We start from the raw sequence: 1145855 nt of genomic DNA on the forward strand, positions 1-1145855 counted from the left end.
TCTATAGTTCCCTTTTCCCCATACTGTGTTTGAAGCACATAATTCAGAGAAAGAAAGCATTATAAATTTAAAAAAACAGCTAAAATTAGCATCATTAAAGAGTCAAGAAGAGACTGGTCTAAATATAGGAGTAGAGTAACAGAAAGGAGAGCAGAATAACAATACTCCTGAAATTAAAAAAGAAAAAAGTCCTTTATCCTGGATAGAGATTGAATTCATAAAAAACTCAAAAAACAGTTATTAAAAATCACACAAAGAGAAAACAGAAAAACATAGGATGGGAAACCATGAAAGGATGACTACAAGGAAACCTCCCAGAACTGAAGGTTCTGAGGCTCCATATTGGAAAGGGACCCCACATGTCTAGTCCCGAGAATGACAAAAGACTCATGTTGACTCATTAGTCTGAAATATCTTAACACTGGGGATAAGAAATTCTGAATATTATCATGCAAAGAAAATACATCACATATAATGAAAAGAGTGACATGGTCATCCTTCTGTCTCATCACCTTGGTTGGAAGTCAGATGCTCATGTATGATAGAAAACCCATTTCAAAATATAGAAGAAGAAAATAGTGCCAAATAGAATTGTGTACATAGACAAACTACACATGAGGGTGAGAAGGCAAAAAATCAAGGAGTGATTTACAAAATTACTACCTTCACACACACACACACACACACACGCACACATACATATGTACCTCATTTCTTAGGAAGCAAACTGAGACTGTTTACTGACATTTTATCAATTCTTTCTTCATATTTAGTCATAGTTTAGGGACCACTTCAAATAATGCCTGCATATTAACACGTTTTTAGGAATTCCTATTTTTAATAAAACAGTTACTGAAACTTTCCAAGAATTTCCGTAGGGAATAGCACATCACTTCTAAACTTTTCTTTCAATGTTTTGTTTTTCCTCTTTGGCTCAAGACCTGGGCTCCAGCTACATTGATGCTTTTTTCCTCTGTCTTCCTATGCACTCCCCTATCATTTGATCTTGTTGATGAATTTTGACATTGGTACTTAAGAAATAGTTGCCTGGCTCTCCAGATGTGGTAGAAATGGTGAGTTTTAATGTATATTCAATCAATCCATGTCTCGAAGATTTCTATTATTTATATTATATTTTAAAGATCTCTGTGATTCTCATAGTTTTATGTAATCAATACATGTAAATCATTTAACTTCATGGGATTATAACTGGAATATAAAAGTCAAGAAATTTCAAAGGAAACTTATCCAACACTAAGTGCTACAAATTAGTTTTACCAAAGCAAATAGAACACTGGGAGGCTAAGGAGCTTGTGCTGTATTTCTAGTAAGAGATAGAATTTACTACAAAGGCAATTTTATATTGCTTATATCACACTGGGTCACTCATGTGTTGATCTAATACTTCATTAATACAATTAAAGGTAGCATTTTTTAAAATATAAGACTAACTCATATGTTATATCATATGAACATATATACTTCTGTAAAGGTAAACATGCAAGGCAATTACAAAATTTTGGTTTAATTGTTAATAGCCAAAGTTCCCATATAAAATCTGAACATTTTTTATATTGCTTAATGCTTGAATGAAGGCCAGTGACTGCGTTATTATAAATCAAAAAATTATCCCAAGATATTACAAGTATTGAAATATTAGGCATAGTGCTTGTCATAGCATAAAATCTATCCCGTCATACTTTTAATTTATGAGCACCAAAAGATCTCTTTTCACTATATCACTCCTCTCGTTTCCCATTGTACCTGAAATGATTTATATTCACTTTTTTTCCAAACATTTATTTTTTGTCGTAAATCAAACTCTTATTTTGGAAAAAAAAAAAAAAATGAATGGTGTTAACATTTTGGTGGTGGTTATGGGCCAAACTGCATCCCCACATATGTTGAAGTCCTAATATCCAGTACCTTAGAATGTGACTATATTTGGAGTTGGAGCCTTCAAAGATGTAATTAAGTAAAAAGAGGCCATATGGGTGAGCCCTAATTCACTATGACTGGTGTCCTTATAAGAAGAGAAATTAGGACACAAAAAAACACAGAAGGAATACCATGTGAAGACCAAGTGAACATAGTCATCTACACGCCAAGAAAAAAGGCCCTCATAGAAACCAACTCTGTGTGGACACCTTGATGTTGTACTTTAAGCCTCCAGAAAGTTAAGAAATAAGTTTCTGTTTAAGTCGCTCAATTATATTTTGTTTCGGCAGCACTAGAAAACTAATGCAGTGGTATTGCAAAAAATAAAGGCTTGATGTACTGAAAAGGACTTTTTATTTTAGTGAAAATAATGCCTACAATTTCATATTTTTGCTTAGCATCTTAGTCATGTAGATTGAAATGACCTGTCCCTCCCAAGTTTTCTTCATGCCACCGTTGTTTCTTCTATATGACTGCATGCAGAGGCAGTTAGATTCCTAGCAAAATGTAAAATGTAATCATTCCTGACAAGAATCACTTTGTCAACCCGAAAGAGTCTTGCATATTAACCTTCTTCAGGCACCATGCATCATTCCACAGAAAATCATGTTGCTAATGCAAACCCAAAAGTTGCCCTTATTTTTCTCTTCAGTCTGTTTCTGACACCATCGGGGTTTTTTTTTTTAAAGTAATTACATAAATATTTCCCAAGACATATTATACTGCAAACCATTATACTACATGAATATTATAATGCAGTTCGTAGGGATCAAAGGGAAAGATAGAATTGTGAATGGAGGAAAACTGGCACGGTAGCCATTCCTGGTAGAAAGAAAAGGAGAGTATGCAACTGGAAGACATAAAAAAGGGATGGGAAATGCAGATTCAAATTGTCCCATAGCCATAGCATAATTAGTAGTCAGATAATTTTAAAGTATGCATTTATAAATGAATAGGTCTGAATATAATTTTCCTATGTTATCCATATTTCTACCTGTTTTTCCCATGTGTGAATTTTTTGCTTCATAACCTTGCATATGTTAAATAGATTCATAAATATTTTATAAATATAGCTAGATATTGACCACATCTTCAGGATGGACCTATAAACAACTTTGATTTTTTTCTTATAAATAGTGTCAATATTTAAGTAGTCACTTATATAGTTACACTATTGAAAATATATTAGCTTATAATTCATTCACATCCATTTTATGTGCATTTCTAGATAGTGTACGATCCACTGGAAAGTAATGTGCATGAGTATAATTTACTAACATGCTTATAAAATCTCATATGTCTTAGAAATATGCATCAAATTAAAAAGTTCTTTACAGAGAATTGTAAGGGATCATGTATATTAGGATTATAGTAGGTATTATAGAACAAAGAGATAACTCTGAGGTCCAAAATAATGTGTTCACAAAGTTGAAATCCATGTTAGTAACCAAATTAATCCTCTCCCTGAATTTGAATTTGTGTTCATTTTACAATTTAGTCACTGGTTTGAATTTTCTGAAGTCCCTGACTTAATATTTTTAGATGTGTTACAAATCCATCCTGTATTTTGATATGTAGCTTATTTTCATTGCTTATTTAAGAATCACTAGATTGTAAGAAACTGAGAAGCTGTGTAATGAATTTCTTTTCCCATGTTTAAATTAATAAACTTTATTTTCCTCAGAAATTTCCATCAAATCACAATCTGAAATTTTATCTATGACTAAAAGTTTAAATGATCTGCTGACTTTTAAAACCAATTTTCCACACACCAATACAATATTAAATAAAACCAATATTTATTTTAATATGGAATTTGAGTCCTGAGGCCTCTTTATAAAGAGGGATTTTTTTTCTATATTCTTTTTTATTTTATTTTTTGGAAAAAAAGTAACATTTTAATGAACACCTTTAATATGAAGTAATGTTAAGATCAAACATTGCTTTTAGAATTTGGGACTTACATATTTGATAGTGACATTTTTATTTCAATTTTCTGAAAGGGTAGGAAAAACAAATGTGTTTTGGCATACAGTTTTAAAAAGAAAAAAAGAAACCTTTGAATTATAAGAAGATGGAGTTCAGAAAGTATTCTTCTTTTTTTCTCAAAAGGAATGAGGAGAGTCAGCATGTTGCTATTGCTCCTTGACATAAAGACAGTGTCTTTGTTTTATGTCCTCTTTATCTGAATCCTGCAATGCCATCACAGCAGAGTGTACTGTACACCACTTTAAATGATAAGAGTTTCAATAGGCACTTTAGTGGAATTAAGAAAAATCTAACACTCTTCCACCGTGATGCCACATAGCTATCTTCGTTCTAGGTTGTCATGTCAGTAAATTGTATTTAATAGGCCTGAGCTTGTCTCAGTGTGATTCTGAAAACAAAACAACAAAGCAAGTACGTATTACAGGATTTATCTTGTGTTGGCAGAATAAAACAAAACTGACAATATGATAAATATAGCAACTTGCCAGAAACCAGATAATCAAAGAAATCTTGTTCTATAAAGCCTGGGCCTTTGTGTGTGCGTGTGCATGTGTGATTTCTATTTGTATTTCTTTCTTTTTTTTTAAATTTCTCCTCTTGGTTCTATTTGTATTTCGTTTTTCTTTTTTAAAAATTTCTCCTCTTGGTTGTGTTTGAGCCTTCACGGCTCCCCTAAGTGACTTTATCAGGATTATAACTCTCTTCTTCGCCAAACATGTCTGCCAGGACTTTAAAGCGGGGTCCCCAGTCTGTCAGATAGTCGTAGTCCTGGTCGCCTTCTGTGGTGACAGAGTCTATAGAGCTGAGGGACTCTGCCACGGATCCATTTCCCTCATAGGCATATGTGGCCAGCGAATCATACGGTGGGGCGGTTGGGTCCACATCATTTTCCTGTAACCTTTGATTAATGAAATCCCTTATGTCTGTGTTATCTTCCACTGGGGGCCTCTGACGAGGTAAACAGAGAGAGTCTGGTTTTATATCCCTGCGAATTTTGTTCTCTTCAATCACTTTTGGGTTTCTCAGAGCCCCGATGTCGAAGGCCTGGGTGTCCTCCTCCCCACCTCCTTCGTCGTCATAGTGGATGACGTTGTCTCTGATGTCTTCCTTAGAGGTCATCAGGGTGTCCTTCTTCTTCTGCCTTCGCAGGGCCACATACAGCACAACTATGGCTGAAACAGGACAAAAATTACAATTTCAGAATAGAAAGCAGATATTTGGCTTTTATCTCTCAATAAAAAATAAAATGGATCAGGCTGGCTGAATTTAATGGTCACCTATTATTTTTAAAGTAAACATACTGTAATCAGTAGGTCCATATGTTTACATTTTTTTTCATTGTCTAAAATCAACTTCATTTTGAAATTGTAACTAACAAGAAGCTATACCAAAGTTATTCACAAAGTCAAACAATTGTCGAACAATATTAAATATTTTAGTTTCAGGTAAAAACGTATTTTGCAAAATAAGAGATAAAAGAAACAATAGTTGTCCTAACCATAAAGAGAGCTATAAGAATTGATATAACAAAATTATCATTAAAACTTATATTATCATCTATAAGTAACACATAGATAATCATTCATAGCTAATTTCCCAATTGTAACATTTCCAATTGTAAGTTTAAAAATTGTGTTTCTAATAAACCCAAATCTTCACAATTGCAATCATTTTTAAAAGCAATAAATAAGAAAGAGGAAGAAAAAGGAAGGAAGGGAAGGAAGGAGGAAATAAAATATAGTTTATATTTTCATAAGCTATATTTTTAATTTGGTTTTATAAATCTTACCAACTATAACCTCTAATTATTTCAAATCTGTGTCCTGCCATATTGAGACATTTTCCAAATCAAATGCCTCGTATTCAGGTTACCTTCATGAAACAAGATATTTGAAATAGTCATTAGGATTTATATACTTTCATTTTGGAATCTCTCTTCATTCCTAGTTTACTTAAAGCTTTCCTTTAAATCAACGGTGCTTACTTCTTCTAGGGCTGAATGGGCACAGATACAAATGAGTCAGTGCTCAGCTTTGCTTGTCATAACACCCGTCTCCTCCACAGCAGTGGCACTAAGATAAACAACAGAGTGGGTTTGATTTACCACAGCAGACTGTGGAAGACTCGTGTCATAGAACTAGAAAGTGTAGAAGAATGGATGATTTTGAAGATCACTTATTCCCTCTTCCTCCAAAATTAGAGTTGGAGTAATTGGGAGGAAGGTGAAGAGCAGGGTGACAGGTAGGGATACTCGCCACTATACTAACGAGGATGGCAAGAGGGAGAAGACCTAGGCAAACCTTCTGTACGGTGGCCCTTGGAGAAATGTTGAGCACCCTGAGCTCCTCTCAGGGTTTAGGGACTCTCAGAACTAAAGAGACACAGGGAGCATGGGAGAGACTGCAGGCTTCATGGAGAAGCCTTGTGTATAAAATGGCTTTAGAGTCATGGCTGAGAAAGCGACTGGTTAGATGTGCCCGAGTGCCACCTAAGAGTGACCTGAGCACCACAAATTTCCTGTGTTTCCCTTCACCTCAGGAAGATTATGGGTATGGCTGAGAACAAGCTAGAAGAGCTACAAGAATCTGAGATTGGTCGAGGATGTCAAAGAATAGAGTTTTTTTTTTTTATTTCAATTTTTATAGGGGTACAAACATTTGGGCTACATCTATTACATTCGTACCACCCAAGTCAGAGCTATAAGCATGCCCCTCCCAAACCGTGCATAACATACCCTTTAGGTGTGAATTTACCCATCCCCTTCTCCCCCCCCCCCAACCTGCCCACTCCCTAGTGAATGTTACTACTACATGTGCACATAAGTGCTAATCAGTTAATACCAATTTGCTGGTGAGTACATGTGGTGCTTGTGTTTTCATTCTTGTGATACCTCCCTTAGTAGAATGGGATTCAGATTAGATAGATTTTTAAGCAGACTCTGTGGTAGGACAAAGCACGTCAATATCCACTGCCGTACACCAGCAAATTCACGATGCCTAGAACAGTGCTCGTGCACTGCGGAACTCAGGAGTATCCGGATGAATGAGCAGCAGGTGGCAGTGATATGAGGACCTGAGCAGATTACTTTCTGCATTGTATGAGGCTCAAGAAGCTAAAGGGAAACACCCAGAACTTGCGAAGTCATGCTAGGTTGATATTGTCAACCTACATAAACAGAAAAAGTCTTTCTAAAAGAAATATTTGTTTTGGAATAGAGCACGGCAACAGGGACATGCATGCCATAGTAGACTGTGTGCATATTCAGGGAGGTAAAGGAAGACAAAAGTTTATAAAGGGGAAAAAATGAGGAGGATTGCATAATCGTTTTGAAATAATTATCCTTGTCTACAAAGATCAATAACAAGGGTGATGCCAGTCTGGGGTTGGACAGAGAGCTGCTGGGCAAATGTCTTTGCAGATGTTATTCTGTGTAAGGTTGTTACTGCCTTTGTGCAAGACTGTGATTTTTTTGCAGTCTTTTTTTGTTACCAGGTATCCAAGCACAAGAACTCTTTCCATGGCCTTCCCTGGCTCTATTTTTCAAGGTTTTCCTGACATTCATGACACTCATGATTCCATTTTGATCGTGACAACTTTCACAATGTAGAAATACCCTGAAACTCAGCTATCTACAAGAGAATAGAGCGTATGGGAGAGAAACACTTGATTTAAAGGTAAACACCTGATTTATCATGCTAAATTTCAGATAAGAAAATGTTATTTTTGAATTTGCCCTTTTAAGGTTTATATTATTAGCACAAACAGATGCTAGGGATAATTTAGGATAAATTGCAAAGAATAATTTGTTACAAATTATAAGGATATTAAAAATACTTAGCTCTGTACACCAAAGTTACTCATATGGAATTAATGCCTATGCCATGCAAAGTGGACTATAACTTTACTCTTCAAGCCAGTGTGAGTGCCACATTCAAGGAGTGTTCCCACTTAGTATTATGTAATGCCTTACTCCCCATGTTTTACATCCTAGTAATTTTTTAAATTTTGTTTTCTATCCTGGAGATAAAAGTCAGGTGTCCATATTTGTCAGATTATCTTTGTTTAAATAACAAATATGCATGTATAAACTGATTCCACATAGCTCCACTGTATATCTGTTACAGTAAGAACTTGAAGGAATAACTGGAAAAATAAATCTCTACTTTGTGAATTAGTAAGTGGAATGGAGAAGCTAAACAGAGTTGATGGAAGAGGGAAAACCCCTAAAGTAGGTTTATATTCACTCCCACAGAGACGTTACAGATACATTTACTACAATATTTTTCCTTTGCAGTGTTTCTAGATATTTCACTATACTCTGTGCTGTTCTAGTGGGAATGGTTAGAATTTTGATGTGAGGAGATGCAAGGAAATAGAAGAAGAGTTACTTCTAGCTAGCAGTTTAAACAGGAAAGAAATGTGAATTTGGGGATTCTGTTATATTCTAGTTCTTTCTGCCCTTTCTCTTTTCTTCCTCTCTTTACTAAACTGGAACCTGAGAGCTATTATTCATCTAGCAAAAATTTTAAAAGGTTATATGATCTGCTATTAGACAGCAGAATTGCTAAGTGGTAAAATGAATTGAGAAGCTGCTGTTGTAAATGGATATTTATTATAGAGAATTTTATTGTCCCAAGGGTCACAAAATGTTATTACTTAAAAATCCCATAAGACTTGAACATATTTTTTTATTTTTGGTGATATCATTTACTCCCAATAATATATACCCATGAGGTATGAAATATATAAATAACTTTGATAAATATTTAATTTAACACAGATATATGATCTATCCAGATGTGACATGTTAATGAAGAAAAACTGACTTACATGATAAATTGAATACATATCTAGACCAGGGGAGGAAAGAGAGAGAGAGAGGATGTGATTAATATTGAAACCAACCTAAAAGTATAATAATGCATAGTAGGATTGCAATCAAAGCCCCAGTGCTGAGTCCTACAGGCAGAAAAATCGCTTCCACATTACAAGACAGGATGGTGCCGTCAGAGTCACATCTACAAACTCGTATAGTCATTGTGTTTGTGCTGCTCTGCACAGGGTAACTGCTGTCTTCTATTACAACAGGGAGGAAATACAACTCTTGCTGCCTGCGGCTGTATCCATTTCTTCTGGTTTCAATTCCAGCTGTGTTGTCTACAAAATATGACATTTATGATAACATGGTTACTATGAGCTTCACTTCAAATCCCAAAGTTGGCATCTGTTAAATAGTAGACAGCTCTTCTTGTATCAGAAAAGTGCATCCTTATTTTAATTTTTTTCTTTTATAATTATGAAAGCTGCCAAAATATAATCAAATATCATCAGAGAAAGAAGAAACATTAATTTTTTTCTGGTGTAAGAATTAAATTTTCTATTCAGAAAGATTATAGAATGATTTATAAGATAGTTAAGTGTGCTATATTGACTCATTTTTTTTCTGACATCAAAATCTCATTGCAAAAAATACTTTTGTAGAAGTACCTGTACATAAAAGAAGAGCAAAGATTGCAAAGTATGAATCTGTAAAATGTCTTACGTAAGAACCTATTCTTTAAAATATATTAAAAATCAATTGACTATTTCAGATTAAAACTTTTTTCTGTTGATATATTGTATATGTGTACATCTTTATATATGATATATAGATGTTTGTGTGAATATAAATACTTTCACTTCTGCACATTAGCTAATGTAAGACACATAGAAAAATGTATTAAAAACAAAAAGATTCATTAAAAATTTTGAAGTCTATGAATTATAATAAGTCACCACTTTAATATAATTATGAACATAATTCATTGTAATTCTGATTAAATCAATAATATTTACTTACAATCTAACACAATACAAATTTCTATTTTTATATAAATGCACTTACTATTTCTATTAAAAGTGAGGGTGATTTAGACAGGAACTTGCTCTGTCACCCAGGCTGGAGTGCAGTGGCATCATCACAGCTCACTGCCACCTCAAACTCCTGGGTTCAAGCTATCTTCCTGCCTCAGCATCCAGAGTAGCTGCGACTTCAGGCCCACGCCACCATGCCCTGCTAATTTTTGTACTCTTTGAAGAGATGTATTTCTATACAAAGAGCATACATTTTATTTTATTCACTATTTTGTTACAGTGAAATTTATAGTGCTATTTCTTTTTATGTGTGTCACTGGAAGTAACTCCTAGAAGTACTTTACTATTTTTAGCAGTAAAATAATATGTAGTTTATGATAGCCATGTATAATACGTAACTGAGAATCAGGTAAAATAATTTTAGTAAAGTATATTATAATAAAAATCTATCAAACATGTTATTCTTTCAAGCATATTCCATTTTTCTATTTGTAGACTTTAAAATTCAACAACTGAAATTTAGGCAACTTCTCTATACTCACTGCAACAGAAAACACCAAGATGAGAAAACTTTATGTGATATGATTAAGAATGGAAAAATGAGGACTAGTTGAAGCAATGTTGAAATTGTCAGTAATTGGTGGTTGAATACTTGAGACTGAGAAAAAGAAATAAAGTTCATAACCTTGGTGAAAATAATTAATAGAAAGTCTGATGTGTCTGCACTAGGTAGGCATTTGGTTCTCTTGAACTCAATTTATGTCAAAAGGCATAATATACTGAGAACTGACCATATCAAATTTATTTTGCTATCCATAGTAGAAAGAAAAAGACATACTAAACTTCATTTCTACTCTTAAAATTATTTCTATACACAGAAAAGAAAAGAGCTTACACTTGCAAATATAACTTAAAATGAAACAGGGAGCACAGGAAATGACATATGAAATTTTGTGGCAAGTACATAGTTTGTGAGAAAACACTCTATGAGGCAAGCTTATCTGTTCACATTATCATAATTAATGATCATCCAGCAAAGTTACCGTGATGAAAATAGTCAATGCTTACATTTAGTGAATGATGTGACCATCTGCCTAGTGGCTCAAGCCTATGATCTGGAAGTCTTTGTCTTCTCCATTACATTCACTTACGAAATCTAAGTGATCTATCATTAAGCCCTATCAATTCTATTTCCATTCACTTGTTGCTATCCTCATAGTTATTACCTTAATCCAACATTCTCACAAGTTACCGCAAGGGCATTAGAACAAGTTTTATCTTCCTGTAATGTTTTCTCCATATTGCATCCAAACTGATCTCCCCAAAATGCAAATTGAGTATGTTATATACTTGCTTAAACCTGTCAAAGACTACTATATTCATTGGATTTAAGTTATCTCCTTATGGCTTACAGATAGGGTGACCATATAGACTAGTTCGTCTTGGACTGCTTTATTTGATGTGTGTTGCTTTAACTTAAAATTATTAATATTGCCCATTTCCATTCTCAAAAATGTTTCAGTTTTTATGATAAAATATGTGATAACCCTACTTATGAAGAACTTCAAGGTTTGATAACTGTTTCAGATATGGCCATTTCTTAAATTATACCATTGTATCTGGCAAACCCTATTCAACTTCCTTCAGTGATAAAATGTGGGGATCCTGATTTTCTTTCCTTAATTATTTGCAGCTAAGTTTTCTCAAAATATGCTTTAACTTCAATCATCATTATTATAATTTCATCACAATTTATTTGTTCTATATGCATTATATTAAAAATGTAACTTTTTAACCTAATATTATTAAACTTAAATCTTGTGATCTTTATTTTAAAGAATATGGAAACTTACAGGAGAGAGAATACCCAAGGTCACAGAACTAATAGTCAGAGAAATTGGTACTGAATCTTAATATTTCTCGTTCAGAATCCTTTATATTTTTGTAGTGGTTGTAATATTAGCAGATGTAATAATATTATTAGTAGTAGTAGTCATCGTCGTCACAGCAGTAATAGTAGTATTAATAGTATAAACATGATGGCAGAGGTGTTAAAATTATCTTGACAGTAACTTATTTTAGGCATTGTGTTAAAGTTTATGCATGTATAATTATATTTAATACAAATACTATGAGTTTAACATTGTTTTGTATAATTTTATATAGTAAGAGTCTATCATTTCAGTAGTATGGAATGGGAATGCCAACTTACATCATTCTAATTTGCAATGCTTGCATTTCTAACCTGTGCTGTTTAGGAGGACAGTTACTAGTTACCTATTTGTATATAGGGAACTTATATATAATATAAGTAATGCGCATGGGGGATGGAAATAATATATTTAAAACAGGGAAAGCATTCAATTTTCCAGATAGTTTTTATTTGCTTGATTCATTGAGAGACTGTCCACATTTATAATGGAAGTAACCTGTGTTAATAGATACTCTGTTAATACATAGATTTGATTTTCTGCTAGCTGTAGAATTTTTCATTTGTCATATAAGGATATCCATGTTTTATGAAACTGAGTGCTTCTGTGAAAAGCACTGATTCCTCCCTTTGTGCCTGTTTACAAAGATACGTGATAAGAGGTAAATCTTTCTGTGGTTATACTTACTTCTGAAGTCACGAACTGTAAAATTTGGTTTGATGGCAGCCTCAGGTGATAATCTAAAGGAGAATTGCTGCCCAGCAGGTGAAAGATCTCGGTCTGCAGCACCGACTATCTGAATTATCTGAAACAAAGTTGAGATTAAAGTTGAAGTCAGTCATTAGTTTCAAAGGGAACTTTACACACCAGGCTAATAAGTTTATTTAATGAAGCATGCAAGTAAACAGAAATGACACTTTCTGAATCATTACCAGTGAACTGATTATTTACATATAATATTTATAAACAAATCTCTAACATTTACAGGCAATCATGACAGTTACAATTACAGGACAGGGGTTAATTCCAAATCAATATCTGTATGACCAAAAGCTTACCAGCATTGAATATTCTCACTAATAAGCAAAATGAAATTAAAATGTACTTGCTTGCATTTTAAATTAGATGAAATAAATGCTTTCTAGCCAAAATATGAGAATGCTTACTAGAAACAAAATCTCTGATCATCTAAAAGCCCTTGCAATAGCAAAATTTTAGTGCTATTATGTTTTGTAACAATGGGTTTATTTTCATAAATAAAATCATGAGAAAAAGATACAAAAGATGTGTATCTATTTTTGTTATATTTGTTTGCCCCATTGTGTAGGAATACAAATTGTGGTTTCGAAGCATTTTTAAAAGATAAGCACTATTATCCCTGTTTCAAATTTTTTTTTCTAACTTGCTCCCATAGGTTATATATCTTATAATTAAAAGCCTGGTATTCCAATATGATGCCCTTAAAATTTTGGAGAATAAAAATAACTTCTAAGAGCCAAACTGTGAAATTTTCAATTCACCACACAGAAGCATTTATTTATTAACATGTGCAATGAAGGGCTTCAGACAGTTTTTTAGGAAGTGTGTGTGGAGGAGGACAGAGCAGTGTGCTAGCGAGGTAAGCATGCTCTTAGAATAAATATGAATTTGCCAGAAAAGACTTTAGATTTCAAATACTATATCCTGGTCCCCATGCGTAATGCATGCATCATGTGATCTTACATTGATGCTATTAAATGTACAACTCAATTGAAACCCAATCTTAAGATTGTGATCTACTTTCCCACACACAAAAATTGATACACGGATGGATGGATAGATACAGATATCACTGGGACTTTGAGTATCCAGTGCAGTATTAGTAATTTGTAATTTAATAAATTAATTGCCCCTCTAATGTGAATTAATTGCACAGGGTCTATTTATGCTTTAAAATTGTCATGGGCAGGATTGTTGTTATTGAACACCAAAGGCTAGATCATGGAAGGTGGCAATTTAGTCAAGAATCACCACTTCGACCCTGTAAAACTTCAACTTTTCTTCACTTAAACCAATATCCTCAGATAATTCTATTTCCTCCATAAAATTCCTGTATATTATTTAGGTACCAATACTTAGTTGTTGAATTTTGTTTTGTTTTGATTCTAAATACTATCAGTGAACACCATTTACTAAATTAAAGGTGTTTAATGTCAAAACATATCAAGAAGATGATTTTAGAATGAAGTCCTTTAGAATAGGATACATATATGAAAATAACTTTGTTACAGACTAACACTTATCTGGACCTGTCATTTGGAAGTCACTGCTCCAAGGAAAAAAACTCTCATATAAATCTTTACTGATTTACACAGTATCATATTTCTTCCTCTGCTCTTTCAGATAGATAGATGATAGATAGATGATAGATAGATAGATGATGGATAGAGGATAGATGGATAGATGGATAGATGGATAGAGGATAGAGGATAGAGGATAGAGGATAGATGGATGGATGATAGAGGATAGATGGATGGATGATAGAGGATAGATGGATGGATGATAGAGGATAGATGGATGGATGATAGAGGATAGATGGATGGATGATAGAGGATAGATGGATGGATGATAGAGGATAGATGGATGGATGATAGAGGATAGATGGATGGATGATAGAGGATAGATGGATGGATGATAGAGGATAGATGGATGGATGATAGACAGACAGATTCACACATAAGCCAAAACAGATAGATAGTTCCTGTGCATAGTTATGTTAGGGAAGAATGGCTGGGGTCAAAAGCAGGAAGTATTCATATAACACACTCCCTGAAAACTAAAGGGACATTTTAGGGTTATGTTTTGTGCCTAAGAGTGACCCGACAGGACACAAAAAAACCCAACAGACGTGTTTTAGAATAAGAGCCTCCAAGAGCCCAACAAATTTTTCACAACTTTGTCCAGATACAAGAAAATCAATTTGATCTTAAGTAACTTCCCATTCCCAACCTTTCAGATTCTTTAATTCAGGGGTCCTCAAACTTTTTAAGCAAGGGGCCAGTTCACTGTCCCTCAGACCGTTGGAGGGCCGTTGGAGAGTGCAGTGCACATTCCACACTTGCACACTGTGGGTCCCGGACAAGTTTGGCTGCTAAGCAGGACAGGCAGTGGCAGCAAAAATACCCAGCAGGCTGGATAAATGTCGTCAGCGGGCTGCATGTGGCCTCCAGGCTGTAGTTTGAGGACGCCTGCTTTAATTTATTAGACAGACATACGGCATTAAAGGAAGCTCTGTTCCCTAAGGCTTTCATTTGGAGCATTATAAGATTCTGATTGATCTGAAGCCAATAGCATAAAAGATAAAGAATTGACTTATTTATTTTGCATGGGCATCTATAAAGTGAAAAATATCTAAGTTGTGAAATTTTGGCAAATCTCTTCTAGCTGCCCAAATTACCAAATCAGGTTATTTGTCTTGGGCCCAGATATTTATGTAGCATTCTATTTCCAAAACTGAAGTAAGCAGTGGGCTCATCATATGTAAATTGTGGATGCATTCAAGATAACATTTAAGCGCATTTTTGTGCCATTCAAAATTAAGGATGCAGATTTCTTGAGAAAATATCACTACATGATGGCGTAAGAATATTAATGATTCCCCAAATTGTCACATGAGAGATTAGAGCAGCACAATACATTAGAAGTTTCCATGCTAATGAAAATATTTCTATTTCTGCCCTCAGCAAAATGGTATCCACTCATCACCTATGGTTATTGAACACTTGAAATGTGGCTAGTATGAATGAGAATATTAATTTTTAATTTTATTTGATGTTAATTTTAATTTAATAGCTAGATAGCTAGTACACATCACAGGTTAGAGCTATGGGACAAAGTTTCTACTAAGCAGTGTAAATAATGCAAATTAAAAAACATACTAAAGGTTAAAAAATGACATTTGTAAACAAAAGTATTGTTTCAAATATGAAGATTTATTACAAGTAAAATTTAAAACTTCTCAAATTTACTTAATTTATCAGTTATGCTGTTTAAAGATGATGCAACAAACCAAAGAATACCAATACATTTTCCCTGTGGAACATTAAGTGCACGGCATTAGGTTCAGCGTATTCTTGTTTCACGACATAATCTTATATACTCATGCCTATCCCCTTTATGTTATTCATTAATTCATTCATAATAGTGTAGGGGAAAAAAAACTGGCTAATCACCACCACCTCACATAAAACCTAGGACTTTGACAGTACCTCTCATAAACTATGTGGTCTTTCCTCATAACATCTTTCCACCAAAACATCCCCCAGAGTAACATTGACTTAATAAGGAAAATGTAATTTGGCCATTTTTAATAACTCAGATGTTTTCCTCAAGGTCATTAGAGAAGGAAGCTTTACATTTTCATGTTAGGTTAAAAGCTTTGTTGGACCCCTTATGAAAACATGTGAGCAAAGCAAAGAATACACTGGGAAAATGCATTCTGAAGTGATTTGCTTACAGAATTTACATACAAGTTCTTTAGAAATTCCACATTAAGAGAGTGGAAAAACACCAGAATCCACAATTCTAGATCTTTAGTTATACAAATAACTTCCATGAGGCAACCAACACTTTATCTTCTGTGGTATTACTTCCACATTCATGCATCTACCATTAATTCACAAGAGTTAATATATCTGTGGTTTCTTTTATGAAGCCATCTGATCCAGAAAAATAAGCATAAGTGTTTGTATTCATGTATGGACTTATAACTTGAAAACACATGTATATAGTGCATCTTTACATACTCCTAATAAACAATATTGTTATGATACCTGTCCTGGTTTGGCATTTTCACACACAGCTGTCTCATATGGTACAGATATTTCTGGAGGAAATTCATTGACATCTAGGACATTAATCAATATGTTGACTTTGCTGGTTAATAAAGGGTTACCTATTGAAAACATAAAAAAGAGAAAAGATAATTACAAAATCTGGTCATTTATTGCTTCTGCAAGAAACAACAGTATTTAATTTTTTTTTTAAATCAGCTTTCATATAGAATAAAAATAATTCTTCCTCTTAATGGAAAGTCTAAAGGTTCCAATTATAAGATAATAAAAGAATGGATAAGTGAGATATTAATGTTTAGCTGTCAGAGATCTAGCAGTGTACCCTGCTGGGGTTTAATCCCTGAAATTCATGACCAAAGTTAGGCCAACTATTTAGCTGATATTTTACTGTAAGTATAGGGCCCTTCTAGTAGAATGACTTAGCCATCATACCAGGTTAATTCACAGAACCAGTCTTCACCAATAATGATATTCTTTCACCGGATAAAAAATATAGTTTTCTATGTTGTGTCCCTATAATGAAAATTTTATTGGCTGAATAATATGCATATTTAAAAGACTCTCTCAAAATGATTCTTCCCCGAAGCTTTCTCCTGAAAAGGACAATAACAAGGAGAATGAAGGAGAAAGGGCTTTTCACAAATGAATATTAGAAAAATAGATTTAAGAAAGGAGAAGTCAGAGATGGATTATGGAAAGCTAGGATCTATTCTTAAATTGCTTGCATTTGATAAGAAAGGAAAGAAGAAACAAATGTTTGTTAAAAATAACTTCTTTCTACAATATCAAAAAGATATTGAATGTCAGTTTGACAAGGCATCTCTCTGCCAAAATCCCATCCCAAGTTTTGTCCCCAGCCTACTCATCATTTATTCACAGCTGTATTTTGAAGACAACTAGAAATAATTAAGTAAGCAAATAAAGCATAATGTAATTCACATGTTTTAATGCATTCAATATAAATTCTGAAATTGTTGAAACACTTTTCCCAGAGTCACAAAGCTTGAAGAATGAGTTAGGATATAAACCCAGGATTATAAAAATCCAAAGGTCAGGTTTATTGCATCATACCTTCTCTATTGATTGGTTTATATGTTGTTAAACTCTTCTGCAGTATCACTGAATATTCACATTTTTTTAGACCTCTATCTGGAATGCTTCCTTGAACACATGAAATCTTACCCCATGATCAATTTTAACAAGTCTACAATATTTCTGAGTTGAAATTCATTAAAAATTAAATCAAAAACATTCTAAAAGAAGCTTAAAAATTGTTCATATATTTACATGTGAACATTCACACAATGGAATTCTTCATTGTGTACCAGTGCATATATTAACAGATAACATAAATTAATACGTGAGTATATTTTGTAACATTGAGTGTGTTTATGGAAGGTATAATGTAATCTTGGGGAATGATTCAGAAAACACGTATTCTTTAAAAATTGCTGTTAGTCACAGGGCATCGTCTTATTTGATAGAAAAGGTTTGGCTGAATTTTCACAAGTTAATCTTTCTTCAATTCAGTTACTTCGTATAAAAGACACAATATCAATAGTCCTACTTCATAGGGTGGTTGTATTAAATGTTTTACAAAATGTTGGATAAATTTTGGTTAAATTATCATTACTCTTATTACCAACTATACTTTGTGGAGATTATACTGCTTCTGTTATTTCTATTTGCTATTTATACAACATAAAATATAAAGGAAATTCAAAAAGTTGGTTAAACTGGGTTAACTTTCCTAAAGAAACTGGAAATTATCAACAGTAACAATAAAATTAATGCTTACGTTGTATTCATGTTCTAAAGCATCTTGTGTAGATGAACTCATTTATGGTTCATAGCAACTATGACATAGATATTATTACTATCTCCATTATGTATATGAAACTTTGAAGAAGAGAGAGGGATTCAACTTTTCCAAAAATCACACACTGAACGTGGTGAGACTAAGTTTTCAATCCAGGTGTTCTGGTTCCATAGCCCATTCTCTTAAACTCTATTTCTATAAGAGTATTAGAAGAAGAAGAAGAAAACCTTTGACAATACATAGCTACTTAGAAAATAGATCACTAATTCACATTATAGATTAGAGTCTAGCAAATTAATGTGCATAACTTATTCAACACCTGGACAATGTAAACTCAATCTCTACTTTCTATTTTACACAGTATATAAGGTAAAGTCCTTAGGCCACATGAAGAGGAAAGTTTTTCTTACATTTTTTCAGGATTACAGTTATATTTTATTAAGCTAGTGTGAGGATAGACTGTTTTCCACAGGAAGCAAGAGTTCTCCTTTAAATAAATTTATCGTGGAGATTTGTTTGATAATATATAAAAAATTTATTGAAATGAATTTAGACCTGATTTATCCATTAGAAATTCCTTTGTCCTAGTTTTAAATTACTTATTCTACTGTAATATAGATTTTAGTAATTGTCCCAATTGAGTAAATTACCAAAAAATTATTACTATTGTAAGTTATTACTTACAGTGTTTCTCAAAAGTGTGCTTTTAGTATTTTAGCTGAGACAAATTTTATTGTGTGGGACTGCCCTGTGCACTGTAGGATATATAGATTTCCTGAAAATTAAATTTCACAAGACATCACTGTGACAATTACAAAATAAATATCCAAATAAAAATAGAGAAAAAACAAGCACAACAAAAACATATTTATATTATTAAAAATGAGTAATGGGTTCATGGGTTTAATTATATTACTCTGGCTTCTATTGTATATTTTTAAACTTTTTATAAAGGTTAAAATAATTGTTACCTTATATTTTTAAGTGGCAGGGAAGCTATAACATCTCAGTTTGAGAACTACTCACATATACATTGAAATTTTCACAAGCAAATATAATTTATATGTGAAATATAGCATTCTTTCATTTATGTATTTATTAATAATTTATTAAATTATGTTGAGAAAGTAATGACCTACTTCCTTCTGACTCATCTAATGTGTATCTGAAACAATGATGAAATTCACTTAACCTTGATTTAGCATGAACATTATTATACAATTATTTGACAATAACACCATATCAAAACTAGTTACTATTGACTACTTATAAAACAAATTCATTTATGGACTTAGTAAATATTAAATCAAAATCCTGTACAATTAACTGTTAAGTTCCTAATAGTCAAATCGTTTAAATTCCAATCATTATTGTTCCACTTTGCTTATATTTAATAACAAGTTGCTTAATAATTTGAGGCTCATATACGATAATAAAGTAATAACTGTTTGTCCCTCATGCCTTCAAAAATGCTTTGTTAAATCTTCTCCTCAGTCAGCTACATAGTTTTCAGAGTCACTTTGAGTTAGAACTGTCTTAATATTTTAAAGTATATCTTAAACTAAGGGGAAAAAAAGAAAATGGCAAATAATCAAAATCAAGAATGAAGGAGGAAAAATTACTACTTATTATAAATTAAATAAAAAATTATAAAAGCATATTAAACTTTTTATGTTAAAAACAGTCAGCATAGAGGAAATGGACAAATTTTTGTAAAGATACAAATTACCAAAACTAAGTGGAATAAATAGAAAATTGTAACATAAAATGGAAGATAATGAAGTTTAATGAAATATATTTCCACAAAGAAAATCCAATATCCAGATGACTTCACTGGCGAATTCTATAAAATATTTAAACAACAAAAAATATCTATTTATAATCTTTTCCAGAAAATAAAGGAGGATGAACTTACAAACTCATTCTATGTGCCTTGATACCACAGCCAATTAAAAACATTACAGAAAAACAAAGCATAGATAATTATCTACACAAAACATAAGTACAAAAATTCCCTAAAAATATTAGCAAATCAAATTCAGCAAGTTATAAAGATAATTTATAATGATCAAGAGGTGTTTTTCCTATGGATACAAGGTTGGTTTAACATCCAAATTTAACATTAATATGGATGTTGGTTGAACATCCATATTAACAGAAGGAAGAACCAAAAAGTCACTTGTCTACCTCAATAGACTCAGAATTAGCATTTGACAAAATATTATCTCAATTCATGATGAAAACTGTCAACAAACAATGAATAGTGGCAACTTCTTCAACCTGGTAAAGTATATCTATAGGAAACTGACAGCTAACATAGTGAAAGACTGAATGTTTTCTCTGTAACATTGGACACAGGGCAAAAACATCTGCTCTTGATGCTTTTATATATTTTCAACATTGTACTTGAGGGTTTATCCAGTATAATCAGACCCAAACAATTTTTAAAGGCATCTAATTGGAAAGAAAAATAAAACTATTTGCTTGACAATGACATGACCCTGTAGATAGAAAATTCTAAAGACTCCGCAAAGAAAGTAGTAGACATAATAAAGTAATACATAAAGGTATGGGATAAGAGATCTATATTTTGGCAATTGCATACATAATATACTAGGAAAGAAAAAAAATGCTAGTATATTAAGCTGCCTTCCAAAATAAGGGAAGAGAAGACAGAAATAAGGGAAGAGAAGACAAAAAATTCCTTTAATTTTTTGATTAAAGGAATGTCAGCCTCATTGTCAGAAGAACATATGGTATGGGATAGATAGTTAGATCATTAGAATTTAGAATCAGGAATCTCTTTTAGAAACTGATTCACTAGTAACTACCACTATAACCTTTGATAAATCCTAGAAAATCTAAATTTTAAATCTAAAAGAGAAATTAGAATTTATATAAGTGTATAGTTCTCACACTATTCTTTCTAGTGTTAATTGTTTTCACAGGGAGCAAAGAGAGGGCTTTAGCTTTATTCACAGTTCTCTTTATGTAGTATGATGGGATGCCATGTAAGATTTCCTTTGACAAAGTGTCTCTCTGATCTATAAAATTTGAAAATTATAGATTTATCAATACTCATTTACAGATGAGAAAACTTTAGCACAGTCTTTCCTTTGATTTCTCTTAGAGCCAAGACTGGAATCCAAATCCCCTTTCTATGCTCCTCACTGCCCTATGATAGCTTTTAACTAACTCAAAGAGGAGAAGATGGGCTGCCTGAGCTGTGGATATGCCCATGTAAGTGACAATCGCTTATCTTCAATGAGTCACATTTATGATACATCCGGCCCACTATGCTGTGATGAAGCCCAGTCTACATTTGAGGGTCAAGATAGGGCTGTATAAAATTTTATATAATATGTACTCAATAGATACAGGCCAAATAATAGAATGTGTCCAAGAACCAAATGAAAAATTCAATTGAAAATGTTTTAAAGACTGTAAAGTACTAACAAACACAAGGTTCTTGTTATATTAAAATATAGTGGAACTATTCCTTTTTCTCTATTTAAAAATGACATCTATTTTTGAATAATTGTAAGAAGTTAAAATTCAATTTTGTGACTGTATACTAAATTACAACTGCAATTACTTCAAGAATGGAATCTTAGCCTTTTACGCCAAAAAACTGAATTATAATAATACAAACCATGTCAGATATAACAAATGAATAATACAGGTTAACAGAGACTTTCTTCACCTTTTCTCTTTAAAAATTAGCTCTCTTTTAAATTACAAGTTAATCCATGTCTAATAATAGCTGTTTTAGTGACAGTAGTATGACCTAAATTGAGTAATCCATAAAAAGAATTTAAATTATTCAAATATAACTATACTAAAGTTATGTTACCTTCTGTGAATTTGGTGACAAAGACTGATCTCCAAAGAAAAAGAAAAATAAATCTTTAAAAATACCTCTAATCAATATTTTTCCAATGAAAATTGTAGGGAAAGCATTACTGATTTTAAATATTTACAATAACAAAGTTTGAGACACTCTGAGTTCCTTGAGAACTAGAACTGTGTCAACTCATCTTTAAACTTTCAGAGTTTAAAGACATGAACACAGTGTCTTATACATGCTAGAAAATTGAATATATAACAATAGATATACTTTAAAAAATTGAACTGAGAAGCTGTGATGAGTTAGATGCAGCTAATATAATTTTCCTTGAATTCACTTATGGTCAGCAAGACCTAATTCTAGATGCCATTTCATTTTATGTTAAATTGTTTTAAAATTTCTTCTCAAATGACTTTCTTTAATAAGCAACATAAGTATTTTGAAGGCATGTAAAACACACTAGTTACAATTTGATAAAAAACTTGTTTTATACCACAAGTAGTAATAGGTATCAGTTACTAAAAATTAAATTTCTGAAATACCTATCTATAAAAATATGGTAAGTTATTAATAGTTTGATTCTATATTATTTTCTATTCATTATAATCAACTAAGTCACAGAAGTAATGGCAATAAAATGCACAAAATACAAAGCTGTATTTTGCCTTCTATCCTTTTCCTTACTTTCATCATCAAATTGTTTAACCAAAATGTTACTTATATTATTAATATCTCTAAATATCTCTCTGTTCACTTCTAACCATCAGCATCTTACTTGTTCTTCTATCTGCTTGTCCTTTCATCTGTCTCTTAAATGGCTTAGGTGCAGATCATTGACCCACTTCATTCTCATCTTTCATACTCACACAAATCATTATAATCTATAGGTTAGTGAATCCCAAATCTATTTATTAAAACTAAATCTCTTCGTGGACTTCTTGATGAGGATACACAACTGATTGCATGACTATTTGTATGAGCAGGAAGCAAATCAAATTCAACTTGTTTGAAATTGAACTCATAACCCTGTCCAATGTCACTATTTCTATTTCTATGGTTTTTTTTTTACCTTAGTTCATGGGACCACCAGCCTCCTTGCTGCCTATGTGAAAACCTGATCACTAATGTTGATGCCTCATTCACCTCTTTCCCACATCCAGTCAATGTTAATTCTCATCATTTTCACCTCTTGACTTTCTTTTAAATCATTCCATGTTTTTGATCCTCCCTGCCATTACTTTATAAGTCATCAAAATTTCTTAGATTACTAAAAAATATTTCTACTATTTTTATACCATTCTCCAGCCTTGCTTTCCTCTAGTCCTTTCATTATTCTGCAGCTAGCATAAATTTTCAAAAAATACCAGTCAGATTATATTCTTTGTTGGACTATATCTCCTCAATGTTTACCTTTTTATTTCAGGATAAATTCAAAACATCTTAACTGGCTGAAAAGAAAAAGCTTTAATATATCTCATCCAGACTGATTTTATTATTACTGGGAGATAAAAGTTATTGGGGGAGAGAGAGAGAGCAGACAGAGGAATTTACCTTGAACTCCCAATTTATTTTTATTTCCTGTACTGAATTCCTTTATATTTTTCTGAGTATCTTATGCATTCTTCCACTTCTAGAGTTTGACATATGCCAGTTTAACCACCAAAAATTCTTTTCAATTCTCTTTTCATTATTTTCCCCCTAATGTTTTAGTTTTCAATTTAGATGTATTATTATGGATAGTTTCCCTGGTATTTTTCTGTTTGCACCTGTAACACTCTGCTTTTCTTTTTATCTGTGTTAACATTTGAACGTGGTATTCATATTGCCAGTTCACCATGTCTGCTATTCATTAGACTGTAAACCCATCTGAGAAAGACATTTTTTTATTATAAACTTTGTATCCTGAACAGTAATGATGGTATTTTAACATAGCAACCAAAGAATAAATAAATGAATGAGTCGTAAAATGTTGCTGTTATATTTATATTCATGATAAATATGCTCTTAAAATATTAATACATAAGTTATGATATAATAATGTTGACTTAAGACATAATACATAATGTTTCAAAAAGATATGATATTCACAATTTATTATGTATACATCTATATTTCAGAAAATATGATAAACTATGGATTTAAAGATGTATAAGATAGTCTTTGATGCTAAGAAGTTCACACTTAACTGAGAAGATCACTACACACAGATTAAATATGATATAGTACATGTCAATAAAATACATTTACACATAAAATGTAATTCTATTTTTGAATTATATTTGGTACGTGATGTAAAGAATTTTATATACATGTCTAAATATATTTTCATTCAAATTTTAACCTTAATGTGAAAAGTTCATTATGTAGTTTTAATTTCCTAAGGAAATCAGATACTAATCAAGAAAAAATAAATCTGGCATTAATGTTGTGTATGTGATTTTGATGGAGCAATTAGATTGATTTAAAGTACTCCTAAGCAGTTTGATTACGGTAGTGTACCCACAAGCAGTTGAAAGTTTAAGATGAAATATAATTTATCACAACATAAATTTGGATTCCATTATATTTACATAGCCTATAATAATGAGAAAAATGTTACTATTTCTAAATTAAGTTGATGATTATGGTGATGGTAATGATTTTATTTCCATGTATATGATACATTACAGTGCTTTATGAAATGGTATGAAAACTTTATAAGTGATTCTCTCTACAAAGTGTTACTTTTATAAGTACTATTGAAATGTTGCCAGTTCTAGTATAAATCAAAGCTATCTTCTTTGAGAATACAAAATAGTTTTATATAATTACTTGGGAAAATGAAAGGGTCTTAGAAAATGGTAGATAATCTACCCTAGACTCATCTATGTAAAGCCAGGCAACCATTAAAAGTAAGAGAAAGGGAATTAAAGCAATTAAAGGAAGAAAATAATAACATCAATTCAGAATTGAAACCAATAGTTAAATTAAGTCCTTAAAGGTTAACACTTTTTAAGTATATCTATTCATGGTAACTGATTCCATTCTTTTGTTTACTCAAATTTGTGTTCATCTTTAAAGCACTAAAGAATTTGGCACAGTGGTTCCAAAATCAGTGTCCATCAGAATGACCTAGGAAGCTTGTTGAAAATGGAGATTTATTGGCAATACCCACAGAAATACTGATTCAGCATGTCTGGAATGAGGTACAAGAATCTGCTCTTTTAAAAATGCCCAAGGTGACTCTGATGCTGGTGACCACAATTGAGGCATTGAGGAATACTTCTACAGAAGAAAAGGTCAACCCCAGCATGCTTATTTTCAGTTAAAGTGAATAGGACTATTCATATCTTTTTTAGAAAGGAGGAGGAGGGTGTTGCTCAGATACTGCAGAGAATTTGCACTCCTCTTTGTCACTTGATCCCTGGTGAGGTCAACCATAGGTCACCTAGTGAATACATTTTAACCCAGTCAGTGGGGTTTATAAGAATGCAGATCCAGGAACAGAACAACCTTCCAAACTCACCAGATGGGAGAAGTTAAAGAGAAATGTTTCTTTGGACATATGTTAAGTTGGGGCACACAGGAAGAGAAGATACAAGGGGAATGAGGATAGATTCATAATCCCACCTAAAATACTGCAAATTATCAGTGAGGCTGTTAAGGCTCTGTTGGATGAGGACCCAGCTTACTTTCTGAATACATACAACCTTGCCACCAACGACACCACACTACCTGCAATGTCTGAGCTTGGCATGAACTTTGGTACCTTTATGGTTTGCTTAAGATGTTTCTTCAACCTAGAATACCCTCTCCTTCGAGCACAATATCTTTTTTATAAGTATAAATTATAAGTATAATTATAAATTATAAGTATAAATATAATTATAAATTATAAGTCTTTATAAAGACTCAACTCAAGTAATACTTCCTTTGTGATATACTCTGCCTTCAAAAAGAACTGTTTTATTTTTTCTCTCTCTGAGAGTACTTTGTGTTTTGATTATGCATTTAAAGGATTTAGCCAGATTGTTGCATCTCTCACAGCCTTTTCAGTTTCTAGAGGCCAGGCACTACAGTCCCTAAGATTTCTTTTTTTTTTTTTAAGTAACTTGTCTAGTTGCCAAGAACCACATATGTTACACAACCTTCTAAACTGGCTCCCAGTAATCCCCACCTCCTAATATTCACACCCTCATGCAACTCCCTTCCCTTCAGTGTGATCTGGATCTAGTGGCTGGTTTCTACTGAATAAGATGTGGCAAAAGTGAGATATCATTTCTGAGAATAGGAGACGAGTGACTGATATTCATTTTCCTGGCACTTTCTCTCTCTAGCTCGCTCATTTTGATTACACCAGCTGCCATTATGTGAACAGCCCTATGGAGAGGCTCATGTGGCAAGAATCTAAGGGGAGCTTCAGATAAATAGCTGGTGAGACTCTGAGACCCTGAATTTTGTCATCAACCACTGAGTGAATTTAATAGCAGCCTTATGAGAGAAGCCTTAGAGGACTGAACTTAACCATGAATGGATTACTAAACTTCAAGCACTGTGAGATAATAAACATTGTTTTAAACCACCAAATTTTGGTGTAATTTGTAATATAGCATAAGTAATACCCCATCCATAAGGACTAGATCTCTCTTCTAAATTCTTACAGCCTTTCTCCCCAAGAAATGGAGTTCTGTTAATGAATACCAGTGTTGTACCTATTTTTAAAATAATTGTTACTTTGTCTTCTAATTATGTACCATTTCTCACCTAAACCATGATTACGATTGCCTTAATCAAGGGCACCATGTTGAGGGTGCCATATGCTGCCTGTGTCATTGAATGTACTTGCCAGTCAGTTCTATTCCTTCCCCCATTCTACTCCTGATTTTGAAGGTCTACAGTTAGGCATTGGTTCAAATATCTTGTGTGGCTGTTCTCATCATTGACTCACCATAGGAAAGGATCTGTAATGACATCATGGACTAACAAGGTGAAAAACACAGAGAATGCATACTATAACTACGGAGTGTGTTTTTGTTCATTAATTCCCAACTGAGGTGTTTAGAAGTATTGATAATGATTGTATTTCTTTTAATATTTCAAAAAGTCTAACATGTTATATAGTTACACATCATTTAGCTATAAAGTTAATTAAAACATTTTTGTAATTATATCAACTGACTGTGATACTAGGCTGATCAAATAATTGATTGTCACTTTGTTAATTAAACATAAAGATATTTAATAAATATTGTTTAATGAGAGGTGATGTCAGGTAGACAAAAATCTTTCAATATACAGGGAAATTAGTAAAAAATATCCTTCACAATGAAATCATTAGGAACTCTAACTGTAGGTAGAGACTGATCCAGTAATTTGAACTTATTGGTCACAGACAGAAATCTACCTAACTATTCTACTGTTGTTCACATAATATTACATGTATATATCCCTATTCTCATATTTTTAGGTTTTGTCTTTTCATTATAAAATACAAGTTTACTATATAATTCTCATAATTAGGTATAATAAGATTAAATATAGATGATAGGCAGATGTCAAGAATTTAATAATTTCAATTCACTTATATGTACATTGCAAATGAAAATATTCATTTTTATACTATATTATGCTTTATGCAATAAAAATTACCTTGACAATTGTTACTAAATTATTTTTAATTTATTTTTTAAATTGCCAGATAAAATGATATATATTTACCATGTATAATATGTTGTTTTGAAGTATATATACATTATAGAATGACTAACTCTAGCTAGTTAACATATGCATTACTTCACATAGTTGTCATTTTTTTGTGGTGAGAACACTTTATATTCACTGTCTTAGCATTTTTCCAGAATGCAATGTATTGTTAACTAGAGTCACCATGTAGTATAATAGATCTCTTGGACCTATTCCTCCTATTAACTGAAATTTTGTATTTTATGACCAACATCTCCCCAAATCCCTCACTACTAACTTATTTAAAATAAATGAATGAAGCTTAGGCAAGTAAATATGTTTCTGGTAGAATTGTTAGCACTCAATCCATTGGATATGTTTTGAAGTGGGAGAACTCAGGGCTCCAGTCCTAGCCTGGTCATCATTAGCTGTGTGACACTGAGCTACCTACTAACAAAATATCTCTGAGTTCCATTTCCTGACTCCTGCAATAAAGACAATAATACTAACTTTGTAAGATTATTGAAAGGATTATATGAGTTAATGTATGGAAAGCTATTAGAACAGGTTAGTAGTTTAATCTACTATTGCATTATTCTAAAAAATTAGCTATTCATTTTTCATTTGGTCTCACAGTATCATTTCATGGCTGGCTATTTGGCATATAGGCCAAAAAAAAAAAAAAAAAAAAAAAAACACACAAAAAACCTACTTCCAATAATTCTGCCACAATATCTACTTTTTTTTCTCTTTATATCTTTTATCATTTAATGACCATACTGTGATAAGTCATAATATTTTGCAACCTCCCCCTAGAGCTTATATGACAGTTCATTTAAATCTAAATTTTCTGAAATTCAGCATAATTTGTATAGTTACTACTTACTAAAATACACTAATCTGATAAATTTATAACTACCCCTAAATTGTAATGTCCTTTAGAATAGACATCAGTCTTACTCAGTTTTCTCATAACTCACAACAAATAGTGCTTTACTCATAGATGATACTCTACACAGCTGATACAAATGAATGCATGAATTTATGTTGAGCTTAAATTATAGACGCTGATGTCAGAGTTTGCTTTTCTTGTACATTTAAAGATATTACTCTATGTGAAATTTAAAAAGTTATAATATATATCTACATAGAAAATAACACTAAAAATTATCTAACAATTTAATCTCGTAATATACATTTCTATATAAAATTTTTAAAATAGAGCATTTTGTAAGGCAATTCACTGATATTTTCCTTATTCCACAATAAATGAAACCAATTCATTGCCATTTGGATAACTAATATGACCATTAAAAGAAGAATTATCCTCTAGTATCATCTGTCTATTTTATAATTATATAAAATGTATTTTAGGGATTTAATGAAGTTATTTTTAATTATCTTTAAATAATGGCATTTGTTGTAGTAACACCAAAAACTTAGGAATATTTGCCTATTCAAACTTTCTAATAATTTTAATGAAGTAAAATTTGGAGCATCCATCTCTTTAAAAATTTTCAAGGTTAATATAAAAACAGCAAAGCAGCAATGCATAAAAGAAGTATTAGAAGTCTAATAAAATTATTTGGACCTCTAACTATAGCAACACTGATTAATGACTGCTTTTTAATTAATTGGAAGTTGTTCAATCATTGTGCCATTTCATTTCGCCTGAGAGTTTTTATAAAAGGGTCAGGGCCAAAACATATGCTAGTTCAATCTGCAATAAGGTATACTTACACAACTTCGTTCTTCTTGGCAGGGCAAGTGTGGACTATTTATTTCTCATTCATTCACTGTGATGATATCCCTGCTCAGTTGGCTAGTTTGATCAATTAAGACAGTCTTAGGCATTAGAATATGAATAAAGTTTACTTTTAAACTGTACATTCAAACAAAATAAAAAAACACACAATTAGCTAGTCCTATTACATAATCTTTAATTACTACATGACATGTGTTAAGCTTCTTTATTTTTCAAATAGATATCTAGTCTTTCTTCCACCAGACTTTTTTTTTTTTTTTTTTTTTTTGAGACAGAGTCTCACTTTGTTGCCCAGGCTAGAGTGAATGCCGGCAGCCTAGCTCACAGCAACCTCAAACTCCTGGGCTCAAGCGATCCTCCTGCCTCAGCCTCCCGAGTAGCTGGGACTACAGGCATGCGCCACCATGCCCAGCTAATTTTTTCTATATATATTAGTTGGCCAATTAATTTCTTTCTATTTATAGTAGAGACGGGGTCTCGCCCTTGCTCAGGTTGGTTTTGAACTCCTGACCTTGAGCAATCTGCCTGCCTTGGCCTCCCAGAGTGCTAGGATTACAGGCGTGAGCCACCGCGCCCGGCCCAGACTTTCTTAATGGTTCTAAAATCCACACAATGGTCTTTGGATACATAATGGAATGGACTACAGGTCTATTTTCAAAATATTTCTTTGACATCATCCTTAGATTGTGAATATACATATATTGATTATGTGTTATGTCCCAGTTCCACCTATGTTGCAGTGAGTTAATATAACTTCTTAGAATGTGTACAGTAGAGTTTCCTAATTTGCATGTAGGTAAAAACTACAGCCAATAGTCTGGAGTGGCAGAGCCAGCATGTGCACTAATCATGTTGATAACTAAATTAAGGTTCTATAAGTTTAAGATATCTAAGCTTTCAGGAATCAATGACATTTTCTTCCACTGTGAGATTTCATACTTCCTCCCATTTTCTAAATGATTGAAACTCAAGGCTCTGAAAGGAGGCAGCGGACCTAGTTCTTGTGAGTGAACTCATTTTCTGATGATGTCTTGATAGTCCAGGGAGGCACTGGGGAGAAAAAGAACTTCCATAGCTATAGTACATGCAACCAATAAACTATAATTCACCTGAAGTTAGGTATGGGGGCCCACCACCCCTGTATCAACCAATGAAATATGGATGTGTTTTGTGTATGTGTTAATAGGAAGGTTTAGGTTAGACTAGATTGTTTCTACTGAATACTCTTTTATTATGGACAATATGTCTATAATAAGATATTCAAGGGACTCCCTCGATCAGTTGTCACTTATTATGCCCAGGCCATTGAAGTGAACGTAACATGGGTCACAAAGATCTTATATTCCATAACTTAGACATCTTATTTTAACCATATTTCTCAAAGATCTTAAAAAACTAAAGTTTATTTTTAAATCATGATAGAGTTAAGTTCCCAAAATTTTTTATGAATGAAATAAATGACAGCATGAAAGGAATGAGGAATAACCTATGTAACTGTAATAGGATGCTGTATGAGAGTGGAGATGGACACCACATGTGAAGGGAGACTTCAGGAAAACAACTTAAAGAGAATGGGGGTAGAGATTTCCCCCAAAATGGGAGATTGGTATTCTGTTCTCCCTAAAATATGTCTGCTTAGGCAGCTACCTTGATGTTCTCATCCCTGACCAAGGAGGGAAGATTTGAAAGGAGATGGCAAGGCAGAGAAAACACTCAATAGAGAAGCAGCCTGTTATGCACCTGTTTAACTTGGCAAGGATGTGTGAATTTCCTCAGGGTCAAGTGGCACAGCAGAAGGGAGCTGAAATTGAGAAATCAAAGTATTAACTCACCCAAGAAGGCTTTCTGCCAAGTAAAGCATCCCTGGAACTAAGAAGTTGTGTGGCCTACCATTGGGTGCCCCTATCATATTTTTATGGAGATAGGATGCCTGGAGCCCCCAACAACAAAGAACTCACAAAATCACATAACAAGAGACTTAATGTTTGGACAACTGCTTTTACCAATAGTTCATTTTTAGCCGTTAAAGCATTGGCCACCAATGGAATACTATATACCCACTATATGAAGAGAGGCTTATGCATTTCTATTTCTCTCTCTTCTTTCTACTTTAAATGACTGGAGATTCTATCCCCCCCATTCTGACAGAATCAAAGTTACAATTAAACTGTCTTTGAGTTCTTCAGATATCTATTGCCATATAATGACAACTCCAAAATGTAGTTGCTTGAAATACTTGTATGTTCATATTTCTTCATAATTTTGTGAGTATGTATGTCGGCAGGGTTTGGCTAGGTTAAAATTCCGTTTTGCATGGCACTGATGGAGTTTACATGGGAGTATTCAGCTAGTAAGTGTACTGGACTAGAGGTTCCAAGATGGTATCACTCACACATCCATAGAAGGTATGTTTGGAAAGCAGAGATGAGAAGGGCTTGTCCACCGGAGCACCACCACCTGTCCAGTGGGCAGCCTTAGGGGACTCAGACTTCTTACACGACAGGTCAGAACCCTAAGAGTAAGAGTTCCAACAAACAGCTGCATGTTCTTCAATGTTAGGCTATTCTGATTATTAAAAGTAAGTCTAAGAGTAGTAAGATTAGCTAATGACATCACTAAGGAGTAGGAGAAGGTGTATGACTATCCATGTGTGGAAGCAGTTGTTGAAGATAAAACTGTTTCATATTTACACCCCCCATTGAGTTGATACTGATCAAAACCCCTCAACAGAAATGTTCACAGCTCTTCCTTCCTGAAAGGTGAAATTGGCTGCCAAAGTGTTGTATATTTGCACTAGATGCACCAAATGAAATAAGAAGGGAACAAAATGAAAGAGACTCAAATGGGATTTTCCCAAACCTTTCAAGAGACCCTAAGCAGAAGGACTAGGAAGATGCACTTTTATTAAAAACAGGTATGTCGAGAGCCAAAGTCACCACTCCCACCCTAATCTATTACTTGAGGAAGTTTTGATAATATTCCTGACTGTTCAGTCAAACAAATAAAACTTATAATCACTTTCAGTCTAGAGGAATCTCTTCTGAACCAAGCAGAAACTAATATAAGGAACAAGTCCTAATGTCACTGTAGATTCTGAGCAACTCCTTGAAGAATTGCAATTAAAACTCCTATATTCCTATATTGCACAGTGACATTCATTGAAATATAAATTCTAATGAAAAGGGGAGAGAGGGAAGATGGATTATTTTTAAAATGTCCTCTTCAAGTTCTGAAAATATTTCAGAACGGGTGATTTTTATGTGATACTTATTTCTTCTTGCCTGGCTCTGTGAAACTCCCAACGATATATACAAGAATCCTGTGTGGAAGAAAAGTTGAAACTCTGGTGGATTTTTGAAGGCAACGCACAGAAAAGGATGAGGTCACTCAATGAAATGCACTACTAGATATTCCTGCAATCCTGCAAACAGGGCTCAGTGGCAGCTGTCACAATTTCTCTGGACTTATGCTATGAGGAAAAGGAGCAGGTTTCTGAGTTTCCCTGGGAGACCACTCAGCTGTCAGTCCAAAAATGAAAAACACCTCAGCAGGGACTCATTTAAGAGTCTTAAATCCAAAGAACTGCAGTATAACATTGATTCTGTCCATGCCATACTTACTAACTTTACTCGCAATTATGGAGAAATTATACTGCGCAGTGCTTTCTCTGTCTAGTAATTCATTAGTGGCGATGGTTCCTTCAGTTCCATCTATTGTAAAGTAGCTGTCCCCATCACTCTTCCAATCTATGAAGTACCTGTATATGAAAAGAGTAGATGCAAATGTGCAATGATTACACATTAATCATAATGGCAGTTAGGCTAACTTGACACAGTTCCTTATTTTTCTCCCTGTGGCTATTACCCACCTTGCAATAAAGAAGAGTGTAAATGACAGCTTCTTTATTGCAAAGTCAGTATGCTCAAGGGGAAACTGGAAATAATGAAAGATTTAGTACTCCTGCTGTTCATATTATTTTAGGGTCTTGACACCTTGAAAGCTCAGCAGAGACTAAAATTCTAAAGCTGACCATGAGTTTCCTTAACCTACTGAATATTAAAACTTTTTCAAGCACTAAAAAAATGCCGTAATGATGGCTGTGGCTGTGGGAATGGTCAGGAGTGGGGGAGGTATCTGGAAACAACTGCAAACTACCCAGGTTAGAACAGAGGTTGAATCTTTGTGTTTCTGTGGATAGAAAAATAGCATTATGGAAAATAAGTGGAAAATTTTTAACTGACAATTTGGTAATTGTGCAAAAATATTTCTCTTCAAACACATCTAAAAGGGTCATTATTGTTTTGTTATAATATATATCAGGTCAACATTTTTTCAAAAAGCAGTGACCTTAGATAATGATGTCTTTTTGTCTTATTATCTGATGCATTTGATAATAATGGGTGTTGCCTTATGTGAAGCAACTGGACTAAAAAATCCAAGAAAATTATTAACAAAATAGAAAGCACATCTTTGAATAATGGTAGACAGATGAAGGGATATTATATAAACTTGTTTTTCAAACATATTTAATTCATAACAATAGTTAAGATTTTTAAATGTGACCATATTATAGACAGTCTCAATTGTTACACATATTAATGTATTAAATCTCCATAAAATCTCTAAAAATTAGTATTTTTAATCTCTCTACTTTACATATGAGGAAACTGAAAGCATAGAGAAATGAAGGAATTTTCCCAGGTTCACATAGCTAGAAAGTTTTAGGATATTTGAACCAGATCGTTAATGTTTCCCATATAATTATCATTATATAGTCTTACCAATTTTAAATGGAACATATTATGGGAAAGGGCTTTGCTGATCATAAGGCACAATGCATAATATATTTTTCAACATTATTCTGGCCTGGGAACCAAAGAGAGGTCATTCCAAATATTGTCTGAAAGCAGATGGCATCATTATTAGCCCATTGAAATCCCCAAGCCAAAGAAAGTCATCTTGCTCATCATAAAAAGTAAGGTAATAATAGCAAGTTATTATTTTATATGCTGGTTATTTGAAACTGTGAATGTTTGCATGTCATTCCAATGCTAGGTCAAAACTAGCCTGCCTTCATGAATGAGATGTAGGATTCTTAACTTGTCAATATTTGTTAGCACAAGTATGCATTATTTTATTGTGCTTCCTTTTGTTGCACTTCACAGATATTGCGATTTTTACAAATTGAAGATTAGTGGCAACCCGGTGGTGAGCAAGTTTATATAGGAGCTATTTTTCCAATAGTATGTGCTTGCTTTGTGTTTCTGTGTCATATTTCAGTAATTCTTACAGTTCATCAAACTTTTTCATTACCATTAATAGGTTGATCTGTGAGCAGTCATTCTCAGTGTTAACTATATAAATTGTTTTGAGGCACCACAACCTGCACCCTTATAAAACAGTGAACTTAATAAATGTAGTCTGTGTTCTGACTGCTCTACTGACTGGCCATTTTCCCCTCCTCCTCTTCCTCCACACGCCTCACTTATTCCTATTCCCTGAGACGCAATGATATTGAAATTAGGCCAATTAATAATTCTCCAATGGCCTCTGTGTGTTCAAGTGAAAGGAAGAGTCCTGCCTCTCTCACATTCAATTAAAAACTAGAAATGGTTAAGGTTAGTGAGAAAGGTGTATAGAAAGCCAAGATAGGCCTCTTGCACTAAACAGTTAGCCAAGTCATGAATACAAACAAAAAGTTATTGAAGGAAATTAAATATGGTACTCCAGTGAGCATATGAATGATAAAAAAGCAAATCAGCCTTATTGTTGACACATATAAAGTTTCAGTGGTCTGGATAAAAGATTATACCAGCCATAATATTCCTTTAAGTCAATGTCTAATACATAGCAAGGCCCTGTCTTCAATGTCATGAAGGCTGAGAGAGAGAGGTAAGGAAGCTGCAGAAGAAAAGTTTGCACTTAGCAGATGTTGGTTTATGAGCTTTAAGGAAAGAAGCCATCTCCATAACATAAAAGGGCAAAGTGAAGCAGTAAGTGTTGATGTAGAAGCTAGAGCAAGTTATCCATAAGATCTAACTAGGAACACTGATCAAGGTGGCTACACTAAACAACATAGTTTAATGCAGATGAAATAGTCTTCTATTGGAAGAAGAGGCCATCAAGAACTTTCATAGCTAGAGAGAAGTCAATAGCTATTTTCAAAGTCTCAAAGGACAGGCTGACTCTGTCTAGGGATTAATATAACTGGTGGCTTGAAGTTGAAACCAATGTCCATTTTTTTAAATTCAGTATATTATGTGGGTACAAATGTTTAAGTTACATATATTGCCTTTGCCCCACCCAAATCAAAGCTTCGAATGTGTCCATCTTCCAGACAGTGTGCACCGCATCCATTAGGTGTGAACCAATGCTCATTTACCATTTCAAAATCTTGGGGCTGGGGCCAGGTGCAGTGGCTCATGCCGGTAATCCTAGAACTCTGGGAGGCCGAGTAAGGAGGATTGCTTGAGCTCAGGAGTTTGAGACCAGCCTGAGAAAGAGTGAGACCCCATCTCTACTAAAAATAATAAAACTTAGCCAGGCATAGTGATACGTGCCCATAGTCCCAGATAATCAGGAGCAAGAGGATTGCTTGAGCTCTGCAGTTTGAGATTGCTGTGAGCTAGTCTGATGCCACAGCACTCTAGCCCTGGTGACAAGTGAGACTGTCTCAAAAAAAAAATCTTAGGGCCCTTATGAATTATGCTAAATCTACTTTGCCTATACTCTAGAAATAGAATAACAACGCCTTGATGACAGCATGTCTGTTTACAGCATGATTTTACTGAATATTTAAAGCCCATTGTTGAGGTATATTCCTCAGAGAAAAGATTCCTTTCAAGATATTACCATTCATTGACATTGCACCTAGTTACCCAAGAACTCTGATGGAGATATACAAGGTGATGAATGTTGTTTTCATGCCTGCTAACAGAATATCCATTCTGCAGCCCATGGATCAAGAAGCGATTTCAACCTTCAATTCTTGTTATTTAAGAAATGCATTTTTGTAGGTCTATAGCTGCTATAAATAGTGATTCGACACATGGAGCTGGGTAAAGTAAATTGAAAATTTTCCCAAAAGGATTCACCATCCCAGATGAATTAAGAACATTTTTGATTCATGGGAGGAGGCCAAAATATTAACATTGACAGGAGTTTTAAAGAAGTTGATTCCAACACTCATGGATGATTTTTGAGGAGTTTAAGATTTCAGTGGAGGAAGCCAGTTTAGATGTGGTAAAATAGCAAGAAAAGTGGAATTAGGAGCGGAGCCTGGCAATGTAACTGAGTTGCCATAATCTCATCATCAAATTTGAATGGATGAGGAGTTGCTTCCTAAGGATGAGCAAAGAAAGTGGTTTTTGAGATGAAATCTACTCCTGGTGAAGATGCTGTGAACCTTGTTGAAATGACAACAAAGGATTTAAAATATTACATTAACTTAGTTCACAAAGTGGCAGGAGGTTTTGAGAGGATTAACTCCAGTTTCAAAAGAAGTTCTACTTTGGGTAAAATGCTACCAAACAGTATTGCATGTTACACAGAAATCTTCTGTGAAAGGAAGTGTCAATCAATATGGCTAACTTTACTGTTGTCTTATTTTAGAAATTTCCATGGCAATACCAACCTTTAGCAACCAGCCCCCTGATCAGGCATCAGCCATCAATAGCAATACAATATTTTTAATTAAGGTATGCACTTTTTTAAGGGAGAATGCCATTGCACACTTAGTGTAAACATAACTTTTGTACGTACCAGGAAACCAGAAAATTTGCTTGGCTTTATTGTGACAGTTGCTTTATGTGGTGGTTTGGAATCAAACCCACAATATATCTGAATTATTCCTGTAACTAATTTCTGAAACAGAAGATGCTGGTTATTATTAGAAAGGGTATGATATGTTAATTTGTTTTTGCTATTTATTTGAGGGGTGAGAATGCATTGATGATTTCAATGTAGTATCTTATATGAACGCTCTCAATAATTATAAATGAAGTTAAGGCACATTTAAAAAGTCAGGGAGTACAGAGATATAATGAGCCTAATTCTCTCTACTGTTCTTTTTTGAACAAGAAAGCATTTCTCACAACACTCCTTTTCAGTATCTCTATTTAACTTTTCATATGCCTAATTTAAGAAGAAAATTGCCACTGAAACTCCTCATGAATTATTATTTCTGGAAGAATTGTCAATGCAGACTAACTGTATTCAATTGCACAATTCATTAAATATTTGCTGAGTGTCCACTCTATACTAGACACTGTATTAGAGGTGAGGAATATAAAATTAAGTAAAGCATTATGCCCACCATTGAAGAATCATACTAAGTTCATACTAACTTAATTCTAATGAATTATAGAAATGTTACTCCTATGTAGGTGTGTGCTATTATTATATATGATATATGTATACATGTGGTTATATATATGGCATGTATCTATGTCACAAGTCCATAAAACATTGCAATAATTATGACATTTTATAATTCTTTGTAATCTGGGTATCCTGCCCCTCCTGGTAAGATATTATTATATATTCCTTGATTCGTTGCTGAGGGGAGAGACCATGTCTCCTCAACCACACCTCTCAGATGGACATTTCAATCAAACTGAGCTGGGACATAGGAGAGGGAGGGAGAGAGAAGGTTCTGGGACAAGTGACATAGTCTTTTGCTATTCTTACCAACTTTTAGTAGATTTTCGTGAATAAATGTTTCTTTATGTGGTTCATGCCCTTAGAAAATTTTCCAGAGACAAATAATTGGTTTTGATATAAATAATAATTCTTGTCATTTACAGTTGTTTCTCAGGGGAGTGTGTCTGTGGAACTCCTCATGCCTCCATCAAATTTTAAGTGGAGCCTCCATCAAATTTTGGGGTTCTCTTCTGTCATTCATTTCAGTTAATCTGCATGTTATTCTTAAGCTTTTCTTTATTTGCATCTTTGCAAATCTCTGCAATGAACAGATCCTTCTTTGATGCTACATGGTACTCAATTATTATGTAGTTGACAAATAACACAGCTTGTATACATTTTGTGTATGTTATGAGATTGTTCTTCTTACCCAAAGCCTTTTATATTGCTTGAGGCAGAGACTCAAGTTCATCTATGTGTTGCCAAGGACCTGGGATGTTATTTTGCATATAGCATATGTTACTTAAATATTGTATTGAATTCAATGTACAAATCCTATTCTTTATATCAACATAATAGTTACATATTTCTACTTCAAGGCAAAAATATCCTGAGGCCCAGTAAACTCCTCAGTGCCGTACAAACTGGGGAAAATTGATCACCTAACTTATAGTTAATGCTTGTAGCATACATTATAATTTACCAAATTGATTCAAACAGAAGTACAACTTTGTACAGTGAATCACTATACACACAGGACATGTTTAATTGTAATTTTAAGTTCTGAGAACATGTTTAAAATTCAAGAACCTATATAATATATGCATAAAATAATATTGTCTGTTTTGTTTCTATATATCAACCAGCACCCAGTATCTATCAAGCTTGATAAGCAAATTTTATTTATTTAGTCACTTCAGTCTAATACTGACATAGAGTTTACAATACATAAGCTAACCACCACTGAGATGCAATGAAATACAGCAAAAAAACCCCTAATATTTTCACAGAGAGAACTAAGGCGACATACAATTTATTTTACTTACCATGTGCAATTAGGTTAGGAAACTTTCCCTCCGATATCTATTTTCCTTATAATTTATAAAATTTGAAAATAATACCTGCCTAATAGTGTAACTATGAGTGTTATTATAGAAATGAAACGAGGTAAAGTATATGTTGCCTAGGCACAGGATTACATGTATGTGTGTATGTGTATTCTTTCCCCCTTTCTCCCTCTCTCTTTCTACGTTATTTTCTATAACTCCCAGATAAATATCCTTCCTTACAAACTCATACTTAGTTCTGGTATCAAGTCGTGCCATACATACCCTACAACTTTAAAATATCTGAACTTACAAGGCTCCCATACAAACCCCTAAAGCACAACACTGAACACAATTATTCAGGCACTATTTCAAAGCATGGTGCTTTTGTTTGACTCTCATTCAGTACTTTCTGGTATCCAGTTTTTAGCTCTGTCACCTTGTAAGATTTGGCAACCCCCTTTCTCTGGATGCTATCCTTGCAGAAAGCTTAATGCCTTCTGGAATACAGGTGAAACTTATTTGAATTGTTTTTACTCAGCTAAACATCTTCAGCATCTACCAATAGTTAATCAGGTCCAAAGCTATACGTCTAGTACCAGCTCCTGGCATTTGCCTGATGCGCTGTGTTTATGTGATGGAATGAACTCTGTGACTGATGAAACCATAAATGTGAGACAACAAAGACCATTTTCTATACTGATGTTTTACCCAATATAGCAACTGGGAGACATCTATAAGAAAAGGCTATCAAGGAAGTGACAATGAAACCACTCCTACATTTCCTGGACAATTGAAAAAAAAACATGACCCACATCTAAAATGTGTAGATCACTTTCAGGAGATACACCCTCCTCGAGTGAACCATCATATGTTTTACTATGTGTTTGCAATAGTCCACTTCTAATCTAAGGGGAAAATAATATTTTAATTGCAACTAATCACAAAAGTGTAACATGAATTGTCTAATTTGGCCTAACTCACCAGTTTCAATGAGCAAAAGACTTAAGTGCTAAATATGTTTGAGTAATCGCATACTTATTTGGTGAGTAGATGAGATTTAAAAGAAAAAATAGGTGTTTATGATCTATGTATAATGAAACAAATATAGAGTTCATACAAGTATGCACTAAAAAAAAATGTTTGCTAAAAAATTTTAACAATTGAATAGAAATCAAAACTTAAAAACATTAATCTATGCAGGCTACTTGATACAGTATAATTTTATTATTTTTTCATAAATGAGTTTTCAGACATGCCTTAAAAAGTTTTATTCTCTTCATTAGGTAAGCATTGCCCCTAAAATTGTTTCTTTTAATTTGCCTAATAACTTTCTCACAGTTAATGGAAAAGCTAACTTTGACCCTGTCGTGATTCCCAAATACATTTTGTAAAAAGTATTTGATGGTACACAGTTACTCCAAAAGTGTTGCATCTCATTCTGTAAGCAATAAATATGTAGGAATAATGATTCAGGTCAAGGTAGGAAATATTCTTTCATCCAAATAATAATAATAGATCAAAATCTTTTTACTCTTAACTCTTCTCAGTTGATAATGTTTTGTCTTATCTTTTGTCTTGTAGCAGACAATTGAAAGTAAATTTAGTTCAATTTATTGTAACAAACATTTTATGGAGCACCTAAGCCACCTGCAAGAACACTTGGATTGTAATTGCTTCATCAACAATCACAATTAAACCTTTTTCATAGGAATCCCAATATATTTCTCTCAAACTTTCTTAACTACTAGTTGTTGATTCCCTATTGTTCCTTTTTTAAATTATCCTTCTTATTCTTATTTTCCCCTTAGTAGACCTAAAACTTATTTCTTAGGTAGTTTAGATAGCTCCTATCATTTGTTTTAAATGTTTGATAAGAAACTAAAATTTATAAAATCATTTAATAAACATGTAAGTCTTTTATCCTTAAATTTCCCATCTGGATACATGTGATAGCATTAAAATAGATTGCTAAAGAAATACAAATAATAATCTATATGTTATTGAAATTGTAATTGCTATATGTTTATTTCCCTCCAAGTTGCTTTAGCTTTCCTCATTTTTTTAAACAGTCATATATGGTCTTCTAACTGTGTATACTTCTATGGATCTGGATGTTAACTTCCAAAAACTCTCCTTTACTCTTCCATTTTCATAGTTTATGTGGCTCATGTATTTTGTCTGTAGCTCAAAACAAAAATAATTTTATTTTTGAAAATAATTGTATCTGCCCCCAAAACTTTATACCAATCCTTTAGTTTATTCTGTAGAAACCTTGAAGCAGGTTGCTCTCATGTAAAGAAAACAAAGCTAAAATAAGTAATGATTAAGTGTGGACTCTGTACTTAATGGTTTTAATACATTCAGAGTTTCAGATTTCTCATGTATCAGAAAATGCAGACCGTAATACCTGACTAAATAAGTAAAGAATGTGCTCAATAAATGTTGATAACTCCTCCCTAGAGGTATCTCTGAGTCTAGACCATCAGAAGTCCTTTATGTTGAAACTAAATTGTCAGTTTATTTCAATTATTTTCTTCCCTTCACATCACAGAACACTCCTAATTCCCTCAAGCATGAAAGGCATCTTTTGCCTTTGCCCATGTTCTCCACAGGAAGCTTTGCCAAATTCTTCTAAGCAGCATATATTACTTCCTTCTTATAAAATGTTATATTCTTATTTCCTTTACCTTATTATCTATTTTAATTTATGTTAATGGTTTCTCTCAAATGAGAATAGCAAAACAACTATATTTTGTTTATTGTACTAGAAGTTTCTTTCAAGTAGGAAGGATTCATTACTGAATTTATTGTTCTTGTTGTAATATATTGTACTTACATGAATTGAATTTCTGTTATTAACAATGTCATGATCATATTTCAAACATGGAATTAGTCAATATATATGTTTGAGTATTCAAACATATTTGTTCTAAAGTCTTTTTCAGATAGCTTCATCATAACTATTCAGTGGAACTGAGTCAAATGCCTGTTGTTCCAGGTCACACCATTGGATTTATTTATACTCTCTAGCAAAGATGGCCAAATGGCTCTGCATTAAGATCATTTTACTTTGAGTTGTTTACCATTGAGCCTCAAATATAGACATCATATTTGAAAGAGAGCTTTTATTTTCCTTTTTTTCTTCTAACTCAACTTGCATTTTCTGCTTGTGATTTGTCTGCTCTTTAGCTGATTTGTACTCTGAAAACTACTCACATTCTCTTAATTCTTTGAATGGACTGGGGTACCTTAAGAAATGGATTTATTTCTCTAGTTTCCTATTGATCACTGATTATTACTATATTTTCCAAGAAGAGCATATCATATCTATTTATTACGTATTTAAGGTAACTATTTAAAAAATAAAAAGGTAACTATTTAAAAAATAATATAAAAAAATTCAAAAAACTGTGAGAAAGGTGCTACTCTCCAAAAGCACTTAAATTATAGAGAGAAGAAAAAGAACTGTGAACTTCGTACTTATACAGAGCGCAATCTCAGTACATGGAGGTAAAGCAAAGAATCTGAATCTCTAGCAGGCAACTCATTTGGAGAAGTTACATGATGTATAACAGGAAAGCTCAAAAATAATTCACCATCCTTGCTAACATTTTGGCACTTAGTAATAGAGATTCTCTTTATTTTATTACTAGAATAATGTAAAATCTGTTTGAAAATAAAAGAAAATTCATCATTGGCTATCTAATTCGAATCTTAAAAATCAGAGCTGTAGATCTGTATTATAAATCCATTGAGTTTGGTCAACTCTTAGTTATCCCTAAATCTTGTAAAAACTTTGTGGTTCCTCAGAAAAAAATAAAAGGAACTAAATGTTAAGGTGTTTTTTTTTTTTACACGTCAAGAAAATCCCATAGCATATTAATAAAACAACTATATATTTGGGGTTTTACATGTCCAGCCTGATCAATGTCAACATTGTCATTGTCCAATTTAACATTTTTCCAGTTTAGCTAGGTTTTTGTCAGTTGAGGTTTTTGTCAGTTGAGATAAGCTCTCATATACCACACATGAAAGTATTTTTAAAAATTTTCTTATGTAAAATATGTATCCCAATGTTTAATGAAATGTATGTATATGTATGTGTATGTGTGTATGTGCATATTTTCAAATCTATTGTAAGCTGATCTATATCTAGATATATGAACATAAGGGTGTTTTTAAGGGCTTGTACATCAGGGTGTTTATGATCTTTATGGGCCTTAAGCTCTGTTTTCTTAGCAAATTTTAGTCAACTCAATTTTTGTTAGCAAAATAATTTTTTTATTTTTTCTTCCTTTTTGGTAAAATAATTTCTCAGTTTCTTGGCATCTATAAATGGAGTTAATGGAAGCTAAATGCCATCAGCACATTTCCAAGTAGACTTCATGTAAAAATCAACCTTAAAAAAATATTTCTCTTGAGAGTCCTAAACACTAACTTTAGCAGAGTTGTGAAAAAGATGAATAGGAAAAATTCCCTGGAGATTAACACATTCAGCTACTATTGCAGTTTCCAAATTCCATATCTCCTTTTATTGGTTTGTGTTTCCCTGGGTTTCTTTCAGGTATTTCATATCTGCTTTTTCTTTTCATGTCTACCAATGTGTACACAATGCCTCTATTTTTTCATTAAACATTTTTTGGATTGTTTCTGTATTTTTGTTTCCTGCATACCTTCAAATAACATAAGAATTTATAATATATTTTAGCAGTACTTTGTCATAGCCATTGTTAAAAAACAGTAGTTATTTCCACTTAGAATTAGTAAAGCAATCCACGAAGGGGATAGTTTCTGGTATAGAAACCAGCACACTTTTTTTTTCTTAATGTAAGCTTTAAAACTGCTTCCTATTCCCCATGCAGAGTCCAATTTCTGGTCTTGTACAATTTTATTCAGCTTTTCACCTTTTTCATCTTATTTAGCAGATAGAAAATTACTTTTATTTTTATGGCCTATTTTTCTTAGAAAATACTGAAGATTCATATAGCTATTGGAAAAAAATTATATCCATAAGGCTATATAAAATATTCATTAAGGTGATAAAATAGCTAATCCTTTTTTAGTACTGTTCACCTTTTCTTTTTCCTTTAATATTAAAAATGTAAATTTCAATAAAATGTATATATTCTTAGGATCATCAAAGAGGCATGCATGTAAGCAACAAATACCTGATTATGTACAAAGCCTTACAGGGTCATAATCCAAAAATAAATGTGTTTTTTATAGTATTTCCTTTCAGTTAATTATTAGGGATAACCCTGAGCCAATATTTTGGAATAAGTCTAAGGATTGAAACACTGAAATTCTCATAGTTTCTAGGATCTTTTTCTAGATTTATGAACAAAGTATTCAAATATGTTGATTTTTCTTCATTTAGACCATAGTTACAAATGAATTCTATGTCATTTTATTGTTTAGCTGAAATTAGTACTATATAGAGATCAAATTATTCATTTAACAAATATTTAATGACTACTGTAACCTAAATCACTAATACTCAAAACAAATACCATCTTTCAATGTAATTGAATAATCAACTGTTTTAAAATTTCATTTCTAAACTCAAGAGCCTGCTGTTATGAAAATCCCCCCATCTCACCAGTGGGAGTATGCTTATTCTACTCTCCTTTGACTCACTAGAAATCATTTCTGTGAACTATAAAATAATACAGTCTGCCTCTATACAACGTTAGAGGCAGAAAATCAGTGCATCAAAAGGCAAATGCTAAAAGAATAAGGGGGAGAATAACTAGAAATCAAGCTTGGGCCAGGCAAAAGGGGTAGGAACCAGATATGGTATATTTGTCATGCATTAAGCCAAAGGGAGCCTTTCTTCAAAACTGATTCAGTTCTTGGTAGCAGCATGCTGGCTTTTTGTTGTGCTAAGTGACAACGATGATGATGATGACGACGATGATGATAAGATGATGATAAAATACCCAGTAAGTGGTAAGGAATGACAGTTCTAAATTAATGCCTTGCACAATAATTCTGCGAAAAGATAGTTAAGCAAAAGAAAACAAACACAGCATATCTAAGCATGTCAAGTAATTTTACTTTTTGTTGCTTAGTTTTCACAACATATCTTCACTGCCATTCTTAAGTGAGCAAACAGGTTTTCAGACCAAGGAAAGATAACTCATACCCTATGTTTCTTCAACTGACATAATTCACATTTGTTATTTACTCCAAAGCCATGGAGCAAAGACAGTTTCATGTTGATTCAAAAACAGTCCTGTCTTCTGACAACCCCTCATGGGTATCAATTAGATCCATCTGTGTCTAGAAGTTTAGCAAGGCAGACCACTACTCATTAGAAGTAAGACTAGAGAGACTATTTTATTTCACACAAAGTAGCACTTGTCAGATACTAGCTCCTATGACATAAAAAATTTAAAAAAAATTTAGAAAATATTTATAGCAGGAGAATTTCCTTTCCTATGTAATGTTCCTTTGTTCCACACACCAAAGTCTTACTCTCAACAATTTTCTTGGATTTGAAACTGTCTACCTTTACCTAATGATATTTTCTACTTAAGGACTTTTTGATTTGGGGGCAGTTTAAATTGCATTAAAATGATATTTTTGTTAATATTTTGACTGCATCATTCTTTTGTCAGTCTTCAAAATAGAGTATGCAATAAATTAAACAACTTAGTATAGTCTCCAGACATGGATTTCTACTATGTACTTAAATTCTCATTTGTTGAGCTGTAGAGAGTTTCAATTAATATTTATTATCTCTTTATTATTTTTGTTACAACCTCAACATTTCTTCAATAATTGTTCATATTCTTCAAAAAAACTGTAAATCTATTCATCAGGCATTTTCCACTTTCATAATTATCAACATCACACGCAGGTGCTTCAGAAAGAAGACTCATGAATGATGACAGGTTAATAGATAACAACCTTATATATGTATGTGTATGTCAAAAGTGTGGAGCCCTCAGGGTAAAATTAGTGCCCTTATAAAAGGGACCCCGAGAGTTCTCTTTCTGCCATTTGTAAATACAAGAAGATGATCTTCTTCTAAATAGGAAGCAGGCCCTCACCATATAGTGGATCTACTGGCACCTAGAGCTTCCCAGTGTTCAGAACTTAAAGACATAATTGTTTGTTTCTTAAGCCACCAAGTCTAGATGATACTTTGTTATGGCAGCCTGAACTAAGAGAGAAATTGGTACCCTGTAGTAGAGGTGCAGCTATAACAAATACCTAAACTTGCAAAAGAGGCTTTAGAACTGGGTAATGGGTAAAGGCTGGAAGAGTTTTGAGATGCTATAAATATGAACATCCAGGGCTAAAGTGATGAGGAATCAGAACCAAAAGAAAACTATACAAAAGATTCTGCTTTCTTAGAAAGTATCTATTCATACATAATCATGAACAGAATGTTGGTGGAAATATGGATTGTAAAAGTCATTTTGAAGAAGTCTCAGAGAAATGAAGACATGTTATGGGAAACTGGAGGAAAGGCAATTCTTGTAATAAAGTGGCAAAGAATTTGGGTGAATAATGTTCCTATTCTAGTATTTTGTGGAAGGTAGAACTTTTGAGGGATGAAATTGAATATTTAACTGAGGAGATTTTTAAGCAACGTGTTCAAGGGGTAACTTGGTTTCTTCTGACTGTTTATAATAAAATGTGAGACAAGAGAAATTGAAGATAGAATTTTTAAGAAAAAAAATGAACCAGAACTCTAATACTTGGAAATATCTCAGCCTGTCCAATTTATAAAAATGAGAAAGTATGTTTAAAAGAGTACACTAAGGGTTGGCCAACAGATTATTTGATAACGAGATTAGTATGGGTGTGAATTACAGACTTTATCCACTATGTCAACAACAGCCAGGAATAGAGATGAGATTATAACAGCAGAAACACTAAAGGAAACAGAGAAATTGGTAAAAATGAAGGAGGACTGCCAAACTTCTTAAAAATTATAGGATCAGTCTGTAGAGCACTTCAGCTGTGAACGTGTGCTATTCTTAGAGTTAAGGGAAGAACAACCCCTAAAGTGATTCAATATCATCAGGCCCAGATGCATGGCTGCTTCCACAATGATTTCAAAGTGTAGAATCAATGCCTAGGAGATCCATGAGGCAAGGCTGCCCAATGCAACCCCGTGGGTGAGACCTCCGCATGTGGGTGATGCTACCACAGAGAACCACACCATGGGCAGTGTCCCTCTGAGTCATGGGGGTTATGTTGCCACCCTAGGGATCCAGAAGTGGGAATTCCACCCCAGTGGACCTGAAAGGCAGAGAATCAATTGAACTAGAGCTAGGATTATTCCTGAGACTGAAAGTTTAATGAGGTTTGCCCTGTAAGATTTTGAACTTATGTGAGATCTAGCATCACTTTCTTTTTTCCTCTTGCTCCCTTTTGGAATGTGAATGTCCCATCATTGTATTTTGGAAGCATATAACTTGTTTGGTTTCAAAGGTTCACAGCTGGAGAAGAATTTTGCCTCAAGATGAATAGTGCCTTGAGTCTTACCTTCATTTAGTTTATGTAATATTTAGGTGAGACTCTGGACTTTAGACTTCAGAGTTGATGTTAGACTAAGACAAGACTTTGGGGGCTCTTAGGATAGATGTGATTTGTATGCGAGAAGGACATAAATTTTGAGGGACTAGAAGTGGAATGTTATGGACTGAATTTCTGTATTCCTTCAAAATTCATATCTTGAATCCTTAACCCCCAAGATAATGGTATTGAGAGGTAGAGCCTTCAGGAGGTAATTAGGGCATCAGGGTGGAGCCCTCATAAAGGGATTAGTGCCCTTAATAAAAGAGATGCTAGAGCTCTCTTTCTCTTTCTGCATTGTGTGGATACAAGGAGAAGATGACCATCTGCTAAACAGAAATAAGATCCTCATCAGATTCCAGATCTGGTGGCACCTTGATCTTGGGCTTTCTAGCCTCCAGAACTGTGAGAAATAAACATTTGTTGTTGAAATCACTCAGTACGTGGTACTCTGGAATAACAGCCAGAACTGGCAAAAACAGTGTTCATGTAACTTTGAGTGAAGGATTCCAATAAATATTAATACGAACAGTAAGTTATACATGTTCTCGAGCTACTTCCTGAGATTTAACTATATGTATTCACTTGCATTAAGATTACCACTGCATATTTGATCTATTTTATCACTACTTACCACATGACATAAAAATTTTAGAAGATATTAGTCTATTTCTCTCTATATCAATAGAGTGTTTTTGATGTAAAAACATACTTAACACTTTCTTTTAGTCCTTGCATACTAACCCCTCAACCCTTTAGGGATGGAATATTCAGAGCAAATCTTATCTTTGTTTTTTGTTTGTTTGTTTGTTTGTTTGTTTGTTTCCCAACAGTTGTAGGCATGTGGTGTAAATTTAAGCATACAACAAAATGAATGAGAACAAGCCTCAAAACAATATTGCAGAATTGATGTATAAGTGAGGAAAACAGAAATCCTATTATACCTTGATGGCACTAGTGGAATTTATGCATTGAGAGAGAGACAGAGAGAGAAGGAAGGAGATGAGCAGGAGGCAGCTCCTTGCAAAGTGTGGGCTTTGAGTAATAACTCATTTCAGCCAAGGACTGACTCAAACTGTGCTTTCACTCACTCCACCTCAAACCCAGAAGACACAATTGTCACAGTGAAAAAAATGACCTCTATATAGCAAATGGTGAAATCAACTTTTTCAAACACTACTTTGGAAAGGAAACGAAATTTTGCAGTAATTGTAAAAGTTATTAACGTCTATAATACTCTACACACTGTGAAAGTATCTTAATATCATTAATCATGAGAACCATTTCTTTGAGGCTATATGTTAAATCCGTTGAATAAATAAAACATTGTGGTTTGTTAGCTTGCATGCTGTGTCCAACGTCAGGCCCTAGTAAACACTGCTGCCAGGATTCGTAGTGGGTGCTCTTGTTCAATTCCTGTGCCATTCCCTTTGTTCTTAGGTAACATCATTACGTTATAAAGCATCATATGCTATAACTAAGTCACCATGCAGGTTTTGTCAGAGAGTTGGGTTTTTTTTGTTTGTTTAGTTTGTTTTTGTTTTGTTTCTGACACATAGCAAAGAAAATGTTTATTTTGCTCACCTAACGGCACTGCTGCCCACGTCGAGGTCTTGGGCAGTGACAGCGCCAATGATCGTCCCCACGGGGGTGTCTTCGTAAACTTCCATGGTGTAGAGTGGTTTGCTGAAAACTGGCGGCTCGTCCACGTCCAGCACGCTGATCTTCACCGTGGCTGTGTCTTTAAACGGGCCAGCGGAGTGAAAGCGGTGGTCCAGGTGCAGGTTGGAGGCCTCTACTTTAAAAGTATATGCCTTCTTTGTTTCAAAATCTAACGGCTGTGGCGGGGACAAATGAAAAACGAAGGAGTGCATTTATATAAAATGTGGCAAAAAAAAAAAAAAAGGTGAACATTACTTCACAGCAACTTGCAAGTATTATAGAACCAATTGTACTGGTTTCAAATTTTCATTTTCCTTTGTAATTGGTGGGTAAGGGAATTAAGTGCAAGGCAAACATTTTAAAAAATAAGTTACCCACGTGTAGAAGTTTCTGAGTAACTTGTAAAGATAATCAGTTGCATACATTAAAATCAACGTGATAGACACGTGTGCTAGTTAGGGCTTATTCATCTCATATGAGAAAAGTTAAAACACCAAGAAAGCAAACGTGAAGCATTTCTCTGCTCTTATCCAATACTGACATCTAGTGGAGCTAAGTAATGATAAACCAAAAAAACAACAAAAGTGAAATTTGGATAATTGAAAATACTCTTTAGATTCCAGCTGCAAATTTGGTATGAAAACATATGAGATTTTTATGGGGTTGCTTTTCTTATTTTAACAATAATGTCATTTTTCTATTAAATACTTTTGAATGTCTAGGTCTTTTCATTAAAAAAGGTCTGTGTCAAGATTTAAATGCATACACAGTGGTAGTTATGAGAAGAGTTTTGGTTTTCTGTTTCCAGAACTGTATATACATTTGGCGGCATTGTAATGCATTGCCAGTTGACAGCACCAAGAATTATGGCTTTCAACATATATGATCAAATTAAACAAGTCCATGAAACATGACATAGGAAGTCATTTTCCATGAAGTCACTGATGCTCAATTTTAGCTCACCACTGCTTACATTCACTCTCACTGTGAAATTAGTTTTAGGTTCCCAATAACTGAAAATATTATATTCCCAAACTATGGTGCTACTGTGGTGCTTAGTTTAAGTGTTAAATTTAAGGTCAATGGCTCTGACTTCTAATTACCTAAGAAAGACTAAGACAACATGAATTTAACAGTAACATAATGATTTTCTGGGGCCTTTAAAAGTTTGTTTTCTAAAGTAATTCCCTCCAGTGTTACTCCAATTACCAGCTAATTGCTGTGTCAACGCTTGTTCCTTTATTCAATACACCTGAGGAAAATAAAGGATGTATATTTTTCTCCTGTAAAGACAGGATTGCTGTTTTATGCATTTCCTTTGAAGGGGAAAAGAAAAGAAAAAAATTGTGAAATCCTCAAAAACTCTCATAATTCCATGGAATTTATTATATATAGGAAAATAATAGTACCACTTGGATAGGACATTGAGTCCCTTTCAGTATTTCTTTCATTCAAGAGAACCTATATTTATTTCCCCTGTAATTATTCCCTTTATTTAATCTAAATCATCACATTTTGATTTCTGTTTTTATCTGTTTTGTATTCAATGCTATCTTTAACTTTCTATATTTTTATTTACTCTCTTCACACCTGTTAACATATAATATCGATTTCCTTTAATTTCTATTTTTGTCTTGTTATGTAAGTAAAAAAAAAAAAAAAACAATGCAAGTAAAGAATAGAATGCTTGCTATGCCATGGTTGGTAATATGAGCATTGGTTACGTGAATAGAAATGTAATGTTTAGAAAAAGAGAGGCGCTAGTCAATAATGCTCTTTTGATCAGCCCAACACTTGGCTACTATGTTTTTTTTAAAGAAATCAGACTTAAGAAAAGACAATCAATTGCCAGAATAGGATGGCAAAACGTTATTCAAGGCAAAAATAAGAAACCACTAAAACTGAGAATGTCTAGATTGGAATGAAGAAGACCAAGGCAAAACAGGGCATGTTTTCAATATCTGAATGGCCGTCATATTGAATATTAGTTAGACTTATTCTATGAGTCTCTTAGGGTGAATTAATAATAAGCTATTAAAAAGAGTAACACTAGGTTAGAAAAAGAACATTGAATTTATTTGTTTATACATCTTGGTACCTTATATGTTGGCAAAGCCTGAGATACATCCTAGGAGAATAGATAGAAAGATGCAAAGACAAACACAGCTTTCTTTCTTGATCTATTCAGCAAATTAAAGAATAGCGGCATCTTGTTTAATCAATAACTTGGACGAAGTATCAAGTTCTCCATAACTGGCTGTGTTTAACAGAAATCAAATATGTTAGGAGATGTCTGAGAGAGGGTAATGTATAAGATATAACGGTGCACTAACTAAATTAAAGAACACATAAAATATATTTTCTGCTTTTGTAAACTCTAAAGGCTCTATAAGTGTTACACAATATAAATTTTCTATGATAATAATCCCTAACTTCTAGTATGAGGCTATTCTTATTTTATCACTGTAGGGGTCCTTTTGCTTAGAAAACAAATTAAGCTTCCCTGGCTCATGCTAACTTTCCTTTTTGAGCCTAGAATTAACTTCTATCTTAGAATATAGGAGTTAGTACTCATTTCTGTCTTTATTTTCTCCTATATGTTGAAAAGGCCTCTGATTATCTATATGATAAGGCAAATTCTTTCTAGGGAAGATCTTTATTTTTTTTTCCCTAATTACACACTGCAACTTGATTACACACTGCAACTATCTGGATGAACTTGACTCCCTACTGGTAAGTCCATTTCAAGCCAGAGATGAAAGGAGAATTCTGAAATGTTTTCCTTTTTTTTAAGGAGATCAGACAGAGTTTATGTCTTCTAAGAACTCCCGACCTATCACAGCAGGCAAATATTTGGTGTCAGAGAGATAGAGAGTGAGATAAAAGAAGGTTTCTGTACATACAGATTTTTTGCAACTGAAAACTTACATCCTGCTGTGATCAAAGAACTAGAGAAAATGCTACAATAATATCCTAGGTGGACTTACTTCTTCATGAACCTGACCCTTAGGCAATCCCACTTTACAAAGCAGTATATAACTCAGAAAGACCAAAGAAAATCAACGGTGATCTCTCTCTAGTTGATTTTACCCACCCATATGATTGACTGCCCTCCACTTTCTTGGAGAATAAACTTTTACTTTACAATGAATGAAAATTCTAGCATTTGAAATAGGTATAGAACAAACACTATTTCTTTTAAACATTAGGAAATGAATCATATTTTATAATTGAAATACATTATTATGAAGTTGAACCAATTTAGCTCTTACACAATAAATAGAAAACTCTGTGGCATTGCTTGGGGCCCATTCAATTTTACAAACCTTTCCAGATGGGTAAGGGAATTATTGACTAAAGATAATTTGGTTGAACAGTTCCTTGGTCTTCAAGGTGTTTCTATAAAGGAAAATTAGTGAGACCAGAAATTTCAGGAAACAATTCTCACTGTGGAGAGTTGTGCAGTGGAAAACCACAACTATGAAGAAATGGAATAGGACATATTAATATTTAATTGTTCTCTGGAATATAAAGGGAAGAATTCAGGATATCACCGTTTTGCTCCATTATTTGTTCTTACTTTGCTGAAGTCCAGGTCATGAAAATCTACATAAATTGCTAAATGCCAAATGATTTCCTCATTTCAAAGTGAGACAAACAACTTTTTGGCATAAAATAAAAAAGAATAACTCCTTTAGCTCTTCCAGGCCTTGTCATGCTTCTAGACAATGTTGGGTGGAAATGGGTAGCTACAGTTAAAGACATTTTGAGGACTCTGAGGCACAGCTGCTGTGACAGGCAGTTGCCCCCATGACTGCTGCCCCCAGTGACCCCAGCCTTGTATGAAAGACTCTGCCCTTGAGTGTGTGAGGGGCCTGTGAACTGAGTGGCATATTACTCCCATGAACTTGTTAAGTTTTACGGAAAAATAAATGATGCAGATATAATTAAGGCCCTTGATCACTTGACATTGAATCAATTACAAGAGATTTTACTTCAGGGGTCTGACCTAATCAGAAGAGGAAAGAGCTGATACAGATGATTTCCTCCTGGCCTTAAAAAAAGTAAACTTGTGAGCATCGGAGTCTAAGGGGTGTCTGTGGGAATTGAGGCCTGGTCGTGGCCAAGAGGTAATAAAAAGAGTCCTAAAAAGCCTCAAGAAACCAGCCACAAGAAACTGGTTCTGCCAGCAACCTTAAACATGGGAAATGACTCTAAACCTCACGTCAGATTTCAGCCCCAATCTAAGCCTTGATTTCGGCCACAAAGGTCCTGAGCAAGGGACCTAGTTATACTATATTCTGGCCCACTGAAGCTGTGGTTTCAATCCTCTTTACTTTTACTGTTCTATATTACTTCAATTTTCCTAATGAACATGTATTATTTTCACTGACACAGTAAAGCCATCAATCTTAAAAAATATATATATTCTTTAGTAGTAAGACATTGCTCTCGCAGTCGTCTAGCAGGACTTCATAGGTAATAGCAAGGAAAACTGTCAATGAACCCAGATGGGGGATCAAAGAATATAGGTTTATCTGAAACAGACTGGAGTTAGAAGACAAGCAGTTAGAAAAAAAATTCATACCAGGCTGAACCAGGATGAATAGATGCTAGGAACAAGTTCTTATAAAATAGGTTTATTACACGAGGCTGAACAATAAAGATAAGACATTCAGAACAAGCATCATTTTAACAAAAACAAGTTTCCCCAAACTTAGTTTTGTGATGAATATAGTAGTAAATTCTTGTCCAGGAGGCTATGTGGGAGTTTGTGTACATCTCATCACCATTGAGGAAAGGATTCAACTCTATATGTTACTAAAAATATTCAGTTATTTGATGCATAAAAATTATCACTATAGTAGGAGAGAATGTTTCCATAACAAAGTAGAAAACAAACGAAATATGGTCATTTTTAAAAACTAGATTTTAGTTTGGACAAAATTTCGACAGTATTTGTTGTAAAATTTTTAGAAATATAGAAGCTTAAAAGAAAAATGGAATTACCAGGCAAAAAGTGTTTCTTCAAATAAAAGCATTTAAATGAAGAGATAAATTTCATACAACATATCTCAAAAAATTGTAACAATTATTTATTATAATATAAATGAACTTCATTTTTCTGTGAACAAGTTACTACTATACTTGCTACGACACTAGAAAATTTTGCTTGTTTAACAAATTAACTTAAGAATCATGTGCATTATTTTAATGCCTATATTTTAGTGACAACAATTTTTGGAACAAATTCATTAACTAAGATGAAGAAATAAAAAAGAAAGCAGAACATAAACAGAATTGCAAGAACCTTTAGTTGTTTTAGTTACAGGTTTTCAGTGATATTTTCCCTAAAAAATAACAGAATATTTCATCAACTATTATAAATGCTCAAGTTAAATATATGTCCTATACACACACAGTATAAATCATGACCATCAGGGGAGGTCAATCATCTTTTCTAACACACATCATTCTTCACAATAGTTGAAAATATAAGCGTTCCAAATATAATTTACAGCAAGCTGTGTGATTTTGAAAAAATATCCCTTTCTTCTCTGAGCTTCGGATTTCCTATTTGTAAAAGGAGTGAAATATTTTTCTAAGTACTTTGCAATATATATCAAACTTTACATAGTATATGAGTAAAAAGAAAAATAATGCATCAGAAATGAAAACCGTAAACTAACCTAAGATAGTTGTTCTTTTAGTCAACGAAAGAGCACCCTATATATGTCACGCATTCCCTTTAATAATGGGGACACGCACATAGATATGATAAAGTGCCTCTAGGAGGTTAAAATATAGTAGGAGGAATTGGTTGTGTTTTAAACATAAGTGCCACATAATTATCGTAAGTGCTTTGACAACAATGTCGACATTTTGGTAAGAAAGTAAAGAGTGATAAATTTTGTCTGAGGGACTCAAGGGAGCCTTTGGTGAGAGGCAAGGGAGACAAATGTTAAAGCACAAGAAAGAATTAATAAGATACTCATATGGGGCAGAGTCTTCTATAAAGTAGAAGGAGAAACACACCTTTGGTAGACGTTGCAATGAATTTGGTGTAGTTGGAATATAGCCTGTGTGTGCATGCGTGCGTGCATGTGTGTATGTGTGTGCAGAGATGGATATGCTGTTTGTGCGGTATCATACATACTAGCAATGAGGTCCAGAAAAGGATTTAAGTAAGATGAACAGATTTAGGCTTCTACCATTTTCTCATGGAGGAAAGGATGTGTTGGAGGAAGGTAAGGTGTGAGATGGAAGAACAGCCATTACAGTTGTGGAAAGAAGGAAAGAAGAGAGCTGTAAGACAACTCAGGAGGAGGGGAAAATTTAAAGCAAGTTTGGGAGAAATCAGTGACCAGGCTTTGTGTCCTATTTAGCAAAGGGAGGTCAATGGGAATGGAAGTAACATAGGAAAAATCATAGAGTTCTGGTTTCTTAAGGAACTGACAAGGAGAAAATATGAGCAGGGGTACTTTTGTTGGGAGCAGAGAGGGAACTTGGCTCTGGACAATTTGAGTTTGAAAGAGCATGAAATGTGTAGTTGGAAATGTATACAAACAATAGAAAAATCTACACTAGTTAATTCAGAATTGATGGAATTGTTTAGGGGAATTAGGTAAGGTATTTGAAAAAGAAGGGGAAGAGAAATAACAAAACAGAAACATAGTATTTATGGCAGCGAAAAAAGAACACTATGTATTTTTTATTTGAAATCAGGCATGTCAGAATGGCTGAAAACTTAATACAATTAAAATGGTATTTTAAACTTAATAAATTGAGCGTGTGTTTGACTATGTAAAATATTCCAAATTTTATTTTCATTTTGTTCCTATGAGTTATTTAAAAATCAGCCACAGGATGGTGCTATGCTACTGAATCATATGATGTGGAATCCCTTCCTAGTCATTTAAGACTGAAGAAAGAAAATGAGTTTTACTGATTGACCTTATAAATAGGAAACAAATGCCCAGTAAAGTAAGTTGAAGGACACCTTAACCTATTTGTGAAAGGGTCGCTCGCTGTGAAGAGTAGTATCATTTATCTCTTATGCTTTTAAGAAAAAGAAAATTCTGCTATGGATTTAACATGATAACACAGTCATGTTAATCCAAAATGAACAAATACTGTCAAGTAACATAGAAATGGTGATTTTTTTAATTCCAAAAAACTTTTACTTTTAAAAAAATAGGAAATAAGTTTATTATTCTTCATTTTAAGCAGTCCCTAACAGATATTTTTGTAGAAATGGTACAGAACTGTTTGAGAAACTATGCAGGATAGCAAAATTGTCCTTTTGTATAATTTAAGTATTTACCCTACCATTTTAATTACCTAAATATCTTAATCAGTGACAAGAAAACCTACATGCTTCTATAAACATACTTGTATTTTCAGTCCTTGAAAGCTTTTAACTCATGTAATTTTATATAAAATAAGTGTATATTTTATTCTCATTTATCTACTAGGAAAAAACACTATTAACTGAAAACATATCTTATTTAATTTTCACTAATGAAACTTTTTCATTTAAAACATCTTATTCTCTCATTATAATTGTAGCCATCTAATTTTTAGAAGAGATTGAAATTTTAATATTTTATTTTTATTTTGTTAGTATATTATTGCTGTAATGCTCAATAACATATAGGACAATTTTTTAATACTTTGCTCAGTGAGGTAGGATGTGAGGGTAGAGTGAAAATAGTTTTATTTTGCTTTGTCTTGTTTTATTTTTTACCAATATCTTGTGCCTTCGATAAATTTATAAAGTTTTACAATGTTCCTCTGAATTCAAAGTGTCACAGTAAAATGGCATTCTGTCACAGTGCTCATAAAGTGGATCAAAGTTGAGGTTGAAAAAATGAATAAAAATGTCTTTCTTCATTCTTCTCAGTTTATGTAAACCTTACCATCATTTTTATACACTTTCATCCTCCTTCCACACAGGAAGTAGAGAGAACAGAAAACAGTAAAAGGGAAGCAAATAAAATATTTTGAAGATAAAATAGCAATAACAATATTGCTTCAGAGCATTAATGTATTTTTGCATTTAATATATTTTTCAGTGAGTTAAAAAGAGAAAAACTCTCTGAAAACAATATCACGCTTCATTTCTCCACCGCAGCTCAAAATCTGTTAGCCACAAAATTAAAATAACTTATGTTCTTTTAAAGGTTACATATTATTCAAATGTAGAATACATATTGTTGGACTTTCTAAATACATTTAGTATCCTTAAGAACATAATTCCTTTATGAATTTGGTTTTATATAAAAAATTTTTGCATTGCAATTCTCTGCTGCAATATTGAAGAGAAAATTTTCAAAAAATAACATTAAGATCATTACAGAACTGGAAAGCTACTCTTGATGTTTACATACAAATTATTTTCCTAATTCTTCAAGAGCTCCTATTGATAAATAAGTACAAGATAACATTTTTCTGAGAACTAAATAAATTTAAATCCTATCATAGTCTTCACCCCAAAAAATTGTGTACTTAAAGAACTGCAGGTTTTTAAAAATTTATTTTGAATTGTTATAGGCTTTATTCAAATGGGTATTATCTTATTTTTTATGGAATAATACTATCATGCTTAATCAAGTAATATATCTATGTGTATGTGTGTCTACACAAACACATTCACACAATGAAATATATATGATAGACAGGTTTTAAATTTTGTAACAAAAATGTTGTCCTGAGTTCTTTTTTTTTAAAGATTGAATAGATGTAGTCTACAGGTTGCCATTTTCATTTCCAATAGAACAATAGGTTAGTGGGTAGGGATTGTCTCTGGTGGGTCCTTAGAGACGAAAGCAAATTACAACACTGAAAGTAAATCCATGTGTTTTATTAAGCTCTCTAACTACTCAAGTGCTTGGTGTAATTTACAAGATGATCATGCTATTTATAAAAGTATGTTTTGGCTGTTCCTTATGATTCAGCCAGAATCTCACCATTTCTCATAATCTCCTTTGTTATATCATCATTATCCACATCTCCATCAGAATCTTGGATTATTTCTATAGGCTTTTATTTATAACTGGGCTGTTCTACCCTTACTTCTCTTAATTCTCCTCAGAGCAGCTAGAGTAACCTGGCTTTAATAAAGATGATTTAGATCTAAACTCACCACTGGCAGCTGTAGTGTAATCTAAGTCAAAGATCTGGCCTGGCCTACAAGGTTGGCGCTTCTGCTATATCATCGGCCCCATCTCCAGCTCAGGCCCATTCATCCACTGCACTCCAGCCCCACCAGCTTCCTTGTCAGTACACTCCCAATGCAGAGATTTTGCAACTGCTGCTCAATCTTTTTGTAACATATGCCACCCAGATACCACGTGGTTCATCTCTCACTTCCTTCAGGTCTCAGCTTAAATTTCACCTTAATAGAGAAGGTTTTTCTGATAAACTCACTAAAAGATACTCTCCAACTTCACATTCCTTTTATTCCTTTACCCTGTTTTATATCTTTCGAGCTTGAATTTATCACTGCTGACAGTGATTTTTAATTTATCATCTGACTTCCTCAATTAAATAGAAGTTATTTGAGTTCAAGTAATGTGCCTATTTTGTTCACTACTCTATCTCTCAATTCCAGAGGGACACAGTGGCTGCACCAAAAATATCCAGGTCTGGGACGCAGTGGCTGCACCGAAAATATCTGTTAAATGAAGGAGTAATAGTTATGGACACTGAGCTGTATTTAGATAATATGTTTTATGCCAGTAAAATGGACAATAATTTATCTGCTATGAAAGGAATTTTTTATTTTAATTTGGAGATATACTGTACTTGCCAGATTATTTACATTATCTAAATCAATTTTAATAAAGGTTTCATAATTTTGCAAATCTCAATTAAGAAATTAATCCAATCCAGTTAAGGAATATAAAAAATGTTAATTGTTATTTTCAAGTTTCATTTTTTTCTATTCTTTATTATTGGGTAGTCAACTGTCCAAAAATTTGTCTATGTACCTTTTTCAATTTGATGACTCCTTCTTGTGTATCCTCATCTGTGACAATGTCAAACAAGTTTCCTCCATCTCCTGGAACAATATTGTATTCAATTTCTGCATTTTGTCCAAAATCAGGATCCACAGCTCTTATTCTTCCAATAGCTGAGCCAATAGGAGAAGACTCGGGAACTTTCAGATGGAAGATGCCTGATAAAACATATAATTTACATTGACAGTGGAGTTAGTAATGCATATAGAAAGATTACCAGGCTTGAAAAATATAGTCTATAGAAAGTAAATCAAGTTTAAAATATTGCCAAATGAAAAGGCAATTTGCTGTGTCAAGTTAAGGATTATGATTAGAAGTAATAACTTCACCTTTCACTTCAAAAGGTCCTTCTCTAGAATTAATTGGGCATTATTGGCTGGTGCAATGGTTCACACCTGTAATCCTAGCACTCTGAGAGGCTGAGGCAGGAGGATTGCTTGAGCTCAGGAGTTCAAGACCAGCCTAAACAAGAGTGAGACCCCATCTTTACTAAAAATAGAAAAAATTAGCCGGGCATGGTGGTTCATGCCTGTAGTCCCAGCTACCTGGGAGGCTGAGGCAAGAGGATTGCTTGAGCCCAGGAGTTTGAGGTTGCTGTGAGCTAGGCTGACAGCATGGCACTCTAGCCCTAACAACAGAGTGAGACTCTGTCTCAGAAAAAATAAGAAATAAAATAGAATTTTAATTGGGCATTATAAATAGCAGAATGTGTTAAATTAAAATTGCTGTGAGGAAATATTTTACATTCTAACAGCATCAAAGTCTACCAAATACCAAATGGGAGGGTGGGACTATATATTGCTACCAGTACAACAGAATCCAGAATGAAAGACATAGATAAAAAGATATAGATGAATAGCTAATTAGATATTTATAGAAAATTAAAGTTATGTTTCCTAAAACTAATTACTTCAATGAGTATAAATGAATCTAAAAAATGACCTGTAAAATGGTAATCTGTAGAGTTAACCAAAATTCTAAACAATAAAAGATTTAAATATAGAATATTATAGATGAAGATCAGCTTATTTATGTTCAGTAAATTTTAACTTGGAAACTTGCTAAATACTTTTACTCATATTTAAAATCCAGGGGGGCGGAGCAAGATGGCGGACGAATAACACCGCCAGACAGAGGGTCTCTGCAGAAAAGACCGATTCTAGCAGAAACTAGAGAAAAGAAGCAAGAAGACGAGCATACAGCGGACAAGGGCCGGAAGGAGGGGTACCTGAGACCCCGGGAGACTCCCCGGGAGGAGGCTGCGGAGGAGAACTGGAGGCTGAGACCACCGGAGCAGCCCGGAGACCAGCGGCAAGGGTAGGTGGATTTGCTATTTCCCCTCCCCTGCATTCGGGACAGCTGGTGGGCTCCCCAGCGGGTGGAGAGACCTGCGGACATCAGCCCAGAGACTGCCGCCGCCTGCCAACGGTGAGCATGTAACAGACGTGGCACCAGGTTCCCAACTTCCTCCGGGCACCTCCGTGTGCACGGAGAGCCGCGCGGCAGGCGCCATATTGCCTCCTCCTCCTCTCCGCCGACCCTACCCGCGGCTGCCCAGAGAGACAATACAGCCACCAGCCGGAGGCACCTCCAGGGAACAGGACCTTCCCGTTTGGGACCCCGCCCGCCCTCCCAGGTGCTGCTGGCACCTTGTTCCCAGGAAAACGGTGCCGACTCAGAGGCTGAGAGACATAGACCCAGCTTGGGCTCCCTGTGGGTGAATTAGGACCGGAAACGCTCTCCCTGGTGGGAATACAGTTTGAACTCTGGGACCCAGAGGTCGGACCTGCAGACCAGATCCCCTGCACCGAGGGCTAGCATTGCCCGGGGCACAGAAGGATTATACGTGAACAGCCTACTGAGGTCTGTGTGCCTCCAGGGGCGGATCGGAGTCCTAGAGGTCTGTGTGCCTCCAGGGGCGGATCGGGCGGAACGTCCCAGGAGGAGGCCGTGCGCCCAACCCAGGTGGCGTTCCTGTGCAGGGAACCTCCCCGCCGGCATCACAGTCCGGGGAGGCCTGGTGGCTTGTGGTCTGGCCTGCTGGCAGAGGCTCAGGAGTAGCTGCGGAGTTGGGGAGGGTGGAAAGAAGCGAGGCCTGCTGCAGACTGTGGGTCTCAGACAGCCCCACCCCCACACCCAGACTTTCTGGCTGAGCGGGACCATCCCAGCCCCGCCCTGACAGCAGAGAACAGAACTTTGACCCCTGCTAACGGCCTGAGGGCAGGCTTACCCAACCCAGCTCCGCCCAGAACGAGAGCTGATAACAGGACTCAAAAGTAACACCATAGCCTGTTCCTCCAAGCAAACGCCACCTACTGACAGGGACGGCATCTTGCACAGCCTTTCCACGGCACCCACTGACTCAATATACAGGGAGTGGTCCAATTTCACCCACAGGCACCACCTAACGCCTCAGAAACTAAACAAGGTGTGTGAATACCCAAACAATAACCTAAGGAAAGAAACAACAACTGATCGACATGGGAAGAAATCAGCGAAAGAACTCAGGAAATATGAAGAACCAAACGGAAAACACACCCCCAAGGAGGAGCACCAGCCCCCTAGAAACGGACACCGACCAAAATCAGGCAACCAATATGACAGAAAAGGAATTTCGTTTGTGGATCATAAGAACACTCACCCAGCTGCAACAACTACTCAATAACCAACACCAAGAAAACACAAAAAACCTCCAAGAAATGGAACAAAGGTTCAACAAAGAGATTGACACAGTGAAGAAAACTTTAACCGAAGTCCTGGAGATGAAGAATCAACTCAGAGAACTACAAAATACTGTGGAAAGTCTCAAGAACAGGGTGGATCAAGCAGAAGAAAGAATCTCAGAGCTTGAAGATAACACCTTCCAATTAAATAAATCAGTCACAGAAATACAGCAGAGAAACAAGAGAAAAGATCAAAGTCTACAAGAGCTGTGGGATTATGTGAAAAAACCTAACGTGAGGGTCATAGGTTTAGCCGAAGGGGAGGAAGACAGCACTCAAGGGCTGGACAAGCTTTTTGAAGATATAATAGAGGAAAATTTCCCAGGTCTTGCTCAAAATCTCGATATACAAGTTCAAGAAGCCCAGAGGACCCCTGGGAGATTCAATGCAAACAGGAAGACGTCACGTCATGCAGTCATCAGACTGACCAAAGTATCAACTAAAGAGGCCCTTCTAAGAGCTGTAAGACAAAAGAAGCAAGTGACATACAAGGGAAAGCCAATTCGAATAACATCAGACTTCTCTAATGAGACTTTACAAGCAAGGAGAGACTGGGGCCCCATTCTCACTCTTTTGAAACAAAACAATGCCCAGCCTAGAATATTATTCCCTGCAAAACTAAGCTTCATATATGAAGGAGAAATAAAAACATTCGCAGACAAGCAAAGGCTCAGAGAATTCACCAAGACAAGACCAGCCCTACAAGAAGTACTTAAAACAGCGTTATGCACGGAACATCATAATAATAATCCACGGATATAAAAACAACCAAAACCCAAAGATATTAAAGGCCAGATATTACAATGGCTCAAGACACAAATCATAGCAACAACATCCAACCCAACAGAATGATCAGTAATCTACCTTACCTATCAGTTCTCTCAATAAATGTGAATGGCTTAAACTCTCCACTCAAGAGACATAGGCTGGCTGAATGGATAAGAAAATACAGGCCAAGTATATGCTGTCTTCAGGAAACACATTTAACCTGCAAGGATGCACATAGACTAAAAATAAAAGGGTGGAGATCAATATTCCAAGCAAACAGAAGCCAAAAGAAGGCTGGTGTGGCAGTTCTAATTTCAGACGATTTAGTTTTTAAACCAACAAAAGTAGTAAAAGACAAAGAGGGTCATTATATAATGGTGAAGGGCACAGTCCAACAAGAAGAGATAACAATTTTAAATATATATGCACCCAACTTAGGTGCACCCAGATTCATAAAGCAAACCTTACTGGAGCTAAGCAAATGGATTAATAGCAACTCCATAATCGCCGGGGATTTCAACACCCCACTGACGGCACGAGACAGATCCTCCAAACAGAAAATTAATAAAGAAATAATGGACTTAAACAAAACTCTAGAACAATTGGGTCTGACAGACATCTACAGAACATTCTACCCAAAATCCACTGAATATACGTTCTTCTCATCAGCTCACGGGACATTCTCTAAGATTGACCATATCCTAGGACACAAAGAAAATCTCAAGAATTTTAAAAAAATAGAAATCATACCATGTACCTTCTCAGATCACAGTGGAATAAAACTAGAAATCAACCCTAACAGAAACTCACATTTCTACACAAAAACGTGGAAATTAAACAACCTCCTACTAAATGATTACTTCGTAAATGAAGAAATCAAGACGGAAATAAAAAACTTCTATGAAGAAAACGACAATGGAGAGACAAGTTATCAACTCCTCTGGGACACAGCTAAAGCAGTTCTGAGAGGAAAGTTTATCTCCATAAATGCCTATAACCAAAAGGCAAGAAGATCACAAATAGACAATCTAATGAAACGACTCAAAGAGCTGGAAAAAGAAGAACAGACCAACCCCAAACCCAGCAGAAGAAGTGAAATCAACAAGATCAAATCAGAACTAAACGAAATTGAAAACAGGAAAGCTATTCAGGAGATTAATAAAACAAAAAGTTGGTTCTTTGAAAAAATAAACAAGATTGACACGCCGTTGGCTAAGCTAACGAAAAGCAGAAAAGAGAAATCTCTAATAAGCTCCATCAGGAATAAAAAAGGAGATATCACAACTGATCCCAAAGAGATACAAGATACAATTTATGAATACTACAAAAATCTTTATGCACACAAACTGGAAAATGTGGAGGAAATGGACAAATTTCTAGAAACACACAGCCTCCCTAGGCTCAACCAGGAAGAAATAGATTCCCTGAACAGACCAATCTCAACAGCTGAAATAGAAACAGCAATTAAAAATCTCCCTAAAAAGAAAAGTCCCGGTCCAGATGGCTTCACACCTGAATTTTACCATACTTACAAAGAAGAACTAGTACCTATCTTGCAGAAACTATTCCACAACATCGAGAAGAACGGAAACCTCCCCGACACCTTTTATGAAGCGAATATTACCCTGATACCAAAACCAGGAAAGGATGCAACAAAAAAAGAAAACTACAGACCAATATCCCTAATGAATATAGATGCAAAAATTTTCAACAAAATCTTAGCTAACCGAATACAGACACTTATCAAAAAAATAATCCACTACGACCAAGTGGGCTTCATCCCAGGGATGCAGGGATGGTTCAACATACGTAAATCTATAAATGCAATTCACCACATAAACAGAAGCAAAAACAAAGATCACATGATCCTTTCAATAGATGCAGAAAAAGCTTTTGACAAAATTCAACACCCTTTCATGATACGAACACTTAAGAAAATAGGCATAGAAGGGACATACCTAAAAATGATACAAGCCATATATGACAGACCCATAGCCAACATCATACTGAATGGGGAAAGATTGAAATCATTCCCACTTAGAACTGGAACCAGACAAGGCTGCCCACTATCTCCACTTCTGTTCAACATAGTGCTGGAAGTCTTGGCTACAGCAATCAGACAAGAAAATGGAATCAAAGGTATCCAAATAGGGGCAGAAGAGATCAAACTTTCACTGTTTGCTGACGATATGATATTGTATCTAGAAAACCCCAAGGATTCAACCAAGAAACTCCTGGAACTGATCAATGAATTTAGTAAAGTCTCAGGATACAAAATTAATACACAGAAATCAGAGGCATTCATATACGCCAACAACAATCTAATTGAGAACCAAATCAAAGACTCAATTCCCTTCACAATAGCAACAAAGAAATTAAAGTACCTAGGAATATATTTAACCAAAGAGGTAAAAGACCTCTACAGGGAGAACTATGAAACACTGAGGAAGGAAATAGCAGAGGATGTAAACAGATGGAAATCCATACCATGCTCGTGGATCGGCAGACTCAATATCATCAAAATGTCTATACTACCCAAACTGATCTACAGATTCAATGCAATACCTATTAAAATCCCATCAGCATTCTTCACAGATATAGAAAAAATAATTTTACGCTTCGTATGGAACCAAAGAAGACCCCGAATACCAAGAGCAATTCTAGGCAACAAAAACAAAATGGGAGGCATTAATATGCCAGATATCAAACTATACTACAAAGCTGTAGTAATTAAAACAATATGGTATTGGCACAAAAACAGGAATATTGACCAGTGGAACAGATGTGAGAATCCTGATATAAAACCATCCTCATATAGCCATCTCATCTTTGACAAAGCAGACAAAAACATACGCTGGGGAAAAGAATCCCTCTTCAATAAATGGTGCTGGGAAAACTGGATAGCCACCTGTAGAAGGCTAAAACAGGACCCACACCTTTCACCTCTCACAAAAACCAACTCACGCTGGATAACAGACTTAAACCTAAGATATGAAACTATTAGAACTCTAGAGGAAAAAGTTGGAAACACTCTCCTAGACATCGGCCTGGGCAAAGAGTTTATGAAGAAGTCCCCAAAGGCAATCACAGCAGCAACAAAAATAAATAAATGGGACATGATCAAACTACAAAGCTTCTGCACAGCCAAAGAAATAGTCATGAAAGTAAACAGACAACCTACAGAATGGGAGAAAATTTTTGCATCCTATGCATCCGATAAGGGACTGATAACTAGAATATACTTAGAACTCACGAAAATTAGGAAGAAAAAATCAAATAACCCCATTAAAAAGTGGGCAAAGGACTTGAACAGAAATTTTTCTAAAGAAGACAGAAGAATGGCCAACAAACATATGAAGAAATGCTCAACATCTCTAATCATCAGGGAAATGCAAATCAAAACCACAATGAGATATCACTTAACCCCAGTGAGAATGGCCTTTATCAAAAAATCTCCAAACAATAAAAGCTGGCGTGGTTGCGGAGAGAGAGGAACACTCCTACACTGCTGGTGGGACTGCAAACTAGTTCAACCTCTGTGGAAAGCAATATGGAGATACCTTAAAGCGATACAAGTGAATCTACCATTTGATCCAGCAATCCCATTGCTGGGCATCTACCCAAATGATCCAGTGACACTCTACAAAAAAGACACCTGCACTCGAATGTTTATAGCAGCACAATTCATAATTGCAAGGCTGTGGAAACAGCCCAAGTGCCCATCCATCCAAGAATGGATTAATAAAATGTGGTATATGTCCACCATGGAGTACTATTCAGCTCTAAGAAACAATGGTGATATAGCACACCTTATATTTTCCTGGTTAGAGCTGGAACCCATACTACTAAGTGAAGTATCCCAAGAATGGAAAAACAAGCACCAGATATATTCTCCAGCAAACTGGTATTAACTGAGTAGCACCTAAGTGGACACATAGGTGCTACAGTAATAGGGTATTGGGCAGGTGGGAGGGGGGAGGGGGGCGGGTATATACATACATAGTGAGTGAGATGTGCACCATCTGGGGGATGGTCATGATGGAGACTCAGACTTTTGGGGGGAGGGGGGGAAATGGGCATTTATTGAAACCTTAAAATCTGTACCCCCATAATATGCCAAAATAAAAAAATAATTAAAAAAAAAAAAAAAATCCAATCATAAAGTTCTATCTCCCAACTTATTTTAAGCATTAAAAGAGAAAAAAGTGAAATGCTTATTTCTGCCACCAGGAGGAGCACTTATATTCCTATAAAGTTGACTCAGCAAAATCTAGAAAAATCCTTACCTATATAAAAACAGTCTAGAATCATGAGAAATTGTAATAGCCCACAAAAATGAAAATGTAGACATAGTTTAAAAGTTTTATAGAAAAATTTTTAAAGTATGACATACAAAAAAGATATAGTGTATATTATTGTACTGACATCTCATTGAAGGAGATATAAATGAGTTAAACAACAGTGCATTCAAATTAAAATGAGGAAGAGAATGTGAGGAACTAAAAATGCAGAAGCAAAACTCAACACAAAAATCTAAAGTTTCCAGTTTGATATTGGAGTTTCAGTTTCAATTTCTGTTAATGAATTTTGAATGACATTTTCCCATGGGTAAAGAAAGCTACCTTGGGGATTAATTTGTTCTAGAATTCTAGTTACATTTGTAGAAATTAAGAAGCCATTCAACATGTTTATTGCATGGTAAAGTTCATCTACCAAATCACCTTACAACATAAATGTCATTTGTTTCAAGAAATTATGAGGAAAAAATATAAATCACACCTTGTGGAGCTTCTGGCAGATACTCTCTTTTTTATTCTTAATTATTTTTTGAATTCCTGCGGTTCTTTCACAATCAGTTTCAAAATTTAGTAATCACCATTATTTACATGTAATGGATATTACCTCAATAGAACATATATTTGATTTGGTCTCAAAAGAACTACATTTTCAACTAAAACTTGTTTATTTTATGTGCAAGACAAAATGATATTTTACAGTGGTCCCAAATAATTATGTTTAAATAATTAGCTTAATTATTAATCTACCTTCAAAGGGGATATGAGGTATCTTTCTAAAATAATACACTTAAAAATTTAAATAAATAAGTAAACAAATAAATAAACATTATAGACCAAAAAAAGCTTAAAAACTCCAAGTGGCGATGCTGAAGTGTTGTATATACATTATGAAGAAATCCTGGTTAAGGAAAGTCATATTAATTGATCAAACCAGCAACTTCTCATACTCTATTATTACTGTGTTTCACTAGGTTTTATTCCCTAAACATTTAACATAGTGGCTATCATACAGAGATGCTTAATATTTACTGAACTTAGAACAGGATCTGAACTTGAGGCAACTAGATCAAAGAGGAAAACCAAATAGGTTACATTGTATTTCCATTGTTTACAATAGGGTAAGGACAGCTATTCCAGGGGAATTGATTTCAAATAGAAATTACATAAACAGAACATAATGTGGCTTTTGTAACCTACTGTCATTAGTGTGTAAGTGTTTCATAATAGATAAACTGCTGATCCTAGTGAGGCATTCCTGAGATAATAGCAAATATGAGAATGCCTGAATTTCTGTTTAATGTGGCAAGAAAACATGTGACACAGTTATTAAAGTTGTGCCAAACTTCTCAGGGGCAAATTCCAAAGCAAAAGGACAAAGCACAGAACATGTGAGTGATTTTTCATTTCCTTTTATTCTTTTTAAATGCCTGTTAAATGGAAATATGATTTATCAGAAACCGTGTCTATATTCTTTGCCTCTTGTGTGATTATAACACAGAACCTGACAAAGCACCAAAACCTTTGAATCAAAGGAATGAGTGGTCCTAGTCCAATCTCATGATCCATCGATAAATGCTAGAAAAAGTCTTGAATTTTTCCTTACAAAACAGAAGAGTGAAGGTGTATATTACATATTGTACTATAAATCCTCCTCTATCAGAATATGTGGTTAGGGAACTTATGACTAAAAATCATTAAGGAAATAGCTGGTAGAGATTTGAGATAGAGGGAGCTATAAAGTGTAGTGGATTTCAAACTTCAAATATGGCCAGCATATTTGGTAGCAAGGGTGGGTAGTGGGGATAAGAGGGGAAGAGTTGCATGGGACCTTTAGGAAACCATGGAAATCTAACTTAAAGGGTTCTGGATAGTTGTGGTTTATGAGTTAACTTTCTATTTGTACAGTTAAAAGCAACAATAAAAGTATTACAAATCAAGGGCAATAATATAGTCTGGAGTCATCTCTAGGGGATTGTGATTAGTGAAGGTGAAGAGTTCAGCCAGGACTGAGATCCTCCAATGTGAGGGGGAAAAAAGTTTAGAACTCCGAGAGATGATCCATAGGGAACCATTTAATGCAGACTATAGATGAAAGAGCCCCCTTTTCAAGACAATATGCTGAGATATGAATTTTATGTTTTATAAAAGAACATTTTATGGGGCCAATAACAATGAATGTGAAGACACTATTCTTTATAGTACTCTATCAATATAAGTTAAATAGCAGTTAAAAAAAATGTCAGTAAATAGTATACCTACAAATTCCATTATCTAATAGCATTGGAAAATTTGTGATAAATTGAAATAGTAGTATTGTCCAAAAATGATTAACTTAATAGCATTCCTCCTAACATGCACCTCTCAAAATTAATATATAATAGAAGTAAATCCAATGATTCACTATTTGCAATTTTGTGCATGAAATTTTAGTGCATGTAAAACACAAATATACAGAGCAGTGGAATTTCTGTTCTATACATAGCAGACATACATTTTAGTAAGGTGGAAGACACGTTCATTAAGACAAGTATTTCTCAATAAAATATTACGGCTGGTAATAAAGTCTACAGAATATGGAACAAGTCAGAGTAACTATGCGTTAGTCATGTCAGATTGTTTAGGTTCTGTCGTTTTATTTCCAATGACTTGACATTTTATCATTTCTAGAATCTCAATAGCAACAAAGCTGAGGTCATTCAGATTAATTCAAAACTGTGAAGTAATCTTCAGCTGTGCCAAAGTGGGATCATTCGTGATGTACTATGTAATTACACTGCCATCATCTTCTAGGTGTCCTACTTTTGACGCCTATGAAACATCTTAATGGCACTACTTGTACAACACAGAGTGAGAAATAAAACAGGTGACAAGAAATTGTCCACAGAATCAATAAAATATATGTTTACATATTCATCCAATATACACACTATGCTTAACAAAAATCTCTATTTTGCCATGGAAAAGGAGGAAATTGCATGCGGTGAGCAAATTTAGTGATCACACTGCATACCTTCTTAGATATAATGTTCCCTGCTAATTCCAAAAGTAAAAAAATAATAATATTTTAGTTATAAGCTAAATAAGCATCCTTTCAATAACTATGTCATTTGAAAACTTGCACTTATATTTTGATTTTATTAGGACTTACACCATGTATAGGGGGTTGGAAGCATCCATTGCTATCTAGGAGCAAAGAATATAAAATACATTTTTCCTCTTTTTTTTGTTGAGAAAATTTCCAAGTATTTATGAAAACACCAAAAGAAATATATTTACTTAAAATACAAATTAATATGTTTACTCAGAAGTAAGCACTATAGGACTTAAGTGAATAAATGTATTAAGTGAATGAATGAATTATAAAATACCATAATAACATTCAGCAATACAAATAGCAAGTAAAACAAAACATGGAATAACCCATTACAAATTCACTTTTGAAATGCATTTTATTTTATGTTTATAGTAAGAAGTCTAAAGTTACTAAAAAGAAAATTAAGAAGTCAATGTGCAACTTCCCATAAAACCTATCTATACAAGTAGCTAATGTGAACCTGATTACTATTTAAAAATATTAAAAAACTAGAACAATTGGAAGGCTGAAAAACAAATTATTTTAAATTGATAAGAATGTTAAACATGGTAAAGAACTCAGCAACACATATTTGAGACCAACTAAATAAACCACCACTTAAAGATTTACATTTAGTTTTAAACTTCAGAAAATCAATATATATATAGCCACAAACTGTTGATTCAGTGATTGAATTCAGACATTGACTTGTTCAAATAGCGATCCCGCATGTTTTTTGGTGTGTATGATTTACCGTCTACTGGCATAGAAATAAAATGCTGTTTTTTTCAGTATTTTATTTTTTTAACTTCTTAAACAAATATAATTGTCACACAAATTTATTTCACCTTATCTAAGGAACATAAAAAAGAAATGAAAGCAAAGAACATATCCATGTGAATAAAAAGAACTTTATAGAAATGGTGTACCTATAGATCAGTGACCTTGGGCAAAATATTTAATCTTTCTTGATCTGTAAAATAGTATAATAATATCTACCTTACAGATTTGTTTTTGAAAATTCATTTATACAGTAGTGCATGAAACTCTATAAGTATTATCTATTATACTAGGTAATTTTCAAATAATTTTGTAGATAATCTCTTTATATGTATTATAATTTTTTCCATCAGAATGGCAAAAGGCAATAGGAAACTGCCTATAGCAGTGTGGAGATGAAAGAAAAGGATATGTTAAAAGAGTTCTGAAAAGTCATTTTAATTTTAACTGAAATATTTTTTTTTCCATATCTTGAAAATTGGAGGATTCAGGGGAAAAAAAAATACTTTGGCGGTTGAAGAACATTTTATGCCCTCTATTTCCTCAAAAGCCTAAAGCTATATTTTCAATAAACCCAAATTGAAGTAATAGAAATATTATCCACAAGGAAGAACCAACCTGCTAACAAAGTTGGATTGAAGCTGGATTTTAGTCAAGCATACTAAACCTACTGTGAATGGGATCTCTTAGTAATGAAAAAGAAATCCACTCCTGCTCATTTTTAGGATGAGTCTAGGATGAACATATTTTTGGAAGCGTCAAATATTTGGCATCAAGTGTGCATAAAGGGAAGTAAAACTCAATGGAAATCAAGCAGGGGGATTGGGGGAAGAGGAGATGAGCAAAAACCTACCTAATGAGTACAATGAACACTATCTGAGACGGACACAATTTTAACCCTGACTCATTCATGTAACCAAAAACATTTGTACCCCCATCATACTTTGAAATTTAAAAGAGCTTTATTTCATTGGCTAAATTACTTTACCTTTAAAATATTATCATTGCCCATTCCAGATTTTAACATGAATATGAATTATCATGCATTCAATATCCAAGATATAAATGGCTTCAGTTTTATAAATTCTAAATAACAATACCAATATTTTTTTCTCCGAACAGTGAAAAGTGTATTCATTTAAACTTTCTAGTTCTGAGCAGCTAAACACAACACAAAAATTTAGGGCTAGATATTGAATTATTTTTAAAAATATCTTTAGATAGTAGATTAATTACTATATATTCCAATAATTCAAATTATTGATATTTGATTCAACTACAATTTTCAGTAACCTCCTTCTTAGAATGTTAAGGAAAAACAAAAACACACAGATAAAAAGACTGTGTTTATCTTGACATTTATAGTCTAGTGGAAGAGGAAGATATTAATTAAGCAATCACACAAAGAAAAACAGCAAAGGAACATCAAGGCTGTAAAGGAAAGTTACACAATTCTATTCTATGTTTATGATATTTAAGCTGAAAATCTGAGTTGAGCCAACTTGATGTTGGGTCTGTGAGGTCCGCTAATAGAAAATGTCTAAGCAGAAGTAATCGTATGACAAAAGCTGTTATAATTCCCTGCCTTACCAGTTTGTTTGTTCAATTACTCCCACTGTGACCTATCAACTCTAATAACAGTAGTAGCCCTAGGATATTAGTCTCTCCGTATCTAGCAATCCATTATCTATCTTGTCTCTGTCTCCTTTCCTCATCCAACCAAAACACATGGTTTATCATTTCAATATCATATTAACCTATCCCCTATATCTTGTCCATGTACTTTTGTTGCTGCAGTCTCAGAAAACCCAACCATTAATAATAATGTTCATCTTCCTTCTCGAGGAGGAGGTGTGGTGGACTGAGGAAAAGCAGGTAGATATCACTATAAATTATGATCACTAACCTCAAATGCGCCTTTAACATTGCCTGCAAAGCATACAAATTTGCACAGGTAACTGACTACCATTCTCTGTGACTTCAATTTTAAAGCGATATACTCTCCACAAGGCTCTGCTTTACTCACTTCACTACTTCCTTTCTCAGCTGGTGACCTTGTCTTGTAGTTCACAGAAAAAGCAAAATGTTATCACATAGGAGATCACTCAGCTTCCCAAACCTTCAAAGGATCCCACAGCAGTGTGACTGTGAGTTTGAACAAGCACAGCATGTAAGATATAATAAAAACATTTTTTTCTGTCTCCCATTGCTCCTCTAGACTTTCTTCTGTGAGTATAAGCTTTGTCTTTGGATGGAAACCATGGTGAGCAAACGTTTCTGTTTACCCTTAAGTAACAGATAATCTTATGTTCACTTCAATTCCCAAAATCTAGATTTGGAAATTAGAAATGTGCCATATATCATATTAATTAATGTATCAATCCTTATGAAAAATTAAGGTTTCTCTTCTCGACTGCTCCACCACCAGGTCTAGCCACAGATTGGATAGTGATTTGGGAACTGACTGACTTGACAGGATTTCCTCTAAGAGATTTTTTGTTGTTGTTTGGTTGGTTGTATTTTTGTTTTTAATTATCTCTTGCCTGGGGTGTTTTAACCTTACTATCAGATGCAGTGAATCTAGGAGATTGGGCTGTTCTTACTAGAAGGTGTGGTTTTTGCTTCTCTGGGGCTGTGCAGTGGCACTTTGGGGCAGCTTTTTTTTTTTTTTTTTTTGAGACAGAGTCTCGCTTTCTTGCCTAGGCTAGTGTGAGTGCCGTGGCGTCAGCCTAGCTCACAGCAACCTCAAACTCCTGGGCTCAAGCGATCCTTCTGCCTCAGCCTCCCGAGTTGCTGGGACTACAGGCACGAGCCACCATGCCCGGCTAATTTTTTTATATATATATATTAGTTGGCCAATTGATTTCTTTCTATTTTTATAGTAGAGACGGGGTCTCGCTCAGGCTGGTTTTGAACTCCTGACCTTGAGCAATCCGTGGGGCAGCTTTTTGAAGTGTCTCTTACTGCAGCCTCCATAGCAATGGCGTTGCCTCTGCTTTGATGGAACATGCTCTCAGCCTCTAGATCTCCAGTGATCCACCCCACACACAGATTCTCACTTCAAGAAAAATATCTTTGGAAGGACTTAACATGACCCTGGGTTGATTTTTCTCTCTGGTTATACATTTCTTAGCCTTTTTTGTTGTCATATAATTACTTTCCCAAACAAAGCCTTGTTCTTTTTCTTTGCTTTTTTTTTTTTCAGGACACTAACTTTCTTAAGCATGAGGAAAGAATCAGTCTATGCATTTTCCCCATTTTCTTGGAAAATATATTGGACTTTACAATTGGTCCTTATTGAACAGAAGGCTCCACTCACCAAACCTGAGAGGAGTGGAGGAACAACCTCGTTAATTACTTTTACTAGACAGGGACTATGTATCACTTTGGACAAAATTTCCCCTCCACTTCACAATCTATGAACTGTACTTAAAAGGACTACAAAAAAACCTTGCTCTGACTGAGGGCTCTAAGAGCCTTAAATGCATCCTGACACTTCCACTGTAAATTTTGAATTTTGATCTGAGACCATACTTTTCTATTAATATGTAGTATCCTTTGTACATTAGCTTCATGGTATAAACATCAATATTAACCTCTTGTCATGTCTGTACGATTTCTTTTTTCCTCCTCTCCCATTTTCATTGAGGTTTCCTTCATCTTCACTTCCTCTTATTAAACTCTAGCAATTTATAAATATTGTACTATTTTTTAAAGAGTCTGTTTTCTCTGCATTGAATACTTTCTTCTCAATTGAGATATTCCAGAGGAGATACAAACTGTTCATATTTGATCATCATACAAAAAATTTCCATGTCCCAAATCTGATTCCAGCTACCCGCTTCATTTTGTTTTTCCTTTCTGGCATAACTTCTCAAAGATAGTTGCTATTGCCCATTCCTGCATAAAAACTACTCGGCAAGCAGCCTTAACCTGGTCACCAAACCCTCCACTCTAGTTAAAGATTCCCCTTTGATTGCCAGTGACTTTCACTCTACTAAATCCAGAGACAACTTCTCAGCAGCATTCAGTACTCTTAGTGATTCCCTTTTTTCTGAAGTATATCTCTCCTTAGCATCTCTAACACTCTAACAGTTGTGGTTTTCTCCCACCTCCCAGCTTTCTCCTCCTCAGCTTTCTTTGTTGGAATTCTCAGAAAGGATCTAGATAAATGATTCTCAAACTTGGTTGCATATTGGCCTCATAGAAAAAGTTAAGGAAAAAAAAAAGTGCTGAAGCCCAGGGACCATCCAAAACTGTTCAAATTTAATTGTTCTGAGTTAGACCTGAATGACAGGGTTTATTAAACTTACTCCTGTTCTACTTTACAATCATGATCAAGAACCATTGTCTCAGGCTATTTTTATCCACCCTTTCCTCTTCCTAGGTAATGTAATTTCTCCCCTTGACTTCATTTACCATCTTTATGCTAAATATTCTTTGTATTTTAACTCCAGCCTATATACAACTTTTGAGTTTCATACTATATGTGGTAAAACATTATGTTATGCCCAAACTTTACATGGATATCTCCAAGGCTTAGTTTTGATATACTCAAAAAGTTTTGATATACTCTCCATCTCTTAGTTTTGATATATTCAACACTGAGCTCACAGAATTGCGATATCCCTAGATCTCTCCTACTAGCCACTGTCTCAGCAAGTGGTATTATGATCTCCCCAGTTCCAAACACTAGAATCCACCTCTCCATGGCAAGCCCATTACTATTGTTGTTTCTTTACCTCCTAAAATCACTCAAATCTATTCACATACTACCACTTTCACAACTTCCATAGCCACCAGTATCACAGTTTAAGTGACTCATACTTATCTATGCTACTGCAGATGTCTGCTAAATGGCATTCCCACTTTCATCCTCCTGCACCCAAGATAGTTTCCATCTGCACTGCAAAGGTAGAAGGAGTCATTTCTATCACTCCCAGGTAAAAATTCCATTTGTTCTATCATGATGCCAGAAAATGCATAAACCTGTTAGAAAATCCATTGAGTGTCAATATGAAGGAAAGGAAGAAGTTTTTAAATAGAGATTAATCCTCAAGTGAAATAGACAATAACAATAATCACTTATATAGTGCTTTCTATATTCTGGGCACTTTTTTATTTTATTTTTATATATCATGGGTATGTAATAGTTACATATATTTGTAGGATACTCAAAAAAATTATAAATGCTTGAGGTGAGTTATACCCCAATGACCTTGATTTGATTAATACATATTGTATACCTATATGAAAACACCACATGTACTCTATTTTCTGGGCATTTTTCTAAGCTCTTTCCCATTATTAACTAATTTTATTCTCACATTAAGACTATGGAATATCCACCCTAATTTCTAGCCATTTATATCCTAGTAAAAGCTTAACCATATTGGAGTAGGGAGGAGGGAGATTATGTATAAGCCCTGATTTTTAGTATTTGTGCATTCCTGTGGTGTAAGAATGCCCACCATGGCTTACTTCAGCCTAATAATGTGACATCATTGAACACAGAGTTAGGAGGAAATATGCACATCTGGTTCTGCTGATCTGGTAGAGCCAGTTACCACTCTGCAAATGAGGAAATTAGGGGCTATAGGCCATGAGAAGAATCAATCAAATAGTGTCTCTAATATGGAAATACAGTTCCTCATTTGATCTGCTGACTTCACTTCACTTCACTGGATTTTACTACGTGAAAGCCAATCAAATAGAAACAATATTGGGTTGACAAATAAGCTCTTTTAAAATGCAAACTCAAAATTCTGAATTTCAGCGATACTGACGGATGCAAATTCCAACTAAGTGTGGATTGAGTGGGTTGGGCACATTTGGGGTAAATTCTCTTTTCAGCACCTGGAGAGTAAAGTATGAAAACATCTAGAAGAGAACATTAGCAGATTTGAGAGGGTTCTAGAAGAAGGCAGGACTCTAAAGATAAAATGATTCCGCTTCTGCACCCAAGAAAGGAAGGAAAACTTACTGCATTTCTTTGTTTTTTCAAATTGTATTCTAATTTCAAAATATTATGGGTGTACAAATGTTTTTGGTTACATGGATCACTCTCGTAACACTTGAGTCTGGGTCAAAAGTGTGCCCGTCACCCAGACAGTGTTCATTGTGCCCTTTAGGCAGGTCCTTGCTTATTCCCTCCTTTCCCCTTTCCCTGCTTGATTTCCATTGAGATTTACTTCCCTCTATGCATATATGTGCTCATCAGTTCCAATGTAATAGTGAGTACATGTGGTGTTTTTTTTTTTTTTCCATTTTTAGATACCTAACTTAGGATAATGGTCTTCCGTTCCCTCCAAATTGTTGCAAAAGGCATTAAGTCATCCTTCTTCATGGCTGAGTAGTATTCTCTGACATTTCTTTCTGCTCTTCCAATTCTCCCTTCCTAATTATCTAGCTCCCAGCATTGAAGTACAATTTATTATGTTTAATACTATAGTTCCACTGATTTTTAGATTCAATAAACACATACCTCTATAGCTCTGCAAAACTAATTGTGCTTTACAGCATTATTTTTTTCAAGAAATTGCACTGGAAATCCCAACCAACCCAATTCCAAATGAGCTATGGAATACATCCCACTTATATTACTTAATGATTGCCAGAATAAAAAGTGGTATAATCAACAATAAGTTAGGGTATACTTGAAAATAACTAAAAGAGTAGAATTGGAATGTTCCTAACATAAAGAAATGTTAAATGCCCGAGGTGACAGATAGCCCAATTAATTTACATTGTGAATTCACATTGTATGCCTGTATCAAAACATCACATGTACCCTATAAAAATATACAACTATTATATATCCATAATAATTAAAAATAAAATTAAAAATTGTTTCTGATTCTAAGTTGTGTATTTTGCATATATGTGATTTATGTAATCATTATTCCTGTTACACATAATAGTAAATGCAAACACAATGGAGATCTTGGCAAGAGTTCATAACATTTCAAAGTGCATTAATAACTTTGAATTGTTCATCCATTTTACAGAGTGTATTTAATATTCCCTTTAAAACCTTCATTAAATATGTAAACCTTTCTTATAGATGCCTTTATATAATTTCTGATCCATCTAACAAAATATGGTAAATGGATAATTCTCAGTGATATTGCCCAAATAACATCACAAAAATATGCCACAAATAATATTAATACTAGAAGTTTTCTAATAAATTAATAAATTTAACATCTTATAAACTAAGCTCCTAAAAAACATTAGAGATTCAAATTCATCTGGGAAGATTTATTTACTCAGAGTTTTTGTTTTTGTACAGATTTTTTTCTTTGAGATTTTTATTAATAGGAGGAAGTGTGTAAAAGATGAATTTGTTAATTGTCTCTTCCCACATAATAATTTGGTTCCCTTTGACCAAAACTAAATCTTTCAATGACAGCCCATTTACTGATCTATAAATTTGATTTTTGAATATTCATCATATATTCAAATATCATGTGTGCGTACAATGGTTTAAATTTTCTGTCATTGCCTGCGTTTTATTTTTTGAATATCCCATATGTCTTCCCTGTTTTGTTGTTTTTACCTAAAATGTTTTACTTTCCTAGTGTTCCACATCTCTCGCTAAAATTTATCCATTATTCTTTCAGGGACAACTTAAAGCCATGTTTAATGATATTATTCCTTTTGTTATTTTTTTTTTTATTTTGGCATATTATGGGGGTACAGATTTTAATTTCCTTTTGTTTTTACAATTCCATTTTTTCACAATTCTATGAATGCCACACTTTAAATCACATATCGTGTTTTGCAGTAATATAAATATTTTGGTATACATTTGCTTTCCCATTGACTAACTCTTATTACAGGTTTCAGAAATCAATGTGGATATTATTCCTTTCAAAATCTTCTCATATCTGATCTCCAGTGGTTTGGGTGTCCTTCTTATACATTTATATATCATTTTGTGCCCAAGTCTATCATTTTTTTCTCCAGGTACTATAATTGTTAATTTACTTAAAAATCTCTTTTATATGGTAGCTGCTTAAAAGAAAAGATTAAATTTTTTCTCCCCTTTATGCAGCACAAAATAATAATATAGTAATTTTTATATATACAGCTCAATAAAACATGCAATCAATGAAACATTGTCTAATGAATGATATGTTTTATTGTGTCTGATATTTGTTAATAAAATAGATTTCTTATATACCAAGTCTTTTGTTTTCATGGGTTTTAGTATTGCTTACTGGTTAACTTTCATAAAGAACTACTTTAGAAGTCTAATTTCCTTGTCTATAAAATTTCTAATACCAAAAAGAAGGTAAATATGAAATAGAGAAATATAAACCATGTGAAATAAATGGTGGCATTATCGTGGTTTTACATATATGATTAAAGATTGCTTACCACAGTTAGAAATGTATGTATTAAAGGTTTGAGGTGGTTGCATTTAAAGTTGTTTTCATACCTCTGTTCATTCTTTTTGGATTTGCTTATACCCAAAACTTAAATATGTCTTCTTTAATCTGATTAAGTTTATCCATACTCTGTACCTCACTGATCACTTCACTGTTTATGTCTCTCAAATGCTTCTTTGACTTCTCTCTTGAGCATTCTGTATTTTCAACTATCTCTTGTTCTTCTAGTCTACTGAAGCAGGTTGAAAAGAGAAAGGAAAATGTGGGAGGGAGAAGGAAGAAGGAAAAAATTTAAAAATAAGCATCTTTACTGTTAGATACTTTAATTGTATTATTTTACTTAATCCTCCCAGAAGCACTGCATATTATTAATAAGATGGCTGTATAATTTATAACACAAACAGAGCCACTTTTGAGGGTAAAAGGAAAAGGAATCAATATTGGTAATTAATTTGGGGGCTACAAGTGTAAAGTGGAATTGTCTCAAGCAAAGTAGGTGGTCACCCTATTTATTATCCTAATGTGATAATGTAAAAACATGAGTCAGTGAGAGATTAAGTTTACTCAGGTCTCAGGGAGTAAACAGTAGAGCTGAGCTTTCTCCATCAGTACCTTTCCTAGATTCTCTCTACTCTACAATCACTTTACAAATGTAAAAATGCTCACGGTGACTGTAAGACAATGTCTTTTCAGCGTTGATTGGTGAAGCAGTGGACTGAAAGACGCTTGTTCACATTCATGGCTCCTGCCCCTAGCTACTGGCCCAATTCTGATGTTGGAAGCAATAATCTATATTTTCATAAACATGAATGCCACAGCTTTAACATGTTATCTAATTATGTTCTGTTGTAACACACATGTAACCACAAAGTTCCTGGCTCCTTCTCTTACTATCTATTTTTCCTTCAGTTTTCTCTTCTTAAGATAAACACAACCTACTCGTAAAAATTAAAGAAGTTAATATGCAATGTTAGTGTTGCATTTATGTAGTACATGTGCAATGTATGTGAGCTGCTGATCTCATTATTATCATCACTGTATGCAGAAAAGAGAAGTGGCAAGTGTACCACCTGAGGGAAATCCTGGAACTGGCTAATGAGGTTCCAGCAAGCAAAGCAGAAAAGCAGGCTGAAGACTTGTGAACTTGAGAACTTAGTAAGTAAAGAGGTATAAGTAGATCACAGCCAGAATGCTGGAGGTTTTGATATTACTAAATTGGCTAAGTTCTGTCTCCGGCATCCACGTACTTGCTCTTCTTGATAGGAGATTGTCACAGAAGACATTTTTTTTCCTCCTATTTTTGCAGGAAGGATGAAAGGTGGAGATGGGAGACCTTTCCAATTCAGATTTTCTTATGTGTTGATTTGTTTGCCTGTTTGGTAACTCACAAGTTATATTCTATCATAGGCAAAATTTCATACCCAAGTTGCAAATTATATAATGAAAAAACATTCAAACCACCTCTCCAATATTTTAATTAAAATAAAAGTCACTTAAAGTGATCTGCAAAGTACACAGATTAACATTATCAAATATTTTAAATATTTAATGGATTCATGGTGTTTAAACTAATTGTTGATAACATTGGTTAATCTTAGGGACAATATCTTTAACATTACTTCAATTTAAAACTTTATTTTGTATGGTTCAAGAAAATAATTTAAAACTAAAGGCCAGACTTCTGAAAGAGCAATAAATGTCATAGTCCATGTACTTGGTTCTTCTGAGAATCTGCTAATGGCATCATGAAACACATATCCTTTGCCACATGGTTAACAGGACCAAGTAAGTCATCAAAAAATTTCAGCACCACTTAAAAAAGATTCATACTTTCTTTAGCAAAGGACAATGTGGTATTCATAGTGATGATAATAGCAGTGAGAACCTGTTTTAAAATCCATTACGTACTTTTTCTGTTTACTCACATTGGCCTATATAGAATCTAGTGAAAACTCACTATCCTTTTACTCTTAGAGAATCTGTCTGAAGTACAGATTTTCACTGGGCTTACATTCAAATAGTATTTGGTTCAGTGTTGGCCTCAAAGTATCAGTATCTGACATCTGTAAGTTCTTTGGAAGACTTCTAAACAAGATGTAAGACTATATATGAGTGTGTGTTTGTTTTATAAAAATCCTTTTTGAAATACTTAGTTTAAAATGAATAGATTTCAATATTAAGCCTCTATGCAAATATATCTATAGGAACAGAATTTTGAGTAAATAAAAATATTCTTGTGAGATACAAAATAATTAACTTATTCCCTCTATCCAATGAATAATGAAAATGCCTTCTCAGGGAGTCAACACTTGCTGCTTTATCACAGTAAACTGGTAATTTTCAAATTTGCCCTGCAAGCTACCCATAATAGAATCAACCAGAACACTTAACTAAAATTCAGATTTCTAGGTCCAAGCTATGAAGGCCATGAGATCCCGAGAGATTCTTAAGGCAAATATAATTTGAGAACCATTGTAAGATCTACTGGTGAATAAGATTCAAGTTATCATTTTCAGGCTTCATCTCGGCACATAGCCATTTTTTGTTTACTTTTATTGAAATAGACAAAAGATCTATTTTGGAATTAAACTAGAATTGCTTACTTCCAGTTAGTAAAAAGCTAGTTTTATAATGTGTCTTGGCTACTTTTTCAAAGAACAGGAATAGCATCATCAAATGTGATAACTCTATTTCTATTACTCATGACTATAATCTTTATGTGACCCAGGTAGCACCTAGATATAAGCTGTTTGTTTAATATTTCTAAACTATTAGGTTTACAGTTTTCTTTTTTATGTTTTTTAAATGTTCTCAACCCCAATTAAGGGGATATATCACACGCACACACAATTTATAGCATATATCCAATGTGTCTCTCATATATGCACATATAAATACATACAACCTCAAGAATCTGACTATTTTTGTCTTATTAATGTCTTTGAGAGTTACTGACCAAAATTATATATTTATGTATAGTATCTACATAATCTGAATTAAAATATGAATAACACACATAATACTATTTCTGAAAATTGTGTTCTCTTCCTCTACTGAGGATATCTAGGATAGAAACATGCTCCAAAAAACACTAGCTTAGGTAAACATGTCATCAAAGAATGCTATAAAAATGTTGCCTATTTGAAATTACTTAAATATTAATATAAATGGAATTGTTAGATTAAAATGTGTACTAAAATTGATGCTAAATCAGCACCAGTACTAAATTTGAGAAACATACATTCATATCATTAACACATTATCATATTGTTAACTTTTTTTGTATTACTATTTAAAGCTCTACCTAGTCCAAATTTAGGAAACTTTAACTTGTATTTTGTAGTCAAACTTCTTTATGAAATTGTATGTTATATAATTATACATTAACCTTGCAGATCTCATTGGCCCACACCCACCCCCAACCTCAGGTATTTGAATGAACTCGAAGTAGTTATCTTCATTTAAATAGAAGTGGATTTCACACGAGACCCATTATTTTAGCCATCTTTTTTTCCCATCCCTTCACTTAAGATAACACATTGAAGATAGTGATAAGAGCAGCAATTTACCTTTGTTTCATCCTCAGGAGCATCAGTTAGGCACATGCTGAGGTGCTATCAGTGTTTTTCACTTGGTGTGCTGGTAGGCAGCAGGCTCTTAACCAGAATCTCCAAGAAAGATGGGAGGTAAGAGATCTACATAAGATACTCTCTAACAGTAAGAAGGGAGATTGTGACAGGAACTGAGTGTTCCTCACCGTATTCAGACATATCATTGGCAGCAGAATTCTTCTCTGGACTTAAAGTCAAGAAATATTTCATCCTACAGTGAGATTCCATGATTGTGAGAATTTAACTATGGAAATGTATATACAGTTTTGAACTCTCAGAACGTATATGTGTGTGTGTGTGTGTGTGTGTGTGTGTGTGTGTATAATAATAAATTTGCATCATAGAACTTGGATCTTTGGCAGTCAATCTCAGACATCCTCAAAAAAAAAAATCAAACCTTGGGAACTTGGCAAAGTATATATATATATTAATTATACATAGGCTGAATCTAAGTAACCATCAAAATTCAATTAGCTTTTAGCTGTTTATTTAGAGTGACTTATTGTATGGTTTTATCAAGCAAATTTAAGTCCAGAAACTAACCATTTTCCAATTATAAAAAATGCTAAATGGTAAACACAGAGGAATAGGCTTTGTGGCCCATCTAAGTACAACTGTGTTCATATTAATTTTAAGAAAAATCTTTATATGTTACACATCATAATGAATATTTCTTTAAAAAAATCCCAAAGTATCATAGATATCAAGATGGATGCTGATAAAATGACAGGATGAAAAGAGAAAACACATTTTACTTAAACGTATCAATATTTTTCACTGAATAAATCTATAGTAATCCTCTTTTTTCTTTAATAATTTAATCATTAATCTCATCATCCTGAAGTCTTTACATGTCATGAATATACAATAGAAAAAAATTTATAGATGCATATATATACACATAGTTTTTATCTGACAGTTTATGTAAACCAGAATATCAAATATTGATCATTATTTGCTCAGTAGGAATTTTGGCTGATGCTTTTAATGTTTAATTTTATTGAGATTTTTTATGTTATTTTTAAGACAATAACAATTTCTTATCTACAAGTGTTAACAAGTTAACAAACTAGTATAAGACAGCTATGTTTTATACTGTAATTATTGTACAAATAGTGTATTATTGACTTATAACTGAATCAAAATGTCTATAGCTGGAAACAGCCATTTTGGTAGATAGTTGATCTAAACAGAGTTACTTTAAAATGTTTTTTTATTTACTAGTAAGAAATTTTTTAGAACATTTATTGATGTCCTCTTTTCTACATTTAAATCTATTTGCCATACAAACAGTTCTCTTATCTCACATTATATTGAAATCCAAAGTAAAAAAGAAACAAGCACTCCCTTACATTTCCTATAAATGGACTCTCTTTTCATCCCATGTTGTATATGGAGTGTTTTATTTTCCTTAATTTGTTTTCATCTTCATTACAAAATTATTTTATACAAAAAAGAGCCCAAGTGGCAAAAGTATAAATATTTTTGCCAAATGTGAATTAACCAGCTCACTTAATTGATTTGATCTTATAATGTATAATTTAGATCAGTTTGGTAGGCAGTTTGTCATTTAAAATTCACATAATGGAAACCATCAGCATTTTTCTGTAGCTTATTTTAACAGGGAGAAATGCTCTACAGATATCTTTGATTGTAGTAGATAGAAGCTATATAACTCTATGGAAAACATTTTGTAAAGAAAATCTTTTGTTTTTATATTTCAGTTAGATCTCTTTTAATATGCCACATATTATTTCCATTTCTGAACCAGTATTACTACTTTTATTGGTGGATAGTTTTCTGGGTTATCTGTTGTGAACAATTTTCTGGGTTATTTTGATGACACAGGCATCAAACACAAATTATTATTTTAGAGAAAAAGTGACAAAAATTTAGGGTTCTTGGACAAGTTACTTAATCTTTCATAATAATACTTGCTCTTTTATTTCTAAAATTGAGAAAATACCATACAGTCATTATAAGAGTTACATGAGAATCCAAATGCAAATCACCTTGCTTAGTGCCTCACAAACACGAAGTAATTTTTTTTTAGTCAATATCATGGTCACCACCATCATATTACATTGGCAAGGAGTTCCAATATTTCCAGAACCATCTATTTTACAACAATAAAATAACAAACTATTTATACCTGCATAATATAAATGCATATGCTACTCATTTTTTTTTTCCATCTCAAATTTATAGAAGGGAATGGATGGAAATGAGTGCTTAAAAATATCACACACACAAAGCCAAACATGATTAATAAACTTTAGGAAATTCTTTTGTGGTGTTTGGAAATGAAAAAAAAAAGTCACAGGAGTTCATCTGAAGAACTTTTTTTAGCATAATTGCTTAATAGTCACGAATAAATATTGCTAGTTGTGAGGAATTCTCTTTTAAGTTATTTATATAGAGAATATATGTTTTCTTGACTTCTGTATTCAAAGGGATATTATCTCAGCTTATAATTTTATATCACATTTGCTATTTAATTTCTCTCTAAGGGATATATTTAATTTCTCTCTAAGGGATATATTTAATTTCTCTCTAAGGGACATATTCCTGGGGAAAAAAAAGCATTGGCTTCTAAAGAGACGGCTTTTATACGTACAAATGTGTTCTGTCTTTTCCTCTAAAGAATGTAATTCAAAATGACAGTATAGTAAAAGGGTCTTGACACAGAGACATGTAAAATTTCAGGAGGATTAATTTTTTATTGATTCAAAATGTGAAAACCTCTTCTTTCTAGTGATTCAAAAATATTTCCTACCTAGTGTAGTTTCATATTATAGTCCAAATGTTCAAGTAATACAAGCAGAAAATAATTTGATCACAGTGATCTACTTGAAGGATTTCTTCTGCTCTCTCATTTCTCCGTTTATGGGTAGTGACAATTCAACATGAACTGTGATTTTTTTTTGCAGATGTTCTCTAAGGTCTTAGAATAGAAGGTAAAAGAATATATTAATAATACATTTTATTTTAATATGCTATTAGATAGAATTTGAACTTCTGAGTTAAAAAAAAACTGTCACTTAATTTTGTTGATCTTGGGTAAGTTATTTCTTTTCCATCAGCCTCAGTTTTCTGAATGGTAAAATGTGGAAAATATTGATCTCAGAGAGTTGTTATGAAAAGGAAATCAAGATAGCAATGATAAAGTTCCTGACAGTGTGAAAATGCTTTAAATGTTCCAATGCCCTTCTCTGCTTCAAATGGATCTCACCTAGTCACCATGGACCTAGAGATTCAAACTTGAATAAATAAGAAACCAACCTACAACTTTATCTAGATTCTCTTTTCATTAGGCAAAATGTGAAAGTGATCTTCCTGTTTCAGTGTGACCTAAGCACACCATCTTGGTTTCCTATGCATACTCTAACTTCTCCACCATTGAGCCATTGTCCCCCAGCCTGTTTGGGTCTCTGCCTCAACTTCCATTAATACAAATGAGCCTTCACCAATACCCACAAGGATTATATTCTTCCTTTGGCTGTGGTTTTGTACCCCTGATCTGAAAAATCCTCGCTATCATGCATGTGAATGCAGATATTGACATTACCTAGGAATATATTTGCTATTTTCCACACTCTAGATTGAAAATATTTTATATGCACAAAACCCAAAACAGGGCTTAAGTTCACAATGCCACTTTTTATATATAAGCAAAGTATATCTCCCAATCTGTCCTTTTCAAATAGCTATTGCAATTTGCCATACTTATGTAGTTAAAAAAAAAAAAAAGTTTAGTGCTTTTAATGTTAGGAATATATTCTTGAATGATACAGTATGCTAGAAAAACAAATGCAATATTTGTTTCTTCTTTTAAATATTTACTTACATTCTTCCCGTTTTGCTTAATAGCAAAGTATTACTTAACAACTCTGTAGATATTACACTATCATAACATATAGTAACCATTTGTCACTTATATTCATATGCTAAAATATGATTTATTCTCTCTTTAGTTTACAAACAGAAATCATATTCTTTATCATGTACAACATGACATGTGAAATGTGTATACTTAGTGGAATGGCTCAATTGGGCTAGGTATCATAAGCATTAAGGTCTGATTATCTCTATTAATAATTACCACTCTTAAAACATTGGGCCATTAAACTTTTAGATCACTAAGTAAAAAACATTTAGAAAGAAAATATAGGTTGATGGCTTTAAGAAAAAATTTACAAAGTAGTAAAATATGGAAAAACATTTAAACAAAGGAATCAGATATTCATTTAGTTAAATATTCTCAATGTTATATATTTTAGTGAGTAAACTCATATGCTCCCTTTCTGCTGTGGAAAGAAGAAAATTGTTCTGTTTTGCTTTTTAAGACTATTCATGCAAATGAGTACCTAGTGATTTAATTAAGATGCTTATAAAACCAGTGATAGAAACATTCCGTTTCTGTATTGCAAGCTGTAGGGACACTAAAATAATCCTTGAAAGTGCACCAGGAATCAAATAGGTACTGATTGGTGTTAAATGTAATACTGCAAAAGAAAACTAGATGTAACACAAGTGAGAAGAATTCATTTTCAATAAAAAAACACAGAGCTACAGAGAAGATACAGGTGTGAATCATTCTATTATCATAGAAACTATAGCAATTTTCACCTATTACAAAACTAAAATAAAATAACTGGTTGGAACCAAAGTGATGCAGATAGCATCAATATCATCTGATACTTAGACAAAAATATTTGACAATGGTCCAACATATGTAATTGCTAAAGAATAAGCAGAGAATTCTAATACTAATTATATGATATGTAATTTGGTGGCATATATGTTATAAATATGAGGTCTTAAATTACATCAGATTTTCCATGTTTACTTTTTCAGTTAATAAGATATTAAGGTAAGATATCAACCTATTGTGAATATTTTACTTCATTAAAAGTCAATACCATTAGACCAATTGTTCAACTATTGACTCATTATTTTGTATTAAAGTAACACTGGACATGATTCTCATGAAAAAATTCTGAAGACATGTCATTTTTAATTAGTTTCTGCTTCCTAAAGACCAGAAGTTTTGGAATGTTATTTCAATTCCTTTAGCATTGAATGACGTTGTGAAGAATAAAAAAAAAAGCTATACTAATTTAGACTTAACAGGAAAGATGACATACTTTTGGGGAATCTGGGTGGATTGTCATTGACATCAGTGAGGGTGATGTTGACTATTGTTGTTCCAGCTAATCCTCCCAGTTGTCCTCCCATATCCTTGGCTTGGATGAGTACTTGGTATTGTTCTTTGACTTCTCTGTCCATGTTTGGCAAAGCTGTTCTAATGACACCTTAAGGGGAAAAATAATAATATAAAATAAATATCACAAATACTGCAGTTTCCTAATTAAAATAGTCTGCAAAAACAACTACATGATTCTATCTAGATTCACTAGCAAACACATACTAGCAAAAATTATGTGTCTTTTAAAAGGTGAAACACCCAAAATGTCCAATGATTAGGGCATAAGTTAGTATATTATGATAATAGCCACATAATAAATTGCTATGCAGGTGAGAAATATGGTTAAAAAACAATGTATCGCTTTAAAAGATGGTCATCTTAATTAAGTCAGCCAAGTTAGACAGGATTTACACATATGCTCCTATCTTTTAAAAAAATTGTTAAATTTAGGGATAAAAATATATATACTAAGAATTTTATATGATTAAACTGAGTGTTGCAATTTCTAATGATTATTATTTTCTACTTTCCTCTTATCTTTATATTTTGGGATAACTATATTACTTTATATTCCAAAATGCATAAAATATCTTCTTTGCATACTATATTTTATTGTGTCTTTCAAAATTCCCCTTAATTATTTGAGCAACAGATTTTTCACCATGTTTCTCCAGCACCAAGGACAAGGCCTGCCATTTAGAAAAAACCTTGTAAGGGTATGTTCACCAACTAACTAAATGAATGACTGACAGAATCATTAAATGAATTTATAAATAATTAAATTTACAATCATGAATATTACAATATATGCTCATTTACATATAATATTAATTTGTGCCCTTTGTCCAAGTGTAAAAATAATTTACATTTATATTTATTCATAGTGGAATAGCTATATCCTCTGGATTCTTTCAAGTAAAATCATGAATAAATTTATGAAATTCCAATCTATAGCCAATGGCTTTAGGGAGAGATTGGAGAGCATTTGTCTTATCCCATGTGGCTTTGATAGTGTTTCTTAAATAAAGTAGCATATATGAATAACACAGATAATATCAACCAACAATGAAAACATAAAGTATCCAAATCATAAACCCAGTATATATATCACCATTTTATCTGTATTTTCTACTATGACTTAACACATGCTTTTTTGTTGCTAATTCAGACTTAACTACAATCTAAGATCTCTTCTGATCCTTGGCAGGAAATTGTTGCGAAAAAGACAACCTTCATTTTTGCTACTGCTGCTTTTTTGGTATTGACACCTTTTTGATTCAATCTGTTTGTCCTCTCTTCAACTTGGGCTTGATACTCAGTTCCAGGTCTCTTAACTAAGGTTCTTCATATTTACATCTTAATGTTCTGGTCCTATATACCTTAAGCTATGTGCTTTCCTGCTTATAATGCTTACATTTTCTAACTAAATGCCTGGGTTTTATTCATATGCATGCTGTCTATTCTGTTGTTTTCTAAGATCTGTCTTAAATCAATTTCTTTGTAATTAAAATTATATATGTTTTTCTTTATGTAATTCATTTTCAGTATGAAAGTATTTAATATGAAAATTATCTGTGTGTTTGTGTGTGTATTATATATAATCTCTAACTCTCTCTCATTCTCTCTTTCAGAAAAATAGAGATTCTTTCTGGTTATCTGCTAAACTATATTAAAAAAACTATCTTCTGGGACCCAGTTAGAGTATAACATTAAGGTACAATTGAAAAAGGAAGGAAATAGGTATCATCAGACTTATTTAAAAGTAGATATTTTTTGTCTGGTGATCTGTTAAAATTGTCAAGACACCACCATCTCAAATACACTGCCTGCTCTCCTGCTGCAACCTGTGTCAGATGGGCGACTTGCCTACTGCTTCCAGCCCCACTTTTAGCATAATGCTGCCTAATTGGAAAGTATAGTATTAGAATTTAGGGAGAGCAAAGGATTGTATATGTTGTTTGAAAGGCAATCTCTAGCTATGACGACAATGGGCTTACCCTTCCCCAGCACCTCTTCCACTTAATAACTACTGTTCTAAAGAAATAAAATGTAATATTTATACAATTTTTTTAGAGTTAAGATCTGGGGAATAAGCGAGCCTGAAGATAGTCCAATTACCCTGATTTCATTTATTCACAATGTATGCCTATATCAAAATATAACATGAACCCTATAAAAATATATAACTATTATGTACTCATATTAGGAAATAAAAATTTCAACAAGAGAAGAGAATCTTTAAACATTGTAATTTATTTTAAAAGCCTAGAATAAAAATCTCCTTTTCAAGAAGTTATTCTTTGTATGGGTACTCATTTTTTATTAACTAACAATTAACAAGAATGGATTGCAGGGTCTTAAGAAAGGAGAAACTTTGCAAAGAATGATGCTAATGTACTTCCATAATAGAAAGTAACCAGCAGAACTACATTACCATGATTTGAATGATCATTTTCCTCCAAAATTCATGTGGAAATGTAACCCTGATTATGGTGATATTAAAAGGTGGAGCCTTTGGGGAGAGTCAATAAGTAATGAATGGTCAAACTTTGTGAATTAATTAATGGTTTATAAAAGGAATGGAGAGAGATAACCTGGCCTTGTTTGCCTTTCTGCCTTCCACCATGTGAAGATGCCACCTTGAGGAGATGCCTCGGATGGAACAGGCCCTAACAGACACAGAACTTGCCAATCACTGCCTGGATCTTAGACTTCTCAGCCTCTACAACCACAAGAAGTAAATTTTCATAAATTAGACAGTCTGAGGTATTTTGTTACATCGGCTCAAATGGACTAAAACATAAATGCTACATTTTATTATTTCAGGTCTTAGGTTTGGGTTTATGTATCCATCTTCATTTCTCTTTCATTATTTGTATATAAAGATATAGTGACTGATAGCAATACCTAAAAAGAAAACAAAAAAGGAGCCCATGAATTTTATAGAACGTCATAAACACTCTATAATAGGTATACCACACACGTTAATTGATTCCATGTAATTCTGAAATAAATCCTAATTATTGAAAAAAAAATGAATCCTGGTATGATTTGGGTATCCTGTACCTAATGAACTTCTAACCATATGTAATCAAGACAATTAGAGTAAAAGTAAGAATGAAAAAACTATTCAGCCAGCTATTTTTTTCTGCCAAAGTGAATTTACATATATGGTTGAGAGAATTATAAATTTAAAATAATGTATCAAAGGGTAGTAGTCCACCAGGGGATATAGTTTTGCCTCTGCAATCACCCTCATGTTTTTTGCAAGCCCCTGAATCTTGATGGATGGCAACTTCTTTTGCAAAAGTAAGTTAAATACTCTGAAGACAACATTTTGGGATGAAAATCATGAAATACCATATAGGAAAAATTTTAAAATATTACATATGTTAATCCAGGATGTGGTTTTACATCAACTATTTTTTAAAATGAAGCATAAATTGCAATACTGAGACAAGGGACAACAGACTGTCAGCACTTGTGTAAAAATATGTTTTAGTCAGGCGCTATTATTAGGATATAGGATCTATTCTTCTATTTGCCCTTCCAGATCGACTTTATACACTTTTCTGGACTTTGCTGTCCATCTTCTGGCTGGCAAAAGACGGGGTAGGTATAAAGGGATTGAGCTTAGGTTTTTGTTTCCATGGATCCCCCAAATCCCACACTGTCTCCTGCCGGGACCCCTCAGCAGACAGTGCCTGAGTCTCTGGCCCCTGTCATTCATTCAGTCCTAGTATGGTAACTACATTCACTTGTTAGTTCTTCTCCAAATACAGCCCTATCCCTTATGGTTTTTTCTAGAGTTTGCTTGTACCTTAGTAAACAATCCTTGCATTAAACTAATCTCAAATTGCTCCATGAATTCCATCTGTTTCCATCTGGGATGATAATTGATACAATCTCTGTGCAAATTTCTTTCATGTAATGGGTGTGTGTTTATGGGAGTGGGGAGTAGATCATAAAAAAGTACCCAAATAATTAAGCTAATTTCAGATGGTGAGGAGTGTTAGGAGGAAAATGAAATCAAATGTCTCTGAAGTGTTATCAGAAAAATCCTCCACGAGAAAAGGCTTTACAGCTGAACTTGTAGAGAAGTGGAGGAGGCAGGCCTGGAAAGAACATAGGGCAGAGCCCTCCAGGGACAGAATGCAGGAAAGCATCGCTCCTTCAATGCACGCAGGAAGGGTGGTCAGCGGCCAATGTGTCTGCAGCCCAGCGGATAAAGGAAGGACAGTATGAAACGAGACCCCCGAGGAGCAGAGCGGAGGTGAGGTAGTGGTTTTGAAAGATAAATAAGCCCTCTGGGGAAGCATGTTGAAAATTATGGGATCACTTTTGGCTACTACTGAAGTCTTCTCTTGGCATGTATTTAGTCACAGGAAAGCAGCTACAATTTTGGAAACTGTCCTGTGTAATCCCAAACCCTTTTCAAATGTCCTGCTGGATCTTAATGCAGGTTAATTAATATTATTATATTATCTGAGAGGGGGAGAGAGAGAGAGAGAGAGAGAGACACTGAGACTGTTTTGGGTTTTTTTTGTTTCATTTTTCAGGAATGTAGTTACTTCGTGGATCCTGGGGAGACTTACTCATCTAAGGTGTAGATGACAGTGATAATGTTCAGGATTTATAAGTTGAATACTAGTCTAGAACCAGAACCCATCATGCTGTTAGAAAAAACCCTATAGATCCATGGAGGAAGGAAATGAGAAGACTGTATTTTCAAGGGAGTTGGTTTTACATATGTAATGAGCAGAGTTGGGGAACTCTGTGAATATTCCATAAGGGAAGTCAGTCGCATGCACAGTACATAAACAGTAAACATTTATGTAACATTCCATGTTTACTTTGGGGTGGGGTTTTGGCATTATAATGATGTGAAATTTGGATCTTTAATTCAAAAGATGAACTAGAGGGTACAAAGTTTGTGCACAGTCTCCACGAGCTGGCTGAAACTGGCTTAAGGTCTATAGCTATTTATCAATAAGGAATGTTTAGAAGAGTGGTCCTCTGTCCAATCCGAGTTCTAGCAGGACTGCAAGGCAGGGGAAAGGGAATGTCACTTGCCATCAGATGGTCTATCAGCAATGGGTGGGAAATTTTCCAGCTGTAATTGTTTTGGCAATACATTTGGCAATACATTTCAGGAGGTGGTCTCTGCTTAATCACAGGAAAGAAATCTTATAGCAATTAATATTAATAACATCAGGATATGTGGCTATTCCTTCATCCTGTTAACCATGAGATTCTGGTGATTTGATTTTTTTTGTGACTGTCTGTTTTTTTGGGGGGCGGGGGCTGGGGTTGATGTCTCTTATTTTAGTTCTGGGAAGTCCCATTTGTCTGTCTATTGGGGTATATTTTCACAGTTCCATTTCACATGGATAAATATATTTAAAGATGGTGTTGATTCAAAGAAAGGACAAGTTGGTGGGGTTATCATTTGCAATTCACAGAATTATATTATCTATTCCCATAAACAGAATAAGAATTGAGAAACTCCAATAAGAAATATCTTCACTGCAACTATCCACCCCTAACAGTCACAGCTTTTGAGAAGGTGTCATTTGAAGTTCACATTTTCGAGTGTTTAGCTTCCAGCTCTTCCAACCACTCCAGATTAACTGAGCCCCTGTGCTTTTCCAAACTTCTCATCCTTGCTCTCCATTTCTCCATGAATGCCTGCCCAGTGCCCCATTGGTGAACATCTTTCTAGTTTCCACTTTAGTCGCTTTTATATTTTTGTGTGAAGCCAATTTCTGAAACACAGCACAGGAAGAGATGACTGTAGTACCCTGCATAGGATTCAATCACAGAATGTAGAATATTTCATTGTGTTTCTTTGCTTTTGTGCCTGTTTACCTTCCTTCACCAGACTGAAAGGTATACTAGAGGACAGAGAGAAGTTTTGTTTATTTATTTTTGTTTGTTGCTCCTGGCATCTAGTCAATGTCTAGCCCAGGGTATGTCTGTGTTCCTGTTTTGTAACACAACTGTATGTTATTTTTTCACCAAAGGTACCCGAATTAAGGTAATTTTTGGTTAATTTTGGGGGGCTTCATTTAGTTCATGTGATGGTCATTATCTCTTAACTCCTTCCTTCATTCACTGCAGTTTGTCTTCCCTCTGCTAGAAATGTTCTTCCAGAGATATGCTCATGAATAGCTCCTCCACTTCCTTCAAATCTTGTCTCAAAGTCATCTTCATAGGACTTTCTTAGCCATTCTACCTAAAATCCCATGCTAATTCAGTTTTATATTGTTTCTATAACAATTACCACAAACCTAATGGCTTAAAGCAACAGATTTATCATCTTATAATTCTGGAGGGCAGGAGTCCAACATGCGTCTTACAGGGCTACAATCAAGGTGTGAGCAGGGTTGTGCCTCTTTTCTAGGTGCCTTCCTTCCTGCAGCAGTCCCCAAGCTTTTTGGCACCAGGAACAGGTTTCATGGAAGACAATTTTCCAAGGACATGGGTTGGGTGTTAGGTGGAACTCAGGTAGTGATGCCAGCGATGAGGAGCAGCTCTAAGACTGTAAATACAGATGAAGCTTCAAGCTCCCTTGCTGTTCCCCTCTTGTTGCAAACCACCCACAGCCCCACCACCGCCAAGTTTCATGGAAGACAATTTTTCCGTGGACTGGGGGATGGCAAGAGGGCAGATCTCTGCAGCCAGCTTCCCCATAGGCCCTTGGACCAGTACCAGTCCCCAGCCCTGGGGCTTGGAGACCACAGCTCCAGAGGATGCCTGAACTCCCTGGGTCCTGGTCTCCTCTCTCCCTATTCTAAGGGAGCAGCACTGTAGCATCTTCAAATCTTTCTCTGACTCTGACTCTTCTGCCTCCTCCTTCCACTTATAAGGACCATTGTAATTACATTAGGTCTACCTAGATAATACAGAATAATCTCCCCATGTCAACAACAGATGATTAACAATCATAAATCCATCTTCAACTTTAATTCTCCTTTGCCATGTAACATAACATATTCACAGGCCCTGAGGATTAGGACATGGACATTATTGGGAGTGGTGGTCATTATTCTGTCTACCATACCTACCCCTACTCAACATTTCATATCCCTTTCTTTACTTTATCATTCTTTCCTTAGCCCTTATGCTATTAAAAACACTATATATTTCTCCTATTTACTCTGTTTGTTCTGTGTTTCCCCAAATAGAAGGTTTGTTGCTCAAGGCGGGGAGTTTTGTCTTAAATGTCATGCATATAGCAGGTACTTGATAAATATTAGTAAAATTAATAAATTAACACAATTATAACTAAGGAAACACATGGAAAATAAGCAATTATCCTTTAAAAGAGATTATGATTTTAACATTTCTAGTACTCTTGGTGATTATTGATCAAAACACTCATATAATTTTGCATAAGATAGAGTTGTTGATATAGATATAAGTGTATCATAGCTATTGTATGATGAAAAAATTATTAAAGATTATTTTTAAACTTGAAAAATATCTCTTTTAGTAGATCACTGGATCCATGTTTACCAAGGCGTGATTAACCTTTTCACATAAAGATTTGAAGGAAGCATCAGAAAAGATATTTCAATGTACAAGCCTATTAGGGATAGCTAATAAATTGCAGGGTAGAGACAATAATGATACTGAAAGACCGAAAACTTTAGTAGTGATAACATAAATTTCCATTTTCAATTCCACAGCTTTGTTATATTAAAGTTATAAGAGGTTTGATTTTATAGCAACAAATATAAAAAGTTTCTGACTTTCATTTCATTTTCATTTTACATTAGCCGAAAATGTACAATGGCTTTTTTTAAATGCCAGCACATTTTAACCAATATCAATAAAAATGCTGTAACCATCACTGCACAAATGAAGTGTATGTTTTTTTATTGTTTTTGTTTAAAATGTATTTGGAAGGCAAGAAGAGTTACATTCAGATTATTTTCAGTAAGTAAGGGAATTTAGATATCAGAGACCATATGGTCTAACTTCCCAACTATAACATGTCTTAACTGTTCTTTAGGACATAGAAGGCACTTCCCACATAGAATTTTTTCCTCAGGAACTTTTCATCCCTCTAACCAATTTATGTCTGGTGTCTCATGGTAGTATTATGTATCACAGAATTGTATCCTACAAAACTCTAATGCAATCTTCTGAGAATCTGATGAGCTCCCTCTAATAAATGGGAATCTACTTGAGTATCTACTTGATTCATCTCAGTATTCCAACAGCAAAGCATCTTGCAGCCATATGTTTTAAATAAATGTGTGTCAAATGAATTAACAATCAAATATAGCACCATTAGCTCATTTCTCATTATCTGCTTTAACAGTGTCCAGTAATATGAAGCTCACAGTTGCCTGAGGCACTCCTTTATTTAAGAACAAGTGTTACCATCTTTTAAATATGTATGTATATGTATTGAGCCAAAATTCTTTCTTCCTGAAACTCATACTATCCATTGTTATCCCTTTTCCTCTCAAACAGCACAGAATATAGATAGTTCGTCTTCTACATGACAGCTCTACAACCTAAAGGTGTGTATCACATCCCACTGGAGTATTTTCCTTTCAAAACCAAACATTCTTAGTTCTTTTTGCTGATGTGCGCATCCCATGATTTCTAAAATAAGGCAACTGGAAGTCACACAGAATCCTCTTGAAGGATAAAATTGCAGAATAAAAAGAAATCATTGTCGGCAGTGTATTTCTGGTCATATAATTTTACCACACAGGCCGGGCGTGGTGGCTCACTTATGTAGTCCTAGCACTCTGGGAGACCAAGGCGAATGGATCGCTCAAGGTCAGCAGTTCAAAACCAGCCTGAGCAAGAGCGAGACCCCATCTCTACCATAAATACAAACAAATTAATTGGCCAACTAAAAATATATAGAAAAAAATTAGCTGGGCACAGTGGCACGTGCCTGTAGTCCCAGCTACTCTGGAGGCTGAGGTAGAAGGACTGCTTAAGCCCAGGAGTGTGAGGTTTCTGTGAGCTAAGCTGATGCCACAGCACTCTAGCTCGGGCAACAGAGTGAGACTCTGTCTCAAAAAAAAAAAAAAAAGAAAGAAGAAGAAGAATTTACTACACATATGCAAAAGATTACAGAATATCTACCAACAGTGTTGTTTTATCAAAATAATTGTGTCTTTCCTTGGCACAGTTTACCTTCCTTATATTTATTAGCATCTGTTGATTTTCTTGCCCTTTCTATGTCCTAATCAATTATTGTCTTAACGCTTCCTGGAAATTCATTCATTGTGGCAAGAAAGTGTTAAGTAAAGTCTTCTTTGTATAGGCAAACTTTTTTATTTTGCTCTTGAGGAAGAAGATATTCTATGTTTCTTTAACCAGCACCATCTGAGCCATCTGAGTTCTGTAAAATTTTATTCTGAATCAGCATTAAAATAATTTCCCATACCCATATGACCAAACGATTCCTCTTTGGGTATATACCCAAAAGAAATGAAATTACCACCATGTAAAGATATCTGCACTCCCATGTTTATTGCTATTTTGCAGAATTATTCACAATAGCCAAGAAATGGAAACAACCTAGGTGTCTATCAATGCACAAATGGATTAAAAAACTGAAAAGAGTGTGTGTGTGTATGTGTGTGTCTGTATAAAGAAATACTATTCAGCCTTCAAAAAGGAGATCCTGCCATTTGCCAGAGCAGGAATGCACCTAGGAGAGATTGTGCTGAGTGAAATAAGCCAGACATAGGGGAAAAAAAAGTATTACGTGGCAAGCCAGATGCAGAAAAAATTACATTATCTCCATTTATATGCAGACTCTGAAAAAAAGATCAAATATATAGATAAAGAATAAAACAGTAACTATCAGGGTTGGAGTAGGGGGGAGGAAATGAGGAAAAGTAGGTCAAAGGATATAAAGTAACAAATATGTAGGATGGACAGTCAGAAGAGCTAGTGAGAGGGGAGGGATGAGTAACTAAATGAGATGATGGACATGTTACTATTCTTCCACTATAGTAACCATTCTAATGTATCTATGTATCTTATAACATCATATTGTATACCTTAAATATACACAATAAAATTTGTTTTTAAAAAATTCAAGCCATATTTATAAGTATGTGTGTAGTATTATAAAGTATTAGCTCAAAATATAAAGTGTGGCCCATGCTTTAATTTTAACATGGGACTTTAAAAACCCAACATATTTTTAAAGACATAGAAGAATAAATATCAGGATACAGAGAAGGTTTCATAAGGACATAGGCTTAAAGACTATTATCTCTGGATGAAAAGTGATAGTTGGACTCAAGAGAAGAAATCTGAGAAAGTGTCAGTCATGTGGGCAACTTTTATCAGATTTTCCTAAACAGAATTTAGGACAGAATTACATGGTGTGAAATATCAAAAGAGTGATTTTTTTAAAGTAGCTCATGCAACTTCATTCTTACTCAGCTGTTTTCATATGAATTCTATAAATGCATGTAGTTAATATGTATAATAAATATTTACAAGGGAAACATTTTTGGCAATGCGCATAAAAGATATTGAGGAAAATGTTTTGGAGATAGATGGTGGTAATGGTTATACACAATGTAAGTGTACTTGATACCACTGAATTGTACACTTAAAATGATTAAAATGATACATTTTATATTGTGTATATTTTACCACAGAGGAAAAAATAAAGTTTATAGATTAATAAGAAAATATTGAAATAAAGTAATATTATAATATTCTCAAGTACAGCTCACATCATTTAGAAAAGTATAACATTATCACCATATGACACAATATAACAATATCTATTTACCTAAATAAGACTGGTTATTTAGAATCATTTAGGAAAAATTTAAATGCACTAAAAGAATTTTAACCATAAGCTAAGATATAGGAGTTAATCAATCATAATAATATTTGTTTTCTTAAACGGAATCACTATTATTAAAGCTATGGAAATGTTTAGCATCCTGATTTTATGCATTGGATAAAGATTACAATATTCTTGCTCTTGTTTAATGTTTTATAGATTATGTTTCTTACTGTTTTATAAACATTAACTATAATTTATATACTAAAATGATACAGTGTGGTAATATAATAAACATTTTAGTGTTTCAAACAATAAGCATAATGAGCATTATTATTTAATGTCATAGGTATATCTATTAATACAATTTTGGGTTTTTAAAATATTGCTTAATCATGAGGCAAATATATGAATGTATCTGGATTTTTTTTTTTTTTTTTTTTTTTTTTTTTTTGAGACAGAGTCTCACTTTCTTGCCTAGGCTAGAGTGAGTGCCATGGCGTCAGCCTAGCTCACAGCAACCTCAAACTCCTGGGCTCAAGCAATCCTCCTGCCTCAGCCTCCCGAGTAGCTGGGACTACAGGCACGAGCCACCATGCCCGGCTGATTTTTTTATATTATATATATTAGTTGGCCAATTAATTTCTTTCTATTTTTATGGTAGAGACGAGGTCTCGCTCAGGCTGGTTTTGAACTCCTGACCTTGAGCAATCCGCCCGCCTCGGCCTCCCAGAGTGCTAGGATTACAGGCGTGAGCCACCGCGCCCGGCCTGTATCTGGATTTTAATTCATAGTGAATTATTTCATAGTTAAGTCAAATAATTGTTAAATAAGGCAATTTTTAAGAGAACTATAATTTCTTGGTTTATTTCATAGAATACATCAATTTAAATTGTTTGGAAATAAATTTGCAATATCCACTTGGATGGAGATGCTAGAAATGTTTGTCACACATCAATATCAATACAGAAATCTCTTTTTTAAGCTTCTCATTTCAAATGAATAATAAATGGCTATATTTATCCCTTCATGAATATTTACGTACCAGAAGTTTTGATGAGACTCTTCCTTTAAGAATTGTTTTAAACTGTTTTCTACACTCAAATGTGGAAAATTTCAGATAATATTAGTTTTTCATGCATTTTATTTAATAACAGCAAAAGGAATCATAAAGGGAAGCTATATGGCTGGAACAAATGGAGCCTATTTCTGAGAAATTGCAATTATCCTTGATTTTTGATTTACTCTTATCTACCACAAGGTGATAAATTTGACAGAAAGTCTTCTTAATGGCTTCTGTGCATGAAGAACTAGTTTTCATTCTATTAATGAAGTGCCTCATTATCCAGTCTTTTCCTGTCTAGTGGTCTGAGGCATTGTTAGTATCAAGACTCCTGTCTCCAGTGAAAATCAATGCTTCAAAAATCTATTGCATAGTTTATGCCAGAATTGTTTCATAGTTAGTTCTTAATAATCAACATTGTATAAAATATAATTACAAAAGTCATATTATATGTACACATCCTCTGTGGTGAAATAACACCCTTTAAAGGCATTAAAATTCATCTAAAGTTGATATAGACCAAGCAAAGTCAAGGGGAGATCATGTGTTTTGACTCACAAAATTGTTATTGATCTGGTACTAATTTGACTCTAGCAGTTATATGCTTAACCCATACTTTATGATTAAATTTATCATTGTTTGATTTTATCTTGTTGTTGTTTTTTTTCAGTTAGCTACTGGTTTCATCTATAGTTATTTTATCAAAATTAAATCCTTATTTCCTCTATCACTCTTATTCTGAGTATATCAGCTCACCTATTTTATAAAGTTCATCACTACAGCCCAATAAGTGAACTCTAATACTGACTCTCTTCCCCAATCTCTATAAACCCTTTTTCTCTTTTTTCCATTCTTTAGGTCTCTGAGGAGTGTTCCTCAGAAGCTGAAGAGATCTAAAAGACGTATCATCCATGCTCTATTTCTGGTCCGATTGTCCATTATGGCAAATTTGGAAAAATAACCCATGGTGATTCCATCTGATAAAAGAAAATATTTAAAATAATTTTCCTTCATATTTTCAGCCTATTATCCAAGCTTTCTTAATTCTTCTGGAGCATTGTACTATCATAAACTTCACTGAACAATTTCTTCAATCTCTTTCCTCTCCATTTTTTTCCTTTTTTTCTACAAAATATATGTTTTTTCCCCACAGTTAAACAACCACCACAAAACTTTGTTAACAATGATGTTGTCAAATATCTTATCTTTGCTGCCATATTTCTTGAAAAATAACTCGTATTGTAGATGTAATTTTCCCTTGATGTACTCACTTTTAACATTTGACAAACTGGCTTTTGGCATCCAACACTTTGCCCAAACCAGAGGAGCTTTTTGTCCTAACCATTCTGGATTCAATTCATTACTGATACTCCCTTCTTAAAGAATTTCTTAAAGGACTGTGCTGTCCTTATTACACTTAATTCTGTTTTTAGGTTTACGTAAGGGAGTGACCCCCTGCCTTATTTTTTAACTTTTTGACAACTCTGTCCCACTATTGGCTTGATAAGGATAGTAAGAAGTGAAGAGAGAATGGCAGGTTCAGATGGAAGAAAGTTTTGCAGATTCTGCACTTCCACTTTAGTTGAGAAACATCAGTAGACTTTGTTTCTAGGCAACATTAATAAATGATTAATTATTAACCTATATCTAATTGCTATGTTAGATTTTAGTGCATATCTCTTAGGAAGCATACATTTTAAAATTTTTAGCCCATTTGAATGCATAGTGTCTGAAATATATACTTTTCAAATTTATGTTAGTTTTAAAGGTTAATTTATAATTTAAAAATTAATTAATTCAGGATGTTAACAATTTTCCATTACTTTAATCTCACATTATAAACAGTATTAAATTCAATTTTCAATATGTTATAACGTACTATATGAGTTGATGAAATAACTGTCATTTTGGAGTTTCTGCTCTGTGACATGGAAGGCCTACTTTGATCACTGCTGCAAGTGGCTAAATCTCTGGAAGAAAGTATTCAGCATTCAGAAATAGTGTCTAAAAACAGAGAAACCTCATTTTATTTCAAAGGGAAGACAAAATCTTCCATGTGCATATCCCTCTGTCCTTTCTATGCTATTCATATTATATTTGGCCTTGAAAACTGCAATTACACTTTTTTGTTTTCTATTTAGAAATGGGACTGATTTCAAAGAAAGAACAGAATCAATGATCTTGGTGTTTCCACTTTCTTCACCTAAGCATAAGTCTATGTTAATCTAAACCAATCATGCATAACCATTATATAGATGCCAATAGAAGCTCTGGAATCTTACCATGTATTGATAAGGCCAAAAACTGAATACAATTGAACCCAACTAAGAAAACTGAAATAAGAAGATATTTTAGCCAGAAGAATTTAAAAAATGTATATGCTCCTGAAAATTTAAAATAAGACAGACTTGCTAACAAACAAATTTGGACTTTATAAATATATGTGAAAAGGTTTATATTTACAGGAAGTTCAATTAAAGGAAACTAGTTCTGCAGCAGCATGGAAAGATCCTATCTTTTCCGTGTAATGTGTGGTGCACTGAATCTTTATTGCTGTGTTAGAATATGCAACTCTCCATGCCAAGATTTAATTAAAGTTTAAATATTTGAAGGGGTGGTGATAACATTGTCTCTAATAAAAAATTTACCTGTCTTGGGATCAATAGAGAAATAAGGTTGTCCCTGAAGAATGCTGTAAACGACTCTGGCACTGTTTCCATAGGTTGGGTCATCTGCGTCCGTGGCCTTGACCTGGAGCACATAAGCACCTGGAAAATAAGACAATAGGACTCTAGAATTTTTGTTTTACATAGTTCAAGGTCGTGTCTGTTATCTGTTCAACTCCACTTTCCTTTGGAATTTGGCATTTCTCAGGAATGCTGTGAGTATATAAAGTCACTGAGGATAATTTAACCATTCTAATGATAATTTGGGGCAAGGATATACCTGTTAGTACAAATGACACATATTTTAAATGTCTATTCTAAAAGCTGTGTCCATTTCCAGTAGCTACATTATTGAACTGAAAGTCATGATGACAGCTTTATTGATTTGCACACCAAGGAAAACATGGATACCACCTACATTAGCTCATCTGCTTACTATTGATGCCTCAATTTTATGATCACAATATCAATAGAGAAGCTAAAAGGTTTAGAGCTTACTGAACTTCTTCAGAGATTGTTAAGTAATTTGCAATTGCAATTTAAAAATCAACAACTACCGACTAACATTAGGAAGTCTTTAATTAGAAAAAGAATTTCTGAGAAATTGAGGAACCATAAATAACAGCAAAAATAGCTACACGTGTATCTCTTTGCCTCACAATTGAATTAACCTAAGGATTCAGTGACCTAAAGAAACAATATAAATAATGCAGATTATCTGTAACTTTTCTAATTTTTTTGTCATAAGCATATTTTTATGGGCTAAGAGAAGTTAAAGGGAGATTTCTTTCCTATCTATTTTTAATCACTTTCTAAGAACTTTTTAAGTGAGTATCCCTTATTAAAGTCTTACTCAATGTTACTATTTTGAGTTCAGAACAAATTAAAATCAAAAACATCAAAAATTGAACCAATTAAGATAAATATGTGGCTGGTGGGTAGTAGGAAATATCTACCGAGCATGACACGAGTATATCCAGCCAGAGTTACACAGTGAGCAAAACCCTCTTCATCTCTTGGAGGCATTCAGAGTAATTGCTCTGCTTGGGGAAAGCATGATTGTCCCTTTCCATTCAGGGGCTCATTCCACCTTTACTCTGAGGAGTACAAATGTGAAACAAATCAAGTCTTCACAGTTTCCTATAAAAGCTAATAGAATGAATCATCCTTTCACCTCTGCTTTTTTAAATAAAATGTTATTGTTTTGGTAAGAGTAAGAAATGATAACTTCCTGTAGACATCACATGCCAAATGTTTTCAGTTTAACATGGTTTGGTGACTTATAGCTATATTATTAGTAACAAATGAAAAATGTTATAATAGGCTTTCCCAGGAAAGGAAACTTCTAGAAGGAAAGTAGGCAACTATTACTAAGAAGCCAAAAGTAAAGACTGATATGTTCTATCATCATCATCACCATCAATATTTATCCTATCATTAATTATAATTTGATAAATTTTTTATACAAAGCATTGTGTATCTGTTGTAAAGATTCATCAAAATTACCTTTCCCATGGAAATAAACAGTTTATTAAGGGTAAATTCCCCTCTTCCAAGCAGTGATCTTTCTCCCAGAGTCTTCGTCTGGATCTTTGCTGTCTCATCACCAAACATGTGTTATATTGGCAAAGTCTACAAATATTAAATACTGCCCCTGTTTTATATATAAATGATGCAATTGAAAATCTATGAGTTGTTCCTCACTCTGGATACATTTGAAGAAAAATTTTTGCATTTAATAACAAATAGGAAATTAAAAATATTTAAGAAATAAGAAATATTTATTAACAAATTTAATAAACTTTTGCTAAACCTATGCCATATGCAATGTATAGTGGGGAATAAAAAGATGCATACATATTGTCTTCTCTTTTACATTTTTGTTTTTAATGTTAATACGGACCTCCATTAAGTATGCTGAACATGATATTTTACTATTTTCTTCCAAAAGTAGTATTAAATTCTTTAAGTTAATCATGTTTAAAGCTCTAATGTTTAAAGGAGTGACTTAGTGGATTGAGAAATACTGCATTCATGCATAGATGTAGCAGATATTGGTAATACAATCCCACTTTGTGCAAAGCAAAAGGATAAGTGGATAGCAAGAATAAGTGCACCTGTAGCATATTTCTTCAGTTCTATTCATAGTATTAAAATAATTATCCACTCAATTACAGTGTATTTTAATGCTTCTTTAGGGAAAAAAGCAGATTCCAATGTGAGTTCTCCAAGAGTGCTTAAAGCTTGCCTCTATAAATGTTTACAAGAACATAATTAAACACCATTATATCAGCTTGTTTTGTTGGTTGCTCCACGACTTTCACCAAACTAATGCAAAAAGAGACTTCACACTCGGTTCCTGACACTATTAAACATTAAATGCCTAAGAGGTAGGAGCAGGAGGTTGAGGTTGGGGGCATGTTTAACATGCAACAAGGAAATAATATAATTATTTTGTAGAATAACTATAGAAACCAAAGTAGTCTTATATGCAGCAGTCAGCCTGAATTTGTTCTTATCACTCAAATCCAGGAATGACAATATAACCACTCTAAATGGTGAATTGCAGAGAGAATGTAGCTAACAGAGAAAATACTCCTTGGTATGTGGCTAGAGATAGAGTACACAATGTGCCAAGTAACACTGATTGATCAGTAACAAATTTTTAATTAGTGTATTTTTTAGTATCAGTTAAAGCAAACACTAAAAGTCATTTTATAGTAACTGCTAAATTCTAAATCTTAAAGTCACTCAAAAGAGAATAAATATTTATAAAACTGTGATAAAGCAAGGGACAGAGAAATTGATCATTGAGAATTATAGGACCATGATGAAGAAAGAAGAGGCATCAGGAGAAGCCCATTTGATATAACCTGCAACTAAATAAGTGATCACTAACAATAATCATTGACTATGAGTTAGAGTTCATATGAAATCAAATTTGTATATTATATTCACTAAGGCTAGAATAACAAAATACCACAGATTTGATGGCTTCAACAATAGAAATCTACATTCTCATAGCCCTGCAGGCAAGAAGCCCAATATCAAAGTACAGAAAGATTTGGTTTCTTGTGAGAGCGTTCTTCCTGCCTACTCACTGTATCTTCACAGGCCTTTCCTCTGTGCACATGTAGAGGGAGAGCTCTGTGGTGTTTCTTCCTCTTCTTATAAGAACACCAGTTCTATTCTATTAGGGCTCTACTCCTATGACCTTGTTTAATCTTAATTACCTCCCTAAAGGTTCTATCTCTACATATAGTCACATTAGTGGTTAGGGCTTCAACACATTAGTTTGAGGGGGACACAGTTCAGTTTATAAAAGATATAATTTTTATTATACAGATGTATATACATTAAAATATATTAGAAGTTGACAATTTGGCAAAACATTGTTTATATCCATGTTGCAAAATACAATCATAGCATGATGTGATCTCAATATTGTGCAACTTAAGATTCATATCATCATAAAATTCTGAAATAGGCTTGTTAAAGAGGGATATGTTACCTAGATGAATTAACTTAGAGTCAATATTATTTTGTCCAATTTATGTGTAAAGTACTAATAAAAAGCATGATATTTTACTTTTTAATTCCAATTTTGAAAATTGACACATTCAATACCTTATATGGTAAGGCAATACACAAAAACACAAAGTGGTTTAATGATTTCTAATGACTTCTCCCAAAGTAATGTTCATTTATTTACCCATTGATTCAGTTATTCATTTTACAAATATTTGTTGTCTACCTATAAAGTGTCAGATACTTTGTTCAGGATACTAGGGAAGCACCAGGAACAAAATTGAGAGGCCAAATCATCAAGAATAATATCCAGTTTAGAGGGGAAGGGAAGGATAAATAGATTCAAAGTGAGGAACTTTTTTATATGGTAATAAGAAAAGGAAACTATCATAAACTGTAGTCACCATGTGGTACACTAGATCTCCAAAATTTATTACTCCTACCTAAATGAAATTTTGTAGACTTTGACCAACATCCCCCTACCCACCCCTCCTGCTTCACTAAACCACCAGCCTCTGGTAACCACCTTTCTACTCTTAGTTTTTATGAGGTTTTTACTCCGTGCTGAGGCAGCTCTAGGTACATAAAGGTCCTGAGGCTGGGGAGTGTTGGAAGTGTTGAGGGAAACCTCAGGAAAATCAAAGCCTCCTTTACTATGGATGGAAAATGAGATGGAAGAGATGGTGAAAAAAATGCTCATGTATGACTTTTTAAACTGCTGTTAGGACTATTTTAGGTTTTAGCTACCCACCCCATATCAATTTGTATTTACCTCATTATAATTATGTATCTATCTACATACCCAGTAACCTGTATTTCAATTTTTATTCACATGAAATAGATGGAAACATTCACACATTCTTTTTCCCCCAGAATGAAACAAAACTTGAATACACTTGCACGTAATTTCTACTTATTGTAGGATGCAATTGTATTACATTAAAATTAAATGAAAGCATCACTGAAATAAAAATATATTGAGTAAGAATCCAACAAAGTGTGTAGTAGTGTGCAATTTGTAATGACTACTTTATTTGCATATTATTTTTATCTGTGATTAAATTTTGTTGTTTTCCAGTATAATTTCTTGAAACTTGCTTTATTCATTAAATAATAAGTTCAACAGATGTTATAAAAGCACACAAAAATCCATTTCATTATTTGTAATCAATTTCCTTTAAATGGTCGCTTTGTTTAGAGGATTTTGTTTATTTTCTCTATTACAAACAGGGCTGCAATTGGTAGTATTGGGATAGCTGGGTCAAATAGCATATGAATTTGACATAATGATATGTATTGTCAGGTAGATTAATGAAAAATTGTACTAATTTACATTCCTACCAACACAGTATGTTTTCTAGCATTCTCACCAGCCCTCACTATTCTTATTTGAATTTTTTATATTATATTTGAAGTGTAGCACCTTATATTTTTTGGTTGTTTCTATCTTTATCTTTTGTGTGTAGGTATGTATATATGCAACCTGTGCTCATATTCTTAACCCATTTTTAATATATTATATCTATTTGTCTACCTCTTGAAAAGTGTATTTACTAGCTTATTTTTACTTAGTTTTATTTTTATGTGATCACTTTCAATTGTTTTTCTCTTTGCCTATATGGCTATATCTATGTGTGTACATGTGGTATACATACCCTAAAAAATACTATCCTTTTGCTCGCCTTAGTAAGATTAGGTGGTTTTTATTATTTCCTCTTAATTTCTATGCAATGAATAAATGGGTTCTGGAGCCCAGTGCAGGCAAGCCAGCTTAATTTCATAATGTAACCACACAGGGCTTGCTTCTCCTAGCAAATGTGTAATGCAATAATCATACTTTATTTATTTGATTTAGTTAAGATTAATATTACCAACAATTGGAATGAATTTTAGAAATCATCCAGCATAAGGTTTTTATTTTATAATCCAAGAATTGAAGGCCAGTGATTATTCTTCTTGTTTTTTATACATATTGTTTCAAAATGCTAGGGGGTACAAGTATTCTTGTTACATGGTGAATTATAGAATGCTGAAGTCAGGGCTTTTAGTGTGCCTGTCACCAGAATAATAATGTACATTGTACCTGACAAGTATGTTTTTATCTCTCATCCCCCTTCCATCCTTCCCCTATCTTACTTTTCAATGCCCTTTACACCACTTTATGACCGTGTGTATCCCTTTTTTAGCTCCCAATTGCTAGTTATAATATGTAGTGTTTGTTTTTCAATTCCTGAAATAGTTCACATAAGATAGTGTCCTCCAGTTCCACCCAAGTTGCTGCAAATGACATTATTTCATTCCTTTTTATGGCTGAGTAGTACTCCATGGTGTGTGTGTGTGTGTGTGTGTGTGTATACACTGCATTTTCTTACTCCACTTACAAATTGATAGTCACTTAGGTTGATTCCATATATTTTCGTTTGTGACTTTTGTTGTGATAAACATTCAAATACAGGTGTCTTTTTGACATAATGACTTCTTTTGCTTTGGGTATATACCCAGTAGTGAGATTTCTGGGTGAAATGGTAGATATATTTGTAGATTTTTAAGAAATCACCATATTGTTTTCTGCAGAGGTTGTACTAGTTTACAGTTCTCCCAAAAGTATGTAAGTGTTCCTTTTTCACCACATCTACACTAACATCTATTGTTTTTTGATTTTTTAGAAAATCTGATAGGGGTACTATAGCATATCATTATGGTGTTAATTTGCATTTCTCTGATATCAGTGATGTTGAGCATTTTTTTAAATGTGGCTGTTGGCCATTTGTATATTTCTTTTTGAAAAGACTCTGGTGATGTCTTTTGTCCAGATTTTAATGGAGTTGTTTTCTCCTTTTTTTTTTTTTTCCTGATTTGTTTGAGTTCTCTGTAGATTCTGGGTATAAACCCTTTGTTGGGTGTATAGCTTGTGAATATTTTCTCCCATTCTGTAGGTTGTTTACTTACTCTGTTGATTATTTCCCTTGCTGTGCACAAACATTTTAAAATTTAATTAATTCTCATTTACTTATCTTTGTTGGTTCCTTGAGGTCTTAGTCATAAATTCTTTGCATAGGATGATGTCTAGAAGAATTTCTCCTATGGTTTCTTCCATAATTTTCATGGCTTCAAGTCTTACTTAGGTCTTTAATCATCCTGTGTTAATTTTCATATATAGTGAGAGATAGGGATACATTTTCATTGTTCTGCATGTGGCTATACAATTTTCCCAGCACCATTTATTGAATAGGATGTCCTTTTCCCACTTTGTTTTTATATGCTTTGTCAAAAAGCAGTTGGTCATAGTTTTGTGGTCTCAAATATGATCAGTCTTGGAAAATGTACAATGTGCTAATGAGAATGTATATTCTGCAATCTCAGGGTAAAATGTTCTATAGATGTCTCTTTAGGTTCATTTTATTAGAGTCCTGGTGCTTGCAGGAAAGAGCTAGTTGCAGTATTGATTTTTAGGACCTGTGACAAGCTCTAGTTGATCCTGGCCAGGAACCTAACCCAAACCTAACCCACAGCTTTCCTGTTAGGGGGAAGGGAGTGCTCTGTGAGTGTGCTCTGGCTTGGACCCACCTTGCACCATCCCTTTAGTTCTGCCCATGTGGGCTCCCTCACCTCCCAAGATTAGTTCACAATTTTCCTCTCTGTTCTCCTGAGCAACATGATCAAGTCCTGGGGATATAGGATCTAGCCTGCAGGCCTATCCTCTGATTACCCAATTAAATCTCTGACTGTGCCAGGGAGAAGAGCACTCTTCCTAAGGTGTTTCTGGAGTGCTCAAGTAGGTTTAATATCCCTCTGCCTCAAGGTCTGTCTTGCTTTCCTGGAGTAGCTAGGTGAGCAGCATCAGAGGGTTAGCAGACAGGGAGCTCAGAGTCAGAGCACCTGTTGGTCCACTGCAGGTCTTTAGGAGGAAAGGCATGAGCCCCACTCTCTGTGGAAGCCTAGGTGTGCTGGGAACACCAACAGAGGGCAAGCAGCCACTCCTAAAAGCCTCAGCTAAATCATCCCTTGAGGCACCCATGCTGAGTCATGTGGAAACTTCCTTGGCTGTGTAGGTAGCTGTGGATAGGTAAGGGAAGAGGAAAAGTGTCTGAATAGAGGAGAGCTGGCACTCTGGTCATCTTTGCCCTTAAGGCCCCCCAGCTTGTTTCACTCTTCTCTTTCTTGAAGGCAGTCCACCCTGAATGTCTAAATTCTGGAATTACACAGGTTCCCTGGGACTCAATGGCTCCCTGTGGCCATTGTATTCTGGGCAAGAGTTGGGAAATGTTTGTGTGGTTACCAGTGACAAGAAAACTGAAGAGCTGAAGCTTCCTGGGCAGGACAAAGACACACAATAGGTGGAAAAGCAATATGGCACCCACTGCCTTGGCTCAGGTCTGTGGCAATGGGGAGTGACGCTGAGGGGGCTGGCAGCCCAGTGCTCTGTTCTCAAGAAGCGCCCAGCTAACTGGTGACAGCAGCTTCTGAGCTTGTGAGGGTACAAAAGCTGTCTAGCAGCTCAGGAGCCTGGGGTCTGCTCAAAATATGAGGGGAGGAAAAACAAACATTCCAACCTACACTTTCCATGGGGCTCCAAATCCCTTGGGGGTTGATCTCTGCTGAAATCTTACTTCTTCTTCTTCTGCTCTACAACTTCCTCCCATGCAATCTCTAGTAGGTTTTGGCACTTCTCCCTTAGAATTACAGCTGGGCTGTGTTTTTATCACCTAAAATTTTTTCTTCTTTCTGAGATGATCTACAAGCAATGTCTTCAGTCAGCCATCTTGCCTCTTTTCCCTAAGTGTATTTTCAAAATTATTCTTGTTAATACTAAAAGACACAAGATGGTAGCAAGGTAGAAGTAGAAGTGAGCCCTATTAACTCACAATTTTAGCTAAAGTAGTCATTAATTTGTTGATTCATTTATGGCTTTTATTAATCATCAAATATTCAGTAGGATCCAGTATGCACCAGGTACTCACTCTCAATATGTAATAAAAAAATCAATATGTCTTATAATTTGTCAAATGCCACTTCTAGCATGGCAGTTCTTTAGAGACATTTTTAATCTAAATTGGGGGTTCAGTGGGTCTTCAATTTCTAATAAACTTCACTATTTTCAATTTAGAAAATAGAACCAAGAATAGGTGGCATTACATTTAAAAATCACATACCCAAGAAGATTTAAAGATAAGAGATAAGAATTTGTACATTTGTCAAACCTGCATGAAATAATCAGAGCCTTTAAGATAGATGACATAAAACCCCCCAGAGTAGAAGTTATACTCCCTTGAACTATACTTCTGGGATCAGAGCAGGCAATTTGTTTTTTCTCTGCCTGTCTCCCTGACACTGATCAGCCTGGCCCCAGAGCAGCCCCACCATACCTAATGCTATGACAGCAACTTATGATTTGGTATTCAGTCCAAGGAACCAAAAGCACTCTAAGGTTATAAAACCTTCTTCCTAGATATGTCCTAAATATTTTAGACTATACATATTTACACCTTGTGATTCAAACTTACTTTGATGGATAAGTGAATCCATTTTTATGAGCACTTTATCTCTCAGTTGTGTGCCAAGAATTCTCTAGTACCACCGATGTCAATACAAATGCTAATGCCTGTACCCGGTAACATTCACTGAACTTCAACTTATAGTGATGGCAACGTCAACTTAAAGTGATGGTACAACATTGCCTCCTTTATGCCTAATGTCATTTGGAAATTATTTTCACAGATGCTGTTGGGAAATTCCATAGAAATCATGATGAAATGCATGAGTTTGGAACATATTCACTCAGTGGCTCTCAGCTACAATTTAGTACACTTTGTATTTGTTTTCTGTGTAGCATCATATTCTTAAAGGGTAAAGAAATCACTTTTTTTTTTATTTCGGCTAAGTCAAGGTATTATGAACCAGTTAATGAGACTAGAGTATATTTAATACCTGCCCTACATACATAACATTATTTTGATTTTCTCAGAAGGTTCTGCCATGTTAAGGGTGAGACCAATATTTCTATAAACTATGCATCTACTATCTATCTTCCTATTCATTTTCTATCTCTCTATACTGTTTTAGTAAAAAGAAAATATATATATGTATTATATATGTGTATATAGTGTGTATATATGTGTGTGTATAAACCAGAAGTCAGAAGCACTAAATCCTAGAATATACTCTGCCTTTAAATAGATATATGATCTTGTGCAAGTTATTTCAATTCTATAATGATAATGTAGTTTTAGTGGGCAGGATGGTAATCCCCCCCCCCAAAAAAAATTAATCTTACCTAAACATTACAAACTGTCCAAATATATATTTTTATATAACTATCTCCATCACACCTCCATGTATGTTAGAAGTTGAATCCCCTGGAGGCAGTTGGCTCAAGTCCAAACTATCAGACCCAAGCACCTGCCCCCTTCTTTTCTGGCTAATAATGATTGTTTAAGAAGTACAACGCATTTAATATGTAAAACACATTTAGCTGATAAAAACAGAGGAGATGTGTGCTGGAAGCTTCTAGGAAATTCTCTTTTTTTTCTCTAGACAGTGGTGTGCAGATATGTAGAATTGCTATAGCAATTTCAACACTTTGGGGGAAACTTGACTGGGGACTCACACGATAAAGGCCACAAAGTTTAGAATCGCAGGGAAAAAAAGAATCTTGATTAAACTTCCCCAAACTCAATCTCCAAGCATTTTGATGATTTAAGACCACAAATCCCCTTTTGTATGTTACTTTATGCTTTGAGTTGGATTAGGATTTTCTATTACTTTCAAATTAACAAGATTTTGGCAAGTCACTTACACATTCTGAGCCTTTGTTACTGCAAATCTAAAATGAGAGTATAAATAGTCATAGTCAGGACCTCATGGAACTCATTTACACATTAATTAATGAGAAAATGGATATAAATTGAATAGAATAAGAAATGAAATTCCTAACTCCATGAAGTTTTCTCTTCCAATATGGAAAATGCTCACATCTGGATCCAATGGGACCTTGCTTTCTATTACTTATATTCACAAGGAGTGGGTGTTTGTGGATAAAGAAACATGAGGGTAAAAACACAAAATAAATAAATAAATAAAGTAATGCATATAGTACAACCCAGTGCTGCAATGACTCCCATCAAAAGACAAATCTCAGTTTAGTTCCCTAAAGTCACAGATTTAGAAGGAAGCCACAATTTGGGGCATTACTCCAGTGGAAGGAAACCAGCAGATTCTACAGAAAAGACAACATCAATAGCAGCGGTGTTGACCAAAGACTAAGATGGTTTGAAGGAAATATGACTTTGAGTCATAGGTATTCAGGAAGGTAGGATTCAGGAAATGGACCGAATTGCTATTTAAACTTCAAAGTCATGGTACCCTCTGTCTGAATGTGGCTCCAAGTTCAGTGCTCTGGGAAGTAAGAGAACTTGGATCTGAACCTCAGATTCAGCAAGCTTTAAGGACTCTGGATTGCCAGGTGGACTTCTGGCCACCTGTTAAATTAGTATGAGCAAGGATGTCAGAACCTTTCCTGAAATTTATCTTCTCATAGCTTCTTTTTAAACACCAGTCACCCATAATTTATAATTTTACCAGGCAAAATTGCCCTCCATCAAGTTTCCAGTCTACCTTATAAATCAAATATGAATAGAATTCATGACTTTAATATTCTGAATCATCTTGTGCTCCTGGAGGATCATCTCTGCTACTGGCCACTTTTCATTGAATCTTTTTTTTTCATATCTCTTTGTCTGAATTGTAAAATAAATTCATGGGTAACCCCATCTAGCTATAACTCACAATCTTTTGGACTTTTAATCCCTTTTTATCTTTTAATCTGCCCTATATTTTATCATGGCTCAACTTGAAAGCTTTAAAAAATACTATATATAAAACTCCATAAAATGATATAGTCACTAACATATTAAAAATATTTTAATATAATGGGAGAAGCTTCATGATAAATAGAATCATAAATTAAGTAAGAGCCATAGTTTTCATTTAGAAATAATATTATAGTTAATTCTACTTTTCATCAAACATATACTTTAAAGGAGCATTAAAATGTATTTTAATGCACTAACAAGAATGACTCCCAGCTACCTGCATCTATTTGTCTTTACTGTGTCATCAGTGCTTTCCAAATACTCCTCGATAATGTCAGTATTATTAAATCCTGTTTCTTTTCTTTTCTTTTCTTTTTTTTTTTTTTAATGAGACAGAGTCTCACTTTGTTGCCGAGGCTAGAGTGAGTGTCTTGGTGTCAGCCTACCTCACAGAAACCTCAAACTCCTGGGCTAAAGCAATCCTGCTGCCTCAGCCTCCCAAATAGCTGGGACTACAGGCATGCACCACCATGCCCAGCTAATTTTTTATATATATATTAGTTGGCCAATTAATTTATTTCTATTTACAGTAGAGACGGGTCTCGCTCTTGCTCAGGCTGGTTTCAAACTCCTGACCTTGAGCAATCCTCCCACCTCGGACTCCCAGAGAGCTAGGATTACAGGCATGAGCCACCGTGCCCAGCCTAAATCCTGTTTCTTAAGTAGTTCTCCCATGTTCCTCCATCCACCTTGATTCTTTCTCTGCTTTACTTCATGGGCACCTCGGTTCTCTTCATGTCACATGTAACTCTCTGTTGATTTGGTTCTTTATTTTGAAGGAGGAGACCCTAGGGTAACTTGGAACAGTATATTTTGGAGGTATTTTGTATGTGTACTTCCTTGAATTCGTCCTTCAGGAATACTGATCATTTAGTTGAACATAAAATTCTTTATTAATAATCATCTTTCTTTGTAACATAAAATTCAGTGCTGCATTCACCCATGGACTTTGATCAATTGTGCTTCCATGTTGGTCTTGAGAAGTCTAATATCATTTTCAGTCTCCATTTAAAGTAACTCATTTTGTTTGTTTGGTAATCTTTTTTGTTCTTACTTTTTAAATGCTTTTTTCCCTCCCTCTGAAATTCTGGAAAAGTCTTTTCATCTTTGGCACTCTCATAGCTAAAATGAAGTATGGTTCTTTTTCCATTTATTATTGTACATATTCACTGGGTGAAATTTTCAGCCTGTAGCTTATATGCTGAGATTTATGAAATTATAAACTTAATTCTTCTGTCTACTTTTTCTTATTCTCAGATCCTCTTAGTTTATGCTCTTATTTTTTTTCTCACATTAAAATAATCACTTTGATATTTAGTTCTATTTCTTTGGAAAATGCCTCTCCTTTTAAAAAATATGTCTTCAAATATTACATATAAGCACTTATTCTCTAATTATTTCATTTTCCTGATATCTATTCTTTTATTGTAGATGCAATTGTAACTTAAATTTCTATGGATGTTGCAAGAAGTGTTTTAAGTGTTATTATTGATCAAATCTCATTCAAGATCATTCTTTTATCTGTTTTATTTTGTCATTTTCCTCAAATGTATAATGATTTTTGAGTTTTGGCTCTTAAGATGGAACAATAAAAATCATTCTGAAAGTCTTTTGTGTGTGGTCAGAGTTTGTATCTTTAGGACACAGCTTTCTAACCAGTGTACTGTGGACCAATGGTATGTTGTGAAGGTGTTTGCTAAGAGTTTGATTATTTTTGCTCACGAAGGAATTGGCTATGCCTTGGGGCCACCAGAGCCATGAAGCCAGTAGCTTCCAGTCAGTTTCCTCCAGTGTGCTATGCAAATTTTTTTCATTATCAACACATGTTATATGATAATATCAGTATTTTATTAACATCTGTAATTATGTGATAAAATGTGATCAAAAAAAGGAAGGATTTATGTAGGATTTTCAGATGTGCACTGATAGGAATTAAATTATTCTTTATTATTTCTGAGCTTGACAATATCTAAGAAGACTTTCCATTTATGTTTCAATTTTACCTTTGTCTCTCCACTTTAGAATATCTTTCTGATGCTAATTCTTTGAAACTCCTTTATTTACCCATTCTTTCACTGAGTATTGTGTTCTAACACTATTTGGTATGGTTGATAAAAAATTTAAGCAAGATGTTTATAGTTTAGTTGATAGATGTGGAAAAAATTAAAATGCATAACCATAATGAAAAGTTTTAATAAATGTAATAATATAAGAAAGTGGCTGAAATGAGAAATTAATTCTATCTCTGCATTAACAGCGATAGTAACTTGAAACACTTCTGGTGGTTAGAAAAAAATCTTTCTCACACAGTTAAAATCTGGCCACCTGTGATTTTTTTTCACCCAGGTGTCCCCATTCTGCCCTCTGGAGCCACTGTGGACCTACAGCTTACATGATGACCTTCAAAAATTGGAAATCAGCTATTGTGTCGCTCCTTAATCTTTTATTCTTGCAAACGAATATACCCCACTTCTTCAACTTGTCCTCTTATAACATGATTTCTCACCATATTTCATTTCATTCATTTCTTGGCCAACTTCTCCTTATTCTTTGTGTGCTACCAAATGTTGCTCTTGGCATCTAGAAATAAATTCTTGAGTTCTAGAGGAATCACTACCAGGTTGTGTGAGAATGCACTTTAGCATGAACTTAGAGCCTGTATTAACTCTTTTAGGTAATTTATTATATTGGGGGGAGCACAATATCTAGGAATAAAAATACTTTTGAGCAGTGCAAGGAGTAGATGGCATAAGCAAGGACAGCCCCGGATCCTGTCTTATTTCTCTTACCCCCAGGTCTTCTTTGAACTTTTTTCCATTAGCTCTAACTAATGAGCCCATTCATTGAGCACTTGATCTAAACAAAAAGTCTGAGAGTATAAGATTAAAAAATAGGTACATTAAGATGAGTGTGAAAAGAATGTAGTATTAGCCAGGTCTGGGGCAATATCCTGCAGGCAAAAGGTTTGATTGTTGCAATCAATATGCTGCAACCAGAGGTTAAGTTCTATGGTAATGTTCACCACCCTGTGTACCAAATCCAAGGACAAGAGAACGTATGCTTTCCTTCATTTTTCCCCCATAATTTTGTTTAATATAAGTCTAGATTATTAAAAGATTAATTTATTCATATGAAACTTAGAGATTTCTTAGTTTTCAGGCCTTAAGAAGATAATTAGTAGTTAATTGTAAGCACCTCATCTGTTAGCTCATAGATAGAATACATCACTAACAACAGTGGAAGATAGATAGCACCTGCTTTTAATTTTCTTCATTTTAGAAAACAAGTTGCAATGTTTTCTCTAATTACAGAAGTAATATATCTTCATAGAAAGTTAAATTTACTCATAATGTAACATCTAGTTACATTTGTGATTATACTTTTTAAAGTTTTTATTGTCATTCCTACATAGATTTAAGTAAATTATGATCACACTATTCACAATATACTGTAACATGGTTTGTAAAATTTAACGATATACAGTGATAACCATAATAAATACTTTTATTGATGTACTTTTAATAAATAAATGATGTTCCATGAAATAAATGATGACACTAGTTTTTAAAGCCAGTTGATTATTAATGGTCCTCTAGTTAATTTTAAGCTTCCACCATTATAAGTATGGGCACAATATATATCCCTGCATGTACAAATAGATGCATATTAGAGAATTAATTAATTTGTAGACAAGTATTAAATATTTAAAGAGAATAGCATATCTGATTATATATTTCTGATAAGAAAATTAATATCTTTTAGGTGGTACTCATATTTTAATTAGGAAAATATAAGATTAACATGCCTCACTATATATAATGTATTTATCTTTTAAGCAGGTTTTTAATAAAGGAATGAGAAGTGGTAATGCCGGCATTTAATAAAAAGTAGAATTTGAACATTGAAAATATGTTCTGTCTTAATTTCTAAACCAAAAAATGTGTAAGGGCCACTTTTCCTTTAAATATTATCATAATTTAGCAAAGCAAAGAGGGTAGAAGAGAGATGTGATTCCCGGCTCAAGGCAGGGGAACATTATAATTCAGATCAGGAGGCCCCCTAGTCTCCAAACACAATCCCTCACCTGTCACCGCTGGTTTTAGCAAAGCTGTAGTTGCCTGAACCTGTAAAGAGAAAAGCAGATGTTGCCTTTGTGGGGCTTGTCTGTTGATAGAAAAAATATTATCAATTAAAGGTTCTAAAACTAGACTCTTGAAGCTGCTGCTACGGAAATAATGTGAAACAAAATATTAATATTTGACCTAAAAAAGCCTGTTTGCAGTTTGTGTACATACACGTGAGTAGCTTTGATAACATATGCTTCCTGCACCATCAATATCTTGAATGCCGAACAAAATCAGTGTGGTGTAGTCTCCAGCTCTTTTGCTTTCTAGACATTTCAAAAATCGTATGTTTTTTTTTCCCCATATTCTCTTTTCCCTCTGCTGTAGGAAGTAACCATATCCATAAACATGATACTACTGTTTCTTAATATAGATGATAAAGAACAGCTACCTTTGCGTAAAACCATCTTTATATTAGCATCAGAGACCAGAGCTGCTTTTCTTAAAATATACGTTATCCCACATTGGCAATGTTTGACTTTTATTGCTCTCAGAATCAGGTAAAGCATCAACTGTAGTCTAAGATATTTCCTCTGAAACTATATTTGACCAACAAAATATAATTCTCAAAGTTCATTCTATATTTCAGGAACTATGGGAAGCACGTTTCAATGATTGACACTTAAATGAATCAACTCCAGAAAAAATATAATATTTTTCTCTTTCCAAAGTGTAGTAAACACTCATACTTGTGCATGTGTGTATGTATGTATGCCCTACCTATATTTCTTCCTTTTTTGGGACCTAAACATCTACTTTACCTTAATTGTTAAGATTTATTTCCCTCATTCATCTTCCCATCCTTAGCATCCAGCATAGCATCTACCACAAACATTTAATCAATAGTTGATTAAATGACTGAATATTTTATGAATGAAACTCCTGAATCTCTCATCTATGTTATAAATGTATAACATCTGTGATTTGGTATAATAGTGAATGGAAAATAAGAAGATTAAACAGAAATGCAGTCTTACTTTCAGCTAATTATTATTTTAAGAAAGAATTTCAGTTGGTATATTTCTCTTATGATTTCACTATTCTAATTTCTGCTGGGCTTCAAACTCAATTCAGGGGATACTATTAATTATGTGTTTTACATTTGTTTTATTTGCATTTGTATATTAATAAATATGAGCATACTCCACACCTAATAAAGCAGAAATTTAGAGATAGAGTGACTCTACATATGTAGGTTTTGGAGCAATGATTTACATTAAGTACAAAAATGCTTGTAATTCCCTACATATTTGAAAAGTAGAATAACTCAAAAAAGCTCGTTTTATAAACCTGCATTAAAAATATGAGGATATTGTCAAAATTAGATCATGCCAATAAATGCAATTAGTGCTATTTAGAAAAAAGAAAAATGGAAAATTTAAAAAAAACATATTAAAATAAGAAAGTAAGTTGAAAGGAAGAAAAATTGGAGGTTTTACATTTGACATATCTCATCCAAATTATATAAAAATCTCATCCAAATTATATAAAAACTATTATGTCTTCATAGCATACCAACTAGATTGTCAGAATTCTAATAAATGATAACAAGTCCAAAAATCATTCCTAGAACACCTTCTCAAATAATGTTCCACCAATCTTATCCTGAACTAAGTTTATATATATTATAATTGCAATTTATAATTTTATACTAAACATAAAATTTTATTTTATGTTTAGAGTCAGCCTAACATTTGACATAAAGAAAAATTAGAAAAAGATTAAGAGTGCAGGAAAAGATACCCTTAGATTTGGTACAACATCCCAGTACCCTTTTTTACATCTAACAAAGACAATTTATAAATGTAGAACCTTCAGATCTAGCCCCATTTGGGGAAAATTCAATAAAGAAGCATTAATATTGCATCCTTCGTAGGCTCAGAATTTTTTACCTAGAAGATGCTTAGGATTAAATCTTTGTACTCTCCATTGTAAAGATGAGGAAAATAGCCAGAGAATGTTAAAAAAAATAAATAAATAAAATTAACACAGCCTATACAATCACAGTTGGGAGGAGAAATGAAATCCTTTTGTCTTCAATCCAATTACTCTTTCCACTGACCAACATGAAAAACAAATTCACTCCATCAACTTTTCTTATACGGAGAAACCATGAGGGCTGTTGAAATGGATAATGAGGCAAATACAATAATAATACAATGAATGGATTTTTGCTTCTTTTTCTGTGTGTGTGTTTTTTAAATAATAAATAATACTCTACCAGTCTTGTCAGCAGACTAAACAATGATTAATCTTTGGATTAAGTTATCTGATTTTGGATGTGGCCAAAGTAGCTGAATTTATCTGTATGTGAAGCAATATAAACTCTCCACAAAAAAATCAATATTCCGTGGTTATGGTTGCTAATTGCACTTAATTGTCCTTGCTAAATGTACCTACTTAATTATTTGGAAATAGGGGCTGGTATGTGGCTGGAGCAAATCAAAAGTTTAAAAGATAGAAGGAAGGAAAGGAAAATAGAAAAAAAGGAAAGAAGAGAGAAAGGTAAGATGGACAAGAAAAGAGAAAAGTAGGAAAGACTCCAAATCTGTGCTTAACGGATGGCTATTATTAGTTTGAGTTCTCTTGGTCTTTTTCTAACACTGTGCTGAGAAATTTAGCTCACCATGACTGCTATGCCAACCTGGATATAACACGTTCAGTTTAAAATCCAGTATAGTTTCTTGGACTTCAGGTTAACAAAGTCATATTTTATTTCTAACCAATTTCAAAAAAAAGTAAGCATGATTACAGAGCTGAACTCTATTTGAGGAAAAAAATGCATAACATTTTAAAATGCTACTTGTGATAACATTGTTAATGCCATTTAGTTGTTTTGTTTTTAAGACTAGTCAAGTGCATTTAGTTTTGCTTATTAATAGAAACCAATGACTGATAAATAGCTTCTGGTTTAGTTATGTACATATTTAGCAAAGCTCAGAGTGATTTGGTTATCAACCCTGGTGATAAGCTGTCTCATTGGTGTATATTTTTCCTGGAATGCAACAACCCCCGACCCCCGGACCCCGCCGGAGAATCCCACAACAGTAGAGTAGATGGTGGTTTCAGGATGGCAGTGGGGAAAAGTGGCATATTTTATTGTTGTTACTTTTCTCAGTTTCCCCAATTACATGCAGTCAGTTACTTGGGTCAGAGATTAATATGGATTGTAAAACAAGCTTCCTTTTTTAGTCTGTTTTGATTCATTAGGGTTTTAAAAGCCACAAATTCTTCTTGTGGAAGAAACTCTTGATATATATCAAAAATGTTTATTTTTAACTAACTATATGAACATAAATATTTATATTTATAGAAATATTTATTTCAAAGTATTAATAAATTTACCCACAATGGTAAGTCTCTTGACATCTAATGGGAAATGGTTGGTCATGATATGTCTTATGGCCACTCTGATCCTTAAAGGAACTGTGAGGCTGCCTGATTTGGCTAAAAGTATGTTTGTCTTGGTTTTCCTACCCACAAAATCTGCTTGATCCAAGGACTGGCTGAACAGATCTGCTAAAATAATAGCTAAATTAAGGAAGTAAGTATATCCCGTAGTTTAATAATATTGTGTAATGGTCAGAAATAGCAACCACACAATCTTCAATGCTTCATATAGAACTGGTCTTCCTCCTGATAAATAGGTTAAGTAGATAAGTTTGCTATTGACCCCCCTTAATTCCCATTTCCTACCCTTTACCTCTTACAGGAACATCATTCTCCTGCATCTTGTTCTTGCCATTATATTTTTATCTTTCTTTAAAAAAATTATTAGATTTTTGGAATATATAGTTTTTGTTAGAGGGCTTTGGGTGTACCCATCACCAAAACAGTGTACATTGGACCTGACAGATAATTTTTAAATCCTTCATCCCTCACCCAACCTCCCCCATTGTTTGTTTTCAATGTACATTATACCACTTTATGACCATATAGACCCATTGTGTAGCTCCCAATTATAAGTGAAAAATATGATATTTTCTTTTCATTCCTGACACACTTCACTTAGGATAATGGTCTCCAGTTCCATCCAAGTTGTTGCGAAAGACATTATTTCATTCATTTTTATGGACGAATAGAACTTCATGATACACACACACACAATCACATTTTCTTTGTTTACTCATCAGTTGGTGGGATCTTATGTTGATTCCATAACTTTGTGATTATGAATTATGCTGCAATGAACATTCAGGGACAGGTATCTTTTTAATAAAATGACTTATTTACCTTTGGGTAGATACCCAATAGCAGTTTTGCTGAATGGACCAGTAGGTCAACTTTCAGTTCTTTGAGGAATCTCCATACTATTTTCCACAGATGTACTAATTTACATTCCTACCAACAGTGTATAAGCATTCTCTTTTCACCACATCCATCTGTACCAATTTCTATTAATCTCTTTCAATCAATCCCTTTATTATTATATAATGACCCTCTTTGTCTTGTTTTACTGTTGTCAATTTAAAATCTGTTTTATCTGCTTGCTTTTGCTTTTCCATTTGAGTGGAATTCAATTTTGCACTGTATTCTGTACTTACCTAAATGATTCTTTCAGTTCCATAAGTTCTGTTCTGCCTCTTTTAAATTAAAATTTTTTAGTGAATTTTTCATTCATGTCCTGAATTATTTTTTTGGCTTCCTCATTTTTCACTAACTGAATTAATTTGAAAGCCTTGTCTTCAAGGTCCGAAATTCTTTCTTGTGCTTGGTTTAGCCCATTCTAAGAACTTTGTACTGTATTTTATACTTCCCTAAATGCTTCTTTCAATTCCATAAGTTCTGTTATGTCTTCTTTTAAACTAAAATTCTTTAGTGAATTTTTCATTCATGTCCTGAATTATTTTTTTGGTTTCTTCTTGTTGGGTTTCAGCTTTCTCATAGATCCCATTGAGCTTGCTTGTGATCCATATTTTGAATTCCATATCTGACATTTCAAAAATTTCCTTTTGGTTGGAGTCAATTAATGGAGAACTAGTGTGAGTCTTTTGAGGATATCAAAAGAGCCTATTTTTTTTTTCACATTTCCAAAGTTCTTATGCTGGTTCCTTCTCATCTAGAAGCTCTTCCCTCAGCTCAAAACCAATAGCTTTGTGGTTCACCTGTTCTCCTCTGCTTGGAACTCTGTTGCTCAGTGCAGAGAGTGTAGAGAGAGGGAGTGTTCACTGCTTTTCTGTCTGTACAGGTAGGTGCCCACTGTGGCATTGCTGACAATTTGGGTCAGTTGGACTTCAGACTGGGAAGTTGTTCAGGTGCCAGTGGTGATGGATTTGGTTAGGTAATTCCCAGTTACCAGGTCCCTGTATGACATGCCTGAGTCCTAGGGCCACGAAACAGAGACCAAACTGGCAAACCTGCCCTCAAGCCTCCCTGAGTTCAGGCACTTGCTGTGATAGTGATCTCCTACTCCAGAAGACTGTTCAGGCAGGAGAAGGATGGATGCACTATGAGTCTGCAGCAGGAGGTTTGAGGCTCTCTTGATGCAATTAGTAGCAGCAGGCAGTTGAATGTGGCATGCACAAACCACTCATACCTCCCTCTTTCAGCAGTGGTAGCTGTCTCTGTCCTTGGGGGGTGTAAAAACACCAGGATTCCCAGCTCCCACCCTGACCCAGATGCAGCAGAGATGGTGGAGGCAGCTCAACCGTCTGTGTGCAGGAATACCAGATTTACTGTGGGCTGTGGCTGAAATGCTCCAGTGGGGAGGTGTGGTTGTGCCAGGGACTTGCCTCGAGAGAGAGTAGGCTCCCCCCAGAAGAGAAGGCAGCTCAGAAAGAGAACTGCTAGTGCTGTCCTCCCTCAGGGGAGGGAGTACCTTTTGTTTCTGTGGCACACAAAAATGATTCCTGTGGCTTTTTAGAGAGAGAGAGCCCCAAGCTCTGTGAATCCTGCAAGTGATAGGTGTTCTGTCAGAGGTGGGGCAGCCACTCGCAAGTGCCTTTGCTTAATCCTCACCTAGGGAATCCTCACCTGTCCTGAGCAGAAATGGTCACAGTCACCTTGGCAACAGTGGGCTGAGGAGGGGGGACTGGTGAGAAAGCCCCAAATCTTGGAGAGCTAGTTCCATGATCCCCTTTATCCTAAAGGGCCCACTGGTATTCTGTCCTCTCCTTTCAGCTGGAAGCAGCATGTCTTGAATGTCCAAGCTCCAAGAGACTTCCAGTTCTCTCAGGACCTACTGGTCCCCAAAGGCTGTTGTGCTCTGAGTGGGTCCTAGGGGACACTGGCCATGGATCCAGTGGTGTGGACACCCAGATATTGAGATTCCCAGGTGATAGAGCTGCAAAAACACTGCCTGTCTGTGAAAGGAGGGAAATGAACTGCACCCTCTATACAGAACCCACATGCAGTAAGCAGAGTACTATTGGTTATATACACCTCCTACAAACCTAGAACTGGTGTCCTGCAGCTCACTCACACAAAAGCTCATGTTTGAGAGCAGAGATGGCTCTGTTCACCACATTATGTGATTGTAGGAGGAGAGGTCCCTGTCTTCATGTCTTTTCCTGGGCTGCCTAGCTCAGGAAACTCCCAAATAGTACCTTGGGCCTGTGAGCCAAGAGCATGGGGCCTCTTCCAAACAATATGGACAAGATGCTGGGTGAAGTACTGTTCACTCCCATCTCAGTCTCACTGCAGCTTGTAGCACAGCAGTGGGTATTGTTTTAGGAATTGTAGGAGAGCTTGAGCTCCTATGTCCCTCTTTAGCTGGGAGTGCTACAGCTAAGCTTAAGGGTGGGGCACTGGCCAGCTTTTTGACTCCCAAACTAACACCTCGGGCTTATGGCTAAAGAGGATGGGTGCTTTCCAAGAAAATAGTAAATACAAGTGCAAGGGAAAGTGACACACACACACACACACACACACACACACACACACACACACACACACAACCCAGTTCCACAGCAGCCCATAGCAGCGCAGTGAGAATTGTCTTAGGTATGTGTATGAGAGCTCAGCTTCCCCTGTCCTTCCTCAGCTGGAGGGGCTGTGTCAGCCTGAATTCAGCCTGAGGGTGAGGCACTGTTCAGCTTCAAACTCCCAAAATAGCAGCCTGTGCCTTTGATCAGAGTGTGTGGGGCCTTTCCCAGGCAGGCTGTGCTGGCAGGAAACTGTGGGGAATGTAGTTGTCTTGATTCTCAGTCCTACAGCAACTGGCTGCATAATGGTGGGCACTGTTCAAAATGTGTGCTGAAAAGCCTCATTTCTGCCCCTTCCCAGCCAGACAGGGCTGTAGCCACATCCAGCCCAAATCCATCCTGAGCATGAGGCATAGCTCAGCATCAAACCCTTGAAATAGTGCCTTAGACCTACAACCAGATGGGCTGGGGCCCCACCCAGACCATCAGTGTGGTTTAAGAAAGTGTGGAAAATGCTGTGTGCCCATGTCTCAGTCTCACAAGTAGCCCACAGTAGGGTGGTGGAGACCCTCCCAGGGGTCCCAGGAGTGCCCAGCCTCCTCTATCCCTCCTGGAAGCCGTGCAGTGGCTGCAGGCTTACCCAAGCTTCCCCAGGGTCTAGGATCTCAGAATGAGGCCTGGCTTAAGCTACTCTAGGCTCAGATGCCTGTGGGATTCTGTGTAAGTTCTTTTTCTAGAAAAATATCTTATACAATCTGCAAGCAGGTCCCTATGTTAAGCCCTAGACCTGTGTGGGTTGGGGAAGTTCTCTTGTAGCCAATATCATAAAAGCTCATCTTAGAGACTAGAGCTCTGGAGGATTTTCTCTTACTGTTCACTACATGCAGGAGCTCCTCCTGGCTGTTTGCTGGCCCCTCGTCTGGGCAAGTTATCCTGAACCCTTTTCTTACCTACTTTTGGTGCTTCCTATTGCTTCTCTGGTGAATCCTAGCATTCTCTTCTAGACGATCTGCTCTAAATGTGATAATTTGCTTACTATTCTGGTTCCTCTTAGTGGAGGAGGCACATACTACTTGCGTCTAGTCAGTCATCTTGATCCTATTCTCTTGTTCTTATCTTTTTATTAATAATATCAACATCTGCTAGCAGATACCTCATTTTAACTGTGAACAACTTAGACCAGTTTGATCATTACCTTTCAAATTAATTGTAAAATTTCAAGCATGGGTGGGTCATTCTAATGCATGTTTGAAGGACTATTTAGTATCGGCTGTAGTTAAATGTAGAAGGCAGGATTTAGGAATTACACGACCAAAAAATGGACCAAAAAAGGACAATAATGAAAGGAAATTCAAGAGAGTGAGACAAAAGAACAAAACTTTGTCCAGAAATGCATAGTGAATTTAGAAATAGGCCCATTCCAGACACATCCTCTTGTGAGTAGGGACATACCTAGAGAAATATCATTTGCATATATTTTCTTACTAAATATTTACTATCATCAGCTATATCTTACAGAGTCTTTGTTTTTATTTAGTGTAGTATTATAAGATGAGATTTTTTGAGATCTTCAACTTTTGAAAAATAGGAATTCCAAATATCCTCATAATTTTGATGTTCACTGCAAAATGTGCAAGTGTAGAATCACCCTGCTACTGATGGTTTTCAGCGGGTACTGTATATTTTCTCATCTACTGACATGTAGAAACAAAGAAACAAATATAAATTTAAAGTTAATTATATCACCCTTCCCCACCCCTGGTTTTCAATCCCAGTAAAGTTATAAAGCAATGAATTTGTAAGAGAAGTATAACAACTGAAATGCTTCCTTAAGCAAATAGCTGAGAGTAAGAGTTTTCTGTTTGTCATTAACTATAATCAAGGAATAAAGTTCTTTACAACCCTTTACATCATAAAAAGTGATTCATGAGTTTCTTTAATTAATTGACTCAAGAAACCATTTTCAATATTTATTGCTTGTAATCAGTGCTATGTTAGCAGATGAGAGAAATAGATCCTAAGCAATTAAAGAATAATCTGTGTTTAATAAGTGTAGAAACACACCTACACACATATATGAACACACATACCCACAATAAACAGGCAGTTTAAAAGGAAAACTGACTTGTTACACTAGTAAATTTATTTATAATTTTATTAAAGTCATATAAACAGCATTGTTCCTTCATTGAATTTAGCTGCATTCAAGGCCTCCAGAAGATTTCTCCGACCTACCTTTAAAACTGAGGCAGAGTTGATTCCTTTTTCATCTCTACGCCGTTAGCAACATAAAAGAAATCCAACATTATCATTTAGTTATTCCTAAATCTCTTTCTCTGAATAAATTGTGACAGTTCTTCATCCCTCTATATCTCCCATATTGATAGGAATGACCGCACAGAGCATAGGTGGTTGGTAATATTTGCTCAAGTGAATTAAAATGTGAAAAAAAAATGAATCTATGTATTAATAGTAAATAAACTGAAAAAGAAAACTGGTTTTTAAAGAACTAGTGCTTTTTAACCTGCTATTCTGTTCCTAATTAATTGGCCCTTGAGGCTATTCAGCTGTACCTGCTATAAAAGGGAAGGCGGCAGCGTGTAGCTCAGGGAGAAGCACAGAGCTGGAGAGAGCACAGTGAATACATGTGTGTGAAGCTTCCAAGGCCTTCTGAGACAAATGGAATGTATCTCCCGCATCCCATCTACCCTCCCTCACCTTGTCCCTCACACACTCGACTCTTTAGAGATATTATTTGGGGTGAATATATGTGGTCCAAACCAAAAATGTAGCAAGGATGGGCATTTGAGATTCCATGTGAGCAAATAAAAACCAAAATGAGTTGGCCAGTGATGGCACTGAGTAGAGAAAAGAAACCGTGGTTCTGTATCCATGTATCTTTTTAGTGTGTGGAGGCTTCTTGGCTAAGCACATTACAAAGGGCTCATGCCTCCCTTAAGAAACCTACTGTTCCAGAAACAGGCTTCAATCTATTAGAACAGCAGGGAATTTCTCCAGAGTTCCACACACAAAAAATTTGGGAAACTGCATCACCTTGTTAGTCATGCTGCTTCCTTTTTTGTTCCTCAGGGCCGAGCTCAGCTGCTGACATTAGACCACTTATTGCCGCAGGAAGTGTGTCAGAGCCCAGACCCCTCTACTCCCCATCCAGCGAGGAAATGCAGATAAATTCTACCACCCTAGAGAGACTTTAGCCCTACCAAAATGGTTAGGTGCAAACCTTCATCACTGAATGTAAAGGTAGATAATGAACAGGATTCCTTCAAATAATCATGCGTGATGGTACAGATGGGAAAATCACCTCTTGCCTGGGAGCAGACCATGGGAGCCCACTCCAGCACTGGGCAGGACTCCTCAAACCTCATTTCTTTTCAGCTATGTGTGGCTTGTGGCTGCAATCTTAGCTCTAGGCTGAACAACTTCCCTTAGGAGCTAGCAGATGTGCAGAGGTGTCCTTTATAATATTAAATTGGATTGGAGCCCCAAGGGAAGGTGCATTGGCTTTTATACCTCTACTCAGCATAAGGTCTGAAAGCTGAACTCTGAACATAAATGGGACAAAATATCTGTTCCGCCAGCTGGAATAATATCCTGCCCATTCTACATAATTAATCTTCCCCAAATATTCGAGAATCATCAATGGAGTGTTTGAAAAAGGATATATACATATATGATCTTGAAGATTTATAATACTTGAATCCTTCTTATAAATAGTTTTTTTTTTTCCAAACATAGATTATTATCTTCACAGCCTGGACAGTTCAAAAGTGGCACACACACACACACACACAAAAGTTCCCTGCTCAAAAATCTATGAGATGACATACTCTTTTCAGTAGATGTAGACCATTTCACAAGCTGTGGCTTGAATAAAATACAAAACAGGTTATAACAATTTTTATCAGATTATGAGAACTTTACCTCTTTATCTTCCATTTACCTATAAAATACCAGGTTGTCATAACAACCTTTAAAGACTGAACTTTATAGACATTGGGTGTAGTGTCCAATGCTAATTCAAAGAAATCCACAACTCAACTGATGTATAAACAAAGTTTGACTGTCATTTTGAAGTCAAAAAGTATCAACTATTTAAGATCCACAAATGACTGAAAATATCTGGAACAAAATAACTTTATCAGATGCTTGACAGATGGCTAAACTTGTTGACACTCCCTAATTCCCAGATACTTCAGAAAAATGACACTGTAGATTGATGAAGTATAAAACCAGTGGTAGTTTACCACTGTGGAGATATATTTGCTTATTTTTTTTCATATTTTTCAAGTACCAGTAAAAAGTCTCAATGTTGTACATTGCTACAGAAAAATCCAAAGTACAACTTTTAGTTTTCTACTCTTTATTCATAATTAGAAATACAAGACAACCCCCCAAATTAAGCACTACTTAAGACTAAATCTGAAAAAAAAATTAGTTTGAAAAGATCAACATAGAATTTGTGTTATTTTAGTAGAATTTGCCAACAAATATAATCAACTGAAATGTTCTTCAATAAGGAAATAGAAAAAAAGTTTCTGAAATAGAACCTGAGCCAGACATTGTCATATTCGATGACCCTGTAACTAACTTGAAGTTTCTTTATTGGTTTGTTTCAAATCTAATTGGGAGAAATTTTCAGCATCAATCTAGGAACTGAGAATATTTGGTCAAAACTATAGGCAGAATATGAATATGGACATCTAGAATGCTCTGGTATCCTCAGAGATGATGATGTTGATCTTTTTTATATTTTGCTTACAAAAAAATCTCTTAAGTAATACCTTGATATTTTATGAAAATGTTGTTACTGAAAAGAAATAAAACACAGAATGCCTGTTACATTGAATGAAAATGTACTGGCAAAGATAATATAAATTTTTTAGAGACAATATCATTAGCCTGTTTCATATGCCTCAGAGTTTCTGAGTTACCCAAAAATGAAATGGACAGAGAGGATTATAGAATACCATGGGAAATTTTGACTGTATTTAAGCCAGCTCCGAAAGAATCCTAGAAACATGAATATATTATATATTTTATATATATGTTTATAATACAACTTTTTATATTAAGTTTTCATAAATAGTCCTGGTATTTAAAAATGACTGTAAAAAAATTAAATGAAATATAAAGCTCATCTTTTGCAACGTATTGTAATGTTTCTTCATGTCTCAGACACCAACCAAATATTTTCAGCAGATCGAAATTTTAAATGCCTATATACCATAATTAAATGATAGAAAACAATGTCATTAAAATGTAAAGAAAGTTGAGTAGGTTATATGCCACTTAATAGTTCTGATATTTTTATTAAAGTCATCATAAAATTGACATGTTCCTTCTTAATGACAGGCATGACCTTATGTAGTAAAAGCACTTTTTTGAATATTCAACAACTGCTTAAATCATCAGAATAAATCAGCAAGTTGGCTTACTTTAGGAATAAATTATAGGATGAATCTGTACTTGGAGCCATTAAACATAAATTAAAATTTCTTAAAGAAACAATCTGAGAAGGGACAATTTCAATTTTATGAAAGAAAATTGAGATAGACGCACAAGGAAGTCAAGCTGAATGGAGAGAAGCAATCATGAAGAATGGAGAGGAAAATTGGTGACTATACCACTTGAATTTTATCTTGAGAACTCAAAAGTGATTTGATCTAAAGAGGAGGAAGTTAGAGGGAAAAGGCAGTTCCCCATGGTCTAAACCTCCTTTGCTTTCTCTCCCACAATGTGTCTTATCTTTCAGGAAAATGTAACTTCTCAGTTTTCCAATATGATCTTTCCACATCTATGATTTAATTCATACTTTTCTGCTACCTGGGGGTTCTTTCCTCCTACCCTTTCTGTACGCACTGTGAAATTTAAATTTAACTGTCATAACCACCATAGATTTATCTGTGATCTTTCTAGCTGGAATTAATTTTCTTCTTTCGTATGCTTCCATCCCACTTTCTTCTTATATTGAAGTATTTATTGCATACTACCTGCATTACAAATCTTTATATACTCAGTTTAATTCCTGGGTTGCAGATTTTTTGAAGGCAAGGAAAGTCTTATTTACACAGCACACTGCCATTTTAGAAAGTAAATAGGTGATACAATTCAATGAAAACATGTCACAGACATGGTAAATCAAGACCCTAATTGAAGAGTTTGCTAGTGACTCAGTTAAAGTTACAAGCTTTCCAGTTCATTGTATTTGGAACAATCAAGGATATGTATGCCTTAGGAAAGAGAGAGCAATCTCAAAATTTAAACTCAAAAAGTTAAAAGTTGTATATTTGAGGTCTTCTACTGGCAAAGCATGGGGTTTTTTGAGACAGTAGAGGCATGGCATTCCAACAGTCTAGGAAGACATATTTTTAGAGAAATGTGTATAGGATGAATCTGTAATGAATGAAAAAGTTATTTAAAAACTTAGTTAAAAAGAGCACCCTTATTGGCAATAATAAGAATTATTAATATAATAATATTAATCTAACATTTTTTAATATTAGCTATGAGATAGGAATCATGCTAAGTGGTATATATTTATTATATAATTTTGAATACTTGTGATATTATCCATTTTTGTTTTCACAATAACCACTAGCATAATTTCCATTATAAATATAGGAAATCAAGATTATAAAACTTGCCTGAAATTTTATAATACCCAAATTATTATTTAATATTTTATTTGTGTAACTATGTATATTATATCTAGAAAGATAGATGGATAGTTGTAGGTACTTAGAAATTATTTTTGAATACTTAACCAAAGTTAATTTGCAATGTTAATTGCATAATTTCAATCTCCAATATATGCTATTTATAATCTCATCACTTATTTTGGTACCAGCTCTCTGAAATATATATTCATGAATCCCAGAGTATATATCCATGAATTTCAGTATCTATCCCAGAATAATATATGTGCTTCAGTATCTGTTGAAGGAGGGAGGTAATAAAGAAAGGAAGGAAGTAAAGACAAAGCAAACATTATTAAATGACTATTCAAGTAACCTTGATATGTTAGATTATGATTTCTGATAGTAATTAACCAAAAAGTTATTAGAAAATAATGATATCTATATATGACAAATATCTTGTCTATTTAATAGCTATTCTCAATATTTAAAATAAGGGCTATTATATCATTTTATATCACATTATCTGTATCTATACAAATGTTGTTACCCTTTATTACAGTAAAACCACATCAGTTCATTAAAAACTAATAGTGACCTGTGAGCTATCACCAAATATTGGGCATTACACTGGGAATGTCATGGTATTTATGTTTCTTCACTGTGGGAGATCCATTTCTAATTTGGACTTTGAACATAAAATAAATATTTCAAGAACTGGTTTAAAATTACTCCCACCCTCACCCCCACCCCCAAACAATGATCACCACAATTACAACACAAATCAAGAGAGTACTGAAGACCTTGCAGAGTTAGCACAGTAAGAAAAGCAAATTTCATACTGAGCACTCAGAGAGGCAAAAGGCTGCAAGCTCAAATAGTCACTTTAAAACCAATGCCTACTTTTAGCTCTTTGAGATATCTCCATATCACTTTCCACAGAGGTTGTAATAGTTTTCGGTTCCACCAGCAATGTATCAGTGTTCCTATCTCTCCGAATCCACACAAACATTTGTTGTTTTTAGACTTTTTGATAAAAGCCATTCTCACTGGAGTTAAGTGATATCTCATTGTGGTTTTGATTTGCATTTCCTGAGTACTACCCAGGCACAAAAAACAATGATGATCTAGCACCTCTTGTATTATCCTGCATGGAGCTGGAGCCCATCCTACTAAGTAAAGTAAAACAAGCACCACATGTACCACCAACAAATTGGCATTAACTGATCAATACTTGTGTGCACATATAGTAGTAACATTCATCAGGTGTCAAGCAGGTGGGAGCGGGAAGGAAGAGGTGGGTATATTCACACCTAATGAGTGTGGTGTGCACCACCTGGGGGAGCTACGCTTGTAACTCTGACTTGGGTGGGGCAAAAGCAATATATGTAACCTAAACATTTGTCCCCCTGTAATATTCTGAAATTTAAAAAAATGAAAAAAAAATGCCTAAAGATAAGAAATCCTTGAGAAAATAAGTGAGTATCATAGCCTGCATAGCACATGTCATAGCAAAACAAAAGTCCAGACTCTTCTTTCTCATCATTGTTTCTGTCATACAATATCTCTGGCACAGAGCAGTTGCTCAGTCAATATTGTGGAGTATTACAAATAAATTTAAAAGCTTGTTTCAGACTCAGCCAGAGAAGACCATTGTTTATGTCTCCTAAAGGTTTTCTCCAAACCCTTAGTGAGGTGGTACACATTACAGTATATGTTGCATAATTTTCATTGTATTAACAAAATGGAGGCTTGGTCATTTTCAAGAAAATTTTGGGTTTTTTTTTTTTTTTTTTTTGAGACAGAGTCTCGCTTTGTTGCCCAGGCTAGAGTGAGTGCCGTGGCGTCAGCCTAGCTCACAGCAACCTCAAACTCCTGGGCTCAAGCGATCCTTCTGTCTCAGCCTCCCAAGTAGCTGGGACTACAGGCATGCGCCACCATGCCCGGCTAATTTTTTCTATATATATTAGTTGGCCAATTAGTTTCTTTCTATTTATAGTAGAGACGGGGTCTAGCTCTTGCTCAGGCTGGTTTCGAACTCCTGACCTCGAGCAATCCGCCCCCCTCGGCCTCCCAGAGAGCTAGGATTACAGGCGTGAGCCACCACGCCCGGCCTAATTTTGGGGTTTTTTAAAGTCAATATATAAAATCTAATATTGAAAAAAAATTTCTGGATAGTATATAAGATGCTTGGAAGAAAGGAATACTATTAATTATTAGACTTAAGATTCCAACTCTAAAGTGGACAAAAGTGAGTAAAATGTACCTTTATAGTTTATGGTCAATTATGGCTTATTTCTAACAGGTATAGATCCTTGTTACACATGATAAGAGCCTATATAAATCTTCAGCCATTCAAATCCATATAAATAGCTTTGGATTCATAATTTCCAAATATCCTTTATTTATTAGAACTTGTTAGAACTGTTCTAATTCTGTCACATAATTTCCCAACTGATTTTAAAAGTGATATTTTAATTCCCTTTGATTTATCCCTCTGAAACTACTGTTTCAATGCTTGCTGATTTCATATGTGCATGACAAAGTTCCTGCTTTTTTTTTAAATCAAATTTTGGCAAACAATGATCTTCACATCTTTCTGGATAGTGGCTTTGTCAAGCCTCCAGCCTCATTTCAACCAACCACCTCTACATATGATTTTCCAGCAACTCTCAGTTCCCAAACAGCTAGGTGTTCTCTATCATTCTGATGTGTTTTCACTTAATCCAGTCTTAGCAAATAGCATCACAGTTTAGCAATAGTTTATATCCATCATGAGGTTTTCCAAACGTCAGTCATTCAATTATTTCCTGAATAGTTTGTGCTCTGTCTGCATATCTCTTGCTCTGTTATCACTGTGACTGTGTGTGCAACGTTTGCAATAATGCTTGCCGTGTAGTGAGCGCTCAAAAACATCGGTTGAATAAGCCAGTGAGTAGATGAAGGTGTGACTAGATGGAATCTCTCAAAATTATGCAATAAAACCAAAGAAATATTATTAAATCCTGTCTCTATCCTGCTGCCTTCATTAGGATCAGTCCTAGAGGTCTACTACCTCTTGGTTATGAAGGAATATTTATAAGTAATGAAGAAAGGCAAAAGCTCACTAAACCAAATTATGGTTCTCTCTCTCTCTCTCTCTCTCTCTCTCTCTCTCTCTCTCTCTCTCTCTCTCTCTCTCTCTCTCCCCCCTCTGTCTCTGTCTCTCAGATCCTTGCTACTCTTAAGTATTGTTCCAAAACCAGCAGATCAAGCACCATGCTGGGAGTTTTTCAGAAGTGCAGAATATCAGGCTCCGGCTCAGGTTTATTAATGTAGAATCTGTGGTTTAACAAGATGCCTAAGTGATTCATAGGCACATTTAAGTCTGCGAGTTTCTGTTCCACATTTAGTCAGAAAAAGTTAAAGAGAACTGAATATATATATATATATGTTCCTCACTATGTAACCCAAGGTTACTTAATTCTAAATTGTTGACTAATAGAACTGTTTTGCAATGACAAAAATGTTCTATATCTGCACTGACCAATATTCTAGCCACAAGCCATGAGTGTCTATTTGCTGCTGTAAAGGAGGCTAGTATAAATACACTGATGTCTTCTAAATTTTCTTGTGGCTAAAAATAAATGAATAAATAAATAACTAAATTTTAAATTTTATATTAGTTAAATTCACTTTCAATTCATCAATGTAGCTAGTGGCTGCTGTTGGAGAGTATGAGCCTATTAAATCAGTGTAACATCATCTAAACTTTAAGGATAAAGATAACCTTGTATGCCAATCTACAGCTGTTGCAAAAATAGAGAATTACATGGTAAGAATAAGAGTTATATCCATGAAAACCTCAGGAAAAAAAAATCTGTGCATTCAAATTATTATATCATAAATTTTACAAATGAGTGAAGACACTAATGATAATATTTCAAAATAATAAATGGTAAAGGTGTCAGTTAATGTTAAGAAAATGAAAACAACCATTAAGTTCTGCTGTCTCCTTCAGATCCCATAAAATAATGATGAAATAAATAAACTTAAAGAAATAAAAATTAAAAATGATACTTGAAAGAGGCACAAACAAAAGCATTTTAAGAGCTAGAAAGTAGAAAAATATGTGATAACTGACAGACTGCACCCCCGAATTTTGAGTTCTATGCAGTGATAGTGGGGACAGCCAAAAGTTCAAGCAATTTGTCCTACACATACCCTAAAAGAACCATGACTGGAAATACCTAGCTTTCTTTGGAAATAGTGAAAAAGAAGAGGTTCCAAGCAGGAAGTTTGAAAAATGTTCAAAAGAAGCATGCAGACCCTGACATTCTTCCTACATTCTACTAAGCTAATGTCTCCAGTTCCTCTTCTGTGCCTACCTGTGATTGTCCATGGCCACACCTTGGGAGAAGGCTGAAAGTTTATTCTTTGGAAAGTGGAAAAGAGAATCTTGGACACTAGCCATAGCTAAGGACAGGGACATATTTTGACAACAGAGGAATTAAGAGAAAATTTATTTCCTAAAAGTTGGACTTACTCCAGTTCCTCCTACTCAGATCCTAGAACTCCAACAATTAGGTTTATGTCCTACAATCACAGAGTAGAAGAGTCTTTTCTAGGTAGCTAGATCACCCAAAATAAAAATAAAAACACAAATGAACAATAAAAGTCAAAATATATAGTTGATGAAATCCTCAAGACAGTGAAGTGGACAGATAGATGGAAAGTAGGAGACAAAAGATAAGAAAATTGACGAAAAGTATCTGAATAATAGGAGTTCCAGAAAGAAAACAGAAAATAGGACCTAGGAAAGGCACCAACAATATAATTTCCAACCCATTTCCTAGAAGCAAAGACATATATTTCCAAATTAAAATATCTCACTAAGAGTCATGCATGACAGATAAAAATAGACCCATGCCACGACTCAAGATTGGGAATTTTAAAAATATCAGGAATCTACCTCTGTCGTCTCTTCAAGGAAGCCTTCCTTTAGTCAAACCTTAGTCCCCTTCTCTGTTGGACAATAATAATTACTGCCACCTTTGCTGATTTTCTGCCCTAAATTCTACTACTAGATCTCATTTTACATTTTACTTAGTGTAAAAGCGTGTCTCTAGTGGTGTTTGGCTTCTTTTCTCTTGTATGACACAGGAACTCAAAAATTTTACCTACATGCATTCTGTCACAGGAAGCCATTAGGAGGATGTGCTCTAGCAGACAGAAGAAACAAACAAAGGCAGAAGAAGATCAGGTTCTAGGAAAAAGGGGAATGAATAAAAGAAAGATGTGGAAAGAATGAAAATTGGATGATTATGAAAAACAAAGCCACTGGCTGTTGGAATTGTAGATTAATCAAACCAGATTGAAGCAGGTCAGAAAAGACTGAGGAAGACTTCAAGCCTACAACATTGAGAAAAATTGAGAAAATAATTAACACATTGAGATGTGATTTACCCCACTGAGGATGAAAGTAGGGCTGCATTAACAATAAGTACATAGCAAACTCCTCCCAAATAACCATAAAGTTCATAAGTTTATTAAATTGAGAGAAACCGAGGAAATGTGCAGGAAAGAAGTGTAATCTCATGGCTCAGCTCTAAAACTATCTGCATACCCACAATCATGTATATTTTGGATGTTAGTCACTACTTGTCCTTTAGAAACAGAAGGCAAATAGAAAAAAAAATATTCAAAAATAGCTTTAAGTGAGTACCAGTGATAACAGGAAAAGGGTGGGGTGAAGGAGGAAGACAGCCGACATCTTTTGGGTAGGGGATTGCTTTCCCTTATAGCCTTATAGAACTGTTGGAATGAAAGTATATGCCTTTAAAACTCAAACTATAAGCATACAAATGACAAAACAAGATAAAAACTAGCTAAAATTTTAAAAATACAAAGAGATGGGAGAATGATTTCATATCAATTGTGAGTATACCCTAATTTTATTAGGGACATTTGATTGCATGCATACTAGGCAGTCTCCAAGGCACTGGAAATACAGCAGGGAATAAAACAGACAAAAAATCTCGAACTTTACAGAGTTCATCATCTCTTCATGGACAGATTGGAAAATGTCAACTAAATCTGCCCTATAATTTTCTAACTCTAGATTTTGGAACTTTTTCAACAGACTACAATTACCAGGCTCTGGCTACCTCTCTGATCCCTTATTCTACGCCCTCCTTCGGATTCCTTCCAACTCCAGTCAAAGATCTCTCCTTATAGTCTTTGCATTTTCTGTTTTCCTGGGCTAGAAGGTTCTTGCACAGATATCCAAATTGGTTCATTCATTCCAGTTTGGGATCAAATGCCATCTCCTCAGAGAGACCGCCTAGATCACTGTGTCAAAGTTACCTACCATTGCTCATTCTCTTTCCCCTTTCACTGTTTATTTTTCCTGATGGCACTTATACCCACCTGATGTGACATGAGTTTATTTGTACATATGTTTATTATCAGTGTTTACCTGATAGAAGCTAAGACATGCAAGAGAAGGAACTTTCTTCTGTTTGTTTCTAAATTCATGTTGTCTATGAAGTAGTGCCTGGCAAGTAGTAGATGCTCAATACTTATATTTGGAAGAAGAGAAGGAAGAACATAAAGGAGAAAGTACAACAATAGATGGAAAATAAAAGATTAAAATAAACTCAGAATATGTTAGTATGTGTACATATTTACATCTATAAGGTTATTTTACCTTCTACTCATTAATGTTTACATTATTGTTAAAGACTGCTATTTTAGATAGCTTTAAAGATAATTAGTATTCAAAAAAACATTAAGTCTTAAAATATTTTCCAGATGTGAATATAATTACATAAAGAAGACAGGTTAGGGTTTTTCATGACTTAAGCCATTCCTTTTATGGTTCTTGACATATTTATTCATTGACAGACTTGTTTTTATGTATTTGGTAAAAATTAAGTTTGCAATTCTCTATGTCCCACATGATGAGGTTTTAACACATACTTTAAAATATAGCAACACCTTTTTAGCTACAGTATAACAAATATGTCCTGAAAAGAAAGACTAAGACAATTCTGAGATTCTTCTTGCCACATTACTCTTAAGGGAAGGAAAAGGTGTTAAAAGGTGCTGAATAATAATCACAGATGAGTCACTTTCTGACATCGTTGTCTTGCATGATTTACTAAGTATAACCCTTCAGGTGCTTTTTGCTTTTTTTTTTTAACTCTGAAAAGGAGATATAAAGTTTTATTGGTTGTTATCTTTTAAAAATCAGAATTTAGGCAACTTTATCAAAACCTTGGGACCTGATACTATTTGTGAGTCTACAGGTAAGTCCAGAATTGTCCTTCCACACTGAGCCATGGTCAGCTCTCCTCTGACTCCCCACCCAGTCCAGCTGCCTCTGCCTTTATTTGCAAATATGGAGTAAGAAATGATAGTTTTGTTCAGCTAGAGCCCCGCTCCTATGACAATCAGCAGTGACTGTGATAAACTGGATATTACAAAAGATAGTTTTACTCTTAACAGAAATACAAGCTACTCTAATAGCATCATTAATTGGGGAGGCTGACCACATAAATTCCAGCAGCATCCCAACATGCACTAGAACACCTGCAGTGCTGCAGATCTGCAGTGTAGCTGCCAGTTAGATAAGGATAACAGGGAAAAGGAGTTAAAAAAATAGGTCTATATAGGGAAGAGTTAAACTGAGAGCCTTTCTTCTAAACACCTTTTGTGTTTGTGTTGGGGGCTGGGGGGAACAGCACAAAGCCGGTGACCCAGTTAGGAAAGGAAAGGAGAACAGGGGATAATTTTCTCCCTAATCTTAAAAGCACTGGGTGGGATTTAAGTGGGGACTATCTGTGAAACTGCAAAGCAAGCACATAAAATATAATTTGCTCCTATGTTGGGGAAGGGAGGGGACTGCAGGTGGGCACTGGGATAATCTGTATCACGCAATGTAAGCCTGATGGAAATAGTCGCAGACGAGCCTATGATTGCTGCAACCAATTTGAAGTTGAAAGTAAGATGTGATTACTCTGTATCTGGGAGTTCCTGCCCCAGCTCTCTCCCAGGTGCTAATCAAAGAAAACCCACTTGCATACTTCCTTACCAAAATCCTACAACCACCCAAGGCCTCTAGGGCAGGATATTGGTACAAATAGGATTCAGGATAAAACTTCTGTTGCTCTGCCTAACTTGGAATTTCATTTTCACATTTCAGTAGCGGATTCCAGCATCTCCTCCTTCCAGAAAATGGAAGATTTATCTGCCCAGACATATTCTACCCTGATGCTTTGAATACCGAGAATGCTATTATTTCCTCACTAAACCTCAGTCTTCTGTGTTATAAAATGGTTATAATAATAGGGGCGTTCTGATTCAAGTGAGTTTGTACATGTATTAAGCTCAGAAGAGTGCCCAGTACACTGGAACTGATCCAGTTAAGTGAAAACTTATTACTGTTCCTTATCCCCTACCCTGACTTGTTGAGAAAGTGAACTGTTTTATTGTGCAGCTCTGATGGTGGCCCTTGGTTTATTTGGGTTGAGGAAAGGAAGTGATAAAAATCTGCAAAACTAAAAGAGTTTTCAGATATTTTACTTAACAAAGAGGCAGTTGTATAACAGAGTGGAATCATATCATGATGCAATAGAGAAAGAGAAGTCAGATTATTGCAACTGCCAGAGCAATTGGGGATTTGGAGAGAGACAGAATTCAAAACAAAGTCTTAGGAAGTTCTGTGATAGCAATTGTAGCTGCTATTGTCATAATGGTGCTGTGTAACAAATATGCCAAAACTCATTTGCAAACCATTAGAGGCAATTTTTCTCCTGCTAGTGGCCCTACGGACTTAAACTGGATTGTTCTGAGAGGCTGTGTTTCAATCTGTGAGTCCAGTTGTGCTTGGCTGCCTCCTCTGGGCTGGGCTAATGTCTCATCTATTTTTCTTCATTGTGAGGATGAAGTTGATAATAAATATCTTCATTATCTGGCAGGAGTTCTCTTAAAGGCATTTACAGAAGCATAAAAATAAAAACCCCCAACGGAACATACAAATTTCAAGCCTCCATTTGTGTCATGTCTCTTAGTATCTCTTGGCTAAAGGAAATCAGTCACATCATTAAGCCCAAAATCAAAAAGGAAAGAAGCACCTTCTGAGTATAGTAGGAGGACTGGCAAAATCACATAACAAAGGGCAAGAATCGGGTAAGGGTGCTAATATTCAATACAGTGATATTCTCTTTTCTTCCTCTATGATTGATAAATCCCCCCTAAAAGGCTATTATTTTTCTTTATTGCATTTTCAATCAGATTTTGGTGTTTGCTGGTTGTTTGCCCACTTAATGTAACTGCTTATGAGATTTTCCCCAAATTAGGAGTAGGATATACATGAGGGTGTCAGAAAAAGTTTATTTATTTGGGTTTTCCAAGATTTCTGGGATTTACTAGTTTTCTCAGGATTTCAGTATCATCTTTCCTTTCTTGCTTGCACCTGTTATTTTCCTGTTCTCCTTTCATAATAAGCAGACCAAATAAGGACAGTAAGGAAAAGCTCCCCTTCCACTGTTTAATAATTTAGACTGCACCTGTCTGAACATCACCACAGCCCAAGTTTCCAAAGAAGCCTTTATGCCATTACTGTAAGGTCCTCTATTCCTCTGTCTATTGAATATGAGATTTGCAGTATCTCAGTAGTAATTGTTCACAATGCTGAAGCCCCCATTCATACCTCTGTGACTGTATCACACTTTTGTTGGTGACTCATTTGTTTAATGCCCGTAGGACATGCACCATGCTAGGGATTATTTCAAAGCCCTGGCGGTAGCCAATGCTGAGGAGCATACAGGTAAATCTGAACTATCATCAAAAAAAAAAAGAGAAAAGGAGAATTTTGTAAACTTTGTACTTAGCTCAAAATTTTGCATTGTTCAGTAGTGAGAAATCTAGAGTTCTGAGATATTATTTAATACAATTAGAATTGCAAAGTGAATATTCAGGTATAATAAAACACTGGTTCTCACAACTATGAATTTCTCCAACATTTCTTTATTTTCATAACAATAATAACAAAAATACTAATAAAAAACTAATAATATGGTTGTCACTGTTTTATTTTCATGAATAAAGACATTTAACAAAGCAAACACTACAAAAATTTACTACAATCATAGGTTTATCTCCTTAGAGAGACATGTGTGAAACCAAAAACTGGCAAGAAAAAATCTCAGAATAAAGGACAATTTAGCTGTATGAAAAAAATTAGAGCTTTTTCCTGGTATTTTCACATTTTGTCACTCATTGACAATAATGTCATAATAGACTGGGACCTAGGAATCAATACCTTAAATATATTTATCCTTAACCCCTCCATATCAAGAGGTGCTTGGTTGGTATGGAATTCCAATGCTATGGAGGTCAAAGGGAAATTTCCCTGGTCACAGAGGGAAAATACCTGTTATTTGACACAGAACTAGATTGTTCCAGTTGAGAAACATCTATATGCTTCTCTGCTATTTTACCATCTAAAGGAGTGTACTTAGCAGTTATTCCCCATTTAACACCCAGGCTACCACTTATCTAAATAAGTTGCCATGTGTAAAATGTGTATGTATTTGCAGATAGAGCATCCTACATGTATTATTCAGAACATTTCCGGATACAAGTGATAGAAAATCAATTCAAATTATCTAAAAAGCGAAATGAACTTAATTAATGATTCACATAACTAAAAAGTTAGGAACAATCTGGCTTCAAGCACATCAAACCCAGAGGTTCCAGGAATGTCATCAGGACTCAGGCTTTCTATCTCAGTGCTCTGTTTTCATCTGTGGTGCCTTATTTCTTAGACAGTGATAACCCACCTGCTAGCAGCTCCAGGTGTGCATGTTTTCTCTTGGCCACTTTATTTATTTTTATTTTATTTTTTTTGAGACAGAGTCTCACTCTGTTGCCTGGGCTAAAGTGCTATGGTGTCAGCCTAGCTCACAGCTAGCTCAAACTCTTGGGCTCACGAGATACTTCTGCCTCAGCTTCCCGAGTAGCTGGGACTACAGGCATGTGCCACCATGCCCGGCTAATTTGTGTGTGTGTGTGTGTACGTATATGTATATTTTAGTTGTCCAGATAATTTATTTCTATTTTTTTTTAGCAGAGATGGAGTCTCACTCTTGCTCAGGCTGGTCTCGAACTTCTGAGCTCAAACGATCCTCGTGCCTCGGCCTCCCAGAGTTCTAGGGTTTTAGGCATGAGCCACCACACTTGGCCTCTCATCCACTTTAGAAGTAAGAAAGTGTCCTTTCTTGTGAAGATAACTCCCACATAAACCCAAGATTTGAAACTCATTGGCTAGGGTTAGTTTAGCATGGATCACATGATGTGTCTGAATACAGTGGATTGGCCAAATAAATTTGTTTTGCCTTAGGAGCTGATGCAAAGTGAAAAAAAACAATGAAGGGTAGGTAGTTACCAAGGGAAAGGCAGGACTGAATTTTTTTATAATCAAAAGAAGGAGGGGAGAATGCTGAGATTATGGACAGACCGAAACACAGACCCCACCACTCCAAGAAACCTCATTACATAAACCTCTCAGTAAGGTTTTTCCACAACGAAATCCATCCCCTTTTCTGTGCTAGGGAGACATGATTGATAATCCTCACATGTTTGCCCTTCCAGACTCCTCAGTAACTCACATCCCAAAGGCTAAGGGAGCTAGAGGACTCAACAATCCAAATCCAATTAGCAACTTCTGTCTCTGGAACCAAAATGCTCTCTAGGGATATTTTTTGAAGGCTTTAGCCTTGTTAAGTGAAACTGCCTAATGATAAGCCTTGTAGTGTTTCAAAGAAATTATTTTGCAAAGTTAATTTACAAGAAATAAAAATAACATATGTGCTGTCTTCCTTCTATGAAAGTATTAAATTTACTTTCTTAAAAAGGCCCCAGACAGAGATAGGAACTCTTTCTTTTCATTCACCGACATTGCATTATTTATCTTAGTTTACATAGTTCTTAGAGAAACCCTGAGTTTTTCATTAAATTCAGGACATAATTTGTAGTATGAAGAAGTAGTAACAAACCCCAATACATCCTATAAAAATAAAATCATTCTCAGCCTATAAATTAGAGGTCATACTCATTGCCTATTTTAAATTACTTATTGGAATTCTTATTATCAATCACTAGTTGACTTTTGCTTAAGGTTTAGTTATAATAGATTGCTAAAAGGTAGGAAACTACTATATGAAATGATTCTACAATACCATAACTAACAGCTTTTATGCATTATGTTGAAGAAGCTCTTGATATGAGAATACACAGAATTCTAAACATAGTTAAAGTCATCCAGAACTTATATTCATGGAGAGTCTTCTTATGAAAATTAATAAAATGACAAATATAAACTAGAAATACACAACATTTTAACCTTGACATAACTTACTATGCTACACCAAAAGCATTCAGTTATGCTTTTTTTTTTTTTTTTTTTTTTTTTTTTGAGACAGAGTCTTGCTCTGTTGCCTGGGCTAGAGTGCTGTGGCATCAGCCTGGCTCATAGCATCCTCAAACTACTATTGCTCAAGCAATCCTCCTGCCTCAGCCTCCCGAGTAGCTGGGACTACAGGCATGCGCCACCATGCCCAGCTAATTTTTTCAATATATTTTTTGTTGTGTGGCTAATTTCTTTCTATTTTTAGTAGAGACAGGGTCTCACTCTTGCTCAGGCTGGTTTCGAACTCCTGACATTGAGCTATCTTCCTGCCTCGGTCTCCCAGAGTGCTAGGATTACAGATGTGAGTCACCACCCCCGGCCTATGCTTGTATTTTTTGAGGGGAAACATGTATGTGCTTAGTCTTTTGATTACAATCACTCCACAGTTTAAAAAATAAAAGCCAAATTATTTTATATAAAATGCTATGTAATTCACCAAATATTAATCATCACCTACAGAACATTTATGTTTTATTTTCAAGCTTCTACCTCAAAATTCCTGTGTTGTATTTTTTTTGTTTTTTGTTTTTTTGGTTTTTTTTGGTTTTCACATGGAAAAGTTTGTGACTTCTGTGATTGTATTAAATTGCTTGAAATATGATGGTAATGTTACTTGAGTAGAAGTATTTTAACTATCCCAGTTGCAAAATCATGACAAACCATTGCTTAAGAAAACTCAGAGGCTTATAAAGAGGAATTAATTTGAGCAGTTTTTTTTTTTTGCAGTTCTCATCATAAAAGTCAGAAGAGCAAGGAAGAGACACTATTTCCAAAAACATGGATACAAATTTGCTAGATATTCCAAAAGAAAATTAGGAATCAAATTGTGTGATTTTGAGATGGTCAGTTTTGACAGTTTTTAGATCCTAGTAAATAGTAGGTAAGGTGAATATGACATTTAAGATCAGGGAGATGATGTGCTTTTAGAATGAAAACAAAATGAGACACAGAAAGGAAATGGACTGGAAAATTGTTAAGCAACCTCCTTGTGTTTTTCCAAGGGACTTACATGACTCTTAATGCTATCCATCAGCTCCACATTCAGGCAGGTCACTTCAATAGGCCCTTACACTGAATCATTTTAAATGGAACTACTTCTTTCTCAATGTTTAGACTGAAGTCCTAAAGCTGAAAAATAAAAGGTGTCAAACTCCTCACATATATAAAGATCTTCAACCACCTGCCCAGAGGGTGATCTAAAACCACTCTGCCACTGATGGCTCAACAGCCCCCCCAGGTGATCGAAAAACAAAGTATTCTTGGAGATGCTGAAGGAAAGGGTGACTTTAAAGCAGCAGATGTCAAACTTGATTATACCCTAGAATTATTAATGGTGCCCAGGCCATACTTGAAACATGACATCCCAATACCTGGGGGTGGAGCACAGGCGTTGGCAGTTTTTTAGGCTCTCAGGTGACTCCTGTGTGCAGCCAGATCAGAGACCACTGGTGTCGCATGCTGGCTCTTCTATTCCTCTTCCCCTGACCCTCACGACAAATGAAGGGCTTTGGAATTCTAGGGAAAGATGCCTAGTGTATTGGAGAGCTTGGGGTTCAGAGGGATCAGTATTTGAACCACATCTGAAAAATGTTAAAAGGAGGGAGGGCCAAAAAAGGGGGCCTAGTGTGAGAAGGAGAGGGCGGATAAGTACAGCAGGAGGCATCTTTCTTTCTACTAATTTCAGAGTAAAGGTACCGACCGCATTCAGTTGTGGGTGTCCTTAAGTGGAGCTATTCATCAGCTGTTTTGAAAGTGATTTCATTTCAAAGGTATGTCTACAGACCATTAAAAATCCACAGAGACGGACTGTGTGAGTGGAACCCATAAAAGCAAATGCTAACAAAATAAAGTATTGCCTGGGCCAGGAAATTGAGTCAATACCTCCAGCAGGGTACCTCCCAGCAGCCCACAGAAGTGCCCAAAGAAAAGAGACATTACTTGGACTTTGTGTTAGCTGCACCCAGAGAGAGTCAAACAAGGTTACAGTTATATGCTCCTGTAAAACTTTTCCCTTTCTCCTCAATCCACCCACCACCCAAAGTCCAGCTGGAGTCAGGAGTGGAGACAGGGAGCAGAAACAACTGTCAGTTATGAGGGGAAGAGGAGGGGGGTTAGATGGTGTGAGGAAGAGGGAAGAAACTAATTATATTCTTCCTACTTCCACAAAGCTGGCTTCCAATAAGCCCTAATCTTCAAGAAAGAGGAAGATTTGAAATCAAATGAAAATAAGGTTTTGACAATGGGAATCTCTGGAATACCACAGAGATGGGATTCACCTAGTCTATTGAAATTTTAATCCAAAGGCAAAAAGAATGTTTCAGTGAAGACCATGGGTAGAAACAGATAAAACTTTTTTTTATAATTTTGACCTTCCTGAGTGCAACTCATTTAATAAACATGAAACTCGCCTTAACTTCCTAGTCACCAGACACTGTAATACTAACTGCTAAGTTTATAGGAGACAAAAAGTAATTATATTTATGTGGATGTATGCCTTGTCTAGCAAGCAGTACTGTAATTCCTTGTACATAGAATACTTATATAGTTGTAAATTCTGGGCCAGGGAATTATTGGCATGTTGTTGTAGTTATTATTATTTGTTTCAAGGTCCATTGCCACTCATGCCTGGCATTCTTAGATGTTCAAAAATATTTATTGAATAGATAGATGAATAAATAAATATGCAAGTATGAATCAGATTCATTTGTGTCGTGAAGACAATGGCCTTTTTATTATCAAGTAGTAAAGCATACTTTGCAGTTTAAATTTATATATTTTTGTGAATAGAAATTACTTGAATAGAAATTAGTTTTTGGTTTCTACCCCCTTCTCCTGGGTCCTTTATTTCTGCTTTTTATCTCCTAACCTATTTTGCCCACTTCTTTTTTACACACAAATGTACACACACACACATACATACACACACACGTTAAAAATAAAAGTAAAATTAAAATGTAAAAGAAAATTAAACAGCTGTGGAACACCATGAAATAACTCATACTGTAATGAGACTGTCACATATCACAGGGGTGGGGATGGGTGAACCGTGTCTTTCTTGCTTTTGATGTTTCCTTGAACATGACTTCCCACCATACCTCTCTTCCTTACTCAGTTTCCCCACCCCAGGTAAGACGTGAGTTTCTGCTCCTCTACTGATAAGCTTGGTATCCTGGGGGAAGGAGGGAGGACAGCAGAAGATGTGACCAGCCCATTACTTCTGATGGATAAATGTGTCTACACCTAGGATTTCATATTCACAATCCTCCCTATGGGCAGATAGAATCGACAGTCTCCAGTACTAAGTCCTATTATAAGTGGTGTGGCATTTTGATCTCTAAATGTCTTACTCTTGTTTCTAAACTGGCCCAAAAGACAGGTCATGAGAGAGGGTTATTCATTATATTCCTTTAGAAAATCCCAACAATTATCTTTGCCTTTCTTCGTATTTAGTGGGACAGAACATGGCAGTTCAATTCTTGCATTTGGGGGTTTTTTTCCCCTTCATACTCACCTCCTCCTTCTCTCCATACTACTAATAACCATTAATTGTTATTCTGCCACACAAAATTTCTCGTGAAAATGTAAATATAACCTTTGGCCCCAATCTCTACTAATATCTAGTCTTTTGTTCAACCTATGCTATGATAAGATCAGATTAATCTTTTCAAAAGACAAATCTAATTATGCTACGTCTTGCTGAAAATCTCCCATGGCTACTTGCTCTTAGGAAACACAATGACTTTTCAGGCCCTTCCCAGGCTGAATTAACCTGCCTTTTCAGTTTTATGTCTTTGTTCATTCTCTCCACACTGGCCTACCCATGCCAGTTCACTTTAAGTAAAGGCAATTTTCTTTAATAATGTGAGTGACTTCATCTAATCAATTGAAATTCATAGGAATGAAAATGGAGGTTTACTAAAGGGAAAGAAATTCTGCCTGAAGCAACACCTGAGTTCTCAGTCTCTTGATCTACCCTACAGATTTCAGACTTGCCCAGCCCCATAATCACATAAGCCATTTCCTTAAAATAATCTCTTCTCTCTCTCTCTCACTCTCTCTCTCTCTGGATATGTACACATACATATATATAATATAGAATATGTATGTCCTGCTACTATGTTTCTGTGGAAACCTTGATTTATACAATGGGCTCTTCTCTGTGTTCCTGTAAATTGTTGTCTGTTCGTCAATCTTATCACCCATTATTCCTGCCTAAATTTGATTACTCTTATGACTTTCAACCTTATGAGATATAGACTTTTTTGGCATCCTCTCACATTGCATTGTATATCCTGAAGATAAACAATACATACCTCGTTGAAGAGAAAAGCAAAAGGACTCAGGGACTCCACCTCAGTTTTCTTATTTCAGAAGCCCACTTCCATGTGGACTTTCTATAAAGAGGAATTGATAGTACCTATGTCATCTCAGAAGACTGAGAGTGAAAGCAATAATGCCTTGGTGCATGTTGAGGATTTACCAATATTATGTATGACAAGTAAGGTATTCCTTTCTGACATGGAAAGGGCCCAACATAGCACTAAGAAACTATACTCTTGAAGTAAGAAACAGTGCCACTTGACTTCTAATTAATATGTGTGAAATATTTTATAAATGCAATTTATGTTAAAAATATATTAATTGACTTCTACAATAAGCCAGTCTAACAAAAGCAGGACTTTGATTCTGAACAAAATTTATAAGAGTTGTTGAAGCAAAAGTAGTGAATTAAGTCCCCAGACAGAATCTTGTTTACTTTCGCATACTATGTGACCTCCCTTGAATTTTCCTTGCCCAGAAAAGGCACATGTGTCATTACTTTGAAATTCCAAAGAGATCACAAGAAAATAAATTTGGTCAGTGTTTATTTGTAAAAGGATAAAGTTTTGATGATTAAAATGTTTTAAATGTATGCATGTCTTTTCATTTTTATACAATCTAAGATGTTCTATAAATGCCACATTTTCATTTCCTCCTTAATGCACAATTCTTTCCTGAGTCATCATGTAAGGATGAGAATCTATTCAAGTATGACACAGAATACTTTCCCTTAATATCAAATTTCTGATTTTTTGAAATGGTCTTAGACTTTTGGAAAGAATCTTAAGGCTCATTATAACCTGCTTAGAAACTATTAACAGGAGTTTTTCTGAGTCACTATAGAATGAAAAATAAATTATTTAGATCTTTAATTCTTCCTTTTGTAAAAAGTAATTATATATGCAAAACTCATTTGTTCCACTTGAAGTAATTTTTCCCTTAAAGAGTTATATAATTTTTAGATAGTCTTAATATTGATATCATTAATAATAGAATTTAAAAAAGAAATTGGACTTGAAATAGTATTTAACAGAATATTACTTAATATTCCCTTATCACTTTCTAAACTTACCTCTAACATATTTTAAATATACGAATTTATTAGAGGAAGAAAAAAATGAAAGCAAATAGGTGAGTAAATATAAACATAGACCTGTGCCTTCGATTTAGACATTTCTTGTGGAAATATAATGTTTGAAGAGCTTAAGAAAAAAAGTGATTGTGGTTTTAAACTGAAAGTAATGGTTAATATATAGTTTCTCATCCTACCCTTTTATTGTATTGCAGCTAAACAGTCTCAGAGAAAACTCCTCATTCTTTCTCTATTATATAATCCAGAATCTGCTTGATTAGCTAGTCTAGTTAAATAGCCAAATCAGCTGAAGGCAGGACAATTCATTCTGGAAAACTCTGAATTTATTCATCTTCTCTTATTTTATTTATTTATTTATTTATTTATTTATTTATTTATTTATTTATTTATTTATTTATTTATTGAGACAGGGTCTTGCTCTGTTGCCCAAGCTGGAGTGCAGAGGTGTTATCATAGCTCACTGCAACCTCAGACTCCTGGGCTCAAGTGATCTTCCTGCTTAAGTTGCCTGAGTATGTGGGACTACAGGTGCATGCTATCATGCCTGGCTAATTTTTCTATTTTTTTATAGAGATGGGGTCTTGCTCTTGCTCAGGCTGGTCTTGAGCTCCTGGTCTCAAGTGGTGCTCCTGCCTCAGCCTCCCGAAGTGCTAGGATTACAGGTGTGAGGCACCATTCTCTGCCCACCCTCCATCTCTTCTTTGACAAAACACATAAGACCATTTAATATGAAAACAAATGTTAACACTGAAGACAATTTTAGACTCTTATTGGCCTGGCAAAGGCATCAGAGGAATCTAAATTAACAAACTTTACTACCTGGCCATTATCTGCCAATTATTTGCCTTCCCCCAAGTCATTGTCCAGAAAGACTTAAAGTCCTTTTCCTTTGTCTTGTCACCTCTCTAAAAATTTGCTATTTTTTGGTGAAGATGCTATATAAACTGGAATTCAAAGCTACTTCTTTGAGAACTACTCGTTCTTTGTGTGTTTCCCATGTATATACAAAATACATGTGTTAATAAATTTCTGTATGTTTTTCTCCTATTTATCTGTCTTTTGTAACAGGGGTCCATTCCAACTAAAAACCTATGTGTGTTATTATTTTTTCTCTACATATTCAATAAACATATGTTGAGCCCCTGCTATACTCAATAGAAAGTTAAACTCTCTGGAAAGGAAACACTCTTTTTTATTTTTATTTTTTGGTATCTACTATTTAAAACCAGTATGTCAGTGTGTCAGTTAGCTTGAAAATATTATCTTATCTAATGAACTAATGTGAGAAAGTTATTTTAAGCATATTTTACATATGAAGAAATTGAGTTTGGTGAGCTTACATAATTTTTTCAAGGCATAGAACTAGTAAGAGCAAAAACAAGACTGAGATGCAGATTTGTGTAACTACAAACCCACATGGACTTCCTTCCAACAATCCCAACCAAGCTGCCCTCAACAAGATTTCTCATGGATAATGGAGAAAATATAATACTAAGTGAAAATGGTGTTCTGAGAGAGACATAATGTAAGCAACATGGCAATTTACGCGTGAGATTATTTCTAATTGAGAGAGTCAAGATCCTGGCTTAGCTGTTATCAGAGCACTTTATAGAACATACACATTCTCATCATAAGAACTAAATTCTCTGTTCAGAACATCTATCCCTTCCCAAAGTGGGAAAAATACAAACAAGCTAAGCATGTTCTATAATCTGTGATAATTTACCAATATGTTATATGCCGGAAGTCTTATTTGAGTTCTTGATTTGGTTCCAATATTTTAGATCTTCATTGGCTGAAACAAATAATCCAAGGAAATAATGAATAAAACTTTCCAAAGCTATTATCAATGTCTACCTTCTTTTTCAACTGTAATGGAAAAAAGGATAGGGCTTCTTGTTGTTCTACATAGTTTGTATCTGAAGTTTAGTTTTAAAAGGAAAGAGGCAATTCTATTTCAAATGTTGGGATTTAATGAGAAAGAGCTTATAAATATTTCTGTTTGATGTTTTAATTTTACTATGCACTTTGCTGCAGATGCTCATTGGTCATAGCAGCATTTTTATTGTTACTTAAATCAATGCAATAATCTTCACATTAGAAAAGTAGAGGACTGTTTTCTTTTTTCACTATTAAAGCAGGAAAATAAACAATAAACAATAAAAATCATTTGATTAAAGTTACATTTGCAAGCTACCTACAGCTCTGAATTGGCCATTATGTAAAAATGACTACTTAAAATTATTTAATCTTTCTTTGACAATTTCAAGATGTTTCTGTTATATTATTAGATATTCATAGAGTTCTTGTGTATGGTTATTTTTATACCTGTAAATTGAAATTACTTTCAGTGGCAGACACTAAGGGAAAACAAATCTTGTCTAGTATATCTTTATTTATTTTTATGTGATAAAACTAAAGAGTGTACTTTGTAAGAAAAAAAATTATGCTTTGGAATAGGCAAAATAGATCACTAAATGTCCTTTCAATGAAATACTGGAGCCTTCAACACCCCGTAAGTTATGAAATTATCTGGCCATGCTATTTTAAGCTGTAGAAATAACAGTTAATTTACAGAAAACTAATAATAAGGCAAATATTTATTGTCCATAGAAATGCAAATTCATTATGGCTGGTGTAATGCAATTGATTATTTCCCTGTGGAAAGACCAGATTTTCAAATTCATCTTATTATAACTTTGCTGCACATAAATTTGCTTCTTTGCTTTCTTCTTTATACCAGTTGTAACATCTTACCGGTTGCCTCTTCAAAAATGAGACAAAATCTTTAGCATATGTTCCTTTTAGCTCTATATGAAAATCATAATTTTTTTATTAGAAATGCTCCTTTAATATCTTTAGATATATTTATATATATGAAAATAAATATAATACTTATATACAATGTTATTTTTAAAGATTGTCCAAATATTTCACTGTCCTTTAAAATACTTATAAAATTACCATTTGAAAATGTTACTGTAATATTAGTCACCCATCACTACATACTGGAAAACTTGGTTTTATTTAGTCTAGTTTCTTATATGCATTTAAGTGAATACTGGGATTTAAAGTAATTTCAATTTCTTGATAAGGCAATTCCTATCTAGATATTACAGTTAGGTTATTCCATTTCAAAGCACATTTGTGTTTAAAAATCCATTTTTCCAACAAAGAATTAAAAATATTTTTGGTATAAATTATACCATCATATTGTCATTTATTGCAATTCAGATAAGAAGTACATAGCTATCCAGATTAAACTTTTTTATAAGTTCAATTCTTATTTCTTCATTTGTTATTGACACATCTAACATATATTCTATATACTTCTCAGTTTTACAAACTGATACAGACAGAAGTTCACCTAAATTAGATGTTTGAAAACTAAAATTTTCAGCTTATTGCCTACTAATAATGCAAATTTTACCTTATTACTCCTTCTAAATTTCAAATCTCACTGATACCGTAAAACCAGTACATAACTGCTATAAATACAAATTGATTAATAACTGCAATGACTATATTAAAATCATATTTAATTGAAAAGTTATAGTCTATTAAAAAAAGAAGTCTCAAAGTATTTAAAACTAAAAAAAAATCTAGTTGCTTGGTCAAAGCTTATTTACTTCCAAATGTAAGGGTAATTCTATTTTAAATGGTTTTCATTTACCAGATAATGATGTTTCACACAGCAGCGCCATTTTCCTCATTCGCTTTGCTCTTGCTACTGGTTATATTAAAATGTTTGATCACATTTACATAGGAAATTGATTAGATTATAAAATATTATTTACCAAAACAAAGATGTGAATAGACAATGTAGTTGTAAACCTATTCTGTATTTTTCTTGCCTGCTTTGCTATTTAAACTTTATTTTATTGCATACAAAAACAAACATTGTTAATGTTGTTAATGCTTCAGTTCCACTCAAGAAATGCCATTATTCATAAACTGCCTATTTACACCTTTGTTTCATGCAAATTTTTCCTTGCTTCTCTCACCAAAATTGTCTGGTTTATACAATCTACCCTTAAATTTTCAAGGGTCCCCAATCCTCAGTCATTTGCAGTATTTATTCTGACCACTAGATGTCACCACTCTCTTTGCAAGAGCAGCAAAATGGCCGGTTTCACAGAGAAACAGACTGATAAATACATAATTTATTAAATCTAAAAGTCAACACTATCTGTAGGCAATCATTTAGATGCAATAAAAATTTAATTAATATTGTATTTCTATTTCAAGATCATTAGAAGCCTGCCCCATGAGGATTAAGCATTGACAAACATTCTCATTGTCAGAGTTAGTCACAGAGTTTTAAAGTTAGGGCTTCTGAATAAATTCCCTTCAAATATGTAAGGAAAGAAAAATTTCTATAGCCACCAGTATGTTAACGCTCTAAGTGATGATATTAAGGTAAATATCTTCATAACTTTTTGGTAAGAAGTAAATGTGAAAATACTGAATATAGTTCATTTTATTTTGTTTCTCATTCCCTTTTGGTAATAGTATATTATTTTTGAGATATAATTATTGATAGATATATCATACGTTGACTTGAAAAACTTTCATATCATTGTGAAAGACATTCATTCATCCACCCATTTGTTCTTTCATTTATCAATTCCTATAAAAATTATTGTTTAAGACCAACGACGTCTAGGTACTGTTTTAGACAATTGAAACACATCTGTGAATAAGGCAGGCAAGTGCCCCAGCCTTGATGGAACATCAGTCTAAAACATTTTATCAATTACAATAAATAGAAGGAGGTTGACAGAGAAAGAGTGGCTTGCTTTTAAGTCACATATCTTAGCTCCATCAGAAGCTTTAGAGGAATTTGGGTTACTTTTAAAAGCTCTGAAATTTCCTATCAATAAGCCCCAAAGTCAATAAAGCCATTTTGTGACTTGGTATAAGAAGCTATTCAGAGAAACCATGCGACATGTTAGCATGCTGTTGTCACAAGTTTGAGCGTGTGCAGTGTATTCTCTCCTACAATTTTACTTCATTTTTCTGAGCCTTCAAAAATCCAAAAGCATTTAGGAAAGTAGCTGGATAAAACAGGAATGAGGCAAAGAAAGAAGAATCACGAATGTTTAGATAGTCAAATTTGCTTCAGTAAAAGAAAACCTCCTCTGCAGCAGATGCTTGCAAACTAAAGATTTTTCCTAATTCTACATCTGCTGCTCACATTTTAGAAAGCAGTTACATACAGAAAAACCTTTTTCTCTAAAGCATTAAAATTGTCATCTCTTTTCTGTTTCTGTCCTTGAGAGCCATAAAGTTGATCAATGAATTTGTTGAAGACTTCATTCTTAGGAAATGTGAGGAATAAAGAAAAGAAATGAAAAAGCCACAAGTCATGATACCTCACATTTCAGAAGAACAGAATTATGACTTTGAATGACACTATCCTAAATTTTTAAGCTTAAAATCATAAATGATACACACACACACACACTTAGCATTTGTCTATATATTTGACACAGTTTCAATACATGTTTATCAAGGATGGTTCTGCATCTCCTCCATCCCATCCGTGCATGCAACTCCTTTCTGAATTAGTGAAAGCAGCTTCTGTGAGTCACAGCAAAGTTTACTGGGGTCGGTCCAATCACCAGATGAAAAAGAAAGACAGATCTTTCTGTTCTCTCATGCCATTTTCTTTTTTAGATATGATGGCAAATAATCTGCCACTATGGATTTTCCTCTGTGCAGTATGAAGTTCTATTTGTTCATTCTGCTAACTTTGAAATGAACAAACTCTATCTCTGAAACCTCAGAACCATCAAGAAGAGAGCTGGAAGACCATTCAAAATGTTTAGATGTGAAAAATTGCTAGCTTTTCCTTCCTTTGTCATCTGCTAATTTTAACAAGCCCACTTCTCTGCACTGCCTCAGACTACCTTACTCACTGGCAAAATTTCAAATTATTTCTAAACAGAAAGGGAAATCTACAAATGGTTTCATGCCATAGGTACCTGCCTGACTGATTATAGTAACAGTAACTTTTATACCCTGAGGGTACAACTTGGTCAAATAGGACAGAAAAGTCTCTGATTTCCACTCCCTGAGTAACCACTGATTTCATATAATTTGCCCATAGTTCTGAAATAGCTTACACAACTCCTAGAGCAAATATTATCAACAAACTAAAAAGTCTTTAGAAGTATTTATTTATATATTTCACCCTTTATTCATAGAAGATTATCATAGAATTTCAGAGTATAAGAGGCGTCTGAGAACCAAAAAATCAGTTTATGCAACACGATGACTTTCAGAAAAAATAAGAAATCTCATTTATAATAAGTTCAGGTGAACCTTGTTTCTAAGAGTCTAAAATTATTTCTCTCCTAGAAATGCTGAATTGTGGGTCATCAAACCTACATCTGCTTATCAAAAATTATATTGAAGATGCAGATGAATAGGCTTGTCTCTAACTCCATAATATATAATATGAAGTCAAGAGTTCCTAATAATGCATGAAGTCAATTCTCCCTTGCAAGAAACTTTTCAGGTAAAAGTAGATGATAGGACGCTATTAGGAAACATAATTCTAATTGATTGATATCACCTACAAGGTTCAAACAGACATGAATATGTGAACAGAGATATTGGTTTACCAGAAAAAAGTGTAAATGCTATGGCCATATCCTATCTTCATATGCTGAAAAACTGTCTGCAATCTACTCTCTCCCCTTGTCTTTCTTTTTTACAATCCACTTATATGCTTCCAGAGAGCATAAAGGAATGGAAAACATTGCTTATATTCTTCTACCAAATTAATATCTCCTTCTCTACCAATACAAGTCTATTAATTAATTATCCTTCCAATATTTATCAATGTCAAATTTTCCTCTTTGACTTAAACCAGGCTTATAATAAACAAAAGAATAAAAAGTATACATCTAGAATATATATAATCTATAGAATATATATGTATATATAAATATATATGAACACACACATATATATATATACATACACGCTATCCAAGAGGTCAGTTCAAACACATATTTAAGCAAAGAGGATATTTTGTAATTTCAGCTTTGCCACTTTAAAATTTTTCTTGTTGTTTTTATTGCTACATAGTTTTTAACTTCTAATTCATACCATACAGATGTTAAATTTCAAGGCTCAATTTTAAAACACCTAGACTAGAACCTTGATCACACTGGAGTTCCAAAAACTTAACAATAGTAGTGATTAGTTTAGATAAGTTATAAATAGCTATATACCTATGAATTAGAAAATTTTGAGATTGGAAGGGACATTCCAAACAGTCTAAATCAAATTTCTACCCAATGCCAGAATTCGTGAAGATTTTTGAGAAGCAGTCTCTAACATTTGTATAACACATAAATAAGTTAATCTTTCTTTTTCTCTCTCATTCATATATCTGTACACATATATAATCACAAATATATAATTAACTTTTATTGAACCCTTCTCAGTGTTAGATATTAATTACACTACATTGAGATCTTTCCCCAATATACAACCCAACCCCACTCACTCTCAGATAATAGCTTTCTCCAAGTTCTCCTAATAGACCTTGCTTTGTCCCTCAAAACAAAATTAAATAGTATAATCTTCCTTCCAACCCTTCAAATACTTTAAGACAGTTATTATATTTCTGGGTGCTCCCTATGTCTTCTATTAGCAATATTGTTTTGAGTTTCTGTTAGTGATTCCATAGAGAAAATATAGCAGTCTATCTAGCATATGCATGCCTATAAATCTTTGTATGTTAACAATTGATAATTCTATTAATTTTTCATAAGCTTTGGGTATGCTTCAAAGAGGTATATACAAGGCATATAGATTTTGGTATAATTTTTAGCCATTACAATGCTTTTTGTTTTCTATGAAAGTATTTCTCTCAGTTTTGTATTTTTTTTCTTTTTTAACTACCATGGAAGGGAGTGAATCAAAATTTCCCTTCTGCAGAACTGAAGACTCATGGCTGATTATTGGAACATGCAGGTATACTACTAGCAATTATGACAAATTGGATGTATACTGTCTTCATAGCAGAGAAAGTTAAGAGCTGTAGATTGCCGGAGACGAATTAGTGGACTGTCTCCTTCCTCTCTGTGCTAATTTACTTTTCCCACTTAAAGCAATCAATGCTCAAACTGTAATAACTCTACTAATGTTATTTCTGATTCAAACATTTGAAATAGTAAAATTGAAAGTTAAATTACAGATACCATGTTCTTTCTTTCCATGCAATGTGGGAGAAACAGTAAGGTAGTAAAAATGAATGAAGTTGAAGATGACGCATTCAATTGTTCTCTGTTTCTTTACCACTTCCAATCCTAAATTCTAGTAAAATTTCTAGTTCAAAACTAAAAGATGTTTAATTTTAATTGAAGCTACTGCCATGTCATGTAAAGTAACACTATCTGTTTTAAGAAATAATTCCACGTATTTATTCATTGAAACTAATTCAAAATTTAAACTAGCAGCAACAGCTTTGTTCCATTTGCCCCACTATTGTTCTTAATCCTTATTCTATTTTTTTGTGATTATTTCAGAAAGCTGGAAGACAGCTTCTTTTATGTCATATTACTGTTGGACAACTTATTCTTATGTGGCTAAAGTTTGAGACCAGTATGAAAATTTTGCTTTGAACACTTACTATCCAGAATTATTCAAATGTAGCCACTTTTTATGTAGACTTTACTGAAGCTATCTACTCTCAGAGTTTTTCAATGATACTAGAGTAACTGTATTATTTGAAATTTCATATTCACCATTTCATAGTTTTGCCAGAAAAAAGCACTAAACTATGCTTTTCTCTACATGACAAAGTGGAAAACAAAGCGCAAAAAAACAAAAAGAGAGAGAGAGAAAACAAAAACAAACAGAAAAAAGAAAAACAAGAACAGGTTACAGCATTGTTACAGCAGCAAAGATTGGAAGATCAAATTCTGAATGCTCCTGAGGCCAAATCCACATTGCTTTAGTATATGTGGAGTCATCCTACAATTCACAATCCATTTTACAGCTTTCTCCCTTGTGAAAAAAGACAATTTGAGAAAATCCATGAATATATGCAACAGTGGCTCTAAAGGAAACTGCTGTTCAAGTCCTCTCTAAATCATTATATTTCTGAAACATTTCACTAAATAGACCCACTGTCACTTAAGTGAAAGAACAGAAAATGAGATAAGCCTCTAATTATGGTTGACAATATCATGCTGGTGTGCTGTGACTTGAGCCTATCCTATTGACTCAGTGACTCTTGTATTCAGGCTATGAGTGCTTTTTCATCAAAGCTCATGAATTTTTTTTGATAATGTGCTGCGTAGGTTCAAAACTAAAAGATGTTTCATTTTAATTGAAGCTACTGCCAAACCATGTAAAGTGACACTATCTTTTATAAGAAATAATTCCACGTATTTATTCATTGTAACTAATTTGGATCTTTTTTACTTAGTCTTTTCTCTGGATAATTTTTACAGTCCTTCAACTAACTGTCGGCATAAGAACTGTAATTAGTAAGTACTGTTACACATATACAATAACTGATACCTTTTATGTTACTGGATGTTGTTCCAAAATAATATTTAATTGGTAAGAGTGAGTATGTGCACACAATGTGCTCCACAACTGTAGCAAAAACAGGCCAGGAGGTGGGCACAGGTCACTTGAAAGCATACTGTTATATTCTACTTTCTATTTCATTTTTTTGGATATGAATTATGACTCCAATAATATACTTTTGGTAAAAAAAAAAAAGATTTCTAGCATCTTGTGGGGGAGGATCTGAAGAGGTTTTAAATTATATTTTGTCATGAAAATACACATCTTGTCATCTTTCTTTAGATGTTAGAATCTTTCATCTCACTTGAAAGTTCAGATTGATCTGTAACCTTTATTTGAAAAAAAAATCATATGTCAGACACTTTGATGTGTTGTGCATATTTTTGCTCGGGAAGCTATAGGTTTTCTGGCAGACCATAACTGAAAAATGCAATTGAATTTCATAAGCTATCCACTGACCTTGGGATAGTGTTCGAGTGCCCTGGGAATCAGACTGTCCTACTTTGGGCTGCCCTGAGCAATTCAATGACATAATTAGTGACTCGGCTTAAATTCTACAGATGAGGTTTACACAAACAAGATGACCTTCTTCATCTTCTAAATGTTGGTGGACATTTTCAGGAGTTATGTTGACTTGTTGACTAGAACCAAAGAATCTTAATTTGGTTTTCAGAACATCTAGGCGATGCCTTTTCAACCACTAATCTCATTGGCACCTATGAATGTATCAGACTTGTGTCTTGGGAAATAGGTCAAAAGAACTCTTGGGGAAAGGACTATAAACAAAAAGCATTTTATCAATCCCCCTAAATTAAGTAACCCCCTTACAGCAGGATTTGATATCCCTAGTTCCATGGGAGAGGCAGGAGGGAAGAGAGATCTTATTTGAATGATGTCTTTGAACAAGTAAACATAAGTGAAAAATAATAAATAAGTGAAGGGTTTGGCTTACACCTGTAGTAGCAGGAGTAAAGACAAAGTGTGTGTCTACAGATGTGGGTACAGTGACAGAAGTGATGGGAAGATGTTCTTATTTGTTTGCTTTTATTTTCTCTATAAAAATGAAGTAGGACATCAGTTTAGAGAAAGCATGGGGGAGGAGTTGTTGGAGGTTTGAGGAAATAGCATAAGATATATAAAAGATACTCTAGGCTACTAATGGACTAAATGGATGAAGGAAATCTAAGGGGACAACCCAGCAGCATATGGGAACACTTGCAGTTTGTGGTCATGGCAGAAAAGTCAGCATGACTGTTTATTTCCTCCAGCTACATTACATAGCCATGATGGTAGGTGTCGAGTAGGCAGAAAACTGGATTTAACCAGGGTTGGGATATCATTTTGTGATTAAGGGGTGAAGAATTTAAAGTTGTATGCAAGGGAATGATAATAACAATTAACTATAAAGTTTAAGATGGGTAAGAAAAGATATAAAGCAATGGATAAGGAATATTAAAAGTGAAAAATACTATAATAAATCAATAATAGTTCCTAGTGTGTGTTTATGTCAGGGGATTAAGTATTAGGATAGGGTTACTAGAGGGAAAGAACTGAAAAGATTTTGGATGCTTGAAATTGAGATTATGGAATCCATCATTATTGGTAATAAGAATGATGATGAAAACACTTGACTACAACTATGACCATTAATCAACCTTAATGATATCAAAATAAAGCATTATGATGGACATTACTGGAAAGAGACTAAAAATGGATTTTAGGGCAGTGTTTCAAGTATTCTGAGGGGTTTTAGTGAAGACAGAAGAAAAATGATCCGGAATTGACAATAACGACGATGAAACACTTGTTCTCATCTCCAGGGTTTCTAGTGCACAGACCGTGGGAGAAAAATAAACCTTCACTTGACAAAAATCCAGAGGAAAGAAATGTTCTCAGGGAAGACTCCAATGTTGGATAGAGCAAGAAGCGCAGAAGAAGATAAAGAGAAGAAATTGAAGAAATTCAGGATTTTGCTTATAATGGATTGCATGCTCCAAAGAGCACTCTGAAAAATGTCAGGAACAGAAGGAGAATGGGAGATGCAAGCAGAAAATACACAATGCTATATGAGGATGAGAGTTAATTGGCCATTTGTGGCACTCTTCTTTAAAAATGTATGCTCATGTCTTTTTAAATTCTATCAAGAAGTTTTTAAAAAAAATATTTGTATCCTATTTATCACTTGAGCCTTACATATTTATTCCTGGCATAGTTTATTTCCTTGCTAATAAATACTTATTAATGCTCATTAATACTAATAGAATTTTATCTTTTCAATTAATTTAACTAGTCTTTGGACTAATTGAGGAAATGGCAAACTCTGTATTCTGTTTTGTATTTTTGAATGATGCGTGATATTTGTACTTTCAGTTTTAGCCTTCTTTCTCTAAAAGTAGAACACATATTCTTAGTTCTTTAATTATTCTTGCTTTTTCCTTCTTCCTTCTTTGCTCATCCATAAATGATAGTGTGGATGACACTGGATCAGCCATAATTCATCTTCCCTGCAGTTTTCAGGATGGAAGGGAGAAAAAGATGTGTAGTAATAAGAGCATTCCTGGGGAAAAAAGGGAGAATTGGAAGCCAATCATGTATTCAAAATTGAGCTGTATAGACGTATTCTATATTTTGATTTCCCAGTCAACATCAAACACATGAAATCAGGCAGGTGTCATTGTGGTCATGAAATGAAAGAAGGTTCTTTAAGTTTGAAAAACTACAAAACAAAGTGTAGTTTTAATTTGTAAAAATTGTTTATTTCTCTTTTCTCTCTCCTAGTTATAAGAGACTTTTCAGATATATGGAGATAAAATATTTTCGTTTCCAAGACAGTGATATAAGATATAGTGATACAATAATTGCATGCAAAATCTATGATTGGGAAGAATATGATACATTAGGATAGCTCTCTTTGCATGGCATGCATCTTATTCTCCAACTAGCCAAGGTAGCACATGGCATGTTACTGAGAACTTTGAAGAAGGGAGGGAATGGGGAGATTAGAATTAACTACTAACTCTAAACCATTATACCTTTTCTTTCTTTTTCTCACTTTTTCTCCTCTTATCTAGCTCTTAATTCATTCAGACTTAACTTCACTATCTCCTTTACTTCACTGCTCTTCCCCTGGGCTTATCTGGGGCAGTCAAGGAGTTAGACTCATTATTTTTCTAATGGTGGTAAGTAGGGAATATTGCAATACAAACGTAAATTAGTCTTATAATCAGCTTTTCACACTGATAAAGTGTATTTGAAAGACAAGAATACTGAACAATTTCAGGTCATTAAGATTTGATATCTGGATATGTCTTTATGGGCAAAGATGACTGATAATACTACCGTAAAATCCCATGGCCTCAAATGCCTTTCTGAAATCCTACTCTGGATCATTCAGTTCGAATACTGAATGGTTTTCTTAAGAGCAATACAATTCAATTCACTGATATTTTGGCATTAGTTAATATGATCAGAAACTCCATTTTACCAGTTAGCTATTAAATGTGGGCAATATTTATGATTTGGTAGAGACAGGGTCTCAAATCACTAATTTCATAAGTGAAGAGTGGAGAAGGAGGACTGGCTTCAGTGAGCTGTGAAAGTGCTGAATGCTTGTGTTGGGAGCAAGAAAATGGATCTTGAAAAAGATTAGTTCCAAGTGGTAACAATGTTGCAATCTTTAAATGCTTGATTCATGCCATATCAGCAGCACCACTGCTTGTTAGACACGATTGATGAGAAATGTTTTCTTAATTATTACCAAATATAAACTTAAAATGTAGAGAGTGATTATATGTTTATATATAAAATGGAATCATAGTGCTACAAAAACCAGGTTTGCCAGGGACAATCTTGGTTTACAACCATTCCCCATTATCCCTTCTAGTTAATACTTATCCTATGTCAAAATATCCTGGCTAGGCTGATACACAATAGGGCTGCACTGAATATAACTTATTTATTGAGAATTTAGCAAACTTTCTAACTCCTTATAAATACTCAACAAATGTTGGTCATTATTATTAAGATAATAACTTCCAGCTCTACTATGTTTCTTGTTGTCTGCTTCTTGGACATTGTATTACTTCTCCAAACTTTAGTTTCTTCATCTGTAGAATAAAAATATAGCACAATATAAGTATATAAAAAGAATACAAAATACAATTGTTAGGATTAATAAAATAATGTGTGGATCAACAACTTTGTACACTATAAGGAACATGTGACGTTCTTGATAATTATGGTTTGAATAGTTAATATTATCATTTTTAATAAAAATGTCTCAAATGAGCTGTATATTGGTAAGATAGGCCCAAATTAGTGGATTACTGAATCACATCCATCACATACCATTGGCCTAAAAGGAGTTTTAGAAGGATTTGGGAAGATTGTGGAGAGCTGGAAAAAACGGATATGTGCCAAAAGATCTTGAGCCTTAAGTGTATACGATGGTCTTGAAGTTAATGTTAATACCTAGGCAGATTTTCTAATGAAACAGCTTTTGGCTGGGTCATTCAGAAGTCCAAATGGCTCATTACATCCATAACCTGCCTTTCTACTGCTAGAACAAGATATCTTATTAGTATTCCAGAGCATACGATCTAATGTTTTACAGTATTCAAAAGCCTGTGAAATTGTGAGAATATTGAAAGTTGTTATAGAGGAAAAAAAAGCTAAGAAAAAGGAAAAAAAAGTTGAGCATTTCCTTCACACTTGTTCCCAGCTGGGATTACAGCTGCTTGATTCATACCATCTGGGGGTGTCTAATTAGAAACTACCTAGAATAGGCTTTTAAAGAAGCAATTTGAGAATAAACTTAACATTAGCCGCAGTTCAGATCCCAGAGGGCTGGAAGTTAAGGTTGCATGAACTAATGGATCAATGAACAAAAGAAATATTCACTAATCACGGTGCTTGAACAAAGTTATTCCTGAAAGAAGCAAAATGCCTCTTGTTTCTTCAATGCATAATAAATCTGCCAGAGACTGACCGACCTTTAGGTTAGCAAATTAAAAAAAGAAAGAAAAAAGGTATGCATATTAGATTGAGCACAAGGTCACTTCTATAATGTGGTTTAAGTTGTTTTACAATTTCAATTCAATTTTCAAAATACAATAATGTATTAATTGTAAAACAACTGTGTTTTTGCCTACTAAACAATTTGGCCAATTATGATGAGATTTCTCACCCTAAACTTCTTGGTTTTGTGTGCTAAGAATAGTCTTAAGAGAAGATAAAATGGTCTTTTTTCACCCTGTTCAAACTAATTAGTAAAAATTTTATTTACCAGCCAGATTGATTTAAATATGAAGATGTTACATGGAGATATTTCAAAATTAAAATCATGCTGTTGATAACATAAATGATCAACACTTGAAATGTGTCATCAACCTTGGGTTGATGACAAAAAAAGGTGTTTTTTAACATTTCAGTTTAGTAATCAATGAATTTTAACTATTTTATTGATGTTTATTTTGATTTTTACAAAACAACACTAGTATAGTGTACAAAAATGAAACAAAAATAGTTTTATTTTAAATCATAAGATAGTAATTTTAATTTAAAATATTGAAATTAAGAATACCTTATATTCTTAAATGTAACCTGTATCAGTAAAACTACCTAGCAAATATGAACTCATTCTATAGCATAATAAAAAAGAGTAGAGTCTAATATTAAGTTTTTTTAGTAATTAGCCAAATTAGCCTCAATCCTCAATGTGTCACTGCCTCTATTTTCTTCTCTAAAAAAAATGAAATAATAATTCCTTCTCTGGATAGAGAAACATCCTTAGGTGTGCAGGTAAGTATACAATTATAAGATCATTGTGATTAAAATAAAAATTGTTCAATGAAAAAATTAATTACTACATTTTGAATAAAATATATCCAGCTCTCTCTGTTAGAAGTACCCTGACATAATGAAGTTTGAAACATTCAGAACTTTATCATGTCTGGTCATTTGTGTTCACTGCCATTTGTTATCAAAAGAAATAATAAAAGGTAAAGACTATTAAATGTTGAAATGCTAGACAAAGTCATGCATAAGTTCTTATCAAACCTGAACATTGTCTACAATCATTTCATTATTTCTACTGTTTCTTTTCTAACTTCAGAGTAAAATACTCATACAACAGAAATTTTATTTTCCTTGTCATTACATCTAATGGAGATTGCAGAGCTATTTCCAATTTTAGAAAAAAAACATGAAAGTGTGTATTCAACATTAGCAGACCATTATCAATATTCATTAGATAGAGAAACTAATACATAAACAAGTGGAAATGTTCTCTTAACACACATGTGTGTTTACTATTTAGATCATAATCATCAAAACAATTTGAAACTGAAGTAGATGAAGTTTTATGGTTTTTATCCCCAATTTATAATTACTTAATTTAATGCTATTGTATTTGCGCTCTCAGTAATTTCATCACTTTTAACATCAATTGTCTCTATTTTTATATATTTGAATTAAATAAGAGGCTAACAGGCTATATAAGCTAAGGAGACTCAGGTATGACTAAAGTGAAGATTCCATTGGGCCTCAAAGACAGTGTTCTAACAAGGAATAGGACAGAGAATCAGTGGGATTTTTTTAGTATTCAAAATGCACATCAAGTAAATCAGGCTTATAACAAAACAGCACTTCTAAATAAGTAAAGATTAAATTAGGCATATCGAGAGTCATTGCAAAGTGGGAGGAAGGTTTGTTTAAAAACAACTTTTGGTGGAATATGAGTCATATATTCTACAGCATATAATACTCCTCGGGGTGATCCTCTTTTGACGTAAGATTTATATTAACAAAACCCAGGTAGAGGAGGAAATTTGTCAACTGAGAAATAGGAGGTTGCTCTAGACATAAATTAAATGGTAGAGAACACTGACATAAGAATAGGAGATGGTAATAGACCTGAACACAGACATGTAGGGGAGAAGTTTATATATGGCAACTGATGAAAAGAGGAGGTAGAGGAGAAGTAGTAAGGCAGGGAGAATTCATTACACATTTATTCATTGAACTTAAACATGGCAGTGTACTGCCATGTGAAACTTTTGTAATCAGATAGAAGATAAAACTAACAAGAAAGCACAAAGCACTCACTAAATCTTTTTACTATCTACGGATTCTAGGCACAGCCATAAGATTTATTTGACAAAAGGATTGCTTGAAAACAGCAAATTGTGTCATTGGGTGTTTTTCTTTGGAAAACGTATCACTTCAACATTCTCAATTCAGTTTTTACAAACTTATAACTCCCTTAGAGTAATACCTGCACACACATTTTACCAATATGATATGCATTTCAATTGGACAATATCATAAAAGTTACTTCATCATATTAGCCACAAAGTATTATTTTTTCAGAAGAATTTTAATAATAAAAGCATACTTCTAGCTGATGAAGAATACACATTTGAAGGAGAAAAAAATGGGACAAAAATGATCTCTATAATTCAGTATTTATATTGGGGGAAAGAAATGTTTTCTAACATCTAACACAATTTTAGCAGTGATTAGTCAAATTAACAATAAATATATACAGTATTATCTTAATATAGGAAACTACTATACAGAAATATACAGTGATTGATTGCCTGAGTATGTATTTCTTCTTAAATTTTGCCTCATATTTAAGTACAATATATGGGATGTGTTCTATATTAAGAAAGAGTTTATAAGTTTGGTTGATTCATATGAAAATGTTTTTGTCAAATATCATCCAATATCAGTTTCTTTGGCCAGATAGTTGAGATACATCTAATCTACATGGTTAAATTCATAAATTCACAGGTAGGATAGCAAGTAAAGAGTCTAGAGACAGAAATTCTCCTCCTGTCTTTACTATTTAATTTCTTTTGGAACATGAGGGCAATTTGCTAAAATTTGCTGAGTCTCAATGACCTCCTCTGTAAAACAGATGAAAACATTCAGTTATTCATTCATTTGTTAAAAAATCTTTCCAATAATTTTTCCTGTGAAACTCTATACATGTCCTATTAATATATAACAACAGACTGATGTGAAGACCAAATAAGATCATGTATAGGCCAGTTAATTTGAATTATAAAGTTTCAAGTAAGTGTGATCTTCTTTTATTATAAATTGAAATTAACTTTAAATTTCTAATTTATTATGTAGAAGAATATAAGTGTCCATCAACTAAATTATGGTATAGCCACCCAACAGGCTATTCAGATGTCCAAAATATAGAAAAAAGTAGGTACTGATATGGAAAGCTCTCTGAGATATCATTAATATTAATGCATAAAGAAGATATAAATTAAGCCTTCTGTTAAGAAAAAGTTCTTGTAGACAACATAGTTGGGGAAAAAATGAAAAAAGCAAAAGACATGCATATATGTGTGTGTACATATGCATATAAAAATACACAATGTGTCTATACATGTATGTATATGTATGCATGATGTGCATTTGTGTGTGCCGTGGAAGATTATTCTAAGAAAGCACTAGAAGCTCTGTAGTAGATCCTGTGGAAATAAGAGATACTGGAAGAGGAAAGGAAGCTTTCTTCTCCTCCTTCTCTTCCCCCTGCTTCCCTTTCTTCTCCTTTTCCTCCACATCCTTCCTCTTCTTCCTCTCCTTCTCCTCCTCTTCTGTCTAGACCAATCACGTCTGAATGGCCTTCCATATATTGTGTTTAGTTTTAAAAATTCCAGGACTTTCTCAGTGATAATATCATGGACTAATTTTATATATTTGTTTTTGTCTTTTTTAATTTTCTATATTAAAAATCTAATTTGTGTTATTAGAAATTCTTATTCATTTCAGTCATGGTTATGCAAACATTTAAAAACTTTAAAATCCCTAACCATCTAGAGCCTTATAAATTTGAAAGGGTAGACCAGTGAAAAAAAATTCTTGGTTAAACTAATGCTCTTTGGGTAAATTAAAATGTAACATTTCCCTCTTGACTTTTTCTCCCACACATTTCTGAATTAAATGAGGGAAAATGTTGAAACAATCATAAGTTCCTCTAAAACTTCTTAAGTCCTTTTATTCATTTGTTCTTTTTTTTCACCCCCATTTGTTCTCTTTTTAAATTATTTACTTACTCATTTCATAGATATGTATTAAGTATATACCTTATCTCAGACAATGGGAAATGTGACAGGCATACAACATGAATATAGCATGAAGTTTATGCCACTTAAGAAGCAAAGAGGATGAAGTCATTTAAACAAATATCTACAAATTCTGATAAGCACTGTAATAGAGGTATGAATATTACAGACAGTTGGAATAGAAGAAAGTAAACATGTAAAAATCTGCTTCATGTTGTCATAAAATCTTAGAAAAAGGACATACTAATACTTCAATAGAATATTTAAGAAATTATGGTAATCAAATAGTGTATGAATGGAAAGAATCATTTTAGCAAAGGAAATTAAAAGCATAACCATGTGACATTAACACAGCCTAGAGAGTTAGGAGGATTGTAAGGATAATGAAACAGGTGCATAACAGGATAATATGATAATACAAGAAGTCCTGGGGGTCAGATCATAAAGACCTTATATGATGGGAAAAGTAGATCTTACCCTAGGAATCGGGAAGTGTTGTAAGCAAAAGAATAGTGTGATTATATTTGCTTTTTAGCTTGCAAAGAAATAGCCTGTAGATGAATGACAGCAAAGTCAAGGAGAAAGAACTCATTATGATACTGTTACAATAGTCCAGGTTAAAGATGATTTGGATCCTGAGGGATGGAGAAAGCTGTAGGGTGAGAATGGAAAAGATAACAAAAGCAACTAAAATTTGATTGGATGAAGTTTTCAGAGGGGAAAAAGCATACCCAAAAAAAAGTGTCTGAAACAATTCCTGAGCTTTTTCATCATGTTATTAGGGGTCATTAACCAAGAAACAGAATATAGGAGCTGAGTAAAGAATCTAGCTCCAAACTCAATCCTATGTGTGATTTTTCAGGAGCAACAATAGACAATTGCAAAGGCTTGACCTGGCAGGCCCTAGGGGAAGTGCTTCCCTCCCACAATGGTGCCCAGTCCTCTGAAAGGAGTTGCAGTCAGGGACTGCATGGCCATGCTTCACACAGACCTGCATCCCTAACCATCTAGAGGCCTCTTTACTGGGGGCCTTTGACAGAACCTCCTTAGGCATGTTTGCCTGAGATCTCCTTCAGGGGGAGGGAAGAATCTTAAAGGAATCTTAAAGACAATTTTCTTTACTCAGTGCTTTTCTGCTCCTAGTCCTTCCCTCCTTTCCATAAAACTGCAGGAGCTTTTTGTTCAGAATCGTTTGACAGTGAGACAACTGCACATCTGTACTGATCCACCTGACCCTGGATAGAGCTGTTGTGTCATGGAGGAAAATGGAACTGGGGCCAGTTGGCACTTTTTCCAGTTTAGCCTCAAGGGTTTGACTGTTACTGTCATTTTAGCTTGATGTCTTTACCACTGACTCTAACACCTGGCTCTCTCTCCAGGTTAGTTGATTAAGCTTCTGATGGTTAGGGATAAATTTAATGAATACTATTTTGTGTAAATTGAGGTAAAGCTAATTAATTCACCTATAGGATAAATTTTGATCTCTATCAATCAGACCCCATCTGAAATATAGAGGTCATGGAGATAAGGATGGTTTCTGCATTAAAAAAGATTACTATCTGGTGGACCTGATAGCTGGGTATAAGCGCAATGAAACTACAGCTGTGCCCATAATTTCTGTTATGGAGTTACGTACAATGTAATATGAAAAATATAGAAATGGCACCCAACCAATTCCAGGAGGTCAGGGCAAGCTTCCTGGGGGAAATTTCTATGCTTAACCAAAGAAAGATAAAAATCTAGGCCTCCTCTGAAGCAGAGTGAAATATATCCCAGGCAGATAGATTAGCTTGCCCAAAGGGCCAGATGAGAAAGGATGTCCCATTTTAGAAAATGCTGACACTGAGGACCCTGTGGCCAACTTATACAGTATATTTTCAAAACTCCTTTCTCTCTTGACTCACTGATCCTCCTCTGTCCTGGTTGTTCTCCCTCACAATTCCTATTCCTCACTCTTAATTTTGCACAGATTCTTGAAATGTTTGCATTTCCCAAAATTTGTTTTTTGTTTCTTGTGGTGTACATCTACAGTCTATACTTATTAGTCTATCACTTTTTCTGGTAAGAGTAAATTTGTTTGTTTGTTTTTAAACAGTATCATTATTTTTCTTTTGTGCAACTTCCTCACTGCCAGTTCTCTTAACACAAGAAAGGTTGACTTCATGAGTCCTGTGCCCCGAGGAGTGTATGTGACTTAAATTCATCAGTAGACATTCAGTCCACAAGGCTTCCTTAGACTAAATCTCCAAAGAACAACCTACAAGGTGAAAAATGTATAGATTTAATAGCATTAAAATTAAGATTATTTCCCCACCAAATAACACTGAGGACAAATTTATTAGATAATAGTTTGTAAGAAGGAATTTGTAATGACTAAAATTGACAGAGCACTAATATCTAGGGAATATATATATATATATATATATATATATACATATATAATTCTTGAAATTCAGCAAATAAATCATGAGCAAAATGACAAATGAAAGAAGCAGGGCATACATAGACTAGATACTCAAAGACGTAAGGCATATGAAGAGATGCTCACACTATCACTATTGACAGAAGTGCAAATTTGTACAAGTGAATGGTGTGACTCTGTACCCTATGAGCTCCATGAGATAAGTACATAGGTTCTCTTTCCGTGGGAAGGACTGGAGTGATCTGGTGGAGGCTGAGTGTGTGAGTCCACCTAATTCTGGCAAATATTATCAACATAGAGTACTTCAATCAAATTTTCCACTTCAGCATTTTTCAGTAATATGTCTATTACTTTGGAGTCCATGTGTGGATTCCATTCCATCTCTTTTTTGACTTGAACAGAGGAGAGGAGTGTTATTTACCAAGACCCTTAAAGTTCGTATAGTCATCAACAAATGGAGCAATAATCATGACTGCCCTAGGATCTGTTAAGGATTAGCTTGTACAGATAAGCACAGAGCCTGGACCCTAGTGAGAACTCAAATATACATTGTCCCTACGTGTATTAACAAATGCCATCCAACAACGAAATCTCTTTTTATAAAACCTGTCCGACTGGCAAAGATTGATAACGTCTAAGGTGTTTGAATTGCAGGTCTAGAACAAACCTTTGTTTTGTTTTCATATTTTGTCATCTCTAATCACTTTTTGAATTAGAAATATCTGACTTGGGCATATACCATGTTTCCCTGAAAATAAGACAAGGTCTTATATTTATTTTTCCTCAAGAAGACACCCTAGGGCTTATTTTCAGGGGATGTGTTATTTTTTTTAAGTAAGGTACAACAATCTACATTTATTCAAATATAGTTAAGTCGTCTTCTTCTGGAACATCATCATAACTCTCCAAACCCCAAATTCCATCCTCAATTTCTTGCAACTCTATTTCCTTTAGAACAATTAGCCCCAATCTCTCATGTTGAGCAATAAAGCTCTCATGGGGCAGATGAGAAGGGCTGCTCGTCTTCTTTACCACTCAGAGAAGAAATGCATGGTTTGTGCAGATATGCTGCATAGCCACACCCATCACTAGGTCTTCTTTTCTGGGTAGGGCTTATATTGCACAAATGCTTAGAAATCCTGCTAGGGATTATTTTATGCATAGGTCTTATTTTCGGGGAAACATGGTAGTAATGATCATAGTATTCAATATTGGCAAAGACAGTCTATCTCATAATCTGTCTAACTGCACATTCATCTATTATATGAGGAAGGAAATAACGGTTTAAAATTGGACATTGCTATAACTTTAGTTACACGTTTCCTCAAAATTATTTACGCATTTCCTTTTTCCCTCTGACCCCCTTTCTATTTTTTCTCACAAGTCCCTTTTCAAGATCCAGAAAGTAGCTCTTCTTTTCATTCTTTTTTTTCCCCCTGTATTTTCTTTTCTCTTTCTACCAGGTTTGAAAGGGGATCAGTCCCATTGGTAAGAATCCTTTGGAAAATGCAGAGCTATTTTTAAATATCTACCCAATTGAAAATGTGTAGAAACTACATCACGATATTTCAGGCCAAACTTCCTTTGGACTTTGGACATCAACCTGGAAGTAGTGTGAGCAGAAGGAGTGTGAGCACTCTTTTGCTCAAAGTGTGTTCATTGTAGTTTCATTTATTTTTGAGCAAAATAAAACCTTGACAATTTATATTCATTTGACACAAATGTGGCAATACAACTAAATTATTTCCATGTGCAAAAAATTCTTATAAAGTTTATTTCACCTAACTTGTGAAGTTCATAGCTATTTCCAAAAATACTTGAGCTTCTTACAAACCTCACCATCATCCCACCACACACACGCATATGCTTGAGAACAATTAGGCTTTCAGAAACAAGTTTAATATCCAATTAAATCTGCTTTCCTTTGGAAAGTGATTTATGTAAATCTGATTATATACAGTTATTTCATGTAGTATAAAGTTAAGCACATTACTAGAGAATCCAAATGTAATCATCACAGAAAATGTTATAGGTACATTTGGCCAATCTCTCTATCTCCCTCTCTCTCTCTCTCTCTCTCTCTCTCTCTCTCCCCCCTCTTATAGTTATTTTGAAAAATAATCATTCATCTGAGATTATAACATATTATCCAGAATTTGTCTGCAAACTATCATTAGATTTATGTTTTTGCTTGAAATATATTATGCTTATGAGATAGTTGCAGACTTCCAAGTTTTGAAAATTCTCTTCACTTCAAAAGGGACTGAAAATCTAAATGAACTTTGGTACACCTCTTTTAATATTCATTGCTGCCTGCAAGCTAGCTGCAGGTTATTTTAGTTACCAGAAGCAGCACTAATTTGCAATATCTTTCTATGACTATCTGTAGGTAAAAATTTGGAAGCAGCTGACTCCAGCCAAAGGCAAGCTTTAGGACAGCAATATAATCCCTAAAAGAAATGTGAGAAATAACCTAACTACCTAAACATAAAAAGGAATTACGCCTTGCTTGACAATTTTTAGAACAATATAATGGTATAATAGTTTCTACGATTTTTTCAATATTTATGAAAAGATAAAATTAAGATGAGTCACTTATCTGAATCACTTAAGGATGGGGATAAAGACAAAAAAAGATGAGTCATTTAATAGCATACATACCTAAATCAATAAAATAACTTTTCATTTCTATGGAAATTTTCTTTTAACTTTTTGAGCTCAGGTGTTTCAGATTATTAATAATTTGACAAATTTTTGCATAAAAACACATTTGAAAAGTGTGACTGATCATTCCAATTAAAAAACTCTACTTAAAATTTATTCTACTTAATCAAGCTTAAAATGTGTGTACTTAAATGTAGTTGAACTTTTTGGACCAAAAAGTTTAGACTACCTATACATTTGGCAAACTGGATGGTGTTCATTGACTGAATTCAAAGTAAGATAGACATATTTAGTGACAAATCATACGTGAAAAGAGAGTTATATGGAAAGTATCTCCATGTGGAATCAGAATGAAAGATATAACCATCTTAAATTTCAATGGGGAGACCAGTGTGGCCAGTTTCATTTCCTAATCTAGCTTTCTTATTTGGAAAAGTATTTTATTTTCAAATAGGGAAACTGAAGAATGTCTATTCAAGGTCACTGTGGTAGACAAAATAGTGGCTTACCAAAATGTCCACATCTTAATTCCTAGAACCTGTGAATGTGTCATCTAATATGACAGAAAGGATGGGACATTTCAGAAGTACTTATTTAAGTATCTTGAGATAGAAAGATTAAGCTGAGTTAAATTGGTGAGCCCAATGTAATTGCAATGGGGGTTCTTGTAAGATTAAGAAGCAGCATTAGAGTTAGATAGGAGATATGATATGGAAGTGGAGGCTAAAGTGATTAGATCTCAAGATGGAGAAAGGGGCCATAGAAATAAATGCAGGTGGCCTCGAGATAGTGGAAGTTCTTGATTTAACCCATACATTCATTTTGGACTTTACTTGCAGAACTGTAACATAATAAATTTGTGTTGTTTTAATCCACTAAGTTTGTGCTGACGTGTTCCGGCCACTAAAAGAGACTAATCCATTTACACACATACACACACACACACACACACACATATGGCCAGAAAAATAGTAGATCTACTGACTCTTATCTAGGTTCTTACATTTTTAATTGTATGTATGTGTATATATATATGTGTGTGTGTGTATATATATGTGTATATATATGTGTGTGTGTGTATATATATATATATATAGTGTTCTATTAGTTTTTTCCTGTATTTGAATTTTTCTATTAAAAGAAATTTTGAGAATATATCTATATATGTATATATTCATACATGAATATATATGCACATATATACACACACATACATTCCAAATTCCAAAACATTTTTGTACAGCAACATTAGCAATATAACCCTCATTTCTCCTTGTTTAATAATGGCTTTTCTTTGGAAGTTTATTTATGATCCACTTCTGAATCGCTACACCAGCCTGGAAAAACAGAAAAGTAGTGGCAATGTGCAATCCCCACAAAATGTCAAATCCCCAGATAACTTTCAGTGAGTTGTCATTGACTACTGTGAGAAATACAGTGCACAGAGTCTACACATTTCTACATTTAGTATATACTTTTTTCTATTTAGAGTTAAAAGTTTAAAAGTTTACAGTAAAAATTTCAGTATTAATAGTTACATTTGTATAATATTCAATTTAAAAGTCTTAAAATTTTAATGCAACCAATTATTGACATATGTTTTAAATCCAAAGTTGACTTTATTTTTTTCCACTTTTATATGTTTCTCCTACTAGTTTGGTGCTCCTAAAGACATGCCTGATTTATATCATTAGGAAATTAAACTTCCCATATCTGCTCTAATTCACTATTTGAAATTGTCTTTATCAGCAGAATAAAGAATGCTGATGACATAAGAGAGATGAAGAATTATAAGGATTGAGTGAATTGGTGATTGTTACATAATTTTTTAAAAACTGTAAGTAGGGGAATTATATAATTTATTGTCTAAACTGTACTGGGACACTTTTAAGAATTAACAAGGGCACTGATAATTATGTTGAGACACCAATGAAAACACTACCGTCTTGAGTAAAACTGGATATATGTCACCCTCATATAAGTGAAGCTAACAACTAAAGAAACTTAACAATTTTCCAGGCACTGTTTTAAAAGCTTTACATGTATTAATTTCTTGAATTTTTATAACCTCACTGTGAGCTTTCAGCACTCTCAATTTAATGACAAGAATATTGAGACACAGATGGGTAGTTTTGCATCTACAGGTTTTGTGTATGAATATTTTAATATGAAACTGGGATTCAGACCCTGCCCCAGAGTCTACATCTCTCATATTTTCCATGGTGATAGGTTGGCATGGATTATTTCAGCAATACTATAAGTTTTATATTTTATATTAATATATATTAATATATGTTAATAAATATATTAATATATTATTTGACATATATTAATATATAATATATTATTTCAGTACTATTATCCACTCCCTGGTGTCAGTGGAGCACATTAAGAAGTTAATATTAAGTGAGTTAAGTGAGTTGTACACTCACTTGGAGGCAACAAAGATATGTGAACCAGTGCCCCACTTCTACCATGAAGTTGTCAGTGGGTTGAGGGAGAGGCTGAACTTCCACCTCACCAATCTGCAAAGAGGAAGTGTAAATCAGCATCCAATTGTGGTGTTAGTAAGGTGGTGTTAGAAAGTCCCAGCAAGAAAGTAAACATGCATACCCACCTAGCCCTCATGCTACTCATCAACAAGGGGCCATCTGTTAAAAAAATAAATAAAAGACAAAGGAGAATACAGAGCCTTGTAATATCAAAAATATCCTGGATACAATAAAAAATAAGTGTACTTCTACTTATTAAATAAGGCCATGTAAAACAATCTCAGACCAGTCCTTCAGGAGGTATTCCAGAAGAAGGCATTGTTTTCATAGGAGATGACAGCTCCATGTGTTTTATTGTCCCAGAAGACCTTCCAGTGGGACCGAGATATGAAAGTGGGAAACAGTAATCTTGGTGATCCTGATCCTGTGTAGGCCTAGACTAATAAGTATATGTGTATCTTTGTTTTTAACAAAACCATTTAAAAAGTATAAATAGATAAACAAATAAATTTAAGAATGGGAAAAAGCTGATTGAATATGAATATAAAGGAATATTTTTATACAGCTGTACAGTGTGTTTTAAGCTAAGTATTATTACAAAAGAGTCAAAAAGTTTGTAAATTTGAAAAGTTATAGTCAGCTAAGATTAATTTATTATTAAGGAAACAATTTCTTTCTATATAAATTTGTTGTAGCTTATATGTGCTGTATAGTGTTCATAAAGTCTATAGTAGTATCTGGTACTATCCTAGGCCTTCACATTCACTCACTGCTCACTCACTGACTTATCCGGAACAATGTCTAGTCCTGCAAACTCTATTTATGGTTAGTGCCCTACTCAAGTAGACCATTTTAAAAATATTTTTATAATATGTTTTTACTGTACCTTTTCTATGTTAAGACACAGAGATACTTACTATTGTGTTTCAACTGCCTACAGCATTGAATATAGTACCATGCCATACAGGTTTATAGCCTCAGAGCAATAGGCTATTGTAACTGGCTCCTATATGTTTTTTTTATAATCCTCTCCATTAACTAACTACTTGACCCTTAGAGTTGCTTCCCAGAAATGAACTGAAACTCCTGGCCTCAAGTTATCCTCCCATCTAGGCCTCCCCAAATCCTGAGATTACAGGCATGAGCCAATACATTGGCCTAAAATGATGGATTTTCTACAAAACAAGTTGTTGAGATTCTGAAGGCCCAAGGGCAGACTTTCTAACACCAAGGTTCACCATCCCCCGCCACCTGCCCCCAGTGCATGTACCCCCTTGTCCCCTCCTTTAAAAGCCCCTGATATCCCTTAGCTGGGAGATGAATTTGAGGCAGCTTCTCCGGTTCTCCTGACAAGATGTTTGTCATGTTAAAAATTTCTTTCTGCCATGTGAATCCTGGTTGTCTCAAAAATTGGATTTTTGTGAGGTGAACAACTGGACTTAGATGGAAAACCCCTTGTGGTTTCAACAACACTATACCACATACAGCCTTGGCATGCACTAGGCTATACCAAATAGGTTTGTGTGAATACACTCTCTGATATTTGCACAAGGATAAAATCATCTAAATATGCATTTCTCAGAATGTATTCCAATCATTAAATGACATGTGACTGTACTTAAAAATGCTTTAAATAAAGTAAAATGGAATGGAATCCTGATGTGTTCATATAACCATCAGGAAAGTGAAAAAAATGAGAGAAAGAGAGAAACAGAAATGAATAATAAAATGGAAGCCTTAAACCATAAAATATCAATAATTAAATGTAAAAGGACTACAGAAACCAATTATAGAAAAAACAGAGGTTGACAGAATAGTTTGAAAAAAAATGGCCAAAAATGTTATGTCTACATAAAACTAATTTAAAATACAACATAAGTAAGATGAAAGTAAAAGGAGAAAGAAAAATGTAATAGGCAAATATTAATTTAAAAACACAGGTGAGGCTAAATTAATATATCATACTAGCAACACAAATACAAAAATGTAAAAATGTCAGATTTTATTTCTAAATATTTTACATTGCATTGCCAATTTACAAAAATAACATTGTTTTTAATATGATTAAAGAAGTATTGTTAGACATAGAAATAGCCACAGTTATTTCTTTAAAAAGAATGTTAATATTTATAAATACTGTCTACCTTCTTTCTTTCTGAAATGATGTCATACTTTCTTTTTCTAATTCAACTCTACCTGTTGAAACTGAATTAAATTCATTCATATGTAAAATAAAAATAAATAAAAACACATACTAGCCATTTCACTATGCTAAAAGAAAGTGCCTTTGGAGCAGATTTCTTTGATAATGAAAGAAAGCACTTCACTTCACTGTCTTAGTTATGCAAATGAAAGTGCTTTTCAGCTCTTTTGCAGGAGAGTAGGAAGAAATTATATCTCACATCTAGGGAGTAAGTAGATAAATTTGCTTAAGGAACATAAAGACTTCAGTGAGGGAAAGTTCCTCAACACCAACCCCAAAGCCACCTTAATTAAAGTGTAAAAGACTTTTGGAGTGGATCCTTTTGTCCTCTTTGAGCTGAGCTGGCAGGAAAAGACAATGTAAAAGCCACAGAAAAGAATGACTAGACTGCAACACTCAGGGGCAGAATCCCTGGATGCCATTGTTTCTCTGCTGTTCTGCATCTTCAGGCAGGTTTTCTAAACCCTCCACCATTGAATTCTATCATGAGGCAGACAGGGTTAATAGTTCAAGGGTATTTACATTAATGCCACTTTGATTGTTACCTAGTATTTGTTCTGACAATTCTCCAAAGAGTGATAAGATGTTGAGTGTCTTGTTTAGGCCTCAAGTAAGCATGAGGAGAATTTTGAGTTGGAGTGTAATATTATCTAACCCTGGAGACCCGAATGTTGTTGTGTAGAAAGTACTTTGATATGAATCTGTAAATAGAACTAGCGAGGCAGGGCAAGAGCACCAGGGCAGCCTAGTTCTGAAAAACTAGTCTGCAGTGGTGATGATGAATGGAAGTGTCAAGGCGTTCCACCAAAACCAGCCTGTTTCGCTTATCCCTCTCCTAAATTGAGCAGCTACTAATACTCACAGCTGATGAGGTGACTTTTGGGAGATACTTCTGATTGGCTGACTACTATGTAAATGAGGTGACTTTTGGGACATACTTCTGATTGGCTAACTACTATGTAAATGAGGTGACTTTTGTGCAAACTTGTGATTGGCTAACTGTAACCCCCCAAAAGGTATAAAACTAAAAGAAAAGAAAAAAACGAGAAAGGGGCACTCAGAGTTTTGGTGGCAGATATGCGTCTCTGAGCCTGCCGGCAATAAAGCTGACTCTCCAACTATCCGTGTGCCTCTCGGGTTTTTCTTTGCCCAAGAGCTGTTCACATCTGCTGGAACAGAAGCCACTGAAGCGATTTGCCATCTGATCTTTCTGTGACTGATTGTTGAGACCATGAATATGCACCTCTCTTGACCTCTTTTAGAATGGTGCTCCTAGAGTTCTTGGACAGTCAGAAAAATCCTCGGAGACTGTTAGGTTTAAAGAATTCACCCTCCCCCAAATTTCCAACCAAACCTTCTGTAGAACTCACCCCTCTCCTTCCTGGGGTGCATTAGGCACAAAGCCTTTGCCAGACCCCTGGGGAGATACAGGAATGAAATGCAAAAGGGGAACTTACTTTCCTTATCCCTCCAGATAAGAACAAATGCTTATTCCCCCAGGTTGTTCCCTAGGGAGATAAAGGAATAGAATACAAGAGGGGAACTTATTTTCCTTATTCCTCCTGGTTGTTTGAAAAGAATTTATTTATTCCTCCCAGAAAAACCCTCTATAAAACCCAAAATTCTGCACCTAGATGCTCAAAATAAACAACATTTTGCTACACATGAGGCTTTGTGTGTGTGTGTGTGTGTGTGTGTGTGTGTCTGGGGTCCAGACCTAACAGAGACTGCATGCTGTGAGATGGAATGAAAGCCTTCAGGAAAGATATTAAATTTCCTTTTATCCAAGGATCATTGTTTTCAGCAAGCACTTGAGTAAAGAAAAATATTTGAGTATATTTATACCTCTGAGAAGTGAAACAGGTCATACTCTTTGAAAATCATGGACAGATACGACTGATGCTAAAATGAGGATGAGGGAAGAGGAGAGGCAAGGAGAGAAGAGATTTCTCCTCTTTCCATTTCCAATTTTATTTAAGTAAACAATTTTGTAGATAGTTAGCTCATGGTGGAGCAGAGTGGAATGAAACCTGCCATAGTACATAGCTATTCTATTAGGTAGATAGTGAGAGACCTCGGCTATCCTAGGGACAAAAGCTGACACAGCACCTTGATGCTGCCTCTAGCAATCGCCACACCTGGGGAAGAAGAACTAGTGTGGGCAATTAACCTTGGTGCTGCCCCACCAAGATCCTGCCCTGAGCAATGCAATACCTGGGGGAAGGAGGAAAGCCCTACCCATCTGAGGTGGAAGGATCCTTTGAGCTCAGGAGTTCAAGACCAGCCTGAGCTAGAGAGAGACACCGTCTCTAGTAAAAATAGAAAGAAATTAGCTGGACAAATATATAGAAAAAATTAGCTGAGCTTGGTGGCACATGCCTGTAGTCCCAGTTACTTGGGAGGCTGAGGCAGAAGGTTTGCTTGAGCCCAGGAATTTGAGGTTGCTGTGAGTGAGTGAGGCTGAAGCCATGGCACTCTGATCGGGGCAACAGAGTGAGACTCTGTCTAAAAAAAAAAATAAGAATTCAGGGAATTCCCCAGTCCATGGGCCAGACAGCCCAGGCACAAAAGGGTCTGGAAATTACCTAGAATAACCTAAGGCTAATTATCATGTCATTAAAAGTCCATCCAAGTGATTCAATGGTGATGTTTGAACCACAAGGAGGGCCTAATACAGAGAATATAAAACAGGACCTCAGATGTAACCAGAGCCTCTTGTTCATCATCTGTGGCGAATATATCTTGCTCTTGCTCTATAAACCTATATTCCTCTTCCTCAATAAATTTTGTTTTGTATGGGCTCTGCTATTGGTGTGTCTGGTCATTCTTTGGCCAAGAGTAGACCAAGAACAGACTGCCAACCTGACACTATCAGAGTGTAATAGCACTTCAAAAAACAAACATTTAAAATTTAAACTCTGTCCAATCCCCACCAGTAATTCCTTTATGGTTTGGAATCCACAGATCTGGTGTATGCATCAATGCTATATAGATTAAATTTAAAAATAAATGTTAGGCATTACAGAAATTTGGTTTCTTAGAGACTTGATGAGAGTCACAAGATGATGTCTCTGTATCTGTGGAAAAACATTATAACCAAATAGACACCAATTATAAATGAATTAATTACATTGAAATTCTAATAACTCTCATTCCCTAAATTGACATTAATGGAAAAGAATTCTAAGATATGAAGTAAGCTGTACTTCCATCCTGCTTTTAGCTGCATTTCATTTAATCAGACTGTATTGTTAATACTGTTGAGCACATAAATATTATTTTTATCACTAAATGATGATAATGCTAATTATTTTCATTGCTGTAATTTTGGTTCAGCATATTGATTGGCAACAAAATATCTATTTAACTACACGGGTTAGCTAATGCAAAATCTTTAGGATTTTTTTGTTTGTTTGTTTTTTAGATTTTTTTCTCCTCCTATCACTAAGGTTAAAATTAGATGATACATATTGCTTCTCTGTATGTGTGAAAAAGTGTGTTTTAGTTCCCCATCTTCCAACACCTCAGAGTAGTGAGTGTGTGTTTGTGTGTTTGAGCTTTGAATATGTAAATGAATGTTGGATCATTATTCAGAAATAAAGACTACTAATCATGACCCCATCCTGCCTTATCATATGAAGGGGAAAACGTGTGGCTTCCTCCAAGTTAGTGAAACTTTATTTGTAATTTAAGTGAAATTTTTAAAAAATATACCCATAAGTTAAAATTCAAAAGTGAGAATTCATTCTGAGACTGTGTATATGTGTTGCTTTTAGCTATCAGAGCATCTGTCTGATTTTTCATTATAAAATAAGAGGGATTTTACTACTGGAGGAACAACTGATGTATCTCTGAAAGAGAGAGACCAGGTATTAATTGAATTCAGGGTTAACTCATCTCAACAACATTTATTCTCTAGGTCATATTTGATTATGATTGTGAGCAAAGAATTTATCCTCCATTAAATGTAAAATCAACAGGAGAATAGCAAAAATTTATAAAAGACAGAGGAAAATTACATGAGTGATATGGTTTGATTTGGTTGAGAGAAGGACTTGCCCAGAAGATGCACAACACAATTCATGTTATTGAGCAGAGTTGCTTACAGAGTATGTTCCCTTGTGAAGTTCCTATCTAAGAACTTCAGTGATATATAGGAAGGCTGCGAGAGCTAATTAGTGACTTCCTATTATTTTCAGGAACTGTGTAGGATTTTATACATTAATTTATTTAATCCATATACAGCACAGTTATATATTTCCATTTACAAATGAAAAAATAGGCATTTGCAAATGTCAAATCACTTGCTTGTGGTCATTCAAGTAGAGATTTGTGGCACTAAAATGGTCCTAATCAAATGTCAAGCTCTTTTTTTTATAAAATGGAGGTTTAAAATGAGTTCTAAAATAAAATTAATTAGAAAAAGTCACCCAATATATAAAATGTATTATATATATAATAGGTAAAGATTTAATTCTCCAGTAATTATAAGATGGTGGGATAAGTTATTTGGATTATATTTTCTACTGGAAAAAAAAAACCTTTAAAATTGTAGTTATTATACATTTTAAAACTTTTTAAAAATATTGAGAGCTTATAAAATCTTATTGTGTGATCAAGCCAAATCTGCAGAGAAAAGAGGAACCTAGAGAGATAAGGATATTACTTTACTCACTGAAAATTGCTGATATTAATATTAATTTTGACAGATGTTAACCCTTTGCACTCGCTTTTTTCTTGATTCCTTTATTCTACTTGGGACTTAATTTTTTAAATACACCAGATTTTACAAAACACGGCAGTAGAATAAAAAACTGGAATTTCTTTTCATACAAACTTATTTATTTGGATTTTTTAATATTTCAAATTATTGATACATTCAAAGAGTAATTTTAATCTCTATAATTTTTGCTAACCATGTCTAGTCACACTCGACATCCTAGTGTAAAGGGTTAATATTTATTTTGACAGTTTTAGGATGAAGGAAAAAGCAATCAAAAGCCAAGATTAGCATATGTTAGGCAGTCTTGTTAAAGAGCCCTCCCCCAAAAGATTGAGATCCCTGAGTCCTATATCCTTAGAGTGAGATGAACCAGATGTAAAGCAGTACCAGCTTGGACTGGTGTTTGTGTGTCTGCATGACCCAGGTAATCTCAAGACTTGACTTTATTTAAGGTTGTCCTACCCATGTACTGTGCCAGGTGGTAAGGAGAAGCAAATTCAAATCCTTTATGAAGATATCTTCAATCTAAACCTTAAAATATTCTCAGATAATTCAATAAAACAAGACAAGTAAGCTAAAATCAACAGAAGCAACATAAAACATAACTAAACATAACTAAACCCACTATTTTCAAATAGTGGAATATATCAGATGCAATAATTGCATGGAAAAACAATGAAGATATTAGAGTGTAAATGACATAAATAGAACTTTAAAAATACAAATATGGTTATTCAAATTTAAAAAAAATCAGAGATAATTCACTCAAATATTGGAGACAATTGAAGGGAGACTAAATATACTGAAATAAAAATTCAGGAGAAATTATTTATAATTCAGCATGGAGAGGTAAAAAGATAAAAAATAAAGGCAAGAAATATGGCCTAAAAGAAATGAGTGTTTTTGATCAGAAATGCATTAAAATTAATAAACAGAAAATGTTAGCATCTTCAAAAGAAAAAGCCTTGTCTTCCAGGAAGATATATCTATTAAGTAGTTCTTATATTCAATGATTTAATTATTATTCTCCCTCAGGCAGTCAGATTCTGGGATAATCTTTTGATGTCAGCTTTTTTAAAAAAAATGTTATTTAGCCTATTAACTACATTTTTATTTTTTCAATGGTGTTTTCAATTTCTGACATTCTGGAGTATTGCTCCTTAACAGGTAGTTTTTTTCAATTTTGTTTTATGGTTATGTTAGTGCTTTACATTCCTCTGAGGACACTAAGATTATTTACATTTTATTTAGCTTCCACTGTTAATTCTACTTCCTTGGTTTCTTTTTCATTTTCTTACATAATGCACCCTTTATTTTACTGTATTTATATAAATATTTGGTGATTTTTGTTTTTCTCTTACATCTGTTGTTAAGGGTCTTTATTAAGCATCATTGGTAAACAAAAATTGTTTCCTTTGCTCACATGAGATTTATTTTACTCAAGTAAATGGATGTTCTAATGATTAAAATTCCTGTCATGTGTAGTCACAATTTAGAGAGCTAAATTGAGGCCTTTTTTCCAAGAGCAAGGACATAAAGCAAACATTAAGTGGTTTTCTTGGCCAACTCTCATAGTATATACCAAATTCCACTCCCTTCTCTCTCTGATCTTGGGATTATTTTTGGATTACAACAAAAAATATCACTCTATAGAAAGTAATTATTTTTGTCAGTATGGGGGTATGGATTACTCACCTTTACAGGGATTCACTGCCAGTATATTCACATATGATTTATGTATGTAGGTATGTATGAATGTAAATGTAGATATTCATAAGTCTATTTTTTTCTATTTATGAGAATTTAGATACAGTAAAATTTACAGAATTTAAGTGTTCAATTTAATGAGTTTTCACAAGTGTAAATATCATTTTAACCAGTATCCTGATAAGACCATCACTTCACCTCTGAAGAGAAATTTTAATCTTTTGCAATTTATTGAGACATTTCATGGCCTAGAATACACAGTTGTTCATAAATATTCCATATAAATTTGATAAAAATGTTATCATAAAATTTTTTTGTGTAGAGTTCTGTAATTTAAAATTATACTACATTGGATGATAGTGTCCTTACAACCTTCCACGTCCTTACTAATTTTTATATATCCACTAATTATTTTGAGCTGACTGTTACAATAGTCAACTAGGAGCCAAAGTTTTTCTATTTCTCTATTTAGATCTGTCTATTTTTACTTCATGCATTTTTGACACTCTCTTATCAAGAGTATAAACATCTGGTAGTATACCCTGCCAGTGACAGGGTATATATTTTTCATTGTATATTTTGTATTTCTAGAATGTATATTATCATTTACTTTTTTGTTCTATCATTATGACCATATTTCTGTTAGTCTTAAACATTTATAATAAGTATTTGTTGATTTCAACACCTGAGTCATTATTATGTCTTTTATTATTGATGGTTTTTCCTTGATTATTGATCAAAATTCTCTACTTCTTTGTATGATTTGTATTTTTGAATAATACATTGTAGAAAATCTGGGTGTTGTCTTCTTGCAAAGAAGGCCTTAAGATAGATGGTCCTTTGAAAGCTGCTAAATTACTGGCAGATCCTTTTGATCTGTCATGTCTGATTTCATTATTTGGTAAGGAAAGTCTCTTGCATTTTTGTTCTTAGACATAGGACATAGTCTTTATTGAAGGAAATAATCCTGAGTCTTAATGCCTGAGATATTCAGTAAAACATGTCCCCTGTGGATAGTCAGTATCCTTGACATCTCCCTTTCCTGTGTTACTACAGGTATCATGCCCACAGTATCTGCTTTCAGAAGGGCTTGCAGAGCTTAAACCCACTCATGCAGAGCTTAAACCCACTCATGCATGGCTCTTGGTGAAACCAGTGCTAAACCTTTAGTCTGACTTCTGCAGGGCTACCTTGTGCCTCTCCTTCCTTTCCTATACAAATTCCAGCCACTTCAGCAGTTCTCAAATTCCAGTCACTTTAGCAGCTTTAAGCATTAATCTCTACCTCTCAAATCACAATTCTTAGAGTCCACCTTCTGTGTCATGGGAGGAAAAGTGCTCCTAATTAGATAGTCTGGGTAAATGTGGTGCTTATTTCATGTCTTTCCCTATTTTAAAGAATAAAAAAAAAAAATGTATGACTTGCAAACATAGAAATTGTTGCCTCATATGTTTTTCAGTTTCATAATTGTTTATGGTGGAAAGGCAAGTCCGGTACCAGTAATTCTAATGTGGCCTGAAATAGGCGTCCCTCTGACGTGATTTACGTCCTTCAGAAATTCCTCACTCTTTGGTCTGGCAGTAGAACTTTCCTCAACTTTTCACAGTTATTTTTACACTTGTAAAATTCTACGATTTCAATATTTTGGAACAAAGAAGAGATAAATACATTTGATTAGTACATTTTCACAATTCAAACTGTAAGTCATTACTTTTCACATCCACTAGACATAGTTTTGTACAGTAATTTCTTATTTATGTCTATAATATCCCTTTCCTATTTCCTAAGTTTCAATTCACATATTTTGTATAAGTAATACTCCTTAAAACATTGTGAATTCTTGGGAGGAGATGTTTCTAAAAATACCCTTCTTAGGTGATTTATTGGGAACAATTGCAAGAATGAAAATAGATAAGTAATTGAAGATACTTCAAATCTGAAAACACACAGAAGAAAAATGACTAGTAGTGATTTAAACTCTTCTAGGGTTTAGTTTTATTTTTTTTCCAAATAGCATCTCTTTAAATTATTATAACAACACTTTTAGTGACAAATACTATTTACTAGCTAAGCTTTATAAAAAGAAACACTTTATCAAATACTTCCCCATCCTTCATCAAAGTTTGGATCAAGATCTCATGTATTCCAGAGATTATTTTGTTTTTCCTACAACATTCTGCCTTTCTAGAATTAGTACAAGTCATCCTCAAAAGAAACAAATATGCGGGCTTATAAAATATTCTTTAGAAGTCCTCCTTCCCCTGCTATTAACCGAATAATAATCTTCTTACTGTAGAAAAGACATTCAAAACTATTTTACTCTAATAACTCTCCCACTAAGCTAAGCCCACTTCTGTTATATTAGAAGTTAACTGGCCGGGCGCGGTGGCTCGTGCCTGTAATCCTAGCTCTCTGGGAGGCTGAGGCGAGCAGATCCTTTGAGCTCAGGAGTTCGAAACCAACCTGAGCAAGGGCAAGACCCCGTCTCTACTATAAATAGAAAGAAATTATTTGGCCAACTAATATATACATAGAAAAAATTAGCCAGTCATGGTGGTGTATGACTGTAGTCCCAGCTACTTGGGAGGCTGAGGCAGAAGGATCCTTGAGCCCAGGAGTTTGAGGTTGCTTGTAAGCTAGGCTGATGCCACAGCACTCACTCTAGCCTGGGCAACAAAGTGAGACTCTGTCTCAAAAAAAAAAAAAAATTAACATATGAAAACAAAGTTCTTATGCTTGGATATAGGGATCTGTTATTGTACAGGCCATAAATAACACATTTTAAAAATATAAAATAGAATTTCTATGTACTATATTTAAGCAACCACGTGTACAAAGCTAAAACTTATTAGAAAGTGAATTCTTTATAGTAACATTTGTATTTCCAACATATAGAATTATTTGTTGGCTTAGGTATATACCAACTTATTTTTCTAAACAAACAAACAAAAAAGAAATATAGGTAGTAAAATTTACATGACCTTTTAAAATTATAAAATATTTCTAACTAACAGGCAGCAATGAGAACAATAAATAAGAGACCTCAATTTAAATACTAAGTGAATATATTTGACAGTGGAAATGTAAACATACTCATATGAGTGAGTTTCTTCTAATTCTAGCCTTTAGCTAAATAGGCGCTTAATGTTAGGAAAAATATTACTTATGTGAAGATGATAAATTATTTCAGAAATTATCATATTTTCAAAGAGTTTGGTGAAAATGGAAATGTGAGTTTTTAATCTTATAGTGAAGTTTCTACTAAACTCCTATATCATCAATATTTTCAGTATGCATCATTTCACTGTCAAATATCATATATACTACTTGATTAAATACAGGCAAAAGAGAAAGAAAAAAAGGTATGAAATAAAAACCTTTGGTTATTCAAACAACTACCAGTTGTTTTCTTATTTAATTTGAATTCTGCTGTAGCTAAATATATTTTGACAACTTCAGGCCATCAAAGCATTTCATGAAATTATCCTATTACAATGTTTTTCTCGGAGGAAAAATTAACATGGTTGACAGTTTAATTGACATATTTTCTTTTTCTTCTAGTGCCTTTGCCAATTAGACAAATTGTACCATATTTTTTGTTCATTTTTGTTAATTATTTGTACAATTGTAGCCTCTGATTTTTAATTGTCAAGTGTTTAGTTTCTTGGTCAGAAATGAAAACAGTGCCAACTTTGATACCTTCACTCTAATCTCATTTTCTGAGGAAGTTTTCCGTAATTCTCATTTGGTAATAAATATTAATATTTGGTGAGTTTTTAAATTGCTTTCAGCAATTTTCCATTTTTTTCAACTTATATCTCAATGAGGCAACTAATTATGAATCCTAAGACAGGAAGATGGGAAAGGAATGAATGTTTCAATCCAATATAGAGTTTATCCTATTTCAACTTTTTTACTTTTAGTTTTAATGTAAAAAGTAAAGTTACATAACTATGAGAAGAATCATTTTTGCAGGTGAATTTAAAAAAATTAAAATGAAAAATATTTTATCATGAATGCTTAATACTTAAAAATAGTGTTTAAGTGATTATAATAAAACCAAACAAAACTTTCAGCAGGGACTAAATGGGAACATCTGATTTTATGCTACTACATATTAGTGTGGTGCTTGCTTTTACTTTGTTTTACATGTGCTCCTGCCGTTTATTTTTTATTTTTTATTTTTTTCTTTTGGAGGAGGTATTAATATTTCCTAGGGGAGAAACACTCTTTTTCCTTCTAGGTCTATATAAAATTTTGACCTTAAAATTCCTCTCATACTCAATTCAGTATAATGAGTCACCATACATTTCTGTAAAGGACCAGATATTAAATATTTTAGCTTTTGAGGGTCATATGGTCTCTGTTGCTAACTCTGCCATTCTAGTGTGGAAGCAGCCATAGATACTACAGAAATAAAAGAATGTAACTATTCCAATTAAAACAGATGATGTTGAATTTAGGCCACAGAATGTAGCTTGCTGCCCTACAGGAGACCTTTGGAATGAAAGCTTCATGAGAGCAGGAATTTTTGTCTTTTTTGGTCACTGTTCTACACCAGTTCCCAAAATGTACCTATCACATAATATCTGATTAATATTAGAATCTGTTGAGTACCTAGAATAAAACATTTGGCAAGATACGATTACACAACTTGGAAAACACTTGGATTCTGTAGAAATCAAACTTACTGAATAATTAATTATTGGGCTTGATGATGAATTACTGTGGGACGATAGAGCTCATTCATTTTGCAATTGACTCGGGTGATATACTTGGTTTCCGTCATGAACTTGGCTAAAATGAAGAGATTTCCTGGGTTAAGTCCTAGACAGACCTCTATATAATAACAGACTCTTCATTATCTTTGAATTACATGCAGTTACCACACTGGATGATTTCCAGTCATAGAATTTCAAGTTCTTTATCAAGTTTGGGTTACAGACTCCATTAATTTACTAGTCCTGCCCTTTCACTTTTCATAGAGTCTGTTTACTTCATGGAATATTTTTACCTAGATTGATAGATAGAATCCATTAGCATCTGGTTACTTGAAACTATTTTTCTTAATACTGATATTAGCCCATGCCCGTCTTTATACCTCAACACATTACACAACAAAAACTACACAAAAAATTATTTTGGAAGCCAGAGCTGATGTCTGTGTGGAATATCTAGTACCAGCAATTGAACCTCAGTAAGCTCCTGTGGCCAGCAGGGTTTTATAGAGGTGCAACTGTTCTCCCATGATCACTTGTCATAAAGCAATAGACAATTGGGCCAAGGTAGCCTCTTGCCTGCTTTTGTGCACAAAATGTAAATAGAATAGAGCAAATAAGGAAAAACAGTCCCGCAGCTGGAAGGCAACTTTAAAGAAAAATGATGTTCATAGCTATCTTGCCAGTAGCTGGCAAAGCAGTTTTTATAAAACATATTTAATGTTTACAACCACTTGGAGGCTGGGGAAGGAGTAATACTTTGAAAATATGTTTAATGTTTTGAACCACTCCGAGGCCGAGAAGCAACTCCTGCTAAAATATATTTAATGCTTAGAGTCATTTGGCGGTTTAGAAAAAAAGGAACTTCTTGTTAATTTTTAACATTTATGGCTGATCAGTGGCTGCTAAAGCAACTATCAATACAGCATGGTTTATGTTTAGGGACACTCTGTGCTGCCTCTAAAACAATTCATACTCTTCTCTCAAGGCCACACAAAAACTGTCAATAGCATTCCTTTGCAATCGCACCACTAATAAAAACACAAGAATCAAACAGATAAATGAAATGCTCCCTCAACACACAGTCATAACATCCTATGGCCCTGCAAATAGTTTTGCCATGCTGTATGCTGTGGACACTTCACGACTGACACAGGAGGGATACCCAGGCCTTGCTCAATTTCATCAAATGTGTTAAAGCATCTCAGCAGATTGTGAAGCAAAAGCGGAATCTGATAATTGGTGTTTCTTACAAATCAACAGCTTGTCTCCACACATTAAGGTAAAAGAGTCCTCGACACCAAAGAAAATGTAAGTTGGGATACAAGTCTATTAGATATTTTTGAATAAACTTGGTTAGATTTGTAGAAAGGACAATGGAAAATATTGAGCTCCTGTGTCAAAGGGTGTGACTATATGAAAAAAGGAAAAAAGATAATTAGTCGGAACCTCTACCATTCAGGCTTTCTCTTGCTAGTTTCCTAAAAATGATTATCAAACTCTTACCAGGACCCTTCCCTATTTATTGACTGCACTTCTTCAGGGATTGTGGCAAATGGTAAACATGCAATTTTTCCTTGCTTCTTGCAATAACCCTGAGAATAAAGTATTATTATTCCTTACTTGCAGATAAGGAAATCAAAGCACAAGTAGGGCAAATATCCTATACAAATACACACAGCTAGGAAACAGTAGTTGGACTCTTTAACAAAGGGACTTGAACTCTTAACAAGTTCTGCACCCACATATTATTTTAAGTACGAATGCTATTTCATGAAAAAGGAAGAATATCTAAAAATACCAAGGGCTTAGAGCAGGGGTCTCAAACTTTTTAAAGAGGGGGCCAGTTCACTGTCCCTCAGACCATTGGAGGGCCAGACTATAGCTTACAAAAAACTATGAACAAATTCCTATGCACACTGTACATATCTTATTTTGAAGTCAAAAAACAAATGGGCAAAAACACCTACATGTGGCCCAAGGGCCATAGTTTGAGGACACTTGGGTGAAACTGAGAGTCATAGACTATTATTCACAGGCAGTGAATCTAATCAAATGACTTTTAACATTTACCACCTGGATTGTAGAATTATGTTATACCAGCAACTTCCATATGCTGAACTTTTCCCACTTGTCAACAGAAATGTCTGTGTAAGTTATCTCATGCAAATCTCACCATGGTATTCTGAATGTGAATGTGGTAAATAACTGGCCTCATTAGTATTACAGGTCTACAGGTCAAGGAGAACTAAATATAAGGTGCTCCCTCCCTACCTGAACTTGATGTATATGATGAGTTTCTGCACTTTGAGCTGATGCCATAATGGGATGAGATTTAGGGATGCCAGGAAGGGGCTAAAAATATATTGCATCAGAGAGCAACATGAATCACTGGGAACCAGAGAGTAGGCTGTGGCAGGCAGACTGTACAAAGGTCCTCAATGATCCCAACGTCCTTGTATTTATGCTTTTGTGTAATCTTAATCTGTGGATATAAGCTGGACTTATTTCTAACAATTAGAATATGGCAGAAGTGGTGGGACATCACTTTTTAAATGAGGTTATAGACTGTGGCTTTGATCAGAAGTGTTCTCCCTTTCCCTCTTCTCTAGATCTTTCTTGGATATCTCTCCCTGGGGGAAACCAGTCACCATGTTATTATGTAAGCCTGTGAGGTCCATGTAGCAAAGGACTGAAGCTTACCAATAATGACACAGGGAAGGAGATTTCTCTCTCCTGTTAATTCAGCATTTAGGTAGAAACACAAGCCCAACCAACATCTTGGCTGCGACCTCTTTGGAAACCTTGAGCCAGAGGTACCCAGTAGTGGCACTCCTGGTACTCATGCCCCTGTGAGAAAATAGACACTGCTGCTGTATGCTGCTAAGGTTTTGCTGAGTGTTTTATGCAGCTATGGGGAAGACATAAACAACTTTAATCTAGTAATAAACATGAATATCAGTAATGAAACAAATCAAAACCATGGTTCACCAGACAGGCTACAATGAGAGGAACACAGAATTGCTTCTTTTGTATTCCCATCAAAGATGCATATCCTTAATTCATGCATGAGGAAACGTCATACAAACTCAAAATGAGAGGAATGTTCTTAAAAAATAAACTGCCAGAAATGTTCAAAAGTGTTAGGAAAGCCAAGAAAAGGGTAAGGAACTGTTTCAGATTGAAGAAAACAAGAGACTTGACATTGTAATCCAATGTGTGATTCTGAACTTGAACTTTTGTTGTATAAGACATTATTGAAGCAAGTGATGAAGCTAGAATGGAGTCTAGAGATAAGATTATAATAATGCATTAATGCTAATTTCATGGTTTTGAAGATTGTGTTTTGGTTATACAAACAGAATGTTTTTGTGTGTAGAAAATAGTCAGCATTCTGTCCCCAATCTCCTGAAGAAAACTCTGCTTGTGGGGCATAGATTGAAACTGATGACAGTTCACTTGTTTCCACCATGTTATTTCACCTGCTTTCTGTTATCATGGCTGGCTCATGGGATAAGAGAATATATCTACTTTATTATTTCTTGGTTTTTCTGTGGAAACTCTGTGAAAATAAGGAAATGTGGAGATTTATATATGTTTCTAAATTACAATAACAAGTTAATAAATTAATATAAAGTATAGTCACAGTCTGGACTATTTCTTTCCTGGAGTTAAACTATTTAAATATGGGCATGTAGAAAATATTCTCTTGTTGATAATCTCTAAAAAAACTCTATCAAAATTTCATCTTAGCATTTCTCTCCAAAATTCATATAAAACAAAATACAGTTCAGGAAAACAAGACCAAAGGGTTACCTGTTAACTGTATTTATTAAGCCTGTGGCTTAATTTCTTTTATGTGTATCTTGTTTTATTTAAACTTCTACTAGACTTTTCTTTAAGATAGTGGATAGGAGATACCTATTCCTCAGATTTTATTTTAAGCAGACACCTGCATCCTCAAATTATGTAATATAATATAATTAATATGATATAAGTATTCCAAATTCTTAACCAGGTCATCAGAGATTGAAAGCTAAACTTAAGTTTCCCAAAGTCTTAGCAGCTACCAGTACCAGAAAAACAATGTAAGTGATTGTGATCAACTTTGTTCTAAAGAGCCTAGGAGTCTTTCCTACTTTCTTATACATAGGAGTTAAGCTTTCACATTAAAAAAAAAATAAAAACAGTAAACAATATTATTAGAGGTTATTGTAATGGTTAAACAAAATAGGAAATGCAAATCTCCAGTTAGATTGTCAGGCACCAGGCTACTGCTTAGGAAATGGTAACTTCTTACTACATAAATCATGATTCGTAGTTGACATCAACTACAACCTAGTTATAAATAGTCCAACCAGCTGCCTCAAGATGCCTTAGCTCAGGCAGAGGACGGTAATACAAATGTGAATATGAATTTAAACACTCTAAACCTGTCAGCACTCTAGGAGAAGTAACTTACACTACATATTCTACTGATGCATAATCATCAGATATTAAAGAAGGTACATTACTGTATTTCATTGTTACTCTAGTGATCTTAAAGAATTAAGACCACATTCATAAAATCCAAATTTGTCTCCAAGGAGTAGCTTTGAGTTGGGGAATATCTGGATCATTAAGTAATTTCCATAGGTCAGAGGAAAAGTACTTTATCTCTGAATATTACTTTCATGGCATATTGGCTGTAGCAGAAGTTAGTAACAGAGTGACCTTTCTCTGAAACAATTCGTAGAGTCACTAGAATTTTCTTCAATTTTAGGGAATTATGTATATATTCAAATTATATATATATTCCATAGTGTTATAGCTTGAAATCTTGACCCTCACCACAATTGTCTCTTGGTACACTTATGTTCTCTGTAATTTTCACTTTAGTTAATTTTCTTTGCAGGTTTATGTGTTCCTCATAGTTCCACATGTATAATCCATTATTGTTAAATTGACATTTGCATAATACACATTGCTTCAATTTTCCAATATTTATTCTTCTTCTATTTTGTACTACAAATAACTTATTTCACTACATGTATTTTTAAATTGCTCAATTCCTCACTTTTATTTAAAATAAAATAGTAATATTTTCACTTATTAGGAAAGAAAAGTTATTTACTAGAGAATACCTCAAATGTGGATATCTGCAACCAACAGTGAGATTTGTTGCAACAATAGCTATATTGTCAATACACCATACAAAGTTCCATCTGGTCTTGATTAAAGATTATTTTAATATTAAAAGGAAAATTATACAAAACTAGGACTGCCTAGATTGCATGGGATAAAAGAAATAGAGAAAATAATAATCTTTTAGACTGTTAGAACAGTGAACCATATCCATCTGGTAAGAAGAGTATACTTAAGAATGGAGTTCAAGTTCTCTAGGAACATAAATATAAGTTCTGGATGCATAGTTGGTTAAGTTTAGGTTGGTCATGTAAAAGCAGAGAGAGCAGATACCACAAGACTAACTGGATCTTTTGTATTTTTTGGGTTCATGTGCATACATGGGATTTTTGAGAATGATAAAAGCAATGCATGATAGGTACTTAATTTTTAACATTTAATTCATAGTGTTTTATCTCTTTGTATCTATTTGAAAAGTGAATATTATGTAAATGCAGTCCAAGAATATCTGAACTCATACCATGTGATATAGTTTCACATTCAAAAGAAATATTTTTTTCATTATTAAAAATAAGAAAAAAGGTGGAGAGAAGGTGGTGCATTGAAAATCAATTTAAGTATTTACTGGAGTCTCTTAAGTAACCAATGGTAAATTTCAGTGTTTTGCATATGGCAAAACATTTTAAAGAACCTATTTTTTCACAGATCTTTCCAATATTTTATGACAGCATAATAAATTATGTTCTGCCCTAATACCTCAAAAACAGGAACTACTTAGTTTTCCCACTTACCTATCTTCTGATTTCCCAGATATATTTTTCTCTTCAGATACTACTTGCAAACCTCTATACAAGGGCTTTGACAATATAGCCCTACTCTTTCTTTTAATCAGCACAACAAAAGACCTAATTGTTTATCTAATAAAATAGAATTTTCTAATACTGTAGAAACATATGTGTATTTGCTTTAAAAATGCTATTTTGGTAGTAAAGAGTCACTGAGGTCATAAATTCATGTCAATATTTCCAATTTACATGAAGTATGCACTCAGTTGAACTAGTTATCTACTAAATAGCATGTCTTCTTAAAAGCCTTACTTTTTCTCAGAATGCTACTTTTTTTTTCCCCCGTAAAGGTACAATTTTAAAATAGCCTCCACCATTTTCAAAGACTACTTTCTAAGGAGACATGCTTCTTCTCAATTGTATTTCTAAATCTCTAGCAATTATAACACTATATAAAAGAGGCAAGTCAAAAATTGTAGGAAAAACTTAATAACAGATTTGCAGCCCTGGGTGTGCACATTAAAATTTGAAATCTAAGTGAACTACTTTGAGCTGATTTCTTAGTTCAAGGAGAGAACATGGTCTTTAAATGCCTGATAAGGTCACACACACAATTTCAAGTGCATTTGTAGTAAATCCATGTGACAACTTCTACAGCCACTAACCTGCTTCTGCCCTCAGGGTAGCACGCACAGTGTTCATCGCATGTCCTGGATGGTTGTAGGGGCAGCGGAAGCCCTCTGAGACATGTCAGACTTAGGAAATACCAGCAATGGCTCACACAAGAGAGTTTCAAGTCTTAACCCATACGTAATGAGTAGCTTTATCTTTTAAATGTGATAAAAAAAACCCAGAAGTCACTTTGAAATAAATTGAGAGATTAGCAATGGTGACTGAGGAATAAAAATTATAATTTAAAATTATCATTAAAGCTGGAATCTTTAACTTACTGACCTTGTATAGCACATATTATAGGACTTTGGAAATTTAGGTTCATATTGAAATGCAAATTTATGTCAAATTTAAATTTTAAAAATGACGATGCTACTATGGTCTAATTGCAAACTTATTTTAATAATGACTTCACAATATTATTTGCTCTTTGGTTTGTTGGCATGGCAACTATGGGTTAATTATACCCACAAAGGAAACAGTATCACCCTTGCAATGCATCCTTTTCTGGACCACTTCTAGGTCAAATGCATGTAGGCTTTAGATATTAATAATTTACTTTGAGCTAAAAATTACTATCTGGTATTAGTGATGTGTGGTAGTTATTTCCAGCAATATATAGGTATCTATAATTGTGATGACAGTCAATTTCAATACAAAATGAATTTTGCACTTAATGTGCAAATGGATTCTATGGGTTCAGTTAAATGCACAGGTTGGAACATTATAAATAATGTTATATATTCTTGTGATTATCTTCATAATGCAATGGAAAGAAAAACAAGAAAAAAGAATAAATGAAAATAATTGTTTCCACTACAGTTGAAGAATAATCTTTCAGGTTACAAGTAAGATGTTTATATCAATCTATAAAAAAGTAAACATTGAAGAGGTCTTATAGAATCTGACAAAATATTGTTTTGCCTACTCACCCACAGGAGACATTTCTGGGACACTAGCAACATAAGGTCCATCCAAAAACTTTGGCTCATTGTCATTAATATCCTGCACTTTGATGATGAATTCTGATTCAGGCTCCAGGGGCTTCCTGGTTTCTATGTCCACAGCCTGAGCACGAAGAGTGTAGAAAGGTTTTTCTTCTCTATCCAGGCTCTTTATTGCATGAATGTCCCCTGTGGTTTCATCAATAGTAAAAACGGTACCAGCTCCATCTCCTGAGAGGGTGTATTTAACAGTGCCCTCTCCCTTGTCTAGGTCGGAGTGGAGCTTTGGTGGAGCAGAGAGAAGAGAGAGAGAGAAAGAGAGAGAGAAAAAACTATTAAAGGGCTGTTACTATATTAAAAAATCATACTTTGCAATATAATTTATTTAGTCAGAAATGTTAAATGAAAGCTTATAGTTCTTTTTTGTTTTTTAGTCCTCCAACTTTCTGATTATAAAAATTTTAACACCCAGAAAAGCTGAAAAAATGCAGTGAACACTGTATATACCTATATATACCAGGCATTCCACCATTTACCTTTTAATTGACTTGCCTTATCACATAGATAAATCACATATCCATTCTTTCATCCATCCCTTTCTCATCCCATCCTATTTTGATGCATTTTGGAGATCAGAACAAAAGTACTACCCAAATACATCAACAGGTATAATTATAACTAATATTAAACATTTGTATCTAGTTCTTTGTATCCCTTTGGGAATAAAATTTTCATAAAGTGAAATGCACAAATTTTTACTGTACTTCTTCCTTTATTTTGAATGATCATCACGAGAAAAATAAATTAGCTCATAAATACCAAAAAAACAAAACAAACCAAAACCCTCCAAATGTCCTGAAAATAGAAATCAATGAGCTAATTCTAGTGTAAGATAAAAGTAAAGAAACTCAGAAACAGCAAGCTTTTTTCATTTGAAAAGGAAAGAGTGATGTGGTACACCAAGAAGTTTTCATTCATGTATGGTAGAGCATCTCAATTTAACAGACTGAATGAGTTAGCCAAGATTAACCAGATGATTGGTATAAGCACTGATTATTCTTTCATATTCACAGGCAAATTAATAGTTCTAATTAATTCTATATGTGGAATATTTTTACTATGTAGAAATATAAAATTCGGTTGATTTTTTTGAAATTTAACACATGTATAGTACGCCATGTTATAGCAGGAACAAGATACACATCAATAACGATAAGGGAAGTAGCCAGGAAAGCAAAATTGTGATACTCTAAGTTAGAGTTGCTGAAATTGGAGTCCAAGAATAAATGGAAGATGAACAGAGTCTTAGAGACTTATAAATTATTTCTGAATAAATAAATATGTACATAAAATATGTTATATATAAGTATCAAAGAATATACATTTTTATCAATATGTATTCTAAGTAATTTAAAGTATATTTATAAATATATGCATATTAATATGCATTCTTAATAATGTGATATACAGTACTTTTTATTCAGAGTCTAATCTAAATGTTTTAAACTATCCCTGCTCATTTTGGTACAGTCATTGGATTTCAGCATCCAAGATTTTTATTTAAAATCTCATTCCAGTCAACGGATCAACCAAAACAAAAATGTTGATAATTTACAGTGACTATAACTATTTGAGTTATGACTTAAAATTTGAATATAAGCACTGCTCTCTTTCAAAAAAATTGGGAAAGAATGAGTTCTGTTTTTCTTAATGTTTCAATACAAAAGAAATTTTGAAAATATTTTAAATTATATAAATATTCTTTTGCAAGTAAGAGTTCTCTGTGTTAGTATTAATAATATCAAAGCACAAATATAGCCAGATTAAGTAGAGGCTGAACATCTTTGTTCTTAAACACAACATTCTGGTTTACGTTCAGTAAAATAACATCATTGTTCAAAGTAATGTTTTTAAAATAAATGTATTCATTTTGTGAAATTGTACTTACTCCAAAATTTACTCTGAAAGTGTATTTGTATAAGACTAAAAGCATAAGGATTTATACCTGGTTAAGTCGCATAATGAAAGAAACATGGCAACATTAAGAAGGCACGGCATTTTTATTTTCCTTTAAAAGTTTCTGTATATTTTACTTAAGTATAAGAAAAATTGCTATGAATGATAGGAAGAAGTATTTTTTTCTCCTAATTTTTTTACAAAGTACTGTGAAGCTCAGGAAGTTTCAAGCGTAAAATCAAATTGTAGATAAATGTTCTTTGAACTTAGGAATTTCAAATTACAAATTTCAACCATACTATTAAAGATATTCAACACAGTGGGTATTGCTTTTGCTTTCTAATTTATCTAAATATATATGTCAGGAAAAAGCTCAGTATAAAAGAAATGACTTCATAAACTGGATCCATTTTGCCAACAGCTCAAAGGATATATGGTAATATTGTGGGAGCTGAGTGAAATTTCCAAGTAAATTTTCACTATGTGATCCAAGTAGATTACAAGATAAACAAACAGAAAACACAAGAAAGCCCTCCATTTAGCTAAAATCAGAACTGTTTTCTTTGTAAACTGACATAAAAATAAATTAAATTCAGTTGTTGCTACTCCTCATTCTTCTACATTTTTCTACTAATTTAAAGATGAGTTTTGCAGAGATTAAAGCTTCAGAAGAAATATGTGAAAATAGGTTAAAATTTTGAACTGAAAATGAAGTTGATGAATGTAAAATGCTTGAAGGATTAGACATTTTAAGGGAATTTATCACATGATAATACCTTAAAGGAGATTACAGTCAATATTCCGCATTCACAAGAAATGTATAAAATTAGTTATTCAGTGCCAATTGATTCAGACCGATTCAGGTGACTAGCATAAAGGATAGATGTTTTTTCAATATCAATATGATGTTAAATAATAGCATGATGTTGGATATTATAATTTTTTATTTCAAATATAAAATAATTTCAATAGAAAATAAGATAAGTAAAATGAAAATCCTCATCATCTTTTAACCTAGAGATAACTTCTTTTATTATTTTTATGCATTTCAGTTATATAGATATAAAAATGTATACAATTGTAAGGGTAAATACATACATAAATATGTATTTATTATGCATATATGTTTATATATAATTATCTGATTTTTATATATATCTATACACATACAATATATGAAACTGAGCTGGGGATGGGTATATTCATACCTAATGGGTGCAATGCACACCATCTGGGGGATGGACATGCTTGAAGCTCTGACTCTATGGGCAAAGGCAATATATGTAAACATTTGTACCTCTGTAATATGCTGAAATAAAAAATTTAAAAATTAAAATTTAATTTAAAAAGGAGTTAAAAAGAAACAGAGTTGGCTTTTTTCAATAACAAAATATCATAATCAGTTTTCAGTATCATTTGAAATTATTAAAAATTCTTTTTTTTTTTTTTTTTAGATAAAATCTCACTCTCTTGCCCAGGCTAGAGTGCCGTGGCATCAGCCCAGCTCACAGCAATCTCAAACTCCTGGGCTCAAGCGATCCTCCTGCCTCAGCCTTCGGGTAGCTGGGACTAGAGGCATGTGCCACCATGCCTGGCTAATTTTTTCTATATATTTTTAGTTGGCCAATTAATTTCTTTCTATTTTTGATAGAGATGAGGTCTCACTCTTGCTCAGGCAGGTCTCGCACTCCTGAGCTCAAGCAATTCTCCTGCCTCAGCCTCCCAGAGTGCTAGGATTATAGGCGTGAGCCACCACGCCTAGCCCCAAACTATTTTTAAAGTATCTGCATTGTATTCATCCAATGAAGCTGAATGATCCAGCGAGCAACTCCTATCCTTTCATAAACAATGTGGCGAATGTGTGTGTGTGTGTATGCATATGTATGTTTTTGTGTCTTTTTCTCTACTTTCTTAAAATAAAAAGGAAACTATCAAGACAAATAATATGGTAATTTTTTATGAATCTTGAACAATGTCAAATCTTGAATGATTCTAAAATGTTAACTGTATAGATGAAATTGCTTTTTCAAATCTTTCAGCAGTGGAATTTGGTTTAGCATACTGGGAAGCCAGTTCTTAGTTTTATTTGCGTAAAAAAGGAAGGAAGGCTACAGAAGAATTCATGTGCTTTGTCTCATCTTGGGGTTGTGTTAATCCTAAAAAAATCACATGATGCCATTTTACACAATCATTTTAAGCTACACACACAGCTTGTTAGCTACTGATTCTGCAAAAATAAATTTATTTTTCTTTATAGAAATTTGAAAATAAGAGCTAGAAATATTTCTTATTCTAATTATTAGAAATAAGCTGTTTCTGAGTAGGTGCCAACTACATTTACTGATTGACGCTGCTAACTCCAATAATATCATCTTTTGGTATCAACACTTAAATAAAATTTCTCCCAGAAACAGAGTTCTATTACATAAATGATAAACGTAGAAGTAGACACTGTCCAGGTAGTTTTGTGGAAATGGTGTTGTTATATTCTGGTGTTTTCTAAATCATCTCAGATGGTGCATGAAAATGAGATGCCAAGAGAGGCTTAAAAAGATACTGAGGACTAGCTTCAGAGCATAAGCAAATCTTGAATTCCAGTGTTTAAAAGTTTTGAGAAAGCTAACTGAAAGTTAAATGTTTACTAGAATCTCTCTGATTATATTTCAGAAACTGCTGCACAAAAAAGAAATTTATTCTTATTTTCTCTGGGTTGAAAAGTGCATGTAACATGGAAAATGTTTTTTATATCACTATAATTTCATTTTCATTTGCCATTTGCCAGGATAGGGGGTGTTTACTAGGAATGGATACAGCATGGGGTGTGTTGGGAAGATAAACTGCTGATTTTGAAAAGGTACTTTTTGTATGAAAACCAAAAATTATGTTTAACAAATACTATTACTAATCTCTATGTGGATATGTCTGTTTCCACATGAGTCCAATATATACATACACTATATAAATGCCATCAACTTATTGGTTTGCTGCTAAATGTAACCATTTAACATAAAATATGCCTCTTTATGTAGTCTCCTAATTCTAAGAATTAGGCATATTTCCTAGAGGGGAATGGAGAATAAGCAAAGCACCCTGGACAGTTACCACGTTTGGTTTTTATGAGGCAATCAGGATGGTTGTTATGAGAAGGTTACAAAATGAAAAGTTATTACAAATCATTTTTCAAGGAATTTTGCAAAAAATGATTTTAATGTATTTTTGCATATAAAATATTTAAAACCATAGTTTATTTCTCCTTTAAATGGATGCTGATTTATAAATTGTTCTTTGTGTTCCAAATTTTTAATTTATTCCTATCTTTACTTTCAGAACCATTCACTTTCCCTCTTTTCATACTGACTTAGCCTGTAGGATTGTAATGAATTTACTGTTTCTTTTTTGGTTTTGTCTTTTGTTCTCTCAGAATAAAGTATATGAGATTATGGAAAATCAGAAAACAGGGGATAATTCATAAATCATCATAATTTCATTACCAATAAAATTTCTCATTTGGTGAATAGCCCTGCAAATTACTTTGCTAAGCATGGGTTCATATGTGCTATGGTACACTGCATACTGTTTTGTAACCTGCTTTTTAGATAGATTATGTTGCGTGTATTTTTCTGTATCAATAAATATGAATTTATTACATAAATTGGTTGCAAATATCTTAAATTAATATGTGAAATTGCTAAATATCAAAGAGCATGAAAGAGTTCCCACTGTACCCTTGTCTTTCCAAGTCACCTGGGGAAATCACATTTGAGTGTTTCTATTGTAGTTCTTATAAATAATATACACATATTAAGACTGTCTAAAAGATAACATATTATACTTGTTCTTTAACTATCAATTTCAATGTTTTTGTTGACTTGCAAACTCCACACCACTTTCTTGTCTCAAAAGAATTGTAATACCACTTATTCTACATGTTGTCAATCAAACATTAGTCTAAGTAGTACGTGTGTATCTTTGGTTTTGAATTCAGTTCAGTCATAGAATATATTTCCAGTTCTCCATTTGCTAAGATCATAGCAATAGACTATCTCTTTCTGTTTTTCTCCACAGATCCCATGGTCTATATTTTAAAAAAGTCTGTCCTATAGATTTGTGAATTCAATCTCTTTTTATTATTTTTAATTTATTTAAAATTTTTTATTTTATTTTTTTGAGACAGAGTCTTACTCTGTTGTGCAAGCTAGAGTGCCATGGCATTATCCTACCTCACAGCAACCGCAAACTCTGGGCTGAAGCAATCCTCCTGCCTCAGCCTCCTGAGTAGATTGGACTACAGAGGTATGACACCACTCCCAGCTAATTTTTTCTATTTTTAGTAGAGATGGGTCTCACTCTTCCTCAGACTGGTCTCGAACTCCTGAGCTCAAGTGATCCTCCTACCTCAGTCTCCCAGAGTGCTAGGATTACAGTTGTAAGCTACCTTGCCTGGCCCAGTCTCTTTAAATGTAAACCTGTTGTTTAATTTTATGTGTCAACTTAACTCAGAGATTGGGCTGGGTATTATTCTGGGTGTGTCTATGGAGTGTTTCTGGAGATTAACACTTGAAGCAATAGACTAAGTAAAGTAGATAGCCCTCCCTAGTGTGGGTGGACCACATCCAATCAATTCAGGGCATGAATAAAAAGGCTAACCCAAATGCTAACACCTCCTGCTTGACTGCTTTCAGGCTTGGATATCTATTTGGATTTTTTTTTTTCTTTCTTTTGCCTTTGGGCTCAAACTAAAACATTATCTCGTCTTAGGTCTTAAGCCTACCAGTCTTTGGACTGGAACAATACCATTAGTTCTCTTGGGTACCCAGTTTGCCAAGGGTATATCTTGGGACTAGTCCTCCTCTATAAATTTGTGAACCAATTCCTCATAATAAATCTCTGTACATATCTATATCTATGTTTATCAACATTCTATTGGTTGTTTTTCTCTGGAGAATCCTTACTAATACATAAGCCCTCCAAGCTTTGTCCATCAGTTGATGCTAAAACATAAAAAAAAAAAAAAAAGAAAACAACTCATATTATTTTTACAATAATTATAATAATATAAATATTTTGGTTCCATTACCAAGTAATATAAAGTACCCATGTGATTACTATAGTTTTGTTTTGCAGATGGAATTTTTCTGCAATATCTTTTTGTCTGTGTTTTTTTTTTTTTTTATATATGCTTAAGATCACCCCACTCCTTACACCCAACATCTAATCTTTTCACTATTTACCTCTCTCTGGGAGGCCTCTTTCTTCCTAATCCAAAAAAGAGCAGCTAAAGAATTGTCAACATGGAATTTTTCTTTATTAATCTCTTTGTTTGGAAACACTGTTTCTTGGATCTTACATTTTCTTCTACTTTGGTTTGCTATTTTGTTTGTGGGTGCCAATCTCATATAACTTCTTAAGAATGGGTCTGTGGCAGACATATTATTTGAGTCTTTGTATATCAAAGAATGCCTTTATTTTATCCTCACATATTATTATTGTCTAGTTTAATATCTTTACCTCCTTACCATGTGACAGAAATTGGCTATCTTCTCTGGTGACCTCTATGCCATTCCTACCAGGATTATGGGTTGATAATTTTGTTCCTTTAATTATTGTTGGTCTCAGGAGAGAGACCCATATGGGTAGTACACTATGGGTACACTATGGGTAGTACACTATGTTCCTTTACCAGAATTTCATTAAATAAAACTTCAAACCAACAGAAAAATAGAAAGAATGATACAATCACTATCTAAATTAAACAATTATTAACATTTTGCCATATTTGCTTTATTTTTATGTATAGATTATTTTAAAACAATTTGCAAACATAATAACAATTCCCTAATCAATACTTCAGCACCAATTTCTTGAAAATAAGCACTTTTCCTACATAATCATAATGTCAATATTTCATTTAAGTAAATTAATAAAAATGCCGTTTATCACTTCATAACCTATCATATTCAATATTCCCCACTTCTCTCTCTAAATATCTCTTTAAGTTTTTCCTTTATTTTTTAATAAATTAACTAATTTACTTGTCATTATATTTTTCAGGGAAATAGTTCCCCATTCTGAATTTGTCTGATGGAACAAGAAACTTCCTGATATGTCTATGTCTTTATTGCTATATCTGTTTATCTTCTCTTCAGTCTCAAACATATATGGGCAAAATTGGTCACATACAAGTCTGCCCTGCTTAATACAGAGATCCTTGTAACAGGAGTTACAGAATCTTCTGACAGCAAGCTCTATACACACATTCAAATGTGAGAGAAATGTTCTTTTTACAGGACACTCTCAGTAAATTTTGATGTGATAATTACATTAAGTGGTAAAACTCATTACCAGTTTTAAAATCTATGATAATAAAGAATGTAGAATGGTTTAGTAATATGGTTCAGCAGCTAGTGCTCCAGATTTGAAGTAATACTGTAACTGTTTTATTTATACACAAGATGCACTCAGATAAACTGGCCAAACTGAGTATAAGAAAATTTTATGTGAGTTTCTTTGACTGAAATAATTTCATTATGTACAAAACAAACTATTTTTTGCTAGATTTTTCTTGGTAAACTTATAAAATACTTAGCATTTTCTTTTTTTGTAGTTGCTTAGTTTCATGTTTATACCTATTCAGCTCCTGAGAATATCATAGAGGCCATTACATTAAATACAAAGCCATTAGACTATGTTTAAGTTATTGTTTATAGATTAAAGGAGACCAGACCCAAAGATGACCCTAAATAATGGTATAATGCAAATTTCTCTGTTTCCAAAGCCACTGAATGCCCAAGAATATTTGACATTCTATGGCACTTGACTCTCCTGAGGGGACTCATTTGTTCTTCCTAGCTTAATTGTTGCCATATGAGCAAGAGGAATACCACTTTACAAGGTTAGGAATTCCCTTGAACAGCCCAATGTGAGTTGAGAACTCCCCTGCCTGGGCAACAGACCCAAAGCTATTTATCATCTGGAAATATTTCACCTTCTATTTAAGAGAGTGGAAATCTATTTCAAAAAAGGCCACACCTCCCCAGAGGGATGCCAAGGAAGAACAAAGAAGAACAAAGACTATTTGCAATGCTCAGGAGCAAAAATGCTTATGTGCTAGATGTATTATACATCCTATTAAAGAAAAAAATAGACTATTTCCCCAACGTTCTCTTTCATCTTTCTTTTTTTCTCCTTGAATATTGTATGCATGGTTACATGTGAGAGGCATCCTAACTATTAATATGTTCTCAGATTGTCATATTTTACAACATTAGCTCATCCAGATTATATCTTAACATTTGAGAGTGTCACAATATATTAATAGGTACTTCTGTAACAGTTGGAGAGATCACTGGGTTGGAACCAGAATTTAGAAGGAAAAATATGGGAGAAGAAGGTTAAAATAATTTCTTTCCTTTATTTCCAAAGCTGTAAAACATTATTCTCAAAGCTAGGTTTTGAGTAAGAAACATTCCCAGACAATAAAGTATTTGTATCCAATTGTCAGTAATGGAATCTGTATTTTGGATAAAAGTGAATTTGATGTGTCATTTCACATAATGTAGTTATTTTTGAGAATACTAGATAATGTTTGTGATTTAGTTTAGATTTAAAATGAAGGCCAATAATGATCAGTTATTAATAGCATCATATTATTATATTTAGATATCATTTATTAATTTGTTATTACTACTCATTAATTTTATTGTTTTTATTAGTAGTCCTTATTGAATATTATATACTATGTCACACATCTAATGGGATTTAATTTTCAGACCAACCAGTGATAGATATGGTGGCATGAGAAGTATGACAATAAAATCATTTTAATTAAGTTCTCATACTTCATAAAGCAAAATATAATTTTCAAAAGCTACATGTCCCACAGTAATTTCTTTGTATATGCATTTAATAATGCTAATAAAGCCAATGAGCCCAAATCTTTTTTTTTTTTTTTCTCACTTTGTTGCCTCGGTTAGAGTGCCATGGCATCAGCCTAGCTCACAGCAACCTCAAACTCCTGGGCTCAAGCAATCCTTCTGCCTTAGCCTGCCGAGTAGCTGGGACTACAGGCACATGACACCATGCCCGGCTAATTTTTTCTATATATTTTTAGTTGGCCAATTAATTTCTTTCTATTTTTAATAGAGATAGGGTCTCACTCTTGCTCAGGCTGGTTTCGAACTTCTGACCTTGAGCGATTCTCCCACCTTGGCCTCCCAGAGTGCTAGTATTACAGGTGTGAGGAGTCACTGTGGCCAGCCCCCAAATCTTAACTCTAAAACTATGTCTAATATGACTTCCTTCTATTATTCCTTATGCTTACAGTCCTTTGTATTCATATTTTATTTCTTTCTCCATTGTGTAACTCTTATTTTTCTATTTTAAATCTTTTTATTTGATAATATAAAGTGAATTGCTACACAAAAAATTTTTAAAATCATAAGGTAAACATGTTAGCTAAATCTACATCAAAATCCTACATCAGATTTAGCTAAAAAGCTAAATCTACATCAAAATCCTGCATCCTTTTGATACATCTAAAACATACATGATTTATTGATAAGTAAATATAAATATCTAAGGGATTAAAGTATTTTTAATATATTTGATATATTCATATTTCCTAACTGTAGTGTAGACCAACTGACGTATAAAATAAGCAATTTTGTCCATGATGTTTACTTTCTATTTGTTGTCAACTATCTCTTAGCGATATATCGCAGAAACACCTTCTTTCCCAAGGAAGAATAGAGAGGTAATGAGGGTTCTAGAGGCATTATCTGAAGAAGATAAAGGTATCAACAATTGGAACCATCTGGCTTTCTGTCCAAAACTGAGACTTTCAATAATCTTCCCTTCATCCCTAGGATTTTTTTTTTTGTCAGAACAGAAAACTAGAGTCTTAGTTTTCCTGCATTTTTTTCTTAGTAATACTGATAAAGGAAGTGCCTATCTTGTTGCTTTGATTAAGCTCCTTGATTTTTCTTTTTTTTTTTTTTTTTTTTTTTTTTTTTTGAGACAGAGACTCACTTTGTTGCCCAGGCTAGAGTGAGTGCCGTGGCGTCAGCCTGGCTCACAGCAACCTCAATCTCGGGGGCTCAGCGATCCTACTGCCTCAGCCTCCCGAGTAGCTGGGACTACAGGCATGCGCCACCATGCCCGGCTAATTTTTTTGTATATATATATTTTTAGTTGGTCAATTAATTTATTTCTATTTTTGGTAGAGACGGGGTCTCGCTCAGGCTGGTTTCGAACTCCTGACCTTGAGCAATCCGCCCGCCTCGGCCTCCCAAAGTGCTAGGATTACAGGCGTGAGCCACCACGCCCGGCCTTGATTTTTCTTAATGGGCCTATTTTATATTGATCAGTGCAAAGTAATCTCAACTGTTTATACATGTAGGGAAAAGCATATGCAGTTTATGAACTCTTTTGGGTAATCAGTATCCCCTTTTCATGTTGTTCATTCAAGGAGAGGAAATAGTAATACTTGAGAGATCAATATCCAATGCATTGGATTTACCATATCCTCTCCAAGTCGATCTAGTAATCAATAGAAAGTCAACAAAATTTCCCACGCAAAGCCCTTTGCAACGAACTTGTACAAACAACCATCTAAATAAAGATACTAGAGAAAAATATACCACATAGCAGAATAATCCAAAATTGATATCTGCCTCACCCATTTCACCTATTGTTTGTATCTAGAGAAGTAAATAAACAGCAGAAAGTAGAATGCCTGAAAGAGATAGCTATTTTTTCCCCTCATATAATACTCTAATATGTTATTTTGGTTATCAGGATATGAACATAGCTATTCAATATCAGAAAACACCAGAGTAGGTTATGAATAAAGAAAAAAAATGATGATTTCCTAATTTGGGGGGTATAAGAAGAAATCTGGGATATCAATGAACATTCTAAGAAACATCAAATTTTTTCAAAAACAGAAAATCAGGAGTAGATAAAAGAAAGCCATGGGGAAAACTCTTGTAAGATACTTGGGCAAGCAATGAAATGTTGTCTGCTGGTATAAAGGCTGAATAACAAAATTTCAAGAAAAGGAAGACAAGAATTAAATTTTCAATTTTCTGAAAGACTGATGAAATTCTCTCCTCTCTAGAGTTTCATCAACACTTCACAAGCTTTTGGATTTTCATAAAAATATAAAGGTGAAGTTTCATATTTGGGTTAATATGAGGTAAATAGAAGGAAACAACTGCAGAAGAAGTGAGAGAGAGAGAGATTCTATGAGCAGAAACTGGGAGAAATATAAGAATCCCATAAATGTCTGCGTATTTGAAGAGGGTTTTGAGTTCACCATAGTCCATAGATTGTATGTTGTAGCCATTTTAATGTGCTTTCATTGTGACAGGATGACTATAGAAGGCTTAAGAAATTTGATGAGGAAGGAAGTAGAAGGAAAGGTGGGAGGAAAGGAGAGAAAGAAAGAGAAAATAAAATGGGGAATAGAATAAGGGGGAGAAAAGATAGCAAAATTGGGGAAAGGAAAAAAAAAAGAAACAAAATTATAACCCCAATAAAAATTGTCAAAAAATAATGATTGTTTAAGAATACACAATATTTTTCTTCAAGAAACAAACTAATTAGCACACACATTATGCCTAAATTAAGAAATAAAATAAAAATATTTTCTAATGGCATTTTTTCAATTTATTAGTGAATCCTTCTTAGAAAGCAGTTTATCTAATTATTGTGAAAGTGATTGAGATATGTAGTACCAAAGGACCTTTTTCTTTTAAACCAGTTAATAAGTGTCCATTAGGTGGATACAATGATATGTTTTGACCAGACTTTTCTCTGTGCTTTCAGGTGTGCTCCTAATCAGCAGGAGAATAAATTTAACTCTTGATTAAAAATAGGCGGTATCTTTCCCCAACCGCAAGTCCTCAGGTTATTATAGATGCTGCCTTCTTTTACCACTTCCTTCCTCCATGGCCTCTTTTTGAGTTTAAAAAGGAAATGATTACCTTTCCTTTTTATATTTTATATCTCTCTCTTTAGTCAGAAGTAATAATTGTAACTATGTTAAAATTTAGAATATACTTATGACTTCCAAATTATTGCATATTTTTTTTTTTTTTTTTTTTTTGCAGAACTTGCACCAAGATGATATCTTCCTAAGGAATAGAGATGAAAATATGCCTTTTTTTCCCACTGAAATTTGTTCCAGATACTACCAATCATGTGAGGGACTTTGCCTTACCCTTAAATGGGTGTTAGCTTAGTTGAAAGATGTTGTGTTCAATTCAGAATATTTGATAATAGAATAGTTATCTACTAATACTAAATCCCTTTGTTTAATTTTTATCTTTTTTTTCCCTTTAATCCCCCCCCCCCCAGTGGCTTGTCTCTGATTACTTTGTTTAATCTTATTCTTCCTCTGGCTGATGCATGTTTTCTCCCCCATGCCACTCAATTTTTCTCTTTTTTTTTAATATATTTGTTTCAGATTTATATCTGTGTTGGTCTAACTTCAGAGTTCAATGTTTTGCTTTCACAGGGATTAGGACTTACACACAACTGGTTTATAGTCATTTCTGTATTTCCACCAGATCAAATACAGGGCACGTTGCTCTTGCTCAGTAATGATTTACTGTACTAATGAACTAATAAATGAATGAATGCACGCATGCATATATAGCAAGCAAATCTTTAATTTTTTTCTATTTTTCTTTCTTTTAGCATATAGGAAATACATGATATGAAATGAGCTAAAATCCATGCATGTGAGCACAAAATATTTGGGGGTTAGGATCTCAACCCCATCACTCACTACCTATGTGTTATCGTGTACATTATTAAATTTCTTTGGACCGTAGTCTTCATGGGTAAAATGTGGATTATAATATTTATATCATAAATTTGAAGGACACTGAAGAGAAGCGGTCCCCAGTCTTTTAGGCACTAGGAACCGGTTTCATGGAAGACAGTTTTTCACAGACCAGGGGGCGGGAGATAGTTTCAGGATGATTCAAGCTCGTTACATGTATTGTTTCAGTCAAACCTCTCTGCTAATGATAATCTGTATTTGCAGCTGCTCCCCAGCGCTAACATCACCACCTCTGCTCCACCTCAGATGATCAGGCACTAGATTCTCATAAGGAGTGTGCAACCTAGATCCCTCTCATGCACAGTTTACAGTAGGGTTCGTGCTCCTACGAGAATCTAATGCACCTCTGATCTGACAAAGTGGAGCTTGTGTGGTGATGCGAGTGATGGGGAGTGGCTGTCAATGCAGATGAAGCTTTCCTTGCTCATATGCCACTCACCTCCTGCTGTGTGACCTGGTTTCTAACAGGCCATGGACAGGTACCGGTACCGGTCCATGACCCAGAGGTTGGGGACCACAGCTGTAGAGAATCCAACTTTGTAATATTTGTTTCCTTTCGTTTCTCTCCCTTTATATCCAAATAAGCCCAGCATAGCAATATTTGCTTCTGTATATATTAATTTATATAAATGTGTTTGAGAAAATGAGCTGAATTTAAAATAATGGTAGAAAACTCTATCAAGCTTCTACTTTTTGCTAGACAATTTTCTAATGACACTATATGTCTAAAATTACTTTGATACTCAGGAAAATCCTGTGAGTCCAACCCTACTATTAACATCCTCATTTTGTAGATACAGAAATCTGGGTACAAGAGGGCTAAGTTGGCTCAAGACATGTAAATAGAAAGATACAGAGCTGAGATTCAAACCAGGTAGTCTAACCCTATGTGCCTCTGGGACCAGCAATTAAACCAAATCAGCTCACTTTTAATTTGATAATACGCTGCTTTTTTCTTTTTAACTTTTGAAACTGTCTTGAGAGAAAAAACAACAAACTAAATCTTTGGCCAGAGAATTGGATCAGCAACAGATGCAAACTACCCAAGATTTAGTTTCATTACATGAGTTTATTTTTAGCAAAAGTAGATTTATATTATTATTAAAGCATTAATAAAAATAATTTTATTCAAAAACACTTTGACTATGTATTAGGAATTGTACTGGGCACTAGAATAGGGAACAAAATATAGTACTTGCTTCCAAGGAGACAGGAATTCAATCTTTTCAATAAAAACATTTTTTCCTAAGGTTGTGCACATTGTTTATGCTATAATTTGTTTTGAAAGATATAAAATCCATTGCATTAAAAACATAATTGAGTAACTCCATTTATTTAGAGAAATAGTCATTAAAATGTCTACTTTTATTTCTCACAATGAGCTAATAACCACACAATTAGATATATGCATGTGTATGAAGATGTTTATATGTTTTGTGTGAGAGGAAAAAAAGAGGGGATGGGATACCATTTGTATTTTCTTGTGCTCACACAAGCACATTTTTGCAAAATGCATACAAAGCCAAGTAGATATACATAATATAAAACAATGCTCTTAAGAATGCAATCTGAAATTACAGTGTCTGCTTATTTTCAAGGGTGGTTTGAAGGTGACCTATTTTTTGTCCCATCCATTACTGTGAAGATTTCTTGGTGTGTTAAAGCACAAAGCCACCTCACTGGAGTCTTTTGTTTCCTTTCCTCATTCTGTAGTAACCACTTTAAGTGGATTTTGAAAGTATAATATCACAAATGCAGAAAAAATAAATGCAAGATCATAAACAGCTTGCTTTCTTTAGGGTTATGACTGAAGTTGTTTTTTGCTAAATTTACTGCTAAGAATTCATATTTCTGAGTCTATATTTCATAATAGTATCATAAATATTATCTTATTTATGTGATAATTTATATATTACATATTTATTTTCTTCCCAATAGTATAAAAATGAATGTGATCTTAATGCTAAATTGCAGCATGTTAATGATATAAAGTAATGGTAGCTATTCTGTATAAGAAATGCAATAAATTACATCTTGTTTCCAAATACAGGTTAGCTAGAGATTTTTTTTTTAAAGCCCTCATTATAAACACATTAAAGAAGGAATCATTCTCAGCGTTCACTTATTTCCCACGAGGGCTAATAGGATCCCCAAGAAACCTTCAAAGAGACAATAGTTCTACTCTGGCTTTAATTTAAAAGAAAAAAAGAAAAATAAGAGAACAAAACTGCAGGGTAAAAAAAGCTGTCACAGATGCTAAACCTTAAAATTTGACTGCTTTTAGCAAATATATACTATTAGATGCCTGACTAAAATAAATTGATTTCAGGCTATTACATTTTTAAAGGTCAGAGATATTTCTTAAATGTGGTTTCTGTATTATGAAAACAGATACTTAATTTGACATTGGTTGAGACCTTAAATGATGAATAAATCTTTTAAAGTTTGGTTGCTTTTCAGAAGAAACTGAATTTCTTTCTTATTAATGTTCTCCTAAAAATTCATGGAATTCATGGAAATGTGTGTATATATGTGTTTTTAACATAATTTCCTAAAACTGATGCATGAATGTTATTGATCGTAGAGTTGCATTATTTCCAAGATTTAAAAAAAAACTTTGCTTAATGATCTTCCACTGTATTTTATAATTTCTCTTTCTCCATGTATCATTGGTTGCTGGTTAAGATAAGTTATAGACAGAATTTCTGAGACTAACCAGAGTCTGATTATACTTCATTCTATTATTTTTAGACCATAACCTTAGGCATACTCAATATAGAACTGAGTCTAAATCAAGCCTCAATTCTCAACTATGATTGAACTACAACACATAGGGTGGCAATATTCTGCTACATCCCTAAGCTTTTTCTCTCCTTGATGTACATCCCTTGCAAAAAACTCCAGGACTGTCAAGAGCATGGACTTTACTCTATGGTTACATTATGTTATATGACACAGTTAACCTTACATTAATGAGATTCTTTGGGTGGGCCTGACCTAATCACATGAGATCTTTCATGCAGAAAGTTTTCTCTATACGTAAGAAGAGGAAGTCAGAGACATATGCTCTAGTCACTGGTTTGGAAGAAAGCAAATCTGTGTGTTGTAAACTGCTGATGCAGAAGTGCAACCTCTAGTAGTTAAGGAGATACCCCAGCTCACTGCTTGCTTTAAAAAGGTAGCCTGGATTCTAAAAGAGCAAGGAAATGTCTTCTGTCAACAATATGAGTGATCACAGAAGCTGGTTCTTCCTTAAGAGCCTCCAGAGAGAAACATAGCCCTGCTAACATCTTGGTTTTAATCTTGTGAGAGCCTGAGCAAAGAACCCAGTCTTGCTGTGCTGAACTTTTGCCTGCAGAACTGTCAGTTAATAAATGAGAGTTGTTTTAAGCTGCTAAGCTTGTGGGAATTTGCAATGCAGCAAGAGAATACTAGTATATATGGGTAATTGCATAAATTCAATATTTTTAATAGCATTTTATTTTCTAAAAAAAAATAAATCATGCCTTAGATGAAAGAGACAATTTTGATTTCTTGGCTATGTGCCACAACTTTCTAACACATTATTTAATTTGTTTGCCTGCTTAATTTTCTCTGCCAGCATTCTTCCTCCACTATTTCTGGTTAACAGCTCTGCCCTTTTGTTTGTATCAGTGTTCTGGTTCCAGTCCATCCTGTGAATCTGGTGATGTTGCCAATTACTGTATTGTGTCTCTTTGGCCACAGGATGAGCAAGAATCTTAGATCTGGCCGGTGATGGTATTCACATCATTTTGCACCCCAGAAAACATAATGGAGGTATCTCTGAAATCAGAGAAAATGGAGCTTATTACACAAAGGGAAATTGAGATGGGAGAAATAAGGTAAAGAGAAAAGAAAGAAGTAGTTCGATGGCATCATGTCAATTCCAGAATACATTCTTGAATTTCCCACAAATTATGAACTCATAAATCTCCTACTCAGAATTTGGTTTTGCTAGTCTAAAGAACAAGATTCTATTAATTATCTACAAACAAAAGAAAGAGAATATCCTGCCTAAATCACTCAGAAAAACATGACTGCCCATTTCATTTTTAATGTAACCAGCATTTATTGAATACTCAGTGTATTCAAGCTTCACAGATTTGGGGACAGGTCCACCAGCACATCCCCAAAGATCAACATGTGTAGAGAATCTGTTGTTCTACGTCAAAGTCAGTACAGCTGATTTTACTATTTCCATTGTTTCATCCTTTGTACAATTTCAAACAACTATGTGTCTTCTATTTGGCCAAAACGAAATATCTGCCAATCTTAAGTTTTTAAAGAGGGAAACCTGGGCCATTGATCTTGTATGGGGTGTATTCAATATTGAGAGCAGAGTCTTCGTCACCTAAATTGTTTTGCAAAGGCAGATGAACTGTGTTGTCTCCTGTAGTGATACATGAGAGGATAGGTCTCTTTGTATGCCATTCAAATAATGGCAGTTAATTAAACTTTAATCAAATGCAGACATTCATTAATTTTATTTTGCTCCATACCAATATTCTCCAAGCCAGCAATTCTAAGCATTTTTTTTTAAAACATGGAATTTCTGAAAATGAAAGCTGAGCAGCCCCCTCATTCTGTCGAATGTATGTTGAATGATGCAGAGTCATAGTTTCTTCCCACTCCCTTTCCCCAATTCAAAATCAAAGGCACACATTGGAAAACTCAAAAATCATTCACAGAACACTTTTAAATCTTCTGCTTGAGACTTTATGATAGCAAAATTTAACTGTTGCCCAAGCCAACCTCTCCCATCATTTCTTTTTCTAAGGAAGTACTTTATGCTGAAGATAATTTTTGTTTAATTCTAAGTTTTGATTCTTCTCATATTAAAAACACAAATAATTCTGTATTTTAGTTTAAAGCAGGCTTCATTCATTGTTTTATAAAATGTTGAGTACTTTTGTTTCTGTGATTTTTCCATGTTTATAAGTATAACCAAGTCACCATTCATTTTCTATACTGAATTCTTCTCTGAGTAGCTGGTATATCATTTATTGGCTCTGAGTACACGCTGCCTGCTAATGAAGCTTCAAATTTATTGGTCTTATTCATAAGGATGATAATAAGTTATTTGAGCAGTCAGCTCAGATACTTATCAGTTCACATATAAACTTTTTTTAAAAGTGCCTACTTGAGGTGTAGACCATGTCTTTCTTGTTCTAGACCTATTTCTTCAATGACTCTTGAGCTGGCCAGTCTAAACCATTGCATCATTCCCTGACTGGAGAGACTGGCCATGCCAGCTGTCTCCCAATTGTATTGTTCATAGGAAGCCATTAAAGCCATTAAAATTATACTTGGGATTATATACTGCAAAAACATTGTTAGTGTAATTTCAATTGGGAAGACAGAGGTATAAGCTTGGAAAGAAAAAAAAAATTGGTCTTCATGTATGGCTTCTGTCATGGCATAAAATCAGGCCGTTGGAACTAGAAATTTCCTCAGAGAACATTGTTTCAATTACTTCATTTCACAAATGAGGAAATTAAGAATCAGAAAGGCTAAGTGATTTCCCCAATATCATAGAGCTAGTTAATTACAGAAATCAGAATAGAAACTGGGTTATCCAACTCTCTGCCCAGGGTTCTTTCCATTACACCAAGTAAAATTACCTGCTGCTCTTTAGGCTAGGTGGCTAATTATTAACAGCAGCCTTTTAATGCTTCATAAATCAAAATATTATGTTCCTATAAAATTTAAAACATTTAAAACTAAAAGAGGTTTGGTTATCTGATAGTCTCAGATAAAATAAATTACATTAAATTCAGTTCATGATGATTTCACATGTAAATGTGTTACAACATTTATATGAGGAAAAAGTCAGTGACAACAAAGGCATAAGGGACTGAGAATAGATGACTGCCAGGATTAGAAGGGATGACACCAATTTCAAACTCCATTACCAACACAAGAAAAATAACATGGGGTAAAATTAGTAGACACCAGCTTTATTATCAGACTTGGAAATGTGTGAATAGAAAAATGTAAATCGGGCCGGGCGCGGTGGCTCATGCCTGTAATCCTAGCTCTCTGGGAGGCCGAGGCGGGAGGATTGCTCGAGGTCAGGAGTTCGAAACCAGCCTGAGCAAGAGCGAGACCCCGTCTCTACTATAAATAGAAAGAAATTAATTGGCCAACTAATATATATAGAAAAAATTAGCCGGGCATGGTGGCACATGCCTGTAGTCCCAGCTACTTGGGAGGCTGAGGCAGAAGGATTGTTTGAGCCCAGGAGTTTGAGGTTGCTGTGAGCTAGGCTGATGCCACGGCACTCACTCTAGCCTAGGCAACAAAGTGAGTCACTGTCTCAAAAAAAAAAAAAAAATGTAAATCGAAAGAAATGGGATCGTTTATTTATTAACAATTACACTAATATTTTCTATTTGATTTATACAAAATATATGAATTATTTTACAAATATTATCTTCTTTGACTTTATTAATATTAATAATCTTTTCCTCCTTAGCAATGCGGATGAGGAGACTGAAGCTTGGCATATTAAAATACTTGTCCGATAAATTGCAGCATGCACATTCAGAAATTGGGAACAAAACCCAGGTTCCCTGACAGTCTAAATAATGCACTTCCTCTTTTATTTTAAATTTTACTGTAATCTATTTTAGAAGTTTTTCAACAACAACAAAAAAGAGACCTTTTCTCCAACATTTATCCCTATTTAAAAGGCCCAAAACTTCTGGACATGAAGAGGCAGTAAACAGTGAATATTTTTTGCACTTCACAGCTTTTATCACATGTTATATATTGTGAGGCATAAAATTTTATGAAATTATAGTTACATGCCTGAAATGGATTTTAAATCTCTTCATTTTCTATGTCACAAGTGAGAGTTGTAAACCTGAAAAATTAAAGCTGCAGTGTAATTTATCTTACCCATAAATAGTTTACTATACATTATACAGTTTGAAGTAAACAATAATAGACCAAGACTTTAAAAATGATATTTCTCCATGGAAAACTATGTGATAAATACTAGAGATGCCATAAATATAACTGAAATTATATCATTTGGATATAGAAAGAAGACTCTCCACTCCCTACTATCACCATCTCTCTTATACTTAACAGATATGAAAATGTCAAATAATATGCATATTTTTAGTAGTTGTTTCTGTCTGCATTGCAAATAGGTAGACCAAATAGATTTACAAATTAGCAAGATAATAGATGATCATATCTAAAGTAATTGACCTGATTATTTAGGATTACTTATAAAATCTACAGTGATTTTATACCTCACAATATTGCTTTTAATTTAGGGGTAGAAGCTTTAAAAGTTATTACATGATATCAAGTAATTTGAGCAATGAAGTCATATTTCCTTAGCAGGAAAACTTGCTATAAAGAAGGAGTTTTTTTAAAAAGACTGTTATTGTTTTGAACTCTCTGAGTCAGGTGGCTTGAGCTTACAACAAAAGTCTAAGGCCTACATGTGAAGGAGACAGAAAGAAACATCAATTTTGGGGGTATAAGTTATCTCTTTTCCTTACTCACCTATATAACTGTTAATTTCCCCCCTCCCTGACCCTATGTATTTAATTATAATAATTATTACTTAAAGCACAGTGACAAAAAAAGAGTAATATTCACCACATTTAGCCATACATAGCAGAAATAAAACAAAAAAAGGAGGGAACAAAACTAGAACATTCCTTCTTTATTAAATCTGAAGAAAGTCTATGTTTTCAAAATTTTAAAAATATCTATATGTACTTATACCCCAATGATAGCATAATTCTAGTTCCTCCTCCATAAATCATGTGCGATTTTATCTATTAGCACTAACAGTAATTTTCTTTTGCATCTTGTATTCCAAGTTAATTTCATGTAGTACAGAGGATCCAGTTTCCTGCTTAAAATGAGTCCTAATACTTTTATGTCATTAATAGTTATAATATCTAGTAATACACTGAAATTTTTGTAAATGTATTTTTAAATACATTTTAATATCAGGAAAATCAGGAAATATCAGGAAAATCAGCCTACTTTCTTATAGTTAGCTCAGTAAGGTTTAATTGATGTTAGATCTTTATGAAATATTTCCAGGGTTAGCGTTTCAAGAGGAATAGTGGTAAATACTTTCTTACAGAAAACAAACTTAAAAAGGAGGGACAATCTATTATTTTGTGTCAGTAGAATGAAGGGACCATCCAAGAAGCTCTTCCATCTTTCAGTTTAGCACATTCCATATGCTATGCCTTTCCTTGTTCATTTCCTTCTCATGGGAAATTAAAATATTTCTTCCTTCAAAACAAGACAAGGAAGGGATAATCTTATATTCACTATAATTTACTCATGTTTAATTGTTTTAAAATATCACAAATAGAAAATTAAATACTTTAAAAAAAGGTACATTATTTTATCTTAAGGGTGGACTTAACAGTACTCCAGTTCCACTCACAGTGCTTAGATTTATACTTTATTACGGGCTGGACACAGTGGCTCACGCCTGTAATTGTAGGACTCTGGGAGGCCAGCGTGGGAGGACTGCTTGAGCTCAGGAGTTTGAGACCAGCCTGAGCAAGAGCGAGACCCTGTCTCTACTAAAAATAAAAAAATTAGCCGGGCATTGTGGCACACCTGTAGTCCTAGCTACTCTGGAGGCTGAGGCAGGAGGATCCCTTGAGGCCAGAAGTTTGAGGTTTCAGTGAACTAGGCTGACGCCACAGCACTCTACTCAGGGCAACAGAGTGAGACTGTTTCTCAAAATAAATAAATAAACTTTATTAAAGTAATTGTGGCTCTTTCTTTTCTTTTTTCTTTTCTCTCCATACCTTCCTTTCTCTCTCTCCCTTTTACAAACTAACATATTTACTGTGCTTTCTTAGCTGAGATTGATCAGTTCTTCCTAAAGTATCAAAAGATAGACATATTATTTTTATATGAGAAAATTATTGTTCAGTAATGTCTGGATGCTTTTTGTCACATACTTTTATCCTGGTCTTAAAAATGAACTATCAACATTTAAAAGGCAAACATGAGGCCATCTCTTCTAACATTCCATTGCATCTACTGTTATCGGATTCAAAGCATGGGTCTAAGAGCAAATAAAAATTGACGGGTTTTTTTCAACTCAGAATACAAACCCATTGAACTGTCCTTTCAGTTTTGACGCTCCATCAGTTAACACCACACTATATCACAAGAAATATGATTTGATCTGAGAAGAACTGCAGCAGCCTGAAACATATATTCCCAGAACATGTCTCTAAGAGTACTGTAGCCATTAAATGTCTCCCATAATGTCTGTGATAAATCTTAGTATTAGTGAACAATATCAGTTCAAGGCATCTCTTTGGAACTGCAAGTCTAGTCTACAGGTGCCCATTCACTATGGAATTTTCCAGCCATAAATGTAGATGGGTCAATCTATCAAGGTTTTTCTCAAAGAAGTAAACTCAGCAGTAGTTTAAGGTTTATTCATTAAAATTTATTTGGTATCTCTTGTGGTATCTCTTGGTAGATGTATTGTAGAATATAATTTAAATGTACAGATTTTAGATGCAAACTGCCTGGGTTTGGTTCTGTGACCTTGGACAAAACAGTTATGTTTTTATGGGTAAAATGGGAATAATTGTGGCAGTATGAGAATTAAATAAGATAATAAAAGTTAAGAGTTCAGTGCAAATAGTAAGCATTACTAAGCATTTCCTTTTATTTCCTTGCGATCACTTTTGTTTAGTTTCTCTTCTCCATTACTATTGGAGCCAATCTGCTCATTTGCTGATATTAGTGAGGCTTAGTCACTGTTAAGGAGTGTGGAGTGTGACTCCTGCTGTCTGCTTTTTATTATGCTTAATGTTCTTCTCTACTTTCCTTCCCATATTTGACAGGCTGAGCCAACACCTTTGTGTGCTATATAAATGCCACATGAAACACTGAAACTTGGATCTCATCATCCTGGGAGCAAATGATATCTGGGAGACCAAACAGATCAAGCCATAGGTGTGAGTCACAGAGAGAGCAGGAGGTCTAGACTCAAGAGGACACTTTTCCCTGATTAACCTAATCGAAAAGCAAGGGGCTAGACTAACCTTTTAATTCTTGCTATAGCAACCCAGAATCAGTTTTACACCATTTTTTGGTGTAAAATGACATAATTACAGATTCAGTCTCCTGTTATACCTTTTTTTTTTTTTTTTGAGACAGTGTCGTTCCGTTGCCCAGGCCAGAGTGAGTGCCGTGGTGTCAGCCTAGCTCACAGCAACCTCAAACTCCTGGGCTCAAGCAATTCTGCTGCCTCAGCCTTCCAAGTAGCTGCGACTACAGGCATGCACCACCATGCCTAGCTAATTTTTTCTATATATATGTTAGTTGGCCAATTAATTTCTTTCTATTTATAGTAGAGACGGGGTCTCACTCTTGCTCAGGCTGGTTTCGAACTCCTGACCTCAAGCAATCCACCCGCCTTGGCCTCCCAGAGTGCTAGGATTACAGGCGTGAGCCACCACACCCAGCCAGTCTCTTGTTATAAAATATGAGTTGTTACTGGCTGAAAATGTTGCAGCAACCAGGAGAATCTTCACATCTCTGCCAGGTAGAAGAATCAAAGGCTACTACATTCCATGTTCAAATGATGGACAGAATAACACACAAATGTTTTACCTGCCATACATGAAAACAGTCAATGACCAATTTATTTTATAATATTCTCTAGGTAGGAAAAGGTATTTATACTTTATTAAATATCTATTCAGCTTAAAGCAAAGCCTCCCGTAACTCTTAAAATCGACAGATTTTTTAACATATTGGTTATTTAAATTATTAGAAAAAAGGAGTAACCAAGAAATTTTTTTTTTTTTTTTTTGAGACAGAGTCTCACTTTGTTGCCCAGGCTAGAGTGAGTGCCGTGGCATTAGCCTAGCTCGCAGCAACCTCAATCTCCTGGGCTCAAGCGATCCTGCTGCCTCAGCCTCCCAAGTAGCTAGGACTACAGGCATGTGGCACCATGCCCAGTTAATTTTTTGTATATATATTTTTAGTTGGTCCATTAATTTCTTTCTATTTTTTAGTAGAGACGGGGTCTCACTCGGGCTGGTTTCAAACTCCTAACCTTTAGCAATCCACCTGCCTAGGCCTTCCAGAGTGCTAGGATTATAGGCGTGAGCCACCACACCCAGCCTAATCAAGAAACTTTTAACATTCAGCTTTCCTTTTCCTGACTATTCTATTCAATTATTGCAAATATTATTGACTTACACTAATTTTGAGAAAAATGGGAGTCATTAGATAATTGGGTATCTGTTTTATGCAAAGTAATGTTCTCACTCTAAAATTTCTCACCTTGTATAAATAAGAAAAGAAATGCCAACCATCCCTGATCTAATAAAGGATTAAGAATCATTGGCCCAAAAAACTAAAAAAAAAAAGAAATGCCAAGAGATGTTAAATAACTTTCCCAATCCTACATAAGAGACTCCACATGCTAAATTGTTTTAATTGTTGCAGCTTTCAGTAAATGATTACTCTAGAACATTAAATTATAAAAGACAGTGAGATATGCTATCTTTGACTCCACTGAAGCTAGTAAACCTCTGTTTTAAGCAATCTCCTTAACAATATCGTAGTCTTTTGGGATCTGATTGTACAGTTGGTACTGAGTATGACAGTCACTGCCAGTGGCCTAACATCCATTTCCCCTTCTCCTTATTAATAGAATCCTTCCATATTAATAACATGTATTATCAATGATTATGTTTTGGGTAGTAGTATTCCTAATTAAAATCTTACCCCCACACCCCAGAGTAAGCATGTGACTCCATTTTGCCTAATGAGGTAAAAATAGAATAAACTTTTGGGTGCTTTTTAGTAAAACTTTGTTAAATGGACAAACTCATTCTGTGTGCACATTTTCCTGCTTTTCTTTCAACTTTCCTATTTTTTCCCTTCATATTTTTTATTTCTTGCTGAAATAATGACTAGAGATGCAGAAGCTAGTTTATGAGTATGCAAAAGAAAGCCACATGCTTAAGATAATCTTTTGGGAAATTAAAGTCTCTTTTTTGACTTTGTCATGAAGTTGCTGTCCCAGACCCAGAATGCCTATATCTAGCCTTCTTTTTCCATGAGAAAAATAAATCCCTCTTTGTTTAAGAGATTATAGTTGGATTTCTGTTCCATGCAGCTGAATCCAATTCTGACTTAGGCAATCAGTAGACATTTTTTCTTTATGCAGCAGTATTTGTACTTGTAAAAATTATTTGTGACTTTATAGTAAGAATCATATCTATGTAAATCACATGTAAAATAATCTTAAACTCATTTAATTTGTTCTATAAATACTCAATTGGTAAATATAGAATAAACATTATCTTAAACATGTTTGATTGAGTCATTTTATTTTGTATGTTTGTCTAAATGTCAAATAACGACCTTATGCAAAGAAAAGTTATTTATGAACTCTCAATGAAACAACTGTTTTGTAAAGCACTTTAAAATTCAATAACATTAAAGCGAAATGATCTGTATCAACCATGTAAAACTACCGTCTTTGCTACAAATCAGATAATTCTACTAAATACTCATTTGCATAAAACTGTAATAAAGCTTGTGTCTCAATAATGCTATTTTCATTGTTTAATTATATTTTCTTACAAAATATGAGATATATTTTTAAATGATAATCATTTCTTCCCTGGATTTATTCTCCATATCCTTTCTACAATGTAATTATAATTCAATTAAATCACTTACAAATTGTCTGGTTTTAAATTATCTCTTTGTGCATATGTAAGTAATGTGTTTGAGCAAAATTTATTTTTTATGAAATTAAAAATATGAGGAGTTTTTAGCTACATGTGGGTGATTCTTTTAATGTAGAATAGCAAATAAAATTTGGCCATAACATGTCAGGTATTTCTATTAGCTTGAAGACACATAATGAAATAAAGTATTTCATTAGCCTGCTGAGATAAGACTCAGTGTGAACAGCAACATGGAAAAACAATATGATGAACATTTTCATAAGCTCAGATTTCCTGATTAAAGTATTATTCTCTTAAGACTGATTCAAAATGGATATAAATATAAGTACGTTCTTATTGAGTACTCTAAGAAAAAGTTTGGAACACATTCAATTTTTGAATATTATAAATTGTACTTCAAAAATGATACAATACAGCTGAAGAAAAATATTTAAACAAAAATAGCCTTTTGATTTAGTGTATATATGCCTAAAAAGTACATGTTTTTCATTTTAATGATACCTGTGTGGAAAATATATATGAGTGCTATGGGATCTTACTGCCAGTCAGAGAATAGAATTTGCTTCTATAAATTTATGAATAATCCTTGCCTTAGGTAATATATATAAAGTTTTCAATATGATTCATGTATACTAAATATGTATAGAAAGAACTATAATCTTCACATTTTCTCCAAGCATTTATATGAAAAACATGTGAGCTGAGCAGAGAATCGGGTTTATTTAACGGGAATTAGTTAATGCAGTCAGCTCTCGCTGTTAAGTTCTTGCATTGCTGTTTCATTATCAAAACAACTGAAACTATATTAAAAGTCAACCATTACATTCATTAATACTCAATGTAAATGTTATACTTATAGGTCCATTAATCTAGAATCTAACAGTTTCATTCAATCATAGATCTATTACGTGAGGAAAGTCAAGGAAAGAATGCCAGAATGACCATTTTAATGGGAATTAAGTTTTGAAAGGACCTCAATTACATTGACAGTGGGTCGCCCTTCTATACCATGGGAAAGAATAATTTCACTGAATAGTTCCAGTGTTGCTTACAAAGCAGATAATTTACATATACTTACATGAGGAAAAATACTAATCACGTAGAGCAGGTGGAGCAGAAGCTCACTGGATTGTGAGCTTCTTAAAGGGAATCTTTCCCCAAAATTCATCCTAGTTTTAGTTACATAATTGATAAATAAATGCTTATTTTATTTGTTTTGTTTTATGAATGAATGAATGGCCAGCGGACCAAAAAGAAAATTTAGATTTAGGTCAAATTCCAGATATATGATATTAAGAAGCTTCTTTTTGAAGTTAAAACATCATGCTGAGTTAAAACATTTTTGGTTAAAAATTATTATTTTTTTGTCTTCTCTCTGCCTCAATACTTTCAAGCAGTAATTTAGTTTTACGAATGGGAGTGATTTGACAAAAGAGAACAGGAGGGTCTGATGCTGAATAAACTCCAAATTCTGGATACAGACTCAATGTATTTATCTTTTTATTAGTGAAGGAGAATACAAACATCCTCATCAAATCTCTAGTCTATTCACCTCTCCTTTCTTTCAATACAGCCGCCCGTTCTTTTCTTCCCTCTGTTCATTATCAAGCTGAACACATATGGTCTTGCATTTTCATAAGATGCTTGTCAAAAGACAATTCTTTCCTAATGCTATTTTTTTGTAGTAATTGTAGTTATGAAGCCAACCCTCAGTGCTTATAATCCACAAACTGAATAGTGCGGGGGGAAAATTAGGGGACTGGTGCACATTGTCAGCAATATGAACGGCTCCTATTTCACTCAGCAAAAGCTAAACCTTTGCCATGCCCTTCAGGTTTCTTCACCTTTTGGTCCGTCCCTACACAACCCGTTTTATTAATCTCATCTCCTATTATTCTCCACTTGCTCACTCATTCTGTTCCATGCACACCTCCCTGCCACCTCAGGGAACTTGCACTGGGTGTTCCCTTGCCTAGAATGCTATTCCCCAGATATCCACTTGGTTAATTCTCACTTCCTCCAGAGTGAAATAGCACCAAAATTAAGTACATTTGTCAATACCATTGTAAATTGCAACCTGTTTTCACCTCAAAACATTTCTGATCTTTCTGTAATTTATTTATTTGTTAAATAACACTGGTCACTTTCTAACTTATCTTGCAACTTTTTAAAAATCTGATGTTTATTGTTTCTTTATCATTCTGCTAGAGCATAATTTCCATGAGAACAGGGTATGTTGTCTGTTTTATACCCCAAATATACCCAATCAACTAGAACAGTGTCTTGCTTACTGGCATTATTCAATAGTTTTCGAATTAATGAATACATTTATAATCATTTATTCAAAAATTTTCCTAAATTACCTGAAATTGTAGATCTAGCAAGCTTATTCTCCTCTTACTCTCTGAAATGGTTATTTCAAACTCATTCAACTTACTTAGGACTTCCAGTAGCATCCCTTTACATGAGCAGCTTAAAGGTCATCTATGTGCTTAGTTTGATTTAGTCCAATGGAAGAGTTTTTAGTCCTCTTCCTACCAGCCATTGATGCTGGTACCATTTTCTTTTGGTAACATTCTTCTTTGGCTTCTGACATACTCCAAAGACCTGATTTCCCTTCTCCTCATCTGGTCATCTTTATCAGTTTCCTTTGCAGGATTATATTCCTTTCCCCACCTATTGGGTAACTCTTGTCAGTATTTCAGGCCACCCTTCTCCTTATTCAAAATACTTTCTTTTTCATTTCACAGCTTTGATCCTTATCAATCTACCAAAATATCCCTGTCATTAAAATTTCTGCTTTTAAGTTCCAGTCAGTTGTCTCATAATCTCTACTAAGATGGCTCATAACTCTTTCCCCATAAATGTCTCAATAAAAAGAACTTGATTTATTTGGAAGTTATATATTAGTGAATATTACTCATAATTTAAGTATGACAGCACCACAATTTTGAATTCTGTTGCTCGAGGTTTGTAGTAAGCTCACCTATAGAAGTAACATTTACAAACTAAAGAGTAAGAGCTTGTTTTCTATTTCATACTTGTTTATGGCCAATTAGATCTCAGACTCTAGGCTAAGTGGGCATGATGGCCATGGAAGTACACCACTGGGGGCTCACCAAGAGAACCCAATGCAAGGAGCTGAGTTAACTGATGGACTGTGTGCTCTTACCCTCTGAATCCACAGTAACTGAAACCATGCTCTTCCAAGCTGTTCCCTGCTAAAGCAGACTAAGCAAGACAGAAATGCCCTATAATACAATACGTAGGTCTTCCTGCAGATTCTTCCATTTACAAACGTCAAACCTGCACCATATTCCAAAGGCTCTCTCTGTCTTCTTTGGCACCTTCCCATTGATTCTTCACAGGCATTTCCCCCGCATTTCTTGCACACATAATTATGCCTTGGTGATTAGAACTGACAAGTAGCAAACATTGTTCCAGGACAAGTATACTTCTCTAGAGCAACAATAATTCTCGATACTGTCCCCTAAGAATTTATCTTACATTAACATCAATTCAACAACTGTGTTGTTAAAAAACAAATAAATAATAAAAAAGATTTTATTTTTAATAGGAGGTGTTCTAGGAAGAAGGCTGAGGTTTCCCCTATTGCCAGAAATGAAAGTCAACACTGTCTTTTCCTTATTAATTTAAAACAATTGAGTAGGCTTTTTGGCTAAAAACATAAAACATTTGTGAGAAATTTATATATGCCAAATCCTTTTTTATATTGGCTATTTCTTTTGATATTTATTAAACTATTACTTTGCCATCGTATCAGAGCATGTGTTAGTAATAGCCTAACATTTTCCCAGAATTTTGATGATGCATGGCTATATCTTAAGCTAATGAAATTAATTAATGACTAGTAACAAGTTTTCTTTTCCTTCCCTATTTTTCACGCCAGTTTTCAAATAAATATAAAGATCTTTTCCTCCTTTTCCTCTGATCATGAGAAAGCTGGACTGGATATTCACGGCCATTAATTCTCCATTCATTTAATCACCTATATTGCATGTGTCTCAGATTCAACCAAGGTCGACTTACTTAGCAAAGCTTTTATTCTGGGTGAGTTCCCTGCTTCACCCAAATCATGAATACTCTTTGCTTCATGGAACTCTATTGCTTTTGTTCCCAGAACCAATTATATCTTAGCTAATCTTTCCCCTTTAATTCTCCTTGATATTTTTCTGAATAAAATGTGCAATCAGTGAATGCATTATTACTCCCACTCTCTGGTTTATCCATTCATGGATAAGGATACAGAATTGTCTGCCTCCAGCTTATTATAAATTCATTCTTCTCAATTGTGCCCAATAACAAGATTTCCCTTGCCCTGGGTCAGCAATATTCTCAGTCATCTCTATTATTTAATTGTAAATCTGTCTTCATGTATTTTCTAAAATTATAGGCATGCTTTTTTGTATATGTGCCCATACCAACCTCCTAGATATATGTGTCCATCTCTCCATAGGCTTTACATTTTGTGACTCTCTGCTTTAAAATTTTGGGTCCTCCTCCCTATTCATTCATGTCCTAACAGTCTTTGAAAGGATGTTTGCCCTCAAGTACTCCTTGAAGTTTCCTTCTAAGCGAAGGTGCAGAAGCCTTTGATTCACACACATGTCTTTTTCAGGCCCTGGTTTAGCTAGCTTTTAAGTTTATGATTTGCAATTGACATGCAATAAAGACTTGTTGACCTTTAGTTCCTTTTGAAGAGAAATATAACCACAAACATACTGCCACTCAGGACAGATGGAGAGGTTCATGAAAACAAGCAGCATTTGCGAAGGCATGCTGGAAAGACAGTGGGCCAGTTATGTTCTCTGGATACTGGAAATTCTTCCTGAGATTAAGCCAGACCAGCATAAAGTATTAAATAATCCTCAACCACATAAAATTGAGATCTTGTAAAACTGCTTTTCCAAAATGCTTTTCAAACACCTAAAGGAGGGATATTACAAAATTACACTCTAAAATTTCTCAGATTATTCATTGCAAGGATATTGTTGATGGCCATTATATTTAGCACTGGGTGACTTCAGAAAGACTGATGGGATTTTTTTTCATTGCTATTATCAGGCTAAAAGAAATAGTTTTATTTTTTGTTGAGCAAAACAAATTGTGTGTATGTGTGTATGTGTGCATTTTTAAAAATACTATATGTCACTTATTGAAATAACATTTAATTATAATAATAGATGTTTTTACAAAGAGAGTATCCAAATCACAAAATGAAGTGATTACTTTTTTTGGTAAGTCATATATAGTATGAAATTATTAGAATGCTTTTCTTAAATTTCAGATTATGGGATGCACATATTTTGGTTACATAATTTGCTTCTGTACAGTTTGAGTCAAAGTTATAAGTGTGCCCTTCACCCAGATAGAGTGAATTGTATCTGTTAGGTGTGAATGTACTCATCCCCTCCTCTCCTCTCCCACCTGCTTGATTTCCATTGAGTTTTACCTCCATATGTGCATATAAGTGTTGATCGATTAGTTCCAATTTAGTATTGAGTACATGTGTTGTTTGTTTTTTCATCCTTGCAAAAATTCTAGAAGAAAATGTTGGAAAAACTTTTAGAGCTATAAGCCTAGGCAACGAATTTATGAAGGAGACCCCAAAAGCAATCACAGCAACAAGGAAAATAAATAAATGGTACCTGATCAAATTATAAAGCTTCTGCACAGCCAAGGGCAAAATCAATAGAGCAAATAGACAACCTACAGAGTGGGAGAAAATATTTACATGCTATACATCCAATAAAGGGCTATTAACCAGAATCTACAAAGAACTCAAGCAAATCAGCAAGAAAAATATATCAAACAATTCCATCAAAAATTGTATATGTGCATTTAACTTCTGGAAGATCTGAACATGTAACTATGTCTCTATTTTCTATTTGCAGATAGATAGAAAGCTTAGAGCCACATGTGGAACACACTGCTAGAAACTAATTTTTTTTGACAAGGACTTGGTTTACCAACTTAATACCTGATTTCATAGAATTTTTCTTTGTTTTTCTCCCATTCTAATGTCTTCTCCCAAGTAATATTATTTGATTCTGTTGAATTATATTTCTATATTATATTAAACAAGTTCTCCCTTTAGAACTTGAAACAATGAACAGATATGCAAATATACAAAAGGAACATGAAATAAGCATATATGCAAAAAAGAGATTAATATTCCATTAATAGTTGATGACCCATTTATTTCACATAACTACCTAAGTACATGTTCTACCTGACATTTCATGCATGCTTAGCATACATTTATTTACCAAGTGAAGAAAACGAGGATTTGGAAAATAAAACTGTTTTTTCAATATGTTTTACTCATTTCAAAGTACTACTAAAGCTTGCAATCCTGGCTGATTTTTATCTCAATATAGTCAAGTCTTTATTATTGAAGTACAGATTAATGGCTTAATTATTAATTACATTTAAAATTTGCAGATATGTTTATACAATTTTAATACACACTGTGTTTTTTAAAAGTTATTTTAATTATCAAAAACCAGTCTAAACATCCAGAGATATCAGAAAACATCTGTTTTTGGAACTTCTGATTAACCAGCAAATGTCATGCTAGGTCTACAATGTACAACATGCAAAATCCCTTTTTTATTGTTTGTATCATATTTTTAATCATCGAAACAGAAAAAAGAAAGAAAGGTGTTTAATATTTAACTCTAATATAAAGTTGTCAAATAATTGAAACGTTGTTGGACTTTTAAAAGCCTGCATTACAATAGCGAGAAGCAGAATAATTATTTGTGATATAAAAGAGAAAAATGATGAATTACTTAGTTTTAATTCCAATTGGGTTCTTTACTAAATGAAAAAATGCATCGCTGCCTCTGCAACTTACAGATTATATTGCTTCTATTTTTAAAGGGGTCAAATTTGTGTGTCTTTCAGTTGGCAATGGGTTCTAGGCAGAAAGCTTTTGCCCTGATGATTTACAGAACTGCTAAAATGTCCATGTGTTATTCCATAGAGAATTGTAATGGACTTTAGTAGTATACAAGTTTGAAAGATACTTCTTTACCTTCAATGTACGTACTTGGTTGGGTTATATAACATTCAAAAAGAGAGAATTTGGAGACTGAAAATGTTGATTTCCGTTTAGCCTCCACAACTTACAACATTTGTCACCTCAGGGAAGTGATTTTATTTTATTCAAACTACATTTCCTCTTCTTAGACAAAACTAACAATAGCTAACCTTTTATATGATTTATTGTGAGATGAAAATGGACTAATAAATGCTAAAGTATAATTAGAATTTGGTTTTAAGTTATTTTAAAAGTATTTACTAAGTGAAACTTGCTCCTATATGAAAATTACAAATTCCATCTCTGAATGCAAACACAATGTGTTCATTATTTGATAAAGATAAATACACATGGAAATTCTACTATGATTTATACCCAGCTACAAGGGGCCAGACGAGTTGATCAAACTCTATGGATATGTCAAAGCACAAAGTGAAGGATCTAAATGCTAATTTTAAGAACTCATACCAGATCCAGAGGATTATACATACATCTTCAAAGATGAAAATAATATAAATAAACAAACAATGAATGGGGTGTAAATCCTCCTGAACATCTGTGCAATGTTCACGATCCATGAGGTGCAGAAACAATAGCATTAAGAGTCTCTAATATTATGTTGGCTCATATTGGCTGTGATATAGAATTCACAAAAGGAAGGTATATTAGGTTCCCATTTCCTAACTATTTTCATTTTTTTTTTTTTTTTTTGTCACAGAGTCTTGCTCTGTTGCCTGGGCTAGAGTTCAGTGGCATCATCATAACTCACTGCAACCTCAAATTTCTAGACTCAAGTAATCCTTCTGTCTCAGCTTCTCTAATAGCTGGGACTACAGGTGAACATCAACATGCCTGGCTATTTGTTTTTTAATTTTTATTTTTTTTTGTAGATGTAGAGATGGGGGTCTCACTATTGCCCAGGCCAGTCTCTTGTTACCTATTCTTAAGATAAAGCATTAAAACAAAAACCTGGTTATAAGATTCTATGAGACAAGTCTTAAATGTATACAATTGATTTTGATTTTAATAAAATAACATTTTCTTTTCTTATGTTCAAGGTACTTTTCATAAATCTTGTCTTCTTTAAGTATCTTTTATTTTAATATACCTCTCTTTTTACTGTTGGTTTCTAGTAAGAATGATGAAGTAAGTAAAAAAAAAAAATAAAAGAGATTGTATATCCTAAGAAAAGAACTACCTTATAAAAATGAGCAGATAAAATAAAGGAAGAGCTCTGGTCTCATAATTGCTTGGAATATTCCATAACAATACACTATTTATAATGAAAATTCATTGCATACATGTCCACTTACATATATATATATATATATATATATATATATTCCTGAATCTTTAGGAATATATATATTACCACATATATAAGTATATATGAGTATATATATAAAAATGTGTACTCATACAAATAGCTCAGATATATCCAAAGATTTTATGTATTATATCTAGAATGTGTATTAGGTAAATATGTGTATTTATTCTATGTAATATGCAATGAAGATTGATAGACATAATAGTCTCTTTATGGTATAGGTTAGGAATAATTGTATCATTTATGGTAGGGCGGATTATGTTTGTGCCAGGTATGGACCAATGGATGTCAAATGACAGCATGTAATAGAATCATAGTACTATGTAAATAGGAGCATAGATAGAAAAGAATTTACAATGTGAAAAATATTTAGATCACTAATAACATCATTCATCTGCTCCTCAAATTATCTGACCTATCTGCAACTACTTAATCTAAAAAATAACAGTGATTATGAGTGTTTTCACATTCACATTTTATGGCTCTAAAAGCATGCACTTATTTGATAACATTGAATTTCATTAGAAAAACTAATATGTATAAAAGGCATGCATTTTAAAATATATTATGTGTAATATTTCAAATTGTAAATATGGATATATAAGACCCAGTCGATGCTATACATATAAGTTCATTCATGAATATCACAATAACCTTCCCTGTAAATCTAAGGAAGCAAAATAATGGGAATTTCTCAAAAACTTAAAGCAGGAGATACAACTGGAGGAGTGTTTGCTCAACCATAATTGTGAATCAATCTGTTTAATTTTCTCACTGTTGATTTTGTCTAATTGGAAGATGATATTAGCTAACTTCACAGTTCTACATCATTGCAAGGAGAGAAGAGGAAGTCTTTGACATACTGTGTGTTTACTGTTAAAGAAATATTTATTCAGTGAGTGTTTAGTACGTATGCATTTCTATGTTTGCATATTTTTCCCTGAAAGCAATACTTTTAAATTTCAGAATACAATAGCTTATCACAAAATAGAGATATACATATTGTACCAATTCCTTTTAAAATTAGTGTTAACATAGCATGAGGGAAATGTAATTCAACAGGAGAAATGAAAATTTAAGCTTTTATCTGTGAAACTGAACACTGATTTCCTAAAAGTCATTTTCATCAATAAAATCTGTCAAGATGTGTGCAATATATGCAGCATTTAGACAAATGTCACCATTATTTCTTGCCCAGACATGATATGAGGCCCATGTTCATCATGTCCTTTATTATATCATCCATGCATATTAAGACTGCAAATGACTTTCGACTATTTAAATACATAATCATGATATAATGTCCAAGGCTTTATAGAATCCCAGCATAATTTTGTATATATTCTTTTCAACTTACTTTGCTCTTTTACATTGAAGTACTGTGACCAATAGTTATACCAGAGATTTCTGAAGCAAATAATCAGTATGTATTCATCTAGCTTACAATATCATATTGAATGTTCATAGATAGTAAAATAAAAAGGAAAACAGATAAACCTAGTTAAAAAGGACACTTTATATGCTACTATAAGCATTGCCTGCTTATAATTAGTAATTATTTTTTAAAAGGCAAGTGGACTAAGAAATTTGCATAATATCTCCCTACTTGGTAGAAATCTATTATCATCTCATTATGTAGGAGAATGTCATAGCTATATAATATTTTCTTTAGAATTATATAAAGGTTATTTTCCTATTAAGAAGTGGCCATTGATAATAGATAGGTGGAATTAAATTATTAATATCACTGTTTTTAAACTGCTGTTGACTGCTTATTTTGGGATCACTGTACATATCAGAAAATGGAGAACATCAAGATAGTTTCCTCATTGTAGCATGTGATCTTTCCAGGTGGTCAGTTTAATAAAAGGGTATAAGTTAATTAATAGAATCTTAAGAGTGTAAACATAACATTTTTGTGATAATTGCTATCTTAATTAGGGGTTGCAGTCAGATGTGTGTAAGCTTATGAAAGCCATATATTTTGCAAATTTTTCTGCTCCCATTTATAGAATCATTTGTATACGATTTTAAAACTTCTCTATTTAAGACTTTATTCAGTATATCTTACACAGCAACACTTGTATTTATCCAGTTCCACTTTAGTAATTTTTGCTCTTCTCAGAAGTAAACCTTTGCACTTGTAGCTAATTCTAATGACTCATATGTCATTGTATTAGACAAAGGAGTCTGTATTTTCCTTCAATAACTGGGAGATGTTAAAACTACATGTACTGACCTTATTTAATTTCTATTCTAGACTCCTTCTGTGACAGTCCATTTCTATTTCTATGAAAAATAACTCTGCCCCATCCGAAGGAAGACTTTAGCATCTCTGTCTCCTTCTACTTTATGACTCACCGTGAAAAGTTGACTGGACCAAGGATGGACTTCTTGAGCCAATGTTGGCCACAATATCAACAGACTGTAGAATACCTCGCTTTGATGCTTGCCTTATTGTTTTTTTCTCTGTCTCCGCTCTCTTTCCCTGTCCTCTGCTTTTTGTTTCTACTCCTTTCTCCCTTGAACCTCAACTAAAAATAACCCTGAAATCTTACAAAAGCAGCCCTAAAAAATACTGTTCTGATAATTGTCGACAAAGGATGGCACCAATTATTCTGAGCATAAGACATCAAAAACTGGAAAAATCTAACTGTTTAAACCACAAGTTTTGTAGCAGTTCCAGATGAAGAGATCTGCAACCTGGGCTAGACTTAGACTTAAGGCCACATGCTCTTCTCTTCCTCTCATCCTTTGCAAACTCCAATCTATCTCCTGAGCGTGTTAACTCATCTTCAGATGTTCCCTAACGTGAATCTACTGATTAAAGTCTTGAATCTCTATTTGAGTAGCATTAACTTTTTCTTTAACCCTCTAAATCATTCCATTTTATGTGAATTTTGGACAAAGTCATAAAGAGACTAGTCTCAGGAAATTGCCCTTCTATTGTGTGGAGAAGATATAAACATGGGAACAGAGAACACAGTGTACCTGGAGAAGCAGAGAAAGGGAGAGGATTCAGGAGAGAGAAAGAATGAGAATGAGGTGCAGAGACATCCAGGCTAGTTTGATTTTTCTGGTAAGATCTCAGTTTGCCTTCACTCTTGCAATTATTTACTCCAGGTTATCTGTTTTTCTTGGATGTTGAGAAACAATAGGATCATTCTGATAAATGTGTTTGCTTTCCTTGATTAAACTAGTTTTAAGTGCTTCAATTTTTAAAACCAAAAGTAACTTAACAGAGTTTTGAAAAGACACTTTGTCTCTATCTTCCTCTTTGAGATAAAGGCTTATGAGTGCTTAACCTAAAAAAGGCTTATGGGAGCTTAAAAAAGAATACCATTCACATGTTTAGTAATTTATAATTTCACAATGCTGACTATTATTAAATTTTAATAAAATCTGTAAGAAAGGGTATGCGATCTTTTTGGTATTGATGAGGATAACTGGGAAAACATAATTCAAAAAATATGAGTTCCATGATGACAGTGACAGTCCCTATTGCATTCACTGTGCATTGTACACACAATATTACTTGCTGAATAAATGAATAAATGAACAAATGCACAAGAACATGCACAAATATTCTTGGGACTAGAAACTAGATCTTTTGAAGTGAGACTATGCTTCCAATTAGATCTTGGGTAAAGGAGGAAGGGAATTTCATTTATGGTTGTTACATGAAAGCCAATGAAATATTGTTTTTAAATATGTTTCACAGTGAATATCATTATTAGAATATTAGTGAATCTGTGGCAACAATTACCAAAATGTGATCTACTAAATACTAGGGCTATTGGTAGTTAACAGGTGTTCAGTGCAGAAATGTTTCAATGTTCTCCTTTAAATCATTTGGGATAACTATCTATCTATCTATCTATCTATCTATCTATCTATCTATCTATCTATCTATCATCTACCTATCTATCCATCAATCTATCTATGGATTGCCCTGTCATGTGTCTTGTCCTGTATGTTTGAGAAAAAGCAACCAGTATAAATTTTTTGCCTTCAGGTATTTTATATTTTGGTAGGAAATACAAAAATGAATAAATACATACCATATGCACTAAAGAAATTTTATGCAGGATTTTTTTCTAAGAATATACTTTAGGAAATGCAAATTAGAAAATGAAGATCACAATATTGTCAGAAACATCATTTGGTCTGAATGTTTGTACCCTCCTGAAACGCATGTGTTGAAATCCTAACCCCTAATCTGATAGTATTAGGAGCTGGGAATTTGGAACATGATTAGATTTAGATGAAATCATAAGGGCGGAGCCCTCATGATGAGAGAGTGTCCTTATATGAAGAGGAAGAGACTGGAGATCTCTCTCTTTGTCATGTAATGAATGACAAAGCAATAAATAGGCATGCCAGATAGAGGGCCTTCACCAGGAACTGAACACTGATGGCACCCTGATCTTAGGACTTCCAGCCTCCATAACAGTGAGGGATAAATTTCTGTTGTTTAAGCCACCCAGTCTATGATAATTTTTTATGACACACAGGATGACTAGAATAGACATCTTTCATAAAATAGGCTTGATGCTACGTTCTATGGCTGAAACCATTGATGACGAATGATGCCTTGAGGAGCTCACAAATGAGAGGTAATTTCTAAACTGATCAATTATACTTCAGTGTGTTCTGTGTCATAAAGACATACAGAAGAGAGCGAAGAAGAGTGGCAACTTAACTGTCAATAAGTGAGAAATCAAGCAAATCTTCTTTTAAGAGATGCTTGCATTTGAGGTTCCAAGTGTGTGTCCTTGGTCAATAGCTTTGGTTCATTAGCACTGGGCAACTTAGGGAGCAGAGAAAAATGGTGCATTTGTCTCTAGTATCTAACACAAAAAACTAAAAAGCATATACATAGGTACATAGGCTAGAGAGACTGGGAGACTCTTCTGGCAGTACCAAGTAGTTTGATTTGATTTGATTTTCAGATACATTTCTAAGTATAAGAAGAATGATGCTTATTATAATAACACTATGGAATAACCACTATGTAACAACATATATTAGTGGGCTTGGGATTCCATAACAAAATACTACAAACTGGATGGCTTAAACAACAGAAATTTATTTCTCATAGCTCTGGATGTTGAGAATTCCAAGATCAAGGTTCAGGGCAGTTGGTTCCTGATGAAGTCTCTCTTTCCTGGCCCCTTTATATAATGCTATTTACCACCTAAATTCTTCATCTCCAAATACAGTCACATTGGGAGTTAGAGATTAATATCCAATAATATCGAAGTATATTAATATATTGGGGGACACAATTCAGTCTATAGTACAAGGACTCTGGTAAGTTCCTTATATGAAATATTTCTTTAAACAGTCTTAAAATTTATGACATGTGGGTACTATTATTATCCCCATTTAAAAGTGTTTTTGTATTATACTGAACCAAGGAGATGATCTAGATTATCTGAAATGCTTGGGATCAGAAATGTTTTGGACTTTGGAAATTTTCCAATTTAGGGATACATGCATATATATAATGAGATAATCTTGAGGATGGGACTCAAGTCTAAACACAAAATTTATTTATGTTTCATACACACCTTATACACATAGTCTGAAGGTAATTTTCTATAATGTTTTAAGTAATTTTGTGCTTGAAATGAAGTTTGTTTTAAGTACTTATATGTAAAATTTTTCACATATGGAGTCAAATTAATGCTCAAGAAGTTTCAAATTTTGGAGCATTTTAGATTTTAGACTTTTGCATTAGGGATGCTCAAACTGGTATTGTTCTCAGGTGAAAAAGAGACAAAATGGAATCTCTCAAAGGAAGGAATATGAATAGAGCAGTCAAAAATGTGAGCAAATCACAATGACCTGGGAGAAGTTCCAAGGCATCAAGACAACTACAAAGGTAGAGATGTACTTATTGATATTATTAATACACAGTACAGCTGGTCCCTGACCTAGGATGGTTCAAGTTATGATTTTTCAATTTCACTGTGCTCTAAAAGTAATACATTTTCAGGAGAAATCATACTTTGAGTATCCATATAACCATTCTGTTTTTCACTTTCAGTACAGTATTCAATAAATTACATGGAATATTCAACATTTCATTATAGAATAGCTTGTGTTAGAAGATTTTACTCAACTATAAGCTAATGTACATATTCTGAGCCCATTTAAGGTAGGGTAGGCTAAATCACGATGTTAGGTAGGTTAAGTGTATTAAATGCATTTTCAACCTAACAATATTTTTAACTCATGATGGGTTTGTCTGGATGCAACTCCATAATAAGTCAAGGAGCATCTGTATACATTTTTTTAAATGAATCTATAACAAAGCTTTTTTAAAGAATTGTTTGAATAAATCTTTCCTTGATATATAGGTAGGAATAAAACCACCCATGTATCAAGTACACAGAAAGTGAGAGAAATTTGAAACATAGTTCCTAAGGATGGCCACTTTGTTCCCATTACCTTCTTAAAACTGCTGATTCAGATCTCAGAAGCATGTTTTCCCCATAAGCCACTATGTAAAGCTGCTGAGCTAATGGCCCAGAGAACTGTGACTAGGAAGTCCTCACTGATCCGTCTCAAAACTTCATTTTATCAAGTGAGCAAATCACACCATGCCAAGGGAAAAATGTAAGTAAAAAGACCAACACATTGGAGGAAAAAAAAACCCCAAAACTAAAAATGCCACTCAAATCAAATAGGGTGAGTTAACGGCCATAGGTGTATAAAAAAATATATATCTATATATATGTGTGTGTGTATTTATATGTGTGTGTGTGTATATATATATATATATATATATATATATATATAGAGAGAGAGAGAGAGAGAGAGAGAGAGAGAGAGAGAGAAAGAGGAGAGAGAGAAATATAGATATAGATTTTGTTGGCTTGATTAATTCTAAATGCAGCTAGAAAATTTGATTCTGTCATTAGAGGAAGGAGTTAGAAAGAGCATTTGGCTATTTACTTTAGGCATATTATGAATGTTGTATCAGCTTATTGCATCATTAATGAAGCACAATATTAGATTTGGTTATTTGACATTTTTAAATAATAATACCATAGGCCAAGTATCTAAATATTAAATCTAGATCTAAGGTATTTAAATATTAAAGCCTCTAGATCTGCTTTCTATTCTGTAGTTTTCTTGGTCACCTACATAATTTTGATTTAATGTAAAAACCCAATTCTAGAAGTTGTTTTTTTCAATTTTTCTGTTCTCCTGGTACCCCAAATGCAATCTACTTATATATACTGTTTTCTTTGCATCTAGTAATGTATGGACTTTATCTGTTTGTTTTTAGCTTCATTCCCAGCATAAACAGACTTCACTGTCTCAGATCTAAAGCACTGCAAGATAATCCCACTGGTCTCCTTCCTTCCACCCTAACCATTCTTCCAACAACAATTTCACACAGCAACTATAAAAACTTCAAAAAATAGCAATGAGATAATATTACACCCCCATTGTCCCTTTAATAACTCTTACCTCTATCTATCATAGAATCCAAATTATTATGTCTGCAATGCCAATACTATCTACAATTGACTTCTGTGATTCCACCTCATTACACTCTCCCAGCCTTACCAACCACACTTAGGATTTATATCTTCTCAAAATCAAGCTCTTCCATAACGAAGACCCTTTGCATTTGCTTTTCTTCTTTGTAGAACTTCCCTGTCCCTCACACTAATGAATTTCTAAAAGATGCATACCACCATGGATGTTATCCATTTCAATACACTGTTATTTCTTTTCTTAATTGTACCAGTTACAATTTGCTTAATAACTAGCACATAGAAGTACTCAAAAAATCAGTTAAATAAATAAATAAATAAATAAGAATTTTGCTTGTTTTTGATATATATTCCAATGATTGGGACATGGTCTCTGACCTCTTGAAGCTTGCATTCTCTATGGTATATATATAAACAAATTTCTCTAACCACAGGTAGGATAAACTAAATACACTACACACAAAAGTAGACTTCTATTGAAATAGAGATAAAAAGCATTTTCAGGGGCATATGACAAAGGGCTTGGGTAACCTGTACTAATAAATTAACTCGTAAGTATCAGAAGTTTAATACAACAAAGGCTTAACTCACACCAAGTTGATTGGGTGGGGCTTTCTGGGAGAATATTTTTTCCATGACAAGAACTCAGGATAGTGCCTAATTTGGCTCTTCTCTCTCAACACATGCCTTTCAGGTCACTGATACAGGGAAGGAAGCTGCAGAGGATCAGGTGACAGTTCTTAAATGTACCACTTCTACTCACAGCCAGCTGGCAGTCACATGGTCCCTCCAAACTGCAAAGGGCCTGGGAATTGGGAAAGGACTCATGGACCATCCATGATCTGTAAATGTACCCCTATCCTGGGGAAGTGATTTGTGAAGATTGAGGATTTATTAACCAAATAGCGGTTAATTAATGACTGAGAATTTTGTGAATTGAAAATATGTCACTATTTTTAAAACTATACTATGTAGTAGCTATAAGTATGAAAGATAATTACATATTTTCCTCGTGTTAAACAGTACAATGTTATTTCCTGTTTTCTTTCAGAATGTTTCACCCAATATAGCACAATAATCCTATAGGGCTGCAATGTAAAACTGCATATGCCTCTTTGGGTCCACTCTAGATAAAAAATAGCAGACAATACTTCTCAATTTAAGAAATAATTTGCATTTTCTCACTTAAAGAGATACTGAATGTTTCTCAAAAAAATCTAGTGAAATAAAGCTACTAATTTTCAATAATATAAACAACTCGAAACATCATTATACATAAAAGCATATTCAAATTAGCACATAGAAAATCCAGATACATGGACAGCTTTTGTCCATAGTATAATTCAGATTTTTAAAAAAATCTTCATTAATATTTACATCAATTATTTTAGTTTGTCTTTATAAAAACACAGCTAAAAAAAAAAAGAAAACGTATATAATCAGTAAATACTTTTCAACAGTTGTTCAGCCAACCACATTGATTCCTGACCTGAAATCAAAAGAAACACTGACATATTTTATAAAGACTGAGAATAAAACAAAACCAAAAACAAATCACCACCATTGGTTTAGAATTTAAAACTCTCTCAATATAGAATTAAATTCAGAATTAGAATCTGAATTAGGATTAGAATTCTCAGAATCAAGAATTTACAATATAACAACACAAGGCTGGTCTTGGCTAAAACAAAACATGAATTTCTGAAACCAAGGGGTGTCCTTTATTGACTCATTAATCAATAAATTAAATAGATAAAATGCTATATTTATATGTGTACAGAAACTGTATGTGTGTGTGTATGTGTGTGTGTGTGTGTGTGTGTGTGTGTGTATACAGGCATGCCTCATGGATATGAAAGTTGGGGTGGCTGTGGCAATTTCTTAAAATAGCACAACAATGAAATTTGCTGCATTGATGGACTCGTCCTTTCATGAAATATATCTTCGTGGCATGCAATGGTATTTGATAGTATTTTATCCACAGTAGAACTTTTTCAAATTTAAAGTCATCTTCTCAAAATCTGCTATTGCTTTATCAACTAAGTTTATGTACTAAACACTTTGTTGTCATTTCATCAGTGTTTATAGCTTCTTAACCAGGGGCAGTTTCCATCTCAAGAAACCACTTTCTTTACTTATTCATAAGAAGCAACTCCTCATCCATGTAAATTTTAACAAGAGGTTCAGCAATTCAGTCACACCTGCAGGCTTCACTTCTAATTGTATTAATAGTTTTATTGTTATTTCCACCATATCTGTAGTTACTTCCTCCAATGAAGTCTTGTACACCTACAAGTTATCCTTGAGATATGAGAGTTGGAATCAGGTTTCTCCACATCCCTATTAATATTGTTAGTTTTGCCTTCTCCCATTCATCAAAATGTTCTTAATGGTATCTAGAATGGTAAATCCTTTCTAGAAGGTTTTCCATTTATTTTTCCCAGATCCATCAGAAGAATCACTATGGCACCTATAACCTTACAAAACATTTTTCTTAAATAGTAAGACTTAAAAGTTGAAATTACTCCTGGATCCATGGACTACAGAATAGATGATGTGTTACCAGGCAAAAAACCAACACTGATGTCCATGTTCATCGCCATCAGAGCTCTTGGGTGACAATGTGCATTGTCAATGAACAGTAATATTTTGAAAGGAATCCTTTTGTCTGAGCAGTGGGTCTCAACAAGGGCCTTAAAATATTCAGTAAGCCATGCTGTAACCAGATGTGCTGTCATTCCAGCTTAAGGGCCCTAGGATTTTTGGAATGGTAAGTGAGCATAGGCTTGAAATTCAATACACATTACAAGATACTTTATTCCCTAACAAGAGAGTCAGCCTGTCCTTTGATACTTTGAAGCCAGGCATTGACATCTCCTCTCTAGCTTTGAAAGTCTGAGATGACATTTTATTCCAAAAGAAGGTTATTGTTTCTCCACTGAAATTCTGTTGCTTAGTGTAACCACCTTCATAAATTATCTTCTGGATAACTTACTGTAGCTTCTATATCAGTACTTGTTTTACCTTGCCTTTTTATCTCAGCTTCTGTCCATAAATCTCATCAACTAACTTCTAATAGCTACAAACTTTGTTCTGCAGCATTGTCACTTTTCTTTGCCTTCATAGAATTGAACAGTTAGTGCCTTGTTTTGGATTAGGCTTTTGCTTAAGAGAATCTGTGGGTTGTTTGATTTTCAATCCAGACCATTAAAAGTTTCTCCCTATAAGCAATAATACTACTTTGTTTTTTTTTTATCATGCCTGTGTTTACTGCAGTAGCACTTTTAATTTTCTTTAAGACCTTTTCATTTGTATTTACAATGTGGCTAACTGTTTGGCCTAGCTTTTATTCTATCTCAGCTTTTGACATGCCTTCCTCACTAAGCTTCATCTTTTCTAGCTTTTGATTTGAAGTGACAGACGTGAGACTCTTTCTTTCATTTGAAAACTCAGAGGCCATTGTAGGGTTACAAATTGGCCTACTTTCAATACTACTGTGTCTCAAGACATGGAGAATCCCATGGAGAAGAAGTGAGATGGGGGGATGGCCAGTCAGTGGAACAGTCAGAACACACAAAACTTTTCTTGACTAAGTTCACCATCCTGTATGGGTGCAGTTTATGGTGCTCCAAAACAATTACAGTAGTAATATCAAAGATCACTGAGCACAGATCACCATAAGAGATATAATAATAATGAAAAACTATGGAAATATTATGATAATTACCAAATGTGATGCAGAGACATAAGTGCGCACGTGCTGTTGGAAAAATAGCGCTAATAGATTTGCTTGGTGCAGGGTTGCCACAGATCTTCTATTTTTTAAAATACAATATCTAGGCCGGGCACTGTGTCTCACGCCTGTGGTAATCTTAGCACTCTGGGAGGCTGAGGCGAGTGGATTGTTTGAGCTCAGGAGTTCGAGACCAGCCTGAGCAAGAGCAAGACCCTGTCTCTATTAAAAATCGAAAAACATTACTTGGCCAACTGAAATATATATAGAAAAAATTAGCCAGGCATGGTGGTGCATGCCTGTAGTCCCAGCTACCCAGGAGGCTGAGGCAGAAGGATTGCTTGAGCCCAGGATTTTGAGATTGCTGTGAGCTAGGCTGATGCCACAGCACTCTAGCCTGGGCAACAAAATGAGACTCTGTCTCAAAAAAAAAAAAAATACTATATCTACAAAGCACCATAAATCAAAGTGTAATAAAATGAGATGTGTCTATATTACAGATGGATTATATAATATATATTTCAACTATATATAAAAATGTTTAAAAACATTATATAATAAACCATATATATAGTATATATATATATATTTAAAAAGAAAAAAATTCTGAGAATTATTGATAATATGAAGCTTAGAAGAAATTTCTATAGCCTAAGGAAATAAAAGGATGGCATTACTACTACAACAAATACCTCTTGACTTTCTATTATATGTTAAGTGTAGGGGATTTCTTTTTCAAAAAGTTGGTCTGGTCTTCTTCCTTACTATCAAGAGCTTGCATTTCAAGAGAGCAATAACAATATATAAAGAGGGAGGACTCCCAGTGCAGAATGCTGAGAGAAGATGTCCAAGGTGCAGTGGGGCACACAGGAGGGGTGCCTAGCATTGCCATGATGGGCCAAAGGAGAAAGAACATTAAGTCAGGGAAGTAAGGACATTTTCCCCAAAGTTTTGCATTGCTAAAATATTCTTACCCCAGCCAAGAAATTATATAAACATCTTGCTTCAAAAAAAATTGGACCAGGCTTACTCTATTATTTTACATTTTTCTATAACAAAAGAGCTATAATTTTATAATGAGTATAAATGTGGAAATTTTGTAAGTGTGTTTTCTTGCCAAGTGTACCAGGATTCCTAAATTGTATGACTGAAAATGTAGCTGTAATTTATTCACTCCAGGAAATTTTCTCATTTTCTCATATGGTTTCAGCATTACAAGAACAAACCAAGCAAGGTTGGAAATCAAGTCTATTGTCCAAGATTTGGTTTCTCCGCCATTATTTAGACACATGTATAAATTTTTTCATAGCAATTACCTAGCCCAGGGTCTTCTATTATCCCAATTTTGCCAAGATTAACAAGGACTTAAAATCTTCTTCCAAAATGTTGCAGAACAGTGTTATTCATAGAGAAAAAGACATTGGTGTTTCAAATGAGCCAATTATATGAAATAGCATATTCTTTCATCAGTTTTAGAGGACAATAGTTTCTCTATACATACTAACTTGGATCCACATTGGACAAAAATATCTAATACGACTTTTGTGATATTTGAAAAAGAGAAAATGCCTTGGCAAGAAATCTAATTAAATAATAATGACAATGAAAAATTATGGCTGTTCTTAGTCAAAAATAACAACTATGAATATTAAAGCCAGAGGATGAAGTAAGAAGGAAACCACTTAGAAAATGCTTGGATTCAGGCAACATAGTCTTTACATGTTGCTGATAAAGTGGCAAGAAACCCTGTAAATTCACCCAGTATTACACCCCAGTCAAGCCCATGCTATTTTTTCTCATAGAGCCCTGGACTTTCCCTTCATAACACTTAACCTCTTTTGTTATTATAAACATGAAGTTTTATTAACATGATAGTTTTATTAACACCCTCCTCCCTAGCTAGAACATAAACTTCATGAATATAAGGAGTGTGGATATTTTTTCTCCCTGATTGGCACATTATAAATCTTCAGTACATATTTAATGCAAGTTATTGAATGAAAGATTAGAAAATTATTTCATTAGTAATAGAATTTCGATTACTTCTCTGGAGTGTATCTGTCTTATATTTTGTTGTCTATATTGTAAGGGAACATCATGTGACCCATGGTGTATCCCCAGTGTCTGTGGGGAAAAAAAAATACCATACTGGGAACTGTGGAGACACATGGCTTGCAGTGGAGATCTCACGACCAGCTGAGCATGTCTGCTGTCTCTGGTTTCATGCTTCACTAAAGATGACAATTAATAAAGGATAATTTTCTCATATTACCCTTTCACATAGAATAGGACATTATTCACAGACTGGCAAACACAAAGTAAGTCTTATAAAAAATCAAACATTCATAAGTTGAAAAACATTTGTGCTATAATTTTTGAGGTTTCCAGGGCAAAAATAATTCAATTGTCAATTATTTAAATAACTAAGAAAACCATGTCATGAAGAATAAAAATAATTAAAATTACACAAGAGTCTAGAATATACCTCTGATATAAGTAACTTCAATAAAATAAAAACCTTTCAGTGTTCTGAATTATAGTAAGTCAGATACCATAAGTCCTTAATGTCACCAATAGGTTTTTGGAAACTATGACTTTAAGTAAAATGACACATGATGAAACCAACTTTTTTCCTCATCAAGGTTATAATGAAATTACATTAAAGGAAATAATGTTATTTGAGGACCTGCTGTACATTGTTTTGCTTAACATCAGTTTTCAAGAAGCTATTAATGGGTAGGGCACAGTGGCTCATGCCTGTAATCCTAGCATTCTGGGAGGCTGAGGTGGGAGGATTGCTCAAGGTCAGGAGTTCAAAACCAGCCTGAGCAAAAGCAAGATCCCTATCTCTACTATAAATTAATTGGCCAACTAAAAATATAGAGAGAAAAAATTAGCCAGGCATGGTGGCACATGCCTGTAGTCCCAGCTACTCGGGAGGCTGAGGCAGGAGGATCGCTTGAGTCCAGGAGTTTGAGGTTGCTGTGAGCTAGGCTGCCACCATGGCACTCTAACCCAGGGAACATAGTGGGACTCTGTCTCAAAAGAAAACAAAAAAACAAGCTATCAATAATCTTACGAATGAACAATAAAGTTCATGTAAACTTCCTATATTTAGTCATGTGTACTTATTTGCTGGTATTTCAGGCCTGGATTAGGCTGCATTCTGAGTGCTAAAAAAGTCAGGATTCATCCTCTCTGACTTTTAGATATTTTAGGAAATTGGAATGACTTGGAGTTGCAGTGTGTTCCTCTTTGACACACAAAGACTTAATAAAGGATCAGGATAAAGTAGAAAGACCATATTATTGGTCATAAGCATTCCAAAGGGAAAGTTTTAATTTGTATAAATTATTAGGTGCATTGACTTTGGGTAGGTAAGTTAATATTTCTGGCCTTAATATATATGTTATAATATTAACTGTACTACCAACATCCAATGTTACAGAGAGCAGTAAAGAGCACAGAGTATACAAACATGCTGTGAAAATTCTAAAGAGCTACATATATTTATTGTTTTATTATTAACACAATAAAAACGGCAAATGTACTCAGGCTAGAACATATCTGAAAACTCAATTACCTACAGAAAATTTTTAAATGTTAGAGAATCAATCATCAGGGGTTCTGGAATTGACCTCAATTTAGAATTGAATATTAATGAAGAAAAAAGTTTAAATTTATAAAAAGTTTCACTTCTTTTTTTTTTTTTTTAAATCTCTAATACATGTGTGCACATGCACCTCCCCCACCAAAGAAGTTTTCTAAAATCTGGTCTTGATATAACATTATGAGAATCTAATAGCTTTCAAAAATCCTAAAAGGAAACTTGACCACTGTTTCAACTCTTCACTGTATTTATTTCAACCGTTAAGCTATACAAATGCCACCTGCCAGAATTCATTAGGATTATATGAGAATTCCCTTTTGAACCCTTTGAAATTCATTGATTGATTCTGAGTATCTACCATTCCTATCAGTTAAGGTTAAACTAGAAACAACTATTCGCTGTTGGGTGGATGCAGTTGGCGTTGACATATAAGGGCCATTAACTGGCTTGTATTATGCATTTGTGAAAAAAAAAGTACCTTAGATACTATGATTGGTACATTGAACTAATAATGAAAATGCTTTTTCCTCTGGCTTACTGTTTATCAATTGATGCATGTGCTCTTACAGGAGGAAAATATCAATTTTTTGAGACTTGGCAGACTCCTCTGCACTGCGTCTATTGCTTATGGTGATTGAATGCTAAGGACCATGTGAAATGCCAAAGAGGAAAATACCTTACCGGAGAATTACACATTAGTAATTCTCATACAGGGACTATTGGCAAAATTACCAAACAATAATGGAGTTAATTTCCAATATGGTGTGATAATGACAACATGATGATCTAATCCAAGAAAGAACATTGTTAAAACTCAGAAATGGAGACCCTTTCAGAAAGACGTAACAGGGAGAACATTTTTTCAAATGGCTTATCATTCATGAAAGACAGAGAGATGGGGATCTATTATTGTGCTCAGTTTGGAGAGTTTTTAAAATTTTTCTTTTCTTTTTCTTTTTTTTTTCCAAGAGTTATTTTAGAATAATTACTGTATGCAGAATTTTAAAGCCACGACATTTTTAATGAGCCTTATGTACACAAGGCATCTTTCTTTGTCATCTGGAAATAAAAAAAATATTACTAGCCTTTAGGGGCTATAAAATTTAATCAAGATTTAATTGGTGTTTTTAAGACACTATAAAATTGGCATTAATCAAGATTTCACATGAAAATATTTTTAATAATAGATTTTCTAAACTAGCATCTCCCAGCCAAAGACACCAGAACAGCTTTTAGATAATTCATTACCTTGATTTAATCCAGTTATTTTTCTTAATCTAAAATAATTTTATTTTTTTGTTACTCGTGAAACGAATACTGATTTTAGGGAGTATGGAAGGAAAGTGAACATTTAGTTTTAACTTTTGCCTGCAGTTTTTGTTAATCAGCTCTAAAATTGAGAATGGAGACAACTGTCAGTACAAAGAGAAAGAAATGAAATTAAAACACTAGGAAAAGCATAAATAAATCATTTATATTAAAATAGACAAAAAATAAGAAAATGCCTGGAAACCATAAGCTTGAAAAGCAAAACCTGGTATAGTTGGCAGAATAATGTCTCCTCCACCCTCCCACATTAAATGCCCATATCCTACCCCTGGAACCTGTGAATATGTTAGTTTACATGACAATGGAGATTTTGCAGATGTGATTAAATTAAGGATTTGGGGAGAAATTCATTACCTTGGGTTATCAAGGTGGGCCCAATATAATTGTAAGTGTCTTCAAGAGAATCAAAGAAGGAAATTTGATTATGAACACAGAGAACCAGAATGACATAGACTGATTTAGACTCTGTAAGCCACTGATGGCTTTGAAGATGGATGAACATCTTTTTGTAAACCAAGGAATTCAGCCAGCCCCTAAAAACTAGAAAAAAACAGTAACCCACTCCCCAGATATTCCAGATGTAATGCAGTACTGACAATACCTAGCTTTAGCCCATTGAGACTCATGTCAGACGTCTGACCTACAGAAGTGAAAGATATTAACAGTGCACTGTTTTAAACCACTACATTTGTGGTAATTGGTTACAGAAGCCATAGGAAATGAATACACCCAACTAACTCACTGATATTAGAAAGTAGCCTTGCCAGAGAGCGACATCAGCAAGATGGCTGACCAGAAGCACTTAGCACTCATTTCCCCCCAAAGATAGTCAAAACAACAAATAAACAACTAAGTGTTGATAAGCATAACTAAAGGAAAGTGCTAGAATATATTAAAGGAGTAACAGAAACCCTGGTGAGCACAGAAACCAAGGATAGCCACATAGAGAACGGGAAAAAACACCTGGCCTCCACCATCCCATTCCCTAGCCAAGATAAGCTCAGAATCAGGAGGAACTTTTCCTTGTAGAGAAAAAGTAAGCAAGAGGACTTTAACATCTCCTATCAACACCTTGGACACCTACAGTCTTTATAAATAGGGACCCCTGTAGTCTTCACAGGCACTAAGGCCAGCTGAGGGAGCTTCCTAGAATCCACACTGTTGTGCTCCCCCAAGAGAAGGAGCCAAAACTGTGCCTCACACCCTGAGGTACAGTGTGGCTATGGCACTACACCATCTTGGAAATGGAACTGCTGTTGGAATGTGTCCTGCTCTCAGGACAAGTGACCATGACACCCTTCCTTCCCTGAAGCATAGCCACAGCCAAATCACTCCTGTCTGGTGGCTCAACACCCCCTAGCTGAGCTGCAGGCAAGTTAATGTTATACCCTACAGGCCCTGGGGGCACTCCACCTACCCCTCTCAGTTGTAGCAGGAGCCTGAGCTGAAGCTGCTCACTGCCTCCTGGGGAAATGGCAGCTCAGTGGAGCTGCTACAATCAGCCCTACCAATTGGTGCTGCATCCTGCACCTTAGGGCCCAAGCTAGTGCTGTGTAAACCCTCCCAAGGAAATGGTGCTTTGGTAGAGCCACACCATCTACCTTCCCAGTCCCTGCTGTGCCCTGCCTCTGGAGCCTGTGGTAAAGCTGTGCACTGCCTTCTGAAGAAATGGTTCTCTGGCAGAGTCATTCCATACACTTCCCTCTGACATTGCTGCACTTTGACCCCCATCCCAGAGCTGAATCAGTGCCCTGCATCCTGGGGAAATGCTGCCTTGTTATCCTAGAGCAGTCAAGCCCCCTGCACCTGAGCTGAAGAGGAAAACTACCTCCTGGAGAAATAGCACCTTGGCTTCCCAGAGTAGTCCTTGCCCTCCTCTCAGAATACTTAAATTGAAGCAGTGTTCTGCCTTCCAGAAAACTTTGCCTTGGCTACCTACAGCAGTTGTGCCCCCCTATAGCAAAGCTGAAGCAGCACTCTATATCCAGGGAAATGGTGCCTTGTCTACTGAGAGCAGTCATGACCCTCAGGCTTGAGCTGAAGGGCCACATCACCTTCCAGAGACTTAGTGCCTTGGCCAAGCTGAGCAGTCACACATCCCATAGATAAGCTAATATGATACCCCATATCCTATGGAAACAGCAGTGGCTGAGCTGGGATACCCTGACCTATAGGGCAAACAATGCCAGTATCCTGGTTCTGGAGCTGGAGCTGGAGCTGGACTAGCCTCCCAGGGTCTGAGATGCTGAGACATCTTCCTTCTCAGGGTGGGGAGTCATAGCTGTGTTGCTCCCTGCCCTACACGGCCCAAGAAAAAAGATGTGTTCCACCATTCTGGTGACCTTACTGCAGGTGCACCTGGCCTCACAGAGTCTCGGATGCTGCTAAATCCCACCATCCCAGAGTTCAGTCACCAATATATGATGTCTCATCACTGGGACTTGAGATGACACTGAGCTCTGTTGGCCCTTCTTTTCAAATTGAAACCATATACTATTGCTTGGGTGTAAACCATTAGAGCAAGTCTTCATCCCTGGAGCTGTGCCAGTCCTGTGCCCTGACCCCTAAGGTCAGAGTCACAGCTACAATCTGTACGCCTGTGCCCAAGCTGCCAGGAGGTGCCTCAGAATCACAGATCCTAGCTCTGTGGGCAATCTACATCCACTTTTTCTGAAGACAGTGACCTTGCATCCAAAATACAGATGCCACAATAGGTTTGCAAGACCCTGAACCTAAGACCCAGTTCCACAGACACTCAGAGCACCTGCATCCTGGAACTCAATGCCACTGCAATTACTTGAAGGCTGTCTCATACCTAACACTGAGATTAATCCCCTTAACTAAATCTCATTTTGGAGAAAATGAGAATAAGAGGATCCCAAAAGTCATTGCTACTGAGGATCTCAACAATCTACACCACCAGCACCACCACCACTACTACCACCAGCACCACCACTGTCACCAACTTCTATAGCCTAGGCCACTGAGGTATCTGCAGTCATCACTGATCTTGATTATAGCTAAATAAGCTGCATGGAGGCTACACGATGGCATCTACTTGAAATCAGAGTCATAACAGCCTCTCCGACCAACACATTAGGAATTATCTGCATATAAAAGTCTTTATGAAATCCACTCTGTAAAGTTTAGAAGAAGGGGTTGTTTCAACACACGGACATCAAGGAAAAGACACACACACACAAACAAATAAAAAAGCAAGAAAATATGGCATCACCAAAGGAACACATTAACCCTCCAGTAACGGACCACAAAGAAAATAAAATCCATAAATTGCCAGAAAAGAAATTCAAAATAATGATTTTTAAGGAAACTCAGCAAGTTTGAATTGAAACTTGAATTCTCAGCAAGAGAATTCAAACAAACAATCCAAAAAAATCAGAAAAACAACTAATAATCTAAATGAGAAATTTAAGAAAGAGATAGGTATAAGAATAAAGACAGAGCTTGGAGATTAATAATTCAATAAACAAAATAAAAATACCATAGAAAGCTTTGACAGCAGACTAGGTCAAGCAAAAGAAAGAATCTTCGAACTTGAAGATGAGTTGTTTGACATTAGTCAGAAGGAAAAAATATATATAAGAATGAAAAGAGTGAAGACAGCCTATAGGACTTATGGAACATCACTAAGTGAATAAACATTTGCATTGTGAGAGTTCAACAAAAAGAGAAAAATTAGGGGGAGAAAGGTTATTTAATGAAATAATTCCTGAAAACTTTCCAAGTCTTCGAAGAGATATGGACATCCAGATACATGAAGCTCAGAGATTCCCAAACAGATTTATCCTGAAGAAGTCCTCAGAAAAGACACATTATATTTAAACTGTCAAAAGTCAAAGACAAAGAGAGAACTTCAAAGGGAGCAGAAGAAAAATGTCATGTCACATATAATGAAATGACTATTAGACTATCAGCAGATTATTCTGTGAAAACCCTTCAAACCAGGAGAGATTGAGATGATATATTTAAAGGGCTGAAAGAAAAAAGAAAACCCTGCTAGCCAAGATTGTATATTTAGCAAACTTGTTCTTCAAAAATGAAGGAGAAATAGTCTTTCTCAGAGAAACAAAAGTTGTGGGAATTCATCACCACTAAACTTGCCCTTCAAGAAATGCTTAAGGAAGTTTTTCCTGTGGAAACAAAAGAGTGTTAATTACTAATATGAAAAGATATGAAAGTAAACAATTCACTGAAAAAGTAAATATATAATAAAATTAACAATATCCCAATAAGACTGTTATGGTGCTCTATAAATAAAATATCTCTAGTATGAAGGTTAAAAGTCAAAACAATTAAAAATAACAATAACGTCAATAAGTTGTTAAGAAATATACAATATCAGAAGGCATAGATTGTGACATCAAAAATATAAATTTTAGGGGGAGGATAAAAATCTAGAGTTTTTTTTTTTGAACATCCAAATGAATTATAATTTATTCTGATTTCAACAACAGATCTACAAAGTCACAATTTTTCCCAGGAAACCCCTCACTTCCCAGGTGCAAAAATGCATTTCAGCCTTTCCATTAACTGTCTGTGATGCTTTCAGCTAGGCAGATGTTTAATCATTTGCTTTAAATTTACACGTCCAACTAGGCACACTGGCACACCAACTGTGGTCTCTCCCAGCTACTCGGGAGACTGAGGAAAGAGTTCAAGGCCTGGGCAACACAGCAAGAGCACCATCTCTTCAGATCATCCAAGGAGTGAGATAAACATTACAACCCCCATAAATTGAGTAAACAACAGCAATGGAGTAAAAAATGACCACACATGCCATAAAGCAATGTTGAAGCAAATTCCTGCTGCAATAAATGTAGCAGTTGTAATGGGTATCAACATTGGATACTTGACATCATATTCCCCAATCCCACGATACCATTCCAGATACACTATGTAGTAAAATGCAATCAGTAAACTGACAAGCAACAAGGCACCTCCAAACAGAAACCAATTTGCCCTGACTGCTCGCTTGCTCCAGCTCCTCAGTATCCTAGAGTTTTTGTATATGACTGAAGTTAACATATTATCAGTATAAAATAGTCTATTATAAATTTAAGATACTTTGTGTAAGCCTCATGGTCACTACAAAGCAAAACCTATATCGGATATACAATTGATACAGAGAAAGGAATAAAAATTTAACACTAAAGAAAATCACTGACTCACAATGACAAACTACAAAAGAGGAAGAAATTAACAAAAGGTCTACAAAACAACCAGAAAACAACTAACAGAATGGCCTTATTGGGTCTTTACCTACCAATAATTACTTTCAATGTAAATGGACTAAATTCTCCAATCAAAAGACTCAGAATGACTAAATGGATTAAAAAAAAAAAACCCAAACAAAAACAAGATCCAACTTTGTGCTACCTACAAGAGACCCACTTTAGACTTAAGGCTACATAGCTAAAAGTAAAGTGAAAGAAGATATTCCATGCAAATAATAATTAAAAGATAACAGAGGTGGCTATACTTATATCAGAAAAATAGATTTCAAATAAAAAACCATCACAAGAGACAAAGAAGGATTCCATTTAATAATAAAGGGCATAACTTATCAACAAGATATAACAATTATTTATATATATGCACCCAACATGGGAACATGCAAATGCATAAAGCAAATATTAGTGAACATGAAGAGAGACATAGCAATACAATAATATGATAGTACAGACTTCAATACTCCACTTTCAACAATGAACAGAACAATCAGACAAAAAAATAACATAAAAAGTAAATACTAGAAATAACTTCACTTGAGACAAAATGTACCTATCAGCTATATAAAAATTTTCTGTTCAGCAGCAGAATATACATTCTTCCCAAGTACATATACAACATTTTCCAGGATAATCCATATGGTAGGCCAAACCAAGTCTTACTAAATTTTATAAAATTAAAATCATATCAAATGTTTCTGACCACAATGTTATAAAATTAGATCTCAATAACAGGAGAAATTTTAGAAACTATACAAATACACTGAAATTAAATAACATACTCCTAAGACACCAATGAGTCAAGGAAGAAATTAAGAATGAAATAAAAAAAAATTTCCAGAGACAAATGAAAATGGAAAAACAACATACCAAAATCTATGGAATAGAGCAAAAGCAGTACTCACAAAGAAGATTTTAGCAATAAATGCCTACATAAAAAAATTAGAAAGAGCTCAAATAAACAACCTAATATTATACCTTACAGAACTTGAAATACAAGAATAAATTAAACCAAAAATTAGTAGAAGAAAAGAAGTAATAAAGATGAGAGGAGAAATAAATAAAAGACTAATAAAAAAGAAGTGGTTTTTTGAAATGATAAACAGAAGTAACAAACCTTTAGCCAGACTAAGAAAATAAGAGAAAGACTCAAATAAAAATCAGAGATAAAAAAGGAAACATTACAACTGATACCACAGAAAAACAAAGGATCATAAGAGACTACTATGAAGACTAAATGCCACCAAATCAGAAAACCTTGAAGAAATGAATACATTCCTGGATACATACAACCTACATGAATACATTCCTGGATACATACAACCTATTAAGATTGACTCATAAGAGAATACAAAATATGAATAGAACTATGATGAATAACAAGATGGAATCATTAATAAAATTTCTCCTATCAAAAAAAAAAGCCTAGGATCTAAAGGCTGAATTCTACCTAACATTTGAAAAAATACCAGTCCTTTTCAAACTTTTCCAGAAAATAGGACAGACAGGAATTCTTCCAAACTCTTTTTATGAGGCAAGAATTACCCTGATACCAAAATAAGGCAAGAATACAACAAAAAAGAGAAAACAACAGGCCGAGAATCCTGATGAATACACATATAAAACATAAACTTTATTTTTGTTATTATGAATCATACCATTATAAAGTATATAATTATAGTTTGTTGTTTATATTTATACTTGAATTTTCTTTAGAGTTATTTGCATAGAAGTTTCATTCCAGCATATGGAGTCAATCATTGTCAGCAGGTTCTTAGATTGGCTTAGTGCAGTTATGAGTTAAAGATCCCTGGCTAGTGCTGACATATACATATGCTGATGGTGATGTATACAGATGCTGGAAATAAGTGATCCATATCTACTATTTACAAAATTCTGGTGCCCAGAATTTAGCAACTGTTACAAAATAATTTTTAAAAATTATTTCTATTGATTGAGTTTTATGTTGTTGTACTACCATACACTAATTCATGTCAACCAGTGATCCTGAGACTTCTCCCTTCTTCCTTGTCCAAGTTCAGCAAATTTTAATTGGAAAGTATATCTCTAGTTTGTCCTTTTATCTCCATGTTCACTGCTGCTGTTTTGTTCTAGCCTTGATGTTTTTGCTAATGTCTTCATAGATTCCCTTCCTCAAGTTCATGCATATTCAATGTACTTCCATGTTGTCATCAAAGAGCTCTGTCAAAGTGAAATTGTGATAATTCTCCTTTGCTTTAAACTCTCTAGAAAATGTACCCTATTTTCTACAGAACAAAGACCAAGCCCCTTTCTAAGCACAGAATCTTGCTCTTGAGGAGGAATATTTGAATCACTTTTACATCATTTCTTGCCTCTCCTGAATTGTTTAAGTGTGCTTCCTCAGGGGTTCCGAACATCTTAGAATTTCCTCAAAGGTCCATATTGATTTGTGCACCCATTGCAGATGCAGCATCCTTTGTCATATGTCCACTTTTTTCTTTCCTTCAAAAGTTGATTTAGGTGCTGAATTCTTATCATCAAAGTTTATTGGCTGCTACATAAAGCCTCCCTGGGTTTTGTCCAGAGGGTTCTTCCCACCTACCTTCCTAACTCCCTAGACCTCTCAATGCTTTTGGAGTTATGTATTCATTTCTGTAGCTCATCAGTAACCTTAGGTTTTCATAATAACATTCAATATTTTATATCGTGTTAATATAATTTCAAATATGTTTGATTGTGAGCTCCTTAATATATTTTCAATATATAAAACACAACTTGACACACAGTAGGGGTTCATAAGATTTGCCTAATTAAACAAATGTATTAATCTACTGGCTAATAGTATTGCAATATTCTAACAGGAAGAGCCACTTAAACTTGGTTATTATATATCTCAGCTGCTGAACATTTAAAAACAACCATTGCATGCATTTCCTGGTTACTATGTCACTTCATCTGCTATCCAATTTTCACTCTGTTAAGCTGCACAAACCTGGAATTAATTTCATCTTAGACTATTTATGATAATGTTGAACTTTTTTCTGAGGTATATTACAAACAATTGAGGAAATTATAGTCTGTTCTCAATATTTGGTATTCTAAGAAGAGTTTTCAAAAAAGCTGACAATTTGGAATCTAAGATCCTCTGGTGAAACTCCAACCTTGAAATCAGCAAATATTATTTTAAAAAATCTATCTACTTATGTGCACCAGTCTTAAAACTAACATGTAAATTGCAATATTTCCACCAGTGTTCGTGTTGAGCTGTGAGGCTGTGTTTCTCAAAGTGTGATCATTGGAACATCTAAATCTTATTCATGAGAGTTCCTGTTAAAAATTTGAATTCCCACAACCTACACAAGATCTACTCATGCTCTGTCAGAAAGGAATCTGAAAGTCTGTTTTACCTTTTTATAAAAAAATAACAAGTATTCCAAGTAATTGTGATGAACACTAACTGCTTTAGGGAAAGTACAGTTATAATAAAATCTGACAGCTGTTGTACAGTTATAGATGGCTGCTTCTGAAGCTGGACCCACCTGGAGATGGACCCCACTCCTGTCCCACTCTTGATATTGTTTAAACTCTCTGTCCCATAGGAGGCAGAGCTATAGTTATTACTTTTTTTATTATGACAAAGTCAATTCTAGGAGAAACTCAGATGCCAAATAATCTTTTTTTCTTAATCCAGTCACCATTTTAAAGAAAATATGACTCTTTATCATATAAATAAATGTTCAATATCACTATATGTAGTACATTTGACTCTTGAACAATACTGGTTTAAGCTGTGTGAGTCTAGTTTCATGAAGTTATTCTCCTGCCTCTGCAACTCCTAAAACAGCAAGACTAACCCTTCCTGCTCCTTCTCCTTTTCCTCCTCATTCTACTCAGGATAAGGTCATTATGATGATCCACTTCCACCTAATAAATAGTCAATATATTTTCTGTTCCTTATCATTTTCTCAACAACATTTATTTTCTCTAGCTCAATTTATAGTGAGAATGCTGTATAATACATACAATATACAAAATATTTGTTAATCATTTATGCTAATGGTGAGGCTTCTGGTCAACAGCAGGCTATTAGTAATTAAGTTTTGAGGGTAGTCAAAAGTTATATTCATATTTTTGACTGCACAAGGGTCAGTAACCCTAAATCCCACATTGTTCAAGGGGAGACTCTATACTATTTGATAAATATAGATGATTCTATATAACCTGTTTTTTTTTTTTTCCTGGTTAGATAGAATAAATCAACATGCATCATTTCAAAGTTGCTGAGAGTTTAACACTGACTACTCTTTTCAAAGAGGAGTGACCTTGGCTACCCTATGTCATTTCTGTGTTGTTTTTGTCATCTCTGAAATAATAATATACATGTGACAAGTTATAAATTATCAAAGTGAAAGATATTCTAGTCTTTTCTTTTTATTATCCTCTAAAACCAATTCTGGCTTGAATCACTATAATCATTTCTCCTTCCTCCCTTGATCTGTAAGTTTCATCTTAACTAGAAAGCCATTTCTTGGGTATTTGTGAAGACTAATCAGACCAAAAGGAGATGGAAAAAAGATGACAGACAAAAACAAGAACTGGAAAACACTTTTCAGATATAGGGAAAGGTGTAGTTTGGAAAGAGATGTTTTGGTAAAGGACATAGATGACATGAGAGATAAAATAAGATTTTAAAGAACCATTACTTGGTCACTATGTGTTTCCTTCATAATTTCCAAGAACTGAAAGTAAACAATTTAACTACTTTGTCATTTCTTTTGTTACAGGGAATATTTTCTTTCATCTGAGTTGATGCTTTGGGATTTAAACACATGGGTCACAACCCCTTGGTCAAAATCTGGTGAGGACCAAAGGAAGTGATGTGTGAAAAGCCTTCAGCACTTTGTCCTGCACACACAAAGCCCTAGTAAAAACCACCAGTGCTATCCATTAAATTTTATTTTTCTTGGATATTTTTCATCTTTCATAATCTTGCCTCAAGTGTATTTCTGCTACATTTTCCCCACATTTTTTCACAATGATAAAGAAATGGGAGTTTTGTTGCTGTGGTATTTTACAATTTATTGGTTTCACGTGGATGAGCATAACTGGCAACCTAAAACTACGTGTGATTATCTTCTTCTTTCAGCCAGTGTTTGTGAATATTTTCTCAAAAACTACTCATCTATGACATCTCACCCTGCCTCTGTCTAATCGCCCTTCTATTCATGATGCTGCTTAACCAGTCGTGTGGAGGCACAGACCTGAAATTTAATTTTGATTTTTTTTTTCGGTGCGCACACACACTAAGGTGCTGTATTTTACTCATTTGGTTTTGATTTGCAAGATTTATTTTTGTTTTTGCTTAACAATCATTATATTGTACTCAAAACTTGTTTTGACAAATGGTATATCCATTTTGTTTTCCACATAACTTTTCTTGTCAAGTGTTATGAAATCTCTTCTTTGGTAACATAAAAATTTATTGCATTTGTTAAATCTTCAAGTTTGTTGGTGCATAGCAATTAGTTTTTGAACTCTTTTTCATGAAAGTAAACAAAAAATAAAAATAAACTAACAGGAATAGTTTCAACCAAGAGGCTTTTCAAAGCAGAGTTCAAAACCTCTTAGGAATATACTATTGTATATTTTGACATCTAATATTTATGTGGCAAGAATGTTTTGGACATATACCATATTTTAAAATAGATGCTAAAAGAAAGTTGTCTTTTCTCCAATACATTTGCTTATTGAATGATTATATATTTACTTTTTTCCATTTAAGAGTACTGAGAGTCTCTCTTGGTTTTCTTTTTCTTTTCCCTTTTTAATCATCCCAGATAAGTGAAGAAGAATGTCTGAAGTGCCACTCTATGTTTCTGACTTGTTAAAAATATTTGGAGTGGTGCTTTATAAGTCTTGCTGTTTTGAAGCTCTTTATTTTCACCGAAACATAAACTCCCTCAGCTGTTCTTTATCCGGTAATTGAGTAATTGTGATGCCCTTCTTCAGGGACTGAATTAACATATGTCTCCAGTTATAACCCATTCAACATTATCTCTTTAGCTCCTCGAAAGTGACATCATGAGAATGAATAATGTGTGTGATGCTATGTGCCTTCCCGGAGCTTTCACCCACAGCCAGGTCTCATTTGGGAGCTTGCTTTACTTTCTGTTAACATGCTTTATGTGCCAGGAAGCATATTAGACACTGTCAAAATGTTATCGTGGCTATGCAGGTACAGCTCTCTAGTATTGCAGTGGCTGCTAACCTGGCTTTGTAGCCAGGAAGACTTGGTTTTGGACTCCAGCTCTCTGATTTCATGAGTGACCTATGACAAATGACTGAGCTTCCCTTATGCCTCCACTTTTTTTTTTTATCATTAACATTCTGAAAACAATAGGACTTCCCTCTTGAGGGTGCTGAGAAAATTAATAATACTTGAATACTCTCCACATAGAAATCAGAAAATACTAAGTGATAGGTGTGATCTTCACTAATTTTAGAGCTCACCTCTTACATTTACTCTATCACCCCACCTTTTACAGCTATTTTCAAATATATCCAATTCTTACCATTCCTAAGCCTTGTACCAAAGCCATAATTTATGCCTAAGTTCTTATTTCTTTAACATCAAAGAAATTGTTTTATAATCCACAAGCATAATCTTCAATTGTTATGAAAAATCATCTTGGGCCATTTCTGAATGGCTGAAATAGTTCCAAGAGTATCAGGATAATCAAATAAGGCTAGAACTTAACAACCTGATTTACTTTTCAAACTCTTGTCCTTTACTTGGGTGTACTCATCCCTCCTATCAAAATGTAGTTTTTGCTCTTCACTTTGGTCAAGGACACTTTTTAGTGCTTTACCTTTGTGCTTTACCTCTACACTATAACAGGTAAAGTTACTTTACCTTTAAGCTTGAAAAACACTAGAAATCTTACTCCAAGAAATTTTTCTAGAAATGCCATCTCTACTTCATCATCTCCTTTTCCAGTTTTTTTATCTACTCAAATTTTAGATAATTTGTAAATAATTTCTAGAGCTGGAAGAACCAGCAAACTTATTGCTAAATTATTTACCTCTCTAAATTCATGGTTTTCTGGTAGAGATTTGCTTTTTATATTTTTGAAGCTAGAAAAATTTTTTTACTGAAAATTTCCATTTAGTTTCCACCTTCTAATAAGAATAGGGTTTGCATTGGACAAGACTTTTTCTTAGTTCTGGAGAAAACTAATATAATGGCCTACTATAGTTATACAGATATAAGGTAAAGAACCTTCCCACTCATGTGAGAGCAAAAGTTTATAATTGGACATTTTGGCAAATATCTACTCATGTTTTAGTTTATATTAAGAGTTGAAATTGGATTTCACCTTTATTATAAGTATCTGTTTCATCTAAAGTCTGTAAAAGAGCAGAATAAGTTCTGGCAATAATGTGGAGGGTATTAATGTGATTATATATGCCCAATGTATGTATAGTCCCTGACTGAGGCCAACTGGCTAGAGGATAACAGGGACCCCTAAGAAAAAAGTCACCATAATGATAGGAAAGAAATCTTGTGTTAAAGCCAAGACTAGGCCACAGGAGAGTGATACTGTTTTAAGTCTAGAATGCAGTTAATTCCAGACCTCAATGGGCATGCCCTGGGAAAAATAGCTGCATGCATGTGTGTGATTTAATAGAGTTATAACAATATAGTCACAGCCTTTGGGGCCTGGGAAGTTTTCTAAATGATGTACACACTAAGGTGGCCATATAATTTATCATTTAATGGAACATTTTGAATGTAAAATTATATGCTATTAATATATTCTCTCTGATACCAGGTGTGTAACAGTATACCCAACTGGATAATTACTGAGAAGACAGCACCTCTTCACTTGCGGCATGAAGAGCAACTCTAGCCTTGGAAAATCAGCAGAGACTTGCACTGCAAGGCCAGGTAGACCTTGGATAATGAAGAGTGGGTTGCTGCAGTCAGCACTTCAACTCACTGTAGAGACAGCTGTGAGGAAAACTTATTTATGACAGGTGCAAGGCACCTGGGAAAGGACTAGACATTCTGCTCAGTTGGTATACAGGGACTGGAAAATAGCAAGTGACTTGATTTTGTAGATCTATACTACTGAGGCCTACGATTTAACAGGTACATATTGAAACCTGTATTTTCATTCCTGCTAACATTCAACTCTTCCCTCTTATTTAAACTTATATTTTACTCTTATCTTAAAATTCTCAGTTTCTACTCTTTTCCACTTATCTAAATCTTATTTGTCATTCTGAACTCTCCCCCAGGAAGCTTAGCATATTAAGAGTACATAATATTTTTTGTAAGTAATTATTTTCCTTAATTGAATTGGATTATTCCCCTACCCAGTTATCTCATTATTAGCTTAATGGTTGCTCTTTTGTTTCTTTTTCTTCTTATTATTTTTCTTTACCTGCTAAACCTCCTATAATGCACATAATGGTTGATTTTGGTCATTGCTTGATTAAAATATTTTATTTACTAACATCCATTTAGTAATAAAGTTCACTAATATATTCATTAATAAATAAAAATTCATAAGGAAAGGCATCACCTTCAATATATTAATATGACTACACTTCAAAACTAATCAAATGATAAAATTTAAATAATAATCTCTTAAATATATTTAATGCCCCATATAATAACTAAACTTTGGTATTTAATCAAAATTTGCATGTTATAAAACAATCTAATCAGTGGAGGCAAACAGTAAAAAAATGCTTGGCAAATTATTAGTGCATGTTTGCAAATATTGATAGAGATATATACCTAACACTTCTTTTTTTTTTTTTTTGAGACAGAGTCTCACTTTGTTGCCCAGGCTAGAGTGAGTGCCGTGGCGTCAGCCTAGCTCACAGCAACCTCAATCTCCTGGGCTCAGCAATCCTACTGCCTCAGCCTCCCGAGTAGCTGGGACTACAGGCATGCGCCACCATGCCTGGCTAATTTTTTGTATATATATTTCTAGTTGGTCAATTAATTTCTTTCTATTTTTGGTAGAGACGGGGTCTCGCTCAGGCTGGTTTCGAACTCCTGACCTTGAGCGATCCGCCCGCCTCGGCCTCCCAAAGTGCTAGGATTACAGGCGTGAGCCACCGCGCCCGGCCTATACCTAACACTTCTAAAGTTTGAATTTATATATTGGCATTCTAAAATATGAAATCATTTTTACATTTCTTCTATGAAATGTAAATTTTTAAAATTTACATAATAATTGCAAAATTCATTTGCACATTGTTTATTGTAATGAATATAAGTGAGGCAGATGTTATTAAAAAATAAATAAATGTTCAAAGCAACCAAGAATAAGTAAGTAGTGTCTTTATTTAAAAATTTAAAAATAAGTTTTTAGTCTTTTTCTCCGCTATGTATATTATCACTTATTTAACCTATTTTGTGCTACAAGTCCCCCTGGTTCTGATATTATTTATTTGCTCACAGGAATATATTTGGTTTTGACCTGACTTCTCCAATACATTGTTAACTCTGAATATATGCATTTTGTCTATGCTTTATAATGGGAATCACTCTAATCTCTACAAAACGAGATGAATGAATTCTAGCAATTTCCTCAGTTATTGTGACTATGTGTTCAAAGTTATATTATACTGTTGTTCCAAACATATAGATATATTAAGAGGAAGGAAAGCTTGCAACATGGGCATGCTTGGGAGGCTGGGAAATTTTTGAGAAACTAAGAAATAATAGTGGAAATAAGAGTCTATGTTTGACTTTATAAAACATGACAGATTTCTCCTATATGATTTCGTTCAAAGACCTGAAAAGTACATTCTGATGAATCTAGACACTTTTCTGTGAAGCTTGAATCCCCACATGCCATCCAGAAATATTATAATTTCTACACTGGACAAAAAATTGTGAAGGCAATATAGTAACATTAATGACACTTGGCTGAGAATCTATATACATCATCCCATATGTGGATTCAGTAATCCCCATAATAACTTTATGATTTTTCTTTTTGTATCATCTCTGCTTTACAGATAAGGATTTAAGGGGGTAAAGTTACTCAAAGAGATGCTAGTGACATATTCAGCCATTAAACAAATAGAACTTCATCACTCCATAAAAACCTATGCAAACACAGTTTCCATTTAATTGAATAATTATAAATATCTGGTTCTTGTGGATACAAAAGGGCCCACAATTCTTCCATTGCACCTGCTGTTGTTGTTTTTTCTCCCCCCATTCCCATAAGACTCATTTCTGACAATCATCCAGTGCCCTGGAGAATCCTGAATCATCAATACAGAGACAGGACTGAGTGAGTTCTGCATATCACAAATGAAAGGATGAAGTCTGTATAGTGTTCTTATTGTGTCAAGGGTTAGAAAAGGTTAGCACATTTTTTTCTGGAAAGGGCAAGGCTATAAATATTTGAGGTTTTATGAACCATCCAGTTTCTGTCGTAACTATTCAATTTTGTCATTGTAATGTAAAGTAGCCATAGACAATATGGAAACATAAGCATGTCTGTGTTCCAATAAAACTTTATTTATAAAAACAGGCAGTAGGCTGGATTTAACCTGAAGACCATAGTTTGCCAACCACTGATCTAAATTTGTATTTGAAAAGCTCCTGTTAATGTTTAAATTTTCCTTTGTTGACCAAAATATTTACTTGGAACTCCTTGACATGAAACAAAGAACAGCGTGAGCAGGGGCAGCCATGAAGCAGAGAAGCACATTCAAAGATGTTCAGGAACTTGCCATTGGTAGGAAAAAAATATGTGACTGAGATTCATTAACTGAACTCATTAACTGAACCCTCTTCTTTCCCAGAGGAGAAAAAAAAAAAAAAAAAAGAATGGAATCAGGGAAGGGTGTGAACTCTGAGGAGCTGGTCTATTCAGACACAGGGAAATTGGCAGCATATAAGTGGATTTCTTCAGAAAATACCTGGATAGTAAAAAAGGCTTTCTTCTATCCTCTTAACCTTTCTAATACTCCTGCCTACAAATTATGAGAAAAGGCTTCCTGTTTTAATATCCACAAGAACCAGATATTTATAATTTTTCAATTAAGTGAAAACATGGTGTGTTTGCAAAAATTTTCATGGAGTGATGAAGTTCTACTTGTTTAATGACAGTGGCCGAATATGTTACTGGCATCTCTGTGTCCTCTAGGGAATCAAGTGGTATGCAAAAATTCACAATGAATGCCTATCCCTTGTAGTAATTGCTTCACATTTAAAAATATACTTAGAAATTTTGGAAGTATTGGATGATGCTACCTAGAGAGAAATCTAATATATTTTTAATAAATATTCACTATTTTTTAACCTCTTAGAATAGCCTCTATTTTTCCCCTAAATTTTCCCTTCTTTCAGTCTCTTAAGCAGGTTTTTAATATACAAAGAAAGAGAGGAAGGAAGGAAGGGAAAGACATATTTTACCTAATATATCATCTTCAATCTCATTCTTATTTTCAGGTTTTAAATGGGTTCAGAAACTTGTATTCTTTAAAAAGAAATAAAAAGAATGCTTCTCCAGCCATTTGAGAGAAATTAAACTATTGTTACTTTCCATGTGCTTCTTCTTTGGCGCTACATGAGTGCAGCTGTAGGCATAAGGAAAACATTCTGTTTATGCGAATAGCTATGAAGCAAAGGGGGGCGTTTTTAGGAATTCTCCAATCGTGATCATGTAATGAATGAATAAGAAAGATATGTTTAAATATTCTCCTAGTTGATGCTAAAGTTGTTTTATTCGAAAGGAAAAATTGCTTTTTCTTGTGTTTTATTTATTTATTTTCTAAAGCTGTAACACTAGTTCTTTAGGGATGGCTTCAAAAGTTACAATTTGAAATGTATTTGCAAATAGGCTGATATAGTCAACACAGCTACAATTCTGTATAGTTCCGATGCTATCAATTCATATCTCAGTTTGTAAGTCTACTCAACAGAGAATTGTTTTTATAGCCTTTAATATATTATAGGAAAATATCATTGCACTATTTTAATGCCCTTAACTTTGAAAACAACATTTTGAATTACAATCTCATATTCTTTGTGGTAGATGTCTGAAAATATCATAAAACCATGTAACTGTTTCCAAATTGTCTCATGTTATTTCAAATTTCAATAGCACTGAATACTTAGAAAAATAAGAAAAAATTTAATTTTATATAAACCTTCCACTCCTAATTATACTTAATTACTATTTATGGTAGAAAAAGTAATTCTTAACTATTAAAGAATGAGATTATCAGTTTAATTATGGAGAGGCTTATTCCAAACAATTATTCATATACAGTGGCTGAAAGATAAGTTAACTGCTATCATTTAAATGAGAAAAACATGTAGGTACACTATAAAGGTTGTACTTATTGAGAAGATAGTGAATTTGTACAGACCAACATCACTGAGGGCTGAGAATAGACTTGGGACTTCATATATTCAGATTCATCACTTCTTTATAATTATAAGTCCAAGATTCAGAATGGAAAAGGATACGAGCTCTAGGAGAATATGATTTTGTTGTTGTTGTTGTTACTTAAAAAGAAAAACAACAAAAGAGAAAAAGAGAAGGAGCCCTCATTTACTGACTAAGCAATTCATTTAACTGACAGAGGAAAATACTCAAATTGCTTCTAACTTTACTAAGTCACTACACTCTTCAGTGTTGCTTTAGCAAATAAACACACTATATAATGTCAGAAGAGAATTCATCATAGGTCTCTCATGTTACTACAAGTTTTGTATAGAAAGCCCAGAATGTTCTTTTATCAAGACTATGTTTTCAGTGATGTTCATATAGCATACAACCTTGAAAAACTGAGGCTGTGTCTTCTCTCAAAGCAAAGGGCAGGCACTATTTTTTACTGGATAGTAAAAGATAGTGTTTCCTTCGGAAATAAAGCACAGTAATTATCAGGGGTCCTCTCCTGTAATGCAACCCTCCATATGTAATGGCGTCCATCTGGACCTGCCTACTTTGCCCCAGTGTTACTTGGGGAAAATGGGAACTGACTCAATTATGCTGATGATCGTGCTGCTTGCTGTGCTATGAGTAAAAAAGGTTCGTTTTCTCTGACGAAAGCATTTCATTTCTTTTTCTAGTATCTATGCAACTGTGGAAGACAGTTCTTGACAGTTGACATAAAACAGCAAAAAGCAACAGCACTCTTTAACAATGAGCATGTACTAAAAGTCCCTTCTAAGATGGTTACACTGATATATGTCATATAGAAAATGTCCTTGTGTAATCTTTATGGGAAATTTTCGGAGTAGAAAAAAATATGCTTTCCTATTAGTAATTTCATATATTAGTTATACAGTATATTGATGAAATGTCAGTATCAATAAATTGTGTTGTGCCTCATGAACAATAAAACATATATAGATGGTAACTTCTACACCAGTGGTTTCACTTTTTTCAAAGTAAGGAAAGAAGAATGTTTCTCAAATGTATGTACTACGTTTAAATTTTACCGAAAGGATATTTTCATATTTCAGGTACAGGTTTGAGTGGAATAACCATGGCAAATATTCATGAATTCAATGTTGTTAGAAGATGAGAACATTAAATTTGAAATCATTGTCATTTAGCTCACCCTTATACTGCCTATTTTTTTCTCTTATCTTTTTATACAGGTGGACTTTCCCAGGATTCTTTTCAAATCATTCTATTGGGGTTTATCTCTTATTACTTGGTATAATATACAAGTTGTAGAATTTCAACAATATTAGCCCATTGAGAACACTGTCTTCCAAAGAATCTACCTAATATTTCAGAGAAAGGATTTCTGACACATGCACACACAGATACACACATGCATTAATTGTACTGTGTGGTTTGTGACAAATGCACTTAAAATATTTCTGGTGCCAATATAATTTGTGTATGTGATAGCCGACTATGTTAGTCATATGGATGGCACATACATGCTTAAGTGCTTTCATTGGCTAATTATCATATGGACTGGAATTAGAATCAAAGCTTATCCTAGCTTAAGTAACTATAATCAGGCAGCCATTCATGAATAATATAGAGATGTGTTTAATAGAAAAGGTAGCATTAAAAGTTAATTAGACATAGGATGGAAGAAGAGGAGGAAGAGAGAAGAAGAAAGCAGAAAGAAAAAAAGAGAAAAAGAAAACATAGTGCTCAAATCTTAAATGTTTTTAATGTTATTTTTGAGATGCTGGCTTTAGTGATTCATATATTGATTTAAAGACAGCTGAATTCCACTCAAGATCTTGCCAATTCAATTAAAATAAACACATTGAACCTTTATGGTATAGCTATTAGGAAATAACAAGCATATTATGAAACAACTACAAACAAGAAATAAATTGTAAAGGAGAGAGAACTAGCATACAATGGTTATCGACTATTCGACAGGAACTTTAGTATACTGTGTCATTTCTTTGTTCAAATTCCATTTCAAGTAATTTTCCTCTTAACTGTATTGCTATCTAATCACAGCCAAAGATGATGATTTCAAAGATAGCCTCATGTTTTGAGAGAGACTATAAAATTCAGCGATATGTCTAAGAATCAGGTGTGCATTTAAATATCAGACTTAGCTAAAAAGGCTGTAAAAAAGAGCTAAAATGGCTCCTTCCAGCATTTGCTAAAGAAAAAGTGGAAGGCTAAAGATGCTTTGATGAGCAACAAGGTTAACCTGTTTGGCAGCAGAATGAATTAGAAACAAAGCTTTGATTTAGGGCACTTGAATACACTGCAAAATTCTCAGATATGTAAGAGAGCCAGGAGTCAAGAAAATGCATGAGGTTTGAAATAACCAAGCAATGTCAAGGTTTCCTATTCTCTGCATTGTTAAAATAAGATGTGAGTTTTCCCATTTCTATCAACTCAGAAGGAGACTATTATATCTGAATGACAGTAGTGAAACACATTAGACAGAGCTTGAGACATACTTCTATGAAGATTGAGTTGGTATTATGAGGCTTGAATCTCAAATGAACAGGAATCACTCTGATATTGAAAGCTTACACTTATAGGAAATTGCACAAGGAAAGCTACATTATAGGCTTCTCAAAAACTACATGATTCAAGAACCAAATAAGTAAATAAGTAGATAAATAAGTATTGCACCTGAGAATGGAACTATTAAAATTATTTAACTATGAAAGTATAACTTTGTGATACAATGTGTTTTTTCTTTTTTAGAGACAGGGTCTCACTCTGTTGCCCAGACTGTAGCCTGAAACTCTTGGCTCAAGCAATCCTCCTTCCTCAGGCTCTCAAGTAGCTGGGACTATAGGCATGAGCCACCATGCCTAATTTTTCTTTCTTTTTAGAGATGGAGGTCTCATTATACTGTACAGGCTGGCCATGACTCCTGGCTGCAAGCAAACTTCTAACCTCAGCCTTCCAAGGTGGTGGGATTATGGGTGTGAGCTACATAATTGGCTTTGCATTTTTCTTGAGTTTTAAGGGTTATACACATGGGTCAAAATGTCATCTTTTTTTTTTTTTTTTTTTTTTTTTTTGAGACAGAGTATCACTCTATTGCCCTGGCTAGAGTGCCATGGTGTCAGCCTAGCTCACAGCAACCTCAAAGTCCTGGGCTCAAGCAATCTTTCTGTCTCAGCCTCTCAAGTAGCTGGGACTATAGGCATGTACTACCATGTCTGGCTAACTTTTTCTATATGTTTTTAGTTGGTCAATTAATTTCTTTCTATTTTTAGTAGAGACGGGGTCTCACTCTTGCCCAGGCTGGTTTCGAACTTCTGACCTTGAGCGATCCACCTGCCTTGGCCTCCCAGAGTGCTAAGATTACAGGCATGAGCCACTGTGCCCAGCCCAAAATGTCATCTTAATATTAAGTGTTAATACACAAGAAATTTCAAATAGACAAATTATTTTTGCAATCCAATTGTAGCTATCATGTTACTTCTATTTTTCCTTTTGGACATTGGCTCTGAACGGATGCTAATTTCAGGAGACCCAAATGATCACTAGGTCCACCAGATAGCATATGGATTTATAGAGGCCAGGGAATCAATGGAGTTTATTAGCTCAGGTCTGTTTCACAGTGGGGCCAGTGGCTCTCCAAGCCATTCTGTGGATCTTTCCCCAGTTCCAGAATGTATAATTGAAATAGATATGCTTAGCAGGTAGCAGAATTCCTTTGCAGGTTCTCTGATCTGTGGAGTTAGGGCTATTATGGTGGGAAAGGCAAAGTGGAAGCCACCAAAACTCTCCTTTAGATAGAACAATAATAAACCAAAACAATATCACATTCTTGGAGAGATTGCAGAGATTAGTGCCACCACCAAGAATGAAAGATGCTGGGGTGGCAATTGCCACCTCACCCCCAGTTAACTCTCGTATTTGGCCTGTGAAGAAGACACATGGACCTTGGGGAATAACAGTGGATTATCATAAGCTTAACCAGGTGGTGACTCCAACTGTAGCTATTGTACCAGATGTAGTTTCATTGCTTGAGCAAATTAGCACATCCCCTGGTACCTGGTTTGTAGCTATTGATATGGAAAATAAATGTTCTTTTATCTCTGTTGGTGAAGACCATCATCAGCAGTTTGCCTCTTGCTGGCAAGGTCAGCGGTACAACTACATTGCCGTATTAACTCTCCAGCTCTCTATGTCATAATTAAGGACACAGGGATCTTAATCATCTTTTCCTTCACAAGATATTACACAGATGCATTACAGTGATAATATTATGCTAATTGGATCTAGTGAGCAAGAAGTAGCAGCTACTCTAAAATTATTGATAAAACATTTACTTATGATGGGGGAGGGAAATAAATCTGACAAAAATTCGAGAACCTTCTACCTCAGTAAAATATCTAGGGGTCCAATAATGTGGGGCATGTTGAGTTATCTTTGCTATGGGGAAGGATAAATTTGTTGTATGTGATCCCCTCCTACAGCCTCCCAAAAGGCACGGCACCTCATAGATTTTTATTTTTTAATTTTGGAGGCAACATATTTCTCATTCAGGTGTGTTACTCTGGCCTGTGAGTGATCCAAAACACTGCTAAATTTGAGTGGCGCCCACAACAAGAGACGGCTCTGAACTAGGTTCAAGTTGCTGGACAAGCTGTTCTGCCACTTAGGCTATATGATCCAGAAAATTCAATGGTGTTTGAGAAGTGTCAGTAGTAGAAAAGTTGTTTGGAGTCTTTGGTTAGTTCCTTTTGGAGAACTGCAGCACAGACCCTTAGGATTTGGGAGGAAAGCCCTGTCATCAGGATGGATGTGGATATCCATATCAGATATCATGTGGATATCTATTCTCCTTTTGAGAAACAGCTTATGGCTTGCTACTGGGCCTTAGTGAAAACTGAACACTTAACCATAGTACACAAATTTATCATGTGACCTGAGCTGGCCATCATGAACTGGGAGCTGCATGGCCCAGCAAGGTGCATGGCCCCAGAGTTGAGTATGCACAGCACTACTCCATCATCAAGTGAAAGTGGTGCATACAAAGTCAGGCCTGACCAGGCCCTGAAGGCACAAGTAAGTTATATGAAGAAGTAGCCAAATGTCCAGGGTTCCTGATTTCTGTTATACTGTGTTCTCTCTCTCTTTATCTATGGCCTCATGATGTATTTCCTGCATCAGCTGACAAATGAAGAGCAGACGTGTACCTGGTGTACAGATAGTTCTTCATGATAGACAGGTACCACCAGAAATTGGTCAGCTGCAGTATAACAGCCTTTCTGGGACATCTTTGAAACACAGTGGTGAAGGGAAATTTTCCCAATGGGCAGAACTTTGACCAGTATACCTAGTTTGTCATATTGCTTAGAAAAGGCCAGACATGTGATTACATATTGATTCAAGGGCTATGGCCAATGATTTGGCTGGATGCTCAGGGACTTGAAGGACATGATTGGATAATTATTGACAAGGAAGTGTAGGGAAGAGGTATGTGGATAGACCTCTCTGTGCAAAAAAATGCAAAGATTGATGAATGTTTACAAAAAAGTAACATGAGCAGAGGAGGATTTTAATAATGAAGTGGATAGGTTGACCCATTCTGTGGATGCCAGTCAGCTTCTTTTACCAGTCCCCCCCCCCCCCCGCCATTACCCAATGGACTCATGAATAAAGTGGCAAATGGTGGCAGGGATGGGGTTATACAGAGGTTTGGCAACATGGGCTTCCACTCACCAAGGCTGACCTGGCTACAGCCATTGCTGAGGAGCTAATCTAATAGCAGCAGAAACTTCATTTGACCTGTGGATTTTAACATCTTTTGTCATTCCTATTCTTAAAACTTTTTCCTGGTTTATCTCACATGACATTATCTAATGTTTGCCTTTTATGTCTTACTAATTATATCTATCTAATTCTTCATTGGCTTTGCAATTAAAAATCAGGGTTCTCTTGCCTTCTGTATAATTTTTCCTAGAGTATATTACCCACTTATTTGAATTTAACTAACATCTGTATACCAATTACTCTGTTCTGAGCACTAGATTAATGTATCTAAACATGATATAATTCACTTGAGTACTTCTAAGTAACTAAGGATATACAATGTCTATAATTGATCATCTTATCTCTTATTCTAGTCCCAAATCTATAAAGGATCTTAATAAAACAGAAGTCAGGAATCTGTGTCAGTTTTACTTCTCTTTTACTCTTTATATGCAATTATCCACTAATTTCTATAGTTTTTTCCTCCAAAATTTATCTCTAATCTGTCTCATACTTTATGTTCCCATGATCAATGAATCTTGAATTCTTTCAATCTCTCTACCTTTCAAATCTTCAACTCTATAGAACTCAGAAAAATTAGCAAGAAAAAAATCAAACAACCCTACCAAAAAGTGGGCAAAGGACACAAAGAGAAACTTTTCAAAAGAAGATAGACTAATGGCAAATAAACACATGAAAAAATGTTCAACATCTCTAATCATGAGGCAAATGCAAATCAAAAGCACAATGAGCAGGTGGGAGGGGGGAGGAGAGGATGGGTACATACACACATAATGAGTGCGATGCACATCACCTGGGGGATGGACACGCTTGAAGCTCTGACTCAAGGGGGGAGGGAGGGGCAAGGGCAATATATGTAACCTTAACATTTGTCCCCCCATAATATGCTGAAATAAAAAAACAAAAACAAAAAAACCACAATGAGATATCACTTAACTCCAGTGAGAATGGCTTTCATCAAAAAGTCCCAAAACAATAAATGTTTGGCATGGATATGGAGAGATAGGAACACACATGCACTGCTGGTGGCACTGCAAACTGGTACAACTTTCTACAGAAAGTAATATGGAGACACCTTAAAGAACTAAAAGTAGGACTACTATCTGATCCAGCAATCCCACTGCTGGGTATTTACCAAAGTAAAAAAAGACATTTTATAATAGACATCTGCACTCGAATGTTTATAGCAACACAATTCACAATTGCAAAGATGTGGAAACAACCCAAGTGCCCATCAATACATGAGTGGATTAAGAAAATGTGGTATATGTATACCATGGAGTATTACTCAGACATAAAAAACTGGCAAAATATTTCTTGTATTATCCTGGATGGAGCTGGAGCCCATTCTTCTAAATGAAGTATCACGAGAATGGAAAAATAAACAACCACATGTACTCACCATTAAATTGGTACTAATCGATCAGCACATATGGAAGTAACATTCATCAGGTGTGGAGGAGGTGGGTGGAGGGAAGAGGGAATGGGTAAATTCACACCTAACAGGTGCAGATACACTATCTGGGGGAGGGGCATGCTTGTAGCAGTGACTCTGTGGTGAAAAAGGCAATATGTGTAACCAAAGCATTTGTACCCCTGTGATATTCTGAAATTAAAAAAAAACAAAAACTTCAACTTTAATACCTCATTCCTTCATTAGATCCTATGCAAGCCTCTTACAATCTTCTCCTACAAATGCTCCCTATCTCTACACCTGTTTTCCTGCCAATGCATCTTTGAATTGGTTGTCTGAGTGATAATTCTGGAAATGCAATTCCATTGATATGAAACCCCAAACAAGACAGTTTTGTGGGTCTTAACACCTTTATGAACAAATACTACTTATTTTGGTATCAGCATTGAGCCTTTCCACACTATTTTTGCCTACTCTAACCGGATGGCTTTGAACTGTCTGACAATGCTGAAATATGGTTACCTAGGCTCACCTTGACCTTTCAAGCTTCAGTACTTATAAAAACTTTTCCTCAGACTACCTCTTCTGGAAAAATAAAATCATTCTTCAAGACTTAACTCAGGTGCTTCATCACCTGTGAAGGCTTTTTTGGATTCTTCCATCTTGTGGACATAGTCATAGACCTTCTGGTGTTGCCACAGCCTCTAATAGTATCTCTGTTACAGTACTTTTGAGACAATATTGAAATTACTATTAGTACTTAAGAGCCTTAAAGGATAATAAACTGTGATATTTTCTGGTGCGACACAACTAAACTACCTCTCTTAACATGTTACTTCAGTATTCACTGGGCATTGGGCCATGGGGAAGTTACTATTGTGTGCCTCAGTTTTCTGATATGTAAAATAGGACTATAGTAATATCCCTTATACTGCTGTTTTGAAGATCAGACAAGCTTATGTCTGTAAAGCAATTAAAACAGTCCCCAAAGGAAGCTCTCAATAAAGCTTACCTTTAATAATTGCAATCCAGAGACTTTCATACTTAACATTCATCCTCACAAGGCTTAATCTCAAGTCACAATGCATTCTTCAGCAAAATTATGTTGAATAAATGGATGCCTCTGAAACTAGGGTTTATATATCTTTTTGCCCTTTTAAACAAATTAGATTTAAGAATTAAATTTAAGAATTGCTGCTAACTACGATTTATCTGAAATGACAACTCAATTTCCTAAATTACTCTTTGAGGATAAAATAGGTAGCATTTTCTTGCTACACAACTTTGAGGCTAAGACAAAACTTCATAATATACAGACATAGGCATACAATTATCTATATTGGTGTAAGCATCCAACTTATTGAGTGTGTATGTATATACACTTATGCATTTGCATGTGAGTGTCTATGATAATACACGTTTTTTGCTTTTGGTTACTTTGAGCCAACTGGTAACATCTGAATTAAAAATCTTTTGCAGATCAAATGAATTTCTTTCTTACTTTACAGGGTGGAACCCTATACCAACCCAGGTATTGTAGCAAATCCAAAATGTTAATTGAGGAAAACATTGGCTTTCCCTCTAGATACCCTTGTGATTTATTTGAATAGAAACTAAATAAATAAATAAATAAGTTATTAAGTATGAAATGTCCAATTTCCTTAAGTGCTAAGTTTGACAGTTGATATCTCTGGCATTTCACTTTGTCACTTGTTTTATTTTTATTGTGAAGATATATCCTCAGTCTTTCAAACACATGGTTTGGCTTGTGATTACCTTTTAAATTTTTTTTAGAGCAATTTTTGTAAATAGGTCAAAAATTTGTGTTATTTTCGAATATGAATTCCATTGTGGAATCAATGCAGCACAGACAGCTTGAAATATCAACGAAGTGTTTTGGAAGGACATGACTAATGAATACATAATACATTGGTGGTTTGAAAAGTTCGGTTCTGGTGATGTTAATCTTGAATATAAGCCACATAGGCAACCTGAGACTGAGGTAGATAATGATGAGCTGAAAGCTATAATGGAAGCAAATCCATCTCAACCTATGCATGAATTAGCAGCAACATTTGACATTACTTTTCCAACAATATTGGACCCTTTGAAACAAATCAGCAAGGTAAAGAAGCTGGATAGATGAGTACCTCATGAATAAAAGTGACTCGGAAGAGAAATCATCTCTAAGCTTGTTTTTCTTTGCTGTAATGACATAAAGGTGAAGGATTTCTACACTGTATTGTTACATGTGATGAAAAACGGATTCTTTTTGACAATCACGAGTGTTTGACACAACAGTTGGATAATGATGAAGTGCAAACACAGTCCAACACTGAATATTCATCCAAAAAAGGTAATGGTGTTTGTTTGGTGGTCCAGCGCTGGTATTTATCCACTACAGCTTCACAAAACCTGGTCAATTGATTACAGCGGATGTCTACTGCAACCATTTGAAATGATGAGGAGGCTTGCGATTAAGCAGCCGAGATTGGTCAATAGAGACAGGCCAATCCTCTTGCAAGACAACGCTCAACCACATGTCATACAAATAATGCTGCTCAAACTAGAGACACTGGCCTTGGAAACTCTGTCATCCACCATAGTCACCAAATCTTACACCAGCTAACTACCACTCCTTCCACTTTGGACCACTTCTTGCAAGAAAAATTATTCAATTCTCAACAACCTGTGGAAACCGCCTTTCATTATTTTATTGCCACTCGCTCTCCAGGCTTTTTCTCTGATGGTATAAACAAACTACCATTAAAATACTTTGATTAATTGTACTGCTTCTTGTTTGAGATATAATAAACTACACTTATTATTCAAAATCAGACATTTCATACTTAACAACCTAATAATCATTATAAGCAATATCACAGTTTTGTCTTTTTTGAAAGGTTGTCAATATTAAAATCTGTTTCTTTAAATATAATGATCATTGAGGCTTCTGTCCACTAAGTAACTCAGGGTCCCCTCTATAAATTTCTATGATGGCATTTTTTTTAGATTTGAATGTACAAAATTTAATTTTTCTCTAAAATAGTGGAGTTTTCAATAATGAGAACTATACAAATTACCTTTTTCCATATATGCTCTTTCTGCAAAAAGACCGAAAGTCAGATTTGAAGTTAAAGATAGTATAGCTGACTTTCAACAACACAGGTTTGGACAGTGGGGGTCACTTATAAACAGATTTGTCTCACCTTCCACTCCTGAGACAGTAAGACTGTCTCTTGTCCTCCTCTTGCTCCTCGTCCTCAGCCTTCATGGTGTGAAGACGACAAAGATGAAGACATTTATCATCATTCACTTCCACTTAATAAATAGTGAATATATTTTTTTCTCCTTATGATTTCCTTAACATTTGTTTTCTCTATTTTACTCTATTGTAAGAATATGGTATATAATGCATATAACATACAAACTATATATTAATTCATAATTTATATTATTGGTAAGGCTTCTGGTCAATAGTTGGCGATTAGTAGTTAAGTTCTAGGGGGTCAGAAGTTATACTTGGATTTTCAATGGTACAAGTTTTCAACTGCAGTTAGTTGATCACTGTGCTTGGCACTTTTGCATTTGTCTTTTTCCTTAGCCTTGAGTTCTATATTATTTATAGTAATTCACTTTTCTGTGAGCAGTCTAAAAGCCATTCTAGAAAGAGCAGAAGAATCGATATACTTATATATGTTTTTACACACTCATATAATGGTTTGAATTGGTCCCCATGTTATCATATTTCTATTCTCAAATCTAGAAGCATCAAGACAGAGTTAATTAAATTTTAATTAGTTTCCTTGTGGAAAAGAAATTTTGGCAACTGTCATTTCATTTGCATTAGAAACATACATTGTTTAAGAACTATGGGTTTTCATTACTCATTACCAATGTGGAGCCATGTACCAATGGAAATAATGCTGTTTAAATGTAATAATAAGTTAGATATTAGACTTACTCCTTTTTAAAAAAATTAAATGTTTATTTTTAATTATTATGAGTGCATAATAGTTGTATGTATTTATGGGGTTCATGTGATGTATTGATACAGGCATACAATGTATATTAATCAAATCTGGATAATTGAAGTATCCATCACTTTTTAATCAAATTTTTTATTCTTTGTACATTAATCTACTTATGTAAAACTCATATATATAGAAAATGCTTTGAGCATGCTAGATGGATGTTTAAAAACAGATGAATATAAATCAACATTATTTATTTCTTTACTCAGCTGGTGTTAGTTAAATGTCAACTGTGCATCGGGCACTGTGCTAGTCTCAGGAACATTCTAATATATAAGCCAGACTTACGTCTGCCCTTATGGTATTTACAGTCTAATGGCAAAAATATAATAGTCTAATCATAACTATAAACCTATATGCCTCTTTATTCACCTGTTCTCCTTTTAAAGGAGGTCGAAACCAATTTCTCTTTTGTTTATCTCAGGACTTAGATCCTTCTCTGTTTCACTGTGGAGTATCCTCATCCTGACTGTCCTACAAGACAAAACATGGAGGGATTCTATGTCCACAGTTTCTGGATTTTTTTTTTTACTTAATATACCCTGCTCTTCTCTAGTCCATGTTCTTAGTACTGCCTATACATTTTTTATTTGTTATTTTTTTAAATACTCATTTGTGTATTTTTTAAATTTCAGAATATTATGGGGGTACAAACATTTTGGTTACATGATTTGTTTTTGTGCAGTTTGAGTCAAAGTTATAAATGTGCCCAACACCAAGATAGCGTGTATTGTACCAATTAGGTGTGAATTTACCTATCCCTTCCTCTTCCTTCCCTGGTTTCCATTGAGTTTTACTACTATATGTGCACATGGGTTTTGATCAATTAGTTCCAATTAAATAGTGAGTACATGTGGGTTTTTTTTTTTTTTTCCATTCTTGTGATACTTCACTTAGAAGAATGGTCTCCAGTTCTATCCATGTTGTTACAAAAGGTATTGGTTCATCGGGTTTCTTGTTTGTTTTGTTTTGTTTTCTGGTTTGGTATACTTCATAGTACACACATACCACATTTTATTAATCCAATCATGTATTGATGGCCACTTGGGTTGATTCCACATTTTTGCAATTGTGAATTGTACTGCTATAAACATTTGAATGCATGTGTATTTTTGATAAAACAACTTTTTTCCCTTTGAGTAAATACCCAATAGTGGGATTGCTGGATCAAATGGTAGATCTAGTTTTAGTTCTTTGAGATATCTCCATACTATTTTTCCATAGTGGCTGTACTAGTTTGCAGTCCCACCAACAGTGTATAAGTGTTCCCTTCTCTCCACATCCATGCCAGCATCTATTAATTTGGGACTTTTTGGTGAAAGCCATTCTCACTTGAGTAAAGTGATCTTTTTAATCATATTTATAAATACTTTTAAATGAACTGGATGAATTTTATACTTTCACAGCAATTGCAAAGGTAGAATTTCAAAGTATTAGACAAAAAGTTACATAAGCAATCTCACAAATTTTGTTTCTTATATCCACCAGGAGGTGAAGTACTACCCTATCTAGGGTCAAATAAAATTAAGTTTCATTAATTTTTCAACTTAATGCCATCTTTATCACCTCCAAGTCTAGAAAATAAAGTTTATGGATCTGCTTAAATCAAAAACAAAGAATAGGCTGGGCTTAGTGGCTTACGCCTATAATCCTAGTACTTTGGGAGGCCAAGGCAGGAGGATAACTTGATCCTAGGAGTTTGAGACCAGCCTGGGCAACATAGGAGACCCCTTTGTCTACAAAAACACACAAAAAATTAACTCAGTTTGGTGGTGTATGCCTGTAGTCCTAGCTACTCAGGAGACTAAGGTAGAAGGATGATCACTGAGCCAAAAACTTTGAGGTTGCAATGAACTATGATGATGCCACTGCACTCTAGCTGGGGCAACAGAGTGAGACCCTGTCTCAAACAAACAAACAAATAAATACAGAGAATATCTTCTCTTCAGTCATTTGCCAGTAACCTCAATGTGATGTATAGCTTCTATCATAAACAGAGTTGATTTAGATAATTAATATTAGTATATATATATATATATATATATAGCAGAGTTTTACAGCTATGTTGTCCTTCCATTTATCTTGGGTTTCAAACTCCATCCTTATATTAAATTAAATCAAAAGAAGCAAGTGTACCAGAACTACATGAAATTATCTTACCTAGAAATGCTTTAGTTATTATTATTTTCCATGATCATATTGAGGAATTATATAAGCAGAAGCTTTGTGCAGGAATTTCAGAGGACTTTTATACTTTGTAGTGTCTTTCTTAATATTTTCTAAGATCCTTCCTGTGTCCTTGGCTATCTGTGAGCAGCCTGAGAAGGGAATCCTGATCAGGGCTCCCTGGTCTGGGCTGGAAGTGTATAGGCCTCAGCATCCGTTTTTCCCATTTGGGGCTCACTTTGACACAACCTGTGGGTTCATGGGTGCTCCGTGGAGCTCCAGGGATTGTAGTATGGGTTTGTACCAGGGCCACATGCCCATGCCCTGATTCCTAGTAGGCACCTTATGGAAGAGATAGGTCCTGCTTACGGGCACTGCATTTTTTTTTTTGTAAGATCCTGGAAATTGGACTGCCAGAATGGTACTCACAGACTAATGTGGGGTGACTCAATTTTTGCCCTGCAAAATAATATTTGCCTGGGGCCCTGTATGCCTTAGTGGCAACCCCGGCTGTATGTTTGTTTTCAATGAAGTTTCTATTGAAAGACCTTCTTCACTGAATCCTTCAACATCTTTTAAATATATTTCCACAAGGCAAATTAAAAAAAAAAATGTGGTACAAAGAATTTAGATCACAATGAATATGCTTCCTTTGACTTAACTTTGGAATCATAAGACCCATCATGTTTCTCTTTTCAGAAAGCTTAGGGAATCTAATGGTCAAGAATTATAATCTTCTGTGTTCATTTCCAAATGCTCTTCCTACTAAGGTTTTCCATTTCTGCCTTTGGATTTAGTTTAAACTGTTCTCAAGCATATATGTTTTTAATAAAGCCCATGAAAAAATTCTTTTAGAAAATTTAGAAACAAATTCACAAAATAAAAATAAATCAAAAATTATTTTTTTTTGGGAAAAACCTTTGTTGGTGTAATGGATAAGTTCTATCTGTTCTAGACATGGGTGAAAATTTTTATGAAAGAAAAATAAGCAGCAAAACATAAGTGCGCTGAAACAGTTACCATCAACAGTTTTGTATAAAAAATTAAATTTCTATAAACTTGCAATAAAATTTAAAAATTGAATTCTCTGTTGAAAATTGTCTATATATTTGGGTTCCAAATTTATTACTTAAGTCATAAATAGCTTTATAAATAGCTTGTGAAATATGTAATAAATAAATTATTTATAAAGCATAAGCAAGACAAATTCAACACTTTTGAACCATAATAAAAATAGTATGTCATGTTTTAAGGGGAATGGAGAAAGAACACATTCTGATCATTTAAGAATACCAATATCAGTTTACAATATTTACGCCAGGTGATTTTTCTCTGTGTTTTTTGTTGGTAAACAATTCCAGTTTGGCTGTGAGCAATAATATGCTGTAACTACCTTTATACTATGCTTATAATTATACTTAATGACATTTGCATATTTAACTTCATGTCTTCAGCAAAGAATGTCAAAGATAGAAACAAAAAAATATACTGTTTTCATTAAAATAATCAGAGGGAATTGAAGCAAAGAGGGGATTAATGATATTCCAAAGCTTACCCGGGCCATCGAGTCAGGAAGATAAACCAGGTCTCTCGGATTTCAATGCCAGTGGTCTAGTCACTGGTTTGTTCAACTCCTGTGCAAAACATCCATACACAATACACAATGCATATTCCCCCTTCCTATCAAGTGGTTGTCAAAAGAAACACGCCATTACCTTTCCCACATACTGAGGCTCGGAGCCCATGTATTCTTCCAGCACAAAAAATTGATTCCATACCCAGCCACGTTTAACTCGTTGGAAATGTGACCGTCGCCCTGGAAGGTGGATAACATTTTCCCTTGGCTCTGTGGCTAAAGTCTGTTGTGGCTGTGGCTGAAGTGGTGTTAGGAGACCTCCATCAAACAGGACCCAGAGAAGCAGGGATAAACAGTTCCTTGTAAGCATTGGCAAAGGCTTTCCTGCAGCAGAGTGATAAAAACTCCAGCACTTAATGTAGAATTGTGGAATCCAGGTTTGAAGTGTTTGTGGCCTCCACCACTTAGCTTCCTGTTTTATTGCAGAAATGATAACACAGGCATTAATCCTTTTGATGAAAAGGCTTCTGCTGTATTATATTCCATCTAAAGGGACCTATAAAATAGATGAACAAAGGTACATTAAATTAATAAAATTACATGATGATATTCATCAAAACATTAATTATAGCTGCCAACAGTTAAAGAAACAGGGGAAAGACTATAAAAGAATGATACTGCTAAATGGTCATTGCTGTTCAACTTACCAAGTTTTTTACAGACTTGAAAAAATATTAGTTACAAGGAAGTGAAAGGTGTATTATAAACAAAAGCAGATTTTATTAAATTTAGGAATCATTTTAAGACAAAAACACAGATTACTATTTTAAAGTGAACTATTAAATTAGAATAGGATTTTATAACATCAGCACTATAGACATCTGAGGTATTCTGGGGAGTTATTTTGTGCATTTTAAGATTTTTAGTGGCACCCTTTTTTTTTTTCTATTTAATAGATGACAGTAGCATACTCTCCCATACCCAGTATGACAACAAAAAAATATCTCCAGATATTGTCAAATATCACCTGCAAAATACACCAAGATTAAGAATGTAAATGTGGAAAGTAAAGAAAAAAAGAACAATTTTAAAAAGGAAAAAAGTCCCTAAAGTTAAAGAATAGAAAGACTCAGACCATCCAGGAAAGAACAAAATAAATTGCTGAATGTCAAAGTAAATGATCTTACTAAAATGTAAATGATTTGCAAAATGTTAGATAATTATAAGGCTTTAAAAGCTTAAAATAAAAAAAAATGCTTTTCTAGCCTTGCTATAGTAGAAACACTGGATATCTGGGAATGGCTTTGTAGATGGTGCGCAGCTCAGAGAAATCTTGGATCTCTACCAGATGGACAATATTTACTCTGCATTTAGATAAAATAAGCTTTCAACGTTTCCTTATAACAAGCATTTTTTAAGTTCACTTATCTAATATTTATTGTCTATAAGGTACTAGGTCCTTAATTATACAGTAGATAAAAAAGAAGGCACAATATTTGTCTCTATAAAATCAGAAATAGAAAATAAACAATCAATGGCTCATGCCTGTAATCCTAGCAGTCTGGGAGGCTGAGGCGGGCGGATCACTCAAGATCAGGAGTTCGAAACCAGCCTGAGCAAGAACGAGACCCTGTCTCTACTAAAAATAGAAAGAAATTAATTGGCCAACTAAAAATACATAGAAAAAATTAGCCAGGCATGGTGGCACATGCTTGTAGTCCCAGCTACTCAGGAGGCTGAGGCAGAAGGATCGCTTGAGCCCAGGAGTTTGAGGTTGCTGTGAGGTAGGCTGATGCCACGGCACTGTAGCCCAGGCAACAGAGTGAGACCCTGTCTCAAAAAAATAAAAACAAATAAGTAACGGAAAATTATGCCAATGTGAAAAAAAAGGAAACAGGAGATTCTGATGGTAAAACTTAAGTTAATAATACTCTGTTGTAAGTGACAATTACACTAAGAACTAAAGGAATAGAAGCATTCCTACAATTTGCAAGCAGGCGTAAGGAAAATGTTGCTTGAGCCAGGGTGTTTACACATTTGGCAGTAAGGGCACAATGTTCAGAGCCCATGAGGTTTCTTTCCTAGGGTCAAAAATGATAGAAGCCAGAAAATATATATAAGGCTGCATAACAATAAAGCTAAAACCAAAATCAATATGTGTTTAATTAAATGTCCATAAAACATGGCACTTTTGTCAACCAGTCAGCTGCAATCCAGTTCAATGCTTGTTCAGTTATGTCTAACATAATAAAAATGTGTAATCCGTTCTTCACAAATATTCAAATTTAAACATTTAATGTGGGTGCAATGCTCCATACTTGAGATAAGATGCAAGATGAGGAGTGTCCAAAAGTTATACTCTGAAAGTTTTCTATAAGTGCTCTTCTAAAAAAATAAATAAAACAGGGTATGAAAATTTTTCTGCCTTCTGAAGGATTACAACTGTTAGATACTAACCAAACCATAAATAATACACATTTTATTGCATCTGGTCATTCTCGCAAAATAATGGCCATGTAAAGTTAACTTAGACCTACACAGTCCAATATGGAAACAACTAGTTATAAGAAACTATTTAAGATTTGGCAAGTTGTAATGGTGAGGTGCTCTACTTTTAAATTATATGCTGAATATCAAAGACTTAGTACAAAGAAAAAAATGTATAATATCTTAATTTTTATATTTATTACTTGCTGACATGATAATATTTTGGATACATTAGGCTAAATAAATATATATTAAGATTAATTTTATTTATTTATTTATACTTTTTTAATGTGCTTCCTAGAAAATTAAAATTCCATATGGAGCTCATGTTATAGCTTGCATTATTTTCTTTTAGACAGCATTGATTTAGATAATAGAGTTTAAATCACAAAACTGTGATTTCTATTTAAGAAATTTATTTTTAATGTTTAAAGTCAAATACCTAATGTGAATTGTACCATGTTTGTGGTAACAAAATATTAGGAGTTCAGAGAATATTTGCATCTATTATATTTTCAATAAGCCTGTGTAAGCATAATGGGCATATTTATCTCTTTTGTTTTCAAGTTTAAACTGCTAACATTAACCTCCAAAGCATTTAAATTTCTTGAACTTTGCATTTTTCCCATGTTTCTTCCCATACTCATATTCATCTTAGTCATGGAATATGCAGTTCAGTTGGGGAGATAAACATGAGGAGTAAAGGTCGGTGGCAGGCACTCTGAGTTCCCAAACCTATTCTAGTATAAATCATTTGTTTGTATTTCTACCTTCCTGTTCCATGAAATTTTTCTTTTCCACTTTTTTGGGGAAGTGAGGTATCAAAACTCAGACTCTAGAGAGTATGGGCATCTAAGGTTATTTCTGGAAACAACTATCTTTTTACTGTATATTATAGATTTTTTTTATGTTGGCTTTCTGGCTATATTCATCATCATTGCCATCACTTTGGTTCAAGCTCCCCTTTCTCCTTAGAAGTCAAAAGTGTCTAAAATCTGAGTTTTGGTCCCCTAGCAGAGTACTCTTCTAGAAATTCTCATCTACTTGTTTCATTTCCCCTTTGTCCGTTATGCTAGAATGTGTGTACGTAATGTGGGGAAATTAGCTTAAAAGTGATTGGTAAGTAGAGAAGAATGTGAATGGAACATGGAAAGTACAATGGTCCCCCTTACCCACAGAGAACATATTACAAGACTCCCAGCGGATGCCTGAAACTGCGGATAGTACCAAACCTGATTGCTGTTAATCAGAAAACATTCTGTTTATGTCTTCCCCCTCACAGCTTTAATGCCTTTTCCATCTTAACTGAGCACTAGCACACACTGTGGCCATAACTTTTGCCATTTGAGGTGAGACAGAAAAATTACCAGGAATTTCTTTTTCATTCTTCACAATTTCACAGAAGATTCATTCTTTCCATAGCAACTTCAGCATATGATTTTTTTTCCCTTTCTTTCTTTATTAAGAGGAGAAATTTCATGTTTTCACTTAAAGGAAGCACTTATGGCTTCTCTTTGGAATATCTGAAATGGCCAGCCTCACTGCTCTTGCTTTTTTATTAAGTAAGATAAGGGATACTTGAACACTAGCACTGCGCTTCTGCAACAGTGGATCTGATCACCACGATGGCTGCTAAGTGACTAATGGGCAGGTGGTGTCTACAAGCTGGACAAAGGGGTGATTCACAGGCTGGGTGGGACAGAGTGGGATTTTTGTCTTGCTACTCAGAATAGCACACAATTTAAATCTTATAAATGGTTTATTTCTGGAATTTTTCATTTAAATTTTTGGACTTCAGTTGACTACAAGTAATTGAAACCTTGGAGAGCAAAACTATGGATAAGGGAGGACCACTGTATGTTGTTGCATAATCCAGTTACTCAACACATAAATAATTGTCACCAAAAAAATGGCAGCTAAATGCAAAATATGGTAATAAGGCAGAAGTTAACAGGAGCCACAGAGTGATGCAATCTGGAATATGATACCCATTTCTTTCAGGCCACATTCTGTTCTTTCTTAGGCTCTCGCTGAACACAAATTCTATCATAATGTGCTGTGTTTCTTCCACACTTTTGCACATGTCTCTCTTTCTCTAAATAGGCAGATCCTTACCTATGTTCATGCTATCATATTATCTTCTTTTTTCTTAGAGTAGAATGTTATGTTTGTAGGGTTATTTATTAATCAGTAGTTTATTAATAAATAGTAGTAGTAGTAATAATAAGTAGTTATTTATTAATCAGTAGTTTTATTAATAAGTAGTTGTGAATATTTTCATTAAAAATGGATGCTTGCTGGTTTTGATCTTTTTGCAAAGGTTTTGGAGAGCTGCACTTTTTTTCCCCATGAGTCATGCTATTTCAATATGAATTTTGCTGAATTCAAAACTTTTTAAAAACTCACTTATCACATTGTAGTAGAAATACCTACAGTTCAAAACATAAAAGCTTCTTATTGCACACATCAAAATCCAGAATTTTAATGACATTCATGAATTTAACGCGGCCTGCATAATCTACTTCTGCATGCTTGACCCTTGCCATTCTTCTCCTTTCATTTAGTTTTAATTAAAATTAATAGCAGTAATTATTGGAGATGGATTCATGTGATTATTTGTTTACTTTTTCTGGGTGGAGTGATAGGGTGAAGAAGGGCTAGAGAGTAGCGATGGTGCCTTTTTCATCAGCTGTTCTGTCTCGGGATCTACAATATTACCTGGCATATGAGAGGCACCAAATACATAATTGTTAAGGTTGAATGAATTATTCATTGAATGATAGTAGCTAACTTTTATTGAAAACGTATAATGTTCCACATAATGCTGTATATTCTGTGCCTGTACAAGAGATCTGTGAAGGAAATGGTATCATTGTACCTACTTGACAGAAGAAATGGAGAAACAGAGAAGTGAAATGACTTGGCTATGGTCAAAAATTAGTTCATAGCAGGCAGGCTTGAATCTGGGTAGTCTTACTCCAGAACTCATACCCTTTGATGCTATCTCACATTGCTTCCCCTGTTAATAAATGCATAAATACAAAAAACCCTCAAGGGTTTCAAATTCTAGCAAAACAAGGAACATGAGCTTGGAGACCTGAGTTCCAAATTTTTTCTAAAACTGAGTGGGTGTTTCAATATGGACAGCTCAAATTTTCTTAGACTCATTTAACTGTTCTGTAAAATGAGGAGATTGAAGCTGTCCAGCCAAATACTTCCTTTGAACTCAGGAGATCTAGGACTCCCAGCTTCCACCCTGCACATCCACCGCCCAAGGATGTGAAAAGAACATATACTTTTAGACAGAGGTAGAAAAAATGCAACGATGAACAGGGCCAGTGTGCTAATGGGATTGGATGGTGGCTGTGCTCCAACTACCCAGCTCATCTACCCAGCTAAGCACTAAAGAGGTCAACAGGTTAGGTGACATGATGTAGCTGTTATACACAAAAGAGGGCATGGTAGTTTCCAACTGTTTCAGGCAGTTCTTCACAGTGAACTTGAACTGCAGTTGTGGGGCCACTTAAATGAATTGGCAGTTGGACCTACTTGACAATTCTGAATTTGAGGATTGTTTCCAGCCTTGGTATTATTAAAATTAATTAATTAATTTATTTATAAAAAAGATGACCTTTGGAATGAGACAGATCTGAAGTATCATTTTTTTAAATTTCAAAGTATTACGAGGGTACAAATGTTTTGGTTACATGAATTGCTTTCATACAGTTTCAGTCAAAGTTATAAGTTATGTCCATCAATTATATAGTGCGCATTGTTCCCATTAGGTGTGAATATACTCATCCCCTCCTCCCTTTCCACCTGCTTGATTTCTGTTGAATTTTACTACCATATATACACATGAGTGTTGATCTATAAGATTCAATTTAGCAGTGAGCATATATGGTTTTTGTTCTTCTATTCTTCCATTGTGATACTTCATACTTAAAAGGATCATTTCCGGTTCCATCCAGGTTGTTACAAAAGGTAGTAAGTCATTTTGTTTATTTATTTATTTTTTACAGTACAAATTGATTTATTTAAAACAGTTACAATAAAGCACAACGACATAGAGATTACCCTTAGAATTATTAATGCTTTGTTAAGATTAGGTAGGAGTAGAGGGTAAGAAATGGTGTTGGATGAGGGAGCACCCGACTACTCATTTTAAATGAAGTCATAGTATAGTTTCTTTGCTAAGCAACTGTCCATTAAGTAGCATTTGGACTGTGGGGACACATTAAACAACATTATCCTATCTACAGAGCTATATATATGACTAAATAAATATTTTTTAATATCATCACTCAATTAGAATGTGTGTACAAATATATTTCTTATCTGATCCTAAAATTTATCCCAAGTGTCTATGACACCGAAGTCCTTTAGTGAGCAGACGAACCAATATTATTTTTAGTGCATGATGCTGCTCCCAGCAGATCCCAGCCTCGGCCACATTTGTCAGCCTGGGAGCTTTTAAAGTGCTGTACCACAGCAGAAACCATGCAAGGAGACTGAAGGATTCCAGTTCTTAAGTGAAAGGGAAACAACTCCCCTAAGCATGAAACATAGGCTAAATTACAAAGAAAACCTATATCAAGGCATCAACCTATGCACACTTGCCCCACATTGTTATAAAAGCAAGAAGACCAGCTGATCCTGAGCTTTCAGGACCCTGTGGAAACATGTGAACCTTAAAGAAGACATATTTGTTAAAGGACATCACCAGAGGCGTGTTTTATTCTATACACCAGATTTCAGCCATGGTGTTTAAAAATTTATAATTGTCTATTCTTCCTGATCTTTCGTAGAATCAAAGTGGCTTTTCAAAGACTTCTCAACCCTGATGATGAGTCTCTGGAGTCAAATATTCCTTTTAGTAGGAGGAAAACTTTTTAAAAATGGTCATATATCAAAGCAGGAGATACTTAGTTGTGAAATAGCCACTGACAGTAACGCTTTTCCTGTAAGTGTGTCTCCAAAGCAGAGAGATGTACAAAGCCCGTGGTTTTGGTAGTTATTTATTTAATTTTGGGTATGTTTGCTTTTAAGAATAACTCCTGAAAAGAGGCCTACATATTCAATATAAAGTATACTTAAAGGCTGTCCTTTATTAGGGGACAACTTATTAAGCTGACAGATATATTAATTATTAAAAAGGGTTCCCTATTATGGGTAGCAGTCTAAGACTCCCTGCATACTGGATAACTCTTTAATGGTAACTATGCTTGTGGTCTATTTTAAATTAATATTCTATGGTGTAATTTTTCAAGCGAACATCTTAAAGTTGTTTCTTTTAAAGAAGGTTTCAGTTTTCCCCCACATCCTTTTGTGAATAAATGATCTTTTAATTTGAAATAGTAACCCCCTCCAAAAAAGGCAACATAATTTATGTAATTCTAAATTATTAAAATGTCAACAATACACTATATATTTACCTTCAAAAGATAATTTTAAATGTGATTTAACTTTACAAATTAAATTTGCTGCTTCCTAGCATATTAAATACATTATAATCAATAAACATTTAAAGATTCTAGGGAAATCTGATACTTTAAGAATATGACTCCCAGAAAAAATTATTGGAAGATTTTAACAGACATTATTATGTAAATTTTTAACCTTTCTTCTAATATGAGTGTAGTTCTTGGAATGCCTTGGGGAAGAGCAAATCCCTAGCTATTAGAGCTTTTTTGGTCCTGGTTTAACTCACATACCAAAATGAAGCTTTGTTCTCTGGTGCAGGAAAACTTTAAAGCCCACTCTTCTATTTTATAAACTAGCCACTGAAAAGTGAACTTAATACAGTAAACTCAAAAAGAGTAAACCAATCTCTACAACCTTTTATGAATGAAGCAGAGATGCCTGTAGGTGATGATTACTCAGTGATCTTCATAGATCACTGAATTCTTTACTCCTTGCTCTCTGACTTGTCTAGTTCCTGCTCTCTACAGGAAGCCAAACTGCACCAACTATTTGAATTTTAACTGAATGAAAATGGCTACTACTGGAATCTCCTACAGATCAAGAAAAAATTGTGAAAAAAAGAGAAACTCAGCATGGAACATCTTTCCAGTACTGGATGGCAAAGGACAGAATCTCTCCCTTCAAAAGAAGAGAAATTCAATCACACATTTAATTTTGTGATGTGATTTTAATTGCATTGTTTGAAACCCTTAAAAGTATGCTGTGAAAATGGCATTTTATCTCTGTGGTCTTCCTCACAAAACCCCTAAGCTCAGTCTAATCATGAGAAAAACATTAGACAAATTTTACTTGAGGGATGGTCTATAAAATACTTAAGCAGTACTTCTTAAAATGAATGTCATGGAAAACCAGAAATATATGAGAAACTGTCACAGCCAAGAGCAGCCTAAGGAGACATCACAGCTAAATACAATGGATGGGATCCTCGAAATGAAAAATAAATTTAGGTAAGAACTAATGAAACTGGAAAAAAGTATGGACTTTAGTTAATCATAATGTATCAGTATTGGTCATTTTTCTGTAAGAAATGTTACATACTATGTAAGATGTTCATCATAGGGAAAACTTGGCACTAGATATAAGGAAACGCTCTGTACTAGCTTTTTAATTTATATGCAAATCTAAGCATGTTCAAAAAATAAATAAAAAAATAAACAGACATGGGGTCCATGTATGAGGGTATGTAACAGAGATAGGCAAAGGGAATTTTCAGAAAAACAACAGAGTAAAATTTTAGGAAGATACCTGTACTACAGGACCAGAGAATACCAGTTCAGATTGGAGAAGAAAGAATTCCAAGAGATAATGGGGAATGGGGGATATTAAGGGGGGGAGGAATTAATGGATTAAAACTAAGGAATTATATGGGGGTTTTAAATGATGGAAAAATTTACTCTCTGTTGTAGAGTTTGTTGATTATTTAATAATTAGTACATGAAAAAGTAAGTAAACTAATAGAGGCGATTATTCACTCCTTAGAAATATGAAAATTATAAAAAATGAAATTGAATCATGTCATTACATTATGGTTATATTCAAGAATAAGAATATAATTTTTATAGCATCATGAGCTTACCTACTTCAGGATAGGAAACACACTTATGCTAATATTCACCAGAAATTAATCATTAACCAAGCTTCAATGAACAACTAATCTTTAAGAAATTAAAATCATTTTTTGTAATTGAGTAGTTGTGATCAAATAGATGAGATGTTTTCAAAATATTTGCTGATAAATGACTGAGATCTCATCATTGTGGAGCTTGGCCATGGCTAAAAATGATACAATCTACTTTCTCCCAGACACTGGGCAAATTTACAAGAAGTAACGTGAAAACAATGGGAGAAAAATAACTTGAGTCCTATTTAGATATTGCTTTTGTAATGGTTGGAAATCTTCAACATGGAGAATAATTTAAGGTCTGAAAGCCACAGAATCTCCATTTTGATCACTATCTTACAATGCCTGAAAGAATTATACCTACGGTGGAAAATAGTCGGGACTATCAAATTGCATTCAAATTCTGTATCAACAAAATTATGAAAAATGCTCCAGCAGGAATAGATTGATGAAAATTTTCAGGAAGCCAGTTTCCAGGAATTGATAAGGGAGCTGCTCAGAAAATCAGCTTAGAGTATGTTTGGAATAAATCCTAGTTGTAGCAATACCATCAAGATTGCTTGACGAATCTTAAACTCTATTATTACCCATGACTGGTCGTCCTGAATTCTCAATTTTATGTAGGTAATCAGGACTGAAGAAAAAAAAAATAACAATAGGTACATTCTGAGAGTAAAACCAAGTGGTGGGTTGCAATACTTCAGAAGGGCAGAGTAAGGAGTTTAGATGATACTTTCAACAGCAAAGTAGCAAATTTATTGGGAAAATTTTTTAATAATAATAATTTAAATATCTAGAAATTATGTTAAATATATGCAGCAAATGGAGAAACATTCATTTAAGGAAATCTGCTAAATTTTGGTAAAAGCAGCCAGAATCTATAACACTGAGACATGATGTGTTTTGTCTATGTCAATGAAGCAAGGAGATAGCCCAGAAAAACTAGGGTTCCCTCTCCACTCAGCTCCTATCTGAAGCTATAATTTCACCTCAGGAAGGATAGGTTGCCAGCTGTGTTTCTCACCCTCATTCCTAGTCCTGAGTTATAGAAACACTATTTCCAGCAGGTGTAGAGAAGAGGACTAGCTAGACTCCTTTTATCCCTGGCCCCACTCATAGGGCAAAAACTCTACTGCAGACCAAAACAATCAAGAATACTAGGTAGGACCTAATCACCTTGCCATAGATCTCTTGTAGAATAGAGGTTCCAATTTGCAGGGGCAAACTCAGAAGACTAGGGGCTTCTACTCCCACCACCACCACTACCAATGCCTCCTCATATAGTGAAGGTGTCACTACTGGAAAAGTGGGTCCTGACTCCCAGTGTTTTTACACTGATGCAGGCGTTTTTCCAACGAGGACAAAAGTCAAAAGCACAAAGAACTCCATAGCTTTGTCTGTGAGAACATCCTTTATTTGGAACATAATGAAAACTTTTTGCCTAATGCTATTGAAAATAATATCTACTATGGGGCAATACAAGGAAGTTGGTAGTTTTATGATACAAGCAAAACAATAATCAAGAAGAGCATCGTTCTTCACAGATATAGAAAAAATAATTCTATGCTTTGTTTGGAACCAGAGAAGACCCCACATATCAAAAGCAATTCTAGGCAATAAAAACAAAACTGGAGGTATCAATATGCCAGATATCAAACTATACTACAAAGCTGTAGTAATTAAATCAATCTGGTATTGGCACAAAAATAGGAATATTGACCAGTGGAACAGATCTGAGAATTCTGATATAAAACCATCCTCATATAGCCATCTAATCTTTGACAAAGCAGACAAAAACATACGCTGGGGAAAAGAATCCCTTTTCAATAAATGGTTCTGGGAAAACTGGATAGCCACTTATAGAAGGCTGAAGCAGGATCCACACCTCTCACCTCTCACAAAAATCAACTCATGCTGGATAACAGACTTAAACCTAAGATATGAAACTATTAGAATTCTAGATGAAAATGTTGGAAACACTCTCCTAGACATTGGCCTAGGCAAAGAATTTATGAAGAAGACCCCAAAGGCAATCACATCAGCAGCAAAAATAAATAAATGGGACATAATCAAACTAAAAAGCTTCTGCACAGCCAAAGAAACAGTCATGAAAGCAAACAGACAACCTACAGAATGGGAGAAAATTTTTGCATACTACACATCTGATAAGGGGCTGATAACTAGAATCTACTTAGAACTCATGAAAATCAGCAAGAAAAAAATCAAACAACCCTATCAAAAAGTGGGCAAAGGGCATAAACAGAAACTTTTCTAAAGAAGACAGAATAATGGCTAACAAACCCATAAAAAAAATGTTCAACATCTGTAATCATCAGGGAAATGCAAATTAAAACCACAATGAGATATCACTTATTTCCAGTAGGAATGGCTTTTATCAAAAATTCCCAAAACAATAGATGTTGGTGTGGATGCGGAGAGATGGGAACACTCCTACACTGCTGGTGGCACTGCAAACTAGTTCAACCTCTATGGAAAGCAATGTGGAGATACCTTAAAGTGACACAAGTAGATTTACCATTTGATCCAGCAATCCCATTACTGGGCATCTACCCAAAAGATCAAATGACACTCTATAAAAAAGACACCTGCACCCGAATGTTTATAGCAGTACAATTCACAATCGCAAAGCTATGGAAACCACTCAAGTGCCCATCAATTCATGAGTGGATTAATAAAATGTGGTATATGTATAACATGGGGTACTATTCAGTTCTAAGAAACAACAGTGATATAACACATCTTGTATTTTCCTGGATAGAGCTGGAACCCATACTACTAAGTGAAGTATCCCAAGAATGGAAAAACAAGCACCACATATACTCACTAGCAAATTGGTATTAACTGATCAGCACCTAAGTGGACACATAGGAACTACATTAATTGGGTATTGGGTGGATGGGAGAGGGGAAGAGGGGGCGGATATATACATACATAATAAGTGAGATGTGCACTGTCTGGAGGATGGTTACACTTGAAGTTCAGACATGTGGGGGGAGGAGGGGAAAGGGTATTATTTGAAACCTTAAAATTTGTACCCCCATAATATGCCAAAATTAAAAAAAAAAAAAAAAAAGGAAGATCTCTTCTGGGACCACAGTAAATTCAGAGGTTGGGACAGCAGTCCATCAGTGCTAAAGTTTACATACTCACTAGCAATCACTTCAGGGTATGAAGCAGAAATGAAAGCATTCCCCAAGCTGCACCCAGATCCCTAGATATGGCAGGATCCTCATTTTTATAAGGAGCTTAAATACAACATCATACCAAATACTGACTCTGACTCAGATCCTAGAAAGCCATCCTTAAAAATTATATCCACTCCTTATAGCCTGGGAGAATTTATGCATCTCTAAACTTGTTCCCTCTCAGGAGTGATCAGAGTTGGAACCTTTCAAATAGTAGGCCCTGGCTCAACTCTACTGATGATCACACAGATAACCAATGGTAATGGTTATAATAGTAAAGGGTAAAAATCCAGTTCACTAAGGGAGCTTAAGAACAGCCATTGGCCAGCAGGTGGTTTATGCTGACACATGGACAATGCCATATGTAGCCATGCAAAAAGATAGAAAAAATAGAAAAAAATCTGAACATGATTTTCAGAGGCTACAAACTGTGGAGGTAATAGACTTTGCCTAATGAGTTCATCTAATCCACTAAACAAATAAATGACCAAGCAAATAACCACTACCACCCCTGGGAAGGGTATTGGTGGTTCGGCAAATAGAAACATTCGACTATATTATTTATAAAGTTTGTTTTCAGCAATTACAGTGCATGCGAAGAAACAGGAAAATGGGGGCCATACACTGGGGGTGAGAGTGGGCTTGGGAAGGGGTAACAGTAGGTCAGAGAAACTAGCCTTTGAAGGAACCCAGATGGTGGACTTATTAGGCAAAGCTTTCAAATCAACTATTATAAATATCTTGAAAGAACTAAATAAAATCATGCATAAGGAATTAAATTAAAGGATAATATGATGACAATATCCCATCAAATAGAGAATATCATTAAAGAAATTATTTCTTTTTATGGAGCCACAGAGCAATTAATGGAGATGGAAACTACAATAACAGAAATGAAAAATGTACTGGAGAAGGTCAATGTTAGATTTGATCTATCAAAAGAAAGAATCAAGATTGAAATTTTATAACATATATTCTCTATCTACAATGTAATTAAATTAGCAATAAATTACAGAAGAAAATCTGGAGAAATTTGGGAAACACAGAGGGAAATTTGGATTTTTTTCTTAATTTGGGAAATTAAAAAATCAAAAAATGCAGACCCAAATAACAAATTCTTTAAAGAAAACATTATAGAAACAAGAATACATTTTATGATGAATTAAAATGAAAATAGAACATATCAAAACATATGATATATGATAAAGCAGGGCACAGAAGTAAATTTATAGCTATAAATGCCTACATTAAAAAAAATTGGGGCCAGGCACAGTGGCTCATGCCTGTAATTCTAACACTCTGGGAGGCCAAGGCAGGAGGATCGCTTGAGGTCAGGGGTTCAAGACCAGACTAAACAAGAGCAAGACCTTGTCTCTACTACAAATAGAAAAAATTAGCCAGGTGTGGTGGCACACACCTATAGTCCCAACTACTCAGGAGTCTCAGGCAGGAGGATAGCTTTAGCCCTGGATTTAGAGGTTGTAGTGAGCTATGATGATACCACTGCACTCTAGACTGGGTGACAGAGAGATACAATGTCTAAAGAAAAAAGAAACAAAAAAAGAAAAGAAATCTGAAATCAATAATCTAACTTTCTCCTTTAAGAAACCAGAAAAAAAGAAAAACCAATAAACTAAACTCAAAGCAATCAAAAGCAGAAAAGATAAAGATTAAAGTGGAAATTAAGGGTATAGAGGATAAAAAGCAATGGATAAAATTAAAAACACATTTTGGTTCTTTGAAAGGATCAACAACATTGACAAACTTTTTGCTATACTTACTATGAAAAAAATAAAAAAGAATCAAACTGATAAAATCAGTAAAGAAAGAGAGAACATCACCATCAACTTTACAACAATTTAAAAAAGTGAGTATAACAAATGCTATGAACAATGGTATGCCAACACATTAAACAACCTTGATGAAACTGACATATTTCTAGAAAAATAAACATTGGTGATATTAACTCAAAGATTTAGAACCTCTGATAATACTTACAACACATAAAGAGATAAAATTAGTAATTTCAAAAACTTCCCACCAGAAAACTCCAGAACAAGATGTCTTCACTATTGAATTCTATAAAACACTCAAAGATTAATTAATACAAAACCTCCACAAACTAAATAAAACAGAAGTTGAGGAAACATACCCCAACTTATTTCATGAGGCCATTATGATTCTAAAACTAAGTTCAATCAAGAAGCTACAAGTAAGACACATACAAGCACACACACACATGCGTACAACTCCAGACAAATATCCCTTATGAATATAGATGTAAAAATTCACAACAAAGTGCTGGCACATCAAATCTAGCAACAAATAAAAAGAAATTATACATAGTGACCAAATGGGATTCATCCTATTACTGCAATGTTGGCTTAACATCCAATAATCATTCAGTGTAATACCCATGTCAATAGAATAAAGGAAAAACAAGACAAACACATGATCATCTCAACAATGACCAAATGGGATTCATCCTATTACTGCAATGTTGGTTTAACATCCAATAATCATTCAATGTTAATGCCATGTCAATAGAATAAAGGAAAAACAAAAAACACATAATTATCGCACAGAAAAAATATTTGACAATATTCAACAGTTTTTATTGATTAAAATAGTCAACTAAAGAAAAAGAAATGTCTACAACCTGACAAAGAAAATCTTACAAATTCCCACAATTAACCTCATGATAATAAACTGCATGTTTTCTCTCTAAGAACAGGAAAAAGACAAGTATGTATACTCACTCCATTTCTACCTAACATACAAAGAACATTTTATTAAGATAATTAAGCAACAAAAAGGGGGAAAGTATTAGAATGGAAAGGTAGAAAAATTTATTTCAAGTTTCAGATGACAGGATCTTCTATATAGAACATCCTAAAGGATAGAGCTGTGTGTGTGTGTGTGTGTGTGTGTGTGTGTGTGGTATGTTTCTGAGTCATTAACCTGACAACATAAAAGATAAATACACAAAAATAAACTATATTTCTAGACACTGGAAATGACATTCTGAAAATTGAATTAAGTGAACAATTTTATTTATAATAGGTTTAGAAATAAAGAATACTTACATCAAAATTTAACAAAAGAAGTAGAAAACATGTATGATGCTGAGAACCACAACACATTGTTTAAAGAAATTAAAGAATGTCCAAAACAAATAGAAGGAAATGTCATGTTCATAAATTGGATGTCATGTTCATAAAAACTTAATATACTTTATTAAAAAGATAATATACCCCAAATTGATCCTTTTGCAATACTTACCAAAATTCAAGGTAGAATATTACAGTAATTGACAAGCTTATTCAAAAATTCAAGTAGAAATGGAAAGGACCCAGAATATTCAAAACAATCTTAAAAAAAAAGAAAATAATTTGGAGAACTCATATTTTCAATTTTAAAGCTTTATACATTGTTATAATAATAAAGACAATGTACTACTGACAAAAGGATACTTACAGAGATCAGTAGAATAGAATTGTGATCTCAAAATTAATCTTACATATATGGCCAACAGATTTTCTACAAGCATTCTTTGATGCAATGGGAAAGGAGTTGTCTTTTCAGCAAATGGTTCTGGGGCAACTAGACATCCACATACAAAAGATGGATTTGGTTCTCCACTGCTACCATGTGCAAAAATTAACTCAAGACAAATCGTAGACCAAATTTAAGTGTTAATACTAGACATAAACGTAGAATAGGCTGTGTGTGTGTGTGTGTGTGTGTACATGTGTGTATGTTTAATATGACCCTGAAAGCACAAGTGACAAAATAAAGATAAGTTATACTTTATGAAAATTAGAAATTTCTTACTTCAAAGAACACGAGAGTGGAAATGAAAAGACAAGCCATAGAACTGAAAAAAAAAATGTTCAAATCATATATCTGATAAGAGACTTGTATTTCAAATATGCAAAGACCATTACTCAAGGATAAAAAAAGGCAAATAACCCAATCAATAAATAAGAGAAGGATTTGAAAAGACATTTCTCCCAATAAGATAAATGAATGGGCAATAAGCACATAAAAGATGGTCAACATCATTAGTCACTAGGGAAATGCAAATCAAAACCACAATGAGGATAGCTATAATAAAAAAGACAATAACAAGTGTTGGAAGAAGATATGAAGAATAAGAATCCACATACATTGCTGGTAAGAATGTAAAATGGTGCAGCCTTTTCGTTATTGTTTTGGCAGTTCCTCAAAATGTTAAATATAGAGTTACCACATGACCCAGCAACTTCACTTTTGGGTAGCTACCCAAGAGAACTGAAAATACCCATCCACACAAAAATATGTACACAAATGCTGATAGCAGCATTATTCATAATAGGCAAACAGTGGAAACAAACTAAATAAAAACAGACAGGATTATTCAATAAATGAAATCTGATATAGTCATAGGTAGGGGTTTTAAGGGATTTTTGGGCTGACCAAGAAAAATGATCGAACCTTGAGATGCAGAAACACACAACAAGCTTTATTGGTTGGTACTTGCGAAGGGTTACATGAAAGGGAATATCCTTCACAGCATGAAACCATCCAGAGAGTTATAATGAGAGCCACTATCAAATGGAGAGGAATGCAAGAGAATTCCCAGAGGATAGGGGGTCCAGAGAGGTGGTTTAAACATTTGAGTGATGTCATTCAGCAGCATGGCCAGGAGTCTCTGGGTCAGAGAGCTCCAAAAGGCTGTAGCAGCTTGAGTTTCATAACCACAAGGCTCTAGCTTATCTATTATTAGTAGACAGGGGGTGAGGTTTTGCAGAGTAGTATTAATAGTTAACTAAATTCAACAGCACATCAAAAAGATAATGCACTATGATTAAGTGAGTTTCATCCCAGGGAAGTAAGGATGGTTCAACATATTCAAATCAAAATGTGATTCACCACATAAACAGAAACCAAAAAAGTCCATATGATCACCCATTAAAAAAACATTAAATAAAATCCAGCACCTTTTCATAATAAAAACCCTCAACCAACTAGGCATAGAAGAAATGTACCTATAAATCATAAAAGCCATGTACAACAACCCCCCAGCCAATATTATACTGAGTGGAGAAAAGTTGAAATCAATCCCCCTAAGTACTGGATCAAGACAAGGATGCTCATTGTCACTACTTCTATTCAACATAGTATAGAAAGTCCCAGTCAGAGCAATCAAGCAAGAGAAAGAAATAAAGGGCATCCCAATCTAGAAAGAGGAAGTCAAACTAGCCATGGGATTTACTGATGATATGATCTTATATCCAGAAAATCCTAAAGACTACATCAAAAGACCATTGGAATTAATAAATAAATTCAGCAAAGCTTCAGTTTATAAAACCTGTGTACAAAAATCAGTAGCATTTCTATATACCAATAAGTCAAGTTGAGAGTCACATGAAGGGCTTAATTCCATTCAAAATAACTACAAAAAATACCTAGGAATAACCAAGGAGGTGAAATATCTGTATAAGGAGAACTATAAAATACTCACGAAAGAAATCACAGATGACACAAGCAAATGGAAAAATAAACTCTGGGATGGTTATACATGGGCACAAAGTGATATAAAGGACATGAGAAACCAACAACAGGGGAGGAGGAGAGGAGGTTTGTGGGATAAAAATTTACCTTCTGGGTACAATGAATACTATTCTGGTGATGGGCATGCCAATAGTCCTGACTTAAGTGTTATACAAGGTATCCATGTAACAAAAACACTTGTACTTAATATTTTGAAATAAAGAAAAAAGAAATAATTGAATTTGTGAAAATTTGAGCTTGACTTTGGTGGGGTTTGGGTTAATTGATATTAGCCTGCAGTGAAGAAATAAACAATGGTCTGATATAAAAAGTCCATTTTTGGCTCATTTATATAACACCATGCAATGGAATATTACTTGACAATGAAAACAATTATGTATTCATACATACTACAATACAGATGACCCTTTAAAACATTATGCTAAATGAAAGAAGTTGGTTAGAAAAGATTACATATATATTGTATGAATTACATTTATATGAAATGTCCAGAATAGGTGAATATATAAAGACAGAAGGTAAATTAATGGTTGTCTAAGGCTAATGTTTGGGGTGTGGCCTGATGAGTGACTGCTAATGGGTTTGGAGAGAAGAAAAAATGTCTTAAAATTATATTGTGGTGATGGTTGCACAGCCATGTGAATATACTAAAAAAAAAAAAAAAACAAGAAACATTGACTTTCTTATTTTAAATGGGTGAATTGAGTAATATGGACGTTATATTGTGATAAAGCTGTTGTAAGAAAATGACTGAATGATACACTTTATATTCAAGATTTGGGGCTATAATTAGGGGATCTAAAATTGTCTTTGGTTTTTAAAGTAAATTATTAACAAATCAAACAAGGTCGATCCAAGGCATGTGTTGATTTATTTTACATGATAGTGATCTATACAGAATCTGTCTCAATACTAACCTATGAGAGTGTGCTCACTGATTTACTGCTGCTAATGCCTCAGGGTTTCATCATGACCACTTTGGCATCATATAAATCCTTTAATGTTTTACAAAAACCATCTGGGCTGGAGATAGCCCCACAGTGGCTTTCTCTGTGGTGCAGAGGGATGTTAAGAGGCAAACTGTCGCACAGATGATTTTTTTTTTTTTTTTTTTTTTTTTTTACACCCAAAGGCAGTACCTTCTTTGAATGTTCCTGGAGGCAGTGAACTTGGGTGAAAGAGGAGTCTGAAGGCATATCTTGGCTTATTTTCAAGACTATGCCTGAGAAGCACCTTTATAGATGCCTAACAGGAATCTGACTGACTGTGAGCAAGAAGAGCCCTTGGTTTGCAAAAATAGATACCATGCTATTCGTCACAGCAAAACACAAAGACCTGAATAATGAAAATACTTAATGGACTGAGTAGTTTTATTCACCAGAATTCCTGATGGACTAAATCTAGGATGAAAATGAAGCTGAGTTCAGCACAAACTATTCCTCAGAGGAAGACAGACACATAGGGAGAAAGTAATGACAGAGACCATCAGGACAGTGAGGGGGTGGGTGGCATGGTGTATGGGGAGGTGAGCACATGGAGAGGCGGAAAAAGAACAAAGGAGGTTTTGGAGTCAGATTTGAATTTGGAGGGTGTATTAGTGAGCAACGAGAGGCCTCAGCATAGCAGCTACATATCAGAATAGATTCTAGGATCACAAACAGTGGGACCCACAAAGCTATCAGTTGGATTTCTAAAAACCAATACAGTATTTTGTCTTTCTCAAATAAAAAATACTGTATTTACTAACCAGTAATTTATCTTTAAATTAATTTCTGATTCCTAAACCTTAAATTGAAAACCAGAAAGTTTTCCTTTACATTATTTGTCAAGGTACCAGCTGTACTGTGGAAAATTTATCTTTTATCTCTTTTGCTTTAATATTTACTATAGAATATTATTTCTAAATTATGTAACCAATCAACATTGCCTTTTAAAATTTTATTTATATTTTTTTTTAGAGATGGAAGCTTGCTCTGTCTCCACTGCTTCCCAGGCTGGAGTGCACTGGCAGAATGATAATAGCTCATTGCAGCTTAAACCCCGGACTCAGGTGATCCTTCTGCCTGAGTAGCTGGGACTATAGGCGTGTGTACCACCATGCACAGCTAAATGTTTTTTGTTTCTTTATTTTTTTGTAGAAACAGGATCTCTCCATGTTGTCCCGGCTGGTCTCAAACTCCTGTCCTCGCAATCTTCCTGCCTTGGTTTCCCAAAGTGCTGGGATTATAGCTGTGAGCCACAACATTGGACAACATTGCTGATTTTTTAAAAATAAAAATCAGATATCTCTTTGTATAAAAATTTGAAGTGTGGTACAAAAGGAAAATAAAGACTGCTTATATCGATGCCTAGAATTTGGCTCATTTCTTCAGCATACAAATATTTATCGAATACTTAATATTATCTAGGAACAATTTTAGACACTGTAGCCTATCACTGAACAAAATTCACACAATTTCCTATCCTCATAGATTTCACTATGGAGAAAAATAGAAATAATAATGATGAACATTTGTATCCCCTTATGTAAAACACTGATTATATACTTTAGATATGTATATATTGTATGTTTATATGTGTTGTTATGGGGAAATATAGAATTTATTTGCAAGGTTATAGAACATAACTGTCTTTATTATTATTTTTTTTTGCAGGCTTTCTTAATATCAGGGGCTCATGAGACAACTTAGAATGATATGTTAGCTATCTAATTTTTCCAGAATGTGGAAAGTATATTGACTATAGAGTTTCTGTGGACCATAGCCAGGTTTATTTTAGGATTTAAGTCTCCCCCTCATTTTAGTAAGTATTATTAAAGACCACTGGAGAAAGCCAAAATACTTTTTTTTAATAAAAAAAAATCAAACATGGAGGGCTGTGAAAAAACACATATATAAGAGCCACTTTGCTGTTTTTCTTTAATTGTATAAATCAAAGGCAGTAGTAAAATATTATTTTCAAAAAATTTCATACAAATGATATAATTTTATAAACTGTAGATGAGTAAACTGGTATCCAGATGTAAGACAAATTTATATTATCAATGTTATAATCCAGGGATTGGCACAGTTTTTCTGTAAAAAAACCACAAATATTATTTATTTTAGGCTCTATAAGCTTAATGTCTCTGTCTAAACTACTAAACTCTGCCATTGCAGCCTGAAAGAAATTATAAACACCATGTAACCAAATGGGTATGAGTGTATTCCAATAATACTATATTTACAAAATCAGGCAGTGAGCTGAATTTGGCCAGGAATTGTAGATTACTAACCCCTGAAATCTGAAGATCCTTTGAATTGTACCTTTAAAAAGGTAGAGTGGAAATGTATCTCTACAAAGTCACTAATAATTGTATTTCAGCTTCAGACTTCCCTCACATTTAAGACCACTATGTTTAATTTTCTTTATTTTTCAAATACATGAAGTGTTCTAAAATGAACTTCGGAAGCTACTGAGGTGGTAAGACATTAGGATAGAGCTTTCTCCATCTTTAACTGGCAATTCCTTGTAATTGAGATACGAGCTTTTAAATTATGGCCCTTGATTGCTTTGAAAAGGTAGTGCTATGGTTTGAATATGCCTCCCAAAAAGCATGGGTTGAAAACTTAATCTTCAATGTAACAGTGCTGGGAGGTGGAGCCTAACAAAAGGTGATTAGGCCATGAGGGCTCCATCCTCATGAATAGATTAATGCTATTATCTGCAGAGTGGGTTAGTTATAAAAGGGATGAGTTCAGCTACCTCTCTTTCCCCATTCCTTCTCTCTTCCACCTTCAACAGAGGAATGATGCAGCAAGAAGACCCTCACCAGATGCCACAAAATGGACTAAGACAGGTTAGATACCCTTCAACATACAGTAGGAAACACACCACGTCCGAGTAAGGAAAAGACACTAATCTGTACTGACCTACATCATTAGAGGCTCTGGTGTTGTCCCCAGTGTGATGTGTGCACGTCCCCCGCTCTCATGATTAATGAATACAGTATTTCAGCAGATGCCTGCTCTGACTTTCAGCATGTAGAAACAGCAGATGGGTGACAGAGAAAGAAAAACAAAAGCCATACTTCCCTGACAGCTTCGTATCTTGGATCTTAGATATCTGGTCTCATGGAAAGAGATCTAACAACTTTATATCTTTTTTAAAATTTATTATTCTTATTATTTTTCTTCATTCACTCTGATTCTCTCTCTCTCAGGAGTTGCAATGATCTTAACATAGTTGAAAAATACATTAGCATTGAACTCTAAGACTTGGTGCAGGTAGCTTTCATTCTTACAGTGAACAATCCAAATGATAGAGCAAGAAAAAAGGATCTTAGCACCTACAGCTGCTCTTCAACACAGTTTTTATCAAATAAACAAACTGCCCTCTATTTTGTGGTGTGAAGACATAGACGAATATTGACTTGGACAGATGCTGAGCTTTTCTTTAATTTCATAAATTGCATTGCGTTTTCTCACCACTGCAAGCAGAGTCCTTATTGCTTCTTATGCAGCTAATCATTTATCACTTATTAAACAGCTAATAAATTCCAGGAACAAGATTGCTTCACAGATTATTACATCTCATCAAGAAATCTGTGTAATTGTAGGGATTCAAATGCACTCATTCTCAATTGAAGGTTATAAACCAAAGACTAAAAAAATCAGACTTTCATCTCTCATTTAATCTCAGAAATTTATGTTTTCTATTTATTTCATATAGCATTATTATGTGGTGAATATTTATCCAAAGGTAACATCAGTGATATAAAAATATAGGAAAATAATGTCACTATGTACATGATATAAGTCACACATGCTTATCAAGTTGGGTTTTGACAATAAACATAAATTTGTCAAAGTACTGTATTGTACTTGTGTTATGGTTTGGAAGGAAAAAATCAATAATACATTTGTAAGGGTTGTATTCATTGAAATCAAAGAAACAGTCCCTGTGAAGCCACACTTTTGGTGAACTCACAATGGTATGTTATGAGAAAATGTAATGGCAAACCTATGGCTTTATAAATTGATAAGCCAATCAAACAGTTATAGAAACTTTGCAAGTAAATAGATATTGTACCTACATTATATATGCAAAATAAATATTTTATGTAATATTTGTAATATGATAGAAAAATACTAAAAATTGACTACTGAATAACTATCACCAGTTTCATTGTGGACATTTGAATTAAACTATATAAAATTAGTACCATCTTAATGTTTTTAGATATGTTTGGTGTATGTCCATTTTCGACTGTTACCCAGTCTTTGTGCAGCATGTATTTGGAAAAGGAATTTGCTTCATTTTGAATCATATTAAAAAAGAAAGGAAGGAAGAAAAGAATAGAGAAATGAAGGAACTGAGAAAGGGAGGAAAAAAATAAAAGTGGGTTTTATTATTATAAAGGCTACCCTATAAGGAGAGTATGTCTTGAAAATATTTACATAGGATAGTATCCTATTAATAACAGGTTCAGGAATGTGTGCATTGGAAACATTGGCTGATATTGCCAAATTGCTCTCCAAAGTGAACACATTGAATTTTACTCCCACCAAAAGTATATGAGGGCCTATAGTCCTTTGTCCTCTAGAATCCTCTTTACTCGTAGACTTTTTGATCTTTGCAAACCTAATAATAGTTTTATCCAGTAGATGTGTCAATTGCCCTCACATCTTTTATTAATGCATACATGTAATAATGTTATATAACATATAAAGAACAAATGTTTATTGAATTTGACTATATTCTAAAATACAGGCACTCCTAAAAACTTTATTAGTCATTTAATTCTTAAAAGAAATCCCTAGGAAAGGGAAACAAAAGAAGAAAGAAAGAAATCTAAAAAACGAAAAAAGAAAAGAAAAAAGAAATCCCTACATTGTTTTTTTTTAATTTTTTTATTTTAGCATATTATTGGGGTACAAATGTTTAGTTTATATATATTGTCTTTGCCCCACTCGAGTCAGCCTCAAGCGTGTCCACCCCCCAGACAGTGTACACTGGACCCATTATAGGAAGCTTTTGTTTTTATCAGCTGCATTATACTGATGAGGAAACTGAGAGAGAGAGAGAAGTTCTGCCTGCCCATCTCAGGGCTCTATGCCTGCATTTACCCTAGTTGACAAAATGCCTACAAGTTCCTTATGCTTCAAAAAAGAATGCCCCTCTATAGTTTGCACTAAAAATACTATGTATTAAAAGATAATAACTTTTACGTACTTTTATGTTTCCCTTTCCTACCCTATCCAGGTGTTTTGCACAAGGGCACCAATTGAACATAGTGTAAGGGGCATTACTATTGATGTTATGTGTGTCTCAATAAATATAAAATTCTGAAATTAGAGAATGAAAGGTCCAATAGGTGAGTCTTCCAGCATCACTGAGATGATAGGAGGAACAACTAAGGTAGGTTTTTGGTTCATCTCCCAGGACTTGGCCCTGGCTTCTTCCTTTTCTCCCAGTGGCCCATTCTTCTAAGGTGCCAACTTACTGCAAGTCAAGTCCAAGTGCATGAAGGATGTCAAAATTAGCTTCTAGGACATGTCATAATGCCACATTTCTATTCTTTCTGTTATATATCTACTTGAGAGTTTTAAGAATTAGAGTAAATGGATAGGCATTGTGTTATCTTCAATGTAAAGAGCCTCAATCCCATGTGATAAAAAAAGGAAAATAAATTATTTTTGTAAAAATGTGGAAAATTATTGTTAATTTATATTAAATTTTATTAAAAACAAAATTATAATAAAAATAACAGTGAACAATAATTTACAATAAATTCATAATAAGAAAATAAAAGAGAAACAAAGGGAGATTGTGATAGTGAAAAGCTTGTTGGCCTCCATTAATAAATGTACATATATTTTGAACTGTTTTTTCTATGAGTAAATAAGGAAATACACAGGGAGACTTTTATCACTACGTTGTTTGTTGTAGTAAATAGAAGTAGTCACATAGCTGTGTGTCACTGCAGCAGTAGAGATATAAAATGTGTTATAGGCATAAGGTAAAATACTAAAGCAATCAGAATTAATGAACTAGATTTACATAAAGCAATATGGATAGATGTCAAAACTATAGTGTTATGTAAAAGCATGAAATAGGAGAAATATTTTTAACAAAGATAATTTCTGTAATTAAAATTATGCATAATCAAAATGACAAGATTTTTTTAAGACATTCATTTAGGAAAAGTATGAAAAGTGGATTGGAAGGACAGGTATACTTTTAAATGGCTGTTTCTAGACAAGTGAAGGCATGGAGAAGAAGGATGAAAGGAAAATCATGTAAAGAATGAGAAGTATGGCATTTTGCAATGATGCTAGTCAACCATGACCTGAGGTATATGATCAGCTCAGTTTTGTACACCTGGGGTCTGACAGAGAGAACTAAGTAGCTGGGAACTCATCATGTGGACAACTTAAAGCCTGAATTTCAACACTTAGACATGGAGTGATTTTATTGCTGCAGAAATGCCATCCTGAGTGATAACACAGATGACAAATAATGACAAGCTGTAGAAGCCTTCTCTGTAATAATATGTCTTATGTCACATTAGTCTCATAATGAATTTGGAAGGGATCTGGAGCATTGATCAAAGTTTTTTTTCAGCAACTCCCATAAGAAAATGAAAATCTTATACACTGATACTATATTAATTTGAAAAGTATAAACACATTACTGATCTGAGATAATTATTTTTAGATTTTAGAATGTATAATTTGAGCAAAGTTTATAAATTTTACCAAGCAGTTATCAGAATATTTTGATTCAAATGCTAAATAAAAAGCAATATCATTAAAATGTGTGGAAAAGTACTACCTAGTTTGCAAAGGGCTGATCATCATAACTCATACTACTTTGTATGATATTTGAAATTTTGGGGAAACTACTCTCTATGCATCTCTGTGTTTCTGTACAGCTAACAAATGAGGGAATGACTGCCCTTTGATTTTGGATCATCTTTTCTTTCAAGGATGGAAGATAGAGATGAGGTCTTTCACTGGAGCAAAGGACAGGTCTGCTTACAGCCTTGGGAGATAGAGATAATATTCCCCTCCAAAGCAAAAGTCAGGCACACTTACTGCCCATTATTAATGACTCAGATTTTCTAAGTTCAAAGGTCCTCTTCTGTAATGTAGCTCACTATGTGCACAGGTGTCATTTGGTCCTTTTCACATCATTTTATGGGATTTGAGGCTCCGGAACCGGCACTGAAAAATGCTGATATACTGCCTACTGCTGTCACTGTGAATAATGGAGCACATTGTCTCTGACCCGTCAGTCTCATGCCTTCTACCAGCATCCATGAAACAGCAGTGTTTAAGTTGTTAGCTTCCATGAAGGGTAAAATCTTAAACAGTTTACAGTTCTTAATAATAATCAAGAGGAAAACCATTGGACACACTCTGAATTCTATTTTTTTTTTTTGCATTTGTATCTACATCACAAACAAGTATATTTTATTTATTGAAAACATTAGAAGAGATTTCTCAGATTATCGATAGTGTCATATGGGAGGCAAAACTCTACTTCTATCCTCTTAGAGTTCCAGCTTGGCAGATAATTAAATTGATATGAGATAGACTCACAGGAATAAAGCACACAGATTTATTTAATACAGATTTTACGTGGCACAGAAATCCCCATGAAGACATGAAGATCTAAAGAAGCAGTCAGAGTCAATCACTTACATATTGAATTGGACAAAGAGTAGTAAACTATAAAATTGGACAAGTAAAGGGGCTTAGTTGTGGCTACTTAATTGGGTAGAAAGGCAACTAGAAGACAAAGATTCGTTTAAGGTTTGTTTGTACAGTTTTCCCTTGGCTTTAATTTCCTATCCTTAATGATAAGAATGCTGCTTTCTTTCTGGTATAGGGAAGACATCTTTCATATGTAAATTTTATACAGAAGATCAGTATGATCTTCCTGTACCTGATTTTTTTTTTAAGTACTTTTAATTCAAAGTAGTCAATATGACTGAGAGCAGCATATTTTGGGTTGGCATATTCTTAACTCCTTCAGTGTGCAACCATAGATTCTATAAAGATAGTTTAAATAGTCAACTATATCACATGGTTTGAGTACTTCATAATGTCCCCCAAGTCATTATATTCCTTTTATTTTCTTGAATGGGTGGATGGCGGTAGTTATTCATTGCCCTTTCCTGTGATCTCTTTCCCTGTGATTCATGTTACTGTGGTGGTAACATTTATGTTACATCTAAATCTATATTCAATTGTCAAATTATTTTCTAAGAGGACAGTGGTGATCGGACAAAATAAGAACACTGAAAAATGAGGTTAGAGAACAGAGAGATTATGCCTTTAAAAGTTGTCCTTTATTCTACAGTACACAAAATATAAAAAGGTTATGTAAGAGGAGTGGGGATCACATGCAGCTGCTTCCCCATATTTCCTGAGACCACCTCCTAGGCTCTGATCATAGATCTAGGAACACTCTCTATACTTTGTTGAATAATTCAGTTTGAGTTTTACTATGTATTTGGCGCTCTTGGTTACAAGTGAATTTTTCATTTACATAATCATATTCTGGCCACTTGAATATTCCCGTCACAGTTGCATTTTTATATATTATTATATACTTGTTCACCATCTGTCCTCAATTTTGGTCAAGAGATACCTCATATTTTCCAACACTTTGCATGGTAATTTTGCTACCCCAAAAGTCATTTTTGTTAATGTACATCTTGCTTATGTAGAAGAGACACTTTAGGCTTTTATTGGCTGAAAGATGGCCAACCTTTGGAACTTTATATCCACCTCTCTTGAATAAAAAGAAAGCTCCTACATAGCCAAAAAGTATATTTGAAATTTGAAATGCATGTATACATACACCTACTATAATTATTATGAAGAAACTACTTGAAACAAAACTTTGGATATGTAAACATACCTAACTTTCTGAATTATATATATTTGGATTCTAGAATTCATTCTAAAGTTATAACAATATGTAAAAAATAATTTAATATTTCTTATATTATTTAAAAATCTTATTTAGGTCATAAAATATTTATGTAATTAGAGACTATCTAGAGATTATTCAAAAATATTAGGTAGATTAAGCCTCCTGCTATTTCTTTTTTTCTAGTAATGTGAAAGGACGAATAAATGTATATGGTAAAATAAAAATATTTTGTTCTTTTTAAAGTAAAAAGACTTCAACTCAACTTAGTACTTTGCCTAGCTTTTCCTAAAAGACACTCTGATGTGAGAACTTTTGATATGCCTGGGAGGCTTTTTCTCCAGGAAAAGGCTCTAGTTTTCTACTTCAAAAAGAAAAAGAAAATACATTTTTTTGTTGTTTGTTCTTTTTGATGCATTTATATGTGTATACACACACACACACATTTCTTTCCACTAAATTTAGCAGTTTGGGTTACTTTACAATTCACAAGCTACAGATTCAGTTATGTTTTCCAGCTGAATGATTACATAAACTACCAACCCACACATAAACTAACTTAAACTACAAGGTCAATAGAGTTATCTAAACTTTCCCTCACTCTTGCTGTAATTTTGTAATACAGATTAATTGTATGGTTCATCATGATCCTTTTTTCCTTGACTCTTAATTATATTTAAAAACTTTTCTGAACACTAAGATAATATAGATCTCCAAGCTCAGCAAAGCCGAATCCAAATAGTTACCAAAATAATCAGCCAAGTTTTCTAACAATAGTGTCAGGGAGACATAGCAGTTTAACAGTCAAAGAAAAGTTTTGAAGTAAAAATCTAGATGTAATTACTTTGTAACTTCCTGGCTGTGTGAATTTATGCAAGTCCTTCACTCTTTCACAGCTAAATCTCTCTGAGCATCCATTTCTGTTAAAGAGACAGTTTTATCGAACTTTTCTTCTCATAGTGTTGTGACAGAATATAAGCAAAGACATTACCACAGCCCACAGCACATAGTAAGCTTTCAATAAAGCAGAGTCAGTCATTATTTTAACATTACAATTAAATCATGACCAAAAAAGCAATTATTCAAGTAGACATCAAAATTGAACAATTCCTTATTCTCTCTGCTTTTTCCCTTTAATTGGTATAGTGGTCATACATAGTTTAATAATCTTCCATGACTTTCTTCTTTATGGGCTTTTTGCCTGAGGGGAGGAGAAGATTCTGGTCTAACAGTACAAATATCAGCCAACTTACTGCATTGCTGTTCTATTTTCAGCACAAGAATTCAATAATCTGGCTTCTTTGTGCAATATTTATTATACATAGTGTTTATATATTACCTTTTAAGAGCATTTCAATAAAACCGAGAATATATACACAAACATGCAAATATCAAACTCTAACATAATTATCATTTTGTTTTTTCTCTATTCTTCTATTAAATGATTCATGTTCATTTTTCAAACTTTAGAAACATATCAAAAAGAAGAACACATATATCTGTAAATCATTCTTATCCCACTATCCAAAGTAAACTGATGCCAACATTTTGAAGTATGTAACATTTTTAGATTTTTTGATATTATCATTTTATTGAATATAATTTACTATGTATTTTAGCCTAGTTTAACTTAGGTACGATTCCTTAGGAAAAAATATTTTTGAGCAAGGGAGAATTTTATAAAAACATATACTCATAGATATTTGTGGATTTTAAAAATTAAAGAGTTTTCTTTCTGTGATAACATCCTCTTTTATAGTTGAGACAACTGAGTCACCAAGATATTAAGAGACATTATTCAAGTCTATACACATAGAATAGACAGTTGTGAGGAAATAAAACGAACTAGAAGCTCTGAATCTTGATTTTAGTTTTCCTTCCACTGATTACATTTGGGGGAGGGAAAGAAAGAGAGCGAGAAAGAATATTGGTCTTAGAACAAGAATAAATAAAGCCTATCCTGTAAGGTTAAACAATGTGCCAGAGGTTGGTTTTGGGCAATGTGGTAGAAGGTTCATTAGTATGGATCTTTGAGTCTTTACCCTGTTTGTCTTTAGATCCATTACTATCCTGTCTCTCGTCATGTTCTGTTTGGGGGCCACTATGGGCTGATTTGCAAGGTCCTTATTATTTAATAGTTGGATTCCCTCCCTGGCTTCAGTCAATAAGAGGAATTGGAGGAAATCATTTTAGCGAGAGGGAAAATCCTGGATATATCTTTCTTTCCAGCACACATCAGGTGGCATCTGTAGAAGGCAGCTCAAGAGTTTCTTACTTGGTTCCAGCTCCCACTGGTAACACAGCCCCAATGCTGTAGAAATAGCACACCCCTCACCTTTTGTCTATCCAGGCAACAGCAGTAGCAGCTTTTTGTCAGGTTGCCTTACTATACCCAGTTAGCTTCTCAGCTATTCTTCCTCTGTTATCAATTCCCTGCATTGAATTCTCTGTTTCAAATGCTCAGAGCAGTTTTTGTTTTCCTGGTTGAAGCATGATTGATACTGTGTGCAATTAAAACCTTCCCTTACATGCTATTCCTGCATGATGTAAAAACATATCATTTTCTATATGATGATTTTTGAAAGATGTAAAATTATGTCTTTAAGAGTCTTTAATCAGGGCATATACTATCTTGCCTTTGATTATTCCTTTAGAACGCTGGGTAATTGATTATACCTATAAAATGTATCTAACTACCAAAAATAGTAGCAAGGGATTAGATTCCTAAAGAAAAGTACTGTAAAGGTGATCTTTTCAATTATTACACAGTTTACTTACTACATTGAAAATAAAAGAAATACCGTATAACAACTGTCATCACCAGAACTGCTGCACATTTTATATTTGTTGTTTTTAAAAATAAAAGATTAGTGAGTTCTTTTTTTCTTATGTTCTTGGTCAGTTTTTGAGGAGAGTTATGCTGTGGTTTCCACATATGGAATTAGTGTGTACATAAGCATTCTACTTGAAGGCAGATTATGTCAAATAGTTTCTTCTTTTACATTGATGCACATAAGAGAAAATCCAGGATATTAATGAATTACATACAATCTTTTTCTCTGAAATGGAGAAATCAAGTGAAAGTGTGCAAATGGATCCTCATTTCAGAATAAGAAGTAAAATAGATTTCCAGACAAAACAATACAGTGGATTTGAAAACAAAGAGGCAAAGATTTTGAAGCATTATGTGTTCGTTGCAACAACTGCAAATCTCAGGAGAACAATGTTGAGGCTAACAATCCAGGAACAAAGAGGCTTAAAGTTTACATCTTGGTTTCAGTCAATAAATCTCTTGGTAATCTATATTTTCTTTTAACCAACCAGATAAACACTCTTTTATTTACATAGACGCTATTTGATAGCATTCAAACACTATCAAATCTTAATGCTCTTGATAATATTGACAACATGACTTTCAGTTATCTCCTAGGACTGCCTCTTATACACAGACTTTGGAGTGCTATGCATTTTAACCACAGGATCACATCGTCTGTTTCCATAGCAGTTATGTTTATGGACTACAGCTTTGTTCCTTGGATGGTTTAATTTCATTTTAGAAACTGTAATTTATCCTTAATGTTTTTAGGGCATTCATATAGTTACAAGCACATATATTTCTACTCAGCTTCAAAAATGGATATGATAATAAGATCAGAACCTGCATTATAATATTAGTAGTTAAATAGACATAATAACATAGTGCCATCAACTGTTTCATGGCACTGATTTTTTTTTTATTGGTTGTATTTTTGTTTGAATCTACCATTGATAAAATAGTCTAATTTATACAAATTGCCTATAGTATTATGAGATACATATTTGCCTTTGGTTATTTGGCCAATTGAAAATGCAGTAAATTTGATATCAGGGCTAATACCATTTGCTTTTTATCAATGTTGTAACCTTGAGTTGTAACTGGGATAAGACAAATTTTGGCTCTCATGATTTTTATCCTGTGGTTTCACACTCATAAACATGTAATTAATACATTATATGGCAATAAATGATTTTACAGGTATAACAAAAGTTACTAATCAATTACTTTAACATAGAAAAGTTATATGGGTGAGACTAATCTAATTCTTAAAAGCAGTTCTAACCTCTGTGGCAGAAAAAGTAGAGAGATTTGGTAGGGGGGGAACAGAGATTCAAAATATAAATAGACTATAATACATGCCATTATTGGCTTGAAGATGAAAGAGAACCATGTATCAAGGAAATGAAGACATCAGTCCTATAGTAGCAATGACATGAATTCGGACAACAACCAGTGAGTTTAGGAAAGGAATCCAAGCCCAACATGAGAAGTGCAGTTCTGGCCAATATGTCAATTTTAGCCCAGTGACACCATAAGCATAGAATCAGTCTCACCATGGCAGACATTTGTTCTACAGAACTGAGAGATAATAAATGGGTGTTTGTAAGCCACTGCATTTGTGGTACTTGTTATAGCAGAAATAGGTAACTAATACATCGACTGATGCCATCTTCATTCAGCTATGCTACAGCATCTGCAACTCTCATTTTTTATGCCAGTTTATATTTTTGCTGGACCCCATTGTCCTGAATTCTTTTATTTATTCTTATCTTCCTTTTATTTTTTTTGTGAAGAAATAAATGAATGAGGCTGGGCATGGTGGCTCATGCCTGTAATCCTAGCACTCTGGGAGGCCGAGGCGAGAGGATTGCTCAAGGTCAGGAGTTTGAAACCAGCCTGAGCAAGAGCGAGACCCTGTCTCTATAAAAATAGAAAGAAATTAATTGGTCAACTAAAAATATAGAGAAAAAAGTATCAGGGCGTGGTGGCACATGCCTGTAGTCCCAACTACTCTGGAGGCTGAGGCAGCAGGATTGCTTGAGTCCAGGAGCTTGAGGTTGCTGTGAGCTAGGCTGATGCCACAGTACTCTAGCCTGGGCAACAGAGTAAGACTGTCAAAAAAAAAAAAAAAATAAATAAATAAATAAATAAATAAATAAAGAGAAAGAAATGAATGGAGAAGCACTGTGTTATGATGGAGTGAGAAATAGGGGTTGAAATGTCTAATACTAGTCCTGCCTCTTCCTTGCTTCAGTTTATAAACTCCCTCAAGTGAGGAAGGCCTTCAGGGCCACTGCTTCATCTCCAGTATACAGTGAAAGTCACTGTAATTTCCATGCCAGTGTTAAGGTACTGTGACTCTATGAAATTTATTGAGCTTCTTGTATATACTATTTTCTAGAGCTTTAAAGAAGAAAGAAGTCTAAGACAAAGCATCAGTCTCTAAAGTTTATTTACTCTAGGCACAGTGGCTAATGCCTATAATCCTAGCATTATGGGAGGCTAAGGCAGGAAGATTGCTTGAGGCCAGCCTGAGCAACATAGTAAGACCCTGTCTCAACAAAAATAAAAAAATTAGCCTTGTTTGGTGGTACATGCCTATACTCCCAGCTATTTGTGAGCCTGAGGCAGGAGGATTGCCTGCGCTCAGAAGTTTGAGGTTATAGTGAACTACGATGATGCCACTATGCTCTATGCCAGACAACAGAGCAAGACTCTGTCTCAAAAAAATAAAATAAGATAAAAACAAATAAATGAATAAATTATTTATTTTAAGTGATTTGAGCACAGAAAAATGCTTAATGAAAGATATAAAAGCATAAAATCAAGTTCTGGAATATGTGTTTCAGAATCCAAGGACTCCCTAAAATATATCTATCACTGTCAAGGGACACTGGTCCTTGATTTAAAAAGCTGAATGTAACTCGGTTATGAAATGATGAGTAGAAATGTTATTCATTTTAAATCTATAAATCCTAATGAATGCTTAAGTGCTGGACACCACAGGAACAACAAAGATAAGTGAGACAAAATTCCTAATCTTGAAGGGGTTGCATTATTGGAAGTAGACACATACACACTAACGACTATAATAGTAATAACAATATTCATGTTTATAGTAACAATAACTTGCCTTTATGGAGTGCTTTTTCCTTTATTTGGAAATATATTTCCTATATTTACATAGAATACATCATTTAATTCTTATGATAATTCAATTAGTTTAAGTACTATCATTACTCTTATTTTGAAGATATCCAAATGACGGCACCAGAAATCTAAATAATTTGTGAAAAATCTTACATGTAGAAAATGATGGAACAATGATTCACATCTAGACATGCCAACTCCAGACCCATGTAGAATCCAACCATTGTCCTATAGCTACTTCTCTTCTTTCCTAAGAAACATAAGTTCAGTTATGTCCAACTCTTTATTCAACATATATACTGGGATATATAAAGTCACAGCAAACATGATTTTTCCAGAACAAAACGCATGATTTTATACCCAAACTTAGTCCTCCCATTCACGTGGATGACACGTCTATCCAAGCAGCTGCACAAACAAGAAACCACCTAAATTAACCTTAAATGAATCATTTTTTCTACTCCCTCTCCCACAAAATTTAGTTACAATACAACACCCAGTGTATTATTTCAGCCTTCTACATAGCTCAAATTCAATCATTATCTTGGTCTCTCTACAACCACCATCTCACTACATATATAGTTATCTTGTGACTCTGGCCTAGACTACTATATACCTCTACATGATCAAAGTATTGCAATGGCTTCCTAATTCAAATGCATTTAAAAAACCAAATATTTAAGATTTATTAAATCTTAAATTAGGCCTCAAATTAGGGACTTACTCTCTTTCTTCATATACCTTTCAACAATGAAAGATATACAACATTTTTATTAAAATTGCTGCCTTTTTCTGTTCTCTAGGCTCCTAAAATATCAAGGAGTTGCCACTGTTATACTTTTAAAAAATATTTCAATATCCCTTTTTCTCTCTATTATCCACAGACTTCAATCTACTTTGTATTAGCCTCTTGCTTTTCTCTTCACCACTTTCTCCAACATCATACCTCTGAACAGGTCATATGCAGCTTCCTTAAGAAATGCAGTATTCTTATCACTCTAATTGCTTTTCTCACTTGAATAAAAACAAAGGATGATTGGGGGTGGGGGAAATTTGGAAGTGAAGTAGTTAAGTAGGTCACTTAGAAATGTTCTGTTCTGGGGAGTTATAAATGGAGCCATAAAGTGAAGTACCGACAGTGAATATGGTGAGAAGAGGAACAGTTTGAGAACAAGAAGATATAATAGTAATAGGATCACCTTTTCAATACTGCCTATGTGCATCTCTTGGTGTCTAATCAAGACAGTAAGCATTGAGAAAGTCAAAAACATGTGTTAGATGCAGATTTAGTTGTCAGCAGGAAGGCAAATACTAAACCCTGCTCAATTTAAAACTTCTCTCTTGTTAATATAAAGTTGTGAGCACTGAAATTTTTTCTGGCTTCAATGTACCCAATATCAATAAAAACAGTGCAATATTGGACACTACTAAATCTTCTCTTTCTTAAGATGCATTGAAAAGAAGAGTTGACATTTCAATATATAAATCAGAGGTTCTTGTCAGAATACTTTATGCCTTCATAGCCAAAAGGACTACCAATCTCTACCACATATCTATGTCTTGATTATCTTTTTTATTCACTCACACAATGTAGAGCCATTATGCATGACAAAAAATGGAAATGTGATATATATCTAATTTTAAAATGGCTATAACTCCAAATACATATCAGAGTTCTTGGGTTGCTTGTAGATTACTTGTTTTCATTGTTAAACATCAGTATTATTCTCAAAATAAAAGGATACTAATAAAAATTCCATTAAAGAGGAAACAATTTGCATTTGAACAAGAAAATTTCATTGCACAAAGAAAAAGGTTGGTTTTCTGAAAGCAAAGCAAAGTATAACAAACTTGCCTTGCTGCCTTTTATTGATTATTTTTACACCCCTAGGAAATCAAGAGGAAAAATCTCAGATACTTTATTTCCTTCAGCTTTGTACAGAACTGAATCATCACTTTCTTTTCTGCTGGCAGAAACTCCCAGTGCTACTGTTTTCTTATAGATCAAAATTCTCAGAGGTTAAATGTCTTTTTATTGAGTATCACCATAGTTACGTAGGATAATGTAAACATAAAGTTAATTTTTGCCTTGACAAGAGGGTTGAAAACTAGAAGAAATAGTAGTACCATGACAGAAAACCAAATAAACATATTTAGTGAAATTTATGTTAGCTCTGCATCCTCCAATACATAGTCACATACCAAAACACCCCAAGAATAAAGGAGAAACATTATATATCAGTGGGCGAAGTATTATGTATATGAGAAAAATGTATTTCAGGTTATGAAAGCAATTGGTTATTCAAGTTCACAGGCAAAAAAAAAAAGGCAAGAGGGAAATAAACAACTATAATAAAATTATATGTTGACATATTTTTATGTTAGAAGCAAAAGGAAATTTGTATAGATTTTATATTTTTGACATAGTGAATAATATATTTTACTAGTTCTTTAATATATGGAAATGTGAATAATTAGTGCAAAAAGGAACAGGGATATGAAATCAGAAATAATATACTTTGTAAAAATAACTTATAAAAGGTAATCTGACATAATTATGGTTTTGTTTACTATTCTTTCTTTTCCTTCATTGGATTGAGTCTATTGACTCACAAAATGGACACCCCAGCGCACATAGTACTGGGATCAACAGAACATTATGAGCCCTTTGGGAAACCCCTTGTATTCAGTTCTAGTTACGAATCTCCCACCAAGATAATGCCTGTCTAAACATATAATAGCATAGATTAATTGTGCCCATCTTTTTACTACATTGCATACAGGTACAATTATTCAATAGGTTATTTTCAAAATAAGGTAACCACTGTGACTACCAGAGCTACCATGTGCCTTCATGCATCCCAGAATGGAATTCCCACAGCTGCCATATAAAAAAAACCATATTAGTTATGGTAGTTCGCTGTTCAGAATCTTTCTGTGGTTTTGTTAGCATTTTCAGACATAATATCAGAACTCATTCTCCTGGCCTAATAGGCCCCATCACATCTTCCAGATGACTCATCTCCTATTTCTCCTCTTCTCCCTACAAGGTCAGCTTTACTACTTATTTCGCTTTATCTTTTCCTCATAGTAATTAGTACCATGACATCCTCTGATGTCATAGTACATCCTCTGACAATTCTTAGTACATCCTTAGTACTTAGTACATCCTCTGACAATTATTTACAGAATTTTATTGGATTATAGTTCATCTATTTCCCTGTAATGTAAGAACCATGACAGCTTATTCTAGATGTTTCTGTGAGGGTGTTTTTGGACTAGATCAACTTTTGAATCAGTAGATGGAGTAGGCTGATTGCCCTCCCTAATGTGGGTGGCCATTCATTTGATCGGCCTGAATAGAACAAAAATGCTGAGGAAGAAAGATTCTTTCTCTTTGCCTCCCTGTCTATGAAGCAGGATACTGAATTTTTTCCTGCCTTTGGACTCTAACTAAAACATTGATTAGCTTTACTCAGTCTCGAACTTACCAGGCTTTGTGCTAGAACTACCCCATTAGCTTTCCTGGATCTCTGGTCTTTGAATTTGGATAGGAGGTAAACCATTCGCTCTCTTGGGCCTCCAGCTTGTCAATTTAGTCTCCATACTCATGTGAGCTAATGTGTTCCTTCAAAAATGTGTATGTTGATATTCTAACACCCAATGTGATGGTATCAGGAATGTGGGTCTTTAGCAGATGATTAGGTCATGAGGACAGAGACCCCATGAATGGGACTAGTGCTCTTGTAACAGAGACTTCAGAGAACTCCCTCGCCCCTTCTGCCATGTAAACAGCCAGTGAGAGGACAGTCATCTCTGAAAAAGGAAGGGAGAACTCATAGGATGCCAAATCTGCTGGTGCCTTGATCTTAGACTTTCCAGCCTCTAGAACTGTGAGAAATAATTTCTGTTGCTACTAAGCCACCCAGTCTATAACAGTTTGTTACAGCAGCCCCAAAAGACTAAGACTATACACATATATTATGTCTCTTATTGGTTCCATTACTATGGAGAACTCTGACTTATTAAGGGAATAAAAATGACACCTCTAAAATTAAATATTACCAACTGGATGGGTAGTGGTTCAGTATTTTGAGGTCTAAAAAGCCATAGAAAAAGGAATTGAAAGATAAAAGTTCCATTTGAGATATCTCAGGTTTGAGATATTTATTAGGCATACAAATGATTGATTTTTCCTTATTCTATTTAAACATTTTTAAAAGAAAAATGTATTGTCCTTGTTTTTTCCTCTGTGCTAAGTGATTTTCATGCAAAAATTAAGTTAATCCTCATTGCAACCAGATAAATTTGGTTTTATTATCTTAATTTTAAAGATGAGAACATGTATATTTAGAGTGTTTTGGTAATCTGTACGAAGTCAACCACATAATCAACAGCAGAATTAGAATCTGAACCACACTTTATATTATGCCAAATATTTAATATTTAAATACTAATATTTAGTATTTAAAAAATAAACTACATTTTTCCTTTTTCTTGATTTCTTCAATATATTCTTTTGTTTTTTTTGAGACAGTCTCGATTTGTTGCCCAGGCTAGAGTGAGTGCCGTGGCGTCTGCCTAGCTCACAGCAACCTCAAACTCCTGGGCTCAAGCGATCCTGCTGCCTCAGCCTCCCGAGTAGCTGGGATTACAGGCATGTGCCACCATGACCGGCTAATTTTTTCTATATATATTAGTTGGCCAATTAATTTCTTTTTTTATTTATAGTAGAGACGGGGTCTCACTCTTGCTCAGGGTGGTTTCAAACTCCTGACCTCGAGCAATCCGCCTGCCTCAGCCTTCCAGAGTGCTAGGATTACAGGTGGGAGCCACCGCACCTGGCCTGATTTCTTCAATATTTTTAAAGTTTTGCAATAGTTTTGTTTTTGTTTTATATCATCAATTTACTCAGGTCTGTGCATGCCCTTGCCATCTCATTCCACCTTTTTTCCCCTCATCTTTGACTTCCCTTTTCATTCCATATTTTATTGAATATCATTGGCAACAAACATGAACATATCATAACTTAATTTTCTTTTACTTCCTGATATGTGTTCTTTAGAAATAAGTTATTCGATTTCTTTTTCACTATTATGTTGCTTTCCTTCTTTTTCTTCCATTTATTTATTGATTGATTTGAGTTAATGTATGAAACCCATAGTCTATTAATAATCTTTTATACTCATCTTCCACTGGGTGTGATCTTCACATGGGTATAGTTCTATGTGGGTCTGCTTTTTGAATACATGGAAGCATTCTTTTATATTTTCTTCCTTATCACACTAGGCCCTGAATGACTATTCTTTTAGCAACTGGATGGGCAGCAAATGTGCCTGGGATCTTTATACAGCTTTTCAACTAAAGGGTTACTAAGATATGACCCTGTGATACCATCAGTTATACTTTTATTACTTCATTCTTTCTTTCTGAATTAAAAAAAAGAAAAGAAAAAGTAAACTAAAAAAAAAAAGGAGGCCGGGCGCGGTGGCTCACGCCTGTAATCCTAGCTCTCTGGGAGGCCGAGGTGGGCGGATTGCTCAAGGTCAGGAGTTCGAAACCAGCCTGAGCAAGAGCGAGACCCCGTCTCTACTATAAACAGAAAGAAATTAATTGGCCAACTAATATATATAGAAAAAATTAGCTGGGCATGGTGGTGCATGCCTGTAGTCCCAGCTACTCGGGAGGCTGAGGCAGCAGAATCGCTTGAGCCCAGGAGCTTGAGGTTGCTGTGAGCTAGGCTGACGCCACGGCACTCACTCTAGCCTGGGCAACAAAGTGAGACTCTGTCTCAAAAAAAAAAAAAAAAAAAAAAAAAGGAAATTAAAACGTTCATTTAAGAGGATATCTATTCCTATGTAAGATTACATCTGTTTTTCACTTCAAGGTGAGTAGGTTACTCTTTTTTGTGAAGTTTTTATATTTTCAAGATTTGTGCTTTGATATAGCCATATTTTTAGTTTAACTTAGTTTCTTTAATGGATTAACCACCTCTTTGCTGGTTTTACTTAGTCCCAGGTGCATCACTGACTCATCTCAGATTTTACACCGTTTCTACTACCAACCTCTGCAAGGAAACACTCTGCAGCATTCTGGCCTGGGCCTGAGACTACCGCATATTCATGTTGAGGAGATGAGTTCCAAGACTACCATCCCCTGAATTTCCCAAGCAGCCTGCATACCCTGTCTCCATTCTCAGCTTAAGAATATCAGTGAGGATTTTGAGATGTTCTTGCTTTCTGCTAAAATAAAATCCCTGCTGGAAGGAGAAACCCTGAATTAACTCCCTCTTAGTTTACTTTATCCAAAATTTATGCTCTGTCTAGATGTCTTAAACTTCTCAAAGTTTAAGGTGGGAAGTTAGACCCTTTCCTCATTTCATAAACTATTTTCATTTCATTCTTTTTTTGGGAAACGAAATCTATAAATTGATTTAATATTATCAATTGTTTTCCAATGTTCACATTATTTTTATATAAAAATACCAATAGTTTTAATAAAGCTCATATAGAAGTAAGATATATATAGACCTGAGTATATAAAAGTACACATTTATTAATCTACATTAAAATAATGGATTTTATTCTGTAAAGGCTCCAAGTTGTTCCTTGGTGCTAAGTGAAGCACTTAGGGAAATGCATTTAGTCATTGAGGTCATTGGAACACTAGATTACATTAAAGGCAACCTGGAGTCAGCCATCGGCTCTCTAAGTGGCCTTTCACTTCTGTAGAGATATAAAAATTAATGTGCTTTGCTATGAGGCTCACTTTCTGTTAGGTATTATGTGGCACTAAGAAAAAGCTATTGGCTGCATCATATCTTTCTTTGGTTTAAGAAAAAAGGATGGCAGAAATGCTATACATCCCATGAAGGGTATTGATGTACACTTCTCAAAGTAGTGCAGATTGTGTTGAAATCATCAGTTTATCTTACATATAAAACAGCTTGTATATACTTTGAGTAAAATATAGAAAGCAGTAAAAATCCAGAAACGTTGGCTTTACTATACCAATTTCATGTTCTTTGTTATTGAGTATTTGCTGTATATACTTGATATACTTCCAGAAAGTATTCTATTCACAAAGCAGGCAATTAGTCTATTAGTGAATACAGTTGTAGAGTCTCTCATTTCTTCAGCCTATACCTCCACTCTAGCCACTTGCAGAAGGAGCAGGCATATCAGAAAACTAATTACAGGCCTTGCAATCTCCAAACTGCTAATCATCAAGATCTTAAGAAAATGACCATTTCCCTTTATTATCCCCAATGCCATATAAAAAGGCAATTAAACAGGTTGTCTGATGTTTCCTACACATCAGTGCATTTCAGTCTTAAAAGATGTCTCATGGGAAAACAAAATTCATCAAAGAATGAACAAGGAAACATGTATTAAAGGAGGAACTTGTGGTTAATTTTACAAAGGATAAAAATTCTCAAAATGTGTATGAGTGGGTCTGTGGGATGTTGCATATTCATAGCATGCCATAAAAATAATTTTAAACCTATCAAAAACAACAATATTGTGCTTTTTCAAATAAGCACATATAAAAGGGAAGCTATAAGAAGGGAGAAAGATGTTAAAAAACAAGCAAAAGAGAAAAGTGGGTGAAAAGAAATAATTAAAAGGAAAAGGAGTATGTCAGGAGAAATAGCCTCAAATATAACAATCCAAAGGGTGACTTTCCTGTATTTTGACCCATGGAACATTAACCAAAATCTTATTTTCATTCCACCCAGGACCTTGAAGTTGAGTAATATCTGTGTCCATTGCACTGCACTCTAAAACTTCAAATCGTTTCATACGCTTTAAGAATACATGATTATGCAAAAGAACCTCAGAACTAATAAAGTTTAGGTTATTTGAAGTTGATGGCATGTGTTTTGTGGATATGCCATCATTTTCCAGCAGTATAAAAGCCTGCAGTATTGTATGCTTCCCTGGAAATAGTTTTAAATGAGATATCATGAAGGTAATAGAAGATACAAGCAGTCATTACATGTATGAATATTGGTTTACTAGTAAAGCTAGATGTGCAGGGACATTGTCTTACTTAGGAAATGTCTGAGAGAATGACCTGACATTACCGTTTTGGCTGTGTAATATGCTATCCCAACTGGGACATTTTATGAAAGCTATAGGTCGTGACTTGCTGTTCATTACGCTAAGTTTCTGAGGTGCCAAAGATTGATGTGAGAGCCAGAGTGCATTATTGTTCTTCACTGGACCTTTGCATTTATTAGTCTGATGCTAATGGGATTCACTCTTTTGTTGGATTGATGTTCAAGGTTAGATGGGCAGATGAGCTCCTGATCTTGACCAGAAATGATTTGCCCACTGCCAATTAGAAGAGGGAAAGGGCAAAGCAGAGGTTGAACTTGGAGTTAATAGTAATAATAGATGCTGAAGGTGCATGACAAAACTCAATAAGATAATGCATTCTATTCTTAGATTGACAAATTTACATAGTGAAGAGACGTTTTATCATGATCATCCAAATAAAATGTAATCCTGAGAAAAACTCCAGTCTTTCTTTCTTTCCGCCTCGCTCCTTCCCTTTTTTCTCCTCCTTCTCTTTTTCTTTCTTTCTTTCTTTCTTTCTTTCTTTCTTTCTTTCTTTCTTTCTTTCTTTCTTTCTTTCTTTCTTTCTTTCTTTCTTTCTTTCTTTCTTTCTTTCTTTCTTTCTCTCTCTCTCTCTCTCTCTCTCTCTTTCTTTCTTTCTTTCTTTCTTTCTTTCTTTCTTTCTTTCTTTCTTTCTTTCTCTCTCTCTCTCTTTCCTTCCTTCCTTCCTTCCTTCCTTCCTTCCTTCCTTCCTTCCTTCCTTCCTTCCTTCCTTCCTTCCTTCCTTCCTTCCTTCCTTCCTTCCTTTCCTTTCTTTTCTCCCCCTCCTCCTTTCCTTTCTCCCTCCCACCCTCCCTCATAGGACATAAATTTAACTCTGTTACATATAGGTATTATGGTTATACATACATAAGGTTATACACTTAAGACTTACTTATATTTTACACAAATAATAATTTTAAAAAGTTATTCAATCATTTTGACACATGAGCCCTCAGGATATATGCTGTCCTGTAAGTACATCTGGCACAAATATAATTTAATAGTATGATAAAAGAGAAATAACAGAAATGGAACAAAGCAGTGTTTTTTGTTTATTTGTTTAAAACTACATCTATTCCTCCAAGACATTCTCACAATAAGAAATTTTTCCTACTTTTCCTTCTCTGTTACTGAGAAGTCACAAAAGTTACTGGAGGTGTTAGTATTTCCCAAGGAGAAACATTTTGAACAGGAGTGATCTGATGATACTCTTCTCAAGCAAATTTTCTCAGTTGTATACTAGTATTCCAAAATATGCACATTTACACACTATTTATCTTACAAATATATGCTGAGTATCTTCTCTTTGTAAAGGACTACAGTTGGATGGATTTAAGATATATGATGTACAAATTTTTGTCTGCAAATTGTTAGCATCTTGTAGAGATAGCAGCTTGTGCATAAATAACTGGCATGTAAGTTGCTAAGTGACAGGTAGTAAAACAGTTTACCTTGTAAAATCTTCTTTTGGGGAAGACGAGGTATAATAACTCTTAATTAGTAGGAGCAAAGATTTTCATAAACAAAGTTCTATGAAGGATGAATCAGATGTACATATGGCAAAGCTGCAAAGGACAGTATAGCACAAGGCAGTGTAGTAAGGGAAAAGGGGTAATCGTTTTTTAGGTGACAGATTGGCCTGATTTTGTTACTTGTGTGCTCACAGATGACAACATCACTGAGTTTCCACATCTTCATCTGTGAAATGGACATAATAAAATCCAATCTAATAGCATTGTTGTAAAGGTAAAATGCACTCATTTGTGCAAATTGCTAAGTAGAATGTCAGTCTACTATTCAGTTTACTATACAAATTACACTTACAGTTTTTATGCTTATGCTTAACATTATCATCATGCCAGGAAGTAAGAAAAACTCTCAGCAAAGGTACAAAATGGGCAAGCTCTAGGCAAAATTATCTCAGTGGGTTTATTTCAAAACGTGCTTGAAAGTGATCTGTGGGAAATAAAATTGACAAAAAGTACAGATTGAAATGGAAATTAGCAGGTCTTTGAATGTTAAGACAAGTATACTGGGAATGCTCTTTTATCTATGTCTGGCCCTTAGCATATGCCTCATGCTTTGCAGTTTTCAAGAAATATTTGTGTAATTGTTTCTGTTTGATTCAAGTTAAATATACTGATAGATATTGAAAACTGGCAAATTGATAAAAGATATAATCTGAGCTGTGCTTTAGTGGTATTATTATTACTTATCACAATGTGTAAGACAAATTAGAGAAAGAAAGAGTTGGGCACAATTATAATAATTCAAACTAATTGTCAATGTAAATTCTTTACCAGAACAATTGATAAGATATGAAGAGATGGTGGTCATGAAAGACACAACAAAGAAAAATATCTTGGCCAGGGGCTGGGCACGGTGGCTCACGCCTGTAATCCTAGCACTCTGGGAGGTCTAGGTTGGTGGATCACTGGACGTCAGGAGTTCAAGAGCAGCCTGAGCAAAGTGAGACCTGGTTTGTACTAAAAATAGAAAGAAATTAGTTGGACAACTAAGAATATATATAGAAAAAAAATTAGCCAGGCATGGTGGCGCACGCCTGTAGTCCCAACTCCTTGGGAGGCTGAGGCAGAAGGATTGCTTGAGCCCAGGAGTTTGAAGTTGCTATGAGCTAGGCTGATGCCACAGCACTCTAGCCTGAGCAACAGAGTGAAACTCTGCCTCAAAAAAAAAAAAAAAATGAAGTTTTATTTTCATTTTTTTGATAAGAGAAGAAGTGTGGACATGTTAAAAAACCTGAATATAGGGCCGGGCGCGGTGGCTCACGCCTGTAATCCTAGCACTTTGGGAGGCCGAGGCGGGCGGATTGCTCAAGGTCAGGAGTTCGAAACCAGCCTGAGCGAGATCCCATCTCTACCAAAAATAGAAATAAATTAATTGACCAACTAAAAATATATATACAAAAAAAAAAAATTAGCCGGGCATGGTGGCGCATGCCTGTAGTCCCAGCTACTTGGGAGGCTGAGGCAGAAGGATCGCTGAGCCCCGGAGATTGAGGTTGCTGTGAGTCAGGCTGACGCCACGGCACTCACTCTAGCCTGGGCAACAAAGTGAGACTCTGTCTCAAAAAAAAAACACACAAAAAAACCCTGAATATAAAAAGGGAAAGAGAAGAGAAATTGAAATAGACTTGAGTACAACTCCCAGATCCTACTAGACACCTGTAAGGATTAGTAGTTACATCTATAAATATATGATAAATGTCTAAATATATGGTATGTTTAGCTATACAAATTTGAAGTTAATGTATATAATTTTTTTAAAAATAAATTTTTGACATATAAGTTATATACAATACAATTTGTATTTAATTATACTGTTTAATGAATTTTGACAATTATATATTATCTGCTAATCATCTCCATAATTAAAGATATAGAAGATTTTCACCACCCAAAAAAAGTTCTCTCATGCCCTTTCTCATGCCCAAACCCTAATTGTGGGCAACCACTGACCTAAGTTCTGACACTATGAACAAGTTATATCTTCTCTAAATTTTATCTAAATAGTATCATACGTGTGTATTATTTTATTTCTGGATTCTTTATCTCCATATAACGTTTTTGAAATTTATCCTTATGATTGAATGCATCAGTAGTTAGTTCCTTATCATTGCTGAATGAATTTCATTTTGGAAATAATATTCATTTAATTTATCCATGCTATCCAATATATCCATTCAACTTTTGATGGACATTCAGGCTGTTTCCAATTTTTGGCAAATATTAACAAATCTTTTATGAACATCTATGTACAAGGCTCTGTATAGATATGTTTAATTGAGCTTTTACTTAAAATTCAAAAAAATCACTAACTCTTAGAAAACTGAGGAAGCAGGCATTTGGAATTCAATATTGGCTACCATTGTAGATGGGGTCTTACTTCTACAATTCATTAGACACCACCACCATAGCTTAAAAAATACCTCTTCACCAGTTAGTCATGTAGTTAGTTAGGCTTGGTAGACACGTTAACTGTAGTCCCAACACATTTTGACTCAATAGTTACTGGGATAGGATAGACTGATTTTAGATATTAGTGTCAGTATTCTACCTCGTGAATGCCTGTCTAAAAATGATTATAGTTTAGAACAGGAATGGCAAAATTCCCCTCCTGGGTGATCAAATGGCTACTATTCTAGGTCACCTGGTTCTTTAGTGAGAGAGACAGACGAAGATCTCAGGCCTAGCTCTTTTCTCGCATCCTTGCACACATTCTCAGTAGGCAAATTTCATTTGCAAATAACTCTTTCCAGGCAGAATATGGAATTGTTTCTTTCTCTGCTACAAGGAGCTGAAGAGAGCTTCCTCAGATTTTCCAGATCTAAAGAAAGATATATTCAACTATTGACTCTTTTCAATTTACAGAAAGAGGGTGGGTGGAGAATCCTGCTTATGAATTTGATCTGGCCCAAAGTAAAGAAATACTGAAATCTCAGATCCTTTGCCAGTTCTCTATTAGCCAAGGGAGCTGGGTTGATTTGAAAGGCACTGTAATCCACTCTTTTTCCTTAAGCAGCAATGGGCATGATCAGGAGGCAAAAAAACATGGAAAGAACCATTTTTTTACAAAAATGCGAAATGTGAGCCAGGTGTGGTGGCTACATCTGTAATACCAGCACTCTGGGAGGCTGAGGAAGGAGGATCTAGTTACTGAGGAGACTGAGGCAGGAGGATTGCCTGAGGCCAGGAGTTCAAGGCTGCCAGGAGCTATGATTACACCAATAGCCAGGGTGACAGAGCAAGACCCTGCCTCTAAATAAATAAATAATAAAATGTTTATGTCCATGGAGGGCCTGCAAAATCTTTATAGGATATATTATCTTCAGGAACTCCTTTTATTATCCTACAATTTCCCCTGCCTCTCTCTTTCTCACTCTGTTTTTCTCTCATTATATATAGATATAGATATAGATACACATATACATATATATTGAAGGTTATGGCTGGAAGTCCTACAACCCCCCTTGCAGTGTTGATCTTAAGCCAGTATGGCTGGGAAGAGGGAAGGAGGAGAGGAGGTCTTCTGGAGGGAGTGGAGGGAGCAGATGAAATCTTCTAAAGTAGATGAAAGAGCAAAGAAAAATTGGGGAACAGACTTGCAAACAGAGATCTATGCCTAGGAACTAGGGTATATCCATGAGGTGACTTTGCTGATGTGTTTACATTATTTTTATTTTTCTATTAGATACTTACAATAGTTATATTAAGCATCCACAACTTTAAGTTGTTGCTGTTTCAGGATTTTTAGCTTTATTCACCCTTAGAACACAGCAGCCTTGTGCAAGAGGTATTATGCATAATTATGGGAGAAACAAATAAATTCCTTAAGGACAACAGGAGGAAGAAAACAGACAGTAGTTGTTTAGACAAATAATACTTAAATTTCAGGTTATTTCCAGGTCAAGAAAGGAAAATCCCAAGGTGGGGTTGATATTTGCAGTCAGATGTAAGTTAAACAAAAAGGTAGGGCCTGATCCAGGCAAATGTCTTTTTCCTCAAATACTTTCAAAGAAGGAGATATCTGAAGGAGGGGGAGAGTGGCAAGAATTAGGTTACACAGAGTTTTCACACAAATTGGCTACACAGCTCAGGTCTAGGATTCCTTTCCCGGAGTAACTGAACCAAACCCCATGGATTCACTGCCTCATACTGCCATGCTTCATGTTTGGCTCAGAGACTGCAGTTTTGATCAAACATGCTTTGTTTTTGATTATTGCACATTTCATTCTAAAAGCAAATACTATTTCCAAAAATATTTTGTTATTTTAGAAATTGATAAGCTCTGAAATTATTTTATTCATTTGAGTACTTTGATGATCATCCCAAACACAAAAACTGAAATTTAACATAAAGAGTTAGAGACTGACAATACATAAAATAAGATTGTTTTGCAGATTCATTGAAATGTTCTCAATTTTCCTTCTATCAGAAATGAGTAAAATGGATTGTGTTAATTAATATTTCTGGAGGTGCTCCTTTATTTTAACTAGTATCTCATAACTAGAAGGTATCTATCTATGTCTTCAAAAGAATTTCACTGGGTACCTTTGATCACTTAACTTGGCAAGTTTCTCTTTTAGAGTATATTTTAATCAGAAAGATGAGAGTGATTATTAGTGAATTTATATCCATCAATCTATTTCAAGTTGTAGTTTGCCCTAAATCCAGTTCAGAAGTCTGTGGGAAATTAAAGCACTTCTGACATTTTAGAAACTAGTTAAAAGGAATTGAAGCCTATGAGACAGTGGATATAATTTGTGATTCAATACAAGTTAAGGATTTTTAGTTACAATTTTTAATCTAGTTTTTTAAAATACCTCATGGAATTTTTACCTGTAGGTTCTAAATAAAATAATAACATAAAAATCTAATTATCAGAACAAGGGCAATTCATATATTATAAATTTACTTAAAAGTCATGCTGTATATGAAAGAAAAAATTTTATTTAGATGAATAAAATAAATTTGTTTGTATTATATAAATGTATAAATAACTGTAAATGCATACACTTAACCAAACTTATACCCCTGTTAATGATGAAGTAAACAACTAAAATAAAGATATTAGTCTTCACATAACCAGTCAGGTTATTTTAATTCAGCATAAAATATTGTTATAGTAATTTATCTAACTAGCGAGTTAATTTCATTTTTGACTATTCTTATCTATAAGTCATGTTTTAAGATGGATTTGAAATGAGACAGTGGTTGAAGATGAGGAGTGATCACTTATTGAATAGCCATGCTAACAACGTGGGAGTTTGCATGGGGAAAACCAAGAGAGAATAAATAAGCATATAGAAGAATAAGTACAGAGAGTGAACATTATCCAAGAGCCTTTCCTTCAGATGATCCTTTGTCTCATTGTGAGAGTCCTCTTATTTTCCACCAGTTCACCAAGCAGGCATGACCAACTTGATGTTGCACCATCTGCAGATTTCATGAATGGAAAGATGTAGGATTCCATACATCACTCCTAATAGGTGGAAAAAACAAGTGTCCAGACATAGTGCCTTGGAAAAGCAGCAAGGCTAAACACAGTGAGAGCTCTGCTTGAGCTGTGCGCTATCAGTTTGCTGTAAACATGACTAATAGTCACTGGCATGGACTTCACTGGCTAGGACTCATTCAGAGAATCCCACAGCTCTTCCTTTTCATGATAAAATAATTCTAGGATTGGGGATGGAGGTATAGTTGGGGGATCCATCAGGAGAGCTGAGAGGAAGGGTGTGATAGGAACTTTTGTCACTGTTGGAAAGTGCGTGGGCGGTGACACTGAAATAGATTCACTCAGGGAGACAAGTTAGCTATCTCTTTGATCATTTTATAAGCAGCTGGGTAGAAAGAAATTAAGCAGCAGGAAAGGAGGGACAGGATACAAGAAAGTGTCTTTTCTTTCCCTTCATTCTTACAATGTCCTGATTCTTCAGCCCAGAGCTTTAAATATTTTTGTAACTGCTTTCTTGGGGAACTGTCATCTTACAGTAATTTTATATGTATTGAGCTCCTAAAGCTATGGATGCTTTATAAAGCGACAATGTAAATTTATTTCTCTCCATAATCCCTGTCACTTTCCCTGTCTCCACATAAAAAGCAAGAGATGTAACATTTCATTATTAATTACAGCAACAGCAAGCTGGCTGTCAGAGTCAAATCCAACACACTTCCCCCCACCGAGCTGCTGAGCTTTCAGCCATTTACCCATTAAGCTTATGATGATGATGGAGTTTTTAAAACCTGCTGTTTGTAATGGACAGTAGACCTTAAAAATCTGTCATAAATTGCTCAATTGAGGAAATCAAATGGCAGAGAGAGTGAACTAGCGTTAAGAGCAAACAAATTGCACCATAAAAGAAACTTGTGTCTTTAACTGAGCTTTTATTTTTACAAAGAACATGAGGGCAACTCTGAGACTTTAAGTGGATGCTGTGAGATTGTTTAACTGAGAGCAGTTATTCACATTAAAAGGGCTGAACACATAGGGGAAAGAAAAATGAAAACCAAACAAAACAAAAACGAAGGAACAAAAGCACTCGGGAATGTTTTTATTTTTGTTTTTTAAGTAATATGCTGCTGGTGAGTAAAAAGGACTGAATCCATTTTTAAAGTGTATATATATATATATTTTTTTTCTTAACATTTTAAACCAGACCACAAAAGATGAAAGCATATTTTGAGGTGAATACAAATCAAGTTAAGGATCTAAGCACATGAAGGATTTTTCTCTCACATCTCGTAAAATATTTTTGAAAATCCACATTGATTCTGATATATTTTATTCATTTATTCAAGAAGTATTAGTGAGTGCCATCAAAATAAAAATAAAAACTGAAAGGCAAATCTCAAATTTAACATTTTGTTTAGGAAGAAAAAAATGTAATTCAGGGCATACACACAGACTGGGTGGTCTTCAGTATGTCCAAAGAACAGAGAAAATCGGGGATTTTATAAAAAAATAAATGTTAAGTTATTTCTCTTTAAGAAAGTTCATTGGCACTAGTAAGATTTTGAGGGACTGGCTAGTTTTGATTGGTGAATGATAGCAGGGAATAAAATTAGTCTTAGAGTTGCAGCAGAGTGTTCCAGCCACTTTTAGATAAAACTGGTTTCGGGTTATAGCAGGCAGTTTCAGCAGCCATCCTGGCAGAGAATTATATTTTTGGAGCAATGTTATATGTCCTGAGTGCTCTCTCACCCCCCAACCTCTTGACTCCGTTTTAGTTGAGTGTAACAAGAATGATCCAATTCGTATGATCAGTTTTCACACTACCTACAATGGTCTAGCTCTTTTTCTAAGTACTTTGGAATACAAGGATGAACTAAACAGAAAAAGTCCTCCCCTGAAGGAGGAAGTAGCAAATAAGCAATAGGTATAATCATACAAAGGTAAGTCATATTACATATATGAAAGAGGTAAGTGATGAAAAAATGAGAAAAGAAGAGCAGGAAAAGGGGGCTTGAGAAGGCAAATATGGTGGATGCAAGCTCAGTCAGAGGTAACAGGCGAGCAAATATGTTCAGGAAGGGAGGAGTTGGCAACAGGACAACATGGACACCCAGAGGGAGAAAAGCTTCCCAGGGGGAATAGTGGTCATCCTAAAGAATCGAATTTGCTAGGGAAAGCACAACTCCAATTTTTACTCCATAGAAGCTCTTATAAATGAGAGTAGAGGAGTGGTTATCTGTGTGGTGTCCCCATTTGAAATAGTTCATTCTAACATGCATCGGGGTGCCTCAAAGACAAATGCCTCCCCACAGTAATGATATCCACCAAGCACCATTTGAAGGCCTATATTTGGCACTAAAAAATACCATTGGAAGGAATAACTTGTGTGCCTATTTATACTCATGCTTCTGTCAGTCCTCAATATATATGAAACAATTAACCATATATAAAAGGCCAATATGCTCATTTGTGCTATGTGACTTCTGTTTTACTCATATTAACAGATGCATTTTTTCTACCATTGTGGTATCATATTAATCAATTGTTTAGCATTTGAAATTCCAGGGATCTATTCTACCTAGATATTGTAGCTACAAAGTTGGAGAGAAAAAGAAATTACTGATGGCATCATTGAAAAGACATAAACAAAAATGGGAGAAAATCTGCTATTGTGCTATAAGCTGTATCACTTAAGACCTGAAATCTTATACAAACAAAGATAAATGATTCTGAAATTGTATGTAAGGGAATATGAAATGATCAGTACCAAATCACCAAACATGTGCAGACACCATGAGAGAAAAAAAAATTGCGAATTTATGAATTATTCTAAAATCTAAACATTTGTTAGTCTCAAATATAAATGTTACTATTAATATATGAAACTCTCTTTAACCTGACCTTCCAATATGATTTGCAGAACACAGTTTTTACTTCTAAGAGCCGCTTACAACTCAGAACTTACATTACATGTTTCTTAGAAGCAGTCTTGACAGCAAATACATATTGTCTGAATTTTAGGTTTTGTTTTTTATAATTTATACATTAATTGCCATTCAAATTTGAGGAATAAATTCAACATGGTCCCATATGTGACTGTGCACACAAGTTATAAATATAGGAACAGGCTTTCCCAGTGTTCTCTTATAGCTGTAATATGTAAAATTTTGACATCATTCTGCATCTTTATGCAAGTTTTTTGAGTCTCTTGGGATTGATATTCTCTCTCACTCTTCCCCTCTTTCTCTCTCCCCACCCCCATGCTCTTTTAGACCATTTACTAAATATATTACACTACTGTGTATTTCTCAGTGATCAGCAATGATTAGATTAAGTGACTGTTCTCCTTTATTTTAAGTTCCCCTTTAACATTTCTGATTTTAATTGTGGAAAATAACCGTGTACATTCATGGATGTGTGTTCCTCTCAATTCATGCCCCATCAATTTCCCAAGAGCAATTGACATAATTTAAATCTACACCTAACTATTCCTCTTCAATTATAATTGGTGGCACCTATTTTTAAAGTAGTCTATTCTTGTCCTGTTATGTTATTTTGGTAATTTATTGAGAACCCATTGCAAAAACCAGGCACACGGGTGCTATAAATAAAGCAGTCCTGATAATTGCTTAAACAAAACTGGGCCCGATGGACCAGCAATGAACTCTCATTAAGGCTCGGCTAGAGAAGCATCTGCAATTTCTCTAGATAACCTCTTTTATTTCTCTGTGTACACAATTGTTCATTCCAAAAATGATAATTTTGAAAGATACCTGCAATTTATTTAAGCAAGGATTAAAAGAAACATGGTCTTTGAGGTACAATTCAAATTACATGTTTAAATAAAAAAAAAATGTATGTTGATAGAAAAAATATTCACATGGAAGCAAACGAGATTTGTACTGCAGAACTAGAGATATTTTACATTGTGAAAGCTTTCTCCCTTTGTGGTAATTTTTATTTGCCATTTAAATTCAACTTAACCTTCTTTGTCCTCTAATACTAAAAATAGTAATCATGGTCTTTTATTATTTTCATGCACAATTCAAACAATATAATTTAGTGTTTTAGCTTGGCTCAGGAATTGTAAAGATCTAGGTTCTAAAGGTTACTCATTTATAAAATGGCCTATGTACCCCATCTGCAATTTGAAAGTTTTAGAAATATGAAGAAAAGTATAACATGAAAGACTGATTATATTTGATTTTATAATATAAAATGTAGTTCTGATCAAATAGTAGACACCATTCAAATGTTTATTTTTTCAATGTTAGTGAAATTTTCAGTTGCTTTTCTTTATTAAAATTTGCTCCTACAGTGGCTATAATACTGATATTTTATAAACATGGGAAAATAAAAACCAAATGAAAATAAATATGTTCCTTTTATATTTAGCAAAAAGTTCCTTAAATTCATTGCCTTTGAATTCAGTGTATTTTTTAAACTAAGTTTAATTTTAACACATCAAATGCAGGCTTGAATAAGATCAGAGTAATATCTGCAAGATCTTAATTTTAACAATATACAGATAAAAACTGTGACTTAATGTTTTGTTTCACTGTCAATTTACTCCTATCTGATATTTGACATGACAAATCATTTTATTAATTTTCAATTATCATTTATGAATATGTGGAATGCTTGTATGTATATGGAGAGGCCAGATATGAATGGAAGCTAATCACTTGGCCAAGTATTCATCATCCTTAATATCAATCATAAACTGAAATCGTATAGACAAAACAGAAAATCAGATATTCTTTTACAACCTTTCTTCTAATCATTTAAAGTTTTGGCAAAATTTGGTGTCACATAATTTTTTCCCCAGATATCATTTCTCTCCATTAAAAAATAATAGTAATAATTCTGGAGAGTTAATATCACTGTGATTTATTAATTCAATCCTTATTATTTAATATAGTGATCAAAGTGGTCTTCATATTAATAATATGCTAGTTATATTGCCGGTTATATTGATCATATGTATTACCAGTTAATATATATTCCTTTGCAAGTGATTATTTGCAGCAGAAAGCCACTACTCCATTGGCAAATTAACATCATTAGTTAAAAGAGCCCAAGTGTTTAAATTGTAGGAGGTTTACAGGAAGCATGTGTGTTGGCAGAACTGTGTGATAAGGCATCTGCAATAACTGTCTGCATTATGCTTCCATTTAGCTGGTGTCATCACTCTGTCACTTTCATCCATTCCATAATTTGCACAAAAAGAAAGCACACCACAACAACTCTTTAAATTCTGGAAATGTATGGTAAACTGTCAGTTTATCTTCTACAAAGCTGTTTATCTCAGGATTATACTTGGCATACAATTTCTCAATAGATTCCTCCCCGCTTCCCAAATGTGAAGGAAATCCCACTGATCAATGGGGGTTGCAGTGGTTGTCAACATCACAAAGGAGACAGCTTCATTCCTTAGATTAGTGTTTGGCTCAAACCAGCAAATGTTTCCTGAGAAATTACTATTAATATATTTAAAAGTATCCAACTTCTCTATCTTCCTCCTATCAGCTCCAAATATAAGCCAGGGCCATGTGGCTGCATCTTAATCACATTCGAGCTGGAGAGCCATCCGTTGAAAGCCTGTCTCAGTTCATAGATATGAGAGATTGTAATATTTTAACATTTCCCACTGCCAAGTTGCTAAGCAATAAAACTATCTTGGCACTTTCCTGCCAGTTCATCATGAAGAACTACTTTAGTTTTGCTTAGTCTCTTGATGAAACAAATGGAAGGCAGCTGCACCAAACGGCCTTTCAGAAACGTGTTGCCAAACAAATCCCTGGAACTTTCACCCCTCTGCATAGCTAATTGAGATGGCTTGAAGTAAAGAAATCCTATGTATGTATCAGCATAAAATCAAGTCTTAAATATTAGTCATTACATTACACAAATAATAGCTCACTTTAATTTTAGCATCACGTTTTGTTCCATATTACCTTTCTCCAAGGTATACCACAAGTATGATGATTTCTCAGCTGAAGACACATTTTTCATACTAAAGTCAAAAATGCCCATCAAGTGTCAAGCAAGCGGGAGCGGGGAGGAGGGGATGGGTGTATACAAACATAATGAGTGAGATGTGCAACGTTTGGGGGATGGTAATGCTTGAAGCTCTGACTCAAGGGGGGGAGTGGAGGTATGGGCAATATACATAACCATAACATTTGTACCCCTATAATACGCTGAAATAAAAAAATACCCATCAAACTATATGCTAAATTAAATATGTATTTCTAGTTAATATTTACTTATTTCTTGAAAGTTTTGATTATACAAATAATTCTGAAATGAATGCCAGATGGATAATTTCAAAGAAATAAATTCATAAAGTAAAAAGTATATAAAGTTCCCCTTTCAAATATGCCCAATTTTATAATTTTGTAAGTATTTTTTCAGATCTTTTTCTGTGAACGTATTTGTGGGTGCATGTGTATGTGCATATTTAAAACTAAGAAATCTAGTCTACAAACTGACAGCAAAAATCAACACATTTCTTTATTACTGTTATTGTTTTTTGTTTAGTTTATAGAACAGCAAGTTGGGAACTCAAGATCTGCTTCAATTTTAACAAATCTTGAGTTCCCAACTTGCTGTTCTATAAACTAAATTATTCCCATTTCAGAGGACTCAGAAAATCCCACAAGTTTTGATTAGAACAGAATATTTGAGGGGATCCCCCTTGGGCTTAAAACACGTGATTCCCCCCCCCAAAATGCCCTGACTGCTAACTACCATCATCACATGAACTGGCCAACTACACCCTAGTGCTACACAGACTATGCCTTTCCCTGCTTCATAAAGCTTGCACGTGATGTTCCCTCAGCCTGCTTACCTTACATCCCAGCTCCTTCACACAGCCAATTCCTACTCACTTTTAATCTCAGCCTGAAAATACAAAGCCATCTTCTTGGGGGGCCTTGTCTATTAGATCAGATGAAGAAAAGCCTGTCCTACTAGTGGGCAACAAGACACTTTTGTACATCGTCATCCTAATACTTCTCACACTTGTTTTTACTGACTCTCTGCTACCTGACTAAACTATTGTCTCCATGAGAGCAGAACACAGTCCTCGATATTTATTTCATAATCGGATAGATACTTATCGAACATTTATTATGGTGAATCAATGTGTTGGATGCTGAGGATAAATGAAAAATTTGAATGACATGATTCTTTTTTTCACTGTCCCTACCCTTGAGACAGAAGTGAGCAAAAAGTTACTCAGATAATTACTTAATTGGAATGGTAATAATGTCTATGAAGGGAATATATCATATACATGTGAGTAGACAGAGCAAGTTATGTTGATGAGAGAGGTGGGTGTTTGGGAAATTCCCCAGAAAGAAATCCAAATTTGAGACCTGAAAAATGAACAGATGACAAGATGAAGGGGTACTTATATAGAACTCTAAGGAGGAATTGCTAGAATAGTAGGAGAAAAACAATGGAATTATACTGTCACTAGAACCAAATAAACACCTTTGTCAAGGAAAGTGCAGTCAATAGGTACATTGCAGGTTCTCAGAATGTTTATTGACTTACTAATTATTCATTAGGTTACATCTAATATCTATATATTCTTATCAGTGCTCTCAGACCATTTCTACCCATGCAGAAATCTGTAATTGTGAACCAAGTAAGGCAATCTTTTTATCTAGTAATTACAAATTTTGGAAAATAACAAATTATTGTTCCTAGAAACATCAAATAATTTTCTTAATTTATTCACTAAGTGGTTTTAAAATATAATTAGTTTCTGAGATTTGAAAAATAGTAAAGCCTGAAAATCATATCTATTGGTTAAAGTTCAATATATTTCCAGGAAATAGCAGATTTGAATTAATTTTATCCAACTAATACTTGAAAGGATCATTGATTTACATTACTGCCAGCTTAAGCCATTTAAATTAATGTGCTATTAATCATAACAGTATTAATTACAATACAATGAATATATAAAGATATGAATTCTCATGATTATTTTTGTCCTCATGGTCAAAATTTTAATTAAGAGTTTGTACTAGAGGTAAAATAGAAAATTGGGATTGAAATGGGCAGTGTATTTCATTTTTTATGAAGAGGTGTATTTCCTATATCCAATTTTAATGAATTATGGTCCTCTACCTGTTTCGATTAACTACTAAGAATTATATAAACATCTCTTACTATCTTTGTTATAGGGTAAAAGTGGCAATCTATCAACTGCATAGTGGTACCAATAGTCTGATATCAGTTATGCATATCAATGCCAGAAATAGCTCACGACACAGCCAAAACAAAATTTACATGATTAAATATACAGATTCAGAACTAAATGTCAGGTAAATGTTATAGCACATGTAGATAAATGCCTTCCATGGTTATGTAAGTTGAAGTGTACTAACCCAACAGGAACATGCAATTGTCTGATATAGCAAACTCATGCAATTATAAATTGCTTTCCCAAATATTTTCCATTTTATTATCTTAACATTCCAAACAGATCCTACAACTTATGAGTAACACAAAGTTGTTTCTCAGCTAATATTCACTCAATTTGAATACATACATGCATCAATGAATGATTAATTTGTGATATAAACTAAAAAGTTCTGGAGAAATTTTATTGGAATATTTGACTTAATTGTTCAAATATTTTTGACATTAGCTTAAGTAAAAATTATAAATATAGAATTAAACACTTTGTCTAGAGTCATGGAAAATTAATTACAAATTTAGATGGGAAGATGAAGTATCTTAATAACTTATATAGCATATTTTCTCAAATGATATCCAACAAATTTTATAAATGATAGAGGAATATAGGGTTTATCTTGCTTTCAATTATCTACTTTCTCCTGCATTATAATTTTATCTCTTTCTTGAGTCATTCCCAAAAGCTTTTGAATAAGTCTGAGATTTCTTCTATATTTCTTTAAAATTCATTGAACTTATTCCTGACTAATCCAATAATGAATCCGTCAGTAAACTCTGTTGACTCCACTTAGAAACATATGAGATTACTTCTCATTCTATCCCATATTCCACTTTGTAGAAATCCACCATCTTATCTGAATTACTATAGCAGTCTCCTAAATTGTCTTATCTTACGCCCTATAATTATTTCTTCCCTCTGTAGCTAGTGATTATATTAAAGTGCAAATCTGATTATGTCCTTCCCTGCTGTCCATCTTCCATTGGAATCCCATCACACTTAGAATAAAATTCATCTCTTCACTATGACCTGGAAGTATGTGTGGTTCAATTTATGCCTCTGTCTTTGAATTTAATTGCTTTCTCCCCCTTCTGGCTCTTCTTGCACTGTAGTTCTGCTAACCCCCTCCCTTTGTCTTCAACAGGTGGGGCTTATCCCTACTTCACAGCAATGACTTTGCTCTGCCTTCTGCCAGGAAAACCCTTTATCAAATCAGCTTGTTCAAGCTTCTGGTCAAATACCCTCTTCAATGAAACACTGTCACTTGCAAGTCTTACTTTCACTTTCTTCATAGCTCTTATCAATGCTTATTATCTTATCTTCCCCCTCCCTCCCTCCCTTCCTTTCTTCCCTCCTTCTTTCCTTCTTACTTTCTTCTTTTTCTCTCCTGCTGGTAGGGAAGCTCCTTGAAATCAGATTCTTTGTCATTTCCTTTTTTATTGTTGTATGCATTCCAACAATGAATGAATGAATAAATCACTAAAGATTTCGAATTGCCTTATCCTGTGACTGCCCTTATCACTATTCTCCAATTCAAGAAATGACAAATTTTGCACATTTCAAGCTAAGAATTTTGGGTGTTTTACAAAGTGAAATATAACATTAAAAACAGATAGTGATATCGCCTTATAACGATTCAAATCTTTATCTCCTCTTATTGTGTATGCACTGAGTATTTATTGAGATTATTGTGTTATTTATGTTCCATGAAACATGTATTTTGGTAATTTTTAAATTCTATCTGGTTAAATAGACTGTATACTTTTAATAATAGTCTAGAAATAAACTAGATTATGGCAATCTTGGAGGATTTAACTGAATTTCCAGATAGAAAGACTGTTTGTATTACAAAAATAGGAATACAATCCTAAAGCTGGATTGAAGCACAAGCATCTTTCACTGACTTACAGAGGAAGACATCAAAACTTTTAACAGTTAAATTGTTTGTCCAATCTGGTGGTAGATTCTGGGAACATGGCAATTTGAATCCAGTTTTCGTCAACTCCATGTCAAGACAGTTGCATTTTGTGATAAAATACCTACTGCCATTTGTGATTTAAAAGCATATATATACAATTATGTAAGATTGTGTATGCATGTGTGTATGTGTGCACATCTAATATATAAAATTATTAAAATGTAACATTCACTGTGTGTTGGGCAGGTAGGAGGGGCCAAGAAAGGATGGCTATATTCACTCCTAATGGTTGTGGTGCTCACTGTTACATATATTACATACAATATATGTAACCTAAACATTTGTACCCCTGTAACATGCTGAACTAAAAAAAAAAAAAAAAAAAAAAGGATGTCCCTAAGGACATACAACTAGAGTTATGGGGGGGATCTAGGATTCTATCACATGCCATCTTTTTTTGAGATCTTGGTTCTTTCCATTTTATCTGACAACTTGTTCATGAAGGAGATTCTCAATTATTTACTGAAATATCACTAAAGTGATAGTTAGCCAGGTTGCCAGCTTGATCCTGATCAGTATTTGACAAATTCATACTGACTTCAACAAGTAAAACTCTAACGTAGATTTTCCCACATTATAACGCTCTTGACTATAATGTGTTGCCATGGATCCCTATGCTCTAACTCTTCCAGAGAATAAACACCTGATATATCCATTTCTTAATCCACATGGAGTAATGTGGAAAAAAAGAAAGGAAAAAGGTAAGAATAACTGCGCGTCATGGAAAAAGTGAACAGGAAAATATGGACTCAGGCATTTCACTCCTAAAATGGTTTAAACTATGGCAGAAAGTACTTTGTTGAATCAATAGGGTTCCAAGACAGTCACAGGAGGGGCAAAGAAGGTACAAAATAAAGTATTGGTGAAGGAATAAATTCTCATTCTTACAGATGAGTAGAAAAAGACAAGGTCTAAGTGTTGAAGTGAGAATATAGACATTTTTAAAGCACAACACAGCTAAGAAAGTCAATTTGAATCTATTCCAATTCAGTGCTTTGTAATAGATACACAGTGATTGCCTGACTCTTTCCATCATACAAAACAACTCATACCCTTCAAACATTTTTCTAAAATAAAAATGTCCCTGAGTTATGCAGTATACACTTTATCCAAATATGATTATAGTGGCTGTAAGCACTTAATTTTAATGACCTGAAAAACAAGCTATATTTTAAACTCTAGAATTCCAATTGATATTTGTTAATGAAGTGTGTGACAATCCATAATACCTGTTAAATACTCTTAATGGCCATAATGATACAAATTCTCCCATTTATGGTATGTTTAAGTTTTAAAAATTGCAATAATGTAAATGAAATACATCTGAAGCACCTTATAGTAAGCACTCACGTGAAATTCCCCATAACACGGTTTTAAAAATGTTAATATTCTATTGAGAGATTCATGAAAACATTTGTGTTATAGGTATTTTTATGCTTTTTCTTATATCAATCAGCATATTTTCAAACTTTCTTACAGTTTAACAATAGACTGGATAAAAAGACTTCAAATTGCTTAACACAAAATTAATAAATATTTTGTATTATTTTAAAATAATTTTAAAAATAATAAACATGGAAACAATAATTTGGTGACAAAGAATATGTTTTAAAACATTTTATAAGCCCCATTCCATTATAGTTTGCTATTTTCTTATAATTATAGACCTTTAGTTACCAAGTGGAGGGAAGGAGTATATTAAATTAGTACTAGAAACTAGAAAACGAATCATCTGTAGGTTTTCTTTTGAAAAGGAATATGGCTTTACTCAAGTAAAATTTGAAACCTTGGAAATCCTCTCAAATCAAAACTTACTTTTATTATTGTTTGATATAGATGACGAAAAAATAAATTACATACTCAACTCAGAAGGATGTTTTTTTCTTCAATCAAGCAGTACAGGGATGATTCCTTTTCTGAACAGTTATAACTTTACTTTGTATCATATGAAAGCAACAGGCTCTTGAAAGCTGTGTATTGTTTATTTCCATATGAAGCTGTGTATTGTTTATTTCCATTTTCATATGGGAAGACCATATGAAATAGGGCTAGCTTAACTATAAACTTCAAGAAAGTTCAGAAATGATGTTTCTTTCAAATGAGCACGCACTGTAAATGTATTAATATATACAGACACATTTTTGTTATATTACTTCATTAAATGTGTTTTTATGGGAACTTAGCTTTGTATATCCAGCCAGATTGTCAGAAATTTATCTAGTGTAATAATTAAGTAATATCTTAATTATCCCCCTACCCTTGTTTGCTACTCATATTCTGTATCCTGTTTTGCTTCCATAAAAGAATTTTCAGCCAAATTAATTTCTAGGACCATTTTCCTATGAACTAATGTAATTTGATGAACAATTACCATTTTTTTTTTTTTTTTACCTCAAGGAGCACGTTGGGCATTTGTCTCTGACTTTTTGCTCAGTTTATAATACATTCTGGTTCCCTTTTAATGCTATTTATTCTTTCTTTTCTGTTTCCCCCAACAGTAAAATCCAAGGTAAACTACTAATGAAGTGGAGTTGGCAGTCTCATTGGCCCTATAAATAACAAAAGAAATTGTGATCATCTGGATTAGCCCTATCAAGAAAAAAGAAAATGGTAATTACTAAGAACAGTTATTGGTTATTAATAACAAGTGCTTAATCTTTGAGAAAAGAATAATAAATAGCAACCATCTGGTGGTGGTCAAGATATCCAGGGTACAATGTAAGACATGGGTGATTTTGGGTTTTCTGTCCTTACTCTCTCACACCAATGATTGCTGTCCTCAAGTACACAATCCATGCTTTTTTTTCCCTTGCTCTTTGATTTCTAAGTGATGCACCAGCTACTCTAGGATTGTGTTCCTATACAGGGTGCCTTTTGTTCACTACCATCTACAAATCTACTATGTTCTTAAAGACTTGTTCTTGTGATTGTGATTTTTTAAATTTATTTTTATTTCAAGAAAATATGAGAGTACAAACATTTTGGTTGCGTTTTATATCTTTGCCTCTCCCTAGCAAGGGTTAGAGGCTATGCCCTTCCCCTCCACAATACTCACCACATCCTTCATATGTGGGTCTACACCCCCAATCCCCGAATCCCTGGTGAACACCACCACCATTTGAGCACTATAGTGTTAATCAGTCAGCATCAATTTGATGGCTAGTACATGTGGAGCCCATTCTTCTGATCTTATTTCACCTCACTTTGGATAATGGGCTTAAACTCAATCCAGGATAATATAAGCGGTGCTAGCTCACTGTCATTTCTTAGAATTGAGTAATATTCCATTGTAAACTTATACCAAATTTTAATAATTCACTAATGAATTGACTTGGGTTTTTTCCACATCCTTGCAACAGTGAATTGTGCTGCCATAAACATTTGGGTGCAGATGTCTTTATTATAGAATGTCTTTTGTTCTTTGGGGCAGATGCATAATAATGCTATTGCTAGGTCAAATGGAATTTCTATTTTTAGCTCTTTAAGGTATCTCTAAATTCTTTTCCACAAAGGTTGCACTAATTTACAGTCCCAACAGCAGGGTAAGAATGTTCCTGTCTCTCCACATCCTCGCCAACATTTGTTGTTTGGGGATTTTTTTGATAGAGGCCAATCTCACTGGGGTTAGTTGATATCTCATTGTGGCTTTGATTTGCATTTCTCTAGTGATTAGAGATGTTGAGCGTTTTTTTATATGTTTACAGGCCATTATTCTGTTTTCTTTGGAAAAGTTTCTGTTCATTTCCATTGCCCATTTCTTGATGGGGTTTTTTGATTTTTTTCTTGTTAATTCTTTTGAGTTCTAGATAGATTCTTGTTATCAGACCTTTATCGGAAGTGTAGAGAGCAAATAGTTTCTCCCATTCTGTAGGTTGTCTATTTGCTCTAATGATAGTTTCCTTGGCTATGCAGAAGCTTTTAAATAATCTCTTTTTTAATTCAACATAGTGCTCAAAGTCCTTGCTATAGCAGTCAGGCAAGAGAGGGGTATTAAAGGCATTCAAGTAAGGGCAGATGAAATCAAACTCTTGCTCTCCACTGATGATATGATAGTATATCTAGAAAACCCCATAGATTCATCCAAGAGATTCCTAGATTTGATAAACGAATTTGGTAAAGTCTCAGGTTACAAAATCAGATACACAGATTTTGTATCAGAGGCATTTATATATACCAATAATAGGCCAAAACTCAAATAAAAAATGCAATGCCTTTTACTATAGTCCCAAAGAAAATAAAATATCTAGGAATATATTTAATGAAAGATACAAAAGACTTATACAAGGAGAACTATGAAATGCTAAAAAAAGAAATTGTAGAAGATGGAAACAGATGGAAAAATCTACCTTGTTCATGGATTGGTAGAATCAAGATTGTTAAAATGTAAATATTACCTAAAGTCATCTACAGAATAAATGCAATATCCATCAAAGTACCATCAGCATACTTTACAGATCTAGAAAAAATAATTCTTCACTTTGTATGGATCCAGAAAAAACCTCATATAGCCAAAGCAATCCTGACTTCAAGCTGTACTATAAAGTAATAATAATTAAATCAGCCTGGAACTGGCACAAGAACAGAGGCATCAATCTTTGGAATAGGACTGAGATTCCAGAGATGGAACCATCTGCATATGGTAACCTAATCTTTGATAAAGCAGACAAAAATATACATTGGGGAAAAGAATCTCTTTTCAATAAATGGTGCTGGGAAAACTGGATAGCTACATGCAGAAGAGTGAATCTGGATCCCTACCTCTAAACCTCTCACAAAAAATCTACTCAAGATGAATAACAGATTTAAACCTAAGGCATAAAACCTTAAGCATCCTAGAAGAAGATGTTGGGAAGACTCTTTCAGACATTGGCCTAGGCTAAGAATTCTTGAAGAAGACCCACAAAGCAACCACCGCAGCAACAAAAATAAACAAATGGGATCTGATCAAATTAAAAAGATTCTGATTGGGATTTTGATGCTTGTTTTGTTCTTTCTACTCCAACTGACTACACCTCTGAGTCTCACCTGTCACTACTGCTATCTCTGCAGTTAAAAAGCTACCATTTATTAAGAATTTGCTCTATTTCAGAAATCATTCTAAGTACTTTGCTTACATTGTCTCACATAATCCTCACAGTCCTCTGAGTTGTAGATTATATACAGCCACTCTCCATACTCTTCCATTGGAATTATAGATTTTAGTTCATTTTTGTGAAATGATCATTTCATGAAATGGTCATTGATTATTTTGAAGTAATTATCACACAGCAGAGGTGGGAATGCATTTAAGGATGCTTATATTAGTTTCCTAGGCCTGCCACAGCAAATTACCACAAATTTGGCATCTTAAAATTTAAAATAAGAAATTCTCACTGTTCAGAAGGCCAGAAATTTGAAATCAAGGTTTCAGCCGAATTGGTTCCTTCTGGTTGCTCTTAGGAAAAGTTTTTCCCATGCCTCTTTCCCAACTTCTGGTGGTTGCCAGCAATGGTTGGTTTTGTTCAATCGGTAGCTGCATTGCTCCAATCTCTAACTCTGTCATCAGATGGCCTTCTTTCTTGCATGTTTCCTTTGTGTCTCTGTATCCAATTATCCCTCTCCTCTCTCTTTTGAAAATACTAATCTTTAGATTTAGGGCCCACTGTATTTCTGTAGGATCTCATCTTAATTACATTTGCAAAGACCCTATTTCTAAATTAGGTCTTATTCACACATACCAGGGATTAGGATGTGAACATATCTTCTTGAGGGAGTCACAATTAAACCCACTATAATGTCTGCTTTCAAATTTCATGCTCAATTATATAGTATGCTGCTTTAAACTACATCATATTGCGTTACTGGGTGACTCCCTTTTAAAGAAATGCCATGATTTCTGGACCATAATGTTTCTGTTTATCTATTTCACCTGCATTGTTCTATATGTTTTTCCATATCTAGTTTCATGCCATAATTAGCAAGAATTTGAAGAAGAAAATCTCCCATGTTATACAATTACTCAGTCAACCCCAAATAAGCAATGCCTTCCCTGACTCTCTAGTCCTATTTTTTTTTTTCCTGCATGGTGAACCTCTAAAGAGCTTTCACTTGAGAGTTTCAGTAGCATCTCCAACCATCCTGCATGTATGATATGATGATCTCCAACCTCAATAGACTTCAAGTCAGTCATAGTTAAACAAAAAAACTTTGACTCATATATAAAATATTTCATGATGCTTGACTTAAAACTTTGGAGATACCTTTAAATCTATACAGTATTTATTCTATATTACCCACATATGAATATTCTGTTTTTAAAATTTTTAGTTTTACATTTTCTGTTCTTTTGTAATATTCTCAGTTTCCTTTTCTACTATCACTTTTTAATCTGACAATGATCAATTATTCACAAAGTGAGTTAATATTTACTACATATGTAATAGCACATTTGTTTTACTATTTTACATGTATCAGTCCTGCCTTTCAAAAAGAATGCAAGCCCTTCAAAGTTGAATACATAACATAATATCCTTATGGTTATGTTAAGTAGATAGCAAGGATCTCTGGCTCTTCTAGGGACAAGGGTACCCTGCTTTGGTGCTCCCTTGAGCAATTGCTCCACCTGGGAAGGCCAAGGATGGGAACTCCATTTTTTGTGGTGCCCCACCCTTAATCCTATCCCAGCAACTGCTACAGCTGGGCAGAGAGGGAATGCTTTACCAATCTTGGAATCCCCCAGTTTAGGCATAATAGGCTTTGGAAAGTGACCTAGAGTAATCTCAGGCTAATTATTATATCATTGGCTTAAATCTACATTGTGGTTCATCCCCCCTTGGTAGGGCTTTTAGAGAAGGAGCTCACATATGCAAATACAACCTTGAGAACACCTGTTAATCATTTGGTAACATTGCTCACCTCCTGAAAGTCCTTCCCTGGAAGGTGCCAAATAAAAGGAAACAACTTGAGAATTCCCAGAAAGACAGTCAGTTAGTAAGTAAGTCAGTGCGTCAGTCTGTCTCTGTCCACTCCAGGAGACAGACTTGTTTTGTTTTGTAATAAAAAGCTACTCCTGTGAAACTGCTTCCTGCTTGTGGTGACTTCTTTGCACTGGCACTGCTTGTGATTTTTTTTTTTTTCCAAACAAGGAGCCAAAGAACTAGGATAACAGTCTGCCAAGAAGCTGGACCTGACACTTTGGTTTGTCATTCATTGGCCAAGAGGACACCAAGAATTGAGAACAGACTGTCACCCTGACAGTTATTCATCATATTTTGCATTCAGTAATCAGGAACTGTAGGCATGCAGAGCAAAAACATAATTTAAATATATATATATGTATATATATATACACACACACACATAGATGTAAGAATTTATGTATAGCTATGCTCAGCATTTATAATTTTCTGAGAAACTGTAGCTTTATAAGAACTTAAGGAAAAAGATATCTCCTAGATCTGAGTGGTTAAGAGAAACTGAATCAGATTTTTTTGTTAATAAATAATAGAACAAAATCTTAGCAGGTATATGTATTGTGGCAGACAGAGCTGTGCTTAGCTAGTCTTTTAATAGGGTATACTTTTACTAGTGCATTGTTTAAAAGAAAAGGTGGACAAATCAGAACAGATCAGCTTTTAGTAGGCTCAAGCCTAAGAACATGTGGCTTGGTGATGGCAGCAAAGATGGAATTTTGGCTTCTAAGACTCCCTCCACAAGGTACAGTTGTGCACTGCACATACTGTACAACCATATGGAGAGGCCCTGGCTTTAGCTGAGAGGATAAAAAGACTTGTTTAGTGAGGAAATGAGAATTTAACAGTTTATATAATTCTTTACGATGTTTCATGCACTTTGTGGTTGTCAGTGCCTTACATGAATTAATCCATTTAATACTTACAGGTGCCATATAAATCTATACGCACCTGTTTTAGTCGTGTGGCAACCAAGGCACAGAGAGGTTAAATAACTTGCACAAGGCCACATAGCCTTTAAGTGGTAGACCCAGAATTCAAATATATGCAGCTTGACACCCAAAATGTGTTCAGGAACACTTCACCTGCTGCTAAACTGATGAAGAAAATTAGAACAAATGTAAAATCCGGAAACTGTTAAAAAAAAAAAAGATAATAAGCAGTAAGTAGGAGGCATTATTAAGTCAAGGAACTCACTTTGGGAAATACAGGCTTAGAACATCATAGGGTTATAATAGGATTTAGGGAAAAAGAAGTATAAAGTTGAGAAACCATTCTGTGAGTTGTGATAAAGATCTTATCAGTTTTCATGCCAACCTAAACTCCTTTCTCCAGAGATTAAGTCACAAAAGGAGTTGGCCCTTTGTTTTGCTTGCAATTTTTCCACTGGCAATAATTTTGGTCTCTAAGTAGTGAAATAAGTAATTCCCAAATTAAGAGTGTGTTAGGCCTGTAGGTTCTAATTTTCCTAATTGCAGAGAAAATTATTTTAAAAGTAATTTTCCCCTTAGAAGCAATTTCAAGAATGAAGATTAAATATGCAGAGAAACTAAGGTTTCGGCTTTTTTTTTTTTTTTTTTTTTTACTTTTTAAGAAAAGGAAAAGTAGCTTTTTAAGGGAGTGTAACTGAAAACAGTTAAAATCAATTTATTTAATTAGGATTTTATTGTATATCTTAGCTACCTAAAATGACTTTAAAAATAATGTTTCCAGTTGATATAGTAACTGATCTAATAGTCTCAACTTTTGAGAACTGATAGTTATGACAAAAGAAGTTTTGGAGATGCAAAGAGACTGTTCTTGCATGTTGAGAAATGGCATGCAATTCCACTTCATCAGTATGGTTTCATCCTCTGGGGAAAGGCAAACATATGTAACAGTGGGAATGTCCTGGAAAAAAATGGCAAAAATATTTTCTTTCTCTAAAGGCTGAATCCCTGCCTCAGGACAATGGTTGGGAGGCCAAGGAAAGTCATGCAGATTTGTCACTGGAGCCAGGAAGTGACCGTGTCACAAAGCCTAAAATTCTTGACAAATTGAAAATGTTGATTTGGAAGGTTTGCTGATTTTGATGCATTTCTAAGAAGACCTCCCTTCCCACCCCAGTCTTGTTCTTATTTCCTTTATAGGTTTCCCTTGGAATAGCTAGAGTCTTAACCACATCATTTGTTTTTCTATAAGAGAATAGTACCAGATCTCCTGGGCTCTGAGGTTCCTTCAAACCCTAAATGGAGAGGTAAATATATGGGCTCTACAATCAAATTGAGATAGGAGTCATATATTCTGCAAGCAGATAGGGCAGGGGTCAGAAGGAGAAGGCTAACAGAATAAGAAAGCCACAAGAATGTGAATATGCTTAGCTAAGATAAATAGAGACTTTAGTTATTCTGTTTTGACTATAACACCCTTCTCTGATGCAGAAGGGGAATTCTTTTAATTGGAGCATGCATACAGTTGAGAAGACAGTGTCCCTAAATGAACCATCTTCATTGGCATGATAAAAAACACATCCACCAATGCCATGGAAGTTCCAGGACAGACCCAATAAGGTAAAAAAAGGGAAGTGTTCCCAGTTCTAGGAACTCTCCACCTCTTTCTCAGAAGATCCACCACGGATATTTCACACCTAGCTTAGCATATTATTAGCTATTAGCATAAAAGGACAGACTCTAAACCTGAGGTGGCACTCTTGCTTATTCCAATGGTCTGCCTTTTTTTTTTTTTTTAATAGTGTACTTTGCTTTCAACAAATCTGCTTCTGCCTATACTTCATGTCTGAGTTCCTTGGTCTCACTTTTACCCTGTGCTTGAATTCCTGCCTGCGTGGAGGTCAAGAGCCTTCTTCCCTGATGCAGACCAGTGTCTGGTCTCAAAACTGCTTGATTTTATAGTTTGGATTTGAAACTTAGTAACCATTTTCACCTTGAGGAAATTTCTTACACTCTTTAAGCTTCAGTTTCGTTATCTGTAGAGTGAGAATTACAGCAGTATCATCTCACACTGTATTTGCAAAAATCAAATGAGAAAATTCATATAAAATGGGAACATAGTACTTGGCACATAGTAAATATTCAATATATATTAATAAATATTTTTAATTGAAAAAATGTTAACTGCAGCATTAATCACAGTAGGCAAGATATGAAATCAACCTAAGTTTCCATCGATGGATGAAAGGATGAAGAAAAGATAATATATATACACAATGAAATACTATTTGGCCTTAAAAAAGAAGGAAATCCTATCTGTGCCAACCTGGAGAACATTATGCTAGGGGAAATAAACCAGGTACAGAATGACAAACACTGCATGATCTCACTTATATGTGGAATATACAAAAGTTAAATTCATAGAGGCAGAATGGTTAGAATGGTGGTTGGGGGGCAAATGGAGAGACATCGGTCAAAGGATAGAAAATTTCAGTTATTCAGTATAAATAATTTCTGGAGATCTAATGTAGAGCATGGTGACAATGCTTAATAGTACTGTATTGTATGCTTGAAATTTGCTCAGAGAGTAAATCTTAAATGCCCTTACCAAAAAAAAAAAAAAAAATAGAAAATCATGTGAGCTAAAGGATAGGCTGTATGTTATATGTTAATTAGATTGATTGTGGTAGTCATTTTACAATGCATGCATATATTAAAACATCACATTGGATACTGTAAATATATACAATTTTTATCAATTATATAAGACCTCAAATAAGCTAGGGGGGGAAAGCATCATTGATAAAATGAAAAAGAATTAAAAATAAGTAAAAAGTAGCTTAGAAATTTTAAGACACAGAACCCTCCACTGAACTTCCTTCATCCACATGGCATCATATTTTTTGTCTATGGCTATGTAAAGCATTACCACATAAAGCATTTAGCCACTTAAAACAATGCAGATTTATTATTGCACCATTTCTGTTATTCAGTAGTCTGCCACATTTTAGCTGAATCCTCTCCGCAGGGTCTCATAAGGCTAAAGTCAAAGTGTTGGCCAAATGAATCTTCATCTGGAGACCTGACTACAGAAATATCTGCTTCCAAATCCCCTCATATTGTTGGCAGCCTTCATTTTCTTGTGGTTGTAAGATTGAGGTTTCTGTGGCCTTGGTGGCAGTAGTCAGCTCCCTCCAGGATGCTGGAAGTTTATGCCATATGGTTCCTCCAACTTGGCAATAAAGAACCTCCCTCACACTGAATCCACACCTCAGCTCTCTAATTGCCCCTCTGCTGACGACTAGAGAAAAATCTCTGTTTTTATAAAAGTCTCATGTGATTAAATTGCGTCCTATTTTAAGGTCAATTGTGCCATATAACATGATCAAATTGTAGAAGTAAAATCTGTCTTAGTGATAGTCCCTAGAATTATTCAGGGTGGTTATCACAGCTGGAGGGAAATCTTGGGGGCCAACTTAGATTATCAACTAACACATGCATAAAGAGGGCCAGTATATACTTAGAGAGCTGAAAACTGTCAGCATCTCAAATAATTTTAATTTGGTTGAAAATATTAGAAAACATGTAGTTAAAAATTTAGTGTTGTAAGCAGACATAAAGATCTTTTAATCATGGTACCATATAATCATTGTAATTCCATAAAGGAAAATAAGGGTATTCTATATTTTAGAGAAATAATAATTTCCATGGAATGATATATTTTGTGTAGGCTGTGGGTTTTGTAATAGATCATTGAACATAATATGTTTTAAAGTACTTAAAAATATCTTAAAATAAAGTTAAACTTTTTACAGAGGGGAAAAATTGATATTGAATGAGAAATATTGCATTAGCATTATTACTGTATTTATGGAAATACACTCCTACATAATAGAAGGAAATGAAGGCAACACTGATTTTGAAAAAGATGTACAGACATGAGCTGCATGCACTTGTTTCATGGACTAGAACAATTCTATGCCTTCTAGAATCAGAGAATATGCAAGACTCATTCTGCCTCATGGGCATTTCAGAGCTTTTAATCTAATAAAACCTATATGTCAGCCAGTAGCATGTCAGGGTCTCATTACTCTGCTTCCTTAGTGCTTGATGTGGAAGGTTAAGTCCTTGCACAAATGTACCCCTTGGGGTTCCCTGAGGTGGAGCTGTGCAGGTTTGCATCTTTACTTACTGACATAAAAAAAGAAGATAACATTAAATATTCTATTCCTGTTTTCACCTAAGCATTCGCTAAGAATGATGAAAGTAGAAACTATATGGCATGGACTAAGAATTGTGCACCAGCATGCTCTTTATCTTACATGTCTCATCAGAAGTCAGTTTCTAACCATACTCAGTATACGAGCTTATCATTTGAGCTTCCTCAGAGATTGCAGCACAAGTATTGCTTAAATGGCCCACCAAATGAAAGAAAGGTACATTTAAATTGCACCTTAATGAGACGAAGAAATATATGATGAAGAGAATTAACAGAACCTTTTCAAATACAACTTAATGAACATGATATTTATTATTGAACAATATTTTGGCTATAAAGTCTTATTCAACTTAATGAAAAAAATACTAAGAAAAATCTTAGAAAGTCCTTGTTTTAATACTTTATTTTATGAAGTTGCACATAAGTATGCTTAAGAAAAATAAATAAATAATGGAGGATTTGCTGTCTTTAAATTATTGAGAAAAAAATTAAAAGATAACATGTATCATTTAACCTAGCTAAACAATGAAGGTGATTTAAAAAATACAGTTTTCATGTAAGAGACTAAGTAGCTAGCTGGGTTTTGCTAATGTTTCATAATTTGAAATCATAAAAAAAGAATACTCCAATGAGCACTAGAAAACTGGAGAAGTTTTAAAATAAAATTATAACTGCACTTAATCTCACATTGTCTCCTTAGCCTTTTTGACATTTTAATTGCTATGCCATTTTTCACTGAGATGGCAAGCAGTTTTTTACATATGCATAATGTAGTCTGTGTTAATGTGTATTGATTAAAGTATAGATAGTGATGCCAGGATGTTGGAATTTTCCCCAGTGTGACCCTACTGAATGCCTCTCTTTTCCCTTTTTCTTCATTTTATTTATTTTCTTTTTAAACAGATGAAAGAAAACATCTATTTTCCAGTATGTCTCTACGTTATATGAACTCCAGAATTAATACGTGTAAAAAGATGTGGTTTAACAAAAGAAAAACTAAAAAGCATCTACATCACAAACTTGTGTAAGTCTTTCATTTCTGCATGGGAGACACTACAGGAAAATCAATAACTTCCTTTGAGTCTAGTGATCTAGCTGCTTATAAGAAATTTACATCTCCCTGACAAGCAGTTTGTAAGGTCTGGTTCACCTGGGTCACAGGAGTCCACATAATTTGCATCTTGAGCAATTTCTCTCTTTCCTTTTACCTGTTCCATGAGGAAGGAATATTGAACTTGGTCATAAAGAGGAGCTCATTATGTCTCAGCTGAGAAGAGTAATTTTGTAGGTGCTCCTAGAGTGCAAGAGTATCACATAATGATAATATTTTCTCATAGCTCTTCAGACCTATGCACACACCAGGAAATGAAAGTAACATACACAGAGGCATAGTTGAAGCTTTTGAGCTGTCATTCACCAAATGAAATTAACGTGTCCCATCAAAGTCATTGGTGACATATGATCTCAAGATGGGTATAAAGATCATTTGCCAGCAAATATACAAGAGGGAAATATATTTAGTTTACATCTCATACAACCTGAGAAAATTATTCTCATATTTTATTTTGCCCTTCAAAATTTACAAGGTGTGAATGTCAAATAAATGTTTATATTATAATATGCTAATAATGCCTGGCATACATTTTCCTAGTTAGTGCAAAGAGCTCAGTTAAAAAGGAATTAAAAACCAAGGAGACACTGCTGAAATATTTTTAAATCAAAAGTAAAATGCAATAGCATTAATTATAATTACATTTTAAGTATCCCTATTTGATTTTCACATACAGTTAAACATGGGTCTATTTGGAAATCCATCTAAACAAATATTTGGCATAGAGTCTACAATCTACTTTATTCTGTTGCTTTCTCTCCAAGGTAAAGGTTATAATGAGATTCAAATGTATTAATTTTCATCCTATTTATGAAAACCATTGTCTGGATGTAAATGAAATATATTATTAAAACTTACTTGTTGTATTCAAATCCAGTTTTGGGGGCCTGATTGATATATAAAAGAGAGAGAATGTACAAATTTAAAATGGGTTTTATATATCATTTCATATTTTTCCCCTTTGCAATTTGGGATGAATCTCTTTAAAAAAATTATAAGTTTACCAACTTTAACCTAGAAAAGTCTACTTAATACTATTGAACTTGAATACCAATAACCCTGGCCTAAGTTGTGTTTCTGGAAGTTGCCCATCATATCTTGTGGAATGTCTGAAATAGAGTTGGTTATGGGCACCATTTGGAAAGGAAAAATGGCTTTCTCTATTTTTTTTGCATGCATGTTTCCCTCATTATTTTTGTGTATAGTAAAAGAGATAATTTTTACTGAGCACTTATCCAACTCAGCTGTCTTGCCAAGTGTTATACAAGTATTTTCTATTAGTCCCTAGAAAACCATTCTGAGGTTGGTACATTTTATTGAAGGATCTATTCATGAAGACCTTGTACTCATATAAAGAAAGATTAATTTTCCAAAGGAGCAAATAGAAATCTGAGTGGGTGTGTTCCTTAGAAATACCATGGTGATAATTTATTTAGAGTGAATTTCTCAATTTAGTGTCTGCTGCACTATATTTGGTGCTTTGTTTTCCAACATTAGCCTTTGTACACCCTATTTTAATTTCATTACAAAACAATACATTTTTTTGCATGGTCATAATGCATATTCAAATAAAAGCCCCCAAATTACTACAATTACTCACGGGTGTTCTGATACACTTCAGCAACTGCCTGATTCATAATATGTTGATGAACTAATATGAATACTTATTTTTATTATCTAATGTACCACTGCTACACCAAAATGATAAAAAAAAGATTTTTAATGGCACCCTTCAATTTTGAAATTTTGTGATTTTTAATAGCATTACTTGCATTATTCTAAAGTTTGCATATAAAATAGAGCTTCATTATTTAAAATTTTGAACACGGTGATATTGTTGGCTTTGGTTCCCTTTGGCTTTTGAATATGCAGTTTCCTTAAAAGGTCTGTAGTTTTACCAGAATATATTTTATAGCAGTGGTGAATTTGAGGAAGAAAATAGAAGGGGAAGGTCATGTACAAAACAGTTTAAGACCTAGTAACAAATCAGCTAAATGAGAAACTATCAATGCATACCACTCAACAGCAAGGACAAAGTTCTTTGGACAAGGACAAGGACAAGATGGGATATATTGACATGGGATATATAAAGAAGGAAATATAAAGAAAATATTGCTTTTCAATCCTTATTTGATATGGTGACTTATTATCCAACTGTCTTACGTTGAAAATGACTACTTTTTTCCAATCAAATTTCTTGAGATAATGAGGGTATGTCTATGAATACATGCATTTATGCTAAGAAAACTTTGTTATTTTAATTAGAAAATGGTACATGAGTGAAATTTTCTTGGAAATAATTTTTCAATGTAGCAGCATTATTTTCCTCCAGATATATTAATCAAAACCATAGTACTTTTTTGTGATCTTTATTAATGGCTTACATAGTAAAGATAAATTTCCTGTCTGATAGCATTCTGTTTAACTTAATCACTGCTGATAAAAACTATTGATCATTTTTTGCCCACCAAATGCAAATTTTGATCTTAATGCATTTTGTCTGGACTGTACATATTTAAATACTGAATAACTATCACAGCAAAAACTCACCTAGGTTTTAATCTTGTAAACAAATGACTTATCTATTTGGCTCAAACATATACATTTCATTACAGCATATCTACTTGGTGGGTAACAATATAATGTAATTGTGTTTACCATGAAATAATTAAATAGTTTAGTTGTTACTCGTTTCTGAAAAAGAGAGCTCAGTACACACAGACAAAGCCAAAAGACAATAGAAAAATGTGTGTGTATTATGATTCTTTAAGATAATGTTGTAGACAACAAATGGTAATAGATGTGATAAGAATAATATACATACCAGAACAATGAAAACTATAAAATCATCACCTAGCTGTCATAATATGTGTTGATCTTCTGTTCTAGCCTATTTAAACAGGAATGTGTTTCAGACAGTTCTGCAACTCCTCAAAGATTCTTCATTTCAATAGGGTATATCCATCATTTGGCACATACTGTTGAGATCGAAAGTGGATTCAATCTGAAACAAAATCTCCACAGACGGATTTTTTTTTTTTTTAACAGAAAAACAAGACAACTAAAAGAAATAAATTAACATTCTACTTTGGATATATTAGATGTGTTTCCCAAGGGACACTATGGTATCTCCAAGGCTGGATATTTTCAGAAAGTCTCAGTTTATGTTCTTCTTCACTGACATCTGTTCCCCTAGTCTTTGAACATTGAGTAGTCACCCATGAATGCTGCTTCGCAAGAGGAGGTAAACCAAGTAAATCATTCTTTCGGATAAGGAAGTACCCAGGGAATTGGCATGACCTCACACAAACAAACCAAAGTGAATGTTTGTCTTAGTCTGTTCAGGCTATAACAAAATACCATAATCTGGGTAGCTTATAAGCAACAGAAATTTATTTCTAACAGTTCTGGAGGCTAGGATGTCTAAGATCAAGATTGGGCAGATTCAGTGTCTGGTGAGGGCCATTGCCTAGGTCATAGATGGTAACTTTTGGCTGTATCCTGTGTCCTCACATGGCGGTAGAAACCAATGAGGTCAAATTCCCTCGGTTCTATTTTATAAGGGCACTAATTCTATTCACGAGGACTTTGCCCTCATGACCCAATTATCTCCGAAAAGTCCCCACATCCTAATACCATCACCTCGGGGATAGGTTCAGCATATGAATTTTGTGGGGCGGGGAAACAAACATTCAGAATATGGCAATGTTATATGTCAGAAATGGAAAAAGATTAATGCTAGAGGATCCTTGACAATTGTGTTTGGAAAAATTATTCTTGGTGCTGCATTGAGTCTCTGCCTGGCTCTAGTTCAGGCATCCTCAAACTACGGCCCTTGGGCCACATGTGGGTGTTTTTGCCTGTTTGTTTTTTTACTTCAAAATAAGATATGTGCAGTGTGCACAGGAATTTGTTCATAGCTTTTTTTTAAACTATAGTCTGACCCTCCAATGGTCTGAGGGACAGTGAACTGGCCCCCTGTTTAAAAAGTTTGAGGACCCCTGTGCCTAGTTTAACATGTGACCCTTCCAATGCACATGCTCTGTGACCTTGCTCAAATCCTAACGCTTTTACTCCACAACTCAGGGAGAAAATACAAAGGTGCATAAAATTGAGCTGTCATAGAAACTTCACTATATTCATGCTCCTTATTCTCATTTCTTTTTTCTCTGATATGAACTTTTATCCACATGAATTCTTTGTTAGCATTGTATGTCAGAGTGTCCTTAAACTTCCTTATTTTTATTTGACACATTTCTGTTCTCTGTTCTGAAAATTAAAGATAAAAATTTTATATGACTTAAGAATGCTTACAAAAAGTGAGTCAGTTTTAAAAGTTTTAAATCCTAAAACACTTAAAAGAGAGTACACATGTCCTAAAAAAATCAAAACCTACCCGAAGAAAGAAATGTAAGCACCTCACGTATATTAATTAACTGTAGTTGGGAATTAAATTTACATTTGAGATTTCTGAAAGCTGAGATACTAGAGAAATATATATTTTAAAAGAATCATGCATAGCAACTTAATTATTATACCTGTTTAAGGAAAACACATAAGTTTATCACAGAATAGGGGATTCACCTTCCACTTAACTGCTCTTGCTAAAATCACCACATCACTCAATTCAGCCACATTGTGCAGTGATTTCTTATAATTTTATGTTGCCTTGGCATTCATTTTGAATACAAATTTAATTTTCTCATACCAGAATCAGGGCTCAGTTCTATACCACACCTAATTGGCTCAAATTAGCGGTCAAATATAAAAACTTAGAGGCATCTCTCCTGCCAAGCTTACCGGGCTTTCCTGCTTTTCTGCTACTTCCTTTAAAGGGACCATTCAGGCATTTTCCCTGAATTTAGAATGCCCTGCATTCTAATCTTTTAAATATTAAATACATTGCTAGTTATCACATGATTACCTCTCTTTGCCTCTTTGTTCCCGCCTTGCATGACTCTGGGACAAAGGACTGCCCTCTGGACTCATTGTACCCTCCTTGCCCAGAATCTGAAAGTAAAAATCTTTGGACTTGTTTCTTATTGTGGTGGTATATTAAATTTGTACCTTCCATCTGAAGAACCAGGGGCTGCACCAGGCTGGGTTTTCTCTGCAACACTGGGGAGAAGACAAGCTCGGGCTCCCAGTGCCAGAGCAACCATCAGGAAGGCATGAACTGGACATGGGTCAGACAAGAGCCACAAAGGCACCTGCCAGTATAAATATATTTTCATGGGTGTGAAAGGCACACTGCAAACTCCCAGCTCCAGCTCCCCATAATTTCTCATTATGGCAGGGATGCTAGCTGCTCAGGTACTGGAATTCCAATTTAGCTGGGGGGTTCTCACAGCAATCTGACATCATGGAATACTCCCTTTTCCTTTACATGGCTTTTAATATGTCATAGTCTCCTCATCCTACCATGTGACTATTCCTTGATAGTCTCAGTCTTTCTTTGTTTCGCCTCTTTACTCTGACTTTTTAATCTTATGTCCCAGGGCTCAGCCTGTGGCCCTCTTTATTTATTCTGTTTATGCAGAGTTGGTTGGATTTCTCATCCAGTGTCAGGACATTAAATATCCTCAGTATGAGGCCAACTTTAAATATTAATATATATTTCCATCCCAGACTTCCCTTCATTCTTATATATTTTTTGTACATTATAGTGAGAATCATGTAACACTGGCCTACTCAACACGTCCCATTTAGATATCTAGTATGTGTCTCAAACTTGATATGTACAAAGCTGAACTCTACACCTCCATTTGCCATACACACATGCCTGCACACACACACACACACACACACACACAAATTTATTTGCAGCCTTACCCATTTCAGTTGATGTCCATACCATTCAGACCAAATACCTTGAAGTTATTCTTGAATCTTCTCTTTATTTTACACTCTACATCCATTTCATTGGTAGACTATCATCCAAAATATTCATAATTTAAAAATTTTCATAACTTTTTTTGATATTATCCTAATATGAGCCACTATTGCCTCTTGCCTGAATAATTGTCATCTTGCCTGAATTATTGTCTCATCTGACAGGATTAGACTGTCAGATGAGATTTCCAAGAATTAGAGATTCATTCCAGTATTGAGCTTTAAGTTCAAGGATACAAATAAACATTTAATACAGGTGAAAGAGGAAGAATTCCATGACACCCAGTGTGATCCCCTAGGTCATTTTTTTTTTTTTCATTTCATTACATGTGTCTGCTCCAACTAATAGATTAGATTTCTAATAAAGTATGTGATTGCCTCATTTTAAAAGAAGACATTTAGGTTATAGAACATTGCCATTTCACACTCATATAGCTATATAATTCACATTATACTACCCAGGGAGCTATGTCCCATAAACCCATAGATTCCAGGTTTATTTACCAAAAGCAATATAGAAGAAGTAGGTACATCCTGCCAAAAATTTTCCATAGTAAAGAGTCTTCTCCCAGGACAAACCATTTAGTTTAATTGCCAAGAGGTCTGTCATTGTCATGTTTAATAGGGATTAGACTTCTCACTGGATGTATTTCTTTCCCAGGAGCATTGCCTGGGTAAAGGGAATTAATTCATTAATTTATTGTAGATTTGCTGTGTAAACATTTTCATCTCACTTCATAACAATATCTTTGCTTTCACTCTTGGACCCCTACATTTTATTCTCAACACAGCAGCCAAAGGGACTGATTTAAATTTTGGTCTGATCATGTCATTCCTTTATTCCTAACCCTGAAGTGATTCCCTATTTCATTCAGGGTAAGAGTCTAATTCCTGATAATTGCTCCCCAGCCCCTGCATGATCAGTACCTGTTATTTCTTTTAACTCATCCTCTAGTAAACTCTCCTTCACTTTCTCCGTAACAGCCCCCCTAGCCTCCTGGATGTTCCCTGGATTGGTTAGGTATGTTCCTGCTGCTCTTCTCATACATACACACAAGGACAATCCCTTTACCTACTTTAACTCTTCACTTAACTCTCATTTTCTCAATGGGCGGATGCTTGATAACCCTATTTAAAATTGCATTCACCCACTCCACCACAACACACACACACACACACACACACACACACACACACAGAGGCATAGAGAGACTCCAAGAATTTGTGTTTTATACCTTTACTACTGTGTTTTACTTTTTTCTTATCAATTATCACTTTATTTTTGCATGCCTAATGGCTAGTTCCCATCTTACATTGCTACAATACAAGTTTCTGAAAAGCAAACATACTGACCTCTATTGTTCACTAATATATCCCAAATGTCTAGAAGAGGATCTAGTGTATAGTAGATTCTAAATATTTTTGAATAAACACATGACTGTACCAAGGATTAGGTGCTAATTTTTATAGAGCATCTGATCATCCCTTGAATAAATGCTAATGTATTTTGCTTACGTCCTTATCATATTGCCATATTGTTTTTTAAATTTTTTTATTTCAATTCTCTCTCTCTCTTTTTTTTTTGAGACAGAGTCTCACTCTGTTGCCCAGGCTAGAGTGCCTTGGCATCAGTCTAGCTCACAGCAACCTCAAACTCCTGGGTTCAAGCAATCCTCCTGCCTCAGCCTCGCAAGTAGTTGGGACTACAAGCATGCACCACCATGCCCAGCTATTTTTTTCTATATATTTTTAGTTGGCCAATTAATTTCTTTCTATTTTTAGTAGAGACGTGGTCTCACTCTTGCTCAGGCTTCTTTTCAACTCCTGGCCTTGAGCAATTCTCCTGCCTAGGCCTCCAAGTGTGCTAGGATTACAGGCATGAGCCACTGTGCCTGGACAATTTTTTTTTTTTATTTCAGCGTATTACAAGAGTACAAATGTTTAAGTTACATATATTGCCTTTGCCCCACCCGAGCCATGTTGTGATTAAGAGAATAACTTTGCCTAGAATACATTTCACTTAAAAATTATTTTATTTTAAATTACTAGTAGCCAAATTAAGATTTTTCAAATATTTTGCTAAAATTATTTAAAAATAGATCAATCAGTATAAATCCAAAGAATAACCATTTTTATAATCATGCATTGCCAGTTTCTTACATGGCACAATGTTGTTAAATTTTGCAAAAATATATAAATATGATTTTAAAACATTTTGACAGAAAACTACATAGCAAAACACTACTGTAAAATGATTACAGATAAAAGCTTCATTTGTTAGAGATGCTGGTGCTCTTATATATTAAATTTGAGATACATTTTTAATTCAGTGATTTTATATTTAAAATTTTCTTACTTCTAGAAATGATCATTCCTTATAGAGAAAGGATAGATTTTATAATTTTTAAAAAGAAAAAAATATGACTGCAAAAGTCAAAACTCTGAGGCTGAGGCAGAAGGATCACTCAAGATCAGGAGTTCAAGACTAGCCTGAGCAAGAGTGAGACCCCGTTTCTACTAAAAGTAAAAATAAATTACCTGTACAACTAAATATATATAGAAAAAAAAATTAGCCAAGCATGGTGGCACATGTCTATAGTCCTAGCTACTTGGGAGGCCGAGACAGAAGGATTGCTTGAGCCCAGGAGTTTGAGGTTGCTGTGAGCTAGGCGGATGCCAAGGCACTCTAGCCTGGGCAACACAGTGAGACTCTGTCTCAGAAAATATAAATAAATAAATAAAATAAAAAAGTCAAACCTTGGAAAACATTTAACTGATAAGACCATGAAAATATCTATTTCTTCAGTTTCAGAAGAAACTTGACTTGTTGACCCTCAATTGTATGCTTTGTGTGGAAATATCTTTGAAAGAAAATAATGTTCAGCTGAGCATAATAAACGAGTCTCAAAATGATTATTCACCCTTGGTAGCAATATACCTTTAATGGGCCTGGATTAACATATGGATGAGAAAGTAGAGACTTCAACTTGTTTAGATTAGACTCATTTCCATCAGCAAAAGAAAACACATATAGAATTGGCTGTGGAACAATGTGAAACAATGTGGTAGAATCTCTCTGTTTATATTCCGAGGGCTAGGGCTAGTCACATGAATGATTTTAAGCAGCAGAATATATAAATGCCAATCAAGTCAATCACTCAAGAGGAGCCAAAGCCTTGCGGAAAGAAAGATACCCCAAGGAATTGGAATGACCTTACACTGCCAAACTGAAGCGGATTGAAAAGTTTAATGCCACGGACAGATTTTGACAGTGGTAATGGTATTGGTGTCCTTGGTTTGTTCCTACTCTGGGGAGTTATAACTTTAAGAGCTTTAATTTTGTTTATCATGACAAGGTCTTCAAATATATAGTTCTTTGGCACCAGTGGTTTTGCCATGCCCCATTTCTCTCCTGTAGGTCTAGAGTCAACCATAAGAAAAGAAAGCATGGCAATATATACATATTTTTAAAAGACATAATTTAAAACTTTAATTTCACTTTGATACTTATACATATAATAAATTTATAGTGCTATAAATAGGTAATAATATCATGATGAATATTAAATATTCCCATTTTACATAGGTTTCGCTATTTTCTTTTATGATGTAGTCTGTCAATGACTCCTCTGGGTCTGGTTTCCTTAATGACATTAAAGTTAAGCTTTAAAAATCCATATTCCATATATTCCACTTCTAATAGCTTTCCTCTGGCACATGAATACACCTGAGCAAAAGGGTGACATCATCCTTTACTTTCTCAATCATCTTGATTGTCCTCAACCTCTGCTCACACCACCGCCATTAGAATGGATACATTTTCCTTTACTTGTATAAGGTTCTTTTTCCTCCCATTACACATAACTACCCAAATAGCAGTTTATGGAGGACAAGAGAATTTTTATGGCACCCAAAGTGAAACTCTGAGGACTGACAGAGAAAGGTAGATGTTTGTCTTGTTTATGTGTGACTACTATCTCTGTGGAATGGTGTGCTGTATGTTCATGTGCAAGAAGATAATATGTATGTTTGAAGATATGTATTTATTTTAATGGATCACAAATTAAAATTACGTGATTCTTTCCTTCATGTTGTCTCTTTCAGTATTACGCTACTGGTCTTCTCTAAACTCACTGACATTGCCCATCTTTCTGAATTCTATCCCACAGTTAGAGCTCAATTCTCTGCCTAATACCTTCTATTTATATTGTGATTGCTCATGTATTTTGCTGTCATCAGAAATCTTTAATGGGCTTTGCTGTCTTAAGCTGCTTGAAGGAAGGAGTCATTTAATTTTAAAATAGTTCATTTATCATGCATTAGAGTCTAACAAAGACAGATGGATACACATATATGGTAATATTAACACATACTTCTCTCATTTCCTTTCATCTCATTCAAATTAGAGCAAATAAGCAAAATTTAGCTTTTGTTTGTGTGGTTTTTACCTTTCAACTTCTTTCCACCCTGACTCTCCTTGCAGCTTTCACATATGGACACATATTATTTGTGTTGAACATGATTCAAGTACTGTTTTGAGTTATGTGGTACAATGTCTGATATATATCATATATAAAAATAAAGGGTCTAATACATTCCTTCAAAGGATAATCAAGGTAAGTAATGTGCACATGGGGCACACACTGCTCAAATAAATACCACAAAGAGACAGCTGTCTTTGCTGTGAGGCACACATCTTCCCTGGTGACCTACCCTTGACAATAACTGCACTCCACTAAGGAAGAATAAGGATCCTTTTTTCTGTCAGATGAGAAAAAAGTACACCTACTTTAGATGCATTTATCTTTTCTTTTTCACCTGTCCTTCTGCCTCTCTGTTCATCCAATCTCTATTCCTCTAGTTTAATTCATTCACTCAGACTTTGTCTGTTTTCCTTTCCTCATGATTATGCCTGTTTGTCCATCTTCCTTGCTTTCTCCTGCTTTCCTGCTGTGTCTATCTCTGGCTCTCAATTTCTCTTTACTTCTCCATTTCTCTCTTTCTCCCTATCTGTGTTTGTGTGACACGCATGCACACATACTTCACTTTTCTTCTTTTTCACTCTATCTATCTATCTATCTATCTATCTATCTATCTATCTATCTATCTATCTATCTATCTATCTATCTATACATATATATATGGAGAGAGAGAGAGAGAAAGATACATAATTTACACTTCACAGGTTGAACTCATTCCTGTTCTGCTCTCTTGCATAGTAAAATATCAATCACACTAACCTGCTTACTGAGCCAAAGTTCTTCCTTACACTTGAGAAACCTCCTATGATTCTAAAAATGAACAGTCTTATCTATAACAATGACAGCAAGCATTTGATTTGCCTAGTGCCTTTTCAGTCAAACTAGTATGCAGCCCAGTTAGACCTCTGACTTCAAGAATGCACACAGAATTGTTTAACATGGTGACTTTGATGAGCCTCACAGTGAAGTCTCATTTGAAGAAAATCACACTTGAATGAAAAATAATTTACACCTAGCATTCTAAAGTCTAATTATACTCACTATAGGCCTATTTCTTATGGATGAATCTATAGCTATCATTATATGGTACAAGGAGAAAGACGGAAAAATAAATGATAGTTTGTTCAATGCATATCATTGACTTAAGTATAAATGCTAATAGCTTTATATATAATATCTCATTTTATTTTCTGTATCACGTTTGTCCCTCTGATTTATCTCTGTTTTATACATGAGAAAACGGGAGTTCTAAGAAAGTGAATTAACTTGCTTAATGTCATAAATTTGGGAAGTGGTATTTTAGGATTTAACCCCAGAGAATGGGGTATTGAAAATATATTTTTCTCTCCTTGTTAATACATTTCTTCCACTATCACATCCCAATGCTTCCAAATTCCTATAAATGTTCCATTTCTTTGTTGTATAACTTTACTGATGATTAAAATATGCTTACTTAGAATAATCCATTAAACTTTTATTTGTCATTACAATCTTTGTAATAGTATTTTTTTTCCAAAATCTACATTTAGCAAATCCTGAAAGGGTGAGATGTATAGCTGAATAATAAGGGCAGAAATTTAAGTGTCAATAAAACTAGTAAAAATTGTTGGAATCGGTGGAAGAATGGTAATAATCAGGACTACATTAATATATTTTATTGAAAACATTAATATTCAAAAGTGAATAGTAAGAATCTGATTATAAACTTTAAGTTGTTCTGATTTCTTAGGCATATTTGTTTTGAGGAATTGGATATATTGAATAATTCAATTGACTTCTCACATTCCATCTACTAACATTTGCTGAATGGCTGGATTCTGTTAGGAAATTTTATTTCTTTGACATTTTTTAAGTCTAATGACAACCTCCAATTGCAGATATAATTGACCACAGTTAAATAAATGATTCATTGGATCTAGGAGTTTTTTTTTATATATTCAAATATAGAGAGGTTGTAATTATAATGATGACTCAAATCATGTAGATATTTTAAATATATATATTTAAAATTTCAAATTCAGTACTTTCCACCAATCATCATTCTTTCCAGTCCACCTAAACCCATTTGTCTACATTGAAGGAATATATCTAGTTTAATATTGCATAATCCAACCTCTGGCAGCAGAACTACTAATTCACTGAATTGGAGGATTGGTGGCACATTCATTGTGATAATGATAGTAGGACTTTTTTCCTAACCTTCAATTAGATTGAACTTAAAATTAACATTTATCTTATTTTGCTCATCTTGACTCTAGCTACTGTTAATTAAAATTTTAATTAAGCAGCAGTTGTTAGCAGTTAGTTCTAAGTTGTTAGAATTCATGATAATCTAAAACCAAATTATTACTAGATATATGTTTAAAATTAGGCACTGTTAGAGGTCCATGAACACTTGTTTTTGTCAGTTTTAACATTTAAAATTAGATATGCCTAAATGTTATTTGGAAAGAAACAATTTAAGATTATCTAGTCCAAGAATTAGCATGGTCCACTTAACTGCATCCTTGATGGGGAATAAGACGTTTGCTTATATTCCTGGCCACATGCTGAAAAAGTCACTAGTATTTAACAAGCAGCTCACTGGTTTTGTATATCAGTAATGTTATCCCTAACACTGAGATAATAATGCCTACCCACCGCACAGGGATCTGTAATGATTAATTGGATAATGTTCGTTAAGTGCTTCTAGCTACTTAGAATAAATGTACTATATGGCTATTAAGTGTTGTTATTATAAGATGTTGCTTCAATGTAATATCAGTGACTGACTGCTCCATAATTATGAGGGAAATTACTTCCTCTGATAATATAAGTGCAATATATATTGATTTAAAATATATATTCTTTGGAATACATTTAGATTTTCTGAATGAGCTAAGCACAGGGCAGCATTCTATATAGTTTTTTAGTTGCATATTTAATAGTGCACACTATCTGCCAGGCACTTTTATAAGCACTTCATCCTTATAATAATACTGAATGTAGATGCTATTTCCTCACTTTTTATAGGAAGAACCTAGGGCACTGGAACTTAAATGACTTGCCCAAAGGCACACAGCTAGTAAGTGGTAGAGCCAGAATATAACCCTTGAAAAACTGGCTTCAGACCATGCATGCTTAACCACTCCCTTGGACTGCATATGTTTTATGCTTACATTTATATTATATTTTACTCTTTGCTCAGGAAAGTGGAAGTTTTGGTTATATATCACCTTAAAAATGTACTGATCTATCTCCTTGAAGACAAACTGTACAAGGTTAGTCCAGGAAGATCCCCCATGGAAAATCATGCAAGGAAAGATTGAGATATTAAGAAGGCAAGAGTGGTAGTGAGAAATGTAACCTAAGCCTCCCTATTCATGTACAGGTGACATAACTTCCTATCCTTTGAGGAGGATATTTTAATTTCAGTGTAATCTTGGACTTAGGCATCACTAGTTTTTTTTTTTTTAATGCAGAAAACAAATTAAAGAAATGCTATATGAAGTTATAGCATTTTGGGACAAGAACAGATATTTTCTTCTCTGATATTTTATCAAGTAAGGTGTTATGGGTTATAAATAAAATAAAACCTCAATATAATAAATTCAAAATGTAAAAATAAATTATCATCTCTCAAAAGAAGAAATTCAGAGATAAACTGATGTTTAACTTTGAATTCAGCACCTCAACATCTTCATCAAGGACCCAGAGTCTTCCCACCTTTCTTGACTGTACTCTCAGCATGTTGCCTGACCTCTCTGAAGAGGATTGCAGCAGCTCATTTTACCTATTTACATACATCAATATCTACAAGGAGAACAAGAACTCAACCTTCCTTGTTTCTCCCTTAATTCCCTGCCAGAATCACGTCCCTTGTGTCTCGTTGGATAAAACATGGTTTCATGCTTGTTCCAAAAGCAAATAGCAGAAGGAATACAATTTTCATAGTTAGATAAGTTAATCAAGACTCACTCCTTTAGTCAGAGACTGGGGCTCTCCTTCTTGAATCTCACAATTTCATAAATGAATACAGTTTCCTGAACATAATTAGCATTCCCTTGACAAGGAAGAAGAAAGATATCTATTGAATACTTGATTGTTTATTGTATAGGACCTATTATTATTCTTATATTTTATTGAATGCACTTTCTTTTTTCCTCATCTTTGATATTTCCAAGGTGAGAATGAATGTATTTAATAGATAATAATTTTAAACATTAAGGCAAAGTTTACATATCAAAATGATAGAGTATTTTAGTCCATTGGATTCTGTGTCATTCTGTTGAACTGAATTTTCTCCTAGTTTTATAATTCTGAGGATAACCTAAAAGCCATCTTTCTTCAAACTCAAATGCAGATATTACCCAAGATTCATTAATCAGGCCCTATAACATTTGTATACGATGTGCATTTTCTTTTGGATATCAAATCAACATATAGAGTTTAACATACCCACAAAACAAACTACCTAGCTAGTCTGTTCATTTCAAGGCTCTGTTCTCTCTAATGCATTATTTGGTTTATTGGTTTATATTTAGCACTGTAGTTTTAGTAGTAGTGGTGGTGTGTGTGTGTGTGTATACACAAACATACATATATTTTATACATATTTATTAATAATTATAAACAAACACACATACACACACTGAAATGGACTGTAGGGGCCTCTAAGTCCAACCATCTATATGTTTTTTATATCAAGTATTTTGAAGCACTACTTGATTTTCAAAATGCTGCTTAACTCTTCCTTTCTATGAAATGGCAAGATGTCACTTGAACTGCTTTTATCATATTTTGATTCTGCTGTGACCTGTAACTATTCATATAATTAAATTGTTACTCCTACTATATTATGATAATAAAGGCACAACTAACATTTACATAATGTATAATTTCCTCAGTATTTTCCATGTTACAGTAATTGTTTTTGCAGTGCTAATAGGTATTTTATGACAAAAAACTTCAGTTAAATAAATTTAGAGCAAGCTAGTTTAGAAAAAAAAATGTTGAACCTGTAAAAGCTTATATATCACATTCCACTCCAAGTGGAATGGATATGGTATGCTGCATTTCCCAAGCATGTTTGACCAGGAATCACTTTTTGTTGAACTCATTGCAGAATTCATGTTCTGTGAAATGCATTAGGGAAATAGTATTATGATTTATAATTCACAAAGTATTTTCAAAATATATTTTATTTTATTTTTACAAAATATTTGAGGTAAATAGATCAATTATACTCATTCTTTAAATGAGGAAGCTGATGTTAAAAATATGACACATCACTTTCATTGAAAATTCAAAATAAAACAGCTTCAAATTTTGAATAAATCCTGTGCTCTCTTCATTGCACTAAACTAAACACATGTCTATATGTCTATTTTCCTTCTTTCAGCACCTGGGACAGTGCCTGGTACCTTATAAATGCTTCTTAAAAACTCTGTTGCTTCAAATTTCACTTAATTTGATAATAAATTATTATTTAAGCAAAAAAGTATGCAAGAAGTATCACTATGTACATAATATTTTGTTAATGTAAAATATTTTGTGAACAAAATCATTTTTATTTAATCAGTTCAAGATCCTATGACATTTCTAAAAGCTTGTAAAAACTGTAAGTTCTGTCTTCTTTTCCATCAAAACTACAAGGCTAGAATTTAGTGGGAAATCAGATGTGAATCATGAATTGGAAAATCTATTCTGACACAGCTCCAGGTAAGAAATGGGATGATTAATCCAGATCATAATGAATACAAATGCATTTCTACCTCTTCTATTAAGTGAACCACAGAAATTAGTCAATACCATTTGTCTTGAGGACAAGTAAAGATTGAACCAAAATACACTAAAAAGAGAGTATATTAATGTGTATTTGTAATTAACCATAATCCCCTACACTCTGGTCATTAATAATGAAAAAAATTAAAAATATGCTTTATATATGCATAACCTAATTTATACCTGGTGTCAACTCAGTTTGCAAAGCTATAACTTTTAATCAACTATGTTTAAGTTATATAGAGTTTGAAATAAATTTTGCTATTCCAAGAACATAAGACACTGGAAACCATCTCAATGCCCTATTGGCTTTAGCATCTTTATTAGCCTTCTCCATAAGTGTTACTGTTATAAATGTTCTATATCTATTTACCTAGAGTTAAAGATTTCAAATAAATATTAATTTAAATTTATGTTAAATGCCTAATCATTTATACCTACAAAATACTTATTCTTAGTCAATTGTATTTTAGATAAAAAAACAATGTCTTTACTGTGTGATTTATCTATAAAATAAACTTAATTCTTTTTTTTTATGTACACTAGACTCTTTGACCATACCCAGTTAAACAGATTGTCAACATTTGCTACACATCGCATGTAATAGCAATAATTTGGAAAATTTAATATACAAATTTTCCTTCTTCACAAATAGTAAACAAGTTATACACTTTAAGGTACAAAGAAAAATATGTTTATAATATAAAGGAAAATGTGTTAGTTTCTCCTATGTATATCTGGCTATTCTGTTAAATGCCAGAGACACACAGAAATTCAGGATCAAAGGGAAAATTAGTATAAAACTATTTGGAAAACTTCAGATTGAAAAAAAATATGAGTATATTTCTTAGGTTTGAGTTCTCCCAAGTACCAGAAGAAAAAAAAAATTATGATTAAAATTAAAAAGAATACGGTATTAATTTAGAAAAAGAAAAAAAAAGTGCAGCTAGGGATTTATAGGTAGAATGGAACAGTTCTGAAAAAGGAATTTGTAGGGGTGGCATCTATGTAGGTCACCTTGCAATGAGAAGTAAAAATGCCAATGGCAGAATGAAGTCTAATCAGGCTAAGGAGAGAAAACTCTAGATACCTCTAGTGGTTCATTTCCTCTACACTTTCAGTGATTTAGCAAAAAATTGGCTCAGCTTAACTAAACTAGCTAAAGAAAGATATGATACCAGAGCCTGAGATCAGAAGCTTTCTAGTTTTAACTTGTCTACTTCCTCAACCAGGAGCCAATCATCATGTTTTCTTCTCTCTCTCCTTCCTAAAAATTTGTAGACCATTACAGGGCTGGGGTTTCTTTACTGGAGCCCTTCTGAAGTGAAACCAGTCCAGCTTCCCCTGCTCTTAGCATTTCTATGGATTATTGAGAAACTAGGAAACATTTGTGCCATCCTAATTCTCAGCTTATATATAATTTTCCACAAACTCTATTTCATATGTATAATTTATGCTATTTGTATGAATGTCTATGATTCTTATAATATAGGACAAAATTTGTATATCTAAATGCAATGGAAAAATCTTGATTTTTTTATATTAAATATAAGATTCAAAGCCACATAAACATGTACAATCTTTCACTATTTTTTCTTGCTTGTTATTTTCTTTTGAAAGTCCCTTGAGGTGAGCTTTCACTAATCATTATTTAGTATCTTAATCCATGGGTTTTATGAAACAGGCTTTCTGATACTTGAAATAGCTGTGTTCAGAAGGTCACATTTGCCACATGACTTTCTCTGCTCAATTATCTCAAATTTTGCTTTCTTCCTGCCTTCCCCTCTCAAGAAAACCAGCAACTTAGGTTCTCATACCAAACACTAGATGTCGTCTTTTATTCCTTCCTTATTTATTACAACAGGCAGTCTGGTTTGTTCTACCTCACATGCCTTCTCAATATTTCTACTTGGTATCTCTTTACTATGAAAACCCTACTCCAAGGTACCATCACTTTCTGCCTGACTGCCATCCTACTTTGTCTGTCTGTTTCCACTCTCTCTCCAGTCAAACCAGATCTCTTCCATAGGGGAATGAAACCGATCCTTTAATCAGACCATACCACTTCTCTCTCACTAGGACATAAATCTAAACAAAGGGTCCATACAGGGTTTGGGCATTTTCTACCTCTTCTTATTCCCCCTCTACCATCCTATGCTTCTCTCGCAATTCCCAGCCATCTCTACCTGCAGTGGTCTTTCCCTAGATATCTTCATGCTTGACCCTTTTACTTTGCTTATGTCTCAACTAAGATGCCATCTGATCAAACAAGTCTCCCTCAGCCCTGACTCACATACAGGCACACATTCATAATCACTATTCCCGTAACCCTGCCTTCCATTTTTATTCTATAGTAATTATGACAATCTGAGATAATACATATTTATTTGTTTATTGCTTCATTGACTATAAGTTCTGAGAAACAAGGCTTTCTAGTTTGTTACTGTACCCTCATACTTAGCACATTGCTCTGAAGAAATACTTTTTAATGGAAAGGTTGATATAAATCACATGGTCATAATATGGCAGAATCAACAAATCACCAACTTACTTTTTTTCATACAGAAATGGCTTTGCTATTTTTGTGTGTTAATTGTATTTATCTTCTGAATGAAATGAAAATATATTGGAGAAACAAGAGGAATTTTCCTGTAATTTAGGCATTACCCTGTAGAACTTGGTGCCTGAAAAGCTTGCTTTGAGGAGGAAGGCATTATGAATTCCATGCTTAAATTATGTAGCACAAGTAGGCATAGTATCAGCCCACAAAATTCCAAAAATTCTTTGAAAGACCAACTATTCAAAAAAATCCATATTCAAGCACATAATTTAATTTGGCATTAGTTTTCTATTGGATCTGTATATAGGTTTGAAACTAATTAAAGCTGGCTCTAATTTCTGCATTTACAAATTAGTCACACTCACCTGGATCACAGCCACTGGGGCTGCTATCTTAGAGCAACCTTACTCTATGAGACTACGAAAAAAGTGAGGAGAACCACCCACCTTCTCCACCATCAAACACTTACTCAGACACACAACCTAGTGAGGGGTTGCATCACATATTCTTTTTCTAAAAGCATCAGCTAATTTTTTTTCTTTAGCTTTAACAACTCTGTGGTAGCTTTGAAATTTGACAAAGAAATTATTTTGACAGATTAAAAGTGGTACCTAGCTTAACAAACCTAGCTCTATTAACTCTTAATTCCAATAATAAAATAACATTTTACTACCTTTAAGTTATGAAAAACAGATGATAAAATGTAGGTATCACTACTGATGGTAAAAGAAAGGAAGTGACGTCACCCTCGTACTCTTCTTTGGCTGTGTCTTTCTGCACTGGCTTGCTTCCACACAATGCTTTAGGAACACAAGTTCCTGGATAGTCAAGTCTACACTCACCCCTGTAGGTCTAATTGGCCCTGCCTTTCTGGCTAACAGAATTTTAATACCTCTCTTTTTTTCTGGCTAACTTCTATTTAGATTTCAGAATAGAGTCCAACATTAAACTCCACATAGCTACCTTCTTCTCACTAGTTTACTTGTGGGGAATATATATATATATATATATATATATATATATATATATATGTGTACATATATATATATATTTTATATATAGTATACAGGGGCACAAATGTTTAGGTTACATATATTGCCTTTGCCCCTCTTGAATTAGAGCTACAAGTGTGTCCATTCTCTAGACAGTGCACACCACACCCATTAGGTGTGAATATTCCCATTAGTTTAAATGAGGGTGATATCTATAGTAGAATGGACTTTACTCAAAAACCATAGATATCATAGACTTCATTATTTTTGTACTCATTAAAATCTTTGTTGGGTTATTATAATACATTATTATTATAAGGAATATTAATTATCCTCATAATTATAAATAGCTGTGGCAAAAACAGTAAAAATACTAATATTTTTATAGGAAATTTATTTGTCAAGTTATGTATTTCTAAATTTTAAAACCATTTTTCTGTTATAAACAACATACATCTACTTATACAATGGACATCTCATTCATCCATCTTTGTACATCTTCCTGATTGTTTCTATTAATTAAATTCCTAGCAGCTGAAATTGCTTGATCAGAGGCATTAATATTTAACAGATATTGTCAAGTTGCCATTCTGAAAAGTTGTACTAATTCACACTCTTACCAAAGGTCCACAGCATATACTTTTCCTCACACACTGCAACTTCTGGGTATTATCAATCTTTCTAACTTTGAAAAACTGAGAGACAAATAATCTATGTTGTTTTGTGGTTCTGTTACACAAAAAAAGAACAAGACAATCCGCAAGAAATTCTTAGCTTCATTGTGAGTTTGGGATTAAAAGGATTTTCTCTTTTTAGTCTGTTCGTATCTACTTTCAAGTTTGATTAAATGACTATATTACACTGTAATAACAAATGCACTAAGATTATTTGCATTTGAAAGTCTCTTTAATATTTTAACTCTGAAAAGACAGTGTTGCACGTGGTTAAGATTGTAAATTGAGAACTCTATTGGGCCTGAGTTCAAATTTGAGCATATACACTTAAAATTCAGTTTTATCATCTGGAATATGAGGATGATAATACATGCCCTCCTAGGGTTAAAATGATCTTACAAATGTTGAGGACTTAGAGAAGTATTGGCACATAATAGGCAGTTAATAAATGGTAGCAACAGGGAGACTCGTTATAAATATAGTATCTCAGACTTACTCATTCTTCAGAACAAAAAAGAATTCACCTTTCTATGTGCTCGGACATCTATCCCTTACGAATTTGTCTTCCAAAGATAATGAATGTTAAGAAAACAAAATTAATTCGTGTGTGATTATTTGTTTTGTTATCAAAAATGAGTTTATGACATATTATTTGAAGCCAGGTTAATTGTATTTGTCTAATAGAAGAGATTTAGTACTATAAATAGAAAACACTTAAAGCTTTTTAGAATTTGTCTTAAAAGTAATCAGAATTAAGTATAAGCTATGATATTTTGCTCATTATTTTAAAGTTGGATGATAAATTAAATGTTTCAGAAGTTACTTATTTTAAAACAAATCTAAAATTCAAATCATTATACTTCTAAATTGTAATAAATTAACTTAAAAGATTGTTACTCAGTTAAAAGTTTATTTGTAAAAATACTTGATAGTTTATGGTGCATAGATCCTGTGGGATAGAATATTTTTTAAAATACGTTTCTCAGTTTGATCATGTTATTATTCTCACTGATAAAAATTAGCAGTATTACAGAGTTAAAACAACGGTTTCACAAACAAATTCAAAATTAGCTCATCTAAATTAAGTAGTCCGCAAATTTGTCTTTCCATCTATTAATTCAGCACCAATAAAGTCCTAAACTTTAGAGATTAGGAGGCATTAAGAGTGAGAAACTTTTGTGAACTACATCTTAAAAAAGGAGAAGCAGTAGCTCACTGAGAAAATATAATGGACAGCTATTATCAAGCAGAGGAAGCAATAAGATGTCCAAACAGAAAAGGCGAATTTAAGGAGCCTTCAGAGTACCTGTGGTTGTTGAGTGGGAAGCCTGGCATGAAAGATCATAAATCCCTGTCAGAAAGATAGTTAAGGATGGCTTATACGGTAAGGAAATTGAATCTTGTTCACTTCCCTCATTTATGAAGGAATTTGGAAATTCTAAGAAATTTTCTCTCTCCTGTAACACCTAGTGCAAATGTAGATGACATCATGAATGACACAGGAAATAACCTCACTCATCAATTATGTGACTGCCTAATCTTGCTTCATTTTCTACCTAAGCCACCCTATAGTCACCCATTTCCCTCAGTACTTCTAACTTTCAGCACTGGTTTCAGGAGATGACTTTGTTAACTACTTAGTGTAGAAAACTGAATTCATTCATGAGGAACTACCTCACCTTTTCTTCCTAAAGCATACAAACTCACTAAGTATATAGTAGCCTATTTTCTTTTTTAATTTTTGTTTTACACTAGATGAATCATCTATTCCCCTGTGTAAGACAATCCTTCTACCAGTTTTCAATACTCAATAGAAAATCCCAATTTTTGAATTGGAGTGCATTTATGGCATATGCTGCAGTTACCCATGGAATCTATAACTACTTAGTGCTTTCTAGCTAGCTGTCTTGCCTGAATACGGTCACACTGTTTGTTAGACATCTATAGGCCCATAATTTTGGGCACCTTGAATTATGTTTTCTAATTTTCATATATGTGGCATTTATTTCTTGATTAAATCCTTCCTCAGGGTATATAAACTCTAAACTCATTCAATGAGTTTGAAAAAATAAACAAATAAATCCTTTATTGGACAGCACATTATCATCTCTTCTCCTTCACAATCAAAATTATCAAGAATCATTAGGTACATCTTAATCCCCATTCATTTTTTCTTGCCCACTAACATTCTCAACTTGTTTTAATTTAAGTTTAGATTCCTATTATAAAAGTTGTTGACAAGGTCACCCATAGGGTTCCATGTGAACAAATCCATCAGCAGGTCTTTTTGTACTGATATCCCTAGAAATATTTGATTGCTCCCTTCACCTTAAAACTCCTCTTTTCTCATTTATCACATTGAAGTTTCCTGTTTTTCTCTTTGCATTCTTCTCCATATCCTTTTGCAATCTGCTTAGAATTATCATCCTAAATGGGGACATTAAATGGGGAAATTTATTTTAAATTTCAGAATATTATAGGTGTACAAATGCTTGAAGACTCATCTTTGGCTTTCATACTTTTGGTATCTATATTCTCTGCCTGTATAATCACATTTGTGACTATAGTTCTATTTATCATTTGTGTGCCAATGTCCTCAATATTTATATTTCAATCTCAAGCTTATGTATGTTTCTTATCTAAAGGATTTTTAATATAGTTTTATTCCCATTTACTCAACAATTCCCACATACTCTTTGGCATCAACAGGTTTTATGCCACCTAGGCATGTTGAATGCAATGCACACAAAAGCGGATGTTGTCTTCAGGCCTGGAGGTTTTCTCCCATCAACTTATCTTACTTCTTGGTGTCTGATTTCAGCAAATGGTAACTATATTTATCCATTTCTGCAAAGTAGACATCTAGGAGTCATCCTTAATGTTTCCTCTTTGATTCCTCTCTGTCCCCATTCAATCCATTAATGAGTATCTCAAAATCTTTAAGAATAAATTAAGAATTGAATCCTAAATTATCCTTAAGTCTTGCCACTTCTCTCTGTGATCACTACAATCCTTATACACCACGATGTCTTCATCTTTTGCTGGCAATACCTTCTAACCTGTCTCCCATATGCACCCTGATCTCTTTCAATCTGTTCTCTAACCATGCCACTCTCCCCTCCATCCTTAAGCCCTATTATTGGTTTCCTTTGAATTTAGAATAAAGACCAGTCTTTTGGTTTTTACAGATCCAAATAATTACTTACAATCTCCTATTTGTTCTCTGAGTTTAAATATACTGACCTTTTGTTTCCTAAATTTCCAGAGCCTCTTCTATTTAAGGGATTTTGTTCAATTTGTTTCCCTTGTTTGGAACTTTCTTTTTTTAGCCTACCTTTCATCACTCTTCACTTCTCAACTTAGTTTCCCTGTCTGACTTCCCAGTTTATGCTCTCAAGTCACTTCAGTATATGCTCTGATGCACCAGGGTTGTAATTTTACATTTGTTTGTGAAGTGATTTGATTTAGGTGCCTCTCATCTACTTCAGTATCATCATTGTTTCTTGTACCTTGCCTGGTATATTATTGAATCTCCATAAATGCTCACCTGAAAGAATGAAATGTATTGTAGATAATCATGCAGGGTAAGACATGATCAATTTTTGGTTTTACAAATTTGCACAGCAAAAAAATAAAAGGAAAAGAAGGAATGGGAGTATCCTAAAAATAGATAAATTAATAGTCCAAGACTGTGCTTGGACTAAGATGTTGACTAAGGCAATAACAGGTTTAAGAGAAAAAGATGAAACTTAGAGATATTTATAATAATGCAGGGCTTACTTCTGACTGGCTAGTCTGGACCAAAGGAAAAGGGAAGCTGCATGAACAAATGGTTGTCATTTTTAATTGTAATCAATCATAGAGGAAGAGGAGTTTGTGGTGAATTCTTAGTTACATTTTGTAAAGGCTGAATTTTAGTTGTATAATATGGAGAAGCCTAGAAAGATATGGAGATAAGCACTTGGCTTGATGAGACAAATTTGGGAGTCACTGGCACAAGCAGCAGATAAAGTTATGGATGTGACTGAGAACATACAGAGAGTGGCTTAATGACAAAATTTAGGGAAGAATCACACTTTGGAAGGAGAATAGAGGAATTTGAGCCCAAGGAAATGAATAGGAAATGGCTACACGAGTAGAAGAATGCATTGATCCTTCCCTTTCTCACTCTGTCTCTTTCTCCCTTCCTCAATTTCTTCTTTCTTCCCTTCCTTTAACAAATAGGTACTAGCTATGAGATAGACACCGATCTAGGTGACAAGGCTGCACTTGTGGTACTGTTGAGAAATGAATGAGGAGACTCTCACTCACAGCCATAAGACAAGTTAAATCAGTTGATCTAAATAGAGTTGACTGAAAGTCTAGTGGAAAGCTGAAAATCCAGAAAGCCATGCAGCATTCTACAAAGTCATGAAACTGAAATGATAAGGAAAGCAGTTATGCAATCAGAATCCCCCCAAACCCAAAGTGAGCACTCAGTAGTTAAGAACACTATGTATGTGACAATAACTGGAATAGAAAGACCCATTAATGGCTTATTTTTACATTATGACCTGATATGTGAAGAATTGCTACTTTGGAAAGGAAGGGTAGATATTAATACGTTAGTGATAAAAAAAATCACAAAGCTTAGTATTAGATAGACCTGAGTCTAAGCTACCAGTTCTGTGGCTCACTAAGGGTGTGATTTAGACAAGGAATGAATGTCTCTTAACTCAGTTTTTTAAAAAATTAAATGGACAACAATGACTTCTCTTAAGATTGCAGAAAGGACTAAATAAGATGATAAATCTAAAATATTTTGCATGCAATACATGCCTAAGAGCTAATAAAATCATTCTTGTTCTTGATGGAGTCATAAATTGGAAGGGAATAGTGAAGTGGGATCATAAATTTGACCCCTCCGTTTTGGAAACTAAAAAAATTTTTCATTTCTAAAAATATATATTGTTTAATAATCACTAATAAAATTTACAATGACTCTTTTCCACTGAGCTAAATTTCAAGGCAAAATACAATTTCAGAGCCAAAAATACCCCTTGCCAGGGGCTCCTTCTTTATCCATTCCTCAACAACTACATCAAGACATTTTCTCCTTGCCTAAATTTTCATTCCTAGTAATTGTGCAACTAGCAGCCCAAAGCAAATGAAGAGTGACTGCTTTTGATATATGTATATGCACAACAATGAACACAGCAAATCCTAATGCAAAAAGAATGAATTAGATGAAATCAAAGTGTCAACTGGGCCAAAAATAAAAAGTAAAAAACCAAACAAACAATCAAGAAAGAATGAATTAGAAAAAAGAAAATAAAATTCCTACTTCCTTCTTACTTAGAGCTCCTTTACTGGCTATGCAGAGCTAGATCAAAGTAGTGTAAGCCAGCCATGTTTCTCACTCCACTGTGAATGTAACTCCTCCAAGCAGCAAACCCCCATTTGTCATTACTCCATGTGGAAAATGTGGCTAATTCATGCAATATCGAGTTTATAGATATTTCAACATTTTTGTTATCATTGTTTTGTTTTGTTATCTTACCATGACTCAATTTATCTAAAGATGTATACTTACAAAATTTCCTCCTCCCTTCTACTCATGGCAAATAAAATATTCTATTTGCTTACCTATAGAAAAAAACAAAAAAACAAAGTCCTCCTTCTCTTTGATACACATATTAAGGCATATTATAAAACTGCTTCTGCAGAAAAGGCAAACATGAGCTATTGGCATACAGCCTGAATCCTAAATTGTTTGGAAGAAATAGAAATTGCCTGCTATAGAATCAAAGAGATTTTTACTTTGACATTCACAGTATGTCCCTTTTCATGTAACACAGATGACACTATTTACTATTCATTGTCTCCAGCATATTTAAGTGTGTAAGTGAGAGAATCCTCGTGTTTATTTCTCATACAGTAAGTGACAGTGCTTCAGGGGAAAAAGAAATCTAAGAATGCAGCACATTTTTTTTATTTTATATTATAACAGGAGTTTTACTGATAATCTATCACTGAAATATGAAATGAAGCAGGTGTTGGGGGATCAGTTCCATTTATATTTATTCCACAAAAGAGATTTCTATGTATATGCAATTGTTTGTATTTTCTAAGGTTCACAAAAGCCAGAAAATACTCTGGGACTTGTACTAAGAATAGTACAAAATAATGTTGAGGGATTTTATTGTAACAAATAAGAGATCCTAGTCAAATTAAACACATTTGTGATTCCCAGAACATTCTGAAGAGACATACTTGAGTCATTCATTGGGTTCTAAATACACTTGGCAGAAATGCATTTGGTAATCTACTCAGGGGAATCTTTTCTCTCTAAGTGCTCATGAGTAAGATCTCTCTGGCAAAGTTAAGTACCTGACACTATTAGGAATCTTAATTTTGTACTTCTTTCTTGTACAGGCAGCATACAATTTAGGTGACAAAAGAAACACTGCCTCTTTCGAAGTCAATTTAGAACACACATATATGAGGAAGTGTTTAAAAGTCAGTAATTACTGCCATTCAGGAAAATCCTCAAGTGAAATTTAGTAATACCAAGTCCTTTGCCCACTTCATTTTGATTTGAATTTAAAGAGAAAAGTTTTGAAATAAATCTCTAAACATATAGTCAAGCTGTGCTGAATGTAAATAAACTAATGAAAATCTACTCACATATATCTTTCTCAGTAGTGTGAGAGATACAGTATAGCCATTCTAGGGAGAAAATCTATAGCATTTTATATACCTGCATAAGACACTTTGAAATAACAAATACATTTTTAATGATGCAGTTAATAGAAACTTGAATATTTATTCTTCTAATTTGAAGTAAGAAATAAAGATACATTAGGAAATGTATTTAATAATACAAGAAGTATTAATGAAAAATATCTAGCTACATACACTTTTAAAGAAAATACTTTTAACTACAGTTTCAGGGATTAAACCTGAAACCCAAGTTTAAATATTTCATACTATTTCACTTAAAGTATAAATTTATAAAACAAAATAGATACTCATATGGGGAATTTCACAATAAAGAAAATTCATATGTAAATTAATCATTTTTTATTTTTAAAATTGTTATTTATTATGGGTACTTATTTGTATACAAATAATCATTAAAATGATAATTTAGTTCTCCATTAATAAGTTGATTTCTTTATCATTTAGAAGTGTAATTTTTATAAATTACTGATGTTGCTAATAAATGCATGTGGCTTGCAATTGATTGCTCTTATGAAAACACACAAACACATGTGAAGTCCCCTAGGAGCAATGGACCAGTGTTGGCACCTTGGCAGATGGTGCTGATGTTGCTGGCAGGTGATGAAGTTTGGGAAAGACACTTGTCATCTCAAATCCCAGAGATCAACACTTTCAATTTAGAAATGAAAATATCCCATTTATAAATCCCTGAAGTGGAAGAGATGGCAACAGGAAAACATTCTAAGCCACACCTTTGTGCTATATCCTGTCAAAAGGAAATAAAGAGGTTCCCTTTGTTTAACACGCAATGGAAAGTTTTCCTTTCATGCCTCTCATAGTTCTTGGCATTCACCATAACAGTGGCCTTTTAATCAAGATTTCCTTTTAAACTGGAGAATGTTAGCTGAATATCTCAAGAGGGCTGATTTCCTTCACTTTCAAGTTCATTTTGACCCCAAATGCATTAACCTGTGCTGCCTACATTTCTTCCTGTGCTGTCACGTAAGATATACTCCACATAAAATAAAGAACATTGACCTTGAAAGAGAAAAAAATGGAGGAAAAAAAAAAACACATTTAGCAACCCAGACCAGAATCTAGGCTCTGTCAAAGTGATTTCTTATTCCATTTTACTGAAGCAGTGCCAAGCTTTATCGCTTCTGAGTTCATGTCTTACAGCTGAGGCAACCCACTTGAATTGGTAAGTTTCTTAGTTAAAGTACACATGTGCCGTCCACATTGGCACTGTGATTTAAAGTGAGAGAGGCATTCTGCAGGTGAAATACAACTAAAATAGAGAGAGGAAGTGGGAACTAGAAACAGTAAACCATGTATAATTCATGGTTCTGCTTCTTGCTGGTTCTCCGGTGGGTGGTATGCAGAGGCCCTATAGGTGGAAGGGCAGTGTTATGGTTAAGATACCGTTTGTCCCCACCAAAACTCATGCTGAAACGCGATTTCCAGTGTGGTGGTGGTGTGAGGCAGAGGCGAGGAGGGTGAGTGGGAGATGTTAGGCTTATGGGGGCATATCCCTTCATGCTGTGCTTCTGGTAGTGAATTCTCATTCTCTTGAGACTGGATTAATTCTCATGGGAATAGATAAGCTCCTGGGAGAGTGGGTTGTTACACAGCCAGGATGCCCCTCAGGTTTCTCACTCTTCACATGGGCCCACTTCCCCTTTGACCTCCACCATGCTGTGATGCAGCACCAAAGCCCTTGCCAGAAGCCAAGGCCATGGCCTTGAACTTTCTCAGCCTGAATAACTGTGAGCTAAATAAATCTTTTTTTTCTATAAGTTACCCAGCATCAGGAATTCTTTTAAAGTAACACAAAATGGGGGGCGGAGCAAGATGGCGGACGAATAACACCGCCAGACAGAGGGTCTCTGCAGAAAAGACCGATTCTAGCAGAAACTAGAGAAAAGAAGCAAGAAGACGAGCATACAGCGGACAAGGGCCGGAAGGAGGGGTACCTGAGACCCCGGGAGACTCCACGGGAGGAGGCTGCGGAGGAGAACTGGAGGCTGAGACCATCGGAGCAGCCCGGAGACCAGCGGCAAGGGTAGGTGGATTTGCTATTTCCCCTCCCCTGCATTCGGGACTGCTGGTGGGCTCCCCAGCGGGTGGAGAGACCTGCGGACATCAGCCCAGAGACTGCCGCCGCCTGCCAACGGTGAGCCTGTAACAGACGTGGCACCAGGTTCCCAACTTCCTCCGGGCACCTCCGTGTGCACGGAGAGCCGCGCGGCAGGCGCCATATTGCCTCCTCCCCCCCTCCGCCGACCCTACCCGCGGCTGCCCAGAGAGACAATACAGCCACCAGCCGGAGGCACCTCCAGGGAACGGGACATTCCCGTTTGGGACCCCGCCCGCCCTCCCAGGTGCTGCTGGCACCTTGTTCCCAGGAAAACGGTGCCGACTCAGAGGCTGAGAGACATAGACCCAGCTTGGGCTCCCTGTGGGTGAATTAGGACCGGAAACCCTCTCCCTGGTGGGAATACAGTTTGAACTCTGGGACCCAGAGGTCGGACCTGCAGACCAGATCCCCTGCACCGAGGGCTAGCATTGCCCGGGGCACAGAAGGATTATACGTGAACAGCCTACTGAGGTCTGTGTGCCTCCAGGGGCGGATCGGGCGGAACGGCGTCCCAGGAGGAGGCCGTGCGCCCAACCCAGGTGGCGTTCCTGTGCAGGGAACCTCCCCGCCGGCATCACAGTCCGGGGAGGCCTGGTGGCTTGTGGTCTGGCCTGCTGGCAGAGGCTCAGGAGTAGCTGCGGAGTTGGGGAGGGTGGAAAGAAGCGAGGCCTGCTGCAGACTGTGGGTCTCAGACAGCCCCACCCCCACACCCAGACTTTCTGGCTGAGCGGGACCATCCCAGCCCCGCCCTGACAGCAGAGAACAGAACTTTGACCCCTGCTAACGGCCTGAGGGCAGGCTTACCCAACCCAGCTCCGCCCAGAACGAGAGCTGATAACAGGACTCAAAATCAACACCATAGCCTGTTCCTCCAAGCAAACGCCACCTACTGACAGGGACAGCATCTTGCACAGCCTTTCCACGGCACCCACTGACTCAATATACAGGGAGTGGTCCAATTTCACCCACAGGCACCACCTAACGCCTCAGAAACTAAACAAGGTGTGTGAATACCCAAACAATAACCTAAGGAAAGAAACAACAACTGATCGACATGGGAAGAAATCAGCGAAAGAACTCAGGAAATATGAAGAACCAAACGGAAAACACACCCCCAAGGAGGAGCACCAGCCCCCTAGAAACGGACACCGACCAAAATCAGGCAACCAATATGACAGAAAAGGAATTTCGTATGTGGATCATAAGAACACTCACCCAGCTGCAACAACAACTCAATAACCAACACCAAGAAAACACAAAAAACCTCCAAGAAATGGAACAAAGGTTCAACAAAGAGATTGACACAGTGAAGAAAACTTTAACCGAAGTCCTGGAGATGAAGAATCAAATCAGAGAACTACAAAATACTGTGGAAAGTCTCAAGAACAGGGTGGATCAAGCAGAAGAAAGAATCCCAGAGCTTGAAGATAACACCTTCCAATTAAATAAATCAGTCACAGAAATACAGCAGAGAAACAAGAGAAAAGATCAAAGCCTACAAGAGCTGTGGGATTATGTGAAAAAACCTAACGTGAGGGTCATAGGTTTAGCCGAAGGGGAGGAAGACAGCACTCAAGGGCTGGACAAGCTTTTTGAAGATATAATAGAGGAAAATTTCCCAGGTCTTGCTCAAAATCTCGATATACAAGTTCAAGAAGCCCAGAGGACCCCTGGGAGATTCAATGCAAACAGGAAGACGTCACGTCATGCAGTCATCAGACTGACCAAAGTATCAACTAAAGAGGCCCTTCTAAGAGCTGTAAGACAAAAGAAGCAAGTGACATACAAGGGAAAGCCAATTCGAATAACATCAGACTTCTCTAATGAGACTTTACAAGCAAGGAGAGACTGGGGCCCCATTCTCACTCTTTTGAAACAAAACAATGCCCAGCCTAGAATATTATTCCCTGCAAAACTAAGCTTCATATATGAAGGAGAAATAAAAACATTCGCAGACAAGCAAAGGCTCAGAGAATTCACCAAGACAAGACCAGCCCTACAAGAAGTACTTAAAACAGCGTTATGCACGGAACATCATAATAATAATCCACGGATATAAAAACAACCAAAACCCAAAGATATTAAAGGCCAGATATTACAATGGCTCAAGACACAAATCATAGCAACAACATCCAACCCAACAGAATGATCAGTAATCTACCTTACCTATCAGTTCTCTCAATAAATGTGAATGGCTTAAACTCTCCACTCAAGAGACATAGGCTGGCTGAATGGATAAGAAAATACAGGCCAAGTATATGCTGTCTTCAGGAAACACATTTAACCTGCAAGGATGCACATAGACTAAAAATAAAAGGGTGGAGATCAATATTCCAAGCAAACAGAAGCCAAAAGAAGGCTGGTGTGGCAGTTCTAATTTCAGACGATTTAGTTTTTAAACCAACAAAAGTAGTAAAAGACAAAGAGGGTCATTATATAATGGTGAAGGGCACAGTCCAACAAGAAGAGATAACAATTTTAAATATATATGCACCCAACTTAGGTGCACCCAGATTCATAAAGCAAACCTTACTGGAGCTAAGCAAATGGATTAATAACAACTCCATAATCGCCGGGGATTACAACACCCCACTGACGGCACGAGACAGATCCTCCAAACAGAAAATTAATAAAGAAATAATGGACTTAAACAAAACTCTAGAACAATTGGGTCTGACAGACATCTATAGAACATTCTACCCAAAATCCACTGAATATACGTTCTTCTCATCAGCTCACGGGACATTCTCTAAGATTGACCATATCCTAGGACACAAAGAAAATCTCAAGAAATTTAAAAAAATAGAAATCATACCATGTACCTTCTCAGATCACAGTGGAATAAAACTAGAAATCAACCCTAACAGAAACGCACATTTCTACACAAAAACGTGGAAATTAAACAACCTCCTACTAAATGATTACTTCGTAAATGAAGAAATCAAGACGGAAATAAAAAACTTCTATGAAGAAAACGACAATGGAGAGACAAGTTATCAACTCCTCTGGGACACAGCTAAAGCAGTTCTGAGAGGAAAGTTTATCTCCATAAATGCCTATAACCAAAAGGCAAGAAGATCACAAATAGACAATCTAATGAAACGACTCAAAGAGCTGGAAAAAGAAGAACAGACCAACCCCAAACCCAGCAGAAGAAGTGAAATCAACAAGATCAAATCAGAACTAAACGAAATTGAAAACAGGAAAGCTATTCAGGAGATTAATAAAACAAAAAGTTGGTTCTTTGAAAAAATAAACAAGATTGACACGCCGTTGGCTAAGCTAACGAAAAGCAGAAAAGAGAAATCTCTAATAAGCTCCATCAGGAATAAAAAAGGAGATATCACAACTGATCCCAAAGAGATACAAGATACAATTTATGAATACTACAAAAATCTTTATGCACACAAACTGGAAAATGTGGAGGAAATGGACAAATTTCTAGAAACACACAGCCTCCCTAGGCTCAACCAGGAAGAAATAGATTCCCTGAACAGACCAATCTCAACAGCTGAAATAGAAACAGCAATTAAAAATCTCCCTAAAAAGAAAAGTCCCGGTCCAGATGGCTTCACACCTGAATTTTACCATACTTACAAAGAAGAACTAGTACCTATCTTGCAGAAACTATTCCACAACATCGAGAAGAACGGAAACCTCCCCGACACCTTTTATGAAGCGAATATTACCCTGATACCAAAACCAGGAAAGGATGCAACAAAAAAAGAAAACTACAGACCAATATCCCTAATGAATATAGATGCAAAAATTTTCAACAAAATCTTAGCTAACCGAATACAGACACTTATCAAAAAAATAATCCACCACGACCAAGTGGGCTTCATCCCAGGGATGCAGGGATGGTTCAACATACGTAAATCTATAAATGCAATTCACCACATAAACAGAAGCAAAAACAAAGATCACATGATCCTTTCAATAGATGCAGAAAAAGCTTTTGACAAAATTCAACACCCTTTCATGATACGAACACTTAAGAAAATAGGCATAGAAGGGACATACCTAAAAATGATACAAGCCATATATGACAGACCCATAGCCAACATCATACTGAATGGGGAAAGATTGAAATCATTCCCACTTAGAACTGGAACCAGACAAGGCTGCCCACTATCTCCACTTCTGTTCAACATAGTGCTGGAAGTCTTGGCTACAGCAATCAGACAAGAAAATGGAATCAAAGGTATCCAAATAGGGGCAGAAGAGATCAAACTTTCACTGTTTGCTGATGATATGATATTGTATCTAGAAAACCCCAAGGATTCAACCAAGAAACTCCTGGAACTGATCAATGAATTTAGTAAAGTCTCAGGATACAAAATTAATACACAGAAATCAGAGGCATTCATATACGCCAACAACAATCTAATTGAGAACCAAATCAAAGACTCAATTCCCTTCACAATAGCAACAAAGAAATTAAAGTACCTAGGAATATATTTAACCAAAGAGGTAAAAGACCTCTACAGGGAGAACTATGAAACACTGAGGAAGGAAATAGCAGAGGATGTAAACAGATGGAAATCCATACCATGCTCGTGGATCGGCAGACTCAATATCATCAAAATGTCTATACTACCCAAACTGATCTACAGATTCAATGCAATACCTATTAAAATCCCATCAGCATTCTTCACAGATATAGAAAAAATAATTTTACGCTTCGTATGGAACCAAAGAAGACCCCGAATATCAAGAGCAATTCTAGGCAACAAAAACAAAATGGGAGGCATTAATATGCCAGATATCAAACTATACTACAAAGCTGTAGTAATTAAAACAATATGGTATTGGCACAAGAACAGGAATATTGACCAGTGGAACAGATGTGAGAATCCTGATATAAAACCATCCTCATATAGCCATCTCATCTTCGACAAAGCAGACAAAAACATACGCTGGGGAAAAGAATCCCTCTTCAATAAATGGTGCTGGGAAAACTGGATAGCCACCTGTAGAAGGCTGAAACAGGACCCACACCTTTCACCTCTCACAAAAACCAACTCACGCTGGATAACAGACTTAAACCTAAGATATGAAACTATTAGAACTCTAGAAGAAAAAGTTGGAAACACTCTCCTAGACATCGGCCTGGGCAAAGAGTTTATGAAGAAGTCCCCAAAGGCAATCACAGCAGCAACAAAAATAAATAAATGGGACATGATCAAACTACAAAGCTTCTGCACAGCCAAAGAAATAGTCATGAAAGTAAACAGACAGCCTACAGAATGGGAGAAAATTTTTGCATCCTATGCATCCGATAAGGGACTGATAACTAGAATATACTTAGAACTCACGAAAATTAGGAAGAAAAAATCAAATAACCCCATTAAAAAGTGGGCAAAGGACTTGAACAGAAATTTTTCTAAAGAAGACAGAAGAATGGCCAACAAACATATGAAGAAATGCTCAACATCTCTAATCATCAGGGAAATGCAAATCAAAACCACAATGAGATATCACTTAACCCCAGTGAGAATGGCCTTTATCAAAAAATCTCCAAACAATAAATGCTGGCGTGGTTGCGGAGAGAGAGGAACACTCCTACACTGCTGGTGGGACTGCAAACTAGTTCAACCTCTGTGGAAAGCAATATGGAGATACCTTAAAGCGATACAAGTGAATCTACCATTTGATCCAGCAATCCCATTGCTGGGCATCTACCCAAATGATCCAGTGACACTCTACAAAAAAGACACCTGCACTCGAATGTTTATAGCAGCACAATTCATAATTGCAAGGCTGTGGAAACAGCCCAAGTGCCCATCAATCAAAGAATGGATTAATAAAATGTGGTATATGTCCACCATGTAGTACTATTCAGCTCTAAGAAACAATGGTGATATAGCACACCTTATATTTTCCTGGTTAGAGCTGGAACCCATACTACTAAGTGAAGTATCCCAAGAATGGAAAAACAAGCACCAGATATATTCTCCAGCAAACTGGTATTAACTGAGTAGCACCTAAGTAGACACATAGGTGCTACAGTAATAGGGTATTGGGCAGGTGGGAGGGGGGAGGGGGGCGGGTATATACATACATAGTGAGTGAGATGTGCACCATCTGGGGGATGGTCATGATGGAGACTCAGACTTTTGGGGGGAGGGGGGGAATGGGCATTTATTGAAACCTTAAAATCTGTACCCCCATAATATGCCAAAATAAAAAAAAAAAAAAAAAAAAAAAAAGAAAATAATAGTTCAATTAGATAATAAATAAATGAACATATAAAAAAAAAAAAAAAAAAAAAAAAGCAGCTTGAGGAATAAACAATTCCCCTACTACCAGGTGAGAACATACAGTTGAGCTATCACCTGTCCTCGCCACTTATTTTTCAAGCAGTTGAGGTTGACCATTTCTGTGTCAAAATGGAGTAATGAAATAAAACCATAATGAACCAGAAAAAAAAAAAAAAAAAAAAGTAACACAAAATGGACTAAGACAAGCAGGATACTTAGTGTTGAAGGCCTCGACTTTATTTTAATATCATCCTATCTCCTTCATTCAAGTCAGCATCAGAAATAGAAATGAAAATAGGTCTGATCATGGAAGCTAAATTTGACAAATTGTCACCTACCTACACCATTACTATGCCATGTAATCTCTGAAAACTTCCACAAATGTCTTTTGCCTATTAGCATTTTAAAGGGCCTTGTGGCCATCATACTCTCATTTTGGAGCTGGGGATGTTTCATTATCCTCAATTAAAACTCTCTCAGAAGCAAGATTGGCAAGCATTTATTTATATATTTTCCTTAGAGGCAACATGGGAGGCATGGATTTTGTAAAGTAGGCAGGGTGCTGTTCTGTGCTGCAACAAGAGGCAATGCTGGTTTCGAATAATTCTCCTAATGTGAAGCTATCCCCGTTAAAACATAAACCATAATTGTGGAAAGCAATTTGCTCAGTAGCAAAGAACTAACAGGGTTTCTTATTGTGATTCAATAACAAGGGATCACGGAGATGCAGTGCTGAAAAAGCTCCCCAAACTCTTTTAATTTTGTCAAAATGTAATTTTCTTCTGTGAAACCAATGTGAAAAGTTGAAATCATTTCTATTACACTCAGAAGCAAGATGTATATACATTTCCTGTAAATTAACATTTTCCAACTTCAATGAATTTAAACACTCTTTCATCTGTACATTTCAAACTGTGAATTAATAAAAACTTGAAACTCTGACACTGCTGACAAACAGTGGAAGCAAACCCACAGCTAGGTCAAAAGTTGATGTACTTAAAGTTCTAATCAGTTTTGTTGTACTTTATGCAGCTGCTTCCTTTCACTAACAATTGATTATGGTTCAATAAAGACTACATACCTACATGAAAGGTTGATAAATATTAATAATAAATATTTAAAAATCAATAGCAGTATTAATAGAATCCTTCCTATATAATATGGTCAAAATCAATAGTAGTGTATAAATATATCAGATGATGAGATATTACATACTATATGCTACTAAAGTCAAAATCAATAGTAACAATCAGGAGATCTATTATTTTATTACTTATAAATAAATAGATATCCCATCTGTACAATTTTGTTTCCTTTATTAGGCATAACATGGATCAAGTAAATGATAGAAGCCATAAATGATTCTAATAAATTTATAAAAACATATTTATTTTTTTAAATTTTATAACTATCTCATTTATTTGTATAACATTATGTACTTGTGAAGGACAAGAAATGGAAAAGCAATATAAATATCTTTTTTTTTCTCCTTTTCTGTTTTCAATGGTAGCACCCAGTAGTGAAAGAAGCAATCACTTGTGATCAGCAATGACTTGTGATAACAATGGCACAATGACTTGTGATAACAAATGTCACAAGAGCATGAGTGCACATCCTCCCCTAACTTCCCCTGAGCTCTGCGTGCTACATTTCAAGTGCCAGCTCCCGTGCACTTTTCTAAGCCTTGCTTGCTTCACAGCTGGGGAGTGAACAATGTCTATCACTTCACCTCTTGGCAACAGATGCCTCTCACATACGCACAGATGCTGAGTGTCTACCCATCCCTAACATTAGCCTTGTGTTCTGGACTAATTGGGCCAGCGGAGTCACAATTAAGAGTTGAATAATTAGATAACAGACATGATTACTTTTGTAATTAATCCTCACACTGAGTTCTCATGATCTGTCTGGGGTGATGACCACTGGTCTATACTTAGTTCAAATAGAGGTAATGAGTATTAAAAGCAAAGCATTACTAAAAATAATCCTTCATTTCTCCCTAAGAAGGAATACATTTTTTTTAAAACATGACACTATGTATGGATAGGTAATCTTCATTTTTCAAGTAGAATTTATACTGACCTGTCAGTTGATGAGTACTCATTTCAATTCAATATATATATATATATATATATATATATATATATATATATATATATATATATTCTACTTTGGCTGCTGCATTGTTTTGGAACTGTGACCTACATTTTAAAAAGAGTGCTTTCTTTTTTTAAACAAAGTTTACAGTATAATAAAAATACACATGTAAAAACAAATTGAAGGTGACCTCTTTTCTCTCTCGTCTGCAAAAAGTCACAAATGTTAGAATTTCTCATGGTTTAGCTGTAAGTTCCTTCTCTTATCTCTACTCTCCCCACATACTGTCCACATCTGTGACTTCCAAAATGTCATCTGATAGAACTTTGGTGCTCAAATTCACCTAAAACCCACAGTCCAGAGCAGATCTGCCAGATGTCTCCTTTCAGTGGGTCCCCCCAAGAAGACCATCCACTTTCATTCATCTCCTCAATGAAATCAATCTTCAGACTCATCCCACTCATCCCACTCACTCCTACAACCATCACGCTCCAATCCATTGCCAAATAACATAAATATTTTTTCTAAATGTTTCCAACGTCCACCACCACATATTTCCCTCCATCACCACGATGTGGGGGGATTGTAATGTCTTCCAGAAGTAATGCAGTTGCTTTCCTCCCCAACTACTGCCCCATTCCAAATCTCCTTCTTCAATGTTGTCGCAGCCTTCTCTCATATAACTCTAGCTCTGTGTATTAGACACTCTGGCTTCTCTCAATCCTTTCAGTGTGCCAACATCCCACTTGCTATATGAACTCACCCATTAGCTTGGAACAGTCTTCCTTCCCTCTTCATCTAGTGAACCACACATCCTTAGACCTCAGCTCGTCAGTTCTCCCAAGGAGGTATCTCTTGTTTCTCTGAACCAAGTCAGGACTTCCCTTTATACTATCATAGCATCATTCACATTTGTTTCTCAGAAATTTCTTCACTTTGTAGTTATATGATTTTCTTTTGTTAATTATTTTAGCCTATAATTATACTGAATCTGACCCAATTTCTGACACACGAGGCAATACACTATCAAATAAATGAATGATAAAATGACATTATATTCAAAATGGGCCAAAATGTGTGATCAGAAACTAGGCATGAGAGAGCTCTTAAAAACCATTACTTGATGTTTCTTTACTGTTTGTCCATACAGATCAATAGTCTTTAAAGAATAAATCCTTTCATATGCATGTTCATGTATTACAAAATTAGCAAAGTATTGATATGTTACAGACACAGCACAGGCCAGTGAGGATGAAAACGTACGTAAAACATGGTCAGGGTCTGCAAGGAGTTTATTGTCTTGTAGGTAACACAAATCTATAAAGATTAAATTAGGAAGTTCTGGCAAACACAGTAAAATAGCAAGTGAATGAGGTTGGTGGCAGGAGATCAGGGGGAACTTCCTGGAGAAAGTGATATCAGCTTTGAGTTTTGAAGACAGAGTAGGAATTAGTCAGAAAGGTTATGGAGGAGCGGGAGGAGGAGGAGGAGAAGAGCAGACACATTTAAGGCGAGCATGGATGAAAAGCACCAGAGGACCACAGAAACCATTAGGGATATGTGTGTTGTGAGTATTTGTGTGTGTGTATACATATGCTTATGCATGTGACTGCAAATTATTCACAATGACTAAAAAGAAAGAAATGATAAGAGATAAGGGAGGTGGGAGAAGTTAGTAGGGGTGTCATAGTAGGCCTTATGTCTCGCAATAGACTGGAGCTCGTTTTGTAGAAAACAGAGCCGTTCTAGGTTTCATGTAGGAAAGTGGTAAGATTACACTTGTATTGGAGACAGATCATATCTCCGGAGACAGGCATGAAAGAGAATAAACCAGAGGTTTGAATATTGAAAAGAAGGCTGAGTCCAGGCAAGAACTTGCTATTTTAGCCTGCATAGTCAAGAGTGAGGGCTGCACTTACGAGAGAAACAGCAGGTATGCAGATGAGGTTATGTAGTAAAGAAATTAGGAGGCAAAACTGAGAATTATGGTATAAGAAAGGAGTGTGGGGAAAAATATGATAATTTAGGAAGATACTCAGGTTTCAAACATGCATGCTGGGGAAAATTGCAGATTTTACAAATGTATTTTAGCTTCTCTAACTCATGAATTCCTGCCCTAAATATAAGTCTTTTTGTTTGTTTTTGTTTGCTTGTTTTTGAATACGAAATGCTCTTACCAATTTGTATGGATATAAAGTTTAATGTGAACTAAATATACTATAACTTCTCAAATTCAGGCTTAATGTTTCTAGGAGAAAACATATTCAGAATTCTAACCAAGAGCATAAAGAAATGTAATAGGGTAACTTGGTTGAAACTAGATTCCAATCCAGTGCTTTCTGAAGCTGTAAATGTTAGATGATAGGAAAACTCCCATTTCCTTTCTGCTTTCAACAATGTATATTTATTTATTCCTTCTTTTTGCTGCTTACTTTTCTAGGCATTGGGGATTACAGGCAGATTCACAAGTTACCTTTTGGGTAGGTTTTCACTTTGGGCTGAACGTCAACCTGTTTGTTGAATGTACACAATTTAAAATAAGAAGCTAATTGTTTTGTTATTATTAGAGACTAGAACTCATTTTTTTTTCCTTTCCCCAGGCTACTCTCTTCTTTGAATTTATTTTCTTTTATGTATACAAATTTGCAGCCAGATTTGTTAGGCACATTCTTGGGGATATCCATGTTTGTACAATTGTTCCTGCAGTTGTTTTATAGAAACAAAGACGCATGAGGAATTCTGAGTGCATCAGAGAACTCCACTGTACCCTTTAGCTGCAGAAAAGAATGAACTAAGAACTTGGTTTGGCTCGATATAGCTTGATGGACTAATGATAGCTTACATAAGGTGTTATTTAAGACTTATTAATACAGATTAAATTTATGTAGGATTATTTTCCTTTCATTTTTCTTTTAGGAAGAGCTTAGAGGGTAGAAGTGAGGAAGGGATTTTTTTTTTTATTGAAATAAGTGGAGATTACCACAGTCAATATTTATAATAGTTAGAATCTGGAAATGAAAATGAGAGTTCCATTATCAAAGCCTAGGATAGAGTCTGAGGTTTTGTCTCTGACACCTCACTGGAGATGAGTCCTGGCCTCTGTGCCAGAAGACTTGTTTGGATGAAATCCTGGTGGAAAAAGGACTGCACCATTACCCTTGGCAATGGTAAGTGTGGGTTAACATAGATGGAACATTCAGGTACCAGGCCTGTGAGCTTGAGAGATGACACGTTGCCTAGCACTCGATGGTGTCTCCTATGTTACCACATCCTTACCATTATTTCTTTACTTTATGAAAACAAACAAACAGCACACAACTTTCCACTTGGTCTTCCTAAGCTATGTGGCCTTATTGAAAAGGCCAGGCTCAAGCTGTAAGTAAAAAGCAATAAAAGGAAAGACAGTAGTATTTCCCCATAGCTACAACTGTGGGAGAGCTTTGCCCAGAGGAGTTGTGATCTCCCAAGGGAGATCAGCAGTAGGGGTCTTGGCTGGCAGATGACAGGAGGTCAGAGAGGGAAACACAAGAATCTTGTTACCAGGAGTATGAGCGAGCACCTTGGGAGCTTTCACAACCAACCAGGGGAAATGTCAGTGACTCAGGTGTAGCAATCAAGGCAGGGGTCCTGGGCCATCAGAAAGGTGATATTTGATGAAAATAAGAGGCAATTTTATTATCCCAGCCCTAGACATATGGGTTGCCATAGGTCCTCAATAAAAGTGAGTTTTCTATCCTCTGGGTAGAGAGAGGCTTTCTTAGCTTGAAATTATTAGAGACCTTTGAGGGCAAGGTTGTGGCTAGAGTCAGAGACAAAGAGAATGCTAGTGAAATATGGGACCCGGGCCATCTAGCTGATGTAATAATGATAACATTCACAGCCATAGTATGCCTGCTGTAAGCCAGACACTTTGCTAAGCACATTTATTATGACATCTCATTATATGGCAACCTATAAGTTTATTATGTGTATTATGCTAGAAAAGAAGACCTGGGCATTGAAAAAGTAAATTGCCTAAAGCTACATAGGTAGTAAGTGGTAGAGTCAGATTGAAATGTCGGTGTGTTGAACTGCAAAAACCATTCTTTTAACCATTAAATCATTATGCCTTTCAGATTTCACGTTACAGTTTTGGACATGCTACAAGGTGACCCCGATTTAAGGTTGGGAAAAGCAACATAAAAACAATTATTATTTTTTCCTTGAGAAATCATTATTCATCAGACACTATGATGGATGCTTTCTCATACTTTATCTCATTTAATTTGCAAAATAGCCAATGAGGAAATATAAAAATGTATATTTTAAACCTTTTAAACACAAAGCAGCAAAGAACCCTCTGACTCTCTTCTATTGCCACCAAATTTGTTTCTTATGAAGATTTCTCTTCTATAATCCTCTGCAAAATAGAGCATGTTTTACCAGTTTCTCTCCCTTACTTTCTTGTTCCTGAATTTAGCTCAACATAAGAGAACAAAAGCCTGGGGTAAAATACTCACTCGTTTTTCCTGTGTGGTATCTCTCTCATACAGAAACACACACACACACACACACACACACACAATCACATTTCCTCAGTTTTTAACCTATTAATGATAAGAAAAAAGGAGGCATACATGCATGTTAATCACAGAATTTAACCCTAGATGTTTAGGTAGACTTAAAATAAGAATATAAATAAGAATATTCTACATATATTATAGTAGCCTTTGTAAAAATAGTATGTGTGTATATGGATTATAGTGCGTGTGTGTGTATTCTTTCATTCATTTTGAGATATAATTAGAATTTTCTCTCCTGCCAGCTATCTGGAGCACTCCACTCCAGGTGACAGCTCATATGTAAGCCACATATATAGAAAGTGCCTGCACTGAATTGACCTCAAATACTTAGAAGACTTTACATAGCTTTCAAAATTTCCTTACTTGCTCTCATAAAAAAGAAAGGATATCAATGAAGGGAATAGAAACATTTATTCTAATATGCAAATCAGGCTTTACACACTTCTGAAGTGTCCTTAGGCACCTTGAGGGCTCTCTTGTTCCCTTTCTCCTTGCTTCCTCTGTTCTCCTCTCACCTGCAGCATCAAGTTTGAGACATCACTGTGGTTCTTCCTTGGGTCTTTCCCCCCTTGTATTATGTTATGCCATAGGTCTTACTCCTTTTCCTGAACACTTGGGGTTCAGAATGGGTCAGTTCCAATGTCTCAATCCTCAGCCAATCAGACAAAAGTAGATCATGATAAGATGTTGATTAGTAAGGTACGGCTGCTTGCATTTCTAACACAAGGGCCTTCAATACTCCAATTTAACGGATGAAAATAATATTAATAAAGTAGATTTCGTCAGAAAGTATCAGGGAGATGCTTTTGAAAAGAAACAGTTTTCAGAAGCATTACTTCTATTCTGTTTAGGCAATTCTTCTGTTTTATTGTAAATTAGCTTTTATTGCTTTTTATGAAGATTGTGTATTGGTAGAGTCCTTATTGCATTTTCCTCATCTAAAACTATGATGTTATTATCACTTTTTTCTAAAATACATCTGTACAGTAAAATGTTCGGGGCAATTATTTCATTCCTGGCTCAGTCTTCCCCAAGATGATCTCCTCATACATAAAATCGTTACCTTTAAAATTTATAAAGTCTCCCTACAAGTATGGATTTTTCTGATTTGTGAGTTTGTATGCTTCTTGCAAAAATTTCTTACATGCTTCTTAACTTACTTTCTTATGTATTTGTGTGCAATAAGTTTGAAAGGTATTACAGACTTACAATTTGGTGAGACAACATTCATTATGATAAAAATAGCTGAGTAAAATAAGTATTATTTTCTTTACAATAAGTCTCAATCTTATTTTAAAAGAAAAGGAAAAGATGACTTATATTAGCAAAAATGTCTTAGCAAACTATACAGAATAAATATTTTTTCCTTATTTAAAAAATCATACTATATATATGTGTGTTTGTATGTACACACATATATCTCAATTTAATCACCATATATGTCAAAGTATCCATGTCTAGCACCTCAGTAATCTCCCTTGCATGTCCTTTCTCAGTCAATCCCCCCAAAGGAAGCACTTACAATGTTATAACATTTTATTCTTTTCATTGCACTTTCATTTTATATAATTTCTAACAAGGTTGAAACTATGCTTCAAATTTTTCTTAAATATCAAATAAGTATATTGTGTAAACATAATACATACATGATAGTTATGTTATTTGACAGTATTAGAAGGCATTTCTGACATTCTTTAATTTTTTATTTTTATGTAGGAATCATACCTAATACCTAAAGAATTTACTGTCTACCAAACTATCTCTGCTGTTTAAATTATATCCAGCAACCTGAATGCTAAGCTTGCTCCATTGAATGTATTGTTATGCTTTTGTCAGATTTAGACAAGTAACTCCAGGACCTATGGAAATTCTACTTTCTATTTCTACATCACTTGAACAATTCTCCATCCAGCAAGTGATTATGTCCAAAACTCAAGGCTGATTTCTGAAGACAACTTTTACATTAATTGGCAATGGCTTTATGTGAACATAAATGCTGTTAATTATGAAATTTCCTCTCGGAATACAAAACCTACAAAACATTTCTACAAGTATAACACTAGCAGAGTCACTCTTCTTACCACTTCTCAAGATTTTGAAGTGTTTACTAACCCTGGCAAGATTTAATGTTTTATAGAGCAAGCAGGTAGGAAAACAGGCTCTACATTTTGTATTATATTTGGTATGGGTTAACAGAAAGAGAGTAAAGGTCTTTCGGTAACCCCAAACTGCAATGTGTCCCAAAGGGGACGTTAGAGATGGACAGGAACCTAGATTCTGATCATAGAGAACCACCAGTGCACCTAGCCCTGTACTTAGGAGTAGAGGATTCTGTTCTGCTGAAAATGAGGAAAAGCTTATCCCGATTCCTCCTAAGATGAAATGAACCACTTTGGGAAGCAAAATATTTTAACTGTACTACTTCTATTCAAACCCAAATAGCCAAACTTTGTAAGTAGGATACTACTACAACAGACACACAAATGAAAACAAAGACAATACAGAGGCTCTCTATGGACAGGGTATGGCTACTTAGTTATGAGGGTTAGATATTAGTAACCATCTGTAAAAGTCTGTAGAAACTAGACTACAAAAGACTCAAAAAGGAATGAAGGTGGGAGATGGCTGGTAGCTTCATAAGTTAATATGTTGTTCAAGACCAAGGGTAATATAAACCATCATCACACAACAAGTTTTACTTGTTAAAGAAATCAGTGTGATACTTGCATTACTTCATCTAGAAGTTTTTGTATTAACTGTTTACTGTCGCTGCTGCCTAACTCTGGGCTGGGCTCCTCTTCCCTTGCATGCAGATCAGAGCATAAAAGACCTGTTCTTTTTCTCCAAAATAGTTTAAGAAACAAAATGGCTTGGAATCCAGTAAGAGAAAAAACCCTAAGGTTTAATTATACTTCTGAGTAGATATAGTATTGTTAGATATTAAACCTATTTGCTCTTCTTGTTTTTTCTGACAAGAGATATTTATTATGTTTACATTATGTTCCCCCTTAGACACTAGTCACAACATTTTTCTTTGTATTATTTTTCTCTCGGCTTTCGGATGTTTGCCTTTGGGGACACTGATAAAACACATTATATTTGGTGGATCCGCATTAAAAATCACTTCTTTTCCTGACAAGCTATTTTAAAATGTCATTTGTGCCTTGTGAAGGCTTTTAGAAAAATCCAGAGACCTGGACCCAGATGACCCAAACTGTATTTCTGCAAGGACTGCAATTTCCTTTTGAGGATTATGGTTCCAGAGAAGATTGCTTCTAAATATCTGTGAGAGAAACACTTTCCAGAATTAATGCTATTGTTTACTCTGTATTGATTTTTATAGCATTTCAACTCACTCCATATAAAGGACAAATGATAAAATATACTTAATTATGGTAATATTAAATAAATAATATAATCTTTTCTTAAACATATGAGATTAAAGTGCATCTATTCAGGATGTGATTTTGACTACTGATTCTCAAGTACAGTATAGCCAATATCTGTTGTTTGTTCTACCAATTGATCTTCTCTGAAGATCAAAAAGCCTGAGAAAAAAGAATTAGTGTAGTTTCCCTGTACTAAATATCATGTAGTTATGAAATAAGAAGCTATGAGTGGTACTTTTGAAAAGAATGGACTTGTGAGTTAAAATATGCAAGTACATTGATCACAAATGGATGAGAAATGTCACCCAGTTATTATACAGAAAGAAGCTGACTGAAAATAAGTGACCTTTTTACCAAACGTGTGTGAAAAATTTCCACTGTTCATTAAAGGGCACGATATCTACATAGTCCGTAAGGTGGATATGATGTTTGAAATACATTAAACTGATTTCTGTGGCTATAGCCATGGAAAATGTTTTGAACTAATCTGTTACTATTTTTGTGTGTGTGTGTTTTGACATTTTGTGAAGGTGACATGGAGAAGTGAAATTCTTTTCAGAATGGCAGGAATTTGCCTGCCCAAGTGGAAGGAAGAAGCAGAGACTTATGAATAAATGACTGCTATTTAATTCAGGGAAAAACATTAACTATTCTTTTTACAAAGGATTTATTTATGTAAGTGCCTGTCACTGGCAATATAGTAGTGAATGAGACAGGCATAGAGCCTGTCATCAAAGAGTTTTGGGTTTGGTATTATTCAACGATATAATAAGTTCTGTAATTAGACTGTAAGACACATAGAGTGTGTTATGGAAACTGATGGGAGAGACATTGGGACTGAACTGGTAGGAGCCAAAAAATACTTGTAAGAAATGACATCTTGATTTACGAAGGTCAAGCAGCCTAGCCAGGCAAAAAATCAACTTAATGTGATAGACAGCAAACATGAAGGCTCAGAGATAATGAACTAAATGGCAGGAACCCCAGCTTGGTCATAGACTGCTGGAGGTTAGTCATGGGTAGAGATGATGCCGCATCCAAACCTCACATAGAAATGATGCTAAACAAAGGTTTTAATTATATCCTAGAAGAGATGAAAACTACAAGAGCAGCCTTTCACATGGCAGTAATGTGACAAATTTGTATTTAGAGAGATCGATTTTCTCACAATAAACAGCATTATTCTGTGGAGAAAAGGAGTATAGTGAAGTGACCATAATGGGGGCAGGTGACAGATGAGGGTGACATAAACTTTGGGGGGAGAGCGAGGATGAAAACCCATGTGAAAGAGGGTAGAAGGCAGGATTGAAAGGACCGGATGTTGGTTGGATCAGTGGGTTGTGAAAAGTAGTAAGGGAAAGATGGTAGCTGAAATCCTAACTTGATGGATTAGGGTAGATTATAGTGCCATTCACTGAGATGATGGAAAAGAGGTATAAAAGGTTTTGGGGGGGCAAGATTGAGGAATGCATTGATCCTCCCCTTCCTCACTCTGTCTCTTTCTCCCTTCCTCAATTTCTTCTTTCTTTCCTTCCTTTAACAGATAGGTACTAGCTATGTGATAGATACTAATCTAGGTGACAAGGCTACAGAAATGTGTAAAGCAAGGTTATTTTCACAGAGCGTGCAGTCCCATTGGAAAATCCATCAGCAGGCAATATAAATGGTAAATGTGAGATGAACAATAAGGAGAAAGAGATGGGGAGTAATATTTTATGTAGAATGGTAAGAGAAAACTTCAATGAAGAAGTCACATCATCTATTTTATTTCAGCTAAAATTAGCAACAAACTATACAGAAGGAGCAGAGTTTTGCCAAAGTTACAACCTAGTATTTTACCTCTGAAATGAAAGGTTCAAAACATTATCCACCTAAGAATGGCATTGTCATTACATTTGAATAGCTAACTTTGAGTTTGATTATCCAAAATAAGTAGAGGCAAAAGGTGGGCTTTTCTGTTAGGTCACAAACAGGAGGTGGGAGGGTGTGAACACATCTCCATGTCAATTCTGGCAAATATATCCACCCATAGTTTGCCCTTTTCTTAAACTCTGAAACTGAAATAAATTCATTCATCTAATTATGCATTATAAAACCCCTGAAAGTCACATATGGATACATACTTGGCCAAATTCATGCTCATTCAACTTCATTTGATTCAAAGTTATTTACCTGAATTTGTGCATATTCTTGGCCCAACATCTTATTCTTTCTCCCTTCAACATCACCAAAAACTTATTATATCCTCTGGAATATATTTTTTGCTTGTTTTTAATTTTCATGTGTCTTTTTTCATTTTTTTCAATTTATTTTTATTGACACACAGCAATTATACATATTTATGAGGTAGCGTATAATGTTTCAATACACATAAACAATGTGTAATAATCAAATTAGGTTAATTGGCAAGTCCATCACCTCAGAAATTTATGACTTTTTCTGTTGAGAACATTCAAAATCCTCTCTTCTCACCTGTATTAAAATATACAATACATTGTGATTATAGTTGTCTTAAGGTACAGTGGAACACCAGAATTTATTCCTCCCATCTAACTATAAATTTGTACCCATTGATCAACCTTGCCCCTTCCCCTTTTCCCCCTCTCCTTCCCAGACTCTCATAACTACGATTCTACTCTTTACTTCTATGAGATCAACGTTTTTAGATTCCACATATGAGTAAGATTATGTGGTGTTTGTCTTTCTGTGCCGTGGCTTATTTCACTTAACATAATGTCTTCCTGTCTTATCCATGTGGCCACAAATGACAGGATTTTATTCTTTTTTATGGACAAATAGCATTTCATTGTGTAAATATGTCACATTTTCATTATCCATTTATCCACTGAAGGACACTTAGGTTGATTCCCTATCTTCATTATTATGAATAGTACTGCAATAAATATGGGAGTGCAGCTATCTTTTTGACATGCAGATTTTACTTCTTTGGATAAATACCTAGGAGTTGGATTCTTAGATCATAGCAGTCTAGATTATAGCTGCTAGATTATAGCAGTCCTATTTTTAAATTTTTGAGGAACCTCCATATTGTTATCTATAATGTCTATGCTAATTTACATTCCTATCAACAGTGTGTAACAGTTCTCTTTCTCCACATCCTTGCTAGTATTTGCTATTTTTGGTCTTTTTGATGATAGCCATGCTAACTTAGGTGAGATGATATCTCATTGTGGTTTTGATTTGCATTTTTTTGATGATTAGTGACATTGAGCATTTTTTCATAGACTTATTGACCTTTTGTATGTCTCCTTTTGAGAATGTCCATTCAGATCTTTGAATAAGACCTCAAAAGCACAGGTAACAAAAGCAAAAATAAACAAATGACATTACAACACACACACATAAGCTTCTGCACATCAAAGTAAATAATCAATTGAGTGAAAAGACAGCCTACAGAATGGAGGAAAATATTTGTAGACTATGCATCTGACAAGGGGTTAATTTCCAGAATATACAAGGAACTCAAACAACTCAATAGCAAATAAACAATCTGATTCATGAGGTTTTTAAATAGCTGATATCATGGTTTTCTATTTTCACACAGGGGTATATTAAATTTCTCTCTTTTACATATACATTACCCCATTGTCATGTTATACCAAACTACTGTGGTGGAAGCTGTCAGGAACTGTCACATTAAATCTCTGTGCCTTTGCACATAGTGTGCATTTATTAGAGGCTACTTATTCTTCTTCTGTTTGTCTAAATTCAAGCTATCTTTCATTGTATAGCTCAGGAATCTTCTCTCCTTGGAAGCATCCCTTGATCCCTCTGAATTAAGTGAGGAGCTATTGCCTGTTCATTAATAACAATCTGTACACATCTTCTACAATTGCACACCACAGGTATAGTAACTGCTCTTTCTCTTGTCTGCTGCTCCCCATCATCAGACTAAGTATTTTATGCATAGGAACTAGCTCTTGTCAACATGTATTCCTAGAACATAGCACAGTGCCTAACACTTAAGAGGTGCATAGTAATTACTGAGCAAATTAAATGGAAGAATGTAAATGTGAAACATGTTTAAATCTTATACAGTCATACTTGATATATTTTTTAATGAAAGGAAACCTATCATTATTTAGTACTTGCCTCAATCCTAACACACAGACTACATAGTAATAAATTAGTCTGTAATATCCATCCATCCTTTGTTCAACACATATTTTCTGAAGATCAACTCTATGATAGGCATTAGATACTGGATTGTAGCTTTGAATAAAAGAAACAAAAACCCTGCCATCATGGAGTTTATATTCTAAAACCCAATGAGAAATGGGGAGACAAATAATAATCAAACAAATTAAAAAGTATATAGTTAATAAGATGTCAAATGCTGTAGAAGAAAATAATAGGGAAAGGTAATAGGGTATTCTGTGGGCAGATTCGGTTATTTTAAAAATCATGGTAATGTAAATTATCCAAAATTTGTGTCTATATTAATGAAATACATTTCTCTCTGTGGTTTGTAGATTTTACCAATAATCAAGAAATGTAGCAGTTGAGATTAGAAAGAGAGAAAAGATTAAATAGAGAAGAGAGCTAAAATCAATATCCTTGCAATTCGGTTTTAGGAAAGAAGAAGAAAGTTGAACTGACAAATAACACAACCTTACAACTGCATTCCTAGAAAGAAGAGAATTGAAATGCCACCTGGGAAGTTAGCATTTCCTGATTAAGTTCTGAATTTTGGTATGAAGTTATCTTGAGTGTCGCTAAAGACGAAACTTTCTACATATTAGGAAGGGGGATTGGACAAGCAATGAACACCCTGTCCCCTCCTAATTGCAAATAATTAAATAGGTTGGCAATGTTTATCTAAATATTTTACTTCTAAAACATCTAATTATTCTATCTCCAGAAGAGTTAAGAATCAAGAATGAATTATATATATAATTGTGTATATATATTGTGTGCAAATGTGTGTGTAGATATAGATATTATTATTTTTTGCTCAATTTTGACCTGGCTCAGAATTTCTTATCATCCATTAGAGATATAAAGAGCCTCTTAGAAAGACTGATCAGCCTTTGACTCAGGTGAGCTGGGCAGTAAGTCACATTCTATGGTAGGTTCTTGAATAGAAATTTGCCCACCCATGGCAACCATGGGGCAGAGTAGGAGGAGGCAGTGAGATGAGAGCAGCATTTCTCATTACCAACAGTATCAACATCCCTGGGAGGCTGTTAGAAGTGCAGAAATCTTGGGCCACACTCCGAAACCACTAAAGAAGATCTCCAGATAATTTGCATGTCCATTTTTAAAGTTTGGTAATTGCTGGACTATAGCAGCAGTCCTCAACCTTGGCTGCATAATAGAGTTACCTGGGAAATGTTAAAAATCCGGGTGATTAGACCACACTATTATAAATTATGATTTTGTCAGAATTCCTAGCATATGTCTCAAAACTGTGATTCCTGCGTCATTTCTTAGACCTACTAAATCAGTACTTCAGGAATGAGACCCTGGAATCTGTTGCTTTAAGTCACATAGCAGTCGATTTCTATATATACCAAAATCTAAGAATGTGTGCCTTGGAGAATGGAAAACAATTAAATCCATTCCCAAAAAAAATTTATGTTTCGCTATGTTTATTACTCGAATCAATATACAAATTATGGAATGGGATACTTTGTTGTGTTTGTGTGCCTATCTATCTATATACTGGTAATTGGTACTTTTCAAAATTTATATTTAGGGGATTTAAATAGCATAGTATAATATGAATGAGTTGGTGAGTGAGAGGAAGTGATAACCATGAATCTATCTGGAAATAGACATTTAGATAGTTGCCTTCAAGGCATTTAAAAATATTCTACCAAATATTTATTCTGTTGATAATAAAAAAATCCTGCAAGATGAATGCTTCTCTTCTAAACAAGGAGCCAGCAAACTTTTCTCTATACAAGAAAAATGAAAATATATTTTTAGCTTTGCAGGTTCTACAATCTCTTTGTACTCAACTATTCAACTATGGCTTTGTAATATGCAAGCACTCATTGACTACATAAAAATGAATAGCTGGGGAAGTACAAAATACAGTGGAAAGTTTTAACAACAGACTAGATCAACTACAAGAAAGAATTTCAGAACTTGAAGACAAGGCTTTTGAACTATCTCAGTTGATTAAAATGAAGAAAACATAACAAAGAAGAATGAACAAAGTCTTGGAGAATTATGGGATTATGTAAAATGACCTGTAATAAGTATTACAGGTATCCCAAAGGAAGAAGAAGAAAAAGCATAAAGCATGGAAAGCATACTCGAGGGAATAATGGAGGAAAAAGGTCCTTGATCTTACTAACGGTATTTAGACATCCAGATACAAGAAGGACATCGAACTTCTGGAAGATTCACTGCAAACAGGACAACTTCAAGGCACATAATCATCAGACTGGCCAAAGTCAAAGTGAAGGAAAAACTCCTACAAGCTGTGAGACAGAAGCATCAAAGTAACTTACAAAGGAATACCCATCAGAATAACAGCAGAATTCTCACAGGAAACCTTACAAGCCAGAAGGGAATGGGGTCCTATCTTTAATTTCCTTAAACAGAATAACTGTCAGCCAAGAATTTTGCATCCTGAAAAACTAAATTTTATAAATGAAAGAGAAATAAAGTCTTTCCCAGACAAGCAAACACTAATGGAATTTATCACTACTAGACCTGCCTTATAAGAAATCTTTAAAAGTGCTGTGTTCCAATAAAACTCTATTTACAAAAACAAATTGTGGGCTATTTTTCTCACCCCAGTAAAAACAAGTTAGATTGTAGACTACCAGTGATCAAACGGAACTATGTTTTCAAGACTTGTTCAATTCCTTTCAACATTTTTAGGAAAGAATTAAAGTAAAGGATTCAACTGGTACTTTAGTCCTCCCTCAAAAATAGGAAGGTTACTCTAAACTGACTCCTAAGTTAAATTCTTTCAAGACACATTTACTCTTCTGTGTAAATCCAAAAAAACAACAAAAAAAGCATGTTCCTCAAATTCAAATGTGCTGATATATTAAACACAGTGGCAGGAAATGGTTCCAGGAGCTTCTGGCAATATTCAACCATTCATTGTTGCTAAGGAAAAAAAAAAGTCTCTAATTTTCTCTACTTGATAAGTCAGGTGAGGGACTAATAATAAAGTTTCCTGTTTGTAATATTTATTAGCACTTGTACAATTTTAAGTATTTTAAATCAATTATCTCCATTTCTCACAACACTGCTATGGGATAGATACTATGATTAGTTTCATTTTGAAGAACATAAAAACAAAGTTTAGACACCTTAACTGACTTGTCCAGGGCCACAGAGCTAGCAAGTACCCTCCATTGCATTTGAATCCAGGCAGTTGAACTCTGAACGTGACTTGTAATCACTACACATTACTGCCTCTTCCACTGCCTACCAGAACTGTGAATACATAAGATGTTGAATCAATTATAATCTTTTCATTTGTAAGGAAAATAGTTGTGCTCAATTTGAATTGGTTAATGGGACTGAAACCACAGAGAAAAATGTGGAAAAGGGGGAAAAGTCTTACCTTTGCATGGTGTATATGCAATAGACCCTCATTGCCCCTTCACAAGGGAGCACCTCCGTTCATCTTGTGCTTAGGGTGAGTTAGAAAATTTGTCTCTTTTCATTGAATTAAGGAAATCAACCTCTTTTCTTTCCTTCCCATCAACCTCATGACTGCAGTTTATTCATGATATCCACAGACTACCATCTCTATGTTTCTCAACTTCTGCTTATGTTAACCAACTACTGGTGATCTACATGGTATTTCATATTCAAGGTCACCAAGTCAGATATTTGTTATCTAATACAGAGCATTCTTTATTGGCATGTTTCTCCTATAAGGCCATGTGGTGGCCATTGGCCAATCTAGGGATGGCTATCTTAGACCTGGGCACATTCATCTCTGGTTAAATCTACTGCGGCCAGTGTTGCTTAGACACATGGTCATATTTTCTTGGTAGCACCATCTATGCACTGGCACCATTATAAGGTCTTCTGCAATATTTGTCTTTACAGACTATTTTCATTCCTTTGAAATAATAAGAAGGGAGTGTGTATATATACTTTGTTATTATCATACATGCTTAGGATAAGCCAACAATTTGACAACAGCTAAGAAACAAAAAGTATGCTGGTTGGTAGTTGGAAATTGCATACATATGTATTTCTTCATCATGTTTCTTATCATAGTATAACATGTTATTCACAGTATCTTGTACAATATTATCTTTTTGTATATTTGTGAACATGTTAGAGAACAAGGAGTGATCATAATTTATAACCATGAAACCTAACTTCCAGTTATCATCTTAGCACATCCTTGAATATGACAGATAATCATATTAAATTTTCCAGGTCAATGCAATCTTCTTGTCATAAGATTAGAGCAAATTTTAGTTGGAAAATATTGTCACAATATTAACATAATTACTTACAGCAAATATCTATATACTTAGGGAAAAGTTTATATAAAGTCAGTAGAGCAAATAGACTTCAGTACATTTAAATCTGTTTTATTAAGTTCACTTTCAACATTCAATTCCAACTGCCAGTTTCTCTATCTTTTCTAATACTGTGTGTGTCTTTCACCATTAACATGAGTTCCCCTTAACTTTCTTTTTAATTTCATTTCAAGTGGCAGTGGCATTAAATTTATATCTCAACATTTTACTTTATTTTATCCTGAGAATGTGTCAACTTCTCTTGGAATGATGTACATATTACAAATACTAAATTTCAGTAGTTATTATGCTTTGTGTGTCAGTAATAATCAGAATCAGCTGGAACAAAGACTTATGCACTAAACTTTATCAGAACCTACAAGAACAAACTGCTTCCTGGTTTCAAATACTGGTGGCTATGGAATTTACAAAATCATTTATTTTGTGTAAGCCAGGAGTTAACCCATTCTGAAGGTAATATACTTACTCTGTACTACATTAAAAATATTCTTAAAATATTCATCAGTATCATGTCAAACATTGCAATAGTCACCATCTATGAAAAACAAAGTACTATAGTATAATAGTATTAGTTTTAAACACAGCAAGATCTGAGTTTGAATCAAAGGTTCACTAACTATGGTGTGGCCTTAATATGTATCCTCTATCAGTCTCCATCTCATTCTCAGGAAAGTGGGGTTAAAAAGATACCTGTGCAATTATTTTCACTGTATTATATAATCATACATACAATGTTTATAACCTAGTTAGTTGCCTGGCATTTAGGAAGCATGACAGGTATGTTAAATATTGCCTCTATCCATTGTCTTGTATTGAACATATCACATATTGAAGAACAGATTATAGATCTTGAAGTAAAGTTTATGATATTTTAGCAAATTTTTGACTTTACATTTTGAAACTTTTTACGCTAAAGTTACAAGGTTATCCTATAAGAAGTTTTATGATCTTACAGAAGGAATAAATTACCATCAAATTAATGAAAATGGGATTTAATATAGAAACTAGAGGTGTGGTGGCACCTGAAGGTAATTTAATATGTGAAAAAAATAGAAAGGATATTAAGTCATATTAAGAAGGCAGATGCTACCTAAAATAAACAGTACGAATTCTCAATTGTATCCAAGACATTCTCCATTCTCTTATCAGTATGTATAATGCAAATTAAGACAACTACAACTATAGTAATGCTAGAACTCCTTTAAACACTTTTGCTATGTCCTTTTCAATAAGAACTGCAACTGACTTAATTATTAAACATAAATATTTCATTACACACTAAACACATCCTTTAACGGTCATATACTGCAATGGTCAATATATTCAATAAAAGTTCATTGGGTTTGATGCCACCATTAATCTTGAAGTTGGCACAAGGGATAGTCTACAATATAGGGATGTTTTCAACAATGTATTAATACAAGTTTGTTAGTAGCAAATGTGTCCCTGTTTGGTTATTTTTGCCTCTTTCTGTTTATCAAGTTTGCCTAACAGAAAAAAAGAAGCCAAAGACCCAGGGACAGTCATTGTAGTCAACACACTCTTCTCCCAGTTATCTTTCAATCAGTTGAGAAACCATCTCCCCAGGGGAAAAAAAAAAAAAGATAGAAATCTCAGTACAACAGAGGTAGGTAAATGTCTTTAGACTTCGATTAAAAATATATCAACAATCAGCAAGTACCCATCACTGCCTGGGGGGGGGAATCCTGAAAATATTTTATTCCTGTGTAAAAGGCAATAACATCAACATCAGCCTTAAAAGCTCTCCAGAGAATTTCAGAAGCATAGCCAATTAATATAATCAGTGTTCTGACATCTTTATGAAATGTCCCATCTCAAGATACCCATAGAAGGAAGGTGGAGTCAGCATTTCAGGAAATATGAGTGCTCACTCTAAAAAGCACACTCAAGGCAATACTATAAATCTTTACACAGAAGCAGCTATATATTTTCATTGTGCTATAAAATTGCAGATTAATTATTGAAATTTAACTTGCATAAGTATTATAAAAATGTATGTATATTCTAAACAATGTTTGTTATTTGAAAACCCTTTTATAGTATAAGTTCTATACAATCACAACTAAATAATTGCTATTGTGTAGGTACTTCGAGTGTTAATTAACAGATGATATATACTTATAGTGATAGAATTATTTTATTATTCTTGATCACATATAAATTTACCATAGTATGGAATAAAACCATCAGACTATATTACATGTGCAAAGTGAATAAAAAAGAAAAAGTTCAGGTAATTAAATCTAACTTTGGAAAAAAGTTGCTTCTATTATTCTTCTAGATATTTTTAATAAACTTAAGAGCTACATGGGTATAAAAGAAATAATATGAATTGGTTTATCTAAATTACCTGGAAAGTTGCCCTAAAGTATATGTGAAATGTAAGCTTAACCTCAATTCACTAGACTTTGATAATAAAAAAGACCTTAAACATAAAAAAACAAGATTTCAACAAACACATACATAACCTTAATGTATTATTAAATCAATCTCCTTTCAAAAACAAGCATTTTATAAAGCAGTTAAGTTTTTACTTTCTTTTGCATTAATCTATCTCATAAAAGAAATTCATCTCTCTTGAATAAGAACTATAAATAATATCAATGGTACATTAAATCTTCTAGGTACATTTTTCTTATTTGCATCAGAAATTGTAACATTTAAATCTTAAGTTTTAAATGGACACTCTTAAAATATTCAGAGATTTAGTCCTAAATCCTTAAACTAAAAGGGAGCTCAGGAATGTTGCTAAATTACAAAGCTGCACAAAATCTCAACTCTCATTTGCAAGGATTTTCTTTCCAAGTAATTTAACTTTGAAGCCTTCAGACTCAGAGATTTTGCCATTTGACAACAAACCACTTCAATCAAAATCAATTTACCTTGGCACTGCACAGTCCTCTAAATAGATTATTAAAAAGGTAAATTGAGAAATTACCTCTCTTTTCATCCTCCCTTTTATTTTCTGTGGATGCAAGGCAGAATGATTATATTTCAAAAGAAATTGCCCTGAAATGTCATTATCCCCAAATGCCATTTACACTCTAGGACACTTGCTTATAAAACTAAGATTTTCCTGACATAAACAGTCACTTGCTGCAGTGCAGAATGTCAGTTTAGTCAGTCAGAACTTTCAATGCAGAAATTCAGTGTGATGCAGTCACCCAGATAAAGCAGCACTTACCTTAATTGAAATATTCTCTGTGAAGGATGTGAGAAATCAGTCAAGTCAACCGTGAACGGGGTGGGGAGATCGAAGTTTTCAATCAACACCCTCCAAGTAGCTGCATGCTGTGCTCCTTTTCCCTGTTTAGGTTGCGCTCCTCACTGTCTAAGGAGAGAAAAAGATCAGCTGAAATCCTCAGAGGTTCCCAGTGAGTAAATGAGGGACTAAGCGATGTTTCTTAACGGGAGATTCCTCTGTGAGCGTGCTCCGTTTGGAGGCTTCCTAACTGCTGTGATAGACTCCTGTCGTGTCCCCGGAGCCAGGCGATAATCATTGACCTGATTAGCAGGAACGCTCCCGGAGCGCAGACAACACACGCGGAGGGCTTGTGGGTCTCCGGGAAATTGGTAAAGGCACCAAGGCCACTCGAGAATCTTGTCTTTTCCAGCCTAATAGACGAACTGCAACTATGACTATAATTTGCAAGGAGATTAGCTGCCGTGTTAGCCATCGGAGGGCTTAAACAAATGTGCTTTCTCCTGCCGTTTTTCAAGGTGCATTCATGTTAGACATCAGGTACAGTGAAACAATTAATAGACTGATAGAGCTGATTTGTAAGACACGCTTAAAGCTGAAAAATGTTTAAAGCAATGTGATCAAAGAGATAGCTGCACTTGTCTTTGCCCCAGCCTGCTACTTACTCCAACCTTTGTCACAGTAAAATGAATTTAAAGGTTTGTTACAGCCCTCCAGAGTGCAACTCTCTGAATTTATAAAAAGGAAGTATTCACACTAAATAAGCATATTTGGCAGTTGTCTACAGACACATGCACTCAAACCAAGGCATGGAGAACAGAATAGTGCTTATATAGTTTTTCAAATAGCATTTTAAATTAGCATGATGCTTGAAACAAAATGTTTGCATTGTACTATTAACCTGAGTAACATAGGGCAGTACAACATTACATCTACCTGAATCATCTCTTCTATTAGCTGTTGAAATACTGTTCTACTAAAACAAAAACAAAGCAAGGGTATGAGAAGATCCAAAATGTCAAACACCTTTATAAATGTAGTCATGTACCATTAACAACCAGCTGGTCCCCATCCATCATCGGCTCTTTCTGCCATTGACCATCTTCTCAGCACTTCCACCTCTCTTACATCTGAAGGGACTAGTTCCCTGAAGAGATCTTATTCTCTGGAAAAGGTCATATAACTGAATGCCAGAGCCCCAAATGGTTAATTTTTGACAGCTCTCACTTTTGCAGGAGAAAATTATGCAAATAACATAAAAAGAACAGATGAAAAAAGTCATTTGCATGTCTTGAGGGTGAGAAAATTCTCATTGCCACAGAGAAAACTGAAGACTGTCCTCTCACAATGGTACTGTGATATGTTCAGCACTTCTGTTTTTCCAAGTAGGTCTCACTTGGGACATATGGCATTCCCTTGATATGTGCGTGAGAGAGAGAGAGAAAAAGGGAGAGAGAGAGAGAGAGAAGCTATATCTGCATTGTAATGTGTGTGTGTGTGTGTGTGTGTGTGTGTACATGTATAATCTTAGAAAACCCCCAAATTTCAATAAGGGAATGCATCAAACATATATAACAGAGAATCCGTATGCCTTATGCATTCCCAAGCAATTTTTTAAAAAGCATCTCATTAAAATACAAGCTCTTTGATGAAACTTCTTACAAAAATAGAACTTCAGGGTAACTGAGTTGCTGTAAATAGAACAGATACTCCTACTTGAGCTGAACAGAGATGCCCCTTGACAAACCCCAGGAGGAGGTGGGGCTGCAGCCTCCCATGCAGAAGTCTCTTGCTCCCTCAGCTGGTGGAGGATGATACCTGAAGGTGAAGAAGCCCAGTGAATCTACTTCAGGAGCAGAACAACTTTTGCCGCTGTTAAGCAGGAAACCCATTACCCAATTATAGACTAACATTAGAGTGTTCTAGCAGAAAAGAGGCTGCTTAAATCAAAATGGGTGCACCCTGAGTATAAATTGTAAACAAAAAAATATAGCTGCTAATTTCTTCTGAGAGGGGTCTGACTAGTGTTTAACTCAGTAATTGTAAGTAACAACGGGATGGATTCCATGGTTCTGATGTGGCATTGGTCATGAAATTAAAGCACTCTGTCTTATATTGATCTAAGCCCCATTCTAAAGAACTTAACTTAGTGACCTCTTTTTAAACCTTTCTAAGACAGTGCTTATTTTCCTGAACCCTGCTAGCCAGCAATTACTGTTACCAACGAAGACAGGTACACATCAAACTAACTTTGTGCTACTGTAGATAGTTTCAACCTGGAAACTCTGATTGCATAACATTGCACTGATGACACTTCTAAATAATCACTCTTTTTATTGTCATAAAATCCAAGAGTTTTTCAAAACTCTAAACAGTTTCAACAGAGTATGAATGACTCTTAAGTAGACTTTTTAACTTATGTTGGACCACCAATTGATGTTATAAGGAAGTACACACCTGAGTAACAAAGGAAAATAAGACTATTTTGTGAGGAGAGTGAGGGAAGACAGTAGTCATGCGATAATAATAGATACTATCTATTAAATGCTTGTTGTGGGCCAGGTGTTTGGCATATACTTTAGCTGTAGCTATTATCCACGAAACCCTTACACCAATCCTATTAAGCAGGCATTATTATAATTTTTAATTATTTACTAATTAAGTTAAGGCTCTGAGATTTAAGTAAATTTAAAGAAATTTACCAATGTCACACAGCTTATACAAAGGAAACCCAGAATCACAACTCAGGTCACTATAACTGTAAAATCTTAATACATATTTAGAAATTACCAAACGTTAAAACCAACAAAAATGCTACTAATATAAGAGAAAAATTGTCTAGTTTTAGGACTTACAAAATCAAATTTTTGTATCTTTAAAAACTTTGGTTTATAACTGATAAAATATTGAATCGTGACTGTTCTGCTATAAAATGCATCATGCATATTTTTTAGCAGAAAATGAATTCATCAAAAGTAAACTTTAGTCTAAAAAATAAACTTTATCTAAAACTTCCAAATGATGTAATTTCATTGGGACAAATTGGTTAATTTAAATAAAAACCTCTTTTGTAATTCATTTATTTTCCCCCTCATATGTAGTGATTATTGCTATTTACAGTAAGAAAATGATCCTACTCCAAGTACCTGGCTATTTCAAGAACATTTACTAAAAATATATTAGGCCAAAATTATGAAGATTTTTGGTATCCCTCTTCTCCAAGAGCCATAATGTAATAACAAAGCTCAAACATACTATATAGCTAAAAGTTCATTTCTAGTTTGTTCAAACTTTACCTAGGAATTTCTTAAACATCACTTGAATTGTACAATTTCATATGGTCCTTTAAAATTGCCAGACATATCCTTACAGCGAAGCGTTGGGACCACACTTTTTCAAGGTGTCTAATAAAAATTCCATCTAAAAAGAAATGATGATAATGCAAATGAATGCAGCCTTTAAATTTTGCCAAGAACGTTTCCCACCGATTATCTCATTTGAGTCTTACGGGAATCTTGTAAAATAGGTTACCATAAGTGTTTTTCTCATACTTTAATGATGAAGAAATCAGGAATAAAAAGACCAAGGGATTGTCCTTTGGTCTTTGATACTAAATGCAAAACGTGAGGGCCTCATTTTCAGACAAGTCTTACTGTTCTCTACTATTGCTTACAAACGTTTAACTGAGTTACTTTGGAGTCAAAAAGGAACCTAAACGAATATAAAAGTGGAAGCTACTCTTTCTTCATTTACTTATGTTTGTTCTAAACAGTGTAAACCATGATTATGATTTGTTAAAGAAAAAATTATTCTGAGCCAACAGAGAATTTGTGATTTATATATACAGGAATATCTTCCCTTGCTTTTCTCATAGACTCTGATCTTGGCTATTATTATTTAAATCTGGAATATATTAAGGTAATTGTAAGGTAATATTGTCCAAATGTTATCTTATGATTCTTATATGAATTTAATCTCGCTTCTCTATACAACTTTAGATTCAAATATGACCTTCCTACAACACTTTGTGGTACAACTCTGTGTGATTTAATGATTAGGGTAGGAAAAGAAAAGAATCCCAGAACATTAGTGTTAATTTTTTAAAATGTATGTATATATAAAACAAGCTTCCTACCTAATAACAAATCTTTCAGCAGCATCATCAAACTAAATATTATTACACATGTTTACTGAATGCTAATAGATTCTCATATATTATATATATTTCTGCTTATGTCTAAATCATAGAGGCTCAATGACTAAATTTACCAGACTTTAAGAGAAACATCACATTTTTAATGCAAGCTCCACTCATGTACTCATGAGTTCGAGATGTCAAATTCTGGAAAATCAGAAAGCTAGACTAGATATCAGAATGCTTAAATTCTGGGGCTTTATAATTTTGAGCCATTATAAAGCTTCTAGTTAATAATTTTATTGGAAAATATGATGAAATTAAACTATATTATCTCTATGATTTCAGTCAGTTATAAAAATACATTATCTATTTTGACTAATGATGTGTGATCACTTTTTTACCTAATTCAGAAATAATCTAGCAATCAAAAGATTTATATGCAAATACACATTTCCCCTCTTATGCTTCCATGACACTAATGATTTAATTATTATTTTATACTATAAATAATATAGCAAGAATATTTTTATTTCATTGTTCAAGTAATTTAAGAATCAGCTAGAAGTTATTGATTTGAAATTGTATACGGGGTACGTGAGAAAATTACTAAGGTCAGGAACATTCTTTTCATGTTTTTAAATAACTATAATAGATTCCTTTAAAAGGACATAGTTTTATTGCACCTAGATTGGATGCTTAGCCTTTTTCTTTATTGTCCTGGCCAGTAAAAAAATGAAAGGTAATTTAATTAAAATGATTGAGAACTAACTTAAAACCAGGGAGCATGCATGAAGAATGGGCATATGATATTAATATATTTTGTGTTTTTAAAACCACATTTCCAATTTAGTAGGCAATTATTTTAAAATAACAAAAAGCATAGTGCATAATTAAAAGAAAAAAAATAGCTTTCAGTAGACATAATTTCTTGGCATTTTAGACCTTTTTAAAGCTCTCATTTATCCTGTCTTGTATCTTTCAGATATGACTATCAAGTGCAAGAAAAATGAAATAAATAATTTATAAAATTTTAACAACATTAAATTTAATTTATATTAAATTCAATTAAAGCCACCAAAAATTAGTGATGACTTAACTTATACATATAAAATCCAAACTGTGCACATTTTTAGCAATGATTTAAAAAATAAGTCATTAAATGCACATGTAAAATAATATTAATGAATAATGTTGCTTAATAGAAAAAAGAGGGGCATGTTTATTTCCTTATTGAGTAGACATGTTTATTCTTTATGGATAATCAGAAAGCCAGGGGTGGGGTAGAGTGGAATGTAAAGATCTGGATGCACTAATGTGAGAAACAATATCAAATGAATTTGTTACTCACTAAAAATTCCTAGGATTACAAAAATCCTAATTTAGATGTTTCTATTAATTTGAAACTATAAAATTACATATTCAATTATTTATAAAGTCATTCCTACTATTACATGCCTATTAGAATAGTTAAGAAAAAACAAACCCTAATTACACTAGTATCGGTTGGCAATAATGTGAAACAACTGTACATGGGAATATAAAATGGTGAAATCACTATAAAAAACATTGTAGTAGTTTTTTAAGAAGACAAATATATGCCCACTGTGTGATGTAGCCTCCTTTCACTCTGAGGTATTAACTCCAAAACAAGTAAGTATATTTCCAACTAAAAACTCACACACAAATGATTGACTTTATTTCTACTAGCCCCAAACTGGAAAAAAACCCAAATGTCCATCACTAGGTGAGTGGGTAAATTGTAATACATTCATACAATGGACTACTTCTTGGCAATTAAAAGAAACAAACTACTAATATAGTCAAAAACTGAATCATGGGATGGTTATGCTGACCTAAAAAAGTCAGAAACAAATATGTAACTTGTATATAATTCCATTTATATCAAATTCAAAAATATGAAAATTAATCTGTAATTATAGAAACAGATACATGGTTGGTGGTGGATGGGGCTGGAATGAGGAATGGCAAAGGTCACAAGATACCTCTGGAGTGATGAGAGTGTTCCGTATTTGATTATGGTGGTGTCTTCACAGGTATTAATATATATCTGTCAAAACTCATCTAATTTACACTTTAAATATGTATAGCTTATTGTATATAAATTATACCCCAGTAAAGTTGCAAAAAAATCCCCACATATTTCCCATTTATTCTTTAATAAAACATTACCATAATTAAACTGTTAATGGTATATTATATACAAAACAATCTACATGCCTTTAAATCTATTTTCTAAAGAAACCATATTGAAGACAGTATAAAACTACCTACTTTATATTTCTAACAGTTGCTTAAATTGTATAGAGCATTCCCCATTCAATCACATTTTAAGACAACTTTAAAGTTAATGTCCTAGTACCTATTCAGATAATAGTTCAGTAAAATTTTATATAGGGAAATAAAGCACCATTCCATTTCAAACAATGACTGCTGTGAAATGCTTAATTACTTTTCGACACACATATATCATTGTCCATTTGTTCCTAATTTCTCTGTAATGTGTATTGAAATATTACCCTAGCATATCTTCAGCATCTATGCCACAGCAGGTGACACTATATAACAGAAAAAATAATTGGGCTTTCTCAAGCTTTAATGGTATTTGACAGGCATTAAGATGAAAATACTTTATGTAGAATCATAAAGTTGATATTGTTACATAGTGGCTCTAAAAGGATCTCCTTCTTACTCTTCTTTACTAAATTGAACTTTTTTTCTTTGGGTTTCATGGTGACTCTATTAACTTCTGAAGACCATGTTTCATTCTTTCAGTTACAATGACTGTAATATCCAGTTTCCTCTCATGTCAACTTGCTTTTTTTCAGTCTTGGCAAAATCCATTAATATGATGCCCTGACATAAAGAATAGGTGACTTCTATTTGCCTTGCTGACTCAATTTTCCTTATTAAAATAATTTCAACTCTCACACTAATACAGGGTTTTAACATATCCCAGACTGTTGGTGAGCAGTCTGAGCTAACACTTATACTACCTGCTGCACATCAAATATATGGATTTGAGTTTTTGTAATAATGATAAAATAGTGATAAAAATAGGAGGGATTTTGGTAGTTCACTGCCTGAGATTTAGACAATTGTGAATCCTTGGGCTATTTGCTTAAAGCACATTTACCTCAGTTTCTTCTGATAAAAGGGGTGATAAAATAGTGTGAAATGAGTTAATGCATATGGAGAAGTAAGATTAAATGAATGAAAGGATACACAACACTAAAAAAGGTGTCACAAACGAGAGCTCTATAAATATCACACTTAATTATTAGTTAAAACAAGAAACATATATACTATATATACCCCCAAATAAAACTTTGTTAATTGAAATTATTATGTCCCATTGGATATAAGCTGAATATATATCACACTATTGTTTATATAGTGAATCCTGGGAAAATTTTTTCCTTTAAAAGCGTAAAAAAAAATGTGTTGTCCATTTTTAGCAAGAATGTTATAAAACATAATAGCACAGCACTGTTGGACATATAAACTACTATATCTCAGGGGAATAACTTTGAAATTTGTAACAAAATTGTGTGTATTTGTGTCTGTGTGTGAATGCATGTAAATAAGTTGGGTGATTCTACAGATGTTATTAAGAAAATATTGTGCAATGAATCATTGTTTGTAATAATGAGAAACTGAAAACACTAATGTATAATATCATTGATTATACATAAATAGGAAAGGTTCATAAGTGTATACATCCATTAACATGTTTTAGAAGTATATTTTGACATGAAAAGGTTTTCATGTCATTTTTATAGGAAAAAACAGATTACAATACAAGCATGTATATATATATATAATTTTTTAAATAGTATTTTCTTTTTAATTCTAATTCAATTCCACAAATATATTAAGAACTTACTTTCTGTACGTATCTATCTAAGATTCTAGAATTTAACATTCAATAAATATTAATTGAGCATTGTCCATATGCCAGAAAGACAAACTTGTGGCCACTGTGGTTTTGATGCGGGCGAAATAAACACAATCCTTATTCCCATAGGATTGTGTAATGCATATATTACACTACAGGGCAAAATCTCTCCCATGCTTTTACATAACCTACTTTTCATTGTTGGTTGCCCTCAAAAAGGTCTTTGTATTGGAGAGATGGAATCTAACATTCATTTAGGGATTTGGGGTAGAAATAGACAAAGGGACTATGTTCTTTAGTTTTTAATCTTTCTAGTCCAACTTTTCATTACAAAGTTTCAATAAAATACAAAAAGTAGAGAAAACATTTATTAATAGACACGTGTGTTCTTGTCACTCATCGTCATCATTTAGCTATTTTAGGCCCAATCTTGTTTTCTCTATATTCTTTCACTTTGTCCACTCACCTCCCCTTGGATACTTTTGAAGCAAATCCTAGATGTTATATTATTCTATCTATAAATGTTCCAGTGCTGTGTGAATGATAATGAGAAGGACTATTTTCCTTCTTTTTCTTTTTTGAAACATATCCAAAATATCATTATCACATGATATTTTCTTTTGCTTTGACTTTAAGTAACTAATGCTAATGGGCCTACCTTGAGAATTTAGTATAGTAGAATCTACTAGATTTATGCTTTGGGGTTCCTTTTATGCTACCACTAGTAATATAAAGGGTTGATATTATTTTATTGCAGACATGCAAAGAGGTTAGCTGGCCAACAATATCTTAAGCTTGATTTCAGCAGCCACTGCACCCATCTCTCAACATGTCTTATTCTTATGGGTCAAGAACAAGATATAAAGATACATTATTTTTTATAAAGCTTAAAAATTGGCATGTCATTCATTTGATTAAAAAAAAAAAAAAACCTTCACTAGGCCCCAGCTGATTATTGGATATAATGTAAATTTCTTATATACAATTCAAAATTTGCCCTGATCTGCCTGTAAGGTAATTTTCTATAATTTAAAAGATTTAATTGTTTTCAGAATATAATTTTCCCATCTCTTGGTTTTTATTCCTAGGCTCCAACATATATATTTAAGTAAAAGGAACTAAATTATTTGATGGTTCTCCCAATGTTTACTGTAAGCACTGGGTACAAAATAGACACTCAGTAAAAATTTGCTGAATGAATAGATTAATGACCTGTTGAATAAAGAATTTTCTGTCTGTAAATGACAGATGTTAACCTACTCTTTCACTTCACTATTCTGTTTAAAAGCAGTGCAGAATAAAAAAATGTTTGAGGAATTAGATTGCCAGATGCTTCTGTTCTGCTTAGGAATATGCAAAGCTATCTCAATTTACCACACTAGAACTATTATATTTTCATTTAGTAAAGTGCTCTCAAAGGGGCTACAAAGCAAGGACCATTTATCTTTATCACATAGAATTGGTTTTTAAATCTAAAAACCAAGAATTAGGTTCTTGATTTCTAAAAGAGAAAACACTGGCTATTTTGAGGTGCCTTTCTATGTTGTCATATTTTATAATGACAAGACAACTTTATAATTTAATTCAATGCTTTTCAATCTCACTGGGTTTGTACTCTTTTTCACTTAAGGAATTGGTTATTTTTCATTTCATAAAATTATCATTTTATGTTTTTTACTTATTTTAAACTCAGTGCTATGGATATGAAAATATCAGAATAATAAATTATTAATAATGTTTCTTGAGAAGATTAATATTTCATAATTCATATCTTCATTTATAATTAAAGCATATAATTTATTATATTAATGACAGAGGACAAACATATTTTCAGTTGGTTGTAGGATGATGGATTGTAGTAAAACTAAGTTGCTATACTCTGCTTTCGCTAGCTTTAATTAAGAAAAAATTCAGATAATTATGAAACTCACTCTCAAGCAAGATGAGTTAGCAATAATTTAAATATGCAAAAATTCAAATAAGAATGATAAGAGTGACACTTTTATTACTAATTTGAAGTAATTCTATTTATTCTTTAATTATTATGATGCAAACTTTGTTTTCTCTCCAATCCTTATATTTACTAGGAATACTTTTTAAAAAATCTTTTTTGGGGTGAACTTTGTTTTTAAAGTGAGCAACTTGAAGGAAAAGTTCAGGCTTTTCTGAATTGCAGCTTGGCATATCACTAAATGGACATCTTAGCTAAGGATCTCCATGGAGACTGCCCTCAGGATCACCTACTCTGTTCAGTCTATTTCAGAAGAGGTAACTGAAGTGCTAAAATTATGGTGTTGGAGGGGTAAATCTTTGATGTTCAGCAGGTCTGCAGTTTGCCAGTAAGCATAGGTGACTCAGGGACACAGATGAGTTCTGAAGCTGGCTGAAGTGAAGAATGTCCCTTAAGTTACCCTATAATGAGAGGTCGCATAATCTCTTGGGCGTATAGAAAGTATCAAGAAAAAGCAGGTTTTTAGTAGTCTAAGGCAAATATGTGTGTTTGATTTAGTCTAAAAAGGTTTGCCTTACGAGGAATTTTTGCTGGCATAGTTCCCAGATGAGGCAAGCCCAGGAGGGGGCTATACCATTAAGTCTAGTGACCTGACAGACTACTTGGGAATGCTCAACAAAAAAAGATCTTATATTTAGGTTTTACTTTAGATCTCTCCACTATAGCTGTTATGCAAGGAAGTGAGGTTTACAACATGCACACAGGAAAATGGAGATTCTTCTAATAGGAAATCTGTTCTATCTATTTCATTAAGCAGAGGAAGATTTACTCACCCAAACACTGCATGCAATTGCTCCTCAGTGTTCTGGGACTACTGGGGAGCAGATTAAGTCAGAAGACAGTCCCTCTAGTTAGTGTTGGAGAGGCCTACGAACAATTGGTGTACCTAAGGAAGCTGGCCCAAGAAACAATATCCTGGCCCTAAGAGCAGAGCAAGATCGGGCTCTGGTATTTTTCCAACTATATAACCACAAACAGTGTCAATCCCATAAGAAAGACACCGGAGAAGGAACCAGTCACTACCAGAAAATTTGTCACTGTCAGGGGGCAGTGGAGGTCTATTTCTAGAAAAGAAGCAGGTAGGAAATAATCAGGGACACAGAGACCCTGCCAACAGCTACTTCTTAGCAGGGCCTCAACTTTTGCAAAGGAAAAGGTTACAAAAAGTGTGCTAGGTACAGTCAGCTTGATTATCTTAAGGTAACCTTCCCCAAATCAACAATGCTAGGAAATGGCCTACCTGGGATGGCAATCCAGCAATTCCCAAAGTCAAGGCCTACGAGTATTCTCATTCTATAACACATTCATTTTTTATTGTTATGTACTTCTCAAAGAGGTTTTATACACATTATTTCCTTTGAGAATGAAGATAATATCCAAGGTGAGAAAAATCATATTATTATGTCCATTTTGCAGGTGAAGAAATTGAGGCTAACATAAAGTCTGTTATGAGCTAACCTAAATTCAGGGTATCCTGCCTGAGATTATTTAGATAACAATTTTTAAAACAATAAACCACACATCAATTCTTCTAACACCCTATTCTTCTACATTCTTTTGACAAATAGGTTAGCAATCTTTTTTCTTATAGCACTAGATAGGAAATGTTCTAGAATTTGAGGCAAAAAGGAAAAATTGAAAATATCATGTAGGTACTTATATAATAATTTAACATGGAACCATTTAAAAATGTAAGATCTTTCTTTTTCTATGGGCCATACAAAAATAAGCAGAAAGGTCAGATTTGATGCCACAGGCCACAGTTCATCAATCCCGGACTATACCAATGCCGAATTTATCTGTTATTTATAATATCAATTTGATAGTGATGAATTGAATATTCCCTCTATTTTATTCAATTAAATTGTGTTTTTTTTGTAGAAGAAACTTATAAGAATTTTCATTTACACATTAAAAATGATGAAATAACATAACTTACAAAATATTTCCAAAACTGCATTTCTATATTTTATATACAGTAATATTTTTATTTCAGTTAAAAACCTGTCAAATGCAACTCCTTTCCAAAAGAACATTATTATGACTCACAGTAAAATTGATTTATATTTAAATATTTTTCTCCATAGTTAAAATTCAAAATTGGATTGAAATAATGCCATAATATATCTCACAGCATTTCTAAAAATAGATCAAGGGCATTCAGATGGCTGAAATCTTTACTATAAAAATATGGTTACACACTTTTTCTGTGATGTTGTCATACAATGATGACTTTATGACAATTTTAGTTATTATATTTGCTTAGAATGATATACACAGGAATCTAAGACCATAAATGTACAAAAGCATAGCTCATTAACATGCCTTTTCCTCACAAAGAATTTGACCTGAGTATGTAACCTTTGGAAAAATATTTTTTACTCCAATATAACTAAATAGGAAACCAGTCCTTTTGTCTTCCCAGTTTTCCATGGGAAAACTTCAGATTCTTCATGAATAAATGATGACCGAAGACAGTGACAGCAATTATTGGTAATATAACTGGAATAACATTAAAAATCACTAAAAAAGATTAGCCATAAGCTAAAAAGATTGGCCATAAGCTTTTAATATTTTTATCTTAAAAGTCTCATGACAATGCCACTGTTTTTTAGAGAAAATTTTATTGACAAGACATGTTTGTGTATCTTTTCTTTCTCCTCTTATTTGTATTCTTATAAATTACCAAAGGAAAAGAAAGTATTAATTTGTCATGCTATGGTATGATATATGAATTGCAGTAATCTCAGGGAAGGTTTGCAATCAGGTTCTAGATTGAAAAAAAAATTTTAAAAAACAGCATATTCATTCAGAATCGGGCCAACCAAAAAATTTGCCAAATTCATAAGGAATACCTTTCTATATCATAGCATACCAAAGGTCTTTCTTCTGCATAGACAAACACAACATTGAGTAGAAAGAATCTGCAAGAATAGGGCATATTGTGTTTGACCTGAAACCATTTTATTACCCTGACTGTGGACATCAATGAACAGCTTTAGATGAAGTATGAGTTCACTTTGAACTTATTGCAATGTTAACATCAGATTATAGAATGTATAGAGATAATAATACTTGTGCTATTCTTGTCATTCTGAAAATATCATAATGGTTGCATCATTCACAAGGCCACCAAGAACTTGCCCTCCTTCTGGATATATCTGACTGCTTAACATTCCTAATCAATTAATGAAAAAAGGGAAGAGCTGGTTTTGATAAAGTGTAATTGGTATATTGACATTTTGGAAAGAGAGAACTTTCTATGTTTGTTTGTTTATAAAAAAACAGCTATTCATGGTGGTGTTCATTTGTCAACTTGGCCAGTCTATGGTCCTCAGCTATGTAATCAAACATTAATCTAGGTGCTGATGTGAAAGTATTATTATGTAGAAGTGATTAAAATTCATAATGAGTTGACTTTAAGTAAAGGAGATGATCCTAGATACTTTGGGTGGGCTTGATTCAAAGATTTCAAAGCCTTTAAGAGCAGAGTTTAGGCTTCCTTGAAGAAAAACAAATTTTGGCATTGGACGGTAGATTCAGCCAGTGCTCTGGCATTCCGGGCCGCCCTTTCTGATGGTCTGCCCTACAAATGTTGGACTTGCCTAGCCAGCCTCTACATTTCCATAGACCATTCCTGGCAATAAATCACTTATTTTATATATATAATACACATATATATAAAATATATGTATATATTTATATATAATATAAAAATATATATACATATATATAAAATATATGTGTGTGTGTGTATATATATATATATATATATATCTCCAATGGGTCTTTTTTCTCTGGTGTAACCCCAACTAAGACACCTAGACACTCACTTAATTAAAGATTTATAAAACTTTCTGCAAAATTCCCAAAGGGAAAATGATTCACTTATAACCTTAACACCAAATACATGGTGGTTGGCTGCCAACAACAACAAAAACAACAACAGCAGCAGCAACAAAAATTAAACACCTGGGGATGAAGAGTCTAACATGAAACAATACGGAATAATAATATCAGACATAGAATTAATATTAATTAATTATTAATATTAATCAGCTTCAGTTTAGAAAAGAGAATCTTGGTACCCCCTTTACTTTTTCAGCATCTTTCTTTTCCTTTCTTTTTAAAAAAAATTTTTAAGTTTAAAAAAATTTTTTTTTAAGTTTTCTTAAACATTTACGTTTACTGAATAGAGCAACATCAAATGCAAGTGTAAAGATTCATTCTGCAAAGGCTGATTTCCTATTCTCTGTGTTCTTCTCCTATCTGTGTCTGTAGTACGCAGAATGCTGAAATGATCTCAATGACTCTCAGCTTTGTATTATATAATATCAAAGGAATTTTTGCAAATGTAATTAAGGTTATAGTTGGTCATAAATAGAGAGATTATCCTGGTGGATTTAATTTAACTTAATGCGCCATTTAAAAGCAGAATGTCTTCTCCAGTTGGAGGCAGAAGAGGAAGTCAAAGATTTGAAACAACATGGAGATGTTGCTGGCTTAAAGATGGAGGGGTCCCTGTGGAAAGGACCAGAGGGCAGCCTGTATTATTGAGAGAGATTCCTAGCTGACAGCAAGCAAGAAAATAGAGACCTCTATTCTTCACCTACAGAAACTTTATTCTTCCAACAAACTGAATGAGCTTTGAAACTGATTCTTCCCTAGACCTCTCAGAAAAAAGGGCAGCCTGGCTTAAACCTTGACTTCAACCTTTTGATACCCTAATTAAAGAGCCCAGTTGAGCCTACCCAGACTACTCACATAGAAATGTGAGATACAAATGGGTGTCCCTTTATGCCAACAGGGTTTGCAGTAATTTTCTTACACGGCATAAGAAAACTAACACAGTGTCCACTGCAAGATATTTGAGCCTCTCCAGTACAGACCACACATATTATTTTTTCTTGTATCACAAATGCTTAGCATAATATATGTTAAATATGTTAGTTATGTGAATGAAGGGAGTGCCAAAGAATACCTCAATCATTGACCTGTAATGACTTAGAATGGCTTCTTTCCCCACTTTTTGGTTTATGTTGCCTCAATATAACAGACAGAACAAATAATAAGGTAGGGTACTTCCAGTTTTTTGTTTTTGTTTTTGTTTGAGATAGGGTCTTGCTCTATTGCCTGGGCTACAGTACAGTGGTGTTATCATAGCTTACTGGAAACTCAAACTCCTGGGCTGAAGTGATCCTCTGCTTCATCATCCACAGTAGCTGGGACTACATGCGTGCAGCACCATGCCTGGCTAATTTTTCTGTTTTTAGTAGAGACGAGATCTTGCCATGTTGCTCAGGCTGGTCTCAAATTCTGGTCTCAAGGGATTTTTCTTCCTGGTCTCCCAAAGTGCCAGGATTACAGGCATGAGCCACCACCCCCAGTCTAGTTTTTAAAATAATATTCATAGATGATGTTTCAGTAATACCATGTGTCTTCTTAATCTATCTTAATGTTTGGAGTGTGACAAATTGTACAATTTAACATTTCTAGATTCATCAGGACTAAGAAAATTATGATAATATAGTAAGACCTCCCAATTATTTTACACTGAATTACAGAGGAACTGGACAGATATGGAGGGGAGTTGTCTAGAAGTCTGGGCCCTCTCAAATTTGTATTAATCCCCATCTAGTAATTATTCTACTCTAACAGAAGCGACAAAGCATATATAACATGGAGGGGACTGGGGGAGATCACTGGATACTCAGAGAGCTAGAGCGTAAAGAATCTGATGAATTGTGTTATTGTAGATGAACAAGGTCACACATAAACTGTCTTTTAAAATTAGAAATTACTGAATTTTGGATATTTGACAAATAGTTTCACTAAGGAATTATTTTGTTTGATTTTTTTTTAGGGCTTTCCTCAGTATTTGTTAAGGTTGATTAATTTGCAAATTACTCTTAGTGGCAACTTTGAAGAGCAGCTACACTTGAAACCTCAACTGGTATAATTTAGATCCTTTGAGAACATTTTCTTGTATAAGAAAACAGGGCATCTCAGTGCAACAGACCTTTTATACAATTATTTATAATATATTCTCTTTCATATGTTCAAAACATTGAGAAACTTCAAAGAAATTAAAACAAAACCTGTGGAAAGTTAGCAGTTCTTCAGTCCCCTGGTGGCCTGCATTCACTTCCCAACCTTAACACTTCAGTGGCCATAATGGCCCCATTTGGCTGTGTATAAAGTAAGAACTCCATTGTAATTTGGCAATAGAGCAAATTCTTTGCAGGGACATGCCAACCTTTGTTATTTTTCCATAAGTGATGTAAACCCTTCTGGAGTGTCTTCGATTGAGATGGAATTCAAGTTCATCAAAATCCCACAGCTGTAACTCTTTTTGTAGGCAGTGCAGATTTGGACAGTGCTAGAATTTGTTCAACTCTCAGCAGCGCTATTTAATAAGAACTGCAAACTTGAGACAAATGATGTAACTTTTTACAACCTCAGTTTTAAAATTTGTAAAATGGGGATATGACAGTACCTATGTTTAGGATATTTTTAAAGATGAAATGAGCTAATTTCAGTAAAACATTCAGGAAAGTACTCTTAACATTTACTTCTTAATAATGATACCTGTTATTTGCTATTATTATTAATAACATGGATTTCATAATTTGTAATAGTTTTATGAAAAAATAGAAATAAATATAAAAGTATCTGAAAAAGATATATATAACCAAATATAACTCTGAAATAGTATAGGACATGTTCATATCTCACATCCCCCCCATGTCAGACCCTGGCGGCGTATACATGTTACTTTTTTCCCTGTTATTTGAGAGTATGGAATTCTGTGGAATTTTAATGTTTCTATGTTAACATTTAATAATGGGTACATGGAAGATTGTCCCTCTGTGTGTAAATGTTTTTCTTTTCATTTCTGGTGTAGGAATAAAGAAGTAAATAAATAACTCATTTTTCATAACGGAAGACTGTAATCATTTACTTTCCTGACCTCTGATAGTCAAAAATGAAATTCAAGAATATATTTTTATCATGAGACTGAAAAATTCTGTTCTGCGCCCATTAATGAAAACACAAGCATGATTCTAATTAGCCTGAATGTACCCTGGAAATGCATAAATCCCTTAATCAGATAAGAGAGAGGAAGGCTGGTCATCTAAATGCCAAATTTATTATATTCTGAAAAATACCCTATTCTTTCTTCTAATTAAAATTATGGCCTTAATAATGAGCATACCATAATTAAAGATAAAGTAAATTAATCAAAGAAACAATTTTTGCTTCACTATATTAAAAACCTATTTTAATAGTTATATTAATAAAACTGTTCTTACATTTTCTTGGAAGGTGTTAAGTTGTTCATAATTACAGCGACTATAATTCTTCAAATGAGTAGATATCCTCTCTTCAAGTGAGTAAATATCCAACTAAAACCACTAGTAGTTTGAAGAATTTCACACTATCAAATTAATAGCAGCAATTATCTCAACACCACCCCCAGCAACTTTGCAAATCCTTTCTCTTCTTTTAGCATATTTTGCTGTCTCTGTGCAGAATCTTCTCCTTTTTAGTAATGTGATTGCAACTTGTCCCCCAAACCATTTATATTATGTTATCTTTTATTCTCATTTTTTGGAGTAGAGATGGACACTTATATCCATTCTTCCACTTAATCATCTTGTTCTCACTTCTAAGATCAAGTACACATGAAATTTACTTTCATTTTCTTTTCTCCGCCTTTGCTGAAAAAAATAGCTATGCATTACACCTAACATAAGATTTTGGCCTTGTTGGCATGAAAAATAAAATAAAATCATGGAAGTCACATGAATGCCTCAGGTGGAATGTCAATTATTCAGTTATTTGGTAACAATATTATGTTTTGTAATGATGTTTATCATATCAGGAAATTAACTCCTCCTTAACTTGTAAACTTTTACCTGTTTTTTCACGAAGTCTGGGCCATTATTTTTTGATCCTGTAGAAAGCTTTGTTTGATTTACCTTACATTTCAAGTCCATGTCTAAAATGTGTGTCCTTGTAGTGATTTTCCCTTCTCCATCTGCAGTTTATCCTGCACTCCAGATACTCTTTGTATTTAGTCAGTGAAGTCAGCAATGCCAGATACTTAATGCCAGGTTAGCTGACATTTTCTGTGTCCCACACAGAGTACATACTTATACATTGGCTTAAATAATAAAATGAATATTTGTTTATTTTTAATTGTCCCAAATGACATTTTAAACATTAAGAAGAAATTAGTGAAAAAGCAATGTCTGTGGATAAATGAATGAGTGTGTGACTAAGCTGCTATAAAGATACACTGATCTTTAAAACATTGATTTGAGATAATTATTTGGAAATTCAAAAGCATAAAATATATGGCTTAAAAATATAGATATCTGAAATAAGAACTTCAATTAATAAGTGTATGTAGACAACCTTATATCACACACACACATTCACAAAAAGAAAATTGAAAGGAGGTCAATTACTGCTAGTTTTTATTCTGTACGTTTCAAGGATAAAAGGCAAATGGCTGAATGGATAGTAAAGGAAGCTTATTTATGACTGCCTTTTTCTTATCATATAATACATAATAATATTATCATTATTTTTTAATACCCTTAATCTTTTTATTTATTTATTTATGTTTATTTATTTTGGCATATGATGGGGGTACAGATTTTAAGGTTTCAATAAATGCCCTTTCCCCTCTCTCCCCACAAGTCTGAGTCTTCAGCATGACCATCCCCCAGATGGTGCACATCTCACTCATTATATATGTAATACCATTAATCTTACATAAGAATTGGGCAGACTGTCCCGCTCATAGTCTCACTACTGCCATTCACAAGACAATCACTTCATACAAAACTAGTCTCTGTTTTGTTGACAAAGACATTGTCACAAAAATGAGATGCCATAATTCTTTAGTATCCAGGATGATTCATGGAAGAAGAATGCACAAAGCATTTACAATCTTCTTTACTTCCTTTATCAAGTTGTAAGAAATGGGTATAATTCTAACTTATCATCTTCATTAGATTTATGAATAATGAAGTAATAACAAGTAGTAAATCACTCTGAAAAGTTCGGATTAGGATGTCCTTTTATGTTTTCAAATAACAATGCCATATTTTTGTGACTTAAATTGCAATGCACATAGAATATGGGGAAATACAAGTATATTTTCATGATAATGATTCTGATGACACTGGGAAATTATACATATAAATGGAACCTATTTTATGACAATAATGAAATTTTAATCTTTAGTTCCTACATTCCATTTGAATGTGTATTTTGTGTTATATCAGTATGCAACAGTGTTATCTAAAAATTAACACTAAAGGAAGAAAAGTCCCACTTTACAATGGTGAGTATATTTTATAAATTAGAACAAGAATTTTGAATAAAACCACAATGACTGGCTCAAATTTGTTCCAACCTCTGTGGGGGTGAGATAAAATTAAACACACATTATGGAGAATTTGTAAAAAAAAATAACTATGGTTTTCTTAATTATTTTAATGATTATTTCCTTATTTTTAATTTAATACATATTCAACAAACTTCATTAGGGGGATTTTATGTTTAATACTACTAATAAAATTAAATGAATAAGATATATGGTATCATTAAAGTAGCAAGTAAGAAAAATGCTAGTGCTAAAATAACTCTTTATTTAGTATGTACCTAGAGATACATATGAAAATCATATTTCATGAGGTAACTCTTCTATTGAAAACTATTACACTATAAGGCATATGTATCCCTCCTCCCTATAGAGGTATAAACATAAAGTATGATTTTTTAATCATAAATTATACTCTTTATGGGATATTAAAAGTGGCTCCTAAATAAACAAGATAGAAAAATTACACAGTTTGTAAAGCTTTACTATATATGAAAATACAAACAAAATTTTTCCTTCATTTGCTCAAATTGCAATGATAAAATCAACCATCATATGAATCATCTCCATACCAATCATCTAAAATAATTACTAAAATTTTAAAAAATAAAATGAGGAGGATGAGAATTTATATTAGACATAAAGAAACAGGTACCTTTCTTAGAGAAGGAAGAGCATAAACAAGAATTCAACTATTTCAGAAGAGATGTTATAAATTTCCATAGGAACTTTTTTTGGTAATAGCCCAGTAGCCCTTTAAACATAACCTGTAAGGATTAATCATTTATATTCTTAAAGATTACAGAAATATGCTTGTCCTTCATTGCATTTCATATATAAGATACTGTAAATACTAAAAGAAAAATCACTATCTTATTTATTTTATACTTGCTATTTGAGTGTTTAATTTATATTTGGTTTTAATAAATATGTAAATTGCTTTCTTAGATTTTGAAGCAACAGAAAACTCCTTCTATTAATTTTAAATATTTTTCTAAGAGCTGTAACAATGGTATTTTTTAAAAAGCTACTTTGAAATATTTGTTGTATCAACTTGAAAGCAATTTTGAACAGTAAAATCATAGGACTGTATTATGTCTCCTAAAAATAATGACAAAAATTTAAAGAACTATAGATTAATCCACTCATGAATTGATGGCCACTTGGATTGATTTCATATCTTTGTGATTGTGAATTGTGCTGCAATAAACATTCGGATACAGATGAAATGACTTACTTTCCTTTGGGTAAATACCCAGTAGTGGGATTGTTGGACTCAATGGGTAGGTCTACTATTAGTTCTTTGAGGAATCTCCATACTGTTTTCCATATAGGCTGATATAAAGTATTCAGTACATTTAATTTAAATATTTGCATATCTTACTAATACCTGCAAAATTAACACAGAACTATTGCATCTAGTAGTGATCTTTGGCAGGACATTGATGATGCCAAAACAACGATTATTAAGAAAATATTAAAAAAATTTTAATGGCTGGTTATTCTGAGGGTTGAATTGAATATTTTTGTATTGAAAGATTGTGCTAGAAAGTTATTTGAACTTTTAGAAGATTCTAATACATTGTAAGAAAGGAAATATTTTATCCTTATTGTTGAGAAGAAATCTTTCTCCTTCTGGCTATCTTTCTCTCTCTCACAAACTCCTAGCAATTATATCTTCAATTCAACATATATTTACTAAGTTTACACTATAGGAAATATCTAGCTCATTCCATATGTGGCTATGTTATATGAGCTTTAGGGACCACAGGAGTGTGGCTAAAAGGAAATCTTGCTCATGTACAAGGCCTTGAATGTTTCAAACAATCTCTAACTTCTTAGCTTGCTACTATGTCCAGTAAACTTGGAAGCATCATCTCAAGCTCACAGTTTACTAATAAAAATGTCATCACTAAGTCAATGTTACTGCTTTTTTACTGTTTGATATAAAAATAAAACAATATTAATGTGAGTGATCAAATGCCAAATGTCATTTTTTCAGAGTCTGAATGATATTTTATAGAGAGAGTCTTTTAAGGTACAGTATTTTTTGAACAACAGAAACAGCAACATTTTATCCATGTCATGGCTATATTTTTGATAGTGAATGATGTAAAGTTGGACAAGGGAAACTAGATAAGGCCTATAAATCCCAAGACAACAAACAGAAATGTGACTCATATTTTGCTGAAGTTTAGTTGGAACGAATTTGGTTGACATTCTTCTGTCCTATAATAATATTAAGCACACTTTGACATGCAACCCAAGTGACAAGATTCCACCAATTGAAATAGTAGTCAATCCATAGTCTCAATAGATTCATTATTATTAAATTTATATGATCAATTCGAATTATTTTATACAAAACGAAGGACTTATGCCTACATTTTAAAAATCTGCCATGGAAAATTTAATATTACAGAAGTAAAAATATTATGACAGTAATCAATTTCCCTCTTTTTAAAAAAGTAAATCTTGTAGGTTTTCATGCTCATCATCTTAACCTATAACTTTAGAATATTTAATTAACTTAATGCTTACTGTATAGTAAACATAAAAATGGAACAACAACAGAGGAAACATATATACAGAGGGAGCCCTATCTCTACTGCCTTGGAGCTACCTATTTACCTACATATCTATGTATCTATAGTTATATATATTTATGTATATGCATATAGATATCTTTATATCTCTCTATCCCTCTGTTTATCTACATTTTGAATATAATATTTTCATCCTATTTGAAAAACAAAGCACTTTTTTCTTACATAAATGTTCATACAAGCCAACAAAATCCCACAATCTAATAAAAAACCTGATAAAAGACACAGGTTTTACATGCTGTGGAGAAGAAGACATATTCAAAATGGCTTATGAGCAAATGAAACGATGTTTGACCATCCTAAAGCAATAATATCTTATTGTTTATACAGACATGATTTTAGATCCTCATCTTGTTTATGTGCTAAATAATTTGATTTAACCTGTCTGGCAAATTGTAAGACACAAATAATAGGAGAAAAATAAATGTATGCATATATACTAAGACAAAGTACATCAGTATAATTTTGTATCTATTGTGATAATTGGTACATACAGTGATCAGAAAAAGATTGATACCATCAGTTATAAAAACTAATTATCTTATATACTATTTCTTCTATTGAACTTCTCTTATAAACAATAATTTTGGTATTATCATTCTAATTTTAGAATCTTAGACTGAATGGTATTAGGTCTAAAGAATTGAAGGAAACAGTATAAGTTAAAAGAATAGAAAAAAGGAAATAGTTTATATCATGTCTTACTTAACATTGGGGATACATTCTGAAAAAATGAATAATTAGATGATTTCTTTGTTGAGTGAACATCATAGTGTATAGTTACACAAGCCTAACGATGGTGTAGTCTATTATACACCTATGCTATATGGTATAGCCTATTGTTCCTAGGCTGCACACCTGTACAGCATGTTACTGTACTATACAACATCAGCAACTGTAACATAGCAGTATTTGTGTATTTAAACATATCTAAGCATAGAAAAGGGGCAGTAAAAATACGGTATAAAAGATAAAAAATGGTACACCTGTATAAGACGCTTACTATGAATGGATCTTGCAGAACTGGAAGTTGCACTGAGTGAGTCAGTGAGTGAGTGGTGAGTGAAAGTGAAGGCCTAGGACATTACTGAACATTCTGTAGACTTTATAAACACTGTACACTTAGGCTACACTAAGTTTATAAAAAATGTTTTTCTTTCTTTAATAATAAACTAATTTTAGCTTACTGTAACTTTTTTACTTTATAATCTTTTAAATGTTTTAACTTTTGACTTTTAATAACACTTAGCTTAAAACATAAACCAGTGTATAGCAGTACAAAAATATGTTCTTTCTTTATATCCTTATTCTATAAGCTTTTCCCTATTTTTAATTTTTTTTAACTTTTAAACTTTTTTTTTTGTTAAAAACTGAGACACAAGCACACACATTAGCTTAGGCCCAAACAAGGTCAATATCATCAAATCACTGCTTTCCACCTCCATGTCTTGTCCCACTGGGAGATTTGCATGAGCAACACTACAGATGGAGCTGTCATCTCCTTTGATAACAATGCCTTCTCTTAAAGGTATTTAAGAGGTACCTTCAAGAGATTGTTTTACAGATGGCTTTTTATTTAATAGGTAGAATGATTACACTCTAAAGTAACAATAAAAGGGTTAGTATAATAAATATATAAACCAGTAACATAGTAACATAATCATTTATTCCCCATATATAATAGTATGAGCTAGACTTTTATAGGGCTGGTAGCACAGTAGGTTTGTTTTCAACAGCATCACCACAAACACGTGAGTGAGGCCTGCGCTACACCGTAAGATTGTTTCAGCTCCATTATAATCTTATGGGACCAACGATATACATGAAATGTATCACTGACCCAGGTGTTGTGCAGTGCCTGACTGTACTCTCTTTGAAGAAAAAATAATAAAAAATGTCAGTGATACGATTTTTCATGTGATCTGCATACATCTGAAAGTGTTTAATTTGTGCTTTGGTCTAAATCTGTGGGCTCCAACTCCCAGGCCGCAGATTGGTGCAGGTCTGTGGGTCCGTGGTCTGTTTGGAGCTGGGCTGCTGGCGGTAGATGGGTGAGCAAGGCTCCATTTGTGTTTGTGGCACTCCCCGTCACTTGCATCACCGCGGGGGCTCGGCCTCCCGTCAGATCAGCAGTGGCACTGGATTCTCGTAGGAGCGGGAACCCTACTGTGGACTGCGCATGGGAGAGATCCAGGTTGCACGATTCTTGTGAGAGTCTTGTGCTGATGATCTGCGGTGGACCTGGGGCAGTGGTGCTGGTGTTGAGGAGCCACTGCAAGTGCAGATTGTCACTGGCAGAGAGGTTTGATAGCACAATGGATGCGTGCGATTGGGTCATGTCATCCCTGACCACCACTCTCCGCCCACCCCCCTCTGTCCATGGAAGAATGGTCTTCCATGAAACCAGTCCCTAGTGTCAAAAAGGTTGGGGAGGACCGCTGCAACATGATGGCATTTGGTGGTAGGGCCTTTGGGAGGTGATTAGGTCATGAGGGGGGAGCCCTCATAAAAGGGATGCGTGTGGTAAGGCCTCGGAGAACTGCTTTGCCATTCCTCCTTGTGAGGACACGGCAAGAGTGCGCCCCTGTGAGAAATGGGCCCTTACCGGACGCCAATTCTGCCAGAGCACAGCCTCCAGAGCCATGAGAGATAAACGCTTGTTGTTCATAAGTTAAACCAGATTATGGTATTGTTGTTATAGCATCTTGAACTAAGAGAGTTTGTCTTGTGAAAAATTAAACTGATAAGAACAGATACTACACTTGATCTTAGCCAAAAGGCCGAGAAGCGATTGTCTTGTGAAAAATTAAAAGGGAAACAATCATAAGACATCATTTTGATGAGGTGTTTTAAATTTTAGAATTTGCTCTGAAACAGAAGACGATGAAGGTGATATGCTGAGTATGCCCCTTTAGAACCCCCGAAGGGAACACATGTGCCCTATGAAGATATATAACTGTTACATACATATAATAATTAAAAATAAAAATAATTCCATGAAGGCTTGTTATTGCACATAATTTTTGACTACATTCTAATGTATCAATATTTTCCTCTATATGATGGCAAAAATAACCTATCACATTGCTCTTCTTAATTCTTGTATTTGTAGTGTAGGGAGACTAGACACAGCAAAAATTACATCCAAGTTATGGCTAATATAATTTCCAAGTGATTGACCTTCTCTTCTCTCTGGCATGTTTTGTATATTTGAATTTAATTGAACTAAACATAACAGAAAATTCAGGCATGGAGCCAGCATCCTTCTTGATTGACCCTGTTCTGAATGCCAACTCCTGAAGGAGGTTCAAGAACAGACCAACCTCTCCAGGCAGTGTTTAAAATAGATTCTGCTACTAAGCAACATGACACAGCTATACACCTGCTACAACTGGGAAGAGCTTCTCCAAGACTTTACATGTGTTTAACAGTAGGTAAACATTGTCATTTTTCACCCATATGGCTTTGCCTGCTGAAGCCTGTGCAACACACTGAGCCTTCTTGGGGTAAGCAGCTGGAGTATTAGTCAAACAATCCATCTTTTTTCGGGGCTTGATAATGATAAGAATTCAAATGGTTAATGAATAAGTTTCCATGTTTTGTATACTGTTCCAACAATTCTCGGTGTAAACAAGTCCCACAACATCATGTTCAAGTCTCAAAAGGATGACTATAATTTAAAGCAGGTGAAGCTGTAGAAGACCATACTATAAGAGCAACTCTAAAAATAGGGAAGAGTATGGGAAGGAAATAAAAATCACCTGGAAGATTTTTCCTCATCAGTACTAATGTCAGGTAGGTCATCAGAAACTGTTTTATATAAGAGGTGTTAAAGAGGACTTTTGCAAATTTTAAAGTCAATGTGGCCATAACAAGACCAATTTTGCCAAGAGGAATGTATGCATTTTAAATTGAATCCAAAATTTATGGAATACAATAATAAGAGCCCTGTTGTACATATTTTCATTTAATTACATGTTTATGGTTCTCGTGTCCATTTTGAGGCAGATAGCAGGGCCTTTGGGCAAGCTTCAAATGCTTAGTAGACTTAGATATCAGATAATGTCAAACTTTTTAGATATTAGAGAAGATCCTGAAAATATTTCTTCTCAAAATGACGACATATTAAATCTAGATGTTGGGGAAAGAAAGACATTTTGCCCTGAGTTCTCTTCTGGACATATTATCCAGTGAAACATTAAAAGAAATATAAAAAATTTTTAATAATAAATATGGTGGTTTTGTATTGAATACAGTGGTCATAAGGAAGATGCACATTAATTACCAAAATTTAAAAAAATGCCACCTCTTCCATGGGCTAATGACTACATTCTCCTGAGATGCATGAATATTCACAGAAAGAAAAGGAATGTCTTACTTCTGGCATTTACGCTCTGTCTTGGGGGCACTGATATTTCCTTGGAAAACTCCCCATGGATTTCCTCCAAAATATTAATTGACCAGAATAGTTCTCAAGTCCGTTCCTGAACCAATTACTCTCCAAGAAATAGGATTACTGTTAGACAAACCAATTTGAGATATATATGCAGGTAAGCACTCACTGTGGCACAGCCCTATGGGGAAGAGAATATTGAATAACATTGGGAGTCTAAGAAAGAAGGAAGGGAGGAATTGATGCTAAGTAGACCCATTCACAGATCTGTTACACTAAGATTTAAATGTTACAATACATTAAAATTAAAATAATGATTACATGATTTGCTGCATCATAAGAGAAAAAAAACTTAAGAGATATAACATTAGATAGATGGTAGATAGATATTTGATAGCCTTTATGGTTACAAGGAATTGTAATTTAATGGTGCTGAAATTAAAATGTAAAATAAACAAAATACTTTGACAATGCTGTATTGCCAGCATACTTAAAATTCCAAGATAAACTGAATTTATTCTGTTGGGAAGTAAAACAATCCATTATTAGCGAGTGATGAGCTAGCAGGTATCACATAAACAGAGTAACAGGGAGGAACAACATATCTCTTTTTAATTTTTTATATTTTTTATTTCCCTTTAACTAAAAGTTTAGGATTTATGTGAACTACTATGATACTATTTTCATATACAATATTTCCAGTGACATATCAGAACGTTTTTCCCAATGCTGTTTCGTACAATCACTATATTCCCTTGCTAAGTATAAAATATTGTAGCATGTGCCTGTTTAAAATAGTTCTTTAAAAATTACTTCCCCTCATTGTGCGCATAGCCATATGCACATTTCAAGATAATTCACTTTCTCATAAAATCTAGGATCATCAATCTAGGATCTTTTAACTTCAAGGTCAGCTGCATTTATTGTTTTGGAATATTTAGATGCTTATAAAAACGTTTTATAATGCTAAAGCCTATATTGTTTGCAAAAATAAGATATTGACACCCTACATTCTTCTGTTTAGACAAATGAATTACGACTCTTTTTGTCAATATTGTTTTTATATCACACAATGAATATTAAAAATAATTCAGCATAATTAATTCCAATCCATTGTTTTAATATAAGTACACAAATGATATAGTAAAAGTCACCAGGCTGTTGATAAAAAAGGTAATTCTAAACCTTGAAAGCCATAAACAAGCAAACACACACAACATTCTTCCCTCAAATCACTGAAGAATTTAAGCAGAGCTTGAATCAGTATCAGGAAGAAGATGGGCCAAGACCATTTCTAAAGTAATTATTTTTAACATATTCCAAAAACAATTATTTTTTACACCATTAGTTATGATTAACATAGAAGGAGAAAAAGCAGAAGAAGGTGAAAGAAAGGAAGTTGTTGAGGAGGAGGAGGAATAAGTAGGAAGAGGACAAGCTGGAGAACAGGAAGAGAATAGAAGAAAAAGAACAGCTATTTCAGAAACATTTTGATCTTTTAAGAGTAAATACTAGGCCAAGGTGGTGGCTCACGCCTGTAATCCTAGCACTCTGAGAGGCTGAGGCAAGAGGATGGCTTGAGCTCAGGAGTTCGAAACCAGCCTGAGCAAGAGCAAGACCCTGTCTCTACTAAAAATAGAAACAAATTAATTGGCTAACTAAAAATACATAGAAAAAATTAGCCGGGCATAGTGGCGCATGCCTGTAGCCAGCTACTTGGGAGGCTGAGGCAGAAGGATTGCTTGAGCCCAGGACTTTGAGGTTTCTGTGAACTAGGCTTACACCATGGCACTCTAGCCCAGACAACAGAGTGAGACTCTGTCTCAAAAAAAAAAAAAAAAAAAAAGAGTAAATACTGTATCAAGTATTTTTTTAATACACACAAAATAAAATGTAATTTTCTCTCTTTTTTTTTCTTATTGAGACAGCGTCTTGTTCTGTCACCCAGGCTGGAGTACAGTGGTGCAATCATAGGTCACTATGCCCTCAAAAGTCTGGGCTCCTCCTCCCTCGGCCTCCAGGGGAACTGGGACTATAGGCACGTGCCTTAAGTGATCCTCCAGCCTTGGCCTCCCAAAGTGCTGGGATCACAGGCATAAGCCACCGCACCCAGCCAGAATCTAACTCTTACTGAGAGTTTCAATCTGAATATTTAGGAAGCTTCTGTTCTAAAAGGTTAACAATATACATTTATTACAAGTACTATTTATTTTTTAAATATTGAGGACCTATAAAAACAATTTTTAATCAAATCAGGATAATTGGAATATCCATCAACTTAAGCATTTATTATTTATTTTAGTTATTTTAAAGCATACTATAACTTATTGCAGACTATAGTCACTTTGTTCTACCATCAAATATTGTTCATTCTATCTAACTATATTTATGCCTGTATTAAAACATTACCTTTACCTTATAAATATACACAACTATTATATGCCCATAATCATTAAAAAGTTTAAAAATTGATTTTTTTAATAAAAGCCATAATATATTTTTAAAACTAAAATCTCCTTTTAATATTAAAAAAACACTATTATATCTCAGATTTAAGTCTACTTAAATTTCTGTCATATTGCCAACATGTTGAATTAATGGCTAAGCTTATGATCAAAAATTTCTATAAAGTTATGGAGTCAAACTTGTTTAAATTGTTACTTTATTCTGGAAATATACAAATATTTCCCAGATATTTTTATAGTTTATAATCTGATAATTACTATTTAGAAAAGAAAAAGTGTTTTGAAGTGTATTTTATGTAATTATTCTATTTTTCTACTATTTCATAGATTTTGTTGTGCTACAACTAAATCTTAGTAGAAGAGTAAAGACCTCTCCTTGAAATTGCTTTGTATCAGAATAATTACAAGACTTATTATCAAAACAAATAATTCCAGATTACTTGTCATTATGGCCATAGAAGAATTAATTAAAATATTATTGATACATATCTACAACTATACAAAATAAATTGTTTGAATTAATTCCAACCAAATTTATAGTGTTTGAATTACAATAAGAAAACAAACAATGGAATTTCTGCATAAATTATATTATTAAATTCTTAATACCTAGAATTTGCATATTATTTTTTGTGGGTGATTAAAATTTGCATAAAATTTGTCACATATGAAAAGGTTTAATTATAATTATTACTGTCATTATGAAGATAAGTATTGTAATAAGATCTTCAACAACATTTTCTCATTTATTTTTTAAAACAATCCAAACTGTTAATGTTATGAAAGTATTAATAACAACATTGACCTTCATCGTATGTTTTGTTTGTATCTGTTTTAACTATAGTCAGGATTATACTCCCAATCAGAAAGAGAATATTTTCTTATATTTGTATTAAATATTAGTCAATCAAGAAAAATGTTTTAAAGACCTTAAGTAAGTGTTCAAATGTGAATAATTATAAAATTATTCAAACTTTTACAAAGATATTTAATTACCACTGGATGTTTAATGATTTAGTAAACAATTTTACTAAATTATATTTATCCATGGATTCTCAGATACAGACATAGCATGAATTGTTATTAATTTTAAAATGCCACTTCTACTTTCTCACTTTTTTTTCATGTGAGACCATTATATTAAATCATAACTTTCTAAAGGCATTTTAGTTAGTGACAGACCTAAAAAATTACATATACTTTGCTTTCTGATCGTTTAACTTAACATACTCTTGCCAAAAGAATAGAAAACGACATCTGTATTCTAATCTCTTATCTCTAAATACACTCTTCCTTAGTCTGTATTGTAATGAAAGAACTAGGAATCATTGATGGGGCCTTATTTCCTGACTTCTTCGCCAGCTGTCTTCCTAGCAGAAGATTGGAAGCACTGGAGGGGTTTGGAAATGATAGTTGGTTTCTAGCTTCCAGCTGTTCTTGGCTCCATCAGAATCAGACTTATGCTTTCAGCCACATCCAGGCAACTGTCCTTTCCACAAATGGCTGAGTACTAACTCTGCAGGAGTCTTCCACTCTAGCTCACAGCAACCTCAAACTCCTGGGCTCAAGTGATCCTCCTACCTCAGCCTCCTGAGTAGCTGGGACTACAGGCACACGCCATCATGCCCAGCTAATTTTTTTTCTATATATTTTTAGTTGGTCAATTAATTTGTTTCTATTTTTAGTAGAGACAGGGTCTCGCTCTTGCCAAGGCTGGTGTTGACCTCCTGACCTTGAGCAATTCTCCTGCCTCGGCCTCCCAGAGTGCTAGAATTACAGGCCATATGGGCCACAGCGCCTGACCTGAGCTACTAGCTTTGATAAAGCACCTGGGACTACAGGCAAATGCCATTGTGCTTGGCTAATTTTTTCTATTTTTAGTAGAGACAGGGTACGGGGTCTCTCTCTTGCTCAGGCTGGTCTCGAACTCCTGAGCTCAAGCAAACCTCCTGCCTCAGCCTCCCAGAGTGCTAGGATTACAGGCGTGAGCCACTGAACCAGGCCCTTCAGTGAGTTCTGACTAGAGCACTCCAAAAAAAAAAAAAAATCTCTCTCAAATATTAATTAGTTAGACTTTCTATTCTAAACTTTCTTTAACCTATAAATAATGCATGATCTCTTCATCAACAATATTTTCAGTTAGATGGACTGACTGATGTGGATAAATGAATGGCTAAGTGATGAAAATGTGAGTTTAGTGAATGTCCTTGTAACCATAAAGTGTTTAGAGCTGTTCTAGTAATGAATATTTCAATGGAAAAAAAAATTCTAGTTTGTTGAAGGGAAGTTACTGAACAAGAAACTAGAAGATCGTATAAGTAGTGTGCCCCATAGTTGCTTAAATAAATAAATGTCAAGAATAAGAGAAGAGAATAAATTAAGAATGACTATAATTTGTTGTGATATAAGTCACATGCACTTGAAAGAGGAATCAAATTTTAGGAAAAGGAGGAATATGGGAAAAAGAAAGGAAGGAGAAGGGATAGAGGGAGGGAGAAAAAAAACATATAACAGGAAAGGGAGTAGAGAAAAAATTAAAGGGAGCTGGGGTACAGTGGCATGTGCCTATATAGTTCCAGCTACTCAGGAGGCTGAGGTGAGAGTTCAAAACCAGCCTGGGAAACATAGGAAGACCTCATCTCAAAATATATTTTAAAAAGAATAAAAGAAAAAGTATGCACAAAGTGTAATACTAGATTATTTTAGGAAATCAAATGTAATTTGATTGTGGAAATAGAATCACCCACGAATAGCAATTGAGATGCTTTGGAAACTATTAATTTCACATTTAATATCAAAGGATCTTTGTGGCTAATAGTAAAGAGCATGGATTTGAGGACCAAGCATATCACAGTAAGAAAATGAAAGTTTAATATTTTCTTAGGAATGGAATCCTGACTTACTATGTAATCCTGGGGAAATTATTTAATATCTCAGACTCACAGCATCCTAATCTGCACAGTGGAGACAGTCATTTTCAGCTTCCAATATTTAAATTCATATGAAAATGAGCATATATTTATCAAGAGCCTATAATGTAATAGAAGCAAAATCTATTATTACATTTACAAAATAACTTCTAGATTTTGTTAAATTATTTAAAAATAATAAATTGTCAACATAAAGAGTCATTACTAGTGACTTAGACATTAACAGATAGTCATTGAGTTTCTTTGTTGTACCTCTCACATTCCAAGGACCTAAGAATAAAGCAGAACTCAAAAACATACAAAAAAAATCCCTAATTTCATGGCACAAATAATTTAGTGGGGGAGACAATTAATAAATATATAAAATATCTGGTGGTTCTAACAAATGATAGAAAACAATATAAAGTAGGGGAAGGGGGACAGAAAGAAAAGAAGAGAGGCTGTGTCTTAATTTATTTACAAGGATCAAGGAATGCCCTTTGTAAGATAATATTAAAGATCCAGCAGAAGTGAGGAACAAACTATGCAAGTATCTAGAAAAGAGCATTCTAGGCAGAAGGAACAGTAAGTGCAAACCACTGAGACACAGTCCATTGATAGGAACAGCAGTGAGAGGCTGTGGCTAGAAGATAGTGCATGAGAGGAGGTTCCAGAAGATGTTGGGAAGGTAGCTGGATTGATTATGTTGGGTCTTATTCATTATAGTTTGGATTTAAGACTTTCTTCTTAGAAGAAAAGCCATTCAAATGTTTGAGAAGAGGGGCAGTTGTGCTTTAACATCTGGCTACTGATAAATTATGAGGATATAGGAACCAGAATGAAAGCTGAGTGAGATTTGCAGAATATTTTTTTCAAATAAAAAATGAAGATGGCTTTTCATATTATCAAATCATAGATATCAAAAAAGTATTTGGATTCCAGATCTACTTTTGAGGAAGCCCATGGAACTTAGTGATGGATTTGATAATGAACAATAGGGACTTCAACATTACAAAATGAAAGTATCAAAATTATAACATTTAAAAATATAATGTTTCCTGTAATCCTAGCACTCTGGGAGGCCGAGGTGGGTGGATCATTTGAGCTCAGGGGTTCAAGACCAGCCTGAGCAAGAGCGAGAACCCGTCTCTACTAAAAAATAGAAAGAAATTAATTGGCAACTAAAAATACATAGAAAAAATTAGCTAGGCATGGTGACACATGCCTGTAGTCCCAGCTACTCGGGAGCTGAGACAGAAGAATCGCTTGAACCCAGGAGTTTGAGGTTGCTGTGAGCTAGGTTGAAGCCACAGCACTCTAGCGCAGGCAACAGAGTGAGACTCTGCCTAAAAAAAAAAAAAAATATATATAATGTTTGTATTGATTAGATAGTAAGTAAAGGATGCTCAATGTAGCGGAAATAAGGTAGGACCAAAGACACAAAGCAGAGCTTTTTCTTAGAGGGCACAATTTTCACAATAACCAGAGTTAAATATATGCCCTTACTTTGAACTCTAGAACTACAGATTTTTTAAAAAATATGTCTGAGAGTGGAGGGCATCTTTCATTCTGGGGAAAATCTGGTAGGATCTGTTCTAAATCTCAGTTAAATGCGTACATTTGCAAGGGTTTAGATATATCACTACACCAGTGAAATCGCCCAGATTTACAACCCTCCTATTAAGATAATCTAAAACCATTCTTTTTGAATGAGAATAGTAGGAAGATTTATGACCTAGACTGCTTGTGATAAATGTACAGCTTGGCTCTGGTGGAGGAAGAGAAGATCAATGGTATAACTATGTAACAATGGGGGTGGCATTACAGCAGTGACTTACCAACTAAATCTGCTGGTTGATCCTGATTGCAGTCCACATACAAATTTTACATTACTGATTTAGATTATTAACACTAATTTGCATACAAATTATACAGTGAATGCTTTGTTTTAAATAAGAATTACATTGTTGAAATCCAATTGACTAGATCTGTCAGAATTCAGTGTCAATTCAAGTAAAAATGGCTGCTAATGATGTATTCTACATAAGGCAATGGAGAAAATATTATTGGTAAGATGAAATACCAGCCTAAATATTTTTATAGTCTAAAAAATGTATTCAATGTTCCATATAAAGATGCCATCATGCTCTAATGTCAGGTTATCTGGATAACATATAAATCACAAAAATTTAGAATTAAACAGAACTAAAAATTTGTAATAAGATTATTTCTAAGGTATAAGCTTTAAAATTTCATCCTTAATGACTTAAGTTACGTATTTCTGAAGGAACTGATGACATGTAGAAATGAAGATAATATTAAAAATGCAGTATAATTTCAGCCATCTAGGTATTATAACAAAAATAAAATAAGTCATTTTGGCTGAATTTTAAAAAGAAATAAGAGAAATATTTAAGATTAAACACTTAGTCTTTATTAAAACCAAATGTTACATTTTGGCTAAATATATAATTCCTTAATTGATTGTTAACTGTGCTTCATAGAATACTTTTATAATATAATCTTTCAATAAGTTATGATGACAGATTTCCAGATGAAGATATTTGAAATGAAGTTACTTTTATCTATTTGTTAGAAAGATTTTTTACTTATAAAACTTTATTTGGGTCAATTTATCTATCTTTAAATATTTTGACATTCTTTTTTTTCTTTTATAAACAAGCCTGTGCTTTTTTGGGATATTTTGACATTATTTAGAAGAATGAGTCAGTTTTTCATTTGACAAAGTTAGAATTGTTGTGAATAAACAAAAGGATAACATTCTATCATCTAAAGACTTTAATAGAATCATTGAGCTCTATGATTTTGCTATATCAATCATCTCACATAGGTAAAAATTCTGGACTAAAATTGTATTTTAAAGAATGCCGAATGTAATCTACACTGAAGTAGATTATATTTGTACATTTTAATCCTAAAAGACCCTTTGCTATTAGTTCAGAACATCCTAGGGGAGGTAAACAGGTCCAGAGTGTTTATGTGACATATTTAAGGACATTTACTGGGTAGCATCAGAGAATTTCATGCATCTGCTAGGTTTAGCAAACATCCAGTTAACACATAGTTATCTCCTTCTCTTCTCATGGAATCATTAATTCAACATGGCTCCAATGTCTACTAAGCCAGAACAAAGCTTCATAATGCTTCACATCAGAGTAGGTTGGGCTATCATCCCATTCACTTGTGCCTAAAGAAAAGAGTATTTGACTACTTTGAGCTATAGCTTTTCTACATATTCATAAATACTGTGACATAAAAAAAATTCTATAAATCTTTTAGGACCTAGTACACTATTTTATTATAGAAATGAATAGTTATAAGGAGCAAAAGTTACATGTAAATGTATCTAGTTCTAAGCAAATATACAAAAGTATGCAGGCAGATATATGCTAAAAACTTAAATGAGCAAATCTTCCATGTGTCCATGAAAAATTCATTATCTTTACACTTAGTAATCCACCTCTTGTAAGGTAGGCCACTTTAATATTAAGAATATCTCATTTTCCCATTTTGGATTATTTTTAATTATTAATATTTCAAATCCTAAATACCAAGAGATTCTCAAGAGTATTTTCAGAATTCTTAAACTATTTCAGGGGATATATCAAACCAAAGAGAAAATAATGTATCTGCAACTTCTGCAGTCCTTTCTTGTCTTACATAAAGGGTATTTGTGCATAAATACATGCTGAACAGTCTATTTATACTTGATTGAGTGGACATGATCACTCTGGACACCACACTTTGGCTAACCTCAATGAATGAAATATAAAATGAAAATAAAAAAGAAATGTAAGATATAGGGCCAGAATATTTATTTTTGGAATCATACTTCTGTCATATTTTCTGAGAAATCTATCCAATAGTATTTTCAATATGTTCTTTCACAGTCTCCAGGTTTGATAGCTGTATATTAACTGTGGCTAAATTTTAAATTATTGCACATCCAAGATTTGAAATTATGCTCTTTTTCTTGTCAGGAAAATAACTAAACATTAACCTAAATTACTATATTTTATTTAATAATTTATATCTCAAATAAATGTAAGAACACTTTCAATGAAAATGTCATAGAGAAATCTAACCTCTCATTATGTACTTTACTCAAAAATTTATTTTTCCTCCTTTTCTAAAATTTGCTACTCTGAAAATACAGTATGAAATTAAAAGCTCAGATTTGTATGTCATGATAAATTTATAATTTCTTTGCAATTTTTCTGTGAATATCCAAAAAATAGTGTATTGCCATACAAATGTGATTACATACCAATATCTCCTTTACCAAGGAAAAATGACAAAAGTATCATTGAACTATAGTGTCAATTAATTTTAAATTCATAAAACAGCTGTGAATGTTAGAGCCATAGGGTTCTTCCTTGGACCCCTGTGAATTATCTGTCATGGTTAAAGGAAGCATAACAATTTCCTACAGGTATACCCAGAGGGCATGAACTTATAAGACAGAGAAGAAAGGAAGTGGAATGGTCATGAGAGTGTGATTGGAGACAGCTGCATGGGGAGAGATGATAAGGAGAAGTGGAGTTCAGAAGAGAGATAATGAAAGCAGTGACAGAAGAGACAGCTGTGTAGAGATTAGCTTTACAAAGCAAGATCTGTATCCATAACTCAAATCTGCGAGAAGAACATTTCTGCACATTAAAGAGCCTCAAGGAGATGGTTTGCTTTTAATAAAATCTGAAAGCAACAATAAATGCTGGTGCAGTGCTGTAGCTACTTCCTAGGTGTCTAAAATGATACGATTACAATTCATGAATGGAATCGTCAACCAACTATATTTCCCTGAAGGATAAGAAACACAAACACAGCAGAGCTAACAATGCTTTGGTTGTTATCTAAGATACTGAAATTATTATTGTTAATAGTTACTAAGATTGACATTTTATAGAAAAGTAAGAGAAATTTATCTACATAATTTGGTATATTGTATATTTTAATTTCAATTAAGTTGAAATTTAATTTCATAACCTGAGCTATAACTACAGTTTATGAACTCATTTTTGTATTAACCCAATATGTGTTATATTTGATGTTAAGGTAAAAGAGAAAATGACATTCTAAGGTAAAGCTGGGGTCATGGGAACCACTTAGAAGAAGTGCAATGGATTGATCTTTAAGCATAGTCCCTCCTCCAAAAAAGTGGGGTAGTTGGAGAGTGTTCCATAAAGAACTGAACATAATGCTCAAAAGTCTTGGGATTTGAAAAAAAAAAAAAAACATGGTGTCTGTGAGAAACTGTAGATGGTGTAGTATAATTTGAGCTAAGTATGCACTAGAGAGTGGCAAATTAGGCTAAAGATGAAAAAAAATGTTTTTTCATTTATCTATTGCTATGTAAGCAAAACAAACAAACAAAAAACCCAACAAAACTTAGTGGCTTAAAATAATGAGAACAATTATTTTTCAGGATCCACAATTTTGACAAGACTTGCCAGAGACAACTCATCTCTATTCCATTCAGCACCAGCACTCAGAACCATCTGAAGGTTCCAATGATCATGCTGGGCAGTTGATGCTGGCTGTCAGCTGAGACCTCAGCTGGGGCTGTCATCAGAATCCCTACAGGTGAATGCTGAGTCCTAATGGTGCATAACCCAGCCTTAGAAGTCATGCAGTGTTAATTTCGCCACATGCTATTTGTTAAAAGTGCATCACTAAATCCAATTCGTGTTCTTGGAAGGGAGAGTAGACCTCATCTCTCAACATATAAATGCCAATAACATGTTGTAAAAAAGGCATATAGGAAGAGATATTTTGGCATAACCATCTACGAAAAATAAAATCTCATACAATTGCTTTGGTTCTAAACTAAGAACAGTAAAATGTATTTGAATGTCTTTCAAACAGACAAGAGGCACCATCAGACATGTGGCTAAGAGAATTTCTCTAGCAGCTTTGGGGAGAATTGATAAAAGAGGGCTTGTGTTTAATGGAAGGGAGACCAGTCAAAAATCCATTGCCAAAAGTAGCAATGACAATGTGGATTACAGCAGTGAACGTGGGAAAAAAGGGCAGGTGGCAATGTATTTTCAGAATACACATGACCTGCAAAGGAAAATTCTATAGAAAGATAGAGCAAAATATGGAGTCAAGGATCTTAATGGAATTTGAGAACAATTTAACATAAGTGTTAAATACTGAAGGAGGAAGCCAGACTGAAATAATTTCCACGGCTAATGAAACACTGGAAGTTCAAGAATGCAAATATAGAAATAAGATAGTGACTCTAGGGATGGGAAAGCTTGGATGACACATAAACCGAAAGAGGCAGATAAAAAGCTAATACTTCATTGTATTCTTTTTTGTATTTTTTCTTTGTTTTAAAATGGGTGAGGTTGAGATTTCATTGAATGAAGCTGAAATCATATTGCTAGGGCAAAACAGTGAAGAATGCAGAGGAAGGGTGAGCTTCTTCTACTGACCCTGATGGAAAGGTGGTAAGGTTATAGGCACAGGTTCAGACAAGGTGTGGGTGAGAGAGGGGCACAGTTTGCAGCAATTGGAAATCTGCTCAGGAATATTGTGCAAATTACTAAGTTTAGAAAAAATATCAGTGTACATTGGAACTAATGTATATCTTGAGAAATAAGGCTCATGTACAGGAAATTTTCTCTATTTCTTATTAACACTGCTACTTAGGAGCTGTATGAAAATGACTCCATTCGTTAACTTCTCTGTGCTTCACTTCACTTATCTGTAAAACAAGGATGATAAAAATAAGGATGCTGTGTATTAAGGTGACTTAATTCATGGAAAACACTGAGATTCACGCCTGACACACAGTACATCCATATAATCATTAGTTAATTTTATTAAATTGAAGAAAATAACTGTGTAAAACCATAAGTGCCCTAATCATAGAAAAAAACAGTATTGGGTATTGGATCTCTCCTCTGAATTAAAATGATTAGATCTGTGTTAACTCTACCCTTTGGGGAAATATTACTTATCAAAATATTTTGTAAAGAAGCTGAACATTATCCAATTAACAGAAAAAATGCAGATCCATTTTCTTGTTACTAAAATATTTTAAAACATATTCCCAAGCATAACTTTTATAATGATGAACATATGGGTAGTTTTTAAATCTTTCCAAATGTAGTCAGAGCCTAAAATAACTAATTTTCTTTAACATTAAGGCATACTACTACTAAATTGTATTCTTCAAAACAGTATCTTAGATTAATTGAGCTAGTGATTTCTATGGTCAGCCCCTTTCTATTCAAATGAGTTGATGCATAAGTAATTTTCTTCATTCTTAATTGCCATGTTTTCTAAGATTTTTCAGGAACAACAAAAATAAAAAATAAGGAAGAAGAAGAGAATGAATATCACACAGAATTTACTACCATGGTAATGTTGAACATGTAGTGTCAGATGTAACACAACTTCAAAAATGTTAGAATAAAAAAAATGCAATGTAACACAACAGTAAAAAATTTCACCAACATTATTTTATTGATGTATAATCAGTGTAATTCTCTGTAGTGTTTGTGGCATCATTATGGATATTAGTCATGATTTCAATTTTAAAAAAAATGAAAACAGATAAATAAGAGATTACAGGTTGGACTCTAACACTGACTTTGCTGAATAAAAATTTCTATTTAGATTTTTAGTTTTTTATTTGCCTCTTTTCAAATGGTTACTGTTATTTAAACATCCCTCTGTCACTGAATGGCATAGCCATCAATCCAAATAGTCAACCAGAAGCCTAAAGGTTATCTTTTGTATTATTCTCCCTCTTGCAGCCTATATCCAAATCATCACAAGCTTTAAAAGCCTTCACTTCCTAAACATTCTCCAAAGTGCACCAGTTTCGTTTATCCTCCCCATAACCACACACAGTACCCTTCCCAGATTACTGCAACAGCCTCCTGCTGCTAGGTTTGGACACATTGCCCCCTTTCTCCTTCTCTCTATTTTAGATGGAATAATCCATATGTTTTTTTTCAAATCTCAATCTCATCATATTATCTTCCTCTGCAAAACTTCCAGGACTCTCCCCTGCTGAGAGACTGCCTACCTCATCTCCAGTCTCCTCAAGTCCACACATCTCCTCAGCCTCTTGACTGCAGCCACACAGCTTCCATCCCTGACATACAGCATGTTCTCCCTCTCCAGGGACATTTATGTTTGTTATTCCCTCTCAGGGAAATATCTTTCCTGCTTTTCTTTTTCTTGGTAACTCTTTATCCAGAATTTTTTTCCTGACTTTTCTAACTAGTGTAACCCCTATAATGTGCTCTCACTAAACCACATATCCTTTTTTAGAAACATTTACCCGGTGTATAATTTAATATTTATTTGCATCATTATTGATTAATATCTATTTCCCACATTAGAATAAAATTTTACTAAGGGCAACTTCATGTGCTCTCTACTGTGGGTGTTAATATTGATAATGCAATAGGAATGTGATATATTAACATGACATTATTTCATTTTTGTGTAATAAAATAAGTTACAATATGTAAAAAAATCAAAATATTTAAAATATTATATGATGTTTGGATTATAATATAGGTTATAATATAGGATAAAGTGACTATTTTTCCTTCAGAAATGGTGTTATTTAGCTGTGGTTTATGACTGATAAATAAATAAAACTGTGTATCATTTACCTATTTAGGATGCTTAAACTAAAATTAGGAAATTTTTAACAATGATATCAAAAATTAACTGAGGTGACAATGTGACACAGTTACCAATTTAACTGAAATAATTATGATTTGTAACAAAAGTACTTAACTGACGAATCTCAAAAATGACATGTTTTAAATAATTTACATATCTTCCTGTTTCTTTTTAACTTTTTGCTCAAAGGCTTATTTTCATATTTTATTCATGTAATCTCCATAAAAATAATTTATTTACACTGATTTCCAAAGTATTGGCTCTAACTTCATGTCTTTCTCAACATTCTCTTTCAATCTAGTTCCAATTTTCAGAAGTCCAAATACCTCCCCCTCTTTCTTCTCCTCCTCATCCTCCTTCCTCTTTTTCCCTCCATCCTCCCCCCATCCTTATCTCCTTTTTCTTCCTCCTCCTCCTCTTTCTCCTCTTCTTTCTTTTGGATTCTTACATTATGTTTTCTTGGTGGAGGTAAATGGAAAAGGTGCTTAGTAAATAATGTGGCATAAAAATGTGAACAGAAGTTATTTAAAAATAGTTAAAAGGTCATTGAATGCAGAGAGTCTCCCTGAACATACATATTATACATTTATAAATATTTTGGTGCCTTTCACAAATATGCATAAATTAGAATCATAGACAGAAACCAGATGTTGGAGATAACTGTCTTTGAAAGAAATTTGAGCAAAAAAGATGAACTGGAGAAGCAACTTTGCTTGTCTTTGCAATGGAGCTAAGTCATTGTTTTTAGTCTTGATCTAGCATTTTCTCTCTTATTGTTTAAAGTAAACTGTGCCAAAACTTTTAGGTAATATGCTTGAATAAGTATTAATAGGTTTATATAACCCTTAAGGAAAACTACCATAATTTCAGGGATTGGATTAGATGAAGTCACAGAATGAAAAATGTCTGATCTCTTCTTTTGAAATTTGGTAACTCATTAAAGAGGGGGAAGAAATACTAAGGACATTGACAAGGGTTTCTTTCAAATAATATCACTACTCTGGATCACCAGTAAACATATTCATGAAAATATTGTCTCATGAATTTTGAATTACTTAGAACAAAATCAACAGCAGATGACAAGGAAGAATATCAACAGTTCCAGTAGGTTTGACTTTCACATCCTCTTGCTTCTTTGGTACCTTATTTCAAAGTGTACTCTGATAGCATCAGTCCAAAATGCAATGAAATGTTTGCTACTTTTTCAAGGAAATCTGATTCATTAGCTAGGCCAGGAAGGAGAGTTCAGTTACCTTACTTTAAGCTCTAAATATTTTTTTAAATTTTTGAGTGATGGATAAGTTTCTGTTTTTTTACCAGAAGACACAATAGAATTAAGATCATCTCATGAATAATACTATTTTTAGATGCAAATATTTAAAAGTACTAAATATAAATAGCACTTTGATTTTTAAAAATATTTATGCTTAAAACATTCCTGTTATTTAATATGATGCTATATATTGCCTATTTATTATTAGTAATGTGGTTCTTTTTGATAGCACTATTTATGGGTAGTATTAGGTATTAAGTAATAGTTATTATTCTAGTTATGTTTTACTTTAAAAGTATCTTATTATCCTGACAAAGTTTCCTTGATTTTGATCCATTAAGTAGAAATTGTGGTCTATTATTTAAGTCGACTCCCATTTCCTAAACTCAAAACTTCTAATAAAAATGAAAAAAAAAATCATACAATATTAAATCAATGATGTAATTATTATTTTGCAAGTAAAAATTGTATAGAAATTAGAAGGCTATTCAACATAAAATAAAAGTTGATCAAATAACCTAAATAATATCAGAAAAGCATTTACATTTCAAAGTCAACATTTAAAGTCATCACATATTTTTATTCACTTAAAATATACTTTAAGATTAAATCCATAAGTAATGTATGATGCATTTAGTTTAAAAAGCATCATTTTTGTTTGATTTTTTATTAATTTTTTAATTATTCTGAGTACATAATAGTTGTATACATTTACAGGGTAGGTGTGATCTTTTGATACAATCATATAATGTGTATTAATCAAATCAGGGTAATTGGGGTATCCATAACTTCAAGCATTTATCATTTCTTTGTTTTAGGAACATTTCACTTCCACTCTTTTAGTTATTTTAAACTATATCATAACTTATTCTTGACTATAGTCACCTTGTTGTGCTATTAAGTATTGCTCATTCTAACTAACTACATTTTTTGTACCCATTAAATAGTATTTTTGCTCTCTTTGTATTTAAATGCATATAATGAAAACTAAAATAAGCACAAAGAAACAAGAACGAATTCAAATCTAAATATCAAAATTATACTTTTCTTTTAAATTGAGAACTAAGAAAAGGCTGATTATGCTAATATAATTGGAAGTCAATTTGCCACTGTTTATAGACAAAATAATGGACAACTAGATTGCTTATTGTATTTCATTAAAATATATGAATTTAACCTTTATTCCACTTTACAATATGTCAGGAACTGTGAAAAGAACTATAAATGCATTATACCATTTATTCTTTAGACAATTTTATATTATCACTACTATATTATTTCATCAGTATCTATCTGATGAATCTGAGGTATATATTTTTTAAATAGTTTGCCAAAGTCTCACATAAAGATAAGAAAGCAATATTTGAAATGATATAAAATATGGTTCCATTAAACACAACTTTATTGTTTGATAGAACTAAATTTCATTTTCACCAATGCAGAGTTGAAGACATTACTATGGCGCAGTCATGTGCCACATAACAACATCTCTATCAGTGATGGACCCCATATACAATGATGCTCTTATAAGATTATAATGGGAAATGAAAATTTTCCAACACCTACTGATGCTGTAGCCATCTTTGCATCTTAGCACAATGCATTACTCATTTGTTTGTGGTGTTGCTGCTGTAAAATAAAAAACTACTGCACTGTCAATCCTGGAAAAGTATCACACACACAATTATGTGCAGCACATAATGTTTGATAAGGATAACATACTACTATGTTACTGGTTCAGATATTTACTAAGCCCAGTGAAACTGCACTATTTTCATGGGCTAAAATTAAGAATAATGAAATTATCAGTGCTTTTTTCATAAATATACCTAAAATACTTATTTTTCTGTTTTCCTTTCATATTACCCCTTGACTTGCAGGTAATTTAAGATATGTAAAGAACTTTTTTTTCCTAGCATTGATGTATTTTTAAAGGTATTTGCTTTGGAGAACAAACTATTCAAGTGTAATTAATTCAGACTCTGCTGAGGTAAACTTTGAAGTTGACCGAATTGAGGTCAACTATGATCAAAATTCTGGCAAATTAATAATAAAACATACATGCAGATTAGAAGTAGAAGACCCTAAAGGTGAGTAGTGCTGTTCTTAACAGATTGAAGAACCAGGGCAGTAATGTCATTAAAAATAAGTAGTTAGAAATATTACAAAAGTTAGCATTGTTTGTAAAAAAAAAAAAGTATATCCATTTATATTCAGAAATAACACAAACACCATCTCTAGTGATGTAAGAAAATAAAAATGCATTATCCTTTACATTAGGGACATACAGATTTTCTTTTTCTTTTTAATATTCATAATACAGTACCTTATAATTTAATGAGGATTATTCATTTGTTCAAAATATCCAGATTTTTAACAAATAATATCTACTCTTTTTCTTAATTTTATTTTTTTATTATAAACTATTATTGGGATATGAATAATTTTGGTTTAGTGGATCATTTTTATAATGCTTGAGTCATGGTTATAAGTGTGCCCATTACCCATATAGTGTTCATTGTACCCATTAAGTAAGTATTGCCCATCCTCTCCTCCTTCTTCCCCTTGCTTCATTTACATTGAGTTTTACTTCTTCTATGCACATGTGTACTCATTGGTTAGTTCCAATTTAATAGTGAGTAGATGTGTTTGTTTTTCTGTTCTTCAGATACCTCACTTAGGATAATATTCTCCAGTTCCATCCAATTGTTGCAAAAGACATTAAGCCACCCTTTTTTGTGGCTGAATAGTATTCCATGGTGCACATGTACCACATGTTGTTAATCCACTCATGAATTGATTGGCACTTGGATTGATTTCATATTTTTTAAATTGTGAATTGTTCTGCAATAAACATTCAAGTACAGGTGTCTTTTTGATAAAATGACTTTGTTTCCTTTGGGTAAATACCCAGTAGTGGGATTGCTGGGTCAAGTGGTAGGTCTATTTTTAGTTCTTTGAGGTATCTCAATACTACTTTCCATAGAGGTTGTACTAGTTTGCAATCCTACCAAAAGTGTTGAAGTGTTCATTTCTGTCTGCATCTATGCTAGCATCTATAATTATTGGCAATTTTAATAAAAGCTATTCTAATAGGGGCAAGGCAATATTTCATTGTGGTTTTAATTTGCATTCCCCTGGTGATCAGTGATGTTGAGCAATTTTTCATATGCTCATTGGCCATTCGTGTATCCTTTTATCAAAATCTTCTGTTCATGGTTTTGTCCACTTTTTGATGAGATTGTTTGATTTTTTTTTCTTGCTGATTTGCTTGAATTCTTTATAGATTCTGTTCCTGGCCCTCTATTAGAATTTTTATTTATTTTTATTTTACTGTGAATATTTTTTCCCAATCTGTAGGTTGTGTATTTACTCTATTGATTATTCACTCATTATTTACTCTATTCCTTGGCTATGCAGAAGATTTTTTCACTAAGGAGAGAAATTGAATGTAATACAAACAAATGGAAATACATATCTTGCTCATGGATTGGTAGAATCAACATTGTTAAAATGTCCATACTATCTAAAGTGATTTACAGTTTCAATGTAATCCCCAACAAAAAACTAATGTCATTTACAGATCTAGAAAAAATTATTCTATGCTTCATTTGGGACCTGAAAATAATGCAAATAGTCAAACTGTTCTTCAACAAAAGGAACAAATCTGGAGGTATCATATTAGCAGACTTCAAACTATACCTCAAGGCTACCGTAACCAAAACCACATGATACTGGCACAAAAATAGAGACATGGACCAATGGAACATAACAGAGAACTCAGATATAAAACCACCCACATTTGGCCAACTCATCTTTGACAAAGCAGACAACAATATACACTATGGAAAATAATCCATATTCAATAAATGGTAATGGGAATATTGGATAGCCTTATGCATAAGAATGAACCAATCCCATATCTTTTACCACTCACCAAAATTAATTCAAGATGGATAAAATACTTAAATGTAAAGCATAAAACCATAAGAACACTACAAGAATGTGTTAGGAAACTCTTCTAGATATCTCCCTAGGCATAGAATTTATGAAGAAGACCCCAATGGCAATCACTGCAACAACCAAAATAAAAGGGCCTTGATTAAGTTATTCTTTTTTTAAAATTCTAGTGTGTGCATGTGTGTGTCTTTAATAGCAAGAATGTGGTTTGAGTAAATCAAAACACATTATTCAATATAGCTTTATTATTTCAAATTGATACTTTTGAGTAATGTGGCTTCACCACATTCTCTTACTAGTGTGTATTCTACAGTCTTAATTAATGGATTAATGCCAGTGAACTTAATCAACACCAAACTGTTCAGGCTAGAATATGTTTTTCTTTTAAAATAATCCACATATATTTATCTTTCCCACATTTTAAATTATTCTTCTAGAAGTTTCATTCTGGGAAGAGATACCCTCAAAATAAATAACAAACACAAAACTCAGGGTATCTATATTTATCCTCTTCTCTTTAGCAGTGTTGATACAACTACTTTAATCTAATTCTACTTTAGTGCAACTACTTTAATGTATTCTAATACTAAAATGTAATTCTTACCAGCACAGAATTAGTTTTAAATTTTGGAGATTAAATTGAAACAAGGCAGGTGTTAGTTTCCAACTTCAACATTCTAACATCATCAATATTTTGTCAAATGATCAATCAGATCACTATGTTAACTATTCAGATAAGACTTAGTGTTTGGCTTTTAGATGATCTTTTTTTATTTTTTTATGCCAAATACTATTGTATTTCTGTGTTTATATTAAGGAATGCAGGTGCTTCTAAGATAAACACATTATGGGCATAAAATTATAATTGCATCCCTAATATTATTTTCAGATGTTCACATATTAAACACCTGTGCTTAATTATAATATATTTAAAAATGTAATATATATTTCATTGTTCCAGGTAAATGTTTTTAGTTTTCTAGACAATTAAGTTAAATGTTTAATCAACCTTCCCATACAACTTTTATTCAAATACTTAATCAATTTTTTGAGGTTTTTTAAGAGATTTATGACATAAAATTAATAATGAATAGATATTGATTAAAATCCAGGGAATGCCAACTTACAGCTGTGTTTTTAATAAGTATTATGAAGCTGCTCTGAATGTTAGTTTCTTTTTTATAAATCCATAGTTATGCTGAGATTTAAATAAGATGACATTTAAACAGGTGCTCAAAAAATAATAGCTGTGACTAATTTAAAGAACATTTTTTCAACTTTAAATGCAGTGAAAAATACATTTTTGGGTGTAAATTCAAGTGGTAATAGTCCTCTAAACATTGAAGTGTATGTATAAGCCTAGTATTTACTCAGATCCACTTACCCAGGTACCTGTAGCAATCAATACAGTCTGCCAATGTGATGAAGATAAGATATTATCAGATTTAATGATAAAATAATAGTGGATTTAAGGTCACTTTTGCTAGAAATGCCCAAATGCTAGAGAGTTAAGAGAATAGTTTAAGATAAGAAAAACAATAAAACAGTAAGTTATAGTCATTTAACTAATTAGAGACTGGAGATACAAAAGTATAATGAAAAACAAAATTGAAAATTTTGAAATACTCTTACAATTTTGACATATTCTATGTCATTTGGTAAAAATCAAATAATATTTTTAAAAAGTGAGAATTATTTTTGAAAGCGACAATAGCTCTGACCCCCAGAATTTTAATTCTAAAGTAGACAGCTAGCTTATCTTTGCTCTGGTAATAACAGCACAATGAAAATAGAAAGCTCATCTCAGTTAGGCATATCATCATAAATAAGGGTATGAACAATTAAATTTACATACTAGAAGAAAATATGTGTACATATATACTACCTAAGTAAAACCATACACAAGAAGCATTATAACAAATACTTCAATTTATTGTGCTAATGTTAAAGCCCCAGCACTTCAGTGCAAATTTGATACAATCTAATGCATCACGTTCTACAGAAATTTTTTATCACAAACTATAAAATGACCATCTTATAATATTGTATATAACTCCTTCACAAATTTGGAGAATATAATTCACTGATATGGTTTGTCTTAAAAATAAATATAAAAAAGACTGGTTATTTACCTTTAGGGGTGTGTCATTTTTCTTATTCATTGATTTATTTGCTGTCACCTATTCTCTTTTTTCAGCTTTTCTCACCTTTTTTGTCATTTTACATTCAAGATGTGCTGGTTGTTAATAGGTAGCATACCTGCCCCTGTTCCTTAACAAAATTAGAGCCACATCATACATATTGCTACAGTTGAAGAAGTGTCAGCATTTTCATAATAAAAACTGCTCTTCAGAGGTTTATAATTCAACTGCAAAACTCACACTGGGCTCATCTTGGCATATAAGGTCACAGCCTGAAGCAAATTTGTTTTACCAATTTTCAAGCAAATTAATTTAAACACTGTTCTAAGTGGTGCAAATATAAATCAAAGACTGGAGAAATTTGTACCCCCCAAATAATAATCATCATTTGACTGATACTTATTTTCAAGTTATTTAGTTCCTGCTAAATTTGCATGTGCTCCACACAGATGTTGAAAGAATAGTTCCAGGATAGAATGAAGGCAAAAATAAATAAATAAATAAAATAAAAAATAAAATACTGGTTTTTCTCTAAGCAACTAACAGTAACATATGTGACCATAAAATAAATTGCTTTCTTGGCAGGTGGCTTACCCTAAAACAATGAACCCAATCTCTCAGTGTTTTACATAGGCAACTATGAAAAATACAGTAAGCTCTATTTAGAGAAAGAAATTGTCATATAAACAGCTTTCTAAAACCTTGAAAAACACTATAAGAAATTACTGAAGACTAGCAATTTATACGATATTGCATGATTTTATATTAGTGACAATAGAATATCCATTCTTTTTCTGTAGATTTGTCTCCAAATATAAAGACACAATCAAATAGAAGTGAATTTAAATCATGATTGGATCCTGAATTAAGGTTTTGGGAAAGAAAAAGGTGAACATTCCATCTCATGATACTTCCTGCTAATATCATTCACAGACTGTTGGCAACTATTTTGAAACCACACTAATGGTTTTGGTAAAGCAATAACAATGAAAGAAAGAAAGAGAGAAAGAGAGAGAGAGAGGGAGGAAGGGAGAAAGGGAGGGAGGGAGGAAGGGAGGAAGGAAGGAAGGAAAGGAAGCAAGGAAGGAAGAGGGAGGGAGGAAAGGAAAAGAGTAGGAAATAGAGACAGAAAAAGGATGTCATGGCAATAGTATTACTGTCATTCTGGAGAATACAGAAGCCATTCATATGGAAAAGCTATTATAAAGTATTTAAGATCAAGAGTTTATTAGTATATAAAAGATAATAATGCATACTAAAAGTCAAATAAAATCTCATCCCCCTAATAACATCCTGGCCTTTTTGTAATTCCATTCCATTTTGGGGGGGTTATATGCATCCATATTTTTATTAGCAGTATAATGATACAATTTTTATTTTGATCTTATTACATTTTTATTTTAAAACTTTATAGTGTTTACATAGCCACAATAATGATAAAAGTCATAGTCACAATAATAACTAAAACTTACAGAGTACTTACTATGTGCTTAAAGTATCTTTATTTCATCTTCACAACTTTCAAGTCAAGTATATTATTAGCTCCACTTTATACACAAGAGGAAACTTTGAGTTTGTAACTTGCATAAGTTCTCATGATTATGGGATAGTAAACCTTGGATTCAAAACCCGTTAATATACCTAGGATTCAAACTCAGACAATATACCTATATAATGTGTTCTTTTCTACTACATTAGATATTTATCACTTTAATTTCTCATTTGCTATTTCTAACCTATTTCTTTACTGTTAGAAAGAGCAGTTGTTGCCTCTGATTACAAAGGACACTGCTTTGCTTTGAACATCTTCATATCTGTTTACTGTTTTTATATTATTTCCGTGGGATTGGTGATAGGAAGTGATATTATTAAGATAAAAATGCATAAAATAATCAAACACAAACACTTCTAATTTAATATCTACAAAATGAGACCTCATTCCTCTTTTAGTAATTTGTGGAGTTGAATATTTTCTTAAATGTTTAAATAAATTTATTGGCTCACTTCACTCATAACATCTCTCCTTATTCTTTATTAATTCTATACTATCTTTAGTAAATTAATTTTAATTTATAGTAAAACTTACTAGATTTAATAGCAACAAAATTATATTCTTAAACAGAAACAGCAGGTACAGAAGTATAAAGATGTTCAGTATATACAAATTAAAGTCAGAAATTTCGTTTGGCCTGATTATTATGAACTAAGCTGTGGGAGTAATTGGCAGAGGCCATAGTTGGGAGCTATGATTGGGAATGATCATGACAGCAGGATCATGGAAGTCTTAATCATGCCTCACCAGTTTTAAACCTTTGAGAAGCCTGATAAGGAATCATACCTCACTGATCCTAATAGAGACACAGTCACAGCTGAGATCTCGAATGGTGGACCCGGCTGCATTGAGGAAGATAACTGGTTCTTTGTGAGATTCTAAATGGGAATCACTTATTCTCCGTCCCATGGATCCATGGATTACATCTGAGGGTTCATGAATTTGGCTGTAAAACAAATATATCTTTGTTCTCATTAATGTCTAACTGAAATTTAGTGGTTCTTTCAATTAAATATTTAAGCAACAAATCACAGTAGGAGTGTCAATACTTGTGACTTTATCGTTCATAAAATCTCAGTTATATTTATTTTGTCTAAAATTGTTGCAAGGATCTAAAAAATACTGTTTCTATTCACTTATAGTAATTATTAGGTCCACTTCTAGGTCTTGATTTTTAAAATATATTAATAGATATGCATATATTAGTCTACATTTTTAATATTGATAAATATATTTCAGATAAATCCAGTTTCTTTAAGTCATAAGTATTTCATTTGATGAACTAAAAGAAAATTTGAGAAGGGGTCAGAACCCCTGAAGGTGAAGAGCCCTTGGGGAAGCATGTAATTTAAAAGATGTTCAGTCAGTGAGGGACCAACCTGGATAGAGGTGTCTGGATGGAGAAGAGAACACATACTGTGACAGGGCACACAAGCTCATTATCTCTCTCTCTACATCCAGTCAGCTCAGTGGGGTGACTGTAGGCATTTGGAGGATTTATTCCTTTCAGAAGAGTAGGTCCTATCCAATTTCATGCCTAGATCCCAAATTCCAGGACTATGATATCCTGCAATTCATACAAATAATATGTGCATTTATGACATTATGGGTAGCAGAGAATGCCCTTCGAGATACATGATGGTTGATTTTGCCCTAAAATGTGATACCAGTTTGACTGAGATCATGTTTCATTTTCTTGGTTGCAATACACGATTTTGTTTTCTTGATGTAAGAGAGAAATTTCTTCTCCAATGGTGACTTTCCTGGTATTGCTTGTGTGAGGCAGGAAGTGTGAGCTGGCACCAGTCTGCTGAGAACCCAATCTGTATGTGTGATGTGTTAGAGGCCTGTCACCCCGAATTGTTTATGGAGAGTCATTCTTTAACTTATAGACATTTGTCAAGGTCATGCTGCTATAAATGACCCTCAGTTTGGGAACTGAGAACAATCTTTTCACAATAGCTTTTCTCTGAATAAGTTTCTGTTGGTCTGAAGTTTTCTTAGCTATGTGAGAAACTTGCCACCAGACTTCAAGGACGACAAATTAAACTAGACATGAGCTCTAGCCAGAGAACAGCAGAGGTATGAGAATCAGTCTTTGACAAAATGCTATGTTGAAAATATAAACGGGGTATCCATTATGTATAACATCAATCAGCAGAAGGTTAGAATGCTTAGGAGAAATATGTGAGGAAAAGGGAATTTGAAATAGGAGAAACATGGGCTACATTTAAGCAGAAATCATAAAGACTGATTATAACACAGACACTTTATTTTGGCAATTATTGTAGAAATCAGGATCTCTGGAAAATCTGGACTAATCAGTTAACATGCAATTTTGTTGTATTTTAATAATCTAGCTATGATTTCCTCAACTTTAGAAATACTTAACTACTAGACTTATTATAATTCAGCTTTCTGTTTAAAGAATAATAGTCCTCTTACATTTAGTTTACATATTTAGGAATAGATTTGATAGTGAGAATACTTAGTCTCTTTTAGAGGTTATATTATTTTTACAATAATAAATTAATTCATTGGAATCTATTCATTTTAAAGGCTATTAATTACAGATAAGAGGGCATGGTTTCTGTTTCCTAGGAATAGAACTTTTATTTTTGTAATACACATTGGAAAAATAAATGTATTGAAATAGAAATTAACTCAGGTAGTACCACTCTACTCTAGGCAATGTCCTCCACTCAAAAGTGTTTCCTATTCTCAAGGAGTTCTAAAATTGTATAGAAGGTAAGATATAAACATGTATAAAGAAAGACAAATAAGTGTAAAGCAAATTAAAATACATCTAACTAAACTATTAGTATAACTAACAATCGGAGAGGCCTAAAACAGGTCTACTCAAAAATTCTCTTAGTCATTGGACTGACTTAATTTTGGAGATAAGTGATATGCTAAACATTAATATATCATTACATCTCACATTAAATATAATCTGTGAAAGCTGCCATAACATTATGCTTTGTTGACTTTTAATTAAATATTCATCTCAAATTTCCAGTTTCACTTTTTTTTTTTTTAAGATGTACATTTTTTTTAAATCAGGGTCTCACTCTGGCACACAGGCTGAAGTGCTGTGGCAGGATCACAGCTCACTACAATCATTTTAATATGCACAAGCCTAATATTAATATCTTTTCTTGCATGTCACTTCTATATACACTCATTTATAAGGTGGGGAATATGTAAAAGTCCTGATGATTCAGCTTTGCTATGGACAGTTAAGGTGTGTACCTCTCTTTTATTTTAGAAGTTAGTAAACTTTTGAATTAGAGAACACAGATTTATCTGTAGAGACTTATTGTATATATTCTACTGATTAACAAATATTCTAAACAGCATAGTAAAACATTTAGATGTAACTTAGAAAAAAGCAAAAGCTTCTTTTACATACTAAATTGTTTCAACTCACTACATTTCCATTTTCTCTCTGGGAAAAAAAGGAAAGTCTTTTATTATCTGAAAGAACTTTTTTTCAAGCATAATTTGGATTTCTGTGAATCATATTTTAGAGTGCCTCAGATCCAAACAGAGTAAACTATCTCTATCATTGTCATGTATTTTCTTTTCTTTCTAAGCTACACAATTAAAAACTTGGCAATTATATGCAATTTTTCAGTTTCTCAACAAATTACCAGACACTTGTAGTTAAGAAATTTTAGTCAATTTAACTCCGTTCCCACTGTCTCTCCTAGTATAGCCAAAGCTTCTTTGTTTCATGGTGTATCTTATGGCTATTACTCATAATTATTATTATGAGTAATGTGTTTGTAGAGAGTAAATGTGTTTGTAATGAGTAAAGTGTTTGTAGAGAAGGAAAGAAAGAGATTGGAAAAGAAATAGAAAGGAAAAAGTCCATTATTATTGGATAAACCACATGAATAATTCCATTCTATTAACTTACTGGTCATAAGTCCCTGTTTAATTCCTCCATATTCAAAAGCCCATATTGAACATAGGTCAATAGACCATAGACCATGTCTTTCAAAATCCAACACAACCAGATAAAAATATAAAAATTCGTGCCTTAATCATCTGATCTATGTGATTACAAAATTGGTGTACTTTGTTCTAGACTGATATAGACAACCATATTTTAAATCTCTTAATACAATTAAATAACATCTCTTTGCAGACATTTTATGCTAACTACGAAATAGTCTTTTTTTTTCTTTTTTTAATTGCTGAGGGACCTCAGTTGTATTCAAAGGTATGTACTTCTGAAAAGTCAATGCATTGATTCAGAGTAGAATGTATTGGTATCATACTCCAGAGGAAAACTATGATTGATCTTGACCAATCCTAGTGATCCCTATAGCAAGTGAACTTGACAGATTCCCAAATGTCTTCTGTGTAAGGTTTTCTTGTATTTTAGAAGGACACAGCAAGAAGAGAGGCTGTTGCCTTCTCTGAATACTGCCAGCTCCACCTTCATGATAGTATCAAAATATGAAGAAAGAAAACTTCAAAAAATAGAGTTAGAACCTGGAGGTGGATTTACTGTAATATTTTGCATGAGAAAAATATAAAATTTATTACTTTACTTTTAAGTTATATTTTGTTTCATGTAGTATATTTTCAATCTTGTAACATTTATTTCATTCTTTCCCCCATTATAATGTTCATTGTAGAAACTGGAAAAAAGTAGAGGAATTTAACTATAATTCTACTGCTTCCCATTAGCTATCCCCATATCCTCCACAGCATTCCTTATTGCCTTTTTGAAAAAGCCATTTTAACTAGAGTGAAATGATATCTCATTGTAGTTTTGATTTGTATTTTCTGATATCTAATGATATGAAGCATTTTTGCATACAACTATTGGCAATTTATATGTCTTCCTCTGAGAAATGTCTATTCAGATCCTTTGCCCATTTTTCAATCAAATTATTTGATTTTTTCCCTATGTAGTTGTTGGAGCTCCTTATATATTCTAGTTACTAATCCCTTATCACATGGGTAGTTTTGCAAATATTTCCTCCCATTCTGTGGGTTGGTTCTTTGTTTTGTTGACTGTTTCCTTTGCTGTGAAGAAGCTTTTTAGCTAGATGTGATCTCATTTGTCTAATTTTGCTTTAGTTGTTTGTGCTTTGGGGTATCAAGAAATCCTTGTCAAGAACAATGCCCTGAAGTTTTTCCTCAGTGTTTTATTTTATAGTAGTTTTACAGTTTCAAGTCTTAGATTTAAATCTTAAATCCATTTTGATTTAATTTTTGTATATATGGTGAGACATACAGATCTAGTTTCATTCTTATGCATATGGATATACAATTTTCCCAGCACAATTTATTGAAGAGACTGTCCTTTCCCCATTGTATGATCTTGGCATATTTGTCCAAGATAAGTTCACTACAGATGTGTGGATTTATTTTGAGTTCTCTATTCTGTTCCATTGATCTATGTGTCTGTTTTTATGCCAATACCACACTGTTTTGTTTACTATGGTTCTGTAGTATAATTTGAAGCCAGGTTATGTGATTCTACCAGCTTTGTCCTCTTTTACTCAGAATGTCTTTGGGTGTTCTGAGTCTTTTGTGGTTCTATATAAATATTAGGATTATTTTTTCTATATCTGAGAATAATATCATTGGTATTTTGATGGGGATTGCATTGAATCTATAGATTTCTTTGGATAGTATGGACATTTTAATGATATTGCTTCTGCCAATCCATGAGCATGGAATTTTTTCCATTTTTTTATGTCCTCTTCATTTCTTTTCAATGTACAGATTTTTCACTTCTTTGGTTAAGTTTGTTCCTAGGTATTTTATTTTATTTGTAGCTATTTTAAATGGGATTACAACTTTCTTGGTTTCTTTTTCAGATTGTTTACTGTTAGCATATAGAAATGCTACTGATTTTTATATTCTGATTTTGTATCCTGCAACTTTACTGAATTTATTTATCAGTTTTAATAAGTTTTTGTGGAATTTTTAAGTTTTTCTGGATATAAGATCATATAATCTACAACAGGATAATTTGATTTCTTCCTTTTTAATTTGGATACCCTTTATTTCTTTCTCTAGTCTGATTGCTCTCACTAGAACTTCCAGTACCATGTTGAATAACAGTGGTGAATTGGCATCCTTGTCTTGTTCCAGATCTTAGAGGAAAGGCTTTCAATTTATTCCCATTCCATATGATACTAGTTATGAGTCTGTCGTATAAGGCTTTTATTGTATTGATATAAGTTGCTTCTATGCTCAGGTTTTGGGAAGATTTTTTAAGCTTCACACCCTTATACATAAACCTGCTGCTTACATAAGATCAATTCAGCATATGATAACTGGTAGGTAGGGAAGGAGGAGTGGGTATGTGATATCAGGGATACATGAAGGAAAGTGTGTTAAAATAATAAATAAATATTTCTTACCTCCATTAATGGTCATTCAGAATGAAGCTAATATTACATTGAACAGGGGTTTCTCTCTTTCTCCTCCTCTTATTCTTTCTCTTTCACTCTCCCTCTTTATATATGTGTGTATATGTGTGTGTGTGTGTGTGTGTATACATATTTTTATGAATGTACACATACCTCTTGGATACATAGAGTATATTATATTTTAGAGAATAAACACTTATATCCTTCTGTAGAACAGGATGAAATATTGTACCCTAGATATACATGAAATAGCAATTTTAACTCTGGTTAATAAATGACAACCAAAGAAAAAAGGAGAATCTCCAAATCTATTAAAAACAGAAATGTTGTCTGAATAGTCAAAAAAATTTTTAAATTAAGTCAAAATTATAAAGTGACATAGTGTGTCTAAATTGAAGAAACTTAACATATACTTCTGACTTTATTATTTTATTTTATTTTATTTTGACAGAGTTTTGCTCTGTCTCCCTGGCTACAGTGCAGTGGTGTCATCATGGCTCACTGTAACCTCAAACTCAAGCCATACTCTTGACTCAACCTCCTGAGTAGGGGACTACAGGTGTGCCCTACCATGCCTGGCTAATTTTTCTTTTTTTTTTTTTTAGAGACGAGGTCTCATATTGTCTCAGGCTGGTCTTTAACTTCTGGCCTCAAGAAATCCTCCTGACTTTGACCTCCCCCAGAGTGATAGGAATACAGATGTTAGCCACTATCCCTGACCTGATTGTATTTTTTAGAAAAAAAAAAAAAAGCCTACTATTTATTTTAAGATGTTAAGGTATAGACAATATCCATTTCAAACTAATTTTAATTATTCAAACTGTACATTGTCTGTTGCTTTTATTTTTATAATTACTTAACTTATTATCTGCAGAACATACTGGGAAGTATTTGGCAAGGAGAAACGTCTGTCTTGTGAAATTAGCTAGTTCTTTATTCAGGAAAAAGTAGCTTTTAACAATTGAGTACTCCCTATGTAATATCCAAAGTGTTTTAAATTATTGAGCATTTCTTTGCACCATACTTAACATTATATTAGGTGTGATCTACTAGTAGACATTTTATGAGGAGTGAGTGCATTGGCTAGTATAGTGGTTGAGATCATCAGCCCTGAACATCCCAACTAGACTCAGTCTGGTTCTCCCATTAGAGGCTCTAGGACCATCAGCATATTTCCTAATCTCCCTTTGTTTTAGGATCCTCATCTGTGAAACAGGGGAAGTGATAGTATCTCCCATCCAGACTTGCTAAGAGCATTGAAGAATTAATACATGTGCTTAGACATAACTTGGAAAACAATAAGTGTTCAATAGTACTATTATTTTACCTTATGTTTTATTTGGTATTAGTTGGTTAAAAATAAAAGTGTTTTATAAAAACAAAAAGTTCATACATGAAACTATTCTGTCTATATAATTCAGTTTCTTCTACTCTTCAAATATCTAGTGCATAATACATTGTTAACATCAGTATCCATATCACTTTTTTTATCATCTCACCATATCTTTATACTATTTACCCTCATATTAATTTCACTTTTTTTGTGTTATTTAATTTACTTAGCATGGTTGGTTATGCCCTAAGTAAAGTTTCTCCCTAAACACATAGAATTTATTGCAGATAAGCATGTTGATTTTAACTTCTGTTTCATATAATCCTTCTCATATTAGCCATATCAGAGAAAATTATGCCATGCTCAAACTAATGTAAAACTAGTTATGAAGAAATGGATGGAGTCATTAACTGAATGCCTTAGTCTTAGGTTGGAACAATTAGGCAACCTAGCTGATGACACAAGAAAGTCCAGATAAGAATTCCTATCCTTCACCTGAAATGACATTCTGCTTATATAATATTATGAGATAAATTATACATCTGTGTATGGCATGAATAACAAGTTTTTTATTATGTCAAAAGTAAAAAGGTACCAATATGTTCTGTGGAAATAGTTTAAAAATACAGAAGTTTATACCACATAAATGTCTCACACAAGCTTGGGGCCAATTTTAATTTTCATTTAAAAAACAAATCACCATCATCAGAACAGAGGCATTTCCTGGAAGGATACTTCAAATTATAAAATTGTGATTGGTTCTACTTCTTTCAGTATAGATAATTGCATACATATTCATATGTTTTAAAGTAGCACTTTTATTCTATGCCATCTGACTCACTATTTAAAAAAAAGATATCCTCTAAATTAAAGTCATCTTTGAAAACAGCTGAGAATATGGAATTCCACTTATTTTTTAAATGTCTTCCTATTTTTCTTCCTCTGTATTTTATTTTATTCATTAACAACCTGACATTCTCAAGGTGGAAATTATTGTATAAGTAATCTTGTTTTTATTATATTCACATCTTTTCATTTCTGTCATTAAAATAAATGTTACAAATTGCCTTTAAATATATTTCATTTCATTTGATATTGTAGGTTTTGGAAATATTTTATTTTGTTTTGACTTTATTTTCTTTTTGCTGTACAAACAGCACATTCATTATATTTGGAAAAATTTTTTCATCATATTTTTCCTTAACAAGTAGTATTTACCTTGGGATTTCTATATAGCATGTGCTATTGCTTGACAGCATTTATCCCACAAAACTCTTCAAAACTAGAGTCATCCTCTCAAACCCTACTACAGCTTTGTCAATGGAGTTTATGTAATATTCTAAATCTTCAGTTTTCATTTCAACAGTGTTTATGGCATTTTCACCAGGAGTAGATTCCATCACAAGAAACCACTTTCTTTGTTCATCCATAAGAAGCAACTCCTCATTCCCTAAAGTTTTGTCATGAGATCGCAGCAATCCAATCACATGTTCAAGCTCTACTTCAAATTCTTGTTTTCTTGCTATTTTCATCATATCTACACTTACTTCCTCCACTGAAGTCTTGAACCCCTCAAAGTCATCCATGAGTGTTGGATTTAACTTGTTCCAAATGCCTGTTAATGTTGATATTTTGACCTCCTCCCATGAATCATGAATATGCTTAATAGCATCTACGATGGTATTACTTTACAGAGGTTTTCAATTTCCTTTGCCGAGATCCATCAGAAGAATCACTATCTATGACAACTACAGCCTTATAAAATGCATTTCTTAAATAATAAGACTTGAAAGTTGAGATTATTTCTTGGTCCATGGGCTGTAGAATGGATGATGTGTTAGCAGACAGGAAAACAACATTAATCTTTTTGCACATTTCCATCAGAACTCCTGGGTGATCAAGTACATTGCCAATGAGCAGAAAATTTTGAACAAAATGTTTTCTTCTAAGAAACAGGTCTCAATAGCAGGCTTAAAATGTTCAGCAAACCATGCTGTAAACAGTTGTACTGTAACCCAGGGTTTGTTATTCTATTTATGGAGCAAAAGAAGAGTAGATTTAATGTAATTCTTAAGAGCCCTCAGATTTTCAAAATGGTAAATAAGCACTGGTTTGAACTTAAATTCAACAGCTGCATGAGTCCTCCCTTTGAAACTTTGAAATCAGGTATTGACTTTTCCCCTCTAGCTATGAAAATGCTAGATGGTATCTTCTTCCAATAGAAGGCTGTTTTGTCTACATTGAAAATCTATTGCTTAGTGTAGCCACCTCCATTAGAGATCTTAGCTAGATCTCCTTGACAACTTGCTACCCCTTCTACATCAGCACTTGCTGCTTCCTCTTGCATGGAGATGCCTTTATGGAGATGCCTTCTTTCCTTAAACCTTCTGAATCACTGTCTGCTAGCATCTGACTTTTCTTCTACAGCTTGCTCACCTCTTTCAATTTGCAAAGAATTAAAAACAGTTAGGGCCTTGCTCAGCATTAGGCTTTGACGTAAGGGAATGTTGTGGCTGCTTTAATCTTTTGTCCAGATCACTACATCTTTTCTCCATGTCAGCAGTAAGACTGTTTCGATTCCATGCCATTTCTGTGTTCACTGCAGTAGCACTTTTAATTTTCTTCAAGAACTTTTCCTTTGCATTCACAACTTGGCTAACCTGTGCAAGAGGCTGAGCTCTCAGCAGGAGGCCTCGCTTTCAGGCTATCTCAGCTTCTTTCCTCACTAAGCTTAATCATGTCTAGCTTTTAATTCAAAGTGAGAAATGTATGGCTCTTCCATTCACTTGAACACTTAAAGGCCATTGTAGGGTTATTAATTGGCCTAATTTTAATATTGTTGTGTCTCAGGGAATAGAGAGGCTTTTGGAGAGGGAGAGAAACAGGAAAATGTCTAGTCGGTGGGGCAGTCAGAAAACATGCAATAATTATTTATTAAGTTTGCCATTATATATGGGCGCAGTCTGCGGTGCCCCAAAACAATTACAATGGTAACATCAAAGACTACTGAACACAGATCACTATAACAGATATAATAATAGAAAAGTTCAAAATATTGTGAAAATTATCAAATTGTGATTGAGACATGAAGTGAGCACATGCTATTGGAAAAATGGCTCTGATAGATTTGATCCATGCAGAATTGCCACGAACCTTCAATTTGTAAATAATGCAGTTATCTGTTAAACACAAAAAACTGAAGTATCCCTGTAATATCACTTAACACTTCTGGAATACTATGTGTGTAGTCTCATTAATTAATTCTCATCATAACTGTGAAATAGCTTTCATTAAGTCCCCTTGATTGATGGCTACTCTTAGCATCTTTTCTTTTACACTTACCACCTGAAGAAAAAGAAATTGCATTGATAGAATTAATATTTTACCTCTACTTCTCATGGTACACCAGTAAAGTTGCCAAAATATGTTTGTTTGCTTTGGCTTGTGTGAGTAAGGTGGGAAGATTGCTTAGCTTGTTTTCTCTTCCTTACTGTTCCTGCTCATACCTCTTTCTTCCACTCAAGAGCAGAAATTAAAATGTGAGAAAATAGAAATGTATGGAGAGAAGCATTCTATCTTTCTTCCATTTAAGTTGGCAGAATTGTTGCATTGAAGGAGCATAATATAATCATGAACATTCATCAAATAGAACTACCTTGGGCCTTCTGAAGTGTATATGAACACTTTTGAATATATAGCCATTATGAGTACTTAGGGCTTCAATAAGGAAAAGATAATAGTACCTAATATTTATTGAGAATTTATAACACCACACACTGTGTTTTGCATATTATATATGTATTATTTTAACTATTTCTACTTATATATCAATTAAACAATAATACCTAGAAATTATTAAGCTATTTTAATATTTCAGCTATTTTAATGTTTAAAGTATTGTGCTAAATGTACATCACATATTTTCTATTTAAAGCAAATATTTTGGGATAAGGGCATGGGATTTTACAGGTAAAGAGCTTAAAAGTAAATTCATTTGAATATTCTAAGGTAATTTAAAAGATACAAACTATCACAAAACAAGTGTTACAGTTTTTATTTCAATTTCACTAAATTTTTAATCTAAATATAGATTTGTCACATATTCTCTTTTCTTTTTACTGTTTAAAACTATCTCTAAAATTAATTTATAACATTTTATAAAAAACTGACTGAAATCTTGGCATGATTCCATATTAGATTTGAACTATTACTTTTAAAAATAGATTTTAATCAAACAAATATATTAATCATAAATATAAGTATATGTGCATCACTTTTACTATTTTGGGGTTACTATTTTCAGTAGCTCAGGCACACACACATCCTTATTATCTGCATATTTGCTTTGTATCATATGATGTACTGATATACATGCAATATGCACATAAGAATCTATGAGAATCTATATGAAGAACTTTGTGGAACATTCTAGTAAGAGTCTGTTAGTCTAGATACAAAATAGTGTTACATTTCATCAACTCACCACCCAAAAGTGAATTTACTTTATAAAGTGGTATAAAAACAGAAGAAATATTTTAAAAATTATATACATTTGTGATGTTCATTTCTTGAGCTAAATTTCAGGTCCCTTTTAACAGTAAGATTTAATAAGAACAAATAGCCAAACTTAGACTTTACAGTGCACTGTATGAGATAGAATATGAAGGAATTCTTAAGAATTTTTTCTTATTTTGACTGAGTAAACAGTAAAAGTTGAGATTATGAAAAATGTACCAACTTCTGTTATCTAGTATTCTGCAGTGATTTACAATAAAATCCATTCTTGAATAAAACCTACATTTTAAAACACTAAACCTAAGAATCAAATTATATATATATGTATATATATATTTAGTAAATGCAATCATATTATGGAAATGAAAAGAGTACTATTCTTACTTAAAAAGAGTAAATCTGTACTTTACTTAGCTTTAAAGAGAACAGGCATATAGAAAATTAGTTTTTAATCATGATAGTTGAATGTTAGGGTCTACATTAGCTGATTTATAATCAGTTAGAATATTTGGAATAAGGCTCTGAAAAATATTACTAATATAAGCAGCTTAAATCAATTATTTTTATCCCTTCCTTTCAATAATTAAGAAGTTAGCCCAAATTCATTCATGTTGTTAGGCAACTTAAAAATCATGGTTAGAGTTATTTTTATTGTGTGGCTTCCATCAGAGTTATAGAAAGGAATATACAGATCAAAGTTCCTGGGGCTATAGATAGAGGTGAGAGAGTAAATAGAAGCTGTTTGAATACTTTGAAAGGAAAATTTGGATATAGAAAAAAATCTACAACTAGTTTTTTGCCCATTGCACTATTCACTGTAACAGAGAAGTATCCTACACAGCTAATGTATTCAACACTTAACATTAACATGTCATGATAAAATATGGAGAACTATGAAAAGGTTATATTTTTTCAGATTTTTAATATGACAACAACTATTATTGGAATTGCATAAAGAGTTTGGATCCAATCCATATTTTTTATTCATTGTTTTAGTAATTTAGGTTGAGGTTGGAATATATAATTGAATTATCTAGTTAATTGAGGCCATGGAGACATGTATTAACCAAGCTTTAAGTGTTCTGAAATTGAATTATTTCAAAAAGCATTCATTGCACTTTATGACTGGCATTTAAATTATTCCCTTCGGCCTATAAGATATAGGCAATATCCTTGGACAGAATGGCATTAAAGAAAGGATTCTGGGGAGAGATAGTAACAAAAATCTCATAATCTATCATAAATATGAATATGAATGAAAGCTTTAAGTATGGAAAAATAAAGATAATCTGTCAAAAAACAGCCATAAGAGATGTTTTTCAAGCTCAACATGACTTGTACTAATATTGCATGTTACAGGGTGTCTGAGTTGCCATAAATTCATACTGGTGTCATAAGAGGCAAGAGCATGTCCCTTTTTAAAACCCATGCCCTTGACGGAAGATTTATAATATAAAATACACCATGTATGTGTGTGCAATGAAAGAATTGTTCACTCACGGTGAGCAGAAATAATCATTCACTTTGCAAATGAACGTTGACACTAGGATTGCTGTATTTCAATAAATAATAACAATGGAATTTATATTTACTTAGTCATTATGATGTACCAGGCTCTATTTTAAGTACTTTATTTCAATAATTTATTTAAATCTTACAACAATCCTATGGGAATGGTTACAAACATTATGCCTATTTTATAGATGAGAAAATGGAGGCAAACAAAGATTAAGTCACTTGACTTAGTGATTTAGTTAAGTTATGTAGCCAAAATTTCAACTCCAGAAGTTGCCAGTGTTTGTAATTTTATTCAAGACTCATGTTCCTTCCACCTTAACATCTGTACTGCCTCCTGAAGTAGCAGACTAGCCTCAATAACTACAAATTTGAAAATAAACTTTGAAACCTGCTTCCCCACCATAGCTAACATGCCTTGCCAGATAGCTCTGCCAAAGCTGGTTCTGATTCCCTGTAACAACAACTAATATTCTTCTGCCAAGTATACTGTCAATGACAAATAAACTGGCCTAAGCTGAACTAGTGTTTCCTTTGCTACCAAGCACACGGGTGGCAGGTCCAAGAACTTTCATCAACCTCTTTTCCTAGAGTAGAGGTGGGCCTTCAGGTCCTGGCTTGTTTGGTAGAAATCTTGCATCAGTAAACATATCCTGGCCAGTTAGGGTGGCTAGGACAGGTCAGTCTAACCAGAGATATCTTCTCTGAGACTCTCGGTGCTACTCTGCCTTGGCCAGTGCTTTTTATTAATATTATAGACATAAGTTCTAACAAAATAGTTAAGGTTATTGCAATATGGGGATCCCTCTCTTATCCTGGACATGAGTGAGCAGCTCAGCAAGATAGCTGGATATTAAAAACTTACAGGAAAGTCATTGCAGAAAAAAACTGAACTTTCTTCTAATGGTTGGCATGTGGAAAACTGAACACCATAATCTAGAGAGCGGGAGATTACACTTATACGTGGATGAGAAGAAAGGCTATTTATTGACTTAATTATAAACAGAAAATTATCAAACAGTGCAATATTACTTTCTAAAGGGATGTATTTTATATGCTGTAGCTAAAAATAAAATAGTTATCACAGAAATCAGTACTGTAAAAGCCAAGCTACTTCTTATTTAATTTAATAAAGCAAAGTTATAAGGCCATTGAAAATGCTGGTGTGACATTTAAGAATTGAGCTTTGTTGATTTTGCCAGCATTTTACATTCTATTCAAGATTTGTTGGCTCTACCACCTGGCCTAACTACTGAACCTGTGTCAGCCAAAAGGATGGAAAAATGAATCAAATAAATGAGACAACGTAGACAGTGTTCAAATGAGTATCTAACTCTTCCTCCTTGTGAAATGCTGAGTTATACAAATGACAAGACACAAATCACCTGATTCTGCTGAAAGAAGAACAGTAGTGTGTAAGGTATTTTAGAAATGTTTCCAGACATAACTATTTTTTAGTCAAATTTTGGTACTTGAAGGATAAATTCATGTTATCTGAATATTCACTTATATAGGACATATAAGTGCTTTCTTAAGCATGATATACATATTAATTATTACCTAATTATCCCTGGAGTCTTTCTAGCTTTGATCTTAATATAAACAATTCTGGAAGAATTGTGTAACATACATTTCACCTTCTAAGTGTGTAATTTCCTCTCTTTCTTCAGAAGAATAAAGAAATTTGCTTTCTACAGAGCAGAGGGGAATGTAGCTGTAAAGGTTATTATTTAAAGAGACCAGAATAAACTAATATGGCTACAAAATAAATCCACGAATTTCATTCAAATCTCTCTGGATGACTTTACAAGGTCTTTGAGTGTATCTCCAAAATTACAAAACAGCAAGTTACAGGAAATAGTTTCTACTTCAATGTTCACAGATCCTTGTTATTTAAAATACCTGGCAAAAATACATATGAAGATGTGTTATATATAATATTCATAATTATAGATATGTATTTATACATTTACAATATGTAAAATTACCTGTACTTAAACAATCTATTTTCACCACACATAGAAATTTTGGCATCCCAATTAACACTGAAACACTTGAAAAGCAATATAAATTAAATAAGAAACGTAAGTAGAGTTGAATATTTTAGGGTAAATGACTGTTATGATTAGTATAATACATTACTTTTAGGAGACTTTACATTACAAAGTTAGTAAAAATTATGCCTTGATAAATTATATGTGGTAATTGCTGATGTCATAAAAATTAGTTAGAAAATTATTGTTATTTCTAGACTCTCTTCTTTTCTATTACTCTATGTGTCTGCTCTTGTGCCAGTCCCATGCTGTTTTGGTTGCTACAACTCTGTAGTATAATTTGAAGTCAGGTAATGTGATTACTCCAGTTTTGTTCTTTTTGCTCAGGGTAGCTTTGGATATTCTGAGTCTTCTGGGATTCCATATAAATTTTATGTTTTCTATTTCTGTAAAGAATTTCATTGGTATTTTGATGGTGATTGCATTGAATCTGTAGATTGCTGTGGGTAGTATGGACATTTTAACAATATTGATTCTTCCAATCCGTGATCATGGAATATCTTTCCATTTTTTTATGTCTTCTTTAATTTCTTTCATCAATGTTTTATAGTTTTCACTATAGAGAGCCTTTCACTTCTTTGGTTAAGTTTATTCCTAAAATACTCAGGAATAAAATACTTATTTTATTTGTAGCTGTTGTAATGGGATTACTTTCTTGGTTTCTTTTTCAGATTTTTTACTGTTAGCATATAGAAGTGCTACTAATTATTATATTTTGATTTGGTATCCTGCAACTTTACTGAATTTATTTATCAGTTCTAATAGATTTTTGTGTAACCTTTAAGTTTCTCTAGGTATAAGACCATATCATCTGCAATCAAGGATCATTTGACTTTTTCCTTTCCAATTTGGATGTAAGAAAATACAGGGGGAAAGGACAGTCTCTTCAACAAATGATTCCAGGAAAATTGGATATTCATTTGCAGAAGAATGAAACTAGAACCTTATCTCTCACCATTTAAAAAATAAATTAAAAGGGATTTAAGACTTAAGCCTAAGACATGCAACTATGAAACTACCAAAAGAAAACATTGGAGAAATGCTTCAGGGCACTGGTCTAGACAAGGATTTCTTAACTATTATTCCCAACGCACAGTCAACTAAAGCAAAATTGGACAGATGGGATCACATCAAGCTAAAAAGCTTCTTCACAGCAAAAGAAATAATCAACAAAGGGAAGAGACAACTCACAGAATGAGAAAAAATATTGGCAAACTACCCATCTGACAAGTGATTAATAACTAGAATATCTAATGAGCTCCAACAACCCAATAGTTGTTGGAAAATTTTTTAATGTGATTAAAAAATGGGCAAAGGATCCAAATAGACATTACTCAAAAGAAGACATATGAATGGCCATAAGATATATGCAAAAATGCTGAATCATTAGTCATCAGAGAAACGCAAATGAAAACTATAATGAGATATCATCTTCCTTCAGTTAAGATGGCTTTTATCAAAATGACAGGGAATAAGGAATGTTTCCAAGGATGTGAAGAAAGGGGAACCCTTGTACACTATTTGTGGGAATGCAAATTAGTGTAACCATTATGAAGAATGGTATGAATGTTCCTTAAAAAACTGAAAATAGAACTACCATATGACCCAGCAATCTCACTTCTGCGTATATATCCAAAGGAGGGGAAATCATTATATTAAAAAGATTTCTGTACTTCTATGTTTATTGCAGCACTATTTACAATAGCCAAGATTTGGAATCAACCTAAATATCCATCCAAAGATGAATGGATAAAGAAATTGTCATATATACATGCACAATGGAATATGATATAGCGACAAGAAAGAATGAAATCCTGCCATTTGCAACATCATGGATGGAACTGGTGAACTTCATGTTAAATGAAATAAGCCAAGCACAGAAAGACAAATCTCACATGTTTTCACTCATTTGTGGAAGCTAAATATTAAAAATAATTGATCTCATGGGAACTGAGAGTAGGATGATGGCTATCAGAGGCTGGAAAGTGTAGTAGAGAGGGAAAAATAAAGTAGGGATGATGGGTGCAAAAATGTCATTAGATAGGTAGATAGAATGAACAATATTTAATAGCACAACAAAGCAATTATGATCAACAATCAGTTAAGGCACACTTTAAAATAATTAAAGGAGTGGAACTGAAATGTTCCTAACACAGAGAAATGTTAAATGCCTGAGGTGATGGATACCCCAATTACCCTGATTAATGCACATCGTATGCCTCTATAGAAACACCACATGTACTCCATAAATATATACAACTAGTATATACCATAATTAAAAATAAAACAAATTAAAAATATTTTAATAGTTTTTTTCTATGAATTTTCTATAAACAAATGAGAGTCAAGTTAATTTGGATGGTAAATTATTATAATGCATTCCATTAAATTGAGGTGATCAACATTCTTCTACAGATTGTTTAGATTTAGTATGTGAGATCTAATCTAAATCGAAAAAGAAAAGAAAAAATAAATTGATTATATCTCATTAATTCTTAAAGGACATAATTTGACTATAAATTTCAACATGAAACAGTGAAATAATACATTGCATCCTGTTGCATATGCAATATCTGATAATTTTAAATGCAAATCCATGAAAAGTGATAAAAACAAGATTGTAGAAACAAAGGTAAGTTACAGCCTCAAAAAAATGGAAGCAATGAACTTTCATCAACTAAATAGGGTTCAGTGGTTTGTAGAACAATATAATGTTTAAAAATGTGGGTGCAGGACCTATATAATCTAAGTTCAATTCTTGGCCATACTGCTAATTATCTGACTGGTGTGCATCTTTTCTAAGATTCTTTATTGTAAAGTAGGCATAATAAGAGATCATAAACTATCTCTTGTGCGACTGGGGAAATCTTGGTTTATTTCTGTTGTGTGGTGTCCTCTCTGGTTTAACATATTTATACTATATTTTTAAACAAAGATGTTATTAATAGTTGCAATGCAACAATCTAGAATGGGGTTATGGACTGAATGTCTGTCCCCTGCTCCCAAATTCATATGTTGAAACACAGTTTCTGCTGCATGAACTCATCTAGTGGTTAATGAAGCTCAGGTAACAAGGGCAGTTCTCACCTTAACACATGGCTAAATGTGATGATGACCCATGATAACCTATATCTCTTTTCCAAACCCTTTCTAAATGTACTCTAAAAGACACCATGGAGAACATATGCTGATTAAACAAAGGATACTTGGATAGGTACTTGCTCTGGTCTCCAACAATGGTGGGCAGGTATTTGCTGCTCCTGCGGACAATTATCCTGAAACTCATGCAGCAAATATCTATGCATATCAAGTAGCCAGGCTACCCGTGGTCAGTGGGAAAGTGTAAAACTATAGATTAATCAAAATAGCTGAAGGAAATGGAAGCTGAATTTCAAAGTGGAGACACCTGAAAACTAACCTAATTTGAATGGGAAAACAGATAAAGTTTACATGATATGTTTTTTCTATATAATTTTTTGTCATTTCTTGTATGGTATAATCTTTATTTGTTTTATTGTTTGATTACATTTTTAAGATATTACAATACACCATTTGGCATTGACAAGATAAATATGTACTTGTGCAATAAAAAATTAAGTACTATATATTTCTATATTAAGAAAGGTAGTGATGAATATAAAACTTGCACACAATATTTGTCCATATTCTGCCATGAGTTTAATAATAATGTAGCATGGAAATGGAAAACAAAATTTCTGGAGGAGGAGTTAACATCTACATAAACAACATTAATTGCTTTTAAGACTATGTCCAAAGACTACGTTTAATGTGTTTAGCCACAGAATATGTATTTCTATATTACTTTGTGAATAAGACTTTATTTTACCAAATAAATACTTTTTCTAAATTAAATTCACTTTTTAAAATTTCATGATTTCTGATATTTGTACAAAAGATGAAGCAACAGTAGTTAATTATTGATTCCATACCTAGAAAAAAGATCTTTCCAGTTAAATAGGCAAATGGAGAGTTCACATTTGCATGACAATTAGAGTGAATGTCTTCTTAGAGTTTGTGTACCAGTTATCTCACTTGCCTCACCCAAGTCCCAGTCCTGGTTGTTTTATGTTTCAATTAGAAAATTAATTCTAATAAAATTTCAGCATTTTATGCAGTCAACAGTATAAAAATATTCAAAAATTGAATCATTCTTGGGTAAAATATGTAAATATTTAGTATTATAAATTCAGTTTATAAGTTCAACTCTGAGAATAAAATTATTTGTTTCTACAATAATACAAACACAAATTTGGGCAAGCTAAGATAGTGAGCAAAAGCAATGTTTTGACTGAAGTAAGAATGTAATTTGATATATACACAGAAGTGAGATTGCTGGATCATGTGGTAGCTCTATTTTTAATTTTTTTTGAGGAAACTTCATAATGCTTTTTATATTGGCTGTGCTAATTTGCATTCCCACCAACATGTGTAAGGGTTCTCTTTTTTCCACATCCTTAGCAACAGTTGTTATCTTTTATCTTTTTGCTAATAGCCACTCTGACAGGTGTGAGATGATATCTCATTGTGGTTTTAATTTGCATTTCCCTGATGATAGGTGATATTGTACATTTTTGTATCTAATCATTGGCCATTTGTATTAATATGTCTTCTTATTAAAAATTTCTATTCATGAGTCTTTTGCTCATTATTAAATCGAGTTGTTTTCTTGCTATTGAGTTATTTGAATTCCTTATACATTTTGGATATTAGCCTCTTATCAGAAGTATGGCCTGCAAATATTTTCTCCCATTCTGTTGTCATCTCTTCATTCTATTCATTGGTTCTTTTGCTGTGCAGAAGCTTTTTAGTTTGATGCAATCCCATTTTTATCTTGCTTTTCTTTTGCTGTTCATGCTTTTGGATCTTTTTAAAGATATATCCAAAGTATTTGGAATCAGTACGTTGAAGAGAAACCTGCATTATCAGGTTCATTGCAGCATTTTTCACAATAGCCAAGATATGGTATCAACCTAAGTTTCCCTTGATAGATGAGTGGATAAAATACACACACACACACAAACAAACACACACACCCCCAGACATACATGCATGCATACAAATGAATACTATTCAGATTGAACAAATGAGAAAATATTATCATTTGCAACAACATGGATGAACCTGGAGAACATATGCTAAGTGAAATAACCTAGGCACAAAAAGACAAATGCTGTATGTTCTTAGCTATATGTGGAATCTAAAGCAATTGAACTTACAGAATTAGCGAATGGAATGGTTGCCAGGGGCTGGAGGAGGGAAGCAGGAAGATAGAAAGTTTTGGTTAAAGGATACAAAGTTTCAGTTACACAGGAGGAATAATAGATCTGGAAATCTATTGTATGTCATGGTGACTATAAATAATAATAATGTACTGTATACTTGAAAATCCCAAGAAAGTAGATCTTATGAAAAAGGAAAAGAAAACTCTGTGAGGTGCAGGATATGTTGATTCAATCATTGCACAATGCATATATACTCATATGTAAAAGCATGACATTTTATATCACAAATACATATAATTTTTATTTGTCAATTATACCTTAAACTTTAAGAAATTTAGGGGAAAATGATAGAATTATTTTGTGGTACACACATATGTCATAATCAGATTTATATGTTTCAGTAGTCTATCATTCAAAATAATAGCTGCCATAAATTTTTAAATGTTTTAATATATAATCTAAGTTATTGACTATATTTTTTATTGGTAACCAAATTGATGTTCAAGCTGATGTTGAATGCAAACAAAAATTTAAAAAACTTCAACATGACAGAACATACAAATTTTCTCTCTTTGCTTCCATCAAGCAGATGTTAAAATATGCTTTTAAAGTGATGGTATGAGAAAAAATATAGCAATTGCCACAGAAAAATGTATGTATTTTTTCCTTACTACTGGATAAAATATTATAATACCACAAAACATAGGATATCAAAACAATGCACATTTATTAGCTCATAGTTCTTTTAGGTCAGGAATCTAGACACAGAGTAGTTGCCTCGTCAGACAAAGCTATGATTAAAGTGTTATGCATGTCTGTGGTTTCATCTGAAACTGAAAATGGATCTACTCCTAGGTCACATGTTTTTTGGTGCAATTCAGCTTCTCAAGAGCTATTGATAGGAGGGCCCCAATTTCTACCTGCTGTTAGCTGAAGGCCACCATCAATTCCTTGCCACATGAGCCCCTATAACATGGCAGCTTGCTGTATCAAGGTACAAAAGTCAAATAACCAAATAAACAGAGTCTGTTAGCAAGTGTAACAATCTTATGTAACCCATCATGGAAATGATATTCTAAAACTTTTGCCGTATGCTATTGGTTAAAATTAAGTTTCTATGCCATCTCATGCTCTCAAAAAGAGGTGTTAACATATTTCTGAGTACCAGAAAGTGGGAAGCATTGAAAGACAACTAAGTCTGCCTGCCACAACTTACCTTATATGTAAGAGTTTGCTTAAATAATAATAATAAGAAGAAGAAATAATGAAGGAATTACAAAAACGGAAAAAAGACCAGGAAAAGTGAAAGGAGAAGAACAGGAAGAGAAGATAGAAAGAACAAAAACAAAAACAAAAAATAAAAGAATGGGAAAAATAAGTTAAATAGAGGCAAATACAAATAAAAATATAGAAAAAAATAAACTTAAATTTTCGATATCTACTATTGAGGCTGAAATAGTATACAATGAGAAAGAGGATATTTAACTTACAAAGTTATGGAATAAAGCCATCAAAAAAGCAATTAGTCCTCATTCAAAATGGAAGAAAAAGTGAAGAATATTTTTTAAGTGAGTAAGGATTTTAATACTTGAATACAAATGGAGAAAGAAGTGTACATTTTATACCCCTCCAGTCATTGTTTTAAAAATTGTAAAACACGTTTTTCCTGAAAAAATATGGATCATGGTTAAAGGTATAATAACTTTCTTTAAGATATAAAGATAAGTGAAAATTTGTGAACTGAGTAGAACTGTTCTTTGTTCCTAGCTCAACCTCAAAATTTCATGTCTATAGGTGTCTATATTTATAGGAAGTCTAGACATACATTTTTCCATATTTTAACTACACTTTTTTTTTATAAATAATTGATTTATTCAGCATTACTTTGGAAAAGATATGCTGAGCCTCACTCCCTTACACAAAAGTGTGAAAGATCAATAAATTATTTTATAGTTTTATGAGAATTAAAAATAAACCTGATTGACACTTTGCTGAACACTTAGATGGTGGGTCTACTAAATAGCTACTGAATAAATGAATTAGTACTATGTGGCATTAAATAAACCCTGTATCAAATGAATAATGGAAAAATCTGATTTTTAAAATTATAATCCTTATGTCTAAGTCAACTTTCATTTTTGGAAAACATTGTGTTCTAATTTTTTGCTTTTTCCTTTATTGCACACTGGAAACTTTGGGGATGTTATTAAAATATTGTTAGAGCCCTAATTCATTCAATAGGTATTTACCAAGAGACTCTGGGTATCAGGCACTCAGCTCTGAGAATGAAGCTGAGAAGAAGGTGAAGCTCCTGCCTTAGAGATGGCATTTCTGTACATGTGGGGCATGTGAAAGATAAATGCATATATACTATATTTGGAATTATTTTTATTAATTTGTTTTTATCTTTTTAATTATGTTTATTAATTATTCTACAAAATTCATAATTGGCCTTATACCATATTGACAATGTATATTTGCATTCTTAGTTTGAGTTATATATTTTGATATTTATTGTTGCCTCAGATTTCTTAGTGCCTTTTACCTCATATATTATTTCCCAATTTCTGCAGAAACACAATGTCTTATATATAGTATTCTGACCAAAACGATGCCTATAGAAATTGAATAAAAAATATAAGTCTCACAAAGGCAAGTCACGCAAAGCAGAGAGAGAATAAATGACATGCTAGCAATTCTTGCAATAATTTTCTCTCTTCAATTAATCAGACACTCAATTGGCTTGAAAAAATATATATCATCTAAGACAAGCCATCCATCTTGGCTGGCACCTAAAGTAGATGGGCCATCCTTTACCGTGTAGCACTTCAACTATATAAACCTAACAGATAAAATGAAATTCTACACACACAAGGTTAAAGGACAGCAGAGTCAGGTTTCATCTTCTGCAATAATGTTAAATGGTCAAGGTGAAAAACAAAAGTAATATCCATATTTTGTGAAATATGAGACAAATGGAACCAAAATGTCAAAATGATGAATATAACAAAAAGCCTCTCATATAGAAAGAGGTTTAACCTGTGCAGCAACAGGATTTTCAACAAATAAATCACACCTTCTTTTTTTTCTTCACTTAGATAAAGCAGTGAGTCAATAAGTTGCAGTCAGTGTTAACTCAAACATTTAGACTGACATGAACACTTATTTGACTGAATGTGGTCATTTTTAAAAAAAGGTATTTTGCATCACCTCTAGCCAAATCATTATTTATATATGATTTGAATTTGCTTATACTGAGACATGTATGAGGTAATATAGTTTATACTGGATGCTTTCCCTCTCTGTCTCTGCGAGTTATTTCATATAAAGTCCCTATACGTATCATTAGACATTAAAGAAAAAAAATATTCCAGTATATTTTATAACCAGGTCGGACATCCAGGGAGAATCAGAAATGAATAAGTGTCGCAGTGGAAGAGGCCCTAAACTGGGATTATCATTCAACTCACCACGCAGATCACAGAAACAAACGGAGCTGGTTGACAATGAGAAATAAAGTAGAAGTCAGACAGCAGAGCATATGAGAAACAAAGAGCACGGATTTGCTTCTAATACTTTGTAATAATATTTTCCTTTCGCTATTTACATCTGGTTGTTTTGCTTTCTTTTACCTACAGCCAAAAGAATGTTAAATAATAATTAGGTTTTATTAAATTCCACTAGGTGATCCGTTATTATTTTTGTTAAGGTAACTCAGAAGACAGTTTACATTTGATCTCACAAATGCTAAATTATATTACCAAATATAAATTTTATAATATAAGTAAAAATATAAATTAATTGCAGCAAATTTGTAACATAAAATAATATTTTATATAAAATATACAATAAAACTTAAAAATAATTTAGGCATAATATAAATTTGCTTTTAAGATTTCTTTTAATGGAATATTCTCAAAAAATTATTAACAAGATTATTAATGGGTTTCTACAAATGCATACCCAGTTCCTTTTCTAAGATATGGCTATTTCCTATGTGCAAACTCTGTAGTTTAGCACATATTTAGAATGTTTATGGAACATCCTGCCCAATCAAACAAATAAATCCTGAATAGTGCAGAGAGGGTTATGTGTAAGTTCTATTTAATTATGTCCCTCTGGTGTCCTTAAATATAATTTCATATTTTAAAGTGTACAATGAGACCACCTCCATGGATACCATGATTAAAATATATGATTGTTAGGTCAAAGCCAGACCCATTCTCTGCCTCATTCAGAACACATGCAAATATGCCTCCTATGTCTCCTATCCAAAGCTATTTATCTTGACTTGAAGATGGTGAGCATTAGCAAAAATCTGTGCTTATTAAAGAAGTAAAAAAATATCTGGGTAAATATGACCAAGTTATTTAAATTACATATGAATATAAGTATACAGCTATAACATTAATATTAATGAAATTATACATATTACGGATACACATGTTTATACACACACACACACACACACACACATATATATATGTCTGGCCTCTATATCTGGCATCTACATATTACGGATACACATGTTTATACATACACACACACACATATATATATATATGGCAAACTATATATATACATATATATATGGCAAACTATATATATATATATATATGCCTCTTCAAAATAGCATTAGGAACATACTTTGGGGAAAATAATATTTATATAGTTTATATATATATATATGTATATGTCTGTCTATATTTGGATCTTTTCTATTCTATGTACATTATTAAAGTGGGGAATGACAGTTCTACTTTTAGGAGGAAAAGAGAAGTAGAATAAGTTAGTGACAAATATAAGTAAGCTGCCTATTAGTCCAGAATTGTGACTTTCAGTAAGTTGCTGAGATTTGTAGGCAAAGGGATATTAGAGAAAGCCAAGGCATTTTGCTATTTTCTGTTATGCTTGGCTTGAAATTGTCATTGGTTAAACTATGACTGTAATCTATTACAACCCTGAGTACTGAAAATACCTCTGTCTTGGTATGCTAAGTAGTTTGAAAACTATTGCATACACATTTATAGGACTAACAGAATCAGTATTTCAAATATTTGACTCCCCTATTGGCTTCACTCTGAAAAAGTTTCCAACATTAGTCAAGAGAAATCCTTTCAAACCTATTTTAGGAAATATTTCCAATATTTAAATAATAATTTGGATTCTAGAAAGCAAAGGAATGAGGTAGGGTGTTGGTTTCTCCATTTTATTCTGTCAGTAGGAAGGAATATAGAAGCATATGCAAATGTGCAGATGCCTCAGGATTCTCTAAGGAAGCATTTGTTCTCCCTGGGACCAGATAAAGGTTTAAACCAAAAGAAGAGAGCAAGATTTTCTTGCATTCATAAAAAGGAATTTCATGCTTTCTGAAGGTAGTTGGGTTACAAATGTGAGTTTGTCCACCTGTGAAATGGCTATCACTTATGCCTGGGACTCTGGTATACACCTGCCTCCTCCTGTTGACCCTGGCTGGGAGCTACATTGGTGGGATAAATTGTCTACATTGCTAGTGCTTAGGAGGTGGCCACTATTTTTAAACAAGAGAAATGGACCAAGTATTTAAACACAATGTCTAGTACTTTTGAATTTAAAATTTTTGTGACTAAATGAAAATATAGATAATCACCTCTAAAATTTGAATTCAGGGTCTGCAGAGCCAATGGGGAGGAAAAGCTCTTTATATTGAATAATAATAAAAAGGAATAAAAAAGGAACAGGGAAAAGCTAAGGTACTTGTTACATTAAGCAAATGAAACAGAAGAGGGTGGATAAAAGTGTCCAAAAATGGAAAGGAATGAAGGAAAGGAAAAACAAATAAGAAAAGCATTTTCTCTGATCCTTGATATTTAAAATGCTTTACAAGTCCCTGACAGGATTAAGGAAAAATGACACAAAATTCATAATACCATGATATAAATCTTCAATTCAAAACAGAGAGAAAATCTTATAATCTTCAGAATAGAAAAAAAAAAAAAGAAGAAGAAAAGGAGAGAAAATCTGCCAACCCTGGGACTTCTCATCTACAAACTGGATATTGAAGGGCATTGGAACAAAATCAGTGGGTTATGGGGAAAAGTCATCTGTTCTTCAAGAGTGTCATATATGACCAATTGTTATAATTTCATTTTTTAAGATAAAAAAGATAGTATTAAATGTGAAAAAGAGCTTGTGCCTTCCATGCATCTTGGGAGAATATTAAAGAAGGTGATTTAATTTAATAGCTGTAGAATCCAGACAGAGTTGTTAAAACATTAAAAATAAAGATAAGAAGAAATTTTAGCAAACAATGAATTTATAATATAAACATACATTTTAGTCAATAATATAATTAGAATTTGTAATGTGTTATTTAAACTTCATTGAGCTAGAGTATTCATACTCTTAGAAAATATTTAAAACCCTAGACCTAAAAATTGATCAGAGGAGAAAGGGCTAGAACAAGATGACAGAGTAGGACTCTTCAGTAATAGTCTTCCCACAGAAACATTGATTTGAACAACTATCCACATGCAAGAATACCTTTACAATAGCTAAGGAAACCAGGTTAGAGATCACAGTAGCTGGCTGTAGCACAATAATCAGAAAAGATGCATTGAAGATGGTAGGAGGAGTAGTTTTACATTACCTGTGTCACCTCTCCCAACCCCAGGAAATACAGCACAGAGAATGATACTCTATGCTTGGGGAAAAGAGAGGGAAGTGAGTGTAAAACTTTACCTTGGAACTCAACATGGCCTGCCACAGTAAAACCCAGCACTGAGTAGACCACCTGGCTCCATAGTTTAAGCCAGTGGCCACAGACTGAAACTCTAGATGTGCCCTGGCATCAAGTAGGACCACACAGCCCCAGGCTTTTTGGCAGACTTGATTGTTGACCCACATCACTGACAACCTTTAGAGGCTTTGAGTTCTTGATAGTTCTCAATGGCATGAAGCCATCAGCTTCCTCTGGGTTTCTGGTAATGTCATATCAGCCGGTGGGCCCCAGGGTTTTGGCATGGTCCAGCACTACAACTGCCATGGTAAGCTCTGCTGTTCAGGCAGCACTCACGTTGACTACCTCTGTCCCAGGCTTCTGACACACCCCAGTTCCATGCCTGCCACAAGGCTTTCACAGACAAAGCCTGTCTGCAAAGACTGGAAAAAATAGTTCCTTATTCAAATGCGCAGACATCCAGTCATAACACAAGGATCGAAGTCAATTAAGGAAGCACTGGCATCACCAAATGAACTAAATAAGATATCAGTGACTGACCCTAAAAAGGGAGATGTATGAACTGCCTGATAAAGAATTTGAAAACTATTTTAAGGAATCTCAGCAACTTCAAGAAGATGCAAAGAAACAATTAAATGAAATGAGAAAAACAATAAGTGACCACAATAGGAAATGTAATAGATTCAAATAACAATCAAGCATAAAGTCAAACAGACATCCTGGAGATGAGAAATACAATCAACAACATGCAAGAGATCATCAACAGCAGAACTGATCCAACAGAAGAATTTGTGAGATCAAAAACAGTTTACTTGAAACGATACACTCAGAGGAGAAAAAACAATAAAGAATGAAAAAGATTGAAGAAAGCTTATAGGATTTATGAGACAGCAACAATAGAGCAAATGACCAAGTCAAGGAGTCATTAAAACTGATACCATAGAAAAACAGATCATAAGAGACTATTATGAACAATTAGACACCAACAAATTGGATAACCTAAAAGAAAGGGATAAATTCTTTGACAGACACAACCTACCAAGACTGAATTCTGAAATAGAAATTCTTAATAGACCAATAATGAGTAGAGATCGAATTAGTTTCCCAACAGCCAGATGTGGTGGCTCATGCCAATAGTCCCAAAATTCAGATTTGATAGAGTCAGGTGTTTGCTATTGTGTATAATACTGCAGAAAAATGGACATCAATTCAAGTCTAAATCACTAAAGCACTTTTTGGAAATAAATCTGCAGTATATGTTAAAATTACATATTCACACTCTTTGACCAAGAAATACTACATTTAGTAATGTAACCTATAGAAAAAAAGCACCAAATGCTTGTGGGCATGTGTACAAATATATTTAATATAGTGTTATTTTAATGGTAAGAACATGTAAATTAATCACTGAATGGCTAGAGTTTGAACAAATACATGTTCTATCTACATCTGAAGCTAGTAAAAATAAATTTGATATTTACTACATTGACAATAACTAAATACTAAATACTAGTCTGGAAGGATGAACAAAATATTAAGAAAAAATAAGTTGCTGAGTATTATAAGCTACATAAAATTTACTAAAATCATACAAGGATCTATATGTATATTTCTATAAAGAGATAGAGGATGGATACTAGCAAGTTAATACTTTTTGTTAAGGTACTGGCAAATAAGAGAAACATTAGAGAAGTCAATTAATAATTGTGTCTTATTAATAAAAATTTGGACCATTTCTATAGTTATAGCAAACACATAAATTTTGTTATTTTAAAATATCACATAGGTACTACAGTAATAGGGTATAGGGCAGATGGGAGGGGCGAGGGGGGCGGGTATGTACATACATAACAAGTGAGATGTGCACCATCTGGGGGAAGGTCATGCTGGAAACTCAGACTTGTGGGGGGAGGGGGGAAAGGGCATTTATTGAAACCTTAAAATCTGTACCCCCATAATATGCCGAAATAAAAAAATAAAATAAAATAAAAAATATCACAAAACATTTTTAATGGAAATCTAATTATTCTGGAATTGACTAATTCTGTAGGAACACATTAATGGACCTAAGTTTATGATAGCTATAGGAGAAAAAGAGTGCTTACAGGGATTAAAAAAAAAACCACAGAGATATATATCTTTGTAAAAATGTGCTGGGAAAATTATAACATCTTTTGTTGTTCAGTAACACAAGCCAACTAACAAATGAAGTGTTTTTTATAGTGGTAGCAAAATGTCAAACTAATAACTTACAAGACTACAAGGCACATGAACTAATTTGCTAATTTATCTTAGATGATCTGTCATAGAGGAAATACAGAAACTAGAAACCTATTCTAAAATATATCCCTTAATATACATCTCCAGTTACTAAAGAGGGAAGTGAGGGTATCACTTGGGATGGTATTTTGTTATAATTTTCTCTGTAAGTCATGAATATTAAAGTAAATATTTTTAGATGTAATGATTTTCAATTTGTGATGGGTACTTACCAAATTAAAGAGAAGTTTATTTTGTAATTTACCACTATCTTCCATAACTAATTAAGCTCCAAAGTAGAAAAACAGTAATGAGATTCTAAAGATGACATATTTCTAAACAAACAGTTGGGTGGACGTTAGTTTGTCCTAATTAATTTGCTTTCCATGTTTTCAAATACACATGCTATTTATATTAGAGAAATTGAATTTTTGTTAATAGAGGAAATAAAATGGTGCTAATCTGCTTGAAGAGTAAAGTTGGTTTTGGTTTAAGAGCTTATAAATGATTTCAGTAAACCTTTCTAAGAAATAAAGTTTTGCAGCTTTGTTCAATAGACAATTAAATATTGAAGACAATGCAGTAGAAAGCTTCACTCCTGTGTATGGCAACATTAAAGCTTGAACACAGAGGGAACAAGCAGCTTTATGAAAGCATACAAAATGGCATGCTCCTTTTTAAAAGGAAATAGTTATTATAAATATTTCTATTTCAGTTTTAAAGTGAGTATACATATGTGTGTGTAAATAAGTTGAATGACTGTGTACCGTTAATTATGCAAAGGCTTAAAAAGAAGATATGTATTTATGCTAATATATGATTAGAGTACAATCACAATTCATTACGGACATTCCTGCTACACTCCCAGATTTGATCTAAGTTAATTAATAACATATATGGCAAAAAGTACTGTCCTACTATCTTTAAGCTACTTCTAAACAGGATTTAAGACACATAAATAGTATTTGCATTCATAATTTATCTTCAAGTACATTAAATGAGATTAAAATATTTTCCAAACATCATTTTAGATGACTGGATTGATATGGAAGAAGAGGAAAGATTTTAGAGTGGATAGAACAGACTGTTGATTTTAAGTCAAATCATTTAACCTTGCAATTCCTGTTGCTTATTTTCAAATTTTGAAATATTTCTTTTATCCAAATATCGATGGGAGGGTTTTTTTTTCTTATTTTATTTAGTGCCATCCTTGCACAGGGACCATGCTAATCTTCTCTGTATCGTTCCAATTTTAGTATATGTGCTTCTGAAGCGAGCACAACGGGAGGTGTTGATTTAACATTTTTAGAAATCTCATTATAAATTTTTAACATTAATGAATTAGAATTAGTACCTTAAGATGAGTTATTTTAGATAGTAACTTAATCTAATTTTTATATTATAAGATTTATAGTTCTAAATGCTAGTTACTGCATGTAATAGCATTCTGTTTTTGTCAATAGAATATTCAAATAAATTTAATTCTTCTATCCAGTCCTTAATGTATCCCATTTTGTGGGAATATATATACCTTCTGGTAAATATATACATATATACTGTAAAATATACATATATGAAATATTTAGGAAATTATATATATATGAAATATATATGTATTGCCCACTCTTTCTTTTTACTCAGTAGTATGTGTTTACATACATATGTATACATATACACATAAATATATACATAAACACATATGTGTATATATATTATGTTTTTTCTTACCTTTTTAATAAATACTATTTATTTTTTATCCATGTTCTATATACACATCTAAGGGCACCTCTAATATGCTGTTCCATAGTATTTTATAATAGTCCATAAAGTATGGCTACCACATTTTGTCTGTCTACTCTCTTCCAATGATGAATTCTGTATCTGGAAACTTTGAATAATTTTGAAATGATTTCCATCCCCAAATATTAGCCTGAATTCCATAGAGATTACAAAGTTTTTTTTAAAAATACATATAAAACTAGTATTCTCTAATGAATAGAACTTCCTTTAAGTGTTCACTGTTCTCATCCATGCCACTTGAGGGCTATACTAGTGATGACAGAGAGATTTAAGTACCTCTTAGCTGCCAAGATATTGACTAAAGGACTTAGGGAATGCTATGAGATGGAATGAAACAGGAAGCAATTAATGTAGTGAAAATAATATTGGTAAGGTTTTTGATATTCTGAGATTTCATTCATGTTTCTCCAATAGATCAATGCACAATCTTTGGCAGATAAACAAAGAGGTATTTGTTTCATACTTCTGCTAACCCTCTATAATTTACATTTTATTTATTGGAAATACAAATTAATAATTTTTTACTCATTCACCTATGAGTTCAGCAATAGCAGGTGTGATGGTATACTATGATCTAGACACTGTTTCTGAAGATAGGGATATAACAGGGAATAAAATATAAACTTGAAGTAGGGCGGTCAGGAAAAGATTCATTTTAAAATGTGAGATTTAAACTTCTAGCCTACAGAACTGTGAGAAAATACATTTCTGTTGTTCAAACCATCCAGTGTGTGGTATTATGTTATGGCAGCCCTAGGAAACAATAAACCTTGTTGAGTTTGAAAGGTTAAAAAAAAAAATTATGAGCTTTAAACAAAGACCTAAAGGAGATGAGCAATTGAACCATACTTGTAACTGAGACAAGAACATTTAGGGAAATAAAGAGGAAGTGCAAACCCCAGAAGAGGGAACATGACTGAGATGTTTTCTGTAAAGTAAGGAAGCCAATGTAGTTGGAGTAAGTTGATAAAGAGAGGAAAAATAAGAGATGGGGTTAGAGGTGAAATGGTTTACCTAGGGCCATGTAGTCTACTGGAAAGACCTTGGCTTTCTCTCTGAGTAAGATGTGGACCCAATGAATGGTTTGTTGCAAAGAAGAGGTAAGATCTAATAATAAGAATTTTTTGGGTACTCAGGTTACTTGTGGACAAAGGTGTAAAAATTATGAAATTCTGCTGCAAAAGAATTAGAATATTATTATTTAAATCATTATGTAAAAAGTAGCATCCTGTAATGCAAACAACTTCTTTTAAAAATGGGAGATATTTTTGTGAAGTCTGACACTAATTGACTCTGAATTAGAATAAGTAAAAAAAAAAATCTCTTAAACCTCAGCCTTCTATTGGCTGAGAGAGATTGCAAGGTGTGATTTCTAATGTTTCCTCCAGGTCTAAATTTTTATGATTTTGTGCTCTGGGTCGACCCCTTATACCTTATTCCAGTTGTTGGTCAGATAAATTGGTAGTTGTATTTTAGTTACTTAGTCAAATTGTCTTTTGTTGTTTGGAAGAAAGGCATTTTTCTTTCATTCTTTCTTTTTTTTTTGACACTGGATTAAACATGTGGTTTAGTGATATAAGATGGTATAGTATTTTTAGAAGTTCCTTTTATTTCTTCATCCTCTTCCTTTGCAGAGTCACACACTCTTCAGAAAATTAAATCCTAAGCAAATTAACTAAAAGCTTATAGGAGACTTTCACTGAAGTGCATAGATACTAAGGATGGTAATAGAGTGAGAGGTTATAATCCCACATTTTAAAATGCATATATATTCATTTAAGCAAAGGTAGATGAAATTCCTTCTTTTATAAGTCACAACAGTAGTAGGAGTGTATAAAGAACTGGAGGAAATGACATTTTGATGAAAATGAAGTTACTATGCACAAAAATAGCATGTCTGAAAGGCACATCTATTTGCATTAAAGATGTGGACAGCCAGAATCCACAAAGTAAAAGTGTGGGTGCCATTGGGTCTGTGGTATGCACTTTGGCTACCTAAAAGCTACAGCTATGACAACAACATTTATTAAGAACCCACAATATGTATGCACTGGTTCCTCTCCTCTTGGTAAAACGTACAGCTGGTTCCTCTTGATTTTTTAAAATGACTGTCTAATATTAGCCTGGAAAAGTAGAGGTTTCTTCCATCCATGGTCCCAACTTATATTTCCCTTCAAATCCATACCTTCCAAAGGTCAAAATTATGAACTACTTTGAGAATTCGCTACCAGTTTATTATAGCTGTCATTTTGAAATAACTGATTGCCAGCCCTCCCTTATTCCAGTTATCAACTGAAAAACGTGAATGACAACAGTTTTGAAGGTATACATTTTTAACTTTCTGCACCAAAGCTCAATTCTCAGTATAAACATATTTCATTATAATACTATGAAGTGTTATGAAACATTTTTCAAATGCAGGAATGCTGCCATCAGGAAACTGATTTTTAGATTTAGTATGCATAATGCTGTTTCCATACAGAATCCATAATGGTCATGAACAAAATCCATTCATCTCTTATAAATTTAGTCTGTCTTGATGTAAAGTAGAAAACCAATAGTTTCCTTGACTTTATCAATTTTCCCTCAAAAGTTAAAAGTATTATCCCAGAATATATAATTAAGATTAGAATATGAATACCTTTAATTAAATAATATTTATATAGTTCCTTTTATATGTACCAAGCATAAAATAGATTAATATTTTGCATAGGAATAGGGTATTTTTGATATTGTTTTGGTCATAAAATGATACAATTCATTTCATCTACAATAGCAGATAGACAAATTTAAATATTTTTTTTGATTTTATAAAACTTGCGTTTTATTTCAGAGACTAAGTTCAACAGTATATCTTTATTGAACAAGATTTTCTATCAAGGAATATTTAAATTCTACTCATGCTTAATGAAAACCTATTAGGCAGATGCTAGAATATTGTGACTATTATGACATGTAAAATGATTTCCTTGTCCTAAAATGATTTTCTACCGAAAGAAAAAAAAAATCATTAATCCATTCATTCACTAAATAGTTTTCAAGAGCACATTATGTACCTGGAACAGGTAATGATGCCATGTGCAAAACTGTTGTAGCTTTCAGAAATGACAAGGATATTAAGAAACATTTACAGTCATCAAGTACATAGTATGAACTTATAAACAAAAATGACTAAAGCACAAGAAAGTGTCATTTTTGATCACCAAATGATAAAAAATCTTGCATTCTACAAAATAGTGAAACAAAATATACGGCAAAATTCCAGTGAAACATAAAGATTTGGATTGTAGCACCAATTTTATAATAATAGTATTTAGTAACTACTTAATTAAACATGGTTCATTCACTTTTTAAAGGCATGTAGGTGAAAAAATAATTCATTTCCAAATATTTGAATGCTGAAAATAAAAAAACAAATGAGTTTTAGATGTTACAGATAAAGATTATGATTAAATTTCTAAAAAGGAAAGAAAATTTAGACAGAGTCAAAGAAATAAAAATGGATACAGGAAAGATTTAAAAAATGTAAGAAACAAATGTACCATATACTATGGAGAATGAACTATCCAGTCTACACACACACACACACACACGCGCGCACATATGCATGCGTACACACACATGCACGCACATAGGCATGGACATAGGCAAATTAGTACATGTGTAAAGAAATTAGAAAAAAACATTCACATCAGTGATTGTGTAAATGGAATTTATATAAGTTGGTAATCAAACATATGCAGGGTATGAGAAAGTGTCATCAAAAACTATTCCAGGAGAGTTATCCTGGGATTCTGTGAGAATGTGTAGTTAGTGAAAATTCAGTAGACATTTTTTCTAGGAAGAGGGTATTGAATTTTGTATTAGATGTGTTGAATTTAAACTGCTTGCAGGGACTCCAGATGGAGATGTTAAGAAAACAGTTTGGAATGCAATTCCTAATTTTAGGAGAGTCTAAAAAGTTTGAAATTATCAATATAGACATTCAATTCATTGGAACATATAAAATTCTAAAAAGAATGAGGATAGTTTATGAAAGAATAACAATGTTAACATAGGTTTCTCAACAACATGTCTATTCAGAGAAAAAGAGTCAATTTGGAAATTAGAATAAAATGACCATTTTTTTAACTAGTATATAAAAGAAGAAATCTTTAAAAATAAGAAATTATCATCAATGTTAAGTGCTTTAGGAATGTGAAATCACTTTAAGTAAAGGCCACATAAACACATGCAAAAAGATTTCTCAGTTAAGAGACTGTTGACAATCTTCAGAGAATCATTTTAATTATTAGAGTGAGAGCTAACCAAGATCATAAATATTGAGATCTGAACGTGGTTGAGGAATTGAAGACAGGAGGTGTTTACTGGTTTAGCCAATATTTGTCTAAAAAAGGAAAGAGGAGCAAGAAAGAGAACTAGAAGAAAAAAATGGGTACAAATATTTTAAGGAAAGATATTTTAAATTACAAACAAGAAGATAGTATGTTTGATTTAAATGTCAAATTGTTATGACAGTAAGACATCTCACTGAGAAAGGAACACTTTAAATGTGTAAAAAAATAGTTTACAAGGACTCCTCGAAGTGATTTAAGAAGGAAAAAGTATGTTTGACTTTATCTATACAATAAAAAAATCTGATTGTTTTAGTATAAAAAGTCAATTCACTAAGAGCATGTCAGATAATTAATAGTTTATTGGTTATGTTTAAATTAAATAACTATTTTATTCATATTATTTTGATGATATTACAAAGCTATAGCCCCACATGAGCATTATTCATAATGTCAATGTAACATTTTATTTTAAAATCTTAAAAATTATAATGCACACATTGACTGGAAATAGGGCATATTTCTATTTGAGAAATGATGGCTAGAAAATTAGAGGAAGAAATGTGATTAGAAATATAATATAAAGATAAGTTTTTGATTACTGATATCACAGTTTCTATATTTTAAAGTCATTAGTTAACAAAAATAAAGGCCAGTATTAGTTCACAAAAGAAATCAAATATTATCATCACTAACATCCTCATTATCAAATACTCTTAGAACCATGGGTATTTTGAAGGGATTTCTGCCACCGAAGTCAGTTCATGATTGATTATCTTATAAACATATAATATTTGAAGAAAGAAAATATTTCATCTATGTTAAACCATATTATATGAAAACTCAAATCTGAGAGAAGTCTGCTACCTTATCAAAGCCTGAGAGAAAATTGGCAACATTGCTGAGTCTCCTGCATCAGATCAGGAATCATTCTAACACACCACATTGATGACATAAGATTCATGAACTAATGTATGTTAGGACTGCCTTATTCCTTAAATAAATTTCACATTTTTCCAAAACGAATCATACTGAACATTTTATAACAACCCCCAAAATATTCAAACTACTAATTCTTTCCAGTAGTAAAGATTCGAGTCATAGATTAGAATTATTTGATAAAAGTTCTATGTCAGGTCATATACTACCCAGCATATTGACAAGCTAATTTCTTAAATAATTTATGAGTATGCTAGGTAAGGTGGCCATGTGATTTAATATGCAAACCAGGACAGGTTGAAGAGTTAGTGGGACACTATCAATAATTGTATGGGAACAATAGGCATGAACTAGGGCTGTCCTTGGCAACTACTACATATGGTTTATACTGGCTATAGGTTACATTCATTTGACTATATTTGTCTATTTTAGTAGACATGAGAGAGCATAGAGTTCTTTACATTAATTCTTCCCACAAACATTTAACTGCCCAGTGTTGTTTAGAAGAACAATCTTTCACAACCCCTATTTATGAGAGAAAAGAGGCATGCATATGTGTGTGTGTTTGCATGTGCATGCAACCACACTGGCTTTTTCATTTGATTATTAGTAGGAGATATCTTTCTTGTTATGCACTCTCAAGTCCAACTTCAAAGTCATACATGTATATATTATTTACTTGGCACGAATCCACTACTATTAACTAATGAAACGTGAAATGAAAAAAGGCACAAAAGGGCTAAATTGGAAGCAGCAAATTCTGTTGATGGCATTCAGCATTCAAATGCATATGTAGGAGACATGAAGGTGAAGAAATAAACTTCCTTGTATCTTTTCCTGTGTTTATAAATGATAGGATGTGAATAATCACTAACTGCTCTCATTCAAATGTACAAGTTACCCTTGGGCATCAATTACAACCTAACTGAGGACGTAAGCAATAGCTAAAAGCTGACAAATGTATGTGTAGAAAGTCTACTAAAACATAATCACTTTCCCATCAAAGAAGGAGCAAGGATACCATAACCAGGCAATTGGGACACCTTGTCAGTTATGCATAAATTGGGCAATAAAGAAAATAGCTTGACATAAGGGATGCCACATCCTGAAAGAGCTGCTAAGGGAATGGAATCTTGATTTCAATTTGGACTTGCCTGCTGTAAACCTTCAACTCAAGGTACACAGCAGAATCAATTTGTAAATATTCAAATCACTGAACAAGAAAAAGATTGCTAAAAATCTGCTTATCCTGTAAACAAAATGATTGCTTTTTAGTTTTAATCAGAATCTTAAAAATATATTCTTCGAAATATATCTACAACATGTGAAAAACATGAAAGGTATTTTGGATTTGTTATTTCTAAAGGTCCCCAAATAGAAATTTCCACCCATTCTTTGTTCCTGAGCTATAGTTCCAAATATCTTCCTTATCAGCAGGAGATCTTGGTCTTATTCATCCACTATTCCCTCCAATGTCCTATTCTAAAACTGAATGTGTTACTTTTCATCACTTTTCCTGTTACTGTTTCCTATTTCGATAATGAAGCCTCAATTTAGATACTTAGGTATTATTGTCATAGGTTGAGTTCTCTGAAAGCAGATACTTAACATGGTGTTTGGAGTGCCAATTTTTTTTAAAGGATTCTCTTCTGTTAAGCGAAGGGAAAGCAGCAGGATTGGGCAGGGGGAGCAGCTGAAGTGCTTTGCTGGCTGGATGAAGCCTCAGACAATGTTCTGGAGCTAGCATGGTCCATCAAACGAGCCATGGTGGCCTTGAAATGTCTGGGCCTTTCTATCTCCTCTTCAATCAGTCACTGGATCCAGGGCACTCTGGGGAAGGGCATAATCTTGGGAGAGCTGAGAGCCCTGAGGAAACTCGCAGCTACAGGCATCCGCCAGCCACACTGGCTGTCTCCACAGCAGAGCCGCAAGTCCTCTGGGGGTTCATCTTTCCATCTACCTTGTGCTGCATCCCACTTTCACATCCAAGTACTCTCTCCCTAGGTCCAATTAAAGCTGACTCTGAATTTTGTCTGTATGCTACCTCCTTCATAGTTTTGCTGTGACTGTCTTCATTTAGGTTCTCTTTTCTTCTTTCTTGGTATTTGTGCCCACTGCCTTGTCCACTTTCATGCTAGAGCAGCCCGAATGGACTTCTGTCATGCACTGCTTAAATTACATAGCAACTTCCACCTGCCTTCTACATAAAGGTCACGCTGGCTTTGACCAACCTCTTCAAACACCTGTTCATCTACACTCAGACCAACTGAACTGCTATAATTCTCTCTGCCTGCCATGCTCTTTAATGTCTTTATACTTCTGTTCATGCTCTTTCTTCTGGTACAAATGCTTGCTTTTGACCTCCTCATGTCAGCCTGGTAAGTATTCACACTCCTATAAGAACCTTTCTGTCCACCAGCCACAGTTTATAATATTCATTGAATCAGCACCACCACAGGAAAAAAAAAAAAAAAACTTCAACACATGTCAGTTTGTATCTTTATTTGTCTTAGTGTAACAAGGGAATGCACAATTTCTAGTGAAATGCCTGGTACAAATAGACACTGAGCATATGCTTAGCCTCTGGTCTAAGGGAAAAAAAATAGAGAGAGAGGGAAGGAGGGAGGCAAGGAGGGAGAGGAGATGGATAAACAAAGAATCAGCTGGTTAAAAATGAGTTATTTTAGTCACATAAGGATTTTTAAATAACCTACTTGCTATAAAGAAGTCTGTGTAACATCAAGGAAGTTACTGTACTTCTCTGAGCTTTTTTTAAACCTAATATGCAAAATGTAGTTAATGATACATCATAGAAATTAAATAAGGATGCAAATACTTCCAGTTTCTGGCACACATGTGCTCAACAAATTATTAATATAATTATTACAACTCTGAGTTCTGGGGTCAGATGAGTAAGATTTCTGTCTTTGTTACCTTTAAGCACAGTTAAGTAACTTGTTTTTAAAGTTATGAGGAAGGTTGGTGCGAAAATCAAGTAGTACCTCAGTGATGCTTAAGACATTGTGGTAAATATTAGGAATAAAATGGTGAGAAAAAAATAAATGTACAATGCCTCTGCACTAAACATCTTACAGTTTTAAATGTTTAGCCACTTTTAAAAATTTTTATGGGGAAACATCATTCTTCAATGTAGACTTTCCATGAGTGTTTTAAGATGCTCTTTTCATCCAAACATATATTTAGTTATATGCTGGTATGAAAATTATTTCTGAGTAAAACTAAGTTGCTGTATAGAGTACGTCTGGAATCCTTGGTGACAGCTCTGTGGGGTAAAGCCGATTCAAAACAATTTTCTGGAGAGAAATTTGAGTTCTGAATGTGGATACTCTCACAGGTCAGCTCAGACAACTTTAATGAGATTTTCAGCCTCTATAAAAGGATTATAACCCTACCCCCACCTTGACTATTCCCAAGGAACATGCTTTGAATTCCAATGGCTACACAGAATAGCTACATTCCAGGCATTTTCCAGGGAGTAAAATCTCCAATCAATGTCAGCCAAAATTTATTAAATGAATTGCAATACTAAATGATTCTCAAGGACACAGTATATCTTATTTTTAGAATTGGTTTTTCTAAGTTGTGATTTTGGGGTAGTGCCTCCAGCCTTACATAGCTCATTGATTAGTCTCTTTAAAGGACAGAGTAGGAAGTGCAAAGTGTTTTGGGGTGCTTCCAGGGGAAGGTTTTAAATCTGTTTTTTCTATGATGCTTCCCAAGCTCCTAATATCCTATCTGACACTTAGTAGGTTAAACATATATTTGTTAGATGAATGATTTTATTTTAGAGTCCGTAGTAGCAGACCATTTGTCATAAATAACTCTAATTATTAAACCAAGCAGCATCATATTTTCTCTAAATAATCAGTTGATTTATATATTGAAGTAATACAAAATTGTGATGAAAAAGAATCCCTTTTCACATTAATTTCAAAAATCTTGGTGACAAAGTTCTGTTTCAACTCTAGTGACTGGTATGGTTTATTCTGGCGCTCAAATGTCAGCTGTATTCACAGACGTACTTTGTAATAACATTTTAATTTCTATATATTTTCCTTGCTTTTATTTTAGATTCTTTTAAAGTCATCTGATATTTTATTTGGTATAAACAAGCAGAAAGAAAAAGTTGTCTAAATTTCTATGCTAAGATAAACAGGGTTTATTTTTATTTTAATGGGTGTTTTCCATTGAAAAGTGTTACTGTAAATTGCACAGGAACATAGACATTTTTCTAAGGGTCTTTAACCCACCCATTATTATTCCTACTGCTATCCTCCTCCACTTCTATAAAAGGATGGCTAAATTATTTTGACAAAATAGGAATGCTGTCATGTATATTATGTAGAAGTTGTGTTATTTTTTTAAAAAAGATATCCTTAAAAATGGCAAGAGATACTTTGGATGGTAATAGAATGTTTCTAAAATTAAACTAGAGTGACAGTTTTACAAATCTGTAAATATACTAAAAACATTTAATTTCACACTTAAATGTAAAATCTTTGCAAATTATTTAATATATTTTCAACTCCTCCTTAAACCCAACTAGATAATATAGAATAATCTCCCTAATTGGGGATCCTTAATTTGATCATATTTGCAAAGTTCCTTTTTTCATACAAGATAACATCCACAGCTTCCAGGAATTAGGACATGCACATCTTGGAGAGGCCATTATTCAGCCCACAATAATGCCCTTAAGTGCAAATTTTCACACACACACACACACACACACACACACACACACACACATTTCTTAAATGAGAGAGAAAGCAGATATAGAGAAAGGTGTATTCAATCATGCAATATGATAGGAACATATTCAATAATGGGGGAGATGCAAGCCATTTAAGAAACAAAGTATGCAGTACAGCACCATAATTCACACATAAATACAAAGGTCAGCTAAGCTAACCTATTGAGGCTGGCATAAAATATAGAATTAAAAAACCACTTCCAGTTCTCTAAAGTTGTGTAAGCATATCAGGTTAGCAAAGAACACAAGAATATACATGTTTTTAAATGTGCAAAAAATTTAGAGGATTAACAGAACAACTAGAAGAAATTATATGTGTTTAAAAATCACAAATCTACCCAGAAAGAGAGTGAAAAGAGATTAGGAAACATAGTGGATGAAAAATTTGGATAACTTTGAATATCAAAAATGCAAATGTGAATGAGCTATCAGATTACTCACACTATTATTATAAAAAATTATAGCCGCATGCTATAATTTTATTATATAAGTTTACAGTATAGAACACATGATGTTTTGATATACATACACATAGGAAAGTGATTACTACAGTAAAGTAAATGAACATACTCATCATCACACATAGCTATTTTTCTGTGTGTTTGTGTGTGTGTGTGTGTGGTAAGAGCACTTAAAATCTACTCTTTTAGAATTTTTCAGTGTATCATACAATATCATCAACTATAATCCTCTTGCCATATATCAGTTATCTTGATTTATTCATCCTATATACCTATAACATTGAATTCACTGTTTTTTAAGGTTAGAGTAGGTCATCAGGGAATTTTCATTTCAAATTAGTTTTCTGAGGCCCAACAAGTACCTTGATAGATATTTCTACCTGTCAAAATTCTTCCAAAATAAACCTCTTCAACAAACTTTCTCGTTGGCGAGAAGGAACTGAACGAAAATTCTATCTTAAATCCTATGACTACCAAGTCTTCTCATTAATAAACAAACAAACAAACATGAAGATATTTAAAAAAAAATAACAAAATAACACAGGCAAAACTATAATAAATCATGATATAGGGGCTCATTTCACCAAGATTTTTATATGTCATTTGATAGCACCCCAATTTCACATTTTGCCTTTTGGCATTTCAAAATTTTCTTTTATTTCAAATAAGTCTGCCCTATAGCATCCATCTAATAGAGAAAAAAAAAAAAAAACTGATCTTGTTATCCATATGACTACCTTGAGGGCACACTGCAGCTTGCAGAGCACATGGTGACACTTATAGCGCCAATAACAATGTCTAAATAACACAAGTTTTAATCGTAGTCATCTTTTATCATCATGGATGCTCCCTGGACCCTTTTTAATTTGATCATATTATAATGTGCTGTCCTGATTTTTATGAATTAGGGCAAAGTCACCCTTACTCACCATCTGAAGTCTCAGATGTTCCTTCCCACCCAGTAATAAAAATGAAAATTATTTTCCTTGGCAACTCAGACAGTATTCCAGTTAATTATGTGGATGTAATTCTTAGAATATTTGCATATTTTATAGCTGAAAATCCCTCTACTTTATTGCTAGCTCTTTTTTAAACTTTCTTAAAATATTATTTTATATTTATTTTATGTTATCTTGTCACACTTTAAAAACTTATTAAATTCACCTGAAATTCTTTCTGGGACAAGGCAGGTTCTATATACATTTAAAAAACATACTCCCATTTTTATTAACTTTATGGTATTTATAAGTGGTGACTATACATCCAAATATGATGTGTCCCCAAAACTGATAGGACCAGATTATATGAAGTAAGCTAGAAACAATAAGTACAGACAGAAATAATTGGGTTAGTTATATTTTGAAATGTTTCTAGGATGGCTGTAAATTACACACTGGATTTAGAAGTAGATAAATAGCGTCCCCCTCCCTCAAAAAAGGCCTCATTCAGAAATAGATTATTGGCAAAAAGATTATATATTATAGTTAATAAAAATAAATTTTATGTTTGGAAATTATGAACTGAAATGAATTCTTTTGAGTAGATATGTTGTCAAATTGAATACAAACATGTTAACTACATGTTTTGCAAGATGCTACCATTAGCAGAAACTGAAGAAAACCTCTGTGGAATCTACTGTTATTTCTGAGCACTAAATGTGAGTCTATAATTACCATGAAATAAAAACATGAATTAAAAAGTTAGGTAACTTGAGGAAATGAGGATTTAAAAATGAATGTAACATATTTTGGTTTTCTTTTAAATACATTTCCTATGTATTCATTGATGCATTTATTCATTATTCATTTATTTGTTCTTATGAATCTTTTTATTTCTTTTCCCTCTGCTTTTGAGTGTATGGATTTAAAAAGAGTGTTTGGTGATATTATTCACCTGAATTATTTTTATTCACTGTGCTTTATTTGCTGTAGGTATCCTAAACCGATCATACGGTGAACTTATATCCAATCTTTTGTTAAGTTAGAGGAAAATCACTACTATTTGTTTCCTGGTAAACCAGTTTCTTTCTGCTCTCTACCAAACACTAATATATCATTTTTTCCCATTCATATATTTAACAAATATTTATTAAGCACCTACTCTGTACCATTTGTTGCTCCAACCACTGACAATTCTGGTGAAAACATAGTCTCTTCCCCTTATATTCAGGTGTGTGGATATGGAGTGGGTAGATCAATACATAAATAAACAAAATGTTAGAAGAATATTTTGTCAAGTGCTAAAAAGATACATTCTACTTTCTACTTAAAACTTTTTCCCTTTATATATTCCATCTCTTAAGACAATGGTTATCAGCAGTCTTGCGGGCTGCAAAGTACTATGTTTTGGGGAGTTGTACTGTGTACGTTATTAGCAATCCAGGGTACTCCATCCTACCCTCTGCGTGCCAGTAGCATGCACTTCTCAGTGGATGTGAAAACCAAAGTTTCCAGACACTGTGAAATGTGCCCCAAAGGGGAAGAGGGGTGGTAAATTGTGGTTGCATATCACTGCTCCAAATATTTTTGAAATTTTTGCTCCAAGGAGCTCTCACTGGGTATTAAACATTTTTGTCAAGACAGCTAGACTTTGTGGAGAAAGAAAGTACTCTGCTTTTCCAAATTTCTTGACTAAAGCCAAATGAGGAAGAAAAAGGCAGAATATAAAGTCAGAAAGGGGGTATGGAACTTTAAAAATGGTTCTGACTGTGACTCTGGAGAGATGAATGCCCTCTGGAGATTTTTGGGGCAGAAGAATAACATTATATGAATTTAGAGTAGCCAACTTATTCTGGTTTGCTGGAACTTTCTCAATCTTTGCCCTGAAAGCCTTATTTTCTATGAAAACCCTTAGCCTCTGGCAGATCACAGTTATTGATCATACTATATTCTTTTATATAAGAGAAAAGATCATTTATCTCTTTATCACAGTAGAAAAAAACAGTAGAAAAAAACAGAATATCTGTAGCTTAGTAGTATCTATCAAGATAGCTCAGCAGAGTTTGTGTTGTGTTGGTGAGGTTGTTTCAGTATCAAGGTGTCTATTCATATAATTACATAAGAAATAAGAGGAAGGAGGTGATGGGAGCCTATGAAGATAAGAAATGAGGACACATAATATTTTCTCTGAGAGTTGGAAAGTGAAATTATTAAGAAAACACAGCAGAATGGGAAACCTTGCTTGTGCTCATGAAATAGTCATAAAATTCAGGTGAGACTCATCAGAAAGGTTAAGGTTTAGAAAGTGCACATGTGTGAAAGTGAAGGATTAAAAACAAACTGTGGTTTCTATCCGGGCTAAAGAAATGATTTAGGAAAAATATGGGGCTATGAATTTTGGGCCTTTGGGGAACAAGTTGGAGATATATTTTGGAGAGATTTTGAGATGGCAGAGGAACAGAAAAGGAAATAATACAAGATGGCTTTTAGGTTTTATGCTTAAGGAACTGGTGACTGAATTGCTAAACACTTTTCACAAACCTGATGAATGAGGTTTTGAAATAGAAAAGAAGAATTCAATTTCTTTTAGATTCTGTTGTGGACTAATAGTATTGCTTATATCTCAAAATATTAGAGTTTAACTAGGCATAAGATCACCCAGCTAAAGGTAACATTTCTTAGCCTCTCTTCTAACCAGGAGTGAAAAAGTGACAAAGTCTTGGCAAGAGAATGTGACACCTGACACCTTTAAGCACCTTGTACTTTAAGAATTGGGTTCTTCTGACTGGTAAATATCTACAGATGCATCAGCCAGAAATGAATGACATGAATTGAGGATGTCAAAATTATTAAACTATATCCAACACATATTAATCTAATATTAAAGATTTTAAGAAAATGCTAAGAATTTTTAAGTTTTTGTATTATGTTATTAAATAGCTCATAAACACAGTGGTAAAACCTTTAGATACAAAAAACCAATCCACTTCCATTCAGCCCATGTAAGTACACACATACGCACACATGCACATGCACACCACAAAATATGTTAAAGACAGAAAATTTATAAAGGGTTTCTTTGCATTTTTGTATAAAAAATTTGCCAAAAGATTTCTTTACATTAATTTCATTTTCTTACTAACTCTGACATAATCTGTTAGTTCCATTTAATGTCAATGTTGTTTTATTTTGTTCTCTTAGGCCTGAATTATGCTTTCTCTGAACTTAGGGAATTTACTGCCAATTAAAAGATTGTTTGATTCCTCAATAACAACCTAATATATGATGCGACTGATCTTTATTAGTTGCTTTTGAAACAAGAGCACTATTCTATAAATATACCTCATTTTTTAAGATTCCAAAATGATAGCTGCATCTATAATACTCTAGGGCAGAAGTCCCCAACCGTTTTGACACCAGGGACAGGTTTCATGGAAAACGATTTTTTCCATGGGGTGAGGGTGCAGAGCTAAGGCAGTGATGCGAGTGATGGGGAGGGACTGTAAATACAGATGAAGCTTCACTCACTTGCCCACCTCTCACCTCCAGCTGTGCGGCCCAGTTTTTAAGTTTTATGGAAGACAGTTTTTCCATGAATCAGGGTGAGGGGGGTGGGAGGCAGAGCTCTGCAGCCTGGTTCCTAATAGGCCACGGACCAGTACAGGTCTGCCACCCTGGGCTTGGGGACCACAGCTCTAGGGTCCTAACTCTAACAGTGTTTAATCTTTTAATCATAATAAAAAACAGAAGAATAAAGAAGTGATATTTACCAATGTTTAGGTATGTAAAAGACCTATAAATAAGTTATTTTCTACTATTATGATATACAATATGTAAGTAGGGAAAAAGAGAGCAATTTGATAAATAACAGCTGTGGTCAAAAACTGTAGATATATAACAATGTGTTATTTTTTCCTATGCCCTGGGATGTTTGATTTTGTTTTTTCTTTACTTAAAGATAATAGTATTCAACATTCTATGTGTCCACATACCAGGAAACAGATTGATACTCTATTATAGAAGAGAAATATGCCACTTGAAACACTTTTGCAGACTATTTTATTGCATAGATCAACTACTAAAAGAAAGCCTAAAAATAATTTATTACAAATAGTATGTCTACCTTCTAATTGAAAGACATCTTATGCACAGATATATATTTATGCATATACATATACACTCATGCATATAAACACATGTATGCAGATGCATATTTTAAAAATCATAATACAAGTATGAATATAAAGAAAGATGAAGTGATAGAATGCCATACATTTGTGATTTAGTTGAAATGATTATAATCTAGATGTGTGTTCCCTATAATTTTGGTTGCTTTAGGTTTAAAAAGACTCTAAAATGAAAAATTCTTTATACATACTTAAAAATATCTACTTCGTAGCTGCAAGTAAAACTCAAAGCATAATATGCATTTTAGCAATACATACTTCTTGTTCATGCCATAGATGACACTGATAATAGGCTTTATAATAAAAATTAATGATGTAATAATTTGTCTGGAGGGAAAGTAGCATGCACTTTTAGATTTTGTTTCTATATCCAAAGCAAAGAGGGTACTTAAGGCAACTGTGAACTGGCACCAATGTGTTGACACACAGCAAAATTCACTTTTAGTTAGTGTGTTTGGGCTAGAACTGCATTTCAGTGTTTAGATAAGGTGTCTCATAATCACCCTGGCAGTTAAGGCAAAGGATACATTTTCTGAAACTGTCCTTACAAGTTTTTCTTTCTTCCATCTTAATTTACAAACTCCAGAACACTTAATAGGGAAGAATCGTTTCAGTTACTTTGAGGAAATTAAAGGACTGAAATAGCCTTCATTTTGAAAACAATCAGTGGAGTAACTTCTATGTGCCAAGTGAAGTGTCACATAAAATCACTTTAGGAAGCAGTTCTCATGCGTTTGGATCTCATTAGCCAGTGGGAACAAATGAATTCTTGTTATTATCTGCAGCTTTGTTGCTGGTATTTCAGAGTCTACAGAGACATCACACAGCACAAATAAACCTGGCTGAGTTGCCTTTTCCAGGCTACCTCTGATATCACCAACTCCTGACTTTTTGCCTCCTGCAAAGTTTAGCACATTGTCTTGTTGACATATTATTCAGGAACATATGTGCACTGTTGCAATCAAACCATCAGCTTGGAATCAAAGTTCATTACCCTCATGTGAAATGTGTAGGCAGAGGCCCCTTTATCCCTATATGAGTATCATTTATCAAAATTCCATTTGAATATGGCATGGTTTCCAAAATATTATCTTTTTATTCCCCGAAGAATGCTCACAAAGATTTCATGCGTCTGGATTCAGGCAATCCAAGTAACAGGCATCAAGCTGTACCTGAAGCCGCTGCCCCCTCAGCCCTCAGGCCATTGCTGGCCATTCCAGATCTGATCTTTACTAAGAGTACATTTTCTCTAGGAGCCATGCAGTGTGAATCTTACCTTTTGCTTTTAGAAGGAATCTTTTTTTCAGTTTGCCCTCTCTGTCCAAACATATGCTTGTATAAGTATCTGTATATATATATATATATATATATAGAGAGAGAGAGAGAGAGAGAGAGAGGCATATTTCTTAAATACTGAGACTATTTTAATTATTTATATATGATGATCCTCAGGTTTGTGTAAACCAATCATTAAAAATACATTTCCAGTAGGGAAAAGGGTTAGATAGCTAACATATATGCAAGTGTCTCTGTTTTGGGGAAAAAAAATCTTAAATCTTTAAGGGCCTAGAAAAGAGTATATCATCATTTAGGACAATCTTATGTAGTATGACTTTACCCAGAATTGCTTTTTTAGGCCAAATGAAAATTTTGTATCACAGCCAATCTGTGTTATTTAGCAACAACACAGAAACATAAGACCTACTTGGATTTTTAGATTAAAACAAACCAGGAAATATTTTAGAGATGCTAATTCAGCACTGTAAGTTAAAGAAAGGGTAAGTAATGTAGATGGGTGCTCCAACTGTGTGAATTAGAACAGAAATAGAATCATTGGTGGTGTTCTAGAAACAGAGAAGGTGAATGGAATAGAAGCAAAGGGTTAACTCTAAAGCTCAGCTGTCAACCTCTTATTCCTTTTTCTTGTTATAGAAAGGCAACTACAAAGCTCACCAAGTCCTTCAAAATCAATGTCCTGTGTATGGACAAGAAAAGAAATAAAAGGTAACAGACTTTACAAAGATGTTAGCAGTACAATGTGGAAATTTAGGGGCTTTTCTATAGGGAATAGTAAACTTCTTAGCTTATAAGAATATAGTTGCTTTCAAGGGGGTTCGTTTCTCAGCACTATGATAACTGACAGTATGATGGTAAATAGGAAGAATTAAATAAAATCATGAGTTCAATTATACAAATGAAAACTAATAGAAACATTGTATTTGATAAAGCTAATAAAATGTTTTTCAAACATATGTGCAAAATATGTTTATAAATCCTATAGCTTAATTTTGCTTTCATAACGACAATAAAGTGTATATAAAATAGATTAATAAAACATCACCCTTTCCATTGGGATCATTTTAGGGTTCCTTTAGAAAGAGAGAGAGAGATGAAGGGTGAGGAGGGAGCGGAAGAGGAGGAAGGAGAGGAGAGGAAAACAGAGGAGGAAGGAGGAAGAAGATGAAGGAAAAGAGAAAGAGAAAGAAAGAGAAGGAAGAAAAGGAGGAGGAGGAAGAAGTTTGGAAGGAGGGAGAGGAGGAGAAGGGAGATAAAGGATAACTGACACATCTAATGAGCAGAAGGGGGCTCTTTGGGAGACCATATTCTCAAGCCTTCAGCCTTACATTAATGAAACGCTTCCAAAACTCAACCCACTTAGGCGTTCCCTTACTCTGACCCAGGATAATATTTGATTTGTTTCCCATCATCAGTTTCTGACACGTGGCCTGAGAAAGTAGAAAAAGGAGAAAAATACAAGTATAACAAATAGAGTCACCCAATGCTTAAGAAACCAGAACACATAAAATGTTAAAAATGAAGAAATTAACTATAGGTGATTTTATGTTTTCCACAGGGGAGAGTTTAACATTAATATATGTTACTAAAAATAATTAAGAGTTATTATCACATCAAAGTCACTCTATTTAATTACCTTGGGTTACAAGATTACAAAGGAGTTATCCAATTTATACAGATTTGGTTTGATATATAAATTCATTATTTTAAAAATTGAATAGCTTTTCTCTTTCTAAAATAACATCAATAGTGTAGTTTATAAAGTATCCATCCCAAGGTTTTATTTATAGATTAGAATGATCATATACTGAGTATTTTTTAAAGCAGAGCATACCTGTGTGGAATACAAACAAACAAGTGAACAAGTAAAACCCCAGGAATCAGACCCATGGCAGTTATTGACTGACTATACATGTATTTAACTCCCTATCAGAAAATGACTTAAGATTAAAAATTTTATAAGAGCTCTTTGACTTTTCTCTTAGCACTATTTAGTTTGGGCAGAATCATACAGTGATGACTATGGACCTCAATATTCTCTGAGGCTTTTAAAAACCAAGGTTTTTTTCTTGATTACAGAACCTGTTCATCATTAGTCACTCACTGCATTCTGGGTTTCAGGCTGGTGGAAGGGGAGTCCCTCTATAAATTCCCAGTGGTCTATAATTCTCAAAGGGAGGGGCAGAACATATTTTGAATAGTAATAATACAACGTATCACAGTTCAAACTGTATCAAAAGAGAACAAGGCAATTATTATAAAAATTTCAGTGCTACCCCTTGATAATTTGCACAAAATAAATAGTAAATATACATTTCTTGACTAAAGGTTAATATTAAAATAATCCTCATTCTATGAAACTTTACTTTTGGTAGAAGGCCCACACAACTGATAGGGGATAAGAAGCAAATTATTTTCTTTCAAAATGAGAAATTTGAAACTAAAGGCATCACTACATTCTTTGCGTTTTTACATTACAGCAGTATTTTGTTGATCTATAGGCTGATAACATTTTTATTTATTTTTTTTTATTTGTCTTGTAGTAGCTCAGTGAAGACCTTTTATTCACACATGCCTCTGGCTACAGAATAGTGAGCAGAAAACTATCATTAAAGCAACCACTGGTGAAGTCCAGAATTATAAATTCCTTATTATTTTTATTAGAAGAAAAGAAAATAAAGAGAGCAAAATTTCAGATCAAAAGTTCTGTCTCCACAATCTTGACAGATCAGCCTTTGACTTTTATACAATAAGGAAATTCGATATGCATTTCATAAATAGCAAATAAATGGACAACCTCAAAATATCATTTTAATGAGTGTGACTTTCCTGACTGTAACCGCACATTCAGTATTCACTGAAGCTTCCTGTGCAGGATGAGAGTCCGTGAAACTAAAAAGCACTTAAAAACCATAGCAGACAATGGAAAGTAAAAAGGCCATTTAGGTTTGCTCAAAGACAAGCATAACAATATGCCTTCAAAAGATTCTCAAAGGTATCAGCTTAGGATTCCTCTCATGGAGTTAAGGCCAAGCATTAAAAGGCAAATATATCAGAAGCAGCAGAAAAATCATCCTTTAAAAAAATATACTGAAAGCTTCATAAATACAATTTAGTTAGTTCTCTCTCTCTCTTTTTTTTAAGCATGGTAATCTGCTTTGATTTAATGTTATTTATGAGAAAATGAAAAAATACTCTAGTGAAGGTTAGGACTCCAGAAATATTTTATATCATCATTTTCTCAGCTCAGTCGGCTTCAGTGCCAAATACCCAGTGGGAACTCAATAAATATAAATCGATGACGGTGATGATAACTACATACACATACACAAGTTGAAAAATCAGTTATTAAGTTCATGTGCATTTTAACTTTGAATTTGTCTTTCTAAAGAACTTGAAATCAGATTTATTTCGGTTTTGTCTCTGCTCTATTTTGATGAGAAGTGAAGAAACTGCAGACACAGACTTTTTATATTGACGATGCAGAATTTATTTATTAGGCTTATTCACTGGGCAGGTTAGTGAGCTATCCTTTTGATGTCGCCCACTGCATTCTGGGGCAATGAGCCCTTGTAAAACTACAAACTCAATTATAGCCTGAATTAATATTTTATACATTAAATTTCATAAGTTATACTTGGTTGAACAGAGTAACTGAATTAAAATATGATTTATAATTAAATCCTTATCAATCACCCTAAGAGTGCAACCAATCTGTACATTTGGTCCTCAGTTCTCATTTAAAATTGTGAAATGACTTGTCAGGTAATAAGAGTAATCAGTTTTAGGCAAGAGACAATTGCTTGCTGCAATACAGTCCCATTTGCAATTGATCAGCAATGGCATGATGATTTATCATTCATGAGAAATGTGCCACATCAGAAAGCTTAACTTATACAGTAGAGCATTCAGCCTCAAATTTGAAAACATTTTACAACTGGGACAGGTCTATTCTCCATAAAGTATGTTTCATGATTTTTCTTAAAAAAAAGAAATTCAAATAGATTGACTTCCTATTACCATATAATTGTTAGTACTATAATTAAGAATTATATTAGATACAAACTATTTATACAGGTCTATTGTTACTTTTATAAAAATATTTTGAAACAATTTATGATGTGAAAAAAATGTCACCTTAAGCTATATTGGGGAAGAGTAACTTATTTACACTGACTTTTTAATTAAAAGATAAAACCCAGTAAAGTTCATCTATTTGTCTTTATTTGTCTATGAAATACTTATCAATTATATGAAATTCAAACAGATGATAATAAATTTTATGTTTATTGGCACAAATTGTTTAATATCAAGCATGGAAAATAATGATGTAAAGATTCAAATTAAAATCTGTTGCTATATGAAGAATCAAGCAACATATCCCCAAATGTTTTGTGGTCTAATAAGTACAAGGCCTATGGGAGGCAGAAAATGAAGGACTAATAAAACAGCATTAAAATAAGGAAACATGGAGTTGTATAATATCACAATAAATACCAAGACTGAGTCTTAGTATGTTTGGGGTTTGTTTGCTTTGCTTTAAAATTAAAAAGAGGAGAGGGAGAAAGAATATATTATACATTAGAGTGTAGAGTCTATATCCTAGAGCACTGCTTTAAATTTAGTTAAATTACCTGTCCTCTTGAATCCTTCATTTCTTCATCTGCAAATTTCAGTAATCATAGTTTATCTATCCCAAAGGGTTGTGAGGCCCATCAAAATAATAAAGGTGAAAGAAAGTACCTGAACCATTTAGTTCAATTGAAACATGATATTATTGTAATTTTTCATCAATAGATTAAATGTTGTTTTCATCTATTATTAGCAAGTTTTGCTAGGCATACAGTGAATTTACTTCTCCAGTACATGCACAAAATTCACTGTGACTGGCAGACAATTTCAGTGACAACAATATTGTCGATGACAAAAATACTTTCAATGACAATATTATAAAGAATCAGTGGTAACTTATTTTAATTTACAATTTCCTAATGAAATGTGATGTTGAACATCTTTTCATATGCTTACTTGCCATGTATATATCCTCTTTGGTGAAGTGTTTGTTCAGGTCTATTGCCCATTTTTTAATTAGGTTGTTGTCAAGTTTTAAGAGTTTTTTGTATATTTTGGGTGAGTTATTTATCAGATGTGTCATTTGCAAACATTTTCTCCCAGTCTGTGGCTTGTCTTTTCATTCTCTTGATGTTATCTTTCACAGAGCAGAAGTTTTTAATTTTAATGATGCAAACCATGCCCACTGAGCCAGCAAGGATGGAGACTGTTAGGACTTCTGTTACCACAACACAGCTATTAGATGGTCAAAATCCAAAACACTAACATCAAATGTTGGTGAGGATGTGGAGCAAGAAGAACTCTCATTCATTACTAATGGGAATGCAAAATGGTACAGCCAGTTTGGAGGATAGTTTGGCAGTTTCCTACAAAACTAAACATACTCTTACCATGTGATCCAGCAATTATGGTTATTTACCTAAAACAAATTGAAAACTTATGTCCACATAAAAAGCTGCACACTGATACTTATAGCAGCTTTATTCATAATTGCCCAAATCTCGAAGCAACCAAGATGTCCTTTAGTAAATGAATGGATAAATAAACTGTGCTATATTCAGACAATGAAATATTCAGTGCTAAAAAATGAGCTATTAAGCCATAAAAAGACATGGAAGAAACGTCAATGCATATTACTAAGTGAAAGAAGCCAATCTCAAAGGGCTACCTACTGTATGACAACATATGACATTCTGGAAAAGGCAAAACTATGGAGACAATAAAAGATCAATGGTTTCCAGGTGTTAGCAGGAAGGGAAAGAAGAAAAGGCAGAGCAGCATAGATTTTTTTTGGGGGGGGGGCAGTGAAGCTATTCTGTGCAAAACAGCAATGGTGGATACATGTCAGTATCTATTCGTCAAAATCCATAGAACGTATAACAAGAGCGAACCTGAGTATAAACTATAAACTTGGGGTAATACTGATCTGTCAATGTAGGTTTGTTGATTGGTGACGAGCATGTGACAAGCATGTCACTTTGTCGTGGAATATTGACAGTGGGGGAGATTGTGATGTGGTGGGGCAGGGGGTATAATATGGGTACTCTGTACTTTCTGCTCATTTTTATTGTGAATCTAAAGCTGTTGTAAAAAATAAAGTCTATTAATTAAAAAAGGAAAAAACATTATAAAGAATCACTGATGCAAATTTACTACAAAATTGTTAGTAAATAGGAAGTTAGGAACTATTTCTGTTAATTCCATCATTGTATTTAAGATTATTGTATTTATTTCTTTTTGGTAAATTACCACATTTTTATAAATCACAACTATTTTTATTCATAAGAAAAAGTTAACCTAGGTTTATATATTCATACGCAGTATTTAAAATAGCCTTGGTTTGTGCTACCTTGTTTAGCAGGTGACAGTCTAATTCTCTTAAATTGGAACTTATCATGTAGAATTGTGTAAATCAGATTTTGCAAAGTTACTAAATCATCAAGACCATAGATTACCTTTACTGAGTATATCTCAAGCTCTAATCTCATAATAAAGAGTGCCTATGAGAAAACATCAAACTTTATTACAATAAATAACCAAATAGTATTATTTCACAAAATTTATTTATGTATTTTATCTGACCACTTAACTTTCAAAAATAGAAAAATGTTTATATTTATTATTATTTTCAGTTTAATGAGGCTTCAAAAATAAATAAAGGAATTTATACCCAATCACAATCATGGCAATGCCCTTTTTTGTCTGCTATGCTCTTTCATAACAAGCACAGCAAGTCTCTTTATACTAAATCTGAAAATGAGGTTTTCATCACCCTGATTTGTAATCAAATATAATAGTAATAGGAAAATTAGAGGTCAGTTTACATTAAACAGCATAAACCCAAGCTGGCTAACTTAATAAAGCATGGTGGGAAGACCATTATCTAAGTGGGAGGCAGACTTAATATACCCTGCACCTGTAAAATGCCATTCATAAAGAATAGACTCAAGATTTATAGCTGTAGGTAATAATTCAATGTCAGTGAAAACCAGGGCACATGCCTCAGCAGCAGAAATTAACCCACAAGAAAACAGTCATGTTATATTGCTGAGTGGGAGACTTCTTCCTGATAATGCCTTGAGAAAAATGACTTAGCATTTGGCAAAATCCAAAAAATGTTCTACTGTTTATATGAAAATGATAAAAAACAAATGATAACAAAAAACATAATCTCCTTTTGATAGGATTCTTACAATTGCATTCAAACCTGTATTCATTTTTATATTATGTAGTAAAGAGAAGTTATAATACTAAACAACAAAGCAGAAAACTAGAAAGTGTTTTGAAAAGTTCACTTTTAGAGAGAGAGAAAGTCCATTAAGATAATATTTAGAAATTTGAATGGTGAGAGCTTTACCATGTTGATTTCATATAACACCATTATGGGAAAATGTTGCATCCTAAAAGTAATCTAAATTTATATTTGTGTTACATCATATTAACTACAGAAAACAAACTGAAAGATCTAAATTCACAGTGTCACAGGTCATACTTTAGAAAGTAGAACTTTACTCTCCAGAATAATTGAATCATTTCATTTGTATAACTCATTCAAAAATAATCACAAGCAATAGAGCTCATCAAGATAAATAAATTGGTTTAATGAGGGAGAAATTCATACTAGATGTGATCCTGAAAGAGAATGGATGTACATAAATCTAATTGTCAGTGGTTACTATCACATATGTCACTATGAAATATTATATTATTCAAGACATTATATGCAGTTAAGAAATGCTTTCTTTCTCTTTCCCTCCTAATGTCAATATTTGGAAACAAAGCAAAACAAAATTCATGCTCTTAATCAAGGATTTATCTGTTTCAGCAGGACTCTAATTTCCCAATGGGCTTTACATCTCATGAAACTACAAAGAATAACCATGTTAACATTCCAGGCAACTAACAACACATCAAGACAAATATATGCTCAGAAGTGCCTTAGATAGACAGGGTTGTAGAACAAGAAATAGACATAAGGAAGAAATGTTTCCTTTTCAGTTGTGAAAAATTGTGCCTGTAAAATCCTGTCAAGTTCTGTGTCTGCATTTGACAATGTAAATATACTGTATATCAAATCATATTTTTAGCTCCCTCACTGATAATGATCATATGAACATGGCAAAGTTTAATACTTCAAAATATCCAAGAGACACTGTAATATATACTACATTTCTCTTATTCCAGCTATATATACATTGTATCAAATCCTGATTGTGAAAATATTTTTTCTGTGTGCTAGGTAGCAAAAGCATTGAGGTAAATCATATTGCCTAAGAAATATTGCAATCTTGTTCTTTCTAATTAGTAAAAAAAAATAATAAATATTGGGGGGGGCTGTTTTATGAAGTCACCATTTCATTTCACAGTGCTTATTTCTCATTTTGTTAGGAAGGACATCATTCTTTTAAAGGGCACACAGAGTAGAGAAAAAATGTATTTTCTGGTTGACATGAGACATTTAATACAATAGAAATGTTTAATTGGTGTCACACAAGGTCAGATAGTTTGTCCCCACTCAGGGCCTCCTGGGAAATGAAAGGTCAACATGTAATGTCCCCAAACCTACCAGGGAAAAATTGTATTTTTCCCAAAACACATAAGCCTTTTCTTTTATTATAAAAATAAACAAACAAAAATGCAGCATCCATTAAAATGATAATGTTTTTCACAAACTGTCAATATTTTATTATTTTGTATTAAAATGACAATTTACCCAGAGTTACTGACAAAGAGACAAAATGTATGCCTCTGTGTGTGTGTGTTTGTGCACACATGTAAAGTTAAAATGTGTTTTGTATTAAACAACTAAATTTCATTTTACAGGCAATTTACATAAGATAGGTTGACACCTTTTGCATATCTTAAGCATCATCCTTGTAAAATGAGTCATTCCTCTGGAGGATCAGAGAGGCCTGGTCCTAGGCAAAAATAAAGGAATAGAAATTTCTAATTTTACCTCTTATTACTCCAGCCCCTCCCATATTCTGAAAACCTGTAGCTCTCTATTCTGTCTTAGTATTCTATCTCCAGTCATCTCCTGCTAAAATACCTTGAACTCCTGCCCTTCTCTTGGGTACATGACATGCTCTGAATTTTTAAGTCTTCTTTCCTTAAACAAAATGACCTTGTCCTATGATCTTCCCTTGAGAGGTCTTACTAGTAAGTTCTAATTTGATAAAATATTCCACAAATGTACTTATGTAATAAATGCAAATGTGTTATAATGGTTTATTATGTTAGCTGGCTGTATGTTAATTTGAAAATAGATTATGACACAAATGGTATAAAACAACTGGTTTTGGTGTCCATAAAAATGTAAGAAGGAGAGAAATAGAAAAATTGAGGAAGACTTTGAATAGCTACATCTGGCTATCAAAACAGGTGAAAGAATGCTACAAGAGAGGAGTAGGTTGTGGTGATGGAAACAGAGGATGTAGAACTAGATTTGGGATCTGATCTGTCATGGGCTTTTAAGAAACCTAGATTTAGGGCTTCAGCTTTAGGACTTTTGCACATATGGAATCTCCCAAGGAAGTAGGAAGAAGCCACACTGATATTTAAATTCCACATCAGTATGCTGGTAACAAGCAAAACAAAACAAAACTGAGAAGGAATCTTAAAAGGGCAAATTAGCCAAGATAAAAGGAAAGAGAATTTAAAGAAATAAAGGTTTTCCAATAACACTAAGTAGTTAATAATTTCCAGGCTCGATGAATTAATATTTAACTTAGAACAATATAATTGATCTTGTTTAGCAGTGCTACAGGATGGTGAAATGATGTCACAAAAATTAATGCTGAAAGATTATTAAACAGAATGCAGGTTAAAAGCAAAACAAACTAAAACAAAACATGTACCTAACTGAAAGCAGATGTCAGACTTACATAGGATGAAACTCATAGGAAGTTGAAAAAGTTGCAGACTGCACATAGAAAGCCCTCTTTTAATAAGCTGGACTGAGAAGAAAATAAGAAAGCACATAGTATGGAGGGAATGAGAGGTCTGTGTGGCAGGCCAAATTCTACCATGGTTCTGAGTCACTCCCTCATACAATCTCCTCACCTTGAGTTCCTGTGCTTCTTTCTAGCCAATAGAATATGGCAAAGATGATGGGGTGTCACATAAGACTCTGGTCTTAGCAGACTAACGAGGGAACTTGGGAGAAGTAAGCTTCTGTGTTGTGAGATGGCTTCAGGAAGACCATGTGGATGGGAACTGACGAGACTTCCAGGAGCTGATGGTGACCCCCACCAGAAAGCCAGCCAGAAAACAACAGCCTCATTCCTATAACTCAAGGAACTGAAATCTGCCAACCACCACATGAGTTTGGAAGAAGACCTAGAATTATAGAAAGGAGCAAAGCCCTGTGACACATTCATTGCAACACTGTGATTCCTGAGCAGATGAACCAACCAAGCAGTGCCCAGACTCCTGACCCAAGAAAAATGAGACATAATAAATGTTTGTTGTTTTAAACCACTAGTTTGGTGTAAAATTTTCACCACAGTAGGAAAATACTGTCTGGAAAGTAATCTTATCTGCATTTTTGCCTTGGAGACTACGAGCTGAGTGACTAAACACACAAGCCATGCCCCTGAGCCAAGATTTTAGCTCTGACAATTTTTAGTGTTGTGTTACCCAAGTTCTTTGTATCTCAATGACATTATTGGTCAAAGAAGGCAATAATGTATTTATCTCATAAGGTTGCTGTGGAGGTTAAGTTAATTCAGGTTAAATGCTTAAAAGAGAGTAAATGTTAATTATGCTTTTAAAGGTTTGGTTTTGAGGGGTTTTGTTTGTTTTATTTTTCTTGAAAGAAAAATAATGGAGCTAATTTGTAAACTGAGGAGAAGGGAGGGAGGAAGCTAATGATTCATGAGAAAGAAATTGTTAGAGAACAAAACCCTAAAAGGAAATTGGATCCAGGGAACAGTCAGAGTAAAGAATATGGTAAATAAATGTAACTACAAAAAGAATAATCTAGCTTTAACTCATTTAATTTATTTTAGCTAGCTTTTTGAAAAGTTAAAATATAACTGAGCTAATTTAAGTGAACATACTTCATAAACCTCCAGCAGATCTTTAAAAAACAGATGAAAAGAAACAGATGGCCAATATTGGGACATTATTAAGCATTTATTTTTCATATAAAATAAAGATCAGAAGAGTAAGAGATACAAAAATATTTTTACATAAAGTGTTTGGATTCTTTAAAATTTAAATTTATATCATAATTATGTATTGTTTATATTCTCCATAAAATGCCTGTGTGCATATGTGTATGGGTGTACACATATATTTATATTTGTTCAACTAACTTATTTTAAACACTTAAGAGGAGAAACATTAGATTGAATTTATTGAATAGAATTTTTATACTTACAAAGAGTCTTTCAAACAAATTGAGGCTATTTGAACATTGTTTGTATACTAAGCATTAGCACACTTAAGAAAAATGCTTTTTTTCCTCAAGCCTTCCTTAAGTTATCAAACTTAGATCTTTAGCCCCATGGGTGGTATCTTTAATGATATTTTCTTAAGATATACTATTTTATAAACGTTAGTGATTTTCATAACTAGAAAATGTCCACTAAAATATATCCATTTATTTGGAATTACTCATTTAAATATCCATTAATTGATATGCTACTATATACTGAATGCCTACCATTCTAAGCCCTTTTGAGAAGTCAAATATTCTATAAATAATAGTTCTATTTTATCTTAGCTTTGTGAAGTTTTAAAAAATATTTTACTCTCATGGATGGTAACAGTAAATATATCTGAGAGCTTTTCCATCTCAGTTTACTGAAGGGTAAGTGTCTATGTTTCATCTGTTCTTCAGGATAACTTTGGGATACTAAAGAAAATTTCCTGCCTTTTTTCAAGAAAAAACATTATTCAAAGTCTTCTGTTGTCATAAAAGTCAAATCCTTGGTGTCCTCGTGTTTGTGGTATAAATGAGAGATTTTATTTGATTTTAAGTTTTACTTCTAGATTTTCATGCAGCATGCCATCAATTTTACAGATCTGAAGACATTCTATTAATATATGTGGACAACTCTCACAATATCTTGTACGCTTTTTGAGATTCAGCTAATGTAACTTATTCTACCTTAAGAACTGCTTAATTTCTCAATAGTTATCATAGTGTGTGTCTCTCTCTCTGTGAAAACAAATAGATTATCTTTCTATATACAGAATGGTCTGACTTAAAATATAGGCCATGTTGGATTCAAATAATTTTTGAAAAGTAAGCTGGCATCTTTTAGAGCTACCTAAGCAAAATATAAGGAATACCATTTGGATTTCTGGTGAAAAAAGTTATACTGGACATATTAAAATGTGAAAAAAAGACAAGAAAAAACGTGGTTTTGATTATGAGCTCAAAATAAAAAGCTGTAATCAACTTTTCTGAGAGTAGATCTTGGCTGATGATTTTAACATTTGCCACTTATGCAGCTCCCTGCACATAGCTGTGCTGTGCTGGAGGGGTATTTACTGAATAGACATGATGAAGATCCCGAGTGACTTCAAGAAGGCTATTTCAGAGAGAAGTCTTTTTAGCCATGCAGCTTTTCTCTTTCATTATATCAAAAACTATTTGATTAAATATTTTCATAGTTAGGCAATACCTCCACACAGAACAAAGAACACAAAACAACTCTTTCATGTAATCTTAGTTCTTTTATTCTCAAAACTTTTTATTCTACAGAGACAAAGACAAAGGGACTATTGGTGAATTTCCCAGCAGGATTTTGGGAGAACGTCTTGGTCATTTTGGGATACCAGGGATGTTATAACGAAATAACATAGCTGGGTGGCTTAAATAGTGAACATTTATTTCTCATGGTTCTAGAGGCTGAGAATCCAAGATCAGAGTTCCAGCATGGTTCCAGTTTTGGTGAGGGCCCTTTACCTGGTTACATCCTTCATGGCCTTTTATTGGTGCTTGCATTAAGAGAGAGAGGTTTCAGGTTTCTTCCTCTTTTGATAAAGGCATTAATCTCTACTATGGGGGCATCATCCCTAACCCTTATTAACTCCCAAAGATCCCACCTGCAAATATCATCACACTGGGGATTAAGGTTTCAACATATGAATTTTGGGAGCACAGCAATATTCAATCCTTAGCAGAGAGGGATAAGGAGAGTTGTTCTCAATATTGTACCACAAGGTTATCAGAACTGCTATATAACTCTCAGAAACCATAGAATATGTCTCAGAGATTTGAGGAATACTATGAATTAATAAATTATTTATCTTTCAATCTTGTAGGAACATAAGGGTGTGAACAAATTCTACAGTATTCAGCAGCGTTTACTACCATTTATTCTCATCGAGTAAGGCTGTTTCTGAGACTTCGCATTTGTTTACACCTCCCGGTAATTTCAAGGTAGTATACAGACTAACATGAGAGGTTTCCATATACTTCCAATCATCTTCCAATCCAAAATTTTAAAAAAGTTTAACTCAAATAACAAAATAAATCTCAGAAACTAGTTTAAAAAAGAAAACACACACAGTGCACAAACTGAAAGGTGTTGAAAGGAAAAAAAGAAGCCTCATCCTCTCTCTTTGTAGGGATTTTTATAGTCATTTGAGAATCTAACTCTACATATACAAACCTCACATCTTTTTATAAGCGCATCACGGACATATTTGACAATAATGTCCAATTTTTCAAAATATCCAGCAACAGCAAACTCTCTTAACACAAAATTATGTTGTTAATTACTCAATTTACCATGGCATATGTTGTAGATTAATTTCTCTTTAATACACTGTGTTTTTATTTTATTTTAGATGTTAACAGACTGAAACTCTTCAGACTTACTAAGTTCTCAAAGCAATGTTACTTTGGGATAGGCCAAAGATAAGAAATCACCTGAGGCCGGGCGCGGTGGCTCACGCTTGTAATCCTAGCACTCTGGGAGGCCGAGGCGGGCGGATTGCTCAAGGTCAGGAGTTCAAAACCAGCCTGAGCGAGACCCCGTCTCTACTATAAAAATAGAAAGAAATCAATTGGCCAACTAATATATATATATAAAAAATTAGCCGGGCATGGTGGCTCGTGCCTGTAGTCCCAGCAACTCGGGAGGCTGAGGCAGTAGGATTGCTTGAGCCCAGGAGTTTGAGGTTGCTGTGAGCTAGGCTGACGCCACGGCACTCACACTAGCCTAGGCAACAAAGCGAGACTCTGTCTCAAAAAAAAAAAAAAAGAAAAAGAAATCACCTGAGAAACACCCTGAAGAGCTAGAAAAAATGGATCATGGTTTTCTGCCTAGAGGAAATAAAGTTCTATTATATTATTATGGGTAAAAATGTCTAGTGGAAGCCATCAAAAACTAATTGACTTGTCATAGGCAAATATTGGGCTTCAGGTCCTTGATGTCGAAGATAGCTGACTCACATATACATTCACCATGTATATTTTCAATTTTTTATGAACCTTAAAGATATCCTGTTTATTTCCCTTTTGTACTATACGCAATAGTTGCTTTAAGGCCCTATTTGACTATCATATTTTAAACACTTAAGAAAAAAGATAGAAGACTAATAATTGTTTTTGTTTTCTAACTCAAACTTGAACATCCATATATAAGGGCTTATTTGTATGTGGATCAATAATAAAGTAATAAAAATATCAATTAGCTGATCAATCTGAAAATCAATATTGAAATTAATTTGGCCACTTAACCTACAATAAAATTAAAAACCGTTTCAATTCATTATGAGATTTTAAGTTAACAGGGAATTCAGAATTCATGTATGGAAATAATCACCTGCAGTTGACAGCTATACACCATCAGGCATCATTACAAATAAGATCATTACAGATCCTTGACTTACTAGATATATGGCACAAGCAAATAGATTAACTTATCTGACTCTAAAGCTTTATTTTAAGAAAGCCCAAAAAGCAACATTATTAACTTATGTATATTTTTCTGATGATACCCAGCTCCCAAAGTAATGTGCTATCTCATCCCTGAATAGAAAATGGGTGTGTGTCTATGTGTGTGCATCTCCAAAATTTAAAATTCTCTTTATTTTTCTCCTCACTAAGGTAGTCAGAGAATCACATAGATAAGTTATCAAAACCCCTTTAATATAATCTTTCCCAAGAAGAGCTGTTTCTCTAATTGGCATACATTTCAAAATTGCCAGTGTCCTTACTAATTTTGGTTTTGAAATTGGCCAATTTCAAAAAAAAACATGATATCTTATACTTAAAAGTGCTTAACATCACATCCAGCATTGATGTGATGAGGACAGGGTAAAAAGGCCCATGGCATTCCTATTCTGACAATTATCCTTTTATTAATGCAGCTAAAATGACTTTACTTTTTTTTTGGCATCCATATCATGCTGATGGCTCACACTGAGATTGCACTCAATTATAGCTTTGTACCTGCAGTATTTTTTCAAAGAAAACACTATTAAAACAGTCTTTTTCCTGTCCTGTGATTGTCAAGTTGATCCTTTTGAAGTCTAAAGTGGAAAGTTCTCTTTTTTTTTTCTTTTGAATTGTATACCTTGTTAAATTGTTTACATCAGTCCAAACTGGAGAAATTTTCTGAATCAAAATTCTAAAATCCAAGGAACCAGATTTGTGTTGGCCATATATTCTTTAGCTTGTACTGAGGTTTTTATGTTAGTTACTAATATAAATGCTAAATGTATTATTTAATCCTAAAAATAAGAATATTTTAAAGGTATTTTATTTATTAACCTTAGATTGATATTTGCAGTTTCAATAACTAGTTCTATTTGAGTGTTTGCTCAACCAATTAAAATCACTTAATTGTATTATCATAAGTTCACATTTCTCCATTTTTCAGAAGAGAATATTAAGAAAAAAACTTCATCAAAGACTTACTTAGATCAAGATATACTACATAAAGCCATAGCAATTTCAAGTTTGTCTGCTCTACTAATTATATCAAAAAGGAGAATGGAACTAGTTGTCATGATGGTCTCCTGAAACCAAGACTGGCTTCAGTGATTACTGCATTGTGTCTTAAATTCTTACACATACTTAAAAAAAATGTCATTCTAGAAGTTTACTTTGTGTAAGCACCAATTTTAACTGTCCTTAGTTCACACAATCCCTTTTTATCCCACTTTTAAAAGCATATCATTCACATCTTTAGCATTATTTACATAAATTCTAATCCATAATTTGTTTAAATAATCCTTTACATCATTTCTAGCATTATTTCTCCCAAGATTACTGTCAATTCTACTTCCCTAATCAGTTCACTGTCATTTAAAGTAAACAAGTCCTATCCTTGGGTTTCACATACTTTGAGAGAAAACATTATCTAACTGATTGTTTAAAATGTTATAAAACATACCACTTTCCACAAAAAATATATGAATGCAATTACTAGATTGCATAATGGATTCTAGATTTTAGTAATATAAAAATACTTCAACATTTATTGAAAATATGTTGCACAATAAATTTCAGCCTGAGAATTGGTGCATCACAAGCAAGATGAACATGAAACATGGTATTCACTACAGAGGCCCCTGACATTGCGTGATAGTTGAAAGTTGTTCAGAGGTTGATTGCCCACTATGAGATCTTTTTAAAGAAATCTATTCATGTATAGTACAACCTGCTGGAAAAGGTCAGTGGAAAAGTCAAAACCCTTAAAACTGGGGAGTTTTATATCTTCATGGGGCTTTGAAATGTTACTCCCTATAAAATGGGGTGTGTATAGTGGAGGTTACCTATAGATTTAGTTCTTCTCCAAAAGAAACAACATGGCCGGGCACAGTGGCTCACGCCTGTAATCCTAGCACTTTGGGAGGCTGGCAGGTGAACTGCTCAAGGTCAGGAGTTCGAAACCAGCCTGAGCAAGAGCGGTACCCCATCTCTACTAAAAACTAGAAAGAAATTAATTGAACAACTAAAAATATATAGAAAAAAAAATTAGCCAGGCATGGTAGCGCATGCCTGTAGTCCCAGCTACTTGGAAGGCTGAGGCAGTAGGATCGCTTGAGCCCAGGAGTTTCAGGTTGCTGTGAGCTATACTGATGCCACAACCCTCTAGCCGGGCAACAGAGTGAGACTCTGTCTCAAAAAAAAAAAAAAAAAAAAAAAAAGAAAAAGAAAAAAAGTAAAAAAGAAACAGCAAAAAAATAAAAGTGTTAAAGTGAAGAGAGCTGGATTTGCATTCCCCATCTCCATTTACTAATTATTTTATAAACATTTTGAGCAATATAAGACACCAGTTTCAGATGGAATTGCTTCATATATAAAGTGAGCTTAATACATACCTTGAATACATTTCTAATAAAAGATAGAAGAGATTGAGATATGAAAGTCATGTTCACTTATATTGCCCATGCTCCCTCCCCCATTGAGTAAGAGCTTCAAGCTTGTCCATCCCCCAAACATTGCACATCTAGTAACCTTAACACTTGTACCCCCACAATACGCTAAAATAAAAATAAATTAATTAAAAAAAATAAAAGCCAAGTTCAGTACTACATAAATATGTATTGCTATTATTGCTTATTTATATCCCACAAAGTAGTTCAGGCATATGTGGTGATGATGATTCTTCGTAGCTTTAGCAGTATTACCACTAGTATTAGTATTCATTGTAGTACTAGTAGTATTATTAATATTAGATCATAAAAGCTTTGAAACATCCAGTGTGATGTTGTCTGAATTGGAATTCATCTACCCCATGTGGATTTCAATATTTTGCAGTTAGTTTTCCTGAGGTAAAGATCATGGGCTTGGCTTCAGCTGTTGACTGTATTAACAAGAGGCTCACGGGTTAAGCTTCTGCCTGTGGGGCTGTTTGGCTCTCCTCTAGGATGTTTCACCTTCCAACAACCAGAGTTAAAGCTCATGCCCAGAAAACTTCATTGTGAGGGGCAAAATAGAAAGTTGTTCTTACAGAGAAGGTTGTCTATGCAGTGTAGTCCAGTCTGACAATAATATTATAGGCAGCAGAAAGCACCAAGCCCAATAGAGTAAGGATCTGCACAATCTCATCCGGCTGCCCCTAGTACAGGCTCCTGACATTTGGCTGAGATAACTACTACAGCTTTCTTTAAGCCTGAGAGCTTCTGAAGCAGAAGGAATAAAACAATGGTGCCCGCTCTGGACCCTTAGTGATGGCAAAGAGGTTATTGTCAGTTGCCTGAAATTGTGTATTCTAAGCTTCATTTATTTTAGATGTAGGAAGTTGTTTGGCCTGCTGAACCAAGGGAGTGCAACACTAATTTGATTAGAGTAAAAAGAACTTTGTTTTTTACTTAAGTTCTGTTCACTAAAGCTTCAACTCAGAGATGTATTTTTTAAGAAAATTGTGTAATGTTTCAAACATACTGGACAAATTAAAGGATTGTTGATATATATATATATATATATATATATATATACACACACACACACATATAAACACAAATTCACACACACACACACACTATATATATATATATATATATATATATATACACACACATAAAGACGAGGAGACAGATTCTATATTTGAAAAAGTGAGTATTGATATATTTGAATCAAATCATTACTCTGGGACTGGCTAGCTCTATTACCCTGAGTTATCAGCTTCAGTTTTCTCATCTATACACTGGTATTAAAGGTATCAATCTAGCAGGATAATATAATGGATTGAATTATTTCATATTTAACAGATATTGATGGGGTATCCATAATGCTAAGCACTCATCTGTGACATAGAATTCACCAGTAGCCAGACAATACCCTGGCCCTTACATTCCAGTGATAGCAAAACAGAGAGTATAGTTAGCACAGAGCCTGCTACACAGCAGGAACTCAATAAATGACAGTGTTAGAGCCTAAATGTACACCAAAGTTCATATGATAAAATCCTCACCCCAAGGTGACTGTGCTGAGATGACATTGGGAAGTGATTAGATCATGAAAGTCCAGCCCTCATGAGTGGGATAAGTGTCCTATGAAAGAGTCCCCAGAGAGCTGCCTTGTTCCTTCCACCCTGTGAGGATACACCACTCAAGGGCACATGGAATGTGCCCTGTATCAGAAAGTGGGCCCTCACCAGACACCAAATCCGCCGTTGCCTTCATCTGGTCATCTTGTCTTCCAGCATTGTGAGAAATAATTTCTATTGTTTAAAAGCAATCTAGTCCATGGTATTCTGTGATAGCAGTGCGAATGAAATAACACAGTCAGTTTCCCTCCTCTGAACAGAACCATTGTGTGGAGGCATTTCCAAATTAAAAGAATGATAATATCTTGTTAATAATATAAAGCATATTATGCCTGAATTTCTATCAGTCTGAAATTATGGTTTCTTTTTCTTTATTCATATATGTCTTATTCACAGTTCTAATCCTGTCTATAGGACTTACTCCTTTGATTTCAAATTTTGAATTTCTGTTTTATCCAGTGCCTATGATTCTTACACATAATTTTAATGCCCCCCTCCCAATTCAAAATGACATCAATATAATTGCTTAGACTAGCATTCTAAGAACTCACCAACAACCCTTTACTCTTTATCTCTCACTCTCAACCAATCAATCTTCAGATTGATTGCTCATCCCCAAACATGTTTCTTGCTTTCCTTTGTATTTTTACTTGCATGTGCTTGTTCTTAATCTATCAATCTATTCTAGATAATCTTTAAAAAATTTGTGAACTAATTAAAAGATTAGATAAGTGAACAAATAAATGAGTGTTCACACAGTTTGAGACTGCAAATTTTCTGAGAGCAAGGGTGGGCCTATTTTTTTTTTGTATAATATAACAGTCATACATATTCTCTTACATATTACAAGTTCTCAACTGATTTCGTTGAAATAAATTTAATTACTTACATAAGTTAACTCTGTTTAAATTCATAATTTTTGTAATGGGTAAATATGTTTAGACAACAGTAAACTATGATTCCAGACATTTGATTAACTATTCTGTTTATTTTTTATTTAATAAATCATATAAATCATAGGTATCACAACAAAAGACTTAGTTATTAGTCAATGAAAATACTTACTAATAAATATTATTTCCTAAAGATTGTTAGAAAGTACAAGAGTTTTGTTTTTTTCTTTTAAGTTTGACCATTGTGTCTATGCATATTTATTATTTTTATGGAGGTCAGACTAGAACTGAAGTCAGAATAGATTGCCAAATATACTAAGAAGTAAACTTATGAGGAAAAATTGAAGGAAAGCAGAAAGTATTTGCTTTTTTCCTTTATATTTTTATTAATTTGGATGTTATGAGATAATCCCATGGTACTTTTAAAACTCCATATCCCAGTATCTTTATAGGGTTTGTTCAATGTATAACTGAATATTACGTACCATGACCTTATTTACTAAGGAAAGTTGGAGAAAGACTTGTCATCATTTTTATCTACAAAGTACTGCTTGGTAAATATCACCCCACCTTTGTGGATACAATTGATGACAATCTTTTAGGGTTACAATTTGATAATCAAAACCAAATAGATGGAAAATTGGCTAGGTAAGGAGTCAAGATACTTAGATGATGCACACCACAGTCATTAGGTATAACCATACCCACCCCCTCTTCCACACTCCCACCTGCCTGACACCCGATGAATGTTACTGCTGTATGTGCACATAAGTGTTGATCAGCCCTGTAAAATGCTGAAATAAAGAGAAATGAATAAATAAATAAAAAGATACTCAGACAACATATTGTGGATTAATGTTAATCTAATTTAAATATAATTTATTTTATTGAATAAGCAACCTAAGTGGCTTTAGGTTTTACATTTTTTAGAAAAGGTAAAGGATATTGGGATTTCACAAAGGAGATGGAATTTAGCAGAGTAGAGGGTCATCAAGTTTTCATAAATAGAGTGTATGTTATGGAGGCCAATGGATATAGTCGCAAAAGAAACTTTATGTTACATGTCAAACAAGTTTTTAATACAAAGCTCAAGATCATAGGGTTCAGGCAAAGAGTCTGGCTTTATAGAGTAATGCCTTTAGCTTCAAGCATCATCATCCACTAATACAATGATACATTATGTCTATAGAGCTCTAAAATCTCAGTGGAAGTAAAACTGCACAGACATATTACTGAGTATCCTATAATACAAAATCTTCCCTAGATTGTATTGAGATTACATTGAATGAAGAAAAACACAAAATAATAAAGATTGAAATGAGTAAGGACAGGTTTTTTAGGTACTTTAGATGGACAGACAACAGAAGCAAAGAAAAAGGAGTAAAGTGTCTGGGCTGAAGTCATGCTTAGAGCAGTGATGGATAGGGACAGCTTAACCAAAAATCATGGCCCTGCCAAGCCAGCAAACTCAATTGGACTAGCTAAGCATGTGGTGTTTACTCAAATAGCAAACAAAAAAAAATTAAAATTGGTGTTTCATTACAATGCCTAAGGCCTATTGGTCCTTATTTGAGGATGAGGGGACTAGAGTCAAAAACTATAGTCTTTCAAAAGGATATATCAATTGTTATTTTGAAATTAATTAATGATATAATAAGATGCTATCATAATTTCTAAAATGCAACTCTTCAAGGTTGCATATTCATGCCTTACAAATTTATATTCATTGCAAAAAATCATAGTTGCAGAATTCATTATGAAAATCAGTATTTTACGATGGCTTTTAAAAATATGCACATCATATATTATTTTTTTACTATTTCTCCTACAGAACTCCATTGTAGTCATTTAGTGACCTATGCCCCAGGAGGCAAGAATACTTTTCTTGTTGAGTTACTTAATGTGTGTAAATTATGAAAGGTTGTAAATTATTTTGACAAGGAACATTTTTCCTTACTCCCAGCTTCAATGTCCTACATAGTACTAATTGAAGAAAAAAATAATTCAGGGAACATTTCACTTCAAAAAGCAAGGCAGTTAATTCTCTGATGAAACAGAATATATTTTATTTCACTATCATATCAAATTTAATTTTTGGTGTCACTACCTTCCAACTTATCACTTAATAACATATTTTAAAAATCAAACTATTTATAGACTTTTTTATTTAGAATCAAACAGAACTTTTTTCTTCTCCATTATCTACCTCTTCTTTAATTTTTCAGAAAGTTGAATTATTTTATATGTGATAGCTCTTGACAATAAAACTGAATCCATTCTTGTAGACCAGTCTTTTTTTTTTTTTTTTACTCACTAGTTTGTGTTAGTAGTTGCTTCTCCTCTTTTCCTTTCACATTACTGACTTTTTTTCTTCTGATATGTTGTCTGGTGTTAGGAGGCACAGTGATGATAAGAATTGTAAAAAAATAAATAAATAAATGAAAGGAAAGGGGGAAAACATTACAGTGTAGAAGTTGTTTTCTGGCAGCAAAAGGATTACAGAGAAAAGAAAAAGTTGAAATGTGACGGGATTAGCCTGCTGACTTGCTGGGTGTATGAGCCCTGTAAAGAATACCAATGAGAGAAGAAATAGGAGATAGAAGACAACGTTATAAATATTACCCACAGACTTCACTGAGTGTTAGGAAATAAAATCAAGTTCTGGATACCATCAGTGGTTCATGTGTCGCATAAGAGAACCATTTTTCCATCTGCTTCTTTGTTCAAGATTAATAGAAACACTGGAGGTGGAACTCTCTGAAATAGTTAAGTGATCTGCACAGAACAATGTAAAACCCTCTGACATCTGGGCATTATACTGAATACAACTGGAACTGGTATAGATAGATATTCATTTAAAAGTTGTCGAGTTAGTCTATGTAGAGTGAGAACCAGTAACAATCTACTGAGGATCAAAATCAAAATACTAGGACTAGATCAAGGTATATTATGATTATAATAAGTTAACATAAGGTGGAAGCTTCAAATAAGTTCAGCAAACCATAGAATTCATGTTATGTAGAGGCACTGCCAATGTGGGATACCAAACAGGTCCTCATTTATGCTAGTTAGAGGAATGGGATGTGTCACATGATTTTGGAGTATAGTGACACTATTTGAAAACAAAACAAAACCTATTATAGTCATCAAAAGCCTTATACCAGGCCGGGCGCTGTGGCTCACGCCTGTAATCCTAGCTCTCTGGGAGGCCGAGGCGGGCGGATTGCTCAAGGTCAGGAGTTCAAAACCAGCCTGAGCAAGAGCGAGACCCCGTCTCTACTATAAATAGAAAGAAATTAATTGGCCAACTGATATATATATAAAAAGTTAGCCGGGCATGGTGGCGCATGCCTGTAGTCCCAGCTACTCGGGAGGCTGAGGCAGAAGGATCACTCAAGCCCAGGAGTTTGAGGTTGCTGTGAGCTAGGCTGACGCCACGGCACTCACTCTAGCCTGGACAACAAAGTGAGACTCTGTCTCAAAAAAAAAAAACAAAACAAACAAACAAACAAAAAAAAGCCTTATACCAGCTTGTTCTCCCTGATAATGCTTATGAATTTATTATATCAATTCAATGTCCACTCTATAAATATAAAGCACATGCTTGATTTTAAAAATCTTTGAAAATCTGATGGAATATGGAATGCTTCATAGGAATAAATTAACATGCACAGACACAACATTTTCCACATAGTTACAGGGAGTGAATGGAGCCACTGAAATCTGCTTAAGGACCCTACTTTATTCCTGGTGCTTGCTTGTATTGTTCAATGTTTTTTTAATATTTAACAATTATAATATATAGGAACAAATGCACAATCTTATAAAAGCAAAATACAGTGTAACTAGGCCCACATTAAAATATTATGTATGATATATTCAAACAGTGAAACATTCTATCTTTCAAATTGACATTTTTATTCAATACATTAATATTTTTCCTATATTTTTAGCTGGAATTTTTATGGTCTCAGGTCTTACATTTAAGTTTTTAAACCATCTTGAATTAATTTTTATATATGGTGGGAGATATGTATCTAGTTTCATTCTTCAGCATTTGGCTATCCAATTTTCCCAGAACTACTTATTTAATAGGGCATCCTTTCCCCAGTGTATGCTTTTGTCTGTTTTGTCAAATATAAGCTGTTTGTGGCTACATGGCTTTATTTCTGGGTTCTCTAGTTTGTTACACTGGCCTACGTGTCTACCTTTATTCCAGTACTGTATGGCTTTCATCGCAAACTATACATCCAACAAAGGATTAATATCTAGAATCCACAAAAAACTCAAACAAATTAGCAAGAAAAAAAATAAATAACCACATCCAAACGTGGGCAAAAGACAGGAACAGTTTTTTTTCAAAATAAGATAGACAAATGGCCAAGAAACATAGGAAAAAAATGTTCAACATCACTAAACATCAGGGAATTGCAAATTTAAACCACAATGAGATACCACCTCACCCTTGTCATGGCCATTATTAAAAAGTAAAAAAAAAAAAAAATAGATGTTGGCATGAATGCAATGAAAAGAGAATATTTATTTATACATTGTCTATGGGCACGTGAACTAGTATAATCTCTATAAAACAGTATGGAGAATCTTCAAAGAACTAAGAACTAAAAGTAGACCTACCATTCAATCTAGAAATCCCATTACTGGTTATCCAGCCAAATGAAAAGAAGTAATTTTCTTAAAAGAGACACCTGCACACACATGTTTACCTCAGCACGATTCACAATTGCAAAGATACAGAATCAACGTAAGTGCCCATCAGTTGAATAAAGAAAATATGATATACACACACAAACACTCACACACATATATACGTATATGTATATATACGTATATATGTGTATATATACGTATATATGTGTATATATACACATATATACGTATGTGTATATATACGTATATATGTATATGTATATATATGTATATGTATATATACGTATATATGTATATGTATATATACGTATATATGTGTATATATACACACCCCCACACACACCCCCACACATATATACCATGGAATACTACTTGGCCCTAAAAAGAATGGAATAATGTCTTTTGCAGCAACTTAGATTGGAACTGGAGACCATAATCCTAAGTGAAGTATCTGAGGAATGGGAAAACAAATGCCATATGTTCTCACTTATAAGTGGGAGCTAAATGAGGAGTATATATGGTTATAAAGTGGTGTAATAGACATTAGAAACTAAGAAGGAGGGAAAGTTGGAGGAGTATGGGATAAAAATATGCCTATCAGGTACAATGTACACTATTTTGGTGATGGGTACATGAAAAGCCCTGAAGTCAGCATTACATAATTTGTCCATATGGCAAAAAATACTTATACTCCCTAAATGTATTGAAATAAAAAAAATGCCTATTATAAAGGTATTTCTAAACCCTTCTCTATTCTCATTATAATTCAAATCCTCCTTCTATATTCTCATTATACTTTAAAGTCCTAAGTAAAACAAATAAATACTATATGTATAATGGTTTATAATTTTCAAACAATTGACACTTGTATTATTCCTTTTGATCTCAATCACTAGAGTTAATAATATCACCATCTTATAAAGGGGGGGGGCTGAAGCACTAGAAATTTAACTGAATTGATTGAGGTTTTCTGAATTACAACAGAGCTGGGACTCACCCTTAGCCTTCTCAGTCCAATTGCCCACATTTAATTCATGAATCATGCTGTCTTTCATGACCATAAACCCATAAAGAGATGATTCTTAGTGGGACATTCATTTTCACTATGATTAATTTTATTTTTTTAAATGATTTTAGATGACTTCCCCATTTGCGAATCATAGTGACTGTCAATACGGTATAAATTTGCTGTTTGAAGTAAAAATTACGTGGGTGATATTTTCCTTTTGTGAATAATTTACTGCCATAGGGGAATTCCCTCATTATGTAGTAATGATGTTCTTAAATCAATGTGCTCTAGCAACACTGGAAATCAGAATACAGTTTGCCTTTCATGAACTGAAATTGTCACGTAGGAACAGCACTGATCCTCTGAAGTGTTAGTAAAAGCAATTGAAGTACCATAAACATTGGTTAAGTTGTTGAGTGTTTTTTAAATAAAAATTCAAATACAGCTATTCAACTCAGCCTATTTCTTTTAAAAAAAACTTTAAAAAACTATTTTTTAGTTCCTTTTAAGATAAAAATGTATAGTAGTAACATTCACGGGGTGTTGAGTAGGTGGGAAGGAGCAGGAGGGGAGGGTATACTCACACCTAATGGGTGCGGTGGGGCAAAGGCAATATATGTAACCTAAACAGTTGTACCCCCGTAATATGCCCCGTAATTTTAAAAAAGGCAAAAATATAGCAATACTTTTTATGTGAACCTGGCTTTCCTATGTAAATGAACACTAGGAGTTACTTAAAAAGCTGTAAAAAGGCAGAGAAACTTGGTTTCAGATTTTATGCAGATCATCATTCAAGTGTCCAAACTTCCACAGTCTTGGCATTTTGTCACCTCACCTGGACCCTTAGGGTGATGTTCATGGGTTTGGATGTTAACCAAGCAACAATATACCAATACATACATATATACTTGAGCATCCACATGCACAAATTTGTAGCAAAAGGTGTTATAATTCTTTATGACTAAACAATAGAGACTGGCAAATATCTTCATATAAAGTTACAAGAATAATCTTTGGCATGAGTTGTCCCACCAGTTAAACTGATGGTCAATTAATATATGTCACAACTAGCATTCTGAGAATGCTCTAATTAAGCAAACCATCAGTCATTCTTTCAATATTAACCTAACCAAATATAAAATAAAAGCAATTAGAATGGTCAGACAGACTTTCAGCATGGTCAAATGCAAAACATTCCTGTCAAAAGCGTAAACAAGAATCATTTTCAAAAATGTATTCTTTCAAGCTCAGAAAAATCTAAATCTATTTGCGGTATTTGTGTAAATTTGGGAAGATAATATTAATATTTTCTAAATATGAAAATGTCCACTAACACCCTATGAAACCATACAGGCTTGAAAATTTTATTTACATGCCATTACAAAATAGACTAATAACTCATATCACATTCAGACCAACAAGAGTTTCATTATGTGGCCTATCTGAATTCAAAGACAAATAAGTCATTTTAAAATATGTTTATGATTCCACTTACAATGATTATATAGCCTGAATAAAAGCTATTCATACTATTCTTGGGATTTAAATAGAATTCGCTCAGTCCTCTTATCCCATGTTCTAGAGTAGTTCAGGTGAGCCTCTGCAATTTGTTTACTAACCCTCAAATTGATTAATGTTTATGGTACATCAAGATTCTGAATTACTGGAGTAATATATATATATATACACACACATACACATGTATAAATGTATATATATTTTTTATACATATATACATATATAGATGACTGAGTCTTAAAGAATTTATATGTATTAGCATATTGGTTCAGGTCATCTTGCTAATTGATGTTGAATCATAATTAACTCCAAGTATATCTTGGTACACAATCCATACTGTTAACAATTTCTATACTATTTTGTTTAAGAGAAATAATCTCAGACCCGAAGGACCAAATTATTCCCTTGGTGAAATGAATTGTGAACACAAATAACTAAAATAAGATTGTAAATAACTAAAATAACTAAATAAATAACTAAAATAACAAATAACTAAAATAAAGATAGTTTTCTGTGGAGAAAAATATTATTAATAGTAAAAAGTAAAATAATTTTTTAAAAAGACAACTTCAGTGGAGCTATTTTCTAATCAATTTCTGAACAATTTTAAAACTTTAGCCTTTTCTAAATATATATCTATGTGTAGATAGATAGAGATTGATAAATAGATAGAGACAGACAGATAAAGATACAATTTATATTTTTTCTGCCATTAAAAAGAAGACAAACTGATAGCATAAATAGTTATATCTGACAAGCCAAAAGTGAACATGGTCAAAATAGAAAAAATCAGCAGAATTACAAAACTGTCTAGGTTGGGGATTCCCATGAGAAATGTGTGCATTATTTATTCTTGCAGCTACTGTCAATTATTTCTGATTTTGGATGTTTACTTATACCTATATTTCTATCTAGGTAGACAGTTGACAACTATTTTAAAACTGACATATTGAAAGAGATTATATAGATTTAAAAGTTGTCTTCTCACAGTAGATCCTTATCAAATATTAATTCAATAATTCAAATAAAAACGAACAATCCACAAAATAATAATCACCATCATAAGTTATTTAAAAAATTCCAATTAGCATAAAAATGTTCTCTATTGATGAAGAAATGGGGCAAATGACTGTTAATGTATAACCATATTATTCTTTTTATATTTTGCAATGGAAAAAAGTGATCACTGTCATAGTAATTTAAATAAAAACCATTGCATTGATATAAGAAAATAATCCATTCCCAGGGGCATATATATGTCAGTAAGCAGCTAATAAATGTACGTTTATTATTAGCAGGTGAAAGTTGATCAATTTAACCCTTAAATGTAGAACAAATACAAAGCCTCACTTTACCTGCATTTTGATATGAGAAACATAGAAAAGATAAAATAGTAAGAATGGATAGAAGACACAGTAGAGTTATAAAAGCAGGGTTTGTCCTGACAAAGCTCCCATTTAAAAATGCATGTTTTCTTGTTAAAAATTTCTTATCAGGAGTATTCCTGTTTGGCATATGGCCAGTGACTAATTTTCTAAGGGTATAGATATCATAATTTGGGGAGTGTGACTCTTACTTTTCCTTTTTTTTCCTTTTCTATTTATTCCCAGTAATTGCATTATTGCTTTTTATTTTTAATGGCTGATTATTTGAAAAAATAATGCAGCTCAGGATCTAAGCTGTTTTCCAGATATCTGCAAGAATTTTGAGTGTAGCTAATAAATGTTTCTGTTCTAGTAAATCCTCTCATCTTTAGTTTTTTAATGATACATTTGGTTTATAATATTGAAAAAAGAATTCTGTCAGTGAGAGATATTCATCCAATGGTATTATTAAATAAATTCTAGATGTCCAGCTTCTGGCTTACACAAGATAAATAAGATATCTATGTTATTTTTAAGAGCTTATAGCTCTTAGAGAGATAAAGTATACGCATAAATAAGCATATGATAGATACTAATAAATGTCACAGTTTGAGCAAAATTAAATGAAGTTCTATGGTTGCTAGAGAAATTTATCTGGCTAAATGAATTAAATCTCCATGGAGAAAACTTTTCTTTTTAAAGAAATCTTGCATAACTTTGATTTCAAAATTAACTGATATATAAAACTCAACTCCCCTATAACTATTATTTTTAACCACTTTACTCACCAAGTAAAATGCTTCAACGTCATTATCTCATCAGTTAATTTTAATTCGATGGAGCCACGTTGAAAACAAAGAAGCAAAAAAATTGACCTAAACTATTATACAGATTAGCAGGGGGAAAAAAAGACGCAGATGGGCATGAACATTTTTTTTTTCATTCAGCAGACACACAATGATTACTTTTAATTGAAGTAGCTTGAAAAATAAAACTTAATAGTCCATTTATCTAAAAAATTTATTTTTCATTGTTTTGTTCATCATATGGGCCAATTCCCCAAATAAATCCCCTCTAATATATCTGTATATCTCTTTATATCTAATTATCTAGATATATGTAGATAGATCGATATTTAGATAAATACATATCCTGTTGGTTCTGTTTCTCTAGAAAACCCTGACTGATACAACATCTTTGTCCTTATGCCACTTCCATCCTGGAAGATCCTTCTGGAGAGAAACTCTAAAAGAGAACATTTATTCTCATAGAATTTCACCCAGCAGTGAATTTCTTTCACTTATATTAATGTCTCACTTTGACACCTCAGAAAATGAATCAGGTTTCACTTTTGTCCACACCTCTTTATATGTTGACAGACACATAAGAGTTTTCATTATTTGATTGTAGGACTGATAGGTGAGAGGATGGAAAATGGGTGAATACATCAAATCCAAATAAATGTTAATTTTATCTTCAGGCTACAACTAGCTTCATAGTTTAGATAGAGTATATTCATTTAAGAAAAAATTACATTTTTACTAATGTAAACATTATTTGAATAAAATTTAATAGAGTACTAACAAGCCCTGTATTGGGTAAGATCTAGGTTCCAGTTTTATTCCTGCCATTTACTGGGTCTGTATCACTTTGCAGAAGGTGCTTAACCTTTATGAGCCTCATTTTTTTTTTTTTTTAATTTTATAACCGGGAAGAGCAATGCCTGTTATATAGGATCGTGTGTTTTTAAAATCTGTTTTCTTTCATTTTTGCTTTGTTTTACTCAGAAAGCATTTGTCCAGAAAGTATTTCTGAATGAACTAATTCTACAAAATACATTAAAGGAAACTATTATATTCTTTGTTGCTTGTATGTTTTATTTTGTTTTTAACTTTTAGATAGTTGAAATCTTATTTTATTCTTCCAATGGCTTCTCCTCGTTTCTGCATCACCTTTGTTCCAGGCTCCTAGTGATCTGTGGTCCCCAAGCCCTGTCTCCGGACGGTTAGGGACCACACCACAGAGCTCCACTGCCTGCACCCGACTTCATGGAAAAATTGTCTTCCAAGAAACTTAAGGTGAGGTGTACAGCTGTGAGCAAGAGAAGCTACATCTGTATTTACAGCTACTCCCCAGCTCCCATGCCCGCTGAGCTCTGCCCCACCTCCTCCAGGGAAAAATTGTCTTCCATGAAACCTGTCTCTGTTGCCAAAAAAATGTTGGGGACAACTGAATTGATCTAATTCCGTGGCTAGGGAACCTGCATCTGTATTTCAAGACTGTTATTTTTTTAAGCACCAAAGGAGAAATGAAAACGGCTTCATCGTTCTCTGCTGCACCCCTTTTAATAAAGGGATTTGTTCTGTACAATTTGGATTCAGTCCAAAGGCCACACTTAGCCTTAAGGCCGCATGTTCCCCACTCCTGCTCAGCTCAGGACACTAGCAACGGGGAGGGGAGCAGTAAGAGAGGCTGGGGGTCAGTGATAGCTGTCTGGGATACTTTATACAGTTTGCTGTCTGGAGTATTACATCTTCCCTCATCTTGTATTCCCACAAGTATTTTTTAAATCATGTCTTAGTTGGTTATAGTATCAGAACTGGATTTGCATTGCTTGAAATGAAAGGTACCACTACGTGTCTGATCTGATGACAGATACTTTGTGGTAGCTGAGAATACCCAAGGACCCTCAGTTATATTTTAGGTCACAGATATTTCTGTAATTAGTGTAAAATCTGAGGTTTCCTTATCCTCCTACTTCTTCTTGGCTTATGATGTATATTATGATTTATATGCTCATGTTCCTATTAGGCAAATATAGAAGTCAATAATAGTCGATATAGAAGTCTAATATAGACTATTAGAAGCCTCTCTAGTAGTAGAGATAGCACCTTTGTCTATTTTCTTTACATACTTAAAGTTTAATAAATGCTTGCAAACTTAGTATTTTGATTTCTGTACATTGATTTTAAAAAAGAAAAATGTTAAATATTATAGGTTCCTTTTGGATTTGTATCCACCACTATTTTTATATAACATACTCTGTAAAAAAGGAATATTTCTATAAATGTGACAGATTAACATATTATTTTTCACTGCAAATACATGAACTATATACATTAAGGTCAACGTTTTAACTCTCTATGCATTGTAAGTAACATGAAGTTACTTACAATAATCAAGCATTTATATAAATAATACATTAATAAAAAAGTGAAATATGACTTTTTCAGTATTCCATTTCTATAGGAATCTATTAAGTCAAATGGTTTTATTTTTTTTTTTTTTATTTTTTTTTTTTTTTTGAGACAGAGTCTCACTTTGTTGTCCAGGCTAGAGTGAGTGCCGTGGCGTCAGCCTAGCTCACAGCAACCTCAAACTCCTGGGCTCGAGTGATCCTTCTGCCTCAGCCTCCCGAGTAGCTGGGACTACAGGCATGCGCCACCATGCCCGGCTAATTTTTTATATATATATATCAGTTGGCCAATTGATTTCTTTCTATTTATAGTAGAGACGGGGTCTCGCTCTTGCTCAGGCTGGTTTTGAACTCCTGACCTTGAGCAATCCGCCCGCCTCGGCCTCCCAAGAGCTAGGATTACAGGCGTGAGCCACAGCGCCCGGCCAGTCAAATGGTTTTAGATTTGTGAAATTGATTTTTTTTTTTTTTTTTGAGACAGAGTCTCAATTTGTTGCCCGGGCTAGAGTGAGTGCCGTGGCGTCAGCCTAGCTCACAGCAACCTCAAACTCCTGGGCTCAAGTGATCCTTCTGCCTCACCCTCCTGAGTAGCTGGGACTACAGGCATGTACCACCATGCCTGGCTAATTTTTTGTATATATTTTTAGTTGGCCAATTAATTTCTTTCCATTTATAGTGGAGACCGGGCGCTGTTGCTCAGGCTGGTTTCGAACTCCTGAACTCGAGCAATCTGTCCGCCTCGGCCTCCCAGAGTGCTAGGATTATAGGCGTGAGCCACCTAGATTTGTGCCCGGCCTAGATTTGTGAAATTAAAACTAAATATATACTCATTATTAATGAGCAGTTATTATTTAGATATTTGAACCTAAACTTTATATCTTTAAATTTTAAATCTCTGTCAGATATGTATATAATATCCAGAGTTGAAGTTATAAAATAATTCCTCAATATATTTTTATTACTTTCTAAAAATATATTTTGTAACTTGGTATCCCTTAAACCTGTGGTAACAAAGGTCTAAGGGCAAAACACTGTCTTTTTCTTCACATGCTAAAAGCTGACAAGAAGAAAATATTTTTGCTTAACTTTCTTTTAGGAAATATTACAATGTTATACTTTAGAATATGTAAACAGGATTTAATTAAAATTTCTTTCAAAAACTCAAAAGAAAAATTAGTCTTTCTTTAAAGATACTTAAAACACATTTTTCCATCATACCTTTTTTTTCCTGGAAAACAAACATAAAAGTGCCACCATGGAAAGAGAATTATATTTAATTCCTCAAGTAATAGTGTTCTTAAAAATGTATAAAACAAATGGAGAAAAAATCAACTCATGCTTTTAATATTTCAGATTTTAAGGAAGCAGCTTTGACTTTGTAAAGGTACTTTAAAGTTCATTAATCAATATTGCTGCCTGAAATAAGAGCATCAATATCATTGAAAGATTAAGGAGATGCCACTATTTTACTATAATCTCAAAATGCTAATGGTATATTTTTAAGATCTTCAAACATGAAATTTCAAGCAGTCAACCTGCTAAATTTGATTATTAAAATTTAAAGGGAAATAAGAAAAATTAAGCCCAATACTTTGTTCTTTTGTGCTATTTTCAAACACTCAGAATCATTCATAGTGACTGTCAGATTATGTGAAATGCCTGTCTTAGAAAGTAAAATAGTGAATACTTTCACTGAAAATTTATGATCAATTACATTTTTCTATAAAACAAGGTGTCAGTTTAAATATCTTCACATACAATAACAGAAAAATTCCCTCAAAAATTAGTTTGGCAATATGAATTTTTTATGTACTTAAGACATTTTCTCAGATATATTGTTTCTGGATTGTTTAATTAGTGATTTTGTCATATCATCAGAAGCTTTTCTTTCCACTTTGCCAAACTCAATGATTTTACTTTGCCCACCTGGAAGGATCAAAATGCTGCATCACAATCAAATGGCAATATTACAGGCTAAAGGCAGTACCCTTATCTTATGTCCATTTTCAAGAGAAATGAATTATTTCTAGATACCCTTCTTCCCCTAAAAAACTTTATTAACTTTCTTTTTTTTAAAAAGTGTGTTTCATTGTACCATATTCCCATTTTTCTGCCAATTGCTGTCAAAAAATGAATCATTATAATTGGCTTAGACTATTTTACTTTCACCTCTGGTTTGTATGGACTCCTTGATAACCGTGGACAAAGAAGAGATGTACATAGTGAAGTGATGGCTACAGAGTAGAGAAACAGTGGAGTCTGTCAGTTAAATACATTTGTGAATAGTTTTTTGTACAGATAAATTTTTCAAGTCATTCATATCTTCCTTGGACAGAATTTATAATACATAGGTATCTTTTAGAAAAGTTAATATTTTATGGAATCCTCAAATATTTTCCTTGAATTCTTTGGGTAACATCTTTAATTGTTAGGAAAATACTCTGTATTCATAAATAGAAACACTAAAAATTTTGCCACCTGTTATATGCCCAGACTTGTCTTAGTCAAAATTATAGAATCAACATAGAGATAAAATAGGGGAAAGTTCAATAGGAGATGTTGGAATATCTGAGGAAACAGGTTAAAAACATAAAGGGACCATAAACTGGTAGGTCTTGTGTACAGGGATAACTTGACCAGGAGCTAGATAATCTGACCTACTCTGTCATCAACATCAAGGAATTCATCTGAAAACACCTGGGAAAAGTCTAAGAGTAGACGCAGCTATTAGCAAGTGGGCTCAGGACTACCAAAGAGCTGCCTCATGCTGGGAAGTAATAGGAACAAAGATATACAAATAAATTAGACTTCTTTTTTTTTTTTTTTTGACTGACCTCATTTATTTATTTATTTATTATTTCAGCATATTATGGGGGTACAAATTTTAAGGTTTCAATAAATGCCTTTCCCCCCCTCAAGTCTGAGTTTCCAGCATGACCATCCCCCAGATGGTACACATCTCACTCATTATGTATGTATATATCTGCTCCCCTGTTTAGAGGACTTAGTAAAGAATCATTCTCAAGAGAAGAGGTATAAAAAGAATAGTAGGATATAATACCCAAATTATCAAATAACTGGAAGTAAAACATGATTATACAGATCAGAATATAATTAACAATAAGGAAGAAAATTCTTTGCTGGTAGAAATTTTCTCTAAAAGTTTTGTTTTAATTGTTGGGGAATTTAACAGGTGAAATTTTTTTTAGGTGACAATTTAAGAATATAATTAAAATATTTGATGGTCTCAAACTTATAAATGTTATGAAAATAATTCTGATTTAAAGTAGAAAATGTCTCAAATAAATGTTACACATACATTTATATGCTTGTGCACGTAAGTATTAAAAGCCAAAGCAAAGCAAAATTATATTGATTTTAACACAGTATCTCTCTAATACATAATTTGATCCTTCACAGGTGAAGTAAGCAGTGAAATAGAAAGAATTCTGTTTTTCAACCATAAAATAAGATGATTTTACTTTTCTATCAGTAGAGTACTACCATTTGAGATGTTAGTTTTTGAACAAGAAAATGAGTTTCCACTGGGTCCTCCATGTGTTCCCATATAATTATTATTATCATTATTATTATTTGAGCAACCACTCTTAAATATAGTTAACTTGACTAAGATTTCAAACAGAGCTTTTTATCAATATATTAGTTAATTTATGTGAACATTAATTTTCTAATGAGCATCTATGTGTTCTATGTATGACAGGGTCTTCAAAAACTTCACGGAAAATGTACCTTATGAAAGAACTGCACATGGATCTCAATTTTTTGTTGCACCAAAATAAACTAATGCTAACTTATGTATAGCAGCACTATTCACAATAGCAAAGATATGGAATCAACCTAAGTGTCCATCAACAGGTGATTGGATGAAGAAAATGTGGTCTATATTCACAAGGAATATTATTCGGCCATAAAAGAAAACAAGCAAACCATGTCTCTTGCAGCAGCATGGATGGAACTGGAGGCCATTTTCTTAAATGAGACAACTATGACATGACACAGAAAGGCAAATGTTACATGTTCTCACTTATAGCCGGGAGCTAAATAACATGTACACATGGATGTCAAGTATGGGATGATAGGCAGTGGAGACATGGAAGGGTGAGGAAGCAGGAGTGTGGTAAATGATGAGAAATTACTTAATGAGTACAATGTCTGTTATTCCAGTGACAGATACACTCAATGTCCTGACATAACCACTAGCAATATACTCATGTAACAAAATTACACATGTACCCCATAAATTTAGAATAAAAATTTTAAAAATGTCTGAACAGGATCTAGTTTGAGGCACTAAGAAAAATAAACTATCAGTTTGAAAAGAACTCCTATCAGAGCAACAAGAATTCTACAAAATTTGAAGCAAGAACAAACATAAAATTTATAGTGAAGCCTGGGTGGAAGAATGGTGAAATCATTTGTGCTTCACAAAAAGTTTATGGGGACAATGCCCCAAAGAAATCAGCAGTTTACAAATGGGTAACTCTGTTTTAAGAAGAGATGAGATAATGTTGAAGATGAAGCCTGCAGTAGCAGACCATTTATGTCAATTTGCAAGGAAATAATTCATCTTGTCTATGCCCTAATTGAAGAGGACTGACGATTAATAGCAGAAACAATAGTCAACACCAGAGACACCTCATTGTTTCAGCTTACACAGTCCTGACTGAAAAATTTAAGTTGAGCAAACTTTCCAACGGATAAGTGCCAAAACCATTGTGCCCAGATCAGCCGCAGACAAGAGCAGAGATTTCAATAGAAATTTTATACAAGTGAAATCAAGATCCTGAAGCATTTTTTTTTTTCAAAGAATTGTAACAGGAAATAAAACATGGCTTTACCAGTATGATCCTGAAGACAAAAATAACAATCAAAGCAATAGCTACCAGGAGGTGGATGTGGTCCAGTCAAAGCAAAAATGGGCCAGTCAAAAGCAAAGGTCATAGCAACAGTTTGAGGGAATGTTCAAGACATTTTACGTGTTGGTTTACTGATGGGCCAGAGAATGGTAACATCTGTTTATTATGAGAGTGTTTTGAGAGAGTTAGCCAAAGCTTTAGCAGAAAATCATCTGGGAAAGCTTCACCAGAGAGTCCTACTCCATCGTGACAATGCTCCTGCTCCTTCCTCTCATCAAACGAGGGCCATTTTGTGAGAATTTTGATGGCAACTCATTTAGACATCTATCTTACAGTTCGATTTTTTGCTCCTTTTGACTTCTTTTTGTTTCCAAATCTTAAAAAAAAATGCAGAGAGCACCCATTTATCTTCAGATAATAATGTAAAAAAGACTGCATTGACATAGTTAACCGCCTATTAACTTACTTCTTTAGAGATGGGCTAAATGGCTGATATCATCACTTATAAAAGTGTCTTGAACTTGATTGAGTTTGTGTTGAGAAATAAAGTTTATATTTTTATTTTTATAATTTAATTCCATTTTTCCATGAACTTTTTGCCTTCATATTAAGGAGAATTAACTGGATCTTAAAAGCAATTATACTTATCGTAAACATATAAAATATTGTGTACTGAGTACCTGTTGCAAGAGAAATCACAGGGCCTCAAGGAACTGAATAAAAGGACGATTTTGGCTAAAGCATAGAAAATGAAGGAAGAATATAGGAAAATGAGTTTGAGTATGTAGTCCATTAGATAATCTTATAGGAGATAATAAAGACTTTTGTCCTTTATCCTCAAAGATTTGGAAAACCTTTGGGGCATTGTAAGTTAAGGAAAGACATGAAGATATTGGTATGCTTAACATAGAGTTAGGATTCAGTTTGAAGAATTAATTGTAGGACAAATTCAGAACTTGTTAACAAGAGAGGCTAATATAAGCCACTTCTCCAGAGGTAATGCTAGCTTAAGTTGGGCTGGTTGGCATACTAATAATAATAAAAAAAAAATCTATATATCATTTAACATGGCTGGATTGTAGGTAAACAGAAATTCAAATTTCATTTGGCTGAATCATTGAAAATAATGTATTAGCTTATAAGTTACCACCACTGGTATTATGAGACCTAACTGAAGAGAACAAGCAGATCTAAAGATACAGTTTCCTATTTTTTTCCTTTTAGTTTCCTTAATACTGTACCGTAAGTATGTATGATATATGGTATGCTCCCAGAGTGAATATGTGGATTTCTGCTTTGGCTCATGCAGCAATTCAATAATATCAAGGATTCTTCAGATTCGTTCAAGTCTGAAGTTCTTCTGCCCACAATTTTAGATGCATAATAAACTGGCTTCTCTTGTGCAGAAAAATTTACGTATTAAAGTATATTTATTTGTTCAAGAAAATAGAATGTCCAGTGATAGGGAAAGAGTTTATAAAAGTTTGGTGGATTCAGTAGCTCAACAAGGTCACCAATGACACAGTATCTCTGTACGCTGTCATGAACAGTGCCAGCTTTACTCTAAAATGAGCTTTCCTGGTGGAATAGGATGGCTTCTAGCACAGTGAGGGCCAACTGCTTTCTCATTTGCATGCAGCTTGAGAAAGAGAGAGTGGGGACAACCACAGACAAGTTGTCATGAGCATTTTTCTTTTTTTTTTTATGAGCATTATTCTTATAAAATTAGTTGAACTGAAGGTCTCACAACTGAGTAGCAAAGATCTGCTCTTCCCTCCACCTTACTATCCTTCCTGAGCATCTTGATTCTGAGAGTCTATTCCTTTCAACAACTCACTTTCTATGGCACCTTTCCAGCATAATTCTTTCAGTTTTGAGTAACACTTACTAAAGAAATATTTGGTTTCTCATTTTACTAGTGACACGTCATATCTCTTAAAGTAGAAGGGGCAAGGGTGAATGGCACCCTAAACTCCTAACAATAAGAGCTCAGCAAGTTTCATTAAATTTAGTGGGCATGAATACAAATACCAAAAGTGCTTTATTGCATCTGGAAATTATACTATACTACATTGCTAACCTATTAAAATTTGCTGGGAATTTTGTGAAAGTTAATTTATAAAGCTAATATTATTTCACTCAGTAATGGATGAAAATAGCTTTGAGGATATAACTTTTTTAAAGGTTAGGATAACTGATTATGATTAAAAACACTTGGTTTTGTCTCCTACCAATTATAGTGCAAAAACGTTCTTTAATTTTACATTTCAATATCTTTAATTTTGGTTCTGAACTTTATCATACCACAATGCAGTTGTTGTAATATATATGGGTAAATCTACTGTGTATAAATACAGAATCAGTTACTATCCAGAAGATATTGAAATTCAAGACAAGTGCATTAATGTATTAGAATGGAATAAACTAAAAGACTTTTTCCTTTTTCTAAAAATTCATATTTTTTCTCTGATAAATATAGATCACATATATTACTACAGCCTGCCAGAAACCATTTCATTGCAAATATTTATGCAGTGTTTTTTGGTTTGGTTAATGATGAATGGTTTCAAATGCTACCATTAACTGAAGAAGCAATGTCATAACTCAACCACAGTTGACATATATAGCAAAAGTAGTTGTGATAAGTAAAATCATATAGTTTATAGAGTTAGATGAAATATAAGCTTTTGAGTCAGATAGAAATAAATAAAAAATTATGAATTAGGATTTAAGTCATTGAAAATGACCACTAATATAATTTCTAAAAACCAAAGGAGGATCATTTTACAAATGCTTACACTTAAAACTTTTCTTACGTGTATTTTACTATTTAATGCCACTGAATTGTGTCTCCTCATATGAGCCACTAATCTTTCCTAAACTTAAGAATAAAATCAATAGCAACATAATTTTGAAAGTTTTGTTTTTTTAGAGGATTATACAATCTTTGATACGAAATCACCTAGTTTTGAGTTACTACTTTCAGCTAAGAAAATTTTCTTTAGATACGGTATGCATTTATCTAGGTCATTAACTGTAGTGATTCATATATACATATGTTTATTGCTTGATGAGTAGTTTTTACTAGAAGTGACTTGTAAAGCTGGTCAAATACAATGGTATGGCTGTTGATTGCTTGCTTTTCATCCAATAGATTCATCATAGATTTGCCTGTTTATTATTATTTTGAAACTGAAACAACATAAAACTACTTAATATTATAAAAGTAAATATCATAAAGATCCTGAGAAACACAAACAGTTGTCCAGACACTAGCAAAAATAAGTCTTAGAGAGTTACAAAATTGTAGTAAGAAACTCAGTATAGTCCTATGAAAAGATAAAAACTCGTTTGCTGCCTTTTTTTTTTTTTTTTTTTTTTTTGAGACAGAGTCTTGCTTTGTTGCCCAGGCTAGAGTGAGTGCCGTGGCGTCAGCCTAGCTCACAGCAACCTCAAACTCTTAGGCTCAAGCGATCCTCCTGCCTCAGCCTCCCGAGTAGCTGGGACTACAGGCATGCGCCACCATGCCCGGCTAATTTTTTATATATATATCAGTTGGCCAATTAATTTCTTTCTATTTATAGTAGAGACGGGGTCTCGCTCTTGCTCAGGCTGGTTTCGAACTCCTGACCTCGAGCAATCCGCCCGCCTCGGCCTCCCAAGAGCTAGGATTACAGGCGTGAGCCACCGCGCCCGGCCTCGTTTGCTGCCTTTTAAGAGAAAAAATCTGCCAAGATGTGGCAACAAAACTAACAGAAAGATAAGATGCTTTAGAATGTATTTGAGGTGAAATTAAGGTTCAGTAACTCTGTTTATTGGGAAGGAGAGAAGGAATGATATAGTCAGTAGATGCAGAATTAGCATCTTAAATATTTCTGCTAGAAAAACAAATGACAGTGTCCAAAGTTTACATACTGCAAATGTTCACATTACTGTGAATCCTCATGTAATGTTCCAAGTCTGGATCATGTAGTAGACAATGAACAGGTCTTTGACATGTTTCAGTGACTCATTATCCTGGGGTATTAAAAATAATGACACTTATGAAATAAGAGAAGTTTTATTGAAATCAATATGAACAGACATGAGTTTAAAGTCTTTGGTCTTCCATTTAATTGATGTGCAATTCTGTCTGCTGGTCCCAGTTTATTTTCTTAACAATGAATTGGGAATAATAATGCAGCTTTCCAGGGATTATTGTGAGAATCTAATGGCAGTATATATTTGGTTTTTACGGTAAATATCGGAGGTCCATTCGAACTTTAGAAATTCTCATTTTAACACTCATTTGAATGCTGTAGAAATATTAGAATGGAGAGGAGGCTTACAGCTGAAAAAAGGAAAAGAAGAGTAAACTCATAGGGGAGCTGAGGCAAAAGACTTTTGTGTTAATAGATTTAGAAAGTGGCAAAATCATTACTCCTTAAGAAACATTAAAAAAATTAATTAATCCCCACTGGGATTTCTCAGTATATTTCACACTAATTATTTCTTCTTAAAGCCTTAACATAGGCAAGTTTCTTTGCCCTTTTACATTTTTTATTCTCAAGGCTCTTTTATTACATCTCTCTCAGAGAAATACCCCCAAAAGAATAGATTCAACAAAAAATGCCTTTTTTAAAATATCTATATTTGTAATACAATTTTATATAATATAGGAATTTCAACATTTGCTTGCCACAGTATTTTGTACTTATTATTACTTTAAGTAATAATAAATAATATAAACATGGGAAAATAGAAACTGTTTTTATAATGAAATTAATATTATCAGGTAGGCATGTATATTAAGAACTAAATGTATTGTTAAAAGTAATAGTTTATCATAATTTCTAAGCCTAATATGTCCATTTTTATGATACACGAATAGTGATATAGTTGCATCATGTTAAATTAGTCATCTCTTACCATTGTAGCAATTCTGTAATTGCTCTGTGATTTTGAAATGTTTATAAGAATGCACAAATAACATAAAACTCATTTTTATGTAAACAGAGTAATTAATACAGAAATCTCAAACTCTCTTAACTGTCAAAATCAATATGCTTATAATTTAGAAATATTCTGGCTTACTGCCTTGAACAACTTAGAAAACATTAGGTAATTGACTTTCAGCACAATAAATATATTCATATAGCATGTAAATGAGATTCAAGAAAGTATTAAAAATGCTGGAGGATAAGATACTGAGTTGACTTTTTTTCCTCTATGATAATAAAGAAGACAAACTATGACAATCTTTGTTTGAATAGGAAAAAAAGGTAATTGATCTAAGTATAAGAGAATAAAAATTCATGTAATTGATCACAATTTCAATCTATTTTATCTTTCTCATGGAGAAGTGTCATTCTTATATATCCTCATCAAAGTTTAATTGGAATAAGAGTATGTTTATTGACTCTCCTCCCTTAGAATATTTGAAAATATTATGCACATCCTCAAATACTGAGCTGTAGTCAATTAAAAATTATGCTTTTGATCTATAAACTTTTTACTTTCAGTATTTCAAAAATGTCAATATTACTATATTTAGAAAGTCTTTTTTTTTCTTGTACATACACTTTTATTTTTTATTTCAGAATATTACTTGGGTACAAACACTTTGGTTACACATATTGCCTTTGCACCACACAAGTCAGAACTACAAGCATGCCCATCCCCAAGAAAGTATGCACCACACCCATTAGGTTTGAATTTACCCACCCTTCCTACCCTCTCCCACCTGCCGGACACTCGACGAATGTTACTTCCATATTTGCACGTAAGTGTTGATTTTTTAAATACTGAAAAGGGGTAGTTTCTATTAATGAAAAGAGTACAAGTTTACCTTTCATTTTATTCTATTTTCAACCTTTGGGTTGATCACTGAATGGCCCCTTTAATATGAAAAGTCATGTTTTCTGGGATATTTCATTTATTTCTTTTTGTCTATTTTTTTTATTCTTTTAAACATTTCTGAACAGTTTCTTTATTTTCCATTACTGGATCTCTTCTTATTCAGATGTTAGGTGTCCTGATCAATTGTCAATTTTTTTTTACCTGGGTAAAGATTGGTCACAATCTTAAGAAAAATCTCTTCTATGGGATCTATACTACTCCTATCATAGTTTTTAGTTTTGGATAAATAATGAAGGACTTAACTTCCAATGTATAAATTTTTACTTTATTTTCTTTTCATTTTGAGCATTTATTCCTCAAATCAATCTGTAACTCACAGACACCAAAGAAATTTCTCCAAAAACAAACTTCAATCTACAGTCTAGACTAGGGAGGGACATTCATATGAAATCGTAAAGTCAAAGAAATTGAGAAATCTAATGGAGCATATATAGAAATGGACTTTCAACTAATTATCCTATTGTAAGATCACTGTAACTTTCCTAGCAGAAGCACTCAATGACACCAATCACCGAGTGCTTACAAAGTCCTGTAGGCTTGTTCTATGAATGCTACATCATGAGGCTTCTTAGCTTTCTCCCTGCCATTTCAAGACTTAGATTTTTCAGATCCATTGGGTATGTTTTACTTGGTGTATCTACTTTTCACCTTTAAAATTTTATCATTTATGTCTGTTCTATAAAATCTTTGCTAGTTAGTTATAACATTAATAAAACATTTTAGTGGTTGCTTAGGAAGCGGTGAGGGCTAGTGTAGGTACAGTATGCAACCTACCATCTTTAACTAGAAGTCTCCCTTTATGTGTGAAATCAGAATTTAGTATTATGTTATTTAGTAAAATGTTATTTTTTTTAAAAATATTACTTCTAAGTATTGAGAATGAATCAACCCTGGGCTAAATTCGGTATTAAAATTTCATAATTAAATCAATATAATTGCAAAATTGGGTTGGCACCACTGTGGAGATGAAAATGAATGAGATTTCCTGCTCTCACAGGACTAGCATTATAATTGAGGAGGTTTAATAACTACTAGAAAGTGACTAGGATGTTAAGAAAAAATGAGGAAAGTATCATTGCAAATGAGCAAATCCAAATCCAATGGGATATAAAGAACAAGATACACACTTACAAAATTCCAAAATGACTTAGGAAAGAAATGTCAATCAAGATGAATTTGTGACTATTAGTGCATTTATCTCCTTGTCTCTGTGAGATAGTAGGAGCCTAACACTCATAATCACCAATTGCAAACAGAGATGGCCTAATCACATTAACCAACCTCCACCTTAACGTTCTTCAGTACTTTTCTACTAGATCACCCTGGTATTTAAAAACTCTCCCACATTTTATTTTAGTGCCATTGAGTTCAATAAATCTTCCTGTTAGTTTTAAATAAAGTCTTCCCTGCCTGATTAATTCCATCCAGGGCAATTTTACTTTGACACCTTAAAAAATAAAGTGATATAAAATATATGTTCATAAAAAAAAAAAACTAAACCATTCTTGATCTCCTGCTATCTACATTTCTTTATATCTGGAAAAAATGTTTATTACTTTATTTAAATGTGATAATTCATATATGTCTTTACAGAGAAATTGAAATATAAATAGAAGTTAAATATTTTGTCTATTGTTCAGTAAGATGAAAAATCAATGATATAATACATTGCATTATTTAATCTGGTTAATTTTATTTTATGGCTAAAATTAAAAGTTTCAACTATATTATTTCCATACTTATATATTGTGTATTTTTAAACAGATATATTTAAATGTTAAACTTAATTCAAAAGTTTATTAATAGATAAAATAAGAAAAGGCAAATTTTAGACATACTATACTTTTAAAAAGCTGGGAAATATGATTTATTTTACTTGTTTATCATATACACATATTATTTTAAAAAATTAATAAATTATATTAACTTGTGTTGACAAACCTATATGAATGCAAACATTTGTAAGGTAATATGATTAAGTCTTGGCTACAAATTATAACTCAGATGTTTTATGGAAATTAAAATTAGAACTTGGGCTTCTTTTTTATAAACTTGCTAAATTATCCGGAGCCTATAATACAGAGTACCCTTCTTTATCACCAAAATATTCATTAAATCTTTGGACTTTTGACTTATTCCTAAGTTATTTTGATCAAAGATGGCTTTACAAAGTTACATTTCTAAAAATCATAATTTGTTATTAATGTTTGTTTTAAATGTCTGTAACTATATCTTCTCTTTGGTTGTTACGGCTTGTTGCCTATGAAACCCCTTCTTAATTTTGTTTTACTAAAATTCACTCCAGCTGTCTTTCAGACAAACTATTTCTGAGTTTTCTGGTGTGGCTTTGACTGAAAACAGATCACTGGGGGGCCCTACAGACTGGCACTGACTTTGTGGCACAAAAGCCTATTGGCTGCTATCTACAAATTGGATGGGAGTCAGTTATCTCTGTAAAGTGATGCCTGCCTCAGGGTAGTGCTTGAGAAAACCCAAATTTATTTTGGCCCCTCTTAGGAGAGAAAAAGAGGAAGGGGAATGGGGACAGAACAGGAGCTCTTTAGATACTTTAATTTCCAAAGGACAAAAACAGCCTCTGTTTGAGTTCACAAACTTGAACCACTAAAGGAAAATTTTGTACTGCCTATTTTTGCTCCCAAAATTCTTTTTTCATGTTTTATAATAGGATTGGAACCAAGCAGACTACATCATATTATAGTTTAGAGAATGTGTAAACTATATAGGGTCACTAAGACTGTCAAGTTTGTCATCAGAAAAGTTTATGAAATTGGACAAGTGGTGTTTCAGATAGAGCTATTGTAGAAATAATAATGCCCACTTGAGTTACACTGAATACTGCCTTAGAAGAAGACTATTCTATTTACATTCTATGGACCTGTCCATCATGTTGAATATTACTAAACAACTTAGAAAATAAAAACATCATGAAATTAGATAATTTGTTTAATACTCCCAAATTGTATTTTGTGGGTTCTTTGGATTGGTGGGTGGGGTATGTTACTGTTCTACGATTTAAACAATCTTGGCTTCTGCCTTGCAGGTGAACTACAAATTCTAATTATAATCCTTTCTTGGCATGTATATGTTTCAGTGCTCAAATGAGGGATTTCAAGAGAATTCAATATTTCTGTGCAATTGCTAGCCTGTCAAATGATCCAGCAAAAAAAGATGAAAAAGCTGTGGCACAGATATTGTAACAACTACCTTTAGAACTCATCATATGACCAGTGTAAACACTACGCAGTGGTGAAGATCAACTCTGACCATGTCTCATTACTATAATGGTGTATCCTCAAGCTTAGGCTAAGGAGTAATAAAAGGAGAGTGTGACTAATATTAATAACTGACACCAAAATAATTATTTGTCCCTGTGTTAAACAATCTTGAAAGCTAAAATTAAAGGAAAAAATATCTAGTTGCTTTGTTTGAAACAACTCTGGCTTCTATAGTATATGATGTGAATCAATTAAATAATTTACAAGAATAACTACTTGCTCTACAACATTCACTTCAAAAACCTAACCTTATCTATTGCTCATAAATCCAAAGCTGTTATGTGGTAAACTCTGCTTATTGCCAGCCTTGCAATATCAGTGTTAAAATCCTATAAATACCCTTCCCTGATTTCCCCATTTGGAGAAGGATGTAAGGATGTTGAAGGCAGTATTCTTCTTTATGGCAGTAATCCCAGTAAATTTAGGTTTCATTAGTTAATAGTTGATTAGCAGAGGATTAACTAAGCGATATATGCATAAAAGGAGAGTCATAGTCACAACTACAGGGAATTTAGGAAATTGACAGCACTGTGGGATCAGGCTCCCACACTACATAGTAAGTTCAAAGTTGGTTTGAAAATGAGTATTCTCTGTCTATATAAGTTTTACTCTATTTTTATACCAGCAGTCCTCAACCTTTTTAGCACCAGGGACTGGTTTCATGAAAGACATGTTTTCCCATGAACCAAGGGTGGGAGATGGTTTCAGGATGATTCAAGCACATTACCTTTACTATGCAGTTAAACCTCTCTGCTAATGATAATCTGTATTTGCAGCTGCTCCCCAGCACCAGCATCACCGCCTCAGCTCCACCTCAGACCATCAGGCATTAGATTCCCATAAGGAGTGCTCAACCAGATCCTTCACATGACATGTGCGGTTTACAATAGGGTTCATAATCCTATAAGAATGTAATGTTGCTGCTCATCTGACAAGAGGTGGAGCTTATGCGGTGATGCGAGTTTATGGGCAGCCACTGTACATACAGAAGAAACTTGGCTCCCTACCTGCTGCTCACCTCCTGCTGTGTGGCAGGTTTCTAACAGTCCAGGAACCAGTACTACAATAGTACCTGTCCCTGCCCCAGGGGTTGGAGACCACAGTTCTATAGTATTAAAATATGTACAATAGAAAAGTATTCTTTCATGTGTAAAGCAAATATAGGTAAGGGGGACAGAAAACTAAATTCTATTAATTTATAATAAGATATTTTATTAAAGAATAAAAGCATGTTGTTTTAAGAAGGGATAGAGATCATATAAAATCATTTTAGGATAAAAATCATTAAAAGCCAACAACTTAACCTTATTGCCTGAGATTATAAAGATTAAGAAAAATATTTCATATTAAGATCTAGTAAGGACATTTATCAAGATTACAAATTTAAAGACAAGTAAAAAGGTATTTTAATGTCTTCATTGTTTTTGATAACAGCTCTTTTTTAAATAGATCTCAATTTGAAGCATATCCAAAAATACAATTTTATGTCACATTATGTATAGTAGTCATGTTGTTTACTAAACAGAGTTAATTTGAAAAATCATTACAATTACAGCATCTTTAATTCTATATATTATATCACCACGTAAATGTGAAATACTTTCGGGAAGGAATTTAAATGTTAACTTAAATCTCTTAAATATAACTCTTCTGATAACTTTTAAATGCAATTTGATCAAGAATTGAGATTATGAAAGAAGCATTGAATTACTATAAAAATTTATAGCTAGAAAGCTTATATTTAGATTTTGTAATGCTTCCAAGAAAAGGAAACATTGTGAGCAAAGTGCCACAGCTGGAGTTTAAACAAATGACCATCCATTAATGTTTTTCAAAGCATGTTAAACATCTTTTCTTATGGTTCTTGACAGCTGAGGGCAAACAAGGTTCTTTGTCAATTTATGACTAAGCCAATACTTATAAAGATCCTCTGAGATTACTGTAAGCTCCAAGTAATGTCCATTTTCTTTATGCTACATTTGGGCATTCAAGAGTGATGTCTTCCTAGGTGGCTATCAGTCTCTCAGACTCATTTACCTGAATACATAAAATGAAAAGTGATGAGCTTTTGGGGTGGACTTAATATTTGGCACATTAAAAGCTAATTTATTATAGATTAATATGACCTTAACAATACCACCTTTTATTCATTTCATTTTACCTTCCAAGTAAGAATAAAAATACCTTATGGGATAAGGACAAACTGACTTCAAATAGATTATATATTGGCAAGTTTCATATACATGGATAATACACATATGTAGAATACACACATATACTCCTTAGAAAGCTAAAATTTATGTATTATCTGACTTCTAAATCATACTGAGTATCTAACGTTGGTTTGAAAAGTAAGTAGTCTTTATTAGTTTACTTACATAAAAGAATAAACAATATTTTTTACTCAAGTATAAATGAATTTTGCCTGAAATGCCAAGGCAAGAATATAAATGCACTCTTTAATGCATAAATATAATTTATAGGAGGAGAATACAGAAAAATTTTATTTATTAATGAAAAAGAATTTACTTTTTAAAATTCATAAAATCATATTTAACAGATTAAATAAAATTTAGTTAGAATAGGTAGATAGATGACAGGAAGATAGATAGATAGAAGTATTGATGAAGATTCATAGATATTCTAGCATCCTTAGAGATATACATCACTTATATCTTTTCTGGATATACATGTAAATGTGCTGGCCTTGAAGACACTAGAAAACTATGGAAAGTATTACTCTTTGAGGAAGTTTATATTATGGAAGTAGACTCAGGATTCATTTGCTAAGAATCTAGTCCTTAATATTTTTGAATTTACAATAATGGAATTAGCCAAATTAGAGTGTGTGCTGATACCTTTTATTTAATAACAAGTAATTATAAAACTATGCTGGGGGATGGAGCAAATGGCTGAATAGAAACTTCCAATTATCAGCTCTCTGCACAAAAACCGAATTCAACAACTATACAAGCATGCCAACACTTCAGAAGAACTAAAAGGTGACCTGTCATACTACCTGGTTTTAACATTACATCAAGAAAAAAGGCACTAAAGAAGGCAAAAAAGACATTCTTGCATTGCCTATGCCAACTACATGGCATCCCTAGCCATGCTGTGCCAGCACACCTTGTGAAGAAAGAATCTGTGCACCTGTGGGAGGGAGAGTGAAGTGATTGTGGAACTTTGTATTGAAACCCAGGTCACCCTGGCACAGAGGAACGCAGCACAGGACAGAATACTGCCAGTGCCCACAGAGGGAGCACTTAGACCTGCTCATCTAGAGAGAAATCCTCTACCCTAAAACCAAGTTCTAGCTACCCCCACTATCAGTTGACAAAAAGCAGCTTCGACCCTGGAGTAAATTTGTAAGACAGTCAGGACAGAAAGGCTGAGACAATTCCTGTGTCCATGCTGGCTCATAGCCAGTGGAGTTGGGGTGCACACGACCCAGTGAGATATCAGAGGTGGCAGCCAAGCCAGTGCCTATGTCACCCCTAATCACAACTACAGGCAGAATGGCTTAGGGAGTTTCTTCCACCGGGGGAAAGGAAAAGGGAAAGTTCAGAGGACTTTGTTTTGCAACTTTGATACCAGCTCAGCCACTATAAAATAAAGGATGAAACAGATTCCTGAGTCTAGGACTTAGTTCTTGGATGGCATTTCTTAACCCACCCTGGACTAGAGGGAAATGTGCTGACATAAAAGGAAGGATCCATTCCTGGTAGGATTCATCACCTGCTTACTAAAAAACCCTTGGGCTTTGAATAAATACCAGAGATAACCAGGCAAAAGTCACCATGGGCTTTGAATAAAATTAGGCTGGCTTCAGGTGTTGATTGAGTACTGGTGGCCACGAGGGAGTATCCACATCACTCCTCCAAATCCGGCAGCCCAGCACAGAGAGTGAGGGAAGAGACTGAGAGTCCTTGCTTGGTAATCCAGGGAACTTTCCCTTAATTTACTCAAGTCCACCAGGGTGGTACTACCAGGCATCTTCAAGAGTCATTACTGGGCTTGGGGCACCCTTAGGCTATTATGGTTGCATTGATCATCAGAAACTTAGATCACAACACTCAATTTCCTTTGAATACCTGGAAAGCATTCTGAAGAAAAATGAGTTCAAACAAGCCCAAACTGTGAAAATTAAAATAAATACCTAACCTTTCAATGCCCAGACATCGATGAATATCCACAAGCATCAAGAAATCCAGGAAAGCATGACCTCACAAAACAAGCTAAATAAGGTACCAGTGACCAATCCTGGAGTGATGGAGATAGGTGACCTTTCAGACAAGGAATTCCAAATAGATGTCCTGAGGAAGCTTAATGAACTTGAAGAATACTAGAGAAGGAATTTAGAAGACTATCAGCAATGAGATATCACCTATCTCCAGTAAGAATGGCCTTTATCAAAAAGTCCCCAAACAATAAATGTTGGTGTGGATGCTGAGAGATAGGAACATTCCTACACTGCTGGTGGGACTGCAAACTAGTTAAACCTCTGTGGAAAGCAATATAGAGATACCTTAAAGTAATACAAGAGATCTATCATTTGATCCAGCAATTCCACTACTGGGCATCTATCCAAAAAATCAAAAGTCACTTTATGAAAAAGATACCTGCTCTTGAATGTTTATAGCAGCACAATCCACAATTGCAAAGTTGTGGAAATAACCAAAGTGCCCATCAATTCATGAGTGGATTAATAAAATGTGGTATACGTCTACCATGGAGTACTATTCAGCTTTAAGAAACAATGGTGATATAGCACTTCTTGTATTTTTCAGGATAGAGCTGGAACCCATTCTACTAAGTGAAATATCTCAAGAATGGAAAAACAAGCACCACATGTACTCACCAGCAAGTTGGTATTAATGGATTGACACCTAAGTGGACATATAGGAATAATATTTATTGGGTGTCAGACAGGTGGGAGGGGGGAGGAGGGGATGAGTATATACAAACACAATGAGTGAGATGTGCAACATTTGGGGGATGGTCACACTTGAAGCTCTGACTCGAGGGGGGAGGGGGTGGGGGGCATCGACAATATATGTAACCTTAACATTTGTTCCTTCATAATATGCTGAAATACAAAAAGAAAAAGAAAAAAAGACATATGTAACAAAGAAATTTAAATAATTTTAAAAATCAAGCAGAAATTCTGGAGCTTAAGAATTCAATTGACAAGTTGAGAAATGCATCAGAGTCTCTAAAAAGCAGAATTGACCAAACAGAAGAAAGAATTAGTGAGCTTGAAGACAGGCTGTTTGAAAGTATATAGTTAGAAGAGAAAAAAAGAAGAAATAATAAAAAAAGAATGAAGCACACTTACAAGATCTAGAAAATAGGCTCAAAGGGGCAAATCAAAGAGTTATCAACCTTAAAAAGGAGGTAGAGAGATTGGAATAGAAAGTTTATTCACAGAAATAACAAAAGAGAACTTACAAACCTAGAAAAAATATATCAATATTCAAGTATAAGACGGTCCTAGAACACCTAGCAGATTTAACCCAAGTAAGATTACCTCAAAGCATTTAATAATAAAGCTACCAAAATCATTGATTAAGAAAAGGTCCTAAGGGAAGCAAGAAAGAAGGAAAAAATAACATATAAAGGAGCTATGATACATCTAGCAGCAGACTTCTCAGTGGAAATCTTACAAGCCAGGAGAGAATGGCACAACATATTCAGAGTGCTAAAGGAAAAAACCTTTAACCCAAGAATAATCTATCCTGCAAAAATATTCTTCAAACATGAAGGAGAAATAAAGACTTTCCCAGCAAACAAAAGATGAGAAATTTTATCAATACCAGACATGTCCTGTAAAAAATCCTAAAAGAAGTTCTTTAACTGGAAGGAAAAGGACATTAATGAACAATAAGAAATAAACAGCCCAAGTGCCCATCAATCCAAGAATGGATTAATAAAATGTGGTATATGTATACCATGGAGTACTATTCAGCTCTAAGAAACAACAGTGATATAGCACATCTTATATTTTCCTGGTTAGAGCTGGAACCCATACTACTGAGTGAAGTATCCTAAGAATGGAAAAACAAACACCACATATACTCACCAGCAAACTGGTATTAACTGAGCAGCACCTAAATGGACACATAGGTACTACAGTAATAGGGTATTGGGCCGGTGGGAGGGGGGAGGGTAGTGGGTATATACATACATAATGAGTGAGATGTGCACCATCTGGGGAATGGTCATGATGGAGACTCAGACCTGTGGGGGGAGGGGCAAAGGGCATTTTTTGAAACCTTAAAATTTGTACCCCGATAATATGCTGAAATAAAAAAAAAAAAAGAAATCACTTGAAGGTATAGAATTAATGGGTAACAGTAAGCACACAAATAGAGAATACTCTGTCACTGTAATTAGAGTGCATAAATCACTTATATCTTGAGTAGGAAGCCTAAAAGACAAACCTATCAAAAATAACTATGATGGCTTTTTGAAAGATAGATAGCATAAAAAAGATATGGATGGAAACAACAAAAAATTAAAAAGCAGGGATAGGGACGGAATTAAAGTGTAGTATTTCTGTTAGATTTTTCTTTGTTCTTTTACTCATTTGTTTACTTGTAAGCAGAATTGTCATGTGCTAAACATAATTGATTATAAAATATTTTTTACATGCCTCAGGTAACTCAAATCAAAAACCTGTAGCAGATACACAAAAATCAAAAGGCAGAAATTAAAGCATACGATCAGAGAAAATAATTTTTAACATAAGAAGATAATTCAGAAGTAAGAAAGAAAGAGAGGACCACAAAACAACCGGAAACCAAATAATACCATGGTAGGATTTAATCCTCACCTATAAATAATAACATTGAATGTGAATGGACTAAACACTTCAATCAAAAGATATACAGTAGCTGAATGGATAAGAAAACAAGAGCCAACCATATGTTATCTGCAGGAGACCCACTTCATCTATAAAGACACACATAGACTGATCATAAAGGGATAGAAAAAGATATTCCATGAAAATAGGAACCAAAAGAGATAAGTAGCTATGTTTTATATGAGGTAAAACATATAACAAATCTAAATATATACACCCAACACTGGAGCACCCAGGTAGATTATCAAGCTAAAGAGAGATAAAGATCCCAATATAATAATAGCTTCAGACCTCAACACTCCACTTTCATCATTGGACAGGTCATTCATAAAGAAAACCAACAAAGAAACATTGGAATTCATTTGAATGATGGACCAAATTGCCTTAATAGATATTTATACAAAGTTTCAACCAACAGCTGCAGAGTACATGTTTTCCTCAGCTCATGGATCATTACCAAGGATAGACCATATGTTAGGGAACATAACAAGTATTAAAAATTCAAAAAAATTGAAATTACACCAAGTATATTCTCCTACCACAATGGAATAAAATTAGAAATCAGTAACAAGTGGGACACTAGAAAATATTCAAACACATGGAAATTAAATAACATGCTCCTTAGTAACCAGTGGGTCAATAAAGAGGTTAAAAAGAAAATAAAAAATATATTGAAATAAATTAAAATGAAAAAATAACACATAAAAACTTATGGGATATAGCAAATGCAGTCATAAGAGGAAAGTTTATAGCAATAAGTGCCTACATCAAAAAAGTAGAAAAGCTTCAAATAAACTACCTCATGATCCATCTCAAAGAACTCAAAAAACAAGAGCAAACCAAATCCAAAATTAGAAGAAAATAAATAATAAAGATCAGAGCAGAAATATATGAAATTGAAACAAAAATACAAAATATCAATGAAACAAAAAGTTGGTTATTTGAAAAGATGAACAAAATTGACACATCCTTAGCAAGACTAAGAAAAAAATAGTGAAGACCCAAATAAATAAAATCAGAGATCAAAAAGGAGCCATTACAACTGATATTGCAGAAATCCAAAGGAACATTAGTAACCTCTATGAGCAACTATATGCCAATAAATTGGAAAACCTAGAAGAAATGTATAAACACCTAGACGCATACAACCTAGGAAATTGAACCAAGAAGAAATACAAAACCTGAATGAACCTACAAGTAATAAGATAAAAACAATAATAAAAGATATCCCATCAAAGAAAAGCCCAGTACCAGGTGGCTTCACTGCTGAATTCTCCCAATGTTAAAAGAAGAATAAATACCAATCCCACTTAAACTATTCCAAAACATTGAGGAAGAGGGAATACTCCCAAAGTCATTCTATAAGGCCTATATCACCCTGATACCAAAACCAGACAAAAACACAATAAAAAAAGTAATCTGTAGGCCAATATCTCTGATGAACACAAATGCAAAAATTCTCAATAAAATACTAACAAACCAAATTCAACAACTCATTGAAAATATTATTCATCATGATCAAGTGGCATTCATCCCAGGATGAAAGAATGTTTCAACGTATGAAAATCAATCAATGTGATACATCATATCAACAGAATGAAAGACAAAAATCATGTGATTATTTCAATTGATGCTGAAAAAGCGTTTGATAAAATTCAACATCCCTTCATGATAAAAACTTTCAAAACAGTGGGCATAAAGAAACCTCACCTCAACGTGATAAAAGCCATACGTTACAGACCCACAGCTAGTATCATACTGATTGGGGAAAAAGTGAAAGTATAAGATCTTGAACAAGAAAACGATGCCCACATTACTACTGTTATTTAATATATTACTGGAATTTCTAGCTAGACAAATCAGAAAAGAGAAAAAAATAAAGAGCATTCAGATTGAAAAGGAAGAAGTTGAATTATCCTTGTTTGCAGATGATATCATCTTATATGTAGAGAAACATAAATACTCCACAAAAAACAACAAAAAAACAAACTATTAGAGCTGTTAAATTCAGTAACATTGCAGGACACAAAATTAACATACAAAAATCAGTAACATTTCTATATGCCAACAGGAAGCGATCTGAAAAAGAAACTAAGACAGTAATCCCACTTACAAAAGCTACAAATAAAATAAAATACCTAGGAATAAACTTAACCAAAGAAGTGAAAGAGCTCTGTAAGGAAAACTATAAAACACTGATAAAAGAAATTGAAGAGGACACAAAAAAATAGAAAGATTTTCCATGGTTGTGGATTTGAAGAATAAATATCATTAAAATATCCATACTACCCAAAACAATCTACAGATTCAATGTAATCTCCATCAAAATACCAATGGCATTCATCACAGCAATAGAAAAAAATAATCCTAAAATTTATATGGTACCACAGAATATCCAAAATAGCCAAAGCCATTCTAAGTGAAAAGAACAAACCTGAAAGAATTACATTTTCTCACTTCAAATTATATGACAGAGATGTCGTAACCAAAACAGCATTGTATTGGCCAAAAACAGACACATAGATAAATGGAATAGAATTGGGAATCCAGAAATAAATCCACACATCTATAATGAACTTATCTTCAACAAAGTTACCAACAACATACAGCAGGGGAAGGACAATCAATGCTGATGGGAAAACTGGGTATTTAACGTACAGGAGAAGGAAACCAGACCTTTATCTCTCACCATATATAAACATAAAATCAAAATGGATTAAAGATTTAAATCTAAGACCTGAAACTATAAAACTACTAAAAGAAAACCTGGGGACAATTTTCAGGATGTTGGTGTGGGCAATGGTTTCTTGAGTAGTATCCCCAAAGCACAGGCAACCAAAGCAAAATTGGACAAATGTGATCATATTAAGCTAAAAAGCTTCTGGGCAGCAAAAGAAACAATCAACAAAGTAAAGAGACAACCCACAGAATGGTAGAAAATATTTGCAAACTATCTGTCTGACAAAGGATTAATAATCAGAATACATAAGGAACAACAACAACTTGATAGGAAAAAATCAAATAAATCTGATAAAAAAATGGGCAAAGAGTCTGAATAAACATTTCTCAGAAGACATACAAATGGCCAATAGGTTTATGAAAAAATGCTCAAGATCATTAGTCATCAGAGCAATGCAAATCAAAACTACACTGAGACATCATCTCAACCCAATTAAAATAGTTTTTATCAAAAAGGTAGGCAATAATGAATGCTGATGAGGATGTGGACAAAGGGAGATCCTCATACACTGTTAGTGGGAATGTAAATTAGTGCAACCACTATGGAAAACAGTATGGACGTTCCTCAAAAACCTGATAATATAACTACCATTTGATTCAGCAATCACACTGCTGGGTATCTAACCAAAGGAGGAGAAATCAGTACATCAAAAAGATATCTGCACTTCCATATTTATTGCAGCACTATTCACAATAGCCAAGAATTTATATTGGCATCAACATAAATGTCCATTGACAGATGAATGTATAAAGCAATTGTGGTACATATATGCAATGGGATATTATGTAGCCACAATAAAGAATGAATTCTTGGCCGGGCGCTGTGGCTCACGCCTGTAATCCTAGCTCTTGGGAGGCCGAGGCGGGCGGATTGCTCAAGGTCAGGAGTTCAAAACCAGCCTGATCAAGAGCGAGACCCCGTCTCTACTATAAATAGAAAGAAATTAATTGGCCAACTGATATATATATAAAAAATTAGCTAGGCATGGTGGCGCATGCCTGTAGTCCCAGCTACTCGGGAGGCTGAGGCAGAAGGATCACTCAAGCCCAGGAGTTTGAGGTTGCTGTGAGCTAGGCTGACGCCACGGCACTCACTCTAGCCTGGACAACAAAGTGAGACTCTGTCTCAAAAAAAAAAAAAAAAAAAAAAAAAAGAATGAATTCTTGCCATTTGTATTAATAACAACACAGATGGACCTGGAAAACATAATCTTAAGTGAAATAAACCAAACACAGAAAGACAAATCTCACATGTTCTTATTCATATGTGGGAGCTAAATATTAATAATGATTGACCTCATGGAGACAGAGAGAAGAGTGATGATTACCAGAGGCTGGAAATGGTAGCAGGGAGGGGGTGATAAATTGTGGATGTTTAATGCTTGCAAAAATATAGTTAGAATGAACAGTGTTTGATAACACAAGTGATTATAGTCAACAATAAGTTAGAATATACTTTAAAATAACTGAAAGAGTGGAGTTGAAATGTTCCTAACACAAAGTAATGATAAATTTCTGAGATGAAGGATGCCCCAATTACCCTGATCTGATTAATTCATATTGTATGTCTGTATCAAAACATCACATGTACCCTCTAAAGATATACAGCTATTATGTATGCATAATAAACATTTAAAAAAAAACTATGCCAAAAATAGTAATGAAACTTGCCCCAAATAATTTTTCTCCATGAAAATGTACCAAAATCTCTGAAGCTTCTTTCATAGAAATTTAAATAAAGTAAAATTAGTCTGTATCTATACATATAATTCTTCATACACTTTTATTATAAGCATTACACATCTAAAGAAAATCTTTGCACATATAATATTTCTTTTCAATTTCCAAAATCCCTGATATATATTATATATGTATATATATAAAAATATGTGAAATATTTTTTAAAACTAGCTTTAAAAATGACATATCTAAGTTTAGAAAAGCAGCTGGTTTGACAGTTGCTGTATTTACAGTGTGAAAGACAGAATTGTGGTCAAGAACAAAAGAGCAAACCTTACTCATAAAAAGCATTACATGACAGGAGTGCAAAAGGCTTATTTAAAAAAAAAATAACTTTACATGAGACTGTACATAAATCATTCTAGCACAGCCCTTTTGAATCCACAATCTTAAATATGTATGTCTAGAGCCTATGTGAACTTAAAAATAGCAGCCTTAATATCTTGAAAAGGTAGCTGCAATGTTAATGTGAAAAACAATCTGTCTAGTTACTGAAAAGACAGAGTTTTATTAGACCTCGTTTGCCTAAAATGATGCTATATTCTATAATAGAACTAACTATGGAGGGTTGTAGCTCTATGGTGGTGCTAGGAACAGAGGGATGCCCCTCCATAGTGGCACTAGGAACAGAAGATATCCCTCTCTCGTGGTGCTAGGAAAAGAGTGCGGTGTCTTTCTCTGTGATACAGATATGTGCCACAGAATGTTGTAGATGAGAGGGTGTTGCCAGGGAGGTTTTCCAAATGAGGTGACATCCAGATGAGACCTGAGAGGATGAACAAAGAACTCCAGGAAAGGCACTCCAATTAGTGGGAACTAATTGCTCAAAAGCCAATGGCAAGGTAAAATTAAAAAAAAAAAAATTAAATAACTCCAAGTAACTTATTATCATTTGTTAGTAATTTATTCATTCAATAAATATGTTTTGAACACCAGCCATTTAAGTGCAGATATAGCTTTTAGAAAATTAATCAACATTTGGGTTCACTAGTTTCATTTGAATTATGTTTAGACTTATGTGCAGCAAACTTCTTTGATACTTCTTCCTCTCACTTCTTCCATCAAAGGAGGATTTTTCTTTTTTGTTGGTTCATTTTTTTATGCCCATAGGTTAATGATTTTATAAATATATGTTAAAATAGTAAATATATTACAAATAGAATCAGTGTCCCACCTAAACAATATTTTTTATTACTGATTTATTCTTTTTTAAATGCCCTGGGGTTTTCCTGTGCAGTTCAGAGCTGAGAATAAGAAATCATGTAAAGATTCATCTAGTCTATTAATATCATGGTCAATATAAATCACTCAAATAAAACTAACAATATCAGGAAAACTAAGAAAGCAGAAGTGTTTGTATTGTATAGAATTTAAAATTGAACACAGAATTACATTTTTATTAATCATCAAATTCTTTTGTAAATAAAAATAATACTATGATCGCTAAAAGTTTAAGGAATTAAATTAGAGAACTCGGGAATTAAGAAAGAGCAGCAATGAAAGGCACCAAAGAGATGAGGGATTAAACAGGCTTGGGGACAGTGTCAGGTGAAAAAAACTTATTCTTCTCTTTTCATGTTTCCATATGAAGAAATGTTTATTCCAGTAACACTTTAGCCCTTGTGTCCTACCCTTTCCTTCAGTGTGATCCAGGAGAGAAAAGGAGACTTACTGAATAGTGATTTGGAGAGAGATGGGGACATAAAGACTAAGCCTCCTCAGGCTTCACTTCTCTTCTAATCAGTCTGCCTGATAGAGCGTCTGTTGAGAAGTTTGATGTTATGTTGATTAATTTAACTCTAAAGTGAATATTAAAAAAGAACATGTTACACTTATACCCCTTCCTCCAACCTTTTATCAGTCATTAATAAAGCTGACATCTGACCTCCATCTGTTTGAGCCCTACATCTGTCAACTGCATTTATACCATTACTAGCTTTATGACCTTGGACAAGACACCAACATTCACTCTGCCTCAACTTATTCATCTGTTAATTAAGATAATTTGGGGGGGATTAAATTAGCATTACTAATATTCTAAGTGCTTAGCCATATTTGACATATAGTAAATACTATTTAATTTCTATTGAATAAATAAACATTATTTATTAGTCCTCTTATAACTTCAACAGTGAAGCCAGAGAGGTATCTGGTTCATCTCGTTCAGGTCTCTGTTGACGAAAGAAAGACATTTGGAATTTGTTTAAAGCACAAGAGTGCAGTGTATAGCCTGGATTGCAGAGAAGTAGGAAGAAAAGTTATGATGGCTGTTGCAGCAGTCCAGACAAGATATGATGCTGATATGAACTAGAACAGCAATTTTACAAAGATAGAGTACGGTAGAGAAATTGCTTTGGAAAACTTGTCATATACTGTACTGTAGTTTATAACACTTCCATACAAACTTCTCAACCACTCCTCATCATTAGGAAGAGATTTTCACTGTTTTCAGACTACTCTCTCAGTCATCTTCAGGAAGCCTCTCTGTTTTCTCTCACATAGATATATCCTATCTGTAGTGGGTTGAATGGTGGCCCTTAATTATGATATCTCCATGTCCTATTCCATGGAACTTGGGAATGTTATCTCTTAGGAAAAAAATATTAGCAGATGAAACAAAGTTAAAAATCTTAAAATAAGACGATAATCCTGGATGATCTGAGTCCAAAATCCAATGACATATCTTTATAAGAGAAAGGTAGAGGGAAATTTAAGACAGAAGAGCAGAAGACACAAGCAGAAAAGACGGCAATTTTACCAAAACAGCAGATATTGGACTGATGTGGCTATAAGCCATAGAAGTCAGGAATGCTGATGGCTACCAGAAACCTCTAAAGGAAAGGTCCATAATCTCTATGAGGCCACTAGAGAATATGAAGCTCTACTGACACCATGATTTAAAACTTCTGGCCTCCAAAACTGTGAGAGAATAAATGTATCTTATTTAAGCTACCAATTTGCATGGTAGTGTACAGCAGTCACAGGAAACTAATGCAGATATTGGTACCAAGAAGTCAGGTACTGCTATCACAAATACTTGAAAAATATTGGTGTATCTTTAGGTAATGGTTAAACGCGAGAAGAATTAAGAAAAAAATGTTGGAAAGAAAAAAAGCCTTGATTGCCTTGAAGAGACAATTGGTAGGAATATGAAGGTCAAAGTCAACCCTGGTGAGAGCTTAGGTGGAATTTAAGAACATGATGGATAAAGTGTCTAATGCATTAGAGAATAAATATATTTTCATAAGCCAAATATGGAGAGGTTTCAGGAAAAAATAAGGAACATGAATTTGGAAACTGGAGAAAAGGGAATTCTTTTTGTACATAGTGGCCACAAACTTGACTGAATTGTGTTTTCTTAAATGGAATTAGAACTTGTTAGTGAAGAACTTTAGCTGAGGAAATTTCCAAATAATATGTCAAAGGTATAGCCATTTTTTTGTTGTTGCTTATTTAAATTATGAGAGGAAAAAATAAATTGAGGAAATAATTGTTAAGCAAAAAGCAAGCAGCATTTGAAGATTTGGAAGGTCTAAGCCTGTCCAAATTATAAGATACTATCATAAAATTAGGAAATTCACCATTGGAAAGTGAGCTCTGAAGAGAGAGACTAAGGTGTGGCTGGACAACTTTATGCTAACAGTTTGTGAAATTACAGGTCCATCCAAAGATCTCATCCTAAGCCAAAAATAGAAATGGTATTAATCAGAAAAGATCTGTAGACTACTCTTATTTATGGTATGGATCACTGTCATTCACCTAGAACTACTAGGGTTTTGAGAATATTATATCAACAGACATCCTACCAGCTTGGACTGAAAGAAACAGAACATGAGGATATGATAGAAATCTGTAGGGTTACCAAATTCTACAGATAAGACACAGACATATAGAGCTACTCAGGTACAAATGTGTGTGACCCTTCAAGAAAAAGGAAGAATAAGCCAGAGGCTGGTAGAGCAGTGGTCTCAGAGGCCAAGGAATTTGTCTTGCTAGATATAACTTGCTTGGGGATGGTGACCTTTTCACTACTTACAGCGTCTGCCTTTGGAATGGCAAAGTCCCACCATGATATTTTAGAACAGATAACTTGTTTTCTAGTTTTCCAATCCACAAATATAAATTTGGCTTCAAGGTGAATCATGCCCAGAGTCTCACTTATATCTAATTTAAATGAATTAAATTATGATATTTTGACTTTTGAGCTGATGATATATAGAGATTATAAATTTAGAGCTTATGCTGTAATGACTTGAGACTCCTGAGGATGTTGGGGTGGGTTAAATATATTTTGCACTTGGATGAACAAGGGAGCTCAAGGGAAGACTGTGGTAGGGTTGAATGGTGACTACCAGAAAGATATTTTTACATCGTAAACCCCAGAATCTGTGAATGTTAGCTTATTTGGGAAAAAAAAATCTCTGTAAATGTAATTAAGGATTTTCAGATTAAGATACTATCCTAGATTATCTGAATGGGACCTAAATCCAATGGACAGTGTCATTGTTTGGGAAAAGCAGAAGAAGCTTTGGATCAGATAGATGACAAGAAAACAGAGAAGAGGAAGATACAGTGTGACCACAGAGGCAGAGACCAGGGTGATGTGACCACAATCCAAGGAAGCCAAGGAATGTCAGTGGCCACCAGAATCCAGAACAGGCAAAGGCTAGATTTTCCTCTACAGTCTCTGGAGGTAGGGAGGCCCAGCCAACACCTTGATTTTGGCCTTCTACATTCCATAATTGTTAGAATATATTGCTTTTGTTTTAAACTACTAAGTTTGTAATTACTTGTTTTGGCAGCCACAGGAAACTAATACACCCTAATAAAATCCTTTCACATTTATATCATGTAGTTTCTGTTTCTCTGAGGAATTGGAATAACACAACCGAGAAAGAAGCGTTTTGTTATAGGAAGCTGGGAATTGATTTTTTTTTTCTTTTGGACATATTAAATGAGAGACAACTCTAACATATTTAAGTGGAAATGTCATGTAGGCATTTTGATATGTGGGTCTAAAGATCAGTGGAAATGCCAATCCTGAAGAAATAAATGTGGGGAGCATTGACACATGGATGGTATTTAGAGACATGGAGCTGTTTGAAGTACCCTGTCAAAGAGGTTGTAAATAAAGAAGAGACAGTTAAGCCTTGCCTTGGAGGACTTCAGTGTTTCACAATCTATCTGAGGAGAGTGATCTAGAAAATAAGACTGTTAAGGGAGCCAGTGAGGTTATATGGTTTGTCTGCCAGGCAGTGCCTAACCCCATCTCCATAGTTACCTTCATCCCTTACGTTTTATATTAGCCCTACTCCATGCTGTCCTCTCTCTCCTCTAAGATTTTACATCACAGAAGTTAAGATTTATGATGATAGACTCCTTGGTTTGCACTGATGACAACTGAGTTACACATTTAATATGATTTAATAAAGCTGAAATTTTTATTGCTTTTAAAAATTGTTTTGAAATATTACTCAAAGACCTGTGTTGAAATATAACTGAAACCAAAAGAACCATATTAATATTGCCCCAAAGAAGCCATTTTCCTGTTCAGTTTTTTTAGTATACAAAGGGAAATGAGAACCCAAGAGATGTACTGGAGATGTCAGCAGCAGAAGGCAAGGAGGACCATGGAAATATGGCTGAATCAAAAGCTCCCCGTTACACTGTCTGTAATACCTCCCAAATTATCCCCAATAGCATCTGTCTTCTTAGATGACTTCAGATCCTATCTCTTTTTTAATTATCTTAAATTTATCTGAATCAGTATGACATTAAAATACTCATTGTTTTTCTCTCTTCTTTCTTAGGTATGTAGACTTGGGTATATCAGAGTCTGCTGGTTGCCTCCTGAAACTCAATATGCATCCTCCTTTCCTTTAGCTGGGAATTTGGCCACCAAGAAGAAAGGGAACATCCTCCTGCCGCCCTTGTAGGCAGATGTGTCTCTGTTACTAAGATACAGCTTATGGAATACAAGTAGAATTATCATGTGGTGGATTCCATAAATATTCTCTGAATGAATAATGCCAAAGTCCCTTTCCCTTTCATTCTTTCCCAATGGCTGGAATGCAGACATAATGCCAACCTTAGAAAGACAGCCACTAGTAGAGGAGTGATAAGATTTTTTTTAAAAAATGACATTTGTCCCCTGAACACACTGAGTTAAGTCAGTTTATAAGGCTTGTAACACCTACTTAAGAACATTTAAGTGAGAATCATGTATCTTATAGCACTTTTAATTGGATATCATTGCCATTCACATTTGAAACTAATCTCAATTGATACAGAATTATTATTTTTTTAAATTTGGAACTGGGTTTCATCAAGTAACAGAACATGTGTCATTGGCTTAATGGAAGTTATCCAGCAGCAGATGGCAAGGATTGACACTACAGACAGGAATTTTGTGACCTTATAAGGCAATAGCAAAATAAAGCAAATCTTTCTTCTCTTTTCTCTCATAAAGCAGTTCAGGTCCTGGTGAATTTGTATAATAAAGAGTAGCTATAACTACCATCTTAATCTAATTTAATTGTGTTTCTCCAAAATCATATGTCGAAGTCCTAATACCCAGTACCTCAGGATATGACTATATTTTGAGGTAGGGTCCTTAAAAGAGGTAACTAAGTTAAAATGAGGCCATTATGGTGGCCCCTAGTCCAATACGAGTGGTGTTCTTTTATGTCAGGAGGGAACTGGGACATATACACACACAGAGGAAAGACCATATGAAGACACAGATGGCCGGTTACAAGCCAAGGAGAGGACCCTCAGAAGAAATCAACCCTGTTGACACATTGATCTTGGAACTGTACGCTACAGAATTTTAATAAAATAAAAACATATTACACATTTGCTATTCTTGCCACTATAAGGAGAGTTTTATAAGGAAGATACTAATTTAACATGTAAATAACCACCTGCTGAGAGAGAGATGTAGAGGAGTACAATTAGGTTAAGTAAGGCCTTCTTTGTAGGAAGCATATACTTATTCATTAACAGCAGTTCACTAATATGGCAAATTGCCAGGTTGAAAAGCCACTGCTGCTGTAACTCAGGGGAAGCAGCTCTGAGCACCTAGCAGGAGATAAGGCTATGCCTCAGGTCTTTTTCAGAATCTGTCATTATGTGTTCTTAGCCAAACAATGGACCTACCCTAGGTAAAATGTACAATTTGAATTGCTATTTCACACCAACCTCTCCTTTTCAATTTATTTCTCGTTAGTAATAACATAATTAGGAAAGATGGGAGTATGAATGAAATCTAAACCACATAAATCTTCATACTTAAAGATTATATCCAATAAGATGATTGGTGGTATTATAAGGCAATCCTCCCTGGAATTCTTGATATTTCTGCTTGGCCTGGACCTACTAAGCAAAATAAATTAGCATACTGTAATGATAGAGAATGTCTTCTTTTCTTTTCTCCAGAATTATCAGCTCTTTGGATTCTAAGGGTGGTAAATATAGAGTCTTTCGTCTCCTTTTCACCAGAGATGTCTGTTTCTGTTCAAAGGATAATCAGCCTTTCTTTCATCTTCATCATCCAATGTTTACATTCCTGGTTAAAGAATTTCTTCTCTTCCCCCAAGAGAAGATATGTTTACATTCTGGAATAAAAGATGAGCTCCTTCTTTTAACACTAGAGGGGTAGATGTGCAGGCTCCTACATAAGTTTCAAGATTCATAATTTTGGAATTTGTCTACTATGATGTAGGCCACTCTTTATGTGCAGGGTAGATTTGGCTCTCATGAAGGATTGGGGCATAGGGAAATAGTGTTCTGTGAGTAAATAAAAAGATTGTTGCTGCTTTTGTTTTTGATCATATCTGGTGTTTCTGCTAGTGGATTTCTCTGTGTGTGTGCATGTGTATGTATATACATCTAATGATCTATACCTCTTATGGTGTGATCAGCCTATGACAAGGCTTCAACTCACTATCTTTCTTTCTTTCTTTCTTTTTTTTTGGTAGGGTATTTTTTATTTGTGGTAAAACTACCACATTTGTGGTAAAATTACCACATTTGTGTAAAACTATCTTTTATCTATCTAATCTATATCTATATACTTATCTATTTCTTTATCTATGTATTAATATCTCTCTACTGAGCAAATAAGGTAATATTCAAACTCTTTATGGTTTCAGATTTAATACACACACACACACACACACACACACACACACATATATATATATATGCATGCCAGTGAGGGTATTACAAAAAGAATTGTAATATCCTCAATTTATAAGAATTATATGTAAGAATTATATTAAAGCATATGAATGTATTTTATAACATCATATTTTATAATGTTGAGTGCTAAAAAAAAGAAGTATACTAAAGGGGTTCTTTTGGAAATTGCATTTCAAAAATAAAACACAAAAAACAAAAAATAAACAAATAAAAATATTTCAAGCCTAGCCTTCTACCCTTCAAAACAATCCCTAAGCCAACAAACCTGTATCTATATAAGTGTCATTTTACAGCACTTCAGCCTCTTAAAAGGACATCTGTTTCATTGCCCACTTCACATGTGGACAGAGCACATAATGGACAAAAATAAACCTTCCAGAAAGAAGGATCCAGAGGCCATAGAGGACAATGAAAAAGGTAACTCCTGCCAGAGAGCAAATCCAGCCACTAACAGATGGTCTAACAGGAATTAACTACACTGTCAGTGCAAAAAGCCTTCAATTCCTTCCTGGACTAATGATAGCCTTGTGTTTCCCAATTCTTCCTTTTTCTAAATGCCGGTTTTTAAATGGATTACTTATTATCTTGATAAAATTGTATATTGAATGTGTTAGGGTCATATAACCTGAATTTTAATTTATTGGTGTAAAGTTAATGTTTCTACCTAGAATAGTACTTGTATAGGAGATATTAAGACTGTTTTCTTTTATTATAACCATTATAACCAACAAAAGCTATTAAAAATATGGTGATTTCCAAGCGGTCCCACTAAGCCAGAATGTCACTGGCCTGACCAATGAACAATGGCTCTTGTTTTAATTGTTTGTGTGCAGAGACACCAGGGCTCATTTCTTCCTAACCACAGAGCTCCTCTCAATCTTCATTAGCATAACTAAGAAGCAATAACATATACTTATAACCCTGATATTCCTCCTCAATGAACCATTCAGTGATTTTTTTTACCCCCACTGGTGCTAATTGGGGCTTTGGGATGTTTTCCCCCTAAAAGTAAGGTTGAATATGTACAACAGGAAAAATGAATGGTGTTCTGGGTACGTAAGTTTCTAAACAAATAGATTTTGGTAGAAACCTAATATATTTTTCTCACATTTGATATCATTGGATTATGAGATACTTTGCTGCCAATGAAATATTTTTTAGCCTCCTTTGTTAGGTAGAGCAATGCAAAAATGTTCAGACCACTGGGAAATAAGTGGAGGTATATGCTGCTTCCAGGAACATTTGGTAAATGTTAGCTGGAATGCTACTTTTATCCTTTCTTCTTTGTTCTGCTCCTTTCTGATGGAAGCAATGAAAATTGGATGGCTGTGTTGGATTGCCTAACTTGGAAGTGAGCTGACCTTGGTAATTGAGGCTATACAAGGTGCAACAAGACAAAAGTAATGAATGTTGTACTTTGTGGATCAGAGCACCACACTGCATTCAATTTCTACATTACTGAATAGCTCCATGAAAGAAACTTCTATTTTGTCCAGCCATTGTTATCTGTAATCTTTGTTATTTCTAGCCAAACCTAATCATAAGTAGTAGGTTGTCAACATAAACTATTAAATAGACAACTTCGCTGACAACTGTTTCAATCTTTTCTCATTCTTCTAAGAATACCACTGGAACTATATTTTGTTCATAAAATGTATTCAATAACACAGTCATAATTTAAAATTTATACTCACATTTATAATTGCCACCTAAGATCCAAAACTTAGAGCTCTCCACCTAATTCACAACATCCTTCACCATTGTCTAAAGTCTACTGAACTTATATTTTATTTCTTTAAAGATCTCCACTTACCAAAAAACAGTCCTCTATCACTGATGTCTTTTTTCTCTAAAATCTTTTAACGTTTAGTATTTGTACCACACATTGTTACTTCATTGAACAACTAAATTATATCATATAGTATTTTCATAATATTTTGTTATATTCTTTTGACAGTTACTGTAGGAATATGATAGGACTAAATTGAATGAGTAACACATACCAATTATAAATACTGTTTTTATTGAGGTATATTGCATGCCAAATACTATATCACATTTAATTTTCAAACTATCATATAAATAGTTAATAATAATGTGCAAAGTTAAATACTGACACCCAAAATATATTTTCAAATTCTATCTCCTAGAATATGTGATGGTGACATTATTTAAAACAAGAATCTTTGCATATCTAATTAAAGTAAAAATCTTTGGATGAGATTTTCCTGGACTATAGTAGCCCTTACATTCAATAAGATTATCCTTATAAGATACAGAGTATAGAAGCATGGAACAGATTCTCTTTTAGAGCTTCCAAAATGAGCCAATTCTGCTAACATTTGGCTTTGGACTTCTGGCCTCCAGAACTTTGAGAGAATAAATTTCTGTTGTCTTAAAACACCAAGTTTGTGGAAATTTGTTATAGAAGCCCCAGGAAAATAATACAGATTTTGCTACTAGAAAATAATATGCTACTGTAACAAATACCTACAAATGGAGAAGGTGATTTGAATTTGGTTAATAGAAGCCAGTAGAATGTGGGGACACAAGACAGAAAAAGCCTAGATATTTTGAAGAGATGATGGTAGAAACATAGATGTTAAAGATTATTCAGATGTAGCTAAGAAAAAAATGAAAAACACTGTAAAGAAAGCTTCTATTACCTTAACACATAATTTTATAAACAAATGCTTGTATAAACATGATCATTAAAGGTACTGCTGGTGAGATCTCAGAAGAAAATGAAAAACATGTTATTGTAAATGGGAGGGAAGGTGAGCCTTGTTATAAAGAGGAAGAAATCGTGGCTAAATTGTGTTTTACCATGGGGTGGAAAGTAGGACTCGTAAGTGGTATATTTAAACTTTTAGCTGAGAAATTTCCAAGCAAAGTTCTGAGGTGCAGTTTTATTTCTCCTTATTGTCTATAATATGTAAAAGGAAAGAAACAAATTGAAGATGGAACTGCTTTATAAGAAAGAACCAGCACTTGATGATATGGGAGATTTTTATTCCCCCTAGATTGCAAAGGATGGTAAAATTAGAAAATTCACTATTGAAAGAGCATGTGAAGAGACAGGGTCAAGGGTGTGGCTGAACAAACTTGTTGAACAGGTCAGGTGTGTGATTCATAGATCTCATCAATCATCTTAGTAGGAGCCAAGAATAGAGATGGAGTTATTTAGGAAGTGCATAACCCATTGTTTAATGGTGTGGACCTCCTCATACACAGGAGATTCACTAAGTGTTTGAGAATGTTATGACATCTGAAATATTGCCAGCTTGGATTGATAGGAAAAAAGATATAATAGAAAGAAAAAAGGTTGACAAAATTCTAGGATTCCAAGGGCAGGAAGTGTTCTGATAAAATAACTCCGCTAAAAACATGTGACAACCTTCAGATAAAAGAGAAATGACAACTAGGGTCTTGAGGGCAGTGGGGCCACTGCCAAGTTTGCAGAAAGAGACATGAAACAATTCTCCCTCAGAGCTTTTCAAAAAAACAAACCCTGCTGATATGTAGATTTCATACTTATAAGCCTCTGAAACTGTGAGAGAATGATTTTCTGTTGCTTTAATCCACTTAGTTTGTTGCAATTTGCTATGGCAACCCAGGAAACTAATATATAGGGTATTCAGTTTACATGTGCGCACAGGAAGCCTTGAGAAGTTTAAATAATATCATCATGGTTACACAAACTATTAGATAAGTGTTTTTACACCCAAAAAGTCTATTCTAGAGAACGAATTAATCAACATAATCCCTCATGGGTTTATACACTTTGTTTTTTGGAAGTTCAATGTATAATTATAGACTAAAGATAATCTAGTAGATCCATTTAGTTTTGGTCATTCCAGTGTTCCCCAGATGCAGATTTTTCAGGCAACCGCAATCCTCACAGGAGCTACAACATGTATGTGACCAGGGTACAAACCACAATATTTATGACCAGAACCAAAATATCCCCAATGAAAGACTGCAGAGCAACCTCAATCATAAATGGCACTACTTTAATAGAATTAACATGCACACAGTCATGCAAAGCCAAGAGGCAGGAGGGCACGAGTCTGTTGCAATCAGTATTACTAGATTTTCAGATTTTCATTGCTAGTATAAAATTAAAAACCGAGAAATATGTTGCAGTAGTGAGATATTATGATTGAGACTTAGGTATCTGCCATTGAACTGGTTCTGACTGAGCCTGGTGGACTGTGGATATTAATTACTTCACCAAGCCTCACAATTAAATTATACAAGTAAATAAAATACAGTAAGATGTGATATTTGACTATATTATTTTACTATATCAGACTTATGTAGGAATAATACCCTCTTGATGTATCGCTTTCAACTCTTTCTTGTAGGGAAATGTAAAGATTGAAAAACAGCAATTATAGTTTTTAAAAATAATTAGACATATTTGTATGTAATGTGCAATCTATGCTGGAAAACATTATGCAATTCTAAGTCAATAGCCTTAAAAATAATGTAATTTATAATTACATTTATGTGTGTATGTATGTATATACACATAAATTTCTTTTTAATTGAATGGCTTTTGAGGTCTGGCAGTCTAAAGTCCTCATTTTTTTTTTTATTTTTCTGAGAGAGAGTCTCACTCTGTTGCCCGGGCTAGAGTGCCGTGGTGTCAGCCTAGCTCACAGCAACCTCAAACTTCTGGGCTCAAGCAATCCTCCTGCCTCAGCCTCCCAAGTAGCTGGGACTACAGGCATGCGCCACCATGCCCAGCTAATTTTTTTCTATATATATTAGTTGGCCAATTAATTTCTTTCTATTTATAGTAGAGACGGGGTCTCACTCTTGCTCAGGCTGGTTTCAAACTCCTGACCTTGAGCAATCCACCCACAATGGCCTCCCAGAGTGCTAGGATTACAGGCGTGAGCCACCACGCCTGGCCTAAAGTCCTCATTTTTAATTGACGAAATTCAGTGCAATGTCATCACAACCACAAGCTCACCTGCCTAGATTAGGGTAGAATTTTGACTAAAATAAAAATTCCTGATTCTCTTTTCAGCTCTTCTTTTCAATGTACTCTATAATTTTTTATATATTTCATATCCTGCAAGCTTTTATATTCTCTTTAGTGATACAAAAAAATACAAACTTAGCTTTGTAATTAAAAGTTTATTTTATACTTCTCATCAAGCAGCCTTCCTTTTTTGTTTTTCTTGTTTTGTTTTATTAGCTAAACTACATAGAAGCAGCATCATGGAAGGACATTAATGTGTAGAAAAAATGTTCTTACATATCTGCCTAAATTATGTATTTGATTAAAACTGCTATAACAGCTATGCCTTTCTAACCAGTAAAATTAATCTCATGCATCAAAGTAATGACTAGACCTTTAACATGATATATTATAAGTTACAATACCTGTAGAAATGAGTAAGGAAAGAATAATTACAAAGGAAGTATGTGCTTGAGGAGACAACTTTTGCAATTAGAGGCATGCATCTAAGCAATGCCACTATCTCTATGTTGGTCCTGTGTATTCTTAGTAACCGGCATGATACTGTAACAATTATTAGACATTATAAACTATTAAGTGTGAAAATGAGGGTTTACCAATGAGGAATATTTTAACGTTAACTACCTTTCATCACTTTATCTTTGTATGTCAAAGACAACAATCAATTTGCTTACAAGCTAGTGGCAATTTATTTTATAAGGCCAGCTTATGTAGCTTACTAGTGGCATTGTTTTTACCTCCTCAGTAATTTGATTCTATGGCACTGAGGATAAATACTGAAAACATATGTAAAAAAAAATGTGCCTTACATATGTTAAAAATTCTGTACCAAAAATGGCTGACCTGAGATGCCAGCTGACAGATCATCTCAGAAACAAGGAAAAATTTTAGAGAAAAAAGAAAAAAAAACTAACAAAGAAACAAACATAGATCAGGTGCAATTCCAGGGGGAAAGTGTCAGAACATAAAAGAAATTCCACAGGAAGAAGTTGTGGCACAGAACAAGATGGAGTGAGATATCAGCAGAGGTCAACCCCTGAGAGGCTTGGAGTCCAGTAAAAAGGGAAGGTAAAGTGATTTGTTTCTCCCTCCTCTCTCGCATCTATGGCAGTCAGGAGGCTCCTGAGTTGCTGGAGAGCCTCTCTAGCCTCATGAGGCCAGAAGCTGCTGTTGCCAGTGAGGCGTCAGCTTCTTGAGGACAAAGCATCAGGCTGCCAGCCCCCTTGGGGTGCTTCCCATCACATTCAAGCAAACACAGCAGGAACCATATTGCTTCTCCATTCACTGTGTGCCTTTGTCCTTCTCAGACGGCTGTAGCCCCTCAACTTCCTTCTTTCTCATTCCCACACAGATATTTTCCAACTTTAGACCAGACTGTATTAGCCAGAGGGGGCTGGTGGGTCCTGGGGGATCTATGTGACCCCAGAGCATGTATATTCTGTGCAAGGTGCCTCCCAGAGAGAGGGACAGAGATGACAGTGCCAGCCTTCCTTCTTTCAGACTGTTTTCACCCCCTTTCCCTCCCCTGCCCAAGACTGCTGAGAGAGATAATTGAGCTGGGGTTCTCAGGACCTCCTCCTTCCCCTCCATTGGTGCATCTATCACACTGGGGTTTCCACTGAGAACAGGGCTCAAACCTGCCCACTTAAAGAGCTGCAATGTACTAAGAGGTCCTCAGATTGTGGGACCCTCCTCACCAGTTCAGCTGCTCCATCAGAACAGGGTACACCCCAAAGTGGAGGGACATAAAACTTGCTTGAACACCCTATAAGCAACTCAGGACCGGCACACCTCTCCCTGGAACAGTCAAGGATTGATCTTTGGAGGTACAGAGATAGGTCCACAGGCTAGATCCCATACGCCCAGAACTCAATCGTGTTGCTTGGGAGAATAAAGGCGAATTTGTGAACTAATCTCGGAAGGAAAGGGAGCCCATGTGAGCAGAACTGGAACGAGTGCAGTATGGATCCCAGCCAATGCATACTCATGAAGTGTCACTTCCCCAATAAGAAGTCTGTGCTTTCAGCCCAAGGTGAGGTGCTGGACAGAGAAGCTCCCAGGCCACAGACCCATCATGGGGGAGCTCAGCTAGTTTGAGCTCCTGCCAAATGGCAGACACTGGAGGGAGATGTGGAGTGGGGGTGGTGGTGAGGTGAGAAGGGTGAAATCTGCTCCTGACAGTCAGATTGTGAAACTCAGATAGGCCTATCCCCAGAAGAAAATTTTCTGGGTAGGTGGGGTCACTTCAGCCCCTCCCTGCTGGCTATTCCCAGTAGCCCAAGAAGGACCTTTGACCCCTGTCTAGACAGCTATCTTACCAGGTTTTATGGAGCCTGAAGGGAGCCTCACCACACCCACACCTTACTCTCACCTCTGTTGTGGCAGAGAATAAGGATTCACCTGGAAGATCCAGGGCCCTGCCCACAACCTAGGACACTCAAATATTTCTCCTGAGGGGCTAGAGCCAGTCACAAGCCTCAAAAACAAGACTGTAGCTTGTTCTTTCTGGCAAGTGCAACCTACTGAAAGGAAGGTCAATTTGCACAGTCTTTATATCATTTAGTGACTAAATCATACAGGTGCCATATATTCCTACACAGAAGCACTACATACTGTCTCAGAGATTAAACTGGGAATGCCCATACAAATCACACTGTTAAGATGACCATAGAGCTAGGAAAAGAAGAAGGATCTTAAAGACCTCCAAATTTCCTCATCAAAAAGAGACAAGCAACCTGCCCACACATGTAACTCACCACTGATACAGTTTACAACAACAAGCAACTGAAAAAACCACTACAAAGGGATATCTAAAACCAAGGCATCAATTCAGAACCTAAATCATCATCAAGGCACTCACAAGCAAAGCCAAAGGTTTTTAAGCAACATATGCTAAAGATACAGACTTATGAGTGAGGGGGGAAAAAGCTCCAAGTAAACAAAAGAAAATCCAAAAATAGGAAGTGATGGCTGCTCCAGATGCAAACAAACCAGATAAATAACTCTGAAAGTATGAAAAATCAGAGCAAAAGGACACCACTAAAAGGGGCACACCAGCTTTCTAGCAATGGATACAAAAAGAAAGAAAGAAAGAAAGAAAGAAAGAAAGAAAGAAAGAAAGAAAGAAAGAAAGAAAGAAAAAGAAAATATTGAAATGACAGCTAAAGAATCCTAAATAAGAATTGTGAGGAAGCTCAATGAAATCCAACATAAAATGGAAATGGAAAACTAACTGAAAAAACAGAAATACAATTCAGGAAATGAATGAAAATTAACTAAAGAGCTTGTCATATTTAAAAAATAGAACTTCTAGAATGAAAAATTTATTTAAGGAAATATAAAACTTGGGAAAGTTTTAAAAATAGACAAGACCAGGCAGAAGAAAGAATTTTAAAGCTTGAACACAATTCTTTTGAATTTAATCCAGCCAGTCAAAAATAAAGAACAAAGAATTAAGAAGGATTATCAAAGGCATAAAGAAATATTGGATTATGTAAAATGACCAAATATAATAATGACAGGTGTCCCTGAGGGTGAAATAGAAAATGCACAAGAATTGAAAAACCTAATTGAGAGAATTATTGAGGAAAACTCCCCTGGTCTTGCTAGAGATTTAGACATTCAGGTACAAGAAGCTCAATGAACACTTGGGAGATTCACTGGAAAGAGGTAGTCACCAAGACATATAGTCATTAGACTGGCCAAGCTCAACATGAAGGAGGAAATCCTGCAAACCATGAGGTGAAAATATCAAGTTCCTAAAAAGGAAGACCCATCAGGCTAACTGCAGACTTCTTAACAGAGACCTTATAAGCCAGAAGGAATTGGGGTTGCCTCTTAGTCTTCTTAAACAAGAAAACTCCCAGCTTAAAATTTTGTATACTGCAAGACTAAGTTTCTGTATATGAAGGACAAATAAAGACTTTTCAAGATAAGCAAACACTGAGGGAATTTGTCAAGATCAGACCTGCCCAGTAGGAAAGGAAATACTCAGATTTGCATTACACATGGATCAGCAGAATAGACACCCATCAGCCAGCCAAAAGCTAAAAGTCAGAGCTCATATGAAAGAAGAGCACAAGAGGTAAAACAAAGCAACAAGGATGATCAGAACATCATCCCACATATTAACTATGTCAGTAAAAGTGAATGGTCTGAATGCCTCACTCAAGAGACATAGTCAAGCTGAATGGATTAAAAAAAATACAACCTAAGTATTTGCTGTCTTCAGGAAACACACCTAATTCAAAAGGACTCATACAGACTCAAGGTGAAGGGACAGAAAAAAATATTCCATGCAAATAGAAACCAAAAGAAAGCAGGTGTAGCCATTCCAATATCAGATGAAATTGACTTTAAATCAATTATAGTAAAGAAAGACAAAGACAGTATAAAATGATAAAGGGAGCAATTCAACAAAAAGACATAACAATCCTAAATATTTATATACCTAACACAGGAGCACCCAGATTCATAAAGCAAACCCTAGTAAATCTAAGCAGAGATAAACTGCAGAATTGTAATTACTGGGGACTTCAGTACCCTTCTGACATAACTGGACAGATCATACAAGCAGAAAATAAAGAAACACTGTACTTAAATGGGACTCTAGAACAAATGGGACTAACGGACAATTGCAGAACATTTTACTACAAAACTACTGAATATATATTATTTTCATAAGTACATGGAACATTCTCCAAGATTGATCATATCTTAGGCCACAAAACGTGTCTCAACAAATTTAAAAATAGAAATTATACCATGTACCCTTAGACCACAGTGGAATAAAACTAGAAATAAACTCCAAGAGAAACACTCAATTCTACACAAAATAATGGAAATTAAACAACCTGTTGATGTATAATTATTGGGTTAATAATGAAATTAAGATAGAAATCAAAGGATATCTTGAACTGAATGACAAAGCAGACACAAGCTATAAAAATCATGGGATTCAGCCAAAGCATTACTAAGGGGAAAATTCATGGTATTAAATGCTACATGAAAAAAACAGAAAGATCACAAATTAACAATCTAATGACACATCTCACTAGAACTAGTAAAGAAAGAGCAAACCAAACCCAAAGCCAGCAGAAGAAAAGAAATAACAAAGGTCAGAGAAGAACTAAATGAAAAGGAAAAATAAATAAATAAATAAATAAAATAAAGGATCAATGAAACAAAAAGTTGGTTCTTTGAAAAGATGAACAAAATTTATAGACCTGTTGCTAGATTAACCAGGAATAGAAGAGAATGGATCCAAATAAGCTCAATCAGAAATGAAAAAGGTAATATTGTAACTAATATCACAGAACAGGTATCTGTGAATACTATGTAAATCTCTACTCAATAAACTCAAAAACATAGAAGAAATGGACAAATTCTTAGAAATACACCACCTCCCAAGACTCAGTCAGGAAGAAATAGAACTCCTGAAGAGACTAATAATATGCAAAGAAATTGAAGTAGTATTAAAAAAACTTCCAATGTAAAATAATCCCGAACCAGATGGATTTGCAGCCACATTTTACCAGACCTACAAAGAAAAGCTGGTACCTATACTGCAGAAATTATTTCAGAACACTGAGAAGGAGGGACTCCTCCACCAAGTCATTCTACACAGCCAGTATCACCTTGATATCAAAGCCATAAAAAGGACACAAAAAAGAAAACTACAGACCATCATCCCTTATGAATATAGATGCAAAAAATCCTCAGTCAAATACTAGCAAACTGAATTCAAAAGCACATCAAAGACATTATCTCCATCCACCATGAATAAGCAGGCATCATACCCAGGGATACAAGGACAGTTCAACATATGGAAATCAATAAATGTGCTTCACCACATAAACAGAACCAAGAACAAAGGCCACATGATTATCTCAATAGATTCAGAAAAATTACTTGACAACATCTAGTATCCTTTCATGATAAAAACCCTCAATAAACATAGAAGGAATATATCTCATAATCATAAAAGCCATATTTGATAAACCTATAACCAACATCATACTGAATGAGGAAAAAGGTGAAAGCATTCCCACTAAGAACTGGAACATGACAAGGGTGACCACTGTCACCACTTTTATTCAACACAGTGCTGGAAGTCCAAGCTGGAGCAATCAGGAAAGAGAAAGAAACAAAGGGTATCCATATCAGGAAAGAGGAGGACAACCTATGCTTTTTGCTGATGATATGATCTTATATCTAGAAAAACCCAAAGATTCCACCAAGAGACTCACAGAATTGATAAACCTACGGAACAAGTACAGTGAACACTATCTGGGCAATGGGCACATTTATAATGCTGACTTAAGTCTTATAAAAGTGATCCATTTGTACTCCTGTAATACTAAAACAAAAAAGAAAAACATATGAAAAATTCTTCAGAATTGTTATACCATTAATTCAGACTTTCTAGAATATTTGTTTGATACATTTTTATGAAATCTCAGATGCTCTCACACATTATCAATGAAGAATCAAAGGACAGTTCTCCAGCTAAAATTTTATCAACCCAAAGACAGGAACTCAATGGAAAATAATTTATAAAGCTCAAATCCTAATCATTATTGCCTGAGATAGAGAAAATTGTAGGCAAAGTGGGAAATAAAATGGCTTTAGAAATAAATTTAGTTACAATCAGTCCATGTGACTTAATGGCGACAGAATGGAGACACAGCATTAAACAGATTAATGCGATGGATCGTAAGTTCCAGAACACAACAGCAAAGCCAACACTGTAATGACACTTCTTTATACAGTTGTCCCTCAGTATACCTGGCATATTGGTCCCAGAATCTCCCACAGATACCAAAATTCAAGGATGCTCAAATTCCTGATATAAAATGGCATGCCACTTGCATAACCTATGCATTTCCTCCTGTATACTTTACATCTTATCTAAATTACATACAATACCTAACACGATGTAAATGGCATGTAAATAGCTGTTATACTGTACTGTTTAGGGAGTAAGGACAAGAAAAAAGTCTGTATATGTTCCGTATAGACACACTTTTTTTTGAATACTGTGTTTTCAATCTGCAGTTGGCTGAATCCACAGATGCAGAACACATGGATACAGAGGGTACACGGTATTTATATTGTAGTTGCAGATTACAAAGTGCTTTCACAAACATAATCTCTTTTTATTTTAATTTTTATCTGTATAACAACCTTATTATGCTGGAATGTCAAAGGTTTCCTTTCCTGCCATTTAGATGGGAAAGCGAACTTTTAGAGAAGTGTAACAGCCCACTTAATAGTTAAGTTAGCTAAAGTGCAATGGTAAGAAAGAATTACCACTCAATACTAAGTCTTGTCAGTCTTGTAATCTTTTCACTACCCTAATTTTCAGTCATGGACATGATAATTCTGCTTACATGATATTGAAGGTAAACTGATTAGTTGTAAATTACTGTGCTACAGTTTATGGGAATATATTTAAAAGGTTTATAATGTTTTGATTTTTGAATCTGAAGATTTGTTTTTAGCTGACATTCCCCCAAAAGATACCATTATTTCCACCATAGAGTATATGTGTATATATATATATATATATATATAAATTCTTTCCACAAAGGGTAACATATTTTTTAAAAAGATAATTACATGCAAACCACTGATCCAAATAAACACATTGAGAGGATATTCGGAACAAATCCTTCAAAATTAGAGAGCCTGAAAGTAGCAAAGTGTATGGTAATACAGAGAAATGTCTTATCTGCTGGTTGAGTGTGAATTATTCATCAAGTTCCTTTTTTGAAAAGTACACTTAAAGGAAGTAGTATGCAATACAGTTGAAAGAATCTATACCTATAATGAACTAATAACTTACATACGAGTATAGGCCTTGAGAAAATGAACATATTTACATCAACTCAGGTTGAGAAGAAATGCAGCAAGTCAAAGATAAAGGAATATAAATCAGATTAAATGTTAGTATCTTATTTATAGCTAACTATGGTCATTTACTTAATTCTAAGTAATGAGAAAATCAGAAATTCTGTCTTTAATTCTGTTGTTTTTGTGACTGCCACCAGAAAAAATTGTATATCAATGCACACATTATATTCAATAGCCTACTGATATTTCCCCTTGCCAATATGTGCCATTGATATCTCAAACTCAAAAATTATAATCTTAACTAATTATGCACCCTCTCTCTCCCTAATATCTCCTAAGATTGCATGTTTTGGTGAGAGGCACCATTATAATCCATCCTGTTTCCTAAACTACAATCCTATGTGACCCCCTCAATTTTTCCTTTGCCCTTAGTAATAGCCAGGGTATCAACAAATCCTACCTTCAATGTTCTCAATAGTTTAGAAACCACATATTTTCTCCATCAAACTATCATTACAACAGTCAATGTCATCATTATATCCTGCTTAGATTATTAAAATATCCCCCTGCTCTAAGCTTTCTATTCCTCTCTATTTTTGCACTCTATAGCAAGAAAGACTTTTTGAATGCTAAATGGATTACAGTACTATCTAATTGAAATCCCTTTTATTTTTCCTCATGCCCCTCTGCCTGAGCCTCAAATTCTTCAAGATCTTTACTATATGTACTTGTCTGTTATCATCTTTTTCTAGTTACCTATACTTTCCTCCTATTTTGTTTGTTTGTTTGTTTGTTTGTTTTTTTGAGACAGAGTCTCACTCTTTTGCCCGGGCTAGCGTGCCGTGGCATCAGCCTAGCTCACAGCAACCTCAAACTTCTGGGCTCAAGCAATCCTCCTGCCTCAGCCTCGCAAGTAGCTGGGACTGCAGGCATGCATCACCAGGCCCAACTAATTTTTTCTATATATTTTTAGTTGACCAATTAATTTTTTTCTATTTTTAGTAGAGACGGGGTTTCACTCTTGCTCAGGCTGGTTTCGAACTTCTGACCTTGAGTTATCTGCCCACCTGGGCCTCCCAGAGTGCTAGGATTACAGGCGTGAGCCACCATGCCCAGCCCTCCTAAACTCTTTGCATATTACAATTAAGCTGAACAAAACCCACTGGCTTGTTCTGGCCTACAAAGGCCTTTGTGTTGTCCCTTCTTTTCTTCCACTCTCCTTAACAGCAAAACAATTATATGTCCTTTCTTTGATAAACCTTCCTTTTCTCCGTCTAGATTAGACTCCATGTCTGATTAGATTATGTGCTCATTCACATCTTCACATAGGATACTCTTTACATTTCCTTACCACTTACTTTACTGTATGGAAGTTGCCTATTCCCTTCTCTCTCTCTCAATCAGAATGTAAGTTTTTGGATAACACCTAATAAGTTTTTGATGATCACATTCTCAAAATCTTCCTATTTCTGTCCATTCATTTTTAATTTTCATAACCTCAACTATTGACATCAATAGTAATATGGACTAGGTAGAACAATGTATTTAACAATTAAGTACAGGTAAGAAAAACTCATAGCAAAGTGATATGTTTTACACTTTTATCTCTGTTTAGAAAAGTTGTGATTAAACAAGCTAAATTCTTAAAGTCAAGAAACTATACATATTTATAATTTCAGAGACCATTTCTTTTGGGGGTTGTAGTTATTGAAATCAATGTCTCCAACACTATAGTGAGGACTAACCCAACACATAAGGATCCTAAATGAATGTCCTTGTTCCTTGTGCTTATTTTTCAGAATAGTTGAACCCAATGTAGGTCAGCTATGCAATGTGCAAGTTTCTATATGTCAAACTCATTTGCAAGACATTCTTCAAATTATCTGACAATTATCTTACAATGTTATGACTGGGAGTCACAGAAGCAAGTTGAAAACTTCAACTTGCCAAGTAGCATTATAGGATTCAAAGTATAAATTATACAATATATGTTAATCATATATTCATAAATAATATACATTATTACCTATAATAAAATATGTATTATTTGCAATTATAAATTATGTATTACATATATACAAATATATATTATATATGCATTACCTATAAATATATTAGTAGCATACAAATTATGTGTGCATGTATAAATGTGTGTGAATGCAATACATTCCACATTACTAAATTAGATTCAACATTACTTAATTCAAAATATCTGGAAGAAGTAGATTATATTACATTCCGAAGAACCTCTAAAATGATGACTAATTCCACTGGTAAAATGATTCTTCTATCTGTACCTTATTTTCGCCCAAGAATGGTATAAGATTTTGTTTCTACTAAATAATGTAGTGAAGTTTTTATTAATTAATAAATGCTTTCTGAATATTTCTTATCAGTCTCCCAAGTAGCTGGGACTAGATTTGAAGATGATGATACTTTTTAAGAACACATTTGGGATACAGAAGAGATTGTGCATGCTCGATTTTACACAACCAAATTTGAAGATAGAAGAGACAAACATTCTAAAGGAAGAGAGATGGCACTTGAACAAAAGAAGGCTGGGGGAAGGAGTAGCACAGTTGGTACTAGACCTTGAATAAGCCACACAAACTTGTCTTTTCAGTTGGCCAAGGTTATGAGAAAATTGGAATAGATAAGAATAGAAAAAAAACTCAATCAAGCATATGAGAAATAAGCAATTTAGAGGACAAAGAACATCATTTTGAGGATAATGGTACTGCAAAATGAAATGCTGACACCTCTGATTGTGAAGTATCTATAGATAAACTGGTCAGGTATACACAAAAATACATAATAGAAATACAAGTAAAATGCATAACAGAAAGAAGATACAAAAGGAGAAAATGAAATAGTAAATTACTTTTATTTATAAAAATTTATTTATAATAATTTAAAAATATATGAATTATATTTTATAGTGTAAAATTTTCCATATTAATAGATTCATTATAACAATTGACAATCCATAATGCAGTGACTATATAGTATTGTTAGTAACACAACACATCAAGAAGGTAGGAATCATCGTCTTAATTTTATGCCTGAGAAACTGAGGTTTATTGAAGTCAATTGCTTAAATCATATAATTAATAAATGGTAAGAGAGAGACTTTACACTTTAATCTTTCTGACAGACCATGAGATCTGCAAATCCTCTCGGTAAACTTCACCATGTATTTAAGCCATAAATAAACCTTCCTAAGAGTATGTTGGTCAGCACATTTTAAGCTCAAAAGATTAGTCTATGTCATTACATTTCAACATTATATTCCCCCAGAGGACAATTTAAAACAAATATATAAGCTATAGTGTTCAAACCAATGTATTTGATTGACTTATGTTATTGAAGAATGTGTTTATTTTTTAACTTAAACATATTTGTACTAACATTTTTGTTGCTATATTTTAGAAACCTAGACAAGACAGCTTCAACTGATGTTACAGTTTAATATAATAGCCCTGGTTCTTATATAGCTTCCTGGAATAACATAATTTTAGAGGATAGGTTTATGCGAATTTTCATGAAAACTTTCATCACCTCATCAATTTATCTGTTGAGGTCATGACTGGTTTAGACTAATTTGAAAATGGCTTAATCCTGTTTTCTTAATTGCAATGTTTTGGTTTTCTTTTCTAAAGACATTCAACTTATTTACTTGATAAGTGACAATAAAATATATAGTTTAATGTGCTACGTGTTTTTAAACCACAATTGTTTTTAATTCAAAATGTATTCTTTCAGTCTAATGGTTAGACAAACATGAACACTGAAATTTCCATCATCTTTCCAAGAAACATCAGTATTCTCTTGATCAGTGTTTTCCCAGGTTTACTATGCATGAGAATCAGCTAGCTTCCACCATTCTAATTCCCTTAAGGACAAAAACACATTTCTTTGTTTTAAAATGAATATTGATCACCATATTCAAATGATATTACTATAAAAACATCTATATAATTCATGTTATACCTGGTGCATTATAACCTGGGTGCATTTGGTATAAGCCAATTGAATTAGAATTCAAGGCTCTATTGAAATTCAGAAACATGTGCATGTTTTTCAGTTTCTTTTATAGGACCACAGTCAGTTAACCATCACGGTTAAACACTACTTCTGTTATATAATATCAAAATAATTGTGAGTCACATTTTACAGACAAATATGTGTTTAATACATTTACTATGTATTAAATTGATTTTGACATGTATCTTGTTATTTTATCTTCTTAGAAAGTTATTTTGAACAGGAATGATTCCACATAAGAATGATTTCATGAATATAAAAGGTATCTCTAAAATATAAGCAAAAACCTTTTTCTTTATCAAGATATTTATGACATATTTTTTACAAATATCCTTATTATTTGTAGATATTCTCTGTTTTATGTGATCTTAACAATAGTCATGTAAGGAGAGGATTGTGTAATTATTATATATTACAATTTAACATATAATTATAATATATATTATATACATATTATTATATATATTATTGAGGAGCAAACTGTGGCATACTTAAATGAAGGAAAAGTCATATTATAAAAAGATGTTTGGCCGGGCGCTGTGGCTCACGCCTGTAATCCTAGCTCTTGGGAGGCCGAGGCAGGCGGATTGCTCAAGGTCAGGAGTTTGAAACCAGCCTGAGCAAGAGCGAGACCCCGTCTCTACTATAAATAGAAAGAAATTAATTGGCCAACTGATATATATATAAAAAAATTAGCCGGGCATGGTGGCACATGCCTGTAGTCCCAGCTACCCGGGAGGCTGAGGCAGAAGGATCGCTTGAGCCCAGGAGTCTGAGGTTGGTGTGAGCTAGGCTGACGCCACGGCACTCACACTAGCCTGGGCAACAAAGCGAGACTCTGTCTCAAAAAAAAAAAAAAAAAAAAAAGATGCTTAATCTTGAGGGCGAGAAGTCCATGCCTACCCTTGGTCTATAATATAAACTCTATATAAATAATCATCCTTGTTTTAATTCCTTCAGTCTTTGAGAAAATAATACACATTTTACACAATAATACACCTAAGGATAATTTCCCTACCTGCACTTTATGCCCCTATTCTTTCTTTCTTCTGTAGGCATTTTTGTGTAGCTATTAAAATGCTGGATACCCGTCCATCATCAGAATAAACCTCCTCCAAGCATACAATCCAATGGACATCAGCTATCATTCTAGTTCTTGCCTTTCATTAATAGCATCTCTTCTAGAAAGATAAGTACTTAATTGCTCTTGCTACTATTTAACATCTTTGTCAATTTTTTACTTTTTAACTCTCTCTACTACTCCTATTCAGTTCCACATTGGGAAAATTTTGAGGGTAGAGATACAGAGTTGAGAATCATTAAAATTTAAATTACTTTTGGAACTATATGAAAGAAAAAATGCCTCCCAAGTATTATATATGGTATTAAAAGCTGAGAGAAGAGAGTGTTCAGCTAAAAGTACACTAGAATTTAGGAAGAACAAAGGCAAGAAGTTAAATAAGCATGGCTATAAAATTTATAAGAAAATTAGGCCACTCTGGCTAAGATTTGTGGTACTACATTGAATAGAAGTAGTGACAGTGGGCACCTTCATCTTGTTCAAGTTCTTAGGATGAGTACCTTCAACTTTTCCTCATTCAGTATGATGTTGGCTGTGGGTATCTACCCAAAGGAAAAGAAGTAATTTTATCAAAAAGATACCTGCACTTAAATGTTTATTGCAGCACAACTCACAATTTCAAAGATGTGGAATCAACATAAATGCCTCTCAATTCATGGGTAGATAAAGAAAATGTGTGTGTGTGTATATATATGTGTGTATATATGTAGATATGTATATATATGTGTGTGTATATGTGTATATATATATATATATATGTACATACACACACACACACACACACACCCCATGGAGTACAATTCGGATATAAAAAAGAATGAAATAATGTCTTTTGCAGCAACTTGAATGGAACTGGAGACCTTTATCCTAAGTCAGGTATCTCAGGGACAGAATAACAAACACTACATGTACTCTCTAATAATTGGAAGCTAAAAGAAGGGCACACACAGCCACAGAGAGATGTACAGGACATTGGAAACCAAGTAAGGGAAAGAATGGGAGGGGTATAACTTACCCATTAGGTACAATGAAAACTATTCTGGTGATGAGAACATTAAAAGCCCCAACTTAAGCACTATACAAGGTACCTATGTAACAAAAACATTTGTAACCTCTCAATATTTTGAAATAAAACAATGGGAGAAAAAAATGAAAATTAGGACATAGCATTAGGAAGAATGCTGAGACATCAGAGTAACAAGAGAAAAGTATGGTCAAAGTCTAAAATGCCACACGAAGGGTAGGTGAGATTGACCATACAAATATTAAGGTCATGAGTGACCTTGTTGACAGAGAAATCTATGGAAGGGTGAGAGTTGAAATAAGATTATATTGCTTTGAAAACTGAATAAATGGGCAGTGAGGATGCAGATACAATAATTTCCTATTTCTATTTAAATAAATCTGTCTGTGATGGAAAGTTGCAGAAAAGTATCTATGGCATATGGCCTTAAGGCAAAGTTGTGTTTTACAATAATATTTCTTTACATTAGCATAGTATACATTAATACACAAACACACAGAAAGAGTATATTTACACAAATTTATCACATTGCCAGTGTTTTATTTAGCTTTTTCTTCTTTATTTCTCAGCTTGCTAATTTTCTTCAGAATTTTTTGATATGTTGAATCTAATTTTTCTGTTCTTTTTAGCAAATGTTGAATATTCTCTCTCTCTCTCTCTCTCTTCTTTTATATATCACTAGTATTTTATACTTTTTTACTCTTCAGAACCTCTGGTTATTAATTATATTTAGACCCAAAATTTAAACAAATTAATTTATATTCAGATCATTTATATAATTTTTATGTACTTAATTGAACATGAACATATTTCACATTTATAATTATATGGTTTGTTCCAAAATGAAAATATTTGAGTTAATTACAGTCAATAGGTAGGCAAGAACACCTAGAATTAAAACCAATTAAGGTCTGCAAATATAAGTCTAAATAATCAACACAGGTACTTAAGATAATTAATATATATAAAAGCAATTTGGTCATTCAGTTCTGCACTTATTTGGCTATTAGAAAGATGCAAAATGATTATTAGACACATATTATAAACCTTTAATCAATTACTATTTTAATGGCATAAGGACCTCACTTATTCAAACTCTTGCAATATTATGACATTGTTGTTTGAATAAAGATTAATAAGTTCAACATGCCAAAGTTAAATTCTTTTTTTACATTGTATGTGTTGTATTTCTACATAATAATTGATAGTTAATAGCAGAATCTTCAAGAGTATAAAGGTTTGGGTAACTTCAAATCATAGTGGAGTACGGTTAAAATGTAAAACGTTTAAGTTTTCATAGAAGTTGATTTTTCCCTGTACTCATTAAAAATTTCTAATCAATATCATTCCAGGTAATTCCTATATTTAAAATGGAAATACCATGGTCTTTGCAATGAATCACGGAATCCATAAACAAAAAGCACATTGTATATTAACAACTATAATGTTAATGTTTCAACCACAATTATTACATTTCCATTAATTTCAAAAATCAAACAAATGTAGTTTATCTGAATTTACCTTTTTAATAATAAAAATTTTAACAAAAATAAAAAGTAAGAAAATGAGTTGAAATATATTCTAAATTAATTAAAATATTTAATAAAATTAATAACATTACTTAGGGCTATGTAATCCAAATGAAGCCTGCTTATTTAGTAATCACTACATCATTTTAGTAGATAAAACTTAGATGAGTGTTTTCCACTAATGAAGTATTTATCAGCTAATATACAGGACAGATAAAAATGTCCACTGTAAACATAGTCTTAGTCTTTTAGACTATGCAAATTATTATGAAAGCAATAAAAAGGGCCAAACTTTAAAAATAGCTAGACTTTTCATTCATTCTCTAAATAGTTCAGGTAAGATTTTTGAAATGCATGAAAATAAATAATAAATAATTAAAAAGTATAAATTGATACAATTCTTTTTTTTTAATTGATAAGCATATAGGAAATAATTCCAGTCAGTTTTAGAAAGAGCGGGCTGTCTATGATATCAGAGAATAATGGTAAAAATAGATTCAAAATCAATGTTGTTTTACGATAGATTACAAAAATGCCTGCCAATTCTTTCCCTTTTTGTGTTCATATCCCCCTCTGTGAAACTTTGCTTTCAGTTATGACTATGGATCTAATCATGTAACTTGCTTTGTTCAGTGAGATGTCAACAACACTGACTGCAACAAAGGCTTGATGGTGGGATTTGTCCTCTTTCTTGCTGTTTTGAGATTCCTGCAAATACCATTCAATGATGAAGCCCAGGCTTGCCTGCTGGAGGATGAAAGACAAATGGCCCAAATACTTCCATTAGAAACAGGGCTGCCCTGCTGAGAGGCAGCCGACCACAAACAAGTGAGTTAAGTCATCTGAGACAGGCTGAGTGCAATCAAAGTACCAACCCAAAGAATTAAAAGACACACAAATGTTACATTGTGCAGCAAAAGCTTACTTATAAAGAAATTGGTTCTACTATAACAAAAGCCTAAAACATTTGGTATTGGCTTTGGAATTAGGCTTTGGTCGGCAGCGTAAAAAGCAAAAGGAATTGTTAGTAAAGACTTGAAAATGCCTAAAATAAAATAAAACAAAACAGCAATACAAAACAAACAACTAAAACATCTGAGTTATAAAAGCAGGGAGTAAACTGTAATAGCAGATTTGAAAAATGGTGACCCATGTATATAGTTGCAAAACACATAGTGAAACCATTCCCTGTGAGTGTGTGGTGGTGAAGAATACTCCTAGTGCAATTTGGTGTCACCATTATGATTTGTGCTAATGTCCCAGCAATCTTACTCACCATCATCTTTGCACCATCTGTGTAAATGTGAACACACAAAAATAATAATAATGATTCCTTCATGTCCTTTTGAAAATAGCTTTTATTTGGGTTCAAACATATCCCAGATATGCAAGTTATCACTTTTGAGAATTTGAGAGCCATTTCTAGGAAGTGTAGCAAACAAGAAACTTGGAGCTACTCTGAAGTAGAACTGAGATCTAGTCATGGAAAAATTCATGCTCCAGAGCAGTTAATCCTGGCAATATAACCCAGGGGATTTCCAAATAACTATGGAACAGTGACTTCTCTGTGTTTTCCACTGTCCTGCCTCTTTTTCAATGGGTGATAGGTCTATTGCAGGTAAGGTATCCTTGTCTCAGGATTGTATACTTAGTGCTTATATGTGTGTACAGAGAGAGAGACAGATACACTGTCTTTTATAAGTCACTTAATCAAGAAGAGCAGAATCCAAAAAGCCATGTTCAAATATTGTAGAGATTATGAGACCCCACACTTGAAGCCTGATGTTATGATTGGATGATACTTTTGGTGGTACTAAAAGAGGTGACTATATTATGCTCATGGGGTAGGAGTGGTCCATGAAAAGGTTCTGGCCAGAGGACCAGATGTGATAGACTGTAAAAATGACCATAAATTCTTCCTCTCCTTGTATCCACATCCTCTTGCCATGTATCTGTTAATAGGGTCTTATTCTGACTCTGGACTTGAGCCCATGACTTGCTTTGGCCAAAGAGTAGATAACAAGTAGAATATAAGCAGATGACTTAAAACCACTTGCAGAGTAAGCCTTTTCTTTCTTGTTGCTTTTAAGAACATTGTGAATGACATCATGGGAAAAACCCCAGACTAACATATTAGAGAATGAGAGTTATTAATATATGCTCTAGTCATCCCTGCTGATCCAGCTCAAAACCAGCCAAGCCCAAATGAATAGCAATTGACCACAGAAAAATGAGTGACACTAGAGGACACCAGAAGAACTACCTAACTGAGTCCAGTGAAACCCTCAGAATCAGGAATTTAATAAAGGTTTGTTGTTTCCAGCCACTAAATTATGCAGAGGTCAGTTACCAGACCAACTGATACATACAGTCCCACACTGTTATGTTCTATCTACATGGAGTATTCAATGTTCTTCACAAATAATTATATTATACTTTGCTCCTGAGGTTTCTTGTTTTTGGATTATTCTTTGCCTTTTTCTACCTTATATAGTCTGACTCATTCAATCTTCTACACTGTTCTTTTATCTCTGCTCATTCTATCCTACTTAGTGGAAAATCTATATTAATTGATTTGTTTATAACCATAACATAACTATAAATAATGTCATCTTAAGTAAAGGAATGAATGATATAAGAGTGATTAATCAGATACAAGGCATAAAAATGAACTATTTAAAACTCATTTTAAATATAAAATGTGAATTATGCTAGACAAATAAACATACAGTAATAACAAGAAAATTAAATTAAAAATTAGAATTTCTTCCATACATTATATATCATTAATATGTGAAGGATTGCATGATACCTGAAAATTGCTTTTTCTCTTGATGATAAGACTGGAGAATTTTGCACATTAACATAGCTATATCTACTTTTTTTTCTTTTCAAGAAATGCATAGGGTACCATTATATTTATCTCATAAGTTATTTTCACTAACAATATCTAGGCTATTTCTAGATTTGTTATTGTTATGGCTTTGTGAACATTGTAATTTAGTTTTGTTTTATTTCATTTGTTTTATTTGATTTGGTTTTGCCTTTACGAATAATGTGTCGAGAAGTGTAGTTATAAATACATCTTGCTTAACTTGTGAGACTACGTTTCTGGGATAACCTCTAGTATTGGAGTTGTTTCAATAAATATCTCTTATTTTCTCATAGAACTGTATTTGTTTGTTTGTTTGTTTATGTATTTATTATCCTGTTATATTGCAATACATCCCTGAGAGATCTGGAAATTTCTTCAGGGTAGTGTAATTATATTAAAGAGGTGTTCCATAAATACTTTGAATAATTTTGTTTTCAAATGTAAAATATATTCATAATATGAAATAAGATATAACAACTGATGACAATATAGTTCTTCAGTTTTTTTGAATATATTTGTTTTAATGCATTATATAGCCACCAAGCCTAAAATGTACAGTATAGCTAGTCAAGATTGTACACTATTTTTTTTATATGGAGAGTGGTTTTTACTTTCTTAATATGTATTACTTATATTTGAAAATAATAATGAAAAGAACATGCCATTTTCATAAGTTTGTTTAAAGGTAAGATTATTCTCATTTAACAATCACATAAAATAAAATTATATGGAAGAACATACAGATACACACACATGCATGCACACACCCCACCTAAATATGTTATATAAGTTCAGCCATATGTTCATGTGTTCCTGGATCATCAACACAGAGTTTCTGGAAAATTTCATTTTTAAATTTGTAATCTCATCTTCACACATTTGTGTACAGTGCCACACAAAGCTACTGTTTAAGATACACAGGAACTAGTGTCTTTTTCGCCTATCTTACTTAATTTGGCCTTGTCGCTATTTTAAATCTATTTTTTTTCACATTATACTTGCTATCAAAGAATAAAATGAATTTCTATAAACTGCACATAAATAAATACAATATTGAATCATATTGTAAAATTAAATTTAGGTTCATTTTGATGAACCTAAATGGTATGATTCAATATTGTAATGATTCAATATTGTAATTATTTACAGTTCTTTTCTATTTATATATTGTACTATTTATAGTTCTTTTCTATTTAGAACTACCTTAATTGACTTTGTATGAGGGAGAGTTGCCTGGAATAAATAAAACACAAAATGATAAGACAATATCCCTCCAAATATTCTAGTTGCCTTAAAACATGTAAATCAAAAATTTAGCTCAATAGTTATTGAAATATTTAGTTTATGGATAAATAACCTGAAGTTATTTAATATAGCTCTTATACAGATGGATTTCTTTAATGTACTGGCAATTCAAATGAACCTAAATTTAATTGTACAATATCAACTTATTTGAACAATTGTCTCCTATCATTAAAAGTAGATTTTTTTTTCACAATTCAATTAGTCATATCACCATAGCCATCCTTATATTGTATTATATTATTATACAAAATAGAGAAAATGGAAATTTTAGGCAAAACCATATGAAAGGGTAAGATATATCTACTGCCTAAGCAAACTCATCCTGACATGTCATAGAATGAAGCTTTTTCTTTCCTCCCCCTTCAATCTTCCCACTCCCACCTTAACCTCTCCCACTTTTCAATCCTTTCTCCTTCCTCCCCTTGCCTTTTCCTTAATTACACCTCCTCTCTTCCCTATGGTACTGCTTTTCTTCCTCTTTTCCCATTTACACATGAATATCTGGATAGGTATGTGAAGATTAAGGCACTATCAATTATTCACAGAAAGATTGTACTTTTCAGTGACTAAATGGAATAATTTCTATGTGAACCAGATCATTTAGCTATAGAACTAAAACTATTTAACACAGAGCTTGTGCTCTATTTGTTCTTTTTTTTCTTTTTCTTTGTCTTTGTTTGTATTTCCATATTAAGTACCTGCAAGACATTCAATACATAACTTGACTTTCATTTGGTAAATTGAATTTAAGGGACCTCACAATACTGCATCTTTCTAGGAAGACTTCTATTTATTTTAGAGTCAGAAAATCAGTATTCTTGTATGTAAACTGAAAATATAATGCCCATCTTGAAAGACTGTAATGTACCCTACATATTATAGTATGAATATACATAATCTAATATGTAAAACACATCCAAAATAATAACTGGCACATATAATGTACTTGTAGCTTTCAGTCTTATATTTAACTCTGAGAAATTGATAGCCCTAAACTAAGTATAAAAAAAAAACTTATTTGTCTCTCATGTAAATGTGTAGATAAATATATGTTATTCAGGAAGGTGCAGGAGCTCTGTTCCAAAAACAGAGAGTCTTTATCCCTCAGAGATAAAGACAACTCCAGTTGATGGTCTATCATCCATAGGGTGTGACCCTTGTCTATGTGATCCAGTATAGCAACTAGATGTCAGTCCATTACACTCACCTTGCAAGAAACACGATGGAAGAGGGGAAAAAGAAGAAAACAAGCAAATGTTGTATCATCTTTATTTTAATGATGTCTCCAAATCTGTATAGCATATTTCTGCTTTCTTTCCATTGTCTAAAACTAAACATATTGCCACTCCTAGCTTCACAAAAATACTGAAAATATAGTTTTTATTTTGGGAAAGAAAATACAGAGCTAAAAGTTGAGGATTTTATGGCTGTAAGAGAAAGGGAGAACAGACAGTGAAGGACTACTGGTAGGTTCTGTTAAGGTGTTTACTAAATAGTACCAATTGTTATTATTTATTTTCTAGCCTGAGAATGATTTCAGGATTGAACACTGCAGAGAAATTTCCAAGTATTATAGCTTTCTTCTACTTCAATTCTGAAAGAAGTTATTCTATAACATTCTATAAGGATAGATGAATAGATAGATTTTTCTATTGTGGAAACTCAGTCTCTAATAAAACTTTATAATTTATAGATTCTTTTACATAGAGTATAAATGCTATACTGGAATGTACACATCATAAAGGATTCATTGTATAATATCTAAAGTTTTATAGAGAAATAGATTGATGGAGAGAGAGACAGAGTTCTCTGAAAAGGCATTGAATTATGTCATGTGCATAATATCAAAGTTATTTATAGCCAGCTAAATGATATGAGTGTAAATAGATGTGAAAACGATAGATCAATAGATAGTTATAGGCTTTCTATTATAATTTTTTGATAATTGCTATGTGCTTGTCCTGGGTCTAGCATTCCATAGGCAATATAATAAGAGCAGCTGAAGAAATTAAGGCAGAGAAAAGTGGAAATATTGAAAGTCCAACACAGGCAGGTGTCTAGCCTAGTAGTCAGTTTGCCTAGCATATCCATATATCAGCTTTAATAAAATCCCTTATTAAGCTAGGAGAGTAATCTTCCTTTAGAAATATGTTGATGAGTACAATAACCTCAAATCAAAATCACATATTTTTCAAGATTTCAAAAGTCTTACTTCAAACTTTTACCATTTTCTTCACATTACATCTTTATTGAAATTCAACTAAGAACAAATTGACTTCATCATTTCTCATGTAAAATATCTTTATTTTAATCTCTGAAGCTGCTGATACATCTCTCTTGGTTAGCCCTGAATTTCCTGTCAATCAATATCCCACCTTCTTTCAAAATTCTGCTTTAAACTAGACCACTTAAATTATAAAAACTAAATAAGAAAGTACAAGGAAGTATATGTTCATGCTGCCTAATTCTAAGAGAATTTTCATTCTTATGTAACTATGTAACATTAGAATGCCTCTGATTCATAAGGAGTTTAAATTATTAATGATTCTATAGGGGAAGACATCAGAATTATTAGTGTTCATTTTCATCTAAGACTCTTACTCTCTAATGTTCTTGGTCCTATTGAAGCATTTCATTATACAAAAATACTGCAGTATTAGTACCCAAGACAAGAGCCATTATCATGTGTTTGTTGCTTATCATGATCAGAGTGATATAATTTTTAAAAATAAAAATTATCATGCTCTTCATGCCAAAATATAATTTTTAGCTGTCACTAATTTTGCAGGTTTCTATGATGCTTCCTATTTTCTTACTTCTTCTGTTAGCATCATTCTATAACTTTCATTGTAGCACTGTGTATATATAGTATTGCAATAAGACTCAAGAAATGCACTATAAACTAAAAATGAATTCATTAGATCGATGAAACACAAACATTATCCATAGAGATCACTCTTTTTTTTTAAGTAGAGATTTTTCATGCTGAGTTATCCATATTGGAATCTATCGAATTTTGTGATCTTTGGAATAGCTACACCAAATTCTCATGACAAATTTTGAAGTTACTAGATTGTTAGTATCTGCAACACTGAAACAATTGGTTGTGTATAATTTATTGGCTTGTTCAAAGTCATAGAATCTTTGAGCACATGAATAAGACACAATGTTGATGAACAAATAATGAGATATTAGCTGAAATAAAAAAATAAAAATAAAAAGATTTAATATAAACGCAGTGTGAAGATATCACCAGAATTATCCCAGGGTAATATTGGTTACAATAATTGCCATTTCCCATGATCGAGACTATTCTTCCATTTCCCTTTTTATATATCCCCAAGATTCCTTTACTACTTAAGGAAATACCTAAAATACTTGCAACCCTAATAGAGGAGTGATTTTCTGCTAAATTAATCTGTTAGAAGTAATCTCCCACTGACTAACAATGTATTCTTTGCATGCTCCTGAAACTTTAGCTATTTGACATGTTCAGATTAGTAGTGCCTTCCAGAACTAACAGGAATCACTTTAAACTCATGGGATCATTTGAACCTCCTGGCACACATCAAAGAGATGAAATAATGTTCTGTGGTACATCTCTCAGGTAAAGAGAAGCAGAAAACTGTTGGCTACCTTCTGCAAATGAAATAGAATAAAGAAACATATCATCACCTATAAACATTAGGTTTCTGGAAAATTTATTTGGTAAATCAGTAGAATAGAAGTAGAAATTAGTAGATTGAAATAGAAAATTGATAAAAATGTCTAAAGTCCAGATTTATTTACATGGCACTTTCCACATTTTCTTCTCAATTCTTTTTCTTTTTTTCTCCCTGAGTGATACTGTTATTGAAAATCAGCTTCAAGACTGTGTCTGTCTCTCTTCCCATCTTTCACGGCATATGCTAACTCTGAATAGGTACTAAGTAATTGGGAATTTATACCTGAAATAACTGTCTATCATACAGTAGAAATATTGGCAAATGAAATTGCTTACCATTGTATATAATGGGACAGACAGTGTTGATTTGGTTTTGTGCTTCTCGTCTGCCAAGAGGTTAAACTGAGGAACTATAACTATATATATATACATACATATATAGTTATATGTATGTATATATATATAGTTATATATATATTATATATATTATTTATTTTTCTTGGCATTAGCTCCCTTCCAAGCTCCTGCAGGTTTAATAATCTTTTGTGGCTTCTTTGTACTAAGTTGTTGATTTTATTTCAAGTAAGAGTATAACTTAAAACATTTATCAGGCATTTCACAATATGACCTATTCATATCAACAAATGAGAAGATAGAATTAAGAGAGATAGATTCCTATACTTCTACGATTGTAGTAGCCTTAAAATCATGCTTAATATGCTGTCTCTCCATTATTTATATACTTATGCATTAAAAATTAGCTCAGTTTTTTTCAATTCTGTCATTCATTTTAAATGGAAAATACATATTTTTTTTATCATTCTCAAAAAGCAAAGCAATGTGTAGGCATATAGTAATCAAGTATATTAAAATACTCAAATCAAGCACAGTCATGTGCCACATAAGAATGGTCCAGTCAACAATATACTACATATGCAACTTATAGATTATGATGAAGCTGAGAAATTCTTATCACCTAGTGACAGCAATAGGCATCATAGCACCTTAGTGTAATGTATTACTCACCTACCTGTTAATGTGATGCTGGTGCAAACAAACCTACTGTGCTGCCAATAATATAAAAGTGAGGCAAACACAATTATGTACAGTACGTAATACTTGATAATGATAATAAACGACTATGTTACTGGCTTACATATTTTCTATAGTTTTCATGTTTGTTTCAGAGTGTTCTTAACTGTGAAATATCCTCAGGGTGTTCCTTCAGGAGGTATTCCAGAAGAAGGCATTGTTATCATAGGAGATGACAGCTCCATGTGTTTTATTGCCCCTAACAATCTTCCAAGGGGACAAGATGTAGAGAGGGAGAATGCAGTGATGTTGATGATATTGACCCTCTATAGGCCTAGCGCAATGTGTGTGTTTCTAAGATAGTTTTTAACAAAAAAATGCTAAAGAGTAAAAAATAAAGTAAAAATTAAATATAGAAAAAAAGCTTATAAACAAGGACATAAAGAAAGAACACATTGTTGTACAGCTGTATAATATGTTTGTGTTTTAAGCTAAGTGCTATTAGAAAAGCATCAAAAAGTTGAGAAAATAAAAGTGTATAATGTAGGAAAGTTACGGTAAGCTGTTTATTATTCAGAAAAAAATATTTTTAATAAATTTAATGTAGCCTATGTTTATAAAATCTACAATAGTATACAGTAATAGCCTAGGCCTTCAGATTCACTCACAATTCACTCACTGATTTACTCAGAGCAACTTTGAGTCCTGAAAGCTCCATTCATGGTAAGTGCCATATGCAGGTGTACCATTTTTTATCTTTTATACCATATTTTTACTGTGCCTTTTGTACCTTTAGATATGTTTCAGTACACAAATACTTAACCATTGTGTTACAAATACCTACAGTATGCAATATAGTAACATACTTTACTGGTTTGGTACCTAGAAGAAATGGGTTATATCATATAGCGTAAATGTATAGTAAGCTGCTACACCATCTAGCTTTGCGAGTACACATGTTGTTTGCACAATGACAAAATTATCTAAAGACACTTCTCAGAATGTATCCCCATTACTATGTGATATATGACTGCATGTATATTAAACTATTTTATTATTTATGTAGTAACTTATTACTTGTCAATAAGTAGATGTTTTATTTTAAAATGATAAAAATGGTACTGCATATATTTGTGAATATACACATATATGCATACACATATACACACATATATATATAGCTCAATTTCTAAATTGCTTGTTTGTTGCTGCATACTTTTTTTAAGGGTAGAAAGAAAAATCTCTTTCACTCTCTAACAACAAGCAGAGTCCCTGGCAAATTTGGTATACCTGTCTTCACTCAGAAATTTCTTGACCTTCGTTCTAAATTAAATTCAAAAATCACTCTTCCAGGAAGCATTTTCAGACTCATCAGACCTGGTTAGGTTCCCTTCTGACAGGCTTGCATTTGACTTTGTACTTTCCTTTCAGCACGCCATTACAATTTTAATTAAATAATAAATTATGTCATTATTATCAAAAAGTCCCCAAACAATAGATGTTGGCATGGATATGGAGAGATAGGAACACATGTACTGTTCGTGGGACTGCAAACTAGTGCAACCTCTGTGGAAAATAGCATGGACACACCTCAAAGAACTAAAAGTAGATCAACCATTTGAACCAGCAATCCCACTGCTGGGTATTTACCCAGAGGGGGGAAAAAGTCATTTTATCAAAAAGACACCTGAACTGGAATGGTTATGACAGCACAACTCATAGTCACAAAGAGGTGGAATCAACCCAAGGGCCCACCAATTCATGAATGGATTAATAAATGTGGTATATGTATACCATGAAGTACTACTCAGGCATAAAAATGAATTAATACCTTTTGCAACAATATGAATGGAACTGTAGACCATTCTTCTAAGTGAAACATCTAAAGAATGAAAACAACACATGTACTCACTATTAAATTGGAACTAACCAATCAGTACTCATATGCATAGATGGAGGTAAAACTCCACAGAAGTTGTGCAGGTAGGAGCAGGGAGAGGGGATGAGTTAAGTCATACAATGTACATCATCTGGGGGACGAGCACACTTATAACCTTGACTCAAGCGGTACAAAAGCAATCCATGTAACCAAAACATTTGTACTCTCTTAATATTCTGAAATATATATATATATGTATATATATATATATATATACATATATATATATATATATATATATATATGACATCCACAAGGGAAAGCAGTCTACAAATAGTTAACACAAGATCTCTAAAAAATAAACAAAACAATTGTGTCATTATTAACATCATGTTCTCTACAGAATGGAGAGAAATACGAATTCTGATTTGATAATTGTATCCATAGCACCTAGCACAGTTCACAAGATTTGGCAGATCCTGCACAAGAAATTGTTATTGATTGAATGAAGATATTGAAGCTCACAGAAGTGATGTGATTGTCTTTAATAGAATTATTGAATGAGTGGCAAGGTTAAGCAAGAGACCAGATCCAATATACAGCCTGGGACTTTTTACTCAATATTTACATTTTCAAATATGGTACCTAATAGCCATATGTGGCTATTTAAATTTGAATTTATATTAATTAAATTAAATATAGCTAAAATTTTAGGTACTAACGTACACTATCTACATTGCACATGATCAGTAGAATTAGGTGTCCAATGGCTATTGTACTCAATGGTGCTGAAGAATTTTTCCATCTATCTGGAAGATTGAATTGCACAGGGCTGCTTATGTTTTAACTCTATTAATACAATGTGATATAAAAGTAAGTTATTCCTATCTTAAAATTTAAATATTAATTATATTTATTATAATAGTTAGTTTTAAATTTTTTATCCTTAGGATTATTATTTTTAGAAATCTATAAAGCTTCAACAATATCACTTATTGTTTATAAACTTGAATGTAATAGTTTTAATGTATTGGTTAAAAATAACATCATTGGGAGATATGAAAATAACAATGAGCTTCTAATTTACCTATGCTGATGAAAGACACTAAAAAATTAGGTTCATTTTGATAGGAAAGATTTAATTAAGACAAATAATTTGACATTGCTTGTGTCTACAAAGCACAATGTAAATTGAGGATCAGGTTAATTTGATCATCATAGATAAGCCAAATAAAGAGAAAGGATGCATTATGACTTACAGTATTAATTTGGTATATGTAAATTGACTCTATTATCTGATTAATACATATAATTATTAAAATTAGTAGGGTTAAAGACAAGGACATTTGGACAGTAGCAAGTTACATAAAAATAAAAATCTATTCCCCACTTTGGGAAAAATAACAGAAATAATAGGAAAATATTACTTTCTCCACTAAAATTCAATCCTGTTTCAAGAAAATAATTTTTAATTGTAAAATCAATAAATAATATTTAAAAGTGTTAAAGGGTAGAAATGGTTTTAAGGGGCATAAACAGGCTTAATTTGCTTAGTGAATAATTCAGAGTAAGAAAACAGTGAATCATAAATTTCATCAGTTCCTATGCTAGCAAATTCAGAAGATTTGCTAGAAATGCATCTATTTTTAATATTTAAAAATTTAAAACTATTGGCTTCAATAAAGGAAATGTAGACATTTTGTCTTTCAAAATAGTAAGATGTCATTTGCAAACTATCCATTTGACAATTAATTAATAACCAGAATATGTAAGGAGCTCAAAAACTCAATAGCAAAATAATAATAATCATCATCATCTGATTAAAAACTGGGCAGACAATCTAAATAGACATTTCTCAAAAGAAAGCACACAAATAGCCAACAGGTATAGGAAAACATGCTAAATATCAATAATCAACAGAGAAATGCAAATCAATACCACAGTGAAGGGAAAAAAACACAATGAGGTATCATCTCACCTTAGTTAAAAAAGCTTTTATCGAAAAGATAGGGAATAACAGATGCTGGTTAGGATGTGGAGAAAGGAAAACGCTTGTACACGTGGCTATGTAAATTAGAACAGTTACTATGGAGAACTTCATGGAGGTGCTTCAAAATACTGAAATTAGAAATACCATATGATCCAGCAATTCCACTGTTGGGTATATATCCCACCAAAATGAAGTAAGTGTATAAGGAAATACCTGCAACTCCCATGTTTATTGCAGCGCTATTCACAACACCGAAAATATGGAATCAATCTAAAGGCCTATTGATGGATGAATAGATAACTAAAATGTGGCACATATACATGATGGAATATTATTCAGCCATAAAAAATAAAATCTTGTCATTGCAACATGAATAAAAGTGGAGGATTTTATGTTAAGTGAAATGAGTCAAGCACAGAAAGACAAATATCATGTTTTCACTCATATGCGGGAGCTAGAAATTGTATCGCACATAGATTGGTGTTTCCAAGGGGCTGAGAAGGGTAGGAGGGAGGAGGATGAAGAGAGGTTGATTGATGGGTACAAACATACAGTTTGATAAAAGAAATTAGATCTAGTGTTCAATACACCAATAGTGACTGTAGTTAATTTACTGTACATTTCAAAATAGCCAGAAGAGAATAATTTGAATGTTCCCTGCATAAATAAAAGATATATCTCTAAAATAATGGACACCCCTATTACTCTTATTTGATCTTTACACATTACATGAGTTTGTGAAAATATCATGTGTACCCTGAAATTATATAATATATTATGTATCAATAAAAATAAATGAAATAGGAAAAAAGGTCAGTGACTTTACTGTCACCTTTGAATTTTTTCCTATAGTGTCCTTTTAGGATACCAGAACAATTTTCTTCTGGCTTTCTGACTATGATGTCAAACTTAAGTAATTATGTTGGGGCTTATATGTTGTCAAGTACAGCTTTGGTTATAAATTGTCTCCTTATTAAATATTCTTGTAGCAAAATATTTGCACAGTAGGAAAAGCAACTCAATTATCAGAAAAGAATGATGAATTATTGCTTTCAATAATTAAGTAGTACCAATATTTCATTGTATATATATTTTTTTAGAATGGAAGTACTATAAAAAGTCTGGTTTGAATTATCCATAGGCTTATCAGTCTGAAAATGACTGTGATATTAGACGTAGAAATATTTTCACTTATAATTGTTGGTTAGTGTTAAAAACTTTAAATGCTTAGTTTATGACAGTATGAAGAAAAATGTAAGAGATCTTCTCTCCTAGGAATCTAAAAATAACAAGAGTAGCTATCTTTTAATATGCTAAGTGACAGACTCAATGGCTATATTTAAAATGCCATTTAATTCTTCTCATAGTATGTTATTCACAATTATTATCTTCATTCATTAATTCATAAAAGGCTGTTTCAATGGATAAATAATTTTGGTATATGAAAGAATTAACACGAAAGACAGGAATTATATTTTTTAAAAAAAGAGATAAAAACAAATCTGATACTTAGCACTCACCTTGCTAACTCTTCATTCCCCTTACAAATCTTTTCACTTTAACTCCCATCACTTCCTTGCTATCTTTTCCTCTTGTGTTTTTACCATTTAAATAGGTAATTTTAATACTATAAGGCAATTCACGAGTAGATTAACAAAATGTGGTGTATGTATACCATGGACTACTACTCAGCCATGAAGCAAGATGACTTAATGCCTTTTGCAGCAATTTGGATGAAACTGGAGACCATTATCCTAAGTGAAGTATCTAAAGAATAGAAAAACAATACCACATGTACTCAGTATTAAATGGGAACTAACTGATGAGCACGCATGTACATAGAGGGAAGTAAAACTTAACAGAAATCAAGCAGCGGGAGGAAAAAGGAGGGGATGGATGAAAACCTACCTAATGGGTACAATGAACACTATTTGGGTGACAGGCAGACTTATAACCATGACTCAAGCATTATAAAAGTGATCCATGTAACCAACAATGTTTGTACCTGTAATATTAATACTTTGAAATTTACAAAAAAGCTAAAAAATGATACTGTAAGTCGTAGAGCTGCCTGAGGTCTCAGTGATCACTGTTTATATCCCATTGTGACACTAGTTACTTTTTATGATCTCCCTGCTTTTTATTCTGTTAATATTGCTGTGCTAAAGCTTGTGCATAATCAGTGGATTATCCACTGGGAAAGGTAGTTTTGAGTAAAATCCATGGTAGAGAGTAAATCAGAGGTTTTGAGAATGGACAAGGGGCCTGGAGTCTTATCATAGATTATCCTATGACTGACTGAAAGTGGTTGAGAGAAGTTGAAGGGGATTCAATGTTCCATCCACGGTTTAAAGATCACTCTTGGTTCTAAACTGTGGCACATAAAACATCACTGAATAATCAGTTTAATCCCTTTAAGTTACTTGTGATATAAAAATCCCAAACACAATTTGTATATCAAGATTGTGTAGATGAGCGACAACATCTTAAATACTTTTTCCTCTATGTCCAGTAATAATAGCTCTGGCCTTGCCTAGAACAACTTTATCTCATATTCATTCAAGGAGAATATTATTCATTTGGATTCCTTTGCTATGTTGAAGCAATATTCCTGCTCTCAAAACCAGACTTAGTGAAAAAGTTCTATGTTAGATATTGCATATCTACAAGAACAACCCCCTCATTTGAAATGGAAGTCTAATTAAAGATCTGACTTGAAGGGGGAGGGGAGGCAAGGGTAACGTATGTAACCTTAACGTTTGTACCCCCATAATATGCTGAAATAAAAAAACAGAAAGATCACCATTCTAGAACAAAAGATTTTCTTGTGAGTTATTTCCTCCTCCCAGACTTTCTACTCAGGCTAACAGCAAAAACACTAAAATATCACCAGGCTATACATTTATAAATCATCTTGTGAAGGTTCAAGACAGCCTTTGTAATCAATAACTGACTGTTTTAGTCTGAGGCCCAGAATGTCATATGTAAGGTAAGCCCAGAGTGACTTCTTAAATCATAAAGCTATCATGAAATTAAAAATTAGCATACCAGTTAGGTAAGAGTTGATACTTACGAAGTCTCAGGTCAATTAGGTGAGATACTGTCAATGTAAGACTTTCAAAGCAGCCATGGAGCTTTAAAAATCCATTCAATTTTCATGATATGGACCAGAAAATGTAGATTTTGATTCCATGTCTATATTTCATTTAAAATATATCCTCAAATTATCAAAATCTATGATAAAAATACATCAAAATAAAGTAAAATTGTATTTATTTCACTTTGGTTATGTGTATCAATCACTGGTTATCAGAAAATATTGCCACATCACTGAAACAAATTAAGTAGACATTAATTATAAACTGAGGGGTGTTAAATACTATATTCTAAGTCCTTGTTTTGTTTTAAACTCTTTTTGTTTTTTTGAAATAGAAAACTACCTTTTTCTCACAGCATATATTGTATACACACACGCATATGGATTTATTTATGTATATTTACATATATATGTGTTTATGTATACATAATTTTTGAGTTTAAATCAGGACTTTGACATATATAGAAGAAAAAAGTAAAATGTGAATGATTTTAAAACATGTAGAAAAACAATAATGGGATTGAATTAATTTTCAAAGAAAATTAGGAGCCATAAAAGACTAAAATAATGAATGTTAATAGTGATGCTTTAAAGTAAAATATTGAATTAAAAACATACCACTTGAAAGAAAAAATATACAATACAAATAACCTGAATCTGTAACTTTATTCTAAAATTTTGTTGACTTTGGAATGTCAGTGAAACACAAATATTACATGATTTTCTAGGTAGTTATTTGCTATGATATACACTCGCACACAAGCATACATGCCCACACACTCTTTGGTACACTATTGCTACATATTTTACATCTCCTTTGCTACTTACATGGAGTAAAAACATTAATTCTCAGAGGAAAAGAATATTTCAGGTACAATCTCCCCTCTGGTTTGTAGTTGTACAATTAAGCCAGTATCATTCAGGTAAATATTTATCACCTCCATCAAAATTTTATCCTCCTCAAAGGGACGGAATGATATGAAGAAACCAACCTGCCACTGCTTTGTTCCCACAGATGCAAAGATCAAAGTTGCTGATGCTGTCATATAATTTTAAACAGTTTTTTTTTTTTCAAGTAAAACTTCAGAAAAGATGTTTACTTGGTTTGAGGGCAGCTTTTAATCTTCCAGTTGAGAAACATGACTTGGGTAAAATGGGAATAACCTATAATTTTCCAAGGTTCCATTTACTTGAGTTGCTAAAATCAGCAGTTTATACTGAGACTTTCAAACAGAAATACATTACTGAAAACAAATTCCATTTGAGGAATATTTCAGATAATGATTAAAATAACTATATATTAAACAAACTTTGAGTATTATCAACTATTTTTTTAATATGGGAAGAATTTTAAGAGAAGGGAAAGACAATTCTGAAATATGTCCTGGACTATTAGGGTATCATCTGCTATAAACAGAAGTAAGATATATTATCGGAAGCAAGTAGAGTATAAGGATGTTTCTGTGAAAAAATAAGAAATAACAGTCTTATTTCCTTGTTTTTAGATAACCCATGTTTTTAACATTTATTTAGTTTCCATTATATCCAAGAAATTTATTTTTTTGCATTTATACATTAATAAATACAAATAATTTTTTAAAGAAAAACTATGTTACATATCTTAAGTGTTTAAGTGCTTATATAATAAATAAAGTTGAGAAGACTTTTTCTTTCAAAATTAATATTTAGAATTTATGCTTTCTCAAATAATGAAATACCATTTTTATGGCAATTATGTTTTGATCAGAGATCCTATAATCTCTCTAAAAATGGATTAACAAAATATTTTTTAAACATAGAAAATGTAAGTCAGCTTGGAAACAAAAACATATTTCACACACTTGCCATAAATACACTTTGGGAAATTTATCATAGATATAGCACAGAATGAAACTAATTGATGAGAAACACATACACACACACACAAAACTGTCTCAAAATTCTATTTGTTTATAATACTGGATTTTATGGGGGAATAGATATGAACACCCTCCCAACCCTAAGATTCCTTAAATAAATGAATGAGGGCTAAAAGTGAGGTAACATCACTTTTAAGGATTAAGAAACATGATGAACAAGCAAGACACAAAAGGTATAGTCAGAATATAAATTTATTCTCCCCTGCTCACCTCTCACATTGCCCAAGTAAACCACTTCTGTGGAATTTATTCTTTCCTTCCCCTTGGATAAAATCTATGGCATGTCACAAGGATTATTCTGGACACTTTTGGTAATTAAAACATCTTACTTTCTTCAAGAGAAATTTCACCTTAGTTCAGTCTCTTTTCATAAATAATATATCCATTCCTATGTAAAACAAAACACAACAATTTTTTTTTAAAAAAAGCAATATTTTTAACTTCAACCTCCTTTTTTTCCCCAAGTTTCCCTCATCACTTCCAAAAACAGAAAGAGGATTAAAGCTGGAGCAGAGAAAATAAGTGACTGGCAGGAAAGTTTTCCTTTGACTGGCCTTGCCCTGGTGATTTATCAGGGTACTCTGTGGGTATGGATGTTGTTCAAAGCTTGTCCTTTCTCTAAGATAGCTCTGTGTCACATCTTCAGAGCTCCCACCTGGATATTTTACCTGCAGTTCCTTCTACATAGGCAAAGGTGTCCTTCCAAAGACAAATCTGCTGATTGCTTATGATTAATTTTTAAGCCTCCTAGGCATTTCGTGGTACACTTCTGGCTTTATTTCCTTTAATATCTTCTAGCCTTCCTCAAATGATCCAGGCTATCTCTTTCTCACAGTTCTTTGAAAAACACTCACTCATCCTTTGTTTTGCAAAATGCTAGACAAAGAAGGAAACCCCACTCAAGCAACCTCTATTTCCTTTCTCCATAGAATAACTACCAGCCCTAATCTTTCAGCCTTTGAATTAGTTAAATTTAAGTACAACAACTTTGCTTCATCCTTGAAGTCAGGAGACATATGTCAATTTTCCAAGCAGTCACACCAAAGATGCCTTTCCTAGGCATGAGGGACCACAAGACACTGAAGTACTTTCAGGAAAGTTCTCTCTCAGTCCCCAAATACCTAAGCACCTCAACTTTGAAACTTTTATAACTTCTATTAGATGTAGTGCCAAGTTTCAAAACCCATATTTAACCAATATGTTTGCTAGTCTTGTTTGTGTGGTCTCATTTAAGAATATGAGGATAAATGTTTTATATTGTCTTCAATAAAAAAATGAGACTGAAAAGCTTCCACCAGCCCATCTCTTTTGTATTAGGTTATCTGCATATAGCTCCAGTGGAAGATTTATAAGCAAATAGATAAAGGAAGAAATGGAAAGATTTTTTTCTGATATAGTCAAGTTCTTCCTTGGTACGTCAGGTGGTAGAACCCAGAAAGAACCTAGAAAGAACCAAACAATGCACCTAGAATGTAGAAAAGCAAAAACAGAAACAAACTTTTCGAATTACTGAATATAGCTATAATCATCCAATGAATTGATTTATTTCTTCAAATTATATATTTTTCAAAATTCTTTGTACTCAAATCATGACCATCTATAACATCCATAATATGCAAATATCTCAAGTCTGAAAATATTTTTCAAATTTTAATTATGAGAGTATGAGAATTTGGTAATATAACTACTTAGGTTAAACTAGAATGAGATATAAATGAGCAATTAGTTGAAATAGCCAATGTCTATTTTTCATAGCTACCGGAGATGAGATTCGTATTCTATTCTTCCCAATAGTGAATGTGTTCCCTAAATATGACACTAACAGCAAACTTAAATACAGGATATTCCTTCCTTGTATTAGCATCCTAAATACACTTGCCATCATGTAATCTTCTACTATGTATAGGTATATTATATATAATATTATATACAATATATCATATATTATAATATATAATATTTTATATATTATATTGCTGAGCACTACAAACTATGAGAAAGGATGATACATTCTTCTTGTATATGGGCCCTAATCCAATAGATTAGCCTACTGAGTCTTTTATGTGTTAGCATTTGGTTTTTCTATCTATAGACTATATTGTTATCTTCAATTTGCACCAAATACCTTTTATTACATTATTATCTGTAATTATTTTTGATAGGTTATTATAACAAAATTAATACTTTTATCAATAGGAACACAGTGACAGGGAGATCTAAACAATAATCATAAACAGTAAGTTTTCACTCATTCAGTAACATCATCAAAGCTTATTAATTATGAAAGAACAAGCTTCATGCATTGTCAATGTCATCTCATTTTAAAAATCTTGAATTGATATTAAAAATCTGATATGTTTAATTAGTGGAGACAGTGACACAGGGAAGAAACTATTTCTATATTAAAAAATAAATGCTTGGATGAAACCACAAGTATATGGATTAAGTTTACGTTTATGAACTAGTAACTAAATATGTGATTGATCTATGAAATTATTTCTCTAATTTGGCTTCACTAATCATTATACAGATCTTTCAAGATAACTGTTTATGATTGGTTGGCAAATGAAAGCTATTGCCAGATTCTCAATTTCTCTTGTAGTTTTCAACTTTTGAAGACAAAATAAAACAACAAAAAAAAAACAAAACAACCACAACATATCTGAAGAATAAGTTAAGCACTGTCTACAACATATAAAAATAAATCTATTTTGTTTAAAATAACATTAAAGAATAAAGAACATTAAAAATTTTAAAAAAGCTTTAGAAAGTAATAAAATTAAAAGGTAAAATTAAATCACATTAATCCTGTGAGCTTTCTTAATATATCTTCAAGTTTGAACATCACTCAATACATAAAAATTATGCCAATGAGTAAGTTCAGTTTTTTTCTTTTCCTTTGCCTCTCCAAAAAGTTTCCCCACCAAAAAACAAAAAGAAAGAAAAAAAGAAAAAGGCACATTTTAAGCCATAATAAGACCATAAGAGTCAGAGTTACCTAAAAGAGCATTCGACAGACATAAAGTTAAGAGTTAAGGACAGATCTAAATGTCATTTTCTGGTAATTTATGGTGATACAGTTAAATAATTTAAATAATTCAGAGAAATAACAAGGGGAGTTAATTATCTGTTTGCCCAAATTCCTTGAATGATCACACTAAGTTTATGAACTTAAGTTTCTCCTTTTGACTGTATGTTTTCAAATATAGTACAATGAAGCAGCACTAAGTTAAGTTTATAATTAAGAGAGCAGTTACAGGGAAAAGTTTCCAGATTAAGATTTTATTTATTATTTTTATAAAGGCAACAGAAAAAATTTCATCCTGGATGTAAATAGTATGTATTGCCTACATTTTTTTTCAAAATATATTTTCTGGCAACAGTAATATTATGTAGGAATTTGAAGTCTTCTTTGCTACTAGGCAGTGGCAACTGAAATAATGTATAGACAAATGCCTTATGGTTATAATTTTTTCAAGAAATGTTAACTAAGAAGTACAATTATGTTAGTGCCACAATAAGAACCCCTATTCATCTCAAATACCTTCATGCAATAGAAAAATAAGAAATAAAATAAAATAAAATTTTATAAAATAAAAAATAAAAAGGACACAAAATAAAAAGGAAAATTTTAAAAGAATGAAAAAGCGGGGGCAGGGGGCGAGGGGAGAACAAAGATCTCCATTTGATCACATAGATAATGCCATGAATACATTGTTTTACTAATTTTGGGGTCCAGACAAACCTTTTATTACTACTGTCCATTTTGTACTAAAATCTAACATAAGGCTTGTTAAGAAATAAGTATTGACAAAATGAATAATAGTTTTCAATAACCCTTGAGCACAATTATACACCACTTTTATATACAAGTTAAGGGAATCTGTAACTCCTTGTTTTGAATGCAATGTGAGTATGCCTCCTTACAGATAGCACACCATGCCATTTCTCCTTTCATTTCTCACCCCATTAACTCCCTTGACAAAAGATGCATGCAGATCTTGGGAGGATTCAGTCGTTTCTTTGAAGGTTTCAGATATGCTAAGTCGAAAGAGTGGGAGTGTCATATCAATTTTACTTGGACAACACATATTTTTCTAAAACAATATTTTCTTAGGTGCCTACAGACTCCTAGCCAAAACTCTTACAGTGTGTCTGCCCAACTCTACTTTCAACTTTGAAATAAAAGATGCATAGTCAGAAGATAACTCTGCAAGTGAAGTAATTTGTTATATTCAATTGAGACAATTTGAAAATTGATTATAATTAATTTTATATTCAATACTGTGTTATCGACATTCATAAAGAAAAATATTAGACTAGTCAAATAGAAAGAGTACTTATATCAGTTATATGACTTTGCTTCTTTTACTGTGCAATAGGCAATATGCAATATAAATTACTTCTGAAAATGTAAAATTTTGGCATTGTTATATTGGAGAGGAGGCAATATAATGTGAAGACCCCAAAATATTTCTTTCAGTTCATTGATATGGACACCGTGGCATTTTTATTTTATCGTCCACTCCTCTTTTTTCTTTAGTGATTTCATCTATGTAATTTTAAATGTCGATAAAATTGCTGGATTATAAAACAATAAAATAATACTAATTCTCTTAAAAATAGAATAGACCAAACATCCTTATAAACTTTCTCTTTAATTACAGAAGATGTTTGGTGGTATTTCACAATTATCAGTTCTATGACATCTGACACTAATTCTCTCAAAAATTGTAATAACCTATTTCATAGCTTATTGAAATCAGTGAATAATAAACTTACAAGCATACCCTGCATTATGTTTCAGCTCTTGTAAGATAAGTGACCTTTAAAATTAGCAGCCACATAACATGTAGCATGTTATTGCCATACATCAAATATAATGTTATTTATGTTTAATATCTACACATCAATAACCATCTAAAAGCTAAAGAATTACCATGATCAAAAGAGAAATATAAATCTAACTTTCTTTTAAAGTCCACTCATTCAACATTTTCTCTATCTTGAAAATGGACATCCCCCTTTATTCAGCTGCTGTGGCCAAAAATATGAGGTTTGTTTTTATTCGTCTCCTCCTATCTTTTGTATTAGCTTATTTTAGCATATTTTTCAACTCCAATTTAATATATAGTCTCACTCTGCCCATTTTCTTCTCTTTCTTACTACCACTATAATCTTGCACTTGGACTATTACAATAATCTCTTAATTTGTCATCTTTTCTAAATTCATTACCAATATTGTACACCATTCAAAATTATTCTTTAAACCTTTATAACATAAATTACATGACGTATTTTTTCTGATTTGGCTCTAAAAATGGCTTTCATTCTATTAAAATAAAATTCAGTCCTGCCTTTACAGAGACCACCTTGGAATCTCAGAATCTGAAGACCTACTTAGCAGCCACGGAACGTTTATCCTGCCAAAATTCTCCCTTGTTCAGTTTACTAGAAACACATGACAAGGTACTTTCTCCCTTAAAACCTATGAACTAGACTTATTTTTTTTTTTCAGGTTGAAATGCTCCTTGTCTAAACTTTTATTCCTGTTTTCTCATGGTTTTTTAGATCTCAGATCCAAATCTTGTTCTCATTGCTCATTCTCCATTTCAGTTACTACCTAGTAATCTTCTGATACATTGCTCTATTCATATCTATGCATTCCACTTGTCACTCTATTATGTGTCTTATAAAATATTTACTTGTACTTCATGAGAAGATGACCATTAATTAGCATGTTAACTTCTTTATCACCAGTATTTTGAACAACACTTGGTATATGGTAGATATTCAATACATACTAGGTAAGTGGTAAAATGAATAAATAAGAAATAATTTATTATTTTTAAATTTTATCAATTTAAAATAATCACATTAAATTTAGTTTGATTCAATGAATGTCTGCCTATTTGTTTAAAACAAATCTATTACCATGACCAAGTGGGATTCATCCAAAGGCTGTAAGTATGGTTTGACATGTGCAAATCAATAAACATGATATATCACATTAATACATAAGGAAAAGAATCATACAATCATTTCAATAGGCACAAGAATTCATTTAAAAATTCAATACTCCTCGTGACAAAAGCTATCAACAAATTAGGTATAAAAGGAATATATCTCAACTCAATAAAGGCCAAATATGTCAAATTATAGCTACCATCATACTAGAGCCAGAGCAATTAGGCAAGAGAAAAAAATAAAGGGTATCCAAAATGGAAAGGAGAAAGTCAAATTTTCCCTGTTGACAAATGAAATGATCTTACAAATAAAAAATCCTAAATACTCTACCAATAGAGTAGATCAGACTCTATTAATAGAACTAATATGAAGTGGTTAAAGTTGCAGAATCAACATACAAAAATCAGTAGCATTTCTACATACCAACAATTAACTATATGAAAAAAATAAAGAAAAAAATTCCACCTACAATAGCTACAAATGAAATAAAATACATAAGAATACATTTACCCAAGATAGCGAAAGATCTCTACAGTAAAAACTATGTAACGTTGATGAGAAAAATTAAAGAAGACACAAATAAATGCAACAGTTCTCCAGGTGCATAAACTGGAAAAATTAATATTATTAAAATAGCCATACTATCCAAAGTGATCTACAGATTTAATGCAATACCTATTAAAATACTAATGACATCCTTCAAAAAATAGAAAAAACAATCTTAAAATTCATATGGAACCACAATAGACCTTGAATAGCCAAAGCAATCTTTGGCTATTCACAAAAATAGCCAAAGAATAAACCTAGAGGCATTATCACACTACCTACTTTCAAAGTATGCTATAAAACTATAGTAACAAGAACAGCATGAAATTGACACAAAAACAGATACATAGAATAATGAAACAGAATAGAAAACCCAGATATAAATCCAAACATTTACAGCAAACTGATTTTTAATAAAGATGCCAAAAACACATAATGAGAAAAGGACAGTCTCTTCAATAAATAGTGTTGGGAAAATTGGATATCCACATGCACAAGAATTACAGTGGATCCCTATCTCCTGTTTACCTATACTGGGGAAAAGAATTCTTATTCAATAAATGGTGCTGGGAAAACTGGATAGCCACATGTAGAAGACCGAAATAGGATCTGCACCTTTCACCTCTCACAAAAATCAACTAAGAGTGAATAACAGACTTAAACCTAAGGCATGACACTAAGAATTCTAGAAGAAAATGTTGGAAAAACTCTTATAGACATTGGCCTAGGCAAAGAATTTATGAAGAAGACTGCAAAGTAAATCACAGCAACAACAAAAATAAATAAATGGGACTTGATCAAATTAAAAAGCTTCTACACAGGCAAGGAACTATCACAAGAGCAAACAGAGAACCTACAGAATGGGAGAAAATATGCACATATTATACATCCAATAAAGGGCTGATAACTAGAATCTATATAGAACTCAGCAAGAAAAAAAAAATCAAACAACCCTATCAAAAAGTGGGCAAAGGACATGAACAGAAACTTTTCAAAAGAAGATAGACTAATTGCTAATAAACATATGAAAAAATGTTCAACATCTCTAATCATCAGGGAAATGCAAATCAAAACCACAATGAGATATCACTTATCCCAGTGAAAATGGCCTTTATCAAAAAGTCACAAGATAATAAATGTTGGTGTGGAGGCAGAGAGATAGGAACACTCATATACTGCTGGTGGGACTGCAAACTAATACAGTCTCCGTGGGAAGCAATATGGAGATATCACAAAGAGATACAAGTAGAACTACCATTTGATCCAGCAATCTCCTTACTGGGCATCTATCCAGAAGAACAAAAAACATTCTATAAAAAAGACATCTGCACTTGAATGTTTATAGCAGCACAATTCACAATTGCAAACATGTAGAAACAACCCAAGTACCCATCAATACATGAGTGGATTAATAAAATGTGGTATATGTAGATCATGGAGTTTTATTCAGCCACAAAACACTAGTGATCTAGCACCTCTTGTATTATCCTGGATAGAGCTGGAGCCCATTCTACTAAGTGAAGTATCCCAAGAATGGAAAAACATGCACCACATGTACTCACCATCAATCTGGTTTTAACTGATCAACAGTTAAGTGCACATATGGTAATGACATTCATCGGGCGTCAGGTAGATGGGAGTGGGGAAGAGGGAATAGGTGTATACACACCTAATGCGTGCCATGTGCACCGTCTGGGGGATGGACACACTGGAAGCTCTGACTCAGGTGGGGCAAGAGCAATATATGTAACCTAAACATTTGTACCCCCATAATTTGCTGCAATAAAAAAAATAATAAAATAAAATCTGTCAATAATAGCAAAAAAATACTGAGATAGATGAAAAGAGAATACCTGGTTAACTAAAGTAACAGATAAATTTTGAAATGATAGGCTTTAGATATCTATAAACACATGATGTTCAAAATACAGTTCTTGAATCATCAGAATTACTGGAAGTTGTTAGAAATGAATATACTCAGACTTAACCCAGAACTACTGAATCAGATGTTCTGAGGCTTGAGGTAGAGCAATTTGATTTTTAATAAACACTCTAAGAGATTTGGACAAAAACTATGTTTTAAAACAAACATGACAAAATCATGCTGCAAACCATATATGCATGAAGATGTCAATTACAGAAAGTAATTATGTATGGCTTTATGAACTGCAGGCAGAAGTTTGAGACAGAAACATAAATATGGATGTGATCAGCATATTGAAAACATTTAACATCATGGGAATGGTTAAAATTATCTACACACCAAGGGACTAGAGAGAAGTGTCAGGACTGAAGCCAACATTTCAAATTTTTGGGAGTCTGTAAATGAGATTTAAAAAGGAGCAGCCAGAGAGACAGGAAAAAAAGCTAGGTATTAATATATGAGAAACCATGGAAGCTAAGTGAAGAAAGAGATTTTAAAAGTTACAAGTGATAAACAATGAAACTAAGAAACTCAACATACCTTAAACAGTGGTGTGTTGGTTAATGTTCAACAATTGGCTCTCTGGGGAAAAAAACCCTTAATAATCTTAATAAAGTTTATCAATTTTTGTTCTTAAATGTGCCCATCATGCTTGACTTCAAGCTACCAACCTGACATCATCAAATAGTGTGCAGATTTGGCAAGGGATGGACAGTAGCATCCCATTATGTAGCATTTATTTCATATAGATGCAATAAATATAAAACAACCTCAAAAGATATATATGTAGCATTTATTTCACATAGATGCAATAAATATGAAACAACCTCAAAAGATATATAACAAAAAATAATAATTAGGAACAAATGAGTCTTCAGTATTAATGTTTTATATAATTATATGTAATCAAATTTTAATAATTGCTCTGTTTAACAACAGCCTTTCAGAATTCCTTACAATTAACCAGTCAGTTCTCATGAGTTACTAGGGACTGACTTCTGTACATTATTGTTTATAGATCTATGATTTTAAATGAGAATTTTCATGTGCAATGAACTTCATATATTGATAACTCTTAGAATATTGAACATGTATGTATTAGCTTTATATCTTCTACTGAATTTAAACTGTCCAAGAAAGGGGATTATGATGTATTATGTGATATAGAACTTAAATAGCACAAAGCTAAAGATATAACTGGTACCCAATAAAACTATTGATTGGTTAGAAAATCCATGACCTGCTCTTCAAACTCTAAAAGACTTTGAATGGAAAGCAAATTTCTGTGAAAGACTTTGAAACTTTTGAAGGATAAATTGCATTAGAATGCTATTCAGAATATAAATAAATTAGCTCATACAACTTTCAATTCTGACATAATTTATGCAAAAGTCTGACATACTTCCTCTAGCTTAAGATATGTGTCACCTAGGAGTACAGGGTTTCTGCATGGTTGACCTTTTCTGGACTTTCAGGGTACAAAGATAAGTGTGGTGTTTATAGCAAAATAGATCAAGAGACGGCACAACAGTTTTGAGTAAGCTTGGGAGTCCAATTCTGGCTGAATCTGAACTGAATTATTCATAGATTTTTTAAAAAGTTCAGTGGAAGTTATTTTTTCCTAAAGAAAAGGAAAATCAAGTTTATTTCCAGAAAATATTGAGTTCGTCCCCTGATATGAAAGCAATCAGTGACTCCGACACTGGTATTTATTCTTAAACTTTGAGCCTGAGTGGAATTCAGACAAAGCTAAGCTATTTTTCTTTGCCAAACAAGTGTTCCTATAAAATTGTCAGGGGAAACATTTCAAATGTCTTATGCTTGTTTCATATTCTAAGGGTTGCTGTGACAAACTACCACAAACTATATGGCTTAGCCAACAGAAATTTATTGTCTCACAATTCTGGAATTTAGAAGTCTGAGATCAATGTGTCAGTGTCACGTTCCCTCTGAAATCTTTAGGAGAGAATCCTTTCTTGCCCCCTGTTGGCTTCTCGTGGTTTGTTGGCAATTCTTGGTGCTATTTCCTTTGTAGATGCATTACTCTAATTTCTGCCTCTTTCGGTACGTGGCCATATTTTCCCTGTTTCTTCACTTCTTCTTATAAAGACATCAGTTATATTCAAGTACAGTCTAGCCTAATGAATTAATCTTAACTTGATTCCATCTGAAAAAATAACCCATTTCTAAATAAGGCCACATTCATAGCTACTGGGAGCTAGGACTACAATATAGCTTTTGTGGTAACACAATTCAGTCCATAGTTCACAAACGTAATAAGTACTATACATTTTTTTCTTTGGAGAAAAAAATTAAATACCTCCCTGGATATATTTTAATTTTAGTTGAAAGGCCAATTTTGGGGGATTTAATTATTACATAATTATTGTTACATAATTAATAGGTCTGAGTTTTATATAAAGTAACATTACAAAATGAGTATCATGCTTTTCAAATTTAATATTTACTGTATCCTTTTAGATATTTTAAGTTGCATATTAGTTTACAGTTATATTTCAATAACACTCACTTTAAGCACTCAATTAAAATTATTATAAATATGTTAAAGGTGGGGCTCAAAAGTGTTTCCATTCAGCTGTTCCTTTTAGTCTAATTCCTTACATTTAATCATACTTGCTGTATATTTCAAATTTAAATTTTCTAAATTATAGAAACCATCACTTTTTTAGCCCACTAAAACTCTGTCTCTTTTATGCACCTTGAATAAGTATACCATTTAATAGCACTATAAAAATATTGGTGTGGCTGTGATGAGATCATTAACTTTATTACTGTAATCATTGTACGAGGTTAAACTGTACCTTCAGCAACAGAATTAGTGTCCAACTGTTCCAGGTGTCTTTCTAAGAATGTTTTCAGTACAACATGTACTCCTTTGTAATTGAAAAATTAATTATCTACTATTCATGTTTTAGTTTTTCATCTTAAAATGACACTATCATATTAAACACATTTTCTTATTTACCCAACCTTTATTTGTTCACTTTGTTGGATTTCCATAGTAAACTTTACATTGTAAATGTTAAAGTAAATATAGCTACCATTCATATAATATTTAATTCTTATTTTAATGCCAAAATTTAGATTACAGTTATGTGTCATATTTAATATTTTATATAATCAATATAAAAAGAATTTATTTCAACATTAAAAGTTTTATCTGGCTATCTTTCTTTAATCAAATAATAAATGAAAAGCTTAATAATATACCTTCCAAATAACTCAATTATTATGTGGGACAAGAGTAGGTTAAAAGAAATATCAAGAACAAGGAGCTTTCAGTGGAGTTGGTTCATATCTTTTGAATGAGTGAATGAGAGACTCATTTGACTGTGATGATATAAGAACATAGACAATTACTTTGCTGTAAAATAATAGTACGCAGAGGAGAAACTAATATTCCTATACAACACAATAAAAATGATAGTCTAAAATAATCAATTTCAAAAAATAAGATAATTTTCTAATATATAAAATAAGCCAAACAATTGTCAATTAGTAAATGGATGGCTAAGCAAAGAAATAAATGGGAAATCAGTGTAGGTAATATGTGAAAATAGAAACTATGAACAATTGAAAATATTAAATTTAAAATATTAAAATTCTAGGAAAGAATTTAAAAATGTAAAGATTCTTTCTGGGTATTTGTTTTGTTTTGATTTTACTGATAATATAGTTTATTTGCTTCCAAGTAAACATGACAGTTTTATTAACCATAGTCATCATGCTGTACATTAGATCCCCAGACTTATTCATTTTGTAACTGAAAGTCTGTACCCTAATCAACAACTCCCCATTTCGCCCAACCTCCAAGCCCGGTTGTATTCTCTGCTTCTATGAGCGATTAGGCGAGGGGGGAGGAGGAAAGCATGTTTCTGTTTCTTTGGAAAGGTCAAATATCAATAAAAACAAAAATTATAGTATAATATTATTTGGAATCTTGTTAATTCAAATTTTAGAAGTGTGGCTCAAAATCCCTCATCATTTAATAAATACAAATCAAAACAAAATGAAATTTTACTTTTTACTTATAGGCAAGATATTTAAGAATGGTAATACCTAATAATATCAAAAGTATGGGAAATGTGAATGCTAATAATAATTTTGGTTATACTAATAACCAAATTAATAACAATAAATTTATTATTATTGCTTTATTATTATATTATTATAATTATTATGATTATATAATAATTATATATTTATATAATTATTATAATAATTATATTGATAATTATAATAATATGTAATAATATTATATATTATTATGTATAATAATATATTATAATAATTATTATTAAATTATTATTATTAAATAAATTATTTATTTAAAATATTAAATAAATTATTATTATTAAATTATTATATTATGATATTATTATTTTTTATTATTGGCTAATAATAATTTTATTTAAATCAGTGTTACAACTTTTCTAGAGAGCAGTTGGCAATATGTAATAATATTTTAATATGCTTTGTTTTTTACCTAATGATCATAAAAATTAAGTCAGGATCATCATTTTGCTATTATTAGGAAAAGCAAAAAATGTATTTCAGTGTGGTCAGTTAAACATACTGAGTTATACAAAAGTTAAAATAAAAGAAAAGAAAAAGAGGCCAGCGCAGTGGCTCATACCTATGTTCCTAGCACTTTGGGAGGCCAAAGTAGGATGGTCACAGGAGCCCAGCAGTTAGAAATCAGCCTGGGCAATAGACATACCCTGACTCTACAAAAAAATAAAATTAAAAAAAAAAATAGCTAGATGTGGTGGTGTGCACCAGTAGTCTTAGCTACTTGGGAGGCAGAGGCAGGAGGATTGCTTGAACCTAGGAGTTTGAGGTTGCAGTAAGCTCTGATGATGCTACTTCATTCTAACCTGGGCAAGGGAATGAGGCCTTATCTAAAAAAGAAAGAAAAAATAGAAATGAAAGAGAAAAAAAAAAGAACACAAAATACTTTGCATTCATGAAATAGATATCTAAGGGCCAAAAAATATATATATTTCTAGACATATTAGTGAACAGTCACTAATAATTAGTGAACTAATAATTAGTGAACAGTCACTAAAATATATTAGTACAGATAAAAGTATGTAATTGATTCTCTCTGTGAAAATAATTTTTTAAATTTAGTATAAATAACACATATAAACCTTTGGAGCAGAGCTGGGTGAAAGGTAATGGGGAGATTTCAAAGCTTACTTCATTTTCTTTGTTGCTAGTTATTAATTAATTTGTTTGTTTGCTTATTTATTTATTTGCTTCAATTGTGGTTACCTGATTGATAATTTTGAGGGTGCTTAGTTTTTATCATTACACTTCTCTATTTTTGTAGAAATTTATTAAACGTTGTATGAACATATGAATAGCATATGAAAAAAACAAAGAAAGGGTTTTCAATAAATATTGCTGAAATCTTTTCACTATTGGGAAAAATCAATTTAAAACCTTACCTCATTGTACAAATTACCTCATACTATACATTCATTAATTCCAGAGGGAGCAAAGTGCCTTTTAAAACAAACATAAATATATTATAAGGAATATTTATCAAACACTGAAAGAATGATGTTTTATGAATCTTAAAGGTCTAGGAGAAATAACAACAGCAACAAACTATACACAATAAAATAAAGAATTTGTTAAGGATATAACAAGGAAATTCATCATCAGCAAGTCTGATAGACAAAGCTTTAAACATATATAACTGAGTGAAAAGCAAATACCAGAAACCACTTGCAGGAAACAAAGAGGGAATCAAAGCCATAGACACAATAGATATGAGAGATTTAAGGGAAAATAGTTAAGACCAGGGTCAGCTACACAAGATCAGAACCCCTGGAGAGTGTCTGTGAAATCCTGGGATATAAGGCCATACTCCACCATTTGGAGGGCAGTTGGAAGTGGGCTTCCTTCACAAAGCCTGAATTGAGAATGGACTTTCAACATTTTAAAAAAGAAATAGAAAAATACCCTCTGGCCCAGGGATATGGCATGGAGATAGGCTACCTTTGGTCCATGGGCCAAAGTAGGAGAAAATACTTGTAAAAAATGTAGCAACAGGAAAAGTGTCCACTAAAGCAGAAAATAACTCAATTAATTTTACATAAATACTGTTAATTTAGTTAATTAGGCAATTAGTAAGGAGTTTTAAAAATCATGACAAAAATCCATGATGGAAAATTTGTTTTATTAAAGATGCCAAGAAAACAATATAGCATTAAATGAAGAAATAAAATTAAGGAGAAAACACCTACGGTTCCAGTAAATGAACAGGCAAAGAGCACAGATGTATAATTTACAAAAAGATAAAAAACAATCAGGAATAAATCGTCAAGGAAAATGCTCAGACTAAAAGTAAGAAAGGAAACTTGAGATAAAATAATAAGTAATAACTTTCCACAAATCTAATTAGCAAAATATATTAACCAATGCTAACAACAGTGAGCTGTAAATGAATATTCTCATAGTTGCTTTTGTGTATGTGTGTGTGTATGTGTAAAATGGTACAATTCTTCTGAATAGGAGTTTGACAATGTTCATATAAAGCCCCAAATAGTCAATGATTGATTTCTTAATTCCTTGCCTGAAAGCCTACTCAATGAAAATCATGCTAAGTGTAAAATATCCTGTAAATTTAAATGCATTCATAATTTTACTATGTAAACAATGCCTTATAACACGGGACCGACATATATAAACAAAAGTATATACACCTAGTGGATAATTGCCTGGATTTTACACATACACACACACACACACATACACACACATATGTATTTACTTACTCAGAAAAAACCACCATAATGTATAACCCTAGCTAGATGCCTGGCGAGTAATTGTTCCTTTGTTGAATATATGAAAAAATAATGAGTGGTTAAATCAATCAAAATAAAGGATATAGTGTTAGGAGGGAAATATAGGAAGACTACAGCATCCTTACCCAAATTATAATAAAGTATTAACAATGCTTAAAGTTCTCAAAATTAAAGCCTTTTTATTATAAATCATTTAACTGAATTATTTATTATTAGTGCATTAATAAATTGAATTAGTAAATACAATAAATGCTATTTATCCCTTTTATGGTTAAATAATTTAAAAGGAGGTATTATTTTTTAATGATAAAAAACAGAATTTTTTAAAACCTTGCTCAGAATGCATACTCATTAGACAAATAGTCACATTTACTAATTCCTAAATATTAGGTTCTTATTTTCATCTATACCTTTCTTCAATGGTTATATAATAAAATTCTAATACATTAAAGTAAAAATATTTTCTATAATATTTTAATGTCATTTTTCATGTCTTTTTATTCTTTCATGAGCTCTTACTCTTCCTCACCTGTTTTACATTACAGTTACCATTACAGAAAAATACTTTGTTTGAGCTTTGCTTCTTCCAAATTAGTGAAATTTGTTCTACTTAAGTTCTTTTGATAAGACTGATATTTCCTTTAATAAGACCTAATTCGTCCATTAAATGTTAGAATTTTCTATACTTCTGTCATTGTTCATATTTCTTCCTATCTCTATAATCTATCTTTCTCAAAGTTCCTCCATTTCTCGGATATTTAAGAGCTTTGGGTTCATGATACCTACATCTTGGAATTCCTACTGACACACAGATGGAGAGTAAAACCACTTTCCTATCAAACATTTAGTGGAGATCAAAAAAGCTGATTTACTAAGTCAGAGCTAGGCAGGCCAAAAACATAACAGAGTCCAAGGTCAAGGCCTACTCAAGGGAGCCCAGAAGAGCCTGACTATAAAGTTCAGTCAAGGAAAAAATTGTGGAATTATCCCTGATTTGTCTCGTCACTATATCCCCACATCCATTCTATTAAGCCCTTGTGACTTTCTTTCTTCAAAATTCATCCAAAATTTTACCACTCCCAGCAATGTGATCTAGGTTTGTTATACCTTGAACTCCTGTCAGGATTTTGACATTAGCTACCTACCAAGTCTCCCTGCTCCCACATTTGTCTTCATATAAAGTATTCTTTATTCAGAGACCAGAAAAATCCTTTTCAAATGCAAGTTGTATAACATTACTCCTTTGCTCAATAACTTCAATACCCTTCAATGACTTTCCATTTTACAAGGATCTATGTAATAAAATCCAAGTTTATTACCATGACCTCTGAGGCCTTACCCAAATTATCCTTGGAATTGTTCTCTATCCTTGACTTCTCGTGAATCTTTTCTTCCTTCTTTACTGTGCTCCAGCCACAATGACTGATGAGCTTTGGATATTCCATGAGTACTCCCATATCTGTGCCTATGCACTGGGTATTCCATCTTACAAAATGTCCACTAATATGGTTCAATTCCTCATTTAAACCACATCACTGGTCACATATCAATGTAGTAATATTAACCACTTCGGTACGGCGCTCACTGGCTGTGAAACCTTGCCCACAGCCAGCACTCATAGTCTGCACGATAGTTTATGCTGTGCATTGACTATGAATCTGTTTTGCTCTTGTGTGATGAGAAGAGCTTTAAAACACTGAAAGCTTGTTTTACTTTACAGGCAGCTTTACTTGTAATATCAGAATAGGAAACATATACACATGTTTTATTACTTTATTTTTAAATGTTCACAATTTTATTTTGATAAATGAAAAATTAGAAAGGTCAAGTTTTGTTATTAACACTAAAGTCCACGCTCGGCTGTGCATGTTCATCTGTGGCTATTGACTGTAGTCGATTCTCCTACCGAAGTGGTTAAAGAAGCCTTCCCCAAATTCCCCATATAAAGAAATCTTCATTCTGCTCCTTGACTCTTTATATACTTACCCTGACTTATATTCTTCATAGCACTTAAAGCGCCTATTAACATACACTGCACTTATTAAATATTGTCTCCTTAATAGAATATAAGTTAAATTACAAGAGGCATTTTGACTTTTCTAACTGCTATATTCCAACACTTTAAACATTTCATAGTAAGTATTAAATACATATTAATTGAATGAATGAAAGTGTACAAAGTGTTCACCTTAGCTTAATGTTAAGTACAGGGATAAAAACCCTTATGAATAAAGATACATAAGTAATCTTATTAAAATTGTAGAAAGAAGACAGTGTATAAAACTTGTTTTATACAAGTCTATAAATCTATAGTAATAAAAAGTCACAGAGTGTGACATAATGTAGAAGATTACTTATTTCCATGTATGACTATTTCCTGATCAACAGAGAAGGAGGTAATAATGCTGATAACCTGGTCAGAGGAGGAGTGGCTGCAGTTTAGTGAGAAAGGAAAGAATTAGGATTATACCAAGCTCCCAAAGGAAAAGCCAAGAACTATGTTCTCAGATAACTGTGGCACATAACCTGGACACATGGATGGATGGAGAAAGAGGCATACTATTGGGAGAAACAAACAAGAAAAACTTGAGAAATTAAACGGAGATGAATAATTCTCATCAGTGTGGCGTGATCAAGAAGAAAGAAGTAAATTGAATCAAGTTCTGAAGAAAATGCACAACTCAATAGTCAAATAAAGATAGATAGAAGACTAACCATGAGAAATACTATAGGTTATTGCTACCATTATAGTAAATTGATAGTAAAAGAGAATGTTGAGGAAGAGAACTAACAGATAGAGTTATGGTGAGGAACGATGGTTATTTCTTTTATTTATTTATTTATTTTTGAGACAAGAGTCTCACTCTGTTCCCCGGGCTAGAGTGCCATGGCATCAACCTAGCTCACAGCAACCTCAAACTCCTGGGCTCAAGTGATCCCCCTGCCTCAGCCTCCTGAGTAGCTGGGACTACAGGCATGCGCCACCATGCCCAGCTAATGTTTTCTTTCATTTTTAGTTGACTGGCTAATTTTTTCTATTTTTAGTAGAGACGGGGTCTTGCTCTTGCTCAGGCTGGTCTGGAACTCCTGAGCTTGAGCAATTCTCCCGCCTCGGCCTCCCAGAGCTAAGATTACAGGCGTGAGCCATAGCATCCAGCTGGAACGATGATTATTTCTATTGCAGCCATGTGAAAAAGTGGATAAACATGGTTAGCTTGACAGAAAATCTTACATAGCACAACAAAACTAAGATGGATAATACATCAGGTTATTAATGGTTATATATAATACAATACATAGATCAGTATGTGAATATAGATCATCACAGAGAGAGTAATTTCAATTTTTGGCATTGTCTATATACATTGTCACAGAAAGATGCCTGCAGCCTCAACTCTCACATTTGCAGGGCTCAAGAAAGAGTACAAATGAAGAACTGCATAGAATCTGTCTCATTAGTCAAAGCTAATAAATTAAGCTAACAAATTATTACATACATTCTATTCGCCTACCTTGACAAATCTTTATAACAGCGTAGAAGTCCAGGTTAGATAGATGTATTTGCATTTCTACCACTAAGCAAATCCTGGAAGCAGGTCCTAGTAGACACCTTATCTTAAATCCTGGAACTCATCCTTTCTTAGAATATTCTAAGCAGTACAGGAGACTCTCCTACCGGGATCTAAAAGTCAAATCCTCAAACGGATGCCCCTGACATATTTGTAGCATTTTCACTTGGACAATATGATCTGGAATTACTTTAAGTTTCTTATTTAATACTGTTTTGTGTTACCCGAATTTTCTTTGGAAAACGTTTTAACGTTTTAAGTCTCTATGATGAATAAAAAATACATTTTTCTTTTATCATCCTATAAATAAAAAGTAACACCTATTAATAGGAAATTATTTAATATATCCTTGTGGATTTACAGTTACTATTTCAGTGAAAAATTTGAGAATATTATGAAAGTATTTAATAGGATGAGTGAAAATAAAAATACTGACTATATTAATATAAATATATTTCCAGTAGAGGGGATGCCCCATGATACTGCTTTTAACAACAAAAAAATATAGTTTTTATTTAATATTAGATTATGATTCTAATTAAAATGCAGATGAAGTTAAATATATTTTATTACATAAAAACAATAATTATTCTACAATAGAAAATCAATAGAATTATTTCCTTTAAATTTGACAGTCAGCTTTCCCCAAATCCTTTTATTTCAAAACTAAGAAATTGCATTTTAATCTTTAAAGACATACATTATAGTTGAAAAAAATCCAGGGACTTTAATATTTGCCAAGAAACAAGGTATTCTAAATGCAAATTTCAAATCACTTTTAAATACTAAAAATGGTATTAGCTGTAATTTACCTAGTTTCACAAAAATAAGATTTCATAAATCACTCACAAAATTTCAGAGAGATTAATTTTTTCTCTGAGCTATCAATATACTAATAGAAAATAGTAATGAAAAAACTGGCTACCATCTAAATATTAAATCCTTAGCTAGTGTATCTCATGAAAAAAATTAAGCATTCAGCAACATAATTGCTTTCCAAATTATTCCTTCCTTCATATAACTATTCTACTTATCTATTTTAGAAATTTGAGCAAAAATAAGGTTGACTTACTATGTATATAGGAGTGTGTCTATCAGCTATCCACTTACTTTGTTTGGAAATTCTGCTTATTTTCCATTAACTGTGATGGTAATTTCCAGATGGTTCTGTACTTAAATGAACAATTAGGTAATACATGCACATATGAATTTTAAAAATTGTTAACCATAGTATATTAATTACCTGATTTTAATGTTTTTAAGATAATTTGAGACTAAGAATAAAACAAAGTAAAATGGATTAATATTGACACTTGTTATTCACATTAAATACTATAAGAAAATTGATTTCTAGAAATGATTAATCCAAATTAAATATGAAATTTGTATTTTTAGAAATGTATGGGTGTCACATGTTTTGTAAAATAATCAGGGCTCTTCTCCGTCTTTTAAATTTTTTTTTTAATTTCAGAGTATTACAAGGGTACAAACTTTGGTTACATAAATTGCCTTTGCTAAGCATATCCACCCCCCAGACAGTGTGCACATCATTCATTAGGTATAGATTTCCCCATCCCCGCTTTCCCCCTCCCACCTGCCCAACACCTTAAACATATTAGCAATAACTGAAAGAGAAGTGCATATTCAAACAGAGGAATGTAAATTGATCTACCTTTGTCAAAGTATACTAATAAATATTTTTAAGAGTAAATATATTATGATGGTGCAATTGACTTATAATCTCTGAGCGTAAAAAACTTGCTAGGACTTATGTGTCTACTTACTACAGAGACTGAATTGATGGAGAAAAGGAAGTGCCATTTGTTGTTGATTAAAGATTTGAAAAATCAAAGTACATCCATTTACTAACATAATTAAATCTCATATATCATAAATCCTGATTTGGGTGTTATTTTTTGTCCTTTTCCTAAGAATGCTAATGGACAGATACTATCATTTAGATAATTTTGAAAGGTCTTTTTCTCTTGTAATTAAAGAATGAAAATGGAGAAAAAGGCTTTTGTTTACTCTTTATCAGAGAGAATGGTACTATAAATCCAATTAACTATATTGATATTTTAAAGTGTTCTAGAATGTTTATGTTTTAAGTTCTCATTATCAATGAAGTGATTTAGAAGCCATTACCTGTATACATGGAAAAGAAAAAGCAACTGTACATAATAGTTTCGTATTCCAGCCCTCGGGGTTTACAGAAGCATGTCTGCCCTGGTAATACCGAGGACAATACATGTAGGAAAAATTCTCCTGATTCAGAAAAAAACTTCTGAAGATAATACAACTAATTGTAAATATAATCTTCACAACATACCCCATGATTTATTTTTGCTTTATTGTTTTAATGACGATTGGCCATCCTTCACTACCTCGGCCAATTTTTAGTAGAGACATAGCCTTAATTATTTAACGATTTTCAAAATGTAAGATTTCTCTGCCTCAGTTTCCTTTTCAAACTTTCCTTTTTTCCTTTTTATACTCTCTTTCTTATTACATAATAAAAATAAGTCTAGCCCCTTTCATCTTTGTATTCTTCATTTTGATAACAGTTCCTAGCAGACTATAACAAATATTTGTTCAGCATGTCTTAATTTACAAAAAAAAAAAAAAAAAAGCTTACCTGCTATTAAGTGCCAGGCAGAATGCTAACTACTTTATATAAAATAGTAAGCAAAAGGCATATGGTCTCTGAGGTAATGAAGCTAACAGTTCAATGGGAAAGGTAGGCACTAAAGAGTGAAGATGCAGATGAATGCAGCATGCAAGTTAGAGATGCCTTGGGAACCTAATGCACAAAGTGAGAATGTCTGAAGAGAAGCTGTGACAGGGATGACCTCTCTGAGGAAAGGACATATGTTTGAAATTTGCAGAGTGAAGTAGAGCTCACCAGTTTGTGGACTAGAACTGATGCCCTGAATAGAGACTCCCTGGTGTTACCTGAAAGTTTAATGGGCTAATTATAAATACTTAAAACAGCATCTAAATAGGTATTTATTTGTTGGAAAATGGATAATGACATAAGAAAGTCTCTCATAAGAATTGAAAGTCACATCTCAATAAAAATCACAATGATTCACTAAAGTGTTTCAAAGATTGATATTGGAATGACAGTGTACATTTGTTTGCTTTTGATTTTTAATTTTTGTGATTTATTATATGTGTCTGATGGCCTCTATGTAATTAAAAGAGAACTAAAGTGAAACCAAAGACAAAAAAACACATTAAACTCTCCTTCTACTGTGACTTTCATTGAATGTCTCCAGAAAAATTACCAAGTCCTCTATGACCTTATTTTTCAAGTAATTGAAAATAAAATTCATATGATTCCTCTAAAAAGCAGGTAACTCATTTATTCTATCAATTCAGAAAAGTTTCTAAGATGTCAGGACTTTGAATCAGGAGGAAATTTTGCACCAATTATAGTTTTCTGATATTCTGATTCTGATTCTGTTCGCACTGGCAGATGATATGCACAAATTAGATCTAAAGAAAAATGTATACTTTAAAATGATCTTACTGCTATTATCTTGCTAAGTTATTTTTATGACATCATATATTTTGAGAAAAAAATATTTTATTTTTCACTGGACTTTACCAACAACACTAAGTAGATTTAAAGTACACTTGGGGCTCAATTTTATGAGTTAGTGCCCAAAGTACACATTGCCCAAAATGCAGAATCCCAATCCTAACAAAAATGCATATGCTTTTCCTGAAACAGAAGTTTCCAAAGGTACTGCTGATCATTAGGCCTGTTGTGGCATGTTCCTTAGAGAATGCTCATGTGCCAGTCTTGATGGACAGAGAGATGAGCTCTGGCAGACATAGAACAGATCTGAGGTTCTTTTTATGTCTTCTTTATAATTGTAAGATAGATTATCAGTATTTGCAAAATAGGTTCAAATTCTTCTGAAGTGCAATATTATATTTTTTAATTAAGCAAATCCAGCAAGAGATTGTTTATAACATAGTTCCTTCTGATTTATTTTTATCAATCCAGAAAAAATATTTAATCTTTATTGGTTATTCCTTATTATAAAATATCATTTTATCATGACTTTTCAGGTAACATTACCTGGTATGTCTATGTTCATATATGATCATTATTTAGCCTAAATTCACTAATTGCCAAAATTGAGATGCAAATAAAACCTACAGTAAGATATCACCTCACACCTGTTAAGATTCCTATCATAAATGAACAAACAAAAGGTAACAAGTGTTGGCAAGGACGTGGAGAAATTGGAATGCTTGTATACTGTTGGTAGGAATGGAAAGTGGTTCAGCTGCTATAGAAAACAGCATGGAGGTTCTTCAAATAATTAAAAATAGAATTACCATATGATATAGTAATCTCACTTCTGGGTATATATTCAAAAAAATTGAAATCAGTACCTCAAAGAAATATCTGCATTCTCATGTTCATTGCAGCATTATACACAATTGCCCAGATATGAAAATGTCTATCAACAGATGAATGGATAAAGAAAATGTGACATATTTGCATTTGAAACACTATTCAGCCTTTAAAAAAGAAGTAAATCCTGTCATTTATGACAACATGGATGAGCTTGGAGATATTATGATAAGTGAAATAAGCCTGTCAAGAACATTCCATATTTCACTTACATTAAGTATCTAAAATAGTCAAACTCATAGAAGTAAAAAGTAGAATGGCTGTTGCCAGAGGCTGGGAAAAGGGAGAAGTAGGGAGTTATTTTTAATGGGTGTAAAGTTTCAGTAAAGCAAGGTGACTAAGTTCTACAGATCTGCTGTACAACATAGTGCCTTTAATTAACTATACTCTCTTGTGCACTTATAAATTTGTTAAGAAGATAGAACTCATGTTAAATGTTCTTGCCACAAACAAACAAAAGGGCTTGAGGAAACTTTTAGAGTGAGGAATATGTTACTCATCAAATCATATATATTAAATATGTACAGTTTTCTATTGGGCATAGTGACTACTTAAAAAAAAGAACCCATAACAAGTAAAATGAGAGGATACTAAGAATACTAACCTTAGCTGTTACTTAATTGGTTTCCATATTTCAGATGAGGAAAGCAAGTTTAGAAAGAACCAGGATCCTGATTCATCCTCCAGCGAACTTCCACATACATTTCATGAAGACAATATTCTCTCTCCACAGAATCACTGTCTGTAAAGTACCTCACAGCATGTTTGATGTGTGAGTTGATTATTCGCTCTCCTGGCTTTACCTTGTCTAGATATATTATCAAAAAATCTCCAGTGCATCCCCAAAAGCAGTATGCCTCTCTATGTACCCTTAGATGGAACAAACCTAGCCCAAATCGGAAGGAAACATTCTTGCAAGCAAACCAAATATTTCAAACTTATCTAATATGTAACTGGACGCACATTCTTCTTATAAAACCATCTGTACCAACCAGCAATTCCCCACATTCCATAAGATTTTTTTTCAATGAAGCACACTTTAGGCAAATTTTTAGCATAGTATTAAAGTTTAATGTTATCAACATGAGAGAAGAGTAGAATTTGTTCCTTATCAAGGTACTAGAACACATTCCCCTGAATATGCCTTGTATTTTGTCTTTTACTCCCTATCACATGGTTAAGCCACCATCATGTTTCTACCAAGGTGATAAATATGATTATGTTAGGGACTTTCTCAACAAATAGATACCATTCACCTTGAAAGATGATGAATCAATATATATCCATCATAAAATGTCCAAACTAATGCAGTCAGTTCAAACATATGGCCAGTGTTCTTTCAATGATGGACACACTCTGACAATTTAATGCTTCATTTGCCTAGCTCATACTTCATCCAACATTCTTAAAAAATTATTTAGTGACTTTCAGAAAGTATATAGGAAGATACTCACACATATTTCTCATCTTCGACTACCACAGTTTCTCTTCTTTTTGTTTCTTTCAAGGTAAAACGTTTTAAAAAACCTAATCATTATAGTTATAAAAAGCTATACAGGTTTTGTAAAGAAAAATTTCTGAAAAGTGAAACTATGCCATATCAAAATTTTTTCCATGTCAAGCCAATTCTTTCAAGTTTAGAAAAAGATTAACAAAAAATTTAAGACCTTCTGCTGCCCCAAATTTTTAATGCATAATTAGAGAAACAAAGCTTAAACAAACATTGGAAACTACAATATATACAAATATATTCATCTATTCTTTCAATGGCTATTTACTGAACATCTACCCTGTGCCAAGAGCTATTCTAGGTGAGACTACAACAGCACATATGTTTTCTGTTCTCATGAAGATTATTTTCTAGTGGAAAAATGCAAATGAAACAAAGCTAACAAGCAAAGCCATGAAAGGTAATAGATATTGCTGGGCTTACTACTATAAGGACTACGTGGTGAGGGAAGACCTCTGTGGCAAGGAGACATGTAAGCAAAGGTCTATATACTGAGAGGGAATGAGATTTGTAATACCTGCTGGAAAAATTTACCTGCAGAGGGAACAGAAATGCAGATCCCTTAGGCAGAATTGAACTTGGTCTACACAGGATCATGTAAGACATGCATATAGAAAGTGAGAATAAGTGAATGACAGCAGATGCCAGGAGCCATATAAGGATATAAGATTCTGAATGCCCAATTTTAGAAGTAAACTCTGTCTAACAATAAAAGATTATTTTTATTGTTGTAGTTTATCTAAAAGATGGAATATAATGCTGCTAAACTTAAAAATTAGGAAGAATAAGTACAAAATTCAAGAAAATCATGGATCAAAATATTGTCTTTGGATGTTGGGTTATGAGTGATGTCTATTATCATCTTTTTTACTGTAGCAATTTGTCATTTCTCTGAAAAATAATATCTATAATTTATTAAACTATAAATTATACATTAAAAATACATTCATGCTAAAATAGCATTTGTTTCCTGACTACATATCAATCATTGTTTTCTTGAAAAAAAGAAATTCCATAGGTAGGTCTTAAAGGCAAATTCAACATATAAGGTTTATTTGAAATACAGTAATTTTGAGAGAAGCAAAGTAGGGAATTAAATAGAGAAGGCCTAGTTTTAGATTTTTTGAATCTCACTTGTCTCCCTTAATATGACTTCTTTATTATGTTGTGCTCTTTCCATTTGAGACATGGAAATGGTATTGAAAACATAATGAGAATTGTGTAGGCAATAAACACTGAATATAGAAGGATATATGATCACCATGAACTTGGGCTAGACAGCACTACCATGTACTCTATTTCTGCAAACCTGAGAAGGCTTTCAAGAGTAAAAGTATACCTGTCTTTTAATAAAACATATATTGAATCAGCAAGGAGATAACAGGACAACCAAAGTACAAAGAACAACTTAAACACAGAGGACAAAGAAATACAAACATTGTCATCACTCCTGTCACATGTGAGTTTCACAAAAATTAGTACAAATTCTAGAACTTGTTTATATTTCACAAACAGGTTTATTCAAATTAAGGTTGTATATTTCCATTTTTGATTTACACAATAATATATTATTACATTCTTCAACAGTTTGGGATATATATTTTTAAATATCTAAGGATATTAGAAGAATTACAAATGTACCTATTTTAGAAAATATATAATGCAATTTTACTTTTTGTAAAGAAGGTAAAGTTTGATATACTTCTCTTAGTTGATTTTTCAGTGAAAGTACACAACATGAATGTTGTTGACTAGCATAAAAATTTATCATTTTCTTAATAATCTTATTTATAGAGTAATTTTGTATAGTCTTCAATTTTTTAAAAAAATCTTGCTTCCTTCTCATTCTTATGATTTTTTTAAAAAAGTTTCCATCATAGAGTTGAATCATTCAGAATTTCTCTAGAAATTATTTGTATTAAATTAGATTTAAAATGCTATTTTTGTAGTTTTGTGTTCCAAACTTTTACTGGTGTCTTTAGCTCTAAGGTTACAATGTAGCTTTAAGTTAGACTTTAGCTTAACTTATATGTCCACATAGACTCCGGCAACATTGGGAGCATGCAAGAAATCATTTTACGATTTTCTAGGAAGTAGAGGAAGACATGTTAGCTGCAAGGGAGAAATTATTCATACCAAATAATGAAGCTCATACCCAACTTTTCATTTTCTTGATTTACTCATACATTCCCCATGTTTTTGTTAAGAATCACTTTGCTAAGAGGCTATCACAACAAAAGAATGCACCCCAAGAGTGGCAATAAGTTGTAAGCACTTCCTGTCCAATAGTGGCATGCTTCTAGCACTGGTTCAGGAACTGTTACAAAGTGACCTTCATAAGAGCTGCACCAATGAGGATGGAGAGTCCCGTCTACTACCAACTGCACATAGGAGCTGTTCCATGCCTGCCTTCTCTTCACTAAACCTCTTCTATTGCTTTTCCCCAGCCAGACCCACCTTTGTTCTCTTCCTCATGATCTCCTTCTTCCTACTTGCTTCAAGTCAACCCTTCCTTCTCGTTTGAAACACAGTTCTAGTTGTTATAGTCCCAGGAATTGTCTCCTCTCCTGTCCTATACTAGCTCCTTCAGAACATTGTGGCCCTATATATATATAAATCATCACCCACTTACCAATATTATCACTTTATTGTGGTCCAGATATTGACTTTAGACCAAATTTATGACTCATATTGTCATAATATAAATCAAGACATGTACATAAAATTAACAGGAAAAAAAAAATCCCAAAATTGAAAACATAAAGCTGAGCCAAACACTGAATCTGGGAGTTGTGGAAATTTAGGTCAGTAATATATATTAGAGATGAAAAAAAAAAAAAAAAAACTACCATGAAATGTCTATTTCTCATAGGCTACTGGCAAAATTTCAAGTATAATTTTAAAGGAAAAAATACCTAATTTCCTCAGGGCCGGCAAAATCAAATACCTGCACATATGTTAATGTGTATGCACATATCCCGGCAAATGTCTCACACTAACAAAGAACACTATGTGAGCATCTTAGAACAGTGTTTAATATTGATATGAAATCCTGGGTACTAAAATTCAACTTTTAAAAAATTATTTACTTAACTAGTTATATAAATACATCATATTTATTCATATAACAGACATCAATTGGTTTCAAAACTCATTTTGATTCAACATCCATCAACATCCATTAAAGTTATTAATGGGAAAAACAAAAGTCATGTAATATATTCTGGAATTTGGAATGGTGTAACCCAAAGGAAAGTGCTTTGTAACAAAGAAAGGTACAATTGTAGTGCTCTAATTTAACATGATTTGACATACCTGATATAGAAAAGCACTGAAACTGACAGCTAAGTAAGTCTTCAAACAAAATCTGATAATATTCTTTGTCTCCTTTTCCTTCATTACTTTTAAATTATGCAGCAAAAGTGACTTACTCATTTAAATCATAAAAAAATGGTCTTTTCTGGCTAAAATAGTACAAAATAAAAGAAATATTTATTTCACTGGAGCCAATTTACCTTACCATTATTTAAGTGTTTTTATTTTTCTAGTATGGTGACTATATTAAAAAAGATGTAAAATTATAATTATTATAAAGGAAGTCAAGCGAATGCAATTGTATTAACTATGCCTTTTACTGTCCATATTTTGATGCCTTCACATTTGGTGGCCTGCTGACCCTGGAGGGTCTGTCCCTGACCTGGGTTAGCTAATTCCTAACGATCACAAACAATTCCCTGGGGGTATACTTTTCATGTGCAAACCAACCAGTACAGAGACCATACCACAACTTCTTTCAAACCTGGGGCCACTATCCATGTGTCCTAATTATCCAAGGGCCAAGTACCAGGCAACAAGAACAGTCTCTGTGTCCCAGAGCCTACTAAAATTATTCAAACTAGCCAATCCTAAACCTGCTTATCCTGACTCACCTGTTCTTCCTGCAGAAACCACAAAGGTTTTCATATAGATTACTTGCCCACATTTTCCCTTTGCTTCTCCTGCCTTTTGGCCACCCCTGGTTCTTCACTTCATGGCCCTGTGTGGCATCACATGAAATGACTCCTGTTTCTAGGGAACTGTGAATAAAAATATCTTCCTTCATGACAGTCATTATTATGTTTTCACATCTTACAATAAGTTATTTTTTAAAAAAAAATTCCAGGTATCCTTAAAACAGCCATTTTTCCAATTAATCTTATAAGTAAACACCATTTTCCCCAAGATGGCTGACGAGAGACATCAATCATATTCCAACTCTCTTCAGAAAGAAAAACCAAAATTACAGATGAATAATCATACTTTGAGTAAAGATTTAAAGTAAGAGTGCTTGAGCTTATTGAAGAGCCCATGGGATGAAACTAGGGTACAGAAAAAGGAGGAAGCAAGAGGACTATAGAGATCAAACTTGGAGGCACTTGGTATTCCACAGAAAGAGTAGGCGGGGTGTTTTCAACTCCCCCCCTCTTGCAACAGACTGCTGGTTTCCAGACTTATGGAGTGTTTCTCTGCTCCGTGATCCCTAGCACTGGAGTGGACAGCAATTTGAGGTCTCGTTGAGGGCATTTCACCAGAATACCAGCTTTCACAGGATCGCTTGCTTTCCCACAGTCCTGAGCTATCATGGTGGACACCAAACTGGGTGTCCAACCATGGCGGGACTTTGCCCCACCTAGAGACATTCAACCCTTGTGTCTTCCCCTGCAGATATTCCCCAGCACCCATTTAGATTGTGGCAGCCATACAGGGCAGCTAGATCCAGGGTAGCTGAAGGATTCCCAGTGGTCTAGCTCCCAGAAACTTCAACTTCTAATGAAGGGATTGTGCAGTGCACAAAGGAAGCACCCCTTGGGACAAAATAAACCAGATTATATGTTTTTCTGTGCTTGCTTCTGGGCAGCGAGTGACTGTCCCTCTTTCTGCAGAGATGCAGTCACTATGCTGGGCTCTGTGGGTGAGAACTATAATTCTACCTGAATGGGCAGACAGTCCCAGTGTTCATGAAGGGACATGAAGAAGGGGACTTCTACCCAGCCCCATCTACTGTTGACAACACATCCAGGGCTGCTGCTGTAGTAATTTGGCATGGGTGCACATGTGGATGGCTATTCTGAGTGGTGGGGGGCTGCATACCCACAGGATGTGTATCTACAGGCCTAGGCTTGCATGAGGGGTGGACAACCCCCATCATGGAATGGTAGCATTCCCAGAGATGGAAAGTGGTATCTGTCTGAACTGAATATCCTGAGCATCAGGACAGGGGTATGGGAAGGAAGATCAAAAGATCGCATTCCTGCTGGCCCTGATGTGAAGATGTGGAGTCCTCAGAGTATTTCACCAGGAGCTCCTCCTGCAACCCCCATCAGGGATGGTGTTTTAACCAACCAATGAGATTTTATATGTACCTATCTTCTTCTCCTATAGCCAGTTCATATCCATGGGCTCTACCAGCTGGCCTGCAGGTTGATCTGCAACACTAAGAGCTAAACTGTTGACAGAAATGTATTAATCATGAGGAATAAGATAAGCTTCCTGAGGCCACCACCATCTTGGCCCCAGAAGAAGCAATAAACCTGCTCACATGCCCAGTACACTATCACTATAATCAGCATATGATAAAGCCACCAAAGTCTATATACAACCATAAAACTCATGCAGAGTCTTGAAATGCCATGGAAAGCACCTAGAACTGAAGCCAGGTGACTGTATACAACATATATTATAATCATGTTCTCAATAGGAAATAAAAATTCTGTCCAAATGAAAGTAAATTAAAAATAATATGAAGATAAATTCTCATCTATTCAGATAAGAAAAAAACTAGAGAAACAATTCTGGTAATATGAAAAAAAAGGAGTTTTACAACACCCCAAAAGATCACACTAACTCTCCAGCAATAAATCCTAACCAAAATGAAATCTTTGAAATACCAGATACAGATTTCAAAATATTGATTATAAGAAAACTCAATGAGATCCAAGAAAAAGTTGAACACAAACAAAAAGGAATCAAAAATTCAGAATATTAATGAAAAATTTACTAATATTTACTAATTTTATAGATATTTAAAAAAACAAACAGAACTTTAGAAATAAAAAAATGCATTAAAAATACAGTGTAAGGTTTTAACAATAGACTAGAGCAATTAAGGGATCTCTAGAAACTTTTGGGAAGACTTAAAACCTAAAGGAATTATCTGTTGTTATGTAAATCTGTAACCACTGGCAACTAATCACTGCACTAATAAATACTGATGTGGGACTTCACTCAGGGCCTCACAGCTCATAGGAATGCTGGAGGACCCCTGACTCCCTCATCTCTTTAAACTATACTTTGTCTGTGTCTCTATTATTTCTCTATTTTTATTATTTCCAAATCTCTTGTGACGATCCTGCCAGGGACCTGTTTTTGCTGGGTGTGAAATACTGCATGTTCTTACTTATAAGTGGGAGCTAAACAATGGATACTCATGAACCTACAGAGTAGAATAATAAACACTGGAGACACCAATAGGCCAGAGGGTGGGAGTGGGGTGAGGAAAGAAAAATTATCTGCTGGGTACAATGCACACTACTTGGGCCAGGGGTACACTAAAAACCCAGACTTCACTACTATGCAATATAGCCATGTAAATAATAATATGCTCTTGTAAACCACTAAATCCACAAAAATTATATATAGATAGATAGATAGATAGATAGATAGATAGATAGATAGATAAAGGTCTTTTGAGTTATCAGCTTTTTATTTTGCTATATAATGACTTTAGACTTAAGATGATCTTTTTACTATTGACATCATTTCAGTTATAATTTGTATATTAAAGATATGGCTACAAAGTAATTTCAAAGGGTTTAAGTTTTATTATTTTATGAAATACATTATCTGAATAAGCTGACATTTTATATCTGCAAATGTAAACACATTTTCAGACTGCTTCATGATGCTTTATATGTAATGAAACATTTCCATAGAAATATGTGGCAAGTCTTAATTTCATATTGTTTAATACTCTTTGATCTTGCCTATTGGGAAACATAATATATGATTTAAACATATTTTTACTTAATAAAATAATACAATCTTAACAGCTGGGGCAATAATGACAAATATATTTGTACTTTTTACTTTTTATTATAGCTGGACAAAATATATTGATATTCTTATAGTGTGATGTTATGCTTATCACTCATAGGAAAAACTTAAACTACTAATTTCAAGTTGAACCTGGCTAAAATAAAGAGAAGATGTGCAAGTTAGTTTTTATTCTCTTTCAATACTGCCTTATGCTCCTTTCTTACTGATTCTAATTTTGCTGTCCCAGATTCCAAGCAATTCATTTTATTCTGATTCTACAGATTTCTGCTTTCTCCTTATTGCATTGAGCAGTAATGGGTTAATCAAAGCAAGAAATGCCTGGATAGCAAGATAGCTTGTAGTAGATATAGGTCAGAGAAAAGGAGAAGTGAAAAAGAAGTGCTAATAAATATCTACTGTTCATAGAAAGAAATTCCACAAAGACAGAAAATCCATAGAAGAAAAGGGGGAAAATATGTTTCTGTGCAGATTTCTCAACTATAGAATTTTCTTAATTGGTAATCAGTAAAAATATTTGAGGATGAGCAAAGTTTGCCAGCTTTTTCCTACTAAATAAAAATATTGTAAATAATCCCCAAACAACTACCAGCTACTGTTTATACTATCTGCTTGATAAATTAAGCTTTTTTTTATTTTAGTAAAAATGTAGGAAGGACATAATACTAGTTTCTTTGATTGCGCAACCTAACAGATTTTGTGGAGAAACAGTCAAATCTTTGTTAAGAACTATCACTGGGGCCCATAGAGTTGGAAGCACAGTTCTGTTCAATCTTGCTTTCTTCTTCTTGCATATAAAACAACCTAGAATCTATTTAAGTACACAAATCATTGTTGTGTGTTACAAAAGTTCAAAAGGATGATATATTAGTTTGCTACGGTTACCATAACAAAGTACTTAAGAATGGATCGCTTGAATTAAACAAGGTTAAGTTCTCATAATTCTGGAGACTAGAATTGCAAGATCAAAACTTTGGCAGGGCTGGCTTCTCTGAAGGCCATGAGAAAAGGATCTGTCCCAGATTTTTCAGCTTGTAGATGACTATATTCTCTCTGTGTCTTCACATTGTCTTCTCTCTTTGCCTATGTTCAAAAGTCCTGTTCTTATAAAACACATTCGCATAAGATCATACCATATTAGCAGCCACTGTAATGTCTGACCTCATTTTCATTTAATTACTTCTCTAAATACCTTATCTCCAGTGACTTTCTGAAGTAATGAATGTTAGAACTTTAGCATATGTATTTTGAGAGGGACACAATTCAGCCCATAACAGATGATATGCCTGATTTTCAGAAGCCATGACCAAGAGATAGGCTGTCAGAAGCGCAGACAACAGACCCATGGAGAATATTTTCCTCTTACCTTCAGAATTCAATATATAGGATATGCAAAAGAGAACAGCAAGACAAGCACTCTACAGAAGACACCATACAGAAAACAACAGGTTACCCAGTGTCACTTCACAGACTTCTTTCTAGATGAATGCCACACTCTAAGCCTACAATTTAACTGTCCAAATGATTTTCCACTTTCCTAAAACTTTCTTCACTATTTCACCTCTCTAATGCCATGCAGTTCCGGTCTTGATTTTATTTGGCAAATATTGCACATTCTTTAGAATCCATCTCAATGACAAGATGTCATTCCCACATACCATCCTGTAAATAAACTTTCCTCCTCTGCTTTTTTCAGAGGTCACTAATAATTATGTGTTTTATCATCACACCATTTCCTCTCTCCTTCTACTGTTAAGACCACTGATGACACAGAGAAGATCCAAACTCCTCAACAAGACCAACAAGATTTGAATTATTTGGTTCCAAACAACCTCTTGGACTTACTTCATCCTCTCAGCCTCTCTTTGCTTACTCAACCATTCTGCCATTCTCTTTTGGTCCTCAGTTACGCGAAGCTTACTCCTCCTATGTCATTTCTACTAGGTCCATTGTAAACTTCTCACATCATCTCATCACGGATTCCTCCTGGTTATTCATATCTTAGTTTAAATGACTTCACCTCAGAGAAAGTTTCTCTGACCAACAATCTGAATTGAGCTCCAAGTCTCTCCTTAATATAATACATCAACTTGCTTGATTGGTTTCATTGTACTTCATAGTCTCTAATCATTTCTTATAAATTAATAACTCATTGGTTGATTTTCTATCACTCTCGACCACAATGTAAACTTTAGGACAGCAGAAATATACCAAATTTGTTTGAGTCTATCTCATAGCACCCAAATCAGTTCATAAAATATATTGAGGAATTTTTTTGAATAAATAAAATTCATCAATGAATAAATTACACTTATGCATGTACAAATATATTCCAGGTATATATTTGATACTGAGAATAGTGTTAGAGTACAGGGAACATGCATTATTTCAAAGATGTCATTATTACTGAAAGTAGAATTAAAATTTTAAATTAGGTGAAGAAGATTCAATTTCTTACTTCATCTAAACTATTTTTCCATAATTTTAATTTGGAAAATTAAATACAAATGTGTTAAATACAACAATATGTGTTGCCTCTAATATCTTCTCTTGTAAGGAGATATCTATTTTCATACCTCCAGCTAATCATAGGATTCAAAACAAGAAATACTATATAAATATCTGATAGTGTCACCAAATTTGGAAGCAAATTGTCATCTCTGTTTTCTTGAGGGTAGGAACTAAACTTTTTATGTGTGTATTTCTTTATCTAAAATAAAGTAATCTATACAGTACTCACTGGACACATGCATGCGACTATTGAGCACTTGAAATGTGGCTCACGTGACTGAGAAACTAAATTTTTTAATTTTAGTTAATGTTAGTTAAATTTACATTTTAAAACTAGGAGCAGTGTAAAATAATTCCTATGAGAAAAATGTGAAAATGACCTTTCTGACAGTGATAACTTTATTTCATATTAAAAATATATCATTCCATATGTTCATATTATGTGGCATATAAAAATATATCCTATGTCATATAAGGCCTAAGATTAAGGTCTGATATTATGTGTGCCTTGGCACATGGGAAAAACTAGGAAGGACCTCTAATAACGTAATGGCAAATTCCTGTCTTCACTGTGTTTCCAAAGAAGGTCGCCTACCCAAACAAGCCTCTTTACCATGGGGACCAGGCACAGTGCATGATTATACCAGATGGTTATACCAGAGGAGCAAACGTCAGTTCTCTGACAGCTGCAGGATTATTCAAACAAAGAAAATGCACCCTCCCACAGTAACCAGAGGTCACCTCATCTTTTTAAAACTACAAAGGCTACCTCCCACAGCCCCTTCTTGTTCATTGTTCCCAACGAACAATCCTCATGTGACCCTACTGGAACAGTGCCCTTCTCCCCTGGGCTGTGAGTAAATGTGACTAATAAACTACTGTCCATCTCATCTATCCAGTGTCAGCTGTTGAGACTAAGATGGTGTTACCCTGGAGCCAGAGGTCCCCTTTTCCCATCTCCTTACTGTATCCAAGGGAGAAAATCCTTTGGCAGGCCATTGACAATGTTCTACGTCTCATTCTCAGAAGTCCAGATAGTACTTGCTTTTCCAACTCTATCAAATATATTTTTAAGCATGTACATCTGTATAAAAATCGCTTTCTGCTTATCATGGTGATTTCTGTGATCTCCAACTAAACTCTGGACTTACATTAATGTATTATAGTGAAGCAAAATGACAATAACATATTATGTTGTTATGCTGTTATGCATAATATGTTGTTATATAACATATTATGTTATATGTTATAATATGTTATATGTTATAACATATTATGTTATATGCTGAGTGGGGAGAAGATGAAGTCTAAGTGGATGAGGAGTTTGGATCTTCTCTGTGTGATCAGTGGTCATAAGAGTGTTATATCTTATGGCCACTGGCTGAAAACACAATTTTAGGTAAAATGTAACTGGAAACTACTCCTGTTACTCATATCTTCCATCATTTCGTTGCCTTTCAGTGATGCAATGGCTGATTTTATACAAATGAATTTTTAGGATCCCCCTTAAATTACTATATCATGTTTAATATAATTTTGAATCATATCTAATTCTTCTGGGTTCCTAATGCACTGATAATCCTAACTCTAAATTTATATTAAAAGTTGAACACATAATATAATGTAACCTTTCTCTATGATTTATGTCATTTTATTTAACTCATTAGATAGACAGTAATAGTTTTCCTTTTTATGTAATTACTTTTCTTTGAAGAATTATCCATTGAGATGATCTGAAATTTGGGTAAAATTTTTCAAGGTAATTATGAATGAAAGGATATAAAGCCATTTCATTAAAGATGGAAATATATCTGGATTCCCTGTAATGTAAGGAAAGGTTGGGTAACTGGAAGGCCAGAGTGACAGAAATACACTGAACTGAGAATGGGCCATTGGATATTGGGCTACAAGGCCTGAGATGAGGACAGGGATCCTTAAAACAAACATACAATGCCATGTCAGATACAGATCCCTGAACAGCCAGTGAAGCAATGTGATGAGGTGGCCAAAACAAAAGGAATCTGACACAAGTTCGAGGATGAGGAAGACTTAAGAGTGGCAACCAAGTTTTTAACAGTAGGATGGTCAAGGGTGTGGAGAGGCAGTGTGCCTGCAAAGGTAGTTGTGGGAAAGGTAGTTATGGGAAGAGTGTAAGCCCATGCAATCATCACAAGTTTGGAGGGCTGTGATTGAGAAACCAAAAGTTGTAGAGTATATATGGTTTAGCATGGTTTACAGTAGGTCATTGAAAAACATAATTTTAGTCAATGTTGTTTCATAATGATATTGATAAGAAGAAAAAAGAGCATGGTGTTTGCACATTTTCCCAAGGTCTACATGTGTGCCCTCTAGTTCCTCGTGTTTTCTCCTACATCTTAAACCTGATCATGTTATGTTAATCAGTGTGTCTACATTGCCCCAGTGTAGTGAATGTGGGGTGTATGTGAATTCACCCTGCAATGGGATGGTGTCCTATCCAGGGCTAGTTTCCACATGGTACCCTGAGCTGCCAGGATAGGCTCTGGCCCCCAGCCACTCTGAACTGGAATAAGTGTGTAAATATCTTTTTGAATTAATCTTTCTAAAATGTACGTATGGGTCATATTTATTTCCATAACTAATATTAGAAGAGTTTTGATCTTTATCTAGAAGTTTGGTGTTGTTTTTGTAACCAAAAATCTTCCATAGGAACAAAACTCTTGTTTATATCAATTAGCCTTAGGGTAAAATTACCTTCATTATATCCCATTTTGAATAAAAGTGCAGTTTTCAAGAACCCATCGATGACAGTGAGTACTTATTGCACGGGGTCAGGGAATGGCTCTAAATAAAGCTGGTAAAACAAAGATCAGACCAAGAAAAGCCTTGTAAGAAACATAAGGTCAGCACAAATTTTATCACTAGAATTACCTACTGCTGCTTGACAAAATACAAGGAATACTCTGTGATAAGGTTGGAGAATTCGATTTAAGGCATAATTATATCCCAGACACATTCATGCCAAGTTTCAATGTCCCCTATCTTTAAGAAGACTCATATTGTTTTGATATAAAATGTGATAATAATTAAACTGTGAGAAGGCTACAACACAGCATCTTACACTTTGGAAGAAATACCGGTTGCAAAAAGGAAACTGCCTTTTGCACGATTGAAGGAGAAGTTATCCTATATTTCACTCCTTCTGTCAGACCCAAGGGGTATATAGGACATATGCTTTCTATCTGGTTTCAAACGTGTGATTAGATGGCAGGCATCCCTCAGGTCAACAGGAAAAATGGATTTCAAACAACATGGAAAAAATGGAATACATATCATGCTTAAAAAAAGAATTTATCCATCTGTCTAATCATATGCAGCAAAAACTTTAAAGGATCCTGCCAGTATTCATAGAAACATTCCTTTAAAATGGTCATTGAGAATTTTTGAACATTGATTATGCTAGTAGTATATTCATGTGTACAAAAAGAATTATTAAAAGCAAGAAAAAAAGGATATATTTTTATAGATATCAATTCAATTAACAAGGTGACAGGGTTAAATGTGTTCTGTACAAATGATTTAAGACCTTGTGTCTGTCAAGACTTTTAAGTAGCAGCTTCCATATGGGAGTGTTGTCTTGTTATGGAGCATATACATGAAAAATGTCTGACAAGTTGGGAGCTGTATATTCACACGCATGCACACATACACACATACACACATATGAATGTATATGTATATATATGAGACTTAGATGCTAATTTAAGGCATTTCATTAAATGAATTTTGAACTAATTAGCAGTATAGCATAATAAATAAATTTATAAATACAATAAAAACAAACTTTAGAAAAATCAACTACTAAGAATCTAATAGGAATCTATGAAAAGAAACATAAACTGAGTACCAAACCTTTAAATGTTTGCAATAGGAGTTATCTGGCTTGAAGTGAAAGGTGATCCATGGATTCCTGGCATCAGGGAAATATAGAAGAAGGAGTGCAACCCATTTCATGCAAATCCCAGAGGAAAACAAAGAAAAACATAACTTATTTATTATAAATCACCTAAACTTATTTGTTACAAACCAGCACTGTTCTAAGTGTTTACAAATAGCATATACAAATATGAACTCAGGAAATCCATATATCAAACCTATCAGATGCACAGGATTCTTAGACCTGTATTATTCTGTATTGTAGATGAAAGATACGAGGCATGGAGAGTTGAAATCACGTGCCCTAATTCACGCTATCAATAAAGGGATAAACTGGATTGGACTCTAGGCAATCCAGCAAGAAGTCTGTGCTTGGAACTTCTACAGTTTGTTGCCACATCGAACACATCTAACCACTGCGACCTAAAACACCCAGGCAACCCTGAGACGTGTGATGGAGTAAACACTACTCTGCTAACCGTGTAGTGAACTGTATATTTCATTTTAATTTTAATGACATTAAAATTGGGGATTTTTTTCTTTTGGTCTGATTTTACATGTTCTGGGAAAGTGTTGAAACATAATGTATATATTGTTTTGATCTGTGTCACTTTGTTATAACTCTCCTTGGTCATTTAAAATGTTTATGACAAATTGTTTTGTGAATTTTGAGCCGTGAACCATCAGATTGTCTCTTTTTAAAAATAGAACAAGAATTTCAAATAAATCTTTCTCAGCAATTCCTTTCTAGCTTATGCCTCACTGTTGAAAATTAACTCTGTCTTTGTTTTGTTTTTATAGTTCTCTCATCAAAATTTTGCTCACCAATCCATCAACACTGCCCTTGTCAACATAAACAATGGAATCTGCATTGTGATTCCACTGGTCTGTTCTTAGTCCTGATCTTTTTGGTTCATCAGCAGCACTTGACCCAGTTGAAAGGCTTCTTTTGCCTCTTTTTAGGAAGCCATTCTTCTTGGTCTTCCTCCCACACTGACCACTTTTTTTTACTTTCTTTTTGTTCTTCTTCATTTCTCTGATGACTTTTCATTACAGTGCCCAAGAGCCTAGTTCTTGGATACCTATTCTAGTCTGAACTTGTTCCATTCATGATCTAATCCTGTATCACATTGTACAAAGTCATTTGATTGTTCCTGAGTCTGAATTCCAGTTCTGCCACTTACCAGCTATGGGGTCTTAGAAAACATTAGTTTACCTTCTTAGCCTCATTTTTCTTGTCTGCAAAATGAAGATAATATTAATAATGCCTTTCTCATACAGATCATATGAGGATTAATTAAATGAGCTAATACATGCAAAAAAACCTTAGAATAACACCTGACACAGAGAATCTGATGTGTTGGTTTAAAAAATAGAGATCAATGTCATCTAATGTATATACCAGGATGAACCTACCCCTGAATTTCATATGAATATATCCAACTGCCTAGTAAATATTTCTCCTCAGATGTCTAAAGGCAGCTAAGATTCCATATGTTTAGTTAATGGCAAAAACGCCCTCCCACTGCTCAGGCCAAATATCATGGATTCACCCTGGATCCTTCTTATTTTCTCACACTGTATATATAATATCTCACCAACCATCACATTTCAATCTTTCGACTTCTCACCATTTGTTCTGCTGTATCTCTGTTTCTATCTAGCATCATGAGTCACCAAGGTCTTTGTAATTGCCTGAAAAAGGGTTCTCTAATTCCACCCTGACCTCCCATAGTGCACTATCAATACATCAGCCAGAGAGGTCTTCCGAGAAGATAAAATGCATCAAGGCACTGTTCTGCTCAGGTCCATACGCTGCCTTCCCCTCTCATTCAGAAGCAGCAGCAAAGTCCTTATACTGCCCTACAAGACTCCTCTGTCTATCAGACCTCCTCTTCTATAGTCTTACCCCACTCACTCCTAGCCTCAGCCACATAGCTCTTCTTGCTGATTTTTGACTGTATACCTCAAATAGCTCCCACCTTGATGACTTGAAATTTGTGTTTTACTTTGAAATGCTCTTCTTCAGATGTTTTCATGGCTTGTTCCCACATCACTGGCAAGTGTTTTCAAATAATATGTTATCAGAAAGACATTCTCTGAACATATTTTCAAAATTTTAAAACTACCATTTCTCTTGTCTCTACGACACTGAAACTTCATGGCACTCTTCCCAGCTAATTTTCTGCATAGAATTTATCATTTTCTATAAATTATTCATAATTTAAATAATATATGATTTAATTGTTTTTGTTCTCCTCACTAGAATGTAAGCATCAACATGATAACTTTTAATGGTATTTTTCATAAATTTATCCACAACTCAGGGAAGAGTCCTCAGCACAAGATAATATATAGACTAATTTCAGTAACTATTTTTGAGTAAATTACTCTATAAATCTACAATTTATTCCCTTATCCTCAAACATATGGACATTTTATGTAGACTAGGAAGAATTTTTTTAAGAAAACAATAAAAGAGATAAAAGTCAGATGGAATCATCTTTAAATATGAACATAAAATATATTCCAATGCCAAATATATATATATAATATTCTGCCACTCTGAATTAGCCACACCACAGCTCTTCTTAACTAAAATAGATAATTAAGTACTGGCTACATAAAAAAAATCATTGCCAAGGGATATTTGATATTAAACCAGAGAATCAGAAACTGGAATCTATTTGTGTTTCCTTAACAGGCTCATAATTGCCCTTGAATAACTGATTTTATTACTTTCTACACTGTCTTAGTATTCTTATAAAATTGGCAAGTCTAGTTGTATCATGAGCCTGATTTTTAAAAATGCTGGGGAAATGAATAGACTAGTATTTTTCAGAAGCTTTAAAATTTGATTAAAATTTCTATCTTTAACACAAAATGAAATGTGCCTCACCGTGTATAATTTACTCACTTCTATCCAAAGACCTTTGATTAGGATAATTTTTCAAATATAAACAATTAGTAACAGACCATTTATTTACTAAATGTTATAGAAGAGAGCCAGCTGTCTGTATTCCCTTCACTTAACTGTTCTGAAGTTAGAATTTTCTGATGACATTTTGCCATTTAAAAATGTTCACTTAAACATGACAGCCTTCACAAATTGGATATTTGTAAGGTTATTTTCCATACGGTCTCTAAGAAGAAACTTATTTGGTCTAAGCAAATGATTAGCATTTCCGTATGATATGACTCTACTTTTACTATTGCCCAGAAACCTATCTTATCACTTAATTTAATTTGATATGAAAAAGGCCTCCTTTTAATCAACTTTAAAATAATGTTCTGCTGATTTACAAATGAGAGGTCAATGCTAATTGAGAGAAGTCTTGAAAACGCTGGCACCTTTTATCCCCGCACAGAGATTCCATGCTCTGTATGTTCTGATACTTGATTTTCCCATATTGCCTTACGAGGTTAAGAAGATGAATGCTCATTACTTTTAATCCTTACCATGATTTATGAGCCTCTTGGTATCCTTTCCCCAGAGCAGCTACAACTGTGTGGCTGTTCTGCCTGCTGCTTAAATTACACAGACATCTGCAAAGTAAATTATGGATTGTTGTCTCATAGACCATAACCAAGCATTCTCTTCATCTCTCCTGCAGCATTTTTTGATTAGAACAAAGAGTATGTCTGTGTTTACTTGCTTCTATACTAAGAAACTTTAAGCTAACGGGAACAATAACACAATGACCTGGACAGCAACCTGTCACAAAACATCAAAGCAGCATGACATATAAACAGGATAACTTTAAAGCCAGAAAAAATAAAAAGAAAAAGTTCTCTCATTTATTTGTATCTTTCATCTTTATTTAAGGGATAACATCGTTAGGTTCACAGAAGGAAGGTGACCTTTAAAATTAACTGAAAATATGTGCTGTGGAATAAAACACATGCAAATGACCTTTGTGTCTCTAAGTGTTGAAGATTTTAAGAGCATCTTGTGGTCTATGACTCTTTAAACATTGAGCAAAGAAATGAAAAAATTACATAAAGGAAAATTCATAGAAGATTGGGGTAGCCTTTTTAGATTTTTTTTCTCTACTGATCTCACTTGTAGTAAACCTGTTTTAATAATCCTGGAGGCTTGCAGCAATCATGAGTAATTGGAACAACTCTTTCTTCTGAATTAAAAGTCTGGCAGAGTCTAAGTTGAAACAGTCGACTGCTCCTGTATTTTCCTTTCTTTTCTGTCCTTGTCATGTCGTGTAGATGATGAATCATAATTCCCAATGACAAGTCCGTCGTGAAATCCTAACAGGCATGTCTCATATTATTAACCTTTGACAATACCCAAATTAGAAACATCCCTGCATTTATTTTCTTCAGACGTGCTAATTGCAATCCAAACAATAACCTCTCAGGGGAAAACCACACTAACAAAATTTACAAAATGATTTCTAGTTATTCTTTACAAACCACTTTATTTAAAAAAAAAAAAAAAAACCCAAAAAAACAGATGGCTCTGCAATTCATTTTTTGAACCTGGTTGTCAACTCAGCAGGATGCAGTGAACACCAAAACCAGAAATGCTCAAATCTACTCCTCGCTGAGCAGATTTGTTGATCCCTCTGTGGTTCCATCAGTTTCTGTTTCCCCTCATCACTGCTGAGAGGCAGTGCTTTCTAAGTGTCAAGACCTGATATTCATACTAAAGACTTGTCTTTTTAAAAGACAGATTCTAGATCTGTTTGTCTTTATGTCAGCCAACAGTCAACAGTTCACTTCCAAAACTTTCCTTTTGCCAACACCCTATGCCTCCTCATCTTCATATAATAAAGTATAAATGGAATCCTGAAGGATTCTACTTGGTTAAAACCCTAAATTATTTAAATATATCTCTCAACATAATCTCTCAATACTTGTCAATGATCATCTTCTTACATGAGTGCACACACACACACACACCTGATCAGTGTGTTCCTTTACATTCAGAAGCAAACAAGTAACAATAAAACGTGGCTCCAAATCACATAAAACATAAAGCCCAAATCCCAGACACATTTTTAAATTTCATTTAAGATTCTTAATCTTCTATGCATGTTATTCTGCATTTATTTGCCAATTATTCTCATATTTGATGTACCTTTCATTCTCTAACTCCCTAAGTGGTTTAAAATTCATCAAACATAAAATGATATCACATGTCTTCATCCCTTTAATATATTTATACCCTCTTCTTTACAAATTTTATCCATTTCTCTTTATAGTCCAGCTTAAATGCCCTTTGTGTTTTTTCTCTACCCTTTCCAACTATAGCAAGCAGAAGAAATGGCAACTTCAACCATATTTTTCATATTGGAACAAAAAAAATATTCTGTAAATGACCAAAGAATGCTGTCTAATCATGAGAAAAGAAAATGAGTTCTTTCCTTTTTCTTCTTTCTTCTTTGCATGATTTATAATAAATTAATTATTTACTAGGCAATAATGAATATAAGTAAGTAGAACAAGCAGTAAGTTTTGTAAAATGTTGAAGAGGAAATAGATTGCCTTTTTCTTTTGTTGTTCAGCAAAAAATTTATAAAGAAAGTGATGGGATTGTAAACAGGCCCAAGAGCATTACTCTATTCAAAATTAAATAAATGACAAAGAAAAAATTATCTTTCTTAATAAACAAGTGTTAATATAATAATAAGTTAGTTTGACTTGACACCTATGTAGTCAATGTTCTCGGAAATCTCTATTTTAGTATAACATTCTACTGAGATTATTCTCAGGTCTGTTTTCATATGTGAAGATTATGAAAACACTCACCTTAAAAGGAAAATAATTTAAGCTATTCTCCTCAAATGTCTTCTGCATTAATATGAACTCTGATTAAATACAAATAAAGATTCTAATTTCTTCAAAATATATCCTTTCTCAAGTTATTATTTTTAAATTACTCTTACGTAAAATGAATATCGAACTTTTTACATTTCTTTTTATCTTTGATTTTAGCACAGAGTAAACTAAAGGATATTCGAGAAGAACGTGTTTTTATTTTTTTTCATTTGGACCCTTTTTAAAGACTTCATTAAACTTTAATTAAAAAGATATAAAATCCTACCTTAATAATTGGAATGGCTTGATATTCATTTTTACTCATATTTGCATCACAGATAATATCTAGGTTGATGTAATCATGGGTTTTATAACAAGGATGAGGTGCCAGTTACAGGAATTAAATTTGAAGCATTTACCTTTCTTACTTTATAAATATGTGTATAGGATCTGCATTGAAATCTCCCCTCAAAAATCATCCATAATCAGGAATTTTAAACTTAATTGAAATTTTCTACAAAAGTAAAAAGATGTTACAAAGTAAAGGTAAGATGTTTTCCATTAAAAAATTTAAATACTGATGAGAACAAGTTAACATATAAAATGGATGACTACAAGGAAAGGAATAATTAATATTTCAGATACAAATGGTTAATTTCATTTAAAAATTATCTCTTAAAAATTTTACCTAAAATGTATATAGTGTTTACTCAAATCTGCCACTTAAAATTAATTAATAATGTTATCAAACTATATTAAAGCTTAACATTTTTTGAACAAGTTAATCTCATAAAAGGAACACTAAAGAAAAAGGCTTCATTTTTCTACTTATGAAATATAGGTATGCACAGAGAGTTTGAACACATATCACAGAAAGATTCATAAAACCACATGAGTTTAATTACATGTCTGCCTTATCTGTTCAACCTTGTCTTTTTGAGCTGTTATATCGATGGTTAATCTTAATTGATCACTGATTGGGAACTGAGAATATCAAGCTTCTTTTGACGGCTGCCTAAGAACAGATTGTATCATTACATTACCAAACAGGGATTGTCAGAGCAACACTTTAATTGTTGTGTCCATGAAGGTTAACTGAAAGTGTCTAAATCTCAAGGTTTAGATTTCTGCCATCAGCAAAGAAAAAGCAGCTTACAATTACCAGCAAAAGAAATAACTGAATTAGACTATGCCCTATTAATAAAGATAAGGAAATTTGTGACTTTGTCTCTTTGTTTCTGTGTGAGTAGTTCATTAGAGGTTTGCCTTTGAAATGAGACATATCTAATTTAACAAACATAATATCCACTAATTATGAGGGAATAGGCAAAGTGTCATAAAAATAGAATATAAAAGGAAGAAATGAATTTCTGATCTTCAGGAGGCACCCAGCCATTAGGTCTTCTCGAATCTGCATGTAAATTGAAACAGCACGAGAAAAAATACAGTAAAGGAGCTAAAAAAAAAAATAGCTAAAAATATATTCTTGCTATTAGAATTTATTACTTAAAGTTCATAATTTTGTTGTGTTTATGGTCAAATATCTGTAAGTATATGAATAATTGAATATTCTCATTTCTAATGAAGTATTTTAAAAAGTAAAAAACAATAAATAAATTTGAATTTTGAAGTACTTATTAAGAAGTTAAAAGCATATATCTTGACAAGATTTAATTGCCACTTACCCTTAAAAAGGCTGGCATACTTTAAAACTCCAAACTGCTATTGAGTTCCAACTTGACTATAATTCCTCAATAGAGCCAACCAGTTAGGTAACAGAGCTGGAAAGACAAACATAGACAAAGTCTGAATGTTAACTATTTTCTCTAATATATATTTATTTTAGAACATTTACATTTTCTTAAAATGGTACATTTGTCAAAACTTTTGATACATAGTGATATATGGATCAAAATGAACCAATACTGATACATTAATCTGATTGCACTGTTTTTTCCCTTAATATCCTTTTTTTCTGATCCAAGATATAACATTGTCTTTAGTGGTTGTGTTGTGTCTCCTCAGTCTCCTCTGGACAGTGATAGTTCCTCAGACTTCCCTTGCTTTTGATGACCTTGAGAGTATTGAAGAGTAATGGTCAGATATTTATAGACTGTCCCTCAATTATAATGTTTCTGATGCATTTCTCATGACTAGATTGAGGTTATGGGTTTTTAGGAGGAAGATCACAGAGGTAAAGGATCATTCTCGTCAGTTTATATTAAGGGTGCATATCATCAGCACAACTTTTTACTGTTGATGCTAATTTTGATTAGCCAACTCAGGTACTGTTTGCCACAATTCTGTGCTGTATTTTTTTAATTTTCTTTTTTCTTTTTCTTTTTTTCTTTAAGCATATTATGGGGGTACAAGTGTTAAGGCTATGTATATTGCCCATGCCTTCCCCCCGCTGAGTCAGAGCCTCAAGCATGACCATACCCCAAACTTTGCACATCTCACTCATTGTGTTTGTACATACCCATCCCTTCCTCCCCCCTCCCACCTGCCTGACACCCGATAAATGTTATTCCTATATGTTCACTTAAGTGTTGATCCATTTATACCAATTTTCTGGTGAGTATATGTGGTGCTTGTTTTTCCATTCTTGAGATACTTCACTTAGTAGAATGGGTTCCAGCTCTATCCAGGAAAATACAAGAGGTGCTACATCACCATTGTTTCTTAAAGCTGAATAGTACTCCATGGTATACATATACCACATTTTATTAATCCACTCATGAATTGATGGGCACTTGGGTTGTTTCCACAACTTTGCAATTGTGAATTGTGCTGGTATAAACATTCAAGTGCAGGTGTCTTTTTCATAAAGTGACTTTTGATCTTTTGGGTAGATGCCCAGCAGTGGAATTGCTGTATCAAATGGTAGATCTACTTGTATCACTTTAAGGTATCTCCATATTGTTTTCCACAGAGGTTGGCGTGGATGTGGAGAGATAAGAACACTCCTACACTGCTGGTGGGATTGCAAATTAGTTCAACCGCTGTGCTTGCTTTTGTTCCTTCTTTCTTTACTGGAAGCAAGTCACTAAAAGCAGCCTATACTCAATAGATAGGGAATTAAACTCCACTTCTCTGAGGGGGAAATATATATATATGAATTTTATAAGATTTACCTATTCTTCCAATTTGTTTGTTTCCCTGTTTGTGTATGTGTTCATTCATTCAATAATTTATGTGTAAACTCATAAATATGTATTTTGTGTTATAATACACTACTACATTGTGTATTTTGTTAGTCAAATTGTTACAGCTTTGGCCTTTGTGAGCTCTTTAAATTGGCTTTTATGTCTTTTTGGCATGCTTTTGGCTTATTTATTGAGTACTTCCCCAAGTCCTAGCACTGTAGAATAGTCCAATTAATCTTATATTGCATAATATAAATCTCATAATCTTCTTGCCTCAGCCCTAGACTCAGCTATTTCTCCAAGGATTCCTGGTTCCTTTTATTGGAGAAAGGTACTAGAAACCAAGATCTGGCCACTAATTACGTTCCCTGCTATTGGGGTGTTATTGCTTCTAAGCCCTTTCAGTGGAATGAGCTAAGACACAAATGTATTTATTAATATATTAACATGTATATGCATACATATTCATACATCTATCACACAGTAGCTGCAATAAGCTAAGCATTGTTTCACACTGATAACTCCAACTCTAATCCCATAACATATTTTAATTAAATAGCATCTTGGGTTTAATAGAGTACATTATTGAAAGCATATCTTATATTTTTGTTTCAAATGCTCCTGTCAGAGTTGTACATCAAAAGCAACTCTGAAAAAGATACCCACGCAAGTGAGAAATGATGTTCATGGTGCCTGATTCTGAAGAATCTTTAAGAAAATCTATGGACATTTATTTTCATTCATTCCCACTAAAGTTCACCATGCTTGAAAAAGGAAAATAGACTTTAATAATGTGTGCACACAACCACAGTTGCCTGATGTTTTAATTTTTTTTCTGTCAATTGGCATATACTGCAACAATGAAACATGAGTAGATATATTTTACTTACTAAGAACTAATACATTTACTTCTGTTGATGCATCCTATTATTATGGTCACATTTCATTTTTCAAGATATAAGACTGAGTTATAAAAAAAATAATTTTTAATGAAATTATAAGATAATTAATATTAATATGTACAGATTAATCATTATAACTAAAGGGTAGTCAGAATACTTATAAATGTTTATCATGAGTTTTATCACAAAAATTGGGTGGAAAATGTCGATAGTAACAGGCTAGACTGGTAATCCATATTGGATAACTATTATTTTCTGAAAGTAAAAACACCAACTCATTTTATCATTCTGTTATTCTGGTAACTGATAAAGGTTTACCTGTCAATCAAAATTTTAAGTCTAAATATAAAGTCAAATGATAAATAAATTCTCAAGAAATTCTAAGCCATTCCATACCTTTAAATTATATTAGGAATTCTGGTTACAATGTACTAAATCAGTATTAGTTTCTGTGGCTATGGCAAGTAATTACCACAAATATAGTGGCATAAAGCAACAGAAACATATTCTGTCATAGTTTTAGAGATTAGAAGTCTAAAATCAGTATGACTGAGATGATATCAAAGTGTTGAAGGGCTGTCCTCCCTTCAGAGGGTCTGGGGAGAATCTATTTCAGTCCTCTTCCAGCATTTAGTGACTATCAGCATGCCTTGTCATGTGACCACATCATTCCAGTATGCAAGGATAGCATCTTCACATTTCTCTCTCCTCAATGTTGCCTTCTCTGTGTGTGTCAAATCTCCCTCTGTCTCCCAATTATGAGAATGAATGTGATAGCATTTGTGATAATCTTCCCATATCAAGATGCTTTGATTAATAACATCTGCAAGGACCCTTTCTTGCTACATAAGTTAACTTTCATAGGTTCCATGAATTAGGATATAGATGTCTCAGGGTAGTCATTTTTCAGCCTACCCTAGACTACATCATGATCTTCCTATCTCCTTCCATAGGAGAGGAAAAAAAATTACCCTAATAAAACAACTTCCTCATGATTCTCTCTAAAAGACAATGTATATGGCTAAGGTAGCGTAAGAAATATAAACACTCACTATGAAACAACGTTTTAAAATATTGCTTAAAACAACATAGGACAAGCGTATTATTAACTTGTTGAGAGAGAGAGAGAAATGGATAGTACCAGATAATGAAACTCAAATAATAATTTTTCTTCTTGGTAGACTAGGACAATGGATAATCCAATTATGTTACAGCAAGCTGGACAAAAGCACAGAACTGAAGTGTCAGACTATAGTTATATAGTCTTTAGAAAGATCTTAATTAATCAAACATAAAAAAATTTAAAGGAAATGTTTTCTAAAGTCTAAAATATGCTACATTTATAAACCATTATTGCTGGTACAATACATGACACTAAGAAAGATGAATCCCAAGGTATTAGCAATAACATCAGAGGAGTGGGAGCTGATGATTCAGGAAATTATCAGAGAGAGAGAAAAACATGAATGGTTCCAGTGGGGTTTAAATTCCCAACATTATTAAGGAATTATGGACTTCTTGGGCCACATCAAGGAAGAGAAGTAAGAATGACCTGCTTGCATGGAACTGGAATGTAGAAAGATCAGCCCCATCTATGGAATGGGAATTAGGATTAAAAAAAAAAAAAAAACAGAAACAAAAACTTCTGCCCACCAGGATTGAGAAGTTGTACATGTATCAGCCACTCAACAGGGGCCATAGATAGAAAAGAGGTCATGGTTGAGAAAGCAGATGGCAAGTTTGGACTTGATATGTGTAGGAAATCCAGATTCACACAAATACATAATGTGATGATTTCAATCCAGAATAGTAACATAAAATGTGGTATAGCACTGATGAATCAATAGAACCTCAGCAGAGCAAATACCAAATATAAAAATGTCTTAAGAGAATTTTTTCATAACTTAAGATACTAGACTCCATAGTAGGGGAAATAAAGAGAATGTAAGACATCATCAACAAAAGTCAATATAGCAATACAGAGTTGTTTCTTAAGAATTAGAAATAATATTACATATATTATATTTATATATTTATATATGCATTATATATTATATATATTTATATTTGATGTATATATAAATATATAAAATATATCCCTAGAGGGAATCTTGTGGGCCTTCATAGCTAATCCTAATATTCATTTGGAAGAGAAAAAGCCAAGAAGTTCACAGACTATGTTAAAAAGCTAAACTGATCCTATGAGACATTAAAAATTATTATTAAAATTTTGGAAAAATATTGTATATTTTGGCACAGTTAGAATCCAAATGATACATAGAATGTAAGATAAAGCTGAGAAACAAACCTGCACCTGTATAGAAACTTGATATATAGTAGAGATGCCATTGAAATCAGTGAGAAGGGACAGACTATTAAATAAGTGGAGATGGAACAATTTGTTATGCAGATGCACAAAATCAAAGCACAGTCATTCCTTGGTATTAGTGGTAGATTGCTTCCTGGATGAGCACAGATATCAAAATCTGCAGATGCTCAAGTCTCTTATATAAACAGATGTATATAAACTGTGCATATCTCCCTGTATATTTTAAATCACCTCTCGATTACCTATGATACTCAATACAATATAAATGTATTTATTTATATTATCTCTTATAGTTGTATTATTTGGGTTTTTTTCCTGAATATTTTTGATTTACTGTTGGTTGAATCTATGGATGCAGGACCTGTGAATACAGAGGGCCAACTGTAGATTTATTGCATCTTATCACACATAAAAATAACTTCCAGATGTGTGAAGAAAGAATGTTTAAAAGTCATAATTAAAATATAGAACTTTTATTAAATAGGAATAGATGTTTTCTTGAAACGGAATGTTGAAAGTACAAACTTGAATTAAAATTAAAATGATATATTAAAAATTAAACTTCAAAACAAAAAGCTTTATCATTGAGAAAATATTTCCAATCCACAGAACAAAGTTTAGCATATATTTGATTGAAAATGTCAACAATCAACAAAAATGATTGAATTTTAGAAGGATGGAAACTGTGTATGTGTATACACACACACACACACACACACACATACACACACAAAGGAAAACCAGAACTTCCAATAAGCATTTAAGAAAGGGTTCCACATCAGCCATTATCAGGGAAATCTGAAATAAAAACAATAATGACATATCGTTTCTCACTCAATTTTCTTGGCAAACAAAGTTAAAAAGATAATGTCTGAAATTATAAATAATTAGCAAGAATATGAGGTGATGGAAACTTTCCTATAGTGATGGAAGTGAACATTGATACAACTACTTTGAAGAATCATTTGGCAAAATCCATATAGTAAGGGTGAAGATGTAGGTAACTTATGCCCCAGCTGTTCCAGTCCTATATGTATATCTGAACCAAGTCTTACACATGTATATAAGATATATGTACAGGGATATTAACTGTAGCTTTGTTTAAATTCTTTAAAAAACTGGCATTTTCAAAAAGCATTTGATTTATGACAAATGAAATACAACTCATTTCTTACATAACTATTTTAGCCAGTGAATTAATGAAAGTAATTTTATTGGAAATTTTAAAATTATTTTTGATATGGGTACATGTGTGCATATACAATTATACATATATGGGTTTGTGTATGTTGAGTATGTACAATGTCAGAGAAGGTGGTTCAAGGTTTGCTTTGTTTTATCGTAATCACAATGTAGAATGTCAAACCTAACTTAGTCAAGAGAATTCATCACAAAATTAGATCAGTATTCCTAAGATGAATTATACATATGTAAATATTTGAAAATTCAGTGTGTTAGCACCATGAACTTTAATAAAAGAGGACAACACCAGGGTCAGGAGAGAAATCACACTAAGTTAAGCCTCTTTGCTTACAAAGTGATAAGTGATAAGAGCAGACACTTATATTATCAATAAAGAGATATTTTGTGTTCTCATTCCTGCTTCTGGCATACAGATAAATCCTTTTGTAATTAGCTAACCTACTTCACTGTTGGGTGGTGGTAAAGAAGTACAGCAATAAAAATATATGGCACCAGAAAAATGCAAGCTGAGGGAAATGTCAAAAAACAGGTAGTAGTTGTGCTTCAACAAGACCCAGGACACTAGTTCAGAGTAAGTACAGGCTGCAAGAGTACAATTCATGAGGCTATTTCAGCCAAAGTTCAAAAACTCAGGACTAATACCAGCTGAGGACAAGCAATTATCAAAAGTGGAGTAAGGAGACTCCCTGTAAAAAATTACAACACAGGCATACATATATTTTTTATTTCCAATGCCCTTACCATAACAAAAGGGATTTTTAAAAAAGGTAAACTCTGTACTAACGCTGGAGTAAGTAGAAATAGATATCTTGTTTATTCAATGAGATTGAAGGATACAGCATCCTTTCATCTATCATTTCAAAGAATTTTAGGCAAAAGGAATACAGATTTTTCCCATGGAATTTGTAAAGCTGATACTGAATGACATGCAAGAACAAAAGGTTAGAATAGCTGAGACATTAATAAATAAGTAAAAGGCAGATGGTTTTGTTCTATTCAGAATTAAGACATAAAATATATTAACAAAAACAGTGGGACATGGATTATGGCACAGAAATATTGATCAATAGAATACAAAAGAGAGCCTTGAAACACACACATACTCATATTCACACATGTGAAAACCTAAGACATATCAGAGCTGAAGTAACAAAATAAAAGGGGACCATAGACTATTCATTAAAAAGTACCAAGAAATTTGATTATCTCTAATTAAAACTTATTATACTCCTACCTCACTCTACATGCAAAAATCAATTCTAGGTAGATTAAGCAATTAAATGTGAAAGATTAAGGGATACAACTTTTGATATAAAATATAATAAGGTATGTGTACTAACTTGGGATAGGAAATATTAGAAAAGTACCCCAAAATTTCACCCCTACCAAGACAGGCTTATAAATTTCTATAACACAATTAAAAACTTTTGTTTATATGAGAAGTAATAATTCTTCAGATTTTATACCTATATTATTATATACATATAAATATATCAATGAGATATATGCTTCCTATTGATTCTGTTTCTTTGGAGAACCCTACCTAATATACCAACTCAAAATAAAGTGTCCATGTTTGCTACTAAAAATTGCAGAGGATACCATACCATATCTGCTTTCTCTGTTTAAACTTATTTTTTCCTGATCCACCCATGGTAGCACATTGCAACAGTTAATTGTTCCCTTGCATCTACCCTCTACTTCCTTGTCTTTTGTTTCTCTAATTACATTTTACCAGGTTCTAAGCAAATGTGATTATTTCCTGTTTCAATAACCAACCATTTGGGTGCTGTGGGAGAAAATGTCTTACAATTTAATTTATTACTGGATTACAAATGCCCAGTCTCCATCCTCAATTGGGCCCTTCATGCTTCTCAGCAAGCTTTTCATGATACTTTTTTCAACTTTCCTGATCATTCCTTATAGCAACTCTTTACAGGGCTACTCCTAGAGTGTAGAGAGGTAAGACATGTACTTTTGTGGGATCCTATCTGTACAAATGAATTGATTAGAATATTTACTACAAAATCCCTGGGCTTATCTGAGTTATAATGATGTATTTATAAAGATCAAGAATAAGAATAGAAAAGAGGAATTAATGTATTTCTTTAGTGCCCAAACAGGCCATGTGAACATCCTTCCTGGTGTCCAAGCACCATCTCTTCATCCTTTACTGTCAAATGTATCATTCCTAGATAATTTTACATATTCCACCACAAGAAAAAGGTAACAGCAATATTACTCACAAAGGCTCTTCGGAGCCTTTTGTATTGAACAATATAGATCTTCTCACCACTGTAGTTTCCTAATGCCACTTATATAATGTACTTTAAATCATTACTCATCCATTGTGGTTTCCATGAATATTGGCTTTCAGTGACTCTCTCAAAGCTTGTGTCTGTGCTTTGATAATGATAACCACAAATGCAATTCTTCCTCAAATTAGGTAGAAAAATGCAAAAGATCATTATTTTGTTCTAGACATTCTAAATTTACTGTTTGAAAATTTATAGCATAAATGTTAAAAGTATATCTTCCAATCATGCCTTTTCTTGGACTAATTAGACCATAATCCTTGAATTCCTAGCATTTGATCTTTTACAATGTGGACCTCATCTTCCACACCCTACCACAAACTGAACGGGTAGTCAAGGATCATGGCATGGGACTAGAAGAGAAGGTTAAAACTAATCTGGGGTGGCATGTATCACCACAGTGGTTGGAAACAAGAGAGAAAGTATAGTAATGGGTAGAAACCATTGGCATTACTAAGCAATGGTCTTCAGAAATCCTCGGTGAATTAGACTTAGTCATCCCTGGAAGACTGTCTGACGTGAGACCTAGACATTGCCCAGTTTGGGGTGACCTCCTGTTACTAGTGTCAAAGGACACACCACCAATGAGGTGTCAGAGCCAGTACCAGCTAGTCCATGCCACTAGAGACAGACACAAGATTTTGTGGTAAACATTTGTCAACTGGAACTCATTTAGGACCAGAGTCTGTCCTGACATTCTGAAGTCTGAGCTGGCTGGTCCCAGACCCTCGATGATGTGGCAAGGGGCACAGGGCTAAGAAGAAGGCCTTCCCTTGCCCATGTCTAAGGGCTATACTACTCAATTAAGTCAATTTTGGTTTTCTAAAAGTATCTATATCTTCATCAGCACCATCATTATTCTCCACAGATCATGTCAATTTCTACTTTAGTGTGAACATTGAAATTATAAAGCAGAATTCACTGATTATGTTCAACTTACCAAAATTCAATTCCAACTTATGGACTTCCCTGTATTCATACTTATTTTTAATTACTTCCATCAAATAATAGTAGATGTAAACTTTGGGGTCAGGATGATAGAGTGCCTCAAAGCTCAGTGTCTAATGTTACATAGGTTTGCAATTCAGCTGCAGATCAACAGTATTTTACTGTATAGCCAAAACATGATTTTTTAAATATAAATTACATTTATTATATAGTTTATGGAGCTATGGTAAGATTTAAATACAATATAATAATGTTAGTAAGTTACAGTGTCAGCAATATAGAATACCCTATACATCATAGACGTAGGGTATTTGTTCTTATAATAGACATACATTTTTTCTTCTCCAGTTTAATAAACATAAAAATATTCTTATGTTAAAGTTTAACTTACATGATGAGAAAGAGCTATAACAAATGTAATGCAAATAACATTTTATTTTTTTTTTATTTTTTTATTTTTTTTTTTGAGACAGAGTCTCCCTTGTTGCCCAGGCTAGAGTGAGTGCCATGGCGTCAGCCTAGCTCACAGCAACCTCAAACTCCTGGGCTCAAGCAATCCTGCTGCCTCAGCCTCCCGAGTAGCTGGGACTACAGGCATGCGCCACCATGCCCGGCTAATTTTATATATATATTAGTTGGCCAATTAATTTCTTTCTATTTATAGTAGAGACGGGGTCTTGCTCTTGCTCAGGCTGGTTTCGAACTCCTGACCTCGAGCAATCCGCCCGCCTCAGCCTCCCAGAGTGCTAGGATTACAGGCGTGAGCCACCGCGCCCGGCTGCAAATAACATTTTAGCTATGAGATTTAAGGGCAGATACATGGGTCTGTCAGAAATTAAAGAAAAAAAACTAATGCAAGTTTCTGAATGAGGAGGCAATCTCACTGTCCTAGCTAGCACCTGCTCAACAGAAAAACAAAACATACAATGTGAATAGTGATTATGTTATTTGTTATTCATTTCATCACATATGAATTTATTGTTATTTACTTCGAAAAAATCCACATCAATATGATGGAAGCTTGACATTTATATAAGGAAGAAATTGGCACAGTAACAGAATATAATTCCATAGATGAACAAGTATAGATAAATATGCATGAAATAGTTTTCAATAAAACAAATTTTGCTCTTCATTATAGGTAAGGGCATCTATTATAAGAATGCATGAAATAAGTTATATTTGACTAACCCAAAGTACAATAATAAAGGTGCCCTTAAAAATAATTTACATTACAGTGCATGAACACTTGTATGACTAATATAGTCATGCAGTCACACTTATCCAAGCTGGCTTAAAGCAGAAAAAAAAATATGGAGTCACATTTATTGGAGCATGAGAAAGACACTATGTGCAAAGTTATAGAGGAGCTCAACATATAAGGGCTTTTTAGTTAGTGATGTCAAATGTCAAATAAAGTGTAGGAAAATCACAACTCTATTGATGCTGATATTAAGCCAATAGAACTTGTTAACTGATGTTTTAGAAAGACACTGTAGTTACTTGTATATAACTACATGTGTGACTAGGATGTATGCTACAATGAAATAACTGGCAAGTAGACATGAATTACTTATTTTATTATAAGTACACACAAGTATATCGCATGTGGTATGGGTTAGTTACTTACTGTACCATTCTAATGTCTACCTCTTAGATGCCTTTGGCTCCATTGAATTATCTGCGTGAGAAGCAATCGAGATGATTTTAAAAATTCCTTTTCTTTCTCACCAGAGAATATTGTCTTCAACTGATAGTCCTTTATAAGGAGGTGGGAGAAAAGAGGGGATAGTGTATTTCATGTCTCTAAATATTTCTGGTAATATAGAGTGCATTAAAAAGAAAAATCACTATAGAAAAATAAATACTATAGGAAGTGTTTTGTATCCTCTTTTTTCAATTAGAATTTTGAAATTTATCTGTGTTTGCAATTTAATGAGCAATTGAACAGGGTTAGCATAATCCCTGATAGAAATTAATATTTTATGTTAACATTTAATGATATTTTATCTTAGTAATATATATTAATTGCATGTTAAGTCATCTTTTTTGTTAGTCTCATGGTAGTTCTAAAGTTCCCGTATATACTGTTTAACATTTTACTCCTTGAATATAATAAGTAAAAAGTAAATAGAAACAATATTAAAATTTTTAAAATCATATTTATGGTTATTTCCTTAATAAAAAGCATAGAAAGGACATGTAATAATTACCCTCAATGAACTACCAGATAAATGAAAAACCTAATCCATGTAATTATATACACATTACAAAATGGTAAATTTCTTCATGAATCAATTAACTATTGTAATGGTGATCTATGACATATATGTACTATTTTAATAGCAAAGTTAGTTTATTAGCTAGAGCAGGGGTCAGCCAACTTTTCTGTAAAGAGCCAAATATAAAATATTTTGGGGTTTGCAAGCTACATGGTCTCTGTTGCAACCACTCTACTCTGTCATTATGAGATGAAAGCAGCCATATTTGCTACTATTTTAATGAATGGATGTGACTGTGTTCTAGTGAAACTTTATCTACAAAAAGAGGTGGCTGGCCAGGTTGGACCAGGAAGCCATAGATTGTTGATTCTATGCTAAAGGGAACATGAAACCTAAGCTAAAGGGAACATCATACCTCCAGATTTGGTTCCCTTCCCAATACAAGACTCATTTTATCAATAAACATCTAAATCCATAGTACCCAACCAAACTAGCAAGAAGCTGTTGACAAGGACTTAATATTTATGGCCCAACATTGCCTATTAGTCACAATTAGCATTAATTAATGTGGCATGTCTTTACTGCAAGAGGAAAGTGTTACATTCCACAGATTATTCTTGATATCAACTACCATACAGACTAATGCATTAACACATAGTGAGAGATTCATTGCTTTTGAATTATGATAAGACACAGTGAACATTTTAAGATGACTAAGTATTAGATTAGCTAAAATTAGAATAGGTAAACTATGGTTGCTATGCTCATGTTATGCACATTACCTTGGCAGTAATAAGACAACCACACAAGGGTAGTAGTATTATCCCCAGGTTATAGATCAGGAAACAGAAGCTCAGTATGAACATATAAATTGTCCAAGCGCCCACTGATAGTAAATTAAATTGAAGCATCAAATATTGATTTCAAATCTGTCTGACTCCACAGCCCATACTCCGTTTTTGTTTTTTAACACACTACTCAACTATGTACATTGTCTACTAATGGTCTGGTATATTTAAGCTGCATTGGGGAAAATTACTTATTATTTTCAGCTACAGCAAATTTCACTAGCCCTCAGAGCTGAACAGGATTCTCTCTATTTCATTTTCACTGTCCTCCAAACTCAGATTTCCTGCATGTCCTCCTTACACTCAGCAGTGAAGGTGCCTTCTATTTACTGAACAAGAAGAAAATCTTACACGAACTCCTATAACTTCACTACTTCTTACTCCAAATAGCTTCCAATTGTTTTATCCTTTACCTTATTATTTTCTCTGAAATAATCTTTCTTCTACTTCCCTAAACCAGCATGTGCAAACTTCTTGATTCTATCCTCCCCCACTACCTCCAGTGTCATGCGTCAACTATGATTTTGTTTCTGTTGTTCTGCTGCTTTCTAATCCTCAAACTAAAAATATGCACAAGCCACTTTTAGTCTGACCTTAATCCTCAATACCTCAAATTATTTTCAATTGCTCCCCTTTTCTGTCACTGAAATACTTCTTGGAAGAAGAGTCTATGTCCTTGAACAACTTGTCACCCCCTCACACACCATACCTCGTGCACCCCAGCTTGTGCCATCATTAATCTGCTGAGATTGGTCTCTCAAGTGTTTCTGCAATTCTGGAGAAAAATCCTTCCTGATTGGCCTTACACATCTGGACCTGTAGGTGGCAATTCATGGTGGTAATCTCCCTCTTGACTTTGAAAACTCTTTCTTAGCTTTTCTTTATCATTGTCCTTTGCCTGCACTCCTTCAATGACTGCCTCCTTTTTTTTCTGCTTTCTTTAAAGGAAGTGCTGGTGCTGATTTTACACCATATTTGTACTTTCTTAATACTGTGCTCCATGGGAATCTCATTTACTTTCATATATTCAAATATTATTCTATGCAGATTCTATATCTATATATGCTCTATAGGCTCTAGATTCTCTTTTTTCCATTTTCAATAGACTGTTTGACATTTTTGCCTGAATATACCACTAACCATTAAAATATAAGGTGGCCTAAAACAAACTTGCCATATGCACATCCATCAAGGAAAGCATTTTTTAATAGTCATCAGCAGCTGAGTTGTCTTGAGCTATTTTAGAGTTTTCTTGATCTATTAATTTCTCTCTCTTTCTCCCCATCTCTTTCTCAGCTTAGTGTTACAAATATTAAATCGTGCACTGTACACTATTATTTATATTCAGTGTCATCTTTCCTATCCTATTACTGCTGCAGGCCAGTTTTTATGCTTCCCCATTTTATTATTAACTTTATAAACATCTTTACTTTTCTTACCACTTTTAGAATTTAAGCCAGATAATATTTTTTAGGTGTAGGTCACATCATAAAATTAATTCTCTTTTTGTCAAACATTGTTAATATTATCCCAGCCCACTTAATTAATTATGCTCTTCCTTTCGAGACATCTATGGTTGTTTAGCATATGGCCCTGGATTATACATCCAATTTTATTTTCAAGACTCTGCATGTGCTGTGCTTAAGTCAAGTTGCCTCACTGACCCTCCATCTGAGGTGAACACTACTGTCCCACTTCTAAAATGTGTTCTCACTTTACCATCACTTGAAACATTCTATGTTTCATGTATAATTTCTAACATTTGAAAATATTACCTGTCCTTCAAGAATCATCTCAAATTATAGCTCCTCTTTGACTGCTTTAATTTAATTCTCCAGTTGGAGGTAATCCTTTCCCGTTTGGAAATGCCAGTTTGTACATCATTTATGACAATTATCTCTCTCATTGTCTAACATCTCACACTACATCTAAAAATGACCAAGCATCAAAACTGCTTCATTTACTATACAACATGTAAACATGTGACATGCATATATTACATATAAATAATTCTTTTCCTTAGGTGACATCAGAAAAAGACAATTTATTTGCCTTTCTATTGACTTGAAGGTGTTGAATTACATAGAAGACCTGGAAATGTATCAATACTGCAGTGTCAGTTAGAGTAGAACAGGCTGCATATATTTTAGCAATAAATGCAGGTCTTTAAATCAAAGTAGGTATGACACCTACTCAAGTTATATATACTCAAGTTATATTTCTTGCTCATGTCACATGCCCATCAGTGACACATTATATCTCATATTGAGCTGGCCAAACCATACAACATGATCATGACAAAATTAAACTAGGTAGAGGTGGGCAGGGGATATTGGTGAACAGTTAAACCCTCTGTATCATGCAATGACATGACCTTTAGAAGCTGGTTCCCAATTGAATTGCCTAATGCAGCAGTCCTCAACCTCTTTGGCATCAGAGACCAGTTTCACGAAAGAATTTTTCCATGAACCAGGTTGAGGGGCAGGATGGTTTCAGGATGATTCAAATGCATTGCATTTGTTATGCAATCAAATTTCCTTGCTAATGATAATCTGTATTTGTAGCCACTCCCCAGCACTAGCATCACTGCCTGAGCTCCACCTTGTATCATCAGGCATTAGATTCTCATAAGGAGTATGCAACCTAGATCCCTCGTATGCACAGTCTGCGCTCCTGTAAGAATCCAATGCTGCTGATGATCTGACAGGAGGCAGAGCTCAGGCAGTGATGCAAGCAATGGGAAGCAGCTGTTAATACAGATGAAGCTTCCCTTGCTCACTTGCTTGCCCGCAACTTACCTCCTGCTGTGCAGCCTGGTTCCTAACAGGTTGATATTGGTCCATGGCCTGGGGATTTGGGGAACAAAGGCCTAATGCATGATTTCGAGAAATAATGTATGTAGATACTGGAGAGCAAGAAAGATGGCCTTGTATGCCTAAGAACATTCTATCATACATGCCAGTAACTGGTATAACCACACACCCCACTTCCCATCTCTCCCTCTCACTCTCCCTTTTTCCTTTATCCCTCCTCCTCCCTCTCCCCTGTGCCTGCCTATTCCTCCTCTTCCTTTCCCTTGGTTTACACCTTTCCTTGCCATAAATAGAATTCTCCTCAAGGAAGTAACTTTGGGCTCTGTTTGTGTATGTTAGGTAAGAGGGAGAAGAGATTACATGTTATGCAGCGCAAAAGCAGCCTGTCCAAACCACACTGTTACGGGCATCACCCAGGAGTCATGAGCATAATTACCTAAGTCAAGAAAAGATTCCCTCCGCACTATGGACTCTAGAATATAATGAGGGTTAGTGAGTCATGACCTAGATGAGCACCTAGCAGATCAGGAGAGCGAGACTAATCCTTTTTATTCTTTGTATGCTTTCTGACAAAGTTTTAATTACAGTCTAAGTTTCATCCCAGAGTATATCTGTAAAATATACTTATGCTCCTTATAGTGGCCCACAGAAGTCACTCTTCCTCAAAGTCAAAAGAGCCTTTACTCATCCCTTCACTAATTCAAAAATATTTATTGTCTATTATGCTTTGGTTTACTGACATTCTTTATTTTATACATGAACTATATATATAAAATTTATACAAGATAGAGGCTTTGTTCACAAAAGAAAATGCAAAAATTACTTCAGGAATAAAAAAATCCTGAATATTAAGGTTGGTCTAGATCATCAAATTGTAAGGCAAGTCCAATTGGTATAATGTCATGAGTGTAATGAACCAGTTTGATATCTTGCAGAAGGCAAAGATGATCAAGATTCCTGCAAGTTAAATTATGTCATAGTCCTCTGGAGGGCTGATATGCCACTGAGATAGGACAATGAAGGTGTATTGATTGCTGACATTATCAACTGAAAGTAAACTACTTTTGGTGGTCCTCATTGACAAGTATAGAGAAAAAAATATGGTCAAATCAATAGCTGCATATCAGGTATCAGGAAATGTGTTAATTTGCTGAAGCAATGAAAAGACATCTGGTACAACAGCTGCAACTGAAGTCATCACCTGGTTATACTTATGACATCCTATTGTCATTTTCCAAGATCCATCTGTCTTCTGCACAGGCCAAGTAGATAAGTTGAATGAGGATCTGATTGGGATCACTATCCCTCTGCTTTTCAAGTCCCTGATAGTGGCACTAATCTCTATAATTCCTCCAGGGATGTGGTATTGCTTTCGGTTTACTGTCTTCCTAGGTACAGGCAGTTCTAGTGGCTTTAAATTTGCCTTTCATACCATAATCGTCCTCACATTGCAGGTCAGGGAACCAATGTGGGGATTTTGCCAGCTCCTAAGAATGTCTATTCCAATTATGCATTCTGTAACAGGAGAAATAATCATAGCATGAGTTCAAGGACCTGCCATTCCCACTGTGAGGTGGATTTGAGCTAAAACTCCATTGATTGCTTCACCTCTATAATCTGCTACTCTGAGTGGTGGGCTACAGTGATGTTTTGAGTCTCCCAGAATTAGTGTTAGTTCAGATCCAGTTTCAGGTACTCCCTGAAAGTTCTTCTCATTTCCTTTTCCCCAATGTATATTTCCCTGCTAAAATTCTCAGGTTTGTGGGGAAGAAAGAGAAAAAAACTAAAAGTATACATTTTTGGGTAGCCTTCTGGGGTCTTTCTTCCAGGGACCTAGTCTCCTCTCCATTTAAGGGGTTCTAGGTCTATAAACTGCCTAAGTCTAGGGGTTGATTGAGAGGCTGAGTATCCCCATTTTTATGATCCATGTTAGACTTTTTTCATTTAACCTAGAACTTTTCTGATTTTAAAGTAATAAGTTATAACTAGATCAAGTAAGAATGTAATAGGCTTTCTATTTTATTTCTAAGAGTAGCATAATGAACTAGCCAATGCCATAGGTCTGTGCAAGTCAGACTAGTCTGATTACTGCTTTGACTGTGTTATCTGTCGTGGTAACTGCACCCACATTACATTTGCTGATTGAGTTCCACCATATATATAGTCCCTGCCATTTGGCGAGGCAATTACTCCATTGCATGTAAGTTTCCCCGTTCAGTGACTTCAGTTCCGAGCACTTCAAGGATGCTGGGGCTTCCCTCACAAATCTATTCCTCAACCATGGTGGGAGGTGTGTCTCCTGAACCCTTCCAGAATGGGTGAGTAGGTCTTAAATGACAGATCCACTTGAATTTTGCAATCTCCTAAACCTTTGAATCCCCTCCTCTACATTAAGCTAAGGCAGGTTAGGCATTTTCAATTTGCTCACTGTAGGCCAAATTTTGATTCTTGTTTCAGCCACCCAACCACACAGATAGAACACTTTCTAACTCCCTGAGCTGAAACACTAAATGCAGAATCTCGGCTAAGTGAGTTCATATCAATAAATTCAGTCTGATCCAAATGTGTGTTCCTTCCACTGCCATACCACACCTTTAATATCCATTTCTACACATGTTTCCTGGATTTCTCCGTCTGCCTAAATTAGAAAACTCAAACGCTTTTTGGTTTATAGGAAATCTCATGAGTCACACTTTAGACCTTATCTTTAGGGCCCTGCAAGAATTTAAGACTAGTTAGAGGACTAAAAGCAAAGAAGCATGGTAGTGGTGGATCCAGAGTAGAATCAGTGGCTTACATGGCCACTGCCTCAAGGTAGGCCATTATAGTTTTCTCAGCCTAAAAAGGATTAATCCCCTCTGACATGTTTGAGAGGCCACTTCCACTGGAAGTGAGAAGGCGGCTTCCACTAGAGGTGGAGAGGCCTCTTCCATTGGTGAATAAGATGCATAAGAGTTTGAGGGCTCAATGTCCTCAACTTCATCAAGACTTCCCACATGTTCCCACTCCAACTTTCAGGATCCCATTCCTTCCCAATCAATGCAAAAGAACCAATGTTGGAATTCAACTCTGAATTCTAACTTCTGAGAACCAGGAGAGCTGATGGTGTGGTTTCAGGAGCAAGGAAGAGCTGATATTTCAGTTTGAGTATAAAGACAGGGAAATAATGATGTATCATATCAAGGCAGTAGGGTAGGAGGAATTCCATTTTACTTGTGGAAGAGTCAGCTTTTTTCTTCATCCAGGCCTTTGGCTGATTAGATGAGGCTTACTCACATTAGCGAGGACCATCTGCCTTGATCAATCTATTGATTATAATGTTAATTTCATCCAGATACAGCCTTGCAGACACACCCAGAATAATGTTTAAACAAATGTCTAGACAGCCTGTGGTCCAATCAAGTTAACACATAAAGTGAACCATAACAATTCTCTTTAGACCAGGGCAAGACATTAGAGCTACGGGCCATATGTCTCAGTGCCAGGTATTGGCAATGAGGGAGAAAAGTTTTACTTTCTACTTTATTGCAAAAACATTATTTAATTCCAAGATGCAATGAAGGGTCAGCATTAAGGACCCTCTAAAGAATTATATTCTGCTAACTGTCAAACTTGTCACCTGTAGAAATTTCATTTGGGCAACAGCATACTAAGATACGTCAAAGAAAAAAACAGAACTCTAAAAAAAGAATGAAATTAAGCTTACAATTCAAGTTTTTCAACTTCTGTAATAACTGACAATTTTATTCTAGAATTGTGTAATTTATGCCTCAAATTGTTAGATATTATTAAATTAAAGATACATGTTAAAACAATTTTAAGTAAAACTCAAACCACCAAACAGTAAGAAAGTCCCTTATGAAGGATGGGTCTTATAGGAATAAGATAATTAAAGAAATCTCACTTTGAAAATAACTTATCTTTATTCTAGGAAATGGAATTGTAAGAAGAGGTAACATTAGGAAAATAATTATAAGAGCATGTGTGCTTTTTATTTTGTCCTAATTGTGCTTTTTCATATACTCAACATTCACATTAACCTAGATGAATTTATATAGAGTCATTTGTTAGGAAAGACAGGAAATTATCTTAAAGTCTATTAAAAGAGATTGGTGTCAGTTGTTTTCGAAAGAGAAGAGTTTAAGGATGTCTAATATTAATATTTTGCTAAAAGCATAGAATTATTCTTTCTTTGAAGAAAGTTGGACCACTAGAAATTCATACCTCATTAAGATGCTCAGTTTGCTACCTGAACTTTAAAGTACAATTCCTATTCTGGTGGAAAATAATAGCTATATATATAATAGTTTAAACTGAGCTTTTCCAGAAACAGTTCAATGAATTGCTTAAATAATCTAAAAACTAATATTGGTGATGAAAATAATAATATACTTTAAAATTCAAAGTTTTATCACCAGTAACAAAAACACATTGGGATAATTATACCACTTTAATAGCTGTAGCTGTACAAATAAACAGCAAATAACTCTGCTCAAACTTTTCTATTACTTTCTGTGTTAATCTATAATCATATTTTTCAGAGAAATTAGCATCTTTTTCTCATTTCTGAACATGAGCCATCAGACTCAGCTAAAATTTTTTTTGAAAATTATATTCCTTACTACAGAATTTAAATATTTCTCCTGAAGTCTTCTTCTCATGGATTCACTTACATATCTATGAAAGCTTTTGTGTATGTGTGTGTTTTGTTTGGGAAAAAAATCATTTGTAAATTCTCAAATACTCCCCCCTTGTCACTTTCTCCTTCCTACTTCCCACCCTCTAAAAATGACTGATCATAATGTGCTAAAGACAGGTAGTTGCAACACAATTTCATTTTCCTCTCTAATTGTGATATGCTTTATACAAACATTTCGAGGACATCAGCCTTTTTTCAGGGGAGAGGAGATAAGAGATGCCACAGATGCTATGATGCTATCTTATTGTTTATCTCTTTTTAAATTTTTGTCAGTGTCTTACATATAACACTTATGTAAGTGAATGATGCACTAAAAATAACCTAGAAACTATGAAAAGAGGACAAATGAACTGCACTGCTAATTTTTAAATACTTTGAATTCAAATGTCTATGGTAGCCTCAACATTTATAAATATAGCAACTGAATATGGGATGTACCTATTGGGAAGCTGAATATCACCCCAAATTTAGAATTTTGTATATATTTTCATGTATACTATATTATGCAAATGATGTATGCAATATTCTTTTAGCTACAATAGTATTTTTCTTTAACAAATTATATATATATATACTGAGTTTATATTAACACTAGCATTAACACTATTAACTAACATATCCAGATAAGTGTAACAGCTTGTATAAATTAATAAAGAAAATACATTCAACAACTGATATAGTAAATCACAATGCTTTTAATTTTCATAAATTTCTATATTATATAAAGTAAAATAATACTCTAAGCACATATAAGTATAATCTTCTATCAAAGTTGCAAGTCATATTAACTTGAAATAAATTTTTCAATTACATTCCAAATTTTTGACTTTAAGAAATTCCAGCTATGGTAGTAGAAACACATGTTTATCTCTACTTCTTGAAGAACCAGTAAGATGATTATTATATGAAACAAAAACATACATCCACAAGATCATAAAAAACAGAATCGAAAAGAGTAACAAAATTTGTCATGCTAGAAAACAGATGGAGCAGTAGTAAAGGACTTACCACACCAGAGGAATAATCTTAAGGTTGCAGGTACAGATGCCAAAAAGAAGTCCAATTCACACCAAAGTATCCATAAAAGACTCAGGAATGGAAGCAACCACTACCTCCCAATGTAAGGAAATACAGTAGGTGTAAACATAGAAAGATTGGCTGAAAGTCTGTATGAAAAATAGCTAGATCCCAAATTCCCTGCAACCTCCTGCACAGCCAGAAAACAGCTCCTCCCCTATGCCGTGACTGGCAGCTTGAGGTTACACTTGGAGATGGTACAACAGGGAATTCCAGATTTTGTTCCACCAGGCATTTTCTTGTCATTTTCCCTAAACAATATAGTATAACAACTACAAATATTATACAGCATTTACATTGTATTGGGCATTATAATCAACCTAGAGAGGATTTAAACTATATGGGAGGATATGGATAGGCTATAGGCAAATACTACACCATCTTTATATCAGTGACTTGAACATCTGCACTTGTTGGTATGCCTGAGAGGTCCTAGAACCAATCTCCCACTGATGCTGAAGGATGACTGTATATATCTTTTGTTCTCAAGTGGCAAATTTTTTTGTGCTCATGTTGAACTTTAGCCTATCACAACCTATGTACTGACCTTGGGCAGTACTGACCTATGTACTGACCTGGGATGGCAACCTGAGAATGGGGATCATCAGGTGAATCTCTCAAGTATTACATATAGGAAGAGGTCAGTATCTCGGGGGTTTAAAGGGACAAGCCACATGGAGCTGTATAAGAATAAGAAACAGGAAATAAGACAAAGTAGGAAAAGAGGGAGAGAAAACAGTAACTGTAATGTATACTCAAAAATATCTCACCTGGCTTTTGGACTATCACAGTGGCACAATTACATGTTGTCCTTTTGTAACTGGTCAACACTTTCCATACTTTCTCAGACTGTCTCTGTCCATACTAAGGGGATTTTATCTGAAACACTATGCACACGCAGTAGTAGATAAACAGTTTGATTTGCTTTGGTATGGACAGTTCTGACAATTAAAAGATATATATTACCTGTTTTGTTCTTATCCAATAGTTTCATAATCCCTAGTAAGAAAAATTCAGCAATATTTGAAAAATCTGCATTAAATCAGATTTATATCTAGGATATGTAAGTAATTTTTGTTTTAAGTAGGCTTTCCAGAGCTCAAAAATTACTTATTTAAGATCTAATTCTGCTAATTTAAATTTCTGCTGAATTAAGACTTGGTTTAATTTTACCATTGGGAAGGACAGACCCAGCACTGACTTTTAAATATATGGTATGCTGAGTTCTTCTTACACTTAACTTTTTTGATGACTTCTGGTTTACAAAGTCTCAGATGTGAATTGATATTAACACAGCATAGCCAAAACCTGGAACTCATCCCCCAATATGCTGGAATTGATGGAAATTGTAATTGTAAAGCTCAAAAATGTCTTGCAGCATGTTTATGCAAATTGTGATCTATTTGTACAAATGTATTATATAATATTTAAAAATATTTAATTATAGGCATACCTTAAGCATTTATAATATGCCATTATTTCACTCAGTGATAAAAACACATATGGTAAAAAATATATTATATAAAAATATTATCGTAATCTAAAAACATACATGACATATCACTATGCTATTTGAAACTCTAAAGACATATATCCTGAAATTCCCACTGCTGTATAAATTGTCAAAGAAAATGGATGTTACTGGGTATTATACATTGTCTTTCTTGTCTTTTTCTTCCTCCATTGACTATTTTACACTTTTTCCTTCCATACGAGTGATTCTCAATACAGGAGACATTCCACACAGGAGACATTTAATAATGTCTGGAGACATTTTTCCTTGTCAAGACTTGGGGTCAATGGTGTTTCTAGAGAGGAATGTTGCTAAATATCCCTCAGTTCACAAGAGAGTGCCTCTACAATAAATAGTTACCAGAACAAAAATATCAATACTCTCAAGGTTAAGAAACTCTATTCTATGTCTTCTTATGTTTCTTAAAAGTCTTTTTTCCCTGTATATTCTAACTATTGTCATAAGATACCAATTATAATAAAGAAAATCCTATAGTTTAATATAAAAATTTCTTGAATTCAGAATTAAGAGACTTAATTTCTATTTTTTTATAGCTCAGCTACTTAGCCTTTCATAAATCATTGAATCTATCAGAGATTGCATTTCTCCAAGTAAAATTTGTGTGAATATCCATGCTTTTTAGGTAAGTAATTAATTTATTTAAAAAACTTCACATTAATGTTTCAATAAATAAAACGACATAGACACTACTCTTCCAATGTTAAAATGTAGGTTTAGTTTAGAATTCAAGAATGGCAGGCTCTGTAGGCACAGTTGAAAACTGTTAGGCTAAAAAGATAATTCAATAATATTGAAAAAGATAATACATAAAAACTTTAACTTTATTAATATTAAATCTAGAGTAATAATCTAGAGTTAAAAATCTAGTTAAATCTAGAGAAATGTTTAGGTACTTGTTTATTTACATTTATATATGTATATATATTTTAGAAATAGAAACATATAATATTTATATTTCTCATATTTGACATTTTAGAAGTTCCAGTCTTTGTGTGAAACTGTCCTAGAATTAAGTAATATCATATGAAACGTGATAAAAACTCTGACTTAACTGATTCTTCTTGTACTTTAAACATACCCAAGAGTATTAAAACATTTTTTAGTATTGATTACCAAAATTGCTATAAATCATTGAAACACTGATATATCTCACATCAGGGAGAACAACCTAGCTCTCCTCTAGTTACCCATCAATGGTTTGCAACAAAAGTGATGTTCTGAGAGCTCCAAACATAGCCTCTTTACTTTCTCTTGAAGACCAATCACCCTACTATGAGAATGTCCAAGCTAGAAGAGGAAATGAGGAGAAACCATGCTGTTTGGGGGAAAAGAGGAAGAGGAAGAGAGAGAAAGATAAGAAGAGAAAGAGGGGAGAGACCATGTGGAAGAGTACAGGGTATTAAGACTCTATGGAATAGGGAATGTACACAGTTGAAACCTGTCAACTGGAAAATAATAAATCATTTGTTGTTTTAAGCTACAAAGTTTTCAGGTAGGTTTTTAGAGAGTAATAGATAAATTAAAACAGGTAATTAGCAGTTAAATAACCATAGTCTAGTAAAAGCTACTATTAAAAATTAGTGTTATGGAATATCATTATCTTTTACACTTCATGCTTCTTTTAAACTAGACTACTTTTTCATTCTTATTGCATATTTTGTCTATCATACACTGGATGCTTTTATGCTAACATGCTATTTATTATATTTCAAAGTGTTATCTATAGATACAAAACATGAATTATTGATATCACTATTTTGTATGTGAGATAAAATGGCTTGAAAAAAGTTGAACTGAAAAGTTTAATTCTAATATGCTAATGTGAAATAAGGGGTTGTTAAATTATGAATTAAAGAGGCAAGGCTTAGTTTGACAGTGTGCTGTGATTTTTCCAACAGCAAATATAAAATGGGATGTTCCCTAATTTATTTGACCACAGAACCCTACCTTACTGAATACTCAACAGGTTTTAAGGTAACAATAATAACTATGGTTCATATTATAAAACACAACTGGTCTTCCATATCCATGGTTTCCACATCTGCAGATTGACCCAACTGTGGATAGATGAAAAATATTCAGCATCATTGTATCTATACTAAATAGGTACTGCCTTTTTTCTTACAATTATTCCCTAAACAATATAACAACTGTTACACAGCATTTACATTGTATTAGGCATTATAAGTAATCTAGGGATGATTTCAAGTATATGGGAGGATATGTAGACACTGTATGTAAATACTACATCATTTTATATCAGTGACTTGAGCATCTGTGGATTTTGGTATCCCTGACAGGTCCTATAAGCAATCTACCATGGATACTGAAAGGCGACTGTATATATCCTTTGTTCACAAGTGGCAATTTTGTTTTGTGCTCATGTTGAACTTTACCCTATCACAACCTATGTACTGCCCTTGGGTAAACAATCTCATCATCCTGTGTCTAAGTTTCTTTGTCTACCAAAAAATGGTGATCAGAGTATCTAGTTTGTATTTCTGCTGTGAAGATTTTAAATATAGTAAATTTAAAGAAATTTAACATATTGATTAAGATGTACCTTGTACTCCATAAATGTTAGCAGTTGTTGATGGTAGTGGTGGTGGTTGGTTTTACTTTCTTAGATTTTTCTACTTGCCAGATATTGGAAATGGTGTTTTCACAGGTTCTTAGATATTCAGTTGTTGAGAGTTGTGCTAATGAGTACTAATATGTTGCACCACACTATATCACAAATGACTTTGATCAACTATTACCATACTGATTGCCTTGCCTAAAACCTTGCATCTTTCCTAGAAATCCTGTAGAGCATATAACATGATAATTGAATTTAGAAAACATGCATAGCTAACAATGGAGAGCTAAAACCACTTACCTAGTGGTCGAAAGCTCAATTTGTTTGGGCACTATGAACTATTTTTTGTTTATTTACATTGGAGGTTAATTGTATGAATTAAACTACACATTCCAATATTCAGTTCAGCTGTGAATCCACTTGACCAAAGACCTCTCTTTAGCTTTCTTTTTTTATGATTTTTCTGATGTAAATGGCCTCCTGTGTGACCTATAGAAATAACACTGCATTTTAAAAAGAATATTAAATAATTCATTAAAAAGAGTAAAGACCTAACTCTTGGGCTTTGACCCCATCAATGCTGACACACCAAGGGCCTTTGCTTCTGAATCTTGAAGACCAAATAAGCACCTTTTATTATGACCTTGGGATGTAGATATTTTCTTACTGTGCCATTAATCGCAAATGAGCATTAGAGCAAGATGAAACTTTTAGTAATATGCACATCAAGAGAAACTATAAAGATAATAGGATTATATATTAGTAAAGAAATGTCCTTTGTGTCCAACTATCAACTGGGTGAAAATGTTGCTGCTAAATTGTGATGTTCGCAGAGCACTCACTGAAGATACCTTGAAGAGTGAAAAGAAACAAACTTAAATCCACTCCAACTGGTGTAGGAGAAAGATTGAATCTAAATAAAAATAATGTTTATGAAATCTCAAAGGAATTTGATATAGTGGCACCACTTCTTGAGACTTTACACTAAGGCTGCAAATGATTGCTGCGTTTAGTAGTCTGCAATTGCTTAGACCAGAGTTTTCCATCCTAGGCACTACTGACATTTTGAGTGGATAAGTCTTAGTTGTGGGCTGCTTTATATATAGTAAGATATTTAGCAGCTTGCAGGAATCCAAAATGTGGCTGGTGATTCCCACCTCCTTCCCTCCATTGCTGTCTGCAGCATGTTCTATCACCATCAGGGATTAGTATGTTGGGAGACATAAAGCTAATTCTTCCTTCTTCACCCCTACTGCAATCCATAAAATGTTTATCTGTTTTTCTCTCTCTTTCATTCATTACCATCTCTACCCTAGTTTAAACCTCTCCTCTCTTCACCTTTGAATTATTATAACACTCTTTTTCAGCCAATCTACTCTCTCTAGACTCGTTATGTATCACTGCCTTAACAACTTTCATACATTTTTTTCTGAAGCAAATTATTCAATAACCTTTAACAAATATGGCTTAGTCTGTACCGCCAACCTCAAACTCTTGATTAGCTTAAGACAGGATTTCTGAACTTTAGCACTCTGACATCTTAGGATGAATAACTCTTTATTGTTGGGGGCTGCCCCGTGCAACATGGGATGTTTAACAGTAATCCTGGCCTCTACTGACTAGATACTGGTAGCACCTCCAACCCAGTGGGACAACTGAAATTGTCTCCAGACATTGCCAAATGTTTCCTGAGGAGCTAGGAGGAATAATTACACCCATTTGAGAAGAACTGGTCCTGTTCAATATTTCTCAAACTATCTTTGGTGAAAGACTACTTGTTTTTTCTTTTTAATTCCAATCTATTTCAGACTGATACTTTTGTAAAAACATTTACACAACTCTGATGCTCAAATTATGCATTTATCTGGTTGTCTTTAGATACCAAAATGTTTGGGAGTAGCCTTGGTCCATGTAACTCACTAAGATAAGGTAGTCTAGATATAGTCCATGGTTGTATTCATGTATTAAATAAGGTATGCAACAAGTTTAATAATATTAATAGAACATGGAAATCTGAACACAGATATAACCAGAGCTTGCATATTCAAAATGTCAGGGAGTGCTTAAGAAGAGCATATAATGCATGTGCATATTGATAATCCACATAAGAACCAAAAAAGTATCTGTGAATTATATCTGCACATGTATTTTTTGAATGAATGGGTAAGTTAATAAGACACTTAGAAATATTCTTCCTTTAAGATACATAAAGTTTGTGAACTCAAAGAGAGATACTTCATGAAAGTGAGGCTCCGTAAGAACAGAGGCCACATTTGCACATCATCAAGCAAGGTGATAAACACACAGTAATTGTCTCGATACATGTGTATGAAATTGTTGAGTAAATTATTAATTTCGTTTTTGAACATATTGCCCATTAATAAATTAATGAGTGAATGAATAAAGGATTGATGAAGTAGAAGATTTTCCTGAGAAGGGTGATGGTCATTCTTCCGGTGTAAGGGACTTAGTCAAACATTTCCTTCACTTGTCCACAAGGTTTGTGCTGTCGAGATGATGCATTGTATGAAAATGGATGTCAGAGCTTGGTGTAAATATGTGATTTTTAAAACCAAGATACAGTAAGTGGCCAAATAAATGAAGTGGTGCTGAAACTCAATTCCAGAAAAAGTGTCTCTATTTGTCCTTGAGCGTGTATATAAAAATGTGTGTGAGTGAGTAGCTGTATGTACACGATCAGTATAGATGCCCTGCTTTCCAAAGCTTCAGAGTTGCATTGTTTAATCAAAGCAGCAAGGTTATAACAATTGTATCTCTGAAAGAGAATGTAGTGTTGGTTTCAAATGATTTTATGATGTCAGCTCAACAACTTCATCATATTGCTCGCCTTGTAAAATGTTAAGACAGCTATCAGACTGTTTTTAATTTACTCTTTTGGCAGGGATCCACTCCAGTTCTTGTAGCATTCTGTCAGCACTATTTTCCTATTGAATGTCAATGAGATGTTCTACTGTGATTTCTTGTTTCTAAGCCAATATTCCAAGTGAACTACAAAACATGTGAGTGTTGATTGACACAGGAAAAAAGGATTTTTTCTTAGCACAAAGCAATTTTATATTTTACATTACCAGACTATCACACAATATACCCTAAGAATGAATATAATCATATATATCTGAGGGGTATGTCAGAGACATGCATACATATATATGTATAGAGACAGAAAGAGTTGATTCCATATTAATTCATTAATATTTTAGGAGAAAACTATACAAAATAATAAAATTGCTATGCTTAATTCCAAGTAAGCCATTTAAAGAACTTTTTGGCAAGTTTTCATACTGTTATATTATTAAATTGTTAGAATTGGAGTCAGAAAAGGAATGATATATTTATCACATTTTGAAAGCAGTTGTCTTTACTTTAGTAGCTATATGGCATAAAAGCTCCTCTAAAGTTATTTTTTAATATACAAATCACTATATATATTTTAAATTCATTGGTAAAATTCCAGACCTACGGTACTTTAGAAGTTATTATATATAATAAGACCAAAATGATTCACACAGGATTTCTTTTAGTGCCTTGCTATTCCGGTAAAATTAAAATATGCTTCTACTTACACTCATTTAAAAAATACATTTGTCGGGCAAAGCCAGGTTCATGTGTATAGCACTTGCATCTGTTCACCAACAGTTTTCAGAAAGGTCACTTAATAGAAAGTTCAAAAAATGCAAAAGAGGAGTGTTAATTCTGTTAAGAAAATCTATCTCGTAATGATTTACATATCAGAAATGTATGGATATATGCATATGCATTTATATATATAGTAATTATTTTCAGTGCTTAAATTAATTACTCACACCTGTGTCTCATGTTTTGCAGTTTCCATATTTTAAATTATTCTCAGTTTAGATTTTAAAATGATCTCACTCTTACTACTAGGTTTAGGTTGGTAAGAGAAATGAGATGTTCTGTCTCTTGGCCTCCAAGGGAAGTCATTTGTTTCTTGGTAGTTAAGTTCGGATTTTTAGAAGTGACTAATAAATTCTGTAGAAGAGCCATTTCTGCTGGGAGGATTAATTGTAGCTATCATGCCCACTAAGCCATCAAAGATCCCACCTCCTGCCATGAGAAGACAATTGTGTCAGACACTTGAGTGACACTTCCCCTGTCAAAGCCCCATAAAATCCCACCTGGACATGCAGCTGCTGCAGGGCTTTGGCAGTTTTCCAGACACTCTTCATTTCATGATTTTGCTTCTTAACTTGCACATGAGGTGTGAGATGAAGTGCTCAATGTTCATTGAAATGATGTTTAGTTCTAGCATGTAAAATAGACACATTTTACAATTTTCAGGCTGTGGGGTATGAGCCACCAGGTTTCGTCTAAAATGCCAATATCCCAAATGTCCTGGAGGCAAAAAGATTTGTTCCACATTTGGCACAAACTCACTTTGTAGCAAAACCTGACCATGTGTAAGGCAATGAGAGAGAGTGAAAGTGTCTCTTTAGTGAGGTTATCGATGGGCCCCTGTAGAAATAATAATGTGCTTCATGACAGGGTGCAGTTCCCTAGCCCAGTGGAGATGTCAAGTAACAGACCTTGTTTGCACCCTGTTATTATTTGAAATCTGAAAAAGTTTGAGTTCCAAAATCCATTCAGATAAGAAGCTTAGGACTTACATTCTAGAAGTGTAACACTGCCCCTTAAGTGACAAGGAGTAAACCTGGGATCTAAGCTTTGGGACTTTTCAGAAAACACATACATACCAAATTTAGGGCTAGAGCTAGGATTTTCTGACCCTTCCAAAACTTATACCCAGTGTCAATACCCTGTAACTCATTGATATATTTCTTTTGAATTGAGCAGAATTGATTCATAAGCATTGATTTTATTTTTTCAGTTAGACTACAAAGCTAATAAAGACAAGGTCTATTGTTCTTATGTTGCTTTTACAGATTACTTCACTGAGTTTTGAAAGAGGTACATCTCTTAGATGAATGCCTACAGCATTGCTTTTAAAAGATGGCATTATTAATTTTTTGGTCATGATTTTAATTTATAATATTTAATCAGTGTTAACTACAAAATGAGCTTTTTATTTATAGCTTACAATAACAAAAGACAATATTACTACCTTTCTTAATCTGATATGCTTACCAATATACAACTTCATATTATATAAACTTTACCTTTTTTTAAAAGTAATTTTCTTAAAAGTTAGTCAATAATTATACATGTTGTCACTGAAGTCCAATAGATAACTTGTGCAATAATTAGTAGAAAATAAATATGTTAAGAAGAGAAAATGACTCAAATTGCCAAGTGGCTATTCAAGCATGATTTCTAGTAAGTTATTTTAAAGAATATTAGTGCAGCCATAAACCAATTTTACTGATTTATAATCACTAAGAGAGTCCCTAGAAGTGGCCCTGAAATTAATGATGAGTTTGTATTTAAAGTAACCACCTTTAGAAATGGCTTTCTCTAAGTGGAACTTCCTTAAGAGTAGCACTTTGACTTAATTATAGTGACAGTTCATGTTTATCACCCTTTGGCTGCAGTGGAGAATCTTAAAAAGAATTAACATAAAATGTGATTCTTTTTTCTCATGAGGTACAAGAGCAATGAAGCAATGTAAGACATGGAGAAAAATTCTAAAAATAGTAGCACTTGTCAACAGAAACTAGGACATTGAACTTAATTGCTTAAGTTAATGATGCCTAAGATACAGATTACAGCACTCTGCAAAAGTGTGCATGGAATTCACAGATGCTTGGCTTCAATTTTATGTTCATTGGCATTGATAGTTTTTGACAGTGGCATCTAAATAGGCAAACAGTAACAAATATGATTTGTTTACAAGGTATTTTGCTGAGTGTATCTTCTCAAATAAAAAGGTGATTTTGCCATCAATTTATTTTAAAAGGTCAGAGGAAACTTTGATGTTAAGTTCCTATATTTCCTCAAATAAAGGGAAAGAACAATAAAATTGGAGTCATGGGAATTTTGTGAATCCTTGTTCTTTATATCTACTTTACTGTGAAACTTCAGGCAAATAACTTATCCTTTAGTCATTGCTCCTTAAGTGCCAAACGGGACTAAAAATCTACCCCATGTATAATTTTATACATTTATAGGATTTCATAGGATTTATACATTGTATAGGATTTATAGGAGAATTCAATGAATACTATGCATAAAACATGCAAATTATAAATGAATTCTTAATATTATTCAAATAAAAAAATATATACCTTTTTCAATAACAAATCCTGGGAAGGCTATATTCTAATAATGTAGCATATGCATGCTTTTATTTTCATGTACATACACTGCTTTCAGTTGTTATTGTATTTATTTTACTGAATGCTGTAATATGCTTCCTTTTCTATTTACTGATTATAAAAAGCCAAGGATAAAATTTGATAAATTGATATTTATCAGATTTTAAGCACACTACTTTAAAATATCATTTATACCAAGAATAAAATGATTAACAACTAAACTATAATCTCTTAGGTTAATATCCGTTGAACATGTATTTCAACACTGAACCACCAAAAGGAAAATAAAAGTTAATATGTTTTATTAAGAAGTATATGTTGTGACCTTCCTCATTTCTGGGACCCTACAGTCTACAAAGAAAATTAACAAAAGAGGTACAGGCAATCCAGGCTCTATTCATACTTCTATTAACAATTAGCTCTGTCATTCTAAGCAAGTTTACTGGTCTGGACCAGTGATCTTAGATCTAAAATCAACATGCTGAAGTAAACAATTTCCAAGGTCAGCTACAGTCCTATTATACCACAAATCTCTGTCCTAAGATATTTCCCTATGTATCAATCCCCATACTTATAAACATATTTCAAACTACATTCCAGTTTTATGAAAACTAAAATGCATCAAATTCATTTATGTTGTAATTTTTTACAAGCAGCAGTCCCTAAGAAACTTCAGTGCCTTGGGACAAGTTTGTGATCTGCCAAAGCCCACCTTCTCTCTTCTTAGCCAAATATGGAAGAAGTAAAAAGAAAAGATATATTGGTATAGTAAAAAAAGCCATCAGCAATGAGGCAAAAATGGGTCCATATTCACTTAATTCAGCTTTGTACCACTTATATCCTGCCAAGACGGGTGCACCATTTACTTTCCTTTTTATTTTCTTGCCTCCTTTTAGCTCTTCTCTCCTCTACGTTGTCTATATATAATCACAGTTGCCTTCCAATGATGCATAGCAGTATAAAATTATACAATGTTCACAAACAATGATTTCTGGTATTTACAATCTGATGAAAAATTAAACAGCCAAAAGAATGACAGGAGGATAATTGATGAGGACAGATTAGTTCCATATATAATGAAATAATTATTTTGCAACTAACTCCATAGAACTGTTTTAGACTCTTTTACTCTATAGCAAGACTGGGTCTTTTCCTATACATACAAGAATTGTCATATTCTGTACAAAGATTAAAATAGTATGCATGATATTAAATCTTAGATCATCCATCATAAAGTGAAGAGCATGTACGTTAAAAATGCCCTGTAGTACAACATACAATAAAATATCTTCTCTTCCTTCCCATGCAGTGACCATATGTACCCCACTGGAAGGAGAGGTTACCTTCCTTTCTAAATCAGAGGAAGCTTAGTATAAACTATATTATAGTGAGATATAGCAAAAAATACTATACCAATACACACACAAGCTCACACACACATGCAAAACACATCATAATTTATCAGTCACTCATCTGCCTATTTAATACATGATTTAGTGATGAGTTTTTATGAGGTGATTCCACCGATGTTTAAGGTGAATATGTGTGCAAAGAAGGAGGACAGATTCCTCACTTTTAATTTATCAGGTCATTGTGCTGAGACACTTAAAGCAATGTAGTTCAAAGGACTTAAAGAAGCCATCTCCGGTGCTGGCTCAATACCCATCAATGCTGGGAGCTGCTCTCTCTATAAAGAAGTTTCTTAGGTTATTCTGAATATGCAGACAGGAAGGTCTCTGCAGCAACAGCATTTAAATCAGCTTGAACTATCTTTAGTTTCAGCAATTGCAGGTCATACTTTGTCACTTTGAGCCATGAAATTGTTTAAAATTGTGTGACAAGAAATAGTATACTAACAGGCATGTAGAGCTAGGTACAGACAGATGAAACTACTATAATAGAGATCCCTAGATGATTTGGAATCTGCTAGGCAAACAAGAATAGTGGGGTCCTAACAAACTCTATATATTAAGCATCTCTCCCTTGTAATCTCAGACAACATATTTTAGATCATTTGGTAAGTATGTCATAAAAATAAAGATATATCCTACAGATGGTATATGTATAATACTTAATAATTATATTTTAATCCATAAAAAGTTCCTTTTATATATTTTAAATGATGTACAAATATGTAAAATATAACCATAATCATTCTATCTTCCTCATTTGACACCTTTGAATTTATAACTACTAAAATACAAAGTAAACTTATCAAAGCAAAATTATCTGAGAAAAATATTAACCGATGAAAAACTATATGGAATATTTATTTGTCTCATTAAGTATACGTGTGTGTTTAATAATGTTAGCAAAACATTGTCTAGATTTCCTGTAACAGAAAAGTATAAATTTACTATTTTTCTCAATATATTCATGCAACTCAATCTATAGCAAATGAAATGAAGATGATGGCTAATGAGTAAAAGTAAAAAAATATGAGAGATTTGTGAAAACTCTATGATATGTTCAGATCATTTTATTTCACAAATTTCTATGTGTGAACAAAGCATTCACTGACCTTCCATATATATAGTCAGTTTAATTTAGCTAATTCTAAGTAATCTCTTTATAAAATATTGTGAAAACTTGATTGCATATCTAGAGCAAAGATTGTTCTTTTAATTTCCAGAAAGTGTCATACTGAATTCCACCATAAACCTTAGAGCACATACATTAGGCAATGTTTTGTTACAGCCTAACATCTCAATTTAGCAGACTGTGTAATTTCTACAGTCACAAAGGAGGAAAGTGCAATCAATGTTCTATACTCGAAAAGACAGGAAACCTAAAATCCATATATACACACGTTTAATAATACATTTAAAGCCTTTTACATGGGCATCACAGTAAATTTATTTTCTAGAGCCCCACTTAAAATCTTAACATTTACATATTTTGCAGTATTACAAAAGGCAAGCTTATTTATCTTTCTGATCTCAAGCAAATACAAAACAAATAAGCTAGTCTAGTATGTCAACTGCAATATATATAACAAAAATAATGCATAGATCCATTTTGAAAATGGGATTGTAAAGTGCTTCAGATGGTGGTACATCAGGAAATAACTTTTGCATTTTAAATCATACTGATTCATTTTAATGGTGCATGTCCATTTTGGGGTTGTTTTATAGATCATATGCAGACAACAGAGCATCCTAAAGAAATTTCACCTCAGAAAAACTGTTGTAATGAAAAAGTTAAAACAAAGTCAAGTAGCAAAACAGAATGGGGGATTAGTGTGAAAGTTAATTTTGAAAGTTTACCTTGTGGATATCTAGTTCAATATTTAGGAGATCTCTTTACATAGATAAGAGATGTGTTATATGGTTACATGTATGCTTCAGAACTGATAATATTGAGAGATACCGAGAAGTATCTCTCTTGAAAAGCTAGTAGTACACCTTCTCAATGACTGGCAGATGATTCAGAATACTGAGAGTACAAATGTATTAATTATCAGTCCATTTTCTCCTCAATGAAAAATGGATTTGTTTGTAAAAGAACATTGTCATATAACATAGTACTATATTTTCTAAACTATACCATTTTCCTGATTAAATAATCTTAGTAAATAACATTTCTCCTTTCTATTTTTAGTATATTACTAATTTGAGACAAAATTAAAATATGTGGCAACATATTCCAGAGCAAATAATATAATCCATCTGGAGATAAAATATATAACTATATTTTTATAAATCATGTATCAATTAATATATCAAATTGAGTTCAATACATTTTGACTGTGGGTTAATTAATATCAATTATAGTTTACTTAGTGTTTAAATCAGTAACTGGCCTGAATGCTTTAGGGGAATTTGTAGAAACAAAGGTCCAATGAATAAAACACATTGAGTAGGGGATTGTAATGTCAAATGACGCAGTGATTGAAATTCAGTCTCTTGAGCACAATTTTTCCCTTGGAAACCTTCTCCTCAATGTTACTATTTATTTTATCTGGGGTAGATGTTGAAGGCAAATAATGACAATGGGGCCAGAGGATTGAAAATAGTTTATTTTGATTATTCTGTTAATTAATTTGCATAATTAATTTCATCTTAGATTTCAACTTTCTTTAAGCCTATTTAATACATTTCATGGCACCTTCTGGATCTATAACATACTAAAAAAATCTACTCGATGGGTCCATTTGTTATTTGTCTTTCAACCTTTGAATATAAACCCGTGATCACGTTAAAAACTTCAAGGACATACAAAATGTATAAATTAACAAAAAATGTGCTGGCCTGGATGGTCTTGCTAACCTAGCTTACAGAGCTCCATAACCTGGCTGATTTGTAGAATCTAAATCTTCACAGTGTACCTACAATATTTACTTACAATAAAAACAGTATATCTAGTGATTTTCAGATTTAAAGCTTGTAGAAAATTAGAGAAGTTAAATTTATTTCCATTTAAAACTCACCAAAGGAGGTGAAATATCATAAGAAGAGGTCAATGAACTAGGCTGTTGAAGCCAACCTGTTAGTGTCTCTTCATATATTTCCTTAGCCTTTTCTTGGCCATGTGATGCCATCCCCACAAAAATGGATGCTTCTTGTGTGTGTATCCCTATATCATATATTACACAACTATGAGACAGGACAGCCATTGAGAGGCAGGAAATGGTAAATGAATATCCCATTTTCCTCATCTCTCAGTGGGAAAATTCTGAGTCAAGTTCTGCTATTTATCTTAGGAGGTTACCAGTGAGACTAAGCATAGTTTCTTTTGGTAGCTGTTGTTTCATGGGTGCATGTCATATTGCCATCTTCTCTTTCCTGTCTCCCTTTCCCCCTTTCTCATAGTGTTTCCTCAAAATGTCCCCACCAAAACTATTTGACCCCCAATCCAGGTATCAAGTTCCCAAGATTTCTTTGTATAGGGTCTCAAATCCCAATTCATGTGCATTACAGCAAAGACACTTAATATTTTTTATCTACTTTTATTTTTTTGAGAAAGCTGTTTTCTTTTTGAATTAATGAATAAAACTGTTATATGGGCATCCATTCTGTATATAGTCTGTCTGTCAGTAAAGATGGCAGTATTGATGCAGTACAATAGTTGCATTTCATCCAGTAGTTGTTATGTAGTTCGACACAATTGGAACTTTCTGATATAGAGAACATAAGCTGTACTATTCTTATTGGTATGGTGGTTAATCTTAAAACCAGAAATCCATTGTGAAATAATTGAACACTGATTCTTTAATTAATACCAAGTAATGACCATAAAACTCCATATTTTACAGATGAATAAACATGACTTAACTTAAAGGGAAACATTTTCAAAGTAGCTTCAACTGTGAGTCTCATATGTGGTTTCCGTATACTGGAAAACTCTTGACAGCTTTAACTGTATTTGCTGCCTCTACTTTGTTGTCTCACTCAATTCCTGTCCAAATTGGATTTAAACTCAACCACTTCACTGAAATTACCTTCAAAGTAATTCACACACAACTTCATCTTACCAAGGGCAGTAGTCATTTCCTGGTCTTCCTTTCATTCAACTTTCTCAGCAACATTTTACACACTTAGTTATCACTGCTTGAAATGTTGCTGTCTCTTAGAATCCCTAACTTTCTCTGTCTCTGCTTCATTTATATCTCAGTAGAAATTTTTTTCCTTTCCTGACGTCTCCTCTTTCCTCATATCAACACTGTACAGTGAAATATTCTTAGGTTTGGATCTCAGTCCTCTTGTCTAATCTACCTTCAATGCCTGGGTGATTCTATTTAATGTTCTTATTTTAAATATCAGTTGTACCTTGAACTCTGATCTCATTTAGGAACTTCTGGCTGACAATTTCCATTGCCAATTTGACAAATCTGATTGCCTAATAAACATCTTAAACTTCATGTGTCTGACTCAGAAATTTTATTTCCCCATAGAATCTTATCCCTCATCTCAAGCTTTCTCATCTCAGTAACTTAACTCATTTAACTTCCCTAGTAGCTAAGGATAAACCCAACCTGTCACTCTTAATTCCATTATTTCTTGCATGGAAAACTTCAGGATATCCAGTTGATTCTAATACTAAAGTATCTCCAGAATTGACCACTTTAGGTCTTTCCTACTTCAACTTGAGTCCAAATGATAATTTGTTTTTCATCCAAACACTGCATCTTAATGGTTACCTTGATATTATTCTTGCCCCTTATAGACCATTCTCCAGCCAGCACACAGAGTATTCATTCAACTATTTAAGTCTGTTCACATTCCCCTGTTTAATACATTTGCTAGCAATCCTTTGAAATTAAAATAGCATCCAACTTCCTCATAGTGGCACATGAAGCCCTGAACATGGGCTCTGCCTCCTCTCTGCCTTCACCTCTACCATTCTGCCTGTTCTGCCTTCCCTATAAGACATTTCCCTCTGTCTCCAACATACATAAAAAAAAATACAGTGTACATCCAATATGTATTTTATAAATAAATGGAAGAACTTAGATCATCCACATTTTTTAACGTAATGTTTTTTAATGTGACATAGGGCTATTGCTTGATCTCTTGAAATAATAGCTTTGTATTTTATAAATTAGTAGTAATTTCCACTATTCTGAATAGCAACTATGAAAATTTTGCAGACATATGTAAGTATCTATAATACAGTAGGCATTTATTTAGTAGATGGTGATAGTCTTAAGTAGAATTAATAAGACAATAATACAGACCCAATCAATGATCATGTTGGAAATAATCAACATGTCAAGAAATAAAGACATAACAATCTAAGTGTATCTCGTAGATATCCATGCATAAAGTTTAGATATATCATGTGTTCAAAATTCTTTAAATGATAAGTGTGTGAATTTAGTTATTTTAGTAAATGTTGGCTGTGCAACACATTAGCATGTAGCTTTAGGCAAGTACCACAACATTTTAGAGGCCTGACTTCCTCATCTATATAGTATTCATTACTAATGATAGCATGACCTTTTTTTTCCTACTAGAATGAACTTTATTGATCCTCCTGTTCTTTTTTTTTTCCAGCATATTATGGGGGTACAGATTTTAAAGTTTCAATAAATGCCCTTGCCCCCCTCCCCCCAAGCATGACCTTTTTGAATTGTTATCAGGATTAAATTGGAAAACCCAGGAAGAGTTATAGTACAGGGCTCAGCACACAGCAAACATCTCATTTAGTTCTGATGATAATAGTCCTGACAACTGGTGAAGCATGTATGATTTATTTCTGCATCACTATTGCATGATATAAATAAAAATTTGCTAAACATCATTGCAGTACTCCCAGGGGATCTACCTTCTTAAGTTCAAACAAATATTCAGTTTTTCCAAGTCTATACCATATGTGGCATCAGTTGTATAGCACAACTTGCCTACATTAAACCCTGTTATGGACTTAAATGTGTCCTCTTACTTTCCCAAATTCACATGCTGAAGCTCTAAATCTCAATGTGACTGTATTTGGAGATAGGACCTTTAAGAAAGTGATTAAGTTTAAATGAGGCCATAAAGGTGGGACGCTAATCCCATAGAATGAATGGATGACCTTATAAGAAAAGGAAGAGACACCAGAGATCTCTGTCTCTCTGAGCATGCATGGACGAAAGGCCTTGTGAGGGCACAGTGAGAAGGTGGCCATATGCAAGTCAGGAAAAGAAATCTCATAAGAAACCAATCTTGTGGGCACCTTGATCTTGAACTTCCTGTCTCCTGAACTGTAAGAAAATAAATGTCGGTTGTTTAAGCCCACTCAGTCTACGGCATTCTGCTACGACAACTCAAACAGTCTAAAACAGATACCATGCATCTCAGCCCAGGAAGAAGATGACAAGTCCATATCGGGAAGGTGTGGCTGCTGTCCAGCTGTAAGGGTCAGATGGCACACAGGAGGCAAATATCTCTTAAAACAATTCAAGGGCAGAGCCTTCAGTGTCCTGACAAAGACTATGCCAGGTATGAGGATTGCCACAATAAAGGAAGCTTAAAATATGGCAAGTCCATCAGTCCAGATGTAATATCTTTATCACTTGTCATATTTGTCATAAACAAAAATATGTCACATTCTTGTCAGGGCAGAGATCATTAGCCAAAAGCCAAATATTTATGAAAACAAAAAAAAAAGAAAATGTTAATATGTTATTTAAAAAAACCTAGAAATAATTGTTGTTTACATAAAATAACAACGATGCAGGACAGAGATCAGTAGATAAGGCTACTGATTCATTTGAGGTTAAAGATATGGTTTTCCAAAAATATAATAAAAATGTAGAATATATTAATATTTAGCAACAATGTAGATGTGATGTTTTATTTTGTTTCCTTTTGTTTTATACCACAATCTTACATTACATATTTTAGTATTCTTATTACTTGAAAATTTCAGTCATTGTTTGGCAATCTTTCTTAAAATGTAAGTAATAAACCTACAAATACCACCTGGCTGTAATGTATATAGGTGTGAACATGACTAGGTGATTTTCTAGAAGATATAGTATCTTGTTGAGTTATCTGAGTTTTTCTTTAAGATGTAAGTAAATAGTGCCATGTTACTTTATTATGTTGGGATTTTGAATATACAAAGTGGAGAGCTACTTATAACGCCTATCACAATATTTTCAAATTTGTCCCCCAGGCTTAAGTAGTTCCATCTAAGATGCTTTGCTGCTTTTTAACATGTATACCCTGCCTTCTAAATTTCAAGTGGCTATGATTTCATTTTCCTCCTTTTTACCATCTTGCACACTAATTCCTCTCCTTTAGGAGACAAATGGAAAGACTCTCTGACACTTCTATTTTCTATTAACATCTTACATAGATATTACAAACTGTCATTTATCACATTGTACTGTAACATGTATGTCTATGAATTTCTTATCCCAATGGATATTGGTATACTTGAGGGTAGGTATCGTTTATATGAGGGAAGGAGAAAGAGGGGGAGAGGGAAAGGGGAGTGGAGGGAGAGAAATAAAGGGAGGAGGGGGAGAGAGAGAAAGTTTGAAATTATGGCTTAGACATGAGTAGCTGCTAAGAACTCAAACGTAAAGAAAAACACATGAATTATTATTTTATAGTATTTCTTATCATTTAAAAAATATAATATCTTTCTTCATACCTCATATTGATTAACTTTTATTTTTCAATGGTTAGGCATTTATAATTGTTTGTTTCCAATGAAATGTTTATAAAACCTCAATCAGACTTATCTCTTTGCCTTAAAACATACAAAAGATAAATAAGGGAATATTTTGTAAAATTATACTTTTAAACCTTAAGAAGAATGTAATCTTTCTAATTTATTAATGGATCATTAACTTTTAACTTTTTACCCTGTTATCCAAAATAATAATTTAAAAATTAGAAAACTTATCCCTTAGAAATGTGACAGTTGTTGCATAATTAGTAATCAATTCAAAGAGCAAATATATTTAAGTCTATTTCAGTTGTATCATCACTGTAATTAATTTTCTTTCTCTTTTGGAGTCAGGCATTTTGATGGCAACCACTGTTTTATTTTTATATAGAACACTGACTGAAACATCCTAAGGTGGAAGGAGTATTGTCTTATGACTTATGGCTATCCCTGAGCTCTAGCACTCTGTCTAGCTTGTAAAGAGTACATTTGGGAATTTGAAATTAAAAAGGCATTACTGTTTATATTAGCATTTCTGAAAATGAAATACTTAGGTATAAATCCAACAAATATGTACAAGATCTATATAAGAAAAACTAAAATAAAAATAACCACTGAAGAAACTCAAGGAAAAACTAAATAAGAGATATTCTATGTTAATGTATAGTAAGAATAAGTACTATAAAGATATCAGTTTTTCCTAAATTAATCTATAGTAACAATGAAATATCAATAAAAATTTCTGCAAGTTATTTTGTGCTTATCAGCAAACTGTTCTTAAATTTCATAGAGACAAAAGGCCCAGAATAGCCAACACAATATTGAAGGGGAAGAACTAAGTTGCAGGACTGACACTACATGACTTTCAAACTTAATATAAAGCCACAGTAATAAAGACAATGTGGTAATGGTGAAACAGTAGACAAATAGATCAATAGAACAGAATGGAGAGCCCAGAAATAGATCCACATAAATATAGTTAACTGGTGTTTGACAAAGGAACAAAGACAATACAATGGAGAAAAACTTATTTTCAACAAATGATATTGGAACAGCCAGAGATCCACATGTTCAAGAAAAAAAAATCTAGACACAGACCTTACACTCTTCAGAAAAATTAACCCAAAATGCATCATAGATCTGAAATAGTCAAATGCAAGACTGTAAAATTCCTACAACATAGGAGAAAATCTAGATGACCTTGTGTATGGCTATGACTTTTAGATATAACACCATTGGAATGACACACGGAAAAAATTCGTAACTGGACTTTATTAAAATTAAACACTTCTACTCTACAAAAGACATAGTAAACAGAATGAAAAGATAAGATACAGACTGGGAGAAAATATAAAAGACATATTTGATGAAGGATGGCTTTCCAAAAATATGTTTTCAATATTAAGAAAATAATCTAAGACCTAAACAGTCATCTCACCAAATTAGATACAGTAGTCCTCCCTTATCTGCAGTTTTGCTGTCTATGGTTTCAGTTACCCATGATAAAACATGGTCTGAAAATATTAAATGGAAAATTCAAGAAATAATCAGTTCTTAAGTTTTAAATTGCACGCCATTCTGAGTAGTGTTATGAAATCCTGCACCATCCCTCCCAGGATGTGAATCATCCTGTTAGTTAAAGTAGGAAACTAAGAGACAGGGCTGACACTAGATACAGGGGCTTGAAGATTAGGTACAGGTGTTAAAATGAACAACTCTTAAAAAGAAGCTAACTAGAGGGGCTGAATGGCAATGAAAGGGTGCACCACAGACAAGAACTGGCTTTGACCAGCTGGTCAGCTATCTCTGCCACCTTACATGAACTTTGGCTAATTATAATATCATTTACATTGTGATTTTAAAATTTCTCCTCCCTTGAAATCACTATGACAGTTCTGAGACAACCATGTTAAGTATGAAAATTGGAGGGAGCTCAATTCTAGGAATCACTACTCAGATTCTTAGTAAAAGCCAATTCCTTGACCTTGATATTTCTCACCTCAATTAATAAGACCAGAGAAGATTTAAAACTACTTTGTCCCAGTGCAGCTGTTTTCTTTCGAGCCTACCCACTCTCCTCCCTGCAAGTATATTTTTGCTTTCAATAAAAGCTGTTGTTTCTTTGGCTTACATGGTGTGTCCTGAAATTCTTTTCCCAACAAACACCAAGGACTTGGAGAAACCTCCACTCAGAGGCTAGTATCAATCCCTTTGTCCAACATATCCACACTATAGAATCTACCCACCTATTAGTCACTTAGTAGCCTTCTCCCTTTTCAGATTGACAGATCACAGGAAGAAGAGGAGTGAATATAGTACAAAAGATATTTTTAACAGAGAAAAAGAGAGACCATACTCATGTAACTTTTATTACAGTATATTGCTATAATTGTTTTATTTTATCATTAATTATTGTTGTTAATCTCTAACTATTCCTAATTTATAAATTAAACTTTATCATAGGTCTGTATGTGTAAAAAAACAGAATGTATATAGAGTTTGCTACTATCTGAAGTTTCAGGCATCCATTAAGTGTCTTGGAATGTATTTGTCATAGATAAAGAGAAACTACTGTATACAGATGCAAATAACATTTGAAAAGATCCTCCATATCATATGGTTTTAGGGAAATGCAGATCAAAACAGCAGCAACATACCACTACATACCTACTACAATGGCCAAAATCCAGAACACTGACAATACAAAATTCTGGGGAAGATGGGGAGCAACAATAAAACTCATTCATGACTGCTGGGAATGCAAAATATTACAGCCGCTACCATAGCTCACTGCAACCTCAGACTCCTGAGCTTAAGCCATCCTCCTGTCTCAGGCTCCCAAGTAGCTGGGACTATAGGCATGCACTACCTTGCCTGGATAAATTTTCTAAGTTTTGTTGAGATAGGGGTCTTAATCTTGCTCTAGCTGGTCTTGAACTCCTGGCCTCAAGCAATCCTCGCACCTCATCCTCTCAGAGTGCTAGAATCTCAGTAGTGAGTGACTATGCCTGGCCTACCCAGTTTAATCTTAAATTTATCTTCTTGTCTCCTCTTTCTCTTCTCACAGAGAAGGTGGGGGGATAACTCTATGATTTTAAATTGAAGTATACAAAAAATTATGTATATTTTTCATAAAGTAAAAATGCACCTAGAAAGCAAGTAAGGCCATGAATTTGCTCACAGGGAAATGATTAAAGATGAATAAACCCAATGCTTCCAGATTAAATCTTTCTTCGCATGCTTCATTTATATCATGTCTTCACAGTCAAACCAACCACACAATAAAAACAGCAATATATGCCTGTGGAAAATAAAATGCCATCTTTTAAAAAATATCCTCAAAATGAATGTGTAAGAAGATATCCAACCTTTTGTTCTTCCAGAAGGACAAAATGTTGCAAAATACAGAAACAAACAAAAAAAAAGTGTCTTATTTAAAAGTTTTTTTTGTTTTTGTTTGTTTGTTTTAAGGATCATAGTTTTGTTTTTAAACAGAATAAAATAAGCAAGAGTTATTGACTTATTTGAAATACTTTAAAATTCTTTCTTGCCTTATGGTCATCTTCAATAATGAATTTTCATAAATATTATAGTAGATTTATAAAGGATGTACATTTTATACCCATTTTAATTCAGGATTTTTTAAAGTAGTAATTTATTTACTTATTTATTTTTAAGCATTCATGTATTTAAGTTTATTTATATTTATACTTCACATTATATCATAAAGATTTTGAGGCAGCTTATTAAAACATGCATAATAGCATAATACTAAAATATAATAATAAAATACAGTAATAGAATATAAGCAATCAAGACCAAAAACAGTATTTATTTCAACAAAAATGAGAAAATATACAAAAAAAGACACAGGACACAGATATATGGGATATATAATTGCTATAGGTCAAATTGTATTGTTGGTAAACTTTTTGTATGTCAAAGCACTATAGAGAAACACAATCAACATAATTCTTCTCATCATCAGTTAAGAAAAATATTTTAGTTTTTTACAGGAAGAAATATTTTTCTACAGTCAGTTCGAAAATTAATTTTAGCATGTGATTTAAAATAGGACACAATGAAAGATGAAATAAAGGATTAACTATAATTAAAATAAAGGAAAAATATTGGTATCAACTTACAATCACAGGGAGACTAAAGAGAAGCCATGAGATGTAGAGAGATTTCAGGAAAGAGAGGAATGCTCAGGAAAGACAGAAAAGATTAGCAGATTGTGAAATGATAGCAGAACCCAGAACCCAGAGCGTATGCAAAGAGATCAACCAGAGAAAGACTTTGCATTGCACAGCAGCAGAAAGTCTCAGATAGCTCTTAAATCAGAGACAGCAGTTCCAAGGAAAGGTAGAAATGGTGCTCTTAGGAGAGGGATTAAGTGAAAGTGAATGTATAGAACTGTCTTGCCTGCCTTAACTCAGACCTCAGGGAACCTGTTGTTTACTTTTAAAGAAATAAAAGGTCGTTGGGTGATTGAGTAGGGAGAGTTGACTCACAAAATGCATTAAAAGAAATACTTGTGAAAAATAAGGCAGATATTGTGCATAAAACCATTTTCTTCTAGCATTTGGGGAGACCCTCAACAATACACGATCAGCTCCTCGTCTGCTAAATACAAAGCGAAGTCTACAGAGGACAGCCCTTGCCCACTAACAGCTTTTGTGTGGCTTCATTTTTTTTTTCTTTTTTTAATGAAAGATATTTATATTGGGTAGGACAGTATGGGTGGGGTGAAAATTCCAAAGCCCAGACCACAGCTGAGATCAATTAAATCAGAACCTCAGGGGTGGAATCCAGCCATTTATCCGTATTTTTTTTTTTTTTTTTTTTGAGACAGAGTCTCACTTTGTTGTCCAGGCTAGAGTGAGTGCCGTGGCGTTAGCCTGGCTCACAGCAACCTCAAACTCCTGGGCTCAAGCGATCCTCCTGCCTCAGCCTCCCGAGTAGCTGGGACTACAGGCATGCGCCACCATGCCAGGCTAATTTTTTGTATATATATTTTTAGTTGGTCAATTAATTTCTTTCTATTTTTAGTAGAGACGGGGTCTCGCTCTTGCTCAGGCTGGTTTTGAACTCCTGACCTTGAGCAATCCGCCCGCCTCGGCCTCCCAAGAGCTAGGATTACAGGCGTGAGCCACAGCATCCGTATTTTTTATAGTTTCCCCAGTGACTCCAACATGCAGCCAGGGTTGAGAATCACCTTGCTAAGGCAGTAGCTCTCAGCGATACCTGCACATTAGAATCATCTGGGAGCTTTAAAACAATTCCCAGTGCCTGAGCCCAGTCTCAGACTAATTAAGTCAGAGTCTTTGGGGAAGACTCTGGGCTGGGCGATGGTATCTTTTTGAAAAGCTCGCAGGTAATACTAATGTACAGCCAGGGCTGAGAACCACTAACCTAAAAGATGAACATACAGAAAGATATTAGGCTTCAATCTTAAGTAGAAGAGAAACATGAAGCAAAGAGAAACTTGAGATAATCTTAAATGAGAAAAAAAATTTTTTAAAAACACAAAATAAACAAAGAGAGAGAGGGAAAAACCTTAATACTCAAGGAGATGGTGATAATGTAGGAAGTAAGAGAAATTTAAAAGTCTCTAATTAATATACTTAGAGGAATCTTTAAAACAAGGACACATAATTTAGGTGCCAAAGGCTTAACAAGAGAACCTGATAAGCTTAGGATGCCCATTTTCTCATTTCACAAAATATTGACTAGAAACAATGTGTTATGGAAGAGGAAGGGAGAGGTAGAAGATAAACCTTCGTCTGTATCACAGGAAATTAATAGACAGAATGTAAAATATTTCTTAAAAATTCAAGAGATAGCATTTACTAATTAAAAAAGTGAAAAGAGAGGCCCTTATTGGTTCCTTGGTTTCTTAACTGTCTTTCATAGTCATCTTCCGCTCTTCTCCTCAGCACCTCTTTTCACACCTTCTAAAGTCCTGAAGTCCTGAGTGCTAGGAAACTAGCTATAGATTTGCTATTCAAATAAAAAACAAATAGCTTATTTTTCTAGTCCTGATAATAAAACTGAGCAGACAAGTAACTTTACCCCATAACACAACATTCAGATCTGGGGAACCAGTGGCTAGGTTGTACAGAAATCACAATTAAATGAGAACTAAATAGCAAAAAGGAAAAACAAGAACAAAGTAAAAATTCTGACTTCATTGTATTTTACTTCATGAAACATATATATATCAGAAATATATCCAACTATGTACATTTTCAATACAAAATTATAGAAACCAATTTGCAATAGTGCTATGAATCCTTTTATTCAACAAAATAAAAAAAATAAAATACCAACCCAACACACATAATGGAAAGGTGTTTTGTTGATACTAGCTTTTATCTTTTTTAAATTGCTTGTAACGTGCAAAAAGGATAAATTTTCATGTTTTCCTCACAGCAGTTTCACAAATTTTAACAGCTGTGCAAGCAATAATAAAGAAAACATTTCAAAGATAAGTCAGGCTAGCGCTTGTCCCTGCTATCTCATTATACTTTTTGCAATGCATTTCTCATTAAGTGTTATTGACCTTAAATTATGCAGTATCTCTCAGTTATGAAAGAAAATGGCTTTGATACTTTATATATTATATCATACATGATGAAATCCATAAAGTTCTTTTAAGCTCCAATCAAATAACGATTTTGCTTTATTTTGTTTTCTGAAGCAATGCCTTTTAGTCCTTTACCTCAAATAGACCCTTTGAGATTTAATTCAGGAAGCTGAGCTTGCAGGTTTGATCAACTTGCGCATCAATTTGTTATTCTCCACAATTATGGTCAGTAAAAAGCTATACTTATGGTGATTACATATATATATATGTATATATATATATAAATATGGATGGATGAAAGTATCTTTAATCTGATAAAGGTGTCTTTAAAATTATAGTAGTCTTTTCTTATTCATGCTTTTACTTTCCAAGGTTTAAGTTACCCATGGTCAACTGCAGTCCTAAAATATTAAATGCAAATTTCAGAAATAAATAATTTATAAGTTTGAAAATATGCAACTTTCTGAATAGTATGATGAAATCTCGGGCTGACCCACTCTGCATCCCCTGAGACGTGAATCATCCTTTTGTCCAGTGGATCCACACCATACACCACCCACCTGTTAGTCACGTAGTAGCTCTTTCAGTAATCAGAATGAAAAGTATAGTATATATAGCATTTGGTACTAGGCATGGTTTCAGACATCCACTGGGGGCCTTGGGACATATGCCCGTATGATAAAGAGGGATTACTGTATCTTGGTTTTCTTTATTTATACAGACTTAATTGGAAAATTTTTTTCCCTACCTACCATATGATTAATGAAATGCTGAAAACAAAAATATTAACAGCAAAAATTATATTGCAAATTTAAAATTCTCTGAGAGACTCGTACAAGAAATAAAATCAATTCTACTAACAGTCACCTTAAAATAAAATGACTGAGAAAACCATGAGATGCATTATAAAGATCATCAACTTTTGGACTATCCTCATTATAAAGATATTTAATTTATTTCATATTAGAGTGCCTTGGAAAGCTGTTTATTGTTATACCTTATATATTATATTTACATTGTAAAATTTCTAAAAGTCAAAAAATTGCATTCTTTAGTCTTACAGCAGCAAGGTAAATTGTATGCTTAGTAGAGCAGAATGCTATTTCGTGCATAACTAATAGTCTTCAACCTGGTACACAGAAGGCAGGGCTACTTGATATTCTGTTATGGCAAGAGATATGAAAGAGGGTAACACTTTATTTTACTCTTTGTCCTATCTCAAATCATTCTTTTGCATTTAAAAATGAAGATAACATCAAATTGATGAAAACTTATTTATGTTTAATCCCTCGGCAGTTTGGGTTGAAAAATAGTTTTGAAAAATACTATTTTGTCAATATTTTTTGGTAATTCTCTGGAGTTTCAAAGCAACTTAAGTAAAAGCTGTCATATTCGTCATTCAACTTTCAAACAGCATGAAAATACTCGAGATAAATTGCATAAAAGTCATACACATCTTAGACAAAGGCCACTCAATTAAGAAAACTTTTTCTTCATATCCATACAATACATAGACACAATCCCTATTATTCAAGTATTTCATTTCCCCTTATCATGTAAGCAATGAATATTCTACCTAACAATTAATTATAATTCATTATAATTTAATTTGAAATAATCATAATTATATATAATTAAAACAAAGTAATTCTGATTAAAAGCAGAGCTAGATCTCTAAAAAGACAATCAAATCTGTGATTTTTTTTTTTCCTTATGGGAGTTGAAACCATTTCTTCATCCTATCTTTTGGCCTGATGGGGATTTCACATTATAAATGAGTTTTCCTAGAATATGAAAGTTATCTCATGCATTCAGGCAAAAATTCACTTTCAACTTCGCATCAAATGAGTTATATAGAAAGACAATGGCAACGATTTTTGCCAGAGGAAATTGAAGTCAAGAGGGAGCTCAACAGAATCTGGGATGCAAGATCTCTAAATTGCATAGAGAGTACGAAATTTCAGGTTAGCAGTCTGTCAATTATTTCATAAGAATCACATCTGTGTGAGCTCTTGTAAGAACTGCGCCTTACTCATCTTTTAAACCTTGTACAGACTTCCATGAATGACAAATATTAGGTAATTATTAAATAAAAACTTGTTTGCATGAATGGAAACATGAATAAACTTCATACTGAAGAGAATTAAGGAAATAATGTTCTAAAATTCAAATCATTGACAGAATATATAGTGTATAAATATGTTTTTTATGAATGTAACTTAAATATACATAAATAATTATAATGTAAAAACAAATTCTGGGAATAAAAAAAATTCCAACTATTGAAGTGACTATGACAAAATAGAAAAAGAAATGAAATTGACATGGCCAATCTCAGCTTTCTATCTAAAAGGATAGCATTTTCCTTTTTCACAACTAAATAACCAATAAAATAAATATATAGATTTTTTTCTGAAAAACATACCCATTTCAGCAAAGAAGGTGGGAAGTTGTCAAATTTCTTAAAATTGGAAACTGGGAGGGATTGATTTATTTTTCTTATGAAAATAACAGGCAGAGAAAAAAAATCATACACTATAGAAACCAAAAAGGAAAACAATTCTACTTTCTCCACAAAGGGAAGATGAGTCAGTTATGAAGGTCTTCATCCTTAATGTGGGTGATTAACCAAGGAACACTAGAAAAATGCAAAGATACACAAACAAAAACTTGGCCACAGAAGAAAAAGAGACAATACAAGATACAGAAGATACTTAATCTTTAATCCATTATGTTAAGGAATATTTGAAATAAAATCTCATAACTGGTGTCTTTGTTGTTAAAATATAATTTTTTAAAACATGTTAAAGAAAATAAGAATCTCAGGATTCTCTCCCCCAACTCCTTATGCAAAAGGAAAGGTAAAAGGCCTCAGGCACCTGTGAAAGACTGGCCCCACAGATATTCATTAAGGAAATTCCTTCCTGGCCTCCTATAAGCAAGGACATGCAAATTATAACTTTAGGTCTGCAGGCTAAGTCTAGCTCTTAAAACTAAAGTCTGTTGGATTCCACACCAATAATGAATTACAAGTTTATCTTCCCAGATTCAGAAAAGACACAAGACAGGATCAAACATTCTTCTACCCACCCAGGGACATCTACATAATTGATTCTTCCTTCACTTTTTTTCTCTTCTAACATTCCTTTACCTTATATAAAATGTAGATTTTCTTGGGTCTCACTTCCTTCCCCCCTACCCCACCCTTCTTTTTCCTTTCTGTATGCCCTATCGTCTTTTAAATACCGAAGCTCCCAAATTTCCCTGTGGAAAAACAGCCACGGATGTGTCTGTGGTTTGTGTTTTTCCAGGGTTCATCCTCAGCTTTGGTTTATTAAGCCTTCACTGATAGAGATTTTTGCATCAGTCACTTATTTTGGGTTGTCAAACAATAGATGGATAAACTAAACTAAAATGAAACTTCCTAACAGGCAGCCTCAAAGAACAGAGGCATGTTGGGGCCAGGATTATGAAACTGGGCTGCTATGAAAAGAAATGTATACTCTCATATCCTTTCACCCAAAACTACAATTCACATAAGCATAGTAAAGTAGCCATGCACACTGGTTTTCATTGTCTAGAGTTCACTTTTGGTCATAGTTAGATTAAATGCTCAAGGTTGCTGTAATGATTTTAAATATGTCACATTAATATGGTAAAAGAAAAAGTATATTTGGGAAAAATTTAAAGTGGAAAAAGTTCAGGGACTTAACCCCTTCATCTTACCATGTGGAAGCTTAAGAATTCATCAATTTCTTATTCTCAATACAACAAGAAAAAAGTTGTTCACATGCATATTTTTAGAATTATAGAAATTATCTTCAAAGCATAGGACTTATATAAATATCAGACCATGTATAGAATGGAACAAGAAATGGGTAGAAGAAATTATATAAATCTTTGTATTTCTCATGTAGAAGGGCTAATTGATATTGTTGGATATTTATAAAACAAGAAATATAGATATATACATAGGTTCAAAAGTTATGAAAGTAATCACCAGTAGACATTTTTCAAAAGAATTTCTAAAAAAATCTTTGGGAATGAATGCTCTTTATGTTTATAAATTATTTTTAAATTAACTCATTTCCTATAATGCTGAATTATAGGTCTTGCCAGTGCACAAGAAAAATATTACAGGAATTAACCATCCTCCAAAATTTAAATGATACGCAATCATTTGTTGCCCAAAACATCCAATTTTTCCTTGCTTTGCAAAAGAAAGGGCAAAGAAAAAAGTCACATTTAGAGAGCCCTTATTGTTTACAAATATCTCTTGGAGGTATTTACATATGCTGTTTCACTTAACTGTGATAACATCTTGATTTCGTACATTGGAGATGACAATAGCCATGTTAAAGTCAAGAAGATAGTTATAGAGAGGAGGTTATTCCAGAGCTTTGTGTGATCTGTAGTCTCCTACATTTCTCTACACTACTTGAATAACTTTGGTAATTCTGAAACCAATATTCTTTGTTATCTTATATAGGTATTCTAAATTACATTTCATTTCTCATCAGGACATAAATATAAATATGAAGCAATAGGTAGAAATAGAGCTTAAAAATACCAAATACACCAGGAAAAGATAAAATCTTGAACCACCATGGAAGCCACCATGAAGACCATTTCTAAAGTTCTGCCATTTTGAAAAAAGTCAATACCCTTTATAGTTTCACTTTCCCTATTTGTAAAGTGAATGAATTATACTGATGCCTGAAGCAGGCTATAGTTCCCATTCAAATGGAAGAATAGATGAATGACACAGTAATTAAAAAAGAAAACACAAAAGAATAGATAATATGGGTGGATGACCAAGTATATGTATGAAAGAAAATATCTGGGCGGTGGCTCAAGCCTGTAATCCTAGCACTCTGGGAGGCTGAGGTGGGAGGATTGCTCAAGGTCAGGAGTTCAAAACTAGCCTGAGCAAGAGCAAGTTGCAGTCTCTACTAAAACTAGAAAGAAATTAATTGGCCAAATAAAAAAATATATATATATAAAATTTGCCGGGCATGGTGGTGCATGCCTGTAGTCCCAGCTACTCGGGAGGCTGAAGCAGAAGGATTGCCTGAGCCCAGGAGTTTGAGGTTGCTGTGAGCTAGGCTGATGCCATGGCACTCTAGCCCAGGCAACAGAGTGAGACTTTGTCTCAAAAAAAAAAAAGAAAAGAAAAGAAAAGAAAAGAAAAGAAAATATCTGAGATTATTTGTACAAATTACTGTCTTTTAAATAGTTATTTTGTAGCACAGACTTGGCTGTGATTGGTATAAACAAATAATAAAGTACCCAGAATCTTTTTTTTTTCCTGTTTATTTTTCTTGTGCGTGGTCTATTGAGAAGCAAAGTGAGCAGCTTAGTTTCCAGAATCTGAGCCTTACTTAGTACATTATGAGGTACTTATATGCTATATTACTTAGTAAAAGTATTAAACACTTTAGAGCCAAGGCTATAAAATAAATAGCATTATTTAATATTATGATGCCTGGATCTCTGTTTCGTTATTGCTATTTTTTTAAACATATTTCACGGGTGACATTCAGGTATATAACATCCAACCAGTGTACTCTACTTGTATAGGAATGTTTTGTAAATGAGAGAGGCTTCTGAGAATATTACCTTTAACCTTGCCCATTTGTTTTTGGGACAAATAAGCTATGTCACATGAAATGAAAGGGGACTAAGGCACTAGTAAGACAACTGTAAGAGGTACTCCACTTAAGTATGGCCCCTAAGTCCTAAGTACTTTCATAATATAACTTCTAGGATTTTTTCATATACTTGCTGTAATATTGAAGAATGGTTATTTTAAAGCTAATTATAGCATCTATGCATAAAAATAACTTCCCCAAAATGCCACAATTGGCACCATTATACCAGGATTTTGAATTTGTTACATCATATTAGATCTACTTTCAACAATTGTCCACAAAAGATATTAAAGAGGCACCATTTACTAAAAGCCACAATTAACCTGGAAATCCAATTTGACAATCCTAAAACTAGAAATACTACCTAAGAAGATTTTCAAAACCAAGTGGTACCTTGTAGAGAGGTGATATTTTCTAATACATTTAGTTTTTAGTTATAAAGACAAACTGAATTTGTATCAGTAGAAAGAAAGAAAAGAAAAAAAAGAAATAAGAAGAAAAACGAGGGTTCTTTCTCTTTTTCTTCTTCTTTAAGAGCAGAGGTGGAATGTGACTAAATTAACTTTGGCAAAAATTGATCAAGCACATCCCATTTGCAATCATTTCAATTAGCTATTGCATGACAGTTGATGATTGGTAAATATTTGTATGTATTTAAATAGATGAAAGTATAGGATCAGCATACTTGATACATATGTAAACAGATGTTTACACAAGACCATATATTCTATTAGGACATATTCTTGCCTGGCCAATGCCACTGTGTACCTATGTCAACCTTATGTGAAATAATTTCCCATTCCTCAATGCACACTATCAATGTGTATCTTCTTTGGTGTTTACAACACACATCATTTTGCAAGAGATTTTATTTCTATCTAATTTTACATGTAATTGTTAAACAGTTTCATGTAGAAGGCTTTGACTTAATACTAAGGTTTTAGAAAATAAGAAAAAAGAAAGAACTGTATTTTTCTCCAGATTCTAATGACACTTTGAACCCTACATAAATTCTTATAGATCTTAAGATACCTGAAAACTTATACTAATGGCAGTATAATGCCAGGGTATTCACATACGGTTAAAAAATACAATAACATTCTTTGCATTTTAATTTTCCTTTTATGTACTATTTTCCTTTTCAGTATATCTCAGATGCAACCTGTCATTTTCATGTCCAGATCAGTGCTCATAAGAGTTATATGATTCTTTAAAATAATGACATGAGTATGTTGGGAATAGTATATATGTAGAGAAAGCATAAAGGTAGAATAAAATATTAATTCTATGTCTGCACTTGAAGCTTCCTTGCATTTAGACTTTAACAACAGTTGCTTCAAATATCTGTAAGAAATGAAGACAATCCCTTTCCCATTCTCATATGGAATTTAATTTGATGTGTTAAATAGTAAATGTGTCTGCACCCCAATTCAATATTTTCTAAATGATAAAGTCACCAGAACTATGTATATACATATACATATATATATAATCACTATAAAGACAAATATTTTAAAAATAGACTTCAAAAATGATTTAAAAAAGATTAAATGGTAGGAGCACATTGGGTCCGAGTAATATAACTTGACTAAATAATAAATACATATATATTTGTAGATATTGTAGGTTTATTTAGAGACCACTAAAATAAAATGAATATTGCAAATAGTCACAAAAAATGTTTGGTTTCCTCGTGCATATACAAGTAATGTTTATACCATAGTATAGTCTAAATGTGTAATAGCATTATGTCTGAAAATGTTCATACTTTAATTAAAAATACTTTATTGATAAAAATACTAATATTCATTTTAGCCTTCAGCGAATGATAATCTTTTTGCTAGTGGAGGGTTTTGCCCCAGTGTTGATGTTTCTAACTGGTCAGTGTGGTGGTTGCTGAAGGTTGGGGTGCTGTGGAAATTTCTTAAAATAAGAAAACAATAACTTTGCTATACTCATTGACTCTTCCTTTCATAAAAGATTTCTCTATATCATGCAATACTGTATGATAACATTTTACTCACAGTAGAATGTGTTTCAAATCATAGTCAATCCTCTCAAACGCTACCACTGCTTTATCAACTAAGTTTATATAATATTCTAAATCCTTTGTTGTCATTTCAACAATGTATACAGCATCTTCACTAGGAGTGGATTCCATCTCAAGAAATCACTTTCTATGCTCAACCATTAAAAAGCAACTCCTCATGCATTAATGTTTGATTAATAAAATTACATGATCATGAAATTTGATACATTGATCATGAAATTATAGCAATTCAGTTTCACCTTCAGGCTCCACTTCTAATTCTAGTTCTTTTGCTATTTCCACCACATTTGCAGTTACTTCCTCCACTGAAGTCTTGAATCCTTTGCAGTCATCTATGTGGGTTGGAATTAACTTCCTCCAAACCTTTGTTAATGTTGATATTTTGATTTTCTAATACATTTAGTATTAGAAAATACTAAATGTATTTGCCCACCATGAATCACAACTGTTCATAATGGCATCTAGAATGGCAAATCTTTTCCAAAGGGTTTCAATTTTCTTTGACCAGATCCATCAGAGGAATCATTATCTATGGCAGATAGACCAACAAAATGTAATTCTTAAATGATAAGATTTGAAAGTTAAAATTACTCCTTGACTCATGGGCTGCAGAATGGAGGCTGCGTTAGCAGACATAAAAGCAACATTAATCTCTTTGTATATCTCCCTAAGAGCTCTTGGATGACCATGAGCATTGTCAACAAGTAGTAATATTATGGAACAAATCTTTTTCTCTGTGTGTTAGGTCTCCACAATTGACTTGAAATATTTAGTAAACCATGCTGTAAACAGATGTGCTGTCATTCAGGCTTTGTTGTTCCATCTACAGAGTACAGGTACAGTAGACTTAGCATAATTCTTAAGAGCCCTAGGATTTTCAGAATGGTAAATGAGCATTGGCTTCAACTTAAAGTCACCAGATGCATTAGCTCCTAATAAAACAGTCAGCTTTGTTCTTTGAAGCTTTGAAGTCAGGAACTGGCTTCTTCTCTTTAGCTATGAAAGTTCATGATGGCATCTTATTCCAATACAAGCTATCTCATCAACATTGAAAACCTATTGCTTAGTGTAGCCACCTTCATCAATAATCTTAGGTAGATCTTCTAAATAACTTTCTGCAGATTCTATATGAGCACTTGCTGCTTTACCTTGCACGTTTATGGTATGAAGACGGCTTCTCTCCTAAAATCTCATCATGAACCAACCTCTGCAAGTTTCAAACTTTGATTCTGCAGCTTTGTCACCTCTCTCTCAGCCATCATAGGATTGAAGAGAGTTGGGGGTCTTGCTGTGGATGAGTCTTTGGCTTAAAGGAATGCTGTGGCTGGTTTATCTTCTATCCAGGTTGCTAAAACTTTCTCCATGTAAGCATTAAGGCTGTTCTGCTTTTTTTTTTGATCATTTGTTCACTATAGTTGCATTCTTAATTTCCTTCAAGAACTTTTCCTTTGAATTCACAACTTGGCTAACTCATGGAAGAAGACTAGCTTTCAAAGATCACTGATCATAGATAAGTATAAGAGATATAATAATAAAAATTTGAAATATTGCAAGAATTATCAAAATGCGACAGACAAGCACATGTTGTTGGAAAAGTTACACTGATATACTTGCTCAAAGCAGGTTGCCACAAAACTTCAATGTTTAAAAAATGCAATATCTGCAATATGCAATAAAGCAAAGTACAATATAATAAGGTATGCCTGTAGTTGGATCTACTACTCTAAATATGACTCATCTCAGAGGAACGAATTCAAGGAAATGTCATATGATATCTTACCATGCCCCAAGATTTCAATTAACTGAACAAAATCAAGGTGCTAAAAGATACAATAAATATAAAGAAATAAAAATTTCATTATTATGTCTACTAGTGGGTCAATATTTTTTCTTTGAATATTCACTTGACAGAAATATACCAGTATTAGTCAACTATATCAAACACTGCCTCTCTTCATTATCTATCTGTCTGTCTGTCTATCTATCTATCTATCTATCTATCTATCTATCTATCTATCTATCCTCATTTTCACTAAAGCAGTTAATGGAATGTAATTTTTGCATACAGATATCCTTTTTCCTCCAATTTTTTTTTTGAGGGAAGACTAGTTTTTTCAGACAGTAACAAGTTTTTAAAAAAAATCTTTCCTTTCAACTCATTTTAAAATTGTGAACTCATTTTAAAATTGTCAAGGTTTGCTATATTGGATTTGTAGAGGTCTCAAGTTAACATCAATTCTATTTATTTATTAATATATATAGAGAAAAAGTATTTTTTGGTTGAATAGCACGAGGGCTAAAACTAATAATTTCTTTCTTCTCACCTGATTTCTAAATAAATTCTTCTCACTTATTCTGAAAAAACAATTGTAGAAATTGTTCTACATTTTATTGAGTGCTCTATTAAAAGGATCTCTAGACAAATCCAGAAATAGATCTAAATGTTGCTCTCATTCATCTCTTAGAGACATAGCAGGTGAAACAACATTTTTACATCCTCAGGACTGTCAGAAATCATTAATCTGTTCTATGCCAACCTCAAGTGATTCAACATAGTTTGGGGAATTGAAATGCTTTGTATTTAAGAAAAAAATGAATAATGAAAATAGAGAGTACCAAACTGCAATGTTCATTTTGCCTCAATGCAAAACACCCCTCTCCAAGATTCAATAAATGCCCTGTTTTGCTGATGTATGAAATTTTTTAGATTTGTGGCAGAACTTGTGAAACCTACACTAATAAGCAGGTAGATGTTCCTATAAGATTCACGAAAAGCTGCTTTATTGCTCCTCAATATGGAACCTGGAGTTGGCCTTAGAACATTTTAAAAATTTGCACAATTATCATATTAATGAGTGCATTTGCATATGCCTAAAGCAAATGTGTGTGTGTGTGTGTGTGTGTGTGTGTGTGTATACATATATATTTTTTTTCTTAACTGCAGTTTTCTAGGTCTCAAAGACTTCCTGGAAGTTTTAAAGTAAAACTTGAATATTTTGAGAAGATTTCCTCAAATTGAACAAATTAATTGCATTGGAGTGTATTCACCGATATTTATATGTAAAACATCGGTCAAATCCACAAAATGTGAAATAAGTGTTTAAGAGAAAAAGAAACATAACAAAGAAGAGCAAGCAAAAATTTTTTGGACTTTCATGTATTAACTCTAATTATCTTTCTGAATGAAAGATATCATTTCTAAAATCAAAATCTTAGTTTCAGTTATTCAGGTCTATTCTATAATTCTATTTAAATATACTAGAGAATACGATATATGCTGTACACTATGATATGTTTTTCTTAAACTTGTCATGTTTATTCCTTAAGATCTTTGATGAACAAAGTGTTAGATAAGCCCCTTGAATCTGGGGATTATACCTTCTCCTCCAGAAATTCACAGCATGAACTTGATATACTGGTCTGTAGAGAATCAATACATTCTATACACACAGTATGCCCACTCTAAGCTTCTGAAATAGAATTTTCTTTTGGAAGGAACTAGCTTTCCAATGAAGTGTCACACTGAATGCTACGGAGTGACACTGACTCTCCTTGAAGTGCAAAAGACTTATTTGCCAGGGTCTGTTGTGTAGTATTTGATAAATCCTTATAAGCTCTATCTTGATTCTTTTTCCTGGTTACTTTTTTCCCCCAAAATTGGAAACAAAAGAAAGCTTGGATAATAACTATGTCCTCAACCATTCCCCTAACAAAAAGAAGACAAGTTCAAGGACAGGAGTAACAAGAAAACTTTCTTAATTGTTTCTACTTAAATCTCATGGAAGTTTTTTAAGTAATAGGAATTTGGTTTTCTGGAATACAAAAGAAATGAAGAGCATGGAAATGTCAATTAAGAAATCAACTACATTGTGAAGTGGTCTCATTTTAAACAAACCAAATCTTTTGTAATATTAAATCTCATTTGAACCTTAGATAATAAGCACTGTCCCACACTTGCCTTCAAACTGGTCCTCGCTAGTCCAGGGAGCTCACCTTCTTATGAGTTTGGTTGTTTTTCAAGTAATAACACATTTATTTAAATTAACATTATGATGTATTGTCTCTTCTTATATGGGCTCATATAACGATACAGTGGTTAAGTATATTTGGAGAATATTATTTGTTGTTTTTAAAAATTTATTTTTGAGAGGGATATTTGCTATGCATTTATTTTTTTAATAGACTATGTGAGAATTTAGACAATATCTAAAATGAGTCTTCATCGCTATTATCCATATATTTTTTTGCCACATTACAAACAGAATTGCATTTAACTAGGGGATTTACTAATATGTTACTGAATATAATCTTGTTTATAATTTTCTATAACAGGAAAAAATCAAAATAATTTCTAATCTATTTCTACAGAGATGATCATAGCTAAAACTTTTCAGGGTGTTTATCAAAGTCCATTAGGGCTACTATAAAAATATTATAAACTGGATGTCTTTCTTATAAGCAACATTTATTTCTCACAGTTCTGGAGGCTGTAAAGTCCAAGCTAAAAGCACTGGGAGATTTGGTGTCTGATGAGGTCATGTTTCCTAGTTCAGAGACAGTGGCTTCTTTCTCAGCCCCCTCACATGGCTGAAGAGAAAAACAGTCTCTCATCACCTCACAAAGGCCCTGCCTCTGAATATCATCACTTTGCAAGTTAGGATTTCAACATATAAATTTTAGGGGCTTCAATATTCAAACCAAAGGAGAATCTGGATGATTTAATGTCAATCACACTTAACACACATGTGATGATCTTGTAAAACACAAGGCAGCCTATTATACGTGGAACAAAATCAATGCAAACTCCTTTGCCTTTACAAGACAAGGCCTTTACAAGACAAGGTGATGTGATTTACTTTCTGAACTCTTTCATTTTTCTCTTGCACTCTCTCTTCCTTAGCCACACTGGCCCTACTGCTGTTCATGAGCATACCCAGCTTACATGCTCCTAGTGGCACGGGCACTTACTCTTATCTCTCCTGGTTCCTTGTCCCCCCTGCATTTCTTTACTGGCTCCTTTCAGATCTCTTTTGCAGTGTCTTTTCTACTGAGAGTATTTCTTGAACCTCTTATCTAAAATTTATCACCCTCTCCAATTCCAGCTTTCATATTTTTATTCCCTTATTTTTCCATAGCATACCTTCCCATAACATATCAATGCCTTACATTCTGTCATTTACTTGTTTAGCTCCATGCTAATAATGTCCTCTCCTCTAAACTTCACAGAGGCAGCAACCTCTTCAATCTTATTGTCTGCACCTTCCACACATAGTAGTGCGGTACATTATTTATTAGATAATCAAGATGGTAGTAGCACTCTTGATTATTTAATAAATTAATGACTCAATATTAATAAATTTTATCTTACACAAATTCTATGTGATGGATTTCTTCTATTTTATGTGTTTCCAGGCTTTCTTTTTTCCTTAAAAGCTTATATCTTAGTTTACTAATTTTGCCTTCCTGAGACTCCCTTGAACAATCCTTTTCTCTTCTAACTCAAATACTATCAGATACAATCAAGGAATAATAATGTGGGTTCCCCAGCCTCACTACAGGAACATGATTCTTAGAGTTAGTATACTTTGTGGTATCTATTATAGTCTCTGAGACTAATGTCTTAACACCCAAGGATTCTTCACACTCTCAATATGTGAAAGTATGTTTGCAACCACAGAGATAAGCACTCAAAGCAGACTTTATTTTATATTTTGCTTCCAGGTAAAATTTCACTTAAATTTTGGCGTCTATGTCTGTAAAATTCTGAAGAAAGTTTTATATTCATTCACGGTTGATGAAATACTGGCAAACTCTACCTGGGACAGAGGGTAGAAAGGAAATTGGATTTCACAACATTGACAATAAGGAAGATTTTCCTTTAACTCGAGTATGCAGAAATAGAGAGCCCTATCCCAGTTTATGCTGTGCTAGTGTGGACTATGTGCTTAAGCATTTGATGCAGCCACGTTTTATCCCTGTATTTCTTGGAATTTGGTAACATATTTCCCCCATTCCTCATTGTGTTCCTCTCTCACTGTCCTCCTTTTTTGCATCCTCCCATACATGTGAGCTGATTGCTTTTATGCATTCTGAACTGAGAGTATAAGGAAAACTGATATTCAGTTGGTGTACACCTGTGTGGCTTTGTAATCCTTCTTTATGTTTTGAAAAACAACCACTATCCAAAGCCCCAATCCCACTTTCTGTACCCTGGGAATTTTCCAGGATATATAAACTTAAAAGTCAAAAAGTTAATTCCTGTTACAATAGGAGTATCCTGTACTCTGCTTCAGTGCTGAAAGCAGGAGACTTTCTCATTGCATGAAAGCCATGCCCAACCACACTGTACAAGTTCCCACCATCTGCCTTCTGAGCTTCACTACTTGCTTCTTTTCTATACCCAAGACAACCAACCCCAGGAATCCTTCCCAAACCCCACCTTGTCCAGAGAGGTCTACACTATAGAAGGAGGGAGGGAAGAAGAGGCAATCTTCATGTTGGTATTAAGAGCCCAAATGCCTGTTATAATACCATTAGATATTTTGTATAGAACACTAGGAATTAGGATGAATAAGAGCTTTCTAGAATCCTTATATAAGTAGAGAAATAGATGAGTTAAAAGGCAATTATCGTGTAATTATGTTAAGTAGAGTTTTGTGTACAAAGCAGGGTTTTCAACTCAGCCTTAGTGGTTAAATAAGTAGTATCAGAAGAAATGGCCCTTGAGCAAAGTCCTGAAAGAGGCATAGCCAAGAAAGTTGGGGGCATAGTGGTAGATGGGGGGGGGGAGCAAAAAGAATGAATGTCCCATGTAGATTCTCCAAGGGGATTATGATCCTGGCATCTTGGGAAAACAAAGTAGTTCAGTGTGGAGAAAAATGAGATTGAGAGGTAGAGAGAGAGATGGTAGAGATGAGGTAGAGATGAGAATTAGGGGTAGAGAGACAGTAAAGGTCCTTTGTGCCAATGGAAAGATATTTTCTAATCTTTTTCCTCCATACACTGAAGAGTTTGCTTTCTGAAACTAAGATATAATCAAGTCCCTTACTTCTTAAAAACTATTACAGTCACTCCTAATTTCTCAAAGGAACATATCTAAGCTTTTATATGTATTTCTCTAGAGTCATATTTGCAAAATGGTGTTGGTATTTTTTTTTAAATATGGAAAGGAGGGCTGGGTATAGTGGTTCCTGCCTGCAATCCTAGCACTTTGGGAGGCTGAGGCAGGTGGAATGCTTGAGGTCAGATGTTCAAGACCAGCCTGGGCCACACAAAGTGACCCTGTCTCTACAAAAGAAATGAAAAATTAGCCAGGTATAGTGGTACCTGCCTGTAGACTCAGCTACTCAGGAAGCTGAGGCAGAAGGACCACTTGAGCCTAGAAGTGTGCAGCTATAGTGAGCTCTGATGGTGCCACTGCACTCTAGCCTGGGTAACAGAGTATATATATATATATATATTTCCCATATGTATATGGAAAAGAAATAAGGATATTAAGACAGAGAGAAATAACATTAAAACATGGAAGGATTGCCCTTCTTTCTACCTATGCTAAGATCTAAAAGGTCACATATTATGGCAGCTGAGACCATTGACCATGGAAATAGGCAGCTTGGGGAGGACTCAGGGCTGCATCCCTGATTAGTTCCATGACATTGTAAAAGTTATTCAACCACTCAGCCCTCATCTGCACAACAGGGATAATCACAGAACATACAAATCAAATTGTGTGGGAGATTACCTGATCCAGCAGCATTCACTACATGTGAGCTACTATTGATTTTACTTAAATTATAGAACTGATACAGGGAAAATGTTTGGAGTTAGGAGAAAATGCCATAACATTCTCTTTTTTCATTTTTCTCAATAACTATTCGAACACAAAATAATATTTTGTTCCGGGTATTACATAGTTGTGGACAGCCTCGAAGGCAGGACATTATAAGGGCTTAATTTAAAGTCATCTCAGTCAAGTAAATTAACATACTTTAATAACTTCCTACATCATAGTAATAAGCCTGAAGCAGTTCCAGAATGTGTAGGCTGAGGTGAGGAGGCAGCCCAGAGGAAAGCAGATAAGGTGTAAACAAATTCAAAGATTATAGACGGTTAATGGAATGGTGAGAATAAGATTGTATCTTCAAATTAAGGGGAAATCGTGAGATAATTTAGGCAAATTAGACAGTTAACAACTATGTCCATATAATAGAAAACATACTGAAGTACTGATATTACTCTAAGGGGTTCTTTTTCTATCTTCAGCATCATTTATACAACAATCATCAAAGAATGTAGCTGCATGTACAATAATTTGCAAGATCTAAAATTTTCTTTAGTGCAAAGAAAACCTGATTGCCTCACTATCTAAAAGAAATCACTATCTGAAGGAGCAACTAACCTAAATTACAGCTAGAAAGCCACTTCACTAATGTCCCAAATTAACCTCTGTAAACACTTTAGTATGCTCAGGTGCCACAAGGGAGGTAACTCTAAACACATTTAAGTGTATCAGCACAACCCAGCTGGTGAGTAAAAGCATGGATTCTTTGGCCTGGTATTAGGAAAACTGGAAATTCTCCCAAATTTTCTCATCACTTTTATTATTCATTATTCACCATCTTTACATATTTTTATTTTAATGGAAAGGTTCTATCCAGTATCTTTTTATACACACCTAATAAAGAACAACCATGCAAAAAATTTTAAAAATAAAATAAAAAATAAAGGTTTCAATAGCCATAATGATCAATGTTTTCCATTTAGATGCATCTTTATCTTAAAACTGCTCATGTTCCAGAAGGGATATAAAAATTACACCTAAGTCCATATTACCTTTTTCTAAAACCTTAGTATGAACTATTAGTTTTTCTTTAGGAAACTAGGTGGGAGGCATGTTCTCAGTATATTAGCACAAGTTAGTAATCAGACCAGTATTACGCTTTTATGTTGTAACAATTTCATTTGTGTGTAAATGTTAATAAAACAAGTATCATTATTTTACAGAATATGGCTTCAGATTATGAATATGCCCAAAGGTTCAGCAAAGGGTATATGACTATAAATTTAGAACTAATAATAAGCATATAAGTTTCTATTGCTTTCCCGGAAAATCAGAATCTCTCCTTTTTAATGTTCCTGAGTTCGTGTGTATTGAGAAGTGGGCCAGAGCACATTAGTGGCTTCTTGTTCCCCTTTTTTTCTCTTTCTCATCTTTGTCTTGTTTTTTACTCCAATAGAAATATTTCCTGGATATACATTTCTGCAGAAAGGAAATTAAACTGACTATTTAACTTGATCTGACTATTTCTGTCTGGATTTGTTCCTTTTCATGTGTTGTTGTATTTTAAGTTCAGAGTTCAATTAGTGAAATTATAGTTTTGTTTTCCTATGGTGAATGCCTTCTAAATAAAATGATTTAACCGAGAAACTGCTTTGTGAGTGATTACATTTATCTCAGCATGCATTCTATTTTTCTATGATTTGGCTAATTAGAGAGATAACAAAGGCCTAGGACTTCTATTGCTTCTACAAACTACACTGTTTAACATCACCATTAAAACCTGAAATTGAATTTCTTAATCTCTAAATCTTGGAATCTCTAAAGTGTTCCCATCTCTGTATATTACTTAAAGTTACCATGTCCACCTTATTCAAAGCAGGGAGTTTATGGAAATTAGTCCCCTTAGGCTGGTGTGCAAAACTTCCTAGGTGACACTGTCTCTAGTTTGATGACAAAAGAAAAAAAATGATGAAAAAATACTAAATATATCCATACATGTCAGATATTATGAGGTCAATAACTGATTATTCCTGAAAAGGAATTACTTTTATTCTGATTTAATGCCCTTTCGTATTTTTAGTCTTACTATACTGTTTCTTTCATTAAATAATGATAAAAATAGTGAATAATTCTCTCAACAATATGTATTATGGTGGATTGGCAACATAAAAATATTTTTTAATTTATTTAACTATGATTTACTTATATATAGATAAAATCCATTCCTCTATTTATTTATTTTGATGTCCTAAGAAAACTCCAGATCTAAGAAATATGGTCAGAAGATTAGACTGAAAATATCCTAACCATATTTAAAAGTTATTTTTATCAAATCCTGATGAAAGTGTATGTATGGCTTGACCCAATCTGTGGACGTGCTTGAAGCTCATATATTGCCTTTGCCCCACTCAGGTGGGGCAAAGGCAATATATGTAACCTAACATTTGTATCCCTGTAATATGCTGAAATAAAAAAAAATGTAGGTACAAAGAAAGAGTTTCTTTTTTTTTTTAATTGAAACCACTTATATTAAAATAATGTAAGGTCATAAGGTAGGAATAGTGAAAAAAGTCTGATTTGTATAAAAGCAGAGATATAGCTAAAAGTTTACCAGCCATTTTTCTCTAACTTTCTTACTGCTATAAGGGTCACATATCTTTGACGGGTTCAAGATTTGGGTTTTTGTTGGTTTAATTTTTAATTTTTAAATTTTTTTTTATTATTTCAGAATATTATGGGGTACAAATGTTTAGGTTACCTATATTAAATTTACACTGCCTGAGTCAGAGCAACAAGCATACCCATCACCCAAACAGTACACACTGTGCACCATAGCCATTGGGTGTGAATGTACCCATGCCCCTCACTGTCCCCTCCCTCCTGCCTGACTCCCAGTGAGTGTTAACTTCCATATGTGCACTAATCCATCAACAGGAGAAGAGTTTCAACAAGTTTCTCTTCTCAACTTTCCTATCCCTTAAAACAATCTTTTTGTGAACATTGCCACTCACAGTAAATGAGATCAAAGGTGGCTGGTATCTATCAGATAACAATTATAAATGAGAAAATATCTTAGATATTTAAAAGAAAGGACAGATTGATATTTGACATATCAATTAAATTCAAATTTTACTCTGGATAACAATATATGATGTGTAAGACATTAATACTTATAACACTTATGAAGCAATGATACCTAGAGAACTAAGTACATTTTGTTTCCTTTTAAATGTATTATGATGGTTAGAGTTGAATAGGCAGTATGTACCTATAGGTTAAAGAAAAATTAAAAAAACAAACATGTGAACATGTGTGTCTATCATCTGTCCCCAATTCTCAGACCTCAGAAGTCTCCAGTGTACTATTCTCCTGTTGCTCCCAAATACATCTATACTTTCACCATCATTAGCTCAATTCTGATATTCTATATTATTTTATCCAATATATATTTTCCTAAATTTATCATTCAAAGCTGTATGTATTCACCGTAATATAAATATCATCATATTTTACCTATTCTTCTGTGCCTTTCTTCTCATCACCTGCATATTTCATTACTGAAATGCAGTCACAGTGACATATGCAGCCATAATTCATTTATGAATATGTCAAAATTTATTCATCCATTCTTATGTTAGTGGTTATTATTGGGGTCATTTCAACATTTTTCCCCCACTAAAAATAATTTTGTGAACTTTCTTGCACATGCCTTCTGGTAAATGTATATGAGTATTTAAATTGCTGGATAGCATGGAAACTATATCTTCAATTTCACCAGATAATTCCAAATTATCCCCAAAAGAACATATGAGAGCCCACATTGCCCCACATCTTTAGTAATATTTGTTATATTAGTAATATTTGTTATAATCAAACTTCTAATTTTCTGTTAGTGGGAAATGCTATCGGCAAACCATGTTGTGGTTTTAATTTCAATTTCCTTAATTATCAATAGCACTTCTTTATAAATATACTATATAGATATTAGCCCAAAGAAATACTGAGCATACATATGCATCCTAAGTTCATAAAATCCACTGCAATTCTATCATGTTACCAGGAAGAGTGGGATGGAAGAAAAAGTCATCTGAATTTGTCAAATTAGAGGCAAGGCAGCTGGGATTAGTACTCTTGAATCCATTTGTTGGCTACTGGCCAGCACAATAGGGGGGTGATATAAACCCTCAGATGTTTCTAGCTCTCTGCTCAAGCAATGGGCCTCCTGCAGCTAAGGGTCAGCTCCTATAGAAAAATAACAACTGGGCCATAGAGAGAAAAGCATACACTGCAGCTGGCAGAGAGGCGCACAGAGACAGTAACAGGAATTCCAGTGCATCCAGCAAAGCAGAGCATCCAAGTATCCTACAGAACATTCTTGGTAGCTCTGTGAGCAGAAAAGGGGATCTAACCAAAGTTCTCAACTTAGAAGAGTTTCTCTATAGCTTTCTTTAAGGACTATTCTAAACCCAGTTGTCAGCAACATTTTTATTAGTCACATCAGTGAAGACATAGAAATTACACATGTCAAATATGAAAAGAACTTCAAACTAAAAAAAAAACCACAAAAAAATTGGTAAAATTAAGTTCCAAAATGCTCTCAATGGGCATGATTTGCAGAAATCAAAAAGAAAAATTTTTAAATCATGTATTGATATTTTAAAATTTACATATATATGTGTGTGTGTGTGTGTGTGTGTGTGCGCGCAGAAAGAAGCACTGACAAGAGAAATGGATGGGTTTTAATTGATCTCATGTCTTTTTTTTATTTTCAGTTAGGATCTTCTAATATGAAGTAATAATGGAATATACTTCTTGTGTTTTTTTAAGTAACTATCATTTTTGAATAACTTTTGCCATTTACAGAATTCTGCACTAGAGTATATTTTTATTCAGTACCCTGCCTATTTAATTCCACCATATCTTTCATTGTTCTTGTCAGGATATAAAAGATCATTCTAACTGCCACAACCTTTAAGGTACTCTCTCTCTCTCTCTCTCTCTCTCTCTCTCTCTCTCTCTCTCTCTCTCTCTCTCTCTCTCTCTCTCTTTTTCTTGCTACTTATAAGATTTTCTTTTTGTCTTTGATTTTCTATAGTTTTATAATAATTTGTTTAGGCATGGGCTCTTTTTTATCTATATGGTTTAAGATTTGTTGGGCTTTATAAATTTATGGACCTGTGTCTTTAAACAGTTCTGAACAATTCTTAGCAATCATATCTTAAATACTTCCCTTGCCTCATTGTTTTCCTCCTCCTTTTCTTCTAGGAACACCGTCTTCTAAAACAAACAAACAAAAAATGCTAGATATTCTCATTGTATTCTATATGTTTCTTAACTTTTGTGAGCATTAAATGCTACCTCTCTGTGCTGGATTTAGGCACTTTCTTCTGACCTATTTTTTATTTTACCAACTGTCTTTTCAACTGGGGATAATCTACTCTTAAACCTGTTAAGTGATATTTTCTTTACAATTTTTCTTCAAAGTTTGATTTTATCATTTTTAGATCTGTTTTGTCACTTTGTGTAGCTTTTTGGTCTCTGTAGATCTTTCTTTCAAAATTGTCTTCAGCATTGTTTATTTTAAAACTTAAATAAAATACATATATGTGTATTATATATAGTGAAATTATATATATATATATGTATATGTCAACCAACAGAAGACGTTTTGATAAACAACTATTGAATATTGACTGATAGTAAAATAATGTGCCATTCTAGGTCCATATTAATCAGGGGTTCAGCAAAAAAGACATATAGTAAAGAAAAATAGGTAATTGAGGAAGTTTAATAAAGGGAGAGTTGTTACAAAGTTATGCGTAGAGGTAAGATCAACCAATACATACTGGTATAGTGAGTGCCGTAGGACTAGCAACAAGGGAGCTGAGATCACCTCTTGGCCTGACAAGGCAAAGAATTTAGTCACCACCATATACCAGAGACTGTATCTGTAGAACAGGCTGTTGTACTAGAGTGTTGGTCCTCATAAAATTGACAGCTAACCCATGGTAAAATCAAGTGAAGGACCTAGGAGTGTGAATATTGTATTCTCATGCTGATCTTGTCCTCTGTCTTAGTCCATTTTGTACTGCTGCAACAGAATATCTGCCACTGAGCAATTTATGAAGAACAGAGATTTAGTTCTCACAGTTCTGGAGGCTGGGAAGTCCAAGATCGAGGTATGTGAATCATATACATGTATTTATGTGTGTATATGTATGTAAGATTTCACTCAGGGACTTTTCATTCAATTAGGTTAATTTATAAATATGCAAAATTATATAAGTTTCTGAGCTAATTGTAGAAATGGATTATATAGGAAATTGAAATAATATGACACAATGTTAAAAATCAACAAATCTGGATCACATACTAAATATCATCTAAAAGAATGGGAGGAATAATATAAACCTGAGATTTTAGGCCATGCAGACTGGTAAGTTAAAAGCAGGATTCTGAGCAATATGAACAGAAGAGATAATACTTATATTTCATATTTAATTTTCATCTGCTATTTGAGTAGTAAGTTGCCAGTGAAGCTGTCTAGCAGTATGACCTGCAAGGGTAGAGTATAAATAAGGCAGATCTCGGGCTGAGGTACTGATTTTGGTTTAATTTGCACAGATTAATGGTTGAAGTTGTGACATGAGTTATGCCAAGACAATAAACTGATAACTGGTAAGAGAAGGCCACAAAGACATATTCTTGGGAAAAATACATTATTCAGGGGCAAGAGAAATAAGCCAGATAAACTATAAACAAAAAGAAGTACACAAGATTTAATTACAAAAGAACCATCTTATCCACTCACCATCAAATCTACTAATCTGTCTATATATTACTCATGTTATCTGTCTTCCCTCCTATCATGGTGTGTTAACTTCTCCTTTTCCCACTCAAACTCAGTCCTTTGTGTACTGGATCCCATTCCTTCCTACTTCACTTAATAAACCGTGCTCCTGCAATTATCCCCTCTTTCTGTTGTTTTATAGTTTTTTCCCTTTCTATTAGATCGCTCTATTTAGAACATAACCAGATCATCATACTACCATTTTTAAAAAATTACTTGATATAATAGCCCTGTGGTAGATTAGCTTATATTTTTCCTATAAATCTTTAATAGTTTTCTCTAGATTTGGTGGTGTTTCCCAGCCCTGTTGATATTATGATTGGCCAGATGACTATCTTGCCTGATGGAGTGTCACTGGATGTCTCATGAGCAGAGGCTTTAAAATTGCTTCTGTTATGTTGTTAGCTCTCTTAAATTCCTGCAGCATGCATGGGAAATACACAAGGCCCTTCAGCCTGCACCCTAGAATGAAGACATGAGGAACCAAAATGTACTAAACTGGAAGCCTGGAGTCTCACCCAGCATAGATAATCCAAACAGGCCAATCATCAGACAGCAGAACATAAAAATTAATGCTTGGTGTTGTAATTCTTCGAGATTTTGAGGCTCATTGCTCCTCATATTAAACCTGTTATATTTGTTCTCTATTCTTGCTGTCATTTCTTCACTTTCATTTTTCGTTCTAGATTATATCCTATCATTCCATGAAACTGCTCATGTTGAGGTAAGTGAAGACCACTAGTCTGATAAATCTTGACAGATCTGATGGTCAATCATCAACCTTCTTTTAATACTTAACAGAGTTGTCCACTTTCTCCTTAGAATGCCTTTTCACTAGACGATTGGAATATTCCACTCTTCTTATTCTTCTGTTTCACTATCACTGGTTTTCATTTTTCCTCTCCTTCTTCTTGGCTTCTCATTTGGGAACACCTCAAGATTTGGTTCTCAGTCCTTTTCTCTGTCTCATATATACTCACATTTCTATTCCCTATATAACTCACATCCTAGATTATCTTCTCTCTTGATATTACCTATCATTCTTTTGGTCATGACTACCAAATTTATATATCTAACCTAAGCCTTCTTTGGGCTGTAACTCACTATTCGACAACTTCACTTGATATTCTAATAGAACCCTCAGATTTACCATGTTATTTATTAATTAAAACAAAAGCACTAATATGTTAATATATGGGAAACTGAGGTTGGTGTATATGGGAACTTTCTGTACTATCTTTATAACTTTTTGTACATCTAAGACTATTATAAAAAAAAGGTTATTTTTTCTTTTAAAAAAGTATGATACTCCTATTTGATAAGGTATTTAAGTGATATTTGATTTAACACTGGCAGGGAAAGCCATTAAGTAGTCTTAAGGGAGTAGAATAGGCTGTTTCAATAAATATGTATTCTTTCACTCCCTTAAATAAATCTGGAGATAGTGAGCCTCAAAAATGAAAGAAAAAAAAAAGAAATAAAATTTCATGCATCTAATTACATCTAATTCAAGATGAGTTATATAATGGTGTATGAAATTACTATTTGATATATTCTGTGACTTAAAAAATATAAATTCTAGATATTTTAAAGATTATAATTTCTTCCCACAAATATACAAATATTTAATATAAAATTGATTCCAGAGTTGAAATGGTCAAACACTGATGTACAGAGATTTGTTTTCCTCACCAAATACTCGTTAGTGATTTTTAACAAATCCAACATAAACAAAGGTAATGCTTAATCTCTAAAATTTACTCCAAATAGTAACAATTCCAAAGATCTATTAATAATATATTTATTTATGTGGCAAGAATGCTTATTCAATTACTATTGCTTTATTACAGAAATAATATTTGTAGCTTTTCAAAATTGCAATTAAACGCTTCTAATTTTAGTTTGACATTTACATGTGTTCAGAATATTCCTCGCCAATGAGGGCCCATTTGCAGTTCTGCTCTATTGCATAGTCTGTATGATTCCTCCTCTTTTCTTTCTCTTTTTCAGCTAAGACTCCCTTTTGTCTCATACATTTCTCCTGACACTAAAGCTATGTATTTTATTCTATTGGCGGCTTGTCCTGAGGATAATTGTAAAATCTGTCTTTTTCCAATTATGAGAGGTGTTCTATAAATTCTTTGGGGTATATTCATTTTGAGATGTGTGCCCATAACTCCCATTAATGATGCCCATTTAAACTTGATCTATTGCTTTCCTTTTCTCTCTAAGTGACTCCAGCCTCCCGTTAATGTAATTTTGTTTATAATCTCCAAACTCCCCTTACCTTCATGCAGTCTCTCACAAATGCTTTGCATGTAGGTCATTTATTAAATTGTAAAACAAAGTAATATAAAACCAAGTACTTTTTGTGAAAGGTAGAATATTATTCTTTTTCAGATGCCATATTGCTGCTATATAAAATACAATATTTGAGATCGGTCGACTGAGAAAGCGTAACATTGCACTAAAATAAACCTAGCTATAAAAATAACATGCTTGAATTGATCAATGAAACAATGACCTGTAAAAATTAATATCATAGAAGTTGTGCTCTAGACAATATTTAAAAAGGACATACTCCTCATTTTACAGTTGAGAATAGATTACTAGTCTGTAAATGTGTTTATTACTGTAAATATGCATTAAAAATCCCTTAAATATATGTCCTCCTGAATGTAGCTAATCTGTAAAAAGTTTCCTGTTCTTTTACTTCATTTCATTGTCTTTAATTTTTATTTTCCATCTTCCAAAATCCTTCATAATATCCTATTGTTGACTCCTTCAATACTCTAGTTTCCAGAACACTGCCCCCTTCCACCCTCAGCTGCCCCCTACTCATGCCAAAGAATTTCAGCTCTATTCCACTTGAGCTTCCTATAATATGTATTTTGAATATTATACAGTGTTATATATCTATAGCTGTATCCTGGAGCTTTGTCAAAACTCAGAATATACAGTTTTTAAAACCTGGACATTGCCATTACATTTTCTTTACTACCCTATGATGACAACTTCTAGCTAACTTTGTCCTTTGCTAAGCTCATTCTCCTAGTTCATTGTCTCCTCGTGATTTCCTTTCACAAGTTCCTCAGCTTGAGTCTTGTGCCCATTGTGCCAACTCCTGGACCACACCTTTCACTATCATTTTTCATTTACTTGGTACCCTAACTTTTTGCCATAATCATGTGGTCAATATAAGACTTCAGTACCTCCAAACATTTCCTTTCTCAGATTCTGCACCAGGTCCCTCACAGATAGGTTATAATCTCCATTACAAGTAGGTTTCTAGCTGTCACCAGAAACTTAATTACATTTATGGGTTAACAAAAAAATCCCTGATCAACTCATATAGGCCATTTTCTGTTCTTCACAATCATTGTTTTGAACATTAAGTCTTAAGCTCCCCTTCCTAAGGTCCTTATTCTCAGCACATCACCTAACCTATTCCTTCATGGAAGTGAAAACAGTAATATTTTATTTTTTCCTCTCTTCTATCTCAAAACTAAATTTTCATCTTCACATTTTCTCCCGTCTGGGTTTGGGTAAAACTATTTTCTACCCATTCCCAAAGTTGCAATCTCCTTCTTCTTCTAGTACCATATCAAAGTTAGTTTACTTCTTTCCTGTGCCTTTATTTTTTTATTATATCCCTTCTCCCTTTTGCCCTCCTCCTCTGCCTCCTAAGAATCTTCTGAGTGTTTTTAATATTTCTTAAACCTTTTTCTGGCATGCTTTTCTTTAGGTATCACTCCATATCTTCCTTCCATTGCCAGGTTTATTGAAAAAGATGATTAGCCTTTGCTTGCTTCTTTTTTACACTTCTCTTCTTTCCAAATGGTGACTGTGCTCACCATTTTACTATTCTTGAAAGCAGTGCTGATGCCATTGAACCTGCAAGACCCAGCTTTCTCTCACTGACCCTCACTTTGCTTAAAGGCTACACTTGATTTTACAATGATCTTGGTCATTTTCTATCAAACACCTTCCACCCTTGATTTCTGAGACATGACCATGTATGATTCACCTCCACGCACATTCTCTACTATGTTAGAAAATCCTAAATCTGTATATTTTGACCTAAACTTTCTCCAAAGTTACAAACCTATATTTTAAACACTTGCTAAAGTCCATGTTAATTTTAAATAAGTATCCAAAACCCAAAAGTCACAAAACAAAAACATAACCCATTAGGTACCCAGAAAACTTCCTTTCTTTCTTGAATTCCCTGTTTTACTTAATCTCTGGAGCAATGATTTACTTTTCTCATTTTATTAGCTTTTGAATTTAATTGTGTTTCCAATTTTATATGCAACTCTCTCCTCTTATTTGTTCTCCTAGTTTAGAGTCTCTCATCTCATGTTTAAAAACCAATATACTATTCCATTTTAATTATCTATTTTCACAGAATTTTTTAGAAGTTACAGTTATTTTGGTTAGAAATGGAAAAAAACTAATTTTATTTTTTTAAAAAATGACTAAAAATTCAGAAGATATTTTAGCTTGAGGGATGTCTGGAGCCAAGCATGAAGATAATATATTCAGTTATTATTGTTATATATTCAGTTATATATTCAGAATATATAACAACATATATTATATATTTTTGTTATTTATATATTTAGTTGTTTTTGTTACTTACATCTCAAGTTCTCTCTGTTTGCTCTCATAGTGGTGTTTTTGGCTATATTCTATTCATTTAGCAATGTCATCAATAGAAGATGCCTATTCCCTGATAGTCCCAAATAACTGATTATCATTTCATAGTTGATTTATGCTTCATATGCCTTATTAGATAGACCAAAAGAAGGAGTGCTTGAATTGGTCAGGTCTACGACACATGTCCATCAGACAGTGGGAAGTGTGTTCAAATCCATTTATTCTAAATGAACTGAGAATAGAACGGGTTTGATACCCCAAAAAGAAAATGCTTGACAAGCTTTATGACAGAAACTTTTATAATTCACACAATTGACATCTGACAAGTACAGTCCAAACTGCAGAAAGTGTGGCATTCAAGGCCCTTCACACACTGCCCAGCTTCCTGCCACCCAACAGCTCAATCTAAGCCACACTGCAACTCTGGGTTCCTCAAAGACACCATGACTTTAATAGGTATAGCTCACATTGTTCTCTAGAAAAACTCCTGTGTTATATAGTGTCTTTCTTATCTTACAAGGTGGGACTCATGTACCACTTTTACTAACTTCCTCCAAAGAGATTTACTCATCTCCATCCAGGTGGGAAGCAGTCTCTACTGTGAACACAATATCAAACACCTTATACCAGCCTCCCCTATCTTCCTTTTGTCTTCTCTAAGTAGAGACCGTATATTACTTGGTTTTAAATCTCCATCATTAGGCATAATGCTGAGAAGGGTATGCAGGAATTTTTGACATAGAGTATAAGCTCAGTAAATATTTGCTAAGCCAAGTCTCTTTAAGCAGCTGAACTTGTACAGAAAGTAGCTGAAATGAGCATTTTAACTTGCTGATGCCAATTTGGGGTGGGGTGGGGTAATCATGTATTTATATTAATCTTAACTTTATAAGGGCAAAAATGATTTGTTTATTTCATCTTGATATTTGAAGTTCATTTCAGGAACACATTGCTGAGGGGAAAAGAACAAAAACAAGGACTAGCTGTTCTCTGTTCTCCAAATGTTTCAGAAATTTAGTGCAAAATGTATATTTCCATCTGCCTTCCCTCAATTAATGATTTGTAGCTACCTAGCATTTATTTCTCAGTGTAATACTTTGGCATGGTTTTCAGTTATTTAGAACACAAAAATTTTCCGAAACATTTAATAATTCTCTCCACCATATTTTACACAGACAGCTATGTTCTTCCCAATTTTAACTGAGACTTAAATGGACAAAAGAGGCCACTAAAGTTTTTATGAAAGTCTATACAAAACTGTGATATTAAAACTGTTGGAAAAACCACAACAATCTGCTTTATAAATATAGTTAAATGCAATTATTCTTCCTTCATAAACTTATATGTATATAATATTGGTTCTCTCTGATGTTGGAAATTCATTGATGAGTGAAGGATGTAAACTTGAATATAATAATTGACTTATGATCACAGAAAACACTAAGAACATATCTGACACATCTGAACAACTATTCACAGGTCATATCATATCCAAGTCAAACACAAATAAAAAGACATTTTTTCAGATAATCTCAAGGAAAAATGTCTAGAATTGCAATAGCTATTCTATTGTAAAAGTTGAAATATTAGGTCATGTCATGCCTAAGAATAATTTAATCATCACAGTCATTTTTGCATTTATATATTCATTCATTCAAACACATCTAGATAAATAAGGAGGATAAATGGAATTATGGAAGTATGGTTATTTCCTAATCACTGTAAGCTTGTACTAGAAAGGAAGCTGGTTAAGAGAATGGGCTATTTCTCTTTCACACATCTCCTACACCTAACCCAGCACCTAATACATACAACATGTTGGCTGGTTGTATATCTTTTGGCAGTAATCTCCATTCTCAATATCCATGGGTACATTTTCATTGTGACTCCTGTGTCACAGTGACCCCTCCTACAAATTCATTAATTGCTAATAAGAAAAATGTTTTTACAAAAAATATCTCTCTCAATAGAGAAAAGATTAAAATCTGAAAGTTATGATATGGATGAGCAAAATTTACTGGACACAGGAAAAAGACAATCCTACTTCATCAAATGACTCAGAATTGACTAATAATGTTGGTCAGAACCCAGGACTGGTATTTCAAAGTCCAGGAAAGTGTGATTCATTCCCTCAATGACTTTTTCTTATTTGATATCTTAACACGTGATCTTAGTAAAGCTGGAATTCAGTGTTAACAGCAGGTGGAATTTACTACTTAACAAGTTTCTGTTTTCAACAGCTACTCTAATCTTAAAAATCATCCTTCATTAGCATCTCTTCTATTTCTCAAACTGTAAATCAGACATGTTATTTGCAATTTATATCTTCTACAATAACTGTTGCTATTACTTCAGCTGACAAGAGAGTCATTAGAAATTGTCAAAAATTAGAACAATTATAATTACCTTGAAATGAATAAAAAATCCAGGGGCCAAAACTTGTCAATTGAGAATAAAGTCTGGGCCTCTGTTTTTACCAATTTCCCTGTTACTCTGATCCACACCAAAGTTGGAGAATCATTGGATTACTTCTTCCATTAAAATAGATTTAAACAAAACAAACAAAAGCAACAAGAGTCCTCCTCCTTCCTTCATCAATTTTAGGTGAAAATCGTTTGTCCTAAAATCTTACATATCCACAAATCAAATTCACTCCCGTGTTAACAAATACTACCTCATATTTACACATTTTCTTTCTAATTTTATTATATATTACCATAGTTTAAGCAATGTAAATAAAAAAAAACAAAAAAACATTTTTAAAAAAAAATCCAGCTTAAATTTATTAAATTAATTTAAAATATTCAATTAATAGGCAAGATGAGCTACACATTTCCAATTTTAACTAGGCTGTACATGTTGAGTGCAGAGATGAGAATGTTGTGTTTAAATAGCTCACTTTTTCTTAAAATACCTGCATGGGACTACCAAGTCTACTGTACACACTGTATCTAGATCTTCGCACCTCTGGTCACTCTGCCTGGACTCATCTCCCTCTCTTCACCACCAGATCATTCCATGGCTGACTTCTCACCATTCATCACTCAACTCAATACACTAATTATCGTCAGAGCATTTAGTAATATTGGAAATTTTCCTCATCTATTTTATTAAATTATGTTTTGTCAAACTCTTACCTCTGTAGTGTTTGTTCTCAAACACCAAGGAGAGTGGCCCTTGTATAATAGGTACGAATTAAATATTTGTTAAATAAATATGCAAATATGAGACTGAATGACTGAGAAAATAAATTCATGAATGATTCTTTCATTATTGAGTCATCTTTCATAACTAATGTAGATTTTCATAATATTGTTCAAATACTTTAATGCATATTCCTTCAAATAAATTGGGTATTTTCTCTTACATTCAGGAAATTATTTATCTGTTCCATAAAAGTAAATTTATGAAATAAAAATATTCTATAAAATATCAAAGATATAAGCAATATTTGGTGAGTTAATTGGATCATTTGGTCAGGAATAGAAAAGGCCTAAAGAGCTGGCTTTATTCCCAATCAATGGTCCATTTTAGCACTAAATTACAAATTAAGAGACTGGAATTCTAATTGTATTAATAACCTAAAATAAGCTTATGTTTTCAGTTTATATAAAACTAAGAACTTGTATGATGTAAACCTGAAGTTCCATTTCAACTTTAAGGTTCTGTGAATAAAATGGATGTAAGTTATAACAACAACATCAACATTCCCCAGTAAATAAAAAATAAACACATATTGCTCAGAAAATTCTTAAATTTCCCTTAATTTTATAAAACCAATAAATTTTGCCTATAATCTATATTTCATGATAATTATAGTAAAATCTGTTTGTATCACACATTATGATTTAAAATTTATTTAATAATTTACAAGGCACTTTCACCTGCATTATTTTAATTGGCCCTCACTTTATGTAGAGCAATCCATATTGCCTTGTAGCATAAAAAGTTAAGCAACACCAAGACAAGGAAAAACAAAGTTATTCTGAGCAACCCATAAGCAAGTTGCTAAATCAAAGTATAGAGCCCCACAGTAACACTGGAGTCTTTAAGAAGTTCCTGTCCTCTTGTTTTATTTTCAGTGTGCACTTTCTGGTAATGCTCCAATAAATCAATAGCAGTTATATATTTTTTCATACATAGTGGGCAGATAAAAGCCTGTGAAATAACAACTTTTAGAAGGGGATACAGAAACTCTATGTAGCATACATAGAGTTACATAGCCCTATGTAACTTCAGAAATGGTATCATCCTTCCAGGCCCTCTCATCCCTCCCAAAAGAATTTAATGGATGTTTCTAGAAGTTAAGTCATTGTCCTGGCAGTCACTGAGCTCTTTGATTGGGTCGATATTCTGACTGATAACACCAGAGTTATTTCCTCCTCTGTGCTAGACCTGTTTGCAGCCCAACATGCCTTATTAGCTCTCACTTATTTTTAAACCTGGTTGCCAAAATTCATAGTTTGGTATTCAAGATCATTCTCATAAGATTCAGACCTACATATCCCACGGCCTACTGGGTATTGCCAATTGGATATCCTGCAGCTATATATCGTTCAACATCTCTGAACATGTCACTCCTAAACCAGATCTTCAATCATATTCCCTGAAATGGAAAATTACACCATCCATTAGTCAGTGGTCTGAACTGAAGACTTAAAGGTCATCCATCCAATCAATCTGGAGTGAAGACAGAATAGTAGGCTAATGATAAGATTTAAGAATGGGCAAAATTGGTAGTAAAAACTACCAGAGTATTTTAGGAGGTAGAAAATCAAACAAAAGGAAGGATAATAAGTATCCTTCTGTCTCTAAATGACAATTTTCCTTTTTGAGAGTTTCCAACCTGAGTGACTTTAAATTCAATGGGCTTAAGTCTATCCCAGAATGACACCCTTTGGTCATTATCCCAATACATTCTTATTTTGGTAAATCACAGTAAAAATATATCCTCATTCTGAAACTTGTCTACACTACTTATGTCCTTGGATATAAAAGCCATTTTCATTTTCACCAGCTCTGTAAAAGGAAACTATTTCTGGATTATTAACATACTATGAAAAAATATCAGTTAAGAGTCAAATTCTATTGGTATTATATGAAATATTTGATAGAACTACTCAAGAAGGAAGCTTAAATATTTAGAAAAGGTAAATATTATTTCATTAATTCAGTAGAACTTTAGTAAATATACTTACATATCAAATTGAAAGATGTGTGTTATTTCATTATCAATAGGATATTTATAATGCACATTGTCATTTGCTCTTAACTGACAAAAAGATCCTAATAAATTCATATATCATACATTCTTTTCTCAAAGAATAAAACTTTGAGCATGGCTATTGCTATGATTTTTGTGGCTTTTGGCACATACTGTATTCTTGTCCATGACTTAAGCCCATTTTTTTCTTAACTAATCTAATAATAAAATAACCCAAATGTCATTTTGGACTTCATAGATTATCTCAAAGATGAAGAAACAGACTCTGGATCTAGATACCTCTGGTTAAATCTGGGCTCTGGGGTAATAGTTTTGTGCTAATGGGCAAGTCCTTTCATTTTCTTCATCTGCATGATGGGGATGACAGCATAGAGGCACCTGCTGTATAAGATGGTTATAACATTAAATGAATTACCATATTTGAGCATTTGGAATAGTGTCTGCAACACAAAATGTTATTAAGTGTTTGTTTTTAGTATTTATGTTGCTGTTGTATCTACCTATTTTCTAATATCCTACCTATCCACTTGCTTCCTCTCCACTCTGTACAGTAACAGCTGTACTAAATTCAGTTTTCAATTTTGTCTTCATTTTTATAGCTTAAGCACATATTTGTATATCTCCAGTTTTAGAAAGTATATGCGTGTTTATTTATTTATTTTTATATTTTGGGCTTTTATTGAATAAATATGGAACTTCAAATAAAAATGGTGTTTTATTGTACTGTATGTAATAATGTTGGTGTAACTTTTCTTTTTATTTTACCACTCAGTACTGTGTTTCTAACATTATCCATAGTGTTGCATATAGTTGTAGATTTCTTTTATATATATCTATGTTACTCCATGTGTCACTATAGTTAGAAATTAATTTTATTTTTTTATAAATATACATGTGGTATTATTGCTTCTTAAAAATAATTCCTAACAATACTAGATTTCATTTGGTAATTTTTAGTCTGGTTTATCTTTTTTTATCTTTCTAGTGCCATGCTTTATGTAATTGTATATTCAAGTGGGCTAAGCTATAGGTTCATTTTTTATTGACAAATTTGTAAAACACAATCCATTATACATGCTTCACAATTTTTCATATATCTAGACTTTCAAATGTTTCAGTTCTAGTAGACTTAATACAGTGACAATTATATATCTAATAGGTCCATAAAGTACTCTCTTTAATAAAATGAAACATGGAATTGTCAATATATATACTGTGAGATAGCTATTTATATTTAACATTTTAAAATGAAGCTATTTTCCACATAGACAAAACCATTGGAGAATCTTTATGGTACACTTACATACAGAAACTTTTCTGGGAAGATATTGTTAGGTTTGTTAGGTGCAATATTTCCATTGATACAGTGAACGCATTTAAATAAACATTAAAAAAAACATACATTTGAGAGAAATAAGATTTACTTTGAGAGAAAGAAGGTTTAAGAGGTTTAAAATGAGAGTGTATAGAACTAATACAATAATAAAGAAGCAATACTAAGGGATAATTGTAATAATATATGAAATACTAGATAGGAACAGTATCTCCTGGTATTCCAAGGGATTGAGCTGATAACAAATCATAGAGCTTCACTAATCATCCTCATATAGCCATATCTTAATCTTTGACAAAGCAGACAAAAACATACACTGGGGAAAAGAATCCCTTTTCAATAGATGGTGCTGGGAAAACTGGATAGCCACTTGTAGAAAGCTAAAGCAGGACCCACACCTCTCACCTCTCACAAAAATCAACTCACACTGGATAACAGACTTAAACCTAAGGTATGAAACTATTAGAATTCTAGAGGAAAATATTGGAAACACTCTTCTACACATCGGCATAGGCAAAGAGTTTATGAAGAAGTCCCCAAAGGCAATCACAGCAGCAACAAAAATAAATAAATGGGACATGATCAAATCAAAAAGCTTCTGCACAGCCAAAGAAATAATCATGAAAGTAAACAGACAACCTACAGAATGGGAGAAAATTTTTGCATCCTACGCATCTGATAAGGGGCTGATAACTAGAATATACTTAGAACTCACAAAAATCAGCAAGAAAAAAAATCAAATAACCCTATTAAAAAGTGGGCAAAGGACTTGAACAGAAACTTTTCTAAAGAAGACAGAAGAATGGCCAACAAACATATGAAAAAATGCTCAACATCTCTAATCATCAGGGAAATGCAAATCAAAACCACAATGAGATATCACTTAACTCCAGTGAGAATGGGCTTTATCAAAAAGTCTCCAAACAATAAATGCTGGCGTAGATGCGGAGAGAGAGGAACACTCCTACACTGCTGGTGGACTGCAAACTAGTTCAACCTCTGTGGAAAGCAATATGGAGATACCTTAAAGCGATACAAGTGAATTACTGAGCATCTACCCAAATGATCCTATGACACTCTACAAAAAAGACACCTGCACTCAAATGTTTATAGCAGCATAATTCATAATTGCAAGGCTGTGGAAACAGCCCAAGTGCCCATCAATCCAAGAATGGATTAATAAAATGTGGTATATGTATACCATGGAGTACTATTCAGCTCTAAGAAACAACGGTGATATAGCATGTCTTATATTTTCCTAGTTAGAGCTGGAGCCCATACTACTAAGTGAAGTATCCCAAGAATGGAAAAACAAACACCACATATACTTACCAGCAAACTGGTATTAACTGAGCAGCACCTAAATGGAAACATTGGTACTACAGTAATAAGGTGTTGGGCAGGTGGGAGGGGGGAGGGTAGTGGGTATATTCATACATAATGAGTGAGATGTGCACCATCTGGGGGATGGTCATGCTGGAAACTCAGACTTGTGGGGGGAGAGGGGAAAGGGCATTTTTTGAAACCTTAAAATCTGTACCCCCATAATATGCCAAAATAAAAAAAGAAAAAAATAAAAGCAAAAAATATATAAATAAATAAAAATAAAAAAAATTTAACTCAGTTTTCAGGAAATTTTCTCCCATCTGAAAGGAAAATTATTACCTTTTGCCAGCCAATTATTTGTAAGTCATCTACTAAATGCTTCCATACACATGCTATCACATTTAATACTTACATTTTCCAGATGTGGTGTTCCATTTTATATGTGTAAAATAACAAGTGAGGCCAGAGGCTCCAGACTTACCTGTCAAAGGGGCAGTTTCAAAGGTACCAGGATAAGTAAAAATACCAATTGACCTCACTGAAAAGTAATATATTTTCACCTTTGAAAGGAGAAAACTGGATATATTATCGAGCAATGCCCTTTTTATAGGTAGGAGTTTTCTCAAAAGAAAAAACCCTATATATATTATAGAGAGAGATATATGTGTGTGTGTGTGTGTGTGTGTGTGTGTGTGTGTGTGTGTATGACAACTGTACACCAATTGGATGATCAGTATAGGAGACATCTAAGACACATTCAAAGGAAAATAAACATATATGCAAATCAACCATTAAGTAAAGATTTAAAAGTACTCATCTTCCTTTTGATATTTGCAATTAAATCAGATGATCTTTAAAAAATAACTCCTACTATTTCTAGTTATTAAAGAATTCATAATTTACTGATGTATATCAAAATAATTAGCTGTCAGAAAAGAGAAAACCTTGTGTTATTCTGTAAAAGGGCAAGACTTCTCTTACCTACGACTTGCTTTCATTATGTTGATTCAATAAATGCTACACAATTCTATTCATCCAAGAATTTATGTCTCTCATTACTACCAAGATGACAAACTCAGTGTTCAGCTTAATCTTGATATTCTATTGAGATTAACCATGTGAAATAAAATAAGCCTGTCATGTCAGAATAATTCAACAATTAAGGAAAAGTATCATTAGCTTATAAATAACTAAAACAAGTACTGAACAAAAGGAAAGCAAGTAACTGCAAAATGAATCTTGTTTCTTCTTTCATCACTTGCTCCAGATTCAAGGTCAACTTGTCAGCTATTCATTGTTTTCCTAATGTAATGATCAAACCTTGTGTGGAATGAAACCATAACAGTCATGCAAAAGATTCAAGAAAAGAAATGAGTGGGAGAATACTGTGAATAAAATAATCAATTAGGAATTAACTAGAATACTGTTTCTTCTCCAAAGTATATTGCTTCTTATGAGATGACAGGTAATACATTCTCATGTCAATAACTATGCATTACAGTTACTGCTAGCTAAAATCACTTGTCACTCATTATACGCTACATTATATCTGGCATTTTGTGATGCCAGTTCCTTTGGGAATAGAAAAAAAATAATACCCTCATTAACAGAGCGATAAGTATTTGAATGCTGTGCCAACATTTAACTCATATCTGCCAATCGAGAAGGGAAAATGTACTTTATTGATTAGAGAAATGATCTTGTTTGAAGATAATTGACTCTAAGTCTTTCATTGACATAATACCACCTCCGGAAGAAACACATGCTCGACTTAGAAAACAAAGATTAGATGTAAGAGTCTGATCACTTTCTCCTTACTACAGCACAGTTACTATTGACTAGAGTGAATATTCTGTCTGCCTGTGAATCAAAGGATTATAGATCATCTAGTCCATTGTAGAAGTTGAAAAATTTCTTCAAATAAGAAGCTTATGCAGAAGCAGGGTTTAAGAAACATAGAAAGCTAGAAACCCCTCACCGAAAACGAGGCAGGTAGAGTATGGTGGCCAAGAAAAAAGTAACTGTCCAAAAAAAAAAAAAATGAGGATTTTTAAAAATAAATTATTTTACCATAATAAGATAATTTCTGCTAAGGTATTGATAAAATGAGATATTCAATTTTGGAAATATTAAGTTTTAGATAAACAGCTAATAAAACTTCCAAGTAAAAATATCCACTGGCAGGAGATTAAAAGAATCTGTTAATGGTTGTTGAGGTAGAGAGTGGAAATATATATATATATATTTATACACACACGCGCGCACACGCATATAGCTGGACAAAAGAAGCAGCTCAGTGATGGAGCACCAGGGGCTACATCTGTGAATGTCAGGGAAATCAGATATACCAGTAATGAAATTTAAGAAACAATGTGAAGTGAGGTAAAATCCAGGCAAGTAGGTGACCCAGAAGCCAAGGGAAGTAATGTTCCAAGGAGGAGGGAGAAAGCTACCGTATAAATGTTCCTACGGGTCAAGATAATGCAATCTCAGAATTGGCCTTATGGTTTCACAAGGTGGCTTTGATAGGTTTGATGAAGTCATGGATATGAAAGTATAATTTTATAGAGTTCAAAAAGGAATAAGAGATGAATCATTAGAGACATTAGTTGCAGACAACCTTTGAAGTTTTCCTATAAAATTGGCCAAGAAATTAATGGTTGGTCAAAAGGGAAGTGGCTTTACAAGAAGGATTTTATGCTAATGGGGATGGTGCAGAAGAAGAATATTGGTAATGTTGGAAAGAGAAAGAGGATGCAAAAGTGAAGTCTGTAGGTGGGTGAGAGGCAGGGGAATCTAGTTCACAGGTGGAGGGTCTGGCCTCACTTAGGAACTCAGGCAAGTCATCATAGCAATGAGATGGAAGGAAGAATATGTTGGCCATGTTCTAGAATATAGGAGTCCAGAGTGTATTGATTGCACATAGAGTAGTATCTAGATAGGCTTCTGCGAAAATAACAGATGATGATTATAAAATTAATGATAGGTGTTAAATTTTTACAAGTGGTAAATATTAGCTTTTTTGTTTGTTTGTTTGTTTGTTTGTTTGTTTGTGTACATACATTCTATTTATTGGGTTCTTCTGTGCTCAGAACTTGCTGATATGAGGACTAGAATTGCCAGGGCTCTATTTGTCATCAAAAAGTTGTGATTCTTAACTCCACACACTCCTGCCAAAACCAACATGCAACAAACTGTCCCAAGCCACACTTCCAGCTACAGAGAAGACCAACCCTTCGGAAGTGACTGAGCCTCACCTTTCCCAGAGGAGCAATCAGCTCACTTTAATAGCATATGCATCAATCAGTACACTTTAAAAGGGAAAAAAATATTACCTCCTTTCCTAAAGTCTTAAAGTCTTCAGAGAGAAATCAGAATCACTAAAACCAAAGTGTTGAATATGTTTAAAGCACAGAAGTAAAAATATTACCTCTAAAGAACCTTTAAAAAGATTAAAAATATGAATGTGCTCTCATGTTGTGTGCCAAAGCCTCTCCTGGCCTGACCTGTAGTACCTTGGGGACCCATGCAGCAGAGGGGCAGAGCACCACTCTGCCCACATACCTTACTGCACAGGTGCAAATGTAACTGAAAGCATGACATGACCCCAAGGTCTCTCACTCGCTCCAAAGATACCACCACATGCAGGATGAGCACTCAGCCTGGCCAGCTTCCTGTACCATTATCTCTGCTCAGGAATACTTAGGAGAGTGGGTGGAAAGTGAGGACACCGCTCTCTCTTCTGGGCTCTTTGATTACCCCCTGGTGATAGTTAATTTTATATATCAACTTAGAGAGTGTTTTTGGACAAGATTAGCATTTATATAGATGAACTTTGAATAAGCAAATTACTCTTTAAAATGTGGCTAGGCATAATTCAATCAGTGCAGCCTTGAATGGAACCAAAAGTTCAATCTCCCTGAGCAAAAGAATTCTCCATCAGGCTGCATTTGGACATCAGCTATAACAAAGGCTCTCCTGGATCTGAAGCCTTCAAACCTGTGCTCCAAATTTGGACCATCCAGTCTCTGTAATTACATGAGCCAATGCCTTATAATCTCTCTCTCTCTCTCTCTCTCTCTCTATATATATATATATATATATATATATATATATAATCTCCTAATAGTTTTGTTTTTATGTAGCACTCTACTAAGACAATACACCTAGTAAGGGTATTGTCTTCCCCACAAGAAGCTGGAGTAGGTGGTGGAGAAGTAAAAGGCCAAGAGACTACTACAGTTTCTCAGAGGGCAACACAACCACACTCCCTGACCACTTCTGCCCTGGACACAAAAGTAAAGGAGCTCCCATAGAATTTAGTCTCCCTCCCACTTCTCCCTCCTGAAGACCTGGCCAATCTCAAGAACAAAGTGGGGAAGCCTGATGGCTAACATGAAGGCCTCAGTGGGGTTTCCTGGTTTCAGGTGAATATCACCTCTCAGTGGGGCCGAGGCCCAGCCAGGGCACACCAGTTGCTCCTCCCCTACTTCCCATAGACATGGTCCATGTAAGGTAAAGTCAGGGGTTGTTGCTCCACCAGCCTGCAGGCCTGCTGGCTGTGGTTGCACTTGGCCTTTATTATGTACAGCTCTAGTGTTACCTTGGTGTGCTCATTATGCACCTGTCTTTGGGCACAATGTGGCCAGAGAGCCAGCCCATGAAGGCCATGCAAATTGGGTTGTGCTTGAGCATGAACTTGAAGAGGCTAGGCTGGTTCTGGCACCTGTGCAGATAGGCATCAGCAATGAATGGTCTGCATCTCCATCACTTCCATGTCTTTGACCAGCAGAGTGATCAGAGAGAGCCCTGGTTATGAGGAGGTGGCAGTGGGTGAGTGCTCCTGGGCCATGATACATCTAGTTGAGCATTCCCAGCTTACATACCGACTGGATATCTTCCCCCCTTCCTTCTGTCCAAAGGCAGAAAGAAGAACATCTCAGTGGCCTCAAAGTTTAAGGACTCCCTGGACCTCCCCTACAGGGTTTTACAGGAATAGCTGAACATGTCATCCTTGGTCAGATCGCCCAAAAGCACCAGTTTATTGGAAGTCAGGGACAGAACCTGGCCATCCTGGTCATACACTTGAAGGATCCAGGTGATTATGAGCTGTGAAGCACTGCAGTTTAGTGTACCTGGAGTACCAATGCATTTGCACCATCTGGGGAGCCTTTCAAGGCCATGGCCACAAATGTACCAAGGCAAGGAATAGCAAGGGAGCCTGGAAGGGCACTGCTGCAGGATCAAAAAGGATGAGAAGACATCTGAATCCTGGAAAAACCACCAAGATTTTATGTGTGTGTTGGGGAAGGGGATGTGGGGGAAAATGAGTGGTCCTTCATCTTGAAAATGCATCTATCCAGCCTTTATTCTGTCTAAAGTGTCAAAATCAGCTTTTCAATTATATTTTTTAGAGTTTCATATCAGCCAAGTAGCCCAATATAATCCAGGCCCTCTCAACTACTTGTTCATACTTATGTACATAATGTATTTTAATGCTTTACTCAAGTCCCTGCTTAAGCTGGGAAATATTTTTCTCCTTGGAATCCTAGGGAATCCCTATTAATATATAGGTTCTCTCTCTGCATTCTTACAGCACTCATAACACGCTTCAACTGTAGCATTCATAATATAAGCTGAAGTTTCTGGCCTAAGTGTTTGCCTTCCCTGGTAGACTCTAAGAATAGCTATTATGTCTTATGTATCTTTATATCTCCCATTCTTAGCTCAATGCTAAGAATATAAATGTTCAAAAATGCCTGCAAAATTGTACATGTGCAAAAATATATTTATATGCAGCCACACATACAGTGGAGAGGAATGCTAAATTCTAAGCAAATGAAGTCAGAATTCCTTTCAAGAGAACTGCATTTATTTAAGAAAATGCTTTGATAAGCTATTTTTGAATGTAAGGTGTTATGTTGAGGAAAAAAGAAAAAGGAAAAAAATATAGCTAATTAGTTCTACTTTAAAAAATATGCAGGAAATTCCTCAAGTCCTCAGTAAAGTTTCCACCTATTTAAAGCTGTGTGTTAGTGTTTTTGTTTGATTGTTGTGTGTTCTATTCTGTTTCTTTAGAAGTCAAATAAAATACCTAAATTCTATATGTGGTCATAGCGTAAAATAATTTCTAAACTGAACTAGTACATTAGTAAAAAATACTTGGAAACCAAGTGGATAAGAAAGTCTGTGAACTTCACAATCCCACCTGTGGGAGACATTGCTTCTCTGTTCACTAATCTCATTTGTTCTTCTGCTTGGTCAAATTGCTAAATTACATTCTAAATAAATATCTTTATACATTTGTTCACATGACTAAGTTCTATCCAAAATAACGACAATTTCCAAGTCTGTTTTGCTCAATATAAACTTCTCATGGTGACTGTATTTGATCCTTGCTTTTGCTACTGACTTGATGCAGGCAAGCACAGATTATTTGGAAAATATGTAAAGAGACCATAGAGCTACAAGATGGAAGGGAGACTAAGTTCTTGCCTCATATCCTGGAAGATAGCTTCTATCCAATTTAGACTTTAGGTGTGCAAGAAATAAATCTTTTATTCCATCTGAGTCATCACACATTTATAATAATATTTAGGAAGTTTAGCAGATCTGCAAGATTTCATCATTAATGCATATAAGAAAAACAGTCAATAAAAACAACAACAAAAAATAAAAACAATCTAGTAAAACTTTACCAGTTCCTAGGGATGTAGAAAGATGTAGTTTTTTAAACCACTCTACATTTCAGTGTAGAAATGTAGAATTGTGATTTTGTTTTATACTTTGTAGAATCTCAAAAGATCTGATACACGTTGATTTAAGTAAAGAGAATAAAGCCTTCTATTTACTGTTATTAATCTAGAAATTAAAGTTTTTCTTCTCATCTTTATAATTGCAATCAGCTTAATCATGAAACACTAAATTCTTAATCTTTAATTTTAATATCTTATTTTAGTCATCCTTATAGTTTTCACATTTATTTTGCTATGCTAACATATTGGATGTGCTCTTATTAAAGTTTAATAAAAACACAGCCCAATTTTTCTTCAATATTAAGAGAAGAAAAATACTATTTTTGATTATTTTCTGTATATTTCAGGCATTGTGGAAAGTGATTCTATATAAACAATAGCATATAATACATTATAATTCTACGTGTTATACTATTAGATAGATAAGGTTTTATATTAATAGGAACCATTAGTAACTAATTTACCCAAGATTACACAGAATTCAAATATAACTTTATACCACACCCAAGCTCTTTACTTCAAGCTGTAAGGATATTTGCCAGTATCTTCAACTACTGTATTACCCGTATCATCCCTGGAAGTTTTCATTGCTCTCCTATAATCTAATGATGTGAAAACCCATATTTACACACCCTAGATATTTCTTGTATGTTTCAGATATATATTTCTGTCTCCTAGATATTGGTATATAGATATGGAGGCTACTATGGCACCAAGTCTTATCCCAAAGCTGAACTCATTTCACACATATTTAAACTTTCCTTTACCCAGTCAACTGCAAAACCATTCATCTTGACAATTAAGTCACTAAATTTTGTATTTTTTAAGTCACAAACTTGACAATTACCCTCAACTCATCCATCTATTTCACTCCCCATATTCAGCGAGTAAGAAGATCCTTCTTAGCATCTTTCTTTCTCTCTTATCGTGGTGTTTGTAGGATCAGGGTGCCAGCAGGAAACATTTCACTCAGTCTCTACATTTGAGAAAATTGAACAAAGGACATGGTTTAGGAAAATCATCAGGGCCAATGCAGAACTCCTAGACTATCATTATTGGAATAGCTTTTACTGTTTCCCAGCCTAAAAAAGAGAGAACAGTAACCAGGAACCAGGGAGTGTGTATGGAGAGAGATACCTGACACATGATACAGTCTATGGAAAAGAGAATGACCCAGGAGGGATGAAGCTAGACAGATAGTTATACCCAGCTGACTCCATGCCTATGGTCCAATCTCCAGCCACCACTTCCCACTGGCTGGACACAGAATCTGACTGAAAACTGGAAGGCAACAGAGTGCACTCCATTTAGCTCAGTCTTCCAGGGCAAAGATGACAACACAGAATGGTGAAGAGTGGACCTGGAAGAGTAAAAGAGAGATTTGCCTTTGTTTGGATTCTCATCATCTCATTTCCTAATTTATGCCCTAGCCTTTAATACGGCTAGAGCAGATTCCAATTTAAATTTTTGTATTTCTTCAGACTGGAGAATTTGATCTTTCTTCTCCATAGCATTGAATTCTGAATGAAATCCAAGTATCTTCAGAGATAAATATAAAATATTTAGTAATGTCTAAATGACTTTTCAAAATGTGTTCCCTACTTATTTGTTATGCCCCTTACTCTATGGTCTAAAAACATGCTGTTTTAAATAGCCATGTTTTCATAAACCCTCTTTTAACACCCTGTTTCTGGTGAGCTCCTTTACTTCCTTCAAAACCTTGCTCAAAATTTGTTCCATTATGGAAACTTCATTAGATTTCAGCAAAAATTAATGATAATTATTTATATTTTGTAAGTCTTTATATAAGTGAATGCTTATCTTAATGTAGTATAAACAGGGATATGCATATCTTTGAAACCTATACATTTTACTCCATGGGTTTGGAAATACTGTTCAACTTTGTATAGATGATACACATTATATGTTCAGAAATAAGATGGTTGGATAAAACTAATAAAAGGAGGACTTTGTGACAATTATTGATGATCCTTTATCTTTCTAAACACATTACCTTTTTTGTAAATTTATGTCTATCTTCATTATTTTCCTATTATCATGGAATGATGTTATGTTAGAGGTAGATACAGATGAAAATATTGCCTCATTGATCCTTCCCATTTTGTACTATGAAGATAAATTGCTGTGAATGTTGGTCATGTATTCAATGTAATACATTATTTAATATTTGAATCAAGATTATAACTATGGTGCTCACATAGTAGTAATATTCTTCAGGGATTGGGGAGTTGGGGTGAGTAAACTCACAACTAATGGATGTGGTGAGCATGGTAGGGGGGAAAGCACACCTCAAATCATAGTTTGGGTGTGGCAAGTCATAACATGTAACCTAAATGTTTATGCCTCCATGATATCCTTAAATAAATAAATAAGATTAGAATTCCGCATTTTTTTACTATCTAGTGTGTTCTACACTAAACCTTATTATCTAACTAGATATCTCTCATTTTTGTCCTTTTCCCCTGTTTATGTATGAGATTCTCCAGTATAACTTAATATTAATAACATCCATAGACTTTTCTGGACTCAATCAAGCCATAAAATTCACTCATTGAACCTGACATATCCTCTAAAGATTTTATTAAAAGGATTGGGTGACCAAAATCTTGGCCATTTTAAAGCAGAAAAATAACTTGGAAGAATTGAAATTTGAAAGACCTACAGATAATGAAGACAGAGTATAGCAGGGAAAATTTGTTTCCTTATTCACTTTATCTGTTGCTTCTTCCATATCACTCATGTTCTTGAATATGAGGTAGAGGTGAGGAAAAGAAGGCGAAGCAAGCGATAAGCATCTTAATGTTATGACATCCATAAAAATCTACATGTCACATTTCATCCAAGAGCAGATTTTCCATTTGAATTATGAACCTCTGCAAATAGAAAGCAGAAATGGAAATCCTGGAACATTTATCACTCTCTGCCCTGGCAGACTGAAATGTGACAACTTCAAATAAAATTAAGTTTTGCTTAAGTTCCAAAGAGAATCATCAGAAAAAGGGAGGATAATACTATTTTTAAATATAGTGAATGCAAATATTGATATTGACTTTCATGCATCCTTATATAATCTTCTGATATGCACAGAAATATATGTAAATATTGTTTTTCAGATCATTGTAACCCTTCACAACCACGCAGCAGGCATTCTCTGCCCAAGCTTTTGTAGCTACATTGAAAGTCAAACTGCTCAAACGCTCTGACAAGGTTGTGATGATTTATGAGACACACTCTCTTTTAGTACATAGTAAATAAACCAGTACTTCAACCTATATATTTGAAAATATTCAGTATAGATTTTCAATTGCCAAAAGATCTTTACACGCTGTTTCCAAAGTGTTATATATGTATTTATGCACATCTTGACTTGTTCCAGAAAGGATTAGATGTGACCAAAATACATACACGACAAAATAAAATATAAGTTGGCAAGAATGAGTGTGAATGCAATGCTGAGTGATACAGAGAGGTGATTGCTTTGATTAAGGATAAAGGAATACTTTGGCTAAATATCTTCTTTTACTTCAATGGAAATCATGTATACCACATGTATGGAAATTAATAGATTCCCAGAATGCTAGAGTGTACTAAAAAACTAGTTCAACATCTTCTGTCAGATTTATTTACCATCTACTTTAATTACAATGAGAATGTATTTCTTGTTTAAAAGAAGCTAAATCAGACATGTACAAAGTCAGAGTCTGACTCCTCTTCTGTCTTAGTCTTCATATATATTGCTGTGTACAGATGTCTCACTTCATAGAGTATAAAATGTACTTATAAAATACATGTACTCATTTTATAAAGTATAAAATATACAGCAGGAATAAAATGTAGAAGCTCTTGGTAGAGATAGAAGATCAGGTTTTATTAATATATTCAATAGACATTTATTACGTATCTATGATACACCAGGCTCTCTTTTGGGTTTCTTGTAAAACAATGATGGAGAGAAATCAACACATTCTGCCCTCTGAGAACTGATGGTTAAGTGGGAAAGGCAGACATACATTATTCAAATACACAAACAACTATGTAATTGCACGCTCTGGGTAAATAACTTGCAGGAGAAATGTGGACTATTAATAAAGCTGAGGAACTGAACTCAGGTATCAGGAAAGATTTCCCTCATTGGAATTAGTTATCTTGAGCTGAGCCATCATACATGAGGAGACCAACTGGGTAAAAAGACAGTGAAAGAGGGACTGTGGAAACATCTGAAGAGGGAAAAAGAGTTGCAGGGTTGCAAATGTTGCAAAGGTCCTTAAGTTAGAAAGAGATAATTTATGGAGACATAATTGGAAAGAGAGTAGTTAATTTAGGGAAATCTAAAACATGTCAGTGTGTTTTAAGTGTGAAGGGCAACACTATGAAAAGTAGTAGACAAAGATGTAGAAGCATCAGGCAGCATGAAATAGAGTTGTGAACATTTTTAACAATTGTATCTTCTTTTCTTAGTAGTAATTCATTACAATAGTACTCCCTTGTCCATGGGGAGTATGTTCCAGGACCCTCAGTGAATAGCTGAAACCTCAGATAGTGCTGACCTCTATATGTATATACTATATGTGAATTTCTTTTATCTTCATAATTTCACAGATAGAGGATTCTTTCTTACCGTAGGTCTTAGTAAACTCAGTATACATTTTTTTTCTTTCGTTATTAAGTAGAGAACTTTCACCTTTTCACTTAAAGGAAGCACTACATGGTTTCTCTTTGACATAACCAAAGTGCCAGCATCACTACCCTTGTGCTTAAGGGTCCATTACTAAGTAAAATAAGGTTACTTGAACACAAGCACTGCTGGACTGTGGCAGTCAATCTGATCACCAAGAAGGTGACTGAGTCTACACAGCGTAGATACACTGGACAAAGGATGATTTACATCTTGGGAGGGAAAGAGTGGGATGGTGTGAGATTTTATCATGCTAATCAGAACCACTTAAACTTATGAATTGTTTGCTTCTGCAATTTTCCATTTAATATTTTCAGACCACAGTTGACCATAGGTAATAAACCACAGAAAGTGAAACCACAGATAAAGGGGGACTTCTGTATAGGAGTTCATTTAGATAAAATGTGAAAGTGAGACTCTAATCATGTGCAATAATAAGAATTCCGGGACTACTCATCGCCTTTCTTTTATTTGATTAGGTCCTTAAATTAAAGCCTTGGCTGTATCTCAAATTAGCTAATCACAGTTATTGTTATTTTTCAAGCCATAATTAGTCACTGAAAACAATGTATTTTTTTTCCTTCTCTCCTTGTGTTAGGCTCAAATGAAATGCTGCTGTGTACTGCTAAATTGTTTCTATAGTTACATAAAGGAAATAATTCATCATGTATAAAAATTAACAAAAACCTTTCTCACTTTGATATTTGGAAATATTAGAGAAAGAAAGTTGTATAGCTCTTGGGAAATGTTATGCACTAGCAGGGAGTTTATAAATGGGTGCTTAGCTACTCTTTGAGAATCCTGTCCAAAAAAATAATAATAATAAAATAAGAAGCAAAGGGAAACAGATAGCCAACAAAGCAAATCAAGATAAAACAAGCTAGCAAAAGAGAAAAAAAAATGCCACAATTGGAGGTAACTATTTTTCTTACTTCCTTACTCTAAAAATTTATAGATGAAAAGAAATAATTATTTATCCTTCTTTTCCAGTAAAAGCTACATTCCTAATTATTCAAATAACTTCATAAATGATGAAAAGCTTTTCTTCAGGAAGGATTCCAGATAATAAATATATGGTCAATGATAGGGTTGGAAATAAATCCTTAGCCACTGCAGGGGTGGATCATTTACAGATATTGAAATATTTGGGTAAAGTATTAATGGAGAATGAATTATTTCACATGCTACATATTTTTATCTTTTTGAGAGGCAAGGCATTAAAAAAGATGAATCTGCTTGTTACTACCTTGAACTGATGATTAGTCACGGCAACATTAGGGTGGGATGACTAGAGGTTTAGTGCCTTCTGATTTAAAATTATATGTAGTACAAAGTATCACCTGTGAAGCAAAATTGTCAAAGGTATTTAAACTGCATTGTGTCAAACACCTACATGCCAACTGGACTGCTTTCTTCAACAAGTCAATGTCATGGAAATAAAAAGGAGACAGAGAATTAGGAGACATAACAACAAAATATAATCTGTAATTCTTGGCTGTTTCTTGTTTGTATAACAGAGGGAATGGCCTGCAAAAAGAAAAACAATGACAAAAATATTTGTTGTCTCCTTAAAACTTCCCCCACTCTTTTTGGGAACTGCAGCCTGACCTGCATCCCTTCATCCTCAGGCAGGTGGTCTGCAGGGGCAGGGAAATGTCTTTTGTTCTTTTTGTTACAGGAGAAAGCTCAGTCATCCCTGGCCAGTGCCAGCCTCCCAAGTGGGTCCAGCTGGGAGGAGGTCATAGGCTTTGTCTTCTGCAGAGATGATGGGACCATTAGAATCATTAAAGACAATAGCCTAGAACTGAGGGCCCTCCTTTTAAAAGCTCTGTATTTCTGCTCATGTTCAGGAATTTGGATTTTGAGAAAAGAAAAGAAAGATTGGATTTTGAAAAAAGAAATGCTACCATTGTCCTCCTTTGCTGGCAAAGTAATGAACTTCTCTTTCCTTCTCCTCAAACCGTTTGTTCTCATTCTTCTGATGCAACCTTGAGGACAAGTGCAGAGCTTTTGATAATATTTGAACAAAGCATACATAAAAATGTTATAAAAAATAAGGTATGTGTTCCTATAGACTGTGAATTAAGTGGTATTAATCAATATTAAGTGTTAAAATGTAACTGTAAAATGTAGGTAATCATGTTAATCTTTTAAAGGTATATGTACTTAAGGTGAGGGTGCAATATCAAGATGTATGTGATGGTATTTAAAATTCTTTAGGAAAAATTCATGAATCATATCTAGCAACTATTTGATATTAATAATAATATGAGATATATATTTTTCTTTCTACTTTTTTGTATGTTTAAGACTTTTTATATATGTATATATTTCCAAAAAATATCAGCAATAAAACTACTTTTTATTGATATTATAATGAAGAGAAAGGGAGGCAGGAAGGTAAGGGAAATGGAAGAGTGGGAGGGCAATGGAGGGGAGGTGCTATGGTCATATGTTTGGGTTATTCTGAAATCTATATATGGAAATCAAATGCCCAATGTGATAGTATTAGGTGGGGCTTTTGAGAGTTAATTAGGTCATAAGGGTTGAGCCCTCATGAATGGGGTTAGCACCCTTATAAAAGAGACCCCAAATAGCTGCTTTGCCCCTTCCACCATTTAAGGACACAGAGAGAAGGTGCCATCTATGAATCAGAGAGTATCCCCTCATTAGATACTGAGTTGGCTGTCTCCTTGATCTTAGGCTTCCTAGCCTCCAGACTATGAAAAATAATTTTTTGCTGTTTATAGCAACCCATTCAGTGGTATTCTGTTATAGTAGCCCAAATGAACCAAGAAAGAAGAGGAAGAAAGGGGAAAGGAGGGGGGGAATATCATATGTTTAAGGAAAACTTCATAGTGCTTCATAATACCTAGCCTTATTCATGAAGTTTTTGCCCATAAGTGTTAAATACTTTTGCATTTGAAGTCTGCCCATTACCTCATTTTTTTAAATTTGTGCCTGTGGTTTGACCTACTGCTCAATCCTGTTATGTATTCTCAGCTCCAAATGTTTTTTTAAGAACTTCCAGTTTTAACTTCTTAACCTAATACTGACAAACATCCAGGTTCTCCATGGTGCCTCGTAAACTGAATGTGCTCTTGTTTGCTTCTGTCTAAAGACACAAACTCTCTTATTCATGAAAGGAGAATAATGGAGAGAAGTAGCTTATACCACTTGAAAACTCAGTTGTCTTCTGTGTTTTCCAAAGGATAGATTTCCACTGCCCAATACTATAGTTTTATAACCACAGGAAATCTATCTCACTGTCTCCCATAAATTACCAAAAGAAGAATTTAGCATGATAATAATAAGTAATATTATTAATAAGCAATTAATGTTATTGATGCTAAGCTGAATGCACAAGGCAAATTATGCCCATTTCCCAGATACAGAAACTGAGAATTAGAAGTCAACTAAATTTCCTAAAGTCAATTTGCTAAAAAGTACCTGAGCTGGATTTTATTTTAGCTTTCTCTGACTCCAAAATTAATATGCTTTTCTTTATAACATAGATTCTACTTAGAGATAAGACAACATTTAATTTGCAGAAGTCAAAATTATATATTGCTTCTCATAAGAGTAATGACTACAATACGATTTCCAGGAGATACATGAATCTACTATGAGACATAGCATTTTACACTTTCTCTGCTATAACTACAAGTTGAGAGTAGCTACATCTTCATTTCATTTGGACATTATTAGTATGTTTCCAGGACTAGAAATTCTCCAGGATCAACATTAAAGGGACCCATAGAGACTTCAGTCAAAGATTTGCAATGGTAACAATTGCAGAGGTAGTACTGGGTTTGCACTTGGGAGTTCTAGGAAGCTTCTGTCAATGCACAGAGCATATTTTAGAAAGCTTCACGCATTGAACATTATCAGAAAACTTAGCATACTTGTTTTTAAAAATAGACACAGTTCTGTGAGAACTTATCTAAGTAAATTGTGGAGACCACACACAGGAAATTCAGTTACTTTGATCCAAATGGATAATGGTTCCTGCTGATTTTATATTAAACACTGACTAGAATCCTAACTGTGTAGGCATCTGGCTTTTCAATTTCACTTTTATGATATTATCTCTGAATTCTGAATACACATTCTGGTTAAAATTTTATAACATGCATTAAAGGGGATTTGTGAAATCTTTTTTTGGTATTTTGAATTTTTTAATCTTTTCTTTTATGAGAACGACAAATATTACTTCAACTCATTTGACTTGTCTAAAAAAAAACAAATTCTGAACCCTTTTTATATAATCTCACCAAAACCTGGTATTTGATTCTCCTATAAAATGAGGCTTCCATTAATACACTGTGCTATATTGCAAATTAATTCCATGTTTTTAAAACAAAAAATTTACCCACTATTAACGAGTGCTCTGCTTCTCTCAGTGAATGTATACAGGATTGCTTTATCAACATTGTAAATTGATCTTTGCTTGCATTGTGGCTTGTTCTAGAAACAGCAGAGCATTTTTTATTCTTTAAAAAATATCAGTGTGAAATAAAATTATTTTTTTGCTTTACTGTATACATTCAAAACAGAAGCAATTTTTTTTTTATTTTTCTGTATGGTCATTTCTGTAATATGGATAATGAATGAAATAGTAATGTTTTTAAGCAGAATGAGACAGGAAGAGGAAGAGTTTAGCAAACAGGAAGTTTAGCAAACTCAGCAACTGTAACAAAAAGACAATTTAAAAAGATCAACAAGGATACAGGAATTGGAGTATCAAAAATTAGGAATGCGATGCACTTCTAATTTATGTAACATTCCATCCTTCCTATTTTATAGTCCAATATTTTACATAGGTTCAGTGGCTCAAACATTAAATTTATAATAAATCATAAAATACTATACTAGAATGCATGTGTTATAAGATTAGTGTCACATGGACCACATTATTTAACCATAATCTAAGTTTTAAAAATATCATTCATTTTGATATTAAATTACAAAGAAAATGAACCTCCAATAACTTATGATTAAAGAAGACATTTAAATGGATATTCTAAAATATTTACAAGTGATAACTGGTAAAATGATACAATTTTGGATGCAGCAAATCCAATAAATACATTAGTACCCTATTGCTGTTGTAAGAAATTACCACAAATTTAGTGACTAAAAACATAAATGTATTATCTTACTGTATTGGAGGTCAGAATTCTAAAATTGTCTTTAATAAAATAAAATCAAAGTATCAGCAGAGTTGCATTCTTTCTAGATGTTCTAAGAAAGGAACTTTTTTCTTGAGCTAATCCAGTTTCCAGAGGCCACTTGCATTCTTTGGTATGTGGCTCCTTCCTTCATCTTCAAAGCCAACAGAAAAAAATAATCGAGAAGATGAAAAGATCCTCAGAGATGTGGGATACTACCACCTGTACTAACAAATGCATAGTGTTAAGTCTCAGCTTGAGAAGTGAGAGAGAAATAACTAGGAATGTTATGTCAAAAAACAATGGCTGAAAATGCCTAAATTTGATGAAAAACAATCTATAAAACCAAGAAGCTTCATGAACTCAAATAGGATGAACGTAAAGAGATATCCACCCCTAGATCTAGACACATCATAGTCAAAGCTATTAAAAGCCAAAGCTAAAAGAGGAATCTCAAAAGCAGGAAACAAACAAACAAGAAAACAAACAGGACAAACAAAAAATCCTGGACTCATCACATACCTGGGATACTCAATCAAGTTAACAGTTGACTTCCCATCAGAAACAATGGATGCCAGGAGGCACTGGGAATACATGCTTAAAGGAATAAAAAAAGCAGTCAACCCAAAATTTTATAACCAGTAAGTCTAACCTTTAAAAATGAAGAGGAAATTAAGAAATTTCCAGATAAACAAAAAGGATAATTCATTAATAGTATACTTTCCCTACAAAAGCTATCTAAAGGAAATCATTCATGTTTAAATAAAAGATTACTGGACAGTAACGAGAATACAGAAAAGGTAATAAAGAACTCAGTTAAAGGCAACCATAAAAGTAGATTAAAAGTTAGTACAATGTATTCTTCTTTGGAAATATTTTCTTTTCCTATTTTATTTTTAAAATATTACATAATGGAATGCTTATAAACTTCTTTGAACGGTGTGATGGAAAATTTTATGTGTCAAGGCGACTGGGTCATGAGATTCTCAAATAGCTGCTTAAACATTATTTCTAAATGTGTCTGTGAGGGTGTTTCTGGAAGATATTATCATGTGAAATGATGGAATAAGTAGAGCAGATGGCTCTCCCTATGTAGGTACACCTGATCCAATCCCTTGAGGAACTGAGTAGAAGAAAACCGCAGAGGAAAGTTGAATTAATGGCTTGATGGTTTGACTGTTTGAACTGGGACATTGCACTTCTCTTGCCCTTGGAACTCCTACTGCTCAGTCTTCAGACCCAGACTGGAATCTCCATCATCTTCTTTCTGGCTTTCAGTCTTCTGAACCAGTTTTCCTGGGTCTCCAGCTTATAGATGGAAGACTGTGAGACTTCTCAGGCTTCATGACTGTGTGAGCTAATACTTTATTATAAATCTCTTTATACACATACACACACAAAAGAAAATGTCCCTCTTTCTCTTGTGTGTATGTTCTCTTTCTCTTTATACACACACACACACACACACACACACACACACACACACACACATACAAACATACAAACACTAAAATAGGAAATAATAGGAGATATATGTCTCCTGTTGATTTTGCTTCTCTGGTGAATCCTGTCTAACACAGATGGGACTATAATATATTAATAGGTAATTTAACAATAGTACCCCATAAGAAGGGGAAGGGAAAGGGCTATATTACATTGAAGTTTTTGCATATTATTGAAATTAAGTTTATAAGAATTTGAAAAATATTGTTCTAAATTAAGTTGGTTGTTGTAATCCCTAGGCCAACCACTAAGATAAGTAATTTTTAAAAATATAATAAAAATGGAATCAAAATGGTACATTAGAATTTATGTATTTAACACAAAAGAAGGCAGTAATGAGAAATACAAAAATAAAAATCCATTAAAATTATAAAATACAAATACAATGATAGAAGTAAATCTTCTATTATTTGTTATAATTACATTATATATTAATTGATTGATTAAAGCTCCCAACTAAAGGGAAAGAAGTAAAATAAATAAAGTTAATTTAGGCCGGGCGTGGTGGCTCACGCCTGTAATCCTAGCACTCTGTGAGGCCGAGGCGGGTGGATTGCTCGAGGTCAGGAGTTCAAAACCAGCCTGAGCAAGAGCGAGACCCCGTCTCTACTATAAATAGAAAGAAATTAATTGGCCAACTAATATATATAGAAAAAATTAGCCGGGCATGGTGGCGCATGCCTGTAGTCGCAGCTACTTGGGAGGCTGAGGCAGCAGGATTGCTTGAGCCCAGGAGTTTGAGGTTGCTGTGAGCTAGGCTGACGCCATGGCACTCACTCCAGCCTGGGCAACAAAGCGAGACTCTGTCTCAAAAAAAAAAAAAAAAAAAAAAAGTTAATTTAAAAAGAAATGATCCTATTTCATAATAGGTTCTCTACAAGAGATATATGTTAGATTTAAAGACATAAATAAGTTCTAAGTAACAGAATGGGTAAAAATATAACACTCCAACAGTAACCAAAAAAGGAAAAGAAAGTAGTAGTGGCTATAATAATAAAAATGAAATATTCTTTAAGAAAAAACTTGATCCAGAGACAAATAAGAGTATATTACAACAGTATCAGTGTATCAGGAAATCACAAGTATTATGAACGTATTTAAGGCAACCCAGCACAAAAATACATGAACCAAAAATGGTAGAAATTAAAGAAGGAATAGACAATTCATGAATAACTGAAAATTTCAATAATGTACTTTCAGTAATGGATGTATCGATATGCAAAAATCAATTGTATTTCTGCACACCAGCAATGAACAATGTGAAATATAATTAAGAGTATTTCATTTACAGTAATATCAAAAAAAATAAATTCCTTGGAAATGAACTTTAAAAAAAGTACAATGTCCATTCACTGTGAAATTTTAAATGTTGAAAAATATTAGAGAAGACCTAAATAAATTTAAAGTTACCCCTTGGTCACAGATCAGATGATTTAATATTGTTAAGATGACAATGCTCCCCAAATTGAACCACAGATTTAATACAATTCCTACCAGCCAATATCTCAGCTAGCTTTTCCTTTTCTTTTCTTTTCTCTTTTTCTTTTTGTTTCAGAAATTGGCAAGATGATCACATAATACAAAGGACTCAGAGCAGACAAAACAGTCTTGAAAGGAGTGAACGTGATTGGAAGACTCATGCTTCAATTTCACAATTTACTTCTCAGTGCAGTAATCAAGGCAGCATGGAGCAAGCTTTAGAATAGACAGGAAAAAATGAAATAAAAGTGAGGTTTTAGAAATAATCCCTTACATTTATGGTTACCTGATTTTGACAAGGCTGCCAAGACAATCCAATGGGAACAGAATTTTTTTCAACAAATGGAACCAGAATAACCGGATATACACAAGCAAAAGAACGAAGTTGGACTTCATCCTCAAGCCATATTCAAAAGTTAACTCAAAATGGTTCATGAATGAAATAAAATAGCTAAAAGTATGAACTCAAAAAGAAAATGTAGGAGTAAATCTTTGTGAACTTGAATTAGGCAATGGTTTCTTAGATAGGACACCAAAACCCAAGCAACAGAAAAAAATTGATAATTTAGATTTCACCAACAATATATCCTTTGTGCTTCAAAGGACATCAGCAAGCAAATAAAAAGTTAAACCACAAAGTGGGGAAAAAACTTCTAAATTATGTATCTGACAAGGGGCTTTTATCCAGAATAAATACAAAAAACATTTTCTAACTTAATAATAAAAAAGAATTATTATTGTTAGAGAATAAGAAAATTATTAAGAAAATTAATGAAAATATTAACACAAATTTTAAATATTCTTCAAAGATATACAAATTATCAATAAGCATATGAAAATATGCTTAACCTCATTAGTAAATAGATAACCCAAATCAAAACCACAATAACATATCACTTCCCACATTAAGATGACTATGAATCAAAAGGACAGATAATGAAAAGTACTGATGATAATATGGAAAAAATTAATACCTGCCTACATTTCTAGTGGGAATGTAAAATAATGGTTTGAAAGTTTCTCAACATATTAAACATAGAGTTATCATATAATCAATCATTTGGACTTCTAAGCATGCATGCAAGAGAAATCCACACATATGTACAAACAAAAACTTGAATATGAATGTTTATATCCATATTATTCATAATAGTCTAAATGTAAAAACCACTCAAATGTTCAAAAACTGATGAATAGATAAATTTGGTGTTGCATATGCATATAATGGAATATTATTTAGCAATAAAAATTAAGTATTAATATGCTATAGTGTAGATGTGCCCTAAAACATCATGCTAAGTAAAAGAAGCCAGATTAAAAAATCATATGGTATAGGAATATATTTATGTAAGTTTTCCAGAATAGGCAAATCTATAAGAACAGAAATAATTAATAAATGCCACAGGTTGTGGGATGGGGGGTTTTGATGGGGAGTAAAAGCTAATTGGTACCTTTGAGGAGGAAGGGATGATAAAAATATTCTCAATTTAGTTTGTGGTGATGGTTGCACAATTCTGTATATGTACTAAAAACCACTGCAATATATATTAACACTTTAAGTGATGATAGTCATTTTTGGCTTGTAAATTATATCTCAATAAAGATACTTTTAAAAGGTAAATAAATGTGCTGGTACTGTGTGGAGGATTGGATGAAGACAGATTGTATTTAGGGCAGCAGTTGGATGCATATTTCAGTAAAATCATATAAGTTTTGTTGAGGATGATGTTGTTCAGGAAAGAGAAGATTAAATGTCAATGCTATAATACTTGACTAATTAGCTATGGGGATGAAGGTCACTAAGGTAACCCTGAAAGCACTGATGTTTCTTTTTATGCTACTATGACAGGCAACAATCATATGTCTATTAATAAAACATTATTAAGCCTTTTAATGTATTATATTCATACATAAAATTTTTCACCTATGAACACAAAATAGGGCATTCTTCAGTTGTTTAAGAACATTTAAAATGGCACATTTTGTTTCTATTTTCCTTATAAAATGTCAATATATAGCATTTTTTGAGTCTCAAAGAAATTGTAATTTTGTTATATCAAAAAGAGATATTGAGAAACATACTAGCCACTATGAGAGTAAAACAATGTATGGTTATAATTATTCTATAATATCCTTTATAAATTGTTGCTACTACTGGTAATGGGTCAACTTTTCTGTTAAGTGATACTCTATGGAAAACATGCTAAGAAAATTTTTTGTGCAAATACTATTTCCAGGCAATACTAACTACCCACCTCCCTTTGATTAGCTGCACAGTAACACTGAATAATCCATTATTATACTGGTGATGCTCACTTTAAAGAGAGGAGAATAGGGAACAGAAACTAAACATTGACTCTGACAAGCACCAGATGCTACAAAGTGCTGCATAAGCACAGGACAAAAGTATTCAGTTTCACAAGCAATGAATAAAGTACAGTAAATTGCCCAGTCAGAACATCAAAATGTCACAGATTGCCTTTCCTCTCTCAGAACCAGCAGTTGATTAAGGAGCATGGTCTCATTAAAGCTTCTTGCAACATATCAACAAACTGGTATGTTTTCTTTTGTTTTGGTTGACATAAAAGTTATTTATCTTTCTAAATGCAATTGGTTAAAAGTCTCAATCATCAATGAATATTGAGTATAATGAAAATGCATTGCTCTCTGGTCAATCACTATGACATACAGGGAGAAAAAAAGAGTTAGCAATATCTACTTTATAAGCCAAATGGAGATTCTGAATAATGCTACTTCTTTAACTTCAAGTTGTTACTGTTATTGCTGCTATCCCTTTCCCTTAAAATGCAATTGGCAGAAAAGTTTACATTTTTTTGAAATTATATCAATTTAAATTTTATTATTATTATTTTTATTTTGGCATATTATGGGGGTACAGATTTTAAGGTTTCAATAAATGCCCTTTCCCCCCTCCCCCCACAAGTCTGAGTTTCCAGCATGACCATCCCCCAGATGGTGCACATCTCACTCATTATGTGCCTCAGTAGAACATGAAACATCTTAAGTCTGATCCACCCCAATATCACTGAATCATAAATTTATGGGTAGCCCCCCAAAATACATTGTTTCAGGCTCTCTAGTGACTCATACACAGTCAACACATATACCTGCCCCCCTCCCCCCTGCCCAAGAAAAGTTTACATTTTAGGCATGAAGATCCCATGAAAAAAATCAAAGGGTAAAGGGTAGGGTTTAGATTAGTTCACATACACACACACACACACAGATACACACACACATGAGTAATAACAATAATAAATCATTGATCACTTTCTATGTGTTAAGAACTATATTAAGTTCTGGACTGAGAACGGCCAATACAATAATCATATAGAAACTGAGAGTTTAGTGAGGAAAACCAATATTTACATATACCTTGATGCTAGAGGTATGTTCAGGAGTTTTAGGAAGTTACACAAAGAAATTGTGAGCACTTACCCTGTCTAATATGATGGTTGTCAGGTAAGGGTGCCTGGAGAAGGAACCATCTTGGCTACACTGCCAGTGAACGAGTAGTAGTTAGCTATGAAGATGATTAGTGGAGGAAATTTTAGGGAATGAGGATAGCATGAACCAAAGCAAAAGGCTGTGAGGTAATGTAATGCTTGTACAGAGGAATTACAAGCCAATATTATGGCATGAAACAGAGAGCAGTGCAAGCAGTAAAAGTTGTGCTAATTCATACTCCAACAGTTATATTGAGTTACATAAGCTGAATCTAGTCCCAACATTGCCAATAATTACTAATATGACTGGGCAAGTTCCTAAATCTTTCTGGGATGATATCTAAGCTTTCTTTCAAATTTCCATTGAGTGAGCAGCAAATCACCATCTGAAAGCAGTCCTCAACTATGATGAGCCAACCTGCAGAGTGCTCTGAACTGTGGGACAACCAACAGAGACCCAGACTATCATTGGCTATCACAAGTTCTGCACATGCAAGTTTATGAGAATTAGAAATAACATTTTTGCTTTCCAGTTTCCAAGGACTAAAGTCCTTGTAAGAGAACAAACAGGTCATTTCATTTTTACTTGTTAAATCCAATTTGTGATTCTATCCTCACTGATTAGTCACACTCTGCTTAGGTCTCTGTTGTCCAGGATGATGTGCCTCAGTAGAACATGAAACATCTTAAGTCTGATCCACCCCAATATCACTGAATCATAAATTTATGGGTAGCCCCCCAAAATACATTGTTTCAGGCTCTCCAGTGACTCATACACAGTCAACACATTAATCTGGAAGACTTAACTGAGAATTATCTTTTACATAATTTCTTCAAATGAAACCAAATTTTTCTTGCTCTTAATTCTTTTCAGACAAATATATTTAACAAGCATACTGAGTACCAATGATGTGTCAGGAGGAGGAGTAGACAGAAAATAAACAATATAGTAGTAACAAAACATCCCTAATCATCCTGCTTTGCAGCTAACATCATATAGTGAAACCATATTCCCATTTGATTTCTCTGATACAGATCCTGTCAGTCAAATTTTGCCCAAAAATGTATATAGTTTTGTCAACCTCCATGACAGTTTCTCCTTTGCTGGCCTCCGTTAGGAAAGATGATGGCATTTTTTTTCTTGCTCTAGTTCACATTGTGATTCAATGCGATCATAAGAGTGGGTAAATACCAAATATCTCACACATAGATGCAGAGTGCTTTTTCTGTTCTTTCACTCAACAACAATCAACACAAAAGACTTCTGTGACCAAATGTGTGGGAATTTTGCCCCACCAATAAACAAGCAGTAAATTCTGTAGCAGACATGAGCTAGATATCCTCTAATTCTCCTCTATTCTGACACTATCCACATGGAGATAGTGTGAGATCCCATAAGTTGAGGGCTCAGTCCCCAAGACTGCCTACCCTTAATATGTAAATCCCAAGGTTGTTTTACCTGTGCTTGTGACCATCTGGCTATAAATCAGGGATCACCTACCCACCTCTTTGGGTTTGATTAATTTGCTAGGATGAATCACAAAACTCAGGGAAAAACATACATTTACTGGTTTATTATAAACAATATTACAAAGAATACAGATCGTAAGGCAAGGCATGTGGGAATGTGCATGAAGATTTCTAATTCTTACACAAAACACACCACCTTCCAGGAACATCCATGTATTCAGCTACTCAGAGGCTCTCTGAATCTTGTCCCTTGGGGTTTTATGGAGGCATCATTATGTAGGCATGATTGAATAAACCATTGGCCACTGATGATCTACTTAACCTTCAGTCCCTATCCTTTTTCCAGAGGTTAGGGTGGGCTGTAATTTCCAAACTTCTAATCCTATCTTGGTCTTTCTGGTGACAGCCCCCATCCTAAAACTACCTAGGCACTGCCACCATCAGTCAACTCATTAGCATACAAAAGACACCACTGCATTTGTAAGGATTTTACAACATGTATTCCTGGAAGTGGGGTGGAAAACCAAATATATATTTCACAATATCACAGATATCATATCTTACACATATATTTTAAACATATATATTTAAACAGATATTGTATTTTAAACATATATTTTAAACATATATTAAAACATATATTAATATATTAAAATATATTTCAAAAAGACTTTGAAAATTAGAAATAATTACAGAAAATCTCACAGTATTTTAAAATGTATTATATTAATAACCTTGAATATATGTCTCTTATTTACTAGTTCCTATAGCATGTATCTAAACATAATCATCTGGTTCTGATTGTATTGTTTGTGTCATTTTAGTCTACTTCTTTTTTTCCAATCATACAGGAGCCTCAAGAATTATCTAAGCATGATAGCTACATCCTTGGCTCTCTCCTGTATGTATGATTTTTATATACCATTTTTTGCTGCTGCTGTTGAATTTCCAATAGTCCAGTTGTCTGGGAAATGTTTTCATTTTCCTAATATAGCATTAATCCTGCCTTACTAATCACCAGTATTTAAAAATATATGATTTTTTAAACTTTCCCTTTACCTTAAACACCCTCATCTTCTCAATGAGCAAAACATACAAAACCCATCTATTTCTAAAGTTTACCATTGTTCAAAGTCTATTAGATCTTGCTTGTATAACTGTAAGAGTTCCCTATTTCTTTTCTTGTCATACTTTCTCTTCTTCTACTTTCTTAACCAGTCACCAGAGTCATCAATGTACAATGCAAACCACTCAATTTACTTCCTGTTTTAAAGTGCCTATTAAGCCTCCACTTGGAGTTGGATTAAAAATTTTCAGTCTTCCTGATGTGCCCCTTGCCAACTTTATTTCACCAGCGCCTGCTGTTTTAGAGTTCTCCAGAAAGAATCAATATTAGACAGATATTGATAGATAGATAGATAGATAGATAGATAGATAGATAGATAGATAGATAGATAGATGAGAGAGGATTTATTAGGAGAATTGGCTCATTGGATTATGGAGGCTGAGAAGTTCCACAACAAACCATCTGGTGCAAATATAATGAAAATTCAAGTCGTGGAGAATGGTGCAAGTCCTGGAGTCCAAAGGCCAGAGAGCCTGAAGTTCTGATGTCCAACAACAGGAGAAAAAGAGTATTCTAGATCCAGGAGAGACAGAAGAAATTGCCTTTTCTCCCCCTTTTTTGTTCTATCGAGACTCCCAGCAGATTGGATGGTACATGCCCACAATGAGGGCAGATCCTCCCCCACTCAATCTACTGATTCACACAACAATCTCTTCATGTAATATCCTCACAGACACACCTAGTTTCCTAGGTATTCCTTAATCTGGTTAACTTTACACCTACAATCATCCATCGCATCTGCTCTACCTGAGACATAGAGAATCCCTTCCTTGAACACCCTGGGTTTATTCTTGCTTGAGACCCTTTGTACTAACTGAGGCTTCTGTTAGGGCACTCTTCCCCAGAAATTTAACTTGGCTGGCTTTTTCCTATCATTCAGTTATCAGTCAAAATATTGCCTACACTAAAATGATACTTAAAATTTATTTCTGCTTATTTGTTAGGCGTTTCATCATGCTAAAATATAATCCCTGGAGACAGGGCCTTTCTCTGCCTTGTTCATTGCTGTATTTCCAGTGCCTTGAATGATGCCTGATTTGAAAGAAACTCAATCTCTATTTTTGGTGAATGAATAGATGAAAGATATTTATTTATATAGCACCATCTCCTGCTAGGCCAGGAACAAATGTGTCCTCCATCTTTGTAACCCAAGCTCAATGCAGAAGGTCTAGGACACAATAAGATCTCAAATATGTATCAGGTAAATATTTAAGTCAACTCAGTGTTTAAAAGAGGAAAAGATAATATATCATTTGCCAATACACATCAATAATAGGGCAGAATAAGGCCAATAATTTCAAATACTTTTCTATGATCCCTTTTATTTTACCTTTCTCTCATTTATTAAAGTATATGAGAGGGGGGAGGAAGGGATGGGTATATACAAACACAACGAGTAAAAGGTGCAACGTTTGGGGGATGGACACGCTTGAAGCTCTGACTCGAGAGGGGAGAGGCAGCATGGGCAATATATGTAACCTTAACACTTGTACCCCCATAATACGCTAAAATATAAAAAAGTATATGAAAAATATGTAATTTATCATTCTGGGTTACTCTCGAGCAAAACTATATATAAGCATTTGATGTCTTTAGACTATAAGAATAACACAATGTGCTCATTGGCATGGGGATAAAGCATTTGGAGCAGTTTCTATAAAAGTCATAATTTCTACATCTTTCTGCTTCATTTGGGTTCTAAATATTCTCTTCCTCATGACCTTAAGAGGACATTCATTTGAAAAAATGTTAAATGGATTTAGGAGGAAAGTCCATGACCTTGGTATTAAAGAAATGTATCTGACTTATAAACTTGGTGTTGGGTTAATCTCATTCATGGACATAAAAGTTACAAAAGTGAAAATGCCAGATATGAAAGCTGTAGCAATAAGGGAGTTAGTCAAAATGCTTCATCAAAAATGTGACCATTTTGTTAAATTTTATTTAAAACAATATTTGGAATAAATGTAGATTACTAAGAATTACGTCATCAAAATATTGCTTTATAGGGGTCACTATAAAACATCGATTTACTAAACTTTCCAAAGTTAAAGTTAAACAAATATACAAAAAAATAAGGACAGATAGAAATCTACACATAAAAATTCTACATTGCAAGTGATAATTTAATGGATACATGTAATCAAATTTCATCCTTACTTTACTATTACAGGTTTTGTCTCTGGAATTGACTTTTCTTTTTGTTACTGTGCAAGTGAATGGGGCTTTCATTGGAATTTATGTCTAGGATGCCCCATAATTCCCAGAAGTAATAATGAAAAAATAAATCACTTTACTTCACAAAGTGCCTATGAAGCTTTTGTATTGATGCTTAAATCAAATTAAAGTAAGGTCACAGAGATACCTGACTCTCCTATCATTAGACAAAAAAAAAAAGTACAAGGTATATTGAAAGAGACTGCAAATATTCAATAACATTGAGACTTCATGAAATAGATCTAACATTTAATGGCAACTCCCAATCGTTTTCTCAGCCCATAAGTCTGTATTGTAATAATGTCAATTGTTCGCTTTGGGTAGTCAGCTGGTTTCACATTAATGTCTACTTACTATTGTGATTTACTTTTCATGACTCTCAGTTGAGCTCCTGAAATTTGTGTGATCTGCCTACCATTGATTCCAAGGAAAGTTTGCTTTTGAAGCAAACACTATAGTTCAGTGACTCAGTAAAATAGCTCATATGAAGGAAAAATAGAATTAGTCTAGGTCAAATCTAGCATTTTACGCAAACACATCTTTTGGATACTAATATGTGAATATACAAGAATCTAGGTTCTATTTGGCAAGAAATTGTTGGCAATAGCATACCTACAACTTACTCAGCACATTCTTGGTGATGTTGTAAATAAACAAGTTAAAGCTAGTTCTTGCCAAAAGGATTTAAAGTTGAGCATATTAAGCTTTCTAAGACTTGGTGCAGCTTCCACAAACGTGTAAAAGAAAATATAAGCATAGCTCATTTTATTATGTTTTGCTTTCTTGCACTTCATAGCTATTGCAATTTATATAAACTGAAGGTTTGTGGCAACTGTGTATCCAGAAAGTCTATTACCACCATTTTTCCAACAGCATGGGCCCACTCTATGTCACATTTTGGTAATTCTGACAATATTTCAAACTTTTTCATTATTATCGTGAGTGACCTTTGAGGTTACTATTATAATTGCTTGGGGTGCCATGATCTTCAGCCATGTAAGACCATGAACGTAATCAATAAATGTGTGTTCTGACTGCTCCACCAACCAGGCCTTCCCCATCTCTCTTCCTCCATATTATGTCCATATTCCCTAAGGCAACACAATATTGAAATTAGGGCTATTAATAGCCCTACAATGGCCTCTAAGTATTCAGGTGAAAGGAAGAGTATTACATCTCTCACCTTAAATCAAAAGCTAGAAACAATTAAGCTTAGTGACAAAGACATGGTGAAAGCTGAGACAGGCTGAAAGCTGAGTCTCTTGCACCCAACAGTTAGCTAAGTTGTGAATGCAAACAAAAAGTTCTTAAAGGACATTAAAAGTGATATTCCAGTGAACACAAGAATAATAAGAAATCAGGACAGCCTCTGCTGATATGAAGGAAAGTTTAGTGGTTTGGATAAAAGATCAAACCAACCACAACACTCACTTAAGCCAAAACCTAAACTAGAGTAAGGTCCTAACTCTATCCAATTCTATGAATACTGAGAAGAGTGAGAAAGCTCCACAAGAAAAGTTTGAAGCAAAACTTCTGTCATGATGTTTAAAGAAAGAAGCCCTCTTCATAATATAAAAGTGCAAGTGTTAGGTAGATGGTGAGAGACCTCCGGCTCTTCTATTGACAAAGGCAGGTACTGCAAGCATTTGCCACATAGGAGGAGGAGGGAATGAACGTCTTGACAATCTGCCAATCAGAACTTAGTGCACCAACAGCAAAAGAATTCAGAGGATTCCTCAGCCCATGGGCCAAGTACGCAGGCATAATAGGGTCTGGAAGGTGACCTAGAGCAACTTAAGACTAATTATCATGCCATTAGCTTAAATCCACATTGTGGTTTATTGGCTCCTCCATAGGCTTTCAAAGAGGCTCCTGGTAGATCCACATGCGCAGTAAGACTCGGGTTATATAACTTCCAACTGTCCATCAAAGTGGTTTCACGGTGACGTTTAAACTATAAGGAAGGCCTAGCCTGGGTAATATAAAATGGGACTGCAAACCATCATCAGAATCCTCCTGTTACAACAGGGAGCTCATTGACCATCTTTTGCAAATGTATCTTAGTTGGCTAGATAAACTTTGCCATATGCTTACCTGTCTTTCAGTGTATCTGTTCATTCTTCTGCCCGAACACCCCAAGAACTGAGAACAGACTGCTGATCTGACACAAGGTAAGGCAGCAAGTGCTTACGCAGCAAATTACTCAGAAAATCTAGCTAATATCATCGATGAAGTTGGTGACATTAAACAATAGGTTTTTAATGTTGATGAAATAGCCTTATACTGGAATAAGATGCCATCAAGGACATTCTTAGCTAGAGATGAGAAGTCAATGCTTCATTCAAAGCTTGAAAGGACAAGTTGACTCTTTTTAGGGGTTAATGTAGCTGTTGACTTTAAGTTGAAGTAAATGCTTATTTACTATTCCAAAATTTCTGGGGTTCTTAAGAATTATGCCAGTTCTACTCTGCCTGTGCTCTCTAAATAGAACAACAAAGCCTGATGACAGCACACCTGTTTATAGTATGCTTCTCTGAATATTTTAAGCCTGCCTGCTGTAGAAACCTACTACTCAGAATTTTTTATTTTTTTTTGACAATGTACCCAGTCATCCAAAAGCTCTGACGGAGTTGTACAAAGAGATTAATAGTGTTTTATGCCTGCAGACCCAGCATCCATTCTGCATCTCATGAATCAAGGGGCAATTTTGATTTCTATAAGGCTAAGTCTTCAATAGTGATTCCTCTGATAGATCTGGGCAAAGTAAATTATAAACCCTTTAGAAAAGATTCATCATTCTAGGTGTGATTAAAAACATTTTGATTCATGGTCAGAAGTAAAAATATTAACATTAACAGGAGTTTGGAAGAAGTTAATTCTAACCCTCATGGATGACTGTGAGGGGTTCAAGACTTTAGTGGAGGAAGTAATGGCAGATGTTGTGGAAATAGCAAGAGAACTAGAATTAGATGTGGAGCCTGAAGATGGGACTGAATTGCTGTAATTTCACGATCAAATGTGAATGTATAAAGAGCTGCTTCTCAAGGATGAGCAAAGAAAGTGGTTTCTTAAGATAGAATCTATTCCTGGTGAAGATGCTGTAACATTGATGAAATGACAACAAAGGACTTAATATATTATATAACTTAGTTGATAAAGCAGTGGCAGTATTTGAGAGGTTTGACTCCAATTTTGAAGGACATTCTACTGTGGATAAAAATTCTATCACAAAGCATTTCATGCTACAGAGAAATCTTTGTGAAAGGAAGATTCAATGGATGTGGCAAACTCCAGTGCTTTCTTATTTTATGAAATTGCCGCAGCCATCCTAACCTTCAGCACCGATGACTCTGATCAGTCAGCAGCCATCAACGTGGAGGAAGGACCCTCCATTAGCAAAAATATTATGACTTACTGAATACTTAAATGATCATTAGCATTTTGTAAAAATAATGTATTTTTAAGTAAGATACGTAAATTGTTTCTTCAAACAAAATGCTATTTCACACTTAATAGATTACAGACAGTGTAAACATATTTTTATATGGACAGGATAACCAAAAAACTTACGTGACTTGCTTTATTGGGATATTTGCTTTCTTGCCATTTGTCTGGAACTGACCTCTCAATATCTTTGAGGTTTACCTGCAGATCAGACAAAGAAACAAAGGAAAAAAGCTCCTGGATTTAAAGGAAACAATAGGTTGCCCTGCCGAAGGAGACAGACACATTTTTGTGACAAAGTCAAGGAGATCATGTATACGTGAATTTATACACCCATCATAACAAGAAAAGATATTGAATTATAAAAGTGGACAAATTTCACATAAATTAAAGAGTACATTTTATTGTCTTTTCTTTCAGAGAAGAGGAATGGGTATGTGGAAACACAACTATTCGAAATCAATCAATCAGTCAGTCTATCATGGTGTTAGTTCCTATATGTCCTCTGAATATTAAGGGGTATATTAGCACTCAGGCATGGATCAGGTGTGTTTTCAGTTCCTGAAGAAGAGCTACATGAACAATAAACAAAGTTATGAGTTATAACTATGTTCTGATAATGTAAATGAACCCAATACTCATTTGGACCTCACTTTCCTCCCTCCCAAAGGAGAGGATTAACTACTTGATTATAAAATTATCTTTCAATGACAAAATGCTATACATTTTTGAATAATTACCCTTTTCCTTCGATTTATAACACACTAATAATAACCAAAGCAAAGTGTAACATTATATTTAATAGACAAAAAAAAACAACAAAACCCTGATAGATCTCAAATTACAAGATTAATTAGTAAAATGAATATAGGAAAATACACATCTCCTAATTTATATTTTATTTTATTTTATACCACACCAAATTTTAAGAAACAGAATTTCTCTCCCAGTTGCATTTAGATAACACTGCTTATGAAATTATCACATTATCCATAACCTAAGTTAGTTTATATTCTTATTCAAAAATATATATTTTAAAAATTAGTCACACATTTAATTTAGTATTACAAATAATTGATCATTTAGAAGAAGCAATGAAACTAATTTGCTTATGTGACTCATAAACTTCTCTAAAGATTCTGTCTTTTTAATTAACCCAAGAGATGATTCTAAAATATTTGAAGTAAAGAAAGCATTACTGGGGGAAATTTTATAGTATGTATAATGTAAATACCCTCATGTATTTCTAAGTACAAAAAAAGTGGTTAGGAACATAGATTTCTGAGTTAAATTGTCTAATGTAGAACCTTGGCTCCCCCACATCTAACAATGTGCAGCTGACTTTGGGAAAGTTATTTTCCTTTCTGTGTCTCTGTATCACCAGCAGTAAAATGAAGAATATAATGGTGCTACCTCAGGTAGGTAGGGAATGGCTCTTGGTTAAAATTCAATAATGGAATATAGTATTACTATTTAAATTTCATAATACTTTCCAGTATGAAAATATTTTTATTTTATTCTCTCTATATTATATTCTAGTTCTATATTAGTAAGCTTGGGATGCTGCAACAAAATACCATAGACTTTGTGGCTTAAACAACAGAAATTTATTTCTCATAGTTCTAGAGGCTGGAAAGTCCAAAATCAAACTGCCAGTATGGTCTATTTCTGATGGGGGCTCTCTTCTTGACTTGTAGAGGGCTCCCTCTCCCTGCATTCTCACTTATCAGAGAGAAAGAAAGCTCCCTGTGGTCTCCTTCTCCTCTTATAAGGACATCACTGACAGACTTTGACAAATGCTGATGCAATATGATTTTTTTTTTTTTGACTCCCAAAAGCACCCTTCTCCCAACATTGGCAAGTCAGACACATCTAATTTGAATATTTCAGTGCTATTCCTCATTCAGCAATCTCTTCAGCTCTTTTTCTATAATCACACTCTCTCCTATATTTCATGGTGGAGAGGTTTAGCATGTTTAGGACCACAGAATAGTGTTTATGACAATGATTTACAGATTAATTAGATAAGTTTTTAAATAATTCTTCAATTGTGTTTCCTTATAACCTGAACAGGCATTGAATAGGCTGGGATACAGATAGATCTAACTGCCAGCAAATTCACTCTACCTCCAACGACTATGATTTGATATGCTCTTGAGCTCATGTATTGGGCTTAGGAAAATTTGGCTTTATTAATACTTCTAGAAGATTCTTCAATCCCTTACCAATATCCCTTCTCACCTATTTTTTTATACAAACTCAAATTTGATTAACACCTAGCAGTTAGATTTAATTCATATAGACATAGGTGAAGTTATATGGCTTGGTTCTGTGGCCATACTACCCTGAACATGCCCAATCTCATCTGATCTTGGAAGCTAAGTGGGGTTGGGCCTGGTCAGTACTTGGATAGTAGATATATGGTTTGGACAAAACACAATGTTCAAAATATTCATAGGAAGTTTATAATCTGTAGTTCTTTCTTGAAGGGCTTATTTTATTCACCATTTAATAGAGTGCCTATTATTTATGCAACAACAAAGGATAAATCCTAACAAAGATGATAATCTTTCATCTCCTTCCCAAAATGACATCATATAACCATGATATTTCTCTCATTACAAAATCAGAAAATTTTTTCCTGCCAATTACTTTAGGCTTAACAAAATATCTATTATAAGTCAGGAAAAGATGGACAGAAGTGAAAATATTGGGATTTAGGTTACAAAACCCTAGTTGAAAGAAATGCCAAATATGAAAATATGACATTTTTAAATCTTTAAAGTGGAAAATTTATCCAATTACAAGGCTATTTATAGAGTGATAAAATCAAACCAGTCAATGAAGAAGGATGTGGAAAAACAAGATTGTCGAAATAGTTAGGAGAGTGAAATGAGGACTAAGGTCTTGGATATGAAGTCACCATAATAAAAATATTAAGTAGATTTTATTAACACCTGAAATGTACAAGGCACTCTTCTGAGCATGTGAATACAGAATTTTTATTGTTTACAACAACCATTATTATTAATGGGCTTTATTACTTTCCCTATCATAAACTGTCTGAGTTAATGAAAGGTTAGGTAATTTCCCCAAGGCTAGGCTGAACTCTAACTCGATGTTTCCCTTTTTCAATGCCAAATTTCTTTCTGTGCATGGTGGTATCACACATATGAGAGCAGAAGAGCAAGAAACTCATATTTGTCCACATAGTAATCCATGAGGGACAGTAAGGAAGATAGGATGAGGAACAGCAAGAAGAGCAGAGGTGAGTATATTTAACTATCAATTTATCATTGTGAAAACTTAGGATTTCAAAGATAAGAATTTGACATTTGATGGCATAATGTGATATAAGCTTTCTTTTTTCCCCCCTTCCTTTCTTCCCTCATTCCATTCCTCCCTCCCTTCTTCTTTCTTTGTGCCTTCTTTCCTTCTTTCTTCTTTTTCTGCTATATTACCTAGGCTAGTCTTGAACTCCTGATAGGCTCAAGCAATCCTCCTAACTCAGCCTCCCAAGTAGCTGAGACAACAGGCATGTACCACTGTGTCCAGCTGCTCTCTTAAACAAACTAATGAAAAGCACCTAAATGTACTTGAAAATTATATGGCAATGCCAAAGTATAAAGAGTGACATATATCTCATGCCTTGCTGATGGTATAAGTTTGCTACAATTGCTTTGGAAAATATTTTTCACATGACCTATTAAAGCTGAAGAAGAATCATGATAAAATCAAGACATTCATTCTTAGAAAACCTCAATTCTGCACCAGGAACAAACACAAGACTGTTTATAGCAACACTGTTTTAATGTATAAAGAAAAATTACATGTATATGTAAAATTAAATCAATAAAAAACAAAAATTATATGTTTATTATTTTATCTTACTGCATATATATATATATGTGTGTGTGGGGGGGTGTCTATATACCATAGATAGAAGTCAAAATATAATGTGTACAAAATTTAATTATAAAATAATATATTTAGAATAACTCCAATTATATAAAACCAGGAAAAAAGGAACTAATATATTGCTTAGTGATACTCATGACTACATGATAAATTTATAAAGAATGGCTAGAAAATGATTTAATAAAACATTCTGAATTAGTGGTTGTCACAGAGGGAACACAGGAAAGTAAAATCTTTGTGAAGATGCACAGAAGGAACTTCAAAAAGAAGGCTTTGTTTTCTTTCCTAAGTTTTGTGATGTGTATATGCCTGTCATTCTTCTTTTTCTTTTCTTTTCTTTTCTCTTTTTTTAGCTACACAAAACATATATAATCTTTGAACGTATAGTTTGTTATGGCATTGTATTGTAAGCAAACAATAAAGCAGTAGTCATAAATATTAGAGATTTAAACTATTTACATAGAGAGCAACTGTAGTCCCCTTTACAGGCATAAGTGCTTATCAATTCTTTACTCATTTATCAATGTTCTTTGCACAGACTCATAGGTACACATTTGCAAGAAAATAATTTAAAAGAGGACATAATTGCTGTAGGCATTTATAAGTTAAAAAGAAAAAAATTCTCTGCTCATCATGTGTTGCACTATATCTACCAGGGATTCTGGGTCTGTTAACCCCTTTCATTGTGTACACTCCATCCATGAGAGAGAGACAAGCGTATGATCATCTGGCGTAATGAAGCATCACTCTCCACATGCTACCCATCAGAGATACATGTATCACATCAATATCAGGAGCTGCTGAGAAGAGAAATGGCAGGTCTTTATCAGCCACTGCAAGTGAACTAACATGACATTAGCCTATTTGAATGGGAACCTTTATACGGTAAGGTGAGAGTCTTTCTTGGAAACAGATGAGAAGAGATAACTGCTAATATCTACATTGTATGATTTTTATTGTCACTATTGCCATTAATATTAGTATTTAGTGGATTTCCATGTTTAATATCAGAAAAGTCTTTCAAGAGCAGAAAATTCCAATTATAAGACATGTTAGGGAGAGGGACTTACCACTTTTATTTCATCAAGAGCCTCCATATTCACAATAGTTTTATTAAAAATAGATTACAAAGGAAGGATTTAAAAGTCAATCTCCCTCTAAGAAAAAGCCACACTACTAGCTCACTTCCTTTAGATCTTGACTTAAATGTTGCCTTTTCAGCCATTCCCAGCTACTTTTTTTTTAATTGTGAACTATCTTCTCTCTCCCCTAAACTCACTTCTACATCCTTTTTCTCCTCTGTTTTTCTATATAAAATATCAGATGGCTAAGGGGTACAGAGTTCCTTTCTGGGGTAATAAAAATGTTCTAAAATTGAATGTTATGATGAATGCACAACTCTATGAATACGTTAAAAGCTCATGAATTGTACACTTTTAAATGGGTGAATTTTATGGTATGTGAGTTATTAATTATTCTTATTAAATCTGGTTTTAGAAAATATTATAAAGGATCACATTTTTCAAGTTCTAAGTTCCAGGTTCTGAATCACAGGAGAACCTCCTAACACCAAAGCATTAGAATTCTAAAAATGAATACCAAGTACAGCTTCAACAGCTTCAATACCAGATATAGCCCAAATATGGTAGATGTTTAAAATAGGCTTTTGGATGACTATTGAATACTTCTAGGATGAAAGTTAGATATATAGTAACCATGAAACAGAAAAAGATTAAAATGTGAAATATAGCCAATGTGTCGAAGGCAAGATATAATAGACATTCATAATCAAGAGGGTAACCATGTAACAATATAGTGAGAACTTGGAGTAGATGAATTCATTCTATAAATGATCTCTTGCACTGCACTTAAGAGATAATAATATAAATAAAAAGAACAATGGTAATTAACACCAGGGTTTTTCAGAATTAAAAATTACATATTATATATTAAAAATGGAGCCTCCTTCTTAACATTCTATAGTCCACTGTTCTCAAAGACTAAATGAAGCTTATTACCAGAAGCATCAGCCAAACTGGATTATACATTCTAGAACTAAGTCTGGAATGATGGAACAATATTTTGAGTGGCTTCATTTCAGATCAACTCCTTTTGAAAAAATTCAAATAATTTCATAAAATTTTTCTGCCTTTCACCATTTCTTTCCTTGCTCACTATTTTTCATAAGTTCATTTTGATATTAATCCCTAAATGCATTAAAGAATAAAGTTGAAATTAAATTTTATTAGAAAATATATATTCTTGATGACTTGAATACTTCTATAATGGAATATATATATATATAAACATTTGTATATGTTAAATATATATATAAACTATGATACCAAATATAAGATCTCACAAGTATAAGTTAGAAGAAAAATCTTTATATTTAGTCAAAATATTTGTTTGAAATGTACAAGCATTCTTCAGAAATGTACATGTTTGTAAGGAATAGAGAAGCTACTTCAGGTGGGAAAAGAGATTCTGAAAGATGGTCATGCACAAAAAACAGTAAAAATTTGAATCCCCCTGAGAACTACCTAGAAGGCTCTGTACATGAGAGCATTGAGATTGGTTATTTTTGGTAGAAGAGATAAGGTAGATGGGCTAAGTCCACCCTTATCTCAGTCCACCCTTCATGTACAACTAAGCTGTACACCCAAAGAAAAAGAACAGTGGAACAAAATATCAGATGAAGATTTAATGGAGAAACACTAAACAGATTGCAATTTTGCCACTTTCTACTAATTCCATAAACATTCAGCAAACAGGGGTTAATCAAAGACTCTATATCTAATAAATAGCATTGTCATAATCTCGTCACTCTCTTCACCAGAACTTTATATGGCTATTCTCATCTTTATACACATTCATTACCTGGGTCACCTTTCCCAGACTCATGACTTCAAATAACTCCTAAAGGTAGGCCCTAATTAATATCTCTGGCCGTGAGCTATTAATTAAGTTTGAATGTATATATATATATACATATATATATACATATATATGTATGTATATATATATACACACACACACACACACACACATAGTCAACTATTTTTTTAACATTTTCACTTAGGTGAAAATTAGGAATTTAACAATTAAATTCTTGATTACACCCCTCTACCAAATAGCACTGCTCTTCTTAAGGCCCACGGTAGAACTATCACTTATGTAGTAACTCAGATCAAAAAGAAAAAAAAATTCATTGTTAATTTCTTTTTTTTTTCCTAAAAAATGCCAGAACAGATCTATCAGAAAGTTCTATTAGCTCTACCTTTATAATACATTCTGAATTTCATATCATGCCAACTACTTAACCCCTTTGCTTCCATTGTCATCCCTTGCCTAGGATATAGCAATACTCTCCTCACATAGCTGCTCATTGGTAATACAGCCACTGCCGTCCTTGTTCCACCAGCAGCTGGAGCCAGAATAACTGTTTAAAAATGCAAGTTAGAACTTTCAGAAGCCTGCTTCTAAACCTCCAATAATTTCCCATGACTCCTTCTAGATAAGTCCAAAATCCGTACCATGCTCCACAATAATCAAGTTGTTTTCTATCTATTAAAGCTGTTGGCTCACTTTACACACTGGACTCCATTCAGATATTGCTTTTTCTTCAATGTGAGGAGTTTATTTCAACCCTAATATCATTATCTACTAACAGCATACATATATATTTATATAAAATCTCTCCTGGACACTTGAATCCATTTTCATGGCTCAAAATATCATCAGTATATTATATCTAAGCTTTCATTCCCATCCAATAACCTCTCAAGCTCCTGACTACAATATCCAATTTTCTAATAAGAGGCTATTCTTGATAGCTTTTAAAAAGTTGACTCATCCCCTTTCTTTTCCCTTTGTCTTAAAAAAAATAATCTCTTTGTTCTCATTTACTAGTGGCACCATTAACCCCACTGCTTATGTCAGTTGTCCTTATACCAACAGTCATGAGGTTTTGTGAATTTTAACTCGAATACATCTCAACTAAACCTAATTCTTTCCATCCTAATTGGCAATGGCCTGGACTAATTCAATATTAATTTTTTGCTTAGATGCTAGCAACAGCTTACTCACTGGTTTCCCTACCTCAAGACTTCTGTCATCTAAACAACTCCATAGAATGGAGAAATGGTTATTTCCTTACAAAAGAGCCTTTAGTGTCTTCCTTTAAACTTCCCCCTTTAAAATAATTCAAATATACTTGGCATAGCATTCAAAATATTCATTTAACTCATGATTATTTCACTTATAATCCCCCCACTATATTCCATTGATATCACGCCATACTGAATTGCCTACATATTTCTACAAGATAATAAGGTCCATTTTAGACTTGTATGTGTTACTTCATATTTCAAGAAGGACCCCATATTTGACATTATTTTTGTAGGTTTGACTCAGACACTATTTTGAAAATTCTTAATGATCTGTCTCCGTGATCTGTCATTTGACCTTATTTATGCTCTGTCTCTCCTCTCACCACAATTCCCTTCCTTCAGCCACATGGATACCTTTGAACATGCTTTGCATATAGCAATAGGACTCTTAAGTAAGTCTGACCATGGGTGTGTATTTTCATAATGACTTAATTAAACTTAATTACAGGACATTATAGTGATGATGAATATACCAATCACAGTCACATCACTTTGGTAATTTCTTAAGTGTTGCTGTGTTGGAACAGAAGTCTAGCAAATGCTAAACTGGGACGACCACTCAGACTTTAACCAATGAAATCACATTTATTTTTGTTGTATATGTTGGAGCTTAGTGCAAAGCCTCTATTGATGTATCTGTGTGTAGTGATCTTTTTTTCTCATAATACTTAACCCTTCTATATTTTATCCTTTTTTGTGTATTAAAGTACTTACATTTTAACAGTTTTCTTTTTATTATAATGATCCAAATATTATATTTTGTATATATGCTGTATGTAATTTTGAGCTAAAATATTGACTGTTTCTATGATCTCTTGCCATTTGGAGACAAGAAAGCTGATTTCAGATTGGATGTTTATTTTTAAAAGGATGTTCAAAAGGGGCCACCCACTTAAAAAAATCTCCAAGAGACTTGAATAGGCATTTCACAAAATAAAATTTCCAAATGGCTAATAACTGTACACGTATGTGCCCAACATCACTGAAACATCCAGAAAGCAGAAATTAAAACCACAAGGAATTGCCACTATATGACAAGAATAGCTAACACAAAAAAATTTTAAATGACTATCAATATCACTTGTTAGAATATATAATCAACTGGAATTTATACACATTTCTAGGGGAAGTATAAAGTGATAAAAAATATCTTTGTGAAAATGTTTGGCAGTATCTACCAAAGCTAAACATAAACTTACCCTATGACTCAGCAATTTGACTCCTAGTATAAATTTAAGAGTATTCAATGCATATGTGTCCCCAAAAGACAAATTTATAAATATATATTTACATATATTTGTCTTTTTATATATAAAAAAGAAACTCTATAGAAGTTTTCTTTATAATTAACAAAACTAGAAAAAACCAAAAATGTTTATTAACTGTAGGTTGAATACATAGGGATAAAATAATCATACTATTTCTATGTGAAACAATATAGATAAAACTATTAAGCAAAAGAGCCAGGGAGAAAAGATGATACAATCAGGATTTTATTTATATGAAATTCAAAAACAGGATGAAAACCAAAATCGGAATAGTGGTTATGTTGTGCAAGTATTGGGTAAAAATGGGCATGAGAAGTGCTTTGAGGGATGCAGTAGTTCATATCATAATCTTGAGGCTGATTGCATACACTTATACGCCAATCATCAAAGGTTTATTTAGAATTTATGTACTTCATTGCATATAAGCGAAACCTCGATAACATTATACACAAAAAAACCCCCAAAAAATCAGAGCTCTTTTAAGGCACAGAAATCATTGGTTCTTCTTGCGACATGACATGTGATTTTACATTACTTACAACTGAAGCCCTTCATGGCTTCCAGTTAATTACCACAGGTACATGAATTTTTATTGCTCTATTATTCACAGTATTATGATTTAGCTAGTCCACATTTTTTAAGCTAATTTGATAGGGAAATATTTCTATGGTGACATTTATCACCAACAAATGAATTATAATTCTAAATTTATTTCTAATGCTTTATAACAGAATTCCCCAAAGTATAAACTCAATTTCATTCAAAATAGAGCAAATTAAAAAAGAAGAAAGAAAATAATAATTTGAGCATGGAAAGGAATGATAATTTAAGTAAAAGAAAGTAAGAGACTTTATGTCCAAATTTTTTCTCATAACTTCCCCTTTAAGCACAAAGATTTTTAGATTAAAAAGAGGGAGGACATTTACTAAGCATAAACCAGAAGAGTTTGTATTGCTAAATTAGAAAAGAAAACAATGTAGCTCAAGATGGCAACAAATTGAAAGAGTACCCAGATTCTTTAAGTAAATTCAAATCTTCTGGTCTGAAAATGACGAACAAAAAACCTAGTAATTCAGTGGACTGATAGATTTTGAAAAATACCATTTGATCTGTCATTGAGTCAAGTAGCAATTTGTGGTAAAGTTTTTGTTTTATGCCTTACACTAGTTTTCTATGGCTGTCATAAGAAATTACCATCAGCTTGGTGACTTAATGCAAATTTAGCCTCTTAGAGTTCTAGAGGGGAGAAGACAAAAACGTGTCTTGCTGGGTTAAAATCAAGGTGGTAGCAGGTCTGTGTTTCTCTTTGGAGGATCTAGGGAAAAATTTCAGACTTTTCAAGCATCTGGAGGCCACTCTCATTCTTTGACTTGTACCTCCTTCCTCCAGCTTCAAATCCAACAATGTTGCATCTTTTTGACCATTCTTTAGTAGTTGTATCTCTATGAGGCTGGGAAAGGTTCTCTACTTTTAAAGACCCAAATGATTATATAGGGTCCACCTAAATAATTCATAATAATTGCCCCATCATATTTCTTAAATTAATCATATCTGTAGATTTTTTTTTTTTTTTGGCATGTAAGGCAACATATTCACAGGTTCTAGGGCCTAACACATGGGCGTTTGGGAGGTCATTATTCTGCCAGTAGACCCTCATACTAACTTTGAAATGTCTTTTCAATATTTAAGTGATAATGTATGTCAGCCATTCATACATGAGGCTAAAGTTTAGAGTGAACATGTCATCTGGGGCTATAGACCTAAGATGCACCCAGGTAAGATAATATTTAAAGACTGAGGACTAAATGAGATCACCAATGAAAGAAGTATAGACATAAATAAGAAGAACGAGGACTGAGATTTGGAACACTAGTGCATTAGCATATCACAGAGAAGGGGGTTGGTATGAAGAGCACGAAAGATTAGAGAGCTCAGAATGTGAGTCGGAGTGAAACTAAGAAGCTGTGGTGACCTGGCAGGTAAGTGAAGAATGTGCGTGGGTCAGGATGAGAGGTGGTCGACTGTTTCATAGTCCAGGGAAGATGAATCTTGAAAACTAATTAATCATTAAATTTAGTGAAGAATTATGATATCCATACAGGAGCAGTTACTGTGAAATTAGTGGAGGGGGTGAAAGCTGATTAAAAGTGATTTAAGTGAAAAATGAGAGGAGAGGAATTGAAGTCAATGAGTATAAACAACTCTTTTTAAGAATTTCTCTACAAAGCTGGTAGAAATATAGTGGCAGATGATATGGAAAGAATGATTTCTTTCATCTCGTTTCATTTTTATAAATAGATGAATAATGGCATGTAAACACATGCCAATAGAATCATCAAGCAGAGCAAGATAACTTACTGCGGAGGAAGTGAATTATAGGAACGATGTCTTTGACTATGTAAGAGCGTTAGGCTTTTAATACATGTGAAGAGGTCAGCCGCAGGGAGTTATCTCTGGTAATGAGAGAGAAAAGAGAGTGTTTGGATATATAGATTCTGATTTGGGGTAGCTGAGTGCTGATATCCTATTGCTTAAAGTTCTCCAGTAAAGTGGTCAGCAACTTAAACAGCTAAGAATAAAAATGGAGAGTAAGGAGTTGATTTCAGGAGAATAAAGAAGAAGAGGATGTCTTGGTGAGAAGGAGACTGCATAAAAATGTTGGATAATTGTTCGGCAGCTTTATGTACCCAGCTGACATTCAATGCACCGCATAAGGCGTATGAAGAGACAGAGCCTATGTGAATTCAAGCATTTAAACATACAAAGATATTCCAGTTCATAGTAGAGTTAATATATGCATGAGATTTGATGTGGCTTACAAAAGAGCTGACTTTATCTCAAGCTGCCATCAGCAGGAATACAGTTATTCAGGATAGGAGTGACAACATATTTTCGTTCAGTTCACCACCATACTTTAAAGGAATGAGTTTAAAACAGAGACAAAAAATTACAAAAGGCACTTGGGTTAGTAGAAGACTAGATGCTACATGTATGGAAAAGATGGAAAAAACATTTTTGATTCACAAGTAATAGAATTAGTTTGTTATTTTTATTTTATTTTATTTTCCTGTCAGTCCAATGTTGATAAAATTTCAAAGAATAAGAGAATCTGAGTTAAAATCTGAGTTAAAAAACACAACTGAGATCACTTAGTGAAACCTTCCACTCAAAACAGATAGCTGTGATTATGGAAGAAAAGACACTAGATTAGAATGATACTCCCAACTCTAGTCCCTGGTCTGTGACTTACACCTTGAGGAAAGGAACTATCTCTTATTTTTCTATATTCTGTAATCCCAGTTGGTTTTATCATATGTATTCAAATAAATGAACAAATGGAAAAATCCTGAATCAACATATAAGATCTCTGAAGCTCAGGTTTTCTCATTTAAAAATAAGATAATCCAAATTGCTTTACCTACCTCATAGATATTCATTATTGATGGCAAAATATTTGCAAAATATTGTTTCTAAGGATAACACCAGTATCACATTTTTATTCACTCTGTACTGTGTTATTTCACTAGTTCAAGATTTAGGCTCTATCCTTTAAGATATTGATTAAATTTTGAGGTCACTTGAGCAGAAGCTTTTAGCATCAGAGCTCATTGGATAAAATTTTACAACACTAACAAGAACTTTAAAAAACAAGAAATTTTTAGCATCTGTGTTTAGAATAGAAAATGTTCACTAATTTGCATTCCATGAGTGTTTTCTTTACATCTTAAACATGATATTATTTTTTGTTTTTCTTTAGAAAAAATCCATACTGAATTTCAAGGTCGGATAACTCCATTACTTCCATACTATACTTCAGTTTCTTTACATAGAGACCAAAATTAGATTAAAAAGTGGTTAGATATAGACATGTAAATACCATAGACACAGCAATAAGTGATGTTCTAGAAATTTCCTTAATGCAATGGACACCTCCCTCCCCAGAGAAGCAGGTTCTTTACACCATTATTTTCTGCCTCTCTATGGGTTAATGAAGAGTAAGGAATTCTCTTGCTAAATATTTTCCTTTATTGACTCTGGCCTTAGATTTATGTCCCTGAATCAGATGTTTGAACCACTGATATAGAGCAAACACAGCTTATGTATATATTCATTCTGCATATGTAATTTTGTCTATAATTTTAATGTGAAAGTGTACATATTCTCTTCTATAGTATGTGTATAGAAAGTTGATCTATTGTAGATATCTAATTAAATTCAATTAAATTTATAAGTCCAACAGAAAGAGAGCATGATAAGAAATTGGCTATAGTAAAACAAGTATCTTTATTCTGGAACAAATAAAAGAATCTTCAACATCTTTCATCTTAGTTTATGATTGTTTTGGAGGTAACACAAAGGCAGCAATTAGGATAATCCTAGATGGCTACAGTCTCAAAGAAAGAAGACACCTTCCCAGGTAAGAAAAATATCGTGTTTGAAGAGTTTTAGAGATTTCTTATTGCCCAACTTCTTAATAAAACTCCTTCCTTGCTTTGTAAAGATCTGCTGAATGAGTCAGAGTCGAGAAAAACCAAAAATATCTTGCAATGTAGCAAAAATGAGAACCACTTTTTTCCATAAATTAGGTACATTTCTCTAGAGGAAATAGTCTTCAGTCCTACTATTGGTTCCTCCAAAGCAAAGCCTTGTAAGGGGTGATGTATTTTTATATTTTTTCATTTAGAGTTCAACAGTTCAAATTTATCTCCATTAATAAAATTGTCAATGTGAGTAACAAGTGAATTTATCTAACTGCTTTAGTACCCAGTAGGACAATTTTCACATTAAGGACAGAGAATTCAAACAGCAGTAGAAATTAAAATGGAATGATGGTGTTAAACAAAGATCTAAATCTGTATAATTTTCTCTATGTCCATTATAAAATAGATTTTTTCCCATATGTTGAATAGAATAAACCTCAGGCACATTTAATTGTATTGTTTATAATGGAAGTTTGATAGTTTTTATACATGAAAAGAGAAAAAAATAACACCAAAATTTGTGAATCTGATTTTGTACCAGGTTTGCTCCTTCTATTTATTAGCTTAGAGAAATTGCCTGCATCTCAAAGCTTGGATTACCACATGTGACTACGAGATATAATTATCTGACTAACAGTGTTGTATGAAAAACACTTAGTGAATTAGATAATAGTGTGATTGTGTGGATTTTATCTGGTATTAATGAAATGGATTTTTATACTTGGGAAAAAGTTATAATTAGATTATGTGGCTCTTTGCATACATTGTCTGATCCCTGAGCTAACACCAAAAATCATACTTATATATTATGCACATATATGTAATTTTTCATATTTTAACAACAAAAGCATTGTTTGAATGGAAAAAAGAACATTTGTACATACTTTATTACTTTGTTTATTTTCATCAAATGCTAACATTTTATGCAGATTGCTTTACTATATTTTCTGTCTCTCATATATATAAACACACACATACATATATATGTATACATACACACATGCTATCCTTCTCTATATATGTGCATACATACAAATGCTTTTATACATATACATAGGTTTTTATCATTTTTTGTAGAAAGTATTTTTTTTTAATTTCAGCATATTACAGAGGTAAAAATGTTTAGGTTACATATGTTGCCTTTGCCCCACCCGAGTCAGAGCTTCAAGCACGCTCATCTCCCACATGGGGCACACTACATCCATTAGGTATATATATACCCATTCCCTACTCTGCCCGATACCTGATAAATGTTACTATTTTATGTGCACTTAAGTGTTGATCAATTAATACCAATTTGCTGGTGAGCATATGCCCATCATTACATGAGTGGATTAATAAAATATGATGTAGGTTTTTCTTTTCTAATAAAAGTTCATTATTTTGGGGGACAGTTTTAGGTTCACAGCAAAATTGAATGGAAGATACAGAGATTTCCCATATAACCTCTGCCCTTATACTTAGCCTCTCTTATTATCAATATCCCCCAATACAATATATACACAATTTGTACACAATTTATAACAATTGATAAACTTACATTGACACATCATGAACACCTACATACCTGTAGCTTTTTAGAGCTACTAAAATTTACATTGCAGACATCATTCACTGTATCATTTTTCATGATTCCTAAATACTTCAGTAAACTTTCTAAAAAAATAGAACTATTATTTTACATAAACAATGCATTTATGAAAATTAAGAAAATTAACATGATGTAACACTACTATAAAGTTACAGTTTGCACTAGAATGTTTATAGCAGCACAATTCACACAATTTCAAAGATGTGGAAGCAATCCAAGTGTCCATCAATACATGAGTGGATTAATAAAATGTGGTATATGTATGTCATGGAGTTCTACTCAGGCATAAAAAACACTAGTGATCTAGCACCTCTTGTATTATCCTGGCTAGAGCTGGAGCCCATTCTACTAAGTGAATTATCCCAAGAATGGAAGAAAACAAACACCATATGTACTCATCATCAAATTGGTATGAACTGATCAACACTTACGTGCACATATAGTAGTAACATTCATTGAGTGTCAGGCAGGTGGCAGTGGGGAGCAGGGGATGGGTATAGTCACATCTAATGGGTGTGGTGTGTACCGTACACACACACTTGAAGCTCTGACTCTTGGTGGGGCAAAGGCAGTATATGTAACCTAAACATTTGTACCCCCATAATATGCTGAAATAAAACAACAACAACAACAACAAAAAGTCTTTAAAAAAGTAACAGTTATAGTGAAATTTTATCATATGCCCCAATAATATTCTTTGGAACAACGTATTGCTAATCTGTATCTAATTCAGTGTAAATGTAAAGAAAAAATGTATTAGAGTTAAATGTTTTCACACTTTGTTTCTTTCATACTTTCAAGGAAAATATAATTGGAATATTAAATAAATTTCTCAAAAGGATTAAAAACATGGAGATCTTTGGAACTTATTTTGCAACCAGTGATAATAAAACTGGTCAAAGTAAGCACATATTTATATGAGAACACACACACACATATTACAAACCAAAAACACACTCAAGAGGTATTTTGCAAAGTTGCTCTATTTCAGGCTTACTATGACTGCAAAACTTGGCTTAGAACCAGTCACTTATTACTATGCATTGGCAGTTGAATTATAGAGCAGTATGTATACTGGGGCAAGAATTCACACCCTGACTACATTAAAACTTCAACCTGGTTTCTTATTTGGAGATTGATATCTGACTGGTCGTAATTATTACTTTACTTCTCTCTTATTAGTCTATGTTAGAAATTTTACATATTAGCATTAATACATATTGACCAATTTTATCCGGGCACCATCTGTCAAGATACTAAAAGTTTGAAGATAATATTTCCATTGGGAAAATTATGTTAAATACTAGGAAAAAATCCAACAATGATGTAGTCCTTTTTTTTTTGCTAGCCTAAAAATGTTGAGAGAGGGATTTTTTCTGCTTCAGTGTCTAATACTACTTTCCAAATTAATTATTTTATTAATTCCTGTAATTTAAAAATATTTTTGCACTTCATTTACTCAAGGATTTAAATGTAATGTTTCCATTTGGATATTTTTAAATGTGAGTTTTTATATGCTTTTAAATGATTTGCAATGATTTTAATCCTTAAAAATGAAATATAATATTGATGTAGTAATAACTATGTAAAGCCCATTGATTAAATACAGTTTGATTTTTCAGGGGGAAAACAAACATACAAAGAACAACCAGGAAAACTTTCGTTACATTAAGAAATTGAGAAATCTAAATTGAGCAACTTTCTAGAATCTTTGCAATTACATCTCCGTAGATCTTGCATTCGAATTTGGATTTCTGCTTCCCAGTAGAGTCTGATACTTCTAATGCAATTAGAGGAAGCAAAGAAACCTTGTTTATACAAATAGAAAGCTAATGAGATGGTACAATCAATGAGAATACTTGATCATTTCAGAGCTACAACCATAGAATCCTCTACCACTTAATCTAATTCCTAACAAAGAATTAGCTACAGCCAAGTGAATATACCAAACGAAATTAGATTCTTTCCTGTTTGTCCTTTTTATGATCTGGGATGAATTTAAGTAACTAGCATTCTTTTAAAATCATCCACTTTGTTTTAATTAAGGGTTTTAGCAAGGATTATTCTATTTAGTGCTACTCCAATGTAGAAATTTTAGACAATTCCAAAATAAGCATATTCTTTCTGTGTTCAAATATTATAAGGAAATATTACATTTCATTGTGAGATTTTTACCTTAATAAAAACTAAAAGTTTTTTATGTTAATTATTTCAGACAGATTATACTTTTAATTATGCCTTAGTCATAGTTTAAAATCTTTAAATAAATTTTAGCAATCATGTGACTCCATTCCTCAATTTATAGATCAAGGAATCAAAATAATAAAATTAAGTCATTCCACCATTTAATGTAACTAGAATGGCCAGAAATTAGATTCCTTCACTACCTAGGACAGATTTATTTTCATAACAACATGCTGCCTCCCCCAACATCTTTCCCTAATCACGATTACTAGTGTTAGTAAATTGCTTCAATTTATACAAGTAAAAAATGAACATTTAAAGAAAACAATATTTAATAAGAATCGTTAATTCAGAGTTAAAAAGAAAATGAACCAGACTATCTTATTTCTTCTACTTCACACATGAGTTCCTTTAGTCTTATTCTGTGTGCGGATTGTGGAAAAAATTGAAAAGCCACATGTAATTGATGGTGCCCAGGCCTATCAGTACTAACATGACTGGAGGACTCCCAGCAAGAATACTACCCAATAATACTAAGAAGTTCCATTATTGCTCATATTACTCATTCCTCTGGTTAATGAAATGAGAAAGTATCTTTTCAATATTAAGACTTGTCTTTAGTGGATGCTAAACCATTGCCACCTAAAAGGCAATAGTCATTTGGGCTCAGGGAAAACCAGCACCCTACGGGGTTAAGGCATAAGATACCAAAGTTTAATTAAGCAAAAGATAAGCTAAGGACGTGGAGTAGAGGCCAACTAAATAATTTCATGTGAAAGAAACATACAGATAAAAGGAACTGGGAAATGTGCTTTTGTAACAATGGCAGACATAACCAGGGAGACATCCAATAAAAAGGCAGGCAGACATTAGCACCTTTGCAATAAATCCTGGCAAAAGAAACAATGATAGATTTTGGCCAACACTTTGTTAAAAAATAAATCAAACTGCCAGAAAGTGAACAAATAAATCACTGGCCTACTATACCATTTCATTTGTATGGCAATATCATAAAGCCAGGATATAAACAGGTTATTTCAATGCTGTCAATTAGTAGTAAGCCTTAATAAAAAAGTTTTGATGAAATTTGTTGTCAGCTATTCCATTCCCTAAAGATGCAGTCCTGGCACAGGATTTCATATCTTTTCACTGGGAAGTATTTGCTAATATACTGCAAGTGCCTTGCTGGGCAGAGAAAGAAAAACAACCCTCATTGCTGCCAATATTTATATAATTATAAATAGATAATCATTTTTTCTCAACAGTGAGAATATTGATTCTAAAACTGTTTGCAAGGGCAGGGAAAACAACAACAGAAATCAATCTGATTTTTTTGCTCTAAATTTTACCAATGATAGATCTCTTTCATTAATAAATGACATGGAATTTATAATTTTATTAACAATCCTAAAATATCTATATGCTTGGGTTCAGGTTTTCACTCTGTGAATCTAGCCATAGACAGTCTAAAATATAGAAATGCTTTATGCAAATGTATGCTCATTTAAACATTACAATAATGAAAAGCTGGAGATGACCTAAACAAAAAATTATAGCATGTTTAAAGTATGAGAAACAGTTAAAACACACAAGGTAAGAAATGAAAGAAACTATTTCTCAGAGGGTCATACATATTTCAGATATCTTTCATCCAATCATTTCATCTTGCACACCAAAATTTTACATAATGCTCCCAACGACTACCTGAGTGTGAGTCTTAAGTCCTTTTATTTGTAAAGAGTAATTTGCTTTGAAAAATGTGGATATTTTCTATTTTTCATAATAGCCTATGGCAACATAAAAGCTGTTTAACTTGATAATAAACAATATTCAGCAATATGAAATAGTAAATTATAAAAATAATGATATGTGTGTTTTGGGGATATACATGGTTTGCCATCACTACTGGTTGAATGACTTTATTTTCCATCACTGTGAGAATTAGCTGCCTCATTTGTAAAACGGAAAGACTCATACTCAGGTAGTCTTAAAAATGAGTTCAGTCCCTCATATGAGAGGCCCATTGTATAATAATAATGGTTCATTTCATTTTAATAACCTTTGATGATTTAAAATCTTCAGCAAAATGACATTTTATCACCTACTTTAATGTAATAAAAATCTCTTTAGCTTTCTTGTAACTTTAGTGTATGCTTCTGTTGAAATATTAATTCATCCATATAGATTTTTGATCATAAAAAATGAGCCATGCTCATAAGAATTATTGCTGTTTTAACACAGTAAAGAATATAACACAAAACATTATACAAATTACAGTCAGATATACCAAAATATTTTGTAGGAAAACGATTGGGGGTGAGTAGAGAAGAAGCGAGTGAGCGAGCGAGAGAGAGACTGACTAAATGCAATCATAGCAGTGTTGATAGGAAAATTGAAAATAACCCATCTTAAGCATATATAGTGCAATGAGGTAGGCACATAAAATTTTATTAAAAGACTACCATTATTTTTTCTTCTAATTAGAAACTTTTGACTTTTAAGAATTATTCATCCTAACAAATTTCCAGAATAAAAAACTTAAATCTGTCATGCTAAATTTTTGTGTGTGTAAGTTTTGGCTATTTAAGATTTTATAAATAACATAATTACATATAAAACTACAAACTAATTGAGCAAACACTCATTTTGGCCAACGTTTTCCACTACATTTTTTTAACCTAAGGCAATTTTCTTTTGCTATAGTTTTGAAAACTTCTGTAAGTCACATAAATTACCAGACCTTAGATGGCTTCATTTTTGAGTTATGGAGGTAGAACTCTAGTACATAAAGTCGTTTTTAGTATTCTGATAATGTATATTAACATAATGGTAAAATACAGTAAAATATAATTTAAATATTTAATGGATTTTCAAGCATCAATAATAAATTTTGAGTTTTGAATTCATGTAATAAGTCTCTAACATGCACAGTATGATCATATAATTTGCTTATAAACATTGCTATCCCTGTTATTAATAATTGCTTTTTGCTTACGGAGACACTATATTTCTCATAACAATAGTAGTAATAATAGTAATTGGGCTTTTACTATGTTCTTCAGAAAAATTTTTCCTTTAGCCACCACAATAACTGTAAAAATTTGTTATCCCCACTCTACATATGAGAAAATCAAGTGATGGACAGGTTAAGTAAGTTATCCAAGGTTATGTAATCAGGTTTCAAACCTAGGTAGTTCAAATCAGTATTTTAGACATGCTACTTGAATTTGGGAACATCTTAGATTTCATTTAAATGAATTTAATTTCAAAATTTCAATGTAGCTAAATGTGCACATTATATGCCAATATAACCTAAAGAATATTTTTTCTGAATGTAAACTCTTTCAATGAAAAAATGAACAATAATACAGGATTATTAAAAGTAAGCCATGGTTTGCTTCATATCACCGTCATTTATCTGTCCATAGCCCTGGCTTCACAAAGAGTATATCTCTGTATGTTCTTCTCAACATATTGATTGTGTATGTTTGTTTCAGTCAAGCATCGCATATAGAATGCAATTTTTCCAGCTGAAATTTTTATTTCCTAAATTCTATGGGAGAAATGTTTAGGAGACATAGTGGAATAAAAAATTGGAGAAAAGAGGAATCTAAGAAGACAGACATCAATCAGAGAATGAAAGCCAAAGGAGTAATACTGCAGAGAAAAAAATAACTTGTGAACCTCACAGGTGTGTGTGCCATGCAATATACCTGGTATCCAATTTATCTTCATGGTATTGTCATGTAAAAGAAAAATCAACAAGAATTGGCCCTACTTAGGATGTGAGTGGATTTCTAACTGACGCGTGTCAAAAGTGCTGAGTCAGCCTTAAGGTTAATTGAAGCAGAGATCAAGGATCACTGGATCATGCTTGTATCTGGGTTACACATGGATCCCAGAAAAACTTAACCTGAGTTTATATAAAATGTTGCCAGTAGTGGGATTACTGGATCAAACTACTTTTAGTTCTGTGATAAATCTCCATAGTGTTTTCCACAGAAGTTATACTAATTTTCAGTCCCACCAACAGTGTAGAAGCATTCCTTTCTGTTGAAAGTATATACTCATAAGTAAATTAATGGAATTGTCTTCTAAGCAAAATCAGTGACTTTAGGCAAGGGGATTAACGTGAGATGTTATTGGCAACAAAGTTTCTACCATCAGTATTTGGGAATCAGTAGACTGACAGTGATATAATATAGCCCCATTGGGCACTGGGCTCCTTGGGTCTACCTTCTAGGACTTGAAGGTAGACCCAAGTATGTTATTATTTATTCTGATTTATACTATAATGGATTCTGCTTTCCTGGTCTAATTTGGTAATTATGAATAGTTACCTTCTTGGCTAGATAGTAAAAAGGTGTCCAGAGTGAATGTATTTATATCAAGGTCTTAAATGCAATGCATAAAAGCTTTATGGAATTTTAAGAACCTGCTCACTGTTTTGCTCTGAAGATTTGAAGTGTGTTATGAGCATAAATATGCCTCATGTCTGATTTACATATTAGTAATAATCACAGCCAGTTATTCACTTCATTTGCTCTTGCTTCTTTTCCCATTCAAAGTACCTTTAGGTTTTATCAAAAAATTAGAATAAATGCACTTAATGTCAATGTGATTATTTTATCTGTGTATTATAAGAAGAGAAAGAACATTTAGATCATATTAAGAAAAGAAAAATCACAATAATTCTTCAAATTATCCATGATTTTATAAAACCCATAATGGTTCAGCAAATATGAATATACTACTTTGTCTTTTCTTGAATAAAAATTGAATATTTCCCTATTTATTCCTCATTTAAATTGTGCTACTTAGTCTAATTTATTTTATTATTGGCTTATAGTATCTTATTATAGAAAATGTAAACCTTTGTATCTTATCTTTCTAACTTTAATTCTATAATTACAGGAGTTATTTTTAATCCCCATTGAAGAATATCTTTCTCTTATTCTTCTCTTTGAGCTCCATTTAGATGCTATCTTAGTTTCTTTTCTGCTACTTATAACAGAATAGCTGAAACTTGGTAGCTAACAAAGAAAATAAATTTATTTCTTATAATTATGGAGGCTGAGAAGTCCCAGGTTGAAGGTCTGTGTCTGATGAGGGCCTTCTTGTTACTGGAGACACTCTGAAAAGTCCTGAGGTGGTGCAGGATATCATGTGGCAATGGGGCTGAGTATACTAACATGCTAGATCTGGTCTCTCTTCCTCTTCTTATAAAGCCACTAGCTCCCTACCCATGATAAGGGATTAATCCATTTATTGATAAGTGATTAATACATCAATCTATGAATAGATGAATCCATTCATGTGGATAGAGTCTTTATGAACCAATCACCTCTTAAAGGCCCCACCTCTCAATACTGCCACATTGGGGATTAAGTTTCAACATGAATTTTGGAAGGGATATTCAAACCATAGCAGATGCCTCTGTTGACTTTTTCTGTCTCTGTCATCTCTGCTTTATCTTTACTCTTTCCTCTCCTCTCTCCTCTTCTCCACTCCTCTTTTTTCAACCCCTCTCTCTCACTCTCTCTCTCCATTTGATTTTGTTTTCAGATTTTTAAGGCACCTCCATATTTTACAATACTACAAGCATTTAGTTTCACTTGAGGCACCAAGATTCATTACTGGTATAGGTCTTCAAATGTGTTTTCATAACACTTGCTCTTTTCCTCTGGCTGATGAAAGTAAAATTACATTTTTTCCTTTAGCCATTTTTCATCAAGAATCCATTCTCAAATACAGCATACTAATATACTTTCTCCTTAAATAGATATGAGGATTGGTCAAAATACAGTTAATTTTGTAGCTTGTAAAATGAAGCTTCAACCCAGAAATTGGTGCTAGAAGAATGAAGATAAATTGTTTTTTTCTCTCATTCAAAGCTGAAGGAAATACTAATAGTTTAAAGTGATTAAATATATATCCAAATTCAAAATTAGAGATACTGAAAGTATAGAGCTAGATAGAGAGATGACAGCTGAGAAAAGAGAAGAAATATGTATTTGTAGCAGATAAGAATAGTTGCCCACACAATATATACCCCCTCTTTCTTCCTTACTAGGGAAGGTGAGGCTTCACACTGTATGCAACCAAAAAGTTACATTCTCTTGTCTTTTTTGCAACTAAAGGGGTACATGGGACCCAGGTCTGAATAATGAAGTGTAAACAGAAGTCACTGGACCTTGTTGTCAGCAAAGCTTTTCTAAATGACACGAACTCAGTCTGCATGAATCTTTTGCCTTAAGTCCCTCTTCTTATCACCTGCAGGTTGACTATGATGAAGAGTTGATACTGCAGAATGAACCACAAGGATAAAAATATGATGGGCTTTGCTGGCTTTTCATCCCAATGTACAGCCCAGAATCTAAACTGGATGCCATATACTTCCACATGTCTTCTTATATGAGCAAAATACATTGTCTTTTATTTGAGCAAGTGTGATTTGGGTTTCATGTTATAAGCAGTGGAGCCTATTCTTAACATATAGTAATTATGTTACGGCACAGAAAGAGAATTATGAAGTAGTGTAGGAGACTGTACATTATATATTTAATTATATTACCTACCTGCTTATTTCATACATTGATTTTTACTCTTAAGCCATTTTTCTTAGTCTTTTAATATTACCACCAGCCAAAATGTATGTGCAGGAGTTAAGCAAAAGATAAAATGCAAAGAAAGCTTCAAAGCAAAGCAGACACTGGTGAGCGGCCCTAAAGGAAAAGTCCTACAGCACTTTTTTGAGGTCCCATACTTTAAGTAGGATGCAGAACCAGCAGCTTTTAATGGCCTGTTTTTTTCAGAATAAGAAATATTTCACAATTACAAAAGTGACTCTTTTATAGCGTTTAGAATGTAGAGATAAAAATAAAAAAGAAAGTCACTTGCACCACCAAGAAATAACCACAGTTTTCTTCTTGGATGATAAACCCTTTCTAGCTTCCTTCTATATATTTCTATATAATATGATATGCCATTTTAAAATACCTATGATATTTAATAGTAGAAAATCTTTCATCATATTCATATATACTACAGAGGGCTATTAAGCTATTTTATTTTTAAAAACTGTGGTGCTTTACAGGCTTTACCTAAAATAAATATTACTAAGATAGAATTCACAAATATTTCCTTGATATAAAATCCAAGTGAACTATGCATCTTTTTAAGGTTTTGATATATTTTAAAAATATCCTCAACTTTTCTTTTTTATTTGCACTTTCCTCAGTTATGTGGGTGTTTGTTTTCTCCTCCTTCTTGTCACAACAGTATAAATATCATACAAAATGAAACTGTCAATCTCACAAGTAAAATAGAATTATTATTTTGCATTATAGTAGGTATTAATTTTTTTTCTGTAAAAAGAATTCTAATTCTATCTTCCTCTGGAGGCATTATCTTATGATATTCATATGGATATCAGTAATATATTATGTCTCTATTAATTAAGTTAGGGTTACTACTGTAATATTAATATATAATGACAAGATCATAAATATTTACTTTTTTCTCAATTTCATTTTCTTATAGCTTTATCAAGGTATAATTGACATACAAATAACTGTATATTTTTAATGTATACAGTTTCATTAGTTTGAGCATATACATACATTTGTGATACCATAACCAGAATCAGGGTAATGAACATATTCATCACCCCAAAAAGTTGTCTTGTATCTCTTTGCTTTGTGCTTGTGTGTGTGGTAAGAACACTTAAAGATCTACCCTCTAAAATTTCTAAGTGCACAATACCATATAGCACCGTGTTGTACAGCAGATCTCCAGAACTAGTTTGTTCTAAAACACCAAATATACAGGCAGCAAATGGAAAATAGAATACAGCAGGGATTCTCAACCTCAGTATTACTGGCATTGGATTAAACTATGCTTTGTTGTGGGGGACTGTCCTGCTTATTATAGGATATTTGGCAGCATCCCTGACTTGTATTCACTGCATGCAAGTAGTTTACTCCCCAATGTGACAATTAAAAATACTTTTAGCTATTGCCAAATGTCCCCCAGGGAGAAAAATCTCCTGCAATTGAAAACCGTTGGAATAAAAGATGTTTATAGGCCAAGCTTGGAAGCAATAGAAAGGAATGCTGGAAAAGGCAAGCTTACCCTGAGTGAAGAAAGCAGAGGAAAAGTATTTTGTTAATAACAAGTAGTCTCTGTGACTATTACACAACGTTCTTTTCTCAATTTTTTTTTTTTCCCTTTTTGGGTACATGTTGGCATTTTTTAGAAAAAGAAACATATCTTCTACTTTGTTTCCATTTTGCTGTAATCACTGTTTCTGCCTCCTTAAAACGTCCATCTAGTATGCTGACCCTGTATTATACCACCTTCACTGAAACAGTTTTCTATGTCTAAGTAGAAGATACATCTCTTCCTGTCCCAAGAAATGAAGCTAGCTAATTGATTACTGATGTTTTTTTTTATACCATCAGCAATTAGCCATTTATCTGCACTTTACCATAACCAAAGATTGTCTTTAGTCAATAAAGGCTATGGTTTGAATGTGTCCCCTAAAAGTTCATGTGTTGTAAACTTAATTGCCATTACAGCCATATGGATCTTTTTTCAGAAAGGGATTAATGCCCTATCTGGATTGAGTTAGTTATCTTGGGAGTGGGTTTCTGATAAAAAGCATGAGTTTGGCCTGATTTCCTCTTTCTGTCCCCTCGCTTGCTTTCACCTTTTTCCCTTCTGCCATGGGATGACCCTCACCAGATGCTGATGCCATGCTGTTAGACCTTTAGCCTTCAGAACTATGAGCCAAATGAATTTTTCCTTATAAATCACCCAGTTTGTAGTATTTTGTTAAAGCACCAGAAAATGAGGTAAGACAAGTAGGTCATCTTCTCAAATGTGTGCTGGAAGACAAACACCTTTGACTAGGAATGATAAGATCAATGTCCAGTTTAAATAAGTGAGGTTTCTGAATTTTACCACACTCCATACTTCCTTATTGTCTTATTAAAACACAATCATATTTTCTATATCTTTTAAGCATATGAATAAAGTCTAGATTCATTTCCCAAGTTATAAAGGCATTACACGACTTCGCATCATATTTTATACCTAGTGTCATTGCTGATCACTGCCTAAAACTCTTTTTTTACCTCTCATTTCTCTCCTAGATAACTGCAGTCTTCATTTTTCTGACTCTAGGCATTGTTTTTGTTTTTCTTCTTGGATCTTTCATATTTAAGATACCCCTGTACCCAAAGCCATTTACCCATACTCCAGCTCTTATTGCAATACCTCTAGTCCTTCTGAAATCATAAGTACATTTAGAATGCATGTTATGCAACATCCTATTTGACTTTGTTCGTTTTTTTTAGAGAAAAAGGTGTGTCCATGTTGACCAGGCTGGCTTTGAACAACGGCTCAAGTGATCCTCCTGCCTCAGCCCCTGGGGTAGCTGGGACTACAGATGTGCTCCAATGTGCCTGGCAAATAATTTGATTTTACACTGTCAGTTGGATAATTATGTTTTAAAAATATTTCATAGAGTTTATATTAGAACAAACTTAATTATTTTTTAAATAAACACCATCATATTGTTCCCAAATGCCTAGTATAATTTTGAGTAACAACTTTTGGCAAAACAAATGTTCATTCAGGAATGGTTAATGAATATAAATTATTGACACTAATTCTTTTCTTGTTGGTTGGTAAAAGACTGTGTTCTAAAAAGCCTGTCCATGGTTAAGATGCCTCCTATACTTTTTGCCCACTTGATTAACATGAACTTTTTATTTTTTATTTATTCTTTTGTAATGATAAATTTTGTATGCAAGAACAATCTTAACATAGATTTAATATTATTGTACTTTTAATAAAATTGATTTTCCTACAAATAACAGTCCTTATAGAGTTTTTGATTATTCTAACTATAAGGAAATTTACCTAGATCCACTAGATCTCCCCAAACTACAATTAGATACATTTATTCATAGCACTTTTAGAAATCATTTACTTAAGAGAATATGAACTCAATCTTCAGATGAACTTGAGCACTTGCTCATAAAGATAATTTTGAAGATTGACAGTAATAAGGAAAAATAGTTACTTTATACTTACGCTTTTTTGAAAAAAATAACAAAAACGGTATAAATACTTCTACGTAATGAATTGAGCAAGAAAGTTCATATAAAATTTGTTTTAAAGTATGATCTTTTAGACCAGAATCTTTTTATCCAATATTAGATAGATAAGGACCTGTCTAGCTAACAAAGGACTATTTTGAGAAGTTGTCTCCTTATAGAGGCACTAGCAAAATAATAGAATAATTATGTGTGGTTGTGAGAACACACAGAGGCTAGTATCTGTAGGCTATTAAAAGCATATTTTCTTGTAATCAAATAATGTTACTGCTCAAATTCAAGCAAGACTTTAAATATGTATTTATATATACTTATCATATATTTACTTCTGTTTCTATGCATTGGGACATTGAGACTAAATTAATTATACTGAATTTTATATTTTATAACTTTATTATTAAAGTGTCTTCAGATCTTTTAAAGAACACAGAAAGAAGAAAAGCAGTATAAGATATCAAAACCAATTAATCAACTATATTTAGAGATAATGCTATTTGCATAAATTATTTTGAACCAATTTGAATTGGTAGTTATTCCAAACAAATTCTCATATTCATAAAATAATATGTTCATCAGTATTATGTTGTTTTTATTGTTGTTGTAATATCATATATGTAATTTTTATAATGTCAGATAAATAAGATAATGTTAAATTGCCAATAAATATTATTGAGGCACAACTCATCAGAAATTTAAATTACTATAACCAATATGTTTGCTACTGTCAGGAAAACCCTAAACACACTGTCATGATTGCTCATGACCCAATAAAACATTTCATTAGAGAACTTAAACTCTAATTTCCTACTTTCTTGCAGAAACTTTTGATTGCCTATGTGCCCCACTGGACTTAGGGAAAGGGTAGTAACAATTTGTTTAACGTGTGTCCCCCTGAATAGCACCTTATGCAGATTTGTCATTCAGAATATGTTTACTCATTAAAGAATGCCTATTCAATGATGATTCTGCCTTGAACATCAACACTTCAACTAGAGGATGGATTGTTTCTATTGTATTAGAAGCACTCTTGTAAGTACTGGAAATATAAAGAGGATAATACAGAGTGTTTTCAAATTAAGACCTTGTTCTAGACCCTAGATGGCAATTAAGCCATATAAACATTCACAATGTGGTAAGTCCTACTACTGATAAGTGCATATTAAGAGAGCACTTCATGGATTTAATATTTTCATTGGAAGATATATAGAGAATAAAAGTATATGATTTCTTTTGGGGGAGAAAACAACTGAACACTACTACTAGTTGGATGCATGTTTTACTTCTATTTAATTACAAATAATAATAATATTTCTCTCATTGAGACTAGACTAGACCACATCAATGATATATGCATCTATATAATCTATCAAAATTCCAATATCAATTAGGTAATCAGTTGTCTATTGTCTTAGTTTCTTCCATCTTAATAATTTTAAAGTGCCTCAGGTTAGATTCAAAATAGAAATTCAGACCAAAAAAGTATATAAATGAAAGTTGAGCTTGCTGGCTGATGCAAACACAACAACACAAATTAGATTGGATGGCAGATATATGTTGATTTGTTCACTGGTTTTATTGATGCCACTGACCCTGTCTCCTAACCATTAATGTCTGGGCCAAAAGTTTAGATCCTATTGTAGGTACATGTCTTAATATGTTCAGACTACTATATGAAAATAGTTCAGCCTGGGTAATTTATTAACAATAAAAATTTATTGCTCACAATTCTGGAGGCTACAGTCCAAGATCAAGATATCAACAGATTTAGGATCTGGTGAGGGTCCTTTGCTCATAGACAGCACTTTCTAACTGTCCTCACATGGCAGAAGGAGAAAACCAGCTATCATGGACACTAATCCCACTAACGAGGGAAGAATCCTCATGACATAATCACATCACTAAGGCCCCAATTCTTAATATTATTACATTTGGGATTAAATTTCAGCATATGAAATTTTGGGGAACACATACATTCATACCCTAGCACTAGGCTAGAGATTGGGAAAATGTCAATGGGGGTGAAGGGAGAGAGGTATAAAGACCTCTACTAAAAGACCAACAAACCTACTAATGTGGTTCCTAAAGCTGTCCCCAACCACAGACTACTTATATGACCCTCCTTTCATTCTTGCAAACCATTTCTGCATTATTGCTTGTCTTGTTTGAGCTGCTCAGAATTCTATAGACTGGGTGGCTTAGACAACATAAATTGCTCACAGTTTTAGAGTCTGAGAAGTCTGAAATCAGGGTGCCAGTTTGGTCCAGCTCTGATGAGGCCCTCTTCCTGGACATGTCCTCACATTGCCTTCCTTGGAAGTAGAGAGCTAGCTCTTGTCTCCTCCTCTTTTTGTAAGGACACTAATCCCATCATGATGACCCCACACATCTAAAACTAAATATCTCCTGAACGCCCTACCATTTACTTCCATGTCCATGAGGATTTAGTGCTTTAATTTATGAATTTGAGGAAAACAAGAACACGTAATCCACAACATTGTTTCTTCAGTTAGCCAGAATCACAAGATATTTTCATTTAATCTTGAACAAATTCTTCATTGATATACCTAGTTAAGAAAAATTCTCAACAAACCAACACTTATTATATAAAATATTAATATTATTTATTAGATGCTAAATTTTAGTATTCACAAAAGTTGTATTCACATAACTTTTCTTGGGAGAGTTTGTAGCAATGAAATATTACTGAACAGCTAAATAAAGCCATTACTGCTACTGTTAAAAACCACAGAAACAATAAACTGAGTGATATTATAAAACCAATACAAATTTTACAAGATTAAAAGTGTTTGTTTTTAAGATATAAAACATTTATCTTCTTTAATCCCCAACTCTATAGATCATATGAATCAAGGATTCATAAAAAATGAATTGATGACATATGATGAGATCATTAGTTCAATCCTATGAAAGCATTAAAAACAGGCCCATTCTCAATGATTCTGAAAGAATTAAAATTAAACCAGAAAATATAATTTAAGTCACCTTAAAAATCTTTGCTTTCATTACTTAGTAATATTAACAGAAGGTGATAATATAAAAGTAAAATTCTAAACTGTTTTTTTTTATTTCTAATACAGTACTTGAACTTACTTAGTACTAGATATTTTCAAATAGAGAAGGAAAGACCAACAAAAAATGCTAAGAATATATTTGTATATTTTCAGTATTTAAAAATTCCAAATGTTAAGGAGCTAATTTTTTGGTTTTACCACATCAACTAGGAAAGCTCTCTCTTTATCTCTTTTGATTTTTGACCACTTTAAATACATGTAAGTAATGAGTTTTAGAGATCTATATCCATAAGTGTAACTACATTAAATGAATGCATTATTTTATATTACACAGTCATTTTCCGTTAAATTAAGAAATCAATACATCTTCGTTAAACTTCCAAGTTCATGGAGTACATTTGAGGTTATCCATGGGACAATCAGACAAGGCATATTCACATTAATCACCAGCTGTGTGCTGCAATTAAAATCCATAACTACAGTGTCTTAAAACACATGCCTCTAGGCATACTAAAAGCACATGGCAATAATTCATCTCCTAAATGAATACAATGATGTCACTGTCCTTATTATCCCTAAACTATTAGGTATAATTTTAGGATATTATAAGAAAACAGGCTTATTCATGAAGCAAATTAGAAAACTGGTGAATCAGAATTATTATGTGTTCCTACCATGATGAAATCTCACATGGTAAAAAGAATTACGAATTTCACAGACAGCAAAAACAAACCAAAATTATTTTTGATTTCTCTAAAAGAGAACGCATTTTAAAAAATGTAATATCCTTCTACTATATATATGATAACATGAATGTTTTTGACCTTGGATTTGTCTTTTCCAAAGTTCTCAATTATAGAGGGGAAAAAAAAGCTTTAAGACCAGGGCTCAGTCTATTTGTAGATTATCTACCACAGTACATTTCTACTAATGCATTAATTTAATCATCTTATTATAGTAATTGTGTTGCTTTTGACATAGGGCCGATCTCCTAGGCATATTATTTGGATAATAAAAATATTGTTCATAGTGTATATCATTGAATTTAAATTTAATTTAATCAATAATTATAACAACTTAAAATAATGGAGGTTTATAAAGAATAAACCTTATCACTCTATTCCTTCATTATTCTAATATATTATCTAGATGCGATCCTTTGGAAAACACTTTATAAAGATATTAGTACAGGCAAAATTGTGAAGACCCATCCACCTATCATATAAGAATTAAGATAAGGAAACTATTTCTATTAATTAAACTGTTTACACTTAAAATAAAATTATATTTTTCTGCATTTAATATGTAGGAAACCAATATATCACCAGACCACATGTCTGTTTAAGTTCTGAGCATTCACTGCCTCGTTTATTTTATATGATATTTATTTAACACTGAACTAGAAGGTAAGCTCCTGGAGGTAACAGGTAACAACAATGTCTTATGCTAAGGCCTATCTTCAGAGTATGTAAACAATACCAGGGCAGTCACCCAAGCTGGGGTGGGGATGGCATAGGGACAGATTGTAGGCAACACCCTGTTTCTGTCTGGCTTGGATTCTGGGGTTGGACAGACCTGACTATGCCTGCCTCATTCACTAACTGTATGACCTTGGTAAGGAGCTTACTCTTTCTCTGTTTTCTTCATTCAAAAATGGAGACAGTAATATTAAATATCTCAGAGAGGTGTGTTGAAAAAAAGTAATGAATGAAATACATATGAATAGCACTTAACATAGTGACTCAGTGAGTACAATAAAAACTTTGTTGCTATTATTATTGCTGCTGTAATTATTGTTGATCATTATCTGGTGTCATTTATATTATAGTTTAGACATTGTTTTTTTGTTTGTTTGTTTGTTTTTGTTTTTTTTGAGACAGAGTCTCGCTTTGTTGCCCAGGCTAGAGTGAATGCCGTGGCGTCAGCCTAACTCACAGCAACCTCAAACTCCTGGGCTCAAGCAATCCTCCTGCCTCAGCCTCCCGAGTAGCTGGGACTACAGGCATGCGCCACCATGCCCGGCTAATTTTTTCTATATATATATATATATATATTAGTTGGCCAATTAATTTCTTTCTATTTATAGTAGAGACAGGGTCTCGGTCTTGCTCAGGCTGGTTTCGAACTCCTGACCTTGAGCAATCCACCCGCCATGGCCTCCCAGAGAGCTAGGATTACAGGCGTGAGCCACCGCACCCGGCCTAGACATTGTTTTTAATTTTTATAAAAATAATAGGTAGCAGCCAGCTCAAATATTACTATATAAGAGACAAAGAAGTAGCTCAGACCACTTTGACATCTTGCCTGAAGATACAAACTGGAAAATGGCAGTCTAGAATGAAATCCAGTTGCTTAATTCTGTGCTTCCTGCTATTTCAATAATTATAACTAAACCATGTTATAGTATGAATCCTTGACAGCCAGATTTTAAAATATATGGATTACCATGTTGGTTGCTTTAGCAATTTCTACAAAATACACTTTGGGTAGACATTTCAAGCCCTTGGAGTTATATAATATGTACTATTCACTCCTCTTCTGCATACTTATTCACACTTTATCTCCTTTCCATTCATTTCTGGAATGGAGCTTTCACTAATTTTCATCCTCTGTTGCCCTGAAAAGTTTCATCTTGGGGTCACATCATTATACATTTAGTGTTGGTTTTTTTTTTTTTTTTTTTTTTTGGCATTTCCAAGATGGCTTTTTATTTTTATTTATTTTTTTTTATTTTTTATTTTTTTATTTTGGCATATTATGGGGGTACAAATTTTAAGGTTTCAAAAAGTGCCCCTCCCCCCCACCCCCAACAAGTCTGAGCTTCCAGCGTGACCATCTTCGTGATGGTGAACATCTCACTCATTATGTATGTATATACCCGCCCTCCCCACCTGCTCGATACCCAATTACTGTAGTTCCTATGTGTCCATTTAGGTGCTGCTCAGTTAATACCAGTTTGCTGGTGAGTATATGTGGTGTTTGTTTTTCCATTCTTGGGATACTTAGTAGTATGGGTTCCAGCTCTAACCAGGAAAATATAAGATGTGCTATATCACCATTGTTTCTTAGAGCTGAATAGTACTCCATGGTATACATATACCACATTTTATTAATCCATTCTTGGATTGCTGGGCATTTGGGCTGTTTCCACAGCCTTGCAATTATGAATTGTGCTGCTATAAACATTTGGGTGCAGGTGTCTTTTTTGTAGAGTGTCATTGGGTCTTTTGGGTAGATGCCCAGTAATGGGATTGCTGGATCAAATGGTTGATCCACTTGTATTGCCTTAAGGTATCTCCATGTTGCTTTCCACAGAGGTTGAACTAGTTTGCAGTCCCACCAGCAGCGTAGGAGTGTTCCTCTCTCTCCACATCCACGCCAACATTTGCCATTTAGTGTTAATATATACCAAACGTCTTACTCTATTGTTTCAAAAGTATTTTAGTACTCTGATATTTAGGAAACATGACTACTTTACATTTATTAGATTTTTAAAAAATGTACTTTAAAAATTCCACGGTTGATATTTTGTTACACAATTGGAAATAAATGCTCATGGGCTGTGCATTCAAGTAGAAGGTTTCTGAGAAATCTACTAATTTTACCTCCTGGTTAAAACTCTTGAGCTATTTCTAAATAGACAAATTTCTAAATTATAATTTAAAGGAAGTGATACCATGGAAGTATACATTTTTTTGTAGTACTCTCGTATACAACCACAATAATTGGTTAGGTAAAGCAATTAAGCACCTAGGTATCTATTTATGGAAGATTGTATATATATTCTTACAAAATGCTATGGAGATATTTCTTTCTTATCACTGTCATATTTTAAAAATGAGGATGAAACAGTAAAGTTCATTTTTAATTGTGTTTCATCTTCCAAACTAAGAAAGGAAAATCTGATAGTGTAAAAGGCATTTTTGATAAGTTGCATGCCCAAATCCTATTTTCTCAGATAATTAGTGAAGATCATTGTATTGCTAGGTGGAATAGAGGCTGCAAGATTGTGATCTGTCACATTGCTTTAGTTGTAATGAATTTATGAAATAATTTTTAAGGGATGCTGAATTTCAGCTACAAAAGGGACAATCTGTGAATTTTTTAGAGCTGACTTCAACTTTTAAAATTATCTAAATGATTCTGTATATTCTTCCCTTCCAAAGATCTAAGTAAAGGCATCTATTTTCCAAAAGTGTTGCTAAATATAAAAAGCCTTTAAAGATTATAATTGTTTCAAATTCTGAGAACTCTGACAATTTTTTATACTAGGTTTCATATCTGATTTGTTAGAGTTAGGTTTTCGTTTGTTCTTGACAAAATTTGTGTAAATTTAATCTTAATGTGTATTTCACTGTAGAATGAAGGCAGAACATACTTGTAAGAGTTTTCTTTCATTTTTTGTTTTTGTATGTGGCAGTATGACATGAAATCCATCAAACAGTAAAACAGAAGGTGAAAAAAAATCTCTAAGTATACACATTTGTGGACACATAAATCAAACTACAAACTCTACAGTGTTAAGAAAATATGAATCTCTTTACCCAGTAATGGAATCACCTTGAATTCCTTAAATCAATAGTTCACTGAACCTGAAGAACAATTTTCAAGCAGTGGCACATACATAATCTGGTTTATGCAGTGTGCTAGAACTTGTTCAGTAGGAGAACTTAGTCTACTAGCTGTTAAAATTAAAAATGCCTTTACAATAGAGAGTGCTTAAGGATAAGACATTTACAAACATCAAAGTTTCAGAATATCTCTGTTATCACATCAATATTTGTGGACACTGCCTAGACACTTAATAATTTTGAAAGAAATGAATAGTTTTGGTAAAACTTTAAAAAGCATAAATAAAACCCATATTGTATTTCAAAATTAAGCAAGTCTTATTGATATCTATGCTTGTTTTACACTTCACACAAAAAGGCTGACAGAATGCAACATACACAATAGCAGTCCCTAATATGGTACTTTGTACACAATAGAGGTTTGATTCAAAATATTAAATGGAAATTTGTTGGCTTCCTAGAACTCAGACTATTTTAACACTTCATAGGAACCAGCTATCTTTTGAAACCATTGATAAGCCTAATACCAAATAAATATTTTACTGTCTGCCTAGATAGAATTAATCTCAGCAAGAAAAGATTTTGTATGAAATTCTAAAATTTTTATATTTTTGAAAGATTTTACTGGAACATTAATTTGGAAGCTAACAGTGAGTTAATCTACATAGGTGGGTAAAGAATGAATTTTCCCTCTAGTTTGGTTATTCTCATTAGTATCTTCTATCCTTCAGAATAAATCTATTACTAAGTTGTCATTGTTATTAACTAGTAAATTAAGAATTTTGCTATCAACCAAAGTTAGGAAGAATAATTCATAGCTATACTTAGTATGATCCAGTGAGATAATCTATAAACACAAAGATTTTCCATAAAAATGCAACTGAGAAACTCACATTGGCTTCTATTTTTTCTACAGTTTTCAAACTGTAATGAATTTTTTATTATCTTTCATTTAATTCCATGTAGGTTTATTCTTGCTGATAACATGATCTATTGTTCTCTGAGCCATGCTGAGATTGCCATTTCTTAAACAGACAGCACTTATTGGAAATTAAACCTCTACTAATGTATTATAATTATTACTTGAGGGTAATTTGCTGCTCCAGCAGGGAGTCACAGCCAATGTGATGGTAACGTTTCTTCCAGGGAGCTGTTAATATTTCTTCTACGCTGAAATCCCACATAATGGATCTTGCCTAAGGCTGATTAATGATTTCAGAGCTGGAACAGTGATTTGTAGCTAAATCAGTCCTCACTGGAGGAGATTCAGGGTTATTTCAGTCAATACTGTTAAATAAGTGTAAACAGTAACTTCAGTTAACACACATGTAATCTAGTAGGTAAGAAAGAATAGCAATAAAAGGAAGTAAATAATGGTAATGCTGCAGTTCCTGCATTTAATTTACACTTATAACAGATACAGGGAAGAAACACACTGCAGTGTCATCAAACCCATGGAATTACTTCACTGCAACACATTTTTCTGCATTGAAAAAGCAATTTCCCAAACAAGTAAAAGCAAATTGAGCTAAAGTGCCTAAAATAAATCAGCATCTTTCCCTCCTTTCTTCCCTTTATATCACCTTCCTCTCTAAAGAAAAAATTGGACAAATAACTTGCAATGAAACTTGTGCAAGACAGATGTCCAGCAGGGAATAAGATTTTGTTTAGGGTAATACCCTATAAGCATACAGAGATCCAACATTGTATGTGCTATCCAAGCTCTAGGGATTTTTGTCTTCACCTGAAATGAAGCAGGGCATAGATGTCACAAGAAATAACCTTGAGATCTCTTTGCTCTGAGGCCTGCATGAAGCATGTATAGAATCAAGACTCTCTAATCACTCAATTAATTCTTCTTTGTTAACATAAAGTCAATATTAGTAAAAAGGCAGTGATATAACTGTCGTTAAAGACAATGTTATAGGCCTTAATGTTCATCTTCCAACATGTATTTCACTAACAGTCCTGCCTTCTACTGTTCCAGTGATTTTTGAACCTTCTGAAATGCATTGTTTATCTGATATCCTTGGCTTTTGACTAGAAAAATTGATTAATAACCAGTTTCTAAATAAAAATGTAAAGGAAAAAAGAAATGATTGTGAATCAATAGCTGAAGGTCTATACATAACACTGATTGTGAACACAGCCATTAGAGTGATTGGTGAAGTCAAGGTGAGGACTACTGATATCTTTATCAGCTGAATAATATAATTCTGGGTAAAATATAAAAGATAGGCTGCCACTTACTCTTAGGTTTTCAAATGCCTGACAGAATCTAGACTTAAATAAATCTCTCGAAGAAATATAAATGATATTTTTGTAATATGAAAAGTGAGCTTATCAATAGGTGGTAGGCTTCTACAAATTATATCTGAGCTTCCTTTCTATTTTCAAGTTTCTTCATACATTACATAAGTCTTTCACACACACACAGTCTTGTGTGTGTGTACACCCACCTGCCTTAGTCAATGGATTTTATTCTTTAATCAGAATTAATATAAAAGCACATCTTAACGTTCAATGAAATGAAGACAAAACAGTTTTGTATTTAATAGGACTAGACATGACGCATGAGTATTTTTTTCTCCAATGGGCTTAAAAAATTAAGTGGAAAGAGGAAAATTTCTCCCTTTGATAATTAATATAGTTGCTCAGCTGATGATCAATACCTCTCACCATATTTTCTTGTGGTAATTTGAAGCCAAACTTCTTAGATTCACAGTCCATTGGTTTTTTAAAGAATTTTATTAAGATATAATTCACATATCATTTGCTTATTAACATATACAATTATTTGGTTTTTGTATATTCACACGACAGCATCACAATTCAATTTTAGAAAATGTTATCATTTCAACCCATACCCATACTCCCAATCCACTTGCCCTTTACCCAGTACTATGCAACTGTTAATCTACTTTCTGTTTCTATATATTTGCCTATTCTGAGCATTTCATACAACTGGCATCATATGGTATGTTGTCTTTCATGGATTATTTCACCTACAATGTTTTCCAGGTTCATACATGTCATATCACATATTGGTATTTCATTCTTTTTTATTGCAAATAATATACCATTATGGACATAACACATCTTGTGTATCCATTCGTCAATTGATGGACATTTGGGTTGTTTTCACTTTCACCATTATGAATAATGCTAATATTAACATTTGTGTACTAGTTTTTTGTGTGGACATATGTTTTTCATTTCTCTTGTATATATGCTTATGAGTAGAATTGCTGGGTCATATAGTAACCCAATATTTGTCATTTTGAAGAACTTCCAAACTATTTGCAAAAGCACCAGTGTTATCATAAGCAATGTATGAAGATTCCATTATTCTACATCCTTTTCTACATTTGTCATTATCTTTCTTTCTGATTATAGCAATACTAGTGGATGTGAATTATATTATATTGTGGTTTTGTTTTTCTTTTCCTTAATGACTAATGAGATGGAACATCTTTTCTTGTGCTTAGTGGGCATTTCTATGTCTTCTCTGGAGAAATATATATTCATATTCTTTGCCTATTTTAATATTTTTCTTTTTATTGTTGAGTTTTTTATTTATATTCTAGATACATATCCTTTATTATATATTTGATTTGGAAACATGTTCTCCCATATTGTGGGTTGTCTGTTCACTTTATTGATGGTGTTCTTTGATGTACAAATACTTTTGACTTTGATGAAGTCCAATTTATCTACATTTTCTTCTGTCACTTCTTCATTTGGTATCATGTCCAAGAAGTCTTTGCCTAATCCAAGGTCATGCACATGTAGTCCTATGTTTTCTTGTAAGAATTTTATAGGCTTAGCTTTTAAATTTTGGTCTGTGATCTATTTTGACTTATATCTTTTTTAATACTGTGAGAAAATAGTCCAACATTGTATTTTACATTTAGATATCCTGTTGTTCTAGCACCATTTGTGGAAAAGTACAGATAGTTTGTTTTTAATACTGAACAATATACTTGCCTCCTCTAAAGTTCAGTCTCTTCATCAGTAGGAAGGGGGTAATGATAAGTGCCTCATTCACTAAGGTTTTCAGGATTAAATTCAACAATACATACAAAATGTCTACCATTGTGTTTAACACATAGTGCTTGCATTTTAGCTCCTAAAAGATCTCCATAGGTTATCTTAACCAATTTCTGTCCTATATAAATCTCCTCACTGTATCATTTGCTGTCGTGAAAAGTATTCTATTGTTAAAAATACTCTCTTTATTTACCCGCCCCCCCATGTTTTCTTTATGTGAGTTTCTTACTAAGCTATTACTGAAATACCTAAAGAGGTCATTCACACTTAAAAATAAAGAATAATAATCTTATTCTTTAAGAGAACTATGTTGACTTTATGTGAAAACAAATACAGTATCCTAATATCCCTGCCTGCATATTTAAAGGTTGATAAATAATCCTATATTAACATTTATTCATCTGTATATTAAAGGCTGCTAAATGACATCTGTTCTCTATTAATATAAAAAAGACTATCTGAATAAAGACAAACATTGATTTACTTCCAATCTTGACATTGGAAAGAAAAGAAAATGTGAAAGGAGGTAGCAAAAACAAACAAATCTGTTTCTTCTTCACATTCATGAAAAGTTTTACACCTCCTGTAGTGTATTGCAGATTTTTAAAAGATGCCTTCAGATGGCAGTCCTCTGAACCAGGGAAAATCCATGACAGTAGGAAGCACAGGAAATTTATAGTTAGTCTCATGTATTGCCTTTGCAAATTACCAGCTGTGTGACTTTGATGGGTTGCTTCCTCTTACATATACATTCCCATTTTATTGCATGAGACTAACAAGTAGCTCTCAGGAGATTCATGAGCATTAAATGAGATAGTGTATGTAGAAATGCTGTCAAGATGTAAAGCATTAGATAAAATATGTCAAGGAGTCACAAGTTAATTCTAACTTGAGAGAAAAACAAAAATACTTTTGAATTGTTATTTGAAAATGTAAACATGATTATTTTTAACATTTTATAACATCTTAATAAGTCATATGGGTATAATGATAAAGAAGAATATAATTACAAAATTATATGAACACTCAAATTAGTCTCACATCTTTTAAGTTAAAAAATAATAAATTGTTTGAGCTAGAAACTCCCCCCACACACTCTGACATTATCTAGTACAGATTTTTAAACCCATTGCCCCACTAATAGTGGATCCTGCAGTGATGGAACATTTCTATTTTATTTCTTTCTCCATTACCAATAATACCATCTGGCAACCTGAGTGTTTTTCTCATCATTACAAGTCAGAGGAGTGTGTAATTATCTCACTGAAAGGGAACTCTCAAGAAAGCAAATGTAAGAAACATTTTCTTGTTCCATTAGATGAAAAGAGTGCCAACAATGATGGCATGCTGCATAACTTTATGTAAATCTATAAGACATAAACAGAAGCATTATCAATGGAAGTATAATGCTTTATATTATTCATTGCTAAAATATTATATATTTAAGCTTCTCAACACTTGGGTTAAAACTAGACGGTGACTGAAAATCTCACTCTTGAATTAATTAGGAAGAGCTTTTTTTTGTTTGTTTTTTTTTTTTGAAGAGGGTGTTTTGAATGATAACAAAACTGCCAATTAATGTTTATTTACTATTGAACAGGTGTTAAATGATTGGTTTCAAAGTGCAATAATATAGTCTTCTTTGTAACTAGAGCTGTGAAAAATATTCACAGCCTAAACTAAAAGGAGAAGCGTTAAGGGAGGGGGTTGCCTAAATATTAGTTAAAAAAATCTCTGTAATTATGTTAACATCATGGCCAATCTCTAGAATTCTAGTATATATCAGGAATACATGTCTTCTCTCTAGACCATTCAATAGCTAAGAGAACTTGAAAAATGTCCTAGTTTCAATTTTTTTGAATTACAGAGATTCTGGCGTGGGTACATACGATGGAAAAAGAGAATATTTGGATAAGGCATGCTGTGTTGGGAGATGTTTGGTTTAAATTGTACCACACTGTCATAATATCTTTGCCCCTCAGCTAACAGTTGAATGCACATGCCACATTATAATTGATGTACCAGGAAAAGTCTTGTTGTTAGAATCCTTATTAGGATGGCATAAGTGAAATAGGTATGTTGGGTAGCAAGGGACCTCTGTCTCTCCTGGGACAAAGGCAGACACCCAAGCAATTGCCACGCCTGGGGGAGGAGTGAACGGCCGCCGATCTGCCAATGAGAACTTAGTGTGCCAACTGCAAAAGAATTCAGAGGATTCCCCAGCCCTGTAGGCCAAGCAGTACAGGGACAATAGAGTCTGGAAGGTGACCTACAGTTCACTATCATGTCATTAACTTAAATAAGCATTGTGGCCCCACCACCATGTGCTTTCAGAGAGGCTCATGGGAGATCTGCATCCACATATGAGTAAAACTCTGGTTATATAACTCCCAACTGTTCCATGAGATTGGTTCCATGGTAACATTTGAACCACGACGGCCTGGCCTAGGCAATATAAAATAGGATCCCAGACCATAATCAGGGCCCTCCTGTTAGGGCCAGGAGGCTGTCTGTGGAGGACGTATCTTACTTTGCTCAACAAACTTCACCTTGTGCTTGCCTTGCTTTTGGTGTGTCTGATCATTCTTCAGCCAACAGCACACCAAGAACCAAGAACAGACTGCTAACCCTACAGGTACAAAATATTTGAAGCACATCTTTGAAGCCCTTTCCAATGTTACAATAAAATAATTATAAATGGCAAAATAAAAGTGATTAAAATGGAAGATACTTCATCACATTAAGTGGCAATACATAAGAAGGAAGTTGATCCATATTCTTGACTTTGAAAGTATTTATCCTTTTAAATTATAAGAACTTTATAGTTGATAACAAGTTTGAACTGATTGGTGTAAAAATGAAAATCAAGCTGAACAGTTATGTGTCAATAATATTAATTTCCAAATATTCAGTTTAATTCAAATAATATTTAAAAGAACTGGCCATGGATAAGGAGTTAGATTGAAGTGAGGAAGTTTGAGGTATTGCACCAAAGTAGAAATACAAGATGGTCTTGATTCTTTAATATCACACAAAATAGTGCACAGTCATAGATACAAGTAATTATAATAAAATTTATTTTATGACATTCTATAATTTAGCTATAAAATACTTGAAATGGAGAGAAGAAAATTCTTAATTCTAAATTTGAATTTTGAAGAATAAACAGCACAGAGGCAATAGTATTTCACCTGGTTATTAAAGGATGAGTTAGATTTAAACAGCTATAAAAGAGAAGGAAATGCTTTCCTGAAAGTGGGCTGAAAGAAACAAAAATTGAATGGGACTAGGATTTGTTTTTCTCTGTCAGTAAAGAGAAGGCATCCAGAAAGAGAAGTATGAAGTATAATAGCAAAATGCTATGTTAATGAAAGTTAGTTTATTATATAAACCTGCATGTTAAATACCATAAGCATCTTTTTGTTTGTTTTTTGCTTTTCTTAGCTTTAGTGAATCCACTAAATTATACTGAGAATAACTCAATTATAAATCAAAATATGGGAATTTGAAGTGACCTTAAACATTATTTATGTTTTATGGCCATCTAGGTTTTATTATACACTTGAAATAATAAGACATTCACAATATTTTAAAGAAGCTGATGGTATAATTGAAAAGCTCTAATCATTTGCAAGTATTTCATTAAATTAAGCCTTTTACTGACTCAATCTAAATTTTCCTTCTGGAGCTACAGAGAAAATTATTTTACCTCAGGCATACCATAGGATAGCAAGTATACAAAGTTGAAAAGAGAAGAAAGATATAAAAAGCACAATAGTGTGGTGAGAAGAATAATAGGTTAAAATTTCTGAGACAGACAATCTGAAAACCTTTTTGGAAGATTAGAAAAATCACTTAACTTTTTTTTTGTGCCATTTGGGAAAATTACTTGATTCTTCTGTGCTTGATATTAATATTTATCTCTAAAATTTTGATCTCTGACTAAAAATCATAAGTTAGGTATGTTGCTAGTCATTTTAAATATTTAAGATTTTACTCTATTGTAATTAGTCTCAATCTTTTGACTATTTCTCATGAGACAGTTTGCAGATCACGCATCATCTTTTATGTTCTCCATTGGATACTATGGTTATTCTCTGTCAGAGTGGGATGCCCAGAACCAAACCCAATACCACAGATGAATAGATCCACACAGTGAGTTTTATATTCCTTTGGCTAGATATGATATTTTGTTAAAACTCTTATAGAATTGAATTAGGTTTTTGTGCTTGTTTGTTTGTTTCCTTAGCAACTTCTCATATATAAATTGCAGGAAATTCAGCAAGGTCATGAAATGTTTTAAAGCCACAGTCTTAGGGAAATGGAGACTCATGAATTGGACCATGGCTCTGCGATTTACTACTTGTGTAATCTCAATTTATTTGAATCCAGTTTATGAGTGTTAAATCGTGTCATAATACCTAATTATTTTGAGTATAGAACTAACATTTTAAACTTCTAATGTCATGATTTCCATTCCACAGAGTACAACAGGGCCTCACAAATTCATCCTCAAATAAGTCTTGCCCTTTAGGCCTTAAATCTTTTGTAAACACTATCACCTGCCCCCAGCAGAATCCATTTGCAATCTTTTGTGATTCACTTTTCCCTTAAAGGCAAAGTTAAAGCTGCACTTTCCCTGTATTGCCACTTGGCTTTCCCTGTTCCCAGCACTGACTGTCACCCTTTTCTTAGAGCCTAGCAAAGTTCCTGACCCACTGCAAACTTTCATTAAATATTAGTAACAAATACTAGTAAAAACTACAAATGGAAGGACAAAAAATAGAAAAAGACAATAGAAAAGAGGGGAAAAAAGGAAGGAAAGAAGAATGAAGAAAAAAAAAAAGAAATGCTTTTTTCCTCCCATCTCTTCACTTTATCTCTCACAATAACATATTCTTTGCATGTCACTTCAGCTAATTGCTTCAATGGCTCCCTCACTTCCAAGATCCTCAGGCCATTAAAGGTGGGCCTTTTCTGAATTCATTCTTATGCTCCTGTACCTACCAGGTAAAAGGGAATGAATGTTAGATGCAAGGTATCAAAGTAGTTTGACAAAAAAGAAGGTACACATCAAACATGGCAAATATATTTTATTTTTTACATGCCAGCTCAAAAAAAAAAAAAAAAAAATACGATGACTATCCGGATTCACCTGCAGAAGGATTTTAAAATTCAATTACTTAATTTCTACTGTGGGCCCCTATTGGAACTGGTACAGCAGAATTTGAGATATTGGTTGTCACTGCAGGCTACAGAATAATGAGAGTGTTCTTTTGATATTATGCTCTAATATTACAAGCAATGGATGTCTTAGAAAACCTTTGTGTGATTTCAGTAATTGCTTTATTTTTTTTCCTTGCATGTTCACAATGTGTTTGTAGAATTTTATTAAAGATCAGGGTTAAACTTACCATTTTTTCTAGAATAAATTATTGCCTACTGTTTTTCATGTTTCCTGCCATTTCTAACATTCTTTTCTTGATTCTCGAGATTAATAAGAAATATTTCACAACAGTTGGGCTTGAGATTTGAGTTTACATGAAACATTAAATATTACTCTTCTCTTTTGACTTACTGCATGCTTTATTTCCTTCTCAAAGTTTGTACTACCTTTTAAAAACATCTTAGGATGATTCTCTTTAATTGGCTCGAGTCATTTTGCTTTTAGACATTTATTCTTCAAATTCTTATAGGCACATTGTTGCAAAAGCTATATGCAGTGCTAAATGTGACACTGCATTGAGCATTGAGCAAAAAAGCAGCATCACTCCCCTGCCAACTTGTGAGCCTGTCTGGGGTGGGTGGGGGTCTGGTCAGGGGAGCTCTCATCAAGCCAGAATGATCATGGGGACCACTAAAGGAGGAACTGAAAGATAAGGAGACTTAGATTGGGGCTTTATACTATCACTTTTAAGAAATAACTCAGTTTTTGTGCTTTTCCTTTTAAAAATAAAAAAAGATTTTTGAAAATTTGAAAAAACATAATTCAAAATAATAAAATGAACATTATTCATAAACTATGCATTCACAAATCCAATATTCAGTGTGATTCAAATATATAGGAAATGTAATAAATTTATATGTGTATACATCATACAACATAAATCATGTGTTTTACATAGGATATCATATGCTTTATGCTCTATAATTTATTAATAGAAGTGTGTTTATGGACTGTATATGTATGCATATACGAATCTTGAGTATTTGCATTCTTGTAAGTTACATTTTTAGACTATTAATTTGTTGGTTACATAATTGTACCATGTTTCATGACTGACTTATCTATTCCATTATTTTAAAATATTTAGTTATTTCATTAATATGAAATGATATGATGAATATTTTAACCTTAGGATAAATGGCAAAATTAGAATTACTGCATAAGGGAGAAGAAACATTGTTAAAGTGTTCACTTAAAATGACAAATTGCTTTTGAGAATTTTCCTTAGAACTTCCATCCATGATTTTCTGCTTAGAAAATCCTTCTACATCCCAAAACCTAATAAAATTTTCCCTACACTTAATTATGCTGTTGATGTGATCTCAAATCCATATTAATATTATTAATTCTTATGTTAATTTTGATGTAATTAAGAGGGTGAGAATTTCTCTTTAACTGCTCCCAAATAATTAACTGCTTAACACAATTGCTAAATACTCTGCTTTTTCTTATTTGTTTAGATGCCACATTTATCATAGGATCATTTAATCTGTTCTAGAACTGGCTAATCATTTTTTTTCACAAGAGTATTTCTATTTTTGTACTTTTTCATTTAGGTTATTGAAGAGTGATAATATATTTTTAAATTATCTTCTTTTGGAAAAATTTTATATTTGCAAAGGTAGTATAATTTCCTTCTAACCCTTGTTCACCTTCCCAATTCCCTTATTATTATTAATTCACATTACCATGGCATATTATATTTTAAATTATTTATAATACAGTTTTAAATTTTTGCTGTTCCAAGTTTTCTAGTTTCTACCTAATTTTTGTTTATTATTTTTAATAAAACATAATTTTTTATTGACACAATTGGAATTGCTTGGTATTTATCAGTGAAATTATGACATTTGGATATAATTTTTAATGACATCTCAAAACTTAGTATCCATATATTCAAGTTTTCTTTATTTATCTTCTAGAAGATTTTATATTTCTTCCTGTGTGCTATATATATTTCTTGGTAAAGTTTTATTTTTCCACTTTTTATTGAAATCCTATATTATTAAGTCTATTCCCTATTCTCATTCATAACTTTATGAATATTAATTATATATCCAAAAGTCTTAATCAATACTATTTCTTTTAGTTGAGTTTATATTCATAAACCTATCTGAAAATAACATTAATCTCTAAACCCCACCAAAAAATAGATTTCAATATCAGTCCTTAAAAAACATTATTTTTTCCCTTTTATTTAACTCTTTTCCTCCTTGCATCAAGGCATATTCACTTTAGTGTAAAAGCAGAATGTCAGGAATGGATATTGAATCCTGTCAAATACTTTTTAATACCTATTTGGTATTAATATTATACATTTTAACAGTCTTTTTTAGTAGACTTATATATATATTTCGACATCTTCACTTTTACTTTTAAATTTATCATAATATTGATCAGTATGTTTTTCTACTTACATAACTATATGTAAGTAGATTTACATATTTCTTGATTTTAAAAAAAGCTTCCTTTGAAGGTATAGCCTTCTAACAACCAGAATAACTTCCAAAGATAGATGTTGCTCCTTCATCCACACCAATACATATTTCAGCACACATTTCAAGGATATCAGTATGGCATCTCAGTGTTTTTAAAATAATTATGCAATGCAATGTTTTGCTGAATATCCTACATAATATTGAAAAATTGAGATGCTAGGAATTCCATTTCTATTGAAACAGTTAAGCTAGCAGGAAAGCCTATACCAGAACCCTGTTCTTTTGGCATTCAAACCAAGCATGTAACTTCCAACAGAAAACCATTTAAAAAGTAATTCATAACTTGTAGTGCAGGTTGAATTGATTTAAAAAAAGATCTTCCCATTAACCCTGGGCCACGGAATCTGAGCCCAGGGTTAGACTAACGTGGCAGTTCACCAGGGGAATTCCTTTAAAGCACTATTATGAAAACTGTCATTTGATGACACATCCTGCTACTGTAGTCTTTTATTCCCCATATGAACAATAGATCAAATGATATTAAATTATAGAGAAGGAATGATTTCAGGTGACAGGGTAAAGGATTTTGATGCAGAGATGTTGCAGATTAAGATCAGGCCAAAACACTGCTTTATAGAAAAGGGAACATAAGTATATTCTGAGGAGTACACATTTTCATCCACTCAACTACCCATACTTAAGTATTTCCCAATTGCTTTGGCAAAGCATTGTGTTCCTGACTAAATTGTACTCCTTCAAAATTCATACGTTGAAGCCCTAAAGCTAATGCAAAATTATTTGGAAACAGGGCATTTAAGGAGATAATTAGGTCATAAGGGTGGGCCCTTAATCCCATAGAACTGGTGTCCTTATAAGGAAAGGAAGAAATACCCAAGATCCCTCTCTTTGCATCTGCACAGAGAAAAGGCCAAGTGAGGACACAGGCAGAAGGAGCCAGTCTATAAGCCGGGAAGAGGGGCATCACCAGAAACCAATCCTTAATCTTGGACCTCTAGCCTTTAGAACTGGGAGAAAATACATTTCTATTATTAAAGTCACTCAGACTGTGGTATTTTGTTATAGCAGCCTGAGCTGACTAATACAATTGCACTCATTTTATATTTTGGAAATTATAATATAGATCATATTCTCTTAATGTCTATATAAATACAGGCAATTTACTAGGAAAACACAGCTCTACTGATTTATATAATGCCAGACTCAACACGGTGAAGAAATTCACTAAGGCCCAAAAATACTTTGGAAAGTTTATATGAAAGATCACAACATGTCATTTTCATGAATGACTGAAGGATGAATTCCCCTAAGCTTGTCAATCACAGGAGTTTTAATCAATGCCATTCTCACCTAAAATGTATGTTGTTGAAAAGCACTACGTCTAGCCATATGCAGTCCCTAGATGCATTGTGTGTGAGAGAGAGAGAGGGAGAGAGGGAGAGAGGGAGAGAAGGAGAGAGGAGACAGGAGAGAGGAAAGAGGAGAGAGGAAAGGGGAGAGAGGAGAGAGTGAGAGAGAGAATTAGACAATTATTAGAAATTTGGTAGTTTGCTGGGGAAAAGGAGATCAGTTTTATCCATTAATAAAGGTAAGTGTACCTTCTCTATTAGGGGAATATAAAAAGCACGCATAAAAGTCTGGTGAAAGAAAAGAAATGACAACCTGTGATTCCCAGGTAGTCGTAGTCTTGATATCTCTATTTTTTGTGTTTAATATACATTTCTTATCAGGAGAGAAAAGTTGTGTATTCTGTGACCAAAACACATAAAAATGCACTGATCTGAAAAATAATTTGGTGAATAGCCTATAAAGCAGTGATGCGAACAAAGAAAAAATAAAAGGGTATGAGCACTTACATATTTCTTCTCATGTGCATCAAAAGGTAAAAAAGCGACAAAAGGAGACAATGCAGGCTTATTTATGTATCGGCTGTGCTTTTTTTCTGTAACACAAGAGTTCTAACATCACTCCCTTTAATTTCTCTTCCAGATCCTATTACTCATTAGTAATTTAACAATTGGAGATATCTCTTTGAAATTGTGGTAAAACTTAAAATACAGGGTCACAAAGGGTAAAGTTTAGAAAATTATTTAGTAATGATACTAATATGTGTGTGTTAACACAATTCACTACAAAGTGGACTTTAGTGTTCGTGGGTCTTAAAATTTAATGATGTCTTGAAAATCCAAAAGGCTTTGCCATAAAAAAACCTCTAAATTATATGTTAACTTCAGCCAGACACTATGCCCCCTGTAGAAGATCTGTTGTATCCCAAGCAAGGCCTTATGGAAGCAATGCATAGCTCAGTGGCTTTCTAGGATCTAGTTCCGGAAAGCTGGCACAGATGTTTTGCCAAGATGCCCAAATAATGATCATTCAAATGAGAATTAATACATATCAAACAAACTCACAAGTGTATATGTGAATATAAAGCAGTAGTTATTATAAGAGATACAGATACTTTTGTTTCAGACAGAATGTTCTCTTCCTATAGGTAAATCCACATGAAAAGCCACATTACAATCAGATTTCCTAAAGAGCTTAAATGCAATCCAGAATAGGTAGAGTTAGGTGAATCATACTGATGTTTATTGCCATTAATTTATGGCAATTATACATCCTTATGAAGTTGAAGAACATACCTGTTAGTGCATGCTTTTCACCTGGGAAATGCTAACATATCTACAAATTGAAATTCTCTAAGAGTTGCCCTCCAGACTCTTCCCTTCCTAACACATTTCTTTTTCTTTTTCTTTTTTTCTCATTTTACACACTCAGTGGACAAGTTATTTGTGTTAAATGCTGCAGGTTGCCTACTGAACAACCTTTCCCACATTCTTATTTCCTTTCAGAACTCTCAGAATTCCCCCCACACTGCCCAGGCATGTGTCTTGAGGTAGCTAACTGCAGTCCTAGCTCAAACAGGGCTCACTTTATTTTTAGTGTATTACTTTACCTTTTATTATACTTTTAGTGTATACTTCTAATGATCTGTTTAAACATGGTTATGCTATTTAACTCTGACCTATGAAACACATGATAAAATATATATACCCTTGTAATATTCTGAAATTTAAAAAATAAAGTAAAAAATAAAACAGTCAAAAAAAAAGAGAAATATGTTAAGTAATTTTGGTAAAGTTTTTTGTCTCCTAAGTAGAAACCACAGATGAAAAGGTTATAAGTATTGCTGAATTTGTATATCCTAGGTAAAACTGCTCAAGCCATTGTCTCACTAAGCCATTTTCTTACTAGCCTAAGCATAGAGCCAATATTGGTGCCAATGGAGAAATGAAAATAACTTAGACCGATGACATAATTCAGTTAGTGAATCCACTAACCCTAACACCTCTGTACAACTGAATGCCCAGGTATAAGACATAAACTAGCCCTTAACTTGTAAGCCAATTCAAAGTGGTGTGTATAGTACAGCTAAAAATATTTGTTAACAATAGAGATTTAGAAGGTATTTTTAGGACATCTTTCTTCACATTTTCTTCTTTGTTTTTACTTAAGGAGAAGAAATATAGCTGGGATTTTTCACTTTTCCTCTGACTACATTTTCTTCCCATTTACCAGTTTGTCTTCAGGGCTCAGTCATCAACCCATTTTCCTTTCCTGTCCACACCCTTCTATAGTTAATATGGTCTGATTCCATGCCTTTGATTCTATCCATATGTCCAAAACTTTCAAATGGATTTCTCTACCTAGACCACTGCAGAGGCTCCTGACTTCTTTAGCCAGCTAGATACCTGACATAGCCATTTGTATGTTTAACAGTCATCTCAAAGTGATCACACACAATATATCTACTCTTACTTTTTGAGTTCTTCAAAAGTTTCCTATATCAGTAAATGACACCTTTCTTGATTTATAATCTAGGATTAGTTCTATTTGAAAACATAACCTGAAACCATCTTGATGCTCTCTAACTCCATAATCTTGAAATACTACAATCTTTACATCACCATTGAATCTCGATTCTATAGCAATAAGTTTTAAAAGTAAAATCATATTGTCATCCCCCAGATTAAAAGTTTCAATGACTTCTTATTGTCTTGAAAATAAAATTGACCTGCTTGCAATATCAAGGAAAATTTTTCATTGTCTGGTTTTGCCCATCTCTCTGACTTCAATTAATACTATGTTCATCCTTCCTAAGCCTCTGGATTTCCTCTAGATCCCTAATATCTTTCATGCCCTAAAGTTTGCTGTTTATAACTAGTTTTACATCAATGTGGGAAGAATCTTTTACTCCCAGGTCTTACCTATCAGGCTTGTTCATGCCATTCCAATCTCAGTTCAATCATTATCTTCTAAAAAGCTTTTCCCCCACTACTTAATCTCAATCATTTCCCTTCCTAATGCTCTGTAACATCATCCACACAACTTTGTAAACTGTTTCGAATCTTATAGGGTTGTAAGCCAAATGTTTTTATTACAGCCTTGATGGACAATGCTTGTTCCAAATATCAACCCACTCACATTGCATTCTCATTTTTCCTAAAATCTTCCTGCTTTTATTTTTCTTGATTTAACTTACTGACATCTTATATAACAAACAAGTCTTATTCATTGTGGACCTTCTAATATAAGACTTCAAGCTACTCAAGGATTGGAATTTTGGTTGTTGTTTTATTCACTGTTGTAGTACCACTGTCTAGAACAATGATTAATGACAATATTATTTATCATAATATTTCTATAAAGACTGAATGAGTTAACATTAGACCAGTGCTTATCATACACTACTCAGTATGCATTGAATATTACTTTATTAGTCATTCATTCCATCTAGTCTACATGAAAAGACTTCCAGTTCTTTCACTCAGTTAGCAGGAGGCCCAGACCCGCTAACAATGGTAATAGAGACATTTAGGAAGCTCAGCTTCCTGTACCCATATATTGATACAAACCACTGATACAAAGCAAATTCTGACAATTTCATGCCAATCAGATTGTCATTCTTGCCTTTTTTATGATCAAGTGCTTTCACTGCTTAGATATCGCCTTTCTTCTTTCTAGTATTTCCCTTTTCTTTATACTTATGCTATACATCAATGATTGGTACGGTGGTCTAAGAAATTTTTCCTTACTCTCAGAATCTATTTTTCTCTTTCTCTCTCTCTATTCCTCTCCCCTTTCTCACTCCTCCCTTCTATCTATTTTGACCTTTTATGTAGTTAGTGAGACTATAATACCTTCTTTTAGAATAGGCTAAGGATAAAGAAAAAAAAATTTTTTTCCTTACAGCTTGGTTATGTCTTTCAACCCAGTCTATCAAATCTCTTTTCTCTACATACCAGAACATGAGCATGACAACAATTAAAAACAACCTCCATTTACCTTTGCTGTTTTTCCTACTGTGTATATGTTTTGGTAGAAATCTTTGGAACAATTTGAGTTTTATCTGTTTTGAGGGAGAGACCTCTAGTCCTTTGACACAATATTATCCACTAGTGCTCCAAACTTCACCGTCTTTCCCCCAAAACCTTACCACCACCTCTTTTCACAATAGTAATAACACTTTGTTAAATGAATAAACTACTTTTTCTACAATAAACAAACTTTTCCTTTCATTTCCCCTTCTCTGATGCAACCAAACTGGCCAAAGGACAAAGACAAATTTTATCCTGTTTCTCTTCTCTACATTTCATTCCTCTGCTCACAAATCTTCAGTAACTTTCCATTTCCCACGGGATAACCTCCTGCATCTTTGACATTTATTACCATGTATCTATGCACACTCTAATCCTTACTAACATTTCCAACTTTTTCCCCTCAGTTTGTATGAAAGCACTCCTGTTCCAATCACAGCAATCTTTCAGCTATAAACCAATAGACCTTGTGCTACCTTTTTGTGCGTCTTCAGATATCTTTTCTCCACCTAGATACCAATTCATCCTTATCTATCTAAACTCCCAGCTGAAATGCTATTTCTTCCTTTCTGAGCAATATAGCCTTACATGATTTCTCTTTTCTCTGAATTTGATTTATACTAACATCCTATACCAGGTGTATGACATTTTTCCATGATAAGTGCTTTTTGTCCAAGTTTTTTTGGTTGACATCTTGTTAATAGGAACTATTTTAAAAAGATATTTTACAATAGTTAGCACACATTTCTCCCAAAAAAGGTAGGTCTCAAAATTAATTGCGACAGTATATTTAAGTGGAAAGCTTAATCAGCCACTGTAATTGTAAAATAAGATATCAAATAAATACTATTAAACCTTAAAATTATAGTCTAGTGCTAAAGAAAATGTGACCAAAAAAAAAATCAAGTATATTCAGTATTCTTTATTTTTAACCCTATTTTTAATTTTTTTCCTATATAGTTAATTTGGTATTCTTGTTATACAACCAAGAGTCAAAATAAGTATTTTAGGAGAGAAACTATACAACTGAAATTCATAGGAAAAACAATGAAACTTTAAATATTATGGCTGGCTTTTCATCCCAAATGTCCCTACTGCCTTTCTAGTGGTTCGCACTGGCTAGAGTGCCGTGGCATCAGCCTAGCTCACAGCAACCTCAAACTCCTGGGCTCAAGCGATCCTCCTGCCTCAGCCTCCTGGGTAGCTGGGACTACAGGCATGCACCACCATGCCTGGCTAATGTTTTCTATATATTTTTTAATTGGCCAATTAATTTCTTTCTATTTTTAGTAGAGACGGGGTCTCTCTTGCTCAGGCTGGTTTCAGACTCCTGACCTTGAGCGATCTGCCTGCCTTGGCCTCCCAAAGTGCTACAGGCATGAGCCACCACACCCGGCCTTATGTGTGCTGTTTTTATTAAAACTCTTAGACAAATAGTTAAGGTTAGTATAGCAGACATATTTTGGAGTGGCTGCCCAATGTAAAACAACCTGTCTTGTCCCTAAAGACAGGACATATAAGTGGTCCTCAAAAACTTTTTTTTTTTTGTGCCATGAGCTCTTCACATTCATGACTTGGGTTTTAATTTATGATATTTAGATTCTCTCCACCAGAAATTTTGAATTATTCTTCACAGACAGACAAGTAGAGTGCAAAAGTTGTTGCAGCTGAGGATTTCTAAACTTGGAAATATCTGGTATTTTTTTTTTTTTCTTACCATATATATGGAGAGGCAGTGAAAGCAGAAGAAAGAGAAGCTGCTGAGAGCTGATGCTAAGTGTGAGTGTGAGTGCAGAAAAAGGAGGCAGCAATGGCTGGCTAAAGGGTGCCAGTGTCCTGCAGACCTTAAAATAGTCCTGTATGCTTGTGGCAAAATCCATTTGGTTTTTCCAGTTCAAGTGACTTCCTGTTATCTGCAATCAAATGTGTTTTCAGCTAAGCCAAAACTATTTTGAAATACTCCAAAGGGTAATTATATAAAACATTAGGGCAATATCACTAGCGTCCCAAAGGACTAGCAGGAAATTGACAAGCAAGAAACTGTGACAGTGTAAACCTTTTATACAACTAAATATTAGAATATATGGCAGCTTATGAAAAATCTGCTGTAATGTTTATAACAAGTAATAGCAATTATAGGAAATCCAGAACAACCTAAACTCACAGGGAGAGACTATATGTAGTATTTTGGGAAAAAGTTAAAATAATATTTTACCATTATTGATAAGACACATCCATTAAGTTCATTAGAGAACTATGAATCTGAGTTTTATTATGAAGATGTTGAACCTATATTTTCATGTGGGTGCTATTTATGCTGTGCCTTTCGCTTTTTGGAGAGATAAATTTTTGATACCACCATTCTAGTTTTCTTTTGCCTCACCTATTATGGTTTGAATTAATCAAACTTCACCTTCCTTATACTTTGTATAAACAACATAATGTTAGAAATGAAGATGAGTGCTCTTCTTGGTTTATAAAAAAAAATCTAATTGGATAAATTATAAATCCTTTTTTATATTGTACAAATCTGAATTACATATGATTTCTATATATATAATATGTACATATAATATTAATATATATATGCCTTACATTGTTTCTTTGAGGTAGTTCCCCAAAATACAGAAGAAGAAATTGAGGTACAGAGAGCTTAAATATACTTGCTCAGGACTACAAAGCCAATAAATGGTTGAGCAGCAAGGATATTAACAAGGTCAGTAAAACATACTCACTGCTTTTCTATCACAAATCCAAAATCATGTAATCTAGCCCTCAGCTGCAGATTCTCTGAGACATTGGTACCAATATAAACTCTCTAGCTATTAACACTAACAGTAATTCAAAGTTCACTTTTTGGAGAAATAATGGGTTGTGCTAAGAAAACAGACAGACAGACACACACAAATACGCCATTCATGCACGCATGCATTTTCTAAATTATAAAACTCACTTAAAATAATTATAAAAACACTTTCAAATATCACAGTATTTGAGGGAGAAAAAAAATAGAGAACATGCCTCAAATTCAATAAATGGTGCAACTGAAAAAATAAGGCTATGCATGCCACCAAGGGAGAAGATAATTACTTTTTTTTTCCTTTTAATATGCACAGAGGGGTAAGGTGATATAAAAAAATGAAAGAAGAAAACATTACCACATGGTTTTGTATTTAATCATTACTTTTATGTGTTTATTAATAAGACTAAAATGATTTCTTTAGCTTTTTTTTTCTCATTCTAATAGCATACTTAATCAAAATGCTATAATAAGTTGGATGGAAAGATGTTTCTATTACATTAGGTTTACATGTATTTTTCCCTTGAATAATTATCATAAAATATGATATGACATATATTATTTACATCATTTAATTCTGGAATGGTTTCAGATAGCTGGGAAATGTACTTTGCAGAAATGGTATCTCAAAGCATTAAATGATCTTTGGGCAAAAGAAACCACTTTCAAGATAAAGTGTAGTTGGTTCTGATTGCTTAGTTCTAAGAGCTTTAACTAAATTAGCAGGTTTTCACTGGCAAGTATCAACACCCATCCCATTTCATATCTACATATTTTGCGTCTATTTGAACATATACATACAGTGTAATCTTACATACTGCTATTAAAGATGAAATTGTTTCAACTTACAGTTATCCCCTTGATTATCTTTTTATAAAAAAGAACATGGATAGTAATATTTCTTAATTTTAGTATTTATAAATATATCATGGCTTTACTTAATAATTTATAACTTATATTCCACACTAAAAATGTAAATGAAGTCATTTTCAAACATACACACAAACTAAAAAGTTCAAAGAAAGAAAGCAAATCATATATAACAAAGCACACTTTGATAAAGAATATAAATTTTTATTATATTTCATTTATTTTTGTGATTCGTTTTACTTGGCTTTATATCTAAATTCAATTTAAAATGTTGACTTTTCTCTTAAGTAAGTTCTCCTGTGCATTTGAATAATGTTATGTATCTCAATTAAAGAGTATATAATGTTTAACTATTTTAATGTATCATAGTTAGCACTTCATCCATGAATAAACACTCGTTTTGAATATATTGTACTATACTATAAATATGGCTACAATGAATATCATTGTATATAAATTTTCATTACATTAAATTTTCCTCTTTGAATCATTGAGCCAAAAGTTGGTGGCATTTTAAATGCTGCTTATAGGTATCAAAGCCAGAGAAACTGTGGTTTTAATTTCTTTGCAACAGGTGGCTTCATACTATCCTTTTCTTTTTTATCACTATTCTTACACTGGAGCAAATCTCATTTTAATATCCTATTACACTCTGCCTAAGAAAATAAATTTGAACAAAAACAAGACAGGCTCATTTCAAGAATATCTTTCACATCCAAGTATCTAAATAGAGTGTCTTTGCTGCTATAACATTTTTCTTCAGCAGGGTCCCATTTGAACTAACCATGCATCTGGACTCTCATTTTGGATGCACCACTGTGAGTTGGCCTTATTACAATCTAATCACACCCCGCCCACATTACACAGCAGAGTGATTCAAGAAGATACAACATTAAGCCTACTAAATATGCATAAATCCCTTCAATTAAAACTCTGCAGGATTGTTTTCATGTTGAACATACAGACTAATTGTTAATGTCCCTTAACTGTGCTAATGTAATCATTTGTGCCAATTAAATTCTTCTTTATAAATTTTTCTCTGAAATTTTCACTGTGCAATAACTAATAGGAAAGAAATGCCTTCTGTATTGAAGTGATAGTTAAATTTTAACTATGATGACACCCTCATTTCAACATTTACCATGTTTTTAATGTCAATTTTTAGTCATTTCTATATACCATCTTCCATCTATAGAGTAGACATTCAGTTCACTAAAGGAAATAATGGTGTATTTAACTCTTTGAACTATCATCAACATCATTCATGATAACAGAAACAATAAAAAACATCGAAAATAAACCATCACATTGACAGTCCTTAAAAATTTATGGATTTGATGGGAAAAATCAATATTTTTTGAAAATTTATTAAAACTGTAGGTTTTTCCATTATGACATGAAATATTTTATTCATTTACTGAAGGCTCTAATCTGATATTGAATGTATCCATTCTTTTGAAAATGAAAAATCAGAATGTTTGCTTGAATTTCACATTCTCTACTGCCACATATTTGATGTTAGAGTATGGTTTCTTCTAAGTTAAAATTAGTAATACGTTTATTTTGGGGGATTTTTTTATAATATCAATATAAGTATGCCAGGCATTAAAACAATTAGTCTCTAAAAATATATACAATTTCAGGAAAACTGCAGTTCTTTGGATAATAATACAGTCTTTCTTCAGTTTTTAATTGACTCCATAACATTGACATATTAAAGCCAAATCCATTCTCAATAAAATGACTTGGACGCTGTCCTAAAACATGTTGAGGTGGTAGTGAATCTCTAGATATGTTAACAAATGGTCTCTTGTAAATAAACATATCCCTATCTCAAAAGACACTGGGTATTGAAATGAAAATTATTGCCAAGGTCTATTCCCTCACTTTGTCATTCAAGTAGATTATTCACTCAGTATTTCCATTACAAAGCTGATATGTATTTACAGTTCATTCTGTACCAGATACTGTGGTGAGTGTTGGAGATAGAAATTTAGGTCTAACACACAGGGCCCATGCCTTTACAGCACACTTAATCATCACAAACATATGTATGTAGAGGCACACACTCTCCCAAACCCACATAAATGTAAAATAACAACACAACTAAAATCTCTGCAGTTGTCTGAGAAATTCTTCGAGGGATTTGACAAGGGAAGGGAAATCAGAGAAGTTTATCCTGAGAAAGTATTGACCACATTGAGGTTGGAGGGATGAAAGGGAAGAATGAGGTAAAGGAAAAGCATTCTGAGACAAAGAGCATGGTGTTTGTACAAAGAAACCAGGGTGAAAGGAAGTGTGACAATGTCCAGGCCAGTGTGGATGGACAGAGTTTAGCCCAACATGTGTGGAGAGAAAGTATAGCCCTAATGTTAGTGGAGGCCATGGGTGGGGTTGGAGATGGATTTGATGATATAATATATTAAAATATATACTAAATTCATTTTTATAATTTATTAGAGATACAGAAAAGAGATATTTAAGGTGAAATAAAGAGAAATATTTATGATAAGTGTATAACTAGTTTTTCTAAATTTAGAATACTGTTTGCTGTTATCACAGGGTAGCAAAGGTGCTAGATGATCTGAGCAGATTTCTGTTTGTGACATTAAAAAGGACCAGATATCCTAAAAATGTCCTGGATACTGGAGAGGAAAATAAAAGCATCTAAAAATGCTAGATAAGCATGTTTATGTCACTGAATTCTCAAGAAGTTCAGGGAAGTCGTCAAGAAGCAAGGTGAAGCAAGCAGGAGCTGGTCAGATGCCACTGGCTACTGGAACTCCCGCCACCCTGTGGTCACTAGACTGTATTCAGAACGATGGGCCTGGGCTTTTGCTGAAAGAGCCCAGGGGACAGGTCTTTGGCACCAACAAGCAGAAACTTGAACTGAGACCTAAACACAAAGAGGAATGCTCAAATATAAAAACTTGCAGGTGGGGGGGGCAGATTTTTCTATTAACAATGAAGATATCAAGACAGCTGGTGTGTTTCCGCCAGGTGCCATATGGCAATGGGAAGAGAGAAAGTGGGCACAAACCCTGAGAAGTCCTAAATGCGGGCCAGTGCTATGAGATTTGAGAAAGAAAAACAATGAGAAATGATAATTCAAGCAAGTAATAACCAGAAAAAGACAATTAGTCTTTCAATTGAAAAGCTACATTTGGTACAAAGGGGTAAATAAAACTAGTCAGAAATATGCAGAAAATTTAAGTACACATGCATCTAAAAAATAGCCTGAAAATATGAATGGTGAAGTTATAGGGAGCAATTGAGCCATCCTTGATCTTAACAGAAGATTTAACAACCTGCCTCTCAGCAATTCTGCAAATAGAAAAAAAAAAAAAAAACATATGCAGACTTTAATTTGTGTTGTTACAACTACACAATTAACAAGCTTGATCTAAAGTACGTTTCTGTGCCAAATAATTAGAGAATATATATTCTCCTCTTGCATACATGGACTATGAAAATGAATCTTAGATCATAAAGCATTCTTGATGAAGTTCAAAGAAATAATGTACAGACCACCTACACTGAATATAATTGCTGTACGTGAAAAATGAACAGTCCATTAAAAAACAGAAACCCATGCAATACTGATAGATTACTGTTGGAATAAAGTATTTATGAAGTTTAAAATACATTTTTTTCAGAGCAAAGCTGTGAGAGCATGGATGAATGAATCTATGGTCCAGACTGAGTGTTGCATTTCTATAATTTTTTCTTGGTATTAATTCTGTTTCTTTTCCTCAGTAGGGAATCACATTGGAGTAGAATCTATATTGTCTAGTTCCCTTGTACTCAGGCATGACTATACATAGGATTTCTGACCAGTGGAAACATGGAATAGATGAGTTATCTAGACCTTGAAGACACAAGTCATATCCTAGGGAAGGTAATGTAACAAAATAAAAGGAGCTCATGTTCTCAACCATTCTGAACCAAAATACTAGCTTTATTCAATTGCTCAAGCCTAGACTGATACATGAAAGCAAAATAGCCTTCCCTCTATTATAATGTGTATTATTTTATGTCTCTATTTCACACTGAATTTATTTCCTTGTAAGTACAGAACTCAAATTGATTTCAAAAATACAAAGTAACTGATACCTCAAGCTCCTAGTTTTGATTTGAGAACTTACTATGTTACGTTTCATAATTAGTTTTTCTACAAAAATATAGTCTAAAGTTAAGAGAAATAAAATATATTTACGTTTATTTAAAGTAAGAGTTGACTTTCAAAACCGATTTTCATTCATTAGCATTTGGAATAGTCTCACCACATGACTGCTGCTCAGATTGTAGCACAGGAAAAAGGACACTGTCACCAGAGTAGCTAAGACAGCAATGGCTGTTGACAACAGAGTTACATAATGATATTCAGAATAAGGTTTCTACTAAGAACAAATTAGTTGGTTTTGGAAAAAAAATGCTTCTTAATGTTATTTATCTCAGCCTTTTGGGGGAAAGGATTTTTGCCTAATCTACGTAATATAGTTATGATGTGTTGTAGCTTCAGATGCAATTGAATATTAGGAATTTGCCAAGGGGAAAACAAAACCAGAAATGAATCATTCAACTGCTTATACTCTCCTATCACAGAATCAGAGAATTTCTGAAGTCTACTTGACAATTAGTTGGTCTTTTGCTTATTCTAGTTGACAGCCTCAGTGGAGAGGGCATGGCACATGTGGTCAGAAAAGCTGTGCCTCTATGGATTCTGCCACTTGAGATTATCTGCTCATGCCTCATACAAAAATAGATTCATGATGACCTCACAGTATTGTTGTGAGGGCTTAAAGTTATAGGCTTAATTATTTGCATTATATTAATTGCTTAATTTCTATTTGGTCATTTTATATCATGCATAAATATCTTGCGCCAGCCAATAAGACTGTTAAGACCTAGAATTTAGGGTTTTCATCTCAAATTGCTTTTCCCTTAGAGCATCACACAGTGTTTTTATCCTAGTACTTACCCAACACTATTTGAAAAATTGGAAAAATTCAGGGAAAAAAAGTGAATGATAAAGAATGACATGTGTAATAAATAACAATAAAAAAATTTTAACAGATGTCATAGTGTCATATGAAATACAATAGGTCAAAAGAAAGTAATTCGAATATGTTAGGACTTTGGATGTTCACGTTTCTCTGCATTGAATTCTAGATACCAAACCAAGGTGTGTAATTATTAAATAAATGATTAAACAAAACAGTAAGGAGTTTATGAAATCACAGGACATGGAAGTTAGTCCTAGGGACAATTTGCACTCAATATGGAACATGTAACCTGATGGTATTTGAGAAGGCTCAGCACACCACACATAAAAAATACAGGCTTAACAAAGGAACTATTCTTAAAGAAACAAAACTCATCATTGGAAAACAAACAACAACTGTAGTTTTTTTTTTTTTTTTTGCACTTAAATATTGCTGCAACTTCACTAACATTCATGTCTTCTAATAAATCATTAAAATAATATAGTGCTATGTTTACAATTAAAAATTTCCAATAAGTAATTCTGTACCAAATAGAATATGAGATTTACCATGTAAATATTCTTAGGCGATTTTTTGGATTGATTTTCTTAAACAATTTGTCAACTTACTCAATTTAGGGAAAAAAATAGAAAAAATACATGTGAAATAACAAAGGAGAAATTAAGAGTTGGTTGACTAAAATTTTAAAAAAATACTTGAAATAATTGTGTTGGAGGTGGAAACGTATTAACTTTTTGCTCTCTGAAAGAAATTATTGAGGGCATTCACCACAAAATCAAGTCCATAATGTATCTAGGGCTTAAGGTAACTTGCAATTGTTGAATAGAAAGCTACCATTTAAGGTCCACATTTTCTAATATTTATTTCATTTGTATACAGGACATTTATTGAGCCCAAATTAAACTTTATTTCATAAATATTGGTGCACATGTGTCTATGTCTACTAATGTTCATACATCACTTAAAATAGTGCCAAAAACATCGTAAATTCTCAGTGATATTATATATTGTTATTATTTGAAAGCAATACTTCCTTCTTTTCTATGAAATCTGGTAAAGAGATATTTGAAAATGGAAAACAGAATGATTTTTTAAAAATGACTTGGAATAAAAGTGAAATTTCAAATACTTATGCTCCAAAATCGGAATATTTATTTGTACTAATGAAAACTTGATTAGACTTACATAACTTTATCATTTTCTTTTAATTTAATTAAAATATAAAATGAATTTTACAAGTTTCTCGGCAACAAAACTTCTGTATTTTTTATTTTATTCAATAAAAGGCTTTTGGCAACCAGAATACGTGCCCCCTGGACCATTTCAGAGGATAACTTGATAAAACTCTTCATAATTCTATTCTCAGATCTGCTTTCTACATTCCTCCCACACTATAATCATAATGATATAAAAATAACTAATGTTTTTAATTGTGTTCTCTGTAGCAGACATTGTTCTGAAACCTAAACTTGTATTTATTATCTTAGTCCTTACAACAACCCTATGAAGTACACATTAAAGGTTTCCTTTTATAGATGGGAATATTGAGACATCATAAAGTTTATATCATTTGCTCAATATCCTCAAACAAATAAGAGGTGAAGTCAGGATTTATAAAAAACATTTCTGGCTCTCCAGAAATCCAGAAATCATTTTCCCAACAAATAAACAATATGCTGCCTTTGGTAGAAACTAATATTGTAGCACATATTTAAATAGCACTTGAAACCGCTTATACAAGCTCCTTTTAAACATTTCTAATACATTGGATTGGATAATTTACAATCTACTTTGTAATGGGCTCTATTATAGTGCCTGGGTATATCTACACCAGGATACTGGGCTCACTTGGTACATATCAGAGGAGAATAATTAAGATTCCCAACTTTGGAGACAGACTGGATTAAAAATCCCTGCTTTGTTATTTACTTGCCTGATGAAATTAGGCTAGTTCTTTAACCTCCTTGCCTTAGTTTACTCATTTATAAGATAAGAACAATAACATACATGTCTCAGAAAGCTGTTGTGAGAATTGAGCTGACATAGGAAAATCCTTGGAAAAATTTCTAAACACAACATGCACTCCATAAGTGTTTCAATCAATTGTATTAATACATTAGGGACATGTATAAGCAAATTATGGCTTAACAAATATGTAACATAAGAGAGAGGTAGATAAATGATGGACAGATATGTAGATATACACATAGGTAATAGATGGGAGAGTGCTCGTATGTATATGTATGTTATCAAACACATTATTTCATTTTATTGCTTAGTCTTACAATATCCGCCTCTTACTGCTAATTTCACCCAGAATTCAGTTTAGTTATCCTGATCTTTAAAACCCAAATTTGACACTCTCCATAGCTTCTGGGACATCTAATGTTATCACCAACACATCTTCAAGTTTGGAAGTATACAATATTCCCACCCTCATCCAATTAACCCATGACCTCTGACAACCTTTCTCTCCAATGAGTTTCTCATTGGCTTTAATAGGTGGTTGTGTCATAGGAATGGGAAATTTGCTCCATGGGACAAGAATGGCTGTTCTCAGTTGATCCCTAGTCCCTTCCATAAATTACTGGTTCATAATTATGGTGCTGACATATTTTTAGATAAAATAACCATATAAATATATTCTGTTATCTAATGGCAGGTAATGAGGAGTCCACTTAAGAAACAGTTATACTTTTTTGCTAGATATGGACAGAAGTAAAATAAGGAAAAGAGGTGAAAAGCTTAATTCTAATATAAAACTGGGATAATTCGTAAATATTTAAATGACCCTGCCCTAGTAAGTACTTATTGTCAAGATATGAAACATTTAACAGCTAATTTATCCCAATAGGCCAACTTAATATTACAATAATATTTAAAAATTAGATGTTCTTAAGTAATCCCATTGAGCTCCATTTAGTTCAGGAAATCCGTTCCAAAATATAATGTGCCAAAATGATCTCTTCCATGTTATTTGGAATTGAATTCTGGGGTTTACCTGATAAACTTTTTGATTCCTGAATAGATTTAAAGCTCCTTTCTAGATAGAATGCATAGGTCGAATGCATATCCACCAGCTCTCTGGAAGTCTATCCATGCATTATAGAATTATATTTCTGCTTGGGAAAAGTGCAAGTTATGTTTACAAACTTTCAGTTAACATTCACTTTGCCATGCTGCACGTCTATTATCTAGAGCATTTGCATTCCTTTTTAATCAGTAGCACAGGCACTCAACGCTTGTCAAAATCAAACTTTAAAATCATGTTATTTGACACATCTGATATTCATCACCAAATCTAAGATTTGCTGTTAATTATCCATCTCTTTAGTTTCTTTGAAAATACAGTTTGACTAATTACCTCAGCTGCCTAGGCATATTTTAATGAATTAAACTTCTGTATATTTTTTCAGCTTATTGAACAACAATATAAGCCAGTTCATCTGAAGAATGCATCCATATCCTTGATAAAAAACCTGTTTGAAAGCATTAATTATTTCACTTACTCATTGATTCATCAATAAATCCTTTGTACCAAATACTATGATTGATGTTGGAGCAGATGGAAATGTATACAAGAATATCTATCTGAGTTCAAAGCAGAGCACAGTAACCGATAAATGGATATATATATATATATATAATATATATATATATATATATATATAAACTCAGTGGATAACACTGTAACACTGTGATCACAGAAGACTAGAAGTACAACCAAAATACTATCTGAATCAGTGGGAAGAGAGGAGCTGAATCTTTACTAGAGGACTGGTGAAAGACGGGATGAGAATACAGTCATGTAGTGCACACGGATATTTCAGTCAACAATGAATGTATATACAAAGATTTAAATCCCATAAGACCATAATGGAGCTGAAAAATTCCTATCACTTAGTGACACTGTGGCTGTAGTAACAGTGCAACTCATTGCTCACATGTTTGTAGTGATTGATGCTGGTGTAAACATACCCACTGCACTGCCAGTCATATAAAAGCATGGCACATATAATCATAAACGGTACCTAATACTAGATAATGATAACCAATGCTATGTTACTGGTATATGTATTTACTATACTATACTTTGTATCATCAGTTTAGATTCTTCTACTTATAAAAAAAAGTTAACTGTACGGCCTCAGGCAGGCCCTTTAGGAGGTATTTCAGAAGAAGGCATTGTTATCATAGGGGATAACAGCTTCATGTGTGCTATTGCCCCTGAAAACTTTCCAGTGGGACAAGATGCAGAAGTGGAAGACAGTGATATTGATGATCCTGACCCAGCGTAGGCCTAGTGTGTGTGTCTTAACTTTTAACAAAAAATGTTTAAAAGTAGAAAAAAATAATTAAATTTAAAATAGAAAAAAAATCTTATAGAATAAAGATATAAAGAAAGAAAATACTTTTTTCCAATGATATGATGTGTTTGTCTTTTAACTTAAATATTATTACTAAAGAGTCAAAAGTTAAAAAAATTAAAAAGTTTATAAAGTTATAAAAGTTATGGTAAGCTAGGGTTAATTTATTAATGAAGAAAGAAAAATATTTTTGAATAAATTTAGTGTAGCCTAAGTGTACGATGTTTATAAAGTTTATAGTATTGTATAGTATTGTCTTAGGGCTTTGCATTCACTCACCACTCATTCACTGACTCACCCAGAACAAATTCCAGGCCTGCAAGCTTTATTCATGGTAAATTCCCTCTACAGATATATCATTTTTTGTCCTTTATGCCATATTTTTACTGTAGCCTTTTTATGTTTAGATACATAAATACTCACTACTCTGTTACAATTGCCTACAGTGTTAAGTATAACAATGCTCTGTACAGGCTTATAATCTAGGAGCAGCAGTCTGTACCACATAGCCTAGATGTGCAGTACGCCATACCATCTCTAGATTTGGATAAGAACACTCCATGATGTTCACACAATGACAAAATCACCTATTGATGCATTTCTGAGAATATATCCTTATCATTAAGCAATACCTGTAATCTTCCCCAAAGAAGAAAGGATATGCACATATGACACAAAATGTCTGGCAAGTTTAGAAATGGTAGGTAGATATATAAGAAGGAGAAAAATATGTTTCCCGATCTCATATGCTGGAGAGCTGCTGTGTTTGAATGAATATTTTGATTATTTACTAAGTTGAATGAATACTTGGATTATTTACTAAATTGTATGTGTTTGCTCATGGGGAGAGGCAAACTTCTATTGATTCTAAGAATACTTGTTCTCTACAGTGTTGCATATTGTTGCCTGAGGTTTACCATTCAGGGACCACTTCCTGCACAACCCCATAGAGTGCTCAAATATTTTCTTAATTCAGACCTTTTTGTCTAATGGTTAATATTTCTCCTGATCTTGCTTAAAAACTAATATCTACATCCATGAGGGAAAATAAGCATATCCCATAGGTAGAATTCTGTGTTAATTGAGTTTTCTATCTTTTTTGCCTGTGTGTTTAATGCATAAGTGGAGCTCTTGAGTCAGCTAATGCTTTCATATTGACTGCCTCTTGCATTTTAAGAATGTCTATTGTAGCTAGTAGATGTTTATTAAATACACATTCATTGTGAAAATTACTCAAATTCATCAAATATTCAATTTCCATTTCCTGAAAAGAACATCAGGTTAGGTCTTTAGAAAGTAGTGTAAGTAAATACCACAGTTATATGATTTCGATCATGGGGAGCTGTATTGTGTGCCTCTGTCTGAAAAAAAATACAATAGTAAAAACTAGGTTTAAAAATCATATCACTGTTTCCATCCATCCCCACTCCTATGCCTCCCAACAAAGTGAAAGCTGCAGTATTTTATGAATGGCAAGCACTTTACACAAATATGAAATAAGGTACCTGACATTTTCTAGTGTTACATGTATTGAGGTTGAAAAAGAAATATCTTATTGTCATTGTTTACATGTCACTGGGTTTTAGGTTCAAGGAACTGAGATTAATGAGACCAAATCAAGAAAGGGTATTAGAAATATGATCAGTTTCTTAAGTTAAATTTATGGGCCACTGTACTGAAGGAGAGGTCTGGCCTTACTGGGAGGTGATGTATAAAAACCTGGAATGTGCTGCCTGCTAGGAGTATCTTCATTGCTCAGGGGTTTGGCCACTGGACAGTATGAAACTGTGATGTATGTTGGGGGCTTTGGGACCTCCAACAACAGTCCCAACCTTCAAAAGAACTAGAGAATCAAGGCATGAATTGGCAGCCAAGAAGGCCCTAGGTGGTTAAGAAACAATGAGAAACGGGGATGCCAAAGGCTTAGGTGAGTGTTCCTGGTGGGCAATACTCTCTGTGTTTTGTCACATATTATGGTCAAAAGGAGCTAAAACCATCTATGACTCCAAGAGAGAGGGCAGCTAAAGTTCCACATTTGGACCCCTCTGGGACTTTGCCCTATTTTTTTCTTCCCTTGGCTGATTTTGTGTCACTATAGTAAAACTATAATTGTTAATGTAGTACTTTTATTCAGTTATAGGAGTTATTCTAGTGGATTATCCAACCTATGGGTGGTCATATAGATTCCCAAATTTGTAGCCATCTGGGCTGAAGGGAAAGTAATCCTGGGATACCCAACTTATGGTGGTCATCTGAAGTGAGGGCAGTCCTGCATGGAGACTAAACCCTCAGACATCACAGTTTGGCTAAAGTCATTGTGGACACTAAGAAATATTATTATCCATATCATACATATACTCTAATGTTAAAGAATTGGCATCCATTCTCCTTTACAAAGTATAATACTAAATGTATAACAGTATGTAAAGTCTTGATTGATAACTGCAAACAAACAGCAATCAGAAATGAAAACATAGCCAAAAGAAAAGCAAATGTACAAAAGAAAACCCTCCATCCCTTGAGTTCTGATAGGCAAAACTAATGTGGTCACTAGGACATGAATGAACATGAAATGTGAAAGTACGTCTAATGGTGTTTCTTGGGGGTGTTGTACAGGGCCGTAGTTCAGAGAATGAAGAAACACATGAATATAAGGATGGCATAGGGTCATAAAACATCCCTACCAGTGGGCCATGCTTTCTGGATATGATTTTCCAAGTACAGGAGGAGGCAAGGTATTACACATAATTTGGGGGTGCAGGTGGGTACAGGAGAGGGAAAAGAGCATAATTTATAGTTCCTAAAATACTTTTCATTGTACCACTTAAAAGGTTTACTAGACTCTACATAGTTTACAGAAAGATCTTAGAATCTTCCCTCCACTGTAATGGGCCATATTACCTTGGACTTGTTACTTAGTCTCTCTTGGATTTACTTTCCATATCCTTATGGGTGCAGAATTAACATCTATTTCAAATAGCTTTTCTGGGGATTAAATGAGTTAATGCCTTTCAAGTATTCAGTCCATGCCTGGGAAATAACACTCAATAATACTTACATATTAGTTTTATTAATTTTAGTAAGTACAGGAAATCATGGTCTCCTATTCTGAAAAGGCACTATCTTAGTCTGTTCAAGTGGCTGTAACGAAATACTATAGACTGGGCAGCTTATAAACAAAAGAAATTAAATTCTCACAGTTCTTAGATCTGGAAATTCTGAGATCATGGTGTAATCATGGTCAGGATCTGGTGAGGCCCTCTTCTGGGCTGCAGACTGCTGACTTCTCGTATCCCCACATAGTGGAAGGGGCAAGGTAGCTCCAGGGGCCTCTTTTATAAGGACAATAATCCCATTCATGAGGGCTATCCTCATGATCTAATCACCTTCCTGAATCCCTACCTCCTAGTATCATCCCAATAGTGATTAGGTTTTCAACATATATTAATACTGGGTCTGGGAGGGTGGCAAATATTCAGATCCTAAAAGCTATCTTCTCTAATTCTATCCTTTCTTCTCTTCATTTCCCATTCACATGTGATTAAATTTTTTTTTATTTCAGCATATTATGGGGGTACAGATTTTAAGGTTTCAATAAATGCCCATTTCTTCCCCCTTCCCCCACAAGTCTGAGTCTCCAGCATGACCATCCCCCAGATGGTGCACATCTCACTCATTATATATGTATATACCCGCCCCCCCTCCCCCCTCCCACCTGCCCAATACCCTATTACTGTAGTACCTATGTGACCACTTAGGTGCTGTTCGGTTAATAGCAATTTGCTGGTAAGCATATGTGGTGCTTGTTTTTCCATTCTTGGGAAACTTCACTTAATAGTATGGGTTCCAGCTCTAACCAGGAAAATATAAGATGTGCTATATCACCATTGTTTCTTAGAGCTGAATAGTACTCCATGGTATACATATACCACATTTTATTAATCCATTCTTGGATTGATGGGGACTTGGGCTGTTTCCACAGCCTTGCAATTATGAATTGTGCTGCTATAAAGGTGTCTTTTTTGTTAAATTTCTGATTGCAAACTTCCTCAAGTAACTTGGATCATGGAAAATGGGGAGAAGCCCAGAAAACTTCCTCTTAACAAAAACTCTTCTAACATGTAGAATGTAAATATCTTCTTATTAAAATACTAAGTTATAATCAATCAAAAATATTTAATGATATTGTACATAATATTAATGCAGTAAATGTCCATTTCAATAAATAAATACTTGGAAGATTTTTTCCTATTTTATCATAGATATGTTTCAAGCTAAACAGGGATACTTTTAGTAAATAACCTGGTTAGATGAATTCTGGGTAAATATACAAGTATTATTAAACAACCCTTGACGTCATAATAAAACTAACATAGTTACCAATATGCATGTCTACCACTTAGAAGATACATCTCTGCCCCAAATACAATCACAAAAATTATATTTTTAAAGAAGGGCTCATAATCTTTCTTTGATTTTACAATCCTACTTATGCCGTTACCCTGATATAGAAAACCTTTTCTTCTTAATTATCTTGGAAGATTATTGACATTCTTTGTGACCACTCTTAATTTCAGAATTTCTTCAACTTAAAATATATAGTTTGTGCACATTAAATTGTCTAAAGGAAGGAAGCATCATATATTTAAAAACTACGCTTTGACAAATCCCTCTTTGAGAGTAGTAAGTCCATCCTCTGTGATACTTGTAGCCCTCTGTGCATATTTTTGTTCTTCATCTCAATAATCTGTTTACAGAATTTTATAATGGCCAGCAGGCTCCTTGAGTGTTTAGAGCTTTGTCTTAGAGACATTGACTTGATGTCTCTGTCTCAGAGCCTGCCTCTGTAGACACAAGTGCAGGAGCCTCTCAGCTTTCTCCAACTCTTCTTTAAGACGCTGGAAGCCACACAATATGCATGCGGGTACCTTTCCTACCAACAAATTGCTGCCTCAGTACTAGGATATGCAAAAACAAAACAAAATAAGCACAAACATATACATAAAATAGAATAGAATTGAAAATATCTTTGTGATACTTCTAAAGTAGCTCTTCCATGAACATGTTCTTGGTGACATATGCCACCTTTGCTCTTTGGCTACACCCTTAGGTGTCTCCTTTCATCTATTTGAGACTATTGTAACATGGGTTATAGAAACCCCATGATTGAGTTGTATTTACTTATCTGACTGCTGCCCTACTATATAGTGAGCTACTAGAAAACACCAACATATCTTTATACAACCTTGTATCCCCAGCAACAAGCACATTGCCTGGCATACAGTCAGCATGTTTCTCTTCTTATTAAATAGCTTGAAACATAGAGAATCAGAGTATGTGCTGGTGTTTTGCTCATCTTCAAGCTACTTACAACAGTCCCTGGCAGGGTCACTACTGAAGCCATGTTGTGTCACTCTTTATTTTAAAAACACTCTATGGAGTAGGTTCTTTAACAATAAATAAAATATTTTTCTTTAAACTTATACAGTTAAAATTCACAATGACTCATCTCTATATTTACACTTATAACTATGGTAAACAAATACTATGATAAACAGTACATAATGACATAAATTCCTTGTCAGGGCAGCATCAAGAGCCTACAATTGACTTAAATACTCAAAACTTCAAGTGAAATACATGAATTTTGCAAAGTTAAATTAGGTGAAATAAATCCACCCAGATGTCTTGCCAAATATGAGTACACATAGTTGCAGCCTTTAGCTATTTCATACATATGTCCCCTCAAAGCAGATGTATATCCATATTCACTCAGGAAATTGTGTGTGCTTGCATATCAAGTATGAAAGAAGAATGAGTGTACAGATGAAAATAACTACTCTCTAAGGGAAAACACTAAAATTGATGCTAAATTTGTGCCCATCCATATGTGTTTATGCACCTTGAGTTGTATATGAGCAAAGTGTGTAATTCTGGTGTTTCTATTCCTGGCGCATAATTCAGGCTCAGAATTATTGTAAAATATCACCCTAAATGAAGCTTCATTTCACTGGGGGCATCCCTTTAAATATAAGTTGTAAACACAAAGCACTTTGGGGTTGAGGTGCAATATAATTCAACATGTCTCCATAGGAAATCAAAAAATATAATGCTACTGTAAAGGAGGCAATTGCTAATTCTTTTCTCTAAAAGGCTTATATGACTTTCATTTTATAGCCTTTTTTTTTCATCTTATTACAAACGCAAAGCATGCTCATTTTAGAAATTTTTACAAATTCACAGAGGGACAAAAGGTAGAAGTTGGAAATAAAAAACTCACCATTTCCCATACTCCTCAGTCAAATACACATGAGCATCAGTTTTACATACAGCCCATTATATGTATTATTATGTATGAAAAGTACAAACATAAAGTAGCTTTTTTTTAGACTATAGGTTGTTTTTGCATCTCCATAACCTGCCCAAGTTAATAGAAGACAGAGGATTAGTTAAAAGTGTTAATATTATATTTCAGCTTGATAGTGGATAGAAGAACACCTATACTAATATTAGATATAAAGAAACTCTTCAGTCAGGGGCCAGGAACTACTATGGTTGTAAAGGCACCATGGACAGGTACAGTAAAAAACAAACAAACAACAACAACAAAAAAAAAACCCTTATACTAGACACAGATCTAAAGCTTTAGGACACATCCTGACACATCATTATTCTAGAACCCCAGAACCATCAAAACCTTCAGTGTTGATTCTAAACTTTGAGAAAATAACTTTAAGTAAAGCTGCTTTGTTTTCTCTCCTATTTTCTAACATTTATTTGGGAAATTATAAGTGGGGAAGAGAAAGGTGGTAAATTAATCTTTAACTGTTTGGCACTAATAAGTGATTTTGGGAACAATATCCTATGGTTTCTGGAAATATCATTTCTGGAAATGAAAACTGACATAGAAGGAATATAATAAGCAAACACTTGTTTATAAAATGACTTTAATAGCAGGCAAGCATTTTACATATCATGTAACAGACACTCCTCTTAGCTCTTCATGTCTATTATCTCCTCAGTTCTCTGAACAACTTGATTAATATGTGCTACTACTTTCTCCATTTTACAGTTGATCAAACTGAGGCACAGAAAGGTTATGCAAATTTCCTGGCATCACATAGTTAACAATTGCTAAAGACAGACAGTGCACTCAGCCACTCTGAAACTGAGGTCTGAATTCATAACCACCGAAACAGAGTTTAGAGTTATTCATTACTAACACATCACTTCACATTTTTCCCCCTAAACTTGTGTCTTAATGTCACTAAAAATTTTTCAAGATATCATTTTAAATTGATGCACAATGTTTCATCTATTAGAGGCATTATGGTAGACCTAAAAATTTCTTTATTTTTAGATTTTTTCTATTTCCTCATTTTTGTGATTATAGCTATAATAATATAATGCTGGAATAAGTGTCTGATTACTAAATTCATGAGTTTGAATTTAAGAAAAATCTTCTATACATATTTAAAAATTGTTTTCCAAAAGAGTATTACCAATTATACCTTCACCAGAAGTTTAAACATAACTTTCACCATAAGTTTAAGAGAGTATTAAGCATACCAGATTCTCAGTAGTATATTACCAACTTTAGCATGATGAGGTTTTGTGATGTTTAAGGTAATTCTCATGGGCTATATATGGGTTCTTATGATCATTTCCATGAAGTAGAATAGTAAAACAGAAAAGAAAATCTGGGTTTAAATGTAATTCTGGCATTTTTTAGCTCTATGACATCACACACAAATTCTCTCTGAGCTTCAGTTTTCTTATCTACCTGCACTCTCTAATTTAGTGGTTTGTGGTTAAAAGAAAAGAAAGAAAACCTTATGTGAATGTGCTTTGTCAAGTATAATTCAAATTTATGGTGTTGGCTATTAGTAACATAAAGAATGGATAAGTTATATTTTTTTCACTATAGAATGAGAGGCTGAGAAAACCCTGATACTATCTACTTATTAATACATCACTGAAATGAATGTAGCTCAATCTCTCTTATTCTTTCACTCTGATCTATTAAATCAGCATTAGTTTAACAAAATAATGAACCTAATCTATAATACATATGTCTTAGTCTGTTTAGGATGCTAAAATATCACTAAGTAGCTTATAAACAACAGAAATTTATTTCAGTGGAGGGAGGAGGCACCTCTCTGGAGCCCCTTTTATAAGGACACTAATTCCACTCATGAGGGCTGAGTTCAGATGATCTAATCATATCCCAACGTCCCCACCTCCTAATACATTGGAATTAGGTTTCAACATTTGAATTTTATAGGAGACACAAACTTTCAGAACATAGCAGCATAGTTCCAAAGAAAGAGGAATTAATAGGTGTATATTTTTTTCAAGGTCATAAGACAGTAGGAACTAAACTGAGATTCATTGAATTTGATCCTCTTTTATAACATATTTTTATAACATGATTTTTAAATTTTTATTTTTATTTTATTTTATTTATTTGTTTTTTTGTTTTTTTTTTTTGAGACAGAGTCTCTCTTTGTTGCCCAGGCTAGAGTGAGTGCCATGGCGTAGGCCTAGCTCACAGCAACCTCAAACTTCTGGGCTCAAGCAATCCTACTGTCTCAGCCTCCCAAATAGCTGGGACTACAGGCATGTGCCACCATGCCCAGCTAATGTTTTATATATATATATATATTAGTTGGCCAATTAATTTCTTTCTATTTATAGTAGAGACGGGGTCTCACTCTTGGTCAGGCTGGTTTCGAACTCCTGACCTCGAGCAATCTGCCCACCTTGGCCTCCCAGAGTGCTAGGATTACAGGCGTGAGCCACCGTGCCCAGCCAAAAATTTTTATTTTTAAATAGACTATTTTTTAGGCAGTGAAATTGAGGGAAAAGTACAGAGAGTTCCCTTATGTCTCCTGCCCTCACTATTAACATTTCACACCAGAGTGGTACATTTGTTGCAAATGATGAACCTGCATTAACACATCGTTATCAGTCCATAGTTTACATTAAGGCTCCCTCTTAGTGTATGTTCTATGTGTTACGACAAATGTATAATGACAATTACTCACCATTATAGTGTCATACATAGTATTTCTACTGCCATAAAAATCTTCTGTGCTTTGCCTATTTATTTTCCTTCCTCCTCACAACTCCTGGAAACCACTAATCTTTTTACTGTCTTCATAGTTTTGCCTTTTCCAGAAGGTCATATAGTTGGAATTATTCTGAAAGGTATATGGCCTTTCAGATTGACTTTTCACTTAGAAATATGCATTTAAGGTTCCTCCATGTCTTCTCATGGCTTGATAGTTCATTTCTTTTCAGTGCTAAATATTATTCCATTATCTGGATGTATGTTGTAGTTTTTTTAAAAATCTATTTGCCTACTGAAGGACATCTTGATTGCTTCCGGAAGTTTGGGCAATTATGAATAAAGCTGCTATAAACATTTACATGCAGATTTTTGTGTGGACATAAGTTTTCAACTCATTTGGGTAAATACTAAGGATTGAGATTGTTGAATATTACAGTAAAAGTATGTTTCATTTTGTAAGAAACTGCTAAACTCTCTTCCAAAAGTGGCCATACCATTTTGCATTCCCACAGCAATGAATGAAAGTTTTTGGTGCTTCATATTCTAGCATGGACTTGGTGTTTTCGGTCAGAGAGCACATCAAAGTTCACAATAGTTTTATGCTTATTTTAAAACAATTGAACTGACGCTTCGAGAAACTGATGATTCACTTTCTGCCAAGACAATAAAAAGGGATATCAGACCTTCATTATAGAAGTAATACAAATAGGGCCTATAGCGATTGCTAGAGCAGTGGATTATATGTTCAAATCAAAGCTGAATGTATGTTTATTTACTATATTGCTTTATACACATTCTTATTCACCTAAAAACATATAACAATAATACTGTTCACATCTGTCTGTTAGTGTCCTCAAAGCATTTTTCAGATACTATTGTATAATTATTACAATTAGATGACATGAATAAATGGGTTAAGTTCAATCTGCACATAAGAAAATAGAGGTATAAAGCATTTATTACCTGAATTATGAACATAAACTTTTCATTTTGACCTTTATTGGGTGTGTAGCTAAGAGTTAACGGAATACGCAATAGAGAAAAATCAATGGACAAGAGCTTAAATAGATCTATTCTAAATGTTTCCATTCAGTAATAAGTATAACCAACGAAAACATTAAATAGGATATTAATGCTTTACATATTTGACTATTGATTAGTCTGTTTTCTTACTTTTTATTAAATATTTTGAAAAGAAGATTGAGAGAACTTTTGGCCCTTTATATCTTCTTTATTATTAATTTTTTAAAAAGTGTGATTTTGTTTATTTGGTAATATAACTCATCTTGCCAGAAAAGACAAGAAAATTATAACCCTATTCACCACATCCGTACTTTACATGCTATTTTCTTGTATATTTATTTATATATGAGATTGTCATTTATCCAGTCAATACTCATTTAGATTTACATATTTACCATTTTGTTCATTTTCATTGCTTCTAGTATCTTTGAAATATATTCTAGTCTTTCTTTAGAAGAATAATATTTCTTTAAGTTTGTGTCTCCTGGTAATGAATTTCTTGTTGTTTTGTATTAAAATGTGTTAAGTTCACTTATTTGGGGAGGATATTTTATCTAGGTAAAGAATCCCAGATAGATACCTTTCGTTATTATTTCTTGCATCACATCTGAGACATTACAGTCTTATGGCTTCTACTTTTTCTTTTTAAAATTTCCATTTGTTCTCTTGAACAACCATTATAATCTTATACAATTGTTTTTCACTTTTTCTTCTGTTATCTGAATTCTGACATTGCTGTGTTTAGTTGTGAATAAATTTCTTGAATTTATTCTACAGAAAAACTTGAGTTTTTTGAATCTGTAAATTACCTTTTCACTTTTTTCTAATAAATTTCAGTCACAATCTTCCAAACATAACTACTATTCTATTTGTTCTCTTATTGTCTGTGAGATTCCAAATAAATATGTTAGTTTTTCTAACAGTATTCTCAATGTATATTTCATCCTTTTTAATTTTTTAACTTTTTATCTCTCCTCATCATTAATTCTTTTTATCTCTTCTAGTCTACATTTAAAAACTACTGATTTCATTCATATTTTTCAGTTATTGTAACTCTTTTTTCAGTTCTAGTAGTTCTGTTTGGTATCTTTTAAATTCTGTTATGCAACTTTTAGTATTTTCTACTTCTCTGCCAAATTTTTAATCTTGTCATTTACCTTCTCTTGAATACATGAATTAATTTTCTTAAGTCTATGATGATTCTATTTATCAGGGTGTTCTAGGGCATTGTTTCTATCATCTTATTTCATTTTTATTTTATTTCCTGTTTTTTTCTTTTTATCTCCTCGACTGTTTTATTAATATCTATTTCATGCTGGATATTTTATTCATAAAAATTTTTATAGTAATACCTTGAAGACTAGAATGCTACTAAATTATTCCAGAAAAGATGTTTATTTCTCCTTGGCATCTACAGTAGTAGGTATCTGGGTTCTCCTTAATATATGGTTGATGAACTACAGGATTCTTGCCATTTTGGGAAAGATAAATAATTTGAGCAGCCCAAAACCAATGTACTTGCAAATCCAATGCATGGTAAGAGCATGCTTTCTGACATGCATACATATGGTTATCTTCTCACTGTGTCCTCACGTGGTAAAGAACAGAGAGAGAAGCAGTAAGCTGTCTCATATCTGATTTTATAAGGGTACAAATCCTAACGTGAGGGGTTCACCTTCATAACCTAATAACCTTCCAAAAGCTCCACCTCTTAATATTATCCCATTGAGGTTTAGGGTATGAACATATCAACTTGGGAACAGGGGGACAAAACTATGCAGTTGATAGCAGCCTCCTACTCTCTTCTTAAAGGTAGAAGCATTCCCAAATGCTGGATTACTTCTCAAAATTTTAGACCGGTGATTCCTTATTACCATTTAGCTCTCTGTATTAATTAATATTATGTTGTTGTTGCCACAATTTATCACAAACAGCTCAAAATATCAATTTATTTTCTCACAGTTTCTGTGGGTCAGAAGTCCAGGCACATAATGGCAGGATGTTTTTCTCAGGGTCTCATAAGGCCAAAATTAATGTGGTAAGAGGGATGTGGTTCTCATCTTAGTTTCAGGATCCTTTCCAAACTCCCTGTTTGGAAACTTGTTTTTTGACAGAAGGTGGTTCCTTCTCACCCATTCCAATGCCCCCCTGTAACTTCAAGCCATCAAAGGCATGGTGAATCCTCTTCATGCATCAAATCTCTTACTTCCTCTTCAACTTCTGCTTTTCAGGGCTCATGTTATTACATTGTGCCACCTGGATAATCTAGGATAATCTCCTTATTTTTAAGATGAACTGTTTCCTAATCTTAATTACATCTTCAAAGTCCCTGTGACTGTAACGAATGCAGGGTATGATAGCTCATCATATTGCCAGCTTTGATAAGGGCATGGAATCATCTTGGGGGCTGCATTTCCACCACAGTCACCAATGGCTTTAGGAAGGACTTTTTTTTTTTTTCTTTTTAATATTTTCCCAGTTTTTTTGGTTGTCCACAGCTGAAGTAGTACACTGAATGGGTACTTATTTCATCATTACTAGAAGCAGAAATCCTCTTAGTCAAGTTTGTAGTTCTGTGCTTTAAAAGTTTGTCTTCTGCCTCGCTCCATTTGCCCAGCATAGCAGATACAAATGCCAACTTGTGTGATCGGCTAATAAGGTTAAAATCTCAGGTTTTAACTTTCTTCTATATGGCTCTCGGCAACATTCTTCATATTGCTATAATTCCTGTCCTTATTGGCAATCATATTACCTATAATACTGAATTATTGTGAGGATTAAACACATATAAAATCATTTAGCACACTAAAACTTGCATAGTAAATGTTAACTTTCAGAATGTTAGTTTTTTTATTAATCAAACTTTAGAGGAATGTGTTATATTTTTTAAAACAATAATTAAATTGGAAAGTAGCCTAATCATCTATTATAATATATTTCAATCCCTAAGGAAAATATATATTTTGAAATAGTGGGCCTCCTTGAATATTACCTATGTCAATGCTGCCAATAAACTACAAATGTTTAAATAAAATATAAACATGCAAAAAAGAAATAGCAAATACAAAAATAGAATTAAATCTTTCTATTCTTCCTTAGTCTTGATTATTCTGCAAATGCTAGAATAGGTATTTAGAACATTATTTATGGGGTTAAGACCCAATTATGAACAAGACAAGTTGTTTTGCCCTGAGATCAGTCTTTAATGGGCTATATTTGGTTTCACCAGTCTATAACAATACTATCATAAACATGTTTTGGCAACAGACAGTAGACAATGTCAGCAAAAAATAATCTGAGTCCTAGAGCTACATGTACAAAGGATATGATTAGACCTTTTACCTCCAACCTTGTTGAACATGTTTGAATTCAAGTTGAAATGTAATGTTTTAGTACATTCACAACTCTCAAAGAAGAACAGTGTCACACATAATTATAAAGATCTCAGAAAAAAGCACAAAAGGCCATCTGTGAGAGTTGAACAGATGTAGCTATTCAAAATACTTTGTTTCATATTAAAGCTGGAAATTCCAAAGTTTAAGTAATTGGTGTTTAGATATGTGGAAACTAACAATGAAAAAAAATTAAATATAAGAATGATGATGATTGTACAATTTTGGTCATTTAAAAATTCTTTTTCGTTTTATACATAAAAATGATTCCCTATAGAAAAAATAAAATTATATAGACACAGAAGAAAATTATTAACACAGAAGAAAGTACAACCATTAAAATTCATTTTTCTTATGTCTCTAATAAAATTTAGCAATTTTTATTAGCCCTAACAGAGTTTGTTGCTAAGAATTAGGAAGTGGTTGTCTCCTAAATCAAGTATAGTCAATTACTGCCTTCCTCTAGATATGTTTAGTTTGCTTTATTTTCATCAGAAGCATACTTTTAATACTGTGGTTCTTAAGCTTTGCCAGACTTCAGAATCCTTGGGATATATATTCTTTTAAATCCTCTGCCTGGCTTCACCACAGATTAATCAGAATTCCCTAGGGATAAACCCAATCATCAATTATTTTATTAACTGACCAAGTGATTCTCATGTACAACCAAGTTTGAGAACCAGTGCCTTAGGAGCTATTACAGATTAGGTATAAGTGGCATGTGAAAGATAAGTTTATTTAAAATAAGAAAATAAACAAGAAACAAATCTATGTATGTTATGAATTATGAAATTAGAAATTAGTATATGTACTATTGTCATTAATATATTAGCATTTTTATAAAAGTTGAAATCAAAAATTGAATTCGATCACTTAATGAAAAAATGAAATGTGGAAATTAACACATTTTTTTCTAAATTATTTTTATTCTATTTTTACCTCCCTGTATCAAATTGTAACAAGAGAATTTTTCTCTAATTTAAACATATTTCAGCTCTTCATACACAACTGTGACATGGCCCAGCTAAAATATAAATCCCTTTTAAACAATTTAAATGTCATAGGTGAATTGCTTTAAACATGAAATTATTACTAACCATAACTAAAAGGAAACCAAAACAATTGCCAAAATATATAACAATATCAAAGGAAAACAAAAAGAAAACCTGGGTGAACCCAACCCCCTCTTATGGGTTGAACTGTACATTCTAAAAATTCATATGTTGCAGTCTTTATTGGTTTCCTAGGGCTGCAGTAACAAAGTACCACAGACTCAGTGTCTTTGGCAACAAAACTTATTTTTCCAAAATTTATTTTTTCAATTCTGGAGACTAAAAGTCTGAGATCAAGTTATTTGGCAGGGTCAGCGGAGTTCTTTTGAGGTGTCTCAACTAGGTTCACAGATGTCTGTTTTCTCCCTGCATCTTCACAAGGTCTTCCCTCTGTACAACTTTTGTGCCCTAATCTCCTCTTCTTATGAAGATACCAAACACATTGGGTTAGGGCCCATTCTAATGGTATTATTTTACATTAATTACCACTTTAAGGATCCTATGTCCAAATACAGTCACATTGTGAGGTACTGGGTATTTCAACTTCAACGTACGAATGGGGGGGGGCACAATTCAGCCCATCACAAAATTCAAACCCCTCGTACCACAGAATATGACATTATTTGAAAATAGAGTGAGTTTCTGCAGATATAATGATTAAGGAAATACTGGAGTAGGGTAAGTCCCTCTACTCCGATATGAACAATGTCCTCATAAAACAGAGAAATTTGAATACAGGCACACATTGGGAGAATGTTAAGTGAGGATAAATACAGAGATCAAGATAATACTTCATCTACAAGCTGAGGAATGCCGAAGTGAAGTTTGTCAGCAAACCACTAGAAGCTCTTGGACAGAATTCTCTCTCACAGCCCTCAAAAAAGACAGCAACCCTACTGACCCCTTGATCACAGACTTCCAGCCCCCAGAACTGCCATTCAATAAATCTGTTGTTCTAAGCCCCTCGGTTTGTGGTACTTTGCGATAGCAGCCCCAGGAAATCAATAAGCACACTTTTGAAATAGCCCTAAATAGCCCTTCCACACTGATAAAAATAAAACAAAACTTGTTTTACTTTTACAAAATGAATACTTGAGCATATGGTGAACAAATCATCTGAAATAATTTGTGTGATTAGTTTCATCATGGCAAAACAAGAGTCATTGAGAAATAACTGAAGTTATCTCTATTAAGAACCCATCACAGATAATTACCACAATTTTAAATACCAGTTGGCCTCAAATGAACTTCTAAATTAAGGTTAAAATTACTTTGTTCCTCTTTGAGTTATTCACAGAGCACTCCTGAATGGGTAAAAAAAAATCATTTGTCATCAGGATTTACTTAATTAGTTTTATAATAATGTTAATTAAATATTTAAAAAAATAAAATGTCATGAATTTCTTAATATTTAGCTCTTCTACCTTTATAATCCTAAGCATTTTCAAATAAAAAATCAGTAAGATTCAGAAATAGACTTTTATATGAACTGTGATCTTTCATTGAAATTAAACTGCTATTTTTCTTTGTGAATCATTATTTTTTTTAGTGCAGCATATTCATCCTATGTGTCATGCTGTGATTCATTTCTCCCACCAGTTTTTCCTCTTTTAACTTCTATGAACACTGTGTTGGTTCTTTTATATGTACCCATGCTGTCGTATTTTTGCCAATAAAACTTTAAATTAATGAACAACATATTATTTCCATGTGAAGCCAGCCTCTATTCTTCCCTCAGAAGCCCAAGTCTTTAAAATGAATCATACATGTTATAGTGTGGGCAAAAGCACAAATGAAATACAAATATTAAGCTATAGAGTTTTCTTGTTATTTATTAAGGGAAGATAATTGTCCAAACGTCTTATGTTTTGTATGCCGAGAAAATTGTCTTCCCAAAATACATCTGGCCTCACTGGTTCCTTCCTGGACAGGGATGAATTTATTTGATTAGTGAGATTAGTGGAAGCAACTGAGGAAAACTTATTTCAGCCCGTTGTTTCTTTGTTTACACATTGACATCCCACAGAGAAGGCCTACCCAGTCTTGCTATTGTGAAGATTGGGGTAGTGTTGGGACAGGCATTAAGCCACATCTGCATGGGTTCCCCATTCTCCATCCAAAGATTCAACAGATAGAGTTGAATCTCTGGAGATGCTTTAATTAGGGATGATTCCTAGCTCCTATATGGACTAGCTGTGTGATTTTAGGCAATCTTTTTAACCACATTGTGCATCACTTTCCTCAAATGTAAAATGGAAATGAGTCTATGATCTTCTTCTTCTAGATTTTGTTACAATATAATTGAGCTAATACATATTAAAAGCTTAGAAATTGCCTGGCATCCAATGGGTGCTATATTCACTATTATTGATTGCCACCTGATTGCTTCCTGTATTCTTTTCATAATTGTTCAGAGTTGGAATATAGTAGATAGTGGTGTCATGTGTTGACTTCTGATTCCTGACATTTTTTTTGGAGCAACATCATAATAAAAAAAAATGAAAAAAAAAAGTCAAATAAATTGTGCCCATCCCACAAGGATATATTTGTAGCAACTGTTGGGAAATCCTAATCTAGAGAAAGAAAAGGAAACTAAATATAAAACAATTCCTGTGCTTATAGCTTTTATTTACATTATCTAATTAAATGCAACAAAACACTGGGTTTAGTTAGAGAGTGTGGTAGTTCTATTTAAGAGTTGGCTGGTTTGAAGACTTTTTTTCAAACTCTACAGCATACTTTATATCCAACTCTGCCCCAAATACAGCTAACTCACTGCTTTAAGATAAGGAATCACTCTCTGCCACCACTACGAAAAAGAATGTTTCTCCCAGCAATGAGTTGAATTTTGCTCTCCTATAGCACCCATGTGCTGGTCTTGAGGTGGGCTGCACATGGATGTTCATAGCAGTACTATTCACAATAACTACTGTAAGCCAGAGTTTCCTAAAACATAAAATGAAGAAGACTAGGACAGCTATTACATAGCACTGTGACCGTTACATGAGAAAATTATGTACACTTATCAATAGAGCAATGAGTGCAAATTTTGTAAAGACTAGAATTGTTATTACTTCAAAAGTAATCTCATTTATAATTATGAAAGATTATTCCTTATTGACTATCATATCTCAGTTAAAGGATTCAATTCAACTTATTGGGAAAAATGAACTGTGGGTCAATTAGGTAAGTGTCTGAATGACTGGATCTATAATTTATAAATTGTGTGGCCTTGAGGATATCAATCATCTCTTCTGAATTCCAGTATCTTCAACTATCGAAGATGATATTATCACCTATCACAAATAACTCAACATAGTACAATCCTATGTGATATGTAGTAGCTACATAGTAGATGTATAGCTATGATACTGATAGTATTTTTACTTCATTGCCTTATCAATCCTTCCTGCTTAAACATGAACAGTGATGTGAGATTTCATGAGAAACCAATCATTTAATGATACAGGGTTACCTTTCAAAAATACACACACATGCACACATGTAAAGAAAGATGTTTAAGAAGCCTGGGAGAATATTTATATTTACATGTAAAATATAAATTTATATAGAAATTTTTGGTGCTTAAAGTATAGATTGTTAGGTTGGAAGTGGTGGCTCATGTCTGTAATCCTAGCACTTTGGGAGGTTGAAGTGGGAGGGTCACTCACTTGAGGTCAGGAGTCAAGACCAGCCTGAGCAAGAGCAAGACCCCATTTCTACAAAAAACTAGAAAAATTAGCCAGGCATGGTGGTGCATGACTGTAGTCCCAAATACTAGGGAGAATGAAGCGGGATGATTGTTTGAGGCCAGGAGTTTGAGGTTGCAGTGTACTATGATGCCACTGCATTCTAGCTCTGACGACAGAGCAAAACTCTGTCTCAAAAATCAATCAATCAATAAATAAATTGAAGTAGAGATTGTTAATCTATACCTGAATAAAATCTTTGAATTAAAGTTGTTTCTAGAGTAGTCTCCTATACAGGTGTGTGTGCACACACACATACATTAGGAGAAATAACTTTTATTTTACAGATCATATCAGAAAACTAATTTCCTTAGAACTTCTAAAGAAATTGGAATTGACTCATATATTCATAGGAAAAGATGGACTAAATATCAGTGAATTTAAAGCATCAATAATTGAAAACATTATTTTACTTTACTTAAATAATGAATATCTACTCATATGAGTGGGACTCTGATGTATAAACATTTTATTCTTGAAGTTATTGTAAATTAATCTGGAGAAATGTCTATGCCAAAAATTATAAAATAATCTTAAAAAGATTAATAACAGAAGCACTACTAAGATCAATGACTGAGGCTTTGATTCAAATACTATTTTGACATAATTACAAAATAAATAGGAGTTCATATTCTTATTTTGTATTAGCTAACAATTATTTAACCATTTCACTTAAATTATCTAAATTATTTCAAATTTTTGAGCCTGGAACTCCTTTCCAAATCTTAAAATAGTTTAATTTAAAGCATGGTTATAGAAATTAAATATGATACTTTATATAAAAGAATAAAAGCATTTTGTACTTTTCCCCATCTTAACCCACATTAAAATATTTTCAACTATTAAATACTTTATACTTTAAAATTGAGATGTGTATAACTTCATCAGATATTTTAGCATAATTTGTAAATCCAGATGAATATACATATATATATATTATTTTAATGTGATATAGGATAAGCTACTCTTTGAAACCAACCAAATCCTTCTTGTGCTATTTTGCAAAATATATTTGCCACAGCATTATTGTATTTAATTTTTCTGTTGCCTCTAAGATTCAAATTTTTAATTAAAGAGACACTTAATAACATTCCTTATATACACACACATCTGTGATATTATTAGAAATAATATACTTGGTCTGTTGGAGTCAGCATTTTTTTACTTTAAAGTTTCTTTTTATTGAGGCTAATATTTCAAAAAAATGCTGTGCATATTTTTTCCTTGTTATACTTTAGTCAGCATTTTCACATATGTATCAGATAGATTAAGAAATAAATGGCAATACAACCTGGGGCCTGAAAGTTTAAATGCAAGAAAACACAGAAATAGAGAGGTCATAGTTGTCATAGCAACATAATCTGGCTATATTCACATTAACTTTTCCTTACTAGACATATTTTCAAAGCCCTATAGAGTCGTTTCAACTAATAAGGGAATATAGTTTGTGTGCATTTAGTATAGAACTTTAAGGTACTGTTAGTACAGGCCATAGTCACTAGAAGCAACATTTTATTTGAAATTTAATTCAGAAAGTATAATGATTTAGGAGGATTCCTAATAATATAATATTTGTGGAATAATGTATAGTTAAACCCAAGCTTTTGCTCTTTCCAGGAAATAGAGAGACAAAAGCATCTCATAGTAATATTTTAAAATCCTCCCAAGGTTTTACCAAATGTGTTTTCTTTATTTCCCAGTAGCTTTTCACTGATTTTATAATAAAGCAGCAGGTATTATATAACGTTTTTACCAAGAAATATTATATATTTTATCCTACATCTTTAATTTTAAATATAGGCATGATTCTTCTATCTTGTGATATCCCTATGTTCACTTCAAGCTACAACAAGAATTTAATAATGTCATGTACAAACCAGTTCCATAACCTGACCCAATTGATCTTTTGCTAGAAAATAAATAAAACAAAAACAAATAAAACCTCTACATTATAGAACATAATTATGAAACTCAAAATAACACATTTAGTTTGATTTCAGAAATACTTGTTCTTTAGCTTATCTACTGATTTAACTGACTAAAAATATTAGTATAATTAATCATCAAATCAGCACATATTTGTGTAATAAGCAATTATAGTATAAAAATATAAGTAATAGGACATAGCCAAAAAATAGAAAAATTAATTATTAACATAAATTTAATATAAGTGAGAGTGACCTTGAGTGATTTAAAAAGAGCTACATTTCTATCTAAAATAAAAAAACTAAGGAAAAAATCAACAAACTTATGATGATATCTTAAGCATAGCCATTTAAAAAATATGATACTAAATGGTCAAAACATAATAACTGTTTAGAAAACTAATCCCTCTTGGAGCTTTAGGTGGGATACAGGCATATTTCATTATATATATATATATATATATATATATATATACACATACATATATATATTTTAACATTTAGGGCATTATTTTTTTATTTATTTTGGCATATTATGGGGGTACAAATTTTAAGGTTTCAATAAATGCCCTTTCCCCCCTCCCCCCACAAGTCTGAGTTTCCAGCATGACCATCCCCCAGATGGTGCACATCTCACTCATTATATATGTATATACCCGCTCCCCTACCCCCTTCCACCTGCCCTATTACTGTAGTACCTATGTGTCCACTTAGGTACTGCTCAGTTAATACCAGTTCGCTGGTGAGTATATATGGTGCTTGTTTTTCCATTCTTAGGATACTTCCAGCTCTAACCAGGAAAATATAAGATGTGCTATATCACCGTTGTTTCTTAGAGCTGAATAGTACTCCATGGTATACATATATCACATTTTATTACTCCATTCTTGGATTGATGGGCACTTGGGCTGTTTCCACAGCCTTGCAATTATGAATTGTGCTGCTATAAACATTCATTGAATGCAGGTGTCTTTTTTGTAGAGTGTCATTGGATCTTTTGGGTAGATGCCCAGTAATAGGATTGCTGGATCAAATGGTAGATCCACTTGTATCGCTTTAAGGTATCTCCATATTGCTTTCCACAGAAGTTGAACTAGTTTGTTGGCCCACCAGCAGTGTAGGAGTATTCCTCTCTCTCCGCATCCACGCCAGAATTTATTGTTTGGAGACTTTTTTTTTTTTTTTTTTTTGAGACAGAGTCTCACTTTTGTTACCCTGGCTAGAGTGAGTGCCGTGGCGTCAGCCTAGCTCACAGCAACCTCAAACTCCTGGGCTCAAGCGATCCTCCTGCCTCAGCCTCCCAAGTAGCTGGGACTACAGGCATGCGCCACCATGCCCAGCTAATTTTTTGTATATATACATTTTTTAGTTGGTCAATTAATTTCTTTCTATTTTTAGTAGAGACGGGGTCTCGCTCAGGATGGTTTCGAACTCCCAACCTGGAGCAATCCGCCCGCCTCGGCCTCCCAGAGTGCTAGGATTACAGGCGTGAGCCACCACGCCCGGCCTGTTTGGAGACTTTTTGATAAAGGCCATTCTCACTGGAGTTAAGTGATATCTCATTGTGGTTTTGATTTGCATTTCCCTGATTAGAGATGTTGAGCATTTTTTCATATGTTTGTTGGCCATTCTTCTGTCTTCTTTAGAAAAGTTTCTGTTCAAGTCCTTTGCCCACTTTTTAATAGGGTTATTTGATTTTTTCTTGCTGATTTTCATGAGTTCTAAGTATATTCTAGTTATCAGCCCCTTATCAGATGCGTAGGATGCAAAAATGTTCTCCCATTCTGTAGGTTGTCTGTTTACTTTCATGACTGTTTCTTTGGCTGTGCAGAAGCTTTTTAGTTTCATCATGTCCCTTTTATTTTTGTTGCTGCTGTGATTTCATTTTATATTTTTAATGAACATGAATGATCAAATAACACAGCATGCATGGATTCATTTAGCCCATTCATAATTATACAAATATTTAATATAAACAACAATGCAATTTAGCAGATTTTACTTTTTCATATTAAATTTTCTCCCTCTATATTCAGCTTAAAGTTATTAGAAAGCATTTGTGCAGCTCTAGATAAAATGAAACACTTTTGAGAGTGGTGTAATTGGTATAAAGGGCATCAGTTGTGATCATCTGAGAAGAAATGGCACAGTTCCTGGAAATTCTGAATTTTACTGCAAGGACATAATCCATTGAGCAAGACCAAGTCAAAGCACAGTCAGAGGTGAGAATGTAAAACCCTGAGTACAGAGAAATTGTTCAGAGCTGGAGAGTGCTATATAGGGACCACAACGAGGTCCTAGTGTAAGAGTTTTAGCAGATCCCTAGGTTATGGTTCTCAGGACTCTGTTTAGGGGAGTACACATTACATTAGGTCCATGATAATAGTCTATTTTGCATAACATATGTTCTGCTCCAGGTTTGATTTATTGCTGTATCCTTTGGTTAGAGGCACCTGCCTTACATCAAGTAACTTACCAAGGAAAACCCATCAGACTAACTGCAGACTTCTCAACTACAACCTTACAAGCCAGAAGGGACTAGGGCCCCATCTTCAGTCATCTTAAACAGAACTTCCAGCCTACAATTTTGTATTCTGCAAAACTAAGTTTCATATATGAAGGAGAAATAAAGACTTTTCCAAACAAGCAAACGTTGGTTGAGGGAATTTGTCAAGACCAGATCTGCCCTGCCAGAAATACTCAGAATCACATTATATATGGTTCAGTACTATAGACATCCAGCAGTGTAAAAACATCCAAAAGCTAAAACTCACAGCTCATATAAAACAATAGCATAAGAGGAAAAACAAAACAATAAGGTATTACCCAACAGGATAAATAGAGCAGCATCCCACATATCAATTCTATCAATCAATGTGAACAGTCTGAATGCTCCACACAAGAGACATAGGCTGGCTGAACAGATGAAAAAATATAACCCAAGTATCTGCTATTTCCAGGAAACACATCTAACCCACAAAGATTCATACAGCCTGATGGTGAAGGGATGGAAAAAAATACTGTATGCAAATGGAAACCAAAAGAAAGCAGGTGTAGCCAGTCACATATCAGATAACATAAGACAGACTTTATAATTGTAAAGAGAGACAAAGATGGCTATTATAAAGGGAGAAATTCATCAAGAAGACATAACAATCCTAAATATTTATGCACCTAATACAGGTACACCCAGATTCATAAAGCAAACCCTACTATTAATAGATCTAAACAAAGTGGTAAACAGCAACATTATAATTGCTGTGGATTTTAACACCCCACTAGCAGAACTGGAGACAGATCATCCAAGCAGAAAATAAATAATCACTGGACTTAAATGGGACTCTAGAACAAATGGGCCTAACAGACATTTACAGAACATTATATCCAAAAACTACTGAATATACATTTTTTTTCATCAGCACATGGAACATTCTCTAAGATGGACCACATCTTAGGCCCCAACACATGACTCAGCAAATTCAAACAAATAAAAACTATGCCATGTGTCTTCTTGGACCATAGTGGAATAAAACCAGAAATCAACTCCAAAAGAAACATTCAATTCTACACAAAGTCATGGAAATTAACAACCTGCTGGTGAACAATTATTGTGTCAATAATAAAATTAAGATGGAAATCAAAAGATTCCTTGAATGGAACGTAAAATGTGACACAAGTTATCAAAATTTATGGGTTCAGCAAAAGCAGTGTAAGGGGAAAATTCATAAATTCATAGCCTTAAATGCCTACATCAGAAAGATAGAAAGGTCACAAATAATGACATACATCTCAAGGAACTAGATAAGCAAATACAAACCAAACCCAGAGCCAGAAGAAGAAAAGAAGAAAGGTCAGAGCAGACGTAAATAAAATGGCAAACATTGTTATGAGTATTTTTATAACTAATATATTTATAACTTATTATAAACAAGTGAAAGATATGACAAACAGAATTATATGCATTCTGGGATCTGTTATTGATTCCTTCTGCAGATGTTTTAATACTTGGTCTCCCTGGACTTGGAGTGGGGAACAGTTTACCTGAATAGTTCTGTGATTCAAAGAATTTTTATATATTACCATTCAATGGGCTAAAATTGCATTATTTATAGAACTTTGATCACCTAAATGATGTATTTCAGAGCTCATGTAGTAAAGATAATCTGTCTTGAAATATAATGAGTTAAATAAACATTGCTATATTGTTAAATGTATTTATAAAAGCAAAATATAACAGTAGTATGCTCTAGAAAAAAATAAGGGGTTTCAAATACATTCTCTGTTCTAATTTAAAAATCCTCCACAATATGACATCCAAGTTACAAAGAAGAGATTTTAGAAAATGTTTGAAACTGATGTCTAGTGCAACTCAGGAGATATTTAATACAAAAGGTTCTGGGAAAAGTGAATTTTGAATTGTATCTTCCTCTCTAAAGGCAAATCCAGTTGAAGGGAAATTAATAGATGACTTTCAATGAAAAGGAGTAGTTTTTATTAAACATGTCCATAAAATTAGGTTCAGGGACTGTCTGTAAGAAAATGTACACTTCACAACCTTGTGATGAATATTATAGATTTGCTCCTTTTATTTGCATTAATTTTAACATGTATGTTTCTAGGAATTTAAAATATTTTTTAATGCAACAAGTAGGTTATTTCCCTTATTTTCTATTTTTATTATTAGCATTATATCTGTATTAGGATATTTATATCTGTATATTTACATTAGGATATTTTTAGTAGGAAGGATCAGAATATTTAAATTAAAACTGGCCTAAACAGTGAGAATTTTTAAATTCCCATGCGTGGTCTCTAAAGTTGGGTGATACAAGAGTGCAATAACTTCATAGGCTGCCTTTCAGTCCTCATTGTCTCATGCACAGCATGGAAAAGGCTTTGCTTTGTGAGCCGGCTTCCCTCAGTGTTGTAAGATAGGTCCAGCAGATGGGAGAACACCACTCAGATGTGGTGAAGTTCGTGAGAGGCAGGGAGCAATATTTGCATGTGATTTTTTTTTTCTTAGCAGCAGTGACCATTCCCCAATAGCTCTCTCAGCACCATTCCTTCTGCACTACACTCAGCATTTGCTCAAATATTTAGCGATACATTCCTTTCTCGCAAGTGCATGGACTTACCATGATTTGGGTTGGAACAGATATTGGGGAGTTAGCCATAAAGGTCACCATATAGAGATTTCCTTATTATGAGTAAAACATCTTAGAAAGCTTAGCACCACCACCACTAACCACTACTACCACCACCACGAACAAGGAGATGATCTTCAGGGAAATCAAAATCCTGAGGGCCTGATGAGTTAGAGAGTGCTCTGTCCTCAGTCTTAAAGACAACAAAACTAAGGAATAATGGTTATAAGACAAGAAAACAAAACAAGTGCCCATGACTTGCTATAAAAAGAAAGACTATGAAGAATCAGGCTGGGCATAATCTTTAGACAGACTGTGGAAACGTCTTCAGGGAAGAATAGATGAGAAATGGATTATTCCACTATTTCCTTGTACAGATAGCCAAAGCAAATAATCTGCAAAACTTTCTCTACCAGAAACTCTTCACTCTCTATCCTTTTGATAGTTGAAGGAACTATCAAATAAACATAGAATACTGCCCAAATTAATCAACAAAAGCATATTGATAGATGTATTTAGTATCTACTGCCCAACTGAAATATATATATTTCTATATATATTATGCAATTTTTATATGTTATTTACCATGTGTTATATTTTATGACATTAACATTTAAATTGATAGAGTGAATAAAGCAGACCTCCCTGAGATATTTGAGCCTTATTCTATCAGTTGAGCATCTGAATAGAAGAAAAGCACTGACCCTCCCCAAGAAAAGAGATTTCCTCCTGCCTGACTGCATCCAATCTGAAACATCAGCTGTTCTAGGGTCTTGAGCCTGTCAGTTTTCAAACTGAAACATATAGTGTACTCAGACTGGAACTGTACCATCAAGTTTCATGGTCTCCAGAGTGCTGACTCGCATTGCAGATCTTGGGACTCCTCAGCCTTCATAACCATTTGAGCCAATATATTATAATAAATCTCTCTCTCTCTTGATATATACATATATATATATTAATATATGTGTGCATGATTTATTTTTCTAAAAAACCATAATGCATGCAAATAAGCATAAAATCTTATGAGAGAGTACTCTTCAGTGGGGGAAGCAGTAGTGACATAATGAATTGAAACAGAAATGACACAGAAATAATCAGATAAGTTTGTGTTCCGTGAGTGCTAAGACAAAAAGCTATACCCTTCAGGTTATTATACATGAAATGTTACACTGGTCATTTTATGTATAGTTCACAGTAGTTACATATTTTAAAATATTAAGTCATATTTTATATATTAAATTATATACCTTATTAAACATAGAAAAACATTTTAAAAAATCTTGTCACTGGCATGGCAATTTTTATCTTTCCCTCATGGAAAAAATAAATAAAATCTGTCTTAAAACAGTCAAATTTGTCAATGGTTGACATTATTTAAAACCAGCCATAGCTAAGTTCTTATTTATCAGTCTCAAATTACCTGAAATATTTTTTTATATAGTACATCACATTCAGTAGTTTTTTAAATCAGGTTTCTACTGTTGGGCATTTTGTTATTTGAAATATGCCTGTAATGTTTTCTCAGAAGAATTTATAGTTCAAAGAATAAGCATGTTTTTAAATATTGACTTACCAGAATATGTAACACCTTCTATCAAAACTGGTGTTACGGCCGGGCGCGGTGGCTCACGCCTGTAATCCTAGCTCTCTGGGAGGCCGAGGCGGGCGGATTGCTCAAGGTCAGGAGTTCAAAACCAGCCTGAGCAAGAGCGAGACCCCGTCTCTACTATAAATAGAAAGAAATTAATTGGCCAACTGATATATATATATAAAATTAGCCGGGCATGGTGGCGCATGCCTATAGTCCCAGCTACTCGGGAGGCTGAGGCAGAAGGATCGCTTGAGCCCAGGAGTTTGAGGTTGCTGTGAGCTAGGCTGACGCCACGGTACTCACTCTAGCCTGGGCAACAAAGTGAGACTCTGTCTCAAAAAAAAAAACAAAAAAAACTGGTGTTACATTTAATAGGCTATCATCAAACCCTGGACAATGCTCTTTATTAACATTTTAAAAATATATTTTTATCACAAAAATATTTATAAATTTGATTAATCATTAGTTCTCATTTGTGATAAAAAATTCATTCTCTTTACACTATTTGGCTAATTCATTGAGAAATTATTTTTTTCCTTATTTACATGTAAGAGCTTTTATACCATAACGCTGTGGGGCCCCAGCCTCCAAGAACAGACAGGCAGTGGTTGGCGGCCTGTTAGGAACCGGCCACACAGGCTCCGTCTCCCCCTCACCTCTCCTGGTTTGTAGATAAATTGTCTTCCATGAAACTGGTCCCTAGTGCCAAAAAGGTTGGAGACCTTTGCTATAACAGTATTGTGTCACCTTAAAAGGCATGTATCTCCCAGAAACTTAGATAACCAACTATATGTTTTGCTGGTATTTAAATCTTAATCATCTCTTTCTGTATATGTCACCAGTTAAGTATTTAACTTTTGTTTTTCCAAATTAATCTGGCCATCAATTATGAATACTCGTTAATGTGACCATTTTTACCATGGAATTGAAATGTCACCTTTATCACGACACAGTGCTCGCCCTTTACCAATTGTGTGACTCTGGAAAAAGTCAGAGACACTAGGTCTCCACATCTTCATCTATAAAGGAGGCTAAAAATAGTACATACCTAATATAGTAGGTATGTACATGAATATTATATATATATATATAAATTTTGGAAAAAAACCCTGATACATATTAATAGTTAACTCAATAAATAACTATTGGCTAGCTAAATATATCTATATATTATAAATATTAAATATTTCTAAATATTAGGTCTTCTACTGGAATTATTGGACATTTCATTGTCCTGTCTATTTTTACACTGAAGCAAAACATTATTTTTGCTTTGTGATATGTTCCCTAAATCACAAGATGAGAAAAAGTCATGACATTTTCTTCAAATATCTATCCATTCTTCTTCCATAAATAAATATTAGCACCATTGTACCAAGTTCTTAAATGAAGAATTAGGCAAATAAACTAACAAGCATCTCATTGAGATTTTTTAAATTGCAATTATTCTAAAGTTAAAGATCAATTTGGGAAGATTTGCCGTGGTTTTTAATTTAAATCTTTCATTTAGGAACATCAAAGCTATGTAATGTAAAATACAGCACTTAATTTGTCATTCTAGCAACATAACTATATTCTTATAATGACAGAGCAATTTAAAAGGTCAAAAATATTTACACTGTGTGAAAAATAGTAATTAGTCCATATGTGAAATATTATAATTTGTTCATCTGTCAATTGAAAGAAAATATTTTAGCATTTAGCAATTAATTTCTCCAAAGTATAATTAGTATGAGTATAGCATGAACATAGTTTGTCTTTATGGAAGTTTTATGTCTGCTGAGTACCACCTAAAGTAGGCATTTAATTGAAACACAGACAGGCCTTTACACAGCTTCCTTCTGTTAATTGGTCTGTGGAGGCTGTTTGGAAGTTTCCAATTATCAATCCCCCAAGCCCCACAATAACAATAATTAAAAAAATATAAGGTCATCTTCCTTTTCTACTAATGAGTAGTGCTAAGAAGTGACAGAAAGAAGAGCAAATGTCTCTGTTTTATTATGTTTATATCTGGTTTAATGGAGATCTGTCAAAAAAACCTTTAAATATGGACCTGGTGTAAATTTTGCTAGAGTAGGGATTTTATTATAATTGTTCACATGTAGAGAACTAGTAACAATACCAACAAAAAAGCTAAACATAGGTGTGCATTTATTTATTTCTCACAACTTGTTTTGGAGAAATGTAATATGTTTAAAACCATATGTAATGTTTAAAACCAAATGTAATATGTTTAAAACCATATTATTTTGAAATTTAATAAGCATGAGTATTGTGTCTGGCATCTCTTCATTTGTATGTCACCTCAATGTATTCAGTTGTTACTTATTGTACATCTGTAGAGCCAGTATCATATAAAATCAGCAAACTCTCTGGTTTTATGAAAAATACATTTGTAAAATTCTACGGTAAGCTTAAAGAAGCAAATTTAGTTTCAGATGTTTACATCAGAATTTTTACATCTCAGACTAAGAATGAAGAAAGATAAAAGCATACATTAATTAAAGACACACATCTAGTAGCTCCTATATGCAGCTGTACACAGAGTCATTATTAGAAACAAAATCAAAGAATCTTTAAAAACTAAGAACAGCATAAGTATGGTGAGGCATTAGGCAACTCAAATTTAACCTCTTTCTAAATATCTATTCTATTCTGATGTTCTACTGCTTCCCCTCAATGCTTCCAAATCTTGAAAGCAAATATGTACTTTAACAAATTAAATATGGGGAAAAAATTAGCTAAAATTCAAAATACCAGGCCACACAAATCAGTATATAAGAAAAATGGTAAAATGCTTATTGTAGGCTTTAGCCATAATCATTAACTTGTGATTTTTAGAATTATGTTGATATTCAAACAATCAAAGAAAATGTTCAAATTTATGTTGTACTCAGTTGGGTATTTTTCCCCATTTATAAGCAATGAAATTATAACTGAATTTGCACACTGAGATCTTGCATCTCAAAATTTCTTCAATAGAAGCATTAAAAAATATGTGACTCTTACTTATAATTCTTAATTCTTAAAAATTGCCTTGTAGTAAAATAGAATAAATAATTTCTTGTTAATTAGGGTCTTTTAAAAATTTATTCAGTAATAAATGGGTATATAGCTGTGGGGATAGGGTATGTTTATACTTTCCAAATTCTTCTATTCTGATAATTCAAGAAACACTATTTGCATCTAAACAAGTTAGAGTAGAGAGGAATTGTTTCACATAAAGAGCACATACATTGCTCACAGAGAGCAAAACTGATAAAATACCAAAATAAAGATTCTTGCCATTGTGATCGCTTTGGAGAAATAAAATATTTAAAACTGTTTCAAAAAATAAAATATTTGAAAGTTGTCTTTAAATGTGTATAAATCTAAACGAGACACAAATAAGGATTTTCTAAAGATTGAACAAAGTGATTAGTATAAATCCTATTTTCTGTATACAACTGAATAAATTGATTTCTAGTATGACATAAGTGACATATAAAAGTTAGTGCTCAAACACTTTAATATTGATGTGGCTCTGTATAAAAGATTATGATGAAATGCAAAAGACATAAATGGATAAATTGGATGCAGAGAAATGCTCCCAAAATACAGATAAAACTGAGATCACAGTAAATCAGGATATAAGTAAACATTTGTGAGATCTGAGTAGATGTTAAAAAAAAAACCAAATATATACATATATATATGTATGTATATATATTGAGAGAGAGAGAAAAGCAGGGTCTCAAATCCTTGACCTGCTCAGTATAGAATATTGTGTGAATACTGAGAATAAAGGTGTATTTTGTTTTCTTTTGGACACTGCTTCCAGAAGCTTAATGAAAGACTAAGGCTTTTTTTTTTATAATTCAAAGGGGAAAAAAATAGCACACTTTTAAGATCTAAAGCAACTTTTGTATATGGAGTAGACCAAAGACTCCATTTCAAATATTACATCCACATAAAGGAAATCAGAGAGAACTATTAGTAGAGACTATTGAAATTGTAAGGATGTGATGAAATTTCAATATTAAGTTCACTATTGTAAATGTCTCTCATCAAATCTCTTCTTTAGAAATGTCGTTTGTTTATATTTTAATGGGAAAATAAACAAAAACAAAAACCCTCTCTATCAAAATTTTAGTTTATAAGGATTCTTTGATTTCAGTTTATCAGCTTTTGACTGCCTTCATAGGAGGCTCTTTATGCTAGTATGAAGGACAATACCTGTCCTTGAAATTGACTGGTTAGGGAAACAAAGAGTGTACAGTAGAAAAGGACGATGGCAGAGACATACTTGATCTGGTGAGGCAAGGTGAATTACTGACTTAGAGTTTAAATATAATGCTCCCAATGCTTTTGAGAAAACTTTAAGGAGTGGCTAATTGTGCAGCATTTGGCTCTGGTGGATGTAATGGAGCAGACAGCTGATCCATTGGCATTTGAGTTGTAATTTGCCAACTGAAGTTGGAAGTATGAGAAGAAACAACAGTGTGAACATAGCACAGAGGCATGAGAAACTGGCACTTTTAGGGAAAGGGGTTCAAAGAGAGCCATGTTTATAAAGACCAGGTGAGAAATGAATCTGGAATGAGACATATAGTCCAGTCATAGGAAATTTTCCTACTGTCTTGAATTCAGTGATTCACAGGATGCCCACTGAATGCTTTACTAAGGTGGAGCAGCTTATCATATTTTGATGAAGTGTAAAATAATGTAATCAAAATGCATATTTTCCAAAGTTCTCTTTAATATAGAGTAAATGCTTTTCATAGACTTGCAGACCTGAATGTTAAAAGAGGGACTGGATTATAACACTAATGAGGAATTGTTTTAGGTTTACTACACACAGAAGAATAATTTATATATATTTATAAAGTAAAACAAAATTTGTATTACTAGTAAAGTGGAATATATAGTAACCAATAAATTTAACTGGGGAAGGCAAAGGTTTTTAAAAATCTAATATTATGGCACTATTTTTCTCCACTTAGGGTGATTGTTTCATGAACTAAAAGGCAAAATTGATTTCTGCTAGAATATGAAAATGGCCCTGTGAAGTAACCCTCCTGCCTTTCAGTGTTTAGAAATGCACACTCCCCTCCTACTGCATTCGTGCATTCTACTATAAATAAGTAGTACTTTCTCATGTTTTGGTACTATTGTTTTCTAGTTGCATAAACACACAGTCACTTATACATACATACAATTTTCAAACTCATAATAGTTATCAGCTTCTTGATTCTTCATTTACCACATATTTCTTAACTATTTAGTCTTGTACATGTGGCTCTGGTAAGACCATCATTCTTAACCCAGTGCACAAATCATTCCTGTGGAGAAAATGCATGTTGTATTATAATTACATATGTAAATGTTTCAGTAGATTGATTTAATTTACGCTGTAAAAAAACAAAGTAAAAGAAACATGGATTTTTTTTTTCTGGAGAGATTAAGAAAGCAACTATAGCAGGAAGCTGTTGAATCTGAAACTTGAACAAAGAGAACCACAGGAGATGGCACTGCAAAGGAATACTGGGCTTAAATAATGGGAGGCCCTGAATACCATGTTAAGAAAATTGGAATTTATACTATAGGTTATGCCAAGCCATTTGTAGTCCTTACACTATGTAACTTGACATATTTTGTGTATCACAAAAGTAACTGGATTGGATAGGTAAGAACAATGGACAGAGAATCCAATTAGAAATCCATGGCGGTAGTCCAGGTAAGAGGAAATGATACAGCAACTAAGGTAAAAGCAATGGAAATAAAACTAAAGTATCAAAATTTGCAAGCCATGAGATATGGTACTAGGGACACAGAGAAGAGCTAAATAAATACAAAGAGATATTCTGAGTCAGAATGAGAAGGAATTAGTGACCACTCAAATGCAGGGGAGTTTGAGAGAAGGAATAATGTAAAGTGTACTACAGTGCCTAGTTCTGGGATACTGATGATGCAGCTAAATTGAGAATTCAGGTTTAGAAGTAGATTAGGGAAGTAAACGGAAGAAAATGAGTTATGTTTTCAACAAATAATAATGGAAGTAACTGCAGAACATCAAGGTAAAGCCATTTGACACCTGGATAGGTGGCTCTGCAGCTCAGAAGGAAAGATCCCAGCTCGTATGTATTTGAGGCAGTTGATAACGAGTTGGTATTTAATGTTAGGGAAATATACTGACAAAAAGATAGGGAGAGAAAAAGTGGAGAACAGGTTTACAACTCTGGAATAAGAACTAAGAATTTAAAATAAATCTTTAAATATCAGAATGTTGGGAAAATAAGTGACTTATTGAGGTGCTGAGAATAGTTATTAAATAGATTTGAAGGCAACTGACAAAAAGGTATCAAAAAAGGAAAAAGAGCAAAGAAAGGAGATAAAAATAAATGGCTTAATTTTCAGGAATGGTAAGATTTGGGTCATAGTTTAAAGAGGAGGCAAGATAGGAGGAAATGCAATTTCTTTAAGATGAGAATTGGTCCCTTTTAAAGAATATTGGAGTAATAGAAATTCACAAAGATAAAATTATTACATCACCAGTAAGACATGTAATGTCTTCAAAATATGTGATCTTTTCTTCCCTTGAATGTGAGTCTCAATTAAAATCTTTCAATCATGGCAACATACTTCTAAGAGTCTCCTATATCCATGCTTATTTTCTTATATTAAGTTAATTATCATGATTTCTCTAGTGGTCACATAAACATGTCATATTATATTTAAAATTAGCTGTTAGCTTCTGGAAGAATTTATCATCATTTAAAACAACAGTAATATAGAACATTAATGTTTCCTATGTCCATTTGGAAGGTGTTTGCAAAAAATTTTGGTTGATCATTCAAATGCGGCTGCTGCCAAACCAATGTCATATGTTCACTGATATTTCTGAAGTTGTTTGATTTATGTATGTTGCCAGCTAAGAAAACACATCTAATAATCTTATGAGTTAACAGTAATTTTTTTTTTAAATCAGATTTTATTCTATACACTTATAAGATGCTAGCATACACATTTATTATTTGTGGGATAATAAAGTATCATTATATGTAGAGACATTATGTAACCACTGTTCGATGACTAGTGATGTATGAACATCTATTTGGGTGATATTCTATATACAGTTAGCCAGCAGATGCTATAATCTATTTTTTTTTGAGAGAGTGATTGGCTGCAAGACTAAACAAAGTGAGTTCACAGATGCTGAATAGTTTAAGTTAATTGCTCTCATTTCAATGTATATTCAGGGGGAAAAAAGTAGCAAATCTAGTACTAGCTATTAAAAACTAAATGTATTATATTACAACAACAGCTGCTATTTATTTTGTTTTTGCTTCACATCAGGTACAATTAATATTATTATATTTTAGGCATAGATTTATAAAATTATCTCCATGGATACTCCCATTAGAGAAAATGTTTGCACTTAAATATCCACAGAGATTCTTTTATTATTTGTTAATATAGAACATTACAAGAAAAGAAAAACCTTAATATACCATGTACTATAGTAATTAGCAGTAGAGTGACTTTAATAATTAGCCTTTCAAAGAAGCCAGAAAGCATGTAAGCTGTATTAACAGTGAGTTTCATGAGCATTATGCCTTTTCCTTGTGCTCTTATTTCTTGAATCTAGTGATATTCTATACATGAAACTTTCCACATGTATTCATTCATCAAACTATGGTCCTGGTCTTTTCATTTCTGGAGATGGAGTGATTAATAATAAAAAAAAAAGCCAAGATAAGATGCTTTCTTTCTTTCCTGGAGTTCACATTCCTCTGAAGAAGACAAACAAGAAAAGCAATAAACACACAAACACCTAAATGCATGAGGACATTGAACAGTGTTAAATATCATAGAGAAAATAAACAAAGAAGGTAATAGGGATACAGGGCAGGCATCTTTACCTAGAATATCTATAAAATAACTCTTTAAAAAGATGAAATTTTGGCTAAGCTCAGACTGATGAGAAAGAAGTAGGCACGTAAAGACTTGGGGATGCATATTCTCGCACAATAAACATCAGTTATAAAGGCTGTCAGGTATGAACAAGTTTGATAAATTCCAGGAACTGAATGAAGTTCAAAACAGTAAAGCAGAAGATGAGGTGGTCACATAGAAGTAGGGCAGCTGACATAGCACCTGTCATCTGTGGGCCCTCGTGAGGAGTTTGAATTTTATTCTACATATAAAACAGAGCCACTAGGACATTTTCAACAGGGGGCATACTAATTGCTTTGAACAAAAAAGAAAGTACTTTTTGACATAATGTGTTGTACAAATGGAAGGAGAGAAAGTGTAGAAAGAAGGGTAAGCTCTCAGTTAAAAGTATATTGTAGTAAATTAGTGTTGAAACAAGGAACAAAAGAAGAAGAAATATTCGGGATGTGTATGTTATATATGTATATAGTATATATATTTGCTCAACTACAAACTATGTATATATTTGTAGTTGAGTAGAAGATAAATCCTCCAGGCTAATTCTCTTTTGGTACTCTAATTTTTAACATTATGAAATATAACTATTTTCTTAGTACTTATAAATATTCCACATATTCCACATGAATTTACTTTGTTAACAAAAGACCTGGGAAATAATAATCGCTAACTATTAACTAACTTGAATCCCTTCTGTTGCAATTATTATGCCTATTTCCTCATTTTTTCCCTATTAATGAAAAGGAGAACAGCTGCTTACCATCATCAATATTCTTTTTATAAACTTGAAAGTCTATTATTAAGCAGTCCATAAATTTGTGATGCCTAATTCACATGTAATCATCCAGATTGACTATTTGAAGTCAAAAGCACTGAAAATGACTTAGTCATCTAGATGACCAAAATAACCTGGCAGTCATCCATTATCACACCAAAACAATGAACATGATATTATGGAAGCAACTGAATTAGTAAAAAATACCAGCAAACCATTTGAATGTTTTTAAAGATTTGCCTAATAAAGCCATTATGTTGTGCACCAGTTGACAAGAGAGGGCATGATCATGTCTTTGCTAAACGAATATTTATAAAAGCCTGTTCTAGATAGAAACTGGGGTAACAACTCTAGAGAGTGCCTTTGGCTTCACAGAAATTACAGGCCCGGTGGGCATTTAGGCAAGTAAATAGGCAGATACAAAGCAGTATGATGAGTATTAAATATGGTGGGAAAAATAGGGTGTTATGGAATCCTCTATAGAAAAAGGACATAGCTGGGTGATGGAGGCCTAAGTTGAAGGAGTAGAATCATCATGGAAAAGAGGTGACAGTGAAAGAGATGGAGAAATAAAAGACAGACAAAGAAATAGCACCTGTCCAAGCCTGAGAACAGAGCCAAGTCCCCAGCAGAACTGAAAGCAAGGGCTGGGAAAGCCAAAAATGACAAATGAGACTGGAAAGTTCCAGAACAAGCTGATCACAAATAAGTCTGTAATCAGCAGTATGATTTTAGATGTTGGCCCTTATTTAATCCTTACATGAACTTACAAGATAATTCTGCCAGCATTATTGAAATCAGCCTGGAGGGGAAAAGGCTGAACTCAGAGAAACTGATTAGGAGTTTATAACAATAAGTTATATGAATATTAAATTTTATTATCTGTCTTGAGACTGACTACTAGATGGGAATGAAGGAAAAGGGGACCCCTGGGACCTCCCTCTGCAGTGTAAAAATTTGAAATTGTATAAATTTTTCTTAGTCTCTAACCCACATTTTTTCTTGTTAGTTATAAAGAATAATTTGTACATTGGGTTTGAAATGAGATATTCCTGGAACAATAAACAAATCTGAATCTAAGGTGCTAGTATCTTAGGTCAGGTATCTACTATAATTTTCTCTTTCATATTACATACTTTTAAAATCAGTTTTATCTATTCTATTTTTATGGTTTCATTCACAAAATATTTAATGTGTGACAAATCTAAACTCAAAGTATCCTAGTACAATTTTCTAACATCACTTTTCATTATGGATAGTTGTTCATAACATTGTTATATTTACTAGCTTTTATTCAAAATATTATGTTTGTTAAGCCGCATTTTGTGTTTTCATATCATGTTCGTTCTCTGTAACTGACCAGTCACAACGTACTTGACAGTTATAAACTGTTCAACTTTATAAAGCTAATACATGAAGATTGTATTGTAATAAAATCTGGAGTATTCAGTCAATGAACTACAGTTTAAGTTATGGACCAGGAGGGTATTTATATAATCTTTTAACTCTTTTAAAATCATGGGGAAAGTAATGCACATTTATGGTGAAGTGTTTTTGAAGGTAGAGAAATATATGAAGAAAAATAAAGCCAATATATATTAATCCGTAGAATAAAACTGCTTTTGTTAGAAACAAAATTTTTTTATTTCCAGACAATGTGGACATCATTCTCCTCTGCTGTTAAGTAGAAGACACTCTCAAAGTTTATATTTTTAAACTTTATTTACCTAAATATGTACAAGGAAATTTGGAAAGATTATATTTCTAAAGTTTTAAGGCTTTTCTTACTATCAATTTTCAGTATATACTTGTACATATATAGGCTGCAAACAATATCAAGGAAGATAGTACTCTGCAGTTATTTTAATTTTTTTCTAAATTGTTAGGCTACACATTTAGATAACCAGTTTTTAGAACTGTGAAAAAGGATTTCACTATATCCATAAGGTCATATTACATCCTTTGCTTTTATTATACTTTTTGTTGTTAACCTGGACACTTTCATAACAATTTCCTTAAAAACATTTGATACTCTAAATTCCATCTGAAAAATATCTTCCTTTTAAATGGCAGATTTTATAAGTACCTATGAGTAATGAATCTTTACTTAGAAGACCAAATAAATGAAATGGCCTGTTTTATTTTGTTGTGCTTTGTTCAAACAGTATATTCCATAACAGTATATTCGAACTTATTGTGTGGTCTATGTATATTTGTTAAAAGAATTAACATATATTAAGATAGAAAATACTGATTAAAGCACTATTACGTGAATGTAATGGTACCATTATACTTTATATTTGTAACTTTCACACAGGTATAAATTCTCTTTAGAAACGTTCATTTAGTTATAAGAAATGACACATTTCAGTCAATTTTAAAACATAAAAAAATACTTGAGAAGAGAGATAAAGATAATGGTTAAACTGTTCTCTATTCAATTATAATTTCTTCCTATTAATTTACATTTGTATCTAAGTTATTTTCTTAAAATCTGTTAAAAAGATGTACATGTACAAAAAGGAGGATATTTCACTTGACTTATTTTGTTATCCAAATCATGATTTATCTTCAGTATTAAATATCTAGCTCTGGAAAGAATTATAAAGACATAAAATATGAAATTGTAAGAAATATAAAGCAAACTCTGACAATTAAGTCTTTTGACTTCATGATTTTGTTTCTTTGAGTTTTGCATTCCTTACTGAAACTAGCTGTTCTCTAATACCTATCCTCTGTGTTCTCCATAGTAATAGAGACTTGGCTAGGTAGCAGCACTTGGCTAGTGATTGATCAATGGCATATGACCACAAAGTGATATTTAAAAGTTCAGGGTCCTATTTATAAAGCAAGGCGGTATGCTTTTTTCCTTTCCTAGAGTTAATATCCTCCATTATATCTTTTCTTCTTCCTGCAGTTAGATAAAATCTGTGCGTTGAAGATGAAGATGGTACAACACACTACCATTTCTGGAACACTATCCATCAAAGATCATATTATGGTGTGGTGTGTACATAGTTGGGTTGGTTACATAAAAGATAATATTTACCTTACTTAAAGATTTGGTTTTTCTTAGTTTCAGCAGCTTAGAATTGCCACCAACTAATATATTTTTTGAGTTAAGAAAAACATAGCCCATGGTGTCCAGGACTGGGTAATTATTGTTTTGATTAAATGTAATAATGCTTCTCTTTTTGATAGAAATTGATAATAGTTAATTACATACAGTATAAAAAAATTTATGTGATTATCAAGTTATTTTATTCTTCTTAGCTATTTGCCCATGCTCAGATATACATTGCTATTATTCATATGCCTTTATTAAAAGAAAAAAAGATTGTTAACATACGTGGATACTTACTAATACTTTTGTTATCTTCATTTGCAATACTTCCCATGTCTTTTCAAAGCATACAATGTTGAACAATCGACTATTAAAATGTGCAGTTCATTTGCAAGTTTTCTGATAATCCTTAGTGACCTTGGATTTTCAGCTCTGTCCTCATCTCAATAACAACTTATAAAAGTTAGAAGAAAGAATCAGTCCCTAAAGAAATTCCTTAAATGAAATAAATTCTAAAATCTTTTCATGTATTACACTGCCAATCACTATGGATAGTCCCATTCAAGCTCCATAATTAGTATTCTAAGGTAGGGATTCCCACCTGTACCATGTAGTACAACATCAGGAAGTGGGAAGGTATGTAGAAAGGAAATGCTCCCAGCAGGCCTCTACGTGACAGAATGTGGAAATCAATTTTAATTAATTCTGCCTCTTTAAACCTGTCTGGTCTTTAGGAAAGATTGCTATCTGTCTCAGACACTGTGGCAAGATAATTAACAGAGCCACTGCTGGAGACTGATAGCACAGGCAGCTGATACCTGTGACAGGACCTTCCTGTCATCCAACTGCCATGGAAATATAAATGGTCTGCAAAACAATGCAACATTAATTTTACTAAATAAACACATTATTTATAGCACACATTGCTGGGCTTTGTTTTCAGCTAGCATGTAACAGAAATAAAGAAGATTGTTTCTAAACCACTTTAAACTGTTCTGGAAAATACTTTAGACTGTTCTGGCAAAGTGTCTCTAACTAAGACTGCTCACAGTTATTAGAAGAAACAGCAGCAGTGTGCATTGGCCCTGCTTGCCACCCCACAAATAAAAAAGAGCAAAAATTAGTCCTCGATGAGAAATATAAAGTTGTAAACTATAAAAGTCAAGATTAAACATTGTATCTGTGTTCTTTAACATCCACTTGATGTATGTTTTGTTTTCTTTTGCTTCCCCCAGAACTTGGTCTCTTCCCATTTTCTTTTCTTAAAAACAAGAAATCTTTTATTTGGAAGTTTTACCTAGCATTAAAAAAGCAAATAGTAAATTTTGCTTGCTCTGATAATACTAAAATTTAACACCAACTTTTCTAGTTGCAAATATCTGCAGACTCATTTGATGAATAAATTTGCTTAGTTATAAAAGCATGATTTATTGATGGGTGGTCAAAGGAAGGGCTACAAAATTGTATAGTAAACTACCATGATGATAGCAATATGGTTTAAATAAACATAAACTGTACCCACTCTGAACTAGCTATTTGAATTGCAAGACTTGATTTAAAATTTCCCAGATATTGAGAATTCTTTTTAATAAAACTCTATAATCAAACAGTCCCTTCCTTCTCCCTTCTGAGATGCACTTAAGACTGTCACAACAGTGTTATCCCTTGAACTAGTTTGGGTCGTCCAAAGAAATAGAACCGATGAGATGTGGATTTATATATAGAAAGAGATTATTTTAAGGAATTGGTTCATGTAATTGTGGAAGCTGGCAAGTCCAAAATCTGCAGGCTAGGCTGACAGGCTGGAAACCCAGAGAAGAGTTGACATTGCATTTCAAATCCAAAGGCTAGGTAGGTACTGATAGAATTCCCTTTATCAAAGGGGAGGTCAGCCTTTTTCTTAAAGCCTTCAACAGATTGGATGAGGCCCGCCCACATTGTAGAAGGAAACCTGCTTTATTTAAAGTCTATTGATCTAAATGTTAGTCTGATCTAAATGTTAGTCTCATCCAAAAAAATACTCTCATCTAAAAAATACATTACAGCAACGCCAAGACATGTTTGACTAAATATCTAATAAATAAGTACTGTAGCCTAACCAAAGTTACACATAAAATTAACCGGTTCATATTTTATAGCAGTAAATATTATAAAAAAATTCTTAGTTCTACTTGAACAACCTTTTGGGTGGTCTTTCTGAGAAGTTGACAGGTCACACATTTCCAACCACTATGTTTATGTAAAAATATCAAAGACAATCCAGTTTGTTGGTTAACTATAGAATCTATATAGGAGATAACATTCATAAGGAAAGAGAGTTTCTCCTATTTTGTTAATTATAATATTCGCAGTGCCTAAAACAATGCCTAATAGAGCAGGTACTCAATAGATATTTGAACAAAAAATGAATGAAAAAATAAATTAATAAATCAGATACTATAGTATATTCTTAGCAAAGAAAGACAAGATTATTTTTTCAAAGTGACTTCATTATCTAAACATGTATACTGTGCATTTCAGCAACTGAAATTCAGTATGTACAAGACATATAAGCTTGGTATAATCCCAATATCCAGATCCACAACATACACAGAAAGCATTCAATATTTATCTTTTGACTGACAATAATATTGCTTCACATGGGAAATTAAATGTTAAAAAGTTTTGTATTATTCATGCAAATGTCAGTTGCTTTGGCAATATGTTTTGCATTCTTATGTTGTTTAACAGAGCTCACTATATTTTGTTATCCCTTAGTTATAATTGCTTTTGTAATACTTAATATTTCCTCTAATTTCTTAATGAATGACACTTAAAAGATGCCTGACTTATCACTTGTATTCCTTCATAAATCTTCATCTTGAAAAGGTCCAGGCGAAAGCCTGAGCCTCAAATTGACACCCAGACGTTCATGAAGATTGAAGAAGTATTCTGCTTCTTGATTTATATCCTGGGTTTTATACTCAGAGCATTTCAGATTTAAAAGATATCTCACATGTCATCTTTTAAAAATATTTATAAAAACTTGTTGAAATCAATTCATTGTTCTTATTTCAATTAATAACTGAAACTTCCTGGACAAGTTACGCCCCTACAAAGTTTTGTGAAGGAGCACACTCAGGTAGGACAATTAGTAATTAGTAAATTATTATCTACAATATTAAATCTAAAGGCCTAAGATATGGATATAAACAACAACATCTGCTCTGTAATTTATATGCCAAATATCCTATGAAGTTACCAGTCAGAACAGGCTTTACTATTTATACCTCATGCTAGATAGAGGTGCAAAATTAATGAACATTTTACTGTTTGATTCAGGAAATTACTGCAAATCAATTTTTCAATCCCAAGAATTTGCCCATCTGGGAAAGCAACTCTTCTATCAACTCAATTGACATCTTAAATGGTGATTTCAAATATCTGCAAATTTCTTTTATTGAATTTGTAAATAACTCTAAAGAAAAATTCATTGTAAATCACAAAAGAAAAAAGTAGATTTTGTTCATAAAGCTATTAAATTACAAACAAAAATTGTACCTGACTTAGCATGTATTACCAACATGGTATCTTAATCTTGTACAGAATTTCAGAGTTTACAATATTTCAAACATACATATACACACACACACATGCACACTATAGCCTTATACTAGCAAGAGTAAAAAAAAAAAAAAATCTTAAAGATCATGGGCTTTAGTGTCCTAATTTACCAGAGCGAGAAAAAAAGGCATGCTCACAAAAGTCAATTTTTTCATGTCAAACAGTCAGTGATCAAACTGGAAATCAAAGTCAATTACATTTTCCTATGACTTCCTCCAAAGTCAATTGTATTTTCCTAATCATCACAGAATTACTAAGTAAGTATGTATGAGCTCCCGCCTATCTATGTGTGTCTTTGACCTAAATTCTTGGGATACATGCGCATAAAAGAAATCAGGCATTTTTAAGTGCATGAATCTTATGGGGAAGAAGTAATAATAATTGTAGGAATAACCTCTTACCAATAGATCATTCTCTTGATGTTACAAAAGAAGAAATTCAATTTTATCATACAAATTTGTTGGTTTTTATATTTGCTTCTCAGAAAGTGGTTCTTTAAAATGTATTAAAATACTGTTTTTTAATAGATAATGTAATAAAATAGCATTATTGATTAAAAATAACACAGGTGAATAATTCATTTTATGTTAATGGTTTACATTCCAATACAATTTCTTGAGCAGGGCAGAAAGTTATGCCGTTAGCTTTTGTAGCAAGAGAATCATTTATAACCTTGAAAATTGTGAACACACCAATTGAATCCATCAAAACTGAGAACTAAGATCACTTGTGTCAAATTGACTTAATCATTTCTTTCCGGACATTCTTTTCTAGGAAGATAAGGATATAAACTAATAATTTACTGTTTGCTTCAGGAAATTCCCATACATAATTTTATCTTGATAAAAAGTTAATTCATCTAGGCAAACATGTCTTTTATTAGGACAATAGTTATCTTATCTGGGTAAACAATTTACTTTTCAAATAACAGTTTAGTTATCATGATTTGCTTCAAGACCCTTTCTGCACACAAATCATAAACTATTATGTTACGAACTTTACTCAGACCCAGAGAGAACCATGCATGTCTTCCTTAAGCCATTTGAGCCTAGATTCCCAAACATTCAAAACACAAAACACTTAAATATGCCTGTTTATATCTATATTTGTAATAAGAATCTTTGATATTGATGTTGTACCTTATTGTCATATGCCTAATAAACTTAGCTTTCCCTTTAAATTTTTGGTGGTCTTTTTTAGTGTCGACAGTTGACAACCTACTGATTTTTCATCCATGTTGCAAGGTATTAATAATAAGCTAATAATGTACTTTAAAATATTTGAATAGTTGAACATAATAACTCAAGTATGTCTCAAAAAAGAATAAAAGGCTGAGGATCATATCTCTAGATCAACTCTTCTAAAAAAGATAAAAATTAAAGAATAATCATTTTATTCTTTATTTCTATGATTAACCCTTTGCGCTCACTTGCTTTTTTCTCATTATCCACTCGACATTATCCACACTCGACATCCGACATCCGAGTGCAAAGGGTTAAACAATGGACAATGCTACATTTATGTAACATGTTGGGATAGCATATTTTATGTGATATAGTTTTCCCTGGTTCAAATTACACAGTTGCTCAGAAGCTATTGGTATCAAAATATAAAGGAAAGCACAATTCACTTTTGTATCTATTTGAATTATAATATTCATGTGTAAAATAATATGAAAAAATGGTTATCATATACTCATAATTAAATTAAAGTCTTCTCTATCTGTAGGTTCTATATCTATGAATTCAACCAATCACAGATCAAAAATATTCAGAAAATGTTGCATTTGTGCTGAACATGTACAAATTTTTTCTTGTCAATATTCCCTAAACAATACAGTATAGCAACTATTTATATTGCATTAGGTATTATAAGTAATCTAGAGGTGATTTTTAAGTATAAAGGAGGATGTACACAGAGTATATGCTAATACTATGCCATTTTATATCAGACACTTGAACATCTGAAGATTTTGGTGTCAGTGGAAGATCCTAGAACCAATATCCCACGATCCAAAGGGACAATTGTATAGTTTTATTTCTTAATACAGATGGTGAGTAACAGTATTTAATAAATTTTTGGTATCATTTTCTATGTATAAGAAATTTCAGAATACACCTATATAGCTTTGCACTTATTGTATGTATTTGACTATGATTGGGATGTTGGCAAAATATATTGTACTGAATATAATGTTGTGAACTTAAAAAATCCATTTTGGCTAGAAATGTATTTTATATTTAATATAATTTATGTACAATAATAGGACCTTCTATCATCTCATGGTAAAAAGGCAAAATGAAAACCTAATTTTCTTGAGGTCTATAAATGTAAGACTGAAATTAGTTTGGATGTTGAATGCCCCTTAATTGGATATAGGCATTAGATTATTAATCAGTAGTCACGTTAGATTGACTCCTTTACATTGTCATTGAACACAGAAACATTAGTTTTTGAACTGACAGCGCGTACTGTTCTGTTTGTATTTTCAACTAAACATGAGAAAATGAAATTAAAACAAGAAGCAACTATCCCAAGAAAATACTAAGTCCACTGAGAGGCAAAAGAGATTAAAACAACCCATTCAAATCACGGTTTATTTTTTAAAAGGGGGGAACATTTTATAATATAATAATCACCTGAATAAATAGGGCTTATAGTCACTGTGGAATATTTATTTATGGGTTTTTAATGTACCTATCCTCTTATAGCAAGGAGCTGTGAACAAAAATTAATAACACTAATTATATACAGCTACCTGCAATGAATAACATTAAACAAAATTATACCTACAATTTCCTTAAAAATATATTGCTGGGAGGCTGGGGAATGACAATCTACTATAGTTAAACAAAATATTATGTTTGCCTTATATCAAAGCTTTATATTAATACAAAATAATATATTTTACCTGGTGTCTCTAGAATTTTGCCATTGTTAAAGGCAGCATTTCTCTTTGACCCTATATTTTCAATATAGAACATAGGCATTTAAACTATGGTCTATGATTAAAGAGAGGGAAGCATTTTTAACAGGCTGATCATATATAATTCAATGTGATCATCAATTACCACAGTATAAAAACCAAACTGTAACCCAGCCACAGCGAGTCCACTTGCCCAAGGCCTCTTGGCAGTGGCTCCGGGTCATGGTCCTCAAATTTGGCTCAGAATAAATCTCTTTAAAATTAAAAAAAAAAAAAAAAAATTCAAGAAAAACTTTATCATGGTATTTGGAATTATTATCTAATTGTGCTTACTATTTCGAGAATACAGTACAGGAAGACTAAACTCAAATCCATTTTCTACTCATAACTACATAATCTAAGGTTGTGTTTCTCACAAAATGTAAGATTCATGTAATCTATTTTCCTCTATAATTTTTAGTCAAGACTATATTAGGGAAGGAAAAAAAATCTTAATTTGGTTCTAAGAAAAGTATAGTTAGACAAATCTATCATATGGAAACTAAATATGTATTAAATGTATTCCAAAATAAAAAGAACTGAGTTTGAATTGAAACTCCATTCAAAACCATTCAGCTATGGATGGTTTATTATATTCCTGGAACTCAACCAAGACACAGGGACACAATTTTGAAAAGATATGCAATAGCCCAGTAGCTTTTATGATCTGGATGGGTTTAAGGTATAGAGTGTGATTTTTCCATACAGTAGTGATTTTTATTACTATAATTATAGAGTAAGTAAAGTTTTGTTTTATGAGAAATTAAAGATAACTGGACTCAAAACATCAAGTTTTCAGTAATACAAAACTAGGAGAAGATTTATTTCATTCTTCACTCTTAAACATCACCTATAAATAGAGGATCCCTAGGTTGAAAGTCAGGACACATGGGAGCTCCTCTTGTCTCTGCCACTGACTTCCTGTTTAGTCATGAACAACCACTGATATTCTCTGAGCCTCCATTTTTTTAAAAATTATCTAGATATTAATTAAAGAAGGTACATAAAAGGAAATGAGTAATAAAAAAGGAAGGTACAATAGATAACCTGCTACCTTATAATTATAGGAAAACTGAATTCCAGTAAAAAATGAAATAATTCAAGTTAACACAGCTAATTAGATATTCACCTTCTAATATCATTATCTTGTAGCAAGATTTTAAAATTCATAGAGAAAATAAAACAAAACTATTTGAAATATAGTTTGTTAAAGAACTATATCCTCTCTTTGCTTAGATTATTCTGACCTTAGCACTCATATCAGATGATTTCTCACAAAAAAAAGCACACAAAATACATGCACAACTTAAAACATTTTCTTAAAATAAACCTTTGTTCTCATTAGTTCTAATTTTCACAGGAAGGAGTCGTTAATTTAAAAAAAATGTAAAGGACAAAAATGAAGAGCTAATTAGGCAATATTATGAACAAAGTTCTAAGATGCATCACGATCAAATTAGTAAATGGTGGGATAGAGTTGATGGTACAAGAGTAACCAAAACGACTGTAGTATTTGCTTATGATATTTTATGAAAGTCTAATTTAAGACTCTTGGTAATTTGGGGTTTAGAAGGGACACCCAATAATTTGTGCAAGTATGTCACATGGTGAAAGAAGCAAGAGAGGGAGGTGGTGACACCAGCTTCCTTTAAATAACCAACTCTCATTTGAACTGATAAAGTGACAACTCACCCATTATAGCCAGGAAGGCACCAAGCCATTCATGATGGATTCACCCCCATGACCAAAACACCTCCCACCAGGCCCCACATCCAACACTGGGGATCAAATTTCAACATGAGATTTGGAAGGAAAACATATCAGAAGGAAATATGTCTGAATATAAAAATAGCATAGAGCGTTATTAATAATACATCCCATCAAGTAAATACTTGGCTCTTGGCAACAGTGCATGAAGAGGGTTGAGTTAGAAGTCAGCTCAAGTTCCATGGTACTGGGAGAGGACCTAGTCTTTGATGTTTACCCCATTCTGAAAGATCACCCAGAATCATAATACCACCTCAAAAGTGAAGTGGACTGCCAATAGCCAAAGGCAAAGGTGGGGAGTTTATTTGAAAATGAGCAAAAGGGAAGCAGTGTGCAGAAAAGCTGTGGACTCTTTACTGATTTCACTCAGGAGTAACATGATCAACCCTCAGAATGGGTGAAAGTCCTACTGAACAGGAAAAATAAGATTGAGTCATGCTTGTATCTCAGAAGTTCAAAGTCTTTTAATGAACAAGTTGCATATATTTCATCCAGTTACAACCTGAACTTAAACTTAGCTGATGGTCTAGGAAGCCATCTAGCTGAAGGATACTAGGCAAGGATAAAGCATGCTCTGCAAGGTGCTCAGAAACCATGTCTAATTAATGCATGGGATCCATGCAGTATATCCATACAAATTTTATTTGTCTTGAAATGTTCCATAGCTCAATCTCAAAATTGGGACTAAGTATGCTGTTTAATGGCAACTGTGAAAATACTAGCACCCAGAGAGAATCCTAATGACATTTAAAGATCCAGGTTTTAAATAATATTGTGGATTCAAGAGGGAAATTCAGGCTTAAAAACCTGTATATAAATAAAAATATTAAAAACTAATTAAATTGCATTATCTATTAAATATATTTCCATATACACATATATGAACACACATGTAGAAATAATGTAAATATATGGATGTGTGTGTACGTGGATGTGTGTGTGTGCATGCATAGTCGATTGGCAATTATTACTCCAATGAATTAAATTGGAAAAGCACAGGTTTTCCTCACGGTAAGTGAAAACTTTAGCTGGTTATGCTTGGATGGATCAGCCTTGACAGCAGGAGATATGTCATAACCTTAAAATTTATCATTGTTACATAGAAGTTACAGGTTAAAAGATGCCACAATCAAAACTAGATTTGTGTCATTTCTGAAATCAATATATCACTGACATAAAAATCACAGTCCATAACATTACCTTAGGGTTATGGTGGTTCACAATGATATACTTGAAAGATCTCATTTCAAGAATAGAGAAAAAGCCTGAGTCTGTCATGCCATTGAGCCACCTGAAAATTGTCTCTTAACCAGCCTAATAATATATCTTCATTTTGATTTAATTCAGGGAATTAAAATATTAAAATAATCAGATGAGTAATTTTAGACTAAAATCAATATAATTGGGCAGTAGGAAACTGAATAATATCAACATTAGGCTACATACGATAGATAATTCTTTTTCCTTTTGGTGAGATGAACACACAGTATAAATTGGCCTCATGTGAGCTATGCATAATGTTTAAAAGGGAAAGAAGGTGAACTGAGATGTAAGCAGAATATTTTACATGTGCTACAAAGTACATATACACTTATTTATTACATGGTCTCATTATTCTTTATCATTACCCTGAAAGTTCATGGACACGCAGCAAGTACATAGAGGAGCTAGGGTATGTATCCAGATCTCAGAATAGTTAAAAAAAAAATAATTACCCAGCAAACCAGCACACCCACCACAAATATATAAATATAATAATAAAAAGCTCCAGGTACTCTAATACTTAACATGATTACATCTTTTGACCTTTTTAATTATTTAATAATTAATTCAAGACAATTGATGTTTAGCACCTACTACTTAAGAAAACACGAGTGGCAGTGGCATAGGAACAAATATATGATCCCTGTCCATCCCTGATGGGGCTCACAGCCTTTGTACATGTGTCTGCATGTGTACATGTGTATGGAATTGAGGAAGGCTGGGGCTGGGCAATTATAGTACAATATGTTAATGCCTATGATAATTGCATGCAGAGCTCTATAGGCACAGAAGGAAATGTTCTAACCATACCCTGAGATGAGGAATGATTTTAGAGAGAAGGGTATTCTAAACTTAGGTAAAGGAACAAAATTTTTTCTAGGAAGAAATAGAAATGATATGGGGGTTGTGAGAAATTTTAGAGCTGTGAAAAAGACAAGTGTATTTAAAATCAGATAAGTAATTTGTGATCAGTGTGTTAAATTTGATATATATATATATATATATATATATATATATTACAGACTTATCTCACTGTTCAGTTTATAACTTTATGTCAGAATGGCTCTTTTTTCTTATTATCAACATTTTCATCCCCAAAACACACTAAATTGATAAGCCATAAGAAGTAATATATTGACTTTATGGCTTCAGGCAAAGATGCAACCACCAACGGAGATAACAGTTTCTAGTTAGAAATGTCACAGAGAACACATTGAAATTGTGCACCATCCTGATCAAATAACCTAAAACAGGTACACAAAAAGTGAAAAGGTTGAAGAGTTGGTATTTTTTTACACACTTTATGTCTGTGGTACAAATACATGATTTCCATGTTTCCAAGCATTCTAGTCTTTCATATTTATGTTGTCCTAAAGGTGTTCTGTCTGATAACTTTATTTTAAGGGAAGCTTACTTGCTGGATAGCCATGAGCTGCCCCACTTCTACCCAAAAAAGAAAAACAATAGTGAAGAAATAGTGCAGAAAGAGGAAAAATCTTTCAAAGAATGATTCCATCCAGAGTCTTCCTGTAACATTAAGTTTTCTCATCCCCCTTTGGTTAGTGATACAAACCTTCATTGCATTACACAAATGTATAATATAATCCATATTTATTAACTTGTAAATAATTGTTCAGTTGATGTAGTTTTTGGTGGAGCTTATTTAGTTGTTTTGGATCAGGACAAAATTTTTCTCATAAGAATTACTAAAATTGGTTTTATTTAATTGCTTCTCATTTAGAGTCAAGATTTTATGGGATATATTATTATTAAGGAATGCATATTTATATATATACTAGTTTATTATAACTATTTAAATTATTTGAATCATTGCATTAAATGTTCAGTGGTTATGAGTGAACATCTTTCATTTGTTTATTGGCTCTTTGTATGCGTGTTTGTGTGTTTTCTGTGACATGTACATTCATATTTTTTACTCTTTTTCCTGGTGGCAGAGGTTTAAGGAAGAAGGCATTCTTTATTCTCAATTTTGAAGAAATTCTTGGATGTAAGAAAATCATTATTTCTATATGAGTTGCAAATGTATTTTCTCAACCATTTTCTCTTTAAATTTATTTGTTGATTTTGTCATATATTAAGTATTTTCTTTTATGTTTCATATGTTTAGAAAAAATTCACAACTCCAAAATTTTAAAAACATGTATACATGTTTTTATTCAATTTGTTGTTTTTATTGATGATGATGTTTAATGTAGATTAGGTATTTCAGCCTTCTGAGCTTGCTACTATCTGAACATTCCATTAATCAAACAGTAAATGTCACTGACAGAGTTCACAAAATGGAGAACTTTCCCAGGGGAACTTGCCCTACGCAGCAAGGGAGGAAGAAAATTTACATTTGCTACAAGCAGGTATAATCCCTCAAAGGATTGAGGACAGAGCTGAGAAAATGGTATATATTCCTCCCATGTTTGAGTCATTCTAATTCACCCTGAATCATTCCAACTTCATGGAGAAGGGACTCAGCATTCTTTTCCCAACAAATTAACAAATAATGAGAGCTCATAAAAATCAGAAGTGAATTGAATTATATTTAAACATAGTGTGTTTGGCATCAATAAAGGGAAATATATCTAAGTGACAGTATTTGTCACCTTTAAATTTCTCTAATTTCTATTTTCATTACAAAAGATAGAATGTGTTTAATCAGCATATAAGATCAATTGCACAGACTGAAACTTTTAAATCGTTCTCTGGAGAGCTTGCATTTTAATATATTTTATTGAACTAAAATAATTTGGTTGTAATGTCACTTTCTAAAGAGAATAAAAGTTCAAAAACTAAAGTACTTAGGAGTACATCCCTAATTCTGTCTTTTGTTCCCAATTTGCTTAATTGATAATATATATTCAACTGTTAAGAGTGGTCATTAAACTATAATTTTATGTTTAGAACAAAAACAATTTTTAGAAAGGAATGTATCTACAAAGGGAAAGACAGAAAGCTAGTCCAGAATTTCTCATTAAAATAATATAGACAATGTATACATTTATGGCTTAAAAAATAAGATCTACTGTGAAATTTTCAAGTTTATCTTAATGTTTTGTTTTTTAATGATTTTTATTTGCTTCAATCCTGAAAGAAGTTTTTACAACTAAGTGACTACCTTGGGATCTAAATGCTGCTCCTCTGTTAGCAACAGTGCTCTGATGTTTATCAAAGCCTTCTGGTTGAGAAACAGTGAGTGAAAATGAAGAAATGGCTGTTTCCAAACTATTTAAATATGTTTCAGACTTATGGGAGAAAACCTTTTCACGGTAAACAAATGTTTCACACAGGATATTTTCTATGGAGATTTCAGTCAGGTGTACCTAGTTATACATAAACTAAAAAATATACATATATTTAATTATTATTTTTATACTCTTAGCCACCAAATTCTGGGTTGATCAGACAACTTCACCAAAACATTATAAAATCTTTATTAAACTTAAGACAATAATTAATCCCATCATTCAAAACAGAAGTTCATTTTTCCTTTTTATATTTCCAGTGTCTCACACAGAATTTTGTTCCCAGTATATTGCAGACAGTTTGTACATTTAAAATAAATTATTGTATAGAAATACAATACTCAAAGTCTATCTTCTTTATAACAAAGTAAAAATTGCTTATAGATAACTATTGTGTTTTGGCTTTTAAAATAAGAAAATTGCTTATTGCCAATGCTGGCTTTTAGTTTTTAAAATGTGTGATCTCTGGACAAATATGTATTTGTAATGCTTATAAATTATACACTTTAAGTAGAAATATTGGCTTTAACTGTAAATAGTAATTTTAGGAATAACAGGAACAGCTCACTGTCCAGCTTATATACAATCACTACTGACACAATAATAGGACTATTGGGGAAAACGCAAACACTCGGTAACCTTATCCATCCCCATTAATCCTCTCTCTTCACTATAAATGTGACACACTGATGAAAAGAATGAATATTTGGATGAACTGTGCATGATCAGGATTAGTCGGCTGATTTTTTCAAATCCTTGAGTTGTTACATTTTAAAATATATTTTGAATCCTTTATAAAGTGTGCATTCCAATTTTGTACAATATTATTCAAAGTCTTGCACTCAAAAAAGGAAAAAAAATGAATCTTGATTTTTCTAAGTAACGCTTTGCATCTCAGAACTGTGGCAAAAGCTTGGTCAAAGTCAACCTCATTAATCATGCCAAAGGTTAAATATTTTGGCATGGCCTGAAATAAATACAAATTTTTGGTTTCAGCAACAGGAATTGAAAACTGAAAAGTGCTTGGGGCACAGGGTAAGTAAAATTTGTATGAGGAGGCTTTTGCCAGTTCACCTTTTCTTTTTCTTTCTGGTATATTTCTTTTCTTTGGCTCTGCAGTTACTAAGCCAACACTCCCCAAATCTCTTCCCACTACTGGACTCTCCATTTCTCATTTCTTCCCTTGTACTAACCTATTTTCCTCCATTTTAGGTCCAACCTAGAATTGAAAAGCTTTATTAGCTGTTATGGTCAGTGGTAATGGGCAGCTTTCCTTTGGAAATGAGTGACTGCAATTGCCCCCTGAGATATCCAAGCTTCTAGGAATACTCTTGAATAGCATATTAGGGATTGAAGGAAGTGGTGAATGTGATATTTTGGAAAGATTGTGTTCAAAAAGTAATTCTTTTGAATCTTGATATTTTTATCTATGATTAAGTTTACTTATTCGTTAACAGTCTAAAATTTGAGTGCTTTTTGATGACATTTTCCTATGAAAAAAACAATTGGGAGATTGTCATTTGTTTGTTTATTCCCTACCTGCTCTTAATTATATATTCCATGTGGAAACCATGTGTAGGATTTGGTGGAGCAGCATGTATAGATCATGGCATTAGAGGGCACACTAAGTCCTCACAATGGAACAAACAAGTTAGTCATGAAGTGTTGATTCACATAATTGAATACAAATTTTTAGTTACTTCTTCTATATATCTTGCTCCAACAACATTCATGTATATTAAAAAAGTATGATATCTAGATCTTCTCATTTGTTAAGGCTAAAATAAATTCAAATTGATTTATATCTAGATGTCATTTTTTGATGCTTTAGAAATTAAGGAATGCTACTTGGCTAATTCATAATATAATGCAAAAATTAAATTTTGAGTAATTTCAATAATCATATGAAAATGACTGGGTTTTTCTTTTAGAATCTAAGTTCAAAATTCAACTTTTAAATTTCAGATTTTTAAACATTGTAACATATTCATAAATATGCATATGCCACTTTAAATGTTACATCAAGGGTAATCACAAAATACCATGGAAAAGTTCAATTCTGTTTATAAATATATGAAAGATATTAAAACAGAGAATTTTATCCTGAAGTAAAGGCAAAGCTGTGAGGAAATAGAGGTTAATGGAAAGGAGTTCAGCTCACCTCCTTCCTAACTTTACTGAATTCTGTCACTCACACTGGCTTTATTAACACAAGTAGAGAATTGAGTTAGAATAGATTTCATTCAAATCAGATGATTCACAGAAAATATATTTCCTCAGATAGGTGAGTAAAAATCATAATATTAATAAAAGTTTTCTCGAGTTATAAAACTGCCAACTCAAAGTTCTAGTGAGTAAAGGCAGATGATTTCATTCCAGAAATTACTTGAGAAGATATAAAGTATAATATGGTAGTACCACACATTGTTGTTGCTATTGTTATTATTAGTTTACTATCAGAACTTTATACAAATGTTTCCAATTTGCTAAGTGAAAAAGCAAGGGAGTGAGGAAGATGGTCAAACACCAGAGACATTGGCTGCCAGATCGTCTCAGAAAAGAGGAGGTTTTAGACAAAAAGCAGCTATGGTGACCAGTGCAGGCCCAAATGTAAGATATTTTCAAACTATATATGTGGCTGTGAAGTAATGTGAAGCACATGATTTTTTTCGGTACTACCATCTGACAATGAGTTAGGTCTCAAGGCACCATCTGAGTAAGCAAGATGTGAGCTCACAATGAGACTTGAATTGTATCATTGTATTTTATCATGTTCCTCCTCCCTGCTTTTGCCCATTAGAACTGGGCCAGTTCTCTACTGATAAATCACTCCAAATGCTTTCTAAATCATAAATATATATTTATGTGTCACTCACAGGAAGAATTTCTCCTATTTTGTGTGTGTGTGTGTGTGTGTGTGTGTGTGTGTGTGTATGGAGGCATGCCTCATTATTTTTTCTTAATATATTTGCATTAAGAATTAAACATTTATATTTTATTACATTTCTTACTTTTATATTGTGAATCCACCTAAAGGTATACAGTCTGACTTCCATTCATTTTGTTCACAAGATATACCACAAGAAATATCTTAACATTGTAATCTTTCTTAAAGAACAATATTGTTTCCCTGTTTTCATCTTTCTATACAAATAATTTTATATTACTAGCAGATTTGCAGGTATGATTTCATTACAACATAAAGGTTTCTTTCTATAGTCTAGTATTTTTTTCGATAGAACAAGCCTCTTTCCTGACTCCAAGACTTGAATTTCCAGTTTCTTTCTATATTTTGCAACTTTCTCATTCACATTTACACTTTCTCCTACTCCTTAACTTTCTCTACTTCATATATTTTCTACTGTGCACAAAGACTCTACCCACCACTACCCACTACTCTTCCCTCTTGCTTACCCACCCATTCTGACTAAACTGGTCACCATCAAGTGCTATTAATTTTTCCTTCCTTAATATTTTCCAAATTTCTAACTAATAAAATTTCCATAATTAAAACTATTATAACTTCTTACACACATGTAAAACCCATCAACCTACCAGTTTACCCTGCTTCACTCTACCCTCCAACTCTACCCTCCTTACTAGTAAAAAACAAGATAGCCTAGCCCCAGATGAACTTTATTGTCTTTTCCTGCTCTTCCAAAAAAGTAGGTTTTCAATCTCAAAGATATTGGCAGGCAACAATTTCCAATTAAAATTTTAAAATATTGTTTCAAAAATACTAGTTTTAATATATAGCTTTCATGTATGGCGAGTGATATGAAGTTTATATTCACAGTACTGTTGTACCTATTTTTGAAAGTTTTTCATTATGTAAGTTTAAACAAACTTTTAGAATAGTATGCCATTTGCAGAACATTGGCCTATGAGATAAATGCCATGGTCCTTGGCATGGCAGAAATAGTTTTTAATATTTATCTTTCATATCAAAGGAATGGGTTACAATTCTTCTCACTTGTGCATCCCCTGCACACAAGCATGGTGATTCTGTTTCTTTATCCTTCATGCTTACCCACTTTAAGAGTCTTTGATCAAGGAATCTTTCATTGTTGCTTTGAGGATGGCTGATTTTTGATTTGGGATAGTTTTAAATTCTTGAGAGTTAATTGCCACTGATTATAAATTTGGTTCATCCTTTAAATAATTTTTATTTATTGAGGGAGGATGAGTATGACAAATGTTACACATTCTGGATTTTCATGTAGATCATTGCTTTAAAAATTAATAATTACATGAAATCTGAATTTTCTACCACTTCTAGTTATGTTTACCAAATATTTTTCTGACTTTTGGATTAACAGAATCTTTGAGAAACTAATTATTAACTGACACTTATTTTCTCTTAATATCTATTTCTTATGACGAGAGTATAAAAGTGGCAGATAATAGAATTTTAATTCTAGAGGAGGCTTAAGCTAATACCATACACGATAGTCATTAATATTACTGGGGAATCTTTGAGAGAAACAACCATCTAATGATATCACAATTGCTTGACAAGTATCATCTATGAGGAAAATAAGTAACAATATCAGGAAGAAAATATTACTGTCATATGAGTTTTATCAATCACCTTTTATTTTCTAAGAGTGTTAAACAATTTATTTAACATTTGAGCAAATCACTCTGCTTTCTTTCATCCAGGTTTTGGAAAGCTTTTTTTAACTGGCTAGAGAGCAGATATTTTTGTCTTTGTGGGCTGTGAACTCTCTATTGCAACTACTCAACTCTGTGGTTATAGTGTGGAAACAGCCATTGACAATACATAAACAAATGTATGAGGTTGTCTTCCATTAAAATTTTATTTACAGAAGCAGTCAGTGGTCTAAATTTAGCTCATAAGTCATAGTTTTCCAATACCTACTCAGGGGAAAGCAAATATGACTACATTGTGCATTCTAACAGAGCATTGAGCAGACATGATCATGTCTAATGCAAATTCTGACAAAGCATTAGGTTAGTGGGGTATATAAGAATTACCACATTCCCTTATCTACCATATTCCCTTATCACTGTGTAAATAGTATGGTGTAGAAGTTTAGAAGAAGAAATTAAGAAGAAGTTCAGAGATGATAGATGAATTGGTCCTGAAAAAGGACCATTATTAAGGGTTTTTCCAGGTTCCTATGAAGAGAAAAATCTGCTGGTTTGCAATATGCAAATATATACACACATACAGTCTGGGGAAAGAGTTAACACAGCAGGACTGAAGTTTCTATTTTCAAAAGAGCCACTTTGTGGACTTGACCCTTGGCTGGAAGCCTGGAACCTGTTTTCCCCAACCTGAGCTGCTGAACACCAGCTTTCCTTCTTGAACTCTGAGGCTTGAATAATTGTGGCTGGTTGTTGCTCCAACATGACTGACTCCCAGTAAAATCCTTGGGCTCTGAGTCTCACTTTCCTGGGGAGAAACATGGCACATGTTGCTAGGGAAAGAAACACATTCAGTGTGACTTCTGTGTTTGTGTAATGGGGACACGGGTTGAGGAGAACACAGGAAGTTTGTACCTAGCTTTCTCTAGATTCAGCCTAAAATGTCTATTCCATTGCATTATAAATTATCTGTGACCACAACTGTCTCTGAGTACTGAAGTCCTTCCAGCAAATCACTGAATGTATGTCTGTCCCTAGGACTTTTAACACACACATATACTTGCATAGCTGATACTTATCCTGATTACTTATAAAACAAGTAGATATTTCCTGTTCTGTTCTCTCCTATTTGATTGCTTATATTCCATTCCATTTTATCTATTCAATTTAATTTTATTTTAATTCAGTCCACATTTAAACCAAAAGGCATTTTTATACCACTATGTACTTTCTTGATCCAATAATGTGACATAGTTCCAGATAGACTACTGAGCTGTCATTCCAGCTTATCTACTTTATATTGTTCACATCATCTCCAAAAAAGCATACAGAATTTTTTCTATTTTAAAAATTTTATTACTAATCAATGCCAAAAAAGATACTATATTAGTAATGTATTAGTTATCCATTACTACATAAAAAATTATTCCCAAACTTGCTGGCTTAAAAAACTCCAAAATTTATTTAATAGCTTCTATGGGTACATTGGGCTCAGGGTCTCTCACTAGGCTGCAATCATTCTGTTAGCTGTTGCTACAAACATTTTAAGGTTCACCCGTGGAATTTGCTTACAAATTCATGCACAGGGCTGTTAGCGAATCCTCACTGGCTGGTTTCCAGAGTCATCAGCCTTTGTGGCTGGGCATATCCACAGGCCAGTTCAAAACATGGCAGCTGGCTTCCCTCAGTGGGAGCAAAAGACCACAAGAAGGCAAGCAAGACAGAAGGCAAAGTCTTTTGTGTTACCTAATCTTGCTGACAACGAACGAATACTTTTTGTGTATTGCATTTATTAGGGTGAGTCAGTAAGTTCATATACACTCAAGGGATGAGTATTATACAAGGGCATTAACAACAGGAAGCAAGGTTCTTTGAAGACCAACTGCCTCCCATGATTAATAAGAAATAAAACAAACATGGTAAAACTAAACATTTATAAAATGTTGAGGACACATGTTAATTTCTACTGCTTATTTTATTTTCTTTTTTAAAAGAGTTTTTGCAAGTCTCATCTGCAGTAGTCTTTATTTAAAAGGCTCCCTCTTGGCTATGGTAGCTGTTTATTCTTGAAGACAGTTGTCTGCTTCAAAAGCCATTTTAATGTGCCATAACTTTATGAATACTTCATTTTACCACAGGATAAATTTATATGGTCCCTTATTTAGTATAACTTTATCTGTGTACTTGGAAGAGGGTAAGATATAGGGAAGAAGAGAAAGAGGAGAGAAAAGAGGTAAAGTCAAAGAAATGAAGAAATGATCATTATTATAATTAAAATGCATTGAATACTCATTATATGTCATATGCCATTCCAAGCACTTGTTTATATATATAAATAAATATAATATATAATACTTAATAAAATATGAATATATTAATAAATATATATGTACATATTTATATGTAAATATTATAAAATATATTGATTTTAATTATGAAACTATCATTATATGGTTTTTATAATTTATGGTTATATTTTTATGTAAAATAGAAATAATGCGTGGTTTATTTATTTATTTTATTTCTTCTTTAGAAGAGGTGACATTACTGTTCCTTCCCATGCTACAAATATGGAACCTGAGGATGAATGGGTTTAAGTTTACACAGAACTAGAATTTTAGCCAAGAATGAGTCTACATTTCTAACTCCACAATGTCTTTTGACATGGATTTAAATATACAATCAATATATATGCATATACCATATATTAAAACTCAACAACGCATATTTTAAAGAAAATACAAATGAGTGACTATATCTTAAATGTACATGTCAGGTAACTAATAATTATTAAATAAATAATTTATCCTGAGTTTTCTTGAAACTGGCCTAATTTAAAGTATAGGACATAAATTAAACACTTGCTTTGCATATGTGAGAGAGAAGAAAGAAGACAATAGATAAAATTTTAAAAAATACAAAGTAAAAAGAAAAAATAAAGGAATGAAAGAAAAAGGGATGAAAGAAAATGAAAAACAATTTGGGTAGTATTAGTTTTAATTTTATATTACAGTTTAGGGAGTTAGGATGGATTTCACCAATGGTGTGTCGCATATTATAAACAGCATAATGAAACATTTTGAAGTTTTAGAATTTAAAGTCATAAGATAAAGAAAGTTTCTACTATAAAATATGATATAATTGTACATACCCCAGGAAAATAAGATTTGTACAAATAAATTAATCTTATTTAGAGTTTTAAAATGTAGCATTAATATGTAATAAAACTTATTATCAGCATACAAATGTTAATATGAATATTTCCATTTAGTTAAAAGAGACAAATTTATAGTTATTTCGCTAAAGTCTGCAGGGTTCTGGAACAAAGGAACTTCTTGAATTTAATATATTTCTCATAAAAGTGTCTCAGAAGTATTAATTTCATGCTTGACACAACTTTTCATAGCCTTTGTGATTTTATATCTCTGATTTACAACGGGCTAGTTTTGTTGGATGATAAACTCTCAAATTACAGAAATTTTAAAACTGAAAGGAGATTTCTTTCTTAAATATAACAAGAAAGTTTGATTAGTTCAATATGAAATATGAACCTTGAAGTAAGTTCATTTTTTATTTGTTAGAATAAAATATAAATTAAATGTTAAATAGTTTTTCTTAATTTATTTTTCCTTTTTTCCTAGTGGCTTTATTTGAAATAGAGTAAAACTTCAGACAGCAAAATAATCAAGAATTTAGGAATCTTTACATTTTCCCATCAGATACAGGAATAAAAATACCATAAATATTTGGTGGTTAGAACAACAGCAGTTTCTAAACTCTTAACAAACCCATAACATACAGCATTGGCCTATTTTGGGCCAAGTGATTGTGTGGCTCATGAGAAAAGTCTATCTTCCAAAAGAATTCATGCTACAAATGATGCTAAAAGTATGGTAAGCTGGTCAGCTTTTTGCAAAGAATGAACAAAACCTGTTCTTTGGGACAGGTGACATCTGGAAAAAGATAGGCTTTTCATTGATAAAGAACAGAAAAAAAATCTAGTTGAAGTGGCCAAGTGATAGGAATTAACAAAAGTAATAAAAGAATCAATTATGAGTTAAAAATGAACTAGATCTTCTCAACGTCTGAGAAGGAAGCTAATACAAACCAACAGATCTTATCAATTTCCCAAGGGTCTTCTATTTGCCTGACTATAAATATATTAGTCCAAAGGCTTCTACTCATAAAAACATCAATCCTTACAAGTTAGAACAATAACCTGGTAAAATGATCCATGTAACTTTCATCCTATCCACTGGTTTCATATTACCCCTTGGAGATATATGGAATAAAAATGAAAACCTTTTCTGCCTGGCAATGTTCCAAATATTTGAAGAAAGCTATTATGAGATAATGTTATATAGATGTTAATTGATGATTTCACTGTACTGTATCTGTAACCCCCTTCACCCACAACCTGTTTCATAATATTAGCCAGATTTTTGTGGGCAGGGAAGTTTGTAGTATCAAAGCAAATTTACCTGAAAACACACACACACACACACACACACACATATTTGTATTTTGTAAATACCTAAATTGATTGAGCCAATATGTGTTGGAGACCATGCCCCACTGCCTGGGGGCAAGAGCTTTGGGACTGAGGAAGGAGGAGACACAGACCCAGAGCATTCTGCTTGGCATGGAAAGAATAGTCACTTAAGGACTGTACAACCTTCCACTGAGAAGACATCTCTAGCAACTACAAAGGATTAAATATAAGAGACCTTTTACTCTTCAATAGATAACACAATAAGTATCCCAGATTCTTAGGTAACCTTATGGAAGGAGTGAGATCCAATTATGCCCAAAATTAATTTTCCATCAACCCACCACGATGGTGGCAATGTGTCTGAATTAGTTTTAGTCGAAGAACATAAAGAACACAACGAGAGGTATCTCTTCACATATTTAATTTGGAAGCAGTATATATCAATTACATAGTAATTACCTTTTTAAGTTTTGTTTTTTCAAAACTCTAATCCAACCTCCATTTGATTCCTCTCCTCATCCACTAATCTTCAGAGCAGGATGGAATAGCATAAGAGCAGAAATCTAATTCCAGAGGAAAAATGGACTGTAAGCCTGCTACCAAGGAAAAGATTCCTTACCTATGTCTAAGTTTCCACAGTATAAAAGAGTAATGTGTTACCAGCACAATTTGGTACACAATGATGAGGTACCTACCATCAAATCAGGGTCTCATCATTGTGTTCACACTGTAACATTTCTAAAATTGAGATGCATCCTCTAATTAACAGTGTGTCAGAGATATTTCTTTCATTTTAGTCGCATAAACAATGTGGTGCCTGTATAAGCACGTTTCCACAGAGAGGATATCGTGAACCAGGGCTTTCATTCATCTAGTCCCATTAAGGCAATAGATGAATAAACCCGCCTTCTGATTACAATTTGACTTACTGGCTGCCATGCTGACAGTGGCCAGGCAGAAAACAGAAATCCCTGACCATTTATCAGGTTTAGTCTTTGGTTTATCAGGTTTAGTAGTTTGTTTTCTACCTCAAGATTATTAAACTGCTGATTTGGGTAAAACCTGGCTTTGTGAACTGGTGAACCTTAGTCTTTTCTGAGAGATGTGTCCAATTTTTGTTATGCTGATCAAATCCAGTTTTTGACCCAGTGATCATGAATTAGACACTGGATCATTAGTGTAATTATACCAGAGTTCTCTTGGGTGATAATCAGATCTCTCTCCTGATGTCATCCATAGATATTTCATCATCATCACCTACCAGACTTTTATTTATGTATTTATAGAAGGCAATAACATAGGTACAGAAGTTATGAAGTATTAGGCACCTAGTAGGCCTATGACAACAAAAATTATTTTCAGTTCTTGGGTTGTCATTTTCTGAATTTATTTTAATTTGACAACATACCCCAATGTGTGGTTCCTAGGCTCCTGGGTGCCTGGCTATCACTTCTTCAGTCCAGTTACCATATCTCCAATCATGAAATGTGTAAGCTCCTGTTAGCTCTGTAGGAGCTACATCACACCATCACACTATTGATTCATATTGATCTTGCTGTCAAGTAAAACCCACAGCTTTTACACATGCTATTGCTAAGTGATCCTATCCTTTGTACAGTTGGCTTTTTGGATTTGGGGTCAAGACCTTACATTTACCACTTGAAAATGCTTGTTACTAGTTTTGGCCCTTCCTTCTTTGCTGTCCAAATAGTATGGATCCTCTCTTGCTTTTGGCGTACACAAACTTGGTTTGTTATAACTACCTTATAGTTTCCAAGTTAAACTTGAACTGGTTACAACTACTGAAATGGACAGAAGTGAATTTAGAGCCTGAAAGAATGTGCTAGAACCCTTTATCAGGCTACACCACTGTAGACGGTCCTTCCCCTGGTTAAGAGTCCATACTTTTTATAATAAAGTACAGTTTTATCAAGTACTTTTTATAATCAACTACAATAATGTATCTTAGTCACAAGCATGTTATGCATAATACATTTATAAAAAAGCTATTTACCTCCTTTATCTAATCAATTTGCCTCACAATCTTATTTAAAAACTTCAATGACATAGTCTTAATAATGTTTGTGTAAGTGTAAGGAACATAATAAAGCCTGATCTGATCTCACAATGTGCCATCACCCTTTAATTGTTGTTCTTGTATATTTTCAATTTTCATTATGGAACCACCAAAAACATAAACATGTAAAAGATTAAAGAAATTCTTCCCTCATTCACGGGCACTCTATCCTGGTGATACCTCTTCTTAACTACTTGTTATGCTTCCTAAGAACTTCTTTCTCACTACTATTAATGTATTGATCCCGTCAACGTGCATGCAACAAGAACCAGCACAAGTATTTTAGCTGGTCTCAATGCTGCTTATGTTGCATCATTTAAATAACAACTCCAGAGTGTCACTGGAAGGACTATGCTAAAATGCCCAGTCTCTCCTCGCCAGCTGCTGTCCACCTCTCAAACTGCCTGTGTCTGCCTTGTCATGATCATCTACATTTCAATGTGACAAAGGTACTGACAGCTCACATGTCCCAGAAAGCATCACCCTGCTCATGTGTTCTTGTTTTCCTGCATTATGTTCCTTCTCTCCAAAAGATCTTCTCCATCTAATCAGTCCTCATCTCATTCAGAAGTAATTGGATAGCAGACAAGGAGGTGAATGACCAATTTTGTTAGCAACAAAGAGATATTTGAGTACTAGAAGAGTTCACTAGACTTTGCATACCTTTCATATCCATAGCTCCCTCTCATAATAAAAGAGTCAACATAATTATGCATATCAGTTAATGTGTTTTGTGTCATATAACCTGTCAACTTTGACCACAACTTGTCTGGATGAGGGTCTGGGTCCTGAGTCAAATATGTCATCTCTAAGATTACCTACTACCTATGATGTGGCCTGGTGTGAGATATCTGCCCAATACAGAGACTAAAAGGACCAGTCAGATTATCTATCCCTGGTGCCTATGAATATGTTACCTTATATGGCAAAAGGGACTTTGAAGAAGTGATTAAAGTATTTGAGTTGAGAAGATTATACATGATTATCTAGGTGGGCTCCATGAGTTCCTCATGAACAAGAGTTTTAAGAAGAGGGAGAAAACAGAGTCAAAGAGAACAGACACAAGGATGGGAGGAGAGGTTGAAGGGATGTATTTTGAGACTGGAGGAAGGGCCCATAAACCAAGAAACACAAATGATATCCCCTAGAAGCTGAAGAAGTCAAGAAAATGGATTCTCCACTAAAATCCATAGAAGGAATGAATCTTTGTTTTAGGACTCTGACCTATCAGAAAACTAATATTTTTATTTTAGGATTTCTGACCCCTAGAATATGAGGTGATAAATTTATGTTGTTTTAAGCCACTAAATTTGTGGTAATGCATTATGGGAGCAGTAGAAAATATAAAAGGTTATATTTTAAGTGCTCATCAGGAGACAAATTCATATTCACCAACAACTCCGATGCCAGCTTAATCTCAAAATTCAATAGGTATAAAAATCTTGTCTTTCTACCAACCTTGCATGGAGAGAGAATGCAGTAAGGAGGTACTAGTGGGTAGACAAAGCAAAGGTTAAAGATAAGAGAAAATAAATAAAATCAAAGACTGAGAGATCAAGGCACATTACAGCCTCTCAGCTTAAGGATATTTTCCCAGGAACACTGCAACAGATTTATGCAATCTTTGATTTCTCTACCAACATGAACTTTGGATTTAACTTTGATGAAATATCTTTTCCTACATTAGATATTCATCTTATTTTACAGATTTCAATGGATATATTTCTTATCTTTATTTTTTAATTCTTATTTATAGATTGCTCTCTTTGTAAAAAAAGTTTTTTGTTTTTAATTGACATAATTATTAATATATATGTACACACATTGTATAATGATTAAATCAGGGTAGTTAGCACGTTCATCATCACCTCAAACACTTGTCATTTCCTTGTGCTGAGAATATGCAAAATTTTTTCTATTTAGAAATATACATTATTGTTAACCATAGTTACCCTACTGTGCAATAGAACATCAGAACCTGTTCCTCATATCTAACTGTAACTTTGTACCTATTGATCAATCTCATTCATCACCTCTCACGCCCACCACCAGCCTCTGGTAATCACCATTCTACTCTACTCAACTTTTTCCACTTACGAATGAGATCATGTGGTATTTGTCCTCTATTCTTGGCTTATTTTACTTAATTAACATAGTGTCCTCCAGGTCCATCTATGTTGTCACAAATAACAGGATTTTATTCTTTCTAATGGCTAAATAGTATTTCATTGCATATATGTACTACATTTTCATTATCCATTTATCCACTGATAGACACTTAGGTTGATGCCACATCTTAGCTAATGGGAAAGGTGTTGCAATAAACATGAGGGTGCTGATATCTCTTTGATATACTGATTTCATTTCCTTTGGATATACCCAGTAGTAAGATTGCTGGATCATATGGTAATTCTAAACTTCATTTTTTGAGGAACTCCTATACTATTACCCATAATGGTTGTATTGTTTTGTATTCTAACCAACAGTATAGAAGACTTCCTTTATCTATATCCTGTCCAGCACTTGTTATTTTCCTTCTTGATAATATCCATTTGAACTAGGATGAAGTGATACTTCATTATAGTTGATTGTATTTCCATCATTAGTGATATTGATAACTTTTTCATATATCTGATGGCCATTTATATGTCTTCTTTTAAAACATGTCTATTCAAGATCTTTTGTTCTTAAATCCTTTGTTCTCCTACATGCCTTAATCTTACATAAAATAGTTAGCAAGGAGACATCTCTTGGGAGAAGAAATAAGTTTCATAAAATAATGCTATTATTTTAAAATGACTTTGTGTCTAATCTCACAACACATTGCAAAGAGAGAATAAAACTTGATCTTATCTGTGTGAGACATAGAATGCAGGGGAGGCCTACTGGGGAAACATAAGACTATTGCTATAGACTGAACATTTGTGTCTCACCCTCACAAATGTATATGTTGAAAGCCTAACCTACTGTGATAGTATGAGGAGCTGGGGTTTTGCGAAGGTCATTAGGTCTATGAGGATGGAGCTCTCAGGATTGATATAAGTGCTTTCTAAAACAGGTCCCAGGGAGATCCCTTGCACTTTCTGCCACAGTGAGCAGCCACCTATGAACAATAAAACAGGCCATCACACCCCAATTCTGTCAAGCACATTAATCCTGGACTTCTCAGCTTCCAGAACTGTGAGAAATTAATTACTCTTGTTTATAAGCCACCTAGTCTGTGATACTCTGTTATAGCTGCCTGAACAGAATTGACACTATGAGAGGTGGCATCTTGGTGGTCATATGTGCTTGTCACCAGGCAAGAAGCCTTTGCTCTGTATAAGTTTGCTTCTGGGTCTAATAACTACAGATTGCATGAGTGAAGTTAAGAAATTAGATTATTTTACACTTGGAATATACAGTAAGAGGTAAAACAAGGTACAAGAATAAGAAAAATAGATTTCTGAAAGTCGCTGGAGAAAATTTTGAGAAGGAATTATCTATGTAGAAATAAAAGATTCTCAACAATACTTATATCAAGAAAATTCAATTTGCTTTACATATTATAGGGCCTTACTATTTGACCTCATTTAAATTTCAAGCTTTTATTGAAGTATAATTTCTAACTAGAAATAAAAATATCTGGTTTATGATTTTAAATTCCTTATTATTTGAGTTTTAGAAAATATTGGTCATTATTCTCTCATATATAAAATGAAGATAACAAAAATCCTGGCTCATAAGATTGCTTTTGAGGAGTAAATAATATAATGCGTTTTCTCAGTACAGTAGCGCACACGTTATTTCAGTGCTATTTCTTGTTAAACAGTGAACATTTTCTCACCAGCTTTGTTTGATTCAGAAAGCCTTAGGCAAACCTATAACAAAAGAAATTTTTCACCTTCCTACTCTCTCCTATTTTGGTTCTAACTTAACACTTACATATTCTTATTCCTTCCCTCAAATATACCCCACAGGTTGTCCTCAGTAACACTTTGTAGTGTTTAATCTAGTCCTGTCTTCTTTAAATAATACCCTTGCATTCAAACTTCTCACTCTTCAGTTTTGATACCAATCTGGCTGCCCCAATTTCCTGTTTCCTCTGAGGTTTGTGATCTGATAACTAATTTGATAAAAATATCACTGGTAAATATATGCTACTTAACAAAAATTATTATAGTTTAAATATTAATACATAAATACTGATGGAGTGTTCAAAATCCAAATTTACATACATACATTATCAAATTTAGATTATACACATACATCTTCACACTTTTAATTTTATTTTCATCATAAAATATATTTCTGAATTATAATAGCGATATAAAATCTGATACCAGCCCCAGCCTAACAAAATAACCTCAAAAGCATTCACATATAATCCAATAAAAGATGCATTTATAAGTTAATTTTATAAGTTGGTAGTTTCGTATATTCCATACAAATATTCTTATTTAATAATGGAAACCCTTTATCAAAAAATTATATATCTAGTATATTTTCTAAGTATTTTGTTTATTTTTTAGTTAAAAATTTCATGATAATTAAAATAAACTGCCTTCATATACAGATCATAGTGTAAGTGTTTTTCCTGTGTGCAGAAAATGAATTTTTAAAGAGAATAGTCATTAGCATTTGATAAAGAATTTAGAATATATTTAGAAAAATATATATCATAAAACATAAAAACATAAGTATTATAGGATCGTTAATAATCATAATGTAATTAAATATGTTCTTCCTTAAAACAAATGGGCTAGATCAGAGGTTGCTGATATATAAATGCTTTCTAAATAGTTTGTAATTTCTATCTTCATAATACATAGCACTATCAATAGTTTTTTAAAATATATAAATGTATTTTTATTAACTTGTTAGAGTTAATGGATTGGAAACTAATACATTGAAGTGGGCAGAGAAGAATAGCTGCTAAATCTTTATTTTCAGCCAGTGATGATAGGCTATTATGAGAGAACTTTTTTTTTTTTTTTTTGAGACAGAGTCTCACTTTGTTGCCCAGGCTAGAGTGAGTGCCGTGGCGTCATCCTGGCTCACAGCAACCTCAATCTCCGGGGCTCAGCGATCCTCCTGCCTTAGCCTCCCGAGTAGCTGGGACTACAGGCATGTGCCACTATGCCCGGCTAACTTTTTGTATATATATTTTTAGTTGGTCAATTAATTTATTTCTGTTTTTGGTAGAGACGGGGTCTCGCTCAGGCTGGTTTTGAACTCTTGACCTTGAGCAATCCGCCCGCCTCGGCCTACCAAAGTGCTAGGATTACAGGTGTGAGCCACCACGCCCGGCCTTGAGAGAACTTTTATATGAAACACCTTTTCTAAATCTCTCTGCTCTTTGACTTATTGCAATTCCAAGTGACTATCTTATTGAAATCTTCAATACATAATTATATCAATTTATCCTAAAGTACTTCCCCATATTTGTTTAGTGAATATTTACTGAACACTTTAAATACTTATTTTATGCTAGGAAAAATGTATATATACGGGCACATACATAAATTTTAAAGTACTGGAATATGTATTTACAAAATACAAAACAATGCACATATACAAATACATATTAATAAGTACAATTTCTACTCTCAAAGTTTTATTTTTGGAAATCTAATAAAAATTTATGAACTATAAGATTACCTCATTATTAATATTTATTATTAGGAAATTTGAATGTAAATTAAGTTTTGAGTCATAAAAATATGTGAAGGATTTTATTGTCAGATACAGCACATACAGGGATAATTACATAATAACATAAGTGTTAAGAATGGGGTCTGGAAAAATGGCTTGTGATAATCACCGAGGAGGTAGTAGCTAATTCAACTGGGAGTAGTCAGGATTAACCAATGCTGGACAAGCTATATAGGTGATTTGTAAACTGTTATAAATGCAATGTTTCTGTTGCCACTGGTATGGGAAAATTATAGCAGCATTAGCAACAACAGCTATGATAATAGCAAACATAATGTTGCTCAAACTAGTTTCTTGATTATAGCAATTTTTTTCTTTCTTACCGTTTATAATTAGAACCACTTAAAGTTAGATCTGTTTTTGATCTCCAACTTTTTTTAATAATACACATCATTGTTTAGAGTAGTTTTAGGATCACAGCACAATTGAGAAGGTACAGAGAGTTCCCTTATTCCCTCTACGTTCACACGTGTAGCCTCCACCATTTTCAACACACCCCATCAGTGGTATATTTGTTAGAACTGATGAACCTACATTGTCACATCACTATCATCCAGAGTTTATAATAGTTTACATTATCATTGAATCTTAGTGTTGTACTGTGAGTTTTGATAATTATATAGTATGTATCCACCATAATGGTATCATATAGAGTATTTCCACTGCCCCAAATATCCTCCATACTCCACTTTTTCGTTGCTTTCTCTCCCATAATTGTTGGCAAACACTGAAAATTTTTACTATCTCCATAATTTTATCTTTCCCAGAATGCATATAGTTGAAGCCATATAGTCTATCACCTTTTTAGATTGGATTCTTTCACTTAATACATTGCATTTAAAGTTTCTCCAAGTCTTTTCATGGCTTGATAGAAGCATTCATTACTTAAGTATTTTAGTGCTTAATATTTCATTGTCTGGATGTATCATAGTTTATTTACCTATTTATCTACTGATGGGCATGCTGGTGATTCCAAGTTTTGGCAAGTACGAAGAAAGCTGCTATAACCATCCACATGCAGAGTCTAGTGTGAATGTAAGTTTTCAGATCCTTTGGGTAAATACCAAGGACCATGATTGATGGATCATATGGTAAAATTATGTTTGGGTTTGTAAGAAACTGCCAAATTGCCTTCCAAAATGGCTATACCATTTTGGATTCACTGACAATGAATAAGTGCTCCTGCTACTTTGTATCCTAGCCAGCATTTGGTGGTGTCAGTGTTCTGGATTTGGGGCATTGTACAGGTGTGTAGTGATTCCACAGACATTTAGTAGAAAATACTTAAATACTTTCATGCAACAGATAACTAGGCTCCATAGGTTGCTTTTTGGGCCATTAAGTAGCAATGCAGCCTTCACCAACTAAGTAATATGCCAAATTTGGGAAGACTTTAAAGAGATTTTGTATGAGCTATTCAGGGCAGCAACTTTTAAATAGAGATTTTTAAGGCAGTGAATATTTTATCTTCATCTTAGACTGCCTTTCAATTCTCTCTGATTTCCTCTGTCTGGTGAGTTTGTTGTATTTAACATCCTACAATGTTGCTGATATCATGCTTCTACTTTTTAATCTTAGTGAACTTAACATTTTGCTTTAAGTTTATATTTAGAATTATCTTCCCATGTTTCCTATAGGTATCTTAATTGTTGACTTTTAATAGAAAGAATATCTATGATTCCAAATGTTATACCTGCCTTCAAAAAGATGGGTGCTTCAAATACCAATAAATTATTGCATATATATATATATATACATATATATATATATATATATATAACATACATGAAGATGTTTTTGAAAAAGAGTAGAACAGTTCCATTGTCTGGACAATTGTGAAAAATATAGCAAAGTGTGAAACATATTAACTATTAATTTTATTTCAAATATTCATCACTTGTTTAGAGTTACTTGTATATTTATTAACTTCTTTGCTCACCAAAACACCTTAAATACTTTCCCTTTTCTTCAGAATTTATTTTAATTCCAAAGCATACTCTTTAACATTTTTTTTTACTGAAGGTGAATTGTAACTTTTCACAGAATTTGTTGTTAAAAACTTTTATTTTCTATATTCTCTTTTTATTAAGCTATGAATGTGAAACTTCTTGACAGTTGCTTCTTTCAGATTCTGAAGATAGTTTTTATTGACTTCTGCCACAACTATTGCTGTTGAGAAGACTATTGTCATTTTTATTGTCATTCTTTATAAATGATTTGTAATTATAGTATTATTTAATAGCAGCTTTGTTAGTACCCTCCAGTTCTGGTTTTCTGTGGTCTCACTACAATCTTTAGATATGAATTTACCATAAATCAGAGTTCTAGGGAAATTTAAAAATCAACTTCTAAGAAATTCTTGTCCATTTACTCTATCTTATTCATTTACTTCCTTCTCATTTTCTTGAATTTTTAATTCTGAAATTTCTATTGTTTGTAGACCATCTAATCTTATCCTTAACATCTTGTATATTTCCCATGTGTTACTCTTACTAGAGTGCTGTGTATGTGATTTCCTGGAATTTTTTCTTCTAATTCACTCTCTTCATCTATATCTAATTTTGCTGTTCAAACTGAGTAATAAATTCTAGGCTCAAAGAGATATTGTTTTAAATTAATTATAATAAATTATTAGATTATTTCTATTTGTTAAGTCATGGGCCCTCTGTCACCATAGGATATTTTCTTCTATCTTCATGTGTTTGCCATTTTGAACTGTGAGGCAATATTTAGAACAACGTGTTCTGGGGGAATACCTAGATGCCAGATTAAGATTTATAATTTCAGAATACCTTTTCATTTGCATAAAGTAGGCATCTTAAAAATATCATCAGGTCCAGCTTAATTTTGTGTTATTTTTATCCGGGTGATGATTTCACAAGACCAGGTAACCCGTGCAAATGAGGATCCCAAACACACAACAGGCAGGAATCCATGGTTTAAATTCTTAAGATGAACCTTTTATTATTTCTCTAAGCAGAGTCTTTAGAGAGCCGAGTTTGGAACATCACACTAAAATATACATTTTTAAGATTTATTTCTACTTCACAGTCTTTCTTAATAAAGAAGCTGCTTCAAGGGTACAAAACTCATGTGCAATTTGACATGAAAATTCATCATCAATATCAAAATTCTTGGCCTTAAATGGACATTAAATCCCAAGTCTCTAGGTTACAAAAATCAGCATTTCCTCCTAGTTCTTCACTAAAGGAAGGCCATCATCAACTTTCCAACTTACCACCCTTAAAGTCTTTTATTAATGGAGATTGTTTTTCCTCTCTGAAGTTTTTCTCTGAACTCAAAATATTATTAATATTTTGTGTAACACAACTACATATATAGAAGTTTCCAGTAGGCATTTTTTCAAGTTATTTACTCTTCCACATTTCCATTGCTTGTCTAACAAATCATTTTTGTAAAATTTTATCCTTCTAAACTGTGCTTGAAATATTAAGGGCCTACTCCTATGATAAAAATATGCATCATGAGTCCCAGTAAAATTTCCAAAATTTGAAAATCAAAGAATTTCTTCTCTTTTTACTACTATAATTACCCCAAACTGGCTAAAAGTGTAAGGATTATTGATAGGCATAAATATGCTTTGAAAAGATATTATAATGGCATTACTCTACTCTTAATTCTTACGATACACATAGAACACAGAATATGAATCGAAGTTTTGGCTGTTTAACTTATTGAGAGCTTTTAAGACTCATCCCTCACTTTTTTCCTTCTCTATATCTTGTCAAATTGATAAAGAAGCTATGATGCTCTCTCATTTAGCATCAGTTCAAACTACACAAGATAAACTTCTCCCTGGCCATATCCCTTCATATCTATAAATGTCTCAAGACCATATCCTACTCTCTCAAACCATTTTGGATATTCTTGGGTGCCTCCTTGCTCTGCCCATTAAGTGAATGATAAACCTTTCCAAACCCCTTTGGCGTGTTGTGTGTGATACCATTAGTCTTGACATCTAAATCAAATCTGGGTCAGAGTCTATATAGTTTCTGTGGGGCAGCTAAACAGCAGTAGAGTATTTGTTAGGCAAAACAGTTTATAAGATGTAAATTTGCTATAACTTTCTGAGAGTTATTAAATTTACTATCAGTCTAAATGTTTTTTACAAAAATATCAATGTATTTAAATGTTAAATACATTTAAAAATGTATTTAAATGAAATGAAAAAAACTACTTGCATATTTTGAGCAATGAAGAAGCTTATTCAAGAACAGAAAAGTTAAAGGGTACATTGCTATATTTTAAAACATATATGATGTTATTTAAATTTATTTTATATCAGAAAGATCAGTATTTTAATGGCACTAAATGGGAAACAGAATGTCTATACTGAAGACTGAAAAACATGATGTGATTTTTTTCTACATTTGAATTTGGATACATATGCCATTTCTATGTTTAATATTATTTGTCTATATAGATATTAATAATGTTCCAATTTTTTCAAAGCTATTTCTCTTTTGTTGACTAGAAGACACATAAAACTACAAAGTTTAGGCATATAGGAAAGAGAAGAGCGAAGGGAGATTTTAAGTAATCGCTTCTATGAATGTGGGGGCTGGCAAATTCAAAGTCTGTAGAGCAGTCCAGCAGGCTGAAAACTAAGGACGAAGGTGATGTTATGGTTTTGAAGCTGAAATCCAATTTGTAAAACAGGATAGAACCTCTAGCAGGATATGATACCTCAGTCTTGAGGCAAAGTTTCTGCTCTGAGAAATCTGTTTTTGCTCTCAAGGATGAGGGATACAGACACTATTAAAGGTAATTTTCTTTACTTAAAGTCAACAGATTATAGATATTAACCATATCTACAAAATACCTTCTGAGCAACAACTAGATTAATCATTGATTAAATAATCAGTACTATAACCTAGATAAGTTGACACATAAAAGTAACCATCAGAGGTGGAATAAGATTAAATACTACACAATTGTGAAATTGCACATACACTATTGTATGAACATAGAGATTTAACTTCAGTAAGGTAAAGTAACTGTGGTTTCTTTCTTTTTCTTTTTTTATAATACTGAACTTTAAAGGTCACTTAGAAGAAGTTAAATATATCAAGTATGGTCAAGAATATGAAGCAGAAAGAATTCTATGCACTGATGGTGGGAATGTCAAATGTTATAATGACTTTGGAAAACAATTTAATATTATCTGACACATTTGAATATATGCAAATCTATAACAGATTTCACCACTAGAGAATCTTCCCATATATACATTGTTTCAAATATATTGTTTAATATCATTATATTAACAGAAAAAAGAAACATATCATCTATAAATAGATCAGATAAATTTAAATAATAAAATACTACGTACTATGATGTTGAATATTCTATAGTTGCCTGCATCAATATGGCTGAACCCCACAGATTATTTGCAGAATGATACTATGATTATAAAAATGTATTCTGAATTAAATATAGTTTAAGAATGAAATAAATACCACCAGGAATTATTATTAAAAAGCAGAATAGTAATTACATCTCAAGAGGATGATTAGAATACAATTTAGAGATGACATGCAAAAAGTGTAAAAAGTACTGTTGATTTTCTATCTTTAACTTGAGTTTTGAATATGTTTGCTTAACTTCCCATTATATATTTATATATTATTATTATACCCATTTTGACATAGTTAATATTTTTCATAATACAATTATAAAAATTTAGCAACTAAGTTTATTTTACTAAAATACTTTTCAAAGTATGTAGGATGTTGAAGTAAGTTTTGAATGAAAAATGCTGAACATAAGAATATACATAGCAATAATAATTCCAATTATGTTAGATAGTTGTACAAATATATGCATTGGGGAACAACATAGTCATTATGTAAAAATTGTGAGTGATTATCTTTGGGTGATATTATGACAGCTGGCATTTTAATTATTTTGTTAATATTTTCTAAAATTTCAGAATTTCTTCTGAATGCATACTTGCAAATATTACAATTCATATATTTTTAGACATTAATCCACACATCATAATCAATTAAATATATCTCATATATAAGAACTAACAATGGAAGGAGCTTATTCCTTGAATGAAATAGTTAAACCACAATTGACTAAAAAGTATTGCTGTCATGTACAATTATGTCTAACTTTATGTCGGGGCTACATAGGAGAAATGTGTCCTTAGGTGATTACATCATTGTGCAAACATCCTAGAGTGTACTTACACAAACCTTGATTATATAGCCTACTGCACACCTAGGCAATATGGCATAGTCCATTGCTCCTAGGATGCACACCTGTATAGTGCACACAGTATGTAGCACTATACTACATACTGTGGGCAACTGTAACACAATTTATATTTGTATATCTAAACATAGAAATGATACCTTAAAAACATATATAAAAGATTAAAAAATAGTACCTCTGTATAGGGAGCTTACTTTGAATGGAGCTTACATTAATGGAAGTTGCTCTGGGCAAGTCAGTGAGTGAGTAGTGCATGAATGTGAAGGCCCAGGACATTTCTGTGCACTACTGTAGTCTTTATAAACACTGTACATTTGGGCCATACTAAATTTATTAAAAATATAAAGTAATTGTGCTACAATGTCACTATATGATAGGAATATTTAGCTCTATGACAATCTTATGGGACTACTGTCCTATATGTGGTCTGCGGGTGAAATGGCATTATGCAGCATATAACTGTTTTTACATAATACAATTTCAAAAGAACTGAATTAGAAGTGAAGCCTTTTAAATACATTTAAGAAATCTTAGTTATATTTTATTCATTAAGGGATATAAATTGTCAGTTGTTATTTTGAGAAGGTTATCACAACTTTATCTTTTCTATCACAAAAGTCAGTTATGTGAAAGCAGGCAAAAGTATATTTTGACTCATGAATATAGAATAATTCAATGTTTATTCTCTGTCAAGCCTCACAGTATAATCCAATATAAAATGTAAAATAAAGGGTTCTTATAAAGGATACATTCTAGAAAGAAATGTATGTAAAGACAACATACAATTTAGAGTGATCCACATTTTCCACATTAATAATTAATTTGAACTTTATTAGAATTAATTACATTCATGCTATTTATTCCATGTCTCCCTATTCAATACTGAATACTCTAGTAATCAAAATTAGGTCATTTATAGCAGAAGTAAACAATACCTTAGAGATCAAGCTGTCTGCTTTACAAACTACTTTATTACATACTATAATAGATTAAAATCATGCTGGATAAATAAGGTGAATGATATCCATACAGTCCTTTTTCAGGAGTATTAAAAGGCTCATTTTGTTGAACATTAAAAATACAGTTAAATGAGATTTTAAAATACTTACTGTAAAAGCAAGTGGCCTGTTTTAGTATAGATTTTATTACACTTTATGGAACTAGGAATAAAGATAACAGCCTGCAATTTAGCTCTTTTTTTCTTCTAAATATTTAAACTTACATAGATATACTAACAGGCAAATTTTTAGAAAATATTCAACTCCAAGATGAAGTGTATACATAATGTATTAATTTTGATGATTCATTTAAAAGCAAGTAGTTGCACTGAGAATATGTAATAGAAGACCAGAAATGCCTAAACAACAATGTAGGATCAATCATTCAAAGTCAGTCAGCTGATGGCAAAGAAACTGTAACAAAAATAATTCTGATACTCCTACAGGTACATCATTTGATTTTTCAGACTGAAGTAAATTTAATTTGAAGTGCAGTCTTTTGAATATATTTAAGAAATTTTAGTTATATTTTATTAAGGAATATAAATTGTTAGCTGTTATTTTGAGAAGGTGATCACAACTTTGTCTTATTCTATCACAAGAGGTAGTTATGTGATAATAGACAAAAGTATATTTTGACTTATGACTATAGAATAATTCTGTGGTTATTCTCTGACAAGATTAACAATGTAATTCAAAGTAAAAACGTAAAATAAAGGGATTTTTTTTCCGGAGACAGGGTCTTACTCTGTCGCCCAGGTTAGGATGCAGTGGCCTGATCATAGTTCACTATAACCTCAACTCCTGTACTCAAGCGATCCTCCTCCCTCAGCCTCCTCAGTGGCTAGGATTACAGGAACATGTCACTACATACACGTAATTCTTTTATAGAGATGGGGTCTTGCTATGTTGCCTAGGCTGGTCTCAAACTCCTGGCCTCAAGCAATTCTCCTGCCTTGGCCTCCCAAATTGCTAGTTACAGGTGTGAGCCACCACACCCGGTCAAAATAAAGGGATCTTATAAAAGACATATTCTATAAAGAAATACAGGTAAATAAATAAGATCCACATTCCTTTAATAAAATGTTTTTAAATATATGCTTATGTGTATTTTATAAATATACACATTCATGTAGTCCAGGCTCAACCAAAAATATTAAACAAAGGATATAAGCAGACTTATCTGGATAATAATATCTGATATTTAAAAAGAAAAGAAATTAAAGAAGTGATTCATTTAGCAGACCAAAATTTAGAAGATATTGCCTCTAATTAGCTCAAAAGAAAAAGTCAGAGGGAAGCACTTGCTTAAGAATTGCAGAAGGTAGATCTTATTCTTTGAGGAAGATTGACTCTGATACTTGAGAAAACAAAACTTGGGGGTTTTTATAGGCCAAAAAATATGCTTCCATACATTTGGTGTCCTTTAACTGAGTAGTGGCAGAAAATATTTCTATAAAATTATGAGTGAAATATCTACTAGCTCAAATGGTGTGAAAATGTCCTATGAAAAATTTATCAAATGTGCTCACTCAGAACATTCAGAATATATCTTACCTTAATCTTTACACATTTATATGTCATTTTAGTATTATGAAACTCATTTACATTGATAGATTGAATTAACACTGGTGTTGTTTATTCTGGATATTTTAAAACACTATACCTTATGTTTTTGTATATTTAATTAACATAAACAAGAGGAAGAAAATGAGGTTTGTATTTCCCAAATCATTAGTTTGTATTTGTTCAATGACAGCAGTACACAAAGAAAATGTTGAAGCTTAAAAGAGAAATCATTGCCTTTGGGATCAGCTTCAGGTTTTAGTGATGAGAAATTTCTGATAATCTTTTTAGCATCTTTTACTCAGCAAAGATTTACTGAGCATACCCAAAGGTGCACTCATTGTACTAATTCTGAGTACACATAAGTAAACAAAACACAGTTCTAAGTGTCAAGCTGCTTAAGGGCAAATGATGAAGATGAAATGCGGAAATTTGTTGGGTTTGCATTGCAAATTGTTAATGATTATTCATTGTGTATTTCTCTTATCTTTTTTTTTCACTCTTACATTCCAAAGGACACTTTCATTCTCCTAGTGAACAGCTAAGCAGAAACAAACATTCAAAGAATACTTCAACCTAACTAAGAGACGGAGTCATTCCTGTTCAGCAACATTTTATCTTCTAAAACCCACAGAAAGTTTTCTAAAATCTATGGAAAGGGAGAGAATAGATGGCAGCAATTAGAAACAAAAATGGCAAGTTTATTTGGAGGATTATAAAATGCAAAACTAGGAGAGAGAAAGAGATCCTTTGGATATAGAGAACAGGAGAGCAGACAGAAATGGTCTCAGGATTTCACAGTAGTCAATCTGCCATTCGCCATTCTTGGTAACTTGTAAATCTCCACATAAACAGGTGCCGTTGGCGACAGGCACTCTACGTGGGTACTCTAAGCAGAAAGAGAGAACAGAAGCCCTTAGCAGATTAAATCACATTCAGTGGGGAAGTTTTTTCTTGAGCTAGAAGATTGATAGACACACTATCATTTTTCCTAGGGTGCATTGCAATTATTTGCTCAGTGATAAAATGGAGGCATGAGTGAGGTATTCTATAGTAACAAAGATGACAGTGATTACTCTTACTCGATAAGGATGGAAGATGTCAGGAACGGTTTAAAGAAAAAGGGATTTTTTTCAATGAATAGTTTATGGAGTGTTCATTATAAAGGAACTATTTTACTAAGGTATGAACATTGGGCAATCAATCACATCGGGTAATACAGGATTCTGGAGGCAGTAGAAGCAGGATTGTCATAAGCTTAAAGGACTGAGAGGAAAGGGATGTTAATGAAACTCAAAAGAGGGAAATTACATAGTGGCCATTTGGATAAGACCCATGACTTCTACAGAAGAAATCACAGAAAGGAAAACTTTTTATCTATTGTCAGGTCTCTCCCTGGCCATATGCAATGAGAAGACAGAGGCCAGGGAAGACAGCCAAAGTGTCTGTAGGGGTCAGTATTCTGACATAGCATGACAAAGAAAAGTAGAGAGTGACTTTTAAGGGTCAAATGGAAAGCATTCACGGCTACTCAATATTTTTGTTGGGCTGGGTTTTAAAGGATCATGAGTTTCAAGTGAATGGGATAAAGAAGAATTTATCTCTTTGTGGCAATCATTACAAGGTTATGAACACATGAAAATGTAAGATCCTGCATAAATTTTACATTGCTAGGCATTATTAGAAAGTAGAATAATGATTAGATGGAAACATATTTTGGGAGCAAAGAGGGCATAATACTTGATCATTGAGCCTGAATGTATACCAGTGGGCAATACCACCCTGTGCATCTTCTCTGCAAATGCACATGCTCCATTGTCTCATTGCATATCACTTATAAAACACAAGTTCAGAGATAAGACTATTAAAAATTTTAGATGAGACAGAAGAGCATTAAACCAAGTATAGGATCCCTTTTAAGGTGGCACCTTATGTAGATACACAGATTGCATACCCATAAAGCTGGCTCTGCTGGTAGTGTCTGCATTCGGCAAGGAAAACTGAGTCTCACTGTTCTCTGTAATCCAACAAAACCTCACATTTGGGGTTGTGAGGAAAGTGTATCATTGAGAATTCAAAGAACTAGGGCATCTCAAAGAAGTTGAAGAACAGGCTCTCAGGGATTTGAGGAGGAAAAAACCCCAAATGATTAAAATCTGTACTCAAATAATACGAGTTAGATGTCATAGTTTCAAAGACTGTGTAGTGACAGATAAAAAACAACAACAACAACAACAAAAACCCCACAATTTGGGACTAGAAGGGGTTGAATGAAATAGAGCGGAGATGAAAACTAGCATTCCAGGAATTGGTGCAGTCAAGGAGTTTGGAGGACTGAGGGTACATAGAAAGATGATCACTGTGATCGAGCAGACTTGCAGAAGGGGTCCCCATCAAGACTGCTGACCTAATCTAGGTGGGAACTGGTTTAGGTATAGTGAGGGAAACAACAATTCAGGAACCAGATTTCTTTATAAATTCAGGAGTAGGTCCCTCTGTAATAATGAGATTGAGGAAAAAGTACTCCTACCCTATTAAAAAAGAACTTTGTATGAGATTATACGTGAGTAAATATAGTTACTAGAGTGTGCATAAAACCTTTTGGCTCTACAATCTGGGAGATCTGGGGCTATTATTAGCCTATGTTACAAATGACAACTAAAGTTGTAGTATCATGGACAGATTCCAAATTTTAATAATATTGCCATGAGGGGAAGTAAGTGTAAGTGCTGTGAAAAAGTTGTCCTATTACTAAAGTTTAATAAGTGCCTGCCTTGACATACTCTATACCTTTCAGAACCTGTGCTATAAAAAGTGTTTCTTCTCGTCTATCACTATGAACATTTTCTTCCTTATCTCTGTGGTAAAACGACACTAATCCCTCATAAACCCACATTCTGGTTTTCACACCTTTGGTAATTCCCTCTCTTTAAGTGAAGGCAGAACCTGGGACTTTGCTTTAAACAATAGAATGCAGTAAAGATGATGGAATGTCATTTCTCTGACAGTGTTACATGAGATCATACCCATATTTCCAGGGAGATTTGCCCCCTTGTTGGTTATTAGTAAGCAAAAGTCCATGTTGGGTTGGCACAGGTGGCAAAGAGATGAGAGAATCTAGTCAACTTCTCAACCACAAAACATGATGGCCCTAAGTTAAAGAGCACACAAGGAATTACTAATAATCATGTGAGCCTGGAATTGGAATCTTTCCCAGTTGAGCCTCAGATGAGCCTGAAGCCCAACCGATACCTTAATTGTAGCTAGCTGAGATCCTGGAGCAGAGGACTGAGCTAAGCTGTGCCCTGACTCCTGACCCAGAGAAACTGTGAGACAGTAACTGTGTATTGTGTTAAGCTGCTAAGTCTTTGGTAATACTTCTAAGGAACAATAGAAAACAAATACCATATATATGCTTGAGAAAAGTCCATGTTTCCACTTTAAACTGTTTGCAGAGATATAAAGGAATGCTTGAGTATTTGTTGGTTGGGCCATTAAAAATAAAGCATGTCTACGAATGAAGACATTTTCTTTTCCTTATATAACCTAAGTGCTTGGCCTACAGAGAGTACCAGATGGGGATCAGCCCAGAGATTGCCCTATCAGTCAACTTGGAATTCCAAAAATAAACATATGTTTGAGTCACACATTAAAATGCCTTGCCTGCCTCAGTAAGATAATTTAAATCTAAAATAAAATTTTTATAACAGCTACATATTAAATAGACAAAAAAGAATTTGGTGCTTGCTACTTTAATCATTATAAAAATAAGGATATAAAAAGTATATACAGATTCACTGGTTCGATGAATCCTCTCCTTTGAATGGTTGCCACTCATATGACATTTATAGGACAAATTCATAAGTACCAGTGCACACTTAATTCTTTGATTCCTTGTTTAGCAAATAATTTCATATTTCAATAGATATAAAATAAATTTATTCTTAAAGAATAACAAGCTAAATGAAATCTGCAAAAAATGAAAAACGTATAAAGTTAACTTTTTAGTTTTATTCATAGCTAAACATAGATATATTTAGCAATTTTTTGGTTTAGTATATTTATTAATATGTTTTCCAAACACAGCTATTGACTATTCTCAGATTTTTTTTCACCTGGTATAACTACAGAGATATAGTGCTTAATTTGATGTCTAATTTAAAAACATATCACCCACAGTGATTAATAGATCATTGAACCCATATGAGTAAAGGCTATGTATAAGAGTGGTATTAGTGAAAAGGACAGTTTTTTCCCTAATGATAAAAACTCCTACAAATTTTACATGATATTCTGTCAGATGACTTTGTAAGAGAAAACAAAAGGATAAAGAAATAAAATATTAGAAATGTCAAGCTTGTCAAAAAATATTAACTGTTTTTCTTTATATTAATATTAACTGCGTTTCTGGCACAGAGGAGAGGACCCAACTTTTGCTTAAGAAAGAGAAAATAAAACCCATGTCAAGAAGAGTGGACACTAGATCTTGAAATAAGAAGATGAGGATCACATAAAATACATGCTCCAGCAAGAAGGGGCCAAAATCATAAGTGAAGCACATTGCACAAAGCAAAATGTTTCCATGCAATGGTGGAATTTGAGCAGAATTTCTACTGCAGAAGTTAAGTGGATTATTCTTCTTTTTGTCACTCTCCTATATTTTAGTATCTATTACCTGATAGGTTTCAACATAAAAACTAGAGATGTAACAATGAACATGACTTAAGGAATCTCTTTATTTTTTCTGTAATTACAGTAAAGGGAAGAAATACAAATTTCAACAGATAATTACAATTAAGAATAATGAAGATTAGGAGAGGAGAAATATAGAGCTCCATAAAAATAGAATACATGGAGACATCCTATTGGAGAGAGAACCTCTAAGAGTAAAACATGAGTAAGCTGTTATCTAAAAGACAAAGAAGAGGCATTAGGTGGGTTATAGCATCGGAAGAGAAATGAATTATGTTTTAGGTTTGGAAAAAAGAATGTGCACATTGTGAAAGGTGTTAAAGGACTTGAAAGAAGTCTTGTGTGGCCAGAGCTTAGAGCAGGAAGGGCAATGACAATATCATCATTATGATATAGTGATTTTAACTGGATCTTACCAGAAGTCATTTATATAGCATAAAATCCGGGCCAGGTTTCAGCAAGTAAACATCATTTCTTCTATTACTAATACTACTTGAAAGCTACTTTCTTATTTAAAAATTTGCTTAAAGTTGAGAAACTTGAATGAAATTGATTTATGATTCTTTGTGAAGAATGGTTCGGTTATTACCCTCAATTAAAAGAAGAAGAAATTGAGGTGTGGGAAATTAATCAACTTTCCAGAGGAGAATTCTGACAGGATTCAAACCGAGGGCTTGCCCATTAAGCTTATAGGATTTTTTTCTTCCCAGACTGAATTCCTTTCTGCATCATTATAATAGCTCTAGCTAGATTTCTTAGATGCAGAGAGCTTGCCTAATCATTGAGACTGAAAAGGCAAATGGGAATATTTTAGCAAGCAGTCCAGGAAAGATCAATTTGTCAGTCTTGACATGAACCATAGAGGAAAGGATCTCCTTTTCTTGGATGATTAAGCCAATATAGCTACTATTGAGTAAAACCATTTACTTGCTGCCATGCAAAAAGATAAATTAGCATACTAACTTTCCAACCAATTTTAGCATTGATTAGATATGGCCCAAGACAACAAACTGAGAAAATTGTAACTAATACAGTTATGGCAGAGTTTTCATTATTAGCCTGAATCCCTGAACGAACTCATTTGTTCCCACTCTAACCCACAGGTTAAGTCAATGGGAGGTAAACTTCTGCATGTCAGTCCATTTCAATCTGGTGGAGGGTTTACTTTAACAGCAAATGAATGTAAAAGCCAATCATAGCTCTATGTATTTGCCACATAAATAGGAAAGAAACAGATATGATTAATGATTTCTCTGAAGAGAACCCTTTCATAACAAGTTTTAATCATTTATTTTCTTCTGCCTTGTCAACATTTTTACTTAGAAGAACAGTTCATTTTTCAAATTGAACTTACCTAACTCACATCTAAATTGATCTCCCTAACTCTCAATAACCTCTTCCTAGGGTGATCTCTGGATAAAGAAAGTGGTGCTACTGGTCATAATATTTCTCATATTAGAAACCTACTATAAAATAAGTCTCTGACTTATTCTCTTTATCTAATCATAAAATTATTCAGTATATGAATTAGTCAATTTAGTCATTGAGATGTATGATTTAGAAAATTTTTCACAATCATAAATGTCAAGAATTATGTATTTCTCACATTACTTAAAATTGTGTAAAACTGATATAATTATTTGAAATACCATGTATTCCCTTCAAATTTATCAGAGGCACCTGTAGTCTCAAGTTAAAATTTTAAATAGTTTGACTTATAAATATTTAAACTATATAAAAATTAAAACATCTGTTAATTTAAAAAATATAGATGTCAAGTATCTATCAGTTGACATTTTAATTGTAGTTTTATATATACATTCATTTAATTTCTCAAATGACATATTTATTTATTTAGCTCATCTATCTCTGACACTATTAAAAAATCTATCCAATCTTGACTTTTAAAGTGCTTCACTGAAAACAGTAGAAAAATTTGGTGTCATAATTTCAATATAATTTCTTATATCTACTTAAGCCAATAATTATTTGACTAAAAGCAAAGGTTGTAAAAAAGTAAAAGGCTTGATGCCTTTAAGAACCCCCAGTACATTATTGTAGGGAGACAATGTCAGTAGTAATAAGACAATAACCAAAAAGTCCATATATTAAAATTATAAACTAACATATCAGATAACAAACAAATACTTTGGAATTTAGAGCACCCCTCTGATTTTCCTTCAAACATGTTCTGTTACTTTATTTATGCATACATTGGCTATTAATGCTGGATCCATTAACAATGCCGGTAGGACTTTATGACACAGTTTATTAAATGTTAAATTGATGTTAATGATCACTGTGTTGCAGGACATGAACAGCACTAACAAATTTCATGTGAAGCATTTGAGTTTACTGAACCCAGTCATTGGCAGAAAGCTTTCAAGGAGTGTCACAACTCTAAAGCTTTCAAGGAATGTCACAAGGAAGGTCACAAAGGACTTAAGGGAATAAAAACAATAAAAGAGCCATAAAAGATATATTTTTGTAGAAATTTCACCCAATACTTTGGTTGATGCTCCAAGGTTCTAATCTGAAAAATAATATGTAAAATGATAGAATCATTTGTGTGTCATACAAATCTTTGATGGGATTCTAAAAAATATGTTTGTTAGATTTAGAAACCTTATTCTGAAGTAGTAAACATGATTTCTCTTTAATATAGTTGTTATATTTTATAATTATAAAAGTAATGCGCCATATTATATAACAAATAAAATATTAACATATGCTTAGTACTAATCTATACTTTTAAGGATTTCAGCATCTAAGGAGAGTTCCTATATATTTATTCCTAAAAAATTGTTGAAAATCCAAAAATGATTAGTGCCAAATTAATCTATCTGAAATATTTTAATAAAAGTAATTTTGATATTGTTATTTATACATTGGTTTAGAAAATTGTGTATGTTCCTGCATTCCCTTAAGTAGTAATTATCAATTTTAATTCTAATAACATTATCCAGAGTCGACATGTAATAATTTTATATGTATCTTTAAGTCATACGCTCTTAATAAACTTATAATAACCTAAGAAGAAAGTTATAAGTTCCTTATAAGTTTATTATCCATCTATCCTCTAAAAATGTAAAACTGTGTTCTCCATATCATAACTCATGTATAAAAGGAATTCTAAAGCATAAATTTGGTATTCTTGAATTTTAGGATTGTGCATCTTAAATTCATTGCAGGCATGCTGTTAGTTATGTTCCAAGTAAACCCTGAAATAGATTTTGTGGACCATGGAAAGTGAAAAGAATTGAAGAGTAAAAAGTGGAGGGATTGTGTAGTATGTGGGTCGTGCTTAAAAATAGAACATAAAAATCAAACTGCAGCAAAGCGTGGCATATATTCAACAATGACTTTTAAATATCAGAAAGCTAGACTAGAATCAAAGACCTTCTGCAAATACCAGTTTGTCTTTTCCAAAATTTGATTTTCAATTGGACTAAGCATTGCTTTCCTGGTAAGGCTTGAAGTATACTCTATAAGGGAAGCCATACAATGAATGCACTGCAAAGTCCAGATCTGGCATCTCTCATTTATTCTTTCATGGTGTTAATGTTACTCAGAGCCATGCACAGCTCTAGACAATGATGATAAAGCAAGATACAAACCAGAAGAAAAAAAAAACTGTCTTTATAGTGTGTGTGAATTCATGTGTACATGTACTCATACAAAAATACATATTAATATATTTTGGAAGAAGGAAACTACAAATTATATATATTAAATAATGACTGGAAAAGACAGTGAATTTCAGGTAGGACTACAATTTTGAAAGAGTAATGCTTACTGAGACAGAAGATATTTAAATAAATATCTGAAGAAACTAAAAGAGTAAAGTAAGCAAACATCTATTTTTACTTTTGAAAAATTGTTTTATTTTTAATTATTAGGGATACATATAGTTGTATATTTATATAAGGTACATGTGATGTTTTGATAAAGGCATATGTTGTGAATTAATCAAATTAGGGTAATTGGGGTATCCATCATCATAAGCATTTATCATTTCTCAGTGTTAGGAACATTCTAATTCTACTCTTTTAGTTATTCTATTTATTTTTTCTTGAGACAGAGTGCCATGGCATCAGCCTAGCCCACAGCAACCTCATACTCCTGGGCTCAAGTGATCCTCCTGCCTCAGCCTCCCAAGTAGCTGGGACTACATGCATGTGCCACCATGTCCGGCTAATTTTTTCTATATATTTTTAGTTGTCCAATTAATTTCTTTCTATTTTTAATAGAGATGGGGTCTCATTCTTGCTCAGGCTGGTTTCAAACTCCTGACCTTGAGCAATCGTCCCGCCTTGGCCTCCCAGAGTGTTAGGATTACAAGTGTGAGCCCCATCACCAGCCTCTTTTAGTTATTTTTAAGTTATATTTACCCTGTGCATCGAACATTGTTCATTCTAAGTATCGAACTATATTTTTGTACACATTAACCATCCCCCCTTATTACCTACTTTCCACTATTTTACCCAGCTTCTGGTAATCATCATTTTATGCTCTGGCTCCATGAGATCAATTGTTTTCAATATTTAGCTCCCACATATAAGTGAGAACATTCAAGACTCGTCTTTCTGTGCTTGGCTTATTTCACTTAACATAATATTCTCCAGTTCGATCCATGTTGTTGCAAATGGCAGTATTTAATTCTATTTATAGCTATAAATACAAAATTGTATATATGTACCACAATTTCTGTATCCATTCATCTTTTGATGGATACTTAGGTTGATTCCATATCTTGGCTACTGTGAGTAGTGATGCATAGACATGGAAGTGCAGATATCTTTTCTATGTATTGAATTTGGATATCCCTCCTTTGGATATATACTCAGCAGTGGAATTGCTGTATCATCTGGAAGTTCTATTATTAGTTTTCTGAAGCATATCCATACTATTTCTATTTCTATTAGTGGTTGCACTAATTTACATTCCCACCAACAATGTAGGAGAGTTCCCCTTTCTCCACGTCCTTGTCAGCATTCATCATTGCCTGCCTTTTTGATATAAACCATTTTAATTGGGGTGAGATGATATCTCATTGTAGTTTTAATTTGCATTTCACTGATGATTAATGATGTTGAGCATTTTTTCATATGCCTCTTGGCCATTTGTATGTCTTCTTTTGAGAAATGTCTATTCATATCCTTTGCCCATTTTTAATTGGATTATTTATTTTTTTCTATTTAGTTGTTGAAGCTTCTTATATATTACAGTTATTAATTCCTTGTCAGACAAGTAATTTCCAAATACTTTCTCCCATTCTGTGGATTGCCTCTTCCCTTTGTTGATCTTTTTTCCTTTGCTGTGCAGAAGTTTTTTGTCTTGATGTGATCCCTTTGTTCAATTTTGCTTTTGTTGCCTGTGCTTTGGGGATATTACTCAAGAAAGCATTGTCCAGACCAATGTCCTAAACCATTCGCCCAAAGTGTTCTTTGAATAGTTTCATAGTTTCAGATCTTACATTTAAGTCTTTAATCTATTTTGATTTTATTTTTATATACAGTGAGAGATAGAGTGTAGTTTAATTTCTCCACATATGGATATCCTGTTTTCCTAGCTCCTTTATTGAAGAGGCTGTCCTTTCCCTACCATATGCTATTGGCACCTTTATTGAAGATAAGTTCACTATAGATGTATGGATTAATATCTGGGTTCTCTATTCTGTTCCACTGGTCTATGTGTCATTTTTTATGCTAGTACCATATTTTCTTGGTTACTACAGCTCTATGGTATAATTTGAAGTCAGTTAATATGACTCCTCCAGTTTTGTTCTTTTTCCATAGGACGGCTTTCACTATTCTGGGTCCTTTGTGGTTTTGCATAAATTTTAGGATTTTTTTTTCTATTTCTGTCAAGAATGTCACTGGCATTTTGATGCTAATGGCATAAAATCCGTAGATTGCTTTGGGTAGTACAGATATATTTACAAGATTGATTCTTCCAATCCATGAGCATGGGATATTTTACCATTTTTTGTGTCTTCTTCAATTTCTTTCATAAATGTTTTATAGTTTTCATTGTAGAGATCTATCACTTTCTTTATGTTTATCCCTAGGTATTTTATTTCATTTGTAGCTATTGCAAATGAGATTAGTTTCTTGGTTTCTTTTTCAGATTGTTTGCTGTAGGCATATAGAAATGCTACTGATTTTTGTATATTGATTTTGTGTCCTGCAATCTTACTGAATTTGTTTATAAGTACTAATAGATTTTTTTTTTGGTGGAATCTTTATGTTTCTCTCCCTATAAGATTATATCATCTTCAGTCAAGGATAATTTGACTTCTTCCTTTCCAATTCAGATGCTGTTCATTTCTTTCTCTTGTCTGATTGCTGTAGCAAGAACTTCCAATAATATGTTGAATAACAGTAGTGAAAAGTAGGCATCATTGTCTTGTTCCAGATCTTAAATGAAAAGGCTTTCAGTTTTCCCCCATTCAGTATGGTACCAGCTGTGGGTCTGCCAAATATGGCTTTTATCATGTTGAGGTAAGTTCCTTCTATATCTAGTTTTGTGAGAGATTTTTATCATGAAGAGATGTTGAATTTTATAAAATGTTTTTTTTAAGCATCAAGTGAAATGATCATATAGTTCTGTCCTTTGTTCTGTTGGTATGATGTATCACATTGATTGATTTGAATGTGTTGAACCATCCTTGTATCCTAGAGATGAATCCCACTTAATCATGATGAATAACCTTTTTAATGTGTTGTTGAATTTGGTTTGCCAGTATTTGCTGTGTTCATCGGAGATACTGGTCTATAGTTTTCTTTTTTGATGTGTCTTTGTCTGGTTTTGGTATCAGAGTAATACAGGCTTCATGGAATGAGTTTGGGAGTATCCCCTCCTCAATTTTTTAGAAGTTTAAGTAGGGTTGGTATTAGTTCTTCTTTGAATGCTTCATAGAATTCAGCAGTGAAGTCATCAGGCCCTGCGCTTGTCTTTGATGGGAAACTTTTTATTACTGCCTCTATCATTGCTTATTATTGGTTTATTTGGGTTTTGGATTTCTTCCTGGTTCAGTCCTGGTAGATTCTATGTGTCTAGGAATTTATCCATTTCTTCTAGTTTTCCAATTTATTGATATATAGTTGCGCATAGTAGTCTCTAGTGATCCTTTGGATTTTTGAAGTATCAGTTGTAATGTCTCCTTTTTCATCTCTGATTTCACAAATTTGGGTCTTTACTTGATGAATATATGTTCCTGGAAGAGTGAATAATAAAAAGTACAAAAGCTCTAAATTGAAAATTTATCTGATTTGATTAAGAAACACCAGAGACTTGTATGGCTGAACAATAGTGAGTGAGTGAGTGAGTGAGTGAGTGAGTGAGTGAGTGAGTGAGTGAGTGAGTGAAGGCATGAATAAGTGACTAAGGGCAAGATTAGTAGGGGATTAGGGAAGATAGGAAAGCAGGCAAAGATAGATCATGTAGTCTTCTAAACCACTGTAAGTCTTCTTTAGAAAACTGGCATGTTATCCAAATGAGTTCTGAAGTCACTGGAGAGTTCTGACTGGTATAGTGACATGAACCAACTTTTCTACTAGAAAGATCAATCTAGCAGCTATATTCAAGATATATTTCATTGACCAGTGGAACAGAGCAGAGAACCCAGATATAAAAGCATCCTCATATAGCCAACTAATCTTCAACAAAGCAGACAAAAACATACACTGGGGAAAAGAATCATTCAATAAATGGTGCTGGGAAAACTGGATAGCCACATGTAGAAGACTGCAACAAGACCCACACTTTTCACCTCTCAACAAAAATCAACTCATGCTGGGTAACAGATTTGAGCCTTAGGTGTGAAACTATTAGAATTCTAGAGGAAAACATTGGAAATACTCTTCTAGACATTGGCCTAGGAAAAGAATTTATGAAGAAGACCCCAAAGGCAATCACAGCAGCAACAAAAATAAATAAATGGTACCTGATCAAATTAAAAAGCTTCTGCACAGCCAAAGAAACTGTCAAGAGAACAAACAGACAACCCACAGAATGGGAGAAAATTTTCGCAAGCTACAAATCTGATAAAGACCTGATAACTAGAATATATTTAGAACTCAGGAAAATCAGCAAGGAAAAATCAAACAACCCTATCAAAAAGTGGGCAAAGGACATGAACAGAAATTTTTCAAAAGAAAACAGAATAATGGCCACCAAGCATATGAAAAACTGCTCAACATCTCTAATCATCAATGAAATATCACTTATCTACAATGAGATATCACTTATCTCCAGTGACAATGGCCTTTATCAAAAAGTCCCTAAACAATAAATGTTGCCATGGATGTGGAGAGATAGGAACATTCCTACACTGCTGGTGGGACTGCAAACTAGTTCATCCTCTGTGGAAAGCAATATGGAGATACTTTTGATTTGATCTAGCAATTCCACTACTGGGCATCTACCCAAAAGATCAAAAGTCACTTTATGAAAAAGATACCTGCACTCGAATATTTAAAGCAGAACAATTCACAATTGCAAAGTTGTGGAAACAACCCAAGTGCCCATCAATACATTAGTAGATTAATAAAATGTGGTATATGTATATGTATATATATATATATATATATATATATATATATATATATATATACACACACACACACACACCCCATGGAGTACTATTCAGCTTTAAGAAACAATGGTGATATAGCACCTCTTGTATTTTCCTGGATAGAGCTGGAACCCATTCGACTAAGTGAAGTATCTCAAGAATAGAAAAACAAGCACCACATGTACTCACCAGCAAATTGGTATTAATAGATCAACACCTCAGTGGACATATAGGAATTACATTTATCAGGTGTTGGGCAAGTGGGAGGGGGGAGGAGGGGATGGGTATATACAAACATAATGAGTGAGATGTGCAACGTTTGGGGGATGGTCACGCTTGAAGCTCTGACTCGAGGGGCAGGGGGGGCATGGGCAATACACGTAATCTTAACATTTTTACCCCCATAATATGCTGAAATTAAAAAAAAGAAAAAAAAAGTTTGAGACCAGCCTGATAAAAAAAAAAAAAAAAAAAAACAACAATAGATTATAGTTGGAAAAGTATAGAGCTTTGTAAAAATCCCAAAAAATAATGAGGGTAACCTGTACTAGTGTAAATGCTGTCAGTTGGTCAGTATCGACATATATTGCAGGACATATCTTATTCACCAATTGATGGATTAATTAGAATAAATGAGCAGTAGGCATATAAATTCTAGCAAATGACAAAGCCTATTATAACCATTTTCATTGGCCAGTGTGTGGATGTCCTTTTGAACTCAGAAGACAAGTAAAATGAATGAGAATTAGAAAAGAAAATAACCCTTACTATTCACAGGCGATTGCAGTTCACTTTTAAGAAATATTACAATTCTAGGTATAATATGGATATAGGAGAATTTTGCAAGTTTGCTGGATACAAAATGAATATTCAATAAGTGTGTTTCTATACACCAGCAACAGTTAGAAAATATACTTGGAACTGAGATGCCATTTAGAATGCAATACAAATAGAAAATGCCTAGGAATAGATTTAACAAAATATGTACAAGAAAAAATTATAAACTTTATAGTCATAAATTAATTTTAAATAAAGAAACAAATCATTTATGATTGAGACTCAGGTAAAAAATAGCAATGTTGCCCAATTGCATCTAAAAATAAACAGACTTGAGTCTTCTTGTTTTCATTTTGTTTTTTATTTTTTGTCTGAAACTTGACATGCTTTCACTAAAATTTTACAAGAGTGTAAAGAAGAGCTATTTAACTTTTAAAGACATAGCACAAAGTTGCGACTTGACTTATTAGATATCAAGAATCATGTTATCACATATTTTACTGCAACCTATATCAACATGATGAAACTCAAGGACATATAGTTAATCTCAAGAAAGAAACTAGTAGAGATCACTATCACAGTGTTTACCATGTGCTAGACATCATTTTATGCCTGTTAAATAGTATAACTTATTCAATACTCTTAACCTTGTAAGGTGGGTTCACTAATTTTCTGTATTTTATAAATTAAGACGCTTGAAGCTCTTACTCAAGGGGGGAAGGGGAGCATAGGCAATATATGTAACCTTAACTTGTAAACAAACAAACAACAAAAAAGTGTTCTAGCCTCTTGACAGACACAGGGTAGAAAACCAGACAACGTCAGCTACTCAAATTGGGTTAGGACACAGCACTTCAACCGAGCCCAGCTATTCTGAGGAATAAACTGAACCTGGGACAAAAAAGAGGAATGAGTGACAGGATGGCATACTGAAAAACATCTGAGGCCATGACAGTGATATTTTTCTGTTGTTATGAAGGCACAGTGACTGTCTGACAGACACTCCTGTTATGACTCATCTCTTTGTGCCATGGGACTCGGCAGGGACCTAAACGTTTTGTAGCATCTAACCAAATAAAATAACTTGCATGTCTTTGAAAGAGCAAAAAAAAAAAAAAGACATTGAAGCACAAAGAGGTTATGTAATTATATAATTTTCTAATATGTACAGGATCCAGGAGTCAAACCTATACAGTCTAGTCATGAGCCTATTCTCTTTATCTTTACAACTCCCTGCCATTCTGAATTGTACATGCAGACCTCAGAAGAATAAATAGGGCATTGATCACTGGTGTAAATCCCCATAATTTTAAAATAATATATTTTTAAGGCAAAAAAAAAAACATTTTTAAGCCTATAAAGAATGCAAGATAGTGATAAACTAAGAGTTCAGAATAACAACTGCCTTTAAAAATGGAATAAAGGGATGGAAACTCCAAACGGTGCCCAGGGTTCTTCAACATTAATGATACTGATTTTATTCTTTGCACTGATCTTTTTGGGCTCCTTATTCATTGAGCTTAACATATCATTAACAAATATCCAATTTTTTTCGCCCATTCAATATTTAATAACAGTTACTTTAAAAGTAAAATTGCACATATATAAGTTCTAAAATTCCACACTTGTACAACCTAACAAACTCTAAATTTTGAGGGAGCCTGTCCCAATTGTATTATATTGTTCATTGTAGGAGTCAGATGCAAAAGAATTTGTAGCATTTGAAAACAGCAAAGAACTTGATTAGAAAATATAACACAATTTCATGGCACCAGATGTGAATAAGTGAATGTATTACAAGGCTTATGGTTCAAGAGGGTGGAAAAGAAAGAATTGTCTATAAATATTATCTCCACAGGTTATAGATTATATGTCAGTGGAAAAAACTGAGAGATACTGAGGAAGTATATATACAGTTTTTAAATTAGATAATTATAGGCTGAACAAATGCCGTTACCAAAATTATGCTTATTTTTGGTTAAAGAAAAATTTGATAGGTGATTCTTTAGAAATGTCACTGGAATCTACCATGGACCTTATTCTATTTAAATGCTAATCTATATATCTGTGTTAAAGGTTATACACATACTCTGGCTGACATGAAGTAGGACAGGATAGTTAATAACCTTAAATAAATTGAAAAGCTGATCTCAATGACTGAATCCAATAACAGTGTGATAAAATAGACCTAAGGATTTTAGAAATGACTAGGAGTAAGCTGAAAGAATAAATATTTATACTTACCATATAAACTGATATGATCCTAGGGCTATTATTTGGATTATAACATTTTGAATAAATGGAAATCATAATTCTCACTATATTCTTTGCTAGAAAACCAAGTTTTTTTTCCAGGTACAGAGATATATAGGTAAATTTAGGCAGAACAGTATGACATAAGAGTGACATGTGTGAAAACTGTCATTTGAACCGTTAAGAAGTTGGGAAAGGTGAACATAATAGTTGTATATGTATAAATATTTTCATTCATATTTTAATTCATTTAATATTCTATTGATTACTGAAAACATCCAAATGGAAAAATTATTAATATTCTATGTTTTCCAGGGCCCAAAAAAGGAATATCAAAAAGCAGCTAGATCATTTTCAGTTTTTCTGAAGATCAACGTAGCAGCCTCTAGAAGAGTTTATTCTCCTTATTGAAGGAATCCAAAGATGTTTAGTCAATTTCATAATACAGTTGCTATAAAAATAATTCTAATAAATGATTTATTGCAAAAGAAGGAAGCTCTTCCTCACACTTTAACTTGGATTTGGCCATGTGTCTTGATTGGCTAATGGGATAGTGGGAATCTTGAAGAGAACAGAAATGTGGAATGTTCTTATTCACTTTAGCCTGGACCTTTTCTGTTTCTGGTGTCACAAAGAGAAGATTCTGCCCCAAGTCATCACTGCCAGTCAGACTGAATACCCTAACAATTACCTAACCCCAGCCGATCAGAACCTGGAACACAGGGGGCCCACCAAGGGTAGCCTTAATTAAGCAAACCACAGTCAATTGGCATACACAGGAACATGAGAATAAGTGTCTACTGTGGATGGTCTATTACACAGTAACATTATGACAGCACATGACTCCAGTGGATGAATTCTAAAAAAGCTTCTTTAACATTAGGGCTTTTCCTTTGTATCTACATGAGCACAGAACATATGTGCCAAATCTTAGGATATATAGCATGGTCATTGTATCATATACCACTACTAAAGGCTGAATGATTTTTCTAAAGGTTAAATCAAAGCCTACTTTTGCTATGAAATTAATGTCTTCCTCATTCAATCTCATTAAAAGGTTTCATAAACATAGTCTACTTATTTCATTTATTAATGAGTGATAAGGAAAATAAAACATAAATTTCTGTCATGTGAATCACAAAATTTTTCATCTATTATAAAGATTCTATTAGACAAATTGTTTAAGAAAAGTTTCATTTAATGTATTTCTAATATATATGTGAAAAATAGCATGATACTTATATGTTTCTAAAAATTCTAAAGCTAGCAATTTATATATACATACATATTATATATGTGCCAACAATAATTTAGTTACAGCCTAGTAAGTGAATATTATCTTATGGTATGAGAATGAACCCTAATCAGAACTTTAACTTGAGTTATCTACTTATTATGTTTTCAAAAATGATGGCCATTCCTCTTAATTCTCTAATATAACTGAAAAAACTACCCCATTAGAAAGACTTAATAAGACGGTAGTTTTTGCTTTTAAAGTTCTCCTTCATTTTCAAGTCTAATATTCATTTAACTTTCTTCCTTTTCATACACTTTTGTTCTATGTATGTGTGTATATACAAATGTATATAAATATATATCTATATATACCTTCCTATATTTCTTTTCTAAATATTTTCTGATTTCTAGAATAGCAGAGATAATAAATGATTTTCAAAATTGTTTTTAGAATTGAATTTCATGTGAAAACTAATTAAATTTGATTTTAAAAACCAAGTCTAATTATTTTATCTTATTAACTTAGTTATATTTCATTAGAAAGAGAGAATTTTTAAAACTGTAAAGATTATTCATTCTTCTCTCAAGTTTATGTGTACCATAACTTATTGAATCACTGTTACATAATATATATGATTAAACATTGATAAACAAAATAAATACACTGAAACCAAAAATGAAAACAACATAAGCTCCCTTTCATTAATTAGTCATAGCAATATATTTTCAATCTACTTTATGCAATTTATGTAGCATATTTTAGCTCAGTTCAGGCATAATTGCATGCCTATTATATGCCATATTCTGAGATTCAAATATTCAAAGATGAGGGATTCAAATATAAATCATTTCCTATCGATCCCCTCAGGTGTTCATAATCTAAGTTGAGAGATCGACAAATCAATAAGTTGTGTTTTAACACATCAATATTATGTGTTAAGGGGAAGGAGTGAAATATCATATTTCTATATAGAAAGAAAAGGCACTCCTCTTGAGGATGGGGAGAACTTGAGGAAGGTTTTCTAAGAAAATGTTTGAGTTGAATATTCAAATATAAGCGTGAATCAGCAAAAAAGAATAGGGATTATTCTGAGAAATGAAATAGAAGAGGCAAAGGAATATAAGACTTTGTGCGTGTGCTGTGTGTGTATCTGTTTCAAATGAGCCTGGAAACAGAGGCTAGAACACACTGAGTCTCATGCTTAGGACTTCAAACTTTACAGCTAATAGGAAGTAAACTGAGTAGCTTAAGAGAAGGAGTATGGCCAATTCCTCTTGGACAGATTTGTTATTAGCTATGTCTCAAATGATGAATTATGAAAATAGAAAACAAGAAGACAAATTAAGGTACTCATTTTGTAAGAAAAATAATTGGAATCATCTAAAAACAATAGTAAACAGAAATATCTTTGGGGTTCATTATAAATGTAACTTACTTAGTCTTGGTGATTGATTCAGCAGCTACTGGACAAAAAGAAAGGTTCAAGAAGAGTCCCAGTTTACAGATTTTCATGACTAAATAAGAGATGTTATTACTGACTAGGGTGAGAAATAAAGGAGTTGTAAATCATAACTGAGAGAATAAGCTTTGGGATTAGACACAATTGCCTTCCAACTCAGTTATTCCATTTAATAGTTTTTTGACCTTAATGCTAAATTTATCTCTCAGAGACTTAGTGTCTTCATACATAATATGGAAAATGTAATAGCTCCTAGGGTTATTGGAACATTAACTGTTATAATACATGTAAATTACTTAGTATAGTGCCTTATATTAAGTAAACATTTAGAAATGTTAGCCAATATTCCTGGGAATAAATATAGGAGTAAGGTGTTACAGGTTCATTTCACATCTGAAGTTCAAGAAATTAGCTAGGGCTTTGGTTGTCCATTTGGGAATAATGTACTTTGAATAGACATGTTTCATTAAAATTATTGGAGTGTTGATTTTGCTCAGAGAAAATTTATGAAGTGAGACAGGCAGAGATTTCCAAGAACTGGGGATATTATCAAAGTCTCAATGGGAGACACTCATGAAGAAATCCATGAAGGAATATATACATGAGAATGACTAATTATAAAAGTATAAAATGTAATTACAATAAAAACATTCTAAATCTGTTTGTTATGTATAGAGAATTCAAAATAATACTACTGTTTCTTTCCATTAATCTGTAATTTATTTCAATCCTTGGCAAGTAAATTGTTTTGTAGGACACCAGAGAAAATTGTACAGATGAGAAGGAGCATCTCAGTTACTGAAAAAATAATTTTAATATAAATATTATTTTTTCTATGATGCTTCAGAAGCCAATAATATCCTAATTAAATAATCTATTACAATTATTCTTTCATATTTGATGAACATTTTTAGTAACATTCAGTTGTTTTTATTTTAATTTTCAAAATCAGGGGTTTTTTTTAATCAGCAAAAGTTTTATCTTCAAAATTCAAAGTTTTCTCTTAAGAATATATTTCCCATGCAATCTCTCTAAACTCAGTAATTACTTTTTGTTTCTTTGTGCTTGATTCTTTTCTAGTCTAGAAACACTTTTTCAGTGTTGCCCAAGCAGATATCTGGTGGTTTAAATTGCATTTTTAACTTAAGTTAGAATCTGGACTTAAGGACTCGCAAAATCAAGGCATGAAGCCAATAGAATCCCTGTAACGAGATCTCAAATATTTTCTATGCTCCTGACAATGTGGCAATGTGCTCCACTGCTAAGACACTAGCTGGAGAATAGTGCAAAGAAAGCAAAGATAAAACAGTATTCATCATAATCTCTCCATACCAGAGCACAGTGCTTGCACATAGTTGAGATTCAGTGAAAATGCTCTGTATGGCATGCATTTTGTGAAATCACAGAAGTTTAAATTGTAAACCATGCAAAATCGTTGATACGAAAGTCATATTATAATTAGAATGACTATTCCTCTTATTGTTAAAGAATTGATACAAATATCAATTTGTACTTTATTACAAATTACACAGCAAAATATTTTCACTTAATTATAAAGAACTTACAAGGTTAGAGTTGATACATATTTGGAAATAGTGTTATTTTACAAAACACAGAAATAGATAATAGTTTCCCTGCTGTATTTATTCAATGTTTTTAAGTATTTGAAACACTCTATGTGGGAATAACTTTTTCTTTCAAGGATGTATAATTGCCAGGTTTTTTTTTTTTTTGTAATAAGCATAATGTATAATGTCTCAATGGTCATTACATTAAATCAAGACATATTAAAACATACAAAAATTCCTTCATCATGATTGCAACATCCCTTTCTCATTGACAAAATAGCCAATGCTGTACAGGTTTTTCTTTTTTTCCCCCATAAATCCAGTAAAGCCATCAGGAAATAAACTTCCACTAAAAATAAAACTCTGTGTAAGACATGCAACAGTCCTCTTTAGCTTTGTTTTGAACCAAACGACATGACCCTCCATTAACTCTGCTTTCACTGTTTCCCCCTGAGATATGCTGGACAGCGTGACTATCAGATGTTTTAGTTAATAATCCTTGACCTTCAACGACTGAACACAAAGTATTTTTGTTGAGTTGATTGCACTTTATAATTGCAAAATTCTTTACTCATTAGTTAAACCTTCTTTTATTTTGGAATAGGTGAGTGTTCAGCATCAGTACAATTTCTGCTGTGCCAGTTAGGACAGAGAGAAACACAATTAAATGGCTTTTTTCATGCCTTCTTTTTGAAAGCCAGAGTACTGATTTTCAAGAGCACAATAGGAAAATAAAATAACTGACTAATTTATAATAATTATAGAGAAGACCAAAGAATGATAGAATATTTGCTGGGAAAATTCAAGTATTTAATTAATTTGACCTCAACACCAAAAGAATGAAAGTGGAGTCCTCTTAGGTATGTGGTAATTAAGTATGCTAATTTTAATGAGCCCATTTATTATAAAACAATGTTCTCTTTCACTATGATTTTAAAACAGGTGTAGCTTAAAAGCTCTCTTTTACAATCTTATTCCCTTTTCAGTATAAAGAAAAGAAAATGTTCAACGTGGCCCTGAATAAATGAGGTTATACTCATTTTGTAGAAATCACACACTCAGATCAAATATCTTGAAAGATAATTAATTTATCACTGGTATTTTGGGACATACATATTTACTGTAAGAAACAAATTATTTTCAACTGTATATCATATTGGATTTTACTAGCAAATGTATGTTATTCCAAGTAATCATCTTTTTATACAGTACTTTTACCAAGAATGAGCTCATCAACACACATTTCTAAGAAAGGAAGGAAAGGAAATGGGAAGTAAAGGAAAGGGAAGGAAAAGAAGAGAGGAGACAGGGGTGGGGAGGGGTGGAGAGGGTAGGGGCAGAGAGGGGGAGATAGAAACTGGGAGGGAGGGAGGGAGAGAAGGGGGGTAGAGAGAGAGAGAGAGAGAAGTCAGTCACTATGGAATATAAGCTTAGCATTTCAGCAAATGAAAAAGCATAAAATGTGCTCATAAAATAAAAAGCCACATAATCTTGTAATAAATTTGCATATCTATTTAGCAAAATACTGCAATGAGAAGGGATTTTGAAGATTTCTTGTGCAAGAATTTGTTAGCCCTTTATTAAAATGCACAACTCTTTTAGAATACTAGATATGAATCTATTTGTCATATTATTGCTATTTCTGTATTTCTGTCTGCACTCTATTCACACATATTTAATTTTTGCTTTCTCCGGACCAAAATGCTTAGGACTTTTGTATCTTCTAGCTCTTGATTTAGGAAAATAATCTGGACATTAAAAACCATCAAATGATTAATAGATTTATAAAATATGGAAAACTAGGATGTCCTAAAGGAAAGATTACAGATGGGAAGCAGCATTATAAAATGCATTGCATTAATATTTCAAATGTACCCTATCATCTTCTTGGAGAGTTTTTATCTGGATATTCTTCTGGTGTTAGGAGCAAAAATATAACTAAATATGTGTATTTTTTCTTTAAATGAGGGCTAGATCAAGGAGAATAATATTACTCATAAGGAGATGGATTCATTTAGTGATTATTCATTGGCCATCATTATCTCTCTGTGAATCTAACAATTTTTCTACGGCATTATTTCACCAGTAACCTATTTCTGGCAAGGGAATTGTGTCTGCACTCAGTATAGAATCCTCTGCTAACAAATCATTAATCTCACCTTCCTTTACTCTATATTTATTTATTTCTCACTCATGCAAAGTCAACTGTGGATCTGGGCAAATTTCCAGAAAGCTGTCCTCACTGTGATGGCTCATCAGTTCCAAAATCAGCTCATGCTTCCACAATTGCTAGTTGACATGGCCCCGGAAGGAGGATTGGAAAATAAAGACCCAGCAATTAACTTCTCCTATAAGGAAGTGATTGTCCTATTGTGTCAGATTTCACTTAGTAAACTAGTCAGAGGCCAGCTAACTTCAATGTTGTTGGAAACTACAATCTTTCTTTGTTCCCAGAAAGAGGGGGTAAGCTATTGTTCAACTGCAGCAATGTCTGCATAGGAAGAGTATGGTATTCTTTCCTTCACAGCTATATAAAGGGTGCATTGTGGGACAATTTCAAATGTAGCAAGGAGAATTGGACCAGGAATAGATGCCTAATCTAAACTGAAACCATTATTTGAAACTAGGCATAGAAAATCCTAATAACTTTGGAGGGGCTTTATTTTTTTACTTCAATCTCTCCCTGTAACATTGGAGATCAATCATTTTATTCAAATGTATGTTCTCCACTGGGTGGTAGAAAGCTATGTGAACTAATGATTATGGGGGTGTTTTTTGAGTTCAGGTGATTAGTCAAAGAAACTGAAAACAAAATTCTGGATTCTCTGCTACAAAATTGTCCCAATTCTACTGTAAGCAGTTTGGGAAACTAAAGGTAGCCACGTAACTGATAAAGCCACAATGAACATTGTTACCATTCCCACTGTGTCCATAAAAATTTCAAGATTATGACTAATCCAAAATTACTGCTATAGTTAATTTTCTTAAATTCCTTATCTGACCTTCTTTAGCTCCAATGGAGCTATCATTTACTGGGATATATGAATTGGGGCCAAAGAAGAATATTATATAAAGTTCTATGGACTTTGTTGTTTTCAATGCTATACACATAGAGCTTAGAACAGGGTTTGGCATATATTATATCACTAAGTAAATATTTAGTAAATGAAAGAATGAAACAAAAAATAGCATGATGTTGGGACATTAATACAAAATAATCCCAAATATATGAGGATACAATTTTAAACTTTAAATGATATCATTAGGCCTTCCAGACCACTGCCATATATCAGATAAACAATTTGTATTACCCATCAACATAAGCAAAAATAATAATTCATTGTTAAGATTGTTGAAATTTTATTCATATAAAAATATGTTATGAAGAGAGAAGTAAAAGATCACATCATATTTTTCAATATACATTCTGAATAAATCATAGTGTTAAACATTTAATACACATTGCCTTTTATTACTTCTTGATGTATACTAGGTAACAGAGTAAAAACAAGCTGATTAAATATAATAAATTATTAAAAATTAAATACAACTTACAAGGAACCCGCACTTAGATGTTGAACCATAGGATGACATGGTAGATGAAAGCCTAACTATGCTATTTTTTTAATGTGGAAGTTAAACAGTTTAAACAGGTGTGTTTGAAAGCCAGCATGATAAGGAATGAATCTATTGAATTGTGCTATATCAACTTGGTGAAACTAGAAGCACGCTTTATAGATTCTAGATGGTTGCTGATGAAAACTGACCGGAAGTACAATTTGAACATAATTTGAAGGCAGAAACGAAGAAACAACCATTATTCCCAAGGGCCATAGTGAAGACAGATTTGTTGGACAGATCTAGAGGGGACAAGCAGGTCCCGCTTCATTCAGCTCTTATTTCTGATGACTAGAACATCAGCCTTTGGCACAATCACCACCATTTTCTTCACTGTAGACCCACAGAAGCAGTTGCTCAATGAAGGCAACAGTTTCTTGTAGGCCTTTGCATGAGCACTCTGACATGCTCCCTCCACCTCAGTGGCTGTATGTGCTTAGATTCCCAGATGTTCTTGCCAGCTTTGACTGCTCCACCTGTACCAGGGCTTTAGGCAGCAGATGGAGTGGCTTCTATGTGGTCCTCAGTCTCCACTTCCCAGACTGTTACTTCCTTAGCTCGCTGCCTATTTGTGTAAATCATTCTAAAATTGAATTCTTGTTCTCATAAAAATTAGAGTGGGCTCTGTTTCTATGATTGATGCCTAATTAAAACACTGATTTATCAATATTAAAACATCAGTAACAGCATCTTCCATTAAAGACAAGTAGGGGGACATTTATCTAATGGTAATATACATTTCTTAAAATGTATATTTTAGTGTTTTATGCAAGTTTACCATTTAAGCTAAAAGTTTTTGTTGGTGGTGATGTTAGTGTTAATGTAAATATGTTTACTCAATATATTTGGAAGTTTCTTTACTCGTTCTTGCTTTTTTGGTGTATCATAGGTTCTTTGTATGATAACATAAAAAGTAAGGAATAAAATATCATACTATGATAAAAGAGTTAAATGTCACATGCAAGAAAATAAATGAAAAAATATTCACAATTCATAAAATGGGTATAATTCTTATACGTCATAAACATCATTTAAATATTTCTTTTCTCTGTCTCTCATTTTCATTCCCTATAGGTCTCTGAATCTGCATGTGTGTATGTGTGTGTATGTTTTTTTGCCCATTTACAATAGAAATGACATAGACCCCTAAACTTATACAGTCTAATTTGCTTTAAGTCAATTTAATAACAAATACATAGACACATAAGTAAACGCTCATTTGCGTACATGCTTGTATACATGCAGAACCAGACTTTCACTTTAGCTTGTAAATGGCTGAACATTTAGAAGTAGAAAGAATGAAGTGGGTAAATATTGGATGCAAAAGCAGGTAAAGGTAAATTTTACCTTAAGTTTATCTGCCACCATCATTGAGATGTCTTTAGAAATATGAAGTTAAAACTCTGATTTCAATTCACCAAGTGCGATTGAAACAAAAAGAATTACAGTCTCACACAAACAAACCAGAACAAACTAAGAACTGCAGATGTTTTGTTTTGCAGTTCTAAAATTCAGACACATTTCTTTTGCTAAAAACAAATATATACAATTACTGACATTTTTTTCTTGTACAAAATATTGAAAACAAGTGTGTGTATGCTCATGCTAATGAATGTTCAGGTATGCCTATATCACCCAAAAGTGAAAGAAGAAATCTGGCATAGTTTGATCACATATGCATACACACACACACACACACACACACACACACACACACACTTAACTACAAATATTTAGCAAGTGCTTACTATGTGCTAGTCTGCCAGACACTGTCTTTTCTCTTCAGATATATGAGCAACAAGATATTTAGAACCCTGTGTTCCAAGTGTTTATATTCCAGAAAGGAAATATGGAAATAAATAATAAATGTAATATGGAAAAAGAAAAATGTAGTCCAGATTAAGAGGACTGCATTACCCAAGGATTTTGTACAATTTGCAATTTTAAATACAGTAGTGAGGATAGACCTCATAGAGAATGGGAGATTTGAATAAAGACTTCAAGGCAGCTAACTAAGTAATCAGGTAATCAGCATTCCCGTCAGAGGGAATGGCTCACAACTATGGGAGTGACCCTCCTAAGTTTCAGAAAAAGCAAGAAGGGTTGTAAAGTGCTGCAAATGAGCAAGGGAAGAGTGGAGGGAGAATAAATCAGAAATAAAATGAGGGGGCACAGATCATATGGAGTGGTGTCATTTCCTTTGACATAAATGGGGAGTGGTCACTGGGTTTTGAACAGAAAAGTTATGTGACCATCCATAATTTAAAAGGATAACATTTGTTCTCAAGTCTAATCTTTTGATGGCTAGATGCAGTAATTCAGGTAAGCGATTGCTACTAGGAGAATCATGGTGACAAAAGAGGAACTGATGAGCATTGGTAGGATTCTACATATACTTTGTAGAGTCAACAGGATCTCCTGGCGAATCATATATACATTGTGAGAGAAATAAAGGATGTAATAGAGTTTGCTTGAGATATTTTAGCTTGAATAACTGGAAGGATGGCATTGGTATCCCCAGACATGGTAAAATCTGAGTGTAGCCTATAGTTGTGAGTGAAGATCAAGAATTCATTTTGGACATGTGAATTTGAGACACCTATTAGTTAGCCAAGTGGTTAAGCCAAAAAAGCAGTTGGGTACAGGAGACTAGATTTGGGGAGATCTGAGCTTGAAAATATATACTTGGGAGTTTTCAGCATATGGTGTTTAAAACTATGAACTTGGATGAGATCACTATAGGCGTGGGTGTAGACTGTAGATAGACAGGACTAAACTAAGCTGCTCCAATACTAATGGGGGAAAGAGAAGAAACCAGCAATTGAAACTGAGAAAGGATAGCTAGTAAGGTAAAAGGTAAAATCAAAGCAACGTGCAACTGAAAATCCAAGTTTTACCATTTTGTTGAGGAGGTGAAAGAAATTAATTGTGTCAAATAATCATTGAGTAAATTGAAGACAGAGAATAGTCTACTATGTATTTATGCATTTATGAGTTGGCAGAAAGATTCTGGAAGAAAATGCAGGACACTGCTGGTTTGAGCAGTTATCTCTGGGAAGTGAGATAGCAAGTGACTAGGAAGGGAGATGACGATTTCAGTTTAACACATTCAGCTATAACTTATTTTCTTCACCAAGAGCATGTATCACATTTGGAATAAAATATTAAGATATACTTAAGAAAAATAACAATAATCATCTAGGTGGCAAAAAATACATCAAGTGATCACAAATGCAAACCCCAAACCAAATAGATTATATTTGAAATGGAAATTAAAAAAAAATTCTCATAATAGCATCCATGCAACTGCAACCGTAGTGGAACCCCAAACCAAACTCTATTAGTCTTTATTTGAATGAAATTTTACTTCAGATGGCCTCTTTTAAAATATAAACATGCTACCTGAAATGGATGTTAAATAAATAATCTCAAAAGTAGTTAAAATGGAAGATGGCTAAAATTATTATTTGTGTAAAAACATCATGCAACATAAGGATGAAATTTAAATCCTGGGACTCTACAGATATGAATGAATGAATATACAGCTGCCTATGAAAGACATGACCCATGAGAATATCTTGCAAAAAAGTACTGAAATGCCACTGATCATTTTAAAGGCAACGGTTAGTCAAGGACCAGAGATTAACCAAGTAAAAACCTGGAATGGGGTATTAACCAAAGATCCATTGATGTTACAAGCCAAGGTTGCATGGTAAGTCAGGAGAAAGGCAAGATATCTCTAATGTCATAAGTCACACAGTATGTGGTCACTCTAGAACTAAAGATGAAATTCCATAATAAAATGGGAAATGTTAAACTATTTCTGATCTCATACTAAATATCCAAGTAAAGGGGAAAATACTTATGGAAATAAAGAAAAAATAGGAATAGAAGCTATGAGAGGGTTTATTTATAATTTATAATTGGTCATAAAAAACATTCAAACTGATTTCAATTATAGTAAAATCCCCTGACACAGTTTTCTAAATGTATTTTAAACAATGAGCACTAAGTCAAAGGAAAAATAAGAAAATACCTTCATTTTGTAATTAATAGTTTACTTTCTTTAATTTCTATCAGAGAAAGACAGGCACATTTTTTTAGTTTGTCTTTGTAAATAAAATTTTGGCTTTATCACTTCAAGTTACAATTATCTTCTTATTTTCATGGAGTTTGAAACTTTTCTTGGAATTAAAGAATGTAAGGGCAAATGCATTTACAGAAATTTGTTAAGTAGTCATTAATGAAAATATCTTGGCTCTGTGCTAAAGTTATTAATCATAGTTTTGTGACTAGGAAGCAAAATATAATAATTTTACAGGATAGTTCACTGTGAATCCACAATACTGGGGATTTTTTTTTTCCCAATTCTATTTGTAAAAACACTCATAACTTACTAGTTCTCCACGGTGACATGAACTAATGGACCATCTTTAAATAAATTCACTTAGAGATCCAGAATATAGCACAATGTTCTCTTTCTCTGTAGTGCTGTGAAATTAGCATCAAACACAGAAGAATTCACTATTCTTCACTTCCCCCATGCTTGTCATCTCTACATTGTAAATCATAGAGCAAGAATAAATGAAGTTGTTTTCCCCCTGTCATTCATATTTCATAGCTTTCTCTATAGTGTGAAAGTATTTCATTTTTAGGAAGGATTAATGCCAAAAGGACTTATTGCCTTCTATCAGAAACATTTAGCTAGTTTTAGCAACTGAAGAAGTTGCTCTTAACACTTGTGTGTATGTATATGTGTGCACACATATGAATAATAAACATGAAATGTGAGGGTATTACAAAGTGTTTTAAAAACATATTTAAAATATATTTCCAGTGTCTTTTCTTTAATTTTCAAGACTGTTTAGCACAGATACTTCTAGAGACTCCACAAAATTAAGGAGAAGACAGACATGTAAAGAAAGCAATCATCATGTTAGCTATGTAAAGAACATTTTTGGCTGTTTGATATGATGTTTATAAGTGATATGATTTTTACAAAAATTATGAGTGGGTTCAGTGTCCACCAGCCTTGTCTGCAGCTATGTAGAGCTGTAAATGTCATTTTATTCAAGAAGATGTCCACATTAACTATGAATAAGCAGCTGTTATTCTCAGGAGGAAATCAACTCCTCTGAAATTCATCTGCAGTTATCAGGCATAAAGCTTCATGGACTTGAACACTAAGGTTTCCTATAATAACTTAGAAATCTGCAGGAACAGGGAAGGAACTTGACTCATTATTTGGATGTGATAACATGACCCACATGAATGGTAGGGATAATGCACAACTTAGCTCATTGCAAATCAAACAGCTCCATGATCCATCATTAACCTAAGTGAGCCTTCACTTTATTGAAGCAGCCCTCTAAATGAATAGGTCACTGCCTGTTTAAAAGCTCAGAGATTTGCTAATGTTCCGAGGACTTAGAGTCTATTAGGATCAGACGGCCTGAGCATGTACAAAATTGTAGGAACAGTAGATAGCTAACATGTTTTGGTGTATCTATAAATATTTTAAATACTATCCTTTGATACTTGGTTTAAATAGGGAATACTGAATTTATGACATTATACTGCATAAAAGTGTATATGTGTCAAGCTGAAAGGAAAAGACTCTGCAGAGAGATTCTCCATAAGAGGAAATAAGTTACCACTCTAAACTGACTTTCATAATGCAATTAACTTCATTAGAGAGAATGGAATTTCAAATACTGTTCAAATTCAGGCAGTGCAGTTAGAAGAAGCTGCAATTCAGGAAGAATTAGCAATGCCCTTCTGAAGAGAGCTACTGAATTAAACCTTGGAGGGTTTTAAGATTAAGCCATTTATTGCTACTTTAGGAGCTCCACACATTGCATAGACCCGAGTCCAGGTGTTAATACTGATTCTCCTGTGTTCTTTTTAGATAGCAAAACTGAATCTCAGAGCCAATTAAAGAAAACTTTAAAATCCTTCTTCCCCTTTTTAGGGTATCCTGGGAGTTTTATTTTAATTGTAGACACCATGGTAAATTTGGGACATTATACATAGTGAGATAGTATTGGCTCTTGAGTTGAAGATATAACCAATACACATCCACATTATTCTGCCTTAAATTGTAAAACGCTGTGTGTTTGTGTGTGTGTAGGCTGATATTCAAAGTGTGTAATTCCATTCCCCTCATCATTTTAACAGGAGAACACTGTTTCTGTACTAAATACTAACAAAAATGACATGACTAATGATTTTTACATTTATAGGCCAGAATATATACATGAATACAGTACAATAAAAAGTCCAAGAATTCACAAATATGTCTCACCCTCCTCCCTAAAAATAACCGCTCTTAACATATAATTATGTAAATTGTTCAAACTCCTTTTAAAGGCATGAGTATATTTAATCAGGCAATTTAATGAACTAATGTTCATTCCTTCATTTGTTCATTTACCAAACAAATATTTATTGAGGGCTTCTATGTACTAAGCACAATTATAGGGCTTCCCTCATGGGGCTTGCACTTTACATTGGTGGAAAAATAATATTCAATATCATATAAGCTGAGGTAGGTCCTACTTAAAAAAATAAACATAGATAAAAGTAAAGATGATTCTTAACAGAGAACCCAGATATAAAACCATCCACATATTGCCATCTGATCTTTGACAAAGCAAACAACAATATACACTGGGAAAAGGATCCCTATTCAATAAATGGCGCTGGGAAAATTGGATAGCCATTATGTTTCTTATAGATATATAGATTAAAACTCTTATAGATATCAACCTAGGAATGAATTTATGAATAAAACCCCAATAGCAATCACAGCAACAACAAAAATAAATGAGACCTCATTAAAGTAAAAAGTTTCTGCACAGCCAAGGAAACAATCAACAGAGAGAATAGACAACCTACAGAATGGTAGAAAATACTTGCATAGTATACATCCAATAAAGGGCTAATAACCAGAATCTACAAAGAACTTAAGCAAATCAGCAAGAAAAAACCAAACAACCCCATTAAAAAGTGGGCAAAAGACATGAACAGAAGCTTCTCAAAAGAAGATAGACAAATGGCCCAAAACATATGAAAAAATGCTCAGTGTCACTAATCATCAGGAAAATGCAAATCAAAATTACAATGAGATATCACTTAAACCAGTGAGAATGGATTTTATCAAAAATTCCTCCCCAAATAGATGCTGGCATGGGTAAGTAGAGAAAGGAAAAATTATATACTGCTAAATTATATGCTGTGGGTGGGACTGAAAACTAATGCAACCTGTATGGAAAATAGTATAAAGATTCCTCAGAGAACTAAAAGTAGACCTACCATTCAATCCAACAATCCCACTACTGGGTATTTACCCAAAGGAAAAAAGTCATTTTTATCAAAAAGACATTTGTACTAGAATATTTATTGCAGCACCATTCACAATCGCAAAGATGTGGAATCAACCCAGGTGCTCATCAATTCATGACTGGATTAATAAAATGTGGTATATGTATAGCATGGAATATTATTCAACCATAAAAAATGAATACCTTTTGTAATAATGAATTTTTCATTCCTCAACTGCCTCTCACCCTTGAATTCTCCAATGTCTATTATTCCACTCTGTATGACCATGCATACCCATAGTTTAGCCCCCACTTATAAGTGAGAACATGCAGTATTTGGTTTTTCATGCCTGAGTTACTTCACTTAGGATGACGGTCTCCAGTCCCATACAAGTTTCTGCAAAGGACATTATTTCATTCTTTTTTATAACTGAGTAGTATTCTGTGTGTGTGTGTGTCTCTCTGTGTGTGTGTGTGTGTGTGTGTGTCGGTGTGTGTGTGTGTAAGTGATGTCCAGAAAGTATCTGGCTATTGTCAATATAACAACAACATAGTACATGGCTGGATACTTTCTGGTCAGCACTCATATATAAAATCCACTTTTTCTTTACACACTCATCAGTTGGTGCACACTTAGGTTGATCCTGAGATGCTATTGTGAATTTGCTGTGATATTGATATGAGTGCAGGTATCTTTTTGATGTGATGATAAAAACAACTGTCTTTTTAATACTGCTGCTAAAATTTATATTGTTAATGTTTAGTATAAATAGAAATGTGTTGCTTGTACTAGATTACTTGACACAATTCCAATTCTAGTCTCAACAACTACGATTCTAATACCAGCCTTCCTTCTGCTAGAATCTTATAATGGTAACATTCGTCTAGTAGGCAGTTAAGCGTGAATACTGGATACTGATTAAGATAACTAGATTTTTCACTATGAGACACTCTTATTTCAGAAAATTATTCTTGGCTTCTCATTCTTGCCTAAGAAAGATACAGCTTAAAGCCTTGTCAAGAGCTTATTTTGTACTTTTCGTTCACTATCATATTGCTGGTAATTAGGAAAGAGAGGCGTTTCAGTAAAATCTTGCTTTAAAATCTGCCTGCAATCACATCCTTTAAAATAATGGCAACCCTTCCTGGAAATACTGACTTGCAAAGTTGTAGGAGGACACTTCATTTTAGAATATCTTGTTATCTACTATTACTTCAATCATTCCTACATTTTGTCTTCAGAAATAGTTTTAAATGCATCACACCTTTTAATGCTAATGGTAGCACCACAAAATATTTTTTCATTGCAGAATGGAGTTTATTAATGTGAATTTCCTCCAGTTTTCAACATTTCTTAATCATTTGAATCTTTTTCAATTACATTTAACAGTATTACTTTCTATAATTTAATTTTCATCACATTTTGATTATTTCCTGACAATCTTTTATTTACATTCAGGATATTATTTTAATAAACATTGAAATGTCAGATAAAATGGTTTGATATTTGGTTTTTAAGTACTATGTCACTGGCATTATTAAAATTAATTACATCTTCTAATTGTATCTTTCACTGATTCCCCTACATTATAAATTTTCATCTTCACTAAAATATTAATTTATCAATTAACTCCCTTCTCTGTATGATCACCCTCTTTCTAATGATTTCTATCTCTTTTATTCATGTGTTCAGGTCTCTGTGAAAGACAATACCACAAACTTCCCTTTACTCTGAATCCACTCTCCACTCGCTTCATATTTTCTTTTTCTAACATCTATACCTTTCGAACTATTAATATAATGGCAAAAGTTTCATCACAATGTAAACTTGACTGATCTTTCAACTGCCAGAAGTACCCATGCCTGTCTAAATAAAGGATTATTGCCAAAATAAGGAATTTTTTCCAGGCAAATGACTGAGGACCATGTCTACCTCAACAGGACAGGTACAGCTCAGCCTATGACAAGTCTTAGCCCTCACAGACCTTCATGTAACCCAATGGGCCAGCTCTGGCTGTAGTCATTCTTCACAAATCTAGCTTTCCATAGTTTAGAAAGGTTAAAAGAGAAAGACTTGACCATGAGTGTTGTCTGTGGGGTAGTATTATACTAAATCAAGGGAAGAAACCCAAAATCAAAAAGTTAAGTAATTTGCCCCAAAGTTCCCATGGAATAATTCTCAACATATTGATTGAAAGCATTGTCAGACTCTGAAGTTTTGATCTTTCCACATTATTATGCAGACAGTGCAGCAGGACTCTCATCTTTGTACATGGGGAAACTTTTTTATATGTTATAATAATTTTCCAGCAAATTGAAGTTACAGAACCCATTGATTATATGGCCCACTTAAGGTGTACTCAAGCATACTTGTACCTAGCATTATACTTTGCAGATAAGTCTAAATTCACAACCTATGTCCTAATGTTTGACTACTTATATGCACCTGGAACTAAGCATGCATCATTCAGTCTATGAACACAGATAGGGATTAATTTGTAAGTCCTGTAATTCCCTAATGGGTATCTGCATACAGATTCTTTTCTCACTATAATCTTCACACATATATTCATAAGATATATATATATATATGAAGAATTTTATATGTTCAAGTAATACAACCCTATATTCAAGGTAATATATAAATCCATTTATAGAGCAATGACTCAGATAGTCACAGAGCAAGGATTAAAGGAAACCAATGCAAAGAATCATTGAAACATACTGAAGATTTAATTTATGCCTTAATATCATGAGCCACAATATGATAGAGTGACACAAACCTGACTGAATAAAGCTAAATTTAGAAGACTGGTAAACATATGCCTTGTTTTCAACAGTTTACCAGGTGCTGTTAAATGAAATAATAATTATCTAATGATAATTAGATAAATGAATAATTAAATTTTTAGAACATTTATCCAGGTTCTCACAAAAAAGTAGAATAATAATATGTAAAGATCATCTGTTATTCAATCTTTCCATAGTCATAACTTTCACTTGGACAGTTGTAAAAATATTATTTTTTCCCTATTATTAATCATTTTATCATGAGATGTGTAAAAATAACTTTGAATATATACTATTGATATTCAACACAGGTGGCATTATACACATTTACACACACACATACATTTTCCTTTTTAAGTGTGGATATGATATATCACCCTTTCAGCATAGTAATTCAGAAAGAAATTCAATTGCATTAAAGCCAAATGTTAAAATGCTTCTAAAAGCTGTGAGAGTGTAAATTGTTCAATTATCATATATTAGTAAAGTGAAAAGAAAATTCCGGGTAAAAATCATAAATTTTCACTTTTTAATGATTAAATTTATTTTATATTAGTTGACCCTATTAAAAAAACTCAGTATTTGTTAGATAAGAAGGGCAAAATATTTTCCACCTAAAATGTAAATAGGATCATGAATTGGGACTACACTAAAAGCAAAATGTTACCTATGGATGTGGTAAAAATTACATGGTAATGTATGATATAATTACTTTTAAAACAGTAATACTTTGTTGGAAGATAAAGAGAATAGAATCTCACTTTAAATGAGACATTTGTAATCACACTTTTCCTTTGGAAATAAGAAGACGTTATAACAGAGTCTACTAGTAAGTCATTGTATTACACAAGTCCTTAGATTTGATATTGTTACATGAAAACATGCCTCATTTCTAAAGAGAGCTATCACTCTATACATCCTCCTGTCACAACTGTTAGTTTTAATGATGTGACATATAAATGGCATAGGTGTGAAAACACAGTATTATTTCACATTCCATATAAGAACAGTTTAAGACAAATATTTCAGTTCTGTTTAATCAACAAGAGTCATTTGATGTTCATCACAATGCATTTTAAGAGGCAAGAATAACATATGATCTTAACCAAAAAATGACATAAGATTGATTGATTTCAAGCTATATCATAGACTCTTACATGAAATAGGCTGTGCTAAAACACCAGATACAAAAGATGCTCAATTTAAGATCAGTTTTAAGATCATTCTCAAAGGATGAAGTCATATTTAGGTGTAATTATGTCATGTGAAGCATTAACAGTAATTTTTTTTCTATAAACTAAGCACTCTTTTTGCAGTAATAAGAAGATAATACCTATCATCCCACATGTGGAACAAATAACAGCCCCCACACAGTAATTCAGTTTTTTATTTATTTATTTTTTTTTTGGTAGGAATTATCTAAAATGGTCACATCACTAAGCAGATCAGTGGAAGGAATGAGTTTGAGTAGGAAAAAAAGCATTCTTGGCTTGAAAACTTCCCCCTACTGCTGAGAATGGTATACAGCAGAACTTAAGAACGCAGAAACTGGAGATTGCTGAACACAATGGAAAATGAAACAAAAATAAAATGGGATTTTTTAATAGAGAAGAAGCTGAACAGTGGCAGTGTTAACCTTGGAATTTAGTCTTTGAAGTAAGAGCTATTAATTAAGGGGGAACTGTAATATTCTGAAATTTGATTTTCAAGTTAATATGAAATCTCTTTTTACTTCAGTAGTTTCTATAGCAGGTGGAGGAACAGTCCCTAAATCTTGTTGAATAACCTGCTGTACCAGATAGTTAGATTAGTTAAATGGAAGCTCCTACTTTGTGTGTTGCACTTGAGCACTTCAAAACAATTTATCAGTCAACTGCTTATGGCTTGAGAAGGGTAACCATCTGCCTTTCAATTCTCAAGACATATTCTGCTAAAATCATGGATATATTTATAATAAAAACCTATTCATTAAATTTCTTTCTAGAAATAATAATGAAAATATATATGTTAAAACTGTATTTTAAATTGCTTAGGTTATTTTAATGGCTAAGTGATGCCACTGAATGATGAGGTTCAGTATTTCTGGACAGTTGTGTGTCTGGATTTTATTTTATAAATCTTACAACCTATCAGGTGTGCAGTAAAGATCAAGCAAATTAACACCTGCTTGACATAGTTGGAATTTTCCTGTTTTGTTCATGTATAGTGTAATTTAAGACTGTAAACACATTTTCAAAATCTAGTGTATTTAAATTTTCCCACTTAGTATGTAAGATAATTTTCTAGTTGAGCACTTTGTGAATGAACTTCAAAATTCCCGATGAGAAATTGAAAATCATGAAATGGTTACAGAATCAGCCAAAAGTATGCCAGTTCTCTCTCCAGAGAGCACGGAGAAATGTGTATATAAGAGGCATCAGGCACTCTGGAGGTCCTAAAGCCACTATGATCCTGATGTAGGAAAAACAAATGATGTTAAAATATAAGACAATATTTCTAAGGTTCTGAAGGTCTCTTTGAAAAATGATTCGCTATCATGTACTGTATCACACATATTCCTTACTTTTTAAACGTATCATCAAATGATTAATAACCTTAAGATGATTTTGAAATGCATATTATATAACTCACAGCAGATCTGGTAATCTGTATCTTTTCCATTTGTCCCAAAGTAGTTTTGTGGTAAGAAACTCAGATGGCTGTATTCTGAGAGACAGGCTTTAATACATTTGAATTGTTTCACAGGTTTCTTCTTAAATGAAGTTTAAAATTTTCAATGTCAGTGGAGAAGGGGATAAAGCGGACCAGTTTCACAGAAGCTGTTTGAAAATATTATTTTGCTGTAAAATCGGATATGAAAATAACCAGTTGAACATCTAGCATACCTACTTATTTTCATTTGAAAATGTAGCCATGCTAAGGAGCATTCGTGGTTAAAGTCTTTCTTTCCCTCCTCTTTCAATGCAACCTCTCACGCTGTAAGGACTAGAGACTTGTTTAGAACTTACCGAAGTTTCCCAAAGCAAAACCACGCACCAGCTCCTAATTCAGATGCCAGATCTGTGTGCAGCCTCGTTCAGCTTCTGACTACGCTAGGCATCACTTTATTAATCATGTATGAATTTCGGCGCTTGTACCCTGAAGCGATCACACACACGATGCAATCCCCATCAAAAAAGGAAGCCTTACCTGATGGCAGCAACAGCAGCTGCAGGAGCAGCGGCAGGGACGGCAGCAGCAGGATGCAACACCCAGCCTTGCACGGAAGGTGAGACCCTTCTCTCTCTTTCTCTCTCACTCTCCCTTTTCCCCTTCCTAAATCACTGTAGCAACACACTGCTTTTGCATTTTGTCCCCTTTCATTCACAGAAGGTTCTCCAGGCCGGGCAGCCAGTAGACACCACTCTCTTCCTGGAAGAGGCTGCCTCTCTTCTCAGAAACGCTTGGACCCCTCTGTGGCTCCCTCCACATTCACCCTTCGGATCAATAATGCTCTTGGAGCGGCTGGAGCTCAGCTGCAGCGGCGAGCGGCGAGCCAATGGGGGCTCAGGATTCCCTCCCTGTCATCTCCCCGCCCTCAAAACAAAACACAGCGTGCCTTTGACACATCATTGAGTTGTGAAAAGTAATTGAATCCTATATTTGAAATGTATGTTGTTTGTTCTTTTTCCCCCCTAGCGTTCGTTGTAGAATGCTTTCAATGAATCCAAGGACTCCATAGCTCTCAGAAGACTCATTTAACGAGCTTAGTAGAGGGTGAAGATTAGGCGCTGAGAAAGCGATAGCACCTGGGTTAGCACCTGACGATTTTCTTTTTAAATGTTTGCGGTCTACTGCCTATCAGAGTACTGTCAGCTGGGAGGGAAAAGGCTTGGGCTGTAGTCTTCCCTTAACTAAGTAGCTTGATTCTTTTAATTATGGAACAAGACAATAAAGTCCATTTACCTGGACGTGGTTTAATTCTTTAAACATTGTCTGAAGGAGAACGGGATGCTAATTGGTCATAACAACCATATTCAAGCACTTTCTTCTAATTCATTTCCCTGTTTCTAGGCTGATCTAATTTGGTCTAGAATCTCTATGAGGAGCTAAAAATTGTTCAAGCTATATGAATTAGTCTTTCTTAATTTTGTCATATTTACAAATTGTAAAAGATTTAAATTAACATTTTTAATGAGGGAATTTATTAGTGATTATGCAAAATGTTAAAAGTATTGCAATAGCAATACAATAGTACAATTAAAAGTATCACTGTTGAAAATAATCATACTAATTCCTCCAAAATCCACAAAACCACAATGCCTGCTTTAACCATGATGATCTTTCTTTGCATTTCACTATTAAAGTGCTAAATGCTGAACAAAAGTTTGGTCAAATGAATTCATCAGGAATCATTTATTTTTCTCTCCAATAATCTAAATTATTGTATTAATTTATATATCAAGAATGCTGCAATATTTAAGATAATCATTTAAGTATGTCAAAATCAAGAGTAGAGTTTAAATGCTGTTTTAAAAATATGTAGAAGTATAGTAGAATTGGTAGTTCAAACTACACAAATAATAATGTCTTTTCAATGTCAGTGTTGAATAAGAATAAAGTTAATGTGTCTTTCTGAAATCTTTCACTGAAGTAATACAAATGGGTTGATACATTTGGTGTACCCAAGCTTTGTGTGTCGTGACAAATTGAAATAGCTTGGGGAGACTTTACAAACAAAACAATTTCGTTACCTGTCCATCATGTGAAGGGAGGCATGGAAAAATGTAATATTTACAACACTGTATGTTGTGTCACTATAAAAAGGTGAATGGCTAACTTTATTGTAACTCATTTATGTAGCCTAGCCAATATAGTTTTATTCAGGGTAGTCTCTAGCTAAGTGCAGTCACCTGGATTTTGTGAAGAAAAGAATATGCTGATGAAGTACGAATCATAAACATTGTTTTTCCTCAATTTTGTAGTAAAATGTGTTCATTTATTTAAATTCATTTGTTGATCACAAATAAGTCATTGAATACAAAACATTGTCTTTGTTCTGTAGGTCAGTAGTTCTCAATATGTTGTCCCCAGACCATCAGCTGGGAACTTATTGAGAAAGCAAATTATCAAGTCCTTCTCCATCCTATTGAATCAAAAACTTTACGAGTAGTAACTCACGATCCATGTTTTATCCCTCCAGATGATTCCCATTCACACTTAAGTTTGAGTCATTGTTCTAGAAAAGAAGTCTGCAAACTACTGCAGAAGACCAGCCATATACACCTACTTCTATATACAATATCTTATTGAAACAGGACTCAAACTCATTAATTTATGTTTTGTCTATGACTACTTTGCAGTACAATGGCAGAGTTGAGTAGTTGCCACTGGGACCTACAGCCTGAAGCCTACAATGTTTACTATCTGTCCCTATAGCTCTTACTTCAAGCCTACAATGTTTATCATCTGTCCCTTAAGAAAACTTTGTTGATCCCCACGTATGGTATTACAACATGTGCAATATAATTAGTACAAATGGCAAGAGTTGAGAAATAAAAAGTATTTGAAGGTGGAGTGAGATTAATGAAATCAGTGGTATTTTAAATAGATTGAATATGACCATGTGGTAAATTACATTGGTGCGTGTGTTTTACAGATTTTTGCTGCTTCCCTCCCCATGTATTTTTCCTCTGCAGTCTTGGTACCTAACTTGCTTTGAACTCAGTATGAAAAGGAACATTGCCATTTCCAAGCAGAAGTCTGGAGAATAAATTTAAGTTTGTACACATTTCTATCAGGCTGGGTTGTTGAATGAAGAGAACACTGGAGTCTTATCTGTCCCTAGATGCACATGTAGCAAGAAAGGACAAAATAGCTTTTATTTGTAATCAATTGGGATTCTGGAATCATTTGTTACTGTACTAGCAGTATCTAGTCTCTCCTGACTAAAACAAGTTAGAATTAAAGTAAGCAGAGGTAGGAAAACAAGTACAAAAATGTGATAACTGGGACAAGGCATCTGCATGGAAACTCAAAAATTGTTTCAGGGTAAAAAACAATAAATCAATAGAATTTTTTTAAGAAAAGAAAGAACTGAAAGTTAGAATCAGGACAGTGAACAAAGGCTAAGGATATCAAACTTCATTCTTTAGCAGTGGGAAGCCATGGAAGGCTGTTTAGAAAATGAATGACATCATAAAAAATTACACTATAAGAAGATTACACTGTTGGCAAGGAAGATATAAAAGTGTAATAAACAAAGAAAAATTTATCATAAGACTATGAAAATTAAAACATGATGTAATTTGGGCCAAAACTCAAGCATTGTCATCCTTATACTTACAGCGAATGAGTCAATAATTGACTTCCAAATACAATTTAAAGCAGCCTTTATCAAAAAGTCCCCAAACAATAAATGTTGGTGTGGATGCAGAGTGACAAGAACACTCCTACACTGCTGGTGGGACTGCAAACTAGTTCAACCTCTGTGGAAGCAATATGGAGATACCTGAAAGTGATACAAGTAGATCTACCATATGATCCAGCAATTCCACTACTGGGCATCTACCCAAAAGATCAAAAGTCACTTTGTGAAAAAGATACCTGCACTCGAATGTTTATAGCAGCACAATTCACAATTGCAAAGCTGTGGAAACAACCCACGTGCCCATCAATTCATGAGTGGATTCATAGAATGTGGTATATATACCATGGAGTACTATTCAGCTTTAAGAAACAATGGTGATAAAGCACCTCATATTTTCCTGGATAGAGCTGGAACCCATTCGACTAAGTGAAGTATCTCAAGAATGGAAAACAAGCACTACATGTACTCACCAGCAAATTGGTATTAACGGATCAACACCTCAGTGGACATATAGGAATAACATTTATCGGGTGTTGGGCAGGTGGGTGGGAAGAGGAGGTGATGAGTATATACAAAAACAATGAGTGAGATGTACAACGTTTGGGGGATGATCATGCTTGAGGTTCTGACTCGAGGGGGGGGCATGGGCAATATACGTACCCCTATACTACGCTAAAATAAGAAATAAAATAAAAGCACCATTTTATCATTTATTTTATCCATCATTGTCATTGTTTTGATTTGGCTTTTCCCTTTCCTCCCTGGACATTTGTAGTAGTCTCTTAATATATATCTCTGTTTCCTTCACCTGTTTATTATTGGTCAACTGTATGCAATTATATTCAACTATATAAAACATGTGTGAAGCTTTGTTTGACAATTTCATTATTCCAAGACCCGATCAGGCTGATAGGCATTGCCATTCTCATAGAAGAGAGAAGGAAAGGAGACATAGAAACAAGGATTATTCAAATAAAAACAATAACTTTTTTTTTTCCAGGAGTTACTAACATCACTTCTGTGTCTATTTTCTTGGCCAAATAAAGTAACAGACACATTGCTAAGCCAGATGTCAATGTGACAGAAACACATAACCTTCCTAGAGGGAGAGAACTGCACAGAGGGCCAATGATAATTTTGAATTATGCAGCCTACTACTCTCTCTTCTGATCCTAAAACAACAAAGAGATGAGGTTCCCTACCAGGGGGTCTGCTTGTCTAAGGAAAAGATCATATCTTCCTTATATTTGTTTTGCCATTTCATATGTATACTTGTTAAATTGAAATGATTTGAAACAACAACAACAAAAAAAAACCTGAATACAAAAGATTGCATAGAAATCATTGAGAGGATTTTTTAAGCTATACATATACATATATATGTTCCTATACAGAGAGGAAGGATGAAAGTGTTTGGTATTTTTTGAATCTTGAAAATCATTCATCCTGCTTGTATTTTTATTAAAGCAGAGGATGAATTAAAGGCTGATGTGCATATAGTTTATGTGTGAGATGATCTCCAGAGCTAAAGGGGCATGATTCAGGTGGCCACTGTGAGTAACATGCTTGATTCCACTGGGATTTCTGGTGAAGTGTAGAGAATACCTCCCAGAATTTTCCGAGCAAAAGACAAGGAAGCCACTTTCACTTTATTGGCCTACGGTCCTGCTCAGGGATGTAACTTCACCCTGTTTTGAGATCACACACACACACACACACACACACACACACACACACACACACACACACACACACAAGCAAAGTGTCTCCTATCATCCCCTTTAGTGCAGGAGTCTACACTGAGGTCAAAGACAAACCATGCTCACCTGCGCCCACTTGAGAGCTTCACCAAGATTGTGAATCACAGCCACATGGATCTGTACCTCCCAGCTGTAACTAAAATCAGAGGGTCCAAGAAAATGTAAGTTGCCATCTGACATCCTAGGATAATATTTATGTCGATAACAAGAGACAGAAGGAGAAGATACATTCACAGAACTGTGATGTTGAATATTTTGATATTTAGATTAAGACAGACTATCTAGATAGAATAGGATGAGCTGATGATTCATAATACTGTACAGAATCTGCTGCCAGAGCGCATAGCAGAAAATAGAGATTTGGCTAATCATCCAGTAACAATAATAAAAAAACCCACTATGATGTCTATTACTAATAATAAATGGGTTAATGTTTACTGAGCACTTACTAGGTGTCAGGCATAGTGTTAAATATTCCATTTATATTTTCACAGCACATATGAAGGTGCTACTATTATTTTCTCCAGTTTACAAATGAGGAAACAGAATTGTAGAGAACTTAAATATCATTTAATGGTCACAAACACATTAAATAGTGGAGTCAGGATTTGAATCATGACAGCTAAACTCCAAAGCTAATTTTTGTCTTCATTAACCTTTAATGCTTATCTTTAATATTTGTTGTTTCATGAATAGAAAATATCTGAATACAATATTGTATAGTTTTTTATTTCAATAGTCTTTATTACTAAGAAATAGCAATTTTTCCTCAAAGATACTGATACTTTAGTAAGTCATTCAATAAATAATTGTTGAATTCTACAATATGTGTATATTGCTTTGTTAGGGATGAATAGTGAATGCAAAATAGTGAGGACTATAATCTCTAGGGACCAAAGAAAAAGTCTTTGGCTCTCCGTAGTTTACAGCCACTACATACATTACTGCCATCTTATATACAGATTAAGTATTCTTACAATGAAAACCTTCTTGTTCCCAAACCATAAATGCATCTTGTATAGGAACAAAATAAGTACAGTATTTGAAAAGGAAAAGATGCAACTAGCAGAAAGCTTTGTCACAAAACAGTGATCTTCAAACTCAGCAGGGTTGCAAACAGGTGAGATCACACGTACTTCACTAGCGTTCTCACTGTCTTGACTAGAAATGTATTAATAGATGGGACTCAGCTTTCCGTGGAAGAATCTGATTTGGAAAGACTGTCTTTGTCATAAATATAATCTTATTTAAAAGTCACAACAATGGTGTAAGAAAATATTTTATTGCTATTTTATAGATGATGTAACAGGCTCAGAAGAGAAATACCCTTTGTTCAAGGTCACAATGGAAATACGTGTCAGGATTCAGGATTATGATTTAAAGTCTGTGGATCTCATACTAATGACTCTGATCTTTCTTGAAGTCATGCCTGATCGAACAGAATTATCTCATTTAGCACTAACTGATAAAACTTTCCACTTATCCTATAAACTGCCATCAATCAGTAAAATTCCAATTCTCATTTTATTACTACCCCATCTCTTCAAAACTAGGAAAACTATGATTAGATATATTTTGGAGATAGCCATGGGTATTACTGAATATGTGAAAATGTTAAACACAAGAAATATGAGCAATACTAAGATTGTTAGTGAAGACCACAAAATATGACTGAGTTTAATCTCGGTCCTAAAAGTATGATGGAGAGGTGGAAAGATCCACCTATTCAGACTTGAAACTACTGTAAAGCAGCCTGGTTAGGATTAAGATTTATGTTTTGGCAAATTTAAAAAATATATTGGGTCAATATATGTTAAACTAATTATAATATTAAAAGATGTTATTTGTTTTTTAATCTCCTAGGAATCAGGGAAGGGCCAACACTATGAAACAAACATAATCATTCAGGAAATGGCTTGGGCATGGATCAAGATAAAGGAGAAATGAATGAAAATGCAAGACTTTGAAATAATTTTGACATAACAAATGACTTCCTGGACATAGATGATAAGGCACAGGATGATAGACTGAACATCTGAATTTTCAAGTTTAAATAACTAATGAAATGCTGATGCTACTGACTGATGTTGGAACATTTGTAGTTAGCATTACTACAGGGAAAATGAATTTAGTTTTAACATTTTTTGTACAAAAAAAATTTAAATGACAATTTTTTGGTAACCCATGATATAACTATATATCCAGACATCAGTTTCATGTTAAGAAAAATAACATTAACAACAACAAATTAATAGTGTATACCAAATTATAAAATAAGTTGTGAAATCCATAAATTTCACTGCCATCATAGAATTTGCATACAAAAAATTGAATCATATGTTAATATTTTAGGAGTATATAATAATTGAAAAAATTGTTCCTTATAGATATTATATTGATTTTTCAAAACTCCACTTATTTTAAAAACAAAATCTACTTACTTTCTGATTAGCAACAGTTATATCTTTGATATCATATCCTCCAGAAATAGAAATAATCAAAATTAGATGTACTAAAAAATCATACTAAATATATAATACTAAAATGTATTTTATGTAAATATCCTGTTTTCCATTTTAATAGCTTTAATCTCCATCTTTGTATACATATATCCCAAGCCAATTTGTTTTTTAATTGGGTCAGCAACATTATTTGGTTTTTAATATTTCCTTTTTAAAAGAGATATTAATATCTAAATAATGTTAGATTTATGGTCAAATACCTGACACTGAAATGGAACAAACTTAAAGGGTGAAATTGTGTTTATATATAACTATATATTGGAGGAGCTCAGGAAATTTTACCCACAAATATGTCTCCTTGGTATAAAGAGTATTTTGAATTAAAGGCCCTTATAGATCAACAGGTATTGGAAGGGGCTTTCCCTCTTTCTTCATAAAAAAACTCACACATCAAAAAGAACAATTGACTTTCCTCCTGCTTCCTGTTATCTCAACATATTACAGGAAAAAAGACCAAGAATACAACTAGACCTGGCCCAAATATAATAACTTAAAATATAGTGCCTGTCTCTCAGATTAATTTAATTTCCAAACAGAATCATTTACAGGTCAAATTGTTTCTCTCCAGGCATTAATTCTCCCAAGTATCTTCATCCTTCCTAGTAACCATTTATTGCCCTTAAACATAATTATCTATATTTCTCATCTCCCTCTCTTCTAAAATGAAGGTCTACAAATTTCTGGATCCCATAAGGATATTAGATAATCACTTTGTGATTCCCATGCACACAGTAAACAAATCTCTTTTTTTTTTATTAATCTGTCTTATTGCAAGTTGATCTTTCAGGAAACCTTCCGGGGAAGAGGTAAGTTTCTCCTTCATCCCTACAATGTAAATTAGGAAAAAAATAAGAAATGAAAAGACATTCTGAGATTTCCAAAACCATATAGTTTTCCTAGATTTTTCTTCCTAACTATTGGTATGTAAGATTAAGTATCTATCCTGCAGGGACCATAAGGCTTGAGAAACCTGCATCAATTTGGTCTTTGGCTATGTATGTCACTTATTTGTTCCTGCAACTCAGACTGACTGTAAATGATAGAATTAAAGAATTTGAAAATGATCCCCATCTAAAGAAGCCCACAAACAGCTAACCTTAGAAAAGGTTAAGTTTAAAAATTATATATATATGAGAAAGCGGTGGACAAGTAAACGTCATTTCTCTTTTATAGTGATATTATAAGCTTAGCATTGTGTCAGGTGGTCTAAGCTAAATTCCAAGACAACCTATGAAAATAATAAAATCTTGCAGTGCAGTGACATGGGTAAATGTGCCTTATCATACAATGCAAAATAAAGACATGCAAAATAAGCAAACATAATACAAATATAATACAAAGATGTCTGTTGTAACACCATTCTATTCAATCCTAGAGTGAACATACTGGAATTTTACCTGAACATGACAATACACAGACTCACTCTCCTTTGAGATGTCTGAAGGCTCTACATGATAAATAGCCCATTCAAAGTTAGCATATTTATCAAGGGCACCCAAGGATAAGCATAGTTTCTGATAAATGGCCAAGCAAATTTCATTCCATTTGCAATAAAAAAGATGATTATAGCAAACTTTTAAGGGATACTGGAAATCACTACATTACAAAATGACAGTTTTCAGAATGCCAAATTTCCTTTCTGTTGCTTAACTAAAATATTCAAGTCCTGGGTGATAAAGACCTGTCTGAATAGACTCATGCATGAGGATAATCAAGAAAGTTTTACTTCATGATAAGCTCTATATCATTAAAATAATATGTGACCACTAAAAAAGCAAAGACAATCTGAGGTGGAACACAGAGAAATATAGCCCAGAAATAAAATAAATAATATTGGCCCCAAAATATCTAAAATTATAATGAAGAAAATTGGAGAAAAGAAAACTTAATTGAGACGCAAAAAATCCTACATTATTTTAAGTCTTCTCATGTGCAATAAGCATCCAAGTTGGTTTACTTGAATTCAAAGAACAAAATTATACACAATGAGCAGAAGTTACAAATTAAAGTCCAACTTCCAAAACCTAGAAAAATCTAAAGATAAAATCATTTGAATGAAGATATAAAAATTTTCCCTAATACTAGAAATGTGTTTTATATATGTGTGTATAATGCATTTTGTATATATATATACACACAAACATTTATACAAAATACATGTATATGTATATTGGAAATTGAGCAATTTCATACCTGCTAAATGGTAGAATGATAAGAAAATTAAAATATTCATGCCAAGATTGACATTATGAAAGGGGGGAAAATCTGTTAATTCTTTATTACTCTGTTACACATGGCATCATGAACCATAGTTGATTTTAGTGGAGAAAAGAATTACATTTTCCTACTAATATCAGACCAATAACATATATGCCAATGGCAGTTTTCATTTTTTTGCTAGCTCCATTTTGAAAAACATAAATTCTCAAAACTATTATCCTTTATTTTTAATATCTTTATTGAATTATAATTTGCAGATCATAAAATCTACATATTCTAAAGTATGATTCAGTAAATTTTAATGCTTACACAGTTGTGCAACTATCTCCATAATCTAGTTTTAAAATATTCATGTCACCCTGGTATGATCGCTGCTGCTGATTTGCAATTAGTCAATCCTCAATCCCACCCCACTCCCAGGCAATCACTTAGCTACCTATCTATCTCTATGGTTTTGCCTTTTCTGGACACTTAATATAAATGAATAATATAATATGTGAACTATAGTAATGAGTTCTTTAAATTAGCATGATATCTTGAGCCTCAGTCATGTTGTTACATCAGTAGTTCCTTTCATTTGTATTGCCATACAGTATTCCATTGCTTGAGTATACCATCTTTTGCTTATCAATTCGCCAATTGATAAATATTTGGACTGTTTCTACTTTTTGAACTATTATGAATAATGCTGTTGTGTCATATCTAAGTTTCTTTGTGAACATATGTTTTCGTTTTCTTGGGAAGATTCCTAGGAATGGAATCATTGGGTTGTTATAGTAAGCTTCTAAATAACTTTTTAGAGGAATTGGTATATTGTTTTTCAAAGTACATATAATGGTTTACATTCCCATCAGCAATATAACAAAATTCCAGTTTCTCATATCCTTGAAAACAATTTGTATTATCTGTCATCTTTATTATAAACATTCTAGTGGAGCAAAGTGGTATCTTATCATGCCCTTAATTTGCATTTCTCCAATGATTAATAATGTTGAGCATCTTTTCATGTGATTATTAGCCATTTATACATGGCCACTTACATATCTCCTTTGGTAAAATGTTTGAATTCTTTGTTCATTTTTAATGGGGATTTGTCTTATTATTATGTAAGATTTTCTACATATTTGGATAATTAAGAGAAATATGATTTGGTAATGTTTTCTCCCTGTCTTTTAACTTTCTTAATGGTATCTTTTAAAGTGCAAAGGTTTTTTTGTTTGTGTGTTTGCTTGCTTGGTTGAATTTTATTTGTTTGTCTTGTTTTATAACATGGTTTGAGCTTTTGTTACTGTATCTATGAACATCTTGCCCAACTTGAGGTCACAAAATTTTATCTATTTTTCTTCTAAAATTCTTATTGTTTTAGATATTACATTTAACTGTATAATCTATTTTGTATTAAATTTTTGTATGATAAGAGGAAGTGCTAAATTCATATTTTTTCATAAGGATATCCAATTTTCCCAGTACTACTTGTTGAAAAAAGCTCTCTTTTCCCCATTGAATTGCTTTGGCACCTTTATGGAAAATCAACTGAAGTAGAAGATAACAAATTCTACATACTTTGAATATCCCAGCATCATTTATTTTCCTAAAAATAAGCCATATCTTTCAGGGAACAAATGAAGAAATTTAATGAGGCAGGAATATTACCTCTCTCTCATCCACAGCTCTTCTAATGGCACCATAGCCTGGGATTAGTATAAAACCCTGCATAATAAAAGTTCATTGTTCAGTTATTTGACATTAACTATTTGGTGACAAGAACAGGAAAATTATTTGAAAAATAATTTTTCAACAACCGTTGATTTTTTTCAATATTCTTTTTGAAAAAAAAACTTAGTTAAAGCTTTTCTTCTTTTCTTTTTTGCTATAGCAGTGTTTAGAAATATGGTATATTTTTATTAAAATGTCTGAGTTCTTACTGTATTTTACTATATTTACTTCCTGCACTTACCATTTAGTAGGTTAATTGTGTGTTGACACAGTTTGTGATAAGAGCTATAGTCCATATGGTAATAGGAGGACAGGGTATATTGGAGAGTGCTTTTTAAAATATTTTTGCTAAGAGCTGCTACTTATGGTTGCCAAGTGAGAGATACTACCCAACTTAAGATATTCCTAAGGGAATGGAGGGTGATCTTTAATATTACAGGCAAGAAAGCTGACTCTGAACTACTGTTATAGCAGCTTAATGGTTCCCAGTGGGAGATAGTTACAGCATTTATTTTTTTACATGCTGATTGGGGAAAAGTCACGCTTGCACCGATGTCATATATAAAGAACTTCAGCACAAGTCATTCACTAATATAGAGAGTAAATGGAATGTTATACATAAACGAGAGACAGAAGTAAAAACTAAGTTTCATTGGCTGAAATCTTAGCAATTTAAACATAAGAGAAATAAAAATATTCATGGGAAATGAAATGCAAGAAATAAATCTATAAAGACACCAAATAATGCTGTAGGAAAACCAGAAAATAAAAGAAAGGGAAAAAAGGAAGGAAGGAAGGAAGGAAGGAAGGAAGGAAGGAAGGTAAAAATAAATAAAAGAATGACAGCTACAACATTTGGCAATGATATGAATTTGGCAGATTGCTATAGTTATGGCTCCCATTCTGTCACATTTTTCTGTATCTGTTCCCTCAATTAGTTTCCACCCACTCTGGTTCTTGTTTTGGACATGAGACAAGTAATGCCCAACAGACAATAGCAAATATACCACAAGTAATCACCTAAAAAGTACTTGAACATTGGGACTTGGCCAACTTGCTGCTGTTAGGGCTTCTGCCTTGTGAATACCTAGATAGAGCTAGAGAGAGAAGTGGAGATGAAGAGGGACATGCAGATGGAAATAGAGATAGAGATGGAGATAGATTTATGACAAATAGAGACCACCTGAAGAAGAGCTATGCCATCCCAGCTGACCATCCATCCACAGCTATTTATCAGAGGACCACAGGCTTATGAGTAACTCTGGCCATAGTCGGTTGAGTCTGCTTCAGACCAAAGAAACCAAAAGCCCCCTAATATATTTAGTTAGAAACCAAAATGCCTCAGAATATATTTCTGACTTAAAGAATCATGAGCTAGAGAATGGTTGTCGCTTTAAGCCACTGTAATTTGAGATGATTTGGCATGCAGCAAATGCTAAGGTGAGTTTCTTATTTTCAGTAAATATGATAGGATATTGTAGATATGTTTAAAGCCACTTGTACACTGATTTTGAGAAATCATCATTGTTTAAACTTATCTCCATATAGTAGTTAACTTCATTGATGATTCTAATATTGACTGAGTAGTGACAATATACTAAGAACAAAACATAGCACTTTATTTTAGAACATTTTCAGCTCCTGTCTACATAGAACCAACAATTATCTCATAATAACTAAACAATCATGAGATTTCATGCATAAGCAAAACTGGCTTGCAGAATAATGTTCACTGGCAGGATTTAAATACATGACAACATAGTGCTGATGATAACTGCATGCCACATAGTTCTTGTTTGTAATTTTCAAATATTAATTTAATTATATTTAACCTGAAAATATACCATTATAATTTTTGTTTAATCATATCTGAGTGTTCATACTGGGAGAATAAATTATTACTTTAATTATTTCATCCACTTAGAAGAATTATATGAATTAAGGAAAATTGTGTATTTCCAAAGTCAGAGGAAGCAGCAAAGAATGACAGTGTGTATTGGGTATACCAGTTATTTTAGATGTGTAGAATGGCATCAAAACAAATCATCTCTTGGTGTATTATAAAATAGCAGCTGCATTTTTCTCAAGTCTGATCACGTTCAGTTTATATTTCTACATTGGCAATAAATCACCTTCCTTAGAATGTACCTTTTTCTTTCATTTTCCCACACTATCTACATTCCCTCGGAAGTGTCTCCTTGAAAATCATTTCTAACTTCTTGAATTTTAGGATAGATTGTAATAATCAGTTATTAGATATCTGAAAATACTTTTGGAATACAATAACTTTAGGAAAATACAATAAAAAGTGAAACAGAGAGAGGCATTAAGAAAATATAAGAGCCTGAAAATAAATCAGCCATTTATTTTGGTAATATTTTAATAAGAAATGTAATTTATGATTAATTAAACATTAATTCTCTGCTATCAAAACAATAAAGGTAAAATAAGTAGAAAGATGAGAATGAGAGGAAAAAATAGAGTTCCTGAAATTATGTAACTTAACATAGTAGTCAACTTGTTTGCTTATTCATATGTATGTTTTGAACAGATAATACAAGTATATATTGCTCTGAGGGAAATGCACAAGATGGTATGCAGAGAAAGGACATTTTCCTCCAACTCTGTCTCTTGATGTGCAGGTTCAGTCCCAAAGGCAACCAGTGTCACTATCTTTGATATTATTTTTTATAGGTATATCTGCGATTTTATAGTTCAGATTTTCTCTTTATCTGTCCAGAGTATACTTTTCTGTGCCAAAGAGGCCAAACTTATGTTTTTTTCAGTAGGATTTGATGGAACAAATATCATAAGAATTCTATGTTTTTGATCTAATAGAAAAGAGAAAAATTCTCTTCTCTAATACCCTTGATGTTTATAAAATCCATATAGTAAATGTTCCAGAGTCCTGTGAGGAATTTGTATCTCTCTGGTCATTCAATATTTGACCTCAAGAATAAAAGAAATCTGGAAGATTTCGAAAGTCTCTCCCATGAAGTCAATTACAAGATTTTCTGCTTTTGAATGGGTTACCTTGAATAGTTTCTCTTGGTTTTGAAGAAGACATATTGAAAACCAAATATTTCATATATTATATCTAATAGTGAAGTCATTTTTACTTGGCTTTTATAGAGATTCATGAAATTCTACCTTTTTTAATTTGTAGGCAAATTGTTTCAAGTCATTAGTTCCTCACCTGTCAGATAATTATCTGTTTTTGCCCTTTGCCATGTGACACCTGAAGCTCCCCGTGGAAGAAGTCTACATTACCATGCCATTGATTTCAGACTTGGTCATGTGACTTTTTGGGCCAATGCAATATGAGTGGAGCTTACATGAGCTGCATGCAAGTTGGAGATTTAAGGTCTATCATGTGCATTTGCCCTTGTTCTTTCCCCTCCTCATGAGAATCACAAGATCCCATAAAAAGATTGCTTCTTAAGTCAGGTTTCTGGTTTGTAGACCTACAACAGACTTGTAGTCAACACAGGGACAACAATAAAACTTAGACATAAACCACTGAAATGTTGGTATTTCTTACTAGCACAACACAATATGGCAAAAATGTACTGATGAAGAATACTTAAAAATATTTCATTTCTAGAAAATTATTCCAAGGAAGGCTGAGAATGTGTTCAGGAGAAAGGGCATAACAGATCTTGGTGAACAACTGCTATTTCTGCCACACAGCTGTGACTGGTAACACTGATTATTGGGATACTAATGACTGGGAAACACCCTCAGCAGAAGTAAGCTGTCCACATAGTGAACAGCCCACATCTAGCGATTAGCTAATGATGAAGTATAAAAGTCTGATTTATTTGCCTTGATTGGTTTATTCCTGAAGAATGATTCCAGCTCCAGAGCTCTTCATGTGTCTACCTAGACTTTTGGTGAAATCACACTGCATTCAACTTCTCTCTCTACCCAATCCTCCCTTATTAAATTGCCCATGGGGGTTAAACTTGAGACCACTTCCCATTAAATTTCTTATATGCAAATCTCCTCATCAATGTCTGCTTCCTGGGAACCTCAGATTGTCTCTCTCTATATATATTTCTCTCTCTCCCCATCTCTCTCATGCACAGATGGGCTATCTTTAGGCAAGAAAGTTTATTTATGAGGTAAGGGGAGTGTGCAGGTGCTATTCTCAGACAAATTTTAGCAGGCAGAAGATATTGACCTACTGTTTCTCTCCTGATTTTTATATAATACCATTCCTAATCCCTATCAGTTCGTACAGCCCTGTATCCTTTAGACAATGACTCACAAAAGACAGTCTACCCAGGCCTGTAGCACATTTTCATAAGTCTCTTCTCAATGACCTATGGTAACTAGGATTTTAGGTAGGGGGATTTAGACTCGAATCCCTGCATCCTTGTGGGTTTACAGGTTTACTTGTTTATTTCAACCTTAAATTATTTAAGGTAAGCTAAAATGCTGTGAAGTAGAAACTGGAATACATAGTGCTTCAAGCACAATAAAAGGTTATTTCGTTTTTTGTGATTTTTACCCTGTGCCTTCCAATGTCCCCACAGGTATCATCATACCAATCAATGGGAAAGGCGAAATAATCTGCTGGAGGATACTGGGAGTTGGTTGTACACCAGGCCTACAATTGGACTACATATCTCTACTTGAATGGCACTGGATACAATTTAGTCACATGGACTTGTCTTATTCCAAGGAAGGCTGGGAATGTGTTCAGGAGAAAGGGAATAACAGATCTTGGTGAACAACCACTATTTCTGCCACACAGCTATACCTGGTAACACTGAGTTGTGTTAATGAAGAGTTCATCAATTTAGAAACACCTTGCAGACTAAACACAAGGTGTCAAATTGGAGTAGGGTAAAATGGTGGTAACCAATGTATTTTCATAGTCTGTTATCATAAAGCAGAAATACTATGTACTAATATATTTCAAAGTTTTCTGGAAAAATTAGCATTAACTTCAAGTCTGCTCTTCATAAATGGACTAGGACCCTTGAAGTATTATTGCTCTACTTCTTTCAATTTACTAGTCAAACAAGCATGTAATTCCTACAATTCTAGACAATTTACAATTATAATTACCTGTTGAATATAGAGCACAAAGAGGCCCGAGATAGGTTGGGAGTATTTCCTTTGGGCATTATTAAAAATATGTATGAAAAGGGCACATGCTTTGATCTGTCACTTTGTGATAGCTGAGGGCTACAGTGGATTTGCTATGAAGTGAAAAAGAGATTATCTCATAGCAAGACTGAAAAGAAAGTAACCATTTCAAACAATACATTCAAGAGTTTAGAAAGATAAAACATATTTTTTCTTTATTGAAGTAAAAAACACCTATAATGTACTATCTTAACCTTTTATAACTATGCAGGTAAACAGTGTTAAGTATGCTCACATTGTTGTGCATCTCTTCCCCAGAACACATTTTATCTTGAAGAACTGAAACTATACCTATTAAACAACAGTTTCTCATTTCCTTGTCTTTGAGAAGCTGTGAATGTCATGCACTATAGGGGATCTCTAAATGTGTATCTGTCTTAAGACAGTAACTGTCATTTTAAGGCCATACCTGTTACTCTGTGTGAGTATCTCCATGTTTCCAAAGGACCTGTAAATTGCCTATATCCACTTTCAGGTTGTTTATTGTATGAGCAGACTAATTCAACCCAAGACTTTTGCTCTAGTTCAGGTATTCTGCATACCCAGTGCAAGGAAAACTCCGTGAGCAGCTCTCTTTGGCTTTTCAAACAGTTTTGTGAGATGTTTCCTCAATTCCAGTCTCCATTCACATCTTATTCCTGAGAATTACTGTTATGCCCCTGTCTTAGTCCATTTTTGCTGATTTGATAGACTACCTGAGTCTGGACAACTTATAATGAACAGAAATGTATTGGCTCACAGTTGTGGAGGCTGGAAAATCCAAGATCAAGGTGCAAGCATCTGGTAAAAGTCTTCTAGCTGTATCAACACATGGGGAAGAAGGAAGGACAAAGAGAGCCTCTCCCCACAGCCCTTTTATTAAGGTAGAAAGTCCACTTACAAGGGTAAAGCCCTCATGGTCTAAGCACCTTTTGATTGCCCCTCATCTCAGTATTCTGACATTGGCAGTTAAATTTCAATGTGAGTTTTAGAATGGGCAAACATTCAAACCACAGCAGTCCCCAAACTCATGATTCATAAATTTGCATGAGGTGGCCTAATTCTCAGTTTTGTGGAAAAGGGTTTGTGATAGGGGGGATTCTTTCCTGGTGCTTCATACATTAAAGTTATTGCTCAGCCTCCATAATATATTAATAAGTGGATTTTAGAAATTTTCTAAGAATCTGCTGTGCTGAATCAGCCAGTGCTATGACAAAAACAGCAGAGCCAGAAGGCATATTTATGGAATCAAAAGCTAGTATATGCAACATTTGTCCCATCATTAGTCATACAAATTCAAATAGGATTTTTTAGTTCTCATAGAAGCCTGGTGAAAACAGACACTCTATTCTGTCAGAAACATGTTAAAGAAGGCCCCTGAAGCATACAGTTAACATATGAAAGATATATTTTAAGTTTTCCCCCAATTTTGACAAGAAACTTAAAACTTCACATGAAATCACTATTAATAAGTAGTGAAGCTGAAAGTTAATTTTTTAAACCATGAACTATCCAGCAGGAAAATATAATATTTTAATTATTTTTATAGGTCATTATGCTACAACATTGTTGTGTGAAAAGGTGATCAGAAATTATCAGAATTTATGTAAACAAATATTTAGGGAAAAAAGCATATATAGTAGTGTGGAAGGCAAATGATTCATTATTTTGTAATTGTTCTTTAGTTTTTCAACTTTTAATAATTTGTCAGGCTTTTTCCCTAATTCTACATAAGCATCCACTTATTTTATGTAATTTTTTATGCAAAATTTTGCATTCTTTTTCTTATAGAGGTCCCTCAAATTGTTTAAATATGTTGCCCCATAACATCTGGATTTTTGTTAATCTAAGGGCATATTGTTTCTTATTTTTATTCCCCTTTGCTGTCAAAATAAAGCCTCTGTGATGATTTCTCTTTCTATAGCAGGTACTGAAATAAAAACAAAAAAATAAAGAAGGAATCTGACTTAGAGCAGAATGGACTGATTAAGAAGCGAAGTTGATGGCCCGTGCGGTGGCTCACGCCTGTAATCCTAGCACTCTGGGAGGCGGAGGCTGGCGGATTGCTCGAAGTTAGGAGTTCGAAGCCAGCCTGAGCAAGAGCGAGACCCCGTCTCTACTATAATGGAAATAAATTAATTGGCCAACTAATATATATAGAAAAAAAAAAAAATTAGCCGGGCACGGTGGTACATGCCTGTAGTCTCAGCTACTTGGGAGGCTGAGGCAGGATTGCTTGAGTCCAGGAGATTGAGGTTGCTGTGAGCTAGGCTGATGCTACAGCACTCACTCTAGCCTGGGGAACAAGGTGAGACTCTTGTCTCAAAAAAAAAAAAAAAAAAAAAAAAAAAAAAAAAAAAAAAAGAAGCGAAGTTGAAAAGTTAGTTTTTCTATTATCCATACTAAGAAAAAAATAATGAGCGAGAAAACTCCTGGGCAGGAGAGGACATGTGGAGGAAGGAGCTTGTGTGAGAGAGAAGAAGAAGAAAGTGAAAAGTTCAGAACAAGGAAAAGGTTTTTCTTGAATGTCAACACTCCACTATTCCACCACCAAAAATCCTCAGCCTTGCATGTTTCTCTGAAAAGAGAGCAGGGGATTGTATCCAGTGATACTATGGACAACACCTTTGCAAATATTCGTTCTCCTCCATCTCTTGTCACATGAGGTGTTGACTCTCACAGTTCACTGATAGCTTGACTATGTGACTCACTCTGGCCAATGGGATGTTAGCAAACTGACTCAAGCAAAGGTTTACAATGTGCTTGTGCAATGGAGCTCGCCATGTTGTTTCTCTACTACCGTGGTCTTGAGAAGAACATGCTCTGAGTAGTAACAAGGACTCCTCTTGAGCTCTGACAAGGATTCACTCCCTCCTTAACCAAACTTTTGTCAGGCTCTGCTGACCTCTCCTTTTGTGTAGTCCTCCTCTTTGGCTCCATCCTTGGTCTGATGGGCCCCATTTTAGCAAAGAATACTGCTAAGGTAGTTGATGGAAAAGCCCCCCACCCTTAATATCCAATTAAGTTCCTTTTCCTCTACCCTTGATCACATTCTTCTCCTCCCTCACCATTGATACCTAATCAAGTTTCTCTTGGTGATTTTCCCTCCACTAACCTCTTACCTGCCTGTTGGCTATAAATTCCCAGCTGTCCCTGTTATTTTAGGAATTGAGTTCAATTATTCTCCACTGTTGCAAAAGTCTTGAAGAAAGTCTTCCTTGCCTGTTTAACTGGTCAGGTGTAATTTTTCTTTTGAAGTTGCCCATTGATCACAGGTAACACATGCTGAGGAGCCATCTCACCCAAACCATAGGACTCTAGCTAGAAGCTGAAAAAGAAATGCTAGTTACATACTGTTATGTTTAGGGAGTTTATTGGCCAACAGTAGCTTCCTAATAGAAATGTTTTATATAATAACAAGAATGTTAGGAAAAAAGTTCTCCCTCCTGACCAAAATGGAATTAAAAAAAAAATCAAATTGAGGATTTCCCTATGTGATGGTATTACAAGGAATACTCATTACTGTTACATTAAGGTGTAGATGGATGCCAAGAATAAATAATGTTTCTGCGTAATGTTTATTTAATAAGGATTTAACATACTTATGCCTGAGGGATTTTGTCTTGAATCTTTAATTCTAGAAAACTTGGAGTCTTTCAGCAGATATTTAATAAGATGAAAATCTTTTGAGGCATCATAATTTTCACTATTTGGATAGGTATTCAAAGAGAATTAGTTATTCTGAAATATTTTGCTGAAAAGTACAACCTATTTGAATTTTATTTTGTTAAAAATATAATCAGATAATAAACTGAGTAATCTTGGGTAAATACTTTAAACTTATTTAGTCTCATGCTTTCCATTGGGAAATGAGGGAAGTTGGACAGTATTCTTTCATAGTCCACTCTAGGCCAAGAAATTCACAATTCTTTGTATTTATTCTGAACATTTACCCAGCACAGAATCATAGGTTCTACGTGGATATAAAGATATACAATCTTTTACCCTAAAAGGTTATGGTACAGTTTGGGAAAAACAAAATTTCCATATACAAGATAGTGAATAATATCAGTTAAATTATATAAAACAGACTACATATGCCTTGTGTTTCCTGAGAAGGGAAGATCCATGTGGGATAGAATAGAAGAGTAAATTATAATGACAAAATTTCTCTGCATTCAAGTTAGGTGGAAAAATAAGAATGGCTAATGGTGGAACAATGCCCCTTGGCTGGCAGGAAGGTTTCTTTGCATTCACTTTGGGTTGGTATCAGACCTGGAATTTTAATACATCACAGTGAAACTGTACTACCAATGTTCCTGCTTAATGAAATGGCCTTTATTGAGAATCCTGCCTCTTGCAGTCTCATATCACTAAAAAGGTAAATTCAGTTCTTGTATTTGGATGGGTTATTGTATTTTCTTTCAAAACTTATTAGAATATTACACTCCTTAATAGGTCTAAAATAATGAGTTTCTCGTTTTTTCTATTAAGTGTTATGTCGTTAATTGTGAACCCTTTCCCTATTGTCACTCTTTGATCATAACATAAGAAAAGGGATATTGCTAAGACTAAAAAAACCATTGATTAATGCTAATATTTTGAATATATAATTACATACAATGAAAGTGATGCTTCAATGTTTTCTGTCAGGATTTAGCATAAAATCTATACTGAGGGACTAATTTAGGATACTGATAAGGTTCACCAAAAAGAAATAAGAGAATATAAGTTGTTGGCCATTATTTTTGCATATTAATTTAATGGCTAAAATTTCCTTGCATACATAGTTTTAACCTTTACTTCTGTTCAATTTTGCCACATAATCTAAAGGAATTTTTGCTATATGTCAGAAGTTTAGGACTAAACTTAGCATTATCTTATAGGTTTATCACAGCCTTTAAAGGGAAGCATGACACTTATTTACAGTGTGAGACTCAGGATACAGATGATAAACAAGACAAATTTTAAACACAGTATAGATGACAATATGGTCAATATTTTAGATGTGCAGTACAAACATAGATCTAAACTTTTTTCATCTACAAGTTAGTTAGGTGATACCAATTAGAGACCGAGGATAATCACACAAATTAAATTTTCCCCCTGTATATTTTGTGAGATCATCCCAAATTCAGATGTTTAACAACTGAACATTCTTTCCTGGATCCCATGCCTTAAAGTAATTTACATCCTAACAATTCTTCTCCCCTTCTCCCCTAACAATTCTTCTCCCCCTTTGTCCTATCCTATTCTTTTAAAGTAATTTTTCCTTACTTCAAATTTGATTGCTCTCTTAATGTAATCTTAAATGTAACACTCTTCCAAGTCCTAGGAGTTCTAGATTTCCTTATTATTTTTCTTCTTCATTATTAATATAAACATTGTCATATTGCTTTTAATTAATTATATAAATAAAACATGAATCCATAGCCATAAAAAATTATAATCTATTCTTTTTATTCTAACTACCAACCATTTACTTCAGTCCTCCAATACTATCAGTTTGCCGATCATTTTTATTGCTGATCTTTTTTCTATGGTTTTATAAAAAAATATAGTTATGATTTCATTAGTTTCCCATAACTGGTGTTATAATATACATATTTTTTCTGCAGCTCATGTTCTCAATTGCAATATATTTTGGATTCCTAACTTGGCAGTATAGGTAGAATATCTGTATAAATATTTCTCTAGAGTATAAAGTAGGAAGTGGTCTTTTGATCAAGTTCATTTTATGTGTAAATAAATGCAGTGAAGTTGCCCTCCAATGTGGCTTATGAATATACATTGCCACTAGTTTTCTTTGAATGTATCCACTTTCTCACCATATTGTTAATATTTAAAATTATTAAACATTAAATTGTTCTTTCCTGATATTCAGACAATGTGTTATTTTAGTTTGCATTTCCCTGTTTTTCTTATGCCTGAAAACATTTCCTTTTGTTTATGTTTTATTTCTTCTTTTATGATTTGTTTGTTCACTTTTGCCCATTTTTCTTACTGAGTTGTTGCTGCTTTGTTATATACATTTAACTTTGCTTAATTTTTGTGGGTTTTTTTTGCATTCTGATATTCGAAAATGTATCTAGTCATGCTTTTAATGATTTTGTTCACAAATCCTTAATGGACTATATAAATGCGTATATTTGTCTCTGTGTGTTTTATCTGTGTGTGTGTGTTTGCCCTAGAGTGGCCACTTTGTGTCATCTGAACCTATTATTAGGCATGCTTCACAACTGAATCTTTCACTCTGCAAATCCTACCTCCTTCCTTTTCCTTCTACAGGTGTCGATTCTAAGAGCAATCCCTAATTAACATTCTATATATCAATCCCAATTCAAGGTTTGCTTCCCAGAAAATCCCACCTGTAAGAGTTGGTACCAGTTGTCTGAGAAATAGGTGATGAGATAACATTTGGGATCTAGGTTACTGATTATCATGTTGAAATCAAGGACCCCATCATTGGTGGATGGTGGTAGACTTCCACTGGTGGGGAATTGGGTGGTATTTCATGGGAGGAAATGTATATTAACTATAAAGACAATGGAATTGGGGGGACATGAATACACTAAAGTAATGCTAGAAAAAAAGATAATGGAAGACAAAAGTAATTAACAAGCAATTTGATGCTAAATGTGAGTCAAGAAGTCTCCTTAGTATAAGCAGGTTATGATCTCCTATAGTAAGAAATCAGAAGAAATTTAGGTCTAGGTTAAAGACTTATTTTCTGTTTAAAATGCAGACTAAATCAGCAATATTTTGAGTAAGAATGCTATTCTGATATATAGGATAGATATATTAAATTTGAGGCCCTGAAAAATCTTGAATTCTAGCAACCGAGACAAATACTAAAACCCTGAAATGACAGTATTCCTTGAGAAAACCAATTGATCATAGGTTGGCAAATTGACTACTATATCAAACTTCTTTTACTTTGAAGCAGCCAGTGGTTTATTCAGACAGGAATTGACAGCTTTACAGGGTACAGATTTGTCTTTTCTTCCTACATGGTCCTAGCTGGCACCATTATCAAAGGTTGGGAAAGCATTTATTTCATTGCTACAAGATCCCACTTTACATAGCATGAGGGAACCCATTTTTCAGAAAAGGAAGATTAGAATTAGATCTCAAACCATGGGATTCATTAACAATATCTCATATCAACTTCCAAGAAGCTGTAAGTCTAATGGAAGGCTGGATTAATTTACTGAAAGCACATTTGAGACATGAGCTCATAAATGATATAACAATGGAAAGCCATCCTCTAGGATTCAGCATGCACATTGGAAAAAAAAAACCATTTTAATATACAATGATTTCCATGGGAAGAATATGTGTGGTTCTGTGAACCAAAAGATGAAAACAGAAATGCCCCTACTAAGATAACTCTCAAATGGTTCATTTAGAGAATGTGCACTTTCTGTCCCATAATTCTGATTCTACAAGTTTAAAGGTTGTGGGCCACAAAAGGGGGGAAAACTTCCACCGGAAATTTGCAAAAGACCCATCAAACCTTATAGCTGTGTCAAGGGTTCTATGGGTACCTTAAGTTCGGAGATAAATAGGCAATAAGAAAATGTTATCTTCATAGGTATACATGATCCTTATTATCCCCAAAAGAAGGAACTGCTGTTAAAAAATGGTGGCAGTGATAATATATTGAACAATAAGTAATTCACATATTGTCCTTTCAGTACTTCCTTGTGCTGTTGTGATGATAGACTTTTTCAGCACCTCTACCCTGAGAATGACTTGCTAATCAGGGTCTCAGGTCCCTCAAGACTGAAGGTTTGATTCAGAGCATTAGGTAAGACCCATAAACCAGAAGAGGTATTAGCTGAGGCTGAGAGGTATCTAGGTTAGATGTGGAGGAAGAAAAGGATGAGTATCTGTTGCGGTGCCTAGGTCAGATGTCAGCTGTAACAATGGTAGCCTTTTGCAACTACCTTTACCCCAGAAAGGAAGACCCACTTGAAATCTCAAGAAGCTGTTCCTCAAAAGTATATTCAAAAGTGGTCGGTTCCATACCTTGGTTATTGTGAATAACACTGCAGTAAGCATGGGAGATATTGTGGAGAAAAATCTAACCCGCCGTTCTGCTTCTGTAAAATCCTCTCGCTCAACCCTACTCCCTCCCCCGCCGGCGCCACTCTGTAACTTCCCAAAAACCGCTTGTCGTTAGTCCTTGGAAATTATTGACTAAGATTAGAAGTTCCCGATATTAGCCCATCTGGTACATGTTTGTGCAAGGTCAAAGCCCATGGAATTTTCCCCCACCCTGTGATCCCTAGCCACCTGCATGTGGTTTCTGCCTATAAAAATCCTAAGGAAAAAAGGCCAGGGCAGCAGCTTCGCTAGCTAGGTGGTGCTTCTTGCCCCTGCGCTGCGCTGGAAAATAAATCCTCTTGCTCTTGCATCAAGTCTCTGGACTCTGAGTCTTTTTGAGCGGTCGTCTCTCCCCCACACGGGCTGTACATTTCTGCGGCCTAACAATATCTCCGTGACATACTGATTTCAAATTCTTTGGACATACACCCAGAAATTGGATTGCTGGATCTTACATTAGTTCTATTTTTAGTTTTTTGAGGAACCTCCATATAGTTGTTCATAGTAAAGAAAATGTGGTATATATACACAATAAAATCCCTTTCAGCCTTGAAAAAGAAGAAAATTCTGTCATTTACAACAATATGGATAAACTTGGAAGACATTATGTTAAGTGAAACAAGCCAGGCACAGAAAAATATCACATGATTTCATTCATATGTGGAATCTGAAACAATCAAACTCATATAAGTAGAGTAGAATAGTAGCTACCAGAGGCTAGTGGGTTGGGGGTAATGGGGAGATGTTAGTCAAATGCTATAAAGTTTCAGTTAGACAGGAAGAATAAGGTTTTTTTTAGATCTACTGCACAACATGGAGGCTATAGTTCATAATTATGTATTGTATGTTTCAAAACTACTAAGAGAGTAAAGTTCAAATGTTTTCACCACAAAAAAATGGTATTGGAGGGTATAGATATGTTAATTGATTTAATTTAATCATTTTACATTGTATACACATAACATCACTGTTTATCCCATAAAAATATATAATTATAATTTGTCAAGTAAAAATTTAAAAATGTATACAAAAGCCAAATCAAGGGTCACAAGGGGAGGACTTTGTGATGTGCTCGAAGCTGTGACACTCAATTTTCCTTTGAAGAAAAATATATGGCCCAGTTTCTGGGAGTGAGATCAATAAAGAGCTTTTGGCTGTCAGACCCTTCAAGAATTACCTGAACTTGCAAGTCTGCTCACCCAATGTCACACTCTTCCCAGGAAGCCCACTTGCAATATCTAAGAGAGGCAGGCATATAAAGGCCAGGGCATTTCAGTCTCATACAGGATAGGTGAGATAGAATATTTCAGCTCCATAGCCCTACATCGACTTACTTGAGTTTGTGTTCAGGTGTGCATGGGAGCTCATGTTTTCTCTCCCTGCAAAATCTTTTTTATTCACCTCTATCCATAGGAATGGATTCCTAATAATCATCTTGCTTCCCAAACTCCATTCCAGAATATGCTTCCTGGAAAAACCAGCTCACAATAAATGATAATGATTTATAATTCATTTTCCTTTTTTGTTCATCTCTAGTGTTCTTTCTTGTGTATTTACTGTTTTTATTGCAGAAAATTTAAAACATACACAAAATGAACTAAATAGTTTGAGGGACCTCTATGTATTTATTACACAGTATCAACATTATCAACATCTGCTATCTTCTTAAAAACATAAACCTCTTTCCTTTTCTAATTTGGCTATGCTAGATACTCTATCTTTATAAAATATTTGGGTAACTTTCCTGTCTCAAAATATTTATGTAAGATGATGCTGGGGACAGAATTGTATCCTTTTTAAGTTCATATGTTGACACCTAACCACTAATGTGACTGTTATAGGGTTTATAAGGAGGTAATTAATGTTAAATGGGACCATAAAATTGGCCCTGGTTCAATATGATTAATGTCCTTATAGGAAGAAACACCAGGGAGCTTTCCTTCTCTCCCTACAAGCATACACTGAAAAAAGGCCATGTGAAAACACAGTAAGAAGGCAGCCATCTGCAATCTAGGAAGAGAAGCCTCACCAGAAACTGGCCATGTGGGCACTCTGATCTTAGAATTCCAGGCTCCAGAACTGTGAGAAAATAAATTTCTGTCATTTAATCTACCTAGGCTGTTGTATAGTGTGATGGTAGCCCAAACTGACTTATGCAGATTTTGGTATCGAGAAGTGGGGTGCTACTGTAACAAACATCTAAAACTGTGGAAGAGGCTTCAGATCTGGATAATAGGTAGAGAGAGGCTGGAGGAGTTTTGAGGTACATGCTAGAAAAAGGTAGGCTTGCTCAGAAAGGACTGTTGGTGCAAATATAGATATTAAAGGCAATTCTGGTGAGGGCCCAAAAATAATAAAAGAGGAGAGCTGAAGAGAAAGCCTCTATCTTCTTAGGGAAATATAAATAGCCAAGAGCAGCATGTTGGTAAAAATATAGACCTTAAGGTCCATTCTGGTGAAGTCTCAGATAGAAATGAAGACAGGATCATTGGAAAATGGGGAAAAGGCAATCCTTGTTAAAAAGTGGCAAAATGGCTTGGCTAAATTATGTTCTCGCAGAAGATAGAACTTATAAACCATGACATAACATATTTAGCTGAGGATATTTCTAAGAAAAATATTTAAGATAAGGCCTGAGTGCTCCTTACTGCTTATAGTAAAATGTGAGATGGTAGGAATGAATTTAAAACAGAACTTGTTAAGCAAAAAAGAACCATAACTTAAGGATTAGAAGAGTTCTTAGTCTATTCATATTGTAAAATATGAGCAAGTTTGTTTTGGAAAGAACACCGAGCATGTGGCTGACAACCATTTGATAAAATTAGAATGGATGTAAACCACAAATTTAAATAGCCACCTCAGCAGAAACCAGGAATAAAGATGGAATTAAACCAGCAGAAACACTGTTCCATTGGATCAAGGCATCAGTTTGGACTATAAAGAACAGGGCAGCATGATAGAGCTATTCAGCTGCAAAAATGTTTTATCCTTTAGAGAGGGGAAGAATGACTCTGAAGGAGATTCAGAAACCATCAGGTTGTCACTACCATTATAAGCCCAAGAGGCAAGGCTGCCCCCTCCTCTATTTCAGAAGGGCAGGCTGGACTCAGAAAGAAATTGGTGGGCAGGTCTGCCCTGCAGAGCAATAATGGTGAAGCAGTCATCTCATTGGGGTTAAATGGCAAAGGATTGAATCAAAATGGCTTATTATGCATATAGCCTTGAGATGAAATGAAGTTTTCTGTGCTAGGTTTTGGTGTTGTTTGTGATATATCACCCTTTTTGCCTTTCAATTTCTCCCTTTTGGAATGGGAATGTCTATCCTATGCCATCCCACATTGTGTTTTGGAATCACATAACTTGTCTGTTTTCACAGGTTCACAGCAGGAGAGGATTTTTTTTTTTTTTTGCCTCAGGATGAATCTATATCTTGAGTCTCACCCATATCTAATTTAGATGATATTTAGATGAGACTTTGGACTTTAGACATTAAAGTTGATGTGGAACAATTTAAGTCATGGGGATATTGGGATGGAACAAAGATATTTTAAATAAAAGAAGTACATTACTTTTGGGAGGTCAAGGTTGAAATGCTGTGGACAAAATCATGGAATCATACCCCCAAAATATGTATGTTGAAGCTCTAATCCCTAATGTGAGTGCATTTGGAGATATGGTTTATTAGGAAGTAATATAGTTACATGAGGTCACAAGGTTAAGTGTCCTGATCCAACAAGATTAGTGTCCTTTTAAGAAGAGACATCAGACAGTTCTCTCTCTCTCTCTCTCTCTCTCTCTCTCTCTCTCTCTCTCTCTCTCTCTGTCTTTCTCCATGCATGCACCAAAGAAAGTCCATGTGAAGACAGTAGAAAGGCAGTGATCCACAAGCCAGGAAAAGATCCTTTACCAGAAACTGATCATGCTGTCATAATTTCCTGATCTCAGAATTCTAGACTCAAGAACTGAGAAAAAAAATTTCTGTTGTTTAAACCACCATCTATGGTATTATGGTATGGCAGTCCGGTTTGTTTAAAATAGATTTTGGTACCAAGAAGTAGGTTGCATCTGTGAAAAATACCTAAAAGCATGGAAGAAGCTTCAGAACTGGGTAATGTTCACTGACAGCCCAAGCTGACTACTACAGATGGGAATTATTCTTCAAAGTATACAAAATTTTCCCAAAATTTTGATGACTGTGACCTTTTGGGAAGCTAAGACATTCACTCCTCTTTCAATTTCGCAATTTTCAAGTATTATCCTCCTTCCTGAGTTTATATAGAAATCAAATTATAAATAACACTTGATTTTGTTATTTTTAAAACATCCTCAGCATCATTCTTTTCTACCACACTGTCCTTTGTGTTATCATTATCACTGCTAATATTCTTAATGTGCTTGTTTTTTGCCCTTTCTCATTTGTTTATCATGCTTTCCAAATCTTGTCATTGATTAATGTTTTCAAAGAACTATATTTGAGTGTACTAATCAACAACTCTTCTGTTCTTTTCTTGCTATTTTTCTTATTGCATTCATTTCAGTTTTTAATACTAATTCATTCCTTCTTGCTATTCATTTTCACTTTTCCATTTACATCAAAAGCTTAATTTATTAATATAGCTCACTTGCTTTTTAATTCGTATATATAGAGGTATGCTTTTTTATGTGTACCATTTGTTGACTTTTTTCCATTTGTCCTGTGACAAGTAGAAACTCATTATATTTTCATCCTAAATAGATCCTACTTTGATTTCTTTTTTAAGATAAGAATTTCTTAGCTGACTTTTCCTGATACATAGATTTAGAAAAATAACTTTTTTCTTGATATCTTATTTCATTACACTTTAATCAGTCCATGAAAACTATATGGAAATACTTGTTTAAATGTTTTAAATGTTTATTTTTCAGCTTTGTTCATGATCAAATTACATGAATATTCTTGGTGTGTCTGTAAGTTAATGTTTAATGCTCTGGTGTCAATAATACTCACTATAATAATTCAAGCTTATTAAATATGTTTCTAATACTCTATATTCTTAATTATTTTCTCTGTTACTTCTAGAAAGGAATCATTAAGGGATGTTACAACAATTATGGATTTAGCACATCAGAACACGAACACTAACTCTTCCCTTTTGGTCCTCTGGCCCTTAATGATTGATGCGGATGACTCCTTGCAGATACCAAACTCTGGATTGGAGTCTACCTTAGACAGCTGGTGAATTGATACATTTTTGTAAGTACAGAAGTTTGACAGTTGTCTTTAAAGTGAATCACTGCTATATAAGATCATAGCTGGGAAAAGGAATTATAACACAAATTATATTCACAACGAAAAGAGACAGTCACTTGTAGAAAAAATCCACAGATGAGAGACAGGGCACCAATAGTGAGTCCCACATAAAAGGATTCAAAGGGAGATGTAACTCGATCCAGAACTAATTAAGTAAAATTTTAGGACCTAACAGACGGAGCCAGCTCAAAGGAAAAATTTTCCAAAACAAACAATATTGTCAAGAAATGGTTTGAAACTGGGAGTAGAGGCAATTCTGAGGGAATGGGTAGTGGATACAGTACAGGTTGGATGAAAGATGAGGGTACAAATGTGGCATAAAGAATTCTCACACTGAATTTTCACATTAGAGTTTACATTTATGGGAATTTGTTCCATAAGTACTTTACTAGAACTTCTCAAATTTTAACCTGAATACAAATCATCTGGGAATCAGGGTAAAAAATGCAGATTCTAATTCAGTCACGATGGGTTAGGATCTGAAATTCTGCATTCCTAAAACACTCCCAGAGTATGCCTGAACTGCTCATCTGTGAGGATCCTGATAGTAAATTAAACTCCAGAACATTTAATTTACTCACATAGCTTATACGCATTTTACAAACATGTAGACAATAAGAAAGTGGTAGATAAGAGTGGCATGTACCCTCAGGGCCATCTGGGGACTGAAAGATTAATTTGTCGATTCTAGATTGTGACTTTTTGGACCTTGGGGAAGAAAATATGCTGAGCGACATGCTGGCAGGACATGGATTTCTTGGAGAAATGCACTGTTTCTCATGTTAGGGAGGAAATGTGGAATCAGAGGCAACTCTCCATTCCACCCACGGAACATGTGTTCCTCTGAATGTGAGGGAGACTCGAGCTCTGTGTTCCTTAGTTCTAGTGTTAAAAACCTCATGGTCTAAAATATTTCAAAAATAAATTATTGGAATACACTACAATTTACAGAAAGAACAATACAGCAGCACCCACTTAAGAATTGAGTGATACCAACCATGGATAAAAAAAAAAAATCTAGATACTCAAAGGAATTACTGAAGTAACACATAGTACCTTTAAAATTTCTTTTTCTCTACTGAATGCTACTATTTCAATCAAAATCGGGACCTGTCTATATAATTTCAATTTGCTCATGTTTTATGAAAAAACAAAGGGTTTTTTACACTGGGATTATTGAGACAATATACTGATGATCTCTTCTTTGAAATGAAGATAACTTTGAAACAGTTTAAGGAAACAAGATCACTAGAATTTTTATGTGAACCACAAATTAAACACCTACAGCACATTTTCCACAACATCCTTCCATGCTTCTTACTTATACCATGGTCCTCTATCAGAACTTTTTAAATGATAATAATAATGCATGTTGTTTTTATATAGAGACACTTTAAAGAACACTACATCAAGCTTAATTTTATTAACGGAGAAATGAAAGGACTTGTTTACATATAAAGCAAATGATACAATAGAAAACATCTCTCATATCTCTCCAATCTGAAATGCTTCCTAAAGGTGTTAAATAGCTTCTAAAAACCTCATAAGTTTTGTTCTAAAGGAACCATAGTATTTATGAAGATACTTTCAGAGTAGAATAGTGAAACACCATATGAGCACATCAGCATGCTGAGGCAATCTTCCAGAGATACCCATTGTGAAATCTATTATCTTTCTATTTGAACATGAGACTGGCAAATAATCACATGCTTCAGATATCTAGACTTCAGTTTCTCAAATTGGACATTCATTAAATAACCCCAGTATGCCACCCCTCCAAACTGTCATATGATCCATGTAAATTAATAATTTCCTCTGTCCTATCCCAGCTATCATTAAAAGTACCTGCAAAATATGTTTAATCCTGTGTATCAGAGAGAAAGGTGATGGAGGTAAGAGAAGGAAAGTCCTCTTTGACGAGCCATTGTGGTTTCTATTTCAAAATTACTTGTTTAGCTAGGTAATAAACAGATAAATTTTAGCAATTTTCTTTTTCATGCTATCTGGTTTTTCTCAAAATGGTCATTTTAAGTCAATTCTTATTTATAACATTAATATTGTATATTTTATTTATTATATTCAACTATTTTCTACTCAAAGCAAAGAAGTTCTTCTATATTGCCTGTTACCTGGTTCTAGGCAAGTGCTATTTTATTCTGTAACTTCAGTGTGGTAGTCAGCAAACAGGGAACCTAATCCCAATTCTTCTACTTACTAGTAATATACTATGGCAAGCTATTTAATCATTTTTTACCTTAGTTTCCTTAATTGTACAATAGAGATAATAACATTTTCTAAATAAGATTGTTGTGAAGGTAAATGAAGTAGAAAAATATTAGTATAGATTAAATGCCTTATCAATATTGTCTGTCTTTTATCTTCTGTTTTTCTGAAGTAGTAGAACAGATTTTGCATATATATAGAAAGAGAGCCTGCATTGGGTGAACTCTTCAAAGTTAGGAATCAAGGGACTCCATAATGGATATTGAAAGTGGTAATATCAACTACAAATATGTGTTTAATAAGATTACAGTACTGGACTAATTCAATTCACTATTGATTTGATTTCTGATAAAAAAAAATCAACTCAGTCTGACACTTACATAATTCTCCTGGGCATCTGGATCCAAGCCAGTAGCAAATAATAAGATTTCCAAATTATAAAGTTTTATGAAGATGATGGTGATTTCTATACTTGTCACATCAATGTATATGTATAAAAGAGTGGATATATTTCCAGACTATTTCCTATAGAGATTTGATAGGATAAATAAATTCATGGAAAGTGACCAATGGCCAAGTGGACTATTTTCTGAATAATGCTAATATTCTGTTATCTTTATTCAGTTAAAAAATTGAAATTATTTTCCTGCTAAAATCAACTCAATTCCACAATTTGAATTTAAATAAAAAACAAAATGCATGTATTATGTAAATACTGCTTTTACATACTGTCTGGAGGTTAGTTAATGCATGAAGGATATCAAGGTATGATTTTAAAATTATGAAACATACTGAAAACAATCACAAGAGGGCACTCTTAATTAGAACTGAATCCAATGAGGACATCTTAGAAATAAGATTTCACTACTCCAGTAAGAATGAGATAAGTACCAATTATTGACACTTCCAAACTATCCCAGGAAACACAATAATCTATAACTACTACATCATCATTAATATTCTTATTAGTAAAATAAAATTCAATTTTCCCTCTGTCAAGGCACTTCTCCATAGGATCTCCAACACAATCCTTCAAACTTTGTTCTTTTGTTCCCCAACTCATATTATTAGTCTTTCCTGAATATTCTCCCTCATCACTCCCATTATCTTCCCATGTCCAAATTCCACACAGTGGAAACCACAGTTCATATGAAACATTGCTTGTAAACTCCATTTTCTAAAGAGTTTTCAGAAGAGTTAAAGTCACTCCTTTTACATCATAAATGCTTTGCACCCTAGAATTGCACCATTCTTGCCTCAAGTGAGATGGCTTAGTACGAGAAATTTGAAGAGGAATGACTAATCTGTGCTAAGTAACATAAAATATCACATCATATGCCTTAGAAAATTTGAACTGAGATGCACACAAAGTCACGATTACAGAGACAGTGAGGCCCACAAAACAGGGCAATTAGTCAAGCTCTTAAGGAAAAAAGTAATAAATAAGTAAATAGTAAGTAAAGTAATAAATCATGAAGTAAAGTGAAACAGATTAAGAGGAGGCCTATTAATAGGGTGAAGGGTAGATCAGAGTGCCGCTGAATCACCATAATGAAAAGCACTAAACTTAGAAACAACCAACCAGGCTGCTTAGAATAGAGATTTGTGTTCTTCCTGAATAAAGTCTAGTTCTTGACAGTGCATTGTGATTTGACTGTTGAAATGATTTGCTATTTTTCTGACCTTTTTTGTGTATATTAAAATAAGCCTCTATTAACTATGACAATAAGAGCTTGTCTTGCATCCTAACCATTTGAAAACGAATACAGAATGCTACCTTCCTCAGAGAGTTTTTCTGATGGCCCTAGACCTCATCCTGTGCACAGCACTTGGCACAGTTACTCGTTATTGTTTCCTGTAGGATTCTGTGACTCCATATGCTTTTAAATGTTCTTCCTACTTTATTGGTCATTTGTTCTTAATATAGTTTGCCAGGATATCCTAGAATATCTAGTATATCTAGTTTGCTAGTATCTTCCTGCTCTGAAGTTTTCAGAGCTTGTACAAGGGCTAGATTCTCTTTTCAGGCTTGACTCTCTATTCCCTAGAGATTCCATTCACCTGAATGACTAAAACTCATGGATGAAGCCAGTTTACATCTTTGGGGTAGATCTTTTCTCTGAGCAAGAGATGTGTACATCCAACTTCTTTTTTGATATCCACACTTGAAAGTACCATATAAATATACAAATTAATATGTTGCAAAAACAAATTATGATTCCTTAGTCAATCTCTTCAATTTCCTATCCCAAACCCAGAATCCCTCTCCCCTCCTCTCAGAAGGTTGCATTTACTTCCTTCCATCTCCTCTATCTTCCACAGTCAATTGATCTCAAAATTCTTAAATTACATCATAAACTTTCCCCAAATGACTCCACTTTTCTTTATCTCTCCTGCAGTCCGATTGTACCAATGTCCTAATCTACTAAAATTAGCCACTTAATTCCTATATTCTTTCCTCTACTTCAACTGATCAGCATATAGGAATTAGAGTCATATTTAGGGAATACATCTCATGTCAGTATATAGAATATTTCAATGGTTCCCTTTTATATTTAAAACAAAACTAAAACTTCATGTATTTCCTATATGATTCTGCATGAATTTTCCTCAGCATACAGCTCCAATCTCTTTTGTTTTACTTTGGTCACTCTAGTCCCATTCTGATTCTTTTAATTTCTGCAACACTTGAAGCTTATATACCTGTACACTTATACACAGCAGGGCACATTTGCACAAGGTCTTCCTCGGCCTGTAAACTCTTGTTCTCAAATTTAGAATTGCTGGCTTATTATCTTTTTTTTTTCTTTTTTCTTTCTTTCTTTCTTTATTTTTTCTTTTGGCATATTATGGAGGTACAGATTTTAAGGTTTCAATAAATGCCCTTTACCCCCCTCCCCCCACAAGTCTCAGTCTCCAGCATGACCATCCCCCAGATGGTGCACATCTCACTCATTATGTATCTTTTATAGCTCAGTTTAAATAGCAGTTTTTGAGAGATGCATTCTATGTAAAATACCTCTACTCTATCTAAAGATTCTCTAATTAACCATAATCACAACATCCTATTTATTTTCTTCAAAAGTTACCACAATTTTAACTTAGCTATATGTTCATTTACTTGCTTTTTTCTACCTACATCAGGCTCCTTTAGTCTCTAAACTACAGAAAGCTCTGTCATGTTTATCACTAGTTAGCCAATACTTGACAGAGTACTGAGACCACAGTATCTAAAATATAGTTCTACAAAACAGTATTAGAATATAGCAGGTGATCAATAAAGTTGCTATGATCATGGATTTTGCAAACTGAAAATCTTCTTTGAATCCCAGCTTTTTAACTCTCTAGAACATCTTCCCTTGCAATTATCTCTAAAAGAACTTTCTTTTGAGTGTGTTCATTAAAATAATAATAATAAGCTGTACCATATCATGGACATGTTCTTCAATGACTTTTTAGTTCATAATATGGAACTAATAATACCACCTACATGATTGTCTTGCTGAAAGAATAAAATTAGATCATTTGCCTTAAGAGTCCAGTGCAGACTGGTGGCGGAGGCTCATGCCTGTAATCCTAGCATCTGGGAGACTGAGGCGGGAAGATCGTTTGAGCTCAGGAGTTTGAGACCAGCCTGAGCAAGAGCGAGACCTCATCTCCACTAAAAATAGAAAGAAATTAGCTAGAAAACTAAAAATATATAGAAAAAATTAGCCAGGCATGGTGTCGCATACCTGTAGTCACAGCTATTTGGGAGGCTGAGGCAGAAGGATTGCTTGAACCCAGGAGTTTCAGATTGCTGTGAGCTAGGCAGACACCATGGCACTCTAGCCCAGGAAACAGAGTGAGACTCTGTCTCAAAAATAAATAAATATATAAAAAGAGTCCAGTGTAGTAAGAAATATACAAATTAAGAATTTAATAAATATTTGTCATCATGACTATGATAATTGTTGTATTGTTAATACAACCAGTCCTGGTGGCTTTCCTTGGTAAATGTTGTGGGCATTAGCTTCATGGATGTGCTACTTGTTAGTCAAACAGAGCCCCACACCTAGAAGGGCCATTCTTAGTTAATGCTTTCCTGCCACCATCTTCAAATTCTTAATCATTTTGAGCAACAGACACTGCATTTTTATTTTGCCTTGTGCTCTACAAATTATGTAGCCAGTCATTGGCATAACATCAAATTCTACTTCAGTAACAGTCTTCATAATTGCTGCAGCAAACATGGGACAGGCATTTCACAATCAAGACAATGTTAATCGTATAAACAAACATTGTTTATATTTTCTTTCGTAGCTATAAAGCTCATATCCAAATGTGTCACTTAGTTTGTACAATTTTTCTGGAGCCTTTGATAATACATTTATATGTATAAAATACTTCACCATAATAATTTTCTCATTCTTCTACTATTATCTTCACATTAAGTTGATTTTTTTCCCCATTTCTAGGTCTTTAGAAAAGCTTCCTTTAATGTCTCTTGGAATGAAGCAATTGATAAAAATAAACATTAGTATACTTTCTATAATTCTTAAATTTCATTCGAAGTTTATAATGTATTTTTATATACATACATACACACACATACATTTCAAACTGCCCCAGAGATTGAGTACTCTAATACTGATAAACTCCCCAAAATAGTACATGGCTATGAAAAAAATAAGGAATACATCTTCTTTTAATCATATCACTAATTTGTTCCCAATTAATAGACCTGAGTAAAAGGACCTAAGGGGTTTTTGTTTGGTTGTTTCTTTGCTTGTTTTCCCTAGCTAAGATATATACTTGTTTTTGTTTTTGTTTTTGTTTTGTTTTGTTTTGTTTTGTTTTTTATCTTAGTGATTAAGTATGCACAGTAGAGCATCCTTCACTGGAATTCCCATGAGAGTCATCCAGACCACCAGAGGAGCCTAAGAATCTTAAAACTACTTTGATCATAAGGTACCATTATCATATAATGAATCATTATTTGACATATCAGTCTTAAAGATATTATCGTCCTTAAAGATATCATCAATCTAGTACTTACTAAAGCAGGGTTCGGGAAATTCTTTCTGTAAAAAGATAGATAGTAAGTAATTGTGGACAAACTGCCTCTGTTGCAACTTCTCAATTCTGCTGCGGTAGCATAAAATCAGCCATTAACAAAAAAGAATGTGTTCTAATAAAACTTTATTTACAAAAACCGACAAATGAACAACAGAGGAGTGAGTCATGGCTTGCATAGAAGGATTAATTATATCAAATAATCTCTGTATTAAAAAGTTCATCACTATACATGACAAGGATATAAAATGATAAAGATTTTAAAGGCAGCCACAACTTAGAAATGTTTGGTGGTCTTAACAGTCATCTTGGTAAGATACAATGTACAGAGTACAATGTGTGTACTCTGTCCATATCTGTAGCTGAGAATAAATTTGGGACTCCTAATCTGAAACTGAAAATAGGATCAATTTGTGAACCACTCAAGGGAATTTATTTCACTACCTTATAGTAAAGTTACATTTGGGGCAGAAAACACTATTACCCTGCTTAATGGCATATCTCATTATATAAAATTGGCTAGAATGAATTTGTCCAATTTCAAAAATCAACTCTACCATGAAAGAATAAAGACTGATTGCTATTAAATCTACAAAGAGACACTTTAGTTTAAAATCAATTCAATATAATTTAGAGCCACATCTTGTTTATTCCTCATTTGTATATATTCAATTGGAAACAAAGACAATTTCTTGATAGCTATTTTTGTGACAAAGGCGTGGAAAAGTTATGCTTATATTGATAATGTAAGGTTAATGTGTGACAATCCTGTAAGAGTTACTGTAACTGCATAGATCATGAGAGGTAAAGGCAAGAAATGCAAAATATGCGCGATTTTACCAGTGCTTTTCATGTCTAAATTGGCAAATGAAAAAAATGAAAAGACTCTAAAGATATTTCACAGAACAGAAATAACAGAGGACTATGTGGGGACAATAAAAAGGATGATTGGCAATTAAACATGAAGAAGAGTTGTTTGGATCATGTCAAATTTAAATTTAGTAAATATCTTTATTTCCTAAGAACGTATCCTGCTTATGACTTACCTATTCCCTAAAATTATTTTCCAAATTATTTGGGTTTCAATTATTTAGAGGCCTGACACATTCTTGGCAAGCTTTGCCCAACAATTAATTGGTTTTCTTTGAGTCTTCCAGGTTTGTAAGATATTTTAGGTAATGATTTGTATTTAAGAAGTATTTTTGAAATAACTCAGAAACAGAAAGTCAAATACCATGTATTCTTATTTATCAGTGTGAGCTAAATAGTGAATACATATGAACATAGAGAGTGGAATAATAGACACTGGAGACTAGGAATATGTCGGGAGGGTGGAAAGGTGGTATGAGATGTGAAATTACCTAATAAGTAGTATATACACTAATTTGGGTAAGTATTACACAAAAAGCCCAGACATCACTACACAATATATCTGTAATAAATCTGCACATTTACCTCATAAATCTCTAAAAATAATTTAAAAAGTAGTATTTCAATGCATATTATTGCTTCCAAAAGAGCTATAAGAGTGTGTATGTACACACATGCACACATGCACACATTGGGATAATGAGGGATGCAGAAATGAAATTCTGAAGATAATGGATAAAATAGATTACATTTTAGATTCTAATAGTATAATCTTAGAGATTATATTTGTCACTTCCACTTTGTTTTATAGATAGCCTATCAAGCGGCTTCAAGACTGACACAATATTCTTCCACAAAGCCTGAAACTCACATATGATACCTAATATAAAACATAAATTTAAAAATATATTTGTATTGACTCCAAGGGGAAAAAACCAGTAAATTTCTTTGATTAAAAAAAACATAATTATAAGTAAAGCTCCGAATACTGTTCCTCATGCAGGGGATCCCAAAAAAGTATCAAAATTTTCTCACCTGTGTTCCATTTCAGTTGATTTTTACTCAGCTAGTCTCTTCAATGTTTTTTACCTTCTATCCCAAGCTTATTCTTTATTAGTGAGATCTCTAGTCAATGAAACTCTATTCCCAGTAACATGTGAGTTCATACTCTGATTCCAAGGACACTTTTGCTATGTGGCTGAAGAGCCAGGTCCCAGAGGACCCCAGAATCCCAATCCCACCTCTATGACTAAATGATTAGATCTTAAACACAGCAGACTATAGCTGAAAAGCTGTTTTTTTGTTTTACTCATGGACATAGGCCCTTTACTATGATCTCATCTGTTTAATATTTTCAGATTTCCCATATATATTTTGAGAATCTTGCATTATTATTTATAACCTACTCCATAAAACAGATGTATAGAAGGGAAGAATTTAGACAAATATTTTATATCATTGAAAATTTATGGTGAGAGAGAACCACTTTGCATTATTTAATTAAATGGGATATATACTTCTCCATGTTTGAAACAGGCACCAATCAAACGTCTTGATTTTTGATTCATCTGATAAGTTTACTCCTTGCATTTCTTTCTGACAACGCCTGCAATCTAAGATCAAGCAGGGAAGTTTTGCTTACCAAATAACAAAATAATAAAATGCAGTTGTGTGTTTGTGTGTGCATGTACATTTGCACAAAGTGATCTAGGAGAGGAAATGGTAACTTATTTCCTGATGAGGCAAGCACTAATGTTTGTCATGTAAATTTGATCTGCCCTATTTGTGATTGAGGGTTTAAAAAATTTTTGCAAGATAAGACAGTAATCTCTTTTTACCACATTAAAGACACCTATTAGTCATGTCCCAAGCAAATTGGGATTTATGACTCAGACATAATTCTTCCAAATATGCCTGCTGTTCATAAAAAGGCAGAGATATATGACTCAAAAATAACACCGAGTCAGAAATAATTTTGCACTTCACTTTGCACATTGACTTTCCTTGGGAATGGATTGCAAAATCTCCACGTTTTATGAATAGGCTTTTGTCAATACTACAGATGCATGTGTCAAACTTCTAAATCAAGCAAATTCCTGAGTCAAAGAAAAGAAATGACCTGCTCCAGCAGAGGCAAAAGGAGATGTATATATAAGAACTATGCATTAAAAATTGATGTGGAACCACACATACTTAAATATCCCACTGCTGATGTTGACTGTGCCTTAAAGAGAAGGTTAGGAATGTCACATATCACTTGAAATGATTAAGTTGTTCTATTCATCTGACAGTATATGACACATTGTGGAGAAAAAACATCCAATTTTTGAGGGGGAGGCGAATAAGATGTGGCAGATAAAATATGTATTTTCCCCCAAATCGGTACAAATATTGGTAAGAGCGTGGGGAAGCTCTATGCTTTATGTATAATGATTGTTCAAGGTAACATAAATACAAATACCAAATTTCATTAAAGATGACAGCAATAGTATCCTCTTTTGTCTGTGGACTATCAAGTCTTTCAACTTAAATATTTTGGAATTTTATTAGTCATCAAAGAAATAAATGATATATTATCTCAAAGATGCATCTTTGTCCTTGAAGAATCATCAAAATTCTACTTATGTTTACACATTAAAATCAAATGCATTTTCCAAAACTTCAGTGGCAGTGATTCTATCTTCTCCCTGTCCTGTCTTTTTAAATTATCTATAAGAATCAGTGGCACCATTTTTTCTCCCAGTGAAACATAAGCATTATGTTAGTTGAATATTAAAATGTGAATCTAAAATGCACAGGATTTAGTCATAATTAAATGATTTTGCTCAGTACTCCATGTCAAGAATGTCCAAAGGGAATTATTATGTTAAAAAGAAAGACTATGTGCACTTACAATGTTGTTGAAAAACATCATCAATTCTGATTAGAGGTATTGATACTATACTCTCAAATAGTTTTAGAATGAGAGTGTCTGTTATTCCAAGATCCACAGGGGAAAATCACATTAAAAGACAAAGAAGAGTGGCATTTGTTTTCTGAACAATCTTCTCTTCACTATTATCATGGATAGCTTCATTTATCATCAATTTCCTTGATAAGCTTTCTTAGAAAATTTGAAAATTGTGTCACATGAACAATTTGGCATATGAGGGGAGGTTTTGTCTCTGTGAGAGGTGAGGAGCCAAAATGCTGATTCAGTCCCATGTTACTAGTTGTGTAATATCCACTCTGCCATTGTGAGTTGCAATTTAATTTGATTGTAATATTGGGCATTCCATACTAGATATGTGTTTGCCACCTCATGTTTATTTTCCTACCTTTCTTGCTTACAGATTTCCTCATTTTGCCTGGGCTATGTGCCCAAGCCACATATGATGAACATGGTGTCATATTTTGTCTACATCAATAACTATAGATCCTGTTACTTGTCATTTCATTAATTTCCCCCACTCTTTTGTAACTTGTGGAGAAAGGTGACCCAGAAATGGTCAATGCAATAACAGGAGAAGTCTACTGTGTGGATTTTAGAAAAATAATTAACTTTTAAAATGGACAGATGATAGTTAATATTTCTTTCCCTTTTGATTTTGAATCTGAATGTGATACATAGAGCTGCAGGGCCCATGTTTTGACCATGGGGTCACATGCATTAGATCAAAATAAAATATGGGGGAGTGGGAAGCAAGAAAATAGTATTTGTATCCTGATGGCACTGTTAGCAGCTACACTGTTGACAGCAACCATGATCTCTCAATTTTTAAAAATGACAAAAGTAATCCCCTACTTATTTAAGCCCATTAGATGGATTTTCAATTCTTTGCTGTCATAAGCATTTCTAACTCTTATAGTCCTTAAAGACTAAAACAAAATGAGCTTTATATAAACATAATTATCTGAGAATTATAAACAATGGTGATTTTCAGTATGGGTGTGACTTAATTTTATATATAGAAAGCAATTAATGTTTAGTTCGTAGTTGCCTCTGTCAAAATAGTAAATCACGATATGCAAAATCATAATTTCTACTTAAAAAACAGAACATTAGTTACATAGTGCATCAAAAATAAACTTGTTCTAGGATACAAAAATGAGGTAGGACTGTATATGCACAGTGGAAAACTTTATTATATAAAATAAAGTTGCATTAAGGGTTAATTTTATCTTCATTATATTCCTTTTTGTGTTTCTTAATTTACTTCACTTAAATATAGAATGATATGAATTTTATTTTCACAATCATTCACTATGGAACAGAAGCATACACATAATCCATATAATTCATATTCATCAAGGAATCAAGGAAGGCTCCAGAATGCTATAATTAATATATGTATGTGTATATATGTGTATGTGTATATATATATATATATATATATATATATATATATATATATATATTAGATATGAGGGTCTCCCTGCATCACCCAGGCTGGTCTTGAACTCAAGCAATCCTCCCACCTCAGCCTTTCTAATAGCTGGGATTACAGGCATGAACTACTCCAACTGAGAACATTTTTCTTAGTCCATATTAGAGAAGGATGTATAGTTTGTTGCCCTGTTACCTCAGGACTAACTATTGTGATTCTGTGTCTGTATTAGAAAACTCATGACTAAATTATTAATGAATTGGAGACAGGTGGTAGATTCAAGCTTTACGCTGGAATATCATTATTCTATCCCAAGAAAACATAATCGATTTCTAAATCATTCTTAACTTCCAGATGTAGGATTCTTGTTTATAAGAAATAAGCCCCAACGATACAGAAATGAATAGAGACTAGAAGGCAGTTAAGAATATATAACTAATATTAAAGTATCATCATACAATTTCTAGGAGACTCAAGATATTGATAAATCAAATGTTAACTTCATTCTTTTCATTTCCCACAAGATTATAGAGTAGAAGAGGGGAGATAAGAAGAGGATTGTCCCAGGAGTCTAGCAGGCAGAGGCACTGTCTACACTTAATTTGTATTTTACCTCTTCATCCTAGTTATCTTTTTCCAGTGCTTATTCAGAGAGCATTTTCTAGTAATAAACAGAAATCGTTCTGGGAGACAAAAATACCCACATGCTATTTTTTTTTAACTTCTTATCACTAACAGGCAATCTTGATAATGTTTCCTGGCTGAATTTTCACCCATACCTTCTGCTATGAAAAATAGCATCTGTTACCTCAGTTTGGGTCTGGCTGAGTAGTTTTCTTTTTGACCATACCTAGTGGTGAGGTACAGAAACACTGTGGCACTTGGTTTATCCTGCCCTCAGATGAGAGAGAGGAGAAAAGGCACTACTAGTATGTCCTAGCTTCCAAGGTTTAATAATAAATGAGAAGCTGTTTAAGGTCTTCCTCTATGTCAATGCAAAGGAGGAGAAAAGAGGAAAAGAATATTGTGCCACAATATTGTTCTGCATTATAAGATAAACAAATCTACTATGGTGTCTATTTTGCAAGGATATTTTGGGGGAACAAGTGAATACAATTCAGGTTTTTTTTTTCCAGAAGAAAACTTTTTCAGGTAAATATAATATGTCAGAGAATAGGTTCAGCTCTGTAATTATAAATTCTGAATATACTGCTGTTATCTATTCTCCCTCCAACAATATAAAGTTAAACCAACAATTAAATAAATATCAGATCTGTACAAATCAATTTACTGATTTCTAGTGTAAGAAAATACAAGAATTGTACACAAGTAAATATTGGTAACAAAAACTATTTTTGATATAAATATTTTACAGTATTTTATGCAGTATATTCCGACTAAACAAAAATATCATTAAACCTGTGTACAAATTAAGGGACCAAACACAATAAATTTAAATGAATTCCCACAGAGGTATTATAATTGCTATATAGTTTTTTCAAAGGGGTAACCAACACCACTCCCAGGCTTGAGAGTTCATTAAGAGGAATTAGAACTTAGCATATAGTTGTACTTATGGCTACGACTTATGATAGTGAAAGGCTTGTAAGCAAAATGAGCAAAGAGAAAAGGCACATGGGTGATGTTCAGAAGAAATGAGGCATAAGTTTCCAAAGATTTCCCAGTAGAGTCATACAGGACGCACTTGATTTCCCAGCAACAAGTAGTGACAACAGGTGTAAAACGTTGTGTTTCGGGAAAGCTCAGTGAGGTTCAATTTCCCAGGGTTTTTATTGAGGGCTAATCACAGAGACATTTTCTGTCTTCCTTGTACCAATGTTCTAGACTCCTAGAAGGAAAGCCAGTGGTCAGTATAATTAATAACATTTGTACAAACAGCTTAGGCATAGTGACTCCCTTTTATCTTTTCTGGGAATGATGGGAACTCTCAGAAACTTAGGTTCCTGGAAGCCAGCCAAGGGCCAATCCTAAAGCAGGCCTACAAAAGCAAAGCAGCCAGGCCTGCTGCCTGTGTTAACTCTTTTCTGTACAGTAGTCAAATAAATATTTCAGAAAATCTTTGAACATATGATATTTTTGAAGAAATTTCAATGTCACACTCATCTAATATTCAAATAAATCATATATTTGAATATTAGAAAACTGAGCTCCAAAAAATTTAATTGTTTCAATATTAGCACATATTCTATGACTACTATACCTTTCCATCAAGAAGCAAACATGTAAAAATATGTTATGACATATAGGAATAACGTTTGTCGGGCAGGCGGGAAGGAGGAGGGGATGGGTATATACAAACATAATGAGTGAGATGTGTAATGTGTAGGGGATGGTCATGCTTGAAGCTCTGACTTGACGGGGGAGGGGAGCTTGGGCAATATATATAACCCTAACATTTGTACCCCCATAATATGCTGAAATTTAAAAAAATATGTCATGAAAGTTTTACTCTTCACCATCAATATCACAAGGTCATCAATTTCAAAACCACATAAGTAACTATCTGCAATACCCAGAAATCAAAATGACTTACCTGTTACAATTCTGACAATTCTATTATTTGCTTTCACTAGCTTGAAAACTGAATTATTAAAAGGCTCATCACTCTGTGTTTACTCTATTTGATAATACTTTCTTGTATTCTTGTGTTTGAACAATGCATTTCAATATAAATCAATTAAAATGATAAATATTTATTATTTGATAAACCAAATTTGACTTTTTGCAATCTTTCAAACACTTTTATTGAAGTATAATTTACATGTATTCATTTGACCCATTTAACATGTACAATTCAATGTTTTTATGTTTAAAGAATTGTGCAGCCATCACTGCAATCAGTTTTAGAATCTTTTGATCTCCTTCAAAGATCCTCATACCAATTGGCAGTCAGTACCCATTTCCCTCAGTCCCGCCAAGACCTGGGCAAATGGTAATTACTAATCTACTTTCTGTGCTCATGGATTTGCCTATTCTAGACATTTAATATAAATTTAATCCTGCAACATGTGGATTCTTGAAACTTTTTCTTCACTTAGAATAATGTTTTTAAGGTTCTGCTGTGTTGTACACATATAGCATATTTAAGTACTTGTAGTATGGATGAGTACTTTCTTCCTTTGTATTGCTGAATAATACTCTAATGTAAGGATATACTACATTGTATTTATCCATTCATCAATTGATAGAAATTTGCGTTTTTCCAATTTGGGGTTAGCATGAATAATCTGTTATGAACATATGTGTTCACATTTTTGTATTGACATATGTTTTCATCTTTCTTGAATATATACCTGGGAGTGAAATTGCTGGCATATGATAATTTTATTATGAACATTTTTAGAAACTTTCAAACTGCTATAAAGAATGTGTGCTATTTTACCTTCCCACCAGTAGTGTATAAAGGTTGCAATTTCTTCACATTGTTGCCCTTACTTGTTATCTGCCTTTTGGATTATAGCTTTGTGGGTTTGAAGTGATATCTCACTGGAGTTTAGTTTGCATTTTCCTGATGGCTAATAATATTGAACAACTTTTCATGTGCTTCTTGGCCATATTTTTAGAGAAATTTTCCTCCTGTTTTATAGGCTGTTCTTTGACTTTCGTGATGTCTTTTCTTCAAGTACAACAATTTTAGTTTTGATAAAGTTTTATTTCTCTGTTTTCATTATGCAGGTGATTTTGATGTCATATTTAATAAGGCTTTGCCTAACCCAAGATCACAAAAACATATTACTGTTTTCTTCTATGAGTTTTTACAGTTTTGGCACTTACATTGAGGCCTATGTCAATTTTAACTTAATATTAGGTATAAGTTTAATAGGGAATATTGTAGGATTTTCTATGTACAAGATCACGTCATCTGAAAATAGATAGTTTTACATTATGTTTTTCCAATTTGTCACTGATTTCATTTTCTTTTCTGGTTGTTCTAGCTAGGACCTCCAGTACAGTGTTGAATAGGTGAGACTGGCCATGTTTGCCTTATTCCTAATCATAGTGTGGAAACATTTAGTCTTTCATAATTAAGCATGATGTTAGCTGGTTTTTAATAGATGTACTTTATTAGGTTGTAGGAGTTTCCTCTATTCCTAGTTGGGTTTTAATCATGAAGGGGTTTTAGGTTTTGTCAAATGCTTTCCATGCATCTACTGAGATGGACACATTTTTCCCTTCTATTTTACTGATATTGCTATTATATTATGGATTTTCAGATGATAAAACAAATTTGATTTCTTTACATAAATTCCATTTGGTATATAATCCTTTTCATATGTTTCTGGGTGTCATTTGCTAGTTGTTGAGTATTTTTGTGCCCATTTTTATTAGAGATATTGGTCTGCAGTTTGTTTTTTTTTATCATGCATTTATTTATCTAGTTTTGGTATCTGGGTAAAACTGGACATATACAATGAGTTGAAAATTGTTTCTTCATCTTTTATTTTTGAAATATTTTATGAAATATTCTCATTAATTCCTGTTTAAATATTTTGTAGAATTCATCAAAGGAGACATCTGTGGGCTTGGACTTTCTTTTGTGGAAAGTTTGTTTTGTTTTGTTTTTTTGTTTTTAATTACTAATTCAATCTGTTACCTTGTTAAAGTTCTGTTCAGATTTTATATTTTATGGTCAAATTTTTTAATTCTTCTTGAGTTAGCTTTGGTGCTTTGTGTACCTAATTTGTTAGCATACAGTTATTCCTTGTATTTTCTTATAATGATTTTTTATTTGAGTATATTAAGTGTCGGTATCTTCTTCATTCTATCTAAAGGTTGGTAAATTTAGTTGATCTTTAAAAAAACAATTTTTGGTTTCACTGATTTTCTCTTTTGTTTTTCTTTTCTCTATTTCACTAATTTCTGATCTAATCTTTATTATTTTATTGGAGCTGCATGTTTTATGTTGCATGTTAAGATAACATGCAAGCCAATTACCTGAAAGAGTTGTTCATCTTTTTTCTAGTTGATTAATATGAAAAGTTAGGGTTTTGACTTAAGAACTGTTTTTCTTTAATGTAAATATTTACAACTATAAAATTCCCCTTAAAGCTTGCTTTGAGTCCCATGAATTTTGGTACTTTGTGTTTCAATTTTATTTTCTAATTTCCCTTGTGATTTCTTTTTTTAGTCCTTGGTTATTTAAGAGTATATTGTTTAATTCTACATATTGGTGAATTTCCCACTTTCTCTTTTTTTATTTATTTCTATAATAATTTCTTTCCATTGTGTTCAGAGAACTTACTTTGTATAAATTTATCAAGACTGGCTTTAAGCCAGGTTATAAACAAAATGTCATAGACTGGAGAATTAATAAAGGAACAGAAATTTATATTCTCACAGTTCTTGAGGCTGGAAAGTTCAATATCGAGGTGTCATCAGGTTTAGTTGTCTGGTGAGGGCTGCTCTCTGCTTCCATTATGATGTCATAAATGCTGTTGTCACATGACAGTAGGCAGATGGACAAAAATAATAAAAATAGATGCCTTTTATAAGGGCATTAGGAAGGAGAACTCATGGTCTAATCACCTCTTAAAGGCCCATTTCTTAGTACTATCACATTGACAACATTTGAAGTTTGTAGGGAGCATAATCAAACTATAGCATGACCTACCCTGGAAAATTTCTGATAAGTGCTTGAGAAGAATGTATATTCTGCTGTTATTGGGGCATTCAAGAGTTTTACTTTTCAAACAAAGTAGGGGACAGTGCAATAGGAATAACTGTATTCTATTCCAGAAAAAAGATTTTGGGTAAAGGAGAGAAAGTTTTATTGAAGGTCTGAAAAATTTTTAGGAACAAAATTTATGAATCTTGGATGCAATTATGGTTTTTAATGATACTATCTGTGCTGCTGAGAAGGATAATATGTTGTTCATTAATGGAGATGATAGTGACTCTACTAATTAGAAAAGTGGGTTAACTGAATGGCTATTCTGGAGACTTTGCTAGACCTTAAAACACTTTAAATAATTTCAAAGCAAAATAACAAAATCATTAGATAGAGTCACTGGAAGTTCCACTGCCTGATTTGACTAGGATGAGAAGGTCAGTCAATAATTCCTGATAATATAGGGACCTACTCTGGCCAAAGACTAGGTGTCTCTAGGCGAGTTGTCTCATAACCATACAGTAGAGAAGCAAAGGATGTTAATCTTTCAAAATTTAGTGGGAAGGAGAAGACATTTTTGACTAACAAGAAATAGACTTATTTGGCTTTCAGCATAAAATGAATCTAAACTATTTCTACAGGTAATATGACTGTTCCAGTATTTATTTCTCTGAGTCCACTGGTGAAACAATTTGATGTATTTATCTCAGCCAATTACTTTGGCTATCCTGAACCTTGAATATTCAAATATCTATAATCCCTGGAAATATTGTTTGTCATTGTTTTAAAACTTAATTATAAGCAATGATATTACCTATCAAAAAAATAAATGTGAATATGTGCCAGATTACTATAACTCACCAACCAGAAGTTCATTGGAGATTAGCAAATATTGGCCAAATGCACAACCCTCTTTCTCTACACATGTATTCTGTTTAACCTAGGCTCCTGTACTTCATGAAGGATTACAGCCATTTCCTGATAATGTGACTCTAAATCACATATATACAAAATAAATGGATCTGTTGGTATGTGTGATGGGGGTACAAAAATGTTTGCAGGAAGCTGAAAATGTTGTAATATTTGAGCAACACAAGAAGCATTATCTAATATTGAGCTCCTTTAAGATGTATACTTGAAGTGCCAGTGAAATGCGAATGATTTGCTAAAGTTTGAAGCATTGTTGTATATATGAAAATGTGCTTATGTTTAGGGGCATGAATTTCCAGAAAATTTGTGTTTCTTCTGGATTTTTATAACACCTTGTAAGTTAATCACTAAAAGTACATCTCATAATATGTACTATGTGTGTGTTGGTAGGTGTATGAGTCTGTTCAGGCTGCTATAATAGAATGCCACAGACTGGGTGGCTTAAACAACAGAAATTAATTTTCTCACAGTTCTTGATGCTGGGAACTAAGATCAAGATTGCAGCAGGATTAGTTTTGGGTGAGGCCTCTCTTTCCAGTTTACAGATACTCACCTTTTTCTTGTGTCCTCATATGGCCTTACCTCTGCGCTTGAAGAGAGAGAGCAAGTAAGCTGTGGTGTCTCTTCTTCTCAGCTGGATGCCAGTCCTATTGGATTAAAATTCCACCCTTAAAATCTCATTTAACCTAATTACCTTCTAAAAATCCATATTTCCAAACACAATCACATTGTGAGTTAGGGCTTCAACATATAAACTTGGGGGACAAGGTTACTCTATAAAAGTATATATAGACAGCAGCTCCTTTTGTTAAGTGCCGTAGTGTTTCTCAGTGCCAGGGAAATATTGGATTCAAATAAAATCTGGCAGAAAGAATAAAGCAGATATGGGGGAAAAGTAAAATCTCACAAATTTATACTAAAAAGGTGAAATACTCTTAAATTTATAGATTTCTGAAATTTGAATCATGAATATTTAAAAAGCATTTAACATTAAATTAAATAATTGCAGTGATATTAAAATCATACATGTAAAGTGAAAGTGTTATAAACAAGAGTGTTGTTGTGGTGAAATCTCAATTTAAGGAAGTAGAATGATAGGTTAAAAATTTGTCAGTGCAGAATTAGTGGGGAAAAAGGATTTCCAAATCATGGGAAATTGATCCCCTAATGAAGGGATCGGACTAAATTTGGAATACTTGTTTATGTCTAAGAGAAGAGGGAAACTGAAGATAGCCAGTATCTGGTCTCCCGACGCTGGTGGCTGGGTGCCACTCGGTATTGAGCTGTTTCATAAGACTTATAGGTAAGGTTTCTTAACTAATTGCTAATAAAAAAATGAATCCTCTTCATGGGAAAACACTCAATTTTGAAGAGTTGACTGGTAATTTCCTGAACCCATCTCAATTTTCATATAAAAATGTGCTCTTTTTGAGCACTTTCTATTATGTGCATGACCCAAACTCTCCTTTCTGTGGGTTACTGAGAGCTCTGGTGGTTGTGTGCTTTGCATGGATTCTCTGCTTCCAAGGTATTCACAGTAAACCTATGGCTACTGGTATGTGGCTATGCAGTTTGTATATCATGTCAAGCATGGATAAACTAGACTATATTCAGGCTAGGAATTATTACCAAAAATAGAGAAAGACATATGGAATATTTAACCTGAATTTCAGGAGGCAAACTAGGTAGATGATAGCTTTAAAACAAAAGGGCTAGTATTTGGAAGAAAGAACTGCTTCATAAAGTAGAACTAGGAACATGAAAATGAAGAGGAGGTAGTTTTCAGCTCAATTAAAGAGGATCTTCCCAATGTTAGAGTTGTTCATTAATTTAATGATCTGCTTCATAAAGTGAAGAGTTCCTAGTGTGGGAGGTTCTCAAGCATTGGCAAAATGACAATTTGTTAGGGATATTTAGAAGAGACTCATAATGGATTGCAGTTTAAGTTAATGGCTTTCAAGATTCATTTCTATTTATTCTGAGTACTCACAGTGACTCATAGAAGGCTAACATGTTACATGAAAATGGCCATAGGGAACTAATTACTCTAAAACTTTATTGAACACTATATGTTAAGAAATAGAAGTGTATGGTTGGACATAGAGGATTATGTTCATTGTTTGTGTAGCAGGTTACATATTGATGTAAAAGAATACTTACAACTAACTTGAAACTTGAAAATAGTGATTCATTTTTATATATTTCAAAATTCACATGCTCAAATTGATTTACAGGAGATATACAATTTTTCTAAAAAATATATATAGTAATCAAAGATAAAAATCAGTGCAGAAGTTTTTCAGAACTTCTCAAATTCTAACTAATTGGTCACTGCATTAATATATTCATATTTTACTTACCTCCTTTAGCTGAGGATTCTTAAAGACAGGAACATATCTTTATTTATTTTTGTATTTTTAGCACCCAGTGAAACGCCAGATTTTTAATCAGTGCTCAATAAATGTCATTTGAATTGAACTAATCTGAAATACAATCTATGTCGTTTCTTTTGCTGATATAATTTCTTCTCCCTCTCATACATATTATTAACAAAAATAATAAAATAGAATAACACATATAAGCACTGCATCCTTGAACAGCAAAAATACTATGTGTCATAAAACTTGTAAAATTTAGCCTGACCTGTGCCAACACCATTAATAATTCTTCAAGTACTAAAAATCGCTGTAGGCTACAGAAAATAATTTACTCTGAAAAACAATGGGAATATTTTTTTTAAAAAAAATTATCAGGAAAGGAGCGATTTTAGCATAGAAACAGGCGAATAATGGTTCCTAGGAATTAAAAAATCTGCAAGTGGAATTACATTTATTACTTATTCTCTGTTAATTTATATTTGGCAGAATTGTGTTTCTTACAATGTGTGTGTGTGCTAAAATCCATTGACTTGGGACATAGTAGTAACGTTTGTTTCTTGCTTTCACAAACTATCAAATAATTTAGCTCTCCTTTTACAGAGCTATTGCTGAATAAAAGACATTTTTTCCTTAGCATTCAGTTACCATCACAATAGAATTTTGAGCTTGGACATTTGCTGAATCCTTAACACCATTAGGACAATTTATCAGGCTGAAACATCAAAGTACCTTTTTAGCAAAATAAAACATTTGGGTAATTGTGACTATTCTCCTTTTTTTCATCGTTTCAATTTCTACAGTGAAATATAAAAATAAAAACAACATATGATTGAAGCAAGAAGCTATATTAAGAAAAAGAAAAAGAAAAATAAATATCCCATGAAATGTGGCTTAAAATAAATATTTGATCATTACTCAATATTCTAAATGAATTTCTGATGAGATAGAACTTTATTTAGAGTCATTTCAAAAATGTATGTAAACCTCCTATTCAAGAAACAAAGGTACATATACATTGAGTGAGCTAATTTTTTGTTTTCTTAACATCTGTTTCTCATGCAAAAGAGGAACAACATTTTTGGCATCTCTCTAGTTTCCTTTTTAAGCACTCTCATTTTTTGAGATAAGTGACTCTCTAGTAGCCCCACAGCTCTATGTTGGTCAGAATGGTCTGCACATATTTATGCACAGGACCTTGAGAAAATCAAAATAGGTGGATTTCTCCTTGGCGAGTATATTAGTTTGACTGGGCTACCATAACAAAATACTACAGACCAGGGGTTTAAACAACACAAATCTGTTTTATCACAATTCTGGAGGCTAGAAGTCCAAGAACAAAGTGTATGAAGGTTTGGTTTCTCCTAAAGCTTCTCTCCTTGATGTCCAGATGGCTGCCTTCTCACTGTGACCTCACACAGTCTTTTCTTTATTCATGTGCAGCCCTGATGTCTTTTTCTGTGTCCAAATTTCCTCTCCTTATAAGGACACCAGTCACGTTGGATTAGAGCCCACCTTAAAGGCATCACTTTAATCACCTCTTTAAATGCTCAGTCTCCAAATATAGTTACCTCCTGAAGTAATGGGGGTTAGGATTTCATCATATGAATTTGAGTAGGGTCATAATTTGGCCCATAACATTGAGCTAGCGTGTTTATGAAGGAAAAATCCAGTTAATCATTACGTTTCATACTTCTATGTAAGCATAAAATCATACACTTCTAGCTGTGAGCCGGAGACTGTATCCAGGATTGTGAAGACCAAAATAAGAGAACTAGAATAACATTTTGGACAGCACTCAATGGCGGTCAATTAGGAATACAGAAGAAGACTTTGCTAATCATCTTACATGCCATGAGTCAGGCAAAATATAGTAGAAAGAATAGAACTTCTGTGACATTTTTAGATCTTTTCTACCTAATTTTGTTTTATTTTCTATTATTAAAACTTCTTACTCAGTAATATTATAATTAGATATCAAGTAAAAGAGAATACACAGTATTTCTAATGCTCCCAGTCTTAAAGAATAACAATGCATATAAAGCTCTAAGAAACTAAAGCCAATTACTTAGAAAAGTGTAAGAACAGCGCACTTGCAGGCCACTATTAAATCAAGCTTCCTATGTATGTATCAGCCATTTCAGTCAGATAAGAATGTCACCAGGGTGTGTTTCATAAAGAAGGGTGTGCTTCATAAAGATAAAACCAAGAAATGTAGAAGTAAAGTAAAAAGTATTTTACATTTTAGAATCTAATATACTCTATTCCAATTGCTAGCTGCTTTATTCTCCTTTGAATACCATAGGAATTCACCAAAGTGAAGAACAGGCCATTCATCTCATTTTTGGCCCACACTAGGAATAGATGAATAGAATGTCAAAAGCAATGAGAAGGAAAATTGCACAACATGTCTCTTATGAATATCTATAAAAATGCCCAGTGTATTGTAGCACATTCTAAGTGGAATATAATGAGTAGGAACAGACAATGCTGTGCAATCTCAGGACCATTTTGGGAGGTGGAAAGGATTTCTTAGCTGAAAACAAGTGTTCATGTCACCCTGTTCCCCTCAAGGCAGAGTTCTATTTCTTCCCTATCATTTAGGGCATAAATTCATAGTCTCACACATGTGGAAGACAGCCATCTCTGTTTCTAAAAAAACAAACACCCTTATTTTGACATTTCCTAATACTTAAATGCCTATTAAGGTTTTTTACATCTTTTTCATTTATTTATTTTTTTGGCTCACCCATTTTTTTCACATTATTGTTTTCTTTCATATTATTGTTTCTTTTTTCTTTCTCTCTATTCTAGAATGTTTCCTTTACTCTTTGTTAACTTTGTACTGAATACTTTATTTTAACAATTATAATTTAATTTCTGTTTTTTTTCTATGACTTTTCTTCACACCTATTTTATTATGAAAACAATATAGAATATCTTTGAAAATGATCATTCATTTTCTACTTTTTTTTTTCTTTCCCGGATCAATTTTTTCTTCTCTGTATTATTGGTTCTATTTGTGTACTTTGACATTTTGCTTTGCATTATATAATCATACCTTTGTAGACGATACATTAAGATAGACTGTTAATGCAGATTCTGTCTTTACTAGTGCTTAATTTCTGGCCAGAATGTGCCAAAGAGACTTCACATTATAACATGTAAGAAGACTATAAGTGAGCTGAATAACCATTCTTTTCACTCCCATACTAGTAATCATCTTACTCTGAACATGTAACTCTCAGTTTAAGGGGCACAGAATCAGACAAGTCAGATTTTATACTTTTTTTTTATATTGGAGCAGGTACTTCACATAAAAGGGTGGGGAAATTGAGCAGAGTTGGCCAATTTGTTCAAGTGTTGCAGTGTTCATCTCTAATATTTGCTAGTTAATACACTTTCCTCACACTTGCTCTTGCTATGTCCTGACTAGGTCACTCTGAAGAAGGGTGGGATTGAAGGAGTATATAACATGAAAAAATGCTTCAGTATAAAAACTAAAGCTCTCTAAGCTCTGAGTTGCTTACATATTCACTGTTTTTCTATAAACTCTGAGCTGTTGTATCTGTAATTATGATTACATCTGCCATTCATCATTCAGTAATCCATCTAAATCTTTGCTGATATCTAACATCATTCCTCCAGCCAGTGCTGTCTGTAAGTTTTTGTTTATATTTCAATGGCTTTGGAAAGAGAGAAAAGAAAATGTGAGTGTTCATGCTGCCATTTTTTCTTAGAATAATATTCGCTACTTAACCCTTAGTCATCTGAACTCCATCCTCAACCTCACTTTACACTTTATATTGAATCTAAGGGTCTCATTCTTTTTAACTTCTCAGCAAAGTGGTGAATAAGAAATAATTCTTCCTTTATCAAAATATTTCCTTCTACGATCTCCATTACTCTGGAACATGCTCGTGCAGGATAATCTGATTAACTTTTGCACACTCCCTCATTTACTAGCAAATGTATTGCTTTCCAACTTGAACTTGATCAGTGATCTTCCTCTATTAAAGAAGGAATTTCAGTTATAGTGAGTCAAGCATCTGTATTCCTTTGCTGAAACCTCCAAAAACATGTTTGCTCTCATTGTTCTGCTTCATCTTTAAGGCAGATGACCAACACATGGTACAACAGAGGGAGATTTACTGGAAAGGATACATAGTGATTTATGACTACCTCTGAACTCACCCCCAATATACACACAGAAAAGTTTGACAATTTAACATTTGACTGTAGAAAAAGATCCCAATGGTTTACCTAAAAGAAAATTGAAATGACTTTCTGTGAGAGCCTAGAACAACTAATATGATTTTACCTGTAGAGAATCAATCTGTCATTCTTGATGCCCAGGCATGATGGAAAGATTCTTGAACTCTCTTCCTAAAGGAAAGCCTGAGAGTTGGCAAATATAATAACATACATAAAACTCATAACTAGCTCTCTCTCAACTCATTCTTAAAAATAAAGATTCACAAGAATCACCTATTTGAGAAAATCTAAAATCTAAAATAAATAATACAAGATAACCAAAGGAGAAAGTAGTCTGCAGAAGAGTATATATGTAAAACAAACAAAAAAATAAAACTCTTTGTAAAAGCCTTCAAATTTTTATAGTTTACATCTATAAATCAGAATATGATGTCATGATTAAACAACAATAATAGGTTTTCTGAATTAAAAAAAAATACAAGTAATTAGGAAGGATGGAATATCTCCTCAAATTTCTTAAAATGCACCCCCTTCCCCACTAAAAGCAAAATAAAACCCAAAAGACAGTAGTTTGTGTGTGTGTGTGTGTATTTTAAAGTAGGAAAATGGCATAAAAGAATAATCCAAGAGATATCATCTATATATAACAGAGTTCCAAAGAGAAAATTCTGAAAACAGCAGAGGATACTACATGTTAGTATGAGAAAAACTTCTTGAGCTAAAGGAAAATGCAAGACTTTGAATTGAAATAACCAACAGACAAAATAAGGAAAAGCACAGCAAGGCAAATCCAAGGTAAAATTTCAGAAAATAAGATAAATTAGTATCTTAAAATCTTCTAGAAGTAAACAATTTGCCTACAAATCAATAGGAATCAGACCAACACCAGAATCATTAAAATGCTTAGTGTGTGAAAACAATGAAGCAACATCTTCAAAAATCTGAAGGAATATAACTTATATTTAGTCAAAATATTAGTGAAATGTGGGAAATAAAAAGATACTTTTTCACTTGAGAGATCAGGAAAATTTATTTCCACCAAACTTTCATGGAAAAGTACTAGAGGATACATGTAGAAAAATAAGAGAGTAAACCAGGAAGATGACATATTGTCCATAAACAGTGTATACAATCCAGTATACCAGTCAAAGAAAGCCCTAGAATAACAACTCTACTGAGCCCTTGAATGGGAGGACATAAATTTCAGTAGGAAAGTTGCCAAGAATAAAGGAAATACTAAAATAGAGAGCATTACTGAGAGTTTGGCTCATTTGAAATATGGAATAATATGTACAGAATAATAAATTGGCTATTGAAAAATTCCAAGGCACAAAAGATATGGTCCAAATATGAAAACCTTGGCTCAAATTAGGATGTAATATAAACAAACAAAAAATATAATAACATTGATGTTAGTCAATGCAAGGAACCAATAAGAAGCTAGAAGACATTAGAATTATAGCAAATAAGATGTGTTTCTTCTCCCAAGATTGGTAAAAAGGTATGAAAAAAATTACATAAGATTATTTAAGCTGTGTTTTTAATATGGCAAGTTAAATGAATACAATTGAAAATTTATATAATTAAAACCTAAATGCAATTTAAAATTTAGCTCTTTAGTCTCACTAGCCACATTTTTAAAGTATTCAATAGCTGCACATACCAGTGACTACCATACTAGACAGTTAAAATATAGAGTATTTTTACAATCACAAAAATGCCTATTAAACAGTGCTGAGACAGGGTGTTGTGCTAATTAATTAAAATGTTAAATATGTAAATTAATATTTTATTTTATAGTTATATTTCTTAGTTGGGTTGGGCTGCCATAATAAAATACCATTGACTGGATAGCTTAAACTAAAGTTTATTTCTCAAAGATTTGAAGGTTGGAAGGAAGTCCAAGATCAAGGTGCTCACAGATACAGGAAAAAATCAGGAAGACCTCATCCAAATATTCCGAAGATCCCACCTTCAAATACCATCACATTAGGGATTAGGGCTTCAGAATATGAATTTTGTAATGACACAAACACTCAGTTCATAGCAGCATATCTCTATCTAAATCTATAAAGTATAAAGAAATGTATGGGGATGATAGTCACAAATTCCATTTATTGAATTATGACCTATGACATGTTATTATCTAGAAACCTTTTGAGATCCACATTCACATCCTTTGTTTCAACTGAGCTTTTCTAACAAGATGATTTACTCTATCCTTGAGTTCCATTAAACTAAAACAAAATCTATAATCTTCCTTTCCTAAAATGTTCTTAATTCTGACTTTTTAATTATTTATCTTGGAGCCATCTTACTTCAGACTTCTGAGGTTTAAAACAAAGTCATATTTGCAAGGGCCTTAACTCCAGTGTCATGTTAGTCCCTTTCCTATTTTACTTTGCCCATTCTTCCATTCCTTTCATCCTCTCCGGGCTATTAATTAGGATGATGCTGGGATCCCAGCAGTCTGGGATGAAGAATCTTCAGCATTACCTATGGCAAACAGATTTAAGAGACACCTCATGTCTTTCGCCAAAGTTGGAAACAGTTATCCTAAGTTACTATCAAATAAGCTCTGTTTTCTATCTCTCCAACATTCAGTAGAGCTTTCTACATTCCTCAGGAAAACTTTTCTGTAAAAATGAGCTGCTTAAGATTATTTTCATGATTAAAATGTTTGTATGTTCCTCATTGCTTTGTTAAAGTCTATAAAAAGCATTTTTCAATCCATTCCTAATCAAGCTTGCCAGGATCTTTGTTTTAGATTATGTTCCTTCAACCTGGTGCTTATTTTATTCTCTATTTAAAACTATTTATCTCTCAATATCTGATTCCAACATTATTCCCCAAAACCTTACCCAGAATAGAAAATTAATCTATCCTTCCCCAGTAAAAAACTTATATACAGCTCATTATAACATAGAACATGTTATAACAATAACTTCCACTTGTTTCTCAAACTAGAATGTACATTTTTAATAAAAGGTATTCATACCAACTTTGTTTACCCACGGCATCTAGCAAAATGCCTGAAAATACTGTGGGGTTTTAGTAAGTGTTTATTGATAGAGCAAATAAATTCTTGTGACAACAGCAAGAAGGCAAAATCATATAATTTTCTCTACTGTGTTCTCATATTATTCAACGTTTGTCGTATAACATTTGCGGCACACATTGTAAATATCTCCCCAAAAGACTTACACCACATTGAGTGGAAAAACTAACCTTTATTATTTGTATATATTATTGTAATTGGCATAAGAGAAGATAAATATGATGGCTATAACTGAAAATACAGTTCAAAAATAGGAGAAAATGTAAATAAGCTAAATGTAGAAAATATTTGGACTTAAATATCTTAAGACATTATTTACTAGGCAATTTTATGCTTCTATTCATTTTTTAATATCCAAGAAGATGGTAGAAAATTTTTCATTAATTATTAAAATAAAATGCTTAGGCTGACCATGTTATTTGATGTCAATTGAATGCTATTCAACTCTGCTGAATATTTGTTAAAATATTTACGCTCTGAAATGTAAGGAAATGGAACAAATAATCAGTGGATGAATATCATATAATTCAGGTACAATGTAAGTAAATTAAAATCCAATATCCAATGAGCACTCCATATGGGCAGTGCAATCAGCTTGCCCTTAATGGACAATGTAAGATCAAGAAAATATCCTCTTGTTTCCCCTGCTCTAACTTCCATCCCACCCTAAGATATTCTCTTCATGGCATTTGATGAAGATATATAGGCCATTTCTAATGAGTAAGATCAAATAAATGTTTTTCTCTGCTCAGTTATTCATTCTTCATGCTGATCTAGCATAAAAATCAAACAAATATTAAAAAGTAAGTTTGACTGTATAGGAGTATTTGTGTGCATGTGTTTGTCTGTGTGCACATTTCTCTCTCTCTCTCTCTCTCTCTCTCTCTCTCTCTTAGGCACATTCTTACTGTTGCCATGCAACAGATTGCTTAAATTTAACTTATTTTTTAAATTTAAAAAAGGATAAATAGTATCTTGTTTGATAAATTCAGCTGCTGTCTTAATTATAAATCCTTGATTCGTTATTCAATTTGTCTAAAGTACTATCTTGGCATAAAAGTTGAGTCGACTCAATCATGTAAACAACTTTAGGTGTTAATCTGGAAAAGGGAATAATGATAGAGAAAGATGAAGAAAGAAATAATCAATTTATTAATTAAATAGGATGAATTTAACACTTCATGCTGTAAACCTATAGGAAACATGAAAGAAATAGGAACATGCAATTTTAGAATTTATTCAGAAATAGAAACAGCAACAAACATCCGCTTTCTTCCTTCCTCTACCCCCTCAATTTAGCAATCCTGACACAAGGAGAATAAAAACTAAAAATTTAGAGCTTTTGGAGTTGAATGAGCTATTCATTTCAGTTTCTGTTTATTTGTTTTGTTTTGTTTTTTGATGATGGTGAAGGGTATATCTATTCATTATTTTTGTTTGTTTTTCATGCTGGCCCCATCATTTCTCTTCTTAATCTTAAAATGAGTTGAGAGTTGAAAATATATATATATATATATATATTCTTAAAGTCACTTTTTGCCTACAGAGCAGGAGAAGAGTCCAAATGTCAGGAAATTATCAGGGGATTTGTGCTGGTTCTAACTCAAAGGTACAAAATAGGAATTTTATGCCCTTTCTGAGTTAACTATCCTAAATTGAGGGTTTTAATAAATCAGTTGAATTATAATAAAACTTTTTAAAACATATGCTATTTTACTATTAAAATATAATTCTGATATGATTTAATATTTATACTTTTATTAGAACTATATTTTATAGAAACCAGCTTTATATAAACACAACATCTAATATATGGAATAATTAGAAATTCAGCATTTAATGATGCAGTATCACGACATACAAATGTGAAAAAAATTGGTCAAGTTAAGCAAGATATACTTAACCTCTAAATGTATCATAAGCCCACATATTGGTGCTTTGAATTACAATGGAGAAATTAAAACATATTGCTATGTAAAGTCTGTCTTATCAGTTATCTCAATGTGGCTTATGGTTTAGTTTAGGATGTCAAACAAACTTACATAAGGCAGCCTTCCTGGAGAAAATAATGATGATAAAACCTAATTTTCTATAGTTACAGGAAATATTGGAAGCCAGAAAATACATAGCAAAGAGTACAGTTAATAATTACTAAGACATACATCCCATTTAGCTTAAAGTGGTTAATGACATAGTCTTAAGACTAGAAGTCAGTGTCATCTTGATTCCACTATTGCTATTTTACCCCTCTTTGTTCTCATTAGATATATAATCAAAATAAAACAAGAGACACAGTACACTACCATAGCTAGGAACACTGGCCTTGGATATTTAGACCATAGGTTTAATCCATGCACTGCTATTTTCTAGTTCTGTAACCTTACGCAAGTTATTCATCATCATCATCATCGTCATCTTCACTAAGAGGTCGGTGTAACATATTATTTGTACCTATGCCACATACCTTTGATTTGTCACATATTTCAGCTTCACTTGTGGTTGAGAGTTCCCATTCTTTCTTTTAGTGTCTCACTTCACAGGTCTGATAAGACTCTATCTTTTCTGCCTCTGAAGAATATTGTTCAGATGCACTATACCAAAAGGAGATCCAAGAAGTGAAGGTGGGAAGGAGATAGGCATAGAGGTCAGCCCCTGGTTCAACTTCACCTCCTGTACTTTGGAGGTACAAATCTGCAAGACATTTTATATGATTCTTCACAGGGTCTAGAGAGAGATTGGGCCCTCCTTGCCTACAGCTCAATAGTCTCATGGCAATCATCTTTCCTCCTTTCTTGTCTCACTAGTGCTCCCCTTTACCCCATCCCCACTTCCTTACTCTTGCTTATTATCAAATAATCTACCTGTATCCAAGTACTTGACTTAGATTATGCTTCTAGATGACTCATATTAGAGATGGTTTTATCACCCTTATTGTCATCATCTTCATTGTCATGATCTTTGGCACCATCAATATTATCATTAGCATTATGATTACTTGATGTTTATTTCTATGTGTTTGAGATTATTATAGGAAAAGTTGAGCTTCTAATAAAAGGTAGAGACTTCAGTGACTGATATGTATTTGATGGACTGGTTGGCAAAAGAAAAAAATGGTACCATTTACGAGATGTACAGCCTATTTGTAGTTTTTTATGGTGTAGTTTGCCATTTAGTTGAATAACATTAATTGGAATTTGAATAACACAAGCTTTATAATGACTTGGTGAATTTTTATGATACTATGTTCCTTCTCTTAATCTTACTATAATGATGAAGCAAATCAAATGATTTCTATTAAAATTTTTTTAAAGGTGTCAAAATAGTCAATATAATTTTCAAATCACTAAAGCACTTTGGGAACTCACATTTTAATAAAACCAGTTGGTCTGATAATTTTTAATCTACTCACCAAATATCTATATGTAGTTGAGATCCATGATTATTTTTATATACTGGAATATAAATTATATATTGTAAAATATTATGTAATTGAAATATTTATTATCTTAGATCAGTCTACCCCTGGATCACTGTATTACATCTGATCTGCATATAGTGACCTTCACTTTTATTCTCATTGCTTTAAAACCTATTATCAATCCAATATGAATTTAAATTTAATTCTGTTCATTAAAGGGAATTCTCTGCACAGGACTATAGTATAATTTTTTTAAATTATCAAGGGTTAATAATTTTAATCTAGTCATATGTCACATTATGTATACAATGCAATATTTTAGAATGAATAACAACAGAGCCACACCATAGTTATAGCTTTGAGATATGTCAAGTTTTGACAGGTAATAAAAGTTTTTGGTGTATAATAAGAACATATTATCTATATAGCATATTATATGTTACATACAAAAAAATTAAACATAAAGAATGTGGGAAGGCATGGTGACTCACATGTGTAATTCTAGCACTTTGGGAGACCAAGGTGGTAGAATCACTTGAGGCCAGTTCAAGATCAGCCTGAGTAATATAGCAATACCACATCTCTACAATAAAATAAAAAATTATCTGGGCATGATGACACATGCCTGTCATCCCAGTGACTTGTGAGGCTAAGGAAGGAGGATCACTTGAGTCCAGGAGTTTGGGGTTGAATCACTTAAAATGTTACTACTATCTGTTCAATAATTATTCACACACAAGATACTTGCATTGTTCCAAATACTAATCTGAGTTCCGTGGATCAAAGATGAATAAATAAGAATCATTTCATTTTAGTAGGTCATTTCTATTAGGGAGATAAATACAAATAAATAGTTAGGAACACATTTTATAAATTTTCTAATATAATATATTAAAAACAAAAGTATAAAAAGTCTAATAATTGATATGATCATGAAAATTTCATGAAGTAATTGCATTTGAACTGAATTTTGAAAAATAAGAAGGCAGTTCCAAGTGGAGGATTTTGAGGAGAGAATTCCAAGTAATGCAGCATCATGGACAGATGTGCCAAGGTAAAAGAGAAGACCATAATTAAGGCATTGCAGAGCTTGGCAGAAGGCGGTATGAAATCTAGAAAGATCAATTGTGTCATTGTCTCACATATTTGAAATCTACTCTAATGAAAAATATATTTAAAAATTATAAGTAGGCATCTCTTCCCTTATTTAACATCCCATTTTTGGATTTTTCAATGAGTTCTCAATAAGAAATGTCTTTTGTTCCTTTTCTCATCTACACTCTTTCCTAAGATGATGATATCTTCCAGTCTCACAGTAACCATCAGTCTTAGTTTGTTTGTACTACTATAACAAAATACCTGAGACTGGGTAATTTATAAAGGACAGAAATATATTTTCTCACAATTCTGGAGACTAAGAAGTCCAAGTCCAACGCACTGACATATTCGGTTGTCTGGAGAGGGCTGCTCTCTGCTTCGAAGATGGCACCTTGCACTGCATCCTCTGGAGGGGAGAAATATCATGTTCTCACATATGGAAGGCACAAAAAGGGTTGAACTCCTTATATGAAGCACTTTTATATAAAGACCTAATTCCATTCATGAGGGCAAAGTTTTCTTAATTTGATCACCTACTAAATAAAGGCCAATCTTCTTAATACTGTCACATCGAGGATTAGGTTTCAATGTAACTTTTGGAGGGGCACCATCATTCAAATCAAAACACCATCTACATGTGGATGATTGTGAAATTTAAATTTCTACTGCAGTATTTTAACTGAAAGATACCTATAAATCTACATACTTACTATATCCCCACAAAACTTTAAGAAGCAGCTCTAATAAATTTGTTCAGATGTGATCTATTGTCTTTCCCTTTAAAATGGTTTAACACTAATATTCACTGTTAAAATGGCTCATCACTGGTATACTACATTTTAAGAAACTACCACACACACACACACACACACACACACACAGCACACACACGGAGTTACTCAAGACAAAAATAAAATGAACTACCTTTAATTGCTCTTTCTCTAACACCTTACACCTTCAATCTACTAAGGGGTCTGTTGATTAATTTTCCCAAATCATCATGATCTCTATTCTTTGTTTTCACTCTTACCACACTTGTCACAGTGACCACCATACTTCTGGGCTAGCCTAAGAGCCTCTAGACTGGCCTCCCTGCTTTCACTCTTGGCTCCTCCTAATCTATTCTTCATGCTAGAGTCAATTTCTCTATTGTTCAGTATGTTCAAGCCACACTGTTTCTCTTGGTGTTCCTTGGGCTCTAATATTCTGCCCCAAGCATTCTCATGACTCCTTCTTTATCATGAATAAAATTTCTACCTAAGAATTACTTCCTGATATAAGGCCTTACTTTAACACTCAATAAAATGTCCTGCCATTTTTACTTACACTGGCATTCTCTATATTACTATATATCCACTGTTTTATCTTTAATATGTTGTTATAATTAGCTGAAATTATCTTTTTTCTGTTTGTTATCTTTTTCCTCCCCCCTCCCCCCCAAAAAAAAAACCTAGAGTGTTAACCCTTTGACAAAAGAAAAAATTTCATGTCTATGTTATTAACATTTCACCACCATATTTCTGGCACCACAGAACCACAACATTATTTGTAGAATTTTAAAAAATGTATTTCATGGACGTAGCCCTGTCATGAGCATAACTCCTGGCAGACCTGAGGCATGGACTTCTGAGAAATAAATAGTTTTCATTGATTTTGACCAAATTGTCTAGACCATAAAAAGCATTTCATAAATATTTATTGAAGAATTGAGTGACCTGTGCTAGAAAAAGAAGAGATAACCAGATAATGGATCTACCACAGCAACTATATAGTATGACAAAACCCAAAATATCCCCAAGTATTCTCAGAGAATAAATGTAGATGGCAGCTGACTTATTGGGTATCACCGCATGCCTTTGTAAATGTCAAAGTTATCCTATAACAGAAGTTATAAACAAGAGTGATCAAGTAGGGAGCCAGGAATAACTCCAAGGATAGCATAAAGGCCAGCACTCTAATTTTAGAATTTTTTGCCACTCTCCATGAAGAAATACAAGCTTTTTCTTAATCATTCATTTTAGATAGATATAGATGAGCACCTGCCATAATTTAAAAAAATTTAAAATTCAGTATCTGACAGTAAGTAGCTATCTGACTTTCTGGGTAAAAAATTCTTAATGGAATACTATAATAATAATAATAAGATGATGATGATGATGATGATGATGATGATGATGATGATGATCTCACTGAGTTGGCATGGAAAATAACTGTTTTATCTTTTATAAAATGCCAAAAAAGTCTATTGTTTTGTTCCTAAGTAAATACTTTGTCTTTTACAAAACAACAGCAAAGTTTTGGCTATTGTTTTTATATCTAAAAAGTATTCAAGATATTCCATAGATTTTGTCAGAAAAAGTATATGACACAATCTTTCTGTCAAAAGTCATCCAGGAGCATATACCACAGCAATAACTCTGTCCTGGCTTCAATTAGAAATAAAACCAGTCATTAAGCATTAAAACCATTCACTTGGCTTAATTGCTGTACTTACATGATTTCTCATTATGTTTGACTGTCTAGAGACAGTTGCTGATGGAGAAGGATTTCCTCTTTATGTCTGTTCATCACCTGCTCTGAAACTAATTTGGATTCATAGAAAAAAATGGCAGTTTTTACAGCCTGATTCCCACCCAGCATAGTTCAGAAGATTATAAAAGAAATCCATTCCCACAAACTTTCCTAATTGAACATTCACATATTTTTAGATTAGTTCAAAGAATAGAGGGCAAGTTTTGATTTAGTTACTAAAAGATGTCATCATAAAATTAGTTCACAGTTTTTGGTTTTGTCTCCAGCTTTGAAACTGTGCAATTATAAATTGCATTTCTCTTTTGAAAATATTTGTGATATTTTATAATTTGATTATATTTTAAACTTTATAGATTCATATTCTGCAAGTTTAGATTTTCATAATTCATATCCCCATAGCATGCTAATGCAACATAGTTTAAAAATGAAGCATGCATGAATCTCTCGCATTTTTTCCTATTATACATGTTTCTTGATATTTCATATATCTCTAAGGAATTAGTGTACATTTAATGTCTTGGTATGAAACATTAAGATGTAAACTATCATAATAGTTAATACTTAAATGTATCCAATATCTCTTTTGTGGGATGTAAATTATATTGAAATTACCTACAGAAAGGCTGTGCATGCCTGCCAAGAGACAGCTAACTTTTGGATCTGTAGACAATTTAGTAAGTGTACCTGAACCTTAAGGTTAACATCAAGTTTTTTTGACAATATTGTAAAAGGAATCCCTAAGAGAAAATAAACCCTAGCTTATTTTTTTCAGGGATCAGAATTGTTAGAATAAAGATGATTGTGATTGTCAAATGAGACAGTAATTGTTGAAGTGATGATGAAAATTTATGGTAGCTATTTTCTAGAACATAAAGCAAGTCTCTGGAGCGATTACAATACTTAAGATTTCTTTCAGCATTATTCCATCTAGTATTCTATATGAAATGTATCTGCTCATGTTAATATGATCTTTTTGTTTTTCCAGAGGCCTTGATATTTTTTTCCTTTTATATTGAGATTTCTTAGGCCAACTGCTCTGTTAATCACCTGATAAATGAATTACAACAATCGCTCTTTTCAGAGAGAGTAAGGGTAGCAAAGGTTCAGAAAGAGAGTGGGCATTGGAAAGAATATAATTTGAAAACTGGACAACTAAAGAGTAATATCAGTTAGAGAAGAATAAGGAGAACTATGATGGGGTTAAAAAAACAATTGAGTTCTAAATATGTGGTATACTGGTTCTATGAACCTGAAAAACTCTATTATCTAATCTTTGAAATAATCCATCCATGTTATATAATTTAAAAAATTACATAACTTAATAGAAATTGCTCAAGTAAATATTTAGTGGAGCTAAGCTTTTATTGCAGATTTATCTGACTCCAGTTGTCATTCTTTTTCCAATATAGCACACTATCACCAACAGCAATCACACAAATTCAGGAAATACGTCAAATATCTATTCTAAAATAACAATCAGGTAGAGGTAAAAATAACATTAATCATCTATGCAAGAATGTAGTTGTAAAAATAGGATACTTAATAATAGGATACTTCTGGAATCATGGGATGTTTGACAACACATTTGTCGGATTGGACTAAAGTATTGTTGATTACATTTAATTAGAAAACATGTGCATATAAACATGTGACAGATACCTATTACTTTTATGAAATTATTAGCATATTTGTGTGAATCAAGAAAATCTCAAATTTTAGAGATTTTTTGTTGTTGTTGTTCTTGTATTTTATGTTTCATGGGAAATGATGAATGAAATTATTACACTCATGTTAGAAATCTAAAACAACATATAACAGAAAGTCTTATTTAAAGTTGAAAACACAAATTAAATTTATACAGCAAATTCTATAGATACAAGGGAATTATCTGAAATGTTTTTAAAAAACTATCCACATCTTTGTTATTGAAAGCACTACTTTATAGTCAAATAAATAATTTTCTTAAGCCAACTTTAATCCAAATGGACTAATGCACATAGTTACAAATGTAGAAAGTCTGACCTAAACACATATTAATTCCAATGTGACTAAAATAACTGCGCAGAGTGAGATGTTAACAAACAGTTATCAAAGGAAGAATTCTTGACTGCCTGGCCTGAGGTTATATTTCAATGATGTAGGTAAACTGGGTCATGAAGTTAAAAAACGATAAACTCAGCAATTTTGGAAGTGCCTGAAGAATAGTTCATTTTACTTGACAATTTATCCATGTGAAATATTTCAGATAATTCTATGAAAGTAAAAGCATTATATATAGGTAAAATTTATTTAAATATTATCACACAACTGTATAAAACTATTTATAGGTGTGCATTGCATATTTTATTAAAACAAATGTTATCATGTTTCATAAAATGTAGTACTTAGTATATAACAAAAATAAATAAACAAATAACTACAGGAAGAGTAGTCAGTAACATTGCCCAACAGCTAGCCACTTGAGTTATCTAATTAAGATCAATGTGTCAAAGATTTTTTATGCAAATTATCAAAAACCATAGTAAAATCGCTTCAGTACATGAACTTTATCTTAGAAAAGTCATTTTAAAAATATATAACCAACAACAAAAAGGAAATGGCATTTAAATAGGACTGCTTCATGTAATGTAACAAATTTAAAATATAAGTTATGTCTTCAGTTTTGGAACACATTCATTATACATACTAACATTAGAAGCATATGAAAAACAACCTTGAACAATTAAATATGAAGTTCAGAAAATTTCTGGTTTATTAACTAATACAATTAATAAGTACAATATGAAGAATGTAAGATGTGAATAAGTGAGAAACATAGATGAATGAAGTTCTAGCACTCTTGAAATTTGCTAATGTATAAAGATTGAGGGGATATACTTTCATTTTTCAGAAGTTCTCAGAACAAAATCAAGAAAAATAATTGTAATCATTATGAAATTGCTAACATTATAATCACTTATATTGATGGTTAAGGGGAAAATTTATTTCAATTTTTTTGGTTAATATCAGACCCTCTCTCATTTGATGTCCACAATCATAGCCTCTCAACATTATACAAAGAATTAAAATCTAGAAGATGTAACAAGTGCATTTTCTTTTCAATTTCAGAATATTACTGGGGTACAAATATTTTGGTTACGTGGTCTACTTTTGTACTGCTTGACTTCAAGTTACAAATATGCCCTCACCCATACAGTGTACATTGTACCCATTAGGTTATAATTTCACCTATCCCTTCTTACCCCCTCCCACTCGCCTGATTTCTGTTCAGTTTTACTTACATCTGTGCACAGGAATGCTGACCGGCTAGTTCCAATTTAATAGTGAGTACATGTGGTGTTTTTTTTCTTGCAATATCTTACTTAAGATAATGGTTCCCCAGTTCCATTCAGATTGTTGCAAAAGATTCATTTTGTTTATGGTGCAGTAGTATTCCACGATATACATGCACTACATTTTATTAATCCACTAATGAATTCATGGGCATTTATACTGATTTCACATCTTTACAATGGCAAATTGTTCTGCAATAAACATTTGACTTCAAATGTCTTTTTGATAAAATGACTTTTTTTCCTTTGGGTAAATACTCAGTAGTTGGATTGCTGGATCAAATGGTAGGTCTGCTTTTAGTTATTTGAGGAATCTTTATACTATTTTCCATACAGGTTGCACTAGTTTGCAGTTCCATCAAAAGTGTATGTATTTCTTATTCTGTGAATCCACACTGGCATCTATTGTTTTGGGACTTTTTGGTAAAAGCAATTCTCACTGTAGTTAAGTGATATCTCATTGCGGTTTTGATTTGCATTTCTCTTACAATTAGTGATGTTGAGCATTTTTTCATGAGTTTATTGGCCATTAATATATTTTGCTTTGAAAAATTTCTGTTCATGTCTTCTGACCACTGTTTAATGGGGTTGTTTGATTTTTTTCTTGCTTATTTGCTTGAGCTTTTTACAGATTTTGGTTATTAGCCCATTACCAGATATATGGCATGAGAACCTCCCATTCTGTAGGTTGTCTATTCTCTCTGCTAATTGTTTCCTTGGCTGTACAGAAGGTTTTTAATTTAATCAAGTCCTATATATTTATTTATTTATTTTTGTTGCTGTGATTTCCATCAGGGTCTTCTTCACAAATTCTTTGCCTAGTCTGATATCTAGAAGAGTTTTTCCAACATTTACTTCTAGAGGTCTTATGGTTTCATGTCTTAGATTTAACTCTATTATTTATCTTGAATTATTTTTTTGTGAGTGGTGAGAGAAAGGGATTCTGTTTCAATTTTCTACATGTGGCTATCTAATTTTCCCACCACAATTTATTAAATAGGGATTCTTTTCCCCAGTGTGTATTGCTATCTACTTTGTCAAAGATTTCATGGCAATATGTATATGGTTTTATATCTGTGTTCTCTGATCGATTCCATTGGTCTACATCTTTATTTTTGTGTTAGTACCATCCTGTTTTGGTAGTATACCCTCACAAACATTTATGATAAAAACTCTTAACAAAATAGGCATTGATGAAATAAATCTCAAAATTATAAAAGCTATACATGACAAACTCACAGTCAACATCAGATGGGAAAAGTTGAAAGCATTTCCACTCAGAAATGGGAGAAGACAAGGATGCCCACTATAACCACTTCTATTCAACATGGTCCTGGAAGTCCTTGCCAAAGCAATCAGGCAAGAGAAGAAAATTAAGGATATCCTAATGGCGAAAGAGTATGCCAAAGTATCGCTCTTTGCTAATGATCTGATCTTATATCTAGAAAACCCTAAAGATTCCACCAAAAGACTCCTGGAATTGATAAATAAATCAGCAAAGTCTCAGGCTACAAATCCATAGTATTCCTATATACCAACAACAGTCAAGCTGAGAATTAAATCAAAGACTCAACAGCTTTCATAATAGCTACAAAGAAAATAAAATACCTAGAAGTATATTAAACCAAGGAGGTGAAAGATCTCTACAAATAGAGCTATGAATCACTAAGGAAGGAAATTGCAGATGATGTAAACAAATGTAAAAATATATCATGCTCATGGATCAGCAGAATCAACATTGTTAAAATGTCCATACTACCCAAAGTGATTTACAGATTCAATGCAATCACCATCAAAATACCAATGTAATTTTCACATATCTAGAAAAAATAATACTATGTTTCATAGTGAAATCAGAAAAGACCCCAAATAGCCAAAACAACCTGAAGCAAAAGGAACAAATCTGTAGACATCACTTTGCCAGACTTTAAGCTATACTACAAGGCTATAGTAACAATTGCATTTTTAAAAATCAAGGATTTGTTTTTCTTCTGGGTCTTCTTGCCCCACAGTCTTTTGATGTTGACATATATGTGTTTGCAACTTCAGAACAAAAAATAGCTGATTTTTTTTGGACAAATAAATTCAATGATATAGTGATCCTCAATTACTTCCTCTACAGATGTCATGTACATATTTTTATAAAATACAAAAAAGAAAAAACAGAACAGTCTATGGGTGTTTTCTAGCAAATTAGCTTATTAGTTCTGATTAGAGGGAGTTGTGGGAGAGGAGAAACTGTTGCTATACAACTTATTTAGCAGACACATTTTATTTAAAGCAGCATGTCATCATGAAAGAAATAAAGACTGTGAAGTTAGAGAGATCAGGGTTTGAATCCTGGCTCTGCCTCTTGTAAAAAAGTGGACAAACTAATCAACTTAAGTCATTTTGTTTACTGAAAAATTGGAATAACAATAACTACCTCTTAGTTTTTGTCATGCTGAAGAAATAATAATTTGGCTTTCCTTAAATCCTGGCTTTGCCTCTTTTAAAAAAGTGGACAAACTAATCACCTTAAGTCATTTTGCTTACTGAAAAATTGGAATAACAATAACTACCTCTTAGTTTTTGTCATCTTGAAGAAATAATAATTTGGCTTTCCTCATTTTATAATGTTAACATACATTAAATTTGGCAAAAATCTGCCTCTCTTCATAGTGAGATACAACCAAACTTAACAGTGGTTCTTGTAACAAGTAGCTGAGTCTCAACCAATAATAGGAGGCAAGTTTCAGCCAATCACAGATTTCTAACTGATCAGACCATGTTCATACAGAGCAAATGCTGTGCTCAACCAATCCAGCTGTTTCTGTTTGTCACTTTCTCTATTTTTAAATACTTCCTACTCATGGTGCTGGGTGTAGCTCTCTGAACTTCTCCCAGTTTTGAGGGCTGCCAAATTCATGAATCATTCTTTGCTTAAATAAAGTCTGCTAAACTTAATTTGCCTAAAGTTTTTCTTTTAATAGTTTGGCGTCAGAAGTGGGATTTGAAATAAAACTCTGGCTACCCCCAGGAACATCAAGTAACCAAGTGCAGGTACCTACCAGATCCATTGTGTCCATTGCTCTCTTTCAGTAACTGAGATTATGGGTGAGATCTCTCTTTTATTTGACCTCTATAAAGTTGTGTTTTGAGCTATCTTAGTTTATTTGAGTATTTTTGGTTGAATTGGGCTTAGAAATAGCAATAGTAATAGAAACAGAACTGGATCCTGTAGGGAGTCCTCAGGTGTCTAACTGGGTAACACATGAACTAGACTATGTTCAGTATGTAGGTAAGGTTACTAGTATAGAGAAAAATCTGGATAAAAGAAGTCTGGAACTCCTCTATCTAGAACTCCAATCAATTTCATGTACAACAACTATAGATATAGAATTTGTGTTTTTCTAAAGAAATGTGTGAAACTTATTAAAGGTAAGTTAAAATTACAGTTGCCACAGTAGCAAATTCCTTACAAAAAACAGGCAGATACATGTTTTTATAGTTGAAACAGCTATGGGAACCCAGGTAACGTCCTTGTATATTTTTTAAACCAAAACGAAGAAATTTCAAACCCTGTGCTTTAGGTTGTCTGCCATTAATGTAAAGAGTCAAGCCACTGGAAAATAAATTGCTCACTGGAAAATAAATTGCTCACCATCTGGTGGACAAAATCCATTTGTCCTGGACAGTATCTCCACAAGGGGAAACCCTGAAAGGCTTTATTCCTGGACAATAGTCAATGAATCTCTCTAACAGAAAAAATAATATTTATTTGGTGGGGGGAGTTATATCACATCTGAAAGATCCCAATGTCTGAATGTCTCTAAATGATTCTTGAACCATTTTCAGAAAATGTTTCTCATAATTAGTCCTCTTTTTTTAATTATTATTATTCTACTGTGCTTCTCCCATGGGAATCATTCAGTCAACTGAAACCCTTCTTCTCAGATTTCTACTAATTATATGTTCTACCAAGTCTGTCCACCTCTTTCTAATTGCCATAATCTTTGAAATGTCCCAAAACTCTTTCCTGGAAAATAAAAGACAACTGATTGGTCTGTCATTCAAATACTGAAAACAAACAAAACATTTCTTAAGAAATTTCCAGCAATAGAGGTCTTGGTTTCACTGGACAAATTGAAAAACAGTTAAATGGGGTATTATAAACACTAACTGTATCTATTAAATTGCCTTGGTCAAAGGTAATAATAATTGATGCGATCAGATTCACTTTCATTTTTTAACATAGATTGACCCCTTATTAAATGGTTACTAGAAGCCTATGCCCAGAATGAAACATTTTTTTTTTTGTATCTCACACTCTTATAAACTCTGACATGACTTAATATTACAAGGCCCTATTGTATTAAGCCAAAGGATATTTTCATAACATAAAAGAAGCCCTTTGTTACTCACCAAATGATAACAGACCTTTCATGATACAGAATCTAGAGATTGGATCTTTTGGAAAAGTACTGCTCTTAAATTCCACTGAAAGGGAATTTAGTTTTCCTCTGTGGCAAAACTGCAGGGCCTCAAATCTTGGGTCCATATCTTTCAACTTCAGAGGGCCCTTCCATATTCCTAGGACTGTACACATATTGGACAACTCAAGGTAAAAATGACCAGGGAGGTTTGTCCTCAGATATAGATAGTAACCCAAATGTAGACAGTTTTCCAAAGATTACCTATCAGGGTTTATCTCTTCTACCACCATGAAACCTTTGTCCCCTTTCCTTTTTATCTCCTGTGTTTCCTTTCTGTGTATACATGACAAAATAATGCAATAATAAGATTTTATAATTGATAGCTTCTGCAGGAATCTTAACTAAATGTTTGATATGTCATATTAAACTTAGATCTTAGTATGATCTTAGAGATTCTCTGGTTCACCCTATAACAAATTTCAGGGTAGGCAAAAGCTATAGTAAGAGTTTTGCAGTTAAACGATGTCAAAAATTGAATAATAGAATCCAAATACAAATAATTTGACAATTTTAGGCAAATTTATAAACATAATTCTTTAATCATTGGTATCATCCACCCATGCAATAATTAAATAATGGATCCTTAGACAGATATTACATGTGCTTTTCTCCTGGTGACCCCCAATGCATAAAGTGCCCCACAAGCAACTATCTCTTGTGCTCATCTAGGATATAGTTTTGTCTGTGTAGGATTTAAGAAACAAACATTTGTGTGGGCAACTCCATGTCTCAATAAGTGGAAAATAAGGAGCCAATGTGGATTAGAGATACTAACAATACCACTGACATTCTATAAGTAATTGGAAGTGAACATTGATCTACACCTCTTAATTTGCACTAAAGAATAAAGAGGACTTCCATCTGTAATTTTTAAAAATTAAAAAAAAATAAGAAAAAAAAAGGATTTCCAGACAGGGGTTTAAATCCCTCTAAGTATCTTTAGGTAAAATGCTCCTTCCCTGGCTAGGCATAGTGTAGATGAAGTTATGATTACAAATCTGTCTGACTGTACTTCAAAGGCGTTAATTGCCCAGAAAACTTCTTTAAATTCTCTTGCTAAATTTGTTTTAGCTAACATAATTGCTTTTGACTATCTGCTGGATGAATAGGGGAAGTGTGCATGATAACTAACACTTCCTGTTGCACTTGGATAAATACATCTTGTATGACAGAATCTCATTTGCAAAAAGTCAACAAACAGACTATTTGGTAAAAACAAGTAGATTCTTCTTCTGCTCGTTTTTTATATATTTGATTTTTATCAGTTTGATTCATGGGAATTCCTATTAAGGACTATACATTGGTCTCTTAGTATTATCATTCTGATAGTCATTATACTAGTCTTTCTGGTGAGACATATTTTATCAAGAGTCTAAAATGCTGATATGCAGATATCAGCATTTTAGACTGCATTTAGCATATTATATGTCAAATGCCCTCATTGTGATTAAAATAATGAGAACACAATTTTAAATAGATTCCTCAGGGGAAGCCCACATTAATATGACATTTGAACAAAACCATGAAGATGGTGAGAATGTAAACCATGGGGAAAATAATTCCAGGCAGAAGAAACAACAAAAGCTTGAAACCAGGAGCATATCTCATGTTTGCAGATCCTCAAGGAGACAGGTGGCTAGAGCAGGTAAATAAAAGAATGAAGTAACAAGACAAAGAGATAACTGTGTGATAGAGGGAGTCACTGAAAATATTTTGAGCAATGAAGGGAATAAGATATGATTCACCTTTTAACAGAAGTGACAATCTAACTTTTTTGTAACATAATCATTTTATAATTACGGATTCTGTTTTGAGAAGCAGATTATTGAGAAGCAGAAGTGGATATGTCAGATTAGTTTATAAAGACATTGCACTAATTCAATTGGGAGTTATTAATGGATTTTACAAGGTGGTAGTAATTGAGACGGAGGTGAGGAAAAGTAGAATGAATTCTGGATATATCAAAGATAGAAGAAAAGGATTCTTGGTGAAATAGATGTGAGCTGAAGTTTTTCTACAAATAGAATTGGAAGAATGAAGTGACATTTTTCATATGGAAACAACTTTAGGTATAATTAGATAAGAGAAGAAGTGCAAGGTCTGAGTCCTGATACATTTTGTTAAGAGGTGTCATGACAATTACATCTGCTTTCTACCTGTAACTGATTTTTGTTCTTGGCATTCAGTAGTGGTCAAAGTAATATATTTCTTAAAAAATATGAGCATCCAATCAACAAATTAACATTCATTGAAGTCTATTCTTCCCATACTGCACTGCAGTGTCATTTTCATTATAAATTAGGTGATTGTATATATGGGTTACTGTTTCTGGATTCTTATTTCTGGCATCACCGGTCAACTTGTTTATCCTCCTGTTTATGTCATTTTGTCTTAATTACTGAAGGTTTCCACTAAGATTAAAATGTAGTTTCCACATTTATTCTTATTTTTCCTGATTATTTTCACTATTCTTGATTATGTTTCTCTATGATTTTTTAGGATCTGTCAATTTTTACAATAAAATATACCTGAAATTCTACTGGAATGCCAACAAATGTATAAATTAATATTAAATAATGGATACATTTAAATTATTGAGTCTTAGAATTCATTATAAAATTATATGCATCCATTTACACATATATATTTATCAAAGAATACCTGTTAGGGCAATATATATAATATCATGTAGAGAACATAGACATTTTTATTAAGATGTTTTTCTTGATGCTAGATATAAGTGAACTCTATCAGTCTGAAAATCATTTACATTTTATTTTAAATTGGCTTGTACCTGAGATACAGACAAAAATAAATTTTATACATCTCCCTTGCATTCAGCAACCTTGCAATAGTGATTCATTTATTCTAATAGTTTATAATTTCTATTGGATTTTTCTATATGTATAATAATTTGATTCACTTCTCATGTCTTATTTCTTTATCTTGCCTTATATGATATAGGATAATACCTTATGATATAGGATAATACCATAAGGCAATATTGAATGCAAATAGCCACAACAAGCATCATTCTCTTACTTCTAAACTCAAAGGAGAAATTTTCCAATACTTCAACAGAGAATATTATATCTTATGCAGATACTTAAAATACATTCCTTATCAGCCTAAGAATATTCCTTTCTTTTCATAGTTTGCTGTGTTTTTGTCATTACTGAGCTAAAAATTTATTCTCAAATATATTTTATGTATCCATGGAGATCAGCGTATATGTTTCTTTACTTCTTAAGGTGGTAAGTTATTTCATTTTAATTAGTTACTTCATTAAAAGTTTTTTTTTTCATATACTATAGAAGAAATGGAGGAGTAGGAAACTCCAGAGAATCAACTCTTCACCAAAACATTAAAAACAAAACAAAACAAAAAAAACTAGCTAAAACTTCCAGAATCAATTTTATTGGAATCCTGGAAAACAACCCAAAGTTACAACAGTGAAGTGGTTTTTTACTTAAGAAAAAGGTGACAGAAACACAATAGGAAAACTTTGTAACTTTGTAGCACTTTGGCTTATCTTTGCCCCACTCCCACCTTTCCTCTTCAGTGACTGCCTAGAACACTGCAGCCCATGTTCCCAGAGTGAATCCTGGTTCCAGAGGAAGCAGAGGAGACTTTGTTCTCACAGAGTTGTTTTTTTGTTTTTTGTTTTGTTTTGTTTTGTTTTGTTTTTCTGTTTTGACCTGTCAATCCCTAAATAACTAACACAATAGGCATACCTTTTTCTCTTTTTTTCCTAACTCAGCATTCCCACAGGGTATAGAAGTGACAGGTGAAGAATATTTCTCAAAAACATGAAAGGCAAATGAATTAGTCACTTCCAACTGGTGCAAAGAATATCTGTTAGGGCCAACAATTTAAATGTGGAAAGGCATGGGCAGGAAATCTGGAGAGTGAGAAACATTGGGAAATAAGGACTTTCTTTGTAAAGCTTATACATTTTGGAGGAAGATAGAAGGCCAAGAATATGGCCCAAATTAGGCCAATTCTTAGGAAAGACCTTAGAAGGCCATATGCTCTCACTTCTCTTGCCAGTGCCTTGATCTTGGACTTCAAGCCTCCACACCTGTGAGAAATAAATGACTGTATTCCATAACTTACCCAGTCTCATATATTTTATTACAGCAGCACAAATGAACTAAGGCACTCTTTTTCTTTCTTGCTTCACAACTCCTGTTTCACTGTACCCTGGAACTCTGATGCAGGTAGAGCTATTCTTTCTACTCCCATGAACCATTCACATCTGTGCCCTTTGCTATCTGATATAGTATTAAATATGAAGGATTCCTGATAATTTGGAAGTACAGCTTCTGCTAATTGAATTGAAAGAAGTTTAACTCCTTTTTAAATTAATTTATATTTTCTTTAATATCCTGCTCAAAAAAATGTACAGAATTGGTAAATTTAGTAATATAAACAATGATGACTGAGTGACACAGGGATGTATATACTTTCTCTACATTATCCTCGATACCATTGCTTTTAGTCTACATATCCTAACCATGGAGCTGAGCTTAGTAATAATTCCTATAATGTGCACAGAAAAAAATAGACTGGCAGAAATGGATATTTCATATTTTGGAAGAAGGAAAGTGATTATCTTTCCATGTATTACACATGCACATATGATAAAATTTATGAAAAATGCTAGACATATAACATTCAAGCATTTTAAGAGAGGTCCAAGGAATACTATTTTGTTTTATAATTAATTTTTTTAGTTGTGATTAAAAAATAGAGTGTTTACTACACAAAATGTGTCAACAGAAATCTCCCAGCTTTACCTAAGTGTCACAATATCACTCTAAATACACTGGTTGCTCAATAATGACCATATAAATGAATACATTGATAAATGTGAGAAACTGACTACTCTGTCACCTCAGTTTGACTGAACCAGTTGTATTGGCATAAGGAGACATATCCTGAGTGCTGTTTAAAATCCTGCCTTTTTGCAAGTACAGAGAAAGTAGAACCACATTTACCAAAGTTTAATTCATTGAGCACTAACTTCATATTTTCTGTAAAATACAAAGTTTGGGAATTGCTGGATTAAGCATGATTGCCATTGTCATTATTGTACCAGGTCTCTCAATGACTTGCATAGAATCCCAATAATAGATTGTGTTTTCAACACTCAACTGGGCTTTCACTTGATCATTTGAAATTATTTTTACATTTGGCTGACAATCATAATTTAATAGAAATGTGGAAATGTTTTCAAGATTATTTATTATTGTTATTATTATTTCTTTTATTATTATTATTATCATTATTTCTTTTGCTTTAAGCATATATTTTATGTCATTATTTCTAATTAGGTATTTATAGTTAGTAGCCTGAAGTAATAGTCCTTTCATGCTATCATAAGAGAAACTGATAGTACTGGAGAAAGCATATGTATAAAAACAATATCATGGATTTTAAATATGTACTTTAGAGAATAATTTATCATTTATAGTAGTTTTAAGGCTTACATGAAAATTGCAAAGTAAAATAAAATTGTAATCTACTACTTCACCATTAGATAATCTGCTTAAACACCATACCCTACACACAGAGTTAACCCACAGTATATCAAGTAAAACAGTCATTATTATTTTCTATCTCAATTCAATGGACCCTTTTAATTTATAAAAAATGTTTAAGTTATTTTACAAAAATGTGTAGAAGTAATAAGACTAATAAAAATAATTAAAAAGGTTTGTAAGAAAATAAAAGAAGTCTCTTTGTAGTAAGTAAATATTTATATGCAAACATCATAAAACATGAAATAATACTATCAGATGTCCCTTTAGCAAAACAGTCACTGAAAAAGAAAGATGGGAGTGGAGTGAGGATAAGTCAAAGTGCTACAAAGTTTTCCTACTGGGTTTCTGTCACCTTTTTCTTAAATTAAAAACTGCTTCACTGCTGTAACTTTGGACTGTTTTCTAGCATTCCAGTAAAATTGATTTTTAGCCTTTTTTTTAAATGTTTACAGATCATTTTCACAGTATGTGTAAGGAGGTTTTTCCTGTTGCATGCCTTACTGGATAAGAATGCTATATTTTGTTTTGTATTTTTCCTTAGAAATGCATATTTTACTCAATATTAAATTTTGAAAAAATTTAAATAGGATATAATCATCGGAAGAGATATAGTTAGAGATTTCACTTTCATGATTAGGTTAATCATCATTATTAATTTTGAGCTGCACTGTCTAATGCAGTAGCTACTTGTGACAGTAGTAATTTAAATTTTAAATGAGTTAAGTAAAATTAAAAATTTATCTCTCAGCTATAAATATTATATTTTGAGGACTCTATAGCATATATATGACTGGTAGATACCACATGAAAGAGCACAACATAAATAATTTCCATCATTACAGAAAGTTCCATTAGACAATAATTGTGCATAGTTGCCTAATAATTGTGAAATATCTTCCTCTGTCAATTTTCTTCCCTTTGTCATTCTGATTGGAAAATAAGAACCTTTTAATTTCTTTTATTTGTGTGTAGAAAAAGCTAAACGCTGATTGAAAAGATGATCCAGTCCTTCCAATCCCTTAAAATATTATAACCCTGATGATTTTGAAATGATGCATTTGAAATATGACATAATTTTAGAGTGCTGATCTAGATTTCTTTTTTCTCTCTATGATCATATCCTTTGACTGTAATTTAACATGTAAGTATAATGTTATATGTAGTTACTTTTGCCTGACCATTTTATGATATACTAATATTTTCAAGTGTATGTGCTTTTACATCTCTGGCATGTGTCTCATGTTGGAATGCTAAATAAATCTTGCGAGGAATGTATGAAGGAGAACAGGAAAGTAAAAGAAAGAGAGGGAAACAAGAAAGAATGGAGAAGTTTTTAAAGAAGAACTCCTTTGATTTAGCAATAGTCTGCAAAAATTATAGGAACATGGATAGGAAAGTGTCTGATCATTCTTTTTGCAAAAGAAGAGAATGGGTTCAAAGATAAAGTAATTTGCCATAGATCCTGTGTTAGTTTCTTTATATGCTGTAGCAAATTGCTACAATTTTAGTGCTTTACAACTATACAAATTTATTATCTTATCAGTTCTTTAGGTTAGCAGTTCAATATGAGTCTTAATTGACCAAAATCAAAGTATTGGCAGTGTTTTGTTTCTTTTTTCTAGCCTCTGGCTCATGGACTCCTTCAACTTATTTAATTTTATTTTTTCCCTAATTTTTGGTGTTTCTGGAATTTGCAACACACATTTACAACTAACTTAAGCCCAATTTCAAATAAAACTATACCACTTCATAGGTAATGTGTGTACTTTATAACAGAATATTCCCAATTCTTGTCCCCAATTTCACAAAACATTGCTGTCATTTATTTCACTAATCCATAATCTATAATCACCAAATACATTGGCGTGCTGTTATTTCTGAACAAATTGTTATGTTTCATCAGTTAATTAAAGATTTTTATGTTACTTTTATTTGTTTCTTCTCTACTATATGTCTTTTCTTTATGTAGATCCAAGTTTCTGACATATATCTTTTTCCCCCTCTCTGAAGGAGTTCTTTAAACACTTTTTTTGCAAGGGAAATGCACTGATAACAAATTCTTTCAATTTTTATCTGAGAATGTCTTTATTTTTCCTTAATTTTTGAAGTATAATTTCACCAACTACAGAAATCTAAGTTGTATTTTCTTTTTTTTAACACTTTAAGTATCTTCTTTGGTTTCTTTCTGAAAAGGGGGCAGTTTAATTATTGTCTTGGTTTCTGTATAGGTGAGTTATGTTTGTTTCCCATCTCCTCTGCCTTCTTTCAAGATTTTCTCTTTGTCTTTGTCTTTCTGAAATTTGAAAATGACATGCCTAGGAGTAGATTGTTGGTATTTACAGTGCTTGGTTTTCTCTGAGATTCCTGAATCTGTAGTTTGGTGTCCCATGAATTTTAGAAAATTCTCAGCCATTAATAATTCAATTCTTTCCATTACTTTCTCTCTTCTGGTATCTCTACTACAGATGTTACACTGTTTATAATTTTCCAACAGTTCTTGGATATCTTCTTCAATTCTTTTCATTTTTTCTCTTGCTTTTCAGTTTGTGACATTTCTATTGACATATCTTCTAGTTCACTGATTCTCTCTTTGGCCATTTTTTTTTTCAGCCTATTGATGATCCAATCAAGGGCATTCTTTACTTCTGATATATATCATTTAAAAATATTTTGTTAGAGTTGACATTTCTCTCCTTATATTACCCATCAGTCTTTGCATATTGTCTGCCTTTCCATTAAAAGATGATTCCTATAACATTCATGACTTTCATAATACTCATCATGGCTATTTAACTCTGACTAAAGGCAGATAATTGTTGATAACAGAAGTACAAATAATCCTATTTGACTAGTTTCATTAAAAGTAAACTAGCAAAATTTTGCAATTGGCTTGGTGTGCATACTACTTCCTCCTGAGTCACATTTGTAACTAAACTGTTAAGATTTGAATCTGATTATAAGTATAGAAGGTCAGCAAGTCTCTATAAAAAATTTGCTCATCATTTTTTTAAATGTTCATCTTTCTCCAAATTCTCCAGAAAGTTGTCAAAACTATCATCTATGAACATATAGAATGTCTTATTTAGCTTCATGGCATTCCATAAAACATTGTGATAGATTATGGAATTTATAGTAAAGAAAGTAAGATGGTTTTATGGTCATGGAATTTCCTATTCTTAACCTCTTGTCTTAAGCACTTGGTACACTTGTATCATTACAATCACTATCACTGACCTGAAGAAACAGTAGACAGTAGACTTGAAGACACTAGACAATACCCTGTGGGGTTAGAGTTGCAGGTACCTTGTGAGATATTACCTTATGGGGCAATATCCTCCAGGATGTAGCATGTGTGTTGGATCATTGATCAGTATATAATGCTATTTCTTTCACAGTCCACATTCTTGCATAAGACAGTCAAGGAGTGGAGGACGATAAGACTCAATACTCTTATTATTACCCCTAGCAATTTTTCAACAGAATGTTTGCTTCATATCTTAACAATGCTGACTCTGCTGTTTTAAAGATTTTATTTCCCAATGAAAAAAGGATTCCTCAAAAGGACACAAAAATGTTAATGAAAATATACAGTTTTCACTAAACTAGTAGTTGAATATGCCACCTGGCTGCATTGTGATCCTCATGTCAATTAGCCATCAGGAAAAGAAGGAGGTTACTTAGTATAAGTACTGGTTGGAATGGTTTATTCTGACATCCAGAGGAATTTGAGTTCCTAACTTTACAACAGAAGTGCAGAGAATGTCTGGAATTCAGGATTACCCTCTAAGGACTCTCTTGGAAATCTTTATCCTAACGTTATCCTAAAGGAAAATGTTAACAGCTCAGTACTGGCATGACTACTAATTACTTAGATGCCAGAGAAGTCAAGATTTGGGCCACTCTACTAAAAAAGAACCATGATTAGCTAAGATGGTTTCTGAGGTCAAAAAGTATATGGAATTAGAAATAGAATACAGTTATAAATACCACGATACCACATAACCAGTCAGAGATTTGGGAATGTTACTGATTGGGGATATTTTTTTCTTGCTTTAAAATGAGGATACTTGTATGTTAACTATCCAATTAGTTGTCTTTCTCATTCTCCTAGTAGCTAATGTAAGATGAAATTATTATAGTCACTTTTATATCTCAGTATTTAATTTATAGGATATCAAAAAGATAGCGATAGCTAGAAAAAGGATAAACCTTACCAAATTATGTATGTATGTATCTTCTTTTAGAATAAGGGTTAGTGAATTTTCAGTTGTATGAGTCATGGTTGCCTCACATTGAGTGGAAGTAGATGATTGCTATTTTCTAAATTTGAAAATGAATACAGTTGGAATAGATATTATGGATGCCCAAAAGTGCTATTATCATCTTGGTTAAGCTGGGTATTATGCTATTCAAAATTCATTGCCTATGTGGCTCAGGAATAGTGTGGGCCAAGAGAGAAACTTGTTATTTCCACTACAGGGACTGGATGCACTTAGTTTTTCAGGTTTCCCTGTAAGCCTCAACCTCTCCCTCTGCCGCAGGCTTCAGAGAATTCATTAGTTATGCTTACTCTGTACTTTTTATTCATCTTTCCAAACCTTCACTTCAACAGCTTCTCAAAAAATGGTATAAGCTGTAACTCCTCTAAAAAATCGTTTTTCCAGGTATCAGACAGACCATAGGTTGACCTCCAATGATATGCTTCCCCATCTTAATGCCTTTGTTTAATTCCCTATTTGTGAATGTGGGTGGAATGTATGAGCTGCTTTTAACCAGCAGAATATGACAAAGTTGATGTGATATGATTCTCCTGATTATGTTACATATGTAAGACTCTTAGAAGACTGTAAAGAGATCCACTTCTGCTGGTCTTGAAGAAAAAATATAACACGACTGCCTGTGGAAAGGGCAACTTGGAAGCAAATTGTGTGCAGGCTCTAGGAGCTGAGGGTCTCATTCTTACAGCTGCAAGGAACTGAATTCTGCCAACAACCACATGAGCCTGGAAGATAATAGAAGTTTCAGAAAGAAATACAGCCTGGCTAACACCTTGACTATAGCTCTGTGAGACCCTGAAGACAGAAAGCAACTAAGCCAATCTCTAGGCTCTGGTCTCACAGAAACTGAAATGATAAATCCATTGTCCTAAGCTTATAATCCTGTGGTAATTTGTTATGCAGCAATAGAAAATGAATATAACCCATAATATTCATAGTGATTCTACCATCCCGAGTGATTCCCACTTCATAGGAAGATATTACAACTGGGATTTTATACATATTTCATTACTGTTTGTTTTCACCACTAAACTAAAAACTTCTTTGTCTCTAGTTTAGGACTGTAAGAAAAAATAAATAAACTAAAAACTTCATAAAGGAATTTCTTATTTATATCTCCAGTATCAGTATATATATTAGTATATAAAGCACCTAATACATAGTCGCTAAATGACAATGACTGATCAAATCAATAAATTTATGAGAGTTTTTTTGTTGTTAAAAATGGCGGACTAGGGATGACCTCCTTGCTCTCTGTTCTTGGAGTGTGGGGTGAAGAAGGCAGCCTAGATCACTCGAGTGGGTAGTTCTCTCACAGGATCAGCTTCACAGAATTGCAGGGAAGCTTCGAGGGGCAGCAGTGCTGGGAAAAGGAATAAGGTGTCTTAGTGGATTTACTGTGAAGTTCTGAGAATCCAAGTGGTACTAAGGAGACTGGAGTGTAAGCTGGCCGCACTCAGTGGCCAGCCAAATGGCTGTGTGATCCTTCCCACAGGGGGACGACTTCTCCTTCACTGACCTCCACGCCCAAGCAAGCAGGAAAGTGCCTAAAGACAGCGTGAAGAGGTAACACGGAGGGGCAGGCAGGTTGGAGAGGAGGCAGGAGCAGAAAGTAATTCGAAATCTCCAGGGCACAGTGTGGGGTCACCTTTGCTGGGAGATCTATAAACGCCAGCAGCTTATTCCTCGCTTGTGAAGGGACAGAAAAGTGAGACAGATTGCTCATTTGACTGAGTTGCCCGGTGGACTCAGGCGGCAGCCCAAGCCCTGTAAGGGAGGGAGTAGAAGAGGGGACTGAGAGGCATCCTCCGGGACCCTCCTGGGGTCTCCAGTAGCCCAAGCCCTGCCGCCACTGAGGACACGCAGATCGTTTTTGCCCCTCGGCGGAACTTGTCCATGGTTCCCAGCCCCTTGAGTTTTGCCAGTGAAGGAACAGAAGCAGGGTAAGAGCCATTCTCTGCGGACCCTCCCCAGAGTCTCCAGCGGCACAAGCCATGCGCCCCTGTCGGGGATGCCTCAATAGTCTTCGCCCCTCAGCAGAACTTGTCAGAGGCTACCAGTCCCTTGAACTCTCCCGGTTAAGGGACAAAAGGCGGGGTGAGAGCCAAACTCTGCGGACCCTCCCCAGGGGTCTCCAGCTTCTCACGCCTCGCCCCTGCAGGGACACAGATAGTGTTCACCCCTTGGTGGAACTTGTCTGCGGTTCCCAGCCCCTTGAACTCTCCCAGTGAAGGGACAGAAGGTGGAGTGGGAGGCAAACTCTGCGGACCCTCCACAGGGCTCTCCAGCGTCTCACACCTCGCCACTGCGGGGACTCGCAGATAGTGTTCACCCCTCGGCAGAACTTGTCCAAGGTTAGGTTCCCAGCCCCTTGAACTCTCCTGGTTAAGGGACAGAGGTGGAGTGGGAGCCAAACTCCGCAGACCCTCCACAGGGGACTCTAGCATCTCATGCCTTGCCGCCACGGGGACACGCAGATAGTGTTCACCCCTCAGTGGAACTTGTCCGTGGTTCCCAGCTGCTTGAGCTCTGCCAGTGAAAGGACAGAAGGCGAGGTGAGAGCCATACTCTGCAGAACCACCACAGGGGTCTCCAGCATCCCACGCCCCGCTGCGGTGAGGACACACAAACATTTTTTGCCCCTCCATGGAACTTGTTCGTGGTTCCCAGCCACTTGAACTCTCTTTAACTCTCGTGAAGGGACAGAAGGTGGGGTGAGAGCCATCCTCTGCAAACCCTCCCCAGAGGTCTCCAGTGTCCCACACCCCTGGTGACGTGGGGACGCGTGATAGTGTTCACCCCTCACTGGATCTTGTCCGAGGTTTCCAGCCCCTTGAACTCTCCCGGTGAAGGGACAGAAAGCGGGGTGAGAGCCATCCTCTGTAGACCCTCCCCAAGGGTTTCCAGCAGCCCAAGCCCCACCAACAGGGAGTGGAAAGTATTCACCCATCAGCAGAACTTGTCTTCGGCCCCCAGCTGCTTGAGATCTACCCAGGAAGGGGCATAAGAGGGGGCTAGCGCCATGCTCCATGGATCCTCCCCAGAAGTCTACAGCAACTAAAGCTCCACTGGTGACAAACAGAAAAGGGACAGTCTTCAGCCCTCAGTGGAGATTCTCAGTGGTCCCTGGCAGCTCAAGCACAGCTGACTGTAGCTCATAATCCATCCCCTGCATCTCCGATCCTCAATAAAGCATCCAGATGAGAAAGAACCAGCAAAAGTTTACAGGAAACATGAAGGACCAGAGAGAAAAGTCACCTCCAAAGCAAAATACTCATTCTCCATCATCTGACACCAACTTACATGATATGAGTAAACTGACAGAGGAAGATTTCTGAATATAGATAGCTACAAAACTGAATGGAATTGAAGAGAAAATAGAATCACAACATAGAGAAACCGCAAGAACAAAACAAAAAATGAATGAAGGATTCTCCAAAGAAATTGAGACTATCAAGTAAAACCAAACAGAAATTCTGGCAATTAAGGAAACAATCAAGGATCTCCATAATTCAGTGGAAAGCCTAAAGAACAGGATGGACCATGCAGAAGGAAGAATCTCAGAACTTGAAGATTATGCCTATTCTCTGAACAAATCAGAAGAAGAAAGGGAACACAGAAACAAGAACCAAGACCAAAGTTTAGAGAAAGTGTGGGATTATTTTAAAAAACCAAATATCAGATTGATTGAGATTCCGGAAGGGGAAGAGGAACATTCTCAAGGGCTGGAAAACTTATTTCACGGAATACTGGAGGAAAATATGCCAGGCCTGGCCAGAAATCTTGATATCCAAATACAAGAAGCACACAGAACTCCTGGGAGACTAAATGTGAAAAGGCAATCACCTCGCCACGTGGTTTTTAGGCTGACCAAAGTAAATGTGAAAGAAACAATTTTCCGTGCAGCCAGATGAAAGCAGCAAATGCCCTATAAAGGTAAGCCTATCAGACTAACAGCTGACTTCTCATCTGAAACCTTACAAGCCAGGAGGGATTAGGTGTCCATCCTTAACCTTCTAAAACAGAACAAAGCCAAACCTAGAATTCTTTATCCAGCAAAATTAAGTTTCATCTATGAAGGAGAAATAAAGTTCTTCTCAGACAAGCAATCACTGAAGGAATTTGCAAAGACCAGACCATCCCTACAGGAAGTTCTTAGACCTGCATTTCTAACCAAACAGGGCAGTAGACACTCCTCAAAGTGAAATCGTCAAAGAATTAAAGTTTAGATCTCTAACTAAATGATGGCCCAAGGAGTAAGACAAAGCAACAAGATTCCACCCAACAATATGAATGGTAATCTTCCTCCAATTTCAATCCTCTCAATAAATGTAAATGGCTTAAACTGTCCTCTGAAGAGACATAGACTGGCAGAGTGGATAAAAACTCACAAGCCTAGCTTCTGCTGTCTACAGGAAACACATCTAACCCACAAAGATGCTCGCCAACTGAAGGTCAAGGGTTGGAAAACTATCATCCAGTCAAACGGAAGTCAAAAGAAAGCTGGAGTAGCTATACTATTTGCAGATAATATAAGCTTTAAGATAGCAAAAGTAAAAAAGGATAAAGATAGCCATTATATAATGGTGAAAGGAAAGATCCAACAAGAAGATTTAACAATTCTTAATATCTACGCAACCAATACAGGAGCACCCAATTACTTAAAGCAAACCTTGTCTAAAATAACACCCTGTTACATAATACTACCATAGTAGCAGGAGACTTTAACACCACATTGAATGATCTGGATAGATCCTCCAAACAGAAAATAAGCAAAGAAATAATGGACCTGAATAAAGCCCTTGATCAAAAAGCTCTGACAGATCTCTATAGAGCATTCCAACCAAACAAACTTGAATTTACATTCTTTTCAGCAGCTCATGGACCCTACTCCAAAATTGATCACATCCTAGGCTGCAATTCATATCTCAAAAAATTCAAGAAAATAGAAATTATACCTTGTATCTTCTCTGACCATAACGGTATAAAATTATAGTTCAATTCCTATAGAAACACTCAACCCCTCGCAAAATCATGGAAACTCTCAATCTATTATTGAAAAATTATTGGGTAAAGGAAGAAATTCAGAGGGAAATCAAGAATTTCTTTGAACAAAATGATAACGGTGATACCTCTTACCAAAACCTGTGGGATACAGCAAAAGTTTACCTGAGAGGAAAACTAATAGCAATTAATGCTGACATCCAAAAAACAGAAAGCTTAGATACTGACAACCTAATGAATAAGCTCAAGGAATTGGAAAAAGAAGAGCAAACAATTTCCAATCCTAATAGAAGAAAAGAAATAACAAAGATCAAAGCAGAACTGAATGAAATAGAGAACAAGAGAACTACACTAAAAATCAGCAAAACCAGAAGCTGGTTTTTTGAAAAGATAAACAAAATCGATGGCCCTCTTGCTAGATTGACAAGGACCCAAAGGGAAAGGACTGTAATAAACTCAATAAGAAATGAAAATGGAGAGATCACAACAGATACCAAAGAAATACAAAACATTATATTTGACTATTATAAAAAACTATATTCCCAAAACTACAGAACGAAGATGAAATGGACAAATTCTTGGATTAATACAACCTCTCTAAGATCACACAGGAAGCAACAGAATTCCTAAACAGACAAATCTCAAGTTCAGAAATTGAAGCAGTAATTAAAAACCTGCCTAAAGGGAAAAGTCCTCGGATAGATGGTTACACTTCAGAGTTCTACCAAACATACAAAGATGAACTCATACCTACACTACAGAAAGTATTCCACACCATTGAGAAGGATGGTATCCTTCCTACCTCATTCTACGAAGCCAATATCACCTTGATACCAAAGCCAGGAAAGACACAACAAAAATGAAAATTACAGACCAATATCCCTCATGAATACAGATGCAAAAATCCTAAATAAAATTTTAGCGAATAGAATTCAGCAGCATATCAAAAAAATAATTCACCATGACCAGGTGGGCTTTATTCCAGAGATGCAAGGATGGTTCAATATACGCAAGTCTATAAATGCAATTCACTTCATAAATAAAATCAAGAACAAAGACCATATGATTCTGTCAATAGATGCAGAAAAAGCATTTGACAAAGTAAAACACACCTTTATGATAAAAACTCGTAACAAAATAGGCATAGATGACTCATACCTTAAACTTATTAAATCCATCTATGACAAACCCACTGCTAATATCATTCTAAATAGAGAAAAATTGAAATCTTTCCCCCTTCAATCCGGAACTAGACAAGGGTGCCCACTATCTCCTCTCCTATTCAACATAGTACTTGAAGTCCTAGCGATAGCAATCAGACAGGAGAGGGGTATTAAGGGCATCCAAGTGGGGGCAGATGAAATCAAACTCTCGCTCTTTGCCGATGATATGATATTATACCTAGAAAACCCCATGGACTCTTCCAAGAGACTCCTAGACTTGATAACTGAATTTGGTAAAGTTTCAGGTTATAAAATCAATATACACAAGTCAGAAGCATTCATATATGCCAAGACCATCAAGCAGAAACTCAAATCAAAAACACAATACCCTTTACTATAGCCCCAAAGAAAATTAAATATCTAGGAGTATACCTAACAAAAGATACAAAAGAGTTATACATGGAGAACTATGAAACACTAAAAAAAGGAATTGCAGAAGATTTAAACAGATGGAAAAGTCTACCTTGGTCATGGATTGGTAGAATCAATATAGTTAAAATGTCAATATTACCTAACGTGATCTACAGAATCAATGCAATCCCCATCAAAATACCATCAGCATTCTTTACAGATCTAAAAAAAATAATTCTTCATTTCGTATGGAACCAGAAAGAAACCTCGTATAGCTAAAGCAATCTTAAATAAAAAGAAAAAACTGGGAGGCATCAGTCTTCCTGACCTCAAGCTGTACTATAAAGCAATAATAGTTCAATCTGCATGGTACTGGCACAAGAACAGAAGCATAGATATATGGAATAGATCTGAGATACCAGAGATGAAACCATCAGTATATGGTAATCTAATCTTTGATAAAGCTGACAAAAATATACATTGGGGAAAAGAATCTCTTTTCAATAAATGGTGCTGGGAAAAGTGGCTAGCTACATGCAGAAGAGCAAATCAGGATCCCTACCTCTCACCTCTCACAAAAATTCAATCGAGATGGATAACAGACTTAAACTTAAGGCATGAAACTTTAAGAATCCTAGAAGAAGATGTTGAGAAAACCCTATCAGACATTGGCCTAGGCACAGAATTTTTGATGAAGACCCCCAAGGCAATCACTGCAGCATCAAAAATAAACAAATGGGATCTGATCAAATTAAAAAGTTCTGCACAGCCAAGGAAACCATCAGTAGAGCAAATAGACAACCCACAGAGTGGGAGAAAATATTTGCTCTCTACACCTCTGATAAAGGTTTAATAATAAGAATCTATCTAGAACTTAAATGAATTAACAAGAAAAAAGGAAACAATCCCATCAAGAAATGGGTGATGGAAATGAAAAGAAACTTCTCCAAAGAAGACAGAATAATGACATGAAAACATATAAAGAAATGCTCAACTTCTCTAATTATTAGAGAAATGCAAATCAAAACCACAATGAGATACCACCTAACCCCAGTAAGAATGGCCTACATCAAGAAATCCCAAAACAACAAATGCTGGCGAGGATGCGGAGAGACAGGAACACTCCTACACTGCTGGTGGGACTGCAAATTAGTGCAACCTTTGTGGAAAAGAATTTGGAGATACCTCAAATAGCTAGAAATAGAAATATCATTTTACCCTGCAATAGCATTGTTGAGCATCTACCCAAAAGAGCATAAGACATTTTATTATAAAGACATCTGCACCCAAATGTTTATGGCAGCACAATTCACTATTCCAAGATCATGGAAACAACCCAAGAGCCCATCAATTCATAAATGGTTAATTAAAATTTGTTATATGCTCACAATGGAATATTACTCAATCCTAAGAAATGACGGTGAGCTAGCACTGTTTGTTATCCTGGATTAAGCTTAAGCCCGTTATCCAAAGTGAGGCAACACAAGACATAGAAAATGGGCCCTACATCTACTCACCATCAAATTGGTACTGATTGATTAAAACTATGGTTTTTAAATGGTGGCAATGCTGACCAGGGATTCGGGAAGCGGGGGACTCAATCTTAGGGAGGTGGCGAGTATTTTGGAAGGGAAAGGCATAACTCTAACTCTTCTTAGGGAGAGGCAAAGATATGCAATGTAACCAAAATGTAAAAAAAAAAATCAAAACAAAACTTTTTATCAGTGGTGGGCAGGTGGTAGAGGGGAGGAGGAAAGGGGTGTATGCTTCCATGACGTATGTGATGCACACCACCGGGGGACTGGACACATTGGGGGGAGGGAGGGGGGGCAGGGGCAATATTTGTAACCATAACAATATTTATACCTCCATAATATGATGAAATAAATAAAAATAAATAAATGTATGCGGAAACTCTGATTCCAGGTTACATTTTATTTGATAAAGGAGAATGAATCATGATAGTTAAAATTGTCCTCAATTTATGTCAGGACAGTAAGTTGCTAACATTCCAAATTGCTACCATAAAGATGCTTTGATATAAGTTTTAAACATTAATTTAAATTCTCTTATCACAAAAGTCTAATGCACAGTATTTAACATCAGAATCATTTGAGGTGTTTATTTAAAAATACAGATTTATAGACCCTGAACTCAAATAATGGTTTAGAATTTCTTAATGTGGAACCTCAGAATAAGTCTATTAAACAGAATCTGCAAGAAATATTTATTCACACAAACATTTGACAATTTTTTTCTAGAGAAGCATGACTTTCCTTTGCAAAAAAGAAAAAATCTGAGTTTTTTACATAAAGTAGGTATATTTCACTGTACAATTTAGAAAATAAAAATTATCTATACCTACATTTGGATAGTAAAAGTGAGTTTATATGCTAATGTTTACAGTCAAAAGACAATTTAATTGAAGAAATGAAAGAATCAGAATAAGGGAGATAAGCTGACAGTTGAAAGGATCATATAGCTATCATCTAGAAATTCTATTTTATAATTTTATTTGTGTATAATGTGTTAAAATAATACTCTTTATTCATTTGCTTTTTGGAATGCCAAAAAGCACAAAACAATTTGTTTTTTTTAACTTAATAGTGAACATAGTATCAAATTATTAGCATTTTCCCATCATTTCAAAAGAAATCTTGATTCTATTCTGTTAGTTAAACCTCAGATTTATAAAAAAAATAATAATAATATTTCTTTCTTGGTCCTTGTTGCAAGGATGCTATTCTGAAGGTTTTCATTAGTATAATAGCATATTAAATTATCTTTAAAATCTTTTCATCAAAAAACCATAACAGCCATTTACTAAAAATCAGTAATGAAGAAATTCTTAAGTATGCATTATTATATCAATAATGGATAATATATTTTTACAGAAAATATCCTGATGAGCTTTTAATGAGAAGTATGTTTACATTATACTTACTAATGAAAAATAGTTAAAAAATTGAAAAAAGCTTGAGAAAGCTGTCTGGATGTACCACAACTTATTTATCCATTCACTTACTAAAGAATATATGGAGTTTTTCCAAGTATTGACAATTATAAATAAAGCTGCTATAAATGTTTATCTGTAAGTTTTTGTGGGCATACGTTTTCATCTCATTTGGGTAAATTTCAAGGAGTGCAACGCTGGATCATATGGTAAGAGCATGTTTAGTTTTATAAGAAACTGCCAAACTGTCTTCCAAAGTGGATCTACCATCTGCATTTCCACCATAAATGAACGACAGTTCTTGTAGCTTCACATCCTTACCAGCGTTTAGTATTGACAGTGTTCTAGATTTGGTCATTCTAACAGGTATGTAGTAATATCTCACTTTCATCATCTTTTCATATGCTTATTTGTCATGTGTACATATTCTTTGGTGAGCTGTCTCTTAAAAGCTTGAAAAAGAACAAGTTAGAAGACTGATACTGCCCAATTTCAAGAGTTACTATAAAGCTGAGGTAATCAAGACAAAGTGGTATTGGTGAAAGAGTAGACACATAGATCAATGGAATAGAATATAAAGCCCAGAAATATACCCAGATAAATACTGTTAACTAATTTTTGAAAAATGAGCCAAGACAATACAGTGGAGCAGATAGTCTTTTCAATAAATGGTACTGAAAAAGTGGGCATGAATATACAAAGAAATGAATCCAGACACAGACTCTACACCCATCATAAAATATTAACTCAAATTAAATTGCAAATTTGAATGGAAAACCCTAAACTATAAAACTCTTAGAAGATAACAGAGGAGAAAAGCTATGTGACCTTGGGTCAATAATAAGAAAACAAACAACTCAGAAAATAATTCACTTTTGAACATTTCCTCAATGATTGAAATTTATACCATATTTTGTTTAGATTTATATTAAGACTGTCTTTCATATTTATATTGTTTCTGAAGTTTCTTTCTTTTGTTTTTCTTGTTAACATAAAAGAACATATTTTCTTTCATGTTTTATCTTCTTAATATCTCTATATCAATTCTTACTCTTGCTAATCATTTGCATAGATGTAAATTACTAGGAAATTTTTAACAGTAATGTATTGCAACATTAATTCTGTATGACACACAACTACAAAATTAAGTGGTGTACAATATAAGCAATTATTTCTCAATATAAGGTGTCTTGCTGGACTTAACTTTTACAACAGGTTGGCCAGTTATTTGCTGGGGTGACTGTGATGACTAGTTTCTGTGCCACTTATATCTTATCATCCAGAAGACAATCCTTTGGATGATTTAAGCAACAACAGACATGAAGGAGAGACCAAGCCCCGATGTGCAAGTTTTTTCAATCATATGCTTGTGTCACATCTACCTACATTTCACTGGCTAAAACAATGTTCATGGCTGAGTAAAACTGCAAGTAAGGCAGCTTTCCCACTGAAGAAGGGCACAGCAAAGTTTCATTGTAATTAAAATTAATGCAGGAAGGGATAAAGAATTAATGCCATAATTGCAACCTATAACAGAATCCACTCCATTCTCCTTGATAGCCCTGACTTCAGAGTCCACAGATATCTCATGTAATTTGGACTCCTTATTTTCTAGGTATGCTGTCATAAACAAAATCGTGGGCATTAGTATGTCTTGCATCCTGCCTCTATAATGTCTTTTGCTTTTTACTGTCATTTTAAAGATTAAATCCAGTGAGCAAAGCACTTGAACAGAAACTTTTCTAAAGAAGACAGAAGAATGGCCAACAAACATATGAAGAAATGCTCAACATCTCTAATCATCAGGGAAATGCAAATCAAAACCACAATGAGATATCACTTAACCCCAGTGAGAATGGCCTTTATCAAAAAAGTCTCCAAACAATAAATGCTGGCGTGGATGTGGAGAAAGAGAAACACTCCTACACTGCTGGTGGGCCTGCAAACTAGTTCAACCTGTGTGGAAAGCAATATGGAGATACCTTAATGCGATACAAGTGAATCTACCATTTGATCCAGCAATCCCATTACTGGGCATCTACCCAAAAGATCCAATGATATTCTACAAAAAAGGCACCTGCACTCAACGAATGTTTATAGCAGCACAATTCATAATTGCAAGGCTGTGGAAACAGCCTAAGTGCCCATCAATCCAAGAATGGATTAATAAAATGTGGTATATGTATACCATGGAGTACTATTCAGCTCTAAGAAACAACGGTGATATGGCACATCTTATATTTTCCTGGTTAGAGCTGGAACCCATACTACTAAGTGAAGTATCCCAAGAATGGAAAAACAAGCACTTACCAGCAAACTGGTATTAACTGAGCAGCACCTAAGTGAACACATAGGTACTACAGTAATAGGGTATTGGGCAGGGGGGAGTGGGGAGGGGGGAGGGTATACATACAGAATGAGTGAGATGTGCACCATCTGGGGGATGGTCATGCTGGAAACTCAGACTTGTGGGGAGAGTGGGAGAAGGGCATTTATTGAAACCTTAAAATTTGTACCCCCATAATATGCCGAAATAATAATAATAATAAAAAGATTAAATCCAGAGTAGTCTTTAAAAATATAAAACATCTTTATTTTCTTCTTATTTTTGATAATTTGGATTCACATATGATTTTACTTTGGAAATAATTCCCCTTAAAATTAAAAATAATTGTCCCTATTACCTTGTCCCAATTTCCAAGTTTCTGATGAGAAGTCTAATGTTATTTTTCTTTTCTTTTCTTTTCTTTTTTTTTTTTATGTAGATGAACTTCTTTTCTCTCTTGAAATCTTGGGCCATTTTCTTAAACTTGGAATTTTCAGATATTACCAAGACATTTCAAATGCAGTTTTTCTTTTCTTTTCTTTTTGTATTCTTTTCTTTTTTCTTTTCTTTTCTTTTCTTTTCTTAGAATTTGTTAATTCATTTGTTTAAACACTCACCTGAATCTCTTTATATTTTTTGTTTTATACAATTCTCCTTCTTTATACAAAATTGCACCTCTATATTTTGTCCTCTATATCAATTTTTTTCTTAACATATTGTATATATTTGGCCTTTTATTTTATGTGTAGAGCAATATCCTTGATATTTTCCTTCCAGCTTCTGTATTTTTAATTAAGAGCTCTGCCGATATTTGGTTTTTCAAATTATTCATTTTTTTAGCATACTACTCTGCTTTGTAGGTAAAATACTATTCAATTTGAGGGCACTACAGGTTTTTAAAGGAAATTATGTTTTCATCTCTAGATTATCTCTATTAAATATTTCTTTAAATATATCTTGATTTTTGCACTAAATTATCTATTTCCTTCTTCTCAAACATTGTTATTCTTGATTGCCCACTAATATTTAGAATGTGGAACTAGTTTAAATTTTCCTAAGTAGCTGATTGAGTTTTCTTTGCTATTTTATATGTGTATCTATTTTCCCAGTAGTTCTCACTTTCCTATTATGTAGGAAAATAAAAGAATTGGAAACACTATGTTTAAAGTTAAATATTGATACTGTCAATTAGTACATGACACTATAGGGTTAGTAAAAGGAAGAGGGAAACCTAAGGGTAGGGTTTATATAAGGATACCATGATCCATGTCTGAGTCTTGTGAAAATAATGCTCAGGTATTTTGTCTACTTATAAAATCAAGCTGTACATAGATGTTTGGGGGTAGAGTTGGGGTTGTTGCATAGAAAATTGCATCAAGCATTTAGCCACTGCCCTGTTTCTAACCTCCCTTTTATTCCGTACCCTCGCTACTTAATAACATTATGCTCAAAGTTTTGCTAGGCTTCTATCTGGCAAATGAGTTTGTTCATCTTGATTCATTGATTCTGTGTTCTGAATCCATTTATTTAGCTTCAGTGGTCAGCATACTTCCACCCTCAACTTATACTCCAGGAATTTAATGTCATCTTTTGTCTATTACATTTTTTCTCATTCTTGTAGTATTACACCTCTTAATCATTTTTCTTTCACATAAATAAGGTCTTAGAAGGAAGAGAAAATAAAAACATTATGAATGTTGTCTATATAGAATGGGAAGTCAATGCGATCACTCAGTTTCCAATGAATTATGGAGCCTGTTATTGCTTAAGGGTTTAATTGTTTAGCACAAATGCCATATTGGCATTGCCATCAATTTAACATGGCATTACATTTCTTTGCTTCACCCATCAGTGATTTTGAGTCACTGCCTAATTAGATACAAAGAATGAAACAGTAGGATGTTGATGGTTTTCCATTCAATAGGCATGTATGAAATTCTGTTTGTAGCACAATTTTAGATCTTTTGATGTGCAAAAATAATGGATACAGTTTATTCATCATTTATTTATTCTATACAGAGGTACAGCACTTTATAAGATGCACTTTATTTAATCCTCACATCATTCTTTTGAGGTAGATATTATTAATTCTCTTTAACATTCACCCAACGTGACTCACAGGTAAATGGCAGGGCAGACTAAGGACTCTGGCTTTTCTTTAACTTAATACTGTGTTAGTCAATTTCAAAATGTTCAGACTTTGCTTTCAAATTATACATAGGCTATTGAAAGAAACAGAAGGAAAACAATCATTTAACATGAATGATATTCATGCTTCTATCTTCCCTAATTTATGCTGTTTTACTCATAGCTTCTTATGAAAATAGAGAATGGCCTTTCAGCTCCCCAAAGACAATACTATCCATGTTTATTACTTTACCAAAATAGCTCATTTTGGTAAATTCAAGCATCATTTTCTTGAAAAACATTTCGGATGTATCCACCCTCCCCCCAGGAATTAGCAACTTCTTTAAAAAGAGGAACATATTTATTCACATTGTGATCTAAGTAGGTTTTTAAGACTTCATGAAGTTAAGATTAAAACTCCAAAAGAGGATTTCATAGGGCAGATTGAGCATAGCCCTACCCATCCAAACTTCATTAAATATGTCTATTTCTAATCATTTTTAGACAAGATATTTTGATGCATTTAGGGAAGATAAAGAGCTGAAGCACAGCCAGTCAAAGAAGCCTCAGATCAGAATATTCATAAGTTATGTTTATAAGAAGTAGAAGAGCAGAGAAAAAAAAATATTTCAGCTGAATTGGCTAGGCTTTTTCCTATGTCCCTATGCCATAAATAAAATTTGCCAATCAACACACCATACTCGCAAGCATGGAAACCGTTGTCAAAACTCCCAGGCTGGGCACAGACCTGCTGCAAAAATATATCGACACAGAGACTGTGTCATTGCACACAGTTCCCATGGTAAATATTTTAAATTTTAACTTACAAATATGAATGGACAAGCAAGAATGACCAGACATTTGAGGGGAATAAAAGTCCAAGTTAAAATAAAAATAAAAGCAACCCAAGTGAAACAGAAACATACAGTATAACTTTCATGGCCCATTGCCACATCAGGAAATAGAAAAGAGCTTAAAGGGATTCTAATTAGTAGCTTCAGAGAAATTCAAAAAGGTGTTGGATACACAAAAAGGGAATAAGTTGTTATAAAAGGAAGAAATGAGAGATTATGAAAGACTTCTTAGATATTGAAAATATGATTGCTTAAATAAAATATTTAATAGAAAGTCTAGAAGAAAAAAAATTGAGAAACTCTCCCAAATATAGGGGGAAAAATAGAGATGAGTAATAGGAAGGAAGCATTGAGATACACAAATCATTAATTTAAGAGGTTTAACATTAGTCTAAAAGGAATTGCAGAAAAGGAGAACAAAGGAAATGGAAAGGAGAAATTTATCAACAACATGATAAAAGCAAATTTCCCAGATATGTGACACATGCCTTGAAATCATAAGTACTCACCTAGTGCCGAGCAGGACAGACTAGAAAAAAATACATAAAAAGGAAAACAAAATACTGCACTTTGGAGATACCAGGCAAATTCAAGAAGTATAAAAAATATTCTAAACTTTTTCTTTATTTTATTCATTTGTTCATTCATCATTAATGAGTGGCATACTGTGGCTATAAAATGGTGAAAGAGTTAAAGTCACTGCATTATTGAAGTTTTTACTCTGGTTTAACAGAAGTAAAATATTTGTAAACAAAAATATATTATAATTATATTAGTCTGCTTGGGCTGTCATAATACCAAAGACTGGGTTGCATAAACAAGAGAAATTTATTTTCTCACAGTTCTGGACACTGGAAATCTAAGACCAAGGTACTTGTGGTGTTGGTTTCTGCTGAAGCCTCTCTTCCAGGCTAGCAGAGGGCCGTCTCTCATTTGTGTCTCCCTGTAGTCTCCCCTCTGCACCTGTGCATTTCTATTGTCTCTTCCTAATCTTATCAGGACACCAGTCTGACTACATTAGGGCTCTACCCTTATGACCTCATTTAATCTACATTTTCTCCTTAAAGCCCCTATCTCCAAATACAGTCACTTTTGAATTTAGGGATTTGACATATAAATAAAGGAGACACAATTTAGTCCAGAACAATAATGTTAGATTTAATGAAGCAAAATAAAGTGTGGAATGGAGTAGAGGGAGATGTGGCAGTAAACATTTTATGTGGCGTCATAATTGGAGCCTTCTGAGATGGTTAATTTCATATGTCAACATGACTGGGCCATGAGGTGCCCTGATATTTGGTAAAGCATTATTCTATGAGGATGTTTTTTTTAGATGAGTTTAATATTTAAATTGGTAGACTGAGTAAAGCAGATTGCCTATTGTGTGTGGCCTCATCTAACAAGGTGAAGACCAGACTATAACAACAAGACAGAGGAAGGAGGTCCTGAGTAAAAGAGAATTATTCTTGCCTGACTGGCTTTGGCCTGAGACATTGGCTTTTTTCCTGCCTCAGACTAAAACTGAAACATTGACTCCTCCTGGGTTTTGATGCTGCCAACCTGTGGACTGGACTGATACCATCTGCACTTCTAGTTCTGCAGCTTACCAACTCACCCTGCAGATCTTGGGGACTCCCAGCCTCCAGAATAACATAAGCCAGTTTCTTATAATCTCTTTCTCTATCTATCTATCTATCTATCTATCTATCTATCTATCTATCTATCTATCTATCATCTATCTATCTATGGAGATAAGATGGTGTGTGTGTGTGTGTGTGTGTGTGTGTGTGTATACAAATACATCCACATATATAAAAATACCATTGTTTCTGTTCCTCTGGCATATTTTAGTGGAAGTTTGTATAAAGTGAGATAGATGAAGATATGAGGGGAAGTGTATTCCACATGGAAGAAACTGTGAGTGCAAAGATCAGGGCAACAATGAACTTAGTTGTTGGAAGAACAAGAATGGAGTCAGAGGGCTTGAAATAGAGTGACAGAAATGATAGAGAGGCTGTTGGATATAATGGTCGGGAGAGTACGATCATGAAGGGATTTATAGGCCAAGATCAAGGGTTTGGATTTTATTTGAAGTATAATGGAGGGATAACAGCAGGGCTTAGACTAGAAAGTGCCATCATCTGTGTTGTAGTCTTTCAGAGTTCACTGTAGTGGCTCTGTGGATGGTAAACTACAGGGCTGGAAGTGAAAAGAAAGAGACTTGTCAGAAAATTATTTTTAATAATTCATATGATAAAACAAGTAATATGATGCAAAGATAATTCAAGAAATAGAAAAGAATTTTAAAGAATTATAATTAGTAAATGAAGACACTGAAGACAATATTGCATCCATAAGAAATGGAAAAATCAGGAGTAAAAGAGAGTAGTGAGACTAAAAGAGAATTGTTGAAAGTTGAAAATGAAACTGACTAAATAAACTCTCCATTGTTGCTGCAGAAAAGGAAGAGGACTGGGGAACACACACTGAACAATGACTGTCGCAAAGAAATGAAAAGCACATCTGTTATTTGGAAATAGAATAGGAGAAGCACCATACAAGAGTCCCTGTTCTAGAATACATCCCATGTCATACTGAAGAGAGGTAGAAAACTACATTATGAGACCAAGGAATTTTTACTTGCCTCTGTTTATTCATCTAGTTTCATTGTAGGTAAACCATTTTGTTCTTGTTGTGTTTTGTTTGGTTTGGTCATTCTAGCTGCCCTAAGGTTCTGTTAGATTGCACTGGAGTGCAATGGAATGATCACAGCTCATTGTAGCCTCAAACTCTTACGCTAAAATAATCCTCCTGCCTCAACCTACAAGTGTGCACCACTAAGCCCAGATAAATTTTTTTAATAGTAGAGATGAAGACTCACTATGATGCTGAGGCTGGTCTCAAACTCCTGGCCTCAAGCAATCTCCTGTCTTGGCCTCCCAGATATTACAGGCATGAGCCGCCATACATAGCCTATTTATTTTTAATGGTGAGTCATGCCCTCATAAATTTTATTTGATTGTCTGTTGATTTTACTTCCAGAAAGTCTACCTGTTAATAGCCAAATAGAGAAACACTGCTAGGCCATTCTGCTTACATACCCAGGCTGCTTAAGGGAAATTTAAGGATTACGTTTATTTTAATATTATCTGTTCCTTAGTAATTCTTGAGCATTCTGCCTGTTCATTTTACTAGCTTTCAGTATACTTCTAAATATTTAGTAGCATTTTGTAAAACTCTTCATTTTACAAAGGGAAATTTCAGGTCCAGGGAGGTTTGTTACAATTATACATTACATACTTAAAGCTATATATGAATTGAACATTACATCAGAAATTCTTTTACAACATTAGAGTTTCCTAAACTTTTTATTTTTAAGATTAAGATTCTAAATGATTCTTAAGATTGGGGATCAGCATTCTAAGATCAGAAGGTTGGGGAGAGGAAGACTCAAATTTTTATGAGAGTTTGTGATTTATGTAGAAAAGGCTGCATAAACCTAAGCATTGTTAATAAGTAAAATTTTAGTCCTTGTGATAAATCTCCTCCACTTTCTACCATGACACAATATTTTTTTTCTCTCTCTCTCTGAAACAAAATGTCTTTCCTATAGATACATAAACAATTATTTTCATAGTAATGAATTTGAAAAAAGTCTTCCCTCCATAAGCATACTTAGGACAGAAATATAAAATACGTTCTTTTCCCTTGGGATTCTTTTTCCACTTGGTTGAAGAAGAGATTGAACTGAGTATCTCTGAAGTTGTGTTACATACACTCCTCACGCTGCTGATTATCACTGTCATTATTACTATTATTAGTAGTACTAAATGAATATTTTATGCTAATGACAGCTAATACATTTCTTAAATTGTACTTGAGGCCAGCCTCTCTCATATTATTTACAACTAAATAAAATATTCAAGAGATCTTTCGATTAACATTTTACAATTTGTTTATAAACACAAAATATTTTTATATGATCATGTCAATTTAAACAATTACATTTGCCTTTGAAACTGTATCTTAGTATCACAGCAACTTTGTACCTCTGTATTCCAGTCTGTTAATGTTTCTTTAATATATCTTGTGGTCACCTAAGAGAAGTTTAAATTGAAGACTCCAGATAAAATGAATGAAGATGGTTCTTGACTGGCCATCAAATTTGGATGTAGATAATGTTTGCAGAATAGTTCAGAATAATAGACTTAGTGCATAATGTAAAATAAGAAGATAAAATTCAAAGATTAAGAAAGTGAAGGAATCTAATTTTGGCTAATCTGGGGACAGGGAGGGGTACACTCACTAAATGAGAATTATAAATTAAAAAAAAAACAGAGAGGTAGCAGATTTGAGGGAGAAGAATCACATAGCCAATTTCAACTTCAAAAGTCTGGGAACAAAGTGTCAGTAAGAGAAAGAAGAAGGTCCTTTTTTAATTACTTCATTAGGGTTACATATCTTGCCCCTGTCCCCGTCCCCCACCCCGCTATGCCAGAGCTTCTAGCATGTCCAGCCTCCAGGTGGTGCACATGGAACCCACCATGTAAATACATACCCTTCCCCTCCTTCCCCCTTCCCCCTGCCCACTTCCTGATTACAGATTTTTTTTTTCAGACATTTTGGTTACAATGTATATCTTTACCTCTCCCTAAAAAGTGATAGAGGTAATCCCTTCCCCCTCCAACAATGCTCACCACGTCCTTAAGATGTGGGTCTCCCCCCCCAATCCCTGTTGAACACTACTGTTTTTGAGCACCATAATTTTAGTCAATCAGTACCAATTTGATGGCGAGTAGATGTGTAGCCCATTTTCCAGATCTTATGTCATTTTGCTTTGTGTTATGGGCTTAAACTTAATCCAGGATAGCATAAACGGTGTTAGCTCACTGTTATTTCTTAGGATTGAGTAATATTCCATTGTGAGCATATACCACATTTTAGTTATCCACTCATGAACTGACGGGCACTTAGGTAGTTTCCATGCCCTTGCAATAGTGAATTGTGCTGCCATAAACATTCGAGTGCAGTTGTCTTTATAATAGAGAGACTTATGTTCTTTTGGGTATATGACCAACAATGCTATTGCTGGGTTGAATGGTATTTCTATTTAGAGCTGTTTAAGGTATCTCCAAATTCTTTTCCACAAAGGTTGCACTAATTTGCAGTCCCACCGGCAATGTAAGAGTGTTCCTGTCTTTCCGTATCCTTGCCAGCATTTGTTGTTTTGGGATTTCTTGATACATGCCATTCTCACTGGGGTTAGGTGGTATGAACAACTGGGAGGCATCAGTCTTCCTGACTTCAAATTGTGCTATAAAGCAATAATAGTTAAATCTGCCTGGATATGGCACAAGAACAAAAGCATCGATATCTGGAATAGAACTGAGATTCCAGAGATACAACCATCTGTATACGGTAACCTAATCTTTGATAAAGCAGACAAAAATATACTTTGGGGAAAAGATTCTCTCTTCAATAAATGTTGATGGGGAAAGTGGTTAGCAACATGCAGAAGAGTGAATCAGGATCCCAACCTCTCACCTCTCACAAAAATTCACTCAAGATGGATAACATCTAAACCTAAGGCATAAACTTTAGGAATCCTAGAAAAAGATGCTAGGAAAACCCTATCAGATATTGGTCTAGGCAAAGAATTTATGAGGAAGACCCCCAAGGCAATCACCGCCACATAAAAATAAACAAATGGGATCTGATCAAATTAAAAAGTTTCTGCACTGCCAAGAAAATGATCATTAGAGCAAATAGACAACCCACAGAGTGGGAGAAAATATTCACTCTCTACATTTCCAATAAAGGTCTAATAACAAGAATCTACCTAGAAGATCCTTGATGATTTAAAAAGTGTTAGTTGTGGCAAGATACCTATAAAAACATTAAAATGTCACCTCTTCCTTTTCTCAAATATTTTTTATTGAAATATTAAATTTATTTTGAGAAGTATATAAAACATTGCCAACATACTTTGCAAAATGTTTGTACCAATACTTACTTCTATCAGGAGCATGTAAGAGTTAAAAATTTCTCCCTAACTTGATAATACTTTTCAATTTTTGTCATTGCAGTGGTTGTGCAGTGATATTTCCTTTGAGCTTCAATTTACATTTCCTTGCTGCCTAATATTTTTGAAAAACCTTTCTATATTCTCCTTGGCCATGGGGATATATTCTTTGGTCATAGGTATATTAACTTCTTTAGCTTATTTCTAACTGTATCATCTCTGTTTCTTATAAGTTTGTAAAAGGCCCGTTATATATTCTGGATATAGGTTTGATATTATAAATTGCAAAATCTTTTATTCCAGTCAGTGATTTACCTTTTCTCTCTGCTGTGTCTTCTCATGAATAGAAGTTCTTATTTTTAGGTAAGTCTAATTCATTGATCCTTCCTTTACGCATATTTTTATCCTTTTAAAATGAATATTTACTTCTTCACTAAATTTATAAAAATTGCAAATATCATATTCTATTAGCTTATTATTTCAGCCTTTTTTCATGTTTACCCCTAAAATCTGCCTGACTTCTTAGTTTGTCTACCAACAGTTCTTTGATGCAACAGTTCTCTTTGCTGCAACTGGACCGTATTTTTGCTTTCCCAGCACTGCAAGACTGTGAAAACGCTGCTTCAGCTTCAGCTTCCTGCTGGGCCTTTGGACTACCTGCCCTGACCCGGTGAGAAGAGATGTGAAATGCAGAACAACAAAAGAAGACTGGTGGGGCCAGTTCCTGAAATAGGAGAGAGAAACTGGGTTCTAGATCATGTGGAAAATATAAAGTGTCACCATTTGCTCAGGTACTTGAAGATAATGGGTGGGGGCTGTTATAGAGCAACTTTATTGAGAATGGAAGAAATCATGGGAGTCGACCTTTTGTGTTTAGGACAAGAGGAGATTAGCTCAGAATTAGAGGGTGATAAGAACACAGGAAAAATTTCTAGCAGGAGAATGAGGATATGAAGGAGATTTAGTTAAATAGGAGCAATTAAATTGTCTCTAAAATTTGAGAAACACAATATTTATCTTCCAACAGAAAACTTTGAACTAAATAATCTCTAGTCTTTTGTAAAATTTTACAATCACTTATTATATATAAAAATATTCAATATTCAATATTCTTCATAAACCATAATCATCATTTGGGCATAATCTTTCAGTGGCTTGGTTGTCAGTGGCAACTAAATAAATTTAATGTTCCTTAGAAAACTGAGCATGGGAGCCAATAATATAAATGCTTTGGTTCAAATACTAAGACTTAAAAGTTACAAGTTAACTAATAATTTATATATCTGTGTGTATGTGTGTATTTATTGCAAGTTTTCACTATTTTTGTGTTAGTGATATCAAACCAAAGAAGACACTTGAGTGTTGAAAAAAGAAAATACAACTTAGATTTCTGTATATCGAGGAAATATGAAATTTTAAATACACTCTGAAAATGATGATATCGAGGGAGATGGTATTGCATGTGCTATTGACTATATTGGAGATAAAGGAGCTATATGTTTTTAATTTGTTCTTAAGATTCATTCTCTAAATTTTCTATCTTATCTGTGTTTGAGAGTTAGAGCTTCCTGGACTTCATTGAGGTGAATCCTTGCTCTCTTGCTTTTCTTGGGTTCACCTAAACAGCATGGGAGAAATTGATTTTGTGTGTGTGTGTGTGTGTGTGTATGTGTGTGTGTGTGTGTGTGTGTGTGTGTGTGTGTGTGTATGTGTGCGCGCGCGCGCATGCGCAGCCTCTAAGCCCTCCCTGCTGGACTGTGTATTGAAAGTGGCTGTGTTCACCATCTCAGGTCTTGGCTCCTGTCAGTAACGTTTTTTTAGATGATTTTTCTCATAGCTTTGGATGTTACTGGTTTCAGTAACTGCTCTTTACTCTTGTGCCTTTTAACTTAGTTGTAATATTTTCATTGTTATATGTTCCAGGTGTCCCTTGTTACAAGTCCCTGGGTGTTTTACCCTCATTTGTTCATTGTCCAACTTTACAAATAATTCTTCAATGATTTTTATTGAGTGCACTATCTGTTTTCTGCTGGCACTTTGACTAATACAAGCAATAAAATGAATTTTTCAAATTTGTCTTTGCAAAAGAAGATATATTTTGTTATAGAAGAAAATAAAAACATTAAATGTTAATATTTATGTTTAGTTATATAAAAGAGAATAATAAATAAGCCACAGTGTTATGAAGTATGAAGTTTAATCTGTAAACTAACTGAATTATAAATTGTAAAATATAACTCATCTTTATGTTAGTTACTATATTTCTAGTTCATTGTGTGAATTTAGTCTAAATAATAATTTCGATATTGCTTCTGATGTCTCATTTCAAGCAGAACTGAATGAATTTTATATTTAGTTTTTAAAAAAAGTTTAAAATTCTTTAATGTAGTAAATAATTAGAAGAAAATTAAAACTTTATTTTTTTGAATTAGAAAAAAAATCACACAAATATCAATAGTTTTTAATATGTTTATCTAATTATATTTCCAATGTACCTTTTTTGAAGATATCAGTATCTTACTAGACAGATTTTTTTGACTAACACTAAGATAAAACTATTTGATGATATAAAGGGGTTTTTAAAATTTGATCATAGACCAAGTTTTTCATGAACTCATAGGAATATGAAATGACTATTGTCTATAAATGGAAATCATACAGAGATTAGTGATTCTGTACACTTGAATAAAAATGGCATGCATGTTTTACTACAATGTTACCTCCTTTTTTTAGTTAAGTTCAACTACAAAGAAAAGATTCAGTGTGAAAATTGACATCAACACTAAATTCTCCTGATTTAAAATTTTCAAAAAATGGAAATCATTGGGGATTAGTAGAATGTACAGTGCTCACAGACAGAAATGGATGCCATTGCTTGTAGATATGGCTTACCTGCTTGTGATATTTTATTGAACAAATTCTTGCATGTGATAATTAAGCTGGTTCTTACAAAGAACAGTACATATAGAAGAAAGATATCCCTGGAGGGACATAGGATTGACAAAAATATATTATAGAATCTGTCTTTAAACATTTTATAGAATTACTACATTTGTAACCTTTCTGACAATGAACTATTAATGCAACATACTGAAGAAATGTTGTGAATAAAAAATAAAACTTTTTGATGGACTATAAAGGAAATACCAAGGCCATCATTTGTTCTAGATTCCTTTTCTTCCAAGATCTGTTCAATTGCCATATTTTCATTTCACCCTGAGATGGGATAGGTAAGGTCTTTGAATATATAAAGAAGTAAAATAATCCTAGGTCTTATTAATGTGATTGCTTTAAACTAATTTTGAGCTACTTCTTTATCAGAATTTTATGTAGATTCTTGTCAGTATGAATTTTGAAATTATTTCAATCTGCATCTACTCGACTCTGAATCATTTTCATTACTCCTGTTTCATAACTTTGACCTGGTATTTTTTACTATTTCCACTATGTCTTTCCAGGACTTCCCTGATGCTCACAGATATAAACTACTCCTCTTGAACAAAAGAGTTACATCCTGATTGGGATCTACCCCTCAGGTCTGCACTGATTGTGTTAGGTGTCTCCAGTTGACAGAAAATGAGAACCATGTCATGTCCTTTTTACAATATCATAGTGCCTTATTAATGCTAATTTTTAAAGAAGGGTTGTCCCCAACTAGTTGTATTTACTCAATTGTATATAACTTTAAAGGGAATTACATGCCTCCTTATTTCAGAATCTCATTTTGTTTATATATTTTTATGAATTATATTTTTAATTGAAAAATTATGATTATATAAACTTATGGAGTAGGATAAGATGTTTTGATAAATAATGGTAAAATATGGTAAAATAATGTGGAATGACTAAATCAAGCTAATTAACATATCCATCCCCTCTCTTACCAGTTTTTTGTGAAACATTTGAAATTTACTCCCTAGTTACTTTGAAATATATAATACATTAAATTGACTCTAGTTACACTGCTGTGCAATTGATCTCAAAACTTATTTCTCCTAACTGGAACTGTAAAAATTTTGGTGAGGATGCAGAGAAATAAGAACTCTTATTTATTATTGGTGGTAATATAAATTAGAACAGCCATTATGGAGAAAGATATGAAGGTTCTTCACAAAACTAAAAATAGGACTACAATAGGATCCAGAAATCCTATTTCTGCGTATCTATACAAAAGAATTGAAATCAATATGTCGAAGGGATATCTACACTCCCATGCTCATTGCAGCAGAATTCATAATAGGCATGGTATGGAATCAAACTAAATGTCTATCACCAATTAAATGGGCAAGAAAATGTGGTATATATGCACAGTGGAATGCCATTCAGCCTTCAAAAAATGAAATACTATTATATGCAACAACGTGAAGGAACCTGGAGGATAATAGATAGGGTAAGTGAAAAAAGCCAGGCATAGAAAGACAAATACTAAATTATCTCACTTAAATATGTAATCTAAAAATGTTGAACTCATAGAAATAGATGATTCCCAGATATGTGCAGATGGAATGGAAAGTTGGTGATCATTTTTGGTTATACTGAAATGTATTATTTGGATATGTTAGAACTAAAGGTCATGGAATGATAAACCACTAATTGGCTAAATAATTTTAACACATGATATTAAGTATCACAAGAATGGAAAAATAAGCACCACTGTACTCACCATCAAACTGGTATTAATTGATCAGCAGTTTTGTGCACATATAGTAGTAACATTCACCAGGTGTCGGGCCAGTGGGAGGGGGGATGGAGGGGATGAGTATATTCACACCTAATGGGTGCGGTGCGTACCGTTGGGGGGATGGACATGCTTGCAGCTCTGATATGGACAGGGTAAAGGCAATATATGTAACCTAAACCTTTGTATCCCCATAATATTTTGAAATTAAAAAAATAAAATAAAGATAAAAATTAAGCAAATAAGAAAAAAGACAACATAAAAGTTCACAAGATACTTAATAGGAAGGAATATATGTATTTTAGAGTTTCAAGAGAAAACTATAAAATTGAGTAACAGATGTAATGATACAGATTCACAGAGGAAATCATGACAGAAACATAAAGCAAATTTAAAATAAGATGGTGAGCAGAATTCTAAAAAAGTCTACAAGATAAATTCCTTGCCCCTTGTGTACAAACCATGTGAAGGAGACCTGGAAATATGATGGGATATCACTCCTATAATTAGGATACTAGGCAGCTAACTTTCAGTTAATCTATAGGACTGTGGTCGTGACCTAATCAAGTGAGTCTTTAAAATGATTAGAACCTTCCTAAATTAAGATTCAAAGTCCAAGAGTATTAGAGGGACTATGGAGGGAGCAAAGTAGCAAAGGCATGAGCATGACCTTCAGTAGGTGAGACAGCATCATGCCTAGCAGATTCCAATAAATTTGTACCTCAGTGGTTGCAACCTATCAAATAACAACTTGATTTCAGCTTTGTGGATCAATGAACAGAGAACTCCAGCACACTTGGCTCTGACTGCTGATCTCCAAAACTGTGAGCTAATAAATCAGTGTTTTTATAATACAATATTTTAAATAAAAGGAAATATTACTTATTTTTATATTATGTTAAGAGCACTTAACATAACATCTACCTTTTAACAGATTTTTTAAGGACACAATACTGTACTGTTAACTATAGGTACTATGTTATGCAGTAGATCACTAGAACTGTACTCATCTTATATAACTGAAACTTTACATCCATTTAAAACAATTCCTCATTTTTCTTATCTCACAGCTCCTGGAAAGTACCATGTTCCTCCCTGCTTCTGTGACTTTAACTACTTTAGATACCTTATATAAGTGGAATCTTGCAGTGTTTGTCGTTTTATGACTGGCTTATTGACTTATCATAATGTCCTCAAGATTCAACTATGTTCTCACATGTGGTAGCATTTCCTTCTTATTTAAGGCTGGATAATATCCCATTATACCACATTTTCCTTATCCATTCATCCATCAATGGACATTTTGATTATTTCCATATCTTGGCTATTTTATTATAAATAGTTCTGTAATGAAGAAGAGATTGCTAATATCTTTTCAAGATCCTAATTCAATTATTTTAGATAAGTACCCACAAGTAAGATTTCTGAATCATACGATAGTTCTATTTTTAATTTATTTGGGGAAACTTCATACTGTTTTTCACAGTGGCTGCACCATTTTGGATTCACACCAACAGTGTATATAGGTTCTAAATTCTCCACATCCTAACCAACACTTGCCTTTTTTTTTTAATGATAACCACTCTAACAGGTGTATTAGCTTATTTATTCATGCAATGACTATTACTGAATACTATGAAATAGGCAGTATTCTAAGTGCCAGTATATAGCAGTGAATAATATATTAATTCCTGTCCCTTTGGAGTTAACATTCAATTGTATTTTGATTATAGTTTCTTTATATTTTGTTTAGCCAATAGAATATAATTTTTTTTACTTTAGATATGTTTAGATTTTTGTTTAGATATGTTTATTTGATTCTAAAATCTGAATAAGCTGATATTAATTTATTGCACTTCATGATATATATATATATATTTGATTAAGTATTTAAAGTAAAAAATGGGGGAAATGGTGATTGGTATTCTGATTATATTTTTAACTTGTCATGAAACTTTAAATTATCTTTTTAAATTCTGAATCCCTAAAATAGTTCTGTAATTTATATTAAAGTGGGGAAATAGACATTCCAAATGTAATCAAATTCATATCTAACGAGTAAGGCACCATCTAGTTGGTTGAGGGCTAAGGTAGAACAAAAATGCAGATAAAAAGGCCAATTCACTTTCTTTTCTGGAGATGAGACACTCTTCTGCCTTTGGACATTAAAAATCCAGGTTCTCTGGCCTTTGGACTTTGAAATTTTCACCAGTGGCTTCCCAGGTTTTTAGGTCTGTGGCCTCAGATTGAGTTACACTATGGGCTCCTCTGGTTCTCTGACTTGGACTGAGCCACGTAATCAGTTTCTCTCCTTCTCCAACTTGCAAACAGACTATCTTGGAACTTCTCAGCCTGTGTAATCATGTGAGTCAAGTCTCATAATAAATTCTCACTCATATATTTATATATCTATATATCTATATCTATCTATATCTTTATCTATATATATATCTATCTTATTTATATTTCTTTGGAGAACCCTAACACAATATATGTGCATATTTTCACACTTATACCAATGGTTTTCTGTATTTAAAATATTTTAGTAATAAGTTTACATAAGTTATATTTTCCACAAATAGTTTAATGGAATTCCTCTTTAACTGTATAATGAATTCCAAGAGTATCTATAATCTGAGATGCCAGTATACTATAATCTACCATAAACTGAAATATTCAAACAAAATTTTTAATCCACTGAGCTAAATAAAGCATTTTGATATTTATTATTTTTTTTTTTTTTTTACTACTGAGTTGCAAACAATTTAATAGGAATCTTTAGTACCCCTTAACTTACTCTCTCTACCCTTTAGGCAATGTGAATAAAGTTATGGGGTAAAGAAAAAGATCAAGAAAGGCCTCTCGAGCTTTTTTTTTCTTCATTCATTAACACATATAAAAGTTGAAAAGAGAAGAAATATTTAGCATAGGCTTCACCTACTGTAATACAAATCATGTACAGTCATGCAGTGCTTACCAACAAGCATATATTCTGAGTAATGCACCATTGAGCAATTTCCTTGTTGTGTGAACATTATAGAGTATATTTACACAACCCAAATGATATAGTGTACTACACATCTAGGCCATATGGTTTAACCTCTTGCTCCTAGACTACATACATACCTGTACAGCATGTTACTGTACTAAATACTGTAGGCAATTATAACATTCTAGTATTTGTGCATCTAAACATAGAACTGGTATAGTAAAAAATATGGTACAAAAGATAAAAAAGGATATACTATATAGGGCACTTGCAGAACTGGAAGTTGCTCTGGCTGAGTCAGTGACAGAGTGGTGTGTGAATGTAAAGGCCTAGGGCATGACTGTACACTGCTGTAGACTTTACAAATGTACACTTAGGCTACACTAAATTCATAAAAATATTTTTATTTCTTCAGTAATAAGTTAATCCTCCTTTAACAGCTTCTGCTGTTTTCTTAAATGCTAAGGTGCCATATTTTGGGGTAGTGGTTCCTGAATATCATTATTGGTATTTGACAAAGTAAATTTGATTGGAAGATGGAATAATGTAATGCACATATTTAACCCATGGTGAAAAAAATCACTATGCTACTTAATGAACTCTCTAAATAGCATTGAGTAACTGAAATCCACAGTTGTATGACAGACATGAATGGACACTACCAGAAAACTGTAAGAGCCTTAATTGCTCTTGATTACAAATGCTCCAGTAGAAGCCAGTTCACCATTTGGGTTCTTGGCACAAAGCTGCCATATGGGTAGATACTTCACTTTGTATCTTCCTGATAAGCCCAGGATAATATAGCATTTTGTTATTTTCCTAAGACATTCAATAATTACTATTCAATTATTATGTATATTAAATTGATATGGTATTTTCTTAACTTTCATAATATCCTTTTGTTTAAAATAGTATTTTTTGTTTGAGGTAAAGCAATGGTATCTCAGCAATATCCATTACCAAAGCATAATGTGAACCTTGATCAACAGTGCTAGCAAAGTTGATGCCCAGTGGAATTTGGCAAAAATGTCAAATATGTTTGTCAAAATGTCAAATATGTTTGTCAAAAATGTCAAAAATGTTAAATATATAATGAATATATTTTCATATATTTTTATCATATATTTAAAATGAAGCTTAGTTTGTTCATACTTTTTTCCTAGACCATAATTAAATTTAAAACCTCCCAAATTAAGAAAAATCTAAAAATATAGCATCAATTGCAAACAATGCTAATAATTAGGCAGTTTTAATAAATTACAAAGAAGCAGTAAGAAGAACAAAGAATTGTGAGTTGAATATTATATTTAAGTGGTTACTTTTGTCCTAGTAAACAAATTTTTCCTGTCACTCCAGGACAACATACACTAGTGGCTCTCAATTTTCATTGAACGAAAGAAGTACTGTCCATACTTATTTAAAATACAGTAAATTCTACCATCACTCCAAAAAAATTGATTCAATAGGTCTAAGAAGGGATAGAGGCCAAAAAGTAGAACTTGTTTTAATATATATCCAAAGGAATTCTGATAGTGTCATTTTTGAACTCCAATTTGAATGATCTAAGAAATCTTTGGTTGGTTAGGAGGAAAAATCAGGTAAGAAAAGTAGCAATGAGTCAGTAGATATTAAGGCTATTTCCAGAAAGTTAAATCAATGTGCTTCATATGCAAATTTCAGTAATTTGTCAAGTTGCATATTTCAAATGCAAGAGAACACACCATTATTCAAAAAATACATGAACATTTGAAATAACAATGCATTTTTTTAAAATCTGCAATACATTATTTTCTCTTTCTAATGACCTGATCCAGTTCAAATCCTTAGAAAACATGAGCTAACCTGTACATCTGCGTTCATTAAAATACTGTCTTTTTAAATTCAATGAAACAAATTGTAAAAACATAATATATTAATACTTTAGACTTTGATGCATGTAAAGATGTTATTTCCTTTTCATAAAAACATAAATTTTATTTGACTTTTGTATGGCTGGTTATAGCCTGAAGCTGATTAAAATTCTAAATTTAAATAGTTTTATCTGTTCACCTTTATAGAGTAATCACATCCTATGTTGTTTTTTTGAATATGTAGTTTCTGCCTCATGTCAGAATTCCTGATGGCAGGAGCTTCTAAATTTGTCTTTAAATTCACTACATGACCTTGAGTGGAATGTCTATTGAAAAATAATGTAATAAATATATTATTAAAGAAACATCATTGACATTTGAAAAAACTTTTTTAACCTAATTAAAATTTAAATTTAATGATTTTCTTTGATCTTAATTAAGTAGGGAGAAAAATTTGGGGAGGCTCTAATGATACTGGAAGCCACTTTGACTTTTTTAAAATACATGTTATTGTGTATATCTTAGGTTTACAACATTATGTTATGGGATGCATATAGATAGTAAAATGGTTTAAAATGGTTACTATAGTGAAGCAAATTAATATACCCATCATCTCACACGGTTACAGTTTTTGTTTTAAGATCAGCTAAAATTTACTTATTTAACAAAAATCCCTATGCAATACAATTTTATTAACTATAGCCATCATGTTGTAGATCATTAGCTCTCTAGACTAGTGCATGGTATATATAAAATAGCAAGCTCAATGTCATCTGTCATTCTTAGTCTTATGTTTGCAGTAATCTGGTACTTTATACTTACAGTAAGCATAACTGATAGAATTAAACAGGAAGAATATTTTTGTTTTATGTCATTTACTGTGATCCATTTCCCTGACCCCATTAATGGCAGGTGTTGACATTTAATTGCAAATCTTTAAGATTCAGAGATGTTCAGACAAACCAAGATGAAATATGCCTGTCATTTTTTACTCATCATGAACTAATATGAAACACATAATCTAATCTCAAAATGGAAAGCAGATCACATCTCCACCATTATACAGACATCATAAACACTAGAACCTGTGTAGCAAAAATCTTCGGCACACCCTGAGAAAGAGCGACGGCGATATCACACCACCACCATTCTCGGTGCACATGGAAAAATATGACTATTACTCAAGGATTAATTTGTATGTACTCTGCCCTGTATGAGTTAAATAGGCATGTATGTATGACACTAGTGTCAAGATTTAAAAATGAGAAAATCAATGCAACAATTAACTTGTAGGAAGTAGAAATTCAATATACTTGTGTTATCAGGGAATTGGATGTCTTTCTCGATATTGTGTGGACAATCGATCATGACAGAACATTTTGAGCCACTCCTTATGAGGCTGAACAAGCGTTTTCAAAGGACCATAAAACTGGAACTTTTTGGAATATTTATGGAATATATTGTGCCAATGGAAGATTGCTCCAGATTAGTTAAACAGGTGACAAAGACTCTCTGACCAAATTTTAGTCAGGCTCCTGTAAGTCTTTTATTCGACTAGGCCTTGTCCTTGTATTCAGGCCTGCAAAGTTCAGTTTTAGCAGAATTCTGCTAAGTCGGTTTCATGAAAATCTGCTACCCTCAATGTCTAATCACCCTCAATATCTGAAATATCCGAATAGTTTCCTCATCCTTCACCATCCCCTGGGTGATCACACTGGCCTGTCTTCAACAAGAATCCTGTTAAGTCAGTTTAGCAAGGATTCTTTCTACCCTTGACATCTTCTCTTAATAATATGTTAGCCCTGCCTTATCAGCAGGGGATAATTTCAAAGACCCCAATAGATGCCTGAAATTGCAGATAGCACTAAACCCTAGATATACTATGCATATATAAATACCTATGATGAAGTTTAAGGAATTATGATATGCTGTGGCCATATCTTCTGTAGTTTGAGTGCAATAAAGGAAATATATATATGTATATATATATATATATATATATATATATATATGTATGTATATGTATATATATATATTTTTTTTTCTCCAAAATGTTAAGGGGATACAAATGTTTTTGTTACATGGATACCATGTAAGGTATAAGGCTAAAGTTGGGGCTTTTAGTGTCCCTAGCATTATAATAGTGTTCATTTTACCCAATAGATAAGTTTTCACTCCTCATTCCCTCCCACCCTCCCCTTTTCTTGGTTTTTGATGTCCTTTACATCTCTTTGTGGCCATGTGTGCGCATCTTTAGCTCCCAATTATTAGAGAACATATATGGTGTTTGTTTTTCCATTCCTAAGATACTTTGCTTAGGATAATGGTGTATAGTTCCATCCCAGTTAATGAAACAGACATTATTTCATTCCTTTTTATGGGTGAATAATATTCCATGATGTATATGTGCACACGTGTGTGTGTGTGTGTGTATACACACACATTTTCTTAGGCCACTCACGAATTGATGGACACTTAAGTTGATTCTACATCTTTGCAATTTTGAATTGTGTTGCAATAACATTTGAGTCCAGGTGTCTTTTTTATAAAATGACTTCTTTCTTTTGGGGAGGTACCTAGCAGTGGGATTGCTAGATCTAATGGGAGGTCTACATTTATTTCTTTGAGGAATCTCCATAGAAGTCATTTTTCCTAGAAATTGTACTAATTTGCAGTATCATCAACAGTGTATAATAAGCATTCCTTCCTCTCTACACCCACATCAACATCTGTTGTTTTCTAACTTTTGAAAAATGACCATTCTGACAGGGGTAAGGTGCTAGCTCATTGTGGTCATCGTAATAATTTGCATTTCCCTGATGATTAGTGATGTTGAGCATTTTTAAATATATTTGTTGGCCACTTTTCTCACTTCTTTTGAAAAATTGCTGTTGATGTTTTGTGTCCACTTTTTAATGGGGTTGATGATTTTTTCTTGCTGATTTGAGTTCTTTGTAGATTCTGGATATTAGCCCTTTATTGACGTATAGTTTGCAAATATTTTATCTCATTCTGTAGGTTTTCTATTAACTCTGTGGATTATTTCCTTTGCTGTGCAGAAAGCTTTTGATTTCTGTTTCTTTTTTCACAATTTCACTGATAGAAGATTTGTTTTTACTGTAGCTCTTAGCAATCTCAGCATATGCTTTTTTATCCTTCCTTATTAAGTTGAAAACTTTCACCTTTACACTTAAAACAAACACTTTACAACACCACTTTGGCATATCTAATTGTCAGCATCAGCACTCTTGCACTTTGGGGCCATTATTAAGTAAAATAAGGATTACTTGAAAACAAGCACTGTGATATTGGTACACTTGATCTGAAAATGGAGAAGGCTATTAAGTGACTAACAGGTGGGGAGCATAGATTGCATGGATATCCTGGACACATAATTCACCCCCCAGATCAGTTGGCATGAAATCATATCACACTACTCAGAACAGTGGTTTTGTGTTGTACTTAAAATTTATAAATTGTTTATTTCTGGAATTTTCCATTGAATGTTTTCAGACCATAGTTGACTACAGGTAACTAAAACTGTAGAAAGTAAAATAGAGAATAATGGAGGGGGCGCTACTGTATTCTATCTGTTCACAAATCTTTCCTCTGCCACCTTCCCAAACTGCTTATTGGCTACAAATCTCTAGTCATCCTTGCTGTATCTAGAAATGAGGCCAGCTCTATTCTGAGGTCTTTTTCCCCTCCCCACTTTTGTAAGAACTACTGTTGCGGCAATGTGTACAGCTAGTGTTATAGCTCTTGACTGGGGAAAGAACAGAGCGGCACACGAAGAGTCAGAGTCGGAGAACAGTCTTTATTCCTCTACAGTAGGCTCAGCACACCTATTGTGTGCTGAGACACCTATTGTGTGCAGAAGACAGCTCTCTTCCTGTCTTCTGATCTTCTGACCCTTCTGCCCCCCTTCCTCGGTCTCCTCCTGCTTTTATACCCTTGGTAGGGCTCAAAAAGTGTCCAATCAACTACAAGCTTTAACATCCAATCAACATCAAGCTTTAATATCCAATCAACAACAAGCTTTAACATCCAATCAAAAACAGTGGGATTCAAAAATTACCCAACCAAAATCACACAAGCAGCACGGCAGGAAGCTGGTGGCAGCACGTGGGCCCGGCCATATTCCGGCATGCGGGGCCCAGCCTCTCTCTGCCACAGGCCCCAGCCCCAGCAGTGTGCGTGCCCTCCAACTGACGGCGCAGCCTTGGCCCGCAGAGATGCGGAGCGACGGGGAGGAGGCAAGCAGCCGCATCCCGGCGCTTGACATTTTCCATATCACTACCAAGTAAAATCTGTTTTGTTTTGTTTTTTTTTAATCATTTTAACTACTGTCTGCCTCTGTATTTTTCTTTAACAGAGGCAGAGAAAATTTTATTTAAAGACTACTGCAATATTAGAGAGAAATTGAACTCAACTCCATTTGAAAGAAAAGGTGAGAGATTTTTTTAAGTGCTGAGAAAGCTGTAGTGAATGATGATGGGGGGTTGGTTAAGGTGATTAGACTGCCTGTGTTTGCTGATTGGCACTTAGGCAAGTTAGGGTCCTACCCTTTATCTTTCTTGATGACTACATTTCAAAGGCATGGCTCCCAAGTCCTTGAGAAAGACATTCCTACAAAAGAGGCTTGGAGAATATTTGTATACCTAAGGGACAGAGAAAATTTACATTTAGAAGTTTTCTAGAATAAATACTCTAAGAAAAGATAGGTTAGGGGACTATAGTCAGGAAGAAATCTGTCTAAAATGTGGTAAGGCTGAGCAGAAGTTAAGGCCATTTTGGTCTTGCACTTTGTACCTTGGTTTTGTGAACCTGATGGGGAAGTCCCTGGGTGCAACATATGCAAAGCATGCTGATGATTAGATATATGTATGCTTATTGCTGGTTGCTTATTGTTTGTGTTCTTTCAATCCTGCTGCTGATTGGTTGCTTTTGAATCCCACTGCCGATTGGACAACTGCTTATGCTCACAGTTGACTGGTTGTATGTAACCCCTAGAACTGTATAAAACAGGAGAAGAACAAGGAAGTGGTGCTCAGAATTTGGTGGCATGCTCCTCTGAGCCCACAGGCAAAATAAAGGCTGATTCTCCGACTCTTTGTGTGCCGCTTGGTTCTTTCCCTGGTCAGTCGCTGTAACACTCACTGTAACAAACCTTCTTAATAAATTAGATTTTTTAAACTCAAAGATATTTTAAAGAATTATGAGATACTAATTCTCTACATGATTATAATAAAAAATGTGCTTTTTACTAAACATGTTTACCTATGTAAATGAAAATGAAAATGTCAGGATTGCCTCCTAACTCCTTATGCAAAAGGAAAGGCCTAACCTGGAGGCTGAGTCATGTTTTCCAAATGAATAGCTGTTACTAACATTATGTATTAGCTAGATCCCCAGAAAAAGGTGAAAGGTCTCAGGTATCTGCAAGGACTGCCCCCACAGATCGTTCATAAGGAAATTCCTTGCTAGCCCCTGTAAACAAGCACATTGCAAATTGTAACTTTATGTCTACAGGCTTTAAGTCTAGCTCCTAAAGCTAAAGTCTGCTCAATTCCACACTAATAATGTTGATTACAAGTTGATTTTCCCCAGTGTGGAACAGTGACATGACAAGATCAATCATTTTCTACCTACCCACGGACATCCACATAATTGATTCCCCTTCACGCTCTTTTTCTCTTCATTTACCTTATCTTATGTAAAATATAGATTTCCTGGGCCTCACAACAGTGTAACCATTTGCCTACTCCACTCTCTCCTCCTTTTCCTTTCTGAATTCCCTTCCCCCTATACATACTGAGTTCCAAAATCCTGCCTTGGAAAAAAACAGGATGCTTCTGTGGCTTGTGTTTTTCCTTGGTACCTCCTCAAATTTCGGCTTAATAAACTTCCTTTGAATGAAATGATTGAGTTCTTTCCCTCAGTTACTTTTGGGTTGTCACTGTTAACATAACATTACATAGGCATAACTAATTAGTCTTTAAAGACGTTAAAAGGAAGGAAATCCCAATGAAAAATAAAAGAGACATAGTATACAATGGTAATTAAAAACACAGAGGTGAGGTACAGTTTGTTGTGCTAGAAAAATTCTCTATATTGTACCCCTTGTGTCACCTAGAAAGCTCCTGAAGTTTTCTGGGGCTCATTTTCTCATCTTTAATATAAGCGAACTGATCCCAGAGTTGCTGTGAAGGTTGGGAAACTACACTTAGGTCAGATAGAACTAGAGTAAGCATTAAGTAAATGTTATTTACATTTCTCATCCTTTCCACTTTCAATATCTTTATTTTAAAAACCTACTGTCAGAAAATTCTTCATATTTTGATTCTGACAGTCAAATAAAATGATTTAAGTTCAGTCACTAGTTCTTTCTCTATTACCAGAACACACTGTTCTTTCTTTGCCCATCACTTCCCCTGTCTCAGGACAGCATCAAAAACATGTGGACATATTCAGTTGAGTCACCATACAGGGAAGATTGTATGTTATTTAAAAATAGGAGTATTTTTCAGCAGATTTTTTGCTACCACTGGAAGTAGAAGGATTTTCATTTTTGATAATAGTTTAGAAGTCAATTGCTTCTCCTGCTAAATGCAGTGTCTCATATAAATTGCATTTTGTTCTTTTACTGTGTTTATCTCTCAGAAATCATTCCTTAAACCTGAGTCTATAGAAATTCTCTGGCATTGAGAACTTACATCTTCACCTCGGTGCTATGTGAAAGCAGGAAAGCACAGAGACATTCATTGTATGAGTGTGCTCTGTCTGCCATAACAAAATACCACAGTTTGGGAGGCTTAAAGAATGGAAATTCATACTTACAGTTTTGGCAGGTAGAAGTTCAAGATCAAGGTGCCCTCGGGGTTGGCTTCTGGTAAGGCCTGTGTTCCTGGCTTGGAGGCAATTGATTTCTTACTCTCTCCTCACATGATCTCATGCTCTTTCCTCTGTGAGCCTGCAGAGAAGTAGAGAGAAAGATATCTATTTGTCTCTTATTTTAAAGATACAAATTTTTTTCTGGGTTAGGGTCCTACCCTTATGACCTCAAGGGGGCCTAATCGCCTCCCTTAGGGGCCCTATCTCCAAATAGTGTCACATAGAGGGAGATAAGGGAATGAAATGCAAAAGGCGAATTTACTTTTGTTATTCCTCCTGATAAGGACTAAGCTTATCCCTCCTGGTTGTTCCCTAGGGAGATAAAGGAATGGAATGCAAGAAGGGACCTTACTTCCTTTATCCCTCCTGGTTGTCTGAAAATAATTTATTTACTCCTCTCAGAAAAACCCTCTATAAAACCCAAGGCTCTTCCCTTTTCTCTCCTGGATGCTTTTTGCAGCCTCTACTCATCTGCACCCAGATGTTCCAAATAAACAGCATTTTGCTACACATGAGGCTTTGGTGCCTCCCCTTCAGCTCTGGAACTAACAGTAAATTTATTTGTTCCTTTACCTATTAATACCAAATTTTGAAATTCTCTATTGAACATAGAAAGAATAAAATGTTCAAACACAACATGGTATTCTCTCCCATATAGTTCCATAAAATTGACACAATCACAAAATTTTAGCTAATGTTTATTAAATTTTATAAAATGCCAATGAAGTGTCGACAACTTTATAGATATAATTTGATTTATGTTCAATATTTAAATTTATATCAAAATTATCATAATATTCTCTTCTACAAAAGCCACCTTTTGAGGTTTGCTCTTTACCAGGCAGTAAAATGGACCTGCTTCTTCTCATGTAAGGCTTATGGTTTTCCACCTATGTCCATGGCTGGATGGAAAAATCCGTCTGAGTTTCTAGTGAAGAATGACTAAACCCTCAGATATAAAGTATATTCATCAGTGAATTTTATCATAATAACAATGATAATTTTGTCTTGACTTTTCAAACTATGGGAATATTTTTGAATTTAAGTGATGAATGGAAGACTCATGTTATTGATCCCTTAAAATTCCAACACCTCAGGGCATGACCTGGGGAGATTAAGGTTTACAAAATGAGTCAAATGTGGGTACTAACTAGTATTTAAAAGACTTGAGACCTCAGGCAAGGCAACGCATTTCAGGTTTTGATGGTGCTGTGGATATTCTGAAGCTGCAGACACTAGGAACCTACTGATAATCAATAATTCCGTTATTTGCTCCTAAAAACCTTATCTCTGCCCTGCTCATGAAAGTGCTTGGCTTGAGTAACATCCACAACCTCCTCATCTTTGTTTTGCCATTTTTTCTCCTGTAGTTATTTTCAGGAAGAGTCAACTTTTTTTTTCCTACTAGTTTAGCTTAAAATTAATATAATAACTTTAAAAAATCTTTTAAGGTGAGAAATCATAGCTAAATGTTTCTTTTAATTTTTCTTTGTTGTCTTGCCTAGGCTTTTCTATTTTTAACAAAGTCCATATTTTGTTTTGTTAAGTTGCACTAGGAAGAAAGGGCATCAGTAAGCTCAGTCTTTTTCAAAAGCACTTTTATGTTCTTACAAATCCTGTATACTATCACCCCCGAGTTGAATATTTCCACCCAAGAAATATTCTTTCTTGTAATAACGTGCAAAATATATAGAATGTAAAACTTATATTGATATTATTGATTCAAAATACATAAGTCAAGCATTGAGAGAACTTTGTAATAATTGTATAAATTCTTTGTCAGAATCCTTAATATTCCTGGTAGCATATTTTCTGCTCTAACAAAGCTATGTATATTGCTTTTGTCAGGATCTAGAGAATATTTTAATTATGAATTTTAATTGTGAATAATTGTAAATTATTATTTACTTTAAAGTAAATAATAAGCCTGACGCTTTTTGTTGCTGTTGCCCTTGATGTGCGTGCGTGCTCTCTCTTTCTCAATGGTGGTACACGTGTGGAGTGAATTCAACCCTCAAATCCGCCTGAAACTTAAACTTTTAGTATAAATACTTAAAGATTATTATTTTCCCCATTCTACCCAGATTGTGTTTGAAGCAATTTTTATTCTTGCTCTATTTCCTGAGAGTTATTTCCCCCCTTTTTCTGGTTCATACTTTCATAGCCATAAGGGTGATTTAGACTACTCTGGGGCTTCCAGTCTGTTTTCTCCTCTTCAGTAGGCATTAGAACCTTCCTGCTGACCCCATAAAGTTATTCAATAGGATTCTCTAAGTTAGCAGTAATATTCCAATTTCCTGGGGGAATTTCTAGCTTAGATAATAGCTTTTATCTCTGGAGATGTACTTCATTTTGGTATGTGAAAATGATTTGCCTTCATTTCTTATAGGTTGAAAAATGCCTTTAAATTTGTTTTGTATATTTTAGTAAGCATATTCATATATTTTCAAAAAAGAAAGTTTTTCAGGATATGTGAATTGTCTTATTATCAGAATTGGAAGTCTCAAGGATTTATGTTTCTATTTTATTTTTTATACAAACCTATAATAGTGGACCAGTATGGTGCTCTACATCAGTACAAAATTCATCTCAACCAGATTTACTGTTTACTATGGAAAATTAGTGATCTGAGAAGGTTGTCTCAAATTCCTTGAAAAAGCTAAATTGAACTATCTCGAAAAGAACTCTAGATTGCTTAGCACACTTTTGATAATTTTCTACCTTATTTGATAAGTGTCTTTAGCACCTGTAAACTTAACATGTATTAAATACACATTAGTAATATTTGTTTTCTAAATGCTATAGTTGGAATGTTTGGTCCCTGCAAACACATATTGAAATTTAGTTGCTTTTGTAACACTATTAAGAGGTGGGACCTTTAAGAGATGAACAGACTATGAGGGCTCTGCCCTCATAGGTGGTTTTAATGCCTTGAACAAGGGTCTTTAGGTAGTGAGTTCTCTCTCAGATTTCTGATATTCTCTAATGTGAGGAACAGTGTTCTTCCAATCTGGAGGATGCAGTATTCAAGATGCCATCTAGGGAGGGATGGATGGCCTCTCACCAGACCCCAATCTTGCTGAGACTTTGATATTGGACTTCTCAACCTACAGGACTGTGGGCCAATAAAATTCTGTTTATAATAAATTAGTCTATGATATTCTGTTATAGCAACACTAAAAGACTAAGACTGTGTGTGAGTGTATGTGTGTGTGTGTGTGTTATTTAACACGTGCAATGTTTGGGATAATTTGTCATATTAGGTGAAAATCTAATGGATTTCTGTGCAACATAGAATATTTTATAGATTTTGACTTGAGATTTTAATTTATAGGAAATGTTACCTAATTTGTAAGCGATATTTGAATGCATCATTAAATTTACTATCCATAATCTAGAGAATACTTAAGATTATTAGATTAATACAGGTTAGTAAATACTTGATAATATTTGATTTCTCTTAGAAAATTAAAGCACAGGACTTAAACCTGAATATATCAAAGAAGTTTAATTAATTTTTCATAAAGTTAAGATCATAAAAATAGGGGGAAACTGAAGAAATGATATTAAAAATGTGTAGAATTTCCAGTTGATTTCAAATGCTCACAATTATATATGCTTTTTCTTTATGGATCTGTAGCTAGTGTTCACAGATTTTGTACTTGCAAAAAACATATTATGAGTAAAATCTCTATGATGATTTTCTGGAGGTAGAAGTGCAAAACAGATAGGTGTATTGGATTCATCTTAACCATGTATACATTAGAGTAAAGACCAAAGATCAGGAAGAGAAAGATTTAGTGCAGATTCCATCACTACTGGCTTAACTACTCTTGAAATATCATGTTTTAAACCAATATCTTAAATTCCAATATTCATTATTTCAAACAGTCCTCATTCAATCTAAAGACATATATACATATATATATGTATTATATAGCATATGCTTGAATGATTATTTGATTTTTAAAATTTATTTATTTGAAATGTTTTGGGTAAAAATTCAACAGTAAAGATACATAAATCATGATGTGTGTTTTATTGACCTTAAACCCTAAATGGGATTCTGCTCTAGAAATAAAAGGTAATCCATCTTCCATTTCAAGCTAGTCCAAAAGATTGAATTGTGTTAAATGATGTGCTGCACTTTCTCAGATGTTCATTATTGCCCTATATAAATTTTGCTGAGATGAACAAACTCACTTACAGAAACTCTGTATGTTAGATTCACTTATTGAGCCAAAACTTGAGGTTATCACTTTGAAGTGTGGGAGACAATGTCTTAAAAATGAAAAATAACATTTTCTCCAAAATATTTGCTATATGAAAGCCTAAATGCTCTAGACACAGCTATCAATTATTTACCAAAGGCATGTATGGAAGCAATTTGTGGGTTGAAATTATATTTTTTAATGGCACCATAGAGCATGATACTAGATTTTGTTACAAATTTTTATTTGACACATTAGGTTTATAGGAATTTCTGCAGTATTTACTTCACTTTCTCTCTAAACCATAATATGTATACTATCTGACTATCAAAATCCTTTATAGAAACAAAGTGAAAAGAACACACACACACATTCATACACACATACATATATACATGTGTGTAATAGCATGCTAAGAATTACAATTATATTCTTTCTTCATTACTGAAAACTGACATTAATTTTAGCCAGAATAAGTATAATATTTGAGAATAGTTTAACTATACCCCTAAGAGTGCTAAGTAGATTATCTCATCAGAATACAAAATTGTGCCTATATTAATCAAGAAAATAAATTATACAGCATGTGTAATTGTCGGAAATTTTGCCAGAGCCAGTGTTTTATTTAAGAGATACTGTGGAGAGGCAGTTAATAAATGCCCCCAAATTGGTAACTGCACAATATGTGGCCTAAGAAGGAATACCTGAAATGTTAATGTTGACATGGTAATTATGCTTCTGAAATGTAAGAAGAAAAAAAAAATAAATCTCTGAGCAATGTGCCATGTTAAAAAATCTACCTTAAATGCCCTCTCACTGTTTTTCCAAGGTAAAGGAAGTTCAAAGAGAGACTTTTAACTGTTTCAAGCTGCCACACACTGTCATAAACTTCATACTTTTCTTTACATCTTTAATGTTCTTTTTTTATTGTTGTTTGTTAATATAGGGTTACCATATGGATCTTAAGAATCAAGTAGTTACTACCTAACTCTTCTTACTCCATTTAATTGCTTAGTTTAAAAACAAACAAATGTTCAATAGTAATGCCTGAATTCACAGCAGAGGATCCACTAGATTAGACAGGAATAAGGATTTGGGGAGGAAAAATATCTCTCCTATGCTGATCTAAATCATCAGAATATGTAACTACAAGGTATCAAAAAAAGGGGGAAAAAGGGAAAACGAGGGATAACACTACAGTAAGACAACTGCATATCCCTGTTTTTCTCCCACCTAGCCATGCAACTTAGAGTTTTTCTACTGTTAAGTCTTTTCATTTAAGACATTCATTTAAACTGAAATGAAATATCCCATTTTTTAAAAAAGTACAATGTAGTGGAATGCCACTTGTAATAAATTAAAACTTACAGCAGTAAAACTCTTTGTGCTCACATAACTTAAAAATCACACAATAAAAACAAAGCTGATTCCAATAACTAATTTTATATCTGGGCTACAGCCATATACTTAAATAACATTTCCATCTGTTCCAGCCTGTAAAAGTTGCTTCAGTGAAGCAATGACAATCCAGCTCATTAACACATACTTAAAGTCTTCCTTAGATAGGTCCTCAACCTGGCAACATCTCTCTTATCACCGTCATAAATTGATATTTAAATTATATTTTGTTTCCATTGAAATCTCCCTATTCTTATACACATTATTCCATCCATAAGAACTTTTAATTTAGAATATCACCTGTAAACCTATAGAATATAATAACAGTACAACATCTCATAAATATAGATCATACATAGAAAAAGAAAATCAGATTCTGCTGAAATATTGTAGAATAAAAATAAAAATGAAAATAATTCATTACAGATAAACACTGGATTTCTTTGAGTGTCTAAGGTGGTTTTCTTTCCTCTTTAGGGACGAAAGTTTGCAACTTTTCACCTCACTCCACCTTCGTGTTGCCTGGAGCACAGAAGGAACAGGAGGTGATACTTACTGTGGCATAGCAGAAGACAGGCTGCAAACTGTTTTTTACCTTATGGCTTCTCTCCTGTCAGGCATACTGTCTCCTGTGTAATAAATATGTAGATGGACTAATTAGATCATAAACTGATGGCAAAGTTCTCTTTCTCATGTGCAAATGAGGAAGCTCTTTTACCTGGCCTCCACTGTTAAACTGTTAATAGAAAATAAGAAATGTATACCAATTATTGTATGTATATTAATGATAATTTAAATTTTAAAATGCTTAAGGTAATTATTATAATTTTAGAGGAATTTATGTAAGTCAAGTTCATAAATTCAGCTGTGCACTTATTGAGGATAATTGCATTTTTTTTTTTTCAGATTGCTGCTGACAACCTTGGATTATAAATGATTGTGAGGGAAAGTCCTACAAGATGAAAAAATTGAAAATACATACATTTAGCAATTGTGGGAAAAAGCCATTAAATCAAAACTGGTGTTAAAATTATCCTGTGGATTGCTAAAATTATCTATAACTGAAATTGTGAGCCAACCGTATCAAATATAATATAATCATTTATTTACATTAACATTTTAATGACAGGATGCAACCTTCTTTGTCAATTCCCAGGGATTACTTAAGTTGTTCAGATATTTTAGAAGTAAAATAATTACATCTGGTAATTGCATTTTTATTTTATACTTACCTGATTACACTATGATTTTTAAATATAATATTTATTCAAATGAACTAATATTAAGTAGGGATGTTCAAAGAAGTAAGGAAAGAAGCTTAGATAAATAAAAAATAGGTAGAAAGGTCTTCAGAAATTACTGAACTCTATTATAGGTAAGGATTTCAAGTTGCATAGTATGATACACATATAAACCTTTGTTTTTTAAAAGAAAAAGATCCTATTATTGTATAATTTTATTCAAAAATCTATTTTATTTTATTTTTTTAATTTATTTTTATTTTTTTTTTGAGACAGAATCTCACTCTGTTGCCTGGGGTTAGAGTGCCATTACGTTAGCCTAGCTCACAGCAACCTCAAACTCCTGTGTTCAAGCAATCCTTCTGCCTCAGCCTCCCGAGTAGCCGGGACTACAGGCATACACCACCATGCCCGGCTAATTTTTTCTATATATTTTTAGTTGGCTAATTCATTTCTTTCTATTTTTTGTATAGACAGGGTCTCGCTCTTGCTCAGGCTTGTTTTGAACTCCTGACCTTGAGCGATCCTCTCGCCTCCACCTCCCAGAGTGCTTTAAATTTAATGGAGGTTATTGTCTTGGACTGAGCTCCTACATTATCAAAATCAAAGTGGAGTCTCCTACAGACAAAATCAAAATGGAGTTACTCATGCTAAGATCCATGTAATCTGACTGAAACTTTAAGAAAGCAGATAAAGCCCCAGACAGACCAATTTTTCCTAAAAAGAGGAGATTCACAGCAACTACCTGGAAAGGGCCCAGACAACCTGAACCATTGTAATAATGAAGTCTCATCTGCTTCAACCTTCAGGGGAGAAGTATCTTGAAGTAACTTGATCTTAATGAATCTATTATATTTTATCATTCTAATTCTTTGTTCCCAACAACCAACTCTCTTGCTGCATCCAGAGGAGCACTCATTCTATTTCATAGAATGATATGTTGCCCATTTTTAGAATTGCTAATAAAAAACAATTAGATTTTTAAATTTGTTGTAATTTTATTTACAATACATTACAAAATATATCAAATATAACTTCTGTGGATATATTTGAAGTCACAGATCAAGCAAATTGGTTATTTTCAGTTTATTTCCTAAGTTGAAGAGTCTATATCTTTTTCTTCTTTCCCTTCTCCTCCTCCCCCTCTCCCACTTCTCCTTCTTCTTCTTGTTATTTGCTGTCAATACAAGTCAAAACACATTATTTTCAGAATCAGTTAAGAATCTTCAGACTAACATAGCCCTCTTTCAAAGAAAATGCTAATTTAATCATATAAAAATTAAATAAGAGTATGGTTGAAATAAATAAACCCTTATACATGAACGTAGCCATGTATTTATGCATCCCAATGTTTTAATCTTATTTGTGTTGATTCATTTCCTGTTGGAATAAAATCACCAGGCTCTCCTTTGAGAAATAAGCAAGGATAAACAGTGCACTCCTACCATGAGAGATGCTCCAGTGATGAGCAAGCTCTACCTGATTTTCTCTGAAGGGGTCTTCTTTATTCCACAGTTATTTGTTCTTTTCATATTATTGCTCATGTTCAGTTCTTTTTTTGATTATTTGATAACATGTATTAATTAATTTGAACAAATTAAGATGCCATTATACCTAATGAATATCTTTGATTGGAAACTACACAGAAAAGAAAACGAGGCAAGCAAATTAATCATTCATAGCCTACCTTGGAGTGTGAACAGATGTTTTAATTAAAACTGACTGTGAGATAAATTAGCCTATGGTATACTTTAATAAATAGCCATTGATACAAAAAACTACAATAGAAATATTAATATTTACTTGACCATTATTGCTTTTCTTGTTTATTGCAATAGAGACTACATTTACTTCAAGGCCATTCTTTATAATCTTTTCATAAGAAAGTAGAGGTAATTTTTCTTCTCCTAACAATGTGCTTACCTATTTATCAGCTTCTTAGAAACTGTGTTTGTCAGCTTTGTCACCCATTTATTTTCACAGTCAGTAAATGCTCAGTTATCTTTTTGAAGTGAAAGGATAAACAAAAGAAACCACTAATGTTAATTTTTTCTATGGAAATATGATAAAAATTAATAGTTTTTCCTAACTACTCATTTTCACTTAATTTTTTTGTATTGTAATTGGAAATCATGTTATCATTTACAAGACATTTAGTGCTTTTATTAGAGAACAAGAAAGAGAGGATGAGAGAGACAGAGAGAGAAGAGAATCTGTGTGTCAAAGTGTTTTTTTTTTAAGGAAATACATACCAACTGATGTTTTCATTCTGGTGGCATTAATGGTGGTATAGTATTGTGGATTAATTTTTTTCTATGTGAATGACAAATGAATAAAAATGTATTTAAACTTTGGAATTAAACAGTGTTAATTTGAATAATTTACCAGGTCTTTAAAACATTACCCAGAATAGAGGTTTGTCTATAACACATAGGATAATTCATATTAGAAGGGAATTTTGCTTACATTGGAAAGAAGTTTAGAAGGTCTATACATTTTTCTAATCTACTTTACATATTTTATATCTAATTTACTCTCTTTAGTTTTGGTTAAATAAATACACCTTTTATGTCAATATTCAGGTAGTTTTTCATGTCTACTTTTATTTACCTTTTCCCCCAGAACCCCACCTCTTTTGTACATGTCATTATTTATATGTAGTTTGCTTTGTAAAATATGTTTTAAGAAGTTTTAGAAAGTGCTTAATTTTTTACATTCAAAAGAAAATCCAGAATGCTCAAAAGATAGCTTTCAGGAGTTGAGAGAATTCTTGAGAAATTTTACACAATATATAATACCTTGAACAAGTTTTACCTTATTACACTTAAATGTTTCTGACATAAAATAGTAGCAATATTAATACCATTCTTATTTTTATTTTTAATATTTCACATTAAATTTGTCAAAAATATTTTGCATTTATTTGTTGCATTTATTATGAAATTCACTTTCAAAATGTAGTACTACATCCTATAAGTTATGATCTCTGAATTATTAAAATTAAGTATAATTCTTTTAAGAATATTAAAATAATAAGATAATTTATGCAAAGTAGTTACTTTGTTATAGTTTAGAAAAAATACACTGTAATTATTTTGTTTAGTTGTAAAGATGAAAGCATAGCAGATGCTTATTAAATACATGTTTCCCTTTTACAACTTAGGGATTAATAAACCCTAAGTAGTCGCAGACATTGAGACTTGTGGGAGATTTTCATGCAGAAAGGTTACTTCATGATACTGTCATGATCAACACTTGGAGGTGGTATTAATATAAAGGGAACAGGTTTGGGCAGAAGAAAAATTATACGATGATAAAATTGCATTCAAGGTCCTAGCCCATTCTATAGGAGCACTGAAGCTGGAATGTAACTTAAATATTCTTTCAACCTGGGGTGAGAGGATGGGGCTTTATGCCACATCCATCCCTGCATCAACCAGTTATTGGATCTTAGCTGCACTGGAAAGTTGGCCTTGGAAAATGCATTTCACTTCAGCTGAGGGGAAGTCCAGGAGTGGGACTTAGGTGAGATTTCTCAGCAGCTGGGGGAATGAGTGCCTCAATTACTTGGGGTGGGGTGGACCTGGGTGGCACCATGGCCTCTATTACACAGCAAATGACTAAGTCATAATTCATTAGTATCCCACAATCTTTTCTTAGCTTCCTGCTCTTTTAAATTGGCTTGAGCTTTTGTCCTTTTGTGCTCAGGGCAACAATTCTACTTCAATGTATTGTGTCAGCAAGCCAGACAGAATGAGAAAGTAGGAAAATGTCATAGACATGTACTTTCACATTCTTTGAACAAGGGCATCTCTTGCCATTATTCCCTACACCTGTAAGTGAATTTGAGGAAGTAGTTACTAATGATTAGCCTCATTGCCAATGCAAATATATTAAAATTATTTAAGAAAGATGAAGAAAAAGGATATTGGTTAGGCAGTTAGGGTAACTTCATTCTTCCACATCAATGTTTCAGATGTTTATTTTATAAGCAATAATGGTCATTCATAAAGAAATGAAATTGAGAAATAAAATAATTCTTAGGTAATCATATGCACATATCATATAGATTTTTTTCATACAACTTATACTTTAAACAGAAATATATTTTAATAAAATCACATGACTCTCCTATTCATTTATCTATTATTCCTACTAGATTGTTGCTAAAGTTGAATGTCTTCAATGTCTTTGATACCACCACAGCATGCTATTTTTATGAATTGGGCCAGATAATTAAGAGAGTTGGGAGATTTCCAAGGGAGCTGTCTTGAACATACAGAGAGCTCACACAGTTCCTCAAAATGATCAAGTATTTGAAATTGTTTCTCAGCCAAGATGCAAACAAATGGTAGTAATTCATCACCATTCCATTTTTCATATCACATTTTATGGAAAATACTTAGGGAGAGAAATGGGTACCTGTGTCTGGCCATAGGATATGTGCCTCATGATGAAATGTGTTTTTCATTTTCTATAGCTAAGTTGTAATTTAGGATATGTCTAAAACTTGTATCTTAATTTTGGGGGTCACTTCTATTTCCACATAACTGCTCTAATAAGCACAATCTGGTTTAATTTATTTTCCCATATTTGTAGAGAATTCCACAAAACCAATTTCATTGGTAGATTTTAGTAATTAATTGAATACAAAACCTATTGAAAGTTAGGGGTACTTTTTTTGGTAATTTATGTATCATATCTTTAAACAGTTATGACAATGTTTTATGACTGTGCTAACTACTTTGTAAATTCATGATTAAATAATATAACTCACTCTTTTTACTAATCCCTTAATGGTACTTAACATGCTGGCACTACCCTGATAAACATGTCTGCTAAATTTAAAGTAGAAAATGTGTATTAATGTAACCATACATGTTTTTCATAAAATACAAGCTTCAATAGTAAAGGCTAAATTCTAGGCACCTTTCCTTGCCTATTTGCAGTTAAAAATTTGTTAAATTTCAAATAAATATTTTCTCTCATTGAAAAATTATAAATTGGTATTCCTGAAGAAACATGACCCTACTGTTACTTTGGTCAAGTTATTTTCTCAGAAAAATAATATTCTGCTATTCTGGTTTATTGTTTAATTTTTCAGATGTAGGTATACAGAGTGAAACTATAGGAGACTTTCAAATTCATGAATTAAATTGAGTCTACAAACATGTTAATAAGTCAGAATACTAATAAAAATAAATATATCAATTAAAATGTAAGACTTTCATAGATGCATTATTTATAATTATATAAAATTTTGGTGGAAAACAGCTACTATATAAGTCTGAAAGCTTGCAATTAATTTTCTAAAAAGGAGTAATTTTTGTTTGCAGTGTTAAACAAGACTACCCATCAGCTGGGCGTGGTGGCTCATGCCTAGCACTCTGAGAGGCCGAGGCGGGCGGATTGCTCCAGGTCAGGATTTCGAAACCAGCCTGAGCAAGAGCGAGACCCCGTCTCTACTATAAATAGAAAGAAATTAATTGGCCAACTAATATACATAGAAAAAATTAGCCAGGCATCGTGGCGCATGCCTGTAGTCCCAGCTACTCGGGAGGTTGAGGCAGTAGGATTGGTTGAGCCTAGGAGTTTGAGGTTGCTGTGAGCTAGGCTGACGCCATGGCACTCACTCTAGCCTGGGCAACAAAGCGAGACTCTGTCCCAAAAAACAAACAAACAAACAAACAAAAGATTACCCATAGCTTTCTGTATGTATCATTTTATTATCATTGCCTACTGAAACTACTGGCCAGTTATATCATGTTGCCCACCAGAAGAAGTAAGTGATTGTAACCTGTGAGCACCAAAAATATATTAACTAGTAAGCATCTGTTGATTGCCTAGTTTTAATAATAGTGTGATAAAAATATTACTCATAGTTTTGAAGGATGTGAGCATTAAATAAGGTTTTTTTATTATTGTTGTTTTTTTGTTTTTATAGAGCCTAATCCTGTTTCTTTTACCAGGCACTAAATTTTAAGATGAAATTTTTATATCATCATTTAACCAATTCATCCATATGTTCTAGATTAGTTTTAGTGAATAAGTTGGACGTCAGTCAAGAGATAGGATGTTTTAGTTACATTTTTAGTGTGAATGTCAGAAAATTAGCTCTAAGTTTAAAGATTATTTATGGATTTCTATATAAGGAGAGAATCTATAAATTCTGCACCAAGAGGAAATCCTCTCAAATTAAACAGTATATTCACATTGGTTTAGTTTGATTTTTACATTTGACTTTTTCTGTATGTAGAATTGGTTTTAAGCATACATTGCACAGAATCCAACATCTTAGGATTTTGAAACATTAGCATTAGTATGCCATATCTGCAGGAACAAAATTGTCTAGTTTAAAAGATAAAATATGGTTCTTAAATTATGAGAAAACTTGTTTCCCTACCCCTGAATCTAGAAATAAAGAAAAATTGTGTTTGCTAATTAAATACTGTATCTTTCAAGTGTTTATGATCTGACAATATTACCTTTCAATAATGACCTTAATAACATAAAGTATTAAGGACAGTATTACTTTTCAATCGTGGTTTGGTTATGTAACCCATGTCATAAGGCAAAACTTCTCTTTTTTTTCTATTTCCAAATAAATATATCTTTGTTAAGATCTCTAAGTGCTCTAAGGCATTTTTAAATTTTTATCAGTATGAAAACAAAATATTTCTGTGGTCGAGATATTTTGATCCTGCTTTGTTTGGTTACAAAGACTAGAATCTAATTTTAAATTATACTGAGTTCTTAAAATCTGACTTCACTTTTCTGCATTAGGAGATAGAAGATAGTCTTTTAAAATAGATCTTTAATTGAATTACATGCAATTTTCTTTGATATCAGAGCATAAAGTTAAGATTCTGCTCCTTAGAAACACTGTTCAGTCTCTCTTGTTCCTCCATCTTTATTACATAGTAATGTATCTGACACATCATAGACAATAATTATATGTGGGATTGTGTAATAACATTTTTGAATTAGATTATTCTCTCCCTTCAGAAAGACCCATTATGTATGTCAGGAGAAGCTGATGTAAAAATAAGTAAGGCACAGGATAGAACTAGAGGCCATTATCCTAAGTGAAGTATCTAAAGAATGGAAAAACAAAAATCACATGTACTCGCTATTAAATTGGAACTAACCAATGAGCACACATGTGCACAGAGGCAAGTAAAACTCAATGGAAATCAAGCAGTGGGGAGGGTTGAGGAGGGCACGGACAAAAACCTACCTAATGAATACAATGAACACTATCTGGGTGATGGACACACTTATAACCTTGCCTCAAGCATAACAAAAGTGATCCATGTAACCAAAAACATTTGTATTTCCATAATATTTTGAAATAATAAAAAATAAATAAATAAGTAAGGCACATACAAACAAAAAATAGTTTTAAAATTCATTCTGTCCAGATGTGGTGGCTCACTCTTGACACCTGTAATCCTAGCACTTTGGGAGGCCATGGTGGGAAGATTTGAGTCCAGGAGTCTGAAACAAGCCTAGGCAACATGGTGAGACACTGTCTCTACAAAAAATTTTTTAAAAAATTAGCCAGGCATGGTGGCACACACCTGTAGTCCCAGCAACTCCACAGGCTGCTGAAGCAGGAGGATCACTTGAACACAAGAGTCTGAGGCTGCAGGGAGCTATGTTCTTGCCTCTGCACTCCAGCCTGGGTGACAGAGCAAGGCTCTGCTCAAAAACAAACAAACAAACAAACAAACATCATTCTACTCCACATTTCTTGTATTTAACTTGTGAGTTTGTAGAGATTATATCCATGTTAATTTGCACTTTGGCCATTTAGTCCTAATGATGGTAAACATAATCTATCTCTTATACAAAATTTATTTCTCAGAGGAAACAAAGAAAGCTCAAAGGCTCTTTGAATTTGTTTAACATCTTATTCTGATTAATATGTGAGTTGAATAAAACCTTTGACAGGTGTTAATTTTTTATAATTACGTTAAGGTAATTTTACCTTATATTTTAGGATCACTTTACTAAATTATATATTACTGCAAATATAACATTGGAAATGCTGAAAGAAAAATATATAAGGTTGATAGACAAGCAAACCACATTTGGATAACATCAGATTTATGAAATGTAGAAAAAGCAGGAACCCCAAACAGTATCAAGTAAAGAACTCATCGTTAATACAGACAGGCATGATATTGCTACAAACATAATATCTGAAACTTAATAAAACATATAGATGGGGAAGATTGGACATTTCTAAGTCAGAAAGATATAGGTCAATTTAAATTCAATAAAAGTTATTTAGTCAAGACATTTAGTCTGTAATGGAGAGACTAGAGATAAAATATTGAAAATATTTCTAGTAATGGTTCTATTCATTTTCAGTTATTAAAGTTACTCAGGAGTATAAGTTACTTTTGACAAATTCCTTGTTACTTTGAATTACATCTCTCTGATGGCACCTTTACATAAAACATACCTTATTCCTGACAATTTTTAGCACATGATTACACTTGATTATCATAATATTTTAAATCACAGGTTTAAATAAGTTTGTTAGTAAAAGAGTAAAATGTGTGTTGAAGAATCTAATTCAATAACCTAAGGAAACTAGAAAGAAAATAGGAACTTCTTTGTCTTCACTTCCACCAAAAGTTCATTCACTGTTGCATGACCAGTAAAGCAGAGGAGTCCCTAATTCCCCATTTAATCAGAAATCCTAGAAAACAGATCTTGAGAAAACAAAACCCAATACAATAAGATTCTGATTTACTTTATCTTGCAAAGAAAAAAAAAAGATTTTACATTTGGTATTGTCCAATGGAGCTTTGATCTGTGCTTATTTATAATATGACAAGTTGCATTTTCAATTTAACTAAATAAAAGCAAAGAAATCTGAAGAAAACCAACTTGGTTTATTTTTCTTCACTTAGATGCAGAGTACAAGTTATGAACGATTAATGCAGAAAAAGAAAAAAAGAGTCAACTCTGCATTTTATCTATGATGCCAATTTCAAAGAATTAGGGCCTGTGGGGATTCTGAAACATTATAAAAAAGGTGATTTTTGACCTAGGTTTACTTTATGAACAGCCCCCCAGGTTATGTATATAATGTAAGTTGGGAGCAAGTAATATCTTCTTTGTATCAGTTGGGCAATTAAGGCATAAAAATGGTAAATTATTTCCCATAGCTCACTTGAGACAGATGAGAATCTATAATTCTCCTCTGTAAGAAAAATATGTAATATATTTCTGGCTATTTTACCCTCTCCTAGAATAAATATCATAACTCTTTTTTTTTAAGATAAAATGATTTGGCTCATTTAAAATTAAATGCCAAATAATTCCCCAACTTAAAATGGTTTGACTTACAATTTTTTGACTTTATGGTGGTACAAAAATGATACATATTCAGTAGAAACCACATTTCAGTACAGTATTCAATAAATTACATAAGGTACTCAACACTTTATTATAAAATAGCTTCTGTGTTAGATGATTTTGCCCAATTATCTGCTAATGTAAGAGTTCTCAGCACTTTTAAGGTAGGTTAGGCTAAGCTACATTGTTCAGCAGTTTAGGTAAATGTAATGCATTTTCAACTTAAGATATTTTCAATTTACAATAGGTTTATCAGGACATAACCCCATTGTAAGTTAAAAAAATATCTGAATATGCTGAGCACTCACTCATTCAGATTCACATTATTGCTGTTGTTTTTTTCTTCTTTCTGAAGAAAAGAAGAGATTGAGAGATGAGAAAATATGGTGTCCACCCTCCAGTTCTATTAAAATAGTTTTTCTATTAAAATATGTATATTTCAGGAAAGTTAGCTCTTAAGTATTGGACTATGGAGTTGCCATTTCTCTGACAGAAATCTTTGGCTGCAAATATATTTGTCACCTCTCACCAAACTCCTCCGTTTCTTTCAGCTTTGCTTGTCCTCATAGTCCTCATCTCTGCTCCATGCCCCCAACTGCTGGAGCCTACTGACTCCTTGCAGACCCCTGAGGTTCTGCTGCTAGAGACAGGTTCTGCTGCTGCTGGCCATGCTCAGATTCAGTGAAAGGGTAAGTAGCAAGGCGTGGGATTCGGCTTCCAGTCTACTACCAAATGGTCCAGCTGATGAAATCCTAGAATCGTAGAGGAATAACTCACTCATGGGCAAAACATATGGCATTCAAGATAAGAAAGAACAGGAAAATGGACAATCTTTTCTTTCCACACTGTCCTGACCTATTTCAAGGCATGGTTTCACTATATACCCGTCTTGAAGATCCTGGTAGCTGAGCAAGTGGAAGAGCCAAGCAATTGCTTGAGTTTCTTCAAGGCTCAACTTGAAGCAGCAATTAATGTAATAACACATTATCTTATAATTCTCTTTCCATTATAGCTGTCTCATGTCTCTTTCCCTTCTTTCTATTTCGCTGGGATTACACCTCAGTAATTTAGCATTATTGATGATTTCCCATCTCAGGGTCCATTTTCTAGGAAACCTAGGAAAAATAGTATATAGGTTTGAGAAATATGAAAACTCTTTCCCTTAATATACTCTTATATTCCTCATCACTTTATTTGGAGCTTCATCTCTATGATCTGTGACTATAGAGCATTTGGGTTAGATCATGGAAGGCTTATACTTCTTTTCACAAAAACTTTGTCCTTTAGTTTTGCCATTACTCATTATCTAACTTGACTAGTACAAGCAAGCATCTTATATTTTTTCACCAAATTTTATCAAGTCCCTGCAGGTTCCAGTGACTGTGCTAGATGTTGCGGCACAAAAATGAATAAGATATGTTATCAACACTCAAATGGAATGCCTTAAACATACTTTTATATATTTTTCAAATATAATAATAAATAATGACATCAATTTTTACCTAAATTTTATTTGGTATCTAATAAAATCAAGACTATATTTTAATAACTGAATGCATTGTATGAAATGCATACTTTGTAGACATTACCTTGAATTTATTCAAACACATGTAAAGTAGGTTTGATTTTTTTTATTTATAGAAATTGAAGAACTTAAGACTCAGAGAAGTTATTGCTTATCAAAGATCACACAGATGGAGAGAAACAAAATATAAAGTTCTTGTCTGATCATAAACCCAACCTCTTTTTTGTGTAGCTCCCTTTTCTTTAGCCCTAATTATGATGTTCCAACTTAGAATTTCTGCCAAACTATCAATTTTTAGAATGCTACAATTCCTCTGTTTCAGAGATGGATGAATATAGATCACCATTCGCAAATGAGGCAGAATGGTGTAGTGATTCAGACCATACATCATCTTGGAAATTAGACATATCTGAGATACAATTTTGGTTAGATAATCTTGGACAAATTCCTAAATTTTATACATTTTAGTCAATGCAACTCTAAAATTATAATTATGATGCTTACTTAATAAGATTCTCTTATTTATTCATTCCCCAAATATTAACTGACTCCCTCCTATGCTCCAGTTTGTTTCCTGACTCTGGGAATACAGAATTAACAAAGCATATGAAGTTTCTGATCTCCTGAAGCTTATATCATAAGGAATACATAAGTAGACAACAATAAACTAGTAAAATTCCATGTATTTGTGATAAATATTAAAAATAAAAAAATAAAGGTAAGTAGAAGAAACAACATAGAATGACAAGCTTGAGGATATTTTATCCCAGGAAGTCAGGAACTTGAGGAAGAGGACTGTATGAGCATTATGTGAAAAACCATTTTAGGCAAAGGAAACGACAACAACAAAAATACTCAGGTCCTGAGGCACGACCTGCCTGGCACAGAAGGTGTTAGGGTTGGAGCAAAGAAGAAGAAAAGGAGTTGATGCTTAATAGGTGTCCAAGGACCCAATCATTTGGGACTTACAATGTATTTGGATTTTTAATAAATGTGGAAGGAAGGAAGCTCCTTGATAGCTTTAGCAGAGACATGATATGTTATGAAATACTTTTATAGGATTGCTCTGCCTGCTCTATGGAGGGTGTAGTCAGGTACAATCAAAGAGGAGACATTGATAAAGATGGTATGATAGTTGCAAAAGGGAGAGATGTCCTGGAAACCATATATAGTAAGAGACAATAAACACCTGCCATATTGTAGATGCTAAAATGTAGCCATCGTACTCTATACTCTGTAACTGCTCAGGCTCAGGGGTCTAAAAGTGACTTCATGGGTGCCTCATCTGTATATGTGTCTGTTCATTTTTATAATTCGTTTTGCTCATGTCTTTTTCCACTTGCTTTTCCTCTCTCTACTTTTTGCACTCTCTACATACTGTTTCTCATTATTGTGACTTTTTTCCAGGTTTGTGTGTCAGTACATTGGTATGGACTACTTATTGCCCCAGACAAATTTCATTATGAATTTTAAGGAAACAGAATCTTCTTTTTCAGTGCTGTAAGGGATATTTTTTTTTTTTCTGGAAATAAATACTTTACTTCCAGAATGATGTTCTAATTTCACAAACAGAATAGAAACTAGTATATTTTTCCACTTTTTTTCTTTTTCCCACATTAAAAAGTATTAAGGACTATTGTTAACAGCTAATGAATAGATCAAAAGAATGATAATCAGTACTTTTTAAAAGTATCTATTATGAGGGTTGCATTTATAAATGGTATGTTAATACATACTGCTTTTGTTATCTGCTCATCCCCTGACTTTTGCACTTATATTTCTAAAATATATACAATGTTAACAGGACAGCTGATACAATCAATATAATATGCTACTAATTCCTTTTTACATTTATTTCCTGATTTAATATTATTTGGAACAGTACACAGGGATGAGAAGTTCTTATCTTTATTCTCAGGGAGTGTAGAGCTTTGCAGTGAAACATACAAGTAGAAAATAAAATAAATTGTCATAATTACTAAATGGTAGACATGTATACAAGAAAGTCAGTCTATGGGAAAGACTACATACATATGCCTAAGTACTTCAGATGCTGTTTCAGATGATGACACCTGAGCTATTTTCAAGAAGTCAGCACATTGCAGATGAGATGGATGAGAGAACAAAAAGGAGACCTGGGGAGGAGAGTACATGTCAAGGAACTACTGACATTTTTTATTTAAAGGTCTATTAAGGAAAAAGAAGAAATTATCCAAGATGAAGATGAATAGTAAATAGTTAGTGATGGTAAAATTTTTATGCTGTAAAATGTTAAAATATTTTTTTGATTGTGAATGGTGGGTATCTTTTTGGCAGACATGAATATGATATCTCTTGGAAGCAGGATGCAGAAGAGATGGCAAGGCCATAAGACAATAGACTGCATAGATAATTCTGAACATCTGCTCCATCTTCAAAGGACTTAAGAACATGGAGGTCTAATTTTGGCTGAGATTACCACAGTCTGGTCTATACCTGTAGTTGTGACAGCTCCTCTTCTAAGTTCTGTTGAAGCAGTGGAACTTAAGTAGTGGTTTCTATGGTTTTGGTGGACAAGATAATGGGCACAGTTGTGACCTGAGGATACAAGTATTCACTTACTGTGGACAAGAAGAATATTAACTGTCATCCTTATGGGAAAGAGTCATTTCCTGAACTTCAGCAGTAGGAGTCAGAGAATAAAGCAATATAAATGTTATTTATGAAGTAAAAATATAAGACACAATTTATTTGATGCCGGTGATATATGAAAAGAGGCATTTTCAATTTTTTGAATAAGTACATAGTGTTGCCATTCATAAAGACAGACAATCAAGAAGAAAAACAGGTTTCAGGAGGGACAACTGGGACTTTCTATTTTGGACACATTAGACGTGAAGTACCTTTCTCTTGTCCCTTTTATTGATTACTTCTCCCTCTTGGTGAGAGTTCACTTACTATGAGAATCACGTCCTTGATTTGTAAGATGTATTTTAATATGCTCTCATAGCACCCTCTAATTCTCCTTTCATAACATTTCCAAATTTTTGTGTGATTACATTTTTAGTGTCTGCATTTTCTAGCAAACTGAGGTTCTATTGGAGGCTGGGGGGAAGGGTACTCATATCCATCTTATTGATAATCTTATAACTGTAGCAAAATTTAGCAGGCATTTAAAAATATTCAATAAATGTCTCTGTGAAGTTGCTCAGTAAAATTTTTATAGTCGAGTTATGATTATCACAAGTACTTTAGTCTGCTTTTGCAGTGGCCCTTGGCTCAGTTCCAGAGAGTTGTTCAGTCACATTTAGAGTAACTCTTAACCACCCGCTCTGATCTGTAACACACATTTGTGAAAGTACCCGAGTTATGTGATCCATGACAAGCACCTATCATTGAGAACTAGAACAAGATTGAAGGAATAAGCAAAACAACATATACTTGCCTTATACTTCTATTTGCAACATACAGGGTATCTCAGATTTTCTTAGTCCCTTATGAATAAATCAGTGTCCCTACCCCTAAGTGATTCATATAATATACTATGTCAATGCCAGCTGCTGGTTCAATCATTCTTTCCATGGGCTCAAATGTCAGATGATAAGCTGAGGCCAAGAGACTCGCATTTTCTAGCTGTGAATATACAACTTTTTATATTTGTGCACAGTGTTAATGTCAAACTGAGGACTATAGAATTCTAGAGACTCAGGCATCTAATTTGGAGTTTATAACATTTCAATGTGATTTTCAAATGTATATATTTTCATTTTAATAATCATCTGAAATTAGCATAAGCTTATTCTGGAATAAAAAAAAAAGCACTGACACAAAATTGACAATTTGTGATTGCATTCTGCATTTACAATCACTTTGTCATCAGTAGTGTGTGATGGTTACAGGAAGTAACAGGAAAATAAAAGAGGAAGATGGCAGACTTTATATATACTTAAAGGCAAGTAAAGACTATTGAAGACAGAGGACACCAATCAAGATCTGGGAAAAAAATCTAAAATTATTTCTATTTAACAAAGAATATGTGTTTGTAAGCCATTCTCTTTGAACGAAGCAAAATCCTGACAGAGTTTTTAGAAACATGGAGTTTAGAGATAGGCAGTCTTTCAGAAATAGGTTTTGGAATTGGTTGACCTTAGCAAAAGAAATACTGTCATGCACTGCTTAACAAAGTTGTGGTCATCCGTGGGCTGCATATATAACAGTAGTTTTATAAGATTATAATATCATATTTATTTTTACTGTACCTCTTTATGTTTATATATGTTTAGATACACAACTAATTATGATTGTGTTACAATGCCCTACAGTATTTAATACAATAACATACAGATGTTTAGCGGGCTGGGCCACTATCCCATATAGCCTAGGTGTGGAGTAGGCTATACCTTCTAGGTTTATGAAAGCACACTCTATAATGTTTGCACAACACTTACTGATGCATTTCTCAGAATGTATCCCCATTTTAAGTGATGCATAACTGTCTGTTCATTTGGGTAAGGCTGTTGATATTTGGCTAATTTTCATGAGTATGTGTTTGTCCCTTATTAACCAGCTTTCAGAAAAGTGTGTGTGGAAAGGTATCACTGGTTGGTTACAATTGGTTTATTAGCAGGTCTAATGGTTAGTTGCAATTATAAGTACTGAATAATCAGTCATTCTTACTCTTGAAATGGAGTGTAGAAACATTTTTTTCCATGAAAGGGCACTATTCGATGACAGAATAATGCATAGCCCTATGTTAGCTCTGTAATGAGAATCTTAATGGAGCACAGGGAGGAAACAGAAGGGAAAGGAGACATAAGCCTATCTTACAAAATGTTACTCTATGTGATTAGTTTATGATTGTTCTGTCAAAAGATGAGGCCTGAAATAAGTTTCATTATTGATAAATATTGGTTAAGTGCTGAAAGTGTACATTTCATTTTCACAAATTATGGTGGTTTACAAGATATGGAAAAGATAAGATTCTACCCTATTCTCCTCCTTTCCCTCCTTAAAATAAAAACAAAATATTTCATAAAAAAATATATATTTTTCTCATTAGCCCCTCTATTTAGCCCCTCCTATCATCAGGAATAGATTTGCATGATTGTTGACTCTCCTTTTGATGTTTCATTTGAGGGTGTCTGTTTTTCAGTTTGAGTATTGATAAGCATAATTTCATTCTACTATTGTTACTAATTTGTTGTTGATTCTTCTATCAGAACAGTATTGGCATCTTTTAAGTCTCTGCACAGCAGAAATTCAATAACTTTGAAACATATCACAATTACTCTAAGTCTTACAAGAAAGGACTAATAGTGCTTGGGACCGCAATGCTTTAAGAGTTCTCAGGCTTCACAGTGAAGAGAAACCTTAATGCCTACCTGAAGCTGTTTTATGTAGCCAGGTTACTTTCTGTTTTAGGTCTCATAAAATTTTATTGTTTGACTCTTCTGTGGTACAAATGCAGTTATCACATGAAGTTTAGCAAGATTATTCTATAATGACTTAAGCTAAGGAACTTATATCAGTTGTTGCCCTGGAAAATTTAATGTAGTAATTGTTCTCTCAAGCAAAGAGAAAGAAAGAGTAATTTTTGAAGAATATCTGAATTTTCCAAATCCTATATATGAGATAATTTTCCTCAGGATTCTGTTCCTTCATTTATCATATATACCTCCAGGAAGTATTTGACCTTTCAGATTATTCATAAAGGAGTTTAGAACCATACATTTTATACAATTTAACTATTAACTCCATAGAATAATTTGTCATGGCCTGGAATTGGCATCAATGAGGCTGTTTTGCACAAAAGAGAAGGGAGCTCCGGAGCTACAGAAAATAAATAGAAAGGTCATTGCATTTATTCTGGGTACTGTTGTAAGGATGCAGCCACTGCTACATCCAAGTATGTTGGAAAGTTCTCTCCTAGAGTAAGGACACTAGTGTGGTGTCAGTGGGCCTTTTGCAAAAATTAAGTGTTGTCAGAATGACAATGTTGAGAGGTGAAGCATTTGGGAGGTGATTGGGTCATGAGGGCTCCTCCCTTTATGAATGGGGTTAGGGCACTTCTGAAAGAGGCATCATGCAGCATTTGGGTAGCCTGCCTTTCTGCCTTCTGCCATGTGGAACACAGTGTTCTATCCTCTCTAGAGGATGAAGCCCTTACCAGGCAACTGAATCTGATGGTGCCTTGGACTTGAACTTTCCAGCCTCCAGAACTGTGAGAAAGTAATTTTCTATTCTTTATAACTTACTCAGTATGTATTATTCTGTAACAGAAGCACAAAGTAGACTAAGAAGGAAATTGGTACCAGAAGTGGGATGTTGCTATTTAATATAATAAATACCTAAAAATGAGGAAGTGGCTTTGTAACTGGGTAATGGATAGAGGCTGGAATAGTTTTGAAGTGAATACTGGAAAAATCCTGTATTGCCATAAATGGACCATTAAGGGCAATTCTAGTAACAGCTGAGAAGAAAAGAAGAGCTATAGGAAATACCTCAGTCCTCTCAGTGATTCCTTAAGGAGTCCTGAGCAGAGTGCTGGTAGAAAGATGGACAGTAAAGACAACTGTGATGAGATCTTGGAAATGAAGAGTACATTATTGAAAACTGTTGGAAAGGCCATTCTTTTTACAAAGTGGTAAAGAACATGGTTGAATTGTGTCTATGTACTAGAACTTTGTGAAAGGCATAACCTAACAGTCATAAATTTGGATATTTGGTGGGAGAAATCTCAAAGCAGCAAAATATTAAAGGAGTTACATGGCTTGTATTACCTGTTTATAGTAACATGCAAGAAGAGAAAAATTATTTAAATATGGAATTTATAATGGAAAGAGAAGGAGAACATGAAAATTTAGAAAATTCTCAGCCTGGCCATGTAAAGAATAAAAAAAAGAAAGCATGTATAGGAGAGAAAACCAAGGATGTATCCAAGTGATAAGTAGATTAGTATGGATGAAAGAAAGCAAGGTACAATTCACCAAGACAATGGAAAAATGACCTCAAAGGCATTTGAGATCTTTGAGGCTGCAATGCCCATCATAGGCTCAGAGGTCCAAGGCCTTGGGAACATATGACTTTGAGGGAGGGACACAAGGTGCTTTTTTATTTTCCTCTGAGTTTTATACATTTAAGATTTAAATTTTGGTGTATAATCCAATTTGAGCTAATTTTGAGGTGTGGTATCAAGTAAAGATAAACATTTATTTTATTTATAAGTATATCAAATTTTTCTAGCACTATATTTTGAAATTATTTTTCTTTTATCATCATAGTTTGTTAATCCTTTTGCCAAATATCAACTGGCCATATAGTTGTGGGTCTACTTCTGAATTCTACTTTTTTCCATTAATCTGTATTTTCATTCTTTCACTAATAACACAGTGGCTTGATTTTTGCAGTTTCACAAATATTATTATTAATCATATCATACTATTAAAATAAAGCACAGTAAATTATCCAGATTTACTCTTGGTTTTTAAGATTATTTCAGTTATTCTAGTCAATAAAGTATTAATATAACATTTATATATCCATAAATATTAAAAAAATAAAAATAACAATTTTAAAAAGATCATAAATTTTGTATAGAAACTATTCAAATGTAATCTCAGAGAAAAAAAGAATTAAAAATATGAACAGAGAATCCGTGAACTATGGGACAAATTTCAGGGGCATGGTATATATATGATTGGATCCCTGAAACAAAAGGGGATTATTTGAAGAAATAATAGCTAAACATTTTCCAAATTTTATAAAAACTGTAGATACATAGATTATAGGAGTTTGATTAACTCCACTTAATAAAAAGTGAAGAAAATCACTAATGTATACCACCAAAATTTTAAAAGACTGTTTATACAGAATGTTGACATGAGGAAGAGGTGGAATTTTCATAAACTAATGTGTACAACCAGTTTGGAACACAGTTTGACAGTGTCTTAAAATGTTAAACATAAACTTATTCTACTACTAGGTATTTATCCAAAGTAATGAAAGTACATGTCTATACAAAGTCCTACCAACAAATAATCATAGTAGCTTAATTTGTTATAGACAAAGCTAGAAATACTCAAGTGTCTATTAATAGATGAATGGATAAACAAATTCTAACCTGTCCATATAATGAAATATAATTTAATTCAGCAATTAAAAAATTAATGAACCACTGGTGAACAGAGAAACATGGAATCATTTAAAAAATATATGCTGAGCAAATTAAGATCCAAAAAAGCACACACCATATGATTTACTTTATATATTCTAGGTAATACAAACTAATTTTAAGTGACAGGAAAGGATCAGAGGTTGTCTGCAATGAATTGTAGGGTGGAGATGTGTGGGCAGGACAGAGTACAAAGGAATAAAATACATTTTGGTGGGGAATATATATGTATATGTTCATTTTCTTGATGTGTGTTTGTTTTTATGAGAATATATACACATATACACATATATCACAAAACATATTTAATTGTACACCTTAATTATGAGTCATTATTTATCAATAAAACTTTTGAAAAACTCAGTAGGTGGTTATGGCAGCAAAAGGCTTACACTTTTGATTATTATGGACTAGTTTACATCTTGCATGATGTGTATACATTTTAAATATTTATTACTTTGTAATAACTTTATAAGAACATTGAATTCCACCTCTCACCTAAACAAGATAGTGAATGCTGTAATTTGTTGTTATCTCTATCAGTCAACGTTCGAATAACAAAAAGACTTAGGAAAGAGAGGTATTGAAGGGGCTCTTCATTGACATTTGTCCACAGACAACACGGTGTCTCTACTGCATGTCATGCCTACTTTCCTGGGAGATCAGAGGTACAGCAGTGTCACCAGGATCTTTGTCACAGCTAAAGAGAAGGGAGTTCATTAAAAGATGGCTGAAGTACCAGTGGCAGTCACATTTGGTCATCACTTAATTTTGTATATTGTATATTACTAAAGAACCTTTTAAAAATAATCATTAGGCTGATCTGCCACTTATATTCTGAGCCTTTTCTAACTAAGTTTTTACCAGGAAAAAAAATAAAGAAAAAAAATAACATATTAGCAAAAAGTATACCTAATCTGATATTTTGAAAAGAAAAATATCTAAACTATCTGTACTCTGTTTTTTACATTGTAATCTCATTCTTCTCAGAATTCATCTGAGTGGAACTTTAAGGCCCAGCTTAATTAAAATAAACCAAAATATATTGGACATGACTTTATGCTAAATACTCAAAATAATCCATTATACACAGTTCTTATAAAATCTCTTCAAGCTATATATATAATAATCTTCATTTAAATGAGAAGAATCTGATATCCATGCTCTGTGTTTGTCAGGATTGGGGGAAAGAGACTTCATTATTCCCTCCCTCCCCCTCTTCCTCCTTCCTTCTCTCCCTCCCTCCATTCTTCCCTCCCTCTCTTCCTTCCTTTCCCCATTCTTTTTCTTTATGTGTATATATGTGAGTCTCTCTCTCTCTCTCTCTCTCTGTGTGTGTCTATGTGTGTATGTATATACAGTGTTTGTACCAAATGCTATGCACTTTGCTTCTGGTTTAGCAGGAAAGGCATACTTAAATTGAGTGCTCAAAAAGACATTCAAGCAGTGATTTAAACTGAGCATCTGGAGAGATAGTATTGTACTATTTTATATATAATAATAGAGAGTTCCAAATTCTGCTAGGAATGGGAATGACTTCAGTTAACAAATAATTTTAGGTAAGAAAGTTTCCATAATCTTTCTCTTTTTCTTTAGTTAGAAGACAGCATTCTGAGTAGCATATTTTTTAATAATTGGAACAATGAATGCCGATGAATAAGAGAAAATAGAAGAAAATAATAAAGGAAATATCAATTTTGAATGCTTTTACTTATTCTTCTAAAGGTATATTCTTGCATTGTGAAAATGTGGTGTGAGTTTCATTTTCTTTAAAAGTTCCAAACTGCAATCAAAGTAATTTACATAAAAGACAGCAGGTAAAAACATTTTGCAGCATATTTCCCTTTCATACAGAAAGAGAAAGAGAGAAGGCAAAGAAAAGAAAATCATCAAAGAGTTTATGAGGTCGTTTTTGAAACAAAGTCGAACATTAAAAAACAGCCCTTGGCTTTTGATAGAAAATAACTTAAAGTTATCCAGGTTCCATGGAATGCATTTAAGGCAATATAGCAGATGGGGTATTGAGTAACATCTTGAGTTAATTTATTTTTGAAGTACACAATGAGTTTTTATGATATAATTGAATTAGAGAGTCAGAAGGAATATCTTTCTCCTCGTATTTTATTGTTATCTTTGAAAAAGTATCAGAATATTTGGGCAATTATTTTGTATAATGTATAAACTAAACACTTAAATCAGCACCAGGCATATACTTTCTAAAATGTTCTTTTTACTTTAATACTGAGAAGAAGGTGTAAAGACAATGTTTAAAGCTGCTAACCCAAAACAAAACAAAACTGCTAACCAGATATTTTTGAGCCAACTAGCTTGTCCAGCTATTTAACAAGGTCTTACTTGAGTGAATGCTAAAAATTTGAATTTCTCATTGTCTTTATATGTTAAATAAGAAAGCAACTTTAATGTTTTTGTGAAAAAGTAGAAGTAATTCTTCTATATATCCTCCAGCTTCTAATGTGAACTACAAAGAACAGTAATTTGAATTCAAAAACTAACTACAGGTACTGGTAGTAATTTCATTAACAAAACTTGGAGAGTATATATGTGTGAGGGGGTGCTTCTAACCTCAAGGGTGCCCTATCATTCGTGATACGAAAAAAAAAACTAGAATAATTATATAAATAAGGTAACTCACACTGACAATCATTTTACTAATGATTTGTCATAATACACTTCTTTCTATGGTTCTGCTTTTTTTTTTTTTTTTAAAAAAAACACTTTATGATTTGAGAAAATCAAATAACCTTTACCAAGTATATCTTGAGGAATACTTTTCTCCAAATTCACCTTTCCATTTTGGTTGCATTTAAAAAGATGTAAAATAATATATTGACTTAGAATAAATTATATTGAAATTCTGTAATCCATTTGAGAATTCTTAGAAGCCAAAAGAGAAACTGTGAAAGAACATATATTGTTCTCTTTTGCCAGTTTTTTTTAAATATCTCTCAAGGAGAGAGCTTGTAGCAGAAATTCTGAATGTTGATGGTTTCTAATGTGGAGTAAGATCTTCCATTGGATTCCCAAGGACATAAGGTTTTCCTTGTGTTCAGAAGTTATTGTGAGACATCGAGTATGCAAAAGCATCTATCATAACCTGCTCGGCAGTTGTGAGGATGACAGGTAACTTGTCAGTATTCAGTTTCCTTTCCTTCCACTGTTGCAGCCTAGTAGCTTCTATACACTCTTTATTGTGCAGGTGCTTTCTTTTGGCAAACACGTTCAGATAATACAGCAATCCAATCAAAACATCAGTGAGACTCCCTGACAGAACGTTTGCTGCTTTAGAAACATTTGCACTTACCATATGGCAAGGGTATCTTAGGCTATGAAACAGTGATTATTTGCAGTTTCAGTCTTTGAAAAGCATGCAGGATTTATTATGATGAAATGTACACATTTTTAGGCAATTTATAAGGTAGTTGCATAGTTAAGTAAAAAAAAAAAATCACAAACTGGCTAGGCATGGTGGCTCATGCCTGTAATCCTAGCACTTTGGGAGGCAGAAGTGGGAGGATTGCATAAGGCCATGAGTTTAAGACCAGGATGAGCAAGAGCAAGACCCCATCTCTACAAAAAAATAGAAAAAAATAGCTGGGCATGATGGCAGGTACCTGTAGTCTCACCTACTTGGGAAGCTGAGGCAGGAAGAGCTCTTTGAGCCCAGGAGTTTGAGGTTCCAGTGAGTTATAATGATGTCACTGCATTCTAGGCTGGGTGATAGAGTGACTCTGTCTCAGGGAAAAAAAATCATGAACAATTTTTGTAGATACAGAATTGAATGTGCCACTAATTGGAGGATATTCTCCAAAACTTTTTTCTGTGTCACTGAGATTATAGAGAAATTTAGAAGACAGGAGAAAGGGAGAAGTATACTTGGAAAGTCTAAATAATATTTCATTCATTCCCTCTAATGAACTCCTATCTTTGTTATAGATTAGCCATTTTCTCTAGCAACTTGAATGTTTCCATCTACTCAGATTGAGTGCCCTGCTTCCTCTAACAGGTTGGCTGGAGGCATTGGGGGCATATTGTCACTTTTAGCTCTTTCTTTTGTAGTTTCCATAATGACTGTGGCCCTTCCAGTCGTCCTTGCTATTTATTTAATTGTCAAACTTCCTCATTTCAGTACATTCATAACATGGCACAATTATCGAGTTTAAGGCTTATGTAATTTTATAGTTTGGATGCTTTCTGAAGAAAGAAGACCTTGATCTTATCAGTAACTCAATTCCAAATTACATTTAAGAGTCTCACTCCTTGAGTGGTTTCCAGTGGACAGCTAATCGAGCTTATGTGGATTCTTGTTATCCTCAAAGTGTGACCCTTCTCTAACCCTTGCCTACTGCAGTTATACCTTTCCATTGACACTCATCTTGCTGTCTCTAACTTTCATTAGGTCATGAAGATCCCACACCAGAAAAAAAAAAAAAAAGTTTTTTTTTTTTTTCTGTTCACCAAATAAAGTACCCATATTATTAATAAGATGGATTACAAATTAATTTTCTCTAGCAAGTCTGAAATTATTCCTAAAAACCTTAAGGGTTCATTTATATTTTTTAATAAGAATTGACCTGGGACAATCACATGTATCTGGCATCACTTGTTTGATGTCTAGAAGACACATTGCTGATGCTATGAATGCTAATCGTGCATTCTTCTCTCTTATTCCATAGTTTGCAAGATTCTTCCTGTTGATTAGTTAATTAATTGTCTCTTACCCTAAGATGTTTTCTGTAATTAAGTTTGTGCCTAGAGAATAACAATAGTTTAGAGTAAGAGCTTTTATCAAGTAAAACAAATAATTAGATGAAGTCAGTCTCTAGTTCTGAAATAGTTTATAAATCACAAAAATCTATAAAACAGCTATTTAAAGATTTGATGAACACATCAGACATTCAAGTTACCTGTTAAATATAAACAAATTGCATAGCCGTTTATGAGGAAAAATAACCTTCTAGGATTTAAACTGTATTTTGTCCATTATGTCTGCTAAATAACTTATTATAAAATGCCCTTATGAAATGATCAAATATTTGGTGAGAATTTATTTCTTCTTTATATGACTTCATTTCTGTGTTACATTACTTGTCAAAAATATTGGTCAACTGCAATATTTGTAATTAGTTGTTGAATTAGTTTAGCAAGTGACATAAAATTCTTTTTTTTAATTTCAGCATATTATGGGGGTACAAATATTAAGGTTATGTATATTTCCCATTCCCCCTCCCCCTCCAGTCAGAGCTTCAAGCGTGACCATCTCTCTAACATTCTTTTAAAAAATGATTGTTATAGACAAAAACAATCAAGAAAAACAGGCCTATAAATAAAATGTGAAGGATGATATGGTCAACTCACAGAAAGCATTTTATAAATTATTTTGAGAAAAATACTAATCACTCTTGCACACACATGGAGAGAGAAAGACAAAAATAAGAGATATAACATGTGCCTAATATGATTAAACATTTTAATCCAATAGGTTTAAGGACACATATATTTAGTAAAGATCCAGCTTTATCATCCTAATTATAAGACATGCTAAGTTATTAAAGGATGAGAAGAAACTACTTTGTTTTAGACTTGAGTTCAGTAGTTCATTTTCAAATCATTTGATGAACTGAGATAGAAATTCATTAAGACCCAAAAGGGTGTAATGTGTCTGCTAGGGATTTTTAGCAACCCAAGAGTAGGAAGCAGTAGTGATGGCTTAGTCATTGGTCTTCAAGCACATGAGGACAGTGATAAAAATGTAATAGTTTCTAATATCATCTTCAGATTTAATTTCAAATTGTAGATGATAATTCAGTTATTGGAAAAATATGTCATAAAATAATATATGCCATGAAAACATCTGGTCTGCCCCCAAATGTACTAAGTATACAATTTAGGGTCAGTTTAATGGTTCAAAAAATTCTGTGGTATGTTTTAACTTAAGCATCTATTCATTGATCTACAAATTAGGTAACTCTAACACTGCAATAGATGTGCTACAGTGTTTTGTATAGATCTAACCAAATGGCTCAGAAAACACTTAAAAATTGAAACACGTCTGCAGAATCAAAATACAAAGTCCTGGCTATAAAAATAGAGTGCTGATTGGCCATGGTTTCCAGGTGATACGGAAACAAGGGAACAGGGAGAAACTGCTTAATAGGTAAGGGATTTTACTTTGAAGTAATGAAATAATTTGGAACTAGATAAAAGTAGCGGTTGTACAACATTGGGAATGCACTAAATCCCAATAAATTACTTACTTTAAAATGGTTAATTTTATGTTTGTGAATTTTATTTGAATGTGTTTTTGTTTTTTCGTTTTCTGCTTTTTGCTTTGTTTTTGTTTTTTTTACAAATGCAATATTCCCATGAGATTCCCACAGTACACCCAGAACACCCAGAACTAACTGTTCCTCTGAGTACTGGTTTAGGTTGCATTCCTCACATGGTGCACACCCATTGAGCCCAGTTGTGATCTTTTCTATTTCTTTCACTGTAGCAGAAAATCTCTATTTCATTTAGAATTCTTAATGTTTAGCAAAGTTTTTGACATTAAAAAAAGCTTGTACAGTAAAGGATCAATAAATAAATGAATGTTAATTTTTAATTTTAATTGTACTAGTTTAAAACCCTATGTATTTGTTTTTACAAATGTATGTAAGACTGCTAAATATATGAAAATTTCTCAGACTAAATCAAGTGAAGAGAAAAACCGTGTGACATTTTCTTAGTAGTATTACTGATTGTGCTTCATTTGATTCAAATATTATTTTTAATAGCATTCAACTCCAGGGACAGGTCCAGAAACCCAAAATACTTATAAAAGGGTTTTATCATTAGAATTTTCCAGTACTGTGGTCTTGTATAAAGTTTTCAACTTTCAGTTTAGTTACCCATATAACATTGTTAGTAGTACCCAACTCTGGATTGATATAAGAAGAAAGAAAAAAAAAATGTGTGCGTGGGTTTGTGTACATGTACATATACGTATGTATACGTATATTTATAGAGAGAATATATTTCACTCAAAAGTTTATTTTTATTGAAGCTAAGATAAAAATTATGTCTTCCTTTTTTAAAAATTATTTGACTATTGTTAGCTATTCTACCATTGATATTCACTATGATGAAGAATTGAAAGTACTAGAAATGGAGCCAAATGAAGTTTAAAATGCAGCTCTTCAACTTCTTAGATTTATCACTTTGGCCAAGTTCCTTACACTTGCTGTGCCTCAGTTCCTTCATCACTAAAATAGGTCATTACAACATTTGTCTCATAATTACAAATATGTAAGGAATTAGTTCAGAAGACTTCAGCTTTTTCCTAGGTACCTCTTATTAAGAAGCTAGTAACAATAGACCTGCATAGTTTCAAGGAGAGTCTTTCTTGGGGTCTGATCTAGATTTCTTCATTTCACTGTGACTCACACTGTTTTGTCTGATGCCAATCTACTTAGAGATTTCTCATGTATAGGTTCTTTTCTATATCTTAATCTATTTATGAATTTATTCACAAGCCATGTTCAAAACAATGTTTATCAATTTGTTCCAAAAGTCATGTGTTCCTGGAGAAAATCCCTATTGCTCTATTTTTCTTCATACTGGAATATTACCCATTCTTATTTTTGTTTCTCTAAGGCCCTACAGCATTTTCATGCAATCTGCTCATTCTTTGCTTGTTTCTTTTTTCTGCACAGCTCTCATGGTTTCAGTTATATGGTGTTAATAGTCTTGTTCTCCCTCTGCTTTTTTTGTCAGTGAAAACGTAGTCCCAAATTAATGTCTGAGCAGGAAATAAAAAAGTCCCCCCATTAAAGAGAAACTTGGACGTCACGATACCATTTCTGCATCATTCAATTCAACTACTTCCTTTCTGTCCATAGCCATGTCTTCACCTCTTTCTCACTATTACAATTTACAGAACTGTGTATCTGGCTATCTCACACCCACTATTGGGTAGGGAATAGAGTAGTATATTTATTTTTTCTCTATTTGGGGGTTATATGAAGTAAATACCAACCACAAAATTACTCTCAGATTTATCCTTTTACCTTGATATTTTAGATGAAAAAGGATAAAACATTTTTTTCTATTTTAAAAAATGTATAAGCAACTCAAATATATGTAATCAAAAAGTAGCATTTATTTTGTTTATAAACATCTTACTTTTTTCAGTTCTGTATGTCATATAGCATACTGACTCTATTTAATAATAGTAATGATATCCTATTTATTACTTTAACATACTGGCCAAAATGGGAACAACCTTCTGCCTTGTCTTATCATTATTTAGAAAATGTTGGTTTATTTGCTCTAATTGTGTTAAGCACAAATAATATATCTTATATTGCTTTTTTCTCAGTATTTTCATCATGAATATAAGGAATATATACTATAAAAAATAAATAAATAGAAAAATAAATAAGTACTGAGAAAGTATTTCACAGTGAAGTTATTTAGGACATTGCCCAAAGGGTGAAAAGAGTACACATCTATATTTTAAAAAATGGTAGGAGAATCCCATAAAGAGGTTATGGTCCAAATAGTTTATTTGAAATCCTCTTTCCCAGTTTACATCTTTCAGTGGGTATATGAAATTCCCTGTTGCTAAGGGTTTTTGAGCTGTGTCTCTGATATTTTGGAAGAACCATTTGTAATCAAACAGACAGTGACAGCCTGTTACAATGAATTATGTACATTGTATAGCAGCTAGTTGAAAAAGAAAAAAAAAATCCCAGTGATAGTAATCAGAGCTAGGAATGTGTACATTCTTGCTCAGAGAAGTGTCTTATTTCATTGTTTTATAATCAAGTGTGACTACAACATAGTTGACTAGGTAAAGTACATTGGGCAATAAATAAAGGATGATGGAGTTAGAACACTATTTTGAAATGACTAATTAATTTAAATAGTGTGCATCACTGGCTGGCAACTTCAAAGAGAGCTACCTAGATGTTATGTGTCTCCCGATGGAAGCATACAGTACTTACTTTAAAGTATTTTTGCCAATATTCTACAGCCAGGAAATGAACTCATAGAGCTACTTAGCTGCAAACATATGTTATCCTTCAAGAAAAAGAAAGCATGACTGAGGGTGGCAGAGGTTGGCAGGCAGCCACTGCATCAGCAGGCCCAGAGGATGGGCTGCCTCCAGGGGCCCAGATGGTAGAACATAGAGCCAAAGAGGATCATTTTCAGGCCTTAAAACCTGGTGGGTTTTGGACTTGATTTGGACCAGTTACTCCTAAACTCATTCCATTTTCTTCCTTTCAGAATGGGCATGTTTTTTTCTACGCCTGTCCAACCCTTGTATCTGGGAGGCAAATAACTTGTTTTCTAGTTTCCAGGTAACAAATAGGGAGGAATTTGCTTCTGGATGGATCATACCCAGATCTCACCAAGACTTGATTTAGATGATTTAGATGATGAAACTTGGAACTTCTTGAGTTAATGATACATAGATGAGAACTTGGATTTAGAGCTAATGCTGGAATGAATTCATAATTTTGGGGAATTGGAGATGGTGTAATATAGTTTGCATGGTGGAACTGACATGAATTTTGGGGGACCAAATGCTAGGTAGACTGTAGTGTGTTGAATAGTGTTCCCCTAAGTTCAAGTCTACTCAAAATTTCAGAAGGTGACTTCATTTAGAAATAGGATCTTTCCTAATGTAATTAGTATTATATTAGGGTGGAGGATGCGCAGGGAAGAATGGCATATGAAGACAGAAACAGAGTTATGTTGCTTTAAGCCAAGGAATGTTAGGAGCTAGCAGAAGCTAGAAGAGGCAAAGAAGAATTCTTCCCTAGAGCCTTGGAAAGGGAGTGTGGCCCTGCAGTCACTTTTATTTTAAACTCCTGGCTTCCAGAATTGTGAGAGAATTAAATTCCTTTTGTTTTAAGTCACCTATTGTGTAGTACATTGCTACAGTATCCCTAGGAAACTAATACAACATATAATAATTAATACAACATTTAAATAGAAAAAAAAATCTTTTTGATTATATACAAAGCTGTTTATAAGTATTATGTGTGTATGTAAAAATGGATTGTGATCCACATTTTCCATTTTGGAAATGGAGAAGTAATAGTGATCCCTTCAATACTGCACCAAAATTAATGGCAACAATAGTACTTTACTAATATCAAATCATTTATTTTTTTATGATAACTATTTGCAAAATCTGTTATTACCATATATAAATAAGGAAAACATGTTTCAAAGGTAAAATTAATCCTCTACTATCAAGTAGCTTTTTTATTGGTAGACAGGGATTTGAAATCTTAATCATATGACTGAAAAGTCATACTCTTGAACTAAAAACTCATGCTCACAGTATAGTGACTATGGCATAAGTCTGGTAAGAGTTTTAAAAGGATCTTGTCAACTTAATTTGAGACCACATAATATTATTAATTACATATTTAGTAGATATTTCTATTCACAAATGTTATCTCATGGTGTTTCTGCTTAGACTTTTGATTTCTGAACTCCAGAATGTATAATCTATCTGTTACGGGGTTGAGTTGTGTCCCTCAAAAATTTTTATATTGAAGTCGTAACTTTCAGTACCTCAGAATATGCCTTTATTTGGAAATAGTATAATTATAGATAAAATTAGTTAAGATTAGATCACTGGGGAGATGCTGATCCATTATGACTGGTTTTCTTATAAAAAGAAGGAATTTGATCACAGAAACAGACGTGCAGAGAAAAAAGATGATGGGAAAAGACACAGGAAGAAGACAATCATGTACAAACCGAGGCCAGAGGCCAGAACAGATTCTTCCCTCACAGCCCTGGCAGGGAACCGACCTTGCTGACACCTTGATTTAGGACTTCTCACCGCCATAACCGGGAGATAATGCATTTTTTGTGCATAAGCCACCAAGTCTGCAATACTTTGTCGCAGTAGCAAACTAAAACAGCATCCATCATAGTTTTTTGTTTGTTTAACATTTACTATAATACATGAAGAGTGGTAAAACATTATATTATGTGTGTTTTCTGACCACCAACCTATACTCTGGTCAGTGACTCTTTCTTTAGGCACTGTAGCAAGCTGATGTTTCAGGGAAAATTGCATTCTAACTCCTTTCTCAATTTGAATTCGGTCATTTTGAATTTTTTTTTCTTTCAGTTAAATACTGCAACATCATTGTCTTAATGTTTTCTTGAAACAATGGCTTCTCATTTATACTGTATCTTTTGAGAAACATTTTTTATCTCCATTATGCTCCATTCAATTTCCATTGCTCTTACTGTTAAATGTTTTCTTTCCTCAATTTAGCCGTTGGTACTATCTTCTTTCAATAAAGTTTTGGAGCCATTTTCAGCTATGGTACTTATTTGTTTCACAGTAACCAATCAAGTGATTGCACATTCTGGATACTCAGTAAAAGTTTGTGCTTTATGATAACCATTATAACTGTGCATAAAATAAGCCAGACTCATGTAGTATAATCCATAAAGCATTTTATTTTATTTTCTCTACTATCCAAATAAGTTCTGAGAGTTGAATTCATGCTTTCTGTACAAGTCAATAAAACTTTGGGCCAGGCTCATTTTAATTCTTAATTAGTAAAATATATTCCAGGTAAAAACATCTTGTAGGTGCTATTAGAAAACAATTTTTATAATGGCACACATTTAGCAAGTATTTAGCAAAATATTGAAGACATATTTAGTAGACACAGTTCTGGATGCTTGGACACATTAGTGGAAAAACAAACATAAATCCCTCTTATCAGGAAGTTTAAACATTTATGGAGTGGATTGTGGAGGTCTTACCAAAGTAAGGCTATGCTTGGCTACTAGTGTAACATTCCTGGAGGAATAAATGAGTCATGATTTATGCATATACTAGGGGGTTTTCTCTATTATGAGTCATCTAAATAGAAAGAGTGATGTGAATAGTTGATGCTGATTTTAATTTTTCATTTTATTTCATTTTTTATTGTTTTTATTTTTTAATTTTATTATAATAGATTTAAGTGGTACACTTTGAATTCTGTTACATGTATATATTGTATAGTGCTAGAATCTGGGCTTTTGATGTATCCATTACCAGAGTAATGTACATTGTACCCCATGGATATTTTTTCATTGCTTATCTCCTCCCAGCCTCCTCCCTTGTGAGTCTCCAATTTCTGTTATACCACCCTGTGTGCTCTTGTGTAGCCATAGTCTATGGCTCCCACATATAAGCTCCCACATATAGCTCCCACATATAAGTGAGAACATGTGGCATTTATTTTTGTTTCTGATATATTGCACTTAGGATAATGGCCTCCAATTCTATCAAAGTTACTGCAAAAGACATTAGTTCATTATTTCTTATCATTGAGTAGTACTCCATGGTGTACACAGAGCATATTTTCTTTATCCACTCATCAGTTGATGAGCACTTACATTGATTCCATTGATTCTTTGCAATTGTGAACTGTGCTGTGATAAACATACAAGTGCATGCTTCTTTTTTACACAATGACTTTTTTTCCTCTGGGTAGATAGATACCCAGTAGTGCCCCTGATTTTAGCTACAGTTATCAGTGACACAATTTCAGCTATGGGACACTTTCAGGTCAGGTTCAACTCACTGTCCAAGGTGTTAATAGATGCTAGAATTGTCCCACATGCGCTTTTAGTAGATCAATGAGGAGTTTCTAAAATCATTGATATATCCTTCTTTACCTAGATTAATGTTTTGAGCCCAGTGGAAAGGTCAACACAGATACTTGAGAAAAAAAGTCACCTGACAGCCCAACGTATACTCTAATGGTTTATAGATTCAATTGAGTGGGTCTAGTATCCTACAGTGGATGGTTGGGGTCAATACTGCATATTGACCATATCTTGCTGTTTGAAGTTCAGATGGTAGTAGCTTTATTTATATATGTTGTGGGGCAACCTGAATGGATTTGGTCTGAGTTTCTGTCAGTCAGATTAATCAGTTGTCAATTGAGTAGTGTATTCACAACAAAAATTTCCAGAAGCCAAGATGATGTAGAAATGGTACAGAAATGAAGAATATCTCTATATTTTCATTGCTGATAACATCAATTTCATTGGATTCAACCATATTCCCTTTTGCCTGGGCTGTAGCATTTGTGGTGCCTTTGCCCTGATGACATCCCTCCTTGCCACCAGAGGAAAATGAGCAAAACCCAAATCACTTGTAGAGTGCCATGTTTCAATCCTACTGCTAGCCACTCAGTCTCAAAGCATTCATTAACAGAACAGTGGGGGACATGTATGTCTCCCCCTCACCAACTACTTTAGTAAGAACATTTTTTCTACCAGATTCCAGGGAATGTTCTCGTATCCCATGACATCGTATTTCATATCTTGATCCACAAGGTCTTCATCCTTTCTCTTCCTGAGTCAAGTCTCTGACAACATCCCATCTTCCTCAGCAAAACTATCAAGAACCTGTGAAGGGTCTGAGATCTTATCCCACTTTGCAGGCTAAAAAGTTACTCATGGCACAGAAAGCAGCTCACATGCTCCAGAAACAACACATAAAAACCCAGATGGATTCTGTGCAAGTAGTGAGTTTGCACCACTTGAGGAATCTTGAGCTTAGGGATCCAAACCTTTTACAATAGTACTAACCTTTGTCTCAGATGGTGACATTATCTTTATTTTACTGGGCAATAAATAAGCCTGCCCTTTTCTCTGGTGGGAGACACTCTCTCTGTATTCCAAGGCTGTTTCCTAGTCTGGAACAAAGGCTGTCAGTGCCTCTGGATGCAAGAAGTACAGAAACGTGAGACATCGATGAAAAAATGTCTTGCAGCAGATATGCCAGCAAGCCCTTGATGACTGCATTCCTAGAAATTTCACTGAAAAAATATCCTCTGAATTTCCAGAGGTTTTATTTCTCTTCCTCTGGAACCAGTTGCCTTGTCAAGTTCTCCAGTGTACTAGAAATCTTTAGTTGATTTCTGTCCAATAGCATGATGGTGTTGCTGTAATAGAACAGTGTGATGTTCTGGGACATGTACAGGCAGTACAGATATCTTTGGATTATGTTACAACAGATGGCAGGAGGTATTACATAGCTCTGAGATAAAACTGTAAATGAATATTTTTGTCCATTTCATGTGAGTGTGAACTCTCTGTGATCCACTTTTCTCATGGGAATAGAACATAATGCATTCATGACATCAATGACTGTGTATTATGTACCCGAGAATTTATGAATATGTTTCAGCAATAATACCACGTAAAACACAGTACTACAAATGGGGCCACTGCTTGTTATGTCTGCTGTAATCTACAGTCATTCTCTATGATTTATTCAGTGTCTATATCGGCCAACCTTCTGAATTAAATGGAGATATTATAGGAACCATTCCTAGTACTTACTGTAGGCTTTTGATAGTACCAATCTTTGCCATTTCCCTGGAATACAATATTGGTTTTGATGAATTATCTTGACAAGAGTAGTTTTAGAAGTTTGAATTTGGCCTTCTTCACTATCATAGCACTTACCTTAAAGGGTAAGGACTGGATGTCTTTTTATTTTCCAACTGCCAAAAATATCGATTCAATTATATGTTCAGAGACCAGAGAAATGAGCTTTAGGTTCTGACTCTCACTCGATGGTCCCAGTGTGATTTGGATTTTAGCCAGGACTCCATCTCTTACCTGGGCCATAAAAACCTCCTCTCTAAAAAGGGATCCATGGTGATTCTTTGGGTCTCCAGATATCAGTGTTAACTCAGAGACTGTGTACAGTGTAAAATGACTTGAGTATGTAGTTTGTATATCTTTGTGGTGAAAGACGGGGATAATGATGACAGCATATATTTGCCACAATATTATAGGAACCCATCTTAGACAGGGCTCTTTGGACAAAGTTTTCTGGATTGAAAAATTGGCTCAGGCCTGGGAAACAAGCCAGGAAACCTAAGTCTTTATTGGATAAAACCACCTTCTTCCTCTTGCTCATGTATATCTGTCTTTTTGGGTTATATATATCAAACAGTACCCTTTTTGGTTGCATATTTTTTACTTAGGGACATCATGCTTGTTAACTATCACCTAACTGCATGAGGATCGAAGCTCCTCAGCTATTGCTTCAATCCCACTTGCCATTGTGCTAATGAAAGCTTCCTGGTGTCTTCTGGTTAAACAGGGCCACCCAGCCTCTAGTATTCTGGGGCTTATGATGCCCATGAATATTAATGAGCCCCAACCTGTGATTCTGTGATGGAATTTCTTACTATCAGTGTTGCTGTGCAGAGGCGAACCATGACTAAACTTCATGAAGCAAGTGCCCCTCTCACTGGTATTTTCCTAATGATGTGTCTGTAGGCTGACCTGTGGAGCATTCCTCTCTGATACATCTTCTGGCCTTACATAATATATCCTTTCAATCCTTACCATTTTCCTTAGGCTTCTTTATCTCTTTCTTTACTATCTGCCAGAACAAACTCAGGAATTTCCACTGATTTGAACATTGGTCATCACTTTTTCCAGGGTTCTACATGCAGACCTTGCAGTGAGTTAGCCCCAACCCCTGTTGTTCTGGCCAGTGTTTAATCCCATGTCCTAGGAAAACTGTTTTTATTCTCGTAGCCTGCTTGATAAAACATCCTCAAAATCCAGTTTCAGAGATAATCTTCTGGCTCTCCTGTACCTACAAGCTAATTCTTGCAGCTCCATTAGTGTATGGCCTATTTCCAAACTTTTCAGGGCCACATCTATTAACAGGTGGTATGTGCCATGTCCTAAGCTACAGCACAGTAGCTGGGTCTATTCATCAGTTATGCCTCCCACAGTAGGAGAGTTGAGGGGCACATGGCCTATCTTCTAAAATAATATAAATTATTTTCTCTTAGGAGAGGCTGTCTAGTAGAAAGAAGGGACAATAATAATCTGCTAGTTTCTGTCTCTTCTTACTTATCTAAGATTCCCCCTGGGGATGTTATCTCTCCACACATCTGGGGTGGACATGTGTGGGTGCCCAGTGTCTTTCTTGGTGTCTTATGCATTAGCAGGAACAGGGCAATGCAGTATAGTGCAAGCCTGAGAGAGGAATTGTTGGTTTATGCTCCTGTGAATTTGATTGCCATGCAAACTTGCTGGCTCTAAAGGTGGGACAGGTGAAGCTAAGCTTGTCCAAAGTGGTTCAATAGATGCTTCTGTTACAGAGGTCCCTGAAAATTTAACATTGAATTGCATAAAATGATTAAGCCCATTCACTGTAATTTAATGAGCTTTAACTTCTCCCACAAAGTAATCCATACCATAACTATTATGATATATCTTAATCAAATCTTGAACAGTCCTCAGTTAAGGTAAACTGCAATTAATTGTATTACTTGGGTTATTTTTATTTTTATTTATTTATTAGAGGCAGGGTCTCACTTTGTTGCCTAGGCTGGAGTAAAGTGGCACCATCACAGATCAAAGCAGACTCCAACTCCTGGGCTCAAGCAACCTTCCTCCTTCAGCCTCCTGAGTAGCTGAGACTACAGGTGTGCACTACCATGCCTGGCTAATTTTTCTTATTTTTGGACAGATGGGGATCTTGCTATATTGCTCTGGCTCGTCTTGAACCCCTGGCCTCAAGAAATCCTCCCACCTTGGCCTCTCAAAGTGCTGGAATTACAGGCATGAACCACCACTCCCAGCTCTACTTTAGTTATTTTTAATAAACAAGCTCAGATATTTTTTTAAAAATCTCAAGGTTGGAGTTTAAAAAATAATTCCCTCAGGTTTGCTTAGAAATTTTTCTAATTCCTGCAATTTAGCTATGAATGAAGAGTGACCTACATCACATTCTTTTTTCTAATACTAGGTAGTAGGAATAGAACAGCACGCTCAGTCTGGAAATAAGCAGCCTGGTTTCTCTGAATATATTTATAGCTGGTATATTATCTTTTGCTCTTTATGCTCAAAAGACTAGGGGTCAATGTACTTGAAGGAGGAAAAGTAGAACTACCCTGGGAAGTAAAACTATTAAGAGCAATGGACTTTCACAGCATGAAGCTGCACAAAAGACATACATATTGAGACCTATCAAATGTGCCTTTAACTTCTGCATGGGAGGTAGTGTAACAGAGAAACAATACAGGCAGTTCAGAAAGTAGCCTGAGACCAAGGCCAAGCTATCAAGTATGTAATGGTAGAGCTCACACTAGTCTCGGACAATTTCACACTGTAGGTGGAATTAGGTGTAGAAGATAAAAGCAGTTAAGCCAAAAAGATTAGAAAAGGAAAGATAAGGAAAGTAAGCATGCTTACATCCTGCTATACAGCATATACTTTATATGATTTTAAAATATTATGTAGATTTTTATACCTATGGCCACACACTTATATTTATAGTATGGTATAGGTATCCACCTCTTCCTCAATGCCATACCTCCTTCCTATTTAGTCCTGATCTCTGAATCACATGTCATCAGTCTATGTAGCTCAGTATTCCTACATGCTGCAGGTATCTTCTGGCTGCTGGTCAAACCCCTGAATTTTTACAGATTTTAGCTTCTGATTCACTATCACTCTCTCCAGCACAACTCCTGTCTCACTTCTGTTTAATTTTATTATCTAGAAAAATCAGCTTCCCACACTTGGGTTTCTTAATTCTTTAAATCTCTCTCCTCCAACACTCTTTTCCATGCTGCCCCAGCCACTTATTCCTGCATAATATTAACAGTTTTGAACTTGAAAAACTGATTAAAGTTTGATATAATCTGATTCAAGCATCACACTTTCAGTCTAATGCCCAATCACAACCCCTATCATTCTCATTTATTTCCTGTCATTACAAATTGTTAAATCTCATAAGCCTCTATTATCTATTTACCTAATCATTGTCCAAATATTTCATATGCTCTCTTTCCTCCTTGCTTAAATTTTATAATCACTTTCTAAATACATCCTTAACCCCCTTTCCCCCTCTTGCTTTTTGACAGTTTGCTTTTTCCCTTAAACACAAACAATGTTTAAATCCAATTATTTATTTAATCCAGTCCTACATTCTGCAGCTGAAAGAATGGAGGGAAAAATATCATTTTACTTGGCACTTTCGATTTTGTTATGGTCATCAATCTCACATGGACCCCTAATGTTGCCTAACACTTTACTTTTTCTCTTTTCTGAAAACCACTTCGTTTATTTTTTTTCTTGCTCCTCATATTGCCAGTAAGTCCTGTTCAGTGTCACCCAAAGATCTATCTAGTTTTACATGTGAATCAGAAGAGAGAAGCATCCAGAAGAGAATTTTTAGACATTCCTATGATATAGGCCCATCTATTAACATATGTATGCACTGTATGTTCTTTTTGTCTTCCTGTTGTGATGGATGAACTCTCCTTTTTTCTCTTCTGTGACCAGAAGATCTTGTTTGGGTTTTTTTTTGGTTGTTGTTGCTATTGTTTTAAACAACTTGTCCATTCTCCCTTTTTTCTTGCATCATTAACTTCTTCTCTATTGGCTCATTTCTCATTCCCCAATATGATGTTTTATTTCTCTTATTTAAAAAATCATAAAAAAACTTTTATTTCAGCTTCTCCTTCTAGAAATCCATCTCATCTTTTATATGCCAGAAATAACCCCCAAAATTTCCACATACTATCTTCAATGATTAACTGACAAATTTACTTCTCCATCCTACTTTTAATTCACTCTCTTGGGGAAGGGGCAGAGCTACTTCACTTATTCTTTCTTATCTAATTTAATGGCTGATCTATCCATCTAGTTGCTCATCACTTGTTAGAGCCACCATTTCTCTTTTTGCTCTCTCACTTTGCTCTTTGTACAAAAATTCTCATGGTTCATCTTTCAAACTATTTCCAGAATCTATCTACATCTCATTATTTCTAGTATGAATTATCTGGTCAAGCTACTAACAGATCCTCTCTAGATAAATTCAAGAGTCCCCTCTTATCCTTCTATTCCACCTTTTTTCACTATGAAGTCTATTGTCAACACAATATCTGATTACTCAGTTTATAAAATAAGTCACTTCTTACCAATACTCAGCTGGAAAAACCTGTAAAGACAACACTTAGCCCTTAGATCTCTACATGATTTAAGCCCCTTTTTTTCCTTCATGTTCTACTATAGGTATACTTACTCACCATGCTCTGGTGAGCACGCTTTAATGCTGGCTTTATTATGTTTCCAAATCACTAGCCTTGCTCCTTTTCAGGGTGTTAGGACTAAGAGGAATAACTGCCTTGAATATTACTTGTTATGATAGCTATAATACCTATTTAGTTCTCTCCTTCAATTTTTTTATTCAGAAGAGAGGCTGGCTCATAGTAGGTTTTTAATAAATATTTATTTATAAAATGAACCACTTTTTATACTTCTAAATATCTTAACGTATAAGTCAAAACCAGATACCCCAAAATAAAAATAACTTAAAATCACATATCATGGCGTGGGTCAAAAACCAAATCTAGCCATATGCTTTAGTACTATGATTTTTGAGTTAAGTAAAACAAAAACACATGTCAATAAAAAGATATAAAGAGAAGATCAAAGTGTGAAGCACTTATACCCAAACTTTATTAAACATTTTTGCCCTTGCTTAGAAATAAAGAGTTGAGAAACCTGTTAATACTGTTACCATTTAGCTTGTTAAAAGAAATAATAGTCTCTCATCTTCCTCATAGAATGTTAACTATACCAAATTAGGTATTATCCTAGGTTTTATGATAAAAGATAGACTAAGGAATATTACGAAAGACTTGCATTGAATATATCATTAATGCAATGTTTAACATTATAAGCAAACATAGGAGGGGTGTTAAGAAAAAAGGTATAGCCAACTTTAACCAAGGAATCAAGGAGAAATATATACTCATAAAGTTAGATAAATATTTTAATTAGGTTTTTATTAATAATATGCAAAATTAAGTTGCAGTGTGTATCTGTCAGTCAATGATTATCGATTTAGACATAGTAGAAAATGTCCACTAGACGTCTACAAATAGAAGTTTCTACACTGAATGGAGACATTCTATGCTGTCCATGATAGTAGCCACAAAGTACATGTGGCCACTAAACAGTTAATATACTGTGAGTTTCACTGAGAAACATAATTTTTAATTTTATTTAATTAAAAACTATATAAATTTAAGTAGTCAGTTGTGGAAAGTGTCTACCAAATTGAACAATATGACACTAGAATATCTGCTTTTGAGGAAAAAAGGTTGAGTATAAAATCAAGGGGATTTTCTTGAAGCATATATTAAGACTAAAGAGTATATCATTTTAATGTAGATTAAAATTTAAGGCCATGATCAAAGCATATGGAGATACTCTTTGTGGATGAGCACTGTTTCTAAAGTACAAATTTCTTTTGAATCTTAAATGTAATGGTCACAATTCATATTACTGAAAGCCACCAAACTCTGTGAATCAGAATAACAAAAATATGACCCATGAGTAAACAAAAAAAAAACAAATACATGACAAAATGTGTTAAAAAATAACTGCTTAATGTTTATTTGTTGGTTTGAATATATAATTAAAATTATAAAATATTTGAAATTATCAGAGTTAACTCTGTCTTGAGAAATTGAAATAACAAGGTCAAAGTTGTATTTGATGTAGGATTATTTGATGTTGAATAATCTACTATATATGTTCCCCTATATTCCATCTTCTTATATGAAGAAGCAAATATCTTAAAACTGTGCTTTATTTGACCCCACCTGCCTATTTAAATAATGAAAGTTTAAAAATTTAGCCTGATATTTGCCAATTCATTTAATCATATCAACAAACAAATTTAACTATTACTTATCAAAGGATAATCAAAGACTACCCATATAAAGGCTGAATTTTTTAGCTTTACAGGTGAAATCCCTAGAATAGTTGTGCCTCTCCAAAATAAGAGAAGACAGCTGTCTGCAGTCTCAGAGAGGGCCCTTACCAGAACCTGACCATGCTGGCAACCTTATTTTAGACTTCTAGCCAGTAGAACTGTGAGAAATGAATGTTTGTATTTTAATTCATCCAGTCTATGGTAATTTGTTATGGCAACCCCAAATGACTAAGAAACCAGACAAGTATGTATGTCACTGTGGATGAGATGAGTGATTATATCTGAATGTATCTGAATGTGTAATCTGAAGGAAAATATAAGGCAGGAAGGAGAAAAATCCTCTAATTAACAAAGAAACTTTTTGTTGCATAGAGGAGACTGAAAACTATCTCTGGGGACTGGTCATTATTGCATCATGATACCATGTATGTGGGTAGCATCCTAAGTGCAGTTCTCAACAAATTCCAGGGAGAATTTTTAAAGTTCAAGCCACTCCAGGTCATGGGGGTCATGTAATTAACAGACAATAGGCATATGTGCAAGTTTCAAACAAAGATTTCCTTTATCATATTTAAAGTCATGTTGTTTCTCATAAACAAAGTCCAATTCTTGATTTTTGTACTTCATTAGTGCCCTTAAATATTGGGAACTACACCATCCTATATGGCAAATGATCCAGCACTCAAAAAAATTAAAAAGAAAAAAACATTGAGAGTTTGATTTCTGAAATAGAGAAAATCATATGCTTCTGAAAAAAAAAATAAGTTAGCTATAAAATTCATTTGGTTTGCTGCTTAGAAACTGTTCTCAGCTGCGTTGTGCAGAATTAGATAAGAGACAAGGAAAATGACTCTAGTCTTTTCAGTTCCCATATAAACTGCTTATCTGATTTACCCCATTAACTTTTCTTATAGCTAACTGTTAAATCGTAATGTCTATTTAGTACTGTGGTGGCAGGGCTTCAATGGCTTGATTAATATCATTTCTGGGGACTAAAGCAGTTAAAAAATGTATTATTCTAAATTACTTTCTTGTAAATATATACCTAAATGGAATACCTGAGCTGCCACTTTCTGAGTTCTTATTTAATCACTATAGCAGCTACCATTGCTACTGAACAAAGCACCTCTATGCCAATATAGAGGTAGCTCTAAATTTATGCTCTCATTGGAAACAGCCCAACATTATGTTTCAGCGGATTGTTTTCAGAGGATTGTGTGAGGGCTCCAGAATGGCTGTAATGATAATGAACAAGAATCTATTAGGAGTGGTTGCTTGAATCACGGGAACAAAAGGGATGCCTTGGGGAGATATGCATGTTCTTGTTAGGAGCATACATTTTAGGAGCATAGGTTCTGTTCTGAAACATTTTTGGGCAACACACAAATCTTTGTATCTTACATATTTTTCTTTGTAGCTACTTTACTTTAGGTCTGCCAAAATCTCAGCCAGAAATTTCTAATGTGCTAAATGAGCTAATCTCTGAGGTTTCTTCCACCTTTAAAATTCCACAACTCTGTGGCAACTCTTGCTGCAAATGTGCTCATGGTTATAGTTTGTTCGCCAAAATAAAAATGGAATCAAACAGATGAAGATCCAGGTGCCACACGAAAAGCAAAATGACTAACTGTATCAACATGAGGTACACTGTGTCCTCTTTGCTCAACTACAAGGCAAATTTCATAGACTAATTTACTGTCTGCTTGTCTTTGTGCATAGAAATCCATGTACCCTGTGCGTTAAAAATTAATTCCACCCCCAGAGAATTGAAAGCATATTAGTCAAGAAACTACGGAGTTCAATTACTAAAATTATTTTATTATGTTTTCTTAAGTAGTTGTCAATTAATACTAACTCTGTTACTTGAAGATTGACTGAAAGTTATAATACTTGATATTAAAGGAACTAAGGTTGGTATGAATAAACCATAGTACTTTTTTCCCCAAATAATACACTTGAAAATTTGATGTGCCTAATAGGAGTGTTTTTTATGAATAACTATATAAAATTCAGGAACTAACAACGACCATAGATACTTGGGAAAAAATTAGTAGACGGGAATTTTAAAACGATCTTTATATATGTTAGTAGCATAAATCTTTGACTTTCCACTCACCTAGAGAACAAATGAATTGAATAAAGAAGTAAATTCAGAAGTTGGATATGCATTGCAAACATGACAAGATGTTCAAGTAAATATTTAAAATGTAGGTGTAATTGCTTTCATGTTTGTTTTTTATGTTTGTTTTTAATTATAAAAGGAAATATAGAAGCAAAATGTTGACAGTAGCTCTATACGCCTAAATGAAGTGGCCTTAGCACCAAGAAAATGATGTGTTAGCTGTACACATACCTTATGTATGTGACTTGGTTTATGAGGAAGATTGATGCTAAATCCTGCTTTTCTCCATTGGTTCAACTTTCTCTTTCCAAGTCCTTTCTCATTTTAGTCATTTAAACATTATTTGGAGGTCTAGATATACAGATTTATCACCTTCTGAAGGAAAGTTGCTATCACGGGTTATGATTGCTTGAACACTGAGTACTGAAACAGCAGAGAACCTTTTCAAAGATGATTGAAAGCTGAGAATTATGAGTCAGATGTGAACTTACTTGGCTGATTTTTAGTACAAGGACCTGTAAATACTACTGTTTCAAATTTTATTCATGTTCAGAAACACAAAGATTATGAATATAAGTTCTCTACCAATGGAAATGCAAGGCTCATGGACAGAACACTGAATTGTCAAGTGCCTTCTCTACCAAATCTGGTGGGACCAGAAGCCTGCAGACTAATACATGTGGCTGCATGTCCAGTAGGAAACCCACGGGTAAATGGAGAAGTCACACATAGGTAAGCACCCTTTGCTCTTGTTATACTTATCTGTATTGTCACTTTGTGTACAGGATACTCTGTACCATTGCCCATATAAACAGCAATGGTGGTGGTGTGGAATAGAAGGAGAGTGGTGAGAGGGTAAGAAGGAATGAAGGATCAGAGAGAAAATTTCACATCAATACATATACCGTTTACAATGCTTCTCTCTTATTCTCCACCAATTAGATTCAAACTTATTCAGAACCCTTTTCTCTCTACAGTGATACCGATTACTGAAGAATATATGTCAGAAAGAAATTATTAGTTTTCCTTAAAAATAAATTGTCCAATCTGAGGAGAAATGGGATTCTATATCTGTTAGAAACCAAGAGACAAGAGTAGAGAGGAAGGGGATTCTAAATGTCCATACTGGATACATAATTCTAAAATAGAGAAGGAAAATATAAATATTTCCAGGAAGCAAATGCACATAATGTAAAGCCTTATGTCAACATTTGGTTTTGGTTCAGCTGCTTGCTTTATGCTATATCAAGTGACACAAAAGCAAATCCTGTGAGTCTAAATACACTGACAACATAACCAGCGCATCCTTGCAAGGACACACATTCAGAAGAGGGGGTTTCTGGATTTAAAGAATTCTAAAACTGAAAAAAAAAAAAAAAAAAAAAAACCTCACTGACTATGCAAGTTAACCATTCCATTTTTAAAATATATAAATAGAAAACATTTAAATACCATTAACTGCATAAAAGAAATGGTCAAAATGAACAACAGGTTAATTTATCTAGAGAAAACACATAATTACATGCAAAGAAGTGGAAATTCCTCATTGTTTTATAAGGCATAGTTGATATAATGTTGACTTCATTTAAAAAATCCACTGCCCATTATTATAATAGAATCACTAAGGAAGAAGATGAACTCCTTGAAAATGTGTGTGTGTGTATAGAATATTTGTTAAAATAATTAGCAATGAATAAAAAACTGGAGATGAATCTGTAGGCCAAATTGGTGATGTGGAAAACAAAGCAATGTTTCATAGCATATAGAGCATAGAGCATACACGAAAGGTTATAGAAACCATGAGGGAAATTTTAACACTCTTAAAAAATTAATTCAGCAAGGTTACAGTCATCAAATTAGAATTCTAGAATTAAAGAATAGAGAGAATTTCAAGAGAGGAATCATCAAGGAATTAATAGACTATACCAACAAATTCTGAAAATAATCAAGAACTTCAAAGCAATAAGCCAATCACATAAGATGAAGTGTTAAAAAGGGGGAAAAAGTTATGGACAGATAAAAACCACAATGACTTGGACTTCTGATCTGCAGCATTGCATCATAGGGAGCTGACAGAAGAGAAAAAAATGGGTTTGAACGCTTAATTGAAATTCATCCAATTTAACCATCAAATGAGAGGAAAATGTAGAATTTTTTAAATAAACAAAAACACATACTTTTGCTTCTTTGCATATTGTTTTTAGTAAAAATTAAAGAAATATTTGGGGATTATATTAGTTTGCTAGAGCACCCTAACAAAGTACTACAAACTAGGTGAATTAAACAACAAAATTTTATTGTTGCACAGTACTGGAGGCCAAAATAAAGGTGTCAGCATGGCCATATCCTCTCTGAAGATGCTTATGGAAGGGTGTGTTCCAAGCCTCTCTTCTATGTCCTTGACTTTTGGAAGCATAACTATAATCTTCAAACAGCCTTTCACTGTGTGTGTGTCTGACTCCAAATTTTCCATTTTTATAAAGACATCAATCAAACTGGATTCAGGGTATACTCTACTCCAGGATGACCTCATATTAACTAATTGCAATAACATTATCTCCAAATAAGATGACATTCTGAGTTACTGATACATGAGATTTCAACATTTGAATTTGGTAAGGACAAAATTCAACCCAGAAAAGAGCACATACTCCAGAATATATGAAAAATAGAAAAAAAATAATTCGATAAGGAGAATGATTTAGGACTGTAAAAAGAAGTGTAAATATATACCTATATTTGCTATAGGTATATAAAAAAACCTAATTAGAGAATGAGAAATTCACAGTTTTTGATAAGAATGTGTCCAAGAAAAAAGAGGTTTATATTCAAATAATTTACTGATGGGGAATTTAAAATCTTAGTAATATATTAATGTCAAATATTTCTATTTGGACAAAAAATGTTATACTAAATAATATATAGCTCAAAAGAATAACAATTATAATTGTTTGTTTTATCCACAAGCTGTTGTCCCCCTGAGAACTTTATTAGATAATGAGAAATCCATCAAATTAGAAAAGATACTTTATATCAGGAAAGTGGAAGAAATAACTTACAGTCTTATTAATCAAGAATTTTGATTTGCAAAGATAGGATTTCTGAAAAAAAAAAGTCATACATTCTGAGCCATTAGAGCTTAAAGTTATTTCATTTATACTAGATTTATAAAAATACCTAATTTCCCAGCTTTTACTGGCCTGGTATATTTAAGTTTCCAAAAGCTAATGAGCTTGAAAAAAATGCAGAAAGAAGGGAAAAGTTAGCAAATATTATTGTTCTCTCAGATGAGTGTGTTTTGCTGAACATTATGCAACATGTAATTTCTCATTTGAGAAATGAATATTGATCTCAGTTCTTTAAAAGATTTAATATTAATTTCTTAAAACAAATAAGCTTCTAATTACATTAAATGTATATTATGGGATGAATTTTGTCTTCCTAAAATCATATATTTAAATTCTAACCCTCACGATCTCAGAATGTGACTTTTTTAGAAATAGGGTATTTGCAGATATAATTATTAATAGTTAAGATGAGGTCATTAGAGTGGGCACTAAACCAGTATGACTGGTGTTCTTATACAAAGAGAAAATTTGGAGATAGCTACGCATAGAGTAAAGATGATATGAAGAGACAAGGAGAAGGTGGCCCTCTACAAGCCAAGAAGAAAGACTAGGAAGAGATCCTTCTCTTAGTATAAAACTCTCAGAAGAAACCAGTCCAGCCAACAGCATAAATTTGGACTTGTAGCCTGCAGAACTGTGAGACAATAAATTTCTGTTATTTAATCCACCCAATTATAACAGCCCCAGCAAACAATGTTTATATATTGTAATATATTATAAGATATAATATATTGCAATGCAAATGGAATTATAAAATATAATACATACCTAAAATATCTATATTATCTTTATATTTATTTTTATTTGTCATGAAAAACATTCATATTCCTTCCCCAAATAAACATGTCAGACAAAATTGCCAAGTTTGTCAAAGATTTAAAGAAGAAATAACACTTATATTTATTTTCTTTCTGATATTTCTGATTTATGTATTCATGACTTTTTGCAATAGCTAGGACCTACAGTACAATGTTAAGTAGAAATAGTTGAAATGGGAATATGTTTTTATTATTCTCATTTGTAAATAATTCAGATTTAAAGTAGTATTATATTGACTTTGAATGTTTATTATTTGTTTTATATATTAATTTTATATATGTATATATTTAATGGATATATATAAATATATGAAACATATTTCTTAAACTCTGTAGAAATTGAATTTTAAAAGTATACATTATAATTTAAGAATTTGTCAGATTAAGATCATGTATACTCTTAAAAATTAAATCTTCACAGTGTGATAGAAATACAATCTTGAAAGGTACCCTTGGGAATAGGAAAAATACTCAACAAAAAATATCTATCATTAACAATGTTTATTTTCATGTTTGTGACTGCAATGGCATTCATATCTTTATTGTCTCAAAGTTAATGGTCAAGTGTTGGCTGAACAATAAAAACAAATTTGTTTTTAATAATCAGCAATATAATAAAATATAATTAGCTTATTTTGTTTTATGATGTTTCTAAGAATGATACTAGACCTATTTTAAACAAATAAATGATATATTCTTAATTAAATGAACAGTTTTAAACTTTTTTTTCCTTGTACTGGGATTAATATTTTCCTAACGTGTTCTTTAGTCTTGGTTTTAAATTTTTTTAATATTATAAAATTGTAAAATTGTTCAGGATGAGCAAAACATGATCTGCGTATTTACACATCTCTAGTATTTGCTTACATTTCATACTTATGGATCATTCCAACTATGTCTCTAATTATTACTGAGATGCTTTGAATATTAAATTTTATAAAATTGTTGAAATTCAGCTTATATAAAATATCTGTCTATTTACCTACATATCTATTTATCATCTGTGGTTAGGTTATACAAATAAAAAGGAGATAATTATATGTGAACATAGAAAATATAGTGACTTCTTTGTAAAGATTAATTACCAGAACTTAAGTTAAAATTTGAAAAGTGTGTGTGTGGGAGAGTGTGTGTACATGCTTGTGATTTTTTTTCTTGGCATTTGTCATAGCCTACATTTTTAAAGAAATTCTGATGAGATAAATTAATTTAGAAATTTATAGCTCCTTGAATTTGTATTTCCTGATATATCTTTATTAGAAAGATATGATGCTATGTTCCTTCAGTCTTCACTTCATTAAAGCAGGAACTCAATTCAATATCTCATATTCATAACTATCTATTTAGTAGTCATGATCAGTTCACATATATAGGTACTATGGCAGCTTAGAAAATAACTTTAGCTGAGTGATCTTTGAGTCTCAAGAAAAGTATATGAAACTATATCCATTTATTTTAACTTCTAAATCAGAAAGACTACATTTTTGTTTGAAATTATGTTATAGATGGAAACTTTAAAAGTGTATGTTTGTTCTGATAAATTCAAATTTATGATTTAAAAATCTAAAATATACAAAATAAAATAAAAATTATAAAAATGTAAAAAATCTTTACATATTTCCTAACAACTTTTATTTTAGAAATTAAATATCATCACTTTTACATTTTTCTAAATATATAATTTAAAAGAAGATGCTCATAGCATTTGACTTACTTTTTTGTAATTGTCCCCATGGCTAAAATTTTGCATTGATGGTTATATACAATAGATCAGGAAAATTAATGTCATGGAAAAATCTATAATTTATGTATCATAGTCATAAGGATTATATGAAGTAATAGAATGAAACTGGGAATCCAAAAGTAAGTTTTATACTTCTAGCTCTATTTGAAAACCTCTTTGTGTTTTAGTTTTATATTCTTAGAATTGAAATAATACTGTAATTTCTGTGCCTTACACTACCTCTGAGAATTAACCAGATAATAAATGTGAAATCTCTACAGGAGTTAATTTCTGAATGTGAGATATTATGCATTTTCTAGATATTTAGTAAAAGACTATCAACATGTAGTTCAGCATTTTTTAAAGCTGTACAAAGTAGAATATTTCCTATTACCATAATGTGAAGACAATAATAATTCTAATTGTCAATAAACACAATAGCCATCCTTTGTCATTTATTAGGTGCCACACAATTTGCTTTTACTTTGCAAATATAATTTCTTTTCACTTTCATATCAACTCCTCTATGTAAACATTTAAGTGATCTCACAAATCATTACCAGAGAAATTCATTACCTTTTCCAGTCAAAGCATTTTCAATTTTAGCAGCTGCAGCTTGAAGTCAACTCACCTCTGTTTTACTTCAACACTCATTTCCCTACATACTCATGTGATAGATAAAAGAATCTATTAAAGATTAATTGACATATAAACTAGGATAGGTCAGGTATAAATTTACAGCCTCTGCAGGAATTATAATATAATCAAAGATATGACAGTGGGGAAGACTAGACAATGTGTGGCAAACAGGGAGTTCACTCTCACTATAATGTCGGAGTAAAGAAGTGACAGTTAAAAATAAAATTATAAAAGTCATGAACAGAAACTTTTCAAAAGAAGACAGACTAATGGCCAACAAACATATGAAAAAATGCTCAACATCTCTAATCATCAGGGAAATGCAAATCAAACCTACAAGGAGATATGACTTAACTCCAGTGAGAATCATTCTTATCAAAAAGTCCCGAACAACAAATGTTGGCATGGATGTGGAGAGATAGGAACACTTATACATTGCGGGTTGGACTGCAACTAGTACAACTCTATGGAAAGTAATATGGAGAAACCTCAAAGAGCTACAAGTAGAGGTACCATTTGATCCAACGATTCCATTACTGGGCATTTACCCAAAGGACAGAAAAAAAGACATTCTATAAAAAATACATCTGCACTAGAATGTTTATAGCAGCACAATTCACAATTGCAAAGATGTGGAAACAACCCAAGTGCCCATCAATGCATGAATGGATTGATAAAATATGATATACGTATACCATGGAGTTCTACTCAGCCACAAAAAATCAATGGTGATCTAGCACCTCTCATATTATCCTGGATAGAGCTGGAGTCCATTCTACTAAGTGAAGTCACAAGAATGTACAAACAGGCACCACATGTACTCACCATCCAATTGGTATTAAGTGATCAACACTTGATGTGCACATTTAGTAGTAACATTCATTGGGTGTTGGGTAGATGGGTGGGAGGAGGAGGGGATTGGTATATTCACACCTAATGGGTGTAGTGCACACTGTCTGGGGGATGTACACGCTTGAAGCTCTGACGTGGGTGGGGGCAAGGCAATATATGTAACCTGAACATTTGTAGCCCTGTAATATGGTGAAAAAGAAAAAATAAAATAAAATAAAAGATAAATAAATGAATGAATACATAAATAAATAAATAAAATTAGACTATTGAATCACTGGGTTTTGGGAACAAGAATGTAATTTGATTAATTCATTTATTAATAGATTATAAATAAAGTAGGACTAATATTTCTTAAAAATATATATAGAAATGGGATCCCAATTTCTGTATTGGTAAGAGCACTTTCATTTCTTATTTTTCTTCTGCCCTGTGGGTACATGTTTGGGCTATTGTTTGGCTTAGATTACCCTCAAGGAAACATTACCGAAGCTCTGCATTACTGAAACAGTTCTCTCAATGTTTTAGGTTGTAGTTTTGTTCAAAAAATGGGTTTCATATTTCTGTCTGTTTGGGAATCATTTGTCACTATAAATTGCATTATTCTTGTAAATATCTTTTTCCTTAGATTGTGTTTTGCTCTGTTATCTTTGTTGTCCTTCCTTGTTCAATATTCTTTCTCTATCTGCCTCGGTACCTTCCTTTCATCTTCAGTTTCCCTGATGCAAGATGTTTTATTTTTGCCCTTTTCTTTTTCCTTGGAGTTTTTACTTAGGTGTTAAGACTTCTTTAAAGTAAACATTTGAACTCTATATCTCTAAATGAAATTTTTATATCTAAAAGTCTAAGTAAATGATAAACATCTCTATGTGGGTGTCCTATTGATCATTTATGCCCAATAAGTAAAACATCTAATTTATTATTTTCTAGCTTCTTGATTCTCTTCCTGACACTTCCATTTCTCTTGAAAGCACTGCTATTCTTTTAATCATACTTGCTCAAAATACCTGAGTTCTATTTTTTCTTCCCTATCAATTTCTGTAAAATGTTAACTATTTTAATTTTGATCTTTTCCACATGTTCTGTATCCATGTTTTCTCTTTTCCATGTATCACTGCAGTCCAAAGATTTGTTCCATTTTGTATGACAGCCTCCTATCTCTAGACTATTCTTGTTTTATTATTCTGTGTAGAGCTCAATAACTTGATACTTGGTATATATTGCTTCATCAGTTTACTCTTGAGATCAAAATCCATTAATGGTCCCCTAGTGTCCATTGAATAAAAAATGTCTGAGTTAAAATTATTCCAGAATGTTTCAAGAGCTCTTTTTTATGTTTCCCTGCGTTTTCCATCCCTCTCTCATCTTGTGAACTTATTTTTAATACTGCCATACCTCGGGATTTTTATATATAAATGCCACAGGATCTTAATCAATCCAAAGTCCCTATTGCCACTTGAAAGTATTCTGTGTTTTCTTTCTGAGTAGTTTTTCTTGTATCTCACTCTGTATGACATGCCTATTCTCTCTGTCTCATCAGGACTACCTGTCAAAATCCTGCTTACTTTTCAATGATTCCTGCTTCAGGTACATTTCCTGACCTCAGTCTTTAATTCCAAAGAAATATGTTTTTGTATTTCTAACTTATCATGATTTATGTTAGAGGTTATCTGTAACTAAGCATGATATTTCTGTACAATTATGGTATTTTCATTTTCTTTTCCCATTCATTTATTTTTGGTCTGCTTACCTTCTCTACATGAGGCAAAGTGTAAGAATTCAGACATTCTACTTTGTTCATATGTGTACATTGGTAATACATAACATTGGTTTATATATTATGGATAATAAAATAAATATTAAATTACATTGAAATATAACCCTATTATCACTAACAGATTAATAGTAGGCATATATTCCAAATAAGTATACGTTATGAAGCTAGAACATTGAATTAGTATGACTCATGGGATGTAAAATATGTGACTTTATTTTTATCACTTTCTCTTTTTTAAAGTGTGTCTCATGATGATAGCCCTGTCTTGAATGAAAAATCAGCATGCTCCATGAATTCTTCTCCTGACTTATTAAATGGATGATTCTATTTCCATTGATAACAAAATTCTATTCAGAATGTCAAAGTGTTCTGATCAAGATATTAATGGGTATTTCAATCTCAATTTAGAGAAGAAATACCCACTATCTCTACTCCAGGCACATCTTTGGTCTTTGATAAAGAGGGATTTGCCTGGCTTCTAATAACATTCTCCCTCACCTTACCCAAATCATCAGTTTCCTGGTTGGGTTCCTTAAGAGTCTGGATCCTAATTTGGCTGTGCATTTCCTGAGATTGGAGTGGAAAGAAAAGGAATTCATAGTGTTGCAGCAATGCTCAGCAAAGAAATCTCTTCCCAAATCCTCTCCAATATCTACATTTTAAGGTATTGTATATCCTCTTTGAAGGCAAGGGGTTTTTTAAGTGATGAATTGTGTTAAAAAGTATTCACTTTGAATATATACATATATATCATAATTCAACTAATCTTCATATGATGGTATCACTTCATGTACATCTTCCAAATGAACACCTGGAAGCCATACTGCCTATCTCACTATATGGACTCCATGGGAATTCATTTTTCCCGTAAGTCTATAATGCAGTAGTCATTGTGTTAACATGAGGCCCAAAGCCTAAATGCCTAACTAATCCTAAAGTACATAAGCATATATATACACACAGATATATATATATATATGTATATATACATATATATATATATATGTATATATACAGAAGTAATAGAAAATCTGGTAACAGAGATTATTTTATTATGAATACTATATATTCTATTCTGTGATATATATCCATATCCATATCATGTTTACATACATATGAATATATGTCCTTTTTCTATAATCATCAGATCCACCATTGCATCCCCTTTGATCAGTGACATTGAAGAATGTACTATAGCCAGTGCAGTATAATTCAAAGTTATTATGGTTGTTAGACTTTAACCTTCTCCAATAATTCATTATTTTCTCCCACAGAGTTCAAACATTTTCCTTGACATTATTCGAGAACCTAAGAGTAAAGGAAGGAGAAATAATAGAACAGAACAGATAGCTTGCCAGTATATGGATAGATACAGATATAGATCCAGTGTTAGACATAAACTAAAATTTTTTCTAGTTTGAATATAAAACTAGAATATATGTAGTTTTCTCTGGAAGTCTAAAATTCAGTTTATGAAGACTAAGCATTATATTACTGCAGTGGGGAGAACAATCACTACAGAGATTGTGCAAACCATTTTGTTTTAAATTCTCTTTGTAATATGTTTATTTTCTAGGACAGAGTCTAAGAGGAAATGCAGTGTACATATAAAAAGAGAATACATGTCATAGCAGAGAAAGTGGGGTTTATAATTTATCTCCATGACTTATATTCTTTGTAACTTGATCTTGACCAAGATACTTCCATTCTTTAAGATATAGTATTCTGAGGCCGGGCGCTGTGGCTCACGCCTGTAATCCTAGCTCTTGGGAGGCCGAGGCGGGCGGATTGCTCAAGGTCAGGAGTTCAAAACCAGCCTGAGCAAGAGCGAGACACCGTCTCTACTATAAATAGAAAGAAATTAATTGGCCAACTGATATATATATAAAAAATTAGCCGGGCATGGTGGCGCATGCCTGTAGTCCCAGCTACTCGGGAGGCTGAGGCAGGAGGATCGCTTGAGCCCAGGAGTTTGAGGTTGCTGTGAGCTAGGCTGACGCCACGGCACTCACTCTAGCCTGGACAACAAAGTGAGACTCTGTCTCAAAAAAAAAAAAAAAAAAAAAATATAGTATTCTGATTTGTAATATGGGGATAATAATTTATTACTCACTTTATAGGTTTATTTTAAAAGTTAAAAGAAACAACCTATGTAAAATACTTAATATTGCTTTTCATTTATTCTTATTAATTATAATTTCATATGCAAAGTCTAAAAATAGCAAATAATGCTATTATGAAAATAAAAGTTGATGAAAGCTAACAGCATCACATACCTATTCTATGACAAATGACTTATTCATTGTCTTACATCAATTATCTGAGTGAGTTTTTCTGCTGCATGTAAGGAAATCAAAAACCAAAGAGGTCAGTCTTCATGTCATGAATTAGGTAATAGGACATGCACTTGAATTAAAAATTATTTTTGTGCTCATTCATTGCATTATTCCTCATATGAATGTCAACTTAGCTGCTTTGACTCAAGAATAGTATTGCTGTGATCCATTCTAGCATATTGAGATAAATGCAAATTCTTTTAACACAAGCTTTTTCTAAATTGTTGATGTGTGTGTGTGCCTGTGTGTGTATGTGTAGAAAAAAGAGTGAAAAAAAATACAAATCAGAGCAGAATAGAGTTAATATTAAATCATATAATGTTTTGGACGAAGGAGTTGTAAGCGAAAATACTAACCATTTATGCCTATTATCAAATTTAAGAGCCCAATAACAGGTAAACAGTTTAGCAGTACACAGAAGGACGAGAATAGTCTTAGTGGGCATGGAGAAGGACAGAATAATATTGAAAAATCATTTATAACCAAGTAATAGAAATTGCATAGCATATTGCATATGGGGTAAAAATTTCATTATTAAAATCTGTCTAAAATGAATACTCTTAAAATAATAATCCTATACACAGTGCTAAGGAATACAAAGTTAAAGGAAGATATTATTATTTTGGTTTTAGGAATGTTGCCCTTGAAGTGAGGACATGGTAAACATACAACAAATGTATAAATAAATTTATGGACCATAAAAGAGTTGATAGTCTAAACTACAACTGAAAATGGTACTTTGCATATTTATTTTGGAACAGAATTGATATCAAAATATGAAATTTAAATCTAACATAACATAAAAACTAAATGATGTAAATCTCACACCTTAAATTATTACTGTATGAACCAATGAAATTATCTAAACTTCCAGGAATATAATTTTTTGCTCTATAATAAAGTGATTTCTTTACCATTTCTATATATCATGAAACTTTCCAAACTCTGATACTGGAAATTTTCCTGTAGAAATAAAAGAAATGAAGTTCACATTTTTCCATGGCTGCTGTATTAATCAGCTTTCGAGTTATTAATATTTGTAACAAGAAACTTTTAAGTCTCAGTGGCTTACAAAAACAACTTTTATTTTTGCCTACAAGTCTGAGAAGTAGTTGTGGTGGCTTCACTCTAATCTGACGGCCGGATTGATGTAAGCTTCACATGTATTATTCCTGGAACACAGTTAAATAAGCAGTGAGTATAGAATATTATTATTCTCTTAGAGGAGAGGAATTCAAAAGGTTAAGTCAAATATGAAAGCACATTTAAAGCCCCTGCTCAGATGTAGGATGCATCAAATATGTCCATATTCTATTAGCCAAAGCAAGTCACCTAATCAAACTCAATATTAGTGCAGCAGGAGTGGGCAGAGTAAATATTTGCTGAACAATAATGCAATCAATCATAGCCAGATAGAACTGAAGGATTGCCTTGAAAGAAAAGGCACCTGAAACATATGGGATATTTAGCTAATGTTTGCCAAATTAGCTAAATACAGGTAAAAGTAGTTTCACTGCTAGTGAAATCCAAAGAATTATGCCTATTCTTCTTTGTCCTATGGTCTTACTATCTTATTATTTTTGAAAACTGTAATTCCAACTGCAGACTTATTGCTGTCCATCACTTCAATTTTTGTTATAATTAACTATTATTCTATACCAGGCAATTTTTATGGCACATCTCATTTCTCTAACTTCCCTGGAATGTATTATCAATATTGGAATAAACACTGCTGAACTTTTAAATATTTTTCACCATCTAATAGACAATATTATCATGGACAAGTTCTGCTTCTTGTATATAGTTCAATAATTGACCACCTAATCTTTATCTGGGCCTGAGTAAATAAATATAGATAAAATTATTATGTATAATCTTATCAAAACACACTGATGCTCTCCCAGGAAAATGTACTTACTTCTCTGTAAAACTCAAATTGTAGTAACCCTGTCATGAATCAGCCTTCCTGATTATTTAGAATTTATTTGGTCACTTAATTATTTTTTTGCTATTAGATAAAATTGGAAAATATTATGTGTATTCACATACACAATTATAAAATTTTGAGTAGCAGCTCTAAGTATTTGGGGAAAAAATATGTCCCTATGACCTGTGATTAGCAAAATGAATCAATGAATTCTTAGGAAACATAAACATGTTTTCTTTTCCAAATTATGTACCTGGCCTTATTTTATAGCATTTAATAAGGAATATAATAGCTAAAAGGTACCTAAAAGCTTATTTAGCTCAGAGGTCAGCAAACTTTTTCTGTAAACGGCCAGATAGTAAATATCAAAAGTTTTGTAGACCATATGATCTCTGTTTCAAATACTCAACTCTGCATTTATAGTGTGAACACAGCTATAAACACTATGTGAATTAACAGATATTGCAATAAAACTTATGCATCACAAAAATAGAAGGCAGGCTCTATTTGGCCCATGGGCCGTAGTTTGTTGAGCCTTGGTCTGGTCTAATATATTTATTTATCAGATAAAGACACTGAGAATCAAAAGGATTTGAAATTATTATGCCACAATTATTTATGCCAGGGGTCCCCAAACTTTTTGGCACTGTAAACAATTGGAATACACTTTTTTCATGCAATGGAGGGGTGTGAGGAGGGGTGGTTTCCAGATGATTCAAGTGCATTACATTTATTGTGCATTTTGTTTCTATTGTAATTACATTGAAATAATTATAAAACTCACCTTAATACAGAAACAGTGGAAGCCCTGAGTCTGTTTTCCTGCAACTAGATGGTCCCATTTGGGGGTGATGGGAGTTAGTGACACCCAAAGTGTGTTGCTTATGTCCAGTCTACCCTATAATCTTGTTTTGGTTGCTTTCACTGCAGAAAACACTCCTTCACAAAATCGGATGTTGGAAATGGAAGCAGGCTTTTCAGTGCTTTTGTGGCAATTTCAGGATATTATGCTTTGAATTTAATCCAGATCATATAAAGATTTGAAGTTGTCTCACACATATTTTTAAAGCCACTGTCATTTTTTATCTCAAGCAGTTGATCCTCTTCAAGGACAGACAAATTAGATTCACCTGGCTTATTTACAAATGGGTTGTGGAGCCATTCCTTCCCAGTTTGGGTTCTTTTGTGCTTGGGAAGTAATGCTCAAACTCTTTTGAAAGTAGAAATAGGTGATCATGCACCAGCTGGGAGAAAGAAAGCCCTGGCTCAGTCTCTTTCAAAATCTCTGCTAATGTTTGAAACATGTCAAAAATTCCAATGTTCACTAGTTGCCCCAATGCAGCCACTTTATCTGCCAACTCGAACACAGTTGTTCCCCCTTGAAGCAACAGATTGAGTTCATTGAGCAGGTTGAATATGTCACACAAGTAAGCAAGTTTTGCGACCCATTCTGTGTCACTGAAATGTGCTGCCAATGGCGACTGTTTTTCTAAATCTCTGGAGTGGCTCTTGTAACTCAAAAACTCTGGCCAGTGATCGACCTTTAGAAAGCCATCTTACTTCTGTGTATAAGAGAAGATGTGCGTGCTCTGAGTCCATCTATTTACAGAGCTGCCCAAACAGATGTGAGTTAAGGGCATGTACTTTAATGTGGTTGATGATTTTAGTTACATCCTAAAAAATGTTGTTTAGTTCAGGCAACATTTTTTGGCTAGCCAGCATTTCCCTATGGATGACACAGAAGCGGTCTCTTTGACCTGAGTAGCGAAACCAGAAAGTCATCCAGTCATGGCTTAAGTGCACATATAATAGCAACATCATTGGGTGTTGGGCAGGTGGGAGATGGGAGGAGAGTATGAGTATATTAACACCTAATGGGTGCAGTGCTCACTGTCTGGAGGATGGACATGCTCGAAGCTCTAACTAGAGGGGGCCAAGGAAATATATGTAACCTAAACATTTGTATCCCTGTAATATGTTGAAATAAAAAAAATCAAGAAAAATCAAACATATCCCAATGCACATCCTCCTGAAAAATATATCACACACAAACAAGCATTGTTGCCTTTTTGTCAAAATTTGTAGACTTGCCAACCTTGATTGCATAACACAGTGACTCATTAGTCCTCCTAACAACTGTGCCTCAATATCCTCTGCTATTTCATCAATTCATCTAGTTATGGTCCTAGCTGAAAGAGGAACACATGCCACCTTTTGAACTACAGCCTTTTCTAAAAGTTCATGGTAAATGTCCTTAGCAGCCAATAGGATCAGCTCCTCAACAATAGCGAATGGCTTCTTAGTTTTAGCAATGCAGTTAGCCACTAAGAATGATGTTCTCAGTGCAGACACATTTGATGATGTGGTAGCCTTTAATAATTGCTTCTGTTCTTCATGTTCATGTTTTGTTCTTTTTAAAAAACTCCAAAGGTTTGCCTTTTAATGCAAGGTGCTTGGTCTCCATGTGATGAAGCAGTTTTGAAGCTTTCATGGCTTTGCTGAACATCAGGTCACCACATATTATACAAAGCCAGCTTGGAGAATGTGAATCACCTGTTGCAATGAACCTGTAATTTAAGTAAGACTCTTGGTATTTTCTTTCAAATGCAGCCTTAATTTTGTTGGCAGTCTTAGAGTCTTCTGCTGTCTCATCATTGGGTCTTTCACCCTGTTCAAAGAAGCTTTCCAATGTTGTTTGTTTTTTTACTCATTTTTCTAGGGTTAGCTTATGGGCTTACCAAAACTGTGACTGAGAGACAAGTGCACAGTGCAAGAAAGAAGCATGGTAAATAAAATAATGGAAGTGGTAAATAAAATAATGGGAGAGCTATGTGCGGACTAAAGTAAATGTCTTATTCTGATTTAAAGCCTGCCACCAGATGTAGCTGTACAATTGAAGTACATCAACTCACTTGCCACTGTGAAGCCTGCCACCAGATGCAGCTTAATTGTCCTTTGCCACTAATAGGGTTTTGATATGAGTCTGCAAGCAATTGATTTATTATGGTCTCTGTGCAATCAAACCTCTCTGCTAATGATAAGCTGTATTTGCAGCCACTCCCCAGCATTGGCATCACTGACTCAGCTCTATCTCAGATCATCAGGCATTAGATTCTCATAAGGAGCACACACTCTAGATCCCTTGCATGTGCACTTTACAGCAGGGTGCATCCTCCTATAAAAATCTAATGCTACCACTGGTCTGACAAGAGGCAGAGCTCAGATGGTGATGCAAGTGATGGGGAGCAGCTGCAAATACAAATGAAACTTTGTTAGCTTGCTGGCCACTCACCTCCTGCTGTGCAATCCAGTTCCGAATAGGCCTAGGTCTGTGGCCCTGGGGTTGGGGACCACAGATTTATGCTACTTCCACAATTTGCTGAAGATTACAAATCCAGCTTGTATCAATTATGGGTTTAGAATCCAACATTCCTTAGTCCTGATTAAGAATCTACTCCCATATTCTATCATGTGTTTTGGAAATTCATGGCTTGATTTGTTAAGTGTAAATAATATTTGCAATCATGATACAAGATATTTATAACATCCATGGGTTCAAATAAAATACATTTTTTTAAAAAAATGTAAGTATATACTCATGGAGGCACCTGCCAAGGTTCCATGGGACACAGTCAGGCACCAACCAATGTCCTGTGACCCACCCAGGCACCTTCCAAGGTCCTGAGACTGGCCCCAGTACTGCTGCAGTCCCGTGAGATACCTGAGTGCCTACCAAAGTTTTCAAACCTGTCCAGGCACCAGCGAAAGTCCCACAACATGCTCATCTGCCCTCCTAGATCCCACGACCCACTCAGGCTCTGGTCAAGGTCCCACGACCCACTCATCTGCTGCAGCCCTGCACCCCCTGGGCCCCAGTGGCTCTGCATGCTGCAAGCCTGGTGGCATAGTACACCATGCATATTGGTGACCTCCACCATGCCCCTCACTGCACCGCTGCCATGGCATTGCCTCCTGAAAATTATGGAAGACTCTCTTTCTAGAAGCTGCTCCACCACCACAGTGCATGACCACTGTCCCTGGAACTGAGCCAGAGTGAACACCTACAGCCTTGAAATCTGGGGCCATTGCCTAAATAGCCATACCCAGCCACCACAGCCACCACTGCAGAGAGGCTCAAGCACAGCAAACTCCCAGGGCATCCATCTCTGTAGAGTGGGAATCACCCAATCCCCTGTATGAACTTCCTACAGAGGCCAGTGGATGAACCCACCACTCCATATGAATATCGCTCTGCATCGGCTCATACTGTGACAACCACAGCAGAACAGGATGAGACAGGAGAATAGCTGTGTTACAGGCTCTCAGTACATTCATCCCATTCCTGCTGGGTCAGTCCTCTGGATTAGGACATAAAAAGTGCTATCTAGGGATCTCTCCTTCTCCTCAAGAAAGAAGAAAACCTAAAAGATTCCACCAGAAGACTCCTAGAATTCATAAATAAATTCAGCAAAGTCTCAAGTTATGAAATCAATGCACAGAAATCAGTAGCATTTCTATATTAATAACAGACAAGCTGAAAGTCAAATCAAGGACTCAATACCATTCTTAATAGCCACAAAGAAAAAAATATATTTAACCAAAGAGGTGAAAGATCTCTTCAAGGAGAACCACAAAACACTGATGAAAGAAATCACAGATGATACAAATGGATAAACATCTCTTACTCATGGATTGGCAGAATCAACAATGTTAAAATGTCCTACTGCTGAATGTGATTTACATATTCAATGTAATCCCTTTCAAAAAACCAATATCATGTTTCAAATATCTAGAAAAAAATAATCCTAAGATTCATTTGGAACCAAAAAAGAGTCCAAATAGCCAAAGCAATCCCAAGCAATAAACAAATCTGGAGGTAAGAAAATGAACAGTACTCATATCTGGAGGAAAAGAGAACCTGAGACAGCAGCTTGCTTGGTTGTTTGATGAAGCACAGTGAAGTCAGTATGACTAGACTGTGACTACAGGGAGAAAATAAAAGAAAAGGCAATGAGGAGTGGAAAACATCACAGAAGACTCCATCGGCTATTACCAGGCTTTGGCTTTTACTTTGAGTGAGATGCAAAGTCTTTGAAAATGTTTGAATGGTGATGTAGAACAATATGATGTATTTTAACAGAACCATTTTGACAAGTGTGCAGAAAATAGACTATGAACACAGAATGCAAAAACAAAACAAAAAAATAGATCATTTAAAAGGCCATTGAAATAATCCCTGCAAGAGATACCAGTGTTATGTACCAGAATAGGAAGCAGTGAAAGTATTCAGAAGTGGCCTGGTGTTCAGTTAAGAGAGTATGGCGTGAGAGCTTGGAATATTTATTTAGAGTCACCAACCCTGGGACAGAATGCAAGCATCAAATGGGTGAGTATGGAAGGAAAACACAAGAGGCCAAACCCTTCCACTGGAAAATTCCAAAATTGAAAGGTCAGAGAGATGACTGTGAGTCCTTAAAAGAAATGGAAGTTAAACAAGAGGAAACAACAGGTAAGCATGGTGTCTGGAGCAATCAAAAGATTTCAAGGACTGAGTGATCAACTGAATTACTGGTTTTGCTGGTTGATCAAATAAGATAAAAACTAAGAACTTTCTTCTAGATGTAGAATGTGAGAGTCACTGGAGACCTGAGGAGGGCAGTTTTCTTTGGGACAAAGGTGAAAATGTAATTGACATGGATTCAAGGGAATGGGAGGAGACTAATTGGAGACAGTGGGAATGGGCAATCCTTTCATTAAGCAAAGCTCTAAAGTGAAAGAGAAAGATGGGAGTGGTAATAGAAAAGTAAAGAGGTATTTAGTGGGTTGCTTTGTTTTTTCTTTTGTTTTGTTTAGAGGGGAAAGCTAGCATGCTATGCTATGTGAAAGGAAAAGTTGGAGAAGAGAGACAATATCAATGAGGAGAGCCAGGGAGTATTTCTGAGTAGCAAGAAGAGGTGAGTTCAAGGTCACATTTAGATGTATATAAGTCATATCATTAAAACTACTCTGTGTACAATTAACTTTGGTTACCATGTTAGTTCATATTTTAAAACAGTGGCCTCCAACCTTTTTGGCACCAGGGACTGATTTTATGGAAGACAATGTTTCCACTGATGGAGGAGGGGGCAGTGGTTTGGGGATGATTCAAGCACATTACATTTATTGTGCAGTCAAAACTCTCTGTATTTGCAGCTGCTCCCCAGCACCAGCATCACTGCTTCAGCTGCACCTCAGATCATCATGCATTAGATTCTCATAAGCAGCACACAACCTAGATTCTGCACGTCCACAGTTTATAGTAGGGTTCGGGCTCCTATGAGAATCTAATGCCAGGAGGCAGAGCTCAGGCAGTGATGAGCTTGATGGAGAGCAGCCAGGTGGTTGGGGATTGCAGTTTTAAGGGACTTTTTATTTCTTATCTAATTACAACTAATTCATTTACAGAATCAGAGAAAATGTAGAATGTATACACACTGATGTAGGAATTCCAGTTAATAAGATTAATATGATAAAACAAAAGCTTGATACAATTTTGTCTGGTTGTTTCACTTTTTTCAATGAAATAGGGAAAGTGGGAGAGCTTTGAGGACAGAGGATAAAGTCGGTTTAAAAGTGTGGAAGAGTTAATGGACTAGGACAAAATAGCATCATGTGCACCAGCATAAGGGGCCTCTTGAGATGGGTGATAAGAGAGATAAGTCAGTATGATGGGAAATTCATGTGAAGCCATGTTGATCTGTGTAGGTCAGGTTCTTAGAGAGTTTGACATAGTCAGGCCTGAGATTTTAACAAAAAAGTACATTAAAATAAAAAGGGGGGGGGGCAAACACTTGAGAGAAAAGGGAGATTACAATTGTGAGCCAGGGAACTTAAACTCTGAACTAGAGAAGTGATGGAGATGAGGCACATAAAAATGTCAGAGGCCCAATGGATTGTGGTTCCCTCTGGTGTCAAAGAATTAATAAAGATAAACTAAACAGTGAGAATTAGCAAGAATAGTCAGTCTTTGCCAGAGCTTATATTTATTTTGAGGTTGCCATTTTTCAATTTGACCTGAGAGAAGAAGATAAATAGAATTTTAAAATATAATAAAAAGAATTTTTAGATAACGAAAAATGTTGGAAAACAGCAAGAGATAGATTAGATAGAGATAAATAAACTAGGACTAAATAAAATAAATCTACAAATCTCATTATAATTTCATTGAACCTTCAAGTTGTGGAGAACAAAAATAACCATATAATTTCTTTCAGTCCAGCTTTTCTGCCCTGGGTCTGTGAAAGGCCAGACGCTTGCCAAACGATGAGGCAGGCAGTAGCCAATTTTATTCCAAAGCCTTAGGAATAGAACTGGATTCTGACAAAGGAATTATATTCTCATTTTCACTGAGCCACTAAGATGTCCTCTCAAATAAATATTCTGTGATAGCAATAGACACAGTAATCTATGAAAGAAGAGACTGGGTAGTGGAGAGTATCAGAATGCAGACAATGAAGAGATTCAACTATAATATATTTAAGCTCCACATTATTGATGGCTTTTGGCAAAGAAAGTTAAGTTAAACTGTGTAGCCATTTAAAACTCTCAGTTTCAGATGTAAGGCAAAAATGAACAGCATTGGTTTACAAGGAGATTAAACCTTTTTTTCCTCACTTGAAAAATAGAGGAACTAGATGTTTGATTTTGACAAAATATGAAAAGGGACTTTTTTTTAGATAAATTTAGTAGTTGAGTCAGTTAAGCTTCCTTATCCCTATTTAGAATTCTCATTAAAATGACTTGACAGATCAAGGAACAAATTTGTGATATTAAAATAAATGTGATAATACAACATATATTTTAAAATACCTTACAAGTCAATATTTGGGTTTCTATTCTTGCAGAAAAATCTAAATCATAAAACAAGACATAATTTGCATTTTGTCAATGCTGTTAAGACTTTAACTCTTACATGCAACACAAGCACTATTTGTTCCCAAGGTATATAGATTAATGTAAATTGGCTTCATTATTACTACAGTCAGGAGGAAAATTACTATAATAAAAATATTTGTTATGATGGTAGATATTTTTCTCTTGAAATAATGTATAATGAGACGATGTCAACCCTCAGCCTTAGGGAAAAATGAAATCCCACCTTATAATATCAAAATGCTTTCCAAGCTCTGTCCTTGACATAAGCATCCTTGTGTTTCAGAGATGAGTCTTTAATCTATTTTGACAAATTGAATTTTGGCTTCTAACACTTCCCTTACACTCTTAGAGGTGGAATTAATTTTGGAAGCTCTAGAATTAGTGAGCTTGGGTTTAAATTGGGTTTTACCTCACACTACCCTCATCACCTCTTCCAAGTACATAGGCGATGGAAATCCCTGCTTTCCTTGATGGTGAGCAGGGCCGTTTGAGAATGAACTAGGAAGAGAATGCATGTCACTTTTGGGGTAAACCACTTCATTGCTGATGAACTCTTTGATGAACTATTGATCTAAAACTGTAGTTTTAGATCAATAAAAACATGGAGATGCACATGATATATTTTTTAACCTTTGAGTACAAAATGTTTTAGCTATTGAGAAAAATTTTAAGTTGTGATAAGCCTAATTGTCATAATCCTCCAAATTATATTAGACTGACTTGAAAATTATATAACACTGAATCAAGTTTAAAACATAATACTGGATTCCTTTATTTAAATTTTACTAAATATTTATAATGGTTTTGTGTCTGCACATCAAACCAGACACTTAGGGAAGTGAAATAGCATGGAGCTAGAGAAATACAATTAATACACAAATATGCTACCACATTAGATTCTTTTTTCTGCTATGCAAAGCATCTAAAATTTCTTACACACTCAATGTTGTTATTTATATTGCCCTTAATGTAAATACTCAAGGATGCTTAAGAATTCCTGATCTTTTGTATGTTGTTTTTTGCACTATAGCATTTTCATATTTTAACATAATATATTAATTTAATTTACTTTTTATTACATGTATTGCTTTACTTACAAACTCCCCTGCATGCTCTAGAATATACCTCTGCAACATCAGGGAATTTTGTCTGTTTTTAAGTTTTCCTCCAGCAGTGTAGCTCCACCTAGACCAATGCTGTGAAGTAGGCACTCTATGAATAATATGCAATGATTGCTCATAGAGTTGTGTGTCTCACAGGTAAACAACATGTGGGGTATACAAAGAGAACAATTCTGATTTGGGGCTGTAATAGATTAAAACAAGGTCTATTGATTGTTCTGGGAAGAAAACATATGGGATTCAGTTGCTACTCAAGAGAGGATTCTGCCTAGAGGATTCACATAGTCATAAACACAGAGTCTCAGAAGGACTTCTTAGGAATAAGCAAGAATGTGTTTAGGGAGTAATGACACAGCACCCAGAATAGTAGCAGGAGTTCAGGGTCTAGTGAAGCTTAAGTTGCATGTTTTCTAGAGGACAATAATTTCTACATCTCTGTTTTCTTATATGTACAATGAAGAAATCCGGGGTTGAAAACTACAGTTATTTTTTTTATGACCTTCTAGCTAAGAATTGTTTTGTTTTTGGTTTTGTTTTTGTTTGTTTGATTGATTTCGCTTTACATTTTTAAAGAACTGTTTACAGAAAGCAGGAAGAATAGGTAACAGAGAACACATGACCTACAAAACCTATTCTACTTTCTCCCATCTGATACTTTACAGAAAAGTTCGCTGATCCTTGTCTAAATTACCTAAATGTCCTCTTCTAGCCTTGATATCTTTCCATTTTGACAGTTAGTCATGAATTTAAAAGTGGTGATGACTATTCATGTTAAATTTTACTTAGTTACATAAATGTCTAAAGTGTCAAAAATATATGCACAGCAGCAGGATAGTTTTTTTTTTTTAATGGAGAGAGATAATTTAATGGTATAAATGCTTGACTAAATCATATAGAATAGTCACATGCAATGAAAAATGAATGATAGAATAAAAATATCTATACAACAAGGACACCACTGGATATCTAGACAATGTTCTCCACCATGCAGCATTGATGTTTGTAAATATTATTTCCTAGATAGATCAATAAATTTCTTCAAAGCCTCAAATTGTACTCAGGGCATATCAATGAAACATACTCACACTTCTGTCTAGTACTGAAGAACACTAATATGCTATAATATCTTAGGCAAATTAAGATTCAGCTTTCTCCCCATGGAGCTTCCTTCCTGGAACCACACCATGGCCTCAAGTTGCTACAGGACCACAACTTCACAATCTAGATATGCAAAATCAAATGAATCTTCTACCAATTTTCAATACTTGCTGACAAGTCATCTCCATAACCACTAGCAAACAATATCCAGGCGCCTTGCTCTCAAAAATATCAAAATACAAATATCACTTGAGCTTTAATGGTAGAATACTAATTTTGATATTAGAGTATACTCTAATAAAGTTTAATCAATTATTCAAATGCATTGTATCCACCAGTTTATTTCTAAGCCTACTTTATATAAACATCAAAAAAATTGGTAGATCAAATACTATAGAAAGATATTTTATCATCTCTCTAATGTTCATGCCTTATGTCCTCTGGACTCCCAACATGAAACCTGGGTGTGTAGAAATGTTCTGTGTCTCATAGCCATGAGAAAGAAGTCTCTGCTGTGTATGTGAGTTCCTCTGCTATCCTCTGTATCCTCATTAGCTTTTTTTTCTTTTCTACCATAGCAAACATCTGAATCTCAAGTTTGAATCATTTACCTCCTCCACAAAGGGCATGGGAAAATGCTTGACTTTTATTGCCAAATAAAACAGTGGAGGAATTTTGGGAGAAAATTGTTGCCTTAAGTTCTCTCATTCTGCCTAAATAGGACCTATCACCTGACTTAGTCTGTTCAGGCTGCTGTAACAAAATACCTTAGACTGGATAATATACAAATGATAGAAACGTATTGTTCACAGTTCTGGAGGCTGGGAAATACAAGACCACAGCACCAGCAGATCTGATGTCTGGAAAGGGCCAATTTCTCATAGACAGCTCCATTTTATTGCATCCTGACATGGTGGAAGAGGCAACAAAGCTCCCTCAGGTATTGTTTTATACAGCTCTAATGCCATTCATGAGGGCTGAGCACTCGTGCCTAATCACCCCTCAAAGACGCCACCTCAATACAAATAGAGTGGGCATTAAATCTCAACATATGAATTTTGAGGAGATAAGAACATTCAGACCACGGCACCATCATTCGTACTTTTTGTAGCAACCCCACTTTGAGTACAAATTTTACAATTTCTATACATCTACACTGTAGTGGTTAAATACTAATTCCAGTAAATGAGACAGTTCATCAAGTATTTCTAATAATATCTCTATTATAAACATCAGCATTACTTTCAGATTACTGTTCTCTTTGCCTAAATCAGGAGATCCAAAGAACTCAGAAGCTGATGATTCTGTGAAAGAAATGATGCACAGAATCTAGTGGTCATTCACATGTATAAAAAGCAAAAGAAAACAGCAAAATGTCACCATTGAAAACCCCTTATAAGGTTCTGCATTTCTGGAAGAACTGAGCCTCTCCTTTGAAAATGAAGGCCAATTCCAGAAGTTAGACCCCAAGCCATTATGGCAATGGCTTACCCCTGAAAGAGAATGCCTATTTGGAAGAAGTGTTTGGCCTTAAAGAGAACCTTCACTAGTAATGGCAGTGCTAAGATTAGCTTGAAACACTCAAGGAAGCCAGAGATTGAA

At 33.6% G+C, this 1145855-nt stretch overlaps 1 protein-coding gene, 1 non-coding gene and 1 pseudogene across 5 annotated transcripts; all 3 read right to left on the minus strand.

The window, feature by feature from the left end:
* Nucleotides 1-4499: 4499 nt before the first annotated feature.
* CDH12 (cadherin 12) lies at nucleotides 4500-951873 on the minus strand. 4 transcript variants are annotated; one of them, XM_020290039.2, is made up of 16 exons: nucleotides 951510-951873; nucleotides 771402-771476; nucleotides 658204-658299; nucleotides 460873-461032; nucleotides 410632-410778; nucleotides 280837-281253; nucleotides 196906-197200; nucleotides 102893-103012; nucleotides 88334-88501; nucleotides 59511-59698; nucleotides 49441-49694; nucleotides 33256-33392; nucleotides 16523-16644; nucleotides 12399-12516; nucleotides 8833-9084; nucleotides 4500-5099 (listed from the first exon to the last, which is right to left on the minus strand). In XM_020290039.2, the coding sequence occupies exons 6-16, from the start codon at nucleotides 281065-281067 to the stop codon at nucleotides 4600-4602; spliced, it is 2385 nt and encodes a 794-aa protein (XP_020145628.2). In that variant the 5' UTR covers nucleotides 281068-281253; nucleotides 410632-410778; nucleotides 460873-461032; nucleotides 658204-658299; nucleotides 771402-771476; nucleotides 951510-951873; the 3' UTR covers nucleotides 4500-4599. The 4 variants fall into 4 exon arrangements, with proteins under 4 accessions (XP_020145628.2, XP_020145629.2, XP_020145627.2 ...); XM_020290040.2 differs by lacking the exon at nucleotides 460873-461032 and having other exon boundaries at nucleotides 410632-410774; XM_020290038.2 differs by lacking the exon at nucleotides 460873-461032.
* Nucleotides 435399-435509, minus strand: LOC142874120 (uncharacterized; annotated as a pseudogene).
* LOC142874160 (U6 spliceosomal RNA) lies at nucleotides 491298-491404 on the minus strand. The gene has a single exon (XR_012921984.1). It is a non-coding gene; the product is annotated as a U6 spliceosomal RNA (small nuclear RNA).
* Nucleotides 951874-1145855: the final 193982 nt, after the last annotated feature.

This window comes from Microcebus murinus, chromosome 11, assembly GCF_040939455.1.
Source record: "Microcebus murinus isolate Inina chromosome 11, M.murinus_Inina_mat1.0, whole genome shotgun sequence".
Taxonomy (NCBI): domain Eukaryota; kingdom Metazoa; phylum Chordata; class Mammalia; order Primates; family Cheirogaleidae; genus Microcebus; species Microcebus murinus.

Excerpts from the sequence above, each read along its gene's own strand:
- CDH12 (XM_020290041.2), bottom strand. The coding sequence starts at position 281,067 with ATGCTTACAAGGAACTGTTTATCCCTGCTTCTCTGGGTCCTGTTTGAT. Across the intron at positions 88,502-102,892 it reads CTCTATTGATCCCAAGACAG|GTGTCATTAGAACAGCTTTG; the intron begins GTAAATTTTTTA and ends TTTCCCCTTAAG. Across the intron at positions 5,100-8,832 it reads ATGCATTATTATACTTTTAG|CCATAGTTGTGCTGTATGTG; the intron begins GTTGGTTTCAAT and ends GTCCTGTTTCAG.